The 1,153,433-nt window shown below is 37.2% G+C and overlaps 1 protein-coding gene and 3 pseudogenes across 1 annotated transcript; 2 read left to right on the forward strand and 2 right to left on the reverse strand.

Moving 5' to 3' along the window:
• The first annotated feature begins 82,790 nt into the window (after positions 1–82,790).
• On the forward strand, positions 82,791–719,711 carry TAFA1 (TAFA chemokine like family member 1). The gene is made up of 4 exons (XM_054595690.1): positions 82,791–82,908; positions 613,485–613,625; positions 714,366–714,490; positions 719,694–719,711. The coding sequence occupies exons 1-4, from the start codon at positions 82,791–82,793 to the stop codon at positions 719,709–719,711; spliced, it is 402 nt and encodes a 133-aa protein (XP_054451665.1).
• Positions 537,503–538,347, reverse strand: LOC129088359 (60S ribosomal protein L6-like; annotated as a pseudogene).
• Positions 689,311–691,097, reverse strand: LOC129088358 (nuclear speckle splicing regulatory protein 1-like; annotated as a pseudogene).
• A 242,801-nt stretch (positions 719,712–962,512) lies between the features above and the next one.
• On the forward strand, positions 962,513–963,150 carry LOC129087948 (ras-related protein Rab-2A-like; annotated as a pseudogene).
• Positions 963,151–1,153,433: the final 190,283 nt, after the last annotated feature.

Genomic DNA, 1,153,433 nt, shown 5'->3' on the forward strand with positions numbered 1-1,153,433 from the left:
AGGGAATGGAAAGAAATATTCCAAGGAATGAAAAGCAAATGCCTACAACCAAGACTGCTCTACCCAGCAAGTCTCTCAATTAAAATGGAAGGTGAAACAAGGAATATCCCTGACAAAAGAAAGCTAAAAGAATACACCTCCACCAAACCAGCACTGCTAAATATGCTAAAGGGACTGCTTTAAGAAGATAAAGAAAAAAAGTCTATGAATACCCAGTTCCTTTCACAGTCACCAATACTTGATATTGCCAATATTTTTAATACTTAGTAATCTGATTTGATGATGTGTTATTTTAATTGTTACTTTATTATTTGTTGAAATTAAAACTGTTTTTGTATATTTATTGCCTATTTCTATTATTTTTTTAAAAGCTTTAAATGACTTTTTGGTATTCTTTATTCATTTTTTGATTAAATATTTGTAGAATTTTTGCCCTAAAAAAACTGCCTATTAACCGTGTTTTAGATGTGTTGCAAATATTTTCCTGTTCTATTACTTGTCCTTTAACTTTTTTTAAAAATAGTCTTAAATGTTTAATATTGTCATATTGTTAATATTTTACTTTATAGCTTCCTGGAGAAAAATATTATTTTGAATTTCCCCCAAAAGCTCCTCAGATTTTACATATTGACTTTTAACTCACCTGAATATTGTATAATGTGTGAAATAGGGCTCTATATTTGTTTTATTTCAAGTGACAGTGGTTCATCAACCTAATTTGCTGAATAAGACTTATTTTCCCCACTGATTTAAAATATCAATTTAATCATATATTACATTATTTTATATGATCTGAAGAGAAACCAGAGTGTGTGTGTGTACACACACACATATACACACACACACACTCACACACACATACATTTGTTTCTAGAATGCTCATTTTATTTCATTGATCTAATTGATTATTTCTGTTCTGGTATCATGTTTTAATTGTTGAAACTTTATAATGGATTTAAATTTTTAATATTTTATTATGTATCTTCACATTTAAAAAAGTAAATAAACAGAATCTATCTGCATTAAAAAAAGGAAAGAAAGAAAGAAGGATCTCCTACCTTTTGTGACATCATGGTTGGAACTGGAGAATATTATACTAAGTGAAATAAGCCAGTCGGTGAAAGACAAATACCATATGATCTCACTTGTAAGTGGACTCTATTCAACAAAATAAACCACAGGCATGGAAACATGGAGGAGACTGTAAGTGACCAGAAGGGATGGGGAAAGAGGACAATGGCGGAAGGAAGGGAAAGGGACTAGATAAAGGACATGTGTGAATGACACATGAACATGGACAACACAGTGGGCATTGACTGTGGGTGAGGGGGGCAAAGGGGGAAAAATTGAGACAACTGTAATAGAATAAACATGATTTAAAAATAAAAATAAAATAAAATAAATAAAAATTTTCTAATAGCTATTGTCATTAATGACTAGATTAATGAATTAATTAAATTGAATAGGTGATAAATTGAACTAATATATGCAATAAGGTCACTCATTCCCTATGCATCTTCCTTAGCATGCATCTTTGCAAGAGTAACGACTTAATATTAGTCAAAGGAAATCAATTTCTGATAGCTCATAATCAAGCACACAAAATAACCTTGTTTACCTTACGAAATTGGGAAGTCTGAGTCCTCATAGATGGCTTGCTTAGCTAATTAGAGTTCTCTTCTGTGAGTAAAACTTTAACAAACAGCCATAAAATGAAAGCCTTTCTACATTGAATTACTGCTTTCTCTGTCATCTTAAATAGTATTTTCAATAGATTTTGGTGTTTTGTGTTTAATACCTAATGGTTATTTTTTTGCAATCATTGAGCTATGCAGACAGCTGTATTTTTTTTAATACTTGTGCCAGATGCTATATCATTCTCTGTCCTTTCCCTCAGTGTTAGACAATGTATTTTGCTAAAAGTATCTTAACATCTCCCCTTCTTTTATTTTTAAAAGTTTCTTTTTTATTGTTTTTTTCCCCATTACTATTTATCTCTCCTATACCCTCTTTCACCTCCACCCAGCTCCCTTTCCCTCTTCTTATTTGTTTTTTATAATAGCTCATGAACAGGGAAATGAAATTACTAAAATTGTTCAAACCATGTCTAAAATGAGAGTAAAAAAAATAAAATGAACGTAAATAATTTATTAATGAGTATATTTTTCTAATAATACAATACATTAGTTGGCGTATTTTATATATTTTAGTGCCTCAGTGTTCTGTTTGTAGTCTCATTTACCACAACCCCAACCTCTAGTTGAATACCACATATGTGTTTGCCTAAAAATGTACTTCATCTGAATGAACTATTGTAAAGTGCTCTGATAACTCCATGAGCTCAACTGGTTGAGAGGTAGTTCATATTATTTTTAAAAACAGGTACTATGAATAATATGACTTTTCTTGAATTATGGAAATTTTTGCAGGAGAACTTTATGATTTAAAGGTAAAATTCCCTAAATTATATGTACAATATACCACTTGGATATGTTATGGACTTTTCAAAAAATCTAAAAATGTAGTTTTGATCAGAATTGTCTAAATATTATGGTCTTTGCTAACCATTCCATAGATGTCCAAATTTGCATTTACATCTTGCTAAATATGTAAAATACTCTATATTTTCAGTGATTTAATCTCAAGTTAGGATTTGGGGTAAAACCTTCATCAGGTTCTTCTGCAAACAGCAATAAGAGATAATGAGAAAAATAAATCTATCAATTGTGGGCAGCTATATATGAGCACAGTGAATCTCCCCTACTATGAAATACAACAGGCTCAGTGACAATGACATGCAGACTTGATATAGAGCTTCTTTTAATTATTTTTTCTCACAATATGGGCTCCAGGCAACAGTTACTGTGGTTATAATGGCATTTTCATAAATGCTGGCGTGACTTCAGAGGAGACTTTCACAAAATGGACAAGTTACAACTTTCACCATTAGTTTAAACTAAGGGGTCTGATCGTATCTCCTCTGTCACATAATTCTCCTTTTATGTTAATAGAGGTTGTGCCTAATTAACAAGGGGAGAGCAGATTTCTAAATTACAGTCTCTTCTAGAAGAGTTATGAGTTTAACCTCCATTAACACTGGGGAATGTAAAGAAGGCAACTCTTTGAATGTTGAGATAAAAATATGTTCCTCTAGTGCAGGATTATATTTTATCCATAACTGAGTAATTTTGACTCAAGTGACCTATATTGAGAAATAGATTTAATAGTGGAAAGACTGTGTGTGGATTGATGGATCCCTGCCAGGCAGGAACAGAAAGTTCAGAGCATTAATAGTACTGGAGGAATATAGGACATGATGTTATTCCCAAAATTATCAGGAAGAGAAAATATAATAGGGGAAAAAATGGTATAAACTGTTTTCCACCCCTACCTTCCGGACAGTTCCTTGAATGGAGTTTTTGTTTCAGATTTCTCTTTGGAAACTTTCAGTGTGAGAAATAAGCCTAAAGCTTTTGTTATTTTTGTAGCCATCACCTTTTCCACAGCATATAGTTCTCTGAAGCCCATTTGTTGGTGGTCTAAGAAAATTTACTGCCTCCTCTGTGACAAAAATCAGCATACACAATAATCTTCCAGTTTAAAGTGCATTGAGGATGTCTTCTAGTGCTCAGAAGCAAGCTAAGGATCTCTAATAGAATTGCCTCTTCATGGAGTTACTAGTTTTGGGAGTGAGATACTTTGATTCTCTTCCTTTTTCCCTCCCGCCCTTCCCTCTCACCCACATCTTGCCTGCTTCTTCCTCTCCCCCTTCTCCTTTCCTCCTCCTTCCATCTCTTCCTCTTCCTCCCACATTAGTTCCTGTAAATTGCTAAAAAAAATCTGTCCCAGATATCAAGCTCTTTGAAATTTTTATTATAGAAAATGCACTCAGAATTTAATCTGATTATTTTTAAAAAGGGCTAAAAATTCAATTTCTTATAATACTTGCTACTGTTTTATTGACTTTATGTCTTCAGGACTTAGCCAGCATCATCTGAAGGAGGTGGTAAAATGAAAAACAAAACAAAACAAAACAAAAACAAAACACAAAAACAAAAAACCCAAAAAGCAAAATAAAAAGAACAAAAACAAAACGAAACCCAACAACCCATATTTTTTCAATATCACAAACAGATTAAAAACTGTTTAAAAAATTAGGAACTATATAACTGATTCTTTTCTGTACTCAGTGCTAAAAAGAATTTAGGTATGTTTGTGGTGCATTGCACTATTTTTAAGGGTTGATTCAAGAAGGGCAATCATTAAGATACAAACCTTCTTCTAAACTTGGCTATTGAGTAAGTGTGGCCTTAGATTTTTGAACTCAGGAATGGTGCACAGTTACCTGCATGAGCTGTTTCTGGGCTTTGGGTCTCTACCTCAGACCAAGACACTCAGTAGCACAGCTACCCTCATTGGCATCTACCTTTCTTTTAAGGATGTAGATTGATTCCATACATAGACATTCTTAGAAAATATAAGACTTGCTTATATCATTAAGGCACAAAATGGTTTCTTTAAAAAATAATTATACACTTAAAGAACTTGATCCAAATTGAAGTCCACTTCTCTCTGTCCTGACAAATTTGGGGGCTGATTTTATTTAAATCAGTGACTACTAGAGGGCTAATCATTGCATGAATTCATCAAGTGTTGGTTTAAATAGAGGGAGAGAAATGGCCTCTAATGAACCCTGACTTTCTGGCAATCATACACTGTCTGTTCAGTGAAAAGAATAAAAAGAATGAAATTTGAATAGAAAATCTGAAGCTTTAACAGTGTTCCAGATACTGGAAGACTTGTGATCACAGCTGTTCAATAGTATTAACCACTGTGTATATTGACTTTCTTGTTTTGTTCCAGGTTGTGCCTTAAAATCTGTATATACTGACATGATGTGATTCCCAAAATAAACTAATGTAAATTAATGCAAAATGCAAGGAGCAAATATGCACACAGACACACAAATACACATATTATACATTTACTTTTGTGTGTACACATGATACATACAAACAAATTCAATATCTCTGAAAGAGCATATAAGAAATTGGTTATGCTATTGTCTTTAGAATGAGAGTATGAATTTTATTTTTACTATATGTGCTTATTTAAATCTTAAAAAGGAAAATAAAGCTGACCTCAATTAGATATCTCCTAATTATACATAAAATCTTAAATAAGGTATTTACCCCAACACCTTGACAAGAATCTCATATATATGTTGATTAAATAATTTATTTATAACATGGTAGAGAGACAATGACCAAATTACACTATTAATTAGGATTTAAGTGTTGTCTTTGTCATAGTAAGTTTACAGGAGCTTCACTGAGAAAAAAATGTAGAAGATTCTGATGCAAGTCAATGAGAGATGTTTTTATAAAACCAACTATGGGTTTCTGTGTACTTATGTCTCACTGGAATATTATGGAATGTCTGAACATATAACATAATCTACAGGAATATTGTATCTGCACCTCAAGTTGCAACTAATGTTCTAGGGTTAAAAGAAACTTTTGAAGAACTGATGAGAGACTACTTGGTCTATGTCAGTTAAATATGACTATGTTAAAAAAATACTCAAAATGTGATGACTTAAATGAACAATCATTTATTTGGCTCATGATTCTGCTGGACAGTTCTAGTGTGGACTGGTCTCCCTCATGTGTCTGTGGTCATTTGGAAGTGACCATAATAGAACTGCAGGCTGGTTTTGCTCCTTAGTTTGGGGTTTTGCACATGTCTGGGACCTCAGTTAGGCTGACTGGTCACTGACTCGCATTGTCTCCCCTGTTCCTGCAGACTGCCCTGAGATTGTTCTCATGACTGAGGCAGAGCACCCAGTAGCAAAGTAACAGCTTACACAGCCACATGAGGCCCAAGCCAGGTATGGGCACTGTGCTGTCTGCTGTCCTCTGCTGGCCAATCCTGCCTCAAGCCAGCCTGGATCCAAGTGGCTGGGAAACAGACTACATCTGCTGTGGGAGGGCCTTCTAAGCCATACTGCCAGTGGAACAGATCCTGGAATGGAAACCATGGTGGACTCATAGTCTTGAGCTTCAGAAGGAACCTAAGTTGGGGGAAATATATATAATTAAAGTTAAAAATTTTTCCATGACAGATTGAAAAAGAGTAATTAATTTTAAGTTAACTTTGTTTTGGAAATATAATAATTTTGTATCTTTTATTTATTTTGTTATTCTTCCATCATAGTAAAAATAGTTAGAATTTACTGAGCACTCACAATGTGCCAGATACTATACAACACATAAGGTATTTCATATATCCTTATCTTTCATTTTTTAGCACTACAATGTAAGATAGATATATCCATTTTCCAGACAAGGAAACTAAAGTTCATCGTTAAGTAATTAGAGGAAGATTCAGCCACTGATTCCAGATCTGTGTGGCTATAAAAGTCAAGCTTTTTCATAATACAGTAGAGTCCTATATTTGGAATTAGTTTTTGTGAATTCAACTATAGGCACACCACATTGGGGCCAGGGATAGAGGTTGGAAACAAATGAAAGAGAAAATAACTTAAATAATAAATATAATCCAGACAGCCATGTCATACAATAAGTGTATGTCTTATAGGAACTCTGAATTGAGCACTATAGTTTGGCTGTAGCCTCAGGTAATTAGAGCTCCCAGGTGCCTCTGAGGCTGATGTGATTCTGATAATTTTGTTTCCTTTTAATAATATGGTTCTAAATGCCTGCCAGCTCCTTTATCTCATGTTTAATTAGAGAAAAAATGACCAAATTAATATTAAAGGAAAAGTCATCTATCTTGTAGGGACTATGAGTTTAAATTCATATCTGGTGTGCCACATTATTGGGGAATTTTTACAAATAACTTTCACTCTACATGCTTATTGTTTTAAGGGCAAAGTTCTGACCTTGAACTTCAATAGGATGCAAATTTAGTCAACTATGTTATACTCTCTGGAAGAGTGGATTTTAATGTTTATGAATACAATTTTTAAACTGTGGTTAAGGGTATTTATTCTGCCATCTTCAGGTGTGTTGATCTAGTTAAGCCTATCAGAAAAATCAGTGGCATCCCTATGGCAGTGCTGATGCTATGCAAATGAACCACTTTGTAAACCTCAACTTCACATCCTGTTTTGGGAATGAGTCAGTAGTTAATTTATAAAAATTCTTTCCAAGGAAGATGATGGCTTTTTTATTAAGTACAATTAACTGCTGATTATCATAACATTAACACGAAAAACTATATGAAGTAAAGTGAACCAACAAAGTTATCTTACCAGAAGCATTTTATTTTATAATGTTAAATTTTTATTGAAAAATAATTTACATAGAGACATGCACATGAACATGTACAGCTCAATATATCTTCACACAATGTACACACATTCATGAACAGCACCTACAAACAAGTGTATGAGAAACCCCTTCATCCAGATGACAGTGTTAGACAGACATGGTTCACCTCTTCACACAACCACATGAAAATTGCTTCTAAAATATAGAACAACCATTACTCAGAGCCATCAGAAATCGAGTTGAATGGAAGTCTGACAACTACAGAATTAAAGAAACCACAACCTCCAGACTGGTGGGAGGGGTGCAGATGCAGAATGGGCTGTTCCCATACCCACATGTAGTGGATAAAAATTTGATTAATTCTTACCTAAAACAGTATAATTATTGACGTTTCCTATAATAAATATTTCTATATATAATATCACAGTTCTGAGTTAGTAAGTCTGATAAAATAATTACTTTTAAAATCCTCTGATTATTAAAGGGAAGATATTGTTCTTAACAGTTAGACTGAAATTCACCTTCAGGAAAACAGAACACAGAATAACTATAGGATTAACTGAAAAGTGATGGCAGCCAATTTATATTTATTTTTTGGAAGATATTCTGTGCTCTCTGGACTTCTCTCTTATCTTATAAAACTGAAATAACCAACCCATGCTTTATATTAATTTAAAAAACCCAGATTTTTAATGCAGCAATCTCTTTTTCATATGCCCAGTGACTTTTTTTTTTCCCCTCAGTATGAGTTAAGTTAACCCTCTGGTTAAAGTTAGAGAAAAATATGTTCAAAGCAGTCTTGTGCATTACAATCCGAAGACAAACTCTATGTAGAAGAAATACCTGCAGTTTCATTTTCCTAGTATATCCTTAAAGAAGACCCTTTATATATGCAAGTTTCCATTTTGCATCTCAAAAGATAAGTATTTCTCTAAATAGTAAGTCTCTAAAAAGCATGTAGTTTTTAGGGAATTAAAATTTTTTTCTTTTCTTTTTTTTTTAAATTTTATTTTAATTTATTTTTTCAAATACATTTGTCTCTGCCAACCCCCCACCACTTTCCCTTGCCCCTCCGTCCTTCCCTCCCTTTTTTTATAAGTATTTGATTAGGGGCCTATGAGTTATAAAGTCAATAATAGCATTTTTATGAATCTCTTAATAAATTATTAATAGATAAAATAGTAAAATAATACAAATTATAGAAGACATTATCATTACAAATCAAGGGTGGTAGGACTTTAAAAGTTGGTTTTTTCTACCTAATAAACCCTGCAGGGTCATACTTAAATTGGATTTTTAGCTTTGCCTAGGCAGAGTCTGAGGAGAAGGTCTCTGTCCTGAGAAGCATTTTGAGGAACTGTGTATTTGAGAGTTCAGAGCTCAAAATAAAAGAACAGCAACAAACTCTAGACAAGTGCTCTTGTGGCCATGACATGCTCCCCCAGTTAAGGAAGGAAATGAAAATTGTGAGTACCTCTCTTCACAGTCACTTCTCTCCAGCCACCAAGGGGAACATGTAGCTATTTTATTTTGTCTCTTGACTAATCCTTGAAAATATAAAATCTCTTTTTATAAATGTAAAATTGGGTGTGATAGGAGGCAGAACTATAAATCTGTATTATTTATGGACTAATATCAGATTAGTAGAAATTATCTTTACTCCTATTTTGCTGCAACCCATTCTCAACCTAGTATAGAATCAAAGGACGAGTGGAATGAAATGGTTAAGAGAAATATACATCATTCTTTATACTCAGCTTGTCTGATTAATCTGAGATTGGAACTATTCATCACTCATTTCTCTAGACCTCCATGATTTTTCCCATGTATTTGAAAAGGCAATCAGTGGGAATTTGGGGAATGCCAGAATGGCCTGTTGGCACCTGACACAGTCTCAAAGATCCATCTTCTACAGAATCATTCCCAAAAGGCCTCACTGGAAGCAGTTACAGAGATTGTTGCTGATGGAAGTACCATGGCTTGGAAAAATGACACTCCATCCAACTTGTGGTTGGTTTCCCCCTATCTTGTTTAAAACTAATAGATGATTACTTCCCAACCCCCAACTTTCTACTAGATGGAATGCTCAATAATGTATTCAAGATTGTATTTGAAGAGAAAAATAATTTTACTATGGAAATTAATTTAATGTAAAAAAAATCAACTGTTGCAAAAAGGAAATTTAAAAGTAAAAAAAAAAGAAAGTTGGCATTTTCTGATTGTAAGTTTTGCGTTCCTGAAGGCTTTATACAGTCATTTACAAATGACTACACATTTTGACTTGATTATATGAATTGGTTCTTTTTAATTATTATTACAGTTTAATCACTATTTTTATTGTCCTTTATATATATATTGACTATTTATACTCATAGTCAGGTCATGAATGAATGAATGGCAAGTAGTGTAAACAGAATTGGAATTGTTAAACAACAGAAATCCCAACTTTTATCCTAACTAGATGTTCAGTCAGAGGAATTTAGTGGAGGCAAACTAAAAAACATAAATGAAGAAAGTGATTGTGATGAGAGTGTGAAGATGTGCAAGAGGAGGTGACATTAACAAAAAAAAAAAAAGCTCATATGAAAGGAACTCTTGGAGATATTTCCTGACATTGAAAGCTTAAAGATAAAATGTTGAAAGGTGATTCATACTTAGCAAGGAGTGTTACTATTTGCCAAAGCATAGATTTGCTCAGTATCAAGCTCTGTGGTGAGAAGAGGAAGGCAAGCACTGTTTAAAACAATTATTGATGTAATTATTTTTAATGAGAAATAAAACATCTTGTCTTATCAAGCTTGGGCTGCCATAACAAATACCATAAACAACAGAAACTTATTTTTCACAGTTCTGGAAGCTGGAGGACCAAGGTGCTAGCAAGGTAGGTTTCATTCTGGTGCCTCTTTCCTTGTTTTGTAGGTGACCATCATCTCCCTATATGTACACAGGACCTCTTATATGTGTGTTTGCACATGGGGAAAAAGATATCTTTCTCTTCCTTTTCTTATAAGACCACCAGTGCTAACAGGTTAGAGCCCCACTTAAGTTTTCTGTCTTAAGAATGGGAACACATCTATCCATATGCTCCCATCCCCCAGCGGTCAGAAGTAGCACCAGGAACATTAAGTATCTCACGTCCCGGAATTAAGTAGCTTGCTGTAGGCACCCAATGCCATGATCTCTTAGATTTTGGGCAAGAAAGTAAGTGGGACATGGAGTGTGACAAACTACATTTAAAGTCTTGGAGCTATTTTATGACATTGAAAGTGCCAAAGCAAAAATGATGGAAATTGATTCAACATTAAGCAGTGTAAATGTACTCAGGTAAATGTACTCAGGACCTCCCACAACCATATCAAAATTACATCAAAACTACAGAACAACCATCATTCAGTACCACCCAAAATCTAGAAGTCCTACATCTAGGTATTTAAAGATGAAGCCACATTGATCCCTAGCTGGGTGAGTCAGTGCGTTGGAGCATTGTCCCATACACCAAAGTGTTGTGGGTTTGATTATCAGTCAAGGCACATACCTAGGTTGCAGGCTTGGTCCCTGGTCAGGGCATGTCTAGGAGGCAACTGATTGATGTTTCTCTCACATACCAATGTTTCTCTCTCTAAAATCAAACATATCTTCAGGTGAGGATTAAAAAAAAGAAGCCACATTGAGACTGGTATGAGGGGTGCAGACGAGGATCAGGCAGGTCTCACACGCATATGTGGCAATGAAAAATTGGGAAGTATATCTTGGGCAGCAGAAGTCCATGTGAGGAGAGAGGAGTATCAGCCTCACATCAGGTCCCCAAGCCCCGGGTTCCAGTGCTGAGAAGAGAAGTCCCAATAACTCCTGGCTATGTGCCCGGGCGGGGGGGGGGGGGGGGGTGAGGCTGAATAAGACAGAAGGCTTTTGAAATCCCAGGCAGTTCCTCTTAAAGCACTCACTCTTCAGACTTTCCTAAAATCTCTCATACAAATAACAAATGGCTACAATGTGCCCCATAACTTTCATTAAGTGGTCCCAATCCTGTCACTAAGAGCAGCCAGTTGCAGTCTGACCTCAACTGGACACCTCTAAGTCCAACAGAAGCAGCAGCCATCTATCTATAGATTGCTTTGCAGCTCAATCCACGTGGCCCTGGCCTGAACACAAGTGGTGGCTGACTTTGACCTGCACCTGCTGGGAGACCCCAGAGCCAGCACACGTGGTGGACAGATTCAGACCATATCGAAGCACCACCCAACAACCTCCGCAGAGACACACTTAAGGGGAGGACTTAGTGGGCACCAGACGCCTGCTGAAGTAAGTCTTAATCTGTGGGGTGGGCCCCTGCACAACTGATACTCCACAGTGGTCAGTGATCAGACAGTCCTTGCAGACAATTGGCTTGGAGGTAAATCTCTTTCACTGAAATGCCAAAAGCAATTAAGACTCAACTATAAGAAGGTGCACAGAGCCCACATGGTTGGGGGGTTGTACCTGGAGTGCCCAGCTGGGTGATTGGGGAGGATGTGTCCCTGGACCCTACAGGACACCAAATATATTAGGCCACTCTACCAAGCTCAGAAGATGTAACAGCTCTATCTAATCATAGAAACAAACACAGGGAGGCTACCAAAATTAGGAGACAAAGAAACATGTCTCAAGTGAAAGAACAGAACAAAACTCCAGAAAAAAATTAAACAAAATGGAGACAAACAATCTATCAGATATAGAGTTCAAAACACCAGTTATAGTGATGGTTAGTGAACTTAGGGAAAGAGTAAATGAACTTAGTGAACATTTCAACAGAGAGAAAGGAAACATAAAAACGTAGATAGAAAAGATAAAAAAGAACTAGTCATAAACAGAGAATACATTAACTGAAATGAAAAATATATTACAGGGAATCAACAGTAGAGTAGTTAAAGCTGGGAATCATATCAGCAACTTGGAGTATAAAGAAGCAAAAAACACCCAATCAGAACAGCAAACAGAAAAAAGAATTTAAAAAAATGAAGAGAGTCTAAGGAGCCTCTGGAATAACTTAAAACATATCAACAATTGCACCATGGGGATGCCCAAAGAAGAGAGGGAGAACAAGAAATTGTAAACCTATTTAAAAAAAAATAAAGATAGAAAACTTTCCTAACTTGGTGAAGGAAATAAATGTATAAGCCCAGGAAGCACAGAGTCCCAAATAAAATGAACTCAAAAAGGCCTGCACCAGGGCACATCATAATTTTAAAATGAAAAGGGTAAAGACAAAGAGTAAATTTGGAACTTGAGAGTACTATACTAAGTGAAATAAGCTAGGCAGTGAAAGACAAATATCATATGATCTCACCTATAAATGGAACCTAATCAACAAAACAAACAAGTGAGCAAAACAGAACCAGAGACATGGCAATAAAGAACAAACTGATAGTGACTTGAGGGGAAGGAGGAGGAGAGTAACAGGGGAAAGGAGAAGGGTCAAGTCAAGGAACATGTATAAAGGACCCATGGACAAAGGCGATGGTGAGGGGGAGGATTGAATGTGTGAGGTGGGGGGTGGGTAGGGCAAAGCAGAGTAATGGGAGAAAATAGGGACAAATGTAATTGAGCAACAAAAAAATCACTTTTGAAAAATCAGCCAGAGAGAAAAGTAGTTAGTTACTTACAAAGAAGCTCTCATAAAACTGTAAGTGGTTTCTCAACAAAACCTTTGTAGACCAGAAAGGATTGGCAAGAACTCTTCAAAGTGATGAAAATTGAGCACGTTCAGTGAAGATTACTCTACCCAGAAAGATATCATTTAGACAAGAAAGACATTTAAGGAGCTTCTCAGACAAGGAAAAACTAAAGGAGTTTATCACCACCAAACAAGTATTACATGAAATGTTAAAGGGTATTCTAGAAGAAGAAGATGGAGGAGGAGGAGGAGAGGAGAAGAAGAAGAAGAAAGAAGAAGAAAAGAAGAGGAAAAGGGATAAAAATGTGAATAATAAAATGGCAAAAATATCTATCAACAAATTATTCTAAAAAACAAAATAAATGAACAAACAGAAGAGAAACAGACTCATAGATACAGAGAACATTTTGATAATTGCCAAGTGGGAGAGGTTTGGGGAATGGTGAAAAAGTTTGAAGGGATTAAGAAATACAAATTGGTTGTTGCAAAATAGTCACAGGAATGTAAATTACAGCATAGAGAATGTAGTCAATAACATTGTAATAACTGTGTATGGAGTCAAGATGAATACTAGATTTACTGGGATGATCACTTATTAAGTTATATAATGCCTAATCACTAAGGTGTATACATGAAACAAATATAATATTGTATGTCAACTATAATTGAAAAATAAAAAATGATTTAAAACGATTAAAAATGGAAATTCCTTATGACCTAGAAATTCCGCTTGTGGGAATATATCCAAAGAAACCCAAAATACTAATTTGAAAATATATAAGCATCCCTATGTTCATTGCAGCATTATTTACAATAGCCAAGATTAGGAAGCAATGCAGGTGACCATCCTTAGATCAGTAGATACAAAAACAATGGCATGTTTACACAATGAAATAGTGCTCGACTGTAAAAAAAAAAAAAGAAGAAAATCTTGCCTTTGGAGACAATATGAATGGAACTGGAGAGTATTATGCTAAGTGAAACAAGCCAGTCAGAAAAAGACAAGTACCATATGATTTCACTTATATGTGAAATCTGATAAACAAAATAAACTAACAAACAGAATAGAAACAGACTCATAGATACAGAGCACAGACTGGCAGCTGTCAGAGGGGAGGGACCCTGGGGGCTGGGTGTAAAAGATGAAGGGACAAAGGAAAAAACCCTCATAAACAATAAGTAAAAGAGGGCAGGGAAAGGCAGAAGAGGTCAAAGTGGGATAAATGGTTAAATAGGGAAAGGAAACTAGACTTGGGGTCATAAAAAATAAATAAATAAAAATTTACTGTTGGGGAAAAAAATTAAAATAAATGAAAGAAGAGAAATTGATTCTACCTTAGAGATGAGTAAGCCACTATGAGTTTGCAACATCAAAAAACCAAATTTAAAAAGAGGCATCATGTGAGTGGCTGGATTGCAGTGGAAGAGGAGGATATAAGTGCTGTAGAACAGGTGTCTTGTTACACTATGAGAATTATGTATGTACATACTTGTGTATTGCTTATCTCTACATTTCACAAGAACGATGTGCAGAACCTGAGATTCCTACATAAAGCTTGGGGCCCCTGAAGGGTCTAAAGTCACCTCAGGCTAGTAGCATCCCTTGGCTCTCGACAAAAGACAAAACAAATTCTCAGCGGTGCAAAATCCTCAACATAGCCACCCACTTCTCAATTTATTAAGGTTAAACAATAGTTCATCAACCACTATGAGTGAGAGTTTGCAAAGGAGGCTAGCAATCAAATTTATACATCTAGCTATTTGATATAGGAACAGAATACAGTATATACAGAATATATAGTACTATATGAACTATTTAAAGAAATAAAAGATGGAATAAGAAGCAAGCACAATCATCTTCTGAAGTTATTGAAAATAATCAGATATTTGACAAGTCTATTTTTGCATCTTGGTGCCTAGCTCTTTGACACTAGGACTGTGCTAGAAAACGAAGATGTATGATTCATGTATGTAAATATATACAGAACAAATTAATTAAAAATTTAATTTAATTTAGGGATAAAAATTCATTAAATAAAATGTCAACTCCCTGGGAAAACATAATAATTCTAAACATGTATGTATTTTACAAAATAGTTTCAAAAATATAAAGCAAAAATTGTTAAAATTACAGAGAGAAAGATAGAGACAATCTACCATCACAGCAAAATATTTTGACAGCATTATAATTTTTGAAAGGGTCAGAACATGTCCATCCTATTAGAAGTTGTCCATTTTATTAATCTTTTCAATATTGCTTGTTCCTCGAAAGTGGTTAGGCCTTGCTTTTTGGCTTAGAACATGGTAACATTTTATAAAAGCTCCATGTTAGCTCAAGAAGACTGTGGCCCAATCTAGTTTTTAGGCACAAGGTTTAGTATGTATCTTCTATAGATGCATGTTTATTAATTGTACCCTTCGAACCTTGTATAAGTTTATAAATTTATTCACATAAAGAAAACAGCAGACACAAATGATTATATATGACAATTTTACAATGCTTTCAAGGAACAAATCATTCCAATTTCATGTAAATTCTTTCCAATAATATAAAAGAGAAGACTATTCTACATCCACCGTCTGAGCCAAAATAGAAACAAGACATAATCTCACTAATAAACATAAACATAAAAATATTAACTAAAATATTAGCAAATAAATTCAGCAATCTATACAAAAGGTAATGCATACAAATGTAAGTTTAGTTCAGGAATTCAGAGGTGCATTAACATTAAGTGTTTACTTAATAATTTCTTGTATATTATAACAAAAGCACAGACACCAAAAGCACAAATAGACAAATGGGACTGCATTAAACTAAAAAGCTTTTGCAGAGCAAAGAAAAAAATCCAACAAAATAAAAAGGCAACTTATGGAATGAAAGAAAATATTTTCAAACTACAAAAATGATAAAGGATTTATATCCAAAAATATAAGAAGTCCTACAACTTAATAGCAATAAAACAAGTAACTCCATTAAAAATGGGCAAAGGAGCTGAATAGACATTTCTCCAAAAAAAAAAAAAACATACAAATGACAAACAGGTATATGAAAAGTGCTCAACATCACTATCAGGGAAATGTAAATCAAAACCACAGTGAGATACCATCTTCCACCTGTTAGGATGGCTATTATTTAAAAACAAAAGATAACAAGTGTTGGCAAAGAAGTAGAGCAAAAACAGCTATTGTTTAGTGTTGGTAGGAATGTAAATTGGTACAGTTACTATGGAAAATGATATGGAAGTTCCTTAAAAATACTGAATAGAACTACCATATGATATAGCAATCCCACTTCTGGGTATATTCCCAGGAGTTGGAATTGGGATCTTGAAAAGATATCTGCCCTCCCATGTTCATTGCAGCATTGTTCCAGAATAGCCAAGACACAGATGCAACCTAAATATCGATCAGTGGATCAATGGATAATGAAAGTGGGGTGTATACATACACTTGAACATTATTCAACATTATAAAAGAAGGAATCCCACCATTTGTTTTTTTTTCAATTGCTATAGGTGTAATATTTAGTTTTAATTTTATGAGTCAGCATGAGATGGTAAGGCAGATTAAAATCAATGTCAACTGTTTCAAGGTTATTAACTCAGCATTTACAGAATTTATTTTGACAGTATGGGGCTGTCATCTGGCAATCACAAAGCACCTTAGAAAGTTCACTGTGAATGTATTCTGAAAAAGAGATGCATCAAGGTGGATATTTTCAAAACCTTTTTCTTATGGTTAATATCCTACGAAGCCCTGCGATTTGTGAAAACATGAATAAAGGACATTACGCTAAGTGAAGTAGGTCAGACACCAAAGACCAAGTATCACATAATACCTTGTACAGGAAGGATTTAAAATAGGGAAATCAATAGAAGCAGAAAACAGGATGGTGTTTGCCAGGCACTGGGAGAAGGGGAAATGGCAAGGTATTAGTCAAAGGATACCAAGTTTTAATTATGCTAGGTAAGTAAATCCTAGAGATGTTGAGTACAGCATAGTGCCTAATAATACTGTACTGTATACTTAACAAGTTGCTAAGAGGATAGATCTTCTGTGCAGTGTTTTTATAACACATGCAAAAATATGATAAAGAGGGTAGGAGAAAACTTTTGGCAGTGATGGATATGTTTACAGCATAGATTGTGGCGATGCTTCCATAGGTGTATTCTTATCTCCGAACTCATGGAGGTGCATGCATGAAATATGTACAGCTTTTAGTATGTCAATCATACCTCTATAATCTGCTTTTTTAAAGTTTATTCATATAGTATTTCATACTAATATAACTAAGTAAAAAAACCACATGATTTCAATAGATGTCAAATAAGCATTTAAAAAATTCCACACTCATTTATGATAAAGCTTTTGGCAAACTATAAATATTAAGAATTTCTTTAATATGTTAAAGAGTACCCCCAAAACTAATACCAAACATAATTCTTAACAGCAAATCAGTAGAAATATTACCTTTAAAACTAGGAACTAGACAGGATATCCACTTTTACTGCTACTCTGCAGCATTATTACATAAGTGATCCCAGTCAGTGCAGCAAGAAAAGCGACAAAGAGTGTAAAGATCGGAAAGAATGAAACCACACCCTCACCATTTTGGCATGAGATTATCTGCATAGAAAACTGAGAGGTATATGTAAATAAATTAATAGTAAAATTTTGCAAGTTGGATATAATAACAATAGTCAAAATTTACATTTATATATACCAACCAAAATTTATAAAACATGAATTTAAAAATATAATATTACCCTAGCAAAAAAGAATATATGGTACTTAGGAATATTACAATAAATGTGCAGGACATGTGGAGAAAATTGTAACACTTTAATCCTTTTAAAAAAACAAAGCTATTAATCATTTCATGAATAGGGTGGTTTAGTATTATTAAAATGGTAATTCCAATAAATTAATCTATAGATTAAATAAAATTTTAATAAAAATCCCAGCTATCACCACAAGATTTACAAGAAGCTTTACAAACTAATTTTAAATTTTAATGGAAGGTCAAATGCCCAGGAAAACCAACACACTCCTGAAGAAAAAAAAAAAAATAGAAGATAGAGAAAATAGCTTTACCAAAAAGAAAAAAACTATAATGTCACAATAATTAGCACAGAATAAGATAACAGACAAATTGATCAATACAACATACTCGAGAACCCAAAAAAAAAAAACAGTTTTATGTATGGTGGAGCTTTTGAAAATTAATGGAGAGAAGATGAAACATTCAGTGAATGGTGCTGGGACAATTTATTATTCAAATAGAAAAGAAAGTCCTAAAACTAACAAACAAAAAAAACTAAAAATGGTATCCCTATCTTATGCCCATAAACAAAAGGAGTACTCACACTAAAATCTTAAGTAGACTATATATATTGTCATAATTTTAGGATTAAAAAATTGTCATAACAGAAGTTATTTAGGAGCCCAGAAGAAGGCGGAGGAGTGAATGGGAGTCACGCTGACCTCCTCCCAAAACCAAACTGGAATTGCAACTAAATAATGGAGTAATCACCTGGAAAGCAGTGGAGCGATAGTGGGAGAGGAGCCTTGGTCCCACAGGCAGTGGATTCTACTCTCACACATCCCAACGGGTGAGAATTGCGGTGGAGGCTCGAGAGGGTGGGCTGGGTGCCCATGGGCACTGGCACCAGAGGGACATTGAAACGGCCAGTTAGCTCCCCCCGAGAAGAACGGGGTCTGAATGATAAACAGGAACCCCTAAACTACAGCAGCTAAAGCCAAGAAAATACAGACAAAGCGCAACCCCAAAAAGCTTAGGGGCGCTCTCTGCCAGAGACAGGTGGCTGGGGATGCAAAAAGACATTTAAAGGGCAAACGCAAAAGTTGCAGTGGCAGCCACCCTCCTTGATCGCTGGGTAAGGCGGCAGCAGGGTGGGCTGGTGCCTGGGAAAAGACTGGTGAGGAAAACTGTGTGAAGAGAACTGACACGGCAGCTGGTGGAGCCCGGGTGATAACGCACTTCCCGCTCTGCAGCTACCATCTCACTCAGGCATAAAGGAATCAATTAACCTGCCTTTTGTGCACTCTGCACACAGCTTGTACGTGTGTGAGCTGTGGGGCTGAGTACAGACTGGCTGGGAGAGCCTTGAGGAGAGACTGGAGACGGAGGCGTTGGGGAAAGAATGGGAGGAGGAACCGGATCCCGACTCCCTCCCCGTTCTGTAGTCTCCATTGTGGGCTGGAAAGGCACGACACCAATGAGGCAGAAGCGGGGCACGCAGGAACCAGACTGCCTGCGATTGAAACACAGTCCGCACAGGGGGTGGATCCTTGGCCGAAGGAGTCACAGAACTGCCCAGAGACCCCTGAGGGAAGACTAGAAAGTGAGGCGTTGCAGAAAGAACTGGAGGAGGAACCGGGGAGTCCCGACTCCTTCTCCCTGCTGTAGTCTCCATTGTGCGGGAAGAGGCCACATCCCCAAAGAGCCAAAAGCTGAAAAGCACACATAGACACCCCCAAAACACCCAGAGCAGGCGCGCACACTTGCGCCGAGTGACCGGCGAGGGTTGGCGAGCGTGTGTGTGACCCGCGCGGGCTGGTGAATGCTTGCACTGGCTGGCAAGGCCTCACACAGACTGACACCCATACGGCCTGCGAGGGAGTGCACAGAGGGGCAAGGCAGGCGTAAATTGACCTACCCGCCGCGATTGCGGAGCGGCCCACAAAATAAGTAGAGCTGCCCAGAGTCCCTGGAGGAGAGACCAGAAACAGGATTAACCCGAGAGTGCTAGAGCTGATTTCCTCCCATTTCCGTAGTCCCCATTTGGCGAGGGCAAGCAATGCACCCAAAGAGCCAAAAGCGGGGAAAATACACAATAGAAGACCCTAAACTGACCAGTGCCGCGAAGCTCGCGTGCCAGGGGGGCCAGATGAGTACGCGAGGTTGCGAATAAGCCTCCTGGTCTGGGGCAATCACGGGCAAGCCCAGGCAGGTGGGGGACCCTGCCGCGCTGGGAACGCGCTCAAGGAGCACGTGAGAAAGCACAGAGAGATCCCAAAAAATAGCCCAGCCCTGACCGAAGGGGTCGCAGAGCTGTTCCAAGCAGGAGTCAGACACAGGCATTAAATCCTGAAAGGCTCAAACAACCCAAGGCCCTATAGGGTCAACAACTGACATCATCAGAGGCAAGCCCAGAAAGAAAAGCAAAGGACAAAAATACTTAACAGACTCTCACAAAAATTGGAAGAAAAAGAAGTTCCCCTCAAATGAGTGGAAGAGGGGACTCCCCACAGAGAGAGTTAAATGAAATAGAGACAAGGGAACTATCAGATATGGAATTCAAAACAATGGTTCTAAGGAAGCTCAATGAGCTCAGCCAGCTCAAAGAGAACTATGAGTAACTGCAGAGAAACTATCAGGATCTTACAGCAAACTATATCAGCCTGGAAAAGGACATAGAAACTACCAAGAAGACACAAGAGGATATGAAGAATACCATTTCTGAATTGAAGAACACAGTAGGAGGAATCCAAAGCAGGCTGGATGAAGCCGAGGATCGAATCAGTGAGATGGAGGACAAGGTAGAAAAACGATCCCTGAAAAAACAAGAAATGGAAAAACAGCTCAAAAAGAATGAAGAGGCATTTAGGGAAATGCAGGACAACCTGAAACGCAATAATATCTGTATAATAGGGATACCAGAAGGAGAAGAAGAGGAGCAAGGAATAGAGAACCTCCTCGAAAAAGTAATGATGGAAAATTTCCCTAATTTGAGGAGAGAAAGGCTCTCATGGATCGAGGAGGCACAGAGGACCCCACTCAAGAGGGACTCAAGGAGGTCCACTCCAAGATACATCATCATTAAAATGGCAAATGTCAAAGACAAAGAGAGAATCCTCAAGGCAGCAAGGGAGAAGGAGAAAGTAACATACAAGGGGGCCCCGATAAGCCTAGGAGCTGACTTCTCAACAGAATCACTACAAGCCAGAAGGGAATGGCAACAAATATTCCAAGCCATGAAAAGCAAGGGTCTACAGCCAAGGCTGCTCTACCCAGCTAGGCTCTCAATTAAAATACAAGGGGAAATACGGAGTTTCCCAGACAAAAGAAAGCTAAAAGTATACATCTCTACCAAACCAGCACTCCAATATATGCTAAGGGGACTGGTTTAAGCAGATGAAGGAAAAGGATGAGACAGAGAGGAACACAGGTACAAAGACAAAAGATAAGTAAGTTTCTATCAGTAATATCTCTCAATGTGAATGGACTAAATGCCCCAATCAAAAGACACAGGGTAGCTGAATGGATAAGAAAACAAGACCCACACATATGCTGCCTACAAGAGACCCACCTCAGAGCAAGAGACCTACACAGATTGAAAGTAAAGGGATGGAAAATAATCTTCCAAGCAAATGGACATGAGAAAAAGGCCAGCGTTGCCATACTTGTATCACACAAAGTAGATTTCAAAACAAAGGCCTTAAAGAGAGACTCAGAGGGACACTTTATCATACTTAAAGGAAGAATCTATCAAGAAGACATCAACATTGTAAACTTATATGCTCCCAATATAGGAGCGCCCAAGTTTATAAGGAAATTGTTGGATCACTTCAAAAAAGATATAGACAGCAAACACTGATAGTAGGGGATTTCAACACCCCACTGTCAAAAATGGACAGATCTTCCAATCAAAACATTAATAAATATATCGTGGCGCTGAATGACCCACTGAATCAAAGAGACTTAACTGACATATATAGAACCTTATACCCCAAAGAAGAAAAATACACATTCTTTTCAAATGCTCATGGCAGTTTTTCAAAGATAGACCACATGATAGGACACAAAGCAAGCCTCAGCAAATTCAGGAAAATTGAAATAATACCAAACTTTTTCTCAGACCACAAGGCCTTGAACCTCAAAATCAACCTCAAAGAGAAACTTCAAAAACTTGCAAACTCATGGACACTGAACAGTACACTATTAAACAATGAATGGGTCAATAATGAGATAAGAGAAGAAATCAAAAAATTTCTGGAAACAAATGAAAATGAACAGACAACAGTCCAAAACCTATGGGACACAGCAAAGGCGGTCCTGAGAGGGAAGTTCATAGCAATACAGGCTTACCTAAAAAAGATAGAAACATTTCAAATAAAAGACCTAACACTACAACTTCAAGAACTGGAGATACAACAACAAATATATCCCAGAGCAAGTAGAAGGAAGGAAATAGTCAACATTAGAGCAGAACTCAATGACATAGAGACAAAAAGAACAATTCAGAGGATCAACCAATCCAGAAGCTGGTTCTTTGAAAAGATTCATAAAATTGACAAGCCTTTAAGCAGACTCATCAAGAAAAAAAGGGAAAGGACACAAATTAATAATATCAGAAATGAAAGAGGAGAAATTACAACTGATACCTAAGAAATACAAATGATCATCAGAAACTATTATGAACAATTATATGCCAAGAAATTTGAAAATCTTGATGAAATGGACAAATTTTTAGAAAGTATAATCATCCAACACTGAAGGAGGAAGAAAGAGAAAGCTTGAACAGACCGATAACAGCTGGGGAAATGGAAGCAGTAATCAAGAAACTCTCTGCACACAAAATCCCAGGGCTAGATGGTTTCCCAGGCGAATTTTCCAAAATTTTTAAGGAAGAGCTAACCCCTGTCCTTCTCAGACTATTCCAAAAAATCCAAGAGGAGGGAAGACTCCCAGACTCCTTTTATGAGGCCAGCGTCACCTTGATCCCAAAACCAGATAAAGACACTACAAAGAAAGAAAACTACAGGCCGATTTCGCTGATGAACATAGATCCTAAAATCCTCAACAAAATATTGCCAAACCGCATCCAGCAATACATTCAAAAGATTATCCACCACGATCAAGTGGGATTCATCCCAGGGATGCAGGGATGGTTCAATATACGCAAATCAGTAAACGTGATACATCACATAAATAAAAGAAAAGACAAAAACCACATGATCATCTCGATAGATGCAGAAAAAGCATTTGATAAGGTACAGCACCCATTTATGATCAAAACACTCAGCAAAATGGGAATAAATGGGGCATTCCTCAATGTAATAAAGGCCATATATGAAAAACATACAGCCAACATCATACTCAACGGGCAAAAACTGAAAGCTTTCCCACTAAGATCGGGAACACGACAAGGATGTCCACTCTCACTGCTTCTTTTCAACATCGTATTGGAATTCCTAGCCACAGTGGTCAGACAAGAGAAAGAGATAAAAAGCATCCAAATAGGAAAGGAGGAAGTAAAACTATCATTGTTTGCAGATGACATGATAGTGTACATAGAGAACCCTGTAGACTCTACCAAAAAACTCCTCAACCTAATAAGTGAGTTTGGCAAAACAGCAGGATACAAAGTCAACATTCAGAAATCAAAGGCATTTTTGTACACCAGCAATGAAATAGAAGAAGAAGAAATCAGAAAAAAAATATCATTAGATATAGCAAGAAAAAAAATAAAGTACCTAGGCATAAATTTAACCAAAGACACAAAAGACCTGTATGCAGAAAACTATACAACATTGAAAAAAGAAATTAAGGAAGACACAAATAAATGGAAGCATATACCATGCTCATGGATTGGAAGAATTAATATCCTCAAAATGTCCATACTACCCAAAGCAATTTATAGATTCAATGCAATCCCTATTAAGATACCAATGACATATTTCACAGAAGTAGAACAGACATTTCAAAAATTTATATGGAACCATAAATGACCCCGAATAGCCGCAGCAATTTTGAGAAAGAAACACAAAGTAGGAGGGATCACAATACCGGACATCAAACTCTACTACAAAGCCACCATACTCAAAACAATCTGGTACTGGCACAAGAACAGACCCCTAGACCAGTGGAACAGAATAGAAAGCCCAGAAATAAGCCCAGGTCTCTATGGGCATCTAATATTTGACAAAGGGGGCAGAAGCATAAAATGGAGCAATAACAGCCTCTTCAACAAATGGTGTTGGGAGAGCTGGACGGCTACATGCCAAAAATTGAAATTGGATCATCAGCTGCCACCATACACAAAAATAAACTCAAGATGGATAAAAGACTTAAATATAAGTCGCAACACCATCAAAGTCCTCGAGGAGACCATTGCCAGGAAACTGTCAGATATCCCACGCAGCAACTTTTTCACTGATATGTCTCCTAAAGCAAGGGACATAAAGGAAAGAATAAACAAGTCGGACCTCATCAAAATAAGAAGCTTCTGCACGGTGAAAGAAAACATCAGCAAAATCAAAAAGGAGCCAACCGTATGGGAAAATATATTTGCTAATGATACATCAGATAGAGGTTTGATCTCCGAGATATATAAAGAACTCACTCGACTCCACTCCAAGAAGACAAATGATCCAATCAAAAAATGGGCAAAGGACCTGGGCAGAAGCTTTTCTAAGGAGGAGATACAGAGGGCCCAGAGGCATTTGAAAGGATGCTCAGCATCACTAGCCATCAGAGAAATGCAGATCAAAACCACCATGAGGTACCACCTCACTCCGGTCAGAAAGGCCATCATAAACAGATTCACAAACAACAGGTGCTGGCGAGGCTGTGGAGAAAAGGGAACCCTAGTACACTGTTGTTGGGAATGCAGACTGGTGCAGCCACTATGGAAAGCAGTGTGGAATTTCCTCAGAAAGCTGAAAATGGAACTGCCTTTTGATCCAGGGATTCCCCTGCTTGGACTATACCCTAAGAACACCAAAACGCCAATACAAAAGAACCTATGCACCCTAATGTACATAGCAGCACAATTTACAAGAGCCAAGTGTTGGAAGCAACCTAAATGCACATCAGTAGATGACTGGATCAAAAAGTCATGGTACATATACACAATGGAATACTATGCAGCAGAAAGAAAGAAAGAACTACTAAACTTCGCGACAGCATGGATGGAACTGGAGAGCATCATGCTAAGCGAAATAAGCCAGGGGGCGAAAGACAAATACCATATGATCTCACCTATAAGTGGAACTAACCAACAATGCAAAGATGCAAGGAAAATATGACCAGCAACACTGAAAGGGAAAGAAATCAACAGAGACAAGAGAGAAGGGGGTGGGCAGGGAAAGGGAAGGGAAGGGGAAAGTCAAGGAACATATAGCATGGACTCATGGACAAAATGAAAGGGGAAGAGCTGAGGGAGGGAAGGAGGGAGGGTGCAAGGGAAAGGGGGCTGGAGGCAGAGACAAATGTATTTAATTAGTAAATAAATTAAAAAAAAAGAAAAAAAGAAAATTAAAAAAAAGTTATTTATCATGGTATTAATTTCTTGTGGTTGCTCTACCACATTACTATAAATCGGATGGCTTACAATATGGAAATTTATTCTGTCACATTTTTGAAGCCTGGAAGTCTGAAATTATGGTTTCTGCAGGCCCATGTGCCATCAGAATGCTCTAAGGAAGAATTATGCCTTGACAACTCCTAGCCTCTGTTGGTTGCTGGAAAATCTTCATGTTCCTTGACTGTAGCAGCACAATCCCAATACCTGCATCTCTTGTTAGGTGACCTTCATCCTTGTGTCTCCTCTCTCTGTATCCAAATTTCCCTCTTATCAGAAGAGCAGTGATTGGATGTATGGCTCATCCTGAGGCAGTATGACCTCATCTTAACTAGATTATATCTGCAAAGACACTATATTAAATAAGCTTGTGTACAGGCTCTGAGGGGTCATAAATTTAGAGAGGAGGGATACTATTAAGCCCAGTACAACCATGAAGGAAAAAGAATGATCAAAGTATGAAAAGACAAGACACAAACTGAGAAAAGATAGTAGTGATATACAAAAAGGACAATCGTTATGTAAACATGCTACATATAATACACGAACAACTGATATAGATCAGTAAGGAAGACAAATATCCCAAAAAGAAAATTGATCAGGGTCACGAATAATTAGTTCACAGAGGAGAAAATACATTTTGTAGACTGCCTAATGAAAATGTGCTAAACTTTCTTAGTAAGCAGAGAAATACAAATTAATATTATAACAAAATATTATTTTGCTTCCCCTAAATTATAGGCCTGACAATACCAAGCATTGGCAAGGATGTAGTATAACAGGAACTCCCATACATTACTAGTTAGATTGTTCACACAAACTATTTTTAATAGCAAAACTTTAGAAGCAGCCCAATATTTGTTGGTAGAATAATTGATAAGTTGTATATATTTACAAAATGGATTATTATACAACAATAAAAAATAAATTAACTGACAGAAAATGATTTAAATGACAGCACAGTAGAAGAGTCAACCAGAAAAACTATTTGATAAAGACTTATGATTAATATATATTTTAAAAAGCAAGAGAATCATAAATATAAAATTCAAGATAGTGGTTATCTTTTCAGGATACAGAAAATTGATACAGAGAAAGAGCATATGCAGATATTGGTTATATTTTAGTTCTTGGGTGATTCACTCCTATATGTCCCTTTTATAAGCCTTCATATGGTAGATAAATGCTACATAGGCTTTGTGCATAGCAAGTATTTTGTGATGTAAATAAAACAAAATTCCTATACTTGTATTTTTAAAATGTCATGGTCTGAGAACCCAGATATATTCAATGCTTTGAAACAAGCCCCATTTCAATGCGTTGCTGATGGATTGGGATGTGAACAGTAGATAGAATATACTGGTAAATCTATTGTCCCTGGGGTCCCACTGCCTGTACTGGAATCCTGACTCTAAAATTTACTAGCTTTAGGATTTTGGGAAAGTTTCTTACCTTCTCTTTACCTCAATTTCCTTGTTTTTAAAATGAAGATTAAAATTGACTCTGCTTCACAAGGTCGTTGTGAAGATCATATAGAAGAGTGTAGGTAAAGTTGTTAGTACACGGTTGCTTAACACATAGTAAGTACCTAGAGAATATGACCTGCATGGATTAGATCAGAGGCTTGAGATGTGATCGCACATGCTTTCTTGCACTTCTGCCATTGCCATGAACAGACCTTACCCCCAAATATCTGCTGCCCTCTTTGCCTGGGCTGCAGAAAGAACATACAAGAGCTCAAACCGCAATGAGAAGCCAAGGCCAAGTGGGCCTGCAGTTTAAGGCAGAGAGGCCTATCAGAGCCCAGCCTGGGTGAACCAGTTCCCAGCTGATATACAGCTAGAAAATTGAGACTAAATAATTGTATTTAAGCCTATGAGTCTCAAAACATTTTGTTTGCAAAAGTAGTTGACTGATACATGAGATGCTATTGTTGTTTTTGCTATTATTATTAGAATTAAAGATTTGAAAGATAGTTGCTCCTACGTTGTCAAAGTTTATCTCACTCAAATTCTACCTATACAGGTTGAATATGTGCCTCAGAACATCAAGAATATTCAGTTTCTATCTTGAGCAGCTGCCTCAAGACAGAACATCATACTCTCATGACCTCTTCTCTCTTCCAGCTCCAGAGCACATAGACTTGAATCACCTTTGCTTCAGCACACTTTCATTGTCAAAAAGACCCAAGGATAGAGAAGAGACACACTATTCCTAATTCAGTAGACACTCAATATTGTAATTAGCTGTTTAACATCTCTATTCTGATGTCTCCCTTTGCTGTCAGAGCACTGTACCAACCATAAACCACCCACGCACAGAGTGTTTTTGTTGATTTGCACTGCAACCTGTCTGGTAGCCAGGATCAGGTTTATGTTACCTCCTGCATAATGAAAAGACCTACTCTCAAAGAGGTTACAGTCACTTGCCCAAGGCCACAGAACTTGTAAATGATACAACTGGTCTCAAACCTGCAAATTCTAATGCTAAACACTAGCTTTCTTTCACTGTTAAATAGATGCCTTTCAATAACTCTAATTTTCTCGAGAACACACACTTTTGAACAGATTGGACCAATCTCTCATGTAAAACTGGTGCCATGAGAAGTGTGCTAACACAGATACAGCAGCATGTCATTCCTATGAGATATGTCACTGGAACTCAGAATACATAGATCCCAAAACAGTAGCTTCTGGTACTCTAAATCTCTGTTGATTTCTCAGATATGTTTGGTTAGAAGATCTGGAGGTGAGGGGTACAGATAAGGTAGGAAAAATTCTTTATCTAAACTAACTTGGAGCTGTCTGAACTTATTAACTATCTTATGCATTAAAAAGAGATTATAAAATCAACACACCGAATTCTCTTTCATATACTGAGCTTACTTGGAAATTAAGGTATCATGTGAAATAAATTGATAAGTAAATTTATTGTATTTTTAAGAAAAACTTCTACACAAACAGAAAAAAAATAGTACAGGCTTTCCAAGGGATTGCCTCTTAGGGGTGTCCAAACTTTTGGCGTCTCTGGGCCATACTGGAAGAAGAAGCATTGTCTTGGGCCATACATTAAATACACAAACAGTAATGAAAAGTGGTAAGCAAAAAAAAAAAAAAAAAGAGGTTTTAAGTAAATTTATGATTTTGTGTTGGGCCACATTCATAGCCATCCTGGGCTACATGTGGCCTGCAGGCTGTGGGTCAGACATCCCTGGATCAGATATCCTGGTTTGTAAATGCTTCAAATAATGTGCAATTTTAAATAATACACATTATTTAAACAAGTAAGATCAAAAGAGTTTCTAAAACAGTTCCTTGTTGTTGGAAGAGAGCTGGGTTCTATAATTTAGTGATAGGAAAGAAGGACTCTGTATTTAATTGCTAAACTACAATCTCAATCCCACCACTTGCTGATTCTGTGACTTTGGAAAAGTTACTTATATCTCTAATCTTCATGTTTCTCATCTATAAAATGAAACAGCTAATAAGACATTTTTCATAGGTTCTTGTGAAGTTTTAAAAAGAAAATTCATATATAACACTTAGAAGAATCACTGGAACTAAAAAGGTATTCCAACACTAGCAATTTATTACAGATTGTTTCTCAAAAAGACATTGGTTGTATATGACCTATGGCAAGTGATTTCATCTTTGTCAGTTGTTTCATCTGAGCAATCTATGGAATTGATTGTTTTACCTGGGTATTTTATGGTGGTTAAGAAATTAGATTTGAGACAGACTGCTTAAGTTTCAGATTCTTCAGGCAAACAACAGAACATATCTAGGCCTTTTATTATTTTATTTTTTCTTTCCCCCCCCCCCCCCCCCCCCCCCCCCCTCCCTTCTTGTTCTCTCCCCTTTTCCCTTCCCCCTCCTCCCCTTCCCCCCCCCCCCTTTCCCTTCTCCTTCCTTTTCTTTTTCTTTTCTTTTTTTTTCTTCCCTTTTTTCTTTTTTTTTTTCTTTTTTTTTTTTTTTTAATATAATTTTTTTTTTCTCCCCCCTCCCTTCTTTTTTTTTTTTTTTTTTTTTTTTTTTTTTTAATTTTTTTTTTTTTTTTTTTTTTTTTATTAATAAAATACCTATTTTATTCTTTTCTTTTTTAAAAAAAAATAAATTTTTTTTTTCAAATACTGTTTCCCCCCCTCCCTCTTTCCTTTTTTTCTTTTTCTTCTTCCCTTCCCTTTCCCTTCCTTCCTTCCTTCCCCTTCTTTTTTTTTTTTTTTTTTTTTTTTTTTTTTTTTTTTTTTTTTTTTTTTTTTTTTCCTTCTTTTTTTTTTTCTTTTTTTTTTTTTTTTTTTTTTTTTTTTTTCTTTTCCCCCTTTTTCTTCCCCCCTTTTCTTTTATTTTTACTTCCCCCCCCCCCCTTCCCCTTTTTTCTTTTTTTTTTTTTTTTTTTTTTTTTTTTTTTTCCCTCCCTTTTCTTTTTCCTTTTTTTTTTTTTTTTTTTTTTTTTGTTCCTTTCTTTTTTTTTTTATTTTAAATTTTTTTTTTATTTATTTTTTTTTTTTTTTTTTTTATAAAAAATAAAATGCTGAAAGTAAGATAATATATCTCATAGGACTGTTCAGAAGATTGGATAAAGGGAATGCAAAAACACTTAGGACAATGCCTTGTACATGTCAATACTTATAAAATGGTTACAAAAATACAAGAATGAGGAAGTTGGAATAAAGAGTTCAAGGTATCCTTGTCTCCAATGATCTCAAATTGTTGACTTTGTAAAATTCTAACAAGAATATTTTAGAATCAAGCCATTGATATCTTGGTGCTGGTAGTCACCTGTCCCTGCGTTGTTGGTCTCCGGCTTCTGTTGGGTAGCTCACCTTGCACTTGGCTTCAAGCCACTCTCCCTAATGGAGCATGTTTGGGGCTGAGCCAGAGTCCATACATATGCAGTGGGTCCCACAGCTCACAGCTGCTGCCAATCTGTTGCCTAGAACACATTCTCCTTGAGAGAGAGTTCCTCTGAGTTGTCATCCCAGTGGTGGCTGGTGGAAAAGATGTCCCTCAAAAGTCCCTTCTTCCTGCATTAGAATCTAAATTTCTGATTATTCTGGAAATCTACTCCTGTGCATTCCTTGACCCACTCCAGCCAGGTTTTTTCACCTATAATCCCCTATCTATACCAGGAATACTCCTGTCTTCATTTCGGTCTATAAAAATTTAGGCCTATCCACCTTTAAATGTCTTGCTAGAAACATTTTGTCCTTCATAACTAAACAGAAACTCTCTCCTTTACTAAAAGTTTTTATAACACTGGAAAAACAAACAAACAAACAAACACCCAACTGACCTTTCTACTATGGACTATAAGGCTTATGTGATCTTATCATTGGTTTTTGTCTGCTCTCTGATACTGTCTCTTACTTCTGTACTTGAGTCACACAGGCCTTCTGTTTGTTCCTTTAGGACTCCAAGTTTATTATCACCTTATTGCCTTAGTACTTACTGTTCAACTCTGCCTGGGAAGCTTTCAACAAAAATATTTCCTGGTTGGCTTTATTTTCTTTCATTTTTAAGCTCCCAAATAGGTCTTTCCTGAATATCCAATAAATACAAGACAACCCCCCAAATTTTCATCCTGTCATTCTGATCACTCTTGCATAGCAGTTCTCAACTAGGTTGATTTAACCCTTCCCCTGCAGGGGATATTTTTCAATATCTGGAGACATATTGTCATAACTGAGAAGGTGCTCTTAGAATATAGTGCTTGGAAGCTAGGGATGTTACTAGGCATCCTACAATGCATAACACAGCCTCCATAATAAAGAATTTTCTGGCACAATGTATCAGTAGTACTAAAGTTGCAAAATTACATTTAGCACATAATCTTGTTTTATTTTTGTCAAGGAATTCAGCATTCTTTGAAACCATCTCATTCATTTATTCTTTTCTTGATTTTGCCTGCATCCCAAATTAAGATGCAAACTCCATGGCAGCACCAATCTTGTTTATGATGGTCAGTGTCACATTTCTGGTATCTGTTATAAGGCCTGACATTTGGTAGAAACTTTAAAAGCATTAGTTGAATTAATAAACCATTCAATGAATAGATTTTGGCAGAAACTTCTACTATCCACATTCTGTACTTAACCACTTCAGGTCATGCATGATGTCCATGAGTGTATATGTGTGTTGGTTATTTGTCAGAGTGTGCCAAGAAAATGGATTATATACTTGGTGGTAACAGTATGGCCGACAATGGCTAACATTAATAGGAAATACCCAATGTTAGAGTATTTTGCTTCCTCTGTGTGTCTAAATAGCCATAGTGCTACATGATCCTCTGCGTCAGACTGGTGATTTTAACTGTGGTCTGCTGATAACCTTTCATGGCTTCTTAGTACATTTGATTCTGATTTTATTTTGAACTATACATTTAATACTTAAAAAATTAGTAAAACCTTCCCTGGCTAAGTGGCTCAGTTGGTTGGAGCATCATCCTGTACATCAAAAGTTTTCAGGTTCAATTCCTGGTCAAGGGACAAATCTAGGTTTTGGGTTTGATCCCTGGTCTGGGGTATATACAGGAGACAAGCAATTGATGTTTCTCTTTCTCTCTCCCTTCCTCTCTCTCTTTCTCTCTCTCAAATCAATAAACATATCCTTAGGCGTGGATTAAAAAATATAAAATTCAACATACATTCTCATAATATCTGTGAACAAGTTTTGAACACATTAAAATTTCTAACATCAATCTTTGTGACCAGGTTAACATACTCCTTTTGTGTAGATTTTGAAATGTCACCCCAACCCCCAGTATATACACCTTATTTCTATACATATGCATTATTTGAAAATTTGAGAATATTTTAATGATTTGGGATTGTTTAACTGTGCACAGTGCCATTGGATTAAAATTCAGAAATACTTTTGCCTGCTTATTTAAAACAAGGCAGGTGAGAGCCACCTCTGAAATGCCAGAGACATCACTGGCATAGTTCTCCTAAGAACAGAATAGCACACAGAGTGATGACAAGGATCTCTGCTATATGTACTGGCACTGTTCTGTTTGGGGTGGTTTCAGCAATTGTTTTAAGCATGATAAATTGTGGAATTGGGCTTTAATTATTGTCATGGAATTGGGGAAGTAAAAAAAGAGCCAGCCAGGGGTATCCGCATGAGGCTTGTTAAGTCGTGATTGTGCCTTGATCATTGCCGCGCTTCCTCAGTCTATGTAAACAGAAGGTTGGATGCATTCAGGGAAGTGGGGCACTGGGCTGTGGGTTTCCTCTTTACTCTGGAAAGTAGGGAAGAAAATTCAAGATTATGAAGACATTGGGGATATTAGATCAAAACTTGCTAATTATATTGTTTAAATTTTCTATCTCCCTACTAAATCACAAACGTGCTTATTTTTCATTTTGTAGTTGTCAATTTTTACTTTATGGATTTGAAACTATGTTTTTAGGTTTTCACAAGTTTAGAGTTGTAGAACTTCTTAGTGTGTTAAATTGCTATTATTATTACTAGTAGTATTATATATACTATTACTATTTGTATGAATTATTTTCATCTTAAGTTCTATTTTGTCTAATATTATTATATCTCTACCTATTTTCTTTCAGTTATTGTTTGCCTGATATATCCTTTGTCTTTCAACCCCCTTAAGTCTTTAAATTAGATATAGCTCCTATCATAACAGATAGTTGTTGGATTTTTATAAACCAGTAGGACAATTTTGTAAAACTAGAATAGAGAGCTCATTAGAGTTTAACCCATTTATGTTCATATGATTTGTAATATACTTTCACTTATTGCTGTCATCTTATTTATGTGTTGTAGGTCTTGCTTTTTTCTCCTTTCTTTCCTTTTTATCTTTTTCTTCTTTCTTTCTCTTCTTTCTTTCTATCTTTTTTCCTTCTCTTATTTTAGATTCATAAGGAATTTTTTCCTCATTCCATTTTATTTGTTTTGAAATTCTATTTCATATGTATATTATTTTAGTAAGCTATTATAACATACATACCTATCTTAATGACATCTGAAGTTAATCAATATTTTTATTATACTGCAGAATCATATAGAACCTTATAGCTGTTCACGTAGATCATCTTCTCTCAACTTAAATATTATTATCCAGCAATTTAGTTTTAATTCCTCCCAAATTAGACAATTTTATATTATTAGTATTTTTCTATTTACCCATATACTTGCCAGTGTCTTTTCTCATATTTTTTGTTGCAACTCAGTCTTTTCATATATAATTTTCTTTCTATTTGATGTACAACCCTTAGAGCAGCTGTCCCCAACTTTTTTGGCACCAGGGACTGGTTTCATGGAAGACAACTTTTTCCATGGACTGTGTGTGTGGGGGGTGATGGTTTTGGGATGAGTCAAAGGCATTATATTTATTGTGCACTTTATTTCTATTATTATTGTAATAGAAATATATAATTGTAATATATAATGAAATAATTATACAATTCAGTAGGCACCCTGAGTTTGTTTTCCTGCAACTAGAAGGTCCCATCTGGGGATGATGGGAGACAGTGACACCCAAGGTGTGTTACTTATGTCTGCTCTACCTCATAATCTCATTTTGGTTGTTGTTGCTGCAGAAAACCCTACTTCACAAAGATAGAATACTGGAAATACAGTAGATTTTCAGTGTTTTTGTGGTGATCACAGATATTCTGCCTTTTCTTAAATCCAGAATGTATGGAGATTCTAAGTTGTTTCAAACATGCTTGTAAGGTCATTTGCAATCTCAAGCAGTTGATCCTTATCTAACACAGACAAAGTCGATTCACCTGGCTTATTCACAAATGGGTTGCAGATGTATTCCTTCCCAGTTTTAGGGTCTTTGTGGTAGGGAAGTAAGGCTCAAATTCTTTTGAAAGCTGAGATAGGTGATCATGCACCAGCTGGGAGAAAGAAGGCCCTGGTCTCTTTCAAAATCTCTGCTAACTTTTGAAACATGTCAAAAATTCCAATATTCACTCATCACCCCTGTGATTCTAGTTTGGCCTTGAATGCAGCCACTTTACCTGCTGACTGGAACACATCGTTGTTCTCCCCTGAAGTGACAGATTGAGTTCATAGAGCAGGTTGAATATGTCACACAAGTAAGCAAGTTATGCAATCCATTCTGTGTCACTGAAATGTGCTGCAAGTGGTGACTGTTTTTCTAGAAGAAATCTCTGGAGAGTTTCTTGTAACTCAAAAACTCTGGCCAGTAATCTACCTTTAGAAAGCCATCCCACTTCTGTGTATAAAAGAAGACATGAGTGCTCTGCATCCATCTCCTCACAGAGGTGTGTGAACAGATGTGAGCTAAGGGCATGTACTTTAATGTGGATGATAATTTAAATCACTTCCTGCAAAATCGTTAAGTTCAGGTGACATTTTTTGGCTAGCCAGCATTTCTCTCTGGGTGACACAGTACGTAAATTCACATTCAGAAGTGACCTCTGACCCAAGCAGTGAAACCAGAAAGCCATCCAGTCATGGCAGCTGCTCTGCCCATGTTTATGCTGACAAAAAATGACCAATTCAGTTTTCCTGATATGTAATTATTAAAAGGATTGAATAGTTCTGCAGCTGCGGTGTTGGAAGGCAACACAAGTGCACATAACATATCCTCATGCACATCCTCCTGAACAATATATTGTGAAAAACAAGCATCGTTGCCTTGTTGTCAACATTGGTGGACTCGTCGACCTGGATTGCATACCACTGTGACTCCTTAATCCTCTCTAACAATTGTGCCTCAATAGCCTCTGCTATTTCATCAATTTGTCTAGTTATAGTGCTAGCCAAAAGAGGAACATGCCACCCTTTGAACTGCAGTCTTATCTAAAAGTGACAAATGTCCTTAGCAACAGGCAGGATCAGCTCTTCCCCAATAGTAAAGGGCTTCTTAGTTTTAACAATGCAGTTAGCCACTAAGAATGATGCTCTCAGTGCAGACACATTTGATGAAGTGATGGCCTTCAACAATTGCTTCTGTTCTTTGTGTTCACATTTTTTTCTTTTGAAAAAATGCAGAGGTTTGTTTTTTAATGCAGGATGCTTGGTTTCCATGTGGCAAAGCAGTTTTTGATGGTTTCATTGTTTCATTGGATAGCCAGTCACCACATATTATACAAAGCATGCTTGGAGAATATGAATCACTGGTTGCAATAAACCCATAATTTAAGTATACATGGTATTTTCTTTTAAATACAGCTTTCTTTTTTGGGGCAGTCTTAGCGTCTTCTGTCTCATCATTAGGCTTTTCCCCCTTTTCAAAGAAGCTCTCCAGTGACATTAGTTTTTTACTCATTTTGGCTAGGGTTAGCATGTGGGCTTACCAAAACAGTGATTGAGACAAGTGTACTGTGTGGGAAAGGGGAGTGGAAGAAAGTGGTAAATCAAATAATGGGCAGGCCATATGTAGATTAAAATAAGTGTCAAATTCTGACTTAAAGCCTGCTACCACATGCAGCTGTACAATTGAAGTACATAAGCTCACTTGCCACTCTAAAGCCTGCTACTAGATGCAGCTTAATTGTCACTTGCCACTCACTTGTAGGGTTTTCATATGAGCCTGCAAGAAATTGATTTATTATGGTCTCCATGCAGTCAAATCTCTCTACTAATGATAATTGGTATTTGCAGCCATTCCCCAATGCTAGAATGACTGCCTTAGCTCCCCTCAGATAATCAGGCATCAGATTCTCATAAGGAGCACACAATCTAGATCCCTTGAATACTAAGTTCACAGTAGGGTTTGTGCTCCTGTGAGAATTTAATGCCATTGCTGATCTAACAGCAGGAGGAGCTCAGGCAGTAATGTGAGCACAGGGAACAGCTGTAAATACAGATGAAGTTTCACTTTGCTCACCTGCTGTGCAGCCCCTTGAGGACCCCTGCTTTATAGTTTTCTTCTTTAATGAGAGTCAGAACCTTCCATAAAACACTAATTTTTAGTTGTATGACTCTTATTCTTATGTAAGTATGAGAAAATTCTTGATATTTTTAGTGATTAGACTTTGAAACAAATTTCACCATATTTCTATTTCTAATTTATGGATGCTGTAAATTAAAGAAAAAGGAAAGATCACGTGTATATATTATTAAGAAACACAAACAAACACAAGTATAAGTATTAGTTAAACTACATGATATCATTTTTGCTGGTTAAAATTGGTCAATATTAGGAATTTCATAGGGTTTATCCTAGTATTTGTAGCTATTCACATATATATGTACACAGAGAATGAGATACCAGGATTGATAATAATCTTATACAATATTTTAATTGATCAAACTGTCTTTTTATTGATTGGCATTAATAACAAAATATAAATTTGAACATAAAATTAACTTACACTAATAAAATGTCACTTTGTTTTATATATTGGAGTTTCGATAAAACATTTCTTTCAAGATCAACTCTTCTAACTAAACCAAACAAGAGGATGAAGGATGCATTGTATTCTTAGAGATATTACCCTTTATCTGTTTATTATTCCAATATAGAATCTTAATATATGAGGTCTATCTGGAAAAAGCCCAGCCATTGTTAATATAATGAGAATGGTTTGCACAACATTGATGTAATCTGGGAGCCAAGGAGAGTGGACTGGAATGCACATGTGTGAACAATGACAACTTACTTCACTGTACTAGTCAGTGGGGGCAGCAGAAAATGTTGAGTGAGCACGTGTACTGTGTAGCTGTTGCATTCAAAGTGATTGAGTAGAGCAATGAATCTGCATAAAATTTTGCATTAAGCTTGAACATTCCTCTGCAGAAGCTATTTGGATGATTCAGAAGGCTTTTGGGGACAATGCAATGAGTGCAGAACAAATGAAAGTGTGGCACAAATGCTTCAAAGGTGGTCAAGAATCTGTGGAAAGTGATCCATATTCTGGAAGGCCTGCAACATGCAGAACACCTGAGAATGTTGAACATGTACGGGCTGCAATCAACAAAGACTGGCAACTGACAGTATGAGAACTAGAAGTTGATTTGGGCCTCTCAAAACTACTGTGTCTGAGATTTTGATGCAGGATCTAGGCATGAAACATGCCATGGCAAAACTTGTTCCACAGCTTCTGCTACCAGAGCAAAAGAGATATTGTGCTGCAGTTGCTAATGACTAGATTCAAACCACGACCAATGAACCAGTTTTCCTCAAGAAGTCATAACCAGGGATGAACTGTGGATCTATGGCTATAATCCAGAAATGAAGGCCCAGTCATTGTAATGGAAGTTGCCTGCTTCTCTATGACCAAAGAAGGCATGGCAAAGTTGCAGCAAGATCAACTATGTTAACTGTGGGTTTTTTGAATTGTTGTCCAAGTACAGTTGTCTCCATTTTCCTGCCACCACTTACTCTCATCCCACCCACTCCCACCTCTCACCCTCAGTTCTACCCACCTCTGGCTTTGTCCATGGATCTTTTATACATGTTTCTTGACGTGCCCCTTCCCCTCTTTTTACCTATTATTCCCCTACCCCCTGTCCTCTGGTTACTGTCAGTTTCTTCTATATTTCAATGTCTCTGGTTATATTTTGCTTGCTTGTTTGTTTTGTTGATTAGGTTCCATTTATAGGTGATATCATATGGTATTTATCTTTTACCACCTGGCTTATTTCACTTATCATAATGATTCTAGTTCCATCCATCCTGTTGTGAAGAGTAGGAGCGCCTTCTTTCTCTTTCTGCAGTGTAGTATTCCATTGTGTAAATGTACCACAGTTTTTTGATCCACTCATTTACTGACGGGCACTTAGGTTGCTTCCAGCACTTGGCTGTTGTAAATTGTGCTGCTAAGAACATTGAGGTGCATAGGTTCCTTTGAATTGGTATTTCAGGGTTCTCAGGCTATAATCCCACCAGTAGAATTGCCACATCAAAAGGCAGTTCCATTTTTAGTTTTTTGAGAGAATCCCATACTGTTTTCCACAAGGGTTGCACAAGTCTGTGTTCCCACCAGCAGAGTACTAGGGTTCCTTTTTTTCCACTTCTTCACCAGCACTTGTTGTTTGTTGATTTGTTTATGATGGCCATTCTGACCAGTATTAAATGGTATCTCAAATGTCCATCACCCACAAAACAATTTATAGATTCAATGCAATTCCTACTAAGCTACCAATGACATATTGCACAGATATAGGAAAAACATTTCAAAAATTTATATGGGAGTATAAATGACCCTGATTAGCCACAGCAATTTTGAGAAAGAAGAGCAAAGTAAGAAGGATCACAATACCTGACATCAGATTATATTACAAAGCTACTGTAGTCAAAACAGTTTGGTACTAGCATAAGAGCAGACACATAGATCAATGGAACAGAATAGAGAGTCCAAAAATAAACCCATATTTCTATGGTCAATTAATCTTCGATAAAGAGAAAGAAGCATAAAATGGAATAAAAATAGCCTCTTCAACAAATGGTGTTGGGAGAGCTGGACAGCTACATGCAAAAAAATAAAAAAAGAAATTGACCACCAACTTACACTATATACAATAATAAATTCAAGATGGATAGAAGATTTAAATTTAAGTTGCAACACCATAAAAATCCTAGAGGAGAACATAGGCAGGAAAATCTTAGATATCCCATGCAGTAGTACTTCCACCTATGTCCCCTAGAGCAAGGGACATAAAGGAAAGAATAAACAAATGGAACTTCATCAAAATAAGAAGCTTCTGCATGGCAAAAGAAAACATCAGCAAAATGAAAAGGGAACCAACCGTATGGGAAAATATATTTGGCAATGATACCTTGGACAAACGTTTGATCTCCAAAATATATAAAGAATTCACATGTCTCCATACCAGGAAGACAAAGAATCCAATTAAAAAATGGGCAAAGGACCTGAACAGACACTTCTCCAAGGAGCTTATACAGAAGGCCCAGAGACATACGGAAGGATACTTTGCATCACTAGCCATAAGAGAGATACCAATTAACTGTGTTTTTTATCGAGAAGGGTTTGTCCATCACCAATACTCCCCCTTCAGGCCAAACAATTAATAAGGAATACTATCTCAATGTACTTTGTTGGTTGAGAGATGCAATATGATGAAAAAGGCCCCAGCTATGGACAACTGGTGATTGGTAGCTTCATCAGAACAATGTACCCACTCATGCATTGTATCTTATGCAGAGACTTTTGGAAAACATCAAATGACCCAGGTGACTCAGCCCCACTACAGCCAAGAGTTGTTGCTCTGTGACTTCTGACTTTTCCCAAAACTAAAATCACCTTTAAAAGGGAAGAGATTTCAGAATATCAGTGAGCTTCAGTAAAATACGATGAGGCAGTTGATGGCTATTCCAACACAGGATTTTTCAGAGTATTTTGAACCTGAAGAGATGCTAGGAGAATTGTGAGGACCTAAGGTACCTACTTTGAAGGGGCTGAAGCATCATTTTCCCAAGTACCCTGTTTCTTGTATCTTATACCTTCTTCAATAAATGTTTCTATTTTTCATAGCACACGGATGGATACTTTCTGGACAGACCTTCATCATATACTGTTGTATTTAAAATAAGAGTAAATATTCTCTGCTTTACCTTGACTAATATATAGAAAGCTTTTGAAAAAAAAACATATCAAAATGTGAGTTAATTCAGACTTTTATGCATATAGCATACCTCTCTCACCAAAAATGAAGGCTAAATACAAATTATAACTTAAAATCCATGCTTTTCATAAAATTAGTTAACTACTTCTAGCATGCAATTATATACTCTTACTTACAAGAGGATTTGATGTTTGCGCCAAAGAGGTCTAGAATAAATTGTTTGATAAAAATCCAGCTGCCAGTTATTAATTAATTAAACTGTTTATTAAAATTTCTTGCTTCCTGGTAAAATATAACATTTCTCTAGTTTATCTGTTTTATTGACACAAATATTGACATAATATTTATTATGATAACATAGCCCAAATAACTTTTCCCTTGCCTATAGTAATCTTCCATTTCATATAGCTCCTGGAAATGTAATTTACCATTCCCATTACGTGCTTCATGCTTACCTCCTTTATCTCTTGACATATTTTTAGAACTAAAGATTTAATTTTTGTGAATAAATTAAATAAGGGCAACTGTTAAGCAAATTCAATAATTATATGACTGGTCAGTAATTCTAGTTTAAATTATTTAATAATTTAATGATTTTAGTAAAGCTCTATTTTTTATAATTATTTTCCTTTGGAAGGATTATTTACTGCAGGTTATAGTTTAAAAGAACAATGATACTGACACCATCATCACCATCATTGCCAACACTATCTTAACAACAATCATAGTTACCATTCTTTATATTGTAGTATTCCCTACAAGTGCACTTAAATTATTTTATATAGTCCTCAAGATAATTCAGGGAAGTAGATAATGTGTAACAGGAGATGATTCAGAGATGAGGAGAATGACCTGCATGAATTGTAAATGACTTTACCAAGCCAAGCTTTGACTCCAGGCCTTCCATCTCTGCCCAGTGTTCTTTCCTCTCCTCTGTGCAATCCCAATGCTTGTGAAGCCCCAAATTATCCCTGTAACAAGAAGTGATTTTTATGTAAACTAGAGATAACTTATTAAAACAATTCTTAAATCTCAAAATAGGAGTAAATATATAATTTTCATAGATCAACCTGTTTTTATACCTTTGACATTAGCCATAGTTTGGAGAGACCTAAACCTATATTGTATGTAGTTATATGTAGCTGTTGAGCACGTGACATGTAGATAGTCTAAACTGAGATGTCCTTTAAATCAAAAACACACTGGATTTCAAAGACTAAGTGTGACCAAACAAATGTAAAATATTTCATTAATAATATTAATATTAATTACATTTTGAAATGAAAATATTTCAGATGTAGTGCATTTAACATTATTATAATTAATTTCACCTGTTTTAAAAAAATTATTTTAATGTTGTTACTAGAAAATGTGGCCCATGTATGCCTCACATTGTATTTTTACTGCACAATACTGTTATAGAATTTTCATTTTTATTAAGTATATTTCTCTGATTTCACTCTTTAGTTAGCTTGCATTCAATTTTAAAATGATTGAAACTTTTATGCCGGTATGTAACCCTCATATTAGCATAGCCATCTGTTGTGGCCTATATTTGGCTCTCTATACTTTAATCTAAACTCTGTTATGCTACTTAAAAATTTATTAACCTCCCTAGTTATTTGAAGTGATATTCAAATGAAAATTTCAAGTGTGTTCTTAAAAAACATATATAGAGAGATTTTGATCACAAATCAATATTTTATCCTGCAAAGACAAAACTTGAAATAAAATTTTATTGAATAATTACATTGGGGAAGTTCTGCCTGAGCTTCCTCATATTCTCTCTCTCTGTATGTCAGGGATCAGATGAATTAACACATATAAACCACTTAAAACAGTGTCTTCCATAAACAATAAACACCATCTTTTATTTTATTATGTTTTTATTGAAGAAACATCATAGATTAATATTCTCAAACAATCTATGCCACAATAGAATTTCATAGCTAATATGGGAGTGATTTTATTTTACTTTTAATATATAATCTTCATTATATTTTTTCCATTACCATTTATTTCCCTTATGTCTCCCATCCCCAATAATTAACACCCTGTTACCCATGTGCATGAGTCCTTCTTCTTTTTTGCTCAATTCCTCCACTCTGTAACCTTCCCTTTCTCAACAAGCTATCATCTATTCTCCATCTATGAGTCTGTCTGTTTTTCTTGTCAGTTCTGTTTGTTCGTTAGATTCCACATATGAGTAGAATCATATTTACCTTTCTCTGACTGGCTTATTTCACTCAGCATATTGTTCTCCAGGTCCATCCATACTGTTGCAAAGGGCAAAATTTTCTTCTTTTTTATGGCTTAGTAGAATTCCATTGTGTAAATGTCCCATAGTTGTTTTATCCATTCATCTATTGATGGATACTTGGGCTGCTTCCATATCTCAGCAATTGTAAATAATGCTGCAATGAATATACGGGTGCTAAGGTTCTTGTGAATTTGTGTTTTGGGTTCCTTCAGATATACTCCCAGAAGTAGGACTGCTGGGTCAAAAGGCAGATCCATTTGTAATTTTTTAAGGTGTCTCCATACTGCTTTCCACAGTGGCTAAACCAGTCAGCATTCTCATTGACAGTGCAAAAGGGTTCCCCCTTCTCCACATCCTCTCCAGCATTTGTTGTTTTTTTTGATTTATTGATGACGGCCATTCTGACAGGTGTGAGATGGTATCTCATTGTGGTTTTTATTTGCCTTTCTCTGATGATTAGTGATGTTGAACATCTTTTCTTATGTCTATTGGCCATCTGTATGTCCTCATTGGAAAAGTGTCTATTCGGGTTCTTTGCCCATTTTTTAGTTGTTGGTGTTTTGGTGTTGAGTTTTATAAGTACTTTATAAGTTTTGGACATTAACCCCTTATCGGATGTATCAGCAAATATTTCCTCCCGTCCTGTGGGTAGTCTTTTTATTTTGTTGATGATTTCCTTTGCTGTGCAAAATATTTTAGCTTGATGAAATTGCATTAGTATGTTTTTTCTTTTCTTTCCTTTGCCTGGAGAAATATATCTGATAAAAAATTGCTATGAGCAATGTCTTAGATTTTGCTGTCTATGTTTTCTTCTAGGATTTGTATGGTTTCATGTATAACACTTAAGTCTTTGATTCATTTTGAATTTATTTTTGTGTGTGGTGTAAGAAGGTGGTCTAGTTTAATTTTTCTGCATGTATCTGTCCAATTTTCCCAACACCATTTATTCAATAAACAATCTTTAGCTCATTGTATGTGCTTGCTTCCTCTGTGAAATATTAGTTGACTATAAAGTTGGGTTTATTTCTGGGCTCTCTATTGTGTTCCATTGATCAATGTGTCTGTTTTTATTCCAGTACCAGGCTGTTTGATACTATAGACTTGTAGTATAGTTTGATATTAGGTAGGGTGTGCAACCTTCAACTTTGTTCTTTTTTTTTTCAGGATTGCTGTTACTATGTGGGGCCTTTTGTGGTTCCATATAAATTTTTGAAATATTTGTTCTAGTTTTGTGGAATATGTCTTTGGAATCTTGACAGGAATTGCATTGACTCTATAGATTGCTTTGGGAAGTAAGGAGAGTTTAATGATGTTAATATTCATCCTATTCATGAACATGGTATGTGCTTTGACTTATTTGTGTCTTATTCAATTTCTTTCTTCAGTGTCTTGTAATTTTCCAAGTACAGGTCTCTCACATCTGTGGTTAGGTTTATTCCTAGGTATTTTAATCTTTCTGAAGCAATTGTGAATGAAATTGTTTTCTTAATTTTCCTTTCTATTAGTTCATTATTGGCATATAAAATGCAACTGATTTCTGAATATTAATTTTGTATCCTGAACGTTGCTGAATTCATTTATCAGTTCTAGTAGTTCTTCTTTGGTGGAATTTTGGGGATTCTCTATGTACAGTAACATGTCATCTGCAAATATGACAGTTTTACTTCTTCATTTTCAATTTGGGTGTATTTTATTTCTTCTTCTTTTATGGTTGTGGTTAGGACTTCCTATACTATATTGAATAAGAGAGGTGAAAGAGGATATTTCTGTCTTTTTTCACATCTTAAGGATAACACATGTAGTCCCATTTGGTCATAGTGTATGATCTTTTTTATGTATTGTTTTATTTGGTTTGCTATTATTTAGTTGAGGATTTTAGCATATATGTTTATCAGTGATATTGGCCTATAATTTTCTTACTTTGTAGTGCCCTTATCTGGTTTTAGAATTAGAATAATGTTAGCCTCATAAGATGAGTTTGGGAGCTTTCCCTCCTCTTGAATTGTTTGAAATAGTTTGAGAATGAGAGGTGTTAGTTCTTAGAATGTTTGGTAAAATTCACCTGTGAAGCCATTCAGACCAGGGCTTTTGTTTGATGGGACTTTTTTGATTACTTCAATTTTATTTGGTGTAATCTGTCTATTCAGATTATCTGATTATTTTGGATTTATTTTTGGAAGATTGTATATATCTAGGAATTTATCCATTTTGTCCAGGTTGACCAGTTTGTTGCCATATAATTGTTCATAATATTTTCTTACAATCTTTTGCATTTCTTTAGTGTCAGTTGCTATTTCTCCTCTTTTATTTCTGATTTTATTTATTTGGGTCTTTCTCTCTTTTTTTTTAATGATTCTGGTTAAAGGTTTGTCAATCTTATTTATCTTTCCAAAGAACCAGCAATACAAAGATGCAAGGAAAATATGACCAGCAACACTGAAAGGAAAAGAAATCAACAGAGACAAGAGGGAAGGAGGGAGGGGCGGGCAGGGAAAGGGAAGGGAAGGGGAAAGTCAAGGAACATATAGCAAGGACTCATGGACAAAACCAAAGGGGAAGAGCTGAGACAGGGAGGAGGGAGGGGGCAAGGGAAAGTGGTGGGGGGGAGGCAGAGACAAATGTATTTAAAAAGAAAGAAAGAAAGAAAGAAAGAAATGCTTGGGAAAAAAATGAAAAGAAAAAGAAAAAAAAAAGAACCAGCTCTTGGATTCATTGGTGATTGTATCATTTTTTTAAAACTATTTCATTTATTTCTGCTCTGATCTTAATTATTTCCTCCCTTCTACTTACATTGGGCTCCATTTTGTATTCCTTTTTAGGTTCCTTTAAGTGTAAAGTTAAATTGTTTACTTGAGCTTTTTCTTGTCTTTTGAGATAGGCTTGTAATGCTTTAAATTTTCTTCTTAGGATTGCTTTCCAAGTTTCCCACTGATTTTGGATTGTTGCATCCTCATTTTCATTTGTTCTAAGGTACCTTATGACTTCTTTCTTGATTGCCTTGTTGACTCATTCATTGTTTTATAACATGTTTTTTAGCTTCCATACCTTTGTATTTTGTGTTTTTCAGTGTTCTTCTTGTGGTTGATTTCTAGTTTCATAGCATTGTGGTCAGAGAAGATGCTTGATGTGATTTCAATCTTCTTAAATTTATTGAGATTTGTTTTGAGTCCTAGCATGTGGTCTAGCCTAGAAAACATTCCATGTACACTTGAATAGTATGTATATTATGCTATTTTGGGGTGAAATGCTTTGAAGATATCAATTAAATTCATTTGACCTAGGGTTTCATTTAAGGCCCCTGTCTCCTTGTTGATTTTCTTCCTGGAAGATCTATCCATTGAAGTCAATGGAGTGTAATAATCCTCAACTATGACTGTATTTCTGTCAGTCTCTCTTTTACTGTGCATCAAGATTTGCTTTACATATTTAGGTGCTCTTATGTGGGGTGCATAATTGTTCATTAGGATTATATACTCTTGTTGGATTGTTCCCTTTATCATTATGTAGTGTCCTTCTTTGTCCCTTACTATAAGATTGGTTTTAATGTCTATTTTGTCAGATATAAGTACTGCTATTTCAGCTTTTTTTCTTTTCCATTTCCATGAAATATCTTTTTCCAACCTTTTACTTTTAGTATGTGTAAATATGCCGATCTGACATGGGTCTCTTTGGGGCAGCATATACATATGGGTCTTGTTTTCTTATCTATTCAGCTACCCTTTGTTTTTTGGTTAGAGCATTTAAGCTATTTATACTAAGGTGATTATGTATAGATATTTATATGGTACCATTTTATTGTTAGACTGTTTTCCTCGCTTTTTTTTTTTCCTTTCTCATTTTCTTCTTCTTCTTAAAGCAAGACCTTAAACATTTGTTACAATATTGGTTTGGTGTTAACAAACACCTTTAGCTTTTCCTTACCTGGGAAGCTAATTATTCTCCTTCAATTTTGAATGATAGCCTTGCTGGGTAAAGTAGCCTTGGTTGTAGGTCCTTGCTTTTCATCACCTTGAATATTTCACGCCACCCCCTTCTGGCCTTAAATGTTTCTGTTGAGTAACCAGTAGACAGTCTAATTGGTGCTCCCTTGTAGGTAACTACCTACTTTTCTTTTGTGGTCATTAGGATTCTCTCCTAATCTTTAAGCCCTATCATTTTAATTATGATGTGTCTTGGTGTAGGCCTCTTTGGGTCCAAGTTGTTTGGGACTCTGAGCTTCTTGGACTTGTGTGATTTTTTCCTTCACCAAATTAGGGACATTTTTGGTTATTATTTCTTCAAGTAGGTTCTTCATCCCTCACTCGCTCTCTTCTCCTGGCTTTCCCATAATGTGGATGTTGTTATGCTTCATGTTGTCCAAGATGTTTCTTAAGCTCTCCTCATTTTCAAATCTTTTTATTTATTTATTTATTTATTTATTTATTTATTTATTTGGCTGCTCTGCCTGATTGTTTTTTTCTACCTTGTCTGCCAAAACACTGATTCAATCCTCTATTTCATCTAACCTACTGTTTATTCCTTTTAGTGTATTATTTATCCCAGATATTGCAATCTTTATTTCTGACTGATCCTTTTTTATGGTTTCTATGTCTTTTTTCATGCTGTTGAGTATCCTTATAATCCTTTCTCTAAATTCTCTATATGATAAATTGCTTACTTGCATTTCATCTAATTCTTCTGAAAAATTCTCTTGTCTTTTCATTTGTGGTCTATTTCTTATCTTTCCATTTTGGCTGCTTCTTTGTATTTTCTAGCTTATATATTAAACTAATCAGCCATTACTATGTTTAGTTGTTAATGTAATCAATCAGTAATAAGTAGTCAGGCTTAAGCACCACATGGTGGGGCAGAATAATTCCTCAGGTGGGGCTGTTGCTTCCTCTCAGGCTGATGTCATTCAGAAAGGAGTTCTCTGCCTGAGAGTAATGGCTCCTGCAGTATAGGGGATGACTCAGCACATGGATTCTGGTGGCTGTTCCCTCAGTTCTCTCCCCAGAACCACCAACCCCAGAGTCTTCAAGTGTCTCTAATCCACTCTGCCCTCCCTTTGCTGGCATCCAGGGTACAAGGCTGCAAACAAAATGTTGAGCTTTGGCCCTTTAAAAGGATCTCTGCATGTCCAGCCATCTCTCCCTAAGTGACAGAACCCCCTGCTGCTTTTCACACCTGGATGTTATCTGAGTTCCTTTCCATCTCTGGTGGTATAGGATAGGGAGCACAACTTGTGGTTTAGACCCCACACTTCTCAGGGGAAACCCCCTGGCTGCTGAAATTTTCCTCCAGCACTTCAGCTGCCATCTAGGGGAGCCCGAGCAGCCCTCTTGCATCTTGTCTGCCCTCCCTACCAGTCATGTTGTGTTGAAGTGTTTTCTTCTGTTTGTGGTTATAAGGCTTCTCTCTAGCTAGTGTTAAGTTGTTTATTCAAGATGATTTCTCTACAATTTAGTTGTAATTCCAGATTGGTCCTGGGAAGAGGTTAGTGGAGCTTCACTTACTCCTCCAGAAACTTGGCTCCTAATTATTCGTTCTGGAGTGATTTTAATAAAAAGCAGTTGTAGAAACACATCTAAATACATTATTGCCCTTCCATATTCTTTTACCTAAAGATCTCTACTTTAACAACCATGCAGTTTGTATTTCTAATATTTCAGTTGTTCTTAACATTGTAGAATTTTACTACTAAAGGAAAAGTGATTAATTATTATAATAAAATTCCCTACTTAACTGGTGAAGAAAGTTCCACCCAAAGAAGTTAAGGAATGTGCTTTATATTCAAGTAGTTATTTTAGAAATGCAGGAGTAATAGTGTAATTTTATTGAACAATATTAGCAAGACAAAGGAAAAGCTTTAAAGAGAGTATCTCATTTAATCCTCATAACAAGTGACTAAAATAAATACTGCACTTCTTCCCTTGCAAAGATGAGAATATGGGAACTGAGGAGGTTGCGTTAGTTGTCCAAGGTCAGAGAGATGTAGAGCCAGTGTATAAACTCCAGTTTGATTACAAAATTTGTGTCATTGACCTTCTGTTATGCTGTTTTTCATGTTATTTTTGTTTGTTTTTAAAGCAAAGTGACAAAACAAGGGAATACAAACAGATAGTCTCTGATCAGTCTTGAATGAAGGTGAGTTGAAAGCATTTGACAGATCTAGACTTTCATTGTTGATAAGGCCAACAAGGACAAAAAGCAGCTCAAACTTCATGGCTGTAGAGCCCTGGGCAGACAATTCTGGAAAGCCATCATCTATTCATCTCAGTGGGAATAAATATACAGGATGAGGAATTAACAGAGGGACATGTGAATTGATTTAAGGAACAGAGTCAGAATGTGCAATAGACTGTGAAAATGACTTTTTGCTTCTCTGATTAGAGACCCCAGAATTTAACTTTTATCTCCCAGTGGAATCATTAAATTATCGAACAAATCTCAAGAACTTTAGCCTGATGGACCCTACATTAATGGATTAAAATAACTTTAAAATTGTGTAAAAGTAAATTAAGTAATTTAATTGCTTTTAATTTAATAAAAAAATCAACTCCTCCCTTTATTATTAAACTGTTTCATAATTTATCTACAGTAATTTGGGGTCTTCTTGGCTTAATGATTTGAACAGTCACATTTGATTTGGAAATAAAATGACTGCTTTGGATCCTTCTAATTGAAAAGTGTCCTCCACAAGTAAATAAATCACTCAATCCTAACTGAGAGATGCAAAGAAGAATGAAAGATAAAGAAAGTTTATTGAGCTAAAAAGCTTTTTCTAGTTAACTGAATCCAATGAGTAAAAAATAAGACAGTTCTAGAAAATTCACATGTAAAGAGGTTTCTCCTGGTAAGAATGGGTGTATTGTTACCTGTTGTTATTATAACAAATTACCACAAACTTCATAACTTAAAACAATAAAGATTGTTATATTCTGTACTCCAGAAATCTCGCTGGGTTATAAACCAAAGTGTCTGAGAGACTAGAATATTTCTGGATCTTTAAAAGAGAACTCATTTCTCTCCTTTGCAGCTTCTAGAGCCTGCCTGAATTCCTTGGCTTGTGGCCCTCTTCCTCAACCTTGAAGGCCAGCCAAGTAGCATCTTCAAATCTCTCTCTGACCTTCGCACACATTCTCTTACTCTTTTACCTCCTTTTCTCACTTATCTGGACCCTGACACAACCAGGCTTCACCACAGAAATACAGTCCCCTTGTGCTGTCCCTGTTTCTCTGTGACCAACCTTTCCCTATCCCTCTCTTCTGACCTCCCCTGTTATCAAGTCTGTCAGAACCTACTTTAAATTAGTGGTATTCTTACTTAGATAACATCACTTTATTGTACTCCATTATCACCAAAGAAGCTTTATCCACTGGGAAACAGATTTATCCAAGGTCATGTTTGTTTGGTCATCTGTCCTTTTGGGAACTTTGACCAACCTGGAATCTTGCATCAATGCCTTCAAATTATTTTTTCTGTGATGGTTGTGTGTCACCACTGGTATTGTTCAATCCATCCTTACCATATAATTCCTACTATTTGTAGAGTTACCTGGTTTAATTCTTGTTTCTATTTTGTCATGTGTATAATTGCTTACAATGTCTGTGTATAAATATACACAATATCTGAATGTCTATACAGACACATGTATAAAATTATATGTAATTTATGGACAAAAATATTTGGCAAGAACATATTCACTTAAGAGAAGAATAATATCCAGCATTTGTACTACATATTCTGAAATATAATTTGGAAGATAAATCATATGGAACCAGTTATAGTGAAATTATGTAAATAGTTGTCTCAGGAGGTAATGGTTGACAGAGGATTGTTCTCTCTGTATAAATAGCAAACTTTGGTCTCTGGGACACAGACAAGTTTCAGTGACAGAAGGTAAATCTTATTACAAGATCCTAGGAATATTTAATCATCAGTGATTCAGCTCATAGAAGCAATGCAGCCTTATATTAATATAGATCACTACTTGTGAATTAATGGTAGACATTAGATGTTGTTTTATCATGTATTTTACCACTAAATATAAACCATGTTGTGAAAGAAATAAGCCCCTAAGTGTTATATTCAGATTCAATAAATGGCAGTTTTTCCTGTTGAAGTTTGGTAAATAATTTAATAAATCTCCTACCAGAATCCCATGGAATTCCAAATAAATCAGTAGATTTTCAGTTTAGCTCTTTAGTACTCATAATGAATTCTTAATGTGTAACAGCATCTACTGTTTACATTTGCCTGCGGTCTCTAAAATATTATGAGATGAAATGATTTTCTGGTCCTTGGTGTATGGCTGTCATAGAATTAAAGTGTTTCATGAATTTCATGTTTGAGCAAATGACTTCCTTTCTTCATTCCTTGAGGGAAAGGAGAAATAGGCGGAGCTGCATGGAACGGCATGCTACCCTGGGTAGATTAAATTTGTTATGAATTCATGGCTCTCAATTGTACTCTCATGAATCCTTAAAACAAACCACAAATTCTATGGGACACATATTTTGTTCTTTGCTGAACACTGTGAGTGTATAAATGATGATTTAAGGGGAATGAAACCGAACTTGATATAAGGCTACAAACAGTATGTTAATTTTCTTTAGAAACATAAAAGAAAGCTTGCTTTGAATATCTTTAAAAGTTTAATAAGAGTTCCTTTCAAGGCACTATAGAAAAGCAGTTCTACAGAAAAATAAATACATATCCATTAGCTTTTGCTAAGTATACCCAGATTTCCAATTATAAAATTTTTGTAAAGCCAATGATTTCCTGCTTTTAAAATCACTTAAAATAAGTGATAAGAATTATATTGTTATTTAAATAGGAAACATTCATGTATATAGAATAAATTTCTGTCTAAATGTAATAGATTGCAAGATTGAAACATTATTCTGTGTGAACAGTTTGGAGAATTCATCAGGACAAATAAAAACTGCATATTAGAGCAAGTTAGCAGGTTGGACTCAGGGAAATAGCTGTTCACTAACCTTTTCTATGAACTCAGATAATTAAGTTCATTCAGACAATCTCCACTGAGGTCATGTTAGAGCTACATTTGCCCTAGGCGCTGGACATATTAGTGTCCCTGCTTTGATGCCATTCATCATCTATCGGGGTGACAGACAAAACACAAAAACAAATTGATATGTAATATACTGTCAAGTAGCTATTTACAAATCCTACAAGACAAAATAAAGCAAGATCATGAACAGAAGTGATAGGAATGTTACTTAATTGTCCCTGGTTTAACTTTTCTCCCAGGAGCTTTACTTTATGATTTTGATTTGCATAGTAATTTAAAGCAACTTATAATAATACAAAAGACACAGAATAATTATATAAATATTCCAGGAAGTTGGCCATAAAGTTAAGGAAACTATTATGTTTCAGAATTAAATTGGATCACAGAAATATAGATCTGATAGCCTGATATAATTGCTGCACATGAGCCAACTAAACCTGTTGGTCAAAGCAAAGAGGAATATTCAAGCATTTTGTAAGACTGACTACCTTTAAAACATGAATATGCACAGGGGTTGCTGTGGAAACATTCTGCTGAAATAGAGACTGAGAAAAATTACTTGGTATGGAACAAATACTATGCCATATAGTGGACAAACAATGAAGGTCAATAGCTGATCACTTATGATCAGCTTGATAAAAGTAAAAGTAAAGTTATTTTAGCAAGATTGTTCATTTTCCCTTGTCTGCTTTTATTTTTTTAAGTTTGGATTTTTGTGTGCACATACACATGCACATATGTGTGTGTGCATGCTGTGGGAAAATGTCTAAGAACCCTTTGAGATTTCCATGAAAGCTACGGACACTGTTCCCAGATTACATCCATCCATAATTTGGCATAGAGAGTGAGATGGTTAAGGGGGGTCTGAAGATCAAAAAATAAATAAATAAATAAATAAGAATAAGAAAGAAAGAAAAAGAAAATGAGAAAAGAAAAAGAGGAAGAATCCCAAGGTGTTCATTCCCCCCTTATAATATCATTGAAAAGGGAGAAACATGCTCACTGTTGTATGTTCTAATTTATTTTTTTATTTTTGAATTTATTTTTGAATTACAGTTGATGTACAATATTATATTAGTTACAGGTGTAAGACACAGTGATCAGGCATTTATATTATAACTTTACAAAGTGATCACCCCGGTAAGAAGAGTACCCACCAAATGCCATACATATTTATTACAATATTGTTGACTATATTCTTTATGCTATATTTCACATCCCCATAACTAATTTTATAGATGACAATTGTAATTATTAACCCCTTTCACTTTTTTCACCCATTCTTCCAATCCCCCTCCCATCTGGCAACTATCAATTCGGTCTCTGTATCAGTAAGTTTATTTCTGTTTTGTTTTTGTTTTTTACATTCTGCACATAACTGATATTATATAATATTTGTCTTCCTCTGTCTCATTTAACTTAGCATAAAACCCTCTAGGTCATCCATGTTGTCACAAATGATTTCATTCTTTTCATGGCCAAGTAATATTCCATTGTAGTACTTCTTTTTTTATCCATTCATCTATAGTTGGACACTTAGGTTGCTTCCATATCTTGGCTATTGTAAATAATGCTACAGTGAACATCAGGGTGCATATATCTTTTTGAATTAGTGCTTTGGAACTCTTTGGATAAATACCCAGAAGTGGAATTGTTGTGATTTACAATAGTTTCATTCTAAATTTTTTGAGGAAACTCCACAATGTTTTCCATATGGACTGCACTGTTTTATAATCTCACCAACAGTGTACAAGGTGTTCCTTTTCTCCACATCTTTGCCAACAATTATTGTTGTTGATTTATTGATGGTAGACATTCTGATAAGTGTGAGGTGATATCTCATTATCATTTTAATTTGCATTTCTCTGACTATTAGTAACATTGAGCATCTTTTCACTTACATATTGGCCATCTTTATGTCCTCTTTGGTGAAATATCTATTCAGGTCCTCTGTCCATTTTTAAATCAGATTATTTTCAGTGTTAAGTTGTATGAATTCCTTGTATATTGTTGATATTAACTCCTTATTAGGTATATCACTAGTGAATACCTTCTTCCATTCAGTAAGTTGTCTTTTTGTTCTGTTGATAGTTTCCTTTGCTCTACAAAGCTATTCAGTTTGACATAGTTCCATATCCTTATTTTTCTTTGTCTTCCTTGCCTGGGTAGACATATCTAAAAAATATTGCTATGAGCAATGTCAAAGAGAGTCTACAACCTATGCTTTCTTGTAGGGGGTTTATGGTTTAAGGTCTTACATCTGTCTTTCATCTATTTTAAGTTGATTTTTGTATATAGTGTAAGAAAGTGGTGTAGTTTTATTGTTTTATTGTCTAGTTTTATATTGTTTAAATGTCTAGTTTTATTGCCTGTTCAGTTTTCCAAACACTATTTGTTGAAGAGACTGTGTTAATCCATTTTATATTCTTGCCTCCTTTGTTATTGATTAGTTGATCAAAAGGGCATAGGTTTATTTCTGTGTCATTCATCTATGTGTCTGTTTATATGCCAGTACTATGCTGTTTTGATTACTGTGGCCTTGAGTATAGCTTGATAGTAGGTAACGTGATACCTCCAACTTTGTTCTTTTTTCTAATGGAGGATTGCTTTGGCTCTTTAGGATCTTTTGTGTTTCCATATAAATATTCAGATTATTTATTCTAGTTCTATGAAAAATGACATTGTCGTTTTGATAAGGACATTCCACTGAATCTATACATTGTTTTGGAAAGTATGGGCATTTTAGCGATGTTAATTTTTCCCATCCATGAAAACAATATAGCCTTCCATTTATCTGTTTCTCAACAAAGTAACAATGGTGCCTACCAGTGCTTCTGTACCTTAAGAGAGCTGCCCTGATACCTACCCTGCAGCCTTCCCCCTGAAGTTACTCAGTTTAGTGCTGCCTGGTATATCCCTGGCACTTTTTGAACTATAGCTCCTACACTGGAGCTTAGAGTGAGTGAGTTTGTGAGAGAGTAAGTCTGTCCACAACCCTTTAAGAGCAGCATTTTAGTCTCCTGTCACCCTTTATTTTTCTCAGAAGCAATCACTGCTGTTTTCAAAGCCGAATATTAATGGGATCTCCTCTTCTGGGAACTAGTGCCCTGGCCTGCAGAGGCTGGTATGGAGCTGGGACCCTTTGCTCCTCAGGGGCTCCCTCTGCTGCTGAGATACCCCTTCAGTTTCTTAATCACCTCACTGTGAGTGTGGAACCTTCCTGTTTTGTATCTCTGCCCTTTTTACCAGTCTCCACATGGCTTCTTCCTGTTATTAATAGTTATAGAAATTCTTTTTCAGCAATCTTCAGGTGGTTTTCGATGATAATTGCTCTGTAATTTAGTTGTAATTTTGATGTGATTATGGGAAAAAGCAAATTCACAGTTTACCAACTCTTCCAACTTGACTGGAAGACTCTTGTATGCTCTAATTTAACAAGAAAAATCATGCCTTGGTCAGGTAGCTCAGTTGGCTAGAGCATCATCCCAATTCTCCAAGGTTGTGGGTTCAATCCCTGATCAGGACTTATAGAAAAATCAATCAATGAATGCATAAAAAAATGGAATAACAAATATCTCTCTCTTTCTCCCCACCTCTCATCAATAAAAAAAAAATTTTAAAGAAAAAATTTTTCCTTTTGTGATTTTTACATTGCAGTATTTGACTTTTGAGAATCACTGGAAAGAATGGTTTCCTGGAGCAATCCTTGTAAGGAATAGGCATGTGCCTGTTCTTACTGCAGGAACAAAATGGGCTGTGGAGGAAGAGCTCTGAAAATGGCACTATTTTACAAAGCTCCTGACTTACTGCTCGTGCTAATACTTAAATTCTCAAAGAGGCATTCCCAGTCCAGAGAATTTATTTATAAATATGTGTGTAAAGGTGTATGTCTATAAATATTTTAAAACTGCAAAAAAAATCATGTGCAAATATTACCTGGTGAGGTATTAATAGAACCATATGCTTTAAAATTAATACTTTCTGATTAAAATTAAGAAACCAAGCAAGGCACTGGTATATGATGTAGGTTAACAGGTTGACAATCCAACTCTCCAATTCCACCTAAGTCCATTACCACTTATGTCTTCACTGTCTAGTGCACGCTTTTCTATTTTGTTCACTTTTATATTTTTAAACATAGAAAGTACTTCTGTAACAGTGATATCTGCTTATCAGTATCATTTTTAGCTTGGTATATATGAATTAACTTTCTAACTAAAAGATTAAGGCCGAATACAGTTCTTTAAAAAATCTCTCTATTTGAGTCAAAATTGAAACTCAAATCATGGAAAGGTCTACTATGAACAAGGAAGAAATTGTCCCAATCTAGGTGGATAAATGTCCTAATTGTCAAGCACCACTTTTGAACAGTTTGATTTGGCATCTTTAGAGGATTTCAAATTATTTCACCTACTGGGATTCATTCAACCAAACTTACAACATTTACCCACCTCACCTGCCTAAACAAAATTAAATGAATCAGGATAAAAAAGCTCATTATAACTGATATAATTTTACCCATTATTTTCCAGCAGTTTCTTTTCTATTTTCTCTCAATTTTTCATTTTCTTCCCCTTGGTATACAAAGCCTGCATTGGAAGCCAAGAAAGCAGAACATGGGGAGTGACAAGTGAGTTACCATGAAAGAGAAGTATGACTCTGCATGGGGCACACAAATCTTTGTCACTCAGGTAGTGGTGGTGTGTTAAAAAATTGTAAATGCTTGCTTCTGTTTCAGAGCCCCACAATGGTCATACCCAGCAGGGGAAAAAGATACTCTTTTTTTGTACATAATTCCTTTTAGTGTGACTTTTTCTTCAGGTAGACTTGCATAAGCACTTGTTTTATATGTGTGAATCTATTGTTATACAGTAGGTGATTTCTTGAAAGTTCAATACCCATGAAATATTTTAATTTGAATACTGTTTACCTAGATAATTTGACTACATGCCAGAAAACTTTTTATTTGTTATTGCTCAGTGTGCTGATCATTGCTTAAGAGAATCAGAAGTCATAATTAAATAAATATATCATTACAGCTCCTGGTTTGGGAATATTCTGTAAAATTGCTTACATGAAAAGCAGCAAATTCAAGGTGTCTTTTCTAATGACTTTTACTTTGGACATTTTTTAAACTATGGTCAGTGTTCATGTCCCTTGGTCTATTAAAATGCTGTGATATAATTTCCCTGATTAGTAGTTTGCTTACTGTCAAATGGAATAAAAATAGTGACTGTGGCATAAAATAGTGATAAGGATTTAATGAACTGATACCTGTAAATCACATGGAACAGTGCTACATAGAAGAAGCACCCAACAGAGCCTGCAATCATGATACGAGAATCATAGGTTTTTCTCTCTCTTGATTGGCAAATTTATATATTTCTCTTTATACCTCAGTTCAGTTGTAGTTACACTGAAGGATGGCATCCTTTTTGATGAGTCCCACTTTTGCATACATAATTCAATAGTTATCTATTATCTATCTATCATCTATCCATCTATCTATCTATCTATCTATCTATCTATCTATCATTATCTATCATCTATCATTGTCTATTTAATAGTCTACCTGTAATTGCAACTGTATATGTGAAAGATGGTTTCTCTGAGGCTGATGCCACTCTACCTCAAATGCCCCCAGAATTTCTCTATGCTTCTGTCTTAAGACTTTTGCCAAACCCGTGAATAGTTCTTATATTCAAGGAGTTTGATATTCATGACAAATCTCAACCACTGGAGGATGAGAGTCTTTGCATAAATGTTCCCACCTCTCTGGTTTGGAAAGACCATTCTGAAACACATTCTACGTGGTTCTCAGATATTATTCCCTAGAAATGAGCCTCAGTGCTTACATTTATCACAAGTTCAATAATGCAACTTAATCAGTTTTTTCTTCTTCTACCTTTCTTGCTTCCTGGAATCATCTCTCAAGTAAGTTACCCAAATATTTGTCTTGGGTTCTTCTGTGGAGAAACCCAAATTTAGATGCAGAACATGGCCTATATTTTTACTCAGATCATTGCAACTATACTCTCCAAAACTGCTGAAAATTCATGCAGATATTTTCTTTTTTTATTTTAATTTTTATTTTTTGTTCAAATACATTTTTCTCCACCTTCCCACCACCACTTTCTCATGCCCCATTCCCCACCTCCTTCCCTCAATCCTTCCCCACTTTGGCTTTGTCCATGGGTCCTTTATACATGTTCCTTGACTTGACCCTTCCCTTCCCTTTCCCTGCCTCCCCTCCTTCCCTCTTGATTCTGTTGGTTTCTTTCTTCTTTCAATGTTGCTGGTTATATTTTCCTTGCTTGCTCATTTTGTTGGTTAGGTTCCACTTATAGGTGAAATCATATGGTATTTGTCTTTTGCCCCCTGGCTTATTTCACTTAGCATAATGCTCTCTAGTTCCATCCATGTTGTTATGAAGGGTAGTAGTTCTTTTTCTCTTTCTGCTGTGATATTTTCTATGCAATGTAGTAATATGGAGACAAAATAATAGAAATATAGTTTTATTTACATAGAAAATCCATCAACATAAGTTACCTTTTTAAAAAATTTTATGGGGCTCCTCATATAAAATGAATTATCAGTAAATAAACACTTATCCTAAAGATGCTTACTTCTTAATTCTATTAATCTTTCCATCAAAGGAAAAAAATCCTGTTTACAGTGGTAATTATGTCTTTACTAGTCCATTTTCTAGGTTTTGATATTAGGGCAGTTCTTGTGACTTATGACCAATGAGTATTTCACTTAGAAGTTGAAAATTAATGGAGTCTGTGGGAGAACGTAAATCGGAAGGAAGGAAAAGAAAATAAATTTTCACCTTGTCATCAGGTTGATTGATTGGTAACCCAACCATTACTTCTGCTATTCACCATTTGGCCAATGAACTGACCAATAATTGAGATTGTCTTGATTTAGGCCTAGACAGCTCAAATCTCAGTTGGCTAAAGCTACTTTGCAAAACCAGTCTGTGTTGCTCTGTTGGCATTTTTACAGTATTTATAGTATCTTTCTGTCAGTCTATTTTTGTCTATTATGAATACCTTATTTAACTCTTTTCCATGTAGGGGCATGCATGAGATTAACAGTTATTTTTTAAATTTAATCTTTATTGTATTTTTTTCCATTACCATTTAGTCCCCTTATACTCGTCTCCACCCTTGTAATCACCACATTGTTGTCCATGCTCATGAGTCCTTTACAGAGAGAATTAATTAAGATTAAGGACTCAGGTGACCTGATTCTCCCCTTATGCAACAATGATACCTGAAGAGATAAATGTTAACCAGCATGACTTTTATCACACAAACTAATAGCTTATAAATTGGATTTCACTGGAAGACATGTTGGCTTAGCTCACAAGTGATGATGATGTTTTTAATTTGAAATACTTTTCAATTAAATATCAAGGTGTTTTAAACAAAAATAAATATTTCAAGCTTCTGATACATGGGAGGCTCTAACAAACCTGGGTCTCTTTCTATAGTGCACACATAGACTCAAACTAAGAAATATGTCCATCAGTCAGAAATCAATACCAGGTCCCCATAAGTGACCACTTCTTACTCTTAACTTTGGTTTTCTTGTTCATCATCTGCTGCACCCATTTTTGCTACTAGCCTAGCCCCTTTAAGATTTGAATATGATCTTAGTTTTAATATCAGAGAGGACAAAATTTAAAATAACTCTGTTATTTTAAAACCAAAATAAACCTAAGATACAATTATACAATTTAAATCAAGTGACTTTAGAGCCTCTTGGAGCCTTTATGATTTTGTCCAAACTACAAGAATTTACTGATATGGAACCTGAGAAACACAGAAGTTAATATCTGCATTTGGGTCACATAGCTCGTGATAAAGTATGTCAGCACTCATGTGGTCTAAATAAGTTTTGAAAATGCTTCCCTTTTCCTTTTGAGTAGAAAGGTCACAGGTTATATCTTCCTCCAGGATTTTGGTTATTTAAAAAAATTAACCTTTTTAAAATCAAGGTATTTATAAAACCCAAATTACGAAATTTAGGTCTTTAAAACAGTCAAGAAATGAAACATTTATGTTTTAAAGCTGTCTGGGAAGATGTTTTGAGTATATTACAAGATGATGGGTCAACAGGAAGGTGAGCGCACACACTGAGGGAAGGAGAATGTGTTAATAGAAATCAAATGCTTTAATACTTTAATTGTATTATTCTTTTCTAAATATTACTTTTTTGTTATGATTAGCCCTTGTATTTTGTTTTATTCCTCACATTTAAAATTTCTTCCACTGTAAATTTAAGCTTTGTATAAAATATAGTATATGTTTAATATGTTTTAGCATGTTGCTGAATATGTTTAAGGTCATGCTGAGAATGACCTGAGAACTTTAAAGGACATGCTCGCTAGAGTCCTCATCAGCTGCTCAAACAAAAGCTCTGGCAATTCAAAGAATTCTGAGTTGGTCTTGGGATGTAGTAAGGTACTCTGTCTCTTTCAAAAGCAATTCAAGAAATCAAAACTCCAGTGGATACCCCACAGGGCCCATTAAAAAATTCAAGATGTGACATGTATTTGATTGCTGAATCGGCTCAGCTTGGAGGTGAATGAAGGGGAAGATGATGTCATCTAGAAGTAATTTAACTCAAATAAGGGCTGTTCTTTATGAATGCCCAAATTTCAAGGCACCAAGTAACTCAAATCTCTTATTTGTATACTTAGTTATGAACCAACCCAAATGCTCCTCTCCCTCCCCAAACACCCTAGGTCACATGTAACACATATAGCTCATATGTACTTTTAAATAGGTGCTTCACATTATGCCCTTTTTCTTCCAATAGTCTCACAACTGGTCTCTCTATTTCTACCTGCCATCCCTTACAGTCTATTCTCAACCCAACAGGTACAATGTCCTGCTAAAACAGGTTACATTGTGTCACTCCTCTGCTCTAACTCTCTAATAGCTTTTAGCTCAGAATAAAGATCTGAGTCATTCTTATGTCCTACAACAATGGTTCTCAAAGTGTGTTCTCTGAACAAAAATATCAGTACCAGAAACTTGTTAGATATGCATATTATCATGCCTTACCCCAAATCTGCTGAATCAGAAACTCTGAGGTTCTAGGGGTGGGCCTAATAATCTGTTTTAAGTCCCCCAGGTAATTAGGATGTCCAGGTAATGTTAAGCACTACTGTGCTGCAATACTCCATGATGCATAGGCCGCATTCCCCTTTGACTTCATGGAATATTCTCCCTGTCTTCACCTTACCCCAGCCATTCTGGCCTCCTGGCAGACACATGAATATGCCAAGTCCACTGCTACTTCAAGGCCTTTGTGCTTACTGTTCCCTCTCCCACATGTGTGGCAATCTCACCAACTTTTGGTCTTTTTCCTCAGTTGTTATCCTCATAGTTGAGGCCTCTCCACCCTCTACACTGGACTGGTAGGGCAACCATTTAAAGTACCACAAATTGGGTGGCTGAAAACAAGAGACATCTACTCTCCAATAGTTCTGGAGACTAGAGTTCCCAAAGTTAAGGTGTGAGCAGAGCTATGTTCCCTCTGAAGTTCTTTGCAGGGTCCTTCCTTTCCTCTCCCTAGCTCCTGGGGATGGTCAGAAATCATTGGAGTTCCTTGGCTGGTAACTACATCACTCTAGTCTTTGCCTCTGTCATCACCTGGAACTCTCCCTGTGTGTTTTCATAGTATCTTTTTATAAGGAAACAGTCATATTGAATTAATAGCCTACTCTACTCCAGCATGAAATCACTCCTACTAACTATATCTGTAATGGCTTTATTTTTAAATAAGGTCATATTCTAAGGTACAGAGGTACAGGGGAAGAAGACTTCAGTATACCTCTTGGGGGGATTCAGTTCAACCCATAACACCCAGTCTTTTTAAAATTGATCCTTGTCAAATCAGGAAGAATCAGATAATATAAATAGATAGATTACTACTAGTGAAATTGAAGCAGCAATCAAAAAACTCTCAACATACTGAAGTCCTGGAATGAATGGCTTCACAGGTGAATTTTTCCAAACATTCAAAGAGTGTTTGATATAAAATCAGGTCTCTGAAACTTGTGGAGCTTGGACTGTAGTGAAGGATTAAATGCTAGTTAGTGCATAGTTGTACCACATGAACCTTTTTCATAGGACGAGGACTACTTAAACTGTCTTTTAATCTACCCAAAGAAAATCAATTTCTTTCCATCCATCCCAGACATGAAATAGTGTAGGTGTTTAGTGACCTGGTGAAAATTCACCAAAATAGAAGCCTGGGTTGGAATGTCAAAGGTAAGGGTGCTGTTTCTCAGGCCTTGATACTAAAATTGGAGTTCCAGAATCCCCCTGGGTAATAGAATTGAAGAAGAAGCTGAGTAGTAAAATAGACTAGAATGTGGGCTTTTAAACTTGGTACCCAAGTTTGCATTTCTGACCAGCCATTTCAGAGCTATGTAATTTTGGAGATGGTACCAAATCTATATGAGACTGTTTTCTTATCTATAAAATGGCATTAATCTTTCAATGTTGTGAGATTAACACGGATAAAGAATATAAACATTTAGTACAGAGGCTGGCTCACAGCATTCAATAATCTAATTAAAGAAAAACACAAATCCAGATGTGGCATATTCCAAAGTTTGGTGACTCTCAGCTTCTCTTTAGTGTCATCATGGGATAAAAGAGATGGAGCCCTGAAACAATATGAGCCAAAGATATGAAAATGTGAAACACCTCCAGAAATCAAGAGGTAGACAATTGTGTCAGGAATGGAACAGAAAATTTCAAACTTCTCTTTTATTTTTTATTTTTAGGAGAGTATCTAAATTTAAACAGTTATGAATTTTGGATGACATATTTATGGCAAGTTTCATAAAAACTGCAGGGAAGTTACCCACAATGTTAAAGCATGAGGTCTCATCCTGGCAATGTTAAAAAAAGGCAAAGTGGCTTGGGAGCTCTTCTCTGCAGCAGCTCGCTTAACCACATTGCTTATAAAACACAGCAATGAGTTGAAGGTGAACAGTAATCTGTTCTCTCATCATCTGTCTTGAAAGAAGTATGACTTAGGAATGGCTGCCATTAAGACTGTTTTCAAAGGAACACATTTATAAGTTTTTCTGGACTTGGGTTGAACACTTAGCGGTTGGAACCAAACAATTAAGAATGCCCCCTAAGCTTATTTCCAGGGCCTGCATTTCAGAAGGACTTCTTTGACAATGTGTAAAGTTTAAGCTGTTCATTGATCATTCAAATCACTTTATTAGACTGTGCTAATTAAAACACTGAAGGTTAGAGACCTCCTTTCATCTTCCCAGGACCTGTTTCTCCTTTAGATTTCTCCCAGTTGATCACTGAAATTTTGATAGCATGTTGAGGGTGACTCAAACCATCAATAATTCACAGCTGTGGTCGTTTGCTAATCTGGTGGTTTTTGAAAACCCCAATCTGTAGCCACAATCAGGTTTGAAGCTGTGAGAATGACAGTATGTTTTTAAAAATTCTGGACCTAAACAAACAAGCATACTTTAGAGCTAGGACAGCATCTGTGTTTCAGGGACTGAGTCAGGGAATGACTAAGAGTCCAAGACCCTTCCACCCTCTTTTCCTAAATTCTCCAGCATGCTGTCGAGGTATCAGCTTGCTGGCCCACTTCTGACTAAACATAAAGATCTTTGCTTACAGGTGAAGTACTGATATACATTTTTCTATTCTGAAAACATTAGAAGTGGCCTTTTCAGGTCACATATGTAGGTCTACATTATGGATGGCACAGGGAGTCTGCTTTGATAATCCAATTGCTCTTCTCTCCTTGCTAAGCCAGAATAGTTCAATCTAAAGATGTTCAATCTAAACAGGCACTTTTTTGCTAAATGGCCTCTGCTCAGCCTTGCTCTTGTTCTAACTTCTCAACCTGTCTACAGTATTGCATGAAACCAGGCTTAGTTTCTCTTGATAATTCCTTGAGCATATTTCTTTTTTTTTTTAATTGAAGCAATACAGAAGAACTCTGTTTTGTTGCCAGTGCCATGGGGACAGTTTTATGAGGAGATATAATTTGCCTTAGAATATTTTCACTTCTTGTAACAGTGTGCTGTATTTTAATAAAGTTCCCATATATTATGCAAATGAAATGTTTTACAGACTTGTCACAGATGGCAGTTGGAAGTGAGTACTGCACAATCACTCCATGCCACCCTCTTTTTAAAAATGATGAGCTTGATTTGTGTCTCCATGATTCCTGAGTTGAGGAATTTAAACCATAGGATTAAGACAAACTTCTTAAGAGTTAAAGGAGGTGGAAAAATAATGGTTTTTACAGAATGACTAGGAGAAAATGTCTTCCTATGTGGTTTCTGAAAGAGAATTGCATACCTCCACTAACAAGTATTAATATATTTTTAAAATATTTTATTTATTCATTTTTAGAGAGGGGAAGCGAGAGAGAAAAAGAGGGAGAAAAATATCAATGTGTGGTTGCCTCTTGTGCACCCCCTTACAGGCTGGAGACTTGTCCCACAACCCAGGCATGTGCCCTGACTAGAAATCAAACAAACGGTACTTTGGTTTGCAGGCCAGTGCTCAATTCACTGAGCCACACCAGCCAGGGCTATTATTTTTTCTATTAGACATTGTGCTGGGAAAAAGATGCTAGGAGGGGAAGACAAACGTTTAAGAGATTTGAGGGCTCTTTATTTTCTACATAGTTAAACAATTGTCATTAGCCTCACTGTAGATCAGATTTTCCCATCCCTATCATCTCTTTTAGACCCTCGCATACCAGTTTTGGAGCATGTTTTCTGGAATCCACTTTCTGCTTCGGAGGCCTTTCACATCCCTGTGCTTATGGCCATCTTAACTTTATTCTTTTCCTCCATTTTTTATTACTCCTCTTTCTAAATCTGCTCACCATCAAGATTTCCATAGAGTTTAGCTCATTTATTAAATGAACCATCCATTTTTTAGTGAATACATTTTGGCTGAAAGAAACCTAGTTAAGCTAGTTCAAGTAGAAATGGAGGTTGTTGATAGGACACAGAGAAATTTCATGGTAATCAGAAATAGTAATGCTGTCATGCTAGAACCTCATGGGAGGTGAAAGTGGACAGTGAGTCTGGATCTGCACAGCTCTGGGGGTCTCAAAGGTCACAGAATCCACAGATTCAATTCAGATGCTCTGTCCTCATTATGCTTTGGCAGATATTTATATGTCCTTAATTTTTGGCATTGCTACCAAATCATCAAATGTTTTACAATACTAAAACTAAATTCCTTACTAGCAAATTGGTTCACCTGGATAACCTTTCCACTTATTTCCCAGGTCAGTAGCCGGCCTATTGCTCATTCTTCTTCTGGTCCAATCAGACAAAGCTGAATAGGAATAAACTGGGGAGTCTGGATAAAGAGTTACATACACTGGGAGTATCAAAGGCTATGGGGAACAACAGGTAGTTTAAGAGAGGGGTGTTGGTATATCCTCTAAAATAATAAGATAGTCACACTTGTCTCCCAGGATCTCTATGGAATAGCTAATGTAATGTTTTAGCAAAGATAGAGTTTTTGGAAGAGTCTAAAGGTGAGCAAGGTGGCTTTCACCAATAGTGAAATCATATTGAACAATCATTTCTTATTTTGCTCTGAATCTATTCCTGACAACAATCAGAAAACAGAAAATTTTTATGTGTCCCGTGTGTGTGTGTGCATGCACATGCTCATTCATATACATACACATGCAGTACAAACAGGAGAGAAAGTAGTATGTATGAACTTTTAGTGCCGAGAGACCTTAGAGATTCTCTGGCCCAAGTCACACATTTCATGAAGAAATCTAGACCAATAAAATTCATATGGCTATCTTAAGGACATATAGCGATTAAATGATAGAAAAGAGGCTTAGATATCTTGAGTCCTCATCCAGTGAGCATTATAACCCAGCTCTACTATATTTTATCTCCAGAAACAAACTCTATATTAATTGAAACAGGCCTAAATATATATCACACTTTATCATCACTTGGCTCATTACCTTACAGATCTACCTGAAAGGTACCCACCCCAAAGTGGTACTTGACCACTGTCTCAAGCTGGTCTCACTTCTTGTCCCCAGGTTTTCTATTACATCATAATTTTCATAGTTTTGTATCACTTACCCCAATCTTTAACCATCTTGCTTAGTTGTTTTTTTTTTTTTGTACACTAAAATAGGAAATTCCACAAAGGTAAAGATTGCTTCTCCTCTTTGTGCCTATACCTTCAGCTCCTGTAATCATGCCCAGAACATAGTTGGCACATATAAATATTAATCATGCTTGTGTGCATTTAAAAATATAAATATTAGCCTTGGCTAGCATGGCTCAGTGGATTGAGCACCAGTCTGCAAACCAAAGGGCTGCTGATTCAATTTCCAGTCAAGGCACACGTCTGGGTTGCAGGCCAGGTCCCCAGTAGGGAGCGCATGAGAGGCAACCACACATTGATGTTTCTCTCCCTCTCTTTCTCCCTCTCTTCCATTTTTTTTCTAAAAATAAACAAAATCTTTAAATAAATTAAAACATAAAAATATAAATATTAAAGTAAATATTTTGGGGGAATGTATAGGCTTATCCGGTCATACATACTTGCTAATTATTTAGGTCATGCAAAGTTTAAGATTCCTATGGTATTATATTTCTCTAAAGGTCTCTACATATTTTTGTATGCTATGTCACATTTCAGGCTAAAACAAAACCTGGAATTCATAGCAAAGTGAGCCAGCAAATCTGATTCAGATGTGACTTTACCTGTGTGGGCATATCCCACATGAACTGTAAGTACATTCATGACAGAGAGCACCTTGGCTGAGGGGTGCCACATCCCAACTCTGTTCTTTGTGGTTGTTCCTGTGACTCTATAGTGAGAACCGTTCATTCTTATTCCTGGCTTCTGGCAGCCTGCAGATGCTTCCTGTGAGTGCTCCTGGCAGGTTACTGGTAAGGACTGTTGTTTATTGCCTCAGCTATCAAAGCCTATTTATTTTTAAAATAAACTTTAAGTATACTGTAAACTCCCTTCACAAACAGATTTTTCCTCCTTTTTTATACTTGACAAGCCTCTAAAAGGAATAGTAACTTTGTCTCATAAATATTTGAACCTGAACCTTTTAGGAAAGAATTATATTTAAAGTATTGAAGAACAGAAATGGTCTCAGTCTAAAATCTCTCTTTCATCTACTCATTCTCACATTGTCATTCTCTCTCTTTTTCTTCCTTCCCCCGCCCATCTCTCTCCATGCATCGTTGTTTTTTAGGCTGAATGGTCTTATTCCTGCCTTTAGACTACCATTTCTTTCCCCAAATCATCCTGTCATAGGCCCAATTGACTAGTCAAAACTGCCATCCACATCTTTTTCAAATACTGCTTATGTAAAGTAAACGTCCCTAACAAACAGGTCAAAGGGCTTTTTATTTCAAGTTCATCAAGCCTAAATATTTACATCCATTTCTTGATCCTCTCATGTAAACTTACTACTCCTTTCATCAGTAAAGTCTTCTTTTTCTGACACAAAGTTGAGGATAAAGTATTGGGAACCATCCTACCTGGTTTCAGGGACTGTAGCCTCACCAACAGGCTAAAGGGCCCCAAGGCTGGAGCTGAGCAAGGAGGCCTTGGGAAAATAGGCCACTGAGGAGATAAAACCTGTTCCCTTGGCAGGGATGCAGCCTCTGCCTCCCTCACATCACCCTGCTTGGCCCTAGAGGATGGCTGGTTAGTCAATGATGAGTAAAATCCCTCAATGGCAGGAGCAACCTAAGACAGGCACAGTCACATAGGGGCCATCATAGGAAGGATTTGGGGGACACAGAAAAGAGGCAAAAGACCCTCACGGTTTTGTCATGGCCAGAGTTCTCATTCTATCTGAAAGAAGTCTCATCTCTTGGCTGCTCTGCCCTGCCTGCCTGCCTCAGTCTTGAAACAATACTGGAGACAGCCCTAAACTGGATCCAGTGGTTCCCAGGGACAATTAGGCCTGGAAAAGGAATGCATTAAATCCTATGAAACTTACTTTGCTAAGAATGCCTTCGAGCTAATGAGTACTGATGTTTGGGGTTGAGCATAGAATGTGATCTGCTTCCCAGGTTTCAGGGCTGAATGGGCTCCATTCTGTCTACCAGACCCTGACCTGAGACAAATCTCTTGTGTTCCTTCAATTGTAATCTATGCTCTCTATTTGTTTTCTATAAACATAGCTTTTTGGCATTGATTGATAAGCTTTGCATCCATGCTGTATACCCCTGCACATATGGTTCTCAAGAAAAGCCACTTCAAGGGAAGGGCTCGGGGCCTTCTCCAATAGAGGGAAGTGCCATCCCTTTCCCTGGCAGACAAAGAAATGTCTGGGATGACTTATTTTATTTCCCCATCCATGACGACCCGGAGTGGCCTCTGGGAGACCAGAGTCCACACTCCCTCCTCAGCTGGTGCCCAAACAAGGACCTCCAGAACCTGCTTCCCCATCAATAAAGGATATTGACATGGTGCAACATGAGACTTTGGAATTTAGAGTCATACTAACTTAGGTTTAATTCAAGCATTACTACTCATTAGCTTATGGCCTTGAGGAAGGCTCCTAACTTCTCTTGCTGTATTTCCTCATTGGAAAGATGAAGACTAAATATTTCTGGTATTCTCTAAATATTCCAAGCTTGTCTCCTGAGCACATGGCAGTATCACATTCTACAAGTGCTTTTTAATTTTGGCTCAGTTATGTGATTTTTGTTAGCTAGTGAAATACGGGTAGTAGTATGTGGACAGAAATTTTGAGAGGCAGTGTGTGATTTTCTAAGTTCCTTCTCAATGAGGAAAATATGGGCACATGTATTGAGAAGACTCTATCATCCTGGGATCTTAGCTGCACAATAAGCAGAGCCTTCTCCTGATCTGTCATGAATATGCAGGATGAGATATTGGTGTGTGTTGCTGCAGCCTATTTAGACTGATGCATATACTTTGCAGAGTTGTTTGGTGAGTAACAATATGCATGAAGTAACAACATAATATGCAATCAATAACTGGTAGTTCCCACCATCAGGAGCATTATCATCACCACTGGTAATATTGTTATTTTACTAAGCTTATGTGGTCTTTCTATTCCATATTTTATTTTTCCCATTTTTTTATTGTGTTGTGAATATGTACTTGTGTTTCTGACCCTTTAGTAAAGTATAAGATCTTTGAAGAGGACAAGTTACCTCATATGTCCTCATCAGACATAGCCAATTAGATGTGGTATCTATGCCAACTAAATTCTATCACTGTAGTTTGAAAACAGATATGGACAATATATAAACAATTTGTGTTCCAATAAAACTTAATTTATGGAAACAAAAGAAGACCAAAGTTTGCAAACTTATGATTTCGACTTTAATCTTCCTTTTCTCCCTTCTTATCTTTTTACATTTTCAGTCATAGTTTTTCTCTTTCTCTTCATGGTCGTACCTGTATTAACTGCTGCCACAGACACATTATTTTACCTTATAGCAGATAGAAATGACCACCAGAAACCAGAAGTCTATGTTATAATGGAAGTAAATCCTTATCTCATTTTGTATAATATGCCTGCACCTGGACAAATCTCTGGAACAGGAGAATTCCTGACTGGTCAGGCCTAAGTCATGTGACTACCCCTAAGATCAGAGAATGATTGAGAGACTGTGATTGATGAACCACCAGGTGTGAGGTTGAGAGAAAGACAGATGATTGGCAGGTATAACAGGATGCTCATAACAAGCCTCCTTTAACCTACATATTCAGAGAAGCAGGTAAGAACCTGGTTCAGGAAGCCATCCATAACAATTCTTCATTGTGTACAGCCAATATCCTTGGTCATTTGTCAAAGACCTCCCATAGGGTCTGGGAATAAAAACACTGTCTAAGACTTCAGGTGGGTTGTATGTGAGATGCAGAAAAAAGAGCAACCGAGGAAGATTCTTAAGTTTCTGTCCTAAGCACTGGGCGAGTAGAGTCACCCTGTTTCTGGATGGATAAAAATTTCCAAAACTGTAGGAGGGAGGCAGCAACATGGTAATCCCCAATTGGCAGGTAAGTATGTTCCTAATAATCCAAGAAAACTCATAAAACTTTACAAAAGGTAATAAACAAAGCAATGGGATGGTATGTGAGTCAGGACTCTCTGGAAGCTATCCAAATTCCTCTCTTCAGCACCTGCAAATTCTTAATATAAAATGCCATAAAAAGATAAAAAAAACCTGACCTTTGTTATTCCCGGTCGCATAAATTCTGCCTAATGGGCATTACTGGCTATCATGGATATGGGTTGGGCACTCAAAAATGAGTCAGTCTGATACACCAGTACTTCCTCTATTTTTACTTGGCTCAGAAAATTTAATGAAATTATACAAATCCCTGAAATCTAATATTTTTATGTGATAAGATTGTGTAAGAGGAGGGGGTGGAAGAGAAGTTTAGAAAATGTGGTGACAGATGGCAAGTGGGCTCAGGCACATAGCGTTCCTATATATAGGGGAGGGGGGAGTATTTTTAAATTTAGATTCAAGTATTTTATATATTCATCATCATCATTTACTGAAGAAGCCTAACTGGATAAAACTTTTAAATATTTTTTTTTGGTTGAGGGTGGGTTGTGTGGTATATATTTTCAACAGTTTTACATATTCTTTCATGATGTCTACATTTAAAAATCAAATGATATGTATAAGCTTTGATTATGTCTTTTGAGAGGGGGTTGAGGCTATACCTACAGAGAGTTTCCTCCAAAGAAATGTAATGACATTTAAAAAATTAGGGTTATCACAGGTAATTTATCAACATTCTAAAATTAAGTCAATGGTCACAATGAAAACAATTAGTTTAGTTGAATGGGTAATGAATGAGCTGGCGATTAGGAGATCTGAGACCAGGACCCAGTTCTGGGTAATATAAGGTCAGGTGGAAGGTGTCACCTTACACGAGTTGCCTCAGCTCTTCAGTCTTAATCTTATTTTTCAAATGAGAATTTGGAATGAATAATCTTTGGTATATTTTTAGTTTTATGTTTTGATTGTTGTAGGCAGCCTCTTAATGCTCCATTAATTAGGATGCTTTTCATTGCAAGTAACAGAAAGCCCAACTCAAGCTGCCTTAACCTATGACAGGGTAAGTCTAAGTGTTCAATGGACTTTAGGGATGCTTTGCTTCAGAAAAAGACATCTTCCTTACTTGCTCACTCTGCTTTTCATGATACCAGCTTCACATTGTGGTTGCTATTCTTCAAGGTCTCTCCAAACACCTTTAATAACTCTAGTCAATGACCTGTTTGCTCATTTAAGTCTGAATGACAAGAGAAAATCATTTCCTCAAACTGTTTTAGATAAATGAAGAAATGTCTTTACAAGAGACCCTTTTTTAATCCTCACCTGAGGACATTTTCTCATTATTTCTAGAGAGAGAGAAAGGGAAATAGAGAGATGTTGACTGGCTGCCTTTTCGTACACATCCCCACTGGGGATGGAACCTGCAACCCAGCTATGTGTCCTGACCAGAAATTAAACCCATGACATTTTGGTCTATGGAACAATGCTCCAGCCAACTGAGCTACACCAGCCAGGTCATCAAGAAACCTTTGCAGATCTGCCCTCAGATATCATTAGCACAAATCAGCTTTTATGCTCATCTCTGATCATGGCTATGGAGTGTGGATACCTTAATCCACAGAAGAGACTCCTAGAACCAACAGTTAGCTCAGGAAGAGGGATGTGTCTAAATGTTTAAAAACCAAGAAGGGGACATGTAAGGAGGCACCATGAAGTTTATTAACCATTGTTTGGAACATTAAGGTTCACATAATTTTATTCAGTTTAATTAATGAAATAACACTTCTACATAGTAGCTACTATCATATCAAGCACTTAATGAGCATTCAATGAAGTCACATACATTGGGTTAATCTTCAATCTGTTAAACATAGAGAATGCGCACCTTAGTTGACAACTACTTAACAAGAAAACACAGGTATTTCTGGGGTTACCATAGTGACCAGAGGCCTATAGTAATTTTTTTGTTTTAGTGCAGTGGTTTTCAAATTTGGGTGCAAACTGGAACCATGTAGGGAACTTTGAAAAATTTTCCAAGTCCCACATCCAAAGATCTTTATTTAATTGATCTGGGATGGGGGCCTTTACAGTTTTAGATTTCTCCAGGTTATTGCACTTCACAGTCAAGCTTGAGCACTTCAGGGGTAGGACATCTACATTACCCCAGGGCAATCTTCCACCCCATGAACGCATATCCTGGGCTTTCCTTAAGCTCATTTTTATAATTCTGTTCTTCACCACTCTAAACTACTAGCTGCCAGGTTCCCCCCTCTACACGGAGACTCTAAGAGGTACCATATACTCTGCATTTCAGAATGAAAAAAACTTGAATGTGAGGGTGGAAACCAAGAGTGGGGAAGGCCTACTATCAATATGATGTGTTAGGAGAAAGGGACAAAGGAGTGGATGAAAGGAAATACAAAGCAATGTAAGAGTCTCTCTCTGGCACTGGGATGTAGTTGGAGGTGCATATTTAGGCATTCTCAGACTCAGATTCCCACACAAACACCCATACACTATAGACACATCATCTGAAATTCTTCCCAGCCTTCTCCCTGCTCAGCCTACTGCCAACCGCTTGCTTAGAATATTGATGCAAATTCATAAAACACCTCAAACATGAATAAATGAGAAATGACTATACTTATTCATTTACTCACACTCACTTATTCATTTATCCTATAAATATTGATTGAGCACCCACTATGTGCCAGATATATTGCCAGATGGTAGGTGAACAGCAATGAACAGAATAGGAGCTATAGTGTGAACAAAGGCCTTGAATCTGAAAAGTACTTGAAGTGCATGAGACAAGGCAATGATCATCTTGTTCTTGAGTTCTTTTTTCTCTGTACATTGTTTGTTGAGTGAATACTTGCTGAATGAATACCTGAGTACATTACTGAGAGAAGACCAGAGTGATTGGAGCATGGTCAGTGTAGGAGTAAAATTATATTTAGGTTGGAAATATGGGAAAATATTTATGCTGAGTCTTGTGGTATATGGTTTTTTTTTTGAAAAATTAGACATTATTTTCTGTGCATTGAAAAATTATTGCATGTTTTCAAAAAGGGAAGGATAAGGTCAAGAAAAGTATCTCTGAGACCAGAGGGATAAGAAAGGACCATTTGGGCATAGAATAGGATGGAAGAATATTCCAGAAAGAAGGAACCAGATGTTCAAAAGCTTGTAGTCAAGAAAGGCATGTTTGAAGAACTGAAAGGCACTATGCTTTACCTAGAGATAAAGAGATGAAAGGTAGTCTAGTGGAGAGACAAGTACCTAAATACAGCACAGAGAAGGAGGTGCTGTCACAAATACAGTTGACGTTTAATCATACAGAAGTGTAGAGGAGAGCTGTCTAACTGAGACTTGGGAGGCCAAGAAAAACTCCATAGAGAATGAAGCACCTGAACCAAATTGAGAAAAGTGGATTGATTTAGGAGAAAGAAGGAAGAGGAAAGGTAAATGAAAATGGAAGGGGAAGCAAAGATGTAGCAAATCGAAAAAGCTGAATCTGCTTAAGCATCAAGAGGTAAGACATTATCTTAAAATTTAGAGATAAGTCTTAGTTATGGCATAGAAATCAAATTTTAACTTTAAAAGTTTACAGAGACATACTATTCCAGGCATGCTGGTATACATTGTAACAATATTTTAATGTAGGCCCTGGCTGGATAGATCTGTTGGTTAGAGCATCATTCTGATATACCAAGATTGTCAGTTCAATCCCTGGTGAGGGCACATAGAAGAATCAACCAAGGAATGCATAAATAAGTAGAATAACAAATCAATATTTCTCTCGCTGTCTCTTTCCCCTTTATTTCTCTAAAAAATCAGTACATAAAAATTAAAAAATATAATCTTTTGATATAAATAGCAAGGAGGTAACTACTGTGAAGTTATCTATATAGGATCACAGTTAGTAAGTGACGTAGAAACAAGACCCCAAGTGGTCTGACTCCTGAGTCCAAGCTCTTGACTCTTCTATATACTGCCTCACTGACCAAGTCATAAAATAAAGAAATAAAAGGAGAAAGTCCCAGGGACATATGAGTTCAAATATATATGTATTTCTATTTTCCTATATATTTTATATTTCTAGAAATCATCTCTAGATTTGGCCAGCACAGATATAGAACATTTTCAGCATTGCAGAGAGTCCTACTGCATAGTACTGTGAGAGTGAAGCAGATGGGAGGGAGGTTGGGAGGAGAGAGAGGAACCTTAGATGAGGAAACTGATATCAGTAGGGAAGGGGTCTCTTCTAGATTCTAGGTTCAATATAATGGAATTCTAAGTACTTTCATTTGATTTTTAACATTTGTAGTTTTCTTTTTTAAGTCTTCAAGACTGAGCTGTGAGCTCTACCATCAGATCATATTTGGATATCATATAGTGTAAACCAGGACTGAAAATTCAGGACAGTTTCATTTTTTATTTCTAGCAAGAAATCCAATACACATTTAGTAGCAGGAGGAATGGGTTTAAGCTAATGTATTGGACAATTTCCTTTCCTTACTGTCATAGCAATAGACACACAGAACAAGGCGGTGACCAGAATAAGTGTTGCTACTTCACAAATGCATGCTATAGGCTAGTAAAAAAAACTAGCAAAGACTATTGGGGGATGAGAATGCACAAAAACTGATTATTTCTAGAAAACCAGTTCATTATACATGTCATCTTGATCATGAAACTCATGTTTTAGGTTAATCGCTCATTATTCATTTATTTATACAAACACTTGAGTGTCTACTATGTACCAAGTAGTATAAGCATATGATTCTGAGTACAGCAGCAAAGAAGATGCTGGTTCTGCTTGCTCATGGTGGTTTTAGTAAGGAGATAAAGTAGATATCAAACAGTTAATTCCAGAAGTAGTTAATTAAATTACAGTGGTATTTTAGGCTATAGAGATGATCTTCTGAGAGTTGTAAGAGTAGAAACCACAGTGACTTGATCTGGTTTGAAGCATTAGAGAAGACTACTAGGGAAAATATTTCTCGTCCCATTCAAGGACCCAAGAAAACACTGTAGTAGGAATCAAGAGTGACAGAATTTGTCAGAGATGAGGCTAGAAAGAAGACAGGGGCCACAGCTCATGCAATGCCCTTTCAACGATGGTCATAAATTTGGACTTTAAGTTTAATAGGAAACCAGTGAGAGGTTTCTAAATAAAAGAAGTGGCAAGATCAACATAGATCTCAAACACATTCCCTGTGGCTGCAGAAATGGTTGGGAGGCACATATCTGAAGGCAAATGAACTAGTTAGGAAAGTTTTGTTGTAGTTCAGGTGAAAGATGATGGTAGCCTAGGTGCTGGTGCTTGAATGGACAGGGACAGAATGTACAGATTTAAGGCATGCACAGGAAGTCAAATAAATAGTAAGTGATTAATGGGATGTGAGATTCCATGGAGAGGGAAATGGCATAGAGAATATTCATTTCTGGCTTGAAACAGTGAGTGGGTGAAAGGGCCATGTCTTAGAGTGAATTTGGGGGACAGTGACTATAAATCCAGTTATGCATCTGAGAGTTTTATAAACCAAAGAAATCATATTATTACTCATTATCATCAAAGCAGTCATTTTCATGCCCTTTATGTGCTCATATGTTTATACTCTTATAATTAAGTGACTACTTGATGTCTAACAACAATTTATCAGTTTCATTAAAGAGATAATGGTGAAGCTGTTACGGTCTCTAATTTTTATCCATTTTAAAAGGGAAATAAAGAAAGAAGTGGAAGAAGAAAATGACCTTATTCTTTCTTTTTCTTCTGCCTAGGAGATAGATAAGATAAGCAATTAGGAATTATAATTGATAAAGTAATTGTAAAGATAGGCTGTTGGAGGTGAAAAAATGAAACTCCTGCATGAAGGTTATCTTTCCTTCCAGCCTATGAAAAATCTTCTTACTGAAAATTCTGCTTTATATATTCAGATCCAAACTATAGCATTGAGTATCACCAGCTTGATAAAAAATTATTTAGCTTCTGCTCATTCTCTGTTACTATTAATGGTTTTTATTTTTTCTTGATTAGCATTTAGGGGAGTAGTTTGTTTGCTTTATTTTTGTTTTTGTTTTTGTTTTTAAATTTTATTTTAATTTATTTTTTCAAATACATTTGTCTCTGCCTACTCCCCACACTTTCCCTTGCTTTATTTTATGTTTACCTTGTGGATTCTGTGTATTTTTTAAAAAAAATAATTATTTCCTTCTTCCTTTCTACTGATAGGAAGTTTAGAGTCAAATACTACTTCCTCCATATCATTTGATGGTTTGTATTTTACGTTCAAACTTCACATTAGGTTCTTCTTACTTTGTTTAGTTGGCCTTTTATCTTTATCATGTAAAATTTATTGTTTCTTTCTAATGTGTTTGCCTAGAATTTGGTTACTGAGTGCTTTCAGCTTTGGGAATCAAAGATGAGTCTAAATTATAGTTCTTCAGTCTTACTAGAGATGTGACATTAGTTCAATCTCTTAGTTTCTCTGAAATGTAGTTATGCATCCATAAAACAGAGATCACTGTAATACGGACTTATTTGCCCTTTAGTGAGTATTAAATGAGACATTGCATGTAACAGCTCAACCAGGGCTTTGTACATAAAAAAGTCCCCCCAGAGTAGATATTAATGCAATAGAATCCTCCTTGTTATCATATGATCATCCATCATTATCAGTATTATATATTATTTTTATAATTCAGATTCTCTTGTTTTACTTCATGAGCTTTCTTTTTATCATCATTTTCCAATTTTTAGGTTAAGTATAGTTTGAAACAATGCAGGGTACATAATAAAGAAGTAAGAAAGGCAAATATGTATACTTTATTTAGGTCCCAAAGTAAGACCGACAAACTAGGGATGCTGCTGTGTATCTGACACCTAGTATGGGACACATACTAGGTAAGACTCCATGATAGAAAAGAACATCTCAGGAAAGTTATAGAAAAATAAAGTGATATAAATGATTTATGCAGCTGGGATATGAACAAAAGATATGATAACATTATTACTCAACCAAGAGAAAAGTTCTATTACTATCTCATGATCAGGGATTTAAACTAGATATTGTCAACCAAGTGATGGGTAGTCCCAGTTACTTCACAAAACAAAACTTGGGCTTCAGTTCGACTGAAGGCACATACATTAGAGATAAAGTGCCATGACCATGATCCTTTTATGCATGCCTCCATTTATATTAGTCAATTAAAATGAACAAGAAAAAAACATCAGGGTTGTGAAATCACAACCAAAATATGTTATTTCAAGAAATACTTAGGACTGATTTAAATGGTGTGCAGTTAAGCCACTTTAGTTTGCATGAGACTGAAAGTTGGCATGCTTCTCAGTCCAGATGTAATTTATTTAAATTCCTTTAGTTGTTTTTCAAATTAGAAATATGCACAGACATAAAATCTTGCATGTTTCATTTTTTTCTGCAGATTTGTGAATTAAAATTAGCCAAATTATTAAATGGATTGTTCCTAAATTAAACTAAAGATACCAAGGAATGAAAAGTGTGACAATCAGGAATGAGAGGTTTATGGTGCTACTTTAGGCCTTAATGCAGATTTCAGGCCCTCCAATGGGTTTCCCAAGTAACTTAATGCTACAGAATATATGTGAGGATTTTTTAAAAGAATTTCATAATTATTTGAAGAGACATAGGGAGGAGTCATACTCCACAGGATATATTTTTCCACCAAGAAATCCCCACTAGAAACCCCTGTCTTCAGTGCTTTTTGTTTTCTGAGCCTCTAATGTGTTTCTCTCTGTCTCTGCCTCTCTGTTCCCCACCAGTTTTTAAATTCCCTCCAGGTTTCCACCCTATTACATACTCTATCTCCCATTCCTTCTTTTTTTGACTTTTATTATGCAGGGAAATTTGCTGAATATTCTTCGTTATTTAAGTATGATGAGTGTCTCAGCTTTTACTCCTATTATTTTCACTGGGCCTTCCTTATGAATAAATGTGTTCTGGTGATTAGGATTTTCTTTTTTTGTTTGTTTGTTTGTTTTTGTGGGGTTTTTTTGCATACACAAATGTGTACAGATACTAGATTTGAAATGTATACCTTTAGGGGTTCAAGTCGGTAGGAACACCCACCTCCTTAGGGTATCTCAAATTCATGAAACTGGGTGGGCTAAAATAACGGTACTCTGGCCGTTTGCCTTTTGACATATTGTGTTGTATAACAAAATAGCTTAGCAGAGCATAATCATGGTCAACATAAGTGACCATCTTATAACTCCTGGCTTATAAGGACCCTAAGGGATTTCAACTTCAATAATCAATGCTTTGGATTTCTCACGGCTCTAATCAAAAATCTCCAATGGAGATTTCTATTGCAGAGGGCTCTGAGAAAGTAGAAACTTGGTGTGATGTACATACTGTTATATTTCCTCAGAGCTTAGAACAGTGGATAGATAGAACAGAAAAACTTGTTTAATATGTGAATAATGCAGGTTAAACTTTTCATTAGTCAGAACAGACTTGGTTATGCTATAATGACAAATAGTCTCCAAGTTTCAATTGCTTATAAAACAAACTTCATTTATTATGTACATCCATTTTGAGTTGGACCGGAAATGGGTGAACCTGTCTTTGCAGTCATTCATGGAACCAGACTGAGAGTGCAGCTCGTCCCTGTTCCAGAAGCAAAAAGAGATGTGGAGGATGTTCCAGTCTTAAGGTAGTACCATCAGTTTTGCTGACACCTCACTGACCAGAAGTGTATGGCCCACCCAGCCATAATGTGATCAAGAAGTACAATTCTACAGTTACCAGAAAGTAGAAAGGCCCAAACTTCTTTGAAAGGTATGAAAGTAGTTTCACTTTCAGTTGGGAGAATGGACTAAATTGCCTTAAATATCAATATGTATTGATGCTTATATTGTTAGGACAAACGATAATTGGCTAAAATACAATCAGCTACAAGGTATTTAGTAGAAAAAATGTAACAGTGTTGATATTCTTGTTTTATTATATACATACATACATACACACATAAAAACTCACATAACCTGAAAAGGCAAGTCTTTCCTTCAGTCTTTTTCTTTTTTTAAAAAAATTTTTAACAATTCCCAAGTGCCTTGAATATAATGCATAGACCATGTTTCAAGTCTGTTAAATTGAGTTGAATTCTAGATAAGTAACTATGTTGAGCCTTAACTTAATCCCAAGAAATGAAGAAAATAATGGTTGATTTTCAAAATGATTGTCTTTTTTTAGCAAATGTAAACTTCCTTCTCACTTTAATGCATTAGCATAGCAAAAACAAAACCCAAAACAATCATAGGGCAAAGACCAGCCTCCACACTTCTATTTTCCAAATGCCATTCCAAGATTCAGTATTTGCCTCTTAAATGAGTGAATAGGTTTTTGAGACTGTCTTAATGTTTAAAAAAATAAGGAAATGTAATGCCTAGCTTTGGGGGGTTGTTTTTTCCATTAATTGTTTTATCCCAGTATTTAAGGAATGGGGTCTTGCCCTGGTCAGTGTGACTCAGTTGGTTGGGCATCTACCCATAAGCCAAAAGGTCACTGGGTCAATTCCTGGTCAGGGCACATGTCTGGGTTGCAGGTTTAGACCACAATAGGGACACGTAAGGAAGGCAGCCAATCATTTTTTCTCTTACGCTGATGTTTCTCTCTTTCCCCTTCCCTTCCTCTCTCTCTCTCTCTCTCTCTCAAGTGACACAAGAGTGAGAGAGAGAGAGAGAGAGGGAGACTCCTAAAGCCAGGTCACTGGGGTTTGAAACCTGCTATATTACTTACTAGCTATTTTACCTTGAGCAAATTTTTTAATTTCCCTATCCCACCTCAGGTTCACCATTCATGAAATGGAGGTAGTAACAATATCAATCTGGGGTTAGTAGATAGGATTAATAATAAGGTTAGTAAAGAGGATTGAGCTATCTTATAAGAAACATACTATAGAGTAGTGCCAGCACATGTGAAGGTTTAATAAACATTAGCTGCTGCTATTGCTGTTATTATTATTTTGATATTGTATAATCTGTGTCAACTTTCAATATATTCATAAATACAGCAATAACTGGCCAAAGAAATGAAACATGCAATACCAACTAGAATTCAGGTGTTTCTGACTTATTTTTAGCCATAAGATTAGTATTTATTGTTATCTTGAAATTTGTTCATTGGTAAATTTTACTAAACACTCATTATGTTACAAAGAGCTATTATGTGTGCATTGTGCAATGTGAAACACCAGTGGGAAAGACTGATGAGTCTGAAGGGTCTGTCACTCTATCTGTGTCACATGAGGAAGAGAATGGCTCCCAAAGATGCACTGCAGCATCAGACCTTCATAATGCCTGTGAAAAGCAAGAGAGTATTCTGAAGCATTTCAAAAGGTTTTTGAGGAAGGAAAATTGTAAGAACTAACTTTATTTTGAAAGAGTATCAAAGACTAGACAGTATAATCTATGACCATGGAGATCACACTCATCTTTTTCTCTGCCTTGTCCCCATGCATTTAATGCAGAGTGGGTGTTTTGCAAGTGATCCGTGAAAAAACTGAATGCGTATTTCTAATAATCATTACTAGTGCAATATATAAGTGACAACTAGGTCACCTTACATGCATTGTTGATGTTTAGGTACAATTCAAACACACTGCATTTTCAAAGAAGAAAGTGTTGAAACCACAGTACTATAAACAAAATAATAAACTTCTGAGTGTTTCCTCTTCCTATCCCTGCATGTTATTTGAGGAAGGAAAAAAATAAAATAAATGCTTTCAGCATATTTCTCCCAGCCTTCAATGCTAAAAATGACATTCTATTTATTAAAAATGTTTAAAAAGCTCAGGTTCTTATTGTGTTTATGCATATAAACATGTATATTGTATTCTGGATACACCATATTCCCCAATTTAGTTGCCCAAACAATTGAGAGACTTAAATTTATATAAACTTAACAATATTTTTGGTTAACTTACTGTTTATAAGAACATTAAGAGGTTAGAAATGGCTTATATTTCACTTTCTCATTTACTGTTAGAAGTCTAATGTCCATTAACACTATCAATATTTTGCAGAATGCTTTTTCTTTTGTTTCTCCTTCCCTCTTTACTCTTTTGGCAAATGAATATTATCGGGCTGCTTGAGTTGTGAAAGAGTTAGTGGGCAGGTACTACAATTCACTGTAGCTGTAATAAGGGTAATGTCACTTTAAGACATGTGATACTTTACGGAGAAGGGATGTATTGAAACAGGCTACTGCTACTTACAGCACCGTATAGCAGCCCAGCTCCTACATTTTGCTGCCTTACTCTGCCCCGAATGCACTGGAGAGGGGATGGTCTATCATTAACTATAAACTGATTCTCATCAGGAAACTGCACATTATCTCACCATCACTTCAAAGGTCTCGTCAGGCAGAGGCGATGCCAGGAGATGATTTAAAGGTGAAAATGACAAGGTTTCCACCCCTCAAACCTTGGCTCCTTTTTTGACAATACAGTCTGAATGAATCCAATGTCTCTTTTATTGTGGAAATAATATCGGAAGAGGAAAACATATTTTTTAATCCTGATAAAGAAGATTATTGGGAAGCTCTCTTTTTTAAAATCTTGAATTGTGAAACAGATGGATTTTAGAAAGTATTAGCGATTTCCAATGAACACTAATAGAGTACTCTGCTCTTGGCTGGATTTTTCAGGTAAGAAGTCTCTTTTAAGAATTTAAGATTCAGAAAGCAGATCTGTAACCTATTCAGTCATGTCTAGAGAACTATGTAAGGCTGGATGCATTATCTGGAGGAAAACACTTATTAACATAGAGACAGCCTCTTGATAAGAGAGAAAGCAATGGGAGCAATATGCAGGAATGGTACGAGTCATGCTGAGAATTAAAGAAAGTTAAATTTAAAAAAAAAAGGAAAAAAGTAAAATCTTGCAAAGGTCAAGTCGCAGTAATCTTTTTGAGTGCCAAGATCATGTGGGTGATAAAATAAGCAAAAGAAGCAGGTACTGAAAAACTGTTAAGTTTTGATTATGGTAGTCTTTTTCAAGTTTAGGTTAATTCCTAGTGCATTTTAACTGAAATTCACAAGCACTCCCTGTATGCCACATCCACCTCTGTTTTGCCTTTCTATAATTTTCAGGGTATTTTTGAAAAGGCCCCAAAGTGCATTCATTCAAGATTCACAGGAAAGGAGCTGCTATTTATCTACTGAAGAGAAAGCATCTATGCTACACTGATAGTTCTGAAAACAATGAGGCTAAATCTGTTGTATACGAAAGTAAACAGTTTGCAGTGAAACTAATTGTAAAGTGAATGGTCCATCTAAATCACAGACCAGGCATGAAAAGTACCATGCTGTTCAAAATAATGTTTCCTACTTTGCACTTAATTATGGTTGTCATGAGTTGTCTAGTATAGTCCTAAAACCCTTCTTAAACACAACTTCTCTCCCCTAAAACCAATAAATTATCTTGTATTATGCCTGTATGTATACACATGCATATATAATATATATTTTTGCTTTCTGAACATTACAATTTTTGAAAAAGTACCAATTTCCATGAATAAAGAAGCCACAATGAGAGGTCACTAGCAGGTTTTAAATCTATAGTTGAAATACTTGAAGTGCATTTGAAAGTAGAAAAATTTAAAAAAAAGTGGAGACAGTCTTGGTTCCAAAGCTCTCCCTATCTAAGAGAAAAGCATATATTTAACTGGATTGTTGTATAGAGAATGCTTCCATACCACTGGCTGAGTAAGGCTGATGTTTCAAGGTGATTAATCTGGCAATACGAAATGCAGCATAAGGTGCTGTTTGAGAAATTGGACAATATATAGTGCAGCTGAGCCTTTGTAGCTCTAAGATCTTTATAGTTCCAGATAATACTGTCAAAGTTTCAGCATCTTTGAAAAGGTGTATGTTCATCCATAAATATATACACCACCTGTATATGCATATTCATCAGCACTATGCAACAAATACCACAATGGGATCTTAGGAGGCAAAGAAATATTGTAAATTATGGCTTGCTCTACGACAGAACCATAAATTTTGCATCTGAAACTCATTCTGGTTGAAGACAATTCCTTCTGATTTTAAGTTCAGCCAGAAAGACTTATTCTATCAGGAGATTACAACATGCCTCTGAGAAATGATTACTTAGTTTAGAAGATAGCATAGTGATTAAAAATTTATGCCTGTAAATTTTTTTTAAAGTATCTACTCTTTCCTCTCAGGCTTATGTCAGACTTTCAATGAAGTTAGAATGAACAGATTATGTAGCTTTTCAATGCCTGGTTTAACTATAACTTAAAGATCATTGCTTAAAATAGGATGTTTAGTTAAGATACTATGTTTCAAACTGCCTAAATGATAGACAAACTAATTTGTTTTCTTATTTTGGCAATCCTTGCAGTTTATTGCAGAATTTCAAAAATGAATTCATGATTTTCCGGAGAGTGTTTTCCCCAGTCCCACTTCATGACATGACTTCTGCTGTGTTATTGTTTCTAGTAGCAAAGGGACATGACGTCTGAGATACCCCTTCTCTCATCAGTAGGACTAACTGAGCTGGGGGCTTGAAGCTGGGACTAATCTCTGTCTAATGTTCTCTTTAGAGGATGGCAATGGTCTCTGCGATGTCCTGGGTCCTGTATTTGTGGATAAGTGCTTGTGCCATGCTGCTCTGCCATGGAGCCCTTCAGCACACTTTTCAGCAGCACCACCTGCACAGACCAGGTAAGCCGGGCGCTGGCTCCACTGCAGCCTCCAGTCGCACCACTCTCTCCTTAACAGATGGCTGACTGCAAGTGACAGAAAGTGCTACAGTCTGGCAGATTGCCTCTGAATTCCAAGACATATCGTTGGCCGGATGCTTTGGTAAAATGGTGGTTACTACAATGACTTGGGTCTTCTCTAAGGGTCACTCCCCCGACACAAACCCAAAAAGTAAGGGTGGTTTGTTTTTGGATACTTTGGGCAAAAGCAAAATATTCTGTAAAAGGTAGGCTAATTTTCAAGACTTGAGGATTTTTTAGGGAAGCAAAATATGATCTTTGCAACTGATAAAATAATGTGTGTCTATTCTTGGGATGCATTTTTATCTAGTATAGATACTATTCTTGTCTTGGGGTGTATGTGGCTAAAGATTCTGTGGGAATGTTAGTGACAAAGTTGACTTTGGAAGTAGTTTGTCAATGTAAAAGAAATTAAAAAGTAACTTACTATTTCTTGTCTGGTTTTAATATGTCTTCTCTCTTTTCTCCCTTTCTTCACTTTCTGTTCTTCCAGTACGTTCTGTAGTTTTCCTCTCTCTTGGCAGTTTCAGGGATAAGTTCCCTTTAGTCTGATATCTATCTATCTATCTATCTATCTATCTATCTATCTATCTATAGATATATCTACATACATATATATATATATATATTTTTTTTTTTTTTACCGTTTCATGGCTTCACTCTTAAATCTGGATTTTTCTCTGCTCCTTTGCCTCACCAGCTTTCTCATTACTATCCCCCAGCTTGATTGTCCTTACCAACTCTGGTTATCGGAAAGATTTCCTTCCATTTTCTGTTCAGCTTCAGCCTTCGCATCTTTACTCCATCTTCCACCTTCACCCCGCCGTACCCCCCGCCCTCGCCAGGTCTGAGCCCTGGGGACCAGTTGCACGCCCAAGCTCCCGTTTCTCTGCGCTCAAGGCTCCCAGCCTTCCACCCCTCTCTCCAAATCCCTTCCTGGCCTCTTCGCCTACGCCCGGCTTCCTCCGGCTGTGAGCGCTGTCCGGAGTCCAAGCCTCTGCCTTTTTCCCGGCTCTCTAGCCGGTCCAGGCACCGATCTCTGGCTCTTCCGCAGCCCTTCAGCAACACCTGGCGGGGTGCTGCCTGCAGCCTCCCTGGGCTCTGCTTTCAGACTCGGCAGGATCAAAAGAGCCCGGGCGGCAGGCCAGGGTCTTCCCGGTCCTTCTGCGCGCCAGCTCGTTGGTCCTGGAGCCCAGGCCGCCGGGGGACGAGGTTTGGGGGAGCCCTGAGACCCGGACTGAGGCCGGCGGCTGCCTCTGGGCCACAGCGAAACTCACTCCTCACGCCCTGGATCGGGGAGGGAAGACAAGGGGGCGCTGGTGCCCCTGCAGGTGGGCCTGGAAAGCGTTCTGTCGCTGGACGCGCTGGCATTTCTGCAGCGTGTGCCCTGAGCCCGGAGTGGACACTGCCAGACACCGAGGCTTCAGTACCCAGGTAGCGGAAGAGCAAACTTGGGTCTGGGAACCCCCACGTTGTCTTCAATCAGTCAATCACCAATCTGTTCTGGCAAAAATGTGTTTGACTTGTTACATAATCACACAAATAACGTGGACAATCTGTATTCATTGCAATTCTTAACAAAAAAGAATACATAACAAAAACAACTATCGTGTTTCAGATACCAAGTTAATTCCCATTGTTTGGCTTGATCTTTATAGAGGTAGGTTTAATCTCTCCCCAATGTCCCCCCAACTCCCCCGTTTCACTTTGCCTTGGAAACTGAAGTTCTGAGGGTCTCTGTGACTTGTGTGAGACCACACAGCCGTTAACTGCTATTGGAGGTCAGGTCAGTCTGATTTCACGTCCAGAGCCTGATTCTCAAAGAGGGTATACACTAATGTCTCTCAGAGCACGGAATAATCATGCCAAGAAGCTCTTGCGAGGAATTGGGAGCCTCTTGGCATATTTGTGAAAACTTTCAAGTTATGTCAATACATGAACTCATTTGAACTGCATTCCTGTTCTGAAAGGTGGTCTCAGCAGAACTGGTGAACGGTGTCAAAAGATGATGGGAGAACTCAGGACTGACCATGATATCTGTCATGTAACATTAGTGACATGACCTTGCCCAAGTCACTTTTCTATTCTGAGCTCAATTTCCCCTTTCGGGATGTTGTGGAGGTGTAAATGGAACAATCTTGAAAGTGCTTTGTAAACTGTAAAGCTCTCCATAAATATCAGGAACACAGCTAATAGTCCATCAACATAGGACAAAACTTCTGTTTTTACTATTGCTGTTATTTTTTAACTATATAGTTCATGGCTAGAATATATCATCAAATGTAATGTGTCTTATTTTACACTATAAGTATAGTCATGAAAAACAATACAGTTTGCAATGAACTTTCATATAAACTGTCTCTATTAATCAGTTAATATGTGAGATTTTTTTGTGAGGGGTTATGGCTATGCTACTGGTAATAAATAAATTCATATCTTTATAGGGTTTACTATAAAAATGTTATAACTTTAAACTCAGAAACACATCAGTAGATTCTGACTGAAATTAAACTAAGTATTTTTTTTCATGGTCTTCCCTTAGAAATTTCTTATTATCACCAATGCATGTTGTTATGTCATTAATCTGTACTTCAGATACCCCAGGAAATTAGCACTGAAACCAATTTCAACCCCAAGTGCTTATACCTTTGGGCATGATTTCAGATACATTGATAAAATGAAGAAAATATAACTACTCCTTTCTAGATACAAAAAAATTAAAGTGATATGAAACCAAAAGTCCGATGTATGTAATATGCTTATTTAACTTTTTGGGTTTTCAGGAATAGCTGAAAAGATTAAAGCAATAGATCTTGGATGTAGCAATATTCTAGATTATTTCAGTCAGAAATACAAGCTTCTTTAATGCAGTCTTCTATTTTGATTTTAAGAGTAAATCTATGTGTGGTTTTTTTTTTTTTTTTTATGAGAGTTGGGATGTTTCTCTTTTGTGGGTCTTAAATCTTCAGGGACACTAATGAAATGTTTATGAAACCAAGAGAGAAACCAGGGCCAGTTCTCTGTGACAATCCACCTCTAAATGAGCAAATAAATAAATAAATAGCTGGATAAATGAGCAAAAAAGGAAAAACATAATCTCATTTTCTCAAATAAGTTAAAACAAGTGACATGATGAGGAAAAATGAGACACCAGTGGACCCTGAGCTTCACCACATTTGCCTAAGCTTGAAAAATCACCTCTTTCCCCGACCAGGAGCAGGCAGACACCATGTGCATACCAAGTACCCAGGAAATGTGAAAATGACAAATCTTTCACTCAGAGCCCTGATAGAGGGAGAGCGAAGGCTTTCCACCTGCCTCCTCACCTGCTTAGGAATGGCTGGCCCTTCTTATAGCCTCTTACAGGCAGCTTTGCCATCTTCTGCACAGTGAGATTGATGGTGCTATGATCCCAAGCAGCCAATTTCAGTCTCTCCAGAAGTAATCCACTACACTGACGTGATGCTCCCCTCGATCAGATTGTGCCGCACATGGATGGCACCATTCACCAGGGTCCTTCAGAGGAAATGGTTTGGGCCAATTTCTGTTGTCAAAATACAAAATCAGGACAATGCTTTGTGAGGCCATGAATCTGTGATTTGTTTTCTCAATGCAGTAGGTTTGTACACAAACAGAATGAGAATATGTTAACTAGAAAACTGAGTGATTTTAATGTATTCCCCTGCAGTCCCTAAGTACTTCCTATTTTTCATATTTACACCATTAGGAATGCACCATTTATTTTCAGTTACTCAGTGGTTAAGGAAGATTAAAACAGTCAATCAGATGACAGTGAATTTTAAAATTACACAAATGAGTAAAATGTGCTATAGATTAACAGATTTATAATTTCAGTAATTTAATATTTGGCTAAACCAAGTTTTTATTTTGGGAATAATGTAGGAAATTACTATAACAACTTGAAGAACATTCATGCTTTTTAAAATATATAATATATCATAAGGAGGGTACTTCATTTAAAAGGACAGACTAAACAATGAAAACTCAAAAGTAGTGTTCCATTGTTCAGGTACTTAAAATAGCTTCAACTCCTTATAATCACTAGTTGTTGGGTAACAGATAAAAATGGATGAATGGTTTGCTAAATGTAAATTTCTTATTTAGCATTAGATTTTCCCCCTTATGAATATATGAATTATAACAGCAATTTAAATGGTTACTTAATTTCAAGTGTGAGGGTATGTGAGGATGTATGAGGGTGTTTTGAAGGGTTGCCCTTGAAACTTAATAAAATATGAATAATTTTAAAATACTTTAGTGAGAAAAGATCATTGAGAGTCTCTAGTAATTTAAAACTATATAGATAAATTACATGAGACAAGAAGTTATAAGTGCCTAATGAATCATTTATTCTGCAGTCACTGCTGTTTTATTGACAGGGATGTACGGAAATGATATATAAAAAGATTACTCTGAATAGAATCATCTGTGTAACTTATATTTGGCCTGATTTAAAGCTATATTAAGCAAACTACATATTTAGATGTATTCATTTATGACTTAATTATTACACACTGAACATTACCATTCATTATAAAGCATGTTTTTTTAAATTAAAATATTGAAAAGCATTCTCATATGGTTTATTTTTACCTTATTGTTCCATGTTATTTTATTGAAAGCTGCTGAAGGTACATGTATTAGAATACCAAGGTACATTACAATAAAGAATTGTTTTATAATCATAATATACAAATATAGTGCCCTGGATGGTATGGCTCAGTTGATTGGAGCGTCCTTCTATAACTGAGAGGTTGCAGATTCAGTCCTCCGTCCATGAGCATACAATTCCCCATCAGGGCAAGTATGGGAGGCAACCATCAATTTTTTTTCTCTCTCCCTTCTTCTCTGTCTAAAAGCAGTGAAAAAATGTTCTCTGGTGAGGATAAGAGAGAAAGAAAGAAAGAGGAAGGAAGGAAGGAAGGGAGGGAGGAAGGGAGGGAGAGAAGGAGGGGGGAGGGAGAGAGGAAGGAAGAAAAAACAATAAATGTTACTTATTGTTTTTTTAAGAATTTGTACTAGTACTAGGTTGCTAAGTGTAGTGAATTGGTATAAAGATTAGAGCAGACAGGTTGTTATTTGGTGTAAACTGATGCTAGTGATAATCCATTGATCATCTGACTGATAATATTGACCTCATCCCAGAGTTGTCCACTTGTGTGCACTTGTGCATCTGTGTGCAAAAATGCCCATGATCTACTGCTGAGTGAAGAAAATAAGAAACAGAATACACAACTTCAAAATAATTTTGGAGAAAAAAATTTGCTCATGAATTAAAATATCAGAAAAAATATTAACATTCTTTGTACAGTGTTAGTTCATCATAGTGAGAGGACTGAACTAATTTAGAGTTTTTCTTATAATTATTTTTATATTTGTTTTTAGTATGAGAATATGTTTCTTTTAATAAAAAAGAAACTTAAAATATTACCTTCAGAGAGTGTTCTGGTAAAGTTAGAAATATATCAAGCATTATTTCCAGCTTAAAGAACAAGAATGGAGTATAGATAGGAAGCTCTTCTTTCCAAGAGCTTTCAATATTCAATATTTAATTAAGTGTCTAGACTAGCATTTCTCAGTTCACAAAACACAGTCCCCTCAAGACGGTCTTTGCCAAAAAGCTGTTGGGGTAACATTCACTGAGTGGTGTGGCCTCTTCTTGGAGATCTGCAGTGTATGCTGAGTAAATGGAAGTTTTGGAAAGATTTGCAGATAGAAAACCTGATTGTGTTTAACTTCAATTTCTAAACATTGCTTTTTAAAAAAAATTTGGTCAATATTGACAGTGCCTATTCATATCACATGTGTTGAGAAGTGTGGGCCTAGGTGATTTGGAGACCCTGTGCTATTCATCTTTTTATCTCTCACTTCTGGTGAGCAACTTGACATATAGTAGGCTCTCAGAAAATATTTGAGGAACAATTAAGGAAAGAAGGAATGACTGTTCTGGTAAAATTTTAAACTTTTCCTTATTTGTTACTACCTGTGTGTAGTGTTTGTGCGTGCATGGATGGATGCATATGCATGTGCTGTGTGTTTGTAATTAGGAGGTTCCTCAAATGCAGAGTGATGTAAACATTAAACTGTTAGTATAACTTTTGTGTACCTGTGTAATATCTTTGAGTACATAATTTGACTTTATTTAATATTTTTGAGCTATTCCATTAATCAAAATAATCCAAAGAATATACCTACAAACGTAGTAAAAAATAAATCCCTGTGGTTTTCAATCACAGCATGAATTTTTTTTCCTAGAGATTTGAAAGTATTATAGGTTTGATCTTAAGGGAATGAAAAGAAAATTCACTTAGCAAATATAGAAAGGATTTTTGCTTTCAAATCTTTTGATATCAAGAGAAAAATTCACTTTATCTTTGTAGCAGTAAGAAAATAACACTAGACAAGTATTTTTCATTTCTTTGGGGTAAAGAGAAAATGATTCCATTTTTTAACAATTTGTGTAATCCATTTGAATCTCAAAAGATAATGCCCTCAGAGCACTTAAGGGCTTTCTTGGCCTACTATTTCTTTCCCCTTCTTCATCTTTATACCATAAAGTTTCAGAGAAAGAAAAGAGAAGTGATATTATCACAGTGACTTTCTCTCAAAAGATGGATAGGTATACTGAGGCATCTGCCTATTCATGCAGCAGATTCTTCATCCATGTAGGGAAGCGGCCAAACCAATCCTCACCAAGTGTAAAAGGCTATGTCTGGAGCCAAAGCCTTTGTTCTGCTAGTACAATCTCTATTACACTTTATTTTTTTATTAATTAATTAAATAATTTTTTCAAATACATTTGTCTCTGCCTACCCCTGACCACTTTCCCTTGCCCCCTTCCTAAATTCCTCCCTCCCTTCCTCCCTCCCTCCCTCAACTCTTCCCCTTTAGTTTTGTCCATGAGTCCTTGCTGTATGTTCCTTGACTTTCCCCTTCCCTTCCTTTCCCCTGCCCCCCGCCTTCCCTCTTGACTCTGTTGGTTTCTTTTCCTTTCAGTGTTGCTGGTCTTATTTTCCTTGCATCTTTGTTTTGTTAGTTAGGTTCTGCTTATAGGTGAGATCATATGGTATTTGTCTTTCGCCACCTGGCTTATTTCGCTTAGCATAATGCTCTCGAGTTCCATCCATGCTGTCATGAAGTTTAGTAGTTCTTTTTTTTCTGCTGCATAGTATTCCATTGTGTAAATGCACCATAATTTTTTGATCCAATCATCTACTGATGGGCATTTAGGTTGCTTCCAACACTTGGCTATTGTAAATTGTGCTGCTATGAACATTGGGGTGAATAGGTTCCTTTGAATTGGCATTTTGGGATTCTTACGGTATAGTCGCAACAGGGGAATCACTGGATCAAAAGGCAGTTCCAATTTCAGCTTTTCGAGGAAATTCTACACTGCTTTCCACAATGGCTGCACCAGTCTGCATTCCCACCAACAGTGGACTAGGGTTCCCTTTTCTCCACAGCCTCGCCAGCACCTGTTGTTTGTTGATCTGTTTATGATGGCTATTCTGACCAGTGTGAGGTGGTACCTCATGGTGGTTTTGATCTGCATTTCTCTGATGGCTAATGATGCTGAACATCCTTTCAAATGCCTTTGGGCCCTCTGTATCTCCTCCTTGGAAAAGTGTCTGCCCAGGTCCTTTGCCCATTTTTTGATTCGATCGTTTGTCTTCTTGGAGTGGAGTCAAGTGAGTTTATATATCTTGGAGATCAAACCTCTATCTGATGTATCATTAGTGAATATATTTTTCCATACGGTTGGCTCCCTTTTCATTTTGCTGATGTTTTCTTTAGCCATGCAAAAACTTCTTATTTTGATGAGGTCCGACTTGTTTATTCTTTCCTTTGTGTCCCTTGCTTTAGGAGACATATCAGTGAAAAAATTGCTGCGTGGGATATCTGAGAGTTTCCTGCCAATGTTCTCCTCTAGGACTTTTATGGTGTTGTGACTTATATTTAATTATTTTATCCATCTTGAGTTTATTTTTGTGTATGCGGAAGTAAATAAATATAATACATCACGTAAAAAAAGACAAAAACCACATGATCATCTCGATAGACGCAGAAAAGGCGTTCGATATGGTACAGCACCCATTTATGATCAAAACACACAGAAAAATGAGAATAAATAGGGCATCCCTCAACATAATAAAGGCCATATATGAAAAACCTCCAGCCAACGTCATACTCAACAGGCAAAAACTGAAAGCTTTCCCACTAAGATCGGGAACACGACAAGGATATCCGCTCTCACCACTTCTTTTCAACATTGTATTGGAAGTCCTAGCCACAGCGGTCAGACAAGAAAAAGAGGTAAAAGGCATCCAAATAGGAAAAGAGGAAGTAAATCTATCATTGTTTGCAGATGACATGGTAGTGTACATAGAGAACCCTGTAGCCTCTACCAAAAAACTCCTCAACCTAATAAGCGAAATTGGCAAAACAGCAGGATACAAAGTCAACATTCAGAAATCAAAGGCATTTTTGTACACCAGAAATGAAATAGAAGAAGAAGAAATCAGAAAAAAAAAATACCATTCAATACAGCAAGAAGAAAAATAAAGTACCTAGGCATAAATTTAACCAAAGAGGTAAAAGACCTGTACTCAGAAAACTATACAACATTGAAAAAAGAAATTAAGGAAGACACAAATAAATGGAAGCATATACCGTGCTCATGGATTGAAATAATTAATATCATCAAAATGTCCATACTACCCAAAGTAATTTATAGATTCAATGCAATCCCTATTAAGATACCAATGACATATTTCACAGAAATAGAACTTCTATTTCAAAAATTTATATGGAACCATAAATGACCCCGAATAGCCACAGCAATTTTGAGAAAGAAAAACAAAGTAGGAGGGGTCACAATACCGGACATCAAACTATACTACAAAGCCAACTATACTCAAAACAATCTGGTACTGACACAAGAACAGATTCATAGACCAGTGGAACAGAATAGAAAGCCCAGAAATAAGCCCAGGTCTCTATGCGCATCTAATATTTGACCAGGGGGCAGAAGCATAAAATGGAGCTATAATAGCCTCTTCAACAAATGGTGCTGGGAGAGCTGGATGGCTACATGCAAAAAATTGAAATTGGATCATCAGCTGCCACCATACACAAAAATAAACTCAAGGTGGTTAAAAGACTTAAATATTATACGTTATTAGACTTTCTCCTCTAGGCATGCTTCATTTTATTTAAGAATAAATCGAATATATACATCCATGAGATTTTTCTGATTTCCATTTGTGTGGATGAAGAATAGGCTGACAAAGTCCTGTGCTTTGAAATAAAGGGAATGTTAGGGCCCAGGTTTAGATGAGCCGCCACATAGTAGGGAGCGTGGGAGCTCTTCAAGGCTCTTGAAATTGACAGCATATCTTGGGTTAGGTTCAGCAGGCCAGCCTTTGTCCCACTAAATAAATATTGTGTAAGTAGTCAATAAATATTTTCTGATCAACTATCAAGAATGTTATATACTTTAAAAATAATACTAGCAGGCCAGTAGAATATGAAGCTTTTTTTATATCTAATGCTGATGAAGAGGAGCACCAGAGTAAGGAGTCAGTTGCAAGGCTGGATTTCCTAGGATCTCACTTGAGGAGTCAGTTGCAAGGCTCCAGATGAGAGGGTTTGAACAAATCAGTGATTTTTCACATCATGCTTTGAATCTTCAAGTAGGTAAACACATGTCATCCACAAAAAGGAAGGTATATTCTTCCAAATAATGAAGCTATAAGCTGTCCAAATAACTGATTCATTGATTTATCCATTTGATAGAACAAGATTAAAATCACCTTTGTATATTTAAAAAGCCTGCTGCTAAAACTATTTGAAATCTTTCTGGATGATTTCAACAATTAACAAGCCAAATACCTTCAAATACCCGGCAGTTAACTAAAGCGATTTGATCAGCCAGAGGACCAGGCATTACAGAAGGCTGAACTGTGTCAGCTAAAGAGTCTATGCTATGTCCAGAGAACAAGACATCCTTAGCTACACCTGAGATGGACTCAGTGGGACTAGAGCATTCAATATTTTACGGCAAGCAGGTAACCTAGAATTTTCTGTGTAATTCCCTTATCTTTTAAATGTCAGTTGTGCCCAAAAAAACTGTGTGTCACTTCAGAAGAGATTGTTTTCAGCTCCTATATTTTATGATTCCTAATGAATTTATCAAATGCTTTTATGAAGTCAGGGTGGAGAGAGGTGAAGGCACTGGGGCCCAAAGAGGAATTCTGATGCACATCTGTCTTGGTCTGCTTTGAAATTATGCCCATGGTTTAGTCCTAGCCTGAGTTATACCCGACATGCTAAAACACCAGGTCTCTGAGCCTTTTGTAGTGTGCTGAATGGTATCACTGGAGGTCTGATTAACAGTGATCATTTCTATAATGAAGCCAATGGCCTAAACAGAGGCCACATTTGAATCTTAGCTAAAAATCAATTAATTTTCCTGTAGATTAAGGTTTGGGAAAAATACTAATTTGCAAATGTAATAAAACAGAGGGAAACAGCAGATATCATAGTGATGTCTATATAAAATCCTTAACACTTTATTAAAATTCTCAACGTCTAGTCTAAGGTCTACTAGTAGGTTGTAAATTTATTTTAAAATACAAGGATTTTTTTATCATTGTACTTTTGAGCAAGTAACTTAAGACTCTATCTGTATTCATTTTATATATGAAAGTACAGACTTCTTACTAGTATACCAACTGAGTTATGATTCTATCAGAAATGAAACGTAACTAAGCCTAACTAAGCTTTCCTAATTCAGTATTCTACTAGGAAAAATGCTGTCAGCCCTTGGAAACATTGCATAGTTCTGCCTGAAAATGATTGGAATTCATGCAACTTGCAGAAGGATAATTTTTTACCAGTGTATCATGAGTGTTGTTTGAGTTGTTAGTGATTTTCAGTTGCTGTTGTCTTTGCTTTTAAATTATAAATTAGTGTTGGTTAAGTTTCATCACTATCAATTGTTTGTTGTGGGCTATTTTGTTAACCCTATAGTCTGTAATGATGCATATTTACATATTTTGAATTTTAAATTTGCTGGAGACTGGACTTAAGACATTCCTGATTTGTGGTTCAGAAATTATTAATCTGTATCATTATAGTAAAACTTATATATAAATCACTCTTATACTTATTTGTTCAGTGACACATTGATTAAATACTGCCTGTGAACCTATGCAGTGTAAGAGTCAAGGTAAGTAACATTTTGGGGTTTTTATGTCCATAAGCCATCATTTTATAAAATATGAGCATGCTGATATTCTTATATTATTTTATAAAAGTAATTAGAGATTCATAAATATAAACTCCAAGTATTTATTACTTAAATATTTTTCTACTGGAAATGGAAACAGGTAGGAATTTGTTATTTCACTTCCTCAATGTGCTGTAGTAAGGGAAGTTTGAATACCAGTATTCTATTAAGAAAATATAACGAGAGAAAAGTCCATTAGGAACTCTGTATTTTAAAATAGATGACATAGCAGAATAATAAAAAATAAAATAAAGTCATTTTTTTCTGAAATAAAATGATAAGCTATAAAATAGGAGACCATGCTATTTGGAAGTCTCCCAGATGATGTCTTATTAAGTTCAATTGTCTGTGCAGGCTCTTATGTCTCTTTATCTGATGAAATGCAAGATGGCATGTACCAGACATGTGTTTGAGATAGTAGGTCACTGGGTGAACATTTGTAGGATAACATTTTTGACAGCATCTCCCAGTGTTGTTCAGAAGTAAAAGAAGATTTATGGTATATATGCTGCCAATCCCCTGGCTTCTCTCTATCACATGCTCAGTAATCAAACACAGTGATTGTTCTCATAAAGTCTAGATGTGATTTCAGTCTTTCTCAGTTCTCCTCCAGGTACCACCTATTAAATGATTAACACTGGCATGAAGTTGAGAATCTGTCACCATCCTTGATGTCACTTAACTGAATGACCTCCAGAACCATAAATGCATGCCATAATGCACTTCATTAAAAAATAGAAAAATGAACCAAATTGCAATTAAATTTAAATTTAGACAGCAATACATGTCTAGTAACTACCATTTGACATAGTGCTGCTTTAGACAATTCTGTTGATTTCTGAGAGTCATAAAACTTTATTTTCTTTACTTCCAGAAATTTTTTATTTCTTTTCCCACTCTAACTCTGTGTCTAAGATGCAGAGCTGCTTTTGATATAAGCTCTAACCAAACAAAGTACTTTGTGATTATAAAACATGAAGCAATTCATTCTGAGAAGGGTTGGGAAATCTTTGTGAAGGGTGATTTTAAGTTTGGCTTTGGATGTTTGGGAGAGAGTGAGGTAGTAACAAAGGATCAAGAGTGGTCTATTCCAGTAAAGGGAACAGGACAAGTAAAGGCTTAGAGGCAGTTAAGGGGAATAAGGGGGATAAGGGATGGGGTGAAGTGGTGGGCCTAGATTGCTGTAGGCCCTGACTTAGAGAAACTTTGTATTATTCCAGTTAAAGAGAAAGTAAGATTATTTCTTTGTTACCGTTTTGTAATCTAATGTGCACACATGACCACAGGTAAGATGGGAGGAAAGAGCCCCAGTACTTACAATTAGATTTTTTATGGAAAGCAAGTCAATTAATTAACAAAATGCAGCATGGGCACTCTGGCCAGACTCTGAGTCCCCTGAGGACTTTCACACTGCTTCTCTGACCAGATTTTCAGCTCTGAGTAGAGGGAACCCCGCAGTCTAGCAATTCTCACACAGTGTCTGGAACCCATGGTCAGGGACAAATAAGTACTTGCTGAGTGAATTAAAGAATGAACGATCCCAAGTAGTTAATGTTCAGTTTATTCCTCACAATAACCTTGTGAAGTAGAACATTTTTCCATTTTACTGATAACGAATATCTTAAAGAGGAGTTAATTAACTTTCTTGAGATCATGGAGTTTTGGAAGGCAAGTGGAGAGTTTCTCCACTTCTGAATAATGGTTCAGCTTTACTAAGTCTGTACTGTGCATAGGCCCCAATATCGGTTGTTTCTTGAGACATTCAATCTGCACCACAACCCTACTCAGTTGGTACTATGATCCCATTCTACAAAACACTGCAAAATGTGGACAATTATAAAAAAGATGAGAGGAAAACTGAGAAATGACTCTCAGTCGAGTACTCCTTCTGTCACAACAGGTACTGCTTTTAGGAATATCAGCCATCTAGTCCTGGTCAGTTTAACTCACAAAAAGCATTTATATGTTGAGAGGCATAGTTCTGCATTCACAGGCCACTGTGTCTCAGGCATTTAGCTGGGCCATATCACACAATAATTCTTAGTACTGTGGCAGAGTAATGTTTTAGTCTTAATTTTGCTGTGTCAACAGGCCTGGCTGGAAGCATGCTTTCTTATTGGATTAACAGCACCTCATTTTCAAGTGTTTTTTATAGGCTATTGTCTCCCAACATATTTTTTCAGAGTTTGGAGGCCCTGTTTGTGCTCCAGGCAGGGAAACAGCAGCATAGGATAAATCTACATTTATTAGACTCAGTCTTAGTGTAGATTTTCTGGTTTACTTAAAATGAAGTTATAAATCATTCACACTGGAAGAAAATTCTCTGTAACTGCAGTTTAGCTTTTTGCTAAGTTTTCTTTTGGCATCAATGATATTGAGACTTTATAAGTTATCTAGAATATTGTAAAGTGGACTGACTTTTCCAGTAAGTGGTTTGATCATTTGCAACAGTATCTTTTTGCAAAAATATGAATTTCCTGTCTTTCAAATAAAACTTTCTAGACCCATAGTTCAAAAATTACGTAGAAATTGCTTATGTAATCAGACCTGAAGTCTCCCTTTGAAATTCCTCTTATCATCAAAATCAATCTCTTTCTCTCTTCTGAAATATCCATATGGCCAGTGATAGCAAATTCCTGATACACAGTTCACTTTTTCTATAATTATGTCATTTCAGTCATTGCTAATCAATTATGGCAGTCTTTGTATTTCAGTGCAGTTTTAACCTCCAAGTCCTTTCAAGTTATGCTTCAATTACTTAGTTGTTAAAGGAGGAGGAATGATATAAAAAACCATAATGACAACTACCTTCAGAACTGTTATTATGCAGCACCTACTATATCACATATGGTTTGCACTGGGACTTACCAATTTAATTTTGAGATGCAACATATTGTCCATTCTTGATCTAGGCTGTGCTCATAAGCAACTGACTTTCTCCCTCAATGTGGACCATGTAATTAATTTAAAATCAATGATTTAAATGATTGAACAAGTTGATGCATATAAAGTACTTAGAATGATTCCCAAAACAGCGTAAGTACACATCATGTATGTAGCATTAACATACATCATTGAGAATTAGTTAAAGAGTTGACCTGCTTGTAGGTTTTTACCTGACCTTAACCTCTTTGTCACCAGTGATTCTTGGCCAAATAGTTGAGGGGTAGGAACAGGTTGGTGAACTAGGAAAACCAGTAGTTCCTATCCCAGCTCTATTTTATCACACTATTAGCTCTAAGTATGGCTTAATTCGGTGTCACCCTTCTTGTCCTACCAATAAATTGGTGATACCTCTTTCTAAATCCCTATCTTAAGTAAGAAATGCAGATGTATGTTCTACATATGTCATCCTGTAGGTGTCTAGTACATTATATAACATGGTATTGTTATATAAATATATGAATGTCAAAGTAAAGGTGGTATACATTAGAAAGATCATTTGATACTAACATATCCACCCATAATATTTTACTGTATAAAAATGATGCACATAGAAATTTTAAAGCTTGGGCTTATTTCCTTACTTTATGAACACATCTGAGTTTTCCAATAATTTTCCATGTAATCAGCACAGACAAGAGAAAGGAATTTTATGACTAATCTCTACTCTGGAATCCATAATAGTTAGCCTTAAATTCTAAGTCAATATGAATGGGTCAATACTTACAGAATCCTTCCTTCCAACAGCATTTTCTACATGTAATTTCTGAAGAAGGCATTATAATCAATAAGCTTGGTAGCATCTGTATGATCCCAAATAATAGGAAAGTTTGGTTAATTAATTTAAACATCTGGTTAATAACTCATTAATAGGAAACAGTCCTAAAAATCAGCACTTGTCCAAAAAGTTAGCATTGGTGCTTTGTGATTCTCAGAATGGATTATGAGTCCATTATAACTTTAGTAAAGATCTACTAATCAAATGAAATCTTATATCATTTATCAGTACTTCTATAGGTGATTTTTCTTTTCATGAACTATGTTGTTAAAATAACCCATTGACTTTTTATCATAGGACCCAGCTACTAAAGGAAGACACCCAGGTATATACTAATAAACACATTAGTACCTAACTGTCTGCAGGATTCATCTCAGGATACCATTTTTGTGTACTCTTATGTATATCCCATATTTTCTACTCTGAATACAATATGATTTCTTGGTGTATTAAGGGTTGCCTAAGCATCGTGGTGTCTACTAGTTTGAACCTTAGCAAAAAAAAAGTGCCAATGTTTCTTATGTTTTAAGTCTTTAGGTAATTTTTGTTAACACAAGAGAATAGCTTATATAGATAGATTAAGGATATTAAAGGTGATGATAAATTTGCATAGTGTTTCAGAGTCCCTTAAGAACCATACACAACAGGCAAGAGCTTTCCACTGAAAAGGTCAAAAGCTTACAGAAGCCTTGCCAAATTATTCAATAAAACTTTATTACCTCTTTTTAACTGTCCTCATTAACAGATTTCAAAAATGCTAAGTCTTTCTGGCAAGCAGATTAGAGTAATTTTACAATAATGTAAAGAATTTCTTATAATCTTTTCATGATTCTATTTATATTCAGTTTGACACTAATAGGTTGGCAAACAAACCAGAGTTAATTGTATTTAATTAAATTGGTAACAACAAGGGTAGTTATTATTACTGTAAGCAGGAGGCTGTATTGATATACTTGTTTGTATGAATAAGATCTGGTGCAAAGTTCTTTTTTTCTGGCCATGCTAACATTCATCAACAGAAAGCAATATAAAAATGCTAATTCAAGAAAGTTGTCATTATATTAGAACACTTGGAAGTGAAAGCTTCAGATTGTGTTTGTAATATTACTTACAGTGTTATGTAAATACAATGGGGTTCCTGTATTTAGACATTCCTGTTTTTATCTATGGCTCATGAGTATTTCCAACCCCTCTTTCCTTCCTTGGAGGGATTTTTTTGGGAGAGGAAGTAAGATCTAGGTCAAGGCTACCATTAAAAATATATATATTTCAAATGAGACCTGAAGAAATAAGAAAAGCTATACTAAGACTTAGGGATGGATTTTGGGCAGCAAAGAATTCTTGGTATTATGGAAGCCTGGAAGCATACAGGAAGATACATTAGAAAAACCTGAAGAAGATGGATTATAAGTCTATTATAACTCTATTAAAAGAGTTCCTAATCAAATGAAATATTGTACCATTCATTAACACTTCAGGTCAGGAAAAAAGCATACATTTGACATTGATTAACGAATGTATGTAAAAAGTGTTTTTAAGACAGCAGGAAACAATGAGTGAAAGTTGACACTGGCAGAAAAAAATTAACACTTTCCCTCCTCAATGGTGTCTAAGATTTTATATACATATATATTAAGTATAAGATTTTTATATACAAATATACTTGTATATTAAGTACAGATTCTTATTAAGTACAACTATGTGCCTAGCACTGTGTTAAGAATTCTATATTATTTCATTAATCCTTACAGTTGACATTGTAAGGCAGCTTCAGAAAGTTTAAATAACTTGCCTAAAATGCAGTTAAAAGAGGTAAAACTGAGTTTTGAACTTGGGTAATTTGGTTCCAGATCCCATGTTCTTGATGACTATAATACTGAAATTCTTTGCCTCTGCTAGTATTACTAGTTTTAATTGTGATGGACAGTATTAAGATGGAAATAAATGTACTTCAGAATAGACTATGTCAGAGATTTTTCAACCAGTGTACCACAAGAATTTTCAAGGCATGCAATACCTATTAGGGGCCCTGATGTCTTCTCCTTAGGTTGTCATATAAAAATATGAAAACAGTCAACCCAACAATCACTGCCCAGTGTGAATGAATCAAAATTATACCTATTTTGTTGATCAGATTAGCAAAAAATATAATATATTTTCTGGTGTGCCATAGAATTTTAATAATCAGTTTATGCATGCCATGAGATGAAAAAGGTTTAAAATCACTGGGGTAGGTGATGCTATGGCAACTAATCAACTTCAAGTCTGAATGGCTTAAGACAATAAAAGTTATTTCTTGCTCATGTACTGTAGACTGAGGTTGAATGGAGAATGTGCTCCATGTTATCTTCAATCCACAACTAAGAGCAGCATCTGTTAGAAATAATACTATTTATTGTGACAGAAAAGAAAAGAGAGTTTGAAGGTATGGGGGAGGAAAAATTAATTCCCTTCTACCTTTCTACATTCTTCTGGCTGAACTAATAATCATATTAACATGTTTATTAACAAATTGACCAAATTTATTACATATTCACCTAAGGGGGTTTCCTAAGAGTATGGGGCCCAGGGACTGATCAAGCAGTTAAAGCTTACATACCACCATGAGCTAAGGAGAAATATAGGGTAGTTGTTTGGGAGTTCAGAGGGCAGAAAGGCAATTTACATGGCGATGTAAAAGCAAATGAGTAAATATAAATGTTTGTTGGGCCATTTTTAACAATGGGACAAAGAGATGACTTTAATCAAAGGGGCTTGCTAGATGTCTCTCTACCACACTCTAGTTTAATTTATATAGTGCTTTGTGATGATAGCTTCCTTCTTAGAGCAGGTCCTCTATCAAATTTTTTAGGCAGTTAAAGGGAAGTTTTCATGAGTCTTTTGTTTCTTCAAAATAACAAACTTACTATAATCAATATCATAAAAGGGATATTTTGGGGTGGCAAATTCTGCTCTTCCCCAGTCCCACATTTGAAATTTCAAATAAAAAGTTTCACAGTCCAAAAGCTAAGTTAATAGATTGCTCCATATTTTATTGAACTAATTACTTAGTTCTGAGAATAGGTCAAGTTGCATTAAACAGTTGTGACTCATTTCTGTGCATCAGACACAATTTCTGTGATCTAGGTGGTCTCCCCAAATAGGCCTATATTGTGTAAGCAAGCAATCGGGTATTTAATAAGAAGCATTTCTTATTACAGAAACAAAAGAAAAATTGGAGCAAGTTATAAACTGGTATTTGAATCCTGAGAACTGTCAATGGAGAAGATTTCTGGATGTCAGGCTTGGAGAGTATTTTGTAGTTTGAACTGTCTCTGATAATGTCATTGGGTATTCAGGCAAACATTTTAGTGACTTTACATAGCATCTGGCATGGACTGTCTGAGCCTGAGATATTGTAGCAATATCTCAGAAGCTTATATCAAGTCTAGCTGCAGTTCACAGGGCTTCAAGAAAAGGGCCATGTTAGTTTTCAATGATTCTAAGTCAAAAGTGGGAGAAGATTAGAAATGTTAGTTTAGAAAGTTGCAAACAGCCATGCCAGATAGCTCAGTTGGTTAGAGAGTCATCCTGATTTGCCAAGGTTGTGGGTTTGATCCCTTGTCAGATCACATAAAGGAATCAACCAATGAATGCATAAATAGATGGAACAACAAATCAATGTTTCTCTCTCTCTCTCTCTCTCTCCCCCCTTCCTCTCTCTTTTTCAAATCAATTTTAAAAAAATTTTCAAGCACATATTTGAGAAAAGAAGAATTCAAGATCCAGTCCAGTTTATAGCTAGTAAAAAAAAACTCATAGAAGTTATTAAAACTAGAATTTCGTATCTATGAATATGTATTACAGTTTCAACTGAAGCATATTTTTCTCTCTAAAATTATTTTTTATTTTATCAAAGAGAGAGAAATTTAGAGTAATTTATTTGCAAAATAAGTCTAGTTTTCATAAGCTTGTCCTGCTATTTGTATAAATACAATAAGAACAGCAATTGATCATATAGGCTCTTTTAAATATGTTAGCCATCAGACTTTGCCTGTGGTACCTTTAGATTTGGGTGAATCCTTCTTTTCTCAAAGTTACCTAAATATCCTGCAGTTCCTGAACCTGGCAGGAGTAACTTTTCTTACTTACCTGATAAAGCTGCTGGAAACCCTGTAAGCAAGACACAAGGATATTTTTCCAGGGGGGCTTTTCATCTTTTCATTGGCTTTCATAAGTCCATCTTGATTCCTTAAGTTTGTCTGGTCGTATCTGAGTCTATTCATATCTCTAACATGACATTCCAGTCAAATCCTTGGTAATATCAGCAGTTACCAACTGTGTCCTGATACAAAGAGGATATGTTCTTATTAAACTCATGCAAGTAACTCTATTGCCATGAAAAATAAGAATGCTCACTAAGAATTTTACAAATTCTTCAGCCATCAAGTAGGGGGAAAGAGATAAATATTTTAATTCATGAAAAGGCATAATATACCAAATTGTTCCAAGTCACAGATAGCTTATGAGAAAAAGGTTCCTTAAATCTGGCAAACAAAGATTTAAAAAATCAGTAAAATCTCAAATAAAAGTCATAAAATTATAATTATCCTCATCAGTTCATTCAGTTCCACATAATTAATTCTTATTTATCTTGACATTTTATTAAGAGTTTTATGAAGCCATCATCTTTGCCATTGGGTGTCTGTCATTTTTTCTCTAGTTCAATGTATGATCTGGTAGTTAATCAGAAACCTGTATTTCAGTGTCAGAGTCCTTTCTGTAAATCTCTCTGAAGATAAAACATATATGCAAAACCATCACAGTGATACAATGACTCTCTATAAGTGACAAAGACTTAAAATACCTATGGTTAAGATAATGTAGTTGACAAGGAAATTTACTAATTACATACAGCATTTTAAGAAAATAACTAGAATTATAAGTGATAATATACCCCAGAGCATTTTAGAATTTTAGAGATTTCATACCTTTTTTTGGAATATTTATGTTAATAATATTACTCATATAGTATATGTTAGAAATTTATAATCACTTATTTGAAAATGCTTCTCGTGAAATTCAGCACACCCAATAAGGCTAACTAGCTTAATATTTCTCTTTTATAAAGAGAAAAATAAATCTTTTGAGGTATTTGAGGGACCCTCTTCTGGAATACCTCAGAGTTATTTCCAAGTCAAGAAAAAGACTCTATTTAAAATTTGAATATTGGAAAGTAGGTTTTTTTGATCAAAATATGTCAAAATATTCAGATATCTGATGAAAAATATCACAGGTCATCATGAAACAATACCTAAGTATTCATTTAAACTAAGTAACAAAAAAATTCAAAGGCAATTACAGGAGATTACATTATTGTTAACAAAACTTTAATTTTTATTGTTGAGAATATTCAGTTTCCTTAAATAATTAAGGACCTGATTGAGACAACATAAAACATAGAAAATTATTTTGTTAAAATACAGAATATTGGCTTTCTGGGCAGCCAATGAAAACTTTTCATAATATATTATCAGGACCAGACTAATAGTCTGGAAACTTGTTTGAATCACAAACCTTCTATGTCTTTCCTTGCACAATTTGTTTCCTGTGTTCTCATTTAGAAATAAACAGTTTATTTTAGGACAAATCACTTTTAAATTCCCTCAAAAATGTATCTCTATACTTTATACAGTCTATTAATAAAAATATTATTTTTCTTTTATTTCAGTTGGAATTCTCAACACTTAGAAATCTTCATTTCTAATGACAATTAAAAATAAAAAAATATGAATGAGCCAGAATTCCATAGATTGGCAAACCAATGAATAAATTTAACAACTCTTAAAAACATAGGCTCTTTTATTGACAAATATTATTTCATAATTTTAAAAATATGTCCTTCAACAAAAGTACAAGATTTTTTTTAACACATCCACATTTATCTTTTGGTGTTTTTGTAATAAGAAACCGAAAATAAACTTAGATTTATTCACTAATTAATTTTTACCAAATTATCTTATCTGGTAATGATCCAGCTACTCAATAAATTCTATTATTTAACTCTACGGTTTTGAGTTACCAAAAGATTTTGGAAAGAATTTTTAAGTACATACACTCTAACATATAATTATTGATAAAATGTTTTTACTTCAAAAAATCTTTTTATCCTACTTACAATTATTTAGTTTATTAATCCTTAACGATTATGTTTAGATTACCCATGAAAACTCCATGAGACATCAAAGTCACTTACAATCTTAAGCTCTTTTCCTGCTGACAAATTTTGTAGGAGGTAATATGAATTTATTTTTGTAAACCTAGGTAAAATAAAAGTGTAATATATAAATCTCACTCTAAAAACATGCTTATTATGATTAAATCAACAAATTAGATTTAATTCTAGATATTTCCCCCAAATCATGCAAACATGAAGTACATTTGTGTTAGTTTCTATTACATTTTTTGAACTTTTATATAAAGGTTTTTTTGTTTGTTAATTAAATAGTGCTATTTTACAAATTAGCACTATTATTCAGAGGTAGAAAAATAGCATATCATACATAAAATATACAAACGCAAATAGAGATTACAGACAAAAACAGTTCCTAATATTTGTAGAGAAGACTCTTAAGATTTTTTTATTTGCCCTTGACAAAATTTTTAAGGAAGCTGGAAGGGTAAGTTTAGGCAAGGAAGATATTTCAGCCACTTATGCATTTAAAAAGCTTTCATTTTCCATTTTTTCCCTTTGATTTGCTCAGCCTTAAATGGTTGTGGGCTATGCCTACATTCCTGATTATCCACAGGAGGGTCTGGGGAGTTGCAAAGGAGGCTTTAAAAAATTCCCCTCAGACTTTGAAAAATCAGGTTCTAATTTTGCCAAAGTCTGATCATAAAGTTATTAAATCTTTTAAAAATGTCAAAAATTTCATTGTAATCTCTGCCTTCCAGTCTTTTAAAAAAAATTCTCACCTGAGGTCATGCTCATTGACATGCTCAGAGAGGGGAAGCAGCGGGGAGAGAGAGACAGAGACAGAGAGACAGAGACAGAGATAGATTGATCTGTTGCCTGACTGGGGACCAAACCTGCAACCTAGACATGTACCCTGACTGGGAATCGAACCCACAACCTTTTGGTTTATGGTATGATGCTTCAACGAACTAAGCCACACCAGCCAGGGCTGCCTTCCAGCCTTTGAAATTTATCCAAACTTGGGTAAATAGGGAAGACTTGTTCTAGGTCCTTTAATGTAAGGGGGACAAGAGGGGCTCTCTCTGTAACTCTTCCTTTTGTTTCCTTTTTGTTCCATTCCTATTAATATTTGCTTTATTCACCTTATTTTTCTTCATATATGACAGTTACATTTCCAATGTCCTGATTTATTTATTGTTTGATTTTTTTAAAATATATGCAAGTATCTGATAGCCATTAGGAAGGGGTCTGAGTGGACTTTAAATTTGTTCTGATTCCTGTCCTTCCTCTTGTTTAAGGAATTTTAGTGGCTAATTATTATATCAAATCAAAGCCCTCTGAAAAAAATTTCAGTTTAGAAGTTATTCTGATTCAAAGGGCCCATGATTTGGCCATTGACAATGAGTAAGATTTTAATAGAAATTCAAACAAATAAACCTTTTGTGGTTTAACCAAGGAAACAAGAAGTGTCCACAAGGGAATGAAAATGATGCAGCCCTCTCAAGATCCATTAAAATTAAGAAAGATGAAGTGTCCTGTTTTTTAACAGCTGTTCCAAAACACAAGGAATCACATCTTCCCACTTTGAACAAAATGACATTCTAGATTCCCTAAGCTTGCACCTAAGCCCATTCAACTGCCCCTCAGATGCTTTATCCAGCTGGCAGGGAAAGTAAAAGGGAAGGATCAATAGAAAACAAGAGTACTCAAGCCAAAAATTTACCAAAGTCATACTGCCTGGGTAAACTGTTTCAGCAATATTTTCTCCGGCTAACCTAAATTTAAATGGAACGAAATTTTTATTCCTTTTTCTTTTCCCCCTGGACCCATAGATAGGGATTCCAGGAGACTAAAAAATTGAGGAAAAAAATTACCCGTTGGCCAGCTTGATTGTCAGACACCCAGGTTCTCTCAGCTGCAGTCATTTTAGGAAAAGCAGTTTCCAGTCGGGTAGTTCTCTTGGCTGGCTCACCAAAAATATGGGGAAGAAAAGTAAGTTCCTTTCTACCCTTTAATGTAAGGGGGACAAGAGGGGGTCAAGTGAGTATGAGATAGATTAACAGGAGAAAATTAACTAGTTTATTTGGTATTTACAAAAGGGAAAAAACCCAAGGGCAAATCAGGCAGTTAGACTTTTCTTTTAAGATTTTATTTATTTTTCGAGAGAGGGGAAGGCAAGGAGAGAGGGAAACATTGATGTGTACTTGCCTGTTGTGCGCCCCCTACTGGGAAACTTGCTGGTAACCCAGGCATGTGCCCTGTCTGGGAATTGAACCAGTGTCCCTTTGGTTTACAGACAGCACTCAATCCACTGAGCCATACCAGCCGGAGCAGGCAGTTAGGTTTATATGCTACATTCAGCTAAAGAGAAGGGGAAAGGGAATTTGGTTTGGGATTTCAAAGGACAGGAAGGCAATTCACATGGAGATGGAAAAGCCAGGCCATCTTTAACAATGGCACACAAAACTGTTTTTGATCAAAATGGCCTTTCTGGGTTCCTCCCTGTCAATACATACTAGTTAATATTGAACTACAATTATCTGTGGTGCTATCTCCCTTCCTGAAGCAAGGTTTTTATCTAAATTCTTTTAGATTAAAAAAAAAAAGATCCAAGGCTTTTCTGAGTCTTTAGATTCTTGAAAATAATATCTAAAAATGTGTATTTTGGGGAGGCAAACTCTCCTCCCCCTATAAGTAACATTAGCAAATAAGTGTTTCAGTTTGGAAGTGACACATGTCACTTCCTCTCTCATTCATTGATCAGACCTGGTTAGATAGATGAACCTAACTGCTAAGGGACAGGCAGAGCAATGCTGTCATGTGTCCAGAAGGCAGGTAGTGAGAGACATTTGGTGAGCACCATTCATGACATAAATGCCATAAAAATGCCTTAGTGGTTAGAAAATATTTCCTTTATTATAGTGATCCTCCATTTTTAGATATCCAAGTTTAGATAGCTCATTTCAGTATATTTTTAAAATTTTAATTGTTTAATTTTTATTAAACTTATGAGGTGACATTCCTTTATAAAATTATATTAATTTCAGGTCTACAACTCTATAATATATCATTTGTATACTGTATTGTGAGTGCATCACCTCAAGTCACATCTCCTTCCATCACAATATATCCTCTCTTTAACATCTACCCTGCTGCCCATCCCATTTCCTTCTGGTAGTAACTGTACTGTTGTCTGTGTCCATGAGGATTTTTTTTTTTTTTTTTTTGCTTAATTCCTTCAAATTTTTCACCCAGCCTCCCAAAACCCTCTCCTCTGACAGATGTCAGACTGTTCTCGTATCTATGAGTCTGTTTCCATTTTGTTTATTAGTTTATTTTGTTTATTAAAGTCTACATATTAGTGAAACATTATGGTACTTGTCTTTCTCTGACTGGCTTATTTTACTTAGCATAAAACTCTCAAGGTCCATCCATACTGTCACAAAAAGTAAGGTTTCCTTTTTTTTTAGAGCTGAGTAGGATGCCATTGTTTAAACATACCACAAATTTTTTTTATCCACTCATCTAATTATGGGTACTTGGGGTGGTTTCAAATGTTGGCTATAATAAATAACTCTGTAATAAGCACAGGGGTGCATATATTCTTTCAAATTAATGTTTCAGACTCCTTCAGATTTATTTCCAGAAATAATATTACTGGGTCATAAGGAAATTCCATTTTTAATTTTTTGAGGTAACTCAAACTGCTTTCCACAGTGGCTGCAACTATCTTCATTTCCACCAACCGTGCATGAGGGATCTATTTTCTTCACATCTTTGCCAACACTTGTTTGATAATTTATTGATGGCCACCACTCTGACAGGTGTGAGATGATTTCTCATTGTGGCTTTAATTTTAATTTCTCTGATGACTAGTGACATTGGGCATCATTTCATATTTCTATTGGCCATCTGTATGTCCTCTTTGGAGAAGTTTCTATTCAGGTCCTTTACCCATTTTTTTAAATTGGATTGTTTGTTACTCTGGTGCTGAGTTTTGTAAATTCTTTATAAATTTTAGATATTAACCCATTATCAGATGTATCATTGATGAATATGCCATCCTATTGAATGGATTCTCTTTTCATTTTCTTAATAGTTTCCTTGCTGTGCAAAACTTTTTAGTTTGATGAAGTCCCATTTGTTAATTTTTTCTTTTGTTTCCCTTGCCTGAGGACATATATTAGAAAAAATATTGCTATGAAAAATGTCCAAGACTTTACAACTATGTTTTCTTCTAGGATTTTTACGAGTTCAAGTCTAATAATTAAGTCTTTAATCCATTTTGAGTTTGTTCTTGTGTATGTTGTGAGAAAGTGGTCTAGTTTCACTTTTTTGCATGTATTTGTCCAATTTTCCCAACTCCATTTATTGCATAGACTATATTTATACTTTTGTATGTTTTTGCTTTGTCAAATATTAATCAACTATTAAGTTGTGGGTTTACTTCTGGGCTCTCTGTTCTGTTCCAATAATCTGTATGTCTGCTTTTATGTCACTACAATACTGTTTTGATTACTATGGTCTTGATTACTAGTTTGATAGCAGGTAGCATGATTCCTCCAACTTTGTTTGTTTTGATTACTATGGTCTTGATTACTAGTTTGATAGCAGGTAGCATGATTCCTCCAACTTTGTTTTTCTCTCTCAAGATTCATGTGGCTATGAGGGGTATTTTTTAGTTCCTTATAATTTTTTCTAGTTCTGTGAAACATGCCATTGGCATTTTAATAGGAATTGCATTGAATCTATACATTGCTTTGTGTATAATTATTCTTATTTGTAAACACAAGATATGCTTCCACTTATTTGTATCTTCTTCAATTTCTTTCTTTAGTTTCTTATTTCTGAGTACAAGTATTTTATGAGGGGAGACCCCAAAAGACAAGAATTATCTTCTGGTGGGTGGGTCCTTCATAGTACAGGCTTCCCCTGCTTGGTGAGTGTACCTGCTGGCATTGTTGACAGAGGCTGCATTCATCTTCAGTGATTTTTTTTGAAGACTCTTTCAACATGTTTGCACATTTCACGATGGGTGATTTATGAGTGCATCTGCACACACTGCACTAAGTCTTCAGCACGTTTTGACAAAAAACAGTATGATATTCATGCCCCACTCTCCCCCTTAACTCAATCTCACCCCAAGTGAATTCCATCTCTGGATGAAAAAAGTCCTCAAAGGGAAACATTTTGCCAATGTAGAAGAGATGAAGCAAAACATGGCAGAAGCACTAAAAGCCATCAAAATTGATGAGTTCTAAAACTTTTGAGTAGTGGAAAAAAATCTCAATAGGTGTATTGCATCAAATGGAGAGTACTTTGAAGCTGACAACTTTAAACATGTAAGAATAAACACACTATTTTTATAAATAAATTCCAGGTTTTTTGGGGTCCCTATCAGATACCGTCGGTTTAATTTATTCCTAGGTAATTGCTTTTATTTTTTTGATGCAATTGTAAATGAGTTTGTTTCCTTTGTTTCCCTTTCTGATAGTTCATTATCAGTGTATAAAAATGTAGCTGATTTCAAGATATTTATTCTGTATCTTACTACATTGCTGAATTTCTTTATCAGTTCTAGCAGATTTTTAGTGGAATCTTTACGGTTCTCTATATACAGTAACATGTCATCTGAAATAATGACAGTTTTACTTGTTCCTTTCTAGTTGCATAACTTTTTATTTCTTCTTGTCTGATCACTGTTGCTAGGACTTCCAGTATTATGTTTAATAAAAGTGGTGAAAGTGGACAGCCCTGGCTTGTTTCTGATCTTAAGAGGAATGCAGATAGTTTTTGCCCATTGAGTATGATGTTGGCTGAGGGTTTATCATATATGTCATTTATTATATTGAAGTATGTTCCCTCTATTTCCATTTTGCTGAGAGTTTTTTTTATCAAAATCGCGGTTGGATTTTATCAAGTGCTTTTTCTGCATCTATTAACCTAATCATGTGGTTTTTATCCTTCATTTTGTTTTTGTGGTATACCACATTTATTAATTTGTGTATATTGTGCAAATCTTGCATTCCAAGAAGAAATCCCACTTGGTCATGATGTATCATTTTTAGTATCATTGGACCTGGCTTGCTAATATTTTGTTGAGGATTTTATCATCTGTGTTCATCAGGGATATTGTTATATCATTTACTCTCTTTGTGGTGTTTTTATCTGTTTTAAAAATTAGGATAATGCTGGCCTCATAAAATGAGCATGAAAGTCTTCCCTTCTACTGAATCTTTTGGAATAGTTTGAAAAGGAGATGTATTAGTTCTTCTCAGAATGTTTGGTAGAATTCACCTGTGAAGCCATCTGGTCCAAGGCTTTTGCTTGCTGGGAGCCTTTTCATTACTGCTTCAATTTCATTAGTTGTAATTTGTCTATTCAAGTTTCCTATTCCCCCTGATTCAGTTGTGGAAGATTGTATATTTCTAGAAATTTATCCATTTCATTCAGATTTTCCAATTTGTTGGCATATAGTTATTCATACATTTTCTTCAATTTTTTTTTGTATTTCTTTGATATAGTTGTTACTTGTTTTCTTTCATTTATGATTTCATTTATTTAGGTCGTCTCTTTTTTTCCTTGATGACTCTGGTTAAAGGTTTCTCAATCTTGTTTATCTTTTCAAAGAACCAGCTCTTGGTTTCATTGATCTTTTGTATTGTTTTTTTAGATTCTATTTCATTTATATTTGCTTTGCTCTTTATTATTTCTTTTCTTCTAATTACTTTGGGCTTTGTTTACTTGAGATTTTTCCTGTTTTTTTTTTCTTTTTCTTTCTTTTTTTGAGATAGACTTGTAATGCTGATTTTCCCTCTTAGGACTTCTTTTGTTGTTTCCTTTAGATTCTGGATTGTTATGTTCTCATTTTCATCTGTTTTGAGGTGTTTTTTAAATTCCTTTTTTGGTCTCATCATTAACTCATTCATTATTTAGTAACATGTTATTTAGCCTCCATGTCTTTGTATGATTTTCAGCATTTTGTTTTTTTTTTCTTGTGATTGACTTATTGTTTCATACCATTTTGGTCAGAGAAGTTGTTTGATGTGATTTCAACCTTCTTAAAATTATTGAGACTACTTTTGTGTCCTAACATGTGGTGTATCCTAGACAATGTTCCATGGGCACTTGAAAGGAATGGATATTCTGCTGATTTGGGATAAAATGATCTGAGTTATCAATTAAATCTATCTAATCTAGTGTGTGATTTAAGGCTCCTTTTTTCTTGTTGGTTTTCTGTCTGGAAGATCTATCCACTGAAGTCAATGTGGTATTAAAATCCCTGACTATAACTGTATTTCTGCCAATCTTTCCCCTTATTTCCATCAAGACTTGCTTTATATATTTAGGTGCTCCTATGTTGAGTGAATAAATGTTTATGGGTTATATCCTCTTGTTGGATTTTCCCTTTATCACTATGTAGTCCTTTTTTTCCCCTCTTATTATAACCTTTATTTTAAAGTCTATTTTGTCAGATATAAGTATTACTACCCTAGCTTTTATTCATTTCCTCTTGTATGAAATATTTTTTTCAGTGCTTTACTTTTAGTCTTTGTGTATCTTTTGTTCTGAGATGGGTCTTTTGTATACATCTTATATATGGGTCTTGTTTTCTTATTCATTCAGCTACACTATGTTTTGTGATTGGAAAATTTAAGCCACTTACATTTAAAGTGATTTTTGATAGGTCTATATTTGTTATCATTTTATTCTTTGAACTATGTCCCTCTTTTCTCCTTCTCCTTCACTTCTTCCTCTCCTCCTCTCCTTTCTTCCTCTCCTCCCCTTTCTTCTTCCTCCTTCTCCTTCTTATTCTTTCTTCTTCTTCTCTTTCTTCTCTTCCTTCTTCTTCCTTTTCCTCCTCCTCCTCCCCCACTTCTTCTTCTTCCCTTTCTTCCTCTTCTCCTTCTCCTTCCTCTTCACCTTCCATTTCCCTTTCCTCCTCTTCCCCTCCCCCATTCTGTTCTTCTTTCTTCTTCCTTCTCCCTTCTCTCTTCTCCTTCTCCTCCTCCCCCCACCTCCTCCCCTCTGCCCCTCCTCCTTCCTCTTCTCCTTCTTCTTCTCCTTCTTCTTCTCTTCCTTCTCCTTCTCCTTCTTCTTCTTTTTCTTCTTTATTCTTCCATCTTCTTTCATCTTCCTTCATCTTCCTTCTTCTCCTTCTCCTCCCTCTTCCTAATGAAGACCATTTAACATTTCTTATAATGCTGGTTTGGTATTACCAAACTCCTTTAGATTTTTCTTTTCAGGGAAACTCTTTATTTCTCCTTCAATTTTAAATGATGGCCCTCCTGTGTAAAGCATTCTTGGTTGTAGGTACTTGCTTTTCATCATTTTGATTACTTCATGCTAATTCCTTCTTGCTTGAAATGTTTCTGTTGAAAAAGCAACTGCCAGTCTTATGGGAGATCTTTTGTAGTAACTAAATGTCTCTTGCTGATTTTAAAATTCTCTCTTTGTCTTTAACCTTTGCCATTTTAACTATGATGTGTCTTGGTTTGGTTCTCTTTTGGTTCGTCTCCGTTGGGACTCTTTGTATTCTTGAACTGTTTGTCTTCTTTTTTCACCAGGTTATGGAAGTTTTTGCTCATTATTTCTTCAAATAGCTTCCTGATCCTTGCTGTCTCTCTTCACCTTCTGGTACCCATATGATGTAGGAGTTGTTATACTTAATATTGTCACAAAGGTCACTTAAACTATCCTCCTTTTTAAAAATTCTCTTTTCTTTTTGTTGCCCTGATTGGAGGTTTTTCTTCCCTGTCTTCCAAATCACTGATTTGATCCTCCATTTATCAAACTTATTTATTATATTTTTGTATATTCTTCATTTCAGATATTGAATTTTCCTCTTTTTTATGAATTATATGTCCTTTTTCATGTTGTTGTAGTTATCACTAAGTATTTTTAGCATCTTTATAACCATTTTTGTAAAACTGTATATGATAAACTGCTTGCCTTCATTTTACTTATCTGTTTTCTGGAGATTTTTCCTGTTCTTTAATTTGGGGCATGTTTCTTTGTAGTCACATTTTTGTAACCTCTTTCTCTTTGTTTCTATTTATTAAATAGATCTGTTATTATTCCTAGTCTTTGTGGGGTTGCCTTAAGTAGTAGGTGTCCCTTGGAGTCCAGTGGTGTGGGCTACTTCATCAACTGAGCTGAGTGCTTCAGGAATCTCTCTTGTGTATACTTTTTGGATCTCCTGTTCTAATTGAGCCTTGATTGCTATTGGCCTGTTTATGCACAGTATTGGTTGTTAGGCTGGCTATCTGTGAGGATCAACCCAGACCACAGTGTATGAGCTGCTCTTCTGGTGTTGATTACATGAAGCAAAATTTGCCTCAGGAGAGTTTGGTGCCTCCTGAGAACTCCCTTCATATATATTGTTTACGAAGTTTATTGGATCTTGCTCTGATGTTGTCTGAAGCTGACCACTGTATATATTTGTTCTGGGGTCTCTTGGGAGGGACTCTGACACAGGCCAATCTCAGACACTGACTGTGACTTGTTCTGAGCAACATGTTTGGAGTTACAAAGTGACTCACAGTTTATGGCTGACTTTTCTGGACCTGGTATGTGCAGAAAGGATCAAGCTGTGCACCAAGAATGGATTCTACCAAGACAGGGCCCTAGAAAAGAAAAGGTCAGGTCAAGAAAAGTCCTAAGGCACCCCAAGAGCTGCCTCCTCTGCCTCAACCTGCCAGTTGTTTGTTAGGCTCAGTCACTGAAAGCTCCTCTGACAGTACTGGAATTATATAGGGTAAGATTACAGTGAGTCACCAGATAAGGGCAAGTGATATTCACCAGTTTGGTACAGGTTCAAGTTTGATGACAGTGCTGGGTTTTAGGCTACTCAGCAATTGTCTCAGTGTATACCAAGTCTATCTGCCACCTGCTGGGTGATCACACACCTTTGTGGTATGGTGAGGTTTCATGTAGTTATCAGGTTGAGGCAATTAGACTTTATGAGGCCAAAACTGACCAAGATTTGGCTGTGAAAAGGGAGGGCTTTGCACGGTAGGGCATGTGAGGGTAAAATGGCCCCCATTCTAGAGCCACGCAACATGGTTTTTCTCAGATTCTCCCAAGAGCCCAGAGCCCAATCTTAGCAGGGCAAGGTTGCTGGGAGTCAGGAGGGTAGGTCTAAGTGATCTCCTATGAGAAAGATGTACTGGTCAGCCTTTGGGGAAGGTGGGCAGATTGGTCCCCATCCTGGAACCACATAATTTGGTCTGTCCCAGATTCTATCCAAACCTTGGCAGGGAGGAGCTACCAGGAGTTGGGAGCCTGGAGTATGCAGGAGCCTGGAGAGTGGTGCTAGCAGATCTCCCTAGGGGAGAGGCACCAGTCACGTTCATAGGAAGGTAGCCAGAATGGTCCTCACCCTAAAATTACACATCTCAGTTAGTGACACCTCCTGAGTCTCCCAGGTTCCTACATGCTGCCCCAGGCAGCTGACTTTTCAGCATGGTGCAAGTTTTGCAAGGTGGGCTAAGAGGGAGTCCAGAAGGTGGAGCTATTGATTTTCCCTAGTTTGAGGTTACTCCACCCAAGAAAATGGTGTCTGTGGTGTCGACAATGATTCAAAGCAAGGATCCTGGTGGCTGTCCCTTCAGCTGTCTCTCCAGAGCCACAAGCTCCAGACTCTCCTCACATGACTCTAGTCCACCCCACCCTCCCTTTGCAGGAGTCCAGCGTGCATGGTTGACAATGATATATTGTACGCTGATACTTTAAGAGGGTACTCGTTTCTTTAGCAAACTTCTCTCCTTCCCTGGCAGGCAGAGTTCCCATTAATTTTCGTAGCCAGATGTTATGTAGCCACTTTGGTGCACTAGGCTGGGGAGCCTGGCTTGGGGTTGATACCTCAGGCTCCTAAGAGGGAAACTTTGCAACTGAGATATCCCTCTGAAACCTCTACTACTACCCCATTCACATCTCTGCTCTTCCTACCAGTCTTCATGTGGCTTCTATTATTTCAGTATTTGAATAAAGCTTCAAAATTTCAGTTAGTTGACAAAGAAGAGGAAAATCTAATTAGTAAGTGCAAAACAAAACAAAGGAACCAAACCAAAACAAAACAATGAGCCACTAGACATCTAATTTTATTTTGTTTTCATATAGTTGACTTTAGAATGAATGGATGTCATAACGTCCAATTCCACATTTGAGTGAACGTGAAACAAACCTTTGGGGCTGTTGGAGTTCTGTCATTTTCTCCACTGAATCTTTGTCAAGATTTTAATGGACTCCCTAGGTTATCTCCTTGCTACACACACACACACACACACACACACACACCATCATACATTGCTAAGATACTTTAAAATCATACTTAGGTAACTTAAGAGTTAGAAATTAATTTAGCAATCATCTAGACAAAGATTACTTTGACCACTTCCTTTTCCTCAAAGTCTCCCCTGTCCAATGATGATTCACTGGTTGGATCTTCCTCCATATTGTTTTGGGACATTCTTAAAAGGGACTCCTTCTCTGGCCTACAAAAAATTTCTTTAATCAAAACAACTGATCTCTTCCTGCCCTAAAATCTTTTTTATTTGTAGTTTTCTTTATTTCAGTTAATGATATTTGCATCCTTCTCATTCATTATATCAAAACCTTGATATTACCCTTAACTCCATTCCTTCTCTCAAATTGAAATTCAACCTACCAGTAAAGATATTTTACTATAACTTCAGAATATGTTCAGACTCCAACCACTTCTGAGTACCTGTCCTGATGCTACCCTGGGTGAAGCCATTAGTTCCTCTGAGATAAATTATTGCAGACACCTAAGGTGGGTCTCTTGTTTTCATCTTTGCCCTCTGCAGTCTCTTCTCCACAGAGGAGGAAGAAAACCATAAAATGAAGGGTTACTCAGATCTTGCCACTGGTTGGTCTAAAACCCTATTGGTTTCATATCTCTATCTTTGTGCACTGGCACTTGCTCTGACTGGAATGTTCTTCCTCAGATGTCTACATGGTCGACATCCTTGCCTCTTCCTGGTCTCTGCTCAAATATATCATGTCCTATGTGAGAACTCACCTGACACTTATTTTAATTTTACCCTCCTCACAGCACTCAGATCTTCCTTATTCTTCTCTGCTTTTTGAATAGCATTTATTGCCTCTTATGGCATCATGTCATTTACTTCTTTATTAAGTTTATTATTTTTTCTCCCAAGTAAAATGTAAGTTCTACAAGACAGATATTCACATCAGTTTTTGTTCCTAATGTATATATAACAGAGCACAAAGAAGGCTTTTAATATTTATTGACTGAATTAATAAATAAAACAAAATAAAAATTTAGGACCTCATGAGATACAGACCATTCTCTCCACACAGCACTCAGACCTCTGCTGAAAATGATTATTTTTCCTTAGCTTCAGTAGTCTTGGCCCCCTGAATTGGCCCCCTGTTGGCACAGCCCATGGCTAAACCTTCTGACAATAACCCGAGAATGCAAGAAGTTTTATAATATCCTAATACATCAAGTGAGAAAAGAGAAGTTCAGAGAGGTTAAGTGACTTATCCGATATCACAGTGAAATCAAATGAAAGAGCTAGGATTCAAAGCCAGGCAGTCTGAATCTGTAGCTTATGCTCCAAAGCATTGTCATGTAATCTCAGTTGTGTCTCTTCTTTCTAGAAAAAGTATATAGTTATCTTAAGATGTCACTCTCAAGGAAAATGAACAATATTCTCAGGCCCATGGAAGGCACTTTCATGAATTTATTGTAAGACATGAAAAGTTAATTGCTTTTTTTGGTAGCCTGATTCATTAATAGATAGCTAAAATTCTTAGACTTCCCTCTGATACTTAGAAGAATGCTGAAGAATTTAGGGCTAGGGAAGAACATCTGGATTGTTTTTCATTTTGTGGCAGGTTACAGAGCAAGGTGAATGTGTTTTCAATAGGAGAGTCATACAGATGTAAGGACAGTATATTTCTCCTGGGTCATCCCTTTTCCAGACTACTTGATTGTCAAAGGAAATGGTGCAGCTTTGGGCTAGGAGAAGATTATCACTGGTAGAACTCTTATTTTTATTTAAACAGCCTAGTGTCACAATAGCGATTCTGATAGCTCTACCACATGCCAACTCAGATTGAGTTTATTGTCAGCAAGATCCCCTCAGGCCTCTTTCACACATGCCGCAGTGAAGTCACAACTCCTGAGTCTCTATTTTCACAGCTGGCTATTTCTAAGTGTGGACTTTGAATTTGTCCCTGTTAATTTTTTGCCTTGTTAGATTTAAACCTTCATTTCATCTCACTGGAAATTTTCAAAATTCTAGTTATCTCATTGAATATATTAGTTAGGCTTTCCAGCTTAACATTTTTGCGTGAATAGAAAAATCTAAACATGAAAATTTTTTTGCAGTTTTATAACTTTATTAGACAATCAGCAGTTAGTTTTCATCCACATTAACTGTTTGTAGATTTTTGAAAGTGGTAACAAACACATAGATAACAAATGTGTGAAGTTTATTTGGTAAAACTTCCTTCGTTTCATTGTTTTCTGGACAATATCTGGATATGGTATAGTACATTTCTTATTCCTTTGTCTCAGATAGATTTGTTGAGCCTAGTGTCAATGAGCACACCTGGAGTTCTCATGTCCTTCATGGCAGATTTTTGGGTCTCTTTGAGTACCCAAGGGGCAAGCTTCTTGAAACACAGCCCATAGATGGGCTTGTGAATATTGATGGTGTGTTCTCTGGTCACTACTTTATTGATGGCAGAACAGTCCTTGTTCTTCTTGCCACACTTTTTTCAGGAGCCATTCTGCTGGGTCAAGGCTGGAAAGGAAGATATAGATTAAATATTTAAGAAGATAATTCCTAAACATTACAAATATAGTGGTAGCATGCTAACATTTTATCATTTGTGAATTTACGAAGGTTGTTAAACTTATTACATATGTGATCTAAGAGAAGGAAATTCCTAAAATATATTATTTGGAAAAATGGATAATCTCTGATAGTTTATTCTAGAGTAGTATAGTACAATTTAGCTATAAAGACAACCTATATTTGTAGGGTATATTCTATATATTTATGGCTTATTTTTATAGAAATGTAAATAAATGTAACAAAGTGTTCTACTAGCCATATTCAAAAAATAATTTCTTGTAGGAAGATTTTTAAATTGTTTTATTTATTTATTTATTTACTTAAACAAATTTTTTATTGTTGTTCAGTTACAGTTGTCTCTATTTTTCCCCCATAGTTCTCCCCTGCCCTGCCCAATACCCTCTTCCACATTCAATCCTTCCCCTCCCTCATTGTCCTTGTCCATGGGTCCTTTGTATACACGATCCTTGACTTGATTCTCCCCCTACTTTCCCCTGTTATCCCCCTCCTACCTCCTCTCTGGTCACTGTCAGTCTGTTCTTTATTTCCATGTCTCTGGCTCTATTTTGCTTGTTCTGTTGATTAGGTTCCATTTATAGGTGAGATCAAATGGTATTCATCTTTCACCGCTGGGCTAGTTTCACTTAGCATGATACTGTTTAGTTCCACCCATGATTTTGGGAAGGGTAGGAGTTCCACCCTTCATTTGGCTGAGTAGTATTGCATTGTGTAAATGTACCACAGTTTTTAGATCCACTTATTTATTATGGACTCATAAGTTGCTTCCAGCACTAGGCTATTGTAATTGTGCTGCTATGAACATTGGGGTGCATAGGCTCTTTTGAATTGGTGTCTCAGGATTCTCAGGGTATAATACCACCAGTGGAATTTTTTAGTTTTTTCATTTTTAGATTTTTGAGGAAATTCCATGCTGTTTTCCACAGTGGCTGCACCAGTCTGCATTCCCACCAACAGTGTATGAGGGTTCCCTTTTCTCGACAACCTCACTGGCACTTGTTTGTTGATTTGTTTATGATAGACATTCTAGTGTGAAGTAGTATCTCTTTGTGGTTTTAATTTGCATTTCTCTGATGAATAGTGATGATGAGCACCTTTTCATATGTCTCTGGTCCCTGTGTATGTCCTTGGAGAAGTGTCTATTCAGGTCCCTTGCCCATTTTTTCATTGGATTCTTTGTCTTCTTGGTGTGGAGTCCTGTGAATTCTACATATATTTTGGAGATCAAACCCTGGTCTGAGGTATCGTTGGCAAATACATTTCCCCATATGGTTGGTTACCTTTTCATTTTACTGATTTTTCTTTAGCCATACAGAAGCTTCTTATTTTGATGAAGTCCCATTTGTTTCTGCTTTCCTTTATGTCCCTTGCTCTAGGGGACATATCAGTGAAAAAGCTGCTGTGTGGAATATCTGAGATTCTCCTGTCAATATTCTCCTCTAAGACTTTTATGGTATTGTGACTTATATTTAAGTCTTTTATCCATCTTGAGCTTATTTTTCTGTATGGTGTAAGTTGGTGATCGAGTTTCATTTTATTGTGTATAGCTGTCCAGCGCTCCCAACACCATTTGTTGAAGAGGCTATTATTGCTCCATTTTATGCTTCTTCCCCTTTTGTCCAATATTAATTGACCATAGAGACATGGGTTCATTCCTTGGCTCTCTTCTGTTCCATTGATCTATGTATCTGTTCTTTTGCCATTACCAGACTGTTTTGATTATAGTGAATCTATAATATAGTTTGATGTCAGGTATTATGATCCCTCCTACTTTGTTCCTCTATCTCAAAATTGCTGTAGGTACTCAGGGTCATTTATGATGTCGTAATTTTTTTTTTGTAAACATATTTTTTTATTTATACATCACGTTTATTCTATTACAGTTGATTCAATTTTTACCCCATTACCTCTCTACCCCATTCCACCCCCATCTCCCACTCCCACAGTCAATTCCCACTCTGTTGCCCATGTCCATGGATCATTCATGCACGTTCTTTGTCTAGTCCCTTCCCCTTCTTTCCACCATTGTCCTCTTTCCCCATTCCCTCTGGTCACTTTCAGTCTGCTCCATGTTTCTGTGCCTGTGGTTTATTTTGTTAGTTAGTTTATTTTGTTGAATAGAGTCAACTTATAGGTGAGATCATATGGTATTTGTCTTTCATCAACTGGATTATTTCACTTAATTTAATGTCCTCCATTTCCATTCATGTTGCCGTAAAAGGTAGGGGTTCCATCTCCTTCTCTCTTTCTTTCTCTCTTAAATGCAGATTGATTTTATTTATTTTTTAAATGTCAAAGTTAATTATAAAATATTAAAAAATTTAAAACCGCTATAAAGTCTCAGCAATTAAACCAACATGACATCAGCACAGAAATAATCAAGTAGATCAATGAAATATAATGAACATTCTAGGGGCAAACGTATATATCTGTCTAAGAATGTAATATATGATAAAGTTGATATTTCAAATCAATGGGGAAAATAAGGCTTATTCAACAAATAAGGTGCATGGAACACTATTATTTGAAATAAAACAAGTATAGAGCCTTATTTCACACATTATACAAGAAATGTTCAGGTGAGTTAAAAATCAATATGTAGACTCTAAGGAGTTTTAGAAGAAAATAGATATAATATTTTTCATGACCTGAAATAAAATATTCAAACCCACAAGTTATAAATATTGGCAATATGACTATATTAAACATTTAACTATATAGTAATATACATATAAAAAAGTTAAAGGACAAGGAATAGAATAGAAAAGTATTTGCAACACATCTAAAACATGGATAATAGTTTTTTGTTTTGTCTTGTTTTATTTTTTTTTAGGGAAAAAAGTTCTACAAACCTTTAATCAATAAATGGATAAATACCAAAAAGTCATTTAAGGCTGTTTTTTTTTTTTAAATAGAAATAGGCAAGAAATACACTAAAGCAGGTTTAGTTTCAACAAATAGTAAAGGAACAATTAAAATAACATCATTGTCACAATCACATTAACGAGTATTAAAAATATTGGTAATATCAAGTATTGGCAACTCTGAAAGGAATTGGGTGTTCATAGAAACTTTTCTTCATCATAAAGCAGTCCCGTTAGCATATTTTGCAGTGCTGGTTTGGTGGTGGTGTAGTCTTTTAGCCTTCTTTTGTCTGGGAAACTCCTTATTTCACCTTCCATTTGAATTGAGAACTTTGCTGGGTAGAGCAGTCTTGGCTGCAGACCTTTGGTTTTCATTCCTTGGAATATTTCTACCATTCCCTTCTGGCTTGTACTGTTTCTGTTGAGAAGTCAGCTGCTAGCCCTAACAGGGCTCCCTTATATGTTACTACCTGTTTCTCCCTTGCTTGCTTTAGGATTCTCTGTTTGTCTTTGATATTTGCCATTTTAGTGATGATGTGTCTTGGAGTGGGCCTCATTGTGTTTCTCTTGAATGGGACCGTCTGTGCTTCCTGGACCTTTGCGACTTTTTCTCTCCTCCAATTAGGGAAGTTTTCCATCATGACTTTTTCAAATAGGTTCTCTATCCCTTCCTCATCCTCTTCCCCTTCTGATATCCCTATTATATGAATATCATTCTGTTTCAGGTTGTCTTGCATTTCCCTAAATACCTCTTCATTCTTTTTGAGTCTTTTTTCCATTTCTTGCTCTTTCTGGGAGGTTTTTTTCTACCTTGTCCTCCAGCTCCTGATTCTGTCCTCAGCTTCATCTAGCCTGCTTTTGATTCTCTCTACTGTGTTCTTCAATTCAGAAATTGTATTTTTCATTTCCTCTTTCCTCTTATTAATAGTTTCTATGTCCTTTTTCATGGTGATATAGTTTGCAGTTAGTTCCTCATAGTTTCCCTGTAGTTTTTGGTAATTCTCTCTGAAGTCACTGAGCTCATTGACCTTCCTTAGAACCATTGTTTGGAACACCATATCTGATAGTTTACTTGCCTCTATTTCATTTAGTTTTGTTTTTGGGGATTGCTCCTTTCCCTTCAAGGTGGGGTGTATTTCTTTGTCTTCCTATTATTTGTGAGACTCTTCTCTTTTGCTTCTGATTCTTAAGTTGATCTGTCTTGACTTCCTGACTTTGTGGTATGAACTCTTATGGTTGGAGACCACTGTTTTAACTTTCTGGATCTGCCGCTGATGATGTCAGATATTGATCCTGTCTGACCTTAGACAGTCTGTTCAAGAATTCCAGTAATCTACTGTTTGTAGCTGTCTCCTTCAGCTGTTAATCTATTCACTCTGTACTCAGAAGGCCACCTTAGACAGCTCAGGGTGGGGCGGTGTTCCTCCTGTGGGTGGCATTATTTGGTCCACTCACCCTGCTGCCATATGGGGGAGGAGTTTGCACTGGGATGCCGCTAGCTACTCTCTCCATTCTCTCCCCAAAGCCTCTGTCCCCAGTCTCTCCTCAAGTGTCGCCAGATATCTGCGCCTTTAGCCAGGGATCTACTGTCTGTGGCTGCTTCTCTGCAGTCAGCAGGCAGCTTATACAGCACAGGGCACAGGGCGGGGTGAAATCCCACCTGGGGGCAGGGCTATTGGTTCCTTTGATGCTGGTGCTGCTCAGGGGGTGTGGTCTCTTCCTGAGCAAGATGGCCACTGCTGCATGGGGGATGAGTCAGCGCTGAGATCCCACCGACTACTCTCTCACTTCTCTTCCCAAAGCCTCCTTCCCCAGTCTCTCCTAAGGCATCTCTAGCCCACTTTCCCCCACCTTTGCTGGAGACCAGGGTAAGTGGCTGCAAATAAAAATTTATGCTTTGACCATTTGAACAGTTGTTTGCATCTGTAGCTGTCTGTTTCTGGCAGAGTGTATCGCTGCCGCTTTTTGCAGCTGGTTGTTTTCTGTGTATCTTTTGGACTCTGGTTCTATGGGCTAGCGATCCCCACTTTTGGTTTAGACCCCACTCTTCTCAGTGGTGGGGGGGGTCCCACTGGCCATTTCAATATCCTTCTGGTGCTGACACCTGCGGCTATCCCGCCTGCCTTCTCAGGTCTGTACCGCACTCCTTACCAGTTGGATTGCTCTAAAGCTGATTCTTCTGTCTCTGAGGTTACAAGGCTCCTCTCTCACCATTGTTCAGTTGTTTGTTCCAGGTTATTTCTCCAAAATTTAGTTTTAATTTCAGGTTTGTCCTGGGTAGAGGTCAGTGTGACTTCCACTCACTCCTCTGTCATTTGATTTTCCTCCTGGTTCCATATAAATTTTTAAACATTTGTTCTATATCTCTGAAATATGTCATTGAAATTTTAATAGGGATTGCATTGAATCTATAAATTACTCTGGGTAGTATGGATATTTTAATTGTTACTTCTTTTAATCCATGAACATGGTTTATGCTTCCATTTATTTATGTATTAATTTCTTTCTTCAGTGTTATATAGTTTTCTGAGTACAGGTCATTTACCTCCTTGGATGTTTATTCCTAGGTACTTCATTTTTCTTGTTGCTATAGGAAATTTGATTTTCCCCGATTTCTCTTTCTGATATTTTCTTGACGGTGTACAAAAATGCCTTCAATTTCGGAATATTGTTTTGTATCCCTCTGTTTGGCTAAATTTACTCATTCTGTTGAGTAATTTTTTGGAGGAGTGGATAGGATTTTCTATGTATACTATCATGTCATCTGAAAATAATGACAGTTTTGCTTCTTCCTTTCCAATTTGGATTCCTTTTGTTTCTCTTTCTTGTCTGATCACAGCGGCTAGGACTTCCCAGTATTATGTTGAATAGAAGAGGTAAAAGCGGACACTCTTTTACTGACCTTAGGGAAAAGTTTAACTTTTGCCTGTAAAGTATGTTTGCTGTAAGTTTTTCATATATGGCGTTTATTATGTTGACGTATGCCCCCTTTAATCACTCTTTTCTAAATGTTTTTATTATAAATGGATGCCGTACCTTTCAAATGCTTTTTCCACATCTATTGAGTTTATCATGTGTTTTTTGTCTTTCCTTTTGTTTATGTGGTGTATTACACTTATTGATTTGTGAGTATTGAACCGCCGTTGCATCCCTGGGATGAATCCCATTGGATCATGGTGGATAATCTTTTAATGTATTGCTGGATGTGGTTTGCCAATATTTTGTTGAGGAGTTTAGTGTCTATGTTCATTAACGATATTGGCCTGTAGTTTTCTTTCTTTGTTGTGTCTTTATCGCTTTTGGGGATTAGGATGATGCTGGACTCATAAAAAAGAGTTCAGAAGTCTTCCCTCTTCTTGGATTTTTGGGAATAGTCTGAGAAAAACAGGGGTTAGCTCTTCCTTAAATGTTTTGTAAAATTCTCTTGTGAAACAATCCAGTCCAGGGCTTTTGTGTGCCAGGAGTTTTTTGATGACTGCTTCAATTTTACCAGCTGTCACCTATCTGCTCAAGATTTCTGCTTCTTCTTCATTCGGTGTTGAAAGGTTTTATTTTTCTAGAAATTTGTCCATTTCATTGAGGTTTTCAAATTTCTTGGTATATAATTGTTCATAGTAATTTATATGATCCTTTGCATTTATATAGTATCAGTTGTAATTTCTCCTCTTTCATCTCTTATACTCTTTATTGGTATCCTCTCCTTTTTTTTCTTGATGAGTCTGTTTAAAGGCTTGTCAATTTTGTTTACCTTTTCAAAACCTAGTCCTTGATTTTTTGATCCTTTGAATTGTTCTTTTAGTCTTTGAATTGTTCTTGTAATTTTTGCTCTGATTTTGATTATTTTCTTCATTCTACCTGTTCTGGGCTTTTTGTTGTAGTTGTTCTTGTTTCTTCAGTTTTTGAAAATGTAGGGTCAGGTCATTCATTTGAAATGTTTCTACCTTTTTTAGGTAGGTCTGTATTGCTATGAACTTCCCTCTCAGGACTGCCTTTACTGAATCCCATAGGTTTGGGGATGTTGTGTGTTCATTTTCATTTGTTTCCAGAAACTTTTAAATTTATTTTTTATCTAATTTTTGACCCATGCATTGTTTAATAGCATGCTATTCAGTATCCATGAATTTGAAAGTTTTTGAATTTTTTCTTTGAGGTTTCTAGTTGGTCCAAGAAAATGCTTGTTATTATTTCAATTTTCCTGAATTTGTTGAGGCTTGTTCTGTGTCCTATCATGTTGTCTATCTTTGACAATTCTCCATGTGCATTTGAAAAGAATGTACATTTTGCTTCTTTGGGATGAAAGGTTCTATATATGTCATTAAGTCCGTTTGATATAACGGGCCTTTCAGTTCCACAATATCCTTGTTGATATTTTGTTTGGAAGATCTATCCATTGTTGACAGTGTGGTGTAAAATCCCCTACTATCAATGTTTTCTGTCTATATCTTTCTTGAAGTCCTCCAAGGTTTTTGTTATATATTTGGGTGCTCCTATGTTGGATACAGATAGGTTTACAATTTTTATGTCTTCTTGATGGATTCTTCTTTTGAATATTATGAAGTGTTCCTCTGGGTCTCATTTTATGGCCTTTGTTTTGATATCTGTTTTTTCTGATATAAGTATTTCTACCCCCTGTGTTTTTTCCTGTCCATTTGCTTGAATATTTTTTTTCATCCCTTTGCTTTCAGTCTGTGTAGGTCTTTTTTTCTGAGGTGGGTCTTTTGTAAGGAGCATATGTGCCGGTCATGATTTCTTATCCATTCAGCTACCCTATGTCTTTGATTGGAGCATTTAATCCAATCACATTTAAAGTTTGATTAATTGGTACTTATTAATTTTCCCATTGTGCCTGTGTTCTCTTCTTTCTCTCTCTTTTTCTTCATCTTACTGTAGTTCCTTTAGCATATCTTGCAGTGATGGTTTGGTGGAGACATATTCTCTTAGCCTTCTTTTGTCTGGGAAACTCCTTATTTTGTTATTTTAATTGGGAGCCTCATTAGGGAGTGCAGTCTTGGTTGTATAACTTTGTTTTTCATTCCTTGGAATATTTCTTGCCATTCCCTTCTGGCTTATAGTGTTTCTGTGGAGGAGTCAGCTCCTAGCCGTTTTGGGGCTCCCTTATATAGTATTACCTCTTTCTCCCTTGCTGCCTTTAGGATTCTCTGTTTGTCCTTGATATTTTCCATTTTTATGATGATATGTTTTGGAGTGGGCGTCATTGGGTTCCTCTTGAATAGAGCCCTCTGTGCTTCCTAGACTTATGTGACATACTCTTTCCTCCAATTAGGGAAGTTTTCCATCATGACTTTTTCACACAGGTTCTCTATCCCTTGCTCCTCTTCTTCTTCTGGTATCCCTATTATTTGGATATTATTGCATTTCAGTAATAAATGCCTAAATGCCTCTTCATTCTTTGAGTCTTTCTCCATTTCTTCTTCTTTCTGGGAGCTTTTTTCTACCTTGTCCCCTAGCTTGCTGACTCAGTCCTCAGCTTTATCTAGTCTGCTTTTGATTCCTTCTACTGTGTTCTTCAGTTGAGAAATTGTATTATTCATTTCCTCTTCCCTTGTATTGATAGTTTCTATGTCATTTTTCATGCCAATATAGTTTGCTGTTAGTTCCTCATAGTTTCCCTGTAGTTTTTGGTAATTCCCTTTGAATTTACTGATCTCATTGAGCTTCCTTTGAACCACTGTTTTGAACTCAGTATCTGAGTTTTTACTTACCCTTATTTCATTTATTTCTCTTTGTGGGGGATTTCTCCTTTCACTTCAATTGGTGGGTGTTTTTTGTCTCCCCATTATTTGTGAGACACTTCTTTTTTGCTTCTGCTTCTTAAATTGATCTGTCTTGGCTTTTGGACTTTGTGGTCTGATGTTCTATGGTAGAGAGACCGCTGTTTCTTCTTTCTGGATGTGCCTCTGATAATGTCAGATATGGACCTCGTCTGACCCTAGGCAGTCTTTCGAGACTTGAAGGCATCTACTCTCCATTGTTGTCTCCTTCAGTTGTTAATCTAGTCATTCAGAACTCAGTAGACAGGCTTAGGCACCACAGGGTGGGGCAGCATCCCTTCTGTGTGCAGAGTTATTGTGTCCTCTCACAGTGTTGCTGCTCATGGGAGTGGTTTTTCTGAGCCAGATGCCTGCTGCCATATGTGGGAGGAGTTAACACTTGGGTCCCGCCTGCTACTCTCTCAGTTCTCTCCCCAAAGCCTCTGTCTCCGGTATCTCCTCAGGCATCTCTGTCCCACTGTGCCCCCACCTTTCCTGGAGCCTAAGCTAAGTGGCTGCATTAAGAATTTATGCATTGGCCCTTTAAAAAACTCTTTGCATCTCCAGCTGCCTGTCTCTGTCAGAGAACAACCCTGTCACTTTTCATAGATAGCTGTTATCTGTGTAATTTTGGGCTCTTGTTGCTGTAGGCTGGAGATCCCCACTTATGGTTTAGATGCCTCTCTTCTCAGGGGAATACAATTGGCAGTTTAAATATCCCTCTGATGCTGCTGCCCCTGGGTGCTCTGCCCACCTTCTTGAATCTCTACAGTACTCCTTATCAGTTAGATTGCACTAAAGCCAATTCTTCTGTCTGTCCAAGGTTATAAGGCTCCTCTCTCACTATTGTTCAGTTGTTTGTTCCAGGTGATTTCTCCCCAATTTAGTTGTAATTCCAGGTTGGTCCTGGGAGAAGATCCATGTGGCTTCCAATCACTCCTCCACCATCTTGCTCTACAAGAATCTCCCAGTTCAGTTTTCACAGCATTTATTGAAGAGACTATTCAAATATTAGTTTTTAAATTTAAAATTTACTTCCTTGCTCTCATTAGCCATATTTTAAGTGCTTAATAGCCATATGTGGCTAGTGGTTACTGTAGTATATAATGCAGTGCTAGAGTTTACTTTAACTATTAAATATTAATTAGAACTGAAAAAAATATTAATTAGAATCATAAGAGTAGATGAAATGTTATATAATGCTGACATAATTTTAAGTAGGATTAAGTTTTGTCATTTACTCTGCAATTATTTTTGAGTACTTATAGTGTGTCAGGACCTGATACTCACATTGGTTTTCCTTTTTTGCCTATGCCCCAGTTATCAAATGTTAGTATGGGATGATAGATAAGAAAACCAATGGGAAAGTGCATCTGAAATTGTTTGGCTAATAACGCAATTTAATCTTGAAGTTCTGTGTTTAGAATCTCATTGGAACTTTGTTTATACCTTTCCATCAAGCATGATATGAAAGCCCTTCTAAGTTCCTCTGGATAACTTCTTTTCAGGAAATTAAGTTGATGTTTTGTAAGATGAAGAAATAAGAGATTATACTTTAAATATCAATAAATTATATATAACAAAATAAAATGAATAATATACTAATAATAGCAAACAGTAATGTCACATCAGTAAAATAAGTTATAAAGATAAAATAAATTCATGCTTTTTTCTTTGATCAGCTCACAATTTAATGGTGTTTAGGACATCCATCTTTTATATAGTACATTTTGCCTGAGAGGTTTCTCAGATAAGGTGCTGATTTTTTTCCCCTAATCATAATCCTAAACTGAAGTGTACCCTTCTTAGAAAGAGAAAGGATATCCTTGTTTCAGTGGTTTTAAAAACACCACAAGCCAGCTCATATATTACATTACGAGAGCTTAGATTCAATACCAGAAATTGCACCCACAAAAAATATTGTGGATTTTGACATGGTCAGGTTGGAAAAATGTTTCTTCTCTTTGGCTGGCATACATCCATTTCAAACTTTAGAGTTTTTTCTATCTCAACTGAGAAGCCCCTTTCCAGAATCAATCCCCAGATACTAGGGAAAAAAATGTGTTTTAAGAGTAGAAATTTGCAGGTCTCAGTTGGGAATATTTTATTACAATCACTATTGAAAAAAGATAAATGTTCCATATGTATTGGGGCCTGGAATTATCAATATTGAGAGACTGATTTTGAAGTAATTTTCTTTAAGAATGTCTGGTGACCAATCTGACATCTTACTGGGTTCCTGATGTAATCCCTTCAACATTTATGTGGCGCTGTGCTAACTCTAGTAGGTGCTGTAAGAGAATAGAAGTAAACATTATCACCAAAACATTGTGATGTAGTGGGCAGTGTGTAAAGAATTAACAACAATACAAGGCAAGGACAAGTGCTGAATGGAGGTATAAGGAAGAGGAAAGAACAATGATTCTAACTGAGCATTGGGGAGACCTTATTCATGGAGTAGATGGCAGAGGAGAGGGCCCTGACAAAAGATGAAGATAATCATTTCCACTTGCCAAGTTGTTTGTATTTGAGGGGCTTGTAATAAATCCCAAGGCCTAGCATAGAGTAGTCAATAATTTTAAAAAGGTGTTGAATAAATAAAAGTAACAATTTTAAAAGTTTTATTTAAAAGAACATTTCACTTCATTGAGTAAACATCAGTACAAATAATGCAGAGCTATACTTTTTTTTTGTTAGAATGTGAGTTTCAATGATTGTATCTTCTATTATATTTCATGTAGCCTTTATTTTCAGTTTTAACCCAAACACTGCTTGAGTGCTATCCCATTGTGATAAACCAAGCCATTACTGAGGAAACACAGTTTTCATACTTAATCTCTAAATCATATCTATTTGAATCTTGTTATAGATTTTCCTTCACTAAGCTATAGAATTTATGTACTTATTTATTATTGACCACACTAAAAATTGACTTGATATTTTTCTTGTCTCTGAGATTTCTTTGTGCTTTTAATCTTTAGCATCATACAGGTACTATCATGTCTTTTCAGACCGTTTTTGGGTTTGGGCAGGCTCATTTATAGAAAAAAAAACAAGAGTTTATGCAGTCTGTATCTGAGGCTCATTAGTTGAAGCTCTTAAAAGACTTTTGTTTTTGTACAGTGCTCTAGAATGAGATAGATCTCTCTAGATGAGCAAGTGCACTAAAACACACAGGAAATATGTAAGACACACTAAATTTATCAAATGATGTCCTATTAGTTTTTTATTTTTTTTTGAAGCATACATGTTTAATTTTTTTAGTTTAATATATAATTTTTTAATTAATTATTTTTTTCAAATACATTTGTGTCCACCTTCCCCCTACCACTCTACCCTCTCCCACACCCCCTCTCCCTTCCTCAATCTTTCCCCACTTTGGCTTTGTTCATGAGACCTTGCTATATATTCCTTGACTTGCCCCTTACCCTTCCTTTCCCCCGCCAACCCCTCCCTCCTTCCCTCTTGTCTCTGTTGGTTTCTTTCTTTCTTTTTTTTTTTTCAGTGTTTCTGCTCTTCTTTTCCGTGCATGTTTGTTTTGTTGGTTAGATTTCCCTTATAGGTGAGATCATCCGGTATTTGTCTTTCGCCCCTGGCTTATTTTGCTTAGCATAATGCTCTTCAGTTCCATCCACGCTGTCAAAAAGTTTAGTAGTTCTTTTTTTCTTTCTGCTGTGTAATATTCCATTGTGTAAATGTACCATAATTTTTTGATCCAATCATCTACTGATGGGCATTTAGGCTGCTTCTAACACTTGGCTATTGTAAATTGTGCTGCTATGAACATTGGAGTAAATAGGTTCTTTTGAATTGGCGTTTTGGGATTCTTATGGTATAGTCGCAGCAGGGGAATCACTGGATCAAAGGCAGTTCCAATTTCAGCTTTTTGAGGAAATTCCAGACTGCTTTCCATAGTGGCTGCACCAGTCTGCATTCCCACCAACAGTGGACTAGGGTTCCCTTTTCTCCACAGCCTCGCCAGCACCTGCTGTGTGTTGATCTGTTTATGATGGCCATTCTGACCGGTGTGAGGTGGTATCTCATGGTAGTTTTGATCTGCATTTCTCTGATGGCTAGTGATGCTGAGCATCCTTTCAAATGCCTTTGGGCCCTCTGTATCTCCTCTTTGGAAAAGCATCTGCCCAGGTCCTTTGCCCATTTTTTTATTGGATCGTTTGTCTTCTTGGAGTGGAGTCGACTGAGTTCTTTTTTTTTTTTTTAAATTAATTTATTTACTTTTTAAATACATTTGTCTCTACCTTCCCCCCCAACTCTTTCCCTTGCCCCCTCCCACCTTCCCTCCCTCAGCTCTTCCCCTTTGGTTTTGTCCATGAGTCCTTGCTATATGTTCCTTGACTTTGCCCTTCCCTTCCCTTTCCCTGCCCCCGCCCCTCCCTCTTGTCTGTGCTGATTTCCTTTCCTTTCAGTGTTGCTGATCATATTTTCCTTGCTTCTTTGCATTGTGGGTTAGGTTCCACTTATAGGTGAGATCATATAGTATTTGTCTTTCTCCCCCTGGCTTATTTTGCTTAGCATGATGCTCTCCAGTTCCATCCATGCTGTCGCAAAGTTTAGTACTTCTTTTTTTCTTTCTGCTGCGTAGTATTCCATTGTGTATATGTACCATAATTTTTTGATCCAGTCATCTACTGATGGGCATTTAGGTTGCTTCCAACACTTGGCTATTGTAAATTGTGCTGCTATGAACATTGGGGTGCATAGGTTCTTTTGTATTGGCGTGTTGGTGTTCTCAGGGTATAGTCCCAGCAGGGGAATCGCTGGATCAAAAGGCAGTTCCATTTTCAGCTTTCTGAGGAAATTCCACACTGCTTTCCATAGTGGCTGCACCAGTCTGCATTCCCACCAACAGTGGACTAGGGTTCCCTTTTCTCCACAGCCTTGCCAGCACCTGTTGTTTGTGGATCTGTTTATGATGGCCATTCTGACCGGTGTGAGGTGGTACCTCATGGTGGTTTTGATCTGCATTTCTCTGATGGCTAGTGATGCTGAGCATCCTTTCAAATGCCTCTGGGCCCTCTGTATCTCCTCTTTAGAAAAGCATCTGCCCAGGTCCTTTGCCCATTTTTTGATTGGATCGTCTGTCTTCTTGGAGTAAAGTCGAGTGAGTTCTTTGTATATCTTGGAGATCAAACCTCTATCTGATGTATCATTAGCAAATATATTTTCCCATATGGTTGATTCCCTTTTCATTTTGCTGATGTTTTCTTTAGCCGTGCAGAAGCTTCTTACTTTGATGAGGTCCCACTTGTTTATTCTTTCCTTTATGTCCCTTGCTTTAGGAGACATATCAGTGAAAAAGTTGCTGCGTGGGATATCTGACAGTTTCCTGCCAATGTTCTCCCCTAGGACTTTGATGGTGTTGCGACTTATATTTAAGTCTTTTATCCATCTTGAGTTTATTTTTGTGTATGGTGTCAGCTGATGATCCAATTTCAATTTTTGGCATGTAGCCGTCCAGTTCTCCCAACACCATTTGTTGAAGAGGCTATTATTGCTCCATTTTATGCTTCTGTCCCCTTTGTCAAATATTAGATGCCCATAGAGACCTGGGCTTATTTCTGGGCTTTCTATTCTGTTCCACTGGTCTATGGGTCTGTTCTTGTGCCAGTACCAGATTGTTTTGAGTACGGTGGCTTTGTAGTAGAGTTTGATGTCCGGTATTGTGATCCCTCCTACTTTCTGTTTCTTTCTCAAAATTGCTGAGGCTATTCGGGGTCATTTATGGTTCCATATAAATTTTTGAAATGTCTGTTCTATTTCTGTGAAATACGTCATTGGTATGTTAATAGGGATTGCATTGAATCTATAAATTGCTTTGGGTAGTATGGACATTTTGATGATATTAATTCTTCCAAAACATGAGCACGGTATATGCTTCCATTTATTTGTGTCTTCCCTAATTTCTTTTTTCAATGTTGTATAGTTTTCTGCATACAGGTCTTTTCTGTCTTTGGTTAAATTTATGCCTAGGTACTTAATCTTTTTTCTTGCTATCTCGAATGGTATTTTTTTTTCTGATTTCTTCTTCTTCTATTGCATTGCTGGTGTACAAAAACGCCTTTCATTTCTGAATGTTGACTTTGTATCCTGCTGTTTTGCCAAATTCACTTATTGGGTTGAGGAGTTTTTTGGTAGAGTCTACAGGGTTCTCTATGTACACTATCATGTCATCTGCAAACAATGATAGTTTTACTTCCTCCTTTCCTATTTGGATGCCTTTTATCTCTTTCTCTTGTCTGACTACTGTCGCTAGGACTTCCAAAAGATGTTGAAAAGAAGCAGTAAAAGCAGACATTCTTGTCATGTTCCCTGTCTTAGTAAGAAAGCTTTCAATTTTTGCCCATTGAGTATGATACTGGCTGTAGATTTTTCATATATGGTCTTTATTACTTAGTGGAATGCCCCATTTATTCCCATTTTGCTGAGTGTTTTGATCATAATTAGGTGTTGTACCTGATCGAATGCTTTTCTGCGTCTATTGAGATGATCATGTGCTTTTTGTCTTTCTTTTATTTATGAGATGTTTCATGTTTACTGGCTTGCGTATATTGAACCATCCCTGCATGCCTGGGGTGAATCTCACTTGATCGTGGTGGATAATGTTTTTAATGTATTGCTGGATGCCATTTGCCAATATTTTGTTGAGGATTTTAGTATCTGTGTTCATCAGCGAAATTGGCCTGTCGTTTTCTTTCTTTGTAGGGTCATTATCTGGTTTTGGGATCAGGATGATGCTGGTCTCATAGAAAGAGTCTGGGAGTCTACCCTCCTCTTGGATTTTCTGGAATAGTCTGAGAAGGACAGGGGTTAGCTCTTCCTTAAATGTTTTGTAAAATTCTCCTGGGAAACCATCGGGCCCTGGGCTTTTGTGTGCCGGGGGTTTCTTGATTACTCCTTCAATTTCCCCAGCTGTTATCGGTCTGTTCAAGCTTTCTGCTTCTTCCTCCTTCAGTGTTGGAAGATTATACTTTTCTAAAAATTTGTCCATTTCATCAAGGTTCTCAAATTTCTTGGCATATAATTGTTCGTAGTAGTTTCTGACAATCCTTTGTATTTCTGTGGTATCAGTTGTTATTTCTCCTGTTTCATTTCTGATATTATTAATTTGGGTCCTCTCCCTTTTTGTCTTGATGAGTCTGCTTAAAGGCTTGTCAATTTTATCTATCTTTTCAAAGAACCAGCTTCTGGCTTGGTTGATCCTTTGAGTTGTTCTTTTCATCTCTATATCATTCAGTTCTGCTCTAATTTTGACTATTTCCTTCCTTCTACTTGCTCTGGGATTTATTTGTTGTTGTTTCTCCAGTTCTTGAAGTTGTAGTGTTAGGTCTTTTATTTGAAATGTTTCTATCTTTTTTAAGTAAGCCTGTATTGCTATGAACTTGCCTCTCAGGACCACCTTTGCTGGGTCCCATAGGTTTTGGACTGTTGTCTGTTCATTTTCATTTGTTTCCAGAAATTTTTTGATTTTTTCCCTTATCTCATTCTTGACCCATTCATTGTTTAATAGTCTACTGTTCAGTCTCCATGAGTTGTAAGTTTTTGAAGTTTCTCTTTGAGGTTGATTTCCAGTTTCAAGGCCTTGTGGTCCTAGAAAAAGTTTGGTATTATTTCAATTTTCCTGAATTTGCTGAGGTTTCCTTTGTGTCCTATCATGTGGTCTATCTTTGATAAACTGCCATGAGCATTTGAAAAGAATGTGTATTTTTCTTCTTTGGGATGTAAGGTTCTATATATGTCAGTTAAGTCTCTTTGATTCAGTATGTCATTCAGTGCCACAATATGTTTATTAATGTTTTGTTTGGAAGATCTGGTCATTTTTGACAGTAGGGTGTTGAAATCCCCTATTATCAGCGTGTTGCTATCTATATCTTTTTTGAAGTCATCCAAGAATTTCCCTATATATTTGGGGGCTCCTATGTTGGGAGCATATAAGTATACAATGTTGATGTCTTCTTGATAGATTCTTCCTTGAAGTACTGTAAAGTTCACCTCTGGGTCTCTTTTTATGGCCTTTGTTTTGAAATCTACTTTGTCTGATACAAGTTTGGCAACCCTGGCTTTTTTCTCATGCCCATTTGCTTGGAATATTTTTTTCCATCCCTTTACTTTCAATCTGTGTAGGTCTTTTGCTCTGAGGTGGGCCTCTTGTAGGCAGCATATGTGCGGGTCATGTTTTCTTATCCATTCAGCTACCCTGTTTCTCTTGATTGGGGCATTTATTCCGTTTACATTGAGAGATATTACTGATAGAAACATTCATTTTTTCTCTTCGTACCTGTGTTTTTCTCTTTCTCACTCATTTCCTTCATCTTCTTAAAGCAGTCCCTTTAGCATATCTCGGAGCGCTGGTTTGGTGGAGATGTATTCTTTTAGCCTTCTTTTGTCTGGGAAATTCCTCATTTCCCCTTCTATTTTAATTGAGAGCCTTGCTGGGTAGAGCAGCCTTGGTTGTAGTCCCTTGCTTTTCATGACTTGGAATATTTGTTGCCATTCCCTTCTGGCTTGTAGTGTTTCTGTTGAGAAGTCAGCTCCTAGCCTTATTGGTGCTCTTTTGTATGTTACTGTCTGTTTCTCCCTTTGCTGCCTTGAGGATTCTCTCTTTGTCTTTGATAGTTGCCATTTTAATGATGATGTGTCTTGGAGTGGGCCTCATTGGGTTCCTCTTTAATAGGGCCACCTGTGCCTCCTGCATCCATGAGACCTTTACTGTCCTCAAATTTGGGAAATTTTCCATCATTACTTTTTCAAAGAGGTTCTCTATCCCTTGCTCCTCTTCTTCTTCTGGTATCCCTATTATTTGGAGATTATTGCATTTAAGGTTGTCCTGCATTTCCCTAAATGCCTCTTCATTCTTTTGTGTCTTTTTTCCATTTCTTTTTCTTTCTGGGAGCTTTTTTCTACCTTATCCTCTATCTCACTCATTCGATCCTCGGCCTCATCCAGCCTGCTTTGGATTCCTTCTCCTGTGTTCTCAATTCAGAAATGGTATTCTTCACATCCTCTTGAGTCTTCTTGATAGTTTCTATGTCTTTTTCCAGTTTGATATAGTTTTCCGTAAGTTCCCAATAGTTTCTCTGCAATTTCTCATAGTTATCTTTGAGCTGGCTGCACTCATTGAGCTCCCTTAGAACCATTGTTTTGAATTCAGTATCTGATAGTTCACTTGCCTCTATTTCATTTAGCTATCTTTGTGGGGATTCTTCCTTTCCCCTCACTTGGGGGGAATTTCTTTTTCTTCCCATTTTTGTGAGAGTCTATTTTTTATTTTTTTGCTTCTGCAGCAATTGATGAGTCTAGATATCCTGACTTTGTGGATTCAACTTCTTGGTATTAGGTGGGTCTTTTTATTTATTTATTGTTTTCCTTTTCTTTTCTTTCTGGATCTGCTTCTGATGATGTCAGTTGTTGACCCTATCTGACCTTTGGCTGATTGAGATTTCCAAGAATCTACTGTCTGTGTCTGTCTCCTGTGATTGTCAGTCTAGTCACTCTGTCCTCTTCTGTCAGGCTTAGGCACCACTGGGCATAGCAGTTCTTCCTGTTGGCGCGACTTTTGTGCCCTTATAGGTTGTTGTCATTCAGGGGAGTAGTCCACCTGAGCAAGATGTAGATCATGGACTGGGGAAGAGTCAGCACCTTGACTCCCAGTGCCTGTGTCTCCAGTCTCTCCTTGAGGGTCTCTGGGCAGCTCTGTGACCTCTTTGGCTAGGGATCCCCTATTTCTGCATACCGCTCTGCACTTGCAGGCACCTACGGGCGTTGCCCAGCCCGAGCCCTTCCCTGACGTGCGGGCACTGGTTGACGCATGCCCTTGCCCATTCATTTACGCCCTTGCTGGCCTGTGCAGGCACCGGTCCGTGCACGCTGTCACAGGCCCTGTGGACGTTGGCCTACCCAGGCCCTTGCTGGTTCCCACGGTCGCAGGTCCACACACCCCCCTCGCCGGCCACTGGCTTGTGAGCCCTTGCACTTGGTCATTTTGGGCCGTCTATTGCGTGCTTTTCCAATTTTGGCTCTTTGGGAGCGTAGCCTGCCTGCATGCAATGGAGACTAAGGAAAGGGGAAGAATTCAGGATTCTCCTGTTCCTCCTCCAGTTCTTTCCCCAACGCCTCTGTCTCTAGTCTCTCCTCAAGGGTCTCTATGCAGCTGTATGTCCCTCTTAGACAGGATTCCTCTATTTCATTCAGCCAATCTGCACTCAGCCCCCAGCTCACAGGTGCGCAAGCTATGTGGGGAGCTCACAAAAGGCAGGTTTATTAATTTACTTATGCCTGAGTGAGATGGTAGCTGCGGAGTAGGTGGTGAGTTATCACCAGGACTCTGTTGGACACCGTCTCAGTTCTCTTCACAAAGTTTTCCTCACAATCTTTCCTCAGGCACCAGCCCACTCTGCTGCCACCTCTACCCAGAGATCAAGGAAGGTGGCTGCCACTGCAAATTTTTTCATTGGCCCTTTAAATGTCTCTTTGCATCTCCATCTGCCTGTCTCTGGCAGAGAGCGCCCCTAAGCTTTTTGGGGCTGCATTTTGTCTGTGTGTTTTCCTGGTTTCGGCTGCTGTAGTCTAGGGATCCCTGTTTAGGATTCAGACCCTGTTCTTCTCAAGGGGATCCAACTGGCCATTTCAATGTCCCTGTGGTGCTGGTGCCTGTGGGCACCCAGCCCACCCTTTCGAGCCTCCACCGCACTTCTCACCCATTCAGATGTGTGAAAGTTGATTCCACTGTCTGTCCACAGCTCCAAGTCTCCTCTCCCTCTATCGTTCTGTTGTTTTCCAGGTGATTTCTCCACTATTTAGTCACAATTCCAGTTTGGTCTTGGGAGGAGGTCCGTGTTACTCCCATTCACTCCTCGCCATCTTTTTAACTTTGGCCTGTTAGTTTTTATCTCTTATTCATCATGTCTTCCCTCCACTATCCTTCACACATTGTAAATTATGGACATCTAGCTCCAACAAGAAGCCCATTCCATCCCACTAACACATTCAAAAGAAACATAAATCAATGGCAAAAGTTTTAGAAGGAAACATAGGCCTTTGCTGATAGCCTTATAGAGGTGATACTAAAGGAACTTTACCTTGTAACATGGAATGAGACTTCCTCAAATTCTCCTTTTCAGGCAAGTCCTCCCTACAGCTGCCTGTGTCCTTGCCCATGTTTTTTCAAACCCCAAACCATTCTTTTCCCAGGCCCCTGGCTCTGCTTCCCTCCCCTCTCTGCCTCTGCTTCTCCCCTTCCAGATCCCTCTGTTTCCAGCCCAATCCATTTCTTAAGTACAGACATCTGTTCCTCTTGATCCCAATGCTCAAACCGTTGTACTCAGTAAAACAAAAGGATCTTCCTTAGGACCCACTTACCTAAGAAATTGGGGGATGTTAACATTTGTAAATTAATTACTTGCTCTGTTATCCTTCCTTCCTCACCTCTTTAACCTTACTCTTCTCCTCCCCTTCTAATTCTTCATTCTATTCCTGTCTCTCCCTGTGTGGAATATCCTTTCATTTTTCCCAAAATTAAGTTGGAGAGAAGTGTATGTGTGTGTATGTATATTTTTTATTATGTACATAAAATGAAAATATATATATGTGATAAAAATATATATATTTGATGAAAATTATATATACTCAGTGGTTATTTAACAAGGCAATATCTAGTTGGGAAGCACTTTTACAATAATGAAAATGTAACTAAATTGCCTTCAGTTTTCAACAAATATTAAAAACATCTTTTTTGATTTTGTATTGACCAAGTTGCTGTTTGTATGAAAGGTGGACTCATACATTTTTCTATGTCTGAGCTTTCATACTCACTTCCTTTTCTGCCAGCTTGCTTAGCTGTTCCAATCTTCACTTTCTCTGTTCTCACAGTTGGGGACTGCACTTTTACTTTCAACACCTGACATATCTGGAACAATCTGTCTCAGAGTCATTCATCTTTACATCTTTCTTTCAGGGACATTGATTAACTGAGAGTTTATTTTTAGTTTTATACTTTTGCATGTACAATTTTAAATCCATTCACAATGCAGGTATTTAGGTTTTGAAGTTGAAATGGACTTTGCATTATATGTTAGGCATTTCTCTTTTAAACGAGAACCATCTCCAACTGATTTGAATATCCCCCATGACAGCATAGTACCTTTGTATGCATATAAATCCATATGATGTGACAAATATTAGTTTATGACTTGCTGGATTAAATTGATTCTGGATACCTCTCTACTAAGGAAATGGGTAGAATGGAAACATTAATACTTAAGGAAATTTTTAAAGTATTCAGTGTTTATTCTTAATAGAAAGTATAACAGGAATGTGTCACTCTGTTTAAAAAATCTTGATTAGAGGAAATTTTTATCAGTGTATGATAAACAAATAGACATTATTTTTAGTTTTCTGACAGCACCTTTCATTTTGGAGTTTGGTGTAATTTTTAAGTCAGTATTTTTAATATGAGAGGTGACAGTATCACTGTAAAACAAATGAAAATATGATCAGACTAAAGAGTAGCAAAGCAAAACAATCATGAGCCAGGGTAGTCATTGTGAAGTGACCTCTCACCTTTGACCTACAAACAAGAGACAGCAGTGCCTTTTTAGGTATTGCACTGCCTACTTGCTAACCCACATCAACCTCTAGTGTCCATGACCTAATATATAGATTGAGCCAAACAATCTACCTTGGGCTTATAGCAAATATATAACCATGTGATTTTCCAATAAAGCAAATTTAGGTCCTCTAGAATACTTATGTCACTTGATATATGATAAATGATCATTATAATAATAATCAACTTAAAAGTAATAACAACTAATATGCAACATTACTCATGTACCAGGCACTACTCTAATTTCTTTGTGTAAATGTGTTTAATCCCACAAACCAAAAAGATATTAATATTATTAAACATATTTTACTTGAGAAGATCCTGCAACACAGTTCTTCACATCTTGCCCAGCAACCTCACATGCAGTATTTGAGCCTAAGAACTCTGATTCTAGACCTCAGGCTCTTAAAGATAACCTAAAATTGACTTTACTCTGGTCTGGTCTATTGTGAAAAGCCTAAAAGAGTTTCTTTACAAAGTTGTGCTCTCTGTCTTCTGTTCTTGTCTTCACTGGAGTGGAGAATACAGAAGTCACTGTTATCCTTTCATGTCCTCACTTGGTGAGAGAGAACACTTTCTGTTCCAGGATGTAAGGCCCAAGGCTCTGTCCCTGTTCATGTGACAGTTTTGGGCAGAGAGAAACTGGGAACACTATAGATTGGTTAGGATGTGAAGGCTGAGATTAATGTTTGCCTGAGTGGTGACCTGAAAAATATCTGATACTATCTTAGAAAGGCAGGAGAAACCCTACATTCTAAAGCATGTATACTATTTATTTATTATTATTTACATATCCATCCTGATAGTGGGACCCAGGTTAGAGGTATCTGAGAGCTTAATCACAAATTCTCTTTATTTCTTCTGCAGGTTTTGTCTGCAGGTTAACCATCCAACATTGAGAGACCAGGCTGTTGATACAGTAATCTTTAACACTCTGTCTATTCCTCCATGACTCTCATTTGCCTTTTTCCCTCTATTTTGTCTTTGATTGTAATTCCCTGGACAGATATTTAGAAGACAGTATCTCTATTTATCATCTGAAATCAGACCTACTGCCCAGAGATTTGTGCTCCACTCGAGCCTGTCCTCTTCTCAGCCCAATGACTCCCATTTCTTACATGCAATCTTGAGGCATTTGTCACTTAGCACAGGTTTCCATTTCATCCACAATTGTATCATCGGTCTTCTTAAGCCCATACTCTCCATGTATATATCTTCTCACATTTTTCCTTATATTAAGTTTTTAGCATATTTGGTAAAAAGAACACTCCCCATTATAACTATAGCATTAATTACTGACTTACTTTTATCATAATATAGACAGTTTTGTTTATCTTTTGAAAATTCACTTTCTGTTTCTCAGAATCCCATCTTAGAGATCTTCTGACTAAAATGGCAAAACAAAACAAAACAAAACCTAGCAATATCAACGACTGGTGAAGATATGGAACAGCTAAGTATCTGGGAATGAAAAATGGCATGATTTCCTCAGAAAACAGTTTAGCATTTTTTTTTTTACTGTTGTTCAATTACAGTTGCCCCATTTTTTCCCCATTACTCTCCCCTGCCCTCTCACATTCAATCCTCCTTGTCCTGTTGTCTTTGTCCATGGGTCCTTTATACATATTGCTTGACAAATTAAACATATACTTTCTACATGACCCAGTAATCCTACTTTAAGGTATTTGCTCAAAATCAATGAAACTTATGTTCACACAAAAACCATATGTGAATATTTATAGTCCTCTTCACAATCAGTGTCAAGGGAACATACTTCAAATGTCCTGTAATAGGTGAAAGCATGTAAACAAACCTGCAGTACATCTATACAACAGAGGTGCAATAAAATGGAAGAAACTACTGAAATGTGCAACAACATGGCTGAGTTTCAACTACATTAGGCTAAGTGAAAGGCTCCAGACATAAAAGGTGACATCCTATATAACTCCATTTATAGGACATCCTGGAAAAGGCAAAATTATGGGAGTAGGGGTTGATTACAAAGGGGTGGCAGGAAGAAATTTGGGAGAGAGGTTGAGGAAAATGCTCTATATTGTGATAGCAGTATTGTTATATGACTATATGAATTTTTCAAAACTCATAGAAGAGTTCATCAAAAAGAATAATTTTACAATAAGAAATTTGAAAATGATGAATAGAATATAAAATAAAAAGATGTCCTGTCATCATTTATAAGTTATATGTCTAAAGTCATGGATCCTGACACCTATCTTTATTTTGATGTTCTATCTTTTGAGTTGGGTAAAACTCTATAAGTCTACCAATTCCTGGGTGTGTCACTATTTGGATGTAGGTGAGCTTCAGATAAGAAAGGTCTGGTAAATCCTTGGGAGACCAAGCTAGTTGCAGAAATATCGGTGAAGACAAACCACTTATATTTTTCCCTCCTGTTCATCTATCTACTTGTTCTGCTCCCAAATATCAGCCCTTTTCTCCCTAGGAAATATAAGAGTGTGAAGTTTACTTTATGGGTTCCCCAAAAGATTTTGACTTCTAGGTCAATTACTCCCATTTGTTTTTGTTACTGTCAGTCCTCAGAACTTCAGAAAAAAAGTTTTTCCTTTAAATAAGATGAACCTAGTCTATGGTCATTTGACATCAAAAGGATTTTGAATACTTTCCTATTACATTGGAATTCCTTTCTTTAATTCCATTTGTAAAATCATCCATTTATTGAACATTACTCAAGCACCCTTAAGTGCCCCATCCTGAAACAGGACCTTATGTAGTAGAACTGAATTCTTCCCTCTGAAGTTCACAGTTGGGTGGGGCAGACAGACATGCAATGGTCATTGCAGCATAACTGCACCAAGTGCACAGAACTGTGAGGAGGCAGTGATTCAATATCTTGGGAGATAACAGTGTAGAATTAACAGAAATGGTGGCAGCTGCACCAAGTCTGAAAGGCTGAGCACATTCTTTTCCAGGCAATGAAAGGTGGAAGAGGGACACTTCAAATGGAGAGAAAAGCAAGCAGAGAAGCACAGGTACTTAGATCAGCACCGTGTATTTAGGAAAACACAGGCTATGCAGAGTTGCTGGAAGGGGACTGCAACTGGAGATGATGCCAAGGAGGGGAGGGCCAGATCTGCAGGACTCTATATGTCATGCTGAGGAATTCGTGCTTTTATTTTGGAAATTGTGAGGAGTAACCACCAGACACAGGTCCCATATGACTCTACCTGAGCACACAGTCTAGTTTCAGGTTGGATAGATAGCTACATTCTTGTGGCTACTTTTGAAAAGTGTCTGGGTATTAATTTTTATGTGTAAACTGTACCTTCAATCTTTTCCAATGACATTCTTCCATTCAACAACCTAGGGGATTCATTTTTTGAAACAATATACACTGCATGCATGGGATTCAGTAAAACTATTTTCAGTTTCAGTGGAAAAAAATCAGTCTGTACATATTCTTGGGGTCTTTTAAAATGGTTTTAGGCTAGGAAGAGACACAGTGAGAATTCCATTTTAGAAAGATCACTGCAGAGGCAATGTGGAGAGGGAAGGTCTCTGACAAGATATATTTTATTGCTCTGGAGGCCTAATTTATGAAAATCTTTTTAAGAATCTGATGGGCAGACAGAACAACAGAGGAAGAAAACATTCTCACTGTATTTCATTCTATGCAATCCTAATAAAATTGTGTGGGTCTCCCTCCCTCCTTTCTGTGATGGAGAAATAAGGAAAAGAAAGACAAAGAAAACCACAGAGAATCTGTATAATTGCATAAAAGCCTGATGTCATTTGAATTATTATATTATACATGATTCTCAACTGATTGTACCATTAACAGACCACAGAAGAAGCATTAAGAAATTCCAGAACAATGCTGAACTCTGCCTACAGTATATTTAGCTTATTTACTCTTGTTTTGTCTTCTAGAATACTTTACCATATTTTATCATAATTTTAAAGACTGTCATGGTTACATTTAAGAACAATAGATCACTGAGTCTATAAAGTTTTCCTTAGTTTTTTAAATGAGTCACTTTGGAAAGGTGATGGGAAAGAAAGGACTTAGAAAATTGAAGCAAATAATTAAAAGCTTTTGAAAATTAGGGTTTTGTGTCACAGGAATCTTTATTCAATGTTGTTGGAAAGGTCTAATTTCAGTATAACCACTGTAGAGTTCTCTAATGAGGTCAGTGTAATAATTTACCCAATGCTATGCTTAATCAGTCTTCTTCCTGGACTGTAATATCTATGTAGCGAGAAGCCACATCTCTCTCTGCATATAGCTAAATCAACAGTACATGGCATAGAGCACGGACTTCAGCAGAAACTCAGTAAGTGTCAATTGAATGAATGAATGTTGCCTGGATGGCTGCAGTATTTATCTAACCTCCAAGTGGTTCAAAACAATGCTGGAATGGAGGAAGAATAAGCTAAAATCTGATTTGGGGTAAGATGGAGGTTGGCCAAATCTTCTCAGCTACAAGTAGTTCAAAATAGAGTCCATTGTTAAAACCTGTTATAATCTACAGAAGGGCCAATGCTCATAGAAATTTACATTAAAGGTAGAAAAATGAACAACTCAAGTTCCTTTTAGATGTTTGACCATGATTGTTTTGAATGATTCTCACTACCCAGAGATCTGTTACCATCTTATTATATAACCTCCTATTCTCTTCATAATGCTTGAACCTACTGTTTAGTGGCCTATTTTTTTCCTACCAATCTATCACAAATATCTGCACTTTAACTTATATATAACTTGCAATGTGATTCTGCTTCAGTGTCATCCTTCCACAGTAGACTGTAAACTCTAGGTGGCCAGGAAATGTGCCTCTCTAGTCCTCAGCTCTGCACCCAGACCTGGCATTAGTATTGGTTGATGGATGACCACTATTTTGTTTGTTTTAGTTGCACAGTTTCTTATCTTCTAATTATACCACCATTCATTTGTTTAATCTTCCATTGTTAAAATCTTAGACTTTTAATAAATATTTTTCACAGGGTCATCAATTAGTGATTTCACCCACATCAATATTAAAACTTATGCATACTTTAAGTTGTTTTAGTAGTTATTAATTATAGACTAATACACGAATAAATTCACCATATAAAAAATAGAAACATTACATATAAGGCCCAAACCCCTCTCCTTGCAGGGAGAGCCATAGTGACCAGTTTGATTTGAATTTTTCTAGATCACTATCTCAGATTTTATAAAATATACACTCATAAAAGTAGATACTATTGTTTTTGTGTATGTGTTTTATCTAATTGATATAATATTGTTCTTACTGTTCTACAAATTTCTGCCCATTGATTATGTTGGATTTCACCTTATAGATATACTACAATGGACAATTCATTTTTATTTCTTACTGTTTTAAAGACCATTTCAGCAAACAGCTGAACTTCCCCAGATGCAGATTTTGAAATGATAATCAAAATGTAGATAGTTTACTTGGAGGCACTTAGTTATTTCGAGAAATAGCAGTAGGGGACTGGAAAATGAGACAGGAAAGGGAAGGGAGCTGAGACATGTTCTCCCATAAGTAGGCTATTGCTTAGGACGACTGAGACTCAATTGCACTAGGATCTTGGGGGGACTGTGTAGAACATGCCTCAGAGACGTCCTATTGGAGGGGTGAACAAACAGATCTGAACCCACCAACTGCAACTTATTGTGGGGTGCTGTGGACTGCTTCCATCCGCACTGGCTCCTGGGCATTCTAACTTGGCCAGAGCAGGTTCATACACATACTTGCATTCCTGTCCACAGGTAGTTCTCACTCAGGTGCTCTCAGTACAAAGCATTAGTGTGCAGGAATAGAACGTCAGCTGCATCATCCTCATGTGTCTTCTTGTGTGTTTGTGCCCATATTTTAGTAAGTATTTTGGGGAAACTATTAAATTGTGCTTTTACCACTTTTGACTGGACCCTGTGTCTCGGCTTGTTTTATTTTCCTGTGAAAACCCTCTATTGCCAGGTCATCTTACTCACCTGCTCCACTGTTCAGTTCTCTGAAGAACTGTTTCTATTCCTTTTTAGCTTGACCTGCTGCTAACTCAGCCATTCACTATGGCTTGAAAGTTCTCTGGTTATGCTGATAAACAACTTGACTTGTAACTTACTCCCTGGGGAGTTCACTGCTCCTATAGGTGGCTTTCAAATGAACAGAGGTAAGAAACCCCACCACTGCTTTAAAGACTGTGAAGATTAATGCAATCTGTGTGTTCAAGAAGATATCTTTGTTAGTACTGATTAAACAGAGGAATTTTTTTTTGGTGTTCCAATGATGAATTAATGATTTTCTCACAGCCACTAGAGCTTCATTTTGAAAAGGGTGTATGGTTTCCTCTAGTCCAGTAGCTCAAGAAGTGTGGTCGTCATACCAGCAACATTAGTATTACCTGGGAATTTGTTCAAGATGCACATTCTCAGACCTCCTTCCTCCACACACACAAAGTCATAATCTCTGGGGTGGGATTCAACAACCTGTTTTAACAGGCCTCCAGAAGTTTTGATGTTTACTAACATTTGATTACCACTGTTGTAGTCATTTATGATTTACATTTGTTCCAGTGTTAATGCCCAATTAATTTTTATTAAATAATGTTTTTGAGTAAAATAACAAATTTCTTCTCATTTTAACAGCTTATTTTTTCTTTAATAACACATCACTAATGAATGTTCAGTGTCCTCAATTTCTGCAAATTTATGGAAATAGACTTATTTGGAAAATTGTATCAAGACAATTCCTCTGTGTCTTCTAACACATCAAAGATTATTGAAATAATACAAATTAATATAAGCTCATGATTATGTATGTTAAATTATTTTTTAGAATGACATAATAGTATTTGGAAGTATTGTGGCTAGTAATTAAAAAGCATGTACCTCACTATAAAGAAATATATAATCCAAAAACAAAACACTTTCATTCAGTATGTTTTCCCCCATTCTTATGTGATTGTTCAAATTCTCAAAGGCCTCTGTTGAGGTTCTTTTACATATAGCATATATTTCTTGCTTGTAAAATGATCTGGTTAAAAGATAACAAAGCAAATATATTTGTTTAACCAATATTTAATTAATATGCTCTCCCAGAGTTTATACATGGATTAAAGTGAAAGAACACATATATGACTTTGAGTTATCTGGAAACATTATTATTGAGAACATGAAGCTACTCATATAGAGTATTTCATGCATCTTTTGCTCACTATATCACTATTGAGTGTCTTTTGTGTTCAGCATTGTGCTGGCTTCTGGGGCTGCATGGGTATCAGGAGTGACGCAAAGCATGTTCCCAGGCCCAAATGGACAAAAACACACTGACATGTTCCCAGCTTCTCACAAGAGTGGAACCTGTCAATTCAAAATATATCTTATGTAGAAGTTTAATATCTAGAAGATACAATTTGTTACTCTGGTAAAAGGGAGTACAGAGGATTCAGGAAGGTTGGATTGCTGAACAAGGCATGGTTCCTACTTTTTCAGTCTACTCTTGATCTTTCATGTAGAATGATTTGAGAACATTTGACCTAGACTGGAGGTGGTGTGCATATCTTACAGAGTGCTTTTTTTGGATATAATAAGTGTCATCATCATACTAAAAATTTTTGATTTATTTGTCAATATTTTAGAAATTCAGAAAAATCCAGAGTTTCAGCCTTTCTGGAAAAATGGGCAGATCTGGCCACAATAGGCCTTCATTTTCCTATGATTGGCCAGAATTTACCATAGCTCCCACCCTCCCAGTTTTATGACTACTCTTCTCTTATCTTAGTTTAGACCACCTGCTTTGAGACTAGAGTATATTCTGTTTATAGCCTTAACTTCTTATCTGGAACAAAAACAGCATGTAATACTCACAATTGTTTAAGATCATTGTACTCCTTTACATTTGTATAGTAAGTTTATTCCTGTGAATTCTACAGAGAAGACACTGTTTTCAATTTTGATTAGTGGAAACATTGAAATTTATGAACTTATATTTAAATGGAACACCACAAACTTTGTGTATGACTTGTATATGTATGCATACCCACTGAATCTGAATAATACAATTTTTAGAACAGTACTGTTTTTCTCTTGTATTACATGTGACGGGGGCAAAGGCTGGTGATTTTGGTTCAAGTCCCCAAAATATCAGGTGTACATTCATTTTCATTTAAATCACCATTTATATTGTGCCAGTCAGAGTTTATATGTTAATGGAAGGAGACTGCTGTGTTTTACATAAAAACTAGCAAGTTCTGCCTTTGCCTCATCAATGGTGGTGTGACTGCTCTTGCATGTAGGGAGAGAGGAACTGATAAAACTGTTTTCTCAATGATTTTTCGTTTCTGTTCATTTGAAATCCACCTAGGCCCCCTGAGCCTCCTATTTGGGGTGGGAAAAGGACTGTTTTGAAGAAGGGGAAGGGTTAAGTCAAGGAAATGTATATGAAGGACCCACAGACAAGGACAATATGGTGAAGGATTGAATGTAGGAGGGGGGTGGACAGGGCTGGGGAGAGCAATGGGAGAAAAACGGTGATGACTGTAATTGAACAACAATAAAAAAATTTAAAAAATTACACAGCAAATATAATTAATTGAAAAATCAACTTGCTAAATGAATTTTCTTAAAAAGTAAAGAACTATCTAGACAGAATAGGCAATGATATTCAGATTCTAAAAAATTACAAATTTTTATTTTTGGTAAAATATGTATATGTTTATTTTAATATGATTTTTAAGAAAGATGATTAATAAATTAGTCAAGTCAAAACACATATACATTGTCTACTTTAGAAATTAAACTCATTTCCTTTAATATGTATCAGAATTCTTCAAAGTAAGTTGATTTTGCTTTTGTTTCTGAAGAAAAAGCTGAATTTACAAAATAAAAATTAAAAATGTGACTTCATTATTCATAGAATTTTCCATGTGTTTTTTCTCTAGCCTCTGAAAGTGAAGCTGGAGTTTTACTTTTTTTTTTTTTCTATTTCTGAATCCTAGAAGAGGCTGGGTCAGCTTGTAGGATTTAAAAATTTTTTTGTCTTCTAGATTTCTTTTCTCCTGGGTAATTCTACATAGGCTCTTGGGTGCTGCTTGCCAGAGTCAGAAACTGCCTACATTGCTGCCAATGACATTTATTTTGAAGTAAGCTGTTTCTAAAGGTGGCATAAGGGAATTGAAGGAAAACTTATTCCTGTTTTTTGACCTAGAACTTCTTCCCCTTTATCTCAGATACCCTTTCTACTCAGATATGAAGGTGACAAAATTCACAACCCTCAATTTTAGGATTCTGCTCCTTGAAGACCAACATTTGGAATCATTTATAACAAAAATGTTGAGCTCTTAGACTTGGATGGGGATACTTCCTATCAGTTCATTCATTCATTTATTAACTTCTTTCTATTTCAGGCTCTCAAAGAATTATGTACTTTGCTTTTCTAGCACTTTTGACAGGTATTTTTTTTACCTTTATTTTTGTTTCTTCAAGTACAATACTATCTTGCTCTCATTCCCTGTGCTGTCAGCTCAGTGAGAGTAGGGACTTCTGTCCTTTGATTGATCACCTTTGAAACCCTAGTGTCTGATAAAGTGTTTGTTAACTATCTGCTGAATGAATTTGTGGGTGAACACAATCTGTGTTCTTCATTGTGTGGTGCTCCATTTTGCTTAGTGTAAAATCTGAACTTTCTACAGTAACCTGGAAGGTCCTGGACAACCATCCTCTGGTTACCCCCCTGACCTCATGTCCTACCGCTTCCCCTTTGCATACTCCACTCCAGCCTTGGGGATTACGCCTTTATTCTCTTCAAGGAAAATTAATTGTTTCACATTGATATACTGATATTGATAGCTAGATAGGAGAGAGAGAAAGACAGAGAGACAGAGAGAAAGTGGAGTATTTAAGAAGTATTTAAGTTTTTTATTTAAGAAGCTATTTAAGAGGTATTTAAGTTTTAACTTGCTCAGGGTCTAAATATCTAACATCTAGACCTTGGGCAAGTTAAAACTTTCTGGGTCTCATTTCCCAGTCTCTACTGTAGGAATAATACTGTTGCTGTAGAAATGTTGTGAGGATTAGACATATAATGGCAAAATGCCTATTATCTATCCCTAGCTGGGGTGCCTCAGTAGATTGAGTGCTGGCCTCTGAATAAAAGGGCCACCAGTTCGATTCTCAGTCAGGGAACATGCCTGGGTTGCAGGCCATGCCCCGAGTATGAGGCGCGCAAGAGATTACTGCACATTGATGTTTCCCTCCCTCCCTCCCCTGCTCTGAAAATAAATAAGTAAAATCTTTTAAAAAATACCTATTATCTCAAAGTTACTTGAGATAGTAATAATCAACATCACATATCTCATAATTATATTGATGAGTTACTGCTATGTAACAAATACTCACATAAAATTAGGACATGAAGCATTAATATTTTTCCCCTCAGGCTCCTGTGTGTTGATTGGGGGTACCTTACAACTGATCTCAGCCAGCCCATTTATGCAATGAGGAGTCAGCTGATCCTGGCTGGGAAGTATTGCTCCCAGCTATAAGACTAGCCAGTTCGGATTGACTATGTCTATCATGGGCACTGGAGAGAGTAGTGATGGCACAATTTCATATTTATTATTTTATTATGTTTTATTTAGTATTCAACTTCTATATGATCTCTTATCTTCTGCTCTCTAATCATTCATTTTATTATTCTTCCAAGTTTTATTCCATTTTTAAAATGAAGTGCCAAAATTAACAAAGGGGAATATTTTTATGGTGAGAATACCTTGTGTCCTAAAGAAAATTTCATTCATAAATTACCATAATCTGAAGTAGTATTCTAGTGATATTATCAAAAATTAATTACTAAAGTTTTGGGAATTAGCTTAGTGACATGTTTTAATTAACTTGCCCCAGTGGCAGCATATTTCCCTAATAGGTTTACAGTAATTCCTTCATTTTTCTCTTATCGCCATTATTTATATAAGCCTTATCCCATTGAGGATACTCTCTTTTGCAACCACAGTGTTGGATAACACAATTATTTTGGCAGTTGTTTTCAAGATTTGAAACAAATCCATATCTTCATTTAGTTTCTGTACTACATGATAAATTGAAATACTGGTCTAGCTAATTTTTTGTATTGTTTCCTCTGACATAAGATTATATTTAAGTGACTTATTGCAGAGTATAAAATAATTTATACTCAAAACAAAGACATGTTTGAGTAGACTCTTGAAAGTATTGTAGCTTCCTTAATCCTGAAGTTTACTTAATCTAACTGTATTAAAATTTTTTTACATTATGAAAACAGTCTTCTTTTTTACATTATGAAAACTGTCCTTTAGTATATAATGATGTACTTTTAACTTTTTAAGTAATTGCTTGGTTATAAATAACCATTCTAAAAGTAAGTTAGCATAATTGTTCAAGTTAGGGCCTAACTGTCATATTGTCAAGATCAATGTTGAGTATCTTTGATGATAATAAATATTGACTGTATTCAAGCATCATGCTAAATGTGTTTCATGGATTATCTCATTCAATTTCTACAATACACTGTGTTGTTGGTATGGCCAGTTGATTTATAAATAAACCAAGATTCAGAAAGGTTAAGCAACTTAGCTGGTTAGACAGCCAATGGGCAGCAGTGCTGGGACCCGAATGGAGGTGAACTGATTCCACAATCTTATCTGGGCTGCAGATGCTGTTACTGTAGATAGCATGACCATAATAAAGGAAAACATTATGATATAAATTTATCCTTGGCAAGTAGCATCATATATGGCATATTAATTTTTAAAAGAAAAATACAACTAAATGTGGATTGCTTGCATGAGAAGTTGTTAGAACTATTATGCAAGTACTGTACTTAAAGATTAGGGAAAAACATTTGCTCATTAGTCATTCTAGTGTGATAGCTAAAAAAATTATTTTAATATCCAAATAGTTGAGCTTTATGTCTTCAGTAGTTTCCACCCTGAAGGTAATCAAGCTGGGGGGTTTGCACATGTTAACTGCACACAGTTCTTTCACTGAGAACATTTATCCTCTATTTTAGAAAACTCTAGGATGTGATATCCTTCCTTCAGCAGAGGAAGCTCATGTACAGATTCAAGATGACCCTCTTGAGATGGTGATATAAAACCATATAATTGAACCCAGGTATAACACAATTCTGAAGCAATCTTCCAATTCAAATAAAACACACAGAAAACATGAGAAAAAAAATGAATAAACTTAAGAAAGGGCTCATCACAAAGCTGATCACAAAGGAAAAACAGAAACCAACCAAATTTTCATGATATACCACAAGAGAAAGTTTGTTTTATATAGGTAGCAGTTACTGTTAAGGAGGACTGAAAGCCCTCATCTCTGGAATGTTAGAATTAATGGATTCTATCCCTTTTTTTTTTTTTTTTTTAGAATGCAGTGTAATTTCAATGGATTCAAACTACAGTGGGAGAAACATCCCTTTCTGGTAGCCGACAACTGAGTTGTTTTGGAAATTTGGGAACAGAAACTCATATTATATTAAGCAACGGGGGAGGAAGATACGTTATAAAGATTTACATACACAGAACCAAGGAACAACTAGGCTTCAGGAAGATACCAACTATTGGGTGATTCTACAATGTGAAAGCCCTAGAAATTCAAGAACCTAAGCTTCTGACTGCATTACTTTACTACAACAGAGGGTACTCAGTTCCTGCAAGGGCCTCTCAGATTATGTGAATAGAGGAAGTTAACCAGGTGTTTATGAGGTATGGTGCTTAGAGCTGTGGTAGCAACATTGTGACCAAAAGGCAGAGACAAGGTAATTGCAGATAAATTAATCCAGAACCCAGGTCTAAGGTAACAAACCCTTTAATCACCTTGTTTCCTTTTTTCCTGCTTTATGAAATATAACTGCTGTTAGTTGAGTACTCTGTTACTGCCAAGTAGAAGTATTCTAATATTCTCTCAGAAAATCATTAATATTTAATAATACAAAAGCTATGATTATAAGACTATATTGGGCAAGACAGATACATATGAGGTATGTGGGCCTTGGAGATGGACTTAAAGCAAGCATGCCATGAACAGTTGGACAAAATCTTCACTGCATAATTTTAAGGAAAGCACTAGTCACATACTCCACAATGCTTAACTCTATGTATTAATGCTGGCTTAATTTCTCACTTTATCTTTATATGACCACTCATGTTATCAGAAATTTACTTTTTATAACACATAAGCTATTAGAAGAAAATAAACCCCAATTCTTCTTCTACGGTGCCTGTGGTAGGGGCAAGTCAGGGGTGTCCATTGAAGAAATTTTCCCTTGGGGAGCAGCTCTTACTCAGCCATGAGGCAGGATGCATGTGTGACAGGCAACATGATTTTAATGTCTCTCGTTACATAAGGATTGTGAAATGCGGATAAGGAATTATGGTAGTAGTATATCAATCAAATGTGTGTATATGTGTTTTTTAATCCCTAAGAGAAAAGAGAATGATATTCTGTTTGTTTTCCCATGCTGAAGAAGAACAGAAATAAGATTTGTGTTGGTGGGCACACATGGATCCTGCATCTCAGTAATGGAGTCTGGACAGAGTTTCTTACCTATTATAAGGCCCAGGGAAATGGTAACCCTGGTTGTTTACTTGGAGCTCAAGGGACTATTATGGATCAGGACTTGTAATGGAGCCCAAACAAAAGGAGTGTATACATGTTACTAAGACTGGAAAGTGGAGAGTTTGCCTCTGTCCTTCTCTTGGGTGTTGGCACAGAAATTGACTGTCATTCCTAGATAGGGAGAGGAAGAAGCAGAGAGAAGGCGTTATATGCATGTTTTCCCTTGAAATGACTTTCAGCACTCCAAGAATAAATTCTGAGAGAGTGTTTATGGTTATCTACTTTTCTTACACAACTGAGAAAGGAGAAGAGGAATATCCAGGTGCCTCATAATTGGCTATTACTTGGGAGTGGTTTCATTCAGACTGTGGACTGTGAAGCTAGATGACCTGGTTCAAATCCTGACACAACCAATACCAGCTATGTCTTTGGGCTAGTAACACAATCTCTCTGGGCCTTAGGTTTCTGTCTATAAAAATTATATATCTTGGTTTTAGTTCCCTCAGACACAAATTCTGAGATAAGAATTCAAGTATAGGTAGTTTATTTGGGATATATTTCCTGGAATCATAGGTCAGGAAATGGGAAAATGAGGGGCAGAAGGGAGAAAGCCAATACAAGATGCTTTATCCCACCAGTTATCACTGTGGAGGACTGGAAATGGGGACTGAGTGTAGAAGAGACATTCAATTCACCCCAGTTCAATACCAAGATTCTAAGGAATTTGTCACTAAGTCTTTAAAGTTTCATTATATGTCATTTATTTTCTGGTACTTCCTACTTGCCCTGTCCTTGGGCCACATATGCAAGGGAAGAAAAACCCTCATGGTGTAGTTGGGAATACTGAGGAAATATGGATTGGGCACCAGCAATGGTATGTATGTACGTATGTATGTATGTATTCCTCGCCCAAGAATATGTTTACTGATTTTAGAGGGAAAGGAAGTAAGAGAGAGAGAGACAGAGACAAAGACATGTGAGAGAGAAACATCTATTGGTTGCCCTCTCTACATGTCCCAAATAGGGATGGAATCTGCATCCTAGGTATGTGCCCTGATGGTACTTGAACCTGCAACCTTTTGGTGAATGGGATGATGCTCCAACAAACTGAGCCACCAGACCAGGATCTAATAGTGTCTTTTCTGCATATCATGGTACCTCACTGGGTTTTTCAGAGTTTAAATGAGTTCCCACATATTAATGCTTCGAGTGCCTGGCACAACAGCACTTTGTGGATACGAGCCTAGGTGTGGGATTAAGCTGCATTCAAGTTCTGGCTCAACCACTTACCATTTTAGGGGCTAGCTTCTCAATCTCTAACACAGGGATGGATATAGACAAAGTTTTTATGTAAAAGGCCAGGTAGGAGTTCTTTTTCCATCTTTGTGAGCCCAACCATCCCCACTGCTCAGTTTGCCTTTTTTTTGCGTGAAAGCATCCTTAAGCAAAATGTAAATAGATGGGCTTGGCTATGTTCCCATAAATCTTTACTTACTAAAACAAGTAATGATGCTGTATTTTATGGGCCATTGCTTGGCCCATGAGCCATGAGCCATTGAGATAAAGGCAGTGTTTACTTCACTGGAGACAGTAGAACCTAGATTTTAAAAGTAAAGTCTTCGTCAGCCTGGTGGTTTTGGGATCTCAGCTGGTACACTTTTTAAACCTCCATTTTCTCATGTTAAACGTGGGCATAAGACTTGCCTCATAGGCTTGTTGTGGGGATTAGATGAGGTAATCCAAGTATTAGGTTTACCACAATATCTGGCACATAATCAGAACTCATAATGCTTCTATTACATTCACTTTGATTTCTACTACTCCTCTGCCTTTTCTTTAGAAGAAACACTGAAATTCTTTTGGGGAAAAGATAAGATATTTCTTGAGGTTCTTTATAAGATTTGGATCTGGTACAAATATGTACTAGTTAAATTTGAATAACTTACTAGAAATGCATGGGCTTAGGTTAGTGGTTTTTAATTAACTTGGTGTGGTTTTATCTCCCAGGAATCATTTGGCAATGTCTAGATATTTCTTTTGTTGTCCTAACCAGGGGAGAGAGGGCTACTGAAACCTCATGGGTAGAGGCAAGGATGCTGCTAATCACCCTACAGTACACAGGATAATTCTATACAACAAAGACTTATCTGGCCCAAGAGTCAGTAATGCTGAAGTTGAGAAATCCTGTTTTAGGTTGAATATGTCACTCCTGAACTTTTACCCTCCAACATCTGGCACTGTGTATGTTATAATATTTCAGATGGTTTTTAAAATTGTCATCATGATTTGTATGGTTCACAGTCTTCAAAAGATGCATGGAAATATTTTGGCAAGATAAATAGGTTCAAGTATGAAGTGGGTTTTTTTTTAATAATACTATTATTTTGGAAAATATATCAATTTTTTAGCTGACAAACCATGTATTTTATTTTCTTCTAAAATGATTTTAACTGTTGAAGAACCTTTTTAACAATACAAATGATGCTTTTTATGTTCCCTATTTTTTTATCAATCTCTGACAGTTTGAGATGACAGAAGACAGTCTACCAAATCCTGAATCTTTGTTATGATCTAAGGAAGAATTTCTTCATAAATTACTGAGGTAGCTGGCAATGGGAAATGCAAAAACTATTACTTATACCTGTTTAACTCTCAGTATTATGACAGCATGATTTTTAAAATGGACTTATTCCAATTCAAAATGCTTTCTGCTCTGAACTTTACTACAGTGGGGTCATTGTTAATAGTTCTTCACTGCTGAGAAATCACTATGACCTCTTCTTTCTCTCATTTTTAAGTGTTTAGTCTTCTCTCAACTTGAGAGATAAAATTGATAGATAATTTTTATTAAAAAGACTTAAATAGGCCTCATCCATCAAAATGTCCCTTCTCAATGACAGTCTGTTCTGTTTTGGTGCTCAAATTTCACTTTAATCTCCCCAGATTTTTATGACCCTACCACACAGAGGGGAAGACCCTACTCTGGGTCTTCCAATGTCCTCATAGTGTTCCCACATCCTTCCCTAGTCCATGTAGAACCTTTGGGCTTATTATAGAAAGGTATCCTTTACTTTGATAAAATATATCTCCATAAACCAGGACACAGAAACTTGGCTGAGAGCTCTTGAGTTGTGAATGGGGCAGTCTTACAGGGCAGTCCTGAAAGCTATATTCTTGCTACGCTTGTGCTTGGCTCTCTATCCTTTTAGGTCATCTCCATTTATTATTTATTTATTTATTTATTTATTTATTTGATCATTTGTTCACTCAGACAATAGATACTTATTGAGTTCCTTCTATGTGCCTAATACAGTGTTGAACAAGACATATCCTTGTCTCGTTCACTTTTGAATCTAGTGTCTAATGTTAAAAGATGTTTTAAAAAGGTAAAACCATGAATCTCACACAAGTACAAAATGAACACATGAAAGACTTTCTTTAACTCATTAATTAATGAGTGAACCAGCAATACTTTATATTTGATTCTAGGAGAGCTGGACTCACCAAGATTTATAATCTCTATTGGACAATGTTTATTTGCATTGTCACTAGCAGGAATCATTTCCCTTGCACTCTAAAGAAAACATTTATTTCACCAGCATCATGGACAATTTAATTTTTTCTCCTCAAAGTTGTAAAATAGGTTGGTAAAAGGTAGTCAAATGTGTACATACCACACAATCAATTTATCCCCAGAGCACCCATTAAACAGCATCCAATATTCGACAGCAGTCATTTTTGGTTCATTTGAATGTATTTGCAACTTCTTTAGCACCAGCATAGACAATTTTCAAATATACAAACATTTCAGATAATTATGAGTGCAATCACAGATAAAGCAGTGTTCTTTGAAAGAGTATAGTTCGGGGGGGCGGGGAGGTGAGACCTTCTTAAATAGGAAAGCCAAAGAGAATCCCACTGCAAATTATTTAAAGTAATACTCTCAGTAGATTGCATATCTACATTTTAACTTATATGATAAGGACCTTATTCCACAGGTGAGAAATGTCAACGTTTAAGGCATAAGTATAGGCTACTAGTAGAGTCTCCTGGTAATTTTCCAAGTAGGAATAAAAACAAAATCAAGTTTAACTACTAGTCTATTCTATTTCTTTAATTTCTCCTCCCAAATTTGGTGTCCATTTTTAATGTATGCATTTATTTTACTTCTATGCAATGAAATCTGTTTTTGCTTTTCATTTTGTAAATTTTTATTTTGCAATAATCTGTGTGGTGTAGAATTACCAAAACAACAAATTAAGCTTTCAACAAAGCAAGGCTATCAAAAATGAGAAAATCACCCCAGTTCAGTTGGTTAAAACATCATCCCATATACCAAAAAGTTGTGGGTTTGATTCCAATCAGGGCACAAGCCTAGAGTGAGGGTTTGATTCGTAGTCAGGGCACATATCAGAGGCAACTGATCAATGTTTCTCTCTCACATTGGTATTTCTCTTTCTCCCTCTCACTTCCTCTCTCTCTAAAATCAATAAACATATTTTAAAAAATAAAAAAAGAAAATCCGTTTTTAAAAACGGATTTTATATTTTTAAAAAGTATCAGCTTACTGGAGAGCATTATGGTAAGTAAGCGAAATAAGCCATGGGGCGAAAGACAAATACCATATGATCTCAGCTATCGGCGGAACCTGACCAACCATGCAGGGATGCAAGGAGAATGGGACCAGCGACACTGAGGGGCAGGGAGATCAGCAGAGACGAGAGGGAGGGAGGGGGGAGCAGGAAGGGGGAAGGGAAGGGGAAAGTCGGGGAACATGTGGCAGGGACTCATGGACAGAGCCAGGGGGGAGGAGCTGAGGGAGGGAAGGGGGGGCCGGGGAAGGTGGTGGGGGGGAGGCAGAGACAAATGTATTTGAAAAATTAAAGTAAAATTTAAAAACAAAACAAAAGTATCAAAATAGCCATGAGAACTATTTATGTAGTTAATACTGATAATATTTTACATATTATCACTATAGATAAATTATATAGTTAATATCAATATAGCCATCAGAACCTTGATATTAGTATATCAGAACTTTTTCTGGACTTCCTTTCACTTATTTGAAGTTTTGGCATGGTTTTAATTTTGATTAGCTCCAGGATTAGGCAAATTATGGCCCATGGGCCAAATCTGGCTTTTTGCCTTTTTTATATAAATAAAATTTTATTCGAACACAGCTATACTCATTTGTTTACATATATTCTATGATTGCTTTCACATTACAAGAGATGTTGACTGGTTGTGATGGATACCGTGTAACCTGAAAAGCATAAAATATTTATAGTACTATCTTGCTCTTTACAGGCAACATTTTGTCAATTAATTCCTTGGTTACATAATTTGTGGGAGTTCATCTTTTCATTTATTCATTTACTGAACACATGTTTAATAAGTAGCTGCTCTCTTTTGGACACTCTTCTAAGAACTGGGGTTATAGCATAATGGGAAAGACAGTTTTATAATCCTCAAATTTTTAATCTGGTACTAAATATGTTTGTTTTTTTTTCAATTTTTGAGATGATAGATTAAAGAATGTACTTATATTTTTAGTAATGAGCATTTGCCTCCATGCTTAGGTATGGGTTTTCAGAGAAGCAGACCCTCAGGCAGAAATTCAGGTGCAAACATTTTATTTGACTGGTAAAAAGAAACACCCTCAGGAGTGGGGAGGGAAGGGAAGGGAAGACAGTCAATATAAAATACATTACTAAGCCACCTGCCACAGTGGGCAGCTGGAGCTTAATCCCGTGGGGAAATTCTGGGAAATGTGCAAAACACACCTCAGAAATGGCCCATCTAAGGGGCAAGAGAGTGGGGGTATTTATCATGAATTTTCAAGAGTCATTAATTGAGGCCAGTTTGTGCGTGTGTGTGTGCGTGTGTGAGTAATTGGAGAGGGGGATTAATTTCCTAGCATTTCTGGCTTGCCTTGTGTGGGATGTACCAAGATATCTGTTAACTCTGCCATATCCAGGATTCTATTAACTCTGCTTCCCTATCCTGCGGTGTAGCACCTCAAGGTCCTTTATCAGGCATCTTTATGCAGCTTCTGCCGGTTCCTATTATCCAGGCCCTGAAGCTCCATTGCTGAATAATTTCCTTCCTGAAGCAGAGACAGTACTTCTTCAGTCAAGTTGTACTGATACTTGACCTAGTTCCTGGCCTATGTGGGAAAGTGGGGGCAGATTTTGAAGAAGGAAGGCATCATTTTGCAAGGTCTTCTCCCAAGTGAAGCTTCTGTCTGGTCTTTAAGCAAGGAGAGGAGGCTATCTTCTAGCAATGGGATGATGGTGACTTCTTCAGTTCCAGAGGGTTCAGATGAGTGTGAGCATTCATGTGTCCAAAGTCCATTTACCCAGATGACCCATATCTCAGGGGCCCCTGGTTTCTTCATAATTGCCCTGACTGTAACAGAGTAGGTGTGTTGAGCCTGTGACATACACATTCCCTACCTTTTGTCTCTCATATCAGGTCTTGGCCCTAAGTTTCAGCATGATCTTTGATCAGCGTGTAGAAGAAAAGAGTTTCCTTAGATGATGGCAGAGAAGCATTCTCTCTGTGCTATGGCTTGGTGTTTAGCTCTCTTGAACCTGTCATTATTTTTTAAGCTCATTGATAGTACTTTTTACAACTAGCCAATTCCACAGCCCTTGCAGTGGTCATTGCCACTGTATCTCTCAAGGCCTAGATACATCGTATAGACTTGTGTATTCTTTTCTAGCTGCATCCCTTTCAGTTCATCTCCAGTGAGAGTTTTAGTATAATTATAATATAGCACACCACCCCACATGTTGCCAGAAATGCTGATCATGTTGTCGTTTTTCCATTTTATAGCAGCAGAAACCAATTTAATAGATTTTCTAAGATGTCTAATGCATCCTGCTTTTCCCAGAACATTCTCAGGTGGTAGGACTGAAAGTTCCACAGCCTGAAAAAGTCCTCAGTTCCAGGCACATTTGAGATGGTTTTCCCAGGACTTTCTGAGTTTTAAATTTCAAAGTCTCATGTTCAAGGAACTCCCCTCAATCATGAGCAAACCAGGATAGTTGGTCACCCTGCTTCCACTGTCTTACTACCCCAGAGGTAGATGCCCAGGTAGATCCAGGTTTATTTGGGAGGAGCAGGAAATATAATATGATACAGTAAAGGAAAGACAGCCAATCAAGACATTATTAAGCCAGACACTACCATGAGCAATCAGATTTTAATCTCATTGGAAACCTGGAAGTAGGGAAAAACACATGCACCACAGACTTCCCTATTAGAAGTAAAGGAACTGCACAATTTCCATATCAGCTCAATTCCTGGAAAATCTGCTGCTGGAGGCACCTCAGGCCTGTTGACCATGGTCAGGGAGCCCTGGCTGTAGTTCTAGAAATAAAAGGCTTTCAGCTCAAAGATGCAGAGATTGGCAACTGGAATTTGACTGGAAACCCTAAAAGATCTGAAAGGTACAAGTAGGGCAATACGTTTGTTTTCTCTTACCCTTGGCAGTACTTGCATCCACTTATGACCCAAGTTAAGATGACTTCATCACTATAAGGGGGTGGCTGGGCACAAGTTGCAGTAGGAGGTATAATGGGAAAAAGCTACAATCCTGGCAGTTAGATTTGAGCCACAGTTGAAGTTCAGGATCTCCTCTGCCATGTGCTTTAGACTCCTAACACCCTTGGCTAGCAATTCTTTTGGTCTCAGTAATTCCCCCAATGATGATACAGGACATCTTCTTGGACCAGAGGAGATATATTATCCACAACATGCAATTGGAGGCCAGGTACAGAAATCTGTAATTTGAGTTATCTGTAATGTGATAACTCAAATAGTTTCTGGTGGTTCCTTGCAAGAGACATTACAGTTAACTACATCATGCAGCCGAATACTATCAATGGAAACAGCTCCTCTATTCATGCAAAGTCAAGCTCCTCTCTTTAGTGCTGGAAAAGGTGATGCTATGGATTTTCCCTTCTGTTGCTGACCATGTAAATAATTTTACTAGCTTGGTGAGAAAACATACGTGTTACCACCACATTTAAGCATGGAACTTTGTCACAGAAGAAATGATAGAATGGAACAATTTACCTCTATTCCATTTTTATGTAGTAGACACAATTCCTTAGTTCTAATTTTACAACTTGGCCATGCAGGGCTTGTTAGCCAGAATGATGGCCACCTAATCCCCAGGACCTATAAATATGTTACAGGACATGGCAAAGGAGACTTCACTGGTATGATTAAATCTCAGATGTGACTAAATTATTCTGGATTTCTTGGTTAGGCTTGATGTAATCACAAGTGTCCTTGTAAGTGAGAGGAAAGCTCCAAGCAGAGTCAGAGAAAAAGAGATGTGATGATGAAAGCAGTGGTCAGTGTCATGTGATTGCTAGCTTTGAAGATGAAGGAAGGAGCCAAGTGGTGGGAGCAGCCTTCAGGAGCTGGAGAAGGAAATGAATGAATTTTCCCCTAAAACCTTCAGAAAGAATGTAGCCCTGCTAACAATTTGATTTTAGCCTCATAAGGCCCATTTCAGACATCTGACTTCCAGAACTGAAGGTAATACATTAATTTTGTTCTAAACCACGTAAGTCTGTGGTAGTTTGTTACGACAGCAAATAATAAGAAACTAATGTACAGGTTATCACAGATTATAATCATATTTGTATTTCTTGTGGAAGTATGGTGTGTATGCTAAAAATCTGGTGACTGAATTCCAATTCCACAGCTCATCTGCAAATGGGAATCATAATAGTATCTTATTTTATTGTTCTGAGCATTGAACAAGATAATCTATATAAGGCATTTAAAAGAGTTTCTGGCACATAATAAGAACTCAAAAAACACTTGACTATTACCTTGGCTATTGTGGCTCAGTTGGTTGGAGCGTCATCCTATACACCAAAATGTTGGGGTTTTATCCCCAGCAAGGGCACATATCCAGGTTGCAGTTTCGATCCACAGTCAGGGAGTGTATGGGAGGCAACAAATTGATATTTCATTCTCACATTGGTGTTTCTTTCTCTCTCTTCCTTTCTCTCTGAAATCAAGAAACATTAAAAGAAATTTTAAAAACTGACATTATTATAACATAACAATAATCAATAGTGGCCTTTATGCTTGTGATGATCAAACAGTTTACAAAATGTTCTCATATATCTTAGTTTAAACTTAAATCCGTTCTTTAGGATTACTTCCCCATTTTCTAGGTAAACACATAGAGTCTTAAAGGAGATAGTGGATATTGACAAGGCCTCCGAGTCATTCACAGGCACAGCTGAAATCGTTCCTAATCCAGTGCTCTTTTTCACTCCTGAATTCATGTTGAGAATAGAATAAAATTGTCTTAAATTCACCCTGGCTGGTGTGGCCCAGTAGATTCAGTGTCCACCTGTGAACCAAAGGGTTGCCGGTTCAGTTCCCAGTCAGAGCACATGCCTGGGTTGCAGGCCAAGTCCCCAGTAGGGGGCATGTGAGATGTAACCATACATTAATGTTTCTCTCCCTCTTTTCCTCTCTCTAAGAAATAAATAAAATCTTGTAAAAAATGTCTTAAATTCCAGAGGTAAAGGAAAAACAAGCATTTTTAAACAATGCCACATGCAAAGTCCCCGCATTTAGTAACATCTCAAAACACAATTGGCTTCTGTTTGTGGAACAGAACTTAGTACTGATATCTAAGTTTTGGACTTTTGGAAACATTACAGTTTGGTTTTTTATATATATATATATATATATTTTTTTTTTCAATCTACCTAGTATTCTCTATGACTGCTTTATTTTTCAGTTTAGTTACTGACTGCCTAGAAAGATGAACTCTGATGGCATAAAATATAATAAATTGAGAAGTTTCAGGATCAAAAGTGACCCACTGATTATTGAAGATCTGACCAAATTGTGGAGATGTTTGCCATTATATATAAACTGCCTCATGCTAAGTTAGTAATAAGTAATTGCTCCTATCAGTTTCAGGGTGTGAGTGATATCCAAGTGTCCCCTTTCCTGCAGCCTATATTTCCTATAGGAACTGAAAGAAAATTTTGGAGAATGTTCATGCTAATGGCTTAAATAAGAAGACCATGTGATAAGAGGAATATTGTAGTAGATGACATAAAAATGATAGAAATAGCTGATGCTTATTCTTTCCAAGTTGCCAGGCATGGCTGTAATTGAATTAGGTATATAAATAATTTTACTTCCCACAAAAACCCTATGAGGTGGCAACTGTTGCCTGATTTTAGATGTAAAGACTGAGGCAGAGGGGCTAAATAACTTGCTCAAGATCACAAAGATAATAAGTGGGAGAGGTGGGATTTGAGCTCAAGTGCCCTGGCCCTAGAACCTACATTCCTACCACTGATAAGTTACTCGGAAAAGTACAGTAGAAATTTCTGAGAAGGAAAAGCACAGAATAGGTGAGTTCTGAGAGCAAGAAGAGAAGGTGCTGCGTAGAAAGTACAGACTCAAGTAAGGTTCCATTCCAGGGTCCCTGATCACTGTGGTCAGCAAGGGACACATGGTAATATCTGTGCAATGATAGGAGGAGCCTGGAATAGAGGGAAGAATCCTGTGAGAAGGTGCCCCATGGGTAATCTTGACCTATTGCACAATTTAGCCAAGCACCAGACCAATCTAAATTAATTAAAGATTCAGAGGAAATAAGGCAGGCCTTTGTAAAAATATGCTTGTATGATTTACTGGCTATGTTGGGAATTAGTAACCCAAATACCATGGCAGAGTGAGCATAATTGCTTTTACTTAGAAGAGCGCCTGAGCCTAAATTGGTAAGTACAAAGAAGTATATTTCTGTGAAGCAGCAGGCTTCATAGACTTGTTCTTGGTTTCTTCATCTGGGACCTAAACAAACCAGCTATTAATGTCCCATTTGGGAGAAGAAAGTGAGAATTTGCTCTAAATGCTCAACAGGGCTTGTTCCTTAGAATCAAGATTTGCCCGACCAAAACTAGGGAGGCAGAGACATTTATCTCTGTTGCCTCCATATTGTCCTTTAACCTACAGGTTCTCCTGCCTCACAAATCCACCACTGCACCCATGCCCATATATGCATGTGTATGCGTGCATGTGTACATATGTAGAGCAGCCCAAATTATCTCCTCCTCCCTTTGTCATGGTTCTTATACAAGCTCATTTGACTGCACATGGGAAGACACTAGTGTACACAGATGACAAAAGCAACCTCACATTGATTCCTCCAAGAAGGTTACTTCTATATCAAAAGACATTGTTTGAGGCTATGACACCATACTTTGAGAACTAAAGCTAGAATGATGGAATTTCAGGCAAAAAAGCAGGTGGATGGGGGATTATTAAGTGGGGGGAATATTCTGGACATAGAGGGCCACTCGGGAAATATATGTATTGTATTTTTACAGTGAACTTTATTTTTTGTTTACAAATAACATTCCCCTGGCCCTTGTGGATGTGGAGAAACTGGTCTGGACTGCCAGTGCTCTTGGGCCAGTTCTCAGCTGAACACTGAGTCTTGGTTATGAGCATCAGGTGCATGTGCCTCAGAGGAAAGGTAAAATAGTTGGATAGGCAGGCTTTATAATTTTATTGAGCAATAAATGCTCTTTAAATAAATTCAATTAGATGGCTTTTGATTGCTCCTCTTTGAGGGTATGTTCTATATTAATGAAAACATGGATTCTTCAAGACCCACTGTCATGTACCATCTTGTCAGGATGGATGATTGAATTTCATCCCATAGTGCAGTTTGACAAAAGTTCAGATTTGTACTGACTGCATATCCCTCTTTAGTGTGCGTGTACTTTCTCTTTCTGTCTCTCTGGATTTTTTTTAACTTTGTTTGGAGAGAGAGTTAACAGTTGTAGAAAGTAAATATCTTCTTAAACTGAGTGCCCAGTAGTCAGCAAAGAGACGGTGAAACATCTCAGTGGAAGGCTCTGTGAGAGTCGTGTGAGAGCCTGTCATTTTCATCAATGCCGTGTGTGCATAGCATATGTACATGAGCAGAATTTGAGGGCATTTGTTAAGTCTCGGTTGAGTTAGATTTTGCATCTTGATTAGGAAAGTGACATATGTACATTTAAAAAATATGGTGCTTGATAAATTTCAGCTCACAAGGAGTTTCCTTCCCAAGACTTCTGTGTTAAATTTAGTTTGGGTGCTTCAAGGAGAATGGGAAAAGCATGAAAAGTCCTGAGAAAGGAAACTGAGTAAATTCAACATGAGGGTGGTTTCTCTGTGAGAAAGGGCTGAAAAGGCACAGTGGGAATCAGTACAGAAATACCAGATCTGAGTAGAAATAGTAAGCTAGAAAGGTACTAGGCATGATAAATGTTCACTTGTTTATCACATCCCTGAAAACTGAGGGTTTTGCTTGAAGCTTGAAAGTAATAATTTAAGACTAGAAAAACAGATGCGTTTTGCACAGGTCATAAGCACTATTGATCTTGTGCAGCTGCTTGAGCAAAAAGTGGGTTCCAACATTAGATACATAAGTGAGGAGTAAAGTTGTAGTTGATGATTAAAGGTGCATTAAGGACATTTAGGAAACCTCTACATTTTTGAGGATGAGATCATATTTCTCCACAAAATACCCTTCAGGGAGGAAGGGAAGTTAAACCACTGGCATATCAGAGTTTTGTTTGTGTTCCCTAGATATATTAAATTTATTCCTCATAAAATGTGATTTTCTCCAATACTGGCAAATGTAGAAATAATATTTCAATAATATAGCCTCTATTCTCAAACTTGTCGTAGGGTTCCAATGTGTCCAGCAAACATACAGGCATGAGAAAGTGTTATTTTGAAATCTGTCAATTTATCTTTTGCTACTATATATTTCTAACAGTCAACACTCCTTGGTTGACTATCACTTATGGGTAGAATAGGTAGTCTCAAACCATGGTACATTAGAGGGGATGGGCAGGCAAATGAATGGACTACTGATGTGGATCAGGGTGATAATGGGGAATGGTGAGAACTGTAGCAAACTGGACATCATATTCCTTTGTTCAGAGACACTGCTGCTATTCAGTTTTAGCCAATAGATGTCATGTAAGGCTGTTACATGGTCAACTGTTGTGATTCTGTACAAATGTTTTCAAGAGATACAGAAATATGGTTAAAGAAGCAAAATTTTCTATCATTTAAAATAGCATAGAAGCCCCGAAACACTACATTGTGACATCTGGAGAATGATCTGTCAAGGGGGAAATTAACACCAAATAAACAGAAGTAACAGAGCATCAACAAAACTAAAAAAACAGGTTCTTCACCAAACCATTTTCAATAAAATCAACAAGTAATTCATATCTTTCTATATGTGCATAATCCCTAGGGTTCATCCACTGAAAAAGCTAAACCGTAAGCTGGGACATGTGCTTTCTGCCAGCTGCACTGGGGGTATAGAGGATACATTTCAGTTTGAAGTAAGAGAGGAGGACTCACATAGGAGGGAATATTGGAATAATGATTTGAAAAATGAATGTGACGTGGTTAAGGGCAAAAAGATAGTGAAGAAGCAGCCCTAATGATTTGAATAAATCAGAAAAGCTGCATGATATGAAAAGCTTCTTTTTCTGGGACAATGGTAACATCACTTTGATTTTAGCAAAAAGCTCATGATAACAATTATTTGAAAGCACTTGTTGAGAACCTTAAACAACAGGCTAAGGAGTCTGAGCTTCCTTGTCTAGAAGGTGTCCACAGGGGCCAGGCAGGTAACCTAAAAAGAAAACTTACTTATAGAGACTGTATCTAGAAAAAAAAAAAAAAAACAACGAAAAACAAAAAAACAGGCTCCTTTGGAGTGGATTGTTGTCATACCGAAATTCAGTGTTAACACTGCCCATGAAAAGTTTGAAATCCGAGTTTTGCATGTTGGCAGCAAATTCACATTCAAAAAGAAAAAATATGAATCGAAACTTATTTAGAGCCTATATATGAAAGAAACTTTGGGCTGCTAGGGGCCAGAGTGAAGATTACCTATGTTGTCATGAGTTTACATTCATACCCTTCTTGCACCAATAGTGGGTTTCTCATCTGAGAGCATATTTTAAATATTATGGCTACTGGTCATGGGAAACCACTGATGCTATAACCAATTTGGCATGCACTATAATTACAAATATGTTAAAAAGATGCATGCACATGGATAAGGAGTATAAAATAGAAATAGTTTTTGAGATTAAGTAGATTTTTCAAAGGTTATATTGAATAATTTTAGTGTAAAATTTTCAATTAGGAAAGCATTAATTAAAAAATCTTTTTAGAAGTTTAGGAAAAAATGTCTTTCAGAACAGTAGTTGAAACATAAGAGGATTCAGCGGGTATGTGAACTTGACCAAAAGCATAATTACACCTTTATTTTCATTATCCTCTAACAAAAGTGTAGCATTTTCTTCAATTATGAAATAGTTCACCTATGGAAACATTAGCAGTAGCTCTATGACTTTATCATCATTAGAAATTTCAGGTGTTTTTGTACTGTTGAAATACCTGAAACAGGCATATTACTATAGATACTTCAAAATCATAGTAGGTAGCAGCTTGCTTCTGGATCACATTCTTCAATGCATTAATAAAGAAGCACATATACTACTATGCCACATATTTTTTAAATAATTTTCACTATAATTACTTCCACTTGTAATCCTATATTTTATTTTAAGGTTTAAAAACATTACTTTGAACAAAGATCCTCTGACTTCAGCAGGCCTTTCAGGCAATCTATGGCATAAGAAAGGTTAAGAAGCTCTGCTCTGACCCAGTGTGGATGCACATAAATTGCTTACCCAGACTGAAGGTGCTAGGGTGGCTTTCCTTTCTATAAGCTTTCTTACCTGGGACAAGGAGAACCTTTCCAGGCTTAAGTTTCTATCACCTATAGGAGTTCAGGAGTAATTGGGATCCCTCATCATTCTGAAACATAATAAAAATAAAATGAAAAATGAAATTTAATATATAAAAACAGAGTAGGGGATGCTGCTGTGCGGTTGTGTCTGTGGAGAACGAAAGTGGATAGATGAAAACGTATTTAAGTGGAACCTAAATCATGGCCAAGCTGAATCATGGAAAAGTCATCTATGAGCATATTTTCTCCAAAAGAAAACAGGGCATCAATTTTGGAGAGTTGCTGGGTGCGGGGAGAACTCTCTTAGTTCTTTTAGAAAAAAATATCTTCTGAAGCATTTTTTTTTTACCTGAATGGTTATTAAAGGGCAGAGCTTCCATCTCCCTGGGAAATGTACTGACTGTGACCAAATTAGCTCTGAATTTACTATTATTTAAATGCAGTTTCTTGTATTTATTAAAATAAAGTGACTATCACATTAAAATTGAAAAGGAGCAGTTGCACATGCAAATTATTTCTAAAGTTCAACTGCTGCTGAATGAGATACATTGCTCCTAAACTTAGAGATGTTTAACATAAATTATGACCTAATTAACATTTGCATGGTAATCCAGACTTCCTACAGCTTATTCTGCTAATTAACACATGACAAATGAGCATTCATTAATATTTTATTGCAACATAAATTGTCCAAGAAAGCTACTTAACTCCTTGAAAAACCTCTTGTGTTTTTTGTTTTCCATTTTCTGCCAAAGAAGCATCCTATTGTGTCTATGCCATTATACAATTTAGATGAAAAAACTGTTTTGTATTATAAATTTAATGAGAGACAAAGATGCAAGCTATAGAAGCACCTTTCCTCCTCATTAAATTATCCCCACTGACTCTTTCTGGGAAATACCTGCATTTTTGAAAAAAAAATTTCTTTGATATGTCCATCTTAGTTAATTATCACTTGTCATGGTAAGCGTACATGATACACACAGTGTTGTTTCCCAGACCTGAGGGGTCATGAGTAAATCCAGACCCATCAGGAACAAAACTTGTAAAATGCTATGGCTTTTGTGCTCTGCAAATGACTTCCTGCTGGTCATATACTCAATTAGTTTGTGGTGGCTTTTTCCAAATTACAAAAGCCCTCAAATTAGGGAGGTCAGCATGCTTCCATCCCCACCAGGGACAGCAAGCACCTATCTGTGTCCACTGTAACATTGATTGTCATTGGGTTGCAGTTTTCAGTTTTTATTTGCTATCCTGACAACATTGTAGAATTTTTGTTTTAGTTTGTTTTATTTAGGACTTTCCAAGGATACAATCATCCTTGCAAAGTTGTTTCTTATATGATCACATAAATCTAAATGTGTGACCTTTGAGTTCTGGGAGATTTTCTAAACTAGAATGAGAGCAATTGGCTATGATTGGCAACATATTGAATGTTTTGGAAGCACAATTCAGGCTCATCTAATGAGCAATTGTGAGGGTCTCTAGTGTCTTGCAATCAAAGATAGTACTGAGGAAATTGAGCAACTTTTCCAGCCTAGTGCTTGAATCTTACTCACTGTCTTCCAAACTTACTACTTTTGAGAGTGTTTTCATTTATATTTCTTACATCAATTATGTGGGATGTTTTTTTGTACACCAACCCATACTCAAAATTTCTGGGAACCACCTGGATGTCTTACAATTAAATTCAATTCTGACACTAATTACCTGGAGTTAGTAGAGACCCTGGAGGTTAAGGGTTCAGTCCCACAAAACTGCCACCTATTTCATGTGCCAGTCATAAACCCCAGGCCTCCTGTGCTTATGACTGACTGACTATATAAATCATGGGTTCCCACAACCGCACACTTCGGCCCCATACTTTGCTGGAATCGTTCACAGAACTCAGGGAAAATTTTACTTACTGGTAGCAGTTTATTATAAAAATTATCATAAATGACACAAATGAACAGAAGAGGTAATAGTGTGAGATCCAGAAGGATCCCACACAGGACTTTACATCTCCATGGAAGTGGGACATCCTATTTCTCCTGACACATGGATGCATCCACCATACTGAAAGGCACTTGAACCCAATTGTTTAGGGATTTTATGGAAGTTTTATTATATAAGAATAGTTGATTAAATCATTGGTTATTAGTGATTGGATTCAACCTTCAGCTCCTCTCAACTCCTTGGAAATGAAGATTGGGGCTGAAAGTTTCAACCTTTTAACCATACCTTGGTCTTTCTGATGTCCATCTCCCCTCCCTGACCTGAAGATCTTTAGGGCCCCAAGCCACAGAAAGATACTCATCATCACTCTGGATATTCCAAGGGTTATAGGAGCTCTTGTGCCAGGAGCCAGCGCTGAAAACCAAATATATATATTTTTTATTGTACAGAATCACAACTATCAAGTCCCATCTACTTAGACCTCACAAAAGAGCCAGGTAGAGTGCTGGACAGTGCAAATTGTAAGTGGAGACATATATGTGTTCCGTTTAATCTGTTAATAATATATGTATATGTGTGTATATAAATCTGTGTACAGATGAATAAATACTCTCATATAAGGATATAGGTAGGTATAGACAGATATATAAATACATATGTAACTATATAGATATACATATTTGTATATATCTATGAATCTGTGTATCATTTCTCTCTCTCCCTCTCTCTCTCTTTATGTGTCCATCTAACTGGAAAAAACTCAAATGTCCATCAGCAAGTAGAGGGAGAAATAAACTCTTTAATATACATACAATGAGATGCTATCCAGCAATAAAAAGGAATGAACTATTGACACATGTAACACCATGGATGAATCTGAATCTCAAAATAATTATGCCAGACAAAAATGAATACATACTTTATAATTTCATTCATACAGACTTCTAGACTATATAATGTAATATATAATGAGGGTATGGGATGTGGTTATCTTGTTCTTTTTAATGATGGCACTGAGCAAAGAGTCTTGCAACTGTTGAATGATCTGAAAATATTCATCAAAAGAATAAATTTACAGTTGTCACTGTCTTCTGGACACAAAATTGACCCAATTCTTTAACTACAGACTATTGTTTGCAAAACACTGACTAATATCTGTCATTTGAGATTTTGTGTTTCCATCAATGTAGACTAAAGATTTGCTAATTTTTTACTTCACATTTTTTAATTTATGGCCAACTTACTAACTTACATTTATTGACAATTTACATCTTGAATTTGTGGCCAACTCAGGTTCTTTTTCTTTTTTTTTTTTCATTTTTTAAATTTGTTTACTTTTTAAATACATTTGTCTCTGCCACCCCCCCACCTCTTTCCCTTGCCCCCTCCCTCCTTCCCTCCCTCAGCTCTTCCCCTTTGGTTTTGTCCATGAGTCCATGCTATATGTTCCTTGACTTTCCCCTTCCCTTCCCTTTCCCTGGCCGCCGCTTCCCTCTTGTCTCTGTTGATTTCTTTTCCTTTCAGTGTTGCTGGTCATATTTTCCTTGCATCTTTGCATTGTTTGTTAGGTTTTGCTTATAGGTGAGATCATATGGTATTTGTCTTTCGCCCCCTGGCTTATTTCGCTTAGCATGATGCTCTCCAGTTCCATCCATGCTATCGCGAAGTTTAGTAGTTCTTTTTTCCTTTCTGCTGCATAGTATTCCATTGTGTATATGTACCATTATTTTTTGATCCAATCATCTACTGATGGGCATTTAGGTTGCTTCCAACACTTGGCTATTGTCAATTGTGCTGCTATGAACATTGGGGTGCATAGGTTCTTTTGTATTGGCGTTTTGGTGTTCTTAGGGTATAGTCCCAGCAGCGGAATCACTGGATCAAAAGGCAGTTCCATTTTCAGCTTTTTGAGGAAATTCCACACTGCTTTCCTCAATGGCTGCACCAGTCTGCATTCCCACCAACAGTGTACTAGGGTTCCCTTTTCTCCACAGCCTCGCCAGCACCTGTTGTTTGTGAATCTGTTTATGATGGCCATTCTGACCGGAGTGAGGTGGTACCTCATGGTGGTTTTGATCTGCATTTCTCTGATGGCTAGTGATGCAGAACATCCTTTCAAATGCCTCTGGGCCCTCTGTATCTCCTCCTTAGAAAAGGACCTGCCCAGGTCCTTTGCCCATTTTTTGATTGGATCGTCTGTCTTCTTGGAGTGGAGTCGAGTGAGTTCTTTATATATCTTGGAGATCAAACCTCTATCTGATGTATCATTAGCAAATATATTTTCCCATATGGTTGGCTCCCTTTTCATTTTGCTGATGTTTTCTTTAGCCATGCAGAAGCTTCTTATTTTGTAGAGGTCCCACTTGTTTATTCTTTCCTTTATGTCCCTTGCTTTAGGAGACATATCAGTGAAAAAGTTGCTGCGTGGGATATCTGACAGTTTCCTGCCAATGTTATCCTCGAGGACTTTGATGGTGTTGCGACTTATATTTAAGTCTTTTATCCATCTTGAGTTTATTTTTGTGTATGGTGTCAGCTGATGATCCAATTTCAATTTTTGGCATGTAGCCGTCCAGTTCTCCCAACACCATTTGTTGAAGAGGGTATTATTGCTCCATTTTATGCTTCTGCCCCCTTTGTCAAATATTAGATGTCCATAGAGACCTGGGCTTATTTCTGGGCTTTCTATTCTGTTCCACTGGTCTATGGGTCTGTTCTTCTGCCAGTACCAGATTGTTTTGAGTACAGTGGCTTTGTAGTAGAGTTTGATGCCCAGTATTGTGATCCCTCCTACTTTGTTTTTCTTTCTCAAAATTGCTGTGGCTATTCGGGGTCATTTATGGTTCCATATAAATTTTTGAAATGTCTGTTCTATTTCTGTGAAATACATCATTGGTATGTTAATAGGGATTGCGTTGAATCTATAAATTGCTTTGGGTAGTATGGACATTTTGATGATATTATTTCTTCCAATCCATGAGCACGGTATATGCTTCCATTTATTTGTGTCTTCCTTAATTTCTTTTTTCAATGTTGTATAGTTTTCTGCATACAGGTCTTTTGTGTCTTTGGTTAAATTTATCCCTAGGTACTTAATCTTTTTTCTTGCTATATCGAATGGTATTTTTTTTTCTGATTTCTTCTTCTTCTATTGCATTGCTGGTGTACAAAAACGCCTTTCATTTCTGAATGTTGACTTTGTATCCTGCTGCTTTGCCAAATTCACTTATTAGGTTGAGGAGTTTTTTGGTAGAGGCTACAGGGTTCTCTATGTACACTATCATGTCATCTGCAAACAATGATAGTTTTACTTCCTCCTTTCCTATTTGGATGCCTTTTATCTCTTTCTCTTGTCTGACCGCTGTGGCTAGGACTTCCAATACGATGTTGAAAAGAAGCGGTGAGAGCAGACATCCTTGTCCTGTTCCCGATCTTAGTGGGAAAGCTTTCAGTTTTTGCCCTTTGAGTATGATATTAGCTGTAGGTTTTTCATATATGGCCTTTATTATGTTGAGGAATGCCCCATTTATTCCCATTTTGCTGAGTGTTTTGATCATAAATGGGTGCTGTACCTTATCAAATGCTTTTTCTGCATCTATCGAGATGATCATGTTTCTTGTCTTTTCTTTTATTGATGTGATGTATCACGTTTACTGATTTGCGTATATTGAACCATCCCTGCATCCCTGGGATGAACCCCACTTGATCGTGGTGGATAATCTTCTTGATGTATTGCTGGATGCCGTTTGCCAATATTTTGTTGAGGATTTTAGCATCTATGTTCATCAGCGAAATTGGCCTGTAGTTTTCTTTCTTTGTAGGGTCTTTATCTGGTTTTGGCATCAGGGTGATGCTGGCCTCATAGAGGGAGTATGGGAGTCTTCCCTCGTCTTGGATTTTTTGGAATAGTCTGAGAAGGACAGGGGTTAGCTCTTCCTTAAATGTTTTGTAAAATTCTCCTGGGAAGCCGTCTGGCCCTGGGCTTTTGTGTGCTGGGAGTTTCTTGATTACTGCTTCAATTTCCCCAGCTGTTACCAGTCTGTTCAAGCTTTCTGTTTCTTCCTCCTTCAGTGTTGGACGATTATACTTTTCTAAAAATTTGTCCATTTCATCAAGATTTTCAAATTTCTTGGCATATAATTGTTCATAATAGTTTCTGATGATCATTTGTATTTCTGTGGTATCAGTTGTTATTTCTCCTCTTTCATTTCTGATATTATTAATTTGGGTCCTCTCCCTTTTTTTCTTGATGAGTCTGCTTAAAGGTTTGTCAATTTTATTTATCTTTTCAAAGAACCAGCTTCTGGATTGGGTGATCCTCTGAATTGTTCTTTTTGTCTCTATGTCATTCAGTTCTGCTTTAATCTTGACTATTTCCTTCCTTCTACTTGCTCTGGGATTTATTTGTTGTTGTTTCTCCAGTTCTTCAAGTTGTAGTGTTAGGTCTTTTATTTGAAATGTTTCTTTTTTTCTTTTAGGGAAGCCTGTATTGCTATGAACTTCCCTCTCAGGACTGCCTTTGCTGAGTCCCATAGGTTTTGGACAGTTGTCTGTTCATTTTCATTTGTTTCCAGAAATTTTTTGATTTATTCTCTTATCTTATTATTGACCCATTCATTGTTTAATAGTGTACTGTTCAGTGTCCATGAGTTTGCAAGTTTTTGAAGTTTCTCTTTGAGGTTGATTTCGAGGTTCAAGGCCTTGTGGTCTGAGAAAAAGTTTGGTATTATTTCAATTTTCCTGAATTTGCTGAGGCTTGCTTTGTGTCCCATCATGTGGTCTATCTTTGAAAAACTGCCATGAGCATTTGAAAAGAATGTGTATTTTTCTTCTTTGGGATGTAAGGTTCTATATATGTCAGTTAAGTCTCTTGATTCAGTCTGTCATTTAGCACCACGATATGTTTATTAATGTTTTGTTTGGAAGATCTCTCTATTTTTGACAGTGGGGTGTTGAAATCCCCTACTATCAGTGTGTTGCTGTCTATATCTTTTTTGACGTCATCCAACAATTTCCTTATAAACTTGGGGGCTCCTATATTGGGAGCATATAAGTTTACAATGTTGATGTCTTCTTGGTAGATTCTTCCTTTAAGTATGATAAAGTGTCCCTCTGGGTCTCTCTTTATGGCCTTTGTTTTGAAATCTACTTTGTCTGATACAAGTATGGCAAAGCCAGCCTTTTTCTCATGCCCATTTGCTTGGAATATTATTTTCCATCCCTTTACTTTCAATCTGTGTAGGTCTCTTGCTCTGAGGTGGTTTTCTTGTAGGCAGCATATGTGTGGATCATGTTTTCTTATCCATTCAGCTACCCTGTGTCTTTTGATTGGGGCATTTAGTCCATTCACATTGAGAGATATTACTGATAGAAACTTACTCATCTTTTCTCTTTGTACTGTGTTCCTCTCTGTCTCATTCTTTTCCTTCATCTGCTTAAACCAGTCCCCTTAGCATATCTTGGAGTGCTGGTTTGGTTGAGATGTATTCTTTTAGCCTTCTTTTGTCTGGGAAACTCCGTATTTCTCCTTCTATTTTAATGGAGAGCCTAGTTGGGTAGAGCAGCCTTGGCTGTAGGCCCTTGCTTTTCATGGCTTGGAATATTTGTTGCCATTCCCTTCTGGCTTGTAGTGTTTCTGTTGAGAAGTCAGCTCCTAGGCATATCGGGGCCCCCTTGTATGTTACTTTCTCCTTCTCCCTTGCTGCCTTGAGGATTCTCTCTTTGTTTTTGACATTTGCCATTTTAGTGATGATGTGTCTTGGAGTGGACCTCCTTGAGTCCCTCTTGAGTGGGGTCCTCTGTGCCTCCTGGATCCATGAGAGCCTTTCTCTCCTCAAATTAGGGAAATTTTCCATCATTACTTTTTTGAGGAGGTTCTCTATTCCTTGCTCCTCTTCTTCTCCTTCTGGTATCCCTATTATATGGATATTATTGCGTTTCAGGTTGTCCTGCATTTCCCTAAATGCCTCTTCATTCTTTTTGAGCTGTTTTTCCATTTCTTGTTCTTTCTGAGAGCGTTTTTCTACCTTGTCCTCCATCTCACTGATTCGATCCTCGGCTTCATCCAGCCTGCTTTGGATTCCTCCTACTGTGTTCTTCAATTCAGAAATGGTATTCTTCATATCCTCTTGTGTCTTCTTGATAGTTTCTATGTCCTTTTCCAGGCTGATATAGTTTGCTGTAAGATCCTGATAGTTTCTCTGCAGTTTCTCATAGTTATCTTTGAGCTGTCTGAACTCATTGAGCTTCCTTAGAACCATTGTTTTGAATTCCATATCTGATAGTTCCCTTGCCTCTCTTTCATTTAGCTCTCTCTGTGGGGAGTCCCCTCTTCCTCTCATTTGAAGGGAACTTCTTTTTCTTCCCATTTTTGTGAGAGTCTGTTAAGTATTTTTGTCCTTTACTTTTCTTTCTGGGCTTGCCTCTGATGATGTCAGTTGTTGACCCTATAGGGCCTTGGGTTGTTTGAGTCTTTCAGGATCTAATGCCTGTGTCTGACTCCTGCTTGGAACAGCTCTGCGACCCCTTCGGTCAGGGCTGGGCTATTTTTTGGGATCTCTCTGTGCTTTCACACGGGTTCCTTGAGCGCGTTCCCAGCGCGGCAGGGTCCCCCACCTGCCTGGGCTTACCTGTGCTTGCCCCAGACCAGGGGGCTTATTCGTGACCTCGAATACTCATCTGGCCCCCGTGGCTGGCGACCTCCGCAGCAATGGTCAGTTTAGGGTCTTCTATTGTGTATTTTCCCAGCTTTTGGCTCTTTGGGTGTGTTGCTTGCCTTCACCAAATGGGGAATGGAAATGGGAGAAAATCAGCTCTAGGACTCTCCGGTTAATCCTGTTTCTGGTCTCTCCTCCAGGGACTCTGGGCAGCTCTACTTATTTTGTGGGCTGGTCCGCAATCGCGGTGGGCAGGTCAGTTTACGCCTGCCCTTGCCACTCTGTGCACTCCCTCGCAGGCCGTATGGGTGCCAGTCTGTGTGAGGTCTTGCCGGCAGGTGCAAGCGTCCGCCAGCCCGCGTGGGTCACACACACGTTTGCCAACCCTCGCCGGTCACTCGGCGCAAGTGTGTGCGCCTGCTCTGGCTGTTTTGGGGGTGTCTATGTGTGCTTTTCAGCTTTTGGCTCTTTGGGGGTGTTACCTCTTCCTGCGCAACGGAGACTATGGCAAGGAGAAGGAGTCGGGACTCCCCGGTTCCTCCTCCCGTTCTTTCCCCAATGCCTCCATTTCTAGTCTTCCCTTAGGGGTCTCTGGGCAGTTCTGTGACCCCTTCGGCCAAGGATCCACCCCCTGTGCGGACTGCATTTCAATTGCGGGCAGTCTGGTTCCTGCGTGCCCCGCTTCTGCCTCTTTGGGGTCGTGCCTTTCCAGCCCAGAATGGAGACTACAGAACGGGGAGGGAGACGGGACTCCCCGGTTCCTCCTCCCATTCTTTCCCCAACGCCTCCATCTCCAGTCTCTCCTCAAGGCTCTCCCAGCCAGTCTGTACTCAGCCCCACAGCTCACATGTCTACAAGCTGTGTGCAGAGTGCACAAAAGGTAGGTTAATTGATTCCCTTATGCCTGAGCGAGATGGTAGCTGCAGAGTGGGAAGTGCGTTATCACCCGGGCTCCACCAGCTGCCGTGTCAGTTCTCTTCACAAAGTTTTCCTCACCAGTCTTTTCCCAGGCACCAGCCCACCCTGCTGCCGCCTCTACCCAGCGATCAAGGAGGGTGGCTGCCGCTGCAACTTTTGCGTTTGCCCTTTAAATGTCTTTTTGCATCCCCAGCCACCTGTCTCTGGCAGAGAGCACCCCTAAGCTTTCTGAGGTTGCGTTTTGTCTGTATTTTCTTGGCTTTAGCTGCTGTAGTTTAGGGGTCCCTGTTTATGATTCAGACCCCGTTCTTCTCGGGGGGAGCTAACTGGCCATTTCAATGTCCCTCTGGTGCCAGTGCCCGTGGGCACCCAGCCCACCCTCTCATGCCTCCACCGCAATTCTCACCCGTTGGGATGTGTGAGAGTAAAATCCACTGCCTGCGGCACTGAGGCTCCTCTCCCACTATCGCTCCACTGCTTTCCAGGTGATTACTCCATTATTTAGTTGCAATTCCAGTTTGGTTTTGGGAGGAGGTCAGCATGACTCCCATTCACTCCTCTGCCATCTTTCCCCTCTCTCAGGTTCTTAAATACCTTTTAAAAGGGCTTCTCTGAGCCATTGTCTTATCTCATTCTTATGCAGATGAATTTGGAACTGAAGTGTGTAATTGATAGGTGTTAGAAGCACTAAGGTTTCACACACTACCTGGTATAAGGTGGCCATTTTCATTTTTTTGTAAATATAATGATTTTACAAAAATTTTTTGTGTTGTACATTTGAAATTTGCATCAATAGTAATTGTAAAAGCATTATAACCATACAGTAATAAATTCTCTTCCTTCTTTCCTTCCTTCCTTCCCTCATTCAAGAAGTACTTAGTAAGTGCCTGTTTTGTGTTAGATACTTAAGACACAAAGTTGAGACCCTGCCCCTGCTGCCAAGTAACTGGCAGAAAGACAGATGCATAAGCAATTACAGTGTAATCAGGAAGGTAATTCTTTGAATAAAAGAATTAGGAAATACTTAAACAAGTGTAAAGATAGGTATGATGACTACCATCATAATTCTTTTTGCTTCCTTTGATATTTGCCACTTTTGCAATTCTTCAGGTGGCAGCAATGTCTTCAATGCCTGGGAGAAACAACTCATCATAGATCACCTATCTCTGGGGACAGGTGATGGAAGGTTAAGCCCTAATCACACTGAAGAAACACTCTGACTTAAAAATAGCTTCAAATCAACTATTAGATAACAGAGGAGTTAAGTAACTGGTTTCAATAAGTGATACATATAAAGTAAGAAATAAACATGAAGCTTCTTAGTTAAAGTTGTAAAATACTATGCTCAAAACACCATTCTATCCATCAATGATTTTAAGGCTTAACATTACTATAGATCTTCTCTTCTAGAATCAGACACCTATTTCTAGCTCAGACAGGTTTCTCTTGTCTTTATTAGCTATTTCTGCTATTCTGAGGCCTGAGACATCATAGTATGACAATGTTGATGACTCTAAGCTTTTAAATCTTTAATTGCTCCAATTCTTGTACTTCAGGTCATATTACTTAACTAGGCGCCACTATTCTCAGGAATAGAACTGCTAAAATAAAAACCTATCTGTGTCTTCTCTTCCTCTGTGGTTTACCTAAACAAACCCCAAAGAACATGGAACTGGAAACCACAAACTTTTTTATTTCCTCCAAAATTATCCTTTGCCTGATCAAGAAAGACTTTGTGTGTTATGGTTTAAGTAGCATGACTTGCTCTCTACCTTTTTTCACCTTATTCTTTGCTCAAACAATAATTTAAAAAAACATAATAATACTAGCTAACATTTTGAGCATTTACTATGTGAGAAACAATGGGCTAAGTGCCTTGCATGCATTGTGTTATTTAATTCTCCATGTTGTTGATCATAAAAATCTACTATGTAGGTTGTCTGTAATGCAGATTCCCAGTTTCTGCCCTTAGAGATTTCAAATCAGTAGGTCTGAGGTGAGGTGCAGGAGTATGCATTTTTGGATAGTTTTAAGAAAGGGAATAACTTGAACACTACAGTTTTTAACACACATGCTGGATTATTTTGATGAAAGACATGCTAGGATTGCCCTTTGAATAATCATAGTGTATATGTACCATGATTGCTAAATTTCTGAGATGAAAACAAAAACCTTTGTCTGCCACTATGTCTTTTCAGTGGAGTGGATGGAGTGATACTGGTAAATCAGAAGAGGCTTACTGGGGGAGGTGAGGTATAATGGTTAAGAATCAAACTCTGGGGCCAAACAGCCTCATTTCCATTTCAGCTTTGCCACTTGTTAGTTCTGTAACCTTGAGTGAATCACTTAGCCATTCTGTGCCTCAGTTCCCCTACATGTAAAATGGGGATAGAAATAGCACTTGACTTTATGGTCTTTGGAAGAATTGACTAGGTTAATACTTGTAATTTGCTTAAAACACTGCCTGGCCCATTGTAAGTACTATTAAATTATTTCTTTTCCTTATATTTTTGTTATTCAAAGGTATAGCCTTGAGCCAAAGCTTAAAGGATGAGGAGTCCAACAGGTAAATTGCCAGGTATAATAGCAGGTAGCATCCCAACACAGCAGACATGCACAAGAGCACAGAGATGACAAACAGTCTTATGTTGCAGGACCAGATAATCTGGGATGTGAGGCAAGAGGAGTAAGCAGGGGTCAGGTTCTAAAAGCCCTGGGTTTGTACTGTTGATTTTAAAGTGATGGAGAACCTTTACAGGAATATCAGAGAATGATGTTTTTGATGTCACTCTGATGGATCTGTTTAGCTTGGGTTTAAGGAAAGCAGGATGGTAGGTGTGGTGACTACATAAGATGACCTGCAGTGATCCAAATGACAGGTAGTGAAGAGATAGAACATAGACTCTAGTGAAAGGTTGTTGAGAGGATATTGAAGAAATGATGGGAATTAAAATAGTCAGATCTTAATTTTATGAGGACAGGTTAAGAAGAAGAGAGGGACAAAAATCAAGCTTCTATTTTGAAAATTGGGTGAATGACGATACCACTGAATGAACTGAAGCATAAGTGAGGTTTTACAGATTCACTGAGTTCAGCTTTGGGCTGTGGAGTTTGAGGTACCTGTACAATGTCCACACAGAGATGTTTATAGGCAGTTGGACATTATGGGTCTCAAGTCTGAGTCACTGGTTTAGTTTGAAACTTGGACCACATAACCTAATACATATGAAAACTCTGGTAAACTAAACAGAACACTACAAACAGAAAACATTCGGAGTAGTGTTATCCTATTCTTGCAGCTTTCAGCAATAATTAGTTTATGTTAAAATGTACAAAGAATCCAGTGAAATTATTCTAAAAAGGAACAATATATTCTTTGACAAAGTAGAGTCACAGAATAGATCCAGGGTCAAAAATAATGGTATTAGAAAAATATATGAGGAGGGACCCCCCAAAACTGGCATTATCTTGTGGAAAGCGGGCCCTTTTTAGTACAGGCTTCCCCCGCTAGGTGAATGTTCTAGGAACACATCTGTCTCAATGTACCAGCTGGCATTGTTGTGAGAGGCTGCATTCAACTTCAGTGAAGTTTTTCTGAAGCCTCTTTCAAAGTGTTTGCCCATTTCATGATGAGTGATTTATGAGTGCACCTGCCCACATTGCTAGGTGTAAGACCTTTTTTGACCAAAAACACATGACCCTTGTGGCCCACCATCCCTATTAACTCAATCTCGCCCCAAGCCACTTATTTTTTTGTTTTCCCAGAGGAAGAAAGTCCTCAAACGGAAATGTTTTGCTGATGTGGAATAAGTGAAACAAAAAACCAGCAGAAGCACAAAAAGGCATCAAAATCAACAAGTTCAAAACCTGTTTTGAGCAGTGGAAAAAACATTTCGATAGGTGTGTTGTATCAAATGGAGAGTACTTTGATGGTGACTGAAGGTTAAACATGTAAGAATAAATACACATTTTTTTAATAAATAAACTTCATTCTTTGCCTCCCCACTTTTAAAACTGTAAATCTGACTGCTTCCTCTGCGTACACTGTTGCACAGAGACTGGCCACATTTGGGTCCTGCTTTACATGGATTGCACAGCCACTGCCTTCCCTACTAATTGACAATAAGGGTAAACTTAGCTGCCTTTTGGCTTCCTAATGAAGTCTGGGACCCCTATGACTCTTAGTCTCACTCTTGGGCTAATGAAGGTGTTAGTCACCTTCAATGAGTTTTCTTCCTCTCTGTTCTTATTCCATTAGCTGATTAGAAATCAACTTGTAGTTTGTGATACGAATATTGAAACCTAACTAGGATGTTACATTCAACTCTACAAATAAAAGATTGCTTCAGTAGAACCATTTTTAGTCCCAAGGACCTTAACAAGGGGGTTGTTAAAAGTAAATGCTGTTTTATTATACATTGTGAAGAAGTAGCAATTAAGATATTGTCTAAGTTGACTTCCAAGCATCTGAAGTGGATAGAAAACTAAAGTCAATGTCAACATTACCACTGATGGAGCAAGAACTGTTATCTTTCATAGTAAAACCCTCTCACTCACATAAGAAAAATCTTGATCAACAGAATAAAATGAGAATCATTGAAAATATATATATGTATGTATATACACACACACAAATATATATATATATTTTTTTTCTTAATCATCTACTGTCATTTAAAACAGTCTTGGTGAAAGAAGAATGGAAAAGCTAGAACTGGAGCCCAAGTGTTTAACTCTTGGTCTAGTTGTTTGGGGTATCAGAATTTGATAAAAGAGATGAAACAGGAACAAAAGATAAAAGATAACAGATAAAAAGACAAAAGATAAAAGAGGAACAAAAACCTATAAGCAATAAATTGTCTTTGCATTATTCCTATTTCCTAATTACCTTATTCCTTATTTTTGTTTCTGAAGCAGTTCACATGAACCTCAAATATTGGAGGTGCATTGATACAGTGGTTATAGGCTTGAATTTTGCTGTCTGATAGACCTGGATTCCAATTCTAAAGCATGGCATTATATAGCTTTGTGAAATGATGTTATTAATCTTTTGAAGTCTTGTTTCCACATCTGTGAAAAGGAGCCATGGATTGTCCCTAAACTATTTTGGTTATTTCAGGACTAAAAGGTAAAATTTAAGTGAAGAAAAGAAGTTCTAAAGTTACTCTGTGCTGTTAATTATGACGACGATGGTGATTTCCTTTGTATAGTGTGTTACTATAATTTGTTTATGTATACTTGTCCTATTAAAGAGTCAATTAATTGTCTTCATTTTCTGTCCTCAGAGACTGATACAGTATTGGCTGTCTTATAGGCATCTAATAAATGTAGAATTAAATTGGTAAAATTGAAGCTTAAGAGACATTAAGACTTGAAGAAATCCTGATCCTTCTCTGTGCCCCTTCATTTCCTTTTTTAGGTCTCTTTTTCCTGATTGTCATAGGTGTGTCTGATTGTCGTGTGTTAAAACAGCATTCTTGCTCCTCATCTTCACTTATTCTTAAGTCATAAGATATGCCAAGTGCATAAAAAAGCATTTTGACTATAATTTCTCCTTCTGATTTCAGAATTCATATCTGAATCGTTGGTTTAATTTTTAAAAAACATTTTTAGATTTTTTCTTTATATTAATTATAGAGGGATGGGAAGGGAGGGAGAAAGAGTGGAAGATAAGCATGGATGTGAGAGAGAAACATTGATCGGTTGCCTTTAGGGCATTCCCTGACTGAGGACTGCACCTGCAAACCAGGAGTGTACCCTGACCAGAAATTAAACCCATGACCTTTTGGTTTTCAGGAGGACACCCAACCAACTGAGGCAACCAACCAGGGCATTTAAAAAAAAATTCTTACTCTGTAATGAGAATCTGGGGAATGGAAGGTATACTAGTATTTACTTTTAATTTAGCCCAAAGACTGATGGAAGCTTGTTGCCAATAATAATTATTTTGAAGTTATTACCTGCGGCCACATACTATTGTGATATAAACACATTTTCTCATACAGTGGCTTGATAAAGAGGTATTCTTTGATATTATCAGGCAACAAAAGGCTTTAGTGATTATTCCCTTAAATCATTTACAAAAAGAACCTTCCCTTGATCAGGACTACTGAGGTTAACATGAGATGTTAGAGCATTCTTCTCCTTGCAAGGTCATCATTTTATCGAAATGAAAATGTCTTCAACAAGACACCTAACAAATCCCAAGATGATAATTATATCCTTGGAACTGGAAATCTTGGATGTTTGCAGACGTTTTAGTGTTTGGCATTTGTGGCTCTTTGCATACTATAATATATATACTCATTGTTCAAATAACCCTGCTTAGATACTATTGGATACCTATTGTCATACAGGATTGCATTTAGAAAGGAATTGAACCTAATTTTTAAAATCCATGAAGCTCTCATTCCCACATATGTCAGTAAAAATATTTAACAGACAAACAGTTAAAAAGTATGGGAAATAAATGGTAATTTGGTTTAGAGAGATTTTTTTGTCTGTTTTTTTGTGACAATGAAAGACAACAATTACTCTCATTTTACATTTCATTTAGATGACATTAGGTTGCTGAATAAATTTGTTGATCTCTACTAAATTTTTTTAAAAGATTTTATTTATATATTTTTATTTTTATCTTTTTATTTTTTTAATTAATTAATTTTTTTTTCAAATACATCTGTCTCTGCCTACGCCCCACCACTTTCTCTTACCCCCTCCCTCCCTCCCTCAACTCTTCCCCTTTGGTTTTGACCATGAGTCCTTACTGTATGTTCCTTGACTTGTCCCTTCCCTTCCTTTTCCCCTGCCCCCCTCCCTCCTTCCCTCTTGTCTCTGTTGGTTTCTTTTCCTTTCAGTGTTGTTGGTCTTATTTTCCTTGCATCTTTGTATTGTTGGTTAGGTTCCACTTATAGGTGAGATCATATGGTATTTGTCTTTCACCCCCTGGCTTATTTCGCTTAGCATAATGCTCTCGAGTTCCATCCATGCTGTCACGAAGTTTAGTAGTTCTTTTTTTTCTGCTGCATAGTATTCCATTGTGTATATGTACCATTATTTTTTGATCCAATCATCTACTGATGGGCATTTAGGTTGCTTCCAACACTTGGCTATTGTAAATTGTGCTGCTATGAATATTGGGGTACAAAGGTTCTTTTGAATTGGTGTTTTGGGATTCTTGGGGTATAGTTCCAACAGGGGAATCACTGGATCAAAAGGCAGTTCCATTTTCAGCTTTTTGAGGAAATTCCACACTGCTTTCCTCAATGGCTACACCAGTCTGCATCCCCACCAACAGTGGACTAGGGTTCCCTTTTCTCCACAGCCTCGCCAGCACCTGTTGTTTGTGGATCTGTTTATGATGGCCATTCTGACCGGTGTGAGGTGGTACCTCATGGTGGTTTTGATCTGCATTTCTCTGATGGCTAGTGATGCTGAGAATCCTTTCAAATGCCTCTGGGCCCTCTGTATCTCCTCCTTGGAAAAACGTCTGCCGAGGTCTTTTGCCCATTTTTTGATTGGATCGTTTGTCTTCTTGGAGTGGAGTCGAGAGAGTTCTTTATATATCTTGGAGATCAAACCTCTATCTGATGTATCATTAGCAAATATATTTTCCCATATGGTTGATTCCCTTTTCATTTTGCTGATGTTTTCTCTAGCTGTGCAGAAGCTTCTTATTTTGATGAGGTCCCACTTGTTTATTCTTTCCTTTGTGTCCCTTGTAAAGCAATAATTTTTCATTTATTTTTAAATTACAGATGAAATACAATTGCATTAGTTTCGGGAGGATGACATCATGATTAGACATTTATATAACTTACAGAGTGATCATCCTGAGAAATCTAGTACCTAATACCCTGCATAATTATTACAATATTATTTACTATATTCTTTACACTTTTCATCCACATGACTACTTTTACAGCTGACACTTTGTACTTTTTAATTTCTTTCACATTTTTCACTCATTTGCCCAAGCGCCTCTCATCTGGCTAACCTCAATTTGTTCCCTATTTGTTTCTATTTCATTTGTTGTTCATTTTGTTTTGTAAATTCCACATATACTTGAAATCATATGATATTTGTCTTTCTCTTTGATTTATTTTACTTAGCATAATAGTATCTATGTTCATTCATGGTGTTGCAAATGGTCAGATTTCATTCTTTTTTATGGCTGAGTAATATTCCATTGTCTATATGTACCACCTCTTCCTTATCAATTTGTTTATAGATGGACACTTAGGATGCTTCCATATCTTGGTTATTTTCAATAATGCAGCAATGCACATAGAGATGAGTATAACTTTTTGAATTATTGTTTTGGGTTTCTTCAGATAAATACCGAGAAGTGGAATGGGTAGATCATATGGTAGTTCAATTTTTAATTTTTTGAGGAATTTCCATAAAATTTTCCATAGTGGCTGTACCAGTTTACATTCCCACGAAAAGTGCACTAAGATTCTCTTTTCTCCACATCTTCGCCAACACTGGTTTGTTAACTTACTGATGAAACCATGATGACAGGGGTGAGGTGATATCTCATCGTGGTTTTAATTTGCATTTTCCTGATGATTAATATGTTGAGCATCTTTGTACATGTTTACTGGCAATCTGTATGTCTTCTTTGGAGAAAGAGGTGTCTAGTCATGCCCTCTTCTGATCTTTAATTGGATTGCTGTTGTATGTGTGTTAAGTTATATGAGTTCCTTATATATTTTGGATATTAATTCCTTATCTGATGTATCATTGGCAAATATCTTTTTCCATTAATTATGTTGTTTTCACTGTGCAAAACTTTCTAGTTCTTTGTAGTCCCATTTGTTGATTTATTTTTTCTCCTGTTTCTCTTGCCTTGGGAGACAGGTCAAAAATTCTCCATGTCAGAGAATTTACTGCCTATGTTAGTTTCAGGTCTTTCATTTAAATTTTTAATTCATTTTGAGTTTATTTTTGTATAGAGTATAAGAAAGTAGTCTAGTTTCATTGTTGTGCAAGTGCCTGTCTAGTTTTCCCAACACTATTTATTGAATAGACTTATCTTTATTCCATGGTGTATTCTGCTTCCTTTGTCATAGATTAGTTAGGCTTCTAGACATTGGTCTATTTCTGGGCTCTCTATTATGTTCCATCATTGATCTATGTGTCTGGTTTTTGTTTTTTGGGTTTTGTTTTTGTTTTTGTTTTTTTTGCTAGCACCATGCTATCTTGATTACTATAGCTTTATTTAGTATGATTTGATATCAGGTAGCATGATACCTTCAACTTTGTTCTTTTGTTCTCAGTATTTCATTGGCTTTTAAGGGCCTTTTGTGGTTCCATATAAATATTATGGTTATTTGTTCTAGATCTGTGAAAAATGCCATTAATATTTGATACTAATTGCATTGCATCTGTAAATTGTTTTGGGTAGCATGGACATTTTAATGATGTTAATTCTTTCTATTAATGAGCATGGTATATGCTTCCATTTATTTGTATCTTCTTCAATTTCTTTTTTAATGTCTTATAGTTTTCCGAATATAGGTATTTAAACTCCTTGGCTAAATTTATAACTAGGTATTTTATCCTTTCACTTAGGTATGATTATAAATGGGATTGTTCTCATAATTTCTCTTTTTGATAGTTTGTAATTAGTGTATAAAGTGTAGCCAATTTCTGAATGTTAATTTTATATCCTGATCTTTACTGAATTCATTAGTTCTAACAGGTTTTTCTTTGAAACTTTATTTAATTCCCTCTATGGAATCATGTCATCTGCAAATGATAGTTTTATTCCTTCATTTCCAATTTGGGTGCCTCTTGCTTTTTTTCCCCCTACATGACTGCTGTGTCTAGAAATTCCAGTACTATGTTGAACAGAAGTGATGAAAGTGATCGTTCCTGTCTTGTGTTTGATCTTAAAAAGGTTTCAGCTTTTTACTTTTGAGTATGATGTTGTCTTTTATTATTTTGAGGTATATTCTCCCTATCTACACTTTGCTGAGAATGTTTCTCATAAATGGTTATTGGGTTTCCTCAAATGCTTTTTTTTTGCATCTACTGACATGATCATATGATTTTTACTTTTTACTTTGTTTATGTGATATATCGTGTTAATTAATTTGTGGATATTGAACCAAACTTGTATACAATGATTAAACCCCACTTTATTGTGATGTATGACTTGTTTAACATGTTGCTGAATTTGATTTAGTACTATTTTGTTGAGGATTTTTGTGTCTATGTTCATCAGAGATATTAGCCTGTCATTTTTTTTTCCTATGTCCTTTTCTGGTTTTGCTATCAAGATAATGCTGACCTCATAAAATGAGTTTGGGAATCTTCCCTTCTCTTCATTTTTTTTTTAAGTAGTTTGAGAAGATAGGTATTAATTCTTCTTTGAATGTTTGGCAAAATTCACCTGTAAAGCAATCTGGTTCAGGAGTTGGTTTTCTGGGAGTTTTTTGATTACGGACTCAATTTTGTTAGTAGTTACTGACATGTTCAGAGTTTCTATTTATTCCTGATTCAGTTTTAAAAGTTTGTATATTTCTAGAAATGTATCCATTTCTTCCAGGTTGTCTAATTTGTTGGCAAAGAATTGTTCATAGTATTTTCTTATAATTCTTTGTATTACTGTGATGTAGATTGTTACATCTTTTGTATTTCAGATTTTATTTATTTAGGACCTTTCTCTTTTTTTTTCTTGATGACTCTAGTTAAAAGTTTATTAATTTTGTTTATCTTTTTAAAAAACATAAGGACAAAGCCAATGTGAAGGTAAGATTGAGTGTGAGAGGTGGGGCTGGGTGGGGCAGTGGAGAGTCCTCGGGGGAAAATGGGGACAACTGTAGTTGAACAACAATAGAAAAATAAATTATTTTTTTAAAAAGAAATAGCTCTTGGTTTCATTGATTTACTGTTTTTTAGAGTCTGTTTATTATATTTATATTCTGTTCTTTATTATTTCCCTACTTCTATTCACTTTGGGCTTTGTTTGTTTTTCTTTTTCCTTTCTTTAGGTGTGAGGATAGAATGTTTATTTGAAATTTTTGGTGTTTTATGAGGTAGTACTGTATTGTTATGGTTTTCCTCTTAAAAGTACTTTGTTCTATATATTTGGATCATTGTGTTTTCATTTTTATTTGTCTCAAGTTATCTTTTAGTATTTTCTTTAATCTTGTTATTAACCGATTCATTGTTCAGTAGCATGTTACTTAGGCTTCATGTGTTTGTGCTTTTCTATTTTGCTTTTCTAATGGATTTCTAGTTTCATACTATTGTGATCAGAAAAGATGCTTAATGTGACTTCAGTTTTCTTAAATTTATTGAGACTTTCTTTGTGTCCTAACATGTGATCTATCCTGTAAAATATTTTATGTGCACTTAAAAAGAATATACATTCTTTTAAAATACAAAGGTGCAAGGAAAATAAGACCAGCAACACTGAAAGGAAAAGAAATCAATGGAGACAAGAGGGAAGGAGGGAGGGGGGCAGGGGAAAAGGAAGGGAAGGGGAAAGTCAAGGAACATATAGCAAGGACTCATGGACAAAACCAAAGGGGAAGAGCTGAGGGAGGGAAGGAAGGAGGGGGCAAGGGAAAGTGGTGGCGGGGGGGGGGGGGAAGCAGAGACAAATGTATTTGAAAAAATAAATTAAAATAAAATACAAAAACAAAAACAAAAAATTGCTATAAAAAAGAATGTATATTCTGCTTCTTTGAATGAAATGTTTAAAAATAGAAATTTAGTTTACCTGCACTAATGTGTCATTTAATGTTTACTGTTTTCTTACTGATTTTTCTATCTGGATGATGTATCCATTGATTTCAATGTGCTGTTATTATGTCTGTATTACTGTTAACCTCTGTCTTCCTTTGTGTCTATCAACACTTGCTTTACACATTTAGGTGCTCCTAAGCTGGATGTGTGAATTTTTACAAGAGTTATATCTGCTTATTTAATAGATCCCTTTATCATTAAGAAATGCCCTTCTTTGTCTCTTGTTACCACCTTGTTTCAAAGCCTATTTTGTCAGATATAAGTATTTCTGCCACAGCTTTTCTTTGTCTGTCTGTTTCTTTCAATTAAGAAGAAATATTGTTTGCCATCCCTTTACTTTTAGTTCGTGTGTTTCTTTTGGTCTGAAGTGAGTGTCTTGTAGTAGCATATATACAGGTCTTGATTTTTTAAAAATCTATCTGGACATGCTACAGCTTTTGATTTGAGCATTTAGTCCATTGTCATTTAAAGGAATCATTGATAAGCATGCAGTTGTTGACATTTTATTGTTTTCTGATTGTTTCTGTAGTTTTTCTTTGTTCTTATTCTCTTGCTCTCTACTCTTATATGCTGATGACTTTCTATATTGTTGTGTTTGGGTTCCTTTTTCTTAATTTTTTGTATATCTATTTTAGAGTGTTGGTTTGTGGTTACTGTGTGTTTCATATACCAAGCTATGTCATTGGCAGTCTTTTTTTCTCTTGATGGTTGCTTAAGTTCAAATACATTTTAAAATCACTACAATTTTTACTTGCCTCCTCCATGTCTATGTTTTTGTTATTATTGTTTATTTCCTTTTTGTGTGCATTTGCATGTATCCCTTAATTTATTGTTGTAATTATATATGATCTTCCCATTTTTGTCTTTTAACCTTTGTATTAGCTTTATAGTTTGTTGATCCAATGCTTTTACTATCTGTTTGCCTTTGCCAGTGAAAATTTTTCCTTTCATATATCTTCTTATTCTTTTTTTTGATTTGTTTCTATATAAAAAATTCCCCTTCATATTATTTATAATACTTGTTTAGTGATAATGAACTCCTTTAACTCTCTCTTGTCTGGAAAACTCTTTATATCTCTGATTTTAAATGATACTCTTGCTGGGTAGATTGATTTTGGTTTAAGTTTTTGCCTCACATCACTGAATGTTTTGTGCCAACTCCTCTGGCCTGCAAAATTTATGTTGAAATATTAGCTGACAGCCTTATGGGAGATCTTTTGTATTAACTAAGAACTGTTTTTCTTTTTTTCTTGCTACTTTTAAGATTCTCTCTTTGTCTTTAATCATTGGTATATGAATTACATATCTTGGGGTGGGCATCTTTGGGTTGATCTTGTTTCAGTCTCTGTTTTTCCTGGACTTGTATGTCTATTTCTTTTCCCAGGTAAGGAAGATTTCAGTTATTATTTTTTCAAACAGGTTTTAATTCCTTGCTCTCCCTCTTTTTTTCAAGCGGTACTCAAGATGGAACTATTGGTATACTTGATATTGTCCAAGAGATCTGTTTAACTATCCTTACTTGTTAAAAAAATTCTATTTCCCTTTTTTTGCTGTTCCTGTTGGGTGTTTTCCACTACTTTGTCTTTATGATCACTGATTTGATCCTCTGATCTTCCTGGACTGTTATTAAATACCTCTAATGTATTTTTCATGGCAATTTTTTGTAGCCTTCATTTTGAATGGTTCTATTTTGTGTGTTCTATCTTTTTTTTTTTTACCTTTATCTTTGTTGTTCTCATAGAGTTCATATATTCTTCCCCTAGGTTGATTGAACATGCTTATAACCAGTGCTTTAGACTCTGTATATAGTATATTGTTTGCTGCCAATTTATTTTGTTCTTAGTTTTGAAGTTTTGTACTTTTCTTTCATTTGGGTCATGCTTTTTGTTTTCCTCTTTTAGCTGACTCTCTGTTTGTTGCTATGTATTAGGTATATCTGTTTTATCTCCCAGTCTTGATATAGTATTTTATGTAGAAGGTGTCCTAAGGGACCCTATGGTGCAGCCTTTCTGGTCACTTGAGCAAGATGATCCAGGAGTATCCTCTGTGTGGGTTGTATGTGCCTCACTATTGTAGTTGGCCCTCAATTTTCCTTGGCATATTCGTGGGTGTGGTTGACACTCAGGCTGAGTGGCTGTGAAGGGTGGGTATGAGTCTTGCAGGCAAGCTGTTGTACAAGGGCTGACTCTGCAAAGCAGGAATCATTTTAGTGGGGCTCTGGTACCAGGTGAGTCAGATGAGTCTGCCCTTCAGGTATGTCATTTGTGGGGCTGGTTCGGTGATATTCTGATATAATCTTAAACTGGATATCAGGTTTGTTGGGTTTAGAGACTCTTGGGAGCAGCTCCAATGCTGACTAAGGTCATCTGCCTCTTGTGTGGGCCTGGAGGCCTTTTGGTAGGAGCTACAAAGTGTTCTGCAGTTGGTTGCAGCTTGTGCTGGCTTTGGAGAGTCTACATTGTGAGCCAAGTCCAGCTGCCATTTGTGCTTGGCTTGGAACCCTCTGGTGGGCACCATGATGAGTTCTGAGGCCAGCTTTTGCATGTGCTGAGCTTATGGCCACTTAGTTTAAACTACATCCCCAGCCAAGACAGGCCACCGCTGAGGCCAGGCTTGGGTCTACCTGATGGGAGTTACAATGCAAGTTGAGACCTGTCACTGCCTGTGCTAGGCTTTGGTCTCTTTAGCAAGAGCTATAACGCACCCCAAGGCAGGATGCTACTTGTTTGGGTTTGTGGGCTTTTGAAAGTTTTGGGAAAGTCTGCAGCAAGAACTGAAGCAGGCTGCTTGTGTGGAGAAGCTACTAGAAGAGTTTGGGACTAACAGGTGAGTTGGGCGGAAGGGGGTCTCTGGGAATCAGCAGGGCAATACAAATGGTGTTAGCCATGTTAACTGAGAGCTCCTTGTTGGTGCATGCTTGTGCCAGGCTGGCTGGGTAGTGGAGTTCAACAAGGAAATAGTGCTTGCCAGCACTATTGTTCCTGGAAAGAGTTGTCCTGATTTATGCCCTTCCAGCCCTCACCTTGAAGTTAGTCAATTTAGTTCCACCCCATGTGTTCCTGGTTCTGATCAAGCTCCTGCCCTAGTGCAGGAGTTTAGAGCAAGTGAGTCTGAGTGACTAAGTCTGTGCTTGGACCCTTTGAGAGTAGTGTCTCAATCACTAGCAACTTTTTGTCTTCCTTTTTTTTAAAATAATATTTTATTGATTATGCTATTACAGTTGTCCCAATTTCCCCCTCTTTCCTCACCTCCACCCAGCACCCCTCACTCCCTCAGGCAATCTCCCCACCATATCCTTGGGTCATGTGTATAAATGGTTTGGCTACTCCATTTCCTAGAGTATACTTTACAGCCCCGTGGCTGTTCTGTAACTGCTTATCTGTACTTCTTAATCCCCTCACCTCCTCACCCATTCCCCCATACACCCCTCCCATCTGGCAACCATCAAAACACTCTCCATATCCATGATTCTGCCTCTGTTCTTCTTGTTTGATTAGTTTGTTTCTTAGATTCATTTGTTGAAAGATATGTATTTACTTCCATTTTATTTTTCATAGTTTTGATCTCCTTTTTCTTAAATAAATCCCTTTAACATTTCCTATAGTAATGCTCTACCCAGCAAATATATCGTTTAGAATTGAAAGGCAAATAAAGAGCTTCTCAGACAAGAAAAAACTAAAGTAGTTCATCATCACCTTCATCTTTCTTGGTCACATTCTTTGCTGGTTTTCATAGAAAGATGTTACACGGACACCTTTTCCTGGCACTGATGCCCTGTGTTAAGGAGCCTTTTGTGAGGCTGAAACTCCTTGTTCCTCAGGGGTACCTCAGCATATGAGATATTTTTCCTGTTTCTTAATTGCCACACTGTGAGTTTGGGACCTGTCCATTCCACATCTCTGCCCCTCCTACCAGTTTCCAAGTGGCTTCTTGTTTATATCTTTTGCATAGGAATTCTCTTCAGCTAGTTTTCAGGTAGTTCTCAGTGAAGATTTCTCTGTAATTTGGTTGTAAATTTTGATGTGGTCATGGGAGGAGGGTAGCATAGAGTTTATCTATTTTGCCATCTTGACCAAAAGTCCCTAAAACAATTATTAATACAATAATTGATGTTATGTAAGGCCACCGCTGAGAAACTGAGCCAGGAACCGGGAATCATCAATATAAAATTGAATCAAATTATTTATTAGCTACTTGATATTTAGAAGTTATCAGATATCTTGAGATTCAGTTTCCTGATCTGTAAAATAAAAATAGATTACTACATAATTTCTCAGTTTCAATCTATTTTAACACAAATACATAAAAACAAACAATATATTATTTGTTATCACCTAGGAAAATATTTTAGAATATACTCTTCCATTATATGAAATTTTCTTTCGTTAATTATATGTCCTTTTCTCTCTGTCCCTCTCCTCCCTCCTTCCCTTTTGTCTTTTCATTTATTCAGTACTTAAAACATAGCATTAGATTAAACCAAAACTTTTTATAACTTCTTTTTGTAATGAAGTAACATACTTTGAATTTTTCCATGTTAGTAAATATACTTCTACTTTAAGTAAATTTAATTTAGTTGTATAAATCTTCCTTAAATTATATATTCAAATTCTTACTATTGGGCATTTATGTTATTTCTAATTTTGGTGTATTATAAACATTTATATAATGAACAGCATTCATTTATTCAATAAGTATTTATTGAGCTCATAGTGTATGCCAGCTCATAGGTGCAGCCCTGTTAGACACAGATCATGATTCTGCTTTCCTATGCTTCCATGTTAAATACTTAAAGCAAGATCATTTAAATTTGAGTAACAGCATTTGTTTTGGTTGAGACAACCTTTATCATCAGTTAGAATGTTAATACTTGTGGCTATTATTTCTCACAGTCATGAAAAGACTTTATATTAATAACACTCTCATACAGACTTGGAACTGATGATATGTACTAATAGAGTATCCATAGCCTATAGTAACAACTGAAAAATTAGATAGCAGTTATATTATGAGTCCCTCCATAGCCAAAATAAACTGGTAATATCAGAAAATAGAGATAATTTATCTTTACATTGACTTTGATCTATCAATTATTCGTGGTTTTGACACATATAGATGTTTTTCTGAGATGTGATTCATAGCCACCAGAAAATTAAGACAGGGTAATCTCCAGTATGAAGCACTGGCCAAGAACCAGGAATCATCAATATAAAATTGAACCCAATTATTTATTAGCTAGTTGATATTTAGAAGTCATCAGATATCTCTGAGATTCAGTTTCCTGATCTGTAAAATAAAAATGGATTACTACATAATTTTTCAGTTTCAATCATTCTAGCAATTCTGAACCTGTAGAATTTTCATTGTTTCTACTGGAAATTGCCACCAAAATGGTCTGGGGTCCTATTCTGAATATTGATTCAATATATCAGAGCTAAGCAAAGAAATGTGGATAAAAAACTAATAAATACAATGAGAACTTTGGGCCAAGGAGTAATTTGATATATAAAAATTTTTAAGGTTAGTATTATTATGTGTTTGGATAGACTAGAAAGTCAAATGTGGAAGTGGAAAGATCAGTTGAAAAGCAATTACAGGGAGACTTCAAGATGGCGAAGGAGTGAGTGGAAGTCACACTGACCTCCTCCCAGGACCAATCTGGAATTACAATGAAATTGTGGTGAAATTACCTGGAAAACAACTGAATAGCGAGAAAGGAGCCCTAAAACCTCGGACAGACAAAGGAATAGGCTTTAGAATAACCTAAATGGTAAAAAGTGCTGTAGAGGCTCAAGAAGGTGGACTGAGCACCCACAAAAAAAAACCCATGTTGCAATACTTATATCAGACAAAATAGATTTCAAAACAAAAGCCATAGAAACAGACACAGAAGGGCACTTCCTGATACTCAAAGAAGAATCAATCAGGAAGACATAAAGATTGTAAACACATGCAACCGACATAGGAACACCCAAATATGTAAGGAAAATCTTGGAGAAAATCAAGAAAGATATAGACATTAACACACTGATAGTAGGGGATTTAAACCATGCATGTCAAAAATGGATAGATCTTCCAAACAAAATATCGACAAGGATATTGTGGAACTGAATGATGAATTTGATCAATTGGACTTAACTGACATTGATAGAACCTTTCATCCCAAGAAACAAAATACATATTCATTTCAAGTGCACACGGAACATTTTCAAAGACAGACTACATGATAGGACACAAAGTAAGCCTCAACAAATTCAGAAAAATTGAAATCATAACAAGCATTTTTTCAGACTACAGGGGACTGAAACTAGAAACCAACTTCAAGGAAAAAACTCAAAAACATTCAAACTCATGGAGACTGAATAGCATGCTATTAAGCAATGAATGGGTCAATAATGAGAACAAGAAGAAATCAGAAAGTCTGGAAACAAATGAAAATGAATATGCAATAGTCCAAAACCTATGGGACACAGTGAAGTCAGTCCTGAGAGGGAAGCTGATAGAAAAGCAGGCCTATCTTAAAAAGATAGAAACATTTCATATAAAAAACCTAACCCTCCAGTTCCAAGCACTGGAGAAACAACAACAAAGTCCAGAGCAAGTAGAAGGAAGGAAATAATCAAGATCAGAGCAGAACTGAAAGACCTAGAGACTGAGAGAACAATTCAAAGGATGAACCAATCCAGGAGCTGGTTCTTTGAAAAGATAAATAAAATTGACAAGCCTTTAAGCAGACTCATCAAGAAAAAAGGGAGAGGACCCAAATTAATAATATCAGAAATGAAAGAGGAGAAATAACAACTGATACCACAGAAATACAAATGATCATCAGAAACTATTATGAACAATTATATGCCAAGAAATTTGAAAATCTTGATGAAATGGACAAATTTTTAGAAAAGTATAATCTTCCAACACTGAAGGAGGAAGAAACAGAAAGCTTGAACAGACCGATAACAGCTGGGGAAATTGAAGCAGTAATCAAGAAACTCCCAGCACACAAAAGCCCAGGACCGGACGGTTTCACAGGAGAATTTTTACAAAACATTTAAGGAAGAGCTAACCCCTGTCTTTCTCAAACTGTTCCAAAATATAAAAGAAGAGGGAAGACTCCCAAACTCTTTATGAGGACAGCATCATCCTAATTCCAAAACCAGATAAAGACCCTACAAAGAAAGAAAACTACAGGCCAATATTGCTGATGAACATAGACTCTAAAATCCTCAACAAAATATTGGCAAAGCACATCCAGCAATACATTAAAAAGATCATCCACCATAATTAAGTAGAATTCATCCCAAAGTTGCAAAGATTGTTCATATTCACAAATCAATAAATGTAATACATCACATAAACAAAAAGAAAGACAAAAGCCACATGATCATATATGTAGATGTGGAAAAGAATTTGATATGGTACAGCATCCATTTATGTTAAAATCACTCAGCAAAATGGGAATAAAGGGTGCACACCTCAACATAATAAAGGCTATATATGAAAAACCTACAGCCGACCTCATACTCAATGGTCAAAAACTAAAAGCTTTCCCACTAAAATCAGGAACAGCACAAGGATGTCCACTTTCACTGCTTCTATTAAAGACAGTATTCAAAGTCCTACCCACAGTGATCAGACAAGAAAAAGAAATAAAAGGCATCCAAATTGGAAAGGAGGAAGTAAAACTATGATTGTAGATAACATGTTAGTGTACATGGAAAACCCCAGAGACTCCACCAAAAAACTACTCGACCTAATAAGTGAATTTGGCAAAACAGCGGGATATAAAGTCGATATTCGAAATCAAAGGCATTTTTGTATACCAACAATGAAATATCAGAAACAGAAATCATGAAAAAAATCCACTTTGCTTTAGCAACAAGAAAACAAGTCCCTAGGAACAAACTTAACCAAGGAGGTAAAAGACCTGTATGCAGAAAACTATACAACACTGAAGAAATAAATTAAGGAGGACACAAATAAATGAAAGCATATGCTGTGCTCATGGATTGGAAGAATTAACATCATCCAAATGTCCATACTACCGAAAATAATTTATAGATTCAATGCAATCCCTATTTAAATACCAATGGCGTTTTTCACAGACATAGAACAAATATTTAAAAACTTTATATGGAACCATAAATGACCCTGAATAGCCACAGCAATTTTGAGAAAGAACAAAGTAGAAGGGATTACAATACCTGACATCAAATTATATTACAAGGCCACTGTAATCAAGACAGCCTGATAATGGCATAAGAACAGATACATAGATCAATGTAATAAAATAGAGAGCCAAGAAAGAAACCCATGTCTCTATGGTCAATTAATATTCAACAAAGGATGCAGATGCATAAAATAGAGTAAAAATAGCCTCTTCAAAAAATGATATTGAGAGAGCTGGACAGCTACATGGAAAAAATTGAAATTCGACCACCAACTTACACTCTACACAAAAATAAGCTCAAGATGGATAAAAGACTTAAATACAAGTCGCAATACCATAAATGTCCTAGAGGAGAACATAGGCAGGAAACTCTCAGATGTCTCATGCAGCAATAGTTTCACTGATATGTCCTTTAGTGCAAGGGACATAAAGGGAAGAATAAGTAAATGGGACTTCATCAAAATAAGAAGCTTCTGCATGGCTAAAGAAAACACCAGCAAATGAAAAGGGAGCCAACCATATGGGAAAATATATTTGCTGATGATACCTCGGACAGGGGTTTGATCTCCAAAATATATAAAGAACTCACATGACTCCACTGCAGGAAGACAAACAATCCAATTAAAAAATGGGCAAAGGACCTGAACAGACCCTTCTCTATGGAGGACATATTTAGGGCCCAGAAACATATGAAGGATGCTCATCATCACTAGCCATCAGAGAGATACAAATTAACACCACAATGAGATACCACTTCAACCAATCAGGATGGCCAAGTGCTGGCGAGGTTGTGGAGAAAAGGGAACCTTAGTACACTGTTGGTGGGAATGCAGGCTGGTGCAGCCACTGTGGAAAACAGTTTGGAATTTCCTCAAAAACCTAAAAACAGAACTTCTTTTTGACCCAGTGATTCCACTGCTGGGATTATACCCTAAGAATCCCAAAACACAAATTCAAAAGAAGCTATGGTCCTAAATGTTCATAGCAGCACAATTTATAATAACCAAGTGTTGGAATAAACCTAAGTGCCCATTAGTAAATGAGTGGATAAAAAAAACTATGGTACATTTACACAATGGAATACTGTGCAGCAGAAAGAAAGAAAGAGCTACTCCTCTTCTTGACAGCATGGATGGAACTGGAGAGCATTATACTAAGTGAAATAAGCCAGATGGTGAAAGACAAATACCGTATGATCTCTCTTATAATTGGAACATAATCAGCAAAGCAAGCAGTCAAGGAAAATATGACCCAACAACACTGAAAGAAAGACAAAACTAATGGGGACTGGGGGGAGGGAAGGAGAGAGGTATCAGGAAGAGGAAGGGGAATGGTCAGATCAAGGAACAGATGTGAAGGACATATGGACAAAGCCAAAGTGGCAAAAGATTGAGGGTGGGAGCATGTGGTAGGTGGGCCAGGGGAAAATGGAGGCTGGTAAATAGAGACAAATCTATGTGAAAAATGAAAAGTAAGTAAATAAATAAATATTTTTTTAAAGTACAATATAAAGGCTAATTAAAAAAAGAAAAGCAATTACAGTTGACAAGTTGAGGGATTATAATGATGTCACTGGATATGGGGTAAAATAGTCACATTTTGGCTCTCTTTGGAAGGTAGAGATGATTGGATATGCTGATAGGTAGCATTTAGGAGGAAAGGAAAGGGACATTTGAGGTGACTCTACAGGCAAAGCTTGAACAACTAGATGAACACTGGTTGTCAGACTCTGAGATCCTGAGGGAACACAGGTGTTTGTGGTGGTAGAGGGGAGTGTGGTCCATATTTTGGTTTTGCATATGCGATATTTGAGGTGACTATGAAACTTGAGATATTCAAGTGTAGAATTGGATATATTGGTCTAAAGTTCCAGAGAGGGCACAGCTGGCAATTTAGATTTGGAAATTATCAACATTGGATAAGTGACCTTAATCAATATGATATTTCTATGCTTTAATTTAATTATTTATAAGATGCATATACTGCTTTTTTGTAAAGATTAAATGAGATAATATGAATTTTATATAATTTCAGCACACTGCCTAATATTTATAGTAAGAAGATAATAAACATTAGCTCTTCCTTCTCACTATGAGGATGGATGAACAGATGGATGGGTTGTTGTTTAACTAATCAATATGAACACTGAAGACAATTCAGAGGCTTGGCTCATCTTGAAGAAGATGGAAAAAATGTATTCACCTGGCTTCAGTGTAGGTTATGAAGAGTATAGGAGGAAAGGCAGGTACTAAAATTTATTTAGAAGTTGAATAATTATTGATTATTAATTATACATCCTAGGGAAACCAAGCTATGAACCTCAGGGTCCATATTATTATGGTTGACCATTCCACTCTGTTTATGGTTGAAGTGCCACCCTCTCTTGTTTAAGTGGAAATATTAACTAGAAAAGTCTGGTGTGGTCTTTGAGGTGCTCAGAGAGATTTTTAAAAATATTTAAGTCAACTGTATTTACATGGCCCCTCAATGTCTGGGCTAGGCCTTGTTAGGAATAAAATGAAAATATTAAAGAGAGAAATATACACAACAGTGGCTTGAATTAAAATCTATAGTTTAAAAAAAACTGTACTAATGACTCAAAGAAGCTATTATTTGTATGATCTCTAAAACTGAAATTGACTGGCTGACCTCATGAAAGCCCCTTGTAAACATTAAGTGAACATATTTATTATAATGACCAAGGTTTTACGGTTGGAGTTAGCAGTTTGAGTCCATATACCCACTTAGAATCCCCTCATTTTTTTCATCATAAAAGCTGTGAAGAGCAATTAATATGAGCCAGATGTCCCACCAGCTGAGAATTTCAGTGTTTTGGAGTTGGGATGGCTGAATCATTATTGGTCAGTAATTGAAAAGTCTTCCTTCCAATGCAGTAGACAAAAATATCTCCGCATGATATATGTTTCATTTTTTTAAATTAAATACTTTAAGATTCTTTAGGTTCACATACAAAGAGATTATGTGTACCCTTTACCCATTTCCCCCCAGTGGTAACATTTTGCAAAAATATAGTTGATATCACAGCCAGGATATTGACAATTCATTTTTACTTTAAATTTTGGAAATTTAAGATTGCACTAAGATTTGAATCATTGAAATTACAAATGTATGGTTTTAAACCATAACTTTAAAGATATGCAAATACATCTATTTTCTCTTTTTTGTGCCCTATGCTGTTCCCTTCCATCTGTAACCCCATCAGTCTAGATAAACCTTGTGTAGGTACTCTAGTCATCCTGTGTACTTCTACTTTGTAGTGCTTGGCTCACTATTAATTTCTTGTTCCGTGTCAGCTTTTCTTTGTGACTAAAACCTGACAGGGCAAAAATTACATCTGCTATCACCATTGTTTCTATGGCATCTGGTAAATATCTAGCACAACAGACTGGATGAGAGAATCTATTAATCTACAGCACAGGGCATGGAAACCCAGGACATTGGTGATGTTACTGAAAATCATTGTCAGGAAGATCTTTGCTTCTCTGAGCCCAAATGCAAGATATCCTCTGTAGAAAGATTTCTGTTTGAAAAACAACCAAAATATATATGTTCCAACACATGGGAGAAAAGTTACTGTTCTTCAGGATAATCTAACCTGAGTTAAATATCAATTAGCCAGCTACTGAAATGTCTTAAAATCAAGTCTGAAAAGAACAATCTATTGCAGAATAGCTTTCTTTTAAAAATTAATTAATTTATTTTTTCAAATACATTTGTCTCTGCCTTCCCCCCACCACTTTCCCTTACCCCCTCCTCCCTCTCCTTCCCTAAATCCTTCCCCACTTTGGCTTTGTCCATGAGTCCTTACTGTATGTTCCTTGACTTGCCCCTTTCTTTCCTTCCCCACCCCTACCCCTCTCTCCTTCTCTCTTGTCTCTGTTGGTTTCTTTTTCTTTCAGTGTTTCTGGTCTTATTTTCCTTGCATCTTTGTTTTGTTAGTTAGGTTCTGCTTATAGGTGAGATCATATGGTATTTGTCTTTTGCCACCTGGCTTATTTCGCTTAGCATAATGCTCTCGAGTTCCATCCATGCTGTTGTGAAGTTTAGTAGTTCTTTTTTTCTTTCTGCTGCATAGTATCACATTGTGTATATGCACCATAATTTTTTGATCCAATCATCTACTTATGGGCATTTAGGTTGCTTCCAACACTTGGCTATTGTAAATTGTGCTGCTATGAACATTGGGGTGCATAGGTTCTTTTGTATTGACGTTTTGGTATTCTTAGGGTATAGTCCCAGCGGGGGAATCACTGGATCAAAGGGCAGTTCCATTTTCAGCTTTTTGAGGAAATTCCACACTGCTTTCCACAATGGCTGCACCAGTCTGCATTCCCACCAACAGTGTACTAGTGTTCCCTTTTCTCCATAGCCTCGCCAGCACCCATTGTTTGTGGATCTGTTTATGATGGCCATTCTGACTGGTGTGAGGTGGTACCTCATGGTGGTTTTGATCTGCATTTCTCTGATGGCTAGTGATGCTGAGCATCCTTTCAAATGCCTCTGGACCCTCTGTATCTCCTCCTTGGAAAAGGTCAGACAAGAGAAAGAGATAAAAGGCATCCAAATAAGAAAGGAGGAAGTAAAGCTATCATTGTTTGCAGATGACATGATAATGTACATAGAGAACCCTGTAGACTCTACCAAAAAACTCCTCAACCTAATAAGTGAATTTGGCAAAACAGCAGGATACAAAGTCAACATTCAGAAATCAAAGGCATTTTTGTACACCAGCAATGAAATAGAAGAAGAAATCAGAAAAAAAAAAAAACATTCCATATAGCAAGAAGAAAAAGTACCTAGGAATAAATTTAAGCAAAGAGGTAAAAGACCTGTATGCAGAAAACAGATTTGTCTCTTGATACAGAAAGGGATCATGGAGATTTTTTTCTCTTTTGACAAGGCCTATCTTGAAAAAATACAATATTATCTTGTTATGGACTCACAGTAAGTCTAATTTGACAGTCAACATGAAATCTAGATTTTTAAAAAAATTGTAGATGATGCCTGCCCTTTCTCTGAGTCTCTGAAATCTATTAGGTATGGGGTATGGGGACCTCAAGGTATTGTGATTTTAAAATGAATGAAAAGTACATCAATTTAATATTTTCAAACTTATTAAGTCTATCAAAATTCTTATTCTATCCAGTCTTATTTCCAACTTTGATGGGTTTGTGGATGTTTAAATTATTTACCTCCTCTGAGTTAATAAATATTTCTTGATATCCTAAATAAATTTTTATTTATTGAGTATTTTCTCCCTTCCTCCTTTAGAATTTAAGACCTACAATGGCAGTGATCTTTGTTTTATTCACTGATGTATCTCCAGTGCCTGGACCAGTCTTATAGTAGAGTCTTATAACAATTTCAATAATTTGTTGAAAGAATAGATAATGAATTAATAAAAGAAACAGAATCCACTTGGACTATGTTACAATGAAACAAAAGCTATATCTTGTTATACATAAGAATGTAAGTTGTTTTATTAAAATTCATTGAAGAAATCTTTAGAAAGTGTAAGGTCCTCAGGTTACTCTATAGAATAAACAAACATGTGCTAGTTCTCATGGAAAGAGAAAAGAGAGAAATTAAGTAAAACCCTGGATCTGCCAGTGACTAGCTATGTGATCTTGGGCAAGTTATTTAACCCCACGAGTCTCAGTATTCTTATCTGTGAACTGAGGACAGGGTTACCAATCTCATAGTGGTATGTCTGGCACATCACAGGTACCCCTCAGTGAATTTTAGCTTCCTTCTGTTTTATTTCCCAGGTGTTAGCCTGTAGGGTGATAGGAAATAACAGAGAAAAAGAGGGAGGGAAAAAAAAAGAAATTAAACATGAGCTCCAGTTCTCAACCATAATTGGGATTTGCTTTAGCTCTTGCAGGTCATTTTTCTTTGGTTAACAAGGAGTGGTTTTATAGAGTAACTGTTGTTAATACCAAAGAATTACCCCTACAGCAGCATGTACAAGGCTACCCATCATAGAAAATGGACAGTGAACCTCTCAGAGGTCCTTTGGTATCTTGGCTTCAGTCAGGAGGCATTCTGGCCTCATAGCTCCAAGCAGGAGAGTTCTGATTGGCTGCTTTCCAAAGTGTGTTTACAGCTCCCTAGACACTCCTGTTCTGCACACATTGGATATAAATCTTAAGTTCTACATTCTACTGCTTACAAATTCTCTAAGTTCTGACTTTCTGTAAAATGAGATTCCTGAATTTTGATATTAGTTCAAATGGAAACATGCCTGAGTTTAAATGGCATTGCCATTTTTTTTAAAGTTTTCGTTAATTCTAAGAGTACTATTCAGAGATGTTTCTGCAGAGAGATTTCTTTGCTTGGTGCTAATCAAGCCTGCATGCACCCAGACTTGAAAAGCTTTTCTGGCACTCAGTGGATTTTCATGTTATGGGTTTAACGTCTGATTTTTTAATATCAGGGCTTTCCTCCCCTGGTGGCATGTCTTTAATCTGTAGATATTTCACCCCAAAATTTCCATGAGAGCCATCTACAAATATTAAGCTGTATTTAGCTCCCAAAGATCTGGGTTGAGAAATATCTGTAAGCCATGGTCTCTGGTGCCAGCAGAGTATTAGATGATGATGATTGTATGATGATGATAATAGTAATAGTACAACAACAATACTAAGAGGTAAGATTTATTGAGCATTTACTAGTCTCAGACACTTTAAAACAGTGCCCGTGGAATAATTAACTTAATCCTGGCAAAAGGCCTATGAATTATGCACCCTTAGTGTCCCCATTTTGCACACAAGGAAATGAGACTAAGAGGGTCAATAATTTGCCAAAATAGTAGAGAACACTATAGAGAATTTCCTGTGTCTCAGTATACTAAATTGTTTTTGATAAATCATCTTATATATTTTTTTTCTTCAAGAAACTCTGTGGTGTAAGAACATTAGTCACATTTTCCAGCTGTGGAAACTATGGCTAAGAGAAGCTAGATAATTTCCTCAAGGTCTCACAGCCTATAAATGGTAGAGCTGGAATTTGGAACAACAAAGCCTTTACTCTTAAATTTTAGTTTAAACACTAACAGGAGCTTGAAGTCTAATAAAAGAGACACTATCATCATGGAACATGTTTAGATAATATACAAATATATTATCTAAATAATATACTCTCCCTACGTCTTCAGAGAATTGTAATCACAAAGCACTTTTATATATCTAAGAAGTGAGAGTTTGGGAAAGTTTTTCTCAGAGACAATGGTGGAGAGCAATCAGATGGATTAGAAGGTTTAGAAAATATCTAATCAGGTGTCTACTTCCATCAACAGATAAAATGGTGTCTGGGGACCTAAGTGAATACTTCCTTCACTAAGTGTGCCTTTCTATCTACACTGAGCTTCCGGGAGCTGAAAGATTTTATAACGGTGCTCTGAGGTCATTCTTTTTTTTTATTTTTAAAGTACATTTTATTGATTATGCTATTATATTGTCCGACTTTTTTCTCCCCTTTATTCCCCTCCGCCCTGCATCCCATGTCCCACTATCATTCCCCGTCCCTTAGTTCATGTCCATGGGTCGTACATAGAAGTTCTTCAGTTTCTCCATTTCCTATACTATTCTTAACCTCCCCCTGTCCATTTTCTATCTCTCAATTATGCTTCCTATTCCCTGTACTTTTCCCCCACTCTCCCCCCTCACCCTCCTTGCTGATAACTCTCCATGTGACCTCTATTTCTGTGATTCTGTTCCTGTTCCAATTGTTTCCTTAATTTGTTTTTTGTTTTTTAGGTTCAGTTATTGATAGTTCTGAGTTTGTTGTCATTTTACTGTTCATAGTTTTGGTCATCTTCCTTTTCTTAGATAAGTTCCTTTAACATTTCTTGTAGTAAGGGCTTTGTCTTTCAGACAAAAATCATATGATCATATGAATAGATGCAGAAAAAACATTTGATAAAATATAGCACTCATTTATGATTTAAAAAACTCAGCAAAGTGCAAACAGAGGGAACATACTTCAACATAATAAAGGCCATATATGAAAAACTTACAGTCAAAATCATACTCAATGGGCAAAACCTAAAAGCTTTCCCACTAAGATCAGGAACAAGACGAGATGTTCACTTTCACCACTTCCGTTTAACATACTTTTGAAAGTCCTAGCCTCAGTGGTCAGATAAGAAAAAGAAGTAAAAGGCATCCGAATTGGAAAGGAGGGAGTAAAACTGTCATTGTTTGTAGATGACGTGATACTGCACATAGAAAATCCCATAGAGTCCACCAAAAAACTACTCAACCTATTAAGTGAATTTGGCAAAACAGTGGGATACAAAGTTGATATTCAGAAATCAAAGGTATTTTTGTACACCAAAAATGAAATATCAGAAACAGAAATCAAGAAAAAATCCCATTGGCTATAGCAACAAGAAAAATAAAATACTTAGCAATAAACTTAACTAAGGAGGTAAAAGACCTGTATGCAGAAAACTGTGCAACACTGAAGAAAGAAATTAAGGAAGACACAAATAAATGAAAGCATATACCATGTTCATGGATTGAAAGAATTAACATCATCAAAATGTCCATATTACCCAAAGCCATTTATAGATTCAATGCAATCCCTATTAAAATATCAATGACGTATTTACAGATATAGAAAAAACATTTCAACAATTTATATGGAATCATAAATGACACCGATAGCCACAGCAATTTTGAGGGAGAACAAAGTAGGGGGGATCACAATACTTCACATCAAACTATAATACAAGGCCACTGTAATCAAAACTTCTGGTACTAGCGTAAAAACAGACATATAAATCAATGGAACAGAATAAAGAGTCCAGAAATAAACCCATGTGTCTATGGCCAATTAATATTCAACAAAAGGAGCAGAAGCATAAAGTGGAGTAAAAATAGCCTCTTCAACAAATGGTGTTGGGAGAGCTGGACAGCTACAGGCAAAAAAAAAAAAAAAATCAAACTCGACCAGCAATGGACACCATACACAAAAATAAACTTAAGATGGATAAAAGACTTAAATACAAGCCGTGATACCCTAAAAGTCCTAGAGTAGAACATAGGCAGGAAACTCTCAGATATTCCATGCGGCAATATTTTTACTGACATGTCCCCTAGAGCAAGGGATATAAACAAAAGAATAAATAAATGGGACCTCATCAAAATAAGAAGCTTCTGCAAGGCTAAAGAAAGCATCAGCAAAATGCAAAGGGAACAAAACATATGGGAAAATATACTTGCTAATGATACCTCAGACAGGGGTTTGATCTCCAAAATATATAAATAACTCACACAACTGCATCCCAGGAAGACAAACAACCCAATTAAAAAATGAGCAAGGACCTGAAAGGACACTTCTCCAAGGAGGACATACAAAGGGTCCCGGAACATATGAAAGGATGCTCATCATCACTAGCCATCAGAGAGATACAAATTAAAAACACAGTGGGATACCACTTCACAGGAGTCAGAATGGCCACCATAAACAAATGAACAACAAGTCCTGGTGAGGCTGTGGAGAAAAGGGAACCCTAGTACATTGTTGATAGGAATGCGGTATGGTGCGGCTACTGTGGAAAACTGTATGGACTTTCCTTTCTTTTTTTAATTTATTTTTTTGTTCAAATACATTTGTCTCCACCTTTCTCCCACCACTTTCCCCTGCCCTCCTCCCCCATTTTTCTCCTTCAATCCTTCCCCACTTTGGTTTTGTCCATGAATCCTTGCTATATATTCCTTGACATGACCCTTCCCTTTAAAAAACTAAAAATGGAGCTGCCTTTTGACCTGGGTATTCCACTGCTGGGATTATACCCTAAGAATCCTGAAATACCAATTCGTAAGAACCTATGTGCTCCCATGTTCATAGCAGTGCAATTTACAATAACCAAGTGCTGGAAACACCCTAAGTACTTGCCCATTGGTCAATGAGTGGATCAAATAACTGTGGTACATTTACACAATGAATATTACACAGCAGAAAGAAAGAAGACTCTCTTACTCTTTGTGACCACATGGATGAAACTGGAAGACATTATGCTAAGTGAAATAAGCCAGGAGGTGAAAGACAAATACCATATGATCTCACCTATAAGTGGAACCTAATAAACAAAACAAAGAAGCAAGCAAAATATAACCAGAGACATTGAGATAAAAAATAAACTGACAGTAACCAGAGGGTAGGGGGCAGGGGTATAATGACGTAAAGAAGGTGAATGGTCATCAAGGAACATGGATAAAGTATGCATGGACAAAGCCAAAGAGGGTTAGGATTGAGGGTGAGAGGTTGGGGAGGTTGGGATGGGTGTTTAAGTGGTGGCAGGAAAATGGAGACAACTGTACTTTATCCACAATAAAATTTTTAAAAAGTGTTTCTTTCATTGTCGTGGGTGCTTTTCCTGTCCTTGTGTTTGCATAAGCATATCCTAAGGGAAATGATGGTCTGACACACAAGCACAGTAGAGAGCACAGCAAGAAGCAAAACCCAGGCTTAGGCTTTTCATGATAATAATTATAGAACCTCAGCTTCTTAAACACAGAGTCTTACACAAAATGCTCCTTCCCAATAGTTACCCCTATTGTCACTGCAGTACCCAGTGCCTGGCACTTAATAATTGTGCAGTAAATACTTGTCATGTGAGGATATTCACAGTAAAATATAGTAAGGACTATCATACAGGGATTTCCCAAGTCATAGAAATGTATAGTGCTGGACTGATTTCCCCAGGGAATGGTATAGAGTGCCAAGGCAGAAGCTGTCTCTGCCTTTCTTGATAGGCTCCCTGGAAGAGACCCCCCCGACACGGGATCCAGAGCATGGCTGCACTTTCTGATAAATGTGGCCTTGCTAGGTATGAAAACATTGACAGGTTATCTGTTCCAAGCCTCAGTTTTCCCATGTAAATTGTTAAATGATTTAGGGGATGCTCTTAGTGACAAGTGCAAGCTTATTAGTTCATACCTGTAATTGCTACTGACTATAAAGGACTGCTTGAGTTCTCACTGCACAGAATTATGTTATTTCTTTGGAATCAAACTTTGCAGTGGATTCCATGTCTTAACAGAATCATGAAAAAGTCAATAATTGAATGCATCAAATAGCATGAAAAAACCTCACAATATCACAACTCAAGACATTTTAAAGTGTGACTATCTCGTAAATCTATTCTATTGCATATATCCAAATGATTAATGTTTTAAGAAGGGCAGTGTTTTTATTATGCTGTACTTCCTTGCTTGTGCCTGGGAACAACCAATAGAATTCCTGAGTTTCAGTTCCCAAAGCTATAAGATGCAAAGCATAAAAATAAGTTCCTAAGCACATTTACTTCTTTATCTCAGTGAGTTTTTAGGAAAACTGTATATGCCTAGAGTCTCCTTACTGATTCAATGACTCACCAAACATGTATTGGCCACTAGGTACATGCAATGCATCATGCCAGTCATATGAAAGGGTTCTGCCTTGGAGGAGGATGGGGTAGAGAGGTGGGGAAGACAGACAGGTGTACAGATTACTGCAAGGGAGAGAAGTGAGTGCTATGGGAGAAGGAACTACCAAGAATCATGGGCACATATAGAGAGTCTTGACATAACATGGGACTGTCAGCTACCAGATGGACTCTTCACATTCCTAATACCAATCCCAAATTCAGCATTGAACATTACTTGTCAATGTGTCTGCTGTGGATGTTTAGGCTACATTTAGTCCAATTCAATTGTAAGCATTCCTTCATTGCTCAGTATTTGTTACTTCAGCTATCTATTTATCCTACATCAAATTCTAATCAATAAAGGAATATTCCCTTATAATTAATCAATAAAGGGATATTACCTAAGCCTCTTTTGTGTTTTTGTGTTTCAGCTACTCTGCTCTAAAATCAAGGATGAGAGAAATTCTATTCTTTTTCTTAAGAGTCTCTCAGTTTAGAAAATGATGTAGGAAAAAGTGAAGATCACTATAGCCCAAGTGAGAATATGGTAAAACCATAAGCATGAAACAATATCCACTCATATCTTCAAGCCTCACCAGTACCATGCATGTAGTTTCTTGTCCAACCACTCTAGGCACTGGAGGTTTAGACACACGCTATGGGAAAGAAAACAGGTGACAGTTTAAAGGTAGGTGAGATCTCACCGATTATTCTGTACAAAGAGGCTTTGAATGTCTGTGAAGCAGAGGGAGAAAGACCTCACACACAGGACCAAGAAAGCAGCACTGCCCAGCTCTGCTGAGGAGCCTCAGATTGAGAGCTGCTGAGTTCTGTTTGGTGATTTCTCTTAGCAGAGTTCAGAAATACCAGAGTGGAGCCATTTCAGATTCTGGCAACTTCCCTACCTTCAATGAGATGTTTCCTTAGCTTTGGACAGCTCTTGATGCATGTGTGATCAGATCTCAAAGTGGATGACTCTGAGATGGAGAAACTTGTATGAAGAGTGCTCACTGGTGGGCCTAGATTTTTATTTTGGGAAGGGAGTAAGTTCAGACAACTTTAAAATCGAGGGCCTTGTCCAAGACAAAAATGTATCACAGACTTTGCTTTACATTTTACAAGAATTATAGAGTAGTGGCTTTGACATTTCAACTATGGAAGTTATTATGGCTTTAAATACAGTGGAAATGCCACATTTTTTTTATCTGTGTGCTAATTCATTTTAAATGGAAGCATCAAGGTTAGCTTGAGCTGTGAGGCTGAGAGGATCTCTTAAAATCTAGAAGGCTGTAAACTCTCCCATAATAAAAGTTCTAAAATCACTTCCCAATTCTTTAAATACTGTATGCTTAGGATTTAAAAAGCTGCTGTTTTACTACCACTTAATTACCTAGCTCTTACACAACTATGGTATTACAATTTTGCAATATCCTATAGCTCTGTCCAACCATTCAATTATATGTTTAACTGGATTTTTATACTACCCTAATTAATAGAGGAACTAGGTAGATGCCTTAATGTCAATTAACTAATAGTATGTGTAGAAAGTTGACTCTCGTTTTATTTTCCTGTACAGAATTGCTATATATGCACATAAAACTTTAGCTTGGGCTGAGTCTTAGACCCATACTTATATACTAAAAAATCAGCCAGCTTGCTGTTATATATTATGATTATCAGAAGTTTATTGATAAATTTCTGGAAAAGACAGGAGAAAGATGCTTGGACTTGCAAATGATCTCAGTAATCTATGTCAATCACTTGTTAGGAAGAAAGTCACATTACCTCTCTGTGTGTTACATTTGTCATCTGTCATTTTTAGTCAATACCACCCTCAGACCCGGCCAACTAGCCCTCATCTAGGCCTTGGCCTTTACGGTCCTGCTCTGCCCCTTTTCCTGCTATGCCCCTCCCCATAGGAACCTTCAAGCCGAGGGTGTATTCATCCAGAGCCCAAGTCTTCCCACTCACATCATGCCTTGGGTATTTGAGACCCTAGGATTCTCAGCACAAGTAGCTCTGAACTTGTCCCCTGAGTTCATTCCTTCAAGGAGAGTGAAAATACTGGAGTCGTCTATATATGGGGCAACCAAGGGTGGGTAGTTCTGAGGTGGAGATGAAGGGTTCTAGTGTCCAGCACCATGTGCTCAGTTCTGCACAGTGCAGCCTGGAGTCAGAGATAAGGTGTGGCAATAGTTGGGGGAAGTCTCCTGGTGATCTTGCTCAGGCTCTGTGCATGTTTGGGCAGGCTGGTTAGACTACAATGCCTGCTCTTTCAGAGGTGGTGCAAAGCATGTAGCAGCAGGAAGGGCAGCCTGATACTTTGAGGAGGAAATGTATGGGGTGCATTTCAATGTTTCTTTGTTCTTTGAATATGAATGTTTCAATGTTTCTTTGAATATGCTTATTAACTATATGCCACAGTGATTTCAGCCTTAACAATTCATTGCTTGAGTTTAGACATTGAATATTTATTGCAATGTTAATAATCCTTGGAAGGTGCTAATACATCTATAGTTTTCATCAGTGGCAATGAGGATCTTTGTACACATTTATCCAAATTAGCCAGTCACCTAGCAAGGCTCAGAGGACTACTAATTTTCATTGGTGATGAATTAGTAAGTATTTGGGAGAGTGTTAGAATTCCCTGAATTCCTAAACTACAAACTTCAGCTCAATAGTAATAATAATAACAAACAACAAAAACAGTAGCTAATATTCATTGAAGATTTGCAATGTTCCAGGTTCTGTTTTAAGCATTTTACATGGATCATATCATTCAGTCCTCACGGAACTTATGTAGTAGGTCTTTTTATTACTTCTATTATAAATATGAAAAAAAAAAACCTGAGACACAGAGTATAAATGATTACTCCAAATTCCAAAATTAATAAGTATCAAGGTTAAATGTGAACCGAGGTCTTCAATTGTTTCTTTCCATTGGTTTAGGGTTCCTACTTTATTTCCATATGACTTTTGTCAACCTGAATTTAGATTTATCATTATGTGACTCTAATACATTATTGCAATTTGAAGTCTAAAGTAGACCATCTTCTGTGTAATGGTTAATTTTTTTGCTTTTATCATTATAAGGATTGCATTCTGAACTCAGTATCTGCTATGATACCAGTCTCCTATCCCAGTTATTAAGAGGGTTGGGAGATTCCCGACATTCATACTGTTTTTATTTTTAAGATTTTGTTTATTTCCTTTTGGAGAGAGGGGAAGGGAAGGAGAAAAAGAGGGAGAGAAACATCAATGTGTGGTTGCCTCTTGCAGGTCCCCTACTGGGGACCTGAACAGCAGCTTCAGTATGTGCCCTGAATAGGAATTGAAATGGAGACCCTTTGGTTCACAGACTGGCACTCAATCCATACCAACCAAGGTTATTTTTCTTTTTTCTTTTTTCTTTTTTAGCCAAGTATTAAAGTGATAAATTTGCATCAAGGACAAGTCCTTAAGAATTGTTACAGTACTCATTAAGTCTTCATTGTTTTTTAAATGTAAAGTAAAATATAGAATATTTAAATGAGAAAAATTTATAAAAATTATAAACTATATTAACAGGAAAAGTTGATTACTTTTATATTGTGGTTAAAAATATCACATTATTAGAATATATGAAGTCACATTTAAAAGAAATGAGTTACCTTTACATTTTATTTATTTTTATAAAATTGCAGTAAAATGAGTTTTGTCTTCTTTAAAGGTATGGGAGTGAACAACTACAATCCTAAATTAGCATAGGCAAACCGCGTCCTGTGGCCAAACCTGACCTATGGCCTGGTTTTCTAATACAGTTTTATTGAAAGACAGTGAAGCTCATTTGTGTCCATACTGCTTTTGTGCTACAATAGCACAGTTGAGTACTTGTGATAGAGATCACATTGCAAGCAAAAACTAAAATATTTGAGACTCCTGATTTAAACAATTTGTCAAAACTGAAATGTCAGTTGATAAAAGCTTATAGTTCCCTAATATTGAAGACTTTCCGAATAAACAAAAACACAGTTGTCAAAACAATTTTTGAAATCTAAATGGTTCAGCCAGTTAAAAAAAACATACTTTTAAATAATTTTTTATGTTTCAGTAACAGTTGAGATACCATGCTATATTAGTTTCAAGTGAAGCATATTTTAATTTATTGCCCCCTGGATTGATCTGAAAAAATTCACAAAACAAGGTGAGGCTACCTCAATGCTATGGTCACTCTTTAAGCAAAAAAATATGTTTATCAAATTTACTTACCAAGGGGAAATGGAAGGCTACAAGAAGCATGGGAGTTTTTGTGGTAAAACTCTGAATTGGGTATTTACTTTTTTCTCTAGAACAGAATTGAAATGGGAAAAGATAAATATGAAATTCATGTGTGAAATATATTTCTTCTACTAAGTAAACTTATTTAAAATTAAAAAGACACCCACTTGCCCCCATTTCCCACTAACAATGGTCCATTTGCCAAAACCCTTCTCCATACAGTAAGGGGGCAAAGTGATATTTTCCTACCTTGGTTGGATGCCTTGATTTTTGTAGGAGGCAGAATGTCCCTTGCACTTTAGCTGCCTCTCTGTGTTAACCAGGCCTCACCTCCCTGGTAGTCACTAAATAATCCCCTAGCCTATAGACAACATGTCAGACACATATGTTGGTCCAGGGGACAAAGGATAGTGGGGAATGAAGCTATCCCTTGGTAAATCTGGTGGGCCTAACTCAACCACCATAGTAGCTGATATGAAATATTGGGTCCCTCGGTATGCCTTCTTTTTTTTTTTTAATAGCAGCCTTACTAAGGTATAATCCACATACCATAAATTCACCTGTTTAATGTTTACAATTCAGTTGTTTTTATATATTCAGAGTTGTACAACCATTACTATTATCTAATTTTAGAATGTGTTTATCACCTCAAAAGGAAGGAAAAAAATGTCAAAGGGAAGCCCTACTATCTTACTGTTACTCCATTAAAAAAATGAAAGTAGATTTCACAAATATTTCTGGAACAATATGAAATTTATGTGCAAAAATAAAAACTTTACTCATATTTCACATCATATAAAAAATTGACTTGAAATATATGAGACTAAACATCAAAAGTACAATTATGGAACTTTGAGGAAAGTGCTCTTTCCAAAGGAACACTGAGGCTCTGACCAGTATATCTCATTTGGTTGGGCCTTGTCCTGCAAATTGAAAGGTTACTGGTTCAATTCCACGTGAGGCACTAGGATTAGACAGTTTCAATAGAATAAAAGAGCACAAACAATAAAAGAAATAATGACAAATTTTATTTTATAAAAAAATAAAAATATTACAGTCAAGGCAGCCCTGAGAGGGAAGTTTATAGCAATACAGACCTACCTAAAAAAAAAAAGAAAAATTTCAAATAAATGACCTAACTTTACATCTACAAAAAGAAAAAAAGAAAAGGGAACAAAAACAAACAAAACCCACAGCGAGTAGAAGGAAGGAAATAATCAGGATTAGAGCAGAACTAAATGACATAGAGACTAAAAGAAAAACCCAAAAGATCAATAAATCCAGGAACTGGTTCTTTGAAAAGATAAACAGTGTGTGGTTTCCTCTTGCATGTCCCAATTTGGGACCTGACCTGCAATCCAGGCATGTGACAACAGAACTGGGAACCAAAGCAGCTACCCTTTGGTTCACAGTCCAGCACTCAATCCACTGAGCCATGCCTAAAAAAAATTAAAAGATAAACATAATCAACAAGGCTTTAACCAAACTCACCAGGGAAAAAAAGAGAGATCACCCTAATAAATAAAATCAGAAATGAGAGAGGCAAAATTTCAACTGATACAACAGAAATACAAAAAAGAAAATTACTATGGACAACTATACATGAAGAAATCTGAAAGCCTGGGAGAAATGGACAAATTTATAAAAACATGTAATCCTCCAAAACAGAGTCAAGAACAAGCAGAAAGTCAGAATAAACCAGTCTCAGCTAGAGAAATTGAAGCAAAATTAAAAAAAATTCCCAGCACAAAAAAGCCTTGGGCCAGATGGATTCACAGCAGAATTTTACAAAACATGTACAGAAGAGCTAACTCTGATTCTTCTCAACTATTCAAAAAAATCCAAAAAGAGGAAAGGTCCCCATACTGAGATACAACAAAGAAAGAAAGCTACAGGTCAATATCACTGATGAACATAGATGCTAAAATCCTCAACAAAATATTGGCAAACTACATCCAGCCATACATGAAAAAGATCATCCACCATGTTCAAGTGGGATTCATCCCAGGGATGCAAGGATGGTTCAATATTTGCAAATCAATAAACGTAATACATCACATAAACAAAAGGAAAGACAAAAACCATATGACCATATCAATAGATGACGAAAAACATTTGATAAAGTACAGCACCCAGTTATAATAAAAAGACTCAGCAAAGTGGGAATAGAGGAAGCACACATCAACATAATAAAGGCCATATACAAGAAACCTACAGTCAACATCTTACTCAATGGGCAAAGACTAAAAACTTTCCCCCTATGATCAGGCACAAGACAAGTGTGTCCACTTTTACCACTTTTATTTAACATAGTATTGGATGTTATAGCCACAGAGGTCAGACAAGAAAAATAAATAAAGGTCATCTAAATTGGAAAGGAGGAAATAAAGCTGTCCCTGTTTGCAGATGACATGGTAGTGTACATAGAAAAAACTATACCAAACAACTACTTGACCCAATAAGTGAATTGGGCAAAATGGCAGGATAAAAAGTCAACATTTAAAAATCAAAGGCATTTTTGTATACCAACAATGAAATATCAGAAAGAGAAATCAGGAAAAAAATCCCATTTACTATAGCAACAAGAAAAATAAAATACTTAGGGATAAACTTAACCAAGGAGGCAAAAGACCCGTACTCAGGAATCTACAGACTACTGATGACAGAAATTAAGGCAGAGACGAATAAATAAAAGCATATATCATGTCCATAGATTGGAAGAATTAACATCATTATGATGTCCCAAATCATTATGATGCTACCCAAGGCAATCTGTAGATCCAACATAATCCCATTAAAAATACCAATGATACCAATGACATATTTCACAGATATAAAAAAAATATTTTAAAAAATCTATGTAGAACAATAAATGACCCTGAATAGCCACAACAATTCTAAGAAAAAAGAACAAAGTAGGAAGGATTACAACACCTGACATCAAACTGTATTACAAGGTCACTGCAGTCAAAACAATCTGGTACTGGCATAAGAACAGAAATATGGACCAATGGAACAGAATAGAGATCCTCAAAATAAATACATGTCAATCTTGTCAATTAATATTTGACAAAAGAGACAGAAACATAAAATTGAGTAAAAATGGCCTCTTTAATAAATGGTGTTGGGAGATCTGGGCAGCTACATATAAAAAATGAAACTAGATCACTAAGTTACACCATAAACCAAAATAAACTCAAGATGGATAAAAGACTTAAATATCAAGTGTGACACCATAAAAGTCCTAGAAGAGAACATAGGCAGGAAACTCTCAGATATCCCATGAAGCAATATTTTCACCCATGCATCCCCTCAGGCAAGGGATATAAAGGAAAGAATAAACAAATGGGATCACGTCAAACTAAAAAGCTTTTGCATGGCTAAAGGAAACATCAACAAAATGAAAAGGGAAACAACCACATGGGAAGACATATTTGCCAATGATATGCTGGACAAAGGTTTAATCTCCAAAATATATGAAGAATGTACATGACTCCACACCAGGAAGACAAACAATCCAATTAAAAAATGGGCAAAGGACCTGAAGAGACACTTCTCCAAGGAGGATGTACACAGGGCCCATAGACACATAAAAAAATGCTCAACATCACTAGCCATTAGAGAGATGCAAATTAAAAACCACAGCGAGATACCACTTCAGACCAATCAGGATAGCCATCATTAATAAATCAACAAAACAACAAGTGCTGGTGAGGTTGTGGAGGAAAGGGAACCTGTATACATTGTTGGTAGGAATGCAGACTGGTGCAGCTGCTGTAGAAAACAGTATGGAATTTCCTCCAAAAAATTAAAAATGGAACTGTCTTTTAACTCAGTGATTCCACTGCTGGGAATATACCCTAATAATCCCAAAACCCCAATTCAAAAGAACCTATGCACCTCAACATTCATAGCAGCATAATTTACAGTAGCCAAGTGCTGGAAGCAACCTAAGTGCCCATCGGTAAATGAGTGGATCAAAAAACTATGGCACATTTACACAAAGGAATACTATGCAGCAGAAAGAAAGGAGCTCCTATCTTTCGTGACAGAATGGATGGATCTGGAGAGCATTATGCTAAGTGAATTAAGTCAGGAGGTGAAGGATAAATACCATATGATCTCACATACAAATAGAATCCAATCAACAAAATAAACAAATGCGCAAACTAGAACTAGAGACTTGAAAATAATGAACTGACAGTAACCAGAGGGGATGGTATAAGGGGGAAGGAGGATAACAGGGAAAGAAGGGGAAGAGGAAAACAAAGGAACAGGAATAGAGGACTCATGGGTTTGGCCAATGGTGGGGACTGACCATGGGAGTCGGGGCAAGGTGATGGGGTTTGGGTGAGCAAGGACAAAAAAGGTGGGACAACTGTAACTGAACAACAATATATATCTTTTTAAATCTTATGCTTTTTAAAAGACAGTGGTCAGAAAATAAAAAGACAAGTCACCTTTTGGGAGAAACTATTTACAACCAAGTATATTAACGGACTTGTATCCAGAACATATTAAAAAATTCTCAAAATGCAACAATAATATAATATAGCAGGGGAATTATTTGAACATACACTTCAGCAAAAAGAGAAACAAAAGGCAAATAAGCCAAGAAAGGTGTTTACTATTATTAATCATTAGGAAAACCCAAATTAAAACCACAATGAAAGACATATGCTCTCTTATTTCCAGCACTGTGTTTAGTGATGCCATGTCAGGTGCTTGACACAGGCTAGAGTGGGAGTATTCACACTACAGGAATTGACAAATGATACAAATAAAAGACTTGGAGATAGTTATTAAGCGTTTACCATTATGGCACTGTTTGTGGCCTAGCAATTGCAGTCCTAGGGAAATAAAAACAGGTGCCTATACAAATTCTTATATATTGTTTGCAGTAGCTTTATTCATACTTGCCCCAAAATCAAAACAAACGAAATGTCTATCAATTGGTATTTGAATGAATAAACAAATTATGATGCCTCTATAAATGGAATACTACTAAACAGCAAAAAGGAATGAAGTACGGTTAAACGCAGTAACATAGATTTATCTCAAAAACATTAGACTAGGTGAAAGAAGCTAGACACAAAAGATTACATTACATATAATTCCACTTATATAAAATTATGGAACAGGTAAAATTATAGGAACATATATCAAATTAGGAGTAGGGAAAGAGAAATAACTACAGAGGGGCACACGGAAATTTTAGAGGTTGATGAAAATATATTATGCCCCTTCAAAAATTTGTAGAATTATATACTTAAAACAGGTATATTTTATTGTATCTAAATTATACCTCACTAAACCTCACTTTGGGGAAAAAACAGATTTCCTATAGGAAAATATCATTGTACTTTTTTGATCTCTTGTAGAGAAACTTCTGAAAACTTATATGAGAGAGCAACTACAACATTATGAAAAGCTGAGAGATTGAGGAGGGGATTTCTCTTCTCTCTCATTTAAAACTAAAACTACAAACATGAATTAAGCTAAATATTTTATATTTTACTTGGTACCTGAATCTACAGAGTTTTCTTCCCATATAGTCCGCATTGCCCAAATTCTTTGAGTGTGGAAAGTGCTCCTGAATTACTACACAGATGATAGTTGCTATTAATTTATCAAATGTGTTTTCAGAGATGTCATATCTTACATAGGACTAAAGACCTCAGAATTCTACCTCTTGATCAAATTCCTATGAGTGGCCTGATTTCAAATGATTTCTGATACTCAAACAATAGCATCAGACAACAAAGTCTAGTTTTAAATCAAAATTCAAAACACTAGCAGGGTCAAAAGGCAGTTTCATTTTTAGTTTCCTGAGGAAATTTCTTACTGTTTTCCATAGTGGCTGTACCAGTCTGCATTCCTACCAACAGTGTACTAGGTTTCCCTTTTCTCTACAACCTCACCAGCACTTGTTCTTTGTTGATTTGTTTATGATGGATGTTCTGACAACTATGAAGTGGTATCTAATTGTGGTACTAATTTGCATGTCTTTGAAGGCTAGTGATGCTGAGCATCCTTTCATATGTCTGTGGGCCCTGTGTATGTTCTCCTTGGAGAAGTGTCTTTCAGGTCTTTTGCCCATTTTTTTAATTGAATTGTTTGTCTTCCTGGAGTGAAGTCATGTGAGTTCTTTATGTATTTTGAGATCAAACCACTGTCTGAAGTATCATTGGCAAATATACTTTACCATATGATTGCTTCCCTTTTCATTTTGCTGCTTTCTTTAGCTGTGCAGAATCCTCTTATTTTGATGAGATCCCACTTGTTTATTCTTTCAGTTATCCCTCTTGCTCTAGGGGACATATCGGTAAAAATATTGCTGCATAGTATATCTGAGAATTTCCTGCTTATGTTCTTCTCTAGGACTTTTATGGTGTCACACTTGATATTTAAGTCTTTTATCCATCTTGAGTTTATTTTTGTGTATGGTGTGAGTTGGTGGTAGAATTTCAATTTTTTGCACGTAGCTGTCCAGCTCTCTCAATACCATTTGTTGAACAGGCTAATTTTACTCCAATTTATGCTTCTGTTCCCTTTGCCAAATATTAATTGACCGTAGAGACATGGGTTTATTTCTGGACTCTCTATTCTGTTCCATTGCCCTATGTGTCTGTTCTTGTGCCAACACCAGACTGTTTTTTTTTTTTACAGTGGTCTTGTAATATACTTTGATGTCCGGTATTGTGATCCCTCCTATGTTGTTTTTCTTTCTCAAAATTGCTGTGACTATTCAGGGTCATTTATATTTCCATATACAATTTTTAAATGTTTGTTCTATGACTGCAAAATATGTCATTGGTATTTTAATAAGGATAGTGTTGAATCTCTAAATTGCTTTGGGTAGTATGGGCATTTTGATGATGTTAATTCTTCCTCTCCATGAACACAGAATATACTTTCATTTTTTTTATGTCTTAATTTCTTTCTTGAGTGTTGTATAGTTTTCTGCATACAGGTCTTTTACCTCCTTGGTTAAGTTTTTTTCTAGGTACTTTATTTTACTTATTTTTACTTATTTTACTTATTTACTTTATTTTACTTTATAGGTACTTTATTTTACTTATTTTTACTTATTTTGCTTATTTACTCTAACTTTATAGCTCTTGCTATAGCAAAGGGGACATTTTTTCCTGACTTATTTTTCTGCTATTTCATTGTTGGTGTACAGAAATGCCTTCAATTTCTGAATATTGACTTTGTATCCTGCTGTTTTGCCAAATTCACTTATTAGGTCAGGTGTATTTTTTGGTGGAGTCTAAAGGGTTGTCTATGTACACTATCATGTCATCTGCAAACAGTGATAGTTTCACTTCTTCCTTTCGAATTTGGATGCCTTGTATTTCTTTTTCTTGTCTTATCACTATGGCTAGGACTTCCAATACTATGCTAAATATATGTAGTGAAAGTGGAAATCCTTGTGTTCTTCCTGATCTCTGTGGGAAAGGTTGTAGTTTTTTTCCATTGAATATGATGTTGGCTGTACAAGTTTCATGAATGGCCTTTATTATGTTGAGGTGAGATCACTTTATTCTCATTTTGCTGAGCATTTTTATCATAGATGGATGCTGTACCTTATTGAATGTTATTTCTGTATCTATTGAGATGATATGTTGTTTTTGTCTTTCCTTTGTTTATGTGATGTATTACATTCATTGATTTGTGTATATTGAACCATCCTTGCATCCCTTGGATGAATCTCAATTGATCATGATGGATTATCTTTTTCATATATTTCTGGATGCAGTTTTCCAATATTTTTTAAGGATTAGTTTCTATGTTCACCAGTGATATTGGCCTGTAGTTATCTTTCTTTGTAATGTCTTTATCTGGTTTTGGGATTAGGATGATGCTGGCCTCATAAAAAGAGTTTGGGAGTCTTCCCTCATATTGGATTTTTTGGTATACTTTGAGAAGGACAGGGATTAGCTCTTCCTTAAATGTTTGTAAAATTATCCTGTGAAACCATGCAGTTCAGGATATTTGTGTGCCAAGAGTTTCTTGATTACTGCTTCAATTTCACAAGCTGTTATTGGTCTGCTCAGGCTTTCTGCTTCTTATTTATTCAGTGTCGGAAGATTATAATTTTCTAGAAATTTGTTCATTTCACCCAGGTTTTCAAATTTCTTGGTATGTAAATTGCTCATAGTAATTTCTTACAATCCTTTGTATTTCTGTGGTATCAGTTGTTATTTCTTCTCTTTCATTTCTGATACTCCCCTTCCTTTTTTTCTTGAGAGTCTGCTTAAAGGCTTGTTGATTCTGTTTATCTTTTCAGAGAACCAGCTACTGAATTGGTTGATCTTTTGAACTGTTCTTTTAGTCTCTGTGCCTTTCAGTTCTGCTCTGATCTTGATTATTCCTTCCTTCTTCCTGCTCTGGAATTTATTTGTTCTTTTTCTTCCAGTTATTGAAGTTGTAAGGTTAGGTCATTTATTTGAAATCTTTCTTTCTTTTTTAGGTAGGCCTGTATTGGTATACACTTCCCTCTCAGGATAGCTTTTGCTGTGTCCCATAGGTTTTCGACAGTTGTGTGTTCATTTCATTTGTTTCCAAAAACTTTTTGATTTCTTCTCTTATCTACTTATTTACCCATTCATTGTTTAATAGTGTGCTATTCAGTCTCCATGAATTTGAAAGTTTTTGATGTTTACTCTTGAGGTTGGTTTCCAGTTTCAAGCCCTTGTGTTCTGCGAAAGTGTTTGTTATTACTTCAATTTTCCTCAATTTGTTGAGTCTTGTTTTGTGTCCTATCATGTGGTGAATCTTTGAAAAAGCTCCATGCACATTTGGAAAGATGTGTATTTTTCTTCTTTAGGATGAAAGATTCTATATATGTCACTTAACTCCATTTGATCGCATCATCATCATCATCATCATCATCATCATCAATTCCACATTATGTTTATGTTTTGTTTGGAAGATCTATCCATTTTTGACAGTAAAATGTTAAAATCACCTACTATCATTGTGTTGCTGTCTATATCACTCTTGGGGTCCTCCAAGATTCTCCTGAAATATTTAGGTATTCTTATGTTGGGTGCATATATTTTACAATGTTTATGTCTTCTTGATGGATTCTTCCTTTGAATATTATAAAGTGTCCCTCTGGGTCTCTTTTTATGGTCTTTGTTTTGAATCTCTTTTGTCTGATATAAGTATTGCTACCCCTGCTTTTTCCTCCTGTCCATTTGCTTGGAATATTTTTTTCCATCCCTCTCCTTTCAGTCTCTGTATGTCCTTCATTCTGAGGTAGATCTCTAGTAGGGAGCATATGTGTGGGTCATGTTTTCTTATCCATTCAGCTACCCTGTGTCTTTTGATTGGGGCACTTAGTCCATTTACATTGAGAGTTATTATTGATAGAAACTTATTCATTTTTTCCCATTGTATCTGTGTTCTCTTTCTCACTCTTTTTCTTCATCTTAAAGGAGTCCCTTCAGCATATCTTGTAGTTCTGGTTTGGTGGATATGTGTTCATTCAGTATACTTTTGCCTGGGAAACTCCTTATTGCACCTTCCATTTTAATTGAGAGCTTTGCTGGATAGAGCAGTCTTGGTTGTAGGCCTTTGTTTTGCCTTTTTTCTTGGAATATTTCTTGCCATTCCCTTCTGGCTTGTAGTGTTTCTTTTGAGAAGTCAGCTGCTAGCTGTATTGGGGCTCCCTTGTATGTTACTACCTGTTTCTCCCTTGCTGCCTTTAGGATTCTTTGTTTGTCTTTGATATTTGCCATTTTAATAATAATGTATCTTGAAGTGGACCTCATTAGGTTCCTCTTGAATGGGACTCTCTGTGCTTACTGGACTTGTGTGCCTTTTTCTTTCCTCCAACTAGGGAAGTTTTCCATCATTACTTTTTCAAACAGGTTCTCTATCCCATGCTCCTCTTCTCCTTCTGGTATCCCTATTATGTGGATATTAGTACATTTCCAGTTGTTTTGCATTTCCTTCAATGCCTCTTCATTCTTTTTGAGTCTTTTTTCCATTTCTTGCTCTTTCTGGGAGGTTTTTTCTACCTTGTCCCCCAGCTGCTGATTTGATGCTCTGTGTCATCTAGCCTGCTTTGGATTTCGTCTACTGTTTTCTTCAATTCAGAAATGATATTCTTTATTTTCTCTTGTCTCTTATTGATAGTTTATATGTCCTTTTTCATGTTGATGTAGTTCACAGTAAGTTCCTGATAGTTTCTGTATATTTTCTCATAGTTCTTGTTGAGCTCACTGAGCTCATTGAGCTTCCTTAGAACCATTGTTTTGAATTCAATATCTGATAGTTTACTTGTCTCTATTTCATTTAGTTCTTTCTGTGGGGACTCCTCCTTTCCCCTCATTTTGGGGGTGTTTCCTTTCCTTCTTAATATTTGTGAGACTTTTTTTCCCTTTTTTTTTTTTTTTTTGCTCATGCTTCTTAACTTGATATTTCTGGATTTCCTGACTTTGTGGATTGAACTTCTATGTAGGGAGGTCTTTTTTTTTCTTTTCTTTTCTTTCTGGGTCTGCCTCTGATGATGTCAGATGTTAAACCTGTCTGACCTTAGGCAATCTTTTTGATACTTTAGGAATCTACTGTCTGTGTCTGTCTCCTGCAATTGTTAATCTAGTTACTCTGCCCTCAGCTGTCAGTCTTTGGCACCACAGAGTGGGGCAGTGCCTCCTGAAGGTGGGGTTATTGTGTCCTTACAAGCTGCTTCCACTCAGGGGAGTGGTCTGTCTGAGCAAGATGGAGACCATGGAATGTGGAAGGAGTCACCACCGGGATCCCCCCTGCTACTCCCTTCGTTCTCTCCCCAACGCCTCTGACTCCTCTCTCTTCTCAAGTGTCTCTAGGCAGCTCTGTGTCCCCTTTAGCCAGGAGTCTACTCTCTCTGCATGCCACTCTGCACTCTGCACCCTGGCCCACACAAAGCTCCTGTATGTGTCAGCGTGTCCTGAGTGTAGGAGTATTGTTTTCTTTTCTACTGCCACCTCTTTGGGGTGTGGCATGCCCCAAAGATGAAGACTGCAGAAAGGGAAAGGAATCAGCACCAGTTACCACCCCCCAACTACGCCCTCAGTTCTCTCCCCAGTGCCTCTGTCTCCAGTCTCTCCTCAAGCATGTCTCTAGGCAGCTCTCTCTCTCCTTTAGCCAGGGATTGACTATCTCTGTCAGCCACTCTGCACTCAGCACCCAGGCCTGCACACAACTCCTGGGCACAGTGTCCTGTGAGTAGGGTTATTTTCCCTTTACACCTGAACAAGATGGAAGCTGCGGAGTCGGAGGTGAGTCATTACCGTGGCCTGCTGGCCACCATCTCAGTTCTCTCCCCAAAGCTTTCTTCACCAATCTTTCCTCAGGCTCCAGCCCACTGTGTTCCCACCTCTGCCCAGAGACCAAGGAAGGTAGCTGCCACTGCAAATTTTTGCATTGGCCCTTTAAATGTCTCTTTCCATCTCCATCTGCTGGTCTCTGGCAAAGAGGATTACTACATTTTTGCAGTTGTCTTTTGTCTGTGTGCTTTTGGGGGTTCTGAAGTGATAGGCTAGAGGTCCCTACTTATGATTCAGACCCTGTTCTTCTTAGGAGGACCAAACTGGCCATTTCAATATCCCTCTAGTGCTGTCACCCGTGGGCCCCCAGCTCACTATCTCAAGCCTCCATTTGCACTTCTTATCCGTTAAGATGTGCAAAAGCAGACTCCACTGTCTGTTTGAGGCTCCAAGGTTCCTCTCTCACTATTGTCCCCTTGTTTTCCAGATGATTTCTCCACAATTTAGTTGCAATTCCAGTTTGGTCCTGGGAGGAGGTCAGTGTGACTTCCACTCACTCCTCTGCCATATTCCTGATCTCTCTTAATAGGGATTGCATTGAATATAAATTGCTTTGGGAAGTATAGACATTCTGATGATATTAATTCTTCCAATCCATGAACATGGAATATATTCCCATTTATTTGCGTCTTCCTTGATTTATTTCTTCAGTGTTGTATAGTTTTCTGCGCACAGGTCTTTTACCGACTTGATTAAGTTTATTCCTAGGTACTTTATTTTTCTTTTTGCTATAGCAAAGAGAATTTCTTTTACTGATTTCTAATTCTGATATTTCATTTTTGGTGTACAAAAACACTTTTGATTTCTGAATATTGACTTTGCATCCTGCCATTGTGCCAAATTCACTTATTAGGTCAAGAAGTTTTTTAGTGGAGTCTATGGGGTTTTCCATGTACACTATCATATCATCTGCAAACACTGATAGATTCACTTCCTCTTTTCAAATTTGGATGCCTTTTATTTCTTTTTCTTGTCTGTTCACTGTGGTCAGGACTTCCAATACTATGTTGAACAGAAGTGGTGAAAGCAAATATCCTTGTCTTGTTCCCCATCTTAGTGGAAAAGCTTTTAGTTTTTGCCCATTGACTATGAGTTCACTGTGGGTTTTTCATATATGGCCTTTATTATGGTGAGGTATGCCCCATTTATTCCCACTTTGCTGAGTATTTTTATCATAAATGGGTGCTGAACCTTATCAAATGTTTTTCCACATCTATTGATATGATCATGTGGTTTCTGTCTTTACTTTTATGTGATATATTAGATTTATTGATTAGCAAATGTTGAACCATCCTTGCATCCCTGGGATGAATCCCACTTGATCATTGTGGATTATCTTTTTTTAATGTATTCCTGGATGTGCTTTGCCAATCTTCTCTTGAGGAATTTAGCATCTATGTTCATCAGCAATATTGGCCTGTAGTTTTCTTTCTTGGTTGTGTCTTTATCTGGCTTTAGGATTAGGATGGTGCTTGCCTCATAAAAAGGGTTTCAGAGTCTTCCCTCTTCTTGGAGTTTTTGGAATAGTTTGAGAAGGGCAGGGGTTAATTCTTCCTTAAATGTTTTGTAAAATTTTCTTATTAAACAGTCCATCCCAAGGCTTTTTTGTGCTGGGAGTCTTTTGATTGCTGCTTCAATTTCACCGACTGTTATCAGGCTTTCTGCTTCTCCTTCTTTCCACATTGAAAGGTTTTTTTTTTTTCTAGAAATCATTCATTTCATCAAGGTCTTCAAGTTTCTTGGCATATAATTGTTCATAGTAATTTCTTACAATCCTTTGTAATTCTGTAGTATCTGTTGTTATTTCTCCCCTCTCATTTCTGATATTACTTATCTGGGTCCTCTCCCTTTTTTCCTTGATGAGTGTGCTTAAAGTCATATAGATTTTGTTTATCTTTTCAAAGGATCAACTCCTAGATTGGTTGATCCTTTAAATTGTTCTTTTAGTTGCTATGTCTTTCTATTCTGCTCTGATCTTGATTATTTCCTTCCTTCTACTTGTTCTGGGCTTTGTTTCTTGTTGTTTCTCCATTTCTTGAAGCTAGAGGGTTAGGTTGTTTATTTGAAATGTTTCTATCTTTTTTAGGCAGGCCTGTATTACTATGAACTTCCCTCTCAGGACTGCCTTCACTGTGGCCCATAGGTTCTGGGCTATTGTGTGTTCATTTTCATTTGCTTCCAGAAGCTTTTTGATTTCTTCTTTGATCTCATTATTGACATATTCATTGTTTAATAGCATGCTATTCAGTCTCCATGAGTTTGAATATTTTTGAGTTTTTCCCTTGAGGTCGGTTTTTAGTTTCAAGACCTTGTGGTCCGAGAAAATGCTTGTTATGATTTCGATTTTCCTGAATTTATTGAGTCTTGTTTTGTGTCCTATCATGTGGTCTATATTTGAAAATGTTCCATGTGCATTTCAAAAGAATGTGTATTTTGCTTCTTTGGGATGAAAGGTTGTATAAATGACATTTAAGTCCATTTGACCTAATGTGTCATTTAGTTGCACAATAATCTTGCTGATATTTTGTTTGGAACATCTATCCATTTTTGACAGTGAAATGTTAAAATCACCTAATATCAATGTGTTATTGTCTATATCTTTCTTGAAGTCCTCCAAGATTTTCCTTATATATTGGTTTGCTACTATGTTGGGTGCACGTAGGTTTACAATTTTTATGTCTTCTTCATGGGTTCTTCTTTTGAGTATCATGAAGTGTCCTTCTGGATCTCTTTTTACACCTGCCTTTTTCTCCTATCCATTTGCTTGGAATATTTTTTTTCCATCACTTTACTTCCAGTCTGTGTAGGTCCTGTGTTCTAAGATGTGTCTCTCTTGTAGGCAGCCTACGAGTGAGTCATGTTTTCTTATCCATTCAGCTATACTATGTCTTTATATTGGTTCATTTAATCCATTTACATTTTAAGTTATTATTGATAGGTATTCATTTTTTTCCCTTTGTACTTGTGATCTTCTCTTTCTCACTATTTTTCTTCATTTTCTTATAACAGTCCCTTCACTTATCTTGTGCTGGTTTGGTAGAGGTGTATTCTTTTAGCTATCTTTTGTCTGGGAAACTCCTTACTTTCCTTTCCATTTTAATTGAGAACCTTGCTGGGTGAGTAGCCTTGGCCACAGGCTCTTGCTTTTCATTACTTGGAATAATATCACCACAATCCAGTTTTAGAAATATACTTTGATTTTTTTTGTGTTTTTAAATTTTTTCAATTATTAAATCGTGTTTATTCTAATATAGTTGTCTCAACTTTTCCCCTTTGTCCTCCATCCATCCCACCCTACAACCCTCTCACACAGTCAATTCCCACACTATTGTCCATGTGCATGGGTCATTCATACATGTTCTTTGTTTAGTCCTTTCTCCTTCTTTCCACCATTGTATCCTTCCCCATCCCCAATGTTCACTTCTTTACTTTTCTCCCTGTTTCCATGTCTGTGGTTTATTTTGTTCATTAGTTTATTTTGTTAAATAGATTCCACTTAAAGATGAGATTATATGGTTTTTTGTCTTTAACCAACTGGCTTATTTCACTTAGTATACTATTCTCAGGTTCATCCATGTTGTTGCAAAAGATAAGAGTAACTTTTTTCCTTTTTTAAAAAAATGCAGAACTATTTCATTTATTTATTTTTTTAAATGTAAAATCCATTATAAAATATTCAAAATTTTAAATGCAGTATAAGGTCTCAGCAAGTACAACAACATGACACCAGCACAGAAATAATCAGGTAGATCAATGACATAAAATGAGCATTCCATAAACAAAGATATATATCTGTCTAACAATGTAATATATGATTAAATTGATATTTCAAATCAATGGGGGAAATAAGGTTTATTCAACAAATGAGGTGCATGGACCACTGTTACTTGAAATAATACAAATATAGAGCCCTACTCCACACATTATATAAAAAATTCAGATGAGTTAAAAATCAATTTGTAAAATCTAAGGAGTTTTAGGAGAAAATACAAAATAATATTTTTCTTACTCTGAGGTAAAATATTCAAATCTGGAAGCTATAAAGTAAAGTATTGACAATATGACAATATTAAACATTTAAGACTATATAGTAATATACATATAAAAAAGTTAAAGGACAAATAATAGAATAGGAAAGTATTTCAACACATCTAAAAAATGGTTAATAGTTTTTTTTTTGTTTGTTTGTTTGTTTTTTACTGAGGGAAAAAATTCTACAAACATTTAATCAAAAAATAGATAAAGAATACCAAAAAGTCATTCAAAGTTTTTTGTAAATAATAGAAATAGGCAAGGAATATACAAAAGCTGGTTTAGTTTCAACAAATAATAAAAGAACAATTAAAATAACACATTATTGTCACAATAAGATTAATAAGTATTAAAAATATTGGTAATAGCAAGTATTGGTGACTGTGAAAGGAACTGGGTATTCATAAACTCTTTTTCTTCATCTTCTTAAAGCAATCCCTTTAGCATCTTTTGCAGTGCTGATTTGGTGGAGTTGTATTCTTTTAGTCTTCTTTTGTCTGGGAAACTCCTTATTTTGCCTTCTATTTTCATTGAGAGGTTGCTGGGTAGTACAGTCTTGGTTGCAGGCCTTTTCTTTTCATTACTTGGGATATTTCTTGCTGTTCCCTTCTGGCTTGCAGTGTTTCTGTTGAGAAGTCAGCTGATAGCTGTATTGGAGTCCCCTTATATGTTACTACCTGTTTCTCCCTTGCTACCTTTAGGATTCTCTGTTTGCCTTTGATATTTGCTATTTTAATGATGATGTGTCTTGGAGTGGGCCTCATTAGATTCCTCTTGAATGGAGACCTCTGTGCTTCCTGGACTTATGTGACATATGCTCTCCTCCAATTAGGTAACTTTTCTATCATTATTTTTTCAAACAGGTTCTCTATCTCTTGCTCCTCTTCTTGTTCTTCTTGTATCCCTATTATATGGATATTATTACCTTTCAGGTTGGACTTCATTTCCCTTAATGCCTCTTCATTCTTTTTTAGTCTTTTTTTCATTTTCTTGCCCTTTTAGTGAACTTTTTTCTCCCTTATCCTGCAGCTCATGATTCATTCCTCTGCTTCATCTAGCCTCCTTTTTAGTTCTATTTTGTTCTTCATTTCTGAAGTTGTATTCTTCATTTCCTCTTGTCTCTTATTGACAGTTTTTTTGTCCTTTATCGTTCTGATATAGTTTGCAGGAAGTTCCTCATAGTTTCCCTGTAGTTTTTGGTAATTCTCTCTGAGCTCACTGAGGTCTTTTAGCTTCCTTAGAATCATTGTTTGGAACCCAAAATCTGATAGTTTACTTGTCTTTTTTTCATTTAGTTCTCTTTCAGAGGATTTCTCCTTTCTCTTCAACTGGGGAGGGGGGCATTTCTTTGTCTTCCCATTATTTGTGAGACTCTTTTTCTTTGCTTCTGCTTCTTAAATTGATCTGTCTTGATTTCCTGACTTTGTGTTGTGAACTTCTGTTATAGGAGGTCGCTGTTTTTTCTTTCTTCTCTACCTTTGATCATGTCAGATGTTGACCCTGCCTGATGTTAGGCAGTCTTCTGGAGACTTCCAGGAATCTACTGTTTGTGGCTGTCTCCTTCAGCTGTTAATCTAGTCACTCTGCACTTAGCAGACCAGCCTAGACACCACAGGGCAGGACAGAGCCCCCCCCCAACCCCGGGAGTTGGGGTTATTGGGTCCTTTCATGTTGCTGCCACTCAGGTGAAAGGTCTGCCTGAGCCAGATGGCTGCTGCCATATGGGAAAGAATCAGCACTAGGATCCCACCAGCTATTCTCTCAGTGCTCTTCCAAAAGCCTCATTCTCCAGTCTTTCTTCAAGTGTCTCTAGATCACTCTGCACTCTCTTTAGCCAGGGATCTGCTATCTGTGTTGCCACTCTGTAATGAGAAGTCAGTCTTTAACACTACTGGTCCAGAGCAGAGCCCCTCCTGGGGGCAGGTCTATTGTGACCTCTCATACTGTTGCTGCTCTAGATAGTGGTGTGCCTGAGCAAGATGGCTGCTGCTGTATGGGGGTGGGGGGTGAGTCAGTACTGGTATCCAGCCAGCCACACTCTCAGTTCTCTCCCCAAAACCTCCTTTCCCTGTCATCTGTCCTCAGGAATCTCTAGCCCATTTTGCCCCCACCCTTGCTAGAGACCAGGGTAAGTGGCTGCAAATAAAAATGAATGTGTTGGCCCTTAAATGGCTCTTTTTGTCTTCAGCTGCCTGTCTCTGGCAGAGAGCAACCCTGCCACTTTCACAGTTGGCTGTTATCTGTGTGCTTTTTGGGCCCTGGTGCTGTAGACTGAAGATCCCTGATTATGGTTTAGACCTCATTCTTCTCAGGGGATCCAACTGTCTCTTTCAATATCCTTCTTTTGCTACCACCCATGGGTACACCGCCTGCCTTCTTGAGTCTCTACCACACTCCTTACCAGTTAGGTTTTGCTAAAGCTTATTGTTTTGTCTGTCCAATGTTATAAGGCTCCTCTGTCTCTATTGTTCAATTGTTTGTTCAGGTGATTTCTGCACAATTTATTTGTAATTTCAGATTGGTCCTGTGAGGAGGTCAGTGTGACTTTCACTCACTCCAATATCTTGATTCTCTCCCCTTCTTCTGTCTTTCTTCCTGTCTCTAAAAATCAATAGACATATCCTTGGGTGAGTATTTTAAAAATTATAGTTAAAAGCAGTAATATGATGAATCACATGTTGAATTATTAGGCAAAGAATTCAGAAACAAACTTTTATTATTATTCCTTTATGTAAAGGAAAAAAACTGGCAAAAGTAAACTATAATATCCTTTGTAGTTCACAGGAGGTAAAAGTATTTTAAAAAGCCAGAATTGGTTTGTATAAATATTAGAATAGTGGTTGCATTTATCAGGAAGGGAGGGATTGTAATTGGGAGGAGTAGCTAGGAGCCTTAGAATGCTGGTAAAGTTCAATTCCTTGACCTGCATAAAGTTTACATGAAGGTTTGCTATATGGTAATTTATTAAGTAGTACAGTTATGTTTTATACACTTGCTGTGAACGTGCTATATATCACAATGAAAATAAATGTTAAAGAGATAAGGAGATATCACAAAAGTTCAATAGCTTTGTCAGTCTATTGCTGAAAAACCAACCAGTCTTTTACTGCTCCCCCTGCTGACACCACCACGTTTTCACCTGTGAAGCAAGGACCTGGTTAACCAGATGGCTTTAAGCAATCCTTTGACACTCCACAATAGTTTTAAAGTATAATGCTAATAGAGCAGTGTTGACACACAGTCCAAATAATGACTCAGAATTAACGATAAATGACTTCTGATGGGTCAGGGTGAAGTTTTGATGTGATTTGAGTAGCACCCAATTCATTAAGGAACACCATTGAGTGCTTTGTTCCTTGCTCCCAGGTAGGCTTCAGTCATGTTGAGGGCGTGTACCTGTTTCTTAGTTTTACAGATTTGTCATCAGAAAGCACAACAGGATGCAAATTGGAAGGTGCCTATACTTTCTCAGTTTATTCCGATGAGTGATTGTCCTATCTCATTTTTTGTGACAGGAAGATTTTTTATTTAATTCAAAGCCTGCTAGTATATCTAGGGATGATTTAGAATTGCTTGTGTAACACATGTCAACCATACTACTTAAAATATATATGAGCTGGCCTTTCTGTTTTGAGGAAGCTAATTTATTAGTAGATCAAGAATTGAATTTTGCTGTCTCTCCATCAATAAAATTAACATTAATATTTTTACTATTCTCAGATATAGTTACAAAAACAAATGTTTGACCAGATATCTCACATGGAGAACTCACATGGAGAACTAAAAAATAATGCTATCCAACCTGTATGCTAGGCCCACTTAATCAAAAAGTGTCCTACAGCTGCCATTCTGGCTTCTTTAGTGGCCTTCAGATGGCATCACATGGTGGTGGAGCTTTTAAAAGTTATTCATTAAAAATGTCTTGATTTTTTTCTCTGAATAAATGTCCCAGATGAAGCCCTGTAATCTGATATTTTACAAATCCTTCTGAAAATCTATTGAATTTCCAGGTCTGAAAACTTAGCTAGGAAGATATTGCAACAATCTTTGTAAAAGGACATAACTCCATGTCACTGAATATCTTCTTTAATTATTTAATTTCTGCTTTCTGCTTGTCTCTCTGCTGGAGTATAAGTTTCATGAAAACAAGTCCTCCAGGCCAGTTCACCACTGTCTTCCAATATATAGAACAGAAGTTTGCAACTATGATCTATGGGCCAAAATCAGCCCATCTGCCTATTGGAATGGAGAATTGCTCATGGCCTTACATATTATCCATAACTTTCATGCTATAGTCGCAAAGTTGAGTAGTTGGAGACAGACTGTCTGGCCTGCAAAACCTGAAGTATTTACTGTTTGTTTATTACAAAAATTATCCTTGATCTAGAAGTGTAACAACAGTACAATATAGTGGGTTCTCCATAGTTATTGAATAGTAAATTAATGAAATAATTATTTATTAGTGTCTCTAAAAAACTCTCTTTTGTCCAAGTAAGTTTCTTTCTTCATATTACCCTAAGCAATTGTTTTATTATGTTGTGGTCTTTCTTCGGAGACTTAATCTACTCATTTCCCTATTAAGTGCCCTCATTTTCCTTTGGAACCAATCTGGAGTTTTGGTTATTCCAAAGTACAGTAAGATGGGAATACGTGAATCAGTTTAAGCATAACTTCTCAGGAGCACATTACTTGCATACTGTGAGATTTGTTCCAGCTTTTTAATTCTCAGAAATGTGGCTACAGTGTATCAGATTATGAGTTCAACAGAAAGCCAAGTTAATACAGATAGGTTATGGCATATTAGAGTTGGCAAGTATGATTTGTTTTGGTCTCTGTTTGGATGTAATGCTAGGTTATAAGCATCCAGGGATGAAATATGCAGTCTTTTTTTTTTAACTGTTGTTCAAATACATTTGTCTCCATTTTTCCTCCACCACTTTCCTCTGCCCCACCCACTGCCACCTCCCACCCTCAATCCTATCCCCTTTTGGCTTTGTCCATGGGTCCTTTATACATGTTCCTTGACTACCTTTCCCCTTTTTCCCTGCATTATCCCCTTCCCCTCCCCTCTGCTTACTGTCAGTTTATTCTTTATTTCAATGTCTCTGGTTATAATTTTCTTGCTTGTTTGTTTTGTTGATTAGTTCCACTTATAGATGAGATCATATAGTATTTGTCTCAAAAAAAGAAATGTAATCTTTTATTAAAAAGTGCACTGGTTTCTAGTTTGTAATCACATTAGTTAGCTACAATATAAACTTGGGCAGTGGACTGCTTCTCCAAGTGAGTCTTCCTCAGTTTCTTCTCCAGTAACTAGAAAAATCTAGGTTAGATGATGTTTATAGTTCTTTCCAAGCTAATGCTTTATAAATAGGGAACTTAAAAACAAGTAGCAATAAAAGACAGTAGAATCACAGCTTAATGTAAAAGTTAGGTTTAGAGGTTTTCATTACTTCATAATGAAAAATTTCAACCCTGGCTGCTGTGTCACAGTTGGTTGGAGTGCCTTCCCATAACCAAAGATTGTAGGTTTGATTCCTGGGCAGGTCACATACCTAGGTTGGGGTCTGATCTCCAGCCCAGGCACATAGGGAAGGCAACAAATCACTGCTTCTTTCTTGCATTGATGTTTCTCTCTCCCTTTCTCTTTCTCTAAAAACAATGTCCTCAAGCGAGGATAAAAAAATATTTCATCTGGCAAAAATAACCTTTTTTAAGTGACATACATATTTTAATGGTAAATGCACATCACTTAGAAATTATTATCTTAACCATTTTTAAGTATTGTTAAGTATTGAGCATTGTTGTGCAACCCATCCCCAGAACCTTTTCTTACTTAAAAAATGAAACTCCAAATCATCAACAATTATTTTTCCCTCTCTGAGTTTTTGCAACCACCATTCTACTTTCTGCTTATATAAATTTGATTACTCTGGGTACCCGAAATCACTGCAATCATTTAGTATTTGCCTTTTTATGAATAACTCATTTCACTTAGTGTACTATCCACAAGCCTCTTTCATGTTGTAGCATGTGTCAGAATTTCTTTCTTTCTTTTTATTTTAAAAAAATTTTTATTGTTCAAATATATTTGTCTCCATTTTCCTGCCACCACTTTCCCCTGCCCCACACACCCCTACCTCCCACCTTCAATCCTTCCCCACTTTGGCTTTATCCATGGGTCCTTTATACATGTTCCTTCATTTGACTCTTCCCCTTCTTTTCCCTGTTACTCCTCACCCTCTTTCTGTCTTGTTACTGTTGGTTTCTTTTTTTTTTCAAAAATAACATTTTTACTATATTTTAGACATATTCCTATAATGTTTTCCTTATATTTTTTTTCAAATACATTTGTCTCTGCCTCCCCCCCCACCACTTTCCCTTGCTCCCTCTCTCCTTCCATCCCTCAGCTTTTCCCCTTTGGTTTTGTCCATGAGTCCTTGCTATATGTTCCTTGACTTTCCCCTTCCCTTCCTTTTCCCCGCCCCACCCCCTTCCCTCTTGTCTCTGTTGGTTTCTTTTCCTTTCAGTGTTGCTGGTCTTATTTTCCTTGCATCTTTGTATTTTTGGTTAGGTTCCACTTATAGGTGAGATCATATGCTATTTGTCTTTCGCTCCCTGGCTTATTTCGCTTAGCATAATGCTCTCCAGTTTCATGCATGCTGTCGCGAAGTTTAGTAGATGCTGAATAACATTCCATTGAGTATGTATACCGTACTTTGTTAATATCTTTATTCATCAAGGGATATTTGGATTGCTTCCATCTTTTGACTATTGTGAATAATACTGCTATGAAATGAGTTTACAAATACCTCTTTGTGACCCTCTTTTTAATTCTTTTGGGTGTATAATCAGAAGTGGAATTGATGGATCATTTGGTATTTTATTTTTAATTTTTCAAAGAACCATCATGTCATTTCCCATAATAGCTACACCATCTTGCTTTCCAACAAAAAATGAACAAATGTTACATTTCTCTTGCCAATACTTCTTATTTTCTGTCTTAAAAAAATATCCATCCTAATGAATGGGGAGGTGATATCTCTTTGTGGTATTTTTCTTTTCTTTTCAGAGAAAAAGGAGAAGGTAGGGAGAACTAGAGGGAGAGAAACATTGATGTGAGAGAGAAACAGTGATTGGTCGCCTTCTATACACACCTTGATTGGGGGTAGAACCCACAACCCAAGCATGTGCCTTAACTGGGAATCAAATCTGCGATCTTTTGGTTTGCATGATGGCACCCAATCAACTGACCCAAACTAGCCAGGGCTCATTGTGGTTTTGATTTATAATTTCCTAATTATTAGTGATGTTGAGCATCTTTTCATATGCTTGTTAGCCATTGATACACCTTCTTTTGAGAGTGTCTATTCAAGTTTATTGCCCATTTCTTAATTGAATTATTTTGTTGTTGTTGAGGATTTTTTAATATTTAACCCTTTCTCAAATATATTATTGGCAACATTTTTCCCATTCTATTGGTTTCCTTTTCACTCTGTTGACTGTGTTCTTTGATGCGCAATTTACAATTTTTATGAATTTGAATTTATCCATTTTTACTTTTGTTTTCTGTGCTGTTGGTGTCATACTCAAGAAATCATTGCCAAATCCAATGTCAAGAAGTCTTTTCCTTATATTTTCTTTTGCATTTTATATTTTTTTTGTTAACTCCTTTATCTCTGAGCCATTTTTTTTTGTTAATTTTTGTGTGTTATATAAAGTTAAGATCAAATTTCATTTATTTGCATGTGGATATCCAGTTTTTTCAACACTATTTGTTTAAAAAACTGTCCTTTTTTCCATTTAATAATCTTGGCACCCTTGTCAAAAATCATTTGACTATATATGAAAGAGTTTATTTCTGGACTCTCAATTCTATTCCATTGGTCTATATGCCAACATCATATTGATTATTGTAGCTTTGTTATAAGTTTTTGAAATCAGGAAGTGTAAGACCTCCAACTTTGTTCTTCTTTTTCAATATCATTTTGGCTACTTGGGGTCACCCATACAGTTTAATATGCATAGTTTCTTGCAACCATATAAAAATTAGTAATACTACAATTAGAGGATTTCAGTCCATTTTTCTTTTAAGCAAACTACAAAACCCTTAACATTGGTAGGTGTGGGGGATGGAGTGAAGAATATTCAAATGACCCTTTACTGTGCAAAATTGTGCTAGTCATTTGTCATAGTAAGCCTGTATTGACTTAACATTTGTTTCTATGTTTTTTTTTTTTACCCTAATGAGTATTATACAGATGATATAGCCACATTTTATCTAAGGTGAGGTTCATAATCTTGGGGAAAAGAACCATATGAAAACACCACTGTATATCTTCATGTTTCTGTGCAACAGATATTTATTGTGGAACTGCTCTTTTATGAAAGACTCATGTTTCATAAATGTCTCATGGGGAATCATTATTCAAGAACCTATGGTAAGAGATATTCTCAGGGAACTGAGTGCTCCTAAGAGAAAAAAAGGACTATGAAGTACTAAAAGAGTCATACACTTTTCCCACGTTCCTGTCACCTTTAAGAATGTGAGGGTGTGGCTCCATTTTTTATGGGCAAATGCCTAAAGATTAATTAAAGACTATTTAAGAACTTTATCTGTAGCTGGGATTGAGAGCTAAATTGCAAATTCCAGTCTTGCATTATGTCAATCGTCTCTTCTTTCTTCCAGTAGCATTTTTTTTTTTGTATCAGCTATTTCCATTGCCGAGTCAGCAGTATCTGGATGACAAGCCAAGACATAAATTTTCCTAAGTATTAACAAAAAAAGAATATATTTTTGTTTCCTTGCTGATAATGTTTCAATGTAGACTGAAAAATGCTTTTTATAATACATTACATTTTAATTATTTATAGGACATAATTTGATTTAAATATTTCAAATGTTTTACATATATATGTAAAATCTTCCCTACTAAACCTAGGGACTCAGATGGGTCAACTCAGGATTTTCTGTCTCAATTATTAAACAATAGAGAAGAAAAAAGAGAATACTTTCCTCTGTTGTGAAACAGCTTAACAGAACCCATTATTCTGTGTCAGTGGATCTTGAACATATGCAAGGTTATTTTCAGTGTTCCAAGAAATATGAAAGTCACTAATAAGGTTTTTTAAGAACACTCTTGAACTGAATGTACAGGCTGTAATTGAATAAGAATGGTATGTATTTAGAGTGCAAATGAACCAGCTGGGATACTAAGTTCTCTGTGGTGCCCCTAATTCAATAATCATGTGTTTTCCAGTTATTTCAAAATTAGGCAGTGTTCATGTTGAATATAAAAACAAATATAAATGAACATAATTTACTATTTTGTTCAATATCTTAACTTTGTCAAAGAGATCAATTAAAGTAAACCATATGCTAAGATTTCTAACAACAAATAATAATGAATTCAAAAGGGAACATCCTTTTCAGAAGTATTAAGTATGATTCTTTATACATGAGCTTGGATTTTGCAGGGAGTTGTCATTTGAAAGCACAGGAGAAAGATCAATTGCAAAGTGTTTGTAACAATATTAAGTTCTTTGTATCTATTAATAATACTAATTAATGTTTAGAGGTTAGTCAGTATGTGCCAGGTACTCTGCTAAGCCCTTAGTTATACTGTTCCTTTATGTTCACATCTCTTTCATGAGGTAGCTATTGTTTCTTTCATGAGGTAGCTATTGTTTTTATCTTCTTTTACAAAGAAGGAAATGGAGGTCTGCAAATAAGACACGGATCTTGGATTTAAATTTTATTTCATCTAACTCCAGAGTTGAATTTTTATGTTTCTATTCTATCTGGGCCTTGGATATAACTCTTCTTTATATTATTCAGTTCTGAGGTAATGTTTATAATTTGATTTTACTATTGACTTTGAGGATTTCCCATTCAAGTATGCAACCAGTCTAACCTTTCCTCCATGACAAGGATAGCAATACTGGGAGGAGCAACCTGTGTAATGCACAGACTTAATATTATAAGCACACTGACCCAGAAGTGGTTTGTCCTTTTTTGAAAACCCTGATAAAAGACTAAGTAATCACATATGTCCCAAGAGAAGCACATGTTGGAAAAGAATCATAAATGAGATGAAGATTATAGTATGAACAGATTATATGGAGCTAAACATAATGTGCAGCTTAAGTGATCCATGTGACAGGAATACTTATTCCTGCAGGAGGAAAGAACATGAGTTAAATGTGAATTTAGGACCATGTTCTAATGAAACCAATATCAAAATAAACATAGTAGTTTTCCATTGGCATTTTTTATGTGTTTATCATAAAATGCAAAGCCTGGAAAAAAGCAAGTCACTTAAAATTCCATAAGCTGAACTTGAAATAAAGAAGAAATTTATTTATTTTTATATTAAGACTTCAGTTGTGTTCTTTCAATATAACTTCATGGTGTATGTGTGTGTGTGTGTGTGTGTGTGTATTTTCATCTCATTGAAATTTCATTGGGTAGTGGGGATTGGCTCACTGAAATATCAGCAAAGAAAATAAGTTTAGAACTTTCTCTTTCAAAAATGTTTCTACAGATTCCTTCCTACTTTCCTTCCTCCCTTCATTGCTTCCCTCCCCATCCCAGACAGCTCTCCCACAAGAGTTTCCCTTTGCCATAGAAAAATATGCTCTTTCAACACCTTGACAATCCTCTGTCAATCTCATTCTCAGGTTCACTCCTCAGATGCTCTTTTGTATAGTGACTTAACATAGCAGGGTCATGACAAAGCAAGTTTACTGAACCTTTGCTCAAGAAAGGGACTAGGAGCTTGGGCTCTGGATTCAGACTTCCTGTGTTCAAATACTAACATAAGTTCTCCAAAGCATTGGTTTCCTTATCTGCAATATGGGCATTATAATAGTGCCTAATGTGTGAGATAATATTTGTAAATTTTATAGCAGCGTCTAAAATATGGAAAGCATTGGCCATTATCATTATTTTCTCCACTGCCAAATCCCCTTTGTGGAAGGAACCCATGCTTATAATTTAGAGGGTGGCTCCATATAAGTGTTCATGATGTTCCAGACAGGCTTTCCTCACAAATGTACACATACACATACTAATATTATACACAGTGTCAGAGACATGACAGCCCACTAAGCAGACCCTGTGAAAATATCTCCCATATTAGTTGGTCCATAGAAAATCTTACCCAAGGAAGAACTACAGTGAGCATAGCATCAGTTGCTAAGAGCAGTGGAAACAGAAAGAAAAAAAGTGTCTCTGATTTTTTAGCTTCTACTAATTATAAAACCTCTATTACCACTGAGTGGTGAAGCTTGCAACCAGTGCAATTAAAATTTCAGTTAATTAAGTCAAAGGCAAGATTAACTTACTACACACACATACACACACACACACACAACCCTCTATACATGTTGATTAACATAGGTCAAAAATTAGTAAATGATACAAGAGTTTCAACATTAAAAGAACTCCAGACCCTCACACTTGACCTGACTTATCCAAAGGACAACTTAAGGAAATTGAGACAAAATGTAAGAGAGCTGAAGGACAGTGATTCCCAAAGTTTCTAGGGAACCAAACACATTTTGAAGAAAGTGTTGTTTTTGATCAGAGTTTAAAAGCACTCTAAATATTTTCATAGCACAACTGGTTCACAAAGCAAAGATAGCCCATAGCATTACTACAAATTATCAGTCTTTATTGTTAAATCTACCACCAAATTTCAGGTGAACAACTATATGGATATAGAAATATTTCCAGTTGATAAATCATTAAATCAGTTGGTTATTAAACCAGCCCCAGACAAAGTCACTGTGTTAATTGGGAAGAGATGAACCCATGCTTTATGAAATAGATTGAACCATTTAACTAAAACTATCATGAAGAACAGACTATTTGCCATTTCGGACAAGTGAAAAGATCTTACTGGATATGGAGGGCACTGCAAAAGCTCTGCAATATCTCAGGCAGGACTCCTCGTTTTTCTGTTTCTATGAGACATCATTTCCCTGAAGCACTCTGGGAAATATTTAAACTAAGTGGCACTTTTGGCAAAACTTTAAATGATATTCTAAAGGCAGCAGCCCACTATTTCTAGGCTTCTTGTCAATCGTGCCCCTCTTACCATTTTAACTCTCCTGCACTCAAAATGCCTCTCAGCATCTAAAAGAGTGAACCTAAGAATGAGCTTGACAGAGGATTGTCGAGGTATTGAAAGAGCACATTTTTCTTTTTCCGGGGGGGAGGGGAAGGTTTTAGTTCTTTTTTTAAATTAAATTTAATTTTCTTATTGTTCAAATACATTTGTCTCCACCTTCTCACCACCACTTTCCCCTGTCCCCCTCCCCCATATCCCTCCCTCAATCCTTTCTCATTTTGGCTTTGTCCATGGGTCCTCTATACATGTTCTTTGACTTGACTCTTCCCTTCCCTTTCCCTGTCCCCAGTCCTTTGCTCTTGATTCTGTTGGTTTATTCTTTCTTTCAATGTTGCTGATTATATTTTCCTTGCTTGTTTGTTTTGTTGGTTAGGTTCCACTTATAGGTGAGATCATATGGTATTTGTCGCCCCCTGGCTTATTTCACTTAGCATAATGATCTCCAGTTCTATCCATGCTGTTGCGAAGGGTAGTAGCTCTGAAAAAACACAGTTTTCAATGGCAAGAGGAAACTCTTGTGGGAGAATTGTCTGGGATGGGGAAGGAAACAATCAAGGGAGGAAGGAAAGTAGGAAGGAATTTTCAGAAATATTTTTGAAAGAGAAGGTTCTAAACATTATTTGTTTTTACTGATAATTCAGTGAGTCAGTCCCTACTACCAAATGAAATTTCAACCTGTTATAAAGATACACACACACACATACTCTCTCTCTCTCTCACACACACATACATACACACACACACACACATCAGCACCATGAAATTAAATAATGGTGAGTGAATGCAACTGAAGTCTTAATATAAAAATATTAACTGATTTGACTAGGTTAGACTATAAGCAAAATTCACTAATCATAATTTTGGAGGTTCTGAGCAGGTCTCTGATTTACTTGGTTACTGAAAGGAAGAGATTTTTTATAGACAAATTTTTTAAAAGAGAACAATTCATATTTAGTGACTAATAATAAAATATAAAGGCTATTGACAATGAGTCAAAAATAAAGTGTAGGGCATTTGAATTAAACTACCCAAAAGAGACAAAAGAAAGTGTTAAAGGCCTTAGCTATCTGCCACAATGGTTTTTGCCTAATGTCTCGTTAGCTTTAAAGCTGCTTTCAGGTGTGATGTGGAAAACATCAGCATAAGTGAAGTGACTTGGGAGAGAAAACAAATGCCTGGATTCAAGAATAAGAGGGACATTAAGTGTATCTTAAAAAATTAGGGTAATAGGTTTGGGTGGACCATGACCTTTTTGTTGGTGCTGCTGTTGCTGATAATAGTGATGGTGGTGGTGATAGTAATGGTTTTAGTTATGATGTTGGTGATTCTGATAATAGTAGAGATGGTGGTAGTGATGATGTTGATGGTAGTTGTGGTGCTGATGATGGTGACAATAATGATAGCAAGTGTTTATGGTCCAGGTACTCATTCTTCTTCTCCTTTAACCCTCATAACCAGTGACTCATGTAAGATAGGTTATTATTATTATTATTATTATTATTATTTTCAGGGTTTAAAGCCAAAGAAACAGGATTGAAGAGGTCACACAGTTAATAGAGTAGCCAAGACTCACAGTCAAGCAAGCTGATTCCAGAGGCCAGGCACTTAATTCCTCATAATCTTAAAACTAATATAACATCTTGTGTTTCAAATTAAACTCATGAAGATCACAGACTATCCAAATTCAATTCTAAGCAAGACCCTACATCCCACTGTTAAGGGACTTAAGAGAGTAATGAATAGAAAACTGCACTCAGATCTTGAAGATAATGGCTAAGAGGCAGGACTTTACCCACAACTTTATTAGCCAAGAAGCAATTTCATTAGGTAGACAAGAAACTCACAGGATGACTGAGAACAAGGTGATATTGTATATTAAAGGTCAAAAACAGATTTCCTGTAGATTTAACTAAGGCAAGAATAAGGTATGATTTGAAATCAGCAGCATTTTTCTTTGTCAGAACAGATCCCCTCATACATACACACATGCAGAAATATCACTTCTGATGGTCTACCATCTTTTTATGATCCATCCCCCTGTTCTTTCCCTCACCTGAAAGAATGTGGACATACTGTGTAGGGAGAAAATCTGTGGTATTTAGAGCAGTACCATGGGAACCTAGACATCAGGGGCTAAAGTCTGTCTCTCACTAGGATTCCAATTTTCCTCAGATTACTCAGTCTCAGTGAATTTACTCCAAATTGAGTGCTCTGAAAAAAACGAAAAAAGAAAGAAAGCATTTTACTCAAAGCTTATTTCTAAAAAAGATAAAGTGTCCGGGTTAAGTAACATTGGCAGTTTTTGTCCTTTGTCATTTAGTTCTGGACTTAGCCATCAGAATAAATCATACTATCAAGAATATGAAAATGGTGAAACTTTTTCTCATCTTTTCTTACCCAACAGCCCCTAGTAGCTCACTGCCCCTCAAAAATCCCAAATTACACCTAAAATATTGTACAAGATAATAAGCAAGACTAAACATTTAATAGGGGCTCCCAATGTGCCAGGAGCTGGGCTAAGTACTTGACTTTCCCATTTCATCCTCATAACAAACATCAGGGTAGATGGGGGGCATTGTTGTCATCTGTCCAGTGCAGATGAGTTAGCCAGGGCTCAGAGGTTAAATAAGCACTTTATCTATCATCATACAACTGGTAAGTGATAAAGACAGGATTTAAACCTCTGGACTTGCTTTGCTCTCTGCTGCTACTTGTGGTTAGAATTGAAACAGAAGCCATGCTAACCTAATCACTGCTACATCTAATCCTGACATTTATTTATTTATTTATTAAAATTTTTTTTTTGTTCAAATACATTTGTCTCCACCTTCCCGCCACCATTTTCCCCTGCCCCCCACACCCCCGCCCCCGTCAATCCTTCCCCACTTTAGCTTTGTCCATGGGTCCTTTATACATGTTCCTTGACTTGACCCTTCCCTTTCCTTTCCCCACCCACCCCTCCCTCCTTCCCTATTGATTCTGTTGGTTTCTTTTTTCTTTCAATGTTGCTGGTTATATTTTCTTTGCCTGTTTGTTTTGTTGGTTAGGTTCCACTTATAGGTGAGATCATATGGTATTTGTCTTTCACCCCCTGGCTTATTTCATTTAGCATAATGCTCTCTAGTTCCATCCATGCTGTCACAAAGGGTAGTAGTTCTTTTAATCCTGACATTTAAAAAAAGAACTATCACCATTAGAAGTATACATGTTGGTTATGCATCAGTTGGAGGAATTTATACAAGTTAGCCTCTTCAAATCCAAGATTTCTCATCTATTAAATGGGGATTGTAATGGCTACTTCACAGATTTCTTGTATGGATTAACTGAGACTACATTTCCAAGACATCTCACCTTTTTACTTCATTCTGTAACCTGTGACTTAAATTTTTGGTGCATAAGAAACATGTTGGCTCCCTAACCTGGCCATTCTTCTCTAAAGCACTGATAATTATAAGTGTGCAATATATTTTCTCTGCTGTAATATTTTGAATTTTAAAAGGCCTCCAGTAGTCTTTTACATAGTTGCAATACAGTGTTTGTCAAACTGGGTTCCACAGCAGTTGTAACCAGGTGGTCTGGTTACAAACAATTTCCTCTTGGGTTAAGTTTGAGAAATACAGTATTCTATTGGCAGCTACCATACAAATTTATTCATTACAGGCTCTGATAAGTCCTGCAATATAGAAGTCTATACACATATTTGACTATGGAATGCTTATTTTTATATTTCTTTGAGCAAATATATTTCATTTTGGGAAATTTTGGCATAGATCTTTAAAGCCTTTCATTTTATTTATTATTATTTAACTAATTCTTCATCACAATGCTGCCAGGTAGCCAGAGCAGACATTGCCCTGGGATGTAGACCTTACTGTCCCTCACTGAGGTTATAGAGTTGGCCAGTCATTTAGGAAGTTGAATCTGGAAGCAAAACTACCTAAAATCTCTATCATAAATTCATTTTGATCATAACCTATTATCCTTTAAATTATTCAATTCCAGAAATTTAAGGTACTTGAGCCCTTTGCTACTGACATTTGGGGGCAGTGAAGCCTTTGGGCAAAATGCACGGTGATTCTTTCTCAAAGACACAACCAAATCTTTTCATTTATTTCTATTTCTGTTGCTTCCAAAGTTGTCCAAACTATGCAGGCCTCCAGTGCAGCCTCTCAACTATTCATGTTTCTTTTCTTGTTCCATTGAATACCCGTTTTCCAAAATACAATGCATGGAGGAGCGTGGTACTCTTTCAGAAAACACTCTAAAATTATTCCCTTTTCTTAGAATAAAACACGAAGTTTGTAGCCTGGCCTTTAAAGCTCTCCCTGTCTGGCTCCAGCCCACTTCAATCTCCCACTGGCTCAGTTTCCCTCTCCAGTCAAAGTTCTCTTTCTCAAGCGTATCAAGCACTTTTCTGCCACAAGGTCTTTTGTGCCCTCTGCCAGAAAGGTATTTTATACCAGATCTCTGCAAAGATACTTCCTTCCAATCCTGATGTTTCAGCTCAAATATTACCTGCCCATAAACCTTTCTTGTCACCTCTCTAGGCATTTTCTAGCTCATTGCACTGTCTTTCTCTTTCATAACACAGTTATTTCTTTGTTCATATATTGGTTGACTTGTTTGCTGTCTGCCTCCCTGCAAGCCCCCCCAAAAAAGACGAGCTCCATGAAGGCAGAGATCATTTCTGATTGTTTACTGTTTTATCCTTAATGTAATGTAATGGATGACACATACTGGGATTTTAATAAATAATTTAGGAAATCAGTCCATAGGAATGAATCAATTGGTGAATTGTGCTCTCGCAAGGTGATTATTTGCATCATATGTGACTGGTCACACATGTGATCTTTGAAACCAGTATTAAGTGGTAGCTATTTTTCAGACTCAACAGTGACTCTGTTATTGCTTCTCTTGGGAGATCCCTCATTCTCTTCCACTCTGGATGATGTGTAATGTATAACCTATAACCACCCATGAACACACAGGCAGATCACAAAGAGTCTGGCTTTAACATGGCTACCAGGACTGTTAAGCTGACCAAGTAGTCGAATTCTCTTCTCCTGGAGGAAGAACATAGGTTAATTACCTTCAAGTCCTCCCTTTCTATGTCTTTATTTTTAGACTCCTACCACATGCTGCTTCTCTTCTCAATCTGCTGCCGTCCTTACTAGTGCTACTTTGAGGTCGATTAAATAAACATCATAGCTGTTTCTGTGAGCTACGAAATACACCAAGAGTCAGTGTATGTCTTTGCTACTAAGCAGGCTGAGTTGGGTAGTTTGTGAGTTCTGGTGCATGGGATTGGGCTGCACAAAATTTTAGCATTCAAGCTCATGCCTTAGAATCACTGGTAGGGTTCAGTTTTTAGAGCTCAAAGACCTGAATGGAAATTCTGGCTCTGCCATTTATTATATGTGGAGTAGGGTATATTATTTAGTTTCTGTGCCTTAGTTTCTTTATCTGTGAAGTAGGAGTAATTATAAACCTCCCATCTGTTAAGAGGCGGCATATGTAAAACATTTAACCCATTATATAGCATCTAAAAAGCACTAAACTATGATTTAAGAAATAGTAAATACTGACATTCCTCTGGACCACATGTGTTGCTGTTTCCTACTCATAAAAGCTACTTTGTTTCCAATTTTAAAGAAAGTAAAACCTAACCAACAATGCAAAGAAGCAAGGAAAATATGACCAGCAACACTGAAAGGAAAAGAAATCAACAGAGACAAGAGGGAAGGGGGGGGCAGGGAAAGGGAAGGGAAGGGGAAAGTCAAGGAACATATAGCAAGGACTCATGGCCAAAACCAAAGGGGAAGAGCTGAGGGAGGGAAGGTGGGAGGGGGCAAGGGAAAGAGGTGGGGGGAAGGCAGAGACAAATGTATTTAAAAAGTAAATAAATTAATTAAAAAAAAAAAAAGAAAGTAAAATTCCCAAAGTAATAATCAAATTGTCCTTATTTAACAAAATCTTATTGGGTATTAGGCCCCGTGCCAGCCAGGGGGATCAAAAACAGAGTACAAGTTTCTTGCTTTCTTAAAGTCTTAGAAAGTTGCTGAAGAAACATGATGTTCATATGAGAAAAGGATAGTTCTAAGTAACAGTGCAATTATTTGGACAGAGAGTTAAGGAGTGAAGTAATGACAAAAGATGGAGACATTTCTGATGTCATAGTGGTAGGACCAGCCTCAGAAAGTGTAGGATTGGGGCTGGACCTCAGAACAGGGATAGGAGTTAGTTGAAATGACCAGCTCAATGATGATAACTTGAAGGGCAACCCCTGATTGATTTACTGATTGACTGATTGGAGTAAAGGAGGAGTTAAAATGGTTGACCTTGTTAAATTGACTTGTGATTGAGTCACACAGCCAGGGCAACCAATAATTCCTGATTGAATACATCTCATAAAGCAGATATTATGCAAAGCATTTTAATCCATGACCTCATGGAATCTTTTCAACAGCCAAATGAGGCTGTATTCTTCATGTTACCACTTTCGATAAAGAGATGTGTCTGCAGAGGAAAGCCTTCTGGAATGGCACTTGCACAGGAAAGAATAAATGTGCAAACTAGGCATGGGGTGGAGGGAATTAGAGACTTCAACAGCAAATAGATCTAATGGTCTGAAGGGGAATAAGGACACAGTGAGTTCTGTACAGGAAGAAAGGTGTTAAATCATGAGACCAGCACTGAAAGTGCATTCGAATTCTTAATAAGATGAACTTTTCTGCGAGGTCCTTTGGTGTGTTTTTGTGTGTGTAAAAAGTTGTTTATGTGTCAACTGTAATTTGAAGATTCACATACTTTCTTTGTTAGTCGCTGTCATTTATAAAGACAAATTTAATTCTGTTTTTTCTTTCTTTTTTTGTCAGGCTGAGGGACAGTTGATTCTTGCCATCAGTTAGTGTTAGTGGCCTACTAGAATCTGTCCAGAAACGATTTTCTTATAGTTAGAGTATTTAAATTGGGTGTAACTTAAAAAAATGATATATAGAAAGTCAGACCTTCCTCTCTACTTCTTTTAAAATATCTACTAGTTTATGTAAACAAGTAATTAACAGACTCTGCTGTTTATCTGGGAAAGTTCTGAGTGTTGGAAGATGTATCAAAGAAGATACAAAAGACAGAGTTTCTAATATCCAGAAAAGTACTGTCTTTTGGGAAAGATAGAAACAAAGAAACATGAATCCTGACTCTTTTTTCTCTCTTGTTCTAACAAAATATAATTTTTAATTGGGACTAGTTTTGACTTTGTATAACATAACATTAAATAAAAGTGGCTTAAATAAGACAGAAAATAATTTTCTTTTACATAATGTGAAGCATGGACTCAGAGAATCAGTCTTGAGATATGTGAGGTTTCTTAGTGTGTGGTTTCTGACTTCTGAATTACTTCCTGATTATGACCTGTTGCTCACATTTCAGTCCCTGGATGGACGGATGCTCCAGACACTAAGAACAAGGCTGGTGACAAGCAACCAGGACATACATCAGCCAAACTGGACCCTTTTAAAAGCTTTGCTGACAACTTTACCCAAAAGCTTCTGATTATATCTCACTAACCCCACATATCTGAAAGAGAGCCTGGCAAGGACAGGTATTAGCTGGGCACATTGCCACCTGTTAGTAAAAAGAAGGGAGAATGGATTTCAGGTAGCCATGGAGCATGAATATCTGCCATCACACATCTTCAGGGTACCTAGGTCTGTCCTGGGCGGCCTATAATTTCTTCTCTGATATAATCTTAATGTTCACTGATGGGGCATGTGCATGGCTGAAGTCCTGCATTTGAATTTGGGCATTTTCTGATTTTCATGGAGCATGGAGGAAGAAGTACAAACTCTAGAATCTGTCTGACCCAGGTTTAAACCTCCAAAGTGTCTATAATGTGAAAGGATAGATGTGAGCATGTGGCTTACTTACCATAAATCTCTATGTTTTTGTCTGTATACCACCATCTTACAGAGTTACTTTGAGGGTCAAATGCAGTTATAAACATAATGAATCCAGCCTGTACCTAAAACATAACAGATATTTAGAAATATTAGTGATATTTGTTATATACTCAAATTTGAATGCTCATTCTTTAGGTATTAGACCATTTGGGTCTGCCAAATAGCAGTATAGTTAAACAGGTCTTATTGAATCAGAGTGTTTCTTCATTGCTTTCAATATATCAAGATTTTTCTTTCTATTTTACATTTAAACAACTGCAGGTATGATTACAGATTTCACACACCTTAATATGTGTGTGTGTTTGTATCTCATGTGCACATAAATTTATTTTCATTAATATCTGGCAGTTATACTGAAGTCTAATAAATAAACCTACATTTGTTTCCTTGTTATTTGAATAATATTCAACCAGCAGAGAGAAACTTGGACTGCAGAAAGATGAACCTGTGCATATTACTCTGATTTTGGCCGATGCCTCATTTCAAGAATGAGAGACAGTATGACTGAGGTAACGTGATGATGGACCTGTGTTTTCTTTCCACTTGTAAAGGTCAGAAGTCAGAATTCTACAGGTTTATCCTACTATAGGAAACCAGTACATTGGAACCCCATTTTAGTAGGAAAAAAGTACTTTACGGAAAGGCCTGCCATTAGGATTCTATTAAATATGACACCATACACACTTTTGAAATGTGCTTTGATCTCAATCCAAATAGTCGAGACACAGATATGGAAAACCAGACACCAAAGGACAAAGACCTTTCTGAGAGTGACAGAATTGTGTTGTATTTCAATTAGTGGGGACAGAAATTATGATCACTCTGGAGCTGCTGCAATATTTCTGGGGCAAGTTGCATGCCACATTCTGTAGTGACTATGTTTTACTGGCCACAGCTTCTCCATGACAACCACTCATAAGGTGCATTCATAACTTTATACTTTGGGAAGGGAGTGGAATATATATGTTTTGAGTTCCCAAATGGAGAAGGGGGGTGGGCAACAGATACTGGCGAGAGCAGAGGATTTTTTTTCTTTTTCCTAATTTACCTCCTTCTTGGGTGGATATTGGTCAAAAAGAAATGATTAAAAATTGCCTGGTACATTGGATTCTCTCTTCCATCAGTGAATATACTGATGAGATATGGATTGGATCAATTAATTTGTTTGTCAGTTGGCCCAGCTAAAATTTCAAAGGATATGCTAGCCTACTTTCACCTGTTCATTAGGGCTGTCATCAGCCACTCAGGATGCAGGATTGGGCTGAGGGGAAAGTCTTGGGATAATGTTTTCAAGGATGTAAGTATTCAAGAGAAGAGTGAAAGCACTGGGATGATGTTTCCATTATGTCTGAGAAATACTGTTTTCTAAACTCTTCTTAAGCTCTGGCAATGGAGCACTTTGTAGGAAAATCTCTCTGTTCATATGGAATAATTTAAAAGACTCCTCTAAACAGAAAAACAAAACCAAAATCCTTAAATATGTGGTCACTTCAAACTATTTCATATAGATGTTCTGATTTCTTCCCAATTCTTATCTTATTATTCTTTCAATTTCATGATTAAATGGAGGAGTCAGCATTTACTAGGTGCTGACCTTCCTTCAATGCTGTGGCTTTCTTAAACAATTTATCCCAACAGATTATATCCAGCCAAGTGAGTTTGTTTTTAAATCAAGGAAGTATAATCCACATTGCAGCATGCCTGTAACAATAGCATTAGATGGGACTGTGCAATCCTGCAGTGTAGAAAGTCCTAGAGCTTGATGGGGTCCCAGAGTAAGCAAACCACAAAGGAAATTAAGGGCAGTGAACCTATGGATGCAGAAGCTTTCCTACTTTAAAATCTGGGATCTGAGTTTGAGTGAAGTAGAGAAGGATGAAGGGAAAAGATGCCCCTCACACAAGTTATTGCCCCTGACATGCATGCCCTTTGGATCTATTGTCTCGTTCACCTGCTATGTGTAGTCAGAAAATGAGGGCATGAACAGGAAATGAATCATTGCAAATTTTTTCAGGGTAGAATTAGAATATGATTGACATAGCTGGAAGTTGCCAGGACTGATGAGATTGGGGCTCTAAATGCCACCATAAAAAGGATAAATTCCTAATGGTTCTTCTGCTTTGGGAATTACTGCCTTTGAGTGTGGCCATGTAGAATCAGATTATTTATATCCTGTATTTTAGAGTTACACTGAAATGCCTTTAGAATTATGGGAACTAGCAACATTTTAATTGTTAAGGAGTTTCGTTGAGAAATAAATTCCTAGTGCATTGTTTTATCCATCATTATATATAACATTTACTTATGTTGCTAACAGAAGAATATTGACATACCAAATACCTGGTCAATTAACTTTAGAAATTAATTATGTATTTAAATAGTGGTAAGAGGAGAAATATACACCATTGGAAACTAGAATTGGGAATAGGTTCTTTAAATTGAATACTTTTTCAATAATATGTGAGCATGAATAATTCCCCTTGAAACACCAAAGTAATAATGTATTGTAAGCATTGCATTCCTCTGTAGATTTTCCCAAGAAATCAGTGGGAGACAAGTAACATTATGTAGAAATATTGATTCACTGTGGGCGCAATGAGTTTTATTGTGAAAAAGACAGTCTGTGGTCATTTCTTTTCTCATTTTATTCTATTTTAAAAACTAAATATATAGAATTGCTTATTTGTACTGGGACACTTATGTTACTTCCTTTTATATCATGAACTTAAATTTCTTGGGCCTCAACAATCTTTTCCTGACCAGGACACTTTAAGGTCATGAAAAAGTGAGCTTATGCAATTATGCCAGAGCTAGATTTTACATTTTTTTTTTATACCTGATATCTGGTATAGGAATGTCTTCTCATGAGTACAAAGGTTCATCTTTCTTATCTGCATTCATCTCCTGCTCTAACTCAACTGATGTCAATGTGGGAAACTGAAAATATAGTTATTAAAAGTACAAGCTCTGCACCATTGGCTGGCTCCTTATTTAAGTATATGTGACCTTGGACCAAGTCCTTCAATGCACTCTATTTTTCCTATCTTCAGAATGGGGATAATAATAGTGCTTTACCCATGGGATAATTGTCAGAACTAAACAAAATATTGCATGTGAAATTCTATATAAGTCCTCCAAAAACACTAGATGTCACTCAACTCAAGTTTCCTGTGGTACATTGGACTGTTTCATACTTGCATGTCAAATTGCAGTAATAACACATAATAGATAAGAGTTAAAGAAATTTTGTCTTCCAACCTGTCATACCATCTGTCTGTGCACAGCTTACATGAGAGGGTAATTTGGTGACAGTACTTGACATTAGTGATTAAAGTTGATTCAGAAGATGCAGCCACATCAGCGCCCAGTGGCCTTTTCCGCTCACTGCATGGAAAGGTGATGTGCTCTTACAGCTTTGAAGGAAGAGGACTGGTCCTTTTTCAGAGGTGGCTGAGTATGACACTCTCTTACTAAAATATCAGAACCAATCTCTTCTCCCAAAAAGTCTTTCAAGATTACACTACTGCATTTTCAAATCAAGAATCATACCATTTCCTCCTCAGTCACCTTAAATGATATCTACTACTTTTGGATTGTACATTTCTTAGTGGATGAACTGCATATAGGGCTAACTTTTCCCCACCATGAACATTTTTTGATTGGCTACTACATGTAAGAGCCTGTGCTGAAAACTTTTCTGCCACTTACTGGAGGTGCTGCCTTGGTAAAGTCCCTGAACCTCTGTGTTGGCACCTGAAAAATAGAGACTATGCTGGTACCTGTCTCATGGAGTTTGGTAGGAGGATTCAGTGTATTAAAGTACATATTTAGTGCTATGTAGGGGACGTGGCTTGGTACCTCAGTTGGATAGAGTGCCGTCTCCATACACCAAGGTTGTGGTTCAATCTACAGTCAGGGCACTACAAAAAGCAACCATAAATGAGTGGGACAACAAGTCAATATTTTGGGTTTTTTTTTTCTCTTTCTCCCTCCCCTCCTCTTTTTTTCTAAAATCAATAAATAAAAAGTTTTAAAAATCTTTAGAATAGTGTGGGGCACATCGAAAGTGCCCAGTAGAAAGCAGCCAGTATTAACATGGTATCTGAACAGTTAAAAAATTTACTCAGGTTTTTATTTTTTAATTATATCTTATTGATTATGTTATTATAGTTGTCCCGATTTTTCCCATGTGCCCCCCATCCCCCCAACCCCCCCATTCTTCCCATTCCTCCAGGCAATCCCCACAGCATTGTTCATGTCCATGGGTCATGCATATAAGTTCTTTGGCTGCTCCCTTTTCTATTCTTTACTTTACATCCCCATGACTATTCTGTAACTACTAATTTGTACTTCTTAATCCCTTCACCTTTTCACCCATTTCCTCAGACCCCTCTCAGGGTTTTAAAGCCCAGTCTGCCTACCTTTGAAATCTCGGCAGGTAGCTCCTCTACTGCTGTCTTCCTACCATCCACCTTACACAACCATAAGTCTTGAGACTTTCATCCTTAAAAGCCACTTATGGTTCTTTGGAGTAATTCTGGTGAGCTCCAGAAGAAACATACCAAACCAGTGGTTGGAGAAAAACATGGCAGAAATGTCTGGGATAAGTTAAAAGTTCTACTTGCCTATGGGGTTAATAGATAATGAATTTATGCCGTAGAATTGTGTTCCTAAGCTAGGCTCCCCTCCTTGCCTTGATAGCCTTAGTTCTAGGAAGACTGAAGCTAAGTAAAGGTCAGTGCTGACAGGAACTTCTGAGAGTCTATTTTTTTCAAGCAGCCAAGATGCTGTACAGAAGAGAAGCAGCATGACACATGGCACATATTTCCAAGGAAGACTTTTTTATTGAGACCTAAATAGCTGATAAGAAAGTTCTTTTAGTCCAGCAGTATATAATCTGCTCTCTTCATTCTGCCTTTACTTTAATTCCATTACCACTCACAGAATATAACAGGAGAGAAGGAGAGAGGTAAGCCCATTATTAAGAAATAGAACTTGGGTGGTCAGCAAATGCAGTGAATGCTTCTGTTTTTGCCTGAAAAGCATCTGTCTCACCTTTTTCCTGATTACCTCTCTACCCTCTCAGTATACCTTGTTCAGGTATGGTGCCAACTGCAGGAGTAGGCACATGACCCAGGTCTGAGACTGTCACCAGAGTGATTGGGAAGGGTGCATTTGGTCTGCCTGCCTTGATAGAGAAAGGGTGTATGTTTGGAGCTCCTGGGTATTACCACTGCAGAAGCCTTGCTGAGAGTGAAACCAGCACAAAAACGAGGAAAGCACAGATACAGGAAGACAAGATTTATTTTATTTTATTTTATTTTATTTATTTATTTGTTTATTTTTCTTGCTTATAGTCTTTATTTCTTTTTTTAGCTCTCTCTTATTCACAGTTCTCTTTAAAACTATTAATATATGAAAATAAAATATATTAACTGTTTATTTCAATGATTGATTTTTGACAATCTCTTTTAATCAACTGGATATCGCCTAACCTAAGCTTTCTACTGGGCTTCTCATCTATGATGAGAGTTGATAGATGTCTTCCTGCTTATTCCTTCAGGAAGTTGACTTTCAACCATTTTCCATTGAAAGAGACCTGTTTAGCAAATTTCATCCCCATTCTTGGGTATTTGTATTCCTAGGTCACTTTTTACTTCTTGCAAGCAGCTGGCATTCGATGAGATTTCATCAGTTGTCTTTAAAGAATCTGAGGTCACTGAGCTTCCCAACACTTGTGCTTTGCCCTCTCTTTCTACATTAGCAGAATATCTAGATTCTGCATGTCATAGTAGCAAAGGTAAATAGTCTTCTAAGACAAGGAAACAGAAATCCTGTCCAGGATAGTTCTGTTTCATGCATAAGGAAAGACTAAAATGAATAGAAACTTGCTCTATATTTCACTCAAACTCCCCACAATTTCAAAAGGGAGATAATAATATCAATCTTTATTGCATATGGAGAAAAACAGAAGTTGGAGAAGTTAAATAAGTTGTCCAAGATCACACAGTTAACAGCTGGTATATCTTGGAATCAAAACTATATTATTTGTACATGACAGAAAGGCAAGCTGGAAACCTGTAACCTTCCTCATGCAGAGGCACCTTCAGTCGAGACCCCTTATGCTAGAGGGTTGAGTCTAGACCTCTCCTCTCAATCCTGTTTTCATTGTGCACCCTGCATCCACATTGCAGAACATTCTTGCTGGGGGTGGGAAGCCTTTCTCCAGACCTCAACTTCAGATGCTGCCCACCCAACCATCTGTGGTAACAGATTTGTGTGTTATCAATTAAAGTCAAGAGGAAGTTGGCAAAAACCTCCTTCTCTTAACAGGATGGACTAAAGCATTTCCTGTTGAAACATAAATGGGTTTTGTCTGTGATATTGGTAGTTGGTAGCTTTCCAAGAGCACTTTAAATACACCCCATGCCATAAATTGCTCAGCACTGATTCTCTTTAAGACATTCCTCTCAGAGGTGGCTAATTTCCAAGAAGTGAACCTGTGCATGACTAAATAGGGTTGCCTCTGTGGAAAGCTAAGCAACATCTACAATCTGAAGAACCTGCCCCTGTGATTTTCTCATTGTAATTTACTTTGGAAACTGCAGTTATTTTTTAATCTACAGAATCTTCATACATATGGCATGTTATGCCCCATTTACAGTCATAAAAACTCCTAGGTTTCAACAACGCTGGCAGACCATCCAACTTTTTGAGATGCCTCACTGAGAGACTGACAAAATTTCAAGTACTATAATTTCAAGTATATACAAAATAGCCTGTGATTTTAAGATCAACCATCTCTAACACATGCCCTAATTTTGAGAAAATCCATCACACTGGTTTTATATAGTTTGATGATTTAAGTTTTTACATAGATATTTGCAAAACATATATGAAGCATCTACTATATACCATTCCCCATGGTAGGTCAGCTCTGGGGTGTAGAGATTAACCATATGTGGCTTCTGCCCTTGTAAACTTACTACTGGACAGTTAAGACTAGCTATTAAGTGGAGAGTTAGGTGAGTCTGACTGAAAAAAAATGGATTCTACATTGTCTTATGAAACAGTGTTTTTCAGAACAATGGAATTTTAGTTCCACTCTAGGCAGTTCCCTTCATTGACAAATATCACATCATCTGCCCTTTGACCAACACTCTGAAAACAATATGCAAGGAATGGCACCCTCCCTATTTCTCTGTTATAGTTTCTCAACCTCTGCATATTCACTTTCAGGCCAGATAATTCTCGTTGCGGAGCTATTCTAGGCATTGTAAGATTTTTAGTACCCTGCCCTCTACCTACTACATACCAACAGTGACTTTCTTTCAGGCTTTTTTTGTCAAATGTCAAACGTCCCTGGATGACTGTCTAGTTGGGGAATAGTGAGTGCAAAATCACTTCCAGTTGAGAACAAAGACCAAAAGTAAGTGAGTAAGAGTAGAAGGGTGTTTTTAAGTATTGACCCACAGAAAACCTTCCCAATATTTTCAACAGAATGAATTTATTCTATCATGGTCCAAATTCATGGAGGAAAGTAAGTCATTCCTGGAGACAGAGGGATGGACTAACTGACCTGTCAAGATTCCTGCTGATGCTCTAATTCTAGGATACTGTTTATCCATGCTCTGGCCTCATTCTTATCTCTCCTTTGGATCATACTAATGACAGTACCTGTCAGGCACACTCTCCATCCAGCATGCCCTTTATGTTGGCAGGAAGCCTGGTGGAGTCCTCCTTTTTTTAAGATTTTTTTTAAGAAAACTTGGCAGAAATATTTTTCTTTTTAAGTAGAGAGAAAAAATAAAATGTAAGGGCTGTGGGAAAATAACTTTCTGTGGTCTTAGGTACCAGAATCAACCATTTGTTTGAACTAACTATTTGCTAAAGTGTGAAAAATTCTTGGAAGGCATTTCCTAAATTTTTTTGTTGTTGTTTTATCAGTTCATTCCCAAGAACCCTCTCATTTACTGTCAACTGTCCAAACCAGGCTGTCCAACAGGGAAGTGTCTGTTGTATTTTAGTCTTAAGGTCCTAATATTTATCAGTTGTTGAGAAGAGAGCTCATGACTTGAAGGTTTATGACCTGGTTTTGAAGCCCTCCACCATTACCTCTGGACTTTGAGATCTTAGAAAAATATTCTTTTTTTCCCCAAATACATTTGTCTCTGCCTACCCCCCACCACTTTTCCTTGCCCCCTCCCTCTTTCCCTCCCTCAGCTCTTCCCCTTTGGTTTTGTCCATGAGTCCTTGCTATATGTTTCTTGACTTTCTCCTTCCCTTCCTTTTCCCCGCCCCACCCTCTCCTTCCCTCTTGTCTCTGTTGATTTCTTTTCCTTTCAGTGTTGCTGGTCTTATTTTCCTTGCATCTTTGTATTGTTGGTTAGGTTCCACTTATAGGTGAGATCATATGGTATTTGTCTTTCACTCCCTGGCTTATTTTGCTTAGCATAATGCTGTCCAGTTCCATCCATGCTGTATGGAAAAAAAGTAGTTCTTTTTTTCTTTTTGCTGCATAGTATTCCATTGTGTATATGTACCATAATTTTTTGATCCAATCATCTACTGATGGGCATTTAGGTTGCTTCCAACACTTGGCTATTGTAAATTGTGCTGTTATGCACATTGGGGTGCATAGGTTCCTTAATGTGCATGCCTCCCCTGGGGATCCTGTCAAAGTGAAGGTTCTGGTTTAACATGTTTGGGATAGGACTTGAAATTCTGCACTTCTAACAATGCACCTGCAATGCTACTGAGGCTGTTGAGGGGACCACATCATGTAGGGAGACTGTAAACTGGGAAGGTTGTCTCCATTACATCTTTCTTTAAATACAAGTCTTTTCCTTAGGAAGTGCCTTATGGCTCTTACTGAATTCAGACCCCATCAAAATATCCCTCTTCCTTTTCCAGAATTCATTAATTCTGTGTGGATTTAGAGTCCCAGGAGATGTTCAACATCCAAAGACTCTGGAGTAAGATGTATTTGCCAGACATTATAAGCTATAGCTCCCTCTGTTGGAGAGTCATATGATGCATCAATACATTAAAAGCTACTGTAAAAAAGCTAACAAACAAAAATGTTTTACATGGTTTAGTGTAGTATTTCCTTTATGTATTCTACAAGTGTCTTTAGATTGTATCAGTTACATCAGTCTTGGATTGGGACCTCAGCATTGGCAGTCTTTGGACTCCCCCTGGTGATTCCAAGGTGTAGTGTAGGCTGAGGAACACTGGGTGGGAAGAGGAGATTTCCAACAGAGCACACCTGCAGGTAACCTGTAGTTGAAATAGTTTGTCTGATGTTATCAATAGGTTTTTTGGTCAGAGGCTAAAGGTGAAAGCTCTTGAAGTGTTAGGTCCACATTTTTACAATATGTTTCTTGTTTAGACATATTTCAATTGTTTAAATCAGGCTGGGAAATTTGAAGCAGTGCAGCTGAGAGTTTGGGTAGTGAAAGAGCACAAGAACTATTAAATATCTCCCAACCTCCACACTGTTGAAGGTATGTCTTTATCTGTCTGTAACAGGCTCTGACCTGAGAATTTTCTTGCAACTCTTGAAATATTTGAAAGAGGAGTATTTTTCATAGCTATCCTGGACATAAACAAAATATTCTTATTGTGAAATGAAAATGCCATTTCTGAGAATTAAGCGCATTGTTTGGTATCTTTGATTATATGCTGCAGAAATTTGAGAAAATGCAGGACTCTGTGCTCTATGTGAAAGAGGAAGGAGAAAGTTTGTTGCCTGGTATTTCTAATTAATAGTGACAGATAATTTGCTTATCATTTGCTTCTCTTATAAATTACCCGTTGTTCCTGGCTAATGGGTAATGTCTGAAGATGGCTCTATGTTGTGCCACAAATTTATCATACAATGTTTAAAAACATAACCCTTTAATAACCATTTAAAGTAACACAGTGTCCTACACCTTGATAGAAGCCTTGTGTATTTAACTTCCCTCTCCTGTATCATTTTGAACAAGCATTTTATACCTGCTGTGTCCTTCATTAATGGGCAGGAAACTTTGACACATGTTCCAATCAGTGTGTCTAAGAAATTTTACATTGACATTGCTGAGATTTTACACTGTCCTATCTTCCTAGACTTCAGTAATAGAAACTGAGATACTTAACACCAAGGCAGACCCTCGAGTTCTCTCATCTGTGACATCATGGACACTGAGAAAGTCAGTTCTGGGGAATGTTACAAAGATTTCAGAAAATCACTTGACTTGTGTCCCTGTAGCTTCTCAGCTCTGTCTCCATCACATTCTCTGCTGTGTTCAACTTTCTTCCCAACTCTGATAACTTTTTTAAATGGCCTCCAAATTGTTCCTCATCCAGTACTGAGAATTCCATATGCAGCTCTGGTTAGTGTCTTTGAGGGAGTGGATAGGAGGCCTCCCACCAACACATGGAGCATCCCTTCATACAGGGATTTTTTTTTTTATGGAGATCAAATTTATTCACCCTGGCTGGATGGCTCAGTTAGTTGGAGTATCATCCCATACAGCAAAAAGTTTTCAGTTTCTATCCCTGGTTGGGGCACATGCTTAGGTTATGGGTTTGATCGCCTGTCAGGGCATGTACAAGAGGCAACCAATTGATTCCCTCTCACATTGATGTTTCTCTCTCTCTTTCTCTCTAAAAAGTGATAAGAAGTATATCCTCAGATGAAGATTTAAAAAGATTAAATTTATAAATGTCCAAGGCGCTTTGTAAAAATGTAGTCCCCTAATATTATCTGCATCAGAGTACCCAAGGGAAAAAATTCTAAATAAGTTGTAAGACCAAGATTTGGGATTTTTACACAAAAGAAAATTTTCAAAAAAATTAACAATATCAATGTATTTTGTCTATTTGAAGTATGGCTGCTGCTATTACTATGTCTGCTACTAACTAAAACACCAAGTGTTCATGTGTACCTGAAAGTTAATGAGGAACTTCACATGCTTTATTTCATTTCATCATCCTGATGATCATATGTGATAGGAAATGTTTTTACCCCCATTTTCTTGTTAAGGAAACTGAGGCTTTGAGATGTTAATAAACTCTCGCTGAGTGCTTACTCAGTGCCAACCATTACTCTGAATGTTTTACATGCATCAAGTCAATCTTAATTCATTCAGATCTACTGAACAACCTTATGCAGTAGACACTATTGTTATCCCATTTAATAGATGAAGACATTGAGGCATAGGACTTTTAGAAACAAGCTTCAGGTTTGTAGATTTAGGCAGCAATGTCAAAATTGGCCCATAGTATGTATTTTCACAGGTTGTGTGTAAGCTCACTTCTCTATAGATAGGATCTAGAAGTTAGACCTAGGAGATGGGAATGGGGGTAGGCTGTTGGCAGGACTTTGGTCCTTTACCTTGAGGCCCAACTCCACCTGAAAAACTCACTTATTTCATTCGATATTCTACATAGAAAATGAAGCAAAATCTTTAGTGCCAAAAGGCAAATGCTAAAATCATCTGCATGACTTACTTCTTTATTCTAGTAATATGAAAATTGTCAATTATAGATGAATTATGGATGTTACACATACCTGTAATTTTCTGCTGCAGTTTTGTAAACACATGCAGCTGCCTTTAATTTTATTTTACCCATCATGTAGTTTCTTAACACACACCTGCAGTTACCTAAGATACAGAAACTAATGAAGCTGATTTTCAGTTTCCACCATTTGTTCTGTACACCTCTCTGTTTAATTACTACACTCAGAGGTTGAGATATTCATTAAAAACAGATGCATCCCAAGAAGGAGCATAATGATTATCATTTAAGAATATACTCAAATTCCCACCTCAGCCATTGGCTTAAATCATTGCTTTATCAGCCAAAACCCAGGCATTCTGGAAAAGGGGAAAATTGTAGAATTGACTTTTCTGCCACTGTTAAGGTAGCAAAAGCTCAGCATTAAAAAAAAAATTGATTTGGGAGATCGCATTCGAGACACCTTAACATCAGAGGCATGGCCAGTGCTGTTGAATTTTTGCTGCTCCACCACGTCCTTGGCAAAGGTCAACCAAGTCCTCACCTGGGGCGTGAGGTAGCATAACATGAGGTGGGAAGAAAATCTTGTTTTAAGCCTTTCTCCCCCTGCCTCCTCCCCTTATTGATACTGGGTTGAGATCTTTCTTATTGTTTCTTCTCCTCACTGTCATGTCTTTAAAAATATGGAATACTTTGTATGCTTTCTTCTGCAAAAACTTACCCTTACCTTGTCACCTTTATTTTTTTTTTTAAAACAGGGTCTCCAGTAAAATGACAGTTATAGCAATAATGGACACTTTTTAGAGCATTGATCACATGTCAAACTTTCTATCAAATATTTTACACCAATTATTTCATCAAGTCACCAACACAACCTGAACATGATGGCTCATCTAGTAAATGGGGCCTCTGTGATTTCAAATCCGGGTGGCTGGCCCTCCTTCAAAGTCTGCCTCTATATCAGGATGCCATACAGACTTATTCCTGGTACAGATATGCTCTTTAATATCCCCTGTGTAGCCAGACCTGTCATACAAGCTGCCAAATGTTTTGTGATGCTATAGTAGTTTCATTACCTTACTCACTTCTGTGTTTAGGCTGTTGTTATTTAATATAAAGAAGTTCTTAATGTGCAAGCTTAAGCTATGTTGGCAAACCTAAATCCTAACTGTCTTTTGGCAAGAAATTTTCCTGTTCTTTGTGCACCAGGACATTTATCAGGTTGATATGTAGGCCCTGTTTCCTCTTTTCTATACCAAAAGTTGTAATCTTATGTCTCATTGCTACATGGTCTTATATGCTGCTAGATTCTAATTAGTAATAATTGGTTTATGTGAGAAGCTAATCCATATTAATGAAGTACCTATAGATACTGTTTATTGGAGCCTTACTGTAAGATAGGCTATGTGCCAAATTCTTTTTTTATTATTGTTTGGATGTTTGTAATTGGAGACAATTACAGTTGTCTCCATTTTCTCCCCACGACTCTCTCCTACCCCACCCACCCTCAATCCTAACCTCCTTTGACTTTGTCCATGGGTGCTTTATGCATGTTCCTTGATGACCCTTCTCTTTATTTCCTCTGTTATTCCCCTTCACCCTTCCCTCTGGTTACGTCAGTTTGTTCTTTATTTCAGTGTCTCCGGTTATATTTTGCTTGTTTGTTTGTTTGTTGATTAGGTTCCACTTATAGGTGAGATCATATGGTATTTGTCTTTCACATCCTGGCTTATTTCACTTAGTTCCAAGCATGATGTCATGAAGGGTACAAGTTCCTTCTTTCTTTCTGCTCTGTAGTATTCCATTGTGTAAATGTAGCATAGTTTTTTAATCTACTCATTGACTGATGGGCACTTAGGTTGCTTCCAGCACTTGGCTATTATAGATTATGCTGCTATAAACATTGGGGTGCATATGTTCTTTTGAATTGGTGTTTCACGATTCTTATGGTATAATTCCACCATTGGAATTGCCATGTCAAAAGGCAGCTCCATTTTTAGTTTTTTGGGGAAAGTCCATACTGTATTCCACAGTTGCTGCACCAGCCTGCATTCCCACCAACAGTGTACTAGGGTTCCCTTTTCTCCACAGCCTTCCTTGCCAGCACTTGTTTGTTGATTTGTTTATGATGGCCATTCTGACTGGTGTGAAGTGGTATCTCATTGTGGTTTTAATTTGCACCTCTCTGATGGGTAGTGATGCTAGCATTTCTTTATGTGTCTATGGGCCCTCTGTATACCCTCCTTGGAGAAGTGTCTGTTCAGGTCCTTTGGTCATTTTTTAATTGGAGTATTTATCTTCCTGGATTGGAGTCATGTAAATTCTTCATAAACATTATCTTTTAAAGCCATCTATGATGGCTTTATGATCTTAATTTGCAAATAGGAAGCTGAGGCACAGGAAGAGTAATCGATTTGCAGGCAGTGGAAACAGGATTTAAAATCCATCTGTGCATGACTTTAGTATCTGAGCCCTGATCTGCTTTGCACAGTACTATTTCTTAAAGTGTCGCTACCTGAATCAGAATCATTTAGGCTGCTTCTTGAGAATGCTCATTTGTGAGATGCTCAAAAGACCTCCTACATCAGAATCTATCCATATAGGTCTTGGGAATCTGCAAATTTTACAATTTCCCAACTCTCTTGGGAATCCATGACTTTTACTCATGTAAATATATCATGACCTTTTGGAGAGTCCCTTTATGAAGTAGCTACTAGTATGGTCACATTGGTACAAGGCAGTGAGAGAGACAAGTTTAGGCAGCCAAAAGGAAATTATGATTGCATATACCATCTTTATGAAAATATCTGACTCTGATGCTACCCGTTTCATTCATCTCCATGATTTTAGACTTGATGCTTTTAAAGAAACCCAATTCAAACGGGCAGAAGTATAAGAAGTAATTTATTTGTTTATGTAAAGAACTGTTAGTTCCTGGTACTTGAACACAATCACCATGAATACATTTCTCTTCATGATTTCACTCACCTCTCTTCTATTTTGGTTTCATTTTTAAGTAGCCACTTCTTAAATTCCTGTCACCTCTAGGCTTATATTCTGCCAGGTTAGAATTTCCAGTAGCAAGAATATATCTTTCAACATAGTTTCTTCAAAAGTTTTTTGAGACTTAGGCTCAGATTATGACCTTAACTTCTCTGAACCAAACAGAAGACAGGGGGTTCACATGCTGTCCAAGTTTGACCAAACTCAGATCCTGCCACAGTCCTGAACTGGGAAGTAGAGAGGAAAAGAGACAGTCAGCCGCTCATGACCCACATGAACTAAGAGTGAGACTTGTTCCCCGAGAAAAGTTGGGTCATAATAATACAAGTAAAAGGAATGAATGTTGGGCAAGCAAATCACTGAATATTATTCTTCCCCATGAATAGATAAAACGAGCTTTCATTCTTTGCTCATAGTTCTGTTGTCATTTTCTCCTAGGTGATTAGGTGTAACATAATTTTCTCAGAAAACATTTTTTAAATGTTATCAAATCTAATGTGATCCAGTGCTCTGACAGGTGTATCTCCTTATAGAACAATAGGAAATTATTCACATCAGATCTAATTCATGTTCACATGGAATTTATTTCCCAGATGTTTTAAATCACTGATATAGAACCTGCTGATGATTGGGGAAAGCAGAAAGGTCATGATTAGAAGCTGACAAGGTGGCAAGATGAGTGGCTGGGAAGAATGGGAACTGTGTTGGAAAAGCTGAAAGACTGGGGGTAGAAATGAGGGTGTTTCTTAGATATAAGTTGAAAAGCTCTTCTATAGCTTTGAGATGTTTTTGAATTGAACTCACAAAGATAAATTTATTTTTCTTACTTTAAACCTCCAGGTATTAGCATCACACACATTTGCAGAGGGGACTTCATGGTCGGGTAAGATCCAGATGCTGATCTGACCAATCTGTGGTATCCTTCTTGTGGTAGGATGGTGAAGACATAGCCACTCAGGATTCTTGAGTTAGAGAATCCTGTCATACCACTCTTCTGATTTAGTTATCAGGACAACCCCTGGTATAAAATCTTTGTCTTATGATATTCCTATTGTCCACATGTTGCTTAGATTGCTGGGTGGAAAATCCAATTTTTGTAATAATAAAGCTATGCAGAGACCTAGATATGAGTCTTAGTATTGTCTTTATTTCCCTTAATCACTTTAAATTTACTTTCTATTTTCTACCTTTTAGGGCTTGTGAAAAATTTTATGCTAAGCATTTAATTAGAGTAATTAATGTTAGCTCTTCTAATAAACAGCATCCAATCCTTAGTGACTTAATATCATATAATTTAATTTCTTAGTCCTATCATTGTCTGGTTGAATATTTAACAAGTGACTTTTCCAGTGGCAATTAAGGGCATCTGGATGCTTCCATCCATTTCTAAGACATCCTCAGATTCCCCAACTGTATCCTCTATATACATCAGCTACTAAACAAAATGACAAATGTGGTACACCACCTGAAGGGTTTTAGAGGGCTGGAAGTTGTGTACATCACTTCTGCTCATATTCCTTTGGCCAGATCTAGCTGCAAGGTTCCACCCTATCTACCAGGAAGGGTTGTTAAGATAATTTCCATGTGCATCCAAGAAAAGAAAATGAGTTTAACCTACTACATCATTACTGGGCTTCCTTTGGCTGCTAAATTATAGTAAAACCTAGGGAACTTAGTTGCCAATTGAAGCCTCTTTAGCCTAATATGATTGCAGCTAGCAATTCTCTTACCCAAACCTATGGCATTTCTTTGAGTCTCATCTCTTCTCTCATCCCCACGTGGGAATTCAGTTGAGCTAGAAACCATAGTGTCTTTGCTTCACTCTTCTTAGAGGAGCCATCTAGTCATCCACACGATGTCCTTGCTACTCCTCTGGGTTTTTTCCTACTCTAGAGGTCCACGAGTGTCCTTTCTCTTTTTTATCCTGAAGGTAGTTTCTACTCTGTCCTGGAGCTTTTGTCATTTGGAAATAACTTCTCTTCCCCTAGCACTCTACACACATGCACACATACACACACACACTTATAATATTATTTCTCCACTTTACTTGGGACATTTAGATTGGCTTCTAAATTCTGCCCTACATGAAGCCCTGAAGGAAAAAAGCAGAGAAGGGCTTGGCTAACACTGCAAAGTGAAGATGGAAAAAATACCACAAGTAAAAAATATAAATTATAATACCAGTAAAATATCATGTCATAAAGAAATGTTAAAATGTATTGTATATAGTGGTTATGTACATCAGACCCATGTCTTATTGCATTTAATCATCAATCAGCTCTGTACTAGGTAACATTTCTCACTTTTGACATGGAAAATGAGACTTCAAGAACTTACATTAGTGGTTCCTCAACACATCCCGCACTAAGAAACAAGAATTCATGTTCAACAAACTCCAAATTCTGAGTCATTAACGAGTATATCACACTATCATGCCTGGTTATTAGTGAGGCTGTAATCATGACAGAGCCTCAATAGAAGGCTTGCCTACTTCTGAACTATGAAAAGGTCAGCAGACAGTGTTGGTACTCTAGCACTGATCAAACATTGACTTTGTGCCAGGCACATGTGAATCAATTTTTAATTCTCTCTCATTTTTCCTGAATTAATACTAACCCTAGTTTACAGAAGAAGAAATGGAAGCTGAGTGAGGTTATCATTTGCCCATTTAAGGGCAAAGTGGATTCAAATGCTAATCCCTATAACCCCAAAGTCCATAATCTCCTTTTGTCACCTGTTCCTCATTGAAGGCCTATCACAGCATTGCCCAGGTGAGAAGTCACCCTCCTTCATGATCTGTGAGAATAGCTACACCTTTTCAGTCTTGAGCCACAAGTTGGAAATTAACGAATCATTTGATTAATAATGAGAAAATAGAAAAAGTTGAGCATGCACATGATATATGAGGATTAAGTTTGATCCAAACCTGAAGAAAGTACTTACAGAAACCTTATTCATTACTATTTTTATATTTGCTACAATATTCATTTCTTGAAGTTATTTTGGGGGTGTTCAATGTGAACAGCTTAATGTTATATAATTAATTGCATTGAGCTTCAGTTGCAATTACTAATTGATCCAAGCCTTCCCGTTTAGCACCTGGTGGCCATAGGGAACACAAGCGTAATGGCATGCAGGTGGTTGCAATAATTAGGTTATTATGTTTTTTTCCCCTCTTCAAGTACCAGGTGGTCTAAAACTCAGGGCAAGGCAGGCTACAATTAGCCCAAGATTACTGGTTCTGATTTTGGAGTTCTTTAGAAAGAAGCTAAGCTTTGCCATAACACTATAGCAGAGGAGGAACCTAGGGTAAATAAAGCATAAGTACCAAAAACTAGTTTACTGAGGCAGAATTGGGGGAGAGGATCTGGGATTCTGAGATTAGGTTGGGAGAAAGGAAGAGAGTATTAGACCAGTGGTCGTTGTATCTGAGCCTTTGACTTTCAAGCTTACTCTTAATGGGAATCTCTGGGAAGCAACAGAGGATAAAAGTACAAAGGGAAGCTTGCATCTGAATTTATAGGCAAGGTTGCTTTAATGGTCAAAAGTATCAGATACAAAATCAGGTAGAGTTTTGTTTGCTCAACTGTTCGTTCCCCCCACCCCTGGATTTGCTTCTTATTAAATGTGAGACTTTAGGAAATTTATGTGACTTTACTAGGCCCCAGTTTCCACCTCTGCAAAATAGAAACAGGTAATGTGGCTGCAGTGCCCAAGTGAGAAAATGCATAAGCATTGCCTAGTACAATGTCTTCTGTACAGTAAATGGATCCATTAAAGTTAACCTGTTTTACTGATACTATAACCAAAAAAGGAAACATTTGAGTGACCTACATTTTGAGCTAAGATGACTCACCACTAATAAACTTCAAAATACTAAACATTATCATCTTCATCTTCATCTTCATAATAATAACAGCCATAGTTTATTGACTATGAATTATGTGCCAGGGAAAAATTAAGTCCCATGTTAGCTTTAATTCTTGTCATTAATTTGGTAGGTATTACTGAAGTAGATATTAACATTCCCATTCTATTGATGAACAATTGAAGCACAGAGAGATACCATAATTCCCTAAGCGCCACACCTACTTTTAGGTAGTAAATGAGGGAGATGAGTTAGAACTCTGCTATTTCAATTCTGTCACTATTAACTAGTAAGCTTTCTGAATTTATAAACCCTAAGGCAAATGTTATAAGGTTCTTTTTATGCAGTATTAACAAACTTTTCTGTTGGGATGCTGGCCTAGCCTGTGTATTCAGAGTGACTTCAGAAATAAGCTGTATGGTTTTGAAAATGTGCTTAGAGTATATTCACAAAGGACCTGGAAAAATATTACTTATATTTATTTATCACATTTATTTTTTATTTATTAGATTTTCTCTATTTTAGCATGTTCCTGACTGGACCCTGTTGAAATCCATGCTGAGGTCAATACTCTGTTGCAGGTAGAGAAGTTTGATAGGTCTGTGGTCTTAAATCAGAAACCTGTTGCCACAAGATGTTAAAAATAACTGCAGTGAAGACAATTACCACTCTATCAAGAACATAATAAATAAGCTTTTCTTTATTATAAACAAATTTCTCCCAACTGCTGTAAAGGAGGGGAAAAATAAAATAACATAAACCTTGCTTGCAAGGTACATAAACAGAAAAAAATACAGTTTGTTCTTAAATAGTTTCAAGTCCTTTGAAGCTGTCTTTCAATCAATAGAAATGACTAAGAAATCCTATTGTCTTGTCTCCATGGTTTTATGTTTCTATTTATTTAACCAAGATGATAAACAATCATATGTGGTCTCTTCAGTTGTTTCCAAATTGGACAAGCATCTTTAGCTTATATCCAAATAGCTTGGGCTGCAATTTTCATTTTAAAACTGTTTATGTTGTAATCACATACTAAGTGGATAGCCAGACCTCATATTTGGTTTCCTTAATAATGAAAACAAGGCTCTTTGGCTTAAAGTTTTAGGTTATAATCATAAAAAAAATTGTATCCTGTATTTTGGCCTAATGGGAGCCACTATAAGACCTGGGAAGCTTACACATTTTGAGTCCCTTCACTATCAGAAGCATCCTCTCAACCGGGGAAGGGAAGGGGAAAGTCAAGGAACATATAGCAAGGACTCATGGACAAAACCAAAGGGGAAGAGCTGAGGGAGGGAATGAGGGAGGGGGCAAGGGAAAGTGGTGGGGGGTAGGCAGAGACAAATGTATTTAAAAATAAATAAATAAATAAACATATAAAAAAAGTTTCAAAGATCAATACCATCAGTAAGAACCAGCTGAAATTAAAATTTATGATGAGACTTCACCCAATTTCCTTATGAAATCTACCCTGAAGAGCAGCCTGAATATCAAGGTCCCCATTCAAATGGCTTTGCTGGACCTTTAAGGCCCTGACAGCCAAGACTGATAGGAAACAGGCTTCAGATTTCAACACATTTCTCACATTGGCATCCATCCTGCTGCACTGGCTCCGTGGCATTACTGATCCAGAGTGTCTGTTCCTTTTTTGCATGGACTGAGCATGGCATAGGAGTCTCTACTGATTCATAACTCTGCCCACATTGAACATGTAACACCTACAATATAGTGAAATTGTGTCTATTTCAGGTATTGATTTCAAATTCAACTTGTGTAAATTGTATATATTGCTCTGTATCTTTTTCTAACTTATCTTTATTCAATCTTGATAACATGGATATTAGACACATTGTGGCTAGATTTATGCCAGGTTGGAGATAAGTATGAGGAAATATTAATCAAGAAGTTCTACAGAGCCACATTTTCAGGGCAAGTAAAGTTTACTCTTCCTACCACTGAATATAAGATGAAGTCATTGGCTTACATAAAGGGCCACAACATATAAACATTACACCATTAAACCGTACAATCATTGAGCTGAGATGGCCTAAATTAGAGAGGGCCTCAGGAATTTGCAACCAAATTAAGTTATATTTTTATCTCTGTTCACACATTCCTTTCTTTCTTTTTTACAAAATAATCACCTTTGATTTCATTCAATTTAAATAAATCTATGCTATAACTTCAAATATGTATTTTGTATCAGGAGAAGGCATTTTTCATATAGAGGTAAGGAGAGAATCTTGTAGTTTGAATGGGGAATATCTACATCTTCAAAGTTCACCAAGACAGAGGCTGACTGAAGGAAGAGATTCCAAACACTGCAAAGACCCTGGCTTTTATTCACTTACCTATTCATTCAATAAGCAATTAATGAGTACTTCCCTTACTATAAGCCTTGTTCAGTTTGATGGGACAGATGAGAAAACATAAACTCAGGTCTCAGATAGCTCACAGTCTTGTCTGAAAGAAGAAATGGTTGGTAGACAGCAAGAAAACCACATGACTAGAAGGAACCAGGGGAAAGGTTGGAAAAAGGGTGACAGCAGACAGCCTGAAGATACTAGAGAAGCCCCTGAAATCACAGTCCTCTAGAGCCAGAGTCAGCCAACAATATCCCTATAAACCAAATATGGTCCACCAATTGTTTTTGTAAATAAAGATTTATTGCAACACAACCACACTTACTTGCATATTATCTATAAGCAGTTGCTTTCATACTACAGAACTGAATAGTTATAACAAGGCCATATGGCTCACAGAGTAGAAATTCTTTATTATTTGACCTTTTCAGAAAATGTTTGCCAATCACTCGTCTATAGACAACAGGTGTCCTTCATAATTTTTGATCAATAAAGTAGTAGAATAGAGGACCATTAACTTCATTTGCTAATTTTAACTTCAGTAACAAATGTTCAATGTTCCTCAACTCTCTTCTGCATGTGTTCTCAGGCCAGTCTACTCACACAGGACTATCGTATTTCCCACTTGAATCAGTAAAAGCTAGGTCTATTTTCTCCTTCCCCTATGTCTCAAGAGTGCGGACACTATCAGTATTCTGATTATTAAATTACCTCAGTTAAGTATTTTTTAGTCATTCTCTGCAAGTCCCATTAACTGTGTGTACCAATCTGACACAGTAAAATTCTAGAAACAAAAAGAGTATTTTAAGCCAGCACAAGAATAAAAAAAAAAAAAAAGGAATATAACAAACTCTTGTCTCAATGATTATGTTATCTGAAAAACCTAAAGTGCTTTATAGTGAGCTCTGTGTCTGGACACAGAATGAGGAATGACCAAATTTTTAGATAAATTGGTTTGTGAAATATTTATGTGCACTTTAGTGACACAGACAGGAGGTAATCTGTTTTGTATTGGATCAGCATGGGACAGAAAAAAGAGAGCAGCATACCATTAATGAGATTTTTTAAAGCCACTTCTAAATTCATGTTGGCAAAAAACAAATACTCAACACTTTTCATTTCTATAAACATAATGGCTAGAGAAAAAAATAAAGCTTTATTAACTTAAATAAAAGTAGCTTTTTCTTTCAAGGGCATACCAGTTTATTTTTCTTTCTGTGTTATTTTCTGAAAGACTACTCTTGTCTATCTATTGCTCAGCCTTTTCTGGTGTGTTTGGTATGATTTTAACAAAGTACTGCTGATTTTGAAAAAAATAAAAAACAAGAAAGGAAGGACATAGGATGACTGCAGCTTGACAGAGTAGGCAAACCCTTGACATGGGATTTAGCCAACAAGCATCTTCACAGCAGATCGGCAATGATCTTGCTGTACAACCAGGGGTAGATTACATAACCACATGGGGCTCACATTCTTAGTTACTAAAATAAATGTATTAACAAAATCAGTAGCAAGTAATATAAAACATTTACATCACCAAACTTGTAGCTTTCACTATAGCAGACATTACTAGACAATCCCTCCACTTTATTTCTCCACCAAGCCAATATCAAATTTTTCTTCAATTTAGTATCCTGAGCAGCTAATATCAAGAAATAGAAGCTGATATAGAAATTAAAACTATTTTTTCAATAAACAAATAGATAATCTCTGGGTTCCATGGTGGTGCTTTTTTCCTATGTGTATTGTGTAGTTTCATCTTCTGTTAATGCACCTATGTTTTAAAGACTGCACATGTTAAGATGTGGATGGAACACAGAAGAATGAATAATTACCCCTTGGTTACTTTGTGGAAAAGAAAGTTACAATGAGTTTTAACTTTACCTTGTCCTTAAATAAATAATCCTGAACAGTAAAGGAGATACATCGATTACAATTGTTAAAATATATTTGCCACTGATCCTTGTTGAAGCATGATTTCTGCATGCAATTCTGATTAAATATGATGTACTCTGCTTGAAACTCAGTGCATAATATGTTAGAGAACCTTGTCTAATGTTCCAAAAATTTTGAATATAAATAAATCAGCCCCAAGGTATATTAGTGTCTTGGTGAAATTGTTTTTATTATTATATAAACCATATTCTGAGACAAATATTCACATACTTACTGGAAAAATATTTTTACTTGATATCTTTATAAATATTTCTCTTATCTATTCCAAGTTTTCTTTATTTGCAGTGGGGAGGGGAATCCTTTCATACCATGTACTGGAAAACCATGAGCGGATTTTGACATATCAAAATGTGCCCCTAGAGATTTCTAAACTTACTAAATGATAAGACCCATAAATGAAAGGCATAGCTTCCATGTTTAGGGAATCAATACATTTTTTATTAATGCAAAAGCTTGAACAGAGCGATAATGTTGGCACTAGTATGTGAGTACTGCATGCTTCTTTTCACTGGTTCATGCGTTCCTTTGCCTGCAACCTAAATAAAGGAGCATGCTATGAACTGAAGAGTGAGAGAATTCTTATCATCTGAAACAGTCCAATCCATGGCTGTTTTAGTGCATGCTTGCTATTTTACTCCATCTCCTCATTGTTCACTGCCTATCTTGGAGGGTTGTTAGGAACATTCTGATAATAATAAATGTAAAACCCTTTAAGAGTATCTGGCAATATAAGTGCTCAATAAATAATGCCTATTATTTTTGTTGTTGATATTGCCATTTCCATCTTTTGTGTCTTAAGTGTATCTTCTGCAATAAATATTGGACTAGTATTTTAATTCATCTTTAGATTTAATGGCTTCTTTTGACCCCTGAATCTATTGCTTTCTGTGGCTGACTTTAATACCATTTAATGGTTAAGATCTATGATCTTGAGAAAGTTACTTAACTCTGTTTTCCAGATGTGAATTGGAGGGTGATAGTAATATCTGCTTTTAGTGTCTCTGGGAAAATTAAGATAGTGTATGTAAAGTGTCTCAGCATAAAATAAATGCTTAATTAATATTTACTATAATGTGCCATTGTTTTTGGTGAGAAAATAAGAGCTATTAGTATAGTTTGTGTTATCTCTAAATCTGCATTCTCAGAACACTTACTCTTCTTGACATTTTAGTTTCTATTTTCATGTTTATCTCCTCATCATGGCCCCTGATTACTCCACAGCACAGTAATCTCCCTCTACATGTAATCTCCTGTGTACAAATTATTTTTTATTTTTTCACAGTTATAAAATAATTTTTCCTTTATAATTGTTGCATCAGTCTTAACTAGTCTACAAATTACCAAAAATTCATTTAAGATAGAAAACAGACCTTATTCTTAGGTTCTGTTCCACCTATAGTGCCTAGCATAGGCATACCCTCCAAGAAAATGAATATAATTTAATTAATAACCTCAGGGCTCTTCTACAAACCCATGGCTATGGAATAAAAACCATAGAGTGGAGAAATAGAGCAGTGGTTTTCAACAGCTGTATACTTAAAAATCACCTATATGCTTAGTATGCAGATTTCATCACTCTTCCTGATTTATTAGATCTACAGTAGTAATACAGCTATCTTTATGTCTAACAATTACTTTAGAACTTCAATTCCAATTCAGTAGCCAATAGCTACATGTTGTTTGCCTTAATCTGTTAATGCTGCTCTACCAAAATACCACTGACTGAATGTCTAATAAACAACAGACATTTATTACCACTTCAGAGACTCAAAATCTGAGACCAGGGTATAGCACAGTCAGAAGAGGACCCCTTTTGGATTACAGACTTCTTGTTGTATTCTCACATAGCAAAAGGGGGCTAGGAATCTCTCTGGAACCTCTTTTATAAGGAAGGCACTAATCTCATTCATGGGGGCTCCACCCTTACGACTTTTCCACCTCCCAAAAGTCTCACTTCATGATATCATCATCCTTAGGAATTAGGATTTCAACATATGAATGTAGGAAGGGCACAACCATTCTGACCATAGCATGGCTGTTTAAGTTCATATTCAATTTAAAATCTAATAAAATTAAAAATTCAATTCTTCAGTCACAGTAGCCACATTTCAAGCATGCAACAGCCTCATGTGGCTTGCGGCTACTGTTCACTACAACAGATTTTTAGAAACAACTGCCTTCTACTATTTTGTTGAAGAGTATCCTTCAATCATTTATCAAGAAATATAGGAATAGAGGCAGAACCTGGTGGCTTCAACTTGGAAGAACCATAATTACCTATGTCTTAATAATAAGTAATAGTGTTATTTTTTTTAAATAAGTTAGTTGCTTGGTAAGTATAGCATCTACAGCAGCAGAAATAATGTTTCAGCTACCATTTTATTAAACACATTCTTGGTGCTCTCCATCACACACAGGTGCATCACACACATTTATTTCTTTCAAATCTCAAAGAACTCAGATGAGTTAGTGTTATTCTTCTTAATGCATGGGAACTCAAGTCTAAGAAACTTGCTGAAGGTCATTCAACTAATAAATAGTGAGCCAGCATGCAGCCCTAATCTGACTGTAAAGTCGATACTTACTTTCTTCATTTTATTATGTTGTTCTACTCATATGTAGACATTTAACTGGTTTTAATGTCTGATGAAGTTTAGACTGCACGTTGAACCTGTTAATCATTATAGAAAAGTTGTTAAGGTATTTAAGACCAGGTTTAAACCTTTAATTTTATTAACATTCCCTAATCTGGGTCAAATATCTTCTGCATTCCCATAGTCTGCTATACTTACATATCTCTTTATCTCTTTCATTGCATAATTCACTCTGGATTTGAGATTACTTGCTGCACTGGCTATATTCCCCTTGCAAAGTATGACATTATTGAGGGTTGAAGCTGGATCTTGATTATCAGGGTATCCCAAATACCTGGTGTATGGTGAATGCTGAATAAATTTCTGATAGGTGAGCAAATTAAAGAGACTTAATTTTTTATGTAAAACTGGAAAATCTACTATGAAAATGGGAAAGATAATGTAAGTGGTGTTAAAATGTGCCAGAGACCATGTAAAAAACATCCTTCTGGAACATGGTTGGCAAAAAGAGACTGAATCCAATCTGGAGTTCCACAGTTCAGAGAAGTCTATAAACCATTTAATCCCTTTTAAATCTCCTGACCTTATCTCCTAATCTTCCCATTTATGCAAAAATTCCCATTCTGCTGACTGTTGGCAAAATGCTCTAGCTTGTATTGCTGAATATTCTTCTTCTTTATGTTTTAACAGATATGCTAATCTCAGGAATGATACATTTCAGCTCTGGCATCATTAAAATACTGCTCCATGGCCGTTCCTCTGTTTACTTCTGAGTGAGCACCTCCACTATAATCTCTCTTCTCCAGGTGTCTAATTTGGACATCAAAATTTACTCAAGATAGAGACTTGTCGTAGGAGGTCCTGCTTCTGAGTGGTACTTTTTTCAAACAGAATCTTAAAATGCATTAATATATGTGAACAACTGTGGAGTTTTCAAACATTCAAGTGGAATTCTGAAAAGGACATTTAAGGTGTTGTAACTATGAGGTTACCTGAAATGTTGACTCTTCATCCTAGAGGTGTCATCAGGTTAGCTTTGAATCACTCCTTCTGTTACCCCATGGGTAATTGCCTTGGTATATTATGTTGAACATACCTGGATTTTGTAAACTGATCAAATTTGCATTTTTGCATTATCTTTTCTTTTTTATGACATCCTCTTTCCCCCTTCAATTTGCTCTTTTTCAGCTTTTTCCTCACTATCTTATCAGCCATTCTCACCCTCTTTGCAACACAAATGTGTGTCTCAGTGTGTGCGTGTAAAGGGTGTCAACAAGGGAAATTAAATTAATATCTAGTGCTTATGGTTAGCTCTCAAATTTTCACATATGAATACTCACTTTGTGAATTGTCTATGATACATTTTCCCTACAAGTTTACTTTTTCCTCCCACTTAGATTTTAACCAAATCGCTTCTTCCCCCATTACAATACATGTTCAGTGACTATAATGTCTTTTGTAGATCCTCTGAGGTCTATATTTTATCACTTTAGGAATGTATTTTACTCTGCCCCCCCCCACCAATTCCATGAAATATGTTTCAAGTCAATTACTTTAAGCTGCTCTGTATATACAACTACTTTGCAGTATCTGGATCCTCCTCTTTTAATTTTGTGAATAAACAAAAGGTGATTGTTTGTATTGAACTCTTTTCACAAGTGTTCATAGTGGAGAGTAAAGCCCAGGCCATGTGCAGTACCTGAATGATAAGTTAAAAATAGGTAGACTTAGAGGGCATCGTGCTGAATGAAATAAGTCAGACAGAGGAAGACAAATGCCATCTGATTTCACTTATAGGTGGAATCTTAAAAACAAAATACATGAACAAGTAAAACAGAAGAAAACTCATTTAAAAAAAAACAAATTGATAGTTGCCAGATGGTTGGGAGGTTGAGAAGGGGGTTAAAAATGAAAGGGATAAAGAATTATAAATTGCCAGTTAAAAATATATGGGAAAGGTAAAGTACAGCATAGGAAATATAGTCAATAGTGTTGTAATACCTATGTATTGTGTGAGATGGATACTAGACTAACTGGGATGACCATTTGGTAAGTTGCATAAATGTGTGTGTTGTATATCTGGAACTAATACAATATTGTATGTCAACTGTAGTTGAAAAATAAATTTAAGTAAAAGAAAATAAGTAGATAGCGAAAAAAATTATGCTCTTTTGTGCAAGAACAACTGACTATTGAGTTTTCAGAATCACTCCTTCTACTTGATCAGTGACTCTATGAATCAACCAATACTTCTAACAGTAAAAAATATTGGTAAATTTGCAGCAGTCTTAATGATATAAGGTAGCAAGTTTCAAAGCCTTTTCTGCTACCAGAAAAACTGCCTGATCAGCAGTAATTAGAACTTCCTTCTAAAAAGGACACACAAATTCTGTCCATTCCCAATCTGTCTGAAGTTCTATACAGTAATTAGAAAAGACTTCTTAGGGTTACAGTTTGATCTTAAGCTGTCTCAGGATAAATAAGTGTCTAACTTGGCCAACTAGCTTCAGAATATAAAGTTAATGGATGTGGCTAAAACAATAATCTTAGATAGTTTTATTTATTTAAGAGCAAAAGGTAAAGAAAATGTGGCCTCAAATTGCCTGCAATCTGTTCTGCAAAACTGACATCTCACCAGCATTCTCTAGTAACACTTACTATTAAAATAGTTTTATTTTTTCAGCAAATATTCACTTTCTTTTTTTTTTAATTAATTTATTTACTTTTTAAATACATTTGTCTCTGCCTTCCCCCCCCTCTTTCCCTTGCCCCCTCCCACCTTCCCTCCCTCAGCTCTTCCCCTTTGGTTTTGTCCATGAGTCCTTGCTATATGTTCCTTGACTTTCCCCTTCCCTTCCCTTTCCCTGCCCCCCCTTCCCTCTTGTCTCTGTTGATTTCTTTTCCTTTCAGTGTTGCTGGTCATATTTGTTTTCTATGTTCTGCACACTGTTCAAGGTTATGAGAATACAGTGATGAAATAAACAGATAAAACCTTGTCCTCTTTTCTCCCAGGAAAAAGAGACAATACAGAAGTAGGTAAGCTTGGGAGGCAGGTGTCTGTCATTTGCTCACTGCTCTATCCCCAGAATCCAATATAGTATCTGACATGAAGTATGTGCATAATAAATATTTTGGAACTTAAATAAAAATAACTATGAATAAAATCAGGGCTTCAAAAGGGGAAACATTTACATGGTGAAAATAATCAAGGAGAACTGAAAGGGATAGTTCATTCTGCCTTCAGGGGCTGGGGAAGTCCAGCCTGACCTCCAATTTTTTACAAAAGACAGAGGAGAGGAGGGGAAGTGGCAATGCCAGAGGGGAAGAGAAAATCCAAGCAAAGGCAGGTGTGAAATATCAGAACACATTCAAGATCCAGAAACTCAGTGTTACCCAAACTCGGAGATTAGAAGGGTACATTGGAACTTGATCACAAAGGTCTTACTTGCCAGGGAAAAGATTTTACTATTCTGTGAAGTTTGGAGACACCTAAATATTTTTAAGCAAGTGGATCTTTAACCCATCTACATTTCAGACTTTCTCCTTTCTTGAGCCACTTCTACCACCGTCTTTGGTGCTGTTTGTTCCTTCTTGTTAGCACATTTTGTCCCTCCCCTGTCAGCTATTCAGACAAGCTATCTATCATCCCTTTGAAGCTTTTACAGATCAGTTCTGTACAAGGAACAAAGTCACATGTCCCCCTTACTTAATAAGTGAACAGTTTGCCATCTTGGGACTCTAGCAAGGTAGAGCCAACTTTCTGAAGCAGCCATGGGGTGACTGCCTTGCATAGTGGGTGAGAGGCCAGCAGCACTACACTATATTACTTTATCAGTAACATTAAAAAAAAAACAAACTCTGACAGAGCATGACTTCCCACATTAAAAATTAGCAGTGTGCAATATACAGCAAAATCTGCCACACTCTTCCCTTGAGAAGCCCATGATATGTGAAAGCAACTTTCCCTAGAGGATGAGAAAGGAAAGTTATCATACAGAGTTGCCAATTAAATTATCAGAGGTAAGTTCTGCATACCAAATGGAGGGCAGAACTCTCAGGAAGAGGCTAGAGATTTAATTGCCTATTTGTGAGTTCTGAAGTCCCATTATAGGCTTATATAAAGGCCAGTAGAAATATACCCACCGCAAAGTCTTATACACAGTAGACATGCAGTAAATATCTTCTGAATGATAAATAAGATCAAGGGTATAAACTGGCCACTTACAGCAGATGCCTCAGCAGTAAGAGTATTCTTTTTTGTTTACTTGTTTTAACCCTTTTAATATTAGTTTCTTTTGGAAAACTTCCTTTTGTAACAATACTATAGGAATGGTTTAGGATATTTTAGAATGGAGATTATCTGCTGGGGTTTGATGAGTTGGGCTAGTGTGTGTTGAGAGAGAACAGAACTTCATTTATTCTTGCTACTTACTACAAGAGAAGACAGCTATACACAGAGAGGAGATGCCAATGGCCAGTCCATGAGAAATGCCGCATTCAACCATGGGTTTCTTTTTCCTTCCTTCCTTCCTCTTTCATTCTTCCTTCCTCTTTCTTTCTTTCTTTCTTTCTTTCTTTCTTTCTTTCTTTCTTTCTTTCTTTCTTTCTTTCTTTCTTCCTTCCTTCCTTCCTTCCTTCCTTCCTTCCTTCCTTCCTTCCTTCCTTCCTTCTTTCTTTCTTTCTTTCTTTCTTTCTTTCTTTCTTTCTTTCTTTCTTTCTTTCCTTCCTTCCTTAATCTCTTTCCTTCCTTCTCTCTTTCCTTCTTTCTCTCTTTCCTTCTTTCTCTCTTTCCTTCTTTCTCTCTTTTCTTCCTTCCTTCCTTTCTTTCTTCCTTCCTTCCTTCCTTCCTTTCGTAGATTTAGCAACCAAATAAATTTTATTTATTAATATTTTGAGATTTTCCTGTTTCCTCTAAGTATTTGCAAACACATCGTGGATAGAGACTTTTTTTTTAATTGTTCAAATACATCAGCTTAGCAGAGTCTTTCTGGTTTATAAAGGCTTTCACTTATGCTGCCTCTTTTGTTTTTATCACTACCTAGCCCAAAACAGGAAGGTTCACCACAATTCAGAGGAATCCCAGGAAGGTTAGGTGAACCACTCAAGGTCTCATGGCTTATTAGTGGTTGGGACTTGGACTTAGGTCTGCTGAATCAGAATATAGGATGTTCCTTCTATGCTTTGAGAGGATAACTCCCATCCAGTAATCCTCTATTTCTCTAAGTGTAGCATTAGATGACTGCTTTGAAATCACCGTAGACAAGTTAGACTATATATTTGAGGGCCTCACCTAATCAACCTCTCTGGAAGTAGCATCCCCAAAATCTGCATTTTTGAAAAAAGTGCTAGATAATTCTTACCACACAAAAGTTTGAGAACTACTACTAATAAAATTATCTAAATTATTTCCAAGATAAAGCTTAAAAATAAAGGCCAATCCACATAATTTTTTTTTAAAAAACTGCAAAGCCAAACTTGGAAGTAAGTCTAAAGATCACTTTCATTGTCATTGGTCAACAGACAGTATCCTTTATTTTTATTCAGTTCTTTTTTTCTCTTGTAATCAAGTTTTTTTATTTTTAAGGGAAATGTTACTATTATGAATTAAAAAATTTTTAAACCTACTTATTGGTCCTAATAAACTTTTTTTTTCAGGTAAGAAAGGCTTGATTTGTTTGATTTAACAGCAAATCATAGGAATCCCTATACCTTTTGGCGGGGGGGTCTGTTTCTCCTAGCCTGGTGGCATTTGCTGTAACTATAAGTTCTTTACTTTCAAACTATGATAAATATGTGCCTACAAATTAAATTTAACAGATTTAGCATTGTTAGAGCAAATTATTCACTGAAATGAAGTTTTAGAATATTAAAGCAGATAATGTAGTAATCCTACTTTTATTCTTCATTATATATATATATAATTTGCCAGTTCAAAACAAAACATTTCTGGAAAGATTCACAAATTAGTTGATGATTGGTTATAAATGATATTTGACCAGTCTCTATTGCAGTCTATAAATACTGAAATTCAGACAACCCTGACTTTTCTTCAGATTCTGATGGTAGATTATAACTGTTGTTAGTAAAGCCTAGTATCAGTGGTTTAGTGAAAAACTACTCCTGATATTTTTTTAATTTATTTTTTTATTGTTCAAGTACAGTTGTCTCCATTTTCCTGCCACCTTGAACTTGTATCCTGCACCATGAGGTTGAAAGCCTTTTTATAAAAACTTAGTTCAAGGAGTCTAAATCTGCTTCTGACTTAGGTAATTCAAATATAAATATATATATTTATGTCTGAAAAGAAATCCTTTGGAACAAATAATAAGTAGAAAATTTTTTTCTGATATTTCACTCATAGCCAAGGGTCTCTTTCAGTTCGAACCCTCTTTTTTGGAGGCTAGATGCAAACTCTACCTTCTCTGAATTCTCAGAGTATATAATCTTTCTTTTACTTATAACATGACCTTTATCTGTAGCAGTAGTAGTAGTATTGTTATTGTAACATATGCCTTTTCCTCTGCAAACAGCTTTGCACATATTTAAGAGATAGGTCATATTTATAAAATTTTATATCCTGCAAAGAATCTTAAGAAAAATAGGTATTGTAGTAGTTAGCCTCCATGATATATTTAAATAATTCATGTTTCCATGTGTTTGTGCCCTTCCAAAGTAAATCAGAGTTAGCCTCATGTGACCAACAGACCATATCAAATGTGTTGATGTATGACTTCCAAAGCTAGGTCATAAAAGCACTGGCCCTTCTTTCCCATTTTCTTGGATCACTCATTGTAGAGAACACCAGCTGCTATGTTATGATGCCATTTAAATAACCCTTTTATGATGTGAATGTGGAGAGGAACCAAGGCCCTAGGTAAAAGTCAACACTAAGCCACCATCCTTATAAACATGCTCCTTGCCAGTGATTCATTACAGATGCATTCGGCACTGATTGCAATATGACTGAACCCAAGCTGGAATCACCCAACAGAGTAGCTCCAATTTCCTTCCCACAGAAACTGCAGCAACATCTGCTTTATTAAGAGCCCTGAGTGTTGCTTAAAAGATAGAATTTTATGACTAACATGTGATAATCATTGCTTTAAGCCAATACATTTTGGGATAATTACTCAACAAGAGATAACAAAAACATAATTTTATGATCAAAGACAAGTAAAAGTTTCAAATTATTGGATGCATAATGAAGTCCATGATGATCATGAGTCTGTATCTCACTCACTCTGTTGGTTTAGTAAAGATTTAAGGGAAAAATTAATTGTTAACTAGGTTTAAGAAGAATATATTATGGCGATGAGGTAGAGAAAAGCGTTATATTTGTGTTAAGTTTTCAAAAGATTAAAGGCTGGCTGCCTTCAATGATTGATCAGAAAGTTTAATTTCCTAGTAATGAATCTGCATTTTTGAAAAGAGTGCTAGATAATTCTTACCTAAGAAAACCTTTCAGGAGGCCCTTCCAGGACAATAGAGTAAGGACCTCCAAAATATGCTTTCCATAAAGGTAATGAGAACCCTTACAAGAACTCTCTAAATCAACTTGTACAGGACTTTGGAAATAAAATGAAGGCTTGTTAACAATCCAAGGGGCACTTATTCAAGAAAAGCAGCTGAAAATTGGTAAGAAAAGGAATCTTGTGATATTTTAAATTGACTCATTCTTATCTCCCTGTCCCAGATCTGTGGCAGTCATGGAAACTAATAATCTTGCAAACATGATATTTGTGAAAACCAACAGTCTAACAGCCATAGGAGAAGGAAACACACACACACACCCACACACACACACACACACCTCTTTTGGGGTTCCCTGAAAAAAACCTATCCCTGGAGAGTTTTCACTATTTCTTTTGGTCCATTAGCACCTCAGAAAAATCCAAATTCTCAGGGCTAGCTTTTATACAGTCTGAGTCTCTGTGCAAAAAGCTCTATCCTAAGGGCATTTGTCGAAAACCTTCATGTGCATTTGTCTAACATTGCAGCTCCCTGAGGCGGCAATAAAGTAGTTGACCTAAAAAACTTAAAAGGAAAAATTGGGGAAAGAGATAGTCATAGGAGCATTTCAAATTACCCAACATTTTAAAATATTCCAATAAATTCCTAGAAGGCAACACACATGCAGTGTTGTGCTCATGTCAGAAATAAACTATGAAGGCCCTAAATTTTAATCTGTGGCTCATATTGAGTCTCAGTGCAGAGTAGGAAATTAAAGCTAAGGCAGAGCTGTAAAAGCCAGAACACTAGAGGCATGTCCCCAAAACATAACCTGTTGGCAAAGATTGGAAGACTTATTGGTTTAAGTCATTTAAGGAAATCACTGTCCAATCACTAGCTGACAACTAAGCAGATCAAGCAGAGGCTTTAGTGGCTACACACACACACACACACACACACACACACACACACACACACACTACAGACTTTAATTGATTAATCCAGAAAACTCATTGAACAAACTGACCAATAACAATAACAGTAAATACCAGGAAGCTGCCCATTCCCCAAAGATGTCCATGTCTTTTATCCCCAGAAATTGTTAATTTGTTATGTTACCTGGCAAGGAAGAATTCAGGCTAATAAGAGCTATCTTTAAGCTACAGCAATTATCCTGGATTCTACAGGTGGTCCGATGTTCTTTGAATGAGGAAGAGGAAGGAAAAAAATTCAGTGTCTATGTGACAAAATATGAGAAAGACTCAAACAGCCATTAATAACTCTGAATATGAAACAGGGCTACAAATGAAGGAATTTGGGTAGTATCTAGAAGCTGGAAAAGACAAGAGGCTCTACTATAAATCCTACAGAAAGGAATATAGCTCTGCCAACACCTATATTTTAGCCTAATGAGATCCATTTTGGATTAATGACCTACAGAAATGTAAAATAACTGTTTTAAGTTTTAAGCCACTAAATTTGTGGTAATTTATTTCAGTAGCAATAGGAAAGTAAGATGGAGCAGAAGACAACTTGATAATCAGAGTTGCCAGATTATATATTTAAAATGTCCAATTACAGGCACTAGACAGGTAGCTCCATTGGTTAGAGTGTTGTCCCAATGTGCCAAGGTTGTTGGTGTGATCCCTGGTTAGGTCACAAACAAAAATCAAACATTGAATACATGAATATGCAGAACACAAATTAATGTCTCTCTCTCTCTCTCTCTCTCTCTCTCTCTCTCCCCTTCTTCCTTCTCTCTAAAATCAATAAGTAATAAAATGTTCAATTACAAAAAAAAAAAAAGAGGCAATTATGGCCCTTACACAAGAAAAGAAATCAATAGAAATTATCCCAGAGGAAGTAAAGACATTGGAATTGGTAGATGAAGACATTAAATAAGCTATTAAAATATATTTAAAGAAGTCAATAAAGTTATTGATAAAGGATTAATAAAAAAGTATAAGAAAAATATCTCATCAAATATAGGGAGTCAATAAAGAGACAGATATTATCAAAGAAAGATCCAAATAAAAATTCCAGAGTTGAAATGTTAAAAAAAAGTAATAAAAAATTCACTATAAGATCCATAACAAATTCAATCTGGCAGGAGAAAAAACAAACTTGAATATAGGTCAACTGAAAGCATTTAGTTGACCAGCTAAAGAAAAAAAGAAAAGAGATGGTTAATATAACCATCTCTGGCTATATTAACCATCAAATATACCAACATACAAGAAATTTTTTTAAATATTTTATTTATTTATTTTTAGAGATAGGAAGGGAGGGAGAATGAAAGGGAGAGAAACATCAATGTGTTGTTGCATCTTGCATGTCCCCTACTGGGGACCTGCCCTGAAACCTAGACATGTGCCCTGTACTGGGAATTGAACCAGCAACCCTTTGGTTCAGAGGCCAGTGCTCAGTCCACTGAGCCACACCAGCTAGGGCCCAACATGCAGGAAATTTGAGTCAAGAAAGAAGAGAGGAAGAGACAGAAAGAATATGGAAGATAGTGGATTAAATTCTTTGAATTTGATAAAAAACAGCAATCTCCACATTGAAGCAGTCCAATAAACTCCAAGTATGATAAACTCAGAGATCATACTTGACAAAACTAAAGACAAAAACAAAGGGTACATCTTAAAAGAAACAGAGGAAAAACAACTTATCATGTACATAGATGTTCAGAAAGATTAACAGATCACTACTTATCAGAAATTAGGGAGAGTAGAAAGCAGTATGATGACATGTTCAGAGTGTTGAAAGGAAAAGACTGTGAACTAAGCATTCTGTATCCAGCAAAGCTATCCTTCAGAAATGAAACTAAGACATTGAAAAAGTAAGACATTCCTAGGTAAACGAAAACTGAGAGAGAAACTATTGCTAGCAGACCTCTCTATAACTAATATTTTTTTACAAAAGTACTTCAGACTGAAATAAAAAGGCAAAGACACTTACTTGAATCCACATGGAAATATCAAGAACACTGATAGAGGTAACTACATAGGTAAACATAAAATGCAGTATAAATGCATTTTTGTAACTTCTTTCTTCTGATTTAAAATATATCTGTATAAAATAATTAAATAGTGTGTTGATGGGCTTATAATGAATAAAGATTTTTTTCATGAATATAGTAGTTCAAAAGAGTGGAAAGAGATTAGAACAAAACTTTTCTATGTTATTAAATTGATAATTATCCAGAGTAGATTAAGTCAAGATGTTAGTTGTAATCCCAGGACAACCACTCAAAGAGAACTAAAAAAAAAAAAAAAAATGTGGTATAAGAAACAACAGATTTTAAAATGTATACTAGGTAATACTTATTTAACATAAAAGGGAGAGAAATGGAGGGACAAAGAAAACAAAATGAGATCTCATTGGAAACAAATACCAAAGTAATAGACAGGAATTTCACCTGAAAATGGATTTAACACTTCAATCAAAAGACAAAGATTGGCATAATGGATAAGAAAATATGATTTAATTATATTATATTTGCAAGAGATACACTATAAATCCAAAGATACAAATAGATTTAAGATAGATGTATGGGAAAAGATATGCTTTGCAAATATAACCAAAAAAATAAAGCTGGAGCTGATATATACTATCAGACAAAATAGGCTTTAAGTTGTTACCAGAAGCAAAAAAGATATTTTATAATGAGAAAAGTATCAGTCCATTAGGAAGACAACACTATAATAAATCCATATATACCTCACAATGGAAGCCCAAACTGCATAAAGTAAAAACTGACAGAATTGAAGGAAGAAATAGACAACTCAGTAATAACAATTGCAGATTGTAATACTGACCTGGAGATCCCCAGAGACTTCACCCCACCCACTATATGTCCATCCAAGCTGTTTTTCCATATGAATGGCTGGTCTTGGCTCATACTTCACAACTTTCTATCAATTAAACAATAGCTGGCTTCAATGAGCCCTAGGCCTGGCACTAGCAGTAGTCAGCTGATATTCACAGCTTGGGTTTGCCTGGGAATCTCCAAGCCCAGCCCAGGTAGCAGGTATCTCAGATTGCTTTATAGCTCAGACAGGGTGCCCTGGGCAAAACACAGGTGGGGGCTGATTTTGGCCTGCACCACCCAGGAAACTCCAGTGCCAGTGCACACAGTGGACAGCTATAGCCACTTCAGAGCACCATCATGCCCCTGCACAGCTAGCTGATTCTCCACTGAGAGTGGAGGTTGGTGGTCAATGGTCAGAGCCAGTCTTTGCAGTTGACTGGCCTGGGTAAATCCATCCAAATGATGTACTAACAGCAACCAAGGCTCAACTACAAGAGGAATGTGTACTCAGCCCACACAAAGGGCTCAGCTTGAGTATCCAGCTTGGGTGAAGGGGGAAGCTGTGCCACTAGGTCCTATAGGGCACCTCTTATGTTAGGCCACACTACCAAGACACAGAGTCAAAGCAGCTCTACCTGCTTTGAATACATAGAAACAAACACACTGAGGCTGCCAAAATAAGGAGACAAAGAAACATGACCTCCATGAAAGAACAGATCAAAACTCCAGAAAAAGAGCTAAATGAAATGGAGGTAAGCAACCTGTCAGATACAGAGTTAAAAACACTGGTTATAAGGATGCTCAAGGAAATTAGTAAGGACCTGAATAACATAAAAAAGATCCAGTCACAAATGAAAGATACACTAATTGAAATAAAGAATAATTTACAGGGAAACAACAGTAGAGTGGTGAAGCTAAGAAACAAATCAATGATTTGAAACATAAGAAACCAAAACAACAACCAATCAGAACAACAAGCAGGGAAAAAAATAAAAAAAAATTGAGGATAGTATAAGCAGCCTCTGAGACAACTTCAAGAGGTCCAATGTTCACATAATAGATGTGCCAGAAGGACAAGAGAAAGAACAAGAAACTGGAGCCCTATTTGAAAAATAGTGAAAGAACATTTTCCTAATTTGATTAAGGAAATAGACATGCAAGTCCAGGAAGCACAGAGAGTCCCAAACAAGTTGGATGTGAAGAGGACCACTCCAAGACACATCATAATTAAACTGTCAAAGGTTAAAGATAAAGAGAAAATCTTAAAACAGCAAGAGAAAAGCAGTTAGTTACCTACAAGGGAGTTTCCATAAGACTGTCAGCTGATTTATCAAAGGAAACTTTGCAGGTTAGAAAAGATTGGCAAGAAATATTCAAAGTTATGAAAAGCAAGATTATCCGGCAAAACTATTATTTAGAATCAAAAAGTAGATAAAGAGCTTCCCAGAGAAGAAGAAACTGAGTTTATCATCACCAAACCATTATTATAGGAGATGTTAAAAAGATTTATTTAAGAAAAAGAAGATCAAAACTTTGAACAATAAAATGGCAAAAAATATGTGTCTATCAAAATTTCAATCTAAAAAGCAAACTAAGTAAACAAGAGTAACAGAGACAGAATCATGGCTATGGAGAACATTTTGATGGTTTCCAGATGGGAGGGGGTTGGAGAGAATGGGTGAAGAGGTGAGGGGATTAAGAAGTATAGATAGATAGTTACAGAATAACCATGGGGATATAAAGTGTAGCATTAGAAATGGAGTAGCCAAAGAACTTACACATGTGACCCATGGACATGACCAATGATGGGGAGGTTGCCTAATATAATTGGGGATGCTGGGAGGAGGGGAGCAAACAGAGAAAAATATGGACAACTGCAATAGCATAATCAATAAAATATAAATAAAAAATAAAAAACAGACAAAGATCAATATCCTGTAAATATAGACACAAATATCTAATAAGAGTACTTGTTAGCAGAAACTAGGAATATATAAAAAGGATTATATTTCATGACAAAGTAGGATTTATCCCTAGAATGCAAGGTTGATTTAACATAAAAAAATTAATGTAATACCCCATATTTATAAAGGGTAAAATCACATGATAATCTCAATAAACACAGGGGTAAAAAGATCTGATAAAAGTCAATATCCTTTCATAATAAAAACATTAAAAAATAGAAATAGAAAGAAACTGCTCAACCTAATAAAGTACATCTGCAAAAAACCCACAGCTAACAGCACACTTGATAGACAAAGACAAAATGTTTTTCCCTTTAAGATTAGGAATGAGAAAAGGATGCCTGTCCTCACCAGTTCTGTCCAACATTGTATTGAACACCATAGCCAGGGATATTAGGCAAAAAAAAAAAAAAAGAAAAGAAAAGAAAAAAGAAAAGAAAAGAAATAACAGTCATCCAGATTGGAAAGAAGGAAATACAACTATTTCTAAATGCAGATGACATGATCTTGATAGAAAAAATTCTAAGCAATTATTAAAAACTTATTAGATCTAATAAGTGAGTTTGGCAAAGTTGGAGGATACAAATTCAATATAAAAACTCAATTTTATTTTTAGTAATGAGAATTCCCAAAGTGAAATTAAGAAAGCAATTTCATTTATACCACCACCAAAAATAATACAACACTTAGGAATAAAATTTACTAAAGAAGTGCAAGACTTGTACACTGAAAATTACAGAATATCATTAAGAGAAATTGAATACCTAATTTAATTTAAGGCATCATATGTTCATGATTAAAAGACTTAATATTGTTAGGAGGAAAATATCCTCTAAATTGATCTATAGGTTCAATGTATTCTGTGATAATTTCAGCAACTTTTTTTTGCAGAGTTTGAGAAGATGATTCTAAAATTCACATGGACATACAAGGACACATGATAACGCAAAGAAAACATTGTGTTTCTGGAATAAAGATGGTACTATGTATGTAATGCAATATAATGTATAATAAAATATTATACACATATTAGTAATGAGAATCCAGAAATGACTCTTACTTTATGGTCAATTAATTTTAACAAGGATGCCAAAAAAAATCTTCTATTCAATAGTTGTAATGCCCCATACAAAAGAATGAAGTTGGACTCCTATCTTCCATAATATAAAAAAGTAACTCATAATGAATAATGGAACTAAATGTAAGAACTAAAACAATAAAACTGTTAGAAAAATACAGGAATAAATTTTTTGTGACCTTGTATTAGGCAACAGTTTCTTAGATATGACATGAAAAACAGAAGCAAGAAAAGAATAAAATAGATGAATTTGATTTTATCAATTACTTAGTATTATCAATAATTTTTGCATTTCCAGAAATACTGTCAAGTAAATGAAAATGCAACTTTATTATGGGTGAAAGAATTCATATCATATACCTAATAAATATCTAGCATCTAGAATATATAAAGAACTCTTACAACTCAAAAATGAAAGGACAAATAATTCAATTAAAAAATGTACAAAGGATTTGAATAGACATTTTTCCAAGGAAGATTTATAAATAGCCAATAAGCACATGAAAAGATGCTAAAGATCATTGGTCATTAAGGAAATTAAATCAATATCACAATGAGGTCCCCTGAATATCCACTAAAATGGTTAATTTTTTTTTTTTAAATGACAACAACAAGTGTTGGAAAGCATGTTGAAAAACTGGAGCCCTCATGCACTCATACACTGATGGTCAGATTGTAAAATGGTGCAGACACTTTGGAAACAGTTGAGGAGTTCCTTGAAATGTTAAGTACAGTAACCAATTAACCCATCAATTCCACTCCTAGGTGCACACCCAGGAGAACTAAAAACACGTCTATACAAAATCTTGTAGACAAACATTTACATGAGCATTATTCATGGTAGCCAAGAAATAGAAACAACCCAAATGTCCATCAACTGCTGTATGGATAGATAAAATGTGGTTTATACATAGAAGTGATTACTACTTGACCATAAAAAGGAATAAAGTTCTGCTACATGCTATAACATGCATAAACATTAATAACATTACATTAAATGAAGAACATCAGTAAAAAATGCCACATAAGATGTGATTCTATTCCTATTAAATCTCTATAATAGAGACATAAAATAGGTTTGTGGTTTGCAGGGGTTGGAGGTAGGGAGGAATAAGGAGTGGCTGCTACATTAATTGATATGGGGTTTTCTTTGTGGGTGATGATATATTTTAAAATTAGATAGTACTGATGTTTGCACAACTTCATGAATATACTACAAATTACTAAATTTTATACTTTAAAGGGTAACTTTTATGACATTCAGTTTCCTTATCTGGAAGATTGAGCTAATTGGAAATTAGCAAGTATTATGCAAGGAGAGACTTAATACGTGCTTGCACTTTAGGTCTTGTCCTCTTGGAACACCCCTTCTTGGAAGCCAGCCATCATGGTGTAAAGACACAAAGGCTAGACAGCAAAGTAATGAAAGTCCCGTTGGAGGGGTGCATCCAGAAGTTTAGAGGCTGTGGTGGACATTCCAGGCACAATAGCTCTTCTAGATAAGAGTACCTGCCTGAGTTAGCTCAGCTGCACTGTGTGCCATCCAATTGATCCTAGTAAACCCACAAAATTATAAGAAATAATAAAACATTACTCTTTTCACTAATGAAAAAATAAAAAATAACAAAACATGAAATCTGAATACAGCTTTTTTTTATTATTATTGGTCTGTTGTGGTTATTTTTTTCTCTTAAATTTTTATTTATTTATTTTTTTAATATGAAAAACAGAGACATTTATTGAAGAAAATACAAGATACAAGAAACATTGTACATAGGACTATGATGCCTCAGTCTCCTTGAAAGTTATGATCTTTTTTTAAGCTATTATTTTTTTAATTAATTAATTTTTTAATATACATTTGTCTCTGCCTACCCCCCACCACTTTCCCTTGCCCCTTCCCTCCTTCCCTCCCTCAGCTCTTCCCCTTTGGTTTTGTCCATGAGTCCTTGCTATATGTTCCTTGACTTTCCCCTTCCCTTCCTTTTCCCCGCCCCCCTCCCTCCTTCCCTCTTGTCTCTGTTGATTTCTTTTCCTTTCAGTGTTGTTGGTCTTATTTTCCTTGCATTTTTGTATTGTTGGTTAGGTTCCGCTTATAGGTGAGATCATATGGTATTTGTCTTTCGCCCCTTGGCTTATTTCGCTTAGCATAATGCTCTCCAGTTCCATCCATGCTGTCACGAAGTTTAGTAGTTCTTTTTTTCTTTCTGCTACAGCTATTATTTTTTTAAAATCCTTTCAAATTCTTAAGCAATATATCTTTAAAACAGTAGTAATTCAGGTTAAAGGTTAAATGTAGTAGTCTGAATTCAGGAAACAGAACAAAGCTATGAAATCATTGCCCTGGTGTGTACATTGAGAAAAACACTTCACTGATTCTCAGTAGAGATAGCTAACTGTCCTGTCAATGGGGCAATACAGTGCCATGGTAAAGCACTGCTGTTGACCAAGGAAAACTCAGCTAGAATTCTAGGTCAAGCTCTCACAGTGAGCTCATGTGGACTATTTGACAAACCATTTCATAGTTCTGGAGCAAAATGTGGGGGTTGAATTAGTAGACCAGTGGTGGAACAGTCTCCTCTAGCATGTCACCTTCAGGAGTTGTCGCAGGTATAACATTATAGAGGAATATTGGAGGCCTGGAGAACAGAAAGACCCCAACTAGAGAAAATCTGATTTTATCTGTTTTTTTTTTTTTATATCATACGTTTTAAGCTCACCAGATTAGATGATTTCTGAGAGTGGTTTTCAGCTGTATGGCTCTAAAGTTTTTAGAACACTCATTTTATTGAGGTAGTCTGGAACCCAAACTATACTACCTATGAGGTGTGCCTTTTAGGACTTTCTATTTAAATACAGTTCTCTGTGTTTACATATCTTGAAACCTCTGCATTCTTCCTCTCCCCAAGAAGATTGTGCTACTTCTGAAAGGTAAATTATAAACTATGTGAATTACCATCACCTTTGAGTGCATAGAATTTCCATTACTGGGCACATTCCTTTATCACTAACATTTTATTTGATACAATGTCATAGTTGTGAATCACATATGTCATTCAAAATCCATTTTGCAAATACTTGAGTGGCACTTCATACCTAGACATATATGCGCTTTCTGACAAGCTGGACACGTAATTCGTCCAATAAATATGACACAACATATACTCATTTCTAGAGGGTCTTTTCACATTATTGTGATTGTACATATTTGAATCTCCTAGTACATTTTAATAAAGGTACATGTTTTGAGCAAATTCTCTTAGCTTAATAACAGTGTCCTGTGTTTATTATTTTGAGATTTTTTTCAAAGTAAATATTGGAATCTCTAGTCACATAATCTGGCCTAATATCTCCTAAGTGATGCTCTTTCATGCTGAGCTTAAGAGCTACAGCCTTTTTTAGAATCCTTATTTGAAGACATGTTTATTGATTTTAGAGAGACAGGAAGAGGGAGAAGAGAGAGGATGTGAGAGAGAAACATCAATCAGTTGCTTACGGTATGCGCCCAGACCAGGGATCAAACCTGAAACCTAGATATGTACTCTGACCTGGAGTCGAACCCACAACCCTTTGGTGTATGGAATGCTACTCCAACCCACTGAGCCACCCAGACAGGGCAGGGGGGCAGCTTTTGAGCCAACCATCCTCTTCCAACTTTTCTTAAGAAAATGGAATATCCTTATGTTACAAAAACACATAGGTAGTCATCTTGAGTTGTCAGACTTGAAAGAAAACAAAGATAACTGGGAAAATAATATATTGGGGGGTGCCTTGTTTTATCTTCACCTAAATTTTAAATATGTAAGGGTTCATATATTTATGCAGAGGTTTTATTTTGAAAACCTGAAACACTTAAGAATCATGCAAGATTTAAGACTCACTTTCCTAAGAGACTATATTTGAGAAACGGGGGCTATAAATCTAGAATTGCTTGCTTTTATGCCGTTTTTTTTTCTTCTCAGCATTAACTTTGATATTTCTCAGGATCCTTTTTCTAAATTAGCAATATGATATGTTACACTGGTTGTCTGCCTTTCTTCATGGTACTTTTAAGCCATTGCCTTCATTTCCAAAACCATTAGTTTTCAGAAGCTTTTCAGATTTTATAAAATAACACTAGAATCATTACTTAAAAATGTTTAGATAATTTGAAGATATTTAATTTTTTTAATCACACCTCTGACTTGCAAGAAAATATGTATTTCTGGGTATAAGTTTCTCACCCAACATATTTTCGAAGTGATTTTTTATTTAAATGTTATTTAAAAGTACAATAGTAACCAAAATCTTTTGTAGAAATTCTATTCCAAGTACATAGTAATATGGACCAATATCTTGTAAGAAATGCACTATCCAAAGCTCCACTCCAGGCATCCAGAATGAAGATCTGAAATTTAACTGGATTGTGCTTTGTGAGCTCATGACATTTTGAAATGCTCTGGTTTGAAATGAATGGAACTGAAAAGTGACTGATATTTCATTTGAATTTCAAAATATTGCTGTCAATGGCAATAGAGGAAATAATGTAAATAAAAATGCCATTACAGAACATGTAGTCTCCTTTTTTGACCATTTGATATTATAAATGTATCACCATTTTATTCATAGTCATTGAAATTTACATAATTCATATTTGCACTAAAAGCTACACACACATGCACTTTTATTCACACATATTTACCAATACTCCATCACAAGAATATCCTACTAAACCCTGACTTGTGTGTTTGTGCATTTAGATAATGAGCCTTCTGGGATTCCCAGGCCACATAAAACAGCAGGATTAATTAGAATGATATTATCGGCTTAGTGATATTTAAAGCGGTATCAGCAATTTAGGGGCTTATAACTACTGCAAAGTTGTGCTCTGGGATGAAACCCAGCACAAAAACTCAACCTGGAAGTAGATTATGTGCCATGTCTGGGAGGAATGTGTGGAGAAATTTATTTGGATATTTATGATTTGCTACCATGCTCACCTGATTCTTGGTGGCATTTGACTTAAGATCTTTATGGACTGGAGATCATTGTGAACTAGTATTTTCTCTTATGCCTTCATAAACCTTACTCAGACTATAAATATTATGGTAACTCAGATGGTGCCACTATTTATATTACAGAAATGAGGACAAATATGCATAAGAATGCAATTAAAATGGGAAAAAGAGTAATTCTAATTAAGCAGAAATAGTATTGAAGTATATTTCATTGAAGCAGGATGCAGAGAATTCCTTAGTTGCCAGTATATTTCTACCAAGGAGACACAGAGGTACACTCCTGCAAACTGCTCTGGGATATTTAATTGGTAAATCAACATTAATGCTCAGAAAAGCTTAGATCCACTTTTTTATTGTTGTTATTTGGATTTTTTTTTTGTCTTAAAAAACTGCTATTCCCATTAGATTTCACTTAGATGTAGCTACAGATCTAGTGGCTAAAAGGAAAACCTCACCAAGTGAAAAAATCCTGAGGTTCTGTGCTCCTTTATACCATTTTGTTCTTTTGAAAGAGAAATTTAGCATCCTGAGGCTTCTAGCTGTAACAATCAAGAATGTAATATGAGAGAATTCTTATTACAGTAATTTGTGGTTAACTGCATTCTCATTTTGGGTGCAAGTTCAAATGTGATTTTAAGCAGTTAGCTAAAATGTAATCCCAATCTAAATAATTAAAAACTCCTGATTTTCAACAAGGGACTCACTCAATATTAATTGTGTATGGACTAGTTATAAACTGGAATTCTTGATTAAGACAAGGACAAATGCTGTTCCTCCCCGTGCTTACTATCTGGGCTTTGGTCAAATAACTTTATTGGTGATATAGTTATTCTCTTTCCATGATAAAATGGTGATAATAGTAGCTACTTTAGAAGGTTGTTATAAAATGTAAAAAGATAACCCTGCAAAACATAATACCGAGTACATACTGCATGGTGGCTATTATTATGTTAAGTAATTCATTAGCCTAATAAAAAAGGATTGCAGTTTGTCAGTTTTTTATTCATTCATTTATTCATGTACCTTATACTTATCAGTTGTTTTCATTATTTTAGACACGCTGATTAGATGCTGGGTACAATGGTGAATACAATAGGAAGAGTCCCTTCCTCATCTAGCTAATAATCTGGTGGAAGGAAGTAATTAAATAATCATTAGTTATGATGTGTTAGAAAAGAAACAGGCAAGGGGTTAAGATGGAAATTAAGAATGGGGAGAGGCGCATGATAATTAATTCAGGGTGCTCAGAGAAGACTTTCAGGAAGCAGTATCTATAAAGTTAATAATTTAGGAACAAAGTGTGTTTAGAAGACCAGCTCAGGAAGAAAGCATTCCTGCTCAAGGGTAAACACATGGGTATTCCTTGAGACAGAAAGAGCTTAGTATGCACAAGGATCTTAATAAGGCCACCTGGCTAAGCCATAGAGAGGGTGAGGTAGAATGATGAGATTAGCTTGGAGAAGTAAACAAAGGCAAGATGGCACAGGGCTCCATTATCATTCTTAAACAGAGGTTTAGATTCAAATTCCAAGGTAGTGAGAAGTCCTAGAAGAAACAATGTTACAATATTGACATTTTAAGAAGGGGTCTCAAGCTACCTTATGGAGAAAGGCTTGAAGAAAATCAAGTGTTCTCCTGAGCTTTCCCCTTACTGATTAAAAAGGAAACCCCCCAACTTTCATGTCTGGGACTATTTTGTAGCTGATGAATTCTGACATGTTAGATATTTTCATTACCCACATATCAGGGAAGTGACTCTCAGGAGGTACTTATTTAATAAGAGCAGTATTTTTTTTTAAAAGCAGAATGATTCAAAATTGTACTTACCATTGCTTTGAAACTCACTTCATCATTCATAATTTCATTAGGTTATCACTTACTTTTGGGGAAACTATATTTTACATCTCCCTACTTTCCCTGAATGAAAACACCTCTTTTGGTATTTTAAAAATTTAAAATTCAAATATGTGAACAAGATCAGCATATTTCTCTAATTTTCTCCTCTCTAGGGGGAAAATATTTTTAAGCATGTTACAACACTGTACTACTAAATGACCTTTAGAACACAATTTGAGTGCCCCAGTATCACAGAATGAAAGTGGAAGTCTCATTAAGATATTTTGATTTGCACCATGTTTTTTTCTGCTTATTTTGTTCACCTTTACATTTTGCTCATTTTACTTTGGCCTGTATTTTTAGAGTAACTGAAGTTGGAAACACCGAACTGATGGTTTTCTTTTTTTGTAATCTATGTGTTTCTGAATTATTAAGTAATAATGTAATATCAGGCACTTACTGAGTGCCTTATTCAAGGACTTATTTGCAACTCTTTCCCTGGAGAACACTGAACATATTTTCTTTGTAAAATGTCCAAAGTAACATCAGCTAATCTATAGCCCCACAATGCCAGAATTTTCCATTTATTAGTTTTCAAATCAGTGAGTTGGAAGATATACACCTGCGAATTAGAAATTAGCTTTTCTTGAATTGGTTTTAAGTTACATAAGACAATTTTGCGTGAATATATGCTCTCGAAATTTGGGAAGACAGCCTTCTGCATGTTCTTCATCAACTTTACCCATTCATTTGCGTGCTTATGTGGTTACAAATACATGATCACTCTAACCAAGTCAACCTGTGTACATCAAATTTTGACACTTGTCTAAGATTTGTTCCTGTCTATAACTGAGGACATATAATATTTTCATTGTAACTGTGGGACATACTGAGCAGGACAAATTATATGCAGAAATAGCAGAGGGTCTTGTGGAAAATAAGACATAAAAGATACTGAACAAAGACCTAGTAGGAATGTTTTATTTGGCTAGCCTATATTGTCCTCACATTTGAAATCCAGATGATTTAACTCAGAAGTTTGGATTTACACAGTCTTCCTTGAAAAACTGGTCAGTGGACAGAATGGACCCTCTTCCTGCTTGGCCCAAATCAGCAGGAAGTGAGCAGTGTTTGCCCTTCTAGGGAATGCACATGGCCCCTAGGTTGCCACAGTCCCAGTCACTTCTTTTTTCTCTTAGAACCTGACGTGCTTGAGTTCTTTACACTACTCACTGAACCCTCTAGCCTTTTAAGTTGTGGTCAGTAGAACAGTAAGAGCACCTATGTGATAGACAGCTTCTAAATGACACCTGAACAGTTCCTTCCTCCTCATTGTCATGCCTTTACGTATGAGCTTCACCTAGTGACAATCTTCTAAAGAAAAAAAAAAGAACTCAGAGTAAACGATGGAATCTTCTGAGATTGTTATAAAAGGCTGTGACATACATCTTCTGGGAATCTTCTGTCTTACCCTCTCAGCTTGCTTGCTTCCATAAATTAAGCTGCCATGATGGAGAGGAATGGAGGGTGACCCCTGTCCGAGAGCCAGTTAAGAACTAAGACATTCATCCAACAACTAATAAGGAACTGAATCCTGTCAACAACCACGTAAGTTATCATGGAAGCTGATCCTTCCCCAGTTAAGCCTTGAGATAAAACTGCAGCTCTGGCTCACAATGTCACTGCAGCCTTGTGAGAGGCCCTGACACAGAAGACCCAGATAAGCTGTACCTAGATTCCTGACCCACAGAAACTCTGTGTTGTTTTAAGTTGTGAAATTTCAGAGGAATTTTTAAGCAGCAATAGATAAGTTACATAACTTATTACTTCAGAGAAAGATAGTATATTGACTGGCACATACAAAAAACTTTCTTTGGGATTAAATTAAGACAGTAAACTTTTCTATCCCCATGACCATAGTTTTAGTACAATGGCTGATATTAAAGGTACACTAACTATAAAATGAATAAAGGTGACCAATGATGAGGTAACTGTTGTGAGAGACAATTATACTAAAATGTAGCTTATATGGTAATTATTATTTTCTCAGTAATGTTTGAGTTATCTTTTTTAAAATCCCTTCAGATGTGCTTCAATATATTCTGTTTATCAAAAGGATATCTTATACACAAAAGCGTTTGAAACTATTAACGATGATAAATTCCTAGAATACAACTACCAAAGGAGACAACTAAAAATCATGCAGACTTCTGGGATGGGCTCCCCTTAGTAAGCATTGGGAGAAGAATGGCGGTTGCAAATCCTTCAATCTGTAAAATAGGGTGAAATCTAGATATGAAAAGAGAGGGACAGGGCTAAAACAGTCTTGAATGATATGGAAATGATTTTTTGCTGGTAAGCTATGGAACATTTGGTGGACTGTTCAATATCATGTTTTCAGTTGCAAAATAGTGTACTGTTCATTTCTGTAATGAGCAAACTTTGTAAAAGCACCTGCATTGTACCAGTTATAGTGCTCAGTTTGGAAATAAAAATGAATAGCATATAAAGTGCTATGCATGGTGTCTAAGCTTCTGGGGTTGTGATATTTGAACTTTTTTTAAAAAAATTTTGTTTATTCTATTACCTTTATACTAATTTTTTCCCTTTTGTCCTCCTCTATCTACTCCCCACACCCCTGCTCCTAGAGTTCATCCCCACCCTGTTGTCCATGTCCATGGGTCATTCATACATGTTCTTTGACTAACCCCTTCCCCTTCTTTCCACCATTGCCCCTCGTCCTTTTCCTCTGGCAGCTTTCAATCTGTTCCCTGTATCCATGTCTCTGATTTAGTTTTGCTTATTAGTTTCTTTTGTTCAATAACTTCCACTTATAAATGAGATTATATGGTATCTGCTTTTCACTGATTGGCTTATTTCACTTTGTATAATAATCTCCAGTTCCATCCATGCTGTTGTAAAAGATATGATTTCCTTCCTCTTTCTTTCCCCTATGCAGTATACCATTGTCTAAATGTACCACAATTTTGCAAACCATCCACCTACTGATGGGCACTTAGGCTGTTTTCAAAACTTGACTGTTGTAAGTAGCACTGCTATGAACATAAAAGTGCCTAAGGTGTTTTGAATAGGTGTTTCAGACTTTGGGTATATTTCTAGCAGTGGAATTGCTGGCTCAAAAAGTGATCCATTTTTAATTTTTTGAGGAAATTCCATACTGTTTTCCACAGTGGTTGCAACAGTCTGCTTCCCACCAACAATGAAGTAGGGTTCCCTCTTCTCCACATCTTCCCCAGCACTTGTTTGTTGATTTATTAATGATAGCCATTCTGACACGTATGAAGTGATATCATATGGTGCTTTTAATTTTCATCTCTCTTATGTCTAATGATGTTGAACATTTTTTCATATGTCTGTGGACCATCTGTATGTCGTCTTTGGAGAAGTGTGTATTCTGGTCCTTTGCCCACTTTTAAATTGGATTGTTTGTCTTCCTGGTGCTGAGGTGTATAAATTACTTATATATTATGGAAATCAAACCCATGTTTAAGGTAACATTGACAAATATGTTCTCCCATACAGTTGGTTCTTTTTTTGTTTTGATGATGGTTTCTCTAGCCATGCAGAAGCTTTTTAACTTGATGTAGTTCCATTTGTTTGTTTTTAATAGTTTTTTTTTAAAATCTACTTTATTATTCATCTCAGGGATGCAAAGATGGTTCAATATATGCAAATCGATAAATGCAATACATCACATAAACAAAAAGAAAAACAAAAAACACATGATCATCTCAAAAGATGTGGAAAAAGTATTTGATAAGGTACAGCACCCAGTTATGATAAAAACACCTAGAAAAATGGGAATAAAGGTGGCATACCTCAACATAATTAAATCCATATATGAAAAATTTACTGCCAACATCATACTCAATGGGCAAAAGGTAAACTTTCCCACTAAGTTGGGGAACAATACAAGGATTTCCGCTTTCACTACTTCTATTCAACATACTATTGGAAGTCCTAGCCACAGTGGTCAGACAAGAAAAAGAAATAAAAGACATCCAAACTGGAAAGGAGGAAGTAAAACTCGCACTGTTTGCAGATGACATGATAGTGTACATAGAAAACCTATAGGCTCTACCAAAAAACTACTTGACCTAATAAATGAATTTAGCAAAACTGCAGGATACAAAGTCAACATTCAGAAATCAAAGGCACTTTTGTACACCAACAATGAAATAGCAGAAGCAGAAATCAGAAAAAGAAATACCTTTGCTATAGCAAAAATTAAAATAAAGTATCTAGGAATAAACTTAAGGAGATAAAAGACCTGTACACAGAAAACTATACAACATTGAAGAAAGAAATTAAGGAAGACACAAATAAATGGAAACATATACCGTGTTCATGGATTTGAAGAATTAACATCATCAAAATGTCCATACTACCCAAAGCAATTTATAGATTCAACACAATCCCTATTAAAATACCCATGACGTATTTCACAGAAATAAAACAGACATTTCAAAAATTTATATTGAACCATAAATGACCCCAAATAAGTGCAGCAATTTTGAGAAAGAAAAACAAAGCTGGAGGGATTACAATACTGTACATTAAACTACAAGGCCACTGTAATCAAAACAATCTGGTACTGGCACAAGAACAGACACATAGATCATTGGAACTGAATAGAAAGCACAGAAATAAACCCATGTCTCTGTGGTCAATTAATATTTGACAAAGTGGGCAGAAGCATAAATTGGAGTAAAAATAGCCTCTTTAACAAATAGTTGGGAGAGCTAGACACTTACATGCGAAAAATTGAAATTCAACCACAAACTAACACCATACACAAAAATTAACTCAGGATGGACAAAAGACTTAAATATACGTCATGACACCACAAAAGTTCTGGAGGAGAACATTGGCAGGAAACTCTCAGATATCCCATGCAGCAACATTTTCACCGAAATGTCCCCTAAAACAAGGAACATAAAGGAAAGAATAAACAAGTAAGACTTCATCAAAATAAGAAGCGTCTGCATGACTAAAGGAAAAATCAGCAAAGTGAAATGGGAACCAACCATATGGGAAAATGTATTTGCCAATGATACATCAGATAGAGGTTTGATCTCCTAAATATATAAAGAACACACATGACTCCACTCCAAGAAGACAAACAATCCTATTAAAGATGGGCAAAGGACCTGGGCAGACACTTCTCAAAGGAAAAAATACTGAGGGCCCAGAGACATACGAAAGGATGCTCAGCATCACTAGCCATCAGAGAAATGCAAATTCAAACCACAATGAGATACCACTTCACACCAATCAGAATGGCCATCATAAACAGATCAACAATCAATGGGTGCTGGGAGGCTGTGGAGAAAAGGAAACCCTAGTACACAGTTGGTGGGAATGCAGACTGCTGCAGCCATTGTGGAAAACAGTTTGGAATTTCTTCAAAAAGCTATAAATGGAACTGGTTTTTGATCCAATGATTTCACTGTTTGGATTATACCCTAAGAATCCCAAAACACCACATCAAAAGAACCTGTGCATCCCAATGTTCATAGCAGTACAATTTACAATAGCCAAGTGTTGGAAGCAACGTAAATGACCATGAATAAATGAATAGATCAAAAAGTTGTGGTACAAATGTACCGAAATGGAATACTGTGCAGCAGAAGGAAATAAAGAATTACTACCCTTTGCAACAGCATGGATGGAACTGGAGAGCATTAATGTAAATGAAATAAGCCAGGGTGTGATAGACAAGTACCATATGATCTCACTTATAAGTGGAACCTAACCAACAAAACAAATGAGGAAGGAAAACATAACCAGCAACATTGAAAGAAAAAAGAAACCAACAGAGTCAAGAGGGAGGAGGGGGGTGAAAGGAAAGGGAAGGGAAGGGTCAAGTCAAGGAACATGTGTAAAGGATCCATGGACAAAGCCAAAGTGGGGAAAGACTGAGGGAGGGAGGTGAGGAATGGGGCAGGAGAAAGTGGTAGTGAGAAGGTGGAGACAAATGTATTTGAATAAAAAATAAAAATTGAAAGAAAATTTATTTTATTTACTTTTAAAGAGGGGGAAAGGGAGGGGGAAAGAGAGGGAAACATCAGTATGTAGTTGCCTCTGTGTGCCCCTTACTGGGAACCTGGCCTGCAACCCAGTCATGTTCCCTGACTGGGACTCAAACCAGAGATCTTTTGGCTCACAGACTCAGTACACAGAGCCACACCAGCCAGGGCCTATTTGTTTATTTTTTCTTTTATTTCCCTTGCTCTAGGAGATACATCTACAAAAAATATTGCAATGTGGGATATCTGAAATTTTACTCTCTCTGTTTTCTGTTAGGACTTTTGTGATATCATGACTTATAACTTATCTGTCTTTTATCTGTTTTGAGTTTATTTTGATGTATGGTGTAAATTGGTGGTCTAGTTTCTGTTTTTTTTTTCTTTTTCTTTTTTTGCATGTCCTAGTCTAATTCTCTCAACAGCATTTATTGAAGAGGCTATTTTACCCCATTCTATGCTCGTGCTTGTGCCCCCTATATGAAATATTAACTGACTGTATTGATATGTGTTTATTTCTGGGCTCTCTATTCTGTTCCATTGATCTATGTGTCATTTTTTTATACCAGTCCTAGATTGTTTTGATTACAGTGGCCTTGTAGTATAGTTTGACATCAGGTATTGTGATTCCCTCCTAATTTGTCCTTGATTCTCAAGATTGCTGTGGCTATTCAGGGTCTTTTATGGTTCAATATAAATTTTTGAAGTATTTGTTCTAGCCATTGGTATTTTAATAGGAACTGCATTGAATCTGTAGATTGCTTTGGGTAGTATGGATATTTTAATGGTGTTAATTCTTCCAATTCATGAACATGATATATGCTTCCATTTATTTATATCTTCCTCAATTTCGTTCTTCAGTATTCTATTGTTTTCTAGGTATAGGTCTTTTTTCTCTTTGGTTAAGTTTATTCCTGTTTTCTTTTTCTTGTTGCTATAGTAAATGAGACTTTTTCCCTAATTTCTGCTTCTGCTATTTCATTGTTGTCATGCAAAAAATGCCTTTAATTTCTGAATGTTGGCTTTATATCCTGAAGTTTTTGCTAAATTCATTTATTAGGTCAAGTAGTTTTTCGGTGGAGCCTATAGGGTTTTCTATGTACACTATCATGTCATCTGCAAACAGTGCCAGTTTTACTTTCTCCTTTCCAATTTGGATGCCTTTTATTATGTCTTCTTGTCTGAATACTGTGGCTAAGATGTCCAGTACTATGTTGAATAGAAGTGGTGAAAGCAGACATCCTTGTCTTGTTCCTAATGTTAAAGGAAATACTTTTAATTTTTGGCCATTGAGTATGATGTTGGCTGTAGGGTTTTTTATATATGGCCTTAATTATGTTGAGATATGCTCCCTTCTATTCCCACTTTTCTGAGTGTTTTTATCATAAAGGGTGCTGGATTTTATCAAATGCTTTTCTTCATTTATTGATATGATCATTTGATTTTTGTCTTTCATTTTGTTTTTGTGATGTATCACAGTTATTGATTTGTGAATATTGTACCATCCTTGAATTCCTAGAGTAAATCCCAATTAATAATGGTATATGATATTTTTAGTTTATTGTTGGACCTGGTTTTCTAGTATTTTGTTGAGGGTTTTAGCATCTATGTTCATCAGAGATATTGACTTGATAATTTTATTTCTTTGCCATGTCTTTACTTGGTTTTGGGGTTAGGATACACCAGCCTAGTTAAAGGAGATTGGGAGTCTTACCTCTTCTTGAATTTCTTGAAATAATTTAAGAAGGTTAGATGTTAGTTCTTCTCTGAAATGTTTGGTAAAGTTTGCCAGTGAAGCCATCTGGTACAGGGCTTTATTGTGTTGGTAGTTTTTTTTTTTTGACAACTGCTTTAGTTTTTCTAGTTTTTATCAGTCTATTCAGGTTTTCTGCTTCTTCTTAATTCAGTTTTGGAAGACTATATGTTTCCAGATAGTTATGTATTTTACCCAGGTTGGCCAAGTTCTTGGCATAGAGTTGTTCATAGTGATTTCTAACAATCCCTTGTATTTCTGTGGTATCAGTTGTTACTTTTCCTCTTTCATTTCTGATTTTATTTGGGTTCTCTCTCTTTTTTTTTTTTTTGATGAGTTTGGTTAAAAGTTTGTCAATTTTGTTTATCCTTTCAAAGAACCACCTCCTGGATTCATTGATCCTTTGACTTGTCGTTTGTTTTTTTTTTTTTTAAGTTTCCATGTCATTTAATTCTGCTGTGATTTTGATTATTTCTGTTATTCTGCTTGCTTTTGGCCTCGTTTGTTGTTCCTCTAGTTCATTTAGATGTAGGGTAGGGTTGTTTATTTGAGATTATTTTGTCTTCTTTTGGTAGGCCTGCATTGCTATTAACTTCTTCTCATGATTTCCTTCACTGCATCCCATAGGTTTTGGTCTGTTGTATGTTTATTTTCATTTGTTTCCAGATTCTTTTCATTTTTTCATTTATCTTGTTGTTAAACCATTCATTATTTAATGAAATGTTATTCAACCTCCATGTATTTGAATGTTTTTGAGTATTTTTTTCCTTGAAGTTGGTTCTAGTTTTAAGACATTGTAACACTGTGATCTGAGAAGGTACTTGATATGATTTCAATTTAATTGAATTTGTTAAGGCATATTTTGTCTCCTGCCATGTGGTCTACCTTTGAAAATGATCATGTGTGTTTGAGAAGATGTGTGTTTTTCTTACTTGGAGTAAAGTATTCTATAAATATCAGTTAAGTCCATTTGATCTAGAGTGTCATTCAGTTCTGCAATATTTTTCTAGATTTTTTTAATTAATTTATTTTTTTGTCTTTCTTCATTTTTTAGAATTAATTAATTTATTGTTTCAAATACATTTGTCTGGGCCTACCCCCCACGACTTTCCCTTGGAAGTTCTATCCATTGTTGACTATGGAGTGTTAAAACTGCCTACAATACAATGACTGTATTGCAGTCAATCTCTTTTTAAAAAGCTTCCAGTACTTTCTTTATATATTTAGGTGTACTTATATTAGGTACATATGTGTTTATAAGAGTTATATCCTCTTGTTGGTCTACTCTCTTAAGCATAATGTAGTGACCTTCCCTGTCTCTTGTTATGGACTTTGTTTTGAAATCCATTTTGTCTTATGTAAATATTGCTCCCTCAGCTTCTTTTTCATGCCAATATTCATGCAATATTCTCCCTCCCCCTTTCACTTTCAGCCTGTGTATATCTTTGGAGGGTCTCTGAAAGACAGCATATATGTGGGTCATGTTTCCTTATCCATTCATTTACCCTGTGCCTTTTGATGGGAACATTTAATTGATTTACACACGAGGTTATTATTTATAGGTACTTATTCATTGCCATTTTTCCTTTGTAGCCTTTGTACTTATGTTCTTACTCCTCTCTCTCTCTTTTTCTTCTTTTTAAAGTAGTCTTGTTAGCATCTCTTGCAGAGTTGGCTTGGTGGAGATGTACTTTTTTTTCTCTCTTTTTTTTTTTTTTTGTCTTGGAAGTTATTTCACCTTCTGTTTTAAATGAAAGACTTGCTGGTTAGAGTAGTCTTGGTTGCAGGTCCTTGCTTTTCATTGCTTGGAATATTTCCTGCCAGTCCCTTCTTGTTTGTGGTATTTGTTGAGAAATAAGCTGCTAGCCTTATTGGAGTTCCTTTTTATATTACTAGCTGTCTCTCCTTTGCTGTCTTTAAGATTATCTCTGTGTCTTTAAATTTTGCCATTTTTATTATAATGTGTCTTGAAGTAGACCTCTTTAGGTTCATTTTGATTGGGACTCTCTATGCTTCCTGAACTTGAATGAGTTTTATTCCTCACCAAATTAAAGAAGTTTTATGTCATTATTTTTTCAAACAGATTTTCTATCCCTTGCTCATGTTCTTCTTCTGGTATCCTTATGATGTGAATATTGTTACATTTCATGTTGTACCAAAATTCCCTTAAACTATCCTCATTCTTTTTGGGTTTTTTTTTAGTTTGTTATTCTTATTGGGTGTGTGTTTTTCTGCCTCGTCTTCCAATTCACTGATTCAATCCTCTGTTTTGTCTAGCATAGTTTTGATTTCTTCTAGAGTTTTATTCATTTTAGACATTGCATTTTTCATTTAGAACGGGTTCTTATTCAAGGTTTCTATGTCCTTCTTCATGCTAATATAGGTCCAACTACATTGTTTGTAGTTCTCATTAAGTTTCTTGAGCATCCTTATAACCACTACTTTCAACTCTATGTCTGATAAATTATTTGCCTCAATTTCATTTAGCTCTTTTTCTAGATATCCCTCCTTTTCTTTTGTTTTTGGGTTGTTTCTTTGTCTCCTTATTTTAGCTGTCTCTTTGTGCTTGTTTCTATTTATTAGACTGATTTTCATTGATTCCTTGTCTTGTGGAGTAATCTTGGGTGTTAGGACTCCTTTGGGACCCTGTGGTTCAGATTCCTTGATCTCCTGATTGGATGCTCTAGGAATGACCTTTCTGTGGATTATGTGGACTATCCTATTATATTTGGATCCTGATTATTATTGGCCAATTTGTTAGTGAGAACTCACCTCCATCTGGCCGGTCAAGAGGCTTAATTCCCACCATGTGTGGTGCTGGCAGAACAAAACAAAACAACACAAAAATAAGCAACCACCCGACCACCACAACAATATCAACAAGATAGCAAAGGATAATAAAAGAAGAAAGAGAACTGGAATATTAGAGAAAGGGGAAAATGAAAAGGAATATAAGAGGACCAAAGGAAAGAAAAGTGATTATGAGAGGAGAAAGGGAAACAGAGCTACCATTTATAATGAACTGAAAGTGGAAAACAGGGAAATAGAACACAGAAAGTTAACAAAAATAATAAAATGAGAGAAGAAGGGAACAGTTGAAAAATCAAAGATAAGATTAGAATAAGAGACATGAAAGAAAAATAGAACATCAAAAATAAAACAAAATGAAAATTTAGATAAAATAAATAAAAATGCTTTGAAAAAGAAAAATAGGTAAGATGATTAAAAAAAGGGGGAAAGGACAAATCAAGGAGAGGGGGTGGGTAGGGCAAGGGAGAATAATGGGGGGAAATGGGGACAATTGTAATTGAACAATAGTAAAAAAATAGTAATGGAAATTAAAAAAAGAACAAAGTGGATTTGTCTCAGCACCAATTAGATCTTGCTTCTTGGTTTCTCCATTTGGATACCACTCTGATGTCTGAGAGTAGTGTAAACCCCTGACACTCCTGTCTCTGTGACAGATATGCAGCCTCATCAGACTAGGTCCAATTTGTGGTTTCATTGATGCCCAGGGCTGCGGAGATGACAGCCCCATCTCTGATAAATACCACAGTCCCTTGACCCTGGCTCCTAGCAGTGGAATGGTGCGTGGCCTTGTCTGGGGTGGAAGGTATGGAGACAAGCCCAGGTACTGCTATGGTGGCTTCTTCCTGAGCAGGATATTGTAAAGTCTACAAAGGCCTGCTCCAAATCTGCAGTAGCCAGAAGCCCCTGGCTGGACAGCAGTGGCAGTGGCTCCACCAGGACAGCCTGGGCTGCCCAACTCCAAGTGCCTTTGCAGGAGAACATGTACTTGCATACACATCCCCAGTCATCCACATACATTTTTGCTCACACATGCCCTCATCACTCAGCTGAATTTTAGAGTTCATTGCTCTGTGGTTTAGCTACAAACCAGTCTGAAGCTGAGAGCAAGTAGACAGAGCTCCCAGCTACTCTGCAGCCATCTTGGACACCCCTGATGATATTTGAATTTCAAATTCTATATACAAAGCAGAAGTATTTTATTCAAAACTACTTTCACAGCTTAACATATTCAAATATCAAAACACATATTAAAGATTATTAATGTGAGTTTTCACTTCAAGTTATACCTCTGTTATTAATTCCTCTGTTCTTACAGAATATTAAATTTTTCAGATTAAACTAAACATATTTTTAAAGTGCTTAATGATATATGCACACACATACATGCTCTAATGTATCTTTTTAACTTTTTTATTTATTGATTTTGAGAGAGAGATATGAAAGGAGAGAGACATTGATTTGTTTTTCTACTTCTTTTTTTTAATCTATTTTTTCAAATATATTTGTCTCTGCCTACCCCCCACCACTTTCCCTTGTCCCCTCCCTCCTTCCCTCCCTCAGCTCTTTCCCTTTGGTTTTGTCCATGAGTCCTTGCTATATGTTCCTTGACTTTCCCCTTCCCTTCCTTTTCCCCGCCCCCCACTCCTTCCCTCTTGTCTCTGTTGGTTTATTTTCCTTTCAGTGTTGCTGGTCTTATTTTCCTTGTGTCTTTGTATTGTTGGTTAGGTTCCGCTTATAGGTGAGATCATATGGTATTTGAAAAAATAAAAATAAATAAATAAATAACCCCCCCAAAAAAAACCAAAAAAAGAAAAGAAAACCCAGAAATAATCCCAGGTCTCTATGGGCATCTAATATTTGACAAAGGGGGCAGAAGCATAAAATGGAGCAATAATAACCTCTTCAACAAATGGTGTTGGGAGAGCTGGACGGCTACATGCAAAAAATTGAAATTGGATCATCAGCTGACACCATACACAAAAATAAACTCAAGATGGATAAAAGACCTAAATATAAGTCACAACACCATCAAAGTCCTCGAGGAGAACATTGGCAGGAAACTCTCAGATATCCCAGCAGCAATTTTTTCACTGATATGTCTCCTAAAGCAAGGGACATAAAGGAAAGAATAAACAAGTGGGACCTCATCAAAATAAGAAGCTTCTACATGGCTAAAGAAAACATCAGCAAAATGAAAAGAGAATCAACTGTATGGGAAAATATATTCACTAATGATACATCAGCTAGAGGTTTGATCTCCAAGATACATAAAGAACTCACTTGACTTCACTCCAAGAGGACAAATGATCCAATCAAAAAATGGGCAAAGGACCTGGGCAGATGCTTTTCCAAGGAGGAGATACAGAGGGCCCAGAAATATTTGAAAGGATGCTCAGCATCACTATCCATCAGAAAAATGCAGATCAAAACCACCATGAGGTACCACCTCACACCTGTCAGAATGGCCATCATAAACAGGTCAACAAACAACAGGTGCTGGCGAGGCTGTGAAGAAAAGGGAACCCTAGTCCACTGTTGGTGGGAATGCAGACTGGTGCAGCCACTATGGAAAGCAGTGTGGAATTTCCTCAAAAAGCTGAAAATGGGACTGCCTTTTGATCCAGGGATTCCCCTGCTGGGACTATACCCTAAGAATACCAAAATGCCAATACAGAAGAACCTATGCACCCCAATGTTCATAGCAGCACAATTTACAATAGCCAAGTGTTGGAAGCAATCTAAATGCCCATCAGTAGATGATTGGATCAAAATTTATGGTACATTTACACAATGGAATACTATGCAGCAGAAAGAAAAAAAGAACTACTAAACTTCACGACAGCATGGATGGAACTGGAGAGCATTATGCTCAGCGAAATAAGCCAGGGGGTGAAAGACAAATATCATATGTTTTTCTACTTTATGGATTCATAGGTTGATTCTTATATGTGCCTTAATCAATGATCAAACTCACAACTGTGGCATATCAGGTCAACACTAACCAACTGAATTACTTGACTAGGTCTTCTTTAATATCTTTTTTACAAAAATTAATTAATTTATTTTTCCACATACATTTGTCTCTGCCTTCCCCTTACCACTTTCCTCTGCCCCCCTCCCCCCATCATTCCTCACTTTTACTTTGTCCATGAGTCCTTGCTATACGTTCCTTGACTTGCCCCTTCCCTTCCTTTTCCCCCGCCCATGCCTCCCTCCTTCCCTCTTGTCTCTGTTTCTTTTCCTTTCAGTGTTGCTGGTCTTATTTTCTTTGCATATTTGTTTTGTTGGTTAGGTTCCGTTTATAGGTGAGATCATATGGTATTTGTCTTTCGCCCCCTGGCTTATTTCGCTTAGCATAATGCTCTCTATATCTTTTTTAATGTAATGATTTGGAGACCCTAAACCATTTTTTGTACAAATATTGCATTCCTGTTAGCCTTGTAAAATGTACATTGCTTTATGTATTATATACATTTATTTTGCCAATTCAGTCTCTTGTTTAATAATAATGTTATATTTTATAAAAGTAGCTTATGTTTAATGCACATGGTGGTGTTAAATATGGGTTGGACCTAATTTAAAATTTTAAAAAATACAATTTCTATCTAGGTTCAAGCAGTTTATAGATGAACTGTTAAAAATATAAATCATCAAAGTGATGTTTCTGTATCATCTATGGGTTCCAATAACCATCCAACATAATTATTCTATTATCAAATTCTTGCAATTTTTTAATTTTTATTTTGTCTTTAGAGGTATGTAGGTAATTTTATCATCAATCAATAATATCATGTGGCCCTTGCATCAGGTTAAAATGGTAGTTTGAGAGAGATTTCACACCTCAAAAACCTCCATTGACTAATTTGGCCCAAATACAACTTTTAAAGTTTTTTAGGAGCACTCATTGTCTCTTAAGTATGCAGAGTAGATCAAAGGTAAATGATTCTTAATTAGACTTCATTAAGTGATAATAGTAGAATGAGTAGATCTCAGTCTCCTCATTATGACCCAGGATTGGACAATAATGTCATAACATCAGGAAATAATGAAGTAGGAGGCAAGCATCATCATGCATTAGAGTATTCCAGCAACTTACTATGTTTTAGATGTATTGTCTCAAGTGAGATGCATATTAATAGCTTTGCCAATTCCCATTTTAAGAATGAGCTATATTTTTGTCATAATGGCTTTCTGATTTGAGTTGTTATAATATGGAAGACTAATGGACCTTTTTTATATTTTATTACTATTTATTAGCTGCCCTCAACTATGAGAGACAAGGTTATTTAATCATGCCATGGCTTCTGCAGTCCACTTGAAACATAGGTTTCGGTCATGCATCACTTTTAAATCTAAGGACTGTCCTTTCCTTGATTTTCTGTATGGCAATTTCAAACACCACTTTGGTAATATAGGAGATTAAGACAGTATTTTTGCTACTAAGGACATTTTACTATTCTATTTAGATCAAAGTAAGTTCTATACTCTTTATTTTTCTCTGAGAATAGGAATCAGTACAGGCAGAAGAGTTAGAGCTGTAGTGAAGATGTCAGGGAAAATGAATACCCAAATGCATAGTGCAATTCCATGTGCTTTAGTGATAATCACAATGAGGGATAATGAGCTGATCTTGGTCTTCTCTAATGCAAAGCTAATATACTCAAAAAGATATAAAAGATATTGCCCTCATCACAATTTAATGTAAGTGCTTCTAATCTATTACCTGAATAATAAACTCAAGAATCTTATTTGAACACTAACATTAAGCTGCTTTTCTCCATGATGTCAATATGACAATTTACATTAATATACCTCAGGAGGAACTGGACAGTAAAAAAATAGCTTATATGTATGTTCCTCCTGAACTTTTCTATGAATTTCTGTGAATAATAAACCAAATGACTGAGTCAACACTAACATTTATAATTCAGATGATTTATGAAAGACATGTGGCAATGAAATAGATTACCTCCACAAGATACATGACAGCAATTTTGTCCTAAATCCTACACGAAAGTGAATATCAAGTTCAATGGGCCTTACAGGGCCAAAGGCTTAGAGAATTATTAGAGTTCATGCTTTGAAAATGTACTAGCTAGAAGGAATACCAACATTTTCACATTTAAGATGATAAGTTCTGTGTGTGTACACATGCTTATGTGTGTGCCAATGTGTATGTAAGAAAATAGAATGAGTTGATTTTATTTTTAAAATATTAAAATTATTTTGTACTCCAAGAAGATAATCCAAAATTGCCACAAAGATATTTTGGAGGAAGACTTTGTTTCTATCTCTAAATAAACACTATTGATTAACTCCAATGCATTCTGGGAACATGGAAGCTCCCATTTGCTAACAAAGCAGTTGTTAAATAAATATTAGATTTTGGTAAGTGAGCAAAGATTAACTACTCACTCATGTGGAATTGCTCTGGAAAAAAATATATCAGGCCCAAAGGATATGACTGACATACGTATAGACTTAATATATCTCAGAGTGGCCTGTGGACCATCACTTTACTTATAAAAAACCTTGGCTCCTGAATACAATATAATAAAGTAGATTCTCAGGGAAAGAGGACTGTGAAAGTGTGTTCTTCACCAACACCCAGGAAATCGTTCTGAATCCTTCATTTGAACAACCATTGCTATAAAATCCATTTCCTGCTTGGGGTGCTGTTTTCCCCCCATTCAATTCAAATCAATAAATATTTAACTCTGTAATGTGACAGGAACTATGCCCAGATATTTGTCCCAAAGTCCCTGTTCTCATGAAGCTCCCAGGCTGTTAGGAAAGACAAATCTGAACATGCAATAAACACGCACTAAACATGCACATACATTAATCTTCATCAGGACAGCAGGAGAGGCAGCTCTGAGGAGGTGGCATTGGAAGGGTCCTTTTGGAATGAATAGAGCTAGGCAAGGGAAGTCAAGGAGACAAACAGAGAGAAGTGACATTTCCAAATACCAAAGCTCCTCTTGTAGGGCAGTCAATAAAAGAGGCTGTGTTTGAAGCCTGGAAAACCTTAATGGCTGGGGAGAAAAAGTAGTTTGTGGCGGAAAGGGTGTGGCTGAAGGGGTAACGGTGAAAATTAACAAAATATTTTAAACTTGTCATTACCAGTCTGGAGTTTTCATAGTTTTCAAGGTTTTGCTGCACTTCAGTACCACTTGTACCAATATTTCCTTAATATATTGCTTTTTCTCTATTCATTTTTTTCTTTTAAAAGAAAACTTCATATCACTACATAAATGCAAAACCAGCCTCAACTAACATAAATAGAAGGTCACTTTTTTATTGTGGTAAAACTGGTTTACATATTATATGCATTTTCAGTGTATAACATAATGTGTTACTTCTGTATACTACATAGTGATCACGACTGTGAGTCTAGCTACTATCTATCACCATACAGTTGATCCCCTTCACCCTTTTCATCCTCTCCCTAAACCCCTTCTCTTGTAACCACCAATCTGTTCCTTGTGGGTTTGTGTTTGTTTTAGAGTCCACATATAGGTGTCATCATATGGTGTCTGTCTTTCTCCATCTGATTTATTTCACTTAGCATAATATCCTCAATATACTCAAGTCCATCCACACTGTCTCAAATAGCAAGTTTTGATTTTTTTTTATGGCCAAAAAGTATTTCATTGTGTTTGTCCATTCATCCGTTAATGGACACAGGTTGCTTTCATATGTTGGCTATTGTAAATAATGCTACAATGAACATAAGGGTACATATATCTTCTAGAACTGGCGTTCTTATATTATTTGATAAATACCCAGATGTGTAGTTGCTCGGTCATATGTTAGTTGTATTCTTAATTTTTTAAGGAATGTTTTTCATAGTGACTGCACAAGTTTACATTCCAACAGAGAGTACATAAGGATTCTCTTTTCTCCACATTCTTTCAAACACATGTCATTTTTTTGGTCTTTTTGATTATAACCATTCTAACAGATGTGAGGCGTGTTCTTGTGGGTTTTTTTAATTTATGTTTTCCTGATAATTATTGATGTTGTACAACTTTCCATGCACCTGTTGACCATCTGTATGTTTTCTTTGTAAAAATGTCTATTCAGATCCTCTGTCCATTTTTTAATCAATTGTTTATTTTTATGTTGTTGAGTTGTATAAATTCTCACCTCTCTGTATGTGTATATATATAATATTAAATACATATTTACACAGATTATTGAATGTACAATTTCAAATATTTTTTTCTTATTTAGTATGTTGCCTTTTTATTTTATTGATGGTTTCCTCCATGGTGCAGAAGATTTTTAGTGTGATGTAGCCCCATTTTTCTGCTTTTTTTTGTTTCCTTGGCAAAAAAACATTGCTAAGGCCAAACTTAAGGAGCTCTCTGCCTATGATTTCTTCTAGGAATTTTGTAATTTCAGGTCTTACATTAAAATTCTTCATCTGTTTTGATTGATTTTTGAAAATGGCTTAAGAGTTTTATTCTTTTGCACATGCTGTCCAGTTTTCCAGCACCATTTTTAAAGGAGACTAAGCCCATAATATGTTCTTGGTTTCTTCATCAGAAATTAATTGTTGATATATATGTTCATTTATTTCTGGGCTCACTATTTTGCCTTATTGATTTATATGTCTGCGATTATGCTAATACCACACTGCTTTGATTATTATGGCTTTGTAGTATAGTTTGAAATCAAAAAGTGTGATACCTCCAGCTATGTTCTTCTTGCTCAAGATTGCTTTGGCTATAGGTCTGTGAAAAATACCAGTGAAATTTTGATAGGAATTGCATTGACTCTATATATTTCTTTGGGTAGTATGGACAATTTAATATTGTTAATTCTTCCAGTCCATAAATATAAACTATATTTTCATCTATTTGTGTCTTTTTCAATTTCTTTCATCATGTCTTATGGTTTTTAGTGTTTAGATCTTTCATCTCCTTGGTTTAATTTATTCCTAGGTATGTTATTCTTTCTGATACAGTTGTTTGTTATTAGTGTATAAAAATGCCATAGATCACTTGCTGGGTAGCTCAGTTATTAGAGCATTGTCCCATTATGCCAAAACTGCGGGTTTAATCCCCAGTCAGAGCACATACAAAAATCAGCCAATGGATATGTAAATAAGTGGAACAAAAAAAAATCAATAAATTTAAATAAATAAATAAATAAAATGCCATAGATATTTGTATATTGATTTTGTATTCTGCAACTTTACTAAATTAATGTATTAGTTCCAATAGTGTTTTTGGTGGCAAATTTAGCGTTTCTAAATATAGTTTAATGTTTGTGACATATTTTTTCCTTCCTTTCTGATTTAATGGTTTTATTTCATTTCCTTTCCTAACTGTTATGATTAGGAACTTCCAATACTATGTTCATTAAAAATGCTAAGAGTGGGCATACTTGTTTTGTTACTGATCATAGCATAAAAGTTTTCAGCTTTTCACCATTGAGTATTATATTTGCTTTAGGTTTATCATAAATGCCTTTATTATGTTGGGGTGCATTTCCTTTATACCCACTTTGTTTAGGTTTATTTGTAAAATAAGTATATGTTAGAATTTTTATTATTGCACTCAATTCCCACCGTTTCCCTTGTCCATGGGTCTTTATACGTGTTCCTTGACGCTTCCCCTCCTTACCTCACCACCTCCCCTCTGGTCACTGTCAGTTTGTTTTTTTTATTTCCAAATCTCTGGTTCTATTTTGCTCACTTGTTTGTTTTGTTGATTAGGTTGCACTTATAGGTGAGTCATATGGCATTTGTTTTTCACGGCTTGGCTTTTTTTACTTAGCATAATGCTCTCTAGTTCCATCCATGCTGTCATGAAAGGTAGGAATTCTTTCTTTCATTCTCCTGCGTAGTGTTCCATTGTGTAAATATACCGCTCATTTGATCCACTCATTTACTGATGGGCACTTATGCTGTTTTTAGTACTTGGATATTGCAAATAACACTCTTTCTATGATTTTAGCCTTTTTAAATTTATTGAGACATACTTTGTGGCCTAATATAGGATGTATTCTGAAGAATATTTTATGTGAAATTGAGAAAATGTGTATTCTATGGCATTTTAGATGAAGTATTCAGTATAGATCTATTATGTCTATATGACTGAATTTATCATTTAAGGCTAACATTTTCTTACTGATGTTCTATCTGATTTATCCATTGATGAAAAAGGAGTGTTAAAGTAGGATACTCTCTCTGTATTGCTGTCAAGTTCTCAGTTTATTTTTTAATTTTATTTTTCTTTTTTAACTGAAAATGGAAATTTATTTTTTATTTTATTTTTTGTTACTTTTCTATTACAGTTTACATTCAATATTATTTTGCGTTAGTCTCAGGTATACAGCATAATGGTTACACAGTCATATACTTTACAAATTGTTCCCCACAATATTTTTGTACCCATCTGGCACCATACATAGTTATTACAATATTATAAGCTATATGCCTTATGTTGTAATTTGTATCCAAGTGACTATTTTGTAGCTACCAATTTGCACTTCTTATTTTTATTATCTTTATTGAATTTATTGGGGTGACATTGGTTATTAAAATTATATTGGTTTAAGGTGTACAATACATCATCTATATATTGTATGGTACTTTCATCACCCCAACTTCAGTCTCTGTTCATCACCATTTATTCTCCCTATATCTTCTTCCACCTCCCCAGACCTCCCATTCTCTCTGGTAATCATCATGCTATTGTCTGTGTATATGAGTTGCTGTGTTTTTTTCACCAAGCCTTGCAAACACCTTCCTCTCTGACAGTTGTCAGTCTGTTCTCTGTGTGTGAGTCTGTTTCTACCTTTTTTGTTAGTTTATTTGCACATATGAGTGAAATCATATGGCACTTGTCTTTCTCTTATTGGCTTATTTCACTTAGCATAAGCTCTCTTGGTCCATCCATGCTGTCGCAAAGGGTAATATTTCCTTCTTTTTTATAGCTGAGTAGTATTAAATTATGCAAATATACCATGGCTTTTTTATCCACTCATCTACTAATAGACACATTAAGTTGCTTTTATACCTTGGCTAGTGTTAATAACTCTACAATGAACATAAGGATGCATATATTTTTTCAATTAATGTTTTGAGGGTTTTTTTGGAAAAATTACCAGAAGTAGAATCAGATCACGAAGCAGTTTCATTTATAATTTTTTGAGGTAACTCCATACTGCTTTCCATGATGGCTGCATCAGTTTGCATGGACACCAATGGACATGAAGTTTCCCTTTATTCCACATCCTCAGCAACACTTGTTTGTGGATTTAATGATGATAGCCATTCTGACTGTTGTGAGGTGATACCTCCCCATGGTTTTAATTTGCATTCTTCTGATTATTAGTAATGTTGAACATCTTTTGTCCATCTGTATGTCCTCTTTGGAGAAGTGTCTATTCAGATCATTTGTCCATTACATATTCGTATTGTTTATTTTTTTAGTATTGAGTTTTATAAGTTCTCTATGAATTTTGGATATTAACCTTATGAGATGTATCATTGGTTTAAAAAAATGGTTTCTTTTTCAGTAGGCTGTCTTTTCATTTTGTTGATGATTTCCTTGGTTGTGCAAAAAAATTTTAGTTTGATGTAGTCCCATGTATTTCTTTATTTATTTTTGTTGTCTTTGCCCAAGAAGATATATCAGAAAAAAAATATTGTTATGAGAAATGTTTGAGAGTTTACAGCCCATATTTTCTTCTAGCATTTTTATGGTTTTGAGTCTAACATTTAAGTCTTTAATCCATTTTTAGTTTATTCTTGTTGATGGTATAAAAAGATGATCTAGTTTTAGTTTTTGCATGTATCTGTCCAATTTTCCCAACATTATTTGTTGAATAAACTATCTTTACCCCATTGTATGTTTTTCCCTTTATTTTCATGTATTAATTGACCATAATAGCATGGGTTTATTTCTGGGATCTCTATTCTGTTAGATTGATGTATATGCCTATTTTTATTCCAGTACTATGCTTGATTATTATTACAATAGTACAATTTGATATCAGGCAACATGATTCTCTCCACTTTGTTATTCTTTCTCTGGATTATTGTGGCTATTTGGGATCTTTTATGTGTCCATATAAATTTTTGAAATATTTCTTTTAGTTCTGTGTGGTATACCATTGATATCTTGATAGGGATCGCATTGAATATATAGATTGCTTTGGGTATTATGAATATTTTAATGCTAATTCTTCCTACTATGGACTTGGTTTATGCTTCCAATTATTTGTATCTTCTTTCATTTTTTTCTTCATTGTCTTATAATTTTCCAAGTACCAGCCTTTTATATACTTGGTTAAATTTTTTCCTAGGTATTTTCATTATTCTATGCAGTTGTGGCTGGGAATGTTTTCTTAGTTACCCTTTTTGATAGTTCATTATTAGTGTTTAAAAATACAAATGATTGCTGGATATTTATATTGTATTCTGCTACTTGGCTGAATTCATTTCTCAGTTCTACCAATCTTTACTTTTTAATCACTTCATCTTTGTCACCCATTCTTCGAACCCCACTCTCTTCTATCAACTATCAGTCTGTTCCTTTTATCGATGAATTTGTTCAAATTTTGTTTGTTCATTTATTTTGTGATTTAGAGTCCACATATAAGTGAAATCATATATTTGTCCTTTTCTGTCTGATTTATTTTACTTAACATAATACCTTTAGATTCATTTATGCTGTCACAGATGCTAAGATTTCATTGTTTGTTTTTTTGTCAAGTAATATTCTAATATATATATATATATATATATATGTAACTCAACTTTTTTATCCACCTGTCTGTGATGGGCACTTGTATTGTTCCCATATCTTGGTTATTTCAAATAATGCTACAATAAACATAGGGATGCATATTTTTTGAGTTAGTGTTTCTGTTTTTCTTCAGATATATTACCCAAAAGTATAATCACTGGTTCATAAAGCAATACCATTTTTAATTTTTTGAGAAACCGCCATAATCTTCTGTGTAGTGGCTGTATCAAATTTTACTACAAATAGTGTACAGGGTACACTTTTTTCCAACATATTTGCCAACACTTGTTTGTTAATTTATTGATCATATCTGTAGTATTTCATTGTGATTTTAATTTGCATTCTTCTGATGGTTAGTGTTGTTGAGCATCTTTTCATAAGTCTTTTGGCCATCTGTATGAACTCCTTGGAGAAGTGTTTATTCAAATCTTCTGCCCATTTTTAATTTGGATTTTCTTTTAATGAGTTGAGTTGTATGAGTTTTTTAAAAATAAATATTGGACATTACCCCTAACCAAATGTACTATTGGTTAATATCTTGTTCAATTCAGTAGGCTGTCTTTTTTGTTTTTTTGATGATTTTTTGCTGTGCAAAATATTTTTAGTTTGATGTAGTCTCATTCTTGTATTTTTCTTGTTTCCCTTGCTCGAGGAGATATATTAGAAGAGATATTGCTAAGAGAAATTTCATAGATTTTATTGCCTATGTTTTCTTCTAAGAGTTTTATGGTTTTCAGTATTATATTTACACTTTTAATCCTTTTGATTTTTATTCTTGTATATGTTGTAAGAAGGTGGTATACTTTCACTTTTTTTCCATGTATCAGTATAATTTTCAAAATACCATTTCTTGAATAAACAATCTTTATCCCATTGTATAGTTTTGTCTCCTTTGTCCATATGACTGAATAGGTGTAGGTTTATTTCTGAACTGTTTTTCAGTCCATTGATCTATATATCTGTTTTTAATGTCACTATCATGTTGTTTTAATTACTAATTTTTGTACAATGGTTTAATATCAGGTAGCATGATTCCTCACACTTTGTTCTCAAGATTGCTGACACTATTCAGAGTTTTTAGTGGTTCTATATAAATGTTTGGATTATTTATTTTGGTTTTGTATATAACACAGTTGGCACTTTGATAGAGATTGTGTTAAGTCTATAAACTGCTTTGAGTAGTACGGACATTTTGGTGATGTTAATTCTTTTTATCCATAAGTATCATGTATGCTCTTATTTATTTGTATCTTCTTCAGTATATTTCTTCAGTGTCTTATAATTTTCTGAGTACAGTTTTTTTACCTTATTGGTTAAGTTTATTTCTAGGTATTTTATTTTATTTTTTAATGCAATTGCAAATTAGATTTTTTTCTTAGTTTCCCTTTCTGGTAATTCATTTTTGGTTCATAAGAATTAAACCAATTTTTGGATATTTATTTTGTATTTTCTTACTTTACTGAATATATTGATCAGTTTTAGTAGTTTTTTGGGGGGTGGGGATGAAATCTTTAGGGCTCTTTGTATACAGGATGATATCATCTGTAAACAATGACAGTTTTATTTCTTTCTTTCCAGTTTGGAAAGCATTTATTTCTTCTTGTCTGATTGTTTTGGCTAAGACTTCCAATACTACGTTAAATAAGAGTGGTGAAAGTGGACATCCCTGTCTTAGTCTTAAGGGAAATGCTTTAGTTTTTGCCCATTGAATGTGATGTTGGATGTGGTTTTGTCGTATATGACCTTTATTATGTTGAGGTATAATCCTTCTATTCCCACTTTGCTGAGCGATTTTATCATAAGTATGCACTGGGTTTAGTCAAGTGCTTTTCTCCATCTATTGAGATGATCATATAATTTTTAATCTTCATCTTGTTTGTGTGCTGTATCACACTAACTTACAAATATTGTACCAACCTTGCATCCCAGAAATAAATCTCACTTGGTTGTACTGTATGAGCTTTTTAATGTATTGCTGAATTCATTTTGATAATGTTTTGTTGAGGAATTTTGCATTTATGTTCATCAGGGTTATTGACCTATAATATTTTTGTAGTGTCTTTATTTGGTTTTAAAATTAGGGTAATGGTGGCCTCATAAAATGAGCAAGAGAATCTGCCCTCCACTTACATTTTTGGAATAGTTTGAGAAAGGTAGTTGTTAGTTCTCCTTTGAATGTATGATAAAATTCACCTGTGAAGACATCAAATCCAGGACTTTTATTTGTTGTGAGTTTTTTGATCACTGCTTTGATTTTGGTGGTTGTAATCATTCTGTTTAGATTTTCTGTTTCTTTTGGATTTATTTTTTTAAGGAATTTATTTGTCTTTGAGATTGTCCAACTTGTTGACACATAGTTTTTTATATTTTTGTAATCTTTTGTATTTCTGTGGTATTTGTTGTTACCTCCTTTCTTTCATCTCTAATTTTATTTGTGTTATTTGTCTTATTTTCTTGATGAGCATGGTTAAAAATTTATGATTCTTGTTTATCTTTTCAAAACACAAACTCCCGGGTTTATTAATTTTTGTATAATTTTTGCACTTGTTTTTATTTCCACTCTTAATTTCATTATCAGGTTTCTTCTATTCACTTTGGGCTTATTTGTTCTTTTATTTCTAGGTTTTGTTTTTTTTTTTAGGTCTAAAGTTAGTTTTTATAATTGAGATAGTTCTTATTTCTTGAGGTAGTCTTGTAATGTTATGAATTTTCCTCTCAGGACTGCTATCTCTGTGTCCCATAGATTTTGTGGTGTTGTGTTTTTATTTTCATGTGTTGTAAGGTGTTTTTGATTTTTTAAAATTTCATTGGTAACCCTTTCATTATTAACTAAGTTTTTAGCCTCCTTGTGTTTTCTGTGGGGTTTTTTTTTTTTTAGTTTTTTTGAGGAGTTTTTGGAATTAATTTATATTTTCATACCATTGTGGTCAAAAAAGAATTTTTGTTGTGACTTTTATCTTCTTAAATTTATTGAGACTTATTTTAAGGCCTAAAATATGGTCTATCCTGGAAAATGTTTCATAAGCACTTGAAATGAATGTATATTGTGCTACTGTGGGATGAAATGATCTGAATATATCAACTAAGTCCATCTGATCTTATGTGTCATTTAAGGCCACTGTTTCCCTGTTGATTTTTGGTCTGAAAAACCTATTTCCACTGAAGTGAATGGGTCATTAAACTCTATTATTATGACTATATTACTGTCAAAGTTTTTCATTTCCATCACAATTTTGTTTTATATATTTAGATATTCTGATGTTTATAAATATTTACAAGGGTTATATTATCTGGTTGCATTGATTCCTTTATTGTTATTGATATGTAGTGTTCTATCTCTTATTATAGCTTTGTTTTAAAGTTTATTTAAAGTGCTGCTTACCGAGTTTTATTTTTAATTTCCATTTGCATGACATCGTGACATATTTTTTTTCATCCTTTTACTTTCAGTCTTTTTATGTTTTTCATCCTAAGGTGGGTCTCATAGTCTCATACACAGGATATGTATGGGTCTTGTTTCCTTATCCATTTAACTTTTCATTGAAATATTTATTCTCTTTACCTTTAGAGTGATTATTAACACGTATATATGTAATGCCATTTTATCCTGTGTAATTATGTGTATCTTTTCTTTTCTTTCTTCTTCTTAAAGAATTCTTTTTAACATTCCATGTAGTACTGGTCTGATGGTGATAAACTCCTTCAGTTTTTCTTGTCTGGGAAGCTCTTTTATTTCTACTTCAATTAAAAAAAAAAAAAAGTCTTGCTGGGTAGAGTAGGTTTTTTTTCTTATTACTGTGAATATTTTGTGCCAATCTCTTCTGGCCTGAAATGTTTTTGTTGAGAAATCAGCTGACAGTCTTATGGAAGCTTGTTTGGTAACTAACTGTCTTTATCTTACTGCTTCTACTATTTTTCTCTTTGTCTTTAATCTGTGCCATTTTATTTATTTACTTATTTATTTTTTTAAACTTTACTTACTGATGGATTTAGAAAGAGAAAAGGAGAGAAAAAGAGAGAGAAAGAGAGAGAGAGAGAGAGATCAATTTGTTTTTCCACTTATTTATGCATTCATTGGTTGATTCTTGTTTGTGCCCTTATTGGGGATTGAACTAGCAACCATGGCATATTGGGATGATTCTTTGACAAACAGCTACCCAGCCAGGGCTAACATTTTCCATTTAATTGTAGTAAGTCTTGGTCTGGATTTCTTTGAATTCATCTGATTTGGAACTTCCTGAAATTATGTCTTTTCCCTCACCAAGTCAGAGAAGTTTTCAGTAATAATTTCATCAAATAACATCTCAACTCCTTGCTCTCTCTCTACTTCTTCTGGAACCTGTATGATGCAAATGTTATGCTTAATGTTTTCCCAAAGGTCCCTTAGACTATCCTTATTTTTTTTTCCAGCTCTAATTTGGTGTTTTCAGCTACCCTTGTTTTCCAAACTGCTAATTCAATCCTCTGCTTTATCTAATCTCTTGTTCTTTTCTTTTTTTATTTTTTCAAGTTTTTTTTCTTTTTACTTTTATTTTTTAATTTTTAAATCATGTTTATTCTATTACAGTTGTCTCAATTTTTCCCCCTTTGCCCACCTCTACCCATCCCACCCCCACCCACTGCTCCCACAGTCTATTCCCACTCTGTTGTCCATGTCCATGGGACATTCATACATGTTCTTTTCCCTTCCTCTTCTTTCCACCATTGTCCTCTTTCCCCATCCACTATGGTCACTTTCAGTCTGCTTCATGTTTCCATGCCTTTGGTTTATTTTGTTCATTACTTTATTTTGTTGAATAAATTCCAATTATACGTGAGATCATATGGTATTTGTCTTTCACCAACTGGCTTATTTCACTTAGCATAATATTCTTCAGTTCCATCCATGTTGCTGCAAAAGGTAGGAGTTCCATTTTTCTTTCTTTCTTTCTTTCTTTCTTTCTTTCTTTCTTTCTTTCTTTCTTTCTTTCTTTCTTTCTTTTTTCTTTCTTCCTTTATTTCTTTTTTAAATGCAGGTTGAATTTATTTATTTTTTTAAATATCAAAGTCAATTACAAAATATTTAAAACCATTATAAAGTCTCAGCAATTAAAACAACATGACACCAGCACAGAAATAATCAAATAGATCAATGAAATATAATGAGCATTCTAGAAACAAACATATATATCTGTCTAACAATGTAATATATGATTAAATTGATATTTCAAATGAATGGGTAAAATAAGGCTTATTCAACAGATGAGGTGCATGGACCATTGTTACTTGAAATAAACAAATAGCACTAAAGCTGATTCTTCTGTCTGTCCAAGGTTGTAAGGCTCCTCTCTCGCTATTGTTCAGTTGTTTATTCCATATGATTTATCCACAATTTAGTTGTAATATCAGGTTGGTCCTGGGAGGAGGTCAGTATGACTTCCACTCACTCCTCCACCATCTTGATTCTCCCCTTCTAGTGAATTCTTTATTTGAGTTATTTGTTTTTTTCATCTCTGATTAGTCTAGTTTATTTTTTTATCCCTATATCCTTCTTTATGCATATCATCTCTTTGTTGAAGTTCTCATTGAGTTCATTCATTCTCTCCATAAGTTATTTGGGCATTTTTATAACATTGGTTTGAACTCTCTATCTGGTAGATTGCTTGTTTCTATTTCATTTAAGGTTTTTTTCTTTCGGGGGGGATATTTTTACTGTTCTTTCACTTGGGGTATGTTTCTTCATTTCCCCATTTTTACTGCCTCTCTGTATTTCTGTCTGTGTATTAAGAAGATTTTCTATGTCTTCGTATGATAGCCTTACATAGTAGGTGTCGTGTGGTGCTCAGTGGCAGAGTATTTCTGGTCACTTTAGCTAGGTGCTCCAGGAATGCCCTTTGTTTGGGTTATGTAAGCCCTCTTGTTGTAGTTTAGTTTTGATTTCTGTTGGCCTATCCATGGGTAGGGTTGACCCCTCTGGCTTGCTGACTATGGGGATTGGCCTTGACCATAGAACAGGTACTGACCCCATGAAGCAGAATTTTCCCCAGCAGGACCCAGAGACTGCTGAGATCTTCCTTTGGGTGTACTGTTTGTAGAAGTAATTGCTCATGATTTTATGTGGTCTGAAGTTGCCAGCAAGTGTTTTGGTTTTAGGCCTCTTGGGAGGGACTTTGGGGCAGATCAATGTCAGATATGGCCTGTGACCAACCCTGAATCTACCTGTATGAAGCTACAAAGAAATTCACAATTTGTGGTTGGCTTTCCTGGGCCTGGGTACAACTGGAAGTGGCCAAGCTGTATACAAAGCCTGACTTCTACCTGTACTGAGCCCGGGGAGCAGGCCAGCAAAAGGCCCAAGGCATCTCAAAATCTGCTTCTGCTTTCTGGTTGCCTCTTAGGCCCAGTCACAGAGAGAACCTCTAGTGGTACATGAGTTGCATTAGGAAGGTTTGCATTCAGTCACGAGGTAAGTTCAAGTGGTGTTAACCAGGTTGAAACAGAATCAAACTTAGCACAAGTATTGGGTCTGAGGCCATTCAACAAACATCTCTGTGTATACCAAGGGCAGCTCCCACGAGGCTGAGACCTATGGACCTGTGTTGAGGTGGGATCTGAGGTTGTTATCAGGGTAAGTCCAGCAATGTTCATCAGGCTAAAACAGACCAAGATTTGGTGTGTGGAGGGAGAGCTCTACTCAGTAATGGTAGCTTTCTTTGGTCAGGGGAAAATTGGCCATTGCTCAGAGCCACACAACTCAATCTCTCCTTATGCACCTCTGCATCCCTTGAGTCTGTCTGGATCTCCTTGAGAACCTTCCAACTAAGTCTGCACAGGGTATTCAGTCTGATTGCAGCTAGCTGGCCCCTCTGCAGAGTGCAAGCTTGGCATGGCAGCCTCATAGGAAATTGGGAAGGTCGGGCTAGTACATCCCCCCAAATTGACGCCATGAGGAGGGGAGTGTTTGACCCAGGAAAGATTGCATCTTTGGGCAGTGGAAGAGAAGGACTCAGCATAGGAATCTTGTTGATTATCTCTTCAGGCTTCTCCCCCAAAATCACACAATTCAGTCTCTTCCTGTATGACTTTAGTCTGCTTTGAACCACTTTTTCTCTGTTGCAGCCCAGAGTGAATAGCTGTAAATTTTCCACCAGGAAAAAAATTAGATTTTTACTGGTCCTTAAAGAGGGCATCTGAGTTTTTAGCAGACTCCTGTTCTTCCTGGTGGATGAATTGCTGCCAATTTTCACAGACAGATGTTAGTTGGGCTCTTCTTTCAAGCTCTAGAGTGCTGGGCCTCACATGTGGTTAAGATCTTTTGATGCTTTGGAGGGACCATTGCAGCTTAGATATCTCTCTAAATTATCAATGACCACAAGTAGTTGTGGGGCCAGCCCTTTTTGTGTCTCTGCTCTCCATACCAGTCTCAATGTGACTTCTGTAAACCCTTCAGTATAAGACTTCTGTTCAGCTAGTCTGTAGCTGGTTATTCAGATTGAGTTTTATAATTTAGTTGTGCTTCTGGTTTGGTCTTGAGAGAATGTGAGTGCAACTTCTACCCACTCTATCACCATCTTGAAACCTCTTTAATTTCTCATTTTAGATAATTTAGTATTTGTTCTCTATATTTAGGCACTTTAATTTTGGGACTATATATTTAAAATGTTATATCTTCTTACTGGATTGAAATCATTATTATATAATATCCATCTTTGACTTATTATAGTCAGTTTTGTTTTTAACAATAAAAAATTTATTTTTATAGATTTTTAAAGTTATAAATCATGTTTATTCTATTACAGTTGTCTCAATTTTCCCCCTTTACCCCTCTCCACCCATCCCACCCCCACTCCCCATTCCCACAGTCAATTCCCACTCTGTTGTCCATGTCCATGGGTCATTCATACATGTTCTTTGTCTAGTCCCTTCCCCTTCTTTACACCATTGTCATCCTTCCCCATCCCCTCTGGTCTATAGTCTTAGTTTTAAAGTCTATGTTATCTAAGTATAACTACTCCAGCTTTCTTTTGGTTTGCATAAATTTTTTTTCACCTTTTCACTTTAAGTCTGCATGTCATTATATTTAAAGTGTGTCCCTTTTAGGCAGCATAAAGATGGGTGTTGTTTTTTCTTTCATGTTTGTTTGTTTTTTAATCCATTTACCTGCTCTCTGTCTTTTGATTGAAGAATTTAGCCTATTTCCATTTAAAGTAATTATAGACAGGTAAGGACTTGTAGTTTTGTTTTCTCTGGCTGTTTTGTAGTTTCTCACTCTTTCTTTCTTTTCTTATTCTCTTTTCTTATAGTTTAATGGCTTTCTTTAGTTTTATGTTTAGATTCCATTCTCATGATATTTTGTGGAGCTACTGTAGGTTATTGTTTTCTGATTACCATAAACCTCACATATGTCAGCTTACATATATTTTGGCCTATTTTAAGTTGATAGCAAGCTAAGTTTAATATTTTAGAACTCTACATTTTTACTCTCCCCTTCCACATTTTGTGTTTTTGATTGCACATTTTATGTCTTTTTATTTTGTGTATCCCTTTATTAATTATAAGCATAGTTGTTTTTACTACTTTTGTATTTTAATCAATAGAATCTCAGTTTTAAAATGAACTAAACTGTTTTGAAGGTGATCACATCATAAGATATGTAAATATCTAATCACTCTGTTGTGCATCTGAAATAATATAATATTGTATGTCAACTGTAATTAAAATACATTTTAAAATAATTTAAAATATAAAATAAAATCAATTAAACTGAATCAAAGTAACATTATTAAATTCTAACTCAGGTTTTTTTTGCCATCAGATGATGCTAAGCATGAAGCCTACTTTATCAAAAATAAAGTGAGTAAGTGTTAGGGGGAATTAAAGTTCTTATAGTGACATTACACTTTCTCCTTAAGAAGTACAGTGAAAACCCAAGAACTTTCCAGTTATGCATTTCATTTGTATTTAGTGCCTTAACCATCTACTACCCCTCTGGAATACTGTCTAGTATCATCTCGAGAGTTTTCTGTAACATTTCAACTATTTGGGAATAATTATTATAAATCATAACAATTTTAAATGTTGCCCTGAGGACAATTAGAAACCATGAGATAATTTTGAGACGATTCACAGTATGCTTCCTTAACTCTTTCATGTAAGTACACAGACAAGCCTAAAGCAAAAACAGCAGATTCAAAATTTTTTTCATGTCTCATGCTCTGTTTTCATCAATCAAGTGTGATTTTGTGCTTTGAGCACAATACAAACAACATTCATTATAATAACAATAATATACTGTTGAATAAAACCTATTTCACTAAGATGTAAAAGCAGAGATTAGGCTATTTTTTTTCCTTTCACCATTTTATCCCTCATCACATACACAGGGACAGGCACACAGTAGGTATATAATAAATACATATTGATAAGTATATAAACTCATTGTATTTTTAGGTTTGAAAATTATAGATTTAATACATTTAATTCTCTCTGATTGAAGGAAAATATGATTTTGAATAATGAATAGATTGATATTTTTATATTTAAAATATGCTTGTACAAAGTCTTTGGTGGCATTAATTACTAATGAAGCAGGACTCCACATTATCATCATTCAGTTTAACCAAAGCAACTCAGCTTTTGTCTGTTTGACATATTGAACTCTGGGTCAGATTTTATTGCTGAAAAGAGTCATTGTTTGATCCCCACCTGGAGCTGGAACTCTTTGTTGATTTTTTTTTGTAGGTTTCTTTACCTGTCTATTTACTTTACTTCATATAGACATCAAGTCGACTTAGGTTATTTCTTTCCCTCTCTTCTTTCTCACCTTTATTCCACTTGCTTCCTCCCCTTTTCTTGGCTTCCCTCTTTTCCTTTCTCTCTGTCTCCCTTTAATTAATTAATTAATTAATTAATTAATTAATTCACTCATTCATTCATTCAAACATTAGTGTGTGTAAGACTCTTTAGTAAATGTTCAGACTGTATTGAATTGCTTTAGGCTGCTAAGGATGCTCTAGCTTTTAGGAATGGCGTGCTTAGATCCCCAACTTGCTAAGAACTGGCCCCTCTAAAATTCACCAGTAGTGAGTCTAGCTCATAAAATAGGCTCCTAAAAGTTATCTGTCCTTCGTTACTCTGTGGATAATTAACAGATTTTTAAAAACATGTAAAACTTGTACAGACAACGAGTCAGGCCAGTTTCCTAGATATTCATCACATTTTTATGTCTACACTCTTTGTTTTGAGCCAAACTTTCATGAAAATTAGGAATATCTTTGCAATAACAAAGCCCTGAGTCCCATGCTAAATTTATTTTGCCTATCATTATTAGATATGGATACAGAATAAAACATGAGTGTTTCCCCTTTGTCTACTCCCCACATTGTTTTGCATAATTTTTTGTGTAAGCACTCTCTAAAGGTATCCTTTAAATTTTTGTTCATGGAATGATAATACACAACAGGAGAAGTTTACAAATCATAAATATACAGATAAATGAATTATCAAAAAACCTACACACACAGATCAAGAAATAAAATAAGATTAAAAACCTTTCTCCTGTTTTGTCTAATCTCCCCATCTCTGGCCAAAGGTATTATTTTAACTTTTAACCATACATATTAGATTTGACTATTTTTCCACTTTATATGTTGGGATAATACACTGTGGCTTCATTTATTCAACAACATGTTTATGAAATTATGTTGGGTGGCATAGTTTTGCATTGCATGATATGATTACATGACAGTTTTAGAAATCCTCTGTAATACTCAGTTTCAGTTGGGGTTATTATAAATAACACCTCCATGAACTTTATTATATGTGTTTTGGGAACATGTATTTCTATTGAGCGTATATGTAGGAGTTGGATTTTGGGTCATTATCTGCAAAGTATCTGATTAACTCTGCTAGAAAATGTCAAGTACTTTTCCAACATGTTATTCAACTTTATATTTATGCTAGGATTGGCCATTGGGGTATCTTGTTTTGTGAAATTTCTGTTTAAATTTCTTGCCCATTTTCTACTGGGTTGTCTAGCTTTTGTCTTATTGATTTGTAGAAGTTCTTTTATATTCTGGATAAAACATCTTTGTTATCTGTTTGGCATATTCTATTCTGTTGATGTTCTTTTCATTGTCCTAAGGGTGTTTTCTTGCTTTTAAAGTGAACAGAAGTTTTAAACTTTAATGTGGCCAACTTCCTAAGTACCATTTGTATCCTGCTCAGGAAATCCTGAATGAGGAAACACTAAATTCTAAGCTGCTTTACTTACTTGAACATTGTTAAGGGAAAGTTTACAATGCTGATTCCCCACCTCCTTGGATGGGTTAATTATTTTAGAGTCATTTGACTTTAATAAAATATTTTAAAATGTATTATTTTTCTCTATACTTACTCTGCATGTTTTAAAGTTCTTTTCTGTTTTAAAAGAATCTCTCTAAATTAGTATATCTTATATCTTTGTTAATAGGTACAGATGCAACCCTGGCTCTTGCAATTCAGTCTTTGTGTTTCCATCAAGTATTAAGTGGTTTAGAGAAAAAGCACAGTACTTTTTTCTTGGAATTCCATGCATTTCTTGCACTGAGCACAAGCCCATGATGAGTAAGGAAAGATGACATTTTATCACTGGCCACCATTTTTGTGATGCTTCTTTTGGTTATACTTTATTATTAATGATAATTTTGATCAAGTACATTCTTTGTGGCCTGCCATTTCTATTTCTTTAAGCTGTGGTACCAGGCATATGCCCTGAGAGGGGAAGGGCTGTGACCATGAACAGGTCTTTCTAGGTCCAGGCTGTAGTCATCAATTTTAAACAGTCAGATTCTCAAGTCGAATTACCACTAGTGATTATGTTCTTGGGGTTGGTTTATACCAAATAAAATCCTTGCAGAATATAACATCTTGAAATGTAAATTTATAGAATGGAAGTTATATGAAAGTGGAGCCTCTTTCTCGTTCATCATCATTTTCACAACGGGTAGGTGCTCAATAAAAGTTAACTTAATCACAGAAAGAAAGAATGATGCACAAGATAAAATAACTAACAGTGTCTATCCTATCCTTGCATCTTTCAATCCAGCATATTCACCCACATGCCACTGTTACCTGATAAAAGAAATATAGCCCCAGACACCAAATTTGTTTTAAATGCTGCTTTCTCTGACTTTTGATTACATTCAAACCTGCCCTTGTTGTTACTATCTGTTTTATAAATTCCTAGCTCTGCACTCCCACTTTAAATATCAGTTCTGGGTTGGCAACTCATCTCAGTTACCTTTTTGCATATTTAAAATATGGCTGCCACTCAAAGCTCTACCAGAACCCTGAATTTCATGGCCTCAGTAAGAGCTATCCACCTCCAGCCCTGACCAGAAGTCCAACAACAGGTACTTTATTAAGGGGAAGTAAAAAATTATAAAAGTTTTATATTCAGATATATCCTGAAGTGACCTTCATTCAAATGGTTTAATCTCTCAGAGCCTCAGTTTCTTCATCTCTAAAGTGAGGATAATAATACTTGCCTTAGAAGGATGCTTTGACTAGGAAATGAGAGATGCAGGATAAGGGCCTGGCATAAAGGGAGCTTCCATAAATATCATTCTTGTAACTTGTGATTCTATTGACACCACTAGTTTTATCAGTCATCTGCACCAGGGAATTTCTCCTGGTGTATGAGTGAACTTTGAAAACGCAGTTTCAGAGAAGAAGGTTGCTTGGTGAATATAAATTAGAATAAAGGAAACTGGTGAACTGCACAGATATTTATATCAAGCTACAGTGGGTTAATGAATTGTCTTTCTCCTCCTGAAGGAGATTCTGTCAGAAGAACCACTATTAGTCATGAAGAATCACCTTGCCCTCCCCTTTGAATTGTGTCAGAAAGAGATACTAAAGAACTCTTAACATTTTTCATTCTTTTTTCCTTTCTCCAGTATGCTTTGTCAGTCACAAAAAGATTCTTTTATGGCTACATTGCCCAATAGTTAAAGGCATGATTGACTAAGTCATAGTTTATGGAGTGTTCATGGCATTACAACATGGTGGACTTGCTGGTATGCGAAGGCTGGCCACACTTTGGATAAGTTTTAAGTTATACCCATGTCATTGGAAAAACATGTCCCAATATTTCCTGAAAATGCTTTCACTCATTTATTTGAAATTGATTTTCATGATATTTTATTTTTTTTCCTGAAGGTAAAGAATTGAGTGAGGAAAACACCCTCTCAGAGGTGTCACCCTACTGCTCTGTGTTTCTCAAAATCTCTTTACACCCCTTTCCTCAGGGTCTCTGGGATATGGATGAAACATGTGAGTCTTTGCTGTGCCTCTGCCTCCCTGTTTTCACTCTGTTAGTAGGAGGAGCTGCGTTTTTAGCAGGCACCAATGTGATTCTGCTGCACATTAAATTTCATGAACCACAGCCTTAAACTTGGTCTCTATTAAAGAAATGTATTTTTGTTCAGAGAAGTTTGTAAGAATAGAATAGGAAATTCACCACTGAGCTGTTAATTTTTCTCACTATAGTCTTATGAACCAGGGAAATATCAATGTTTCATTTAATTTAATATATATTTGGGTCTTCCTCAAACAAAGTAATTTGAACTTCCAATGAGACCAGAGTACAAGTGAAATAAAGTACCTGTCCTAAGATACAATTTTAACAAATACCTCTCACCGCACATTGTCATCTTAGTAATTTCAGGTACTGCTTATACAAGGTGGGACAAAAGTAGGTTTACAGTTATGAGCTGTGAGTACATGAAACACAGAGACACAGAGTTTATTCTTGTATTATTATTTATTAATTATTGTATTATTTTTCTTTTTTAGATTAATTTTTTTTTAATTTTTCAAGTATATTTGTCTCCATTTCCCCGACACCACTATCCCCTGCCTAACACACTACCACCGCCTCCTCTCAATCCTTCCCCACCTTGGCTTTGACCATGTGTCCTTCAAACCTGTTCCTTGACCTGACCCTTCCCCTTCCACTACCTGCTTTCCTCCCTCCTTCTGTCCCTCCCTCCCTCCCTCTCTCCTGTCCCAGTCAATTTCTTCTTTCTTTCAATGTTGCTGGTCATATTTTCCTTGCCTGCTGGCTTTGCTGATTAGGTTCCACTTATAGGTGAGGTCATATGGTATTTGTCTTTCACCAACTGGCTTATTTCACTTAGCTTAATATTCTACATTTCCATCCATGTTGTCGCAAAATGTACAAGTTCCATCTTTCTTTTTCTTCCTTCCTTCCTTCCTTTCTTTTTTAAATGCAGAGTGATTTTATTTATTTTTTAAATGTCAATTATAAAATATTTAAAAATTTGAAACTATTATACAGTCTCAGCAATTAAAACAACATGACATCAGCACAGAAATAATCAATTAGGTCAATGAAATATAATGAGTATTCTAGAAACAAACATACATATCTGTCTAAAAATGTAAATATATGATTAAATTGATATTTCAAGTCAATGGGTAAAATAAGGCTTATTCAATAAATGAGGTACATGGACCACTGTTACTTGAAGTAAAACAAATATAAAGCTCTGTTTCACACATTATACAAGAAACATTCAGATGAGTTAAAAATCAATATGTAGAATCTGAGATTTCAAGAAAATACAAACTAATATTTTTCTAACCCTGAAATAAGATATTCAAACCCAGAAGCTATAAAGAAAAATATTGACAATATGACTATATTAAACATTTAAGACTATATAGTAATATACATGTAAAAAAGTTAAAGGACAAGTAATAGAACGGGAAAGTATTTGACACACATCTACAAAAGGGTTAATAGTTGTTTAATTTTTTTTTAAATTCTACAAATCTTTCATCAATAAATGATTAAAGACTACCAAAAAGTCATTTAAAGCTTTTTAAAAAATAATAGAAATAGGCAAGAAACATACAAAGACAGGTTTAGTTTCAACAAATAATAAAGGAACAATTTAAATAACACATCATTGTCACAGTCATATCAACATATTAAAAATATTGGTAATATCAAGAGTTGGCAACTATGAAAGGAACTGAGTATTCATAGACTCTTTTTCTTCATCTTAAAGCAGTCTCTTTAGCATATTTTGCAGTGCTGGTTTGGTGGAAGTGTATACTTTTAGTCTTCTTTTGTCTTGTAAACTCCTTATTTTGCCTTCCATTTTAATTGAGAGCCTTGCTGAGTAGAGCAGCCTTGGTTGTAGGCCTCTGCTTTTAATTCCTTAGAACATTTCTTGCCATTCCCTTCTGGCTTGAAGTGTTTCTGTTGAGAGGTCAGTTGCTAGCCATATCGGGGCTCCCTTATATGTTACTATCTCTTTCTCCCTTGCTACCTTTAGGATTTTCTCTTTGTCTTTGATAGTTGCCATTTTAATGATGATGTATCTTGGAGTAGGCCTCTTTGGGTTCCTCTTAAATGGGACCCCCTGTGCTTCCTGGACTTGTGTGACTTTTTCTCTTCTCCAATTAGGAAACTTTTCCATCATTACTTTTTCAAACGGGTTCTCTATCCCCTGCTCTTCTTCTTCTCCTTCTCCTTTTGGTGTCCCTATTATACAGATATTATTACGTTTCAAGTTGTCCTGCATTTCCCTAAACACCTATTGATTCTTTTTAAGTCTTTCTTCATTTCCTTGCTCTTTCTGGGAGCTTTTTTCTACCTTGTTCTACATTTCACTGATTTGATCCTCAGCTTCATCTAACCTGCTTTTGATTCCTTCTACAGTGTTCTTCAATTCAGAAATTGTATTCTTCATTTCCTCTTGTCTCTTATAGATAGTTTCTATGTCCTTTTTCATTCTGATACAGTTTGCAGGAAGTTCTCCATAGTTTCTCTGTAGTTTTTTATAATTCCCTCTAAGCTCACTGAGCTCATTGAGCTTCCATACAACCATTGTTTTGAACTCAATATCTGTTAGTTTACTTGCCTCTATTTCATTTAGTTCTTTTTCTGGGGATTCATCCTTTCCCTTTGAGTCGGGGGTATTTCTTTGTGTTCCCATTATTTGTGAGAATCTTTTTGTTTGTTTGTTTCTGCTTCTTAAGTCAATCTGTCTTGACTTCCTGACTTTATGGTGTGAACTTCTATGATAGGAGACCGCCATTTTTACTTTCTTGATCTGTCTCTGATCATGTCAGATGTTGTCCCTCTCTGACAGTTGTCCCTGTTTGAGACTCCCGGGTATCTACTGTCTATGGCTTTCTCTTTCAGCTGTTAATCTAGTCATTCTGCACACAACTAGCCTGCTTAGACAGCTCAGGGCTGGGCAGAGTCACTCCTGGGGGTGGGGTTATTGGGTCCTTTCATTGTGCTACCACTCAAGGGAGTGGTCTCTGCCTGAAAAAGACAGCTGCTGCCATACGGAAGTGGAGTCAGCACTGGGAATCCATCAGCCACTCTCTCAGTTCTTTCCCCAAAGCTTCCATCCCCAGTCTCTCCTCAAATGTCCTTAGACCACTCTGTCCCCACTTTAGCCAGGAATCAACTATCTGTGGCTGCCACTCTGCACTCAGCAAGATTCTTAGACAGAAAAGAGCAGGGCGGAATTCTACTTGGGAATGGGGCTATTTGGTCCTCTGATGCTGCTGCTGCTGCTCAGGGGCCGTGGTCTCTGCCTGAGCAAGATGGCCACTGCCACATAGGGGAGGAAGTCACCATCTGGATGCCACAGCCTACTCTCTAAGGTCTTTTCCCCAGGCTCTCCTCAAGTATTTCCAGCCCATTGTTACCCCCACCCCTTTGCCAGAAACCAGGGTAAGTGGCTGCAAATAAAATTTATGTGTCAGTCCTTTAAACAGCTCTGTGCATCTCCTGCTGCCTGTTTCTGTCAGAGAGCACCTCTGCTAGTTTTTGCACCTGATTGTTTTCTGTGTATTTGGACTCTGGTGCTGCAGGCTGGAGATCCCTGCTTTTGATTTAGACCCCACTCTTCTCAGGGGGATCAAACTGGCCCTTTCAATATCCTTCTGGTGCTGCCTCCCGTGGGTGCCCCACCTGCCTTCTTGAGTCTCTACCACACTCCTTACCAGTTAGATTGCGCTAAAGCTGATTCTTCTGTGTCCAAAGTTATAAGGCTCCTCTCTCGCTATTGTTCAGTTGTTTTTTCTAGGTGATTTCTCCACAATTTAGCTGTAATTCCAGGTTGGTCTTGGGAGGTGGTCATTGTGACTTCCACTTACTCCTCCACCATCTTGATTCCTAATTATTGTATTATTTTTCATACAAAAATCTGTAAACCTGCTTTCCCCCAGCTTGTATTATAGTTCTCATGCTTTAGGGAAATTTAAAACCCATGAGCATATCTGGTTGAATTCAGAGATTTGGATTCAACTAGTCTGTGGTGAGGACTTCAAAGCTGTCCTTAAGGAAATCCCATATGAGTGGTCCTTAGATTACACATAGTGAAGCAAGGAATGAATGCTTTTTTATAGAGTGTATAATGTGTCTATTTCATTTTGGTTTTTTTTTGTTTTTGTTCTGTTTTTCCATTTTATAAAATCAGTGGCAAACATAATGTATTACTTCTTATCTGTATAGGTAGTTTCTTCTAATATCCCTCCTGAAAATTCCCAGATAAGATGAGGAGATGAGTGTATACTCTAGGTACCACATATCATTAATTTAGAGTTTGAAAAAATTTCTCATAAGGCACATACAACTATCATCACAGAAGCATTTATTAAGCTTGTTCAAGTAGCAGAAAAGCATGGCTATAGTCAAAATAAAGTGATTCATTTTCACAGGTAAATTAAATTTTAAACTTGTTGTTTCACTAAAGATGCTAAGTTGAAGTTGTACCCAATTATTTTCCCCTTTTTATGTGTCTCTATTGGTTTGGATTTAGTGTATTCACATGTAGAACTTATGGAGTGAAATATTTGAGGAAATGCACATGGAGAGATCAAGTTCCATACTATAAATTGGATTTTACTCATCAGCTCTGCCTGAATCTATAGTTTCCACAATTTTTCATTGTTGTTGTTACAGAAAAAACAGTAGAATCAAGAAAAGGGAGAGAGAACTTTTACAATGGGGCCACTGTTTGGCTTAAGGTCATAACATGATAGGTAAATAATTTAATGTAGGTTTGTTCTAAATACTTGGGACTGTAAGCAGCACAATAATGGGCACTTGGTTTTTCACAATGAGCCATTTAGTAGGCCTGATTGATGTAGTCATTACCAAGGACATGAGCTGATGGTGTTTTATTAATTTCCTCAGTGTCAATAGAGCTGTTGAATGAATTGTGTACTTTCTTTGCTTCAACCATTGTTATGTGAATTCTCATTGTAGGAACTCCTCCCATATTCTTTTTTCTATGCTTTTGATTTTGTTCTTCTTTCCTTTTCAAAGCTCCACCTAGAGGTATTATTGGCTTTAATACCTAAGAATTGTCATTCTGAGCTATGAGAGTTCTGTTCACTGCAGTCCAACAAGTATTTACTGAGTAACTATTTTGTGCCATATTCAGGGGCTATAAGAGAGTAATAGACGTAACTTTTGGTCTCATGGAGATCACTATAATTGAAAATATACAACTATCATTTAATTAAAGATGAATAAGTTCTGAGCATTTATAGTACAGATTGGCAACCATAGTTAATAAACTGTATTACACAATATAAAATTGCTCAGAACATAGGTCTTAAACATTCTTAAAACAAATAAAAAAATAGAAAATAGGTAGGAGCAAGATGAAAGAGGAGTGAATGGAAGTTATGCTAATCTCCCGGGACCAATCTGGAATTACAGCTAAATTGTGGAGAGATCACCTGGAACAAACAACTGAACAATAGCAGAAGAGAAGCCTTATAACTTTGGGCAGACAGAAGAATCAGCTTTAGCACAGCCTGACTGGTAAGGAGTGTGGTATAGACTTGAGAAGGCTGGCTGGGTGACAATGGGCATCAGCACCAGAGGGATATTTAAGAGGCCAGCTGGATACCCCTGACAAGACAGGGGTCTAAACTATGATCGGAGATCCCCAGCCTATAGCACCAGAGCCCAAAGGGTGCGCACATAACAGCCAGCTGCAAAAAGCAGCAGGGTTGCTCTCTGCAAGAAACACATGGCTGGAGATGCAAAGAGTCATTTAAATGGCAAATGCATAGATTTTTATTTTCAGCAGCTTACCCTGGGTTCCAGCAAAGGTGGGAGCAGAGTGGGCTACCTCTCTGCCTGAGAAGAGACCAAGGAAGGAGGCTTTGGGGAGAGAACTTGGGAAATAGCCAGTGTGATCCTTGTGCTGAGTTGTCCCCAATATGGCAGCCGCTATTTTATGCAGGAAAACCACCCCCCTGAGCAGCAGCAGCCTGAGAGGAAACACTAACCTAGCAGCCAAGAGGGACTTTGCCCTGGCCCTGTGGTGCCTAAGCCTGACTGCTGAGCACAGACTGAATAGACTAACAAATGAACAAGACAGCCACAGACAATAGATTCCTAGAAGTAACGAACAGACTGCCTAAGGTGAGATGGGGTCATCATCTGACATCATCAGAGGCAGATCCAGAAAAAAAGAAAAACAGCAGAAAATATTAGACGTTACTGACACTAAATCCATTGTGGTCTTCTACATGATTTGCGACATTTTCTTTATCACATAGCTTTTTAATGTTCATTTTGGGTCTATCAAGTTTGTATATATTAAGTCATTAGATTTTATACTAATAATTTACTTCCCTACTTTCTTACAATAGTTTTAATCTCTTTATAGCCTTATTAATACTGATTCATTGGATATTGACAATATGGTTGCAGGAAGGAGTTATTTTTGCAGATGTGAGTTTCTTTCCTGGGCTTTGTGGTTTTATTTTGGCAGCACCTGCACAAAAACACACAATATATGGTGAGCGTAGTGACCTTCAGTAAAGTCACTGAAGGTTAGGGCCCACCAAAAAATAATCAACACCAAATTACTTCCAGAGTGTCAATATAAATGGCATAAAAGACATCCAAAAAGCAACAAATACAAGAGATCAATGGGACTGCACTACTGAATCTCACAAGTCTCCTACTATAGATGTTCACACAACAAAGTCAGGAAGTCAAGACAAATAAACTTAAGAAGTAGAAACATAGGAAAAGAATCTCACAAATAATAGAAAAACGAAGAAACACCAGGAAAGTGGTGGGGGGTAGGCAGAGACAAATGTATTTGAAAAAATAAATTTAAATAAAATTTAAAAAAAAAGAAAGGAAAGAATTCCAAGAATGAGAACTAAATGAAATGCAAGTAAACTGTCAGATATTGAGTTCAAAAAATGGTTCTAAGGAAGCTGAATTAGCTCAAAGAACTCAGAGAAAAATATCAAAAGTACAGGGAAACTATGAGGAATTTACTGCAAACTATATCAGCATAAAAAGGGACATAGAAGCTATAAAAAAGAGAGAAGAGGAAATGAGGAATACAATTTCTGAATTGAAGAACACAGTAGAAGGAATCAAAAGCAGGCTAGATGAAGCAGAGGATTGAATCAGTGAAATGGAGAGCAAGGTAGAAAAAAGCTCCCAGAAAGAGGAAGAAAATTAAAAAAGACTCAAAGAATGAAGAGATATTAAGGGAAATGCAGGACACTGAAATGTAAAAATATCTGTCTAATAGAGATACCAGATGGAGAAGAAGAGGAGGAACAGATAGAGAAAATGTTTGAAAAAGTAATGATGGAAAACTTCCCTAACTTGATGAGAGAAAAAGTTACACAATTCCAGGAAACACAGAGGGTCCCATTCAACACAAACCCTAAGTGGCACACCCAAAGACATATCTTAATTAAAATGGCAAATATCAAAGACAAAGAGACAATCCTAAAGGCAGCAAGGGAGAAAGAGATAGTAACATACATGGAAGCCCAGATATGGCTAGCAGCTGGCTTCTCAACAGAAACACTACAAGCCTGAAGAGAATGACAAAAAACATTCCAAGTAATGAAAACCCAGTGCTTGCAACCAATACTGCTCTACCCAGTAAAGCTCTCAATAAAATGGATGGTGAAATAAGGAGTTTTGAGGCAAAAGAAGGCTAAAAGAATACACCTCCACCAAAGCAGCACAGCAAGATATGCTAAAGGAACTGCTTTAAGAAGATGAAAAAAAAGATTGAGAGAGGAATACAGGTACGAAAAGAAGAAATGAATAAGTGCCTATCATTAATAACTTTAGATGGAAATAGATTAAATTTTCCAATGAAAAGATATAGGATAGCTGAATGGGTTAAACAATATAACCATAACATATGCTGCCTCCAAGGGACCCACCTTAGAGCAACAGACTTTCACAGCCTGAAACTAAAGGGATGGAAAAAAAATAATCCAAGTAAGTGGACAGGAAAAATAAAAAAGCAGGGGCAGCAATAGTTATACCAGACAAAATAGATTTCAAAACAAAGGCCATAAACATTGACCCAGAAGGACATTTTATGATACTCGAAGGAAGAATCCATCAAGAAGACATAAACATTATAAACCTATATGTACCCAATAAAGGAGCACCCTAATATATATGGAAATTCTTGGAAGACTTCAAGAAATATATAGACAGCAACACACTGATAGTAGGGGATTTTACATCTCACTGTCAGTAATGGATAGATCTTCCAAGGAAAACATCTACAGGGATATTTTGGAACTGAACCACACATTAAATCAAATGGACTTAACTGATATATATAGAAGCTTCCATCCCTAAGATGAAAAATACACATTCTTTTCAAATGCAAATGAGAGATTTTCAAAGACAGACCACATGAGAGGACACAAAACAAGCCTCAACAAGTTCAAGAAAATTGAAATCATAACAAACATTTTTCCAGACCACAAAGGCTTGAAACTTGAAAACCACCACAAGGAAAAAATGCAAAAACATTCAAACTCATGGAGACTGAATAGCATGATATTAAACAATGCATGTGTGAATAATGAGATCAAAGAAAAATCAAAAAGTTTCTGGAAACAAGTGAAAATGAACACACAACAGCCCAAAACCTATGGGACCCAGCAAAGGCAGTCCTGAGAGGGAAGTTAATAGTAATACAGGCCTACCTAAAAAAGATAGAAATATTTCATATAAATGGCATAACCCTACATCTTCAGGAACTGGAGAAACAACAACAAACGAGCCCAGAGTGAGTAGAAGGAAGTAAATAATCAAGATCAGATCAGAAAAGAATGACATAGAGACTAAAAGGACAATTCAAAGGATCACAAAATCCAGGAGCTCGTACTTTGAGAAGATTAAAAAAAATTAACAAGCCTTTAAGCAACTCATCAAGAAAAAATGGGAGAGAACCCCAAAAGATAATATCAGAGATGAAAGAGGAGAAATGACAACTGACACCACAGATATACAAATGATAGAAAGAAATTACTAGGAACTATTATATCCCAAGAAATTTGAAAACCCCAGTGAAATGGACAAATTTCTAGGAAAATATAACCTTCCAACACTGAATGAAGAAGAAGCAGAAAGCCTGAACAGACTGACAACAGCTGGGGAAATTTAAGCAGTAATCAAGAAACTCCCAACACACAAGAGCCCCGGGCCAGACGGTTTCATAGGAGAATTTTACAAAACACTTAAGGAAGAACTAACCTCTGTTCTTACACTATTCCAAAAAAATCCAAGAAGTGGGAAGATGCCCAAATGACTTTTATAATGTCAGCATCATCCTAATCCCAAACAAGATAAAGACACAATAAAGAAAGAAAACTACAGGCCAATATCACTGATGAACATAGATGCTAAAATCCTCAACAAAATATTGGCAAGCTGCATCCAGAAATATATTAAAAAGATCATCCATCATGAATAACTGGGATTCATCACAGGTATCCAAGGATGGTTCAATATTCACAAATCAATAAATGTAATAGAACACATAAACAAAAAGAAAGACCAAAATCACATGATCATATCAATAGATACCGAAATAGCATTTGATAAGATAATGCACCCATTTGTGATAAAAATGTTCAGCAAAGTGGGAGTAAAGGGGACATAGCTCTACATAATAAATGCCTACAACCAACATCATACTCAATGGGTGAAGACTAAAAGCTTTCCCACTAAGATCAGAAACAACGCAAGTATATCCACTTTCACCACTTTTATTCAACATAGTATTGGAAGTCCTATCCACAGCACTCAGACAACAAAAAGAAATAAAGGGCACCCAAGATGGAAAGAAGGAAGTATAGCTCTCATTGTTTGCAGATGACATTATAGTGTATATACAAAACCCTATAGACTCTACCAAAAAACTACTCAACCTAATAAGTGAATTTGGCAAAACAGTGGAAAACAAAGATAATATTAAGAAATCCAAGGCATTTTTGTACAACAACAATGAAATTTAAGAATCAGAAATAAAGGGGAAAATTCCATTTGCTATAGCAAGAAGAAAAATAAAGTACTTAGGAATAAAAACCAAGGAGGTCGAAGACTTGTACTCACAAAACTGCACAATACTGAAGAAAAAATTAAGCAAGACACAAATAAATGGAACACATACTGTGTTCATGGATTGGAAGACTTAAATAGTTACCCAAAGCAACTTATAGATTTTATGCAATCACTGTTAAAATACCAATAACATATATCACAGATATACAACAGACATTTCAAAAGTGTATATGGAACTATAAATGACCCTGAGCAGCTGTAGCAATTTTGAGGAAGAATGACAAAGTAGGAGGGATCACAATACCTGACATCAACTTATATTACAAGGCCACTGTAATTAAAACAGTCTCTTACTGGTATAAGAACAGACACAAAGATCAATGGAACAGAATAAAAAGCCCATAAATAAACTCATGATTCTATGGTCAAGTAATATTTCACAAAAAAGGTAGAAGCATAAAATGGAGTAAAAATAGCCTCTTCAACAAATGGTGTTGGGAAATCTGGTCAGCTACCTACATGCAAAATATTGAAATTTGACCACCAACTTACACCATACACAAAAATAAGCTCAAGATGGATAAAAGACTTAAATATAAGTCATGATATCATACAAGTCCTAGAAGAGAACATAGTCAGGAAACTCAGATATTCCACGTAGCAATACTTTTACTGACATGTCCTCTAGAGCAAGGGACATAATGGAAAGAATAAACAAATGGGACTTCATCAGCATAAGACATCTGCACAGCTAAAGAAAACAACAGAAAAAGGAAAAGGGAACCAACCAACCAGATGGGAAAATATATTTGCCAATGATACCTCAGACAGGGGTTTGATCTCCAAAATATATGAAGAACTCATAGAACTCCACTCCTGGGAGACAAACAATCCAATTAAAAAATGGGCAAAGAACCTGAACAGACACTTCTCCAAGGAGGACATGTACAAGGCCCAGAGATATATAAAACAATGTTCAGCATCACTAGCCATCAGAGAAATGCAAATTAAAACCACAAAGAGATACCACTTCACACTGGTCAGAATGGCCATCATAAACAAATCCACAAACAACAAGTGCTAGAAAATTTGTGGAGAAAAGGAAACCCTAGTACACTGTTGGTAGGAATGCAGACTGGTACAGTCACTGTGGGAATCAGTTTATAGTTTCCTCAAAAATCTAAAAATGAAACTGCCTTTTGACTCAGCAATTCCACTTCTGGGATTATACCCTAAGAACTCGAAAGACCAATTCAAAAGAACCTATGCATCCCAATGTACATAGTAGCACAATTTACAATAACTAAGTGCTAGAAGCAAACTAAATGCCCATCAATAAATGAGTGGTTCAAAAATTATAATACATTTACACAATGGAATACTACATACCAGAAAGAAAGAAACATCTACTACCATTTGTGGCTGCATGGATGGAATTGGAGAGTATTATGCTAAATGAAATAAGCCAGGTTGTGAAAGACAAATACCGTATGATCTCACCTATAAGTGGAATGTAATCAACAAAATGAAAAAGCAAGAAAAATATAACCAGCAACAATTAAAGAAAAAAACAAACTGACAGTAACCTGAGGGGAGGAGAGAGGGGTGTAACGGGGAAAAGAAGGGGAAGAGTCAAGACAAGGAACATGTATAAAGGACCCATGGACAAAGCCAAAGTGGAAAAAGATTGAGGGTTGGAGGTGGGTATGGGTTGGGCAGGAGAAAGCATTGACAGGAAAATGAATACAAATGTATTTGAACAATAAAAAAATAAGAAAAATAATTTAAAATTTTAACAAAACCATCTATGTGAGTTGATGGATGTGTTAAATAACTTGATTATGATATTATTTACAATGTATGCATATATCTAATAATTGCATCATATACTTTGAATATATTGCAGTTTTATTTGTCAGTTCTATAAGACCAGCAACATTGAAAGAAAAAGAAACCAAGAGAGACAAGAGGGAAAGAGGGAGGGGTGGGCAGGGGGGAAGGAAGGGAAGGGGCAAGTCAAGGAACATATAGCAAGGACTCATGGACAAAGCCGAAGTGGGAAAGGATTGAGGGAGGGAGAGTGGGGAGGGGGCAAGGGAAAGTGGGGAGGGAAGGCAGAGACAAATGTATTTGGAAACATAAATTAATTAATTAAAATTAAAAAAACAAAAAAAATGAAATGCAGTTAAAATTAAAATGAATGTTTTAATAACGAAGTATAGAGTACTCTGGATGAGTATAGGAAGGAAGTTATCTGGTCTAAGGAAGAAAATTATGTGGTCCTGGGTGTTGCTTACGATCTGAAACCTGAAGATTTGCTAGGAGTTGCCTCATAAATATAGTGGCCTATAACATAGTCCAGCAGTGGGAACAGATGATAGGGATGCGCCCAAGAGGTCCAGGATGACTGGAAAGCAAATAGGACAAAGTAAAGTAGAGCATATCTTTGGATGAGTTGAGATGGATGTTGGGACAGTTCATACAGGGCTTCATAACCCATATTAAAGTTGCTAATCTTTATCACATGGCAGATGAGTAGCCATTAAAATGTTCTAAGCATGAGAAATTAGACACAGTACCTGCCTCTTTCTGTTAAATAAAAAATAAACCAGTTTATGTTAGAATAATAAAAGATTTGAAAGTCTTTTTTAATTTTAATTACAATTGGTATAAAATATTATATTATAATTTCAGGTGTACAATCCAGTGGTTAGACATTTATATAACTTCCAAAGTGATAATCCTGATAAATTAGTACCCTCTCACACCATACATAGTTATTGCAATATTTTTTACTATACTCCTTATGCTATACTTTACATCTCCATGACTACTCTGTAATGTACCTTGTAATCCCTTCACCTTTTTCACTCATCCTCCAACCCCCTTCCCATCTGTCAACTGTCAAAATGTTCTATCTTTGAGTCTGTTCCTATTCTGTTTGTTTGTTTACTTTAGGTTCCACTTTTAAGTGAAATCCTATGGCATTTGTCTTCGTCTGACTTATTCTGCTCAACACAATGCCCTCTAGGTCCACCAATGTTGTTGCAGATGGCAAGATTTTATTCATTTTAGTTGGAACCAAGGAAGCACACACAAAGGCACATCATAATTATATTACCCAAGGTTAAAGATATAGAGAGAATCTTAAAAGTAGCAAGAGAAAAGGAGACAGTTACCTACAAAGGAGTTTCCATAAGACTATCAGCTGATTTCTCAAAAGAAACCTTACAGACAAGAAGGGGCTGGAAAGAAGTACTCAAAGTCAGGAAAGGCAAGGTCCTGCATCCAAAATTACTCTATCCAGCAAAACAATAATTTAGAATGGAAAAGCAGATAAAGTGCTTCTCAGATAAGGTGAAGTTAAAGGAGTTAATTATCATCAAGCCCATATTATATGAAATGTTCAAGGGACTTATCTAAGAAAAAGATGCAGATCAAATCTATGAACAGTAAAATGACAACAAACTAATAGCTATCAACAGCTGAACTGGAAAAAAAAAGAAAAAACAAAACCAAACTAAGCAAACAACTAGAACAGGAACAGAATCACAGAAATGGAAATCAGAGGGGAGAGGAGGCTGGAGAATGGGGGGAAAGTTACAGGAAATAAGAAGCATAAATAGTAGGTACAAAATGGACAAGGGGAAGTTAAGAACAGTATAGGAAAAGAGAAGCCAAAGAATTTGTATGTAGGACCCATAGACATGAACTAAGGGGAGTGGGGAATAAATAGTGAGAGAAGGGGTGCACAGTGGAGGGGAATAAAGGGGAGAAAAAAATGGGACAATTGTAATAGTATAATCAATAAAATATATATTAAAAATTTTTATTCATTTCTTCTTTATGGCTGAGTCATATTAGATTGTATATATGTACTTCTTTATCTACTCATCTGCTAATGAACACTTAAGTTGCTTTCATATTTAGACTACTGTACAATCTTGCAATGAACATTTGGGTTTCTTTGGATTAAATACCCAGAAATAAAATTTTTGGGCCCTTCTTTTTCTCTTATTATAGCCTTTGTTTTAAAATCTATTTTGTCTCATATAAGTATTGCTACCCTCATTTGTGTTTGTTCCATTTTCATAAAATATCTTTTTCCATCCCTTTACTTTAGGTCTGTGTGTATCTTTTGATCTGAAGTGAGTCTCTTATAGACAACATATGTAAGGGTCATGTGTTCTTGTCCATTCAGTCACATTATGCCTTTTCATTGGAGTATTTAACCCTTTAACATTTAAAGTCATTTTTGATAGATATGTATTTCTTGCCACTTTATTATTCATACTTATGATAATTTTCCTTTTTTCAAAAAGAAGACACTGTACCATTTCTTGTAATATTGGTTTGGTAGTAATGAACTCCTTTAGTTTTTCTTGTCTGGGAAACTTTTTTCTGTCCTTCGATTCTAAATGATAGCACTGCTGGATAGAGTAATCTTGGTTGTAGTTTGTTGCTTTTCATCACTTTGAATATCTTGTGCCAATCCCTTTTGGCATGCAAAGTTTCTTTGAGAAATTAGCTGACAGTTTTATGAGAGCTCTCTGGTAGGTAACTAACTGCTTTTCTCTTGCTACTTTTAAGCTTCTTTGTCTTCAACATTTTCCATTTTAATTATGACATGTCTTGGTGTGGGCCTCTTTGGGTTCATGTTGTTCTGGACTCTCTGCACTTTGTGAATTTATGGTCTTTTTCCTTCACTAAATTAGGGAAGTTTTCCATTATTGTTTCTTCAAATAAATTCTCAGCCCCTCGCTATTTTTCTTCTTCTTTTAGTACCCCTATGATGTGGATATTGTTATCCTTTATGTTGTCCAAGAGGTTCCTTAAACTACCCTCATTTTTAAACATTCTATTTTATTTTATCTGATCCATTAGGTGTTTTCTGCTACCTTATATTCCAAATTCCTAATTAAATCCTCCACTTCATCTAATCTGCTGTTGATTCCTTTTAGTGTATATTTCATTTAAATTATTATATTCTTCTTTATAACTGGATCTTTTTTATGGTTTCTATGTTCTTAATGCTGTTAAAGCTCTCACTAAGTCCTTGAGAATCCTTATAAGCATTGTTTTGAACTAAGTATTTTGTAGTTTGTTTGCCTCTATTCCACTTAGTTATTTTTCTGATTTTCTCCTGTTCTTTCATTTGGGACATGTTTTTCTGTTTCTTCCTTTTGATGCCTATTTGTGCTCATTTCTATGTACAGATAGATCTGTGTCTTTCAGCTTTGGTAGGGTGGCGCTCCAGGTGCTCACATTCTGTGTGGACTATGTATACCCTCCTGTCAGAGCTGGAGCTTGATCTCTGTTGGCACATCAATGGGAGACTTTGACTCCAGGCAAATTGACTATGAGGACTGTCTATAACTATAGCAGAGGATCTGTTGTTCAGGGGCAGACTTCACAGAGAACTTACTTCAGTGGGGTTCTGGTGCTTATCAAGTTAGCCCCTTGAGTATGTTGTTCGTGCAGGTCATTGGGTGGTACTTCCATGTGATCTGAAGTTAGCAATAAGATGTGCTGGCTGAGGCCCCCTGGGAGATGCAAGCTAAGGTCAGCCACTGACTATGCCCCGTCCAGGGCCACTTGGCATGAGCTATAAAGTGATCATCAGTCACCTGCTATTTGTACTGGGCTTGGAGGTGTCCAGAAGAGGCCAAGCTGCAAACATCTGGCTACCATTAGTGACAAACCTGGAGCCAAGGGGTATGGAATATGTGGGGCCAAAGACTGCTTTTAGGAGGTTTTCGAACCTTTAAGAAAATTTCAGAAAGTCTGAAAACTAAACCAAGACAGGCTATTTGTGTAGAAAAATCACTGGAAGTGTCTTGGTTGGGCCTACAAGTTGGGTGGGGCAGAAGCAGGGTGTCAGGAAATCACCAGGTCAGGGAAAATGGTGTTAGCCTGGTTTATGGAGATGCAGATATGGTGCCCACTTGCTGGATCTGTGGAGGTGGGGGGGCTCAGAAAAGGAAGAATAGCCTTTGCCAGTTCTTCTTTCCGGGAAAAAGCTGCTCTTCCAGCTCTCACCAAAAGCCTTCCATGTATGTCCCTGGAGCATTTCAAGCTTCTGTCCTCGTGCTGGAATTCAGAGGGAGTGAGTCTGAGTTAGTCCATGTGGAACAGCCTGCTCCTCTCTCTGTCCCTCCTACCAGTTTCAATGTGACTTCTTCTGTATATCCTTAGATGTAGGATTTCTGTTCAGCTAGACTTCAGGCAGTTCTGAATGATGGTTGTTCTGTAGCTTAGTTGTAATTCTGATGCAGTCGTGGGAGAATGTCAATGCCACATTTACCTACACTACTATCTTGATTGGAAACCTGAAAAAGTCTTAATTCAATAGATCAAGTTGTTAACTGTGGTGATCAGGGGATAGAATGTGGTAGCAGACAGACATTTAATTTTTATTTAGGTACTTCCCTATCATTCAAACACGTATTGCTTTCTCATTAAAATGTTTTTAAATATCAAGTAAAAGATATAGTAAAGCATTATCCTCTAATTTCAACATTTTTACCAAAAGTGTCAAGAAAGAGACCAACAAGTTAAATAGAATTTACAGGGGAAAAAAACTTTTCTAAAATAGTTACCTTTGAAACTTTACGCAAACAAACAAAAAAACCCAGAAAACAAAAAAAGCCAGACTATGTCTTTTTCCAGTGAACCTTCTCCTCTTGGCAAATATTGATGTTTAACAATTTCTTGAAGTCAAGAACGGGACTTAGGCAGAGTATTATTTGTCAATCCTGCTTCATTTTTGGGAGTGTGACTTTTATTATCATTTTGGAGGCAACATTTTTCCCCAGGCAAAAGCATCTCTGAAATGATTGAGTTAATAGGAAAATATGATTTTATTTATAGAAATTCTGTTTTCCCCAAGGTTCTCAGGTTGCCTAGGTTACCTAAGTTTAAAGCTACACTGCAAAAAAATGAACAAGTCTCCTCTGTTTCTATGAAAATAGTGGCTGTGTTAAGCAGGTTTCTATTGCTCTAATGCTGTGTAACAAGCAACCTCCAAGTCCTAGTCTCTAACAACTGTAAACATTGATTTATAGTTTCATGGATTTGCAGTTCAGTTGAGGTTCATCTGGTCTTAGCTGAATTTGTCTGGGCTAGGCTTACTGTCAGGCTTTTAGTCAGGTTTAGGGCAGTTTCAGTGTCTTCATCCTAAGATTCAGGCTGAAAGATCTGAATTATGCTTTTCTTGTAAAGGCTGGTGAAATCTTGCAATGCTCTTTAACACCATGGTTCAGAACTGGAAGGCTGTCATTTTCTCCCATTGACTTCAGCAAGTAAAATGGCCAAGGCTTCCCTGGCCAGGTGACCCAGTTGGTTGGAACTTCATCTCTTACACCAAAAGGTTGTGGGTTTGAACTCCAGTCGGGAATCATACCAGAGGCAACAGATAGATGTTTCTTTCTCTCTCTCTCTCTCTCTCACTCTCTCTCTCACTCACTCTCTCTCTCTCTCTCTCTCCCCTTCTTCTCTTTCTAAAATCAATAAAGATATCCTTAGATGAAGATTAAATTTTTTTAAAAAAATGATCAAGCTCAAAGTCAGTAAGACAGAAATGCTTACTCTGCTTTCGGTAAAGGGAGTCACTACAAAGTCACATGACAAAGGACGTGTAAATTCTATCATCGGGAAAAAGTTAGGCATTGGGAACAATAATCCAGTCCACACTGCTGGCTAAAGTATCCTTAAATGGGAGTCTTTGTTGCCTCCTCCACTTAGATTACACAATGTACAAATTGAAATTCTTTACCATGAAAAAACTTAAAACTTAAAAATCTTTTTAAAATTTAAAAGGAATGGTAAAAATAATGTCCTGGTTAGTCAAATCCTAGCTGTTGAATTAGCTTTGTCAAAAAAGCAGAAGGAGCTCTTATTTTATAAAACTTAACAGATATTCTACCTTTAGGCTCTGAAGTTCAGCTTGTTACCAAATTCACTAGTAAAAGAAAAGCATTTGGAAGCCAATATCCATAAGTTACATAGTGTTATTTTGCATTCTGGGTTTAATTGTTCCTGAATATAAGTGTATCGAGTACTTCTAAAACTTGAATTATATATAATTAAGTATAATGTAAGTCAGTCTATAACTAGAATGTTAGCTCAGTGGGTGAAGACAATTTTGTCTGTTTTGTACAGTACTGGATCATCAAGGCTTAGCAGGTAAAAATTCTCCACTCAGTACTCAATGAATGAATAAAGGAATGGTGAGTAATCTTTAAAAAATCTTGCATGTTTCTTCACAGTGTAATTTAATATAAATAATGCAATTTAAATATTGGATATATATAATTTTAGAATCATAGAACCATTCATAGAATATATTAATATATTCAATTTATCAACACATATTTAATGAGAAAGTATTTTATTGCAGCAGCATACTCTTTTCTAGAGATTAAGTAACAATTTCTGGATGTACTGATACTAATCAGAACTCAATCAGTTCAGTAGCAAGTGACCAAAACCCAATTCAAATTATCTTGAGTAATGAAAGAGATCTTATTGGAGTATGTTTTGGGAACTCCAGGGGAATAGATATGACCTCAGGTATAGCTGGATCCATAGGCCCTAATGATATAGCTTGGATTCTGCCTCTCTCTTTCCATTTTTCATCTCTTCTTTCCACTGGGTTGGGTTAATTCTTAGACAGAATCTATTCACCTGGCAGTAAAGATGGTCATGAGAAGGCTCAATATTTTGGCCTCACAGCTGGTGATCCCCCTGAAATTAGTCCAATTCTCCATCCCCTATTGATATGAATTTCCAAAATTGACTCTAATTGGCCCTCTTTTGTGACATTGTTCATCTTTAAACAATAACAATGTCCAGAAGGAGGAAAAGAGAGATACTCTGATAGGTCTGCCTGACTCCTATGCTACCACTGCAGCAGGGGAGGTATAACTGGGGCTGGCAGCCCATGGGAACTTCATAGAGTAGAAAACAGGCAGAGCCTGAAAGGAAAGACAGAGTAAAAGCAGGAAACACAGATGTCCACATGTTCGTTGCATTCCCTCTAACAAGCTTCCTGTAGAGAGTTGTATTTGATTTCAGTGATAAACTGTTCCAACTCCCTTTAGAGCAAACTGAAATTCTCTAGACCAAGGTGATTTGCTCAAGGTCATTCAGTGAGTTAATGACTAATCTGTGATATAACTAAGATCTACTGTTTCCCATTCTAGAGCCTGTTCCCACTATATCATTTGGCCACCCAGATGACCTGTAAACTCAATTCATTTTTCCCTTCACTTCAAGTATAGCTATTTCCTTTCGGTGAATCATATCTTATCACAGAATTATAAAGTAGATTGTCCACGTACAGTACAAAACTGACCTTGTATGTAATGCATTGACATTCCACAACTTGGGTAAGCCCAGGAAAATTATCCACAACTTAGTAACACTGGAATGCAAAGTTATGTAATAGGAAGTTTCTTACAACTTATTCTAGAAGATATGGGTGATTTTTAGACATAAAACTCTTTCTGAGATGATTTAAATCAGTTCAATAACAGGAGTTTCTGCTTTATGAGCTAAAACTCTCAGTTAATAAACCCAATGGAAATCATTATAGAGAATGAGCTCCAGCTGTGTTCATTTCACAGCCTCCCCCACGCCCCCCACCCCCCACTTAACACAGCCAGTTTCCATAGTGGTACTCCACACTATCCTCCGAGCTTTATGAAGAGGTAAATGACTGAGAGGAACGATGAGGAATAGAAAAGAACGGAAGGTCAGGAGTCCATCAGGACTCTGTGACTCTGGGAAACCCACATCTTCTCTGAGGTGACATAAAATGTGAGAAATTAGAACACACATGCTGGCCAGTTTTATCAGTATTTGGTAACTAAGTCACTATAATTGGGCTAGAGTGACCTTAGCCTGACATTGGACTCATAGAGATTGGAAAGTGACCCAAGATAATCTTTTCTTCAAACCACTGCATTTATTTGTAAGTGATGTGAATTTTCACAGGAATAGATTATAAATGAAATATAAATTACTACAAGCTATTTCCCAGAAAAACAAAATTACTGTCCACTAAGGATGAATGAAATAAAAAGATTAATTAGTCATAGGATCAGTCCTCCTCACACTAATAAGAAAGTATATTAAGTAGCAAAATATGAACCTGAAGCAAGGCAAAAAATTAAGTATTGTACAGATCTTTTTTTCAGTTAAATTGAGTTTTCAGGAGACTTGCAAAAACATTCTGTTGTTATAACACATTGGAATCCTCTGCAGTAGAAGTGAGAATATAGTCGCCCTGACAAAGCAATTATATGATTAAAGACATATCCAAAATTTCTTTATTATTCCATGTGTCAAATGGTGATTGGAATGATTTTAAGTGATTTTATTCTTTGCTTATTTTTTAAATTAAAGATTTACACATAAATAACCATCAGTCTTTGGTGAGTAGTAAAGAAATCTTGGGTAGATTTTAATCCATATTAACATTATGACATAAAAAAGAGATACCTTATACGTTTATTAAGGTAGTAGGACAATGTCTGGCTTGAATTTACTTCTCCATTAATGTAGTGAATACTATATTTTCTCAGGAAAAAAATGTAATATGACAACCAATGACAAATAATAGCTAGTTAGCAGACAAAATGAAATAAATGTCTTTTTTTCCCTTAAATATGTCTCTGTTTGTCATGAAATGCTATAAAATATTATCAACTATGTGTTAATATTGTTGGTCATTTTCTATAAAAATACAACAATTTCCAAATGATATTATTCAGGGTTCTTTTAGTCCCACATAGAAAAGTTAGATGACATAAAAAAGGGGATTTATTGACTCATATATATGAAAAAATGATATCGTGGCTTCAGGTATCATTGAATCCAGTTGTTCAACATCACCATCAATTGTGCTCTGTTTCTAAGTTCTGCTGTTTCCTATGTTGGCTTTATTGTCTGGCAAGGTCTCTCTGTGTGGAGACAAGAGAGCTGCCCCCCTACTCTTGATTTACCTTGAGCCTGAGAAAACTTTTGTAGTTGGTTCCAATGAAAGTGCTGGTGTTGAGTCCCATTGGACCAACTCTAGCTACATGCCCACACCAGAACTTGTCACTTACTCAGGAGAATGGATTATGCTGATTGGCCAGTCCCAGGTCACATGATCTCCACAGACTCTGGGAGCTGGGATCAGTCACACACAAAGCACACTGACAAAGCATGCAGAAGACTTAACTCTCAACGTGATAGGGATGATTCTTCTAAGAAGGTTGAATAGTTTGATATCAATAAAATCCAGAAATATTTTATATGTAGTATGTAGTAAACTAAAGGTTTAAGGTCAAGGTTAATAACAAGTTGCCTGTTAAGGACTTCCCTGAGTTACAAAACTGAAAAAATTAATAGTTTTTAGGAAATGAGTATTTTTTCAGCACCAAATTAGCAAAAAAAAAAAAAAAAATGAGGATACTTTCCACTATTGACTAATATTGGGTGACTTTTTAGTAACAGTTGTACATTTATTATTGCTGAAGAAGGGCTTCAAGATCCTACCCATTATACTTTCTGTGTGTTTTCCAAATTAAATGATACTAAAATGTCATGTTAATTAAAACTAGTATTGTTTCTGTACACTTTCATATAAACTTGTAAAAGTGGAAAATATGATCACATGTTAAAGGGTTACTTGTGTAGTAAAATATCATGTAACTACTTGGATTAACTATTGCTCCTATTACCTTAGTGAAACAACAAACTCATAGAGCAGACAGTAATCATGAGCACGTCACCTGAGTTCTTAGGCTCCCACCCCAGACTTACTCAATCCAAAACTCTGGAGGTGGATCCCAGCAGTCTTTGTTTGATAGAGCCTTCTAAGTGATTCTGATGCAGCAGGTCTAAGAACCATCAATTGAGCATCCACAAGTAAATTTGCTGTCAACAACTTTAGAGTCATAAAAATTTCATTCTGATGGTACTAGTAGTACACGAGCAGTAGTAATAGTAATTACTAATACTTGCTAATTTCTTATTATGCTATACATACCTCATTTGATGATCACAACTCTAGAAGTCGGGTACTCTTATTATTGTCATTTTACAGAAGAGGAAATTAAGGGGGAGGAAATGAAGTACTTTTTCAAGGTCACATAGCTGAGAAATAACAAACTTTATTTAGCACCCATCCCATTCTATAATTTAGCCACATGGAAAGGTATCTCTCCAGGTAGCCATAGAGTAACAACCCAGAGATTTTTAGAAATAAAAAGGGCCTTTACTGTTTTGCTTCATATTCACATTGATGTAAGCCTTGTACACTTTAATTGTTAGTTTTACATACAAAGAAAATATGATTTTTTTTAATTCTTACATTCTCCATGATAACAGTTTGCCAAACACAGCTGTGTAGAGGATGCAGAGGTTGGAGGCAATCTGTTCCACCTATCTGTGACTCATGCACCAGGACAAACCTGGTCATTCTATTTTGATGACTTGCAGTATCAGAGAGGCCTGTCATGCATTTGTTTATAACGTTGGAGCTCACTATGTGATTGCATCATGATGTCAGCTTTCCTTTCAGCATCGGTGCAGAATATCTGGGCACAGGTGTTCTCCTGACCCAGAGTCTGTCCAGGACACATTATTTCAGAGAACCCTTTCTGAAAAGGTAGGGTCCTTCCAGAGCTGAGGAAAAACCTGAATCATGTCTGCATCACTGCCCTTTTGTAGCCACTCGTATGTCACCAATTGGGAGAAGTTATTCAAATGATTTGGACTCTTTCATAAGGGAATGGTTGGTTCTTGAGCTGAATTCTGTCCCTGAAATGCCTAATGCTTGTTCTGAGAAGAAAGCAGTGTTAGTAGTCCTTGAACAATATTAGAATCCCCATCATTTCAGTGTCCCAGGAAGCTCATTTCCCTGCAGAAAATAAAAGGACGAAGCCAGGTCTTCTGGCTGCATTCATATGCTTTAGCCAGTGCTGTTTTCTGCACAAAATTTCCTCCTACTCTATGCCTGTGTGCTAGACATAGTTTACAGATGGTCCTTAAAATTCCCCTTCTCTGGTGTGCATGTCCTGAATAATCCCCTTCTCTTGGGTGTCAATGGGCCTTACCTAATCAGGTGAGACCTTTATAAGAGCTATTGGTCAGAGACAGAAAAACCTAAGAAATTCAAAGCTACAGGGACATCTCCTTTTTAAAAAAATACTACTTAATGTATAGGGCCATGTGGAAAAGACCTGAGAGTGACCTCTAGCTGCTGAAATCCCCAAATGATACCTAGCAAAACAATGGGAACCTCAGTCACACAGTTGCAAGTGAGTTCCACCAATAACCTGAGATAGCCAGGAAGCAGACCTTCATCTACTCAAGCTTCCAGGGGAGTTCATAACTGGCTTATACCTTGATTACATCTGTGTGAGACCCTGAAGAGAGGGCACAACTGATATCATTCCATCAACAAATACTGCAATATTATTCATGTTTGCTGTGTTAGAGATTTTAATATTTTTGTTTTATGATACAGATATGGCTATAATAAAAAGTATAAAAGTCAACACAATTTATGTATAATATATGTCTCAGATTGAAATTCAGAAATACGTGGTTCAAATCATTAGACAGGAAACTTAAAGTAGCTGAAATTCTGGGCCAATCTTTTACACTCATCAACATCAGTTTTAATTTTTTTTCTTAAGCACGTTTAAACATGGTATCAATCAGGTCTGCCTGATTGAGACAAATCTTTTTTTTTCCCTTCTTGCTACCCTGGCTTTGTAATGAGTTGATGTCTGAGAGAAAGATAACAGGAGAAAATGATTGGAACTATCTGTTCCATTAGCACCAAGTCTGGTTGTATTTTTGAAGATTTTTCTATTATTTAACACCTTCTATTTGTTTTACCTTTTAAGTGTGATTCAGTTATCAAAAACTGAAGAAACTGCATTTAACTTAGAGGTTTCATCACAAATATCTTGACTCAGGTTGGGAAAATCATGCTACCAAAATGCTGATTTCTTAGGGTCTTTCCTCTAAGATTAAAGTTTGCCTGTATAGGCATCAATTCAGAGGACTGTCCTGAGATTTCAAGGACCAACATTAATTAGGCACATTGGTGAAGTCCGATGAGCAAATCTAGGGACTTGCTCCTCAGATGACACCGTCCTTTGCGACAACCCAACAGAGACAGAGCCACCTCTAAGTTCCACTGTGACCAGAAGAGTAGATTTTGAACTGATGTTCATCAGTTCATGTCACATTCAGATCACTTCTGATTACATATGAAACTACTTAAATATGTACATTTTAAAATTTTTACTGACATTCTACTATTTGCCAGTCACCATTCTGCCGATTTCCAAGGATCTATGGAAACTGAAGTGAACAGAGCACCAGCTCTCATTATACTTATATTCTAGGGGGAGAGAATCTAACTAACAAGTAAATAGATATCACAATGATCATCATATTTAAAATGAATAGCCACTGACATAAAAAAATAACTGGAATGTGGAAGTTACATAGAATAGGCTAGCCACAGATGAAGAGATGTTTGTTTGTTTTTTTATTTTTTTTTTAATTTTATTTTAATTTATTTTTTCAAATACATTTGTCTCTGCCTACCCCCCACCATTTTCCCTTGCCCCCTCCCTCCTTCCCTCCCTCAGCTTGAAGAGATAAGTTTTAACCCAAGGCCAAAAGCATAATTAAGGAACCTGTGCTATAAAGGTGGAAAATGGATTGGGTGGAGAGGACAAGTAAGAGGAAAGAGCAAAAACATGAACCATTAAAGGAATAGCCTGGCTTATTTAAGAGTTGATAAAAAAGACAGTGAGTCAGGAGAAGAGATGCAAGAGAGGAGACTGGAGAGAGAAAAAAGCCAGATCACATTGGACCCTGTGGGTCACTTCTAGATGTTATGGGAGCCAGTAAGAAGTTTTTAGTAGAGAAACAACAAGCAATGTGCTATTTTTTAATATTTTGCATTGATTAGTCTTGCCACTATGTAGCAAATGGATGGTTTCAACTGTTGTTATCTTTGCTCCTCTTTTTGTTTTTTTACAGGTCTATATGTCTTTAGCTTTAGAATAAGACATCATCACCTTGTAGTATATAATTGCTCTTCCTTCCTCCTGCTAGTAGAAAATTATAAAACCACAAATCACTGACACAATACCATAAATATGTGCCCATTTATCCATTTATTACACTTTCTCAGATTCTACTCCTTTTCAGCATTGCACTTTACCTGGAGTTCCTTTTCTTAGTGTTATTCATATAATATGTCAGGAATTTTCATAAAGTATGTGCAAGTGAGGCCAGCCAAAGTGAGAAGCTGAGGGAATGGTGAGAAGGCTGGAAAAAGGGAGTGGTTGCTATGGAGTAATTTATTCCTAACTCAGGTAACATCTTTGCTTGCTTATGAATATGCACGTTCAGCCCTGTGGCTGAATTAGACATTGGGCAGCTAGACAGGAATGGAGCACAAGAGCCTAGGCAGAAGGGGGCTGTCATCTTTAGATGCTGTCAGACTGTTTCAAAATTTCCCTCAGTAACCTTCCTCAGGGTTATCAATCTTAACTTGCAAATGATGGATTTATAAAACCATCTTAGGCAAAGAAAAAAAAATAAAACAAACCTTGTAAGGTTATCAGTTCCACTGCACCTCAACTGAAATTGGTACCTGATTGTTTTTGGTGATATGATCAGTTATAATACTTTGTTGTGAGTAAAGAAAGAAACCAACACCAGCTAATATAAATAGAAAATTAATTTATTGCAAGACTACCAGAAGACCTGGGAAATAGAGGGGAATAGTGAGAAAACAACTTTCAGGAAGAGAATAAAAACAGAAACTAGCATCTGATTCCATGATTCAAGATGTAGCATATAGCTTACATTCTCTCCTAGATATCACTTCTGGGATGAATGGTCTCCATCACTTTTTGCTTTTTTTCTTTTTGCATCATTCTGTTTAATATTAAAAATCTCAATAGAGAACCTAGCGATCTAGCTTTGCACTATGTAATTTGGAGGAGTAGTATTCCAGAAGGAAATCAGGGTGCTGTTGACAAAAGTGATCTTTTCTCTCTACTTCTTCAACCTGAAGTTCTTTCAAGGCAAGGAGGTAGGTTGTTACATATATGAAATGCTTAAATTTTAGGGGAAATGTCATCAAGGCTGTAGATTCTATCAATCCCATACCCAGCCAAGTAGATGCCAACTTACATGATCAGGGTAATTTGATCAGTAAATTATGAAAAGTTACAAGCCACATTTTTTGGTGTAATAACATTCAATTTAGGAATTATATCCTTAGTAAATATTAGAGATGAAAGGATATTCACAATCTAAATCTTGTTATTGCCAGGACCATCCAGAATGTTCTACTTAGCACATTCTACCACTGTTGAGTCGATTCAATGTTGACTTCACTTTTTTTAAAAAAAAGGTATTTGAATTTTGCTTGTCCTAATCCCAGATGGACATTATTATACATAAAACATATGACAACATGTTCCCAATATAATCTGTGTATATATGTGTCTACTGTGCTACCATTGGGTGACATTTAATAATTTCTCAATTGATTTTGACTATCCCAGTTAAACACATTAGAATTGATTTCTCAGATTAGCTTGTTAGAAAAAATAGATCAGCTAAGATTTGGTCTTTTTCTTTGACGTACATTGACAACTCAGTTTTCAACATGGTCCAGACACTTTCCTCTATCATTCTCATTTCTACTTGTAGAATACAGTCATTCCTTTAACCTGCTGAGCATTCTTGGAACAATATTGCTTACTTACCAAACTGGTCTGGAATTGAGCTCTGTGTATAGAAGGTATGATTCCTGGTTATTCTTCTTGCCATGTGGCATAAGTAAAAATTTTGGGGTAGTAATCTACATTCTCCCACCCTATTTATTAGGTAGTATGAGGTACTTCTCTTCTCAAGAAATGTGCTGTGAAGTTCTAGCCTTCTAAATACATGATTGCCACTGGGCAGAAGAACAGGTACTTCAGAGCACAGGATCTGGGTTCAGAGAGATCAGAATTCAAACCCTCATGCCATTTCTTCCTTACTCTGTGACCCTGGACAAGTAATTTAATTTCCCCAGGTCTCTGATTTCTGGTTTTAAAATAAATATATTAATAGTAACTGAGATTAAGTATATAATATGTGTTAAGTTATTGTTGCTGTGTCTAGAACATGATAAGTCAAAAAACATTTTAAGTTATCATCAATAGCTTCAGTTTGCCCTTAAAACATGCTTCACAAGATGTTCCCAGTCTGCTCTTATATAAACCATCTTTGATTATTTATTGCACTAAGAGGCATTGCCCCTGCCTTTTAAATAATATATGCCAGATGTTTTCTTTTGAAGGTGGTAAGGAAAGACAGACCTTGGACAGCAAATAGGGACTTCTCTATAATCTTAGCTAATGTATCTTATAAAAGAAAAAAAGCTAGAGTTTCGCTTAGAGGTTGTACATACTGTTACTGATCTGTGAAATGAAGGGCATTCAGATTTCTGCTTTACTTAGTCATATTAGTATGAATCTCTATAAAACTATTTAAATTCAATGATGCATCATTAGTCTAGTATACCAAGGAGGATACTCTGTGAATTAGTGTGCTTACAACAGAAATCAAAACCTGAGGTAATGTGCATACCTAAGAGGAATAATAACAACAAAAACAAAACAATGATAACAATACGTAGAAAAATAGATTATACTCAATAAACCCAGAGTACTTTCCATGAATTACCTTACTTATTCTTCACACTAAACAACAAGTTTCTCAAGAGATAAACAGGGTTTGGAGGTCAGATGATCTGAGTTGAAATTCAGGCTAAGTGATCTTGGCCTAGTTATTCTTCAAATCCAAATTTTACCATCTGAAAAACAAAGGAGTATATAATTCTTGAGAAATGGAGGGCTGGAGAAAATCTAGGTGAAATTGGGTTTGGTGATGATTTTTACATACAAATCTAAGATCATGACCCAAGAAATAAAATATCGATGAACTAGACTTTAGTAAAATGAAAACTTCTCTGTGAAAAACTTTATTAAAAGAATGGAAAGACAAACCACTGACTAGGAGTAAAGATGTGCAAGACAAATATACAATAAAAGACAACAAGCCATTAGAATGGCTAAAATCTAAAAAATTGACAACAGAAATTGCTAACAAGAGTTTGGAGCAAGAGAATTCTCATCTATTGCTGGTGGGAATAAAAACTGGTGCAATCACTGCAGAAGACAGTTTGGAAGTTTCCTACAAAGCTAAATGTAATTTTATCATATGATTCAGCATTCACACTCCCAAATGATTTGAAAGTTTGTGTTCACACAAAAACCTGACCATAAATGTCTATAGTAGCTTTATTCATAACCACCTCAAACTGGAAAGAACCAAGAAATTCTTTAACAGGTGAAGGTATAAACAAATTGTGTTATATCCAGACAATGGAATATTGTTTGGCCATAAAAATCTCAGCCATCAAGTCATGAAAAGACACAGAGGAAAGTTAAATGCATATTTCTAAGTGAGAGAAACCATTCTGAAAAGGCTATAAAAAGCATGTGCTAAATATATGATATTTTGGAAAAGGTAAAACTTAAGTAGTAAAGAGATCAGTGGTTGCCCATGATTCAGGAGGGGGCCAGGTTAGTAGGTAACACACTAAGGATTATTTTAAGGCAGTAGAACTATTCTATTTAATACAGTAATTGTAGGTAAATGGCACTATACATTTGTCAAAACCCACTGAACTTCACACAACAAAGAGTAAATCTTAATGCATTCAAATGCAAAAAAAAAAATCATTTCAGAGGCCAGGGACATCCTGGATGAATGTAGAGTGTGACCAAAAAAAATACAATAAACATATTAAAATATATGAGACAGCCTCATTAAAAGGAATGGAGAAAAACAACTCTGACAAGTACCTTTGGAAATAAGTAGATTTTGTAAAACAAAAGGTAAAAGAACCTGTATATAAACACTGTACTCTAGCTGATAAAAGTGTATCCCATAGGAGTTTGGGTTAAATGTGTATATACGTGAGTTGATATACACAGATATGTTTTCTTGCATTAGCAGGGAGCTCATAACTCATCTAGTGCCCAGATCTTGGTTTATAATATTATTATCTAAGGAAAGAATCCAGGGCTAATTCAAGGACTTGGGCAGAAAATACACAAGATAAGTCTGGAATATCTTGTAGTTTCAGAAAGTAAGAATGTGCAAATGTAAATACCCCACATTGATGAGTCAGAGACACTGGCACTAATTGAAAGAGTTCCCAATGACCAAAACTGAAAAAAGGAAAACTTGAGCAACGAAATAAAATAGTAATGGGTAGTAACCCAAAGTTTAAACTATACATCAATGAGTCCATATTGATACAAAGAAATAATTGAATACATAGATAAATAGAAAAGAATAGACAAAATTTCATATAGAAAAATTCCAAATAACTTTTGTAGCTGTTCCACCCTTAAGGAGATGTGGGCTCTAATGACTTTTTTTTCCAAGTGTACAATATGGAAAAGAGGGAAAAAAGGGTAATTTTACAGTAGAGAAAGCTGACAAACATTACCTCAGCCAGGTGATTAGGATTAACATAAATAGTGTTGTCATGTTGATAATATTTACCTTTGATATAATAAAATGAAAATGACTTGGTCTCTATGGTCTTCTTCTTTAAATCCCATATCTCAGTCTAATCATGAGAAAAACATCAGATAAGTGTAAATTGAGGTATGTTCTACAAATTATATGTCCAGTACTCCTCAAAACTGTCAAGAAACTGATACGGAAAGTCTGAGAAACTGTCCCACTCAAGAGAAACTTCAGAAGATATAATAATTAAATGTAATATATCCCAGATGTTATCCTAGAACAGAAAAAGTACATTAGAAACAAACAGACAAAAAAAACTAATAACATCTGGACAAAATATGGATTTATTTAATAATTCTGTATCAGTATTGAATCATTAATGATAACAAGTATACGATCTTATAACAGGGAAAACTGGGTGTGAGGTATATAAGAACTCTGTATTATCTTCATTATTTTTCTGTAAATATAATATTGTTTAAAAAAGTTATTTTTACCACCCCAAGTCAAACTTCCTTCCATCACTATTTATCCCCCATAAAATATACAGCTGATGTATTATAGAGTTGTATACTTAAAATCTAATTTTGTTAATCAATGAAACCTCAATAAATTCAATTAAAAAAGTTAAAAAATAAATTTATCAAATTTCCAATGTTTTAGAAAGTTATTTTTATTAAAAATGGAGACTTGATTGATAATATATATCCCAAACATCTTACATGTATTGATCTATTTCATTGTTACAATTACCTGAGATTAGTGCACTTATTATTTCATGTTGATTTTCACATCAACCTTTTGCATTGCCTAATGCTACCTTTTATTATTATTATCACTCTTATTTTGAAGGGTATTTAGATTTGAAGAAGATGAATACCCTTTAAGGGAATGAGTGAACCTCCAAAATTATATGCTAAATGCTATGCACTGATGTGGCTTTCTTGGAACGGTGTCTAAAGCACTCACCATGTCCTCGGGTCTTTATAGCTGATGGATCTTCACACAATATATCCCTGGGGGATTTAATCAGCATCCCACAGGATTTGATGTTTCAATTGTCCAACAATAATTCAATGTAAAAAATTTCAGCCTTCAGGTCACAACTCAATGAAGGGTCCCAAGATTTCTATTTCTATGTATTTAAATAGATGTAGACTTCAGATTATATTCTCAACATTGAATGACAAATGACTTTGAGATACAAATGTTGTTCTAAAGTCTTAGCTGAGAGCATGTTTTGATGTAATGATGTATTTAGGAAGATCAAATGTGACTTCTAAGTATATAGGTTAATTAATCACAGTTTTAAAAGGGGAGAATTTTATTTTTGATAGCCTAATACTTTGTTTTATTGTGATTAATTCCTAAATACCATGTGTTGGGAGGGAAATGAGAAGGAACTGCTCCTTTAGACTGTTTGCCACAGTGCTCATCGCTCCTGTTGTCTCATATGTTCATATCTTATGTCTTTAAACCTCATGCTGGTCCTATAGATATCCAGGATCAAATGCTGGAAGTGCATCCAGGTAGAAGAGGAGTGCAACTTACTCTCTGAAGTGTTAAAGAGCAAAGGTTATATAAAATTAAACATTCACAGAGTAAAATTTCTGCTTAATTAACCTAAGGAGTATGTTGATTTGTGAGATAGTAGATTTCTATCTGCAGTAGCTTGTGTAAAGAGCTATCTGAAGTTGGGTTGGCTGAATGAAGGGTCCTTGCATTTCTCTCAAGTTTTCAGGGTATACAATTGTGTTTCTCTGGTAACTGGAGTTTCTAAGTGCCCATGATCATCACAAATATAACTTCATTTTATCTTCTCAACTCCAAATGTAAAATCCTTTTGAGTGTCCTTGATATTGCTGAAGAATTTCAAAATAGTACTACTGAATTCCTAAGTATGCTCTTTTTAAAAAAAATTATTTTAGACCAAGATGTTCTCTAAAAGGATTTAAAACTTAGCATTAGAAATCCTCTTCATTGCGTGTTAGCCCTTTAGGATTTTGTAGGGATTACTAAGGAGATTTCTTTTTATCACTAGGAAAATATGGTTGTAGATATTGTATCTTTAAAAATAAACCTTAAGTGTAGCCCGATGGTAAGAAATGAATTTGTATTTCTCTCTAGAACAGTTTTCCTGATACCCAAAGACATATTTAAAAGTATTTTAATTTGACAAGAACTATAATAAAATAAAATCCAAATGAGTTAAATCTACCTTTGAATGTAGTTTACTAATATAGACATTATTAAATATCAACATATAGTTTAGAAAGCACATTACTTAGGGAGGAATGATGTTGTAGTACTCTGTCATGCTTCTTTCCAGTTCTGCCAACAGCAATTGTACATAAATATGGTGTCTTTATAATCTCACTCTAGTCCTGCTTATACATCTAGGTTAATTTGATTGGCTTTTTTGCTAGCTGTCAGCGAGGGGTTGCTCTCAGTCCTCAGGAGGCCCCCCTTTCTCAAACATGGCTATTTGCTTTCTTATGCCTTCCAGAGAGCATCTCTGATGCCTCATTTTTTAATGGTGCAACTGATCCAATCAGGTTCATCCATGATAATCTCCTTTTGATTAACTCACAATCAACTCATTAGTAACCTAAAAAGGGAATGCTATCCTATTCAATCTCATTCGCACTCAAAGGAGAAGATTCCACAGGTTGTATACACCAGAGTGTGGGTGCCTTGGGGGCACTTTCAATTCAGCCTATCACAGATGACTACAAGGTTTGGCTAGGACTCTTTATCAGTCTGGATATTATAGTTTGTTACCAGGTCAAAATGGACACCTTGTACATAACAGGCAAACAGAAAACAAGAGGTACCACAGATATCAAAGCATGAGAAGATTTTGTCCTCTCTGATTATTTGTGGATTTAATATAGTAAATTGATTTGTAAGTATTACATGGCCCTACTTAATTATGCAAGTCACAAATTAGACCTTTTAAACAAAACATTCTTAATTAGAAAAGAATGACATTTAGGCTCTAAGTTTCATAATTTATTAACTCAGTAAGACAAAATATATAATCAGTAGGATAGGTACCCTCAAAAAACTTAAAATTTCATGACTTATATAAATAAATATTGTCTGCAATACAGTGCTGAATGAAGTCAGTGCCAAAGTGAGATTTTGAGAATACCAGATGAGGAAGTGGTTAATTCAAACAGACTTTATTCTCACTGATGGCATTTGTGCTGAGGCTGGGAACAGAGCAGGGTAACATATTTAATACTCACTACAATTTGAATGTGCATAGAAGGTGTACTTTCTTTAATTTGTCTATAATTATTATAGTCTTATTTCTAAATCTTTTTTTCCACTCATTAGGTAAGTAAAAAATAATAATAACCCTAGAGGAATGTTCAATCAAGTTTATAGGCCTTTTAAGGAAGAGTTCACTGGCTGATTCAGCCTTACATTCCCTCCACTGGTACCACAGATACCTCTTCAGACTGGCTGTGACCTCCATCAAGATCTGGTTTCAAAAGTTTGCTTTCTAGCAACAGCTACAGGGCTGCCTTTTTCCTGCTATAGCACACCTGTCAGAAGCTCCCCAGTGAGATCCTTAGCAACTTCTAATCCTGCCTCTTCCACACAAATATCAGTGTGTCCCAGGAGTTCCCTCTCCCTGCCATTTTGCCACACAGTATCCTCAAACCGGTATAGAAATGACCCAAATGACCATGTTTTTCCAGATCCAAATGCCCTTTTTCATTTGTTCATTTGAGTAACTCCACTCATCAGGCCTTGTCTGTTCTCATTCCCAGTATTTCCTACTGCCTATTCCTGTTCTTGTCTAGATCTGTCTTCCATAATTTTTAAACACAAAGAGATTAGATTGCTTCCTAATAGGTTAAAGAAGGAATAAAATAATTTTCAGGTATATTTTCTCAAGAAAATAGTCTGGCTTGAAAGGAAATTGTTTTACAACATTCTTTTTTTTTTTTAAATGTTGGGAGCAAAACGTTACCTTTCTCTCTATGTTGCTTCTGTTACTACACTCCTAATATTCTCCTCTTCTACCTCCAGACAGATGGGTGCCCAGGAGTATAAGTGAAAGAAGAAAAGCATATTCATATTTTTGAAAATCATTTCAAAGGATTGTTAAATAGTACTTCAAGTAGCTGCATATCTAAGTAGAGAGAACAGAATGAGCAAATATGCAGTGGGGAGATTCAATGACTCTAATACACAAATATGATGTGATTGTGCTGCTTTAATTCCTTAAGAAACACCAATAAAAATCACAGTATTTGCCATATAATTTGAACATAGACTATTGTTTAATAGCATGCTATTCAGTCTCCATGAGTTTGAATGTTTTTGAATTTTTTCCTTGTGGTTGTTTTTTAGTTTAAGGCTCTATGGTCCAGGAAAATGCTATGATTTCATTTTTCTTGAACTTGCTGAGGCTTGTTTTGTGTCCTCTCATGTGGTCTGTCTTTGAAAATCTTTCATTTGCATTTAAAAAGAATGTGTATTTTGCTTCTTTGGGATGAAAGCTTCTATATATATATGTATGTATCTATACATATGGTATATGTATATATGTATCAGTTAAGTCCATTTGATCTAATGCATGGTTCAGTTTGACTATAACCTTGTTGATAATTTATTTGGAAGACCTATCCATTTTTGACTGTGGGGTGTTAAAATGCCCTACTATCAATGTGTTGCTGCCTATATCCATCTTGAAGTCCTTCTAGAATTTCCATATATATTCGGGTGCTCCTGTGTTGGGTGGATATAGGTTTACAATGTTTATGTCTTCTTGATGGATTCTTCCTTTGAGTGTTATAAAATGTCCTTCTGGGTCTCTTTTTATGTCCTTGGTTTTGAAATCTCCTTTGTCTGATATAAATATTGCTACTGCTGCTTTTTTTTCCCTTGTCCATTTGCTTGGAATATTCTTTTCATCTCTTTACTTTCAGTCTGTGTAGGTCCATTGTTCTGAGGTGGGTCTCTTGTAGGCAGCATATGTGCAGGTCATGTTGTCTAACACATTCAGCTACCCTATGTCTTTTCTTTGGAGCATTTAATCCATTTTCATTTAAAGTTATTATTGATAGGTAATTATTCATTTCTTCCCTTTGAACTGTGTTCCTCTTTCTCTCAATCTTTTTCTTCATGTTCTTAAAGCAGTTCCTTTAGCATATCTTGCTGTGCCGCTTTGGTGAAAGTGTATTCTTTTAGCCTTCTTTGGCCTCAAAACTCCTTATTTCACCTTCCATTTTAATTGAGAGCCTTGCTAGGTAGAGTAATATTGGTTGCAGGCACTGGGTTTTCATTACTTGGAATATTTCTTGCCATTCCCTCCTGGCTTGTAGTGTTTCTGTTGAGAAGCCAACTGCTGGCCACAGTAATGCTCCCTTGTATGTTACTAACATTTCTCTCTTGCTGCCTTCAGGATTCTCTGTTTGTCTTTGATATTTGCCATTTTAATTATGATGTCTTGGAGGGAGCCTCTTAGGGTTTGTGTTGAATGGGACCCTCTGTGTTCCCTGGACTTGTGTGACTTTTTCTCTTCTCCAATTAAGGAAGTTTTCCATCATTACTTTTTCAAGTAGTTTCTCTATCCTTTGCTCCTCTCTCCTCCTCCTGGTATTCCTATTATATGGATATTATTATGTTTCAGGTTTCCCTGCATTTCCCTTAATGCCTCTTCATTCTTTTTCAGTCTTTTTTCATTTTCTTGCTCTTTCTGGGAGCTTTTTTCTACCTTGTTCTTCAGTTGCTGATTTGTTCCTCTGCTTCATCTAGCCTGCTTTTTATTACTTCTACTCTGTTCTTTAATTCAGAAATTGTATTTTTCATTTCCTCTTGTCTCTTGTTAATAGCTTTTGTGTTCTTTTTCATGCTGATATAGTTTGCAGTAAGTTCCTCATAGTTTCCCATAAGGTTTTGTAATTCTCTCTGAGCTCACTGATCTCATTGAGTTTCCTTATAACCATTGTTTTGAACTCAATATCTGATAGTTTACTTGCCTCTATTTGATTTAATTCTCTCTCTAGGGATTTCCTCTTTCCCTTTGAATTGGGGTTGTTTCTTTGTCTCCCCATTATTTGTGAGATTCTTCTGTTTTGCTTCTGCTTCTTAATTTGATCTGTTTTGACACCTGACTTCATGATATAAACTATGGTAGACAACCTGTGAGATTCAGTGGTGCAATCTCCCTGAACTCCTGAACTTGATGCTCTTTGGATGTCTTTCATACCATTTATGTTGACTCTCTGGAGTAATTAGGTTTTGATTGTTATTTGATCATTCTCTGATGGGTCCTACCCTCCAGCAGGTTAACTGAGAGTCACTCTGCCCACCACAACTTGTGTGTTTTTGTTCAGGTGCTACCAAAACCAAACCACAAAGCCCAGGAAACAAAGCCCCATCCTCAAAAAATACACCCCCCCAATCTCACTATCAACAGAAAATGAACCAGTATTAATAAGGCTGTAAAGAGATTAAGACTATTATAAGAAAAGAGAGAAATAAACTATTGGAATAAAATCTAATATCTTAATATGCACAAGCTTGATGGACCCAAAAATGAACATTAAAAAACTATGTAGTAAAGAAAACATTGCAAATCATGGAGGAGACCACAGTGGATTTTGCTTCAGTAGCCTCTAGTATTTACTGCTGTGTTTTTCTTTTTGGATTCACCTCTGGTGATGTCAGATGTTAACCATCTCTGACCGTAGGCAGTCTGTTCATGACTCTCAGGAGTCTACTGTCTTTGGCTGTCTCCTTCGGTTCTTAATCTAGTCAGCCTGCATTTTGCAGTCATGCTTAGGCACCACAAGGTGGGGCAGAGACGCTCCTGGTGGTAGGGCTAGTGTTTCCTCTCATGCTGCTGCTGCTCAGGAGAGTGGTCTGCCTGAGCACTCTGAGCACGCTGCCCTACAGGGGATGGCTCCGCACTGAGATCCTGCCGTACTTCCTCAGTTCTCTACACAAAGCTTCCATCCCCAGTCTCTCTTCAATTGTCTCTAACCCCCTCTGACCCCTCCTTTGCCAGAGCCAAGGGTAAATTTCTGCAAATAAAAATTTATGCATTGGCCCTTTGAACAGCTCTTTGTATTTCCAGTCACCTGTTTCTGGCAGAGAGCGAACCTCCTGCTTTTCATATCTGGCTTTATCTGTGGTGCAATAGGCAGGGGATCCCCACTTATGGTTTAGACCCCACTTTTCTCAGGGGCATCCAGCTGGCACTTTAAATATCCCTCTGGCGCTGCTGCCTCTGGTCACCCAGACAGCCTTCTTGAGTCTCCACTATACTCCTTACCAGCCAGGTTGTGCTAACATTGATTCCTCTGTCTGTTCAAAGTTATAAGGCTTTTCTCTCACTGTTGTTCAGCTGTTTGTTCTGGGTGAGTTCTTCACAATTTAGTTGTAATTCCTGATTTGTCCTGGGAGGATGTCAGTGTGACTTCCATTCTCTCCTCCACCATCTTGCCTCTCTAACTTTTTTCATTTTACTTTCATGATTTTATTGAAGCTGAAAGGTATGCAAAGAAATAATATGACTTATTTAAGTTTGTAATTCTGATTTAGAAGTGAAAAGTTAACACAAGTGTTTTTAGAACTGCAATATGCTTAAGGAATAAAGGTTGAAAGATCATGGTTCAGTTTGTACTTTTAGATCAAACTTTATCTCATGTCATTGAGAAAAAAAAGTTTGCTTTCAGATAATTGTTCTTTTTACAACACAAATTTCACACTAGACAAAAGAACAGTATATTGTCCTTCATGTTTCCTTTTCTGATAAATCTTTATTTGCACAGTTAAAGTGAGGCAATTAGAGTTGGTCTCTCATGTGATTGTCTCCTTCTCTGGCATCTTCTGAATTCTCTGAAGGGTTGGGCTACTCTTTCCTGTATTTTCATACCCTCTCGTTCTCACAATTCCTAGCCAAGTTTTGCCACCAAACTTGGAGGGTATTCAATATCTATTTGATTCATTAATTTGATTGCATTAACTTTCCAAAATTTATTTGTATAAGATCTTTGATCACTCACAATGTGGCAAATTAAACACCCATTCTGATGAAAGGATCATTGCTCTAAATCATATCTTAGGGATTCTTTTTTTTAAGGAGTAGGGAATATTGTTTTTTAAAATATGACTCACATCCTTCATTTTGACATTTTTATTTTTGACGCTTGTTATCCTTTTTGAAGACCGAAGTTTGGTGACTAACTATAGGTAATTAGGATGAGTGGTCCTCTTTCCAGATAAAATTCTCAGTCTGATTTCCTCATGAGCCTATTGAAAAATTTTTAGGCACTTTCAAAGTACTGCAGGATGAGATAGTTTACCAAGCCTCTCAATATTTCCTGTGCAGTTGAAAGGAAATCTCTGCCAATAAGCAAACTAGACTTCCCATTCAAAGTTTTCTTTACAATCAAGGTAGTTGAGCCATAGAAATAAAGCAAGCTTAAAACCATTCCTAATTTTCTTCAAGGAGTATGTATCTGTGTTTATGTATATAAGACTCTTATGCACATTTTATATCATCACTATGCCTCTGTAATAAAAAAAATAGGTCTTCACAGAATTTTACCTATAAAGAGATAGACAATATGAAATTTTTGAGAGACTGTCCATGCTTCCTAAGTTACATTCTAAACATTTAGTGATCTGAAGGTTTTCCCAGGCACCTTGATGGGATGGGGAAGTTTAGATAAATGGCAAAGTCTTATAAATAATGCTTATTCAGCTGGGTCCACAGCACCACTGAAATGTAATTCACAACACACCTAAAATTATTGGCAAGCGTGAACTAAAATCTGTGCTTTGTCAAAGAGTCACGGATTTCACCTGCTTTAGTTTCTGTATTTAAAGTTGAAAACAAGCCCACAAGGTCATTGTTTATGTGAATGCCTCAACATCCACTATATTAATTTGACATAATTTGATCCATTGTTTAATTTATCCAGAATAGAGTTCATGAGAATAAAATTTATTAAGCACAAATTTCATAGTCATCAACCATGTGAATTTTGGCAAGCTGCTAATATTTGGGGGAGTTTTATGTCTCATCCCAGAACAATGCTTTCTGGTTTGCTGCTCAAGTTCAGCATAAAATCTAAAATACCTGAGAAAGTTTTAAATGTATATCTGAATCACCTTAGTGAATAAAGGTATATGGAGGAAAATTTAAAACTGTACAAAAGAATTCAGGCTAAGACTGACATTGATATCTCCTTCAAATGGTTTCTTCCCTTTCAGTATTCTGACCCTAGCTTATTTAGCTCAACTTTAAATATTAGAAATAGTGATCTACCCACTTCTTAGAATCAGGTTCTGAGAGAGGAAATCAAAGTATTTTACATTTTAATTCTTGGGGGTTTTTTTTATTGTAATCTAAGCTGAAGGGGCTGCTAATTTAATTTTATGTTTCTGTGGCAAACCCTTCGGCTTTCCGAAAATCCAGGAAATAGAGTGGATTTTAGTTTGAGATGTGTACTTCTTTCCTGCAAACTTTGTGGCCTGTGGCTTTTATCATGAGGGACAGTATACAGTAGGGTTAAAAGAGTATTGGACAGAAAGACTGTCTAAGGTTTAGAGGCTGTCATTTTTGGCAATTACCTTCATTGTTCTGGGCCTCAGTTTTCCCACCCATGAAAGGAGGCATTTAGCCCAAATGATTTCTGAAACACATTAGCTCATATTGGTGATCAATAATAGATAAAGGGGATTTTAGACTTATCGTGGGGGAGGTGGTAAAAGACAGGGGTGAGTAGGCCTAGGATTATGCTCCTTGGTGTTTTGCATTTCAGAAAACTTTGTGGTGTGGCATTTTATTAGTTTTTTTTTGGGGGGGTGCAGTTTATGTCACTGGGTTTAACACATTTTAGTCTAATGTGCAAGAAAATATATGAGAAGGAAGTTTTCAATAACCTATATAATACGAATATTCAGGCACAGGTTGATCCGGTGCCCATATATTCATAACAATTAATAAAAGACCATTATTTAAAATAAATTTACCCACACCAAAAGGATTCCTTGAGAGCCATAGTCAAAATAGAAGGCCATATAGTTCCTGCCTGTAGTGGGAATATGTTGGGCCACAGAATAAGGACCAGCTGGCAAACTTAAGAGGTCACATCTCCTTTAAACATATCTGCCCTCTCTGCCTTAGGGCATGGATGCCTATAGTGATAGGAAATATATGTTTCCTGAGCACTTACTATGTAGCAGGCCCTGTTCCAGTCATCTACCCTGAAGGGTAAGAGTAGGGTGTGGAATCAATCTCTTTGTGTTCAATTCCTGCATATACTATTTACTATGAGACCTAGTCTGACTTTCTACATCTTAACTTCTTTGTCTTTGCTTTTACTTTGCAACTATGGATCTTCAGCAAGTTTTTTTAATGTTTATGAGCTCAGATAACCACTCTGTGAAAACAATGATAATACCTGTATTTCTCAGGGTTGCTGTAGCATTAAGTAAACATAATCGATATGAAAATACTTAAAAACCATCTAGCAGCATGAAGAGAAAATATATTGTTATGTCTAAATTTGTGGCATAGAGACGACTGAAAACATAATTTCACAAAAAGGATTATTTATATTAAAACACTCATTTGGCATGAAGTCATTAGAAAAATTGAAATTCAAGTCCCATTTTCAGAGTTCACCTTATGTTCAAAGAAAGACTGGCCAACTGATGGAAAAATGTGTTTTTCTTGGTTTCAAGTGTTCTACTTTTCCCAATGTCCCTTATTGCTTCTTGATCAGACAATTAAACACAAGAGGTCAGGTTGTAGCTCAAAATGAAATGATTCTGGCATGTGTAAATGCTTTTGCTCACAGAAAGACTGATGTGCTCAATAAAGCTTGGCATGCTTTCATGTCCATGAACAAAGGGAAAGAGACAACCAACCATATTATCACAGCCATAGTTTCCTATCCCTCCATTTAATGTTCAAATGAATGGTCCTTGTGTTTCTTAGGGACATGATTTAATATGGGCATAAGAATTATCATTTCAAAATGTTTGCTTGCCCCCCACACTCCCACTCCCACCATTTAAACCCATCTCTATCATGCTTTTCTTTGAGGTTCCAATAAAAAAGGTGCAGGAGGCAAACAAAAATTAAACGAGATATATCTTCCTTGGTCTCAAGGACTTTGTAATCTAAGTGGGAGAGGAGGCCTAATCATTTCTTCCCTTCTGCCTTGCCCTCCTCTTCTTCATATTAACTTTCATTGTATAGCACATTTTACAAGACACTTTCATGTATATTATATTACTTAAGACTCTTGACTACCCAGAGATGTAGGCAGAATATAAATTATTATCTTTCTTTTAAAGTCTGAGAAAAACAAAGCTCAGAAGTGATTGGGCCAATATGGCTCAAGTCACAGGACCTATAATTATTAGAATGGTCACTTCCTAGCTCAGCTCCTTCCTGATGCCAGTGTTTTTGCATTTTATCATACCCCATGCACAAACTTGGGAAAACAGTTCTTAGAAAATGCAGCAACCACCAATGAGTGTCACCAGAAAGTGACTCAAAGTTTGAAGGAGTGAATAGTACCCAGCCTTCTCCTAGATATTGTGGAGCACATAAGAAAAGCTGGTTTGGCCTCTGTCATTCAGGAAATGTCTGTTACCATAGCGGAGTCAAGATTCATACAGATTGAACAGTGAGCTCCTGCCAGCTTGGAGTCATATGGTCATTGTCACTGCTGCAGTTTAATATTTAAATATTTCAAGGTGTTTGCTTTTTTTAAACCAGGAGCCAAATATTCTCTGTAAGTGTAACTTACATGCAAATATTGAATATAATGAATAATACTTAACATATATATAAATTTTCTATATTTTATATAAACATACATATATTAAATGTGGATAGCTTGTGTTCTACTAATCTCTGTTTAGGCTTCATCTAACAGGAGTAGAATGAAACATAAATCATATGTCATTAGATAATCTCACAATACATCCATTAGTTTCCCTTCCTGCTAAAAAGCAATGAATTTGTGGTTTAAACTGTGTTAAGAACACTACATGAAAAATGAGGAGAGGTAATAAAGACAGATTAGAACATAATTATGGTATCTGGAATTAAGCCAGGTCCTTTTAAGCCTTGCCAAGTAGGAGACAGCTTACCTCCAGGTGAACCTGCAGGAGTAATGCTTCTAACTCAGAATGTCACCTCCCACATAACAAGACTCCATATGGCAGTTGGGGGAAATATTGAATAATAAAAGATCCCAAAAGACAAGGGGAAAAATTAAGTGAAAGACTGAATGGAATTGGAAAAAATAATGCTGGTCACTTCTGTGTTATAGAAGAGAATGTTATGTTGAGTTTTTATTCCCACCTTTGGTCAGAAATAGTAACTTTCTCTCTATAGATCTGGCCTAAATCTTTGGTAAATTTCCAAACAGGGTGTGAATTTACCACTCAATATTGGGAGCATCTGAGATTTTTCATTTTATTAAGATGATCCTTTTTTTCCTACCACATACGCTTCAAGGAGGAAAGTCTATACATTGTAAGTGAAAAGTGATTCCTCAGAAGAGAATCTTTTATCACTAGCTGTAACTTAGAGTTGAGCACATACTTTATTTTGGAGGGTCCTTTTGGAGAAAAAATAAGGTTGAACTTGGAGACAAGTTGACAAGTACATAACATCTACCTTGCAGCTGGGCCTCCAGGATGGAAAGATAGAACACAGCTTAATTCAGCAGGTGTATTTGAGGTTTGCTCATATATAAAAATGGAGCAAATAGAAGTAGTTACCTGTTTGGGTAATTGTGAAGATAAAATGAGGTCAAGCATATAAAGTACCATCACATCAACTGATATATCATAAACCCTCAGTAAATATTAACTCGTACTCTATTAGGGTTGTCAGGTAACCAGACTCAAAAAACTTTCTATAGAAAATAAATACATTTGAATCTTTTCTGTCCTATAAAACAATAATATATGGCTCTGTATTTCACTTGTTTCATTTGCTCTGGTTGAACTGGTTAGTCGTTAATTTGTTTACCTGCCCATCTCTCCTATTATTCTATAAATATCTAACCAGCTAGGTTTATTCCTGTGTTGTTTTCTGGTCTCCCCAGTCCTAGTGCCTAGGACTAAACATTTACTAGTTTTCAGGATAAACAAATTTAATGGACTTGAAAACAATATTTCTTTGCCTCTTGGTAAAACCTGCTTTGGAAAATATTCTAAGTCTTGAATAAAACCATATGATCTGATGTCAAACTTACAAGGGAAAGAGACGAGGATGGTACCCTTCCTCCACTTATATTGAGTCTTATTCAAAGACATGAGATTAAGTAAAAGATGAAGGAAGGAGGTGAATTAGGAGAAAGAAAAAGGAAAAAGGGACAGTGTGGGAGTGAAAGGATTACCCCAGAAGATTTCATTTTGCCTAAAGTGGTTTCCCACTCATTTCTCCTCCTCTAGACTCACGGTACCCTATACTTTCTGCCCCCTCCAAAAATGGCATCTGATTCAGCTTTTGTAAAACAGTGGTTTAATATTTATTAAAGTCAACAAACCGTGGCTACTAATCTTAAAATTGTGATCCAAATAGTCTTAGCAACATTTTGTGGGTTTTTTCATTGGTTTTCTACATTGGCAACAGAGCAAACAAATAAGATTTTCCATTGCTTTCTAAAAAATTTTTTAGGGTTCAAAAACAACATTTTTATGTCTCTGAAATAAATATGTATAAGAAATCTTATATGCTAGCTCCAAAAGTACAAGTTTTTGTTCAGATATCTTATTCTACAACAGAAAAAATACCTTCTGCTCAACAATCTAAAATATTATCTCTTAACTATTCTCATTAGTTTGTGACTGAGATAGGGGGAAATACCCCATAGTATCCAAAGTAGAGGCAGAAAACATATTTTTTTTTGTTTTTGGTTGTTTTGCAAATGATTACAAAATATTTTTCTAATATAGAAAATGTAGAAGCATAGGCTGGGACTATAGTAATTATATCACAGATAGTCGAAGGGTTTTTTAAACATTATTATACTTTTTTGGTGGGTGGTGGATGAACTTTAAGTTGGGATCAATATCATTCGAGTTGCTTGCAATGTGTATTCTTTCAAGTCAGATCTGTTTCAGATTCTAACACCCCGACATGTGCATTTTAATCCCCTTAAGCATCAGCTTCTTCCTCTATATAATGGAGATATTTGTAGGGCCTGCCCGGAACAGCTATTTACAAGAGCTAAATGTGATAATATCTGTAAAGCCCTTAGAACAGGGCAGGAGATAAGGTAGTGGCTTAATAGTGGCTGTTCAGTATCATTCATTCACTATTTCCTGAGTGCCATCTCTAATCACAAATATCTTACCATACTTAGTGCATTTTTCTCAGACATAAGGGCTTGTTTGTTCACATTTTTTAAATTTAAGTATATGTGTGTTTGCACAATTATACAGAAATGTAGAAAGTAGAACTTTCAATCCTTTCCAGCAAGCTCAGAGATAACCAATTGTTGTATAAATATATTTTATGACATTTTATAAACCTTTCAAATGCTGATAAAATTCTACAGTGAACACTCATTATCAACATCTAGCTTGCACAACTAACATTTTATTATATTTGCTTTACCATATTTCAGTCAATCCATCCATCCCTCAATCTATTTTATTTTTGCTAACAGCTTTACCAACATATAATTTACATACAATAAAATGTATTTGTTTTTAATGTACAATCGAACGATTGTTAGTAAATTCACAAAGTGTGCAACCATCACCACACTCCAATATTAGAAAATTTCTGTCATCCCCAAAATATTCTTCATGCCTATCTAAAGTCACTCTGTCTTCTCACCTTTAGCTCAGGCAACTACTAACCTATATTTTGCCTCCATAGATTTGAAAGGCTATAATTTTTTAATTAATTAATTAATTTATTTATTTATTTTTTTCAAATACATTTGTCTCCACCTTTCCCCCACCACTTTCTCCTGCCCTCTCTCCCACCTCCCTCCCTCAATCCTTCCCCACTTTGGCTTTGTCCATGAGTCCTTGCTATATGTTCCTTGACTTGCCTGCCCCTTCCCTTCCTTTTCCCCTGCCCACCCCACCCTCCTTCCCTCTTGTTTCTCTTGGTTTCTTTTTTCTAAATTTTAACCAAAGTAACAAAGATTCATGGGTTACTCCTATGCTATAACTTCCGGGATTATAAAACAGAGGTTATATGGCACAGAAAAATCTCCCTGTAATTTTGTTATTTTTATGCTCACTCTAATTCCTTATGCCTGAAGCATTAAATCATTCCCATTTTACTGATAGGAAAAAAATGAAGTGAGAAAGAGGGGGAAAGACTGAAAGTAGCCGAGAAGCCCTGAAAGGGTAGAATCAAGCCAGGAGACCCCTGCTGTTGATTGCTTTGCTCACTCCTCTGAGTCTGGCTTTGCTGACGATCACTGTACCTCTACACAACACCACTGGAGAAAGGATGCACACAGATTACCCAGCAGGTGAGATTTCTGTAGGTTTTCAGCCAGAGTGATGATTACTTAAACGGATTGTCCGCTATGCCATTTGAGAGTGAAATCAAAGAACAGCAGTGGCAAGTGTTTGGAAACTGCAACTGGAATTGGCCTCCACAGAAAGGAGCTAGATGCAGACTTCCTGAAGGATGAAGGAAGCTGACAAGAGCTCTGAGAGGGAAATTAATTCTATGGCAGGTTTCCAGGAAAACAGATTTAGGTTTCTTTCACATTAAAATTCCCTGAAGATATATGGGAGAGAGGAATAGGAATGCCACCTTCACATGTTGAGTATCTTCTCTTTCAGAGATAAAATTGTCAGTGCTGACTCAAAGTAGAGCATTTAGGATTCATCAACTCTGGATGTGATTAAAGTGTAAACAGCACCAGTCCTTCCAACATGCTGTAAAGCCATAGTTAACTTCTTTTTTTTTTTAACTTTCAAAATGATTGGCTCATGACTCATTGACAAGTGACACTGTTCTAGACTCTCCTTTTATGACTTTTACTTGGCCCATCAAAGCTCTGCTTGGCTTTCCCAGATGGAATCATCCTTGACTACATTTTTCACTAACAGTTAGTTTCTCCTATATTTTACTTTCATCTTTGGGAAGATATCCCCCGCCCCACACACACACCACCACCACCACCAATAAAACACCCAAAAACCCAGCATAAATGGTATTTGTAGTAAATGTATTTAGATTTCCTCTGACTATTCAGTTCCTGAAAAATCACATGGCTAAAGGCAAAAGTGGGCAGAGTCAGTTTTTATTCCAAATGATGGAAATTAGTGTTTATTTGGTGCAACTTGTTTCAAATTCCTGACACAGTGTCCATGCTCAGTAAAGACACTTGATTGGATGGATGAGGAGAACAGATGGACACTATGTTGTCTTGAATAAATACTTGAATTATTCTTGACTCCCTTTCCCAATTGTGTATGCATACATGTGCATGATTGCACACTGCCTGGACTTTTGAAGATCTTGCTCTTAGAAGCCAGTATGCATTTTCATCTCAGTTCAAGGTGAAGAGTATTTGTTGCTTCTGTTAAGAGTCATATTTCACTCCCTCAAATAGGCAACTTTGTAGAGAGACTCTGAGTTCAGCTAGTTAGGTAGAAACTTTCTTTATTCAAATCAAGAGAAGTGAATCATTTTAGTTAAACACCTTTCCATCCCATATCCCACTATGTTAGTCATGGAAAATATTTTAGAGATCATGTCTTAATGGACAATGGGTCTTCAGGAGTAATTACTTTGTCTCTATTATATAGATAGCAGCTAAGGATATATTCATAGCCGGTCCAACACCTGCCAGCTATGAAATCCTAGACATGTTATTTAATTTTTTTAGTACTAATGCCTCACCTGTAAATCACATAGAACAATTCTAATAAATAGATGGCACTCTGAGGATTAAATATTGCCTTATGGATTAGTTCTTAGATCAAAGAAATAACAACATTTCTTTGTAGTTATTATGTAGAAATAATAACTACAGATGAAGAACTTTTGTTTATGTCTGTTCAACACCTATTTCCATTTTCCACATAGATTCTGGGGAGCCTTTATGATCTGGTTGTTGCTGACTTTACCTCATGCTTTTTAGATAAAGTATGCTTGGCTAATCAAGTTTCCTGTGACCCAGAATAGCCCAGTGAGACACACCTGGGACCTTGGCAAAGAGAAATTGTCTCAGCACTTAACACTGGGAGAGTATAAACATGTTGCTATCAAGAACCACCATCTACATTGAAAGTTCTTGAGAGTGAATATTAAGCTAAGAAATGTAGAGCTGAGATAGGCAAAGGGATGGAGTTCTTATCACATGGGTTGAGTATCTTATAGTCACTCCCAAAAGGAGAGCCGTTCTAGTCTTCCAATATGAGAACTATAAAGTCCCTTATTTGTTTAAGTTGTTTTGAGTTTTATTTTTGGCATCTGCAACTGGGAGGTTTGTTTAATATACAACTGTGATTATTAATAGTAAAAGCACCTCCACACCACTTCCCTCTGCCATCCCATCCTATTGTATAAGGGTAATGTTCAGCACAGACTGAATAACTGAAAGCTCATAGCTAAGAATAGTAAAACCAAGTAGAAAATATCATAAGAAAGGTGGGAATTGTGGAGCTACATAATTATTCACACCTTTGAATTCCTCAGGACACACAAAATAATATTCTAAGTTTCCTGTTAAAAAATGGAAAGCTTGTTAGGTTGTAAGTTAATTTCAATAATTTATAGTTTAAAAATATATTTCCATAAACCATCTCATTCAGAATAAAATTATAAATTATTATCATTACTGGAATTTGAAAATGGCTTTCTCACAAATGTCAAAATACGGGTAAAGACCAGTTAAACTCACTACCTTTCATTATTTGATTACATACTCTGTAACAGAGTTATACTAACAACAAGATGTACTGAAAGGATATATTAATGGACTCCACCTACTCAGGAGACTGATATTAGCTAATCAGGTACAGGATGGGAAAAATGACAGAGTGGAGTTACTGAAGCATCTCTATTGCACCAAATGTTTTAGTTGCTCTCTTTCATATGCAGGGTGAGTTAATATTATTAATGAAAAATGTACATCTTTAAGGGGATTTTAATTATTTCTGAAACTAAGTGTTCATTAGACTATCCCTGTCTAGTCAAAAAATGTGACTTCATAGAAGGGTGTCATCACTTTAACTGCTTCTTTGGACCGCCTGGCAGAGTTATGTTTGGAATGTAGCAACTTCTCATAAGGTCATGATCATGGAATTCTTTGTGGAGGATTATTAAAAGCACATCAATAGCTCATAAAACATACACTGAAATTAACGTGGCCTCAACAGAAATCTCAGAGATGAATTAGCTGCTCTAATCAAAATGAGATTGTATTCACTAAACAGTAAATTATTGAATAGTATCACAAGCATATATTATCATTGTAAGGCAGGATACGCAACATAGACTATTGATTGTCAGGTAGCTAATAGACCCCAGTTGGTTTGTTTGAAATATTACTCACAGATAAGATACAAATGGATAACTGGGCGCATATATATATATATATATATATATATATATATATATACACACACATACACACACACATACATATATATATATATATACACATGATATATAATATATAAATAAATTCATGTGGTAATAATTGTGACTCATGACATTCTGGGGAATGACATTTTAGAGGTGAATTATTTCATAATAATACACAAATGATTGGCATCTGCACTTTTCCTACCTACACATTTGTTTTGCTCTAAATTGGGTTTTTTTTTGTTGGTCTGTGTTCAATAGCAAATACATTCCTTACTCATTGTAAGAATAAAAGTATAGCCAAAGATATTGTATTAGTCAGGGTCCAATTAGAAGAGAGAAATCACACAGTAGTTGGTACAGGACATTTAATATAAAGAGTTATGAACTTCAATATATTAGAGGGTCAAGGTATTAACAACAAATAGCACCAGATGTAACTGGCAAAATTAGACCGCAGTCCTTAAGTTTGGCTGAGAAAGAATTCAGAACCAAGAACTCTAGTTATAAGAGAAAATGTATTTAAAATGTCACAGAAATAGAAGAAGTGGGGCAGCTGGGCTGCATGAACTCAGTAAAACAAGCTACATAGGCAAACAAAGATGCTTTAGAACTTAAGAGTAAGAAAGCCAGGGTACATGCATTGAGGTAAGAAAGGGAGAAGGAAAGGTCCAGGCATGCTTGAGATAGGGAGAAAAAGCATGTCTGAGATAAGAAGGTAGTGGGGAAAAACGCAGGCTGTGCTCAAGAGAGAACCTAGGATGGGTCCTTCACCTTACAGATTTTTATCTGTTTCCTAAAGGTGTGGATTTTAGGGTAGGTCTCAGGAAAGGATCTCAACTGAATATGCATCAGTTTTCCAGGTGTGTCCTTTCAGGGTCATGGTCTGTACTGGTTGGCTGGTGCTAAGGCAGGAAGTCATTAGTCATTGCAGCTGGTCCTGCTGTCAGCCATGACATCATTTCACCTGGTTTTTCTGTTTTTCTGAGCCTGGAGCTGAAACACAACTGAGGTCTAGATGTTATCTCTAATTTGACCAAAACTCTGTCCCGGAGGAAAACATACCCAAGGCTTTGTTCCTAAGATTATTTTATGGGGGCCAGAATACCATTATTCTGAGGGCTTAATGATCAAGGGAGTGGTCGAACAGGGCTTGTATGGGTGTCATATAAAGTTATTCTCTGGTCTCCACTACGGGGGTCTACCACATGACCGGTGATATGCTAGAGTAGAAAAGCTCACTCTGTGGTTGAAGTTCCACTCTACAATCCTTGTTTTCTCAGTTTCGCCCATTGCTAAGCGGCCAGGGTTCTCTAACCTGGTGTCCTTCTGTACCTGGCCTATCCTTCCTACTTGCTCATGTCTGTCAAACTGCCTACTGTATGAAAGGGATTGGCTAGTAAAAATTAAAAAGAACCCCAAATAACATCAAAACAGCAGATGTAAGGAGCAGTTACTACCCTTACGGCTAAGACAGAACAATCTAATAGAACCTTCCTCTCTTAGACTGAGGCCTAGAGCTTGTTACATTTTATGTACCTTCTTAATTATACCAGCTAATTTTCTTTAATCATTACATGGACTGGAGAAAGAAGATATTCAGGATTTTCTATGAATAGAGATTAGCAACTTGATGCCAAGTGTTGGGTCAGGCAGCAAGAGCCTACAGCCAGTTAGAACATTTCCTTCAGATAGTTTGTCCAAAAATGAAGCCTTGATTTTTGCCTATGTAACACATTACATGATTCAGTATTTCAGTTAATTTTTGAAAATTATGTTTTTCTGACAATGATAAGTGCTTAGCAGAGGTTCTAAATATATCAAAGGGAGGAGTAAATTTGTTTAATCCTTTCCTTTGCCAAACTGATGGCTGATAATTAAATATTTTGTATCTTAATGGAAACGTGGACATTGCAGATAGCTATAATATTAAACTCAATTTAGTCTCTCTTCTTTCCATGGCCAAAATCAAAACATACCTAATTTTATTGGGAAAAATTTATGCTGCAGGAAAATGTTACATATTAATGAGTATTTAAATTCATAGATTATAGTTAGTTGGTCTTAAATAGATATTTTTAAGTTTGAAACATGTTGTAATTAATGATATATGAAGTTTTGGGGGAGTGAAAGCTTTAAAACTTATCCAATTTTTTAATTTATTGATTTGTTTTGCCTAATTTCCAAGAAGTTTTTCCCACATGGAAACTTTAGCTAAATATTGCCTTTTGCACATTAAATTTCTACCAGAGAGTGATTTTGCAAGGCACAGACTTGAATCATGATAGGAATGTGTACTTTTACTTATCTGGAACCAAACTAACTTTTATGAATACATAAATCAAGGTGAGGAATTTTCCTAGTTTTCCATATCTCCTTTTATCTCACTTCCCATTTGTAAAGAATTTAGAATTAATAAAATATGAAGAAAGTAAGGACCAAGAATTAGTGCAGTACTGAATTAAGCTGATATTGAAAGTTTGTCAGTAAGTTAGTAGAACATAATATATTTCCTAATACAATTATTTATAATTAAGGTGCTTAAGTTTCTACGTCTCAGTTTGTTGTGCTGAATTTCCAATTTACGGTAAAATATATACTTTTCTTTCTTCCCTAATGTTTGGTAAGAAGATATTTTTTTCCAGTCTTCAACTCTTTCCCGAGGAGAGGAACCTAAATCCTATGTGCATTATAGATCCCCTCACCCCAGACCCAAATAAAAACAGTAACTGTCATGATGACATTACTAGTATTTGAAGATGCGCCCATGCCTCTTAGTTCTCAAGTCACACATAGAAGAATTCAAGTAGTGTTTAGTGTAACTTCTAATCTCTCAGAGGCTTGGTTGCCAAAACAATTAGGTTTATTCATGGGGAAGGAAGCAGTCCATCTGCTTCTTTTGTGCCATTTAGGGCAAACAGCCAACTGATCAAATGAATTCCTCTGACAATGAGTCAGCACTGTTTGCAGTCTTGATGTCCCAGTGACACCTTATTGACACATTCACAGATGAAAAGACAGATGGTCTCATTCGAAGTGAACTTGTTTTTTAAAAATATAATAACACCTTGCAAATTAATAGTGCTTTGCCGCTAAAAGGCTTTCTTATACATCCTGAAACCTGATGCTCACAGCAACTCTTTGATGAAATGGGTAATTTTACAAATGAAGCAAAAGAGTATTATAAAGATGAAGCGATTGCCCAGGTTTGCATATGAGCTTGGATTAGAATGTCCCATCTTTTTTGGCTGCCAGTGCAGTGCTCTCTCTACTGTGTTTTTAAAAACAATTGAGTCAATGGGATGCTCTTGGATATTTTATGCCAAGGGATCTAAGAATATTCATATCCTGTCTTCAACTATCCCACCGCACTTTATAGTGCCCCCTTAAGAGATATATGAACAGGGGAAGTTGCTTGAGAACATAGTAGCACTTTGTGTATAGCTGAGCATGTGCAAAACAGCAAGGCAGAACACTTACTAATTAAAATCTCGGGCTATTGTCATTGATCAGCTATGTGAGAGTGTTGCTGGTGCAAATGGGATCCTTGCAGTGTTGCCAGAAAAATATTTCCAAGCACCCACATGGGAGGCTAAGATCTAGTGTTAAGATTTACTTGGTTGGAAACAGAAGGCTGCCTACAGGTTCCCAATGTTTCATCTCCGCGTGTTCACTGTGAAGAAAGTCTAACCTTGTCTTCCTCAAGTCCAGAACAAAGAGCAAAGTCCAGATAGTCTGTAACATTTGTTCAGTCCAGTTCAGTCCTTGGCCTCATCCAGCTAGCTTAGTCTGTATTCCTGACTGAACTCCAGCTGGTGCTACATTGTCATACTCAGGCTTATGCTTGGATCCTGGGGCCCCGGGCAGCTGCTAGGGCCACATGGCTGCTATGGAGAGAAAACGTGTAAACAAACCTGGCTGAGCACGTGTTACAAGCAAGAGAGAGTGTGAGAGCCCCTTTGTTAGTCTAATATTATCTGGGTTTGGGAAGGGCGAGGCACTTGTTCAAAATAACCAATCAATTTCCCAGTTTTTCATGTGCTCATGTTGTGCACCCCCCGCAATCTATTTCCTAGATCTTCCAGGGTTATGTGTCCCTTATCCAATCTATTCCTTTTCCCAGAATAGACTGACAAGCCTCTATGGTCATCATCTTGACTCCTACTGCACATGACTCATAGTAAAGGTACCTCCCCTTGTGCCGTCTTGGCTTCTCTTGGGCACATGCCCAACAGAGGAATTTCTTCTGCTATTTTATTTCTCCCCAGGTAATGGCCAGAAATAATCCTTCCTGCCCCCTTTCTACTAACTTACACTGTTAGGTCCCATTGGTAGATGATGCCCTATGGAACATATGAAAGGTTAGCTTCCTAGTGAAGCAGACTTCTTAATGTTTTATTCAGTTAGTTCCCTTCCTTTATTAATATCTAGCTACCTACACTAACAAGAGCACAGGGGAACAGAAGAGCATGCCAGAAGATTATAATTCAGAACATCACATAGCTCTTTGGTTTCACTCCAGCTGCACAGAGATAAGCATAATGTTCACACTGTGTCTAATTTATATGATCTTGTACTGCAGATCAACCCTGCCCACTGGTGAGCAGGGTTCATTCTGTGACCTAGACGTATATGTCCTAGTATCTGAGCATTGAGTGTTTATCACTCTCCTTAGGAAAGGAGCAATGTAGACAGAAAGTAAGAAAAAAAGTCTTGATTGTATCCCTCCTTCGGAGTAAACATGCTTTCCAAAGCTGCTGTGCATTTTTATAAAGACTCTTTTCCAAAGAACTCATGAACTGTTTCTTATTAATTTGTACTGCCAAGAAAAAAAAAAGTATATATGCCTCTCTTTCTTAGTTTAGGCTTCGTTATACAGAGACAGAAAGCAACGTAGCCATGAACACAGAACCATAACAGGTATGAAATAATTCTAACTTTTCACCATACTTACCTCTGCCAAAGAAAGCTTGGAGGCTATAAAATCAGCTCTGGTGTGGATATTCTCAAATCTAACTTTGATTGAAAATAGGGGATAGATCTCCACAGATATCAACCATTATAAGGACATTTTTGGTTTGTCCGTTTGGAACTGGAGTATAAAGTTTTATGTCTTCAAAATGATATTCAGTTATCAGGTATTAGGAAAAAGTTGTGGTTGGTGAAGTAATATATTTTTTTATAAAATGACATATCTCATTAAAAGTTTTGCTACTTTATCCTATTGAAAACAGCACAAAATAAGCAAAGTTTCTTTATTACAGATTTAAACAGAAGAAAAGAGAATATAGCAGTTGATTGGTGATATTTAGTATTGTTTTTCTGCATACTCTGACACGGTACAATTATCTTTTGGGGATATTTTTGACAAATAATATAATTTCTATGTGATTTTGTTTTTAAGGCTCTCTGGACTCAATACAGGGGTGGGCAAAAGTAGGTTTACTGTTGTGAGTACATGAAACACAGAGTTAATTCTTGTATTATATTTATGAATTTTTGTATTATTTTCCATATGAACAACTGTAAACCCACTTTTGCCCACCCTTGTTTGTAATAGAAGAAACTATGTTGCAGAGTTCTTTTCTTCATGACTTTTGAGAAATTTTTTCAGCTTACGTATGAATTAGTGAAAAGAGAAATAGAACTTTGAAGTGAAGCACAGAACACAACCCTAAACTCCAAATGAATGTGATTTTTCCATGGATATAGTCTTCTCCCATAATTACTTGGGTAGGATATTTTTAAATATTAATTTCTATTGAACTGATTATTATACTTTTTGTGACTCTTTTCAGAATGACCTTCTTTATTCCTCTTTGGGGGCAATGGGTGGATGAATGTGTGAATGGGCAGAGGGAAGAGTGGGATAAGCACGCAGGCATCACGCTGTTTGATGTTTAATTCAAAGGTTTTATTTTCTCCTCCCCAGCAGAACACAAAACCCCAAAAGTCCAATTAATTTTGGACCCAATTCAAAGGCAAGATTAATAGGAAGCATAGGATGTGAGAAAGACATGTAAAAATTGGTAATTGGAAAATCCTGCACCTTTGCAAATTTTCTTAGTACTGCCCCATAAAAATTTGGACCCAGAAATTTTGTTTTGCCGTTTTACCATGTTTGTTTTCTGTCATGTTAGTTCCTGAGGTTTGGCCTGACCACCTCCCTTGCTCTACCTGAATGTGCAATAATACAGCCTAAGGCCAGGGTCATAGATTCACAAGCTAGAGATAATTGTTCAGGGCAGCCAGTGGAAGCTAGCAGGGGATTCCCTTGAAATGAATGGGTTTAGGGGAACTTCTTGTTAAGGTGTAATTCCTGTTCCTGCATTATCCTAAATCTCCCATGACTTGTTGGATAGATAAGGATTTCTAATAACCCCTCTATTCTTGCACATACTTAAGGACTTGTAAAGTACTCATTGGTCATTTTAAAAGTATGTGCTACTTAAATGTTTTTCTTAGACACTTCTTTGCACAATTTCTTTACATAGTAAATCCTTCTTTTTTAAAACAATAAAAGTAGTGATCGGTAAAGCAACCCCCTTAAGTTGTACAAGTTCTAAATTAGTGGAGTCTAAATTAATGAGGTTTTTTACTGTATGGGGTCCTTTCATATTTTACATTAAATATAGTGCATCTCTAGCAGTTGGTCTTAATGAAGTTTCACTCCTAGTTATTGTGTTATTTAATTATCTTTAGACTCTCTAATATCACCCACTTTAATTACTGTATTAAAAATTATTTAAAAATATCAAGTGATTTGCTTAACATCAAAAATTTAGTTATTGATCTACAAATGGGTTTTTTTTCCTCTTTTAATGTTATTGGTGAGAATTAAGCACAGGCTTATATTGTTACATAAACTGCAATTTTGATGTAGACTACATACCTCTTGATGTTTATGTGTTGTATGTAACACTTAGCATATGGTGACTCTTAAATAACAATGTGGGATGTATATGTGTGTGTAATGGAAGAAGTGTGATGAAATGACTCCATTTCTGTCTCCTTTTTCCTGGGAAGCATTTTAAGTTGATATTTACTCTCCTAAACAGCACAGGCAGCAGTGAGCTTCAGGTTTTATACTGCAACTTTACATAAAGAGGAGAGCTTTAAAAATTCTTAACCTAAATACTAAAATCAGCATAGTTTTTAACTTTTTATTTTGAAATAATTATACATTCACAGAAAGTTGTAACAAAATATACAGGGATGTCCCATGCACACTCCCCCATTGTTAACCTTGTGCATGTTTATAGTACAGTATCAATACCAGGAAATCAACACTAGTGCAATTCACAAAGTTGGGTGTGTGCATAGATTAATTTTTTACATGTACCTTTATTAACTACCACCACAATGAAGATACTTAATTGTACCATCGTCACAAGTCTTCCTTGTATTGAAATACTACGTTCTTATAGACACACCCACTCTTCCTCACATCCCTAGTCCTCCCAACTGCTACTAATGTTCTTTATTCTATAAGTGTTATTCCACAAAAACTATATAAATGGATGATACATTATGTTACTTTTTGAGATTAACTTTTTCCATTCAAAATAATTTCCTTGATGTTTTTCCAGTGTGTTGTATATATCAGTCATTCATTCCTTTCTATTCCTGAATATTTTATGGTATGGATATACCAGTTTTTTTAAAGAATACTAAAGAATATTTTGGTAGTTTCCAGTTATTGGTTATTATGAATAAAGATGCTATGCATATTCTGAGAAAATAATTTTTAAATTTTTAAAAATGTTATTAATTTTTAAATTTTCATCCAAGGATATGTTTATTGATTTGAGAGAGGAGAGTAGGGGGGAAAGAGAGAGAGAGAAACATCAACATGAGAGAGAAACACCAATCAGTTGCCTCCAGGACACACCCAACCTGGGATCAAACCTGCAATGTAGGTATGTGCCCTGACCCAGAATCAAACCAGCAAACTTTTGCTGTATGGAATGATGCTTCAAACAACTCAGCCCCTCGGGTAGGGCTGAGGAAATAATTTTTATTTTTCTGGGGAAAAAGCCCACGTGTGAAATTTCCAAGTCCATTTTTAGTTTTTAAAAGAACTGCCAACTATTTTCCAAGTGGCTGTCTCATTTTATATTCCCAAAGACATATGAGTGATCTAGTTTCTCCGAATCCTCACCATCATTTTTTGTTATCATTATTGTTTATTTTAGCCATCATGATAGGTGTGTAGTTATAGCTCATTGTGGTTTTAATTTGCATTTCCCTAATGACTAAGATGTTGAACATCTTTTCAGGTGTTTATTTGTCGTAGGTATATCCTCGTCAGTGACATGTCTGTCATGTCATTAGCCCAAGTTCTAAATAGATTGTTTTTTAATGTTCAGTTTTGAGAGATCTTCATCTATTTTAGATATAAGTTCATTGTTATGCATTTGATTTCCAAATATATTCTTTTAGTATCTAGTCTGTCTTTTCATCCTCTTACTAGGGTATTTTGCTAAGAAAACGTTTTAAATTTAGATAAAGTCTAATTTATCAGTTTTTTCTTTCATTGATTTTTGTTTTGATGTCAAGTATATATGCTCTTTGCTTAGTTTTAGGTCTTAAAGATTTTCTCTTATTTCTATAGATTTTAGTGTTCTATATTTTACTTTTTCATTAAATTTATTGAGGGAACATTATATAAAATTCAGGTATTCAGAATTATAATTCAATATCTGTTTACTGAATCATGCTCTCCCACCCAACATGTGGTTTTATTATATTACCATAGATTTAACCCTCCCTTGAACCATTTTGTTCTCCTCACTCCACCCCTTCCTCTTTGGTCACCATTATTCTATTGTCTGTATCTATGAGGGTTTTTTGTTTGTTTGTTTGTTGGTTGGTTGGTTGGTTGGTTGGTTGGTTGGTTTGCCACTCTTTGCTTTATATTGTACATATGAGTGAAATCATATGGTGTTTGTCCTTTCTATCTTATTTATTTCACTTAGCATAACACCCTCAAAGTCCATTAATGTTACTGTAAATCTTAATATGGCTAAGTTGTATTCCATTTATTCCACTGTGTGTGTGCAAAAGGGATTGTTGCCTTCATGTGTCTTTGAAATTTAGTTGTTAGTATATAGAAAGGCAACATTTTAAAATATCTATTTTGTATCCTACAATTTCACTATATTTGTTTATTGTTTATAATAGTTTTTGGTGGATTCTTTAGGGTTTTCTGCATATAAAATTGTGTTTTCTGCAAATAGTGACAGTATTACTTCTTCTTTTTCAGTTCAATGCATTTTATTTCTTTTCTTACCTAATAGCTCTGGTTATAGCTTCCAGCACTATGTTGAATAAGAGTGGCAAGACTTTGCATCTTTGTCTTATTCCTGATCTTAGAGGAAAATCTTTCAGTTTTTCACCATTGAGTATAATTTTAGCTGGGGGTTTGCCATATATGGGCTTCATTATGCTGAGGTACTTCTGTATCCATTTTATTGAGAGGATTTTTTTTTATCACAAATAGATGTACATTGTCAAATGACTTTTCAGCATCTATTGAGATGGCCATATAATTTTTATCTTTTTTTGTTGTGGTTTACCACATTAATTGATTTGTGGATATTTAAGCATCCTTGCATCCCTAGAATGAATCCCATTTGATTATCATGCATGGCCATTTTAATGTATTGCTGTATTTGATTTTCTAGTATTTTGTTGAGGATTTTTGCATCTATGTTCCTCAAAGATATTGGTCTGTAACACTTTTTTTGTGTGACATCCTTGTCCAGTTTTAGTATCAGGATAATATTGGCCCCATAAAATGAGTTAGAAATCACTCCTCCTTATTCATTTTTGTGGAAGAGTTTGAGAAGTATACGTATTAAATCTTCTTTAAATATTTGGTAAATTTTACCAGAGTAGTTATTTGATCCTGGGCTTTTGTTTTTGGGAGAATTTTGATTACTGTTTCAATTTTCTTACTAGTAAGCATCCTATTCAGGTGTTCCGATTTTGTCTAGGAATGTCATATGCTTCAAAGAATTTGTTCATTTCTTTTAGGATGTCTAGTTTGGTGGTAGATAGCATTTTATAGTATTCTCATATAATTTTTTGTATTTCTGTGGTATCTTTTGTAACTTATCTTTATTTCTGATTTTAATTATTGAAGTCTTCTCTTTCTTTCTTAGTGAGTCTAATTAAATGTGTATCAATTTTGTTTTTTCAAGGAATTGGCTCTTTTTTTCATTAATTATTCTATTGTCTTTTTTTTGTTAAAGATTTTGTTTATTTTTTAGACAGAGGGGAAGGGAGGGAGAAAGAGAGGGAGAGAAACATCAGTACGTGGTTGTTTCTCTCACGCCCCTTACTGGGGACCTGGCCCACAACCAATGCATGTGCCCTGACTGGGAATTGAACCAGCAACCTTTTGGTTTACAGGCCGGCGCTCAATCCACTGAGACACACCAGCCAGGGCTCTATTGTCTTTTTATTGATTATTTTATTTATTGCTGCTCTAATTTTTATTATTTCCTTTCTAACTGACTTCGGGTTTCATGTGCTCCTTTTTTTCCTAGATTCTTTAAGGTATAATATCAGATCATCTGAGATTTTTTTTTTTGGTTCTGGAGGCAGACCTGTAGTGCCATGAAGTTCCTTTTTAAAACAGCTTTTGCTGCATCCCATAAATTGTGAAATATTATATTTTTGTTTTCATTTGTCTGTGTTTATCTTTGTATTTCTTTTTTATTTTTATTTTACTCAACCATTGTTCAGTAGCATGTTGCTTAATACCCACATATTTGTGTTTTTTTCCCAGCTTTCTTCTTATACTTTCCAGTTTCATACTATGCATGAGCAAAAGATACTCATATGATTTCAATTTTCTTAAATTTATTGCAACTTGTTTTCTGTCTTAACATATGGGATTTCCTCACAAAAGATCCACATGCACTTAAGAATATGTATTTTGTTATTGAGGGATGGAAAATTTTACAAGTATCTAATAAATTCATCTGGTCTAATATGCCTTCTAAGACAGATGTTTCCTTGTTTTCTTTCTGTCTTTATTATCTACCCAGTGGTGTAAGTCAGGTATTAAAGTCCCCTGCTATTTTATCATTGTCATTTTCTCACTTTAATTCTGTTAATAAATGCTATATATTTTGGTGCTGTCAGGGTGGGTACATATATATCAAGTTATGTCATTTTTTAATGCATTGTCCTCTTTATTGTTATAAAATGTCTTTGTTTCTTGTTACTTTTCTATCTTAAAATATATTTTGTCTGATATAAGTACAGCTACACTTGCTTGTTTTAATGACATTTGCTTGAAATAGCATCTTTCACCCTCCACTTTGAGCATAGGTTCGATTTGGGAACTCAGATGGGTCTCCAGGTACTCTATGTGTTTTGATTGGTGAGTTCAGTCCATTTATATTTAGTGGGCTTATTGATATATCAAGAATTATTATATCTCCCTTGATTTTTCCCTTTTTTCTGTCTGCAATTCTTTTGTTTTTTTAATTTTTATCATTTATTTTATTACAATTGTCTCAGTTTTTCCCCCTTTGCTCTTCTCCACCCATCTCACCCAGCCACACTCTCCCACAATCAATTCCCAGTCTGCTGTCCATATCCATGGGTCATTCACACATTTCTTTGTTTAGTCCCTTCTTTTTTCCAACATTGTCCTCCTTCCCCATTCTCTCTGGTCACTTTCAGTCTGCTCCATGTTTCCATGCCTGTGGTTTATTTTGTCCGTTACTTTATTTTGTTGAATAGATTCCACTTACAGGTGAGGTATATTTCTTTCACCGACTGGCTTATTTCACTCAGCATAATATTCTCCATTTCCATCCATGTTGTTGCAAAAGGTAAGAGTTCCTTCTTTCTTTCTATCTTTTTTTTAAATGCAGATTGATTATATTTATTTATTTTTTTTCAATGTCAAGATCCATTACAAAATATTACATTTAAATCCATTATAAAGTCTCAGCAATTAAAACAACATGACACCAGCAAAGAAATAATCAAATAGATCAATGAAATAAAATGAGCATTCTAGAAACAAATGTATATATCTGACAATGTAATATATGATGAAATTGATATTTCAAATCAATAGCTAAAATAAGGCTTATTCAACAAATAAGGTGCATGGACCACTATTACCTGAAATAAATCAAATATAGAGCCCTATTTCACAAATTATACAAAAAATACTCAGGTGAGTTAAAAATCAATATGTAAAATCTAAAGAGTTTTAGGAGAAAATACAAACAATAATTTTCTTACCCTGAAGTATAATATTCAAACCCAGAAGCTATAAACTAAAATATGGACAATAAGATTATATTAAACATTTAAGACTATACAGTAATATACATGTAAAAAAGTTAAAGGACAAGTAATAGAATAGGAAAGTTATGCAACACATCTAAAAAAGGGTTAATAGTTTTTTGTTTTGCTTCTGTTTTTTGGGAAAAAATCCTACAAACATTTAATCAAAACATGGATAAAGAATACTAAAAAGTCATTTAAAGCTTTTATTTATTTATTTATTTATTTATTTATTTATATTTTTGAAAAATCAGTTCAGAGTTTATATGAATTGAATTGTCACAGAGGGTCACCATCATGACTGCAGCAACATGGATGGATTTATTCCAGTTTAGCTACAGGAATTTGGCAGCTTCATTATATGTATAATTTTTTTTAATGCAGATATTCTATTTATTTTTTAATGTCAAAGTTAATTATAAAATATTTAAAAAATTAAAAGCACTATAAAAATCTCAGGATTAAGCCAACATGACACCAGCATAGAAATAATCAAGTACATCAATGAAATACAATGAGCATTCTAGAGACAAACATATATATCTATTTAACAATATATGATGAAATTGATATTTCAAATCAATGGGTAAAATAAGGCTTATTCAACATATAAAGTGCATGGACCATTATTACTTGAAATAAAACAAATATAAAGCCCTATTTCACACATTATACAAGAAATATTCAAATGAGTTAAAAATCAATATGTATTTTAAAACATGCAATAGATGAGTGTGGTCATTATTGTTGAAAATGGAAAATTAGCAGTAAGTAAAGTAAGGTATTTATTTAGGTAATTTTTCTTAAAAACCTTGAAGTCTTTTTCTAAAGAAAAACATTTTAGCAAGGCTAGCACTTAGGCACATGAATGAGGGATTTCCTGGTCCTGGCTCAATTTAGATCACTGCTGTTAGTGTGCAAAGACCTGAGATTTTTTTATTTTTTTTATTTTTGTAAAGCAATGCCCCAGATGTCTTTCTGCCATTTGATATCAAACTGTCGATAAAGAGTCTTTCCATTCCAGGATCTGGTAATCATTGTTTCTGCTCATTTGCACTGTCTTCTTCATAACTTTTTTTTCTTTTTTACTTCCTTTCTGTCTCTCCTTCTCCCTCTCTCTACCCCTGCCCATCCTCTCTGCCTTTCTCTTTCTCTCTCTCTCTCTTTTTTTTTTGGGGGGGGTGGGGGGAGGGAGGTGAAACACATCAGAGCTGGTTTTCACAAAAGAATATAATTTTTACCTTTACTTAGATCAGAATTTTGATTAGAGTGTGGTAGACACCTAGTAAGATCCTTGCTAAAATGTTTTATAGAAGATCTACTATGAATTAAAGGAACTAAAACACAGATCCTTTTAAAATATATTCAATCTTGGAAGACGTGTGAAAGTACTTAGAGATTACGTATTCTGGTGCTTGCAACTGCCATTTAGTAAATTTAAATGAAGGGCATATATGGTTGTTATTTGTACTATTTCTCCAACTTTTCTGTAGATTTTAAAGTCTCCTCCAAATTGAAATTTAAAAAACTGAGAAAAAATTATGTTATGGTTACCTTGTGAACGGGTGATGCTCATCACCAATGGTGTGAGTACTTCACAGATTGGCACAGATGACAAAATGAACTCGTAACCTCCGCACTTTGTCTGTGGACTGCTCTATTTTCAGTAACAGTCAGGAAACAAACAGCATGGGAGACTCACTGAGTGTTCCTCTGTACTGCCATTCCTACTATACCATTTTAAAAATTGTAGGTATGATCTTGACTACTCATTTACTTGTGGTTTTCTATAATCTGTGGTTCTGTTCTCTATTAGGATAAATAATAAAGCACTAATTACTAGTTTAAATAAAAAATATATTCAAAGTTTAAAAAAAATCAATATGTAGAATCTAAGGAGTTTTAGAAGAAAATAGAACTATTTTTTTCATGACCTGAAGTAAAATATTCAACCCCAGAAGCTATAAAGTAAATATTAACAATATGACTATTTTTAACTTTTAACTATATAGTAATATACACAAAAAAAGTTAAAGACAAGTAATAAAATAGAAAAGTATTTGCAACACATCTAAAACATGGTAAGTAGGTTTTTTTTGTTTTTTGTTTTTATGGAAAAAAGTTCTACAAACCTTTAATCAATAAACGGATAAACACTACCAAAAAGTCATTTAAAGGTTTTTTTTTTTTAAATAATAGAAATAAAAATAAATAAAAAAATAAATAGGCAAGAAATATACTAAAACAGGATTAGTTTCAACAAATAGTTAAGGAAGAATTAAAATAACATCATTATCAGAATTAGATTAATGACTATTAAAAATATTGGTAATATCAAGTACTGGCAACTCTGAAAGGAACTGGGTATTCATAGAAACTTTTTCTTCATCTTAATACAGGCTCTTTAGCATATTTTACAGTGCTGGTTTGGTGGAGGTGTAGTCTTTTAGCCTTCTTTTGTCTGGGAAACTCCTTATTTCACCTTTGATTTTAATTGAGACCTTTGCTGTGTAGAGCAGTCTTGGTTGCAAGCCTTTGCTTTTCATGACTTGGAATATTTCTTGCCATTCCTTTCTGGCTTGCAGTGTTTCTGTTGAGAAGTCGGATGCTAGCCATATTGAGGCTCATATAAATAACATTATATGTTATTACCTCTTTCTCCCTTGCTTGCTTTAGGATTCTCTTTTTGTCTTTGGTATTTGCCATTTTAATGATGATGTGTCTTGGAGTGGGCCTCATTGGGTTCCTCTTGGATGGGGCTCTCTGTGCTTTTGGACTTGTGTGATTTTTTCTCTCTTCCAATTAGGGAAGTTTTCCATCATTATTTTTTCAAAGAGTTTCTCTATCCTATCCTCCTCTTCTCCTTCTGGTATCCCTATTATATGGATATTTTTACATTTCAGGTTTTCCTGCATTTCCCTCAATGCCTCTTCATTCTTTTTGAGTGTGTTTTCATTTTCTTGCTCTTTCTGGGAGTTTTTTCTACAGTGCCCTCCAGCTCGCTGATTCGGTGTTCAGTTTCATCTAGCCTGCTCCTTCTACTGTGTTCTTTAATTCAGAAATTGTATTCTTCATTTCCTCGTGTCTCTTATGGATAGTTTCTATGTCCTTTTTCATACTGATACAGTTAGCAGTAAGTTCCTCGTAGTTTCCCTGTAGTTTTTTGTAATTTTCTCTGAGCTGACGGAGCTCATTGAGCTTCCTTAGAATCATTATTTGGAACTCAATATCTGATAGTTTTCTTGGCTCTATTTCTTTTAGTTCTCTTTGTGGGTTTTCCTCCTTTCCTTTCAAGTGTGGTATATTTCCTTGCCTTCTCATTTATTATTTGTGAGACTCTTCTTTTTTGCTTCTGATTCTTAAGTTGATCTGTCTTGATTTCCTGACTTTGTGGTGTGAACTTCTATGGTTGGAGACTGCTTTTTTAAATTTCTGGATCTGCCCTCTGATAATGTCAGATGTTGACCCTTTCAGACCTTAGGCAGCCTGTTTGAGACTTCTGGTAATCTACTGTCTGTGGCCATCTTCTTCAGCTGTTAATCTAGTCACTCTGCACTCAGCAGGCCTCCTTAGACAGCTCAGGGTGGGGCGGAGTCCCTTCTGGGGGCAAGGTTATTGGGTCCTCTGATGCTAGTGTGTATGGGGTAGGAGTCCGCACTGGGATCCCACCGGCTAATCTCTCCATTCTCTCCCCAAAGCCTCCATCCCCAGTCTCTCCTCAAGTGTCGCCAGACCTCTCTGCAAACCCTTTAGCCAGGGATCTACTGTCTGTGGCTGCCACTCTGAACTCAGCAGGCAGCTTAGACAGCACAGAGTGGGGAGGATTCCACCTGGGGGTGGGGTGGATTCTACCTGGGGGTGGGGCTATTGGGTCCTTTGACCCTGATGCTGCTCAGGGGCATGGTCTCTGCCTGACCACGATGGCTGCTGCCGCATAGGGAATGAGTCAGGACCGAAATCCCATTGGCCACTCCCTCAGTTCTCTCCCCAAAGCCTCCTTCCCTGGTCTCTCCTCAGGTGTCTCTAGCCCACTCGGCCCTTGACTTTGCCAGAGACCAGAATAAGTGGCTGCATATAAAAATTTATGTGTTAGCCCTTTAAACAGTTCTTTGTGTCTCCAGCCACCTGTCTCTGGCAGAGAACAACTGTGCCGCTTTTCGCAGGTGGGTGTTATCTGTGTACTTTTTGGGCACCGGTGCTATGGGCTAGAGATCCCCACTTTTGGTTTAGACCCTGCTCTTCTAAGGAGATCCAGCTGGCCCTTTCAATATCCTTCTGGTGCTGCCTCCCGTGGATGCCCTGACCACATTCTCAGGTCTCCACTGTACTCCTTACCAGTTAGATTTTGCTAAAGCTGATACCTCTGTCTCCAAGGTTACAAGGCTCCTCTCTCACCATTGTTCAATTATTTGTTCCAGATTATTTCTCCACAATTTCATTGTAATTCCAGGGTGGTCCTGGGAGGAGGTCAGTGCGACTTCCACTAACTCCTCCACCATCTTGATTCCTCCATTTAAAGCTTTTTAAAAATAATAGAAGTAACAAGAAATATACAAAAACAGGTTTAGTTTCAACAAATAGTAAAGTAACAATTTAAATAACACATCATTGTCACATTCAGATTAGTAAGTATTAAAAACATTGGTAATATCATGTACTAGTGACTGTGAAAGGAACTGGGTATTCACAGGACTCTTTTTCTTCATCTTCTTAAAGCAATCCCTTTAGCATATTTTGTAATGCTATTTGGTGGAAGTGTATTCTTTTAGGTTTCTTTTGTCTGGGAAACTACTTATTTAGCCTTCCATTTTAATTGAGAGCCTTGCTGGGTAGAGCAGTCTTGGTTGCAGGCTTTTGCTTTCCATTCCTTGGAATATTTCTTGTCATTTCCTCCTGGCTTGAAGTGTTTCTGTTGAGAAGTCAGCTGCTAGCCATTCTGGGGGTCTCTTATCTAATACTACCTGTTTCTCGCTTGCTTGCTTTAGGATTCTCTTTTTGTCTTTGATATTTGCCATTTTAATAGTCTTGTGTCTTGGGGTTGCATCATTGGGATCCTCTTGAATGGGACCCTCTGTGCTTCCTGGACTTGTGTGACTTTTTCTCTCTTCCAATTAGGGAAGTTTTCCAACATTATTTTTTCAAAGAGTTTCTCTATCCTGTCCTCCTCTTCTCCTTCTGGTATCCCTATTATATGGATATTATTACATTTCAGGTTTTCCTGCATTTCCCTCAATGCCTCTTCATTCTTTTTGAGTGCGTTTTCATTTCCTTGCTCTTTCTGGGAGCTTTTTTCTACCTTGTTCTACATTTCACTGATTTGATCCTCTGCTTCATCTAGCCTGCTTTTGATTCCTTCTACTGTGCTCTTCAATTCAGAAACTGTATTCTTCATTTCATCTTGTCTCTTGCTGGTAGTTTCTATGCTCTTTTTCATGTTGATATAGTTTTCATTAAGTTCCTCATAGTTTCCCTATAGTTTTTGGTAATTCTCTCTCAGTTCACTGAGCTCTTTGAGCTTCCTTATAACCATTGTTTTGAACTCAGTATCTGATAGTTTACTTCCTCTATTTCATTTAGTTCTCTTTCCTGGGATTCCTCCTTTCCCTTCGAGTGGAGGGTATTTCTTTGTCTTCTCTTTATTTGTGAGACTCTTCTTTTTTGCTTCTGATTCTTAAGTTGATCTCTCTTGATTTTCTGACTTCGTGGTGTAAACTCCTATGACAGGTAACCACTGTTTTTTCTTTGGATCTGCCTTTTATGATGTCAGATGTTTACTCTTTCTGACCCTAGGCAGTCTCTTTGAGACTTCCAGGAATATACTGTCTGTGGCTGTCTCCTCCAACTGTTAATCTAGTCACTCTACACTGAGCAGTCTAGTTTAGATACACCACAGGGTGAGGCAGAGTCCCTTCTGGGGGTGGATTATTGGGTCCTCTCATGCTGCTGCTGCTTGTGGGAGTGGTCTGCCTGAGCCAGATGGCTTCTGCTGTATGGAGGAGGAGTCAATACCAGGATCCTGCCAGCTGCTCTCTGAGTTCTCTCCCCAAAGTCTCCCCTGCCCCAGTCTTTTGTCGGGTGTCTCTTGCTACTCTGCCCCCACCTTTGCCAGAGACCAGTGTAGGTGGTTGCAAATAAAAATTTATGCATTTGCCTTTTAAAAGGCTCTTTGCATCTCCAGCCTCCTGCCTCTGGCAGAGAGCAACCCTGATGTTTTTTGCAGCTGGCTGTTTTCTGTGTACACTTTGGGCTCTGGTGATGTAGATTGGAGATCCCTGCTTATGGTTTAGATCCTGCTCTTCTCAGGGGTATCCAATTGGCCTTTTCAATATCCTTCTGGTGCCTCACCTGCCTTCTCAAGTCTCTACTGCACCCCTACTCTCTACTGCACCCCTAACAGTTAAGTTGTGCTAAAGCTGATTCTTCTGTGTATTCGAGGTTATAAGGCTCCTTTCTTGGCATTGCTCAGTTTTGGGTTCTTTTTCCCCCAGTTGATTTCTCCATAATTTAGTTGTAATTACAGGTTGGTCCTGAGAGGTCATCAGTTTGACTACTACTCACTGTTCTGCCATCTTGATTCTCCCAAAATTTTTTGAGTTTTCTCTTTATGACAAGCATATTTTGAAGTATTTTACTTGCATTATTAGCCATTTATTATTTGAAAAAAAGAAGAAAACGTGGGCAATATTACTATCTTTATTTTAGAGGTATTGAAAATAAAGTTTGAAAAACATTAAGTGACATGCCAAAATCACAAAGTTTTTGTGATACAAACATAGAGTTAGAATTCACAACTTTCTGCCTTGAAAACCTATGACATAGTTAATACTAAATTGTTTTGTTACCAAAGAAAGCTCATAATCAGGATTTATCTCCAAAGTCCTTATCATAGTGTTCAGTCAGGATTGATGACCTCTTTGGCATACCCTTCAAAATACAAAGTGGGCAAAAGTAGGTTTACAGTTATTCATATGGAAAATAATGCAATGATTAATAAATAATAATATAAGAATAAACTGTTTTGTGTACTTCCAGCTATAAACCTACTTCTTCCCCATCTTGTATGTTTCAGCAGTTCAAAAATTCAGCTGGAAGTTTGGATACTGCTCATAAAATTTGACCAGGCATATGATACAGTATCTATTATTATTTTAGGAAAAGAAATAGTACCTTCATCTAGAATAAATTTTTTAACAATATTATTTGTCATGCCAATAGTTACAACCACAATATCTAATGTATTTTTGTTCCTTTATATTCAGTTTTTATTTAACAGGACTTCTTCCAGGGCCATGTTGATTTTTAACAAAGGTCATATAGCTAAGAATGACTTTCTTTATTTATCGAGTCTCTAATTCCTTTTAAGACTTTTGATAGGCTATTTTCCCAGATATTACCTTGTGATTTACATGTTACACCCTCAATTTCCATATATTTCTAATGTGCTGCCTTCCATTTCCTGGTGATTGTGTCGATATTGCATATTAAAGCAAAGTAAACAAGAGGGTCATCTAGCACTATATGTTGCTGGGAAGGGAACTGATACAGGATTTTTTTTTTTACCATAGTTCTATTTTCTTTCATAAACATTTAATACTCGGTTTGCAAATAGAAAATCTTGTGAATAGAGCAAAAATCAGAAGATAAATTGCTTTGCTTCCTCTACTGATTACTTGCTGAATGACCTTGAGCAGGCTCTAATTCTAAACCTGCAATTTTGTGAGTTCAGAGAACAAAGGAAATAAATGTTGTGCTCTTAAAGATTAGGATTTATTTTTTTCTTGTTTCATTAATTGTATGAGCTGGTCTTTGGAAGCAAGAGTAAATATGTGGATATTTTACAAGAACCAAGAGAGGGTACTTCTGGGGCAGACAGCAAGATAGAGGCAAGGATTAATACTAATAGGTACAGAATAGTCTACAGTAATGGAAGTTCTCAGAACAAGGAATCTGTGTGTTTTATTCCCTAATCTATCTCCTCAGTCAACAAATGTCTCTGGTACTCATTTCTCCTGTTTTTGTTCCTGTTTCCATACCTTGAATGAGGTGTTTGTAAGATAATGAAGTTAGCCAGCCATGCCTTGAACCACATACTCTATCCTAAGGCAATACTCACAAACCTCAGGCATCTGTTGTCTTCACAGCTATAAGACAAGGATTAAGTACTTTGAAATGGGCAAAGCCTCATTTTTCCCATGTGTATAATAAGGGTAAGTTTGGGTAACTGAGGATTCAGAAGGATGATAAAGATGAGAGCATGGAATTAGGCTGATTGGGTTCCAATTCTGGCTCTACTGCTACTGATCTGTCTTTTGCCTCAGTTTCTATGTCAGTTAAGTGTCATATGATAATGATTCTTACCTCATGGGCTTGATGTAAGAAAGAAAGTACATAAAATGATTAATCAAAATGTCTGACATATAATAAAATTTTAATAAATACAAGTTATACAACCACTATTAAAATCTCCAACTACCCTTACCTGGTTCCTATCTCCTTCTTTCTTTTCCCTTCCCTGGATCATGAAAGATGTTATTAGAGATAGAGAAAATTTTGTTGAGTATCATTCTGAATAAAATCCAGGTGAAATACTCCCTCAGGTACTAAATATCTTTCTTTCATATGCATTCTGTAGAGGAGATTCATTCTCTTTCTGCTAGGAATTCTCTAATTTCTTCTCCTCCTGCTTTAAAGACAAAACATGAAAACAAAAAGACATGTGCGAGAATATTTTTTCTTGTCTCAGAATGTCACCAGAGCTAACACCTGTCCTAGATCCAGATCCGTGAACTCCAGCCAACCTCCTCAAATAGAATGCATTTTAAAACCTCATTGATTTCATGGGAATTTTTGCCGGCAGACACCTGAAGTTCCTTGCGCCACAGATTCTGGCAGGCATCTTGGGCTCTGAGCTGTGCAGTGTATTTCAATGAGCCCATATCAATTAGCTTGACCATTTTTTTGTCTGCATTTGTGTAGGGGAAAAAAAAGGATTTCTGTCCTTGTTAAGAAACACAATGTAACTTTGGAAAATTGACAACTTTTCAGGCTGTGGTTTATATTGTTTATAAACTGAAGATAATTTAAATATCAAACCACTATTGGCTAAAGGTCAGAATTAAGCATGATCTTCATTTGGAGTTCTGGTTGCAAAACTGTTGGGGGAAAAATGTAAACATAATTTCAAGATCCTTTTAAGACTTGGACATTGAGAATGAAGTGAATGTGCCTTTGAGTGTCCAACTTTTTGTCATCTCCTGTCATACTAGAAGAAAAAGAGTTGTCTTGGGCCACACATTAAATACATTGTGACACAAAATCACAAATAAATCTCATAACATTTTAATTTATGACTTTGTGTAGGGCTGCATTCACAGCCATCGTCGGCTGAATGTAGCTCATGGGCTGCAGGTTGGACACCCCTGCTTAGAGAATAACTGAATTTCCATGCATATTTGTTAAAAAGAAAAGCTAAATTTATTCTAAAACATTAAAAATAGTCATTATATCAATAATAAGTTCTAATAAGCATTACACAGTGGCAATATCACAAAGATTTATTTGTAAAGTCAGGGTGGGACTACTTATTTTATAAATCAAAGAAATTCCCAGTTTGGTTTATTCAAAACCCTACAAGTACCTACTACGTGGAAACACTTGATAAAGATATGTAATTGAGATCATTAGTGGGGAGATTTCTATTTTCCTTAGGCTTGATGTTTCTAGAAATAAAATTAAATGATTAAGAAAGGATTAAGGATGAGACAAATCATTGGAAAGAAAAAGTTTAACAAATGAGTGAATCCAGGCAGCAAAGTAAACATTTTATTGAAGTTGGCATGCCTAATGAAAAGATAACCCACACACATGCCACCTGCCTTCCAAAACCTGATTCAAATTGGTTTAAGTGGCAAAAGAAATGTAGTAACTCAAGTGACTAAAATAATCCAGAAATAATTCCATATCCAGGAATTCAATGACATTATCAGGACTTGATGTCTTCTAGTTCCTGACTGTGGGTTTTACAATTGGTCAGAACATTCCTATCAAGTCAAGATATTTTGGGAGTTCCAAGCTTCAACCCCACTAGCTCAGCAGTTCTATTTGGGACAAAATGTCTTTTCCCAGGTGTATCAGTAATAGATCTGAGACTGAGTCTTAGCTACCTATTTTGGATCAAATGACTACCGCCAAGAGAATCACAGTTGCCAGGGCTTGACTTCCATGCCCTTTGTCCCTTATGTAACAACACAGGATAGTGTTTCCTTGAAGGAAATTGCAGTTCTATCAACAGAAAAGCAGAAATGGCTGATTGAGAGACAAAGTCATATGTTGTCCTCCACCACCCTTCCGTCAAGCCTGGATTTGACACAGGTACAGGTTAAGAGAAGGTAGGACTATGAGCAAGAAGGGACAAGAAAGGAAAAGAAAACTGAAAAGGGAAAGCACTTCCTAAGGTCCATTCCACCTACTCAGTCATAAAGGAACAGAAATACATTAAGGCTGCCAAAGGTATAGAAAGCACACCACTGCACTGAAATGCAGCCCTGGCAAGCAGATTTGTTGAGAATTTTGTGAGTGTCCTCCAGAGCCAAATACTGAGTACCTACTTCAAGGTGGACTCTAGTGTGATGTATACGTGTGTCTCAACCACATATCTTCCAAAGTCCACCTGCGTGAATAACACCAAACAATGAAAAACAGCTGTCTAAACACTGATTTTTCTTTTACTTTCTCTTTTTCCCAAATGTATATGGAAACTATTTTATTAATGTTAAAGGATACAATTAATTCATTTGGGGGAAAAAGTATTTCAGTGAATAACTACATATTCTCATCATCTAGTCATATGCTTGCTTCATTGTCTAGTGTAATGGTTCTAATTCAAACTTTTCCACCTGATAATAACTCTGGGTAAAACTGGCTCTCAGTTTACTAATCCATCCAATGAAAAGAATAATAATACCCCCTGCAGAGGTGTGTACCCCAGTGTCCGACAGAAGATAAGCACATGTCTATAATTATTGTTGGGTCATTTTTGCTTCATTTGAAAATGGTCTCAGAACTAACCAGACATACTTGCTTGTAGTATTCCAGGAAAGTATGATACACTAAGGGTCTGGGAACTACACTAGTAGTTATACTTCTCCTAGCTCAACCTGGGCCCTGTTACATATTTTATCCCAAGGGTAGCCCTACCTTATCTGTCCAGGCTTACTAGTAATAACCCATGACACTTCCTTTTCTCAAAAGACTAGCTCTTGTTCTCAAAACATTGACACACTCAGCTACAAGATATCTTGCATACTTTAAGTCTTTTTTCCAGGCAATCAACCTCTAAGGCAGAATAAAAATTGCTTCAGTGGGGATTCAGATAGAAAATCTGAGAAGAAAAGGAATTTTCTAGTTAAACTGGGCAAACCTATATGATCCTTTTTCATTTTTCTCTAGCAATTTTCTTCTTCCCTGTAACCTTATCCTGTAGGACAAGGATCTATTTTCAAGTCAATTACTATTCATAAAGGGCATAATTACATAAAAATCAGAAAAGGAACACTATTTGTCTTATTATGGTAACATAATGGTAATTTTTAAAAGAACTACAATACACATGATAGAAATGGCATTTGCTTTCTTTTGACTTCTCATTGCTTTTAATTAAACAATATATCATTCCATAATCTCCCATTTATCAGCAAAGCAGCTACAAGTGGTAGTTTATAGATTATCTTTAAGCAAGAAAATAAAACAAATTATTTGTAACACACCATTATGGCCAATGACTTCTTACTGGATAGCACTCAAAAGTCTCTCCATGAATTCAGAGGATAGACCATTGAGAGTTTGTGTGATGACAGTGAGCACAGGTTATCTGCTCAGAAGCCTGTTCACAATCTCAGACTCCAACCTCCAAGGCTCATCTCCAGTTCCTTGCCCCCATTTTAATATTTTATGTCATTTTCAGCAACGTTTTTTAATGTTTGCTATGGCTTTGTGCTAAGTGCCTTACATATATGTCATTTAACCTACATACCACTTCTCTGGTTGAAGTTGTATTATTCCTTTCTTTTGGCATTTTTTAATCCATTCATTCATACCCTTCAGTGAATAGTCATTGAATGCCCATCAAGGCCAGGCAGTATTCAAGGAGTTATGAATATAGCAATGAAGACAACGAAGGCTGGCATTCTGTTGGAGGAGAAAGAACAGAAGTGAAAGGAGAAGCCGGTGGTGGTGGAGAAGGCACCAGAGAGATGATATTTGAGAAGATTCCTAAGTGAAGCTATGGTATGAGCTCTGGGGGAAGTGTCAGGTATAGAAACTATCATGTGCTAATGTCCTGAAGAGGACATATTTGTAAAGAACGTCTGTGGCCTCTGTGAATGGAATGTGCTGGAAGAGGTAAGAGGCACATAAGCTGAAATAGGTGGCCAGGGACTTATAGGCCAGGTAAAGACTCTGGATTTCTTTCTGAGGATAATAGGAAGCTATACATAGGGGACAGAAGGGGAGTGACATGATTCATCTCCAAGGAAACTGAAATGAAAGAGATTAAATAATTCATTGATATAACTCATCTGAGAAGCCATAGCCAAGATAGGGGTCTATGAAATTCCAAAGCCTTAATTATTTTTAATCACAGCATAGCTTTTCAGTTACTCAGTAGATAATTTCATGTAGTATATGTGCTCTGTTATTGCTTTCATTAATAATCTTAGCCCTTGAAACTAACTTCTATTGAGATCATCTCGCTCAAAATCTCAGCTGGTTTTATTTCTCATATTATTCCTGGGTCTAACTTTCCCCACATCTCCCACTTCTGCCACAGATCCAGTTAATTATCCCTGGTAAAGTTCATGGATTGTATTCTTTGTTCTCCATTGGTCCTGCTACTATTTGAGCTTCTAGCTGTGCATATTCCATTTTTTCCAGATTTCAGAACCCTTAATAATCTGGTACCAGCCTACCTTTTCAATTGCATCCTTCCTCTTCTTCCACATCCAAGTTGGTCACCTGCAGGCTATATTTTGACCACATGTTCTTTAGAAAAATACGTACAAATCAAATGCCTGGATTCTATTTTTAAAAGATCAGATCTGAGAATACTGGCCCTATGTTGTCACAAGGCTGGAGCTGAGCAGTGGTTGCCCGTTCTGTAGGGGGCATGAGCACCGCAGTCTCCACTAATCTCTGTGGTCAGACATCCACAGGTATCACAGTTAACCTGTCTGGTCCTTGCACATTGTAACACATATTTTAGCAATAGTTAAGAATAGTGCCTATTAAGGGATTGAAACAGTTGAGATTGAAAATCCAGCTCTACCACTTACTAACCTTATAATGCTGACTGATTACTTAATAGGTCTATGGCTACCCTGTAAAGTGTAGGTAATAATGATTATCTCATATTTCTGGGGGTGATGATTAAATTAATTAATACATGCAAAACCATTTAGAGCAATGAATGGACATGGAAAACACATAATAAAGGTTACCTTTTGAGGTTTCCATTTGAGCTCTGTATCAGTTAAACTACTATATTTGTCAAATCAACATATCATTTATAATCCTATCTCCTTGCTCTTATGTGCCTTAATCTTTCTTCCAAAATGGCTTATTCAGACTTCTGTGATCACCGAATCCTAGTCATCTCTTAATATCTGCTTCAAATCTCACCCCTTTAGGAAGCCTTTACTGGCCACTCTGACTGAACATCATTTCTTACTGTACTCCATTCCTCTAGCTCTGATTTTACTGTATACTTACCTATTCTTTCGTATTGCTATTTAACTTTCTTTGGCTGATGTTTTCTCTTTCTAACCAGACTGGAGCATCCTAATGGAGAGCAAGGCAGGTGATGCTTGGGTCACATTTCAACTCTATGGCAGAGAGTTGGCACAAGCTATACAGTACAAAACTCATTTTCTGAAATCCCTTGAGGAAAATTTTATCATGACACTTTTCTTGGCCAACAATATCAAGTTAGAAGGTCAGATTTCTGTGTAATCAGCTACAAATAATACAGTTATGGGGTTGAAACAGTTTTTTTCACTGCTTTTAATGTAGGTTGTTGTGAATTAAAGGTCATTACTGTGTGACACTAGTTCCAAAATGAAGTTCATTATTATGTGGCAACTCTGTTACAATTTAGTTCTTCCTAATTTGTAGGAGCTACAAACCTATTTGGCAACTTTTTAAAAATTATCAGACAGTTCTGAAAGCTATATAGAAAACTGTGTAACTCTTTCTATCAATACCTGTATTTATATTTGTATCTATCATATACTGTATATAAATATGTATGTTTCATATCAGGCCTTGGTCTTCAACATAAAGGGCAAGATATGAAAATTCAACATATACTAGGTTATGTGATAGAGATAATGAAAATAGTTACAGGAAAATTTGAGAATAAATTACATCAAGGTTGACCATCTAAGATAATTGTTAGTGGAGATAAAAATGTTCAAAGTATACTTTTTCACTAATGTAAGTTAATATCCTACCTAAAATTCAGTCAAATCTCAGAAGAATTTTTTTAAACCAGAAAGAGGACACTCCTGCCATCATTTGCATAAATTTCTTAAATAAAACTCTTTTCCATATACTATCATGGTGAAGAGTGAGACTGTAATTACTGAGGCCACTTTCTGAATACTGCTGCTACAATCCATCTATATGGGAACCAAAGAGATCCTTTGATGGATAGTTGTTACCTCTGTGGAGGAAAGCTAAAGATATGTAGGATTATAAATAACCTTAGATTTTATTAGTAGGTCCACTACAACTAAGTCCTAGTTTTCTGAAAGTGAATTTCTGGAATGTTCATATCTGACTCAACTCAACAAAGGCTCCTAGTGTCATGGAGGAAGAAGGGAGTAATAAAAGTGTTTGATGGGCAGAGAGAATGCCACATTAATCCTGCTTACAGCAAGCCAAACCTACAATGCTAGTCTATATAATGCAATAAATAGGAATATTAATTTAATCGTCTTTCTAAAACTAGCCCTGAAGTGGCAACCACTTGGCCTCATTGAAAAAGTGGGGAGGAAATTAATTTTGTAATGAATTACCTGTTACTCAAAAGAAATTTCTTTTTACAAAAGGAAAGAATTACCCTTCCAAAGAATGGTCAATTTGCCAAAAAGGAAGCAGTAAATTAATAAGGGCTAATGAAACAGATGATGAATATTCACTTATCTTCTACAACCCCAAACTATTATAACATAGAATGATCAAATCTGAGAAATATAACTGGGTAAAGAAGGAACAAAGAAAATCCGTCAGTTCTCAAGTGACCGTCTATTAAATATTATTCCCTTTCTTTTATTGGCTGTGATTTATGAACCTATATTTTATAAATCTGATTTGTGTCTAATATAGAAAAACATAATCTGTTTTCACTTATTGGTTTGGTTCTGATTGCAAGTAATCATTAAATCTGGATAGTGAAAAACATTTGCCAGCTCTTCAGTGTACCAAAGAAGTACTGCGGATTGAAGACCTTATTTAAGGTCTCAATGCAACATCAGCAATCACCAATCTTTTTCCTTAATTGTGACATTTATTGGGAAGGGACTTATATATCCCTCTTTATTTCTGGTATTGTGAGCTAACTATTGTCTATACGTCCTTTCAGAGAATGCCAGGTTTGATGTATACAGCACAGGGAATCACTAAAGTAAAACTAAAGCCATGCTATAGATCTTTATAGATTTTTTGTTTTTTGTTTTATGCCTGTTTGTTTTGTGAGGGATAATGACATACTTGTAAAAAGGCCTCGGAGCTTCTTAGAATTTTCTTTGGTCTCATATGTCTGCAGAGTGGATGGTTGGAGGCAGGCTAATAGGAAATGAAAGGCCTTTTTCTCTGGCTGACAGGCAGTTAAACTGTAAAAAACTGAGATTTCAATTTTAACAAACATGTTTTTTAATTAACAGAAAAGGGATTAACAAATTGAATCATTAACTAATGATTAATTTACTAATCCACTTACTAATATTGTTTTCTTTCAGAATACTACTAGCTCTCACTGTTATAATACATACTATTTATCAAAGCCAGAAAATCACATGAAAACATTTTCTAAATATTAGATTCTAATATCAAGCCAGATGGCTACTCTGGCTCATTTGGGATATTATAACATTTGCTTTAAATGTGGAGTTAAATACAAGAGTTTTTATTCTCATTTAGTCCTAAATGACCTCTGGCAGGAGTTCCTAGTGCCCAGTTGCTAGAGTGTTTCCACATTTTCTAACTATGCTTCCTCAACTTCAAATGTTTTCCTTTAGCTGCAGGAAAAATGCCAGGGGTTCTCTCAACCTACAACTCCCTTAGCATTGAAATATATCATACTGCTTCAGAGCAAGTAGATTGACTGTGAGGCCAAGATATTAAGTTACCTAAAATACTTGTACCTCAGTCATCACATCTGTAAAGTGGGGTAATAACTGTACCTATCTCTTGTATAAAGTCACATTTTAAATAGTTCTGACCTGGGTGTCATTTATGTGCTGCTATTGTATTTGTAAGAGAATAATTTCTTTTTCAGTTAATGTACATAGTCTCATATGTAGTTTAATGTACATGGCCTTAGAATTAAGAAGAATGTTATTTGCAAACTTTGCAACAGGAAGGTGACAAATTCAACTGTAAGGTTATAAGCCTGGAGAGTTAATTATAATATAAATCAAGCCAGGTAATGTGGGAAAAGAAGATTGGAGATTTGATGTGGTTATGTTATTGAGTGGGTACAACCCCTTCTCCTTCTCCCTGTTACCACCACCGCTCCTGTGAATCTGTGTATTGGCTGTAATATTCACAGCTCCAGAACCTCTTTTACCTCCTCCAGCCTGTTTTCCACACTGCAGCCCACCTGGGTTCTATAATGATGGCTCACCACCTTACATCATTCCCATGCTTAGCAGCACTCCTAGGTTGGAATTTAGACAAATAGAAAGTGTCAGACTCCTGCCTCCCTCCCTAGCTTCATCTCCCATCTTCCCCTGGTCCTTGAATCCATAAACTATGTCCAGCCCCAGCACATGTGCACACACTGTTCTTTATGGGACATCTTTAATGCATACTTTTTCTCACTCCAGCTCACCTCTCAGATCGCTGCTAAACATAGCTTTCTTAACCCTTCTTTGAAGCACAGCCACCCTATCCCAGAATTTAAATTAATCTCCTCCCATAAAAATCTAATTTTCTGACATAGCACACTCACCTCATCTTTTGAATAACTTATTCCAGTTTATAGTGCCATGTTTTTTTATGAGTTTGTTTTCATCTGTCTTCCCCAACAGACAGTTAATTCTGTAAGTGCAGGGACCTTGTCTGTTTTTGTTTTTGTTTTTAATCTTATCCCAATTCCCAGGATAATGTCACAGACATGGTTGGTGATTAATAAATAGCTGTTGAATCAATGAATGCATGAACAAATGAACACTTACTGTGTGTCAAACACTGAGCTACATGAACAATACTCATGATTTTATTTCATCTACACAATAAACTTTTGAGTTAATTACCATTAGAATCATCATTTTACAAATGAGGAAGTGATCTATGTTCACACAGTTTGAATAAAAAGAGACTGTTGGTCTCTCTAAAACACGGTTTCCCTTCCTCCAGAGTATAGGCTGAACTTACTGATTTACTTCCAAAGAACAGAATATGGAAATGGGAAAATGGTGAAAACAGTCACTTTTACTGCAGATAAACCTGAAAGACACTGTGGTCACCAGGTGATCAAGGCTAATATAACCAATGATGAAACATTAATTTAATCTCTGATAGGATGCAATGGGAAAGGCACCTCACCTGTAGGATATTCTTCCCCACACTCATAACCCCAGTTCAATTATTAGGAAACATCAGACAATCCAAATTTTAGGGACATTGTACAAAATACTAGATCATGAAAAACAAGGAAAGAGAAACAGAGGTCAGAGGAGGCTAAAAATATATAGGTACTAAATGCAATGTGTGATTCTGGAAAGGAAAAAGATAAAAATAAAAAAACTGGTGAAATTTAAATAAACTGTGTAGTTTATTTAATGGTAATATACCAATGTTAATTTCTTAGTTCTGACAAATGTAAAGGTACCACAGTTATATAGAATGTTAATATTATGGCAAGTTGAGTAAAGCTCTATATCATATCTTTGGAACTTTTTATAAATCTACAAGTATTTCAAACTAAAAAAAAATTTAACTGGTTCAGAGACCAGGGATGACCTTTAGTCATACTGTCTAATTGCTCAGCTTCCATCATACTGGTTGCTGCTGTATGCTGGTTCGAATAGATCAGAGCTATGAAGGCATATTGTTGACTATTTTGAGTATAATGAGTATGCTAGCCTGTCTCTTAAAAAAAAAAAAAAGCCTACAATCCACTTTCTACTCTAGAATATTTACTCATTTAAATAATTTTTATTAATTAATTTATTTTTTTTTCAAATACATTTGTCTAGGCCTTCCCCCTACCACTTTCCCCTGCCCCCCTTCCTCCTCTCCCTTCCTCAATCCTTCCCAACTTTGGTTTTGTCCATGAGTCCTTGCTATATGTTCCTTGACTTGACCCTTCCCTTCTTTTTCCCCCACCCACACCTCCCTCCTTCCCTCTTGTCTCCGTTGGTTTCTTTTTTCTTTCAGTGTTGCTGGTCTTATTTTCTTTGCATCTTTGTTTTGTTGGTTAGGTTCTGCTTATCAGTGGATCATATGATATTTGTCTTTCACCCCTTGGCTTATTTCATGTAGCGTAATGCTCTCTAGTTCCATCCATGCTGTGGCGAAGTGTAGTAGTTCTTATTTTTTTTTCTGCTATGTAGTATTCCATTGTGTAAATATACCATAATTTTTTGATCCAATCATTTACTGATGGACATTTAGGTTGCTTCCAACACTTGGCTATTGTAAACTGTGCTGCCATGAACATTGGGGTGAATAGGTTCTTTCAAATTGGTGTTTTGGGATTCTTAGGGTATAGTTCCAGCAGGGGAATCACTGGATCAAAGGGCAGTTTTCAGCTTTTTGAGGAAATTCCACACTGCTTTACACAATGGCTGCACCAGTCTGCGTTCCCACCAAAGTGTACTAGTGTTCCCCTTTCCCCACAGCTTCGACAGCACCTGTTCTTTGTTGATTTGTGTATGATGACCATTCAGACAGGTGTAGTTTTGATCTGCAATTCTCTGATGGCTAGAGATGCCAAGCATCGTTTCAAATGTTTCTGGGCCCTCTATATCCCTTCCTTGCAAAAGCATCTGCCCAGGTCCTTTAACCATTTTTTGATTGGATCATTTGTCTGCTTAGAGTGGAGTCGAGTGAGTTCTTTATATATCTTGGAGATCAAACCTCTATCTGATGTGTCATTAGCAAATATATTTTCCCATAGATTTGGCTCCCTGTTCATTTTGCTGATGTTTTCTTTAGCCATGCAGAAGCTACTTATTTTGATGAGGTCCCACTTGTTTATTCTTTCCTTTATGTCCCTTGCTTTAGGAGACATATCAGTGAAAAAATTGCTGTGTGGGATATCTGACAGTTTCCTGCCAAGGTTCCCTCTAGGACTTTTATGGTGTTGTGACTTATATGTAAGTCTTTTATCCATCTTGAATTTCTTTTTGTGTATGGTGTCAGCTGATGATCCAATTTCAATTTTTTGCATGTAGCCATCCAGCTCTCCCGACAGCATTTGTTTGAAGAGGTTATTATTGCTCCACTTTATGCTTCTGCCCCATTTGTCAAATATTAGTTGCCCATATAGACCTGGGCTTATTTTGGGGCTTTCTATTCTGTTCCACTGGTCTATGGGTATGTTCTTGTGCCAGTATCTGATTATTTTGAGTGTAGTGCCTTTGTAATATAGTTTGATGTCCGGTATTGTGGTCTCTCCTACATTGTTTATCTTTCTCAAAATTGCTGTGGCTACTCGGGGTCATATATGGTTCTATATAAATTTTTGAAATGTCTGTTCTATTTCTGTGAAATACATCATGGTATTTTTATAGGGATTGCATTGAATGTACAAATTGCTTTGGATAGTATGGACATTTTAATGATATCAATTCTTCCAATCCATGAGCATGGTATATGCTTCCATTTATATGTGTCTTCCTTAATTTCTTTCTTCAATGTTGTATAGTTTTCTGCATACAGGTCTTTTACCTCCTTGGTTAAATTTATTCCTAGGCACTTTATTTTTCTTCTTCCTATATCAAATGGTATTTTTTTTCTGATTTCTTCTTCTTCTATTTCATTGCTGGTGTTTGAAAATACCTTTGATCTGAATATTGACTTTCTATCCCACTGTTTTGCCAAATTCATTTATTAGGTTGAGTAGTTTTTTGGTGGAGTCTACAGAGTTTTCTATGTACACTATCATGTCATCTACAAAAAGTGATAGTTTTACTTCCTCCTCTCCTATTTGGATGTCTTTTATTTCTTTTTCTTGTCTGGCTGCTGGGGCTAGGACTTCCAATACAATGTTGAAAAGAAGTGGTGAAAGTGGACATCTTTGTCGTGTTCCCGATCTTAATGAGAAAGCTTTTAGTTTTTGCCTGTTCAGTATGATTTTGGCTATATGTTTTTCACATATGGCCTTTATTACATAGCAGAATGCCCCATTTATTCCCATTTTGCTGAGTGATTTGATCATAAATGGGAGCTGAACCTTATCGAATGCTTTTTCTCTGTCTATTGAGATGATCATGTGGTTTTTGTCCTTTCTTTTATTTATGTGAGGTATTATGTTTATTGACTTGTGGATATTGAACCATCCCTGCATGCCTGGAATGAATCCCACTTGATTGTGGTGGATAATCTTTTGAATGTATTGGTGGATGCGGTTTGCCAATATTTTGTTGAGGATTTTAGCATCTATGTTCATCAGTGAAGTTGGCCTGTAGTTTTCTTTCTTTCTAGGGTCTTTATCTGGTTTGGGGATTAGGATGATGCTGGCCTCATAAAAAGAGTCTGGGAGTCTTCTTTCCTCTTGGATTTTTTTGAATAGTCTGAGAAGGACAGCGGTTAACTCTTCCTTAAATGTTTTGTAAAATTGTTCTGTGAAACCGGCCGGTCTTGGGCTGCTGTGTGCTGGGAGTTTCTTGATTACTGCTTCAATTTCCCCAGCTGTTATTGGTCTGTTAAAGCTTTCTGTTTCATCCTCCTTCAGTGTTGGAAGGTTATACTCTTAGAAATTTGTCCACTTCATCAAGGTTCTCAAATTTCTTGGCATATAATTGTTCATAGTAGTTTCTGACAATCCTTTGTATTTCTGTGGTATCAGTTGTTATTTCTCCTCTTTCATTTCTGATATTATTAATTTGGGTCCTCTCCCTTTTTGTCTTGATGAGTCTGCTTAAAGGTTTGTCCACTTTATTTATCTTTTCAAAGAACCAGCTTCTGGATTGGTTGATCCTTTGAATTGTTCTTTTAGTCTCTATGTCATTCAGTTCTGCTCTAATCTTGACTATTTCCTTCCTTCTACTTGCTCTGGGATTTATTTGTTGTTGTTTCTCCAGTTCTTCAAGTTGTAGTGTTAGGTCTTTTATTGGAAATGTTTCTATCTTTTTTAGGGAAGCCTGTATTGCTATGAACTTCCTTCTCAGGACTGCCTTTGCTGGGTCCCACAGGCTTTGGACTGTTGTATATTCATTTTCATTTGTTTCCAGAAATTTTTTGATTTCTTCTCTTATCTTATTATTGACCCATTCATTGTTTAATAGTGTACTGTTCAGTCTCCATGAGTTTACAAGTTTTTGAAGTTTCTCTTTGAGGTTGATATCCAGTTTCAAGGCCTTGTGGTCTGAGAAAAAGTTTGGTATTATTTCAATTTTCTTGAATTTTCTGAGGCTTGCTTTGTGTCCTATCATGGGGTCTAGAATTGAAAAACTGCCATGAGCATTTGAAAAGAATGTGTATTTTTCTTCTTTGGGATGTAAGGTTCTATATATGTCAGTTAAGTCTCTTTGATTCAGTGTGTCATTCAGCACCACAATATTTTTATTAATGTTTTGTTTGGAAGATCTGTCTATTTTTGACAGTGGGGTGTTGAAATCCCCTGCTATCAGTGTGTTGCTGTCTATATCTTTTTTGAAGTCATCCAAGATTTTCCTTATATACATGGGGGCTCCTATATTGGGAACATATGTTTACAATGTTTATGTCTTCTTGATAGATTCTTCTTTGAAGTATTATAAAGTGCCCCTCTGGGTCTCTTTTTATGACCTCTGTTTTGAAATCTATTTTGTCTGATATAAGTATTGCAACCCCTGCCCTTTTCTCTTGCCCATTTGCTTGAAATATTTTTTTCTATCCCTTTACTTTCAATCTGTATAGGTCTTTTGCTCTGAGGAGGGTCTCTTGTAGACAGCATACATGTGGGTTATGTTTTCTTATCCATTCAGCTACCTGTGTCTTTTGATTCGGGCAGTTAGTCCATTCACATTGAGAGTTATTACTGATAGAAACTTACTCATTTTTTCTCTTTGTACCTGTGCTTTTCTCTTACTCACTCTTTTCTTTCATCTTCTTAAACCAGTCCCTTTAGCATATCTTGGAGTGCTGGTTTGGTAGAGATGTGTTCCTTTAGCCTTCTTTTGTCTGGGAAAGTCCTTATTTCCCCTTCTATTTTGCTTGAGAGCCTAGCTGCGTAAGGCAGCCTTGGTTGTAGGCCCTTGCTTTTCATGACTTGGAATATTTGTTGCCATTCCCTTCTGGCTTGTAGTGTTTCTGTTGAGAAGTCAGCTCCTAGCCGTATCATGGCCCCCTTATATGTTACTTTCTCCTTCTCCATTGTTGCCTTGAGGATTCTCTCCTTGTCTTTGATAGTTGCCTTTTTAATGATGGTGTGTCTTGGAGTGGGCCTCCTTGGTTCCCTCTTGAGTGGGGCCCTCTGTACCTCCTGGATCCACGAGACCCTTTCTCTCCTCAAATTGGGGAAATTTTCCATCATTACTTTTTCAAAGAGGTTCTCTATCCCTTGGTCCTCTTCTTCACCTTCTCGTATCCCTATTATACAGATATTATTGTGTTTCAGGTTGTCCTGCATTTCCCTAAATGCCTCTTCATTCTTTTTGCCTCTTTTTCCCATTTCTTGTTCTTTCCGGGAGCTTTTTTCTACCTTATCCTCCATCTTACTGATTCTATCCTCGTCTTCATCCAGCCTGCTTTGGATTCCTTCTCCTGTGTTCTTCAATTCAGTAATGGTATTTTCATATTCTCTTGTGTCTTCTTGATAGTTTCTATGTCCTTTTCTAGGTTGATATAGGTCGCTGTAAGATCCTGATAGTTTCTCTGCAGTTTCTTATAGTTATCTTTGAGCTGGCTGAGCTCATTGAGCTTCCTTAGTGCCATTGTTTTGAATTCAATATCTGATAGTTCCCTTGCCTCTATTTCATTTAGCTCTCTCTGTGGGGATTCCCCTTTTCCACTTATTTGAGGGGAACTTCTTTTTCTTCCCATTTTTGTAAGAGTCTATTAAGTAAGTACTGATTAATTTATTTATTTTTGCTTCTGCTTCAATTGATCCATCTAGATTTCCTTACTTTGTGGATTAAACTTCTGTTGTAGTAGGTGGCTCTTTTTATTTATTTATTTTTTAATTTTAATTTTTTAATTTTTCTCTTTACTTTTCTTTCTGGGCCTGCCTCTGATGATGTCAGTTGTTGACCCTATATGACCTTGGGTCGTTTGTTTGAGCCTTCCAGGAGTCTACTGTCTGTGTCTGAGTCCTGCTTTGGGCAGCTCTGTGACCCCTTCAGCCAGGGATCCACTATTTCTGCGAACTGCTCTGCACTCGCATGCTGGCCCACTCGTACACTCTCCAGCCTGCCCTGGCATCAGCCCGTTTGCACACTCACCGACCTGCCGGGGCACCGGCCTGTGCATGCACTGGCCAGCCACTCACAAGCATACCCCCAGCACTGGGCTGTTTTGGGCCGTCTATTTGTGTGTTTCCCTGCTTTTGGCTCTTTGAGGGCATGGCCTGACTGTGCAAAATGGAGACCATCAAGCACTGAAGGAGTCAGCCTTGGGAATCCCAGCTAATTCTCCAGTTCTTTCGCCAGTGCCTCTGTCTCCATCGCTCCTCAAGGGTCTCTAGACAGCTGTGTGTCCCCTTTGGCCAGGGATACTTTATTTCTTCCAGCCAGTCTGCACTCAGCCCCCAGCCCAAATGCACCCAAGCTGTGTGTGGAGTGCACAAAAGGCAGGTTTATTGACCCACTTATGCCTGAGCAAGATGGTATGTGCAGAGTGGGAGGTAAGTTATTACCGGGGCTCCGCTGGCCACCGTCTCAGTTCTCTTCACAAAGTTTTCCTCACCAAGCTTTCCTCAGGCACCAGCCCATTCTGCTGCCATATCTACCCAGAGATCAAGGAAGGTAACTACAATTGCACATTTTAGTGTTGGCCCTTTAAATGCCTTTTTGTATCTCTAGCCACCTGTCTCTGGCAGAGAGCACCCCTAAGCTTTTCAGGGTTGCGTTTTGTCTGTGCATTTTCCTAAATCAGCTGCTGTAGTCTAGGGGTCCCTGTTTAGGATTCAGACCCTGTTCTTCTCAGGAGGATCCAACTGGCCATTTCAATGATCCTCTGGTGCTGGTGCCCTTGGGTGCCCAGCCCACCCTCTCGAGCCCCCACCATACTTCTCACCCATTTGGATGTGTGAAAGTTGATTCTATTGTCTGTCCACAGCTCCAGGGCTTCTCTCCCCCTATCTTTCCGTTGTTTTCCAGGTGATTTCTCTACTGTTTAGTCACAACTCCAGTTTGGTCTTGGGAGGAGGTCCACATGACTCCCATTCACTCCTCTGCCATCTTCATTTTTCAAGCATTGCTTTTAAGTTTTAGAAATTTCCTACTGTGTATTGTCAGTCTGAGGGAAAATAGCTCTCTCACTTAAATAATTTAAAAATATATTCTAAATAATTTCTTTTTAGAAGAATAGGAAATTTATGCTACTATAAACATTCTGTTTAAATGAATAGTTATCATGCTGAATCTGGGTTCAGTGAATATTTTCAAATCAAACCTTCAGATAATGTTAATGCCATAGCACAAGAAAAATCAGTATTTATAGTGTTGTTGCAGAGCCGTACAACAACTATATAGATTCATTCCTTAATTTGAAGCCTTTTAGTCCATTTGGGGTATGTTTTGCTTAGGCTATCTTCAAAGATATCCAGCATCTATACACTCAAAATGCAGTCCAGAGGCCTCCAGCAGCACCTGGGAGCTTCTTAGAAATTTAACTCTCAGGCCCCAATCCACACTCACTGAGTCAGGGTTTACAGTTTATCAATAAAATTTGAGGATCTAATGTATAACATGGTGACTTTAGTTGGTAATGGTATATTTTATAATTGTCAATATGTAAGGTGGTAGATGTATAAATTAATTTCAGGGGACAATTCTTTCACAATGCATACATATATTATCAAGTCATTGTGTTGAACATTTTAAATATCTTACAATTTCATTTGTTAGTTATGCCATGAAATAACAGAAAAAAAGATGTTAAGATTTTATTGATAATTGTTAAGATCTGCTGTCATATATTTACCCATATAAAATTAACATATTTAAATGAAAATGTACACAAAAATTGATGTAATATTGATGTTAGAAATTCACATACTGCTTAGCTAGCCTTGCAAGAAACATTTTCAATTTAGTATAATTTCCATAACCCAATTTTTATTTTCACGTCATTATTACTCTAACTTGGATGCTCTTTTTGCAAGAGACACATCAAAAACCTACCTTTTCATGAGATCAAAGATGGCAGAGGAGTAAGTGAAAGTTACAACTAACCTCTTTCCAGGACCAATCTTGAATTACAACTAAATTGTGGAGAAATAATCATGCATAACCAACTGAACACTAGTTGGAGAGAAGCCTTATAACAATGGACAGACAGAAGAAACTACTTTAATACAACGAGACTGATAGGGCATGTGCAAGGCTCCCACGGGTAGCAGCTTAAGTTCTGGAGGGATATTTCCGTGGCTAGAAGATTTCCCTGAGAAGTTTGGGGGTCTAAAGCCCAAGCTGGGTTTCCCAGCCTACAGCACCAGAGTTGGAAGGGAACCCAGATAACGTCTAGCTGTGAAAAGCAGCAGGGTTTTTTGTCTGACACAGAGAGACAGCTAGAGACTCAGAGAGCCTCTGAAAGAACAAACACACAAAATTTCATTTGTAGCCACTTACCCTGGGATCCAGCAGAGGGAGGGCAGAATGGACAAGAGACCTTTGAGGAGAGTCTGGTGTTGGTGGCTCTGCAGAGAGAACTGAAGGACAGCCACCAGGATCCCTGGGCTGAGTCATTCTCCAAACTGCAGAAGCCATCTTTCTCAGGCAGACCAGTCCTCCAACTGGCATCAGCCTGAGGTGAAGCTAGAGCCATGCCAAAAGGAATTACTCTGCCCTACCCATGGTGCTTAAGCCAGGCCTTTGATTAAAGCTTGATTGATTTAACAATCAATCACTTCAATGACTGATTAGTTTAACAGCTAAGGCAGAAAATACAAAGCAGCCAAAATGGGAAGACAAATATATCCCAAATGAAAGAATGAGAGAACTCTCCAGAGAAGAAATACATGAAATGGAAGCAAGCAATTTATCAGAGAGTTTAGAGTAATGATAATAAAGATACTCAAAAGCATTAAAAAGACATAGTAATCATAAAAAAAGGACAAGTCAGAAATAAAGAATGAAATATTTGAAATAAGTAATATACAAGAAGGAATAAAGGGTAGGTTTGATGAAGCAGATAATCATATCAGTGACTTGGAAGGCAAGGTAGAAAAAAAAAAAAAACCCAGGCAGAGCAGCAAAAAGAGAAAAGAATGTAAAAATATGAGGAGAGCATAAGGAATATTTTGGACAACATGAAGTGGAACAACATATGCATCATGGAAATACCAGAAGGAAGAGAGAGATCAAGGTATCAAGAACCAATTTGAAGAAATAATAACAAGAACTTCCCTAATCTGGTGAAGGAAAAAGACACAACTCCAGGAAGTTCAGAGAGTCCCAAACAAGTTGGACACAAAGAGGCCTACACTGAGACACATCATAATTAAAATGACAAGGCTTAAAGATGAGGAGAGAATCCTAAAAGCTGCAAGAGAAAAGCAAGAAATTACCTACAAGGGAGCATAAATTAGACTGTCATCTGATTACTAAATGGAAACACTCAGGCCAGGGGGGAGTGGTGTGAAATATTGAAGGCAATGAAAGGCAAGGACCTACAACCAAGGGTACTTTACACAACAAGTCTGTCATTTTAAATTGAAGGAGAAATAAGGAGCTACGTAGACAAGAAAAAAACTAAAGGAGTTTGTTAAGACCAAACCAGCACTGCAACAAATGTTAAACGGCTTGCTTGAAGAAGAAGAAAAGAGAAAGAAGGAGAAAGAGAAAGAGGAGAAAACAATGAGAGAGAAAAATAAAAACAGAAGAAAACAGTCTAACAATAAAATGGCACTACATAAGTATCTGTTAATAATCACCTTAAATGTAAATGACTTAAATGCTCCAATCAAAAGACACAGGATAGCTGAATGGATAAGAAAGCCAGATAAATGTGTGTGTGTGTGTGTGTGTATATATATATATATATATATATATATATACACGCCTTCAAGAGACAAATCTCAGATTGAAAGATCCACACAGACTAAAAGTAAAGAGACGGAAAAAGGTGTTTCATGCAAATGGAAAAGAAAAATAAAGCTGGGGTAGAAGTACTTATATCTGACAAATTGGACTTTAAAACCAAAGCTATAGTAAGAGACAAAGAAGGACACTACATAATGGCAAAGGGAACAATCCAACAGGAGGCTATAATCCTCGTTAACATTTACACACCCAACATTGGTGCATCTAAATATGTAAAGCAATTCTTGATGAACATAAAGGGAGCAATTGACAGAAATAGTCATATTTGTGCATTTTAACAATCGATTTCAATGGATATATCTTCCAGGCAGAATATCAACAAGGAGACAGTGGCCTTAAATGACACACTTGATCAAGTGGATTTAATTGATATCTTCAGAGCATTTCACCCCAAAGCAGCAGAATGTACATGCTTTTCAAGTGCACATGGAATGTTTTCTATGAGAAACCTTGTTAGGACACAAAACAAGTTTCAATAAATTTAAGAAGTTTGAAATCATATCAAGTATCTTCTGTGACCACAATGCTATGAAACTAGAAATCAGTCACAAAAAGAACACTGAAAAACATGCAAAGACATGGAAGTTAGTTAATATGTTATCAAACAATGAATGGGTCAACAGCATATCATGGAAGAAATCAAAAGATACCTTCAAACAAATGATAATGAGGACACAAGAATCCAAAATCTGTGGGACACAAGAAAAGCAGTCCTAAGAGATACATTCACAGCATTACAGATCTAATACAAATAAACACAAAAAAGCTCAAATAAATTATCTAACTTCACACTTAAAGGAACTTGAAAAAGAGCAACAAATAAAGCCCAAAGTAAGTAAGAAGAAGGAAATAACAAAGATGATAGAAATAAATGAAATAGAGTCTTAAAAAATACAAAATATCAAGGTATCCAAGAGCTGGTTCTTTGACAAGATAAAGATTGATAAACATTTAACCAGACTCATCAAGAAATAATGATAAAGGACCCAAATAGGTACAATCAGAAATGAAAGAGGAGAAATAACCGCCAACACCAAAGATATACAAAGGATTTTAAGAAAATATTATGAACAACTATATGCCAACAAACTGGACAACCTAGAAGAAAGGGATGAATTCACAGAAATATACAATCTTCCAAAACTAAATCAGAGGATATGAATAAACAGATTACACCCTAGTGAAATTGAAGCAGTAATCAAAAAACTCACGCAAACAAAAGCCCTGGACCAGATGGCTTCACAGGTGAATTTTACCAAATATTCTAAGAACACCTCCGCTTCTCAAACTGTTTCATAAAATTCAAAAGGAAAGAGGTCTCTGAAACTCATTGTACTAGGCCAGCATTATCCTAATTCTAAAACAAGATAAATATACTACAAAGACAGAAAATTATAGGCCAATATCCCTGATGAACATAGATGCTAAAATCCTCAACAAAATATTAGGAAACTGAATACAGCAATACATCAAAAAGATCATACACCATGATCAAGTGGAATTTATTCCAAGAATGTATGGTTGGTGCAACATTCACAAATCAATAAATGTGATTCACCACATAAACAAAGTGAAGGAATAAAAACCACATAAACATATCAATAGATGCAGAAAAATCATTTGATAGAATCCAGCACCAATGATAAAAAGTTTCAGCAAAGTGGAAATAGAAGGAACATACCTAAACATAATAAAGTCCTTTTATGACAAACCCATTGCCAGTATCATACTCAATAGGCAAAAACTACAAGCATTCCCATTAAGATCAAGAACAAGATAGGATGTCTGCTTTCACCTCCCTTGTTCAACATAGTACTAGAAGTCCCAACCATAACAATCAGAAAAGAAGAAGAAATAAAAAGCATCCAAATTGGAAGGGAAGTAGTAAAACTGTCTTTATTCTCAGATGGCATGATTCTGTACATAGATAACCCCAAAGATTCCACCAAGAAACTACTAGAACCAATAAATGAATTCAGCAAAGTAACAGGATACAAAATTAACAGCCAGAAATCAGTTGAATTTTTATATGCCAATAATGAACTAATAGAAAGGGAAATCAAGAAAACAATCCCATTCACAATTGCTTCAAAAAGAATAAAATTCCTAGGAGTAAACCTAACCAAGGATGTACAAGACCTGTACTCATAAAATTATCAGATATTGAAGAAAGAAATTGAGGAAGGTACAAATAAGTAACAGCACATAGTATAGTCATGGATAAGAAAAAATAATATCATTAAAATGTCCATACTACCAAAAGCATCTATAGATTCAATACAATTCCTATCATGATTCCAAAGAATTATTTCACAAAATTAGAATAAATATTTCAAAAATTTACATGAAACCACAAAAGGTCCTGCATAGCAACAGCGATCCTGAGAAAGAAGAACAAAATTGGAGGAATCATACTCCCTAATATCAACCTGCACTATGAGAACATAGTAATCAAAACAGCATGGTACTGGCATAAAAACAGACACATAGATCAATGGAACAGTATAGAGAGCCCAGAAATAAACCCACACCTTTACAGCCAATTAATATTTGACAGAGGAAGCAAGCACACACAATGAGCTAAGATAATTTATTCAATAAATGGGAAAATTAGACAGATATGTGCATCAAAATGAAACTAGACCACCTTCTTACACCCCACACAAGAATAAATTCAAGAGGAATCAAAGACTTAAATGTCATACCTGAAACCATAAATATCATAAAAGAAAATATAGATTGCAAAATCTCAGACATTGCTAGTAACAATTTTTTTATCAGATATATCTCCCCAGACAAGGGAAACAAAAAAATAAATAAACAAAATTGACTACATCAAGCTAAAAACTTTTTGCAAATACTCATCATCCACAAAATAAAAAGACAACCCACAGAATGGGAAGACATATTTGTCAATACATCTGATAAGGGGTTAATATCCAAAATTTACAAAGTACTTATATAACTAAACACCAAAAACAAAGAACCCAATTAAAAAATGGGCAAAGAACCTGAATAGACACTTCTCCAAAGAGGGCATACAGATGACCAATAGACATAGGAAAAGATTCTCAAAGTCACTAATCATCAGAAAAGTACAAATAAAACCCGCAATAAGATACCATCTCACACCTGTCAGAATGCCTATCATCAATATATCAGAAAATAAGTGCTGGTGAGGATGTGGAGAAAGGGGGACTCATTTGCACTGTTGCTGGGAATGCAGACTGGTGCAGCCACTGTGGAAAGCAGCATGGAAATACCTCAAAAATTAAAAATGGATCTGCCTTTTGATCCAGCAATCCCACTTCTGGGAATATATTTGAAATAATCCAAAACAGTAATTCGAAAGAACATAAGGACCCTTATGTTCATTGCAGCATTATTTACAACCACCACAATATAGAAGCAGCCCAAGTTTCCATTAATAGATGAGTGGATAAAACAACTATGGGACATTTATACAGTGGAATACTACCTGGCCATAAAATAGAAAATTTTACCCTTTGCAACAGTATGGATGGGCCTGGAGATAATTTTTCTAAGTGAAATAAGCCAGTCAGAGAAAGATAAATACCATATGATTTCACTCGTTTGTGGAATCTAAAGAACAAACTGAACTAACAAGGAAACTAGTGGTACACTCTTAGATGGAGAGCAGGATGACAGCTATTAGTTGGGGGACTCTAGTGGGTGAAGGGATTTAGCAAAAAAGAAAAAAGGACTCATGGGCATGGACAACAGTGTGATGATTGCTGGTAGGAGGGAGGTATAAAGGGACTAAATTGTAATTTAAAAATAAAAGTACAGTAAAGATTTTTAAAAGTACAGTAAAGATAAAAAAAACAAAAATGCTTCCTGAGGCTCTGATCACTTAGATCTCAATCACCTATTTAATTTTCCAGAACCACTATTAATGCATGTTGATTTTATTTTATTTGTCTTAATCATTTCTTGCTAGGATATCTAACCAAAGTTTCGCCGTTCTTCCTGTGTACCCCACAGGAGCCCTGGCCCAATTGCTTTCAACATCACCCTAATTTGGGAGGTCTCTTCATGCAAAAACGATTCCTCATCATCAAGGACAACTTCTTTTTTATTAAAGACGATTAAGCATACTGGCCCATCATCCTAACAGGACCATCTTATTTGATTCCTGACAAGATTTGGCAATGTCCCCATGTCACATTTGGTGATCCCAGTGAGAATATCTATGAAAGGTGTTTTGATTTGTCCTTCAAGGGAGAGAAACTTTTCTGTGCACAGAAACAAGCTGAAGCCTGAACTAACTGGGTTTATCTCCAGCCCTGAGAAAAATAACATGAACAGAAAAGCACATTTTGGCAGCCAGTTTGAAGGAGCCGTCTGTGTAATGACTTGTTACCAAATTGGCCCAAGAAATTGAAGTCCCTTCATTCTCATGGTCTGTAAGCACTGCTAAACGAGCCTCTAGAAAGTCCTGGGCTGCATAGCTCTGAGAGAGCTCATTAATGCGCCAGGCCTAAGAAGCATTCATTGCTTCTCTGGGATGTTTACAGCTTCACTGTGTCATCTTAAAGGGTTTATACCTGTAGGTAGAAGTTCTGAATATTAAGAAGAAAAAAATTATACAATCAATAAAATGTTAACATCTTGAGTTTCTAAATTGAATAGTGCTGTTAGATTAGGCCCCCTAGACACAGTTAGCAAGTTCTTAATCTTTTTTGCCTGAGCCTGGCTGCTGCCTTTTAGAACATAAAACATTTCCTTTGTAGGGAAAAGAAAGTATCCACAATAAAGAAAATATTAAAGTGGTCAGTGTTGGGGCTGAATTTAGACAGAAGTGGAATGTCATCTTTTTCATTCAGTCATGCAGTGCAATGTAACCGATAGCCAGGGTGGTCATTTAAACTTTTACACCCTGTAATAAAGGTGTCCCTGTAGTTAGTGGAAAGTGAAGTTTGATCTTTGTCTTAAAAGAAAGAGATTGAGATATAAAAAAAAAGTCTTTAATTGAAAAGATCTGTATCATATGTGTTGTGGAGTTGAAGATTTTATAAGTAGAGCTACTATTTTTATCTAAAAGGGATGTGAATAAGCTGACCAAAGTAAATCTCTGCCTCCCTTCAGTGTCATCATTAATGATATTGATATTTGACTTGCTTTTTATGGTTTACAAAGGTCTTTCACAACCAGAAACTCATTTAACCTTAACATCTCTCTGGTGTACACAGTGCTGTTATTCTCCCTTTACCAAGGCTTGCTTCAGGTTTGAAAGTCTGTGTTTCTAGTAGAGGGCTCCCATTAGATGTGGACTGGGAGAAGGGTACATTCCAGGAGGCAACAGTAAGGGATACACAGCCAGAGCCTAGAAAGACAGTTCCCAGTTGATTGGGGACATGCAGAAGGTGTGGAAAGGAATTCCAAAGAGTCTGATTGCCCTTGTCCAGCAATTTATCTGTCTTCTGCAGCCCTCCTCTCTAGGGTATGCTGCCCAGATCCCAGGGATAAGTAGGTGGCTTTAATTTGTTTGTTATCATAATTTGAAGCTGTGACTGGTCCTGCCTGACTGGTCTTTAATGACGCACATCTACTCTTGGGCTCAGTCATGCAGAAGAGGCTTCTGTGAATATTGCCAGAGGTGCAGGGGGCTTTGGATGTCAATAAAAACAGATTTCTCAGTGACAGGCTTTCCTTATGCAAATGATTCTCCTTACCTGGGGATACATTCACAAAAGTAAGCTGAGTACCCCATCACAATAATCCAAGGTTATTCACATCTATTAGTGCAAACTGGACCATCAGAACACATAGATTCAGACTTACTGAACTCATACATATATACTAAGCACTTAACAAGTATGATTTTATTCAAATAATACAGCCCTAGGCTGGGACTAAGGTGGGTATACAATCATCATTCCAGATGATGAAACTAGTCTTCAAAACTCCAGTAACTTGCACAGGTTGCACAGAAAATCAGGTGTGAGGCTAATATGTGAAGTGAGCTGTGGTGTCTCAAACCTTCTTTCCCAGTGGTCACAAGAATTCTCACACCCTACAGAGGCAAGTTTCCAGTCACTGACTTGACTTAAGTGAATTGTGCAGCAGATTTGTGGGGATTTTCCTTCAGAAAAGGGTAATTGTTTCTGTTAAGATTTCTGTATTGACTCCTGGAAATTTTCTTCTACCCTGTACAAGTTGTTTAAAGAATTTATTTTTTAATATTTAAGGGGTGGGATGGAGAGATCCAAGCTTATATTACTCTGTATGTAACTTTCAATTCTGCCGTTCCTTTCCCTCTGAGTGCTTTTTCTGTGACTCCTCTTGTTTCTAAAATGGGAAGACTGCTAATATGAGATAAATCTCTGCTAAACAATGGTTAGATGTTATTAAGGTTGCTAGATGCTGCTATGAATATGAACCAGCAAATATAACTTAGTTCCAGAGTTTTTCACACTCATGAACTCATTAGAAGAGCTGTTGTTACTTACCATTGGCAGACCAGACAATGCACTGTACTTGTTCTTTGTGTTGAAATTTTCCATCTCTGTTAGGACGGGTTGGAAGGTGAGCTCTGCTTTCAGAATCATTCATCTGTTCTCTTTCCTAGCACCAGCTCCAAAAATAAAGTGCTAAGGTATTTAACTGCCATTATGGATCCTTCTCATTCTGAGAATGTATCCAGACTTTCTGCTCCAAAAGATAATACTCTTAAAAAACAATAACAACAACAACCAGGTGATGTTATAAGAAAATAAAGGAGAGACAGCACCATTTCAGTTTCTACAAAGAAATACATTTTAAGGTGTTGTCTAAATTTTGACATTTTAAGGCTTAGCAGATTCAAACCAGACATCAAAAATGCCTGGCCCTCTTGAGTCAACGAACTGTGGGTATTGATAAGTGTGTTGGGGAAGGGGAGAGGACAGCTCAACTGTCAGCTAATTATTAGAGTCCTTGAGATATTTTCTTCTGTGCTACTTGACCTCTATTTGATGGGCATTATCATCACTTTCCCCCCACTGGGAGAATATATGGCAAAGGAAATAAGAGGTGAAAGGGATAGAAAAGAAAAGGATGGGTGAATACTTGGGAGAGGCCAGACACCTGACACTGGGAGAAGAGGGTCAAATGAAGCCCTTTGGTTTTCTTCTAAAAACCTAAAAATATCCACCTCTCGCCTGACTGACATTTCACTCTGCTCTCCTTATGCATGTGCTGTGGGGGCTGCTGATGCTACTTAGCTCACATGCTCTCTACACTTTCCTGCTCTTAGAAAGAAACCAGTCAACTGGTTAATCATGATAATTAAAAACGATGTAAACTTTCACAGAGGCTGACACTAACTCATTACACTAAGCTGTCTTGCCTGACTGAACTAACATTAATTCCAATACCCATTACATCAGGCATGTAAGAATTTCCAGCTAATGAAGATATGGATATTTCTTCCTCCCTTGCCTTCCTTACCCTACTCTTCCTTCCTTCCCACCCCCCTCCCTCCCTCCTCTTTTTCCACTTCTACAATATGCTCCCATTGATAAGAATGTTGCTGTCCAAGGACCAGGATTTGAGAGCTGGTTCCAGACCAGTCTATCCCAAAATTGAATGTCCATCTGCATCACCTGGGGGGGGGCGTGTCTTACTGAAATGCAGATTCTGATTCAGCAAGTCCAGGGTGAGGCCTGGGGTTCTGCTTTTCTATCAATGTTCCAGGTGATGATAATGATGCTGACCTAAGGACCATACTTTGAGAAGTCTTAAGACAATGGTCCACTCATTTCTAGTACTGTTACACCCCTGTTGGAACCTGTTGCTCAGATTTTCACCTGGTGAAATAATCCCCATGTCAAACCTGGGAAAGCTGTGACACTTTCCCCACTGCTGAAAGGCAGGCTGCAGGGAACTACATCCAAATCCCTTCTGTTGTGAAGCAGAATGGAAGTGGCTATGAACTCTACATTCAGGAAGAAGTGAATTTGAGTCTGCTCCATCACCTTCTTAACTTCTCTAAGCCCCTATTTGTAATGGGAATAAAAGTAGTAATTACCTGGTGGGGTTGTGAAAGAGTCTCAGTGAAGGGCTAGCAAGCATCAGAATATGGTTAGGAGTTTAGAAATGTGAGCTGTTAATATTTTGAAGTGATCCTTATCACATTTAGCATATTTGCGTCCAGGAGTGAGGTAAGAAAGCATTCCCAAATCTCTTGCATTGCCTATACTTGGAATTAGAAAATATTTACTGTTATCTTATGTGGACCAGCAGTTAAATAATTTTCCATGTATTCCAAAGTCCCTTGGTGTTTCTATGTAGCATTGATTCCCCTGTCAGTAAAACTCTTTGGAATTTGGTTCCTGTAGGTATAAAGGATTTTTCAAGAGGTCCAAGTATCTGTGGACCAGGTACAAAAGCATAACCCGGGACTGCCAAAAACTCTCTTAACCCAAAGCATCCTTCTTCTAGGCCTAGAGCCTTTATCAGAGAAAGGCGTCATGGAGAAAGTCAAAAGTAAGTTTATTTCCTGTGAAGTATGGTAGATTAATGCACCGACAGTTATAGGACATAGTGTGGACTTAACATTAGAGGAAAATCAACCCTCAGTGTACAGTTTATTAGGAAAACACATGGGAGCCATTTAGCATACATGATTTTTTAGAAAATGAGCTTACAGAGTGATGAAAAGTGAACCGAATTTACTGTTTCTATCAAAGAATTCTTAAAAACATTGATGTTCAATCTATATTAATCAAATTTTTTGTTGAAAATGATAGAAATCCAAACAAAATTGCTTAACCCAAAAGAAAAAGAGGAGAGAGTAGAAATTGTTGCAGTAAAGAACTGAAGTTAGCAAGGATGTAGATGGTTTGGGGCATGGCAGGCTGAAGGGATAAAACCATGTTGTATTCCCCCCACCCACTTTCTCTCCCTCTCCATCCTTTGGTGTTGCTTTTTTTCTGAATTAGTTTCAATTTCAGGAAATATCTCTTTATAAGGTAGCAAGGATGGCCACTAGTACCTCCAGGTCTATTTTCCAATGTGTCATAAAGTCCCAGTGAAACGTACAACTCCTGCTTCCCAGGTGGATCCACAGAAGTCCCGGCATCAAATATCTGAGGCATTGTTTCATCACTTGCTCAATCCAGAGCCAAGTACATGGTCCAGGAATGGAACTATCTGCCTCTAATTGGCCAGGCCAGGGGCTATACAGACCACATGACTGAGAAGGCGGCAGAGATGATCTCCTAGTAGAATCGGGCTGTTGTTCCAAAAAGAATGAAATGTGGGTAGGAAAAAAAATTGATTTTTAAGACTCAAAAGGAAATAAAGGTGATATATTCCTTTAAAAAACTGGACATGAGACAGAGAGTACAAGGATTTGCAACATAGAGGGTGAGGGGCTTTCCCAAATGTCTGTCAGAAAGAAGGTATTTTAGGTAAATACTTTAGAGCTTCCAAACAGTTATTGGTTTAGAAGATGGAGAGGGGAAATAGGTAACAATTACCTGTATCTTGTCTGTCACTTTCCATATTAGACTTTATTCCCACACTTATGTGTGTGTATACACACACATATATACTCTTTTATAATATGTAGAATAGCCTACTCACCTCAGAAATAGGGATGCGATACCAGCTAGAGGGTTTTACTCAAACGATTGGAATGTGGGTAAGTGGTTTTCAAGTACACAGTGACTTGCACTGTGTAACTATAAATAGATGCTCAAGGGAAAATTCTCTCTCCCTAGTCCTGTTGAATTATGGAGATGCATAGGGAAATCCAAGCTCAGAGCAGAGTGAAATATGACTTTGTATTAGAGTTGCTTTCTGCCAAAGATAAAAATCATTTTACATAAAAAGAGTCTTATTCTCACTGGATGAAAAGCTGATTTTTTGTAATAAAACTCAATACTTTGAAAAACTACATGACTCCTGTGGGCACAGGAGCACCAGTCAATGACACAGAGAGCAGGGGCTTTAAAAACCGCCCGCTTTTGCACTAATCTGCCCTCAGGTTGTAAGCCTGTTGGACCATTTCTTACCTGGGGGACTGGCTTCATTTACTAAACCTGAGTTGCCTCATCCCTTCAGTGACTGTAACAAAGTTACCTAAAGCACGAGGAGTGAGGACAAAATAAGATAAAACCCCTAAAACATCTAATATACGTGACCTGACATATTATGAAGGCACAAACAATTGGTGATGGGTGAATGTGTAGCTATTGGGTACATGGTGGGAATGCAGTAAATGGAATGTAAGGATTCAATGCAGGTTAGGAGAAATGATACTTTTATTCTATTTTTTGGAAAACAGGATTTAAAAAAAAACAAGATTAGGTGTTAGGTTATTAGAGTAAGCAGTTTTTGTGGTACTTGTTGTAATTCATCTGTATGGTCGGTAGTTTCTTCATTTATGAAATAAGATTCCAATGAGATGTTTAGGATCCTCTTAGACTTTAAAAGTCTAAGACTCTCAGTAAAACATTTTGGTAGCATTCATTTGTATGTACTGTAAAACATGCTGAATGTTTTTGAAACACAGCTAACCTTTATGTTAAGCTAACCAATGACTTGGTAGTGGTTGAAACTGTAATATTAAAATTACATATTTTTGTTGTTTCTTTGTTTTTTTTTATTGTTTGAATACATTTGTCTTCATTTTCCTGCCAACACTTTCCCCTACCCCCCATCTTCACCTCCCACCCTCAATCCTTCCTCACTTTGGGTTTGTCCATTGGTCCTTTATACATGTTCCTTAACTTGACCCTTCCCCTTCCTTTCCCTATTACCCTCAACCCTCCTACACTCCAGTTACTGTCAGATTGTCTCTTCTTTCAAAGTAGTTGGTTATACTTTTCTTGCTTGTTGGTTTTCTTGATTAGGTTCCACTTACATGTGATATCATATGGTATTTGTCTTTCACACTCTGGCTTATTTTGCTTACATTAATGTTCTCCAGTTCCACCTATGCTGCCACGAAGGGTAGTAGCTCTTTCTTTCTGCTGCAGAGTATTCCATTGTGTAAATGTACCATTGTTTTTGATCCACTCATTTACTGATGTGCACTTCGGTTGCTTCAAGCACTGGGCTATCATAAATTGTGCTGCTATGAACATTGGGATGCATAGGTTCTTTTTATTTGGTGTTTTGGGATTCTTAGGGTATAATCCCAGCAGTGGAATTGCTGGGTCAAAAGGCAGTTCCATGTTTAGCTTTTTGAGGCAATTCTGAACTGTTTTCCACAGTGGCTGCTCCAGTCTGCATTCCCACCAACAGTGTACTAGGGTCCCCTTTTCTCCACAACCTCACCAGCACTTGATGTTTGTTGATTTGTTTATGATGGCCATTGTGACCAGTGTGAAGTGGTATCTCATTGTGGGTTTAATTTGCATTTTTCTGATGGCTAGTGATGATGAGCATCCTTTCATATGTCTCTGGGCCCTGTTTATGTCCTCCTTGGGGATTGTCTGTTCAGGTCCTTTGCCCATTTTTTTAAATGAATTATTTGTCTTCCTGGAATGGAGTTGTGTGAGTTCTTTATATATTTTGGAGATCAAACCCCTGTCTGTGATATCATTGACAAGTATATTTTCCCATCCGGTTGGTTGATTCCCTTTTCATTTTGCTGATATTTTCTTTAGCTGTGCAGAAGCTTCTTATTTTGATGAAGCCCCATTTGTTTATTCTTTCCTTTATGTCCCTTTCTCTAGGGGACATATTCATGAAAATATTGTAGTATGGAATATCTGAGAGTTTCCTGCCTATGTTCTCCTCTAGGACTTTTATGATGTCATGACTTATATTTAAGTATTTTATCCATCTTGAGGTTATTGCTGTCTGTTGTGTAAGTTGGTGGTCAAATTTCAATTTTTTGCATGTAGCTGTCCAGATTTCCTAACACCATTTGTTGAAGAGGCTATTTTTATTTCATTTTATGATTCTGTCCCATTTGTTGAATATTAATTGACCATAGAGGCATGATCAGTTTCTGGGCTCCATTCTGTTCCATTGATCTATGTGTCTGTTCTTATGGCAGTCCCAGACTGTTTTGATTACAATGGCCTTATAATATAGCTTGATGACAGGTATTGTGATCCCTCCTGCTTTGTTTTTCTTTCTCAAAATTGCTACATCTATTCAAGGTCAATTATGGTTCCATACAACTTTTTAAAAAGTTTGTTCTATATTTGTGAAATGTCATTGGTATTTTAATAAGGAGTGTGTTGAATCTATAAGTTGCTTTGTGTAGTAAGAACATGTTGACGATGTTAATTCTTCCAATATATGAACACAGAATATGCTTCCATTTATGTGTGTCTTCTTTAATTTTTTTGTTCAGTGTTCTATAGTTTTCTGAGTACAGGTCTTTTATTTCCTTGGTTAAGCTTTACCCTAGGTACTATATTTTTCTTGTTGCTATACCAAATAGGATTTTTTTCCTGGTTTCTGATTGTGATATTTCATTGTTGGTGTATAAAAATGCCTTCAATTTCTGCATATTGACTTTGTTTTTTTTTTTGTTTTTGTTTTTTTTAATTAATTTATTTACTTTTTAAATACATTTGTCTCTGCCTTCCCCCCACCTCTTTCCCTTGCCCCCTCCCACCTTCCCTCCCTCAGCTCTTCCCCTTTGGTTTTGTCCATGAGTCCTTGCTATATGTTCCTTGACTTTCCCCTTCCCTTCCTTTTCCCCGCCCCCCCTCCCTCCTTCCCTCTTGTCTCTGTTGATTTCTTTTCCTTTCAGTGTTGCTGGTCATATTTGCCTTGCATCTTTGCATTGTTGGTTAGGTTCTGCTTATAGGTGAGATCATATGGTATTTGTCTTTCGCCCCCTGGCTTATTTCGCTTAGCATGATGCTCTCCAGTTCCATCCATGCAGTCGCAAAGTTTAGTACTTCTTTTATTCTTTCTGCTGCGTAGTATTCCATTGTGTATATGTACCATTACTTTTTGATCCAGTCATCTACTGATGTGCATTTAGGTTGCTTCCAACACTTGGCTATTGTAAATTGTGCTGCTATGAACATTGGGGTGCATAGGTTCTTTTGTATTGGCGTTTTGGTGTTCTCAGGGTATAGTCCCAGCAGGGGAATCGCTGGATCAAAAGGCAGTTCCATTTTCAGCTTTCTGAGGAAATTCCACACTGCTTTCCATAGTGGCTGCACCAGTCTGCATTCCCACCAACAGTGGACTAGAGTTCCCTTTTCTCCACAGCCTCACCAGCACCTGTTGTTTGTGGATCTGTTTATGATGGCCATTCTGACTGGTGTGAGGTGGTACCTCATGGTGGTTTTGATCTGCATTTCTCTGATGGCTAGTGATGCAGAGCATCCTTTCAAATGCCTCTGGGCCCTCTGTATCTCCTCCTTAGAAAAGCATCTGCCCAGGTCCTTTGCCCATTTTTTGATTGGATCGTTTGTCTTCTTGAAGTCGAGTGAGTTCTTTGTATATCTTGGAGATCAAACCTCTATCTGATGTATCATTAGCAAATATATTTTCCCAAATGGTTGGCTCCCTTTTCATTTTGCTGATGTTTTCTTTAGCCATGCAGAAGCTTCTTATTTTGATGAGGTCCCACTTGTTTATTCTTTCCTTTATGTCCCTTGCTTTAGGAGACATATCGGTGAAAATTTTGCTGCGTGAGATATCTGAGAGTTTCCTTCCAATGTTCTCCTCTAGGACTTTGATGGTGTTGCGACTTATATTTAAGTCTTTTATCCATCTTGAGTTTATTTTTGTGTATGGTGTCAGCTGATGATCCAATTTCAATTTTTTGCATGTAGCCATCCAGCTCTCCCAACACCATTTGTTGAAGAGGCTGTTATTGCCCCATTTTATGCTTCTGTCCCCTTTGTCGAATATTAGATGTCCATAGAGACCTGGGCTTATTTCTGGGCTTTCTATTCTGTTCCACTGGTCTATGGGTCTGTTCTTGTGCCAGTACCAGATTGTTTTGAGTATAGTGGCTTTGTAGTAGAGTTTGATGTCCGGTATTGTGATCCCTCCTACTTTGTGTTTCTTTCTCAAAATTGCTGCGGCTATTCGAGGTCGTTTATGGTTCCATATAAATTTTTGAAATGTCTGTTCTATTTCTGTGAAATACGTCATTGGTATCTTAATAGGGATTGCGTTGAATCTATAAATTGCTTTTGGTAGTATGGACATTTTAAGGATATTAATTCTTCCAATCCATGTGCACGGTATATGCTTCCATTTATTTGTGTCTTCCTTAATTTCTTTTTTCAATGTTGCATAGTTTTCTGCATACAGGTCTTTTGTGTCTTTGGTTAAATTTATCCCTAGGTACTTTATCTTTTTTTGTGCTATATCGAATGGTATATTTTTCCTGATTTCTTCTTCTTCTATTGCATTGCTGGTGTACAAAAACGCCTTTGATTTCTGAATGTTGACTTTGTATCCTGCTGTTTTGCCAAATTCACTTATTAGGTTGAGGAGTTTTTTGGTAGAGTCTACAGGGTTCTCTATGTACACTATCATGTCATCTGCAAACAATGATAGTTTTACTTCCTCCTTTCCTATTTGGATGCCTTTTATCTCTTTCTTTTGTCTGACCGCTGTGGCTAGGACTTCCAATATGATGTTGAAAAGAAGCAGTGAGAGCAGACATCCTTGGCGTGTTCCCGATCTTAGTGGGAAAGCTTTCAGTTTTTGCCTGTTGAGTATGATATTAGCTGTAGGTTTTTCATATATGGCCTTTATTACGTTGAGGAATGCCCCATTTGTTCCCATTTTGCTGAGTGTTTTGATCATAAATGGGTGCTGTACCTTGTCAAATGCTTTTCCTGCATCTATCGAGATGATCATGTGGTTTTTGTCTTTTCTTTGATTTATGTGGTGTGTCACGTTTACTGATTTGCGTATATTGAACCATCCCTGAATCCCCGGGATGAATCCCACTTGATCGTGATGGATAATCTTTTGAATGTATTGCTGGATGCGGTTTGCAAATATTTTGTTGAGGATTTTAGCATCTAAGTTCATCAGCGAAATTGGCCTGTAGTTTTCTTTCTTTGTAGGGTCTTTATCTGGTTTTGGGATCAGGGTGATGCTGGCCTCATAGAAGGAGTCTGGCAGTCTTCCCTCCTCTTGGATTTTTTTGGAATAGTCTGAGAAGGACAGGGGTTAGCTCTTCCTTAAATGTTTTGTAAAATTCTCCTGGGAAACCGTCTGGCCCTGGGCTTTTGTGTGCTGGGAGTTTCTTGATTACTGCTTCAATTTCCACAACTGTTATCGGTGTGTTCAAGCTTTCTGTTTCTTCCTCCTTCAGTGTTGGAAGATTATACTTTTCTAAAAATTTGTCCATTTCATCCAGATTTTCAAATTTCTTGGCATATAATTGCTCATAATAGTTTCTGATAATCATTTGTATTTCTGTGGTATCAGTTGTTATTTCTCCTCTTTCATTTCTGATATTATTAATTTGGGTCCTCTCCCTTTTTTTCTTGATGAGTCTGCTTAAAGGTTTGTCCACTTTATGAATCTTTTCAAAGAACCAGCTTCTGGATTGGTTGATCCTCTGAATTGTTCTTTTTGTCTCTATGTCATTCAGTTCTGCTCTAATCTTGACTATTTCCTTCCTTCTACTTGCTCTGGGATTTATTTGTTGTTGTTTCTCCAGTTCTTCAAGTTGTAGTGTTAGGTCTTTTATTTGAAATGTTTCTATCTTTTTAAGGTAAGCCTGTATTGCTATGAACTTCCCTCTCAGGACCGCCTTTGCTGTGTCCCATAGGTTTTGGACAGTTGTCTGTTCATTTTCATTTGTTTCCAGAAATTTTTTGATTTCTTCTCTTATCTCATTATTGACCCATTCATTGTTTAATGGTGTACTGTTCAGTCTCCATGAGTTTCCAAGTTTTTGAAGTTTCTCTTTGAGTTTGATTTCGAGTTTCAAGGCCTTGTGGTCTGAGAAAAAGTTTGGTATTATTTCAATTTTCCTGAATTTGCTGAGGCTTGCTTTGTGTCCTATCATGTGGTCTATCTTTGAAAAACTGCCATGAGCATTTGAAAAGAATGTGTATTTTTCTTCTTTGGGATGTAAGATTCTATATATGTCAGTTAAGTCTCTTTGATTCAGTGTGTCATTCAGCGCCACGATATGTTTATTAATGTTTTGTTGGAAGATCTGTCCATTTTTGACAGTGGGGTGTTGAAATCCCCTATGATCAGTGTGTTGCTATCTATATCTTTTTTGAAGTCATCCAACAATTTCCTTATAAACTTGGGGGCTCCTATATTGGGAGCATATAAGTTTACAATGTTGATGTCTTCTTGATAGATTCTTCCTTTAAGTATGATAAAGTGCCCCTCTGGGTCTCTCTTTATGGCCTTTGCTTTGAAATCTACTTTGTCTGATACAAGTATGGCAACGCCAGCCTTTTTCTCATGTCCATTTGCTTGGAATATTGTTTTCCTTCCCTTTACTTTCAATCTGTGTAGGTCTTTTGCTCTGAGGTGGGTCTCTTGTAGGCAGCATACGTGTGGGTCATGTTTTCTTATCCATTCAGCTACCCTGTGTCTTTTGATTGGGGCATTTAGTCCATTCACATTGAGAGATATTACTGATAGAAACTTACTCATCTTTTCTCTTTGTACTTGTGTTCCTCTCTGTCTCAATCTTTTCCTTCATCTCTTAAACCAGTCCCCTTAGCATATCTTGAGTGCTGGTTTGGTAGAGATGTATTCTTTTAGCTTTCTTTTGTCTGGGAAACTCCGTATTTCTCCTTCTATTTTAATGGAGAGCCTAGCTGGGTAGAGCAGCCTTGGCTGTAGGCCCTTGCTTTTCATGGCTTGGAATATTTGTTGCCATTCCCTTCTAGCTTGTAGTGTTTCTGTTGAGAAGTCAGCTCCTAGGCGTATCGGGGCCCCCTTGTATGTTACTTTCTCCTTCTCCCTTGCTGTCTTGAGGATTCTCTCTTTGTCTTTGACATTTGCCATTTTAATGATGATGTGTCTTGGAGTGGACCTCCTTGGGTCCCTCTTGAGTGGGGTCCTCTGTGCCTCCTGGATCCATGAGAGCCTTTCTCTCCTCAAATTAGGGAAATTTTCCATCATTACTTTTTCGAGGAGGTTCTCTATTCCTTGCTCCTCTTCTTCTCCTTCTGGTATCCCTATTATACGGATATTATTGCGTTTCAGGTTGTCCTGCATTTCCCTAAATGCTTCTTCATTCTTTTTGAGCCGTTTTTCCATATCTTGTTCTTTCTGGGAGCTTTTTTCTACCTTGTCCTCCATCTCACTGATTCGATCCTCAGTTTCATCCAGCCTGCTTTGGATTCCTTCTACTGTGTTCTTCATTTCAGAAATGGTATTCTTCATATCGTCTTGTGTCTTCTTGATAGTTTCTATGTCCTTTTCCAGGTTGATATAGTTCGCTGTAAGATCCTGATAGTTTCTCTGCAGTTTCTCATAGTTCTCTTTGAGCTGGCTGAGCTCATTGAGCTTCCTTAGAACCATTGTTTTAAATTCCATATCTGATAGTTCCCTTGCCTCTATTTCATTGAGCTCTCTCTGTGGGGAGTCCCCTTTTCCACTCATTTGGGGGGGAACTTCTTTTTCTTCCCATTTTTGTGAGAGTCTGTTAAGTATTTTTGTCCTTTACTTTTCTTTCTGGGCTTGCCTCTGATGATGTCAGTTGTTGACCCTATAGGGCCTTGGGTTGTTTGTTTGAGCCTTTCAGGAGTCTAATGCCTGTGTCTGACTCCTGCTTGGAGCAGCTCTGTGACCCCTTCGGTCAGGGCTGGGCTATTTTTTGGGATCTCTCTGCACTCTCACGAGAGCTCCTTGAGCGCGTTCCCAGCGCGGCAGGGTCCCCCACCTGCCTGGGCTCGCATGTGTTTGCCCCAGACCAGGGGGCTTATTCGCGACCTCCCGTGCTCATCTGGCCTCCCTGGCACGCGAGCTTCGCGGCACTGGTCAGTTTAGGGTCTTCTATTGTGTGTTTTCCCCGCTTTTGGCTCTTTGGGTGCGTTGCTTGCCCTCGCCAAATGGGGACTAGGGAAATGGGAGGAAATCAGTTCTAGGACTCTCCGGTTAATCCTGTTTCTGGTCTCTCCTCCAGGGACTCTGGGCAGCTCTACTTATTTTGTGGGCCGCTCCGCAATCGCGGCGGGTAGGTCAATTTACGCCTGCCCTTGCCCCTCTGTGCAATCCCTAGCAGGCCGTATGGGTGCCAGTCTGTGTGAGGCCTTGCCGGTAGGTCCAAGCGTTCGCCAGCCCGCGTGGGTCACACACACGCTCGCCAACCCTCGCCAGTCACTCGGCGCAAGTGTGCGCGCCTGCTCTGGGTGTTTTGGGGGTTTCTATGTTTGCTTTTCGGCTTTTGGCTCTTTGGGGGTGTGGCCTCTTCCCGCGCAATGGAGACTTCGGCAAGGAGAAGGAATCGGGACTCCCCGGTTCCTCCTCCCGTTCTTTCCCCAATGCCTCCGTTTCTAGTCTCCCCTTAGGGGCCTCTGGGCAGTTCTGTGACCCCTTCGGCCGAGGATCCAACCCCTGTGCGCACTGCGTTTCAATCGCAGGCAGTCTGGTTCATGCGCGCCCCGCTTCTGCCTCTTTGGGGTCGCGCCTTTCCAGCCCACAACGGAGACTACCAAACAGGGAGGGAGTCGGGACTCCCCGGTTCCTCCTCCCGTTCTTTCCCCAATGCCTCCGTCTCCAGTCTCTCCTCAAGGCTCTCCCAGCCAGTCTGCACTCAGCCCCGTAGCTCACAGGCGTACAAGCTGTGTGCGGAGCGCACAAAAGGCAGGTTAATTGATTCCCTTATGCCTGAGCGAGATGGTAGTTGCAGAGTGGGAAGTGCATTATCACCCGGGCTCCACCGGCAGCAGTCTCAGTTCTCTTCACAAAGTTTTCCTCACCAGTCTTTTCCCAGGCACCAGCCCACCCTGCTGCCGCCTCTACCCAGCGATCAAGGAGGGTGGCTGCCGCTGCAACTTTTGCGTTTGCCCTTTAAATGTCTTTTTGCATCCCCAGCCACCTGTCTCTGGTGTTTTTGGGGTTGCGTTTTGTCTGTATTTTCTCGGCTTTAGCTGCTGTAGTTTAGGGGTTCCTGTTTATGATTCAGACCCCGTTCTTCTCGGGGGGACGCTAACTGGCCGTTTCAATGTCCCTCTGGTGCCAGTGCCCGTGCGCACCCAGCCCACCCTCTCGAGCCTCCACCGCAATTCTCACCCGTTGGGATGTGTGAGAGTCGAATCCACTGTCCGCGGCACCAAGGCTCCTCTCCCACTATCGCTCCACTGCTTTCCAGGTGATTACTCCATTATTTAGTTGCAATTCCAGTTTGGTTTTGGGAGGAGGTCAGCGTGACTCCCTTTCACTCCTCCGCCATCTTTTCTCTCCCCTCAATTTCTGCATATTGACTTTGTATCCTGCTGTTTTGCTAAATTCACTTCTCAGGTCAAGGAGTTTTTTGGTGGGGTCAATAGGGTTTTTAATGTACACTATAATGTCATCTGCAAACAATGGCAGTTTTACTTCCTCCTCTCCAGTTTGGATGCATTTTATTTCTGTGTGTGTGTGTGTGTGTGTGTGTGTGTGTAATCTCTGTGGCTAGGAATTCCAATACTATGTTAAATTGAAATGGTGAAAGCAGACAACCTTGTCCTGTTCCCAATCATAGTGATATAGCTTATAGTTTTTGCCCACTGAGTATGATGCTGGTTGTAGGTTTTCCATATATGGCCATTATTATATTGAGACATGCCCCTTTTACTGAGTGTTTTTATTATAATTGGATGCTGTCTAATAAATTCTCTTTCTGCATCTATTTATATGATCATGTGATTTTTGTCTTTCCTTTATTTATGTGATGTATTATGTTTATTGAATTATGAATATTGAACCATCCATGCATCCCTGGGATGAATCCCACTTGATCATGTTGTTGCTAGATGTGGTTTACCAATATTTCGTTGAGGATTTTAGCGTCTATGTTCATTAGCCATATTGGCCTGTAGTTTTCTTTCTTGGTTTGTATCTTTATCTGGTATTGGGATTAGGATGATGCTTTCCACATAAAAAGAGTTTGAGAGTCTTCTTTCTTCTTGGATATTTTGAAATAGTCTGAGAAGGACAGAGGTTAGCTCTTCCTTAAATGTTTTGTAAAATTCTCCTGTGAAATCATCTAGTCCAGCGTTTTTGTGTGCTGGGAGATTTTTTATTTCGGCTTCAATTTCACCAGCTCTTCTGTTCAGGCTTTCTGCTTCTTCTTCATTCAGTGTTGGAAGGTTATATTTTTCTAGAAATTTGTCCATTTCACTCAGATTTTCAAATTTCTAGACACATAACTGTTCATAGTAATTTATTTTAATCTTTTGTATTTCTGTGTTATCAGTTGAAATTTCTCCTCTTTCATTTCTGCTATTATTTATTTGGGTCCCCTCGCATAATTTCTTAATAAGTTTGCTCAAGGCCTTGTCAATTTTGTTTATCTTTTCAAAGAATCTGCTCCAGGATTTATTGATCTTTTGAATTGTTCTTTTAGTCTCTATGTCATTCAATTCTGCTCTGATCTTGATTATTTCCGTTTTTCTACTCGCTCTAGGCTTTGTTTGTTGATGTTCCTCCAGTTTCTGAAGATGTAGGGTTAGGTCATTTATTTGAAATGCTTCTGTCTTTTTAAGGTAGGCATGTATTGCTATCACCTTCCCTCTTAGGGCTGTCTTTGTTGTGTCCCAAAGGTTCTGGACTGTTGTGTGTTCATTTGTTCCCAGAAACTTTTTGATTTCTTCTTTTATCTCATTATTGACCCATTCAATGTTAATAGCATGCTATTTAATCTCCAGGAGTTTGAATAGTTTTGAATTTTTCTTCAAGGTTGGTTTCTAATTTTAAGCCCCTGTGGTCTGAGAAAATGCTTGTTATGATTTCAATGTTCTTGATTGTGTTGAGGCTTGTTTTGTGTCCTATCATGTGGTCTACCTTTGGAAATGTTCCATGTGCCTCTGAAAAGTATGAGTTTTGCTTCTTTATGTGGATAGGTTCTATATATCTCAGTTAAGTCTCTTTGTTCTAATGTGTGGTTCAGGTCTACAGTACCCTTGTTGATGTTTTGTATGAAAGATCTATCCATTTTTGACAGTAGGGTGTCAAAATCCCCCACTATCAGTGTGTTGCTATTTATACACTTCTTGAAGTCCTCCAAGATTTTCCTTATATATTGGGGTGCTGTTAAGTTCGGTGCATATAGTTTTACAATGTTAACGTCTTCTTGATGAACTCTTCTTTGAGTACTATAAAGCGTCCTACTGGGTCTCTTTTTATGGCCTTTGTTTTGAAATCTCTTTTGTCTGCTATACGTATTGCTACCCCAGCTTTCTTTTTCTTTTTTCCTATCCATTTGGCTGGAATATTTTTTTTCTATCCCTTTACTTTCAGTTTGTGTAGGTCCATTGTTCTGAAGTGGGTCTCTTGTAGGCAATACATGTGCAGGTCATGTTTTCTTATCCATTCAATTTTCCTGTATCTTCTGATTAAAGCATTTAATCCATTTTCATTTAAAGTTATTATTGATAGGTACTTATTCATTTTTTCCTTTGTACCTGTGTTCTCTCTCTCTCAATCTTCTTCTTCATGTTCTTAAAGCAGTCCCTTTAGCCTATCTTGCAGTGCTGATAGGTGGAGGTATATTTTTTTTAGCCTTCTTTTATGTGGGTAACTCCTTATTTCACCTTCCATTTTAATTGAGAGCCTTACTGAGTAGAGCAGTCTTGCTTGCAGGCCTTTGCTTTTCAGTTCTTGGAATATTTCTTGCCATTCCCTTCCGGTCTGTGGTGTATCTGTGGAGATGTCAGCTGCTAGCTGTATTGGGGCTTACTTATCTGTTACTACCTGTTTCTTCCTCTCTGTCTTTAAGATTCTTCCTTTGTCTTTGATATTTGCCATTTTAATTATGACATGTCTTGGAGTGGACCTTATTGGGTTCCTCTTGAATGGTATCATCTGTGCTTCCTGGACTTGTATGACTTTTTCTTTCCTCAAATTAAGGAAGTTTTCTATCACTATTTTTTCCAATATGTTCTCTATATTTTTCTTGTCTCCTTCTCTTTCTCGTGACCCCAGATATTATTGTGTTTCAGGTTATCCTGCATATCCCTAAATGCCTTTTCATTCTTTTTGAGTCTTTTTTTTTTTATTTTATTGCTCTTTCTGGGAGCTTTTTACTACCTTGTCCTCCAGCTCACTGATTCGATCCTTGGCTTCATCTAGCTTGCTTTTGATTCCTTCTACTGTGTTCTTCAATTCAGAAATTGTATTCTTCACTTCCTCTTGTCTCTTATTGATAATTTCTATGTCCTTTTTCATGCTGATATAGTTTACAGTAAGTTCCTCATATTTTCTCTGTAGTTTTTTGTAATTCTCTTCAAGTTCACTCAGCTCATTGAGCTTTCTTATAGCCATTGTTTTGAACTCAGTATCAGATAGTTTATTTGCCTCAATTTCATTTAGTTCTCTTTCTGGGTATTCCTCCTTTCCCCTTGAATTTGGTTTGTTTCTTTGTCTTCCCATTATTTGTGAGGCTCCTCTTTTTTGCTTCTGCTTCTTTAATTGATATGTCTTGATTTCCTGACTTTGTGGTGTGAACTTCTATGGTAGGCAACCTTTGAGATTCAGTGGTGTAATCTCTCTGATCTCCTGAACTTGATGTTCTTAGAATGTATTGTGTGCCATTTATGTTGGCTCTCTGGAAGTAATTGGGTTTTGATTGTTATTTGTTCTTTGGTGAGTCTTAACCTCCAGCTGGTTGACTAGGTCACTCTGCCCACCAGATCTTTTGTATTTTTGTGCAGGTCCTTTGAGAACAAAATGACAAAGCCCAAGAAACAAACCCACATCCACAAAAATAACTCTCCAGTGCAATCCTATTATCAACAGCAAATGAACCAGTATCAATAAGGCTGTAAAGAGATTAAGACTATTATAAGAAAGGAGAGAAATAAAATATTAGTACAAAATCTAATGACTTAATATGCACATCTTGATAGACTCAAAATGGATGTTATAAGGCTATGCTGTAAAGAAAATATTGCAAATCATGAAGAAGACCACTTTGTATTTTGTCTCATTGGCTTCTAGTATTTATGGCTGTTTTTTCTTTCTAGATCTGCCTCTGATGATGTCCTATGTTGAACCTATCTGACCTTAGGCAGTCTCTTTGAGGCTTTCAGGAATCAACTGTTTGTGGCTGTCTTGTTCAGTGGTTAATCTAGTCACTCCATATTCAGCAGTCAGGCTTAATCTCTAAAGGGCCTCAGCAGAGTCCCTCTTGGTGGCGGGGATGTTTCATCTCAGTCTGCTGCTGCTCAAGGAAGTGGTCTGCCTGAACAAGATAGCTGCTGCCGTCTCGGGGAGGAGTCAGCAGTGGGTTCCCACCAGCTACTCTCTCAATTCTCTCCGTATAGCCTCCTTCTCCAGTCTCTCCTCAAGTGTTTCTAGTCTACTCTGTGCCTACTTTAGCCAGGGATCTACTGTCTGTGTCTGCCACTCTGCACTCAGCAGTCAGGTTTAAGCACCATAGGACCAGGGCAGGGGGGTAAGGCTATTGTTTCCTCTCATGCTGCTGTGGCTCAGGGGAGTGATCTGCCTGAGCAAGATGGCTGCAGCAGTATGGGGGATAGCTCAACTCTGGGATCCTGCTCATTATTCTCTAAGTTCTTTCCCCAAAATCTCTGTTCCCAGTCTCTCCTCAGGTGTCTCTTGCCCCATCTCACCCTGCCTTTGCTGGGACCCAGGGTAAGGGCTGCAAACAAAAATTATGTGGAAAAGGAAAAGAAATCACGGACGAGGGAAGGGGGGCAGGAAAAGGGAAGAACATAAGAGGACTCATGGACAAACGGGATGAGGGAGGGAAGGTGAGGGGCAAGAAGAGGGGGAGGGGAAATTATTTAAAAAGTAAATAAATTAATTTAAAAAAAAAATTATGTGTTGGTACTTTAAATGGTTCTTTGTGTCTCCAGCCACCGGTCTCTGGCAGAAAGCAACCCTGCCGCTTTTCACAACTGGCTGTTATCTGTATCCTTTTGGGGCTCTGGTGCTATAAGCTGGAGCTCCCCACTTATGGTTTAGACCCCACTCTTTTCAGGTGACCAAGTGACCACAAAAATATCCCTATGGCACTGTTGCCTGTGAGTGACCAGCCAGCCTTCTCATGTCTCCACTACACTCCTTACCAGTCAGGTTGTGCTAAAGCTGATTCTTCTGTATGTCCGAGGTTGTAAGGATTCTCTCTCACACTATTGTTCAGGTTTGTTCTTGATGATTTCTCCACAATTTAGTTGTAATTCCAGAGTTGCCGGGAGGAGGTCAGTGTGACTTCCATTCATTCCTCCATCTTGAAAAATCAAAATTATATTTTTAATACCTTCATCTTCATATAGTTGGATATGCATTCAGTGTTGACATTGGAGATTTGAGTTCAAGCCACATTTATTCTTTTATTCTGCAAGGAGGAATGGGGACCCTACGCTGTCCCTTGCTCTGTGCTAGACACAAGAGTTATGTTTTAACAGGGGGAAGGGACTAAAATTGTATCACAAAAATAATTATAATCTGATATATATTATAAAGGAAAGAAACAAAGCAAGAGAAACAGAAATAATACTAAGAAGGGCAGTCTGGTTTTTATATAGCAAGGACTCTAAAGGAAGTAATTAATTTAATCAGACACTTAAATAATTAAACACTTAAGCTAAGTTATAAGGTGTAAATAATTTGACCATGCACAGGAGAGAAAGTGGAGCACTCCAAACAGAAGGGAGAGCAAGTACAAATGCCATGGGATAAGTGAGGTGTGGTGTGTTTGAAGAACTGAACAACAGTATAGCTGAAGCATAGTGAATGGGACAAAGTAATATGATATGGTTTTGGAGAAAGAAAAGAGTCAGATCTTGCACAATTTTGTATTGTTGTCAAGAGTTTGCATTATTTTCTTTATGCCTTGAGACAGCTATTGCAAGGGATTAGAGTGATGTAAGTTATAATATAAAACTACTCTTACTACAGTAGAGAAACAGATTGAAGAATATAAAAGTGGAAGCAGGGAAACCAGTTAGAAAACTACTAGAGCAATCCAGAGAAGAAATGCTGCTGGGGTAAAAACTAGTGGTGACACTATCATGTATAGGAAAAATATTTCAGCCTCATCCTTGTCTGTATGACTTGCTTATATTTATTTCTACTCTGAGAGATTCAGTTTCACTGTAACATGAGTGTGTAGAATATAATCTCTAAGGACCCTCCTTGATTAATATTTTAGTCTAGTTTATAAATATCCCAGAGCCAGAGCAAATATTTCATCCATTCCACTGGCTTGGGAAAATAAATAAATATTGATTTCCCCAAAATTAATTAATTAATTAATTAATTAACAAAAAAATTAATGTAGGTGTTATTGAGAACTGTGGGAGCTCACTGGCCTTGAAATGATGTTATCTCTATTTTACATTCAGAATGGCTATAAAACGGTCCACTCAGTCAGGTACATAAATGAAATTCAAATTTCAAATTCAGACCATCAATTTCCTAAATCCGAATTATAATGATAAGTTTCACTCTGTGGTATTTAGGATGATGGTTTTCATGAAAAGTGCCAAAGATTAAAAAGAAATATGATAAAATTTTATTAAATGAGGGCTTCAAAAGAGAAAATTCTCCAAACTTCCTTCAATATTTTTCTTTTTGGTGTCCAGATTTTTTATTAAAAAATGAATTAATAGATGAACAGCAATGTGGGGAAGCCAATTCATCGACAAAAAAGGCCAAAGTTCATTTCTGACTGCAAGATTCAATGTCTGCAGGTCTATGTGAGCTTCAGAGTATGGTTTGCAAAATTTGTTCTGCAACTAATATCCTCAAGGACAAGATCCTGCCTACTTTGGCTACTTCAGGAGTTTGCCTGGATTGCTATGGGAGGTGATACTTTCCACTGGGAGAAGTTTAGGGGAATATATGGTTACACAATCCATAAATCCTTTCATCAGGGTCTCACAAAAGTAGTGATGGGTTTGATGTTTGTAGCTTGTTCAGCTTTAAAGCTGTGGGGGTATGGGTGGGTGTTCCCAACCTCAGTCCGAAGTTTAATTGTGGGCTTCTTTCACTTTAATTAAATTAACAAGATTATGACTGCTTGTGTATGCTCTGTCTCTTTTTCTCTTTCTTGTTTAGTTATATTCTCTAGAAAAGATTCTACTAGCAAAGGACCTTGTTTGCATTTTTTTGTTATTGTTGAAAAGTTTATATTTAGACCACATGCAGCTTGAAGAAGAATGGTAGAGATGAGTCTGTAAAGTTAGTATTTCTTAACAAAAGCAGACAAAAGTGTTGTTAAAGATTCTACTACATTTTAATTTCTAAAAACCAGAGTTTCAGTTCTGCAGGATACAGGAAGTGAATGATAAGGCAGGGCCTGGGATGAGAGGAGTAGGGCAGAAGACTGATGTCCTGCCTTTGTAGGATATACAGCCAAGAGAAAAGACAGGCCAAGGAAGCCAATCACTAAAATGGAATAAATAATTTTGGAGAGGATCATGGTGAGCAACCTAAGTGGACAGTGGAAGAAGTTGTATTTAAAGACAACTGCTGAGGGATGAATAGGTATTAGCCAGGATGTGGAGAGAGGGAGTTTTAGTCAGAGGGAAGGGTAAAAAGGCTCAGAAACAGCATGTTCCAGTGAAGAAGCAGAACAAGACAAGTGTGGCTGGAAAGAGGAAAGAAGGTAGGTCTCAACAAGACTGTGCACATCCTCAGAAGTCACCTCATCCAAGGCCTTGAAGGGTTATGGGACTTTTTTCCAAAAATCATAAAGTCATTATTATAGAGAAAAACACTAAGCGAGTAAACAAGATAATTTCAGATAAGGAATATAAAACAGGACAATGAGATAGAGAAAGCTTAGAGACAATAGCCAGAATGATCAGGAATGTTCTCTCTGAGGAGGTGATATCTGAGCAGAGATCATAATGGCACAGAAGATCCAGCAAAGAAGAGATGTGAAGAAAGGGCAATTCCAACATCCAAATAAATGGTGTGAAGTGCAGGAGATAGGATGATACTGTTTGTTTAATGAACAGAAGGAAGGAAATGGTTCACTGCAATTTAGAAATCCAGAAAGTCAAAGCAGTCAAATTACTTATAGGGGTAGATGGATCCTAAATTACCAGACAGAGGAAAAAAAAAGTCACTTAAACCAGGGATCTCTTAACTTCAGCACTAGTAGCATTTTTCACCAAATAATTGTTTGCTGAGAGGACTGTCCTGTGCATTGCTGAGCAACATTGCTAGCCCCTGCCCACTGGATACTAGTGGCATCCCCTCAGTGTTGACAACACAGAATGCCCAAGATATTGTCATGTGGCCCAGTTTTGAGACCACTGGTATAACAGTACTAATGCTATGACACTTTCTAAAAAGTTGTATAAGTTGCACCACCCAGAGGGGTTTCAGTTGATTTTTATGTAAAGTTTTTCTGAGAAGTAAGATAAATGTGTCCCTTGGATTGAAATACAGTACATCATACATTCATTCTTAGCAGCAGCCAAACAAAAATGCTTAATTCTTTTTATTATTTTTATGGTTAATGTTGAGGCATCCATCAATGTAAAAGAAAATGTTTTCAAAATTTTTTCTTTATAAATATGTAATATAATTGTGAAGTAAACCTCTTTTATCATCCTGGTGGGTGATCGGACTAATACTCATCTTGCATATTGAGTTTTATCAGGATTTATTCTATTTTTTTAAGTAGTTTGTAGAGGAAAGGAGGAGGAGAAAAACATTTTATTTGCAATGTTAAAATTTGCAGAGTAACAAAGTTCTACTTTGTCATTCAGCTGTACCACACAGCTTTCCTATACAGTTTTAATAATTTTTAAAAATAGCTTTTTTTGTCCTGATTTTAAATATTCAGAGAATATAAGCAAGTACAAAAAAGAAACTAGAATCATCCATAATCCCACTATTTGTTTTCTCCTCATTAAAAGATGTGTCAGGTACTGTGCTAGGTCTAGGGATTCATGTTGAGCTACAAGCTGCCTCTTCAGATGAGGCCTGATTGTACTTATATTAGTATGTATATCCCACCAGGTATACCTCAGTACCTGGAGAGTTAAGCAATGCTTTGGCTGTGAATAACAAAAACCTGAAAAGTATTAACTTAAAGTAATGGCTCTATTTATTTATATAACAAGAAGTTTGAAAGAGAACCATTCATGGCCTATTCAGTGAGTCCATACTTTCACTGGAAACACCACCCCCTTCTGGCTTTCCATTATGCCAGTTCTAAGCATGAATCCCTTAGCCCAGTGCTTACAGAACAGCTGCTCCTTAAGGAATTCCTCATCCACATTCAGAAATGAAACGTGGGTGAGTGTAAAGAGCAAAGGCAGGGACCACCTGAATGTGACCCTGTAAATGACTTTTCTCAGAACTCAGCGAGCTTTCCCAGTGACATCCATTTATGTCTCATTGGCTATAACTATGTCACATGTACCAAGATACAAAAGTTGAAAATGGTGCAAAATTGTACAAAGTTAAAAGTAGACATTCTTCCAAAAGTAGACATAATCCTTCCCCAAGGTAAACATTAACCATTTAGTACTGGATTCCCAGATGCTTGCCTGTGTACATACAAAGAGAACCACACATCCAAGCATTAAGACTGTTTTGTTTTTCTTCCCATTAAAAGGGTAATAGAAATTTTCCTCTTCTCAATGATATATCATTGACACCTTTCAAGGTCAATATTTAGATATGTCACTCAGGAATAATAAAGTACATAATAATAAATTGTACAAATAATAATTGTTCTATAGACCATACTAAGAACATATTATATTTATTAAGCTGTCCCATTTTATTACATACATAGAATCTCCAAATTGTTGTGTTTACAAATAAACTCACAGTGTACATCTTTGTACTGTATCCATAGACAAACGAGTGACTTCTTCTGCAGATAAATTTTCTAGAAATAGAATTATTCGATCAATATAGGTGACACATTTATAAACATTTTAACAGTTATTGTCAAATTGCTTTTGAAAGGTCATAATCTTTTATACTCTCACCAAGAGTGTATGAGAATCTTCTTCTCCCACTTTTATCAAAAGGTATGTTATTAGTCTTTTAATGTTTTCTAACTACACAGGCAATGATGTATCTATGGATAGGTTTATTTCTAAACTGGTTATAAAGAATTTCACAAACTCAAGAGTAAAATGAATATTGTAATAAATTCCCATTAGTCATCATCCAGCTTCAACAATTACCAATATATTGCTACACTTGTTTTATACACAGTGTGTGATTCTTTTCTTATACTTCCTTCCATCCCTTAATACTCACCTCATATGATGAGCTTTATCAGGGTTTTATTATCTTTTTTAGGTAGTTTGTGAAAGGAAGAAGGAGGAGAAAAAACAATTCAGTTTATTGGTTGGTTTTTTTTTTTTTTTGGTTGTTCATTTTTTAAATTCCCACCCTAGTATCAATTTTGATTTCTTCCAAAATCCTATGTATTTGGCCTTAAAGCTTCATCTCCATGAGTTAAGTTTTCTACCTATAAGAGAGATATGAATACATGGGATGAATCTCATCACATTTCCCCTTCTGCGCCTTGGTAGATACTATTAATTAATCAACACATCTTTTTTCAGTAAGCTCAGGTATATCTGTACAACTCTTTTTAGCAGAGTTCTTTAGACCATTTGTTCTTGAACAGTACCATACCAACTTCACCTAGAGAGCTAAAAAACACATGTTTAGGTCCTTCCCTAGTGATTCTTTCTCATTCAATGGGTCTGAGATGACACTTAATATTCTGCATTTCTAACAAGCTGGCAAGGTGATGCTGGTGGTGTCTGTCTACATGTCATATTTTGTTAACATTGCTTCCAAATGTTAACATCCATATGATCACTGAGGATCAGGTTGAAATGCAGATTTTGATTAAGAAGCTCTGCTCTAGAGTCCAAGATTCAGCTTTTCTAACAAGCTTCTAGGTAATGCTGCTGATCTATGGACTAAATCTGAGTATCTGAGTCCTTAGTGGTCATTACAAGAGATGGCTTGTGAAGTGAAATCAATTGGTCATGTCTGATCTAGAAACAAGGGCTTCCTTGCTCTCAAAAATTTATAAGTGCCACTCCACAGACTAGACCTAACTAGCTGCAAAATATTCAACTGGGAGATTTTTCTTAAAATTAGATTTTGGGGTTTTACATTGAAAAATTCTAATTCACTGAGTTTTGAGTAGGGGCTTGGAAACTATTTTTCAAACTCTATGTCAATATGTAACTAAGTCTTGAAGCCACTAGTTTACATGTCATAGATGGAATGCACAGGTGTCCTTTCTTGGATTTACCTTGCCCCTCCACAAAACACCCATCCTACATAGACACAAGCATTTTCACTGATCTTTTAAATCACTATGTTGGATGCTGTAGGCCATGCAGAAATTAATGAGTTGAATCAGAGATGATCCTATTCCTTTGGACCCGATAAACAGGTCAAAAAATAAAGATATTAAAACATCAACACCTATAAGAAGTCAGAAATAATATATTTTCTTCTTCTTTTCTGTTTTCTCCTTTAGGAAGTTAAATTCAAAACATTTACTTAATAGAAAACTTCCCATTTGAAAAAAAAAAATCTCACAAAAGTACATAGGTAGCAAGGTGATGTTTTTCCAGGTAACATTAAGTCATAATATGGGATTTGCACCTGGGTTATATTCCCAATTGTTAGCTAGGTTTGTAAATATAACACATGTTCATTACACAGTACACATAACAGTGAGGAAATGAACACCACTTAGAGAACTATAACTTTCTTCGCTCTTTGACTTTGGGGGAATTTCTATTTGTAGTCTTAATGATGTACAACTTAGTGTTTGCATTGTAAGCGAAGTGCCAACTGCAATCTTGCACAGCATTGTTGTTTTTCTAAATTCATATTCTGTATAGCTTTCATACAGGTTATGAAAATCTCAAAATGCTAATAATGTAAGTGATATGTTTACCATCTGCTGGATGGTGCTATTCACTGTCATTAAGATTCTGAAAGAACCACTTGAGAAAACAGAATAATGGAGAGAAAAAAGAAGTGTAATCAAGCATAAAGGACTTTTAACAGGGAGAACTGAGACATTTTTCAGCAGTGACCTTTATAACACTGATATTGGACCAGGACTGTAATTGTCCATCACTCTTTTCAATGGTCAGTATTCTGCTCACCATAACTCATTCTTTCAATACCATCGATCCCTTTAACAGAGCTGGCTGGCAGTCACTCTTTGTAAGTTACAAAGCTAGTGGCATTCCTTCTGCCCTATTTTGTGGTTCACAGTTAGGCAGTCTTAACATTCTATGCCTTGATGAATGGATCCTGGTAAGGAACTAGGAAATTTCTCAGGTGGTAAAGAGTGGTTTTTAAGCAGAACATTATCTGGTTAAAGGGATGCATGGTTGTAAGCTGACAGGCTTAGGTCATTGAAGAAATTTCCCTCGACTTTGAAAGGAGTAGACCCTGTGTCATCTTTCTCTGCTTCACAGTGGAACACTTAGAAATATTTTCATACTGTTATGCAACTTATTTCTTAGTCTTTTGTAATATTATTACAGAACAAGAAACCCACATAATTTCTAATAAAATATTTTATAGAATTTTAGCATTTTAAAGTTTATTTACATTATTTGCTTCAATTCTTACAACAGCCTCATACAACAGCCATAATGAATGTTTTATTTGAGGATTTACAGGTGAGTAAATTGAGGCTTAAGGAAACTGGCAGCCTTATACATTACAAAACAACTTAAAGTTGCACAAAAATAAATGTTATGAGAATAAAACCCTTATTTTCTGACTAGTGCTTTTTCTGCTACACCATTTTGCCCTTGAGATAACCTGTATACCATATTAAGAATATATTTTCGTGTTTTTCAAATCAGAAATGCTAAAAGCATCCTGCAACATCAAGCCCCAGAATCTGTTAGTTAAGATGTTTTGAGTTGTCTGGGCAACAATTTCCAACTATACTAATGAAGCATATAGTTATTGTTGGAAAAAGAAGACCAGGAAAATGTAATTTTTGAGAGTTAATTATTTTTATTCACAGCACAGCAGTGGTATAGGTGAAGTGCAACAAACCTAGAGTTTATATTCAGAAGCTTAAACTATTTAGGTTATTGTTCACAGAGTCTAAAACTCAGTTAAATGCACGGAGATACTTTATTTGATATATTTCCTCTATTGGAGTAGATAACTTTATATTTTTTTATTCCATGGAAGTTTTTATGTTGCTTGGGAAAATAAAAGACTGAATGCATTTGTAACCTTTTGTCCACATCTTTGAATTCCATTAGGATAAATTGTCAATATTTCTGATCCACACAAGGGAATGAAATCACTTTGCTCTCTTTTTGTTCCTTTTCGTGATGGTGATGATCATAACAAAAGGTATTGAGAACTTACCTGACTCAGCAACCGTTCTGAGTACTTGGGCATATTTGTATATAATCCTCTCAACTAACTTATAAGCAGTTATTTATTCATTCCTATTTTACAGATGAGAAAACTGAGAATCAGGAATAGTTCTGTGACTTGCCCAAGTCCACACAACATGCAAATGGTAGAACTGGGATTCATACCCTATTTCTTAGTTCCAGCACCGATTCATATAGAGGGTAGGTGTCACTGTTTCTCCTTATGTAGTATAAGCAAAGTTATAGGCACCTCCCATACTTACAGAAGAAATCTCATCTGACACTAGTATGCTATGAGGCCTTATGACCATGTCTCACATTACTTTATTTTCTTCTCATCAAAATTATCTAACTGCACCTTCATGCATAAGGGTAGTTCAATGCATGGGCTGCCTCTTTAATGCTGAAGTTTGCTGTTTGTTAACAGTGTACATTGGTAGATTATACCTATTTTTCTTCTTACTTTCCTAATTGTTTTTGCCCATCTTCCATTTTCTTACATGTCATATTTTTAATTATTTCTTTCTTTCATCTTTCTTTCCTTCTTTTCTTTTAAATTAAATTTATTGGGGTGATATTGGTTAATAAGATTATATAGGTTTCAAGTATTCAATTCTATGATACATCATCTGTATATTGCATTGTGTGTCCACCACCCAAAGTCCTTCTGTCACCATATATTTGACCTTTACCTTTTAGCCCCTCCTCTTCTCTCTTGCAATTCATGCATAGTTGTTCTTATTCTATAAGTTTTTGTTTGCTTTTCTTGTTCACTTATTGATTTCAGTTTTATGTCCCACATATAAGTGAAAGTATATGGTTCTTAACTTTTTCTGTCTGACATGGATGGATCATGAGAATATTATACTAAGTGAAATAGTCATCGCACTTAATATTAGGTGCTCAGTGCTCTGAACATGTTATGTATCTTATCTTATTCTCTTCACCATAGCCCTGTAAAGTAAGAAAGACTGTCATCCTCACTTTACAAGGTAAAAAAAATGTGACTTAGAAAGATTAACTAAGTTGGGCAAAGTCTAACAGGTAATTAAAAACAGAAATGGGATTTAAACCTAAGAAGTCCAACTCTATTCTCTCTTTTTTAGCTTATCCTCAAAGGATTCATGTTGGCTCACTTAAAATCCATATAGAGGTCTCATTATCACAGAATTTATGGATATGTCACTAACAAATAATCTCAAATAGCAGTTAAAAAATAGCCATCTGTGAAGGACTCATTTCTTAATACAAAACTGAGAACATTTAAGGTTCTCTAAGTTTTTTTTCTTTAATCTTCACCTTAGGATATGCTTATTGATTTTAGAGAGAGGAAGGGAGAGAAAGAGCTCTAACCCTCAAACTTTTCATGTATAAGATGATGCTCCAACCAATTGAGCCCTTTTGCCAGGGTCTATGTAATTTTATTTTAACTACCTGAGTTCTGTTGTTCTCTCTTGAATATGAGGAAAGGGCCTATAGTTAGAGCAAACTTATAGAATCCACAACCTGAGCACTATCAATTATGAATATCATCATGAAATCAAGGCTGGGAAGAATGTTCCCAAAGCACCTCATCTGTGAACAGGAGAATGTTGGCCTTCATTCTCTAGTGAGTCAAGTATTTTCCTAATGTGCACAATAATTTTATTTTTTCAATGAGACTGTCTGAAATATGATAAATTCCAGGTCAGTTGATTCCAGGTCTGCTGTGACTAAATCACTGACCAAATGATTCGTTAAAAAGAACTTCAACTTTGAGCTTACAATGCATAAACTGGGTTCCTCTCTTATCTGGCATGTACTAGAGATTTTATTTATTATGTAGCTGCATAACTTATGAAGTACTCATGATTAGTTAAATCCTCTTGTGTAAATGGTATGTGTTTTGCACATCTTGTCAAGTTAGGTAAATGCTAACATAGACTTTAACCAGAACCCAAGACCTGAGATTCTCCTGGAAGAATATCTGCTACTCCTTGTGAAGTTGTCTATAACTGGCCAGGCTAACATTAGGCTTTTGATGTTGAATATGCACAGTTGCCCACTTTGCCAAAGAATTCTGAAAGAAGAAAGAATTAGATGAGGTTTGAGTTTTTCTCTTTTTGTCTCTCTTTCAGCAACACCGACTTTAATTGCATTTTTACTAATGTCAGAAGAACATCACTTAAAAGAGTATACCAACACTTATAAAAGTTGTTTGGTTATCCTTAATTTTTTTCAGAGCCTTGGGAGTTAAAAATAACATTCGTCAGTGTGACCAAAATTTAAAAGACTGATAATATTAATTATTGGTGAGGATGTGGAATAACTGGAACTCTAATACTTTGCTGATAAGAATATAAAGGTAAACCACTTTGGTAAACTAACATTCTTTAACAAAATATATGCCTTATTCACAATAGCCAAATTGGAAACTATTCAAATATCCATCAGTAGAAGAATGAGTAAAGTGTGCTATGTTCATATCATAGCAAATTACAGAGCAATAGGAAAGAACAAACTATAAATATACTCAAAAACATGGATGAAAATTAAAAATATTATGTTTAGAGAAAGAAGCAAGGTACAGAAGAGGCTTCCTGTAGCAAGGTATATTATATAATTTCATTAATATACAACACAAAAATAGGGAAAAACAAGCTATGTTGATAGCAGTCAGAATACTGTTTGCTTCCAGGGGATAACTGATGACTGGAAGGAGGCACAAGGAATCTTCTGGGGGATGAAAATGTTAATATAAATCTGGATGGGGCCAATATTATGTATATATAGGTAAAATGCATGCAAATGTGCTTTATAGATGTGAAGATTTTGTTATTTTTACATTATATCTCAAAAATTCCAAATGAACTATGTATTGTGTTGGAAGAGATTTATTAATATAAGTTATGTAACAAAAATTAATGATTTTTGTATGAAAAACCTCCTGAATACCCAGTTTCTTTAACAAATGTGTGGCATCAAAAAAGGGGGTAAGAAGTAACTATTACAGGCTAAGAATTATTTAATAGACATATTAATCAAAGGCAAACTATGTAAATTTTCCTCAGGCCCTGATTTTTTCTTTTAATCTTAACCTAAGGATATGTTTATTGATTTGAGAGAGAGAAATAAACATCAATGTGAGGGAGAAAAAAATCAATTGATTGCCTCCTGTATGAACCCCAACTAGGGATCAGACCCACAACCTAGGTATGCGCCCTGACTGGGGATTGAACCAGTAACTTATCAGTGTATGGGATGATGTTCCAACCAATGAAGCCACCCAGCCAGGTCTGGGCCATGATTAAACACACACACACATACACACACACACACACACACACACACACACACACACCCCACTGTGGTACATTTACATAAACCAAAAGAAAGAAGGAATTCTTACTTTTTGCAAGAGCATGGATAGAATGGAGACTATTAGGTTAAGTGAAATAAGCCAGTCAGTGAAAGATAAATACCATATTATCTTATTGATAAGAGGGCTCTAATGAACAAAATAAACTAATAATCAAAACAGGAGCCCCAAGCCAGCAAGCTTCTGCCATATCTGAGACTCCATCAATCTGGCTAACACTGACCTGCCTTTAAGATCACCAGAGACTCCACCCCACCCAATTTATAGGTCCACCCAAGCTGCTTTTCCATATGAATTGCTTGTCTTGGCTCACATTTCACAACTTCCTAATCCTATCAAACAAGCAACAGCTGATATCAGTGAGCCTCAGGTCTGGCACTACCAGCAGCCATCTCAGACTGCTTTAAACTCAGGATAGGCGGTCCCAGGCAAAACACCCTGTGTTTTGTCAGGTGGGGGCTAACCTTGGCCCGCATTACCTGCGAAACCCTGGGGTCAGTGCACCTATGGACAGCTACAGACCATGTCAGAAAACAGCCACTGTGCCCTGCATAGCTGATCCTCCACTGCGGGTGGAGGTTGGTGATAAGTCATCACACCCAATCCTTGCAGATGACTGGCTTGGGTAAATCACTTCCATTGATCTGCTAACAACATCCAAGGCTCCACTACAAGAGGGGATTATATTCAGCCCACATGAAGGATACACCTCAAATATTCCACTTAGGTGATAGGGGAGGCTGTTCCACTGGACCCTATGCGGCACCTACTACATTAGGCCACTCTACCAAGCCTAGCTCTGCCTAGTACATAGAAACAAACACAGGGAGGCTGATAAAATGAGGAGACAAAGAAAGATGGGCCAAGTGAGAGAACAGATCTAAACTCCAGAAAAAGAACTAAACAAAATCAAGATAGGCAATCTATGAAATGCAGGATTCAAAACGGTGCTTATAAGAATGCTCAAAGAACTTAAAGAGGACCTCAAAAACATAAAAAAGATCCAGTCACAAATGAAGGAAACACTAATTGAAATAAAGAACAATTTACAGGGAAACAACAGTAGAGCGGATGAAGCCAAGAGTCAAGTAAATGATTTGGAGCATAAAGAAGCAAAAAACAACCAATTAGAACAACAAAAAGGAAAATAAATCCATATAATGAGTACAGTATAAGCAACCTCTGGGATGACTTCAAGAGGTCCAACATTCACATCATAGGGGTTCTGGAAGGACAAGAGAAAGAGCGAGATTGGAAATCTATTTGAAAAAGTAATAAAAGAAAACTCCCCTAAGAAACAGACATGCAAGTCCAGGAAGCACTGAAATTCAAAACAAGGTAGTTGCCAAGAAGCCCACTCCAAGACACATCATAATTAAAATGACAAATATTAAAGATAAAGAGAGAATCTTAAAAGCAGCAAGAGAAAAGCAGTTATTTACCTACAGGGAGGTTCACATAAGACTGTCGGCAGATTTCTCAAAAGAAACTTTGTAGTATAGAAGGGTTTGGCAAGAAATATTCAAAGCTATGAAAAGCCCCTACAACTGAGATTGCTCTATCCAGCAAAGATATCATTTATAATCAAACGACAAATAAAGAGCTTTGCTGACAAGAAAAACTGAAGGCGTTCATCATCACCAAACCATTATTATATAAAATGTTAAAGGGACTTAAGAAAAAGATCAAAATTATGAACAATAAAATGGCAAAAATGCAAATCTATCAAGATTTGAATCTAGAAACCAAACAAAGCAAACAAGAAAAACAAACACAGAATCATTGATACAGCAAGTTTTTGATGGTTGCCAGATGACAGGGGGTGTGGGAGAATGGTGAAGAGGTGAGGAGATTAAGAAGTACAAATAGGTACTTAAAGAATAACCATGGGGGTGTAAAGTACAGTATATGAAAAGGAGTAGCCAATGAACCTATACGTATGACCCATTGACATGAACAATAGTGGGGGGATTGCCTGAGGTAATGGAGGGTTTTGGGTGGAGGGGGAGAAGGGGAAAAAATTGGGAAAACTGTGATAGCATAATCAATAAAATATAACTTTAAAAAATGTATAACCACTGATGTGGTCAAGACATAGTATATTTTTAACAAGCCTTGTTCATAGTTTTGCACCTATTCTATTAGGCTATTTCCATTTTTGTCTGATTTAAAACTGTTGTTTATGTACATTCTTTATAAGCAGATATGACTCCTTTGTCTAGTGTATATGTTAATAAAAGCCTATTATATAGAATGCATTCTCACTCTTTTTATATATCTTTTGATGAATAGAAGTTCTTAATTTTAATGTGGTCCAATTTATCAAAGTTTTCTGCTATAGTTGGTTTTGTTAACCTGATTCCAAAAAAAAAAAAAACTCAAAAAAACAAATCTTTCCCTGCTCTGAAGGCATGAAGACAGTCTGCAGTAGTGTTTCCTAGAAGATTTACTGCTTGTCCTTCATAGCTGGATTTGCATTCACCCAGAAATTTATTTTGGTGATTGTCTCAGATCCATGAGAAACCACTAGAATATTCTTAGGAGAGGCACAGGCTAGCCCTTATTTCATTAAGACCTGTCTGGCTGCTATGTGGAAGACAGATAAAAGTTGAGGCAGGAAAAAATATTTTGAATATTCTGTCTCAAAATTTCAAGAGAGAAATGAATATGATTAAGATTTGGGTGATAGTAGTGAAAATAGAAGGGAGTGGTCAGATTTAAGATATTTCAAAAGTTGAACCTTCAGATTTTATAGATGGGAGGTGAGAGAAAAAGAGAAATCAAGGATGTGTCCTTGGTTCTTGACCTGAAGAACTGGGTGAGTGATAGTATTGTGAGTGTGATTGATTGAACAAGCAAAAAAAGAAAGATGAAAAAAGAAAATATTTTTAGGTCAAACTGAACAATTCTATTTTGCTCAGATTAGGTTTGAGGTGGCTCATCTGAATGAATAAATGAGCCAATGGACTTGTTCATGATGAATAAGTCAGTGTCAGAATTAGAGCTCCTGGGTAATTTTACCCTAAGTTTGGGATTTTTACTCATACCAAGCCAAAGAATATTCCATTGAATTCTCGTTTTAAAGTATTATACTATAGAAAAACAAATTAAGTATCCTCTGGTCAAGTAATTTAGTTTATTTTATATACTAACTCCTCTGGTGATATATACTTGAATCTCAGATGGTCTGCAGTAAAAAAACCAAAAAACAAAAAAACTTCTTTATCTTTATTTAACCCAGTATAGCTCAAATTTATTTTTCATAAAAAATTGTTCTCAGAGTCAAACTTTTTAAGATTCCACAACACTAGTATTAATATTCTATGGAATATTCTTTAGTAAAAGTGGGTCGTTAACTTACCATGTTAATATGTTAAACACATACACACCCTGGAGAATTTATTGCTTTATTGCAACACTCAAAAAGCATTAACCAGTAAACATTATTTTTTTTTCAAATTAGTCTATATATGTAATCTTATGTGAGTGGAAAAATGTCTTTTATTTGCCCTTTCTCAAGGGCAGTTCCCCCCATGTCAAAATAATTGAAAATTAAGAAGTTACAGAGTCATAATTAAATTGTCCCCTTTGAACCTTTGTTGACCGAAGCTGCATATTAACCACATACCATTCAGACAGGCGTAGCAAGAAATATTCTGAACACCAACTGCTACAAGATAACATAACAAGCTTTGACAGCTTCCTAATTATCTGACTACTCAGTAGTTAAAAATTCTTTAATATTGGAGCAATGCTCTTCTTTGCACGTAAGTCAAAATGTATACCTAATTTACTATTTAATTGACATCTATACTGCTACTATAAGAAGAATGAACATTCCCCTAGCATATTTAACTATTAATTTGTAACACTTGATCTGCATGTGAGGAATAATTATACAAGGAAATTACATTATCAACTATGATATTAAGAACAGATAAATTTAAAAACTGTAACTCAAATTGAACCCCACCTTTTAAAAACAAACCCTCCTTTTTCTTCAGGATATAACCCACCTTCCATTTCATAACTATATGTTCTTGCAAGCTTTATTTTTCTCATCTGTAGAATGGTGAAAATAATACTAATAGGATCAGTGTTGTGAAGGGGAGGGGGAGGGGGGCAGAGGCTGGGTGAAAGTGGGCATGGAGAGGGAAAATGGGGGACATCTGTAATATTGTCAACAGTAATTTTTTTCAAAAAGTGATACATGTAAAAGGACTACATCAGGATCTGGCCCAAATAGAATGTTAAAGGAATGTTAGCTCCATATCAGTTTTAAAGACTTTTGGATCTGAAAGTAGCATGGTCTCATTATATATATTTGTTTAATTGAAACAACCTGTAACTTACATTGAAGTTTCCCTTACTACCTTAGTAGAATAAGATATTTAGAACAAGAGTCATGAAACATGACTTAGAATTGGCAATGTAACTATAAACAATCTAGAAGGTGCATTTGGAAACAATGCAATAGCTTCCACATAGAGTACTTTTTACTTGCTTAATGGGATGTGAAGTCCTTTAACCTTGACAACAGCTCTGTGAGGTGAGCGGTATTGTTGATCTCATTTTACAAAAACAGCAACTCAGCCCTATAGACTCCAAGTAACATATCCAAGACCAAATAACTAGTAAGTGTTGGAGGCATATTTTGATCTAAGTCTGTGCATGCAGAACCCATACTCTTGATCTCTCTACATACTAACTGCTATTGATAGAATCCTGAAAATAAGTTTTTGTGTAAAAAAAGAAATGGAGCAGAGAAGGATCTACATATTCAGGTGGTGCAAATTGACATCACATGGTCATTCTCCACAGAAAGAATCTGGATCATGTTTAAGGAATTTTAAAGTATTATAAATCAAAATATCATTTTAGGGACATAAAAAACACAAACCCCATATATTAAATATTTTGTATTATTCAATTACAGTTGTCCCCATTTCTCTCCCACTGCTCTCCTTTACCCCACCTACCTCTACCTCCTACTCTCAATCCTAACCCCCTTTGGCTTTATCCATGGGTCCATTATACATGTTCCTTGACAACCCTTCCCCTTCTTTTTCCCTCCCATCTCCCCTCTCGTTACTGTTAGTTTGTTCTTTACTTCAGTGTCTCTGGTTCTATTTTGCTTGCTTGTTTGTTTTGTTAACTAGGTTCCTTTTATAGATGAGATCATATGGTATTTGTTTTCCACCACCTGGCTTATTTCACTTAGCAGAATGCTCTCCAGTTCCATACATGTTGTCTTGAAGGGTAGGAGCTTCTTATTTCTTTCTGCTGTGTAGTATTCCAGTGTGTAAATGAGCCCTAGTTTTTTGATCCACTCATTTACTGATGGGCTTCCAGCATGTGGCTATTGTAAGTTGTGCTGCTATGAACATTGGGAAGCATAGGTTCTCCAAGGAGGACATACAGAGGGCCCAGAGACAGATGAAAGGATGTTCATCATCATTAGCCATCAGAGAGGTGCAAATTAAAACCACAATGAGATACCACTTCACACCAGTCAGAATGGCCATCATAAATTAACAAACAATAAGTGCTGGCAAGGACATGGAGAAAAGGGAACCCCAGTACACTGTTAGTGAGAATGCAGACTGGTGCAGCCACTGTGGAAAACAGTATGGAATTTCCTCAAAAAACTAAAAATGGAATTTCCTTTTGACCCAGTGATTCCTCTGTTGGGATTATACCATAAGAACCCATAGACTATTTCTTAACCAGTAACCATATGTTTATTTAGAGAATCTGGGTCAATTGTCATGCAAGGAATAGCAGAAATAAAATACATATCTTCACTTTAAAAGCTAATTTTCTAGTGGTGAGATAATATAGTGTTGTGGAGGACAATGAAGGTTGACGTCAAAAGCATGTTGAGTTCTTGGCAAAGCCATGCTTGACTGGCTTGCATCTGCAAAACAGAGCAAGCCAGCAGCTGGCTGATGACAGCCAGAACCGGGGGAGGGGGCGTGTTGAGAAGGGAGTAGAGAACTGCAAGCTTCAGCTGAAGATGACTGCAACCTTTGCAGAGAACATTTTATCATGTAGATAGCCTAGGAATGGAACAATCCATGCCCACAACATTCCCTTAAGTCTGCAAAACTTCCTTGAGCTTTATCTGACTAAACCCTATAAAATAAATGCAGAGACTGTGTTCAAGGTCATTGTCTCTCCATCAGAGTTCAATGCCTTACCTGGCCCCTGCTTTTCTCTAAACTGTTTGTGTGTCTTTCTCAATCTCTCGTCACCCCTACTCTGGAACCACCACTGTGCATGGGTCATGGCAGAGTGTCATGCATATAATAGTTTCTTCATAAATATATGGGAGGTTGCTGCATAAATGAGATAATTTTAGTCCAGTACAGACCAAAGCAGACGACAGGTAAAATATAAAGTAGCAAAGCCATTACTGAGGGTGGTGAATGAGGAGAATTGGAGCATTTGCTGAATGTGCTTTAGAAATAACTGCTTTTCACCTGCTTGGAATTACAATAGGTTAGCTTATTGGACAGTTTAGCTAATATTGTACACAAGAGGATGATGAGTACAGTATGTCTTAATCATTTATTGCAAGGGAAATCAAGGAAGCCAGTCTGACTGCATGTAAATCCACCAGGAAATGATAGAAAAAGTCAGGTTCACAGGATAGGGAGATTATACTTGATGGTAAACAAGGTCTCTGAGATTCTGAAAAATTTGCATGATTCCCTTGGTTTTTAACTTTGTGAGGGTTCTAATAATTTCAACAAAGTTTCAGGGAAATTTTCCTTGAAATTTTGAGAATGTTATTTCTGTATTGGTGTAAATGTGGTTTCAGTTTTTATCTGGATACACTCTCTCGTTTTTATTTTCTCTCCCAGCCAGAATCAACCCAAGAATCAGTTGTAGTTTTATTCATATACATTATATCAAATGTTGTGTATTCTAAACATTCAGTTAAGCAGATTTAGACCATAGTGTGTGTGTGTGTGTGTGTGTGTGTGTGTGTGTGTGTGTAGTTCTTGGTTGCTGTGTAGACTTATTTAGTCATGCCTACCCAGAGATTTAAGGAAAGACCAGATATCTGTCCTTACTTCCCATACCATCTTCTCTATGGTTTTTCTTCTCAGTTTTCTTTTGCTCTTTTACCATTTATCTTCCAGAAAAGTTTCAAAGATTTTTAGATTCTCATATATGTGTAGTTTGAGTTATGTGTAAGAATTTGCATAATGTTTTGCTTCTCTCTTCTTTCCCATCTTGTGAGAGCTCCTAGAAAAAAATAATTACTTCCTCATTCACATCCACATGTTGCATTAAAAGGCATTTCATTGATTAATTCCCTCCCACTCCCTCATGAATTCCAAAAATCTACATATTCAATCTTGTACATTTTTAAAGTGATAAAAGGATGACTTCTCAATGTCTTAGGTTTGTACTAACAACTGTAAACTGATAGCTAGAAAAGTCCATGGAAACATTCACTTCTCTGTACACCAAAGGTGCTTAACCCTTCCTAGTTGATTAGAGACTTAACAGTATATTAAAAGTTATAGATCCTCTTCCCAGAGAAAAATAATCATGCTGGTAAATGGAGCAACAACGCTGGGTGCTTCATGTAATTTCTGACATTCATCTGAGAACCCAGTTTAAAACCCCCTGTGTAGATCACCTTTCAGCTATCTTGTGGAATGACTACAGTACAATGGTTCAGAGTATATACTCAGTATCAGGTGAACAAGAGCTCAAACCCCACCTTTGACTCTTTCCATAAAAGATGATCACAGGCAATCTGTCCATTCCCAGTCCCAGGGTTAATATTAGCAAGTCTGCATGAGAACTAAATGAGATATTGCATATAACAGGACATGGCATGCAGATTGGCACATAGGCTCCATCAGTGCTATTACTCTTTTCATAAGCCATTTGTATTTATTTAGTGGTTTAGGCTTTTCAGCAGGAATGGAAGCAAAAGTAAAGAAGCTGATCTTTGGAGACTTTGCAGGGGTAGGGAATCTGAAGAGCAATAGCCAGGTCAAGAACTGTGGTGGGAAAGGCTCTTTTCATTTGTTTGAGACCCACCAATGGACTGCTCCCTCCACCCCTCTAATGAACAAGGTCAGGAAGAAAAGCAAACCTTGTAAAAAAAGACAAAGAAGTAGAACCTGATCAAAACACAGAGAACCTCTCTGCAAAACTATCAATTAAGATTTATTATTTTGTTCATTTGCAGTAAAATACACTCAGAGGAATATTACCAAAACGTATGTAGCAGTTAAGAAAACTTTCTTTTTTTTTTTTTTTTTTTTTTTTTAGAGAACTACTTTACCATTTATTGCTACTTGAAAGTTCAACCACAGAGTACATAATTTCAACATCAAAACTACAATGTTATTGAGATAAAAGAAGTGAATGTTCTATTTACATTTAAATAGTTGACATAGAATGCTGTCAGTGTTTCTAGAGAAATATATATTTAAATATAAGTAGCTATCAGAATTTGCTTCTGGATTGGGACTCCCCTTATTTTAGGGAATACTTCAGCATATCTATAATTGTCAAAGTATGCAATAAATAACAAGGACACACATTTTAATATTATATACACTATTCTCCCAATGCTCAAGGAATTGAGAGGGTAATGTAATTCTAAGCAATATTACACAAAATAAATAAAATGCAAGCCATATATATAGTTTAAATTTTCATGTAATCAAAATTTTAGAATTTAAAAAATGTGAATTGATGGTTAATCCAGTATATCCAAAATGTCATTTCAAACTGCACTCAATATTAAAATATGTTAAGATTTTTATTTTTATACCAAGCCTTGAAATTCAGTGGGTCTCTTATACTTACAAAACATCTATGTCCTGATGCTTTTTTATTGTTCAGATATATTTGTCTCCATTTTCCTCCACCCCTTTCCCTTCCCCACCCATCCCCACCTCCCACTCTCACTCCTTCCCTACTTTGGCTTTGTCCATGGGTCCTTTATACATGATCCTTAATTTGACCCTTCCCCTTCTTTTCTGTTACCTACCTTTCCTGTTGTTACTGTCAATTTGTTCTTTCATTCAATGTTGCTGATTATATTTTTCTTGCTTGTTTGTTTTCTTGATAAGGTTCCACTTATATGTGAGATCATATGGTATTTGTATTTAAACCTGTGCCTTATTTCACTTAGCATAATGCTCTCCAGTTCCATCCATGCTGTTGCAAAGAGTAGGAGCTCCTTCTTTCTTTCTGCTGCTTTATAGTCCATTGTGTAAAAGTACCATAGTTTTTTGATCCACTCATTTCCTGATGGGCCATTACGTTGCTTCTAGCACTTGGTATTATAAATTGTGCTACTATAAACATTGGGGTGCATAGGTTCTTTATTCTTATTTTTCAGATACATTTGTCTCCATTTACCTGCCACTGCTTTCTCCTGCCCCTCCCACCCACCCACACCTCCCTACCTCAATCCCTCCCCACCTTTGCTCTGTCCGTGTATCTTTCATATGTGTTACTTAATTTCACCCTTCCTTTTCCTTTCCCTGTTACCCACCTCCCTCATTCCTTCTCATTTTTGTTGGTTTCTTTTTTCTTTCAGTGTTGTTAGTTATATTTCCATTCCTGGTTTGTTTAGTTGATTAGGTTCCACTTATAGGTGAGATCATATGGTATTTGTCTTTCACCCCTTGGCTTATTTCATTTAGCATAATGTTCTCTAGTTGTGTCCATGCTGTCGTAAAGGATAGTAGCTTTTTCTTTCTTCCTGCTGCGTAGTATCCCACTGTGTAAATGTGCCATAGTTTTTTGATCCACTCACATACTGATGGGCACTTAGGTTGTTTCCAGCATTTGGCTATTGTAAATTGTGAAGCTTTGAACATTAGGGTGCATAGGTTCTTTTCATTTGGTGTTTTGGGACTCTTAGAGTATCATCTCAGCAGTGGAATTGTTGGGTCAAAAGGCAGTTCCATTTTTAGTTTTTTGAGGAAGTTCCAAACTGTTTTCCACAGTGGCTGTGCCAGTCTACAACCGCACCAAGAGTGTACTACAGTTCCCTTTTATCTACAACCTTGCCAGCACTTGGATTTGTTTATGATGGTCATTTTGACTGGTGTGAAGTGATATCTTATCATGGTTTTAATTTGCATTTCCCTGATGGCTAGTGATGATGAGCATCCTTTAATATCTCTGGGCCCTGTGTATATCCTCCTTGGAGAAGTGCCTGTTCAGGTCCTTTGTCCATTTTTTCACTGAATTGTTTGTCTTCCTGGAGTGGAGTCAGCCGGCTTTTTTACATATTTTCCCATACGGTTGAATCCCTTTTCATGTTTCACATTTTGATGTTTTCTTTAGCCATACAGAAGCTTCTTATTTTGATGAAGTCCCATTGGTTTATACTTTACTTTATGTCCCTTGCTTTAGGGGACATACAGGTAAAAATATTGCTGTGTGGAATATCTGAGAGTTTCCTGCCTATGTTCTCCTCTAGGATGTTTATGGTATCATGGCTAATATTTAAGTCTTTTATCCATCTCGAGTTTATTTTTGTATATGGTGTAAGTTGGTGGTCAAATTTCAATTTTTACATATAGCTATCCAGATTTCCCATAACCATTTGTTGAAGGGGCTGTTTTTACACCATTTTATACTTCTACACCTTTTGTTGAATATTAATTGACCATAGAAACAAGGGTTTATTTCTGGGTTCTTTATTTTGTTCAATTGATCTATGTGTCTGTTCTTATGCCAGTACCAGTAGTTTTTTTATTTCCGTGGGCTTGTAATATAGTTTGAGGTCATTTATTGTGATCCCTCCTATTTAGTTCTTCCTCAAAATTACAGAAGTTATTCAGGGTCATTTATTGTTCCATATAACTTTTTGAAATGTTTGTTCTATATCTGTGAAATAAGTCATTGGTATTTTAATAGATGTTGTGTTGAGTACATAAATTGCTATGGGTAGTATGACATTTTGATGATGTTACTTCTTCCAATCCATAAACACGGTATATGCTTCCATTTATCTGTGTCCTCCTTAATTTCTTTGTTCTGTGTTCTATAGTTTTATGAATATAGGTCTTTTGCCTCCTTGGATAAGTTTATTCCTAGGTACTTTATTTTTCTTGTTATAGAGAATAAGATTTTTTTTCTTGGTTTCTGATTCTCAAATTTCATTGTTGGTGTAAAAAAAATGCCTTGGATTTCTGAATATTGACTTTGTACCCTACTGTTTTGCCAAATTAACTTATTAGGTCAAGTAGTTTTTTGGTGGAGTCTATGGGGGTTTCTATGTACACTATCACATGATCTGCGAACAATGATAGTTTTATTTCCTCCTTTCCAATTTGGATGCCTTTTATTCCTTTTTCTTATCTGATCACTGTGGCTAGCACTTCCAATACTATTGTGAATGGAAGTGGTGAAAGCAGACAGCCTTTTTTTGCTCCTAATTTTAGTGGGAAAGCTTTTAGTTTTTGCCCATTGAGTATGTTATTACCTGCAGGTTTTTCATACATGGCCTTTATTATGTTGAGGTATGCACTCTTTATTCCTACTTTTCTGAGCGTGTTTATTATAAATGGATGCTGTACTTAAATACTTTTTCCACATCTGTTGATATCATCATGGAATTTTTGTATTTCCTTTGTTCATGTGACATATTATGTTTATTGATTTGCAAATATTGAACCATCTTTACATTCCTGGGATGAATCCCACATGATCATGGTGGATGATCTTTTCAAAGTATTGCTGGATGCAGTTTGCCAATATTTTGTTTAGGGATTAATTGTCTATGTTCATTAACGATATTGGCCTGTAGTTTTCTTTCTTGGTTGTGTCTTCATCTGTTTTTGGGATTAGGATGGTGCTGACCTCATAAAAGAGGTTAGGGAATCTTCCTTTTCTTGGATAATTTGGAATCGTCTGAGAAGGACAGGGGTTAGCTCTTCTTTAATTTTTTTTTTTTAATTCCCCTGTGAAACCACCACATCCAGAGCTTTTGTGTGCTGGGACATTTTTGGTTACTGCTTCAATTTCACCAACTGTTATCTGTCTGTTCAGGCTTTCTGCTGCTTCTTCATTCAGTGTTGAAAGTCATATTTTTATAGGAATTTTCCCATTTCACCCAGGTTTTCAAATTTTGTGGCATATAATTGTAATTTCTTACAATCCTTTCTATTTCTGTGGTAGCAGTTGTAATTTCTCCTCTTTCATTTCTGATAGTATTTTTTTTAGGTCCTCTCCCTTTTTTTTCTTGATGAGTCTGTTTAAAGGCTTGTCTATTTTGTTTATATTTTCAAAGAATCAGCTCCTGCATTTGTTGATCTTTTGAGTTGTTCTTTTAGTCTCTATATCATTTTGTTCTACTCTGATCTTGATTATTTACTTCCTTCTACTCACTCTGGGCTTTGTTTGTTGTTGTTTTTCCAGTTTTTGAAGATGTAGGGTTACATCATTTATATGAAATATTTCTATCACTTTTAGGTAGGCCTGTATTGCTATGAACTTCCCTCTCAGGACTGCCTTCGCTGTGTCCCATAGGCTGTTGTGTGTTCACTTTCATTTGTTTCCAGAAACTTTTGATTTCTTCTTTGATCTCATTGTTGACCCATTCATTATTTAATAGTATGTTATTCATTCTCCATAAGTTTGAAAGTTTTTAATTTTTCCCTTAAGGTTGGTTTCTAGTTTTAAGCCCCTGTGGTCTGAGAAAATGCTTTTTATGATTTCAGTTCTCTTGAATTAGTTGAGGCTTATTTTGTGTCCTATCACGTGGTCTTTCAAAATGTTCCATGTGCATTTGAACGGAATGTGTATTTTGCTTCTTTGGGATGAAATCTTCTATATATGTCAGTTAAGTCCATTCGATCTAATGTGTGGTTCAGTTCCACAATGTTCTTGTTGATGATTTGTTTGGAAGATCTATCCATTGTTGACAGAAGGGTGTTAAAATCCCCTACTATCAGTGTGTTGCTGTCTATATCTTACTTGAAGTCCTTCAAGATTTTCTTTCTGTATTTGAGTGTTCCTTTGTTGGGTGGATATACGTTTACAATGTTTATATCTTCTTGATGGATTCTTCTTTGAGTATTATGAAGTGACTTTCTGGGTCTCTTTTTATGGTCTTTGTTTTGAAATCTATTTTGTCTGATATAAGTATTTCTACCCCCGCTTTTTTTCCCTGTCCATTTGTTTGGAATTTTTTTCCATCACTTTACTTTTAGTCTGTGTAGGTCCTTTTTTCTGAGGCAGACCTCTTATAGACAGCATATATGTGGGTCCTTTTTTCTAATCCAATCAGCTACCTTATGTCTTTTGATTGGAACATTTAATCCATTTCCATTTTAAGTTATTATTGAACAGGTGTTGTTCATTTTTTCCCCTTTGTACCTGTGTTCCTCTCTCTCTCAATCTTTTTCTTTATCTTCTTAAAGCAGTCCTTTTGACATATCTTGCAGTGCTGATTTGGTGGAGATGCATTCCTTTAGCCTTCTTTTGTGTGGGACACTCTTTATTTCACCTTCCATCTAAATTGAGAGCCTTTCTGTGTAGGGCAGTCTTGGTTGCAGGCCTTTGCTTTTCATTACTTGGAATATTTCTTGTTATTCCATTACTGCTTGTAGTGTTTTTGTTGAGAAACCAGCTGCTAGCCATATCAGGGCTCCCTTGTATGTTATTACCTATTTCTCCTTTGCTGCCTTTAAGATTCTCTTTGTCTCTGATGTTTGCCATTTTAATGATGATGTATCTTAGAGTAGGCTTCATTGGGTTCCTCTTGAATGAGACCCTCTGTGCTTCCTGGACTTGTGTAACTTTCTCTCTCCTCCAGTTAGGGAAATTTTCCATCATTACTTTTTCAAACAGGTTCTCTATCCCTTGCTCCTCTTCTTCTCCTTCTCATAACCATATAATGCTGATATTGTTGTTTCAGGTTGCCCTCAATTTCCCTAAACACCTCTTCATTCTTTTTCTGTCTTTTTTCATTTTCTTGCTCTTTCTGGGAGCTTTTTTCTACCTTGTACTCCAGGGCACTAACTTAATCCTCTGTTTCATCTAGCCTGCTTTTGATTGCTTGTACTCGTTCTGCAATTCATAAATTATATTCTTCATTTCCTCTTGATAGTTTCTATGTCCTTTTTCATGCTGATATAGTTTGCAGTAATTTCCTCATAGTTTCCCTATAGTATTTGGTATTCTCTCTCAGCTCACTGAGCTCACCGAGATTCCTTAGAATCACTGTTTTGAAATCAGTATCTGATTGCTTACTTGCCTTTATGTCATTTAGTTCTCTTTCTGGGGATTCTTTGGTGGATACTTTTTCTTTTGGCTTCCCATTATTTGTGACACTCTTCTTTTTTGCTTCTGCTTCTTAAATTGATCTGTCTTTACTTTCTGACTTTGCAGTGTGAACTTCTATGATAGGAGACCTGTGAGATTCAGTGGTCCATTCTCCTTGATATCCTGAACTCGATGCTTTTTGGATGCCTTTTATGCCATTTATGTTGGCTCTCTCAAAGTAATTGGGTTTTGATAGTAGTTTGGTCATTCTTTGGTGATTCCTATCGTCCAACTGGTGGACTGTGGGTCACGATGCCCACCACATCTTGTGTTTTTTTTTTGGGGGGGGTTTTTTTTTTTTTTGGTGCAGGAGCTGCCAGAACAAAACCACAAAGCCCAGGTAAGAAATCCTATTCACAAAAATAAGTTTTCCCTGCAATCTCACTATCAACAGCAAATGGACCAATATTAATAAGGCTGTAAAGAGATTAAGACTATTATAAGTAAGGAGAGAAATACAGTATTAGTATAAAATCTATTGACTTAATATGCACAAGTATGATGGACCCAAAATGAATGTTAAAGGACTCTTTAGTAAAGAAAATATTGCATATCTTGGAGAAGACTACAGTGGATTTCATCTCATTAGCCTTTAGTATTTACTGCTGTTTTTCTTTCTCGATCTCCCTCTGACGATGTCAGATATTGACCCCATCTGATCTTAGGCAGACTATTTGGGACTTCTAGGAATCTACTGTCTGTTGGTGTCTCCTTCAGTTGTTAATCTAGTCACTCTGCACTCAGCAGTCAAGCTTAGGCACCACAGGGCAGGGCAGAGTCCTTCCTGGTGGTGGGGCTATTGTTTTGTCTCATGCTACTGCTGCTCATGGGATTGGTCTGTCTGAGCTAGTTGGCTGCTGCCATATGGAGGATGGCTGAACACCAGTATTCCACTGGCTATTCTCTCAGTTCTCTCCCCAAAACCTCTGTATGCAGCCTGTCCTCAAACATGTCTAGACAACTCTGTGCCCCCTTTAACCAGGGATCTACTATCTGTGTCTGCCACTCTGCACTCAGCATTCAGGATTCGTCACCACAGGCCCAGGCATATTCCTTCCTTGGGGTTGGGCTATTATATCCTCTCACACTTCTGCCACTCAGGGTAATGGGCTGCTTGAGCAAGATGGCTGCTGCTGGATGGGGGATGAATCAGCACTGGGATCCCACCTGCTACTCTGTCAGTTCTTTCCCCAATGCACCTTCCCCAGTCTCTCCTTAGGTGTCTCTATCCCACTCTGCCCCCACTTTTGCCAGAGACCAAGGTAAGTTGCCTGCAAATAAAAATTTATGTGTTGGCTTTTTAAATGGCTCTTTGCATTTCCAGCCACTCGTCTCTGGCAGAGAGCAATCCTACTGCTTTTTGGAGCTGGCTGGCTACTTTCTTTGTACTTTTTGGGCTCTGGTGCTGTTGGTTGGGGATCCTTGTTTATGGTTTAGACCTCACTCTTCTCAGAGGAGTCCCACTGCCCTCTTAAATATCCCTAATGCACTGCCATCCATGCCAACCAGTCCTCTCAAGTCTCCACCACAGTTCTTACCATTCCGGTTGTGCTAAAGCTGATTCTTCTGTCTGTCCAAGGTTATAAGGCTTCTCTCTCACATTCTTTCCTTTACTTTTTCTAGGCTATTTCTCCAAAATTTAGTTGTAATTCCAGATTGGTCCTGGGAGGAGGTCAGTGTGACTTCCATTAATCCTCTGCCATCTTTCCTCCTGATTTTTCTGATAGTAAACTTTTAATGATAAAAGTAAAATACAGTTCTACCAAAACAATTAATTTGTGTTAACAGGAAAACTACTTTATATTATTTCCATTTAAAATTTACATTTAAATTAAATAAAATTAAAAATTTAATTTTGGGAGGACAGAAGTACCATATTGCAAGTGCACAGTAGTGACTGTGCCTAGTGGCCATCACATTAAGCAGTCCAGGTTTCCAGGAAAGAATGTGAATTTTGAGTTAGGAGCTCTAGGCGTGAATTCTATATCCCCTATTATTTTCTGTGTCCCTGTGCAACCCATTTGCCTTCTCTTAGCCTCAGTTTTGTCCCATTTATCCAGATCCCTAAGCTCATAAATTTATTGTGCTAGTTGAATGAGAGGATATAAGAGAAAGTTCTGCAAAATGAAATATAAACCCAAGGTATGTTTAATTTAGTGATACGGAAAGCGTTAATTATTTAGTGGTTTTGAATTAGGTTCCACATTTGTAGAGGCAGAAAGATATCATCTCTATTCCCATGGATAATTATAAATCCTAAAGTTAGGATTTAGTGGATTGGTAACTTCTTAAAGCAATCTTTTTAATACTGCATTTTAAGACAATCAATGCTTTGATCTTGAATGCAAAGTCTCAAAATGTATTTTTAAAATTTAAAAAAAACTAAAGGTTCTTGAAGATGAGATTAAGTGATAACTTCAACATGAACACAATGGGTGTGTGTGTGTGTGTGTTTGGAAAAGATAAACATCAAACTGCTAAGACTCAACCCCCACAGAGAGAGATGTAAAGAAGAGAAATTTTCCCCTTTTTTCAAAGACTTCTTTATTATTTCAACTTTGAACAAATAATATGAATTATTTTATAATAAAATCCATACATGTGAAAAAAAAAGTCTTATACAAGGCTAAGGGCTCTGATTCTACATTGATAAGAAATCAAATTAATTCTCTTTGGAAAAAGCCTGATTATTGTTCATGGGATTTAATGCAGAGAAACCAACAAATAATAGCTACTTGATGTCATCAAACCCAACTCTATACAATGGCCTGCATGATCTGCATGCCCCACACAAATCAGCACTTACAATTTAGATCACCTGGCATCATAACTTTTTGTTTGGGTTCATATTTGATATCCACATTTGCTGTTCCCATCTACATCCTTTTAAAACATGTGACATGTCTTGCCACGAGCATATCTTCTTGAATTTCAGTTGCAGCCTCTGTGGAGAATTACTACCTCTTTGGTTGAATTGCTCCTAAAAACCCCTAAATGAATTTCTGTCATATTTTTATAATCTCTATATAGTCCACATAATCCCAAATATTACTTCAGAATTCAATGAAAATTCTTGCAGGTACTTTCACATTAAACATACACAGAAAGAGAGAGTCAACTTTATATACTGAGATTAGCCTTGAAAATTATACAAGATAGCAAGTAATTTTTAAAGGCTCATAAAGACATCTACTCAAAAATATCTCCTGTACTGGCTTGCAGCCAACCTGCTCTTAGGTCTCTCTTGAACTGACTTGTCTGGGTGTAAGCTCTTCCTGATTCAACATACAAACTACCCACCTGTTTCCCTTTATATTAATATACCTAATAGTTATTGAAAGTTTACTATCTTATTTTGGGCTGCTATAACAGAATACTATAGAATGGGTGGCTTAAACAACAGAAATTTATTTTTCACAGTTCTGGAAGCTGTAAGTCTGAGGTCAGCCTACTAGCTAGTCAAGTTCTTGGTGAAGGCCCTCTTCCTGGTTTGTAGATGGTTATTTCTCATATGCAGAGAGCAGTGAGAACAGTCGTCTTTCTTATGTCTCTTCTTATAAGAGCACTTATTCCATTCATGAGAGCAGAGCCCTCAGGATCTAATTATCGTCCCAAGGTTCCACCTGAATACCATCACATTGGAGACTGGCTTCTATATATGAATTTTGAGGGGACACAACCCTTTAGTCCACAGGACTTACTATATATGGACACTGTGGTAGATGCTCAGGATACAAAAATGAACAAAGAGATGTGGCTGCTGCCTTTAGGGAGCTTGTTATCGCTGGGAGCACTATTCATCAAATAATGAAATGGAAAAATGTAACCATAGTAAGTAGAATGTAAAGATAAGAAATGCAGTAATATTGGAAGATTTAGAGTGGAAATGACCTAACTGGAGAGGTCAGAAAGATTTGTTTGGTTGAACGGAGGTCCACAGTATGAAACACTGCTAACAAAGCCACAGGTAAGAGGAGGATGGACATTCCAGGTGGATGTGCCAAAACTCTGATGCAGAAGGTAAAATGGCATGTTCAAAAATGTCAAAGTAAGCCCATGTAGCTGGAGCATAAAGGACATGCAGAGTATAATAGGATGACACAGAGGAGATGGGCAGGAACCAGATCCTGCAGGATTTGGTAGGCTCTCTCACAAATATTAATCTTTATTCTTAAGTCTTTAATCTAACTCTCATCTTATCTTCATTCTAACACCCATTCTAAAATGGTACTCTTTTTCATTAACTAAGGTTGTGGAAGTACTCAGACCTTCACTTTCTCTAATAAAGCCAAGACTTAGTGTGGAGCCTTCTTCTTTAGTCTTCAGAACCATCACCCACAATTCTGAATCTTCATACTGACCCCCTGGTGAAATTAATTTTTTTTATTTTATTTTTTTCATTTCTTTCTTTTTAATTTATTTACTTTTCAAATACATTTGTCTCTGCCTTCCCCCTACCACTTTCCCTTGCCCCATACCTCCCCCTCTCCCTCAACCCTTCCCCTTTGGTTTTGTCCATGAGTCCTTGCTATATGTTCCTTGACTTTCCCCTTCCCTTCCCTTTCCCTGCCTGCCCCTCCCTCCTTCCCTCTTGTCTCTGTTGATTTCTTTTCCTTTCAATGTTGCTGGTCATATTTTCCTTGCATCTTTGCATTGTTGGTTAGGTTCCGCTTATTGGTGAGATCATATGGTATTTGTCTTTCGCCCCCTGCCTTATTTCGCTTAGCATGATGCTCTCCAGTTCCATCCATGCAGTCGCAAAGTTTATTACTTCTATTTATTCTTTCTGCTGCATAGTATTCCATTGTGTATATGTACCATCATTTTTTGATCCAATCATCTACTGATGGGCATTTAGGTTGCTTCCAACACTTGGCTATTGTAAATTGTGCTGCTATGAACATTGGGGTTCATACGTTCTTTGTATTGGCGTTTTGGTGTTCTTAGGGTATAGTCCCAGCAGGGGAATCACTGGATCAAAAGGCAGTTCCATTTTCAGCTTTTTGAGGGAATTCCAGACTGCTTTCCACAATGGATGCACCAGTCTGCATTCCCACCAACAGTGGACTAGGGTTCCCTTTTCTCCACAGCCTCGCCAGCACCTGTTGTTTGTTGATCTGTTTATGATGGTCATTCTGACTGGTGTGAGGTGGTACCTCATGGTGGTTTTGATCTGCATTTCTCTGATGGCTAGTGATGCTGAGCATCCTTTCAAATGCCTCTGGGCCCTCCGTATCTCCTCCTTAGAAAAGCATCTGCCCATGTCCTTTGCCCATTTTTTGATTGAATCGTTTGTCTTCGTAGAGTGGAGTCGAGTGAGTTCTTTATATATCTTGGAGATCAAACCTCTATCTGATGTATCATTAGCAAATATATTTTCCCATGCGGTTGGCTCCCTTTTCATTTTGCTGATGTTTTCTTTTGCCATGCAGAAGCTTCTTATTTTTATGTGGTCCCATTTGTTTATTCTTTCCTTTATGTCCCTTGCTTTAGGAGACATATCAGTGAAAAAATTGCTGCGTGGGATATCTGAGAGTTTCCTGCCAATGTTCTCCTCTAGGACTTTGATGGTGTTGCGACTTATATTTAAGTCTTTTGTCCATCTTGAGTTTATTTTTGTGTATGGTGTCAGCTGATGATCCAATTTCAATTTTTGGCATGTAGCCGTCCAGCTCTCCCAACACCATTTGTTGAAGAGGCTGTTATTGCTCCATTTTATGCTTCTGCCCCCTTTGTCAAAGATTAGATGTCCATAGAGACCTGGGCTTATTTCTGGGCTTTCTATTCTGTTCCACTGGTCTATGGGTCTGTTCTTGTGCCAGTACCAGATTGTTTTGAGTATAGTGGCTTTGTAGTAGAGTTTGATGTCCGGTATTGTGATCCCTCCTACTTTGTGTTTCTTTCTCAAAATTGCTGCAGCTATTCGGGGTCGTTTACGGTTCCATATAAACTTTTGAAATGTCTGTTCTATTTCTGTGAAATACGTCATTGGTATCTTAATAAGGATTGCATTGAATCTGTAAATTTCTTTGGGTAGTATGGACATTTTGATGATATTAATTCTTCCAATCCCTGAGCACGGTATATGCTTCCATTTATTTGTGTCTCCCTTAATTTCTTTTTTCAATGTTGTATAGTTTTCTGCATACTGGTCTTTTACGTCTTTGGTTAAATTTATGCCTAGGTACTTTATTTTTTTTCCTTGCTATATCGAATGGTATTTTTTCTCTGATTTCTTCTTCTTCTATTGCATTGCTGGTGTACAAAAACGCCTTTGATTTCTGAATGTTGACTTTGTATCCTGCTGTTTTGCCAAATTCACTTGTTAGGTTGAGGAGTTTTTTGGTAGAGGCTACAGGGTTCTCTATGTACACTATCATGTCATCTGCAAACAATGAGAGTTTTACTTCCTCCTTTCCTATTTGGATGCCTTTTATCTCTTTCTTTTGTCTGACCGCTGTGGCTAGGACTTCCAATATGATGTTGAAAAGAAGCAGTGAGAGCAGACATCCTTGTCGTGTTCCCGATCTTAGTGGGAAAGCTTTCAGTTTTTGCCTGTTGAGTATGATATTAGCTGTAGGTTTTTCATATATGGCCTTTATTACATTGAGGAATGCCCCATTTGTTCCCATTTTGCTGAGTGTTTTGATCATAAATGGGTGCTGTACCTTATCGAATGCTTTTTCTGCATCTATCGAGATGATCATGTGGTTTTTGTCTTTTATTTATGTGATGTATCACGTTTACTGATTTGCATATATTGAACCATCCCTGCATCCCTGGAATGAATCCCACTTGATCGTGGTGGATAATCTTTTGAATGTATTGCTAGATGCTGTTTACCAATATTTTGTTGAGGATTTTAGCACCTATGTTCATCAGCGAAATTGGCCTGTAGTTTTCTTTCTTTGTAGGGTCTTTTTCTGGTTTTGGGATCAGGGTGGTGCTGGCCTCATAGAAAGAGTCTGGGAGTCTTCCCTCCTCTTGGGTTTTTTGGACTAGTCTGAGAAGGACAGGGGTTAGCTCTTCTTTAAATGTTTTGTAAAATTCTCCTGGGAAACTGTCTGGCCCTGGGCTTTTTTGTGCTGGGAGTTTCTTGATTACGGCTTCAATTTCCCCAACTCTTATCTGTCTGTTCAAGCTTTCTCTTTCTTCCTCATTCAGTGTTGGAAGATTATACTTTTCTAAAAATTTGTCCATTTCATCAAGATTTTCAAATTTCTTGGCATATAATTGTTCATAATAGTTTCTGATGATCATTTGTATTTCTGTGGTATCAGTTGTTATTTCTCCTCTTTCATTTCTGATATTATTAATTTGTGTGCTTTCCCTTTTTTTCTTGATGAGTCTACTTAAAGGCTTGTCAATTTTATTAAACTTTTCAAAGAACCAGCTTCTGGATTGGTTGATCCTCTGAATTGTTCTTTATGTCTCTATGTCATTCAGTTCTGCTCTAATCTTGACTATTTCCTTCCTTCTACTTGCTCTGGGATATATTTGTTGTTGTTTCTCCAGTTCTTGAAGTTGTAGTGTTAGGTCTTTTATTTGAAATGTTTCTATCTTTTTTAGGTAATCCTGTATTGCTATGAACTTCCCTCTCAGGACCACCTTTGCTGTGTCCCATAGGTTTTGGACAGTTGTCTGTTCATTTTCATTTGTTTCCAGAAATTTTTTGATTTCTTCTCTTATCTCATTATTGACCCATTCATTGTTTAATAGTGTACTGTTCAGTCTCCATGAGTTTGCAAGTTTTTGAAGTTTCTCTTTGAGGTTGATTTCGAGGTTCAAGGCCTTGTGGTCTGAGAAAAAGTTTGGTATTATTTCAATTTTCCTGAATTTGCTGAGTTTTGCTTTGTGTCCTATCATGTGGTCTATCTTTGAAAAACTGCCATGAGCATTTGAAATGAATGTGTATTTTTTTTCTTTGGGATGTACAGTTCTATATATGTCAGTTAAGTCTCTTTGATTCAGTGTGTCATTCAGCGCCACGATATGTTTATTAATGTTTTGTTTGGAAGATCTGTCTATTTTTGACAGTGGCGTTTTGAAATCCCCTATGATCAGTGTGTTGCTGTCTATATATTTTTTGAAGTGATCCAACAATTTCCTTATAAACTTGGGGGCTCCTATATTGGGAGCATATAAGTTTACAATGTTGATGTCTTCTTGATAGATTCTTCCTTTAAGTATGATAAAGTGCCCCTCTGGGTCTCTCTTTATGGCCTTTGTTTTGAAATCTACTTTGTCTGATACAAGTATGGCAATGCCAGCCTTTTTCTCATGCCCATTTGCTTGGAATATTATTTTCCATTCCTTTACTTTCAATCTGTGTAAGTCTCTTGCTCTGAGGTGTGACCCACTGGTGTAATTTAAAACAAATTAGATAATAAGACTTCCTCCTTCAATTCCGAAGAATCTGATTCCATGGTTCTACAGTGAGGCACAGCCGTCTTTATCTTTTACACCTGCTGTTAGTCACTCTGATGGACAGTAAAGTCTGATAATGATTGCATTAGAAATTCAGTTTTGTATATCATTCTTTTATTATAGATAATATCAACTTCTGTGGAATATATAATATTACCAGTCACCTTTGGAAATGATCTAATGAAGAAGAAATCTTATGGAGGGATCTTCCTCTCCTGATCTCAATGAGCTTTTTTTTTTTTTTTTTTTTTTGAAGTTCCTGGGTCTTCTATATTAAAAATATTTCTATATATTCATATCCCTTCTTTTTCTTTCTTCCTTGAAAAATTTTGATTCTTTGTAGGTTGATGTTTCTATTTATTCTGAAACTTAATCAATTATCACAAGCCCAATAAGTCCAGCATTTCAGATATTGCTATGTTTATCTTGGGTCTCATTCAGTAAGAACATACTATTATTCAAATACTTTCTTGCAATCAAAATTATTTACATTTTCTGAAACTTCAGAAGTAAGACAAAGATGTTTCCTCACAGACAAAATTAGTTCTTGTATCTGGAGATATTTTTCCTGTCTTTTATCTGTTAGTTCTTTTCCACCTGTTAGACTGAGGTATCTGCTCTTGCTGTAGCCTTACCTCAAGAGCCTGTATGCACAGTCCCTGACAAACAAAGCGTGAGACAAAAACACAATTATCTCAGAAACAGCTGAAGGTGAACACGAGTTTTAGCAGAGCAACTTTGATGCTTCTTGCAGGAATTTGAAATAGGATCCAACATATCTAACTAGTGAGAACACATGAGAACTGGAACCAGAAAGCCTGTCAGTAGCTGTGGAAAAATATGGCATATGCTGAGAAGTTTTTGGGAGAGGAGAGGCCAAGTGAATGAAATGAATTGGAAAGAACAGGAAGGAAGAAATGGGAGGAATGGCAGCAGTGATGAAAAATTTGGTAGCTGGGGTGTGGTAGAAAGAAGAGACAGAGACAAAAACACAATAAGGAGGAAAAATAAGAGAAAAAGAGAGATTGAAAGAAAAAAGATGTCAGAAGAGACAGTGGGGCAGAGAGACACAGGGAGGTGAAAAATAATGATACAAAGAAAAGAACTGGGAAAGAGAAAACCTATTAAAAGAAGGGAATAGACCACAGTTGCTTTTATTCTGAAGACCATCCAGCTTTTCCTTCTTGCCCCTGAATTCTTTATCGGTTTGATATTTAGATTCCCCATTTTCTTCCGGATATTAGTTATTATTTAATTTTGCTTACCTATTTCATTATTAGTTGTCTTTTATTTCCCCAAATCTGTAACTTCTGGGATTTTGACTTTGGTTTGAAGTAATACTAAACTCACATAGATGCAAATATAGAACAGTGTTCCCATGTACCCCTGACCCAAATTCTACCAATGATAACTTTTTATGCAAACAGCACAATGATCAAAACCAGAAACTTGACATTGGTGAAATACAGTTAACTAAATTATAGACCTTATTTAGATGTCATCAGTTTTTACATGAATTCACTTATTTTTTTAGTGTATAGGCCAATGGAATTTTACCACACACATAGATTCATGTAACTACCACCAAAATCTGTCATCTCTTTTAAAGGCAATTCACTCTTGTGGTTAAAAAAAAAAAAAAAAAAAAAAAAACTATTAAAAGAGAGTCAATGAAACATTCAAATCCTTACCTTAGTCCCCAATCCATCTTGTTCTCTGCCCCATAAATAGTCACTTTTACTATTTTCTTGTGTTTTCCTTCCATCAATTCTTCTTCAAAATGCAAGCAACTTTAATATAAAGTTTTCTTTGTATCCTCCTTATATAAAAGTTAGTCCACTTATATAAACTATTCTGTCCCCTTGCTATTTTCACCTCTATATGTTGAAGATCATTTCATACCCTCAAAATTCCCCATTCTTTTTATAAACACATAATATCCCATTATATAAATGCTGCATCTTTAATTTACTTAAACAATCTTTGAGCAGCACTCTTAAAAAAAAAAGAGCAAGACACAGTGCCTGTCACAAAACAAGAGTCTCAGGAAAGCTCCAGAGAAGCTGTCCAAATGTGCACAGTAAACTAGGACAACTCTACCAGCTGCAAGGACAAACTGGTCACCTGGCTGAGCAAGAAATGTAACACAGAGTTACTGGCAAGATACATCTCTGCACTGAAGGATGAACTTTCTTTTAAATCAAAGAGAACACCACCTGAACTATTTAATAAAGTGAGGTCATAGCAGTTAAAAACTGGAATTGGTGACTTAGCCAACACTCTGAGAACTGTCAGAAGTTTGTTAGATGACTGACAGTTCATGCTTATTTGGGAAAGCAAGAAAGACCACCACTTAACTGTTTGGGCCAAGTTGAAAAAGAGATTATGTTTCATAATGCTAAGATTAATTAAATGTACATATTTTAGAAATATATTTTTGGTAAGTTTATTCAGCTTTATTTTTTTAGTTCATTTTGTACTAGTCCATTTTTCTTCCTCATTTTTATCTTATTATTTTTTCTTTTGTGATAAACATAATGTATTCAGAATTTATTTTATAATTTCTCTTGGAAAAATATATTTATGCAAACCTAAATCTAAATTTAAGAAACTTCTGATGACCAATGCCAAAGATCAAATGTTTTCTTTCATCCTAATTGAAAGGAATAAATAAATATTCTTTGTTGGAGTTCAAAAGGCCAAGAAAATAATTACATTAAACATCAGCTCACTACTAGAAACACCAAGGTGTTTACTCTCAGCTCAGCCCAATGATCTTTTCTTGCTTTAGAGATACCAAGTGGTCCCTAGAAAGGCAAGTAAATTCAAATGTTTTTTAAGCATCTCTTACGGGTCAGGCACTGTGCAAGAGGGACTTAGCTACACAACAATTCCCCTCATTTTTCCCATCAAAATTTATCATGACTTTTCCATGTAGAACATTTCCAAATAGCATCTGACTACTCTGAAAAATGAATAGAGCCTATGTGCTGGTGGAGACAGTGGCAGTAAGCTTTCCCAGCCCCTTTCAAATCCCCTGTTCTCATTTTCTCCTTAGTTTTTTTTTTTTTTAAATCTGTTTTTTATTCATTGTTTACTTATTATTTACTTGCACCTATAAAAATAAAAGTTTCAAGAGTGTAGAGTTCTTGTCTTGCTCACTGTCATATCCCACATCTGGGAAAAATGTCTGGCACATAAGTGTACCCTATAAAATCTTTTGAATGAATGGGACAGAGGTAGCAGTCTAGCCTACGGAAAGACCACGTGACCAGAAGCCAAGGAGACCTGAATTCCCATCTTCTCTTTGACATTTACTAACTGTATAAAACAACAGGAAGACTAGTAATATCTAACCTACAGTTTCTTCATTTATAAAATAGGACTAATGATTCAGGCCCAAAAGACAGGTTCTAGCAGTAGTAAGGTCTATCTGAGCTCCACTAGTTAATAGCTGCATATAATCTTGGACAAGCTACTTAAACCTCTGTATGTCAGTTTTCTTAGTTTTAAAGTGGGAAAATATTACTAATCTACCTCATATGATGGTTGGAAGAACTGCATATTTCCTTCATAGCATGCAGCAAGGTACCTGGTAGCTAGTAAATACTCAATACATTTTCAATCACCAGCATTATTGTGAGAATCAAATGAGAGCTGGTGAAGGAAAGGATGTTTGCTGTATAAAGAGCTACCAGGTAATATTTCCATATTGCAATGTTACCCTTCTTGAGAACATGCATTTGTCTTCTATCAGGAGCCTTCTAGGAACCACAGTGCTTTTTACCAAATTCATATGCATAATGAACATCCTTCCAAATGCTGGCCTCCTAATGAAGTGAGATTTGGGGAAAAGGTGCTTCCAATTGACCCTAACATAATCCTTCAAAGTTAGTTATTTACTCTGTCTAAAGAGGGGATAAAGAAAATATTCTTGGCCCAACTCTCTTGATTATGGAAATTCTTAAGAAGAATTAAAAAAGTATGTCACAAAGAGGCAAAGATTTTATAGAAAGCTACTGGTACGCTGACATGTATCTGAAAAATAATTAAAGAACCATAGTCCTCCCCCTTATTAAAACATTTTTTAAGAACAAAATAAAAGCATTTTATTTCCTTGTGTTACCCTGTAAATACACCCATTAGATTTTCAAATAGTAGGGCTGCACCCACAATATAATGCTTACTTAACAAATGTAGATTTTACATTTGTGAAAAATTGAAGTGTACAGTAACAATTTTACCCACAAAGAGTAAAGCAGAGCTGTTCAAAATGATAGAAATCTGAATTTGGATATTTAAATATGACAAAACGAAGGTTTCTAAAAGCATATGGAAGGATTCTAAACATATTTTCATCTTTCCACCTATTAAAGCAGAAAGTATTCAATAACTGTGTGATTTAAATGATAGATGCTTGATGTGAGCATATGTCAAGGAGTTTGTATTTAGAATAAGCTATCCAAAATTCAAATGCTGTAAAGTTTTATTGGTTAAAGCCCATGTCAACACAAGCAAATATCTAACCTAGTGAGGAGGCTTTGAAGTTTTCTTTATAGCTTAACTGAGCTAAAAGTTCTTCCTGCTTATTATTTTATAATTATATCATTGCTCTTTTTTCAGTATGTAATTCTTTCCTAAATAATATGAATGAAGAGTAGGGTGTGGACCTGCAGCGTGTCCTGTGCTCCCTCCACACATCAGGATGTCCATGAAGTTCGGAAAACACCTTATTCTCAATATTTGTACCAATAATGGAGTGATAATTACTCCTGTGGTACCCAGAAAGTGAGATGAACCTTGTATAACATTATTACAGTTTATTTTTTTCAAACAGTTACTGAAATATAATGGAGTGTACTTAATTACTTAAAGAAGTTGATGTGCAATTTGGGAAGGCTACGGTTTTCAAATGAAGAACCAGAAACATAAAATTACTTTTGATGCTAATGAATTACTGGACCGGTTAATAAGACAAGGTAAAAATAACGTCACTGTGGAGAAAGTTTGCCGAGGAAGGTTTATTTGTTTGTTTGGGTAGGTATTTTCATTTGTTGTTAGTTTTGACTGACCAGATTAAAAGTCACTGGGGTAGACCATAGAACTATATAGTAGCAAAATCCCCTATCAAGTCTCATTTCATGCAAACTGGAGTAAAAATAAAATACAAAAGACTGTGTTAGTTCCCTAAGACTGTGAAAGCAAAACGCCATTTTGGAATAACAAAAATTCATTCTTTCATAGTTCTGGAAGCTAGAAGTATGAAATCAATGTGTTTCAGGGCCATTCTCCCTCTGAGATTCTGGGTAGAATTCTTTCTCCTCTCTTTCTAGTTTCTGGTGGTGGCCATCTATTTTTGTCATTCCTTGGCTTGCAACTTCATACACCAGTCTCTGCCTCTTGTCATCACATGGTGATTTTCCTGTGTGTCTTTCTTTTGGTGTTTTCCTGTTTGCATAAAGACAGCAGTTATACTGGGCTCCAGCCTACCCTAATGACCTCAACTTAACTTTATTGTACCTGCAGAGAACTTATTTCCAAGGAAAGTCACATTTACAAGCACCAGGGTTTAGGACTTTAACATATCTGTTGCAGGGTAGGAGAGAGCATAATTTAACCTATGATAAAGATTTAAGGAAAAAGAAAAAATTTTGGAAGAGTAATTTTCTAGAGGGAAGTAACAGGAACTTTGGATCACTGGGAATTACAGGAATATGCTAGAGCAAATGATTTCAATGATTCCTGTGTTGGAAGTGGGGTAAAGGGGTCTAAGGCTTGCATACCACCCATTTGCCTAATCTTAGTTTTCAAACTTGCAGAATCAATCTCTTTAAACTCAAACATCCAGTTATGTATGTGTATGTGTATATAAATTTACATCCTGTAAAAAGCATGTTTTGTCTGAACAGTTTAAATTTGATATCATACAAATTAATTGTCTCGCCACTGGGTAGACCTAGATCTCAGAGAAGCTAGGGGTGGCCTCTGGAGCCAAATTATATGAAAACTTATCCCAACTACAGAGTTATTTGTCTTCAGCATATGAACCAAGTTTCAGGCTTCTGAGGATCAGGCTGCCCAAGATAGTAGCTATACCACCTCAGTTGCTGTTCTTAATGCTGAATCTTCACTATGCAAGATAAGGCATTTTTCTCTAGTCCACATTTCAGCACCTGCCTTACCCCATGCTTCCCCATGAGACAAGTTATGGCTTAATTCACATACTTTCAATGATTTTCTGCCAAATATTTGCACACCTTTGTTCTGTAAATGTTTGGTGAAATTTCAAGGCAGCATTATGTAGTGGTTAAGAACATGATCTTCAGAGCCAGCAAGGACTGGTCAAATGCCAGCTGAACCAAATGACTTTGGAAAGTCATTGAACTTCTACAGAGTTCTGTTTCTTTACTTGTAAAATGCTAACAATAACAGTGCAGTTGGGATAATATGTGTTAAAAATTTAATACATTGTCCAGCACATCACAATGTACCTAACCAACATTGCTAACTTTAGCTATTATTTCTCATCTCACATTCTCCAAGACAAAAGTCCATTTTAAAACACAATGAGGAAAACAAATGACTTAGTATATTTATTTGGATCTCATTATGCAAAATTTGGGAGTTATTTGGATTAGCTTGAGTAAAACTAATTATCCCATTTTGGAATTCAAAATGGGAAAGAAAATGGACAGTTTGGATAACTTTTCTAGTACCTCATTGCTTACTAAAGTAGTCTTGTAGGTAAAGTCATCTCTAGATTTTTTATACATATGTATATGTATATATATATATGTGTGTGTGTGTGTGTGTATATACACACACACACACAAAATAGCTACAAATTCTACACTTTCAGCAATATGATATTTAGATCAGTATTACATGCTACACTCAACAGTAACATTCAACCACACATAACAATATGACTAAGTTTCTCAAATTTACTGGATGTATGGCTTCTTCCAGTTCTCATTTATGGCTCTAATTGGAAATTTGCCTTTACTTTTCCTTGAAACAATATTTGTGTTTTAAGATTATTATCTGATTCTTTCTTTGCTTAGCTGATCAGGGCAATTTGAAATATGCTGTGGAAATTTACATGATGTAGCACATTAGGTACATCTGGAGATTTTAAGAATTCATGAGCCAGTGGCCTCCCCCGAACTGGAAAGACATAATGAAAGATGTGAGAAGGTGAGCATAATGTTCAATTTAGGAATATGTAAAGATGCATAAGAAATAGTTTATCATTGTACTAGAGACTCATAATTGCCCTTGCCAATACATTGGTGTCTAATATGACTATGATAGCCTTCAAGAATGTTCAAAAATATCTATTTGTAAGAGAAAGATCTAATTTTAAATATTACCAATGTTAAATAAATATGAACAATCCTTCCCCAAAATACCAACTATGGTAATTAATTAGGTGATCTGAATAGAATATTCAATTCCTAATTTGAAAATGAGCTACGTGAAATAAACCAGTCAGAGAAAGACAAATATCATATGATTTCATATGTGGAATCTAATGAACAAAATAAACTAACAAACAAGATAGAAACAAACTCATAAATACAGAAAACAGACTGACAGCTATTAGAGAAGAAGGGTTTTGGGGGCTGGATGAAAAAGATGAAGGGATTAAGCAAAACAAACAAACAAACAAACAAACACCTCATAGACCCAGACAACAGTACAGTGATTACCAGAGGAAAAAGAGGGTGAGAGGGGAGGGAATAGAAGAGAGTAAAGGGGGGATAAGTGATGATGGAAGGAGACTTGACCTGGGATGGTGAGCACATAATACAATGAGGATTGTACATCTGAAGTATATATAATTTTGTTCACCAATATCGCCTTATTAAATTCAATAAAAATTAAAAAAATATAGTCTCAAACTTATGGTAATTTTAGAATGAAATAAATGTTGAATATACCCTTTTTTAAAAAAAGAGAAAATGAGCCACAAAATGATAGCACATCCAGGCTGAAACCTAGAATTTACAAACCAATGATATTGTGTGAATCAGAGGCTCAAGGGAGGTTTTATACCTAAGGTAATTGTCTCACATACACTTTTTGATATTCAAAGTTCCACCTCTGTTGCATTCTGTGTTCATTAAAATGCTGCCACCCTCACGTGGCCCTACTTTAAGTTTCTGCTCGTCTAGTTCTTATTTTAAAGAGGTGCCTACATTCATTTTGTAGTAAAATAGAAATAGTTTTCCTCTTTTTCTTTTTTCCCTATACTCCCTCCTACTGTTTCAAATGCATTTTCTATCTTTTGTACAGATTGCATAAAATGAAAAGTGTAGTAAGTAGATGCCTTTATAACAATCAAAAGAAAAGCTTCTAATTTGCCAGACTCTTCATAAAACCCCATGATTTATTTTATATTCAGCAATTTCCATTAACTCCCACAATGACACAGGAAACTGGTCACTCCCACCAAGTGATTTTATCAAGACGATAGTGCTCACTTATTTTGAAAATATTCCTCTCAATGACACAAGAGAAATAAAGTGCTATAAGAAAGTAGTAAGTAGCCATACCTAACATGCACACATGCACACATACACACTTCTGAAAGTAGAAAGTAGAATGCTCATTGAAAAGCATTCATTGTACTAAAACAAAGTCCAGATTGAATACCCTAACCTACGTGGCCTTACGGATCTTCTTCCTGACCACAGCTCTAATCTTTACTACCTGGTTCCCTCAGTCTCCTCTTGCTATATCAGTCTCCTGTTCCTGGAATGCCAACCTTGCTTCAGAGCCCTTGAATGTTCTCTGGAATGTTCTAGAATGTTATCTTCATATATCTGCACATGGTTAATTCTTCCTCATCATTTTTATCTTAGCTAATTTAAGGTATCCCTTACCCCATACATCTGACTCCTTCAATCTTGTTTCGTTGTCTTTATAGTGTTTATCACTCTTTGAAACTTTGTTCATTTGTTTTCTCACTCATTTTTACCCACTTTAACATAAGTTCTGTGAAAGTGGAAAATTTGTGTGATCTATTATATTCACCACTATATCCTCAGTCCGGGACACACCAAGCATACAGTTGGTGTGCAAGGAATACTTGTCAAATGTAGTTAATGAACTTACAAATCAATAGTAAAATAAGTAATCAATCATAATATGTACAAAGATATCTAGTACATTGAAGAGGAAAAAAAGGAATAAACCCTAATAATGATTATCATTTACTGAGCACCTATGGAAACCAAGAAATTATGCTTAATTTATCTCATTAAATTCTCACATCAATTCTATGCCATAGCACTAATAAATGGCCAAGAGGGATTTGAACCTATGCCTATCTTACAACAAAACCATGTCATTAACCATCATGGACAAATCTGGAAAGAAACTCAGATCATATAGAATCGGTCACTCAAAGACAAACTTACCTACTTAATATTTTTCCCTCTGGCCACCAGCACTGGTTGTTTGTGAACAAATACTCCTGTAGGACTTGTATCATTTATATTTTTTGTTAGCAGTGGCAGAAATTTCTACTTAAATCTGCTTGAGTGAAAATATAAAATAAAATAAATGTATCAGCCCACAAAATTGAACAGATTGAAGGGATGGCTTTTAAGAGGTTTGATTTGATGCTCAAATGATGTCAGCAAGACCCAGTCTTTCCCTCAATTTCCACACTCCACTCCCTAGGTGTTAATGTAGCAGGTGTGTCATTCAAGAGCTCTAGACATACATATTTATTTTAGGTCAGTGGGAGGAAGAAGTTTGTTTCCCTAGAAGTCAACCCTCCTGCCAGTTTATATGACACATTTGTGCAAATTAGACAATGGTATCCTTTTCTCAATCAAATTTCCAAAGTTTGTGGTTTAGCAATAATAATTATTGGAACATAAAGTATTCTAAAAAGCAACACAAATAATACTATTGAAAATTACATAGCAGAAAAAATGTAAATTTTTAATCACAAAAAATTATTAATCCAAAGACATTACCATGTATTAATTGGTATAAAACAATTATTTGTCTTACTTTCAGAAAAACAAAATATGAGAGTTTCAAGGCTTATCTGTACCAACAATCAAATGCTAGACCTCACCATCTTTCTAGTGAGACTGGAAATTGTAAGTTGTTTTTATTGTAATTTTAAGAGGTCAAGTTCTTGACTAGTGACTCATATTGACTAAGTTAAATATATCCTAAATGTTTTAAAATAAAAGCATATGGAATTTTTTCAGGTGAATTATTACAATGAATATTTCACTATGGCTCTGAGAGACATTCTAACTATTATAAAACTATATATAAGCTTAGCTCCTCATGGACTGATGTCTCTTTCGTATCGCATTCCTTACTATTGTATTGTTCCTAGATCAATTTCAAGTTTATACTTTATAGTGTCAGAGTAGTCATGTTCATAGCAATTTTTCAAACTACATCTCATCTAATAGTATCATTAATTATCATAGACTTGTACTTTAAAGGCGATATAGTTCATGGAAAATCCAGTGTAAGAAGTATTTTTAAATTAATTCTGGAACATAGATATTTTATGGTATCCATATTTAAAATGAGTCTAGTATTTTTTATGCTAGAGAAATCAATGTTAGTGCTAAAATATTTTACATTTATGTACCTTTAAATGTACATATTTTTAAAATGTCATTTTATTCAAAAGTATCCTGGAATTCTGATTTTCTTAGATCAAGAAAACCTTCCACTATCTGCCCCAAAATTTAAAATAAATATATAAATCACCTATGCTGGAGTTAACAAAGTTATGATAAAATCAGAAAAAAATGTCAAAATAATGACGATGTATCAATATAAATGGTACCCTCTCAGATCTAATCCTCTTTTTCTATTGTATAAAACTACCCTGAAAACAGGGTAAGAAAAGCCTCAATACTCACTCTATATGGCCCTAAATGGCCCAGACATGGGTAATTTGCCTAAATTAATCACTGTGGCTGAGTCATGAACTATTCTGATGGGCATTGCCTCTAAGGGCCTGGGATAAAAGTCAGTTTCAATAGAAGCCCATGGGCTCAGAATGTAGGATGCTTCTGCTTTAAGAAAGAGGTATAAATATTAGCCTGCAGAAACCACAAACATGACTTGCATGTTTGATTACAGAAATAAGAGGAAATGTAGGAAAAAATCTGTTTTTCAACATTAAGCTCAAGTATAATTTTCACTCCACTATGTCTGATTGTCCCTGAATAGAATTAAAATGACTCCAGTTTTCTTGCCTATTTTTTTTAGGTTTTAGGGACTTACTTAGTTTAGTGTTTGATGGTTGTCTCTCCTATGATAGCCTATGGAAGTTCTTTCCAAAAAACCTATGCTTTATATTGAACACTTGGCCCAATTAGATAATAATCATTGACAAGTGGGTGAGTAGGAAAACACACATTTCTTTCTACAATTCAAATAAAATTGTAGAATTCAAAACACCCGTTCCTGAACATGGAGGAACGGATCATACGTTAAGAGCTGAGCTTTATTTGGACACTAATCCTAAAGGAAATTAATATCTAACTTTTTGTAGCAAAGTTACAGCAAAGTCCTGCTGCTGACATCTAATCATTCTTGTCACTTCCTCAGTCCCCTGCGCTCTGCTTCTTCTGTTACTAATGCTTACAAACCGGTATCTGAAAATAATTCTTCCTACATCAAAACCACATATAACTGAATAAAATAAAAGCATTTCACAAATGTTTATTTTTATGGGATTGATTTTTGAAGGAGAAATCTTTACAGTATTTATGAGTGCAGGGATAAGCACACACACGGTCACTACTTATGATGGTAACTAGTCAACAAATGGAAGTCACTATTTCACTGATACTGGAATTGCATTTGTAAATGCATTTAGCAGGTACTTTTATATTTAATCTTAAAAATTCTTTTTAAATACATGACATATGATGAGAGAAGGTCAGCCTGGCCCCTGAATCTTAATGAAATAGGAGAAACTCACACACAAAAAAAGACCACAAATAATATTTAAAGGTCCATAGTTTGAAAGACTTGGCTAAAACCTGACTTTGGTTATTCTTGAGTTTCAGGATAGTTATATAGATAGTGATGCTAATGATGATAGTGATGTACATACTAACATTGACTAAGAGAATAAATATATTATGTAATCAATTAGACATAAAAAGACCTTTTTGTGTGTTAAATAGGGCTTTAATAAGTAAGAAACCAGTGATTATTCTTCTTCAAAGTCATGAAAAACAGACTTTCTAACCATTTTTCTTAAAAAAATTAGTGTGGGAGAAAATGCCAACATATGTCTTTTATCAGTTCCACTGAGCAATTAGATTGTATGATTTTTTTTATTATAAAGTGATAGACCAGAGAGCTGTAGAATTATATAATTAAATCAAATCCACAGAAAACTGTCTGAGAGAAGTTTAAATGGTCACCAGGTTAGCGATCACATGGTTGATTCTGTCTGGTTCAGTCACTGAGGTGAAAGAATACCATAACCTCTGACACTGAGTTGAGGATGGTATGCCTGAGCCATCTTACTCCATTGAGCTGTGTGTGAAAAGTATGTAAGCCTTGCTGGGTCAGGGAACTTGGTTTGTCCTGAAGACCTTCAGAATTGACAAGATGATGAACTCTCATGATTTAAAACCCTAATGACTTCTCCTAAAGGTACATTACTCACTTCACTTTGTTCTTCTTATGCCATGTGTGCACAGCTCTAAAAATAAAAAATAAAAAATTCACTAAACTTAAATAATTTTATGTACCATTTTCAACAATCATAGAACTTGACAGTTCAAATCATTTTAATGAAACAAAGCAAGAGGTTCATGTTGAAACAGCTGTAAGCACAGTATGCAAATTATGTTTACTTGTAGCTTAAACTCCAGAGAAATGATCGTTATATGACTGCTTTATTATTTACATTACTTTTGAAATTTAATTTTTGTCAGCATTGACAGCATTGTCAGCCATCCATGTAATACTTATACTGCTGTATAATGGAAAAGGCTAAACATATGCAGAGATCTCATGTTTCTGAGCTGATAATTTGGTTGACAAATGGATTTATCAATAGCCAGTCATTGCCGGGCAGTTGACAAAATTCATATGAGGTCTGCTCACAGTGAGAGGGGGAAGTCAGAGAAATATGAATAAAAAAGGAAGAAAGTAACTTCCAGGCAAGATAGAGGTGTAGGTAGATACACTTTGCCTTCTCAAACAATCAAAACGAGGACAACAACAAATTTAAAAACAAAAAATAACCAGAACTGCCAGAAAATTGACCTGCATGGAAGTCTGATAACCAAGGAGTTAAAGAAGAAACATTCACCCAAACCAATAGGAGGGACAGAGATGGGTAGCCAGGGCAGAGAGGACAGGCAACAAGGTGGCAGCCGGAGGACTGAATGGTCCCACATTTGCATGCAGATAAGAGAAACATTTAGAGAGTGTGACAGATAATGCAATCCAGGGTTCCAGTACAGGAAAATAAAGGCTCAAAATCTCTGGAGGTAAAAACCTGTGGGGGTTGTAGCAGCAGGAGAAGCTCCCAGACTCACAGAAGAGTCCATTGGAGAGGCCCACAGGGTCCTAGAACGTACACAAATCCACCCACCTAGGATTCAGCATCAGAATGGCCCAATTTGCTTGTGGGTAGCATGGGGAAGGGACTGAAAGCTGGCCAAGAGCTTAGCAATCATCATTTTTCCCTCTCGGACCCCTCCCCGACACACGACATCACAACGGCAGTGACCTGGGTTGCCCCACCCTGGCAAATACCTAAGGCTCAGCCCCTCCCAACATAACACATGTGCTGAGACAAAGAAATATGGCCCAAATGAAAGAACATATAAAAGCTCCAAAAATACAACTAAGTGAGGAAGAGATGGACAACCTATAAGATGCACAGTTCAAAACAATGGTAAATTAGATACTCACTGAGTTGTTTGAGTATGGTTGCAAAATGGAGGAAAACATGAAGGCTACACAAAGTGAGATAAAGAAAAATACACAGGGAACCAACAGTAAAGGGAAGGAAACCAGGACTCAAATCAATGACTGGGAGCAAAAGGAAGAGATAAACATTCAACCAAAACAGAATGAAGAAACAAGAATTCAAAAAGATGAAGAAAGGCTTAGGAACCTCTGGGACAACTTTAAATGTTCCAACATCAGAATCATAGGGGTGCCAGAAGGAGAAGAGGAAGAGCAAGAAATTGAAAACTTATTTGAAAAAATAATGAAGGAGAACTTCTCCCATCTGGCCAAGGAAATAGACCTCCAGGAGATCCAGGAAACTCAGAGTCCCAAAGAAGTTGGACCCAAGGAAGCACACACCAAGGCACATCATAATTACATTATACAAGATTAAAGATAAACCTCTAATCTCTGGGGGAATTATAAAAAACCTGAGTTAAATGAGGGTGAGGGCTCATTTCCTCCCCGCTGACTGGTAAAAATGTGGACATGGCCGATCTTTAACCAAGAGGACCTGAGTTCTGTTCTGGTAGCATGAAAGCTTTACTTTTCCTCATGGACATTGTTTGTCTCATGTGATAGTTTTGATGGATTTTTCCAGCCTTTTAAATGACCCAGCCTGAAGAATGTCTTGCCTCATGTTGCTCTGATTTTTGTGATAATAAAGACATTATTATTTGAAAAAAAAAAAAGGAAACGAGATAGTTACCTACAAAGGAGTTCCCATAAGCCTATCAGCTGACTTCTCAAAAGAAACCTTGCAGGCAAGAAGGGACTGACAAGAAGTATTCAAAGTTGTGAAAGACAAGGACCTACACCCAAGATTACTCTATCCAGCAAAGCTATCATTTGGAATGGAAGAGCAGATAAAGTGTTTCCCAGATAAGGTAAAGTTAAAGGAGTTCATCATCACCAAGCCCTTACTATATGAAATTTTAAAAGGACTTATCTAAGAAAAATAAGATCAAAATTATGAACAGTAAAATGACAGCTCACAACTATCAACAACTTAACCTAAATAAAACAAAAACAATAAGTAAACAATTAGAACAGGAACAGAATCATAGAAATGGAGATTAGAGGGGAGGGAAAAGGAAGGGAAAGAATAGGGGAAAAGATACAGGGAATAAGAAACCTAAGTAGTAGGTACAAAATAGACAGGGCAGGAGTTAAGAATAGCATAGGACATGGAGAAGCCAAAGAACTTATATTTACAACCCATGGACATGAACTTAGGGGGATGATGTAACAGGGAGGGGTAGTGCAGGGTGGAGGGGAATAAAGGGAAGAAAAAATGGGACAACTGTAATAGCATAATCAATAACATATACTTTTAAAAAAGGAGGAAAGCAATGGCTCTGGAGAGCAGTGCGCATAATGAAAGCATGACAGAAGATGATTAATTATACTTCAGAGCCAGATAATTCCCAGAGAATGTGTGTCTGTGATAAAAGCTTTCTAACCTTTCCAGTTGTAATTAAAGGAGGGATTCACTAATCTAAGCTGAGTAAAGACTATTTTGTTCCATAACCTTACTAATGTATATGTTGAAATAATTTATTTTAAATATGTATTTTACTGCTTGGCTTGTAAACTTGACAACACTCAAGAATAATTGGGGTTGAGCATGTGGAGACCTTAGAAATGATCAAAATGGTCACATAAAATTATAGTGGCTTGGAAAATTTACCTTCCCTAAAATATCTCAACATTTACCTTCAGGCTACCAGGAAAGGTAACAAATTCTTTACCAATATTGTTTCATGCTGCTTTGCATTTAAATCTTCCTTTATAACATTTGAGTTTTTCACACTGTGTATTTCAGGTTGCTAACTTGCAGTAGTTTGGACTTTTCTACTCTCTTTTTCTTTTCATTTTCTCTCAGACAAGGGAATGAAATGGAGCTAAAATACATATTGCAAACCTAATAGGTTTTGTGAGGGGTTTGAATACATACTAAATTCCCATTTTTTTCAAAAAATATTTACTGACTACTTTATATATGTCTGAAGCTACTCTAGGTATTGGTAAATTCAATGTCTATAACAGTGTCTGGCACATAGTAGGCCTCAATAAATGTTTGGAATGAATCTGTGAAGTAGAACGATATGTCTATATTTCAATTCAGTGGCATTTTAGTTTTTGGTCTGCTTTTATAAAATATGGAGAAAAAGTAGAAAACATAGTTAATGAATTAACATTTAAGTGTTTTGATTAGTGGCAAAATAGCCTTATACCACCAATATTTCCTTCTTTATTTTTTCCATCACACTGTGATGGTGGTATGTACATGACAGAGTCAAGTTAACATTTCAAATAGGTGGTACCAGATAAGTCATAAAATTAGTCAAATTAAATGCATGTTAATTGAACAGTCAATAATTTGGTGATGAGTGGTGGAAGTGGATGTCTATAAAGAGGATTGTTGAGAAGTTAGTTATTAGAAAAAAGGATTCCAGTGATCTGTTGAAAATATAGTTGCTTTTCTGGATATAGTAGAAACATCATGTGTTTAGAGGTCCCATCTCTCATGCTAAATTGCTGGGGAATTATATAGGCTTTCTTCTACCTCAAGTTAAAGACCATAAACCGGTAGATTAGTGAGAGTATTTTAGATTATGCTCCATTAACAGGCAACTCCTATGTCTCGGTTACCTGCCACAACTGAGGTTTATTTCTCAATTGGGCAACATGTCAGCAGCTGTTTCACTCTTGGCTGCTTCCCTCCTATGATCCAGGCTAAGGGACCAAAATCTATTAAGAGTATGGCCAGTCTGCAGCAGAGGGAAAGAGAACTGATGGACTGTGTGCTGGCTGATAAATTCCCTGTCCCCAAGCGACAGACACACTTCTGTCCACATTTCATTGGTCAAAGCAAGTTGGACGATCACTCCTAAGTTCACTAGGTAGAAGATGTGTATCCCTGCCAATGGATGGGATACTCAAGGATGAATACTAAATATTCAATAAGCTAGTGACTCAACCTAAATAACTGATTTGATACTTTCTTATCAGTTTACAGGATATACAAGGTCTGGTACAAATAATGCAACTTTTTTATTACAAAATCTTTTATTACAAAATCATAAGTATGTAATTCTGTAACATAACAATATTACACTCAAGCATATCATATGGCATTAGGTGAAGTGTCCAAATTAAAACCATAAATTATTACATCCATATTATTACCCTACCAACCATACTTAAGCAGGTGTTACTTCTGCCTGACCCTCTAGCTTTAAAGGGATCCTGACAAACAGTGTTGGGGTGGGAGGACAAGGTAATAATGGTGAAGTTCCAAAGGCTGGAGTGAGCTTTGTTTTGCTCACCGCCAGGTCCTAAAAATGTAGCACGGTACCTGGAATGTATCAGATGTTCAGTAAATATTTGTTGACTATAAGGTCAGCTACACTTGGACTCAGTAATGCAAACTGGAAATGCAGGGTCTGTATTCAAAATATAGGTGTAAAAGTTCCCTTAGAGTTCTAAAAGTATAAAATCTCTCTCCTCTTTCCTCTCTCTCTCTCTCTTCTCATCATGGTGTTTTTATTTGTTATCTAATGTCTAGCTTGCTCAGGTAGAGGGATTCTTGCTGGCAAATGCAGATCTGTACATGTGCCTGAGAGTCTCACCCCATGACCTACCAACTGCCTGGATCTCCTCTACACAGTCTTTTATTCTGACTTTTATCTCACTGCTGAAGAACTGAAGCCCACAGGAAGAATGACATATTTGTGGTTATATGACAGTATACTGGTACAGACATGATAAATATCCAGCGCTCCTGACTGTCTCTCCTATAAAGGGATTGCATTGAATCTATAAACTGCTTTGGGTGGTATGAACATTTTGATGATGTTAATTCTTCCAAATCCATGAACATGATATGTGCTTCCATTTATTTGTGTCTTCCTTAATTTCTTTCTTCAGTGTTGTATAGTTTTCTGTATACAGGTCTTCTACTTTCTTGGTTAAGTTTATTCCTAAGTACTTCCTTTTTCTTGTTGCTCTAGCAAAAGGTTTTTTTTTCCTTCCTGATTTCTGCTTCTGATACTTCATTACTGGTGTACAAAAATGCCTTCAATATCTGAATATTGACTTTGTATACTGCTGTTTTGCCAAATTCACTTATTAGGTAGACTAGTTTTTTGGTGGAGTCTAAAGGGTTGTCTATGTACACTATCATGTCATCTGCAAACAATGATAGTTTTACTTCCTCCTTTCCTATTTGGATGCTTTTATTTCTTTTTCTTGTCTGACCACTGTGGCCAGGACTTCCAATACTATGTTGAATAGAAGTGTTGAAAGTGGACATCCTTGTGTTGTTCCTGATCATAGTGGGAAAGCTTTTAGTTTTTGCCTGTTGAGTATGATGTTGGCTATAGGTTTATCATATATGCCTTTAATATGTTGAGGTATGCCCCCTTTATTCCCATTTTGCTGAGTGGTTTTTATCATAAATGGATGCTGTACTTTATTGAGTGCTTTTTCCACATCTATTGAGATGATCATGTGGTTTTTGTCTTTCCTTTTGTTTATGTGATGTATTACGTTTATTGATTTGTGTATATTGAACCATTCCTTCATCCCTGGGATGAATCCTACTTGATCCTGGTGGATAATCTTTTTAATGTATTGCTGGATGCGGTTTGCCAATATTTTGTTGAGGAGTTTAGCGTCTATGTTCATTAGCGATATTGGCCTGCAGTTTTCTTTCTTTGTTGTGTCTTTATCTGTTTTGGAGATTAGGATGATGCTGGATTCATAAAAAGAGTTCAGGAGTCTTCCCTCTTCTTGGATTTTTTGGAATAGTCTGAGAAAAACAGGGGTTAGCTCTTCCTTAAATGTTTTGTAAAATTCTCTTGTGAAACTGTCCGGTTCAGGGCTTTTGTGTGCTGGCAGATTTTTTATTATTTCTTCAATTTCACTAGCTGTTATTGGTCTGTTCAGGCTTTCTGCTTCTTCTTCATTCAGTGTTGGGAGGTTATACTTTTCTAGAAATTTGTCCATTTCATCAAGGTTTTCAAATTTCTTAGCATATAATTGTTCATTGTAATTTCTTACAATCCTATCTATTCTGTGGTATCAGTTGTTATTTCTTCTCTTTCATTTCTGATAGTATTTATTTGGGTCCTCTCCCTATTTTCCTTGATGAGTCTGCTTAAAGGCTTCTTGATTTTGTTTATCTTTTCAAAGAACCAGCTCCTGGATTGGTTGATCCTTTGAATTGTTCTTTTAGTCTCTTGTCATTCAAGTCTGTTCTGATCTTGATTATTTCCTTCCTTTTACTTGCTCTGGATTTTTTTGTTGTTGTTTCTCCAGTTCTTCCAGCTGGGGGGTTAGGTCATTTATTTGCAATGTTTCTATCTTTTTTAGATAGGCTTGTCTTGCTATGAACTTCCCTTGCAGGACTGCCTCTGCTGTGTCACATAGATTTTGGACTGTTCTGTGTTCATTTTCATTTGTTTCTAGAAACTCTTTGATTTCTTCTCTTATCTCATTATTGATCCATTCATTCCTTAACAACATGCTATCCAGTCTCCATGAGTTTGAAAGCTTTTGAGGTTTTTCTTTGAGGTTGGTTTCCAGATTTAAGCCCTAGTGGTCCAAGAAAATTCTAGTTATTATTTTAATTTTCCTGAATTTGTTGAGGCTAGTTTTGTGTCCTATCATGTGGTCTATCTTTGAAAATGTTCCATGTACACTTGAAAAGAGTGTGTATTTTGCTTCTTTGGGAATAAAGGTTATATATATGTCAGTTAAGTCCGTTTGATCTAATGCGTCATTCAAGCCCACAATATCCTTGTTTATGTTTTGTTTGGAAGTTCTATCCATTTTTGACAGAAGAATGTTAAAATCCCCTACTTCAGTGTGTTGCTGTCTATGTCTTTCTTGGAGTCCTCCAAGAATTTCCTTCTTTATTTGGGTGCTCCCTTGTTGGGTGCATATATGTTTATAATGTTTATGTCTTCTTGATGGATTCTTCCTTTGAGTATTATGAAGTGTCCTTCTGGGCTTCTATTTATGGCCTTTGTTTTGAATTCTATTTCGTCTGATATAAGTATTGCTACCCCTGCTTTTTTTTCCAGTCCATTTGGTTGGGATATTTTTTTCCATCCCTTTACTTTCAGTCTTTGTAGGTCTTTTGTTCTGAGGCGGGTCTCTTGTAGACAGCATATGTGTGGGTCATGTTTTCTTATCCATTCAGCTATCCTGTGTCTTTTGATCGGTAGATTTAGTCCATTTACATTTCAAGTAATTATTGATAAGTACTTATTCATTTTTCCCTTTGTATCTGTGTTCTCTTTCTTATTTTTTTTCTTCATCTTCTTAAACCAGTCCCTATAGCATATCTTGTAGTTCTGTTTTGGTGGAGATGTATTCTTTTAGCTGTCTTTTGTGGGGGAAACACCTTATTTCACCTTCCATTTTAATTGAGAGCCTTGCTGGGTTGAGCAGTCTTGGTTGTAGGCCTTTGCTTTTCATTCCTTGGTATATTTCTTGCCATTCCTTTCTGGCTTGCAGTGTTTTGTTGAGAAGTCAGCTGCTAGCTGTATTGGGGCCCCCTAATATGTTACTACCTGTTTCTCCCATGCTGCCCTTAGTATTTTCTGTTTGTCTTTGATATTTGCCATTTTAATGATGATGTGTCTTGGAGTGGGCGTCATTGGGTTCCTTTTGAATGGGACTCTCTGTGCTTCCTGGACTTGTGTGACTTTTACTCTCCTCCAATTAGGGAAGTTTTCCATCATTACCTTTTCTAACAGGTTCTCTATCCCTTGCTCCTCTTCTTCTCCTTCTGGTATCCCTATTATATGGATATTATTACATTCATGTTGTCCTGCATTTCCCTAAATGCCTCTTCATTCTTTTTGAGTCTTTTTTCCATCTCTTGCTCTTTCTGGGAGGTTTTTCTCTACCTTGTCCTCCAGCTCCTGATTCGTTCCTCTGCTTCATCTAGGCTGTTTTTGATTCCTTCTACTGTGTTCTTCAATTCAGAAATTGTATGCTTCATTTGCTCTTGTCTCTTATTGATAGTGTCTATGTCCTTTTTCATGTTGATATAGTTTGCAGTAAGTTCCTGATATTTTCCCTGTAGTTTTTCATAATTCTCTTTGAGGTTACTGAGCTCATTGAGCTTCCTTAGAACCATCGTTTTGAATTCAATATCTGAGAGTTTACTTGCCTCTATTTCATTTAGTTCTCTCTGTGGGGATTCCTCCTTTCACCTCATTTGGGGGGTGTTTGTTTTCCTTCCCATTATTGTGAGACTCTTCTTTTTTGCTTCTGCTTCTTAAGTTGATTTGTCTTGATTTCCTGACTTTGTGGTGTGAACTTCAAGATAGTAGATGGGTTTGTTTGTTTGTTTGTTTTTTCTTTTCTTTCTGGATCTGCCTCTGATGATGTCAGATATTGACCTCATCTGACCTTCTGCAGCCTGTTTGAAACTTCCAGGAATCTACTGCTTGTCTCAGTCTCCTGCAATTGTTAATCTAGTCATTCTGCCCTAAGCTGTCACACTTGGGCACCACTTGGCAGAGCAGTGCCTCCTGAGGGTAAGGCTATTGTGTTCTTACAGGCCACTGCTACTCAGGGGTGTGGTCTGCCTGAGCAAGATGGAAGCTGAGGAGTGGGGGAGGAGTGAGCACCAATATCCCCCTGGCTACATCCTCAGTTCTCTCCCCAATGCTTCCATCTCCAGTCTCACTTCAGGCGTCTCTAGACAGCTGTGTGTCCCCTTTAGCCAGGGATCCACTTTCTGTGCTGGCTGCTCTGCACTCAGCACCCAGGCCTGTGCACAACTCCTGGCCAGGGCAGAGTATCCACAGGGCAGGGCTATTGTTTCCTTTCTAGCTGCTGCCTCTCTGGGGCATGGCCTTTTATGTTGTGTGAAAGCTGATTCCACTGTCTGTCTGAGGCTCTAAAGCTCCTCTCTTGCTATCGTTCTTTTGTTTTCCAGGTTATTTTCCACAATTTAGTTGCAATTCCACTTTGGTCCTGGGAGGAGGTCAGTGTGACTTCCACTCACTCCTCCACCATATTGTCATTTTTCCTAAAATGTTTATGATTTTTAAAGCTAAAAGTTGAACTAGTTCAACAAAACTAGCAAACAATCACAACAAATAATAACATAAATGAAATAGATAACTGTAAATCTCAGCTGGGTGTTTTGCCTCACTCCCTCTTGCACAGTGGCCATGTCACAATGTGCGGAGAAAAGGATGCCATGACTGAGCCGGGAGTGTTAGCGACATCTCATGGACAAAGTCCAGGGATGAGAGAAGCATCCTATCATCCTATGTTTGACAGAGCCCAACTCCAGCAAATGACTATCTGGCTCAAAATGTTAATAATGTGAGTTTGAGAATCCCTAACCTAGAGATCCATCCAAGGCATTCAGGAAAGTGGATAGCTTATAAAGAAGCAGTAAAGTTTTGTTCCATGTTATCACATGGACATGCATTGCTGGCATCTATCTTTGTTACCACTAAATATTTTGACTAAGTTAAATTCATTCTGGGCTTTGTCCCTCAGGTAAAAATTATTTTTTCACATCACTTCCCAAAAGTTTGGATCTAATTTATCCTACCGAGCTATTTAAAGTTTACATTATCATAAAAATAACTGGTATTTTTATAGTAATTTTGAAATGGTTGTTAGCTTTGATAAAGCAAGTAATAAAAATAATATAAAACAATGTTTCTTCTAAAGTGATGATTTTACCCCACTACGTCCTGTCCAGTTTGAATATATAGATGTGTGTGTGTGCGTGTGTGTGTGTGTGTGTGTGTGTGTGTGTGTGTGTGTGTAAAAGGAACAGAAATCCTCCAATGCTTACAATATAACAGTAGGTTTGACTATTTGGGTTGGGAGTGGACAGTAATAAAGGCTTTTTCTCTAGCCCCACAAATTCATAATCAATTAAAGAAATGTCATACAAATGAAGGTTATAACAATATTTTAGCTTTAGTAGTGATAAAGCTAAGTTGAAAACAGGCTTAGGTATGTATCCACAATCTGGCTTCTGTGTGTCTTTCCCTCTAAGTTGAACGTGCCCACTGTGTGGATCTGGTCCTTCTGTTCCCCATCTATCATCACCCTCCCCTTCCTCTGCTCTGTGGAGTGTGGCAGTCTGCAGCAGGCAGCACTTCCCTCACTCCCCATGCCAGCTGGATTCAGACAGTGATGTACGCTGAGGGCAGGTTGGAAGGTGATGGGGAAAAAGAAGTAAGGGCACTTCTCCCTTCCTGCCCCTCTAATGTCTTCTGCAGCTGCTCCATCCCCTCCATGCTTCCAAATCCTGCTGCAGAGGTTGCCCTGGTTCCACTTTCTACTGAGAGCTCCTCCTCCCAGCCTCCTTTTGACCCAGGGCCAGAGGTAGCTTCCTGTTATTGCCAGTCCCCACCTCTTTTTTGCTTCATATCTCTGCTGTCACCTCTGTAACCAGTTTTCTGATGAACCCCTAATCTAAGAACTCCCATGCTAACAGACAGCAGAACTACAGGTGGCTCCCTAGGGCAGGGACTCAGAAGGAACCAACATGAGAAGAAGCTCTCCCTTTGTAGGGCTGGAAGTGTTCCTGCTCATTTCCTCCCTTCCGCCAGGCCTGCAGCTAACACCCCCTCTTCCCACAGGGACTGGGAGGGAAGGTGCCAGGGAGGTGCTGAACAATCTACCCTGTGTACTTCCTCCTGGAAGGTGTAGTAGAGGTTTGCATATTTCTTCTACTGTGGTGACAATATAGACCATGGTTATAGGAAAAGGCTCTAAAACCAAAGGTTTGAGTTCAAACCTCAAACCTGACCTTTTCTGGTTGTGTTATGTAGGCAATGTCAACTACCCTCTCTTTACTCAAACCTAAATCTCTTTCTATAAAATGGGGGATAATAAAACTTGCTTCATAAAATTATTATGATCTATATGTAGTCTAATATACAAAAGCAATTAAAGCACTGCTAAACACATGGGAACCAATAACATTAGCTTTTATTATTCATCTTCTTTGTCATCCTATAAAATGGGGATTTAATGGCCCCTACTTCATAGGTTAGATGTGAGATTTAAAGGAATAATGCATGTGACTAGCACATAATGAGTACTAGTAAATTAGCTATTATTATTATCATCACCTCACCTGGGAGTGTCTATAATCAATATTCCCCGTGATGGTGGATAGAAAGAGGTAATTAAAAATTAATAAATAAGTAAATTAAAATATTAAATACTTATTAACCAAATATTCAGTGCTTTTTGTCTTACTCCTTATACTTTTCAAGTTTAAGAAATCAGCCCTGACTTATCTAAGAATTATGAGTAAACAAAGGCATATAAGAAATTAAGACTGAAATAAAAAAATGCTACACACACATTTTTCAGGAAGCTGCTACCTTTCCAAGTATTTCTTGAAGGGGAAACCATTGTTGCTTTTATTTATCTATTCTCTCCTATTTCCCTGAGCTGGTCCCTGAGCTGGTCCCTGCATCTCTGACCCAGCCCCACCCATAATTTATTGATCCCCATCACCCCCTGTCACCACTCCTTCTAAGTTTTATTATTCCTACCCACCCACTCTGCCCTCCATTTGATCTGGAGGCCACTTTAAAGGAAATAGCCAACTATAATTTTCAAGGTGTTCTGAAAGGCACTAAATAAAAATAATCACTTTTTTCTCTCTCCAGTAACATCAGTCATAAGAGATATATTTCCACCTTAAAAGGAGTTCCTGGGCATTTCAACTATATCTATTCCCAAAGGCAGAAAGATCTTTATCTACAGTCTTGTATATATGTTATGATTTTTCTAGAACCTCAGAGAGTACTTTATAAATAAAAAGTAATTTTACAAATTATTAATTTGTAATTATTAATTGGCAGAGGAAGCTTTTTCTAATTCCATGGGCTTGGGTCCATAAGTTAAAATTACCTATGTATGAAATTCTTCTAAGACCTTATATTACATATATCTTTATTGAAATTATTGGCCATTTGTTTCAATCTTTATAATACTTCTTTTAATACAAAAATAGTATTTTAATATGTATTTTTGCTATACAAAAAATTATTAAATTACTTGAAGCTCAATCTTTAAGTGAAATTAATGCTTCATTAAGATTTTCTGTATCTGTGCCCATGTCTTTCTGTTCCTCTCACCGCTGTCATATGCCCTTGGAATTTCCCTCAAAAATTACAGAGTATCATGTTAGTTCATTCTCACAATCCTAAGACATCAGTGGAAGAGTCTTTACTTTATTAGAGGCCCCAAATTTGGAGGAGTTATTTGGCTTGACCAATCAAGTTCATATAGTTAGAGTTTGAATAAGAGTTAAGTATCTGAGGAGGGAGGCGGGGTGGGGAAAAGGAAGGGAAGGGGAAAGTCAAGGAACATATAGCAAGGACTCATGGACAAAACCAAAGGGGAAGAGCTGAGGGAGGGAGGGAAGGAGGGAAGGGGTAAGAGAAAGTGGGGGGAGGGGGGTAGGCAGAGACAAATGTATTTGAAAAAATAAATTAAAAAAATACTAATTAAAAAAAAAGAGTTAAGTATGTGGCTCTAAGTACCATGCCTTTCCTGTTACACCACACCTTACTATGTCCAGGAAAATCAGGGCTAGTTGGGGTTTATAATCATTTTCATAATTTCTGGGAAGAAATACTATTGCTTATATTGAAAGGTGTTTTGAAAAATAAATCTTTCATACAACCCTCATGCAGTTTTGGCAAGTATCATATCACCTTAAACATTGGCTTCCGTATAACCAGGGCTGTCTGCCCTAGTTCCAGGTGAACCAAATATACCCCAGGGAGAGATGATGTCTCCTCCAGAAGAAATAAGTCAGGATTTAAGCAGCCACCTGTATACATATTAGCTGCCAACTGCAGACCTACTCAGCTGTGTAAAATTCACTAAAATGAATAGATTCTAGTGGCCAGAACTTGGAAGTAGTTTGAAGAGTTAGAAAATAGAAGCCAACACAAATGCAAAACACAGCATAAACAAGAACAAAACCTGAGGGGAGTTAGAAATCAAATCAAATAATATAAAACATTGAGTTTTATGAAGAAAGGAAGCAAGAGTATTTGAGTTAATCACAGGCCAGTGACTGACAATTCTCTGGCCAACACATATTGAATTGCCTGTCTTTATATGTGTAGCTAGGTAATTTAGGCCATCAAAACTATTATTTTTCAAGGCCCAAATGCCCATAGTTAAAGCTGAAAAGGAAGGGGGTAGAATCTTCAATTGTTAGATAGTGAAGGTGATACAAAATTTATTTATTCCTTTAACCTTTGAGATCAGTTGGAATTCAGTTTTTGAAAAGTAATCCTCAAAAGCAGCATGATATAAGGTAATGGTTACCGAATGCCAGCACCTGGTTAATTTCCTATGAAATGTTAGCTTTGGAACACTTCATGTGAACAGGCCCCTGTATCATGTTCTGGGTCGGGAAGGGAAGCTGCTTGCAACCAGGGTAATTTCTATGTAAACATTTCAGATAAAGTATGTAAAGGGATACCAGAGAAGGGCACCTCTATCTCCAGGACTACAAGAATTATTGTGTTCCTTTTCTTATTCTTAGCAACCATCAACTTTCCAGCTTAAATTTTGTGTTTTTCTTAAGGAGCTCCCCTACCCTCAGATTATATAAGTATTAGCCTCCCCAAAGCCCAGATGTCTTCCTGGCAGTGCTGGCCTATGGCACAAATTTTGCTAGTCTAAAATAAAATAGGAAAAATAAGAACAACTTAGAAACATTTTTATAATGCTAAGCTAATAATAATGCCTTTAGCCTTATGGAACTTATTTGGCAGGAGGCAGAGAGAGTATTTCCTCACTATTGTTGCTGATAAATTCACTTTCTTTTAAGAATTATGACTATAAATAAATGATAGTAATTAAAAGAAACTAAGCTCACCTAATAAAAATGTATGTAAAGACACTATTAATGGAGCCAAAGAGCACCAAATAATACGAGGAACACCATAAGAATACCAGGAGTATCAGAAGTTGATAAAAGTTAGGCTTTTGGCTTGTTATAGAGAAGAAAGCACTCTTTTGGAAGTGCGAGGAATTACAAGACAGTATGAGGAAGGGTGAATTATAGGACTTGGCTTATTAAGTATCTGGGAGAGGTTTCTTGACTTTCCTCCAGATTGAGTGCTTCCAGAAAGTAGAAGCAATTCTATGATTGGGTATCTTGACAGCTTTTATAAGTAGGTAGGAGTAACAAAGTGAAGCTAAAGCAGTAATTGTAAAGAAATAACAGTCACTCATATTAGGCAAAAAGGAGTCTGCATCATGTTCTTGTTTTAGTCTGTGCTCACATATGATTAGAGAGTGGTCTCTTTTCTTTTTCTTCATAATGGTCACAGAATAGCCTTATCTGGTGTATGTTGGTATTCTGTGAAATTGTTTATACACAACAGCAGAATATGAGGCTCTAACTGGTAGACCAGATCTACTACAAACTGACACCAGTACACTTGTTAGGGGCCTTTTTCTCTCCTCTCTCTTCTTTCTGTCACCTCTCAATATCACAACTGTTCATGAGATCCAAATGTTTGAGTATCATTGCAACAAAGAAGTGAGGCCTAGTCTTAAAATACATAATTTTGAGTCTCTGTTTGTCCCTTACTAGACCTGTGACGCTAGGAAAAATCACTTAATTGCACCACCAGTTTCATCAATTGTAAAAGGGAGGTTGAGTTAAACATAGTCATTCCTTTGAAAGCCCTGTGATTAATTTTGGCCCCCACATATTTTGTGACCTTTCAGCTAGTTTTTCAACCTCTTCCTCATCTTTAGAAATTGAGGAAAATATTAGTAGCTATTTCTAAGGATTGCTGATGATTCAATTAGGCAAAATATATAAAAAATTATAAAGCAATGCCTAGCACTGAGTACATGCTTACTATGTATTTGTATCTACTAGCATGATGTTGATTATGAAGATAACTATCATTATTAATTGTATACTTATGTTTCAAATGATGGGCTGGGCATCACTGAGAATTTCCCACTAGGAGCTAAGATGGCAGCGAGCTTTGAGATGAGCCAATTGCAGTTCTGAGATTCATAGTTATATTAATCATATGTAATAAATGACATGTATTGATTTAGTTCCTCATCACTTTATTCAGTTCTCATAATCCTATGAGGTTCCTAAAGTGTCTTTAAAGCTTCCTTCTTTGAGTGAGGAAGCCAGGTCTTGAGAGAGGTTAGGTAATCCACCTAATGACACACACCTTGTTAGTGATGAGGGAGACTTCAACCCAGGTCCCAAAATCTCAATCTCTCTTCTATGACTGGGGGATCAGCTATACAAAGGGTTCATTATGGGGTAATAGATTTTTTGGTCTTAATTGTTGAAAAATTTCATTTCAAATAGAATAAATGAGAATCCAAGGAAAAGGCAATTCCAAAGAAAATATAAACAAAGGGTTTAGGAAAGTTCACTGTGCTTCCAAATCCCCAATGCTGCTTTCCTGAAGGTTCTTATTTTCATATACAAACAAGGGATGGAAATTTCCAGGCTGACAGAGAACGCTGGTTATCCTGTTTGCTACTGCTAGTGTTGAATAAACCAATTGTCAAGTTTCCCTTGTAGCTCATGTTTGAGTTTAAAAGTATCTGCAGTTGTTTCATTTTTACTTTTTATTAAATTTATTGGGGTGACATTGGTAATGAGATCATATAGTTTCAAATGGACATTTCTATAATACATAATGTATATTTCATTCTGTGCCCACTACTCAAAGTCAAACCATCGTCCATCACCATATATTTGGTCCTCTTTACCTTTTACCCCCAACCCCCTCCTCCCTCCCCTTCGGTAACCACCATACTATTGTCTGTGTTTTATATCCCACATGAGTTTCAGTTTTATATCCCACATATGAGTGATATCATATGGTTCTTAGCTTTTTCTGACTGACTCATTTTGCTTACTAGCATTAAAAACCTATGTTTTTGCAAATGGCAGTATTTTGTCTTTCTTCTGCTTGAGTCATATTCCACTATAGTTGTTTTAAAATGGGCTTTGGTTTCTTTCTGTACCCTTTGGCTTGTGTCATTGACAATTACCTTTGTGAAGGCAGGAGGTATTGCAACAGAATAAATGGGAGAAGAACCATCAAAAATTTGTTGAGTCCACTAATCATATCAGTGTCACATAGGTATTTCTCATTAAGATTATCTGTATTCATTCAGTCTTGGACATATTTATCCGTGAACACATTCAACAAACCTTTTCTACTGCCCTAAGTAACCCGCTTTAGTCTATGCCATTCTCCATCTACATAGCCAGTGCATTATTAGAATCTAATGTTTGAAAAAAATGTATAAATTTTTATATTTTAATTATTTTTTCAGAATATCCTTTTTCTTTTTAAAAATTATGGTTTCCATTCAATATTATTTTGTATTAGTTTCAGGTGTGCAGCAAACTTGTTATACAATCATACACTTTAGAAAGTTTTCTCTCCAATATTTCCATTACACACATGGCACTGTACATAGTTATTATGATATTATTGAGTATATTATCTATGCTGTGTTTTATATCTTTGTGATCATTTTGTTTTTCTTATTTTGATATTTTATTTTTTAACTTTTAAATCATGTTTATTCTATTACAGGTGTCTCAATTATTTTCCCTTTACCTCTCTCCAGCCATTCAACCCTACCCCCGACTCCCACAGTCAATCTCCAACTCTGTTGTCCATGTCCACGGGTCACATACACATTCTTTGTCTAGTTCCTTCCCTTTCTTTCCACCATTGTCCTCTTTCCCCATCCCCTCTGGTCACTTTCAGTCTGCTCCATTGTTTCCATGCCTGCGGTTTATTTTGTTCATTTGTTTATTCTGTTGAATGGAGTCCACTTACAGGTGAGATCATATGGTATTTGTTTTTCATCAACTGGCTTACTTCACTTAGCTTAATATTCTCCAGTTCCATCCATGTTGTCAAAAATGTAGGAGTTCCATTTCTCTTTCTTCTTTCTTTCTTTCTTTCTTCCTTCCTTTCTTTCTTTCTTTCTTCCTTCCTTTCTTTCACTGTAAATACTGATTGATTTTATTTGTATTTTTGAGTGTTAAAGCCGATTATAAAATATTAAAAAATTCAAAATAATTATAAAGTTTCAGCAATTAAAATAACATGACACCAGCACAGAAATAATCAAGTAGATCAATGAAATATGATGAGCATTATAGAGACAAATGTATATATCTGTCTAACAATGTAATATATGATTAAGTACATATTTCAATTCAATGGGAAAATAAGACTTATTCAACAAATAAGGTGCATGGACCACTATTACTTGAAATAAAACAAATATAGAACCCAATTTCACACATTATATAAGAAATATTCAGGTGAGATAAAAATCAGTATGTAGAATCTAAAGAGTTTTAAGAGAAAACACAAACTAATATTTCTCTTACCCTGAAGTAAAATATTTGAACTCAGAAGCTATAAAGGGAAATATTGAAAATATGACTATATTAAGCATTTAAGACTGTAGAGCAGTATACATATAAAAAAGTTAAAGGACAAGTAATAGAATAGGAAAGTATTTGCAAAGCATCTAAAAAGGGTTAATGGTTTGTTTTTTGGGTTTTTTTAGGGAAAAAATTTTACAAACATTTAATCAAAAAATGGATATAGAATACCAAACAGTCATTTAAAACTTTTTAAAAATAATGAAAATAGGCAAGAAATATACAAAAACATGTTTGGTTTCAACAAATAATAAAGTAACAATTAACATCATTGTCAGAATCAGATTAATATGTATTAAAAAATATTGGTAATATCAAGTATTGGCAACTGCAAAAGGAACTGGGTATTCATAAACTTTATCTTCATTTTCTTAGCAGTCCCTTTAGCATATTTTGTAGTGCTGGTTTGGTGGAGGTACATTCTTTCAGCTCTCTTTTATCTGGTAAATTCCTTATTTCACCTTCCATTTTAATTGAGAACCTTGCTGGGTAGAGCAGTCTTGATTGATTCCTTGGAATATTCCTTGCTACTCCCTTCTGGTTTGCAGAGTTTCTGTTGAAAAGTCAGCTGCTAGCTGTATTGGGGCCCCCTAATGTGTTACTACCTCTTTCTGTCTTGCTGCCTTTAGGATTCTCTGTCTTTGATATTTGCCATTTTAATGATGATGTGTCTTGAGGTGGACCTCATTGGGTTCCTCTTGAATGGGACCCTCTGTGCTTTCTGGACTTGTGTGACTTTTTCTCTCCTCCAATGAAGGAAGTTTTCCATCATTACTTTTTCAAACAGGTTCTCTATCCCTTTCTCATTCTCTTCTGCTTCTGGTATCCCTGTTACACAGATACTACTATGTTTCAGGTTATCCTGCATTTCCCTAAATGCCTCTTCATTCTTTTTGAGTCTTTTTTCATTTTCTTGCTCTTTCTTGGAGCTTTTATCTACCTTGTCCTCCAGCTCGCTGATTCAGTCCTCAGCTTCATCTACCCTGCTTTTAATTCCTTCTACTGTGTTTTTCAATTCAGAAATTGTACTTTTCATTTTGTCTTGTCTCTTATTGACAGTTTCTATGTCCTTTTTAATGCTGGTATAGCTTACAGGAAGTTTCTTGTAGTTTTTCTGTAATTTTTCTTTCTGAGCTCACTGAGCTCATTGTGCTTCTTTCGAATGGTTGTTTATAATAATATATGATAGTTTACTTGCCTCTATTTCATTTAGTTCTCTTCATAGGGATTCCACCTTTCCCTCGATTAGGGGGTATTTCTTTGTATTCCCATTATTTGTGAGACTCTTCTTTTTTGCTTGTGCTTCTTCAGTTGATCTGTCTTGATTTCCTGATTTTGTGGTGTGAACTTTTATGATAGGAGACTGCTGTTTTTATTTTCTGGATCTGCCTCTGATGATGTCAAATGCTGTCCCTGCCTGACATTAGGCAGTCTGTTCAAGACTTGAAGGAGGGAGGGGTGGGCGGAGGAAAAGGAAGGGAAGGGGAAAGTCAAGGAACATATAGCAAGGACTCATGGACAAAACCAAAGGAGAATGATTGAGGGAGGGAGAGGGAGGAGGGGCAAGGGAAAGTGGTGGGGAAAAGGCAGAGACAAATGTATTTGAAAAAATTAATTAATTATTAAAAAAGAAAAGAATTCCAGGAATCTACTGTTTGTGGCTGTCTCCTTCTTCAACTGTTAATCTAGTCACTCCTCACTCAGCAGGCTGCCTTAGACAGCTCAGGGTGGGGAGGAGTCTTTCCAGGGGGCAGGGTTATTGGGTCCTCTCAAGCTGCTGCCGTATGAGGGGAGAGCCAGCACTGGGACCCCACCAGCTACTCTCTCTGTTCTCTCCCCAAAGCCGCTGTCCCCAGTCTCTACTCAAGTGTCTCCAGACCTCTCTACACCCCATTAGGCAGGGATCTACTGCCTGTGACTGCCACTCTGCGCTCAGCAGGCAGCTTAGACAGCACAGGGAGGGGTGTAATCCCACCTGGGAGCAGGACTACTGGGTCCTCTGACACTGCTGCTACTCTGGTGGCTTGGTCTGTGCCTGAGTAAGATGGCCGCTGCCCCATGGGAGATGAGTCTGCACTGAGATCCTTCTGGCTACTCTCTCAGTTCTTTCCCCAAAGCCTCCTTCCCCAGTCTCTCCTCAGGCATCTCTATCCCACTCTGCCCCCATCTTTTCCGGAGACCGGGCTAAGTGGTTGCAAATATTAATTTATGTGTTGGCCCTTTAAACAATCGTTTGTGTCTCCAGCTGCCTGTCTCTGGCTGAGAGGGACCTGCCGCTCTTCACAGCTCTCTGTTTTCTGAGTACTTTTTGGGCTCTGGTACTGCAGGCTGGAGATTCCTGCTTATGGTTTAGACCCCACTCTTCTCAGAGGGATCCAACTGGCCATTTCCTTCTGATGTTGCCACCCATGGGCACCCCGCCTGCCTTCTCGAGTCTACACCACACTCCTTACCGGTTAAATTGAGCTAAAGCCTATTCTTCTGTCTCTGAAGTTAAAAGGCTCCTCTCTCACTATTATTCAGTTGTTTTCCAGGTGAATTCTCCACAATATAGGTGTAATTCCAGGTTGGTCCTGGGAGGAGGTCAGTGTGACTTCCACTTATTCCTCTGCCATCTTGATTTTTCTCTTTGTGACTATTTTGTAACTACAAATTTGTATTTCCTAATAACTTCACTTTTTCCATCCAGTCCCCCAAAACCCAAACCCTTCCCCTCTGTCAACTATCAGTCTGTTCTCTGTATCTCTGAGTCTATTTTAATTTTGTTTGTTCATTTATTTTTTTCTTTAGATCCCACATATAAGTAAAACCACATGATATTTTTCCATCTCTGACTGACTTATTTTACTTAGCATAATACCATCTACATCCACCCATACTGTCACAAATGATAAACTTTCATTCTTTTTTATGACCAAGTAACACCCACTTGTATATTGACAGGCAGTTGGGCTGCTTCCATATCTTGGCCATTATTAATAAGAATGCAATGATATAAGGATGCATATATTCTTTCAAATTAGTATTTCAGGTTCCTCTTGATATATTATCATATATAACCAGAAGTGGAATTTCTGGGTCATAAGGCAGATTCATTTTTAAGTTTTTGAGAAACTTCCATACTGTTTTCCATAGTGGTACACCAACCTGTATTCCATCAACAGTGCACAAGGGTTTCCTTTTCTCCATATCCTCACCAACACTTGTTGTTTGTTGATTTAATGATGATAGCCATGCTGACAGGTGTGAGGTGATATCTATCTCACTGTGGTTTTAATTTGCACTTTTGTGATAATTAATGTTGTTGGGCATATTTTCTTATATCTATTGGCCATCTGTCTGTTCTCTTTGGAGAAATAATTGTTTAGTCAGGTCCTCTGCCCATTTTTTTAATGGATTTATTTTTGGTGTTGAGATGTATAAGTTTTTCATAAATTTTAGATATTAACCCATTTTTGTACATATCATTAGAGGATATCTTTTTCCATCCAGTCAGTTGTCTTTTTGGTTTGTTGGCAGTTATGTTAAAAAGTTATGTTAAACTTTTTTAGTTTACTGTAGTCCCATTTGTTTATGTTTTGCTTTTGTTTCTCGTCTGAGGAGATAGATTTTAAAAACTGCTAGAATAAACTTCATAAATTTTAATGCCTATGTCATCCTCTATGAGTTTTATGGATGCAAGTTTTACATTTAATTTTTCATATTCATTTTGAGTTTATTCTTACATGTAGTATGCAAAACTCAAGAGTTTTTTCTTATATTATTATTTAGCAATTATTTTATTATTTTCCATACAAATAACTGTAAACCTACATTTTCTCCACCCTGCATAGTGTAAGAAGGTGGTCTAACTTCACTTTTTTTTAAAAGTATCTGTCCAGTTTTCTCAACACCATTTGTTAAATAGGCTGTCTTTACCCTACCGTATGTTTTTTCTTCCTTTGTCAAATATTAATTGATCATATGGCTTGGGTTTACTTCTGGGCTTTTGATTCTGTTTCACAAATCTCTGTATCTGTCTTTTTGCCAGTACCATGTTGTTTTGATTCTATAACCTTATAGTATAGTTAGATATCAGGTAACATGTTTCCTTCAACTTTGTTCTTTCACAAGATAGCTATGGCTATTCAGGACCTTTTGTGGTTTCATATACAATTCCTGAATTATTTATCCTAGTTCAGTGAAAAATAATAGTGCTATTTTGATAGGAATTATATTGAATTTATAGGTTCCTTTGGGGAGTATGGACATTTTAATGATGTTGATTCTTCCTATGTGTGAGCATGGTGTATACTTCCATTTATTTGTATCTTCTTTAGTTTCTTTCTTTAGTGCCTTATAATTTTCCCACTACAGGTCTTTTACCTCCTTGGTTAAAATTAATCCTAGATACCGTTTTTTGGAGAAAATAGTAAATGGCATTGTTTTCTTAGATTCTCTTTCTGATAGTTCATTATTGGTGTATAAAAAAGCAACCAATATTTGAATATTATTTTGTTATCCTGTTACTTTACTGAATTCATTTATCAGTTCTAGTATTTCCCCTTTTTTTGTAAAATGTTTAGGGTTTTCTATATACAGTATTACATTATCTGCAGACAACAAAGAGTTTTACTTCTTTTCCAATTTAGAAGTCTTTTTTTTTTCATTCTTGTCTGATTGCTGTGGCTAGGATTTCCTGTCATATGTTGAGTGAGAGTGGTAAAAGTGGATATCCCCAATCACCAATCAATCGTTCGGTATCAGTGAAGGCTACATAACGGCGTGGTTCAGTTTTCCTGATCGTTGGCAATTATCTCCACTTTTCCATGCTGGAAGACACCCACACAAGAGTAGGTGGTGCCAAGATCAATGCCAACTGCAGGTCCCTTAGACATGGTTGCTTGAATGTGCACACAGCTCACAGAGACCCGAATCAGGACAGCTCCCCAGTGTTCAATTGTCCCCAATTTTAAGTCAAACAATTTTAGCTTTTTTCCAGTGAGTGTGATGTTAGCTATGAGTTGTCATATATGGCCTTTAATATGTCAAGGAGTATCCTCTCTATTCACACTTTACTGAGAGTTTTAATCATAAATGAGTGTTGAATTTTGTCAGATGGTAATCTGCATCAATGATATGACCTTATGATTTTTTTTAGTTTTTTTAAAATTTTATTTTTAAATAATGTTTATTCTATTACAGTTGTCTCAATTTTTCCCCCTTTGCTCTCCTACACCCATCCCGACCCCCCCAATCAATTCCAACTCTGTTTTCCATGTCCATCAGTCATTCATACATATTCTTTGTCTAGCCCCTTCTCCTTCTTTCCACCACTTTCATTTTGTTTATGTAGCATATTACATTATTCGATATGTACATATTATACCAACCTTGCATCCCAGAATAAATCCTACATGATCATAGTGTATAATCTTTTTTAATGTATTGCTGAATTCAGTATGCTATTATATTGTCAAAGATTTTTACCTCTATGTTCATCAGGGATACAGGGCTATAATTTGCTTCCTTTGTGGTATCATTTTTTTCTTTTTCTTTTTTTATTTTTTTATTTTTAAATCATGTTTACTCTATTACAGTTGTCTCAAATTTTACCCCATTGCCCTCCTCCACCCATCCCACTCTGCCCCCCTCACCACAGTCAATTCCTACTCTGTTGTCCATGTCCATGGGTCATTCATACATGTTCTTTGTCTAGTCCCTTCTCTTAATTTCGACCTATGTTCTCCTTCCCCATCCCCTCTGGTCACTTTCAGTCTGCTCCAGTGTTTCCTTGCTTGTGGTTTACTTTGTTCATTCGTTTTATTTTGTTGAATAGATTCCACTTATAGGGGAGATCATATAGTATTAGTCTTTCACCAACTGGCTTATTTCACTTAGTATAATATTCTTCAGTTCCATCCATGTTGTCACAAAAGGTAGAAGATCCTTCCTTCTTTCTTTTCTTTAAAAATGGAGATTGATTTTATGTATTTATGTATTTTAAATGTGAAGATCCATTATAAAATATTAAAAATGTAAATGCATTATAAAGCCTCAGCAATTAAAACAACATGACACAAGCATAGAAATAATAAAATAGATCAATGAAATAAATGAGAATTCTAGAAACAAATGTACATATCCAACATGTAATATATGATTAAATTGATATTTTGAATGAATGGGGAAAATAAGGCTTATTCAACAAATAAGGTGCATGAACTGCTATTACTTGAAATAAAACAAATATAGAGCCCTATTTCACACATTATACAAGAAATGTTCAGGCAAGATAAAAATCAATATGTAGAATCTAAGGAGTTTTAGGAGAAAATACAAACTAAAATTTTTCTTACCCTGAAGTAAAATAATCAAACCCAGAGGCTGTAAAGTAAAATATTAACAATGGCTATATTAAACATTAAGACTATATAGTAACATACATATAAAAAAGTTAAAGGACAAATAATGGAATAGGAAATTATTTGCAGCACATATAAAACAGGGTTAATAGTTTTTTAAGGGGAAAAATTGTACAAACATTTAACCAAAAAATGGATAAATACCAAAAAGTCACTTAAAGCTCTTTAATAATAATGGAAATAGGCAAGAAATATACAAAAACAGGTAAATTTCAACAAATAATAAAGTAACAATTAAAATAACATATCATTGTCATACTCAGATTAATAAGTACTAAAAATATTGGTAATATGAAGTATTTGTGACTGTGAAAGGAATTGGGTATTCATAGACTCTTGTTCACCTTCTTAAAGCAATCCCTTTAGTATATTTTGCAATGCTGGTTTGGTGGAGGTATATTCTTTTAGCCTTCTTTTGTCTGGGGGAAACTCTTTATTTCACCTTCCATTTTAATTGAGATCCTTGCTGGGTCAAGCAGTCTTGGTTGCAGGCTGTTGCTTTTCGTTCCTTGGTATATTTCTTTCCAGTCCCTTCTGGCTTGAAGTGTTTTGGTTCAGAAGTCAGCTGCTGGCCCTACCAGTGCTCCCTTATATGTTACTACCTCTTTCTCCCTTGTTCTCTTTAGGATTCTCTGTTTGCCTTTGATATTTGCCATTTTAATGATGCTGTGTCTTGAGATGGGCCTCATTGGGTTCCTCTTGAATGGGGCCCTCTGTGTTTCCTGGACTTGTGTGACTTTTTTTCTCCTCCAATTAGGGAAGTTTTCCATCCTTACTTTTTCAAACAGGTTCTCTATCCCTTCCTCATCTTCTCCTTCTGGTATCCATATTATATGACTTTATTACGTTTCAGGTTGTCCTGCATTTCCCTCAATGTCTCTTCATTCTTTTTTTTTTTTTTTGCTTTTTTTTTTATTTTTTCAAATACATTTGTCTCTGCCTTCCCCCCACCACTTTCCCTTGCCTCTTCATTCTTTTTTAATGTGTTTTTTTTTCATTTTCTTGCTCTTTCTTGGAGCTTTTTTCTATCTTGTCCTCCAGCTTTCTGATTCAATCCTCTGCTTCATCTAGCCTGCTTTTGATTCCTTCTACTGTGTTCTTCAATTCAGAAATTGTACTTTTCATTTTGTATTGTATTTTATTGACAGTTTCTATGTCCTTTTTCATGCTGGTATAATTTGCTGTAAGGTCCTCGTAGTTTACCTGTAGTTTTTTATAGTTCTCTCTGAGCTAACTGAACTAATTGATCTTCCTTAAAACAATTGTTTTGAACTCAATATCTGATAGCTTATTTGCCTCTATTTCATTTGGTTCCTTTTCTGGGAACTTTTCCTTCCTCTTCACCTGGGAGGTCATTCTTTGTCTTTCCATTATATGTGAGACTCTTCTTTTTTGCTTCTGCTCCTTAAATTGATCTGTCTTAATTTCCTGACTTGGCAGTATGAACTTCTATGGTAGGTGACCACTGTTTTTTTTTTTTTTTTTTTTCATTCTGGATGTGCCTCTGATATTGTCAGATGTTGTCCCTTTCTGACCTTAGACAGTCTGTTAGAGACTCCAGCAATCTATTTTCTGTGGCTGTCTCCTTAAACTGTTAATCTAGTCACTCTACACTGAGCAGACTTGCTTAGAGAAACCACAGGGCAGGACAGAGTTCCTCTTGGGAGCGGGGTTATTGGGTCTTCTCACGTGCTGCCACTCAGGGGAATGGTCTTCCTGAGCCAGATGGCTGCTGCCATATGGGGGAGGAGTCAGCACTGGGATCCCTCAGATATTCTCTCTTTTCTCTCCCCAATGCCTCCACCTCCAGTCTTTCCTCAATATTCTCTTGACCACTCTGCACTCCTTTTAGCCAGGGATCTATCTGTGCTTGCCACTCTGTGTACTCAGCCGGGCCCAGTCCCTCCTAAGGGGGGGGACTATTGTGTCCTCTCACTTTGTTGCCACTCAGAGGAGTGGTCTGCCTGAACAAGATGGCTGTTGCCACGTGGGGAATGAGTCAGCACCAGGATCCCACTGGCTACTCTCTCTGTTCTCTTCCCAAAGCCTCCTTCCCCAGTATCTCCTCCAGGGTCTCTAGCCCACTCTAACTCTGCCTTTGCCAAAGCCGAGGGTAAGTGGATGCAAATAAAAATGTATGCATTGGCCCTTTAAACGTCTTTTTGCATCTCCAGCAGCTTGTCTCTGGCAGAAAACAACCCTGCTGCTTTTCGCAGCTGGCTGTATTCTGTGTACTTTTTGGGCTCTGGTGCTGTAGGCTGGAGATCCCCACTTATGGTTCAGACCCAATTCTTCTCAGGGGGATCCAAGTGCCTGTTTCAATATCCTTCTGGTGCTGCCACCCATCTTCTTGAGTCTCTACCGCATTCCTTACCAGTTAAGTCATGCTAAAGCTGATTTTTCTGTCTGTTCTAGGTTATAAGTCTCCTCTATAGCTATTGTTCACTTGTTTGTTCCAGTGATTTCTCCACAAATTAGTTGTAATTCCATGTTGGTCCTGGGAGGAGGTCAGTATGACTTTCACTCACTCCTCCGCCATCTTGATTCTCCATTTGTGGTATCTTTATCTGATTTTGAAATTAGAATAATGCTTGCTCCCTAAAATGAGCTTGATGTTTTTCTCTCCTTTTGAAGTTTTTGGAATAGATTGAGGAGGATCGGTGTTAGTCCTTTGAATGCTTGTTAAGTTTACTTGTGAAGCCATCAGGCCCAGAACTTTTGTTTGTTACTAGATTCTTGTTTTTTTTAATTCCTTTGTTTTTATTGGTTGTAATTGGTCTGCTCAGATTTTCTGTTTCTTTTTGTCTCTGTTTTGGAAAATTATATGTTTCTAGATATGTATTCATTACTTTTAGATTGTCCATTCAGTTGACATATAGTTGTTCATAATTTTTTTTATAACCCTTTGTATTCCTATTGTTACTTCTCTTTCATTTCTGATTTTATTTGTTTGGGTGCTCTGCTTTTTTCTTGATGAGTATGGTTTAAAGTTTGTTAACCTTGTTTATCTTTTCACAGAATCAGGCTTTGGTTTCACTGATATTTTATAATTTTTTTTGGATTCAATTTTGTTTATCTGCTCTGGTCATTATTATATGCTTTCTTCTATGTAATTTGGGCTTTGTTTTTTGTTCTTTTTCTAGTTCTATTAGGTGGATAGTTAGATTTTTAAAACATTATTGGTTTGTTTGTTTTTTTAGACAGGCCTGTATTGCTATGATTTTCCCTCAGGACTGCAGTTGTGTGTCCTATAGATTTGGGTTGTCTTTTCATTTATGTTTTCTCAAGGTATATTTTGATTTCTTTCTTGATCTCATTGTTAACCTGCTCATTGTTTGTGAATATGTTATTTACCTTATGTGTGTTTTTCAGGTTTTTTTCTTATAATTGGTTTTTAGTTTCATATTACTGATGTTTGATATGATTTTTATCATAAATTTATTTAGTTTTTTCTTATGGCCTAACTTGTGGTCTATTTTGGAAAATATTCTGTGTGCATACACTCTGGCAGGTCTGCCTCTGGGACAGTAGTGGCAGCAAGGTGGAAGGATGTAACAGGCTCACCTGCCTGACTGCTGGCCCTCCAATGCAGTGTATGTCCCATCTTCCCCACTCCATGTCTGGTCTATGCAGACTGTTGGCATTCCTCAAACTATGCACCCCAGTGGCCCCTGATCCCCACTGCCTGCCCCTTTCTGGCTCTCTCTCAAGTCCCCTCCGACAGCAATTCCCATACCTGAAACTGCAGGTGATGTTCTTCCTCTTCTGCAGCTGAAATCCATTGTGACTTGTTGCCTGCTGGGTTATTGCAGGGAGGAAACACAAACAGTTTCTGCAGACTGGCCTGGATGACTTGACTTGTATTTGTAGCCCTCCAACTTCTGGGGGGTAATATATTTTAAACACTTCTTGTGCCCTAGTGCTATTTGTGATCCTTGCGTTGAAAATCACTGAGCCATATTTTAATTTCCCAAGCCTTTCCAAAAGCACCTACATTTTTAGACTGTACTCTGAAGCAGAGAAGTTTTGAGGGAGAAGGGAAGAGATGCAGGAGGAGCCAATTTGTGTTGTATCTTACAAGTCTTCATAGAGGCCAATACCCAAATCAATTTTGACTAAGATGTTTGCAAACACTCTTGATGTTTAATTTCTAATTGAATGTGTCACTTTTATGTAAACATCCAGAGCCCATGAAAATATCTACTGTAAAATTTTCAATGTCACTAAAGTACCAAAATAAAATATCTCCTGAACAGCAAAAAAGAAAAAAAGAAAAAAGAAAAAAGAAAGAAAGAAAATATTCCATGTGCACTTGAAAAAAATGTATATTTTTCTGCTTTAAGGTGATATGCTGTGAAAATTATAATTAAATCCACATAGACTGGTGTGTCATTTAAAGCCACTGTGTCCTTATTGATTTTCTGTTTGGAAGAGCTACTCATTGATGTCAATGGGGTGTTCAAGTCCCCTACTATGACTCTACTACTGTTCCTCTCTCCCATTAGGTCCTTTATTATTTACTTAATGTATTTAGGTATACCTATGTTGGGTTTATAAATGGTTATAAAGATTATACCCTCCTGTTGGATTGATCCCTCTATCATTCATTATGTACAATATGTCTTTGTCTCTTATTATAGCCTTTGTTTTAAAGTCTACATTGTCTAGGTATTGCTACTTTAGCTTTTTCTGTTTCCATTTAAATGAATTTTTTTTCCATTCCTTTATTTTCAGTCTGTGTATAGCATATATGCGAGTCGTGTGTGTGTGTGTGTGTGTGTGTGTGTGTTATTCATTTGTCTAACCTTTTGTTTGGGGCCTTTCTCATTTATTTTTAACGTGGTTAATGATAACTTTGTGTTTGTTAACACTTTATTTTTTTTTAATTATATTCCCATGTATATTTTTCTTCTTAGCGAAGGACCTTTAACATTTCTTGTAATGCTGGTTTGGTGGTTATGAATCCCTTTTGCTTTTTCTTGCCTGAGCAGCTCTTTATTTCTCCTTCAATTTTAAATAATATCCATGCTGGGTAGGGTAGTCTTGGTTGTAAGTCCTTAGTTTACATCACTTAGAACATTTTTGTGCCAATCTCTTCTGGCTTGAAATATTTCTGTTGAGAAATCAGCTGACTGTCTTAACGTAGCTCCCTTGCAGGTAGCCAACTGTCTTTCTCTTCCAGCTTTTAAGAGTATCTCCTTGTGTTAAACTCTTGCCATTTTAATTATGATGTGTCTTGGTATGGGCCTCTTTGGGTTCACCTTCTCTGGGACTCTCTGTGCTTTTTGGACTTGCATGTATATTTCTTTTACCAAGTTATGGGTGTTTTGAGTCATTATTTCTTCAGATATGGTATCAATCCCTTTTTCTCTCCCTCTTCTCTTTCTGGACCCCTATGATGCAGATGCTATTACACTCTATGTTGTCCCAGAGGTCTCTTAAACTCATCTCATTTTTTTTTCCTTTTTCCTTTTCTGATTTGATGTTTTCTGCTACCTTGTCTTCCAAATTTCTGATTCTGTCCTCTGCTTCATTTAATTTGGTGTTGATTCCTTGTAGTGCATTTTTCATTTCAGATATTGTATCCTTCACTTTTGACTGGTTCTATTTTATGGTTCTCTTTGTTGAGTTTCTCACTGAGTTCCTCCATTTGCTCCCTAAATTCCTTGAGCATCCTTATAACTATTGTTTTAAACTTTATCTGACAGATTGCTTGCTTCCATTTGATTGCATTCTCTTCCTGGGATTACTCTTGTTCTTGTATTTGGGACATGTTTCTTTGTCTCCCCATTTTGGCTTACTCTGTGTATTTTTTTTTTTTGTACTTAGTTGGATCTGCTGTGTTTTCCAGTCTTGGTATAGTGGCCTTATGTTGCAGGTGTTCTGTGGAGTTCAATGGCACAGTCTCTCTGATCACCTGAGCTTGGTGCTCCAGCAATGTTCCTTGTGTGAGTTATGTGAGCCTTCCTGTTGTAGTTGAGTCTTGACTGCTGTTGGGTCATCCATGGGTTGACACTCCAGTGGGCTGACTATGATGATTGATCTCTACCACAGTATATGATCTCCTGTGAGGGGGCTGACCCTACAAAGTGGAATTCACCTCAGTAGGGTCTGGTGCCTGCTGAGATCTCCCTTTTGCAAGTTCCAATTTTGGAGCTTACTGGGTCATGCTCTGATGTAGTTTGAGTTCACCACTGAGTGTGTTGTTCCTGGGGAATCCTGGGAGGGACCTTGGTGAGGGTCAATGTTAAGCACTGCCATTGACTGGCCCTGGGCTACCTGTTTGGAGCTACAAGGTGATTCATGGTTTGTGACTGCTTCAGCTGGTCCTGGATGTGTGGGGAAGGGGCAAAGGCGTGCTCACAGGCTGGTTTCCACCAGCATTCAGCTCAAAGTCAGGTCAGAATAAGACCAAAGATTCCAACATCATCAGGCTTTGCCTGCTAGTTGCTTGTTAAGTTCAGTCACTGAAAGAGCCCCTGGTGGTATGCAAGTTGTGTGAAGTAAATTCTCAGTAAGTTGCTAGGTAATGTCAAGTGGTTTTCAAGTTTAATACAGATTCAAACTCAGCATCAGTGCTGTGTCTGAGGCCACTCAGCAAAAGTCTCAGTACTCACCAAAACCAGCTAACACCAGCCTATGGCTTGTGGACCACGTTTGTGGTACAGCAAAGTCTCAGGGAGTTTTTGGAGTAAGGTAAGCAGAGTTTATACACTAAAAATGACCAATATTTGCCTATGTGGGAGGAGGGTTTTGCATTAGGAACAGTGGTGCTGATAGAGCTTGAAAGGGAAAAATGATCCTTGCCTTAGATCCACACAACTCATTCTTTATCTGTACATCTCTACTACCCTCTAAGTCTGCCTGGAACTCCTCAAGAAGCCTCTAAGAATACCTGTGCCATGAATCCAGGCTAATTTCAGCCCACAGATTCCTCCACAGGGTGTGAACTTAATAGGACAGGACCACAATGAGTCAGGAGGGTGGAGATAGTACCTTCCCCCAGGCTGATCCTGCATGGAAGGAAGTCCTTGACCTAGGAAATATGGCATCTGTGGGAAGTATGGGAGAGGGACTCAGTACAGTGACTTTGGTGGCTGTCCCTTCAGCCCTCTCCCTGAAGCCACATAGCCAACTTCTCTCAGTATGATTCCAGTCCACTCTGAGCCACCTTCCTCACACTGCAGCTCAGCATGAGTGATGACAAATGAGATTTTGTGTGCTGACCCTTTTAGAGGACACCTGGGCTTCTAGCAGACTCCCATTTCTCCCTAGCAGATAGAATCACTGCTGATTTTCACATCCAGATGTTATGTGGGCTCCTCTTCCAGGCTCTGGTGTTCTTGGCTGTGGAGCCCAACATTGGGTTGAGAGAACTCTTACTTCCCAGAGAGGATCTTCGCAGCTGTGAAATCCCTCTGGATTCACAACCACTACATATGGGTGTAGGGCCAGCTCTTGTTGCATCTCTTCCTTCCTTTCAAGTCTCGATGTGGCTTCTTTTGTAAATCCTTAGTTATAAGACTTATGTTCAGCTAGTCTTCACTTAGTTATTCAAGTTGACTGTTTGATAATTTAGTTGTAATTCTGGTTTGGTCCTGGGAAGAGGTGAGTGTAATTTCTATCTAGTTTGACACCATCCTGGTTCTATGACATATACAGCTTTAATCATGATGTATAAGTTTGTTCATGGCAGAAAGAAAGAAAATTAGAATTGAAAGATCTCTTATTGCTGGATACATACAATACCAGAGATATTCATAAATGTTGTCTCATTTAACCCTGATAAATCTGGGAAATAAATATGATCATCTCCTTTGGAAAAGATGAATAAATGGGGACTAAGAGATGTTATGTGACAAACCCAAAGCCTTAAGAGTTTGGACATCTTTAAATAGAGGGTTCTAACATCTGACTATAGACCATGGTACCAAAACTTCTGCCTCTTTTAAGGTGAGTTGGTTACTAACAAGGTGGCTATCTCAGGAATTTTATACTACCATTTATGGTTTTAGTAAGAAACAAATTTTACTAAAGTTTGAAACTAAGATGGATGTGTAACTGAGTAGAGGAAATATGAGTTAAATATCATTTTTGATATTAGATCTACCTAGGTTCAAGTACTGGTTTTGCCACTTATTAGCAACATGAAACTGGACAGAAAACTTCACATTTATGTTTTTTAATTCTCTTATCAGTAAAATGGAAATATCAATACTAACTTCATAGGCTTGTTGAGATAATTAGATGGGTTGATTTATATAAATCAATGGTACAATTCTGGACATAAAATAAATATCAACAAAGGGTGTTAGCTTGGTTGTTATTATTGCTCTGTATGCAGTTTTATATTTTTTTTTTGCAATTAACTAAAATACATGAGAACCTTCAACTTCACAATAATGATATAAATTTTCATTGAAGTAGTCTTTCAAATGAATTATGCCATTTAAAGACATAGTCTCAATAAGAAGAAATAAATAGCCCAATCTACAAACTAGACACCCTCCTAATCCTTGAGAAATTTTAATATAGTTTTTTATAATATGAAAAAATTTTAAATGGAGGCATCTGGTATTGAAACAACTAATTGATTACAAGGCTCTTAACTATTTAAATATGGTGTCTTTAAGGGAATATTTTCAAGGGCATATTCATTGCTCATCTTAGCTGACATAGATTATGGCCTATGAATCCACTGGCATAAAATGATGTGACTCACTGATGCTGACTAGAATCTCATTTTTCTCATATGGCCCAACTGGAAATCTAGCCTCAACTTTTCTATTTTTTACACTGCAGTTCTCATAAATCAGCTGGTTGGTGACCAAATGGGACTTTGTGCAACTCTCACAAATACACTTCTATGTCAGGTCTGGGATGTGTGGAATACTGAAATTACCAATTTCATAAAATTGCTTTTGATATTGGGTGAGATGTTATTTTTATTGAACACAGCAATTCCTGTCCCAGTTTCAGAAGGACAGTCTCTTCTTCTTGATGATCCTATTTCGTTTCAGATTTGTGTTTGGGGAAAGTAGTAACTATACTGCTTTGAAGCCCCTTGAGATGAAATTTGCTAAGTATTTGCTAGTCTAAGCATTTTGGCTGTTTCCTGAGAGGTGTTAACAAACCTTTGTGATTGCCCTGTGCACATTTTCAACTTTGGTACAATACTACAAATTCTTTAGGGCATTTTCCAGAGACTTGCATAAATCAGCAAGCTAACATGAGACATGGATATATTATCCAGGTTATATTGTGCTGTTTACATTGGAGTTCACTCTGCCTGACCATCAGCTCACAGATAACTCTAGTCTCTGTACACTCTTTTTTCACTTCAGAGAATAAGTTCTTTATAGACAATGAATGTGTTCGTAGTCTTACAGATCCAAAGAGCAGAAAAAGGAAAGAAAATTGGACCAAAAATTAGAACTTAATAGTAGGAAACAATGACACAGTAACTAAAACGGATGACCAAATGTAATGACATAAAAAGCAAGTAGGAAGGCAAAAACAAAATGCAAGTTGGTTCCAAGCTATGTGAAAAATGGAAAATAAAATGACATGATCTTGAGATGTTGCTAAGCACTATGAGGTATCTATGTCCTTAGTCACTTCTTTCAAGCCTCCTCAAAGGAGTAGAACATAATTTTACTTGTGACCACTCTTGAGAACTCTTCTACCATTTTTGGCACATCAGCCTCCAGAGTCTGCCCTTCATGGATAATCTGAACCAGAAAAGCCATTCAAACCAAGTTCTGTTACAGCATAAATCTGCACTAGGTGATGATGGTGAATGGCACCTTGGAGACTGGCTTTAAAGCTCAGGGACACAGTTTTTGACTATCAGAGTTTTTTATTTTATTCAAACAAAACTTTTGTGTGTTTTTTGTTTGTTTGTTTTTAATGCCTTTGCTCTCATGTGTTGAATATTGGCTCTCTACAAGCCTCAAGCATACATCATCAGTATTAACTGCAGTAATATCCTATGCTATTTTGGAAGAGTTTTACATATGTAAGTTGGAAATAAGAGAACCATGGACAGCTGGTGACAGTGGATTTATGATGATACTCTGGGCAAAGAGAAGGAAAAACAGCAGGTTCTCATCCCTTGTGAATTTAGAATTATGTAAGCAAGTTAATTTACCTGGTTTTGTGTTAAATTTTGAATTAGTCTTGGCTTTCTTAAGTTAAAAGTGACAGAATCCCAATTTAAGTTTGCTTAAGCAAAATCAATAAATATGTAAATACATACACACATAAACTCAATTACTGAAGCACAGTGAGTACCTTACTTCAGATATCTGGGTCCAGAGGCTCAAAAGATGTCAATAGATTCTTCACTTTTCAGTTGGACTCCTGTGTGGGTGTTGGCTTAATTCCTTTTGACTGCAACTGGCTTTCTTCATACTGCATAAGTAAAATGGGCCTAAGAAGTTAATGGTATGATATTCTTAAGGCTCCAGGTGCTAAAAAAGACTTTTCTCTGCCAGCATTCTTATAAGGAAAAAAATATCACCTTAGAGTCCAGTTCCTTTGGGTCACATACCATTCCCTGAAGCAATCCCTTTGACTCCATGATAGAGTCCTCATACCGACTGTTCTGACTTTGGTATCCATTCCTGTGATTGGTGAGTGAGGCCAGCCTCACATGACCTCATAACATGCATTATTTACTGAGCAGAGAACTGCAGTAATCAAGTAAGGAAGGGGCTCTGGAGAGAGAAATACATCAGGTCTCCTCTGTATGTGTATATTTTCACTTTACCTTATTTATACCTCATTTTGCTTTCAAATGCATATAATAATAATGACCACTTACTGAGATCTTCCAATGCTTTATATGTATTATCACATTTAATCCCCCAAACAATTCTATGAAACAAGACATGTTATCATTATTCCCATTTTTACAATAGGAGATTAAAACTTGAGGAAATTAAATAAACTGCTTAAGATGACACAACTGGGATTGGAATCATGTGTAACTAACTACTAACCCTCAACCTTGTTTCGTTTGTTTGTGTGTTTAATTTAACTTTGGAAATTTTAGGCCTTGACATATTTAACTAATGGTCTTGGTCTAAGTAACTCTGACACTTTCTGTTATTAATAGTTAAAAATCTTTGAAGACAGAGAATTTCATCTGTATGTTTCTCACAGTTTAAAAATGGTTCCCTTTTTTGCAAGATGGAAGAAATTAAAGAAAAAATAAAATAAAAAAATAAAAATGGTTCCATATCCAAAAGAATTTTAGATAGGTGCTCAAGCAAAAACTTGTACAAAACCTTCATAGCAGCATGCACAAGAGCCAAAAGGTGAAAACAGCATAAATACTCATCAACTGATAAGTGTATAAACAAAAGTGAATATATCCATGCAATGAAATATCATTCAACCATAAAAAGAAATAAAGGGCTAATACATACTAAAAGGAATATACTAGAAAAAAAAAACATTATGCTAAGTGACAGGAGATAAACACAAAAACCGCATATAGTATTACATTTATATAAAATATTCAGAAAAGGCAAATCAATATATACAGAAAGCATACTATTGGATGCTAGGGACTGTAAGGAGAGAGAAACAGTGGCTACATAAAGGATACAGGGTTTTGTTATGTGAATTGGGAATTGTTCTTAAACGACATTGCAGTGATTGTTGCACAACATTGTATATTTGTTCAGTGCCACTGGTAGAACATTAAAGGGGCTAAACTGATAAATTTTATTACAATAAAAAATGTTCAAGCATATAATAGGTACTCAGAAAAACATGTGCTGAATAAATAAATGAATGGATACTAGGGGGATAACAGACTTAATTTTTTTTAGTTATGGGTGAGTTGGTCACTAGGACTCTCTACTCACGTCTGTTGCAGAAAAATGTTGCTTGTGATAACCTAAAGCAAAAATTACTTGTCTTATAAGAGGTAATTAGGAAATTTTTAAGAGTACATCTATGTGTGTATTTTTCTCTCTTGATTCTTCAAGATAGTTACGGAAAACATTCATACTATTACATAGGTTTTGGTGCACGCTGACATGATAAATTTCACTTATTTCTTTATCGCAGTTGTCATATTTGTGAGACAGCTTTGGAACATGTTGAAAAAAACTCCTTAAATAAATATAATGACCACCAGGAAAAGCTCAATCTTTAAAATGGCTATACATTGAAAAAATTACTTAAACATTTTATAAATTAGAATAAGCTCTCAGCAGTTCTCAAACTTTAACCTGCATACAAATCACCTGGTATTCTTATTAGAATCAGAACTTCTGACTCAGTCGTTCTGGGATAAGGTCTAAGATTCTGCATTTTTTATGATCTTCCATTAAAATGTAGTTGACATACAGTAGCATATTAGTTTCATCTGTATAATATAATGTAACCTCTATAAGTGAGATTCTGCATTTTAATAACTTCTCAAGTGATACTGTTACCAGACAAAAGTGGGGTTCATCTGCCTGCCACCACCTACAGGCAAATTCTGAAGACAAAGGTTGGTGGGGAAGGAAAGAAGTCTTTATTAAAAATGTTGCACAATTGAGGAGGATGGAGAACTCCCCAACTCCAGGACAATCACTTCCACAAAACACAGATAAAACCCAGTCATCACCAGGATCAGAAACAGTGCCCAGAATTCCTGCTTCATCCTTATCTGTCCTTTGGAGCCCTAGGATGCTAAGCAGATGGCTCTCCAGCTTCAGGCTACTACCCAGAGTACATGTCTGGGGCCAGTACTGCCATTGCCACACAGCTTCCAGGGTGTAGTTGATCCTGCAAAGGCTCCAGCCTGCACGTCTGCATCAATGGGTCCCAGAGAAAGAAGAGGGTGTGTTTCTCCCTTCCCTCTATTTAAATCTTCAAGCTCAAACTTCTGCATATTCTGGTAGGGTTGAGTACCCCTTGCCCCCTAGCCAATCCTGCCCATTTCCCAGGCTAGACTAACAGGTCAGCATCTCCCACTGCTGCCATGTTGACCTTTATGGTACATGTGTGGTTGTGTCCTCTGGGACCAGAAAGGAGTAGGAGGGCTTTTCCCTCTGTCAGTCACTCTCACTAGCCTCATGGAGACTCAGTGCGATGACTTCCCCCTGCGCTACATAATCTGTTGTCATGCACTACACTAGCTTGGTTATCCGGGCAATGTGATGCTGCCCCTGCTCAGGGAAGTTTCCTTCCTCAGCACTGCCTCTCTGCTCCTGCCACCCAAGCCACTAGTATCAATACAAATACTGATATATTACATACACCATTTTGGTGTTTTGCTATGGAAAGAAATTAACTCTAAAATCCCAGTATTAGACACTCACATGTCTTACTCATGCTCTTACACATATTACATGTTGAATGCAAGTTCAATGAGATACACAGCTCTACAAGTCACTAAAGGACCCGTATCAATGGAGGACTAAAATATCATAGCTGAACCACCTGATGGATAGGAAGTAAGAAATTAGAAAACTGAATGCCAGCAATTAAGTACTTGATTTAAAGATATCCTGGATCCCTTCTACTCGTTTTATCAGCCATAACTTGTCCATTTAGTATACCTAACCTCAATGGAGTGAGCATAATATTGAATGTCAACTGTAAGTGAAAAAAATAAAATTTAAAAATGGGAAGATGAACATACCAATTATTTACAAGTTTCACAAGAAGTGCATTTGTCTTAAGGCTTTAATTACATGCCTTTCTATTCACGAAAGTTCAGAGTGATATTTCTTTCTCCTCATAGGATAAGCTAATAATTCTTATAAATTGATAAGAATTTTAAGAGCTGAAAAAAACTGTGAAAATTATTTCCAATTCTCTTATTTAAAATGGCATAATAGTTTTTGTTTCCAGTTATTTTGGCTTCCACTGTTTTTTACGGCACCACTGCCCATTTCTAACTCTAAAAAAATGGCAAACTATGAACATATTATCCAAACACACCAACTTGTTCATACCCATGTTTAGTACATCTAATCATATAGAATTTTGTGTACCATTTAGTTTGAAAAAAGTTGCATTAGAATGAAATTTAGATGCTGAATAAGTGAAATTTACAGGCCATTCCAATGGTTTATGGGCACAATTGGACCATTTCTTTTTTTAATTGGAGGATATCCTACAAAATTTAAGACATATGGTTTCACACACATGTATACACAATGTCATCAGAAGACATATAATCATATTCCAAATTTGTAAAAAATTCCATTAATACTAAAAATTACAAGGTAATAATAGATAGTATCAATAGCCAAAACACACCACATTGTCTTTGAATTATTTGCTCAAATAAAAATGACCTTATAAAGGAAGAAAGCCAGAAGATACATTGCAGGTAGCATGGAAGGTTTAGTTATGGAAAACATTTCTTAGTTGCTTTGTCAAATTTTGATTGGTAAACATTCTTTATAATTCCGGAATCACAGCCTACTGCCTTCAACATTTGTTCTGTACTTTTCTTCTTCCTTAGTATACTGAGTTGCAAAAACGGTGGATCATTAAGGAAGGAAGCCTTGGAGCCAGGCAGACCTGGGCCTGAAGCCCAATATCACCCTTTGCTTGCTGTGTGGCCTTAACTAAACCACTTAGTCTCCCTGATCACTAGCTTTCTAATCTTATAATAAAGAATATATACCTATTTTTCAGGGTGAGTGTTGGTATTAGAAACAATATGCATAAAACACCTAATAAAAGGCCTAGTTCATTGAATAGATATTTTAAAGGTTTGCTATGGTTATTATAATCCCATGTGATCTGGGCATTCAGCCTGAAGGTCTTTGCTTTGACACTCTGCCCTACCAGGGCAACACATTTGATCTCTCATTTTCATGCTTTCAGGATTCTCCTTTCTGATCTTCTTGCCATAATACTCACTTCCAGTGTATTTTCTGTCCTGCATAAACCTGGCTCAGGAATAGCCATATCTCCTTATTTTTAAGAAAATTCATAGATCTGTTTATATGAAATTCCCTGCCTTTTGTCAATCACCAAATAAAACAAACCTCTGAGCCAAAGAAAACATATCTTTGGCCCACAGATCACTAGTTTCTGACTTCCCATTAAGCTTATTTCAATATTCTTTAAAGTATGGTCTTAAATATTATCTGCTTGACCAATCACCTGGTACAGTCATCACTTTAGACCACTGAACTCTAGGCCACTGAGTCAGGAGACCTGGCTACTGAGGAGAATATACATTTTAAATAAATTTCCTGGGCAATTTTATGTCCTCTAATGTTTGACACATAGACTAGTTGAAGTAATGCCCTTTGAAATACTTTACAATTTACTTTGAAGTTAATTATGAAATTGCATCTGGGAGACACAGGGGTAGGGGTATTGTGGCTCCTGAGGATAATCACTACTTTGTGAAGTGAGGTCTGCATCCACCTAAACTTTATACTTTTTACTATTTACCTATCTTTTCTCTTCCACCTGAAAAAAAAAAATTAGGGAATGTCTGAGATGAGTCCCAGCAATTTCATTAATTCACTGAAGACCACATAGTTGAGTTTTTCTAATCACTTAGGGGTTTTCTGTCAAATTAAATTAGTCTGTGTTCAAGTACAGAGTTTAAGGTTTTTTGCTTTGGAGTTCATTTAATGATGAGGGTATTTGTTTTTCTTGTACAAGCCTGTGTTGAAAGCTCTCCTCTCTTGAGAACTCTGGGCTACCTGCTATGAATCTTTAATACTTGTTACTAACAACACTTGGATAAGGCCATGGCTTAATTTTTACTTGTGTAATAGAACTCATCCATCAAATTTTACAGTCTTTTTGATATGGTGACTGCTTAGTGGTGTTCAAAATAAGTTTCCGTTTCAAACCTGTGTTTAATTCCAGAGCAATTGCCTTTGGCTGTTCTATGGTCAATCTTGAATGTGTTGCCATGCCAGCAATTTTATCAGTGATTTCTTATTTAATCCAAAAATATATTTTTGCATTTTTCCATATTTCAGTTAGTATTAGTGCTTTTGTCAACAGTAAATGTTGAATAAATGTTATTTAATTAAAATAATGCTTATAGCTTTCAACTTTTGAGCTTTTATTATGTGCCAGATTCTAGGTCAAACGCTTCATAATGGGTCATTTTATGGTGATTCTCAGTTCATCTTCACCAGAAACTTGTGAAATATATATTATTGTCTTCTTTTTATAGATGACAAGTGGAGGCTCTAGGGGTTGTGAAAAATTAAGCCAGGATTCAAAACTTTGCTTCCTCATTCCAAAATCTGTACAAGGCTGATTTATATAAACTGTCATAAAGAAAGGTTCAAGTATTTTCTCCTACTGAGTAATGTCTGATAACTATATTAATCAGCTACTGCTAGCATACTACTGCATAACTAATTATGTTAAAACTCACAGAATCAAAATAAACAGTTATTGTTTACTGGTGGGTAGACGAGATGCCTGGAGTTTGACTGACCTCAGCTAGGCTTGTCTGAGCTTGGATCTAAACCATAGGTTGTTTTTCTTTCCAGGGCTCAGGCTAAAGGACGAAGGCTCCTTAGGGCATAGTTTTCTCATAGACAATGCCTTGAACAGAGAAGAAATATACAATGGCTCTTGAGTACTTGGACTAAGACATACTATAGGTTCTACCCATATTCCATATGGTCAAGACAAAATCAGTGTGATGGGAAGTATGGAGAAGAGTGTGAATCCTGGGAGAGGGGCAGGTGTAGAAAGAATCACAATAATGATTAAATACACCAGAACAATCTTTTTTTCTCACTGTTAAAGACATTGGTTTAATTCTAATGATCATAGCGTTAAAAAAAAAGAACTGTATTTGCCTACAAAGTATAACAGGATTTTTCATTCTAATTAAAGTTATTCTTTTATCATTTTATAGCACTTTTACCACAGAAAATTTAGTCATAGAGAATTGTATTGTTACAAATATAGGCTCACTATAGCCATGATTATTGTTTAGAGATGATTATGATAATATGGATGATAATGGCCAACCAAATTTGACAGAAAAAAGTAAGTTGAAGGTTAATTCGTTCTCTGAAGATATTATATATGCTACAAGAGGAAAGTATGAATTTTTTATATTAAAGAGGTATTTTATTGAGGCTATGATTTATAATTATCTTGTTCTAAATAGAATCACTTGTGCAATGTGTACAGCTCTGTTTAAACACTGGCAGTGCTTTTGAATATGTAGTTAAAAATACTGTTCTTAATGAAGATTTTTGAGGGGAAAAAGTCAATAATAATATATCCACTTTTTTTTCTTTGCAAACTATGACTGTTCTTACCTATATTCGGTGGTGTATTGGTAAACCACCTCTCAAAACAAAAAAAGTGTTAACTTGCAGTGTTTGCCAATTTCTATGCTGTAAATATTCCCACCATGGCTCTACCAATTTACCAATGGCATTACTACAAATTCATAAAGTTCTGCTATGAGCCAGCTCCTAGAAACCTCTCTTAATATAAACAGTACTATTTGTTCTATTGAGGAGTTTCTTATTCCTTTCATTCTAATTATTCTGTCATATCTCTTGAGTTTGTTTTCACACACCAACAAAACAAGGCATCAGACTAAGTGATTTTTAAAAACCAGTATGAAAATATTGTGCTTAAAGCCTTGAAAACAAGCCACTGTGTTTTTTGATGTATATGCAAATTACATATTCTACATTAGGAAGTAGTATTGAATCATAAGATATTTCTGCATATCACCTCTTACATGTTTCTCATGGTATAAGAAAAAAACTGATATACTCTTTGAACTAAAACATTCAAGATTTCAGGGTCCAAAAAAGAACATCTTTCTATCTGCCACATCCATCTGAGAGGTGCTACATGAAATCCAGGAAACTAACTCCGCTGATTACATTAGGGAATGTGGTCCATACAATATATATCAATGGCTTCTTGATTTTTTCACATGAATGGATTGGAATTGTGTGGAGAATAATAGTCCCTCCTCGGCCAAGTGTTAAGTGAAACTACTTAAATAGGTTAAATAGTCTCCCTCCACTGCTCCTCCTCCAAAGCCACTGCTCCTGACCCCAGTATTGAGTGATGACCTCATAAGCTATGTGCTCTCTATCTATTCCTTTTCCATAAATTTCCCCTTGCACAGAAATAGGAGAGCTCATCATGTACACCTTAGACACATTAGAGTCCTTGAACGATTTCTAGGGTTAACTGCATATCAACTCATTTCTGTAATTTATTAGTTAATTTACTACTCAATCATAGCATGCCATGGGCTCTGTGCCATATGTTGAGATGGATGCAAAATTAAATCAATCTTTTGGAAGGTATTAATCTAAAGGAGAAGACACAAATATGACCTATACCCACATTTCCATAATATTAGGAGGAAAGTAATGGGTGCATTAAGATTAGTGTTATGGGTCCAAATCAAATTAAAAAGAGACTTCTTCAGTGGTGATGCTGGGAGTCAGGAAAGCCTTCCTGGAAGAAGAATGATAAATAATGAATAAGATGTTAACACGTAGAAGTTGGGAAAGAGGGGAATAGTCTTTCAGAGGAGAAGGAGTCACAGAAGTAAAGGTCCAGAAATGGGAAACCAGAGTGTAACACCAAGAAATTTTTATTATTTGCTTTGGCTGGGGCTTAACAGGGGCAAGAAGACATGAAATGAAAGTTTATCCTAAGGACCTTAAATCCAAAGACAGCTTGGGAATGAATAGCACTGAGATTTGACAGTTGAGTGAGAGCATATTTTGGAGGGACTTTTGCTAAAGAAAATGCGTTATTAAATGGTCACCACCTTCTCCTAAGGCTGGTCAAACTTGGAGACTAGTACAGCTATAGGAGGATGGCATGTCTCTACCATGTTTACCAATTCCTCTGAAAGCTGGAGGGGAGGTGCAAACAAATAACAAGTAACCCTGGAAAAAATAAGATAAAGAGAATAAACCCTCAAAATAATGCTGCCTCTAGCCTCTGAGGCCTTGGTAATAACATGTCAGCAGAATTTGAGATCCAAGCCATTTTGGAAGTGAACATAAAAAGAGGCGCTGTTGGTCGGAATGCAGACTAGTGCAGCAACTGTGGAAAACAGTATGGATTTCCTCAAAAAATTGAAAATGGAAGGGCTTTTTGACCTAAAAGTTCCATTGCTAGAAATATAACCTGAGAATCCCAAAACACCAAATTCAAAAGAACATATACACCCCTCTACTCACAACAGCACTATTTACAATAGTCAAGTGTTAGAAATAGCCTAAGTGCTTATCAGTAGGTGAATGGATTCAAAAACTGTTACATTTACACAAAGGAACACTAAGTAGCAGAAAGAAAGAAATAAAGAAGAAAGAAATGGAGAAAAGAAGGAAGGAAGGAAGGAAGGAAGGAAGGAAGGAAGGAAGGAAGGAAGGAAGGAAGGAAGGAAGGAAGGAAGGAAGGAAGGAAGGAAGGAAGGAAGGGAAAAGAAATTCCTACCTTTGTGACAGCATGGATGGAACTGGAGACTCTTATGGTAAGTGAAATAAGCTAGTCAATGAAAGACAAATACCATAGGATCTCACTTATAAAAGGAATCTAATGAACAAAATAAACTATGGAACAGACTGACAACTGTCAGAAAGGCGGGGGAAGGGGAATGGTGGAAAGAGGGAGAAGGGGTTAGTCAAAGAACATGTATGAATGACCCACAGGCATAGAAAATGGGGTGGGGATGGACAGTGGTAGTGGAGTGTAGGTTGGACTTAGGAGGACAAAGGGGGAAAAATTGGGGCGACTGTAATAGAATAAAAGAGAATTTTAAAAAAAGAAGATGCCAGAAAACCTAAGGTTTGCCCCTCCATACAGAACAAGAGTGGTTGCCCTGTTGGCTTTTGTTTGTTTCTCTTTCCTGATCCTGCTGGGAGCTGATGAGAGCTTGGCACAGGGTTTTTAATCAGCTCCAAAAGCTATGAACTTGTTCATTCCTGTTTTGCTGCAGCAAGATGGAACTAGTTAAACTCAACTAAAACATTAAGTACCATTCAAATATTTTTTTCTCTTCTTCTAACTATAGAAATCCTATAGAAAAGAAGATTTTCACTTCTTAATTATGATACTGGAAGAGTCTTTGATTTTCAGTATGCTTGAAATAGCAAAGTAATTTTTTATTTTAATGTGATTGTCTCAGACAGTTATGATTCAAATATTTAATCTAAAGGGAAAATTCTCAGTGTGATTCTCTCATCATTTCTCAGTTCTTTGGAGAATAAAATCCTCCACTTTATATGATCTGATTTTATTTCCATTATTATTATTATTCTGTAGGCAAATATTCTTCAAGGAGCAAAGTCTACTTCACTTTTTCTTAGCATGTTCAGCATTACAAAGGCCCAATCTGGCCTTTAAATATGAGTTTACCGCTATTTTGTAATCTATGGAGAATTTAAAAATAATAATTCCACGTTATGCAGTGCAGCCTTTACTATTTAATAGTAGATTCTTCACACACTCTAAGTACCTTTTTTCCTTTGAAGGGCTTTCTTTATTCATGGATCAAATTTCCTATAGGTTAGTTGTTTTAACAAAGTGCTATCAGTTGGCCTGTGTAGGAGTGGGTGAGAATCAATAAATTGATCACGTAGGGAACAGCATGGAAGAAATTTACTTAGCAAGACTCTGGAGTCATTCTGAGCTTTCTCATATCCATTAAGAAGGAAATCTCATAACTTAACTCTTTTCTCTAAATTACTGGCATTTTCATGCATCCCTAGTAAATAAATCTTACATTTGAAGTTTTTCTACAAGTGTAGTCTTCAGACCAGCACATATAAATCCTCTGGTGAAACTCCTGGGATAATCCTCAAGCCTAACAAGACAGAGTTTGTGGGGATAGGGAACCAGTAATTCACATTAAAAGAAAGAACTCATATATTCTTATGCACACACAATAAAAGTTGAGTCCCACTGTGATTTCTGTGTTTGGTAATTTCGCTATTTAATTTTATTTTCACAAATGCTATATATAGTAGTGTCCCCACATTTATAGGTAAATAATGAGGCTAAGAGTGCTTAAATCCATGGTTTTCAAACTGTGAGCTGCGTTACCCCTGGATATTACAGTAATCTTACAGAGTCCTACTGGATATTTTAAATTTCTAGGAATATACAATGATACTCAACATCTCTTGAACGCTAAGCCAACTGCTAGTTCAAAGTAGTTCAATTTCAAACTACATTTTTTTTTGTAAATTTTGCTACATATTTTTGAGGATGTCTTATCTTTATTTAGGTAGGTTTTTAGAATTTACTGAGATTAAAAGCATGTAGCATGAGAAAACCAAAGTGGAACAAGAAATAAGAGTGATTGTGGCTAATCTGATCCCAATGTCTAAAAAGTTATATAGCAATATTATTTTGAAATATTGTATAATATCTACATATTTGTATTAAATTATATATTATAATATGTATTTTATATATTTTATTTATATAATAAATATTTATATTACATATTTATGTTTAAATACAATATAAATATATAAAATATTACATTTTTATTACATATAAAATATGACATTTTATTTTATATGTAATCTTTCAGACTACAAATATTTTCAAATGGCTGTTAAGCTATTAGAATATAATTATCTATTAAGGTATTTGTATTAACTATTTAATAAATGGAAAGGTTAAGTACTCTTTTGGCCTAGCACACACTGTGAAGAAAATACTAAGACACAAAGGATGCCACATGACCTGACAAAATTTAGGAACCTCTGGCTTAAGGCATGAATTCGTGGTAGTAAAATATGAATCCAAGTCTACCAGTCTCTATATGCTACCTCTATTCATCAAAGCTTCTTGGATCATAATCTTTCCCAGGAATGCCTGAGTACAGGTATGTGTGTGAGCCAGCTTGAATGTGACATGCTTTTCAGGTCTGACCAATTAGCATAAGAGTTGCCCTTTTACCACAAATGGTCAGATTGAAGCATATCAAGTAACCTTTATTCTAGCCCTGACTTTGCCCCTAACTAGCTGTGAGACTTGAGCTGGGTCACAGTGCCTGTGTTTCTAGGTTTTGGTCAAGCCTACCCTACCTAATATCATATATATGGAAGAAGGCAGTAGTAAATATCTACAGAGCCTTTAACTGGTAAGCATTCTGCTAAGTGTTTTGTGTCATTATTTCTGTTTAATGTTTAAATAGCCCTGAGTTAGTTTCTTTTCTTATAACTATTTCACAGATTTGTAAACTGAGATATAGGGAGATAGTACCACAGGCAATTCAAGAGCAAAACTTAAGCTCTGAATTACTGACTACAAAAGTTAAAAGTATACTCAGTTCTTTTACAGTTCTTAAAATAAAAAAAGGGAGATCAAGTGCTCATTCATGTTTAGAACTCAGAAGGTTGGTTTCACATGGAGTCTAATAAAATGTTAATCTTCACCAACAGTCTACACCCAGGGTCTAGAAGAGCCCACATTTTTAGATCAGATAAACTGGGGACTTCTTGAGATACTTTATCTCCTGCTAAATCCTATATGTCTGTCATCCAGGCAGCAGGCCATAGTGAATTGACATAAATTGGGCAATCAGGACCAGATAGAAGAAATCTGAATCCAGGGACTGTAGCTCTCATCACTACTCCTTCCATTATACATCAAGAAGAACAGAGAGTGCTGTTATGTTGCAGAGGAGAATCCTTTGACTTGAACTTGACTTTGACTTTGAACTTGAGGAAAATAAAAGAGGAATGAGGAACAAAGTGCAAAATGTCAGAGAATAATCTGAGAAATCAACAATACATTAACATGAACAGCAGAGTGACATTTAAGCCTGACAAGGAGACCCAGGAAACCATGGTCAATCATTTCATTAAAGCAGAGAGATATCATTGCTTTCAAGTTTTTTGCTCTTGCCTGGAAAGCACTCTTATAGTGAGAAAAACAAACAACAAAAACAAACAAAAAATATCTCAGCAAAAAAGTGTGTTTATCGGACAGTAGTATAGTGTTTTAATGAAAATTCAGGAAAACCAAGAGTATCAGTTGGAAATTTGTATGAACTGGTGGGAAGGTAGTAAAGGGTGAGTCCAAAGACATATTGAGGATACTTGATAATGAAACGTACATTTTCTTTCTTAGAGGCAAACACGGGAAAGATTGGCAAGAGAGCAGCTTGTTAAGTTACATGTCTCTACCAGCCAACTAAAAACCTGTTTAGAGTTTTTCTAGAAGGAATGAGACTGGCTACTTAATTGCTGTTCTTTTTACAGTTTCTCTGAGACCTTCTGTGCCTCACACAGATAAGATCTGTCTAATCACAAAGCCGAAATATTTATGTATTTATTTAACAGATCAGTTGTTTAATTAGGTTTTTCAAAAGAAATTTAGAACTTCATTTTGTGAGGATAAAGTCCGTTTGTAAGAGCAAACACAGGCGGAGATAGCCCTGGAGCTGAGGGACAGCTTTGATTTTTGGCAGAATTCGTGAGTCCACGGCTTTCTGATCAACCTTGCGTTGCTCTGTAATCTCGTATTTATCCTTCTCAGTGTCGAAGATCTCCCCCTCCTGGTGCCTGGGCTTGCGCAGCTTCTTCTTCTTGAAGTAAACATCAGTGAGATGCTTGGGGATTTTCACACCACTGATATCAATTTTGGTGGAGGTGGCGATGACAAATTTCTGGTGTGTTCTATGCAGAGGAACTCAATTAAGGCCCAGAAGTCCAGTCACATGTAGCAAGCCACTGCTCAGCTGCTTCAGGAAAACCACCGTCTTGCCTCTATGGCGCCCAGTTAGGATGATGAGAATGGTCCCAGGAGTGATGCTGGCCCACAGTTTTCTTACATGCTGACTGAAGGGCTTCTTGCTGTGGCTCAACAGCTTTTGAGGCACATCTTCAGTAAGATAGTATCTGGGCATTTTGTGAAGTTTAACCACTCGGGTACCAGTATTCTTGTCACAACCAACTGGCTTTGTGACAGTAGCCATAAATCTCTCCTTTTTCTTTTCAATCCTGGATTTAGCTGTGGAATACTTCCTCTTGTACATGACCTTTCGGGAATACATGCCAATTCCTCAGACTAGGACAGGGTTTTGGCTGCAGTGAGATTTCCCCTTCTTAGGCATCTTGGCCTTGAGGTTACCCTTCTTAACCTTGCCACCAGCATCAGCCTTCTTGGCTTCAGGTTTCTTCTCTTTGGTATCCGGTTTTTCAGTTTTTTTGCCCACCATCCTGCAAGATGAGAAAAAGAGCTCCAAAGCTGAAACATTTAAAAGTACCTGAAAACTCCTTTTAAAAGTAATAGGGCCATGGGTAGACCACCAAAATGATATTAAGCTTTATATGTCATTATTCAACAGGGAATGTTTACTTGGCATTGCCCGTCTCTGAGCCTCAGAATCTCTACGACCATAGTTAAAGAGACCTCCCAGAATAAATATCTCCAAGGGACATTACTTAGAGGAGGTCTTTAAGTTATGGTTTTTATAAAGACAGCACAGAAGTTGATTGAGAATGATTTCTAACATGTTTGACCATCATTGTACACAGCACTTGATATGTATATTGTCTCACATAAATGCCAAAGAGCTTGCAGAAGTTTGAAGCCGCAAACTAAGTTGTGTATGTTCAAATTTCCTTTTTTTATAATTTCCTTTTTTAAAATTTTTCACATACATTTGTCTCCATTTACCTACCACCACTTTCCCCAGCCCCAGCCACCCCCATCTCCCCACCTCAATCCTTCCCCACCTTGGTTTCATCCATGAGTCCTTCATACCTGTTCCTTGATCTGACCCTTCTCCTTCACTTACCCGCTACCACCCTCCTTCCCTCCCATCCCGCCGTCAGTTCCTTCTTCCTTTCAATTTTGCTGATCATATTTTCCTTGCCTGCTTGCTTTGCTGATTAAGTTCCACTTATAGGTGATATCATATGGTATTTGTCTTTCACTGCCTGGCTTATTTCGCTTAGCATAATGCTCTCCAGTTCTATCCATGCTGTAGCAAAGGGTAGTAGCACTTTCTTTCTTTCTTCTGGGTAATATTCCATTGTATAAATGTACCACAATTTTTTGATCCACTCATTTACTGGTGGGCACTTAGGTTGCTTCTAGCACTTGGCTATTATAAATTGTACTGCTATGAACACTGGGGTGCATATGTTCTTTTGATGTGGTGTTTTGGGATTCTTAGGGTATAATCCCACCAGTGGAATTGCTGGGTGAAAAGGCAGTTCCATTTTTAGCTTTTTGAGGAAATTCCAAACTGTTTTCCACAGTGACTGTGCCAGTCTGCATTCTCACCAACAGTGTACAAGAGTTCCCTTTTCTCCACAACCTCGCCAACACCCATTGTTTGTTGATTTATTTATTATGGCCACTGTGACCAGTGTGAAGTGATATTTCATTGTGGGTTTAATTTGCATTTCTCTGATGGCTAATTATGATGAGCATCCATTCATATGTCTCTGGGCCTTGTGAATGTCCTCCTTGAAGAAGTGTCTGTTCAGATACTTTGCCTACTTTTTTAATTGGATTGTTTGTCTTCCTGGAGTGGAATCCTGTGCGTTCTTTATATATTTTGGAGATTAAACCCCTGTCTGAGGTATCACTGGCAAATATATTTTCCCATACAGTTGGGTCCCTTTTTATGTTGCTTTATGTCCCTTTAGCTGTGCAGAAGCTTCTTATTTTGATGAAGTCCCATTTGTTTATTCTTTCCTGTATGACCTTTGCTCTAGGGGACATATCTGTGAAAATATTGCTGCGTGGGATATCTGAGAGCTTCCTGTCTATGTTATCCTCTAGGACTTTTATGGTGTTGCTACTTATATTTGAGTCTTTTATCCACCTTGAGTTTATTTTTGTGTATGGTGTAAGTTGGTGATCGAATTTCAATTTTTTGCATGTAGCTGTCCAGCTCTCCCAACACCATTTTTTTTTTTGAAGAGGCTATTTTTACTTCATTTTGTGCTTCTGCTGCTTTGTCAAATATTAATTGACAATAGAGACATGGGTTTCTCTCTGAGCTTTCTATTCTGTTCCAATCTATGTTTCTCTTCTTATGCCAACACCAGACTGTTTTAATTACAGTGGCCTTGTAATATAGTTTGATGTCAGGTATTACGATCCCTCCTACTTTGTTTTTCTTTATCAAAATTGCTGTGACTATTCGAGGTCATTTAGGGTTCCATATAAATTTTTTAAATGTTTGTTCTATGTCTGTGAATTACGCCATTGGTACTTTAATAGGAATTACATTGAATCTCTAAAGTGCTTTGGGTTGTATGGACATTTTGATGACGTTAATTCTTCCAATCCATGAACACAGTATATGTTTTCATTTATTTGTGTCTTCCTTAATTTCTTTCTTCAGTATTGTATAGTTTTCTGAGTACAGGTCTTTTATCTCCTTGGTTAAGTTTGTTCCTAGGTACTTAATTTTTCTGGTCCCTATAGCAAAGGGGATTTTTTTTTCCTGATTTCTGATTCTGATATTTCATTTTTGGTATACAAAAATGCCTTCAATTTCTGAATATTGACCTTGTATCCCGCTGTTTTGCCAAATTCACTTATTAGGTCGAGTAGTTTCTTGGAGGTATCTATGGGGTTTTTTATGTACACTGTCATGTCATCTGCAAACAATAATTTTACTTCCTCCTTTCCAATTTGGATGCTTTTTGCTTCTTTTTCTTGTCTGATTGCTGTGGCTGGGAACTTTTTCTACCTTGTCCTCCAGCTCACTGATTCAATCCTCTGCTTCATCGAGCCTGGTTTTGATTCCTTCTACTGTGTTCTTCAATTCAGAAATTGTATTCTTCATTTCCTCTTGTCTCTTATTGATAGTTTATATGTCCTTTTTCATGCTGATATAGTTTGCAGTAAGTACCTCATAGTTTCCTTGTAGTTTTCTGTAATTCTCTCTGAGCTCACCGAGCTCATTGAGCTTCCTTAGAAACATTGTTTTGAACTCAATATCTGATAGTTTACTTGTCTCTATTTCATTTTGTTCTTTTTGTGGTTATTCCTCCTTTTTCTTCGATTAGAAGGAGTTTCTTTTTCTTCCCATTATTTGTGAGACTCTTCTTTTTTTGCTTCTTGTTCTTAAATTGATCTGTCTTGGCTTTGTGGTGTGAATATCTCTGGTAGGAGACCACTTTATTTTTTTTAATTTATTTTTATTTTTTGCTTTCTTTCTGGATCTGTCTCTGATGATGTCAGCTGTTGACCCCATCTGACTTTAGGTAGTCTTTAAGAGACTTCCAGGAATCTACTCTCTGTGTCTATCTCCTCCAGTTGTTAATGTAGTCAGTCTACCCTCAGCAGTCAGGGCAGGGCAGAGTCACTCCTGTGGGCAAGGCTATTGTGTCCTTTCACGCTGCTGCCACACAGCGGAGTGGTCTGCCTGAGCAAGATGGCTCCTGCCGTATCGGGGAGGAGTCAGCACCATGGTCCCCCCGGCTACTTCCTCAGTTTTCTCCCCAAAGCTACCATCTCCAGAATTTCCTCAAGCGTCTCTAGACCACTCTGTGTCCCCTTTATCAGGGATCTACTATCTGTGACTGCTACTCTGTACTCAGTACTCAGGCTTGGCCTACACCAGTCCAGGGACAAACCTATTGGGAGCATGGCAATTGTGTCCTTTCACCTGCTGGTGCTCGGGGAAGTGATCTGCTTGAGCAAGATGGCAGCTGCAGAATGGGAGGTGAGTCAGTACCTGGACCCCACCTTCTACTTTCTCAGTTCTTTCCCCCAAGCCTCCTTCTCCAGTCTGTTTTGCTCCAGTCTGCTCCAGCCTCCTCTGTCCCTACCTCTGCCAGAGCCCAGGGTAAGCAGCTGCTACTACAAATTCTTGCATTGGCCCTTTAAATGGCACCTTGCATCTCCAGCCGCCTGTCTCAGGCAGAGAGCACACTGCCACTTCTCACAGCTGGCTGTTATCTGTGTACTTTTTGGGCCCTGGTGCTGTTGGCTGGAGATCCCCACTTATGGTTTAGACCCTGCTCTTCTCAGGGGGATCCATCTGGCCATTTAAATATCCCTTTGGCACTGCCACACATGTGCCTATTCCACCTTCTTGAGCCTCTACTGCACTCTTTACCAGTTTGGTTGTTCTAAAGCCAATTCCTCTGTCTGTCTGAGGTTTTAAAGCACTTCTCATACTATTGTTCAGTTGTTTTCCAGGTGATTTCTCCAAAATGTATTTGTAATTCCAGATTGGTCCTGGAAGGAGGTCAGTGTGACTTCCATTCACTCCTCTGCCATCTTGAAGTCTCCTCAAATTTTCTGACTACAGTTATTCTGTAGTTTTAAATGAGCTATGCTAGTTTTCCAACATGTTTTTCTCTGTGAGAAACAAAAAGACCTATATTTTTATTTTAAATAAAATAATGTATTTATATGTGCATTGTTTATGTTTACTTTATTTTATATATTATACTTATATATTTATTATATTATAAATATTCATATATGAATAATATGTTAAAATATATATAAATAATACATATTATATAATATACAGTCTTGCACAAATAACACCCCTCTTTTTTATTACAAAATCATAAGCATGTGATTCTGTAACATAACAATGTTACACTCAAGTACACCATATGACATTTTAGATGAAATGTTCAAATTAAAACTATAAATTATTACATCCATATTATTACCATATTATTACCCAACCAGCCACACCCTACCATTACTTCTGCTGGACCCTGTGTATTATATAAGAATTTGTATTTATATTATATTGTGACATCATATAAATATAACATTATATTTATCATTTAGTTATATATTTGTATATTTCTATAGCATGCTAGGATGAAGTCATGCACTTGATAAAGGCAGATGAAGGGCTGATGACATTGATGTCACCACTTAAGATCTGCATAATGTAACTTCTCAAGCTTTGAGTTCAGGATCAGAAAAATAAAATAAAATAAAAGAAGTGTAAACATTTTACTTTATGTAGCCATGCACAAAAAAAATGATTAAACTATAGAAAATATGCAACAGATTCTGGTAAAAAATCTCCAGATCTTCCTAAGAGGGAATGAGAGCCATCCTTTACCCAAGGATATCTTTGCATTAGTCCATCCTGTTTTCCCCAATGAGCTCTGGGACCTTATTCTTATCTCATGCCATCTGCACTGAGCTGTTAAATTTTTGAGTCTTGGCTGTTATTTATACATAATATAGAGAATGTTGTTAGTGCTCATACTTTTGCATAAAGGCTGATCCTCACTGTCATATCTTTATGAAAGGTTTTGCTTCCCTTTTAACATACTCTGAAAATACAAGCTGTACACTTTACACTTTGATTGAGTGCCCTGAGTGATGCTGCAGCTACAGCATTCATCTTTGTCTCTCCTGCTCTCTCGCTTTCCAACTGGGTGCTCTCCAGGCCTCAGAGGTTAGGGTTTTTGATTCTGCTCTTATTTACAGTAAACCTCATTGCCCACTTCAGGATCATGTTGGACAGAGTGCCTCCGTGGTTCAGCACCACAATACTCTTGTATGACCGTTAACTTTCTCTATGAACAGGCTTAGTAGTCTTAATTTGTAATGGATCAGTCAGTAAATTCATGGTGTGTTTGGAAGAAATCCAGTTATTGTTAATATGATGAGAACAGTTTGCACAACAATGATGTAACCTGGCAGCCAAGGAGAGTAGACTGTAATGCACAGGTATGAACAATGAGGAATTTACTGTACTAGTAATTCAGGGCAGTAGATGCTGTTGAGTGAGCATGTGTAATGTGTAGTTTTTGCATTCAAAATGACTGAACAAGTAGGGCAAGAAATATGCATCACATTTTACATTACACTTAAACATTCTTCCGTGGAAACTATTCAGATGATTCCGAAGGCTTTCAGGGATGATGTAACAAATGCAGCACAAATAAATTGGGGCACAATTTGTGGAACAAAAAGTGCTTTAAAGATGGCTAAGAATCTATTGAGAGTGATCCACATTCCAGAAGGCCTGAAAGAAGCAGAACACACCTAAGAATGTTGAATGTGTACGGGCTGCAATCAACAAGGATTGGCAACAAGGATTGTGCAAGAGCTAGAAGCTGATCTGGGGACTCCAAAAACTACTATGTTTGAGATTTTGATACAGGATTTTGGCATGAAATGTGCCATGACAAAATTTGTTCTATGGTTTCTGCTACCAGAGCAGAAGGAACATCGTGCTGTAGCTGCTAATGACTTGATTCAAACCACTACCAATGAACAAGATTTCCTCAAGAACATCATAACCGAAGATGAATCATGGGTTTATGGCTATGATCCAGAAACAAAGGCCCAGTCGTAACCATGGAAGTTGCCTGGTTTTCCATTCCCAAAAAGGGCATGACAAAGTTGCAGCAAGATCAAGACCATGTTAACTGTGCTTTTAGGTTAGGAAGGTGTTGTCCATCATGTGCATGCCCCTCCAGGCCGAACAGTTAATGAGGAGTACTACTTCAATGTTCTTCTTTGTTTGAGAGATGGAATACAACAAAAATGGCTGCAGCTATGGGCAGCTTCATCACAACAGTGAGCCTGCTCATGTACCACATTTGGTGCAGTTTTTAATGAAACATCAAATCACCCCCATACAGCTCAGATTTGGCACTCTGTGACTTCTGGCTTTTCTCAAAACTAAAATCATTTTTGAAAGGGAAGAGATTTCAGACCATTGATGATATTCAGGAAAATATGAGGGGATAGCTAATAGCAATTCCAACAAAGGATTTTGCAGAGTTTTAAACAGTGGAAGAGATACTGGGAGAACAGTGTGAGTTCCCAAGGTGTCTACTTTGAAAGGCACTGAAGCATCATTGTCCTATGCACATTTCTTATATCTTGTACCTTCTTCAGTAATTGTCTCTATTTTTCATAGTACATGGTTGGATACTTTCTGGACAGGCCTCATAGTTTAGGTTTTGCAGTCCATATGGTCTTTGTTGCAAGTAACTCCACGATTCTGTCATTGTAGAATGAAAACAATCACAATGTATAAATGAATGCTGTGGCTGTGTTCCCATAAAACTTTACTTAGAGGGGAAGACATCATGACGCTTTTGGCCTATGGGGCTGGATTTGGCCCATGGGACCATAGTTTGGTGATCCCTTATCTAAAATCACTAGCTTTGGCATTATTGTGCGTGAGCGTGTGTGTATGTGTGTGAGCCTTACATTTTAATTGCATTATAAATCTAGCAATAGTCAATCATGATCTGCCTTTAGCAGGGTCCATTTCTGTCCTTTTCTGCAACTTGTTCCCAGGGAACAACTCTGACAATTGCACTCCTGTTCATATTTTTCTTCTGCATCTCTCTATTTGGAATGGCTGACTGAGGGACTTTCAGGGAATAAATGCAGGCCAAAGTCAGAAGACCTGGATTCTAGTCCCAGTGCTCCCATTTATTAAGTCCATGATGTTCATTTATCAGAGCATTTGAACTTTGCCTATAAAATGGACATACCTTATAAGCTTTTACTGGGAAACTAAAACTATGAAGAGCAAAAGTTTTTATTCTGGCTTCTACACCCTACAAGCTATATCATCTAGACAAGTTATTTAACCTCCTCAGACCTCAGTGTCATTGCCAATAAGATAGTCTAATACCCTGTAAGAATTAAATAAGATATTGCGTGTGAAGTACTCACTGTAGAACTTTGTACATAGTAAGTCTATAGAAAGTAGTAGTATTTGTATTTAACCATATACTTATGATGAAATGCTTCATAAATTCTAAACCAGATTACAGATTTAGACACAATGTATGTCTAATGTTTTTCCTTTCTACTTTTTCTGCTGTGCACTTGGAGTTGCCCACTTTGTCTTCTGCCATCACATATATTGGATGACATGAATATCTGGCTTACTTCACCATACATGCTCTCTTGAGTTAGAAATTTAGGGGATAAAACATCATTTAAAACTACCTGACACCTATCTTGCCAAATTTATTACTTGGGTACATTTGAAAGGTTAGAGAAAGGAACATTTAGATTGTAAGAACCAAATCAAGCCTTTTTCTTTTAAACTATTGTTTAAATAGAAGTTTTGCTCCTGACACACCAGTGAATTGTAGAGAATTTTCATCTTGGTATAATTCTGAAATATTTCAACCTACACTTCTTTATGACACTCATTTTCTTCCTTACAACTCATCATGAAATGTGAGAATGAATTATAACAATCCTTAAGAGCCACAGGGATCACATGTCTTCATAAAAAGCCATGCTGGTTGGAAAAACTGCAATGGAAAAGATCAAGGGCTCATATATAACAGAGGGTTGGGGGGAAAGCAAGAAGAATGGCTTTTAATAATTGTAAAGCACAGTTGATAAAAGTTCTAGAAGGCTTTTGTTTTTTAAACAAAATTGATCTCTGATGTTAACCTTATTTGAAGGTTGGTGCAAACCTGCTTCCTGTTCCTTTATAGGGAATATATATACATATATACACACAGACACATATATACGTGTGTGTGTATACATAGATGATAGATAGATAGATAGATAGATAGATAGATAGATAAATAGATAGATGATAGATAGATAGATAGATAGATATAGTGTATGTGTTTGTGGAAGCTTCTCCTGAGTTAGTCTCTATGTGTTCAGGAAACTTTACTAATTTTCCTAAGGCATTGTAAAAATTGAGGTAGATTCTTCCTCAGGTTCCCTTCTAGACTGTACCTTTCCTTTAACTTTTTTTTTTCTTAAATCAGTCTTTGTTGTCTTCAAATTCAAAGTCTTTTTTGCCTTTTTTTAAAATTTCTGCAAACAAAATAATTTCCAGTTGCTGAAAATTTAGTCTAAGTATCACAGTACTTATGTGTATATTTCTGGACATGTTTTTCTCTTACAAAAATGTACTACAGAAATAAATAACCTATTTCTGTTCTACCAGAAAGAGTCATATGTCCACCAACGCAGACAAGAGGACAGGTGAACAGCAATGGTTGTTTAGTTCTTCAGCATATCTGTTTCATTTGGACATTCAGTGCTTTTAAAATTTCAGCTAGCATTTTAAAATTTCACACAATTTGAACTGTAAATGGCCAGAAAGGAAGTATTTTAGGCTTTAAGGGCCATAAACCTCAGTTGAAAATATTCATTTCAGCCATTGTGGGGAGAAAGTAGTCATTGGCAATAGGAACAGAAAGGATGTGGCTGTGTTTCAATAAAACTTTCTTTGTAAAAGCAATTGGAGGTTGGATTTATTCTCAGGCATTAGGTAATGGACCCTTCATTCAGATTATCACCTTCTCTTGGGTCTGAGTCGGGGAGCAAGAATAGAAGACCAGTACCTCTGGGTTCATACCAGCCTTGAGCCAAATAACAACTACTCTTTTGAGATACAGCATGAGCTATCAATTTTCTATGGTCCTTAGTGCTTCCTATGAAACTCTCTACTAGATCAACTTGATTCATTTGTAGTATTTCTCTGGCCTCTGTAGGATGTGGAGTCTCTGACTAGCTTAAATGATATAAAATGAATCACACATACACAAAAAATCATTGGTATACAAATAGCAAACATTATTTTAAAACTCCGGTGGGCCAAAGTATGGATGACAAGACTGCATTTTGGAAGAATTTATATGTAGTCAGCCAGTGATTAAATTGACTTTGTTTGATAGAGCATTACTTTAGAAGCCATGCATGCAGTCTTTGATGTAGAAGAGCTGAAAATTTAATATTCTGTACAAATTGGGAAAAACAAATGTCAAGTATTATATTATATATGAAGAGAACTAAATGCTCTTTTTATTTAAATATTTTACACCAGTGTTTGGAATTAAGTGATAAGACAGACATTCTCAAAGTCTGGCCTCTAGGCTATTTGCATCAGAATTACAGGGTGGGTGGGATGCATGCTCATGGTTAGATAGGAACTACAAATCCCTAGGCTCACCAGATCTCCTGAACTAACCTTCCAAGATCTACATTTGTAAAAGATCCCAAGATATTTCTTTGGTATGGTATAATTTGTATGACTGTTACTTTTAAACAAGAAAAAGAATGGAACTTTCTGTTTGTTTATTGAATGTAATCTAATGAATAAAATAAACTAACAAAATAGAACCATGGGCATGTAAACATGGAACAGAATGAAAGTGACCAGAAGAGAGAGGGGAGGGGGATAATGGTAGAAAGAAGGGGAAGGGACTAGACAAAGAACATGTATGAGTGACCCACAGACATGGACAACAGTGTGGGAGTTGGCTGAGGGGGTGGGGAGGGGATGGGCAAAGGAGGGCAAAGGGGGGAAAATTGGGACAACTGTTATAGAATAACAAAAAAACATTTAATAAAAACATTAAATAAAACTTTTTTTAACAGAAAAGTAACAGGGTGTCTCTTTAGAACAGAGTCAAGTACAAGTAAGAACATTTATTCCAGACACAATTAAGCACTGATGAAGAGGTTGCTTACCTGTGGCAGAACAACTCTGTGCTGGGTCTTCTAATATTGCTGTGTGGCCTTAAGCAGCTACTCAACCTCTCTGGGCTTAGTATACTCACCTCTGGGTAGAAATAACAATATTGCCAAGTGATCACTGAAACCCCATGTAGCTGGAACATTGTCTTTAAAATTCTAGAAAATAATTCCGTGCTGGAGCATATAGTGCCTGTCATAGTTTGCTAGTAAGTTGGAAGAACATTATTCTTTCTTAATTGTTCAGCTTTATGCCAGTACAGCAGAGCTTCTCACACTTGGCTTCTCATCAACACCATACAGGAGCTTTTAAATCCTGATGTCTAGGCTGTGCTCCAGGTCACCTGAATCCAGATTTCTGGACCTGACACCCAGGCATCTATATATCTCATCACAGCTACCCAGGTGGCTGTAAAGTGTTGCAGAAGCTCCTTGATTACAGGAGTCAGCTGGACTGCTTATTAAAAGACTCCTCCCTGAAATGACTCCTCCCATCCAGGATTTAGGAGGGTCCTGGGTTAATAAACAATGAAAGTGATTATTGTGATGAATTAAATCAGGGGTAACCCTTCCCAGAAAATTGCTTAGTATAGCAAGCAGATTTCGATGGGGAAATCAGAACTCCTTAGAGTGCTAAGGAACAAGGATGTATACTAGGAACAGATTATATAGTTTGTGGGAGAAGCTGGAGACGTGCAGGTCTGAAGGAGTTGAAAGATCTGGGAAAATTCACTGGCCGCCTTCACTAAGCCCTGGTAAGGGTGGTCTGGAGGTGTTTGCATGCAATATGAGTAGACAGATGCTGCTACCACTACAGAGAATCCCAGGAAAGTCTGCTGCCCGGAGCCTGGTCAGGGGAGTCAGCAGGGTCATTATTTGGGAAGAAGGCAGAACAGGGGAGAATGAGGACAACTAGGAGCCCATGTTTGTCTTTGGCCACCTCCAACAACAACAGTCTTGCAATCCCACTCACATTTCATCTCACCAACTCTGACTCAGTTACGAAGTGCAGGAGAATCTGTAAAATGTAGCGCCAGATTAGCCAAATTAATTCTGTTGCAAACTGGCACATTTGGAAAATGGCTTCTTTGTCCCCCTAGAATCATACCTTTTCACAATTCAGTCCTTATGTTGTGCCAGTGAAGAGAAAAACACAGGAATTAAGTCATTTACCCCCAGCTCTGGTTTTTCATTCAGTTCTGAGTTTCACCTGCTTTATGCAACATACCTGAATATTTTGGTCCCTCTTTAGACAAACAGGAAGTCTATAGCTCTTCTTTCTTAAGTCCCTTCCATCCCATAAGAGTCACATTGTCAAGATGGGCTTACATGTTGGCATCTTTATGTTTCATAAGTGAAGACACACATATACTATTTACCTTTTATAGGTGATCCTTACCTTACCATTTTATGCTCTGATGCACAAGCATAAGATGTGACCAGTGTGGCATAAACACTCTAGTAATAATTCTTACTTGGTGATTTGAGAATTTCTTGATGCTTTAGTGCAACAGGTTTTCTGAACTAGGCTTGTGCATAAATACATTGCTTTGTATTCATAACCACTATTTGCCGCATAATCTGGCTTTTCATGCAATGGCTACACGGAGGTAGGGAGCAATAGAAGAAAACTACAAATACTCAGGAAAAGGCAATAAAGATAGTAAACCAAGCCTGAGGCACAGTGCAGGATAGGAAGGCCACTGGGCAAGAAGAAGAAGCATCTTCATTAATAATAATGAGATACAACATTTTGGTCATATAATATCTTACCGTGTGTGATGGACTTCACATGTGAAATCCATAAAGCTTACTTTATTTCAGTTGTGGACTAAAACCCAGATAGTTCTGTTATATATCCAGAGTGAATCATTCCTGGCCTGAGCAGTACAAAATGGAATTTCTAGACAAAGCATGGCAAATAATTCATATGACTTTGAGCAAACTGTTTTTAATCTCTGGACCTCAGCTTTCTCATCATTAATGTGGTACTTGGACCAGATTAGGTATGACATATTGGCAGTCCACGAGCTACATATGTATTAACTGACCCTCAAGTTTTGGTCACATTTTTTTAAACTTTTTTAAAACTTAAACTCCAGCTTCATTTGAATTTTATTCCCGCCCCCCCACGTAGTGTCCTTTGCCCATCCCAAGATCTAGTCTAGGATAACACTGTCATTTAAAACAGGATAATTTTTTAAATTAAATTAATTGTCAACATTTAAAAAGGGAAAATTTTCACATAAAACATTTAAATTTCACACATCCCTTGAAAGGGCTGAATGACAATAGCCGTTAGCTCACTTGGGCACCTCCAACTGTAGTACAGCCAAGAGGTTGTGGAACATTCATAGTACTCATATATCTATGAAAAGTGAGAAATCAAAAACAAGTCAGCCTGAAAGTACAGCATGTTTCCAGAAAATAATGGGGGCCCTGGCCAGGTACCTCAGTTGCCTAGAGCATCGTCTTGATATGCCAACATTGTAGGTTTGATCCCTGGTCAGGGCATATACAGGAATACAGGAATCAACCGATAAATACATATATAAGTGGAACAACAAATTGATGTCTCTCTCTCTCCCATCAATAAATAATTTTTAAAATAGGCAAGAACAATTTTGAGAGAATAGGTACATTTAAATAACCAACCCGCTTTACTCATGTGCATAAACTTCCTGGCCTCTGCAGGTATTTTGCTTTGAAAACCCTGGGCAAAGAGCTACTTTTCCCATTCCTTTCATTGTGGCCATTTGAAGAAGTGGCAATCAGACCAGAGTTCTGGGGAATATAATGTTCCTGCAGGCCAGCTCTACAATGCTTTACTTTTAAACTCTCTCTTACTGAATTTAAGAGTTCTGAGCTTCAAGCCTTCAAACGATGTAGTACAATTTTCATGCTCTTTTCATTCCTAGAACTTGGGTCTTGAGAAGCCAGATTGCAGTGTGGTTAAAAATATGGGCTTTGTGCCCTGGTTGGCATGGCTTGGTGTAGTAAGTGCTGGCCTGCAACCTGAAAGGTTAAGGGTTCGATTCCCAGTCAGAGCACATGTCCCCATTGAGAGCATGTGAGAGGCAATTGATCCACATATCTCTTGCATATCCCTTGATGTTTCCCTCCCTCTCTTTCTCTCTCCTCTCCGCTCTCTCTAAAAAATAAATTAATAAAATCTTTTTAAAAAATATACTGCAATTAATTTTTTTTTTAATATGGGCTTTAAATTCAAACTACAGTTCCAAATTCCAGCTTCACCACTTCCAAGAGGTATGACTTTGGTCAATGCATTCAACTTTCTTTTGTCTCAGTTTCTTTTTCTTAAAATTGGGCTAATAAATAGAGCCTAGCCTGTAAGATTGCTCTAAGAGTAAGTGTTTAGTACATGACAATGTCTATTACCATCATTATATCATCACCATGCCAGTAAACTGAATCTCCACTGCAGCCTCAGAAAACAAACAAGCAAACACAACAAACAAGCAAACACAACAAACAAGCAAACAAACAAAACCCCGAGGATCTGAATATAGTAAAGGTTTATTAGGGGATACTATTGCATGAAATTGATTGAGCATACTTTATGTAGCACTGGGGGAAAATTAGACCAAATAAGTAAAAGCTAGAGGGAAACAGATTGTTAGTTCAACATAATGAAGCTCTTTCTTACGTCCAGAGACAGAAAATAGTTTGAATGGGCTGCTTGTCAGGCAATGAGCTACCTGTCACTTACATTGTTTAAGCAAATGTTGGATGATTGTCGACTGGATACATTGTAGATAAGCTGTTCATATTGGTAGCCATGAGGTATGTGTGAGTCTTTAAATCTACTATTTAAAATTAAATAAAATTTAAAATCTAGCTCCTTAGCCACACTAGCTATACTTCAACTGTTAGTAGCAATAGTCATGATTGGCTAGTCATGACTCCATTGAACAGCACAGATGTAGAACATTTCCATCATCACAGAAATCTCCATGGAACAGCACATTAGAAAGGGATATTCTACACCGTGTTTCTGAATCTAGGTACTTGGGAAAGGTCAGTTCAGGAGGCATGGAACAAATATACTGAAGGAACTGACATACTGAGTGGTATAAAGCTCATGTACCATGGACTCCTGGATTTCAGATTTATCCCCAGCCCCAGGCAGAGCACTGTTTCTTAGTCTCAGTTTCCCCAGATGCATAATTAAAATTTGCCCCAGAGGGTGGTTATGAGTGTAAATGAATAAAATTCAGGCTCAGCGTCTGGAACAAAGCAGGATGCACAGATGTTCAGGTCTATTCTTTAGCTGAAGGGAAAGACACATATAGAGCCAGGGATCTCAAGTGCAATGAAGTAGCCACTTTGTATCAAACTTTGAAAGAGCAGGATCTTTCCAAAATCAATAGCTACCATCAGTGACCCCTTAAGTGTGTGCTGAGCTCCGAGCTATATCCCTTACATTTATTATCTCATTTAATTACTGCCACCATTCTGTGAGGAAGCTACTCATACTGCCCTCATACTGAGAAAACTAAAGCTTAGAGCTTTACATCATCTGTCCAAGGTTGTAAAGGGCTGCATACAGAATTCAAATGCTGATTCTTTTAACTTGGGTGGATTGCAATTCATAACTCTTAATATATATGGGTTATTACATATGACAGATACTGTGATTCTTTAACAATTTATATGTAGAAACTGGCACATCTGGTATTTGGACCCAAGTCTATCTAGTACCAAGTGTTTGATGACTCTATTCCCAGCCTAATTTCCTTGTTTGTAAGACCAGTGAGCAAAATAGTTAAGGGTGATGTCATAGGATACTGTAAACTCTTAATAGACAAGAATTATAGCTATAACATTTGTTTCTTCATCTCCCAGAACTCTACAGAACATACAAGGATTAAATAACTATTTGCTTACTTAAATGAAGGTAAATCTTCAAAAAGTACAAATTGACCAAAAAAAAATTTTTAAGCAACTGACTTCAGTGAACTTTGTTCATCTTCATGAAGCAAATCAAGTGCTCATTACATACATGTTGATTATCATTTTAATCATTTCCAAAGTGGAAAAGGTCTATTTGTTCTTAGATAAATAGGAATATATATATATATATATATACACACACACACACATATAAATATATAAATGGAAGGTGGATAACACATGACTGATACAGACCTGACAGTATTTTAATTTTTAATTTTAGTGTTCTTATTTAATTCCTTTGAAAGCTAAGATAAGGTTTATTTACATTTAGGCAATTTCCACCCAGTCTGTTGTGAAGATAGAGCTCCCCACACTAGTCAATGTAAGTGACTCTGCTAAGCCAACCATGTAGAAAACTGCAATCAATTAAATGATTGGTTAGTTAGAGATGTGTTACTGAGACTGAACACCACATTAGAAAATAGTTGTCAACCGCATTCTTTCCAAGCATCCTGATTCTTGTTTCATGGCAAAAGGCAGTCTGAGGGAGGAATGACCAGGTATTTCTATGTCCCTGCTGGAAATGTAAACATTCCTCCAGCTTGTGAGTTCCCAAATGTATTTGTTCAGGTTCCCAAGGAGTTGTGAAGAAGATTCTCCATTTTATTTTAGATTTTACTTCTTTGAAATTGAGGAGAGGATTTTTCTTTGAAAGATGGTAGACTACATCTGATTACAAAGGCTTCAAATATTACACAAAGTTGCCTAGATATACTTTATATGTTGGTTTCTGAGCTTCATTGTTGTTTTTAAAAGAAATATTACGGCATTTGTTAAATAGATTGTCTTATCTGCAGGTAGTTTTGGTGATATTTTCAGGGAGCCATTTTCAACAAAGCTGTTTTTCTTACTGCAGTCATAAATCTGAAAGTCAATCATATCTGTATCTGATCTTTCTGCCAGAATTGTAATTAACAGGTGTGTGTATTTTCAGGCGTTTTCTATACTTACATGGATTCTGTATACAGAATTTTGAGCTGTTCATACAAAAAAATTGAATTGTTCTAGTTCTACATCTTAATTTTTCTTACTTTTAAGTCTTGAATATCTTTTTTATTGAGCTAATAATGGCATTCAAAATTATAATTCCCAAAACAGCCATTAATTATTGAGGACACACCATATCTCAGATTCTATGCTGATACTTACATTAGTTATCTCATTAACATTTCAATAAATCCAAGACATTACCCCAGTTTTATCATTATCTCCATTTTATAGGCAAGGAAACTGAGCTTAGAGGGGTCAGGTAACTTGCTCAAGGATGCACAGCTGGTAACTAATGGACCCTTTCAAACACTAAAGAATATGGCTTCATTTAGAAAATGGTAAACATTTTTCCCCTACAACTTGGACTGACCCAATTTCCTGATCACCCTTATTCCCCATCCCCCAACTCTTCCAATTTTCTGTCCTCTTCCCTGCAGCCATCACAGCCCTCAGCTGCAGTTATTGCTGATGGAGGAATGCTGTCCCTCTTTTAAAATAAACTATACAGTCAGAATTACAGCTCCTGTGGCATGTTAGTGATATTGCATTGTTTTTAGATGTAGAAACCTCACAAGAGCATTATGGGTAAGACAATAGTCATTCCATAATCGTTAATTTAAGGTGTTGGCACCCTTTGAGCAGCCCGAATTGATTTTCCGCTTCTAGACCTCCATTCACCCTTAGTTCTGCCTAAAGGAGAAGTTACTTTAACATATGGAATTAATCAGGGATCCTGACAGGATATGCCTAATCCACCACTAAAATAAAACTGGGTATTATAACTTTAACTAAAAGTATTTTTCTTGTATGGATCTGATTGGCAGCATAAACTTTCTGCCTAATGTGCCATTGCCTGCTCGTGGGCCAGATACATACCATCTGTGAGACCCTTATGCATGGTACATCTATCTCCCTTTTTATTTTCCACATATGATGCAAGACTGTGAAATTCTTCTTGTATGTTCCGGGGCAAAAGGCAAAGATTTCGAAAATCATATTTATCAGAAATTGCAGAACCGTTTCCATGAACTCTTGAGTTAGCAACTGTCATAATTGGAATAATGACTCTCCAGAGATGTCCATATCCTAAGTCCCAGAACTTGTAAATATCTTGTTACCTTATATGGAAAAGGGAAACAAAGGTTGCAGTTAAGATTAAGGTTGATGATCAGCTTTCTTTATTTTTTTAATTTTTAATTTTTTTAAATTACAGTTGACAATGTCACATATTACTTTCACGTATACAGCACAGTGGTTATACATTTATATAATTTACAAAGTGATCACCTCAATAAGTCTAGTACCCACCTGGCACTATAAATAGTTATTAAGAGTATTGACTATAGTCCTTATGCTGTATTTTACATCACCATGACTGTTTTGTAACTGATCAACTGACTTTAAAATAGGGATATTATCCTGGATTATCTGCATGGGCCCAGTGTAATCACAAGGGTAAATAAAAATTGAAAAGGGAGGAAGAAAAGAAGATTGGAGCAACACATTATCAGAAGTACTCAATATGCCCTGTCTGGGTTCAAAGACAAAGGAGGGGGCTATGAGTCATGGAGTACAGGCATCCTCTAGCAACTGGAGAGGCAAGGGAACCTATTCTCTGCAGAGGCTACAGGAAAAAACACAACCTGACCACATCTTGATATCAGCTGATGGAGACCCATGAGGGGGACTTCTGAAATACAGAGCTGTAAGATAATAAGTTTGTGGTGTTTTAAACCTCCAAGTTTGCAATAATTTGTTACAATAGCAACAGGAATATAATGCAATGACCAAATATGTATTCATAGATTACCAAATCATGGCTGGCACTAAACTTTATTCCAGTGTCAAAGCAGAGGGCTTTTTTTAATCGAAGGACCACCTTTCTATTTTCATAATGAGCCATTTTGTATACTCCCATAGTGGGGCCCTTGATAGGAGATATATTAACAAGGCATGGATAAATTAAACAAGAAAATTCAATTCTTTGTTTCCTTTTAAATTCTCTCATTAAAGGGACGCATGGATTCAACATTCTTGTTGGCAATTGTGTATGTTTTTTAGACGAAGTCATATTCACTCCGTTTGCCACAACTATAATTCCAGCATTGGTACAGATTTTACCCCTTGAAAAATAAGTGTAAATAACCAACTTGAATGGCTCTTCAATTCTGTGCTTCCTAATGTTAAATGTCAAGGTGATTTGTCAGAGAATATTTATTCAACAAATCCAGATAGGAGCCTACAACTTCCAAAGCTACTTTGACTGTGTCACTAATCTCAGCCTTTTCAAACAACCACTTTAACAATGGAATACTTTTATGACTAACAATTTAAAAGCTTAGCAAAGCATAGGTGCTGATCCTTCATAAGACTGTTTGCCTCATTACAGCCATTTGGGACATGATGTACATTATAGCATCCCAGCACTGTTTTTGACATAACAAAGTCAAGTTTTCCCTCCAGAGCAGGATGCTAAATCCACATGTTACCCAACATCCATTTACATACATAGGGGCTATGGGTAGAATTAAAGGCAAAATTCACCTTATTAGTTACTCAGTCTTCATATCATTGAATATAAATTTTCAAAATCACAAGTGTTCATTCAGCAGGTTAAAAATTTCAAATTGGTACCACTAATATTGTTGCACTTAGTCATTTGAAATACTGTTTATACATTTAAGTATGAAATATGCTACTATTTACATTCGCAGCTTGGCCTCATATGAAGACACAAACATGCTGAAATCACTGACTCATATGGAAATGTTTTCATTTTATGCTACAACGGAAATCAGTGTACAATATACATTAGTATGTTGGCAACATATTGCAACCATGAAAAAAGCTTTATAGTACTCTAATGAAAACTAAAATGTTTTAATATAATTATCATTCACTGAATATTAGAAAAAACGGATGAGAAGCTTAAGTTTAATATTATAAGTTTAATGTTATAAGAAATACATGTTGTATCCAATCTTTTCTATTTTGATGATGGGTAAAAGTGTGGTATAATTTAATGCTAAGGAAGTAATAAAGCAAATTACATTTTTTGCTGGAAACTCTAATTACTAATATCTGAAGAATGATCTCACAAGTCTTTAAGTATTTAAATTGTAGGTGTGTAGTCAGTATCCTTTGGCTGTCCACAATATGCATTGAACAATAAAAAACAGGGTTCAACTGTAACACAACAGACTTGGGTGACACATAAGAAAGAGAGAAAAAGAACCAACATTTTGTGAATGTGCACTGTTTGTAACCTATAGTGTTGGGTGATTTTGCACATTGTTTCTTTTATTTGTCATGCAAAAAAATCTGTGGGGTATTTCTTCATATTCCCATTTTATATGTGACACTTAGACTCCAAGAGGATAACAAATTTGATTTCACAGAGCTAATGAGATACAGAGTTGTCTAAATTCAAAATAAACTCAGACAATTCTTAAGAGGCAGATAATATTGTTTGCACTTGACAGATGATAAAAAATCTCAGGGAATCTGTGTGATTTCTCTCATAATGGTTTCATATCAAGGTCACTCTCATATTAAGGTCATGGAAATATGGCAAACTCCTGACTTCTAGGCTATATTGTTTCTATACAGAGCAAGTCTAAGATACTCTTACATCTTCAAATTATTTCCTGAGAAGAGGCAAATTGAAGGAAACATCAACAAGAAAAATGTTTATAATTTATAAAGTGTCTTTGTCTGATTTTCTTTAGAAGACCTAACCAAGTTTTTATCCTGGTTCTTTTTAAAGCACTGGCTCCTTTTTTTTTTTTTTTTTTAATGCCTTCAATGACCAAAATTAAAAAAAAAAAAATTCTCCAATACATCCAAACAGGAAGGAAAGTGCTGGCTTTTCCCTTATGGCTACCCAAACTAAGATATAGGCAGCCTCACTCCACTTCTCAAGGCTAGAGTGATGTTAATATAAGATTTTAAGTATTTTCCTCCTCTCTGCAGAGTCTCTGGAGTCTCATTGTCTGTCTTGTTCAACATGCCATGAAAACTCTTTCCAGCTGATGGATTTGGGGTGCTTGAAACATGAGCTATTAGACATTAGTAATCTCAGAAATGAAGATTTCATAGTGTGTTTGAGAATACTGTATTTTGCCTTGTATAATGTGCTCCTGTGTTTAGTGTGCACCCATGTTTTTGGCCCAAATTTTCAGGAAAAACACTTTCATTTTAATGTTTTAATTCAACTTTATTTATATTTAGAAACAAAAGCAATTATTATATTCCAGGATATTATTTTGCATACAGATATTGTTATTGCTTTCTAGAATTATACTTTTAATGTATAAGCATAAATGAAAGGATTAAACAATTTATATAGACACAGAATTGGTACTACCCATGTGTAATGTGCATCCTTATTTTTCCCTCAAAAATTTGGGTGAAATAGTGTGCATTATAGATGGCAAAATATAGTAATTACTTACAAGAAAAAGCTAAGAAAGTGACCCCTTGCCACTGGGAGGAGTGAAGGCAGAAGGTGAAATGAGCATGAAGTGTGACTGAAGAGCTTGTTGCTATCTCTACCCTGAGCTCCAAGTCAGAGGATCCAAACGAGGGAGCCAGCAAGAAGAATATCCGGGAAAGTTTGTTTAAAATTCAGATTCCTGGGATCCAACCCAACTTGCTGAGTTCAGATTTCCTAGGAAGACATTAGGTGATCTGAGTATTTCCCAAGCACTTTCAGTGGTTCCCATTAGGGGACTTTAACAGTGTTCCATGGCAATTAACATGCATTTCAAAGTCTACACTCTGCTGCATGTAACCATTATTTTGGATGACAATCAGCTTTTCTAAAAAAGCACTTTTACCCTTAACCTTGTCATAAAGCTACAGTCTCCTTTATTAAGGGATGGGGATGGGAAAGTAATAGTAATTGAATAATTGCAATTGTTTTTGTTGTATCAGCTCTCATATACTAAGCAAGCACTATACTTATACCTTCTATGTGCTGTCTTATGAATTACCCAGTAAAGTATGTGTAGGTCCAGTTTGCAGGTAGAGAAACTGAGATTCTTTCCTAATATTCTGTTTAACTTTCCTAAGATCACACAGAGTAGCAATAGATCCAGATTTTAAATGTAGGTCCACCTATCTCCAAAGCACATTTTCTGGACATTATATTTCTGCTTCATATGGAATCAAGATTGGTACTCAGAAGATTTGAGACCCAAGAATTACATGAGACTTCTAATGTGAAGACCATGGCTACTGAAGGAATGTCCATATTTGAAGGTATTTGTGCACCTTCCAAAATACAAATGAAGGCAAAGCAATTGGTTCGGATGCTCAAACAATGGAATGTAGGAAATATTTCATAGACATTGGAAGGAGGAGGGAGCACTAACCCAGAGTATCAAGTGTGTGAGTAGCCAGGAAGGACACTGCAAACAAAGAGGGGTAGTGTCTTTTCCAGCCACTGCCTTACAGTGGACGCCAAGCCTGACAAAGGAATGTTGCAGGGGTGAGTGGGAAATAAAATGGCTTGAATCTTCATTTCCAGAAGGGGGAAAGCAGCACTATGACACTGTTGCAAACACAGACAGCCACAGTCTTGCTTTGTCATCTTTACATCCAGGTCTTATTTCAAACTATTACACAATGCAATTTTGATTCTTCTCAAGCAGAAACATTTAAAATGAAAGGAGGGGCTCATCAGGTGGAAGTGTGAGGACACAGGGAGCAGGGAAGGTAATGGACACAGAAGAAGTTAATCCCTCCCCTAGAGCAAGGCAGTATGTGCCAGAGTTTCAAAATACAACTCTCAAGTCCAAACAGTTGACACTTAACTTTGGACTTTGAACAAGTTACTTAACTTCTCTAGGCCTAAATCTTCTTTTCTGTAAATTGAGAAGAATAAATAGTGCTTATCGAAGATCTGTGGAGATTCTATAAAATAATGAATATGAAGTACTTAGTACAGTGTCTGATGAATTATATAGGCTCAATAAACTGGACCCATTGTTATTATTAGAAGTAGTATTTAGAATAAAAAACTAAGAATTATATCTTTCTCTCTAATGCCATATATTCAAAGGTGTTTATATTTTGAATTTTCTATCAATTATAACACCCTAGACATTAACCACGACTCAGACAAAGCTAGAGTTTACTGTCCACATTCTTCCATTTCTAAGTTAACTTTAGTTTCCTTACCTCTTTCTTAATGATGAGGATAATCCAACTCATTACGTTATTGTGAGCATGGAGTGAATTATGACATAGAATGTACTTCAGACAATGCCAGCACATGAATGGTCATGTGATATATACAGTATTTGAGTTCCACCTGAAGTTTTAAATGGGATGTTTCTGGTATAGAAGTCTCTCAGGGTCTATTGTCTTTTAATACTCCCTTTGGCAATGGGAATTCTTGTAAATGTCTAGAGCCAATCTTGACCCTCTGCTTGACTTCTAACCCTTTGGGTCAATGCCAGTGTTTCTAGTGCCAATGTTTGACTTCTAACCCTCTGTTCTAGTAAAAATTTTCCATGCACTTCCAAGTTAACATGATATGATTTTTCTCCATCAGGAAACAAAGGATAAGCATATTAAACACACCACAAGTCATCTGTAAGCAAAGAGACAAGGACAGATTTCTGTGTTCATCAGGGTGATGCTCCTAAAATCTGGTAAAACTCAAGTTTCAATTCCTTGGTTCACACATTATAATCACCTGAGAAGCTTTTTAAAAATATATCATAGCACAATCAAACCTCAGATAAAATGTAAGGTTTTCTTGTGTGGGGATCATGGATGAGTTTGTTTATTTCTTTCAAAGACCCCTAGGCAGTTCCAATGTTAAGACAAGGTTAAGCAATGGAGTATTAAAGTTCTAATGAGGTGGATTCCTTAGGTAGTCAGAGAAAAATAAAGGTAACTGCTTGTATGGGCTGAGTGGTTCTCTTGTCTATAAAAATAATGGTCAATGTGAATGGCTCACTTACCTGCTACCTATATCTGGTGGTGAAGCAAATTACCTCAAATGTAAATAGTTTATTTACATATATATATATATATATACCTCCATACATTTATTTGAATCCTTAGTGATTCTCTAAAAGCTAATTACAATGAAAAATAAGCTATCCCATGTGTAAATACACAAGAAATTCTGCTATTTAGTTGCCTGGAATTTTCAGTTTGTCCACCTCCCCAAGTGAAAAGGCTTAATACTTTTCCCCCAAGTAGCAGACAACCAAGGTAGTATTTGAAAAAGTGTCCAACCTCACCATTGTCTCTTACAATCTCTGAGTCAAATGAAACTTATTAGATGAAACAAACCTAATAAATTAGCATTAGATTAATGCAGCATTATGGTGATCCTCTCTGGTCACCCACCATTCTGGATTCTGAGCATTACAGAATCTGGTCCAATAAAAAGAACAGATGTTTCTCAGTTCCCAGTGAGAGAAAAAAATGTGGGGTCAATAAGTATCAATGAATACATTATGGGACCTTGAAATAATTTCTGATGGATTTTAAAGCTCTTGCATTTGTATGTCTCATACAAATGGCATAGTCAGAAGAAAGAAAGAAAGAAAACCTCATTATATGGAAATTAGCAAAAATGCCTGATAAGGAGAGCTGAAATGTCCAGCCGACGAAAAACCTGAGACTATCTTGAGATTTTTAGTGTTCTTTATTATGGAAAATTAATATTCTAGACTGTCTTCCCTACTACTTATTCAATTCCTTAGCATCATTTCTGGATTTACTTATTTGAACAGGTGTAAGTGGGAAAGGAAACACAAAATGAAAATCTATTCCATCTATACCACCACCATCTTCCCCAACAAACCCCTCACCTAGACCCAAGAGAAATTGGAGACAAGTTAGTGGTGTTAGCAAATATTTAGAGATAAAACATCATCACACATGAATATATTTTGACTTCATGGGTTTATACATGTTCACTCCTATTCTCCTCTTCTCTATTTCTTCTGTTAGCAACTTTATATTACACCCTGGACAAGCCTGTGGTGAAGAGTTATAAAATAAACTTCAAGAAAGTAATGGGTGAAAATATAATTTATTGTGTAAAAGATATCAAAAAATAAATAAATATGTATTATTTGACCTGAAATCCCAGTATTATCAGAATATATAGCATGTATTTTTTTATGACAGACTTTACTTTTCTAAAGCAGGTTTTGTTAACTTCAATGCCACATGCCTAAGTCAGAAAAAGACATTTGGAGACATCAGGCCAGCATGTGTATATTCACACAGAACACACACACAAACACACGAAATAAAAATAGAGCTAAAAAGAGTAGTATATAAATGGTTTTGGGTAAAAATTGTTTTGTTATGGAATGCTGTTAGACCAGAAATCATTGTAGCAGTTGAAACAAGCTTTGAACAAATCCTTGAAACAGAATTTGTCTTATGGTAGGTATGAAAAATAATGGGATGTATTGGCTTGTATTACATGTCAATACATTAATGCTGAAGTTCAACAAATTGTAGAAAAATAAAGCAAGTTTTTTTTTATTTTTGTGGAAAAATCATGCTTGCATTAAAGGTATATTTATTTAAGCAAATGATTAAAATTGACAGAATATTTTAGACCCAAATTTTAAAATTGGTAGCATTATCTACTTCATCCAGTTGGTTATTAACCAACAGTAGTCACAGTTCAAAGATGATGGCCCTTTGCTTTCTGCATAATCTTATTTCCTTTACCAAATCTATTTTTATAACTCTTGTTCCATTTAAATCCGCTATTTCTTAGGGATTTACCATCATTCATTCTCACATTGTTTTCAATCTCAATATAAATTGGCTCTACCTCTTATATTGTTTCTCCAATACTCTTCTTGTTAAACAAGAGCTCACATTTCTAGATTTCTTATTAAGAACTAACCAAGGTTCCTACTCAAAAATATTTACAGGGTTATACTTTCAAAAGACAAGATAAATTCTCCAATAAGACAATAAAATAGAAAATAAGATAACTCATGTGCTTTTAAAACATTCAAGAGATTTAAAGGCTAAATAAACATTTGGTTTAAATTACAGAGCATCAATTAAAAAAAAAGTTTTGCATCCTGAATTTAACCAAAGTTATAGAAATAGCTGAGCTTTTATTTTTTTTCTTTTATTTATTTATTTACTTACTTTTTAAATACATTTGTCTCTGCCTCCCCCCACCTCTTTCTCTTGCCCCCTCCCACCTTCCATCCCTCAGCTCTTCCCCTTTGGTTTTGTCCATGAGTCCTTGCTATATGTTCCTTGACTTTCCCCTTCCCTTCCCTTTCCCTGCCCCCGCCCTTCCCCCTTGTCTGTGTTGATTTCTTTTCCTTTCAGTGTTGCTGGTCATATTTTCCTTGCATCTTTGCATTGTTGGTTAGGTTCCGCTTATAGGTGCGATCATATGGTATTTGTCTTTCGCCCCCTGGCTTATTTCGCTTAGCATGATGCTCTCCAGTTCCATCCATGCTGTCGCAAAGTTTAGTACTTCTTTTTTTCTTTCTGCTGCGTAGTACTCCATTGTGTATATGTACCATAATTTTTTGATCCAATCATCGACTAATGGGCATTTAGGTTGCTTCCAACACTTGGCTATTGTAAATTGTGCTGCTATGAACATTGGGGTGCATAGGTTCTTTTGTATTGGCGTTTTGGTGTTCTCAGGGTATAGTCCCAGCAGGGGAATCGCAGGATGAAAAGGCAGTTCCATTTTCAGCTTCCTGAGGAAATTCCACACTGCTTTCCATAGTGGCTGCACCAGTCTGCATTCCCACCAACAGTGTACTAGGGTTCCCTTTTCTCCACAGCCTCTCCAGCACCTGTTGTTTGTTGATCTGTTTATGATGGCCATTCTGACCGGTGTGAGGTGGTACCTCATGGTGGTTTTGATCTGCATTTCTCTGATGGCTAGTGATGCTGAGCATCCTTTCAAATGCCTCTGGGCCCTCTGTATTTCTTCCTTGGAAAAGCATCTGCCCATGTCCTTTGCCCATTTTTTGATTGGATCTTTTGTCTTCTTGGAGTAGAGTCGAGTGAGTTCTTATATATCTTGGAGATCAAACCTCTATCTGATGTATCATTAGCGAATATATTTTCCCATACGGTTGGCTCCCTTTTCATTTTGCTGATGTTTTCTTTGGCCGTGCAGAAGCTTCTTATTTTGATGAGGTCCCACTTGTTTATTCTTTCCTTTATGTCCCTTGCTTTAGGAGACATATCAGTGAAAAAATTGCTGCGTGGGATATCTGAGAGTTTCCTGCCAATGTTCTCCTCTAGGACTTTGATGGTGTTGTGACTTATATTTAAGTCTTTTATCCATCTTGAGTTTATTTTTGTGTATGGTGTCAGCTGATGATCCAATTTCAATTTTTTACATGTAGCCGTCCAGCACTCCCAACACCATTTGTTGAAGAGGCTGTTATTGCTCCATTTTATGCTTCTGCCCCCTTTGTCGAATATTAGATGTCCATAGAGACCTGGGCTTATTTCTGGGCTTTCTATTCTGTTCCACTGGTCTATGGGTCTGTTCTTGTGCCAGTACCAGATTGTTTTGAGTATGGTGGCTTTGTAGTAGAGTTTGATGTCCGGTATTGTGATCCCTCCTACTTTGTGTTTCTTTCTCAAAATTGCTGCAGCTATTCGGGGTCGTTTATGGCTCCATATAAATTTTTGAAATGTCTGTTCTGTTTCTGTGAAATACGTCATTGGTATCTTAATAGGGATTGCATTGAATCTATAAATTGCTTTGGGTAGTATGGACATTTTGAAGATATTAATTCTTCCAATCCATGAGCACGGTATATGCTTCCATTTATTTGTGTCTTCCTTAATTTCTTTTTTCAATGTTGTATAGTTTTCTGCATACAGGTCTTTTGTGTCTTTGGTTAAATTTATCCCAAGGTACTTTATCTTTTTTCGTGCTATATCGAATGGTATATTTTTTCTGATTTCTTCTTCTTCTATTGCATAGCTGGTGTACAAAAACGCCTTTGATTTCTGAATGTTGACTTTGTATCCTGCTGTTTTGCCAAATTCATTTATTAGGTTGAGGAGTTTTTTGGTAGAGTCTACAGGGTTCTCTATGTACACTATCATGTCATCTGCAAACACTGATAGTTTTACTTCCTCCTTTCCTATTTGGATGCCTTTTATCTCTTTCTCTTGTCTGACCACTGTGGCTAGGACTTCCAATACGATGTTGAAAAGAATTGGTGAGAGCGGACATCCTTGTCATGTTCCCGATCTTAGTGGGAAAGCTTTCAGTTTTTGCCCGTTGAGTATGATACTGGCTGTAGGTTTTTCATATATGGCCTTTATTACGTTGAGGAATGCCCCATTTATTCCCATTTTGCTGAGTGTTTTGATCATAAATGGGTGCTGTACCTTGTCAAATGCTTTTTCTGCATCTATGGAGATGATTATGTGGTTTTTGTCTTTTCTTTTATTGATGTGGTGTATCACGTTTACTGATTTGCGTATATTGAACCATCCCTGCATCCCTAGGATGAATCCCACTTGATCGTGGTGGATAATCTTTTGAATGTATTGCTGGATGCGGTTTGCAAATATTTTGTTGAGGATTTTAGAATCTATGTTCATCAGCGAAATTGGCCTGTAGTTTTCTTTCTTTGTAGGGTCTTTATCTGGTTTTGGGATCAGGGTGATGCTGGCCTCATAGAAGGAGTCTGGCAGTCTTCCCTCCTCTTGGATTTTTTGGAATAGTCTGAGAAGGACAGGGGTTAGCTCTTCCTTAAATGTTTTGTAAAATTCTCCTGGGAAACCGTCTGGCCCTGGGCTTTTTTGTGCTGGGAGTTTCTTGATTACTGCTTCAATTTCCCCAACTGTTATCGGTCTGTTCAAGCTTTCTGTTTCTTCCTCCTTCAGTGTTGGAAGATTATACTTTTCTAAAAATTTGTCCATTTCATCAAGATTTTCAAATTTGTTGGCACATAATTGTTCATAATAGTTTCTGATGATCATTTATATTTCTGTGGTATCAGTTGTTATTTCTCCTCTTTCATTTCTGATATTATTAATGGGTCCTCTCCCTTTTTGTCTTGATGAGTCTGCTTAATGGCTTGTCAATTTTAATAATCTTTTCAAAGAACCAGCTTCTGGATTGGTTGATCCTCTGAATTGTTCTTTTTGTCTCTATGTCATTCAGTTCTGCTCTAATCTTGACTATTTCCTTCCTTCTACTTTCTCTGGGATTTATTTGTTGTTGTTTCTCCAGTTCTTGAAGTTGTAGTGTTAGGTCTTTTATTTGAAATGTTTCTATCTTTTTTAGGTAAGCCTGTATTGCTATGAACTTCCCTCTCAGGACTGCCTTTGCTGTGTCCCATAGGTTTTGGACTGTTGTCTGTTCATTTTCATTTGTTTCCAGAAATTTTTTGATTTCTTCTCTTATCTCATTATTGACCCATTCATTGTTTAATAGTGTACTGTTCAGTCTCCATGAGTTTGCAAGTTTTTGAAGTTTCTCTTTGAGGTTGATTTCGAGTGTCAAGGCCTTGTGGTCTGAGAAAAAGTTTGGTGTTATTTCAATTTTCCTGAATTTGCTGAGGCTTGCTTTGTGTCCTATCATGTGGTCTATCTTTGAAAAACTTCCATGAGCATTTGAAAAGAACGTGTATTTTTCTTCTTTGGGATGTAAGGTTCTATATATATCAGTTAAGTCTCTTTGATTCAGTGTGTTTTCCGCACCACGATATGTTTATTAATGTTTTGTTTGGAAGATCTGTCCATTTTTGACAGTGGGGTGTTGAAATCCCCTACTATCAGTGTGTTGCTGTCTATATCTTTTTTGAAGTCATCCAACAATTTCCTTATAAACTTGGGGGCTCCTATATTGGGAGCATGTAAGTTTACAATGTTGATGTCTTCTTGATAGATTCTTCCTTTAAGTATGATAAAGTGCCCCTCTGGTTCTCTCTTTATGGCCTTTGTTTTGAAATCTACTTTGTCTGATACAAGTACGGCAACGCCAGCCTTTTTCTCATGTCCATTTGCTTGGAATATTGTTTTCCATCCCTTTACTTTCAAGCTGTGTAGGTCTTTTGCTCTGAGGTGGGTCTCTTGTAGGCAGCATATGTGTGGGTCATGTTTTCTTATCCATTCAGCTACCCTGTGTCTTTTGATTGGGGCATTTAGTCCACTCACATTGAGAGATATTACTGATAGAAACTTACTCATCTTTTCTCTTTGTACTTGTGTTCCTCTCTCTCTCATTCTTTTCCTTCATCTGCTTAAACCAGTCCCCTTAGCATATCTTGGAGTGCTGGATTGGTAGAGATGTATTCTTTTAGCCTTCTTTTGTCTGGGAAACTCCGTATTTCTCCTTCTACTTTAATGGAGAGCCTAGCTGGGTAGAGCAGCCTTCGCTGTAGGCCCTTGCTTTTCATGGCTTGGAATATTTGTTGCCATTCCCTTCTGGCTTGTAGTGTTTCTGTTGAGAAGTCAGCTCCTAGGCGTATGGGGGACCCCTTGTATGTTACTTTCTTCTTCTCCCTTGCTGCCTTGAGGATTCTCTCTTTGTCTTTGACATTTGCCATTGTAATGATGATGTGTCTTGGTGTGGACCTCCTTGGGTCCCTCTTGAGTGGGGTCTTCTGTGCCTCCTGGATCCATGAGAGCCTTTCTCTCCTCAAATTAGGGAAATTTTCCATCATTACTTTTTCGAGGAGGTTCTCTATTCCTTGCTCCTCTTCTTCTCCTTCTGGTATCCCTATTATACGGATATTATTGCGTTTCAGGTTGTCCTGCATTTCCCTAAATGCTTCTTCATTCTCTTTGAGTCGTTTTTCCATTTCTTGTTCTTTCTGGGAGCTTTTTTCTACCTTGTCCTCCATCTCACTGATTCGATCCTCAGCTTCATCCAGCCTGCTTTGGATTCCTTCTACTGTGTTCTTCAATTCAGAAATGGTATTCTTCATATCCTCTTGTGTCTCCTTGATAGTTTCTATGTCCTTTTCCAGGCTGATATAGTTTGCTGTAAGATCCTGATAGTTTCTCTGCAGTTTCTCATAGTTCTCTTTGAGAATAGCTGAGCTTTTATTTCCAAAGTCTAAATGAATTGTTGATAGCTTACAGAAATACATGTTACAAATAGCGAGTTTTTAAGGGTGGGAGAAGGAAAGTGATATCAAAGCCTCACAAGAATTATGTATGGTCTTCATGAAACTACATGCAAAAGCCACAAAAGTACCATTAGAAAACTGGAGAATGGCTGTTCTCTTTTTTAAACCTCCTTCTTTTTTTGTGTGTTTTGGTGTTTTGTTTTTAATTGCCTGGACTCCATAATCAGTGAGTAAATTTTGGAGTGCCAAGGATATGGTTGGGAGCACTTAGCATTGATGTTTACACCATTCTCCTTACATAGGTGCTAAGATACCTGCCAGTCAGTTCAAATTTCGAGCCAATGAAAGAGTAAACAGTACTAGCTTGGTCCCATAGACACAGAAATATTTATTAACTTAATTGACAGTCAGGGTATGTTGGAATCTTCTGGGTTAATTAAAGAAGATATTGGGGAATATAATTTTCCAGAACACCATTTTTTCTTTTCCCTCCTTTATTTAGCTCTTGGTTATTTTTCCCTCTAACTATAACAATAAGCAATATAATAGCCTAGAAATCTGTGAAGAAAAGGCATTAACAAGTCAAGTGAGCTAGAAAAACTTTATTTATTTTTATTTTTTTAACTTCAATCTCCTTCATTTTTCTTTTTTTCAGCTTTCAATTAAAACTTCATTTATTTTGTTTCTTTTTAATTTATAAATCATGTTTATTCTACTACAGTTGTCTCAATTTTTCCCCCTTTAACCCTTCATTCATCCCTCTCCCACTCCCTGCTCCCACAGTCAATTCTCACTCTGTTGTCCATGTCCATGAGTTATTCATACATGTTCTTTGTCTAGTCCCTTCCCCTTCTTTCCACCATTGTCCTCTTTCCCCATCCCCTCTGGTCACTTTCAGTCTGCTCCATGTTTCCATGCCTGTGGTTTATTTTTTTTGTTATTTTGTTGAATAGAGTTCACTTATAGGTGAGATCATATGGTATTTGTCTTTTGTCAACTGGCTTATTTCACTTACCTTAATATTCTCCAATTCCATCCATGTTGTCACAAAAAGTAAGAGTTCCATCTCCCTCTCTTTTTCTTTCTTTCTTAAATGCAAATTGATTTTATCTATTTTTTAAATGTCAGTTAACTATAAAATATTAAAAAATATAAAACCATTATAAATTCTCAGCAATTAAACCAAATGACACCAGCATAGAAATAATCAAGTAGATTAATGAAATATAATGAGCATTCTAGAGACAAGCATATATATTTATCTAACAATATAATATATGATTAAATTGATATTTCAAATCAATGTGTAAAATAAGCCTTATTCAACAAATAGAGTGCATGGACCACTATTCCTTGAAATAAAATAAATATAGAGTCCTATTTCACACATTATACAAGAAATATTCAGGTGAGTTAAAAATCAATATGTAGAATCTAAGGAGTTTTAGGAAAAAATACAAACTAATATTTTTCTTACCCTGAAGAAAAATATTCAAACCCAGAAGCTATAAAGTAAAATATTGATAATATCATTATATTAAACATTTAAGACTGTATAGTAATATATGTATAAAAAAAAGTTAAAGGACAAGTAAGAGAGAAGGAAGGTATTTTCAACACATCAAAAAAAGGGTTAATGGTTTTTGATTGGTTTTTTTAGGGAAAAATTCTACAAGCATTTAATCAAAAAATGGATAAAGAATACAAAAAAGTCATTTAAAGCTTTTTAAAAATAATAGAAATAGGCAAGAAATATATAAAAATAGGTTTAGTTTCAACAAATAGTTAAGGAATAATTAAAATAACACATTATTGTTACAATCAGATTAATGCATATTAAAAAATATTGGTAATATCAAGTATTGACAACTGTGAAAGGAATTGGGTATTCATAAACTTCTTTTTCTTCATTTTCTTAAAGCCATCCTTTTAGCATCTTTTGCAGTGCTGGTTTGGTGGAGGTGTATTCTTTTAGCTTTCTTTTGTCTGGGAAACTCCTTATTTCACCTTCCATTTTAATTGAGAGCCTTGCTGGGTAGAGTAGTTTTTGTTGCAGATCTTTGCTTTACATTGCTTGGAATATTTCTTGCTACTCCCTTCTGGCTTGTAATGTTTTTGTTGAGAAGTCAGCTGCTGGATGTATTGGGGCTCCTTTGTATGTTACTTCCTGTTTCTCCTTTGCTGCCTTTAAGATTCTCTGTCTTTGATATTTGCCATTTTAATGATGATGTGTCTTGGACTGGGCCTCATTGGGTTCCTCTTGAATGGGACCCTCTGTGCTTCCTGAACATGTGTTACTTTTTCTCTCTTTCAATTAAGGAGTTTTCAATCCTTATATTTTCAAAGAGGTTCTCTATCTCTTGTTCGTCTTCTCCTTCTGGTATCCCTATTATACAAATATTATTATGATTCAGGTTATCCTGAATTTCCCTTAATGCCTTTTCATTCTTTTTTTAGTGTTTTTTAATTCTCTTGCTCTTTTGGTGCTTTTTGCTACTTTCTCCTCCAGCTCACTGATTTGATCCTCTGCTTCATCGAGGTTGCTTTTGATTCCTTGTACTGCATTCTTCAATTCAGAAATTGTATTCTTCATTTCCTCTTGTCTCTTGTTGATAGTTTCTATGTCATTTTTCATACTGATACAATTTGCAGTAAGTTCCTCATAGTTTCCCTTTAGTTTTTGGTAATTCTCACTGAACTCATTGAGCTTCCTTATTACCATTGTTTTGAACTCAATATCTGATAGTTTACTCTCCTCTATTTCATTTATTTCTCTTTCTTAGGAATTCTCCTTACCTTTAAATTAGGGGTTGTTTCTTTGATTTCCCATTATTTGTGAGACTCTTCTTTTTTGCTTCTGCTTCTTGAATTGATCTGTCTTGACTTCCTGACTTTGTGCTGTGAACTTCCATGGTAGGAGACTTGTGAGATTCAGTGGTGCAGCCTTTTTGATTTCTGGAACTTGTTGCTCTTGGGATGCCTTTTATACCATTTATTGGCTATCTGGAAATAATTGGATTTTGATTTTTGTTTGATCATTCTTTTGTTGTCCCTTCCCACTAGCTGACCAGGTTGACTGAGGGACACCTGCCCTCTACGTCTTATGTGTTTTTGGCAGGTGCTGCCAGAACAAACCACAAAGCCCAGGAAACAAACTGATATCTTCAAAAATAACTCCCCCCATGCAATCCCACCATCAACAATAAACCAACCAGTATTAATAAGTCTACAAAGAGATTAAGACTATTTTAAGAAAAGAGAGAAATAAACTATAGTGTAAAATCTAGTGACTTAATATGCACAAATTTGATGGACAAAAAATGAATGTTATAAAGCTATGTAATAAAGAAAATATCACAAATCATGGAGAAGACCACAGTGGAGTTCATCTAGGTAGCCTCTAGTATTTACCACTGTTTTTTTTTTCTCAAGCCACCCCTGGTGATGTCAGATGTTGACTGCATTTGACCTTAAGCATTCTGTTCAAGACTACCAGGAATCTACTGTCCATGGATATCTGCTTCAGTTATTAATCTAAACATTCTGCATTGAGCAGTCAGGCTTAGGCACCAGAGGGGGAGGTAGAATCCCTCCTAGAGTCGGGGTTATTGCTGCTGAGAAGGGAGTCATCTCCTGAGCAGATTGGCTGCTCCCCTATAGGGGAGGACTCAGCACTGGGATCCTATAGGCCATTCCCTCATTTCTTTCCTGAAAGCCTCTATCCCCAGTCTCTCCTTAGGAGTCTCTAGCCTACTCTGCCCACTCCTTTGCCAGAGACCAGGGTAAGTGACTGCAAATAAAAATGTATGTGTTGGCCCTTTAAATGACTCTTTGCATTTCCAGCCACCCATCTCTTGCAGAGAGCAGCCCTACCACTTTTCACAGTTGTCTGATATATGTGTACTTTTTGGACTCTAGTGCTGTAGGCTGGGGAATCCCCTCTTATTTAAATCCCACTATTCTCAGGGGTATCCAACTGGCTGTTTAAATATTCCTCTGTCACTGCTGCCTGTGGGTGCCCAGCCAGACTTCTCGAGATTCCACCACACTCCATACCAGTAAGATTGTGCTAAAGCTGATTTTTCTGTCTTTCTGAGGTTATAGGACCTCTCTCACTATTTTTCAGTTGTTTGTTCTGGTGATTTATTCACAATTTAGTTGTAACTCCAGATTGGTCCTGGGAGGAGGTGACTTCCATTCACACCTCTGCCATCTTGCCTATTCAAAACAAAAAATAAAATTTTAGAAGAATATTGGTGGAAGCCTCAGAGAAACTCAATATTTGAGCATAGTCACACTGCTAGTGAGGGGTGGAGCCAGGAGCTGAGCTCAAGAATCTGACTGCAGAGAGTGTAACCATGTAATTCCTAGCCACTGTGCTATACTACCAACTTTATTATTCTTATTTACACAATGGAACACTATGCAGCAGAAAGAAAGAAAGAACTCCTACCCTTTGTGACAGAATGGGTGGAACTGGATAGCATTATGCTAAGTGAAATAAGCCAGGGGTGAAAGACAAATGCCATATGATCTCACCTATAAATGGAACCTAATCAACAAAACAAACAAGGAAGAAAAATATAACCAGCAACATGGAAAGAAAAAACTAACTGACAGTAATAAGAGGAGAGGAGTAAGGAGGGTAATGGGGAAAAGAAGGAGAAGGGTCACGTCAAGGAACATGTATAAAGGACTTATGGACAAAGCCAAAATGGGGAATGATTGAGGGTGAGTCAGGGAAAAGTAGTGGCGGGAAAATGAAGACAACTGTATTGGAACAATAAAATAATAAATTTTGTAAAAAAAAAGAAGATCACAAAGGAATAACCCTAACAAGAAGCTAAACCCAGGAATCTGTTGAAAAACATAAAACTTTTTGCAAAACTGTCCAGGTTTATAAAGAGAGCCAGTGTACAAGGTCCAAATCTGTCCTGGGACAAATCACCCCTGGAGATGGAAATGCTTTTGTTTGGCTTTAATCTCAGTGAGAAAATAATTCCTTCCTCAACATCTAAGTTCATTGTTAAAATGTCTTTCCAATTTTAAATTGCAACTTTCACTATCATTTATTGAGTACCATGGTGCTGCCTACAAAGAAGATATAGATCAGAGCCTTGCAAATTGTGGCCAAGAAAAAATGGCCCAAATGGTTAAACCCTCATACAGATTGTTGAAGAATGAGAAGAAAAAGGTAACTAGTTCACTCTAAAAGCATACTCCTTTTTTGTTCTAAAATACAGTTCTGTTTAGTTTCATGCAAATAAGCTTAGAAAGAGTAGCTCAAGCTATTCAAAATAACAGAAGCCTTAAATCCATGTAATTTAACTTATCTGCCCTTAAACCACAGTGCTCATACCTGTTCTGTTTTTCTCCCTGAAGCCCTGGCAAACACTACCCTTGTTACAAATTTTACATAGCAGCTACCAGCACATTGAGTCTGTGTAATAAATGCTGATGTCAGAGCTACCATAACAGACTAAAGTCATTGCATGTAACATCAAGACACAAATCACCATGTGGAAGACTGAATATGCCAATCTTAACTTGAGATCAGACTTTCAAATCTAATTACAATGTGAGGAAAAAGCTTATCAGAATTCAAACTGAAAACTTGGGTTACCCTATCTAGCAAATGAATAGGTTACCCTATTCATTTTCTTAGGCCTCCTTTTCATGAGTAAAAGTAAGTGGATTCCGCAAACGGCAGAAGTTCATTTCTGTGTTATTTCGGACTCTTGTTTGACAGGAATGGAGACCCGCTTGAGCAAGAATAAAATACAAGAAGGAAATTTATTATAAAGATATACAGTGTCTCCATAAGTGAACAGAAATGCATCGAAGACTCAGAAATAAACTCAAGACAAAATTATTCTCTTCTCCATCCTTCCACCCTGAAAACCAGCTTTCTCTGCTTCACAACCCATGTAGTGAAAACAGTCATCCACAATTTCTGTGATTGAATACATTGTTCAGGAGACCAACCAGACAGATGAAACCAGACCCTTTAGATCTAGGTAGTGTCAGTTGTCCAGTCCTGGCCAATCAACTGAAAGTAGGGAGGCCAGGCTCACATTCTGAGAATATGGTTGCTTGTACTTTAAACACGTGAATAGAGCAGAGCAGTAAGGGATTTGCCAATATGAAGAAGAGGAGAGTTGAAGGAGAGTGAGCTCTTAGCAGATTAAGCACTCCCAGTTGCCCTATATTCTTATAGAAAGAAAAATATCCCTACTGTGTATAATCAAATACATAGCAGAATTTAGAGTGTAAGTTTACTTATTATAAAGGTTTTAATAGACTAAGATTTATTACAATAAGTTGACTCTGACCATTCAAGAATTTAGTATACCTTTATCCTTAAAAATGTCTTAAAAATTCCTATAACAATTCCATATTATATAGCTGCATCCCATCTCTTTCTAAAAATCATCATGGCATGCCAGCATCATGTTCAACATTCACCTTACGATGATTTTGTATCAGTGAAAACCACTTCCAGGTCTCCTGGTTGTTAGTTACTTATGATTTCTTGTGAGGTAAATGGCCCCATTTCTGCTAGAAACTCCAGTTAGCCTTTCTATTATCTCAATGATTTCAGAAGCTTTTTATGGATCCCATTACTTTCAACACCTCTTAACCCTTGACTCCAAAATTATCCTCCAGCAGAAAAATAAAAGCATTGTCTCCAACCACCTTTCTCTCTTAATGATGGCATTATCCGCTTTCCTTAGGCAAATCACATTTCAGAATAATTGTATTTGGCAGTAAATGTTATCAGTTTCTGATATTATCAAGACTACATCTTTATAGAAGAAGATCCTCTTTTGACATGACTACTGCAATTTTTTTTCATTGCTCCCAAATGAACTCTAATTCTCTCAAATATAAATAACCCCTTGCCTCCTGTTTTTGACTTTGCTGGTTGATCAGCCATTGTCATCAAATTCAAGAGCTTTTCTTTCAAACAGGCCTTGTTTCTGTTTTTATTCTACAACAGATAGAGATGTTATCATATGACAGTGTGTCAGAATATTCTATTTCCATACAAATAATTTCTAAAACTGTTATGATTAAAGTGTAGTTCATTAAAATCATAGATTCTAGCTTACCTATGTAAAACACATTTGGAATCAATTCAGTGAGTATATACTGTGTACTTATGCCATACAAGTCACTGACCAAAAAGGAGATGAATCAAGAGTTGTTCCTAACCTTCAGGCAGTAGCAACCTATACATGGCTAGAAAAAGTCAAAATCAGATTAATTTATAGACAAATTCCAAGGACTATTATGAATCACTCTTCCTTGTTTAACTCAATTCATTACAACAGATATGAAATATGTTTTATCATTTTTAACATTCTTACCTAAAAATAACAGCTGATATTCTTTTTGAGTGTTCTCTGCAAAGCAAGTGATTCGAACGTGTGGCCAGGTTTAAGATCTGTAGCTGATATTTTATATATACATGTGTAAAGATCTCCCAGGTGACCCAATGTACAGTTGAGGGTGAAATCTCTCCTTTTAGCGCTACCCCAGTCCAAAATGAATGAAAATCTCTGGATAAGCAGCCCAGGCATCAATACATTTTTAAAGCTTCCCATAGATATTGCCCAGGGGGTGTTTAATAACTACCTTCTAAATTAGATGAAGTGTTTCATTGACCTTTCATTCCATTCATTTTGTTTGTCTTTTGCTCTTAAGCAAAATGCAGACCTTTGAGCCTCAGGTTCTCAATTTCTATCAGTTATATGTCATTCCAGAGGTGGAAAGGGACACTTCAGAGTGCAGAGGTTAAGGGTCTTCATGTTTAACCTTGGAATCTAATATCTCAGGATTGTTTCCTAGTGCTATATAACTTATTAACCATATGAGTTTCAGTAAGTTAACCTCTCTGAACTTCAAGTTACTCATCTATGAAATGGAAATAATAGCAGAGCCTACCTTAACAGGGATTTTCCCTGAGAATTAAATGAGCTAATGTATGTATGTATGTTGTTCTGAAGAACAGAAAAAGAACTACCCATTATTTTCCATAAAAGAGAAAAATTTTTACTTGTCATTTTGAAAACTTAGGCAATACCTGTAAAAACTGGAGTGTTCCTCTAGGATAAATCTAGTCAAAGTTTTTTGTCAGTCATGTTGTTATGTGTTGGTTTCAATTTTTTTAATTTATTGATTTTTAGAAAGAGAGAGAGATAAGGTAGGGGGAGAGAGAGAGAGAAACATTGATTTGCTGTTCCAGTCATTGATGCATTCATTGGTTGGTCAAACTTGTAACTTAGGTACATCAGAACAATGCTCTAACCAATTGAGGAACCCAGACAGGGCAAGTTATTATTATGTGTTTGTAACTGAATCAGCACTTATGCAATATATTACTTTATAAGTAGACTTATTCCATAATAAATTATTCTTAAAGTTGCCTAAATAATTTAGATCAGCTCTGTCCATCATGAATTAACTTTTCTTCAAATAATTTCACAATATTGAAAGAATCTATATGATGACTTATTGGTAGAACACACTCCCAATAAAACTACACAGTGATGGTAGAAATCAAAGATAAAGCTAATTGAAAATCTTTTAAATCTACTATCTGCCTAAACTTGATCATGATTTTAGATGGTTTTATCTTTTTAGAATTGAAATATATTCATGTTTTATTTGAACTGCAATTACAAACTGGCATTTACCTGGCATTTAGTTGAATTCTAATAAAGAAGTTGGTAGATAATAGTCAGTGTCATAGTCAGGTGCTAAAAGGACAGACTCCATACACTGAAGACCTGGATTCAAATCCTGACTTTTTGGCTTTTTAGTTGTGTAACTATGGGTGGGTTACCTATTGCTTCTGGGTCTGTTTCATCTTGTCAAAAAAGAGAGAGTTATAGTTTCTACCTTATGAAACTGAATAGGTTAATCCATATGAAACACTCAGCCTAGTACAGGTCATATTATAAGCAAATTCAAATATTTGGCTCATTCATATACTATTATTAAGTATGTCTATAAACCATTATATATCATAGCCTCTGAGCCAAATACACCTTATATCCTGATTTTGTAGATAAAGTTCTATTGGAGCACAGTCACATGATTGTTTGCACTTTGTCTCTGGCTGTTTTTATACTACAAGGGCAGCTTGAGTAGTGGTGAGGAAAACACATGGCTGCTGAAGCTTAGCTAAGATATTTACTGTGTGGCTGGACACGTACAGAAAAAGTTTGCTGACCTCTTCTATAAGCAAGGCCCTGTGCTATATTTAACCCCCACAACATGAATATACTTCTGTCAATAATCCGAGGTGGTTAATATTGTTATCCCTATTTTATATAAGAAGAAACAAAGACTCAGAGTTACTATGTAAAATTTTCAAAGACACACAAAATAACAAAGTTGAAACTGAACTGCTTTTATTTGACTCCAAACACACATTTCTAATCATATTTCTCAGCTTAGATTAGGTAGTTCTTTGATGATATGTAGTAATTGTGGTGGTTACTAGTTACTATTGGATTTTGTCTCTAATGTCATATGTAGATGGCATAAAGAGTACATATTTGAAAAGTCTATGTTCAGGCCAATCAATTCCATTTTGCCTGCATTGAGAACTCATACAGGATGCTATGTGCTTCACCTAGCCTGACAAACCTGGGTTTGGCTGGCCTGGCTACAGATATGTTTCCCTAGCCCCATCTTTATTGGCAACCATCCTTCCCTTCCCAGGAAGGAACTATTTGCTTTCACCAATAGTATTGCTTGCAGAAGGACAGCTGTGTAGCTGATGAACTAATGTTGCAAACTGTGGTTTTCTTTCCAATTGACCTCTTGTCTGTCTTCTCTGTAGCTTGGTAGCCTGAAGCTTGGCTGCCAGAAGTTTATTTGGTCTGAAAAGGTACCATATCTCTTTGATTCACCTTTGAAATATCTTATATGCATAAGAACTATGTTGTAGGAAAAATTTCCCATGAGAGCAATTTGCAAGATCCTTTGCTTTAGAAAGGAAGATCATTCTCTAGAGTGTATTTTGGTTTGATATAAAAATACATACACTTGTCCTACATCTAGATTGCTTGTGTGCTCAGAATTTTCTTTTTAAAGAAGTTAAATCCATACACAATGCTTCAATGTTTCTCTTTTGGTGTGTGCCTAGAGATTATATACACTTTTTTAAGAATGAAGCCATTAAGCACAAGAAGAGCATGATGGAATGAAAGCTATATCTACAACTTCCAAAAGCTGTCTTTGTTGTTGGTTGAAAGCATGATTAAAAATTCTGGTGGCTATACATCTAAACATTGAACTCTAGTGGTAATTTGGTTTCATACAGATCTGATATCCTCTGTGCTAGAATAAATAGAAAGATATTGTTAGATTCTCAAGTGGGTTTGGAGTTTTCTAGTCATATAAAAGCATCCCTTTAGGGTTAGTTTTTAAATAAAATGTTATAAAGCCTAATTTGTATTTATATGTTTTATATATGATTTCTTATATTAAATAATGCCATCTAGGCAACTTCCGTGCATGATAATGTGTACCAGTGTATCTTAGAAATTTTATGTCTCAATGGAGAGTCATGGTATGAATTTACCCTGTGTTCAACCATCAACAAATGTTTACTTAGGAATGACTCTGCTTGGCATTATGATGGGTGTCTGGGAAACAAAAGCATGAAGGTACATTAGGTTGACCTATTTTTCCAGATTTTCTATTTCGTTTAGAAAGTATTCCTCCTCCTCTTACTCAGAACATCATTTGTGAGTTCTCTGCTATAGTTAAGGATTCCTGTAGGGGATCTTGTGTAGTACATGCAGCTTCTTACAATGACATAAAAAACTTATTTTTTTTTCTTTTTACTTCTTTCTCTTTCTCCTTCTTCTTCTTTTTTTTTTTTTTATTTTTCCTGGAGGAGTTCATGGTGGCTTCCTGACCATAGCAGCCTTGGAGGGTTATTTATAATATGGACTCCAGTCAGATCTAAGACAATTACCATTGTATTCATTAAATTATCTAAACCCTTTCTGACTATATCATTGAACTAATTATTGAGAACCAAGCTAAGAATTCCTCATTCTACTAAAGAAATGTGTTATTCTATGAATGGATATCAATCATTAATCACATAATGGGCATATTCTATATTATTTGAAAAGGCATATTTAGTATTTCAGTATAATATTATTGTTAAAAAACAGATAAAACTCTTGATGTCCTAATTCACATTACAAAAAATTAAGGTCAAAGATATTTTGGATGGAAGAGATATGCAGATAAATAATGATGCTTATCTGAGGTTTGGAAGGGCACATCCACTAAATGAATGCATATTACAATCACTACATTTAAACTTTACATTTATAAAAAGTAGTATCCATATAAAGAAAAAAATGATTGAAATCATTAAACTTGGTATCGAACTTTTAGTAATCAAGCCCAACAGCACATTAACAATTTTAATAATACATCACAAAGAGGCCTCATCCTGAATTCACAGTCAATTTAAGCCTCTCAGCTTTTTTAACTGTTGCTGCTGCTAAGCCTCTTCTCCATCTGTACTCATGCACTTTTTTCTAACATGCCATATCTAACATTTATCTCTATTACTTCTTGCTGGATTCAGCTCATTATCTCAACTATGAATTTCTTTGTGGATTTTATCCACCAACAGCCAATGTATTTGCTGTTCCTAATAAATCTCCATCATTTTCAGAATTAGATAGAATGCCAACTGGATTTTCATTGTGCCAACTCCTTCTAACACCTTTGGGCTTATATTCCATAATGTAGGAACCCAGCAAACAACTCTACCAAATCAAATCACTCTTAGTAAAGATGTGCTTCTTTTTAAAGAGTTTCTGTTCATATGATTTTTAGTATGTGGGAAGAAATATAAACTTAAGGGGCAAAGATGGTCTTTCAAATAGCCTTCCTAAAAAATAAACAAATGGGACTTCAACAAAATAAGAAGCTTCTGCATGGCTAAAGAAAACATCAGCAAAATGAAAAGGGACCCAGCCATATGGGAAAATATATTTGCCAATGATACCTCGGACAGGGGTTTGATCTCCAAAAGACATAAAGAACTCACATGACTCTACTGCAGGAAGACAAACAGTTTAATTAAAAAATGGGCAAAAGACCTGAACAGACACTTCTCCAAGAAGAACATACACAGGGCCCAGAGACATATGAAAGGATGCTCATCATCACTAGCCATCAGAGAAATGCAAATTAAAGCCACAATGAGATACCACTTCACACTGGTCACAATGCCCATCATAAACAAGTCAACCAACAACAGGTGCTGGCAAGGTTGTGGAGAAAAGGGAACCCTAGTACACTGTTGGTGGGAATGCGGACTGATGCAGCCACTGTGGAAAACCGTTTGGAATTTCCTCAAAAAGCTTAAAATGAAACTGCCTTTTGACCCAGCAATTCCACTGCTGGGATTATACCCTAAGAACCCAAAACACCACTTCAAAAGAACCTAGGCACCCCAATGTTCATAGCAGCACAATTTACGATAGCCAAGTGCTGGAAGCAACCTAAGTGCCCATCAGCAAATGAGTGGATCAAAAAACGGTGGTACATTTACAAAATGGAATACTACGCAGCAGAAAGAAAGAAAGAGCTGCTACCATTCGCAACAGCATGGATGGTACTGGAGAGTATTATGCTAAGTGAAATAAGCCAGGCAGTGAAAGACAAATGCCATATGATCACACCTATAAGTGGAACCTAATCGGCAAAGCAAGCAGGCAAGGAAAATATGACCAGCAACATTGGAAGAAAGAAGAAACCGATGGGGACAGGAAAGGAGAAAGGTCAGATCAAGGACCGGGTATGAAGGACACATGGATGAAGCCAAGGTGGGGAAGGATTGAGAGGGGGGAGTACGGGTGGGTGGAGCAGGGGAAAGTGATGGTGCATAAATGGAGACAAATGTAGTTGAAAAATTAAAAAACAAATAAATTTTTTAAAAAGAACAGATGGTTTTAATCTTGAGAAATTATATTCTCAATGTTAAAAAATTTAAACAACATGATTTTGAATTATTTTTTCCTCAAAAATTCTCAAGATGAGCATTTTCAAGCTGACTCTCATAATTATATTGATGTTATAGATTTTTGAATTCTTGTTTTGGTAAAATATAAATGGATATTTACGTGTAGCAAAGTCTCATGGACAAAACCAAAGGGGAAGGATTGAGGGAGAGAGGGGGGAGGGGCAGGGGACGCTGGTGGGGGGAAGGCAGAGACAATTGTATTTGAAAAATAAAAAACATTAAAAAAATAAAGTCCAATATTTAAATTAAAAAAAAGAAAAATATTGTTAACATCTACATCTCCTAAATTAAGTTTTGAAATTAAACATACAGCATTATGCTAAGCGAAATAAGCCGGGGGGAAAAGACAAATACCATATGATCTCACCTATAAGTGGAACCTAACCAACAATACAAAGATGCAAGGAAAATAAGACCAGCAACACTGAAAGGAAAAGAAATCAACAGAGACAAGAGAGGGGGGCAGGGAAAAAGAAGGGAAGGGGAAAGTCAAGGAACATGTAGCAAGGACTCATGGACAAAACCAAAGGGGAAGAGCTGAGGGAGCGAAGAAGGGAAGGGGCAAGGGAAAGTGGTGGGAGGTAGGCAGAGACAAATGTATTTGAAAAAATAAATTAAAAAAATTAAAAAAACAAAAAAAACAAAAAAAAGAAAGTGAACAGATAGAAAAAAAATAAACATACAACAATGTATTTAGCTTTTAAAAATGTATGTGTAACTACATTAATAAAATATTTAAGGAAAAAAAAAAAACCTTACTAAACCGTAATAGTTAGCTAACAATTCTAACAAAACATAGTGCATATCGCCATGTGTTTAGCCATCACTGCTTTAACTTCACTTTGAAAATATGTTTTTCAGAAAATGGGGTTATAATGTTTTGCATTGTTAAGTGATACTTATCTGGGAATCCAGCCCAAGAGTGTCATTGCACATTGGTGGTTTGGAAAAAGACTTTTTTATTGTGAACTTAATAACCCATGATATAGGACACTTTATTTGTACCTTTTGAGAGAACTTATTTTCACACTGAAAATAAGAAAACTATTTTTGACTATAGGTCAAAGGATATATGTAACTTTTTAGTTAAAAATAATATTGTTGGTCTGCCAATTAGTACATGGTACATGTTGATAAGAACAATTCTGTATTTTCAAAATTTGTACTTGTAGGTAGCTATCCTGAAAACTCTGCCTGGATACACTCTTTCTTGAACCAAGGAGAACTTATATATAGTTATAAGCCCATATTGTGGATCTTTCAATTTATTCCAGCTGTCTAAAATTAGTTGGTATTTAACAGGGTTTTTAAAGCTTATATTTTTTTTTTACCAGAGGAAAGATGTAAAACACTTTATTCAAGATGGCTTCTTTGTAACTCAAATATTTTATTCATTTCATATCATCTTTAATAATTATCCCATTTTTCTACCTGTTATAAATAAGACCGCTTTGAATATCTCTTGTACACAGAGCTTTATAAACTTTTACAAGGATATTGGTATAAGAGACATTTAAAGTTCATAGTTCTGGGTCAAAGGGTATGTCCATTTAAATATTGACAAATACTGCCAAATTATACTCTTCAAAAATGTCTGTTAACATTTCCCCAATTTTCCACAGAAGTTTAAGAAATTCTATTAAAACACTGCTTCCGTCACATTTTATTCAATGTCCTTACAATAAGCTGAGGACATTTTAACATAAATTCTACTGGTTTTATACCAGGTTATCTTTCATTCCTTCTTTTATTCTCATCTCTAGCAACATGTGCTTTCACACTGAGCTCATTCCTCTAATCTCTAACCATACGAATTGTTTGCCATTTTGCTCAGGCAAAACCTCTGTGAATACTACCCCTGAAAAATCCTCAACTCTCCTTTGTGCTCTCTGAGAAAATCCTTGCCCATCTTTCAGTTCTTAAAACATCTGGAATCCTTCTCCCAGCCACTCAGTTAGAGTTAGTTTCCCTTTCAGGTGCTTCTCAGGTTATAGCATTTACATCACTGTATTGAAATTCTTTTATTTTTCTGTCTTTTCAGCTAAAGTGAGGATATTTACACTGTCGTATCATCCTGCCTAACTCAGTGATGGCAAACAGTATGTCATCAAACTAACTGTACTAGAAATGAAGGAATGTTTAAAACACAACTCAAAGACATATGTATGTCTCAGTACCTAGAACTGTTGGCTAAAATAAGGACCTATAAAATCTCAGTTCTTCTATTTGAGATTCTAGAAACTTCTACACAACATATCTCTTTCTATATATTCACTTTATTACTCTCCACTCTAACATGTTTACCAAACAAAAGTGGAATTCGGCTGCCCACCACTACTCATAGGTAAATTCAAGAGGCAGAGGTTTGGTGAGAAAAGGAAAGAGGTATTTTATTCAAAAGCTACACAGCCTGGCAGAATGGTAGGCTCCTGCCTCAAAGCTCATGCCCTCCAGAACATCCAGAGAAAACCTTACCCTTCTCTGCCAGAGCAGTTCAAGGCTGAGGCTGCACCCAGTTTCTTCTCCCATTAAAGTGTGTGTGTGTGTGTGTGTGTGTGTGTGTGTGTGTGTGTCCCTCTTCAATTGCAGGTGGCTGCTGCATGATTACTTAGGTGGCTTAGCTTGTTCCTGGTTGCTGTTTGGCTTTAGGTACCTTTCTGAGGTCCACATGTGGGACCAGCACTGTCCTTAGCCACATGGCTTCCAGGGTCAAAGAGATCCCACAAAGCACCAGCCTGCACAACCACACTGTGGATCCAAGAGCAGGAAAACTGCCATTTCTTCCACTTTGGTTTAAATCTCCTGGCCCATCCAAACTTCCACATGCTCCAGGAAGGTCTACCCCTTGCCCCAGCCAATCCTGTTGTTTTCTCAGGATACACAGACAGGACAGCACCTCCCCCTGCCTCCACATTGACTCTATGGTGGCTTCATCGTTTGGTCACACCTTCCCCCAGGGACTGGAAGGGAGTAAGAAGGCTTTCCCCTTAGCTCACTTTGTTGGCAAGCTCAATGAATGTCTTTCTTCTGCCACATCTTTGCCTGGGGGTGATGAATCTGTCATCATGTGTCACAATACAATGCTGCCCCTGCCTCAGGGCAGTTTCTTCCCTGCCCCTCCTCAGCTTTCACTTGCACTCCCAGCACTAACCATGTCTGTCCAGCCCATCTGTATCAGCATGGCTTACTATCTATGTTCTGTATCTCCCAAACCTCTTCCTGCTACAATCAAACATGCCCTGCACAAAATAAATGCAAAAAAAAATTTTAGCCCAAAGGGAATAATAACTTTATTCCACTTCACTACTGTGCATAGTTGCTTGTAGATGGAAGAACTGGATTAGGTCTCAGTTCCAGTTCTTAGTAATTGTTATGAGGGTTACTGTGGGATTAAAAACATTAGAGTCTGAAAAGGTAAGCTACTCTGATGCACCAGTGTTCATGGTCACTATTGCTCCCGTAATATCAGGCACACTGTCTGAGAGAGAGGGAGGGTAGGATGAATCAGACATTTTTTCGCTTAGCAGCAAAAATGCTTATTTCCTTCTGTCCATCACCCCATTTACTCAATGATTAAGGACAAAGTTAGAATTTGAATTCAGAACAGGGAGTAGTAAACTTTTTCTGTCAAGGGCAAGATTGCAAGTGTTTAGACTCTGTGGGCCAAAAGGCAAAAATAAGGGTATTATGTAGGTAATTTAAATAACATGTTGAAAAGAAAGCAAAGTTCCACAAAATTTTTATTGCTGAAATTTAAAATATAAAAATAGAGTAAAATTGATTCTCTCTAGTCTTCCAACACAAAGAGCAGAAGTGCCTCTCTGCATGCATTGACCTTAATTCAAACACATGTGGTTGAGAAAGAGAAAGCTAGAGCCAATAACAAATGAGGAACAATTCACATGGTGCTAACACTTCCATTCTTCTCAGAAATGCCTGGAGTGAAAAGGTTTCACTCCTGAGTCCACTCTGCCTTACTTAGTCTTCATTCTTGTTGCCTCCTATACTGTCAGCATCTCTCCAGTCTAGTGATAAAATTAATGATCCTCTAGGGTAGTTGTGATTATCTTTCTCTTTTCTGTCTATTCCTTTACATGCTTTTAAAAATCAAACCCAATAACAGATAAGGAAACTGAAAGTTAGAATAATTTATCAAAGATTCCATAGTTAAATTAACTCCTGAACTCCGTGAAACTCCACTCTGAATGATCAGAATTTGTTCTCTTGACTGCTGTTTTACGTTGTTTCTCTAACTGTCAAAAGAAAGACATATTGAGAAAAGGCAAAGGGAAGTTGTGGGATTAGAGGTGAAAGACTGGGAGGTGAAAAGTGGTTGAGTAGTAAGGAAAACATACTAGGCTGAGACAAAGTGAAACTATGGAGGAAAAATAGGAGAAAGGTGTTCTTTCTACAGGACCTTTCTGTGAAGATCTTGAGTTTTCATAATACTGTCTGGAAATTGCACCCCTTCAGATGTCCTTCCTGCATTACTGACTGCAGTGGAAATGTGGTGTGAGCAGATCAGGCATTCCCAATAACTTCACTTCCTATGCTGACCCCATTAACATGAATGTGATTGGCTTTGAAGAAGAAAACTTTAGCCTTAGAATCATTTTTATGTACTTTTTGGCTAACATTTCTATAATGTTATTTCATCATTAACTCACATGACTGTTTCTTCAGCGAACTCAAAACTTCAGTAGGCATATTCTGCTTTTCAGGTTATCACTCATAAAATGTTTTCTGACAAACTAACATCTAATCAAAGAAGAATGGTATTTCTTTCTTACAGGCTTCTCAAGGGCTACATTACTCATTATGTATGACTTGTCTAAAGGAATAAGTTTAATATGTATCTTAAAGACTGTATTCTTTTACCTTAGGTGGGAAAACTTCTTTCTCAGTCTAAACAACTTAAAGTTTAAATTAATCTATTTCTACGTGTTGCATCTACATTGTTCAAAAGACACAGTTAATCAATACTGTTTGGCCATAAAAGTGTTAAGGTCTAATTTATATCACTTTAGAGTTGGAGGAGTTTATTCACAGTAGTCAATATAATCAAAATATCAAAAGTGATGATGACTACGAAGTCTTACAATGTGAGTCAGGCTGTACTGAGCTGTTTATATTTAGTCCCCCTTTATTCTTTATGGTTTTCATAAGAAGGAGGTGTTCCCTGTTTTACAAAGCTTAGCGAGTGTAAGAAATGTATATAGTTTACAGGACTTAAGGCAGTGAAGTGGGGCTTTGAACCCATGTTTGTCAGATTACTGAGCCCAAAAGATTTCACTATAGTATTTTCCAAGTCCTTCCACAGTTCTGCTGTCTGGGATTTCTTAACAACAGAGGCATAACCATCCAGTTGACTGTAAATCAATTCAACTGAATATTTAACTATCAATTGCTACAAATCAATATGGTGAGTTATTTGAACTTCACCTGCAGTAGATGTCTCAGGAAATCAGGATCAAATTGACTCTTTCTCCTGATTGCTGTCAGTTTAGAGATATTCAACAATTCTTGCAGACCCATAAACATATTCACATAATAAAATTCCTTTCACTTCATAATAAAGGGTATGAGTAATGATGACTAGTTAAGGTAATAAATGATCTCTATGATTTTTGGAAGACTTTTTCCAGTAGTTTCACATAATCCTCAATTTTAATCTGATTGAACCAACTTAGGTCACAAGCTCATTCTCAAGACAATCTTTGCGGCCTGTAAAGGCCTATGAAGTTTGACCATGTCTAGGCCACAGTCCAATCCCTAAAGCTTTATTCACCTGCACTAAATGGGCTAAAAGTATGGTGGTGGTGGTCCCTGCTTAAAGGAATCCTGGCATGCTATAATCAAAAGAAGAGACAGTGAGACATACACAAACAAAAACAGTGAATTCCAACTATAGAATGTGATAGTGACAATTATACCCATTTTACAGACAAATAAATTATGGGTCAGGAAGTTTAACAGATAGTGTCATAATATGCCAGTTAGTAAGACATAAACCAATATTCCAGCCAAGAACTCTCAGGGTATTTAAAAAAACATTCTACATCTTTAGAAACTAAGTCTATACAAGAATTTCTTTTTCTTAAACATTTATTTCTTTTTAAAAAATTTTTCAAATACATTTGTCTCCATTTACGCGCCATCACTTTCCCCTGCTCCACCCACCCGTACTCCCCCCTCTCAATCCTTCCCCACCTTGGCTTCATCCATGTGTCCTTCATACCCGGTCCTTGATCTGACCTTTCTCCTTTCCTGTCCCCATCGGTTTCTTCTTTCTTCCAATGTTGCTGGTCATATTTTCCTTGCCTGCTTGCTTTGCCGATTAGGTTCCACTTATAGGTGTGATCATATGGCATTTGTCTTTCACTGCCTGGCTTATTTCACTTAGCATAATACTCTCCAGTACCATCCATGCTGTTGCGAATGGTAGCAGCTCTTTCTTTCTTTCTGCTGCGTAGTATTCCATTTTGTAAATGTACCACCGTTTTTTGATCCACTCATTTGCTGATGGGCACTTAGGTTGCTTCCAGCACTTGGCTATCGTAAATTGTGCTGCTATGAACATTGGGGTGCCTAGGTTCTTTTGAAGTGGTGTTTTGGGTTCTTAGGGTATAATCCCAGCAGTGGAATTGCTGGGTCAAAAGGCAGTTTCATTTTAAGCTTTTTGAGGAAATTCCAAACGGTTTTCCACAGTGGCTGCATCAGTCCGCATTCCCACCAACAGTGTACTAGGGTTCCCTTTTCTCCACAACCTTGCCAGCACCTGTTGTTGGTTGACTTGTTTATGATGGGCATTGTGACCAGTGTGAAGTGGTATCTCATTGTGGCTTTAATTTGCATTTCTCTGATGGCTAGTGATGATGAGCATCCTTTCATATGTCTCTGGGCCCTGTGTATGTTCTTCTTGGAGAAGTGTCTGTTCAGGTCTTTTGCCCATTTTTTAATTAAACTGTTTGTCTTCCTGCAGTAGAGTCATGTGAGTTCTTTATGTCTTTTGGAGATCAAACCCCTGTCCGAGGTATCATTGGCAAATATATTTTCCCATATGGCTGGGTCCCTTTTCATTTTGCTGATGTTTTCTTTAGCCATGCAGAAGCTTCTTATTTTGATGAAGTCCCATTTGTCTCTTATGTCTCTTAAGAGACATAATGTCTCTTGCTCTACAAATTTTCTATATGTTTCACAGACGTATCTGTGAAAATATTGCTGCATGGGATATCTGAGAGCTTCCTGCCTATGTTCCCCTCTAGGTTTTTTATGGTGTCACGACTTATATTTGAGTCTTTTATCCACCTTGAGTTCATTTTTGTGTATGGTGTTAGTTGGTGGTCGAATTTCAATTTTTTTGCATGTAGCTGTCCAGCTCTCCCAAAGCCATTTGTTAAAGAGGTTATTTTTACTTCATTTTACATATCTGCACCCTTTGTTGAATATTAACTGACCATAGAGACATGGGCTTCTTTCTGGGCTCTCTATTCTGTCCCATTGATTTATGTGTCTGTTTTTATGCCAGTACCAGACTGTCTTGATTACAGTGGCCTTATAACATAGTTTGATGTCAGGTATTGTGATCCCTCCTACTTTTCTTTCTTTCTCAAATTGCTGTGGCTATTCGGGGTCGTTTATGGTTTCTTATAAATTTTTTAAGTGTTTTATCTAGTCTGTGAAATATGCCATTGGTATTTAAATAGGGATTGCATTGAATCTATCAATTGCTTTTGGTAGTATGGACATTGTGATCATGTTAATTCTTCCAATCGATGAACACAGTATACGCTTCCATTTATTTGTGTCTTCCTTAATTTCTTTCTTCAGTGTTGTATAGTTTTCTGAGTAGAGGTCTTTTACCTCCTTGGTTAAGTTTGTTCTTAGGTATTTTATTTTTCTTGTTGCTATAGGAAAGGGGATTTTTTTTCCCTGATTTCTGATTCTGATATTTCATTTTTGGTATGCAAAAAATGCCTTTCATTTCTGAATATTGACTTTGTATCCTGATTTTTTGCCTATTCAGTTATCAGGTCAAGTAGTTTTTTGGTGGAGTCTATGGGGGTTTCTATGTATACTATCATGTCATCTGCAAACAACGATAATTTTACTTCCTCCTTTCCAATTTGGATGCCTGTTATTTCTTTTTCTTGTCTGATCACTGTGGCTGAGACTTCCAATACTATGTTGAATAGAAGTGGTGAAAGTGGACATCCATGTTTTGTTCCTGATCTTAGTGGGAAAGCTTTCAGTTTTTGCCCTTTGAGTATTTGTTTGGCTGTAGGTTTTTCATGTGTGGCCTTTATTATGTCGAAGTATGCCCCTTTTATTCCAACTTTATTGAGTGTTTTTGTCATAGCTGGGTCCTGTATCTTATCAAATTCTTATCCTCGTCTATTGATATCATCATGTGATTTTTGTCTTTACTTTTGTTTATCTGATGTATTGTTTATCGATTTTTGAATATTGAATCACACCTGCATCCATGGGGTGAATCCCACTTGATCATGGTGGGTGATATTTTTAATGTATTGCTGGATGTGGTTTGCCAATATTTCATTGAGGAGTTTAGCGTCTATGTTCATCAGCGATATTGGCCTGTAGTTTTCTTTCTTTGTAGGGTCTTTATCTAGTTTTGGGATTAGGGTGATGCTGGCCTCACAAAAAGAGTTTCAGAGTTTTCCATCTTCATGGATTTTTTGAAATAGTCTGAGAAGGACAGACGTTAGCTCTTCCTTAAATGTTTTGTAAAATTCTCCTGTGAAATTGTCCAGTGCTGGGCTTTTGTGTGCTGGGAGTTCAATTTCACCAGTTGTTATCACTCTGTTCAGCCTTTCTGCTTCTCTATTCATTGTTGGAAGGTAATATTTTTCTAGAAATTTGTCCATTTCATCGAGGTTTTCAAATTTTTTGGCACATAATTTTTCAGAGTAACTTCTTAGAATCTTTTGTATTTCTATAGTATTAGCTTTTATTTCTCCTCTTTCATCTCTGATAGTATTTATTTGGGTCCTCTCCCATTCTCCCATTTTTCTTAATGAGTCTGCTTAAAGGCTTATCAATTTGCTTATCTTTACAAAGAACCAGCTCCTTGATTGGTTGATCCTTTGAATTGTTCTTTTACTCTCTGTCATTCCATTTTGCTCTCATCTTGATTATTTCCTTTCTTCTACTTGCTCTGGCCTTTGTTGTTGTTTATCCAGTTTTTTCAAGCTGGAGGGTTAGGTCATTTATTTGAAATGTTTCTATCTTTTTTACATAAGCCTGTATTGCTATGAACTTCCTCTTAGGACTGCCTTCACTGTGTCCCATAGGTTTTGGGCTGTTGTTTGTTCATTTTCATTTGTTTCTGGTAATTTTATTTATTTTTTGATCTCATTATTGACCTACTCATTGTTTAATAGTATGCTACTCAGTCTCCATGAGTTTGAATGTTTTTGAGTTTTTTCTCTGAGGTTTCTTGGTTTCTAGAGACAAACCCTTGTGGTCTGAGAAAATGTTTGTTATAATTTCGATTTTCCTGAATTAGTTGAGGCCTGTTTTGTGTCCTATCATGTAGTTTATCTTTGAAAATGTTCCATGTGCATTTGAAAACAATGTGTGTTTTGCTTCTTTGGGGTGAAAGGTTCTATATATGTCTGTTGAGTTCATTTGAACTAATGTGTCGTTCAGTTCCACAATAACCTTGTTGAGGTTTTGTTTGGAAGATCTATCCCTTTTTGAAAGTGGGGTGTTAAAATCCCCTACTATCAGTGTGTTGCTATCTATATCTGACTTGAAGTACTCCAAGATTTTCCTTATATATTTGGATGTTTCTATGTTGGATGCATGTAGCTTACAGTGTTTATGTCTTCTTGACGGAGTCTTCTTTGAGTATTATAAAGTGTGCTTCTGGGTCTCTTTTAATGGCTTTCGCTTTGAAATCTATTATGTCTGATATAAGTATTGCTACCCTTGTTTTCTTCCCTGTCCATTTGCTTGGGATATTTTTTTTCCTCCCTCGACTTTCAGTCTGTGTAGGTCCTTTGTTCTGAGGTGGATCTCCTGAGCATCTGTGCAGGCCATGTTTTCTTATCCATTCAGCTCTCCTATGTCTTTTGATTGGGGCATTTAATCCATTTATGTTTAAAGTTATTATTGATAGGTACTTATTCATTTTTTTCCCTTTGTACCTGTGATCCTCTCTTTCCCATATTTTTCTTCATCTTCATAAAGCAGTCTTTTTAGCATGACTTTTAGTGCTGGTATGGTGGCAGTGTATTCTTTTAGTCTTCTTTTGTCTGGAAAAGTCCTTATTTTGCCTTCCATTTCAATCAAGAGCCTTGCTGGGAAAAGCAGTCTTGGTTGCTTTTCATTAATTGGAATATTTCTTGCAATTATGTTCTAGCTTGTAGTGTTTCTGCTGAGAAGACAGCTGTTGGACATATTGGGGTTCTCTTGCATGTTACTACCTGTTTCTCTCTTGCTACCTTTAGGATTCTCTGTTTGTCTTTGATATTTTCCATTTTTCAATTATGATGTGTTTTGGAAGGGGCCTCATTGAGTTTCTCTTGAATGGGAGCCCCAGTACTTTCAGGACTTGGGGCTATTTCTCTCCTCCGATTAAGGAAGTTTTCCACCATTACTTTTTTAAACAGGTTCTTTATCCCTTTTTCTTCTTCTCTGTCTCGTATCCTTATTATATGGATTTTATTATATTTCAGATTGTCCTGCATTTTCTTGAACACCACTTCATTTTTTTTTTTGGAGTCTCTTTTCATTTTCTTGCTCTTTCTTGGACCTTTTTTCTACCTTGTCCTCCAGCTCACTGTTTCGATCCTCTACTTCTTCTAGCCTGTTTTAGATTCCTTCTACTGTGTTCTTCAATTCGGAAATTGTATTCTTCATTTCCTCTTGCTTCTTATTGATAGTTTCTATGTCTTCTTTTTAGTTGTATACTTTATTTTTTTAATTTTTAAATCTTGTTTATTCTATTACAGTTGTCTCAATATTTCCGCCTCCACCCTCCTCCAACCATCCCACCCCCATCCCTGCCCTGACAGTCTACTCCCACTGTGTTGTCCATGTCCATGGGTCATTCATACATATTCTTTGTCTAGTCCTTTCCCCTTCTTTCCACTATGTCCTCATTCCCCATTCCCTCTGGTCACTTTCAGTCTGCTCCATGTTTCCATGTCTGTGGTTTATTTTGTTCATTAGTTTATTTGTTGAATAGATTCCACTTATAGATGAGATAATAATGGTATTTGTCTTTCACCAATGGGCTTATTTCACTTAGCATAATATTCTGAAGTTCCATCTATGTTGTCACAAAAGGTAGGAATTCCTTCCTTCCTTCCTTTCTTTTTCTTCTTTCTTCCTTTTTTCTTCTTTCTCTCTCTCTCTCTCTCTTTCTTTCCTTTTTTCTTTCTATTAAATGCATATTGATTTTATTTATTTTTTTAAATGTCAAGGTCACATAAAATAATGAAAAATTTAAATGCATTATAAATTCTCAGCAATTGAAGCAAAATGACACAACACAGAAATAAACAAGCAGATCAAGAAATATAATAAGCATTCTAGAGACAAATGAATATATTTGTCTAACAATATAATGTATGATTAAGTTGATATTTCAAATCAATGTGTAAAATAAGGCTTATTCAACAAATAAGGCGCATGGACCACTGTTCCTTGAAATAAAACAAATATAGAACCCTATTTTACACATTATACAAGAAATATTCAGGTGAGATAAAAATCAATATGTAAAATCTAAGGAATTTTAGGAGAAACTACAAAATAATATTTTCCTCACCATAAAGGAAAATATTCAAAGTCAGAATCTTTAAAGTAAAATATTGACAATATCACTATATTAAACATTTAAAACTGTATAGTAATATATATATAAAGTTAAAGGACAAGTAATAGAATGGGAAAGTATTTGCCACAGATCTAAAACAAGGTCAACAGTTGTTGTGTGTTTTTTAGAGGAAAAAAAACTCTACAAACCTTTAATCAATAAATGGATAAAGAATACCAAAAAGTCATTTAAAGCTTTTTAAAAATAATATATAAAAATATATTTAGTTTCAACAAATGATAAAGTAACAATTAAAATAACATCACTGTCACAATCAGATTAATACATATTAAAATTATTGGTAATATCAAGTATTGGCAACTCTGAAAAGAACTGGGTGTTCATAGACTTTTTCTTCATTTTCTTTAAAGCAGTCCCTTTAGCATATTTTGCAGTGCTGGTTTGGTGGAGGTATATTCCTTTAGCCTTCTTTTGTCCGGGACTCTTTATTTTGCCTTCCATTTTAACTGAGAGCCTCACTGGGTAGAGCAGTCTTGATTGCAGGCCTTTGCTTTTCATTACTTGGAAAATTTCTTGCCACTACCTTCTCTTTTGTGTTTCTGTTGAGAAGACAGCTGCTAGCCACATCGGGGCTCCCTTAGATGTTACCTACTTCTTTCTCACTTGATGCCTTTAGGATTCTCTCTTTGTCTCTGATATTTGCCATTTTAATGATGATGTGTCTTGGAGTGACCTCATTGGGTTCCTCTTGAATAGGACCCTCTGTACTTCCTGGACTTGTGTGATTTCTTCTCTCCTCAAATTAAAGAAGTTTTCCATCATTATTTTTTCAAACAGGTTCTCAATCCCTTGCTCCTCTTCTTCTCCCTCTGGTATCTCTATTATATGGGTATTATTATTATTTTTCAAGTTGTCCTCCATTTGGCTAAATGCTTCTTTCTTTTCGGGTCTTTTTTCATTTTCTTGTTCTTTCTGGGAGCTTTTCTCTACTTTGTCCTCCAGCTCACTGATTTGATCCTCAGCTTCATCTATCCTGCTTTTGATTACTTTTACTGTGTTCTTCAATTCAGAAATTCTATTCTTCATTTCCTCTTGTCTTTTATTGATAGTTTCTATGTCCCTTTTTATGCTGGTATAGTTTGTAGTAAGTTCCTCATAGTTTCTCTGCAGCTTTTTGTAATTCTCTTGAGCTTACTGGCCTCATTGAGCTTCCTTAGAACCATTGTTTGGAACTCAATATCTTATAGTTTACATGCCTCTATTTCATTTAGTTCTCTTTCCTTTTTTTAATTTAATTTTAATTTATTTTTTCAAATACATTTGTCTCTGCCTCCCCCGCACCACTTTCCCTTGCCCCTCCCTCCTTCCCTCCCTCAGCTCTTCCACTTTGGTTTTGTCTGGGGGATTCCTCCTTTCCCTTTGAGTGGGGGGTTATTTCTTTGTCTTCCCATTATTTGTGAGACTCTTCTTTTTTGCTTCTGCTTCTTAAATCAATCTGTCTTGATTTCCTGACTTTGTGGTGTGAATTTCTATGGTAGGAGACCTCTTTTTTTATTTTCTGGATCTGCCCGTGATGATGTAAGATGTTGTCCCTGTCTGACTTTAGGCAGTCTGTTTGAGATTTCCAGAAATCTACTGTCTCTGACTGTCTCCTTCAGCTGTTAATCAAGTTACTCTGCACTCAGCAGACCCACTTGGACAGCTCAGGGCTGGACAGAGTCCCTCCTTGGGTAGGGGCTATTGAGTCCTCTCACACTGCTGCCGATCTGGGGTATGGTCGCCGCCAGAGCAATTTGGCTGTTGCTGTATGGGGGAGAAGTCAGCACAGGAATCCCGCCATCTACTCTCTCCATTTCCTCCTAAAGCCTCCATCTCCAGTCTCTCCCCAAGTGTCTCCCGACCACTATGTATTCCCTTTAGCCAGAGATCTACTACCTGTGGCTGCCACTCTGCACTCAGCAGGCAACTTAGACAGCACATGGCAGGGCAGAATTCCAGCTGGGGCCTGGGCTATTGGGCCCCTTGATGCTGCTGCTGCTCAGGGGAGTGGTCTCTGCCTTAGCAAGATGGCTGCTGCCACATGGGTGATGAGTCAGCACCAAGATCCCACTGGCCAGTCTCAGTTTTCTCCCCAAAGCCTCATTCCCTGGTCTCCCCGCAGGCATCTCTAGCCCACACTCCCCCGCCTTTGCTGGAGACCAGGGTAAGTGGCTGCAAATATTAATTTATACTTTGGGCCTTTAAACAGCTCTTTGCATCTCCAACTGCCTTTCTCTGGCAGAGGGCAACCCTGCTGTTTTTCGCAGCTGGCTGTTTTTTGTGCATTTTTTGTGCTTTGGTGCTGTCAGCTGGAGTTCCCCACTTTTGGTTTAGACCCCAGTCTTCTCAGGGGGTTCCAACTGGCCCTTTCAATGTCCTTCTGGTACTGCCTCCCATGGGCACCCCTCCCACCTTCCTGAGTCTCTACTGCACTCCTTACCAGTTAGATTGTTCTAAAGCTGATTTTTCCGTCTCTGACGTTATAAGTCTCCTCTCTCACTATTGTTCAGTTGTTTGTTCCAGGTGATTTCTCTTCAATTTAGTTGTAATTCTAGGTTGGTCCTGAGAGGAGGTCAGTGTGAAATCCACTCACTCCTCTGCCATCTTGATTCTCCTGTCTTTTTTTCATGATGATGTAGTTTGCAATAAGCTTCTCATCATTTCCCTGTAGTTTCTTGTAATTTCTCTTTGAGCTCACTGAGCTTCCTTAGAACCATTGTTTTGAACTCAGTATCTGATAGTTTACGTACCTCTATTTCATTTAGTTCTCTTCTGGAAATTCCTCTTTTCCCTTCAATTTGGGGGCTGTTTCTTGTTTTCCCATTATTTGTGACTCTTCTTTTTTGCTTCTGCTTCTTAAATTGATATGTCTTGACTTCCTGACTTTGTGGTGTGAACCTCTATGGTAGGAGACCACCTGTTGTTGTTGTTTTTTTCTATCTTTTCTTTCTTTCTTTTCTTCCCTTCCTTTTTTCTTTCTTTAATTCTTTCTTTCTTCCTTCCCTTCCTTCCTTCCTTCCTTCCAGATCTGCCTCTGATGATGTCAGATGTTGACCCAATCTAATTTTAGGCTGTCTTTAAGAGACTTCCAGGAGTCTACTTTCATTGTCTCTCTCCCCATTTTTAATCAAGTCACTCTGCCCTCAGTAGTCAGGGCCAGGCAAAGTCCCTCCTGTGGGTGGGGCTGTTGTGTCCTTTCAAGGTGCTGCCTCTCAGGGGAGTTGTCTGCCTGAGCAAGATGGTTGTTGCCATTAGAGGGAAGGCATCAGCACCAGAATCCCCCTAGCTGCTCTCTCAGTTATCTCCCCAATGCCTCATTTTCCAGACTCCCCTCATGTATCTCTAGAGCACTCTGCATCCCCCTTTAGCCAGGGACATATTATCTGTGACTGCCACTCTATATTCAGCGCCAAGGCCGGTGCAACTGTTGGCCAGGGCAAAGCAACCTGGAGCCCGAACTACTGTGTCATTTCATGCTGCTGCCATGTAGGGAAGTAGTCTGCCTAAGCAAGATGGCAGCTGTGGAATGGCAGGTGAGTCAGCACCGGGTCACCACCATCCACTTTCCCAGTTCTCTCCCCCAAAGCCTTCCTCCCCAGTCTCTCCTCAGGTGGCTCCATCCCACTCTGCCCTGACCTCTCCTGGAACCCAGGGTAAGCTGATGACACTACAAATTTTTCCATTGGGCCATTAAACAGCATTTTGCATCTCCAGCCAACTATCTGTGGCAAAGAGCACCCTTCCACTTTTCACAGCTGGCTGTTATCTGTGTGCTTTTGGGGCTCTGGTGCTGTAGGCTGGAGATCCCCACTCATGGTTTAGACCCTGCTCTTCTCAGGGGAATCCAACTTGCCATTTCAATACCCCTCTTGCACTGCTGCCCATGGGTGCCTAGTTCACCTTCTCAAGCCTCTTCCTCAGTCCTTACCAGTTTGGTTGTTCTAAAGCTGATTCCTCTATCTATCTGAGGTTTTAAAGCTCCTATCTCACTATTGTTCAGTTGTTTTCCAGGAGGTTTCTCCATAATTTAGTTGTAATCCCAGATTGTTCCTGGGAGGAGGTCCACTCACTCCTCTGCCATCTTGAAGTCTCCTCTATACAAGAAGATTTTCAAGACAACAGTGTTCCTTCTGATTCTTATTCCAGCCCTTTTAAGGAATCAACAGCACCTGAATGTCCAAGTAATATGACATTCCATTTTCTTTTCCTCACAACTCTAAAAAGAACAAAAAATTTAGTAAGGTAAAATTACTAAATTATTTTCTTCCTTAAACAATCAAATATTTAAAGAGCAAAAGCTATGTTTTCATTTTTGTAAAAATTTTATAAACACTGTTGATTCTTGGAAGACATCCCTGATTGCTGGAATCAAATATGAAATGCAGAGGAGATTTTTGCCTGACATTACCTAACTCATCTCTAAACATCGGAGGGAAAATGTTCTAGGTGGATATGAGATTGAAGACCCATAGATTCTTATCAGAGGATCCACTGAGAAGCATCCACTTCCAAGTTTCCTTAGATTGTTAGCAGCATTCATGCCCTGTGGCCTTTTTGGCCAGGGACCACTCTCAGATCTTAGAGTCTACCCACAATTCCTAGTCATGTAGACTTCTCCATAGACCCTCTCACATCTTATTCCTTTAAAACCAGCAGTTGAGAGAATCTCTAGTGCATACTAACAGTATTTTATATGAATATAGAGAGATATAATTATGGTAGTGACATCACAGCATCCTTGCCACATAATTTAGCATTGTATCATATTTGCTATATTCTTTTCCAGAGTCTCACCATCACTAAAGTAGGGAGGGGATTAAAGCATGAATACGGAGCCACTCTAGAGTCTGTCTGGCACACTCTTCATCATTGGTCATTAACTCAGTGTGTTTCGTCTACTTAAAATGCCCTTGCTTCATCACCACAAAAACAAATCAACATTGAAGGACCAAGGATCTGAATCAAATTCTTCTACTCCAAGAAGTCTTAGTTAATCCATTAAGATGGAGGTAGTATCTTCCAGTTTCTCAGAACCTCCAATAATGGAGTCTCCATTCTTATGACATTTATTACTCTCTAATTTGAAGATTTATTTTTTCTGTCTTAATTCTCTGACTAGATCTTTGAAGCCAAGGACCCTTTCTCCTTTTTATTTATTCATACATTTTTAAGTATTTATCAAAACCCTAACATGTATCAGTGTATCAGAGCTTCAAGAAACAGAAATTCTAAATGAATGGTAAGTTAAACAATTTGGCAGGCAGTTTATTTTTTCTCATTCAGTACAAAGTTTAGATGTATAGATTTGATGACTGGTTCAGTGGCCCGGCACTCTCTAGGTAAAAGTTGCTATGATTTTCTCGGGCTTTTCCTTTGACCTTCTTTCCTCTCACTGGCACAAAATGGCTACTGTAGTTCCAGCTATCAGGCCTGTGTGACAGGCATGGAGGAGCAGAAAATGGTAAATACAAAAGGGCAGTTATTTTGTAAGGTAAGCAAATTCTTCCTAAATAGCCTCAGCAGACTTTCATTTATGTCCCATTGACAAGTTTCATATGTACATATGCAGCTCTAAGAGGAACAGAAATATGTTTTGAATATGTGAACATATAGTCACTCTGATCAAAATTATTGTTCTAGATCTCTGAAAAAGATGTAAATGGGTCTTGAGTTAGCAAAAGTGATTTCCCAAGTTAGGAATTACTCTGGGCACTCAGGATAAAATGGTCAATAAAAACAGATATGGCCCCAGCCTGATAGAGCTTTTTATTTATTAGAAGTAGACAATAATAAAAAAGTATTTGACATACACATGTAAAATTACAGTTGTTAATGTGCTAAAATGGGAAAAGTCACAGAGCTAGCAGAGTCTAGAATGGGAGGGAAGAAATGTGAGTGAACTAATCAGGGTATTTAATTTAAGAAGGGCTTCCCATAAAGGGTGGCATATCTGATTTAATTTTGGCACCTACCATATGGTCCTGCACATAAAATAATTTATAGAAAAGAAGAGATAATCTCAAAGAATCTTCTTGAAGCCCTTGTATAACTGCATGATTCTTTTTATTGCAAGAGGCAGAAAATCTAAATCAAACTCAATTAAAAAACAAACAAACAAAAAAACATGTATTAGCTAAAGTTCAGCTCCAGCTTCAGGCACAGCTTCATCAAGTAGCACTACTAACGTCAGAAAGTATTCCACTTTTTCATGTGGCTTTCTACTTTGCTGACATTATTCATCTGTAGGATTTTCTATCATGGTACTATGATAGTGGCAAGCTTCAGGCTTACATATTTTCGTTACAAACACATATAAAATTATATTTTCTCAATAATAAATGTTTTACAATGAGATATTATTGTATATCACTTGGGCCAGATACCAGCCCTTATAGCAATCATGTGGTCACTAGAGAATGCATGACCCACCTAGCTAATCTTGAGCCCTGTGCTCTCTCCTGAATCAAAGACCAACAGTACCATCAAAACTTCGTGAGCTGAGAGGAGGGAAGAAGGCCATTTGTTCCCCACAGAAAACCACAAAACAGTCACCAATAGAAGTAGGAACGTTGGCTAGGTGAGCTAAAGAACAGGGACCTACTACAGAGTGGAAATGATTAATAGCATTAATGACTGGCAAGGTCAACAACAATAATAGTAACAATAGCACGAGCTAACACTTAAAGTGTTTCTTATTATACTTACAAATTCTCATTCCCTATTCCTAGCATGTTGAGAATTTATCCATACTGCTTTACCTAACCCAGAAAAATGAATGGCTTGAAATTAGTGAGTATGAGATTCCCAGAAAGCAGGGATTCTAAGAAGGACTAATACCCTTTCCTTAGACATCAAGCCCCACAGAATGCCCCAGTGTTCATGCACTCATGGAGACCTGCCTTCACTTGTGCTGCCTTGCACAGACACTGTCCTTCAAGTGAAGTTCATTTCAAGCATAGATGGTCCTGAGGAGCTCAGCATCTCCTTGGGCCAGACTGAGTGATTTTGGATGTCCTTAGACTTCTGATCACATCCAGGCAGCTAAGGAGAAAATGAAACCTTGTTTATCATCTTGATAAACTGTCCCTTTCAGTGCCTCTCGATGCTTTATGTAACTTGGTAGAGTCAAATACTATTAAACTGTCATCACTGTCAAAAAGAGAAGTAATATATTTTCCTACCTGAGTCATAGTTAATGATTTCTACAATGTATAACACAAATTAGTTTCTGTTTGTGTTCTTTTCCCTTAAATATGTGTTTTCTGATCTCTTTGGTTATGGTATGAGGTACAATCTTATGATATAAATAAATATATACTTTTATTATTACCTCTCTGCTAAATCAATAAAATGCCAAGATGACTAGAGCCTAAGTGAGGTATATGCACAAAAAAGAAAGTTAGGCAGCTTTATTTCATCCTAGGTCTTCATGGACAGCATAGATTTGGAGGACTGTATTTTACATCCCCCATCATTAAATATATTTATAGAAGTTATTTAAACACTCTTAAGAAGGTAATATACCCCTTTTGTTCTCATCACCTTAAAGAAGAGTGTATTAGTCAGATTAAGCTATATTAAGCTACAACAGTAAAAAACAGTCCAAATCTAATTGGCTCAAAACAACAAAGGATTATTTTTTGAACATGCAACATGCCCATTTTGGTTCAACAGTGGCATTGTGTTTATAGGAGCTACTCAGACTAGAGCTTCTGGAGCAGATTCCCTTAAAATAAGAGCAGTAAATCAGGGCCCTCTGGCCAAATTTGTTCACCATTTTCTTCATATGACTTGTGAGCTAAGAATGATCTTTTACCTTTTTCATGGCTGGAAAAAAGCAAAAGGAGAATGTTGTACAATACATAAATACTACATGAAATTCAAGTTTCAGTTTCCATAAATAAATGTTATTGCATACAGTCACACTCATTTGTTTACATATTTTTTTATATCTCCGTTTGTGTTACAACTACAGAGTTTGGTAGTTGCTGCAGAGAACAGATAGCGAGCAAAATCAAAAATATTTTCTGTCTGAACCTTTATAGAAAAAGTTTGCTGATCCCTGATGTAAAATATTTCTGTTTGCTATAGCAACAGGAAGAGAACCCTATAGGGTATTGCATAGGGAATTAAAGGCTCAGTTTGAAAATGATATGTTAATTCTATTAACAGCAATCATATGACTTCACATCTCATAAGAGGAGTAGGAACTGCCACAAGTCCAAGAGGAGGAGAGCTAGAGATAGTCATTTAAAAGGCCTAATTGCTGGTATAGCTAAAATTAATAATAGCAAGAATATGAATAGCAAACACACGTTCTTATACCTCAGGAACAGTTCTAAGGGCTTTGCCAGTGTTCATTCATTGATCCTCACAACAACCTCATCGTGAAAGTACTATTATTTTCCCCATTTTACAGATAAAGAAAGTAATATTAGATTTAAATGGTTTTCCTAAAGTAAATATAACTAATAAAGGGTGAGGACTTTATTTGAACCCAGTCAATATGACTCCAATCTCAATCCAATCTCAAACATAATACTCAACCATTCTACCACATACAGACTCTCTGGAATTTATGAAAGTCCAAATATTGACATTGTAGAGACCACTTCTTCACAAAATCCTTAATTATAGAATTCAGTAGATACAAACAAAATGCTAATTTTAATTTTGCATAACAGATTTCCATAATGCTTAATAATTTACTTAGGAGTTTGCAAGTCACTATCAACCCATAGATAAAAGTGAACTCTAACATTTGAGAGTTTTCATGTGGTTTTCCTATACAAACCAAAGAAAAGACTTACAAAATTTAAGATCAGTTTATGACTCAACAAGAGAACACATTTATGGGTATTAAACACTAAAGTCAGAGCTTCTTTCAGGGAATAGTGTCTTATAGCCACTCCTCTATTAACTATATCAAATTATATCCTGATGTTCTTGTCTTTGCTCCTAAGCCAACTCAGAAATTTTCCATAGGAATGTTGTTGTTTTTTGGTGTTGTTGTTTAACTGGAGGAAAAATGTCATAACACAGTTATGGTTTAGAGGTGATGGATTTGAAATCATACACTGCCTGCTTTGTTTGTTGTACTCTTACGTTTTCATAGTGGAGTTTGTGTATTATCACTGGCCATGTTCCTTTTAACATTCATTACACTTACCTGTGAAGGATAATAGAAGAATCTCATTTTAAAGGAATTTTTAAAACATTCATAATTATTGTTGTGCTCCATTCTTTGCATGTATTTCTTTTTTGATGATCTCATTTTTTTAATTTTTTAAAACAATGTTTGAATTTATTTTTATTATTTGTTAACATTTTTTATTTAATCTTTACTGTATTTTTTCCATTACAATTTAGTGCCCTTATACCTCTGTCCCCTCAATCACCACACTGTTGTTAATGTCCATGAGTCCTTTTTCCTTTTTTTCCAATCCTTCCACCCCTTAACCTCTGCATGTATTTCTGTTCATATGGCATTAACTAAATGTCACCAAGAAACAAAGAACAAAAATAAACAGAGATAAGAGCGATAAGGTAAGGATGAAATGTAGAAAGCATATTAGACCACCCACCATTGTGTGAACAGCTCAGACATTTGACAAGATGCTCCTGGGGCCTTACAGGTAAACTCCTTCATCTTCTAGCCTTTCAGAATTCTATTCTTCCAACAAAACTCATCAGATTGCAACCACCTCCAGCATTGTCTTTGAAATTAGATTTCATTTTTATGTCAATAAGAATACCAGTTGTTATTTAAACTGCACCTGTAGTATGCTGCTTGGTGTATTAATTATTTTAATGCACAAATCTCTAATGCTCACAACATCACTTAAGTTAGACATTTTACTTACAAGGGACCAGGGCTCAGTGATTACAACTTTCTCCAAGTCACCCAGCTAGCAAAGCAAATGATCTTAATTTTTTGAAATATCATTTAATATTAATATATTCAACCTTCATACCAGTGTTTCAGTTAATTTTAGGGAAATATAGCTCAAGGAGTGGCTTATATAAAATAAGATTGCCTGTCTCTTTTCTAGAAACTATTAATAAATTGTTCCCTGCCTTGAAGGCTAGCAACAGGGAAGTAAAGTTTGATAAGTTCTCGCCCAGATGGACCAGTAATGTTGGTTGAAGTATAGAGTGGGGGGAGATCCAAGCTGGATATAGACTGAGAATGTTGCCTCTTAGAGGGAAACAGTAGACACAGATATTTTTCTAAGTCTTATTTTATTCCAACTCTTTCCCAATCACAATAATAGAATATGGATTTTTTTTTTTTATTTTAGAGCATGGCTCAAGGAAGCTGAGGGAATAGATGCTGTGATTTACTTTCCAGAAACTTAAATCCAGGGTAAATGTCCCACTTTGAGGTAGAAGCTTCCCTTTCCATTATTTTGGCCGCCACCCAGCCTTTGAGTGACTTTCCTTCCTGGGCAATAACTCATTTCTGGGGTTGCATTAATGTGTAGTGTATTGAAAGAAAGTTCAGACAAGGGAAACAAATTTAGATACAAAGAATAGACAGATGGAGATGTTATGTACTTATTTTATTCTAGCAAAATTCTTAAGCAGAGCTGAGAGTAACACAAAAGCAGTCTGATACACAAACCATTGCTCAGGTTCCTCTCCCTAATACTATCCTTACTGGAAAAGAGTAAAAGTTCTAAAGTATTTAAAGACCAGAAAAGAATCAAGGATATTCTTGTAACCTATTAGTGCATCTCTGAGTAAAATTTATTCCCATATTGTTAGTGCAGTTATTAAAAATATTTCTGCAGTAAGTTTCAATATATCCAATGTTTAAGTGATTTTCTTCTTTAAAAAATATAACAGAAAAATTTAGGGGATGGGTGATGAGTTTATTGTAGTATACATTGTTTTTAGCAATCTTAGGGGAATGATGAGGTCTAAATATAGTTCCCTAGTCCCTGGCCTGGGGTAAGAGTAGGGATTTGTGTATGAGGAAAAGTCCATGTTGATGAAAAGAAGAAAAAAATAAAATGAGTCCATTTTATTTCACTAATAATTATGATCTAGTCAAAGATGATGTTTCCCATAGTATTATTAACAGCAGAATATCTTTTAGTGCCTACTCTAAACCAAGCATGACTATAACTACTTTCCTTATACTTAATTTTCATTCCCATTTAGTCCTCAAAACAACCCTATGAAGTCAATGCTATCATCGCCCATATTTAACCAAAGAAAACCCTGAGGTGTAGAATGGAAAACAACAAGAATTTTATATTGGTGGCCTGGCTCTAGAATCTGTAATCTTATTCATTATTCAATAAAGCCTCAAACATTGCTATCTTTCCCAGAATTTTTCCAGTTTTTTAACATTTGTTTGTCTTTTATGTTACCCCAGAGCCCTAGGAGGGAGAAGATGGTAATTTGTTTAATCGAGAGCATAAAAAATTCCAGCAGCCGTTTTACCCACCACAACAAAGCCATGCTTAAAAATTCATTAGTGTCTCTCTTGTCAATGATTTACAAAGACATCTGGAGCTGCCTTCCAGTACATTGGGTCAATAAAGCATTATTAACAGAGCCTTAAATATTCATTTCTGACATCCACAATAACAGATTCCAAGAGAGCTATTTTGTAAAGCCTTGGTCAAGAAGTCCTGTAAAAGTGAATCTCAAAAAATTTGTGCTTTGCCTCACAGGTAATAGCTTTTAAAGAAAAGAACCACTTGCAATAAAGTGAAAAAGCAAGGGTTCAAATAAGTATGTCAGTCTTAACATCCTGTAGTCACATTGTATTCATTTCCTCCAAAAGTTGATCCAGAAGCAGATTTGTCCTGGCTTAACTATTAATTAGGACTAAAGTTTCCTTATGGTTTCTCTTAATTGTCATTTCATTTCCCAATCATTTTATTTAGAATAAAAAGCTTTTACTTGTACATTTTGGCTCTACTCCAATCCAGTGTTTAAAGTGATTTTTCTTAAAGATGTAGTTCATTTCTTTGCAAAAGCTACATTTATCATTCAAGTTTTTTACTGAAAAGACTACATATGGATACTCAGGGAAAGTTCCACCAAAAGAATCAACTGATATTCAGTCTTTCTTCATTTCTTTTTCCTTCTCCTCTTTTCTTTTTTTCATTTTTGTTTCTCCCCTCTCACTGCTTCCCTTCCTTCTTTCTTCCTCTGCTTCTTTCTTTCTTTCTTCATATCAATTAGTCATTTAATCATTTGGTCATTTTGAAATGTGTGCCTGCTACTATTATGCCAGGCACTGGGAATAAAGAAATAAACAGGATATGTTCCCTGCAATGGTTGGAAATTCAGCCCAACAGGACAGGCAGGCAGTGAACCAGGTTTTCCAAGAGACATACCACAGAAATACACAACGAGGGTCAAAAGATAGTTTTTGAGAAATGGTTTCATTCAACAAATATTTATAGACCAGACCTGAGCCCAGTAGAGAGGACAAAATGGTGAAACAGAAAAACTGCTGCCCTTACCTTCTATAATAAAAGTAAAACATTATTAAAAAGTCCAAAATAATGCAATGAGAATATTATTGTGGGATAATTATGAGAGGTTGTAGGATCATATAAGAAGGGTCCCTAAATGGAAAGACCTAAGCAGTGAATACAGAGGCCAAAAAATGTACAGGTTTAGACTTTAACATTACTACCTTTCTTATAAAGATAATTTTTCTTCTGTTCCAACTTTACGATCTCTCCAAGCATTTTCCTTCCCAGAAAAGCTGGTACTGTGATGATTTCTAATTGCTTGACTATGCTTAGTCATGGACATGAAACCAGCAACACCAAAATATACTACTGAATGTCAAATTCCCTGGCAGATGAATAGGAGTCGACATTAGCAAATTCTCACAAGTGCCCATTCTTAAATGGCTGGCCCAGTTTGTAGCCCAAAGCAACTCACTTGGTTTGTATAAGCTATTTCTATTAGATGTTTATTCTGGGGGCAAACTCTTATTTTATGACGCCAACCTTCAAGTTTTTAGCCACCTACCTGAAGGTCCTGCCTAATCTCTTCTTTCGATTATTACATAGACTTGTCATCAGTGCATACTCTTTTTAAAAGAAATGTTACCCTTATCAATTCATCTTCTTTGTGTTTCCTCACTTGAAAGAACAAGAGCAAAACAATGATCCATTGAGCTGGGAAGAAGGGATCAGTGCTGGAGCATAATGGGCTTGGCATTTTTTTAACTTCTCTGGCTCCAAGAGAGTTAATGCTGCCAGAAATAATCTTGAAAGGCTGTTTTTTTTTTTTTTTTTCTTTTTGGGTATTAGAAACTTTCTTTTCCTTTTAAAAATAGGTTTTGATAATGTACTCAGAGCTCTGACAAACCCAAGAGAAAGAACAGAAGGGGAAGTAGAAAGCTGCCCAGAGGAGCTTCCCTGCAGGGGACCTTCCCATCACCACCTGCGGAACATGGGCAATATGGGTGAGAAGCAAGACAATCATTCTGAAAATGAAAACTCGTTAATTGATATCTAACACCTCTAAATTTTTCAGATAGCCTGCATTAGCCATTTAATTGCTGCATTTCCCTTCTAATCTGAAAGAAAAATCAAACTTTTTAGAAGTCTAGATTTAGGGTTTGAAGCTAATTTCTTATATTTTACTTAGGTGTGTTTTCCTTAGACAAAGAAAAGTGAGGACAGAAACAGTAATCTGAAAAATCTAAATAGTATGGACAACCTTCATACTGGCTTGTTCCTTGTGCCATATTCTCTGACATTAACTAGTAGGTTACCTTACCTCTCTTGTTTGCTAGCTCTTGAGATGCTGAGTGAAATCCAAAAAGAAGCCATTTTACAGATAATCCATAAACAAAAATGGGAAGCTCAATTGCCTGAGTACTAAAATAATTGCTTTGAGAAACCATAGACCACCTTGAAATCATTTTGACTTGGACTGAGATAAAGTTTAGGAATGGATTGGCATTGGCACCAAAGAAAATCTAAAAGGCATTTCATGGCATATATTATCATTTTGATTTTTTAGTAATCTTGACAGTTTTTAAAGAACAGTTCACTAGGTAGTATTTAACCTGTAGATAAAATATATTTAAAAGGACAATTTTCCAGTTCTCGGAAGGAGTTATGACAAACTTAAGTTTACTTTGCTTTTATTGGGGAAAAAGCTGGAAAATGTTCTGGTTTTCAGTCACTTTTTTCAAACAGCCAGAAAATGATGACAATAGATAAGTAAGCCTTAAAAGTCTATTCCAGAGGGTTTTGAAAAATTCTATCCCTGTGATTATAATAGAAGTCAAGATTTTTACTTGTTTTTATTTTTCTTTTTTTGTTTTTTAAATTTTATTTTAATTTATTTTTTCAAATACATTTGTCTCTGCCTACCCCCCACCACTTTCCCTTGCCCCATCCCTCCTTCCCACCCTCAGCTCTTCCCCTTTGGTTTTGTTCAAATACATTTGTCTCCATTTTCCCACAACCACTCTCAATCCTTCCCCACTTTGGCTTTGTCCAGAATTTTATTTCTTTTCACAGAATTTGATCAGCTTCTCACTATGTCTTGGGTACTTTTTTTTTAAAGAACCATGTAGTATTTTATTTACAGCTGTCCCACCGTGTGGCCAGAGAGGGTTGTTTATGGGGAGACAAAGTCAACATGGGCTCTTGATATAGTCAAGAAGTAAAAAACAGAATTTGGAGGAGGGATGTATCATACAAAATTACTATACACTACTCAAGAAATAATTCCATACTGTTTGACTGTACAAAAATCCATGCCAGATTTTTTATTTATTTTTCCCCCATTGTTCAATCAGTCATCCATCCATTCACCCATTCATCTATCCATCCATCCAGCAAATCCTTTTCACTATTTTAGGGAGCTGATCAGCTGAATACAGTTGTTTTCAACTTTTCCTTAGCAGAGGAATCTCCAAAGTATAGATTATTATACTGAAAGTTAACATTATAATAACTAGAGTTGTTTGTACTTTCCTCCAGTGGACATAAATGAGCTCTCTCAATAATCTGTAGAGCACCACAAAGAATAACCTGAACATTTCCAATCAAAGGACTACAAATGTAAGCCTTGTTCTGTCAACGATCCAGTATTTTTATTCTGTCGACACAAGTCAATAGACCCAGATTTCATGATCAGGATATACCGAAAGATTAAATTTCTATGATTAACTATGACTTACAGTTACAAATGTAAACCTTGGGAATCAGGAGATCTGGATATGATGGTACCAATCACACTTTCTAAATGTTTGGGTCCTCTGGGCCTCCAAGACCTGGTCTAGTCTCCACATTGTCATACCTGAAAAGTAGGTATAAATTGAAGCCATATTTTAACTTGGCATGACTACATGAGCTTGTTATTTAAAGCAATACATCTTTGGCTTCTAGTGGGCAAATCCATCATTCGTGAGCCTGAGGAAAATGTGGCCTGACATCATTGATTTTATATACAAGGTTTTAATGAAAATGGAGCACTTCTCAACACCCAATCACTGAGCTCTACTCCCTTTGCAGAGAAACAGCAACATGAGTGCCAGGGTAGCACTGGGAAAGAACACTCTAGATGAAGGATCTGGGTTCTAGTCCATATGCTGCCAACATCTTACTAAATAAAATGTGGGCAAGTGTTTAAGCCCTTCTTGATCTCAGTTGCCTCCTTTATAAAATGAGGATCATCATAACCTCATCAAGCAAAAAATACATTGAAGGTTTGTAATGTGTCTACCATGGTGTTAGACACATACTAAATATTTAATAAATTCTTAACTCTTGTGATATTATTTTCACCATTAGTTATATGGCTATGTCATTTGGCTGTCCCAAGTCTAAATCCTCACTAGAAAATGGGGATAACAAGAGTCTTAGTTCTCTTTTAACTATTTTGCATAGTAAATGAAATATGTATTAGAGTCACATTTTAAACCCTAATAATATTATACCAGACAATGTTTAATAAAGAAAACAATAGTAACCTCTGTCTTTGAGGAGCTTATATTCTAGGGGGGAAACACACAGACAATAAGTATAGTTAAAAAATAAATTATATACTATATTTGAAAGTTACAGGTACCCTGGAGTTGGGGGCATAGAATGAAGTATTACTAAGGGAGTTATGATTTCAATATCGTGGTCAAATGTGCCTTTGATAAAATGACATTTGGGTAAATATGTGGAAGATGTGAGAGAATGAGTCAGAGGTCTACTAGAAGAGTGCCCAGAGAGGTGCATACTTCAACTTGTCAAAACCAAGAATGCCTGTTATTTGGAGCAATACCTCCCTGGGTTTAGAGTGACTCTCAAGGTGGGGTCATGCCAAAGCCTAAAAGGAAACTATACCCCTGCAGAGAGAATGGTGGTATGGTGGTAGCAAATGAGGTCAAAACTTGATTGGGGTTTAGCCAGGGCAGGTTAGATAATTAACCTTGATGACCCTTCTGAGCAATGTGTCATACTTCCTTTTGGAAGTTTCTCATGAACAAAGAATGACTGCTTGTGATATGATGCAAAGAAGTATGAATTTTAGAGTCAAACACATCTGAAATCACACTTGTGTGATACTAAACAGGTTATTCAACCTCTCTGATCATCAAGTTTTTATCTGTAATATGAGGACAATAGCTGAACAATTGCTGTGAGGTTTATAATTAAACTTCAAGTGCCAAATGCAGTCTCCAGCACCCATTTCAGAACTCAGTAAATGGCAGTGAGTGCTGAGATGACACAGAACTGTCCCTTTGGCTCATCTACAATTGTGCTATGAGGGACTGGCTTTGGGCTTCCAGTGGCCACTTTGTCTATATTATTTAACTCAGTGCAATAACTCAGACAATCTGGCATGTCTATCACTGGTTCTGATGGACTGACTGTAAATCAAATAAGATTCAAGATACATCCTGAAGCTTTTATATGCTTTGTATGTTTTCAGTCATTAACATTGCTCCACTCTTGTGTTAAAATCAAATGGTTACTTTTAAATTAGTGGTATTTCATGAAGTGTCAAACCAATTATTACTGACTTGACTGAGGGAACTTGCAGCTGACAGTATAAGCTAAAGTGACCTAATTGTAGGTGTCTGTGTTAAAGAGTATAATGTGTAATTAGCTCTGTTGTAACATTAACTCGAATCCCAATGATGAGCATGAGACGAAAATGAGATTCTCTTCAACAATCCAAGTTCAAGCCTTCTTACTTATTGCTAGAATCTAGCAATGGCCTTTTGTTCAGTCTGTTTGCCACCTTGCACTTCTGTGACCACTCCTGAAAAGAACAGCCTAGTTGGTCACTCTAGAGCAATATTCAGATCACATCAGTACTTGGCTTTAAAATACCCATTTGTGCTGCATTGCAACATAGAATCACGGCAAAGTCTCCCCTGGATATGGAAGCCTGCTCTAATTAAATCCTATTTAAGGTCTTCAATTCCATCTACTCTAATGTATTTTTAAAAATATCCTGCCTGGGACTTGTGGTCAAGATGGCATAGTAGGTAAACACTGTGTTCACCACCTCCCATAACCACATCAAAATTATATTAAATTATAGTCAAATTACAAAATTAATTAACTATATAATAACCACTTCTAGACTAGCTGAAAAGAAGTCCTATAACTAAGGATATAGAGAGGAAGCCACAAGAAGATTAGTAAGAGAAGCGGAGACATGAAACAAGCTGGTCTCACACCCACATAAGGCAATTAAGAATTGGGAGGGATATCTCAACTGTGGAGGTTCCCACTGACAAGCAAGGGGTCTAACCACATACCTGGCCCCCAACCTGGAACACAAGTGCCAGGTAGAGAAGTCTTCGCCTCTGGCTGTGAAAACCAGGGATTCCTTCCAGGTGAGGAACAGAGCTGCTGTAGACCCAAGAGTCCTCTTAAAGAGACCACACACAGACTCACTAGCTAACAAACACTACCCCAAGCTCCAGTGAACAGAGAATATCTCAAAAAGCACCAGAGATATACAGGGAGGAGCTGCATTGTCTGGTTTCAAGGGGAGAGTTGAAGGAGAAGCTCTCTCCAGGACTAAAGTCTAGCAGGCACCTTTGTTTCTCTATTGAGCCCTTGCCCCACACAACCTGCAGGTACAAACTTTCACCAAATCTGAGTCTCCATTAACCTGAGCAAGAGCACTGACACTAACACTGCTCTTGCTCAACCCTGGTGATTTTCTGAGAACCCACCCCATTCAGTTCTTTCACGGGTAATTCACACAAGCAGCCAGCATGGACCCACATTCTGGGCTTTCCTAAATCTCTCAAAGATCCACAAACCCCAAACAAGCAACAACTGGCTTTGGCATGCTCCATATCTTTTGCTAGGCAGCCCTAAGTCCTGTACTGGTGGTAGCTGGTCTCAGTTCACAGTATAATCATTCCCAGGTACCTCCAAGCCCAGCACAGAGAACTAACAAGTACAGATAAGTTTATAGCTCCTACCAAGGCTACCTGGTAGGAGCTACAAACACAGGCAGAGGCTGGACTTGGCCTTAACCAGAGCCCCTCCTCCAAGGCCCCAGAACCAATACACCTGGTGGCTGTCTTCAGATAACACAAGACGACCACCCAAGTAGTGCCAGAAACATCACACCTAAAAGGTAGGCTCAATAGGCACCAGAGCCTGCTAAAGTGAATCCTATTCCATAGGGTCAGCTGCCACAAAAAAAGCTCGTCTTCTGTAGTCATGGCCAGTCCTCACAGCCAGTCAGGTTGAGGGTCAGTCCCACCCATTGACATGCCAATAACAATCAAGTATCAGCAACAATAAAAGAGCACACACAAGGTACACCATTGAAGCACTGGGCTCAGGTGACTAGGGAGATTGCATCACTGTGTCCTACAGAACCCCTACTACATAAGACCACTCTGCTAATACTGGGAGGCATAGCAGCCATATCTAACATATAGAAATGCAGGGGGGTAGGCAAAATGAGAAGAAAAGACAAAGAAACATGACCTAAATTGAAGAGCATAACAAAACTTCAGAAAAGGGACCAAACAAAATAGAGGCAAGCAACCTACCAGATGCAAAGTCCAAAACACAGATGATAAGAAGTCTCAATGAACTTGAAAGAATAGATGATCTCAGTGGGAACTTCAACAAAGAAATAGCAAATATAAAAAAGGAGATAGGAAGCATAACAACGAATTAGTCTGAAATGAAAATACAAAAACCCAAATTAAAAATATATTAGATGGAACCAACAGCAGCTTAGATGAAGAAGAGGCTCATATCAGTGATTTGGTAGACAAAGTAGCAGACAACACCCAATTGGAACAGAAAGAAAAAAGAATTTAAAAAATGAGAATAGTTTAAGAGAAATCTGAGACATACCTACTTGCTTCAGTGATTATTTATATCATTTCTGGAGGGGATCTGGATTTTGGAAATGACTCCCAGTTAGATTTTCTATTTAACCCACTTTGAAAGTGGTCAGACAGTGGAAGAGAGAGCTAAATCCTGGGCAGTTTCGCTTCCTCTGCAGAACTACATCTCTGGAGGGTCAGCTACTTGTCATTAGTGGGATATCAGAGAACTGTAAATCAAAGATAACATGGGAGTGATCTCCCAAAATATAATGAACTTAAGTCAGGCAATGTCTTTATTTTGTTGTGACTCCAGGCATTCATAGTGCCACTACCTTTTAATACATTGGCCCCAAATCACCCCTCCTGAGGGCTCTCTATGAGCACCTTTGTTGTATGTGGCATATAGTCTATTATGCCTGTTGTCTTTGCCAAGATCACACAGACCTTAGTTATAATCTTATCTACATGTATATATACATATTATAGACAGAGGGTAGGAGAGAATCCCATAGAAATTAGACCTCTTGGAAACTATTTCTATCATTTCTCTCACTTTCCCCAACCCTTCCACACATACCTTCAGAGGCCCAAATGGCTGTTGAATTATCTCTAATCAGATTCCCTATTCTTTCTCTCTTGCCAGAAGGAGGGACATGTGAAGTGATAGCAGCGCACAGATGTTGTAATAAGAACCGCATCGAGGAACGTTCACAAACAGTCAAGTGCTCTTGCCTACCTGGAAAGGTGGCTGGAACAACCAGAAACCGGCCTTCTTGTGTTGATGGTAAGCAGCTGGTTTTACATCTTTCTCTAGGTTTTCACCTAGATGTTCACCATGCATAATATATATTTTTGTTTCATGTAAACATGGTTCAGGATAACAAGGTACATCCAAAGTGCTGAAAAATTATGCGAAGACCAGCCCTCACAATAGAGTTTGAATTCTTGTTTCTCTGGCTTTTGGATTTTTTTTTAATTTTATTTTAATTTATTTTTTCAAATACATTTGTCTCTGCCTCCCCCCCACCACTTTCCCTTGCCCCCTCCTTCCTTCCCTCCCTCAGCTCTTCCCCTTTGGTTTTGTCCATGAGTCCTTATTATATGTTCCTTGACTTTCCCTTTCCCTTCCTTTTCCCCGCCCCCCTCCCTCCTTCCCTCTTGTCTCTGTTGATTTCTTTTCCTTTCAGTGTTGCTGGTCTTATTTTGGATTTTTAAATAGCTCTATTTTAATATTTTTTAGAGATGAATCTTGCAAGTCCAGTTCATTTGGGAAGTGATTTTGGACTGAGGTTATATATAATGATGATGATGAATGGTAGTAAAATAAAAGCACACTTGACATTAATTTAACACATTTAATTTAATGAGCATTTACTATATGTCAGCCACTGCTCAGATGCTTCACATATATTCATAAAAGCATGCCAAGCACTGTCGTAAATACTTCTCATGTATTTGTTTATGTAACAAATTGCTATGTAACAAGTTACAACCCCCCCACCCTCCTTCCCCAAATTAGCAGCTTTAAACAGCAAACATTATCTTAGTTTCTGTGGGTCAAGAATCCAACTCCTCTGGATATTTCTGGCTCAGGGTCTCTCATGTGGTTGTAGTCAAGATCTGACTGGTACTGGAGGATGGTTTTAACATGGCTCACTCACGTGACTGTTGGCAGGTGGCCTCAGTTCCTTGTCACATAGACTTCTCTGTAGAAGCTTGGTGTTATGACAACCAACGTGGCATCTGGCTTCCCCCAAAGTGAGTGATCCAAAAGAACACAATGACTTTTTCCTTTATGATTTAAGCTCAGAACTTATATTTCATTGTTTTCATGATACCCTATTGGTTATACAAGTCAGCCCTAACTATTCAGTGAGAGAGTGGACTATAGGGCTGAAAATGAGGAGAGATCATTGAGCCAGAAATACTTGCCCTCAATTTTAAGCATCAAGAAAATGAGGCTTAGCAGGGCTGAGTAATGTTTCATTGGTACCATCGCTCGTAAGGCATAGTTCAACTAACACTTACCAGAGTCCCTGGCTCTAATATATTATTATTAGAGCACCAAATTTAAAACAATTTAAATCCTTTATTAAACAGTGAGTTTAAGGTTCAAAGGGACCATGATTTATCTTCCAGTTTTTCTCTTTTATAATTTTAGAGCTAGGTGTGGATTGATCTTCACACTGTTCAGTAAGGAAATCAGGACTCAGAAATGAGTCATGCTCAGGTGACACAGAAGGAATTAGAAGCTGAATATCTTGGCTTTAGGGTTCATTCCTCTACTTCCAGATATAGATGGAAAAAAATACCATCTAGATTGGCTCATGTTATGTATTTTCATTATGAATCATTAGGTGGTTAGTAAGAGAAACATGCTCAAACTATACCAAGTAAAGAGGAAGTTATTTTTTAAGAAAATAGAGAAATTCTGCAGAACCAAATCACAGGAAATTCAGCCACACCTTGAGGTGTTCATAAATACTTTGGGCAGCTGCCATCTTGTTCACTTTGTTTCTGACCTGTTTCCTTCATTCTCCTATTCAAGGGAACTAGTCCCACATAACTTAAGGACTAATGTGAGGTTTTAATTTTAGTGCACCTACTCTGATCTCACTCAATATTATAGTATATCCTATGCATATTTGACATAGTTTATATATCTTAAGTGTGTTTTCTGAAAAGACTAAATATGATTGACCCAGCTTGGGTCACAACATTTACCCATGGGTCACATGTCAACCTTTGCCCAATCAGCCACAATCAGAGGGACAAACTCACATCCATGTACAGTTGCCCATTCTGTACCATGAATGGGAAGCTCGAGCTTTTCTTTTTTAAATAAAAGGTGGCAAAAAAATGAGATTAGGAAATACACAGTGACCTTTAGTTCTCAATCAGGGCAATTCTCAGGTTATTTGGCAATGTCTGGAGACATTTTGGTCTGAACATTTGTTATGACAAGGGGTGTGCAACTGCCATCTGGTTGGTGGAGGATGGGGATGCTACTAAACATGCTAAAATGCAGAGGACTGCCACCATAATGAACTATTTACTCAGTCCCAAATATCAATGGAGCTAAGGTTGAGAAACTTGCACTGTGGTTATTTGTAGATACCAATTAACACAATGAGGCACCTCCAGTGCAGGGAAGGTAGGAAGCTAGACCCTCCTATAGGAGAAAACTCTTGGCCTAGAACCAATAAATATGAAACCATTGATGTTTTCTCATGTTCACCACCAAAGAAAGCACTGAGTCTGTCAACTATTAACTTCCATTTTGTTTCCAGTTCATTTTTATCTATAATGATCTAGAAATAGAATTGCCTTCAAGATTTGGAGGCAAGACACAAAGAGCAATGCAATGTCTCTGCTGGCAGAGGGGAAATGGCAACTGGCCCTAAATTCTGTGAGAGGCTAATCCACATAATAGTAATATTTTGTCTCTCAGAACAGTTTAGTTTGACATTAGAAACTCTGAACCCTTTAGTGTGGTAGGTTTAGGCAAGAGCTATTAGTCTCTATCTTCCAAGTGAAAGTCAATAAAGTATACAGTGTTCTATAATCTCAAGCTGATTGTATATAGTTTCCTTGAACCCACTGACATGCATGGCAAAAGTCTGCATGTTGCTATGCTCAATTAATTTAATGGCTGCAATCTCTACATGCAAATTAAATATGAAGGGTATATATAAATTAATATTTCTAGCATAGTTATTAAGATCATGAATTATGAAATTAGACAGCCATGACCTTGGGCAATGTTACATTTGTTTTTAATCTATGTCCTAATCTGAAAATTGGGATAATAACTGTTTCTACTTCATGAGATTGTGATGAGGATTAAAGAAATCATGTGTACAATGTGTTTTGTACCATGTCTATCAAATGCTCGCTTAATGATGATACCTATTTCCTATTCTACTAAGACATGTTGGTAATGGTTAGAAAGAGACATTGTTTAATGAAGAGCTATTTTATAGTAATTGAACACGCTAGCATTTTAGCCATCATCTTTTCTTGGAAATGCTTCTAACTATTTATCCTGGATATAACTAATGACATATTCAGGAATACATTTTCATTATAGAAATTTTGAAAACTAAAGCAATGCATCTAGACATTAAAATCACCCATGACATTATTGCTCAAAGATTATCATTGCATTGTAAGATAACATGTATATATCTTTCCAGGCTTAACTCCTCATTAAAAAAAACTCCCATAGTTGATATTTTATTGAAATAAAATATTATAGTTCTGTTTTCTCAACAGCCTGTTTCATTTATTATATTATGAGCATTTCCCAACTTAATACATTGTTTTTGAACATTATTACTAATAACCACATAGGAATTCAGGGGTGGACACACCACCATTTATCTAACTATTCCCTCCACTTTGGCATACATGTAATGTTTCATGCATTTACCCTTCTCAGCCCAACATGGATAGAAACCAGCTTCTGTCCCTGACAACAGTTGACAACCATGAACCATATTTGTCCTAAACATATTGTCATACATAGTGCATTTCTCATAGTAAATGTTCCAATGGCTGTTATTTGCTTTCCTCTAAAATCACCGGTCAGTGGTTATTTCTACAGTGTTTTCAAAAACAGAGGAAAAGCAATGATGTTAAAACAGCATATACTGGATTATTTTAAGGTTCAAAATCTCAGACCATATTATTTAAAATGGGACACAAATTCTGCAGTACAGTCTTAGCAACTAATTTAAAAGTATGATATATGTATGATGTTTGGAGAAATTTTTAAGTAGTGGATTTTAGTTTTAAAATGATATTGTCTAATAATCAAAAATACCAAAATGCACATTCAACAACTTACATTTGAGGATATTTGTTATAAATATTTTAAAAAGCATTGTACCCTTGGAGTTATGTCTAGCTCTATTCTGAAGGAATATGTCATTATACTTTAATTCATACCATGTTGTGTTTTATTAATTATTCTGTAACCCAAACTGGAGGTGGGGGAACACCTTACTCAATATCTTGGTTGAGACCAACTAAAAACATAATGCACAGCCTTTTAGTAATATCCAATTACAGTTGACCCTTGAACAATGCTGAGCTGAGGGGCACCACACCCCCATCCCCCTAACTCATGTAGTTGAAAACCCATATAGAACTTTTCACTCTACATTCTGCCTGTCACTTCTGTGGATTTGACCAACTGAGAACCAAAAACGGTGCTTTTTTTTAATTTAACTTATTTTCTTTATTTTTTCAAATACATTTGTCTCTAACTTCCCCCCACCACCTTCCCTTGCCCCCACCCCCTCCCTCCTTCCATTTGAATTGAGAGTCTTGCTGGGTAGAGTAGTCGTGGCTGCAGGCCCTTGCTTTTTTTTACTTTGAAATATTTCTTGCCATTCCCTTCTGACTTGTAGTGTTTCTGTTGAGACGTCAGCTGCTAGCCATATCAGTGCTCCCTCGTATGTTACTATCTGTTTCTCCCTTGCTGCCTTTAAGATTCTATCTTTGTCTCTGATAGTTGCCACTTTAATGATGATGTGTCTTGGAGTGGGCCTCATTGGGTTTCTCTTGAATAGGACCCTCTCTTCTTCCTGGACTTGCGTGGCTTTTTCTCTCCTCCAGTTAGGGAAGCTGTCCATCATTACTTTTTCAAACAAGTTCTCTATCCCTTGCTCCTCTTCTCCTTCTGGTACTCTTACTATACAGATATTATTATGTTTCATAATAATTTGCCTGAACACCTCTTCGTTATTTTTTAGTCTTTTTTCATTTTCTTGCTCTTTCTAGGAGCTTTTTTCTACCTTGTCCTGCAGCTCGCTGATTCTATCCTTGGCTTCATTGAGCCTGTTTTTGATTCCTTCTATTGTATTCTTCAATTCAGAAATTGTATTCATCATTTCCTCTTGCCTCCTATTGATAGTTTTTATGTCTTTTTCATGCTGATATACTTTGCTATAAGTTCCTCATAGTTTCCCTGTGGTTTTCAGTAATTCTTTTTGAGCTCACTGAGTTTCTTTAGAACCACTGTTTTGAACTCAATATCTGATAGTTTACTTGCCTCTATTTCTTTTAGTTCTCATTGGGGGGATTCCTCTTTTTCCTTAGATAGGGGGGGTCTTTCTTTTTCTTCCCATTGTTGTGAGACTCTTCTTTTTAGCTCCTGCTCCTTAAATTAATATGACTTGACTTCCTGACTTTGTGCTGTGAACTTCTACAGTAGGAGACCACTTTTTTTCTTTCTTTCTTTCTTTCTGGATCTGCCTCTGATGATGTCAGCTGTTGACTCCTTCTGACCTTAGGCAGTCTTTAAGAGACTTCCGGGAATCTACTGTCTTCGGCTGTCTTTTCCAGTTGTTCATCTAGTCACTCTATTCTCAGCAGTCAGGGCTGGACAGAGTCTTTCCTGTGTGCAGGGTTACTGGGTCATTTCATGCTGCTGCCACTCGAGTGATAGTCTGCCTGAGTAAGAGGGCAGCTGCTGTATGGGGGAGGGGTCAACACCATGATCCCCCCTGGCTATTCCCTCAGTTCTCTCCCAAACGCCTATATCTCCAGACTTTCCTCAGGTGTCTCTAGACCATTCCTCATCACCTTTAGCCAGGGATCTAGTATAAGTGACTGCCTCTCTGTACTCAGTACCCTGGCCTGCACAACACCAGACCAGTGCTGAGCCTCCTAGGATCACAGCTAATTTGTCCTTTCACACTGCTGCCAGAGGATTGGTCTGCCTAAGCAAGATGGCAACTGTGGAATGGGGAGTGAGTCAGCACGGGGACCCCACTGGCCACTTTCTCAGTACTCTCCCCAAAGCCTCCTTCCCCAGTCTCTCATCAGGCAGCTCCAGCCCACTTTGCTCCCACCTCTTCCAGAGCCCAGTTAAGTGGCTGCCACTACAAATTTTTGCTTTGGTCCTTTAAACAGCTCCTTGTATCTCCAGCCACCTGTCTTTGGCAGAGAGCATCACTACCCTTTTCACAGCTGGCTGTTGCCTGTGTGCATTTTGGGCTCTGGTGTTGTAGGCTGGAGATCCCCACTATGGTTTAGACCCTGCTCTTCTCAGGGGGGTCCAACTGGCTGTTTCAGTATTCCTCTGGCGCTGCCACCAATGGGCACCTGGCCCACTTTCTCAAGCCTCTACAGCACTCCTTACCAGTTAGGTTGTGCCAAAACAGATCCTTCTGTCTGTCCAAAGCTTTAAAGCTCCTCTCTCACTACTGTTCAGCTTTTACCAGGTGATTTCTCCACAATTTATTTGGAATTCCAGATTAGTCTTGGGAGGAGGTCAGCAGGACTTCCACTCACTCCTCTGCCATCTTTAATCCCCCTGTTTGTTTTTGTTGTTGTTGTTGTTGTTGTTGTTGTTGTTCATGGTGGATTTTAATATCAATCTGATTAAGAGAAATCTACCTGATAAATTCATTGGCTTTTCTTTTTCATTCAATGTAATTATGACCATTTTAATGACTCTGATTGCTAGCAAACTTTACTTGGTACTCTTGTTTTTATACTGGGTTACCAGCCAGAGGAAACATCAAAAAGAGACCAGCTTACAGGCACAGAACTTTCTAATTTTCACAGGCATGGAAACCCCAGATTTCTTTTTAACTACTAGTGTATAGTTAACATAATGAAAAAGTCATATTGGCTATTTCTGTGAAGAAATAAAAACACAATATATCAAGATACTTTGCTCCTTGCTCATTATACTTAGCCTCCAAGATCAAAGCCAGAAATGCAGGAAAAAAGATATGCAACACTCATCCCAGGAAGACAAAGAGACTTATGGGAAACAGAAAAACAGTACCATAGAGGTATATGGGAAGGAGAACTCAGAAAGAAAGTTAACAATAGAGAGATAAGAGAATGGACACTTAGAAGGAATACTAAGACATCTGTCCACAAAACTGCTTCATTCATTTTCCCAAACTACTGTTTGTGTTCAGTCTCACAGTTTATAACTAAATTTAACTAAATAAATGTATTTAGTAAATTGAAACTTTAACATTTTTTCAAGTTACATTATAGATTCTAGAATCAGAATATGCAAAAATTGCTTCTGGAGATTGCTCCTTTGGAAAATACATGATAAAATTTTCTTGACCATGTACCATCATGTTCCTTGGAGAGGTGTGGTGTGGTGGAGAAAAAGTTCTGAGAATTGGAGGAAACTTAAAATTCACAACAGTTCTTGGCCATAAAATGTATGTAACAAATATGGCATATTGTAACCCCTTCTTAGCCTTCCAAAATATGGTAGTATATTCAAGGTTCTGAGAAGTTCTATAGACAAGAAACTTGTTGAACTTTAACCTAGTCTCTCCCAGACTTTTTTGTTTCCTTTTCTAACATTCTATTTTTTTTAAATTACAGTTTACATTCAATATTATTTTGTGTTCATTTCAGGTGAACAGCATAGTGGTTAGACAATCCTATATTTTATAAAGTGGTCCCTTTGATATTTCAAGTACACATTTTTTATGATAGAACCTTTTTCCATGTAATACTTGTTCATATCCTGCATACTCAGTTTTCTGTGAATTAAACTTTTGGGCCACTCTAGTATAGACTACATGGACTACATTTTGTTTTTGTCTCTCAAAACTTTTTTTGGTCTTCTGAGACTGACTGATAATTACTATGCCAATAGCTCAGTGTTTTCTTCCTAAGACTGGCTTACCAAGGACTGCACTGTGGTTTCTGGTAGTAATGAGATTTATAATGTCTCAGTGACATGTCAGACTCAACTGTATTTTGGAAATCATCTACAAACCTTTCAGGGCAAACATAATATGAAAAAGCTTAGACCCTTCCAGATATTAAATGAGGAGACAGGGAAGATGATCTGTTTTGGTTTTGCTGCCATTTGTTACTTGTCATTCCCACACAGTGAAATACCAGATAATGAAATGTTGTGGTGGGTCTGGGACAAATGCCACAGCACTTCTCCTTGGTTCCTTCATACCTTCTTTCCTTGTTCTCTCAAGGAAGATTCCAGCTTGTCTAATAGATGAATGTTCAGCTTAATTGGTTTTATCAGGAGGCATTTCTGAAAGGAGATCGCATTGTTTTTATTAGAAGAAATTCTTCTGTAGCATCATCAGTAAAATGGTGGCTTTCTTCATATATAATTTCTGAATTATATATGAATTTTCTTTTGCTCCCTTATTTGGCACCTAACACTGCCCATGTATATTAGGGATCCAAGTCTGCATTAGTAGGAGGAATAAGAGGAAGGATGTACAAGAAATGACAGAGCTTTTCATCTTATCCAATAAAAGATCTGTCTCTGTATTTGTTCCTTCTCATAATAAAGAGAGCAGGAGTTCAGTCTTCAGCTATTCCTCTACCTCTAAAACTGGATGTCATTTTTTTTTAAGTTTAGAGCAACAGTTTTCAACAGACAGCCCACTGGCAGACACCACTCCAAGTCCTGTTCCTTAGGTCAGCAGAGTAATGAAAAATTGACTTTGTATGCCTTTGGATGGGACACTACAGTTCCCACAGGCATCACCACTTCTTATGAATACACCTGGGTCTGGCACATTGATGTTACCTCCCTGAGTCCTTAAGACAGTAGAATGTAAGGCTCTGGTTCACAGAGATTTTTCCCCTACTGTAACCAAAAGCAGGCCCAGCTGACTGCCACAATGATAGCCAACACTTGAGAGGCAGGTATTGATGTAAAGGAAAGTGGTTTATTTTCAAGTGCCAGCCACCTGGAAAATGGGGGACTTATGTCTCAAACCCATCTCCACCTCTCTCTGGAAGCAGAGATTTTTATAAGGAGGGAGAGGGGAACAGAACAAAGAGACCAAGGAAGGGAGTTGAAAAGTTCCCTACAAAGCTCTCTATGTGCAAATGAGCAGAGTCCATTCCAATAAGGCAAGTGATGGTCCAGTGTGCATCATCCTGGTTTAGTCATCCTGACTTCATGTCATCCTGACTCCACAGTCAAAGGTAATCAAATCTCCCTGGGCCTGGGATGCCTGAAGGTGAGAGTCTGTATTTTTTGAAGTTAGTTCATAGGATTCTTATACAAATATGCTATTTATCTACAAGTTACATATTAGTCAGAGTCAGCACTTACAATGTCAAAAGAATGGTGAGTAGGTTACAATTCCCCATTATAATTTTCTACTGTTACATTACTATTCTCAAGTTAATAAACAAATTAATTTTTAGAAAAAATTGCTGTATGTATAAAAATAATATATGTTACCTGGTATAAATAGATATGCATATATATAAAAATAGCAAAGAAAATATAAAAATATCAGTAGTCCTTTTTTCCCCTCCCCCACCAATACTCTCCTATCTTAATTACCAGAAGGAACAATTGTTACCATATTTCTGTGCATCTTACAGAAAATATCTATACACATGCAGGCCTATAGATGTCCACACATAAATTTGGTAAATCAAAATGGTGTCATTTTATATCAAATGGTCTCGACTTGCTCCTTTTTAGTATAAGAAAATATCTTAAATAGTTCACTCATTCAGTGAATGGCTGGTAAACATGGAGAGAATGCTCAACATTACTCAGTTGAAGAAATGTAAATTAAACACTAAAATGCAATGTTTCATCAATCTAATAGGAAAATATAAGAATTTTGGTAATCCCCAGTATTAAGGAGGGAAGGGAGAAAAATTACATGTAAGTCATACACGGTGATAAGAAGCTTACAAACTCAATTATTTAGCCACTTCTCTTTATTTGGTACACTGAAAGAAGAGAAAATAAATACAAAAATTTTTAATGAGACTGGATGTTTGGGGAACATAATATAAATTACATGAATTATACCTACTTGCAGTGACTGTATTTAGCAACAGTTTTTGAACATACAATTCCCTACATTTCCTCAACAGTGTCAAGTTAATTAATCTCAATGTCATTCTAAGAAATCTAAGGATTTTTATGTCATTTCAGTAAGAAAACTTTAAAATATATTTATTTAGTGCACATGCTTGGGCCTAAATAAGTATGGTAATTTCCATCATAAGTCTATCTGTGTAGTCACTTGGGAGTTACAAAACTATCTGCACAAATGTTTGTCATGTGTGTGTGTGTATCATCATGCCACAGCACAGACAAACCTTGTCACTTATCTAGCTGGAATGTACTTGATTGAAATAATTCCAAATTTATCAACAAAAATGTTCCCTAAAGTAGCTCCAAAGCCATTGGTTGCCATTTATTTCCAAGGAGCTCCAGTGTTTTCAAAGACCTATTCTTGTCTGATCTGAGAGCACTTGTGTTCAATTTTTTTTTTTTTATTCAGAAAGGGCGGGATGTTCTAAATCTAAGGAGTCCGCTCCCAATCCCTCTATCTGGGCTCCAGCCTAGATAATGTGAGATTTCAGGGTCCTGTGTTATTAATGTGCTGTCCCTATGAATATGGAAGAAGGCTTGTGAATTATTTCATACTTCTGGGAAAATCTATAGCCTTGTCCTTCCACAATAGCACTGGGAGCTGCTGAGGATATCAGTACATTTCTATGTGGAAGATTCTGATAATTTCATCTAAGGGAGAGGTAAAACTATGTCCTATTCTGAGGCCTATGTAGAAACTTATAAGGATGAATATTTTGAAAAACTAATGATATGTTTCTCCATCCTCTCAAGCTCCTTGAATTTTTGAGGGTCTACTTCAAGTCAAAACAACAAAACATGAATCACCCACTAACCAAAGAACAGAGGCCCAAATATTTGGTGTTTAAGTTCAAAAGCCATTTAAAGACTTAAACATAAAATTGAAGAATTAATTTTTCCTACCCCCAGACTAATATGGATGCTTTGAGCTGAGGGAGTACGAGAGAGAAAGGACCCCATGAGTAGGACAAATGTGGTCTTCTGGAACAAAGGCTGTCTGCCACCACTAACAGAGAGATGTGTCATCTCTTGTAGAACCACCTCTCCATCTGCCAGCCAAGAAAACACTTTATGTGATAGCCCAACACATCCTCTTCATGACCTCTTGGTTGCCTTCCTGTTAGACCATCCATGAACAACATCTACCATATGGCTCACTGATTGTCCAACAGAGGTCATAACCATCATTATCTTAAGGTTTCCTTAGCACTCCATCCTAAATAATTGACCCCAGACACTTATGAAACCCCAGAAACAAGAGGAGAGAACTGGGATCCTCAATGGGTGGGATGGGCATAGAAAGGAAATTTCATGCAGCAATTATACAAGAACAGATGGAGTTAAGATCTCCAACTGACCTAGGACATTGGTGGTATATTTTCACTTTTCCTAACCAACCTATTTCATTTATAATCCCTAATGTTATTTGACATTTTTGTTATTGCATTATTTTTAAACTTTAATAAGATTCAATGGACTAAATTGTAATGTCAACTAATATTACTTAGACTAGTAAAGTGACTGAGTGGTTTAACAGCTCCTCACTCAGAGGATGGTCACATTACTTCACATTTAAAATTGTCTACACATGCCAACTTAAAAGTTGTCATTCATGATCTCCTTTGTTACTATAAAATAATTTTGCTTCATGCTTAATGCTGTACCTAAATTTCCTCAATAGTGGCTCAGATGAAAAGAGAAGGTATTGTGAAAATATATTAGGGTCACAAAATCCCAGAGCAGTAATTGGCCAGAGCAGGCCTCCAGGCAGCTGAAACTGGGACAAGCCATGTATATTCACCATGGCTCTATCTCACACACAATGCCACCTTTTATTTTGCACTCTCTTTAGACATCTGCCTCACTCTCTTTTCTCTACAAACTGGGGAGATTAAGTCTGTCCATGTTAGCTGTCAATGGTATTCCCAACTGTTTGGGACACTAATTAGGGTACTAGTTTAAAACTGCTAATTTTACTGGTTTATAATTATTAAGCCCTTTACTATGTGCTGACCTTGTGTACTGCATGCATTATTACTTCAGGTCATCTTTTATACCAGCAGCCTTATAAAGTAGGTACTATTAACACCCCCATCTTTTAGAGGATGAATCTGATGACTTATAGAGGTTATTTCTTCCAGAACGTGATATAACAGTATATCTGTTTGAATATATTTGTATTTCCATCCTTGCAGAAGGACCCCACCCTTCAGGTATGCTAGACTCTCTTACTTAAACATCCCCTTCAGCACATACACCATTATTATCCATGTCCCATAAAGCTCAAACCCACCAATCTCTCACCATCTCCTAGTTTTAATACTATAATAATCTAGACTCTTATCTAATTAAAATGTGTCCTCAGCACCCCATCTGACTCTGACTTTATTTCCCAACTTGTATCACTAATTCCAAAAGTCCTCCCTCAACCCACAGTGCCTAAAGCTAACAAATACTCTCTGGATCTCAGCAACATTCTGAACATTTATCGTAATTTACCAAAGATACTATATTTTGTTGACTTATAATCTTCTTTGCTAGTGAAACTCACCCATTTATACATTTATTCAATTAATATTTTTAGGGTACTGACTGTGTGCCAGAAATTATGCCGAACAGTTGATCACATGATAATGAGCAAATATAGTCCCTTGCACCCCTGGAGCCTACAATTCAGCAGGACAGACATTAATCTAATCATACATAAAGATGTACAAGTAGAAACTGCACTTCAAAAGGAAAAGAGCTCAGTCTTTGGAAAGGATATAATAAAAGAGTCTGAAGGAGGCTGGGAGTTGTAACTTCTGTGAAAAAGTGACAGAGGTCTGAGATGTGAGGCATGACTCAATCTAGCTGGTGAAGAACATTCCAGGAAAGAGAACAGCTTGGGGAAAAGCCTTAGGCTTTGATCAAAAATTTAGGAGAAAGCCATTATTGCTGAAACCAGGAAAACAATAAGATTATATGTAAGAAAAGGCTTAAAAGATTCTGGAGCCATGCAATAATGTAGTGATTGCACTATGTATCTCCAGTTCCTAATATAGTTTTTTTAAACTAATGAGGTGTGCTAATAAAATACTTAGAAAAAGCAGCAATGCAGGTATCTGCTAAGAGAAATTGGATGGTAAGTCAACTTGGAATTTTATGAGTGAGGAGATAGTATTGAGAATCCTCTACTGAGAAAAACTCTCCTTATCTGGTGTCTGAAAATAGATTTCAAAGCAGTATACTAACAATTCAGATGATGCCAAAGCAAAGCAAATCAAACTGCCTTTTTGATTTCACTGTCTTCCACACACTCTTATCCACATGGTTGCTGTCTCATGAACATCTCACACTCTTGATGAAATATGCTTGTTTTCTATTCAAAAATGAAGATATTGATAACAAACATCATCTTTTTAATGACAGTCCAAGAAAACACTCATTTTTCAAGTGCCTATTGGTGTACTCAGTTTCAGTTTTCATCTCTGAAACTGAAAGATCTCATGTAAATGGTGGGGTTTAGAAAGGAGCAAGGTGGGTGCATTTTATTGAAGATTAGGTACAAATTGGTTTACCTCTGGTTTTGATCTTCTCTCTACCTTTACATGAGGGCTGCCATGTCTCTTCTCACTATAGACACTCTCCCGAGTTGACTTCATTCATTTATTTTCATGGCTTAAGAGACCTAAACACCTATTGAAGATAATCTGTATCTCCAAACTCCAGGCCCTTAGTTCAGATTACTGTTGAACATCTCACTTTTGATTTCTCAAAGAATGCATAATTCAGTATTCTCTAAATGGAGCACACATTTTTACCAGCCTTGCCACTTGGTCATGGTTCCCACATCAGTGAATGACACTTGCACTGCAATGAACTGAAAAGTTTGTGTCTCCTCAAAATCTATATGATGAAATTATAACTCCCAGATGATAGTATTAGGAAGGTTATTTGAGAGGTTATTAGGTCATGACGATGTAACCCTGGTGAATGAGATCAGAGCCCTTATAAAACAGACCCCAAAGAACTCCCTCATCCCTTCTGCCATTTGAGGATATAGTGAAAAGTTGTCAGTCAGCAGCCAGTAAGAGAGCCTTGACAAGAACCTGGATGTTTTCAGTGTCCAGAATGGTGAGAAATAAAATTTTACTCTTTATGAGACACCCAGTCTATGGTGATTTGTTATGGCAACCTGAAAGGGCTGAGACATGCATCTACTCCTCATTCCAGCCAGCCTCTTGGGAAACACCTTTGCCTCTTATCATTTCCCTGCAGCCCACCTCAGTTCTATCTACAGACTTCCTTGATTCTGTAGCCCAAACATCTCTCTAATATTTTCTATTTTTTCTATCCCTACCTCCAAAAACCAAGCTCAAACCATTGCAATCCCTTGTCTTTATTCTGAAAAATCTTATTCCTGAAGTATTTATCATATGTGACCTCCAGAAACTAATCTAAGTCCTCTTGATGTATGTGACCAGTGTGTTTCATTCTTCCTTTTTTGCAACATAATTACCACTTTAAATTACATTTTGACAGTATTTTCACTGTTGTACCACAAATGCTGAATGAAGGTCTTGCCTCAGTGCTCAACATAATGCTAGGCACAGATACTTGAATAATCCATACCTTTTTCACCTAAGTGGTGAAGTTAGACAAACTTATGTTCCAATCTCAGCACTAGTATGATCCTAACCCTCAGTATACACATCTGAAAACAGAAGTAATAAGGGAACAGCTTCACAGTGTGATCATGAAGATGATTTGAGGAAATGCATGTGAAATACAACACAGAATTAGTTCTTAATATATATTAGCTCTAGTAGTTTAGAGGACTGGCATGAGATAAAGATTTGGTGAACCATATTTGAGGCTCTCTACATGTCACATGGAGGAAAAAAAAGACAACACAGTAACAACCCCCAAATTTACACTGATGCATGTGTTCTTTAAGTTAACAGGACATTCTTGTGGCCTAAGTATACTACAAGTTCAGTGAATTATTACACTCTAATTTCCCTGTGGTAAAAGCAAAAGAAAGATGAAATCTTTCTACTGGGTGGAACCCATCAAAAACCAGGTGCATTTAAACTTTATATAAGGGGTAATTATCACAAAACTAAATTGGTGATTAATTCTTTTAAATATCTATACTACGTGAAATAAATAAACAAGTTTTTATGTTTATCGCTTTTGAGTTGAGGGTGTTCTGTGCTATAGTAACTTGTAGCTGATGTGGACTAAGTTAGGTTTTTAGCAATTAAAGTACTCTATCTTCTTCTAGCTATGAGCTCATTACAAGCAAGACTCACTAGAAGATAATGTAAATATTCTCTTGGCTGCTACTTACAAGAAATGAAGCATAAACAATCCAACTATAGAAACTCGTCAGATCCAGTGCTTAGAATGGCTGTTTTAAACTATGTTAGGGAGCTTGCTATTACTTTCCCTTTCCTTGTGTTCATATGTTAAAAGTTTTTTATTCCATTTTAATACAAACAAAGAAGAAGACCTCATGCAGAAGTGTGTCCCACCCTACCTGTTTCTCAGATTTTTGGTAGAGATAAAACATATAAAGATGAGTTTATATAGAACTTTTTGTCATAAGTAGAATGATTCAAAATGTTCAATGACTTTTCAGATGGGAAATTCTACAAATGGCCTCACCAACCTGCTAACTGATTGACAGGATTTTGGTATATCTTTCAGTTAACACACTCTGTCTAAAACCTGTCATTTTTTAGGATTTTATCTTGCAGAATCTGTAGAAATCAAGAGTTATGTGCAATGCTACCTCCTATCTAAACTGAAAATGATACATAAAATGGCCTAAAAAATGCCCAAATCAGAAGATTCATTCCCTAAATACTGACCCATCCTCCTTAATCCTGAGTATTAGAGACAGAGTAACCAACAGTACATGGTCCCCACTTTAATTATGATGTGGTCCAGGTGAGAGGACAGGAAAACAAGTGATTGCAGAAATTTGTGCTGTGAAGGGAACAACCCAGGGTGCTCTGAGAACAGAGGTGAGGGTGTTGGTGACCCATGGCAGGGAAAGTTCTGGTGGCTTCCCAGAAGAATTAGCATCTACACTGAAAGCCTATATAACTGGCAACAAAAATAGGACAATAGAATATATGAAACAGAAGGGAACAGTATATGCAAACGTCTAGGGTTAAAAAAGAACTGACAGCCATTCAGTGTGCTTTTATGGAGAAGAGCTGGGGTAGCTTGAAAAAGAGATGAGATGGATATGGTCATGTGGGTGAGCTCTCCCAGCACCCCAGTAGCCATGGGGAGGCACTGGGACTGTTTGGGAGTGATGGAATGAGGCATTACAGGGTTTGATGCCAATAAATAACATGGTTTAATTTATTCTAGAGTATACCACTGCCTCACTAAGATATTAAAAAAACAACAACTCTGCTTCCACTATAACTGCTGTTCACTGTACTTTGACCCATATTTCTAATCAATACAGAGAATAAGTCCAAGAAATGCCAGAATGGATTTAGGTCAATTCTGATATTTAGGTTAGTGCCCAGCCAGCAAAAGTACAGCTGGCAAAAATTCAGAGTGAAGATTATGCAAGAGAAAATACCTAAATACCTCCTAGAAGAAATCATAGCGTCTAATTAGCCATATGACTGGAAAGCAAGCCCTGAATTGTGCATGTTCAGAAGGTATAGGATCAGATTCCAAGATTCTTCAAGAAAACAGCTGGTGATGCATCAGAATCACTATGGCAAGGAGAGAGTTGACTCCTTTAAAAGAGAAAAAGTAGGAATGGCTAGAATTAAGATATTTTAAACATAGAAAGAGGAGACACTTCATGCTGGGGGGGATTAAAGAGTACAATGAATATTCTCCCAGCTGCACAGCAGAATCAGCTAGGAAGATTCTTAAAAATATCAAGGTCTCGACCATGCCCGTATGTATTTTTATTCAATTGGTCAAGGGTGGGCCTGGCATTTTCATTTTCCAAAGCTAGACAAAGAATACTGAAGTGTTACCAGATTTGAGAACCAAAAGTGTAGTGCCCAAGAGCATAAATCCTGTGAGTTGGAACTACAGCTCTTTCTGGAAATAGAGTTATTTTTTGTCTTTTAATTTTCCATTTGTAAACATTCCATAAATGCTAGGTTATCTGGATACATTCAACACAAGATAAAGATAAAAGGTAATAAACATATGAAACGATATTCAATGCCACTAATTATCAGAGAAATGCAAATTTAAACCATAATGAGATATCATTTCACACCTGTCAGAATGGCTATCATTCAACAAATCAACAAACAGGTGCTGGCAAGGATGTGGAGAAAGGAGGACCCTTTTGCGCTGTTGGTGAGAATGCAGACTGGTGCAGACACTGTGGAAAGCAGCATGGAGACACCTCAAAAATTAAAAATGGATCTACCTTTTGACCCAGCAATCCTATCTGAAGGAACCCCAAATACTAATGGGAAGGAATATAAACGCCACTATGTTCATTGCAGCATTATTTACAATTACCAAGATATGGAAGTAGCCCAAATGTTCATCAGTAGATGAGTGGATAAAACAACTATGGGACATTTACACTCAGCTATGGAATACTACTCAGCTGTAAAAAAAAAAAAAAATCAATCTTTTTGCTTTGCCACAGTGTGGATGGACCTGGAGAACATTATGCTAAGTGAAATAAGCCAGTCAGAGAAAGACATATAACATATTATTTCACTCATATGTGTACTCTAATTAAAAAATAGAACTAAGAAGAAAAATAGAGACAGAATCATAGATAGGGAGAAGGACGACAACTAAGTGGGGAGTGGAGGGAATGAAGGGATTTAGCCAAAAGGAAAAAGGACTCATGAACATGAACAAGAGTATAGCAATTGCAGGGAGGAGAGAAGTATATGGGGACTAAATGGTAATGAAAAATACACTAGAAATGAATATAAACATAAAAGGAATTAACTTTTATCCACCCTCAGTTTCCACATCTGTAAAATGAGAAGAGAATGGCATCTAGTTGATAGGATCAGTGCAAGTGAAGGGATTTACAAATACCTGGCAGATGACTGCTCCATAAATGTAAGCTATTGTTCTTAGCCCAGGTGCAGTTAATAGGAGACACAGTCATAGAGAGATAAAAATCATAATACATGTTCCAAGAGCACCAATTAATTTGCCTGGTGCCTCAGAGAATAACAGGAAAAAATGGCAAATAACAGAAAGGTAAGATGGAGCCAAATTGCTTTCTTGCATTCTAGGTTAATGTTTAAATTTGAGCCAAGTGTTCATTAATTGATCATCTAATAATGTAGGCCTCAAAAGTAAAGCAAGCAGGTGTATAATGTACAAAATAAAATAAACTACAGGACTGCTCAGAGCCAATTTCAAAACTTTGGCTCTGATTTGAATTTAACACAAATGTGGAACAAACAGATGTGTCTCTGAAAAGCTGAAATTAAATAATCATAGAGCTTCAACAATGAACAGCAAATCCCTGGGTGTTAATAATCTCTGGTGCTCAGGGAGACAGGTGCTCATCTTTGTGACACCATGGCTCATTCACACATAAAACCAAGACAACTTCTGTTGTCCAGATTCAGCCCACTTCATTGGGAAACTCTAAATAGTCCTGAGAATTATTTCTGCTCTTTTCATTTTTCATTTATAAATGTTCCAGAAAAGATCAAACATAACTTCTGTGAATGTAACACACACAACAGGGAAAGATAAAATATTATATAGACATAAAAGAAGTAGATACAGGGACAATGAGAGGAAGAGACAAATAAGGGGCCCAGGGAGATGCAAATACACGGAGAGGAGGTCACTGAAGCCTGTAAATATACCAACAGTGGGACACAGATTGACTTTAAGCCTCTAAAAAGACAAGGGAAAGAAGGAAACAAGGCTAGCTACAAGATTTTTTAAATTATATTTTATTCTTTATGCAATTACAGTTGTCCCAATTTTTCCCCTTTGTCCCCCTCAACTCAGCTCCCTGACTCCCTCAGGCAACTCCCACATTGTTGTCCATGTCCATGGGTTCTGCATAGATGTTATTTAGCTATTCTGTTCTCTATAAGGTACTTTACATTCCCATGACTATTCTGTAACTACAAATTTGCACTTCTTAATTCTTTCACTTTTTTCACCCATCTCCCTGACCCCCTTCCCATCTGGCAACTGTCAGAACATTCTCTGTATCTATGATTCTATTTCTGTTATGCTTGTTTGTTAATATTGTTTTGTTAGATTTAATTGTTGGTATGCATTTATTGCCATTTAATTTTTCATGATTTTTTTCTTCTTCTTAAAGAAAACCCTTTGATATTTCATATAATACTGGTTTGATGGTGATGAACACCTTTAGCTTTTTCTTATCTGGGAAGCTCTTTATCGGTCCTTCAATTCTTTTTTTTTTTTTAATTGATGTTCAGTTACAGTTCCCCATTGCTTTCCCCTACCCTGTCCCCACTTCACTCCCACAGTCAATCCCCCTCATTGTCTGTGCCATAAATTCTCCATTCATGTTGATTTGCTTGCCCCTTCTCCTTCTTCCCCTCATTATCTCCCTCACCCCTCCTTTCTGGTCACTGTCAGTTTGTTCTTTATTTCCAAGTCTCCAATTCTATTTTGCTCATTTGTTTTTTTTTTTGTTGATTAGGTTCCATTTATAGGTAAGATCATATGGTATTTATCTTTCACCGCCTGGCTTATTACCCTCAGCATAATGATCTCCAGTTCCATCCATGCTGTTATGAAGGGTAGGAATTCCTTCTTTCTTTCTGCTGCATAGTATTCCATTTTGTAAATGTACCACAGTTTTTTTGATCCACTCATTGACTGATGGGAACTTAAGCTGTTTCCAGCACTTGGCTATTGTAAATAAGACTGCTATGAACCTTGGGGTATTCATAGCATAGGTTCTTTTGAATAGGTGATTTAGGATTTTAGGGTACAATCCTAAGTGGGATCGCTGAATCAAAAAGCATTTCCATCTTTAGTTTTTTGAGGAATTTTCATACTGTTTTCCACAGTAGCTGTGCCAGTCTGCATTCCCCCCTACAGTGTACTAAGGTTCCCTTTTCTCTACAAACTCACCAGCACTTGTTTGTTGATTTATTAATAATGGCCATTCTGACTAGTGTGAAGTAATATCCCGTTGTGGTTCTACTTTCCATTTCTCTAAAGGCTAGTGATAGCCAGCGTTTTTTCATGTGTTTATGGGCCCTTTCCATTTCATCCTTGGAGAATTGTCTATTAAGATCCCTTGCCCATTTTTTAATTGGATTGTTTGTCTTCCTGGTGTGGAGTCATGTGAGTTCTTTATATATTTTGCAGATCAAAACCTTGTCCAAGATATCATTGGCAAATATGTTTTCCCATATGGTTGGTTCCCTTTCAATTTTGCTGGTGTTTTCTTTAGCTGTGCAGAAGGTTTTTAGTTTGATATAGTCCCATTTGTTTATTTTTTCCTTTATATCCCTTACCATAGAGGATGTACCAGTGAAAATATTGCTGGGTGGGATATCTGAAATTTTCCTGCCTATGTTTCCCCTACAACTTTTATAGTGTCATGACTTATATTTCAGTTTTTTATCAATCTTCAGTTTATTTCTGTGTATGGTGTAAGTTTGTAGTCTGGTTTCATTGTTTTGCATGCAGCTGTCCAGATATCCCAACACCATTTATTGAAGAGGCTATTTTTACTCCATATTAAGTTCCTGCTCCTTTTTTTTCATATATTAATTGACCATATTGGCATGTATTTATTTCTGAGTTCTCTGTTTTGTTCCATTCATCTAGGTTTCTGTTCTGTACAGTCCAGTACCAGACTGTATTGATTACTGTGGCCTTGTAATATAGCTTGACATCAGGTATTGTGATCCCTCCTACTTTTTTCTTCTTTCTCAAAATTGCTGAGGCTATTTGGTGTCATTTATGCTTCCATATAAATTTTTGCAATATTTGTTCTATACCTGGGGAATATGTCATTTGTATTTTGATAGGGATTATGTTGAATCTAAAGGTTGCTTTAAATAATATGAGCATTTTAATGATATTAATTCTTCTAATCCATGAATGCAGCATATGTTTCAATTTATTTGTGTCTTAATTTCTTTCTTCAGTGTTGTGTAGTTTTCTGAGTACATATCTTTTATCTCCTTGGTTAAGTTTTTTCCTAAGTATTTTATGTTTCTTGATGCTATAGTAAATGGGATTATTTTCCTAAATTCTGTTTCTGATATTTCGTTGGTGGCGTAAAAAAAATGCCTTCACTTTCTGAATGTTGAGTTTGTATCCTGCCATTTTGACAAAATTGTTTATTAGATCGAGTAGTTTTTTGATAGTATCTATAGGGTTTTCTATGTACACTATAATGTCATCTGCAAACAATGACAGCTTTACTTCTTTCCAATTTGTGTGCCTTTTATTTATTTTTCTTGCCTTATTGCTGTGGCTAGAACTTCCAATACCATGTTGAGTAGAAGTGGTGAAACTGGACACCCTTGTCTTGTGCCTGATCTTAGGAGAAAAACCTTTAGTTTTTGCCCAATAAGTATTATGTTGGCTGTAGGTTTCTTGTATATGATCTTTATTATGTTGAGGTATGCTCCCTCTGTTCCCACTTTGCTGAGTGTTTTTAATATTAAATGAGTGCTGTACTTTATTAAATACTTTTTCAGCATCTGTTGATATGATCATGTAGTTTTTGTCATTCATATTGTTTATGTTATGTATTACATTTACTTGTGTATATTGTGCTATTTTTGCATCCCTGGGATAAATCCCACTTGATCATGGTTTATCATCTTTTTAATATATTGCTGTATCTGGTTTGCCAGTATTTTATGGAGGATTTTAACATCTATGTTCATCAGTGATATTGGCCTGTAGTTTTCTTTCTTTGTTGTGTCTTTATCTGCTTTTGGCATTAGGATAATACTGGCCATATAAAAACAGTTTGGAGTCTTCCCTCCTCTTGAATTTGTTGGAATAGTTTGAGAAGAATCAGGGTTAGCTCTAAGTGTTTGGTAAAATTCTGTAAATTGGTCCAGCCCAGGGCTTTTGTGTGCTGGGAGTTTGTTGTTGTTTTTTTAACTATTACTTCAATTTCACTAGCTGGTATTGGTCTATTCAAGCTTTCTGCTTCTTCTGGACTCAGTTTTGGAGGATTATGTGTTTCTAGAAATTTGTCCATTTTGCCCAAGTTTTCAAATTTCTTGGCATATAGTTGTTCATAGTAATTTCTTACCATTCTTTGAATTTCTGTGGTATTGGTTGAAATTTTATCCCTTTCACTTCTGATTTTATTTATTTGGGCCATCCTTCCTTTTTTCTTGATGAGTCTGATTAAAGGCTTGTCAATTTTGTCCTTCTTTTCAAAGAACAAGCTCATTGATTGTTCTTTGGATTTATCAATCCTTTAAATTGCTCTTTTAGTCTCTACATCATTTAATTCTGCTCTGATATTTGTTATTTCCTTCCTTCTGCTCGCTCTGGGCTTTGTTTGCTCTTGTTCCTCTAGTTTTTATAGATGTAGGGTTAGGTCATTTATCTGAAATTTTTCTCTATTTTAGTTAGGCCTGTATTGCTATGAACTTCCCTCTCAGGACTGCCTTCATTGTGTCCCATAGGTTTTGGGCTGTTGTGTGTTCATTGTCATTTGTTTCCAGAAACTTTTTGATTTCTTCTTTAATCTCATTGTATACCCATTCATTGTTTAATAACATGTTATTCAGTTTCCATGTATTTGACTGTTTTTGAGTTTTTTCCTTGAGATTAGTTTCTAGTTTCAAGCCATTGTGATCTAAGAAAATGTTTGATATGATTTCAATTTTCTTGAATTTGTTGAAGCTTGTTTTGTGTCCTATCATGTGGCCTATTTTGAAAATCTTCCATGTGCTTTGAAAAGAATGTATATTTTGCTTCTTTAGAGTGAAAGGTTCTGTATATATCAGTTGAGCCCATTTGATCTAGCATGTCATCCAGTGACACAGTCCTTGTTGATTCTTTGTTTGGAAGACCTATCCATTGTTGACAGTGGAGTGTTAAAATCCCCTACTATCAGTGTGTTGCTGTCTATATCTTTCTTGAAGTACTCCATGATTTTCCTTATATATTTGGGTGCTCCTATGTTGGGTGCATATATGTTTAGAATGTTTATAACTTCCTGGTGGATTTTTCCCTTTAGAATTATGAAATGACCTTCTTCACACTTTTTATGGCCTTTGTTCTGAAATCTATTTTGTATAATATAAGTATTGTTATCCTGGCTTTTATTCCTGTCCATTTACTTGGGATATTTTTTTCTACCCCTTACACCCAGCCTGCGTGGGTCTTTTGTTCTGAAGTGGATCTCTTGTAGGTAGCATATATGCAGGTCATGTTTTCTTATCCATTCAGCTACCTTATGTCTTTTGATTGGAGCATTTAATCCATTGACATTTATGGTTACTTTTAATAGGTACATATTCATTGACATGTTTTCCTTTTGTACCTGTGTTCCTCTCTCTGTCACTCTTTACCTTCATCTTCTTGAAGCAGTCCCTTTAGCATGTCTTGCAATGCTGGTTTGGTGACATATTCTTTTCACCTTGTTTTGTCTGGGAAACTCTTTATTTTGCTTTCCATTTTTAATGACAGCCTTGCTGGGTAGAATAGTCTTGGTTGTAGGCCTTTGTTTTTCATTACTTTGACTATTACTTGCCATTCCCTTCTGGCTTATAGTGTTTGTGTTGCAAAATCAGCTGCTAGCCTTATCAGAGCTCCCTTGTATGTTACTATCTGTTTCCCCGAGCTGCTTTTAAGATTCTCTGTCTTCCAAATTTGGCATTTTAATTATGACATGTCTTGGAGTAGGCCTCTTTGGGTTTCTCTTGTTTGGGAACCTCTGTGCTTCCCAAACTTGCATGGCTTTTCCCCTCTCCAAATTAGGGGAGTTTTCTGTCATTATTTTTTCAAATAGATTTTTTATACCTTGTTTATTTGCTTATCCTTCTGGTATTCCTATGATGTAAATGCTGTTATATTTCTGGTTTTCCTGAAGTTCCCTGAAGCTATCTAATACAAAATGAAATATTTTTTCACTTTGTTGCTCTACCTGGGTATATCTTTCTACCTTGCCTTCCAACTCGCTGATTCAGTTCTTCTTAATCCATTCTGCATGCAATTCCTTCTTTTAATTTCAGTGTATTTTTCAATGAAATTAAAAAGTGTACTTTTAATTTCAGATATTGTATTCTTCATTTCTTTCTGGTTCTTGTTTATAGTTTCTATTTCCTTTTTCATGCTGTTGTAGTCTCCACTCAATTCCGTGTGGTTTGTACTGAGCTCCTTGAGCATCTTTTTTTTTTAAATAAAAAATAACCATTTTTTTAAATTTTATGCCTAATAGATTGCTTACCTCAATTTCATTTAGCTCTTTTACTGAGGATTCTTCCATTCCTTTTGACTGTGGGTTCTGTCTTTGTCTCTCCATTTTATGTGACTCTTTATATTTATTTTTTGTGTCTCAGGGTGCTCTTCTTTGCCTGCCTGTCCTCATGGGGCAGACTTCTGTATTAGGAGTTCTGTAGGACTCAGTGGTGCAATCTCTTTGATCTCCTTGTCTGGATTCTCTAGGGTTTCCCTTTCTTCCATTTGTGTAGGCTATTTTGTTGTACTTGGGCTTTACTTGTTGGTGGCTTCTTTGTTGGTGGGTTTTCCCCTTCTGCAGGCTTACTGGTAGTCAGAACTCCGACTTTGTTTTGTATGCTGTTGTACAGATGTTGTTTAACAAAACAATATTACCAGACAACCAAACTTATGCCAGCAAAAAGAACCCCCATACCACATCAGCAATCTCAACCACAACTGAGCAAAGATTAATAGAAGTTAAGAGAGATTACAAATATAAGATATGACAAAAGGAATATGAGATGACTAAAAGAGGAGAAAATGTTACTGAGTGGTAAGAGGTAAGAGAATTGATAAGAGTAGGGGTAGAACTAAGACATAGAAAAAGAAAAAACAAAATTTAAAACATAAGTAAAACATGGAAAGTGTTGGGAACAATGGGGTAAGAAAAAGGAAAATTATACTATGAGATTAGAAGTAAAATTGAAAAGGTATTGGGCCAATGGGGACAAAATTGCAGAAAAACCACAGCAGAGTCAATAACAATGACAGCTGAATGAAGTTTAACAAAAGTAGAACAGGAATAAGAATATTGTACAAAAGAGAAAAGTGAATATGAGATGTCTACAGTAAAGAAAAATAATTTTGAGGGGATAGTGAAAAACAAACAAGTAAAAGTAAGGAATAAAGCCCAGGCTGAGAGAGGGATTTAAAAAAATGATATAAAATTTCTCATTCAACTGATCAGGGGCATGAGGAAAGCAAAATAGAGTAAGACAGCAGGAGATTATTCTATGGGATTTAAAGAACAAACAAATAGAAAACAAATAAGAGTTCCATTGGAGAAGTACAGCAATAACTGGCATTTTGCCCAAGTAGCCACTGTTTTAAAAAGGTGGAAAAGAAATAAGACTCTGTTAAGAGGGGAAAAAGAATGTGAGCTGACTTAAGAAAGAAGAGTGCTTATGCAAGGTTAGAGGAGAAATACAAGAGTAAGGGATAGGAACATGGCATAATGTAAGAGAAAATAAATTTTACAACAGTAATAAAGCTCAGGAAGATTGGCGAAATAGAGGAAGACTAGGGAAAAGTGTTGTGTGGGATTTGGAATAACAATAATATGATAAAAATATATAATCTGAATAAAAAGAATAAAAAGTAAAAGACCAAGAGTAGTGAGTTTTTTGGAATATGAGTGAAGTGAAAGAATAAAAATTAAAATATAATATGAAAGGAAGCAAAACAGAAAAACAAAAACAAACAAAAAACCTTAAAAAAGGAAAAGAAAGAGAAATTTTAAGAAACAAGTTCTGATGAACAGCAAGGAGAAATTTTTCTCAGCTCTTGGTGTTCATCTTCTGACTTCTTTCTGGACCTGTCTCTGGTTTTCTCTCAGCTCCAGGTCTTATCCTTACTCTTGAAAGAAAAAAAAAAAAAAAAAAAAAAAAAAGCAAGCCCCCTCCTGGTTGTTAAGTCTGCCTGGCTGGTTTTGCAGATCTTCCTGACTCCTGCAGGCAGTGGGGGGTTGGGCTCAGTTTTCCGCAAGGAAGGAGGCTTAATCTGGGCCACAGTAATCACAGGTTCCCAGTTTCCAGCCCACTGCCCTCAGAGTACTGTGCATCCTGCACTCTCCACTCTGCACAGTTGCACTGAGCTCGTACTGATAAACCTCCTCTCTTTTTGTTGGCCTGGCGGCTGCATGCAAGAAGTGTCTGTCCAGCTGCCTCAGATCCTCAGAACCAGCTGCCTCTCAGAGCCACTGCCTGGCTATCCACACACTCCAACTCTCTGGCAAGTCCAGAGTCTATCTCAGTCATGACCAGTCACAGCCCACCTTGTCTCCCGGCTCCAGTGTCACCAGGATTCCCCCCTCTCTCCAGCACTGTCCCAGCTGGTGACCACTGTCCTAGTTTGGGTCACTGTTAGTTGTGTGTATGTGTGCTGCCTCTTTTTTCCCAGGTGACTTTATGTGTTCAAGTCTCTCCTGGCACAGGTCTGCATTTGCCTTGCCTTGGGATGGGAGGGAGCCACTAGGCTGCCATCACTGACCCAGCTCTCCTCCAATGTTGTCCCTGGCATAGCCACAGTTTCTAGTGCTATGTCTAGGGACTTTTATCATCTGGCTATAAAACCTCCTTACTGCCTGTTTTCAAGTGTCCTCTGCACATTTTGGCTTCCAAACTTCATATTAGCTAAGATTGTGTTGGCTCTTAACTTTGTTTTTTGGAAGGTCAGCTAAGTGCCCCAGTTGGGTGCACGAGCAAGTGGTCTCAGCTCCAACCTACCTTGCCACCATCTTCTAAGACCTGTTCTTCAATTCCAAATGACAGCTTTTCTGGGTAATCTTGATTGCAGGTCCTTGTTTTTCATCTCTTTGGATATTTCTTGCCACTTCCTTCTGACCTGCAAAGTTTCTTTTGACAAATCAACTGATGGTCTTCAGCAATTTGGAATATAAGGATGCAAAATAAAACAAACAATCAGAACAGCAAGAAGAAAAAAATCCAAAAAAATGAAGAAAGTATAAGGTAACTCTGGGACATCTTCAAGTGTCCCAAAGTTCGTATCATCAGAATGCCAGCAGGAGAAGAGAGAGAGCAAGAAATTGGAAACCTATTTGAAAAAAATAATTAAAGAAAATTTCCCTAACTTGGTGAAGGAAATACACATGAAATTCCAGGAAGCACAGAGAGTTCCAAATAAGATGGAGACAAAGAGGCCAACAACTAAGGCACATCATAATTAAAATGCTGAAAATTAAATACGAAGAGAGAATCTTAAAAGCCATAAAAGAAAAGCAGTTAGTTACCTACAAGGGATTTCCATAAGACAGGTTACAAGTTTTAAAAGGTTCTCAGCTTAATCCAGGTAATTAGTTAGGACAGACTCAGCCATCCCTGGCACAGTGCTAAAGAGAAGTATATTCAGATTTAAATAAAAAAAGAAACTGTGAGAACAATAATATCTTCATTACACCCTAGCACCCCAATCATGTGCATGACACAGTGGCTACCAATACACATTTAGTGAGTGTAGAAAGGAAGAATGATAGGGGAAGGAAATCTGTATTGCATTGCACAAAATTCATGGGATACTTGGCCAAAATTCCTTGGAGTAGGCTGATGGACTGACACAATTCAATAAAAGTAATTCCACAGGTTGTATATGCAGAATGACCCATATAGACATCAGTGCTCAGCTAGCCTGAATGAAATCAAAATAGATTCCAGTGCCTGCAGAAGAGAACAGATTAAGAGTTTCACAGGCAATCTTTCCTAAAGATTGCTTCTTTACACCAGACATCTGAAAAGGACAGAGGAGCAGATATTTGATAATATATGCCTATGTACCCCAACTGTATGATTCTGTGGTGTAATATAATAGATATCTATTTACATAAAACTGATTCCTGCACACCTGAATAGCAGGTGGCTCTCCTCCATGTGGTGATTTATGAATCTCAGTCCTTTCATACTGTGGTTCTGTCATATGTTGCTCCTGGGGCACCTATATCAAGTGACAGACAGTGGCGAAAGCCCACCTACAAGGCCCACATTACTTCTATTCACATTCTATTGGTGCATGGTCCACCTCATTGCAAGGAAGCTGGGAAATAGTCTGTGCAAGGCAGATTCTTCCCATCATACCTTTCCTCTATGAACTAAGAACACAAAACTATGGAAGGCCACTGGCTGTCTCTTCCACAATATTTATCTCCATCCACCAAATACTTTCCCATATACATAGAACACCATTCCCCTGCCCAAAGAAAGCAGCCCAAAGAGGGTCTCCAGGCAGTGAATTGTTTCTCCATTAAGTGCAGATGAGATTTCTCTTCCTAATCTATCTTCCTAGAAACCTCACATATTAAAAAGATAGGTGTTGGGACAGGGAAGAATCAATTAAAAAACTCCTACTCATAGGGAAAAGAAACAGCAGTCAGTATTTCCTAACCATCCTAAATCCAGTGTGATGGACACTACAGGGTCCCCTGCCCTCCAGAGAAACTTCCCCTGCTGGAGAAACTACCAGTCTATGTCCCTCCAGGGCCCTCCCTCTGCCTTCAGGTAGGTTTGCTCTGTCCATCATCCTTTATGGCCTCATCTGAATGGTCAGGTGCTGGGGCTCTACAAATTTCACAGAATACTTATTTTTCAAACTAATTCGGGAGTGTTTTAAGCTCAGACAACTAAATAATTTCTTTAAAAAAAATCTGAGTTTGTTGTTGCAGGGGCAACACAATTTCCTAAAGCATGCCGAGGCTCATGATCTCCTTTTTCCCCTTTATGTCTACCCACCAGTGATCACTTCCAATGCTTTTTCCTTGAAGCTATTCTCAAATCTGCTTTATTCCTTTGCTCTCACCCTCATGGGACACATATTATTTCCTCTCACAAAGTATATACCAGGAGTAGTCACATGACCCCCACCCAAATGAAGGGCACCTGGGAAATGTAGTCCTTGTCTGGGCTTTCCAGGAACTGCTACACCATGATAGGGAGTGCCAGCCTTTACTGAATAGTTGACCATTAAATGATATTTCCCTGAGAATATTTGCAAGAATATGAATATTTTACTATGTATGTATAATATAAAATGCTATTGCTTCAGCTCTTCTTTTTAAGTAAGATGAATCTGGTTTCAGATTCCACCTATATAATTTGTAGGCACTATAATCTCAAACATTGCTCTGTCTCTTCTCAGTATCACAATTTGTTATGTATAAGATATTGACAGAGCAAACATTTTACAAATTGTTATATTGAATAATATATTTAAATAATGTATTTATCTAACCAACAACTGTCCAGTAACTTAAAATAAAAGTGAAAGATTACCTTGATAATTGTAGCTGCTATTTGTATCCAGCTTTTATAGTGATCCGATGATAATTAGACAAGACTTGGGCATGTTGATATTTACATCCATAGACATATTATGCTTTATGAACTATGCATTTGAATGTTTGATTTCCTTTACTGAAAAAATAGACGATTTACTAAGATATCTGCTTGGTTAATTATGTATAATACATCATCTATTTCTACCATTTTAATTTTGCATTTTGCGAAAGTAATATCAACTACTTCATCTGTTTGTAAGAAAATCTGACTGTGCACCAAACAGTGCATAATTTAATCTAAATTTATATGCACCTTTGTAGAATTTAGCACTGAAGGATTATCTGCTTTACAAGGTTATTGTTTTCATTAGTCAACAAATGAAAAAATGATCTATGCAATGAAGTATGGACAAACTAATCTTATCTGAGGGATTACCTATGGATAACTTATATTGAACAAATATATAAATGCCGGTGTAGTTGCAGGCATTAAAATCAGCATTCAGCATGAAACATTTTTTAAATGAGTTCTAGCTGTAAACTGGGTTGGAGGGAGTTCTATATGGATTAGGCATGTAGTCCTTTAGGCTAAGCAGTGGTCCTCATGTCTCTGAATCACTAAGAGGGCTTCTTGGAACACAGATTACTGGACCTCCTCTTTAAGGTTTCTGAGTCTGTACATCTAGGCTTGGAAATGTGCATTTCTAAAAGTCTCCAAGTGATGTTGCTGCAGCTACTCTTGAGATCCCACTCCAGAACCACTAGCCTAAAGCAGAAGTTGGCAAACTACATCTTGCAGCCCCAGTCTAACCCACCCTCTGTTTTTGTAAATAAAGTTGTATTGGAACATAATCACTCTCATCTGTTTATTCATTGTCTATGGCTGATTTCACACTGCAGTGGCAGAGATGAATCATCCCAACAGAGGTTATGTGACCTACAAAGCCAAAAATATTTAATATCTGTTCCTTCACAAGAAAAAATTTCCTCACTCTTGTTTCAAGAATGGGCAAGTGAGTACAGAATAGGATGAAAGACCCTTCCACCTGAACCTCCTATAAGTTCCCTTTATTGCCTTGATTTAAGGATTACCTACAAGCGCACCAGTCACACAGTCATTTATAATGACAAATCATTTATATATGCCTGTCACTAAAGAATGAAAAGTAAAGGAAATTGAATTACTCATTTCAGTACTTAAGTTCTACTAGATGGAAAGAGGACCTAGATTTTAAAAGAATCCCAAGGTCAGTTTTCATCTCAAACCTTTTGGAAAAGACACAGTGGTTAGCTTTCCTTTCTGCAATGACAAAGGTGTTCTGTCAATGTGATGACTGGTTCACTGCCATGCCCCGTTAATTAGATACACTGCTCATCTGCAGCAGAAGCCTTAGAAGGGAAATAATGTGTCCACTGGAGAGAACGAAATGTTTAAATACAATTGCTGTTTGATAAGGTCCACTTCAGTGGTTGTCAAGTAGTAAGGAGGAAGAGGTCTATATTATTCTGGTGACTTCTTGGCTTTGATTATTGCACTTTACTTAGGGGCATCAATTATCAGTCTACTGCATTTCTAAGTTTGTCCAAAAGTAAAGGGTGAAGAATCAGATTAGATTCTCTTTGGTAGTATTGAGTCATTTTCTGTCACCATTTGGATGAGGAATTTTAAAAGGATTTATGTGGTACTGGAATAATGTCCCATACTTTAAAAGTGAGGTAAGGAAAAGGAAATTAGTATTTGTTGAATATCCCTAAATATGCCAATATACTGTCCTTATATTTATGCTTATTATCTCCAACACACATCATGGCAGACTTGTGACAGTAATGATGACATTATTGTATTCTAAAGAAAGGAAAACTGAGCTCTTGAGAGCTAAAAGAATTTGCTCAAATTCTCCCAGTCATGAATGCCAGAGCCAGGACTGAACCATGGACTAATGACCAATCTGCTGGCTGCTCCGCACTTCCCATTGCAAATCCCCTCCCCTAAATTTTCTAGGTGTAATAATCAGATTCATTCATAATGCATCATGTGCTCTGACTCCCCTTGTTCCCTAGTGGGCCTCTTGTCTACTCTATAGAAAATACCCTTGTCCCAGGTCCCTGTGACCAGTGCTCCTAAACTCTAGTTTCTGATCTGAGCATTAGCAGGCCAAAAATCCGTTCTAAAGGTGATGGTAGTTGAGAATAAAAAATTGTATGTTTGGTTTTATTGAGTTGTAAAGTTGAAACCTGTATGGTTTTGTGAACACTGTCACCCCAATAAATTCGATTTTTAAAAAATGTGTATATTTGCATAGAGTAGTGTAACTCGAAACATGGAAAAGCGTGCTTAGGCCCATATACTGAATAATTGCAAGACTGACAATAATTTCCTCCTTCCCAGTAACCTCTGATCAATTGCTAGTAGCTGCTGCAGTGCTGTACTGGGAAGGATTCTAAAACTTTCTTTTTTTGCCTTGGAAAGAAAGAATGTTATAAATAGTAACCAGAAGAATCAACACATGCAGCATGACTTGCCAGGTACAGAACTAAGCTTGGTCAATACTGCAACAATCCAAAAAGATAGGTACAAATAAGGGAATTAAAGCAATAGGGTTAAATGATTTGACCAATCGATACATTCAGTATTGTTAGGTGGCTGAGCTGGGATGTGTCCCCAGGTAGGCTGCTGCACAGTGCATGGAGGGCATGATCACGTCTGCCAGAGAGGGCAGGGTATTCACCTGCATCCTGGGGGAACCCTCTCAGTGAAGGTGCAACGCAAAGTAGTCTCAGGGCTTCAAAATCTGTTTCATGTGGTGGAGGCTTCCCAGTCTTGTAACACCCACAGACCCTTTCTCAGGACAATGTTTTACATGCATGACACAAGAGACATAGGCTAAGTAGAAAGTCAGATATATTGAAATCCAGTGTTAAAATAATTTTAGTAGCACATTAGTAAGTAATATGCATGCTTCTTTATTGATGAAATAAATAACAAGATTCATAAGCGAGTCTAATAGCAGACATAGTTTTGAAATAACAAAGAGCATAAATGATATTTCAAAGACAGCAGCAACTTTACTGTGATATGAAAATGTTTGTGATTTCCATTTGTGACATTTATAGGCGCTACTTGTTCTAGTATGGTTTGCTGCTTTCTTACATAATTGAAGGAGATGCTAAATTTTAGTTAAAGGTTAATGAAAGTAAGGTATACTTCTTTCACATTTAAGGTCACAGGCCCTCTGAATTCTTTTTTAAAAAAAATTTAGATTTTATTCATTTATTTTTATAGAGAGGAGAAGGGAAGGAGAAAGAGAAGGAGAGAAAATCAATGTGTGGTTGCCTATCATGCACCCCCAACTGGGGACCTGGCCAGAAACCCAGGCTTGTGCCCTGATTGGGAATCAAACTGGCAACCAATTGGTTCACAGGCCAGCACTCAGTCCACTGAGCCATGCTAGCCAGGGTGGCCCTCTGAATTCTATCTACTGAAATTTTGAATGACAGTGAGAGAGTAGCTCTGATGTTGTAAAGGGAAAACTGGATACAAAAGGCAGAAGTAGAATTTATTAATTTCTTTGTAACTGTATAAACTTAATAAGTCTCCTAACCTCTCTGAGTTTTAATTTTATCACTGAAAAATAGAAATAAGCTTTTATAGGAATGATGTAAAACAGAAGAAAAATAGCGTAGTAGGAAATGACTTTATAAGGTGTAAAAACCTTTATTAATTCTAACAGTACTTGATTAGTATTTGAAAAGCTGCTGTAAGGTAGTATAAAAAATTTTAGTAGCCTATTGCTCAGCTTTCATTCATATTACTTAAAAAACAACAACCTTTTATTAACTGCCCACTATGTGTCTGCAGTGGGATATGTTTCATACTAAGGTACAATTATGAAGGACACAGGCCCCTGCCTTCAAAAAGGTTGAAGTCTACTGTGGGAAAGACAAGCACATCACAAAATCACAAGGGAAGTACAGTGAGAGGAAAATGTACAAGCAAGAGTCAGGGGAGATTTCTTGCAGGAGGTATGGCTCCAGGTCCTCGGGGTGGAATAAGAGTCAGGGTAGCAAAGAAAGAAATGTGATGTTCTACTTATAGGGGACAGCACAACAGGCAGAACAAAAGTAAGACATGATCTTATGTGGGCAGGAAATAAGAGTCATTTTGCCATGTCAAAGCATGAAGTTCTAGAGAGAAGAGACATTTTTCAGAGCTAAGAGGGTGAGGGAGGGGCCAGAACATGGATGTTCTTAATTGCTGTGTTAAGGATCTTGGACCATATCCTATAGGGAATGGGAAACCCAAATATCTTCTGAGTAGATTTACATGTTTAATTTATGTTTTAAAAAAAGGTTACTAATTGGTGACCCTCTAGAAAAATCTAGGTTACATATGCATTTGGCTATTACATTGAAGTTTTAAAATTCTTCCCATATTTAAAACTCTGGTGACTACTTTTCTTTCAAAAAAAAAAAAAAAAAAAGGAAGGATCCAACATCTCACAGTTCATATTCTGCATGGCATCTATTACCCATAGTTGACTAGTTACTGTCTCATTTAGACTGGACCTGGCCTTGGTTAAACTACTGTTTCCTTGCTAGTGCCAAATAAATGATAAGAGCATACCCATTTATCATCGATCTTACACCTTCTTCTTATAGTGAAGAAATATTTCTCTCTACTTATGTCTATGTCAAAAGTGTAAAGTGGAAGATAGACCAAAAGTACCATGTATTAAAAAAAAAAAACGGGAGAAGCAATATTTCATTACCTATTCTAACCAACTTCATTCGCTCATAATACCTGTCTGAAGCTTGCCATTTGACTTGGTAGCTCTCCTTGCCAAGGACAGCATGGACTGTTGAATTCATGAAAGATGGACTTCTTGGAGCAAAACTGGAGGAAAGGAGAACAGTTGTGTGATTACTATAATCCAAGCAGAAACAATTAGAATGAGAGTTGAAAATGCAGTGGCAAAGGAGGAGTGGATTCCCACAATCCACATGTGATGCAATCATATAATTTGTGAATCACTGACTTTGAATGTAAGATAGCAAAAGGATGATTTCCCTATTTCTAGTTTGTATTTGTAAGCTGCTAGTGTTTCAATTAACTAAAGGAGTAAGAAAGAAAAGACAAATTTTGGGTGAAGAAGATGAGATCAGTTTTAGAAATGTTGAGTTGGAGGAAAAGTTGGAACACACAGTAGCAATATTGAACATAAAGTTGGGTATGTAAGTGTGAAATTAGCAGAGAGATCTGAGGTGAAATTTTGGATTTAATAAGTCAGCAGCATATGGTTGGTACATGAATCTATGAGAGTGAATCCCATCACTCAGGGAGAACCCAAATTTCAAAAATGACTCATGAGCAAATGCCCAGGGAAAGGCATATTTAAAGAATAGATCTCACAAAGTGAACCCACAAAAAATATGAATGAAGAGAACCCAGAGATGAGTGTATTATGGAGGCCAAAGAAATCATTTTTTTTTAAATGACTTTAAAGGTGATAAGAAATGAAGAAAAGGCAGTCCATTCATTCATTTGGACTATTTGGAGTTCATTGTTAATCGTAATGAAAGCAATTTCAGTGTAATTATAAGGAAAATGTCAGATATCAATAATAATTACAGAGCACTTACTACAGAAAGACAGAGTTTTAAGTGCCTTACCCTTTAATTCACTTAAAGCAATAACCTTATGAAATAGGTACTATGGTTATCACCATGTTACAACGAGGAAACTGAGGGACAGAGAGGTTACATAATTTCCCCAGGAAACACTACAAGTAAGTGATGGAACCAATTTCAACATCAGGCAGTCTAGCAGCAGAGTTCATGCTCAATTTCATGGCTATTAGACTATCATTCCCTATTGCAGTGGGTAGTAAATAGGATGACTGACTATATGCTTCTTGTTTCAACATCCTCCCTAGAAGTACTTCCTTTCCAGATTGAAACATAAATTATATCTGATAATTCCATTCATGCAATGAATAGACAGAAAATATTTATTGTGAGCCTACATTGCTCTTTGAGCTAGTGTCTCATAGTTTATAAGGTCTCAAGAAACATTCACTAAATGAATGCATAAGAAATGTTAATTATGAAGGGAGAATAGAAATTGACTGCTACCTAGAAGGGTAAAGACTTGAACATATTAATAAGACTTAAAGTTGTCAGTAGAGAAGAAATTTAAATACAGGAGAAAGTAAATGACTGATTCAGTGAGATCTCAAAAGAAAGATAAAGAGTTATTTGAAGGCCCTCCTATACCAGAAAGAAAGTCTGTCATACCTTTATCCCTAATCTCATATTTTTTGTCTCTCTCTTTTTGTACATTAATCTGTACATTCAACAAATATCGATTTAGCACATATAATGTTCTAAATACAGAGAGGTGGGCTTTGAAAAAAAAAAGAGCAAAACTCAACCTCTAAAATGGGAAAAATTGAGGTCTGGATGTACACACGTATGAAGACACTGAATAGAAAGTTGAGAAAGACCATACTGGTGAGTCACACTTTTTCAATGAGACAGAGGTCAGAGCCATCTGCCAAGAGAGTTGCAGGGGCTGAAGGAGGGAGGTAGAGGTATGGAATAATCAGTGACCACTCCAAAATGAGACAGAGGGTGATAACAAAAGAAAGGGCAGTTCTGATGGCTTAAATGAGGTAGGAGAACAGGTATTTTACGGTGAAAACATGAATTTAATGTTGTTTCTGCCTTTAATGCTGTTTTCTGGCCACGTGTGACAGCAGAAATAGAACTGTGAAGGAATCCAGATGGCTTATGAAAGAGTATTTCAGATGGTTACCCAAGAATGAATAAGAAGCCAGGGAAGGCATAAAGAGCTAGGATAAATGAAGGTATAGAGTGCCTGCATGCCTTGATGATGGTGAAGAGTACAGATGTGAAAGAAAGTGTCCGAGAAAGCCTGAAAGACAAGAGACTGTGGTCAGAAATTAACTTCAGGAAGACAAGTTCCTTTTTCCCTCCCCAACTTGTAGTGGAATGTATCTACTATTATCTTCACTCAGCATAGAAGGAATACTCAACACTAAACTTGTATTCAGCTCCAAAGCATATATCTTACAGTCTAGGCAATGCCCCATATTGTGAGTTGAGCAGCCACATGCGTTTAAATACTGGACCAGAATGAAGACCAGATTGGTGTGCCCGAGTTAGAGAGAACATTTTTGTCTTCCATCAGGGAGACATTTCTCCCATGTGTGAAATTGACTGTAAATCACTTGTGTTGTTTCATAGATATTGAACATGTTCATTTTACATATTCAATGTGATTCTGACATTTACAAAGTGTCTAGCAAGCTTTGGACAACCATTATTTAAAGCGTTTTACTGAAAGCACCCCTGAGTAGTTCCTACACACTGCATTTTTTTTCAATTGCTTCTGAATATCCCTGAAGGGAATAGTAAATGTCAAATACTGCAGTTGTCAATCATGGACTCATCTACTTGCCTTTTTGGATGATAATATAAATTCATCTGAAACACTACATGTAGTCAGATACTCATTTTTGCCCCCTCACTGCTATGGCATTGCCTTTTTTTTTTTTTTAATTTACTACCAAAGTTGAAAAACTGCAGTAATCTCTAGAGACATAAGCACTTACTAACCATGAGAGTTACTAGACTCAAGATTTTCAAATTCTTTTTAAGAATGATGGGGTTTGAGTGGGTCAAAGATGATGACCCAAATCCTCTGTCTTGTTGTGAAACCCATTGCGGACTCTTCTCACCCTCCCATAATTTGTGCTGGGAAGTGACAGCTCCTATATTAGGATGTGATAATGTCTCTAATCTGAAAATATAGCATGCTTCAGAAATGACAGAAATGGTGAACATTATGCACACAACTCTTCCTTAAGCCACTTTTCATTCCTGTTCTGATCAAACAGCAAGCTGTAGTTCTATACTCAGTGACTTGTGCATTCTGTATTCTCCAGAGAAGAGGATAAGGTATATGTGAGCTGGCTTGAATAAGCAGGTGTATGGAAGTGTGGAGTGGCAATGGGCATTGTAGGTGTAGAATACGAAAAACAAATCTCTGTCTTCAATTATCACTGCATGGACTATCAGTGCTAACTAATGAGATAATGTACAGCTAGGCCATTTAGCAATGGGCAACAGATTTAGAGTAAGCATCTGGCATAGTAATAATTTGACAAATAACAATATGCCAAAATTGTGTTAGATAAATAATTTTTAAGAATCTATTTGTCAAGCTGAATTTTCATTATTCCTGGGATGTTATTCATCAACCCCATGATTTAAATGACAATTAGCTATAAGCTTTACATTACAGTCAAGGTGATCACATTTCCCATAATCCTCTGAGTGCTTATGTAAAGTAAAGATACACTAACTTTATGGCTTCTCACCTTGGCACCCTGCTGGAAACATTTTCACTTTTGGGAGCCTCTGAGTATATAAAGCTAAAGGAAAGGTACTGAAATAAAAAAAATAATTCTTTGCACATCTCTTGGAAGTAGAAACAGGTTAACAGATGTTCAGTACCAATGAGGCACTGATAGCAACTTGTATATTTATAGCAGTGATCACAACTGTGTTATTAAGTGAACATTCTGGAACTTCAATATATGAGATCTACCAGTGATTCCGCTTCTGGGATTATACCCTAAGAATCCCAAAACACCAATTCGAAAGAACCTATGCACCCCAATGTTAATAGCAGCACAATTTACAATAGCCAAGTGCTGGAAGCAATGTAAGTGCCCATCAGTAAATGAGTGTATCAAAAAATTGTGGTACATTTACACAATGGAATACTGTGCAACAGAAAGAAAGAGCTGCTACCCTTCGCAACAGCATGGATGGAACTGAAGGACATTATGCTAAGTGAAATAAGCCTGAGGGTGAAAGACAAATACCATATGATCTTACCTATAAATGGAACCTAATCAACAAAACAAACAAACAAGGAAAATATAACCAGCAACATTGAAAGAAAAAAGAAATGAACAGAAACTAGAAGAAAGGAGGGAGGAGGGTGGCGGGGAGGGGAAGAGGAGGTATAGTGTCAAGGAACATGTGTAAAGGACACATGGACAAAGCCAAAGTGGGGCAGGATTGAGGGAGGGAGGTGGGGGTGGGTGGGGCAGGAGAAAGTGGTAGTGACTAAATGGAGACAAATGTATTGGAAGAATAAAAAATATATTTTCTTTTTAAAAATTAATTTACACTTTGATTTTCACACATAAACACACACACACACACACACCAAAAATGAGATCTACTGTAATTGAGCAATGAATTGCAAAAGAACAGTGGCAGCTTTTCCAGGCATCTAGCATTATCTGTGCAAGAAATAGGGTTGCTATATGTATTTTGTCTTTTAAATGTTCTGTTTTTAAACTTTTGTTTCTTTCATCTACTTTGTCACTTCCACTGAACTTGATTTTACCACTACCATGACCCCTTTGGTCCCTCCTTATTTCCCTAGTCTATCAGCTTCTAACAGGCTCATATCACAGTCCTTCCTGCCCTGTCTTATATCACAGTGTCAGCTGTTTCATTACTGTGAACTTAGCAGTATATCTACATTCCTTCACTACATATCCTATTTTATACAGCCCCAGCTTTGAATTAATAGAGGAGTTCATTATCTTCAAGGCTATTCCTGAGCTTCTTAGTACAGGAAATCTTTGGCTGTTTCCATGCTGTGTAAAACAGTTTGACCCATCCCCACCAGAGTTCTTAGTGGCAGTTCTTTGTCATCGCTGGTAGTCTATAGCAGCAGCTGTTTCAGACCTTTTCTCTCCTTAAGCCCTGACATCCTCTGAATTCCTTCAGTACAGGTTTCATGAGAATTACCAAGAATGTTTACTGAACATACTGGCTCTTTAATGCCCCTGTTCCAGAGATCAGATTCAGGAAGCCAGAGATGGGGGTTCAAGAATCTGCATTTAAGGCAGGGGAAAGTGGTGGTGGGAAGGTGGAAACAAATGTATTTGAACAATAAAAAAAAGAATCTGCACTTTTTCCTTTTAATTGAATTTATTGAGGTGATACTGGTTAACAAAATTATACATGTTTCAGGTGCACAATTCTATACCACATAATCTGTACACTATATTGTGTGTTCACTACCACACGTCAAGTCTCTTTCCATCACCATTTAGCCCCCCATACCCTCCTCTACCTCTCCTAGCTTCCTTCCTCCTGGCAATCACCACACCAGTGTCTGTATTTTTTAACAAACATGCTGGGTGGTATTTCCCCATGGACCATGCTTTGAAACAGTTTACCCTATCATTCTTTGGGTAAGACAATGAATCCATGAAGCATTTAATCAGCTGGTCTTATTCTATGACAATAGTACGTTGTATGAATTAGTCAGTGGATATTTGGTAAGCCAGAATTGCAGCTTGGTTTTACACAGGGATTCACTCGCCCGTTCACTGTTTTATCATTTCCAAGAGAAATCAGGAAAGTTAAGTTATCTGTCTGAAGTCATTAACTCAGAATCCAACATTAGAACTCAGTATTTTGATTCTAAGCTTGTCATTCATCCTAGTTTTCCTAAGAGGCTCTATAGATTTTTACCTTGGAATAAATAACATAATGACAACTACTACTATGACATTTCCAGATGTATTATGTGCCAACCCTCCATATGTAGGTCATTTTGAGCTGTTTGGGTGAGGATGTTATTTGGCTTGAGTAGACATTTTTGAAGTGTGTTTTTACTTTGTAGAAACTGTTTACTCCTATAGGAAAGGGTAAATCATGTTATATTTAGTAATATCTTGGGTGGGTTTTCTGGAAAACATACTCTAAGGCAGGTTTGCTTTCCGGAGATATAGTGGGTGATGTCCTTGGAATCAACATGTATAGGAGAGATGGGGCAAGGAGGACAGGTGGAAGAACGGGGCTGTGATACAGAAAGAAGAGTTCAGTCACTGCACAGGAGGGCTCTTCAGGGTTGTTGTTCCTTAGGCAAGGAACTAGGCCCATCCATCTTCACATTTGCCAGACATTGGGTGTACGGTGTCCCCTGGAAGGAGGTATGACTTTGGGCAAGGAAGCTCTCTTCAGCTGAGGGCAATTCCGAATGAATTCCCCATGAACTCAGCCATCTCAGGAGCTGGGAGTAGGAGTGTCTTAGTTCTGAGGGGATCTGGGCGGCATATTATAGTATCCACTACAAGAAGTAAGTCCACACCCTTTAGTACAACAATCAGTAACAAAACTGAAAAATAAAAGGTTTTAGAATATAAAGAGCACTTGAAGTTACTGAAAAATTTGTGCAATAATAGATTTTGATCTTGGGTTCAGAATCTATGTTTTAGAGAGAAAGAATTTTAAGCAGAGACATTTTCAAGATGTGGGTTTTGCTTTTGGGTTTTTTTTGGGGGGGTTGTTGTTGTTTTGTTTTTGTATTTATCTTCAATGGCTTAGGAGAGGTAAGCAATGATTCAGCTTTTACTGTTCAGTTTTGCAAAATACAAGTTCTGAGAATCCAATAAATTTAATAAAATCCCCATTCTAAGAACAAAATAAATGGAACTAATACTAGTTTTTTGGGAATTAAATGAAAGTGTTTGCAGTTGATAGAAAGTATTATCTTTGAAATGAGTGATAAGATCAATATAGTCTCTTTGTTGCTCTTTCCCTAATACCCTATTTACCCGTATAAAACTTTCATTTTAAGATGTCCCAGTCAAATTCTCTTGAAGTAATATTATCCCCAGTGAAATAAGAAAATGATAAAGGTAAACTTCTTAGGTGTAATCAGAGATAGCTGAGGCTCTGGAAAATACGGTGAAGCCATGTTGCACTCATTAGCTTTGAATTTGGGCTGTGTTTCCAATATTAGTTTGTTAGGATTCACGCAGCAATTAAGCATTGCTTTGTTATCTAGGTATAAACAAATGCACTTAGGCCTTTTGTTGGAGCTTGAGAGATGTACAATTGCTTCATCATTTCCAAAAGAATCACTTAAGGGTCCATCCTCAAACTCTAAATGAGTGTAAGAAATAATTTTTTTTAGGTCTCAGAAGGAGAGCGAGAAGAGGCTTGTTTTTTTCTTAATGCTTCCTCTTCCTAGAGCAAAAAAAATTTAGCTGAAAATTGGCTAGAGGTAGCATTAGTGAAGTTAACAAAGGAAAAAGACAAGTGTACATTTTCAAATCTCAGTATTCTAGATTTGGAAGGAACATCAGAGCATCCTGCACTGTTCTAGCCCATCTGACACATCAAGGTTCTCTTTACCTTGAAATCAATGCAAGGATGGCAGGATGATTTTATTTCCCCTCTCACAACTTTCTTTACAGGGTCTGGTTTCTCCATGAATAAAGGATTTTTATTTTTCAATACTGTCACTCAGGTCTGGGGAAGAGACAGACTTTTAGCATAATAAGATACAGGATGAATGCCAGCGGGATCATAAACATCCCAAGAAACAAAGTCAACCCATATTTTTAGATATAAAACTCAGAGGCAAGATCTCTTTGAGAATGTCTACCTCTTCCTCATGTTTTAGGCTCAAAGCATCCCCTGCTCTTTCCCATACCTGGAGCCCAGAAGCACAGAAAATGAATAGTCACCCACACAGGTTCCAAGGACAAGAGGAGGACATGCTTTGAGTGACTGTGGGCATGCACATTGCTGAGCCCACCAGAGCTTCTGATTCTGTAGAGTTGGGCTATGCCTCAAAATTTGCATTTCCAACAAGTTCTCAGGTGATGTTGAGGCAACTGTTCTATGGACTACACCTTGAGGACCACCATACTAGAAACTTTAAAATTTTAAGATATATATTTAAAAAGAAGGAGATATGTTGAGGTAAAAATCTTTCCCCAAAACCCTGGGTATAGAACAAAGATGAGCTGCTCTCAGGGCCTAAGACAGAGAAAAGAAAGAGGACAAATAAGCTGGTCAGAACTAGTGAAGGGGCCCTCACTAGTTATGGTACACATATGCACACACATGAGAAGATTTATGGCTAGTTGGACCTAGCTGTGTGACCCAATTTTTTTCCCCTATCACAATTAAATAAACCTGCTCTCAGTTTCCCTAGCTGTTCCCACTGAATCCTGAGTCTTGGTCAGGATGGCAGCATGAAGAGGGATTGAAGCCTTGATCCCAACATCTCCATCACCTTATTTCCACTTCCCTTCAATAACACAATGGCCTCCATGGTTTTGTAAAAACTCTAGTGTTAGCAAATGAACCTACCACAGTATTTCATCACAATGCTGTTAAGAATGAAAACCTATGTCACTTTTACGCTCATCTGTTCTCAAGCAGGAGACAGTCATCCCTGTTGTCCTATTTGCCTTTCTTTCACTGGAATTGTGGTAGGTAAGTCCAAGATGTTATCCTGTGACTCAGGCAGGACAGATGTATTCATCTCTCTGCTTGTTTTCTGATAACTCTGGCTACAGCCAGAATTCAGGGGATACCAATGGCTATTAATGCATAATGGACTAATACCTTGGGAGCAAAGGAAGAATCACTCCTAGAGCTGTTTTCTAGGAAGCAACAAAGAAGTTCATGTTTGCAAAAGTGGGAAAATTACACACTGTGCAACAGGAAGAGAGTTAATGATTATGAACCATTAATAACAGAATATATTTTGGTTGTAAAAAGGTATACTTTTGAAGATTTTTGGCAAACTCAATACAACGGTAGGTAAAAAAGCTTAAGAGAATAGAAGATTTTTGCTTTATTCCTTTTTTTTGTGTTTTGGAATATTTATAAATAAGTAAAATGAACTTAATTTTTAATAAAATATAATTAAAAAGGAAATAAAAATTAGATAAACCTAATAGATAAGATTCCAAAAACATTTTGTGAAAATATATCCTACTTACTTATAATTACATTTAATTACTATTAGTTTTGTCTTAAATTATATCATAAGGAAATTTCATTGCCACAGAGTGAACTGTTTAAGCTTTGGGCTTAACTAATATGCTAATATCTTATGATAAATGAAATAATCTCCTTTTAGAATAACCTTGCATTTTTCAGATTATATCATGACATACTTGTATAGCCAGAACTTCCTTTCATTGCCTGACAAGCAAATTGAAATGCTATGGCACATGTATATTTTAGCTTTCATTGGTTTGAAAAATTTAGTGTGTCTTATGTACCATTTAGTTAATTCCAAAATTGGCAAGTACTAAGATAGACAAAACAACAAAATTTTGCAGTTTTCAATTTTTGTGGCCTCTTTAAAAATATACATTAAACTGTTGGAGGCAACTATAGTCACTCTCTCTCACATCTTTGTATGGTATCTGCTTCTTAGTTCTTTGGTTTCTTGTGATTATTATAATTTTAGATGAAAGGGCATCATAGAGCTTTTATTGCATGGAGAGGAGCATGGATTTCCAACCAGAGTGAGGCATTGATTGAGTCAGCTAAATTCACAGCAGCAGAACACCATTAAACTTTCAACTTAATTGCCTTCTCCTCTTAATTTCTATGGATATAATCAATAGATGCCAGAGAAAAGTTAAAGAAGTTATTTAGCAAACATCTATTTCCTATAACATAATGGGAAAACCACTGTTTCATCTAGGAGTTGGTGCAAACAACTTGCCTTTTCAAATGCAGTCATTTACGAGGTTTCTATCAAAAGATTTCATTTTATTTGACTTTTTGATTAGCACTCTTTCTTGACAAGCAAATGGGAATTTTAGTTGTATAATTAGTTTGGTGTTCTCCCTGGATCTGCCCCTGGCTACCCTTGCCCATTGAATTATATAGCTTATCTTCTCCATCTTTGCCACCTCTAAACTCTCCTTCTATCTCCACATTTGAATCTGTGTCCTGTGCTACAGATAACACAGAAGGAGCAGGTCAATAGAAAACAACTGAGCATCACATACTCAAGGGTAAGCTTTCCAGAAGATGTTGGGTATAACACTGAAGGGAGTAAAATATGATGACATTTTTTCATTTGCAGGATTGACATTCAGCTTTCTTTTCCTTGAGCCACATCTGCTGAATTATGGACCATTGTTTAACTGGCAATTTCATAGCTTCTGGAATAGCCATTATGAGTAAGATACACATTGTTATTTTAAAAGAAAGAATGTTGTGTTTCAGACAAATTCATTGAGCTACTTGGATTAACAACAGTGTGGATAGGCTTATGCTCTTTACTTTATTTCAAAAATAACAACTATTCTTTACCCGAACCTTTAAAGATTTGAGTCACCATGCTCCTGATGAGGTAGGATGTCATATTACTTTTGTGGGCAAAGGAAACTTGATTTTATGCCATTTCCTGTAGCCAAGTAGGGATGATCTGCAATGCAAACCACTACCATCACCCAAATTTTTGTTCACTTGTTGAGAACCTATCATGTATCAGGCGCCGGTCTATTTGCTAGAGCTATGTGGGTAAAGAAAATGGACAACACAACACCCTGGCAGAGCAGTTATGAGGTATCCTTTCTCTCTACTTTCTCATGTTGTAGTTCTATATACAACAAATCCTCAACATAGATTTGTTTCAAATTCTTTCACTATAGTGTTGATGAGATGTCATAGGAATTTAACATTCGTTTATGTCAATTAGCCTATGGCAAAATTGGTTTAGTTATATGTCATTTCATGCATTTCAAGAACTTATTGATGACATTAAGTGAGGACTTACTATATTTAGGTTAACTGTGACTTGCTAAATGTCAAAATTGAGATGAAATCAAATAAATTTTTAAAAATTTTTTATTGTTCAAATACATTTGTCTCCATTTTCTGCCACTACTTTCTCCTGCCCCACCCACCCCCACCTCCCAACCTCAATCCTTCCCCACTTTGGCTTTGTCGATGGGTCCTTTATATCTGTACAAAGAAATTCTTTAACTGTTTAGGCAGGCACTGCTTCCCCCTTCTTCCATCATCTAAAAGAGCCTGATTTTATTTGTGCAGCATTCTGCTCAGGGAAAAGTAATGTATTCCCTTGCTCTGGGAGATGAGTCATGATGTCCTAAACCACAGTAATTCCAGTCCCCTTGCAAACGACTGGCTGAGAGGAGGACATGTGACTTTATTCTAGATATTGGAGATTTCTTGTAGGGTGGGATGAGAGGGAAGAAGAGCAGAGAGCAGTAATAAACTTCTATAAATGATATTGCTTTCTTATAAAAATAGAGATAACAAGAAGCCTATCTGCTTTATGTTTTGAGTACTACTGGAATAACTGGCATTGCACCAGGTACCTAGTATCCATACAGTGACCAAATTCAAAATGCTGAGAATCACAGATCAAAAAGAAAGCATCAAAACTGTGGAACCACTGACCTCTAAGCTGTCTTTTATGATTAAATCACTATTAACGTGGGTGTTCTGTTACTTGCAAACAAATGCCTTCTAATCGATATATCCGTGTGTAAAGTTGCTAAACCTCGTCCAGTTCTTTATAATTGACAGTGAAAAGAGGAATGAAGCTCAACATAGCAGTGATTAAAATAATATAGCAGTTTATCTCAGTTAAAGTCTAGGTGTGGATATTCCAGGATTAGAAGGACTAGAAATGTGAGTTTTCAATGTTGTCCTCCTACCATTGGTGAATGCAATTCAAAAGTTACCTTGTGGGACAAGGGAGCAGCTCCAGCTCCAACCACTAGGGCCATAGCCCAACCAGCAAGAAAGAGGAAAGACAGGAAAGGATATAACCTTTTGTTTTAAGGACAACCATTTCCAATTTTATCACATTTGCCCTTAGTCAACTAAATACTCCTAGCTACAAAAGAGGCTGGAAAATATCTTTTGGCCAGGGAGCTATATAGCCATTTAAGTCTTGGAGAATCAGTTACCAAAGGAAGAACAGTAACATATGGGGGGCGAGGAATAGCAGGTATTCGCTCTGCCATAGACAGCTATATCAAAACACCAGCAATTATGAATGTATTCAAAATGATTGTAGTATGTATTGCTATAGTAATAGCTACAGTTTGTTGAGTATGTCAAGCTCTTCACTTGAACTAGTAGCCAAATATTCTACTTCTTCCTCTACTTTTGGGTACATGGTAGATTTATGCATTTTCAGGAGATCTTGAGATTGGGAAAGACATGAGTGAAGTGATATGCTTCACTTTTCAGCAAAACATTATTTACTGATGTGAAACTACATAGCAAATTTCTCTTCTGCCACTGCAGCTGGCACTGTTCCAAACAGTGGCTGCTCTGTTGGTCTAGTTCCCAGAGCACAAACGACAATGAAATGCAGCAGATACCTGGTCAGCCCACAGGCAGTGGACACATGAGTGAGATTGTTCTCATGATGCAACTCAGGAATGCTAACTGATACAATACATGTATAATCTCTTAAATTATAACCCTGAAAGGTAAATATTATTATCCCTACTTTTCATATGGTCAGAGAAAGTAGATGACATGGCAAAGACCACACCCCTTAAAAAACAGGATCCTATTTAAATATGAGTCTTTCCAGTTCTTCACACTTCAATACAAAATGTTGAACTATTTATTTATCCTAATGATAAATACTGATGAACAAGCTATATTTATATTTTTCATCTTACTGGAACCTCATATCCCTTGATTTCAATATTTCTAAGTTGACACTACCTCATTGACCATTAAACAATCATAAAAAGCCATACTTATGGATAGGTAAATATTCCAAACTCTAGAGATGTCCATAAACATATTTATTGTAGTAATCTCTGTCTTTTGAAAAGTAAAAATAACTATATACCTTACTGTGATGGCAAGAAATGATTACCCAGTCCCTCATAAAATCTTACATTTTCTTCCAGTGCCACAGGGCACTTCAAGTTTTTTATGGCCCTGATACATAAAAAATGAAAGTTCTGGTGGTGTTGCTCAGTAGGTTGAACACCGTACCACAAAGCAAAGAGTCATTGGTTCAATTCCCAGTCAGAGTACATGTCTGGTTTGAGGGTTCATTCCTGAAAAACATCAATGTTTCTCTCCTCTTTTTTCCTCCCTTCCCCTCTCTCTAAAAATAAATAAATAAAATCTTTAAAAATTTTCAAGAGCTACAACACCAGGTTTCAAATATTTATTAACAGCTTAAAGACTTATATCTAACAAATTTTAGTTTTTAATGCAAAATGAAACACTATAATTGTGTTATTCACACTGTAATAACAGGAAATATAGAAAAATCAATTCATGGTAACTAAATTAGGGAGATGGTGATTTAGAAATGGCATGTAAGTTTGAATATATATGAACAACATATTTTTGTTTTAATCCTACATTGTGACTATGTGCATGAAACTTTATTTAAAGGACATGTTTTTGTTAATATAAATTGAGGTTCTTTGAGACATATGAAGTGATGTTCACCATCACTAGCCATCAGAGAAATGCAAATTAAAGCCACAATGAGATACCACTTCACACCAGTCAGAATGGCCATCATAAACAGATCAAAAACAAGTGCTGGTGAGGTTGTGCAGAAAACGGAACCTTAGTACACTTGGTGGTAATGCAGACTGGAGCAGCCACTGTGGAAAACAGTGTGGAATTTCCTCAAAAAGCTAAAACTGGTACTGCCTTTTGTCCCAGCAATTCCACTGCTGGGATTATACCTTAAGAATTCCAAAACACCAGTTCAAAAGAACCTGTGCACCCCAATGTTCATAGCAGCACAATTTAGAATAGCCAAGTGATGGAAGCAACCTAAGTGGTCATCAGTAAATGAGTGGATCAAAAAACTGTGGTACATTTACATAATGGAATACTATGCAGCAGAAAGAAAGAGCTACTACTATTCGTGAGAGATTGGATGGAACTGGAGAGCATTATGCTAAGTGAAATAAGCCAGTCAGTGAAAGACAAATACCATATGATCTCACCTATAAGTTGAACCTAACCAACAAAACAAACAAGCAAGGAAAATATAACCAGCAACATTGAAAGAAAAAACAAACCAACAGTAACGAGAGGGGAGAAAGGAGGGGGAAGTGGGGAAAAGAAGGGGAAGGGTCAAATCAAGGAACATGTATGAAGGACCCATGGAAAATGCCAAAGTGGGGAAGGATTGAGAGTATGAGGTGGGTGTGGATGGGGCAGAGGAAAGTGGTGGAAGGAAAATGAAGTCAGCTGTACTTGAACTGTAAAAGAATTTTTTTTTTAATAAATAAATTGAGGTTCTTTGTATTTATGAATTATGAGCCAAATTACACTCTCACTTCAATGGCAGGCTCTACTTCCTGAATTTTGGATTTTCCCAGGCTGAGTGCCTCCACTGCCAAACAGTGCCAAGACAGGAAGAAAGAGATGAAACTCAAATCAGTCACATTGACCACTTGGCATTCATCCCTGTCAAGAGTTTGGCCTAAGAGGGCACTGATAACTATTGGATAAAATGAAGTGTTTAAATATCAGTGGATTTCAATTACAGTATTTGTGCTCTCCTAGACCCCTATTACCATCAATAGCTGAGAGTTGGCAATATTGTTGAGATTTATGAGGCTTCTTTACTGGTTAGCTACATCCAGTGTGGGGCCTGCATTATTAGCACTTTTCTATTATCTTCAACTCTGGCTTCTAAGAAAGACATGTTTGCTGCCTACGTGACTTTAAAAATTACCAACTCATCAATTGCTACATCATTTTAGTAAGAAATGAATTCACAAGATGTCAAATTATTTCTTTTCAAAGTGATGGTTCTTTGGAAAGCCCCAGAAGAATAAAAGAAGAAATGAGTAATATGTCTTCATGGCTCAAATTAAAGCTCTTTTCCAAGCAATTGTTAACAGCTGGCAAAGGCTTAAGAAGTCAGAGAGAAGAAAGCATTTGGAGTATTTTTATGTCTTATTTTGCTTTGTTTTGTTTTAGTATTATAGGATGTTGAAAGAAAAAAACATTGATAAGGAACAGTCATGAGACTTAGTTGCTCTCCAAATGGAAAAGAAACAGATTAACCATGGGAAAGCATAATTCATCCATCATTTGTTGCTTGCTTTCAAGGCTGTTTCTGCTATTTTCTTTTTTGAAAAGCCAGAAAACCATTTAGTGAGGCATCAGCAGCTTCTCCGTTTGTCTTACAGGAGCAGTCCGACTTGGCTAGCTGTTAAAGAACTGGGATTCAAAGTCTGGTTCTGATCTGTATTAGTTACATCACCTTGGATCATTAACTTATACTGCCTAAACCTCAGTTTTCTTGCCTAGAAAATGGAGATAATATTATCACCTATGTGTCTATTACAAGGATTGAACTTTAAAAGTGCATATAAAGTCTTTGCAGTAATGGAACTAACTAGTACCCTGACTGCTGTGTTGGACACCTGTGTCTATAACATATGCTGAAATGGTTTAGAACAAAATACACACATAAATATAAGTTAAACTGGGGAAAATCTAAATAACATAAGTATATTATATTAATATTAATATCCTGGTTGTGATATTGTACTATAGTTTGGCAAAATGTTCCTATTGGATGAAACAGTAAAAGGTACAGGGCTCTGTTTATATTGTTTTTTATAACTACATGTGAATATACAATTTTCTCAATTAAAAAAATAAAATGCATGTAAAACAATTAGCTCAGTGTGTTCCCAATGAATGATAGCTACTTTTTAAGCATAGTGCCTAATTATCTAATGAATTACTTTCAACAATAAAATTTGCTGATTTTATAATCAGAGATGTTGAAATAAAGAACAAACTGACAGTAACCAGAGGGGGGAGGGGGGAGTATAAGGGGCGAAAGAAGGGGAAGAGCCCTCAAGGAACATGTATAAAGGACCCATGAACAAAGCCAAAGCAGGGGTAGGATTGAGGGTGGGATGGAGGAAAGTGGTGGCAGGAAAATGGAGACAACTGTACTTGAACAACAATAAAATATATAGGTAAAAATTTGCTTATTTTATGGAAGTCAACAACATAGAAACTAGAGCGAGACCACCCGTTTCCAAGGCTAAAGTTGCTGATGTTCAGAACCGACAGATTATAAAGAAAACTATCTTCCATTATGTCAGCTGCCTGGGAGTCCTCAGTAGCCCCCCCAAAACTGTTGATTGGAACCGCCTGCCTGAAACTTCCACCGAAGAATAATGGCTTCTGTTTCTCCTCCACTTTCCTAAACTCTGTCAAATGTTTCTTAATGATGACATAGCTAACTAGGAAACATATGGGGAATGGAATTCCAGGAAATAGAGATCTAAGCTTCTCTTCCTGCCGACAAGGAGGAAGTATAGAATGGGATTGATGATGATGATAATGCCAAAGGCTGATAATTATGATGATGATGACAATGATTGTGATGTGAGTCAATGACAGACAATTCAAGACAGACAGAAAAAAAAACATAGTTGTCATGTCTCTTGTATAAATTCTAAAGGGATTGTTTTTCTTAACTTTCTCATCTATTTTCATGTGTAGCATTTATTGCCACACACTAAAGATCCAGTGATCTTATTAGGTGGCATTGTTTCTGTAATAAAACTTGCCACTAGATAGCATCAACCTCACTTGTTTGGTTTGCCTCTTTCTCAACTAGAAGTGGCGAAAGGTAGAATTGTTACCTGAGATCAGGTCTGCAATTTCTCTGCCATGGTAGGTGAGGAGAGCAAATAGCCCAAGGCAAAGAAAAGATTATTTAAATCTTGACCCCTAGGCTTCCAGTTTGCTACATGCGCAGAAAATACTCTAGAAAACTCTTCCTTTCTTAAGTTAATATACGCATTCTCCAACCCTAGTAATTCTATCAATAAGTTTGTTATTGTTGTTATTTAGCTCCTTTCTTGAATTTATCATAATCTTTAATAATTCTATTTATTTACTTATGGGCTTATATATTCTTTATCTCCTCTCCACTAGTTTATAATATCCCAAAGGGGTATAACACTTTCTAACTTGTTCTACTCTAAATCTCCAGTGCATGAAGCATCTGAAACATGGAAAGTGTGGGATAAGTTTTTGTTGAACGAAGCAGAAGGAGCAGAAGGTCACCATGGGCAAGGGAATTAGCCTATAGCCTAACATGCTACGAGAAATAAGACAGGGGGTGAAAGACAAATACCGTATGATCTCACCTATTAGTGGAACCTACTCAACAAAACAAACAAGCAAGAAAATATAACCAGAAACATTGAAAGAAAAAACAAACTGACAGTAACAAGAGGGAAAGAGGGAGAGGGGTAATGGGGAAAAGAAGGAGAAGGGTCAAATCAAGGAGCAAGTATAAATGACCCATCGATAAAGCCAAAGTGAGGAAGGATTGAAGGTCAGAGGTGGGGGTGGGTGGGGCAGGGGATAAACAACAAGGTTGTTGGTTTAATTTCCTGAATGACCCAAACCAAGGAGAGAATGAAGCTAGCCAGGTGCAGAAGGAAAAATTTGGGTTTAGTTATATTAAGTTCAAGATTCTTATTAGGCATCCAGGAAAGCAGTTAAACAGCATGGTTCTGTCTCAAGGAACCATCATTAATCTTAGAAGCAGAGATATTTTCTCATATTTCAAAATCTTTGAAAAAGCAAGTTTTAATCTACATGTAGTTGGCCCCCTTCTCCCCTTTCCCTTCTCCTCCTCCTATTTCTAAAGAGATTGATTTTACTTTGCAAGAGATGCTACAGTATTTTCAATTTAAATAGAAACCTCAAATAAATTGGATTTAAAATCTCAGGGAAAAAGGAAACAATTTGTTTGCTGGGGTTTAATTTAAAGGCAAGAATTATAACCAGGGAAATTTTAACCTATCCCTTGATTACTTTCCCTGAGAGCACATGCACCTCAAAGGTGGGGTGATAGAAATTCCCAGGGGATAGAGGTGGCTGTATTTATACACTGAAGAAGCCATGAAAGACCCATTGGTTGCATCCCTAGCTTCCAGGGCTTCTGATCCACCCAGAACCAATAACTGCTTTCTCTCTTCTTAACAATTGCCACAGGCTACAAAAGCTCTCTGGATAGTCAACTCTAGTACCTTATCACACACAAGCCAGCAGGGGAAGAAGGTAAATGTTGTCAATTCACCAACTGGCTTTATCAGATATTTATCTTAATTTCAGCCACTTTTTTTTTTTCAAAATAACTACTTGTCTGAATTAAACGGCTCTACCCCAAACCACACTACATATGTAACAGTGACCTCAATAACTCTGAATGTTTTTTCTACTTTGCCACTGGCTTCCTTAGATACTTAGGAAAAGTCAATAAATCCATTTTTTCTCCTACTGACAAAGTCAGGATTTTAATAATAAAACCTGATGAAAATTTACTGGACCACTCTTGGTATGACAGCAAAACCAGTCTGTACTTACCACATTTACCAGTTAACATCTAAGATCTTCTCTGTCTCTTGACACACCAATAAATGTAGGCAAATGATAGTTATTGTGAAAATCTTTTGGGTCTATCTCAAAAAGAATTGTCTATCAAGTAAATTAAATTTTAATGCCCACTTGTTCATTCATTAGATAATTCAATGAACTGAGGGCAGTTCACCATTAATTTGCACCTTGAACTATAATTTCTAGGAAATTTTAAAGAGTGAAATGTGTATGTTAATACAATAAAAAGCTAGTGTAAGAATTTAAGAAGAGAATTAGAATCACTGACTGCGATCCAGGCTTTAGAAATTTCAGCCTATATTTCATTCAAATTCAGTTACATGGAAACCTTCCATTCTTTTCTAAGTCCTTATGAAAACAAATTTCAGCTGCCTAAATAACTAGTTGCTAATGAAAAAAGAAACATATTTATGGGATTGTTTTTGCTTTGTTTTTATCTGTATCAGAGAAGCAAAGTAAAGAACTGGGAAGAACAGGAGATTATGTTTTGTTTTACATACACAGTGATTTTTAGAATTTTGGATGTGAAAGCTGTCAGCCAAGGTATGAAATATCCAGTTCCTTATAAGCCTGGCCAGTCCATATAGTTTGAAACAGGACACTGTTCCCAATGTAAGCCACCTGCCTCGGCCCTGGGAGTATCTCCATTTGCAGCCTGTGAGCCACACCAAAACCTGAACTTTGAAATGAAATAGACATGGATTCAAAGCTCAGCCTTGTCATTTACTAGCTCAGTGATTTGCAGAAACTTTCTTAATCTTTCTAAGCCTCAGTTTTCTTATATATCAACTGAGGATAATAACTCTCCTTGTTATAGGGTATTTGCACCATAGCTGTTATAAGGGCCATTGTGTTACCGATCAAATGGACCTGTGGTGGGAGCGGGGGTTCCCAGATGCTTTTACAGAAACAATGACCGCCCCCTTCCCTGGGGTCCCTCAGTTGTAGGTCCTTTGCCCACCACCCTTGGAATTATGGCTCTGAATGGCAGAGTTTGGTGAAAAGGAAAGGAACTATTTATTCAAAAGTTATACAGGTTTGATTAATAGCTAAATGTTGCTCTTAAATCTCAAAATTCCTTTAAAATACCTACCACACACACAGTCCTGCCTTACCCTCTTTGCCCTGTTAGGCCAGTCAGGGGTACCGTCCTTCAGAAGAAAAAGAACAGAAGTCCCGGGCTCAGCTAGATAGGCCTCTCGTGGTGCTCAGGACCATCCGCTGCGTTGCCTTGATCTCCAGCTCTTAATCCGTAATTATGAGACACCTTCTCATGACCCACTAGCAAGAGTTCTTTTTCCCCTCTTTCTTCCCATGTGGTCTTCACATTGTTCCCCAGAATCTGTGTTCCTTTGTCTCTCCCACAGGTCCCTGTCTCTCCTCTTCCTCTCCCAGTTCATTCCGCATTAGGTCTTTCAAACCTTCCTCATTAGCCTTGGTGATATGCAAAATAACCTTGCATATGAGAAATGAAGCTATCCTGTAATTGACACGCAAAATGACTCTCAATGGCCCTACTCAAGGCTCCCTTCCCCCTTGGTGGCCAGCCCTGGGGTGAGGAGAATATATTTTTCTTGGACACCCCAATCTCTGGACCCGGTCACAAATACCTTTTGGGGGGCCCTGGATGTGCCCTGTTACAGTTGCATTGTACTTACCAAATATGTAGCATACAACAAGCACTTAACAGTGATAACCTCTTGAGTCTGTGCAATGAGCCCTTGTTTAATGTTGTCAACATAGCTATAATCTTTATAAAAGGTAAGCATTATGTTAATTATCCAGATGTCTTCACATCTGGGTATTTGGACAAGTGAATTAACTGTGCCTCATCTGATTGCCATGTGGGCATTATAACCTGTGCTCTACACATTTGTCAGGGGAAGCTTAGCATCACCCTGTGTGTTCTTGGTATGCTTATTTTTGAAATCATTTAAAAATAAATATGAGTTTACTGTGATGTTTTATTTCCAGTAAATTTTGACAATAAACCAAGAACAAAGTGAAATAAAATACCAAAAATTACAGGCCTTGGGATGCATTTAACCCAAGCAAGGTCATTGTTAAACTTAAGAAAAGATGGAAATGTTATAATGACTCAGAGAGTGTTTGAAACTTCGTAATTTAATTGTAAATAAGAGAGAATGTCAGTTGCCCAGAAATGTGACCTAAATCCAAAATATTATAATATCAGGAAAGGTTTTGGGATACTTGATAGTACTCTACGGCAAAGTTCAGGTGACTTCTAATTACAATCAAAAACCAGCAAGATTATGTTCAACATACTGTGGCTTTTTTTATTATTTATAACTTCTAGATTTAACAAAAGAAAAAATAACCATGTCCATGGTTTTAATTTTCCACAGCCAGTTAATTATGTTTCATTATAAATGATTCACAAATTGTGGCATATTTGCAAAATAAAAGTGTGTGTTTATCCCTATATATGTTGAAAGTTTTGCTAATGTAAAATTGTTTTCACTACCAAAAATGTGATATTAGCAGCACAACTAATATATATTATGCACTTATAGATTTGACAGACTGAGAAAAACCCTTTACTTTCCTAATCTCATTTAATCCTCACAACTTTCATATTATAATATTATTGTCCCCATTTAGATGTTAAGAAAACTGAGACTAAGGAAGACTGAGCTAACTTCACAAGTCACATAGCTAGTATGTAGAAAAGTGGGGATTTTAACTCTTGCATATCCAACTTCAAAGCCTTTGCTTTCCACCATTTTATCATAATAGCAGGATTTGCAGACTCAGATTGCTTTGTACCTGAGGAGGTGAATGTAATGAATGAAATAAGATGAGTGGAAACTATGGCAGCTGGGAAAAGCCTGCCTCATGTAAAGAGCTAGACAACACTCATGATCACCACAAAGGAAGGAGGATCTTATGTTATCAGATGTCATATCTATGAAGAAAACTATGGAACCTAGATTTTAAGTTGAAACCTCCTGATTATCAAATGTTTATAGCTAATTCAATTTATTTTCAAGTACTGTGATAGCCAAAGGAAAGACCTGCAGGCCAAATTCAAATTACAATGTCAACTCTATATTATTCTCCAGGTCAGTGTTTCTCAAGGGTAATCTATAGAAACCTGATGGTCCCCTAAGACCTAAGACCCTTTCAGTATGACCACATGTTCAAAACTATTTTCACATTAAATATTTTTTTCTATTGTGTTGATATTTGCACTAATGATGCAAAAGCAATGTTGGGTAAAACTGCTATTTCTTAGCAGAATTAAGGCAGTTTTTCAAAAATATATAAGTAACATTGTTTTACTTGCTACTACATTCTCACTGTAAAATAAAACAATACCAGTTTTACTTAAGAATGCCATTAATAAAGCAGTAAATATTATTCACTTATTTAACTTAAACCTTTGAGCACATATCTTTTAAATGTGATAAAATGGTATATTTATATAAAGTCCATTTCTCTAGAAGGACTAAAGTAATTGTTCAAATGGTAAGCTGAAGTAGCCCCTATTTTATGGTTATTAAGATTTGGTATTGGACAGATATTTTCTCAAAAAAATAAAAGAAAAAAACAACAGTAACCACCACCCACAAGTGAGCTTATCACATCCAAGGAAAACAACTATTATACTCAGCATCAATGGTAAAACTCAAGTTTCAAGTGAAGAATTAAAATTTTGGAAAACTTAAACTTGACAGATTCCCAATACTTAAAAAGTTTTTATGCTGTGATTATAGTTATAGTAACAATTGTGATTTTTTTTATATTGCATAATGACATATGTCAACACTTAGAAAATCTCCTTAACTCAGTGAACCCATATTTTCCAATGAATGAGTCATGATATTATAGATTCTTTAATGGAGATGAGAGCATTCAAAGCAAGACATTGACCAACAAATTCTCATGTTCACTGACATGGTTTCAGAGCTACATCATTATTAAACTTTACGAAAAGACTATCTTTTGAATTTTGAGTATCAAACACAGTTACATCCACAATTACCTTAAAAGGCCTCATATTACTATAATTACCATATAGTTATATGGTAATTATATTACCATATAATATAATATTTACTCCTTTTCCTACTATATATCTATGGGAAGCCAGATTTTCTTTCTATACTTCAAGCTAAACAAATTTCTTCTATCAAGCCAGATGTTAAAGAGACTTATAAACTAATGCAAGCCTCTCTTCTTGCTAATTAGTTTTGGAAAATATTGTTATTTTTCATTAAAATATGGTATTTATGTTAACATGGAGTTTATTATTGTTATGTTTAAATGAATTAACAAATAAATATATTTTTAAATTTCTCAGTTTTAATTTCTAATTCAGTAAGTATCAATAGATCTCAATAGATAAACAAAGTTTTGGGGATCCTCAACTCATTTTAAGAATATCAAATGATCCTGAGAACAAAACCTATGAGAAGCCCTCCTCTAGAATAGTGCTATTCAAAGTTCTGTTTATGGATGAACAGCAGCAGCACCCCTGGGAAATTGCTAAAAATGTAATTTTGTGGGTTTCACCCTAGACCTCCAAAATCAGAATCTCTGGATATGGGTCATCAAGGCTTTTGCATCCAGCCTTTTCCACAATGCTCAGAATGGCCGTCTTTTTCACTGAGACTTTCATAAAAGTGAAGGCGGTGAGCCCAGGGAAGCCAGACTACAAAGAGAATCTGAGTGAACTGCTTCTCTAAAAGTCTGCGTTTCCTTGTTATTCCCTTGAGTTCAACTGATTTCTCCATGAATGAAAGAAGAAACCAATAAATGAATCAGAAAAGAGGGTTTGCTTGAGTTCTCTGTTGTTTCACTGTAGGCTTTCATTTTTACTGTATTCATGGATGACTTTTTAATCCTAAAGTTTCAAGGTGAGTGACTTTGGAATTTGGATAATAGCTTGCTTGTGATATTTCCACATTTTGCAGGGAGAATAATAGATCAAGAATGAACAACATTTTGTTGGATTTTTGTTGTTGTTGGAAGGAAGAAAAACAAAAAACAAACAAACAAACAAAACAATTCTTCAAGCTCCTTGTGAACTCAACAATAACAAAGAAAGAATTTCCATGTAAAAGTATTTCCCACATTACCCTGATCATGAGGATAAGCTGGGACATTTTTGAAACACAAATACCTTGCAAGGCTCTACCCCACATCTCCTGACTATAATTTCTAAGGGAAAAAAATGGGAATTTGTTTTTTTAACAACTACTTTAGGTGATTTTTATGATAAGGAAAAGTTGGATACTTAGTGACAGGTAAGTTTGAAAACAGATTTAAGAGTAATGAACCATGTTGTTAATTGCATATTTTAAATGTGTCATATTTCCTTATACTGAGCAACATTCTCCAGGGGCTTCATGCACAGAAAAGGATGAGGTTCTATCTGAATTTGTGTTGACTTTTCTCAAAAGCATCACTTTGGAATCTGATAAACCAGGATTCCATGTCAGTCTCTGATCTTGCTTGACATGTAATTGTTTGTGGGCTTAACCTCTCTAAACTTGAGTTTCCTAAAAATTAAGGCAGATATTCAACCCCACTGGGTTGGTAGTTAGAGTATATAACACTACACTTGATCTAAATTTCAGACCTGTCACTGCTCTGTGATTAAGAACTTAATCTTGACAAACCTCAGTTTCTTGCTCTATAAAAAAAGAAAACTAACAGTAACTATCTGGGTCCTAGTCTGGTAGCTGATGCCCAACATCCGTTCTCTTCCTCTTTTGTGGAAAAACCCAGATTTTATGCCAAGTATCAAATTACACAGCTAAAAATATATACTAACCTCCCTCACAGAAGTGTGTGGCTTTTGTGACATATATTCTAGAACTTAGATAAGCCTTCCAGAGAACTTTCCTCCCTTCTACCATTTGCTGCCAGAAAACAGATATGAAGATACCAGTTGTCATTTTGAATCATGCAATAATTTTGAAAATGGAAGTCACCCATGATGAATGAATTCCTAATGATACCATCCAAACCCTGGGCTGTTTGATTTTGTTACTTCCTTAGGAAAAAAAAACTAAATGCCTGTTTAAGCTCCTTTATTCCTGCACTAGCAGTTTAATTCAGTTCCTAAATGATACACTACCTTGTATGGGGTTCTCTATATGGTACAATTAGATAAAGTATGTCAAACACCCAGAACAGTTCCTGGCACATAGAATATACTTTGAAAATGGTAATTTTTGTTTAAACTGGGCTTGGATTCCACAGGACTTCACAAAAAGATGGTGCTGATTCTCCTCTGAACAGTGCACAATGTGATTTTCAATGAGGTTAAGTGATAGCTAGAGTGAAAAACAAAGGAATGCAGCAGAAACTCTGTTAACTGACCTCTAACCCACACACTAGGTGAACAGACACTCTCCATTTCCTCCATGGAACCCCTATGGAAACAAACCACACGGTGAGGCTTCTGAGAAGGTAGGCCATTTTTTAGTTCATTTGAGTACTCCTGTTCTTACCAATTGAATTGTTATATATTTAGCAAGATTGTCTCCAAACCTAATGATTCTTGTTGTATATCTTACTGAAATATATAATTCAATTTTACATAAAATGCATCATTTCATATTTGGAAAGATTAAACAAAAGAGAAACATTACCTATTGGCATGTTGGAAAAATCATTTAAAAACTTGGAAGTAGTCTTTAATTTGCCTTTAATTCTCATTTTATTTTAAATTAAACAAAACTGAACATCACGGATTATATATAATAAATGTAAGTCATGCAAGATTGGCTAATTGGAACCTCAAAATGTGGGCTTTAAATCTAAGAGAAGTTCTTGGCATCACATTTTAAAATTAGCAAATACTATACATTTAGTTGTTTTAAGATTCTCCAAAATGTATATGAGGACTATAGATCAACTTGTCATTTATTGCTTTCACTGAATTTTTCAACTCACCAATTACAATTCTCAATCATTTTAGAGTAGGGGGCACATTCTCAATCCCATCCAGGGTCACACTGCTGCAGGCATAGCTCGAGGACTAATATCTAAAGCAGCTCAGGGTTGATTGTGGGGTTGCAGAGAGATATATGCTCCCCTGGCTCTCATATGGAGCCAGAAAGAAAGGAAACCAAGGAAGAAATGTACATCATAACAGGTTAGGCAATACCAAACTTCCTGCACAGGATTTAAGGGGATAGTGATCTCTATGGACAGTGATTTAAGTGACATCCTTTGAAGTGCTCCTGTTTGTTCTGCAGGATTTTCTCACTTGCATCTTGAAATAGAGTGAGCATGAGCCTTCTTTCTCTCAAGCAAAAAAAAAAAAAAAAAAAAGGTCAAACAATAGATCTTCTCAAATCAAATATCACTGTGTTTGTCTAAAGAATGCCTGAGGTTGTTCTCACTTGAGACCTGGAAAGAGGAAAGCAAAGCATACCTTCTTACCTGCATAATCAGTGTTAAAGATTATCAGTACTAAGTATGAATAAATTAGGAAAAAGGTAAGTTGATATAGTTGCCAAGATACTTCATCAATTCCTTTCCTTTCTGTTCACATACACTGCGCCCCAAGTTGAGTTTAATTCCTCTTCCCTTCAACCTGGGATATCCTGAGTGTTTGCTTGAGCAGTGGAATATGAGAGAAGTCACATTCAAAACTTCCAAGGCCAGGTTATAAGAAGCCCTGCAGCTTCCACTGGTATCAGGGAATGCTCCTGTTGAAATGATCCATATATAAATCCACCTTCAGTGCTGTGAGGCCCCCAGGCAACATGGAGAAATTGTATTGATCCTCCAGTCAATGATCTCAAAGAGCCCCAAGACAACAGTAATGTTAGCAGCAGCCCTTTTCAGTAAGCTACCTTGTATATCCAGACCAACCGAGGCTTTAGATAACTAAAGACCTCAACTGACTTCAATCCCATGGTAGATGCCAAGGGAAAGCCACTCAGCTGGGCACACAAAATTGAAATATTGTGTTGTTTTCAGCTACCAAATTTTGAATAGAAAATTGGAACAGATAGTGTCAAGTATAGGGGTTAATAGTGTGTATTCTGAATATCAAGAACAGATTAACGTGACCCTGGCAAGGTGGCTCAGTTGGTTGGAGCATAGTTGCACAAATCCAAATTTTGTGGGTCTGATTCCCAGTCGGGGCACATACCTCGGTTGTGAGTTTGATCCACGGTCGAGGAGTATACAGGAGGCAACCGATCAATGTTTCCCTCTCATGTCGATGTTTCTCTCGCTTTAAAAGCTCAATAAACATACCCTTAGGTGATAATTAATTTTTTTAAAAAAACATGCCCTGGCTAGTGTGGCTCAGTGGATTGAGTGCTGGTCTCTGAACCAAAGGGTCCCCAGTTCGAATATAAGTCAGGGCACATGTCTGGGTTGCAGGCCAGGTTCCCAGTAGGGGGCACAAGAGGCAAATACACATTGATATTTCTTTCCCTCTCTTTCTTCCTCCCTTCCCCTCTCTCTAAAAATAATTAAATAAAACCTTTTAAAAAAAGAATTTGAAAACCAATCACTAATCTTTTAAAACATTAAAAAGAATAGATCGATGTGGTGGTGGTGTCAGGTGGGCACTAGACTAACCAGAGGACCTCTTTGTAAATTATCTGTCTAACCACTGTGTTATACACCTGAAACTAGTATTGAATATCAACTGTAGTTGAAAAATAAAATTAAAAAAAATTAAAGAGTAGATTGTTGTGGATCCTGACTCTGCCCTTATTATTTACATAAATATAAGCAGTTGCTTAACCATCCTGTCCTAACTCTCTTAGGTTAGAATTTCTTAGGAGAGAATTTCTTCCTAACTCTCTCATGAAGTGGTCCTTAGAACCATATGTGATTATGCTGCATATAAAAAACATAATGTAAAGTAACCCACAACAATACCACTGTATCACCATTGTCATAATCATTTTTATTATTACCAGCAACAACATGATCACAACTGTTTATATTGGTGTTGTTTCTTACCAGCTTTTAGGAACAGAAAGAGAAATATCTCTGACTTGGTCATCATGAAAAAGCCAATGAAAACTAAAATGAAAAATGGCCACTTTGTACAGTGTTTTGAACAATGCCTTTTACATAGTATATGCTTGGATCTATTATTATAATATCACTTTTTTTCTGATTGTGAATGTTCTTGGGCACCATATTTCAGTGAGCTACCAACTATTTAAATTTTCAAGATATGTTTTATAAACTTTTTCACCTCTAAGGTAATGGTTCCTAGAAGTAATACAATTTTAGTTATTTAACATATTTTCATTAATTCATTCAACAACTATGGAGTTTCAACAATGTGACAGACCTGATAGATACTGGGAATATGAGGAAGGCAGACAGATATTCAACAAGTAATTATAAGGGTACAATGAGACTTGAAAAAAGAGGGAACCAAGACAAGGCTATGTTATATACATTAGAGCAATCTAAATCTAATGAAATCTCATTAGATTCAGAATCGCATCTGAAATTGAAATCTATCCAGAAAGACTTTTAGGGTTAAGTTGAGACCAAAAGAAAGGATGAGCAGAAGTGTGTCTGCAGCCAAAGTGACACATTGAGGGGGTAGAAGCATGGACAGGCAGTATGTCTGGCAGAAGACTAAGCTTAAGAAAATGTCCTGGGCTAGGAAACAGTGTGGTTCCTCCAGGAAATGGAAGTAGACAGATTGTGGCTGGATATACGGAAAGAGCTTGAGAGGAGCCTGGAAAAGTAGCAGGGCCACTCACAAAGGACTTTCCATACTCAGATGAGAATTTTGATGTTTTCCTAACGTTATATGTAATACAGTGAAGGTTTTAAAGTAGGGAACTGACATAGAATGGTGTGTTTGCATACTTTGTTGTTTAGATGACTCTGACTACTGTGTATAGAATGGACTGGTGGGGGTGGGGAGAATATATGCATGAGAGGAAATAGCTATTAGCCCAAGAAAAAGGGGATAAGAACTTGGATTAGGATGCAGTGCATGGGTGGAGAGAAATATTCAGGAATCACCTACCATTGGATAATGATCCTTGATTGGTAGCCAACTAATTGAACTTTTCCAAAGGATCTACTTGGGTCTGATGCCACTCTAGAAGGCATCATCTAGCGGTGACTTCAATCACCAATCCCTTGCTTGGTAGTTAGTACACTCTTCACTTACAGTGACCAGTGACTTGAAGTTCCATCCTTGGTACAATAAAATAGAGATTCTCAATCAAAATTCAAATCTTGGCTTATCGATTACTGGTAATCATATAACCTTGGAAAAATCACTTTGTTTTTTCATCTATAAAATGGGCATATGATTAGTGTCTACCTCATGGGATTTCCGTGAGGACTAGAAATATTGAAAGTACTAATAATAACACCTGGAATGGAGAGAATCTTTAATGATGATTATTATTTTCTAATCCTTCATTCCACACATACATATTGAGCCAGACACTGGTATTCAAAGAAAAATAAGTTAACGTCCCCACTCTCAAAGATACTTATTATCTATAAAAGTTGGATTATAAATCATAGATATAAACAGATGCTAGGGGCCAACCACAAACAGTCCTGCATGTGTGCAAACTATAAAAACCAAACTAGAAAAACTACACTGTGGCTAACAGGTCCAAGTAGCTGCATCTCTCTAAAGCAGAGAAGTTTATTATTTTAAGAAAAAAGACCAAGGTGACCCCTGACTGAAAACATTGTAGTCGCAGAGCCCAAGCTGTCACTGGAAATGCAGGACAACTTGATGACACAAAATAGTTTTCTTTCAAAAGCTGATGCAAATAGAGAATATTCAAAAGCCTATTTTGGATCACAACAATGCCTCCAAAGTCTTTTGGTGGCTTTTTTTTCGAGGGTGGGGGGCACTCTTCTAGTAGCCACCATGCAGAAGTGAACATTTGAAATATTGCTTGTGTCTGTAGGGTGGACCATCAGGGTGATTGACTGAAATTATCTTTAGGGACTTTCATGAGCTCAGGAGAGATCTTTTCAACACTCACCAGGAAACAGCCTTAAAAGCCTGTCTCCAGAAAACATGATTTTTGACATATACTGACCTATAAGTAAATTTTCTCTGTTCCACTTTTTAAACAATCTTTCCCTTTATTTATCCTGATAGGAACCACAGTAGTCAAATTCATGTCATTAAACTGGAAATTTAGGAAATCATCGAAGAGATATATTTTCTCCTAACTCTTATAAAGCAGCCTGGGTATTAAAATATCTTTTCAGATCCATGCATAATTTTCATTTATACTAAGCAAATGATTTTATTTGTCAGGATCAAACTGATAGATACAATGAACATCTGGAGCAAAATTTTCCAATGAATCTTTTTTTATGTCAATTTTTAAAAACACTTTATTGAAGCATTCATATCATTCTTAATATATTTTGGCAATGACATGACAATCAAATCTTGAACTCTCAGGAGGGAGATGGTTTTGTTGTTGTTGCTGTTGTTGTTTGCTTTTTTCCTTTATTCAAGTGTTCTTTCTTTCTTTCATAGAATACACACTACAAACTAAAATTCTTGAATTAACATTTTAAATTTAGAATATGAATACCATCAATGTAACCATAAAAATATTTACAATAAAACATTTTAAAGTTCTAATAGAATTAAGGTGTTATTTGATAAAACCCCATGATGTTTATAGTTGGGGAAGTGAATATATGAATAAGGGAGGCAAAAACATAACAAAATTTGTATTTGTCAGGATTCTTTTGGTTACAAGTGACAGAAAACAATTCAAAGTGACTTTTTTGAAAAGGAGTAGAAGGCATTTGTTGGCTTATATACAAGTAGAGTCCAGTGGTAAAACTTAGTTGGGGAAATAGGCAAAACACAAGCAACCAATTAACAAGTAAACTGCAGGTTTTATCAAACTCTCCACTGACATCATTGTGCTCAATTTCTGTCCACCTTTTGGTTGTGCCCTCCTATACAATGCCTTCCTTTCTAGGCTCTTGGATGTGGCTCCAGGAAGCTCCAAACATTGTTCTGGGTTTCGGTGTGATGGGGGAAAATAATTCTCTATATAATTATTGGGATCAGCTTGATTTGGGGTAATGAATTTGGCTGATTTTGTTATCTTTCTAAACCAGTGCTTTTCAAACTCTCTTTTATGAAAAAAATTTGTATTATTTTTTATAATAACCAATCTGTCATAGACCAATAATTCTATAAAATACAATTAGAATGAATTAGTATAAAAGTGAAAGGAAAAGAAACACAGTTATAAAATACAAGCTCAAATTATTATTAGATTTCACAGACATAAAATGACTCTGCCAAATTGGCATAAAATTTTCTAAACAATTACACTCAATTTCTGTACTTACACCTTGTGGAGCAGGGCTCTCAGGTACTGGCAGCAGACTTCACTTACACACTGAGTCTGGTCCACCACAAGCTATTAGGAAATTTATATTGGAACATAGCCAACCCCCAGTTGCTTATATATTGTCTAGGTTGCTTTTGTAGTCAGTGGGAATTAAATAAAGAAACTGCAGGTTGTAATTAGGCTACCATTTGACTATAGCATATAAGAGGAGAAATAGAAATTATTAATGGAGAGTCTCCTTAGCAAGAAGGCACCCACAGAAAGTGACTTTGCAGCAAAGTTGCACCAGAATAGCAGCAACCAAGCCAAGGGAAGTGTGGAATATTCATTCCTGCAGAGGGAAAAGCCAGTGCCATGTCCCTGTGGCAGAGAATTTTGATCTGTTCTAAGAAAGAACCTGCATGGTTGGAGCAGAGTAAGCAAGAAGAAAAATAGTCAAAAAATCTTTAGGAAGTTAAAAGTCAAATTTGCTCATGCCAATATTTTACTGTCAGTAAAGTAGAAAGGCTTTGAAGGGGATGACATGGTTTGATTTAATTTTTAAAATACCATTTTTTCTGCTGTATATTGAATTAGCAATAATGATAAAAACTGAATTATATTTAGGGCACTGTTCTAAGCAATTTAAACATATTAAGTTACTTAACTCTTATTAACTCCATTTTATAAATATGGATTATAATTATTCCTTTTATTGTCTGCTAGGCAAAATAAATTTGGGTCTTCTTATGCTTTAGAATACACAGAAACAAAAAAATTGTCATTAAACACAAAATAGTTGTTAATGAAATCTGGACTACAGTGTGCAAATATACTGATTTGTGATCATTAGATCCAATATTTCAGACAATTGATGGATTTCTAAACATTAAATATTTAATGTTTGCACATATTATTAAACATTGAGTAACTGGATAGAAACAGAATATATTCCCAGAAACACAGGAGAATATAGACAGACCAATAATCATAAGCAAATAAATATAATCTCAAACACTACCACTATAGCAGATGATGGGGAATTAGAATTATTTCAGAGAGGACCAAGCTCCTTGTCCTGCATGCTCCTCTCCCCCTGACTCCTCCACGTGTACCTCCATCTTCCATAGTTACCTTCATCATCCAAATCAAACAGCTTCTTCTTGAAGTTCTTAGAGCTGTAACATGCAAAAAGCTATGATGTTGTTGAATCCTGTCATCAGCAGGTCCAAAAACTGAAAATCAAGCCTTAAAATTATTCCAAGACCCAAAAGAATGGAAGACATATTAAAAACAAAAAGTTTACATACATGGTTTATAATAGCATGTATTCAAACCAAAGCTCTTTCACCAATGTTTATAATAACATAATGCTAAAAAGAATAACCCTAATGCCCATCAATGGATGAATAAACAAAATGTGATTGTATTCATGCAATAGGTTATGCAGCCATAAAAAGGGGTGATATATGCTACAACATGAATGAACTTCGAAAATATTATGCCATGTGGAAAAGCCAAATGCAAAAGGCCAAATATTGCATTCTTCCATTTATCTGAAATGTCCAGAATAGGCAAATCCTTCAAGACAGACAGAAGTTACTGGTTACCAGGGGCTATAGCAAGAGAGGAATGGAGAGTGACGCTTATTGGTACAGGGTTTCCTTTAGGGATCAGGAAAACTTTAGTTTGTGGTGATAATTGTACATTGTGAATGCACTAAAATCTTCTGAATCATACACTTTAAAATGGATAATAAACTGTATTTGTTATATGAATTTTACCATAATAATGTTTTAAAAATCATTCCTGATAGGGAAGGCTTTCTGGCAAAAAGCTGATATGTGTTATTTCCCCAGAAAGAAATATTATTTTCTAATAATACATGTTTTAAAAAGGAAGTCAGTGAAATGGCACTGATGGGTTTGTTTCTGTATTTAAACTAAGTGCTCAATACTGCTAAAATGATTAAGTAAATAGATGATGATGTAGTGACCTCGTGACAATGATAGCCATGGTCACTATCATCATTATTACACCACCATCATCATACAGTCTGGATGAACTTGATAATTCAGAAAAAAATAATCTAATGTACAGCAAACTGAATTTTAACTGCTTTCTTTTTTTTAAGGGTTATATATATATATATATATATATATCCCTTCAAAAAGGGACAAGAAAAAGATAATCTAATGTACAGCAAACTGAATTTTAACTGCTTTCTTTTTTTGAAGGGTTATATATATATATATATATATATATATATATATAACCCTTCAAAAAGGGACAAGAAAATGATGGAAGATTGATTATATTTTAGCCCCATTTATGTGCAACCAAACAAAAAGCAGAAAGTGAATCTTTCCAGCCACGGATCTTGTGTATCCTCTTAGTCCACCACAGGCATTTTTCTTGTAAAGATCTTTCCTGTCCAACCACACATCCCTTACTGTGCTCACCAGGTTGAGATAGAGAGAAACTGCTTGCTGGGCTTTTGTTCGAACACTGGCAGGGCTGCTTCACTTCCATCATCACCCACATTGCTCTGAACACAAACTGTTCACAGAGCAGGCAGTGTTCATTTGCCTGCTGTGGCACTGTAAGGGATATCCCTGGACTCGGGGTGCATTCTGGAGCATATTAACTAGGATTTCAACCAGGATCCAAGGACAACAGACACATTGTTCCTGCAGAGCCTGCCAGAGGGACTTTCAGCTGACTTGATTAATTTCACCTTGTTCACACAAAAGCACAGTTACAGACCTGCAGCTTTCCCTGCCATGTCATTATATTTCAAGTGTTCTCACACCTGATTCAGTCTCTAAAAAGAAAAGGAAATCATCTACCAAATCTGAATTGTGGTTATCAATCCCTTTTTTTACCACTCTACTGCAAATTTACCATCCAACCCTTAACATTTCAGCTAAAAAGCTTTAAAATGTTCCCCATCTGCACCAACAAAACTATTAATGGCCATTTAAAATGAAAGTCTCCCCAAAGGTAGCAGGGGACAAAGTTTCAACCTTGTGCTATGCTACACAGGTATGTCACAGTCCCTTCAAAGAATCAAAAATATGACCAAGAAATAAAAATGACTCCTGCTAAAACTGAGCATATTTGCTCAAAAACAAAGGTTACAAGAAAAGGCTGTAAGGATATAAAATTTGTGGGTTATCTGAAATAAAGAACAGAGTTCATCTGGATGTGGGTAAAAGGTAAGAAGTACTGCATTCTGTTAAGCAGACAACAAATACCAAAGTATGTTAACTGGAATATGGGAGAGTTTCCTCCTACATATATAAAAGGGCAGAGTCAGGGAACAAATTGTTCTCCTCAAACAGTGACAGAGTTTGGAACAATAGGAAGTGTGCAGTGAGATAACTGCAGAAACACAAACAATTTAATCCTTTAAAGCATTCAACCAACCAACATTTCTACTGTTTAAAAATGTTTAGCAAACACAAAAGGTTAGAAAACACTGTCTAGAGGATATTCATACATTATGCAAGCTGTTCTTCCAGTGTTGTCTGCTTTTGTCCTTTAACAAGTTCTATCACACATGTTGACATTTTGAGGATGACTATAATCTTATAATAACCTTCTTCAAGTTCAAAGGTCACATTTTAAATTCCTCTCCTTCATGTTAATTTTCTATTTATGTATAATAAATCATACAAATCCAGCAACTTAACCAACATTTATTAATTCAGCGTGTTTGTGTGTCAGAGTTCAGACATGACTTAGGTCCTCTGCTCAATGTCTTATTAAGCTGCAATCAAAGTGCCAGCTGGGCTGTGTTCTCATCTGGAGGTTAATGAAAGAAGAATTCACTCTCAAGTTTAGTCAAGGCTTTGGCAGGATTTATTTTCCTGTAGATGTCTGGCAGATGACACTAGAAGCCACCCTCAAGTCCTAGGAGCTGCTTGCAATTCCCCATCACATGGTCCTCTGTAGGCTGTTCACAGCGTAGTGGCTGCTTCATCAAGACCAGCAGGAGAATCTCTCTGTCTGCTAAGAGACTTATATAAGGAAATGTAATCATGAGAATAGTACCTCTATTCCTTTATTGGTTCCTGATTTTTTCATTAGTGCCCAATAATTCAGGGTGAAATAATTGTTCTTGCACTGTGAAAATGTGCCATATATAGATATAGATATAGATGATAGATATAGATATAGCTAGGTATACAGACATAAAATTTTTCATGGAAGTTAATTTTTCAGGGTGTTCTTAGTACATAACAATGACCATTTCAGTGAATTTGCCAATGAAATATTCCTGAAAATGTCCTTCTTTTAGAAGTGACTAAAATATATCTATTCATTTCATTTGAACCATTGCCAAAAGCAGACATATTGCAAATGAATTAGAATCACGAATTCTTATGGCAATAAATACTCTCCATTGTTTTTCTGGGTTAGAACAATGTTCTCTATGGCCTCAAGCAAAGCCTGAGATCCAGGGAGAGCCTTGCATATTTGAAGTTCTAGGCCATGCACAGCAAATCCATAGCTCTGAGGTTGCCATCCTGCCCTTGTCAATTATGGCAGACAATGATAATTAGTCACAGTACCAATTGTCCTTAGGTTTAGACCCAGCTTTGAAATTTTAAATACTAGGTCTCAGGCAGTGACTGGATTAGAACTTGAGTTAAAGCTTATTGACCATCTTTTGTCTGGATTTACCATAATTTATCTAATTTACCTTATCATAGAGCCAACCTTTGTTCCCAAAATTTTACTAAAAGTGAGATAATCTGCACAAAAACAAACACTAAACACAGGCTGATAGAGAACAATGATGAGATAAGGTAGGGGGAGAGATCCTTGCTACTGGTGTTACTGAGATAAAGGAAAAAATTTGTTAAAATAATATTACATGGAAAAAATGAGATCAGGAGAAGTCTTCATAAATTATAATCTGTGATTACCAGATAGTCACATGAGAGCAAACAAGTTTGATGAAAACTAGTAGCTAGAATTTCTCAGTTCTTCTCCCTTTTATCATACCCTTTAACTATACTTACCATTTGGCTGAGCTGTAGTGAGAAATACAGCATCTATAATGGGGAACAGATATTGTACTACTAAATGATTTTGGAGCCTCACAAAATTTCTCAATTCTAAAATTATTATATTTTCAGTAAGAGTAGATTCATCCTTGGGAAGAATTGGGGTGTGATGGGGGCACCTGTGATTGAAACACCAGATTCTTAGCACTTCTCACTATGTGACCTTATATAAACCTCTTAACCTCCCTGAGCCCATTTCTTCATATGCAAAATGGCAATATGGATAAAGTAATGAGTGACCCTTTATAGTGCATGGGAAGATGGTGAAAGTACATAAACTAAGTCATAAGAAAGTGATCTGACTCCACAAGAAACATGATGTCATATTGTTACAAAGCAATATTTATTCAAAAGTAAGCTCCCATTTGCAAAAATATCTAAATATGTACGTATTTGACAATTCATGCTGCTATAACAAAATACCCAAACTGGACACTTAACCAAAAGATGTTGCAGAGAGCGCAGGGCTCCTGGATCTGAGGATCACTGTCATGGGCCAGCTGAGGTTGGACGCCGGACTCTGAATCCCGCAGAGCCCGCCCTGGGGTTGTCACAGATGGAGGGAATAAACATCAGTCATTGCAAATCCCTCTCTGTTTTCCAGGAGACATGGCTCTTCCCTCTAGTAGAGAAGACCCCAAGTCCCTTTGTCCAAAGGCTTTTATTGAAAGGGTTATCGGTGGGGCTAGGTAATAGGAATGAACAGGTGATGTCATTACATCAGTATGTTAATGTTTACAGAGAATAGATGATGTTTTGAAGAAAACAAATGGTAGGAACACACTGATTTACATGGGTCTGAGCAGAGACCAGTAAACATGAGAGTGTAACCATAAGAGTGCCAAAAAGTTTAGGGTTAGAGTCTGTGAATAATGTGAATTTCCTTCTCAGCATGAGCTCGCTATCACAGGTTTTGAGAGATAAACAAAGTATGCTTTAAAGAATTTACTTCCAGGCCTGATTTCCCCTGGAAAGTGCCAAATCCACTTTAGGACTGTCTCCAGTATTGTTTCAAGACTGAGCCAGGTAGGGGGAGGGAGCCGCCAAGAGACAAGAAGACTTCTTTCAGATAGAATTAGGACCCCAGCCATGTCCAGGCTGAGACGGGGGGTGCAGGTCTTTTTGCCCTTTCTCCATGTGTCCTGCTGTCTATTTCGGCTGTGTCTGGCTTAGGTTGTCCCTTTCTTCGAGGGATCTTACCCATCATTGACTACCAACCATCACAGTGCCAGGGGGACAGTTTCATCTCCTCAGTGGCCTGTTTTCTCAAGGCCTCCTTGATTATTTCCAGCCTAGGGGCCCTCTTGGCTGTTGGTGGAGCTATAGTTCCAGAAACAAGACAAGGTGTTTCCCAACAAAAAGAAATTTATTTTCTCACAGTTATAGAGGTTAGAAGTCCACAACAAAGGCTCTGATTTCTGGTAAGGACTCTTATCTTAGCTGGTGGACGACCCCCTTCTTGAGAGAGATAATGAACTCTCTGATGTTTCTTGTAAGGACACTAATCCTATCAGATCAGGGCCTGGTCTCACGATTTCACTTAGCCTTAATTACTTATTCAAAATAGAGCCACACTGAGGGTTGGGGCTTCAGCCTATGACTTTTGGGGTTACATAAACATTCAGTCTGTAACAACATGGAAAATTCCCAATTGTCCAGAAAAAAAATCTTGGGCTTTTAAAATACATATTTTATAACATTTCTTGAGCTTTCACTGGATGTCATTATATAACTTAATTTCCATGACACTTGAGAATTTGTTTTTCCCTCTGTGCCAGGAGCAGATATAAACACCTGAGACACATCCGGGAATAAAACAGGAAAAACCTTTGCCCTTGAAGAACTTGCATTCCAATGGGGGAATCAGAGCAATTTTTGTAAAAAAAAATACTGAAAATAACATATATTTGGAAATTATAAGTTCATCCAAAAATATAATAGGTTATGTTGGACCCAGTACTCTGGGGAAAAAAAGGTTAAGTAATAATGTTAAAGTGGTACAGATAGAGCTCATGGAACAAGTGAGAGTTGAGCAAATGCTAGGAGATGAGAGAGCTGGCCAAGCAAAATCATGGAAGAAGAAATAGAAGAAGCACAAAGTACAAGGGCAGAGGCCTGAAGACAGGAGCTCAGTGGGTATGTTTGAGGATCATCTGTGATGCCAAAAATTAACTCCAGTTTCTCTGATGCATGAGTCAAACATCCTCATCACGGTCACATAGGTCTGTAGGTAGTAATATGTCACTAAGTCTCTGTGTATAAAAGAGAAGAACTAATATTTATTACCTGGTATGTGTCAGGTGCAGTGCTAGGTACTTTATATGTATTCTTGTGTTTAATTATCACAAACAGGTTAACAAAGGAGCCTGGGGAAATTCTGCATTGTATGGTCCAATGGGAAAACAAAGGACACAAGTTAATCAGTGTGAGATGTCACCTGTATATATAGAGTTCATTTCATGTCCATTCTATCCTCCCAAAGGTAGAGGGAGAGGCAGTTGTGGATTTAATTGAAGGACGCTGACCAGATTTCCTTCAGCATCCTATTCAGATGTATCTCCCTTGAAGCCCTCTCTCCTGAAATTTCACATTCCACTCTTTCACTAGGTTAACCCATTCTTAAGAAAAAGGAATGCACTCCTGGTTTTATGTGAACAAAAATAAGATTCTAGTATTATCTGAATTTTAATTTAAATTATGTAAGAATTAGGTAAGCTTATTAGCAAGGACTAATAGAGACCATGAAAAATGGGAGACATCTTTAAAAATTACTGTTCAAGTTCTAATTGTTTTTAAAACCCAAAGCCCCTTGAACAGGTGATGTATCTAATCATTATTAGCCATTATCCCATGAGTAGCTTATTCAATAATTTTCAGAGAATGATAGAGAAAACTCAAAGAAAAGCAAAATAAGATCTGCAGAATGTGGGCACTGTCTGGTAGGTAGAAAATTGAAGTTACACCTAAGAGAAATAGGATATTGAAAGAGAGAATAAAATGGGACTGGAAGGAGTGGACCCATTTTGCTGAAGTACCGGTCTCCAGAGGGCTTTTACAATGAGGTTATGTCCTTTCTGAACTATGGTGATAAAGACCTGTATTGTATGTAACTTTGAGTCCTGTTATCTCAAAATGAAGTCCAATGTCATTATTGTGCCTGTATGACCTTTAATGATCTGTCCCCATATCCTTGCTCCATGTTTCCTCTCATGTTTAGGCATTTGCAAAAGTTGGTCCCTCTGCCACCCCTGTTCTTTTCTATCCTGTTTTGCTTTACCACCTCCTAACAGAAGTCTTCTTAAATCACCCTTCAAAGCTGAGAATGTTGTCTCTCACCTCTGCTGCTGTTGTGTCCATTGCTCATTCTGCAACAGGACTTACTACACTAAACCACAATTGCTCACTTATTACCTTGCAATGACCACTAGACTCTGAGAACCTCAAGAGAAAAGAATAGACAGCACTTTGGCAATCTCTGTATCCCCAAAGCTTAGCACTTCACCTAAGTAGATCAGTAGGCTTTCAGGTGATGAAGTGATAGATAGCATGCATGTGCACACACTCACTTACACTCAGATATGCACATACGACTCTACATAGTCCTCTTTTATATTTTCGCTTCCACTCAGAAAGTGGAGTTTTGTGAAGTGAGAAGTCAGGCTCAGTAATACCACATTGAGTTTTAGGATGCATAATTTACAGTCCTGTCTCCTGAACAGCACTTGCATTCTTTGCTAACCCAGAGGTCACACATGGTTGGCTGGGTACAACATAACATTTCTGAATTGTGAATCTCAGGGCATAAGCCTCAGCCATCTATGCTCCTTACTATCCATAAAATACTACCAAAATTTACACTGCATCTAAAATTTAGAGTTCACACACTTCTTATGATAAAGAAAGTGAGACTCAAAAAAAGTTGAGTTAGTCAAACCAGATGACACAGTTAATTAACAAAAGAGTGCAGACTTATACTAGAGAATTTTGACTCCCAATTCAATGGTCTTTCTACTGTATTATTTTGCACAGTAAAGGGAAAATAAATAAAACAAAAATAAAAATGCAGAAAGGTGTCAGATTTAGTGGGCTCCACTGAAAACTAAAGGGAAGAAATCAGGAAATTATTTCTCTCTGGTGATCAGGTAAATATCAGTTAAAATTTTTCTCCTTGCTGTAAACAGTACAGTCCTTAATATTTTATATCTATTTATTTCAGTTTGTTCTTTCATATTTAGAAGAACAAGAGAAAGGCCAGGTATCGTATTGATGTTTCAGAGTGAATATTAAGAAGACACAAATGTGAATGCATCTCTCCACTTTGCTAGTTGTTTCTTTGCCCCTGAAAGGGGGAAAAAACTCATTAGATCATTTGCAATCATGTTTCATTTGCTTCTCACATTCAAGAATATATCCATTGCTATATTTAAATAAACATACAGTATAAATAGTTGGATAGCAATAAATATGAAAACAAGGTTCAGCCTCTTGAGATGTTAAGTTTAAACATGAAGTAAAAGATATTAAAACAAATGTGAAAATAACACTATTAGCAAATGCAGCTGCCATAAATGTTATTAATGTAATTATCTTAATAAATTTAGGAGGCTTCTAATCATATATTTCTACTAGCAGACAATTTGAAATAACTTATTCCTTCTAAAGCTCAGTTAGAAATATACTAGCAAAGGTAACCATTTTTCTTATATCTAAACAATAAAACCTAAATTAATTGAATGGAGTCAATAGGGTATGTGCTTGGTAAATATCATTAGTTTTTTATACTATAAAATGATAATAATGAATCTCTTACTCTAAATATTAAGAATGTTTGGTTAAATATGTATATATGTAAATATATACTTTTAAATATGTATGTAAATGTTATACTTTTAAAATTTAAAAGGATACTTTTTTTCAGGATTAAAGTGATTTTTAATGAAAAAAAGGACATTAGTTTTAAAAGAAGAACATGAACTAAAAGTACAGCTATATCACTATTTTTATTTTCATTGAAGCCAAGTATGCCTGAGCTACAAAGTTAGACAAGGTGTGTATCTATCTATATTTTATACTTTAATACAAATTTCAAAACATAAACATAACAATATTCTCTACATTCAAATCCACTTGATTTTATCTGAAACACAGTATTTACAAAACAAATAGCTCTTGCAACAAAACCAACATTAGGAAATCTGTTTAAATTATTTTTTAATGCTTATAATGGAGCCAATTTTCCTCAAAAAATACCTACCAAGATTTAGCACTCTTTAGGTTGCTTGAATACAACCAAGAATGGGATACTGATAAGTAAATACTATATATCAGTTCAGTCAAATATTCGAGATAAAAGGAGTGACTTTTGACTTAACCCTAAACCAAAAATTAATCTTGAAAATATAGTTTGCCATTTCTAACATACTCCTTTATGTGTTCACACAGCATGTTCCAGGATGTCAATCATCTTCTTTCTCAGTGTATGTCTTTGCATTAACCCATGCCATGTGCCTGGAAAAGTACCTGTCTCTAGCTGACATTACAGTTTCTTCATTGCTCCGTTTTGCAAACTTGCTCAGTGTCTCGTGTGGTCTCTCTTGTTCTTTGCCAATCTCTTGGCATTCCTGTGATTCTGTGTTTTGTTCCCAGTCATGTTTCAGAACTAGAGAATTTCTCTGGGTTTCTTTCTTTGTCCTTTTCCATGTTTCTCATTTTATTGGATCTTTCCTGGTCAAGAAACCTATCCTTTGCCCTAGATTTCAGGCTGCTTTCCTTTCTGTCTCGCTGTCTTTCTGAAGATTGAACATTTACTTCTCATTTTTCTCTATTTCTGTTTTCATATCTTTCTTTCCTTGTTTTCATATGTTCTTCCTTTTCTTTGTTTTTCTCTTCATTCCCTCCTCCTTTCTCACAGTGTCGGTCATGATCATTTCATTTCCTATCTCTTTCTTGTTCTCTTTTGGGATATTTCTCTCTGTCTTTCTCCCTTTTCCATTCTCTGTCATCTTTCTCTTTGGTCTCTTTCCCTCAGTTTATCTTCTTGTTCATGTCTCTTCCAATGGGAATTTCTATGACTGGCCTCTCTGTGTCTAGGGGAATCATTCTTTTCTTTTTGGTAATCACGGTCAGCATAATAGTTCTCCTGGTCCCTGGATTATCTCTCCTGGTGCTTATCTTCCCTTTTCTCATGTCTCCTTAACTTGAAACTTTTTACATGGCTTTTGGTACCATGTTCTCTTTCTTCCCTAGATGACCTTGAGTGGGTATGATTCCTGTGATGCCTGGAGTCATTCTCAGAGGTCTGTGTTCTTTCCTCTTCTTCAGTTCACTTTATTGTTTCTTTCCATTTAATCATCCTTATTGTCATTAGCATAAAAGTCCCTATCTGCATCCAGGTTTTCCTTCTACTTTAATAGCAATTTGGAGAATGCATTTCTCATGTCTTGTTCTATTCTCTGAGCTTACTTCGTTGGAATAACCCCTTGATTCCTCTCCCTTTATCCCAGACATAGCTTCACAAAAGCTGCATTTACATACTTCCTCTTCACCAACTGCTTGATTTAATAGATGCCTATAAAATCCACTGAGATCTTTCTGCTTGGTTACATCCAAACATGCTTCAAATGCAGCAGCCCCCTTTTCTCTTTCCTCCTCTTCAGCTCTCTCTTGCAGTTTTTTCTTATAAGCAGATGTCACAAATGCCTCTTTATCATCAGATTCTTCCTTTTCCATTTCTCATTCTCTCTGTATTTTCTTTTCCATTCTTTTTTCCTCTTCCTTTTTTCTGATCTCAACTGCTTTTAGTAAGTTGTGATGGCTTTCGGTCTTTTACCAAAAGCAGTTTGGGATTACTTTTTTCCTTTTTTTTCTGTATTTCATCATAAATACTGTCATATTCATATACAGTGGAATCTTCAGCAAGGGTCTTCTGGATTTCCACTTTGGTCTTTTTCATTGCTTGCTTTTTAGTTGCTTCCCTCTGAAGGCTTTTACTCATGGAGGTCTCATCATCATCAGAATCATTCCCTACCACTAATGGTTTTTGCAAAACAGGATGCAAGTGCTGTGTTTTCATTGGCAAAATAAGCTCATACTGCCTGCCTGGAATTGCCATCTTGCTCCCATCTCTGCTGAATGTTAAGAATACTATTTTTTAATTATGGGTGATATTTACCAGACTTCTAATTTTTAATATTTTCCTGGTAGTTAGTTACCATAGATAATTTACTGAAATCATTGTCTTTATTATTCTCCATATAGTTTACTTATTCAAATTCAAATCAAATATATTATTTCATATTTGAAGAAGAATTACAGAAGACGCTATAAGTGATATCCAGCATTTAATTGAGCACTTGTTATATACCAGGAATAGTTCTAGGTAATATAAGTGATAATGGTAATCATCATCATTAATATCATGCATAGCACATACATGACAAGTCTTCCCAGTTCCTTCTGTATTACCTGTTTATTATATAATCATCACAACTCTGAGATAGATGCACTATGATTATCACCATGTTAATAATAGAGGACACCAGCACCAAGATTTACAGAAGTTACATAACTTAGTCAAAGTTACATAAACCTGAGTCTTACCCATCTTACACTTGAAGATCTCATGCACTTCACAGAGCTGCCACGAAGCAGCACTGCAATAATCAGGCCTGGTCATTTGCTTACAAACTTCATTCTGCTTCTTTTATTATTTATTTATTGCCAAAATATAGAATTGAGACACTTCCAAAAAACTTATTTTTCAGAAACATCACTCACTAACTTTTAAAAGTAGAGACTACTTTATCAATATGAAGAATAAAGAATAGCCAGCTTAAGAAAATCTTCTTTAAAAAATTAGACACTAGCATCATTAGCTCCCTTCAATTTTCTTCACCCACTATCAGAAGTACAGCTACACTCTCATAACTGTCTTCCATATGTATCAATTGAAGGCCATGTAGTGGTCTTCTAAGGAGATGGCTCAGGACTCCCAGAGAGACATCCAAGGGACTTGGGTGGAAACTGCAAGGTTTTTTATTACCTGTCCTAAGAAATCTAGAATGTCACTTCTGCTGCATTCTGTTCATCAAGCAAATGGCTAGGGCCACCCTAGGTTCAGCAAGAGGGGAGTGAGATTTTACTACTCAAGGGAGGAGTACCTAACTTTTTGTAGCAATCTTTAGTCTACATGGAGATGGAGTGACCTGATTGGACAAGTTTGGTCATGTGCCATCTGTTTCAAAGGTTGGGGGTCAGCTCCATCTAAAGTACCTGACTAACATTGTGAGACCTCTAGCTCCCCAAAGTAAAAATTAAGGTGTTATTGCCAGAAGACAGGAAAGCAGAGAGAGGCTAAGTATGTAGAAACAATAGCCCTGTTACAAATTGATGGTGATATTATCAAACCATTGATTCAAACAGGCATTATAGAATAAAAAAAATGCATCAACATTTGGGACTTGTTAAAGCCTTATTTTATATCCTAACTGCCGATCATTTACTTGGGCTAATTACATGAGATTAGAGCATTACCTTCTTTATCTATAAAATGTGAACAATAACCTTCCCAGGGTTGCTTCAGGCATTAGATGAAGCATTAGGTTTTGCTCAACAAATATTATTCCCCTGTATTCCTTCCCTTGTGAAACCTCTTAAATTGTAGATATGAGCTATACTTGAAAATATCACCCCTTTTGAGAGTGGGATGGTATGTAGTAACCTAGAAAGTTTCAGATGTGTTAAAACCAAGCATGTTTATAGACTACACTGGCCATTAGTTTACAAAATATAATTCGCATTATTCCCTTTGAGGAATAAAAGCAGATACACTTTGGTCTCTGTTCATGTGAGAGAGTACCTCTGCGCATCTTTACAGTGACATACTATTCCCTATTTCATCTTCAAAATTCATTTCTCTCAGAATCCTAAGCATTCAGGGCCATCAGTCTTTTAAAGGATATTGAAGGTCACCCAACCCACCTTAACAATGACAGTTAGGGCTGAAGTTAGCTTTTCCCTTTTATTGGTCATCACTGATAAAACTTGATTGCTTAATATTTTTTCCTGGGCATTCAAGTACTGGAAGCTGTCTTCCAAATTCAGTGATTAAATATGTCTTAAAATACCAAAAAGGTGACTTCTCGGTCTAATGCTTTTCATCATGGAGACATGGCTGAAACTGAGCTGTCCTTCCAGTAGCATTGGCTTGGTTTATAGAATTTGAATGCCAGGTGAAAAACTTAAGCTACTTACATTGCAGCTTGTTAATATGTTACAGTTTTATTTATTTATATATTTAATTAAAGTGTCTAATTCTTTGTCTCATCAATTAATGTATCTAATTAATGAACCTAAGTAAAAAGTGTTCTTAGATTGAAAGCAACCAGGATATTGTGCAGCTTCTAAGGACATCACTAGTTCTTTCTCCTTCCTGCTGCTAGAAAAAGCAATAAAAGAGATGGAGGGGAAGAGAAAGAGAGAGCAAGCAAGATTATTTCATTGTGTTCAGTGTGTAGGGGGTCACACCACTGACAATAAACAAGATCATTTGTAGTGATTACAGATATGGCACTAAATAACACCGAAGTACAGAGTAAATAAATGCTCCTCCTTCAATTTCCTTTGGTTGGTCTGATATCTTTAATGAAAATTCACAGTTTGGCACTATTATGTCTTTAATACCTCTCTAAAATTTTTACTCCTCACCAATTCTTAAAACATGCTAAGGAATTCATCTTTGGAAGATGACAGTATCTAAATAAAGTAACCTTGTTTTCATGTTGTATTTTTCACACTGACCTTAAAGCAAATGATGTCAGTTTGCCAGTTACAGCAAGGAAGTAAAGTTTCCTTCTTATAGAATTTCATTTAAGTAAAAGAAGCAATTCCTGAAGTGTCACCCTATAGATTAAAGCTCATGGGATCCTTTTATGTGGAATATGGCCTTTTGCGGTTTCTCTTGCCCTGGCTCCTGTGTATGAACAAGAATCCCCGGTCTCTTATGCAGCCTGCATGCAGGGAAAGCTGTAGACACCTAGAGTCAAGTGGTCTGCTACTGGAAGAGGGAGGCAAAGGCTGAGCCAGCGTCTTCCAACTGCCTCTGATGGAGATGGGAACTGAAGGAAACATCCAAAAAGGACACACTACTTACTTCTGCCAAATGGATTCATTCATTCCCAGAACCATCTAGTAGGTTGCACTTTCCAAATAAGGAACCATGGCCCAGGAGAGGCAATTCTTCTGATGGAGAAACAGTACTACCTGGGATGAGAGACAACTTACTCCCATCAAAAGTGATCAATTCTGTTATCATTACATCTTTGGCCACAGCAACTGCATTTGTATAAAGCCTAGATAATGAAGAAGACCATAATCGAATTCCACAGTATCTAAACTACACTCAGTCTCATTTACCCTCATTCACTCACAAACAAACCACACTGTTGCTTCAGAAATGCTGAACCATGAATATTTCCCAGAATGTAGCATTCTAGGTCATACTTCACGTGCAGTTTTACCTACACAGAGATTACTCAACTCTGCTTACTTTACAAATGCTATTCATTGGTTTAGCACTTATTTCAGACATCACTTTTCAACCTCTAGTAAGCTCTGGAGACAGTTGCTTCGCTGATTCACAATTCTGTCCCTTTCCATTTGGGTGAACATGGACAAGTTATATAGCCTTCCTTTGCTTTAATTTCCTCCTCTCTAAAATGGGATAATAATAGTGCTCACATCCCAGGACCACTATAGGATTAAATTATAGAATCAATGCAATTCAATGAGCACAGTGCCTGGCCCACAGTATGTACTCCATAAATGTAATGATTTCAAAGTATTTAATCACTGCACTGACCACATTGATTGCAATTAAGTTATAATATTTTTTATTATCCTAAGAGCTCCTTAAAAGCATGGATTAAAATTATTTAGTTTGTCCCTAGCCCCAGCACAGTACCAGGACACAATATATTGAATTATATCAGAATGAGGTCAGCTGATGCTTACTTGTATGATAATAACAAAAGCTAAGGCTTTTTAGCCCTTACTTTGTGCTGGGCATTGGTCGGGGGCTTTATTTATGTTAAGCCATTCAACTTTACAATCCTTTAAGCTAGGTTCTGTTACTATTGCCATCTTAGGGATTAGAAAACTGGAGAAGAAAGATATTAATGCTTTTTCCAAGGCCATACAATATCTGACTGTATGGATTTGAAGCAAGGGAATCTAACTCCAGAGATCTCACTCTTATTTTTAAGTATATTTTATTGATTATGCTATTACAGTTGTTCCATTATTTTCTCCCCTTTATTCCCATCCCTGCACCCCCCCCTCCCACCAGCAATCCCCCCACCATAGTTCATGTCCATGAGTTGTATATATAAGTTCTTTGGTTTCTCCATTTCCTATACTATTCTTAACCTTCCCCTGCCTATTTTGTACCTACCATTTGTGCTTCCTACTCCCTGTACCCTTTTCCCCATTCTCCCCCCGTCCCTCCCCACTGATAACTCTTCATGTGATCTCCATTTCTATGATTCTGTTCCTGTTCTAGTAGTTTGCTTAGTTTTTGTGTGTGTGTGTGTTTATGGTTTTTTAGGCTCAGCTGTTGAGAGCTGTGAGTTTGTTGTCATTTTATTGTTCATAGTTTTGATCTTTTTCTTAGATAAGTCCCTTTAACATTTTATATAACAAGGGCTTGGTGATGATGAACTCCTTTAACTTCACCTTATCTGGGAAACACTTTATTGGCCCTTCATTTCTAATTGATAGATTTTCTGGATAGAGTAATCTTAGATGTGGGTCCTTGCAATTCATGGCTTTCAAAACTCCTTCCCAGCCTCTTCTTGCCTGCAAGGTTTCTTTTGAGAAACCAGTTGATAGTCTTATGGGAATTCCTTTGTAGGTAACTATCTCCTTTTCTCTTGCTGCTTTTAAGATTCTCTCCTTATCATTAATCTTGGATAATGTCATTGTGATGTGCCTTGGTGTGTGCTTCCTTGGGTCCAACTTCTTTGGGACTCTCTGGGCTTCCTGGATCTCCTGGAAGTGTATTTCCTTTGTCAGATTGGGGAAGTTCTCTATTATTCTTTCAAAAAAGTTTTAAATTTCTTGCTCTTCTTTTTCTCGTTTTGGCACCTCTATGATTCAGGTGTTGGAACATTTAAAGTTGTCCAAGAGGTTCCTAAGCCTCTCTTTTTTTTTTTCTTAATTCTTGTTTCTTCATTCTGTTCTGGTTGAATGTTTGTTTCCTCCTTCTATTCCAAATCATTTACTTGAGTCTCAGTTTCCTTCCCTTCACTATTAGTTCCCTGTATATTTTGCTTTATTTCACTTCGCATATTTCATTTTTTCCTCTATTTTGCAACCACGCTCAACCATTCCTGTGAGCATCCTGATTGCTTTAATGATTCACTGCTCAAGAAATTCATATAATAGGCATGTGTCTGTGTGAGTATGTATAATAGATTGTTGTCAGTTTATTTCAGATAATAAGCTTTTAAATAAAGCTCACAATCATACCCCTATTTTCTTCAAAACCATGTATAAATTATGTTAATCTGGATTTTTTAATCTGGATTTAAAAAATCCATTTTTCAGTTACAGAGGCATCAAACTGATTTAAGCAAAACAGAAAATTTAGTGGCTTCTTACTGAGAAATCCAAGTGTCAAGTTAGCTGCAATTACACCTGGATTCAGGCTATCAAAAAGAGCTCAAGGCTTGGTGTACTGGTCTCTTGATCACCATATCTGTGCTGTGATTTTGTGCACATTTCCTTTTCCTCAAGCAGGACTACTCTATGCGAGAGTTCTGTACACTTGAAATTTGATTTAACAGTTTAGCAGTCCCATGGGAAAGGCAGCTTCCTTTTCCCAAAAGAGTCAGTCAAAGTTCTGCAATTGACTCATGTGCTAGTTTCATTCATACCTGAACCAATCACTGAGGCAAAGGGGAAGGAATACCAAAAGAGGTTGAAACCTGAGAGAAGTTTGTTTTCCAAAAGATATCACTATGAGGGGAAAAAAGTAGAATTATTGCTGGGGAGGCCAAATAGCAGATAAGAGCACACTGGTTTCAGATTAATGTTTATTTGTTCATAAAGGCTACCTCTTGGTACTTTATATGACAACAACTTTAGCAATAAATATCGATATAAAACTAAAAAAAATTGAATATTAATTCTTCTACTCCCACATAATGAGCCTTGGTTTAAACTAAAATCTAGGAAGGGGTTCATTGAAAGGTAACTGACAATTGTCTCATTGTTCTGCACAACTACTTGGCATAGCATCATGCATTTCAGAAATGTGTCAATAGCAGGATGTGTATATCAGGGACTTGAAGACCCTTCTGCTTTAAAAAGGGACATGTCTCAATAAATGGTGTATAATAAGATTCATAATTGAAAGGGAGTAATTCTGGTATATTTCTTTTTGTAGAACAAGATCCTATAATACAAAACAAAATTCTATAATATAAAGCTGTATGTCTTTACTTAGAATTTCATGTAAAGTATGTTGTACTGGTGGTTGTTTTCTCTTTAAGAAAAGTAGTCACTTCAGAAAGTTAAATGAAATGATTTTTGAATCAGCACTTGGGCTAGAGCCAACTTAAAAACTCAGAACCCAAGAAAAAAATGTATTTTAGACCTGTCTTCTTATCAAATATTATCAATTCAAGAAGATTTTCAGACTTTTTCTCCATGGCTCATAGGAAGAGAGAGATTTCTGCCTTCTTCACATAGGACAGAAAATAGTATTAAATCAACAATAAATAAACATTAAAAGCCTTTTCTTTAGTTGCTATATTTTGCTTTTAATTTTAATGGTTGATTTTTTCCCAATTTCTTTCCTTGGCTACAGCAGGCCTCAGAAAACACTTCACCATGAGAGTAACTCATACATGTTCTCCTCTTCTTGCCCAAATAGCTCCAGAGACATGCAAATGAATCTTAATAGTTTAGTAAAATTGAATTTAGCTGCTTTAGACCATAACAGTTAGTATCACCCCGTTGTGAGCATATCTGGATTGTAATCAAGAAAACACGACATTACCTCTGTCACTGAAGGGCTGTGGGAAATGCCTGATTTACTATGCCAGTTCCACCGAATCTGCATCTGGTGTATTGTGAAGTGTGGTGTGATTGTGCATGCAGAGTAGAGAAACACATAATGAGAGCAGAAAGCCACTTTTAGGATGGTATATAGGCCATCTGAATTTCTAAATTTGAATGAAAAAAATTATTATTTGGCTATTGTGAATATTTATACTAAGTGGATAGAAATTGCAGTGATCTGGCCTTGGTGCAGTCAAATAATCTGGATTTATTCATTCATTTAGTCCATAAATATATATGTGTATATATATGTGTGTGTATATGTATATATAGTGTGTATATGTGTGTATATATGTATGAATGTGGAGATACACGTGTGTGTGTGTGTGTATAATCTCGAGTACCTCTGGTATCACTTAATCGTTAGGTATATGTTAGGCAGTAAGTTGGGCAAGAGTTCTTAACTGAAGTTGCTTGAATAGGCAGTCCAAAGTTATTGGTTGTTGCCATTGGTTCAATGGTGTAAGTGCAAGCATTGCAGTAATTTTCCTAAAAATAGAAAATGGAAAATTAGTATCACCTGGCATAAAGAGACGGTAAATACAAAAACTAAAATGAATCAGCACAACTAAGTCACTATTGTTATTACAGTAAGCTTTCAAACCACCACTACCACTACAACCCTCCTTACCTTTTTCAGGGAACCTCAACCCTCAAATCGAGACACTTCAATTGACATTTGGCACTAGGCTTGTACATTTGGTACTAGACTTACCTAATAAGTCTAGTACCCACCTAACATCATACATAGTTATTACATTTTACTATATTCCCTATGCTGTACTTTATATCCCATGAATATTTTATAACTGCCAACTTTTATTTCTTAATCCTTTCATCTTTTCACCCATCCTCCCAACCCCCATCAACCTGGCATTCAATAGTCTGTTCTCTGAATCTACTTATGTTTTGTTTGTTCATTTTTGTTCTTTACATTCCACATGTAAGTGAAGCATTTAAAAATAAGAACCTTATATTATTTCTCATTTCATCATCTACTTTTAAACTCATATGTAGAAGCTCTGGCATGCTTTTATGTAGCTCATACTGCCTATGTTAAGTGGTGTTAAGCATAGAACAGAGTCTATAAATATTTTCTGATAAGTAAAGCTAAACTCTTCTAAGCCATCTAGAAAATTCCACAAAAATAACTGTGCTAGTTGTGTGCCATTCTATAGAGGAAATTAAGAAAACAATTGGCTTTTATTTTCCACTTCTCAGGGGATTGGTAGGCAAAGGCATATGCCAAGGGGATATTGGGCAGTTCTTGCCAAATTACAAATTATCAAATTATTTTGCCATTTCAAACACATACACACAAATAAAATTAGATCCAAGCTTGCCCTATGTTCAAGATTTACACATTTCATCCTCACATGAAAGTCAGGTTATGTTTTCTGAAGTTCAGTTATTATAATAAACCTAAAGCCATTGAAGTCTCCTCAGAGATTGCATGAATATAATGACTTTAGAGCAGGTTGTTCTCTTATTTTATCAAACACCTGTGAGAGAGGCAGAGCAAGCACTGAGAGCCACAAGCTCCTCATCCAGGCCCCATTCCTCCTAAGATTTCCATGTTCTCAATTGTAATTCACTCAACCACTTTTCACATCCTAATAAAATAAGAGAAAATATGGATCTTGCTCAATTCCCTAGGATCTGGTTTCTCAGGCAATAGATGAGTTCAAGGAGCTCCAGTGGTACAATTGGTTAGTATGTAGTACTTATACAGGCAATAGGTGAGTTCAGGGTTAGAGATATATTTGTCTCTTGCTTGCTAACATTTTTTATAGATCTGAAAAGCCCTAAGAGGTTTCACATGCCCTGGTCTTCTCCCTTGTCTAAAGTCTCCATCAATGCCAAGAGCATCTCGCTGGGAGTCTGAACTTCCTTTAATCTAATTCATTTAGAAAATGACTTACAATTTATTGAATAAAGTAGAGAAAATTGATACCTTTTCATTAGGCTGAAAAAAGTCTTTTTTACTGCTGGCATCTGAAATGTGTTTTCTACTTAAATTTTATCTATGTTGATCTTTTCTAGTGGGAGTGAGATTAAATGAAAGGCCTTTCAATCAGTGTACAACTTTCCCATTACTGCCAAGACAGCAAGCGCTCATTTTGCAAAGATATCTGATGCAAAGAATTTTCTGAGAATAATATAATTTGGGATCAGTTGCAAAGTGGATCAACCAAAAGTGATATTTCAACATATCAATAACTATAAATGTTATTACTTTATATTTGAAAAGTAGAAAGGGTACTTTGCTGGCATTTATTTGATTATAGTAAATCTATAGCAATTCTTGAAAAAATTATATTATAGAATCTAATAATAACCTTATAAAGTTCTTTCAAATTGGAAAAATACTTATATATGAAAATACTTCCTCTAAAGTTGTAAGAACACAGAGAGCTTAGCACCAAAAGATATACAGATGTACATGTGGCTTAAACATTGTTTCTAAGTATCATTTTTTAAACCTGTTCTTCCTTTTGATTTTAAATACAGAACCATTTTAGGGTTCTTCTCTACTCAGGTATCCCCATTCAATTTTTTTTTTACCATTAATATAAATGGATCAAATAGAAGCAACAATCACAAGGATATGAAATTCTACTGGGATTAAAACATAAAGGACAATTCTGTTCTAAAAGAGCAAGATTCTCCACACTGAGTTGTCTAAACTTAAAAGATACATGTGCTGTAAGTGCATCCCATTTGTTAGGGACCAAAAAGAAATATCTATTTACACAAAGGCATCAAATGCAGTGTGGTTGGTTGGTTGGTTGGTTGGGCGGGTGGTTGATTTTGACAGAGCCTCCACTAGTCTTGACCTCTTCATTCTCTCTTCATTCTGTGACAGCCCTCTCATTTGGGTTTCTTTAAGGAGAAATTATTAACAAAGTAATTGAGGTTTTATTGCTATATTAATTCTACTCTATAGACAGTGGAAAGGGAATATGAAAGCTGGCAGTTGGCTGGGTTCACTGGCTAGCTAAGTAATATGCTTCTGTACCACCCCCCTACCAAAGAAAAGCAAAAGCCAGGCCACACTAACATCATTAGGAATTTAGTGTTGGGAAAGCTTTGTAGAGAAGTGGGTACTTGTGGTAGAAATAGCAGTTACTACAATTTTTCTGGAGGACAATATGACAAGATATATATCACAAGTACTAAAGCTTGTGATATATATCTTCACAACAACATGCATGGAACTGGAGAGCGTTTTGCTGAGTGAAACAAGCCAGAGGGTGAAAGACAAATACCATATGATCTCAACTATTAGTGGAACTTAATCAACAAAACAAACAAGCAAGCAAAATATAACCAGGGACATTGAAATTAGAACAAACTGACAGTAACCAGAGGGGAGGGGGAGGAGGATAACAGGGGAAAGAAGGGGAAGAATCATCAAGGAACCTGTATAAAGGACCCATGGACAAAGCCAAAGGAGGAGAGGACTGAGGGTGGAGGTAGGTGGGTCCAGGGTGGGGTGGGTGAGGAGGGGGTGGGTGTTGGGGGGAAAGTGGAGACACCTGTGTTTCAACAACAATAAAGAAATTTCATTCCTTAGAATTCATCCTGAGGAAATAATTAAATAAACTTGCAAAAAGATATGTGCAAGTGTAGAAGATGATTAGATAGTCATGAGCAGAATTGGCACTATAGGTTGAGTGCCGAGGGACAGCCGGAAGAAGAGCCCCAGGTGCCTAGTGATAGACAAAATTACAAGCCCTTGCACAATCACTCCCTTAAGCACTGAGAGCTAGAGATGATATCTAGGCTTCAGCTGTGCTTTAGCTCCAGGCCCAGAAAAGCAGCAAAACCAGATGGAGCAATGCCATAGCTGACATCAGAACCAGCGGCAATGACTAATGAACCCCTGCCCTGGTACTGACCAATCAGTGGAGACCACAACCTTAAGGAGACACACCTGAAAAACTGATGAATATTTTATGTTGACCCTCCCCTGAGAGACCCCCCAAAAAACCCTCAGACAGGAACTCTGCACATGTGTTTGTTCTCTCTCTCTCCACCCCCTCACACTCAACCCCCCAGAGAACACCTGTGTCTTTCCTCCCTCTTTGCCTCTCTCTCATAAGTTTCAAGGCCTCTTCCTTTGCCTCTGTAACTGGTTTCCTGAGCCCATTTCTTCTACAGCTCATTTTTTTCTACCTCTGTGACTTTCTAAATAAACTTTCTCTTATAATTTGAGTCTTGACTCAAATTCTTTCTTAACCAGAACTCAAATACTGAGGTCAGTGAATAGAGGTCTAATACCTTGTGCTATTTCACTATCCACACGAGGACGTTCATGTAAGCATTTTTTCTAATAGCAAACCAGCAACCACACACATACACACACGAACTTAAATTTCCAATAAGAAGAGACTGGTAAATTAAGATACAGCCCTGCTATGTATATTATGCAGGTGTTAAAATAATGATGCATTTAATTTATTTATAGACAAGGAAAAATGTGTATGTTGAGTGGTTAGGTTTTAAATTAGAGTACAAGACAGAATATGTGATATAATCTTTTATGAAAAAATTTATATTACAAATTACATTGGTGTATGTATTTATTCAACCATTTAAAAAATAAATATTGATCACCTACTATGTTCCAGAATGCTCAAGACACTTGGGAATATAAAGTTCAAACCTCATGAAACTTACAACCAAGTGGGAGGGAAAGATAAACACCCAGGTACACTAAAATTATATAAATTCAGGTAGTAGTACTGCTGTGGAGAAAATCAAAGCATGCTAGAAGGAGAAAGTAGCAGGGTCAGGTAGGTGTGGATTATTTTAGATAAATTATCAGGAGAGGCCACTCTGAACAAACACAACTGAATCAGGGCCAGGTCAATGTCAATCCTGCAAGAGCATGCCCCAAACAGAGGATGAGCCAAATCAGAAAAGAGATTGATAGGTTCACTGAAGAGCTAGAGAGCTGGAAGGACTGGAGCAAAATGTGAAGTAGGGTGGGAACGGTAAAAATTGTGACTGGACAGACGAAGGAGTCAAATGGCATGGATCTTTGAAGGCTACATAGTAAGGTGTTTACAATTCTATGTGATGGAAACCATTAGAGAGTTTTAAGCAGAGGAGTAACATGAAACTATTTGCATTTTGAAAAGCCATCATTTTTTTTCCTCTAATGGTAGTGACACCCTTTTTTGTATATATGAATAAGGTAACTACATTCAAAAAGAAAAATCATTCTGGATGCTGTGTCAAGAAAAATCAAAGAGAAAGTTTGAGAAAAAAAACATACCCAAATATAATAGTCTACCTCTACCTGATGCAAGTATGGGTGATGTATATGTTCCTTTTGACAAGCACCTTTATGTCTTGAATTTTAGAAAAGAATATATATTACATTTAGAATTAGGGGTAAAACGTAAAGATTTCTGTGGTTGACAAAATAAGAACATCAAAATGTTTGCATCTCAATAAAATTACAAATTACTGTATATTATTAACTTCAGGGTCACACAAATATTTTAAACATAGAATGTTAAATATGAGAATATAGGCCATTGTATGTGCTTGCTTCCTCTGTTGAATACCAATTGACTACAAAGGTGTGGATTTATTTTTGGGCTCTTTATACTGTTCCATTGACTTATGTGTCTGTCTTTATGCCTATACCATGCTGCTTTGATTACTAAAGACTTACAGTAGAGTTTGATAGTAGGTAGCATTATTCCTCCAACTTTGTTCTTGTTTCTCAGGATCACTGTTGCTATGCATGGCCTTTTGTGGTTCCATATATATTTTTCAGATATTTGTTCTAGTTCTATTAAATATGTCATTGGAATCCTTTTTTTTAAGCAAATAAAAAAATTTTATTAGGGTAAAATTACTTTAAATTGTTTTACATTTTTTAGTGTGTATCTTTTTTTCTTTTTTTTAATTCAATTCTGCAGATATTTATTAAGAATCTATTTCATGCCTAGAACTATGTAGGGTCCTATCTTTGTGTATCTTTTATTCTTTTCTAATTTTTTTTATTGTTCAAATACATTTGTCTCCATTTTCCACCACAACTTTCCCCTGCCCCACCCACCTACAGCTCCTTCCATCAATCCTTCCCCATTTTGTCTTTGTCCATGGGTTGTTTATACATGTTTTGACATGACTCTTCCCTTTCTTTTCCCTGTTACCCTCCTTCTTCCTCCCCTCTCATTACTATTTTTTTTTCTTTCAGTGTTGCTGGTCATATTTTCATTGCCCACTTGCTTTGCTGATTAGGTTCCACTTATACGTGAAATAATATGGTATTTGTCTTTCACTGCATGGCTTATTTCAGTTACTGCATGTAACTGAAATTGCAGAAACCGAAACTGTGGATAAGGAGGGACCACCACATTGAAAATTCAGAATAAGCCAGGGGCTTTAGCATGGGTGTCCAGCTTAAGAAGAACAATGTTATTATTGGCAGGAATCATGAGCATGTCCTTGAGTTGACAAAAAGTCTCTAAAAATTTCCTTTCAGCTTTTGTCAAAGAAGAAGGAGCTGAACCCCTAACTTCTGATAAGACAGGTTGGAAAAGTAAAAGATTTATGTTTTGTAAATTCAAATTTCTGTGCAGTTAGCCATATATATATATAAATATATATGATGAAATCTGTCTGGAAAAAATCCAGCCATTATTAATATAACAAGAACAGTTTGCATAACATCAATGTAACCTGGCAGCCAAAGAGAGTGGACTGGAATGCACATGCATGAACAATGACAACTTCACTGTTTTAGTCAGTGGGGGCAGAGATGCCTTTAAGTGAGCATGTGTACTGTGTGGCCATCACATTCAAGATGACTGAGCAAGTAGAGCAATGAATCTGCATCAAATTTTGCATTAAGCTTAAAAATTCCTCCACAGAAACTATTCAGATGACTCAGAAGGTTGCATCTGTGGGCAACTGGTGATTGGCAATTCATCACAATAACACACCCACCCATGTATCATGTCTCATGCAGCTTTTTGACAAAACATTAAATCATCCAGGTGACTCAGCCCACCACAGCCCAGATTTGGTGCCCTGTCACTTCTGGCTTTTCCTAAAACTAAAATCTCCTCTGAAAGGTAAGATATTTCAGACCATTGATGAGACTCAGGAAAACACGATGGGGAAGCTGATGACAATTGGGAGAATTGTCTGAGGTCCCAAGGTGGCTACTTTCAAGGGGACTAAGGTGTCATTGTCCTATGTGCAATAATTCTTGTGCCTTGTATCTTCTATTTTTTCATATTACATGGCTGGATACCTTCCAGACAGACTTGGTGCATACGTATATATATGATTTAATATAAATTTATTATTTGTTGATTTCGTATTTGTTAAATTGTTTTATCAATGAGAACTCCTACCACCACCACCCGGATAACCTAAATCATATCCACACTTTAGTTTCCCTTATAGCATATTGTATCTTTTTGCATATCACAATTTGTCAGTATATATTATTGTATCATTACATTTAGCGTATATCTCCTGTAAGAGTAAGAACTGTGTTTATTTTATGCTCAGCACAGCAATTAATAAATAGATTTGAATGAATAGAGGATAACTTTTGTCTTTAAATGCCTTCAAGAAAAACTACCATTCAAGGAAATTGTATCATACTGGCTTTAAATACTGCCCAGTTCACAATCTACACCCTCATCTGCACCCTCACCAACATAAAATTGCCCTATTTTGAAAAGTGCTGGACAGTATTTGTACAGGAGAGCAATGCTAATAACCCCATCATCAGCTGTTATGACCCTGAAATATATTGTAAATCCCATAAAGAAATAGTCATAAGTGATAAAATGAATATATGCATCCCAGAATTAGTATAAGCTTCCATTAAAGGTAAAGCATTAAGTCTCTAAAACAGTAATTGGATGGGTGCATGCATAGCTGGATAGGGGATACATTAATAAATAATAGTAATAATTGCCATGTGTTGAGTATAAAGTTTATTAGGTGCTATGGTAAGTACTTTATCTCATCTAAAATTTACTATAATCAGTTGTGATTTTTAACTCCGTTTATAACGCTGGAACCTGAGATCAGAACTGAAGAACTTTCCCAAGATATACTACCAGGATATGGTGGGATATAAATCCAAACCCAGTTTCTTCTATTATATACCCAAGAGCTTATATTTTTAATCATCACACATGCCTCTACACTAAATCCTATCGTTAAACGTGAGCTCACAGGAAAGAGGGAGTTTGGAATGACTGCAGGCAATGGTATTCAATTCCTTTGATTTTCTGTTTGCATGAGGAAGATAGTAACACACAGAGAACCACTGAAGGTCTTTTTAAAAAGAGCATTGTAACACCTGTTCAAACAACCTGTGCAAAACGGAGACTAGAGAGCTCTGCCAGTCCACAAATGGAGTTCCATGCTTTAAATTGCATGACAGGTTGCAACAAACATGAGCCTGAAAATGTGTCTTTATTGATGCACTTATAACCTACTTCTGGGGACATGAATGAAATGGTATGTTGAACCATTTAATTTACGCTCAAACTCTCATTAAGTCATAGAAGTGAACTGAGAGTTGGGCATAATATCCAAGGACAATGGTTTACTCTCTAACTTTGTGAAGAATTGTCTTTTCTGTTTTCGAGTGACTTTATCCTTTAGAGTAATAAAAATTATGATGGTGACAAAGATGATGATAGCTAAAAGCCAGAAACTGCTCAGTGCTACAATGGCATTTTTCATGTAATCCTCACCATCCTTTGATGTAGGCACTCTTTTTCTATTTTTCTTTCATTTTTATTAATTTATTCATTTTTAAATTGCAAACCAGTCTTGAGCTACTTTATGTTATTCAAAGATGAATGCAGTGTCAATCCTGCCCTCCAGGAAGTACCTCGCTACTTGATGAGTAAGCTAGTAATTGAATCCAGTGTGGTTAGGGTTACAGTTAATATGGTTGAGTTTCTGGCCATAAAGCTTCCTCAGTTGCAACTCTGCCCTTCTTCACAACTGTAGAGTAGGCATTTAAAATCAAGATCTTATCCTGTCTCTATTTGAATGCTATGGTGCTTAGTGGCATTTTAGCTGCTTGCTTCTTTCTTTTTCCATCTTGCTCATCACTGCAAAGTTCATCTTCCCTATCCACTCCTGTAATGAGATCTTCCCTTTGCTCGCTAAATATGAATCCTTTCTTTAGTGACTGACCACTCTTTAAAAAAAATAATAAAAATTAAGTTAAAAGAAAAAAGCCCAATCTCCCTGCCTTCTAAACCTTATTAAGCTTTTCTCTTCCTACTCTCCACTGCAACCCTGGTCAAGGGATCTGTGGCTGCTCATTTATGCCCCCTGACCATAATTCATGACCCAATGCCAAAAAAGTCCATGTTGAGACACACTGAGCTAAAGTGTAAGCTCGAAGAGCAGGGCTGTGTCAAGTTCATTATTTTACAGTCTCTGCAAATTGGGTAGTGCTTTCAGTATAGAATGTGCTGAATTGAGATTAAAACATTATCTATTGAAATTATACAATGGGATTAGAGTTCTTAGATAATATAATGTGTAATTGCTGTATTTATTAGGCCTATTGTATATTGGTATCTTGTTCTGTTCCCTCAGGAAAATGCCCCAAAGAGAAAGATAACAATAAAATGAAAAGGGTTTCTGCCCTATTTAAGATATATCCTTGAAAGATGGATTGATTCTCTTTTTCTAGTCTCTTTTTTTCCTCTACTGCAATGTGACTTGGTAAAAAGGTGAGATTAAGACTCTTGATTTAAGTGGCTTTAGTGATTTTAAGACTCTCTCATAGAAAGATGGACATTATTGAAAAAAATGAAGATCAGCTGTATTCCTGAACATGGCACAATCATTGATCAAATCCCAGAACCCCAGGGTTAAAAGTGACGTTTAAGACCCTCTTTGGTAATCACCACGCATAAGAGAGAGTTTGTTTTGCAACTGATATTTAATTAACTCAGTTCTTTTAGGGGAGAAAAGTCCTACAGAATTATACATCTTCCTCACACATTTCTCATGTCTTCAAAACTTTTCACTAGTGGGAATTTTATTAAAATACTATAACCAATGAAACCAAGTCATGGTAGCTCAGAGTGGGAAGAACTAAGTGCAATATAAACTGCCTTCTTGCCCAAGTTATTTTTTAAGTTAATTTTACAAGAATCCAAATATCCCCTCAACATTACTTTTCCATAAATATGTTGACCTGAATTTTATTTTCTATATTAATATAGCAGAGAGAATTCACTCATTTCCTCTAAGTCAATAAGTGCTTTGTTACAGTTCTTTGAATCTCGAACACAAAACTAGAATGAGTTGGCATTATAATGATGAAAAACATGGGTTTTGTGATATAATACTCTCACAGTATCAAATACAGAAACATATAAAAAGTATACAAAAAGTCAGTTATCATTTTTATTTTTGCACTGACCATTATAATTTAAGACATCTAAGAATTTTTAATATTTAAATTTGTCTTATTATAAATATATCCATAAGAAAAATATTACAAAAAAGTTAAATAACATTAACATTACTTCCTTTTATTAATCTGAAGGTTTTAGGCAGCTTCCAGCTTAGGAAAAGAGAAGGCAATGTTTAAATCTTCTCTTTGTGAATTTTTAAAGATATTTCAGGAAATACAAGTTTATGAACATGATTAGGAGTGAAGATTAATGTTTGACCTAAAGCATAAAGGGATATATATGAAGATGACCATGTAATGAACAAATCAGAAACAAAATCAGTGCAATGGCATCTTTAGAAAAGCAAGAATGAACTGGATTCTGATAAACCAGAGGCAATGCCAAGTCATCAATCACTATTTAGAGAGGAAGGTGTAATGGGATTCTTAGAGTGTATAGGTATGGCTAAAGACATTTTTATTCTTAGAAAGCTTTTTATTTTCCCCTATGAATCAGCATATCTTTACAACCTTGAATTAAAGGGGATATATGGGTCTTGAGATGTATTCTTTTTCTATCTACATTGTCATTTAGAAGATAATCTTGCTCGAGAGAGAGGAACTGTTTTGTTAGCTTGCATTGAAGTAGGTCACTTTGGAGGGTGTAGAAGGCAGCTTGAAAAAAAAGAACAGGGTCCTCTGTGAGTAGGCTGAGCCTTGGTTGTTTGTCATTCATTTTTCCTGTGCCTTTGTGAGGAAAGTGTGATGAAATGTTCAACCTAAGACTGTTAGGAAAGAGTTTCCCTTAGAACTAAGTTCAGAGGGCTTCCATTCCCAAGGGTGTAGATGCAGGGCAGTAATACTGAAATATTAGAAAGGCTTTAGGGGGACAGCATGGCTAATATAGCAGGTTGAGCACTAGCACAAGGAAGCTTCAGATTGCAGGCTCTCAATAAATGCTGCCAACACTGACTTTTCACTTACATGAACCAAGGCTTTGTGATTTACTGTTGTTCTCTTTCAGCACTATGTATGATTTTCTTGTTGCCGAAATATATGCTTCTCTTATTTAATATTGCCACCTATAAATTTGCATAAATAAGTACTGTTTTACCCATGACCAGAATCTTTCCGTACTCCGTGTCCAGGTGCGCAGCACTACTATTAAAAAAGAAAATATACATAACTTTCACAATTATGTTGAACCCTGTGGAGGATTTATGTTTTCTTTTATTACTGTGTTTTAGGAAACTATCATATTGACTGGCATATGGATAAAACTATTTAGAAGATTTTACTTCCTATATTTGCTTGCATATCTAATGAAGTTACATTTTATTTTTTTAATTTTTTTTTTATTGTTCAAATACGTTTGTCTCTATTTTCCCACAACCACCCTCCTCTGCCCCGCCCACCCTCACCTCCTACCCTTAACCCTTCCCCACTTTGGCTTTACCCATGGATCCTTTATACATGTTCCTTGGCTTGTACCCCTTCTTTTCCCCGTTATCCCCCACTCTCCTCCCCTCTCATTAGAGTTGTTTGTTTTTTCTTTCAGTGTTGCTGCTTATATTTATCTTGCTTATTTGTTTTGTTGATTATGTTCCACTTACAGATAAGATCATATGGTATTTGTCTTTCACCACCTGGCTTATTTCACTTAGCATAATGCTCTCCAGTTCCATCCATTTAGCTGTGCAGAAGCTTCTTAATTTGATGAAGTTCCATTTGTTCATTCTTTCCTTTATGTCTCTTGCTCTAGGGGATATACTGGTGAAAATATTGCTGCATGGAATATCTGAGAGTTTCCTGCCTGTGTTCTCTAAGACTTTTATGATGTCATGACTTATATTTAAGTCTTTTATCCATCATGAGTTTATATTTGTGTATGGTGTAAGTTGGTGATCGACTTTCATTTTTTTGCATGTAGCTGTCCAGCTCTCCCAACACCATTTGTTGAAGAGGCTATTTTTACTCCATTTCATGCTTCTGCCCCATTTGTCAAATATTAATTGGCCATAGAAACATGGGTTTATTTATGGGCTCTCTATTCTATTCCATTGATCTATATGTCTGTTCTTACACCAGTACCATACTGTTTTAATTACAGTGGCTTTGTAATATAGTTTGAAATCAGGTATTGTGCTCCATCCTACTTTATTCTTCTTTCTCTAAATTGCTGTGGATATTTGGGGTCATTTATGGTTCCATATAAATTTCTGAAATGTTTGTTCTATATCTGTGTAATATGTCCATGGTATTTTAATAGGGATTGCATTGAATCTATAAATTGCTTTGGGTAGTATGGACATGTTGACAATGTTTACTTCGTCACGGTATATGCTTCCATTTATTCATCTTCCTTAATTTCTTTCTTCAGCATTGTATAGTTTTCTGAGTACAGGCCTTGTACCTCCTCGGGTAAGTTTATTCCTAGGTACTTTATTTTTCTTGTTGCTAGAGCAAATGGGATTTTTTTTTTCCTGCAATCTGATTTTTAGTGTACAAAAATGTCTTTGATTTCTGAACATTGACTTTGCATCCTGCTGTTTTGCCAAATTCACTTATTAGGTCAAGTAGTTTTTTGGTGGAGTCTATAGGGTTTGCTATGTACACTATCATGCCATCTTCAAACAATGATGGGTTTTCTTCCTCTTTTCCATTTTGGAGGCCTTTTATTTCTTTTTCTTGTCTAATCACTGTGGCTAGGACTTCCAATACTATGTTAAAAAGAGTGGTGAAAGAGGACAACCTGTCTTGTTCTCAATATTAGTGGGAAAGCCTCTAGATTTTGCCCATTAAGTATGATGTTGGCTGTAGGTTTTTCATATATGGTCTCTATTATGTTGATATATTCCTCCTTTATATCCACTTTGCTGAATGTTTTTATTATAAATGGGTGCTGTACCTTATCAAATGCTTTTTTTGCATCTATTGATATAATCATGTGATTTTGTCTTTCCTTTTGTTTATGTGATGTATCATGTTTATTGATTTGCGAATATTGAACCATCCTTGCATCCCGGGAATGAATCCCACTTGATCATGGTGGATGATCTTTTTAATGTATTGCTTGACATGGCTTGCCAATATTTTGTTGAGGATTTTAGCATCTATGTTCATGAGCCATATTGACCTGTAGTTTTCCTTCTTGGTTGTGTCTTTATCTGGTTTTGGGATTAGGAAGATGCCATCCTCATATAAAAGAGTTTGGGAGTCTTCCCTCTTCTTGGTAATTTTGGAATAGTCTGAGAAGGACATGGGTCAGCTCTTCCTTAAATGTTCTGTAAAATTCTCCTGTGAAACTGTCCAGTCCAGGGCTTCTGTGTACTGGGAGTTTTTTGATTAGTGCTTTAATTTCACCAGCTGTTAGTCTCTTCAGGCTTTCTGTTTCATCTTCATTCAGCATTGGAAGGTTATATATTTTAGAAACTTTTCCACTTCACCCAGGTTTTCAAATTTCTTGTCCTATAATTATTCATAGAAAAAATATAATTTTTCGTATAATTATGTAAGAACATATGGCTGCTGCCGTGTGGAGTATGAGTCAGCACCAGGATCCCACTGGCTATTCCCTCAGTTCTCTCTTCAAAGTCTCCTTCTCCAGTCTCTCCTCAGGCATCTCTAGTCCACTTTGCCCCCATCTTTGCTTGAGCCTAGGGTAAGAAGCTGCAATAAAAAGGTATGCATTGGCCCTTTAAATGGCTCTTTGCATTTCCAGCCACCCATTTCTGGTAGAGAGCAACCCTGCTGCTTTTCACAGATGGCTGTTATCTGTGTAATTTTTGGACTCTCGTACTGTAGGCTGATTTAGACCCCACTCTTATCATTCTTCTTAGGGTGAAACAACTAGCTATTTAAATATCCCTCTGGCACTGCCACCCATGGTCATCCAGCCAGACTTCTTGAGTCTCTACCACACTACTTTTCAGTCAAGTTGTGCTGAAGCTGATTCTTCTGTCTGTCCGAGGTTATAAGGCTTCTCTCTCACTACTGTTCAGTTGTCTGTTTGGGTGATTTCTCCACCATTTAGTTGTAATTCCAGATTGGTTCTGGGAGGAGGTCAGTGTGACTTCCATTCACTCCTCCACCATCTTGCCATCTTTACAGTTGGCTTAATTAAATAGTGACTCTTCTCAAGAGCTACAGCCCTTGGGTTGTGCCCTAAGTACTTACACTGCTTCCCCTATTTCCTTCTCCATTCCCTTCCTCAAAGTAACCCAAAGCAGAATGGATGAAATGAAAGGGATCAGCCTTGAACAGTGCGGGGTTTGCATCAATGTAAGTAATCTGAAGTTACATTTTACTTGGTTTGGTATGATCCACATGTAAAGCATAAATCAAATATAAACAAAATTACCTGTGAAAAAAAGACTTAGCTTTCCATATACTAGAGCAGACATGATTTTGCATATATAATCCTGCGTAGCAATTTTTACTCAAAAGTTGAGGAAGATTGGATTCTGAAGTAGGGAAAGACTAAAGTAGGAATAGTGTAGAAGGAAAAACTGAATGCAGATAGATATCTGGGTGTTCAAACCACTCTGCGTCTAAGTTAACAATGTAATCCTCTAATGAAGGCAATATGGAGAGAATATTTTAATGTGTTCCTGCATCACTGTGTAATTTTCTCCACTCTGTTTTCTTTTTTTTTAATTTTATTTTTATTTTAGAAAGGGGAAGGGAGGGAGAAAGAGAAGAAGAGAAACATTGATGTGAGAGAGAAACATTGATTGGCTGTCTTCCACATGTGCCCCAACTGGGGACTGAACTCGCAACCCAGGCACATGCCCTGACTAGGTATCAAACTGGTAACTTTTGGATTTGCAGGATGAAACCCAACAAACTGAGTCACACCAGCAGGGGTTGAATTCCATTTTCTTATTAATTCTCTGTGATGTTAACAGGTGTCCTTTGGTTTCCTTGTTGTTGTGAGAATGAAGTGTCATGGCGGGGACTCATCTTTGCCATGTCAGGAGTTGAATGTTGATGAGGTAAAGGTCTAGATTGGTCTAGTGCAAAAACAGCCAATCAGAAAGTATCACAATAAAAAATCTGGAAGAAATTTTGAAGATTTTGGATGAAAAACCCGAGGAGGATTTGTTTAAAACTAACGCTTTGTGGAGCTTCCGAAATGACTGATGCTTGTTCAGAAATAATTTTTCACTCAGGGCAGCAAGAAAAATGTGAGCTTCTTGATTTGTACTGAGTGAATCTAATCACTGGTCTCATAAAATCTCATTATCAAAAGCAGTGTGCTGTAAATACATCCCCTAAGTCCATTGCCAGCTTCCTATTGTGGTCAACCTTGATATCACCCTGTGATACAGGGCTGTTTTTATCAGGGACTCAACTTTTGCATGTTTCACCTACATGATATCAAACATATCAAAAAGAAACCATAGCTTGTAACAAATATATTTTTTTACTGTAAACAAATATTTTCATTTATTATTATTCTTTTTTATTTTGCAGGTTTTCTTTTGTACTTTCAGTCAATTCATTTTTTCTTTTTTTAGGCCTTTAAAATTCTCAAAGGCCCTAGACTGAGTGATAAACCCTAATGCTGGGTAGATAAACTGGTTTTTCTGAAAAGAATAGCTTAGTCACTCTGAACAGCATTTAGCAATTTGTTCCCTTCACTGGAAGGAAATAGTACACAATTTTGGTTACAAAAAATAACAAAATAAAAAGTCTTCCAATAAGTAAGCCTTCCTGTCCATAAGATTTTATCATATAGGGAAATTTTTGATAAAATTGTTGCTTGATGAAACTAGACAACATAATTACATTTGCATTGTAAAACTTATAAATTAAAATCTTATTCTTCTAAATAGAGTATTCTTAGCCAGTCATGGAAGGTTAAAGACGACCTCACTTCAATGAGAACTTGCATCTGCAGAGGAACACAGCAGCAGCACCCTGGTTGTTTGAACAAATGCAGACACTTATTTTTCTATTTTTGTACAGCCTCCATTGTGATTGGGAAATGGTGGTGTGAAATGGAGCCTTGTCTCGAAGGAGAAGAATGTAAGACACTCCCTGATAATTCTGGATGGATGTGTGCTACAGGCAATAAAATTAAGACCACAAGAGTAAGTTTACTTATTTCTCATGTCTCATGCATGTTACTAACTGCACTCTTTTCCTTTGTGTTATACAAATATCACCCAGGGAAGCTTTGAACAGGGGACAAAAAGCCTTTTCTTTTATAGAAACCATTCTTAACCATCCTTATCAGTATCCATCCATCAACAAGAACTTAGAGATTGAAGTTAACTTTTCTCTACTGAGCACTTTAGTGTATCTGCTACTAGCTCATAAATAAAGCTAGGTTTTAGTGAGGCAATTATTTGGATAGTTCATCCTGCATCTCTGGTGCTCAGAATAGATAGTAAAATGAGGATGTTATCTAGTTTGTCCACATAGTTTGTTGAAATAGTCCGCATTTAAGTACAGATCCTTTAAAAGAATTCTTTCATGATCTTATAGGGAAATGAAAGGTTTTTGTGATGTGAATAATCATTCCCTGATTACTCTGGTTATCAGAAGTTGTATTCAAAATACATCCCACCTTGTATTTTGAGGCTACCAAATCATCAAGATTTGTGTCATAATGCTAGAGCAGGATGAAGAAGCCCAGCTATGCCAGCGATTGACCTTCTGTAAATTGTACCATAAGAAAGTCTGGGAATAATAAAGGGGGTCAGAGGAGGATTGTGTGCCTCCCCTGTGTGTCTAAAGAAAGAAAATATTTCTTTACTAGTGCAAAGTTATGTTACTATTTTAACAATCAGTATGGCTACACACACACACACACACACACACACACACACACACACACACACACCATGAATACCAGCCCTGTTGTGCGTATATATATTTTAATGTATTGGATATCTTTTAGAGGAAGCTCCACCAATTATACATCTCAATATGTTGACCTTGAAATCTTCCAAAAGAGTGACTCAAAATAAAGCAATTCTGATTCCAACTCCTATATTATGAATCTTAAATTGATCTGTCTTCTCAGTATTGCCTTTTCAAAAATTAAAATTTGTTCTTGCAGCTTTGCGATGGAGAAAACAAAAGTAATGTTTCATAATACCATATTAAATGCTTATTTTTTTCATATATAAAACAGGTTGAGATGTTTCTGTGTCAAATATAGTTGCCTATATTAATCACTTTAGCTAGTAAATGGCTATACCTCCCTGGCTTGCAGCCAAGAGATTTGTGAATCACCCTAGTTTAACATACATTTTTGAGTACCCAAGAAGCTCAGCTTGGATTATTGTATTCATTTCAATAAAACACCTACCAAAAAAAACACCTACAGAAATAAACCAGTTTATGCAAATTATCCATAGAAACCATTTAATTACCTGGTACAGTTTGGGTTTCAGGTTTTCCTTTGGTTGCAGTTTGACTGAAAATGACTTTACCAAGTAATCTGAAGATGCCCTTACAAGTTAGTTTTAAGCTACCCTGAATTATGGCCAGTGTAACTACAGAATTATGATTAGAATCTGATCACCATTGTTTTAGACATGTTGCTGATTTACAGGGTGGGCAAAAGTAGATTTACAGTTGTGAGAATGTGAAACAGTTTATTCCAGTATTACTATTTATTGTTATTGTATTATTTATTTGTATTATAACTGTAAACCTACTTTTGCTCATCCCTGTATTTTCTGCTAAATCTCTATTTTCTATTCCAAATGATAACTGATCACCCTTTATTGATGGTAAGTCCTGCTCTCATGGTGCCTCCAGACTTGGAACTCAGTAAAGAGCAACATGCAAGTCATTTCAGGATCAAATAAGTGAAATTCCAAGAATACCAATGAGGAGGCTCTTTGGAAGCTATAACATAAAAATAAAACACAAAAATTGTTAATGTTATCTTTATGTGACCTATGTTACTTTCTTCAATTCAGCTTCTGTAGAGTATATTTTGAAAGCATCAAGCATGTTGTAAATACATCCTAGATATTTTTCAGCATCACAGAAGTACAGTGCAGAATCTGATCATGGTAATAGAGGCTGTAGCGCACAATGTCTTCTACTGCCCTAGGTGGGCTGAATGCAACCCAGACAGTTGAGTGTGGGAGAGAAATGGGTTTGAAAAAAAAGATGTACCTGTTCTGACAGGTACATCCAATTCAAGTTAGGAAATGAGACACTGCTCTACAGCCTTATGAAGGGCACATCAGTCATCTGATAATTCTCGTCTGTCTTTAGAGAAGGAAAAAGAAGACACTAGAAAAAAGTGTACTTTTTAAACCTTGAGAGAACTCAGACATTTCTACTGACTTACAATTTCTCCCCTTCTCTTATCAAGAAATTCACAATAAAATAAACACTTAAATACAAAGGCACCAATGAAGTCCAGATGATAGGTACAGGAGTTTTCCATTCTGTATAAATCACATACCAACAACAGTCTTTAGATTATATGCTCTAAGAATATATTTCATATCAATTTTTCTAGTATGCCTCATGTGTTTTCCCCATTAGAGAGTAATATGTCTGTACACTTCAAATATTGACTCTAACAATTTAACTTTTGAAAGAGTTTAATTCACAGATGTACTTTAATTTGAAAAACATGTTTTTATTTTTCTGTTCTTAGCTAAGAGGTGATCTTTAGGATAAAAAAAAATCTTCAAGCTCCTATCAAAATGAAGGGGAAAATATAGAAAAATCACCTTTTTTTATTCTTATGCATAAGATTGATCCAAAGAGAGTGCTCTTAGGGGAAAAAATGAGCAAACACATGTAGATTGTTAATGACAGAGTTTCCTTTATATGTTATTTTAAAAAGTAACTCTAATGTAAAGGTATTTGCAGGAAAGTTTCCTGAATGTCATTGTTTTTCCCTATGTAGGTTTTTTTCCCTAAAACCTTCCTATTACAGGAGTTAGTTCCCAAATAATCATCCTAAGCCAAAATCCTCAGCAGTCTTTGAAATGTAGATAAAAGATGCCTCAAAGTATAATCTAATTTATATTCTTATGATGTTTCTTTTTTAAAGGGTAAAGAGTAGAAATTCATTGTTTCATTTAGACATGCAGATACCCCAGATTGAAAAGTAGCCAATGTAATGACCACAATCTAAAGGTAAATAGTTAACTTTAGGAATTTGATCTCAGTGACAATATGACATAATGAAGGAAAATAAGTAGAATTAGACAAAGGCTTTCCTTTCAGGAGATTTGAAAGAATAAATCTTGGGGAAAGAGGAAGCTTCCTGAATAAATGTCACCTATAGAGAGCCTCCAGTAGAATAAAGCTGGTGACAGATACCCTCTTGAAGTGATGCTTGGTTTGTCTGAGTGAAATCTCATGGCTAAACTTTAACCCTGCCCCTGCTTGATCATTGTTTCAATTGTTTTATTAAAATTGTTTTGTTGGTAGCTTACAGTAAGACTACCCTACTTAAATATTAAGTAGAGATTTTTTCCTATGGTTTTAGATACCTACTGATTTATTTATTTTCTTTAAACTCATATAAAAAATATAAAGTTGAAAAGCAATAGCTCATGCATTCAGGAACAAATCTATACACTCTGTATTCAGGAACAATGGCTTTCTTTAAGAAGACAGTCCTCTCCATAAAGGAAATAAGTTGTTTGACAATGCTGTAATAATTCACAGGTAAAAAGTGAACATTGATTTTTGGGGGGATAGGAAGAAGAAGGAAATGAAATGAGGAGAAAATCAAAGTCACTTGGAAAGAAAAATAAGCAGATTAAAATAGCAGAACACAATCTGGTATAATACCTGGAAAAGTATCAGGCAAATTTGAGCTTCCTACAACCCAGTGTGTTAACGTCTTTCAGACAGTGAGAAAATAAAGTTGGTGCCCAATGTAGAATCAAATTTCATCCTCTAACAGGGTGAACTCATATTGCTCATGTAACTACAATTGCCAGCTGGTCAAATCCCTTTTTCTGTGATCAGCCCAACACAAATCCACTGCAATTATTTGTTTATTAGTCACTTGGGCCCATCCCACAAATGGTGACTCTGAATTTGTTTATCTCCATGATATTTTTTTTTATTACTGAAAAGATAAAGTATTGACTTTGACATATTTCAGCTTCTTCACTCAAAATCCCACCAGGTCTGAAGTACTCTGAGAGCCATTACAATCCTGATCTCCATTCCATTTTGCATGGAATGTCTTTAAAATAGAGGGGCTGGGGTATGGCAAGACAGAGGCAAAAAGAGAGAGAGAGAGAGACAGAGAGAGAGAAAGAGAGATGTATGCATGTTTGGAGATTGCAGAAAGAAAGAATGAGCCAACTTACGCTAGCACAATATCATAATTGCCCCTGGCTCCAAATGAACTCATTCATTTTATTAGCCAATAAATATATTTAAGCCTCTATTCTGTAAAGTTAATGTATAAAGGCTTTGAGGATGTGACAGTGGACATCACAGAGTCCCTGGTCTTCCATGAGGACAGGGTCCAAGAGTAAATGATGGGACGCTAGAAATAAAGGAATGACAATTTTTTTGAATGTCACTTTCTCCCTCCTTTGATAAAAAAGAACACAGTGAAAACAGAAGGTGATAAATGCCACTGGAATGTAGGAAGTAAAGGTTTGGAAGCATTTGTTATTTATATGGAGAGGATAAAAATGTGTATGAAGATTTCTCATACACTGTACTACTGGCCCGACCAACTTTTGAATGCAAACTTTTATTACTGTTTCTACCTAACCCTGAGAGCTTCAAGTATACTTAAAACTATACTGCCTGGACTCAGACACTCAATTTCTAAGAAAAATGCTTGTGTCCTTGAACCTCGGCAATGACTAGAACCTTATGCCACCCCTCTACATCTTACCACAGGCCAACATGCAAAGACATGGAATGACCTACTCAGTTCAAATACTCATCAGACACAGGACTGACTGAATAATAGAACCCAGTCCAAAATAAAAACATGGGGCCCTTTTTCAAAAATTACTAATAATTTCAAGATGGCAGCAGGAGGTCATTAAGCCAAGTGTGGGGCTTTTTCAGCACAGACTTTGTGCAAGACTATCGCCTTAGCATGGCAAAATTTAATAAGTTGATAAAAATATATAGTGGTCTGTCAATGTGCTTTGATAACCATCTGAGAACAATTGCTCTAGATGTTAACACTTTTTAAAATTTCAGATCACTTGAAAGAAGGAACATCCTAAAAATTCAAGATGTTCTCAATTTTCTGCCTGATCACCTTTCTTTATGCCTTCACTTTTTTCTTTTCTCCCTGAAATTTCTTTCTTTCTTTGGTTTCAGATTCACCCAAGAACCTAACAGAAGCATTTGTTGTACTAATACAGGAAAACCAACTCTGCGGAAAATACATTTTAAGAATTTAAAACATCTAACACATTACAAGCCAAATGGATTTCTTATTTGCACTTTGACTGGTTATCAGATAATCACAGTGCTTTAACTGTGTGTCATGAAGTATCCTATAATGGGAAGACCAGAGTTTTGGGCCAACATCATGGAAAGTGGGTTTTTAAAAAAGGATTTTCTCAATGAAAATTTTGGAGATTATGAAGAATGATCAACTGTCTTCTAATTTGGATCTATAGTTACTTTGTACCATTTGAAATATATGTATATATAATATTTTGAAATATTATATATCTCTTCAAGAAATGAACAATACTACAGTTTGAGGCAGCTGGTATATCTCTTTGAATTTTGGATGCTTTGTTTTGTTTCATTCTGTTGTCATTTCTTTTTCTATTGGCAAAGAAGATGGGCCCCTTTGAGAGTTCAGCAGGGCACTCACACTGGAAGGCCAGCTACAGGTGGACTCCTGGAATCTGAGGCATCATAATACTGAATCAAGAGCTTCCTTCTGTTTCTATCAGATGCCCAAGGAAGCAAGCATCCTGTTTTATTGCTTTCTGCCCTCTGCAATATTAGCATGCAAGCTTGGCTTACATAACCATATTTTGTCAATTGATATATAATAACCATTTTCACCTCTTTCAGGAAAATATTTTTAGAACTACTAGTTTTTACACAGATAAGAAAGAGAGGATATTGGAGGGAGCTGCTCCACTGTGCTGTTAAGACTGGCAGAGTTATGGTAGAATATGGATCCCTATATTAATAAGTCCTGTAAATACAACATCTTGAGGCTTTGTATACCTGTCCTACGCTTCAGAAATGCTCTCTGATTAAGTCAAAATCTGGCATCATTAAGTACATAGTGCTGTAGCAACAAGTCTTATCATCGCACATTTTTCTATTTTTATTTGCTTTTTCTAAGAGTATTCAGATCTCTTCTGGTGAGCTAGGAAGACCATTAAACCAATTGGGTTTCAGAATAATCTATGTGACCAAATGTTGGATGGCCCTATTAATTAAAGTGGTAAATAACTTCTTTCTAAACCTACTTGTCCTCTTTGTTTTTCCTGAATCCATTTTAGCCAAATCAAGAGAACACCCCACTTAGAGACTTGTAATCTGTCAGAATTTTTCCATGAAATCTTTGCTGCCATTACAGACACACTTTCCAACTCTAATATTGGGAAACTTGCATACCCATTATTAAAACTTCACGGTCCTCAACCAGTAAAATGAAAGTCAAATACCATTTTAGGGCTTTTCACAGTGAAAACTTAGATGGTATATAGGGGCATACCTATATACCATCTTCCCCAAAAGCAATTAGTCAAATGGGCATACCTTCCCAAAAGCAATTATTTCCCATCTTCTCTTTTTGAAAGTTACTAAGCTGATACTTGCATGAAAGAAATACCTACTTAAGTTCTAGTTTAACTAGGTATATGTTCCAATTACTTATCATATTGCAAGTATATCTGGGTTTTTTTCTCCAAAGCCTCTTTCTGGAATCCATGTTTTTAGGGCCTCTTACTAGATCAACATCACAGGGAGTCCCCTAGTCTGGACATTTTAATGTTAAACCTCAGGTAAGATCCAAAAGCTTCTTCATCTCTACCATGTAGGTTGAAATCTCATTGAATGTGTGAACACTGCAAGTAGATAGATTGATTCTACATCTTGAATGGTTACAAAACCATCCATAAATGGAAATAGAACCCTCTTTGCAAAATTTAGGTTTCCAAAATATTTTCACAAATATTTGTTAGAAGGTAGCATAAAACTTATACCAGAAAATAATAATAACTTGAATTCATGATCCATAGTCATATATTAGAAATTGACTTTCTTCTGTACACTTTTAAGTAAAAATTGTAATTAAAAACTCAAAGGCTTATCTAGAACAGTACATTCCAAAATACACTTAGGAACAATTTTTAAACAAAATAAAATAGAAATATTTACTGTGGGAGTTTCCAGTGCCTTTAATACACCAAAAGACACTGTGTGTCTTCCAGAAAGACTAGAACAGTGGGAGCTACGTAAAAATCTGACAGAATCCAGGCATGTTAGGTAGTCATTTGACTAATTGAGAGCTTATTTTTGGCCTAATTAGAAGCTACAAGAAATTATTTCTCAGTGAGTATATGGTAACTGTATTAACATATCTTTAGTTTCTCACGAGAACCACAGATGTGAAATTTTACACAATCTTTTAACATTCTTAAATATGATAACTAAAATGACATTATTTCCATTAAAAGCTCTGCAAGCATTATTATTGCCCCAAACTCCCTGATCATGTGGCCTTTTCTATGAGATTAGCGTTTTTTGGAATACCCTTTTAAAAGTGTTGGTCTTGAATAAAAAAAAAAACCAATGAGAAGGAAAAGGACATTTTCTTTTGTATGGCCTCATGCATACAGATCTTTCTCATAATTTAAAATATGTGGAGTTGCACCTTTTCTACTCTGTAACCAGAGCCTATAAGTCAATGAAAGACCTAACCTAGAAGTCCAGGTCTGTCAGTTCATTTCTTATTGATCACTTAATGCAACAGCCTCCTTTGGAAAGACCTGGAAGAAGAGAAGAGCAGAAAGAAAGACTACATCAGAAACAGGCAATTACCTAATAAAACTGTTCAAATATTTGAAAATGTCATCAAATTCAATTTAGTTTTATCCAAGTTCTTTACAAAAATGTGCAAACCATCAACTGTTTAAATTCAACTTTCACCAGTTTAAAAAATTCAGTAGCTACAATCTGCCTATTGAATCTGAACATTTATGCTTTTAAAACTATGTATTTGTGATAATAAAGAATTCAGTGTAGTATAACCAATGTTGATTTTGGGATTGTGAATCAAGTATGTTATACCAAAATTAGAGCAAATGCAACGGGTTTCATCCAGACCCTTTCTCCTGATAAAAAGGAAAATGTGGCTTATTTGATAAAACAAAACATTTTTAGTAAGATAAAGCTTATTTGTGTGGGTGTGATTAGATTTATGTATTAATGGACTTAGTGAGCACATTGAGAAGTATTACTAATTGGCTTTCTTCCATGATAGAATTATAAAGAATATTTCACCAATACACAATTCAGCATCTTTTCCTGATCAAATGCAGTGTAACTTTCACAAAGCAATATAGTGATTTTATTGTGCAGTATATGATGCTATCTTGCCATTGTTACTGATATGATAAGTTATGGCAGGTATGAATATGTTTATGTAGGGAGATCCTACATACATTTCTCACCTCCAGTGGCATGTGCACTCCTTCCTAGAAGGTTAAATGTCATGTCAAAATATGAATTTTTCTTCTACTTATGTTTGACAACCCCATTTTAGAAATCTATTAGGGCTTAACTGAAAAAGAAGTGTGTAATATCTCCTTGCATGAGCTATTTTCTAAATAAAAAATTTAGTGTCTAGCAAATTCTAGGGATCAAATCACATCCATCTAATTTATAAATATCAGAAAATAAGATAAAAGTCACTGACTAAGGAATGTGGGTCTCGGGACTAGAATCTGATCCTAGTACCCAAGGATGCAACATGAAAGTGACATAATAGAACCATGTTCACTTTTACTTCAAAGTAAAAGAAGGCATTAGCTGTGCATACACACATACCCCCAAATCCTCTGCCATTAAATAATTAGAGATTTTATATGGGCAAGATGGAGGCAGAGCAGGAGGATTGGTCATGCACTTCCTCCCCAAACCAAACAGGAAATAAAACAAAGAAGGGAGCGGTCACCCAAAATAAACCAAAAACCACCTGAAAAAGAGACTTTTAAACACCTTGACATGGATAGGAAAGGTGGGGTTGATTATGAGCCTGGCCCTTTCACAAAGGCAGTGGACCTAGGTAGCAGCAAGGCTGTGGGAGCTTCCCCTTGACAAGAGAGAAGCTGGATCACAAACTGGGCCACCAAGCATAGAGCATGCCAGTGCTCTTATCATCTGACCACACAGCATGCAGCAGTGAAAGGCTACAGGGTTTTGCTCTGCTGAGAAAGATGAAACTTGCTGGAGGCATAGCCACTATTTTTTTTTTTTTAATTTAACTCTTAAAGGGGCCAAAGCACAGGTCTTGTATTCACAACCACTCACCTTGGGCCCCAGTGAAGGGAAGGCTGCACAGTGTGCAGTCTTGCATGGAGAGTCTAGTGTGAGAGGTGCTAGAGACAGACATGGGGGAAAAACTGTGGAACTTTCATTGCTGAGATATACCTAGATTCCACAGCAGCCATCTTGATTGAGAAGAGCAAGCTTCTGCCAGGGGGAGAGCAATTACCATACCCTGCGGGATATCACTCACCCCACCTGCTCTCTGGAATCCTGCTCACCATGCCCTGCATCTTTTTTTTTCCTTTCATTTAGTTTGTTCAATTTTTTGTTTTGTTTTGCATGGGTTTTTTTTCTTCTATTCTTTTTTTTTTCCCATCCTGCATTTTAACCCCTGAGAGATAGCAACGTACCCAAACTCAATGGGTGTTAGAGACTGGCTTTAGGGCACAGCCATGCCATACACTCTCCCAGCATACAAACTGGTGCTTCCCTTCACAAAAGAGCCATAGAAACACATTCTTGGTTTCTGACAGACCCAAAACCTGGACACTGGAGGCCCCACCCATTATTCTACTTGGGACCCCACCCTGCAAACTACAGAAAAATAATCCCAAACAGACTCAAACTAAAGGCAGGGGGGTGGGGGATCACACCCACCATCTTCCCTGAAGTCTGAAAGGCACCTGACATGAAAGATCCAGGAGTTCCAAGCCCCTGACACTACCAGAAGCCCTATCATAAAAGTCAGGTCCACGGCTAGGCCAAGGTTGACAATAGGCCAGCAAAGGCAGACAGAGAGAGATCAAGCAGTGACTTGGGTCATTTGCTGACATACCCCTGGACCTAGTGCTCTTAAAATCCAACTGTTCAGGATAACTTGGCCCATCCTGGCTGCAGCCAAGCCTGGAGAAATCAGCCACAAACTGTGGATCACTGATAGCTCTGAACAGGCTGCTGACAGCTAGACGTGGACAGCACCTGACACTGGCTTACACCAGCCTCCGACACATCAGAGCCATATCTAAGGGGAGAACCTAGCATGCAAGCGCTGAACTCTGCTGAGATGGATCTCACTTAGTTCCTTTAATTATTTTCATTATTTTTCCTCTTTCATAGTTTTTTTCCTCTTTTTCTTCTATTTTTGGCTCTCTCTGTTTTCTTTCATGTCCTTATTTTATACTTACCTTTGATTACCTCATTGTTCCCTTCTACTTTCCTTTTCTTATTTTTGTTATTCTTTGTCTTTGTCACTTTTCCCCATTTCCTCTTTCAATTTATTAGTTATATTAGTTCTCATTCCTTTTCTCCTCTCATAACCACTTTTTTTTCTTTTGGTCTTCTTTTATTTTATTTCTTTTTTCTTTTTTGTACCCTTTCTGTACTATTCCATTTCTCTTCCTGCTTTTATTCTTCTTTGCTCTGTTGTCATTTATGTTGATGTTGTAGTTGTGTGGGGGAGTGCTTTTCTGGGTTTTGCATTCTGTATTGTTTTGCTTTGTTCTGTCAGCATCTGCACAACAGCATACAAGATACAATAGGGGTAGAACCTCACATACAGACAACTGGAGGGAGACACAGCCAACAAATGAGCTGACAAGAATCAGGGCCCAAATATAACAGGAAAGTCTACAAGAGCATCTAGATGAAGAGATAAAGAAGACTGCACCACTGAGTACCACAGTACTCCTACTACATAAGGATACCTCATAAGACAGGGAATCGAACAGGTCTATCTAACACATAGGCACAAACAAAAGGAGACAGCTATTTTAATGGGGAAACAAAGAAACAACCTCCAAATGAAAGAAAAGGAGGAATCCCCAGAAAAAAAGAGCTAAGTGAAATCGAGGCAAGCAAATTATCAGAACTAGATTTCAAAGTAATTGTTATAAGAATGTTAAAGGAACTTAAAGAAAACTATGTCAGCATAAAAAAGGACATAAAAACTATAAATACACAGACAGCAATGAAGAATATAATATCTGAGTTGAAGAATACATTAGAAGGTATTAAAGGCAAGCTAGACAAAGCAGAGGGTCAAATCAGCAATTTGGAAGACAAGGTAGGAAAAAAACACCCACTAAGAACAACAAAATTAAAAAAGACTTAAAAAGAATAAGGATAGATTAAGGGAGCTTTGGGACAACATGAAACAATAATATTCATATCATAGGGATACCAGAATAGATAGAAAACCTGTTTGAAATAAAACAAAAAACTTCCCTAACCTAGTGAAGGAAAAAGTCAAACAAGTTTAGGAAGCACATAAAATTTTGAGCAAGATGAATCCAGAGAAGCCTACACCAAGGCATATCACAATTAAAATGGCAAAGTTAAAAGAGAGAGAGAATCTTAAAGGCAGCAAGAGAGAAACAGTTACCTACAAAGGAGCTCTGATAAGGCTGTCAGCTAATTTCTCAACAGAACTACAGGCCAGCAAGGATTAACATGAAATAATGCAAGGAATAAAAAGCAAGGGCCAGCAAACAACACTACTCTATCCAGCAAGGCTCTCATTTAAAATGTATGGCAAAATAAAGAGCTTCCCAGACAAAAAAACAAAAAAATCTGAAGGAGTACATTTCTACCAAACCAGCATAGCAAGAGATGATAAAGGGACTGCTTTAAGAAGAAGAAATATAGAGAGAAACACATATACAAAGGGAAAAAAATGACAATGAATAAGTACCTATCAATAATAACCTTAAATGTAAATGGATTAAATACTTTAATCAAAAGACATACGTTGGCTGAATGGATAAGAAAATATGAGCGGCATATATGCTGTCTACAAAAGACCCACCTCAGAACAAAAATTTTACACAGGCTGAAACTGAAGAGATGGAAAAAAATATTCCATGCAAATGGAGACAAAAAAAGCTGGGAGAACAACACTTCTGTCTGAAAAAATAGACTTTAAAACAAAGGCCATAATGAGAAACAAAGAAAGTCACTACCTAATACTTAAAGGTTCAGCCAAGAGAATATAAACAATACAATCATAGTAGGGGATTTCAACACCACACTGTCAACAATGGACAGATCTTCCAGACAAAAACTCAACAAGGATATAGCAGCATTAAACAATATACTAGACCAAATGGATTTAATTGATATTTATAAGCATAGCAACCCAAAAAGCAAAATATACATTCTTTTCAAATCACACGGGTCACGCTCAAAGATAGATCACGTGGTAAGACACAAAATAAGCCTTAACCAATTCAAGAAAATTAAAACTATATTAAGCATTTTCTCAGACCACAATGGCCTGAAACTAGATATCTTTTTCTCAAAAAAAGAAAAAGAAAACACCCAAATACGTGGAGCCTAAATAACATATTATTAAATAAAAATGGTTTAACAATGAGATTAAGGAAGAAATCAAAAAGTACTTGGAAACAAAAAAAAATAAGCACACAATGACACAAAATCTATGGGACACAATGAAAACAGATTTGATAGAGAAGTTAATAGTATTACAGGCCTACCTAAATAAGATAGAAAAATCTCAAATGAACAACTAAGCACTACATCTAAAAGGACTAGAAAAAAAACAACAAACAGAGCCCAGAGTGAGTGGAGGTTAGGAGATAATCAAAATCAGAGCAGAAATAAATGACAAAGCAACTTAAAAACACAGTTCAAAAGATCAATGAATGCAGGAGCTGGTTCTTTGAAAATATAAACAAAACTGACAAGCCTTTAAGGAGATTCATCAAGAAAAAGAGAGGCCCCAAATAAATAAAATCAGAAATGAAAGGGGAGAGGTAACAACTGATACCCCAGAAATATAAAATAAATATAAGATATTTATATTTCCTATGAACAGCTATATGCCAAGAAATAGGACAAACTGGGTGAAATGGATAAATTTCTGTAAACATAGAATCTTCCAAAATTGAATCAGGAAGAAGCAGTAAACCTGAATAGATCAATAACAATCAGTAAAATGGAAGCAGTAATCAGAAAACTCTTGGCACACAAAACTCCTGGACCAGATGGCTTCATAGGAAAATTTTACCCCTCAGTCAAAGAACTAACAACTATCCTTCTCAAATTATTCAAAAAAATTTAAGAAGAGGGAAGACTTTCAAACTCGTTTACAAGGCCAGTATTATCCTAATTCTAAAACCAGCTAAAAACACAACAAAGAAAGAAAATTACAGGTCAGTATCTTTGATGAACACAGATGCTAAAACCTTCAACAGAATATTAGCAAACTGAACCCAAAAATACATCAAAAAGATCATAAACCAGGGTCAAGTGGGATTTATTCCAAGGATGCAAGGATGGTACAATATTCACAAATCAATGAATGTGACACATCACATAAACAAAATGAAAGACAAAAATCATGATTGTATTAATAAATATTAAAAAGTCATTTGATAAAATCTAACACCAATTTATGACTAAAAAACACTCAGAAAAAAGGGATTATAGGGAGCACACTTCAACATAATAAATACCATATACAAAAAACCTACTGCCAACATCATACTGAATGGGCAAAAACTAAATTATTTCTTTTAATATCAGGAACAAGATAGAGGTGACCATTTCCACCACTTTATTCAACATAGTTTTGGAAGACAGTGATCAGGCAAGAAAAAGAAACAAAAGTCATTCAGACTGGAGAGGATGAAGTAAAACTGTCATTATGCCCAGACAACACGATACTGTACAGGGATAACGCTATAGCGGTTCATATTCAGAAACTGAAGGCACTTTTATAGACCAATAATGAACTATTAGGGGGAAAAAAACTATGAAAACAATCTGGTTTACTATTGCAACAAAGGACATAAAGTACCTAGGAATAAATTTAATCAAGGAGATAAAAGACCTGTACTCAGAAAATTTTAGTCCTCTGAAAAAAGAAATTGAGGAAGATACAAATATGTGGAAACATATATCATGTTCATGGATTGGAAAAATTAACATTAAAAAGTCCATAGTACCCAAAGCAATCTATAGATTCAATGCAACTCCTATCAAGATACCAATGGCATATTTCACAGATATAGAATAAATATTCAAAAAGATTTTATGGAATATAAAAAGACCCCCAATAATGTCAGCAATCTTAAGAAAGAAGAACAAAGTTGGAGGGATCACAATACCTGATATCAAAGTATACTTCAAGGCCACTATTATAATCAAAGCAGTCTGGTACTGGCATAAGAAGAGTCACATAGATCAATAGAACAGAACAGAGGTCCCAGAAATATACCCACACCTTTATGGTCTATTAATATTTGACAAAGGAGGCACGAGCATACAATAGAATAAAGATAGTCTCTTTAATAAATGATATTGGGAGAACTGGACTAGTACATGCAAAAAAATGAAACTAGACCATAATCTTACACTGTACACCAGAATAAACTCAAAATGGATAAAAGACTTAAATATTAGTCATAAATATAAGACCATAAATATTCTAGAGGAAAACATAGGCAGTAAAATTTCAGGTATTCCATGAAGCAATATTTTTGCTAGTATCTTTCCTAGGGCAAGGGATATAAAGAAAAGAATAAACAAATGGGACTACATCAAATTAAAAAGCTTCTACATGGCAAAAGGAACCATCATCAAAATGAAAAAGGAACACACTATATGGGAGAACATGTTTGCCAATGATATCTTGGACAAAGGTTTAATCTCCAAAATACATAAAGAACACATACGACTCAATACCAGGAAGACAAACAATCCAATTTAAAATGGACAAAGGACCTGAATAGATGCTTTTCCAAGGAGGACATACAAATGGCCCATAGACATATGAAAAAATGTTCATCACTAGCCATCAGAAAGATGAAAATTAAAACCACAGTGGGATACCACTTCACACCTACCAAAATGGACTTCACTAATAAATCAACAAATAACTAGTGCTGGCATGGATGTGGAAAAAAGGGAACCCTAGTGTACAGTTGGTGGGAATGCAGATTGGTGCAGCCACTGTGGAAAACATGGCATTTCCTCAAAAGAATAAAATCAAATTGCCTTTTGACCCAGTGATTCCACTGCTAAAATGTACCCTAAAAATCCTGAAACACCACTTGAAAAGATTTTATGCACCCCTATGTTCATAGCAGCACTATTTGCAATAGCCAAGATCTGGGAACAGCCTAAGTGCCCATCAGTAGATGTGTGGATAAAAAAAGCTATGGTACATCTACATAACGGAATACTACACAGCAGAAAGAAAGAAGGAATCCCTACATTTTGCAACAGCATGGATAGAACTGGGGACTATTATGCAAAGTGAAATAAGCCAGTCAGTGAAATACAAATATATGATCTCACTTAAAAGAGGAATCTAATGAACAAAATAAACTAACAAGAGAAATAGAACCAGAGGCACGATATCATGGAAACAGATAGACAGCTATAAAAGGGAGGGAGGTAGCGATTGAAAGGAGGTGAAGTTATTAGTCAAAGAACATATATGAAGGACCTATGGACATGGACAACAGTGTGGGGAATAACTTTGGGAGTGGGGCGCAGGCTGGGTGGAAGGGAACAAAAGCAGTAAAACTGGGACAACTGTAATAGCATAAACAATAAAATTTTCTAAATAAATAAATACATAGTTAACTAATTAGAGATTTTAGGCATAATGGGCCAGGATTTTTTCCTCTTAAAAGATCTCAGGGGCATAGTATTGGATGCTGTGGTATGATCACATCATTGGCCACCTGTGGCTCTCATTTATTTCATTTGTTTAAGTAGTTTTGTTTCATTTCAATAAATGTAAGCTCTAATTTTTTTTTGTTTTGGTAGTTAGCTACATTACTAAAAAATAATAACTGATTACCAAATACGAAAGCCAGGTATCCCTACCATAATTTACTTTATTTATAGGCCAGGTGATATTCATCCTGTCCTAATTCCCACCTGCTCAGTGGGGGTGTAACTCAAAAGTAAAGTCACATGAATGCCATGAGAAAAACCTGAGGCAGGCTTACGTGAAGACAATCATTCTCAACTATTAGGCTAGGGCTCATGGATTTGTGACCATACCTCATGCAGTGGGTTGGAAGTGACTTCTTACTATTAATAGTCTGCAAATTCATTTTTGAAGGAATCTTAATTGGTTAAGGGTAGTTCTCAAACAAAGCCTAAAAGGCATATAAGCTTACAGGAGCTAACCAGGTAACACAGGTTAGTTAAAACTATCACCTGTCAGTGCCTAAGCACAAAGCGATGAGGGTAAAGACCTAGCTTCCTGCAGGATTCCAGCTGGCCCTATTTGGGCCTAGTTTATTGTTACCATGTAGCATTAGGCAGCCTGTGTGGCCCAATTATTCTGTCTTTACTTTTTTAGGAAAATCAGAAACTCATAAATCTCCAAATTTTACATATTTATAACCCATTGAACTTTTTTAAAAGCTATGGCTGAAGACTCAATTCTGTTTACAAGACACCAATTTGAAAACTGGGCCTAAAATTATATTACTCTCATGGACTTCATTCTCACATCCTTCCTCTGGTAGTAGAAAAATGGTGGAGATAGAGGCAGTTTGCAGTTCATTGCACATAATCTGCAGCCTATCTTACTTTTGCCACTGAGAATACTGTAAGTATAGAAATAGGCACCAGTTATCCTTGACGGGGGGCATGCTAAGGTTGCAATAAGGTGCCAACCACTGTACTACAATAAAATAAATGGATTAAACTTCCATAGATTCCAACTTTGGGATCAAAAATGTAGTGTGGGAGCAAAATTTAGGGCCTAGAAGAAAGCAGATCCCATAGCTGATACTAAAAGACTTGGGAAGCTTGTACATTTAGTTAAAAGAATGCTGGGTACTGGCTGCCCAATCAAAATGGCCTCTTCTCTCTGCTTCAACCTTCCACACATACTGTTCCATACTGTGAATTCTTTATTTCTGTGTTTCTTGACCTATATGTTCCTCAAGATAGCCAAACTGAGAAGCTCCCAAGGTTTCTCACCCTCTCACCCATGCCTTTTACCTCACTGCTGTCACATTTCCCCTTTTTCCTTTCACATTTCAAGACTAAAAAACCCTGAAAAGAGCCCTACAACTGTAATCCAAAACGGCCCCCTAAATGTTCAAGTCTTTGCCCTCTTCTTGTAACCTCTTCTCTCTGAGTTTTTATGTCTGTAAAATGAAGATTGCTATACAAAGTTTAAAGGTGATGGGAGAACTAGGAAAATAGAAAAGAAAATGAAAGTGCTTTTTTAAATATAAAGCAGTAGGTAGGCTATTGTCATTATTATATTTTTCAGATTACTCCTACTGTGTGTCACCTAAAAGCTCCGTGTGTCCATGCTAGTTCCACTCAAGGCCAACAAAAAAAAATAAACTTACAAAAAGTTAAAATATCATTTTATAGTCTCTTTCTGGAAAGCTCAAAGACTAGACACATACTTGCTCAACTCTGTAGAAGTCCCCATTTGCCATTACTAATGTTTTTAAGCCACTGGTAAAATGCCAGTATAACCCAGACTTGAGCAATGCCATTGACACAAGCAAGTAACTGCATGTTGGAGGAGGCAACTTGCTGATGTCCAGAATTTTTATTTGGAAACTGAATTGCTAATAGCCTGAGCCATCTGGAGTGCAAGTCAGTTTTCACCAACTACACACAATGTCATCACCAGGCCACACTTCCTCACACACAGCCCTCTCATCATCCAGGCTAATCATTCAAGCAAACTCACAGATAGCTCAGTTACTGCAGAGCTATGACCTTTCAAGCCTGGCTTTACACCTAGCTCACTGGTAATGTGGCTAATTATAGTTGCAGTTGTTAAAAAAGAGGAAGTAGAGTCTAAAGACTAGACAAGTGACCCTGAAGTCAGCCCAGGACAAGATTCCAGAGTAAATGGTTTAAGAAATTTTCATGAAGATTTAAGGAAACAGTAGTCACCAGGAACCAACTTGGGTTCACTGAGAAAAAATAATCATACTAGACATCTTTTTTCATTAGCCTCACTGTTTTAACTAGTCTGAAGGATTTTAAAAGACAATGAACATGTTTAGACTTTAGATTCATATTTAGGCATGTGTAGACTCAATATATAAGTCCAGGCCAAGGATTAGAAAACTATGGCCCTTACACTAAATCTGGTCTGTGGCTTGTTTTTGTAAATGAATAAAGTTTTATTATAACTCAGATACTTGTTTATATGTCAGCAACAGCTGCTTTCGCACTACAACAACAGCTGAATAGCTGCAACAGAAATCTAATGGCTCAAAAAACCTAAAATATTTCTCTTTTTCCTTGATACATTTTGCCAACCACTGGTTGATTATTGAGAAGGCTGAATGATATTAAAAAGCTGTGAGTTGTTTGGGACCATAATCATAATGAAGAGCCATATTCAAATGTTTCTAATTTGTGGAATAATTGTATTCTGGAGAAAGATTTCTAGTAGCAGAAACCCAAATTCTGTCCCAGCCATGTCCTGTGCATTGTTTAATAATCTACTGTGTGAAAGAGGGTATCAATATGGTATGCAGACAGTTGAAGGACTTAATGTTTAAATTCATGGAAAAAGAATAAATGGGTTAAGAATGAGAAGCATCATTTAACTATTTGAAGTCCTTTCATTTAGAAGAGGGATTAAATTAGCTTCTAAAGAGTTCATAGAATTTATAACTAAACATATTTCAGTTTACTGTGAGAACAATTTCCAACAGACTTTCATACTAGTGAGTTTTTTGCCATGCATAGTATTCAAAGATAGAACAGAAGAATGTAGTAGTGATATATATAGAAGGATGCATGTCTAAGCAATCTTGTACTTCTCAGAATTTGTGATTACCTGATCCTGATTTCTTATTGGTATAGAGAAAAGAGAATTAGAGATACTCTGTAATGTCAAATTCTTAAGTTGCAACAAATTCTTAAATTCTGAATAGAAACTCAAACTTCCTATATCCAGATCAAGCATACAAATGTCCCTTAAATGCCTCAGAAGCATCACCAACAAAAATATGTCTTCCTTCCCAATCTCAGCAGCATCTGTATCTGCAAAGCACAATAAGTTGGCCACACCTGGAGCAAGCCAACTCCATTGATAATCAGTCAGGTTCAACAATACTGGCATAATGATGGAAATGACTCAGAGTCTCAGGAATTTTAGAATAAACACCAGCCTTTCCTCATGGAGACTGGTCAAAATACTTCAGAGGCGTTCAGGCAGAAATAACTATAACTGCCAAGAATAAACCAGGTGGAAGTTTGCTAACAAAGAAACAGATCAAAAACAAATAGGTCAAAAACAAAAGGGTAAAGGCAGAAATTGGTTCAAATTGTAACATTGAGCCAGTTGCTGAGTATTTTAGCTAGGATGTCTCCACAACTTTTACAATGGTTTATCATATCATAGATGCCATCTAATTATATACTAGATTTTAGAAGACAATAATATGTATGTGCAGTGAGATAGTCAATAAATAAAAATTCATCTGGACAAAAATTTCTCAATTATATTTCACATTTCATTTTCAACTTGCAACTTATGATCTCAACACTCCTTCCAGAAATGTCTAAATAAAAGACCATCAACTGTCCTGTTCTGCTGCAAGTTTGTTTTGTTTTTTTTTTTCATTCCGTGGCAGGAAATTGTAAAATGGGAAGAGTCAGCACCAACTGAAACGTTCCATGTTCTTTGGTAGTTAATTAGTTGTTTCAGGAAATTTACCAGAAGTCTGAGGGCAAAATGCAGATCACTGTCCCAAATACCCTAAGGATATGAGAAGTACCTGCATAGATATAAAAGCTACCAAAAAATGTGTGGCCTATATGGAGGGACATCAGCTCCATAAGGTATTACCACCCCTAATACAGTGATCACCAATGTCCCCTTTTGATATCACTTTGCCCTTCTGAAATGAAATTCATAGATAGTGTGACCTCTCTATATATGTAATTCCAAAAAAATAGACATAATTCACAAATGAAATTAAATAAAATAAATGTGCTGGCACATAATGTCAGAAGATATAATGAAATACATAAAGGTTTGAGCATACTTACAATGACTAAGTTTAGATTTAAGAGAAGTGAAATTTACCCAGATGCTGTTGCCAAATTATATTTTAGAAGACAGAATAAATAAAAGAATAGACATGTATATATAAAACCAAGGATGCAACATATATAAATAAAAACAAACATATAAACGTATTGCTGACTCAAATCCATAATCATATTCCTATTGGTGATATGATTTTTCTAAAATAGGGACTAGTTCTTGGTAAAATTTAGAACAAAACAAAACAGGACAATCTTTCCCCCATTCACATGACAGTTGCACTCCTGAGTAATACTAGTATATATCAAAATCATACCAGCACAAATGTCCATCAATTGATGAATGGATTAAACAAAGTGTGCCTTATTCATGCAATATGTTATTCTATTTTTACCCATAAAAATAAATGAAATATTGATACATGCTAAAATGTTGATGAATTTGAAGACATTATACTGAGTGAAAGAAACCAGACAGAAAAGGTTACATAATGTATGATTCCATTTATATGAAATATCTGAAATAGGCAAATCTATAGTTACAGAAAGTAAGTGAGTTTCCAGGGGCTCCAAATAAATTAACTGTTTGGGGTTAATTAAAATGGTCTGGAATTAGACAGATGTGATGGTTGCACAACCTTGTGAATATACTAAAACCCATTGACTTCTACACTACTTTAAAAGGGTGACTTTTATGGAGTGTTAATTATACCCCAATTTAAAAACAACATACAAAAAATTACTTTTTTTATCTGTTCATTTCTAGGCTCTGATAATTCTAAACAGGTTTTTCACTTACATTAATATTCAGTACTTCATTAATAATTCACCTGGCTAATAATTCTCCCTTGAACAGAAATATCTTATGCACTTCAGACTATACAGGAGTTGTGGGCTGGGGCAGTAGCAGCCCACAAACCCTGTAACAACAAAGGAGTCATTGCACAAATTTCCACATGATCTTTAAGAGTATGGTATTTACCTTGTTGAGAACTACAGTTGTAATCGCATGCAAAAATAATCTAAATGTATAAATACTTTACACTACAACTTCATGGATTTCCAAACTCACAATTAGTCACCACTTACCACAAATTCAAGGATGATTCAAACTCTATTGGTTGGTTCTTTTTCCTGCTTCTCCCTCCCAATCCACCCTGCTTTTAAGACAGCAATGCAAAACGTTCTCTTGTCCAGTGACCCATGAAATATTTGAAGGATTCCATTTGGCTTTTTTTTTTAAGTATTACTATGATAAGCAGTATTTCTCAGAATCTGCAGCATCCTTAAGGGTCCAAAAATGTTATTTCTCAAGGAGTTCAACAACTTTATAGTTCAATGATACTTTTAGGTAGAGGGTGAAAAACAAACATATTAAAAAAATACCCTTCCAGCTATTTAGGATGTTTTCTGTTTCTCAAAGACTTTTTATTCTTACCTTTTTTTTTTTCATTAAAAACAGTGATTAAGAGAGCCTAAAAACACAAGAAGGGTTTCACAAGTGAAATTGGGTAGCTGACTGCTTGCAGAGTTAAAGAATAATCATGGGCTGCAAAGAATCTTCCCAGTTTTTCTTTTCATGAACTGGCCCCTTCCAAGTTCTGAAGGCTGAAAATTATCATCTAGGTCAGTAATTTCTAAACCAAGTTTTGGCACACACAAGGATATCACTAATGGTTTCAAGGAGAATTTAAAATTCTCAAAATGCTTCATTTTTATTTGCAATTTTTTCAGAATAAAATGTAATCCAAGAGTAGCTTAAAAGAAGTGAGAAATACAACCCAACATTTTTCAAAAGCAATATTCCAGCCCGCTGGTCACTGGCCACATAACTCAGAATGTGCTCTGCAGCCTCCTATGAACTGTTTCCATATGTAGGATGGAATTTTGATAAAATAATTATTTAGCTTAAATATTGACTCTAAGACTCCAAAGAGAGGATAAAAGAAGGCATTTTATTTAAAAATGCCTTTTTCTCCTTAAATACCATAGAGAATTTTTTTTATTTTTGTTCAAGTACAGTTGTCTCCATTTCCCCCCCCCCCCCCGCTGCTTTCCCCTGCCCTGCCCCACCCAGCCCCGCCTCCCACCCTCAATCCTACCCTCCTTTGGCTTTGTCTTTGGGTCCTTTATACATGTTCCTTGATTTGATCCTTCCCCTTTTTCCCCCCATTATTCCCCTCCGCCCTCTCCTCTGGTTACTGTCAAGTTTGTTCTTTATTTCAATGTCTCTGGTTACATTTTGTTTGCTTGTTTTTTTCTTTTGTTGTTGTTGTTGATTAGGTTCCACTTATAGGTGAGATCATATGGTATTTGTCTTTTACCACCTGGCTTATTTCACTTAGCACAATGCTCTCCAATTCCATTCATGCTGTTGTGAAGGGTAGGAGCTCCTTCTTTCTTTCTGCTATATAGTATTCCATTATGTAAATGTACCATAGTTTTTTGATCCACTCATTTACTGATGGGCACTTAGGTTTCTTCCAGCACTTGGCTATGTAAATTGTGTGACTTTGAACATTAGGGTATATTGGTTCTTTTGAACTGGTATTTTGGGATTCTTAGGGTATAATCACAGCAGTGGAATTGCCGGGTCAAAAGGCAATTCCATTTTTAGCTTTTTGAGGAAATTCCAAACTGTTTTCCACAGTGACTGCATCAGTCTGCATTCCCACAAACAATGTGCTAGCGTTCCATTTTCTCCACAACCTCATCAACACTTATTGTCTGTTGATTTGTTTATGATAGCCATTCTGCTTGGTGTGAAGTGGTATCTCATAGTTTTAATTTGCATCTCTCTGATGACGAGTGATGATGAGATATGTCCTGTATTTTCTAGTAATAATAACTCCATTTGTTTTTATACTTATTTATACAGTCATTGGTTGATTCTTGTATGTGGCCTGGCTGGAGATTGTACCTGCAACCTTGGCATATCAAAACAGTGCTCTAACCAGCTGAGCTACCAGGCCAGGACTAAGCCTTATTATTAATATTATTAGCCCTGGCTGGTGTGGCTCAGTGGACTGAGTGCTGGCCTGTGAACCAAAGGATTGCCAGTTTAATTCCCAGTCAGGGCACATGGCCTGGGTTGCAGGCCAGGCCCCCAGAAGGGGACACACGAAAGACAACCACGCATTGATGTTTTTCTCCCTCTCTCCCTTCCTTCCCCTCTCTAAAAATAAATAAATAAAAGCTTTAAAAAATAATTACATAATCTTTAAAAATATTAACATTTATATTATTAATATTATTATTACTATGATTCATTATTCCTATCACCGTCTTGAGAACAATTTTAGGCACTTTCTAGGCATTTAAAATCACAAATATGGGATTGTATCAACAGTGCTACCTCTTCCCACAGAACATTTTTATGGTTTGAGCAGACATGATATATTTTCTCTCGATTAAAACCACAATACATGAAGTTCACCAAAAAGTTCATTCCCCAGGATGGAGGAAGCTTGTGAAGGTGGTGCAGAGTAACTACCTTATAGAGAACAAATCTTATTGTAACAAGCCCTTTTTGGTTGAGCAGAGGTAAAAAGTAGAGATAAAAGAGGAGACCTTTAAAAAGTTTTTTTCAGGTCAGACTAGCTTTTCCTGGGAGAGGCTTAAGCCTATGTAGGTATGTTAATCACTGGGAAGCATTATGCTATAACTCAAGAAGTTAAATCTTTTTCCTGCAGAGTGGAAACATAAAATAAGCACAATATCTTAAACATGTTCCAAGTAGATTAGCTGCAATCATAGTGCTTAAAATGATGTAATACTCCTCAGCCATTAGTTGTTTTCATCTATCATAGCTCCTATTACAATGTGATTCGATGAAGTTGGAAATAGGTGGGGATTTGCTGAAAACCTAAGCAATTATTTTGTTCTTTGAGTAAGGTAGCAATATTTACATAAAAAGGTGAAATAAAATGGTTCTCTTAATGACTCTTTAAAGAGACAATTGATTGAAAAATGACTGTGACTCAAATTAATATAAAGGAAAAGGTATTTCAGTAAAAGAATAGCACACCTATGCATGTTGTTCCCTGTTTCTGAAGCTGCATTGCCTAATAGATTAGACAGAGACCTCTGGGTCAATGTAGATATAGGTAGATGGCACAATATAAAACATCTGAATGAAAAGCTAAAAGTGAAATCAGCCAGGGTTTAACAGATCTAGATATACAAGTTTCTTACGCCAAATAGGTAAATCATGGGTTAGCAGGGTTTTTTTCCTGTAAATGGTGAGAAAGTATTTATTTTAGACTTTGCAGGGAACTACCAGACTCTTCCATCACAGTATGAAAGAAGGCATAAACAATACATAAACAAAGACACAGGGCTGTACTCAAATACAATGGGCTTACAAAATTATTTACAAAAAGAAACAATAGGCCATATTTGGTGTGTGAGCCATAGTTTACAGACCTCTCATATAGATGAAGACAGATGCCTTGCTTTCATGTTAGAAGCTGGCACATAGTTGCAGATGTGAGAGGAATAGTACAGATTATAGAATAATTTTCTTTAAAAATGGCTCCAGTATGAGGTCAAAGTTCAAATTTCTAAAGAGCAAAAACTTTTCATTGCATAGAAACATGAGTATGTAAACATGTTTGAAAGTGGTGAGTGCAACTAAGCAGAAAGAACCTGCCTTCCACTGTAAAAGGACCCTGTTATCAGTTCTACCTGATTGACACTAGGTGGAAATGCCCAGTAATTCCTCCTCTGTTGGCACAGTAAAATCTCCCTGTTTTTAAACAGTGAAAAATAATTGAAAAACTTTATGACAACACACAGGAAAAACAAAACAAACCTTAGGATATCCAGAAAAGGATTAGTAGGCACATAGATTCCCAAAAAATAAAGGGTGAACAAAAATAGGTTTACAATTTTTCATGTGTAAAAAGACATGCAGGCCCTGGCCGGTGTGGTTCAGTTTGTTGGAGCATCATTCAGTAATCTAAGGCTTGCGGGTTCCATTCCCTGTCAGTGCACATGCCTGGGTTGCAGGTTCAGTCCCCTGTCAGAGTGTGCTCTAGAGGTAACCCATGGATATTTCTCTCTCACGTCAGGTCTCTTCCTTCCTTCCTCTCTCTCTGCTCCCCTGCAAAAAAGAAAAGGAATGAAAAAATACCCTTAAATTCTGACCAGTGTGGCTCAATTTATTGGGAATCATCCCATAAAGCAAAAGATCGCCCATTGGATTCGCAGTCAGGGCATATGTCTGGATTGCAGGTTCAATTCCTAGTTAGTGCATGTGGGAGAGGCAACCAGTCAATGTTTTTCTCACACATCAGTGTTTCTCTCCCTTTCTTCCTCCTTTCCCTCTTCCCCTCTCTCTAAAAATAAATAAATAAATGAAATCTTTTAAAAATGCCCTTGGGTGAGGATTAAAAAATGCAGGTTATGATTATTACAATAGCTTTATGAACTCTGTTTCAGGTACTCATAACTGTAAACCTACTTTTGCTCCACTCTGTATTATGTTGGAAAGAAGGAAGATAGGGAATGAAGGAAGGGGAGAAGAATGGAGGCAGAAGCTGAGAGAGAAAAAAATGAAATAGGCAAAGGCAGAAAAAGTCAAAAAGACAAATGGCCATACCTACCTTAAACCACCAGTTTTCAAATTCTGGACAAGAGGCTACATTCCATTATTTATATTTGGCAACAGCACTCTCATGATGATATGATATGTGTTAGAGAGAGATGTTTTATATTTATTTAATGAAAATGACTCATACTATTTTAAACCTAATATAAATGAAATAAAGTGAAGACCAAGACCCTGGAGAGAGAAATGTTGGTTTTCATTCCTGCTATCCCTACCTTGCACCACCTCTACCCCTCATTTGTGGGACACACTATGTTCAGCTTTAGCTTCAATACCTGTGCTAGTATTGTTTCTCAGTTCATGAAAATATTTGGGGGCTTTTAAAAAGGTCAGTGTTTAATCTCAAGACTCAGAGATTCTGACTTAATGGGTCCAGTGTGAGGCCCAGGGCATGATATTTTTTAATGTACCTCATATTATTATAAAACAAAACTCAGGTAGAGAACCACTAATCTAAAAATTAAGGACATATGTGGTATCATGATGGTGTTTAGATTTATGAAGAGTAAACATTGCAGAAAAGCTTCAGATTGCCATTCAATGATGTCTACAGTAAGGTGTATGCTGTTGAATTGATCCACCAAGTTCAACAGTTAATACAGCTGCAATCCCTAATCCTTCTTACAAGTACCCTGTGACCCTTGCCTTAGATGGAGTTTTGGCAAACTCCAGCCCACGCCTGCTTTATATGGCTCTGAGCTAAGAATGGTTTTTACATATTTAAATGGCTGAGCCATGACTGATATGACTCAGTTGGTTAGAGTGTGGACCTGTAAGCAGAAAGTTTGCTGGTTCCTGCCTTTTGACCCAGTGATTCCACTTCTGGGATATCCTAAGAATCCCAAAATACTAATTCAAAGGAACCTATGCACCCCAATGTTCATAGCCACACAATTTATTATAGCCAAGTGTTGAAAGCAACCTAAATGTCTGTCAGTGAATGAACAGATCAAAAAACTATGGTACATTTACACAATGGAATACTCTGCAGCAGAAAGAAAGAAAGAGCTACCACCCTTCATGACAGCATGGATGGAACTAGAGAGCATTATGCTAAGTGAAATAAGCTGGGGGTGAAATACAAATGCCATATGATCTCACCTATAAATGGAACGTAACCAACAAAACAAAAAAGCAAGGAAAATATAACCAGCAACACTGAAAGAAGAAAGAAACCAACAGTCAAGAGGGAGGGAAGGAGGAAAGGGGGTCTGGGAAACAAAACGGAAGGGTCAAGTCAAGGAACATGTACAAAGGATGCATGGAGAAAATCAAAGTGGGGAAGGATTGAGGGAGGGAAGGAGGGAGGGGGCAAGGGAAAGTGGTGGGGGGGTAGGCAGAGACAAATGTATTTGAAAAAATAAATTTAAAAAAATTTTAAAAAAAGAAAAAAAAACTGTCAAAGATAGATAATTATAGATAGATAATTTTATAAATAAATAAATAATAAAATTGTAAAGCCCTAAAAAAAATAAAATAAATAAAATAAAATAAAGTGAAATAAAATAGAATAGAATTCCATCATAAAATACAAAAAAGAAGAAGAAGTTTGCTGGTCCCATCCATGGACAGGTCACACACATAGGTTGTGGATTTGATTTTGGCCACGGTATATAGGGGAGGCAACTGATCCATGTTTCTCACATCAATGTTTCTCTCTCTCTCTCTCTTTTCCCTCCCTCTTGCTCTCTCTCTAAAAGGCAATTTTTAAAAAATCCTCAGGTGAGGATAAAAAGTAAATGTTTGGAAAAAAGGTTTTTGTCATTTTTATATAATTTTTGTTGTATTTTTTCCCATTACCATTTAGTCCCCGTATATCCCCTCACCCCAGAAATCACCACAGTTGTCCATGTCCATGAGTCCTTTTTCCTTTGTGCTTAATCCCTCCACCCCCTCACCTCCCACAACACTAGCTGTCATCCTGCTCTCCATCTGTGGGTTTGTCCCCATTTTCCTTGTTAGCTCAGTTTGTTTATTGGATTCTACATATGAGTGAAACCATATGGTATTTTTCTTTCTCTGACTGGCTTATTTCACTTAGCATAACGTTCTCCAGGTCTATCCATGCTGTCACAAAGGGTAAATTTTTCTTCTTTTTTTATGGTCAAGTAGTATTACATTGTGTGGATGTCCCATAGCTGTTTTATCCACTTATCTACTGATGGACACAGGCTGCTTTTATATCTTGGTGATTGTAAATAATGCTGCAATGAACATAGAGGTGCTTATGTTCTTTTAGTGTTTTGGGTTCCTTTGGATATATTCCCAGAAGAGGGATTGCTTGATTCAAAGGCAGATCCATTTTTAATTTGTTGAGGTATCTCCATATTGCTTTCCACAGTGGCTGCACCAATCTGAATTCTCACCAACAGTGCAAAAGAGTTCCCCTTTCTACATATTCTCATCAGCACTTGTTGTTTGTTTATTTGTTGATGAAAGCCATTCTGCTGATGTGAGGTAATATCCCATTGTGGTTTTAACTTGCAATTCTCTGATGAATAGCGAAATTATGCATCTTTTCATGTCTATTGGCCATCTGTATGTCCTCTTTGGAGAACTGTCTATTCAAGTTTCTGTCCTTTTTTAAATTGAATTGTTTGCATTTTTGCTGTTGGGTTTTATAAGTCCTTTATAAATTTTGGATATTAACTTCTTATCATATGTATCAGCAAATATGTTCTCCCAATCTGTGGGTCGTCTTTTTAATTTGTTCATTGTTTCTTTTGCTGTGAAAAAACATATTAGTTTGATGTAACCCCAATTTTTTATTTTTTATTTTGTTTCCCTTGCCTGGTGAGATATATCTGATAAAAAAAAAATGCTACAAGCAATGTCCAAGATTTTGCTGCCTTCGTTTTATTTTAGAATTTTTATGGTTTTGTGTCTAACACTTAAGTCTTTGATGCATTTGAATTTATTCTTGTGTGTGGTATAAGAAGGCAGTCTAGTTTCATTTTTCTGCATGTATCTGTCCAATTTTTCCAACACCATTTATTGAATAAGCTATATTTATCCCATTGTTTGTGCTTGCATACTCCATTGAATATTAATTGACTAGAAAGATATGGGTTTATTTCTGGGCTCTCTGTTCTGTTCCATTGATCTATGTGTCTGTTTTTATGCCGGCACCATGCTGTTTTGATTACTATGGGCTTATAGTACAGTTTGCTATTAGGTAGCATGATTCCTCCAACTTTGTTCTTCTTTCTCAATATCTCTGTTGCCATGCAGGGCCTTTTGTGGTTCCATATAAATTTTTGAAATATTTGTTCTAGTTCTGTGAAATATGTCATTGGAATCTTGATAGTAATTGTGTTGAATCTATAGATTGCTTTGAGTAGTATGGACATTTTAATGATGTTAATTCTTCCTATTCATGAACACAGTATGTGCTTACACTTTCTTGTATATTTTCCATTTCTTTCTTCAGTATCTTATAATTTCTGAGTACAGGGCTAAGCAAGTACATCTTGCTTAGGTTTATTCCCAGGTATTTTATTCTTTTTATAGCAATTGTGAATGGCATTGTTTTCTTAATTTCCCTTTCTGTATATGTCATTATTGACATATAAAAATACAACTAATTTATGGATATTAATTTTGTATCCTGCTACTTTGTTGAATGGATTTTTCAGTTCAAAAGTTTCTTGGGGTTTTCTACGTACATAATCATGTCATCTGCAAACAATGACAGTTTTACTTCTTCCTTTCAAATTTGGATGCCGTTTATTTCTTCTTATTGTCTGATTGCTATGGCTAGGACTTCCAGTACTATGTTGAATAAGAGAAGTGAAAACAGACATGTCTGTCTTGTTCCCGATCTTGAGGGAAATGCTTATAGTTTTTTTTGTTGTTGTTGATTATGATGCTGGTAGTAGGGTTGTAATATATAATCTTTATTATGTTTATGTTTTTTCCTTCTAATCCCACTTTGTTGAGAGTTTTTATCATAAATAGGTGCTGGATTTTATCAAATGCTTCTGCTTCGCTTGATATGATCATGTGGTTTTTATCCTTTGTTTTGTTTATATAGTGTGCCAAATTTATTGATTTGTGAATGGTGTACCTACCTTGAATTCCCAGAATAAATCCCAACTGATTATGGTCTATGACCTTGATGCATTGCTGTATTCAGTTTGCTAATATATTGTTGAGGATTTTAGCATCTATATTCATGAGGGATATTGGCCTATAATTTCTTTCTTTGTAGTGTCTTTATCTGGTTTTGGAATTAGGATAATGCTGGCCTCAGGAAATGTGTTTAGGAATCTTCCCTCCTCTTGAATTTTACTAGTTCGAGGAGAGATGTTAGTCTTGGAATATTTTATAAAATTTACCTGTGAAGCCATCTGGTCCAGAGTTTTGTTTGTTGAGTGCTTTTTCATTACTTCTTCAGTTTCATTAGGTATAATCTGTCTATTCAGATTCTCTGATTTTTCCTGATTTAGTTTTGGAAGATTGTGTGTTTCTAGGAATTTTTCCATTTCACCCAGGTTATCCAGTTTGTTAGCATTAATTGCTCATAATATTTTCTTAACAATTCTTTGTATTTCTTTGCTGTCAGTTGTTATTTCTCCTCTTTCATTTCTGATTTTATATTGATGTCTTCCTTCTTTTTTTCTTGACGAGTCTGGTTAAAAATTTGTCAATCTCATTTACCCTTTCAAAGAACCAGCTTGGATTCATTGATCTTTTGTATTTTTTTTTGTTTTTTTTTTTTGTTTGTTTTGTTTTTGTTTTTTTTTATTTTATTTTAATTTATTTTTTCAAATACATTTGTCTCTGCCTACCCCCCACCACTTTCCCTTGCCTCCTCCCCGCTTCCCTCCCTCAGCTCTTCCCCTTTGGTTTTGTCCATGAGTCCTTGCTATATGTTCCTTGACTTTCCCCTTCCCTTCCTTGTCCCCGCCCCCCCCTTCCCTCTTGTCTCTGTTGATTTCTTTTCCTTTCAGTGTTGCTGGTCTTATTTTCCTTGCATCTTTGTGTTGTTGGTTAGGTTCCACTTATAGGTGAGATCATGTGGTATTTGTCTTTCGCCCCCTGGCTTATTTCGCTTAGCATAATGCTCTCCAGTTCCATCCATGCTGTTCCGAAGTTTAGTAGTTCTTTTTTTCTTTCTGTTTTACACTCTATTTCATTTATCTGTTCTGTTCTTTATTATAGCCTTCTTTCTACTCACTTTAGCCTTTGTTTTTCTTCTTCAAGTTCCATTAAGTGTGAACTTAAATTGTTTATTTGAGCTTTTTCTTGTTTTATGAGATAAACCTGTAATGCTTTGAATTTCCGGCTTAGGATTGCTTTCCCAATGTTCTACAGATTTTTGATTGTTGTGTCCCCATTTTCATTTGTTTCAGGGTATCTTTTAATTTCTTCTTTGATTTCATTGTTGACCCATTTATTGTTTAGTAACACATTATTTAGTTTCCATGTCTTTACATGTTTTCAAGTGTTATTCTTATGATTGATTTCTATTTTCATAGCATTGTGGTCAGAGAAGATGTTTGATATGATCTCAAACTTCTTAAATGTATTGAGACTTGTTTTGTGTCCTAACGTGTGGCATTTCCTGGAAAATGTTACATGTGTTCTTGAAAAGTATATATATTCTGCTGATTTGGGGTGAAATGCTCTGAAGATATCAATTAACGACATACGATCTAGAGTGCCATTTAAGTCTGCTGTCTCCTGGTTGATTTTCTGTCTGGAAAATCTATCCATCAAAGTCAGTGGGGTGTTAAAATCCCCAATTATGACTGTATTTCCATCTGTCTCTCCCTTTATGTCCATTAAGATTTGCTTCACTTATTTAAATGATCCTATGTTGGATGCATAAATGTTTACTAGGGTTATAATCCTTTTGTTGGATGTCCCCTTTAATATTATTCAATCTCCTTTTTTGTCTCTTACTACAGCCTTGGATTTAAAGTCTATTTTGTCAGATATAAGTACCACTACCTCAGCTTCTTTTTTCCTTCCATTTGCATGAAATAGCTTTTTCTACCCTTTTAGTTTTAGTCTGTGTATATCTTTTGATTTGAGATTAGTCTCTTTGAGGCAGCATATGTATGGGTCATGTTTTGTGGTTTTTTTTAATCCATACAGATACCCTATGTCTTTTGGTTGGAACATTTAAGCCACTAACAATTAAGGTGATTATTGATAAATATGTATTTAGTACCATATTATTGTTAGAATATTTTCCTCTATTTTTTTCTCTTTTTCTTCTTCTTCTTCTTAAAAAAGCCCTTTAACATTTGTTGCCATACTAGTTTGGTGTTAACAAACTTCTTTAGCTTTTTTTTCATGTAGGAAGTTCCTATTTCTCCTCAATTTCAAATAATAGTCTTACTGGATAAATTAGCTTTGGTTGTAACTCCTTGCTTTTCATCACCTTGAATAGTTCACATCACTCTCTTGTGGCCTGAAATGTTTCCATTGAGAAATCAGATGACAGTTTAATCAGTACTGCCTTGTGTGTAATTACCTGCTTTTCTCTTGTGGCTTTTAGGATTCTTTCTTTTTCATAGGCCTTGTAATTTAATTATGATGCATATCAGTGTAGGTCTTTTTGGGTTTAACTTGTTTGGAACTCTTTGAGCTTCCTGGACTTGTGTTTCTTTTTTCTTCACCAGATTAGGGAAGTATTCACTCCTTATTTCTTCAAATAGGTTTTCAATCCCTTGCTCACTCCCTTCTCCTTCAGATATTCCTTTGATGTGGATTTTGTTACACTTCATGTTGGCCAAAATGTTTCTTAAACTCTCCTCATTTTTTTTAATTCTTTTTTCTTTTTGCTGCTCTGCCCCCATGTTTTTTTTCTACCTTCTCTTCCAAATCACTGATTTCATCCTCTGCTTCATATAACCTATTGTTTATCCTTCCAATGTATTATTTATTTCAGATATTGCATTCTTTTTTCCTGACTGGGTCTTTTTATGGTTTCTATGTCTTTTTTTCATACTATTGATTATCGTTATAATCATTTCTCAAATGTTCTGGAGAATCAAGATGGCGGAGGAGTGAGTGGAAGTCACACTGACCTCCTCCCAGGACCAACCTGGAATTACAACTAAATTGTGTAGAAATAACCTTGAACAAACAACTGAACAATAGCAAGAGAGGAGGCTTATGACCTCAGCCAAACAGAAGAATCAGCTTTAGCACAACCTAACTGGTAAAGAATAAGGTAGAGACTCAAGATGGCAGGTGGAGTGCCCATGGGTGGCAGCACCAGAAAGATATTGAAACTGCCAGGTGGATCTCCCTCAGAAGAGTGGGCTCTGAACCATAAGCAGGGATATCCAGCCTACAGCACCAGGGACCAAGAAGTACACAGATAATAGCCAGCTACAAAAAGCAGCAGGGTTGCTCTCTGCCAGAGACAGGCGGCTGGAGAGGCAAAGAGCCATTTGAAGGTCCAATGCACAAATTTTTATTTGCAGCCATTTACCCTGGGCTTCTACAAAGGCTGGGGCAGTGTCAGCTAGAGATACCTGAGAAGAGAGTGGGAAAGGGGGTTTTGGGGAAAGAACTGAGAGAGTATCTGGCAGGTTCCCGAGGCTGACTCCTCGCCCATAAGACAGCAGCCATCTGGCTCAGGCAGACCACTCCCCTGAGCGGCAACAGCATGAGAGGACTCAATAACCCCACCCCCAGGAAGGACTCTGCCCTGCCTTGTGGTGTCTCTAAACTGGCTTGCTGAGCACAGAGTGACTAGATTATCAGCTGCAGAAGACAGCCACAAACAGTAGATTATGGGACGTCTCGAACAGACTGCCTAAGGTCAGACAGGGTCAACATTGGATGCCATCAGACACAGATCCAGAAAGAAAAAACAGCGGTCTCCTACCATAGAAGTTCACACCACAAAGTCAGGAAATCAAGACAGATCAATTTAAGAAATAGAAGCAAAAGAGAAGAGCCTCACAAATAATGGGAAGACAAAGAAACACTCCCCAGTCAAAGGAAAAGGAGGAGTCCCCAGAAAGAGAACTAAATGAAATAGAGGTAAGTAAACTGAAGATATTGAGTTCCAAACAACAGTTATAAAGAAGCTCAATGAGCTCAGGGAGCTCAGAGACAATTACAAAAAACTACCGGGAAACTATGAAGAACTTACTGCAAACTACATCAACATGAAAAAGGACATAGAAACTATCAAAAAGAAACAAGAGGAAATGAAGAATACAATTTCTGAATTGAAGAACACTGTAGAAGGAATCAAAAAGAGGCTAGATGAAGCAGAGGATCAAATCAGCGAACTGGAGGACAAGGTAGAAGAAAAGCTCCCTGAAAGAGCAAGAAAATGAAAAAAGACTAAAAAAAAAAAAAAAAAAAAAAAAAAAAAAAAAAGAATGAAGAGGCATTGAGGGAAATCAGGACAACCTGAAAAGTAATTATATCCATTATAATAGGGATATGAGAAGGAGAAGAAGATGAGCAAGGGATAGAAAATCTGTTTAAGAAAGTAATGATGGAAAACTTTCCTAACTAGAGAAGAGAAAAAAGTCACACAAGTCCAGAAAGCACAGAGGGTCCCCTTCAAGAGGAACCAAAAGAGGCCCACTACAAGACATATATCATTAAAATGGCAAATATCAAAGACAAACAGAGAATCCTAAAGGCAGCAAGGGAGAAAAAGGTAGTAATATCTCAGGGAACCTCAATACAGCTGGCAACTAACTTCTCTACAGAAACACTAGAAGCCAGAAGGGAATGGCAAGAAATATCCCAAGGAACGAAAAGCAAAGGCCTGCAACCAAGACTGTTCTACCCAGCAAGGTTCTCAATTAAAATGGAAGGTGAAATAAGAGGTTTCCCTGACAAAAGAAGGCTGAAAGAATATACCTCCACCAAACCATCATTGCAAAATATGCTAATGGGACTGCTTTAAGAAGATTAAGAAAAAGAGTCTATGAGTAACCAGTTCCTTTCATTGTCACTGATACCTGATATTACCAATATTTTTAATACTTATTAATCTGATTGTGACAATGATGTGCTATTTTGTTACTTTTTTATTTATTGAAACTAAACTAGTTTTTGTATATTTCTTGCCTATTTCTATTATTTTTAAAAATCTCTAAATGACTTTTTGATATTCTTTATCCATTTTTTTCTTTTTTTTCTTTTTATTTATTTTTTCAAATACATTTGTCTTTGCCTACCCCCCATCACTTTCCCTTGCCCCCTCTCTCCTTCCCTCCCTCAGCTCTTCTCTTTATCCATTTTTTGATTAAATGTTTGTAGAATTTTTACCCTAAAAAAAAAAAAACAGGATTATTAACCCTTATTTAGATGTGTTGCAAATACTTTCCTCTTCTACTATTTGTCTTTTAACTTTTTTAAATGTATATTACTATATAGTCTTAAATGCTTAATATAGTCATATTATCAATATTTTACTTTATATAGTTTCTGGGTTTGAATATTGTACTTCAGGATAAGAAAAATATTATTTTGGATTTTCTCCAAAAACTCCTTAGATTACATATTGATTTTTAACTCACCTGAATATTTTTTGTATAATGTGTGAAATAGGGTTCCATATTTGTTTTATTTCACAGAATAGTGGTCCATGTGCCTTATTTGTTGAATAAGCCTTACTTTCCCTATTGATTTGAAATGTCAACTTAATCATATATTATATTCTTAGACAGATGTATACATTTGTCTCTAGAATGCTCATTATATTTCATTGATCTACTTGATTATTTCTGTGCTTGTGTCATGTTGTTTTGATTGTTGAGACTTTATAAGGGATTTAAATTTTTAATATTTTATAATGGATATTGACATTTAAAAAATAAATAAAATCTGCATTTAAAAAAAGAAGAAAGAAGGAACTCCTACCTTTTGCGACATCATGGATGGAACTGGATAATATTACACTAAGTGAAATAAGCCCATTGGTGAAAGACAAATACCATATGATCTCACCTATAAGTGGAATCTATTCAACAAAATAAACTAATGAACAAAATAAACCACAGGAATAGAAACATGGAGCAGGCTGAAAGTGTCCAGAGGGGATGCGGAAGGAGGACAATGGTGGAAAAAGGTGGAAGGGACTAGACAAAGAACATGTATGAATGACCCTTGGACATGGACAACAACAGAGTGGGAATTGACTGTGAGAGCAAGGGTGGGGGGGATGGGTGGAAGAGTGTAAAAGGGGGAAAATTGAGACAGCTGTAGTAGAATAAACATCATTTAAAAATAAAATTTTAAAAATCATTAATCTAAACTCTATCTGATAAATTGCTTACTCCATTTTGTCTAGTTCTAATTCTGGAGAATTTTCTTGCTCTTTCATTTGGGATATGTTTCTTTGTCTTCCTATTTTGGCTGCTTCTTTGTATTTTCAACCTCAGTTGTTAAACTAATCAGAGATATACCCTCAAGCTGTAATCAGTTGCCTGGATTAAGCATCACAGTGTGCAGCTGAATAATTCCTTTTTCAGGACTATTGCTTCCCCCTCAGGCTGGTTTCACTTGGAGAAGACACCACTTAGTGCTCTGCCTAAGAAGGAAGTGCTTCTACAGTATGGGGAAATGACTCAACATAAGGATCCTCATGGCTATCCCTTTTGTTATCTCCCCATAGCAGCTATTCCCAGGCTCTCATAAGCATCCCTAGTCCACTCTCCCCTCCATCTGTCAGAGCCCAGGGTAAATGGCTGCAAATGAAATTTTGTGCTTTGGTTTTTTAAGAGGCTCTCTGCATCTCCAGCCATATCTCCCAGGAAGACAGAAACCCTACTGCTTTTCTCAGCTGGATGGTATATGGGTTCTTTTCCAGCTCTGGTGTTGTAGGCCACAGAGCCAAGTTTGAGGTTTATACCCCACACTTCTCAGGGTGAAACCCCTAGCTGCTGAAATAGCCCTCTGGAACTTCATCTGTCACCTGTGGGAGCCTAGCCAGACCTTTCGCGCTGCCTCCACACTTTCTACCAGTCTCGTTGTGGTGAAATGGTTTCTTCTATCTGTCCTTGGTTATAAGCAGAAAAAGCTTTAAAGAATGTGAGTGATATATTTAAATTATATAAAATTCAAATTCTATAAATGTTTATTTGAATCCAGCCATGTTCTTTCACTTACATAGAACCTGTGGTTACTTTCACAATACAAGAGCAGATTGGAATAATTGCTACAGGAACTGTGTGGCCTGCAAAACTCTAACCCTTTACAGAAAGCCTCTGCCCACCCATGTCTTGAATGATGTAGACTCTTTTATTTGCAAAGACTAACAGATATAACAAACACCTTCAAAATTTCAGTAGGTAACCCAACTAATGTATATTTCACCCTTATGTCATAGTCTCTGTCCTAGAGGCAATGAGATTTTTTTCTGTGCCTTAGACCCACTGGGAAGTCTGACAAAATCTGTCAATACTTTTCAGGATAATAATTTTAAAATGCATTAAAAATACATTGGATTTAAAGAAAGTTATATTAAAATTCAAGATATTTTAAAATGTGACACAGTAATGTATGTGCCTCTTTATTAAAGCCTTAAATTACAAAATCCAGCAGCAGGTTTAATAACAATCATAATTTTAAAGGAATGTTAAGTGTAAAAATTTTTGAAATATGTGCAACAACTATAATGTGATTTGGAATATCTGTTTCTCTGGGTGACAAAGTCATAGGTAATGCATAAATTATTGTGGGTATTTTCATACATTCATAACACAATGCAATTTTAAATTTAAGTTAGTGTTTCATGAAAATATAGACATAAGTTTTTTCTAACCAAGCTCATGAACTCCTTGAATTTTATCCACAGAGCAGGGGTTCATGGACTTTAGAAGCTCTGTTATTTCTGGGCCCATGGAACCTTCCATTTGAACTTCTCCTTATACCAGAAGGCAAAGCAAGCACAAAGATCTGTTCTGGAGGTGTTAAGAAAAACAATACAAAATCCAACAGCCCACATTCCATTAAGCAAAGCTGTTTATGTGCCCACCTAACTGCAAAGGAGGCTGGTAATTGCAGCCCAGCTTTTTGCCCAGGAAGAAGACTCACTTGGTTAAGCCCAGTTGGTCTCCACCGTAACCTCCTCCCCATGGCACTGTACAGAATACCTTTGGAAGCCATGTTCATCAGCTTGGGCTGCCATAAAAAAAAAAAATACCACAGATTAAGAACCTTAAATGGCAAAAATTAATTTTCTCACAGTTCTGGAGGCTGGAAGTCCAACATCAAGGTGCTGTTGATTCCTGGTAAAAACCCACCTCCTAGCTTGTAAAGAGTAACATTCTCATTGTGTCTGTACATGGCTAAGAGAGAGAATGAGCTCTTTGGCATCATTTCTTATAAGAAAACAAATCTTATAGGATCATGGACCCATTCTCATGACTTTATATAAATGTGATTACCTCTTATAGTCCCTATCTTTAAGTGGAGCCCTTTAGCAAGTAAAATTTGGAAAAACACCATTATTCCATAGCAGTAGCCACGATGAGTTTTTCTTTGAAAGTGAAACAGATAAGGATATTTTGTTCAGAATTTCCTTGTCTGCTTGACCCCATTATGGTAAACAACTCCACATTTTTCTGTTTTTGTGTGTTATCCTAAAGCAACAGGGCATTACATTAATTGACTTGTCATAGTAATTCAATAAGCCACTTCCAGGATGAATGCTTAGCTTATTTTGGGTCTTTTTTGATTATTTAGAGAAAGATTTAAGGTTCAAACCACTCTGCTATTTTTCATAGTCACTGAAAATTTTTATGTGCTGGTGAAGATTTGCCACATTCAGAATTACTACAAACTATTAGTTTCTCATTATACTATAATCTTAATTCACACTATTTAGTAAGATAAGAAAATATTGGATAGTTCACATATTGTAGTAGGATATTTGCTCACTGATAGTCAATACTGTGTTTTAGCACTTATTTTAAATGGCTTTAAATATAGTAAATTTGATAGCCTCAATTAAAGCCAAAGTAAATTTTCATGTGATAATGGTAAATATAATCTAAAACACTAAAATGTACACTTCAATTAAATGATTTTTAAAAAATAAAATAGGAAAATCAACTGAGTAGAGAGTAAAAACTTTCAAGGATCCAAGTGGGTAGTTGGAAGCTACATTAACTTCCTCATAAGACCAAACTGGAATTACAAATAAATTATAGAATAATCATCCTGAATAATCAGCTGAACACTAGCTGGAGAGAGGCCTTATAACCAGGGACTGAGAAAAGAAACACCACCACCACAGCAAGACTGGTATGGAGTGAGGAGCTGGCACAAGAGAGCTGGCTGGGCTCCCATAGACAGCAGCTACAGTTCTCCAAGGATATTTTGGCAATGGGAATTTACTCCTGAGTAGTGCAGGGTCTAACCCTAAACTGGGCTCCCCAGCCTAGAGCACCAAAACTAGGAAAGAAATCCAAAAAATGTCTGGCTGTGAAAAGCAGCAGGTGTTTCTGTCTGCTAGGAATAGATGGTTAGAGATGCAGAGAGACTCTTAAGGAGCCAACACAAAAAATTTCATTTGCATCCTCTTACTCTGGACTCTTCCAGAGGGAGGATAGAGTGGATTAGAGCACATGAAGAGTCTGAGGACATTGGCTCTGGGGAGGCAGCTGAAGCGTCTGTGGCCAGGATTTCTGTGTTCAGCCATCCACCATTCTGTAGAAGCCATATTTCTCAGGCAGAAACTCCCCTCCATGTGGCATCACCCTGGAGGAAGCCATAACCCCACCCTCAGAATTCCCTCTTACCCCACCCTTTGGAGCTTCAGCCAGGCTGCTGAGGAGTACAGATGGAGGCACTTTCACTGAATAAGTCTAAAAGAAAGCCTACAGGCAAAAGTGGATCACTGAGGGCTTTGAGACTTTATCTGACCTTATCCTGGGCCCAGTGCTGACAAAATCTGGCCTTGGTGTACAGCTTGGTTCTTTATCCATGAATGAAGGCCTGGAAGAGAAAAACATGAGCTGTGAATTGCTAATAGATTGAAACAGGTTTCCCAGGGTCAGTCACAGTCAGAACCTGACATAGGCCTGAACCAGAGTCTTTGCAGATCTATAAAATACACGGAAACAAACACAAAGAGGCAGCCAAAATGTGGAGACAAAGAAACAGTCCTCAGATTAAAAAACAAGAGAATTCTAGAAAAGATTTAAAGAAAATGGAGGCAAACAATTTCTGAGATATACAGATTAAAGTAATGATTATAAGGATGTTTGACCACATAAAAAAGACATAGAAACAATGAAAAGGACCAGTGAAAAATACAGAATGCAGTATTTGAAATAAATAATGCACTGGAAGGAATAAAGAGTAGGTTAGATGAAGCAGAGGATCAAATCAATGTAAAAGACAAAGTGAAAAAAAAAAAAACCCACTAGGACAGAGCAGCTAAAGGAAAAAAGAATCTTTTTAACAAATGAGAAGAGCTTAAGAAACTTTTGGGACAACATGAAGCATAACAACATCCCCATCATGGGGATACCAGAAAGAAGAAAGTGAGAAAGGGATTGGGGACCTATGTGAGGAAATAATGACTGAAAACTCCTTCAACTTGATAGAGGAAAAAGACACACAAGTCCAGGAAACAGAGAGAGTTCCAAATAATATGAATACAAAGAGGCCCATACCAAGACATATCACAATTAAAATGACAAAGCTTAAAGACAAGAAGAGGATCCTAAAAGCCACAAGAGAAAAGCAGTAGTTAACTACAAGGGAACTGTCATTGGACAGCAATATCATTTCTTAGCAAAATCATTTCAGGCCAGACGAACTGGTATGAAGAATTCAAGGTGATCAAAGTAAGGACCTACAACCAAGGCCACTTCACCCAGTAACGCTATCATTTAAAGTTGAAGAAGAAATAAGCAGCTTCCCAGATAAGAAAATGCCAAATGAGTTTGTTACCAACAAACAAGTATTGCAACAAGTGTTAAAAGGCTTGCCTGAGAAGAGGGAAAGGAAGAGGAGGAGAGGAGAAGAAGGAAAAACAGAAAATTAGTTAAAAAATAAAATGGTAATAAATATGAATTTGCCAAAAACCACTTTAAGTGTAAATGCCTCAAATGCTGCAATCAAAAGATATGGGGTAGCTGGATGGATAAGAAAATAAGACCCATATATGTACTGTCTCCAAGAGACCCAACTCAGAATGAAAGATGCAGAGATTAAAAGTAAAAGGATTTAAAAAAAAAAAAAAAAAGATATTTTATCCAAATGGGAAGAAAAACCTGATGTAACAATACGATGTCAGAAAAAATAACACTAAAACCAACACTAGAATAAGAGACAAAGAAGGACACTACATAATGATAAAGGGAACAATTCAACAAGAGGAAATAATCATAATAAACATTTATGCATCCAACATAGGATCACCTTACTATCTAAAGCAAATCCTTTTTTCATTGTTCAAATACATTTGTCCCCATTTTCCCTCCACAACTTTCCCCTGCCCCACCCACCCCCACCTCCCACCTACAATCCTTCCCCACTTTGGCTTTGTCCATGGGTCCTTTATACTTGTTCCTTGATTTGATCCTTCTCCTTCTTTTCACTGTGACCCCACACCCTCCTTCCCTTTGTTACTGTCAGTTTGTTTTCTCTTTCAATGTTGCTGATTATATTTTTCTTGCTTGTTGGTTTTGTTGATTAGGTTCCACTTATAGGTGAGATCATATGGTATTTGTCTCGCACCCCCTGGCTTATTTTGCTTAGCATAATGCTCTCCAGTTCCATCCATGCCCTCGCAAATTGTAGTAGTTCTTTCCTTCTTTCTGCTGCATAGTATGCCATTGTGTAAATGTACCACAGTTTTTTGATCCACTCATTGACTGATGACCACTTAGGTTGCTTCCAGCACCAGGCTATTGTAAAATGTGCTGTTATGAATATTGGGGTGCATAAGTTCTTTTGAATTGGTGTTTCAGGATTTGGCAGTTCCATTTTTAGCTTTTTGAAGAAATTCCACACTGTTTTCCACAGTGACTGCTCCAGTCTGCATTCCCTCCAACAGTGTACTAGGATTGTGTTTTCTCCACAACCCCTCCAGCATTTGTTTGTTGATCTGTTTATGATGGCCATTCTGACTGGTGTGAAGTGGTACCTCATTGTGGTTTTAATTTGCATTTCTCTGATAGCTTGTGATGATGAGCATCTTTTCATATGTCTCTGGGCCCTGTGTATGTTCAGTGTCTGTTCAGGTCCTTTACCCATTTTTTTAATTGGATTGTTTGTCTTCCCGGAGTGGAGTTGTGTGAATTCTTTACATAGTTTGTAGATCAAACCATTGTCTGAGGTATCATTGGCAAATATATTTTCCCATACAATTGGTTCCCTTTTCATTTTGCTGACATTTTCTTTAGCCATGCAGAAGATTCTTATTTTGATGAAGTCCCATTTATTTATTCTTTCCTTTATGTCCCTTGCTCTAGGGGACCTATTGGTAAATATATTGCTGCCTGGAGTATCTGACAGTTTCCTGCCTATGTTCTCTGATAGGACTTTTATGTTGTTGTGACATATATTTAAGTATTTTCTCCATCTTGATTTTATATTTGTCTATGATGTAAGTTGGGGTTGAATTTCAATTTTTTGCATGTAGCTGTCCAGCTCTCCCAACATCATTTGTTGAGGAGGTTTTCTTTACTCCATTTTATGCTTCTGAGCCCTCTGATGAATATTAATTGATCATAGAGACTTGGGTTTATTTCTGGGCTCTCTATTCTGTTCCATTGATCTATACGTCTGTTCTTACACCAGTACCAGGCTGTTTTGATTACAATGGCCTTGTAAGATAGTTTGATGTCAGGTATTGTGATCGCTCCTACTTTGTTTTTCTTTCTCAAAATTGCCATGGCTATTTGGGGTCATTTATGGTTCCATATAAATTTTTTAAATGTTTGTTCTGTCTGTGAAATATGTCGTTGGTATTCTAATAAGGATTCTATAGAATATATAAATTCATAAGCTTTCAAAAAGATTGTTTAAAAACAAAATATGGAGAATATGCAATGAAAACTGTTATGTGATTTGCAAAGCCTAAAATATTTAGTCACATCCTTTACAAAAAATGGTATTTGACCGCTGGCATAAACTTCCAAACCTTTTTCTAGGTATGTATCTATATATGTACATATATAAACACAAATAAACAGATAGAAATATATAGTTTTATTTTTTATTTATAGAAATAAGGTTGTATCTGTTTATTGTTCTATAACTTGCTTTTTATTAAATGTATTGGGGTTACATTGTTTAATAAATCATATGAGTTTGAAGTGTACAATTATACAATACAGCATCTATGTATTGCATTGTGGGCACACTATCCAAAGTCCCTTCTCCTTTCATCAGCATTTTTTTGACCCTCTTTACCTTCTTTATAGTCCCCTCACTCCCTTTCCCCTGTGATAACCATCTTTCTGTTGCCTGTGTCTACGTTTGTTCTGTTTGTTAGTTTGTTGCTTACTGTTTTATATCTTACAAATGAGTGATATGATATGGTTTTTGTCCTTCCCTGTCTTATTTATTTCTCTTTGTGTAGTACATTCATGTTGTTCTAAATGGCAGTAATTCATCTTTTCTTATGGCAGAGTAGTATTCCATTGTATATATGTACTAAAACTTCTTTGTACAATCATCCATTGAAGGACACTTTAGTTGTATCTATGTCTTTTTTTTACATTTATTTTTTATTTATTTTCAATAGTTTTTTAAACGTATTAATCATGTTTATTCTATTACAGTTGTTTCCATTTTCCCCCCTTTATCTTCCTGCATCCATCCCGCCACCACTCCCCTCTCCCACAGTCAATTCCCACTCTGTCGTCTATGTTCATGGGCCATTCATGCATGTTCTTTGTCTAGTCCCTTCCCCTTCTTTCCAACATTGTCCTCTTTTCTCATCCCCTCTGGTCACTTTCAGTCTGCTCCATGTTTCCATGCCTGTGGTTTATTTTGTTCATTAGTTTATTTTGTTGAATACATTCCATTTATAGGTGAGATCATATGGTATTTGTCTTTCATCAGCTTGTTTTCATCACTTAGCTTAATATTCTCCAATTCCATCCATGTTGTTGCAAAAGGTAGGAGTTACATCTTTCTCTTTTTCTTTCTTTCTTAAATGCAGATTGAATTTATTTATTTTTTAAATGTCAGAGTTAATTATCAATATTAAAAATTATAAAACCATTTTAAAGTCTCAGCAATTAAACCAACATGACATCAGCACAGAAATAACGAAGTAGATCAATGAATTATAATGAGCACTCTACAGACAAACATATATATCTGTCTAACAATGTAATATATGATTAAGTTGATATTTCAGATCAATGGGGAAAATAAGGCTTATTCAACAAATAAGGCGCATAGACCACTATTCCTTGAAATAAAACAAATATAGGGCCCTATTTCACACATTATACAAGAAATATTCAGGTGTGTTAAAAATCAATATGTAGAATCTAAGGAGTTTTAGGAGAAAATGCAAACTAATATTTTTCTTACCCTGAAGTAAAATATTCAAACCCAGAAGCTATAAAGGAAAATATTGACAACATAACTATATTAAACATTTAAGACTGTATAGTAATATTCATATAAAAAAGTGAAAGGACAAGTAATAGAATAGGAAAGTATTTGCAACACATCTAAAAAAGGATTAATGTTTTATGGGGTTTTTCTAGGGGAAAAATTCTACAAATATTTAATCAAAAAAATTGATAAAGAATACAAAAAGTCATTTAAAGCTTTTTAATAATAATAGAAATAGGCAAGAAATATATAAAAACAGGTTGTTTCAACAAATAATAAAGGAACAATTGAAATAACACATCATTGTCACAATCAGATTAATCAGTATTAAAGATATTGGTAATATCAAGTATTGGCAATTCTGAAAGGAACTGGGTATTCATAGACCTTTTCTTCATTTCTTAAAGCAGTCTCTTTAGCATATTTTGCAGTGCTGGTTTGGTGGATGTATATTCTTTTAGTCTTCTTTTGTCTAGGAAACTCCTTATTTCACCTTTTATTTTAATTGGGACGCTTGCTGGGTAGAGCAGTCTTGGTTGCAGGCCTTTGCTCTTCATTACTTCGAATATTCCTTGCCATTCCCTTCTGTCTTGCACTGTTTCTGTTGAGAAGTCAACTACTACCTGTATTGGGGCTCCTTTGATGTTACTACCTTTTTTCTCCCTTGCACCCTTTAGGATTCTGTTTGTTTTTGGTATTTGCCATTTTAATGACTACGTGTCTTGAAGTGGGCCTCACTGGCTTCCTCTTGAATGGGACCCTCTGTACTTCCTGGACTTGTGTGGCTTTTTCTCTCCTCCAATTAGGGAAGTTTTCCATCATTACTTTTTCAAACAGGTTCTCTAGCCCTTCTTCATCCTCTTCGCCTTCTGGTATCCCTATTATAGGGGTATTATTTTGTTTCAGCACAGAAACAAAATAACACCCCTGCATTTGTCCTGCATTTCCCTCAATGCCTCCTCATTCCTTTTGAGTCTTTTTTCATTTTCTTGCTCTTTCTGGGAGATATTTTCTACCTTATTCTTCTGCTCACTGATCCAGCCCTCAGCTTCATCTAGCCTCCTTTCAGTCCTTCTACAATGTTCTTCAATTCAGAAACTGTATTCTTCATTTCCTCTTGTTTCTTTTTGATAGTTTCTATGTCCTTTTTCATGTTGATATAGTTTTCAGTAAGTTCCTCGTAGTTTCCCTGTAGTTTTTTGTGATTCTCTCTGAGGTCATTGAGCTCATTAAGCTTCTTTAAAACCATTGTTTGGAACTCAATATCTGATAGTTTACTTGCCTGTATTTCATTTAGTTCTCTTTGTGGGGATTCCTCCTTTCCCTTCAAGTGCGGTGTATTTCTTTGGCTTCCCATTATTTGTGAGACTCTTCTTTTTTGCTTCTGCTTCTTAAGTTGATTTGTCTTGATATCCTGACTTTGTGGTGTGAACTTCTATGGTTGGAAACCACTGTTTTTACTTTCTGGGTCTGCCTCTGATGATATCAGATGTTGACCCTGTCTGACCTTAGGCAGTCTGTTTGAGACTTCCAGGAATATACTGTTTGTGGCTGTCTCCTTCAGCTGTTAATCTAGTCACTCTGCATTCAGCAGGCTGTCTTAGACAGCTCAGGGTGGAGTGGAGTCCCTCCTGGGGGCGGGGTTATTGGGTCCTCTCTAGCTGCAACCTTATGGGGGAGGGATCAGCGCTGTGGTCTGGCCTGCTACTCTCTCCATTCTCTCCCCAAAGCCTCCATCCCCAGTCTCTGCTCAAGTGTCTCTAGACCCCTGCATGCCCGCTTTAGCCAGGGATCTACTATATGTGGCTGCCACTCTGCACTCAGGAGGCAGCTTAGACAGCACAGGGTGGGGTGGAATCCCACCTAAGGGCAGGGCTATTGGGCCCTCTGATGTTGGTGCTGCTCAGGGGGAGTGGTCTCTGCCTCAGCAAGATGGCTGCTGCTGCATGTGGGATGAGTCAGCACCGATATCCAGCCAGCTACTCTCTCAGTTCTCTCCCCAAACCCTCCTTCCCTAGTCTCTTCTCAGGTGTATCTAGTCCACTCTGCCCCTACCTTTGCTGGAGACCAGGGTAAGTGACTGCAAATAAAAATTTTGGGTTGGCCCTTTAGAAGGCTCTTTGTATCTCCAGCAGCCTGTCTCTGACAGAGAGCAACCCTGCTGCTTTTCATAGCTGGCTGTTTTCTGTGTCCTTTTTGGGATCTGGTGCTGTAGGCTGGAGATCCCCACTTTTGGTTTAGACCCCGCCCTTATCAGGGGGATCCAACTGGCCGTTTCAATATCCTTCTGGTGCTGCTGCCTGTGGGCACCCTGCCCACCTTCTTGAGTCTCTACCACACTCCTTACCAGTGATATTTCATTAAAGCCAATTCTTCTATCTCTGAGGTTACAAGGCTCCTCTCTTGCTATTGTTCGGTTGTTTGTCCCAGGTGATTTCTCCACAATTTAATTGTAATTCCAGGTTGGTCCTGGGAGGAGGTCAGTGTGACTTCTGTTCACTCCTCCACCATCTTGATTCTGTCTCTGTATCCACGTCTTGACTATCACTTAAATTGCTGCAATGAACATAAGGGTACATTTATCATTACAGATAAATATTTTCAAATATTTATCTTAGATTCCCAGAAAAGGAGTTGCGAGATCATATGGTAACTCTGGTCTTAACATTCTGAGGAACCTCCATACTCTTTTCTAAAGTGTCTGTACTAATTTATATGCCCACCACCAGTGAATGAGTGTTCCTTTTCTTCCACATCCTCTCCAACACTTGTTATTTCTTGTCTTATTTATAATAGCCATTTTAACATGTGTGAAGTGGTATCTCATTGTGGTTTTGACTTACATTTCTTTTATAGCTAGGGAAGTTATTCATCTTTTCATATGCCTTCTGATAATTTGTATGTCTTCCTGGGAGAAGTGTCTGTTCAGGCCCACTGCCCATTTTCTAATTGGATTGTTTTATTTTGTTTTTGTCACTGAGTTGTATGAGTTCTTTATGTATTTTGGATATTAACCTGTTATCAGAGGTGCTGTTTGCATGCATATGTATATGTGTGTTTATGTGTGTGTATGTGTATATATATATAGTTGATATCTATATCTATATATAACCTTCCTATTTGTCTGTCCATAGTTTTGTATTATTATTGGTTTCCTGTGCTGTGCAGAAGTTTTTTAGTTTGATGTAGTCTTATTCATTTATTTTTGCGTTACTTCCTTTCCCTTTGGGGTCATGTTCATAAAATCTCTGATGCCAACGTCCATAAGTTTAGTACCTATGTTTTCTTCTGTGTATTTTATTGTTTCAGGTCTTATATTTAGGTTTTGATCCATTTTGAATTGATTTTTGTGTGTGGTGTCAAATGGAAATCTAGTTTCATTCTTTTGTATGCAACTTTCAATTTTCTCAACACCATTTATTGAAGAATCTTCATTTTTTTATAGTACGTTTTTGACTTCTTTGTCAAAAACTATTTGCTCATATATATGTGGGCTTATTTCTGAGCTCTCAATTTTTATCCATTGGTCTGTGTGTCTGTTTATCTGCCAATACTATACTATTTTAATTAGTGTAGCTTTTAGTATAATTTGAAGTCAGAGATATCTTTATCTTTGTTCTTTTTTTTCTCAGATTGCTTGGGCTATTAGGGGTCTTTGTGGCTCCATACAAGTTTTATAATTTATTGTTCTATTTCTTTGAAAAATGCCATTAGAATTTTGATGGGGATTGTGTTTAATCTATATTTTGCTTTAGGTATTATGGCTATTTTAACAATATTGATTTTTCTAATCCATGAACACAGAATATCTGTCCATTTCTTTGTTTATTCTTCAATTTCTTTCAACAATGTTTTGTAGTTTTTAGTGCATACAGGTACTTTACATCCTCTGTTACATTTATTCCTAGGTATTTTATTGTTTTGTCGCAATTAGCAAATGGATTGTTTTTCATTGCTTTTCTGATATTTCATTGTTAGTGTCTAGGAACATGATAATTTTTACATTGATTTTTGTATCCTGCAACTTTACTACATTTGTTATTATTTTCTAAGAGTCTTTTGGAGAAGTCTTTAGGGTTTTCTATATATAGAATCATGTCATCTGCAAAATTTTACTTTTTCATTCCAAATCTGAATGTCTTTTATTTCTTGCTCTTACCCTTCGTGTCAATTTCATAAAATCCTCTCTGAGACCAAGCTCCACAAGTTTAGTGCCTATGGTTTTTTGTCTAATGGCTCTGGTTAGGACTCCCAGCACTATGTTTAAACAATGGTGAGAGCAGACATCCTTGTCCTGTTCCTGCTCTTAGAGGAAAAAGTCTTCAATTTTTCCCTTTATTAAAAAATATATTTTATTGATTATACTATTAGAGCTGAATTATTTTTTTCTCCCCTTTAATCCCCTCCACCCTGCACCTCCCCTTCTACCAGAATTTCCCCCACCTTAGTTCATGTCCATGAGTTGCAGATATAAGTTCTTTGGCTTCTCCATTTCCTATGCTCTTCTTAACCCCTGCCCTGTCTATTTGGTACCTACTATTTAGGCTTCTTATTCCCTGTACATTTTCCCCATTCACTTCCTCCCTTGCTACCACCCCATCTCCATTTCTGTGATTCTGTTCCTGTTCTAGTTGTTTGCTTAGTCTGTTCTTGTTCTTGTTTAGGTTCAGTTGTTGATAGTTGTGAGTTTGTTGTCATTTTACTGTTCATAGTTTTTGATCTTCTTTTTCTTAGATAAGTCCCTTTAACATTTCATATAATAAGGGCTTGGTGAGGATGAACTCCTTTAACTTAACCTTATCTGAGAAGTACTTTATCTGCCCTTCCATTCTAAATGATAGCTTTGCTGGATAGAGTAATCTTGGATATAGGTCTTTGCTTTTCATGACTTTGAACACTTCTTGCCAGCTCATTCTTGCCTGTAAGATTTCTTTGGAGAAATCAGCTGCTAGTCTTATGGGAACTCCTTTGAAGGTAATTGTCTCCTTTCCTCTTGCTACTTTTAAGATACTCTCCTTATCTTTAATCTTGAGTAGTGTAATTATGATGTGCCTTGGTGTGTGCTTCCTTGGGTCCCACTCTTTGGGACCCTCTGAGCTTCCTGGATCTCTTGGAAGTCTATTTCCTTGGCCAGATTGGGGAAGTTCTCCAGTATTTTTTCAATTTCTTGCTTTTCCTCTTCTATTTCTGGCACCCCTATGATTCAGATGTTGGAACATTTAAAGTTGTCTTGGAGGTTCCTATGCCTCTCCTCATTTTTTCTGAATTCTTGTTTCTTCATTCTGTTCTGGTTGAATGTTTATGTCTTCCTTCTGCTCTACATCATTGATTTGAGTCCCAGTTTCCTTCCTTTCACTGTTGGTTCCCTGTATATTTTTCTTTATTGCACATTGATTAGCCTTCATTTTTCCCTCCATTTTGCAACCATACTCAATCATTTCTGTGAGTATGCTGATTACCAGTGTTTTGAACTGTGCATCTGATAGGTTAGCTATATCTTCATTGTTTAGTTGTATTTTTGGAGCTTTGATCAGTTCTTTCATTTGTGTCGTATTTCTTTGTGTCAGCAAGCTTGCTATGTTGGAAGGAGTGGAGCCTTAGGTATTTGCTAGGGCAGGACAATCCAGGTTGCTCACTTTGATGCTGTATGTGTGGAAGGGGTCACAGAGGGAACGATGTCACTTGCTCTGCTCCCACCCCACCTTCAGTCACTTTCCCGGCTACCCACAATCAAATTGGGCCTTTCTTGTTCTGATTCCTGGTTGGGTGGGTTTGTGTACATTCTACAACCCTGTGGGTCTCCTCAACAAACTCTCCTGTGAGGCTGGGAGTTTCTTCCACTGCCACATACCCCCAGATTTTTGTAGAGGTTTTGAGGTTTTCTTTTTCTGCACTGGAACCTTGGATTGCTTTGTCTGTCTTGCTCCACAGCTATTCCTCCTGGTTTATCCACATGCAAATCTGGGACCACCAGCTGCCGTCTCACATACCTGATCCTCTAGCCACCACCTTGCCATGCTTCCCCTCTGCCACAGCTCCCCATCTCTGCCCCTCCTACCAGTCTGGATGAATGTTTCTTTAACTCCTTGGTTGTCGGGCTTCTATACAGTTCGATTTTCTGGAATTTCTGGAGTATTTTTTGTTTTTAAATTTGTTGTTGTCCTTCTTTTGGTTGTGCAAGGAGGCAAAGTATATCTACCTACACCTCCATCTTGGCCAGAAGTCCAGTTTTTCACTACTGTGTATTAAATTAGCTGAGGGTTTATCATATATGGCCTATATTATGTTGAGGTACTTTTCTAGTGTACATATTTTATTGAGTGTTTTAAATATAAATGTATGTTGTATCTTGTCCATTGCTTTTTCTGATCTATTAATATGTTCGTATAATTTTTATCCTTTATTTTGTTAATGTAGCATATCACATTAATCAATTTGCATCTGTTGAACCATCATAGTGCCCTTGGAACTAACCTCACTTGATTATGATATATTATCTTTTTACTGTATTATTTTATTTAATTTGCTAGTATTTTGCTTAGAATTTTTGTGTTTATATTCTTCAGAGAAATTGATCTGTAATTTTTTTGTCATGTTCTTGTCAGGTGTTAGTATCAATGTTGGCCTCATAAAAATGAGAAAGTATTACCTCTTTGTAACTTTTGGGGGACAGTTTGAGAAGGATAGGTATTAAGTCTTTGAATAATTGGTAGAATTTCCTAGTAAAGCCATCTGGTCTTGGATTTTTACTTTTGGAGAAGTCTTTAATGACCATTTCAATTTTGTTACTGTTGATTGATCTATTTAAATTTTCCAACTCTTCACGATTCATTCTAGAAAGGTTACATTTTTCTAATAACCTTGCTATTTTGTAGGTTATTAAATTTGGTGGTGTATAGCCTTTCATAGCACTCTTGTGTAGTTCTCTATATTTCTCTTGTGTTTATGAAAACTTCTGTTTCATTTCTAATTATGTTTATTTGAGTCTTTTCTCTCTTTTCTTAGTGAGTCTAGCAAGAGGTTTGTCAATTTTCTCAATCTTTTCAAAAAACCAGCTTTTTGTTGCATTAATTTTTCTATTATTTTTGTTCTCTACTTTGTTTAAATTTGCTCTAATTTTTTATTATTCCCTTCTTTCTACTGACTTTGGGCTTTGTTTGTTCTTCTCTTTCTAGTTCTTTAAGATGAAATCTTAGATTATTTATTTGAGATTCCTCTTGTTTCTAGAAGTAGGTCTGTAATACTATAAATGTCCCTCTTATTACTACTTTTGTGATCTTCAAAAACTTTTTGATATCATGTTGTCATTCTTCTGTCTCTAGGTATCTTTTTATCCCCTCTTTTGTTTCTTTTTTACCTCATTTTAGTTTAGTAGCATGCTGTTTAATCTCTACATATTTGTGGTTTATAGTGCTTTCTTTTTTGCAGTTGATTGCCAATTTCAAAGCATTGTGGTTGAATAATATACTTAGTATAATTTCAGTCTTCTTAAATTTTTTAGGTTAGTTTTAAATAATATACTTAGTATAATTTCAATCTTCTTAAATTTTTTAGGTGAGTTTTGGACACCAACGTTTGGTCTGCCTTTGAGAATGTGCCATGTGCACTAGAGAAAAATGTTTATTCTTGTGTTCTGAAACAAATAGCTCTGTAAATAATGATTATGTCCATTTGGTCTTATATGTCATTTAAAGCTATTTCCTTACTGATTTGAGTTTGTATGATCTACCCATTGCTTTCAATAGGGTCTTTAGGTCCCCTACCGTGATTATATTTTCATCAGTTTCTCCCTGTCGGTCTTTTTAGTAGTTGCTTTATATTTTTGCTCCCAGGATGAATGGATATATCAATAAGGGTTATGTATTCTTTATATATTGTCCCATTTATCTTTATAAAACGTCCATTTTTGTCTCATTACCTTTTTTATCTTGAAATCTATTTTGTCTGTCATAAGTACAGCTACACCCTCTTTTCCCTAAAATGATTTGCTCAGAGAATCATTTTACACCCTTTCATTTTGAATCTACCTTTGTCTGTGCAGCTGAAATGTGTTTTCTGAAAGCAGCATATAGTTGCATTTTGTTTTCTAATCTATGGTGCTACTCTGTGCCTTTTAGGTGAGTTTGGTCTGCTTATATTTAGAATGATTATTGACGTATGAGGATTTCCTATAGCCATTTTATTTTCTGTTTTCCAGTTGCTCTGCATCTCCATTGTTTTTTTTTTTTCTTCGTGTTTCTGTCTGTTATTTTAGTTTGTTGGTATTTTATGATTTTTTTCTTTTTGTTTTCCTCTTTTTTTGTGTTATGTGTCTCAGTTCTAGATTTTTGTTCTGTGGTTACTATTATCTTTATGCAAAACATTTTCATATTTACAATAGTTTTTTTTTCTACTGATTGTATCTTATCTTCATTCACCTGTGCAAGTTCAGTCCTTCCCCCTTCCTTTGTTATGATTTTGTTGTCACAAATTATCCCTCTTTATGTTATGGGTTCATTTCCAAATTGCAGTATTGTTTTCTTTTTTAAAATGTTTTTACCTCCTTTAATATTTATATTACTTAAGTGTTTAATACTCTATTCTGAACAAGAATTGCAATTTCCTCCTTCTGCCTGTCTGTTAGTCATCTTACTTATAGTTTTGTATCCTTCTTATCTTTTTGTTTCAGGTAGAAGAGCACCTTTCAGCATTTGTTGTGTTTCAAATTCTTCTGGTGGTAAATTCCTTCAGCTTCTAAATGTCTGGAAAAGCCTTTATTTCTCCATAGCAAAAAGATAACTTCGTTGGATATATTATTCTTGGCTGATGATTTCTTTCTTTTAATAATATGAATAATTTACTCTACTCTTTCTTAGCTCATGGGGTTTCTGCTGAAGTATCTGATGAAGAAAAAAATGTCTCATTTAAGCCACACAATATACAGTAATGCGCTGTCACAGCCTGAGCTACTTAAGACAGGGTATTAAGAAATGAATGCTATGAAAAGCCAGAGGAAAGGAAAACTACTTGTGCGACTCTGGCACACTGATCAATAGGAAACTCCCTCCCATTGCAAAATGATGGAAATATACTAAAAGAAAGAGAATCTTCAGATCTCAGGGAAAGGCCAAGGTCAGCCTGGAAAATAAAATTTAATATCTGAGATCATATCATATGTGGGGTAAACACCTAAGGCAGAGTTTGTTATTTGGTTTAAGATGAAGGCTATGTTCTCATGATGTCTTCTTATTAGTTAGTGTAAGGCCTGTTGTAAAACTAGTCACAATGAAGGAAATAATGTCTATTTTTGAAAAAGTTCTAAGAGAGACCTTAGCCATGTGAGCAATTTTTTTAACAGAGAAATAAAAGGGTATGAGTCTAGGCCAAAGAACAAGGATGTTTCTATAAAGTAGGACTTTTTGGCAGCAAATACCAGATGAGTAAGGGCAGAGCCTAAGGGCAACAGTAATCATAACAGGCTCCTGGCCAGCCTCAAAGCTTTAATTTTCAACAGATTGGGACAACTCTGCTGGCCATTCAGTAATCTTCTCTTCTTGGGGGACTTAAATTCCTAAGCTCTCAGTGGAGGCCACACACCAGCACCCCTCTGTTTCCCCAGCTGAAGAAGTATTGCTTTTCTTTCTCTTTACAAATACCAGAAAGTTAAGGCAAGTTCTAATGCACTGAAATGCCTTCTCAGAGGTTTAGTCTCAGGGACAAGTTCTAAGCCAAAAGTGTCAAGAACATTGGGGTAATCTAAAATCCAGATGTTTCTGAGACACTTTTAAAGTTTTACCTACCTTTAAAACAATAATAATAATATGTAAATTAGGCTTTGTGAGGCAGGTCCTGTAACTCATTCAGCTTCGTTTTCCACCAGGCGAGTCTGACGTGTTTATTTCATGCATAACAGTAAAATCTTTATTACCACATATTTATCGAGATAAATCATTAGCTCACAAACAGAGAAACCCCAGACAGCTACCTGATTTTCTACAAGTTAGAGATGCTGCCAAGAAGCTTAGTTTCTGTCCTGGATTCACCAGTTTACCTATCTGGGGTACACCAAGGCTGCTGCATGAGGAAATCAGGGACTCTTTCTAATTGTTAGATTAGATATTAATTTCCTACCACAATATTGTCTATAAGGTCTGTCTGGAAAAGGTCTAGCTGTTGTTAACATAATGGTTTGTATGACATTGATATAACCTGATACCCAAGGAGAGTGGACTGGAAGGCTCATGCATGAACAATGATGACTTCACTGTACTAGTCAGTGGGAGCAGTAGACACTATTGAGTGAGCATGTGTACTGTGTGGCTGTCACATTCAAAATGATTGATTGAATAGAGCAATGAATGCAATGAATCTGCATCAAATTTTGCGTTAAGCCTGAACATTCCTCTGCGGAAAATATTCAGGTGATTCAGAAGCTTTCAGGGATGATTCAATGAGTGCAGCACAAATATAAGTGTTACACAAATGCTTCAAAGGTGGTCTAGAATCTTTTGAAAGTGATCCACATTTTGGAAGGCCTGCAACAAGCAAAACATTTGAGAATGTTGAACATGTGTGGGCTGCAATCAACAAAGGTCAGAGACTGACAGTATGAAACTAGAAGCTTCTCTGAGGATTCCAAAAACTACTGTGTCCAAGATTTTGACACAGGATCTTGGCATGAAACTAAAATCACCTTTGAAAGGGAAAACATATCAGACAGTCGATGATATTCAGGAAGATGTGTCAGGGAACCTGATGGTAATTCTAACAAAGAATTTTAAGGAGGTTTTTTTTTTTTTTTTTTGAACAGTGGAGGAGATGCTGGGAGAACTATGTGAGGTACCAAAATGCTTACTTCAAAGGGAACTAAGGCATTGTCCTATGTACAATGTTTCTTCTGTCTTGTATCTTCTTCAATAAATGTCTTTATTTTCCTTATTACATGGATGGATACCTTCTGGATAGATGTCATATCTTTTACTTCTCTGTTTACTCTCCACCCTATCTCTACCTCAAGGCTGAAATTCATAGATGAAATCAGATTTTTATATTTTCTGACTGTCGTTTGTATTCAGCCAACAAAGAGCATGAGGGAATTAGGAGGATAATACTGAGGTCAGAGTGTTAATTCCCACATCCTCCCTGCAGGGTCGCATGGGACATACTGGAAAAATGACTAGATAAGATAAAACTTCTCGGCTCTTAAAATTCATAATTTCATATTTTTTAATGTCTCTTCTTTCAACTTAGCCTACCTGTTTCAGAATTAGAAATCACGAGTGTCATCCCTTGTCCCTGAGTCATTCTTCAACTTCTTTTGGCCTTAAGTTTGCAACCTGAATTTTAGACTTCCTTTCTTGTTCTGATTATCTGGGATTTGGTGCATTTACTGTTTAAGAGAATATGGCTAAAGGCGGATGAGTGCTCCTTAATATTGCCTAATAAAATATACCTCATATTGTAACACATTGTCACTGCAGAAGGCAGGGGGCAGGGAGAAAAACCCCAAGGTAGAGTTGAAGATTAAAAGTAGCTTGCCCTCCCTGTGAAATGAGGGACCACTGGAGGAAGAAAATTGCCCAAGGCAGCCAGGCAGCACATAAATCCACAGAAGGGAACCTGCACAGAGAAAGTGTGACTGGAGACTTTGCCCCCTTATGGAACATGGTGGCCAGAAGAGTGGCAAAGGCAAATATGGCCAACATTGGTCCTCGTTGGTTGGAAAGCTGGACACTCCCATGGGCTTCCAGCACATGTGGGGTTCTAGGAGAGAACTTTTATTTTTATTTTTTCAAAAGAATAAAAATAATTATACTTGTTATACATATTTATCATATAAACCTTATAAACCTTAGAAAAATATGCATAAACAAAACTAAATTTAAACCATCCAAACCTGTTCACAACCCATCCTTTAACACTATACATATATAGATGTATATTGATGAAGAAAAACATATGTGCTATTATTTTTTATATAAGATGCACAACCTGCTTTCCATTCATTATACTACCTACATCTTTTTATGTAAATTGCATGTATCATCATTTTAACATTATTGCCTTCAACGGTATATAGAGTTGCACTGTATGTTAGTACTCTAATTTGTATTTCTTTTTCTTTTTCCTTCAATGTTTTTAGTTGTTTATTGTTATTATATTACAGTTGTCCCAATTTTTCTCCTTTTACCTTACTCCATCCAGCCCATCCCCTACTTACACAGTCAATTCCCACACATTGTCCATGTCCATGGATCCTTCATACATATTCTTTGACTAATCCCTCTGCTTCTTTCCTCCTCCCCTTTCCCCTCTGGTCACTGTCAGTCTTTTCCATGTTTCCATGCATCTGGTTCTATTTTGCTAATTAGTTTATTTTGTTCATTAGATTCCTGTTATAGGTAAGATCATATGACATTTGTCTTTCACTGACTGGATTATTTCACTTAGCATAATGCTCTCCAGTCCCATCCATGCTGTCGCAAAAGGTAAGAGTTCCTTCTTTCTGCTTTGTAGTATTCGGTTGTGTAAATATACCACAGCTTTTGGATCCACTCAGACAGCCTAAGTGATGGGCACTTAGGCTGTTTCCAGCACCTGGTTATTGTAAATAGCACTGCTATGCACACAGGGGTGTTTAAGTCCTTTTGAATTGGTAATTCAGGATTCTTAGAGTATATTCCCAGCAGTGGAATCATGGGGTCAAAAGGCAGTTCCATTTTTTAGTTTTTGAGGAAATTCCATGCTGTTTTCCACAGTGGGTGCACAAGTGTGCATTCCCACCAATAGTGCACTAGGGTTTCCTTTTCTCCACATCCTCACCAGCACTTGTTGTTTGTTGATTTATTAATAATAGCCATTCTGAAAGATGTGAGGTGATATCTCATTGTAGTTTTAATTTGCATCTCTCTGATGGCTAGTGGTGTTGAGCATTTTTTTTTTCATATGCCTATTGACTAGGCATCTGTATGTCCTCCTTGAAGAAGAGTTGATTCAGGTCTTTTGCCCATTTTTTAACTGCATTGTTTGTCTTCCTTGTGTTGAGTTGTATGAGTTCTGCATATATTTTGGAGATTAAGTCCTTGTCCAATGTATCATTGACAAATATGTTCTCCCATACAGTGGGTTCCATTTTCATTTTGATGATGGTGTCTTTAGCCTTGTGGAACATTTTTAATTTGATATAGTCCTGTATGTATATTTTTCCTTTATTTCCCTTGCCCCAGGAGATATATTGGCAAAAATATTGCTACATGAGATGTCTGAAATTTTACTGATTATGTTCTCCTCTAAGACTTTTATATCATGAATTATATTTAAATCCTTTATCTATTTTGAGTTTGTTCTGATGTATTGTGTAATTGGTGGTCTAGTGTCATTTTTTTTAAATGTACCAGTCCTGTTCTCTCAAAACATTTATGGAAGTGACTGTTTTTACTCCATTGTATGCTCATGCCCATTTGTCGAATATTAATTGAATGTAGTCACATGGGCTTATTTCTGGGATCTCTACTTGGTTCCATTGATCTGTATGTCTGTTCTTATGCCAGTACCAGACTGTTTTGATTACAGAGCCTTGTAATATAGTTTGATGTTAGGTATTGTGATCCCTCCTACTTTGTTTTTCTTTCTCAAAATTGCTGCGGCTATTTGGGGTCATTTATTGTTCCATATAAATTTTTTAAATGTTTGTTCTATGTCTGAAATATGTCATTGGTATTTTAATAAGGATTGAGTTGAATCTATAAACTGCTTTGGGTAGTACGGACATTTTAATGATGTTAATTCTTCCAATCCATGAACATGGTATATGCTTCCATTTATTTGTGTTTTCCTCAATTTCCTCCTTCAGTGTTCTATAGTTTTCTGAGTATAGGTCTTTTACATCGTTGGTTAAGTTTATTCCTAGGTACTTTATTTTTCTTGTCGTTATAGTAAATTGGATTATTTTCTAATTTCTGTTTCTGATATTTCATTGTTGGTGTACAAGAATGCCATCTGTTTTTGAATATTAACTTTCTATCCAGCTACTTTGCCAAGTTCACTTATTAGGTTGAGTAGTTTTTTGGTGGAGGTTACAGGGTTTTCTATATACACTATGATGTTCTCTGCATATAATGACAGTTTTACTTCCTCTTTACCTATTTGGATGCCTTTTATTTCTCTATCTTGTCTAACCCCTGTGGCTAGAACTTCCAGTAGTATGTTGGATATGAGTGGTAAAAGCAAGCACTCTTGTCGTGTCCCTGATCTTAAGGAAAACATTTTTAGTTTTTGTCCATTGAATATTATGTTGGCAGTGGTTTCATATATATGGCCTTTATTATATTGAGTTATGCTCCCTCTATTTCCTACTTTGCTGAGTATTTTATCACACATGGCTGCTGGATTTCATCAAATGTATTTCAGCACCTATTGATATGATCATGTGATATTTGTCTTTTATTGTATTTATGTGGTGCATTATGTTTATTTATTTGTGAATGTTACACCATCCTTGCATTCCTGAGATAAATCCCACTTGATCATTGTGTATGACCTGTTTAATGTGTTCCTATGTCCAGATTGCCAATATTTTGTTGAGGATTTTAGCATCTATGTTCATCAGAGATATTGACCTGTAATATTTTTTATTTCTTGTGTTTTTACCTGGTTTTCAAACTGGGATAATATTAGCCTAGTAAAAAGAATTTGGGAGTCTCTCCTCTTATTGAAAATTTTTGAATAGTTTTAGGATAGGTGTTAGTTCTTCTTTGAATGTTTAGTAAAATTCACCTGTAAAGCCATCTCATCCAGGGCTTTTGCCGGGGGAGGGGGGAGTTTTTTGATTACTGCTTTAATTTCACTAGCTGTTATTGGTCTATTCAGGCTTTTTGCTTCTTCTTGATTCAGTTGTGGGAGACTGTATATTTCTAGACTTATCCATTTCACCTAGGTTGTTCAGTTTCTTGGCATATAATTGTTTATAGTATGCCTTTTGATTTGAGCATTTAATCCATTTACATTTAATGTTAGTATTGATAGGTGCTTGTTCATTGCCATTTTTTCCCTTTATACCTGTGTTCATTGTGAGAGAACTTTTAAATGAAGCACACACCAGAGGGCACAAGGTTGGTCACCTCTTTCTCTGCCCCTGACTAACCTGGTCAGACACAGAGAGCCTCATTACTTGAGACTGGAAGGTTCCCCAGAGAACACGTGGCCAGGCTCCAAGCCCCTGCACCTCTCCTGCACAGAAAATGGCAGTGCTAGCTTAATTGGGACTGGGAACCTGCTGTACTTATCTTCATTTCATAAAGGATGGTATTTTTAGGAATGGGAAAAGGGGTTTCAAGTGCATTCTTGAACTGGCAGAGGGTGGCAGGGCTTTTTGTGTTTGGGTATTTTAAAGGGAGTAGGGCCCTGTACTCCCTTTAAAGGGAGTAGGGAGGAGACGAACAATAGAAGAACCTCACTGACTGTTCTGGAACAATATGAGACTGTCCAGTAACAGTTTGATTACCATAACTTGAGGGTCTTTCATTAATATCCTATCTTCCCAATCCACACAAGAAGTTTCCAAGTCATTATCACAACACTTTCTGCACTGAGCAAAGCAGACACTACCTCTGATGTACTTTACAAAAGCAAAAGCTGGTTATATTTATTTCCTATACCAAGAAACAACAATCACTGTAACAAGTAACAGTTAACAGAGTGCTTATTTCTACCAAATGCATTTAATTTGCTATATTTCTACAGTGCCAAAATCAGCAGTGCTATGCTAGTTTATCAATGAATGTTATTTCATCTGCCAACCTCTGAAGAAGGCATAAATTTACAGTAATAAAGATGTCCTGTGTTAAATAGTATCTAGCATATATGACTGCTATATTGAAGAATGAGCTAATAGAGATACAGTTATACTGCATATTGGTTCTCGTATGGATCTAAAAAGAATGGAATTAAATAGAGTTAGGATTCTTCATGGAGTTCTAATTTTGTTTTTAAGGGCCCAAGGATTTTATCAAAACATGGTTTTACTCATGAGATTGTTCTGCAGAGACAGAAGTGAAAAATTGCACAGTAGGTAAAACAATAACCTTGGCGTCAGAGAGGCTTGGACTTGGATTCTTTCTCCACTCCTGGATAACTGGGTAGGTAGCCTTGGACATGTCATTTAACCTTTCTATGTATGTATGTTTCCTTCTGTACATTGAAGGTAATAGGTTACAGGGTTGTTGAAATTATTAAATTAGATAACCTTTGGAAAAAATTTGCTATAGTGCCTGGCAAAAAGTAAGCACTCAAATCATCATCATTTGTAAGACTTCAAGGCATTTTACATTCCTATTTCCCTCAAACAAATCTCCTCCATTCCTGTACTCTTTATGACAAAAAAACCATCCCTATAAATACCACAATTCATCATGGTCCTAAGTCTGTTAAAGATCTCTCCTGGCTTCCTAATGTAGTAGATGAAATTGAAGGTTTATAAGATCCATACATAATACTCACAATCTGCTCCTCTCTTGACCCTTCAGCCTCAGATGTGGCTTCTTCCCACCCTGCATATTTTACCACAGCCATTTCTACATTTTCACTGTACCTTGCCTGCTATGATGTGATGTCTTGCAAATACACTTTTCTTTGTCTGGAATGTTTCTACAGAGGCCGCAAGGCTTAGGCAAGAATCAGCTTATTAGCGCATATTTGTTAAGTGCATATTGCATGCCCAGCATTGTAATGATCAACAACTTTATGATATGGTACTATTATTAGGCATAAGAAGGAATCTGAGATGACAAAATAGAGTTCAGCTAAGTGATACACATGTAAGGGTACATGTTCAAGAAGTGACAGTGGGAATTTAAATCAAGACATTCCAACTCCAGCATAGCTATATCAGTTTCCTATTACTGCTGTAATATGTTACCACAAATTTAGTAGCTGAAAACAGTACTAATTCATTACCTGACAGCTCTGGAATTCAGAAGTCCAAAATCAAGTTATCAGCAGGGCTACATTTATTCTGGAGGATTTAGGGAAAAACTGCTTCTTTGAGTTTTCCAGCTTCTGAAGACCACCTGCATTCCTTGGCTCTTGATTCAAAGACAGCAGCAGTGCATCTTCAAATCTCAGTATGCCTCTCCCATTGCTGCTCTCTCTGATTCTCTCTCTGACTCTTCTTTCCTAATTATATCTCCACCTGACTTCAGTGTTCTTGCTTCCCTTTAATAATGGCCCTTGTTATTACATGGGGCCTCCCTGGATAATTCAGGATAATCTCCCAATCCCAACTCTTAATTTAATTACATATATTAAATTCCTTTAACCATCTAAAAAATCACTCACAGGTTTCAAAGATTAAGATATGAACATGTTTCAGAAGCCTACATTAGTGATCTTAACCACTGGGGACCATCCCGCCTGGTTTCAGGGACTGTAGCCTTGCCAGCAGGCAAAAGGGCCCCAAGGCTAGAGCTGAGCAAGGAGGCCCTGAGAAAATAGACCACTGAGGAGACAAAACCTGTCCCCCTGGCAGGGGCCCAGCTCCTGCCTCCCTCACATCACCCTGCTTTGCCCCAGAGGATGGCTGGTCAGTCAATGACAGGTAAGATCCCTCGATGCCAGAGTCAACCTAAGACAGACACAGTCACATAGGGCCATCAGAGAAGGACTTGGGGGACATGGAGAAGAGGTAAAAGACCCTCTCAGCCCTCATCTTTGTCTTGGCCAGAGTTCTCATTCTATCTGAAAGTAGTCTCCTCATCTCTTGGCTGTTCTTCTCCCCATGCCTGGTTCAGGCTTGAAACAATTCTAGAGGCAGGTACAGCCCTAAACTGGATCAGGTGGCTCCCAGTGGCACTTAGGCCTGGAAAAGGAAGGCATTAAATCCTATGAAACCTGCTTTGCTAAGAATGCCCTTGAGTTCATGAGTACTCGTGTTTGGGGTCCAAGCATAGGATGATTTTATTTTCCCAGGTTTTAGGGCCGAATGGGCATCACTCTGTCTACCAGACCCTGACTCAGAAAGACTCTTGTAATCTCTTTACTATTGTCATTAAGCCATATCTCCTTCATTTAATCCTTACTATTTAACCTTTATTGATGAGCTTTACACGCACTCTCTGTACCCCTATAGGAGCTAAACTCAATAAAGGCCCAAGGAGAAACGTGCTTGGGGCTCTTCTCCTCTGAGAGATTAGCCAGCCTTTCCTCCCCAAGAAGATCTTGAGTTGGGCATTTTCATTTCATCCATGACTCTGGGGGACACCACAGGATGGAGTTCCCCCTTCCCTTAACTTCTATGTTATTTTATCAACTTTCTGAGAGAAAGTTGCCTTTTTTTAACATTTCCAAAGACAAAGAGCTACTCATTTTGAAGGGTTCTCATAGCCGTCTATTTATATTTCTCCTTTTACACTTATCATATTGCATTAAAATTAGTTCTTTATCTTTCTGACTCCTCCAATTTAATGAGCTTCTTAAAAGCAAGATTTATGTCTCTAGCACCCAGCCCAGAACCATGTATGTAGTAAGCATCCAGTGAAAGTTTGGTGGATGGATGAGAGAGTGAAATGTTTGAAAATCATTGATATCTAATTGATATCCCTATTTGAAGTTGATGGAATCCATGGCCATTTTATACAAGTACATTACTGTGGCTAAAAAGATGTTTCCAAATTTTTAATATAGCAAGAGTAAACACTTTTCTGCAGGAGGTAAGGGTTCCTGCAGTTCTTTTGATTCTTGACTTCTCAGTCATGCAACACTCGAGTACTATCTACCTACTAAATGGCAGGTCCCAGGGACATCAAGGTAAATTATATTCTTGCCACTGAGAAACTGACTGTCTTTAAGGGCAGATATATATGAACCCAATGATTGATTGGAGATATCTCTGGATGCCTATGTTCATTTGAGCTAAGATTTGAAAATAGCTTTAATGTCCATTGACAGATCAATAGATAAAATATGCAATGTGTGCATATCTCATACACACATGTAGAAATATTATTCAGCCTTACAAAAGAAAATAATCCTGACCTTTATAACAATGTAAATGAACATGGAAAGCATTATACTAAATAATATAAGCCAGACACAGAAAGACAAATACTATATGATGTTACTTATATGTGGAATCTAAAAGCCAAACTCATAGAAGCATAGAGTAGAATGATGGTTATCAGGGATTGGGGGCAGAAAGAAATGGGGAGATATTGGTTAAGACATACAAAGTGTCAATTATGCAGAATAAATAAATTCTGGAGATCTAAGGAACAACAGCATGACTAGAATTAACAATACTATGTTGCATATTTGCAACTGTAAATAGAGTAAATCTTAGGAAGAAGGAGGAGGAGGGAAGAAGAAGAAGAGGAAGGAGAAGAAGTGAAAAGGGAAGAAGAAGGGAAATAGGAAGAAGAAAGAGAAGTGGAGGAGGAGGAGAAGATGGACGAGGAGAAAATGACAACTCTGAGGAAATGGATAACCTAGTTAGTTTGACAATAGTAATTATTACACAATATGTGTGTATATAAATACCAAGTTATATATCTTAAATATATACAATTCTTATTTCTCAATTATACCTGAATAAACTAGAAGATAATCTTTTTTCATATTTTAATTTTGTAAACAAATACTAATTATTTCTATGATGAGAAAGAAAACAAAAAAATATCAATTTAGGTTATTATTCTCTGCATTATACAGGGTATGGCACAGATTACACCCTTTTTTATTGCAAAATCATAAGCATGTAATTCTGTAACATAACAATATCACACTCAAGTACACCATATCACATTTTAGGTGAAATGTTCAAATTAAAACCAAAAAGTACTACACCCATATTATTACCCTACCAACTACACTCAAACAGGAGTTACTTCTGCTGGATCCTGTATTTTTTTCATGAATAATCTGTTTTAGCCATTTATTAAGGTATAAATACATTTTTATAGATCTGATTGCCATTTAGGTATTTTATTAAAAGCAATAAATGCCAGAGAAAAATTAATTAAAACCAAACTTCTCTCCCTAAAAATTGTAATTATGATCACTCTTATCCCATAGAGATTTGTGAGATATCATTTATGAAGAGCTTAGTTTAAGGTCTTTGCATGTTTTTTGCACCAAGAAATGCTAACTATGTGTAATTTTAATTTAGGATAAATTAAAGGCAAATAATCCTCTGCCTTTTCTGAATGTTAAAAACAGCTCATTACTCAATATAGCAGAATAATATTTTAAAGTGTTAAAAAGTATTACTTGCTACCTCCCAACATAGTTGCCAACAGTCCATCTTGGGCAGACAAATGGATGAACACCCACTGCAGCAGACAGACCACTGAGGGCAGAGGTGTCATCCTTAGCCTCCAAGTGGAAGGGTGAGCAAGAAAAGATGGGGGTTTTTTTGCTGCCCTCAGATTCTATAAATATCCTCTAAACAGCAGATGGAGAAAAGAAATTAAACCAGAGCATGGATACATGGAACAGACTGACAGATCTCACATGGGAGGGGGGAGGGGGACTGGGAGACATTAGCCAAAGAATGTATATGCATATATGCATGGCCCATGAACACAGACAACAATGTGGTGAAGGCCAGGATGGAGTGTGGACTTGGGGGGAGGGGGAGAAACGGGGAGGTGAGAAATGGAGGATATTTGTAATAGTGTCAATAATTTAAAAAAATAATTTGGATAATAAGAAAGATAAGATATATGGGGGCCACTTCTTCTTTCTCCTCTCCCTGGAGTAAACTTTGGTGATAGAGAGGCCAACTCACAATTGATTTTAATTTGGGAATCTGAGAGTAGAGAGGATTAGCACCTTGCCAGCTTTGTCTCACACTCTAGTCATTAATAGTCTCAAAGAGTCAAGTAAGATGGGACCTCTAAAAGATGAAAAACAACAATCATACCTATAGGAGATATCCCAAAGGATTTAGTTAGGTTAGACAGAATAATCTGAGCCCAGAGGCAAGGACATGAAGGACAGAGAATGACCTGAGGGCATAAGAGTCCAATGGAGGACAAAATCTTGAACATCTTAGGGGACAGAGTAGTTAGGAGCGAATGACCAGTAAGCCATGAAGTTGAAGTGAAAAAATGAGCTGTAACTGGAAGGAGAGAGAGCCAGGAGTAGAGGGACAGAGAAGTTGATTTGAAGATGCAAAACTGCTCGATAAATTAGACAAGTTTTGCATATTAAAAAAGGACAAAGTACCAAGATAGAGGAAGACCAAGATCAGGATTAGCTCCTCAGTGGAATCTTGCAGCAATTGTCTTAGCCCTACGGCACTTAGAATCAGGACTGAATTAAAGAGAAAGAACCAACTTCCAGGTGATGGAATGAAACTGAGTTTTTAATCAAAAGTAACTTAAATAAAAATTTCTGGGCTGGATTGAGGAAATCCCGAAAAGGACTAGATTAACTTTTCTCTCTGGGGAATTTTTGAGTCAGAAAATCAAACAGTTTCATAGAAATTTAATTTTTGCACAAGTCAACCACTTATAGACAATTTCAGTGAATTAATCACATTTGTGACAAATGTGTTTAGGAGTGCTCAGGTTGCATTTTATATTAAGAGTATTCCATTAGCAGTACGATAGATACCAAGTTACTAAAAAAAGTTTACTAGAAGGTCATATGATTTAATGCATAGTTATTGCTAAAGAGAGTACGACAAGTTGAATCTGATAAATTAATCTCCTTTTGTTCAGGTCTACTCCTCAGATTAAACTGGAAGAAATGGGAAAAGCTGAGAAAAACAGTTCTCCAAGTGCTTTCTTGGTACCTAGGAGACAAAGTGCTTTCTGTGTAGCTCAAAGATTGGCAATTTTTTTTGTTGTTGTTGTTGCAAATGTCATGTCTAAGCCAGTAAAAGCTGCTCTAACAAAATACTGCAGACTGGGTGGTATATAAACAACCAAAATTTATCTCCCACTGTTCTGGAAGCTGGAAGTCCAAGATAAGCATGCCAGCATAGTTGGGTTATGGTGAGGACTCTCTTCCAGTTTGCAGACTTGTCTTTGTATCATCACAGGGTAGAAGGGTCCAGGTAGTTCAGTGGGGCCTCTTTTGTAATGAGCTTAGGATTTTGACATGAATTCTGGAAGTACACAAACATTCAGATCATAGCAGGTCAAAGAGTAAATATTTTAGGCCTTTTGAGTAACAAGATCTTTGTTACAACTACTTGACTCCAACATTAGAGCCTGAAAACAGCCACAGATGATACAGGGGAGGGCAAAAGTAGGTTAATAATAATAATATGATTATTAATAAATAAATAATAATACAAGAATAAACTCTGTGCTTTGTGTACTCACAACTATAAGACTACATTTGCTCACCCCTTTACATAAACAAAAAAGTGTGGATGGGTTCCTATAAAATTTTATTTACAAAAAACAGTAGCTGTTTTTGGCCCAAAGTCCATAAATTTGCCAACCTCTAGTCTACCTTACCTGCACATAAGATAATCGATCTGGCCATTAGACATAGCACCCAGAGGCTAAAATATGGACATACAGATTACTTGCCTGGTAGATATTACAGACATAGGTAACAGTGGATGTTGTTGCTTTTGTTTTCTGAGCTTCATTTCCTTTGATGTCTCTTGGGACACATCATCACCTCACCCTCAGTTCACATGCTCTTGCTTGGGCTGCACTCTTGGCCCCATGGTTAAGGAATGTGATCCAAATCTGACCACTGAGCACATCTATCCCCCTAGCCACAGTAACTGGTGCAGGGGTGGTGGTTTCAACTTGTCCAACATGAAATAGGTCTGTGATATGTTCAGCCAGGAAAAATCCTCCAGAAGCAGACACACAAAGATTTGAGTGTAAATGTTTTTTGAGAATTGATCCTAGGAAATACTGTTTGATGCTATCAAGCAAGATATAACTGAGTAGAATTGGAGACATCTTCCCGGGGTGTTTAAGTGCCAACAGAAGAGAACCCTCAGATTAGCCCACCAGAGGAATGCACACCAGCCCCGTGAGCCATGGTGGAGGGCTGCTCTTGGTAGTTTGTCCCAGTCACTATGGCCCGTGCCAAGCACTGATAGAGTGGAACCAGACAAAGAGGTACAGATGCCAGAATTTGAAAGTCAGACTTGCTGCACCAAAATAAGATAAAAGGAGGATATGTGTGGGACACCCACCGCTTTTCTACCTCAGAATTTGTTTAGTCTCTTTACTCAGGTTCTGAAGAAACTGGGGGCTTATTTGATTCAATCTGAACCTTTTAATCATGCTGGACCTGAAGTCATCTCACGAACATTCTAGTAATGTGAGCCAACAAATTTCCTTTTTGCTTAAATCTATTTTCTTACTATATGAATCCACAAGGACTAGATAAAGCACCTGGGAAGTTGAAATTTATTTTCTACTAATGTTGATTCATCACACAATCTGATAAATATTTGGGTTTTATAGAATTCCTAAAATTATAGGTATTAATAATATAGATTTAGATTCATATATGTTATCTATATTAGAGATTGATGTGTCATATATATATATCATTTATGTCTATGTCTCTACCTATATTTATACAGGGGGATATGGTACTATATTCAGGAAAAAAGTACATAAAAATGTTGGGTTTTAATAGTACATAAAGAGTTAAATAAGGATATAATGAAAGTCCTCAGAGAAAAGTCACCAAATCCTTGCAATTCCTCCATCAGTCATGACATTTAAACCCATGCATATCAACTTCCATGAAGTGAAACCACCACGCAAAGTTGCCCAGCAGGCTCCCAGGAGCTGTTTAATAAGAGGTAAATGTCTATTCCTTGTGAGAAGTAATTTTTTTAAAAAGTCTGAAGATTTTATTTCTTTTTAGAGAGAGGGTAGGGAGGGAAAAATAGAGGGAAAGAAATATTGATATGAGAGAGAAACATGGATTGGTTGCCTCTCCTATGCCCCCAACCAGGGACCTGGCCCATGACCCAGACATGTGCCCTGACTGGGAATCAAACCAGCAACCCTTTGTTTCACAGGCCGATGCTCAATCCACAGAGCCATACCAGCCCAGGGGAGAACTCATTTTTTACCACAATCTCTGTGCTTGAGGTTTATCTCTCTTTTGTATTCTTTCCATTCCTGTTTGCTAAATGGAATTAAATGATTAGAGTTAGGTAGTCTGGACAAATAGAAAAGGATCAGAAGATAGTGAGACCAGGAATATCCACTGTAGTCATTTCAGGGAAAGTCAGAGTTGGGGAGTAAGCAAAGGATGACGCATGCTATGAGAGTGGAAGAAGGGTCAAAAAAAGATTAAGGAAAAATTTTTGAAATGCCTAAAGCATACACTTTCCCTTTTGTGTGTTCTCTGTGGTAATGGAATATATTTTCATACATATTTGTTCAGACTGCTATTTCATACAATTCTATGCTAATCCACACTTACATGGGCTAATTAGGCATGTGAAGCCCTACTGGATCTGTGACCATGCAGTTCAAACTATGGCATCTTATTCAGGAGGCAAAGTTCAGCAGTCTAGAAGTAGATGAAGATGGTTCCAGTCACTCATTCAGCATTTCTATTGGATATCTTCTATGCCAGCCACTACTCATGGCTCTAGAGATTCAACAGTGAAAAAACAAAACCACATTCTCATGGAGTTTACATTGAGTGGAGAAAGATATATGAGAATCAAAATAAATAAAATATTTAATAAGTTAGATGATAATAAGTGATATGGGGAAAAGCACAACAGGTAAAAGGACTTGGGAGCACTGGGAAGGGAAGGTTTCTTTAATATGATGACTCTTGACCAAAAACCTGAAGAAGGTATGGAGAGCATCAGGCAGATATCTGCAGGAAGAGCATTCCAGGTAGAAGAAACAGCGAGTGCAAAGGTCTTGAGATATGAGAGCGTTGTGTCTTAGAACCGTAAGAAGGCCAGTATGAGAATAGAGCAGGGGTTAGCACACTTTTTCTGTGTAGAACCAGACAGTAAGATTATCATCTTTGAGAACAATAAAGTCATGACAACCACTCAGCTCCACCATCAGCCACTGTGCTATGAAAGCTGCCACACACAACAGGCCAGTTTGCTGACCCTGGTCTAGAGGAATGAGCAGGTGGTAGTGAGGCTGGCTGTGCAGGGCCTTGTACATCATTGCAACAGTTTTGAATTTAACTTTGTGCATTAGTCAGGGTTCTACAGAAAAATAAAACCAATAAAACCAGCAGTGTGTGTGTGTGTGGAAACAGAGATATTATAAGGAATTGGCTCACATGATTATAGAGGCTAACAAGTGCCCAGATCTGCATTTGACAAGCTGGATACCCAGGAGGCCAATGGTACAGTTTCCAGTCTGAAGACCAGCAGCTCAAGACCAATATATTTCAGTTTGAGACTGAAGGCAGGATAAAACCTTATTCTCACACTGCTTGAAGGCAGTCAGGCAGGTGGAATTCTCTTTTAATCAGGAGAAGGTCAGCTTTCTTTTTCTATTCAGGCCTTCAAGTGATTGGATGAGGACCATTCCTCTTAGAGATGAAAGTGTGCTTTACTTAGTCTACCAATATTAATGTTAAACCCACTAAAAAAAAAAAAAAACCCTCAAAGAAATACACATCTGACCAAATATCTGTGTACCCTACGGCCAAGTTGATGCATAAAATTAACCATCATACTTTGCATGGGATGGAGAACTATTGGAGTATTTTTAGCAGTAGAATGATGTAAAATGATTCACATATTGGCCATATCACTCTAGTGTATGTTGAGGCAGACAGAAGGAAACCAGCTATGAGGCCATTATTTTTTTATTCCAGGCAATGGTAGTTCAGATAAAAGAAGTAATAGTGGAGATGGTATAAAATAATCAGATTGTGACTATTCTGAGAAATAATCTGATTGGTTTAAGATGATTAGAAAAGCTGGTTTGGGGGAAGATTCAGAATTCAGTTTTGGACAGGTAATGTTAAAATGCTTATCAGATATCAGAGTGGAAAAACAGATGCTGTGGTCTGAATGTTTTTGCCGTCACATGTTCTTATGTTGAGATCCACACCCCCAATGTGATGTTTTTAGGAGGTAGGGCCTCTGGGTGGTGCTTAGGTCATGAAGGCGGTATGGGATTAGGGCCCTTTAAAAGAAACTCCACAAAGGTCCCTCAAGCCTTCCACCGTGGGAAGGCGCAGTGAGGAGGCACCTGCTATGAACCAGGGAGAGCGCTCTTGCCAGAGAGTGATTAATGCTGTCACCTTTATCTTCCAGCTTCCAGAACTGTAAGAACTGTTGCTGTTTATAAGAAATATGTTCTGTGGTATTTTGATATAGCAGCCTGAATGCATTAAGACAGTAGAGCAGGCAGTTGCATCTTCTTGTTTGAAGTTCAAATGGAAAGGTTCACCTTTTACCTAAATTCATAAGACAATTCAAGAAACCCATTTCAAAACTTTCAACATTTACTATACAGTCATACCTTAGTACTCATCGGTTTCAGAACTTGTCAAACCCTGTATTCATCACATTTTGATGAGATAAAAAAGTTTCAGCATTCATGCTTGCTTGAGACACATTGCACTTGCTAGAACTTGTATGAGTCATGATGCCACCCTGCAAGAGAGAATGTTCCATCATTATTGGCACTTGTCATGAGTTCTAGAATGAATAGCAACGAGTATCAAGGTACCACTGTATTTCCTTTCCTTTTCTCTCCACAAGTTTGAAATTCCAAGGTTCTCTCATTTGCCTATAGTTCAACCATCCCCGCCCCCATCCTCTGCATATCCAGCCTTCTCTCTTGTGTATGGCTTCATTGTGGAGATTCATAGAGACTCTCACCAAGTCCTACACCTCCACCTGTGCCCTGCTGGGTCTGCTCTTCTCTGTACTTCATCAGATCTGCATCCACAGGTCTCTTGGCTGGGGAAAGGCAAGGAGTAGATTACAAAGAGGGGAATTAAGAGAAAACTTTGGCTCAAATTACCATATTTTGTCTTGTATAATGCATACCCATGTTTTTGTGCTCATTATACACAGGGTTATTATACCCATTATTATATCCATGGTTATGTTATCATCTTCCCCATGCACAGTGCACATCCTTACATTTCCCTCAAAAATTTGGGCAAACCAGTGCACATTATTTGTGGCAAAATACAGTTATATATATAATTCATAAGTGACTAGTTTATTAAATGCTTATTTAATAGAATCATAGAATTTTAGGATTTTAGCACTCAAAGTTTAAAGATCATCTTGTCCTACCCTATCTTTTATAAATGAAGGAACCAAGATCAATAGCTATGGACTAACTTGTCTGAGCTTCACCTTTTCGCAGAAACTTATTCTTCTATTAATCACCATATCAGTATAATGTTGTACAGAGGTATGTCTGTGTAATCAGTGTAATTTATGGATCATCTGCAACATGCAGTGTTATGAAAAGTGCTTTCTATTCATTTTATCAAATACTCACAACTCTATAAGGTAGTTCAGTTAGCTCAGTTTTACAACTGAGTATCCAGAGGGCTCAGAGAGATTAAGTGATTGACCCTGGGTTAGCCGACTAGAAAATAACCCAACCAAAACTAGAAAAATCCAGTCCTTGTCCCTACACATAGCTGCCTCTCAATTATAAATCATTGTGTGTGTTGGGATGAGGGTGAGGGTTAAGGAAGATTCATGTACATTCGAAGATAATTTGTTCTGTCTGAATCTGTTTTTTTTTTAATTTTTTAACATTTATTTACTTTTTAAATACATTTGTCTCTGCCTCCCCCCTGTCTGAATCTGTTTTGATCTGCTAAGGACACATTTGGGTGTTCCAGAGATTGAACTAGTATTTTCATAAGCTCTAACTTGCTCTGAATGACGTGGCTTTGTCTTCATTCATAGTTTTATTCTTTTGTTTGAAAAAACTTGCATGTTCTGTATGTAGGAGTAATGGTGGGAGAAAGATGAATAAAATATCTGTCCTATGCTAAAAGGAGAACATGTGAGCTCTATTAGCTAAAAGTATTATAATAACATGAAAATCAATTACAAAGATAAATTTGACATGAACAAATGTTAGGAGCTTGTGATAATCAAACATAAAGCAGCAATTATTGCCTACTCTCAACTCACTGTCCTCAATCAAAACAAAGCACAGACATGCCATGTCTTTTGTACAATGTAATTGTGCTGTATTTTCCAGACATAAGATTTCTCCAGAGTGAATACTAAAACATCATCCTACAGAGTTGGATTCTAAAGAAGTCTCTTCTACCTACTAAAAATTTTGCTATAAGGGAAAGAGGGAGAATTAATAGAGCTGCCCAGAGAAGCAAGTTTTATTTTTAATTTAACATATGCTAAATTCATGTTTTCATTCATTGCTCCTTCTGTCTCATGGGTTCTACTTTAAAAACTCTTCCTCTTTTTGTCAAATATATCTCATTCTTCAAGTCCAGTAGGAAGGCAAGAAAGATTTGTGCAAGTACAATCTTTGAATTAGCCTGATGTTTTCATTTTTGTTGGAGCTATGGTGTCCCCACCTTTCCTAAACTTCACTCAGGTTTGGGTATAGAGTCAAGATGACACATTGTAACTTCTGAAAATAGACCAGGGCTTCTCAACTTGAACACCATTGACATTTTCAACCAGATAACTCTTTGCTGGATGTGTGCATGTGTGTGAAGGGGGGGACTGTCCTGGGCATTGCAAGTTGTTTAGCAGCTTCCCTAGTTTCTACCTAACATGCTATTTGCACCTTCCCCCCAATCATGACTATAAAAATGGTTCCAGAGAAATTACCTATTCAATGGCTCTGTAGTAATTCCCAAGGTGAGTCTAGTACATCACTTAATGTCAAAAAAGGAAAGTTATCAAAACATACACACACACACACACACACACAAACACACACACACACATCAATGATGGCAGGATATCAAAGGTACCGGGAATCACTAAAGAGCTCTCAGTGACCAGAGCTTGAACAATTTGAGAAATAAAATTAAGTAGTATTGAGTTATAACCCAAAGTATAAAATAAATATTACTGAGTCTAAGTTAATATAAATAAATAATGGAACAATTAAAAAATGGGAATTATAAACACATCTCTTCTGCAGAAGAACTCCAAATAATTTATATAGCTACTCAGCCCTCAAGGAGGCTTTGTAATTCCCCATTCCTTAATTATGGGCTGTGCATACTGACTTCTCGCCAAAGAATATGGTACAGAAAGGGGGTATAAAAAGTGTAACTTTACAATGGCGAAACTTGACAAACACTACTCAGTCAGGTTATCAAGGTCAACATCAACAGTGATAAATCATGTTGACAGTATTTACCCTTATTATAATGTGAGGAGAACAACATTTTACTTTTGTGATCTTCCTTCCAAAACCCGTAACCCCAGTCTAATCATGAGAAAAACATAGACAAACCCAAATGTATGAATGTTCTACCAAATATCTGACCAGGACTCCTCAAAACTCTGAAGGTCCTTAAAAAAAAGGAAAGTGTGAGAAACTCTCAGGACCCAGGAAGGCCTAAAGTGACAGGTGACTGAAAATATTATGGTGTGCTAAATGGGATCTTGGGTCAGAAAAGTAACATCAGATTTAACATTAAATCTAAGTAACATTAAAACTAAGGAAATCTGAATAAAGTATATAATTTAATAATAATGTTTTAATATTAGTTCATTAATTGTTACAAATGTACTATATTAATTATTAACATGAGAGATGTTATTAATAGGAGGAACTGGGAGTGAGAAATATGGGAACTTCCATACTATCTTCAAAACTATCTTGTAAATATGAAAGCATTCTAAAATAAAAGGCTAATTTACAAAAATGTTTCTGAATATTGCCAAATGTCCCCTGGGAAGCAAAAATGTCCCCAGCTGAGAGCTATTACTGTAAAGTATCTAGATTTAAGTACTACCTCTACCACTTTCAAGTGACCTTGGGAAAATTTCTCAAATCCCTGAGCCTCTGGAAAGTGGGGATGATAATAATAATCTACCTCAGAAGACTGATGAATACACTGGCATTTCATAAGCATGTGATAAACATCAACAGTGATAACACTAACCATCACTGTTATTATCAATTTAACTTGCCTAAGTGGTGGGCTACTGATAGTCTTCTGCATTCCTAGCCCACAGGCTCCAGAAAAAACTATCTTAAGGGCAATCTGGGTTCTGAGAAATCTCTCTTCCTATCTTGAGGAACAGAATGAGACTATCCCCTGAACCTACAGCCTTTCTCAGCAAAAGCCCAACAGTGATGTACAGTGGATTTTCCTGTGCTAACACTGAGAGCCTAGTGGCCCATCTCAAATTTACTTTGCTTAGACTCATTTGTTGAATCACAGGGTGAGAAGGCAGTATGGGAGCAGAAGTGGAGAAGCTATCTGTCTAAGGGGAAACTGCATACAAGGAGTGAGAACATTCCAAAAAGACCATTTCACTATTCAATATTGGTTGAGACTTTTTAGTCATATAACTCCCCACTTTGAAAACTAGTCAGATGTAAGAAAGCTAAAGTAAAAGCAGAAACCAATATGATAATGGTTTTAAAGGATGCCGATTGAAGCAGGCTGAAGGTTGCCACTGCAACCCCTCATTGTATCTGGGACTAAAATGAAAAGTTTAGCACCAGGCAGCCATGCACCTTTCCATTTACATGTTGATGTAGAAGAGGATGATCTTTGAAGTCAGGTTGACTTGGATTCAAATTCCTCCCCACCACTTCCTAGCTGGGCAACTGTGGGCCAGGCTCTTCTGCCTCTCTGAGCTTCCATTCTTTTCTCTCGAAAAATGGGGATGGTTGTGAGGAATATTTGAGAGGATTTTTATAAAATATCACCAAAAGGACCAGAGTGGTAGGGATGGCCAGGGATAAGATGATCCTGAATGGGCTGATCCTTAGAATGATACATGAACTACATGGTGTATCTTCTAAGAGGAGAGTCTTAGTTCCCTCCAACAAGTTAACAGCTGGATACTTTACCATCTTTGAACTGAAAGGTGGATAGGTTGATGCTGTAGTATGGAATCTGTTCAATCACTCCCCTGTGTTCAATTAGGAAGAAATAATTGAAAAGGTCAAGTGGTGGAAACAGTTCAGTCCAAACAGTCTTCATTAGGAGGAGACACTGGAGAGCAGGGTAACTGGAGAAGAGGGTTTGGGATGAGATATAGTTACCCCAACTCCAAGAGGGACAGGTATGTAGCTTTTGGGGAATCAGCTATGTGTTGTTGCATTATTTAATCTTCAATTTCTTAATCTTGACATTTTCTTGGACCTTCACCTCTGAAATTCTGATTGGAGCCTCTTTTGCAGGATTTGACTTCAATAACTTCAAGCTATAACTAAGTGCCTACTATGTGCCTAGGTCCTGAAGACAGTGGTAGAAACAAGCAGAATGCCAGCTGGCCTTCAAAAGGTAGAAAATAAACACTATAAGAGGAAAGAAAGAAATGAACAAATAATCAGGATAGCCTAGGTGATGAGCTCTGTACAGAAAATAAATCAGGATCAGGAGACCAAAAGTGACCAGATTTGAGGTAAACTCTAGATAAGGCTGAAGAAAATATCTCTGAATAAATGGCATTGGAGATGAACTCTAAAGGGAGACAATGAGCCAAATATGCAAAGATTTTAGCATTATCAAGGCAGAGACAATAGCTTGAACTAATAATATTCTTGTTGCTTTTGGCTTTTGACCTTTAATGTGCCTTACCAAAGCTGATCATCTAACTTCTTCCTACTTAGGAAAGTATTTTAGACTCTACTTATAGGGGCCATTTGCTTATTTGTTCACTCACTCATGCACCCAATTATTTATCAAATGCCTGCTACTTACCAGATATTAGGAATAAAATGACAAATAGACATGGGGTGCTCATACTCACGGACATCAAAAAGGTACAGAGATGACCCTCAAAATATTTAGTTTGCTAATGCACAAAATAGTAGTATCTCAGAAGGATGCTTTAGAGCACCTACCTCAGTAGTAGCTTTTCTACTTAGAGAGCCAGCTCATTGCTGGTAGATAGGACTCCAGAACTTGATTACAAGTGGATGTTGGGAAAACACTGGACTTTACTGTCAGAAAGAAATTGGCTTCAAATCCTAGTATTGCTGCTGCCAGCTCTAGGACCTTGGCAAAAGTATTTAACTTTCTAAGCCCCAGTCTTCTCATTTTTTAATAACTTGACTTTATGAGAGTTAGCTACAATATCTAGTACAGGGCCCAGCACATAGCAGACTCTCCAGAAATAATTAGGGTGATATTTTATCATTTTTTGTGTGTCTTCTTGATACAATAAACTGTAGTTGTTTCCCTGAAAGAGTAAACTATATAACCTACATGAGGAAGAAACAGAGCTTTATTTTTTAATTAATAAAGTTTAATCTGATTTATACAAAGACTACCATACTCTTTAAAATCCAAAGAAGGTGTTTTTCCCAAAGTTACCCATTCTACCTTTTTAGATTGACACATTCGTTCTCAATGGAAATTTCATCAGCAGCCCCTTTCCTGAGATCTGGATTCTCCAGTTGCTTGTGCAACAATGTTAGTTAAATAATTATCTAATAGTTACTTGGATGGAGTGTAGAAAAAGGCTATTCTTTCCAGTTTTTGGATGGGAACTGCAATGGGTTACTGAAATAAAATTCATGCAAATATCCTGGAAAAATTAATGTGTGTCTAATCCTTTGGCAGTAACCAGTTCATTCAGGAAGGTGGAATTGATTGAATTATGTCTTGCATGATATGCTCTACCAAATATAGAAGCCAGAAACTACTACATAATGTTACCCCAACAGCATTAAACTATTTCTCAAAGCAGTTTAGCTCTAATTAAGAAGGAAAGCAGATGTTTGCAGTTCCCATCTCACGCATCCTACATCTGCCAAGGCCCTCTGTGGGCTTGTATAGGGGGGACCTCAAGGGAAAATTAACTGTTGGGTTTCTCAGTCACCTCTGGAATAAGGATTAGCAGCATAAATAGAGAGGTGTTGTATGAAGATCAGTTTCTAGCTAGGTGATGAACCAGCCCATAATTGGCAGCAGGGAGCAACACTGATGATGTGTCCAAAGCCCTGGGAGTTACTCAGCTATATTAAACTATTAGGAGGAAGAATGAAAATTGAAATAGATTGTATCCATTTGAGGTGGGCTGCTCAAAATGTGAGTGTTAAATTCAATATAAATGACAAGGCCCTTATTCTAAGCAGATTAACATTCAGGTGCTCACCATAGGACATTACTGTACACTTCATTAGTTTATACTTCTAACCCAAAACAATAACTGTTAAATCCCAAACTACATCTGCATCTCACAGATCATGCTGCAGAGATACCTTAACCTTGGGATGAGTAGCTGAATGGGAATTGCTTTGTTGTCTTCTAAAACTTCCTAGAGATAAGGGTTTACAAACTGACACTCGGAAGACATTCTGAATTCTGCAGTGGTTTGAACTTTGCTAGATACTTGTACAGCTCTGTGTCTGGCCAAAATTTCTGCAGCCCTTTAAAATACTTCATTGAAACCACACACACAAATAAGATACTACACTCACTAGGGAAGGTTGTTTATATTAAAACTATGTCTGCCTTGTGACCCTGCGGCTAAATTTGTCATCTGCTAACTTGGCCCAAAATTCATTTCTACCAGCACTATTTTGAGGTCATGAAGTTTAACCCAGCCAATGAAAATATAACCACACATTTTTAGCCCTCTCAATTCTGTGTTTCCACTTCATCTTTTGTTGCCTTATTCTTACAGGCCAGGGCATTATGTTCCTTGCTCAATCTTGTGCTTTCTTAAAGTGGCAACATGTTACCCAGACATTATTTTTCACCTCCCTAAACTTCCAAGGCATAATCTATTTTCCAGACAAAAGAAATGTTTTTATGATTACAACCAGCACTCAGTCTTTGTCTCAGGGGATGAATTTATTCATTCATTTAACAAAATTAATTGAGTACCTACTATATGTCAGGCATTATTTTAGAGCCTTGGGTTATAGCAACAACACTGAGGGAATCTGAAACTCACATACTCCTAGGAATGAGAAACAGTAAACAAAACACCTAATTTCAGATAGTGAAAAACAATAAGGCGAGGAAATAAAACATACAACTAGACACTTAATGCCTTTCTAAGAGATGGCATTTGTGCAGAGACATGGAAAGATTTGGCGAAAGAATATTCCAAAAAGATGACATAGTAAATGCAAGCCTCTGGCGCAGAAACAAGCTTGGTTGGCTAGAAAAACAGCCAGAATCCAAAGTAAAAAAGGCAAGGACTCAGAGGCGGGGAGGGGCCAGATCATGTGGAACCATCTTTGTCCTAGTCAGGAGGGTGGGAGTATGGATTTTATCCTCCGAGTACTTAGAAAACATCACAAGGCTTTAGTTAGGAGAAGGACATGACCAGGTTCAATTTTTGCTGACTTGTAATAAATAGATCTACAGCTCTTTGCTTAACAAATACTCGCTTGATAGAATAGGTTTTAGTGATTAGGTAGTTCAAAGTTTAAATCCCAGCTCTTCCATTTACTCTCTTACCTTGAGCAAGTTATTTAATTTCTTGCTTTATATCTTTAATGGCAAAATGGCTATAACAATACCTGCTTTCTCAATAAGATCATATACATGCATAGTAAATCTACAATATATGGTAAGAGTTATTTATTTATTGACTAGTTCATTCATTGGTTTGTCTATTCAACAAATATGTATTCAACCATTGGCATTCTATCCTTTCAAAGTCCTACATGTAGCAATTCTTTATTAGCTGCATATTATTCTTTATTATTTTTAGAGCATTTGATTTCTTCAAACTATTTTTTTTATTTTATGTTTTATAGTTGTTCCAATTATTTCTCCTTTTGCCCCCCTCTCCAACCCCCACTTCCATAGTCAATCCCAACCCCATTGTCCATGTTCATGGGTCCTGGATATATAGTCCTTGACTAAGGCCTTCACCTTTTTTCAAACAGTGTGCCCTCAACTTTCTTCACCTCTTTTCGCTGTCAGTCTGTTCTGTGATTCTATGCATCTGGTTCTATTTTGATGATTAGTTTATTTTGTTCATTAGATTCCTCTTGTAAGTGAGATCATACTGTATTTGTCTTACCAACTGGCTTATTTCACTTAGCATGATAGTCTCCAGTTTCATCCATGTTGTTGTAAAAGGTGAGAATTCCTTCTTTTTTACTGCTCTGTAATACTTCAATGTGTAAATGTATTACAGTTTTGTTGTTGTTGTTGTTTTTGTTTTTTTTTGTTTTGTTTTAATCCACTATTCTACTGACAGGCACTTAGATTGTTTCCAAATCTTGGCTACTCTAAATTGTGCTGCTATGAACATAGGGGTGCATAAGGTCTTTTGAATTGGTGTTTCAGGATTCTTAGGATATATTCTCAGCAGTGGAATTGCTAGGTCAAAAGGTAGTTCTATTTTTAATTCTTTTGAAGAAACTCCATACTGTTTTCCACAGTGGCTATACCAGTCTGTATTCCTACCAAGAGTGCACTAGGGTCCCCTTTTCTCCACATCCTCACCAACAGTTGTTGTTTGGTTGATTTATTAATGATAGCCATTTTGGCAGCTGTGAAGTAATATCTCATTGTGGTTTTAATTTGTATCTTTTTGATGGCTAGTGATGTTGAACATTCTTTCATATGTCTATGGAACAACTGTATGTCCTCATGGAAAAGTGTCTATTCAGGTCCTTTGCCCATTTTTTAATTGGATTGTTTCTTTTCCTGGTGTAGAGTCATATGAGTTTTTTTAATATGCATTTTAGGGATTAAACCCTTGTCCAGTGCATCATTGGCAAATACCTCTCCCATACAGTAGGTTCCTTTTTTATTTTGATGATGGTTTCTTTAGCTGTTCAGAAACTTTATAATTTGATGTAGTCCTGTTTTTCCCCCCTTTATTTTCCTTGCCCTAGGAAATATATTGGCAAAAATATTGCTACATGAGATATCTGAAATTTTTCTGTCTGTGTTTTCTGCTAGGATTTTTATGTTATCATGACTTACATTTAAGTCTTTTATCCATTTTGAGATTATTCTGGTGTATGGTGTGAATTGGTGGTCTAGTTTCATTTTTTTTTTTTTTTTTGCATGTACCAATTCAGATTTCCAAACACCATTTATTAAAAAGACTATTTTTACTCTACTGAATGTTCATGCCCCCTTTGTCAAATATTAACTGGCCATAGAGACATGGGTTTATTTCTGGGCCTCTTTACTCTTTTCTGTTGACCCATGTGTCTGCTCTTATGCCATTACCAGACTGTCTTAATTACAGTGGCCTTGTAATATAGTTTGATATCAGGTATTGCGATCTCTCCAACTTTCTTATTCTTTTTCAAGATTGCAAAGGCTATTCAGGATCTTTTTTGGTTCCATATAAATTTTTGTAACATTTGTTCTAGGTCTGTGAAATATGCCATTGGTATTTTTATAGGAATTTCATTGAATATATAGATTGCTTTGGGTACTATGAACATTTTTAATGATGTTAATTTTCCCATCCATGAACATGATATATGCTTCCATTTATTTGAATCTTCATCAATTTCTTTTTTCGGTGTTCTATAGTTTTCTGAGTAACAGTTCTTTTACCTCTTTGGTTAAATTTATTTCTAGGTATTTTATTTTTCTTGTTGCTACAGCAAATAGGATTTTTTTTCTTAGTTTCTCTGACAGTTAATTGGTGTACAAAAATATCTTCAATATCTGAATATTGACTTTGTATCCCACTACTTTACCAAATTCACTTACTAGGTCAAGTAGTTTTTGGTGGAGTCTAGGGTTATCTATGTACACTATCATGTCATTTGAAAACAGTGACAGTCTTACTCCCTTCTTACCAGTTTGGATGTCTTTTCTCTCTTTTTGTCTGATTACTGCGGCTAGAAATTCCAGTACTATGTTGAAAAAGAGTGGTGAAAGTGGACACCCCTCACTTCTTCCTGATCTTAAAGGAGATACATTTAGTTTTTGCTCATTGAGTATGATGTTGGCAGTAGGATTTTTGTACATGACCTTTATTATTTTGAGAAATGCTCCCTTTAATCCCACTTTGCTGAGTGTTTTTATCATAAATGAGTGCTGGATTTTATCAAATGTTTTTGCGGCATCTATTGATATGAGCACATGATATTTGCCCTTCATTTTGTTTATGTGATGTATTATGTATATTGATTTGAGAATATTATACTATGCTTGCACCCCTTGAATAAACCTCACTTGATCATGGTGTATGATCTTTTTAATGTAGTTCTGGATCCAGTTTGCCAATGTTTTGTTGAGAATTTTAGTATCTATGTTCATCAGAGACATCGACCTGTAATTTTCTTTCTTTGTATGTCTTTACCTGATTTGGAATTAGGATAATACTGGCCTCATAAAGAGTTTGAGAGTCTTTCCCTCTTCTTGAATTTTTTGGAATAGTTTGAGAGGGATAGATGTTAGTTCTTCTTTGAATGTTTGATAAAATTCACCTATAAAGCCATTTGGTCCTGAGATTTTTTTGTGTGTGTCTGGACTTTTTTGATTACTGCTGCAATTTTGTTGGTTTTTATCAGCCTATTTAGGTCTTCTGCTTCTTCCTAAATCAGTTTTGTAAGGTTGTATGTTTCTAGAAATATATCCACTTTGCTCTCATGGTCCAATTTCTTTGCATATAGTTGTTCATAGTAATTTCTTACAATCTTTTTTATTTCTGTGGTATCAGTTGTTACTCCTCTTTCATTTTTAATTTTATTTATTTGAATCCTCTCTTATTTCTTGATGAATCTGGTTAAAGATTAATCAATTTTGTTTATCTTTTCAAAGAAGCAACTCCTGGGTTCATTGATTTTTTAATTGTTATTTTTGTCTTTATATCACTTAATTTTGCCCTGAACTTGATTATTTTCTTCCCTCTACTCACTCTGGGATTTTTTTGTTGTTGTTTCTCTAGTTCTTTTAGATGCAAGCAGTAACCAATTGAGCATTTGATCTCTTATAATAACATTTTAATATAAGGAAGTTTCAAACTTACTATTCTTCAGATATTTTTGTATTCCCTCAAATCTCAAATCTTTCCTGAGAATCAAAATGTTCCACACATAAGCACACAGTTCCTAGACTGCCATTCTCTGGGAAAATTCTGAGCTTCTCTCCCTGCAGTATTTAAAGAACAAGGGTTTACTGTAACTTAGTGATTCACGACCTTTAAAATATCAGAAATTTTGGCAATTCATCAAAGCGATCAAGAGATTCAAAACAACAATAGATTAGACTATAATAACTACAGCATGATTCTACTAAAATAGGATAATGCTTCACAGTGTCTACTAAAATAACCTAGTTTTATCCTCTGTGTTGATTGTATTTCAACCCAATGCAGACTATTTTAGGAAAAGAGTTTACTTTCCTAAGTTCCCAAAGTATCAGCAGGGCAAAGTTCTTGAGTATTCCAAGAAATCCAAGCTGTTTCTTGATACTGACTTGATATCATGATTAGCCTCTTCTCACTGTCAGCAGATTACTATACAGGGCTTTCTCTAAGTTTCAGTCATCACACCCTTACATTTGACAGAAATCATCATAATAATGTGCTCCCCCAGTTGTGGCAAAAATTAATTGTACACATTGATCAAAATTTCAAGGGAAACACAAGAAGGATCCATGGCATACTAGTATTATTATGACATCCCTTTGGAGAACCACTGAAATAAGGAGTGTCACTGACTCCTCACTTTTATTTCCATCAGCAGTAATTGCTTCTGAGACAATACCACTGAGGCTGTGATATGTCAGTGCACAAAACCCCCCACCTAGCATTTGATCAAAATTTTGCAAAGTCAAAGAAAGCTCTGAGATTTCCTGAGAGCTGTGCATGTCCTAAGCGATTTTATCCAGACATGTTTGTGTCTCACAAACAGATTTCCCATAATAATACTTCTTACAAATTCAGACTAATAAACACTTTCCAAAGCTCTCATGCTCAGAGCATGGCCAAGTGAAATATGAGCCGAGAGATCCTATGAACAGAACTTCCAGACGTCACTTTGTTCTTCCAGTGAAATTGTGATGATCTGATCAACAAGCATTTCCTGAAGTGACCATGAGACAAACATGGAAAATAACAGTGCAAAGCAGAAGCAAGAAGCAGCCACATTGAACTGAACCCCGTATTTTGATATCAATTTTTGTTCTATTTTCAAACAATATCATTTAAAAGTATCATTCAAGTATTCTTTCTTCTCTAGTCATCTTGAGAACTTGATACATGCTCTGAGGTGTCTTCTTTTGTCCATCTCTAGGATATACTTCCTGAGCATTGTTTTAATATTAGTAGGAAGAAAATAACTTATTGAGAAATTATTGTAGCAAATGCTTTACCTGCACTATCTTATTATTTCTTCCCACCAGTCCTGTGAAGTAGATGTCATTATTAGACCTCTTCAATCAGTACAGAAACTGAGGTACAGAGAGATTAAGTTACTTGTTTCAACTTACCAGTGCTCTGTTTTAGACTAGGGTTTAGATAACTGAGACTAAACAAGATTAAATTTTCCAGTTTGTTGTATGAAACTTCATCCCACATTCACCTATATGCCATATGTTAGCTTTGGGGAAATAAATCATGGCCACAAGGGTCCATATCTGTCAATAAAACTAAAAGCTAATAGAAAAAAACTCAAGTCACTGCCTTTAAAATATGTCCTTTCTTGGCAGCCTTCAGAAAAACAACTCACCAGGCAGAGTTTGGTCCTTTTAGCCTCCAAAACCTTTCTTTCCATGGTGTACCTTGATTTCCTCACCTGTAGTAGGAGAAATTACTAATCACAGTTCTTTAACCATATGTACCAGAATCCTATATCAACGCCCTTGCCATAACCTCACAGTAGTTGGAATGCATTTCCTAGCCCATGGCTTTGTACGTGTTTGTAAACTATGCCATCAGTGATGATAGAAGCATAAACTTAAACTATACTTTTATGGCTCGCTTTGCCCCTACTACATGAAAAGATCATGTTCCATGTAGCCCCTGCCTTTCAGACTGGGCACAGAACAAATTGAGCCAATCCCAAGCCTACAGCCAAGCATCACTGATCCATAATTGAAAGCAGAGCTACCTAAATGACCACAGCCTAACTCAGCTAAGCCATTGACCCAGATACATAAGAATAAGTGATTGTTATTTTAAATCACTGAGCTTGGAGATGATTTGTTACATGGCATCATTATGGTCATAGCTGACTAATACAAAAAACACAAACTAGAGGTTCTTTTACAGTTTCCTTGAATATTCTTAGGCAGCGTCTCACTATTCTCCTACTGAACTTGCTGGATCTCCTAAGCATAGTAAGAAAAAGGATTCTGCCACTAAAGTCCAAGCCCTGTGCTGTTTAGCTGAATGATTTAAAGTGTGGAGCCATTGTTTGCTTTGAAGAGAAAGGTAAAGCATTAAAATCAGTGTGTTAAAATGGAAATTATGACTTATCAAAAATACCCTTAAAAATGTGCAAGTTAGCCCCAAAGTTTAGATTTATAATTTTTTGTACACAATTCCATAATTATATGATTGCCAAAGTTGAATAACTCCTGAAGAAAGAAACAAAAGAAATATCTTTATGTGGATACTTGGACATTCAAACCCTTCAGCATTTAACATATAAGAACATCCTTAGCAGTAAATACATGGAACAACTCTAGACTTCAAGATGGCAGAGGAATGAATGAAAGTCACTGACCTCCTCCCAGGACAAATCTAGAATTACACTAAATTGTAGAGAAATCACCTGGAACTAACAATTGGACAATGGTGAAAGAGGAGCCTTATAACCTTGGACAGACAGAAGAATCAGCTTTAGCACAACCTAACTGATAAGGAGTACAGTAGAAACTAGAGAAGGTAGGCAGGGCACCCACAGTGGCAGCACCGGAGGGATATTGAAATGGCCAGTTGGATCTCCCTGAGAAGAGTGGGGTTTATCATAAGCGGGGATCTCCAGACTGCAGCACCAGAGCCCAGAAAGTACACAGAAAACAATCAGCAGTGAAAAGCAGCAGGGTTGCTCTCTGCCAGAGACAGGAGCTGGAGATACAAAAAGCCTTTTAAAGGGCCAATGCATAAATTTTTATTTGCAGTCACTTATCCTTGGCTCCAGCAAAGGCAGGGGCAGAGTGGGCTAGAGACACCTGAGTAGACACTGTGGAAGAAAGCTTTGGGGAGAGAACTGAGAAAGTAGCCAGAGGGATCCTGGTGCTGACTCCTCCCCTGTATGGCAGCAGCATCTGGCTCAGGCAGACTCACTCTGAGCAGCCTAAGAGGACATAATAACCCTGCCCCCACGAGGGACTCTGCCCCGCCCTGTGATGCCTAGGCCTGACTGCTAAGTGCAGAGTGACGAGATTAACAACTGAAGGAGATAGCCACAGACAGATTCCTGGAAGTCTCAAACAGACTGCCTAAGATGAGACAGGGTCAGCATCTGATATCAGCAGAAGTAGATCCAGAAAGTAAAAACAGCGATCTCCAACCAAAGAAGTTCATACCACAATGTCAAGAAGTCAAGACAAATCAATTTAATAAGCAAAAGCAAATAAGAAGAGTCTCACAAATAATGGGGAGACAAAGAAACATCCTTTAGTCGAAGGCAAAGGAGGAATCCACAGAAAGAGAACTAAATGGAATACAGGCAAGTAAACTATCATATATTGAGTTAAAAACAATAGTTCTAAGGAAGCTCAATGAGCTCTGTGAGCTCAGAGAGAATTACAAAAACTACAGGGAAACTGTGAGGAACTTACTAGGAACTATATCAGCATGAAAAAGGACATAGAAGTTAGCAATAATAGACAAGAGGAAACGAAGAATACAATTTCTGAATTGAAGAACACAGGGGAAGGAATCAAAAGCTGGCTAGATGAAGCAGATGAATGGATCAGTGAACTGGAGGATAAGGTAGGAAAAAGCTCCCAGAGGGAGCAAGAAAATGAAAAAAGACTTAAAAAGAATGAAGAATCATTTAGGGAAATGCAGGAGAACCTGAAACGTAATAATATCCATATAATAGGGATGCCAGAAGGACAAGAAGAGGAGGAAGGGAGAGTGAATCTGTTTGAAAAGTAATGATGGAAAACTTCCCTAATTGGAGGAGAGAAGTCACACAAGTCCAGGAAGCACAGAGGGTCCCATTCAAGAGGAACCCAGTGAGGCTCACTCCAAGACATATCATCATTAAAATGGTAAATATCAAAGACAGAGAATCCTAAAGCAAGCAAGGGAGAAAGAGATTGTAACATATAAGGGAGCCCCACTACAGCTAGCATCTGACTTCTCAACAGAAATACTACAAGCCAGAAGGGACTGGCAAGAAATATGCCAAGGAATGAAAAGCAAAGGCCTGCAACCAAGACTGCTCTATCCAGCAAGGATCTCAATTAAAATGAAAGGTGAAATAAGAGGTTTCCCTGACAAAAGAAGGCTTAAAGAATACACCTCCACCAAACCAGCATTACAAAATATGCTAAAGGAACTGTTTTAAGAAGATTAAGAAAATGAGTCTATGAATCCCCAGTTCCTTTCACAGTCACCAACACTTGATATTACCAATATTTTTAATACTGATTAATCTGATTGTGACAATGATGTGTTATTTTGTTACTTTATTTGTTGAAACTAAACTGGTTTTTGTATATTTCTTGTCTATTTCTATTAATTTAAAAAGCTTTAAATGACTTTGGTATACTTTATCCATTTTTTTGATTAAAAGTTTGTAGAATTTTTGCCCTGAAAAAACTCTTAACCATTTTTTTGATGTGTTGCAAATACTTTCCTATTCTATTACTTGTCCTTTAGCTTTTTTTATATGTATATTACTGTATAGTCTTAATGTTTAATCTAGTCATATTGTCAGTAGTTTACTTTATAGTTTCTGGGTTTGAATATTGTACTTCAAGGTAAGAAAAATATTACTTTGTATTTTCTCCTAAAACCCCTTGTTTTTACATATTGATTTTTAACCCACCTGAATATTTCTTGTATAATGTGTGAAATAGGACTCTATATTGGTTTTATTTCAAGTAAGAGTGGCCTGTGCACTTTATTTGTTGAATAAGCCTTATTTTCCCCATTGATTTAAAATATCAACTTAATCATATATTACCTTGTTAGATATATACATTTGTTTCTAAAATGCTCAATTTATTTCATTGATGTATTTGATTATTTCTGTGCTGGTGTCATGTTGTTTTAATTGCTAAGACTTTATAACAGATTTCAATTTTTTTAACATTTTATAATTGATTTTGACATTTAAAAATAAGTAAATAAATAAATAAAATCTACATTTAAAAAAAGAAAGAAGGAAGGAATTCCTACCTTTTGCAACATCATGGATAGAACTGGATAATATTATGCTAAGTGAAATAAGTCAGTCGGTGAAAGACAAATACCATATGATCGCATTTGTAAGTGAAATCTATTCAACAAAATAAACTAATGAACAAAGTAAACCACTGGCATGGAAACACAGAGCAGAGTGAAAGTGACCAGAGGAGATGAGGAAGGAGGACAATGGTGGAAAGAAGAGGAAGGGACTAGACAAAGAACATGTATGAATGACCCATGGACATGGACAACAGAGTGGGAATTGACTCTGGGAGCAGAGGTCAGGAGTAGGATGGGTGGAGGAGGGCAAAGGGGGAAAAATTGAGACAACTGTAATAGAATAGACATGATTTTTTAAAAAAATGTGGAACAACTCTAAAGTGACCCTACTATTCAGAGTCTAAGCCATTTTCCCATTAAGGCTCCCAAACCTTAATATACTTGAGAGATGATAGAGTAGAATCTAGATGTGGGAGGCAGGTGGGACTGGAAAAGGTTAGGTCTAAATTCAGCTTATATATCAAATGCATGGGTGCTACATCTCCACGCAATTTCTTCTTTACCTGCTAAACTCATCAAAACTCCAAACAAATAAATAAAATAGTTCTCTCTTATGGTCCATGTGCCCTTGCATTATCTTCAGTGTTCCCTCTCAGGTGCTGTGCTGGGAGTAGAAGTTAAGGTATGGTACAAAGATACTTTGAAAGTCTTAAACCTCACCTCAACCTATAAAAGGAGGGTATCTAAAAGGACAGTATCTAGAACAACATCATATTTGCTAGCCTATGGAACCACCACCAAAATTAATTAATTAACTGTTTCTACCAAGCATCTGTGGGAAGTTTGAAACTGGGCCCACATGACTTGATGCCATCAGTCTGATGCTCTCGCTTCTGCAGCAAAGCAACTATGCAGTGAATTCCTCATAAAGCCACCTTTAATCCACTTAAAATACTGATATTTTACTGAGGTTGTGTTCTTACTACTTTTTTGACATCTAAATATTTCTCTGTATTAAAAGACTGGTCAAGATAGATGGTAGTGTGTGTGTGTGTGTGTGTGTGTGTGTGTGTGCTTTGTATACAAATGTGATGGACTTTTTTATGACCCACTTTGACACATAGAAAGCTGTGTCCAAAATTTATCTTGAACATTTGCTTGTTTGATAAATTTAAACATCATATGAATTTTGACTTATATGATAAAATGGTGTGGGGCAAGTCATTTAGCTAATGAACCTCAAAGAGGCTTTCTAATGGAAGCCACTATCCCCAGAAATATCTAGAATGGATTTTGGGAACAAATATTCCAAAAGAAATGATAATTCCTTACATTTACAACATTTTCAACTATTTTATCTCATTGGAAACTGTCTAAAAGTTGGAGAAAGCTAGGGCACAAATTATCACAGCTTTACTACTGGCGGGACTAAGTTTCAGAGTGATTAAGTCCCACATCAGTGCCAGAATTAGAATTTGAAACCTGGTCTTCCACTCTAACGTCAAGACTCTACTAGAGTGTAATAATATCCACTCTAGCAAACTGCTTGGGTAAAACTTCTTTGTTGACCAAGAAGACGCTTGCCTAATGGGATGAGTTTCTCTCAATTAAAATCACATTTTTGTATAAGATAAAACTGGTGAGTTTTGTTATTTGACTTTTTGGAATACCCCCATTTTTGCCTGTCAGAATTCTGCCTCCCTTTCAAACCACAACTCAAAAACCCCCTCTTCCATGAAGCCTTTTGGGAATCCATTATCTCTACCCAACCAGATATAACTAATCTCTGCTTTAACAACCTGTTTGTCTCTGTGTTTCTCATTTGGGCACATGTGTACATGGTCTATACACACCTGCCCCTGGTTTGCAAACATCACCAGGATGCTTTCTACCTTTAACACCATTCCTCTTTCCTTTTGCCAACACCTCACAATTTAGATTCGCTTTAGCTTTAAGTAAGAAAAAAGTCAAGCTTTCTCATCCTCTCAGCAAGAAGAAGCCACTCTGTCGCCCTGAGCCAACTCCTTTCCCTCATATCAGCCCTGGAAATCAGGGGAGCCAGAAAAACAAGAACATTCAAATGTTCTTGAGAACTTCTTGATACTCCATGGTGAAGTGGAAAGGCCCTGTGCTGTAGGCTGAGATGGACCTGGGTTTGAATCCCAATTCTGTATCACTCTAGTTACATGACTTTGAGTAAATCACTAAATCTCTCTTTACCTCCATTTCCTCATCTGTGAAAATCTCACATGGTTTTGTAAGCAATAAACAAGTTGATGTATGTCATGAACTTTCTATAGTACCTGACACATTGTAGGCATTCAGTTAAATGATAGCCACCTTGTTTTTATTGGTATTGCTTCTATTTTTGCTGCTGTTCTTACTGATAAAATATCTGGCCCATACCACTCCCTGAGAAAACATTAATTCTCATTTACCATGCCTCTTTACACAACATCTTTCCCTTCTTTCATTTCCAACCCACTCCATGAGACCACCCACAAGTTTTTTAGTGCAATATAGAACTAGTGAATACTAGAAGCAGAGTGTCAACTTAGCCTAGGCTTTATTCTAGCTTTCCCACTGGCCTGTATTCCAGATGGATGAATTGGAGCAGAAATAAAAAGGTAATGTTCTTTCTTTATGTCACATACCTAAGGAATTTGTTCAAGTCCTTTGAGAACATTGAAATCTACCTCAAGATCAAAGTAACTCTCAGTAAAAGAAATCTTTCATGGGAAACCTGGGAAGTCTACTGAACATCAAACCAGGGCAAACTATAGCTGGTCTCCCCAACAACTCTTTCAAGAATGAGAAAGAAAAAGTTAGAACACTAAAGTAGTAGGATAAGTGGTGGGGAACAAAGTGAACCACCACCCTGGTATTTATGAAATACTGGCAGGTTGAAATCAAACCATCATTTCACAGAAATTCCAACCTAAGACAACAGAGGCAACTTGTCATACTGTAAACCACTTATCATTCTCATATAAAACTTGCAAGTCCATATTAGGAGGCTGTTGCCTGAAAATTGGAAGTATTAAAAATGATGAATGAAGTTACCTTAAAAGGAAGTCTGAGCCAATGCTGGCTTTTTTTTTTTTTTCCTGTTTAGTATATCTTATAGGCATGCTAAGAATGGAATGCTGGCTCTTAAATGTGGCCTATTGTTTGGCTGATTATGCTGAATTTGCTTTTTTGGACTCCCTCTGAGTTTCTGGCTTTCTGATGGGAAATTTAATAGCTCATTAAGTGGCATACCCACTCGTTTTTTTCTAGCTATACTTTTTGCTATTATAATGTGTGCTGAAGAATTTGGAGATATACCCTCATATTAACAAATAATGCTGGATAAAGAGCCATGCTTAGCCCAGAACACAAAAAAAGCTGTTTTTATAATATAAATGAGTTTATAATAGGTATATAAACTATTGTTGAAACAGTACTACATAGTTTCCAAATTTCTTTACATGCTTGATCCCATTTAATTTTCACAAGATAGAATTCACAAGAAAAGTATTCACCCATTTAAAAATAGCTTTTAGTTCTAAGTTCCATGCATTGTACTAAAATACCAGGTCTGCTATTCTAGATAGAATCATTTATTTCTGTTTTTAGATGAGGATCCTGGCTTCAGGAACATTGAGTGACTTTGCCAAGGTCACAAGTTAGCAAGCATAAGTATCAGGTCCTCTGATTCCAAATCCCTTGTTGATTTCCACAGAAGAAATTTATAGCTTAGTGGGGCTTTGGAGATTACACAATTCAATGTTTTTACTTTATACATGAGAAAAAATAAGCATTGTGCCCAAGGTTACAATTTAAAAATAGTTTAATGGGAATGGGAATCCAAGTCTCTCAATATGTAGTGTGTTGTTCTTACCCAAAAGGATAACAAGATTTATTATATTTTTTAGGTCATTTCTAAAACCCATGTTCTTCCCTGGAGGACATACTCTAAAATTCTTTCCCCAACTCACATACTCTTAGAAAGCCTCATCTTAAAATATAGAGGAAAATAGGAGTTGGTAATAATTAATAATAATGATAAATATTTATAGGAAGTACCATTTCCTCGTATTCCAATATAGTTGTTAATAACGAAGGAGAGAGGAAGGAAAGGAGGGAGGGAGGAAGGAAGAGGAGCTAGGGATTTTTGTCTGTTTTATGCATTCCTGTCTTCCTCAGTACCCAGCATATAAGAGATAATTAGTAAATAATTATCAAATGAATGAATTAAACATTCTGATCACACTTGTGTCCAAGTTGACTTGCAGTACTTTAATCAGTGTTGAAACTTCTTGAAGAAGACAGGCATGACAACCCCCACTGGCCCTCTGCCTTGCCTCTTGTCTCTCTCCTGTCTGCAGTCAGAGTCAGCTACTTAAAGTGAAGAATGAATATGTGGTTTCCCACTGCAAGTAGAAGAAAGTACAGGCTTAAGAAAGGTCTTACAAAGTGCTGTCATGCCAACTGACTCTGCTTATTTGTCTAGCCTCACCTTGCTGTTCTCTCATCCCTCATAGCCTTCAGGGTCACTGGCCTGCCTTCAGCTGTGGAATGTATCAAGTGTGTTCATGCCTCAGGGCCTCCATACATCCCATCCTTTCTTCCTGGGCTGCTTCATCTCTTTACATAGAAAACCTCTCATCCTTTGAGAAATAAATGTCCCTTCCTAGAGTAGGTCTCTGTAACCCCATTCTCAAACAGCTTCCTCTTTTTTTTCCCTTAGAGCCCATCTACCCTTCATGATACATGTGAATTTCCCATCACTATTTATTTGTGTGTTTGGTTATTTGATAAATTTAACTGAAGGAGGAATTATAGTTGTTTTCACCATAATGGCCTGGCACATGGTAGCGGCTTAATAAATATCTATTAGATGAATACATTAAAGGCCTACAAAATTCTTTAAAATCTTGTGGCATTAATGTGTTAGTTTTGGACAGCATTAGATTTCTGCAAGGTAGGCACTTGTTTTATTTAACTTTGTTACTCTCATAAGGTCTCTGACAGAAAGCAATTGTTCAGTAACATTTATGGAAGAACCATCCTGTAAAGGAATAGAAGTCAGTACCATTACTGATACCAAAGAACAGGTACTCAACAGAGGCTGCTAACATCCTCAATCCAAGAGGAATAATTCTCTATCTCCCTGCCTGCTTCATTAGGCAGGCTAATATGCCTCTGTAGCTTTGCCGAGTTTCTATCTGTGTTTAAAGCTGTGTTTGTGAATGTTATTTTAATTTAGGTATTATCAATTTGAAAAAGCTCTTACCAGCCCCTGCACAGGAGTCTCCAAAAATATCAGCAACTTAACTGATAATGGCTTCCATGAAGACTGGATGTCTTTAGAAATTTAAACATAAACCAAGAAAAAGAGAATAAAAATGGCAGTGATACCATTCTGGGGACCAGATATATCCTCTGGATAGTAAGTACTTCACTACTGCTGTTTTAAATCTAGAATACTAAATGGAATTGCAGAATACAGGAATAGCGGTAACATCCTAAGTTATCAATGGAATGTTCACACCAGGAGACCCTACCTGCCTTTCTTATCACCTTCCCCAAAAAGAGCTTAAAGGAGTTGTACATACAGGAGGTAGGAGATGAAAAAAGCCAAACGCTAAATGATGATCAGGTGGATTTGTGCTTACTACCCTGGCAGAGGCCTACATCCTCTCATGAGCTGAGCCAAAACCTATGGCTGTCTTGTGTGTGGATCACTGAGCAGCAACCTCTGCACCACCTGAAAGCCTGTGAGAAATGCAGAATTTCTGTCTCCCAAAAAAAAACTACCGAGTGAAAATATACATTTTAACAGATCTCTCCAGTTCTCGTATGCACATTTATCTTGGAAGTAAGATTAAAAAAAAAAAAAAAAAAAAGCAGAAAGAGAGCTACACCCAACCTTTATGTCTAACGAAACTCATGTGCCACCAACTCCCCTTAGTCAATGTCCTTAAGAAAGAAGCCAATAGGCTGGTAGAACTTGGGACTTTTCTCTTCCTCTGTGGCATATCCCATGTCATGAAAGTCTCAATTCCAGGCCATCTCAGAAAGAAGAGCTTTCATAAGGATGTTGTAAAGTCCAAAATGATAAGGAACAGACTCATACCCACTAATTCCTCTAGCCAAAGACTGTAAATGCTGTGTCTCCATGACACAACAAGGAGAGGTTATTACTTAATATTTCAGAGTTATGAGAATAAACACCTGGAACCCAATAATAAAAGTTTAAAAATATAAATTCTTAGGAAAGTTACTTCGATTCACTTTTCACACTTTTACCCTTGCTTACTGTGGGCTGTAAATGATTCTCAGAACTGAAAATATGAACAAAGGAGAAACTGAAACCCAGAATTGTGGGGGGGGGTGCAGAATAAAATTCATTATGCCATTATCTGACTAGTAAAAAGGATCTAGTTTTGCAGACATGAGACAGATGTTAAGGGAAATTCTAGAGTAAGAATCTACTTTAGTTCAAAGTCTATTTTAACATTAAACTTTCTTAGGAGTTTGATATTATACTTAATACTATATATAATCTCTTAATTTGCTGTTACTCCATCAACTAGTAAATTTGTCCTAAGTATCCTAGAACCTGACAATAAAATGAGTATTCCGTTTTCTCAGGGGGGATAACAGAACAGGTGATAAAGAGAGCTGGTAAGCTCTGTCCAATATGCACGGCAACTTTCATGCAGGGAGGCTTAAGAGGGAAAATGTGTCTCAAAGGGCATTGCAGGGTACGTATGTGTGTGTTCACATACATGTGAAAAGGAACAATTACACAGAGACTGAGTGATAAGGGAGTGTCTATTGATGTCAGACCCCTGATAAAGCCTTCAGAGTCATCATCACAGCTCTCAATCTTCCCCAGGCAGAGGGGAAATTCATGCCTTCTCAATATATTTTCAGAGTAGTAAACCTTTATCACTTTCCCAACATATTTTTTACTCCCACCTGAGTGAAGAGGTGCCCCAGGGAGCACTTCCTCTCTGTCCAGGATCCTTATACTTAGATACATAAATTCCCATTATCCTAATTAGGATAGTTTTATCTTCTATTAAGGTTTTCAAGACAGGATTTTAAATGCTGACTTGGAACTTTAAATGCTGACTTGAGAAAGAGCCACATTAAACATGGAGTTGTTTTTTCCTCTCAATTCATCCATGGGAGAATTAAACCCTAAAAAAGAGAAAAAGAACATTTGCAATTTTAATCTCATAGTATTTCTAGTATATAGTAAACTTCAGAAATAAGGCAATGACCTATTTGAAAGAATTTTGATTTGTGGTCAATTTAAATATGCTCTGCCCCACAATTAAAGTTGCTTAATGGACTGGTCGGTCCATGCTAGGGTTTGTGGGATCAATATTGTCATAACAACCTAGGTTTTGAAAAATATGGGATTTTGTTACTTAGCAAAAAAAATGTTAAACTATGATTATACAGTGATCAGACATAATATGTTATTTTATTATTGCCAGGATCAACCTCCAAAATAGGCAAAAAGATATGATTAGCTTTTTTACACTTGAGGAAATTGAATTTAGTGAGTGAGATTAAGTTATTGTCCAGAGTAGTACATCTAGAATTATAATCCAGATCTCCTGATTCCTACGCCTGTGTTATTTCTGTTCTACGAAGTTGCCTCATCGGCTTCAAGGAGAGGACATGTGTCTACATTCCATAACATGTGTTGACATGAACCATGATAGCCAAAGTATTACAATGAGTATAATGTTCTGAAATAGGTTAAAAAGCAACTTTGTAAATTATCTTTTATATTTTATTTGTACCTGTTTAGTAACAAGTGAGACAGTTTATAAAAGGGCATACACAGTTGTGAAAAAGGATGAAACCCATGGCTTACCCATGGCCAACTTCTTATAATAGGCCTGGCCGCCCTTCAAGGTGCTGATCCATTTCTCAGCGAAGCTCACAAAGCAGTTCTGACTCCTATTTGTTATGAATTACAGAATTGCAATCTATTTTCATAAATTTATTTTATAGTCATGTTCAAGGTATATCCTGTGCATCATAGCAATAAATCAGAAACAAACCTGGTTCCCAATAAAGTGTATGAAGAGATAGGGGCCTAATTTCTGAGTAAATATAGAATGGCTTTAAATAAAAAGGCATTTATCTAGGTTTTGAAAAATATGTAGCATTCAGATTGAAGGTAGAAGCATATTGTGTGAAAAAACAATGTCCATGCAAAAACATTGAAAAGAAAAATCTAGTGAAGGATAGTATTCAGCTGGAGAGTTAAATAAAATATAACACATGATCAGAGAAGTGGGTAAGAGATGAATTTATCCCTAACCCTTTTTGAAACTTAAGATTTCCAGTAATGGCAGTATTGGACAATGAATTTTATAATGTGCTATTTTCTGCATAATGTTTTATTACTTTGAGGTACTATAAATTTAATCCTCTCATTCTGTCAGCAAAACAGTGGGATGTAATGATAATGACTTGGGAAGAGAAAGTATCAGGTTTATAGTATAGCTCTGCCATTTCCAATTGTTTGACTTTGAACAAGTTATCTAAATTTACTACAAATATTTTTCAACTGGTAAAAAATAAGATTATATTAATTTATTCAAGCTATATTAACCTTCTCATAATTATCAATATATTAGGATAATATTATCTATCTAATGACATTGTAATGAGAATTATACTAGATAACATACCTAATGCACCTTAACCACACATTGCCAATATTTAATATATGTAAGTGTCTATACTTCCGTGGATTCTGGAGAAACCTCCTATCCATGGCCCAGGATTTGATAAATTGGAATTTTCCCTTTGCATACTACATCTTTAATAATTCTATACATCCTCCATTGGATTATTTCAAAATGAGTTTTGTTTACAATGTGTGTTCTCTTTAGCTTACAGTTTGGTTTATGAGATTTAAGTACTCTTTTTTTCTTTTTTAAAATTTTTATTTATTTATTTATTTATTTTTAGAGAGGGGAAGGGAGAGGAAAAGGGAGGGAGAGAAACATCAGTGTGTGGTTGCATCTCATGCGCCCCCTACCAGGGACTTGGCCTGCAATCGAGGCATGTGCCTGCACTGGGAATTGAATTGGCAACCCTTTGGTTTACAGGCTGGCACTCAATTCACTGAGCCACACCAGCCAGAGCATATTCTTTAATCCCAATATTTAAGGGAGCCTACAAAAAGAAAAGATAAAGATAAAACTGATATCTCAGCCCCTCCTTATTTGTCATACACTGACTCAAGATAGAAGACCTGCAAAGTATACACAACTCTGGGGTTTGTTCCCATAGGGTTTGGTGTGACTTAAGGAAAATACTATATGTTAGTTGCACTTTCTGAAGCACTTGGGTCTTTGTCTTTTCCTCCAGGTAGAACCAGACAGGAAACATGGGTTCTTAGATATGTGCTCTAATGGCTGGTTAGAATGGCAAAGATGCAGCCACAACTGCTCCTAAAGCTCAGAACCCTTTGGAGGTTTCTCCTTACTTCTTTCTATAAGAAAAGAACAACTTTCTTAATTAATTATTTAATTTCTCTATTTTTAATATTTTAAATACATTTGTCTCCATTTACCCACCACCACTTTCCCCTGCCTCACCCACCCCGCCTCCCCCACTCAATCCTTCCCCACCTTGGCTTCATCCATGTGTCCTTCACACCTGTTCCTTGATCTGACCCTTCCTCTTCCCTTCTACTCCCCTCCCTCCTTCCCTCCCATCCGTGTCAGTCTCTCTTCTTTCTTTCAATGTTGCTGGTCATATTTTCCTTGCCTGCTTGCTTTGCTGATTAGGTTCCACTAATAGGTGAGATCATATGGTATTTGTTTTTCCCTACCTGGCATATTTCACTTAGCATAATGCTCTCCAGTTCTATCCATGCTGTAACGAATAGTAGTAGCTCTTTCTTTCTTTCTGCTTCATAGTATTCCATTGTGTAAATGTACCATAAATTTTTGATCCAATCATTTGCTGATGGGCACTTAGGTTGCTTCCAGCACTTGGCTATTGTAAATTGTGCTGCTATGAACATTGGGGTGCATAGGTTCTTTTGAATTGGTGTTTTGGGGATTCTTAGGGTATAATCCCACCAGCAGAATCACTGGGTCAAAAGGCAGTTCCATTTTTAGATTTTGAGGAAATTGCACACTGTTTTCCACAGTGGCTGCTCCAGTCTGCATTCCCACCAAAAGTGTAATAATGTTCCCTTTTCTCCACAACCTCGCCAGTGCCCATTGTTTGTTGATTCATTTATGATGGTCATTCTAACCGGTGTGAAGTGGTATCTTTCTATTGTGGCTTTAATTTATATTTCTCTGATGGCTAGTGATGATGAGCATCCTTTCAAATATCTCTGGGCTGGGCCCTGTGTATGTCCTCCTTGGAGAAGTGTCTGTTCAGGTCCTTTGCCCATTTTTTAAATGGATTGTTTGTCTTCCTGGAGTGGAGTCATGTGAGTTCTTTATATATTTTGGAGATCAAATCCCTGTCTGAGGTATCATTGGCAAATATATTTTCTGATATGGTGGGTTCCCTTTTCATTTTGCTGATGTTTTCTTTAGCTGTGCAGAGCTTCTTATTTTGATGAAGTCCTATTTGTTTTTTGTTTTTTTTCCTTTATGTCTCTTGCTCTATGGGGACATATCAGTGAAAATACTGCTATGTGGGATATCTGAGTTTCCTGCCTATGTTCTCCTCTAGGACTTTTATGGTGTTGCAATTTACATTTAAGTCTTTTATCTATCTTGAGTTTATTTTCACATATGGTATAGAATTGGTGGTCAAATTTCAGTTTTTTGCATGCTGCTGTTCAGCTCTCCCAACACCAATTGTTGAAGAGACTATTTTTATTCCATTTTATGCTTCTGCAACCTTTGTCAAATATTAATTGACTATAGACACTTAGGTTTATTTCTGGGATCTCTGGTCTGCTCCATTGAGCTATCTGTCTGTTCTTATGCCAGTACCAGACTGTTTTAATTATAGTGGCATTTTAATATAGCTTGATGTCAGGTATTATGATCCATCCTACTTTGTTTTTCTTTCTCAAAATTGCTGCTGCTATTTGGGTTTTATATGGTTCCATTTACATTTTTTTAATGTTTTTTTTTCTATGTGAAATACGTCATTGGCATTTTAATAAGGATTGCATTGAATAGAAAAAAATCATTTCTGTTTTAAGTTACTCAGTTTGTGGTAATTTGTAACAGCAACCACAAAAAACTAATCATACATGTTTTTTAATCAAAAAAGAGTGATAAGTAGAAACATACAGAATCTTGCATATAGGCTTAGAATTCACATATTGCCATATCAACTCACCTTACATCAGCCAAAGCAAGTCACTGGATCAAACCCAAATTCACAAGGTAGGAAATATACCATTCCCATGGAGGTCAGGGAGAAGTAAAAGCAAGTGATTTTTGCTGAATAATAATCTAATCTACTACACTTTTTGTTGTTGTTGTTGTTGTTGCTTTGCTGACATTTGCACACTAGAATGCAGAGCTACAATCTTTCTAAATCCAGAATTCCAAGAGACAATTTAGCACTTACCTGTGGATTACTGGACAGAGCAAAATATATTCCAGGATAAAAAAGGACTATAAATTAACTATAGAAAATGCAGTCAATATGAGATAGGTCCCCAAGGAAGAGATGATAGAGATCTCTAATCTTCCCATGACTATGCAGGTTTCCAATGCTGTAGATAGAAAAGATATGCCATGTAAATACTTCCCTTTATGTTACCTATAGAGTTTACACTAAAACTTGATGCTCTCTGGTCCAAGTGAGCTGGGTTGAGATATGCTGAGAGGCCTGCATTTTACCTCTTTGCTTTCATCACATCTTTTTTAGAATGAGTTTTGGACCACTTTTATCAGAATTCCTTAGTGTGCTTTATTACAAATGCAGACTCTTGGGTCTTACCTCTTACCCACTGTGTCTGAATCTCTGAGAACTTCAGCACACATGGCAGAGAATGTTGATTCCCAATAAACTGTAAGCAACATTATTTCTTCTCCATTTATACAAAATTTCATCCTTCGTCACCACACATCATCAGTCATGAGCAGTCCTCTTCCCTCTGAGGACATAGGAGCATTGTCCTGAGCCATCATGGTAGGAAATTTCTTTGAACTTTTGTGTTTATTTCTAAAGTTCAAGACTATTTTGTCTTCTATTCCTTCTATGCCACAATGCATTTGATCCAATGAAGACAAATATTGTCCCCCAGTCTTTTAGTTCAATGGGTAATTCTCTGCTAAGTCACAGCTTTGTGCCTCTCTTCCCAGGCCATTCCTCAAAGACCATCTTTGCCTTCACCTTGATAAGCAAAGATGGGGTGGGAGATGGAAGGGGTTTATCACATTCTCTTCTTTACAGAAATCTACTTATGTTTGCATTGAAAGTATTTGGCATTTACAACCCTAGTGAACAATTTTTCAGACTTCCAGGTGAAAAGGCTTTGGTCTAAAGCAGGGGTGTCCACCCTATGGCCCATGGGCCATATGCAGCCCAGGATGGCTATGAATGTGATCTGTCACAAAATTGTAAATTTATTTAAAATGTGCTTTTTTTTTTCTCATCAGTTTTCATTAGTGTTTGTGTATTTAATGTGTGGTCCAAGACAGCTCTTCTGATGTGGTCCAGAGACACTAAAACATTGGATGCCCCTGGCCTAAAGTTTATATCATAACAGATGAATGATTCATTGCTTTAATAAAAACAATAAAAGCGGCAAGAACTAACCTTTTTTTGAGCACTTGCCACATGCCAGGTGCTGGGATAACCTTCCTATCTACCTTATTTCATTTTATTCTAGAGCAGCCTTGAGGATTCCATGGTGTTATTTGGCCCCATTTTGTAGCTGAGAAACATGGGCCTCTGAGAAGTTATATATTCAATAGCTCATCCCAGCTCAGAAACTTCAGGCCTCATTCTCCCAGGGCGCATGCTCATTTTCCTCAGCCTTCCCTGAATTCCTCTTGCTGAGGGCCAAGGTAAAATTATCTTGTCAGACCAGGGCTTATTGTCAGACCATGAAGATCACCTGAGTTTTCCTGCTGGGAAGAGGAGACTCTGGAGATGTAGTAAGACTCATCGCTTTGGCCCTTGGGCATCCCACTGCTCTGTCTTACCTATCCATTACTTACCTGTGCATTTTCCACACATTATTTACACCTTTATTATATTGATACAAACTTGAGTCCCTGGAGTCCAGTGGGAAAGTCTAACAGTATATAACATGGTGGTAGCGATAAAACAATGACAAAAATTTAGTAGGATGAGGAGAGTGATATACATCCACTGTAATTTAAAAATTTAAAAATATAAAAATACTTAAAAAAATAGAGTGGTGGAGTTGGAAATGTTATTTTAAATAAGAAGGCAGGGAAGGACTCCTGATAAAGGCACATCTGAGCAGAGACCTGAAGGAAGTAGGGAGAGAGGTATGAGAATAACCAGGGACAAAATTTCTACCCAGAGGAAAAAGCCAGTGCAAAGAGAAACAAAGAGATCAGTATGAAGATCTCAAGTGGGGTCATCAGTGAGATCGAGAGATGTGGCAGGTGCAATCTGGAGAGATGGGGAAGGTGGGGACTGGTCACACAGGGCTCTGTATAGACCACTGCAGGGAGTCTAGGTTCTATTCTGTGATGGGCAGCAGGGAGTGTAGAGCAGAAAGAGACATGCTTTAGCAACTCTTGAACAAGACCACTGAGATTGCAGCACAAAGAAGAAATGACAGGATACAGATGAAAACAGAATCCAGAAAGAACAGGAGCTTAAAATGTTTGTGTCCCTTCTGCATCTGTGCTCTCCTCAGAAGAAGGTTTTTGAATGCTTGCAGAATACATAGGATTACAAAGGAAACAGGACTACAAAATGAAGTCAACCAAAACTGCAGTTAGGCAATATATGTCTTTTTAAGAAGATATCAAATAACTGAATCTAGTGGTGATCCACTACAATTTCAAAGATGTGATGAACACAAACTTTATTTCAATATATTTTCAATGTCTGTAGGGTGTGAAGAGTGCTATGATTTATAACAAGCCACAGATTCTACCTAAAGTGCTGTGGTTTGCTACATAGAGACATAATTAAAGGAAATGCTCAAGTTCAATAAAAGATTAGTAAAAATGAAGATGTGTGTTTTTCCATCAAAGTTTATGGATGCTCCCTCCACCCCTGAATTCTGTGCATTGACCTTGGTTAAGAATCCATGAGTTAAGCTGGTATTGCATTATTCCAGGTAGCTTACATCTAGTGCGCTAACTGAGCACTGGGGTAATATCTTGTTCTTTCCCACTATCACAACAGTGCCTAGGACAGCTGTGAAATTGATTTCAAGTAGAATTTAGACCTTGCTTCCAGGCCATGGTCATGTAACTTTTTTTTAAATAAGTTGTTTTCCCTTCCAATAAAATGAAATAATTGAGTGCATCCTCAGAGAATACTAGTACATAGACACTAACAAAGTTTAGTTATGTTTTGGCCAAGCCAGGTTTAACAGCAAGAGGGGTGCTACAATTAATTAGTGCTGTCTGTCGTGACCATCAGCACTGCATTTTCCCCATCCTAATGATAGGGAGTTTCAGGTGTTGCTAAATGGGGGTGTTTGGAAATTCTGCCTAAAGAAAAATGATGGGGGTAGATCTGACTCTGACAGAAGACAATGACCCCTATAAATGTGCAAAAGGTCATATGAGAGTGAGCTTGCTCAGTATTTTATTTGTGCATTCACCTTATCTTAAATCTTAAATAAAACATGTTGTATCATTCTCCTTTATAACAAATAATCTCAGTTTTATTTTGAGAAAATGTATGCTTATTCCATCTTCTTTGTCTCCAAATGTTGTGTGCTTGGGAATTTAAATGTGACTGTGGAGAGGGCAATTTTCTTTGCAGTCTACTGAGACATTGGTTATTTTTGTTATAAAATGTCATTCACATCACCACGTTTGTTCTTGTTATAATTTAAAATGGGCAAGTGATCCACACTTAGGGAGGAAAAACAAGGTCACAATCTATCGGAAAGGCTGATAGACCCTTAAAAATATCATTGCTACCAGATATTAGTACTGTAGTTTATAAATAATTTGTCAATTACATGGCTGTGAATAGTTTTATCAAACTCCACTAGAAAAGATAACAAATTATTCTTCAAAACAATCATTTGTTTTTATCCATGAAAAATAGTATGCATCAATACCATGGTAAGTATGAATTGAAACTACAACCAGGTAATTTGTGAGAAGAGTTTTGTAGCTCAAAATTTGTGGCATACTTTGTAAAATTGCCTCTCTTATGCCCCTACTGCATGGAGTCAATGTCCCTGTTAATTTTATTAATTGGTAGGTTTGTCATTCATGCTCAGAATTGGTTCTGAAATTCTGCATCAGACTCAATAAAACAGTTTAGCAGCCCTGGCCAGTGTGGCTTAGTTGGTTAAAGCATAGTACCATAATTGAAAGTTGCAGGTTTGATCACTCGTCTGGGCTTGTATGATCTCCAGCTTGGGTATATAAACGAGGAAACAAATTGATGCTTCTCTAGTGCATTGATGTTTCTCTCTCTTCCTTCTTCTCTCCCTTCCTTGCTATCTGAAAACAATGGAAGAATGTACTCAGTTGAGGATTTTTAAAAAATGTTATAGCAAAAGCCTAACAAAAACATCATTGAATCAGAGTGCATAGAAAGTTGACTATTAACTCTATGAAAAAAGCAGTCATTTTACCACCGCTGGTTTGGTGTATGAATCTGTTTTCTCACTTGGCCATTATGGAAATAAATATATAATTACAGATGATACATATGACAGGAAAAGGAAGGAGGGAAGGAAGGAAGGAAGGAAGGAAGGAAGGAAGGAAGGAAGGAAGGAAGGAAGGAAGGAAGGAAGGAAGGAAGGAAAGAAGGAAGGGACAAGGGAAAGAAGAGAAAGGAGGAAATAGGTGATAGATAATAGATTAAATATGTAGATGATATATAATAGATAGATAGATGATAGATAGATAGATAGATATTAGATGGAGAAGTGATAAAGCTTGAAGGGAGAAAATGTTTTATATATCCTTTAAAAACTAGCTTTAAGATGCAGCATGCCAAATATTTCAAGAATTCATTTTAGTGACTATTGGTCTCACTTTCTAAATAAATGTGATGAGTGAAGTAAAGCAAAGTCCTAAAAAATTAGATGAGTAAAAGAGATTTTTTTCAAGTCGTATTCAAACATCCACACAGTTAGACACCAAATCATTGAAAACATTTGATATAGGCTTCACTGGAAGGTGCCAATTTAGCATAACAGCAGTGAATGCAAAGAAGTTGAAAAGTAACTGGAACTAAACAGTCACTATTTTCTCTCCTAAGTGCCTGCCTGTATATAACACCACTACAATTTCAAGTCAGTTTTCCTTGAATCAAAAGACAGTGTGAGCAATTAGTCCCTTATTTCCCAGAATCCTAATTGTATTGGAGACACATCAGAGTATACCTGGACAATCAAGCTTAAATGAGAAAGATCCAGGCTATGATCTTGGTCAACCCTGGTCAACTATTGTGTAACTTCAAATGAGTCCCTCTACTTCCCTGAACATTCATTGTGTTGTTCTGAAAATAGGGTGCCTGGAAGAGCAAATCTGCTGGGTATATTTTAGCTCTGAGCATGGGGCAAAGTGCAGGGGTTAAGAATGTGGATTTAACTAACAGGCCAAGCCTTCCACTTAAGTAGTTTTGTCTATGATGTTTCTTTACCTCCTTGAGCCTCAGTTTTTTAATTTTGAAAATGGATTTAATTATAGTATTCACTTCACATGAGATAGTGTACATAAAGCACATTGAAACAATATATAGTCAATAAATAATAGTTGATGTTATTTGGGTTGTTTTGTAGTGATGACTGGGATTTTAGTTTTTAACCAAAAGGTGTTATGGGAGAGAAATAAAGTGGGGAGCAAGTCCTGTGAAAAGAAGACTGCATAGTGGTGAACCCCAATCATACCATATGCTGGCCCATATTGTGGTACAATTAACTCAGGGTCTCTTGGGAGATTGTGGAAGGTAGTTAAACTATCCTACCAATTGCTATTTGTGATACTACCTTTATTTAAGTGTTCAGTAACACTTAAATAAAATAGGAGGCAGGGGAACTTAGGGAAAGAGCAGGAATGAAACAGAAAACAATATCACTTTTGACAAAAAACTTTAAAAGGTATGAAATGGTTTAAAAGTTTTTCATTTGCTAAACTTTTTAAAAATACAATTTACTAATTGGAAATATGTCTTCTCTACATGTTCACCTTTCAATTCTATATTCATCTGTTCTTGAGGTTCTGACAAATTGTGAAGTAGCAGAAATGCTCATAAATTCCACAGGAACACAAATACACATGTGTAGGCTTGAGTCCTGTGATGAGGGCAAGAGTTCCACCAGGCATACTCATTATTATTTCTTGACTTCAGAAGACAGAGTGTCCTGGACAAGGAAACCAACCCTCAGGAGTTAAGAGGATAAGCCAAGTTTTCTAAAATCAGATTATAAAATATGAAATTGGTTTTTTGGGCCCATGTATTGTAGAATAATAATGTCTGTGCCTTGAATTAAGGGTCTGTCACTTATTCCATGAGGTGCTTATTTTCTCAAGAGGAGCTTTATGTGCAAAATTAAATAGAGGTGAAACAGAAATGCAGGATTTTCTCAAGATGTGCTGCTTTGAAGAAAAGTGGTTCTCAAGATGTGCTGCTTTGAAGAAAAGTGGTTTGTTGTATGGGCCTTCAAGGAATTGACTTTAGTATATAGAATAAGGTTTCCTTCAACCACTGTGACAGATCTATCTATCTGTTTTTAACTTAGTTTGAAATAACATATATGTCTAAATATAAGGAAAGCTGTTTTTCTCAAAATTCACCATTCAGGAAATACAGAATCTCCTTATACACATGTCCTTACCAAGTTTCTTAACTATTTTATTTTGAACAACCAGGCATACTTTGGGGGAAACCTAAGCTGAAAAGTCCTCAATCAATTCTAGTTTATACTAGTAAAGGCTCCAGTAAACAATTAATTTCTTATGTTTAATGTCTACTTGTCTATATACACAGACTGAGTATTTATTTCTGGACATATGACTCTCATAACTGAAATGCTTCTGTGTCATAAATGGGCCTTTTAAAAATATGTTTTATTTTCTTTTTTTGTTTATTGTTCAAATGCATTTGTCTCCATTTTCCCACCACCACTTTCCCATGCTCACCCCCCCCTTCACTCCTTCCTCACTTTCACTTTGTCTGTGGGTCCTTCATACATGTTCCTTGATTTGACTCTTCCCCTTCTTTTCCCCCTTATCTGGCTCCCTCCTTTCCTCTTGCTACAGTCAGTTTGTTTTTTCTTTCAATGTTACTGGTTGTATTGTCCTTGCTTGTTTTGTTGATCAGGTTCCACTTATAGGTGAGATCATATGGTATTTATTTTTCACCCCCTGGCTTATTTTGCTTAGCATAATGCTCTGTTGTCCCATCCATGCTGTCATGAAGGGTAGGAACGCTTTATTTTTTTCTCCTGCATAGTATTCCATTGTGTAAATGTACCATAGGTTCTGGATCCACTCATTTATTGATGGACACTTATGCTGCTTCGAGTACTAGGCTATTGTAAATTGTGCTGCTATGAACATTAGGGTGCATAGGTTCTTTTGATTGGTGTTTTAGGATTTCTTAGGGTATAATCCCACCAGTGGAATTACTGGGTCAAGAGGAAGATCCATTTTTAGCTTTTTGAGGAAATTCCACACTGTTTTCCACAATGCCTGCACCAGTCTGCATTCCCACCAGCAGTGTACTAGGATTTTCTTTTCTCCATGATCTCACCAGCACTTGTTCTTTGTTGATTAGTTTATCATGGCCATTCTGATGAGTGTGAAGTGGTATCTCATTGTGGTTTTAATTTGCATTTCTCTGATGGCTAGTGATGCTGAGCTTTTTTTCATAGTCTCTGGGCCCTGTGTATGTCCTTGCAGAAGTGTCTGTTCAGGTCCTTTGCCCATTTTTTAATTGGACTGTTTGTCTTCCTGAACCAGAGATGTGAGAGTTCTTTACTTATTTTGGAGATTGCACCCATGTCCAATGTTTCATTAGCAAATATATTTTCCCAAATGGTAGGTTTATGTCTTCTTAATGGATTTTTCCTTTGAGTATTATGAAATGTCCTTCTGGATCTCTTTTTATGATCTTTGATTTGAAATCTATTTTGTGTTATATGTATTCCTACCCCTGCTTTTTTTCTCCTTTTCTCCTGTCCATTTGCTTGGAATATTTTTTTTTTCCATCCCTTTACTTTTAGTCTGTGTAGGCCATCTGTTCTGAGGTGGGTCCCTTGCAGGCAGCATATGTGCATATCATGTTTTCTTATCCATTCAGCTACCCTAGTCTCTTGATTGGAGAATTTAATCCATATCCATTTAAAGTTATTATTGATAGGTACTTATTCATTTTTTCCCTTTATACCCATGTTCCTCTCATTATCACTCTTTTTCTTCATCTTCTCAAAGCAGTCCCTTTAGTGTATTTTGCAATGCTGGTTTGGTGAATATTTTCTTATAGCCTTCTTTTGTCTGGGAAAATCTTTATTTCACCTTCCATTTAAACTGAGAGCCTTGTTGGGTGGAGCAATCTTGGTTGCAGGCCTTTGCTTTTCATGACTTGGAATATTTCTTGCCATTCTCTTCTGGTTTGTAGTGTTTCTGTTGAGAACTCAGCTGCCTGCTGTATCAGGGCTCCCTTGTATGTTACCACCTATTTCTCCTTTGCTGCCTTTAGAATTCTCTGTTTGTCTTTGATATTTGCCATTTTAATGATGATGTGTCTTGGAGTGGGCCTCATTGGGTTCCTCTTGAATGGGACATTCTGTGCTTCCTGAACTTGTGTGACTTCTTCTCTCTTCCAATTAGGGAAGTTTCTCATCATTACTTTTTCAAACAGGTTCTCTATCCCTTCCTAATCCTCTCCTTCTGGAATACCTATTATACAGATATTATGTTGCAGGTTAACCTGCATTTCCCTAAATGCCTCTTCACTTTTTTTAACCTTTTTTCATTTTCTTCCTCTCTCTGGGAGCTTTTCTCTACCTTATCATCCAGCTTGCTGAGGCAATCCTCTGCTTCATCTAGCCTGCTTTTTATTCCTTCTACTGTGTTCTTCAATTCAGAAATTGTATTCTTCATTTCCTCTTGCCTCTTATTTCTAGTTTCTATGTCCTTTTTTCATGCTGATATAGTTTGTAGTAAGTTCCTCATAGTTTCCCTGTAGTTTCTGGTAATTCTCTCTGAGCTCACTTAGCTCATTGAGCTTCCTTAGGACCATTATTTTTAACTCAATATCTAAGAGTTTACTTGCCTCTATTTCATTTAGTTCTCTTCCTGGGGATTCCCCCTTTCCCTTTGATTGAGGTTGTTGCTTTGTCTTCCCATTATTTGTGAGACTCTTCTTTTTTTGCCTCTGCTTCTTTAACTGATCTGTTTTGATTTCCTGACTTTGTGGTATGAACTTCTATGGTAGTAGATGGCTCTTTTTTTGTTCTTTCTGGATTTGCCTTTGATGATGTTATATGCTGACCCTCTATGATCTTAGGCAGTCTGTCTGAGACTTCCAGGAATCCTTCAGTTGTTAATCTAGTTACTCTGCATTCAGCAGTCTGGCTTAGGCATTACAGGGCAGAGCAGAGTCCCTCCTGGGGGTGGGGTCTTGTGTCTTCTCATGCTGCTGCTGCTGATGGGAGTAGTCTGCCTGAGCAAGATGGCTGCTGCCATCTGGGGCATGACTATCACCAGGATCCCACTGGGTATTCCCTCAGTTCTTTCCCCAAAGCCTCCTTCCCCAGTGTCTCCTCAGGCATCTCTAGCCCAATCTGCTCCTACCTTTGCCAGAGCCCAGGTTAAGTGGCTACAAATAAAAATGTATGCAGTGGCCTTTTAAATGGCTCTTTGCTTCTCCAGTTGCCTGTCTCTGGAAGAGATCAACTCTGCTGCTTTTCACAGCTGCCTATTATATGTGTACTTTTGGGGCTCTGATGCTGTAGGCTGGAAATCCCCATTTATGGTTTAAACCCCACTCTTCTCAGGGGCATCAAACTGGCCATTTTATTATCCCACTGGTGTTGCCAGCCATGGTCCCCCATCATACCTTTGAGTCTCTACCATACTTCTTACCAGTTAAGTTGTGCTAATGCTGATTCTTCTGTCTGTCCAAGGTTGTAAGGCTTCTCTCTCACTGTTGTGCAGTTGTTTGTTCCAGGTAATTTCTCTACAATTTAGTTGTAATTCCAGGTTGGTCCTGGGAGGAGGTCAGTGTGAATTTCATTCACTCCTCCACCATCTTGCCCCAGAGCCCAATTCTCACCTTAAGAATATCTTTAGAATAAAATACGAGTAGGTAGTGGTATTGCGGAGATCACAAGTATAATTACTGTGAAATGAATGGAAAAAGTGGCATCCTAATGTTATACAAAGAATACTTTTAGACTGGGTTAAAGTATCCCAAAGTAGCATAACTCCTAGATTCCCAATGCAGTGCATATTAAACTTAGAGAGGTGACATACTCTAGAAAACTGTTAGGTGATGCAAAGTGGTTCTAGTGACGACAAAGGCACTGAGTAAGAGGTATGTCAGTACTTTTGGGGTTTATTCAGCTGCAGAGAGCTGCCTTATCCAGGAGTGTATCCTTCCGAGGACAGCCCACATTCAGTAACTGATAAAGGCTAGGCCCAACCCAGGACAACTCTAATGGGTCATGTGTACTCCAGAACTCTCCATGGGGTAAGCCAAGACTTTGTTGAACCTGCCTCAAAACAAAACTCCTATCTTCTCTCAACCCTGTTTCTTATCTTCCTCTACTTTCCCATCAAGATATGTTGACCCCTAATAAACCACCTGCTCACCAAACCCCATCTCAACATTTACTTTTAAAGGACCCAATCTACATGAGCAGGTTTGAAGGCAGAGAGGAAGGGAAATTAAGAGCTCTGTTTTAGACAGATTATGTGCAAATTATCTACTAGAGAGCTGAAGGGATAAGTTAAAGAAATTATTCTGTATATGAGCCTACAGCTTAGGGAAAACCTCAAGGTTAAAGATACAGATTTGGGAGACAGTAACTTGCAGATAGAATTTAAAGCCATAGGATTTGATGAGAGCCCCAAGGGAGCAAGTATAGCAGAGAAGAGAAAAGTTTTAAGGACTGAGCCTTAATATTTCAAGGTCAAAAGAGAGACAACCCAACAAAGGAGACTGAAAATAAGCAGCCAGTAAACAGAAGAAAAGCCAGGTAGGTTTGGTATCCTGGAAACCCAGGAAAGAAAGAGTTTCATAGAAGTAGTCAGTCATGTCAATGTGCTGAGACATTGAGTAAAATGAGGACAGAGAAGTAATTGTTAGATTTGCCCAGACAGGGTCATCACCAGCTTGACAAGAATAATTTGGTGGAATCGTCTGGATAAAATGCCTGATTGGAGTGTTGTCAAGATAGATTGGACATAAAGAAATGGTAAAAGGGAGAATAAAGAATTCTTCAGTTGTGCTAAGGGGGAGGAAGAGAAATGGGGTTCTGGCTGAAGGGAAAAAGAGGGACTAGGGAAAGCATTTTAAGGAGAAAAATCATCTCAGTATGGTTATAATCACATTCGTGTGATTCTGTAGAAAGTAAATTAGTAATAATAATAATAATAATAATCAACAACAACAGCAACACCACCACCACAAAAGGGAAAGAGGAGGGTGACAAGAGAAAAGTCCTAGAATGGGTCAGAAGAAATGGAGTCTCTTCTATAGATGGAAAGACCAGGTATGAGAGGGGGCAGCTCCTCCCTTGAATCAGGAAGAAAGGAAAAGAAATGGGTGAACTGCAGGCTGGGGTAGCTCTGGGCTGGAAAGATGAGAGCACTGTTTTCTGGTTGCTCTTAGATTCTCAATGAAATAAGCAGCAAAGTCATCCTCTGAGAGTGGAAAACATCTTGACTTTCTAATACCAACAAGCATAATCATTTACTTTGTCATCTTCGCCACTTCACTCATCTCTGAATAGTGTGGACTTTGAAATCCTTCAGACTGGCCACATCTCGCTCTCCTTCACTTTTTCAACAGTTTATACCCTGTGTGTTGGGTCTCCCTGATTCCTTTCATGTTGTTCATTTTTTAAAATGAGCTCACTTGCTGGGCAACATGATGTGGTTCACAATCATGCCATTTCTTCACACCTGAGTCAGTTTCTCTTCAATTCTCATGGCCCATTGATTTAACTCTTTCTTCCATTTGCTGGGTCAGGTTTTATTCTTAGGCTTTTGTCGGGCTGTTATTTGTCACTAACCAATGTGTGTCTCCCTGTTCAAAGCTCAAATTCTGCAGAAAAAAAAAGTTGCTTCCAAATGGAAATATTTAGATATTAAAATAACTTGTTCAGCTCTCTAAATATGTTTGCACCGCTGAAGGCCATTGATAATCACTTCCATTAGTTTCTTGGGGATCCTAAACTGCTTGAATCCTAAAATATTCTCAGCAGCAGCATGTTCATCCAATGACAAGTCTGCAGTCATTTGCCATTGAACATTCATCCTATAAGTCTTCTGCGCGCGAGCACACACACACTCACACGCACACACACACACACACACACACAAACCTGCCATCACTGTGGGAGATCTCAGAGACCCCCAGTGCCCCTGACATTCCAGGATAGGCCAGGCTCCAGACCCACAGTGCCAGGCTTTCAGTCTCTGCTTCATCACCCCTCCTCATCAGTAATCATCATCTAACCATTCTATTTATAAGTTTTATCATCTCTGACATAGCAAGAGCAATATTCCCCAACTTCATAGAGTTTTGTCAATCAATGAGCTAATGTGCTTAATTTTTTTTGACATATATTCTGGGAAGATAGATTTTAGTCAATAGGAGATGCTAATTTTACATCAAAAGCCCTGAGAAATGTTACAGAGATAGCATTTAATCTGATAACATAATCTTTAAGTTTGTTACTTTTTTGTTAAAGTTACTTAGCTATAAAATTTTTTTTAACCTAATAAATATTAAAATGTTTTTCAACAGAATCCACTATTGGTATATGTATTAGTTTGCTAAAGCTGTGGTAGCGAAGTATCACATACTGGCATCAAAAGAACTTATTCTCTATGGTTCTGGAAGCTAGAAGTCTGAAACCTAGATGTCAGCCGGGCTCCCTCTATCATCCTGCTTTGCCCCTTCCCGTCCTCTCCAGTTTGTCAGCAAGCTTTGGTGTTCTCTGATTGCAACTGCATAACTCCAATTTCTGTCTTCATGTGTCCTTCCTTCCTGTGCCTCCTCTGGTCTTCAGATCTCTCTCTGTCTCTCTTTATGGGGACACAAGTCATTGGGTTTAGGGCTCACTCTAATCCAGTATGACCTATCTTAACGTGATTACATCTCCAGAAACCTATTTCCAAACAAGGTGATAGTCATAGACACCAGGATTTAGGACTTGAACATATCTTTTCAGGGATGCAATTCAATCCACAACAGTATACAGACAGGTCCAGTGCTACTTTATTTGGTCCAAATCCAAACCACCTATTTATTGTGATCTAGCTCAGTATCACTCAATGTCTGGCCCAGTGACTGATGCCTTTCATGAATTGTGTGACCAGGTCTAGGGCCTGATAAGTATAGAAGTGGAGAGTAAGCTTTCAAAAACTTCCAGAGTAATTTGACATTGCCATGGCATCCAAGTAGGTGTTCAGTGGATTTATGTTGTTCTGAAGGAAATAGGCTGACTTTAATGTTGTCCAACTTATCTAGTAAGCCACATGTGGCATAAACTGTATGTTGGTCATACCATGGGTAAGAGAATTTTAAAAGTTTTGCTCACTACAGATCATTTGAGATGCATTGATGTTGCTAACAGGTTGTATAGGGTCACAAATGGAAAAAAAAAATTGGCCATCTTCCACTTTTCCCTAGGCATTTTACATAAACCCCAGTCACCACATCAACCCTTGGGTCCTAAACAAAGAACTGTTATTATTTCTGTTAACTAATTGTTCTAGATAATTCTAAGTTTTCTTTTTTTCTTTTGAAGAACACAATCTAAAATTTTAAGTAAAACCTTCCAGGGAACATAGTATGTTCATTAAGTGCAAACAACTTTGTGATTCTGTAGACATAGGCTTCTTTGTTTCAAGACACAAACCATATTAATTCAGAGCATTTTAATTGTCTTTGGTGACATGAAAGTGAAATATGGAGTACATCATGTTTTTTTTTTTTTTTTTTTTTGCTATTTTCACCGCTGAACACATTTGCTGTTGATGATACTGTGGATTTTCCTGCATTTCCAACTTCTGCTTCTGAATATTTGTGCATTACAGCAAAAATATTAACACTTTGAGGAAACTGTCACTTTGGAAAAGTTTTTTACATCAAAAAGTCATACTATTTAACTCATAGTGAATTACTATTCTCAGAAATAAATGAACATCAAAATCTAATATTAGCTTGCTTTTTTAGGAATGGTAGTATGTTGGACTCAAGCTTGGATAACAATTTTTGTTTGCTTTTTTGTCATTTTATTTTGGTATTGTTTGGCTTGTTAACAAAAACAATGTTTTAATTAAACTTTTGCTACAAATGAATATATAGATCAAATCATACAAAATGATATAGAAGATATTACTGTTCTTCTCCACACACCTAGTCCCCTAACTCCAACTACAGAGGTAATGAGTTTTTTAGGTGTCCTTTTAGAGTCTCTGAGCACATATATGTGTATGTGTGTCCAGGTATTATATATATCCCTAAAACCTAAACAAATAGCAGCATACTGTGCCTACCACTCACTCCCTACTACTAAGAGCTTATCTTGGAGATATTTTCATGCCCTATGGTTGCTCTTTTCTAGGGTGACCCCCACTGAACCCTTCTATTGTGCCATCCCCTCCCACATTGAGCAGGGCTGACATGTATGCCAACAGGATATGGCAGAAAGGATGAAGTATGATTTCCAAGACTAGGCCATAAAAGCATTGTGGTTTCCTCCTTGATCTTCCTCAGATCACTCATCCTAGGGGAAGCCAACTGCCCTACTGGGAGGGCACTAAAGCAACCCTACAGAGAGGCATGGAACCAAGGCTTCCTGCCAATCACTATATGAGTGAGCCATTTTGAAAAGGGACCTCTTAGTGTCTAGGAGGCTTTCACATAACTGCAGCCAAAGCCAACCTCTGATCTACATCCTCATGAGAGACTTTGGATCAGAACCACCCAGCCAAGCTATTCCCAAATTCCTGACCCACAGATGTTGTAAGATAATAAAACATTTGTTGTTTTAAATTACTAAGTTTGGGGGTAATTTTAGGTAACTAATACATACCAGCATATGTCATTCTTGTTTGCTATTGCAAAGGCTAATAACAAAAACTAAAAATTCTAAAATTCAATGACTTAAATAAAGAATTGTTTTCCTCCCATAAAACAGTTTAATGTGAGGCCCCGACTGGTAAGAAAACTCTGCTCCACACCGTCTTTCAGGGACCCAGGTTCCTCTGTCTGTTCTGCTATCCCCTAGGGTATTGTCATCATCTCTAATACCAAAGCCAGTTACTATCCTGTCTATACCCCAATACAAAGAAAGTGGAAAACAAGGAAGTCCAAGGCAGGAAAGCTTCTTATAAAGAAAATACAATGCAAGCTGCACCCATCTTGTCTGGGGAGCAGTTAATCATACGACCACCCTGAGCTGCAAGGAAAGCTGGGAAATTATTTCTCTAACTGACCAGCCAATAAAAAATGGGAAGTACATTTTGGTGGACCATCATTCCTCCCCAACTTTGTAGTGTTCCTTTGATTAGATGTATATACTTTTATTTAGCCAATCACTGAATGATAGCCATGAGATACAGGGCTCCTTAGGCTACTGTAACAAAATATGCTGAGAATGAATAATCGGAGGAAGAAAGTTTAGCATTGTATTACAGCTGTGAGAAATCCGTACAAAGTAACTAGGGACAGTATGAACACTTGTGATCTTGGAGGTGAGTCAGAAAATGACCTGTACCTGGGCACAAACATGAACCCTATGTAAGCCATGCAAAGTATAAAAGTCAAAGCAACATGTGCCACAATTTCTCAATGAGTACTTTTTTCACCTCAGATTTGTTAAGCATGTTGTAGGGTACTTGGAGGCTGTCTGATTCCCTCACCCAGATGTGTGGGTAGCTGGAGGGAGAAGCTCCTCACAACCTCGAAGGAGTCTGATAAAGCAGTGTTGCCATAGCCTTGAGCACGGGTCTCATGGCCTTGAGCCCCGGGTGCAATAAAATGCCCCATAGCCTTGAGTAGGCTCGCATGTGCAGCTCATGATAGTTACTTCACCTTCTGGCCTATAGCCCATTTTGGTTAGGGCTAGTATTTACGGGATAGGAGCTTTGGATGGGATGGGGAATCGGGCACCAACTTGGACATGAGCTTTGTGGCCTGTGTCATTTCCCCGGATACGGGCTTGTGCCTATGTGACTTTCCCAAATAAAGGCATGTCAAGCATCCCCAGGGCTCCACACATCTTCTTCCTTCTACCCCAAGTGGACCTGTCCAGCCTAGAGAGGCTGCAACACACACATAAACTCCAGAGTCTGCCTACCTAAAATCATGGTTCTCAAAATGTAGACCTTGGAAAACACCCTAAGCACTGCTTGTGAACACTTATAAACACAAATTCTTAGGCCCCATCCCAGACCTGCATAATTGGAGCCTTGGGGTTGGAGCCCAGCCGGCTGTGGTGAATCTGTTGCTCACTAAAGTTTGAGGACTGCCAATGTAAGAGTGAAAGCAGCATATGCCACTTACTCCTACTCGTTATGTTAGTTGTAACTGAACTTCTTTGCCTTAATTTCTCCACCTAGGAAATAGAAATAATAATAGCATTTATCATTGTTATGATGAACACTGACAGAGCTAAAATGTATAAAGTGATTTTGAAAAAGCCTGTCATATAGTCAACATTCAAAATATACTAAATATACTAAATCTTATTGTTGCTCTTGTTATTTTTATTTTACTGAATTTCAATTTCACCAGTTTGTGGTCCAAAATGAGGTGATGACTTTTAATACGCAAGTGAAATTACTCTGAGACATAATGCTTCCTATTGAGAGGATGTCTCCCTTCCTCCTTGAGGCCATTCTCCCCTACAATCACTCGAAGGTCCCAAAAATGCCGTCTGGTAATCAATGACCCAACAGCAACCAAACAGACTGACTGAACACTTTATGCACACAAGTAAATGAATAATAAGTCTATAAGTTTATTGACCAGAAACTCAAGTCCAACCAATATGGTCAAACATTCAACAAGGTTTTACCTTCTGAGCTCCCATTTTTATCAAGCAATATGTTAGGTGCTGGAGAATCAGGAACAGTATCAAGAATTCCAAATACTGACATGGGTCCACCTAGGAGACCTGGAAACTGGGTGATATAAGGGACAGGAGTATTCTGATGCTCTGTAAAAAGCCACATATGTAACCCCTTCCTAGTGTGGACTGTTCTCATTAGGGCTGCCTCCTGAGAGGTTGACATCAGGTGCAATGAACAGAAGAGGTGGACAACAATCCTTCCTTTATCAAAGCACTATCTACAGTGAAGCAATAGTCCTCCTTGCTTTGACAGTGGGCTAGAGGTCTGCAGACTCTTCTGAGCTGCATGAGAGTATGAATTCCTGTTGTCTCAATTATTACCTGGATTTGAGAAATGAGTTCTCTTTACACCCTGTCAGTATCAGGGCTATGGCTACTGCTTTAAAATTTTGAATTTTTTATAGGTAGCAAAATATCTGACATTTCTCTTAGTACTAATTTTTCTAATTATCTCCTCAGGCAAGGAAAACAAAAGAGAAATAAAACAATGGGACTATATCAAGCTAAAAAGTTTGTACACCACAAAGAAAGCCATCAACAAAACAAAAACCTACTGAACAGAAAAAGATATTCACTAATGACACATTCAATAAGGAGTTAATATCCAAAATTAATAAAGGACTTATATAACTCAGCAACAACAAAATTTAAAAATCCAATTAAAATTTGGGCAGAAGACCTGAGTAGACATTTATCCAAAAGGAACATACAGAGAACCAATAGACATATGAAAAAATATTCAACATCATTAGTCATCAAAGAAATGCAAAGTAAAACCACAATGAGATATCACTTCCCACCTGTCAGAATGAATATCATCAATAAATACACAAGTAACATGCTGACAAGGGTATGGAGAAAAGGAAATCCTTGTGCACTTTTGGTAGGAAGGCAGATTAATGCAGCCATGTGGAAAACAGTATGGAGGTTCCTCAAAAAATCAAACATAGAACTATTTTATGACCCAGTGGTTCCACTTCTGGGTATATATCCAAAGAAATAGGAAACACTAATTCAAAGGAATATTCATTGCAGTGCTATTTACAATAGCCAAGATATGGCAGCAACCCAAATGCCAATCAACAGATAAATGGATTAAAAAAACTGGAGGTACATATATATAATGGAATAACACTCAGCCATAAAAAGGAACTAAATCTTACAGTTTATTATAGCATGGATGGACCTAGAGGGTATTAATGTAAACTGTAAATAATAAATAAAATTTAAAAAAAGAACAAAATGTTTGCAGGTTTGTAGATTTGTCATACTGCCAGTTGTTAAGGTCTTTTTCTTTTTTGAAATATAATTTGTATTAATTTTAGATGAACAATAAAATGACGTGTGTGTATGTGTGTATGTGTATATAATGATTACCACAGTAAATGTAATTGCCCCCATCATACACAGTTACAATTTGTTTTTTTCTTGTGATGAAATTTTTTTCTTTCTTTTCTTTTTTATTGTTGTTCAAGTACAGTTGTCTCCACCATTTTCCCCCACCTCCCACCCTCAATCCTACCCCTCTTTGGCCTTGTCCATATGTCCATTATATGTGTTCCTTGACAACCCCTCCCCTTCTTTCCCCCATTATCCCCCTCCTGCCTCCCCTCTCAATACTGCCAGTTTGTTCTTTATTTCAATGTCCCTGGTTATATTTTACTTGCTTGTTTGTTCTTTTGATTAAGTTCCACTTATAGGTGAGATCATATGGTATTTGTCTTTCACAGGATGAAAAATTTTAAGATCTACTCTCTTAGCAACTTTAAATATACAATACAGTATTATTAGCTATAGTCACCATGCTGTATTTTACATCCCCAGGACTTATGTTATAACTGGAAGTTTGTACCTTTTGACCATAAGGTCTCTTTCTACCTCAGTGTTATGGAGCAATACAAGCAGGAAGAAGTAATAATTATCTTGAGCACATGACATACATATAATAAGGAGGAAAATAGAGCAGACTGCACACAAGCACAGCTCATATGCTAAGAGGAGTCAGGTGCATCTTCTATGGGAATTCCTATTTCAAAATAACCTGAATGACAAGGGCTAGCTCTGGCCCCAGCTTGAACTTTATTGAGGGATCTCATCATGTTATAAAACTGTGGGAATAAGTAGTTTATTTCTCCAATATCTATCTCTACTCGACCCACAAAAAATTCAGGTCTCCCATTTTTCTTTGTGGAATTCATCCCTCAGCCCTTTCAGCCTCGTATATCAGGTAGGGTTCACTTTACGCCTTTATTTGCAGTCAGAGTCTCTAATTAGCCTAAGTCACATTGGCTCAAGGATGAGTACCTAACCAGATGAGAGCCAATAATATATACGAAATTTGTTAGAAATGAAGACTGCACTCTAGACTTCCTGTGTCAGAACTGTGCACAGGCCCAAAGATCTACACTTTTGCACGACCTCTGCATGATTCAGACACACTAAGAAGCACTGTTCTTGATAATTCAATAAGTGAATAGAAAATGAGGTGTTATAACTCATGTACATTTATTCTAGTTTTTAGTACTACAGGCCAATCTATAACTTTCTTAGTAAAGACGGTCTGAATTTGGATTTTATATTCCTCATCTCAGCTTTCATCTTTTTGTTCTAATAGTTGAAAAATCAGAAGCATTGGCTTAATTAGAATCCTTCCATACATTTCCAAAATATATTGACTTTTAAGATGAATCTGTTTCTTGAGACATCTCTGTGAAGGACAAAGAGACTAAACAATGATGTTTTGTATGCAAACTCCTTATTGTAAGGATGAGAAAACCAAAGGAATGTCCCTAACTTAAGCCTTCCAAGACAACTAAAACCCTTCCGATCTGGTTCTTTCCACCACCCTTAACCTTTTGTGTTTCTGAGTACTCAGGCCAAAGGTGATGGAATTATGACTCTGTTTCATACAGCATTCAAGTTTTTGTGTCTCAGTTTCCTCATCTGTGAAGATGGCTCTAGTATTTTTAGATGGCTGGTGTGAGGATTCAGTGAAAATTAGTTTGGAGAGGACCGAGCACTTAGTAAATGTTCACTAAACAGTATCTATTAAGAATGATTGTTACGTCCATCATTGCTACTGCACTGGCTAAAGCAGCAACTACATGCAGTAGCTACATGTGTTGTGAGTTGCAGGGGCAAGGGAGTGATCTAGAATAAGCAGCATCACAATTGTGTGGTGAGGAATCCAGCCACTAATTTCTGGAGACCCCCTGAATTCTCTCAGCCAGCTACCCTAACTGAAGCAGCTCCAAACGGCATTACAATGTAACCTCTCACTTCAGCTTCATATCAAAAGCTGTGTTCTTCCTCTTAAAGACCTTCTTTCTTCATAAGGAGTGAGGCTCCTGCTGATAAGAAGTTGTTAAAATACTATCAAAACAATTCAAATGTTTAGACATTCTTGCTAAAGAACTGGTCTGGGTAAATCAGTGGGTGTCTCATTCATTTCCACTAATGCTTAATTCATGGCTGTTCCAAGCAAAGAGAGCCAGTTTATTAAGAATTTTGACTTCCTGTCTTCTCTGGGCCATCCAGATGGGGTGCTACCCTGGAAGGGGAGGGGCCACACAAATCCCAGTATTATTTTATAATCTCATTTATCTTGCCTGGCCCTAGATAATTTAACTGGACTTTCAGCATAGCCAGTGACAAACCAGAGGCATTTTCATGGTAGATCTTGTAGCAGAACCTTGTAGCCAAAAGAATAAAATGATCTCTGTTTAATAACTACCTGGATTCAAATCCCAACTCCGCCACTTAATATCTGTATCACTTTGAGCAAAATATTTAGCCATTTAGTGTCTGTTTATCCATCTTTTATATGGGGATTATGAAACCTATACATAGGTTAATAATTAAATAAGTTAACTTTGTTGCGTGTGCATGCATGCATGGGCCAACTCTGCCAAGGTGGGACAGCTCCTAAAAGCTTTCCATAGTAGGGGATATGTTACTGGGTTTTGAGAGATAAATATGAGTTTAGCCAGGCAATAGAGAACATGGCATTCTTGGCAGGTGAAATAACTTGTAAAAAAGGTAAAGAGTGAAGAAAAGAACAAATGTTTCTTTTTTTTTAAACATTTTTTTAAATTTTATTTTAATTTATTTTTTCAAATACATTTGTCTCTGCCTACCCCCCACCACTTTCCCTTGCCCCCTTCCTCCTTCCCTCCCTCAGCACTTCCCCTTTGGTTTTGTCCATGAGTCCTTGCTATATAAGAACAAATGTTTCTAATGGCTGGAAGTAGGATGCTTGTGGCTCCCCCTCAGCACTTACATACTATGTGGAGCCCTTATCATCAGTGCACTGACCCACTACTTCATTATAACCCACTTATATCAGTGTCCTTCCCACCAGACTTGAGAGCAGGTACCAGTAGTCTTTTTTTCTTTTTTCGCACAGATCAGGAAAAAGCATGTTTAAATTGCCTCATTCTAATAGAAAAAGACATGCGGTTAAAAAGAATTATCTGCCAGTGCTCTCCACCATTTTGAATGTTTTTATTTGTACATTCAAGATGGTAATGTTTATTTTTTTTAAATTTTGTATTCCCATCACCCCATCTCTTTCCCATTTGGCAACCATCAGATTATTCTTCATATGGACCTGTTTCTGTTTGTTTATTCATTTATGTGTTTTTTTCTTTAAGATTCCACATATAAGTGAAATCATATGGTATTTGTTTTTCTCTATCTGACTTATTGCACTTAGCATGATATCCTCTAGGTCCATCCATGTTGTCACACATGGCAAGATTTAATATTTTTTAATCCTGAGTAATATTCCATTGTGTATATGTACTACATCTTCTTTATCCATTCATCTGTTGATGCATGTCTAGAATGCTTCCATGCTTTAACTATTAATACTAATGCTGCAACAAACATAAGGATGCAAAATAAGTTAATGTTTATAAATGTTATAGACAAGTTACTGTTTATAAAACCCACAATAAGTAAAAATGAATAATAATATATAATATTTGCTTTTTACTAAGAATTTCTTTGTGCCAGACCTTATGCTAAGCACTTTACATTTAACAGCTAAACTTCTTCTCAACATAATTCAATATAGGAGTATAATAGTAATAAAAAATGATAATGGCAGCAATTATAATACTTGCACTAGGCATGATAGTCCTATCTAATATTACCAAATCTTATTTTTTTCAGGTGTCAACAGCTCTTTTTTTTAAGTAATTTATCTATTTTATTAATTCATCTATTTTTCCAAATGCATTTGTCTCTGCCTTCCCCCCACCACTTTCCCTTGTCCCCTTCTCCCTCTCCCTCCTAAAAAACTTCCCCACTTTGGTGTTGACCAGGAGTCCTTGCTATATGTTCCTTGACTTTACCCTTCCCTTCCTTTCCCCCTACAACCATCCTTCCTTCCCTCTTGTCTCTGTTGGTTTCTTTTCCTTTCAGTGTTGCTCATCTTATTTTCCTTGCATCTTTGTTTTGTTAGTTAGGTTCCGCTTATAGTTCAGATCATGTGGTATTTGTCTTTCGCCCCCTGGTTTATTTTGCTTAGGATAATGCTCTCCAGCTCCATCCATGCTGTCGCGAAGTGTAGTAGTTCTTTTTTTCTTTCTGCTGCATAGTATTCCATTGTGTAAATGTACCATAGTTTTTTGTTCCAGTCATCTACTGATGGGCATTTAGGTTGCTTCCAACACTTGGATATTGTAAATTGTACTGCTATGAACATTAGGGTGCATAAGTTCTTTTGAATTGGTGTTTTGGTGTTCTTAGGGTACAGTCCCAGCAGGGGAATCACTGGATCAAAAGGCAGTTCCATTTTCAGCTTTTTGAGGAAATTCTACACTGCTTTCCACAATGGCTGCACCACTCTGCATTCCCACCAACAGTGGACTAGGGTTCCCTTTTCTCCACAGCCTCTCCAGCACCTGTTGTTTCTTAATCTGTTTATGATGGCCATTCTGACTTGTGTGAGGTGGTACCTCATGGTGGTTTTGATCTGCATTTCTCTGATGGCTAGTGATGCTGAGCATCCTTTCAAATATCTCTGGGCCCTCTATATCTCCTCCTTGGAAAAGCATCTGCCCAGGTCCTTTGCCCATTTTTTGATAGGATCATTTGTCTTCTTGGAGGGGAATTGAGTGAGTTCTTTATATATTTTGGAGATCAAACCTCTATCTGATGTATCATTAGCAAATATATTTTCCCATGCATCTGGCTCCCTTTTCATTTTGCTGATGTTTTCTTTAGCTGTGCAGAAGCTTCTTCTTTTGATGAGGTCCCACTTATTTATTCTTTCCTTTATGTCCCTTGCTATAGGAGACATATCAGTGAAAAAATTGCTGCATGGGATATCTGAGTTTCCTGCCAATGTTCTCCTCTAGGACTTTTATGGTGTTGCAACTTACATTTAAGTCTTTTTATCCATCTTGAGTTTATTTTTGTATATGGTGCCAGCTGATGAACAAATTTCAATTTTTTGCATGTAGTTGTCCAGATCTACCAACGGCATTTGTTGAAGAAGCTATTTTTACTCCACTTTATGCTCCTTCCCCCTTTGTCAAATATTAGTTGCCCGTAGGGACCTGAGCTTATTTCTGGGCTTTCTATTCTGTTCCACTGGTCTATGGGTCTGTTCTTGTGCCAGTACCAGATTCTTTTGAGTATAGAGGCTTTGTAATATAGTTTGATGTGCAGTATTGTGATCCCTCCTACTTTGTTTATCTTTCTCAAAATTGCTGCAGCTATTCAGAGTCATTTTTGATTCCATGCAAATTTTTTTTTCATAAAGCTATTTTTTTTAATTTACTTTTTAAATACATTTGTCTCTGCCTCCCCCCCACCTCTTTCCCTTGCCCCCTCCCATGCAAATTTTTGAAATGTCTGTTCTATTTCTGTGAAATACGTCATTGGTATCTTAATAGGGACTGCATTGAATCTATAAATTGCTTTGGGTAGTATGGACATTTTGATGATGCTAATTCTTCCAATCCATGAGCACGATATATGCTTTCACTTATTGGTGTCTTCCCTAATTTATTTCTTCAATGTTGCAGATCTTCCAAACAAAATATCAACAAGGATATTTTGGAGTCAAATGATGCACTGAATCAAATAGACTTAACTGACATATACAGAACCTTATATCCCAAAGAAGCAAAATACACAAACTTTTCAAATGCACTTGGAACTTTTTCAGATAAACCACATAAGAGGACACAAAGCAAGCCTCAGAAAATTCAGGAAAATTGAAATAATACCAAGCTTTTTCTCGGACCACCAGGGCTTGAAACTAGAAGTCGATTTTGAAGAGAAACTTCAAAAACTTGTAAAATCATAGAGACTGAACAGTAGACTATTAAACAACGAATGGGTCAAGAATAAGATAAGAGAAGAAATCAAAAAAATTCTGGAAACAAATGAAAATGAACATAAAACAGTCCAAACCTATGGGACACAGCAAAGGCAGTCCTCAGAGGGATGTTCATAGCAGTACAGGCTTACCTAAAAAGGATAGAAACATTTCAAATAAAAGACCTAACATTACAACTTGAATAACTGGAGAAACAACAACAAATAAATCCCAGAGCAAATAGAAGGAAGGAAATAATCAAGATCAGATCAGAACTGAATGACATAGAGATGAAAAGAACAATTCAAAGGATCAACCAATCCAGGAGCTGGTTCTTTGAAAAGATAAATAAAATTGACAAGCCTTTAAGCAGACTCATCAAGAAAAAAAGGGAGAGAACCCAAATTAATAATATCACAAATGAAAGAGGAGAAATAACAACTGATACCACAGAAATACAGAGGTTTGTAAGAAACTACTATGAACAATTATATGTCAAGAAATTTGAAAACCTGGATGAAATGGACAAATTTCTAAAAAAGTATAACCTTTCAACACTGAATGAAGAAGAAGCAGAAAGCCTGAACAGACTGACAAGAGCTAGGGATATTGAAGCAGTTATCACGAACCTCCCAGCACACAAAAGCCCTGGGCTGGACGGTTTCCCAGGAGAATTTTACAAAACATTTATGGAAGAGCTAACCCCTGTCCTTCTCAGACTATTCAAAAGAAAACCCAAGAGGAGAAAAGACTCCCAGACTCTTTTTATGAGGCCACCATCACCCTAATCCCAAAACCAGATAAAGACCCTAGAAAGAAAGAAAACTACAGGCCAATTTTGCTGATGAACATAGATGCTAAAATCCTCAACAAAATATTGAAATATTGGCAAACCGCATCCAGCAATACATTAAAAAGATTATCAACCATGATCAAGTGGGATTCATCCCAGGGATGCAGGGATGGTTCAATATACACAAGTCAATTAATGTAACATATCACATAAATAAAAGAAAAGACAAAACCACATGATCATCTCGATAGATGCAGAAAAAGCATTCGATAAGGTACAGCACCCATTTTATGATCAAAACACTCAGCAAAATGGGAATAAATGGGGCATTCCTCAATATTAAAAAGGCCATATATGAAACACCTAGAGCCAACATCATACTCAACAGGCAAAAACTAAAAGCTTCCTCACTAAGATCGAGAACACAACAAGAATGTCCACTTTCATCACTTCTTTTCAACATGGTATTGGAAGTCCTAGCCACAGCAGTCAGACAAGAAAAAGAAATAAAAGGCATCCAATTAGGAAAGAAGGAAGTAAAACTATCAGTTTGCAGATGACATGATAGTGTACGTAGAAAACCCTGTTGCTTCCACCAAAAAACTACTCAATCTAATAAGTGAATTTGGCAAAACAGCAGGATACAAAGTCAATATTCAGAAATCAAAGGCGTTTTTGTACACAAGCTGTGAAATATAAGAAGAAGAAATCAGAAAAAAAATACCATTCGATATAGCAACAAGAAAAATAAAGTACCTAGGAATAAACTTAACAAAGGAGGTAAAAGACCTGTATGCAGAAAACGAATCTCACAAAATCTTATTAGCAAGATTCTATTATAATCTCCATCCCACAGATGGGGAAACTGAGATGCAGAAAGGGTAAGTATCTTATCCAAAACCACAACTATTAAGTGGCTTTGATTCCACACCCTAAGCCTTCAATTGCACACCAACTCAAAACCACATGAATATTATGTCATAAAATGGAGATGTCAATGTTCAGATTTTCTAGAAGTATGGGATGGATCAAAAATATCAACACCATTTTTTTTCAGGCAAAATAATATCAAACATAGTATGCCTAAGTGGAATGGAGAGGGATAAAATCTCCCAGCTGGCTCTATGGCCAGCCTTTCGTGCTCCTTGAAACGGAGGGACAATTTCCACAGTGAAAAATGATTCCATTAGCAATGGGTTTTAAAAACTACAGAGTCAGCACCTTCCAGAAGATACTCAGTTGGGTAATAATTTTTTTTTTAAGTGGAAGCTTTTATAGACCTCAATTATATGACAGGTGAGTTACATTTAAAGGTATTGAAAAAATTATTCCACATATGAACTGAGGAGTGTGAGCAATTGTAACTTGTCTGCATATTAATCTCTTTCCAAGCCCATAGGGGAGATAAATAAGCCATAAAGGAAAAGCATGCAAGCTGACTTAAACCTGGTCAGTCCACACATAAGTAGTGTGTCTAACAACCAGGGACAGAGGGGATGGTGGGGTTAGAGCCCTCACTAATTCACCACTTGCTATGTGCCTGCTCCTGTGGCCAGTCCTTCCCAAAATTGTTCCTGGTCCTTACTAAAGTATTTTGGTTAGAACCCTATTAGCCCCATTTTACAAATGAGGAAACTGAAACTGGAAGATAGAAAACAACTTTTCCAAGGTCTGACTATTTGTTAAGAGGCCAAACTCGAATTCATACTAAGGTCTGTGCACTTGCAAGCCAGAGCACTTTCCATCAGGACATGTTTCCTTTTTAACAGAAAAGTACAAAAGAAATTCTTGGTTTTAAGGCTCAATTATAGGGAAAATGACTTTTATTTTCTTTTCACAATGTCATATTTAAGTAGATATGTAACTTTTCTTAGAAGTAGAGACAAATTGAAGCCTTGGTGTTATGAGAATACCTATGAAAAGAGAGACCAATGAGAAAGGTTAGGGCAATCTCTTCTGGGTACCAAGTTCAAGAGAAAAATTTGTGTATTTATCGTTACTTATTGTTGTTTTATGCCACACTGTTGTAGAGCACATGCTCTGTAAATATTCACTCAGTTGGCTTGAATCTTGTTCTCCTAGTTTCCAAACTCCATAGGTGGAGACAAAGACATTTTAAGTTCCTTGAACCCCGGTAGAATTTCTGGCATTTCTTTAGTACCTACTTTGCCCTCCAAAGCACAATGGTGAGCATGTACTTGCTCAAATCAATGCAATTAATACAGACCTCAAGGGAAATTCTGTTGTAGTAAGCTTGAAATTCAACATCTACATTTTAGGAGGTCATAAAGAACTGAGTTGTACCTTGACACCAATCAAGACCAAAATAATGGCTGTATTCCTGGACATTTTGATTAAGTAGGACTGAGAGAATAAACACTACCAGAAATTCAAATATGAAAATTAAGACTCTGCTTACTACAAATTTATATACAAAAAAGAAGAAATAACAGAAACCCCAAAACAATGGTTCAACTGTACCACCTTCTTGGAATATTAAAATTATAATCATTGTTATATTCACCCTTATGTGGAATTAGCTTAATAGCTTGAACAAGTGGCCAGAAACTTCTTTAAGAGATTTATCTTTTGGATTGGGTAAAGGGTAAAAGCATGGTTTTGGTTTGTCTAGAAATGCTTTTTCATGATCACAAGATTCTAGTAATGTTGGGGAGTTTGGAGCAAGGGTGTCTCAGCAATCAGAGATGGTCTATAGATTCTTTTAGCCAGGGAATGGACTGTGGTAGGCACTACAATGGTTCCCCAAAGATAACCGTGTCCAAATCCCCAAAACCTGTGACTATGTTACTTTTATATGGCAAAGAGATCTTTCAGATGTGATTAAATTAAAGGTCTTGGGATGGAAATATCTTCCTGGATCATCCAGGTAGGCTCAGCCTAACCACAAGGATCCTTTAAGATCAAAACAGGAATATAGAGACAGAGGAGATATGATGACAGAGCAGAGATCAGAGTGGTAAGGTTGCTGAATTAGAAGGTGGGAGAGACCACAAGCCAAGGAATGCAATAGAAGCTGAGAAAGATGAGAAACAGATTCTCCCCTGGAGCCTCCAAAAGGGATATTGTGAGACTTCTGACCTCCAGAAGGTTAACATAATGCACTTGTCTTGTTTAAGCCACCTAGTTTGTGGCAATTTATTGCATTACAGCAGCCATAGGAAACCAACACAAAGACTAAGCTCCTTGTCAGCAACCTCTGCCAAAGAGAAGTGCATTTTCTTTCCTGTTGTGAGCTTAAGAAAATGTTCTACCTGACTGGAAGTCCAAGTATCATCTTTGGCTACTTAAGATTTATCTTAGAGTTTCTAAACTTCAGTACTGTTTTCATTTTGGAGAAAGAATTTCTTGTTGGGAAGGAGCTGTTTAGCACATTGTAGGATGTCTAGGAGCATCTCAACAGATGCCAATAGTAATCCTTACCCTCAGTCCTGACAATCAATGATATCTCCAGACATGGCCAAATATCCCCTGAGGGGCGAAAAGATGGAAAAATTGTCCTCAAGCTAAGAACCACTGCGCTAGCTTGACTGTATTCTTGACTATAACATTTCTGGTGACAGTAAGGAAGCCATCTTTCTCCCAGAATCCTAACTCATAAATTTGCCAAACCCTGAAACACACAAAATATGTATTAGTCAGAGTCCTTTTGCTGCACAGTTATAGAACCAAAAATCCTTGCCTCTAGACTAGATGGAATACTTCACAGTTTGTACTAAGAGATCAGACAGGATTTATTTCTGGCTGAAACTCAGCTGATAACCCAAGGCAAGTTATTAATCTACTCAGCCTAGCCAGCTCACACCTTAAGCCAGTTACTCTCAGTAGATGCCAAATACAGTGTTTTAGCAAACAGAGTAAGAGGGCTTTGTTCCCCTCCTCTTTACTTGGACATGTTATTGGGAATCCAACTCACAACAATTTCTAGTTTAAATACCCCAGGATATATTGGGATGAAATGTGCTAAAGCCTGAGTAAAGGGGAGGGTGAACCCTGTACCTCTTTTGGCTCCAGGATGTGGGCATTATTGGACATGGAATGAAAAACAGCCACTACAAAGCCAATTCTCCCTGCTCTGGGTCAACATACCTGTCAAAGGATGCCTTATTCAGATGAGAGAGAGGCTGGGTTGGAAAGGTAAGACAATGTCATAAATTGAATATTTGCTTCCCCCCAAAATCCATATGTTGAAGCCCTAACTCCCAGTATAATGTATTTGGAGATAGGACCTTTGGCAGGTAATTAAGTTTAGATGAAGTCATGAAAATGAGGTCCCCCTGACAGGATTAGCATCCTTATAAAAAGAACAGACCAGAGCTTGCTCCCTCTCTCTCTTCAAAATGCAAGCACACAGCAAGAAAGTGACTACAAGCCAGAAAGAGAAAAAGCATGGTGACACCCTTGCCAAGAACCCATCCATGCTGACACCCTGATCCTGGACTTCCATCCTCCAGAACTGTGAGAAATCAATGTGTCTTGTTTAAGCCACCCAGTCAATAGTATTTTTTATGGCAGGCTGAGCAGACAAAAATAGACAAGCAACCAAACCACAGAAATTTTTTCAAAAGCTATTAAGATACCAAAATATTTTCTGGGAGTGACAATCACCATCACCACCAAATGTGAGACCACTACTTACCAAGTTTTTTGGTTTTTGTAAGCATGAAAATAATGAGCTAGGTTGAAAACAAGAGTTCAGTTCTCACCAGAAGTGTGATCACGGACAGATCTCTTTGTTGCTTTATTTCCGTATTAAAGTGGAAATAATAACATTTGTCTTGGTGAGCATCATAAAAAGAGAATAAAATCACATATATAGATATATATGGTCGTCACCCAGCAAAGCTAAGTAGGCTCCCCTCCTATCTAGCCTCATCCTGACCAATTTAAAACAAGACAAACTGACATGAGCCAGGTTTGGCCAGCCTGTGAGTATGAACGAGGGTATGTGAGCATTTATGTCTGATATGGATAATCACCAACCTCATGTTCTCAAGTGTGAAAAGCAGTCCTTGCAAGATCTGCTCATGGTGAATATCCACAAACACTCATTTTGTGTACCACCTTCCAGGCCTTGTTCTAGCAGTCACTGCCTCTGAGCTCTCTTAAAAAGTCACTGTCCCTCATTCATAGTCTACAGGTTTCAGTGGGAAATGACAATAACCTGTCATGTGTGCATGTTTGCATACACACGCATCTGACTCCAGGAAAGAACACTTTCTTGGGTCTTGCCAGTGATTTTTACTGTTACCCAAACCAAACCAGACTGAATCAACCTCAGAAATACTGTTAGAGTTATTAAAAAGGAGTAAGATTTCTTTCTTTTGGGAATGCTGATTGCACATGTGGTATAAGCCTAGAGCTGTCAGCAGCCACCATAATGAGAAGGCCTACAGGCAACTTAAAAAAAAATGCAGAAAGAAACAGAACTGAGAGACAGAGAATGACTGATGACAATGGATTCCCTGTATCCCACTGTTCCTGAAACTATTGGTACCTTTACTTCTCAGGGATTTAAGCCAAATTATGTTTAAGCCAGAATGGATTTGGTATATTTCACTCCCTGCAGAAAAACTTGTAATGAATACACACCCCAATTAGTTTAGGATTTCACCCCAGAGTGAAATTGCCTATGTTCATAGATTAGTATTCTCCAGCCAGAGACTCTGTACCCGCTGTTCAACTGCTGCTGGACCAACCCAGGGGTGACTGGTTGGGACTGTGTTCTGAGATTCAGGCCACCACCACAACTGTCATGTGCAGGGGAGACTGACCACAGCCACTGTCTCAGTGCTAGTTGCAAAGCAGTTTCACTGCCTTTTCAATGCCCTTTCTGAGACTATTAAAACCAAACCATCCCATTCTGAAAGACAAGGAAAATTTTCCTTCCTTTCATGAAATACTAATAGAGGGATGCAGGGATAACCAAATTTTATCCAGTTACAAAGGTTCCACCTGTTACTTGGTGTCTGAAGTCCCCCAAATATGAAACAATAAGGGCTTCTCTTCTCCCTTTGACCCCTACCATGTTCTCTTCCAGAAGGCCAGGCCAGCACTTCTACTGATGTGGCATTTGAGAGGTTTTCTTCACTGGGGAGGTAAAAGAGACAGATAACAATACTGAGTAACAAAAGCAAGGGAAGCTGAAGTGGAAGTGGAAGGTCTGAATGATGTGCTGTCATCATTCGTGATAATTATGGTACCACAGCAATTAGAAAAGATAGTCACTAATGAGAGGTTTTATTTTATTCACCAATTTTTACTGATGTGAAAAATGTAAGTTTCTTTTGCTACTTAACTGCCAAATAAACTTTGAAAACATGTCCATAAAAATAATGAATAGCTCCAATACTGACCAGCCTATGAGATGAAGATGAGTGCATATATTTTGGAACCAGTTGTATTTGGAGAGATGATAGACATACTAGGCTATCCTTTGTATCTGCAGTCAATGACTACCCTTTCATGAACAAACATCCTTCTCCATAATTACATAAGGTGAATCCTACTGCGTTCTTTTGGCAATATTTCTTACATAGGTATGCCTTGTGTTAATTTCTCTACATTTCAAGCAGAAAATATGTCCTGAGCAAGTGACTATCATTTGAAAAGGTCTAGACTGAAAGAAGGAAAGAATTTACAGATGATTAAGACCAAAGTACCTGTTTCTGTCTGTTCAAATAACTCCAATATTATTATCCTGTCACCTTTACACCAGTAGGAATGCAAAGAATAGTCTGAAATGCTACTTTTTTAGATGAAAATATAAAGCAGATTTGATCATTAGATATGCTCTTTTCCCTTAGTACTGACTAGCCTTGAAATCACAAACCTGTAAGGAGCCTGCCATGTGTCTGGAAGCTAGACACTACAGTTTCTCAGTCCACTGATCTCTTTCTCTCTCTCTCTCTCTCTCTCTCTCTCTCTCCCCCTCCCTCCCTCCCCCCACCACTACCACTGCCTTTTTTTTTTTTTGCTTTTTCTTAGCCTTCCCCCAAAGGAACTCTATTCAAAGCTAACTCTATTCCTTCTTCCAGCTAAATGGAAAACATAGGACTAGGACAACCCATCAGCTTGTCTCTTGAAATGTAAATGTCCCAAGCTCAAGAGAAACAACCACAAATATATTAGACACAAACAGTGTCTCATTTTCAAATCCCAAGAGAACCTAATGGCCAAAACTAGGCCAGATGTCCACCTCTGGTCCTATCACCTCATCTAGAGGGGTGACACCATAAAATACAAACATTGTCTTTAATAACCACTCAGCTATATGGGAAGTAACTCAGAATCACAGATGGTAGTTTTTAACAAAGTGCTTCTGTCATTACGAATTCAAACCCAGGTCCCCCTCCTTTTTTGACTATGTTCCCTTGTCATCATTAGCTAATTACAGCTGTGGGCCTGACCTCCAAATCCCAGCCTCAAAAAAGTTTATTTCCCATTAGGTGGAGCTCAGCCAACAGTTGCTTTTTCCAATGCAAATTCTATACAAGCAGGTCCTGGAACTTAAAAGGAATCTTTAAACCCCATTAAATAACACAGTTCCTTAGCAGGACTATCTTCTGGAAAGCGATGTCTTCTATTCGAATGCCATGTTATGACAAGCATTACAGACTTGAAGGGGATCTGTTCTGACTCATGACATTACTTAAGTGGAATATGTGTAGGCATTCTAAGACAAGCTCCTTGGGACCCCTGCCCTATTATTTTTGTTAATAGCCCTGAATTGTGACTGTCTTTATCCTAAGTATGGTAAACCCTCCTTCCACACTGGCTACATCATGAAATATACATAATACATGATTTCTGAGCAGCAAAGCCAGTTGGTCTGCACACATTAAACACTAATTTGCTGTGTATTTCTTCTTTCTTCTGTACTAGGCCAGAGTTGGCTTGAATCAGCACTCCAACCCTGATTTCTCACAAATGCTACAAGGGTCCTTCCTATTTTCAGTTTAGCCACATGGAAGAATCCTGAGATGTATGTAATTCCCAGCATGTGCCTCAAACTTGATTCAGAGTCCACATTTCTTTGGGGGCAAAGGCTCAACTTACTTGTGATCATTATTTGTTATCATGAGAGATGTGATGTGAAAAATGTATCCTTCAGTATGATTCAGTGCATCTTATCAATTTTAACTGTAAGGTAAATATACCTTCTTATTTTCTAATCAAGTGAAATAGAGGCAGGATTTAATTTGTTCTAAGTCATTAGGACTCAGTTTCTCTCTCTCTCGGTTCTGCTTTCTTAGCAGGTGGCCGTGTGAAGGTGCCTGGCAGCTGCTGTATCCCATACTCCCAGTGTCATGCCAGTAGAAAGCAAGATTCAGTTTCCAGTGATCCAACAAAAATCCAGAAATTCTACCAGCTTACTGTCAACCACTGAAATCAAGAGAACAAGATGCTCTGATGGGCCAAACCTAGTGCATAGGTCTACCCTTGGAGCCAGGGGTGAGTTCACCCCTACTTGAACAACAGAGAATGATGTAAAAGATGAGGTCATTCTCCAAAGGACAATGAAGGTGCTGCCATGAGAAGAAAGGGGAGTATGCTATGTAGCATAAACACAAAGTCCACTTGTAATGGACATTAGTCATCTTAGGCAGCCATAACAGAATATTGGCTGGCTTAAACAACATTTTTATTTTCTCATAGTTCTAGAGGCTAGATGTCCAAGATCAAGGTCTTGGTAGGGTTGATTTCTGGTGAGGCCTTTCCTCCTGACTTGCAGAGGGCCAGTTTTATCTTGTGTCCTCATATGGCCTTTCTTCTGGGCTCATGTATTCTTGATGTTTCTTCCTTTTCTTATAAGGGCTCCAGTTCCATTGAATTAGAGCCCCACCCTTATGGCTACAACTAACCTTAATTATCCTCTTAAAGGACTTATCTTTAAATGCAGCTACATTGAGAGTGATGGCATTAATATATGATATTTAAGGTGGACACAATTCAGTCTATAACTCAATCTAAATGAAATGAATAGGTGAGACAATCAAGATCATAAAATTAAAAGCATGGGTGAGACTGGAGGTCAGTATAATTACTCCTGAAACAATGTTTCATTTGCATTATTACCTTTTTGTCTTCCTCTGTAAATCTTTGCTAGGCTTGTTCTTTGGAATTAGGATCAGAAGCTGTCCAAGTGAAGAGCCTAGTATATAAAACTAGCTTAGCCCAAGATCAACCTAGGAGCTGTCTTGTGCACTGTAGGATGTTTAGCAGCATCTCTAGCCTCCCTTCACTAGATGCCAGAAGCAACCTCCCACTCAATACCCCTGCATCAGATTAGACAGTTAAAAATGTCTCCAGATATTGCCAAATGTCCCATGGCAGGCAAAATCACCCCTGGTTCAGAATCATTGACCTGGTTCAATATGTTTGAGTGGCCTATCTGTCCCTAGGTTTCTACCAAAAGCCATTCAGAGTTCTGTAGTTCTGGTTCCTTAATCTTCTTAGAAGCATCACTATAAAGAATCATTGTACATAAGAATCAATGAGACTCCCAGAGCCTACCTCCAAAGACTATAATTAAGTCATCATATGTGGAGCCAAAGAATTTGCATTTTTTATAAGTACTTTGAAACACAGTTGTATAGAGTAGTAGTGGTCATTTTGCCACTAGTTCCTTCATTTAATATCTATTTAGTGAGCATGTATGGTGCCAAGAATTGTTCTAAAAGCTGGAATACAAATTTCACTTTCTTCAAAGAGCTTTCATTCTAGTGAAGGAGACAGGCAATAAACATAATAAACGAGTAAATTGTAAACCATAATAAAATGATATGTGATATGGGGTATATGGTCAGGTAGTAGAGAGAAGCCCCAGGAGTAGTGACAAAGTACATTCGTAAATAGGGTAGACAGGGTGGCCTCAGTGGAAGAGTGCCATTTGACCAGGCTTCTGGAGGACCTGAGGAAGTATGCCAGCATTTAAAAGAGGGAAGAGCATATCAGAGAAAGAACAGTCATTACAAAAGTCCTGAGGTAAGTGTGTGGCTGACTTATTCAAGGAGATGACACAGCTGAGGCAGGAGGAAAAGGAAGAATAGGGGACGTTGCTGGTCAAGAGTTACTTGGAGGTGGGAGGGATATCACACAGAAACTTGTATAAAATGATAAGACTTCATACAATGAGAAGCTTTAAACATGTGTTGAAAAGAGGTGTGACATGATTTGACTTATGTCTTCTTGTTAGGTTTAAAATACTGCATGGGAGACAAATATGGGAAAAGGGAAACTAGTCAGGAGGTCATTAGAAGAGCAACAAGGAAGTCGTTAGTGGTTGCGCATGCTTTCAGTGTAGTGATGTGAATGAAAGTCTGGAAAGACTGGTTATATGGGTTCATGGGGAAAGAGAACTTATTAGCATAGACAATAGAGGGGATATGCTAAAGGACAGCAGAAAAATGTAGTTCTAGGAGAGAGTCATGGACTTAAAGGACACCAGTAATTTTACACAGCTGGGAAGAATCTAGTAGTAAGCCAAGAACTGATGACATAAAAGGGAGATGGAAAAATTGCAGATGCAATATTTTTGAGCATGGGAGAAAGCATGAGCTTTTACACACAAGTGAAGGTCTTGCCTTTGGAGAAGGGCATGGCAGTTGACCTACAGTGACAAGAGGAAGGTGTTGCATATGGAAACGTAAGTTGATGTGAAGGTGGAAGTCTATGAAAGTTCTCTTGTTATTGCACTAATTTCTCAAAGAATGAAACAGCAAGATCATCAGCTAAGAATGATGAGCAAAAGGAAACGTTCGCATTTTGAGGAGGAAAAAGTTTTCAGGAGGCAACTGGGAAAACAAACTGATGTGTTAAGCTATGCCAGGTAGCATGATAACACCAGAAGATGGGTCAAAAAATTAGAAAATGATCAAGTTGCTTAATTCTGTGTTGTGTTGGGAGGAGCTGGGGGAAGAGGATAAGGTCTTCGACACTGGTCATTCTTCTGAGGACTGAGTTCAGAACAGACCAACAAATTCATTGAGTGTTGAAAGACTAAGAGAATGGTGGAGAGGACAAACCCTAGCAGGCAAAATTGAAATTGTGAGGCACCTGAGGAAAATATTGTGCTGAACTGGCTTTGGTATCACCTTGAGCTAGGTCTTAATCCTCTCATAAATACTTTTTTCCTTTTTTTCCCTCACACCTCCAGGATTTTCTGGGGTAAAACTGTGAGAAAGTACAAGCATACCTCTTATAAATTATGGGTTAGTTTCCAGACCACTGTAATAAAATAGGTGCTGTATAAACTTTTTGCTGGTAGAGGGTCTTGCCTTCAATTTTCTAAATACAATATCTATGAAACACAATAAAATGAAGCAAGTGAGATCGGCCTATATGTGAAAGTCTTTGAACTTCTTTGGAAAAAAAAGCTGCTATAAATCACAAAGAGGTGTTGTAGCATTAATACCAGCATGGTTGGAGAAACATATCTTTTAAAGTGAGGATGCTTATAATCTAGTTGTCAATATGTGTTGAATAATAGATAGGTGACTATTCTTTCAGCACATAAAATTATATAGAAATGCAGTTTCCCAAAGTAGTTTTCAGAAGAGGACTGAGCCAGCAGCTCCTCACCACCCTTGAACAACAGAAGGCTCAACAGAATCAATTATGCTCATTTGTTGACTCATTCTATTAAAATGTCTCCAGGCCACAGGAAAAAATGAGCCCAAAATGCACCACAATTAAAGAGAAAATTGATGGATTAAAATAGATCAGCACATCAAACTGGATCTTATCTGGAGAGATAAGACTAGAGACTGGAAGAACTTAATCTGAAAATCATATAAATCATTTGGAAGCATAGGAGAACACTGAGCTCATCCTCTCCCAATAACACATTGAATGTACACCTATATTTAGAGTAATTCCTCCTGAAAGACAACTAAGGGCTAATGGAACAGCTTCTCAAAAAACAAACAAACAAACAAACAAAAACCAAAACCACACACACACACATAGAAAATGCTGAGGATGAGATAGCTCTCTGAGATGTGAGGAAATTCTCCAGAACCAGATGCCCTGGTGAGTGACATTCTTCACATTTCTCTAGCATTTGGATAGCAGACAGCAATTTTATCCACATTCTCTGGCCAACCTGCAGGGACACTACAGTGCATGCCTCCCAGCCAACCCTCTCAAAGCTAGATCAGCAGGAGCAGGAGGGTGTCAGATCACATGCACATGGAGCCCATTCACTTAGAGGCTGATCCAATGCCTATAGCAGGGCCCTGCTGCACACACCCACTGGGCCACACCCAAGTGCCAGACTCCCCTGCCCAGAGAGAGTATGGAGCCAGCAAAATGCTTTGGTACCCTCACTCGGGGCTGCCCCACCCAGAGAAAGTATGGAACTAGTAGGGTGCTCGAACACCTGCACTCAGGGAAGCCCCTCCCAGACCCAACTCAGGCAACAGACAATTAAAGCAACAGGGCATCCACACACTGATCAGGGCAGCCTAAACTAAATCAGAATGACAAGGAAGTATGAACATATCAGGCTGCCTTACCCAGAAGCCACTCCTCTATCCACACAGCCCCCTAGGCACTGCATACACCCACCCTCACTACAGTAGTCTGCCAAAACTACACTTTTTTCAAAATTGGGAGAGAGAGCTATTTCACCTAACACATAGGAATAAACACAGGAAGTTAGCAAGTGGAAGTAAAGAGAACATTCTCCAAATGAAGGAATAGGAAAAAACCCAGACAAAACCTCTAATGAAACTGATATAAGTAATTTGTCTAATAAGGAATATAAAGAAGCCATCATAAGGACACTTTACAAACTTGAGAGAAGAATGGAGAAACTCAGAGAGAACTTTAACAAAGAGAAAATGTAATAAAGAACCAACTAGAGATAAAAAAATAAAATAACTGAAATGAAGAATACATTAGAAGAAGCTGACAGCAAGTTAGTTAATTCAGAAAAAACTGACCTGTGAACTGGAAGACAGAATAGTGGAGGTCACCTAATTAGAAAAGCAAATAGAAAAAGAACATTAAAAAATGAGGATAATATAAGGGACCTCTAGGGCAACATTAAGCACTCTAACAATTGCATTATATAGATTCCAGAAGAAAAAGAGAAAGAAAAGGGGGCAGAAAGTATATTTGAAAAGGTGGTGGCTAAAAACTCTCCTGATCTGGAAGAGGAAACAGACAGACATCCATGTCCAGAAAGCACAGACAGTTCCAAACAAGATGACTCCAAAGATATCCACACCAACACGTATTGTAATTAAAATGGCAAAAGTATGTTGGGAACCATCCCACCTGGTTTCAGGAGCTGTAGCCATGCCAACAGGCTAAAGGGCCCTAAGGCTGGAGCTGAGCAAGGAGGCCTTGGGAAAATAGGCCACTGAGGAGACAAAACCTGTCCCCCTGGCAGGGGCACAGTCCCTGCCTCCCTCACATCACCCTGCTTGGCCCTGGAGGATGGCTGGTTAGTCAATGATGTGTAAGACCCCTCGATGGTACAGGTGACCTAAGACAGGCACAGTCGCACAGGGCCCATAAGGGAAGGACGTAGGGGACATGGAGAAGGGGCAAAAGATCCTCACCCCTCAGCTTTGTCTTGGCCAGAGTCTTCATTCTATCTGAAAGAAGTCCCCTTATCTCTCGGCTGCTCTGCTCCACCCACCTGGCTCAAGCTTGAAACAATACTAAAGGCAGATACAGCCCTAGACTGGATCAACAGTTCCCTGGAGACAATTAGACCTGGAAGAGGAATGCACTAAATCTTATGAAACTTACTTTGCTAAGAATGTCCTCAAGTTAATGAGTACTGATGTTTGGTGTTTAGCATAGCATGTGATCGGTTCCCTAGGTTGCAGGGCCTAATGGACACCACCCTGTCTACCAGACCCTGACCTAAGGCAAATCTCTGTGTTCCTTCAATGGTTACTATGATCTCTATCTGCTCTCTGTAAACATTGCCTTTTGATATTGATTGATGAGCTTTGCCTGCCTGCCGTTTGCCCCTGAACATATCCTTCTCAATAAAAGCCACTTCAACAGGAAGGCTTGGGGGATTCTCCACTAGAAGGAATCACCACCCCCTTTTCTTCGCAGACCAAGAATGTCTGGGACAACATATTTCCTCATCTGCGGTGACCAGGGGGACTCTGTAGGGAATAAGGTACCCCCCTCAAAAGTAAACCTACCCAGTGTGATACAGTTGTTGGAGCATCGTCCCATAACCAAAAGTTTGCAGGTTTAATTCCTGGTTAGGGGACATACCTTGATTGTGCATTCATTCCACCATCCTTGTACAGCCACTAATCCCAATCCCCGGTCTGGGTGTCAATCCCCAGTCTGCAAGCACACAAAGGGCAACCAATCAATGCTCCGCTCTCGCATTAATGTTTCTCTCTTTCTGTTCTTCTAAAAGCAATGAAAAATGTGTCCTCAGATGAGGAAATATTAATTAATTAATAGTAAAAGTTAACAATAAAGAGACAATCTTAAAGGCAGCAAGAAGGAAACAAGTAACATACAGGGACATCCCTTAAGGCTATTGGCTGATTCTCCAGCAACAATTTTACTGGCCAGAATGCAGTGGCAGGAAATATTTTAAGTGCTGAAAGAAAGGAAGTTGAAACCTAGAATACTATATCTGGCAAGGTTATCACTCTGATTTGAAGGAGATATAAGAAGTTTCCTAGACAAGCAAAAACTATGATTTACCACAGTAAACTGGCCTTACAATAAATATTAAAGGGTTTCCATTTAAAAACAATCAAAAGAGTGTTTAACAAAATGGCAATAAGCACATACATATTAATAATTACTCTAAATGTAAAGGCACTAAATGCTATAATCAAGAAAAAAAAACATAGATAAGGTTAGTAGAATGGATTAACAACACCATGACCCATTAATATGCTGCATGTAAGAGACTCACTTTTAGATAAAGAGACACACAGATTCAAAATGAGGGGATGGAAAATATATTCCATGTAAATAAAATTTTTTTAAAACCTACAGTAGCTAATTTTCCCAACATCATTTATTGAATTAACTGTCTCTAGCTCATTATATGTGTTTGCTTCCCCTGTCAAATATTAATTGACTATAAAGGTGTGTGTTTGTTTCTGGGCCCTCTATTCTCTTCCATTGACCTATGTGTCTGTTTTTATGACAATACCATGTTGTTTTGATGGCTATGACCTTATAGTATAGTTTGATATTAGGTAGTGTGATTTCTTCAACTTTGTTCTATCTCAAGATCACTGTTGCTATTTAGGGCCTTTTGTGGTTCCTTATAAATTTTTGAAATATTTGTTCTAGTTCTTTGAAATATATCTTTGATATCTTGACAAGAATTGTGTTGAATCTATAGACTGTTTTGGGAAGTATGGACATTTTAATGATGTTAATTCTTCCTATCCATGAACATAGTATGTGCTTCCACTTATTTGTAGCTTTCTCAATTTCTTTTTTTCAGTGTCTTGTAATATTCTGAGATATGTCATTGATTAGATTTATTCCTAGGTATTTTATTCTTTTTGAAGTAATTATGAATGAGATTGCTTTCTTAATTTCCCTTCCTGATACTTGATTATTGGCATATAAAAGTGCCACTGATTTCTGGATATTAATTTTATATCCTAATAGTTTGCTGAATTAATTTATAAATTCTCACAGTTTCTTGATAGAATTTTGGGACTTGCTATGTACATAATAATATCTTCTACAAACAAAGATGATTTTACTACTTCTTTTCAATTTGGGTGTCTTTTATTTCTTCTTCTTGTATGATTGCTCTGTCTAAGACTTCCAGTACTATGTTGAATAATAGAGGTGAAAGCAGACATCCCTGTGTTGTTCCCAATCTTAACAGAAATGGCTTGTAGTTTTTGCCTATCGAGTATGATGCTGGTCGTGGGTTTGTCATAGATGGCCTTTATTATGTTGAGGTATGTTTACTCTATTCTCACTTTGCTGAAAGTTTTTTATCATAAATTGGTGCTAGGTCTTATCAGAGGCTTTTTCTGCATCTATTGCTGTAATCATGTGTTTTTTATCCTTCATTGTGTTTATGTGGTATATCACAATTATTGATTTACAAAGTTGTACTAACCTTCATTCCAGGAATATATCCCACTTCATCATGGTGTATAATCTCTTTGATGTATTGTTGTATAAATTGTTTTGGAAAAATTGGACTGTTACATGCAGAAAAATGAAATTAGACCACCTTCTTAAACCACACACAACAATAAATTCAAAATGTATAAAAGACATAAATGTTAGAACCCCAAAACATAAAAAATCCTAGAAGAAAAATTAGGCAGTAAAATCTCAGACATTTCTCAAAGCAATATTTGTTTCTGATATATCTCCTCAGGTAAGGAAAGCAAAAGAAAAAAAAAAAACAAGTGGAACTACATCAAACTAATAAGTTTTCACACAGCAAAGGAAACCATTAATGAAAAAGACAACCCACTACATGGGAGAATATATTCACCAATACATTTGATAAGTGGTTAATATCCAGAGTTTATAAAGAACTTATAAAACTCAACACCAAAAAAAAAACAAAGAATCCAATTAAAATATGGGAAAAGGATCTGAATAGACACTCTCCAAAGAGGACATACAGAGGATCATCAGAGAAATACAAATTAAAACCACCATGATATATCACCTCACCTGTCAGAATGGCTATGAATAAATCAATAAACAACAAGTGTGCTGGCAAGGATGTGGAGAAAGGGGAATCCTTCTGCCCTATTGGTGGGAATGCAGACTGGTACAGCCACTGTGGAAAGTAGTATGGTGATACCTCAAAAAAATTAAAAACAGAACTGCCTTATGACCCAACCAGAATGTTTCCAATTATGGAAATTTATCCAAAGAATCCCAAAACACTAATTCAAAAGAATATAGGCACCCTATGTTCATTTAAACATTATTTATAATCACCCAGATATGGAAACAGCCCAAGTATCCATCAGTGGATAAATGGATAAAACAATAATGTGGCATTTAGACAGTGAAATACTACTAGACCTTAGAAAAGAAAAAAATTTACCCTTTAGGACAGTATGGATGGACCTGGAGAACATTACGTTAAGTGAAATAAGCCAATAAGAGAAAGACAAATACCATATGATTTCACTCATATCTGGAATCTAATGAACAAGCTAAACTAAGAAGCACAATAGAGACAGACTCATAGATAGAGAACAGGCTGACAGCTCTGCAGTTGGGGTTAGGAGGTGGATGGATGAAGCAAAAGAGGAAAAGGGGGAGAGTGGTATAAGGGAAATAAATGGCAATGGAAAAAATATAACAAAAGTTTAAGTGAGAAAAAATGCTAAAGTACCAATAATCATATCAAACAAAATATACTTTGAAACAAATAATGGAAAAGAGACAAAGAAGGATATTACATAATGATAAATTGGTCAATCCAGGAAGAGGGTATTCAATTGTAAATATCTATGTACCAAACATACAACAAGGTCTGTCCAGAAAAAGTCTATCCATTGTTAATAAAATGAGAACAGTTTACACAACATTGATGTAACATGGTAGCCAAGGAGTGTGGACCTGAATGCACATGCATGAACAATGACAACTTTACTATAGTAGTCAGTGGGGGGTGGTAGGTGCCTCTGCAGAAATTATTCAGATGATTCAGAAGCAATGGGCAACTTGTGACTGGTAGCTTCATCATGAAAATACACCATGTATCACATGTCATGCCAAGTTTTTTATGAAACATCAAATCACTCAGGTAACTCTGACCCCAACAGCCTAGATTTTCCACCCTGTGACTTCTGGCTTATTCAAAACAAAAATCACCATTGAAAGGGAAGAAATTTCAGACCATCAATGAGATTTAGGAAAATATGACAGAACTACTGATGGCAATTGGGAGAACTGTGTGAGGTCCCAAGGTGACTACATTTAAGGGTACTGAGGCATCATTGTTTTATGTACAATGTTTCTTGTATTTTGTATCTTCAATAAATGTCTCCTTTTTCATAGTACCTGACTGGATACTTTCTGCACAGACTTCATATAAAGCAAATATTAATGGATATAAAGGCAGAAATTAACAGTAATATAATAATAATTGTAAACATTAATACCCAACTTACCTAATGGATGGGTCATTTAGACAGAAGATTAAAAAGGAAATAATGACCTTTAAGATCACATTACACTACCAGCATCATATTCAACAGGCAAAAGTTACAAGCATTCCTCTTGAGTTTGGGAACAAAACAGTAATGTCTGCTTTTAACTCTCTTATTCAACATAGTACTGGAAGTTCTAACGACAGCAATCCAGCAAGAAGAAGAAATAAAAACATCCAAATTGGAAAGGAAGAAGTAAAACTGACTTTATTCACAGATGACGTGATGCTGTACAAATATTCCCCAAATATTCCACCAGGAAATTACTAGAACTGATAAATTAATTCAGCAAAGTAGAAGGACACATGACTAATACCTGGAAATCAGTTGCATTTTTATATGCTAGTAATGAACTAACAGAAAGGGAAATCAAGAGAACGACCGCACACACAATCACTTTGAAAAGAATAAAATACCTAGGAATAAGCCTAATCAAGGATGAAAAAGACCTGTACTCAAAAATTATAAGAGGCTGAAGAAAGAAATTAAAGAAGGTACAAATAAGTGGAAGCACATACGGTATTCATGGGCAGAAAGAATAAACATCATTAAAATGTTCATACTACCCAAAGTAATCTATAGATTCAACAACAGGTGCAGGCGAGGCTGTGGAGAAAAGGGAACACTGGTACAGTGTTGGTGGGAATGCAGATTGGTGCAGCCATTGTGGAAAGCAGTGTGGAATTTCCTCAAAAAGCTGAGAATGGAACTGCCTTTTGATCCAGTAATTCCCTTGCTGGGACTATACCCTAAGAATCCCAAAACGCCAATTCAAAAGAACTTATGCACCCCAATGTTCATAGCAGCACAGTTTACAATAGCCAAGTGTCAGAAGCAACCTAAATGCCCATCAGTAGATGATTGGAACAAAAAACTATGGTACATTTACACAATGGAATACTATGCAGCAGAAAGAAAAAAAGAACTACTACACTTCGCGACAGCATGGATGGAACTGGAGAGCATATGCTAAGCGCAATAAGCCAGGGGGCGAAAGACAAATACCATATGATCTCACATATAAGCGGAACCTAAGCAACAAGACAATGATGCAAGGAAAATAAGACCAGCAACACTGAAAGGAAAAGAAATCAACAGAGACAAGAGGGAAGGAGGGAGGGGGGGCGGGGAAAAAGAAGGGAAGGGGAAAGTCAAGGAACATATAGCAAGGACTCATGGACAAAACCAAAGGGGAAGGACTGAGGGAGGGAGGGGGGTAGGGGACAATGGAAAGTGGTGGTGGGAAGGCAGAGACAAATGTATTTGAAAAAAATTTTAAAAAAAGATTCCAATGACATATTTCACCAAACTAGATAAATATTTCAAAAATTTACATGGAACCACAAAGGGCAACAAAGCCACAGCAATCTTGAGAAAGAAGAAAAAATTTGGAGAAAACACCCTACTTATTATCAAACTGTACTATAAGGTCATAGTAATCAAAACAGCATGATACTGGCATAAAAACAGACACATAGATCAATGGAACAGAATAGAGGGCCCAGAAACAAAGCCACACCTTTAGAGTCAATTAATATTCAACAGAGAAGAAGGCAGAGGAGTGAATGGGAGTCATGCTGACCTCCTCCCAAGACCAAACTGGAATTGCTACTAAACAGTGGAGTAATCACCTAGAAAACAATGGAATGACAGTGGGAGAGGAGCCTTGGAACCGCGGACAGACAGTGGATTCAACTCTCACACATCCAATGGGTGAGAAGTGTGGTGGAAGCTTAAGAGGGCGGGCTGGGTTCCCATGGGCACCAGCACCAGCGGGACATTGAAACAGCCAGTGAGCTCCCCCTGAGAAGAACGGGGTCTGAATCATAAACAGGGATCTCTAAACTACAACAACTAAAACCAGGAAAACACAGACAAAAATGCAACCCTGAAAAGCTTAGGGGTGCTCTCTGCCAGAGACAGGTGGCTGGGGATGCAGAGAGACATTTAAAGGGACAACGCAAAAATTGCAGTGGCAGCCACCCTCCTTGATCTCAGGGTAGAGGCGGCAGCAGAGTGGGCTGGTGCCTAGGAAAAGATTGGTGAGGAAAACTTTGTGAAGAGAACTGAGATAGTGGCCAGTGGAGCCCCGATGATAACTCACCCCCCACTCTGCAGCTACCATCTCGCTCAGACATAAGGGAATCAATTAACCTGTCTTTTGTGCGCTCCGCACACAGATTGTGCGCATGTGAGCTAGGGTGCTAAGTGCAAACAAGCTGGAAGAAAAAGAGGATCCCTGGCCAAAGGGGTCACACAGCTGCATTGAGAGCCTTGAGGAGATACGGGAGACGGGGCGTTTGAGAAGAACAGGAGGAGAAGAACAGAAGAACCAGGGAGTCCTGACTCCCTTCCCATTCCATAGTCTCCATTTTGTGCAGGCAGGGCGCACCCCCAAAGAGGCAGAAGCAGGAGTGTGGGAGCCAGACAGCCTGCAAATACAATGTGGTCCACAAAAATAGTGAATCCCTGACCAAAGGGGACAAAGAACCACCCAGAGACCCCTGAGGAGAGACTGGAAATGGAGGGTTGGGGAAAGATCAGGAGGAGGAACTGGGGAATCCCAACTCCTTCTCCTTAGTCACCATTGTGTGTGGGCAGGCCATGCCCCCAAAGAGCCAAAAGCTGAAAAGCACACAATAGACAGCCCAGAAACACCCAGTGCAGGAGCACGAACACATGTGCTAAGTGGCCAGCAAGGGTTGCGGAGCATGTGTGTGGACCCACGCAGGCTGGTGAGGTCTCCCACAGGTTGACACCGATATGGCCTCGGGGGCGGGAGGGCGCAGATCGGCGAGGGCAGGCAAAAACCAACCCACGCGGGCCTGCGAGTGCAGAGTGGTCCACAGAAATAGTGGATCCCGGGCCGAAGGGGTCACAGAGCTGCCCAGAGTCCCTGAAGGAGAAACTGGAGACAGGATTAACCGGACAGTCCTGGAGCTGACCTCCTCCCATTTCCGTGGTCTCCATTGGGCGAGGGCAGGCAACACACCTAAAGAGCAAAAAGCTGGAAAGCACAAAATAGAAGACGCTAAACAGAGCAGCGCCGGGGTGCCCGTCGGCCTAGGGGGCCAGATGAGTACACGAGGTCACAAATAAGCCTCCTGGACTGGGGCAAGCACACGCGAACCTAGGTGGGCGGGAGATCCTGCTGCTCAGGGAGCGCACTCAAGGAGCCGATGTGAGAATGCAGAGAGATCCACAGGAATATTGGATCCCTGGCCAAAGGGGTCACAGAGCTGCCCAAAGCAGGAGTCAGACACAGACAGTAGACTCCTGGAAGGCTCATAAAAATGATTCAAGGTCATATAGGGACAACTGACATCATGATAGGCAGACCCAGAAGGAAAAGTAAAGGGAAAAATACATACACACATACATACGTACATACATAAACACATAAATACATAAATAAATAAATAAATAAATAAATAAATAATAAAAAAGACCCGCCTATTACCATAGAAGTTTAATCCACAAAGTCAGGAAATATAGATGGCCCAATTGATGCAGAAGCAAAAATAAATAAATTAATTACTTAACAGACTCACAAAAATGGGAAGAAAAACAGGTTCCCCCCAAATGAATGGAAAAGGGGACTCCCCACAGAGAGAGCTAAATGAAATAGAGACAAGAGAACTATGAGATATTGAATTCAAAACAATGGTAACTATAACTAAGAAACTGCAGAGAAACTATCAGGATCTTACAGCAAACTATAGCAACCTGGAAAAGGACGTAGAAACTATCAACAAGACACAAGAGGATATGAAGAATACCATTTCTAAATTGAAGAACACAGTAGAAGGAATCCAAAGCAGGCTGGATGAAGCCGAGGATTGAATAAGTGAATTGCAGGATAAGGTAGAAAAAAGCTCCCAGAAAGAACAAGAAATGGTAAAAAGACTCAAAAAGAATGAAGAGGCATTTAGGGAAATGCAGGAAACCTGAAATGCAATAATATCCATATAATAGAGATACCAGAAGGAGAAGAAGAGAAGCAAGGGATATAGAACCTCGTCGAAAAAGTAATGATGGAAAATTTCCCCAATTTGAGGAGAGAAAGAGTCTCATGGGTCCAGGAGGCACAGAGGACCCTACTTACGAGGGACCGAGGAAGGTCCACTCCAAGATACATCATCATTAAAATGGCAATTATCAAAGACCAACAGAGAATCCTCAAGGCAGCAAGGGAGAAGGAGAAAGTAACATATAAGGGAGCCCAAGTCGCCTAGGGGCTGACTTCTCAACAGAAACACTACAATCCAGAAGGGAAGGGCAACAAATATTCCAAGCCATGAAAAGCAAGGGCCTATAATCAGGCTGCTCTGCACAGCAAGGCTCTCAATTAAAATAGAAGGGGAAATAAGGAGTTTCCCAAACAAGAGAAGGCTAAAGGAATACACCTCCAACAAGCCAGCACTCCAAGATATGATAAAGGGACAGGCTTAAAAAGATGAAGGTAAAGAGTGAGAAAGAGAAAAACACAGATACAAAGAGAAAAAATGAATAAGTTTCTATCAGTTATAACTCTCAATGTAAATAGACTAAATGCCCCAATCAAAAGACACAGGATAGCTGAATGAATAAGAAAACACGACCCACACATATGCTGCCTTCAAGAGACCCACCTCAGAGCAAAAGACCTACACAGATTGAAAGTAAAGGGATGGAAAAAAATATTCCAAGCAAATGGGCAAGAGAAAAAGGCCGGGGTTGCCATACTTATATCAGACAATATAGATTTAAAAACAAAGGCCATAAAGAGAGACCCAGAGGGGCACTTTATAATACTTAAAGGAAGAATCTATCAAGAAGACATAAACATTGTAAACTTATATGCTCCCAATATAGGAGACCCCAAGTATATAAGGAAATTCTTAGATGACTACAAAAAAGTTATAGACATCAACACACTGATAGTAGGGTATGTCAACACCCCACTGTCAAAAATGGACACATCTTCCAAACAAAACATTAATAAACATGTTGTGGAGCTGAATGACACACTGAATCAAATAGACTTAACTGACATATACACAACCTTATATCCCAAAGTAGAAAAATACACATTCTTTTCAAATGCTCATGGAAGTTTTTCAAAGATAGACCCCATGATACGACACAAAGCAAACCTCAGCAAATTCAGGAAAACTGAAATAATACCAAACTTTTTCTCAGACCACAAAGGCTTGAAGCTGGAAGTCAACCTCAAAGAGAAACTTCAAAAATTTGCAAACTCATGGAGACTGAACAGTAAACTATTAAACAATGAATAGGTCAAGAATGAGATAAGAAATAGAAAAATTACTGGAAACAAATAAAAAGGAACATACAACAGGTCAAAACCTATGGGACACAGCAAAGGCAGTCCTGAGAGGGAAGTTCATAGCAATACAGGCTTACCTAAAAAAGATAGAAACATTTCAAATAAAAGACCTAACACTGCAACTTCAAGAACTGGAGAAACAACAACAAATAAATCCCAGAGCAAGTAGAAGGAAGGAAATAGTCAAGATTAGACCAGAACTGAATGACATAGAGACTAAAAAAAAAATCAAAGGATCAACCAATCCAGAAGCTAGTTCTTTGAAAAGATAAATAAAATTGACAAGCCTTTAAACAGACTCATCACGAAAAAAAGGGAGAGGACCCAAATAAATATCAGAAATGAAAGAGGAGAAATAACAACTGATACCACAGAAATACAGAGGTTTGTAAGAAACTATGATGAACAATTATATGCCAAAAAATTTGAACACTTGGATGAAATGGACACATTTCTAGAAAAGTATAATCTTCCAACACTGAAGGAGGAAGAAACAGAAAGCTTGAACTGACCAATAAGAGCTGGGGAAATTGAAGCAGTAATCAAGAAACTCCCGGCGCACAAAAGCCCAGGGGTGGACGGTTTCACAGGAGAATTTTACAAAACATTTAAGGAAGAGCTAACCCCTGTCCTTCCCAGACTATTCCAAAAAATCCAAGAGGAGGGAAGACTCTCAGTCTTTTTATGAGGCCAGAATCAAGACCCTACAAAGAAAGAAAACTACAGGCCAATTTTGCTGATGAACATAGATGGTAAAATCCTCAGCAAAATATTGGCAAACCACATCCAGCAATACATTAAAAAGATTACCCACCATAATCAAGTGGGATCATCTCAGGGATGCAGGGATGGTTCAATATACACAAGTCAATAAACGTAATACCTCACATAAACAAAAGAAAAGACAAAAACCACACGATCATCTCAATAGACACAGAAAAAGTATTTGATAAGGTACAGCACCCATTTATGATCAAAACACTAAGCAAACTGGGAATAAAAGGGGCATTCCTAAATGTAATAAAGGCCATACATGAAAAATCTACAGCCAACATCATACTCAACGGGCAAACACTAAAAGCTTTCCCACTGGGATGGGGATCACAACAAGGATGTCTGCTTTCACCACTCCTTTTCAACATCTTATTGGAAGTCCTAGCCACAGCCATCAGACAAGAGAAAGAGATAAAAGGTATCCAAATAGGAAAGGAGGAAGTAAGGCTATCATTGTTTGCAGATGACGTGATAGTGTACATAGAAAACCCTGTAGACTCTACCAAAAAACTCTTCAACCTAATAAGTGAATTTGGCAAAACAGCAGGATACAAAGTCAATATTCAGAAATCAAAGGCATTTTTGTACACCAGCAATGAAATAGAAGAAGAAATCAGAAAAAAATACCATTCGATATAGCAAGAAGAAAAATAAAGTACCTAGGAATAAATTTAACGAAAGAGGTAAAAGACCTGTACAGAGAAAACTATACAACATTGAAGAAAGAAATTAAGGAAGACACAAATAAATGGAAGCATATACCATGCTCTTGGATTGGAAGAATTAATATCATACTACCAAAGCAATTTATAGATTCAAGGCAATCCCTATTAAGATACCAAGGACATATTTCACAGAAATAGAAGAGACATTTCAAAAATTTATATGGAACCATAAATGACCCCAAATAGCTGCAGCATTTTGAGAAAGAAAAACAAAGTAGGAGGGATCACAATACTGCACATCAAATTATACTACAAAGTCACTATACTCAAAACAATCTGGTACTGGCACAAGAACAGACCCATAGACCAGTGGAACAGAATAGAAAGCCCAGAAATAAGCCCAGGTCTTATGGGCATCTAATAGTTGACAAAGGGGGTAGAAGCATAAAATGGAGCAATAATAGCCTCTTCAACAAATGGTGTAGGGAAAGCTGGACGGCTACATGCAAAAAATTGAAATTGGATCACCAGCTGACGCCATACACAAAAATAAACTCAAGATGGATGAAAGACTTAAATATAAGTTGCAACACCATAAAAGTCCTAGAGGAGAACATTGGCAGTAAACTCTCAGATGTCCCATGCAGCAATTTTTTCACTGATATGTCTCCTAAGGCAAGGGACATAAAGGAAAGAATAAACAAGTTGCACCTCATCAAAATAAGAAGCTTCTGCATGGCCAAAGAGAACATCAGCAAAATGAAAAGGGAGCATACCTTATGGGAAAATATATTCGCTAATGATACATCAGATAGAGGTTTGATCTCCAAGATATGTAAAGAACTCACTCGACTTCACTCCAAGAAGACAAACGATCCAATCAAAAAATGGGCAAAAGACCTGGGCAGATGCTTTTCCAAAGAAGAGATACAAAGGGCCCAGAGGCATTTGAAAGGATGCTCAGCATCACTAGCCATCAGAGAAATGCAGATCAAAACCACCATGAGGTACCACCTCACACCGGTCAGAATGGCCATCATAAACAAATCAACAAACAACAGGTTCTGGCGAGGCTGTGGAGAAAAGGGAACACTGGTACAGTGTTGGTGGGAATGCAGATTGGTGCAGCCATTGTGGAAAGCAGTGTAGAATTTCCTCAAAAAGCTGAAAATGGAACTGTCTTTTGATCCAGTGATTCCCTTGCTGGGACTATACCCTAAGAATTCCAAAACACCAATTCAAAAGATCCTATGCACCCCAATGTTCATAGCAGCACAATTTACAATAGCCAAGTGTTGGAAGTAACCTAAATGCCCATCAGTAGATGATTGGATCAAAAAACTATCATACATTTACACAATGGAATACTATGCAGCAGAAAGAAAAAAAGAACTACTACACTTCGCGACAGCATGGATGGAGCTGGAGAGCATTATGCTAAGCGAAATAAGCCAGGAGGCAGACGACAAATAGCATATGATCTCACCTATAAATGGAACCTAACCCACAAGACAATGATGCAAGGAAAATAAGACCAGCAACACTGAAAGGAAAAGAAACCAACAGAGACAAGAGGGAAGGAGGGAGTGGTAGGCGGAGGAAAAGGAAGGGAAGGGCAAAGTCATGGAACATATAGCAAGAACTCATGGACAAAACCAAAGTGGAAGAGTTGATGGAGGGAGGGAGGGATGGAGAGGGCAAGGGAAAATGGTGGGGGGAAGGCAGAGACAAATGTATTTGAAAAAATAAATTAATTAATTAAAAAATATTCAACTGTATGCAAGCACAAACAATGGGCTAAATAAAGCTTATTCAAAAAATGGTGATGGAAAAATTAGACAGATATGTACATTAAAATGAAACTAGACACCTTCTTACATCACACACAAGGGTAAATTCAAAATGGATCTAAGAGTTAAATGTTAGACCTGAAATTATACAAATCTTAGAAGAAAATATAGGCAGCAAAATCTCAGACATTGCTTGTAGAAATTTTTTTATCAGATATATCTCCCCAGGCAAGGGAAACAAAATAAAATAAATAAACAAACAAATAAATAATGGGACTACATCAAACTGAAAGTTTTGCACCACAAAAGAAATCATCAACAAAATAAAAAGAATGGGAGGATATATTTGTCAATACATATGATAAGGTGTTAATATCCAAAATTTACAAAGTACTTACAAAACTCAACAGCAAAAACCCAAACAGTCCAATTGAAAAACAGGCAAAGGACCTGAATAGACACTTCTCCAAAGAGGACATAGAGATGGCCAATGGACATACGAATAGATGCTCAACATCACTAATCATCAGAGAAATGCAAATTAAAACCACAATGAGATACCACTTCACACTGGTCAGAAAGACCATCATTAACAAATCAACAAATAACAGATGCTGGTAAAGATATGAAGATGGAGAACTATTTGGCACTGTTGGTAGGAATGGAGACTGGTACAGGCACTATGGAAAACCATATGGAGATACCTCAAAAAATTAAAAATGGATCTGCCATTTGACCTAGTAATCCCACTGTTGGGACTATATCCAAAGGAACGCAAAATATTAATTCTAAAGAATATAAGCACCTCTATGCTCATTGCAGAATTATTTACAGTGCCAAGATACGGAAGGAGCAGCCCAAGTGTCCATCAACAGATGATTGGGTAAAACAACTATGGGACATTTACACAATGAATACTACTCAGCTATAAAAAGAAGAAAATTTTACCCTTTGCAACAGTATGGACGGACCTGTAGAACATTATGCTAAGTGAAATAAGTCAGTCAGTGAAATCAAATACCATATAATTTCATACATATCTGGAATCTAATGGCCAAACTGAACAAGTGAAATAGGGATAGACTCATAGATGGAGAGGAAGATTACAGCTGGTGTGTGGTGGGGGGGTTATGTGGGGAGGGATTGAGCAAAAAGGAAGAAGGACTCATAGACATGGACAACAGTGTAGTAAATACTGGGACAGGGTGGTATAAGGGGACTGAAACATAATTAAGCCCTAGCTGGTGTGGCTCAGTGGATTGAGTGCTGGCCTGTGAACCAAAGGGTTGCTAGTTCAACTCCCAGTCAGGGAACATTCCTGGGTTGTGAGCCAGGTCCCCAGTAGGGGGTGCTTGAGAGGAAATGATACATTCATGTTTCCCTCTCTTTCTCTCTCTCTTCCCTCTTTCTAAAAATAAATAAATAAAATCTTTAAAAAAGTAAGAAAAAATACAGAAAGATTATATTTTTTAAATATTGTTTTAAAAAGATCACATTACATCAGATTAATTAATAAAACCTTGACAGAACATTTCATTCTGTAACTGCAGGTTACACTTTTATCTCAAGTACACATGGAACATTTTCTGGGATAAACCATCATTAGGCCATAAAAAAGCTATAATAAGTTCAAGAAGATTGACATTATATTAAGCATATTTTCTTTTTGGGGGGGAAATAACATAATTTTAATATTTTTAATTTTTTTAAATTTATAAATCAGTTTATTTATTAGAGTTGCCTCAATTTTTACCCCTTTACCCCCCTCCACCCATGCCACCCCCACCCCTCATTCCCACAGTCCATTCCCACTCTGTTGTCCATGTTCATGGGTCATTCGTACATGTTCTTTCTTGTCCCTTCCACTTCTTCCCACAATTATCCTCTTTCCACCTCCCCTCTGGTCACTTTCAGTCTGCTCCATGTTTCGATGCCTGTGGTTTATTTTGATGATTATTTTATTTTGTTGAATAGAGTTCACTTATAGGTGAGTCATATGGTATTTGTCTTTCATCAACTGGCCTACTTCACTTAGCCCAATATTCACCAGTTGTCACAAAAGGTTGGAGTTCCGTTTCTCTCTCTTTCTTTCTTTCTTAAATTCAGGTTGATTTTATTTATTTTTTAAAGGTCAAAGTTAATTATAAAATATTTTTAAAAATTTAAAACCATTATAAAGTCTCAGCAATTAAATCAACATGACACCTGCACAGAAATAATCAAGTAGATCAATGAAATATAACGAACATTCTACAGACAAATGTATATATCTGATTAATATATGTATGATTAAGTTGACATTTCAAATCAATGGGGAAAATAAGGCTTATTCAACAAATAAGGTGCATGGACCACTATTACTTGAAATAAAACAAATATAGAACCCTATTTCACACATTATACAAGAAATATTCAGGTGAGTTAAAAATCAATATGTAGAATCTAAGGAGTTCTAGAAATATAGAACTACTATTTTTCATGACCTGAAGTAAAATAATCAAACCCAGAAGCTATAAAGTAAATATGGACAATATGACTATATTATACATTTAACTATATGTATAAAAAAAGTTAAAGGACAAGGAATAGAAAAGTATTTGCAACACATCTAAAACATGGGTAATAGGGTTTTCTTTTGGGGGTTTTTTTGTTATTGTTTTTTTAGGGAAAAATGTTCTACAAACCTTTAATCAATAAATGGATAAAAATATCAAAAAGTCATTTAAACCTTTTTTTAAAAAAAATAATAGAAATAGGCAAGAAATATACTAAAACAGGGTTAGTTTCAACAAATAGTAAAGGAACAATTAAAATAATGTCACAATCATATTAATGATTTAAAATAAAGAAATCAAAATATTGGTAATATCAAGTATTGGTAACTCTGAAAGGAACTGGGGATTCATAGAAACTTTTTCGTCATCTTAAAGTAGTCTCTTTAGCATATTTTGCAGTGCTGGTTTGGTGGAGGTGTATTCTTTAAGCCTTCTTTTGTCTGGGAAACTGCTTATTTTGTCTTCCATTTTAATAGAGAACCTTACTGGGTAGAGCACTCCTGGTCGCAGGCCTTTGCTTTTCATGACTTGGAACATTTCTTGCCATTCCCTTCTGGCTTGCAGTGTTTCTGTTCAGAGGTCAGATGGTAGCTGTATCGGGGCTCCCTTGTATGTTACTACCTCTTCCTCTCTTGCTTGCTTTAGGATTCTCTGTTGGTCTTTGATATTTGCCATTTTAATGATGATGTGTCTTGGAGTGGGCCCCATTGTGTTCCTCTTGAATGGGACCCTCTGTGCTTCCTGGACTTGTGTGAGTTTTTCTCTCCTCCAATTAGGGAAGTTTTCCACCATTACTTTTTCAAACAGGTTCTCTATCCCTTCCTCATCCTCTTCTCCTTGTGGTATCCCTATTCTACGGATATTATTACGTTTCCAGTTGTCCTGCATTTCCCTCAATGCCTCTTCACTCTTTTTGAGTCTTTTTCATTTTCTTGCTCTTTCTGGGAGCTTTTTGCTACCTTGTCCTCCACCTCGCTGATTTGGTCCTCAGCTTCATCTAGCCTGCTTTCACTGAGCTCATTGAGCTTCCTTAGAACCGTTGTTTAGAACTGAGTATCTGATCGTTTATTTGCCTCTATTTCATTTAGTTAATCTGTGGGGATTCCTCCTTTCCCTTCAAGTGGGGCATATTTCTTTGTCTTCCCATTATTTGTGAGGCTCTTCTTTTTTGCTTCTGATTCTTAAGTTGATCTGTCTTGATTTCCTGACTTTGTGCTGTGAACTTCTATGGCAGGAGACTGCCGTTTTTACTTTCTGGATCTGCCTCTGTTGATGTCAGATGTTGACCCTGTCTGACCTTAGGCAGTCTGTTCTAGACTTACAGTAATCTACTGTCTGTGGCTTTCTCCTTCAGCTATTAATCTATTCACTCTGCACTCAGCAAGGTGCCTTAGACAGCTCAGAGTGGAGCATAGTCCCTCCTGGGGGCGGGGTTATTGGGTCCTTTCAAGCTGGCACCATATCAGGGAGGAGTCAGCACTGGGATCCTGCCAGCTACTCTCTCAGTTCTCTCCCCAAAGCCTCCATCCCCAGAGTCTCCTCAATTGTCACCAGACCTCTCTGTGCCCCCTTTAGCCAAGGATCTACTATCTGTGCCTGCCACTCTGCATTCAGCAGACAGCTTCTACAGCACAGGGCGGGGTGGAATCCCACCTGGCAGTAGGGCTATTGGGTCCTTTGATGCTGGTGCCGCTCAGGAGGAGTGGTCTACCTGAGCAAGATGACTGCTGCTGCATGGGGAATGAGTCAACACTGAGATCCTGCCGGCTACTCTCAGTTCTCTCCCCAAAACCTCAGTCCCCAGTCTCTCCTCAGGTGTCTCTAGCCCACTCTGCCATGCCTTTACCAGAGACCAGGGTAATTGGCCTCAGATAGAAATTTTGCATTGGCCCTTCAGAAGGCTTTTTGCATCTCCAGCTGCCTGTCTCTGGCGGAGAGCAACCCTGCCGTTTTTTGCATCTGGTTGTTTTCTGTGTACTTTTTGGGATCTGGTGCTGTGGGCTAGAGATCCCCACTTTTGGTTTAGACCCTACTCTTTCAGGGGGATCCAACGTTCCATTTCAATATCCTTCTGGTGCTGCCACCCGTGGACATCCCTCCTGCCTTCTCAGGTCTGTACCACACTCCTTACCAGTCAGATTGCGCGAAGGCTAATTCTTCTGTCTCCAATGTTACAAGGCTCCTCCTTCGCTATTGTTCAGTTGTTTATTGCAGGTGATTTCTCCACAGTTTAGTTTTAATTCCAGATTGGTCCTGGGAGGAAATCCGTGTGACTTCCACTCACTCCTCTGCCATCTTGGTTCTCCTCTTAAGCATATTTTCTGACATAATGTCATGAAACTAGATCGACTACAGGAAAATATCTAAAAAAGAAAAAATGTGGAGATTAAATAGCATGCTACTAATTGAACCAAGAGGAAATCAAAACTACCTTGAGACAAATGAAAATGAAAACACAACTTTCTAAAATTTATGAAATGCAAGGTCTGGAAGACAGCAGCTATGTAGGTGAGAGCTGAGTCCACTTGCTCTTGTATTCATCTTGGACACTCTGCTCTCTTCAAAAAAGATAAAGTGAACAGTCAGTGGAATCATAGATTATATGAAGTTTGGAAGCCAAAGAGTACAGAAGACACTTCAAAACAGGTGATAAGCAGGTTTTATAGGTGGGCCAGGAAAATTCCTGGGCCTGGCACCTGCAGTCACAGTGTCAGCAACTGTGGCACCTGCAGCCTAGGCACCTACACCTGTGGAAATCTCGGTCAAAGATAGCAGCCTAGTGGCTCTTCCCCTCCCAGGTCAGGAAAATCACAGTCCCAGGCTGAGAGTGACTTGGCTACACAAATCCATGGGGACACACACACACAGATAGTTGCACATCGTTAGCTTCAGGAGCAAATGCCATTTGGAGAGTGCCAAAGAGCGAGAGAAATATTATCTGCACCTGGATCTGGTGGAGGAGGAGGCTCCAGTTAGCCAAGGGACAGACTCTTGACTTTTTGGAGAGGAGGTGTGTAGGGAAAGCTGGACAGTGACTCAGCACTGCAATGGGAGTGCCCAGAGAGACTATTTTAAAAGGGGAGCTGGGCAAGGACCCCAAGTGTGTAGCTGCCCTGCCAACAGTGAAAAAGGATTGTGAGTACAATTTGCTCCCACTCAGTATAGCTGGACATATTGATCAAAAAAGTGCATAGTGAGGTGATTTCTCGACCTTAGCCTGGTGTAGCTATGCAGAGTGGACAGTATGGGCCTTACAGTGCTGTGTGGGCCAGGGAACTGTGTACCTGATATTATTTAAAGCCAGACTGAGCCATTTCCTTTGCATAACAGCCAGGTAGAGAAGGTTGTGCCCAGGCCCCACCTCCTGCAGGAGTGGGGAAAGATCTGGAAAACTGGGTGGGCAGACTTAAGAACCCAGCATGTGGCATTTCCTCCACAAGAGAAAGACACCAAGAGGAATACCTAAAAGGGCCCGTTCTGAACTCCTCTCCATCACACCTCAGGCCATCAAGAGAGTTCAGAGGGTGGTGCAACAAAGGGGATTCCACACAGCCATGGCTTGAACACAGAGCTGCCATCTCCACCAAATGGAAGAGAGCTGACACTCTTACACAGATTGACTCCCCCTCAACCCCCATGAAATGGACAGCTACTTAAGCAGAAACAATACGTTATTGGAAATAAACTGGGACAGAGATAGGAGGTATAGGGGCAGAGGGGATGTACCTACAATTTTTCCAGAAGACTGAAATGTCTCCCAGGGGAGACACAGAGGCCACATCCTCTCAATTGAAATAGAAGCTCCCTCTAGAGACAGGTGAAGGAGATACAGGTGATATTGCCAAAAGTTGAACAACCCACCCTGGGACCCTGAGCTGATAAAAAAACAGATGGATCTGGGAAGAAGTCAGAAAGTGAACATTGACGGCTGAGATGAATTTCACCTTACTCTTCCTTGATACTTGTGTGTTTCTTTCTTCTTTTTTCCTTTCACATAAACTTTTAGTATTTCTTTTGCTTCAATTGTATTCCAACTAACTACTCGATATTTTTCATTCTTTTTATCTGGATTATATATATTTTTTCATATTATTGTTATTTCAAATCCCACATAGCACATGTCCTGGGTCTTACTCCATTTTGCCTTCTTCCTGACCTTACTTATTGTTGTTTTAAACTCTATTTTCTCCCATGCTATGCCATGTTTCTATTCCTTACTCTTACTATTTCTCCTCCATCTTTCCTTGCAAAAGCATTCTTCCTTCCCTAAGTCAGCTCACATTCTTCCCCCCACCCTTATAATAGTCTTATTTCCTTTCCACCTATATAAAATTGTAGAGAGTTGGGCAAGGAAATCAAGGTTTCTGTTGTTCTCCTCCAATGGTATTCCTATTTGTTCACTATCTGTTTATACCTCAAAGCCCATAGAATACTCTCTACCAGTCTTACTTCATTTTGCCTTCTTTATGCCCTTGATGACTTGAGTTAGGAATTTTATTTTAATATTTTTCTTTTTCTTAATCTGTGTTCTATTCTTTACTCTTATTATTATTTCTCCCCCATCCTCTCAAAATCATTTTTCTTTACTGTAGACATCTCATATTCACTTTTTTCTTTTGTATAATATTCTTATTCCCTCTCCACATTTATTAATCTTTACTCAGGTGGCATTGATATTGATGCTGCTTTGGTTTTTCTGCAATTATGTTCCTATTGGTTCAATAACATTTTAATTTTACTTCAAACCTCATAGTGTACTCTTCCCTTTTCTTACTTCACTTTTGCCATCATGCTACTCTGTTTTATTTCTGTTTTAAATTTTATTCTTTCTCTTCTTTGCCTCATTTCTATTCCATACTCTTATTATTTCTCCTCCCTCTACCCACTCAAAATCATTTTTCCCTCTTTTATTCATCTCACATTCCCTTTTTTCTATCTTATAATATTTGTAATCTCTCTCCACATGTATTAATCTTTGCCTAATTACTGTTGATATTGTTGATGAGGTAAAAGGATTTTATTTGTTTGTCTTTTGTGTTTTGTTTGTTTGTTTGTTTGGGTTTTTGTCTGGCATGGATTTGGTTTTTGGTAATATTGCTTTGTTAACCAACACCTGTACAACAGCATACAAGACATGTCAGGAGCTGTGACTGCCAGTCAGCCAGCTGGAGGGAAGAATCCACGAACAAATGAGCCACCAACAAGCAAAGCCAAAGTATAACAAAAGAGACCACACAAACTGAATAAAAGGCAACCCTAGAGCATCCAGATCAGGAGATGAAAGAGACTGCACCACTGAATCCCACAGAACTCGTTCCACAGAAGTCCACCTCTTGAAGACAGGCAGGCAAAGCAGAGCATCTTGAAATGCAGAAACAAACAAAAAGAGTCACCTAAAATGGGGAAACAAAGAAAGAACCCCAATCAAAAGGAATGTAGGAGTTCCCTAAAAAAAAAAAAGAGCTAAATGAAATTGAGGGAAGCAATCTATCAGATACAGAATTCAAAAAAAGGATATAAAGATGCTCAACGGACTCAGGGACAACTACAAGGAACTGAATGGGAAATACAGCAGCATTAAAAAGGAAATAGAAACTATGAACAAAAACTAGGAAGAAATGAAGAATACAATATCTGAAATGAAAAACAGATTAGAAGGATTAAACCACATTAGCAGGCTGCATGAAGCAGAGGACCAAATCAGCGAGCTGGAAGACAAGGTAAAAAGAAATACCCAGACAAAGCAACAAAACAAAAAACACTCAGAAAGAATGAGGATAGTACAAGGGAATGTCAGGACAAGAAGTATAACAACATGCACATCATAGGAATACCAGAAAAAGAAGAAAAGGAACAATGGATAGAAAACCTGTTTTAAAAAATAATGACCAAAAACTCCTTTAACATGGTTATGGGAAAAAGTCATGCAAGTTCAGGAATCACAGAGGCCATCAATCAAGATGAACCCAAAAACGCCAATACAAAAGAACCTATGCATCCCAATGTTCATAGCAGCACAATTTACAATAGCCAAGTGTTGGAAGCAACCTAAATGCCCATCAGTAGATGACTGGATCAAAAAATTATGGTACATATACACAATGGAATACTACGCAGCAGAAAGAAAGAACGAACTACTAAACTTCGCGACAGCATGGATGGAACTGGAGAGCATTATACTAAGCAAAATAAGCCAGGGAGCGAAAGACAAATACCATATGATCTCACCTATAAGTGGAACCTAACCAACAATACAAAGATGCAAGGAAAATAAGACCCGCAACACTGATAGGAAAAGAAATCAACAGAGACAAGAGGGAAAGGGGGGGGGCGGGGACAAGGAAGGGAAGGGGAAAGTCAAGGAACATATAGCAAGAACTCATGTACAAAACCAAAGGGGAAGAGCTGAGGGAGGGAAGGAGGGAGGGGGCAAGGGAAAGTGGTTGGGGGTAGGCAGAGACAAATGTATTTGAAAAAATAAATTAAAATAAAATTTAAAAAAAAAAAGAAAAAGAAAAAGAAGGCTACTCCGAGACACAACATAATTAAAATGCCAAATGTTAAAAACAAAGAGAATCTTAAAGATAACAAGGAAGAAACAGCATGTAACATACAAAGGAGCTCCAATAAGGCTATCAATTGATTTTCAACAGAAACACTACAGGCCAGAAGGGATTGGCAGGAAATATTCCAGATAATGAAAAACAATGACTTACAACCAAGACTACTATATCCAGCAAGGCTCTCATTTAAAACAGATGGTGAAATAGAGTTTCTCAGACACAAGAAGGTTGAAAGTATACATCTCCATCAAACCAGCATAGCAAGAGATGCTAAATGGACTGCTATAAAAAGAAGAAGAGAGAGAGAGAGACAGATACAGAGAGAGGGAGAGACAAAGGGGGGGTATGAAAAATGGCAATGAATAAGTAATTATCATTAGTAACATTAAATGTAAATGGATTAAGGCTCCAATCAATAGACATAGGGCAGCTGAATGGAAAAAGCAGGACCTGCATATATACTGTCTACAAGAGACACACCTAAAAACAAAAGACCTACACAGACTGAAACTGATGGGATGGAAAAACATATTCCAAGCAAATGGACATTAAAAAAAAAAAGCCAGGGTAACAATACTTGTATCAGACTGAATAGATTTCTAAACAGAGGCCATTAAAAGAGACAGAGGGCATGTCATAATAATTAAGGTAAGCATCCATGAAGAAACTGTAAGCATTATAAACATAGATACGCCCAACATAGGAGCACCCAAATATATAAGGAAAATCTTGGAGGATGTCAAGAAAGATATAGACAACAACATATTTATAATAGGGGTCTTTAACACCTCATTGTCAATTATAGATAGATTGTCCAAACAAAAAATCAACAATAGTATTGTGCCACTGAATGACACTCTAGATCAAATGGACTTAATTTATATATACACAGAACCTTTTACCCCAAAGAAGCAAAATATATATTCTTTTCAAATACATATAGGATATTTTCAAAAATCAACCACATGGTAGGACACAAAACAAACCTCAACAAATACAAGAAAATTGAAATCATATCAAGCATGTGCTCAGATCACAACATATTGAAACTAGAAACCAACCAAGGACAAAACTTAAAAACATTCAAATCCACAGAGACTGAATAGCACAGTATTAAACAATGAATGGGTAAATAATGAGATCAAGGAATAACTCAAAAACGTTCAGGAAACAAATAAAAATAAACACAACAGCCCAAAACCTATGGGACAAAATGAAGGCAGCCCTGAGAAGAAAGTTCGTAGTGATACAGGCCTAACTGAAAAAGTTTCAAGTAAGCAACCTAATCCTATATCTACAGGAACTAGAGGAACAACACACAAAACCCAGAGTGAGTAGAAGGAAGGGAATATCAAGATCAGAGCAGGATTAAATGACACAGAGACTAAAAGAACAATTCAAAGAATCAATAAATCTGGAAGGTGTTTCTTTGAAAAGATAAGAAAAATCAAAAAGCCTTTAACCAGGCTTATCAAGAAAAAAAGACAAGACCCAAACAAATAAAATCAGAAGCAAAAGAGAAGAAATTACAACTGATACTAAAGAAATACAAAGGATTCTAAGAAATTACTATGAACAACTATATTCCAAGAACTTGGACAACCTGAAGCAAATGGACAAATTTCTAGAAACATATAATATTCCAAAACAGAATTAAGAAGAAGCAGAAAGCCTGAATAGGCCAATAACAACTAGGGATTCAACCCTGCCCTGTGCTGACTAAGCTGCCTGCTGAGTGCAGAGTGGCAGCCACAGAGAGTAGATCCCTGGCTAGGGCACAGAGAGGTCTAGAGACACTTGAGATAAGACTGGAGACAGAGGCTTTTGGGAGACAACGAAGACAGTAACCAGTGGGATCCCAGTGCTGACTCCTCCCCCATACAGCAACACCTTGAAAGAACTCAGTAGCCCTGCAAGCAGGAAGGACTCTGCCCCATACCGAGGTGTCTAAGGATGCCTGCCAAGTGCAGAGTGACGAGATTATCAGATGAAGGAGAGAGCCACAAACAGTAGATTCCTGGAAGTCTAGAACAGACTGCCTAAGGTCAGACAGGGACAATCTCTAACATCATCAGAGGCAGATCCAGAAAGTAAAAACAGCAGTCTCCTGCCATAGAAGTTCACAGCACAAAGTCAGGAAATCAAGACAGATCAACTTAAGAATCAGAAGCAAAAAAGAAGAGCCTCACAAATAATGGGAAGACAAAGAAATATGCCCCACTTGAAGGGAAAGGAGGAATCCCCACAGATTAACTAAATGAAATAGAGGCAAATAAACGATCAGATACTCAGTTCTAAACAACGGTTCTAAGGAAGCTCAATGAGCTCAGTGAAAGCAGGCTAGATGAAGCTGAGGACCAAATCAGCGAGGTGGAGGACAAGGTAGCAAAAAGCTCCCAGAAAGAGCAAGAAAATGAAAAAGACTCAAAAAGAGTGAAGAGGCATTGAGGGAAATGCAGGACAACTGGAAACGTAATAATATCCGTAGAATAGGGATACCACAAGGAGAAGAGGATGAGGAAGGGATAGAGAACCTGTTTGAAAAAGTAATGGTGGAAAACTTCCCTAATTGGAGGAGAGAAAAACTCACACAAGTCCAGGAAGCACAGAGGGTCCCATTCAAGAGGAACACAATGGGGCCCACTCCAAGACACATCATCATTAAAATGGCAAATATCAAAGACCAACAGAGAATCCTAAAGCAAGCAAGAGAGGAAGAGGTAGTAACATACAAGGGAGCCCCGATACAGCTACCATCTGACCTCTGAACAGAAACACTGCAAGCCAGAAGGGAATGGCAAGAAATGTTCCAAGTCATGAAAAGCAAAGGCCTGCGACCAGGAGTGCTCTACACAGCAAGACTCTCAATTACAGTACAAGGGGAAGTAAGGAGTTTCCCAGACAAAAGGCTAAAAGAATACACCTCCACCAAACCAGCACTACAAGATATGCTAAGGGGACTGGTTTAAGAAGATGGAGGGAAAGAGTGATAAAGAGAAAAACACAGGTACAAAGGGAAAAATGAATGTTTCTATCAATAATAACTCTCAATGTAAATGGACTAAATGCCCCAATCAAAAGACACAGGATAGCTGAATGGATAAGAAAACCTGACCCACACATATCCTGCCTTCAAGAGACCCACCTCAGAGCAAGAGACCTACACAGATTGAAAGTAAAGGGATGGAAAAAAATATTCCAAGCAAATGGGCAAGAGAAGAAAGCAGGGGCTGCAATACTTATATCAGACAAAATAGATTTCAAAACAAAGGGTATAAAAAGAGACCCAGAGGGATACTTTATAATACTTAAGGGAAGAATACATCAAGAAAACATAAACATTGTAAACTTATATGCACCCAACATAGAAGCACCCAAATATATAAGGAAAATCTTGAACGACTTCAAAAAAGATATAGACAGCAACACATTGATAGTAGGGGATGTCAACACCCCACTGTCAGAAATGGACAGATCTTCCAAACAAAACATCAACAAGGATATTGTGGAGCTGAATGATGCACTGAATCAAATGGACTTAACTGACATATATAAAACCTTACATCCCAAAGAAGAAAAATACACATTCTTTTCAAATTTTCATGGAAGTTTTTCAAAGATAGACTACATGATAGGACACAAAGCAAGCCTCAACAAATTCAGGAAAATTTAAATAATACCAAGCATTTTCTCAGACCACAAGGGCTTGAAGCTGGAAATCAACCTCAAAGACAAAGTTCAAAAACTTGCAAACTCATGGAGGCTGAACAGTAAACTATTAAACAATGAATGGGTTTTGAATTCAATATCTGATAGTTCACTTGCCTCTATTTCATTTAGCTCTTTCTGTGGGGATTCCTCTTTTCCCCTCATTTGGGGGAACTTCTTTTTCTTCCTATTTCTGTGAGAGACTTTTTTTTTTTTTTTTTTTTTTTTGTTTCTGCTTCAACTGATCCGTCTAGATTTCCTGGCTTTGTAGATTAAACTTCTATGGTAGTAGGCAGGTCTTTTTATTACTTATTTTTTCTTTTCTTTTCTTTCTGAGTCTGCCTCTGATGGTGTCAGTTGTTGACCTTATCTGACCTTGGGCCATTTGCTTGAGCCTTCCAGTAATCTACTGTTTCTGTCTGTCTCCTGTGATTGTCAATCTGGTCACTCTGTCCTCTTCTGTCAGGTTTAGGCACCACAGGGTGGAGCAGTGCCTCCTGATGGTGGGCCTATCTTGTCCTTATAGGCTGCTGTCACTCAGGGGACTAATCCACCTGAGCAAGATGGAGAACGTGAACTAGGGGAGGATTCTGCACTGGGACTCCCTGGTTACTCCTCTAGTTCTTTCCCCTACACCCCTGTCTTCAGCCTCTCCTTGAGGGTCTCTGGGCAGCTCTGTGACCCCTTTGGCCAGGGATCCCCTATTTCTGTGGACTGCATTGTAATCGCGTGCCAACTGGCTCACGTGCCTGCTTCTGCCTTTTTGGGGGCATGGCCTTCCTGCACAAAATGGAGACTAGGGAATGGGGAGGGAGTCAGCTTTGGGAATCCCGGCTAATCCTCCAGTTCTTTCCCCAACCCCTCTGTCTCCAGTCTCTCCTCAAGGGTCTCTAGACAGCTGTGTGTCCCCTTTGGCCAGGGATCCTCTATCTCTTCCAGCCAGTCTGCACTCAGCCCCCAGCCCACACACACACAAGCTGCTTGTGGAGCGCGCAAAAGGCAGGTTAATTGATTCCCTTATGCCTGAGTGAGATGGTAGCTGCAGAGTGGGAGGTGAGTTATCACCAGCGCTCCACTGGCCACCGTCTCAGTTTTCTTCACAATATTTTCCTCACCAATCTTTCCTCAGGCACCAGCCCACTCTCTTGCTGCCTCTACCCAGAGATCAAGGAAGGTGGCTGTCACTGCAAATTTTTCTCTTGGCACTTTAAATGTCTCTGCATCTCTAGCCACCTGTCTCTGGCAAAGAGCGCCCCAAAGCTTTTCGGGGTAGCTCTTTGTGTGTGTGTTTTTCTGGTTTCAGCTGTTTTAGTCTATGGGTCCCTGCTTAGGATTCAGACCCTGTTGTTCTCAGGGGGATCAAACTGGCTGTTTCAATGTCCCTCTGTTGCTGGTGTGTGTGGGCACCCAACCCACCCTTTCGAGCCTCCACAGCACTTCTCACTCGTTGGGATGTGTAAGAGTTGATTCCACTGTCTGTCTGCAGCTCCAAGTCTTCTCTCCCTCTATCATTCCATTGTTTTCCAGGTGATTTCTCCACTATTTAGTCACAATTCCAGTTTGGTCTTGGGAGGAGGTCAGCATGACTCCCATTCACTCCTCCCCCATCTTTTGTCTCTCCATCAGACTGTAAATTAACATTCCTGGTGTTTTCTCCATCTCTCCTTCCTTCCTGGCTGGGCAGATATTCACAGAGTGTTTAATTCTAGCCTTTTTTCACTGTATTGACACTTGAAGCAATGGTACCAAAGCAATGGTGGGCAAGAGAGTAGCAACGAACTGTACCATTAGTCATTGTGTTCTTCACTCATCTTGCATTTTCATCTTCCTCAAAGGTATAGGCCACAGCTTGATGGAAGAATTATCCTTGAGGATCAAAATCTGGGTGGTCACTACAAGCCTTGAGAATTTCTGGGGTAGGATGAAGGCAAAGTGGCAGTTGGTGGGAGAATGAAAGGTGATATTTGTTCAGTAATGCCAAAATAAAAGCTGAGCCATGTCGTCCGCTCCCAATTTCTCCAGCGTCTCCACTGCTGTGGTTCTCATACCTTTGCATGCATCAGAATCACCTGAGATGCTAATAAAACAGGTCACTGGGCCCACCCTAAGAGTTTCTAATTTAATAGTTCAGGAGTGGAACCCTAAATCTGCATTTCTAACACGTTCCCAGATGATGCTGATGTTGTTTGTCTCAGGACCACTCTGAGGACCACACTTCTAAGGCAAAGGGCTGCCTCTTTATGCTTCTATATTCTGCTTTGCTCCTGCCTTTTTATAACTGGCAGAAACATTTATTTAGTGACTACTACATTTCAGGCAATATTCTATTTCCTAGAACAGAGCTTAATCCAGACTAAATATCCAGTAAATATTTGTTGAGTAAATGAGTTAATAGTGAGCAAAACCCGGACACAATCCCTGCCTTCATGGAGCATACAGACTGGTGGAAGAGTCTACATTAATAAAATAAATAAATATATCATTACAAATTGTGATGCATGCTAGGAAAACACATCCCAGTCATATTAACTAGACATCAGAGTCATCTTAACTAGAGAATTGAAAAAGCTTCTGGTTTTATTTTCTTCTAGAACTCCTTAGAGTCTACATATTGATTTTTAACTCACCTGAATATTTCTTGTATAATGTGTGAAATAGGGCTCTATATTTGTTTTATTCCAAGGAATAGTGGTCCATGCACCTTATTTGTTGAATAAGCCTGACTCTACCCAGTGATTTGAAATATCATCTTAATCATATATTATATCATTAGATAGATATATACATTTGTCTCCAAAATGCTCATTATATTTCATTGATCTCCTTGATTATTTCTGTGCTGTGTCATATTGGTTTAATTGCTGAGACTTCATAATGGTTTTAAATTTTTTTAATATTTTATAATTAACTTTGACCTTTAAAAAAATAAATAAAACCAATCTGCATTTAAGAAAGAACAAATGAAAGAAAGGAAGAGAGAGATGGAACTCCTACCTTTTGTGACAACATGGATGGAACTGGAGAATATTAAGCTAAGTGAAATAAGCCAGTTGATGAAAGACAAATACCATATGTCCTGATCTATAAATGGACTCTATTCAACAAAATAAACTAACAAACAAAATAAACCACAGGCATGGAAACATGGAGCAGACTGAAAGTGACCAGAGGGGATGGGGAAAGAGGACAATGGTGGAAAGAAGGGGAAGGAACTAGACAAAGAATATATATGAATGACCCATGGACATGGACAACAGAGTGGTAATTGACTGTGGAAGCAGGGGTTGGGGATAGGATGGGTGGAGGGGGGTAAAGGGGTAAAAATTGAGACAGCTGTAATAGAATAAAAATGATTTATAAATTTAAAAAAATTAAAAGTTAAAAGAAAAAATAATAAAAACTAAATAAATAAAGACACATTAAACATTTTAAAAATAAAAAATTAACAAATAAAGTAAAATTCATGGGTTGTAACAAAGCAATTCAAGGAGGAAAATTCATAGAATTTCTTACTTCAGGAAACAGGAAATATCCCAAATAAATGATAACTTTACACCTAAAGAAATGATAAAATTAATAGCATACTGGGCCCAAGAAAATAAAAGAAAAGAAATACCAAAAATGAGGGTTAGATAAAGAAAATAGAAACTAAAAAATATAGAGAGACAATAAAACAATAGAAAAGATCAATGAAACTAATAGGTGGTTCTTTGAAAAATCTATAGCAAGAGTTATCAAGAAAAAATAGACTCACAATAACTAAAATCAGAAATGAAAGATGACAGATTACAGCTAATATCACAGAAATACAAAGAATTATTAAAGAATGCTATTATATGCCAACAAATGAGAAAAATATAGAGAAAATGGACAAATTCCTAGAAACATACAGCCTCCCAAGATTACAGCATGAAGAAACAGAAATCTGAACAGACCAACTAACATTGAGGCGGCATTAAGTAAGTAAGTAAATAAATAAATAACAAAAAAAATTTATAAACCATTCCAACAAAGAAAAGCCAAGGACCAGACAGCTTCACGACTGAATTCTATAAAACAATTAGAGAAGAATTAATACCTTTTCTTCTAGCCCTGGCTGGTGTGGCTCAGTGTATTGAGCACCACCCTCAGACTAAAGGGTCATGGGTTTGATTCCCAGTCAGGGCATATGCCTGAGTTGTGGGCCATGCTCCCAGTAGGGGGTACATGATAGGTAACCACACATTGATGTTTCTCTCCTTCCCTTCCTCTCTTTCTAAAAATAAATAAATGAAATCATTTTAAAAATAGCTTTTCTTCTCAAACTATTCTAAAATCTTAGAGTAAGAGGTGACTTCAAAATTATTGCACAAGGTCAGGATTACCCTGATACCAAAAAGAGACAAAGACACTACTAAGTGAGCTGCAAAGAGAAAGAGAGAAACCACAATGGCATACTACCACACACCACTCAAAATGGTTATTATAAAAAGTTCAATAAACAAGTGTTGACAAGGGTATAGTGAATAGGGAAAATGGACTGCAAATTGGTGCAGCCATTCTTGAAAACAATATTGAGATTCTTAAAAACAGATCTACCATATGGCTCACCAATTCTACTTCTGTATATTTCTTTAAAGAAAACAAACAAAAATACTAATGTGAAAAGATATATGCACCCCTATGTTCATTGCAGCATTATTTACCATAAGTAGATATGGACACAACCTAAAAGTCTATTGATATATAAATGGATACAGAAGAGTTGGTATAAAGGAATATTACTCAGGCATAAAAGATAATGAAATATTGCCATTTGCCACAACTTGGCAATATTTGCCAAGACCCATGGACCCAGAGGGTATTATAATAAGTGAGATAAATCAGACAGAGACAAATACTGCAAGTTTTCATGAACATGTGGAATCTTAAAGAATCAAAACAAACAAACAAAATAAAAACGGAATCATAAACCAAGAAAAAATGTATGATTGCCAGAGGTGAAGGGAGTAGAAGGATGAGTGAAAATGTACAAAAGAAAATCATCATTTTGCATAGTGACAGATAGTTATTAGATTTCGTGTAGTAATCCCATAGGAAAATATGTAAATGTTGAAAAACTATGTTGTACATTAAAACTAATATCGCATACCAACTATACTTTAATTAATTTATTTTTTAATTTATTTTTTCAAAAACATTTGTCTCTACCTACCCCCCACCACTTTCCCTTGACCCCTCCCTTCCATCCTCCCTTTCTCCCTCCCTCAACTCTTCCCCTTTGGTTTTCTCCATGAGTCCTTGCTATATGTTCAGCAAATTAGGGAAAATTGAAATAATACCAAACTTTTTCTTGGACAACAAGGCCTTGAAACTGGAAATCAACCTCAAAGAGAAACTTCAAAAATTTGCAAACTCATGGAGACTGAACAGTACACTATTAAACAATGAATGGGTCAAGAATGAGATAAGAGAAGAAATAGAAAAATTTCTGGACACAAATGAAAATGAACATACAACAGTCCAAAACCTATGGGACACAGCAAAGGCAGTCCTGAGAGGGATGTTCATAGCAATACAGGCTTACCTAAAAAAGATAGAAACATTTCAAATAAAAGACCTAATGCTACAACTTCAAGAACTGGAGAAACAACAACAAATAAATCTCAGAGCAAGTAGAAGAAAGGAAATAGTCAAGATTAGAGAAGAAATGAATGACATGGAGGTGAAAAGAACAATTCAGAGGATCAACCAGTCCAGGAGCTGGTTCTTTGAAAAGATAAATAAAATTGACAAGCCTTTAAGCAGACTCATCGAAAAAAAAAAAAAAAGGGAGAGGACCCAAATGAATATTATCAGAAATGAAAGAGGAGAAATAACAACTGATACCACAGAAATACAAAGGATTGTCAGAAACTACTATGAAAAATTATTTGCCAAAAAACTTGAAAACGTGGATGAAATGGACAAATTTTTAGAAAAGTATTATCTCCCAACACTGAAGGAGGAAGAAACAGAAAGCTTGAATAGACCGATAAGAGCTGGGGAAATTGAAGCAGTAATCAAGAAACTCTGTCACACAAAAGCCCAGGACTGGACGGTTTCACAGGAGAATTTTACAAAACATTTATGGATTTACTTTCCCTTTCCCTTCCTTTTCCCCCACCCCCACCCCTTCCCTCTTGTTTCTGTTGGTTTCTTTTCCTTTCAGTGTTGCTGGTCTTATTTTCCTTGCATCTTTGTATTGTTGGTTAGGTTCCACTTATAGGTGAGATCAAATGGTATTTCTCTTTCGCCCCCTGGCTTATTTCGCTTAGCATAATGCTCTCCAGTTCCATCCATGCTGTCGCAAAGCGTAGTAGTTCTTTTTTTCTTTCTGCTGCGTAGTATTCCATTGTGTAAATGTACCATAGTTTTTTGTTCCAGTCATCTACTGATGGGCATTTAGGTTGCTTCCAACACTTGGCTATTGTAAATTGTGCTGCTATGAACGTTGGGGTGCATAGGATCATTTGAATTGGGGTTTTGGGATTCTTAGGGTATAGTCCCAGCAGGGGAATCACTGGATCAAAAGGCAGTTTCATTTTCAGCTTTTTGAGGAAATTCCACACAGCTTTCCACAATGGCTGCATTCCCACCATCAGTGTACTAGGGATCCCTTTTCTCCACAGCCTTGTCAGCACCTGTTGTTTGTTGATCTATTTATGAATGGCCATTCTGACCTGTGTGAGGTGGTACCTCATGGTGGTTTTGATTTGCATTTCTCTGATGGCTAGTGATGCCGAGCATCCTTTCAAATACCTCTGGGCCCTTTGTATCTCTTCTTTGGAAAAGCATCTGCCCAGGTCTTTTGCCCATTTTTTGATTGGATCATTTGTCTTCTTGAAGGGGAGTCGAGTGATTTCTTTATATATCTTGGAGATCAAACCTCTATCTAATGTATCATTAAGGAATATATTTTCCTATATGATTGATTCCCTTTTCATTTTGCTGATGTTTCTTTGGCCGTGCAGAAGCTTCTTTTGATGAGGTGCAACTTGTTTATTCTTTCCTTTATGTCCCTTGCCTTAGGAGACATATCAGTGAAAAAATTGCTGCATGGGACATCTGAGAGGTTCCTGTCAATGTTGTCCTCTGGACTTTTATGGTGTTGCGACTTATATTTAAGTCTTTTATCCATCTTGAGTTTATTTTTGTCTATGGTGTCAGCTGATGATCCAATTTCAATTTTTTGCATGTAGCCGTCCAGCTTTCCTAACACCATTTGTTGAAGAGGCCATTATTGCTCCATTTTATGCTTCTTCCCCCTTTCTCAAATATCAGATGCCCAAATACACCTGGGCTTATTTCTGGGCTTTCTATTCTGTTCCACTGATCTATGGGTCTGTTCCTGTACCAGTATCAGATTGTTTTGAGTATAGTGGCTTTGTATTGTACTTTGGTGTGCAGTATTGTGATCCCTCCTACTTTGATTTTCTTACTCAAAATTGCTGTGGCTATTCAGGGTCATTTATGGTTCCATATAAATTTTTGAAATGTCTGTTCTATTTCTGTGAAATATGTCCTTGGTATCTTAATAGGGATTGCCTTGAATCTATAAATTGCTTTGGTAGTATGATATTAATTCTTCCAATCCAAGAGCATGGTATATGCTTCCATTTATTTGTGTCTTCCTTAATTTCTTTCTTCAATGTTGTATAGTTTTCTCTGTACAGGTCTTTTACCTCTTTCTTTAAATTTATTCCTAGGTACTATATATTTTTTCTTGCTATATCGAATGGTATTTTTTTTCCAATTTCTTCTTCTCTTTCATTGCTGGCATACAAAAATACCTTTGATCTGAATATTGACTTTGTATCCTGCTGTTTTGCCAAATTCACTTATTAGGTTGAGGAGTTTTTGGTAGAGTCTACAGGATTTTCTATGTACACTATCATGTCATCTGCAAACAATGATAGCCTTACTTCCTCCTTTCCTATTTGGATGCCTTTTATTTCTTTTTTTTGTCTGACCACTGTGGTTAGGACTTCCAATATGATGTTGAAAAGAAGTGGTGAAAGAGGACATCTTGTCGTGTACCCGATCTTAGTGGGAAAGCTTTTAGTTTATGCCCGTTGGGTATGATGTTGGCTGTAGGTTCTTCATATATGGTTTTTATTACATTGAGGAATGCCCCCTTTATTCCCATTTTGCTGAGTGTATTGATCATAAATGGGTGCTGTACCTTATCGAATGCTTTTTCTGCATCTATTGAGATGATTATGTGGTTTTTGTCTTTTCTTTTTTTTATGTGATGTATTACATTTATTGACTTGTGTATATTGAACCATTCCTGCATCCCTGGGATGAATCCCACTTGATCATGGTGGATAATCTTTTAATGTATTGCTGGATTTATTTTGCCAGTATTTTGTTTAGGATTTTAGCACATATGTTCATCAGCGAAATTGGCCTGTAGTTTTCTTTCTTGTAGGGTTTTTATCTGGTTTTGGGATCAGGGTGATGCTGGCCTCATAGAAACAGTCTGAGAGACTTCCCTCCTCTTGGATTTTTTGGACTAGTCTGAGAAGGACAGGGGCTAGCTCTTCCATAAATGTTTTGTAAAATTCTCCTGTGAAACCGTCCAGTCCTGGGCTTTTGTGTGACAGAGTTTCTTGATTACTGCTTCAATTTCCCCAGCTCTTATCGGTCTATTCAAGCTTTCTGTTTCTTCCTCCTTCAGTGTTGGGAGATAATACTTTTCTAAAAATTTGTCCATTTCATCCATGTTTTCAAGTTTTTTGGCAAATAATTTTTCATAGTAGTTTCTGACAATCCTTTGTATTTCTGTGGTATCAGTTGTTATTTCTCCTCTTTCATTTCTGATAATATTCATTTGGGTCCTCTCCCTTTTTTTTTTTTTTTTCGATGAGTCTGCTTAAAGGCTTGTCAATTTTATTTATCTTTTCAAAGAACCAGCTCCTGGACTGGTTGATCCTCTGAATTGTTCTTTTCACCTCCATGTCATTCATTTCTTCTCTAATCTTGACTATTTCCTTTCTTCTACTTGCTCTGAGATTTATTTGTTGTTGTTTCTCCAGTTCTTGAAGTTGTAGCATTAGGTCTTTTATTTGAAATGTTTCTATCTTTTTTTAGGTAAGCCTGTATTGCTATGAACATCCCTCTCAGGACTGCCTTTGCTGTGTCCCATAGGTTTTGGACTGTTGTATGTTCATTTTCATTTGTGTCCAGAAATTTTTCTATTTCTTCTCTTATCTCATTCTTGACCCATTCATTGTTTAATAGTGTACTGTTCAGTCTCCATGAGTTTGCAAATTTTTGAAGTTTCTCTTTGAGGTTGATTTCCAGTTTCAAGGCCTTGTTGTCCAAGAAAAAGTTTGGTATTATTTCAATTTTCCCTAATTTGATGAGGCTTGCTTTATGTCCTATCATGGTGTCTACCTTTGAAAAACTGCCATGAGCATTTGAAAAGAACGTGTATTTTTCTTCTTTGGGATGTAAGGTTTTATATATGTCAGTTAAGTCCATTTGATTCAGTGCATCATTCAGCTCCACAATATCCTTGTTGATTTCTTGTTTGGAAGATCTGTCCATTTTTGTACTGGGGTGTTGCCATCCCCTACTATCAGTGTGTTGCTGTCTATATCTTTTTTGAAATCATCCAATATTTTCTTTATATACTTGGGTGCCCTTATGTTGGGTGCATATTAGTTTACAATGTTTATGTCTTCTTGATAGGTTCTTCCTTTAAGTATTATAAAGTGTCCCTCTGGGTCTCTTTTTATGGCCTTTGTTTTGAAATGTATTTAGTCTGATATAAGTATTGCGACCCCTGCTTCCTTCTCTTGCCCATTTGCCTGGAATATTTTTTTTCCATCCCTTTACATTCAATCTGTGTAGGTCTTTTGCTCTGAGGTGGGTCTCTTGAAGGCAGCATATGTGTGGGTCATGTTTTCTTATCCATTCAGCTACCCTGTGTCTTTTGATTGGGGCATTTAGTCCATTTACACTGAGAGTTATTACTGATAGAAGCATATTCACTTTTTCTCTTTGTACCTGTGTTTTTCTCTTTCTCACTCTTTACCTTCATCTTCTTAAACCAGTCCCTTTAGCATATCTTGGAGTGCTGGTTTGGTAGAGATGTATTCTTTTAGCCTTGTTTTGTCTGGGAAACTCCTTATTTCCCCTTCTATTTTAATTGAGAGCCTAGCTGGGTAGAGCAGCCTTGGTTGTAGGCCCTTGCTTTTCATTCCTTGGAATATCTGTTGTCATTCCTTTCTGGCTTGTAGTGTTTCTGTTGAAATGTCAGCTCCTAGGCATATAGGGACCCCCTTGTATGTTACTTTCTCCTTCTCCCTTGCTGCCTTGAGGAGTCTCTTTGTCTTTGATAGTTGCCATTTTAATGATGATGTGTCGGCGTGGACCTCCTTGGGTCTTTTTGAGTGGGGCACTCTGTGCCTCCTGGATCCATGAGAGCCTTTCTCTCCTCAAATTAGGGAAATTTTCCATCATTACTTTTTTCAGGAGGTTCTCTATCCCTTGCTCCTCTTCTTCTCCTTCTCGTATCCCTATTATATGGATATTATTGCGTTTCAGGTTGTCCTGCATTTCCCTAAATGCCTCTTCATTCCTTTTGAGTCTTTTTTCCATTCCTTGTTCTTTCTGGGAGCTTTTTTTCTACCTTATCCTCCAATTCACTTAATCAATCCTCGGCTTCATCCAGCCTGCTTTGGATTCCCTCTACTGTGTTCTTCAATTCAGAAATGGTATTCTTCATAACCATTTGTATCTTCTTGATAGTTTCTATGTCCTTTTCCAGGTTGCTATAGTTTGCTGTAAGATCCTGATAGTTTCTCTGCAGTTTCTCATAGTTATCTTTGAGCTGGCTGAGCTCATTTAGTTTCCTTAGAACCATTGTTTTGAATTCAATATCTTATAGTTCCCTTGTCTCTATTTCATTTAGCTCTCTCTGTGGGGAGTCCTCTTTTCCACTCATTTGGGGCGGACCTCTTTTTCTTCCCATTTTTGTGAGAGTCTGTTAAGTAATTTATTTATTTCTTTATTTATTTTTGCTTCTGCTTCAATTGGGTCATCTAGACTTCCTGACTTTGTGGAATAAACCTCTATGGTAGTAGGCAGGTCTTTTATTTATTTATTTATTTTTTCCCTTTTCTTTTTTCTGGGCCTGCCTCTGATGATGTCAGTTGCTGATCCTGTATGACCTTGGGTCATTTGTTTGAGCCTTCCAGGAGTCTACTGTCTGTGACTGACTCCTGCTGCGGGCAGCTCTGTGACCCCTTCGGCCAGGGATCGACTGTTTCTGTGGATTGCTCTGCACTCTCCCACCGGCTCCTTGAGTGTGCTCCCTGGCCTGGAAGGATCCCCCACCCCCCTGGGCTTTCACGTGCTTGCCCCAGCCCAGGGGATTTTTCATGACCTCGTGTACTTGTCTGTCCCCCCAGGCTTGCGGTCACCCCAGCACTGGTCAGTTTAGGGTCTTCTGTTGCGTGCTTTCCCGGCTTTTTGCTCTTTGGGTTCATTGCCTGCCCTCGCCAAATGGAGACTATGGAAATGGGAGGAAGTCAGCTCTAGGACTGTCCAGTTAATCCTGTCTCCAGTCTCTCCTCCTGATACTCTGGGCAGCTCTGTGATCCCTTCAGCCCAGTATCCACTATTTCTGTGGACCGTTCTGCACTTACAAGCCCGCGCAGGTCGATTTACACCTGCCCTTGCCGATCTTAGCACTCTCTCTCTGGCCCCATTGGTCCCAACCTGTGGGAGGCCATGCCCACCCATGTGAGCCATCGCCAGCCTGCACAGGTCCACACGCACACTTGCCGGCCACTCGGCACAAGTGTGAGTGTCTGCACTGGGTGGTTTTGAGCTGTCTGTTGTGTGCTTTTCAGCTTTTGGCTCCTTGGGTGTGTGGCCTCTTCCCGCACAATGGAGACTACAGAAAGGAGAAGGAGTTGGGATTCCCCGGTTCCTCCTCCTATTCTTTCCACAACACCTCTGTCTCCAGTCTCTCCTCAAGGGTCTCTGCGCAGTTCTGTGACCCCTTCAGCCAAGGATCCACTATTTGTGCAGATGGCGTTGCAATCGCAGGCAGTCTGGTTCGTCGGCACCCCTCTTCTTCTTTGGGGGCGCGCCCCGCCTGCCCAAAATGGAGACTATGGAATGGGGAGGGAGTCGGGACTCCCCAGTTCCTCCTTCCGTTCTTTCCCCAACGCCTCCATCTCCAGTCTCTCCTGAAGGCTCTCTATGCAACTGTGTGACCCCTTTGGCCAGGGATCCTCTATTTCTTCCAGCTTGTCTGCACTCAGCTCCCCAGATCACACACACACAATTGTGTGCGGAGCGCACAAAAGGCAGGTTAATTGATTCCCTTATGTCTGAGTGAGATGGTAGCTGCAGACTGGGAGGTGAGTTATCACCAGGGCTCCACCAGCTCCTGTCTCAGTTCTCTTCATAAAGTTTTCTTCACCATCTTTTCCCAGGCACCAGCCCACTCTGCTGCCGCGTCTACCCTGAGATCAAGGAGGGTGGCTGCCACTGCAATTTTTGCGTTGTCCCTTTAAATGTCTCTCTGCATCCCCAGCCACCTGTCTCTGGCAGAGAGTGCCCCTAAGCTTTTTGGGGTTGCATTTTTGTCTGTGTTTTCCTAGTTTTAGCTGTTATAGTTTAGAGGTCCTTGTTTATGATTCAGACCCCGTTCTTCTCGGGGGGGAGCTCACTGGCTGTTTCAATGTCCCTCTGGTGCTGGTGCCCGTGGGAATGCAGCCCACCCTCTCAAGCCTCCACCACACTTCTCACCCTTTGGGATGTGTGAGAGTTGAATCCACTGTCTGTCCGCGGCTCCTGGCTCCTCTCCCTCTATCGTTCCATTGTTTTCCAGGTGATTTCTCCACTATTTAGTCACAATTCCAGTTTGGTCTTGGGAGGAGGTCAGCTTGACTCCCATTCACTCCTCTGCCATCTTTCTCCCCTCCCAATTTGTATTTCTTCATCCCTTTCTCCTTTTGACCCGTCTTGCCTATGGCAACTGTCATAGTGTTCGCTGTATCTATGAGTTTGTTTCTGGGTTTTTTTTATTTATTTTGTTTTTAGATTCCACATATAAGTGAAATTGTATGGTGTTTTTAATCTGTCTGACTTATTTCTCTTAGCTTAATATCGTCTAGGTCCATCTGTGTTATTGCAATGCAAGATTTCATTTTTTATGGCCAAGTAATATTTCATTATCTATATGTACCAGTTCTTTATCCATTTATCTATTGATTGGCACAAGTTCCTTTCATATCTTGGCTATTGTAGATCATGCTGCAATGAGCATATGAATGTATGTGTCTTTTTGAATGAATGGTTTTGGTTTCTTTGGATAAATATCCAGAGGTGGGACTGCTGAATCTTTCTTTGTCTATTGTTATAGCCTTTGTTTTGAAGTCTATTTTGTATAAGCATTGCTACCCCTGAATTTTGTTTGTTTCTTTGTTTCCATTTGTATGAAATATATTTTTTCCATTCCTTTACTTTCAGTCTGTGTGCATATTTTGATCTGAAGTGGGTCTTTTGTATGCAGCATATTTATAGGTCTTTTTTACTTATCTTTTCAGCTACACTATGACTTTTTATTGGAGCATTTAGTCTACTTACACTTAAAATGATTATTGATAGATACATATTTATTGCCATTTTGTTATTCATATTTATGTTCTTTTTCCTTCTCTTAAAAAAAGTCACTTTAACATTTCTTGTAAACTGACTTGGTGGTGATAAACTCCTTTAGCTTTTTCTTGTCTGGGAAGCTCTTTATGTGTCATTCAATTCTAAATGATAGCTTGCTGGATGGAGTAATACTGGTTGTAGGTTTTGCTTTTCATCCTTTTGAATATTTCCTGCCAGTTCTTTCTAGCCTGAGAAATGTCTGTTGAGAAATCAGCTGACAGCCTTGTGGGAACTTCCTGGTAGTTAATTAACTGCTTTTTTCTTGCTGCTTTTAAGATTCTCTCTTTGTCTTTAACCATTGCTATTTTCGTTATGATGTGTCTTGGTTTGAGCCTGTTTTGGTTCATCTTGTTCATCATCTCTGAGCTTCTTGGGCTTTTATGTTTATTTTCTTCACCAAGGTAAGGAAGATTTTCATCATTATTTCTTCAAATAGATTTTTAATTCCTTGTTCTCTTTTTTCTCCTTCTGAAAATGAGGTAAATGTTGGTACACATGGTGTTGTCCAAGAGGGCCCTTAAATTATGCTTGTTTTTTGGAATTTTTTCTTTTTGCTGTTCTAATTGAGTATTTTGTGCTGCCTTATCTTCCAAATCACTGATTCAGTCCTCTGCTTCATCCAATCTAGTTTTTGTATTTTTTTTATTTCTGACTGGTTCTTTTTATGTTTTCCATTTCCATTTTTATGTTTTCTATTTTTTCTGAAGTTCTCATTGAGATCATTGAACATCATTACAACAAGTATTTTGAATTCTGCATTTTGTTTGTCTCTATTTTGTTTAGCTTTTTTTTCTGGAATTTTGTTCTTTTCTTTTTTTTCATTTGGGATTTTCTTTTGTCTCCTCATTTTGGCTTCCTCCCTATGTTTGTTTCTATGCATTAGGTAAAAATGCTATGTCCCCTAATCCTGGTTGAGTGACCTTATGCAGTAGGTGTCCTGTCGGGTCCAGTGACACAGTCTCCCTCATCACCTGAGCTGGGTGCTCCAGGTGTGTCCTTTCTGTGGGTTGTGCATGCCTTCCTTTCCTCCTATGGTTGAGCCTTGGTTGCTGTTGGCACATCAATGGGAAAGACTGACCCTCAGGCTGATTGGATATGAATGCTGGTTATGACTACAATGGAGGAGCCATTGTGAAGGGGCTGGCCCTAAGGAGCAGGATGTTCTTTAGCAGGGCTCTGGTGCATGCTGAGTGTATTATTTGTGGGGGTGGTTGGTTGGTTCTCTGGTTTGGATGAAGCCGGCCACTTGGTGTGTTGGTTCTGGGGCCTTTTGGGGGAGCTCTGATATATGCCAACATCAGATTCTATCTGCATGCTCCTTTCCTGAGCAAGCCCTATTACAGAAAGGGCACTCATGTTCTAAAACCAACAAAAAGACAGCCTTTCCTAGTGAGGTGCTCAGAGTCCAGAGCAGGGGACAGGCAGCGGCAGTTCTCTGGAAGTCTGCAAGAATGACGGTGGGGGGTCCGGGAAGGCCTCACAAAGCGAGTGAGGCATAAGCCCCATTGAAGAAGGGTCACTTCATTGAAAACTGAAAGAAAATGTTAGACATGGACTATAGGAAACAGGATCTTTAATTGCTCTTAGTCAATAAATTGTGGCTTCAAAAACACATATAGGTAAAATTTCTTAATAATTGAGGACTATTATGAAATGTCTGATGGTGTATACTTGGTAATAAAGCTAAGAGTTTAATGACAAAAAAAAGAAAAACACTTGGGGACACTTGGTATGGGCTACCAAGTAATATGCAGATAGTTGCCAATAGCAGTTAGCTTAGAGGTACCTGGGAGAGGCTAAGGTGCAAACTGATGCTGGTTGCCACTAGTTCTAGGCTTGGTGCTGCTTAGAAAGAGGTATAGGGTACACTAAGCCAGATGCTGCCTGTTTGGCATCCGTGAATCTTTGAGAGATTTTAAGAAAATCCACAGTATGAGCCAAGATAGGTCTTTTGTATGAAAAGCTACTGGAAGAACTTGGGTGGGCTCAAATGTTGAATGGAGTAGGTTCTCAGACAATCACCACACTGGGGCAAACAGTGTTAGCTAGGTTGATGGTGATTCATATATGGCACCTACCTCCTGAGGAGGGAGGGGAGGGGTTTAGCAAAGGGACAATGGCACCTGCCAGCACTCTTGTTTGGGAGAAAGCTGCACCTCCAGCCCTCACCTTAAAACCAGAAAATTCATTTTGTCCCCTATGTTATTGGTGCCTTTCAAGCTGCTACCCCAGCACTGGCATTCAGAGCAAGTGAATCTTAGTAGGTTTTTGCATGAGCCCTTTAAGAGGAACACATGAGACACTAGAAGTGTTCTGTCTCACTTAGCCACATGCCTGCTGGTTTTCACGGTCAAAAGTGATAGGGACTTTTCTTCCTGGCACTGGAACCCTGGGATGTGGGGCCTGGTGTGGGATTGGGACACGTTGCTTTCATGGGAGACCTCTTCAACTAAGATACCCCTCTCAATTTTTAACCACCACACATTCATGCAGGGCCAACCTGTCCCACATCTCCACCCTTCCAACCAGTCTCATCCTGGCTTCTGTATGTATTTGTTATAGGAGGACTTCTGTTGATCTAGACTTCAGATTGTTCTCAGTGATAGTTATTCTGTGGTATAGTTGTAATTTTGATGTGGTCATAGGAGGAAAGGAGCACAATGTATACCTACTCTGCCATCTTCACCGGGAGACCCCCAGACATCCTTTTTAGTAGTTATGCAACAGTGTGTTATAAGATTCCATAATTTATTTAACCAGCCCTCTCCTGATGGGCATGTTTTTGCTATTATAAATAACACTAGGAGAATATGGCTGTCATTCACAATTATGTTATTTATAAACAGGCTTGATCTTGTTCTTCCTACTCTCTAATCCTCCCTAAGGCTTTCTTCCTGTGGGCATATGTTTTTGAATGGTGTCTATATTATGGGGGTTCCATAGTCATCATTTATTAAAACTCAAAGTTTAAATTAAAAAATGGTCTACTTTATGACAAGCCTCCTTGTGGACACTGGGGATCCTCATCTCAATGTTGTTCTATTGGCCAGGAGAGGACAAATTTAATTATCACCTGTTGGCTTGAGTCACAGCTCTAGGCAGCTGTCCCCATGTGAACATAGAGGATACATTTGTATACTCAGTTATATGCCACAGTGTAATGCTATGCTTCTCTGGGCTCACATAATGCAGTGAAGCAGTTAGTCTGAAAAGGAATAGAGGGAATTGCTTATACATTATTTGATTATCTTCTGCATCCAATAAACAAGATGACCAAGTTCCAGGAAGGTAAACCTATGATGGACAGCAGCACATCATTAAACTGAAGATCCAGAAACACACCCTGAGTGGACTACCTGGGACCCTTATTGACTGCATTCAGTGAGCATATTAGTCAAATTCTAAGCATCAGTTTTGGAAAATGGAGATATAACACCTTCCTCATTGGATTGTTTAAAGTCCATGGAATCTAATGAGTTCTCAATGCGGGTATTATATTTTCAGCAGCAGTAGAAGAATAGTAGAAATAGTAGTAGAGTAGTTACTGTCCGTTTAGCTGTTACTATTGCATCTGTGCTTATTGTGTCTGTGTAGTAAAATACTTGTAGAGCAGGAGTTTGTAGTGCTAATTGGTAGTTCTTCTGGTAGAGATGGATATTGTTTTGTAGTCTTGTGGCTGTTGTTGATATTACAGTGGCTGCTGATGTCATTACATGAGGAACTGCTGTGGAAGTATAATTGGGGCAGAACCCAAGCTAGATTCTCTATTGAGTATTTCTTTCATTTTAATTATCTTACTAAAGTCCCCAACTCATTATTTTGAACACCAAGTAAAAGACAGACCTCTGTTTTACAGCCATATCCATGTGTGCTTCTATGAGGATACTAATCCTCACTTTTTCTATGAAGAAAGAGAGTACAAAGTCACACTTACTTATAGTTTAAATCACAGATTTTGTTGTCAGTTTCCCCTGACCCCAGGGAAAGTTTGTTAGGTAGAATCTATAGAATGGCCATATGTTTAAAGAATGAAGTGAAAATAAAATTTATAACACTAAGTCTTTCCATTTCATTTTTCTATTTCCTTTCTTGACAAAGTGATTTCCTTTTGCAAAATGTGTGTGGTTTTAAATTTATAAAGAAGAGGGAGGAGAAGAAAATGTGTGCATATACAGGCAATCAATTATAATTCTCATGAATATAACAAGTGGATCAAATCTGAGGTTATATTTGCAAGTCTTGTATATGGATTTATTCATTGATTCCCCACTGACTAAATAGGAATCAGACTGATAAATTACGACACATAACTTTTTTTAATTAAGAGCCAGAAAACCACTAGGGATGCTGAAAATCGAATTAGGATTTTTATGACCATGCTTAGATAACCATTCTGAAGGAGAAAATAATTATCTAACCTTACAAGAAGGTTTGCAGAGTTACCATGCAACCTTTTCCTTTAGAAAGTTTACATCTGAGTTTCCTCTAATTTATCTTCAGTGATTCAACATCCAAAATAGTTTCAAGCAATGGTACCAGTGTTTGTTTAATGCTTAAGTGCCACATATTGTGCTAGGTGTATTCTCTTATGCTGTTGCATCAGTCTAGGATAGTTGTTTTAGCCTGGGGATGATTTGACCACCAGGAGATACATTGTAATGTCTGGTGACATTTTTGGTTGCCACAACTGTAGGGAGGGCTATTGGCATCTAGTGGTATAAGTCAGGGATCTTCCTAAACACCCTACTGTGCTCAAGACAACCCTCACTACAAAGAATTATGTAACCGAAAATGTCAATACCATTGAGGTTGAGAGCTCTGATTTGGATTAGTATTCCTTTTCACTCAACTCTTCATTCCTTTAGTCATTCATCAAATATATATTGAGCAACTATTATGTGGCATGCTCTATGCTAGCAACTGAGGATATGCAGAACAGTAAGGTACTGTCTTTGAGTAAGAAATTTGGAATATATACACTGATTTCAACAGGTAGCTCAGTCATCATCAATGTTGTAAATCTGGGATATTTCTAAAATGCAGTTTCCTGAGGACACATTTTGCAACTAGTGAACTATTAGAATCTCTCAAGATACAGCACAAGAAATTACATTCACTTTTTTCCCATTTTAAAGCTTAAAGAAATATCTTTTGAAGATGCTACATATGTATTGAATGTTATGTAAACATTTTTTGGGGTTTTATTTTTTGCTTTTTTATTTTTATTGTTCAAATACATTTGTTTCCATTTAACCTCCACCACTTTCCCCTGCCTCTCCCACCCCGACTTCCCTCCTTCAATCCCTCCCCACCTTGGCTCTGTCCATGTGTCCTTCATACATGTTCTTTAATTTGACCCTTCCCCTCCTTTAACCACACCCCTCCTCCCTCCTTCCCTCTCATTTCTATTGGTTTCTTTTTTCTTTCAGTGTTGCTCATTATATTTTCCTTGCTTGTTTGTTTTGTTTTACTATGTAAACATTTTAATGATATAATGAAATATAAACAATGATATAAGATATTTGAAAATTTAAAAACAGAGTATACAAAAACCTAATTTTCATTCCACTAAGCTTCCTAGATGTTAAATCATTTAACATATATAGCTTAAACACCATGTAAATATTACTCATAATAATACAGATAAGCACTACTGACATTCAGTATTTAAGGAACTGTCCTCCAGGAAAGCTGAGGACCTGGCACAAGGTCACATGTCTAGGATATGGCAGAGTAAGGATTCAAACCCCACAGAGACCACAGTATTCACACTTCCCACCATAAATCTGTCCCACCAAATTCAGCTGGTCCTACCTCTTCTCTTCCTATCCATTTGTCCAATTGATTAGAGGACCCTACCCTAGCCCTGGGCTAGCTATACTAGAAGAACTGGGGTCAGGATCTTTACATGAATAACAGATTTCCAATTAATTTATTGTAAGTAGAAAAAATTAATATTTCTGAGGATAAATTGCCACTATTTACAATTCCTAACTATCACCTTAAGAGGATATAATCCAAAGAAAGGTTCAAACATGGTTCTGAATCTCACAAAGCACATAAAGAGCTGAGAGTACCCCAAATTGCACTTATAGTACATTCCCCCAGATGATTCTAATACACACAAAGTTTAAGGCTCACATTTACAGGAGGAGGAAGTAATATATAACCAGGTAAACGAAAGTATACCCAGCCAAATGTGAAAATAAGAAAATAAATAAAATGCTTATCTGAATTTATATAGCTTTCAGGGGCAAGATGGTGGAGGAGTGAATAGAAGTCACACTGACCTCCTCCCAGGACCAATCTGGAATTACAACTAAATTGTGGAGAAATCACCTGGAACAAACCACTGAACAATAGTGAGAGAGAAGCCTTAAAACTTGGGACAGACAGAAGAATCAGCTTTATCACAACCTGATTGGTGAGGAGTATGGTAGAGATTCAAGAAGGCTGACTGGGCTACCACAGGCAGCAGAGCCAGAGGGACATTTAAGCAGCCAGATGGATCCCCCCAAGAAGAGGGGTGTCTAAACCATAATTGGGAATCCCCAGCCAACAGCACCAAAGCCCAAAAAGGACACATATAACAGCTAGCTATGAAAAGTGGCAGGGTTGCTGTCTGCCAGAGATAGGTGGTTGGAGATGCAAACAGCTGTTTAAAGGGCCAACACATAAAATTTTATTTTTAGCCACTTACCCTCGGCTCCAGCAAAGGCAGGGGCAGAGTGTTCAAGAGAGGCCTGAGGAGAGACTGGGGACAGAGGGTTTGTGGAGAGAACTGTAAGAGTAGCCAACAGAATCCTGGTGTTGAATCATCCCCCGCTACAGCAACAGCCATTTTCCTCAAGCAAAACACTCCACTGAGTGGGGACAGCATGACACATAACAATAGCCCCACTCACAGGAGGGACTCTGCCTTGCCCTGTGGTGCCTAAGCCTGAACGCTGAGTGCAGAATGACTAGATTAACAACTGAAGGAAAAAGCCACAGACAGTAGATTCCTGGTAGCCTCAAACAGACTGCTTAAGGTCAGATGGGGTCAACATCTGACATCATCAGAGGTGGATCCAGAAAGAAAACACAGAGGTATATACTAGAGGCTACTGAGGTGATATCCACTGTGGTCTTCTCCATGATTTGCAATATTTTCTTTACTACATAGCTTTCTAACATTCATTTTGGAACCATCAAATTTGTACACATTAAGTCATTAGATTTTATACTAATATTTTGTTTCTCTCCTTTCTTATAATACTCTTAATCTCTGTACAGCCTTATTAATACTGATTCATTTGCTGTTGATAACAGGATTGTATTGGGGAGTTATTTTTGCAGATGTGGGTTTTTTACCTGGGCTTTGTGGTTTTATTCTGGCAACACTTGCACCAAAACATAAAAGATGTGGTGGGTATAGAGATGATCAGTCAACCAGCTACAGGGAATAACCCACCAAAGAACAACCAAATGACAATAAAAACCCAATGGCTTCCAGATAGCCAACATAAATGACATAACAGACATCGAAAGAGCACCAAATTCAGGAGACCAAGGGGAATGTACCACTAAACCAACCAGGTCTCCTACCATAGACACTCACACCACAGTGTCAGGAAGGCAAAAAAAAAAAAAAAATCAATTTAAGAACTTGAAGCAAAAAGGAAGAGTATCACAAATAATAGGAATAAAAAGAAACACCCACCCCTCAATGGAAGAGAAAGTGTAACAAAGCACAGCCAGGGACCCCCCGCAAAGGGTACTTGTAACAGAGTCCAGAGATTAGGGTGTCCAAGAAAAATATATTCTCCCCACCCCAGGGCAGGCCTCCATGGGGGATGGGAGCCTTGAGCAGAAGCCATTGAGAGTTATTTTGTATGTCAATAACAGTACAGCTTCATTCCTCATATGCAAAGAGGGTTATTTTGCTTATCACCAAAGCTAATCAGGAAGGTTTCAAAGACTTAATACAGAATGTAACTATGAAAGAGGAGAGGAGAGACAGGGGCCTACAGAAGTGAACAAGGGACACAGACTCTGGGGAACAGTGTGAAGACCACGTGGGAAGAAAAGGGAGAAAGGACTCCTGCTAGTGGGCCAGGAGAAGGTGTCACATGATTATGGATTAAAAGCTGGAGATCATTGCAACGCAGTGGATGGTGCTGAGAACCACAAGAGGCCTGCCTAACTGAGCCCCAGACTTCTGTTCTTTTTCTTCTGAAGGATGGTACCCCTGACTGGCCTGACTGGCCTAACTGGACAAAAGGGGGAAGGCAGGATGGTGTGTGTGCTGGTGATTGTTTTGAAGGGATTTTGAGGTGTAATGGTGACATTTAGTCATTAATCAAACCTGTATTACTTTTGAATAATTAGTTTCTTTTCCTTTTCACCAAACTCTGCCATTCAAAGCCATAATTCCAAGGGCAGCAGGCAAAGGACTCACAACCGAGGGGTCCCGGGGAAGGAGGGTGTTGTTGTTTCAGTAATAGTATCTGGACATCCCCCGTACCATGGGTCCTTTTGTTCGGTAACAAAAGGAGGAATCCCAAGAAAGAGAAATAATTGAAATAGAGGCAAGTAAACTATAACCTCAGTGAGGTCAGACAGAATTACCAAAAACTAGAGGGAAACTACAAGGAACTTGCACAAACTATATCAGCATGAAAAAGGACATAGAATCTACCAATAAGAGGCAAGAGGAAATAAAGAATATACTTTCACAGTTTAAGAACACAGTAGAAGGAATCAAAAACAGGCTAGATGAAGCAGAGGACTGAGTCAGCAAGCTGGAGGATGGGTAGAGAGAAGCTCCCAGAAAGAGTAAGAAAATGAAAATAAAACTCAAAAAGAATGAATATATGTTTAGGGAAATGCGGGAAAACCTGATATGTATAATATCCATGTAATAGAGATACCAAAAGAGGAACAGGAACAAGGGATAGAGAACATATTTGAAAAAGTCGTGATGGAAAACTTCCCTAATTGGAGGAAAGAAAAGTCACATAAGTCCAGGAAGCACAGAGGGTCCCATTCAAGAGGAATCCAATGAGGCCCACTCTAAGACATTCATAATTAAAATGGCAAATATCAAAGACAAAGAGAGAATCCTAAAAGCAGCAAGGGAGAAACAGGTAGTAACACATAAGGGAGCCCCGGTATGGCTAGCAGCTGACTTCACAACAGAAACACTACAAGCCAGAGAGAATGACCAGAAATATTCCAAGTCATGAAAAGCAAAGAACTGCAGCCAAGACTGCTCTACCCAGCAAGGCTCTCAGTTAAAATGAAAGATGAAGTAAGGAGTTTCCCACACAAAAGAAGGCTAAAACAATACACTTCCACCAAAACAGTACTACAAGATATGCTAAAGGGACTGGTTTAAGAAGATGAAGAAAAAGAGTGAGAAAGAGAAAAACACAGGTACAAAGGGAGAAAAATGTATAAGTACTTATCAATAATAACTTTAAATGTAAATGGATCAGTTGCCCCACTCAAAAGATATAGGATAGCTGAATGGATAAGAAAACATGACCCACACATATGCTGCTTACATGAGACCCACCTCAGAACAAAGGACCTAGACAGGCTGAAAGTAGAGTGATGGAAAAAATTCCAAACAAATGGACACGGAAAAAAGCAGGGTTAGCAATACTTATATCAGACAAAATAGATTTCAACACAAAGGCCATAAAAAGAGACCAAGAGGGACACTTCATAATACTCAAAGAAAGAATCCATCAAGAAGACATAAACATTGTAAACCTATATACACCCAACATAGATGCATCCAAATATATAAGGAAAATCTTGGAAGACTTCAAGAAAGATATACAGAGTAGCACACTGATGGTTGGATTTTAACACCCCATTGTCAACAATAAATAGCTCTTCCTAACAAAACATCAGTGATATTGTGGAACCAAACAATGTATTAGATCAAATGAACTTAACTAACATATGTAGAACCTTTCATCCCAAATAAGAAAAACACATATTTTTTTAAAATGTACACAGAACGTTTTCAATGATAGATCACTAGGTAGAACACAAAACAAGCTTCAACAAATTGAAGGGAAATTGAAATCATAACAAGCATTTTCTCAGACCACAAGGGCTTGAAACTAGAAACCGACCTCAAGAAAAACACTCAAAAACATTCAAACTCATGGAGACTGAAGAGCATGCTATTAAACAATGAGTGTGTCAATAATGAGATCAAATAAGAAGTTATAAAATTCTAGAAACAAGTGGAAATGAACACACAACAGTCCAAAACCTATGGGACACAGCAAAGGCAGCTCTGAGAGGGAAGTTCATAACAATACAGGCCTACCTTTAAAAAAGAGAAACATGTCAAATAAGCAACCTAACCCTCCAGCTTCAACAACTGGAGGAACAACAACAAACAAAGCCCAGAGCAAGTAGAAGGAAGTAAATAATCAAGATCAGAGCACAACTGAATGGCAAAGAGACTAAAAGAACAATTCAAAGGATCAACCAATCCAGAAGCTGGTTCTTTGAAAAGATAAACAAAATCGACTAGCCTTTAAGCAGACTCATCAAAAAAAAAAGGGAGAGGACCCAGATAAACAATATCAGATAAGAAAGTGGAGAAATAACAACTGATACCACAGAAATACAAAGGATTGTAAGAAATTACTATGAACAATTATATGCCAAGAAATTTTAAAATCTTGATGAAATCGATATATTGCTAGAAAAATATAACCTTCCAGCATAGAATGAAGAAGAAGCAGAAAGTCTGACAGACTGACAAGAGCTCATGAAATTTAAACAGTAATTAAAAAACGGCCAGCATACAAAAGCCCTGGACCGGATGGTTTCACAGGAGAATTGTACAAAAGATTTAAGGAAAAGTTAACCCCTGTCCTTCTCAGACTAGTCCAAAAAATCCAAGAAGATGGAAGACTCCCAAACTCTTTTTATGAGTTTGAGGTCAAGGAACAGAGACCATGGGGAGTACATCCATGTCCTGAGACCCTGCTCCATAATCACTTGTGATTTATAAGAGATTGTTCTGAATACAGGTTCACTAATTAGTGTACAAGTGGAGATGAACACTCCTCCCTGGACCTCCAGGACAGCTAATGCCAAAGCTCCAGTTTGAATATATGTGTGTTTGTCATTTTAGCAGTTGCAGGGCCTATCTCAGATAAGAAATAGTGTGGATATCAACATGATCATCTGCCATCCTACAGAACAACCTTTGTAAAAAAAAAAATACCTTGTGCCAACAGTAAAACAAACAAACAAACAAACAAAAACACACACTTGATGCCTCTACCTGCCTGGTTAGAGCTCTGACAAAAGAGAAAAAGACTAAGTTGTTTGTAGTTGCCACCATGATTTACACAATTTCACCTTAATAGATCAATTTTGTTTTTCACACAAACACCTAAAATAAGTGATTAGGAAATGATTCTATCTGATCTATACAAGAATATAATTCACTCAAAGCAGCCCTAAAGTGAATTTTAAATATAAATACAAGTGATATCAGGAAAGGACATGTACATCACCAGAAAAAAATTGTCACTATGTATAATGACAGATGTTTATGACGTACTGTGGCAGCCATATGTGCGTGGGCGTGCACACACACACAAACACACACACACATACATATATGTGCATACCAAATATTATGTTGTACACCTGAAATTAATACAATGTTATATGTAAATTATACCTCAAAAGAAAGAGGGCATGAAAGACATTGTTTTTGAATATTTTAACATTTTGCAATACTTTAATTTTTTACCTATTTTATAAGCAATCCCAGATCAAATCTCAACGTATATTAAAACAACTCCTTCCAGCACCATCAGCCAACCCCTCTTCCCCCCCAGCCCAGTGCACATGTATAAGATTTGAGCACAAAATGTACAAATTCAATGCAAATTAAACAATCATGGGTTTGGTACACATGCAAATAAGGAATGTAACCAGTTACCAATTTCCATTTTATGAACTGCCTACAGCTACAGTTCTCAAAACTGATGAGATATTCAGACACTAATACACTTTTTCTCATAGTAATGAGGAAAAAATGAGAAGCACTACAAAAGGCCTGCTTTTATGATAATTTCTTTCCAGAAATTTGATCAGCCTTGCAAATGTTTTATTAAAAGATGTGCAGCCAGAGTCCATAATTTGGAAAAGTGTAGATAATTTTTCAAAGCAAATAGCATATGCCACTATTTCCCTTCCTTGTCTACCATAGCACCCAAATACCAACATTTTTGTCAGTATGTGGCTGGTCAGTAGAATGGGAATGACAAGCAGAAAATTACTCTGTTTGGTATTTTGTTATTGCTAGGAGTGGTGCTCAGAATAATTCTTTAGATAGCTAAAATAAATGTTAACTGGGGTGAAAAGGTTAGGAGAAAGCCACAAGAGAAACATGGACTTGGACCTTGCTTAAGGCTTCCCACAGAAGAGGTTTTGCTAGAAATAATACTAAGGAAAAAAGTAGTCCTTTAAGGCAAACTCTGGGCTTTATTGGCAAATGTTTATGTCAATTTTCCAAGGATTGTCCAGATGTGTGTTGCTCTATTGGGTAAAAACTTTGCTTGAAACTATCAGACAAACACATATCTTCTTGAGGTTCCTTCTAAGCAGGTGAGAGCTCAAGCTGACATAACCAAGACACAGAAGGGCTTAGGAGAGGCTCCTGGTCTTTGAAAGTAGCAAGGATAATTGAAGTAACAATTTCTCTCACAGTTATATAGGAAAATTCCCTCATTTCATCTTTGACCTCCTGGTATTTTTCAGTTTTACCACATTTCCTTATTTGCTGTTTATACTCATGAGGTTCCAACTAATCACTGAATAACTGTCACATGAGAGGAGATAAAACCTTGGAAATTATCATCTAGGGCTAAACTATAAGAATGGTATTTCTGAATAAAATGTGCAAAACTTGCATACAGATGGAACATTACTTTTAATGCATCAAAATGTCAACCAAATCAGGATCAAGTGAAAGGAAATGTCTTTGAAATAACAGTATTTGTGATTTATTCTCTTTTCCTTTATTTCAAGCTAATTATCTTTGTCTGAGATGAAAAACTAAAAAGACTTAATCTGTTTTTGAAGTTCAGCCTTATCAAATTAGGCAGAATATATATGTAGCTTCTTACTGATGGAACTAGGATCCAGCAATTATTTAAAAATTAATAGCAACTGTCTTTGAAATGTTTCATTTTTTGACAAACTTCACCATTTATTAATTCTTTAGAGGCTTATGATTGTTCTAACAGACCCAGCTTTACCTTCCACTGAACTAGTTACCTCAGTTTTAAGATCAAGAAAGGAAAATTGAGACTTTATTTTAATGGTATCATTTTTAGGTTAAATGTGTAATATATGCAACATGTCTTACATATGTCAACGATTATTCAGGTATTAAATGGTAGTGGCTAAAAAGTGAGCTCTGGAATAAGTTAAACATGGGAAATAATAGAAACTATGTGCTTCTATTTACTATTTGAGCAAGTTTTATCCCCTCCAGCCTTTTTTCTGATCAGTAAATTTAGAATAATAAAACTTTTCTCATTGGGTTGTTATAGGTAAAAATAAAGTACATGGCATGCAAATAGGCAAGCATTTGTTAGTATTGTTCACTATTTCAAGCATATTTTCCTTCTGACAAAGGAGAGAGAGACTAAATTACTGACCACCTAACTTTCAGACTATGTAAAGTATAATATTACCTATTTATTCCATATGTACCTATAAAATAAGGGTCATGTCCTGCTTCACAGATGACAACAAGAAAAAGCAAAGAGATCAATTATATGTCTGCACATGGCCCCACAGCTACTCTGTGGTCAAATGGGGATTTGAATTAAAGTTGCTCAACACCAACTCAAGCTCTTACCTAGGAGTAGGCACTGATACATGTGCTCTGAGGCTCTTTCTGGGGTCTCAGGAAAGTGGGCAGTAACAGCAGTTGAGGAAACCAGAGCACCAAGAAGCTACTTAACTTTCACAGGGCTACCCAGTGACAACACCATAATTGAGGCCAGGTTTTTGATTCTTGTCTGTGGTAGTCTCAAGTCTACCAGGCCAGGATGAGAAGCTTGCAATAGCAGGACTTCTGAGGTCCATATACCTCAAAATAAATGCCTTTTCTCAATTATTTAAGTCTACTCATGCACTTAATTGTTATTCATAAAATAGGAATAATTCTTATTCTTTGAAGTATAACCCATGCTTTTCTAAGCAAAGCTCCCCCCTACGTAATCTCTACTCAACAGCTCTTTGTACTTCTTTAAAAAATTTTATTGTTGTTCAATTAGAATTGTCCCCATGTTTCCCCCACAGCTCTCCCTTGCACTGCCCACCACCACCCCACATTCAATCCTCCTCCCCTGTTGTCCTTGTCCATGGGTCCTTTATGTACATGTTTCTTGACTTGACCCTTCCCTTTCTTTCCCCTATTAACACCCCCTTCCCCCTGGTCACTGTCAGTTTGTTCTTTATTTCCACAACTCTTGTTCTTTTTTACTTTTCTGTTTGTTTTGTTGATTAGGTTCCAATTAAAGGTGAAATATATGGTATGTGCCTTTCACTGATTGCTTATTTCATTTAGCATAATATTCTCCAGTCTCATCCATTCTGTTGTAAAAAGTAGGAATTCTTTCTTTCTGTTGTGCAGTATTCCATTGTGTTAATATATCACAGTTTTTTGATCCACTCATCTACTGATGGGCACTTAGGTTGCTTCCAATACTGGGCTATTGTAAATAGGGCTCCTATGAACATAGGAGTTCATAGGTTCTTTTGAATCGGTGTTTCAGGATTCTTAGGGTATAATCCCAGCAGTGTAATTGCTGGGTCAAAAGGCAGTTCCATTTTTAGTTTTCTTGAGGAAATTCCATAGTTTTCCCTAGAGGCTGCACAAGTCTGCATTCCCACCAACAGTATATATTAGGGTTCCCTTTTCTCCAGATCCTCACCAGCATTTGTTATCTGTTGATTTGTTTATGATGGCCTTTCTGACCAGTGTGAGGTAGTATCTCATTGTGGTTTTAATTTGCATCTTTCTAATGGCTAGTGATGCTGAGCATCTTTTCATATATCTCTGGGCCCTTTGTAAGTCCTCCTTGGAGAAGTGTCTGTTTAGGTCCTTTGCCCATTTATTTTTTGGTTCTTTTTTTGTTGTTGTTCGAATATATTTGTCTCCATTTACCAGCCACCACTTTCCGCTACCACACCCATCCTCCATTCCCTCCCTCAATCCTTCCCCACTTTGGCTTTGTCCATAGGTCTTCCGTACAAGTTCTTTGATTTAACCCTTTTCCTTCCTTTCCCCATTACACTCTCCCTTCTTCCCTCTCATTTTTTTTGGTTTCTTTTTTCTTTCAGTGTTGCTTGTTTTATTTTCCCTGCTTGTTTGTTCTTTTGATTAAGTTCCCCTTATAGGTGAGGTCATATGGTATTTGTCTCTCACCCCCTGGCTTATTACACTTAGCATAATGCTCTCCAGTTCCATCCATGCTGTCCCAAGGGGCAGTAGCTCTTTATTTCTTTCCTTCTTTCTTTCTTTCTTTCTTTCTTTCTTTCTTTCTTTCTTTCTTTCTTTCTTTCTTTCTTTCTTTCTTTCTTTCTTCCTTCCTTCCTTTCTTTCTTTCTTCCTTTCTTTCTTTTTCTTTATTTCTATCTCTTTCTCTCTACCTCTTTCTTTATTTCTTTATCTTTCTTTCTTTCCTCTTTCTTTTCTTTCTGCAGTGAAGTATTCCATTGTTTAAATGTACCATAATTTTTTGATCCACTCATTTACTGATGAGCACTTAGGTTGCTTCTAGCACTTGGCTATTGTAAATTGTGCTGCTATGAACATTGGGGTGCAAAGGTTCTTTTGAATTGGTGTTTTGGGATTCTTAGGGTATAATCCCACCAGTGGAATTGCTGAGTCAAAAGGCAGTTCCACTTTTAGCTTTTTGAGGAAATTCCAAACTGTTTTCCACAGTGGCTGCACCAGTCTGCATTCCCACCAAAAGTGTACTAGGGTTCCCTTTTCTCCACAACCTCACCAGTAGCCGTTGTTTGTTGATCTGTTTATGATGGCCATTCTGACTGGTGTGAAGTGGTATCCCATTGTGTTTTTAATTTACATCTCTCTGATGGCTAGTGATGCTGAGCATCCTTTCATATGTCTCTGGTCCCTCTGTAAGTCCTCCTTGGAGAAGTGTGTGTTCAGGTCCTTTGCCCATTTTTTAATTGGATTGTTTGTCTTCCTGGTGTGGGGTCATGTAAGTTCTTTATATAGTTTAGAGATCAAACCCTTGTCTGAGGTATCATTGGCAAATATATTTTCCCATACATTTGGTTCTCTTTTCATTTTGCCAATGTTATCTATAGCTGCACACTAGATTTTTAACTTGATGTAGTCTAATTTGTTTATTCTTTCCTTTATATCCCTTACCCTAGGCAATATATCAGCAAAGACATTGCTACGTGGAATATCTGACATTTTACTCTCTATGTTCTCCTCTAGGACTTTTATGTTGGCGTGCCTTATATTTAAGTCTTTTTATCCATTTTTAGTTTATTCTGGTATATGGTGTAAGTTGGTGGTCTAGTTTCAATTTTTGCATGTAGCTGTCCAGATCTCCCAACACCATTTGTGGAAGAAGCTATTTTATTCCATTTTATGCTCCTGCTCCCTTTATTTGTGAATATTAATTGACTATAGAGACATGGATTTATTTATGAGCTCTCTCTTCTGTTCCATTGATCTATGTGTCTGTTCTCATGCCAGTACCAGACTGTTTTGATTTCAGTGGCCTTGTAATATAGTTTGATGTCAGGTATTGTGATCCCTCCTACTTTGTTCTTCTTTCTCAAAATTGCTGAGGCTATTCTTGGTAATTTATGATTCCATATAAGTTTTTGAATTATTTGTTCTGTATCTGTGAAATACGTTATTGATATTTTGATAAGGATTACATTGAATCTATAAACTGCTTTGGTTAGTATCGACATATTGATGATGTTAATTCTTCTAATCCATGAATACAGTATAGTCTTTCATTTATTTATGTTCTCCTTAATTTCTTTCTTCAGTGTTGTGTAGTTTTCTGAGTAGAGGTCTCTTACTTCCTTGTTTAGGTTTACTTCTAAGTACTTTTTTTTCTTGTTGCTATAATAAGTTGTTTTTTTTTCCTAATTCCTGTTTCTGATATTTCATTGTTGATGTACAACAATGCCTTTGATTTCTGAATATTGACTTTGTATCCAGCTGTTTTGCCAACATCACTTATTAGGTCAAGTAGTTTTTTTGGTGGAATCTTTAGTGTTTTCTATGTACACTATCATGTCATCTGCAAACAATGACAGTTTTACTTGCTGCTTTCCAATTTTGATGCCTTTTTTTTCTTTTCTTGTCTAATCACTGTGGCTAGAACTTCAATACTGTGTTGAGGAGAACTGATACAAAAGGATACCCTTGTGTTGGTCCTGATCTTAAGAGGAAAGCTTTTAGTTTTTGCTCATTGAGTATGATGTTTTTTTTAAATAATTGGTTTGAAGTAAACTTATATACAATACAATTGATGTATTTTAAATGTTTATTTTGATTAGATTTGACAACTGCATAACCCATGTAATTACCACAATCAAAATCAAAACTATCTCTTTTTACCTCAGAATGGCTCCTCTGTATTCCTTTGCAGTCAACCTCCACCACTGCAAGCAAATATTTACCAGTTTTCTGTCACCATTAAATTTACCATCTCAAGAATTTAATACAAAGAAATTTTATGTAATATCCAGTGTTGGCAAAAATACAGAGCAATTAGAATACTGAAATATTTGTGATAGAAGGTGAAATAGTAAAACCACATGGAAACAATTTAGCTGTATATACTTAAAGATAACTATACACATACTACAGGGTGGACAAAAGTAGGTTTACAGTTATTTGTATTGAAAATAATGCAATAATTAATAAATAATAATACAATAATAAACTGTTTTTGCATACTCACAACTGTAAACCTACTTTTGCCCCACCACCTGTATAAGACAGCAATTCAATTTCTAGTTTTTCACACAAGAAAAATAAAAACATACGGTCACACAAACACTTATACATTAATATTTATAGTAGCTTTTTTCACTATTACCCTCAAACTTCAAATTAATCCAAATGTCTAATCACAAATAATGGATCCAAAATTGTAGTATGGATGGATGGGTAGACAGACACACACACAAAGTGGAGTATTAATCAGTAGCAAAAAGGTCCAAAGTCTCAACACACAGCTGTCCTGTGTAGGACTCTCACAAACATTGTACAGAATAAAGTAATCTAGACTAAATGAGTACCTTCTATTCGGATGGACTGAATCTATTAATCTGTTTAATGAGAATATCTTAAAGTCCTGAGTCTTCTAATTCGGGGATATAGTATATATTTCTGATTACATAGGTATTCTTTCATTTCTCTCAGGAAAGTTTATTATTTTCATATCATATGTAGATCTAGTGCAAATTTTAATAAATATATTTCTATTTATTTCATGGTTATTTGATGCTACCATAAGTGGTATTTTTTAAATGTTATTTTCAACTATTTCTAGCTATTATTTTATAATACAATTAATTTTTGCACATTGACCTTGGATCTTGTGACTTTGTTAAATTTACTTGTTAGTTCTAGTAGTCTTTATTTAGGTTCCTTAGTATTTCCTGCATACTCAACCCTGTGATCTGCTAATTTATATTTCACTTGTTCCTTTTAAATATCTATAGCCTTTATCTTATTTTCAAATGTATTGCACTGATTAGGATCTCTACTACATTGTTTAATATAGAATGGTGTGAGGAGACATAATTTTCTGTTTCCAAATTTAGGAGGACAGCATTGGGTCTTTCATCTTTAGATGGGGTGGTAGCTATATTTCTAATATTTTATATATACAAACATTATGTATACAAAATATATCACTTTAACTATTTGTGTGTATAATTCAGAGGCATTAAATATTGTACAATATTATATGATCATCACTAGTATCCAAATGCAGGACTTTTCATCATCCCAAACAAAAACTTTGTATCCAGCAAATGACAATTCTCCATTTTCCCCTCCCTGTAGACCCTGGTATCCTCTATTTTACCTTCTGTCTCTTTGAATTTGCTTACCTTAAGCAACTAACATAAATAAAATAATCTGATATTTGTCCCTTTGTGTCTAGTTTATTTCACTTAGCGTAATGTTTTCAAGGTTAATCTGTATTGTAGCATATGTAAGAATTTCATTCCTTTCTATGGCTGAAAAATGCCTGTTTACTTATCCATCCACTGTTGGACATTTGGGTGGTTTCCACCCTTTGGCTACTGAGAGGAAAAACTACTATGAACATGGATGTATAAATTTCTGTTCAAGTCTCTGTTTTCAATTCTTTTTTAGAAAGATTTTATTTATTTATTTATTTTAGAGAGAGGAAAAGGGAGGGAGAAGGAGACGGAGAGAAACATCAATGTGAGGCTACCTCTGGCATGCCCCCCATTGGCCCTCAACCCAGGCATATGCCCTGGCTGGGAATCAAGCCACAACTCTTTGGTTCACAAGTGGACACTCAATCCACTGAGGCACACCAACCAGGGCTACTTTCAACTCCTTTGGGAATATAGGAGTAGGATTGCTAGATCATTTTATATTTTTATGGTAATAGAATAGAATGTTCTACTTGTGCCAAACCACAAGACTATTTTCTACAGCAGCTGCACAATTTTACATTCTTACCAGCAATGCAAATTGTTCCAATTTCTCTACATGTTCACCAACACTTATTTTCTGATTCTTGAATAATAGCTATCCTAATGTGTATGAACGGGTATCTCATTGTAGTTTTGATTTAAATTCCTTAATGATTAATGATATTCACCATATTTTATGTGCATATGGGCCATTTGCATATCTTCTTTGGACATATAACTGATAAAGTTCTTGGCCATTTTTGAACTGGATTGTTTGGTTTGTTTTTTTTTTTTTCATTGCTGAGCTGTAGCAGTAGCTTATATATTTTGAATATTTATACACTATCAGATATGATTTGCAGGTGTTTTCTTCTATTCTTTCGATTGTCTTTTCATTCCCTTTAATGGTATCCTTTAATCCACAGAGTGTTTCATTTTGATGGAATCCAATTTATCTATTTGTCCTTTTGCTGTCATATCAAAAAAATCAATGCCAAATACAATGTCACAAAGATTTTCCCCTGTGTTTTCTTCTAAGAGTTTCATAGTTTAGTTATTATGTTTAGGTTTTTGATCCATTTTGAGTTAATTTTGTATATTGTAGAAGGTAAAAGTTCAACTTCCTTCTTTGTATGTGGATATGTAGTTTTCTAGCATGACTTGTTGGAAAGACTTTTTTTCCCCCATTTTATTGTGTGGATATTCTTGTCAAAAATCAATTGACTATACATGTGAGGTTATGTTTATGGCTTTTTTCTCCTATTCCATTGCTTGTCTGTTCTTAACCCAGCACCATGCTGTTTTGACTACTAAAGCTTTGTAATAAGTTGTGAAATCAGGAAATGTGAGACCCCTGACTCTATTGTTTTTCAAGACTATTTTGGCTGTTTGGATTCTCTTGAGATCCCATAAGAATTTTAGAATGAGTTTTTCCTTTTCAAAATTAAAAAGATATACCTTCCTTATGATTTTTATAGGGATTGCATCAAACTTGTCAATTATTTTGGGTAGAATCATCTTAGAAATATTAAGTCTTCCAAACCTTGAACATGAGATGCCTTTTTCATTTATCTATTTATTCTTTAATTTCTTTCAGTAATGTTTTGTAGTTTTAGTGTACAGGTTTTTCATCCTCCTGGTATTAAATTTATTCCAAAGTATTTTATTCTCTTTGATGTTATTATAAAGTAATTTTTAATATACTACATGGATGGTTTAATGCTAGTGTATAGAAATGCAACCAATTTTGTGGTTTGACTTTGTATCCTGCAGGTTTGAAGAATGTATTTATTGGGTCTAACAGGAGTTATTTTGTGTGTATCTTTGGGGTTTCTTATGTATAAAATTATTTCATCTGAGAGCAGAGATACCATAATTTTACTTTTTTCTTTCCTATTTGGATGACTTCTTTTTTGTGCCTAATTACTCTGGCTAGAACTTCTTGCACCACACTGAATAGAAATGGAAAAATCAGACATCCTTGTCTTGTTCCTTATCTTGGAGGGAAAGCTCTGAGGTGTTATATTACCAGAAATTGAAGTTGCCAGTAGTTTTTACATTCCGGAGGGCCATTGTCTCAATGACATCTGGATTTTTCATTCCCTTCTTTTCATATTCTATAAGAATTTTGATTATTATACTAGTTTCAGGACACATGTTGAATTGACTTTTTTGTGTCTGATATGTTCATTTTAGTCTTTTTCATAATATTTGTATTTCCTGAGAGACTATAAGTGAAGACTGTAACTGTTTTTTGATGGTAAATGTAATAACTCTTGAACATTTTATAAAGAATGAAGTAAAAGAGCTCATATCTCTTCAGCCTAAAAATAACTGCAATAAATATATTAGTGTATTTCATGCCAACTGTTTTCTTATGCAGGTATATGGATAGGCTAACCAACTAAGTTTAAAAGGAATTATACCATTATAACTATGCTGTCCAATATGTGAGCCACTAGCCACATGTGGTTATAAATCATGCAAAGTATGGATAGTTTTTTTTTAATGATGCTGCAATTTAAAGATATGATCCAGATTTAGATTTATTATTAAAAACTATATAAAATATCTCAGTCATAGTTTTCATGTTGATTATATATTTAAAATGATAATATGTTGGGTTAAATAAATTATTAAAATTAACTCAGTCTTAAAAAATAATTAAACGGCTTCCAGCACATTTAAAATTATTTATGTGACTCAGATCTATGTCTTATATTTCTATTGGACAGAGCTGATATATACTGTTTCATATTTTTTTCTTAATATTATAGCATAGGCATTTTTGCATACAATAATCAAGATTATTATTTTTTTTCTTTTTATATTCTTTTATTTATATATATTTTATTGATTATGCTATTACAGTTGGTCCAATTTTTATCTTCCCTTTATTCTCCTCCACCCTGCACCCTTCATCCCACCAGCATCCCCGCCAACCCCCACCGCTTAGCTCATGTCCATGGGTTGTACATACAAGCTCTTTGGCTTCTCCATTTCCTATACAATTCTTAACCTCTTCCTGTCTATTTTTTACCTACTATTTATGCTTCTTATTTCCTGTACTTTATCTCCCATTCTCCCCCCTCCCCCTCCTCACTAATCTCCATTTGTCTGATTCTGTTCCTGTTCAAGTTGTTTTCTTTTTTTTTTTTTAATTAATTTATTTACTTTTTAAATACATTTGTCTCTGCCTTTCCCCACCTCTTTCCCTTGCCCCCTCCCACCTTCCCTCCTTCAGCTCTTCCCCTTTGGTTTTGTCCATGAGTCCTTGCTATATGTTCCTTGACTTTCCCCTTCCCTTCCCTTTCCCTGCCCCGCCCTTCCCTCTTGTCTCTGTTGATTTCTTTTCCTTTCAGTGTTGCTGGTCATATTTGCCTTGCTTCTTTGCATTGTTGGTTAGGTTCCGCTTATAGGTGAGATCATATGGTATTTGTCTTTCGCCCCCCTGGCTTATTTCGCTTAGCATGATGCTCTCCAGTTCCATCCATGCTGTTGCGAAGTTTAGTACTTCTTTTTTCTTTCTGCTGCGTAGTATTCCATTGTGTATATGTACCATAATTTTTTGATCCAATCATCTACTGATGGGCATTTAGGTTGCTTCCAACACTTGGCTATTGTAAATTGGGCTGCTATGAACATTGGGGTGCATAGGTTCCTTTGTATTGGCGTTTTGGTGTTCTCAGGGTATAGTCCCAGCAGGGGAATCGCTGGATCAAAAGGCAGTTCCATTTTCAGCTTTCTGAGGACATTCCACACTGCTTTCCATAGTGGCTGCACCAGTCTGCATTCCCACCAACAGTGGACTAGAGTTCCCTTTTCTCCACAGCCTCGCCAGCACCTGTTGTTTGTGGATCTGTTTATGATGGCCATTCTGACCGGTGTGAGGTGGTACCTCATGGTGGTTTTGATCTGCATTTCTCTGATGGCTAGTGATGCAGAGCATCCTTTCAAATGCCTCTGGGCCCTCTGTATCTCCTCCTTAGAAAAGCATCTGCCCAGGTCCTTTGCCCATTTTTTGATTGGATCGTTTGTCTTCTTGGAGTCAAGTCGAGTGAGTTCTTTGTATACCTTGGAGATCAAACCTCTATCTGATGTATCATTAGCAAATATATTTTCCCATACAGTTGGCTCCCTTTTCATTTTGCTGATGTTTTCTTTTGCCGTGCAGAAGCTTCATATTTTGATGAGGTCCCACTTGTTTATTCTTTCCTTTATGTGCCTTGCTTTAGGAGACATATCAGTGAAAAAATTGCTGCATGGGATATCTGAGAGTTTCCTGCCAATGTTCTCCTCTAGGACTTTGATGGTGTTGCGACTTATATTTAAGTCTTTTATCCATCTTGAGTTTATTTTTGTGTATGGTGTCAGCTGATGATCCAATTTCAATTTTTTGCATGTAGCCATCCAGCTCTCCCAACACCATTTGTTGAAGAGGCTGTTATTGCTCCATTTTATGCTTCTGCCCCCTTTGTCGAATATTAGATGTCCATAGAGACCTGGGCTTATTTCTGGGCTTTCTATTCTGTTCCACTGGTCTATGGGTCTGTTCTTGTGCCATTACCAGATTGTTTTGAGTATAGTGGCTTTGTAGTAGAGTTTGATGTCCGGTATTGTGATCCCTCCTACTTTGTGTTTCTTTCTCAAAATTGCTGCAGCTATTCGAGGTCGTTTATGGTTCCATATAAATTTTTGACATGTCTGTTCTATTTCTGTGAAATACGTCATTGGTATCTTAATAGGGATTGCGTTGAATCTATAAATTGCTGTTGGTAGTATGGACATTTTAAGGATATTAATTCTTCCAATCCATGTGCACGGTATATGCTTCCATTTATTTGTGTCTTCCTTAATTTCTTTTTTCAATGTTGTATAGTTTTCTGCATACAGGTCTTTTGTGTCTTCGGTTAAATTTATCCCTAGGTACTTTATCTTTTTTCGTGCTATATCGAATGGTATATTTTTCCTGATTTCTTCTTCTTCTATTGCATTGCTGGTGTACAAAAACGCCTTTGATTTCTGAATGTTGACTTTGTATCCTGCTGTTTTGCCAAATTCACTTATTAGGTTGAGGAGTTTTTTCGTAGAGTCTACAGGGTTCTCTATGTACACTATCATGTCATCTGCAAACAATGATAGTTTTACTTCCTCCTTTCCTATTTGGATGCCTTTTATCTCTTTCTCTTGTCTGACCGCTGTGGCTAGGACTTCCAATACGATGTTGAAAAGAAGTGGTGAGAGCGGACATCCTTGGCGTGTTCCCGATCTTAGTGGGAAAGCTTTCAGTTTTTGCCCGTTGAGTATGATATTGGCTGTAGGTTTTTAATATATGGCCTTTATTATGTTGAGGAATGCCCCATTGATTCCCATTTTGCTGAGTGTTTTGATCATAAATGGGTGCTGTACCTTGTCAAATGCTTTTTCTGCATCTATCGAGATGATCATGTGGTTTTTGTCTTTTCTTTGATTTATGTGGTGTATCACGTTTACTGATTTGCGTATATTGAACCATCCCTGCATCCCTGGGATGAATCCCACTTGATCGTGATGGATAATCTTTTGAATGTATTGCTGGATGCGGTGTGCCAATATTTTGTTGAGGATTTTAGCATCTATGTTCATCAGCGAAATGGGCCTGTAGTTTTCTTTCTTTGTAGGGTCTTTATCTGGTTTTGGGATCAGGGTGATGCTGGCCTCATAGAAGGAGTCTGGCAGTCTTCCCTCCTCTTGGATTTTTTGGAATAGTCTGAGAAGGACAGGGGTTAGCTCTTCCTTAAATGTTTTGTAAAATTCTCCTGGGAAACCGTCTGGCCCTGGGCTTTTGTGTGCTGGGAGTTTCTTGATTACTGCTTCAATTTCCCCAACTGTTATCGGTCTGTTCAAGCTTTCTGTTTCTTCCTCCTTCAGTGTTGGAAGATTATACTTTTCTAAAAATTTGTCCATTTCATCAAGATTTTCAAATTTCTTGGCATATAATTGTTCATAATAGTTTCTGATGATCATTTGTATTTCTGTGGTATCAGTTGTTATTTCTCCTCTTTCATTTCTGATATTATTAATTTGGGTCCTCTCCCTTTTTTTCTTGATGAGTCTGCTCAAAGGTTTGTCCACTTTATGAATCTTTTCAAAGAACCAGCTTCTGGATTGGTTGATCCTCTGAATTGTTCTTTTTGTCTCTATGTCATTCAGTTCTGCTCTAATCTTGACTATTTCCTTCCTTCTCCTTGCTCTGGGATTTATTTGTTGTTGTTTCTCCAGTTCTTCAAGTTGTAGTGTTAGGTCTTTTATTTGAAATGTTTCTATCTTTTTAAGGTAAGCCTGTATTGCTATGAACTTCCCTCTCAGGACCGCCTTTGCTGTGTCCCATAGGTTTTGGACAGTTGTCTGTTCATTTTCATTTGTTTCCAGAAATTTTTTGATTTCTTCTCTTATCTCATTATTGACCCATTCATTGTTTAATAGTGTACTGTTCAGTCTCCATGAGTTTCCACGTTTTTGAAGTTTCTCTTTGAGTTTGATTTCGAGTTTCAAGGCCTTGTGGTCTGAGAAAAAGTTTGGTATTATTTCAATTTTCCTGAATTTACTGAGGCTTGCTTTGTGTCCTATCATGTGGTCTATCTTTGAAAAACTGCCATGAGCATTTGAAAAGAATGTGTATTTTTCTTCTTTGGGATGTAAGATTCTATATATGTCAGTTAAGTCTCTTTGATTCAGTGTTTCATTCAGCGCCACAATATGTTTATTAATGTTTTGTTTGGAAGATCTGTCCATTTTTGACAGTGGGGTGTTGAAATCCCCTACTATCAGTGTGTTGCTATCTATATCTTTTTTGAAGTCATCCAACAATTTCCTTATAAACTTGGGGGCTCCTATATTGGGAGCATATAAGTTTACAATGTTGATGTCTTCTTGATAGATTCTTCCTTTAAGTATGATAAAGTGCCCCTCTGGGTCTCTCTTTATGGCCTTTGCTTTGAAATCGACTTTGTCTGATACAAGTATGGCAACGCCAGCCTTTTTCTCATGTCCATTTGCTTGGAATATAATTTTCCATCCCTTTACTTTCAATCTCTGTAGGTCTTTTGCTCTGAGGTGGGTCTCTTGTAGGCAGCATATGTGTGGGTCATGTTTTCTTATCCATTCAGCTACCCTGTGTCTTTTGATTGGGGCATTTAGTCCATTCACATTGAGAGATATTACTGATAGAAACTTACTCATCTTTTCTCTTTGTACTTGTGTTCCTCTCTGTCTCAATCTTTTCCTTCATCTGCTTAAACCAGTCCCCTTAGCATATCTTGGAGTGCTGGTTTGGTAGAGATGTATTCTTTTAGCTTTCTTTTGTCTGGGAAACTCCGTATTTCTCCTTCTATTTTAATGGAGAGCCTAGCTGGGTAGAGCAGCCTTGGCTGTAGGCCCTTGCTTTTCATGGCTTGGAATATTTGTTGCCATTCCCTTCTGGCTTGGAGTGTTTCTGTTGAGAAGTCAGCTCCTAGGCGTATCGGGGCCCCCCTTGTATGTTACTTTCTCCTTCTCCCTTGCTGCCTTCAGGATTCTCTCTTTGTCTTTGACATTTGCCATTTTAATGATGATGTGTCTTGGAGTGGACCTCCTTGGGTCCTTCTTGAGTGGGGTCCTCTGTGCCTCCTGGATCCATGAGAGCCTTTCTCTCCTCAAATTAGGAAAATTTTCCATCATTACTTTTTCGAGGAGGTTCTCTATTCCTTGCTCCTCTTCTTCTCCTTCTGGTATCCCTATTATACAGATATTATTGCGTTTCAGGTTGTCCTGCATTTCCCTAAATGCTTCTTCATTCTTTTTGAGCCGTTTTTCCATTTCTTGCTCTTTCTGGGAGCTTTTTTCTACCTTATCCTCCATCTCACTGATTCGATTCTCAGCTTCATCCAGCCTGCTTTGGATTCCTTCTACTGTGTTCTTCAATTCAGAAATGGTATTCTTCATATCCTCTTGTGTCTTCTTGATAGTTTCTATCCTTTTCCAGGCTGATATAGTTTGCTGTAAGATCCTGATAGTTTCTCTGCAGTTTCTCATAGTTCTCTTTGAGCTGGCTGAGCTCATTGAGCTTCCTTAGAACCATTGTTTTAAATTCCATATCTGATAGTTCCCTTGCCTCTATTTCATTGAGCTCTCTCTGTGGGGAGTCCCCTTTTCCACTCATTTGGGGGGAACTTCTTTTTCTTCCCATTTTTGTGAGAGTCTGTTAAGTATTTTTGTCCTTTACTTTTCTTTCTGGGCTTGCCTCTGATGATGTCAGTTGTTGACCCTATAGGGCCTTGGGTTGTTTGTTTGAGCCTTTCAGGAGTCTAATGCCTGTGTCTGACTCCTGCTTGGAGCAGCTCTGTGACCCCTTCGGTCAGGGTTGGGCTATTTTTTGGGATCTCTCTGCGCTCTCACGAGAGCTCCTTGAGCGCGTTCCCAGCGTGGCAGGGTCTCCCACCTGCCTGGGCTCGCATGTGTTTGCCCCAGACCAGGGGGCTTATTCGCGACCTCCCGTGCTCATCTGACCTCCCTGGCACGCGAGCTTCGCGGCACTGGTCAGTTTAGGGTCTTCTATTGTGTGTTTTCCCCGCTTTTGGCTCTTTGGGTGCGTTGCTTGCCCTCGCCAAATGGGGACTACGGAAATGGGAGGAAATCAGCTCTCTGGTTAATCCTGTTTCTGGTCTCTCCTCCAGAGACTCTGGGCAGCTCTACTTATTTTGTGGGCTGCTCCGCAATCGCGGCGGGTAGGTCAATTTATGCCTGCCCTTGCCCCTCTGTGCAATCCCTCGCAGGCCGTATGGGTGCCAGTCTGTGTGAGGCCTTGCCGGCAGGTGCAAGCTTTCGCCAGCCCGCGTGGGTCACACACACGCTCGCCAACCCTCGCCAGTCACTCGGCGCAAGTGTGCGCGCCTGCTCTGGGTGTTTTTGGGGGTGTCTATGTTTGCTTTTCGGCTTTTGGCTCTTTGGGGGTGTGGCCTCTTCCCGCGCAATGGAGACTTCGGCAAGGAGAAGGAGTCAGGACTCCCCGGTTCCTCCTCCCGTTCTTTCCCCAATGCCTCCGTTTCTAGTCTCCCCTCAGGGGCTTCTGGGCAGTTCTGTGACCCCTTCAGCTGAGGATCCAACCCCTGTGCAGACTGCGTTTCACTCGCAGGCAGTCTGGTTCATGCGCGCCCCGCTTCTGCCTCTTTGGGGTCGCGCCTTTCCAGCCCACAATGGAGACTACCGAACGGGGAGGGAGTCGGGACTCCCCGGTTCCTCCTCCCATTCTTTCCCCAACGCCACTGTCTCCAGTCTCTCCTCAAGGCTCTCCCAGCCAGTCTGCACTCAGCCCCGCAGCTCACATGCATACAAGCTGTGTGCGGAGCGCACAAAAGGCAGGTTAATTGATTCCCTTATGCCTGAGCGAGATGGTAGCTGCAGAGTGGGAAGTGCATTATCACCCGGGCTCCACCAGCCGCAGAGTCAGTTCTCTTCACAAAGTTTTCCTTACCAGTCTTTTCCCAGGCACCAGCCCACCCTGCTGCCGCCTGTACCCAGCGATCAAGGAGGGTGGCTGCCGCTGCAACTTTTGCGTTTGCCCTTTAAATGTCTTTTTGCATCCCCAGCCACTTGTCTCTGGCAGAGAGTGCCCCTAAGCTTTTTTGGGGTTGTGTTTTGTCTGTATTTTCTCGGCTTTAGCGGCTGTAGTTTAGGGGTTCCTGTTTATGATTCAGACCCCGTTCTTCTCGGGGGGACGCTAACTGGCCGTTTCAATGTCCCTCTGGTGCCAGTGCCCGTGCGCACCTGGCCCACCCTCTGGAGCCTCCACCGCAATTCTCACCCGTTGGGATGTGTGAGAGTCGAATCCGCTGTCCGCGGCACCAAGGCTCCTCTCCCACTATCGCTCCACTGCTTTCCAGGTGATTACTCCATTATTTAGTTGCAATTCCAGTTTGGTTTTGGGAGGGCGTTAGCGTGACTCCCTTTCACTCCTCCGCCATCTTTTTCCTCCAAGATTATTATTTTTAATAGCAATTTATTTTATTTGGACACTGTATATTATTTTAAAAACCTCTTTTTACATTTTTATGATACTTAGTTTCTCTTGCTGTGACAGTTAGATTCTGTTATTCAGTTACTTTGCAAACATTTAATGACAATCTACCTGTTCCTTGTTCATTTGCTTATTTTTTCATTCCTGAACTTTTTTTTTCCTTTTTCCTTCTTGTATTCATTTACCAAACATTGTTGAGGGCCCTAATAGATATTATAATAGAATTAAGAGTGATTGCCTCTGCGGCCAGACTGCATGGGTTCAAATCCTAGCCCTGTCACTTGCTTGCTGGATGACTTTAAGCAAGTTACTTATCTCTGGTATCAGGTTTCTCAATTATAATGTAAAAATTATAGTTATATTTATCTCACATATTGTTTTGAAGATTAAATAGGATGTAATTAATTTTAGGAACTATTTTGAACAATTCCTAGCACATTTTAAGTACCATGTAAGTATATTATTATTGTCAATGTCTGCTACCTGGTAACAGCCTAACAGGGAAGACAGACACTAGACAAGTTACCATATTATATTAAGTACTATGAAAGGACAATCTCTAAGAGATAAACCAATTAATAAGGTGTGTTCAATGTCCTCAAGTAGTGCACCATCAGTTAGTGGAGAAAGACATGAAAACAAATAATTGTAATGTCATTAGTAAATATTCACAGAAGTTATGTTCAAAATGCTACAGCACAGAGGAAGAACAAACTCACTGCCCTGGTCGTTTATATGGGCCATATTCTTTGAGCTGAGTCTAGAAAGGTGACTTGTTTTTAACACTAGTCATTTGATCATGTGTAAGATGAATGGAAGACAATAACATCAATCAGCAAAATAAAATGCCTTACATTTTCAGAAGTTTGTTAACAGTTGATTGGGGCTAGCTGGCTTCTTTTTGTTGTTTGTTTTTGGAAAGAAAGCAAATTCCATAGTATCTTCATCTACTGACACTTGGAATAAAGGCATTAGCAAACAAGGGGTTAACTTTCATGATAGAAGTGTGAACAGAATGCCAATTTAGTGCAGAAGTGTTTTCTCCTGTTGCATATGCCTGATTATCAAGCAAAATAATAACAAAATGCATTAATAAAACAGTCCACAATTTTATCAACTGAAGTAGAACACTTTTCCATTACAATGGAAAAGAACTAAAGACCAACTGTGAGTTTGAGAATACATTTAACTTGGAGAGAAAATGTCCTTGCTTTAGGATGTGAAAGATAAGTGTATTGATTGTATTTGATAAAATTACTACTTAGTCAGTTAAATTATTCAATCTAAGTGTAATGTTAAGGTGACTTTGTATGTTTCTTTTTCTGCTTTTCTAGTGATAAGAGCTATACTTAAAACAACCTTTATTCAAGCCATGGATCTGACAAATTCACAGTCAGTTTACATGGCAAAGACAATTTGAATAAAGGCTTGTTTTTTGTACTGGAGGAAATGCATCAGTGAACTGGAAAGCTTCCTTAAAGTCATTTGTCCATCTTTGTCCTCTTTTCACATCATCCCTACCTAATGCATTAGTTAGTATAATAGAAGCCAATTCTGAAAAAAAAATTGAAGTGCTTATAATGAAGAGTATAAATATTTTTATTGAAAGGTTATGATATAGTGTATCTTTAACATTGTTTTTTCCTTCAATTAATAAAGATAAGGATTTTATTTATTTTTCTTCAACTTTCATTGGAAAAGCGAGATGTTTACAAATTCAGATTAATGCTAAAAGCAGATAGCTACACCTGCTCATAAATTTATTTGTGTTATTGTATTTTGACAGGTGGAATGTATTGTATACCCAGTTCCCATTTATATTCTCTTTCCAAATTTATAATAATCATAGAAAAAAGATGTAGTAAGGGACATACTTACAATTTTTTGTTTTCATTTATTTTGTAAACTCATTTCCAATTTATACTACCAGCTTTGCCATGATTTATAGTTACAACTTCTTTGTGTTTGGATATATATTTCTACCTGCATGAAAATGCTCTGATTAATATAGGTTGATATGTTTCAAAATTAAAATCCTATGTTATTTGCAAGTATTTAATACACTAAAGACATTTTTAATACAATTGCTGCTTGAGACAGATACAAATTTCTCCTAAGGCAATGCTGAATGATAAAATACAAGATACATGTATATAATTTATCATACTATGTCACCAAGTGATCTTGTGTTGATGTGATGTCTCTCTTACCCCCAGATAAAAGAGAAAGGTCAGTGGTTCTCAACAGGTGGTGATTTTCCCCCATGGTAAGAACATTTAGCAATACCTGAAGACAATTTTTTTATCACAACTAAGGGAGGGGTACTACTGGTATCTAGAGGATAGAAGCCAGGGATGCTGCTTAACATTCTACCATACAGAAGACAGCCCCATTGTAACAAAATTTATCTGGCCCAAACTGTTAATAGTACAAAGTATGAGAAACCCTGATCTAGTCTGAAAAGCATCTAGCCTGGTCAAGACTTTCATAACCTTTAACTGTGAACATCCATATTTCTCTAGCGATTAACCCTTATCAGAGATACCCAGGTGACACTACTTATTTGATTAATGTATCCCTCTCTGGCTTGATTCTGAGAAACTGAGGGGATTGAGCTGATCCCACCTGCACCTTCACTGTAGATGTATACACATACATGCACACACTCTTACTAACTTACTTTGTAAACCCCAACATAAAGCCTGTCTGTCTGTCTGCATGTCTCTCTCTCCCCCTCTCCCTCTCCCACATCCAGGCAGCCCAAAAGTTGTCATAGTTATTCTGACTTGCCCCTGCTGTGTTGGTTCATTGTGTCTTTTTAATGAACCCAAGGAGAGAAACAATGGGGAATAGGAAAAGTTAAATGGCACCATTGTGAATAGTCAATTGCTTTCCAAGTTAGGTGTGATTCTTGCCAAGTCTAAGCTCTTGTGTGCCCTGACTTTCATCACCTTTTCACTGTGGTTCCTGAATAAAGAAGTGGATGTGCATTCCCTTTCAACACATCTGCTTTGTTCTAGCCTCCGTTCCCAGTAGCCTTCAAGAGAAACTACTATTGAATTATACAGATTCAGTAATTCTGGCTTCCAGAGCCTAATTCTGCAGGTTGTGGCAACAGCTTCCTTTCCACATGTAGAGTGTTTATAAGTATCCCCCTTTGAAAAGTAACAAGGGAGCTTATGAGGCTTTACAGTCTGCAGTCTGCGTGTTTAGAGAAAAAAAACTCTAGAGGAAAAGAAGAGATATTCTGTGGCTGCCTGTACTCACTTTAACATGTTAACTTCTGATATGGGGTATCAATAAGTCAACATATAATTATCACATATTTACAACATGCAAAGCATTCATGTGGAACTGTTAATAAAAGAGGTGGCGGGAGGGGGGACTCTTGTTCTCTTAATTCCTCAAAAACTTTCAAGGATAATTGAAATGACTTTACACAAGAGTCAACTCAAGGAAGGATAGAATTTATAACCAGTTAAAGTAGTAATATAGATGATAAAGGTCACAAGAGGGACAGCAGTGCATGGTAATCTTACCTCCAACCCCACTCCCATGCTTAAAGCAGATGTAACATGCTGCTCTATTCAGACATGGACTCAGAAATCTTTTCCACATAGAAATGCAAGTGACTGTAACCACTCCACAGGAGTCACTATCTCAGTTGAACTCTATTTTTCATCCTTGGCCTTTAGATTCTAAGAAATCACAGAGGTTTGGAGAAAATAGACTAATTAGTAGATGGGATTTTGATAATAAGAAAGCTATTTCAGGTCCAATAGTGACACTATTGAAATCATAGTGACAGGAAAGTATTTGGAGAAGGTTTCAAACGCATGTGAGCAGAAACCTAAGGCCTTATTAATATAAGCAGAACAGTAAGAAAAGCTGCTGGTTGAGGAACAAGATAAGAATGTAGTTTTAGAATTATGTACCCCAAGATCCAAGATGGCAGAGGAGTAAGTGGAAGCTTCACTAACCTCCTCACAGGACCAACTGAATTTGCAACAAAATTGTAGAAAAGTCATCTTGAATAACCAACTGAACACTAGCTGGAGAGAAGCCTTATAAACATGGACAGAGAGAAGAAACAGCTTCACCACAACGTGACTGGTAGGAAGTGCAGAGGAGAGAAGAGAGGGCTGGCTCGGCTCCCATGGGTGGCAGCTGAAGTGCTGGAGGGATATTTCAGCAGCTGGGCTGTTCTCCCTGGGAAGTATGTGGTCTAAACCCCAAGATGGGCTCCCCAGCCTGTAGCAGCAGAGCTGGAAAGGAACCCAGGAAACATCCAGCTGTGAAAAGAAGCAGGGGTTCTGTCTGCCAGAAAGAGATGGCTGGAGACACGGAAATCTTTTTAATGGACCAAAGCACAAAATTTTCTTTGCTGCCACTTACCCTGGGTGCATGCAAAGGGAGGGCATAGCGCACTAGAGATACTTGAGGAGAGTCTGGGGTCGGTGGCTCTGGGGAGAGAACTCAGGGAACAGCCACTAGGATCCATGAGCTGAGTCACTCCCCATACTGCAGGAGCCATCTCTCTGAAGGCAGAGCACTCCTCTGAATGGCATTAGACATATGGGAAGCAATAGCCGCACCCACAAAAATCACTCTGTCTAGCCCAGTGGTGCTTAAGCCGGACGGTTAATTACAGATTGATTAGATTAACAATCGATCAGTTTGATGGCTGATTAGTTCAACAGCTAAGGCAGAAAATACAAAGAAGTAGCCAAAATGGGAATAAAAACAGACCCCAAATAAAGGAACAAGAGAATTTTCCAGAACTAGATGAAACAGAGGCAAGCAATTTATCAGAGAGTTTAGAGTAATCATTATAAGGACACTCAACAGCAGTAAAAAAAAAAAAAAAAAAAAAAAACATAGAAACCTTAAAAAAGGATCAGTCAGAAATAAAGAATGCAATCTCCAAGATTAATAATACACTGGAAGGAATAAACAGCAGGTTAGATGAAGCAAAGGAAGACAAGATAGAAAATAATCAGGAAGAGCTGCAAAAAAAGAATTTAAAAAAAAAAACTAGGAGAGCTTAAGAAACATGTAGAACAACATGAAGCGTAACAACAACCACACTATGGGAATACCAAGAGAAAAGAGTAAGCAAGGCATTGAAGACCTATTTGAAGAAAAGATAACAAAAAAATGTCCCTAATCTAGTGAAGGAAAAAGCCTCACAAGTCCAGGAAGCTCAGAGAATTCCAAACAAGTTGGACCTAAAGAGGCCTACACCAAAACACATCATAATTAAAATTACAAGGTTTAAAGATAAGAAGAGAATCCTAAAAGCCACAAGAAAAAAGCAAAAGAGAAAAGCTACAAGAGAGTACAAATTAGACTGTCATCTGATTACTCATTAGAAATGTTTCAGGTCAGGAGGGAGTGGTATGAATATTATAGGCAATGAAAACCAAGGACCTACAACCAAGGCTACTTTACCCAGCAAAGCTATCATTTATAATTGAAGGTAAATTAAGGAGCTTCCCAGACAAGAAAGAGCTAAAAGAGTTTGTTAACACCAAACAAGCACTGCAACAAATGTTAAAGGGCTTGCATGAAGGAGGAGGAGGAGGAGGAGGATAAAGGGAAAAAAAAAAAGGAAATCAGTTTAACAATAAAATGGCAATACATACATATCTATCAATAATCACCTTAAATGTAAATGGCTTAAGTGCTCCAACCAAAAGACACAAGGTAGCTTACTCAATAAGAAAATAAGACCCATATATATGCTTCCTCCAAGAGGCCCATCTCAAATTGAAAGATACACATGGACTAAAAGTAAAGGGTTGGGAAAAGATTATTTGTGTAAATGGAAAAGAAAAAGAGCTGGGGTAGCAGTACTTATATCTGACAAAAGAGACTTTAAAATCAATGCTATAGTAAAAGATAAAGAAGGACACTACATAATGATAAAGGGAATGATCCAACAAGAGGATATAACCCTAGTAAACATTTATGCACCCAACATAGAAGCACCTAAATATGTAAAGCAAATCTCGATGAACATAAAAGGAGAGACCAATAGGAATACAGTCATAGTTGAGGATTTTAACACCCCATTGACTTCAATGGATAGATCTTCCAGACAGATATCAACAAGGAGGCAGCAGCCTTAACTGACACACTAGATCAAATGGATTTAATTGATATCATCAGAACATTTCACTCCAAAGCAGAAGAATATAATTACTTTTCAACTGCACATGGAGTGTTTTCTAAGACATACCACATGCTAGGAAACAAAACAAGTCTCAATAAATTTAAAAATATTGAAATCATATCAAGCATCTTCTCTGACCACAGAGCTATGAAACTAGAAATCAATCATAGGAAGAACACTGAAAAACATGCACAGACATGGAAGCTAAATAACATGTTATTAAACAATGAATGGGTCAACAACAAGATCAAGAAATAAATCAAAAGCTACCTTGAAACAAATGAAAATGAGGACACAACAATCCAAAATCTGTGGGACACTAGAAAAGCAATCCTAAGAGGAAAATTCAAAGCATTATAGGCCTATCTCAAAAAACAAGAAAAGGCTCAAATAAACTAACTTCACACTTAAAGGAACTTGAAAAGGAGTTATAAACAAAGCCCAAACTGAGTAGAAGGAAGGAAATAATTAAGATCAGAGCACAAATAAATGAAATAGAGTCTTAAAGAATAATACAAAAAGTCAATGAATTCAAGAGCTGGTTCTTTGAAAAGATATGATTGACAAAACTTTAACAAGATTCATCAGGAAAAAAAGAGAAAGGACCTAAATAAATAAAACCAGAAATGAAAGAGGAGAAATAACAACTGACACCAAAGAAATACAAAAGATTGTACGAAAATATTATGAACAATTATATGCCAACAAACTGAGCAACATGGATGAAATGGATAAATGCCTAGATATATATGATATTCCAAAAATAAATCAGAAAGAATCAGGCAGTCTGAATAGGCAGATTGTACCTAATGAAATTGAATCAGTAATCAAAAAAAATTAACAAAACAAACAAGTGAAGAAAATAGAACTAGAGACATGGAAATAAGAAATAAACTGACAGTGACCAGAAAGAAGAAGGGAGGTAAATAGCAGGGGAAAGAAGTGAAAGGGTCAAGCCAAGGAACATCAGTAGAAGACTAATGGGCATGGTCAATGGAGTGGAAGCGAGGCAGAGAAGAGCACCTGGAAAACATGAGGAAAACTGTAACTGAACAATAAAAAATAAAATAAAATAAAATAAAATAAAAACTTTTTAAAAACCTCCCAACAAACAAAAGCCCTGGATAGGATGGCTTTGAAGGTAAATTTTACCAAATATTCCAAGAAGAACTAAGACCTCTCCTTGCCAAACTGTTTAATAAAATTCAAGAGCAGGGAAGACTCCAAAATTAATTTTATGAGACCAGCATTATCCTAATTGTAAAACCAAATAAAGACACTACAAAGGAAGAAAATTATAGGCCTATATCATTGATGAATGTAGATGCTAAAATGTTCAACAAAATATTAGCAAACAAAATAGAGCAATACATCAAAAAGATCATTAAAAATGATCAAGTGGGATTTATTTCAGGAATGCAAGGATGGTACAACATTTGAAAATCAATAAATGTGATTCATCACATAAACAAAATGAATAAAAACCACACAATTATAATCAATAAATGCAGAAAAAGCTTTTGATAAAATCCAGCACTTATTTCTGATTAAAAAAAAAAACACTCAACAAAATGGGAAGAGTTGGAATATACATAAATATAATAAAGGCCATATATGACAAACCCATTGCTAGCATCATATTTGATGGGCAAAAACTACAAGCATTTCCCTTAAGATTGGGACCAGGACAAGGTTGTCTGATTTTACCTCTTATTCAACATACTACCGGAAGTCCTAGCCAGAGCAATCATACAAGAAGAAGAAATAAAAACATCCAAGGAAGTTGGAAAGGAAGACATGAAACTGACTTTATTTGCAGATGACATGATACTGAACATACAGAACTCCAAAGATTCCACCAAAAATTACTAGAACTGATAAATGAATTCAGTAAATTAACAGGATTCAAAATTAATATCCAGAAATCAGTAGCATTTTTATATGGTAATAACAAACTAACAGTAAGTGAAATCAAGAAAACAATCTCATTCGCAATTGCTTCAAAAAGAATAAAATACATAGGAATACATTCAGCCAAGGATGTGAAATCCCTGTACTCAGAAATTTTATAACACACTGAAGAAAGAAACTGAAGATACAATTAAGTGGAAGCACATACTTTGTTCATGGATTGCAAGAATTAACATCATTAAAATGTCTGTACTACCCGAAGCAATCTGTAGATTCAACACAATTCCTGTCAAGATCTAATGACATAAGGTTTCAGAGAACTAGAAAAAATATTTGAAAAATTTATATGGAACCATAAAAGGCTCTGCATAGCAACAGCAACTCTGAGAATGAAGAAGAAAGTTGAAGGAATCACACTAAATAAAATCAAACTATACTGCAAGGCCATGGTAACCAAAAACAGCCTGGTACTAGCATAAAAAAAAGATACAGAGATCAATGGAACAGAATACAAAGCCCTGAAATAAACCCCATTTTTATAATCAATTAATATCTGACAGAGTATGCAAGCACAAACAATGGGCTAAATATAGTTTATTCTATAAATGGTGTTGGGAAAATTAGACAGATATGTGCAGCAAAAAGGAAACTACATCTTCCTCCTACACAACACACAATAATAAATTAAAAATGGATTGAAAGCTTAAATCTTAGACCTGAAATCATAAAAATCCCAGAAGAAAATATAGGCAGCAAAACTTCAGATTTCCCTATAGAAATTTTTTTGAACTTAAATTACATATTTGATTATACATATTTATTTCTTTTTATCATAATTTTTATATTTTTTATTTTTTTAGTTAATTTATTATCTCAAATACATTTGTCTCTGCCTTCTCCCCACCACTTTCCCTTGCCCCCTCTCTCCCTTCCTCCATCCCTCAACTCTTCCCCTTTTGTTTTGTCCATGAGTTCTTCCTATATGTTCCTTGACTTTGCCCTTCCCTTCCTTTTCCCCCACCTACCACTCCCTCCTTCCCTCTTGTCACTGTTGGTTTCTCTTCCTTTCAGTGTTGCTGGTCATATTTTCCTTGAATCTTTGTCTTGTTGGTTAGAGTCTGCTTATAGGTGAGATCATATGGTATTTGTCTTTCACCCCCTGGTTTATTTCACTTAGCATAATGCTCTCTAAATCCATCCATGATGTCGTGAAGTTTAGTAGTTCTTTTTTTTTCTGCTGCGTAGTATTCCATTGTGGAAATGTACCATAGTTTTTTGATCCAGTCATCTACTGATGGGCATTTAGGTTGCTTCCGACACTTGGATATTGTAAATTGTGCTGCTATGAACATTGGAGTCCATACGTTCTTTTGTATTGGCGTTTTGGGATTCTTAGGGTATAGTCCCAGGAAGGGAATCACTGGATCAAAAGGCAGTTCCATTTTCAGCTTTTTGAGGAAATACTACACTGCTTTCCACAATGGCTACACCAGTCTGCATTCTCACCAACAGTGTACTAGTGTTCCCTTTTTCCACAGCCTCGCCATTATCTGTTGTTCATTGATCTCTTTATGACGGCCATTCTAACCAGTGTGAGATGGTACCTCATGGTGGTTTTGATCTGCATTTCTCTGATGGCTAGTGATGCTGAGCATTCTTTCAAATGTCTCTGGGCTCTCTGTATCTCTTCCTCAGAAAAGCATCTGCCCAGGTCCTTTGCCCATTTTTTATTGGATCGTTTGTCTTCCTGGAGTGGAGTCGAGTGAGTTCTTCATATATTTTGGAGCTCAAACATCTATCTGATGTATCATTAGCAAATATAATTTTCCATAGGGTTGGCTCCCTTTTCATTTTGCTGATATTATCTTTAGCTGTGATTTTGATGAGGTCCCACTTATTTATTCTTTCCTTTATGTTCCTTGCTTTAGGAGACATATCGGTGAAAAAACTGTTCTGTGGGATATCTAAGTTTCCTGCCAAGGTTCGCCTCCAGGACTTTTGTGGTGTTGTGACTTATATTTAAGTCTTTTATCCATCTTGAGTTTATTTTTGCGTGTGGTGTTAGCTGATCTTCCAATTTCAATTTTTTGCATGTGGCCCTCCAGCTCTCCCAACACCATTTGTTGAAGAGGCTATTATGGCTCCATTTTGTGCTTCTGCCCTCTTTGTCAACTATTAGTTACCCATATAGATCTGGGCTTATTTCTGGGCTTTCTATTCTGTTCCACTGGTCTATGGGTCTGTTCTTGTGCCAGTACCAGATTGCTTTGAGTATAGTGGCTTTGTAGTATAGTTTGATGTCTGGTATTGTGATCCCTCCTACTTTGTTTTTCTTTCTTAAAATTGCTGTGGCTATTCAGGGTCATTTGTGGTTCCATATAAATTTTTGAAATGTCTGTTCTATTTCTGTGAAATACATCATTGGTATCTTAATAGGGATTGTGTTGAATCTATAAATTGCTTTGGGTAGTATGGACATTTTGATGATAGTAGTTCTTCCAATCCATGAGCATGGTATATGCTTCCATTTATTTGTGTCTTCCTTCTTTTCTTTCTTCAATGTTGTATAGTTTTCTGTGTAAAGGTCTTTTACCTCCTTGGTTAAGTTTATGCCTAGGTACTTTATTTTTCTTGTTGTTATATAGAATGATATTTTTTTTCTGATTTCTTCTTATTCTCTTTCATTGCTAGTGTACAAAAATGCCTTTGATTTCTGAATGTTGACTTTGTATCCTGCTGTTTTGCCAAATTCACTAATTAGGTTGAGGAGTTTTTTGGTAGAGTCTACAGGGTTTCTATGCACACTATCATGTCATCTGCAAACGATGACAGTTTTAATTCCTCCTTTCTATTTGGATGCCTTTTATCTCTTTCTCTTGTCTGACCACTGTGGCTAGGACTTCCAATACGATGTTGAAAAGAAGTGGTGAAAGCGGACATCCTTGTCGTGTTCCGATCTTAGTGGGAAAGCTTTTAGTTTTTGCCCATTGAGTATGATGTTGGCTGTAGGTTCTTCATATATGGCCTTTATTACGGTGAGGAATGCTCCCTTTATTCCCAGTTTGTTGAGTGTCTTGATCATAAATAGGTGCTATACCTTATCGAATGCTTTTTCTGTGTCTATCAAGATGATCATGTGGTTATTGTCTTTTCTTTTGTTTATGTGCTGTATTACTTTATTGACTTACAGATATTGAACCATCCCTACATCGCTGGGATGAATCTCACTTGATCGTGGTAGATAATCTTTTTAATGTATTGCTGGATGCGGTTTGCTAATATTTTGTTGAGGATTTTACCAACTATGTTCATCAGCAAAATTGGCCTGTAGTTTTCTTTTTTTGTAGGGTCTTTATCTGGTTTTGGGATTATGGTGATTCTGGCCTCATAAACAGAGTTTGGGAGTTTTTTCTCCTCTTGGATTTTTTGGAATAGTCTGAGTAGGACAGGGGTTAGTTCTTCTTTAAATGTTTTGTGAAGTTCTCCATGGAACTGTCTGGCCCTGGCCTTTTGTGTGTCCATAGTTTCTTGATCACTGCTTCAATTTCCCCAGCTGTTATCGGTCTGTTCAAGCTTTCTGTTTCTTCCTCCTTCAGTGTTGGAAGATTATACTTTTCTAGAAATGTGTCCATTTCATCCACATTTTCAAATTTCTTGGCATATAATTATTCATAGTAGTTTCTTACAATCCTTTGTATTTCTGCTGTATCAGTTGTTATTTCTCCTCTTTCATTTCTGATATTTATTTGGGTCCTCTCCCTTTTTTTCTTGATGAGTCTGCTTAAGGGCTTGTCGATTTTATTTATCTTTTCAAAGAACCAGCTCCTGGACTGGTTGATCCTTTGAATTGTTCTTTTCATCTCCATGTCATTCAGTTCTGCTCTAATCTTGACTATTTCCTTCCTTCTACTTGCTCTGGGATTTATTTGTTGTTGTTTCTCCAGTTCTTGAATTTGTAGTGTTAGGTCTTTTATTTGAAATGTTTCTATCTTTTTATAGGTAGGCCTGTATTGCCATCAACTTCCCCCTCAGGACTGCCTTTGCTGTGTCCCATAGGTTTTGGACTGTTGTATGTTCATTTTCATTTGTTTCCAGAAATTTTTTGATTTCATCTCTTATTTCATTATGACCCATTCATTATTTATTAGCCTACTGTTCAGTCTCCATGAGTTTGTAAGTTTTTGAAGTTTCCCTTTGAGGTTGATTTCCAGTTTCAAGCCCTTGTGGTCTGAGAAAGTGTTTGGTATTATTTCAATTTTCCCTAATTTGCTGAGGCTTGCTTTATGTCCTATCATGGGGTCTACCTTTGAAAAACTGCCATGAGCATTTGAGATGTGTATTCGCTTCTTTGGTATGTAAGGTTTATATATGTCAGTTAAGTCCATTTGATTCAGTGCATCATTCAGCTCCACAATATCCTTGTTGATTTCTTGTTTGGAAGATCTGTCCATTTTTGTACTGGGGTGTTGAAATCCCCTACTATCAGTGTGTTGCTGTCTATATCTTTTTTGAAATCATCCAATATTTTCTTTATATACTTGGGTGCCCTTATGTTGGGTGCATATTAGTTTACAATGTTTATGTCTTCTTGATAGATTCTTCCTTTAAGTATTATAAAGTGCCCCTCTGGGTCTCTTTTTATGGCCTTTGTTTTGAAATGTATTTAGTCTGATATAAATATTGCTACCCCTGCTTCCTTCTCTTGCCCATTTGCCTGGAATATTTTTTTTCCATCCCTTTACATTCAATCTGTGTAGGTCTTTTGCTCTGAGGTGGGTCTCTTGAAGGCAGCATATGTGTGGGTCATGTTTTCTTATCCATTCAGCTACCCTGTGTCTTTTGATTGGGGCATTTAGTCCATTTACACTGAGAGTTATTACTGATAGAAGCATATTCACTTTTTCTCTTTGTACCTGTGTTTTTCTCTTTCTCACTCTTTACCTTCATCTTCTTAAACCAGTCCCTTTAGCATATCTTGGAGTGCTGGTTTGGTAGAGATGTATTCTTTTAGCCTTGTTTTGTCTGGGAAATTCCTTATTTCCCCTTCTATTTTAATTGAGAGCCTTGCTGGGTAGAGCAGCCTTGGTTGTAGGCCCTTGCTTTTCATTCCTTGGAATATCTGTTGTCATTCCTTTCTGGCTTGTAGTGTTTCTCTTGAAATGTCAGCTCCTAGGCATATAGGGGCCCCCTTGTATGTTACTTTCTCCTTCTCCCTTGCTGCCTTGAGGAGTCTCTTTGTCTTTGATAGTTGCCATTTTAATGATGATGTGTCGGCGTGGACCTCCTTGGGTCTTTTTGAGTGGGGCACTCTGTGCCTCCTGGATCCATGAGAGCCTTTTTCTCCTCAAATTAGGGAAATTTTCCATCATTGCTTTTTTCAGGAGGTTCTCTATCCCTTGCTCCTCTTCTTCTCCTTCTCGTATCCCTATTATACAGATATTATTGCGTTTCAGGTTGTCCTGCATTTCCCTAAATGCCTCTTCATTCTTTTTGAGTCTTTTTTCCATTTCTTGTTCTTTCTGGGAGCTTTTTTTCTACCTTATCCTCCAATTCACTTATTCAATCCTCGGCTTCATCCAGCCTGCTTTGGATTCCCTCTACTGTGTTCTTCAATTCAGAAATGGTATTCTTCATAACCATTTGTATCTTCTTGATAGTTTCTATGTCCTTATCCAGGATTCTATAGTTTGCTGTAAGATCCTGATAGTTTCTCTGCAGTTTCTCATGGTTATCTTTGAGCTGGCTGAGCTCATTGAGCTTCCTTAGAGCCACTGTTTTGAATTTGATATCTGATAGTTCCCTTGCCTCTATTTCATTTAGCTCTCTTGTGGGTATTCCTGTTTTCCACTCTTTTGGGGGGAACTTTATTTTCTTCCCATTTTTATGAGAGTCTATTAAATAATTTATTTATTTACTTACTTACTTACATATTTATTTATGCTTCTGCTTCAATTGAACTAAGTTTCCTGACTTTGTGTATTAAACTTCTATGGTAGTAGGCAGGTCTTTTTATTTATTTATTTATTTATTTATTTATTTATTTATTTATTTATTTTTATTGATTTATTTTTGATTTTCTTTCTCAGCCTCCCTCTGATGATGTCAGTTTTTTACCCTCTCTGACCTTGTGTCATCTGTTTTAGACTTCCAGGAGTCTACTGTCTGTGTCTGACTCCTGCTTTGGGCAGCTCTGTGACTCCTAGGGCCAGGGATCCACTATATTTACAGATTGCTCTGCACTCCCCCGCCAGCTCCTTGAGCATGCTCCCCAGCCTGGCAGGATCCCCCAGCCCAGGGGCGCTTATTCCTGACCTCGCGCTTTAATCTGGCCCGCCACCCAGTGGGAACCCCGGCACTGGTCAGTTTAGGGTCTATTTTGAGCCTTCCCGCTTTTGGCTCTCTGGTGGCGTGGCCTGCTGGCATAAAGTGGAGACTACAGAAATGGGCGGAAGTCAGCTCCAGGACTCTGGTTAATCCTGTCTCTTGTCCCTCCTCCAGGGTCTCTGGTCAGCTCTGTGACCCCTTTGGCCCAAGATCTATTATTTCTGTGGACCGCTCTACACTGGTGGGCCCATGTGGGCCAGTTTTAGCCTGTCTTCACTGATCTGTGCACTCCCTCGCAGGCCCCTTGGGTGCCAACCTGCGGGAGCCCTGGCCAGCCCATGCGGGTCTGCACACGCACTCACCAACCCTCCCCAGCCATTTGGCACATGTGTGCGCACACCTGCAGTGGTGGTTTTGGGCTGTCTATTGTGTGCTTTTCAGCTTTTGGCTCTTGGGGGCGTGGCCTGCCTGTGCACAATGGAGACTACAGAAAGGGGAAGGAGTTGGGATTCCCCGGTTCCTCCTCTTGTTGTTTCCCCAACGCCTCCATTTCCAGTCTCTCCTAGGGGTCTCTGGGCAGTTCTTTGTCCCCTTTGGCCAGGGATCTATTATTTCTGTGGACCGCGTTGTATTTGCAGGTCATCTGGCTCTCTTTCAGGGCGCACCCTGCCTGCACAAAATGGAGACTACAGAATGGGTAGGGAGTCCGGACTCCCCGGTTCCTTCTCCCGTTCTTCCCCAATGCTTCCATCTCCAGTCTCTCCTCAAGGCTCTCAATGCAGCTGTATGATCCCTTTGGCCAGGGACCCTCTATTTCTTCCAGCTTGTCTGCACTTAGCACCCCAGCTCACATGCGCACAAGCTGTGTGTGGAGCGCACAAAAGGCAGGTTAATTGATTCCCCTATGCCTGAGCGAGATGGTAGCTGCAGAGTGGGAGGTGAGTTATCACCGGAGCTCCGCCGGCCGCTATCTCAGTTCTCTTCACAAAGTCTTCCTCACCAATCTTATCCCAGGCACCAGCCCACTCTGTTGCCACCTCTGCCCAGAGATCAAGGAGGTTGGCTGCCACTGCAATTTTTGCATTGGTCCTTTAAATGTCTCTTTGCATCCCCAGCCACCTGTCTCTCGCAGAGAGCACTGCTAAGCTTTTCGGGGTTGCTCTTTGTGTGTGTTTTCCTGGTTTTAGCTGCTGTAGTCTAGGGGGTCCCTGTTTATGGTTCATACCTTGTTCTTCTCAGGGGAATCTAACTGTCCGTTTCAATGTCCCTCTGGTGCTGGTGCCCGTGGGCGCCTAGCCCACCCTCTCAAGCCTCCACCTTGCTTCTCACCCATTGGGATGTGTGCGAGTTGAATCCACTGTCTGTTCACAGCTCCAAGGCTCCTCTCTCACTATTGTTCCACTGTTTTCCAGGTGATTTCTCCACTATTTAGTCACAATTCCAGTTTGGTCTTTGGAGGAGGTCAGGGTGACTCCCATTCACTCCTCTGCCATCTTCCCCCCTCCCCATAGAAATTCTTTATTGGATATATCTACCCAGGCAAGGAAAACAAAAGAAAAAATAAACAAGTAGGACTTCATCAAAATAAAATTTTTCCACAACAAAGGAAATTATCAACAAAATAAAAAGACAATCCACGGAATGGAAGGACACATTTGCCAATACTTCTGATGAGTCAATATGCAAAACTTACAAAGTACTTACAAAACTCATAACCAAAAAAAACCAAACAAACCAATTAAAAAATGGGCAAAGGACCTGAATACATACTTCTTCAAAGAGGACATACAAGTGGCCAATAGACATATGAAAAGATGCTCAATGTCACTAATCATTAAATAAATGTAAATTAAAATTACAATGAGATAGCATCTCACATCTTTCAGAATGTCTATCATCAATAAGTTAACAAATGACAAGTGCTGGTGAGGATGTAGAGAAAGTCAAACACTTTTGCACTGCTCGTGGGAATGCAAGCTGGTGCAGCCACTTTGGAAAGCAGTATGAAGATACCTCAAAAAATTAAAAATGGACCTGTCTTTTGACCTAGCAATCACACAACTGAGAATATGTCCAAAGGAACCCAAAATACTAATTTGAAAGAACATAAGCACCCTTATGTTCATTGCAGTGTTATTTACAATTGCCAAGATATGGAAGCAGCCAAAGTGTCCATGAATAGATGGGTGGATAAAACAACTATGGGACATTTACAAAATGAAATTACTCAGCTGTAAAAAAGAAGAAAATTTTACCCTCTTCAATAGTATGGATGGACCTGGAGAACATTATGCTAAGTGAAATAAGCCAGTTAGAGAAAGATAAGTACCACATGATCTCAGTTATATGTGGAATCTAATGAAAAAACTGAACTAACAAGCAAAACAGAGACAGGTTCATAGATGGAGAACAGATGACAGCTAGTGGTGCAGGGAGGTTAGGTGGTGGAAGGATTGAGCTAAAGGAATAAGGAGTCATGGACATGAACAACAGTGTAGTCATTGCTGGGGGTAGGGAGTTATAAGAGGACTAAATGGTAATGTAAAAATGTAATAAATGTTTAAAAAACAAAAAAAGAATAGAATTATGTACCCCTTCTTTCTCCTTCCCTACATTCTGGTATTCCCCCTCCATTTCATCTCCTCGCTGTTTTGGTTTTTATCAACTTTACTCTCATTTGTGTCTTTCCCTCTGTTTCTAACATCACCAGTCCCTAACACTGGCTATTGAAAAGAGGAGTATAATATGAATAAAGAGGACTCTCCTTGTCTTCTTGAAAGAGTTTTGTAATTACCAGTTTCAGCTTCTGCAAATCTAATTTCTTATTGGCTTGAGTGATTTCAGGTCTAAGTTCATTGATAATTATAATAATGGTAAATATTCATAGCTAACATTTAATGGGAGCATTCCATACACTAGTTTTGCATGCATAACTCCATTTCAACTTCAGCAACACTCTGAGAAGAGATAATATTGGCATCACTCTTTTGAAAAAGAAATTTAGTTATGCAACTTGACCAAGATCACCTAGCCAGGAAACCGCAGGGCCTCTTGGCTCTGAAGTCCATGCTATTACTAATGATGCTATTCACCCTGCTAGAGAAAAGTAATTAAAATAATGATTTATTAGAATAAGAAATACATATGTATTTAAGGAACAGTGAGAAAGTGAAGTCTACTGTGTGTGCATTTGGTGATATATTAAGTATGTGTGAGAGTGTATGTGTTCTTCTATTCATGTCCTTCTCAGAGTTCAAAAGGAAAAAAAAAAGCTGTAAGTCTACTAGATGAAGGAAATAGGTCTTTCCATATGGCTCAGCATGGGAAAGATCTGACTGGCAATTAGGAGGTGAACAAACATGTGGGAGAATTGAGCTTGTTTAGCTGAATAATCATTTGTTCAGGTGCATTACTGTTTCTGAAAAATTCTCTTCCACATGTCGTCCATTTGGCATGGCCACCCATCCTTTCACCTCCAAAGGATTTAAAAACATATATTCATCTGTTTTTTTTGTCATAGTTGTTGGTCATTAAATACTTCCTACAGGAAACATACATACCTTCACTTCTTTTCCTTTGTGCAAGAATGTACATGGTAAGGTACAGTTGACCCTTAAACATGGGTTTGAACTGCACAGGTCTACTTATACACAGATTTTTTTTTCAATAAATATGTGCAGTATTATAAATGTATTTTATCATCCTTATGATTTCCTTAATAAAATTTTCTTTTTCTTTTTTCTAGCTTATCTTATTGTAAGAATGCAGTATATAATACACATAACATACAAATCAACTGTTAAGTATTTATGTTATTGGTAAGTCTTCTACCCACTAAATAGTAGGCTATGGGTAGTTAAGTTTTGTGGGAGTCAAAAGTTTTATGTGGATTTGTAACTGCTCAAGAGGTTGGCACTCCTAAACTTACCCCACCCCAACCCCTATTGTTCAAATATCAACTATAAAATTTTTTGGCATTTTCCCCAGCAATCATGTGGTTATTCAGCATTGCTTGTTGAGCTTTTCTTAGTCACTGTTATGCACATGCTATCATAGTTGGAATTACTCTGTGAGCCCTCCTGATGTCTGCACGTAGACCACCCTAATTTTTTACTTTGACAATAGGACAGCTTACAAAGTCCAATTATATGCTTAAAAAATTGAAAATGTCCACATCTCAAGCTGAAAATAGAAGTGAAAGTATAACAGAAAAGAGGAGCTTTTAATTAACTACTGTCAGCTACTGTTTGCTGTCAGTTCATACTTTAATTCAAGCACCCTCTCATTGTGAGAACGCTGGGTCAAGAATCCTTCCCCTGGAGTCCTGGGGAATACAATCATTCTTATCCAGTGCCAGTCATCTTTTGTTTTGAAGCCATTCCCATTGCTTTAATTAGGAGAAAAAAATTAATGTTGTAAATTTATAAACAGTCACTTTTAATTTCTGTACAATCCATCATACTCTGAGCCTGGGTATTGCAGATCTTTTTAATAAAGAATTTTGCAGAACACCTCCTGTGGCTAAACACTTCATCATCTTTGCTAGCTCCAAGAGTTTTAGCATTATGTCATGTTTGATTCTCCCCCAAAATTATCATAAGCCCTGGAATTAGGAACACAAAAAACATTTGAAACATTTGAAAACATAATTGAAAACTGGCTGATTTCAATTGCCTATGAATCTATCGTATTTTGAGGAATAAATCTTAGTAAATTTTTATTTTAATCAAAAATTATAACAGGGCCCTGGCTTTGGCTCAATGGATTGAGTGCTGGCCTGTGAACCAAAAGGTCACTGGTTCAATACTCAGTCAGGGCACATGCCTGGGTTGCGGGCCAGGTCCCCAGTAGGGGGCGCGCAAGAGGCAACCACTCATTGATGTTTCTCTCCCTCCTTTCCCCATCTCTAAAAATAAATAAATAAAATCTTTTTTAAAAAGACAGAACAGGACAAGGGGTGCTTGTCTGAAATGAATAATTTCCACAATGTTGTATACTATTGAACAATAGCACTCTCATCATGAACTAATTATTAAACTAGAAATACTCTAAGAATATCAAATTGGGTCCTCCACATTTCCTTTTAATTATAGATTTATGTTTCATCAACTCTGAGCTTAAAGGATGGAAGTGAAGAACATTCAAAGTCCAGCAGCTGCAGCACCTGGGAAGATAATCAGATCTTGCTATGTCCCAGCATCATCCTGGAGTCATTGGCTCATTCAAGAGTCTCAAGTTATAGGGATGACTTTCAGGGAATAACTTTTTCCTTAATAATACTCTTTCAAGAAGCATACTACTAGGTCTGTTCAGGGAAACTCCAGCCATTGTTAATATAATGAGAATGGTTTGTATGCATGAACAATGATGACTTCATTGTATTAGTCAGTGGGGGGTGGTAGATACCATTGAGTATGTATACCAATGTGGCTGTCACATTCACAATTACTGAGCAAATAGAGCAATGAATCTGCATCAAATTTTGCATTAAGCTTGAACATTCCTCTAATCCTTCTGAATTCTGAACTATTTCATAATTCAGAAGGATTTCAGGGATGATGCAACAAGTGCAGCCCAAATAAAAGTGTGGTGCAAATGCTTCAAAAATAGTCAAGAATCTGTTGAAAGTGATCCACATTCTGGAAAGCTTACAACAAGCAGAACACCTAAAAATGTCAAATGTGTAAAGACTGCAATCAATAAAGATCAGTGATTGATAGTGCAAGAGCTCGAAGCTGCTCTGGGAATTCCAAAACTACTGTGTCCAAGATTTTGACACAGGATCTTGGCATGAAACATGTCATGGCAAAATTCATTCCATGGCTTCGGGTACCAGAGCAAAAGGAACATTGTGCTGCAGTTGCTAATGACTTGATTCAAACTGCTACCAATGAATGAGGTTTCCTCAAGAAGGTCATAACTAGACCTTCTTGGGTCTAGTTATAAAGATAAAGATAAATCTTGGGTCTATGGCTATGATCTGGAAACAAAGACACAGTTGTCCCAATGGAGTCACTGGTTCTCCATGCCCAAAGAAGTCACAGCAAGGTCAAGATTATGTTAACTGTGTTTTTCAATTGGAAACATGCCAACTTTGAAGGGTATGGAGGCATCATTGTCCTATATACAATTTCTTGTACAATTTCTTATATCTTGTTTCTTCTTCAATAGATGTTTCTATTTTTATTATGTGGCTGGTACTTTCTGGACAATGTGAGTCTTTCAGCCCAATTCCATTACTTTTAGATGTTTTTCTACTTAGTCCAATGGTCTCCTTTGGATTTGTACTGAGGTTCAATCTTGGTTTTATTGTTTTTAAATGTCATTCTGATCTTTTTTTTCTTTTTGCCTTATTAGTATCCAGTCCTGAATTTTGCCAACATTAAGAATCTCGTGACACCAACCTGTTCCCAACTCATGAGTGGAGCAATTCTGTCATTCTCAAGCTTTAGAAGTAACTTTCCTAATGAACAGTCTCTTAACTCCAAGGAGCATAAGTACCTCTCACCACACACCCCTATAAAGTAGAGGCCAGACCTCTTCTCATTGTGTGTGTGTGTTTTTTTTAACAGGGTGGCAAGGCTGAGTCAGGGAAGAAGACTGGTTTTTCTGCAATGGTACCCTTACACAAGTGCTGCAGGGAGATAGCTGCTCTTCACTCTAACTATGGTGCATAGTATACTTCCAGGTTGTCCTTCATCTGTGCACCTTAGCTACAACTTTTGGAGAACAATGATAGCCTCCTGGGCACCAAGGCTCCTCAGCAAACAATAACATTTTACCCATACACCGGGGACGATATTATATAAAGTGTATGCATGGGGGGCAGGGATTTGGGGGTTTTGAGGGATATTTTAGAAGTTTCCCTGGCAGTTCTTTTGATTTTCTAAGATCGTATCACATTTAGCCTTCCAGAACTTCCCAAAGCAATGATAGTCAAGGGAAGAGGGGTAAGAAGCAGGCAGCTATTTCTCCCCCCAAGAACCAGTTAATTTATGTGTATATAAGAAGCCATAGTCTATCATTTTTGGCAACTTAATTTGATCATCTATTCAGTTCTGAGAGCCTAATTTAGGCTGCCCAGGTTCACAAGAAACAAGTCAATACACCAAAATGACATCACTATCATTTGGCAACACAAAACAGCAGTGTTGACCAAGGAAACTGCAGAAAGTTTATTTTTTTTTAAATCACCAGGGGATCTTGTTTAAAACAAAATTCCTGGACCACATCCCCAAATATTCCAATTTAATTTCTTTTTTTTTCTTTCTTTCTTTCTTTATTTTTAAATACATTTGTCTCTGCCTCCCCGAACCACTTTCCTTTGCCCCCTCCCTCCTTTCCTCCCTTGGCTCTTCCCCTTTGGTTTTGTCCATGAGTTCTTGCTATATGTTCCTTGACTTTCCCCTTCCCTTCCCTTTCCCTGCCCACCCCTCCCTCCTTCCCTCTTGTCTCTGTTGATTTCTTTTCCTTTCATTGTTGCTGATCATATTTTCCTTGCATCTTTGTATTGCTGGTTAGGTCCCACTTATAGGTGATTTCATATGGTATTTGTCTTTCGCCCCCTGGCTTATTTCGCTCAGCATAATGCTCTCCAGTTCCATCCATGCTGTCGCGAAGTTTAGTAGTTCTTTTTTCCTTTCTGCTGTGTAGTATTCCATTGTGTATATCTACCGTGACTTTTTGATCCAATCATCTACTGATGGGCAGTTAGGTTGCTTCTAACACTTGGCTATTGTAAATTGTGCTGCTATGAACATTGGGGTGCATAGGTTCTTTTCTATTGGTGTGTTGGTGTTCTTAGGGTATAGTCCCAGCAGGGGAATCACTGGATCAAAAGGCAGTTCCATTTTCAGCTTTTTGAGGAAACTCCACACCACCTTCCACAGTGGCTGTACAGGTCTGCATTCCCACCAACAGTGTACTAGGGTTCCCTTTTATCCACAGCCTCGCCAGCACCGGTTGTTTGTTGATCTGTTTATGATGGACATTCTAACTGGTGTGAGGTGGTACCTCATGGTGGTTTTGATCTGCATTTCTCTGATGGCTTGTGATGCTGAGCATCCTTTCAAATGCTTCTGGGTCCTCTGTATCTCCTCCTTGGAAAAGCATATGCCCAGGTCCTTTGCCCATTTTTTGATTGGATCGTTTGTCTTCTTGGAGTGGAGTCGAGTGAGTTCTTTATATATCTTGGATATCAAACCTCTATCTGATGTATCATTAGCAAATATATTTTCCCATATGGTTGGCTCCCTTTTCATTTTGCGGATGTTTTCTTTCGCCGTGCAGAAGCTTCTTATTTTGATGAGTTCCCACCTGTTTATTCTTTCCTCTATGTCCCGTGCTTTAGGAGACATATCGGTGAAAAAATTGCTGCGTGGGATATCTGAGAGTTTCCTGCCAATGTTCTCCTCTAGGACTTTGATGGTGTTGCGACTTATTTAAGTCTTATATTTAAGTCTTTTATCCCTCTTGAGTTTATTTTTGTGTATAGTGTCAGCTGATGGTCCAATTTCAATTTTTTGCATGTAGCCATCCAGCTCTCCCAGCACCATTTGTTGAAGAGGCTATTATGGCTCCATTTTATGATTCTGCCCCCTTTGTCAAATATTAGATGCCCACATAGACCTGGGCTTATTTCTGGACTTTCTATTCTGTTCCATTGGTCTATGGGTCTGTTCTTGTGCCAGTACCAGATTGTTTTGGGCAGAGTGGCTTTGTAGTAGAGTTTGATGTCCGGTATTGTGATCCCTCCTACTTTGTGTTTCTTTCTCAAAATTGCTGTGGCTATTGGGGGTCGTTTATGGATCCATATAAATTTTTGAAATGTCTGTTCTATTTCTGTGAAATACATCATTGGTATCTTAATAAGGATTGCATTGAATCTATCAATTGCTTTTGGTAGTATGGACATTTTGATGATATTAATTCTTCCAATCCATGAGCACGGTATGCTTCCATTTTTTTGTGTCTTCCTTAATTTCTTTTTTCAATGTTATATAGTTTTATGCATACAGGTCTTTTATGTCTTTGGTTAAACTGATGCCTAGATACTTTATTTTTCTTCTTGCTATATCGAATGGTATTGTTCTCTGATTTCTTCTTATTTTATTGCATTGCTGGTGTACAAAAATGCCTTTGATTTCTGAATGTTGACTTTGTATCCTGCTGTTTTGCCAAATTCACTTGTTAGGTTGAGGAGTTTTTTGGTAGAGTCTACAGGGTTCTCTATGTACACTATCATGTCATCTGCAAACAATGATAGCTTTACTTCCTCCTTTCCTCTTTGGATGCCTTTTATCTTTCTCTTGTCTGACCGCTGTGGCTAGGACTTCCAATACGATGTTGAAAAGAAGTGGTGAGAGCGGACATCCTTGGCGTGTTCCCGATCTTAGTGGGAAAGCTTTCAGTTTTTGCCCGTTGAGTATGATATTGGCTGTAGGTTTTTCATATATGGCCTTTATTACGTTGAGGAATGCCCCATTTATTCCCATTTTGCTGAGTGTTTTGATCATAAATGGGTGCTGTACCTTATCAAATGCTTTTTCTGCATCTATGGAGATGATCATGTGGTTTTTGTCTTTTCTTTTATTTATGTGATGTATCACGTTTACTGATTTGAGTATATTGAACCATCCCTGCATCCCTGGGATGAATCCCTCTTGATCGTGGTTGATAATCTTTTGAATGTATTGCTGGATGTGGTTTGCCAATATTTTGTTGAGGATTTTAGCATCTATGTTCATCAGCGAAATTGGCCTGTAGTTTTCTTTCTTTGTAGGATCTTTATCTGGTTTTGGGATCAGGGTGATGCTGGCCTCATAGAAAGAGTGTGGGAGTCTCCCTCCTCTTGGATTTTTTGGAATAGTCTGAGAAGGACAGGGGTTATCTCTTCCTTGAATGTTTTGTAAAATTCTCCTGTGAAACCGTCCAGCCCTGGGCTTTTGTGTGTGGGGAGTTTCTTGATAACTGCTTCAATTTCCCCAGCTGTTATCGGTCTGTTCAAGCTTTCTGTTTCTTCCTCCTTCAGTGTTGGAAGATTATACTTTCTAAAAATTTCTCCATTTCATCAAGATTTTCAAATTTCTTGGCATATTTTTTTCATAATAGTTTCTGAATATCCTTTGTATTTCTGTGGTATCAGTTGTTATTTCTCCTCTTTCATTTCTGATATTATTTATTTGGGTCCTCTCCCTTTTTTTCTTGATGTGTCTGCTTAAAGCCTTGTCAATTTTATCTTTTCAAAGAACCAACTTCTGGATTGGTAGATCCTCTGAATTGTTCTTTTTGTCTTTATGTCATTCATTTCTGCTCTAATCTTGACTATTTCCTTCCTTCTCCTTGCTCTGGGATTTATTTGTTGTTGTTTCTCCAGTTCTTGAAGTTGTAGTATAGGTCTTTTATTTGAAGTGTTTCTATCTTTTTTAGGTAAGCCTGTATTGCTATGAACTTCCCTCTCAGGACTGCCTTTGCTGTGTTCCATAGGTTTTGGACTGTTGTCTGTTCATTTTCATTTGTTTCCAGAAATTTTTTGATTTCTTCTCTTATCTCATTATTGACCCATTCATTGTTTAATAGTGTACTGTTCAGTCTCCATGAGTTTGCAAGTTTTTGAAGTTTCTCTTTGAGGTTGATTTCGGGGTTCAAGGCCTTGTGGTCTGAGAAAAAGTTTGGTATTATTTCAATTTTCCTGAATTTGCTGAGGCTTGCTTTGTGTCCTATCATGTGGTCTATCTTTGAAAAACTGCCATGAGCATTTGAAAAGAATGTGTATTTTTCTTCTTTGTGATGTAAGATTCTATATATGTCAGTTAATTCTCTTTGATTCAGTGTGTCATTCATCACCACAACATGTGTTATTAATGTTTTGTTTAGAAGAACTGTCCATTTTTGACAGTGGTGTATTGAAATCCCCTACTATCAGTGTGTTGCTGTCTATATCTTTTTTGAAGTCATCCAACAATTTCTTTATAAACTTGAGGGCTCCTGTATTGGGAGCATATAAGTTTATAATGTTGATGTCTTCTTGATAGATTCTTCCTTTAAGTATGATAAAGTGCCCCTCTGGGTCTCTCTTTATGGCCTTTGTTTTGAAATCTACTTTGTCTGATACAAGTATGGCAACCCCAGCCTTTTTCTCATGCCCATTTGCTTGGAATATTATTTTCCATCCCTTTACTTTCAATCTGTGTATGTCTGTTGCTCTGAGGTGGGTGTCTTGTAGGCAGCATATGTGTGGGTCATGTTTTCTTATCCATTCAGCTACCCTGTGTCTTTTCATTGGGGCATTTAGACCATTCACATTGAGAGATATTACTGATAGAAACTTACTCATCTTTTGTCTTTGTACCTGTGTTCTTCTCTGTCTCATTCTTTTCCTTCATCTGCTTAAACCATTCCCCTTAGCATATCTTGGAGTGCTGGTTTGGTAGAGATGTATTCTTTTAGTCTTCTCTTGTCTGGGAAACTCCTTATTTCCCCTTGTATTTTAATGGAGAGCCTAGCTGGGTAGAGCAGCCTTGGCTGTAGGCCCTTGCTTTTCATGGCTTGGAATATTTGTTGCCATTCCCTTCTGGCTTGTAGTGTTTCTGTTGAGAAGTCAGCTCCTAGGTATATCAGGGCCCCCTTGAATGTTACTTTCTCCTTCTCCCTTGCTGCCTTGAGGATTCTCTCTTTGTTTTTGACATTTACCATTTTAATGATGATGTGTCTTGGCCTGGACCTCTTTGAGTCCCTCTTGAGTGGGGTTCTCTGTGTCTCCTGGATCCATGAGAGCCTTTCTCTCCTCAAATTAGGGAAATTTTCCATCATTACTTTTTCGAGGAGGTTCTCTATCCCTTGCTCCTCTTCTTCTCCTTCTGGTATCCCTATTATACGGATATTATTGCATTTCAGGTTGTCCTGCATTTCCCTAAATGCCTCTTCATTCTTTTTGAGCCATTTTTCCATTTCTTGTTCTTTCTGGGAGCTTCTTTCTACCTCATCCTCCATCTTACTGATTCAATCCTCAGCTTCATCCAGCGTGCTTTGGATTCCTTCTACTGTGTTCTTTAATTCAGAAATGGTATTCTTCATATCATCTTGTGTCTTCTTGATAGTTTCTATGTCCTTTTCCAGGCTGATATAGTTTGCTGTAAGATCCTGATAGTTTCCCTGCAGTTTCTCATACTTATATTTGAGCTGCCTGAACTCATTGCGCTTCCTTAGAACCATTGTTTTGAATTCAGTATCTGACAGTTCCCTTGCCTCTATTTCATTTAGCTCTCTCTGTGGGGAGTTCCCTTTTCTACCATTTGGGGGGAACTTCTTTTTCTTCCCATTTTTGTGAGAGTCTGTTACGTATTTTTGTCCTTTACTTTTATTTCTGGGCCTGTCTGATATGTCAGTTGTTGACCCTATAGGATCTTGGGTTGTTTCTTTGAGCCTTCCAGGAGTCTAATGCCTGTGTCTGATTCCTGCTTGGAGCAGCTCTGTGACCCCTTTGGTCAGGGCTGGGCTATTTTTTGGGATCTCTCTGCACTCTCATGCAGGCTCCTTGAGCGTGCTCCCAGCGCAGCAGGATCCCCCACCTGCCTGGGCTCGCATGTGCTTGCCCCAGACCAGGGGGCTTATTGACGACCTTGCGTACTCATCTGGCCCCCCTGGCCGGCAAGCTCCCTGTCAGTGTAGGGTCTTCTATTGTGTATTTTCCCCACTCTTGGGTCTTTGGGTGCGTTGCTTGCCCTCGCCAAATGGGGAGTGCAGAAATGGGAGGAAGTCAGCTCCCGGACTCTCCAGTTAATCCTGTCTGTGGTCTCTCCTCCAGGGACTCTAGGCAGCTCTACTAATTTTGTGTGCTGCTCCGCAATCGCAGGTGGGCGGGTAATTTACGCCTGCCCTTGCTGCTCTGTGCACTCCCTGGCAGGCCGTATGGGTGCCAATCTGTGGGAGGCCTTGCCGGCCAGTTCAAGTGTTCGCTAGCCCACGGGTCACACACACTCTCGCCAACCCTCGGCGGTCCCTCCTTGCAAGTGTGTACACCTGCACTGGGTGTTTTTGGGGTGTCTATGTGTGCTTTTTGGCTTTTGGCTCTTTGGGGGTGTGGCCTCTTCCTGCGCAATGGAGACTACGGCAAGGAGAAGGAGTCGGGACTCCCTGGTTCCCTCTCCCCATTCTTTCCCCAACGCCTCCGTCTCCAGGCTCTCCTCAAGGTTCTCCCAGCCAGTCTGCACTCAGCCCCGCAGCTCACACGCGTACAAGCTGTGTGTGGAGCGCCCAAAAGGCAGGTTAATTGATTTCCTTATGCCTTAGCGAGATGGTCATTGAAGAGTGGGAGGCGCGCCATCACCAGGGCTGCACTGGCCTCCGTGTCAGTTTTCTTCACAAAGTTTTCCTCACCAGTCTTTTCCCAGGCACCAGCCCACCCTGCTGCCACCTCTACCCAGAGATCAAGGAGGGTGGCTGCCACTGCAACTTTTGCCTTTGCCCTTTACATGTCTCTTTGCATCCCCAGTCACCTGTCTCTGGCAGAGAGCACCCCTAAGCTTTTTCGGGTTGTGTTTTGTCTGTATTTTCTTGGCTTTAGGTGCTGTAGTTTAGTGGTTCCTGTTTATGATTCAGACCCCGTTCTTCTTGGGGGAAGCTAACTGGCCGTTTCAATATCCCTCTGGTGCCAGTGCCCGTGGGCACCCAGCCCACCCTCTCAAGCCTCCACCGCACTTCTCACCTGTTGGGATGTGTTAGAATAGAATCCACTGTCCATGGCACCAAGGCTCCTCTCCCACTATCGCTCCACTGCTTTCCACGTGATTACTCCATTATTTAGTTGCAATTCCAGTTTGGTTTTGGGAGGAGGTCAGCATGACTCCCATTCACTCCTCCACCATCTTCTCTCTCTGACAGTGATTCTTAATGCTACGGTAAAGAAGTTGGAGTAGAGCCACTAAGTCTAAGCTTGAGAAAAAGTTAGTAACAATTCTTGCAACTGTCAAACATTTGTATTTGATTCTGCCATGTACTGTTTCAATCACCCTCTTTCCTGATTCACTACTTGAGCGTAGCCAAAGAGTGAGGATGGGGAGGGGATGTTTACAAGATGTAGTGTCTGACACTCTCAAGGGAGAGGGACTTTGCCTCCCGAAAATCAGTGTAGGTGGCTCTAATTTGGTGATGTATGCACTTGGGCTGTGGTCAGAGAGAGTAGGAAGAGATTTCAGTGTGTTTTTGGAGGACTCTTATTTCACTTCTGATTAGGCAAAAGACTAGCACTTGAGGGTCTCTCCCATTTGTTACTCCATTCACCTTTCTGTGGTTTAAAGAGAGATGTTTTTGTCTCTCTTTTCCCTCCTGACTTCTCAAATGCAAAAAGGGGTCCAAACTGGGGAAGGGTCTGTTCAGGCTCAGAGTAGCACCTGGAAGGTTGATCTACCCAACAGAAAAAATATATAAAAGTTAATAGATTTGATTATATAAAAAGCAAAACCTTTACATAGCAAAATCACACAAACCAAATGAAAGGTCAAACTGTGACCCATATTTACAGTTTTATGGCAGACAAAACATTAATAACCATATAAACAAAGTTTTTACAAACTAGGTAACAAAAGATTAACACTTCAATAGAAAATTGAACAAGAGGTATAAAAACTCACAAAAGAATAAATACAAAAGGCCAGTGGTTTTCAATTTTTGATGAATAGTTTGGATTGGACAGCCTTTTGTGTATTAATTTGGCTCATGTTAAAATGAAAGAGATCATTAAACAGTAGTGACAGGGGTATAGTATTACACTGTACACATTGCATATCAAGAGCCCTAGCAGTGTAGTGTTTCTTGACTCAAGATTTCTACATATAGGAATTTAAGAATTATTTCATGAATGAGAATATGAATCAGAGAATTGTTCATAAGAGCAAAAAATTAAAAATCCCAAATAACCATCAAAAATGGCTGTATCACAGTTTTGGGCAAGGTGCATTCCATTTTACTCTTGCTAATCACAACAAAATCCCAGCACAGAACACATAAACCACCTAGCAGAGGACTCAAAGGTGGTAAAAGGCAGACTAGCTAGGGACCTTAGGACTTAAAGGACCCAGCATGAGGTCCCGGTTTTTGTTGTTGTTTTTGTTGTGTGTGTCTTTGTGTTTAAGAAGCCTGCAACCAAGAAATGCCAAAGGGTAGAAACAAAAACAGGCCCCCTAAAAACCTGCTTTCTTTTACACAAAGTACTAGGAAAGGGGCAACCCAAGAGTGCATAAACCTTTAAACATATCTCTGTTCTTGAGAGAACACCATGAAAACGATCTGCAGCTACCCTTTACCCCAGTGGGTATCACAGCAGAGGAGTCTGTGGGTGGAACCCTGTTCTTCATGCCCCTCTCACGCTGTGTTGAGTCTTTGTACCCTTGCAGGGCCTGTGGATGAACTAGGGCTTCCCCTACCCTCTTGCAGTAGCATGGAGGTGTGCCCTTCCCCTATGAGGTTCATGGGCTGAACTTCCATACGCAACACCCCTTTCTGACAAAGCCTGTAGGAAGAACTCTAAATTCCATGTTTTTCACCTAAAGTAGTGAGGTAACATTTGCTTCCCTGTGGTCAGAATTCTGATTTCTACCCCCACCCCACAACAATAATGAAAGGGCACTCCAGCCTTCTGGAGCCTGTGGGCATATTTTTATTCCATCCCTTCTGCAAGAACAGGGCGCCACCCCCAGGTGTATTAGTGCATAAAACTCTGTCTTCTGTAGCTGTCCTGCAGTAATGAGGCATGTTCTCCCACTTCCCACCCACCACCCAATCACTGTTTAGGTTTGACTGCTGGCATCTAGGTAACACATAACTGAGGTGGAAGAGAATAGCACTGCAAGACTTTATAAACTGAACTATGACATACAAGAGTGAGCCAGGACATGCATTTTGAACCTAATAGGCTGACTAGCTGATGCAATAGGAGATTTAAGTAGAAACCAGAGTATGAGAAAATAATATTCAGGGTATCCAGGATATAGTCCAAAATTGCTCAGATATCAAGAAAAAGGAAATACTAAGAGATAAAAGAGGACTGATAGATGACAACACTGAAATGACACAGATGTTGCAATTTTAGACAAGGATTTTCAAGCAGCTGTCATAAAAATGCCCTGACAGGCAATTATGATTATTCTTGAAACAAATGTAAAAAGTAGATTATCTCAACAATGCACGAGAAGATATGAAGAAGAACCAAATTTAAATGTTAGAACTGAAACATACAGTGACTGAAGTAAATAAAAAAACACAAACAGACAAAACAAACCAAAAGAAAATGCCCTCACTGGATGGGTTTCATAGCAAAATAGAGATGAAATAGAAAAGCATCACTGAACCTGAAGACAAACCAATAGAAATAAGCCAATATTAGTGACAAAGAGGAAATAAATCAAAATAAAATAAACTTAGCCTCAGGAACTTGTGATACAATAACACAAAATATAATATTTATGTCCTTAGAGTTTGACAAGGAAAAGAATATGGAGCTCAAAAAATACTTGAAGAAAGCCTGAAAAAAATTTAAGTTGACAAAAGACACAAACCTACAAATTCAAAGATAAATATGTGAACATAAGTTTTCATTTCTCTGGGATAAACACTCAGAAATGTAATTACTGGGTTGTATGGTAAACGTGTGTTTTACTTTATAAGAAAAGTTGCCAAAATTTCCACAGTTGCAGTAGCATTCTACATTCCCACCAGCATTGTACAGGTGATTCTTGGTATTCATAGTAATTATAATCTACAATGTTGCCCAAAGCACTGAATTTGTGAACGCTGAATCATTGCCCTTCTGGGAAATACAGGGCTATGTTCCTATGAGTTCCTGGTCACAGTTATTTTCATCAACTGATCAATACTATATTACCTTGTTTTTGTATGCTTCTGTTTAAATACCTTTTAAAAATATATTGATGTTAATTGATTAACACTGAACTCATGCCCAAAGCATTATAACTCATGATGGAACAAAGCTTATTTAACATCTATTTTCCCCATAAGGCACATCACAGGCTTCTTGTGCTTAGAAGCACTAGCCGGCACTTCAGTCCTGTGCTTGGGGTCATCTTAAACAGTGAGATCACCAACTGAAAGCACAAAAATGGTAGAAAGAGTGGTGCTAAACAGACCACATAATGATCACCTGTTTACAATATTAGAACTGAAGAGGAAGGAAGAGTCTCACCTTGTTTAACATAAGATGCAAACATTCACATTGGATGATTCAAGTTTTTCAATGTTCTGTGCAGGACCATGTCCAGATGTCTGTGAAATCACTGTGAATATGATTTTGTAAAAGGCGAAAGATTTATATGATCTGAAGAGAAACCAGAGTATTGAATATGATTTTGATATTTGCATATAAGTGTTAACAAGTAGAAAAATTCACAAATATAGAGCCCATGAATAATGAGGACTAATTATACCATCATCAGTATTCTTGTTTTGACAATGTATCAGAGTGATGTAAAATACTATAGCTGGAAAATCTGGGCAAAAGGTACATATAAACACTACTATTATTGTAACTTCTGTGAATCAAACTATTTCAAAATATAAAGCAGTTCTAAAGGAGGGAGTCGGTAAATATGTTATGGTTATCTCTAAACATTATTATTGTAACGAAATTGAGATGATATTGATTTATATTGGAACTACCTAGTATAATCCCATTTTAGTAAAATACATGTAGAGATTTCTTATGTGAAATGTTAAGGGGGAGGATGATGTGTGATTTTAACTTCTTTATTTAGAGTGTCCTTCTCTGAGACAGGTTTGCTAGTGTATTTAATCTCTAATTGGTCTCCCTTCAGATATTCCCTTGGCCATTTTAATTTAAACTGAGTTATTATTCCAAGACAGGGATGGCAATCTAGATAGCTAGAAATGATGTTCCGTTTGACAGTCAGAACTCTTTGAGATGAGTACTCTCTCAACTCGGCTTCTGAAATGTGAGTCTCACCAACCTAGAGATGTCACATATCAGAATGTTTGGAAAGAGATTTGTGTAAGCATCCGAGTTGATCTATTACCTTTTTGTGCAGTACCCCACGTTTTAGGTTTTGATGCAAGTCTGGGACATCTATGGCTCCCCTGTATCAGAATTGCTAGAGAGATAAAGGGAACTGGTATTTATTCAGCACCCGCTATGTGTAAAGGACAACATAGTAGTTTGCCAGTATTTTCCAGGTGAAAATACTGGGTCTTAGGAAAATTAAAAATAATCCCTAACACTCACAAATAAAAGTTTCAGAACTGAGATTGACACCTCTGGTCACACCTCCCCAGTCTTCCTCAGAGGTTTGCAATTTGAGAGTCAATGTTAGCAAGTATTAATGCAGAAAGCACAAGTCATTCTCAAGCACTTAAATGTTGAGCACCTCCCTTACCCTCCCCCAGAGGCATTGTATAAGTAAAGCCATATCAGAGTGGTGATATCAGAAGTGAAAAGGAGAGAGATTTGGAGCCTAATGCTATAATTAATTTTGTAATTTTACAAGACTGTCAAGAACTGGGAATTTGTTACATTCCACTGGTAACATATGAGATTTCATCTCCATATCCTCACTGGTACTTTACTAGTTCTTAGAAAAGTAAATAAATTTAAATGAGAGTTACTTAACTAAAAATTCGATAAGATACTAATTGATTTTAGTAAAAATGACATTAGTTGAAATACAGTCAGCAAAACTGATAAAATGAGGATGCACGTGTCTTGGAGTTTAATGTAATGTTATCCCATTGCCAAGACACTCTCTCAGCAGAAAATTGGAGCCAACAGGATGCTGTTAGGTAGAAGAATTTTCACAGTTAAAAGGAGGAACTGGCAGGGCCTGGGGGAAAATGTCTTCTGGTTTTGCACCTATGCAAGTGGAGACCAATTGCCTTCTGATCTGACTGCCAGACACAGGATTACTTTGGCCAGTCCAGATTTCTGCAGGTTAGAGAAATATACCCCTTAAAGCTCCATGCAGTGGTTCAGATTAAAAATGACTAAATCAAGGTCTTAGAGAAAAAGAGGCATATCTTCATTTAATCTCTAATGGAGCCTGGAAGCCATATGTTCCTTCAATAAGTATTTTCATTCTACACTCTTACAATCCTTCTCCACTAAAGAGAATTTTCTTTAATTTCTATTTGAAAAAGTCTCCTTTTCAGAAAGATAGGAAGCATTGTGTTATTAACAATACCAAATCTATTCCAATGACCACATTTGGAATGAAATATCAGTGTCAGAAAGACAAATTATAAAACCAGCTCTGTTTTATGGCATCCTCATGGAGGGACCCTAGTGGATGCTAATTTACTGAACCAAAGTAAACCCTTTGTTGGTAAAGGTACCTAATGATAAAATTACACATATGACCATATGCAATGTTTGAGTCTTGTTTTAGTTTTCCAATGAATATGTAAAATCAATAGTAATTTTTGTTCACAGTTAAAAAGCAGAAAGGGCCATGATACAAAAAATGTTTCTTTTACTCTTGTTTTCTTACAGCCTTTGGAATACCTGTGGTGTGGTGCAGCTCAGTTGCTAGAGATGCCTTTATACATCAGCTGTGTTCAATAGGTACATTGATTCAGTCATTCAGAATAATTCTGTGCTCATATTGGAGAGTAAGATATCATAGCACATCAGCTTCAATTTTCCTGCAGTTTTTATCCTCCAATTGTATTTGAAATTTAGTTGTCCAGACAGCCCCAAGATACCAAAGGAGACCTTAGAATCTAAGATGCTTGGAAGGGTAGGCAGATCATTCCCATGAGTCTTGACTCTTAAATTATAGTGGGAGTTGTTAGTAAAATGGTATGTTGAAAATCGAGCTCCATCAGGGTGAATGGTTCACCTTGGATTTGCTTTTTTAAACTTTTATTTAGAAATAATTACAGAACTTGCAAATATAATACAGAAAGATGTATCCCTTTTACCCTGATTACCCAGTGATTCTATTTTACATAATTACATCAAAATATCACAACCAGGAATTTGACATTGGGACAATGTTTGTGTGTATAGTTTTATTTATAAACTATTCCATTACCCCAAACATCTCCCTCATGCTATTCTTTTAGTGACACCACTGCCCATGAGGCCCATCATTCTTAACCCTTGACAAACACTAATGTGTCTTCCACATCTATAAAAATTCAGCATAATGTCCTTGATATCCATCCAAGTTCTTGTGTCAATAGTTTGTTCCTTTTATTGTTGGATAGTATTCCATGGTATGGATGCACTGCAGGTTGTTTAGCCATTCACCTATTAAAGTATATTTTGATTGTTTTCGTTTTCAGCTATTACACCTAAAGTTGCTATCAACAATCAAGTATAATTTTTGTGTGAACACCTGAGTTTTCATTTCTCTGGGGCAAATGCTCAGGAGTACAATTTTTGGAGCATATGGTAAATGTATGAGTTTTATTTAAAAAATTGACACTATTTTTCAAGAGTCAACTGTACTATTTTACATTCCACTGGTAACATATGAGATTTCATCTCCACATCCTCACTGGTACTTTACTAGTGTTTATTTTTAATGTTGAGTTATGAGAGTTCTTTATGCATTCTAAATATGAATCCTTTGTCAGATATGTGGTTTAAAAATATTTTCTCCCAGTCTGGATCTAGTCTGTTCTTAACTAGATCTTTCAGGGAGTAAAAGTTTTAAATCTTGATGAAGTCCAATTTATCAATTTTTTTAATAGATCATGTTTTCCGTGTCATTTGCGACAATTTTTTATTAAACTGTTTCATTTGTCCCATGTTGCCTTCCATAAGTTTTGTAATTTCTTGCTTTACATTTAAATCTATGATTCATTTTGACTTATTTTTTCTATAGTGTGTGAGGTTTAAGTCAAGGTTCATTTTTGGCCTGCAGCACAAATTATGTGTTGAAAAGACTACCCTTTCCCCCTTGAATTGCTTTTGCGCCATTGTCCAAAAACAGTTGGTCATATATGTGAGAGTCTCTTTCTGGGTTCTCTATTCTGTTCTATTTATCTATGTGTCTATCCTTCCAACAAACATACAGACATGATAACGATATAGTAAATCTTAATAATGATAGCATGAGTCCTTCTATTTTATTATTTTCAATTATTTTTAGCTATTTGTTTCATTGCCATTCCATATAAATTTTAGAGTATTCTTGCCTATCTACAAAAATATAGTGCTGTTAAGCCTATGCATTAATTTTAGAAAAAGTGACTTTACTAATTGGTGTTGTCCAATTCATGAACATGAAATAGCTCTCCATTTATTCAGGTCTTTGATTTCCTTTGTCAGCTTTGTGTAATTTTTTTTCTTAATTTCACAGGTTAAGTTTTTACTTTCTTTAACAGCTCATGTTTTCTGTTAACATTTTTTAAAAATTTATAAATCACATTTATTCTATTATAGTTGTCTCAATTTTTACCCCTTTACACCCCTCCACCCATGACACCCCCACAACCCCGCTCCCACAGTCAATTTCCACTCTGTTGTCCATGTTCATTGGTCATTGATACATGTTTTTTGTCTAGTCCCTTCTCCTTTCTACCATTGTCCTCTTTCCCCATCCCCTCTGGTCACTTTCATCTGCTCCATGTTTCCATGCCTGTGCTTTATTTTGTTTATTAGTTTATTTTGTTGAATAGATTCCACTTATAGGTGAGATCATATGGTATTTGTCTTTCATCAACTGGCTTATTTCACTTAGCTTATTATTCTCCAGGTCCATCCATGTTGTCGCAAAAGGTAGGAGTTCCATCTCTCCTTTCCTACCTTCTTTCCTTTCTTCCTTCCTTCCTTCCTCCCTTCCATGCAGATTGATTTTATCTATTTTTTAAATGTCAAGATACATTATAAAATATTAAAAAATTTAAAACCATTATAAAGTCTCAGCAATTGAACCAACATGACACCAGCACAGAAATAATCAGGTAGATCAATGAAATATAGAGTAGTTTAGAGACAAATGTATATATCTGTATAACAATGTAATACATGATTAGGTTGATATTGCAAATCAATGGGTAAAATAAGGCTTATTCAACAAATAAGGTGCATGGACCACTATTACTTGAAATAAAACAAATGTAGAGCCCTATTTCACACATTATAAAAGAAATATTCAGGTAAGTTAAAAATCAATATGTAAAATCTAAGGACTTTTAGGAGAAAATACAAACTAGTATTTTTCTTATCCTGAAGTAAAATATTCAAACCCAGAAGCTATAATGTAAAATATTGACAATATGACTGTATTAAACATTTAAGACTGTACAGTAATATACATATAAAAAAGTTAAAGGACAAATAATAAAATAGGAAAGTATTTGCAGTACATCTAAAAAGGGTTAATGGTTGGTTTTGGTTTTTTTAGGGAAAAAATTCTACAAACATTTAATCCAAAAATGGATAAAGAATACCAAAAAGTCATCTGAAGCTTTTTAAAAATAATAGAAATAGGCAAGAAATATACAAAAACAGGTTTAGATTCAACAAATAGTAAAGGAACATTTAAAACAACACATCATTGTCATAATCAGATTAATGAATATTAAAAATACTGGTAATATCAAGTATTGGCAACTACGAAAGGAATTGGGTATTCATAGACTCTTTTTCTTCATCTTAAAGCAGTTCCTTTAGCATATTTTGCAGTGCTGGTTTGATGGTGTATTCTTTTAGCCATCTTTTGTCTGGGAAACTCCTTATTTTGCCTTCCATTTTGATTGAGAGCCTTGCTGGATAGAGTAGTCTTGGTAGGCCTTTGCTTTTCATTCCTTGGAATATTTCTTGCCATTCCTTTCTGGCTTGCAGTGTTTCTGTTGAGAAGCCAGCTGCTAGCCGTATTGGGGCTTCCTTATGTGTTATTACCTCTTTCTCCCTTGCTGCCTTTAGGATTCTCTGTTTGTCTTTGATATTTGTCATTTTAATGATGATGTGTTTTGGAGTCGGCCTCATTGGGTAAGTCTTGAACGGGGGCCCCTGTGCTTCCTGGACTTGTGTGACTTTTTCTGTCCCCCAGTTATGGAAGTTTTCCATCATTACTTTTTCAAACAGTTAGGGAAGTTTTCCATCATTACTTTTTCAAACAGGTTCTCTATCCCTTCCTCATCCTCTTTTCCTTCTGGTATGCCTCTTTTATGGATATTATTATGTTTCAGGTTGTCCTGCATTTCCCTCAATGCCTCTTCATTCTTTTTGAGTCTTTTTTCATTTTCTTGCTCTTTCTGGGAGCTTTTTCTACCTTGCCCTCCAGCTCACTTATTTGATCTGCTGCTTCATCCAGACTGCTTTTGATTCCTTCTACTGTGTTCTTCAATTCAGAAATTGTATTCCTCATTTCCTCTTGTTATCGATAGTTTCTATGTCCTTTTTCATGCTGATATAGCTTACAGTTAGTTTCCTTGTAGTTTTTGGTAATTCTCTCTGAGCTCACTGAGTTCATTGAGCTTCCTTAGAACTCAGATGTTGTTTGGAACCCAACATCTAATAGTTTACTTGCCTTTATTTCATTTAGTTCTCTTTGTGGGGATTTCTCCGTTCCCTTCAAGTGAGGCATATTTCTTTGTCTTTCCAATATTTATGAGGCTCTTCTCTTTTGCTTCTGATTCTTAAGTTGATCTGTCTTGATTTCCTGACTTTGTGGTGTGAACTTCTATGGCAGGAGCCTGCTCTTTTTACTTTCTGGATCTGCCTGTGATGATGTCAGATGTGATCCCTACCTGACCTTAGCCAGTCTATTTGAGACTTCTAGGAATCTACTGTTTGTGGCTGTCTCCTTCAGCTGTTAATCTAGTCACTCTGCACTCAGCAGGGCACCTTAGACAGCTCAGGGCTGGGCCAAGTCCCTCCTGGGGGTGGGGCTATTGAGTCCCCTCACACTGCTGCTGTATGGGGGAGGAGTCAGCATTGGGATCCCACCAGCTACTGTCTTCGTTCTCTCCCCAAAGCCTCCATATCCAGTCTCTCCTCAAGTGTCTCCAGACCTCTTTGCATCCCCTTTAGCCAGGGATCTACTATATGTGGCTGCCACTGTGTACTCAGCAGGCAGCTTAGACAGCATAGAGTTGGGTGGAATCCCACCTGGGGGTAGTGCTATTGGTACTCTAACTCTGGTGCTGCTCAGGGGGAGTGGTTTTTGCCTATGTAAGATGGCTGCTGTCACATGGGAGATGAGTTAGCACCGAGATCCTGCCAGCTACTCTCTCAGTTCTCTCCCCAGAGCTTCCTTCTCCAGTCTCTCCTCAGGGCTCTAGCCCACTCTGCCCCCACCTTTGCCAGAGACCAGGGTAGTGGCTGCAAATAAAAATTTGTGTGTTGGCCCCTTAAACAGTTCTTTGTGCCTCCTGCCGCCTGTCTCTGGCATAGAGCAACCCTGCCACTTTTCGCAGCTGGCTGTTTTCTGAGTACTTTTTGGGCTCTGGTTCTGTGGGCTAGAGATCCCTGCTTTTGGTTTAGACCCCTCTCTTCTCAGGGGGATCCAACTGGCCTTTTCAATTTTCTTCTGGTGCTGTCGCCCATGGGCGTCTTGCCCGCCTCTTCTAGTCTTTACCACACTCCTTAGCAGTTAGGTTGCCCTAAAGCCATTCTTCTGTCTCTGAGGTTATAAGGCTCCTCTCTCACTACCGTCCAGTTTTTTTTCAACGTGATTTCTCCACAATTTAGTTGTAATTCCAGGTTGGTCCTGGTAGAAGGTCAGTGTGACTTTCACTCATTCCTCTGTCATCTTGATTCTCCATCAGCACTGTGTACTTTTTATCATTCAAGTTCTATACAGGTTTTGATAGATTCACACCCAAGTATTTCAAGTTTTTGGAATAATTGTAAATGGTATTGTATTTTAAATTTTATTTTATTATTTTTTAAATAATTTATTTTTTTCAAATACATTTGTCTCTGCACCCCCCCCCACACTTTCCCTTGCCCCCTCCCTCCCATATGTTCATTCCTAGTACATAGATATACACTTTTTTTATGATGTTGATCATGTTTCCTGAGACCTTAATGAACTCAGAAGTTTTTTGTCCTAAGGGGTTTTTTTTTGTATGTTCTTTGGGATTTTCTATGTAGAACAACATGCCATCTGCAAAAATAAGCAATTTCATTTCTTCCTTTCTAATAGTTGTATCTTTTCTTTCCTTATTTTGCTGGCTAAAATTTCTGTGCCATGTTGAGTAAGTGTGGTGAAAGCAGTCATCTTTGCTTTGTTCTGATATTTGGAGACAAGCATTTAGTCTTTTACTATATAGTATAATGATAGCTGCAGGGTTCTGCAGGTTCTCTCTATCAAGTTAAGAGTGTTCACCTCTACTCCTCTTTCTGACTTTAAAAAAAAACCACCATTATGTATTGAATGTTGTCAAATGCTTTTTCCTGCAATGATTGATATAATTTTGTCCTATTTCTTCTTTAACCTTTAATAGGGTAAATTCTATTAATTTATATCTGAATATTATAACAATCTTGCAATCCTGGAATTAGCCCTACTTGGTTATGGTGAATATTTCTTTTCATATTTAACTGAATTCTATTTGTAAATATTTTAAGGGACTTTTGTTCTTGTACTCATGAAGAATGTTGGTATGTATGATCTCTTTTTTGTATTGCCTTTGTCTGCTCTTGTATCAGAACAACACGAGCTTCAAAAAGTGCATAAGAAAGTGTTCCCTCATCTTCTGTTTTCAGGGAGAGATTATTTAGAGTTGGTGTTAATTTTTCTTTAAGCATTCGGTAGACTTCTCTGTGAAGCTATGTGGGCCTTGAGATTTCCTTGTGCACACCCATTGATGTTTCCAGGTAACAGTTTCTCCAGCACCCAGTCTGAGGTATATATAAGACAGAGAGTAAACCCAGGGAACTTACTACCATGTTGTTCCCTGGATCCCAAGCTCTCTAGAAAGTCCAACTTCTTCCCTCTACTGTAACTTTTCTCATATTTGTCCAGAGTATTCATTTGTACTTATTGGGAGAAATAAAGAAAAGTATGTATATTCCATCTTACCAGAAGTGGAAGTGTCCAAAGGAATTTAACCTGGTGAGTAACCAAGAAGAAAAATGTATAGGAGAAAGTAGATAAAATAGCAAATTTTAGAGAACTGTTCTGTCTTAAACATGAACAAATGATAATAGGCTTTGTGTATAGCTATGAACATCCTACTCTACCTCTTTTTTTTAATGAGATGTAACTGACACCATAAAATTCATCCTTTATATTCAAAAAGATCTATAAACACTATCACTATCTAATTCCAGAACATTTTTTGTTTGGATGAAACCCCTCCCTATTTCTCCACATTTCTGTCTGTCATTTCTTCACTAGTCTACCTGTTACCTCTACTGATTTGCTCTTCTGGACATTTTCTACAAATGGAATCACATAATTGTGTTTCTTTATGTCTGGGTTTGTTCACTTAGCATAATTTTTAGGTTTGTCCATTTGTAGTATATATTAATACTTCATTCTTTTTATGACAAATTAATATTGTATAGTATGGATATACCAGTTTCTGTTTATTCATCTATCAGTTGGTAGACATTTGGATTGTTTTTGAACTACTAAGAATAATGCTGCTCTAGGAGTAGTGGGAGGAGGAACCGTGTGTCATGGCACTGAGTGGCTGAGGCCATGGTCTATGCCTGTCTCTTCAACTACATCATTATCGGTGACACAAGTCTTGGTAAATCATGCTTATTGCTACAGTTTACAGACAAGAGGTTTCAGCTAGTGCATGACCTTAATATTGGTGTAGAGTTCAGTGCTTGAATGAGAACTATTCATGGTAAACAAATAAAAATTCAGATATGGGATAAGGCAGGGCAAGAGTCCGTTCCTTCCATCACAAGGTCATACTACAGAGGTACAGTAGGGGCTTTACTAGTATATGACATTACAAGGAGATATACATTCAACCACTTGACAACCTGGTTAGAAGATGCCTGCCAGCATTCTAATTCCAACATGGTCACTATACTTATTGGAAATAAAAGTTATTTAGAATCTAGAAGAGACGTAAAAAAGGAAGAAGGTAAAGCTTTTGCATGAGAACATGGACTTATTTTCATAGAAACTTCCGGTAAGACTGCTTCAAATGTAGAAGAGGCATTTATTAATACAGCAAAAGAAATTTATGAAAAAACCCAAGAAGGAGTCTTTGACATTAATAATGAGGCAAATGGCATTAAAATTGCCCCTCAGCAGGATGCTACTAACCCACACATGTGGGCAATCAGGGAGGACAGCAGGCTGGGGGAGGCTGCTGTTGAGTTTGTTCTTACTGTCTTGTTGCCCAAATGAGGCCTACTCTCTATTTCTTTCACCCTCTCCTGCTCAGCTGAGACATGAAACTACTCTAAATGGCTTTATGTCACAGAAGATTTTAATCTTTCAAATTCTTGTATAACTTTGAAAAAATGGTTCATGTTCACTTAAAAAGACAGATTTTGGAGATTGTATTCATATCTATTTGCATTTGACTCCTAGGTCAATTGATGTGATTATTTTTGTTAAATGTTGTCTTGTGCCCTTACCTATGAACTGAATTATGTTAAACACTACAAAGTCATCTCGTGTATTTTAAATAGGTTTGTGTAGTTAGGTTTCCCAACATCTATGGTTACCTAATGTTTAACATTAATGGAACTGTCCTCAAAAGGTTTGTCAGTTTTCAAGGGTATAAAGAAAAACAGAAGGATTCTTTTAATTCTGTATTTATCATTTCCTTATTGTATATATAGTTTAACAACCTGCTTGGGTGTAATTTGCCAAGCTTGAATTCATTAATGCATTTGCATAAATTCTAAACTGTTTAGACCTTAAACTGTTTAAACCAAAGCATTGTTAGACATTGCTTGGACACTGAATTTTAAACTTTTTGACATTGTTAGCAAGCATGTTCATCTTTTCTTGTCACTAGTCCAAGAAAATATGCTTAATGTACATTATAAAGGCTATGTATGTGTTAACCTGTTTTAATGCCAAATGTTTGCTATTTGTACACAGTTTCTTTAAGACCTTTTCAGAAAATGATTTGTTTGTATTAATGAACACTGTTGGGTAACAACACAGTATAATGAATGAAATTGGCAGAAGCAAGAATTCCAGACACCTAAACGACTCCAAGAAGAATGAATGTCCACATTTAAATGGCACATTATGAGAATTTTAATTTTTCCTTAAACACAATATTTTTCTTTATTCACATGATTTCTAAGTATATTTTTAATGCAGGGCAGTTTTTCAACCTTGATGTACAGTGACTATATAAAATTTTCCTTTCAGTGGTAGCCTGTAATATTTAAAATATGGTAAGTATCTTGTCTGTTTTTAAGGGGATATGACAATAAATCTACCCAATGGAAGACCCTGTTAAAAGGTAGTAAAGCTTTAGTGACTTACTCCATGTGGTGGTTTTATCTCTCTTTTTTTTCCTTTTCCTTTCTAGGTCTATAATGACATTATTATAGCAGTGCAAAATAAAATCCTATGTATAAAATTAAAAAAAAAGAATAATGCTGCTATAAACATTTGTGTGCAAGTTTTTGTGTAGACATATGTTTTCAATTCTCTGGAGTATAGACGTAGGATTGGAACTGCTGGGTCATACAGTAACTCTATCATTATTTTTTTTACAAATTGCCAAAGTGTTTTGCAAAGTGGTTCCATCGTTTTATGTTCAAGCAATGGATGAGGGTTCCAGTCTCTTCACATTCTTATTTTCTTAAAATATCATTAGCTATTCTAATGAGTGTGAAGTGGTATTATCTAGTTGTTGTATTTTTGTTTCCTTAATGACTAATGATGTGATTATATTTTCATGTGCTTATTGGTCTTTTGTATGTTTTCTTCAGAGATATGCCTTTTCAAATACTGTGCTGATTTTTAAATTTGGTTGCCTTTTTATTATTGAGACATAGGAGTTCTTTGTATATTCTGGATATTAGATCCTCAGCAGATATATGATTTTTATTTTCTGTCATTTTGTGGGCTGTCTTCAAATGCTCTTGGTAGTGAGTTTTAATGCACAAAAGTTTTACTTTTGATGAAATTCAACTTATTTCTTCATGTGCTTTAGATGTAATAGGTTACCAAAATGTACATCTGTGTTTTCTTTTAAGTGTTATGTAATTTGTACTCTTGCATATTAATTTGTGATCCATTTAGAGCTAATCTTTTATATGAAGTGAGGTGAGTATATTTGTTTTCTATAGTTTTTGTAACAACTTATCACAAACTTGGTGACTTAAACCAACAGAAATTTATCCTCCAATGTTCTAGAGGTTAGATATCTGCAATTGGTTTTACTGGGCCAGAATCCAGGTATGAGCAGGTTGTGCTTTCTGTGGAGGCAGAAAGAGAGAATCTATTTTTGCCTCTTCCAGCTACTGGACTGCTGCTGATATTCCTTGGCTTGTGATTGCATCACTCCAAACTCTACCTTAGTGGTTACATGCCTTATACTTTATTGACTATGTTAAGTTTCCCCTTGCCTCCCCCTTATAAAGACACTTGTGTGCCACCTTGATAATTCAAAATAATCTCCATATCTCAAAATCCTTAATCACATCGACCAAGACCCTTTTTCCAAATAAAGTAACACAGGTTCCAGAGAGCAGGACCAGATGTTTTGGAGGATATTATTCAACCTACCACAGCAGGGGTACAACTTCACTGTTTTTACATGTGCACATCTAGTTCTCTCATTGCTATTTTATGAAATGGCTATTATTGTCTCATTGAATTGTTATTCTCTTGAAAATCAGTTGTCCATCAATATGTTTTTGTTCTGTTACCTAAATTCTATTTTATTGATCTAGGTGTCTGCTCATGCCAGTACCACACTGTCTGGATTACTGTAGCTTTGTTTTAAGTTTTAAAATTTTCAAGTGAGACTTTGTTCTTTTCCAAGACTATTTTAATTATTTTAGGTGTCTTGCATTTTCTTATTAATTTAGGGGGCATCTTTCAAATTTCTGTAAGACAGTGAGCTGGAATTTTGATAGAAATGGCAGTGCGTCTGTATAAAAATTTGGTGAGCATTACCATCTTAACAATATTAAGTCTTCTAATTCATGAATATAGGTTTCCATTTATTTAGGCCCTTTAAAATTTATTTCAATGACTTTTGGTATCTCAGCGTAAAAATTCGGTGCTTTTTTCCTAAATTTATTCCAAATCACTTATTCATTTTTATACTGTTGTAAATAGAATTGTCTTCATTTCATTCTTTTGTTGTTCATGGCTAAAGTATAGAAATTCAATTAATTTTTTAATATTGATCTTGCATCCTGCAACCTTGTTGAACCTGATTATTAGCTGTAATATTTATCTTTGTGGATTCCTTAAGATAGTCTTTATATAACATCTTGTATTGACATATGGAAATAGTTTTAATTACTCCTTTTCTATTTGAATGCCCTTCATTTTACTTTATTGCCTAATTGTTTTGGCTAGAAGCTCCAGGACAATGTTGAATAGATGTGGTAAGAGTGGACATCTATATATTCTTAATATAAGGGAAAAAGCTTTCAGAGTTTCAACCGCAACATGATGTTATTTGTGGATTTTTCCATATATGCCCTTAAACAGGCTGAAGAAGATTCCTTTTATTTCTAGTTTGGTGGGTAATTTATTTATTATTTTTATAATAAAAAGATGTCAGGTTTATTAAATGCTTTTTATTTATTGATTCAGATGATCATGTGCTTTTGTCCTTCATTTTATTAATGTGGTGAATTACATTGATTCTCATATGCTAAGCCAACTTTGCATTTCTGAGATTAATCGTACTTGGTCATGGTGTACAATTCTTTCTATATATTATTGAGTTTGGTTTACTAAAGTTTTGTGAAGAATTTTTGTGTTTATATGCTAAAGAGCTTTTGATCTGTAGTTTTAATTTCCTGTGATGATTGTCTGACTTTGGTATTGGGGTTATTCTAACCTTATAGATGAGCTGGAAAGTATCCCCCTTTTTCTTTTTCTGAGAAATTTTGAGAAATTTTAGGGTTAATTATTTGTAAATTTTTTTTGCTGTGAGATTGTTTTTTATTAAGAAAGTAACACAAGTAGACAATCTTAATGGCTTATATATATTAAAGAAATTGAATCAATACTTAACAACTTTACAAAAGAGAAAGCATCAGGCTCAGATGGGTTCACTGATGAATTCCACCAAACATTTAAGGAAGAAATTATACCTATTATCTACAATTTTTTTCAGAAGATACAAAACAGAGGGAGTAATTCTTAACTCATTCTATAAGGCCAGAAAACTATAGGCCAATATCTCTCATAAACATAGATGCAAAAATCTTCAATAAAATATTACCAAATTAAAACCAATAATGTATAAAAATGTATACACAGCAAGTGGGATTTATCTCAGGTATGCATAGATGGTTCAGCGTCCAAAAATCAATTAATGTAATCCACCACATCAACAGACTAATGAAGAAAATAATATGGTTATATCAATAAATGCAGGAATAGTTATTTGACAAAAGTCAACAACTTTCATGAGAAAAACTTTCTGCAAACTAAGAATAGAGGAAAACTGCCTCAACTCCCTCAAATTGGTAGTAGTATACAACTACTGCTTTTTAATATTGTACTAGAAGTCCTAGCTAATGCAATAAAGCAGGATAGAAATAACAGATGTGAAATTGGGAAGTAATTAATAAAACTGTCTTTGTTCACAGGTGACATGATTGTCTATGTAGAAATTCTGAGAGAATTGACAAAAAACTTCTGGAACTAATAAAAAGACTCATGGACAAAGCAAAAGTGGGGAAGGATTGAGGGAGGGAGAAGGGGGAGGGGGACAGGGGAAAGTGGTAGGGGGAAGGTGGAGACAAATGTATTTGGAAAAATAAACAAATTAATGTTAATTATCCTTTAATCATCTGATAGAATTCACTAGTGAAGCCATTTATGTCTTGACTTTTTATTGTGAAAAGTATTTGGAATACTAATTCAATCACTTTACTTGTTATGAGTCTATTCAGGTCTAATTTCTATTTCTTCTTGAGTTAGTTAAAGTAGTATATTTGTTTCTAGTAACTTTTTTCACTTCATATAGGTTATCTAATATGTTGGCATATAATTTTTCATAGCATTCTGTTATAATCCTTTTTATTTCTATAAAGTTTGTAATAAGGCTTCCACTTTTACCTATGATTTAATAATTTGATTGATTTTTCTTGGTCAGTTTAGCTAAAGATGTCAGTTTTGTTGATTTTTTTCAAAAAATCAACTTTTAGTTTTTTTAAAAATTTTCTCTATATTTTTCCTACTTTTTATTTCATTTATTTAGGCTCTAATCTTTATTATTTTCTTCTGTTTGTGTTGGTCTTAGTTTGCTCTTTTTTTTAGTATCTTAAGGTGTAAGATTAATTAAGTACTGCTGCTCAGTGGTATGAAGCAGTCTGTAGCAGAGTCCAACTGAATAAACAATCAAATTTCAGCTATAACGTAATGTAATGATAAATTGAGCAGGAAGTTTCTATTATCAAGACATGTTGTTGTAAGCTCATTTGATTCCAGGTCCTGTGCTAAAAGTTTGACATACATTATCTCGTTTATTCCTCACAAATGATGCCATATAGTGATTGAAGTTATCCCTGTTTTAAAGATGAAGAAACTGAGGTTTTTAGTAGTTAAATAACTTGACCATATTGAGCATTCTCGCTGATTCCAAAACTCTTCTTTAAATACTTTCTGCAACTGGCTGGAAGAGCCTTGAGGAGAGACTGGAGACGGAGGCATTGGGGAAAGAACGGGAGGAGGAACCGGGGAGTCTCCACTCCCGCCCCGTTCTGTAGTCTCCATTGTGGGCTGGAAAGGCGCGACCCAAAGAGGCAGAAGCAGGGCGAGCTTGAACCAGACTGCATGCGATTGAAATGCAATCTGCACAGGGGGTGGATCCTTGGCTGAAGGGGTCAGGGAACTTCCTGGAGGCCCCTGAGGAGAGTCTGGAAACGGATGCATTGGGGAAAGAACGGGAGGAGGAACTGGGAAGCCCCGACTCCCTCCCTCTTTCCGTAGTCTCCATTGTGGGCTGGAAAGGCGCGACGCCAAAGAGGAAGAAGAGGGGCATGCAGGAACCAGACTGCCTGCGATTGAAATGCAGTCCACACAGGTGGTGGATCCTTGGCCAAAGGGGTCACAGAACTGCCCACAGTCCCCTGAGGAGAGACTAGAAACTGAGGAGTTGGGGAAAGAACGGAAAGAGGAACTGGGGAGTCCCAACTCCTCCTCCTTGCCATAGTCTCCATTGCGCGGGAAGAGGCCACACCCCCAAAGAGCCAAAAGCCAAAAAGCACACATAGACACCCCAAAAACACCCAGTGAAGGTGTGCACACTTGCGCGAGTGACAGGCGAGGGTTGGCGAGCCTGTGTGTAACCCGCGCGGCCTGGCGAATGCTTGCACCGACCGGCAAGGCCTCCCACAGATTGGCACTAATATGGCCTGCGAGGGAGAGCACAGAGCTGTAAGGGCAGGCGTAAATTGACCTGCCCGCCCGCGATTACGGAAGGCCCACAAAATTAGTAGAGCTGCCCAGAGTCCCTGGAGGAGAGACCACAGACAGGATTAACTGGAGAGTCCGGGAGCTGACTTCCTCCCATTTCGGTAGTCCCCATTTGGCGAGGGCAAGCAACGCACCCAAAGACCCAAGAGTGGGGAAAATACACAATAGAAGACCCTAAACTGATCAGTGCCACGGAGCTTGCCGGCCAGGGGGCCAGATGAGAACGCGAGGTCGCCAATAAGCCCCCTGGTCTGGGGCAAGCACATGCGAGCCCAGGCAGGTGGGGGATCCTGCCGAGTTGGGCGCATGCTCTAAGAGCCTGCATGAGAATGCAGAGAGATCCCAAAAAATAGCCCAGCCCTGACCAAAGGGGTCACAGAGCTGCTCCAAGCAGGAATCAGACACAGGCATTAGACTCCTGGAAGGCTCAAAGAAACAACCCAAGATCCTATAGGGTCAACAACTGACATCATCAGAGGCAGGCTCAGAAAGAAAAGTAAAGGACAAAAATACTTAACAGACTCTCACAAAAATGGGAAGAAAAAGAAGTTCCCCCCAAATGAGTGGAAAAGTGGACTCCCCACAGAGAGAGCTAAATGAAATAGAGGCAAGGGAACTATCAGATATGGAATTCAAAACAATGGTTCTAAGGAAGCTCAATGAGCTCAGCCAGCTCAAAGATAAGTATGAGACACTCCAGGGAAACTATCAGGACCTTACAGCAAACTATATCAGCCTAGAAAAGGACATAGAAACTATCAAGAAGACACAAGAGGATATGAAGAATACCATTTCTGAATTGAAGAACACAGTAGAAGGAATCCAAAGCACGCTGGATGAAGCTGAGGATTGAATCAGTGAGATGGAGGACAAGGTAGAAAGAAGCTCCCAGAAAGAACAAGAAATGGAAAAATGGCTCAAAAAGAATGAAGAAGCATTTAGGGAAATGCAGGAAAACCTGAAATGCAATAATATGCGTATAATAGGGATACCAGAAGGAGAAGAAGAGGAGCAAGGGATAGAGAACCTCCTCGAAAAAGTAATGATGGAAAATTTCCCTAATTTGAGGAGAGAAAGGCTCTCATGGATCCAGGAGTCACAGAGAACCCCACTCAAGAGGGACTCAAAGAGGTCCAGGCCAAGACACATCATCATTAAAATGAAAATGTCAAAAACAAAGAGAGAATCCTCAAGGCAGCAAGGGAGAAGGAGAAAGTAACATTCAAGGGGGCCCTGATACACCTAGGAGCTGACTTTTCAACAGAAACACTACAAGCCAGAAGGGAATGGCAACAAATATTCCAAGCCATGAAAAGCAAGGGCCTACAGCCAAGGCTGCTCTACCCAGCTAGGCTCTCCATTAAAATAGAAGGGGAAATACGGAGTTTTCCAGACAAGAGGACTAAAAGAATACATCTCTGCCAAACCAGCACTCCAACATATGCTAAGGGGAATGGTTTAAGCAGATGAAGGAAAAGAATGAGACAGAGAGGAACACTGGTACAAAGACAAAAGATGAGTAAGTTTCTATCAGTAATATCTCTCAATGTGAATGGACTACTGCCCCAATCAAAAGACACAGGGTAGCTGAATGGATAAGAAAACATGACCCACACATGCTGCCTACAAGAGACCCACCTCAGAGCAAGAGACCTACACAGATTGAAAGTAAAGGAACAGAAAAAAATATTCCATCAAAATTGGCAAGAGAAAAAAGCCAGGGTTGCCATACTTGTATCAGACAAAGTAGATTTCAAAACAAAGGCCATAAAGAGAGACCCAGAGGGGCACTTTATATTACTTAAAGGAAGAATCTATCAAGAAGAGAGCAACATTGTAAATTTATATGCTCCCAATACAGGAGCTCCCAAGTTTATAAGGTTCTTGTTAGATGACTTCAAAAAAGATATAGACAGCAACACATTGATAGTAGAGGATTTCAACACCCCACTGTCAAAAATGGACAGATCTTCCAAACAAAACATCAACAATGACATTGTGGAGCTGAATGACGCACTGAATCAAATAGACTTAACTGACATATATGGAATCTTACATCCCAAAAAAGAAAAATACACATTCTTTTCAAATGCTCATGGCAGTTTTTCAAAGATAGACCACATGATAGGACACAAAGCAAGCCTCAGCAAATTCAGGAAAATTGAAATAATACCAAACATTTTCTCGGACCACAAAGCCTTGAAACTCCAAATCAACCTCAAAGAGAAACTTCAAAAACTTGCAAACTCATGGAGACTAAACAGTACACTATTAAACAGTGAATGGGTCAATAATGAGATAAGGGAAGATATCAAAAAATTTCTGGAAACAAATGAAAATGAACAGACAACTGTCCAAAACCTATGGGACACAGCAAAGGTGGTCCTGAGAGGGAAGTTCATAGCAATACAGGCTTACCTAAAAGAGATAGAAACATTTCAAATAAAAGACCTAACACTACAACTTCAAGAACTGGAGAAACAACAACAAATAAATCCCAGAGCAAGTAGAAGGAAGGAAATAGTCAAGATTAGAGCAGAACTGAATGATATAGACACAAAAAGAACAATTCAGAGGATCAACCAATCCAGAAGTTGGATCTTTGAAAAGATAAATAAAATTGACAAGGCTTTAAGCAGACTCATCAAGAAAAAAAGGGAGAGGACCAAAATAAATAATATCAGAAATGAAAGAGGAGAAATAACAACTGATACCACAGAAATACAAAGGATATTCAGAAACTATTATGAACAATTATATGCCAAGAAATTTGAAAATCTTGATGAAATGGAGAAATTTTTAGAAAAGTATAATCTTCCAACACTGAAGGAGGAAGAAACAGAAAGCTTAAACAGACCAATAACAGCTGGGGAAATGGAAGCAGTAATCAAGAAACTCCCCGCACACAAAAGCCCAGGGCCGGACGGTTTCACAGGAGAATATTACAAAACATTTAAGGAAGAGATAACCCCTGTCCTTCTCAGACTATTCCAAAAAGGCCAAGAGGAGAGAAGACTCCCACACTCTTTCTATGAGGCCAGCATCACCCTGATCCCAAAACCAGATAAAGACACTACAAAGAGAGAAAACTACAGGCCCATTTCGCTGATGAACATAGATGCTAAAATCCTCAACAAAATATTGGCACACCGCATCCAGCAATACATTCAAAAGATTATCCATCACGATCAAGTGGGATTCATCCCAGGGATGCAGGGATGGTTCAATATACGCAAATCAGTAAACGTGATACATCACATTAAAAAAAGACAAAAACCACATGATCATCTCGATAGATGCCAAAAAAGCATTTGATAAGGTACAGCACACATTTATGATCAAATCACTCAGCAAAATGGGAATAAATGGGGCATTCCTCAACGTAATAAAGGCCATATATGGGAAATCTACAACCAATATCATACTCAATGGGCAAAAACTGAAAGCTTTCCTACTAAGATCACGAACACGCCAAGGATATCCGCTCTCACCGTTTCTTTTCAACATCGTATTGGAAGTCCTAGCCACAGCGGTCAGACAATAGAAAGAGATAAAAGGCATCCAAAGAGGAAAGGAGGAAGTAAAGCTATCATTGTTTGCAGATGACATGATAGTGTACATAGAGAACCCTGTAGACTCTACCAAAAAATTCCTCAACCTAACAAGTGAATTTGGCAAAACAGCAGGATACAAAGTCAACATTCAGAAATCAAAGGCATTTTTGTACACCAGCAATGCAATAAAATAAGAAGAAATCAGAGAACAATACCATTCGATATAGCAAGAAGAAAAATAAAGGATCTAGGCATCAGTTTAACCAAAGACATAAAAGACATGTATGCATAAAACTATATAACATTGAAAAAGGAAATTAAGGAAGACACAAAAAAATGGAAGCATACCGTGCTCATGGATTGGAAGAATTAATATCATCAAAATGTCCATACTACCCAAAGCAATTTATAGATTCAATGCAATCCTTATTAAGATACCAATGATGTATTTCACACAAATAGAACAGACATTTCAAAAATTTATATGGAACCATAAACAACCCCGAATAGCTGCACTAATTTTGAGAAAGAAACACAAAGTAGGAGGGATCACAATACTGGACATCAAACTCTACTACAAAGCCACTATGCTCAAAACAATCTGGTACTGGCACAAGAACAGACCCATAGACCAGTGGAACAGAATAGAAAGCCCAGAAATAAGCCCAGGTCTATGTGGGCATCTAATATTTGACAAAGGGGGCAGAAGCATAAAATGGAGCCATAATAGCCTCTTCAACAAATGGTGCTGGGAGAGCTGGATGGCTACATGCAAAAAATTGAAATTGGATCATCAGCTGACACCATATACAAAAATAAACTCAAGATGGATAAAAGACTTAAATATAAGTCGCAACACCATCAAAGTCCTAGAGGAGAACATTGGCAGTAAACTCTCAGATGTCCCATGCAGCAATTTTTTCACTGATATGTCTCCTAAGGCAAGGGACATAAAGGAAAGAATAAACAAGTTGCACCTCATCAAAAGAAGAAGCTTCTGCATGGCAAAAGAAAACAGCAGCAAAATGAAAATGGAACCAAGCATGTGGGAAAATATATTCGCTAATGATACATCAGATAGAGGTTTGATCTCCAAGATATATAAAGAACTCACTCGACTGCACTCCAAGAAGACCAACGATCCAATCAAAAAATGGGCAAAGGACCTGGGCAGACGCTTTTCTAAGGACGAGATACAGAGGGCCCAGAAGCATTTGAAAGGATGCTCAGCATCAAGAGCCATCAGAGAAATGCAGTTCAAAACCACCATGAGGTACCACCTCACGCCAGTCAGAGGGGCCATCATAAACAGATCAACAAACAACAGGTGCTGGCGAGGCTGTGGAGAAAGGGGAACCCTAGTACACTGTTGGAGGGAATGCAGACTGGTGCAGCCACTATGGAAAGCAGTGTGGAATTTCCTCAGAAAGCTGAAAATTTATATGGAACCATAAACGACCTCAAATACCCGCAGCAATTTTGAGAAAGAAACACAAAGTAGGAGGGATCACAATACCGGACATCAAACTCTACTACAAAGCCACTATACTCAAAACAATCTGGTACTGGCACAAGAACAGACCCATAGACCAGTGGAACAGAATAGAAAGCCCAGAAATAAGCCCAGGTCTCTATGGACATCTAATATTCGACAAAGAGGGCAGAAGCATAAAATGGGGCCATAACAGCCTCTTCAACAAATGGTGTTGGGAGAGCTGGATGGCTACATGCAAAAAATTGAAATTGGATCATCAGCTGACACCATATACAAAAATAAACTCAAGATGGATAAAAGACTTAAATATAAGTCGCAACACCATCAAAGTCCTAGAGGAGAATATTGGCAGGAAACTCTCAGATATCCCACACAGCAATTTTTTCACTGATATGTCTCCTAAAGCAAGGGACATAAAGGAAAGAATAAACAAGTGGGACCTCATCAAAATAAGAAGCTTCTGCACGGCTAAAGAAAACATCAGCAAAATGAAAAGGGAGCCAACCATTTGGGAAAATATATTTGCTAATGATACATCAGATAGAGGTTTGATCTTCAAGATATACAAAGAACTCACTCGACTTGACTCCAAGAAGACAAACGATCCAATCAAAAAATGGGCAAGGACCTGGGCAGATGCTTTACTAAGGAGGAGATACAGAGGGCCCAGAGGCATTTGAAAGGATGCTCTGCATCACTAGCCATCAGAGAAATGCAGATCAAAACCACCATGAGGTATCACCTCACACCGGTCAGAATGGCCATCATAAACAGATCCACAAACAACAGGTGCTGGCGAGGCTGTGGAGAAAAGGGAACTCTAGTCCACTGTTGGTGGGAATGCAGACTGGTGCAGCCACTATGGAAAGCAGTGTGGAATTTCCTCAGAAAGCTGAAAATGGAACTGCCTTTTGATCCAGCGATTCCCCTGCTGGGACTATACCCTGAGAACACCAAAACGCCAATACAAAAGAACCTATGCACCCCAATGTTCATAGCAGCACAATTTACAATAGCCAAGTGTTGGAAGCAACCTAAATGCCCATCAGTAGATGACTGGATCAAAAAATTATGGTACATATACACAATGGAATACTACGCAGCAGAAAGAAAAAAAGAAGTACTAAACTTTGCGACAGCATGGATGGAACTGGAGAGCATCATGCTGAGCGAAATAAGCCAGGGGGCGAAAGACAAATACCATATGATCTCACCTATAAGCGGAACCTAACCAACAATGCAAAGAAGCAAGGAAAATATGACCAGCAACACTGAAAGGAAAAGAAATGAACAGAGACAAGAGGGAAGGGGGGGGACAGGGAAAGGGAAGGGAAGGGGAAAGTCAAGGAACATATAGCAAGGACTCATGGACAAAACCAAAGGGGAAGAGCTGAGGGAGGGAAGGTGGGAGGGGGCAAGGGAAAGAGGTGGGGGGAAGGCAGAGACAAATGTATTTAAAAAGTAAATAAATTAATTTAAAAAAATAAAAAAATAAAATAAAAAAATAATAATAAATAAATAAATAAATAAATAAAAAGAAAGCTGAAAATGGAACTGCCTTTTGATCCAGTGATTCCCCTGCTGGGACTATACCCTAAGAACACCAAAACGCCAATACAAAAGAACCTATGCACCCCAATGTTCATAGCAGCACAATTTACAGTAACCAAGTGTTGGAAGCAACCTAACTGCCCATCAGTAGATGATTGGATCAAAAAATTATGGTAAATAGAAGGGAGAGAAAAAGATGGCGGAGTAGTGAAAGGGAGTCACGCTGACCTCCTCCCAAAACCAAACTGGAATTGCAACTAAATAATGGAGTAATCACCTGGAAAGCAGTGGAGCGATAGTGAGAGAGGAGCCTTGGTGCCGCGGACAGCGGATTCGACTCTCACACATCCCAACGGGTGAGAATTGCGGTGGAGGCTCGAGAGGGTGGGCTGGGTGCGCACGGGCACTGGCACCAGAGGGACATTGAAACGGCCAGTTAGAGTCCCCCCGGGAAGAACGGGGTCTTAATCATAAACAGGAACCCCTAAACTACAGCCGCTAAAGCCGAGAAAATACAGACAAAACACAACCCCAAAAAGGTTAGGGGCACTCTCTGCCAGAGACAAGTGGCTGGGGATGCAAAAAGACATTTAAAGGGCAAACGCAAAAGTTGCAGCGGCAGCCACCCTCCTTGATCGCTGGGTACAGGCGGCAGCAGGGTGGGCTGGTGCCTGGGAAAAGACTGGTGAGGAAAACTTTGTGAAGAGAACTGACTCTGCCGCCGGTGGAGCCCGGGTGATAACGCACTTCCCACTCTGCAGCTCTCATCTCGCTCAGGCATAAGGGAATCAATTAACCTGCCTTTTGTGCGCTCCACACACAGCTTGTGGGCATGTGACCTGCGGGGCTGAGTGCAGACTGTCTGGGAGAGCCTTGAGGAGAGACTGGAGACAGAGGCATTGGGGAAAGAACGGGAGGAGGAACCGGGGAGTCCCGACTCCCTCCCCGTTCGGGAGTCTCCATTGTGGGCTGGAAAGGCGCGACCCCAAAGAGGCAGAAGCAGGGCGCGCATGAACCAGACTGCCTGCAATTGAAACGCAGTCCGCACAGGGGTTGGATCCTCAGCTGAAGGGGTCACAGAACTGCCCAGAGGCCCCTGAGGGGAGACTAGAAACGGAGGCATTGGGGAAAGAACGGGAGGAGGAACCGGGGAGTCCTGACTCCTTCTCCTTGCCGAAGTCTCCATTGCGCGGGAAGAGACCACACCCCCAAAGAGCCAAAAGCCGAAAAGCAAACATACACACCCCAAAAACACCCAGAGCAGGCGCGCACACTTGCGCCGAGTGACTGGCGAGGGTTGGCGAGCGTGTGTGTGACCCACGCGGGCTGGCGAAAGCTTGCACCTGCCGGCAAGGCCTCACACAGACTGGCACCCATACGGCCTGCGAGGGAGTGCACAGAGGGGCAAGGGCAGGCATAAATGACCTACCCGCCGCGATTGCGGAGTAGCCCACAAAATAAGTAGAGCTGCCCAGAGTCCCTGGAGGAGAGACCAGAAACAGGATTAACCGGAGAGCTGATTTCCTCCCATTTCCGTAGTCCCCATTTGGCGAGGGCAAGCAACGCACCCAAAGAGCCAAAAGTGGGGAAAACACACAATAGAAGACTCTAAATTGACCAGTGCCGCGAAGCTCGCGTGCCAGGGAGGTCAGATGAGCACGGGAGGTCGCGAATAAGCCCCCTGGTCTGGGGCAAACACATGCGAGCCCAGGCAGGTGGGGGACCCTGCCGCGCTGGGAACGCGCTCAAGGAGCTCTCCTGAGAGCGCAGAGAGATCCCAAAAAATAGCCCAGCCCTGACCGAAGGGGTCACAGAGCTGCTCCAAGCAGGAGTCAGACACAGGCATTAGACTCCTGAAAGGCTCAAACAAACAACCCAAGGCCCTATAGGGTCAACAACTGACATCATCAGAGGCAAGCCCAGAAAGAAAAGGACAAAAATACTTAACAGACTCTCACAAAAATGGGAAGAAAAAGAAGTTCCCCCCAAATGAGTGGAAAAGTGGACTCCCCACAGAGAGAGCTAAATGAAATAGAGGCAAGGGAACTATCAGATATGGAATTCAAAACAATGGTTCTAAGGAAGCTCAATGAGCTCAGCCAGCTCAAAGATAAGTATGAGACACTCCAGGGAAACTATCAGGACCTTACAGCAAACTATATCAGCCTGGAAAAGGATAGAAACTATCAAGAAGACACAAGAGGATATGAAGAATACCATTTCTGAATTGAAGAACACAGTAGAAGGAATCCAAAGCAGGCTGGATGAAGCTGAGAATCGAATCAGTGAGATGGAGGATAAGGTAGAAAAAAGCTCCCAGAAAGAGCAAGAAATGGAAAAACGGCTCAAAAAGAATGAAGAGGCATTTAGGGAAATGCAGGACAACCTGAAACACAATAATATCCGTATAATAGGGATACCAGAAGGAGAAGAAGAGGAGCAAGGAATAGAGAACCTCCTCGAAAAAGTAATGATGGAAAATTTCCCTAATTTGAGGAGAGAAAGGCTCTCATGGATCCAGGAGGCACAGAGGACCCCACTCAAGAAGGACCCAAGGAGGTCCACTCCAAGACACATCATCATTAAAATGGCAAATGTCAAAGACAAAGAGAGAATCCTGAAGGCAGCAAGGGAGAAGGAGAAAGTAATATACAAGGGGGGCCCCAATACGCCTAGGAGCTGACTTCTCAACAGAAACACTCCAAGCCAGAAGGGAATGGCAACAAATATTCCAAGCCATGAAAAGCAAGGGCCTACAGCCAAGGCTGCTCTACCCAGCTAGGCTCTCCATTAAAATAGAAGGAGAAATACGGAGTTTCCCAGACAAAAGAAAGCTAAAAGAATACATCTCTACCAATCCAGCACTCCAAGATATGCTAAGGGGACTGGTTTAAGCAGATGAAGGAAAAGAATGAGACAGAGAGGAACACAAGTACAAAGAGAAAAGATGAGTAAGTTTCTATCAGTAATATCTCTCAATGTGAATGGACTAAATGCCCCAATCAAAAGACACAGGGTAGCTGAATGGATAAGAAAACATGACCCACACATATGCTGCCTACAAGAGACCCACCTCAGAGCAAAAGACCTACACAGATTGAAAGTAAAGGGATGGAAAATAATATTCCAAGCAAATGGACATGAGAAAAAGGCTGGCCATAAAGCAAAGCAAAGGCCATAAAGAGAGACCCAGAGGGGCACTTTATCATACTTAAAGGAAGAATCTATCAAGAAGACATCAACATTGTAAACTTATATGCTCCCAATATAGGAGCCCCCAAGTTTATAAGGAAATTGTTGGATGACTTCAAAAAAGATATAGATAGCAACACACTGATAGTAGGGGATTTCAACACCCCACTGTCCAAAATGGACAGATCTTCCAAACAAAACATTAATAAACATATCGTGGCGCTGAATGAAACACTGAATCAAAGAGACTTAACTGACATATATAGAATCTTACATCCCAAAGAAGAAAAATACACATTCTTTTCAAATGCTCATGGCAGTTTTTCAAAGATAGACCACATGATAGGACACAAAGCAAGCCTCAGTAAATTCAGGAAAATTGAAATAATACCAAACTTTTTCTCAGACCACAAGGCCTTGAAACTCGAAATCAAACTCAAAGAGAAACTTCAAAAACTTGGAAACTCATGGAGACCTCAGTACACTTTTAAACAATGAATGGGTCAATAATGAGATAAGAGAAGAAATAAAAAAATTTCTGGAAACAAATGAAAATGAACAGACAACTGTCCAAAACCTATGGGACACAGCAAAGGTGGTCCTGAGAGGGAAGTTCATAGCAATACAGGCTTACCTTAAAAAGATAGAAACATTTCAAATAAAAGACCTAACACTACAACTTGAAGAACTGGAGAAACAACAACAAATAAATCCCAGAGCAAGGAGAAGGAAGGAAATAGTCAAGATTAGAGCAGAACTGAATGACATAGAGACAAAAAGAACAATTCAGAGGATCAACCAATCCAGAAGCTGGTTCTTTGAAAAGATTAATAAAATTGACAAGCCTTTGAGCAGACTCATCAAGAAAAAAAGGGAGAGGACCCAAATTAATAATATCAGAAATGAAAGAGGAGAAATAACAACTGATACCACAGAAATACAAAGGATATTCAGAAACTATTATGAACAATTATATGCCAAGAAATTTGAAAATCTTGATGAAATGGAGAAATTTTTAGAAAAGTATAATCTTCCAACACTGAAGGAGGAAGAAACAGAAAGCTTGAACAGACCGATAACAGTTGGGGAAATTGAAGCAGTAATCAAGAAACTCCCAGCACACAAAAGTCCAGGGCCAGACGGTTTCCCAGGAGAATTTTACAAAACATTTAAGGAAGAGCTAACCCCTGTCCTTCTCAGACTATTCCAAAAAATCCAAGAGGAGGGAAGACTGCCAGACTCCTTCTATGAGGCCAGCATCACCCTGATCCCAAAACCAGATAAAGACCCTACAAAGAAAGAAAACTACAGGCCCATTTCGCTGATGAACATAGATGCTAAAATCCTCAACAAAATATTGGCACACCACATCCAGCAATACATTCAAAAGATTATCCATCACGATCAAGTGGGATTCATCCCAGGGATGCAGGGATGGTTCAATATACGCAAATCAGTAAACGTGATACACCACATAAATCAAAGAAAAGACAAAAACCACATGATCATCTCGATAGATGCAGAAAAAGCATTTGACAAGGTACAGCACCCATTTATGATCAAAACACTCAGCAAAATGGGAATCAATGGGGCATTCCTCAACGTAATAAAGGCCATATATGAAAAACCTACAGCCAATATCATACTCAACGGGCAAAAACTGAAAGCTTTCCCACTAAGATCGGGAACACGACAAGGATGTCCGCTCTCACCGCTTCTTTTCAACATCGTATTGGAAGTCCTAGCCACAGCGGTCAGAGAAGAGAAAGAGATAAAAGGCATCCAAATAGGAAAGGAGGAAGTAAAACTATCATTGTTTGCAGATGACATGATAGTGTACATAGAGAACCCTGTAGACTCTACCAAAAAACTCCTCAACCTAATAAGTGAATTTGGCAAAACAGCAGGATACAAAGTCAACATTCAGAAATCAAAGGCGTTTTTGTACACCAGCAATGCAATAGAAGAAGAAGAAATCAGGAAAAATATACCATTCGATATAGCACGAAAAAAGATAAAGTACCTAGGGATAATTTAACCAAAGACACAAAAGACCTGTATGCAGAAAACTATACAACATTGAAAAAAGAAATTAAGGAAGACACAAATAAATGGAAGCATATACCATGCACATGGATTGGAAGAATTAATATCCTTAAAATGTCCATACTACCAAAAGCAATTTATAGATTCAACGCAATCCCTATTAAGATACCAATGACGTATTTCACAGAAATAGAACAGACATGTCAAAAATTTATATGGAACCATAAACGACCTCGAATAGCTGCAGCAATTTTGAGAAAGAAACACAAAGTAGGAGGGATCACAATACCGGACATCAAACTCTACTACAAAGCCACTATACTCAAAACAATCTGGTACTGGCACAAGAACAGACCCATAGACCAGTGGAACAGAATAGAAAGTCCAGAAATAAGCCCAGGTCTCTATGGACATCTAATATTTGACAAAGGGGTAGAAGCATAAAATGGAGCAATAACAGCCTCTTCAACAAATGGTGTTGGGAGAGCTGGATGGCTACATGCAAAAAATTGAAATTGGATCATCAGCTTACACCATACACAAAAATAAACTCAAGATGGATAAAAGACTTAAATATAAGTCGCAATACCATCAAAGTCCTAGAGGAGAACATTGGCAGGAAACTCCCAGATATCCCACGCAGCAATTTTTTCACTGATATGTCTCCTAAAGCAAGGGACATAAAGGAAAGATAAACAAGTGGGACCTCATCACAATAAGAAGCTTCTGCACGGCTAAAGAAAACATCAGCAAAATGAAAAGGGAGCCAACCATTTGGGAAAATATATTTGCTAATGATACATCAGATAGAGGTTTGATCTTCAAGATATACAAAGAACTCACTCGACTTGACTGCAAGAAGACAAACGATCCAATCAAAAAATGGGCAAAGGACCTGGGCAGATGCTTTTCTAAGGAGGAGATACAGAGGGCCCAGAGGCATTTGAAAGGATGCTCTGCATCACTAGCCATTAGAGAAATGCAGATCAAAACCACCATGAGGTACCACCTCACACCGGTCAGAATGGCCATCATAAACAGATCCACAAACAACAGGTGCTGGCGAGGCTGTGGAGAAAAGGGAACTCTAGTCCACTGTTGGTGGGAATGCAGACTGGTGCAGCCACTATGGAAAGCAGTGTGGAATTTCCTCAGAAAGCTGAAAATGGAACTGCCTTTTGATCCAGCGATTCCCCTGCTGGGACTATACCCTGAGAACACCAAAACGCCAATACAAAAGAACCTATGCACCCCAATGTTCATAGCAGCACAATTTACAATAGCCAAGTGTTGGAAGCAACCTAAATGCCCATCAGTAGATGATTGGATCAAAAAATTATGGTACATATACACAATGGAATACTGCGCAGCAGAAAGAAAAAAAGAAGTACTAAACTTCGCAACAGCATGGATGGAACTGGAGAGCATCATGCTGAGCGAAATAAGCCAGGGGGCGAAAGACAAATACCATATGATCTCACCTATAAGCGGAACCTAACCAACAATGCAAAGAAGCAAGGAAAATATGACCAGCAACACTGAAAGGAAAAGAAATGAACAGAGACAAGAGGGAAGGGGGAGCAGGGAAAGGGAAGGGAAGGGGAAAGTCAAGGAACATATAGCAAGGACTCATGGACAAAACCAAAGGGGAAGAGCTGAGGGAGGGAAGGTGGGAGGGGGCAAGGGAAAGAGGTGGGGGAAGGCAGAGACAAATGTATTTAAAAAGTAAATAAATTAATTAAAAATAAAAAAAAATAAAAGAACTATTAAAAAAAAACATTATGGTAAATATACACAATGGAATACTACACAGCAGAAAGGAAAAAAGAACTACTAAACTTCGCGACAGCATGGATAGAACTGGAGGGCATTATGTTAAGCGAAATAAGCCAGGGGGCGAAAGACAAATACCATATGATCTCACCTATAAGCGGGACCTAACCAGCAATACAAAGATGCAAGGAAAATATGACCAGCAACAATGAAATGAAAAGAAATCAACAGAGACAAGAGGAAAGGAGGGAGGGGCGGTCAGGGAAAGGGAAGGGAAGGGGAAAGTCAAGGAACATATAGCAAGGACTCATGGACAAAACCAAAGGGGAAGAGCCGAGGGAGGGAAGGAGGGAGGGGCTAGGGAAAGTGGTGGGGGAGGAGGCAGAGACAAATGTATTTAAAAAATAAATAAATAAATAATAAAAAATAATAAAAAGACATACATGCAAAAGCCTAAATAAAACTTCTTTTCTCTCAATAAAATAAAATAAATAAATAAAAATTCAGCATTTCAAGACCCCTATCTAGGAGTTAACAAAATATTTTAATATAATTGACATAAACTGGATCTGAGAAATTACCCTTGAACTAAACAGAAACTATTTTATTTTTAAAATTGTTTACCTCTATGACTACACATTATCCATAAAAACCCCAACAGGTTTTATTTCTTTTGTGAATATGTCATGATAGAACTTTGGTTATAAAATATCAGCATTGATTTGCTTCCTTAGCACTCTGCAAAACAGTGCAAAGAAGAAAAATGCTCACATTTTATTTCTGCTAACCTGAGAGGGGAACTTAAAATACAAAAACTTCAAATCATCAAAAGCAAAAATAAAATGCACATACAATAACTCCAATAATCCTAATTCTTCAAAGTTTATAAAATAATTTTTCATCACCAGGTAATCAGAGTTCATCTGCAAATATGTTTTGCCAAAATATTTCTTATTTAGATCCCTTTCAAACCATTTTAATGCAAGGGCTAAAGGAAAAGTTCTAAAGAGTAAAGATCAGGACTTGTGAAACCTATATCCACAATCCTTTTTGTAAAGGCAAAAAATCTAAAGACCCAATATTCCTTTAGTGGCAATCCATTCTGAAGTCTGCAGTGTGTTCCTCCAGGGTTTCTCAGAGGTATGTTTCTAAAGATCCAGATAGGATGTCAATCGTGTGGCAGCCTGTGGTTATAATTCAATGTGATAAAGATATGAAGCCAGGAGGGCTAGGGCAGTTAAGTGAATGCCATTCCTCACAGCACACATATTTACACATTATGTTGCTGAAATCCAAGACAGTTTCCTACAATGCAGCCCGAAGGTAATCTAAACACGAGAGCTCTGCATCCTGCTGCTCCTCCAAGACTGAAGTAGACCTCTTTCTGCTATCGGGTTACCTAAAACAAATTATATAAGTGAGGATTCAATACCCCATGCCCATCAAAGATAATCCTTCCTGCCACCAGACCTTTGTCTCTGTCACTGTGTGGAGTTTAGCAGTTTGTACCTTTATCCATAACCAACCTCACCAAAGAAGTTCTTCCAATTCTTCTGTACACTTCTTGCTTTTTAGAATTCAAAGAAAACATGTCCTCACTTTGTATTTTGTGGAGTGGAAAAATCCTATAAGATTATGTACATTCAAGGCCCCAAGGATTCAAGTTAATCAAGGTTAACTCCCACATGCTGAGCATGCTTTGGTAATGTGCCAAAAAATTTTTCTAATATATGCTGATTAAAATCAGCATATGTCAAGATCAAAGGTTGTCTTTGTTACTTTTTTAAATGTAGTTAACTTACGTTTAAAAAATAGGTGATTTGATAAAACTGCTGTATTTACTGGAAACATGCATCCATTAAAAACTTTGTTGTTGGTTTTTTTCCATTTTTAAACACCCCAGGCACATTACCTAAAATGTAAGAAAATAGACCAGCAGTTTCTATTGTTTGATTTTACAGATCAGATAATCAATACAACAGCTAGGAGAAAAAAAATAAAGGCTTAAGACTTTAACATGTCTACACAATGAAAATATTTTCATAGTAAATTATATTCTTTGACAGCATAGTCATCATGCCTGGCCTTTAGACCCAATCAGGTATTTATTCAAATCCTAGATTCACTATTAACTGACACAGTGGCCCTCAGTTAAGTATTTAGCAATATAATTGCTCTTTTGTTGGTGCTTGAATACTGCAGCAAACCAAACAAAAACACTGTCTGTCCTCATGAAGCTGTCCTGGAGGAAGGCGGGCATACTTTCTATATGGACCAGACAGCACATATGTTCACCTTTGCAGGCTTCATAGTCACTGTCTCAAATACTCGACTCTGCCTTCATACCATGAAAGCAACATAGGCAATGCAATACATAAGCTAATGAACATGGCTTTATTCTGATAAAATTTTATTTATGGACACTCAAATTTGGTTTCATATTATTTTCATGTGTTATGAGATATTATTTTCCTTTTTCTTTTCTTCAACCATTTAAAAATGTACAAGCAATTTTTAGTTTACAGGCCATATAAAAAGAGACCATAAGTGGGAATGGGCTGCAAAGCCATAGCTTGCTGATTCCTATTCTAGAGGAAAGGACTGGACAAGCAGGCAAATGAACAGTGTGTCAGATGACAACGCGTGCTATGGAAAAAAGTAAATCAGTATAATGGAGAAAAGACTGGGGCAAGGAAGGTAGAAGGCTATAGTTTCATAGAGAAGGAGATATTTGAAGAGACACTTGAAGAAGTAGAGGGAGCCCTGACTATATGGGGGAATAATCTTCTAGGTGGAGAAGGGGGTGAAGGCAAGGGGGACCCAGGGTAATGCATAGAATGTGCTATTTCTCTAATTGACATGCAAAGATGACACAAGGAACACATGGCCAGATACAACTCAAAGGAATCCTTTGACTGAGGTGAAAAACAAAGCCAGCAGGGCTTGTGACAAATAGGATGAAGGATGTGACAGAAATGAGTCAGTCTTTGGCTTGAAAAACCTGACCAAGTTTGTCATTTTCTGAGATGGGGAGGACTGTCTCTCTGTTTCTTCATCTGCTAAACATAAAAACAGCACCTGCTACCCTCAGCTGCAGTGAAGAGTGAATGAAGTAGTGAACTGAACTGCAAGGCCCAGTGCCCATAATGTGGTTAACATTCAGGAAATGGTGGCTCTCTCTGGATCATGATGCACCTGTATATGACCTAACAGTGATCACAGCCAAGCACTGATTTAAATCTAGGATGTAATTCTCAAAAGCATCTTATTTAAGAAAGCTCATTGCCCTGCTCATTTTGGAGCCTATCTGCACTGAAAGTTGGAAAAGATACTTTAGGATTTATTTCTCTGTAAAATATTGATTTTGCTGATTATATAGGGAAGCTCCATTGTTATGTTGGAATTTTGGTGGATAAAGATTGCTAACATAGCAGTATCAGCTCCACTCTCACATGACAGGTTACCCTGAGTACTTTATGCTTTGGCTGTGGAAATGAGGGAAGACAGGACTTCAGGGGAAAGAAATCTCAGCTGACCTGGAAAGACAAATTGAATTTGAGATGAGAAAGGAGATAAAGAAGAAAACAATGGGGCATGGAAACACATGACCTATTTGGTGAGTGACAATCAATGAAGGCCCATCCCAAAATGCTTGCACTCTGTATTTTCTACCTGTTACAAATGGGGATCCATTAATGGTCTTTCATCAAGGGGGAACCTGAGCAGGAAGGTGACTCTGGTGACACAGAAGGCAGACTATAAGCCAAATAAAGGTGAGAACAGTAAGCAGTTGGGGAGGTCAGAGAAACCAGTGCTTCCCGTATACAGCTTGTCCATCAGAATCACCCTAACAACTTTGTTGAAGTGTGGTTTTCTAAGCCCCATCCCAGGCTTACTGTTCCAGAAAATCCTAGAGGTCGGGCTCAAAACAGTACATTTTTAACAAGTTCCCATGACGATTTTTCTGTAGCCACTGATACCAGTAAATTACTATAACACAGTGGCAAAGGAGGATGAGGGCAGCCCAAAGCAGCAGCCCAGGAGAGAGAGAGAAAAGGATCCTTTAGAGAAAGCCATTGAGGACAAACCAGAAGGACTTGTCATCTTAGACTTTGAAGTTGACAGAGAGGTTGAAGAAGGACCCTGTTGTTTAAATCCCTAACTCCTACCTCTAGTTGTCCAATGTAAAATATTGAAAACACTTAGACACTTAGTAGTAAACTTGAAGAAAATGAAGTAAGAGAATCAGGTAGGATGCTTGCAAAGAGCTACTAAAAATATATACTTTCTCTAAAGGAGGATTTTCTAATCTCAGCACTACTGTCTTTGGGAGCCAAGTAACTCTTTGTTTTGGGGGCTCTCCTTGCAGGGTATTCAGCAGCAAGAGGCCCATGTCCTCCTCCTTCCCAACATGTGACAACTAAAAATGTCCCCAGACATTGTCAAATATCCCCTTTAAGGGCATAATGCCCCTGGTTGAGAACTACTGCTCTAAAGATATAGTCCTTCCCCCTTAGTAGATATGTAAAAATCACAAAATTAACAAATCTAAGAGTTCTTAATATGTAAAATATGAATTTTACTTCTATTTTCAGACAACAAAAAGCCCTGGCAAATGGTTGGCTTTGATGCTAAGAGGACATCAGGCACTTGTGAGGAGCCTAAATATTGCACAGAGAATGCAGTAAAACTCAGAATTGAGAAAACGAAAATGGAAGCAGGATGACAGAGAAAGAGTTCTACTTTCCCATGAGAAGAAATTGCTGCACTCTCTCTGGGGGCCTGGAAAACTACACAGGTAGAATAAACTCAATGTCAACCTTTTATACTCTGGAAAGACATGACTGGTTAGGGAATTGTCCCCTCTTATTTTCATATCTTCATCTAAGGCTGTTAAAATACCAAGTTAACTGCTAACTCTTTTCATATTTGCATTTAAATGGAAAATAAAATTCTGACATAGGTGGCTTACTGTAGACAATCTTACTTTTTAGCCCTTCCATGTTTTGAGGCTGTTGTATGTGAACTGGCTAAGGAAAATGGAAACTATTTTGTTACACAGTTAATACCCTTCCTCTAGGGAGGTCAAGGCTCTACCTTTATAGGTCTTCTATCTCACTGTAAGGTGAGCATTGATTGTAAGAAAAAGAAATAGTTTCTGTGGGCACCAAGCTCAGCACAGAAGCCAGTCACAGCTCCACAAATGAATTTACTGTATCTGCATTAGATCCATAAAAGACAGAAAATGTTTTATGCAGTACAAGTCACACTGACTTGGATTAATAAAGGAAACAAAGTTTTACGACTTCAAGATTATTCTCAGGTGGTGCATCACTAAAAAAAGCAGCTAAGTATCACGATAGCTTAGGGAACTGCATTATGTTTCTACAACTTTCTGAAGTGCCGAATGAAATGTCACTACCATTGAGGATTTAGCTAGAGCAAACTCATATCCCTAGTACACAGAGCCAAAATGCCCCTAAAGGTTTGCTTCCTGCAAATGTCCTCTCTAACTGCACATAACTAAAGAGGCAGTGCTGTAGCAAGAGGCTACTTAGACACCTACTTTTCTGAAACATAGTTCACTTGCACTCATGGTCTTGTTTCATATTTATCTGTAAAAATCAGTGCAAGTATAATCTTCCAAAATGTTATTTCTTAGCCTACAAGAAATACAATGAAAGAAAATTTTATCATTGATGGATATAAGTAAGACCCTAGGTCATTAGTAACTCCAAAATTTTCATTTAGGAAGAGGTTAGGGAAAATGGCTGAAAGGGGCCTGTGGGAACAGGACAGTCAAATTGTTTTAAGGCAGGATTTGCTTAGCAAGCATGCTGGGTTTACATAGGTTGGAAGTGAATTGGAATTGGCTTAGAGGAGGAGCCATAGAAATGACAGGAGTATTTACCTCCTTCTTCCACCAACAATAACTCCACAAACTTCCACTGTGCTGGATATAAAATATTACATCAGGGCATTTGTCTTAGTCACCTTGATATCACTAACAAGGAAAAGTTAGTTGATAATGGCAATTAATGTTGAAAATTGTCTTTATTTTGAAATTATGTTTAAAATAGATAATAAAGATCATAATCTGACTTAACGTAATATTTATAGTTCTGGAAATGATGTCAGCAAAAACTTACATTTCCTTTAAAATTTATAAAATATTATTTTGTTCTTATGATTTTGATTTAATATATTATGTCAATGGCACATTTAAGTATTTACTTTATAAAATATTATTTATAACAATATCTTACATACACATTTAGAAGGAGAATTCACCTGCTTTTGACCACAGCGGTTGGGGATGAATGAGAGCTCTGTTTAGTAACTCAAAATGCTTTTAAAGGGAAAAATGTAAGAAAGATGAGTAGCCATTCAAGACATTATATCTCTTAAAGGGTCAATGCTCAGATAGCAACCAGAGCTAAAGAATCACTTCATTACACTGTATCTACCTCTAATAATCCCAACATAGCCTGTTTTATTAGTTTTCACTCAAAAAATAGTTAATGAGTCATTTGGTAGGTTCTGGACTACCAAGGTAAGCAAAAGTGGACATGGGTCCTGAGTTCACAACTGCCCCTTACACAGAATACTCTAAGTGTTACACATATAAATACAAGATGACCCTTGAACAACAAGAGTTTGATCTATATGGGTCCACTTAAATGCAGATTGTTTTCCTATACTTCTTTCTATCCACAGGTGGGCCACAGATACCAAGGGCTAACTGTGTGCATCTATTTACACTATTTTATATAGGGAACTTGAGCATCAAAAGATTTTGCTACCCATGGGGGACCTGGAACCAATCCCTCACAAATACAGAGGGATGACAAATTTGGGGGGAGTCAAATGTTATATGTGGATTTTTTACTGCACAGTGGCGATCAACTAGTTCAAGGATCAACTGTATATCAATCAATGTAAAATATAACCATCATAAATGCTCAGAGATAAAGCATTTTTTGAAGAAATGATGGTCAACTAGAAAAGGTGGGAAGCGTATTTCTGTGAAGAGCACACCTTGCACCTACAAAGGCACCATGCAGAGTGAGAGGCACTAAGAGCAGCAGAGATGGCAGAAGCAGGCAGGATAGGAAGGGGGGTGCAGAGCCTGCCAGTTTACTTACTGAGGGCCAGATAGGCAGGGCTAGTGGGCTGCATAGCCATGGGGGAGCCATTAGAAAAATCCAGGGGTTGACTAGTTTAGAAGATTTGCATTTTGCAAAAATGAACATAATCATTGGATGAAGGGCAGACTGGAAGGGAACAAGAATGTGTGTGAGACAGCACTCTGTGGTAGACTGGACAGAGTAGTAAGTACAGCAGTGCAGGGGGATGAAGGGATTTGGGAGTGACAATCCCAAAAACAGAATAATGGATTGGACATGGGGAGATAAGAAAGAAGTTAGATTTCTGGTTCAAGGACTGGGTAGGCTGTGGTATCCTTTCAGAGACAGAGACAACTAGACGGAGATCCATTAGGGGAAGAAAGTTTTGACTTGTAAGACCTGAATTACAGTCTTCAACATTAGACCTCCTTGTAGGCATAGGTATTTCAACTTTAGTAAAGCACTATATGAGGATTTTTGCCCTGCCATTTTGATATGCTGTCTTGTTGATTCTTGTAAACCTTTAGTTTCAATTAGGCTCATGGAGGACCTGGAATGAATATAGTGGCTCTGCCTAAAATATGGAGTTCACCCACCAAATCACTGCTCAAAAAATCTGACATAAAGAGTGATACTAGGGAAAGGACTTTTCAGAAAGGCCAAAGTCACAGATCAGGTGACACTGTCCATGAGAGCTTGCCAATATAACAAAATGCTGTCTTTTTGATGGTAGGCTAAAATGAAGAGGGAACCCATAGTTTATGTTGCTGAAGTTGTACATTACAGTCTTTTTGTCTATACTTGCCTTTGTAGTTTTGACTTTATTGCCACTGCTACAGGACTAACCTGAGTTATCTAGCAGCACTTTACAATCCTCTCCTTCCAAACAAGGATTCATGTGACACCACCATTTCTGAATCACAATGGAAGCTGGAAAATAAAGGCCAAACAATGTTTATGACACTGTTTCTTCCTCTGAATGTGAACAACATAAAGCTTGAACAACATAGATTAGTACACTGACTTTGCTGATTATAACATAGTGAGATATCAAACTTTGAAATAGGCCTGAATGGGTTTGTATTTGGCTGTGTTACTTTTTACAAATGACCTTGAACCCATTATTTAACCCCTCTTCACCTCAGTTTCTTCATTTGTAAAATGGGGGTAAAAATAGAACCTTACCACAGGATGTTGAGGATGAAGCTAATTCATGCGAAAGTCTTGGCTGACATCAGGCCAGTCACTTATGTTCTCAGAAAATGTTAGCTATTGTAATGATCTTCATCTTTGATTGTAAGTTGTATATTAATAGTGCAAAGCTGTTAAATTTGATGTTTTTTGTTGACAATACAAAGAATAAAAGCTCTCAACGTTTCCATCACATGTGGTACTCATCTCTATACCCTTTCCAGCAAGTGCTGAGCACTCTCCTCACATGCCCACATTCTAATGAGCTCACTCATCTGTGAATTCACTGCCCCCCATAACTCCCCATGTCCACAGTGGTTGACCAATAAAATGATTTGTGTTTTACACCTATGAAGCAAAAACTGGCACCCCAGTTCTCTGAGTTTGGAGGCAGAAAAAGTGAAGGAAGCACCATCAACTTGGCTGGTTATTTCCACAGATTCAAGGGAAAAAAAGGATTGGAGTGAATGTTAAAAATGAGCCCAGCCAATAGGCTGATACAAGACAGAGCATTGGAGCAGGGGGCTGAGAGGGTGGGGAGGGAAGACGGGAAGGATTTTAGCCATATTTTTCTTGTTGAAACAGCAACACTGATAGAAAATATCCTCCAATTCATTTCACTCAAACTACTACTGCCTGAGAAGGCTGAAACTCAAGTTCAAGCAAATCTTTATAAATCCTAATAGCTACTTTCTCTTAAGGGCTGGGCATGCTGCTAATTACCTTCTCTGCATTTTCTAATTTCAATTTCACTGAAACTTTGAAGTTAAAAATTGATATTTTCTTGCAATCTAGAAAAACAAAAAACTAAGATCCAGGCATATTACTTGATTTGTCTAAAGTCACATAGTTTGAAAACAGTCAAGCAACATTGAATGAAAGCAGTCTGACATTGCAGCCCATGCTCTAACCCTTACATACAAGGTGGGAAAAAGTAGATCTACAGTTGTGAGGATGTGAACCACAGACTTCATATTTATATTATCATTTATTAATTATTGTGTTTTTTTCCATACAACTATAAACCTACTTTTGCCCACCCCTATATATTCCCCCTCCCTCACACCTCAGATCTCTAGTAGAAACAAGCCCAAGTATAGAGCCAGTGACAAAAGTAGGTAACACAGTAAGCCAGTACCTGCAAACTCCTCTCCTGTCAGGCAAATGCAGTGTGGCATGATGAGGGCACAGGATGGGTTCATTATCAATCGAAGTGGCCAGACATTGTGTCTACCTGGAAGCAGAAAAGTGGCCACAACTCCCAATTCTAGCTAAATCCTGAGCTACTATATCATAAGTCCCAACAAAGCCAATAATACCTGAGTTACACAGGTTTGTGATCAAAGATAACTATGTGCTGTTTAAATCAAAAGATGCCAACATTGAGAAAGGAATGTAGCTAAATGGATTATTTAGTCAGAGACTGACATTTAATTTGAGTGGATGGATATATTGAGGTGAAGTCTGAGAAAAGTTATTCTTTTCAGCCCCCAAATATCATAGTAATCTCATCTTCAGACCAGAGTTTGTCATTTTCAAAGCACCTTTACCTACTATCCTTCATTTAATTGTCCCAACAATCTTCAAAAGCAGGAAGGGGAAGCAGAGGGTACCAGAAATAAACACTAGAGCTTTCCATAGAGTAAATCAAGTGAGAGAGCAGGTATTAGATCTTAATGCTCTTTCTCCACCAGTCTTTCCTCTATACCACAATTGAAAACAATAGTTTAGATTAATAAGTTCTCCATGTCATCTGACCATATTAAAGTTCAGACCACACATTCATTATTTTCTGACTACCATGGGTTGTTCCTAAGTGGATATAAAGATAAGTAAGCGACAGTTCCCAACCCTCAATTTAAAATACCATCTTCAGGACTGGAGCAGTTTTATAAATGTTGACAGGGTTTAGTTATATTTACACAGAGTTAAAGCTGAGTTTAAAGTACCTTTTTTAATCTTTAAAACTGTTTCTTAGACACTCGATTTCACTCAACAGGGGAAACTAGTCTCTTGAGAGAGGTATGAGACCCATATGGAAGAGTCAGAAGAAACCTTGATAGACAGGTGGTTAGTGATCTAGCCTAGTGGAGGTAGAAGGAGCAGTGGGTCAGGAAGTGGCCAACCTGGAAACCAGTAGACCCATGTGGCCTAAGGGAGGGGTCATCAAGGATGCACAGGACACCAGCTAAAGAGGATGGTCTAGAAAGCAATCTTCAGGGGCTCTAGAGGCCAGCTTAAGATCAGACTTCATTCTCTAAGTAGTAGGGAGCCAAGGAAAGTCTCTGGGCAAGGTAGTACAGTAAACAAGGGAAACCTCTGCACCTGAAAGAGTGAATCTGTCAGCAGATTATGAAAGGATTTGGGCAGAAAGGAGTCTGAAAGAGACCAGTTGAGGTGTTAGTGAGGTGAGAAATCTGGGAATAAATTCTTTGCAGAGGAAATACAGTGAATCACATTATCTCAGCTTCACAGCAGAGAAATATCAGAGTATCTTCACTATACACATAGGGACCAAGATAATTCTGATGCCAAACTCTACAAAAGGAGCTTGAGGGAGAAAATGGTGGGTTCAGGTGTCTGTCACAGAAAAAAAAAGCCAACTCTTAACTACAGAAAAGGATATTGTTTGCCTCATATTTTGTTTAAAGACTTAAATTTAATTTATTTAAATAAATTATAAGAAGTATATACAATCAAGCTCTGTGAAATTCTTTATCAGTTTTCTTTCATTTAATTGGAAAATCCTAAGTGATTTTCTAAGGACAGATTCACAACAGCCTCCTTAAAATAGCAAACTGCCCTAGAATTTAAAATATTTCTATTTTTTTACATCCTTTCCATCTCTTGTAAAAGAATACATTGAGTGAGGTGTCCCTAGAAGCAGATACTTTATCCAAGATGGAGCTTCAGTGTGAAAGACTTGATAGCAAATGTTCTTTCAGAAAAGACAGACATAGTAGATCCACAACAATAGCCAAAATAAAAGTGGCAAGTTCCTGTATGAGTTAAAGGTTGACTAAGGAAGTCACAATTAGATGAGAACCAGCCAAGAGTTTGACCTGGGGGTGAATAAGATGATTGAAAACAAAGTCGCAGCTTTTTTTTTTTTTTAATTTACTTTTTAAATACATTTGTCTCTGCCTTCTCCCCACCTCTTTCCCTTGCCCCCTCCCACCTTCCCTCCCTCAGCTCTTCCCCTTTGGTTTTGTCCATGAGTCCTTGCTATATGTTCCTTGACTTTCCCCTTCCCTTCCCTTTCCCTGCCCCCCCCCCTTCCCTCTTGTCTCTGTTGATTTCTTTTCCTTTCAGTGTTGCTGGTCATATTTTCCTTGCTTCTTTGCATTGTTGGTTAGGTTCCGCTTTGAGTGCATACTGAGGTGACTAAAGCTGACCAAGGACCCAGAAGCAGGATTCTACTAAAAGAACATGAGAACACCTGCCCACTTACCTGACTGAGCCTTCTCTCCACAGAAAGGTAAGCTTGTAGAAGCCATTTTTTTCCTGTTACAAAATACCATAATGTACTTTAAATGAGAAAGTGTCCTGTCACTTCTATTTTTAAAATAAAACTATTTAAAAAGCCTCAAGTCTCCCTAACTTATGAAAACAAAAACATGCCAACCTGTAGTAAATATCTAGTTTTAAGCAGAAAGGAAGAAAGAAGTCAGTGAAACTCTGTTTTGTGGTAGTGATTCTTATTTTCTGTAATGTTCTAGGTGAAAATGTAATGTGGTTGATTAGCTATTTTGCTTCTGGTCCATTTTCTTTACTCTCTTATGCTTAAAATAGATTGATGTTTTGTTTTTTTTTGTATCCCTTGTCCCAAATAAACATTACCTATTAAGTAAAACACAGTAAGTATTTAGATAAGTCTACCTTTGAATAAGACTAACAGGGAACAGTCTCAATTCTCAAGAGTTTGTCTCTCATTTGTTGACTCAGTTTAGTTTTACTTATATAGAATTTAGGCTTTTCTTTTTTAAAAAATGGATTTTTTAGTGGATCCCTGGTCGAAGGGGTGACAGAGCTGCCCAGAGACCCTCAAGGAGAGACTGGAGATAGAGGCGTTGGAGAGTTCTGGTGCTGACTCTTCCCCAGTCCATGATCTACATCTTGCTCAGGCGGACTACTCTACTGAGTGACAGCAGTCTATAAAGGCATGATAGTCCTGCCATCAGGAGGTACAGCTCCACCCTTTAGTGCCTAAGCCTGACAGATGAGGACAGAGTGACCAGATTGACAATCACAGGAGACAGACACAGACAGTAGATTCCTTGAAGGCTCAAACAAACAGCCCAAGGTAAGATAAGGTCAACAACTGACAAAATCAGAGGCAGGCCCAGAAAGAAAACAAAAGAAAATAAATAAATAAATAAATAAATAAATAAAAGACCCCCCCCTACTATCACAGAAGTTTAATCCACGAAGTCAGGAAATCTAGACAGATCAATTGAAGCAGAAGCAAAAACAAGTAGATAAATAAAAAATAATAGACTCTCACAAAAATGGGGGGAAAAAAAGGTCCCCCCAAATGAGAGGAAAGGAGGAATCCCCACAGAGAGAGCTAAATGAAATAGAGGCAAGAAAACTATCAGATATTGAACTCAAAACAATGACTCTAAGGAAGCTCAATGAGCTCAGCCAGCTCAAAGATAACTATGAGAAACTGCAGAGTAACTATCAGGATCTTACAGCAAACTATATCAACCTGGAAAAGGACATAGAAACTATCAAGAATACTCAAGAGGATATGAAGAATACCATTTCTGAATTGAAGAACACAGTGGAAGGAATCAAAAGCAGGCTGGATGAAGCCGAGGATTGAATCAGCAAGCTGGAGGATACGGTAGAAAAAAACTCCCAGAAAGACCAAGAAATGGAAAAAATACTCAAAAAGAATGAAGAGGCATTGAGGGAAATGCAGGACAATCTGAAATGTAATAATATCCGCATAACAGGGATACCAGAAGGAGAAGAAGAGGAGCAAGGGATACAGAAACTCTTTGAAAAAGTAATGATGGAAAATTTCCCCAACTTGAGGAGAGAAAAGGTATCATGGGTCCAGGAAGCACAAAGGGCCCCATTCAAGACGGACCCAATGAGGTCCACTTCAAGACACATCATCATTAAAATGGCAAATATCAAAGACAAAGAAAATCCTAAAGACAGCAAGGGAGGAACAGGGAGTAACATACAAGGGAGCCCCGAAACGGCTAGCAGCTGACTTCTTAACAGAAACACTACAAGCCAGAAGGGAATGGCAACAAATATTCCAAGTAATGAAAAGCAAAGGCCTACAACCAAGGCTGCTCTACCAAGCAAGTCTCTCAATTAAAATAGAAGGGGAAATAAGGAGGTTTCCAGACAAAAGAAGACTAAAATAATACACCTACACCAAACCAGAACTACAAGATATGCTAAAGGGACTGGTTTAAGAAAATGAAGAAAAAGAGTGAGAAAGAGAAAAACACAGGTACAAAGAGAAAAAATGAATAAATTTCTATCAATAATAACTCTCAATGTAAATGGACTAAATGCCCCAATCAAAAGACACAGGATAGCTGAATGGATTAAGGAACATGACCCATACATATGCTGCCTACAAGAGACCCACCTCAGAACAAAAGATCTACACAGATTGAAAGTAAAGGGATGGAAAAAAAATATTCCAGGCAAATGGGCAAGAGAAGAAAGCAGGGCCAGCAATACTTATATCAGACTAAATACATTTCAAAACAAAGGCCATAAAAAAGAGACCCAGAGGGACACTTATAATACTTAAAGGAAGAATCTATCAAGAAGACAAACATTGTAAACTTACATGCACCCAACATAGGAGCACCCAAATATATAAAGAAAATCTTGGATGACTTCAAAAAAGATATAGACGGCAACACACTGATAGTAGGGGATGTCAACACCCCACTGTCAAAAATGGTCAGATCTTCCAAACAAAATATCAACAAGGATATTATGGAGCTGAATGATGCACTGAATCAAATGGACTTAACTGACATATATAGAACTTCACATCCTAAAGAAGCAAAATACATACTTCTCAAATGCACACGGAAATTTTTCATAGATAGACCATACGATAGGATACAAAGCAAGCCTCAGCAAATTCAGAAAAATTGAAATAATACCAAGCTTTTTCTCAGACCACAAGGGCTTAAAGCTGGAAATCAACTTCAAAGAGAAACTTCAAAAACTTGCAAACTTATAGAGACTGAATATTATACTATTAAACAATGAATGGGTCAATAATGAAGTAAGAGAAGAAATCAAAAAGTTTCTGGAAACAAATGAAAATGAACATATAACAGTACATTTACACAATGGAATACTATGCAGCAGAAAGAAAAAAAGAACTACTATACTCCCTGACCGCAAGGATGGAACTGGAGGGCATTATTGTAAGCAAAATAAGCCAGAGGGCAAAAGACAAATACCATATGATCGCACCTGTAAGCGGAACCTAAACAACAAAACAAAGATGTAAGGAAAATAAGACCAGCAACACTGAAAAAAAGGAAACCAACAGAGACAAGAGGGATGGAGGGAGGGGTGGGTGGGGGAAAAGGAAGGGAAGGGGCAAGTCAAGGAACATATAGCAAGGACTCATGGACAAAACCAAAGTGGGGAAGGATTGAGGGAGGGAGACAGGGAGGGGACAGGGGAAAGTGGTGAGGGGAAGTCGGAGACAAATGTATTTGGAAAAATAAATAACAACTAAAAAAATAAAAATAAATAAATATAATAAAGTTACAAATTTATTTAAAAAAAGAAAAAATAAAAATAAAATAACAAATGGATTTTTACACTGACACTATGAACAGAAAGATTAAGAAAACATCTTCCTAGAATATGTGTAGTCTAGAAAATGGAAATGGCCACCAGACTACTCTCTGAGATTCAAATGTATTTTGTCTTTAGTTATTTTTGCTGTTACCATTGTTAGTTCAAGATGCTCACAATGTAATGGGGTATAGGCTTAATGGGATGTTGACTTAACAGGGCATAGGCTGAGAGGCCCGGGTCCCCCCACAAGCCTAGTTTAGGGGCTGAGAAGAGCACCACCACAGGGATTGAGAGTTATTTTGCATATCAATAACAGCAGGCTAGCTTCATAACCTGCAGGGAACCAGGAAGGTGGGCGTCACTTTGACAGATGATGTAACTGGGAGACAGCTCCCCCAGTTACAGCAACTTTGTGAGAGCTTAGAGATGGTTCATTCCATGCCACAGGAACACTCCTTTCTGGACTAACTATGGCAACCAAGAAAGGCAGAAAACACAGCAGTAATAGCAAGTGTAGGCTATTGTGGGAGGAGTCAGAAATGGGGTTATGAAGGAAGATCCACACTGGGATTTAAACCCAGGCATGGCAGCCATGCTGGGACTTAACCACTTAGTTATGGAAGCAGAGACGGGGCTCAATTGACCACACAACTTAAGCAGGAAAGCAAGATGTAGCAGCCATGCAGAGCTCTCAACGATTTGAAAAGATGCACAAGGATTCCCTAGCTCACCATGAGGAAGTGGTTTTGGGTTAAGAATGGGAGCCTAGAACTGTGGACTTATATTTTCTTTTCTGAGATACAGTACCTCTGAGTGACCTGGTTTGGCAAGGGGAGGCAGGACTGTGTCTGTGTTTGCGGGTGTTTTAAAGGGACTTTGGGATTTAATGATGACATTCCACCATTACTCTTAACATGTTTAACTTTTGAATAAATAGTTCCTTTCCTTCTTACCAAATTCTGACATTCAGTGCTACAGTTCCTAACACAACAACAGTGGGCAAAGACAAACCATGGCAAAAAAAGGACCCCCGGGGCGGGGGGCTTGTTTCTGTAACAACAATGTTCTTTAAAAATTAAACCATTTATTAATTTTTAAGATCACTAGGTGGAATGTCTCATCAGTTTGTACTTTTTGCTTTTCAAGACAAAAAGCCATTCCAACCTGATCCAGTAACACACATAAAAGCAGTCATTAGAGCACTACAATTTTTTTTTCAGGAAGCTCTTACTTGTTTACACATTAAACAAATAGCACAGTGTTGTTATTTCCACAGTGCACATACAGTACTGAGTGAGGCAGTGGATGAGTACGTATGGACTGATCTTTTTTGATCTATGTTTGTCCTCCTCAGCTAAATGCCATCTCACACAAGTACATACACCTGTAGTAGGGACCTCTAAAGCAGGGATCCTTGACCTGGCACTACTGACATTTGAGGCTAGGTAATTCTTTACTGTGAAAGTCTATCATGTGTTTGTTAGATGTTTAGCAGCATGTCTGGCCTTTACCTACTAGATTAAAGTAGCACCCTCTACTCTACAGAGTAACCACCCAAAGTGTCTCCAGAGATCGTCAAATGTCCCCATAGGATAAAATGGACCCCAGTTGAAAAGCACTTATATATGGTTATACAGATGTACTTAGCCCAAAATGAGAGGCTGAGCTAGTTTGTCAGACCACATTAAATTCTGGTTTGTGAAAACACTGTTAATCCACAATAAACATCATGCTACCACCAGCCTACTGTCTTCCTATGTGCATATCCATGGGCAATTTCACAAGATGAAAGTATGCATTCTCTCTTCTTCTCTTCTCTCCTCTTCACTTCTCTTTTTCTTATCCTCCTTTCTTTTTCATCTCCTTTCCTCTCTTTTCCTTTTTCCCCTCCTCCTTCCCTTACCCACCCCTTCCCCTCCTCCTCTTCTTTCTCCTCCTTCCCTTCTTCTTCTTTCCTCTTCTCCTTCTTCTTCTTCTTCTTCTTCTTCTCCTCCTCCTCCTCCTCCTCCTCTTCTTCTTCTTCTTCTCCTTCTCCTTCTCTCTCTCTCTCTCTCTCAGAGACACATTCTTCTTTCTCAAAAATCTTCAGCTATTTTATATAAACTTAGTTTGTAGTACTTCATCTCTTTCAAATTGGTATACCTACTTAATCTAACCTAAAATACAAGGTCCAAGAAAGTAGGAATTTATCTCAAAAATGTAATTTCATCCAAGTCCTCTAATATCAATGGCTTGGTTCACACCTCCAGCCTTATCTTCTGCCATTTCAAAGCCAGATCCCTAAGTGGTCCCACTCATTCTCATTTGCTTCATATGGCTGTACTGCCTAGTTTCCTCCTACCTGATAAAGTCATATCATTGTTTCAACAAATGCTGTTAGGAGATCTGGACAGCTACATGAAAAAAAAATAAATAAATAAAAGAAATTCAACCACCAATTTACATCATACACAAAAATAAACTCAATAGGGATAAAAGACTTAAATATAAGTCACAAAACCATAAAAGTTCTAGAGGAGAACATAGGCAGGAAACTCAAGATATTCCACGCAGCAATATTTTCACTGCTATGCCCCCTAGAGCAAGGGACATAAAGGAAAGAATAAACAAATGGGACTTCATCAAAATAAGAAGCTTCTGCATGGCTAAAGAAAACATCAGCAAAATGAAAAGAGAAACAACTGTATGGGAAAATATATTTGCCAATAACACCGTGGACAAAAGTTTAATCTCCAAAATATATAAAGAACTCACATGACTCCACTCCAAGAAGACAAACAATCCAATTAAAAAATGGGCAAAGGACCTGTTCAGAAACTTCTCCAAGGAGAATATACACAGGAACCAGAGACATATGAAAGGATGCTCAGCATCACTAGTCATCATAGAAATGCAAATTAAAAACACAATGAGATACCACTTCACACCCATCAGAATGGCCATCTTAAACAGATCAACAGACAAGTGCTGGCGAGGTTGTGGAGAAAAGTGAACCCTAGCACACTGTTGGTGGGAATGCAGACTGGTGCAACTACTGCAGAAAACAGTTTGGAATTTCCTCAAAAAGCTAAAAATGGAACTCCCTTTTGACCCAACCATTCCAGTGGTGGGGTTATACCCTAAGAATTCCAAAACACCAATTCAAAAGAACCTATGCACCCCAATGTTCACAGCAGCACAATTTACAATAGCCAAGTTCTAGAAGCAACTGAAGTGCCCATCAGCAAATGAGTGGATCAAAAAAGTATGGCACATTTATACAATGGAATATTATGCAGCAGAAAGAAAGAAAGAGCTATTACCCTTCACAACAGCATGGATGGAACTGCAGAGCACTATACTAAGCAAAATAAGCCAAGTGGTGAAATCCATATGATTTCACCTACAAGTAGAACCTAATCAACAAAACAAAGAAATAAAAATATAACCAGCAACACTGAAAGAAAAAACCAACCAACAGTAACGAGAGGGGAGGAGAGAGGCAGTTAATGGGGAAAAGAAGAGGAAGGGGTCAAGTCAAGGAACATGAATAAAGGACCCATGGACAAAGCCAAAGTGAGGAAGGACTGAGTTTGGGAGGTAGGAGTGGGTAGGGCAGGGGAAAGTATTGGTGATAAAATAAAGACAAATGTATTTGAACAATAAAAACAATAAAATTAAAAAAGAGAGAGAGAAAATAAAATAAAATGAGCCATTAAAAAAAAGTCATACCATTGTTTCCCATGGGCACCATCCCAGACCCCTTCTCTGCTCTGCCTGGAGCCCTTCATTTTCTAGAATTTAATTGTCTATCTTTCCTAGTAAAGTGAGGGTTCCTTGAAATCAGCAGTGAAAGACAAATATCATATGATCTCACCTATAAGTGGAACCTAACCAACAATACAAAGATGCAAGGAAAATAAGACCAGCAACATTAAAAGGAAAAGAAACCAACAGAGACAAGAGGGAAGGAGGGAGGGGGGCGGGGGAAAAGGAAGGGAAGGAGAAAGTCAAGGAACATATAGCAAGAACTAATGGACAAAACCAAAGGGGAAGAGTTGAGGGAGGGAAGGAGGGAGGGAGGGGGCAAGGGAAAGTGGTGGGGGGGTAGATGGAGACAAATGTATTTGAAAAAATGAATAAATTAATTAATTAAATAATTAATTAATTTTTTAAAAAGAAAAGAAATCAGGGCTTGAGTGTAATCATTATCCTTCCCCCAGCATCTAGGATGCACCAGGCACAAAGGTGCTAAATTAAAAGTTGATGAATGAACCAACATATGCAAGGCACACATTCTTTCAGCTTGCAAAGCACTTTTGCAAAGTATTCCTTACTGTCATTCACCTGTCTGTTACTAAGAAAACTCAGAAAACTGCTTAATTTGTAGGTGGCACTGAAACCACCCCCAGGAAGAAAACCTTGTGAAATCATATCTGAATCTTGTCACCACACAGTCAGAAATCCATGGATGTCATCTATAGTATGAACGATAACTCTCATCCATAACTAAGCAAATTCTGACACCTGAGAAAAGAAATTCAGGTACCATCGAAAGAAAAAGAAAAAGCTTTAAAAAAGTAACTGTCTCCCATTCCAAAGCTTTTGTCTTATTAATCTTTTTAAAGTCAGTATTTAGAAAGCATTCTCTTTGCCAAAAAAAAAAAAAAATTAAGCTTCATTGTAGTACTCATTTATCTCATTTAATCATAAAACCATTCAGCATTATCTCTATAGAGCTGTATTTTGAAAAAGTGAAGAGTTCCCACCGCTAAAGAGCCTTTCATGTGCCAGAGGATTCAAAGGAAAATACTTACTAGCTAACCAATTTTCTGTATTAGGACTCAGGTAAGCACAACCTCATTCAAATAACTCCCATCCCTTCTCTCAAATCCCAAGTATGTATCAAAGACACATTTCCATAACTTAGGGAGATTCACAGGTCAATTATAATAAAAAAAGATTGATGGGGTAAAAACAGCTAATTTCTCTCCCTGTTTAAATAATAAAAGCTATAATTTTATAGAAAAGCTGTGAAAACACCAGATAAGTATCTGTAGTGTGGATTAACAAAAATTCATGAGGGTGTTCCAATTTCTATGCCAACATTAATTAGTGCCTGCTCTAATGTGTTCTTGCCCTTGTTTTAATTTAAATGTAAATTCAAATGAATTTTATATTTCAGATCCTCTCTATTCTTATTTACAAATAAGATAAGAGGAACACATCAGTAGAGACTAGGCCTTCCCACAAACCATTAGCAGAATGATACTGCATAATTATTATGAAATAAAGATTAAACAGGTAAAGTCAAAGGGCCATAATAAAAACATATTCAGATAAGGACTAGAACATTAGGGGGATGTGCGAACAGATATCTATCCTAACTGAAGCCTGAACTACAACTTCCTATACCACCGCAATAACTTTGATCCAGTAAACATTTATTGAACATCAATTTTGCCAGGGAACGCGAGGTGCAGGCAATACAAATATGAAGATATATCACAATACCATCTTTCAGAATGTGGTTATTCTATGGCCATAAATGTTATTCTCAAGTTATATATTTACATAAAACCTATACTGTACTGTCTAATATAGGCACATCTAGCCAAATCACGTTTCAATTGAAATTTAAATTTGCACTAGTTACATCTCAAATTCTCAATCGAAACTAATCACATTTCAAATGATAAATAGCCACATGTAGTTAGTCATTACCAACCACAGTTGTACTGGACACACATACATCATGACATATGGATGTAGAGATACATAGAAATATCATTTGCATCATCACAGAAAGTTCTACTGTATAGACTTGCTCAGACACCAAATAATTGGTCTCTAGCACTGACTGATTATATGACTAGTGCAATCATTTAGTTACCCTGGACCTGTTGATTGGTCATAGACACAACCAAAATGTCTCTTCAGTAGAAGAAAGTCTAAATACACATAACCTATCCATTCAATAGAACACTATGGAACAATTAAGAAAGCAAGTTAGAGCAATGTGTACTAGCACACAATGTAATATGGACAGGAATAAAGCAGGCTGGTTTAAGAACTATCCAATGTGATATCATTTCTATACAACACACAGTCACATCAAAATCTACCACATTTCTACAAACTATCTTAAATATACAAATATATAGAAAAATATATTGACCAGAACTTCCAGCCAAGACAGAGGCATAGGTAGATACACTTTGCCTCCTTGCAAAACCAGAAGAAGGACAACAAATTTTTTAAAAATTGTGTTTGTCCCTAGTTAGGAGCATGTGAGAGGCAGCTGATCAGTGTTTCTCTTGAACCTCAGTACTTCTCTCCCTCTCTCTCTCTCTCTCTCTCCCTCTCTTCCTCTCTCTCTAAAAATAAATAAAATCTTATAAAAATAAAAAAGAAAAAGAAATCCAAACTGCCAGAAAGTTGAACTGTATGGAAGTCTGACAACCAAGGCATTAAAGAAGAAACATTCATCCAGACTGGTAGGAGAGGCATAAATAGGCAACCAGAGCAAAGAGGACACACAGCAAGGAGGGGGCTGTAGGGTCAGGAGGACAAGGTGGTGATTAGCAGACCGGGTGGTCCCACATTTGCATGTAGATGAACAGGAGGAACAACTTGGAAGTGAGACAGACCACATAACCCAGGGTGCCAGTACAAGAAAAGGAAGCCTCAAAACCCCTAGCTGTAAAAATATGTGGGAGTTACAGAGGCAGGAGAAACTCCCAGTCTCACAAGAGAGTTTGTTGGAGAGACCCAGAGAGTCCCAAACTGTACACAAAACCACCCAGCCAGTAATCAGCACCAGAAGGGCCCAATTTGCTGGTGGTTAGCAGGAAAAGTGACTGAAAGTGGAACAAAAGCTGAATAAGTGGCATAGTTCCCTCTATGACCCTTCGCCCACATGGAGCACTAAAATGCAGCCACGTGAGTTACTTATCTTGGTGAATAACAAAACCTCTGCACGTTAAGATATAACTGGAGTGGCAAGACAAAGAAATATGACCCAGATGAAAGAACAGATCAAAACTCCAGAAAACAAAATACAGCTAAGCAATGAAGAGATAGCCAACCTATCAAATGCAGAGTTCAAAACACTGGTAATCAGGATGCACAAAAAAAAATGTTGAGTATGGTTGAAAAATAGAGGAAAAAGTGAAGGTTATGCAAAATAAAATAAAGAAAAATATACAGGGAACCAACAGTAAAGGAAAGGAAACTAGGACTCAAATCAATGACTTGGGGCAGAAGGAAGAAATAAACATTCAACCAGAACAGAATGAAGATACAAGAATTCAAAATACTAAGGAGAGGCTTAAGACCTCCGGGACAACTTTAAATGTTCCAACATTGGAATCAGAGGGGTGCAAGAAGGAGAAGAGGAAGAGCAAGAAATTTAAAACTTATTTGAAAAAATAATGGAAAACTTCCCCATTCTGGCAAAAGAAATAGACTTCCAGGAGATCCAGGAAGCTCAGAGAGTCCCAAAGAAGTTGGACCCAAGGAAACACACCAACACACATCATAATTATATCACCTAAGATTAAAGATAAGGATAGAATCTTAAAAGCAGCAAGAGGAAAGGAGACAGTTACTTGCAAAGGAGTGCCCTGAAGTCCATCAGCTGATTTCTCTAAAGAAACCTTGCAGGCAAGAAGGGGATGGAGAGAAATATTCAAAGTCATAAAAGGCAAGGACCAAGATCAAGGGTTACTCTATCCAGCCAAAGCTATCATTTAGTATGGAAGGTCAGATAAAATGCTTCCCAGATAAGGTAAAGTTAAGAGTTCATCATTACCAAGACTTTATTATATGAAATGTTAAAAAGACTTATCTAAGAAAAAGAAGATCAAAACTGTGAACAATAAAATGACAACAAACTCACAATTATCAACAACTTAACCTAAAACAAAACAAAACAAAAACAAACAAAAACAAACTAAGCAAACAACTAGAACAATAAGAAATGGAGATCACATGGAGGGCTATCAGCGGGGAGAGGCAGAGGGGAGAAGAGGGTAAAGGTATGGGGAATAAGAAGCATAAAGTGCAGGTACAAAAGAGACAGAAGGAGATTAGGAATAGTATAAGAAATGGAGAAGCCAAAGAACTTATATGCACGACTCATGGACATAAACTAAGGAGGGAGAATGCTGGTGGGAGAAGAGGTGCAGAGCAGAGGGGAATAAAGGGGAGGAAAAAAAGTGGGACAACTGTAATAGCTTCATCAAAAAATATACCTTAAAAAATAAAAATTAAGTAGTCAGTTCCATTTTTAGCCTTTTGGGGAAATTCCAAACTGTTTTCCACAATTGCTGCACCAGTCTTCTTTCCCACCAACAGTGTACTAGGGTTCCCTTTACTCCGTGACCTCACAGCACTTGTTTGTTGATCTGTTTAAGACGGCCATTCTGATGGGTGTGAAGTAATATCTTATTGTGGTTTTAATTTGCATTTCTCTGTTGTCTAGTCATGCTGAGCATCCTTTCAAATGTCTCTGGGCTCTGTGTATATCCTCCTTGGTGAAGTCTCTGTACAGGCCTTTGGCCCATTTTTTAAATACATTGTTTGTCTTCCTGGAGTGGAGACATGTGAGTTCTTTATATATTTTAGAGATCAAACCCCTGTCTGAGGTATCATTGGCAAATCTATTTTCCCATGCGATTGTTTCCTTTTTCATTTTGCTGATGTTTTCTTTAGCCATGCAGGTGCTTCTTATTTTCATGAAGTCCCATTTGTTTATTCTTTCCTTTATATCTCTTGTTATATGGGATGTATCAGTGAAAATATTGCTCTATGTAATATCTGTGAGTATACTGCCTATGTTCTCCTCTAGAATTTTTATGGTGTCATGATATATATCTAAGTCTTTTATCCATCTTGAGTTTATTTTTGTTTATGGTGTAAGTTGGTGGTTGAATTTCATTTTTTTTTTTTTGCATGTAGTTGTCCAGATCCCCTAACACCATTTGATGAAGAAACTATTTTTACTCCATTTTAAGCTTCTTTCTCTTTTGTCAAATACTAATTGACCATAGAGTCATGGGATTATTACTGGGCTCTTTCTTCTGTTCCATTGGTCTATGTGTCTGGTCTTATGCCACTACCAAATTGTTTTGACTACAGTAGACCTGTAAAGTAGTTTGATGTCAGGTATTGTGATCCCTCCAACTTTGTTTTTCTTTCTCAAAATTGCTGCAGATATTCAGGGTCATTTATGGTTCCATATAAATTTTTGAAATGTTTGTTCTATATCTGTGAAATACATCATAGGTATTTTAATAAGGATTGCAATTATCTATAAATTTTCTATGGACATTTTGGTGATATCAACTCTTCCAATCCATGAACACGATATATGCTTCCATTTATTTGGGACAAGATGGTTTCACAGAGAATTTTACAAAACATTTAAGAAAGAGCTAACCCTGTACTTCACAGACTAGTGCAAAAAATCCAAGAAGAGGAAAGACTCCCAAATTTTTTTTATGAGGCCAGCATCATCCTACTCCAAAAACCAGATAAAGACACAACAAAGAAAGAAAACTTCGGGCCACTATTGGTGATGAACACAGACGCTAAAATCCTCCACAAAATATTGGCAAACCACATCCCGCAATGCATCAAAAAGATCATCTACCATGATCAAAGGGGATTCATCCCAGGGAAGCACGAGTGGTTCAATTGTCATAATTAGCATTCTTTTACCCATTCTTTTGTCTAGGAAACTCCTTATTGCGACTTTGATTTGCATTTAGAGCTTTGCTGGGTAGAATAGTCTTTGTTGTAGGCCTTTGTCTTTCATTGCTTGAAATATTTCTTGCCATTCCTTCCTGGCCTGTAGTGTTTCTAATGAGATGTCAGCTGCCAGCTGTATCAGGGCTACCTTGTATGTCACTACCTGTTTCTGCCTTGCTGCCTTTAGGATTCCCTCTTTGTCTTTCATATTTGCCATTTTGATTATGATGTGTTTTACAGTGGGCCTCATTGTGTCCCTCTTGAATGGGACCCTCTCTGCTCCCTGGACTTGTGTAACTTTTTCTCTCCTCCAATGAGGGAAATTTTCCATCATTACTTTTTCAAACAGGTTCTCTATTCCTTCCTCATCCTCTTCTCCTTCTGGTATCCCTATTAAATGGATATTATTATGTTTCAAGTTGCCCTGCATTCCCCTAAATGCCTCTTCATTCTTTGTGAATCTTTTCTCATTTTCTTGTTCTTTCTGGGAAACTTTTTCTTCCTTATTCTCCCACTTGCTGATTTGACCCTCTGATTCATCTAGCCTGTTTGGACTCCTTCTACTGTGTTCTTCGATTCAGAAATTGAATTCTTCATTTCTTCTTGCCTCTTGTTTATAGTTTCTACATATTTTTCATGCTGATATAGTTTGCACAATTTCCTCAGTTTCTCTGTAACTCTTTGTAATTCTCTCTGAGCTCACTGAGCTCATTGAGCATCCTTATAACCACTGTTTTGAACTCACCATTTGATAGTTTACTTGCCTCTATTTCATTTCATTTTCTTTCTGGGGATTCCTCCTATCCCTTCAATTGGGGCAGTGTTTCTTCATCTTCCCATTATTTGTGAGACTCTTCTTCTTTGCTTTCTGCATCTTCAATTGATCTGTTTTGACTTCTTGACTTTGTGGTGTGAACTTCTATGATAGGAGACATTTGAGATTAGTGGTCTCCTGAACTTTCTGCTTTTGCATGTCTTTTATGGTGGTTATATTGGCTCTCTAGTCATAACTGGGTATTGATTGTTGTTTGGTCATTCTTAGGCATGTCCTAACCTCAAGCTGTTGACTGAGAGTCACTCTGCCCACCACATTTTGTGTGTTTTTGTGCAGGTGCTACCACAATGAAACCACAAAGCACAGGAAACAAACGTATGTCAGCGAAAATAATTCACACCAGCAATCTCACTATCAACAGCAAATGAACCAGTATTAATAAGGTTGTAAAGTGATTAACTATTATAAGAATAAAGAGAAATAAACTATGAGGATAAAATCTATTACATAAGAGGCACAAACTACATGGTCCTTAAATGGACTTTAAAGAGCTCTATAGTAAAGAAAATATCGCAAATTGAGAGAATCAAGATGACAGAGGAGTGAATGGAAGTCACAGTGACCTCCTACAGGACCAACCTGAAATTACAACTAAATTGTGCAAAAACCACCTGGAACAAACAACTGAACAATAGCAAGAGAGGAGCCTTATTAACTCAGAAAGACAGAAGAATCAGCTTTAGCACAATCTAACTGGTAAGGAGTGTGGTAGACTCAAGAAGGTGGGTGGCAGCACAAGATGGATATTGAAATGACAGTTAGATCCCCATGAGAAAAGCGGTATCTAAACCATGAGCAATGATCTCCAGACTACAGCACCAGAGCCCAAAAAGTACACAGATAACAACCAGCTGCAAAAAGCGGCAGGGTTGCTCTCTGCCTGAGACAGGCAGCAGGAAATGCAAAATAGCCTTTTAAAGGGCCAATGCATAAATTTTTATTGCAGCCACTTACACTGGTCAGGCAAAGTCAGGAGCAGAGTGGGCTGGAGAAACCTGAGGAGAGACTAGAGAAGGAGGCTTTGGGAAGAGAACTGAGAGAGTAGCCAGCAGGATCCCATTGCTGACTCCTCCCCCATACAGCAACAACCATCATGCTCAGGCAGACCACTCCCCTGAGCAACAGAAGCATGAGAGGACCCAATAACCCCATCCCCGGGAGGGATTCTGCCACACCGTGAGCTGTCTAAACCAGCCTAATGAGTGTAGAGTGACTAAAATAACAGCTGAAGGAGACAGCCACAGACAGTACATTCCTGGAGGAGTTGAACAGACTCCCAAAAATCAGGCTGCCAAAGTTCAGAGAGGGTCAGCATCTGACATCAACAAAGGCAAATCCAGAAAGAAAAAACAACAGTCTCCTACCATAGAAGTTCACACCAAAAAGCAAAGAAATCAAGACAGATCAACCTAAGAATCAAAAGCAAAAAAGAAGAGCCTCACAAATAATGGGATGACAAAGAAACACCTGCCAATTGAAGGGATAGGAAGAATTCCCAGAAAGAGAACTAAATGAAATAGAGCAAGTAAACAACCAGATGTTGAGTTCAAAACAATGGTTCTAATAAAGCTCAAAGAGCACAGTGAGCTCAGAGAGAATTACAGACACTGAAGGGAAACTATGAAGACCTTACTGTAAACTACATCAGCATGAAAATAGACATGGAAATTATCAACAATAGACAAGAGGAAATGAAAAATTTAATTTCAGATTTTAAGAACACAGAAGAAGGAGTCCAAAGCAGGCTAGGTGAAGCAGAGGATATAATCAGCAACCAATGACATATTTCACAGATATAGAACAAACATTTCAAAAATTTATATGGAACCATAAATGACCCTGAATAGCCAGAGCAGTTTTGAGAAAGAAGAACAAAGTAGGAGGGAATCACAATACCTAACATCAAACTATATTACAAGGCCACTGTAATCAAAACAGTCAGGTACTGGCATAAGAACAGACAAATAAATCCATGGAACACAATAGAGAGCCCAGAAATAAACACATGTCTCTATAGTTAATTAATATTCAGCTGACTTCTCAACAGAAACACTACAAGCCAGAGGGAATGGCAAGAAATATTCCAAGGAATGAAAAGCAAAGGCTTGCAACCAAGACTGCTCTACCCAGCAAGGTTCTCAATTAAAATAAGGAGTTTCCTAGAGAAAGATGGCTAAAAGAATACACCTCCCTCAAACCAGCTTTGCAAGATATGCTAAAGGGACTGCTTTAAGAAGATGACAAAAAAGAGTCAATGAATACACACTTCCTTTCACAGTCACCAATACTTGATATTACCTGTATTTTTAACACTTATTAATCTGATTGTGACAGTGATGTGTTATTTTAATTGTTACTTTATTATTTGGTGAAACTAAATCTGTTTTTGTATATTTCTTGCCTATTTCTATCAATTTTGAAAAGCTTTAAATGACTTGTTGGTATTCTTTATCCACTTTTTGACTAAATATCTGTAGTTTTTCCCCTAAAGGAAAAAGCAAAAAAGAAACAAAAACAAAAAACTATTAGCCCTTTTTTAGATGTGTTGCAAATACTTTTCTATTCTACTACTTGTCTTTAACTTTTTTATATGTATATTACTGTATAGTATTAACTGTTTAATATAGTCATACTGCCAATAATTTACTATACAGCTTCTGGGTTTACACCAGTAAAATATTTTACTTCAGGGTAAGAAAAATATTATTTTATATTTTCTCCTAAAACTCCTTAGATTTTACATGTTGATTTTTGACTCACCTGAATATTTTTTGTATAATGTATGAAATAGGGCTCTCTATTTTTTTTTATTTCAAGTAATAGGGGTCCGTGCACTTTATTTATTGAATAAGCCTTATTTTCCCCATTGATTTGAAATATCAATTTAATCATATATTACCTTGCTAGATATATACATTTGTTTCTAGAATGCTCATTTGATTTCATTGATGTACTTGATTATTTCTGTGCTGGTGTCATGTTGTTTTAACTGCTGAGACTTTATAATGGATTTAAAATTTTAAATATTTTATAATGGATATTGACATTATAAAAACAAATAAAGTCCATCCACATTTTACAAAAAGAGAAAGAAAGAAAGAAAGAAAGAAAGAAAGAAAGAAAGAAAGAAAGAAAGAAAGAAAGAAAGAAAGAAAGAAAGAAAGAAAGGAACTCCTACCTTTTGCAACAACATGGATGGAAATGGCCATTATGCTGAGTGAAATAAGCCAGTCGGTGAAAGACAAATACCATATGATCTCACCTATAAGTATAATCTTCAACAATCTTCAGTATAATTGAAGTATAATCTTCAATCTCCTACAGGAGAACATAGGCACAAAACCCTCAGATATTCCATGCAGCGATATTAACACCAATATGTCCCCTAGAACAAGGGACATAAGGGAAAGAATAACCAAATGGGATTTTATCAAAATAAGATGCTTCTGCACGGGTAAGGAAAACATCACGGGTAATGAAAAGGGAACTGACAGTATGGGAAAATATATTTGTCAGTCATAGCTTGGACAAGGATTTGATATCCAAAATATAGAAAGAACTCACACAATTCCACTCCAGGAAGACAAACAATCCAATTAAAAAATGGGCAAGGGACCTGAAGAGACACTTCTCCAAGGAAGACTTACAGAGGGCCCAGAGACATATGAAAGAATGCTCAGCATCACGAGCCATCAGAGAAATGTAAATAAAAATCACAGTGAGATACCACTTCACACTGGTCAGAATGGCCATCATATACAGAACAACAAACAATAAGTGCTGGTGAGATTGTGGAGAAAAGGGAACTCCAGTACATTGTTGGTGGGAATGCAGACTGGTGCAGACACTGTGGAAAACAGCATGGAATTTCCTTAATAAACTAAAAATGGAGCTACCTTTTGATCTGGAAATTCCACTGCTGGGATTATACCCTAAGAATCTGGAAATGCCAATTCAAAAGAACCTTTGCACCTCAGTATAGCAGCACAATTTACAGTAGCCAAGTGCTGGAAGCAACCTAACTGTCTATCAATAAATGAGTGGATCAAAAAACTATTGTACATCTACACAATCAAATACTACACAGCAGAAAGAAAGAAAAGCTACTACCCTTTGCAACACCATGGATGGAACTGGAGAGAATTATGCTAAGTGAATAAGCCAGGCAGTGAAAACCAAATACCATATGATCTCACTTATAAGTGCAACCTAATCAACAAAACAAATATGGAAACAAATGTCACCAGAGACATTGAAATAAAGAACAAACTGACAGTAACCAGAGGGGAGGTGGGAGGGTGATAGTGGGCCGAAGAAAGGAAGGGTTCATCAAGGAACATGTATAAAAGACCCATGGACAAAGCCAAAGTGGGAAAGTATTGAGGGTGGGAAGTGAGGGTCAGGGACAGGGGAAAGTGGCCATGGGGAAAATGGAGACAACTGTACATTAACAATAATAAAAAATGCAAAAAGAATTATTTATCTTTAAATAAACACAATTTACTATTTAAACCATTTTTTTAGGTATTCAGGTGAGTAGTGTTAATTATATTCTCATTGATGTGTAACAGAGCTCCAGGACCTTTAAATTTTGCAAAACAGAGGCCCTTTACCCTTTGAAGAATAGCTCCCTTTTTCCCCTCCCTCAAGTCCTTGGTAGCCACCATTTTTCCTATTGTTTCCATGAGTTTGACTATTTTACATTCCTCATATAAGTAGAATCATATACAGTATTTGTATGTGACAAACTTATTTCACTTAGTGTAATGTCCTCAAGGTTAATCCATGTTGTGTAGCACTTGACAGTATTTCCTCCATCTTTAAAGCTGAATAACATTCCATTGTATGTGTACATCATGTTTTGTTTATCCAGGTTGCTTTACTGAATACAGCTGCTATGAACATGGATGTGCAAATACCTCCTTGAGGCCCTGACCTTAATTCAGTTCAAGTCAATTCTTTTTATGTATTTGTGTGTATACCTTAAATATGTGTATGTGTCTATAGGATTGCTGAATAACATGGTAGTTCTATTTTTAATTTTTTGAGTGAACTCCATACTATTTTCTATACTAGTTTGCCCCATTTTACAATGTCTCCAACAGTGCACAAGGATTCAAATTATTTTATGTCATCACCATTTGATATTTTCTGATCTTCTATTAGTAGCTATCACAATGGGTGTGAGGTGATATCTTATTGTGGTTTTGACGTGCATTTCTCTAATGATTAGTGATGTTGAACATTACTAATGCTCCTTGGCCTTTTCTTTATCATCTTTGGAAAAATGTCTACTCAAATCCTCTACCTATTTTTTAAAATCTAATTTTCAGTTACAGATGACACGCACATTATATATATTAGTTTAAGGTATACAACATAATGATTAGACATTTATATACCTTATAAAGTGAGCACCCTAAAAATTTAGTACCTAATGGACAACATATACAGTTAATGCACTGTTATTGACTGTATTCCCCACACTGTGTCTTCTCTGATGTTTCAGGTTTTTGAGCATCCTTTGATGTGTCTCTTGGCCATCTATATGTTGTCTTTGAGAAAACGTCTGTTCAGATCTTTTGTCTATTTTCAAATAACATTTTTTTAATGTTGAGTTGTACGAGTTCATTATATATTTTGGATACTAAACCCTTGTTGTATGTGTCATTTGCAAATGTCTTCTCCCATTCAGTGGGTTGCCGTTTCATGCATTCTTGATGGGAATGCAGATTGGAGTAGCCAATATGGAAAACATATTGTTTGGAGGTTCTTCAAACAATCTCTATAACTCACATGTTTATAAAAGATTCTTGCACTGTTCTTGATGGCTTTAAAAAAACGCTCAAACTTAGCTTTAATGTTTTTATATGAGAAATAAAACATAGTCACAGTGAAAAAGTCAAAAAACCCTGATAAATAGATGGTGGAAGAAGAAGAAATATCAAATTATCACTACAGTCACATCTTCCTCACTATTAATTCTATCTTTAAAGAGTTTTTCAAATTAAAATATAGTTAATATATATTACATTAATTTCAGTAGTAATTACCATAAGTCTTGTAACAACCCGCCACTCTACAAAGTTACTTTTTATATTATTGACTATATTTTTATGTTGCATATTACATTAATGTGATTTATAGATTTTATAAAACATGTTTATTCTACTACAGTTGTCTCCATTTTTCCCCCTTTTCCCCCCTCCACCCGAACCACCCCAACCCTGCTCCCACAGTCAATTCCCACTCTGTTGTCCATGGATATGGGTCCTTCATACATGTTCTTTGTCTAGTCCCTTCCCCTTCTTTCCACCAGTGTCCTCCTTCCCCATCCCCTCTGGTCACTTTCAGTCTGCTCCATGTTTCCATGCCTGTGGTTTATTTTGTTCATTAGTTTATTTTGTTGAAGATTATACTTATAGGTGAGATCATATGGTATTTGTCTTTCACCGACTGGCTTATTTCACTCAGCATAATGGCCATTTCCATCCATGTTGTTGCAAAAGGTAGGAGTTCCTTTCTTTCTTTCTTTCTTTCTTTCTTTCTTTCTTTCTTTCTTTCTTTCTTTCTTTCTTTCTTTCTCTTTTTGTAAAATGTGGATGGACTTTATTTGTTTTTATAATGTCAATATCCATTATAAAATATTTAAAATTTTAAATCCATTATAAAGTCTCAGCAGTTAAAACAACATGACACCAGCACAGAAATAATCAAGTACATCAATGAAATCAAATGAGCATTCTAGAAACAAATGTATATATCTAGCAAGGTAATATATGATTAAATTGATATTTCAAATCAATGGGGAAAATAAGGCTTATTCAATAAATAAAGTGCACGGACCCCTATTACTTGAAATAAAAAAAAATAGAGAGCCCTATTTCATACATTATACAAAAAATATTCAGGTGAGTCAAAAATCAACATGTAAAATCTAAGGAGTTTTAGGAGAAAATATAAAATAATATTTTTCTTACCCTGAAGTAAAATATTTTACTGGTGTAAACCCAGAAGCTGTATAGTAAATTATTGGCAGTATGACTATATTAAACAGTTAATACTATACAGTAATATACATATAAAAAAGTTAAAGACAAGTAGTAGAATAGAAAAGTATTTGCAACACATCTAAAAAAGGGCTAATAGTTTTTTGTTTTTGTTTCTTTTTTGCTTTTTCCTTTAGGGGAAAAACTACAGATATTTAGTCAAAAAGTGGATAAAGAATACCAACAAGTCATTTAAAGCTTTTCAAAATTGATAGAAATAGGCAAGAAATATACAAAAACAGATTTAGTTTCACCAAATAATAAAGTAACAATTAAAATAACACATCACTGTCACAATCAGATTAATAAGTGTTAAAAATACAGGTAATATCAAGTATTGGTGACTGTGAAAGGAAGTGTGTATTCATTGACTCTTTTTTGTCATCTTCTTAAAGCAGTCCCTTTAGCATATCTTGCAAAGCTGGTTTGAGGGAGGTGTATTCTTTTAGCCATCTTTCTCTAGGAAACTCCTTATTTTAATTGAGAACCTTGCTGGGTAGAGCAGTCTTGGTTGCAAGCCTTTGCTTTTCATTCCTTGGAATATTTCTTGCCATTCCCTCTGGCTTGTAGTGTTTCTGTTGAGAAGTCAGCTGCTAGCCATACCGGGGCTCCCTTATGTGTTACTACCTGCTCCTCCCTTGCTGCCTTTAGGATTCTCTCTTTATCTTTCATATTTGCCATTTTAATGATGATGTGTCCTGGAGTGGGTCTCATTGGGGTTGCTCTTGAATGGGACCCTCTGTGCTTCCTGGTCTTTTGTGACTTTTTCTCTCCTCCAATGAGGGAAGTATTCCATCATTACTTTTTCAAACAGGTTCTCTACCCCTTGCTCCTCTTCTTCTCTTTCTGGTATCCCTGTTAAATGGATATTATTACATTTCAGGTTGTCCTGCATTTCCCAACGTGTGTGCCTCTTCACACGTTGTGAGTCTTTTTTCATTTTCTTGCTCTTTCTGGGAGATTTTTTCTACCTTACCCTCCAGCTTGCTGATTCGATCCTCTGCTTCATCTAGCCTGCTTTTTATTCCTTCCACTGTGTTCTTCAGTTCAGAAATTGTATTCTTCATTTCCTCTTGGTTCTTATTGCCAGTTTCTGTGTCCGTTTTCATGCTGATACAGTTTGCAGTAAGTTCCTCATAGTTTCCCTGTAGTTTTTGATAATTCTCTCTGAGTTCACTGAGCTCATTGACCATCCTTAGAACCACTGTTTTGAACTCAACATCTGATAGTTTACTTGCCTCTATTTCATTTAGTTCTCTTTCTGGGGATTCCTCCTTTCCCTTTGACTGGGGGGTGTTTCTTTGTCTTTCCATTATTTGTGAGACTCTTCTCTTTTGCTTCTGCTTCCTAAATTGATCTGTCTTGACTTACTGACTTTGTGGTGTAAACTTCTATGGTAGGAGACCGTTGTTTTTCCATTCTGGATCTGCCTCTGATGGCATCAGATGTTGACCCCATCTGACCTTAGGCAGACTATTTGACTTCCAGGAATCTACTGTCTGTGGCTGTCTCCTTTGGCTGTTAATCCAGTCACTCTGCACTCAGCTGTCAGGCTTAGGCACCACAGGGCGGGGCAGAGTCCCTCCTGGGAGTGGGGTTATTGTGTCCTCTCACATGATGCCACTCAGGGGAGTGGTCTGGCTGAGCCAGATGGCTGCTGCTGTGTGGGGAAGGAGTCAGCACTGGTATCCTGCTGGCTACTCTCCCTGTTGTCTCCCCAAAGCCTCTCTGTAGCCTTTCCTCACATGCCTCTAGTCCACTCTGCTCCCGTGTTGTTTAGCACCTGGGGTAAGTGGCTGCAAATAAAAATTTATGCGTTGGCTCTTTTCAAGGTTCTTTGCATCTCCAGCTGCCTGTCTCTGGCAGAGAAAGCCTGCCACTTTTCACAGCTGGCTGTTACCTGTCCCCTTTTTGGGCTCCTATGCTGTAGGCTGGAGATCCCCACTTATGGTTTAGACTCTGCTATTCTCAGGGGGATCCCACTGGCCATTTCAATGTCCCTCTGGTGCTAACACCTGCCAGTGCCCTGCCCGCCTTCTTGAGTCTCTACCACACTTCTTACCAGTTAGATTGTGCAATTGCTGATTCTTCTGTATGTCCAAGGTTATCAGGCTCCTCTCTCACTGTTGTGCAGCTGTTTGTTCCAGGTGATTTCTCCACAAGTTAGTTATAATTCCAGACTGGTCCTGAGAGGAGGTCAATGTGATTTCCTTTCACTCTTCCACCATCTTGATTTTCCCTCTCTTCCTAGTTCTTAACCACCACCTTCTAACTATGTGTTCACATAATGATATAATGTGCTGGTGTCTCTTCTCTCTTTTTTATAAGGATGTCAGCCCTATCAGATTAGACCTCACCCTTATGGCCTCATTAACCTTTATCACCTCCTCAGAGATCATATCTCCAAATACAGTCACATTGGGGGTTAGGGCATCAACATATGAATTTGGACAGGAACACAAACATTCAGTCCATAACTGCCCTCATACCTTAATTAAATTTCACATGAACCCAGGGTATCTATAATGAAAGCAGCTTTAAACATGATTAAGAAAATAAAATAAAATAAAATGCTTTAGTAACTTCTTAGAATACTCAAGAAATGAGTGGGACATTTATTAATAATGTAATTTGCTTAGAATTGTATTGCTATTTAGATAACCATCAAGAACTGCAAATGAATTTTTTTTTTCATATTCAAACTTGTCTCTAAGTAATCAGTTTGCCTGGTCTAGTATTTAATTCATTTATAGAGCTCTGACTGTTACACTTTATTGATTTTAAGATATATATTTTTTTCATCTTTTAACATGGCAGGAGGTGTCACAATTGATAGTGTCTTACCATTATAATTAGCATTGCTTTTCTTTCTTAGAAATATACAAAATAGCAGTGCATCTTACAGCTGACAGCATCTATATTTAATATAATATGGTAGGTTGCAATCACTGTTCTAAATTCTTTAAAAATATTATCCTGGTAATTTTATTAAAGTATGAAAACGCAGGTGCTATTTTATTTGTTTTACATTTTTAAGTATATTTCATTGATTATGCTATTACAGTTGCCCATTTTTTTCTCCCCTTTATCCCCCTCTGCTCTGTACTATCCCTCCCTCCTGTATTCCCTGCCCTTAGTTCATGTCCATGGGTCCTACATATAAGTTCTTTGACTTCTCCATTTCTTATATTATTCTTAACCTACTGCTGTCTGTTTTCTACTTACCAAGTATGCTTCTTATTCCTTATACCTTCTCCTCCATTCTCGTGCCTTCCCCTCCCCACTGATAACCCTCCATGTGATCTGAATTTCTGTGATTCTGTTCTTGTCCTAATTGTTTACTTAGTTTGTATGGGTTTTTTTTAGGTTCAGTTGTTGATAGTTGTGACTTTGTTATAATTTTATTATTCACAGTTTGGATTTCTTTTTCTTAGAAAATTCCTTTTAACATTTCATATAATAAGGGCTTGGCGATGATGAACTTCTTTAACTTGACCTTATCTGGGAAGCACTTTATTTGCTCTTCCATTCTAAATGATATCTTTGCTGGATAGAGTATTCTTGGATGCAGGTCCTTCCCTTTTATGATTTTGAATACTTCTTGCCAGCCCCATCGTGCCTGCAAGGTTTCTTTTGAGAAATCAGCTGATAGTCTTATGGGAACTCCTTTGTATATAACTATCTCCTTTCCTCTTACTGCTTTTAAGATCTCTCCTTATCTTTAATCTTGGGTAACTTAATTATGATGTGCCTTGGTGTGTGATTCCTGGGGTCCAACTTCTTTGGGACTCTCTGAGCTTTCTGGACTTCCTGGAAGTCTATTTTCTTTACCTGATTGGGGAAGTTTTCCTTCATTATTTTTTTCAAATAAGTTTTCGATTTCTTGTTCTTCCTCTTCTCCTGCTGGCATCCCTATGATTCGGATGTTAGAACATTTAAAGTTGTCCCAGAAGTTCCTAGGCCTCTTCTCATTTTTTTGAATTCTTGTTTCTTCATTCTGTTCTGGTTGAATGTTTATTTCTCCTTCTTCTGAAAATCATTGATTTGAGTTCTGGTTTCCTTCCTTTCACTGATGGTTCCATGTATATTTTTCTTTATTTCACATTGCATATCGTTCACTTCTTCCTCTCTTTTGTGTCCATACTCTATCATTTCTGTGAGCACCCTGATTACCAGTGTTTTGAACTCTGCATCTGATACATTAGCTATCTCCTCATTGCTTAGTAGTTTTTTTGGAGTTTTGATCTGTTCCTTCATTTGGGCCATTTTTTTTTCTCAGTGCACCTGGTACATTGTAAGGGGTGAAATATTAGATATCCACCAGTGTGGTGCAACCCATTTCAAGCTATACATAGGGGAGGGGTCAGGAAGGGAACAGTGTCACTTGCTCAGCTCTCACCCTGCTTTCAGTCACTTCCCCTGCTACCCATAAGCAAATTGAGGCCTCCTAGTGTTGAATCCTGGGTGGGTGGGTTTGTGTACATTCTAGGACCCTGTGGGTCCCTCCAACAAATTTTTCCATGAGGCTGGGGTTTTCTCCTACTGCCACAACCCCCACAGGTTTTTACCACCAGAGGTTTTGGGGCTTTAGTTTCCCATTCTGGAACCCTGGGTTGTGCAGTCTGTCTCACTCCCTAGTTGTTTCTCCTGGTTTATCCACATGCAAGTGTGGGACTGCCCAATCCAGCACCCTCTGCCTCACCTGCCAGGTCCTCTCTTTGCTGCACATCCTCTCTGCCCCAGCTCACTGTCTCTGCACCTCCTACTAGTATGGATGAATGTTTTATCTTCAGCTCCTTGGTTGTCATACTTCAATACAATTTGATTTTCTGGCATTTCTGGTTGTTTTTTGGTTTTAAATTTGTTGTTGTTTTCCTTCTTTTCATGGTGCAAGGAAACAAAGAGTATCTACCTACACCTCCAGCTTGGTCAGAGGTCTTGCATTTCACATATTAACAAATATAAAAAAAATTAATTTACCCAAGGTCACACAAGTAGAAATTGGAAAGGGGTGAGATTTGAACCCAGACAGTATCTATATTCTCAAAGAATAATAATAAGGAGAAGCAAAGTAACTAATATTACCCCCAGTAGAGCCAAAAATGACACCTCTACCTTAGCAAGTCAAAAAATATGGTTCAGCTTTCCACTGGAAACATTGTTCCTACTTGATGACAGTATTTATGGGTCTCTATATAAACAGCCTTTCCAGAATTTGTGTAGTGTTGATACTGGGCAATATTTTTTTGAAAAAGGATGGGCCTTGAATCTTTGTAATCTACAACACCTGGCCTAGAAAATAGGTACTCAGAAACAGGTCCTTAAAATTGCTCAAAGCATGATGGCAGAAGATAAGTACCCAATATATGTTATGCACAGAAATCACTGATTATGCTCTCTTGAGCAGCTATAACATTGTATTAGAGTTCTGCAGAGAAACAAAACTAATAGGATATGAGTAAATAAACAGAGAGAGGATGGAGAGGAGAGGAGAAAGGAGGAAAAAGAAGGAGAAGGGAGGGAAGGAGATATTGAGATTGATTGATTGATTCTGGAGGCTGGCAAGGCCCAAGATCTGCAGAGTGAGTTGCAAACCAGAGGCTTAGAAGAACTGATATTTTAACTCCAGCTGAGTCTAAAGACTGGAGACCCAGGGAAGATGATGGTGTCATTCCAGTTTAAAGGCCATAAGGCTGAAGAACCAGCCAATGTTTCAGTTTGCATCGAAAGGCATAAAAAGACTGATATGTCCTTGTTCTAAGGCAGGAAGAATTCTCTCTTACTCAGGGGATTATCAGGCTTTTTGTTCTATTCACACCTGCAACTGATTGGATAAGGCCCATCCCCATTAGAGAGAACAATCTGTTTTACTCAAAGTACCTTCCAAAACAACTTCACAAAGACATCCAGAAAAATGTTTAACCAAATAGCTGGGCATTCTCTTGGCCCAGTCAAGTTGGCATATGAAATTAACAATTAAAATCATCACAATATGTAGCATAGTATTGCTGGATGGGAAAAAATGACAGCTGAGAACAAACAAAAAAATGAATGGGTTTGTAGTAATCTTTAGAGGTACAGGAGAAATGCCTTCTTCAACAGCTTAGGACCAGAAAGTGGCCATTTCAATAAATTCATTTGAAACAAAAGTGCATTTTCCATTTTAAACAGCAGGGAATATTCAGGTCAGAGATCCATCTTGAAAACTAAACATATATACATAAGACCCATGCAATAACTGAGAGACTATAGCTGAAACTCCTCATATGGGGTTTCTTTTGGAGTTTCAAAGTGTAAATTGAAGTAGATAAGACATTGTCCAGAAGTATAGCTGTGCTCTAACAGAAATGGGCAAAAGAGAAAAAAAACAAACAAACCGGTCCCTTTGTGCTGCCTGTTTACTTTTGGCAGTTGCTGAGCCATTTCCCTTCTCATTTTGTCTGGGTAGTTATATTGAATGGTATTAATTTTGACACTTAATCAACACTTAGATACAGTGCACAATGTGCCAGATATTGTTCCCTGAGCTTTTGAAAACACATTTTATACGTGGGGAAACTTGAAACTGTTTCTTAATTCCTTTCCAGAATTCTGAACTTGCAATCAGGTTGCATATTGTCTTTTCAAAAAGATGACTTAAAATATTGGTAAGACTGTAAAATGTAAGATAACTTTCCTTACTTCCTCACTTTCCCAATTAGTTAATGTAAACACCATTAAAAGCATTATGATAATCCTTTCCCAAAAAATTGATTGTCTTGGGATTGCCACAGAGGATAGTTTAACTTTATCTGGAGAGCAAGTTGCTTAAATGCATTTTTTATTCTTATTAAATATACTTTTAAGAAAGTTGTAAACAAAAGGGGAAATATCCATTTGTCCCAATGAGGTAAGACCTCTCCATAGATAAAATACAAAACTACATTTGCAATAGTTCTGCAGTTGAAGCTACTTGAAAGCTGATAGACAGAAGACCAGATTTTCAGGTTAGGGTGACTTTATTCATGCTTTATTTCCTTTGGATCCTTTTCCTTTTGTTCAAATTCTCTTTTCCCTCCCTCCTCCTGCACAACAAAAAATACAATTAAAAATAAATAAAAATAAAACACCCTCAAAGAGAAGCCTCACCCTCCACTGATCTTAGAAGGCACCAATTTCATCTGAGCATGGTTTTCTCTGTGATACCCTCAGCCTCTCTATGAGAACAGAAAAGACTAAGGAGAAGGCTGAAAATGAGATTTCATGAAATACAAGCAGAGAATGAGACTATGAGGCGATGGGTAGTCACCACCTTTGGAAAACATGTCTGTATTCCTAGTGTTTCCCTTATAATTCACAACATTATTCCCCTATCCCTGCCCCAACATGGCTTTTAGTGAAAAAGGGAGATGTCATAATATAGAAGTTAAGACTGTGGTGATCACAGGACCATCAGCCAGACAAACTTGGTAACTTAGTTGTGGAGACAAATATATTCTGAGCCCCTACTATGTGCCAGGCCCCATGCTGGGGTTCAGGATAGAACAGGAAAGAAGAGACATGCCTCTTGTCTCAATAAGCAGAGACACCAAGTGGAAATCTCTGACAACTCTCCTAAGGAGGAAATGGACCCTTCTTACTGCTTGCTAACAAAGGAGAGAGCACTGAACTTGGAGTTAGAACTTCTGAGCTGGAATGCTAGCTTCCAGACAAGTAATTTAATGAAGCTTCTCAATCTCATTTTTCTCATATGTAAGTAGTATATTGCCTATCTCACATGATGGTTGTGAAATTTAAAATGCTTAATGAACATGATAGGCTTGTTGAAACATCATAGATGTTGAATAAATTACTTTTGTTTAAATATTCATTCAATAAATGCTTGTTCATCAGGTACTCTGTGCCACGCACATGGAAGCATAACACTGAACAAAACAGGTCAAAAATCCTCTTCCTCAAGAACCTGTCATATATTTGTGGTAAAAGAAACACAAAGCAATTATATACAAAATATATAATTTGAGTTAGAGAGAGCCTAAGAAGCTAACATTTGAAAGAAAATTAAAGCAGAAATTAAAGAACAAGACTTGCAGATATCTGAGAAAAAGAGGCCCTTACAACTGGAGCCATGTGAGGGGGGTTAGTAGGAGATGATGCCAGAAAGGTAATGGCGGGTGAATGGATACATTACATGAGCCTCAACATCAGTCATCTTGGGGGCTTGGCTGTACTCACAATGGGTCAGGAAGAATATTTTGTTTTGAACTTACAATGACATGATATGATATATTTTAAAGGATCTATTATGATCATAACAAACTAAAGAAGAGCAAGGATGGGGGCAGGGATACAACTCATGTCACAATAACCAAGGCAAGGTCATAATGCCTTGGACTGAAGTCTTAGCAGGGAGATGGAAAGAAAAATTTGAATTCTGGATATCCTGAGAAGTGGCATTGACAGGATTTGTTGATGGGTTAAATGTAAGATGTGAAAGGAAAAGAGGAGTCAATACTAACTCTGAAGTTGTTGCCTTGAACAATGAGAAGGGTGGGATAAAATTTTCCCTAAACATATAATGGAAAACTAGGAGCTTGGTTAATTAAGTGTTAGGTGCTGATTAGATAGCCAACTAAGGAAGGTCATATAGGCAATTATACATTTTAGCCTGGAAGAGATTAGTCTAGTTTTAAGGTGTACATAGGCTCACCCCATTGGAACATGTGGATGGTATTTAAAGCATGAGATTGGGTAAAACCCCCAAAAAAGGAATTGTAGCCAGAGGATAAAGAAAAGTATCACTTCAAATTTAAGAGTTTTGGAGAAAGACTGACCCATAGCCTAAAAAGACAACCAAGAGCAAATATGTGGTTCTGGAAGCCCAGTGGACAAAGATATCAAGGGTGAATGAGTAATCACGTTAAATGCTGCTATGAGTTCAAGTACAATGAGAACCACTGGATGTTGCAATATTAAGGTCACTGGTGGCCTTAACAAGAAAAGTATCAGTAGAAAAATGGAGGTAAGTCATGACTGGAATGGGTTTCAGAGAGAGCAAAAAGGGAAAAATTGGAGACAATAATTATAGCTAGAAATTGTGTTGTAGAGGAGGAAAGAAACACAAAAATATAACTGATAAAGTACGCAGGTGTGAGCAGAATTTTTATGATATGAGAAATTATATGTGTATGCTGATAGGGAAAATGCAATAGAGAGGGAAAACCACTACGGAAATATCTGAGGAGTTAGGAGGGAATGGGTGAAGCTTTAATGAAGAGGCAAGTTTTTGATGGCAGCACAGACAATTCATATAGTCTTCCTCTTTCCAGTTTTCTGTATATTGCCCTGTGTAGAATGGCCACATATGTAGCATGTTTCTTGATATATGAGCATTCATTACAATTGTCACCCAAAAAAAATATGCCTAGCCACACAAAACTGGTTCCCACACAACACCAGGGACTGTTCCATCAAGTCTGTTAGTCTGCTTCTCAGTGACAGTCTAAAACATTCACAAAGAGTAAAGAATTTCAAAACATCAATAAAAGTGACATTAGAAATCTGCTTGCATACCATCAAAGCCATTCGTTGAGAATTTGTCAGATTTAGGTCAACAATTGAAGAGAAATTCAGCTAAATAGGCTGTTTAGAAAAAGTGACTAAGTTGTAATGGGCTAAAGAGAAGCCCTTGGGGAAGGTGAAGCTCCTTATGCTTTTGCAGACATTTATGATCACAGACAAAAGGCAAGAACAAAATGAAAGATGATACATTATACCACATTACAATTATTCCCTGAAAAGCTATGCAGCAAAACCCATCTAAGACTATTATATCCTGGTTATCGTTTCCTTTTCCATAAAAACCTTCCTCCTGTGTCCCCAACCTCACTCAAGAAAAACTCTCCATCTGCAGAATACTCATCTCTGTGGGAAAAACTACAGTTGTTCTGTTCTAAGATATATTACAAACAAAAATTTTCAACAACTGATTGAAAGTCAAAACAAAATATGTTGTAACCTTGATCTCAGTTTTTGCAATATCTAAAATTTCCCATGCTAAGGAGTTCTTATTAGTCTTAAAATTTTTCTTACCTCGCTACACAAAACAATACCTATTCTAAGGACGTCCTCGCCACATCTCTCTTAATCAAAAGTACTATCTGCTTACCATTTTTTACCAAGAGCACTGTCAATAAGTAGATAGATGTCTTTAGATGATGAGCACCATGGAATAGAGGCTCTGAGAGGATCTCATCATTAAATGAACATTGGTCTTATGAATACATAACATAAATGGAGTACACACACACAAAAAAAAAGTTTGCATTTAACTGTAATATAAAAGATGGCTTTAGTAATGTATACTTTCAGATTTTATATTGAAGTACACTTACTTTTTAGTGGACCCAATTTTCCCATATTTCATAAGTATTCCATCCAACTATCTATTATAGCCTGAATTTTGTCCTCTATTCTGCAAAGTTCATATGTTGAAGCACCAAACCCCAATGTGACTCTATTTGGAGAGAGGGCCTTTAAAGGGGTAATTAAGGTTAAATGAGGTCCTAAGGGCAGAGCCCTATCCAATAGAACTGGTACCCTTACAAGAAGAGGAGGAGAAACCAGAGTTTCTCTCTCTCTACACACGCAAAGGAGAGGTCATGTGAGGTCACAGTGAGACGATGGCCATCTGCAAGCCAGAAGCAGAGTCCTCACCCAAAAATGAAATTGCTGGCACTTGATCTTAGACTTGGAGCTTCCAGAACTGTGAGAAAATAAATTTAATGTTTAAACCACCTATGTGGTATTTGTTGTGGCAGCCTGAGTTGACCAATACACTGTCACTATTAACTCTAACTTCATAGGCTGAAAAAAAAGTGAAGTGTTTCACATGAAGGGGAACCACAATGGAAACGTGACTGGGTGAAACAAATCTTTTGGGAGCAGCCATTAAAGTTTATCTCCGTGTATGTGCATGTTCTGAAATTGCATTTTTAAGCTCAATTTATTATTTGCCTTGGTTTATATCAACATAGGTTATTACAATACCAAATTGTATTGAAGAATGGTCTTTTTATTAGGAAATTTATGCAGTTTGCTACTCACCTTCAAACAGTTCAGGGAGAAAAAGAATAAGCAGATTGGCACAGAGATATATAATTGGTAGTTGCAATCTTGTAGAATACAACAGGTTATAAACCTAGTAAGATATATAAAGATGTTTGTTGTACATTTCTTTCAATATTTAATTACATTTAAAAAGTTCCTAGCCCTGTGTGGTGTGGCTCAGTGTACTGAGTGCTGTCCTGAGGACTGAGATGGCATCAGTTAAATTCCTGCTCAGGGCACATGGCCTGGGTTGCAGGCCGGGTCCCTAGTTGGGGGCATGTGAGAGGCAACCCGTCGATGTTTCTTTCTCTCTCTTTCTCCCTCTTTTCCCTTCTCTCTAAAAATAAGTAAATAAAATATTTTAAAAATTCCAAATAAGAAGTTGTAGGGAAAGCTAACATTACAAGAAATAATTGGAAAGCAGTACACAGGTAAAGACCCCAGCCTCCTCTGTTCACTCAGCCACCTCTCTACATCTGTGAGGTTTTCAATAAGTGGCTTCTCTTCTCTTAGCTTAGTTTCCATGCCTACAAAATAATAAACCTTCAGAGGTTCAGGATTAGAATAAATGGTGATATATATAAAGAGCTGAGAATGGTACCTGGCATATAGTATTAGAGTAGTAATAATAGTAACAGTGAGTATGATCATAACTATTATTACTGCTATTATTATTATAGACTAAACACCAACTAAACAGAAAATTTAGGAATAAATGCAAACAATTAGATTCAGTTCATTTTTTTAAATTATTCTTCTCAGAATGAGGATTAAGTCAATTCCTTCTAGGAGAAAAAAAATAAACATTCCAATGGTCTGCTTACTCAACTGATAGTCATTGATTTTGAGATTTGAAAGAGTCAGCAATTTTTGTTCTATTTTTTCCCACATGGCACACAAATCCCTTTATTTCCCCAGCAGTGTTCATCCAGTGCCTTCTTAAAACAGCTTTTTCATCAGAACCCAGGTGAGGCCAAATTTAAGATATCTCCAGTGATATGGGTGATGACTTCCATCCTTATGGCACTGGACTATAACTGGGTGCTCTAGTTTATTTATCTAGTTTCTGTCTTTACTGTTCTGTACTTTTCAAGGTTTCAAACTAGCAGAACCATTAGAATATAGAAAGTCAAGTGAAGTGGCTCCCTGTACTCAGCTGATCAGATTGAGCATCTTTTTTCTAAAGGGGGAGTATGAAGAGAAGTTGCAAGACACAGAAGAGATCACAAAAGCCTGTCCACTTGGAGGCCACTGAGAAAGCAGAGAACCAACATGCTGCATCACTGTCACACCCACCCTCAGCCCAGCCACCCTCATCCCATTTCCAAGCACTCCTACCAAAGCACGGGGACAGCTAAGGGTAAGACTTAGCAAAAGAAAAGACAGAAGAAGAGATAAAATTTTTTGGTTCAGTTGCAAAAAACTTGTTACAAAATTCTATGTATACTAACATTAAAATAAGGCCAAATGAAGAGTTAAAAGGTAAAAATAAGCAAAATGACTTTGTTTATTCCCTGAAAGTCCCTTTCAATATCTGCTACTGTAATTCCAATATTTCATACACAAATGGATAGATTTCTTATTTGTTGTCCTAAATTTGTATGTAAAACTATCTCAGTGGGCAAAAATAAAAAGTACATCTATGTACATATGGTATAGAAATTTGTAAGCTTTCCTTTGTACATTTGAAATATAAAATATAAATATATATTTGTAACATTTTTCCTTAGGAAATTTTGTTCTGTTTTACACCTAAATAAAAATGGTCTTCATCAAGAAACTGCATAATGTATTTTATCATAACCTAAGCAATGTTTTAGATGTTATACTCTATTATAAACATTATTTTTGTTGACACATTGTACATGTCATTAAGTATCTAAGCCCAAAATTCAGATATCAGAATATTACCTAACATGGCACCATGGACTCTTCAATGGCACTTAGCAAAGCCTGTTTTCAACAGATGTTTTAATTTTTTAATTTCAATTAAAGATAAACACTTACCAAGATTGATCTTTTCTCTTTCTTAAAATCAACTACAGTAAAGAAAAAAAAATCCAAACTAACATGAGCAAAGAACAAAAGTGAGGTTTCAGCAGTTGAGTATTTAATAGTATTTGGGAAGGTGGAGAGCAGGAGGATTAGGAATGACTGACAGGGACAGGCAGATACGGTAAGGGACAAGACTGATTCATTTGCTACAACTTCAGGAGGTCCCTCAAGGCATGGGGCTAAAAGCAGGAGGGCTGACTGACCATCAGTATTATCAAAAAGCAAAGCCCACAGGTCAACAAGTACTAGCCATATTCTTTCTTCCACAGAAGGTACAACATACAAAGAAAGCCTCCATTTCTGTGGTATCAGTTGTTATTTCTCCTCTTTTGTTTCTGATATTATTAATTAGGGTCTTCTCCCTTTTTTTCTTGATGAGTCTGCTTAAAGGTTTGTCAATTTTATTTATCTTTTCAAAGAACCAGCTTCTGGATTGGTTGATCCTCTGAATTGTTCTTTTCGTCTCTATGTCATTCAGTTCTGCTCTAATCTTGACTATTTCCCTCCTTCTCCTTGCTCTGGGATTTATTTGTTGTTGTTTCTCCAGTTCTTGAAGTTGTAGTGTTAGGTCTTTTATTTGAAATGTTTCTATCTCTTTTAGGTAAGCCTGTATTGCTATGAACTTCCCTCTCAGGACCGCCTTTGCTGTGTCCCTTAGGTTTTGGACTGTTGTCTGTTCATTTTCATTTGTTTCCAGAAATTTTTTGATTTCTTCTCTTATCTCATTATTGACCCATTCACTGTTTAATAGCCTACTGTTCAGTCTCCATGAGTTTGCAAGTTTTTGAAGTTTCTCTTTGAGGTTGATTTCCAGTTTCAAGGCCTTGTGGTCCGAGAAGAAGTTTGGTATTATTTCAATTTTCCTGAATTTGCTGAGGTTTGCTTTGTGTCCTATCATGTGGTATATCTTTGAAAAACTGCCATGAGCATTTGAAAAGAATGTATATTTTTCTTCTTTGGGATGTAAGGTTCTATATATGTCAGTTAAGTCTCTTTGATTCAGTGTGTCATTCAGCGCCACAATATGTTTATTAATGTTTTGTTTGGAAAAAATTAAGTACAAACTTCTTATTTATAATTTTAAAGATACAAAATAGGTGTGACAATCATCAATGCATCAGAATATCTATGATGTGAGAGTTTGTCATAATAAATTAAGAATTATTAAAATTATATCAGGGGTTTTTTGCAGGGATGATACAGGGGACCATTACATTTCATTGCATACATACTAGACCAGTTTGAAATAAATATGCAAGCTCTGATTTAAAAAAAAATGAAAGCCTCCAATATGAAAAAATAAAGAAACAGAAAAAATAAAGCTACAGGACAGAGTCAGTGCAAGGAACAGACAAAGATCTAAGAGTTCTAATTATAGTAGTGTGATTCCAAAAACAAAGGAAGAGGAGGGGGAGATGACTAACATTTACTACATGCAATGTATTCTAAGTGTTTGTTAATATTTAATGTATATACAATAAATACTAATATAGTATATATCCTTAATAACTCTACATATAATTATAATATATATGAAATCTCAGTCACAGATATAGAATACACATGTGTGCACATTAAATCTTTGACTACAGGGAAGGAAAGGAAACAAGACACAGTTTCACAAGGTCACCCATCACCCATCAGATATTTTTTAAAAATCTCAAATTCAGGTAATATCATAGCAAAGTGTTATGATAAAATAAATTAGACAATAAAAAAGCACTCTTTAGAAAAAGCTAAAGAAAAAAACTATTAAAAGCTAAAATCAATTTTCCCTAAGGAAATCTCTTAGAAAATTCTAAAAACAAAGCTAAATACATGCAAACAGGAAATACTTAGAGGAACAATCCAGATGGCCTAATGTCCTATTACAGAGAGAGAAAACAATGACAAAAAGCTGAGTGAGGATATCATCAAAGAAATACTATATGTCTAAGATCAAGAGGACTGAATCCAGTTAGTACCAGGAACACAGAATAAAGAGTGGACCTCCACCATGACACACATCATTGTAAAATTTAAACTTCTTAGGATAACCAAAAAAACAAAACAGAATAAGGGCTTTGAGAAGGAAGGAGAAGAAAATATTATGTGAAAAAAGAAATACAATAATTTCATCAAACTTCTCAAAAAAGAAAACTGTATGTAAAAAAAAACAATGGAATCATGCTTTCAAAATTCTAAAGGAAAATATTTCTATACCCGACAAAACTATCAATAACGCGTAAGACAGAAAATATCTGAGATATTGTCTCAAAAGTTTTACTCATGAACTCAATTATTTAGAAATTGGAGAATATGCTGTAGCAAAAAAAGCAAAAGGAAAAGAAACACAGTTAGAAACAAAGAACCTTCTCCAAAAGACTGGTGAAACAAAACCCCGGGGTCTGATTTTCAGCTAGTCAGAAAAGAATAATCAAGAATGGAGATGTCTGTAACAGACATTTATATATGCATATAAAGCCGTTAGGAACAGTAAAACTATCAAAGAAAGGAAAGCTGTTTTCTATCATAACAGAAGGCGAATAATAATACCTAAGATCTAGGATTGACGAATTAAGAAGTCACAGTATGTGCATGTTATATAGAAATGAGTGTTAATAGAAAATCTAAATTATAAAAAAAGAAAACAGTAGTTGCAGCTAGAAAGTTGGATGAGGGATATATAGAGATTAGGCAATTGGTTTTTCAAATACATACCAGTATTACTTTGATACATTTAGTAATAGATTTTGAAATCCTAACCAGCCAGATTATTTGCAAAGCCATATCTTACATTCATAGCTAAGTCCTTATACACATATACATATACATATACATATACACACACTTGTACGAAGTTATCCTTGGTATCCACAGGGGACTGGTTCCAGGACCCTCCGTGGATACTCAAATCCTTGAATGCTCAAGTCTTTACATAAAGATTAGTATTTACATATAACTTATATTTGAATACAGGCTACAGCAGGGTATGCTTATACATCACTTAATTTGTGTGAATTCAGCATAGTGCTCAACACATGGAAAATTCTAATTTTGCTTTATGGAACTTTCTGGAATTTGTTTTTCTGAATAATTTTAACCCATGATGAGTTGAATCTGTGGATATTTTATACACACACACACACACACACATACACGCACACACACACACAGAAACTGACTCCTTCACATTTTGTAAGTTTCCTATTTTTTGCAATTTTTTTCTATAATAAGCTAAGGTTATTGTCAGGTAAAAAATTATATGTTTATGTGCTGCATTTTTTTAAGTTTACTTAGGCAGTCATATGGGCACATGCACACGTAGTTCCTTAAAAGAATATTGGCAAAAAAATTCTTGTTAAAACCTCCAAAAACAGAGGAGATAGAAGATAGTGGAGGAGTGAATGGTAGTCACGTTGACCTCCTCCCAACACCAAACTGGAATTGCAACTAAATAATGGAGTAATCATCTGGAAAGTAGTGGAGCGATAATGGGAGAGGAGCCTTGGTGCCACGGACAGTGGATTCTACTCTCACACATCCCAATGGGTGAGAATTGCGGTGGAGGCTCGAGAGGGTGGGCTGGGTGCCCACGGGCACTGGCACCAGAGGGACATTGAAGGGCCAGTTAGCTCCCCCCGAGAAGAACGAGGTCTGAATCATAAACAGGAACCCCTAAACTAAAGCAGCTAAAGCCAAGAAAATACTGACAAAATGCAACCCCAAAAAGCTTAGGGGAGCTCTCTGCCAGAGACAGATGGATGGGGATGCGAAGAGACATATAAAGGGCAAAGGCAAAAGTTGCAGTGGCAGCCACCCTCCTTGATCGTTGGGTAGAGGCGGCTGCAGGGTGGGCTGGTGCCTGGGAAAAGACTGGTGAGGAAAACTGTGTGAAGAGAACTGACACGGCGGCCCGGTGGAGCCCCAGTGATGGCGCACCTCCTACTCTGCAGCTTCCATCTCGCTCAGGCATAAGGGAATCAATTAACCTGCCCTTGTGCGCTCCGCACACAGCTTATACACGTGTGAGCTGCGGGGCTCAGTGCAGACTGGCTGGGAGAGCCTTGAAGAGAGACTGGAGACGGAGGCCTTGGTGAAAGAATGGGAGGAGGAACCAGGAAGTCCCAACTCCCTCCCCCGTTGGGTAGTCCCCATTGTGGGCTGGAAAGGCGCGCCCCCAAAGAGGAAGAAGCAGGGTGCGCATGAACCAGACTGCCCGCGATTGAAACACAGTCCGCACAGGGGGTGGATCCTTGGCCGAAGGGGTCACAGAACTGTCCAGAGGCCCGTGATGGGAGACTAGAAACTGAAGCGTTGGGGAAACAACGGGAGGAGGAACCGGGGTGTCCCGACTCCTTCTCTTGCCGTAGTCTCCATTGCGTGGGAAGAGGCCACACCCCCAAAGAGCCAAAAGCTGAAAGGCACACATAGACACCCCCAAACACCCAGAGCAGGCGCGCACACTTGCGCCGAGTGACCAGCGAGGGTTGGCGAGCCTGTGTGTGATCCACGCGGGCTGGAGAACGTCTGCACCGGCTGGCAAGGCCTCACACAGACTGGCACCCATGTGACCTGCGAGGGAGTGCACAAAGCAGCAAGGGCAGGCATGAATTGACCCGCCCGCCCCCCGATTGCGGAGCGGCTCACAAAATTAGTAGAGCTGCCCAGAGTCCCTGGAGGAGAGACCAGAAACAGGATTAACCAGAGAGTCCAAGAGCTGATTTCCTCCCATTTCCGTAGTCCCCATTTGGCGAGGGCAAGCAATGCACCCAAAGAGCCAAAAGCGGGAAAAAAACACAATAGAAGACCCTAAACTGACCAGTGCCGCGAAGCTCACGTGCCAGGGGGGCCAGATGAGTACGTGAGGTCGCAAATAAGCCCCCTGATCTGGGGGAAGCACATGCGAGCCCAGGCAGGAGGAGACCCTGCCACTCTGGGAACGCGCACAAAGAGCCCTCGTGAGACGCAAAGAGATCCCAAAAAATAGCCGAGCCCTGACCGAAGCGGTCACAGTGCTGCTCCAAGCAGGAGTCAGACACAGGTATTACACTTCTGAAAGGCTCAAACAAACAACTCAAGGCCCTATAGGGTCAACAACTGACATCATCAGAGGCAGGCCCTGAAAGAAAAGTAAAGGACAAAAATACTTAACACACTCTCACAAAAATGGGAAGAGAAAGAAGTTCCCCCCAAATGAGTGGAAAAGGGGACTCCCCACAGAGAGAGTTAAATGAAATAGAGGCAAGGGAACTATCAGATATGGAATTCAAAACAATGGTTCTAAGGAAGCATAATGAGCTCAGCCAGCTCAAAGGTAACTATGAGAAACTGGAGATAAACTATCAGGACCTTACAGCAAACTATATCAGCCTGGAAAAGGACATAGAAACTATCAAGAAGACACAAGAGGATATGAAGAATACCATTTCTGAATTGAAGAACACAGTAGAAGGAATCCAAAGCAGGCTGGATGAAGCCGAGGATCGAATCAGTGAGATGCAGGATAAGGTAGAAAGAAGATCCCAGAAAGAACAAGAAATAGAAAACAGCTCAAAAAGAATGAAGAGGCATTTAGGGAAATGCAGGACAACCTGAAACGCAATAATATCCGTATAATAGGGATACCAGAAGGAGAAAAAGAGGAGTAAGGAATAGAGAACCTCCTCAAAAATGTAATGATGGAAAATTTCCCTAATTTGAGGAGAGAAACGCTCTCATGGATCCAGGAGGCACACAGGACGCCAACAAGAGGGACTCAAGAGGGCCACTCCAAGACACATCATCATTAAAATGGCACATGTCAAAGACAAAGAGAGAATTCTCAAGGCAGCAAGGGAGAAGGAGAAAGTAACATACAGGGGGGCCCCGATACGCCTAGGAGCTGACTTCTCAACAGAAACACTACAAGCCAGAAGGGAATGGCAACAAATATTCCAAGCCATGAAAAGCAAGGGCCTACAGCCAAGGCTGCTCTACCCAGCTAAGCTCTCCATTAAACAGAAGGAGAAATACGGAGTTTTCCAGACAAAAGAAGGCTAAAAGAATACATCTCTATCAAACCAGCACTCCAACATATGCTAAGGGGACTGGTTTAAGCAGATGAAGGAAAAGAATGAGACAGAGAGGAACACAAGTACAAAGAGAAAAGATGAGTAAGTTTCTATCAGTAATATCTCTCAATGTGAGTGGACTAAATGCCCCAATCAAAAGACACAGGGTAGCTGAATGGATAAGAAAACATGACCCACACATATGATGCCTACAAGAGATCCCCCTCAGAGCAAGAGACCTACACAGATTGAGAGTAAAGGGATGGAAAATAATATTCCAAGCAAATGGGCATGAGAAAAAGGCTGGCGTTGCCATACTTGTATCAGACAAAGTAGATTTCAAAGCAAAGGCCATAAAGAGAGACCCAGAGGGGCACTTTATCATACTTAAAGGAAGAATCTATCAAGAAGACATCAACATTGTAAACTTATATGCTCCCAATATAGGAGCCCCCAAGTTTATAAGGAAATTGTTGGATGACTTCAAAAAAAGATATAGACAGCAACACACTGATAGTAGGGGATTTCAACACCCCACTGTCAAAAATGGACAGATCTTCCAAACAAAACATTAATAAACATATTGTGGCGCTGAATGACACACTGAATCAAAGAGACTTAACTGACATATATAGAACCTTACATCCCAAAGAAGAAAAATACACATTCTTTTCAAATGCTCATGGCAGTTTTTCAAAGATAGACCACATGATAGGACACAAAGCAAACCTCAGCAAATTCAGGAAAATTGAAATACTACCAAACTTCTCAGACCACAAGGCCTTCAAACTGGAAATCAACCTCAAAGAGAAACTTCAAAAACGTGGAAACTCATGGAGACTGAACAGTACACTATTAAACAATGAATGGGTCAATAATGAGATAAGAGAAGAAATCAAAAAATTTCTGGAAACAAATGAAAATGAACAGACAACTGTCCAAAACCTATGGGACACAGCAAAGGCAGTCCTGAGAGGGAAGTTCATAGCAATACAGGCTTACCTAAAAAAAATAGAAATATTTCAAATAAAAGACCTAACACTACAACTTCAAGAACTGGAGAAACAACAACAAATAAATCCCAGAGCAAGGAGAAGGAAGGAAATAGTCAAGATTAGAGCAGAACTGAATGACATAGAGACAAAAAGAACAATTCAGAGGATCAACCAATCCAGAAGCTGGTTCTTTGAAAAGATAAATAAAATTGACAAACCTTTAAGCAGACTCATCAAGAAAAAAAGGGAGAGAACCCAAATTAATAATATCAGAAATGAAAGAGGAGAAAAAACAACTGATACCACAGAAATACAAAGGATTGTCAGAAACTACTATGAACAATTATATGCCAAGAAATTTGAAAATCTTGATGAAATGGAGAAATTTTTAGAAAAGTATAATCTTCCAGCACTGAAGGAGGAAGAAACAGAAAGCTTGAACAGACTGATAACAGCTGGGGAAACTGAAGCAGTAATCAAGAAACTCCCAGTACACAAAAGCCCTGGGCCGGACTGTTTCACAGGAGAATTTTACAAAACATTTAAGGAAGAGCTAACCCCTGTCCTTCTCAGACTATTCCAAAAAATCCAAGAGGAGGGAAGACTTCCAGACTCTTTCTATGAGGCCAGCATCACCCTAATCCCAAAACCAGATAAAGACCCTACAAAGAAAGAAAACTACAGGCCAATTTCGCTGATGAACATAGATGCTAAAATCCTCAACAAAATATTGGCAAATCGCATCCAGCAATACATTGAAAAGATTATCCACCACAATCAAGTGGGATTCACCCCAGGGATGCAGGGATGGTTCAATATACTCAAATCAGTAAATGTGATACATCACATAAATAAAAGAAAAGACAAAAACCACATGATCATCTCCATAGATGCAGAAAAAGCATTTGATAAGGTACAGCACCCATTTATGATCAAAACACTGAGCAAAATGGGAATAAGGGGGCATTCCTCAACATAATAAAGGCCGTATATGAAAAACCTACAGCCATATCATACTCAACGGGCAAAAACTGAAAGCTTTCCCACTAAGATCGTGAACAGGGCAAGGATGTCTGCTCGTACCACTTCTTTTCAACATCGTATTGGAAGTCCTAGCCACCACGGTCAGACAGGAGAAAGAGATAAAAGGCATCCAAAGAGGAAAGGAGGAAGTAAAGCTATCATTGTTTGCAGATGACATGATAGTGTACATAGAGAACCCTGTAGACTCTACCAAAAAACTCCTCAACCTAACAAGTGAATTTGGCAAAACAGCAGGATACAAAGTCAACATTCAGAAATCAAGGGCATTTTTGTACACCAGTAATGAAATAGAAGAAGAAGAAATCAGAAAAAAAATACCATTTGATATAGCAACAAGAAAAATAAAGTACCTAGGTATAAATTTAATCAAAGACGTAAAAGACCTGTATGCAGAAAACTATACAACATTGAAGAAAGAAATTAAGGAAGACACAAATAAATGGAAGCATATACTGTGCACATGGATTGGAAGAATTAATATCCTCAAAATGTCCATACTACCCAAGGCAACTTGTAGATTCAACGCAATCCCTATTAAGATACCAATGACGTATTTCACAGAAATAGAACAGACATGTCAAAAATTTATATGGAACCATAAACGACCCCGAGTAGTCTCAGCAATTTTGAGAAAGAAAAACAAAGTAGGAGGGATCACAATACCAGACATTAAACTATACTACAAAGCCACTATACTGAAAACAATCTGGTACTGGTACAAGAACAGAAACATGGACAAGTGGAACAGAAGACAAAGCCCAGAAATAAGCCCAGGTCTCTATGGGCATCTAATATTTGACAAATGGTGCAGAAGCATTAAATGGAGCAATAACAGCCTCTTCAACAAATGCTGTTGGGAGAGCTGGACGGCTACATGCCAAAAATTGAAATTGGATCATCAGCTGACACCATACACAAAAATAAACTCAAGATGGATAAAAGACTTCAATATAAGTTGCAACACTGTCAAAGTCCTAGAGGAGAACATTGGCAGGAAACTCTCAGATATCCCACGCAGCAATTTTTTCACTGATGTGTCTCCTAAAGCAAGGGACATAAAGGAAAGAATAAACAAGTGGGACCTCATCAAAATAAGAAGCTTCTGCATGGCTAAAGAAAACATCAGCAAAATGAAAAGGGAGCCAACCGTATGGGAAAATATATTTGCTAATGATACATCAGATAGAGGTTTGATCTCCAAGATATATAAAGAACTCATTCAACTCCACTCCAAGAAGACAAACGATCCAATCAAAAAATGGGCAAAGGACCTGGGCAGATGCTTTTCTAAGAAGGAGATACAGAGGGCCCAGAGGCATTTGAAAGGATGCTCAGCATCACTAGCCATCAGAGAAATGCAGATCAAAACCACCATGAGGTACCACCTCACACCAGTCAGAATGGCCATCATAAACAGATCCACAAACAACAGGTGCTGGCGAGGCTGTGGAGAAAAGGGAACCCTAGTCCACTGTTGGTGGGAATGCAGACTGGTGCAGCCACTATGGAAAGCAGTGTGGAATTTCCTCAGAAAGCTGAAAATGGAAATGCCTTTTGATCCAGTGATTCCCCTGCTGGGACTATACCCTAAGAACACCAAAACGCCAATACAAAAGAACCTATGCACCCCAATGTTCATAGCAGCACAATTTACAATAGCCAAGTGTTGGAAGCAACCTAAGTGTCCATCAGTAGATGATTGGATCAAAAAATTATGGTAAATATACACAATGGAATACTACGCAGCAGAAAGAAAGAAAGAACTACTAAAGTTCGCGACAGCATGGATGGAACTGGAGAGCATCATGCTATGCGAAATAAGCCAGGGGGCGAAAGACAAATACCATATGATCTCACCTATAAGCGGAACCTAACCAACAGTACAAAGATTCAAGGAAAATATGACCAGCAACACTGAAAGGAAAAGAAATCAACAGAGACAAGAGGGAAGGGGGGGCAGGGAAAGGGAAGGGAACGGGAAAGTCAAGGAATATATAGCAAGGACTCATGGAAAAAACCAAAGGGGAAGAGCTGAGGGAGGGAAGGAGGGAGGGTGCAAGGGAAAGTGGTGTGGGGGGAGGCAGAGTCAAATGTATTTAAAAAGTAAATAAATTTTAAAAAAAACACCTCCAAAACAGAAATAAAAATTCTGGTAATATTTAATTGACATTAACAATTTTTTCCTGAGTACCATCTTTTAGAACATAAGCTTTTTGAAGGCAGGGAAAACAGCTCCCTTTTCATGATTGCATCCCCACAGTAAACCATAAATTCTTCTTGAATTAAGGAGTTAATCCTTCTTATCTTTTCATGTGTGGTTTACACTAACACTAGAGGACAATTACTACATCCAAGCTGCATCAATGATCTACAAATCTGAGTCAGTAGTACCTTTATATCATTAAAGCCCTTGGAAGACTTCACTGCATGGGACTGTGTGCCTGTTGTCTAGACTAATCGTGACTTCAGACTCATTAAAAAAATCAAATGTAATCTTATTCAAAAGCCAAACCTTTAATAACTTTAAAATGAAAAGAACTTTCAAAGTGGGAGGCCAGAAAATGATTATTTGAAATTAAGAAGAATAGTTATTTGGGACATACTGATTTAGGCTGAAGCCCAAGTAGTGTTCCAGTTAGGATGGGTATTTATGAGAAATGGAAGAGGAAAAATTACGTCAGTAAAAGGAAGGAATTTCTATTGCTGCAGATAACATAACTTAGTGATATTAATTTTAATAATGTTTTAAATTTTCAGTGCACAGTCATCAGTCCAGTAGCCATAACAACTGCTTTCTTGTTTTCTTTGCAAACTGTTCTTTGGGGCACAAGGTTTCCCTAAACTCATTCCAAAGATCATTTGATTGTGCTTTAACATCCAAAGGTTTGAGACATGGAATAGGCAAGTAGTTTCTCTAGCATGGCAGCTCTGCTCCATTTTAAAGGGGTTCCATTTATATTACTGTTTACACCTTTTATATCCTGGGTTTTTATTTGTTAACACATATTTGGTTTTTTGGAGAGGCGGTCGTTTGCTTTAATAAAACTCTTGAGGAAAAAACTTTGTAAAAGTGCCTTTCTCCTAATAACACAAGGGCTTTAGGAATGATGCCTAAACAGGAATCAAAATAGGGTTACTTGTGGGGGTTATGCATTTTAAATGCTGTAAATTGTGACCATCCAGGAAAGGTTAGTGATAAAATACTCGGAAATGGCCAGGAAAATTTAGTACAATATTCCACTGATAATCATAATTAACTCTGAAGGATAAGACCAAGGAAAAAAATTTTTCAAATAAGCAAAAGTTGATTTCATAATTACAGAAAATTAAGCAATTATAAAAGTGGAAGTAAACAGAGCAAAAACTTTATTAACCAATGTACTGAAACAGAAGTTTTCAAACTAGGCTTTATGAACCCTGGAAATACACAAAGACTTTCCAAGGGTAATACCCAGAGACAACTTTAAGGGAATCACTTTCCAGATTATTCTTCATACATTATTTTACATAAATATACAGGATGTTCCTTTGATAGAGGCACATGCCTGCCTGCTCTCCAGACCCGGCTCACCTTCTCCCACTCTATAAAGAAAAAATAGGTTTTGTGCAGCCGATAATTTCACTTTGGCACTAGGAGTAAACATGTCTAGAGCATCACTTAACAAATGGAGTTTGAAATTTTGTGTCAGTGAAAGGCCTCTCCCCAATATCCATCTTATTAAGAGATGAAATCCCAATAAAACTTTATTGATAAGGAAGAATTTCATATGTCAACTAAAGAAAACAAAAATTACTAAAATTAAAAAATCACAGTTAACTTCAGCTCAGTCATCCCCAAAGGAGCACATAGTATATACAACTACAAGAAAGGGGCCCCTGTAAGACCAGGTGTTCTGTCTCTACCCTAACTGGGGTTTACTGCAATACAATTCTGCCCCTAACTACCTGGAGTTAGTGTGGTATCACAAGCTATGGTCAAATCTTCCACAAGACAGTCCCCACTTAAAACACCAAGTCATCCAAACTTCTGATTAATTTGGTTGCAAATTCATGGGTTACTGTAAGTCCCTCAACTTTGATAATTCACTCCAGAACAGCTCATCTAAATCAAAGAAGCACTAACCTTATGATTACATTTTTATTAGAAAAGATACACATAGGGCAAGGTTTAGAAGCAACCTAGATGCATTTTCCCATTCCTTTTCCCTTTGGATTCAGGGCATGTCCCCCTCCCAGCATATCAGTGTGTTCACCAACCTGAAAGTTTCACTGTGCTCAGCAACCAAAATTTCTGTTGGAGTATCATTACACAATAATGATTAAGTCATTAGCCATGTGACTGAACTGAATAACCAGGTCTCCTTTACCCAAAGGTCAGAGGCTGAAAGTTCCAACTTTCTAATCATAAACTTGATCTTTCTGGTGACCAACCATCATCCTGAAGCCACTTAGGGGCCCACATGGATCATTAGCATAACAAAGACCATCCTATCACTGAGGAAATTTCAAGGGATTTAAAGCTTTGTGCCAGAAATCAAGGAAAGACATATATATAGTCATACCTCAGTACCCATTGGCTTCAGACCTTGTCAAACCCAGTATTTGTTACATTTTGCTTTTTTTTCAGCATTTTATTGCCTCTTTTATTTTATTTTATTTTATTTTAGAATTTCTTATTGTTGTTCTGTTACAGTTGTCCCAATTTTTCCTCCTTTTCCCTCCTCCACCCAGCCTGCTACTCACTCTCACAATAGTCCATGGACTGTTGTCTATTTCCATAGGTCATTCATATATGTTCTTTCACTAGTCCCTTCCCCTTCTTTCACCATTATTTGCCTCATCCCTTCCTTCTGACTGTTGTCAGACTGTTCCATGTTTCCATGTCTCTGGTTTTATTTTTCTTATTAGTGTAATTTGTTCCTTTAGGTTCCTCTTATGAGCGAGATCACATGATATTTGTCTTTCACCGATTGGCTTATTTCAATTAGCATAATATTCTCCAATTCCATCAATGCTGTCACAAAAAGCATGAATTACTTCTTTCTTTCTGCTGTGTAGTATTGCATAGCGTTAATGTACCACTGTTTTCTGATCCACACATCAACTGATGGGCACTTAGGCTGTTTCCAACACTTCGCTATTGTAAATAGCAATGCTATGAACATAGAGATGCATACGTTCTTTTGAATTGGTGTTTCAAGCTTCTGAGGGTATATTCCCGGCAGTGGAATTCCTGGTTCAAAAGGCAGTTCCATTTTTTTCCTTTCTTTCTTTATTTTTAAATACATTTGTCTCTGCCTCCCCCCCCCCCCCACCACTTTCCCTTGCCCTCTCCCTCCTTCCCTCCCTCAGCTCTTCCCCTTTGGTTTTGTCCATGAGTCCTTGCTATATGTTCCTTGACTTGCCCCTTCCCTTCCCTTTCCCTGCCTGCCCCTCCCTCCATCCCTCTTGTCTCTGTTGATTTCTTCTCCTTTCAGTGTTGCTGGTCATATTTTCCTTGCATCTTTGTACTGTTGGTTAGGTTCCGCTTATAGGTGAGATCATATGGTATTTGTCTTTCGCCCCCTGGCTTATTTCGCATAGCATGATGCTCTCCAGTTCCATCCATGCTGTCGCGAACTTTAGTAGTTCTTTCTTTCTTTCTGCTGCGTAGTATTCCATTGTGTATATTTACCATAATTTTTTGATCCAATCATCTACTGATGGACACTTAGGTTGCTTCCAACACTTGGCTATTGTAAATTGTGCTGCTATGAACATTGGGGTGCATAGGTTCTTTTGTATTGGCGTTTTGGTGTTCTTAGGGTATAGTCCCAGCAGGGGAATCACTGGATCAAAAGGCATTTCCATTTTCAGCTTTCTGAGGAAATTCCACACTGCTTTCCATAGTGGCTGCACCAGTCTGCATTCCCACCAACAGTGGACTAGGGTTCCCTTTTCTCCACAGCCTCGCCAGCACCTGTTGTTTGTGGATCTGTTTATGATGGCCATTCTGACTGGTGTGAGGTGGTACCTCATGGTGGTTTTGATCTGCATTTCTCTGATGGCTAGTGATGCTGAGCATCCTTTCAAATGCCTCTGGGCCCTCTGTATCTCCTTCTTAGAAAAGCATCTGCCCAGGTCCTTTGCCCATTTTTTGATTGGATCGTTTGTCTTCTTGGAGTGGAGTTGAATGAGTTCTTTATATATCTTGGAGATCAAACCTCTATCTGATGTATCATTAGCAAATATATTTTCCCATACGGTTGGCTCCCTTTTCATTTTGCTGATGTTTTCTTTAGCCATGCAGAAGCTTCTTATTTTGATGAGGTCCCACTTGTTTATTTTTTCCTTTATGTCCCTTGCTTTAGGAGACACATCAGTGAAAAAATTGCTGCGTGGGATATCTGAGAGTTTCCTGCCAATATTCTCCTCTAGCACTTTGATGGTGTTGTGACTTATATTTAGGTCTTTTATCCATCTTGAGTTTATTTTTGTGTATGGTGTCAGCTGATGATCCAATTTCAATTTTTTGCATGTAGCTGTCCAGCTCTCCCAACACCATTTGTTGAAGAGGCTATTATGGCTCCATTTTATGCTTCTGCCCCCTTTGTCAAATATTAGATGTCCATAGAGACCTGGGCTTATTTCTGGGTTTTCTATTCTGTTCCACTGGCCTATGGGTCTGTTGTTGTGCCAGTACCAGATTGTTCTCAGTATAGTGGCTTTGTAGTAGAGTTTGATATCCGGTATTGTGATCCCTCCTACTTTGTGTTTCTTTCTCAAAATTGCTGTGGCTATTCAGGGTTTTTTATGGTTCCATATAAATTTTTGAAATCTCTGTTATATTTCTGTGAAATACATCATTGGTATCTTAAAAGGGATTGCGTTGAATCTATAAATTGCTTTGGGTAGTATGGACATTTTGAGGATATTAATTCTTCCGATCCATGAGCACGGTATGTGCTTCCATTTATTTGTGTCTTCCTTAATTTCTTTCTTCAATGTTGTATAGTTTTCTGCATACAGGTCTTTTACGTCTTTGGTTAAATTTATACCTAGGTACTTTATTTTTCTTGTTGCTATATCGAATGGTATTTTTTCTCTGATTTCTTCTTCTTCTGTTGCATTGCTGGTGTACAAAAATGCCTTTGATTTCTGAATGTTGACTTTGTATCCTGCTGTTTTGCCAAATTCACTTATAAGGTTGAGGAGTTTTTTGGTAGAGTCTACAGGGTTCTCTATGTACACTATCATGTCATCTGCAAACAATGATAGCTTTACTTCCTCCTTTCCTATTTGGATGAAACAGAAAGCTTGAACAGACCGATAACAGCTAGGGAAATTGAAGCAGTAATCAAGAAACTCCCAGTACACAAAAGCCCTGGGCCGGACTGTTTCACAGGAGAATTTTACAAAACATTTAAGGAAGAGCTAACCCCTGTCCTTCTCAGACTATTCCAAAAAATCCAAGAGGAGGGAAGACTCCCAGACTCTTTCTATGAGGCCAGCATCACCCTAATCCCAAAACCAGATAAAGACCCTACAAAGAAAGAAAACTACAGGCCAATTTCGCTGATGAACATAGATGCTAAAATCCTCAACAAAATATTGGCAAATCGCATCCAGCAATATATTGAAAAGATTATCCACCACAATCAAGTGGGATTCATCCCCGGGATGCAGGGATGGTTCAATATACTCAAATCAGTAAACGTGATACATCACATAAATAAAAGAAAAGACAAAAACCACATGATCATCTCCATAGATGCAGAAAAAGCATTTGATAAGGTACAGCACCCATTTATGATCAAAACACTCAGCAAAATGGGAATAAATGGGGCATTCCTCAACATAATAAAGGCCGTATATGAAAAACCTACAGCCAATATCATACTCAATGGGCAAAAATGAAAGCTTTCCCACTAAGATCGGGAACACGACAAAGATGTCTACTCTCACCACTTCTTTTCAACATCGTATTGGAAGTCCTAGCCACAGCAGTCAGACAAGAGAAAGAGATAAAAGGCAATTTTTTTTTTGAGGAAATTCCATACTCTTTTCCACAGTGGCCAGACCAATCTGTATTCCCACTAGCTGTGTACTAGTATTCCCTTTTTTCCACATCCTTGCCAGCACTTGTTTGTTGATTTATTAATGATAGCCATTCTAACAGGAGTAAGGCAGTATCTCATTGTAGTTTCCATTTGCATCACTCTGATGGCTAGTGATGCTGAGCATCTTTTCACAAGGGCCACCTGTATGCCCTTCTTGGGAAAATGTCTATTCAAGCCTTTGGCCATTTATTATTGGATTGTTTGTCTTCCTGGTATTGAGTCATATGACTTTTTTTTTTTTTAGATATTTTGAAGATTAAACCCTTGTATAATGTATCATTGGCAAATATGATCTCCCATACAATAGGTTCCCTTTTCATTTTGATGATTTCTTTATCCAAGCTGAACCTTTTTTACTTAGATGTAGTCCCATTTCTTTATTATTTTTTCCTTTATTTCCCTTGCCCTAGGAGATATATCAGTGAAAATATTGCTACATGGATTATCTGAAATTTTACTGTCTATGTTTTCTGCTAGGACTTTTAGGATATGATGCTTTATATTTGTTTTTTATCCATTTTAGCTCATTCTGGTATATGGTGGAAGTTAGTAGTCTAGTTTCATTTTTCTGTATGTACCAGTCCAGTTCTCCCAACACCATTTATTGAAAAGACTATTTTTACTTTTTATGCTTCTGCCTCCTTTGTCAAATATTAATTGGCCATTGATACAAGGGTTTACATCTGGTTCTGTTCCATTAATCTGTCTGTTCTTATGCCAGTACCAGACTACTTTGATAATAGTGGCCTTGTAGTATAGTTTGAAATTGGGTATTAAGATCCCCTCAACTTTATTCTCCTTTCTCAAGGTTGCAGTGGTTATTGCAGGTCTTTTGTGGTTCTATATAAATTTTTGGAGTATTTGTTCTAGATCAGTAAAATAGGACATTGGTATTCTATTAGGGATTGAATTGAGTTGATAGATTTCTTTGGGTAGTATGGACATTTTAATGATGTTAATTCTTCCAATCCATGAACACAGTATAGGCCTCCATTTATTTGTGTTTTTTTTTAATTGTTAAAATATATTTGTCTCAATTTTACCACCACTACTTTCCCCTACCCCACCCACCCCCAAATCCCTCCCTCAATCCTTCCCTACTTTGGCTTTGTCCATGGGTCCTACATACATGTTCCCTGATTTGACCCTTCCCCTACCATTTCCTGTTACCACTCTCCCTCTCTTACTCACGCCAACAGTCAGTTTCTTTTTTCTTTCAGTGTTGCTGGTTATATTTTCCTTGCTTGTCCATTTTGTTGATTATGTTCCACTAATAAGTGAAATCACATGGTTTTTGTCTTTCACTGCCAGGCTTATTTCACTTAGCATAATGCTCTCCAGTTCCATCCATGCTGTCATGAAGAGTGGTAGCTCTTTCATCCTTTCTGGTGTGTAGTATTCCAATGTGTACATGTGCCATAGTTTTTTGACCCATTCATTTACTGAAGGGCACACAGGTTGCTTCCAGCACTTGGCTATTGTAAGTTGTGCTGCTATAAACATCGGAGTGCATAGGTTCTTTTGAATTGGTGTTTTGTAGTTCTTAGGGTATAATCCCACCAGTGGAATTGCTGGGTCAAAAGGCAGTTCCATTTCTGAGGAAATTCCAAACTCTTTACCACAGTGGCTGCACCAATCTGCATTCCCTCCAAAATGTACTAGGGTTCCTTTTTCTCCACAACCTCACCAGGACTTGTTGTTTGTTAATTTATTTATGATGGCCATTCTGACTGGTGTGAAGTGGTATCTTATTGTGGTATTAATTTGCTGATGGCTACTCATTCTGAGCATCCTTTCATATGTCTCTGGGCCTAGTTGATGTCCTCCTTGAAGAAGTGTCTGTTCAGATCCTTTGCCCATTTTTAATTGGATTGTTTGTCTTCCTGGAGTAGGGTAGTGTGAGTTCTTTATATATTTTGGGTATCTAATCTTTGTCCTAGGTAACATTAGCAAATATATTTTCCCATGTGGTTGGTTTCCTTTTCATTTTGCTGATGTTTTCATTAGCCGTGCAGAAGCTTCTTATTTTGATGAAGTCCCATTTGTTTATTCTTTCCTTTAGGCCCCTTTCTCTAGGGGAGATATCTGCAAAAACCCTGCTGCGTGCGATATCTGAGGTTCCTGCCTATGTTCTCCTCTAGAACTTTTATGGTGTCGAGACTTATATTTAAGTCTTTTATCCATCTTGAGTTTATTTTTGTGTGTGGTGTAAGTTGGTGGTCAAATTTCAATTTTTTGCATGTAGCTGTCCAGCTTTCCCAACACCATATGTTGAAGAAGCTATTTTTACTCCATTTTATGCTTCTTCCCACTGTGTCAAATATTAATTGACCGTAGAGACATGGGTTTCTTTCTGAGCTCTCTATTCTGTTCCATTGATCTATGTGTCTGTTCTTATATCAGTACCAGACTGTTTTGATTATAGCAGCCTTGTAATATAGTTTGATAACAGGTACTGTGATCCCTCCTACTTTGTTCTTCTTTCTCAAAATTGCTGCAGCTACTCGGGATCATTTATGATTCCATATTAATTTGTCAAATGTTTGTTATATGTCTGAAAAATATGTCATTGGTCTTTTAATAGGGATTGCGTTGAATCTATAGATTGTTGTGGGTAGTATGGACATTTTGATGATTACTCTTCCAATCCATGAACATGGTATATGCTTCCATTTACTTGTGTCTTCCTTAATTTCTTTCTTCAGTGTTGTCTAGTTTCCTACGTAAAAGTCTTTTACCTCCTTGGTTAAGTTTATTCCTAGGTACTTTATTTTTCTTGTTGTTACAGAAAATGGGATTTTTTTCCTGATTTCTGCTACTCATTTTTCATTGCGGGTGTATAAAAATGCCTTCAATTTTTGAATATTGAGTTTGTGACCTGCTGCTTTGACAAATTCATTTATTAGGCTGAGTAGTTTTTTGGTGGAGCCTATGGGGTTTTCAATGTACACTATCATGTCATCTGCAAACAATGATAGTTGTACTTTCTCCTTTACAATTTGGATGCCTTTTGTTTCTTTTTCTTGTCTGATCTCTGTTGCTAGGACTTCCAATACTATGTGAATAAGAGGGATGAAAGCAAACATCCTTGTATTGTTCCCGATCTAAGTGGAAAAGCTTTTAGTTTTTATCCATTGAGTATGATGCTAGCTGTAGGTTTTTCATATATAGCCTTTATTATGTTATGTATGCCCCCTTTACTTGCACTTTGCTGAGTGTTATCATAAAGGAATGCTGTACTTTATCTAATGCTTTTTCTACATGTATTGATATGATCATGTGGCTTTTGTCTTTCTTTTGTTTATGTGATCTATTATATTTATTCATTTTGGAATATTGAACCATCCGTGCACCTCTGGGATTAATTCCACTTGATCATGGTGGATGATCTCTTTAATGTATTGCTGGATGCAGTTTGTCAATAATTTGTTGAGGATTTTAGTGTCTATATTCATCAGTGATATTGACCTGTAGTGTTCTTCCTTTGTTGTGTCTTTATCTGGTTTTGGGATCAGGATGATGCTAGCCTCATAATAGAGAGTCTTCCCTCTTCCTGAATTTTTTGGAATAATCTGAGAAAGACAGGGATTATCTCTTCCTTAAATGTTTTGTAAAATTCTCCTGTGAATCCCCCTGTCCAGGGTTTTTGTGTGTTGGGAGTTTTTTCGCAAGTACTTCAATTTCACTAGCTGTTATTGGTCTGTTTAGGCTTTCTGCTTCTTCTTCATTCAGAGTTGAAAGGTTACATTTTTCACAAAATCCATCTCTTTCACTGACGTTTTCAAATTTCTTGGCATATAATTATTCACAGAAGTTTCTTACGATCCTTTGTATTTCTGTGGTATCAGTTGTTATTTCTTCTCTTTCATTTCTGATGTTATTTATATGGGTCTTCTCCCTTTTTTTCTTGATGAGTCTGCTTAAAGACAAGTCAATTTTGTTTATCATTTCAAAGAACCAGTTCCTGGATTGGCTGATCCTTTGAATTATTCTTTTTGTCTCTCTGTCATTCAGTTCTGCTCTAATCTTGATTATTTCCTTCCTTCTACTTTCTCTGGGCTTTGTTTGCTGTTGCCTCCAGTTTTGAAGCTGTAGGGTTAGGTCATTTATTTGAAATGCCTCTATATTTTTAGGTAGATCTATATTGTTATGAACTTGCCTCTCAGGACTCCCTTCCCTGTGTTACATAGGATTTGGACTGTTCTGTGTTTCATTTTAATTTGTTTCCAGAAAATTTTCGATTTCTTCTCTGATCTCATTATTGACACATTCATTATTCAATAGCATGCTATTCAGTCTTCATTAGTTTGAACACTTTTATTTCCTTGAGGCTGGTTTCTAGTTTCAAGCCCTCGTATACCAAAAAATCCTTGTTATGATTTGGATTTCCTGAATTTGTTGAGAATTGTTTTGCATCCTGTCATGTGGTCTATCTTTAAAAATGTTCCATGTGCATTTGAAAAGAATACTGTATTTTGCTTCTTTGAGATGAAAGGGTTTATATACGTCAGTTAAGTCCATTTGATCTAATGCATGGTTCAGTTGCATAATATCCTTGTTGATGTTTTGTTTGGAGGATATTTCCCTTTTTGACAGTGGGGTGTTAAAATCCCCTACTATCAGTGTGTTGCTGTCTATATCTTTCTTGAGGTCCTCCAATATTTTACTTATATATTGGGTGCTCTGTGTTGGGTGCACATAAGTTTACAATGTTTATGTCTTCTTAATGGATTCTTCCTTTGAGTATTATAAAGTGTCCTTCTGGGTCTCTTTTTATGGCCTTTGTTTTGAAATCTCTTTAGTCTGATATAAGTATTGCTACCCTTGTTTTATTTTCCTTTCCATTTGCTTGGATTATTTCTTTCCATTCCTTTACTTTCAGTCTCTGCATGTCCTTTGTTCTGAGGTGGGTTTCATGTAGGCAGTAAAGGTGTGGGTCATGTTTTCTTATCCATTCAGCTATTCTATGTCTTTTTATTGGGGCAAATAATCCATTTACATTTAAAGTTACTATTGATAGGTACGTTGTCATTTATTTTCTCTTCCTACCTGTGTTCTACTCTTTCTCGCTCTTTTTCTTCATCTTCTTAAAACAGTCCCTTTAATATATCTTGCAAAGCTAGTTTGGTGGAAGTATTTTCTTTTAGCCTTCATTAGTCTGGGAAAATTCTTATTTCACCTTCCATTTTAATTGAGAACCTTGCTGGGTAGAGCAGTCTTGGTTGCAGCCTTTGCCTTTCATTCCTTGGAATATTTCTTGCCATTCCCTCCTGGCTTGTAGTGTTTCTCTTGAAAAGTCAGCTGCTAGCTGTACTGAGGTTCCCTTGTATGTTAGTATATGTTTCTCCCTTGCTGCCTTTAGGATCCTCTCTTTGTCTTTGATATTTGCCATTTTAATGATGTGTCTTGGAGTAGCCCTCTTTGTGTTCCTCTTGAATGGGTACCTCTGTGCCTTCTAGACTTGTGTGGTTTTTTCTCTCCTCCAGTTAGGCAAGTTTTCCAATTTATTTTTTCAAACAGGTTCTCTCCCTTCTTTTCTTTCTGGTATCCTTATAATATGGATATTATTACATTTCAGTTTGTCCTGCATTTCCCTGAATGCCTCTTCATTTCTTGTGAGTCTTTTCATTTTCCATCTCTTTCTGGGACCTTTTTTCTCCCTTGTCTTCCAGCTCACTAATTCAATCCTCTGCTTCATCTAGCCTGCTTTTGATTCCTTCTACTGTGTTCTTCAATTCAGAAATGGTATTCTTCATCTCCTCTTGCCTCTTGTTGATAGTTCCTATGTCCTTTTTCATGCTGATATAGTTTGCAGTAAGTTCCTCATAGTTTCCCTGTAGTGTTTTGTAATTCTCTCTTAACTCACTCATTGAACTTCTTTAGGACCATTGTTTCAAACTCAATGTCAGATAGTTTACTTGCCTTATTTCGTTTAGTTCTCTTTATGGAGATTTCACCTTTCCCTTCAATTGGGGGTGTTTCTTTGTCTTCCCATTATTTGTGATACTCCTTTTTTTTGCTTCTGCTTCTTAAATTGATCTGTTTTGATTTCTTGATTTTGTGGTGTGAACTTTTATGGTAGGAGACCTCACTTTTTTTTTCCCTTTCTGGATTTGCTTCTGATGCTGTCAGCTGTTACCCCAACTGACCTTAGGCACTTTTTAGACTTCCAGGAATCTACTGTCTGTGGTGTTCTCTTTCAGTTGTTAATCTAGTCACTCTGTTCTCAGCAGTCAGGCTTAGGCACCACAGCGTGAGGCAGAGCCCCTCCTGTGTGCATGGTTCTTGTGTCCTCTCATGCTGTTGCTGCTCAGAGAAGTGGTCTGCCTGAGCTAGATGGTTGCTGCTGTATGGGGAAGGAGCCTGCACCTGGTGCCTGCAGGCTACTTCCACCGTTTTCTCCCCAAAGCTTCTGTCTACAGGCCCTCCTCATGCATCTCTAGACCATATGGTGCCCTCTTTTCCAGGGATCTCCTCTTTGTAACTGCCACTCTGTACTTAGCAGTCAGACTTGCGCACTACCAGCTGGAACACGGACTTCTAGGGGTTGGGCTACTGTGTCCTCTCATGCTGCTGCCACTCAAGGGAGTGCTCTGCCTGAGGAAGATGGCTGCTGCTCAATGGGGGATGAGTCAGCATTGGTTCTGGCCCGCTACTATCTCAGTTCCGCCCCCCATTCAAAACCTCCTTCCCCAGTCTGTCATTAAACGGCTCCAGCCCGCTCTGCCCCCACCTTTGCTGGAGTCCAGGGTAAGTGGCTGCTCATACAAATTTATGGGTTGGCCCTTGCAGCGTCTCTTTGCATCTCCTGCTGCCCATCTCTGGCAGAGAGCAACCCTGCTATTTTTCACAGTTGGCTGTTATCTGTGTAGTGTTTTGGCTCTGGTGCTGTAGGCTGGAGATACCTGCCTATAGTTCAGACCCCACTCAATTCAGGGCATTCCAATTATCTGTTTAAGACTCCCTCTGGTGCTGCTGTCCATGGGCACCCAGGCCCGTCTTCTCGAGTCTCTACCCAACTCCTTACCAGTTAGATTGTGCTAAAGCTGATTCGTCTCTCTGTCCAAGGTTTTAAGTTTCTTCTCTTGCTATTGTTCAGTTGTTTTCTAGGTGATTTCTCCACCATTTAGTTGTAACTCCATATTGGTCCTGGGAGGAGGTCAATGTGACTTCCACTCTCTCCTCTGCCATCTTGAAGTCCTTCCTATTTTTGTCTTCCTCAATTTCTTTCTTCAGTGTTTTATAGTTTTCTAAGAATAAGCCTTTTACCTCCTTGTTAAGGTTTATTCCCAGGTACGTTATTTTTCTTGTGGCTATAGTAAATGGTATTTTTTTTTCCTAATTTCTGTTTCTGGTATTTCATTTTTGGTGTACAAAATTGATTTCTCAATCAATTTGGAGTGCCATCGATTTCTGAATATTAATTTTGTATCCCACAACTTTGTGCCAAATTCACTTATAGGTCGGGTAGTTTTTTGGTGGAGATTATAGAGTCTTTATGTACACTATCATGTAGTGTGCTAATAAACACAATTTTACTTTCTCCTTTCCAATTTGGATGCCTTTTATTTCCTTTTCTTTTCTGATCACTGTGGCTAGAACTTTCAGTTCTATGTTGAATAGGAGTGGTGAGAGCAGACATCTTTGTCTTGTTCTAGATCTTAAGGGAAACACTTTTAGTTTTTACCCATTACCTATGCTGTGAGCAGTAGGTTTCTAATATACAGACTTTATTATGTTGACGTATGCTCCTTCTATTTCCACTTTGCTGAGTGTTTTTATCATCAATGGGTACTGAATTTTATCAAAAGCTTTTTCTGTATTCATATGATCATGTGGTTTTTGTCCTTCATTTTTTTATGTGGTGTATTATATTTATTGATGTGTGAATATTGATTTGTGTACTATCCTAGCATCCCGGGGATAAATACCACTTGATCATGGTGTATGATCTTTTTAATATATTGCTGGATCCAATTTCCAATATTTTGTTGAGGATATTAGCATCTATGTTCATCATAGATACTGGCCAGTAATTTTCTTTTTCTTTTTTTATGAGAAATAAATGTCTTAGCCATTGAGCTTCCTTAGGACTTGTCACAGTTGGTAGAACTTGTATGAGTCATAATGCTGCCCCACAGGAGGAAATGTTTCATTACTCAGTATTTGTTGGTTTCAGTACTCTTCACAAGTTCTAGAACAAATTAACAAGTACCAAGGTACCACTATACATATAATTTAATATATTTATATACAATATTATATTAGTTTCAGATGTACAATATAATGATTCAACATTTATATACCTTAAATATGAGACCTTCTTCTTACTTTCAATCTAAGTTATAGCTGGCTGTATTTAAAAAAGTAATATATTAAAGGATTTAAACCATAAAGCAAAGGATAGAGGGATGAAATGGAAGCACACCACTTACATCTCTTACACTTTACATAAAGTGGTACATTATTTGAAGGAAGACTGTGAGAAGTTAAAGGCATACATATATTTTGAATTACAGCTACACCATCCATAGGTAGCCACTAGCCAAATGTGGATACTTTGAACTTGAAATGTGGTTAGTTCCCCTAAGGATATGAAATTGTAATTGCATTTAAACTGAATTAATTAAAGACTCACATTTAAATAGCCATATATAGATATTACCTTCCATATTGGATAATGCAGGGCAAGAATAACCATTAAGAACTTGTGGGGGGAAAAAAACACTTCCAGTCAAGATGGATGCATAGGTAAACACGGCTCGCCTCCTCATACAACCAAGGCAAAAATTACAGATAAACTACACAACAATTATCACCCCAAATTGTCAGAAGATTGAGCTGTATGGAAGTCTGACAGCCAAGGAATTAAAGAAGTCACATTCATCCAGACAGGTAGGAGGGGCAGAAACACGCGGAGATATGGACACACACAGAACAGGCAGTCCCACACCCATGTGCGATGGATAAAAATTGTAAGGGATACCTCGGGCATGACAGATCCCAGTACCACACCAGACAACCCAGTCCAGAGTTTCACTGCCAGGAAGATAAGTGTCCATAACTTCTGGTGGTAAAAGCCAGTGGGAGTCGGGACGGTGGAAGAAACTGCAGGATTCTCTAGCATCTCCTCTTAAAGGGCACACAATGGACTTAGGACTTACACAGACTCACTCCCTCAGGGGTCCAACATCACAGCAGCAGCTGGAAGGACACCAGTGGCATACAGTGATAACCTCAGGTGTCTGGTATCAGGGAAAAACCTGGGGGACAGCTTCTTCCCAGACAAAACTCCAGAGGCTAGGTAGCGACATTGTCCCAATTTTGAGCTCTCCCCCACAGAAAGCCACAGAATGGCCATACCATACCTGAGACTCCATCAACCTCATTCACATGGGTTGCCACACCCTGGCAATTACCTAAGGCTCTGCCCCACCCAATGTACCAGTGTACTCTTCTTCAATGGCAAAGATGAGGAGTCAAAGCAGCTCTACATAGAAACAAATGCAGGAAGGTTACCAAAATGAGGAAACAAAGAAATACAGCCCAAATGAAAAACCAGAACAAAGCTCCAGAAAAAGGACTAAACAAAATGGAGATAAGCAACCGATCTGATGCAGAGATCAAAACTCTGGGTATTAGGTTGCTTGAGGAGTCATTGGATACATAAACAGCATAAAAAAGTTCCAGGCAGAAATGAAGATTATAGTAAGTGAAATAAAGAAAAATTTGCAGTGAATCAACAGGGGAATGGAGGAAGCTGAGAATCAAGTCAATGATTTGGAACATAAGGAAAAAATAAAATTCAATCAGAAGAGCAACAGGGGAAAAAAATCCATAAAAAAACCCAAAAACCAAAGATAGAATAAGGAACCTCTCGGATAACTTCACATGCACAAACAATTGAATCATAGGGGTGCTGGAAGGAGAAGAGAAAGAGTAAGAAATGTAAACTTATTTGAAAAAATAATGAAGGAAAACTTCCTAATTTGGTGAAGGAAATAGATATATAAGTCCAGAAAGCACAGAGTCCCAAACAAGGTGCACCCAAAGAGGACCACACCAGGACCAATCATAATTAAAATGCCAAAGATTAAAGATAAAGAAAGAATCTTTTTTTAAAAAAGTATATTTTATTGATTATTCTATTACTCTTGTCCCATTTTTTTCTCCTCTATATTCACATCTGTACTTCACTCCCTTCCCATTACCATCACCCCTTTACTTCATGTCCATGGGTCGTACATATAAGTTCTTTGGCTTCTCCATTTCCTACACTATTCTTAACCTCTCCCTGTCTGTTTCATACCTTCTATTTATGCTTCTTATTCCTTGTATCTTTTCTGCCATTCTGCCCCTCCCCCTCCCCACTGATAACTCTCCATGTAACCTCCATTTCTATGATTCTGTTCCTGTTCTAGTTGTTTGCTTAGTATGTTTGTTTTCTTTTTAGATTCAGTTGTTGATAGTTTTGAGTTTGTTGTCATTTTACTGTTCATAGTTTTGATCTTCTTTTTCTTAACATTTCATATAATAAAGGCTTGGTGATGATGAACTCTGTTAAGTTTATCTTATCTGTGAAGTACTTTATCTGCCCTTCCATTCTAAATGATAGCTTTGCTGGATATAGTAATCTTGGATATAGGTCCTTGCTGTTTAAGACTTTGAATACTTCCTGTCAGTCCCCTCTTGCCTGTAAAGTTTCTTTGAGAAATCAGCTGATAGGTTTATGGGTACTCTTTTGTAGGTAACTGTCTCCTTTCCTCTTGCTGCTTTTAAGATTCTCTTCCTATTTGAGAATCAAGATGGTGGAGGAGTGAGTGAAAGACTGACCTCCTCCCAGGACCAACCTGGAATTACAACTAAATTGTGGAGAAATAACCCAAAACAAACAACTGAACAATAGTGAGAGAGGAGCCTTGTAACCTCAGAGACAGAAGAATCGGCTTTAGCACAATCTAACTGGTAAGGAGTACTGTACAGACCTGAGAAGGCAGGCGGGGCACCCACGGGCAGCAACATCAGAAGAGTATTGAAACAGCCAGTTGGATCCCCCTGAGAGGAGCAGAGTCTAAACCAAAAGTGGGGATCTCTAGCCCAAAGCTGCGAAAAGCGGCAAGGTTGCCCTCTGCCAGAGACAGGCTGCTGGAAATGTAAAGAACTAAAGGGCCAATGCATAAATTTTTATTTGCAGCCACTTACCCTGGTTTCCAGCAAAGGGTGAGAGGGCAGAGTGGGCTAGACTCTGGAGTGGGCAGGGGCAATACGGCTAGCAGCTGACTTCTCAACAGAAACACTGCAAGGCAGAAGGGAATGGCAATAAATATTCCAAGTCATGAAAAGCAAAGGCCCTCAACCAAGACTGGTCTACTCAGCAAGGATCTCAATTAAAATGTAAAGCAAAATGAGTTTTCCAGACAAAAGAAGACTAAAAGACTATACCTTCACCAAACCAGCACTGCAAAATATGCTAAAGGGACTGCTTTAAGATGAAGAAAAAGTTTCTATGAATACCCAGTTCCTTTCAGAGTTGCCAATACTTGATATTACCAATATTTTTAACACTCATTAACCTGATTGTGACAATAATGTTATTATAATTGTTCCTTTACTATTTGTTGAAACTAAACCTGTTTTAGTATATTTCTTGCATATTTCTATTTTTTTAAAAAAAAAACTTTAAATGACTTTTTGGTATTCTTAATCCATTTATTGATTAAAGGTTTTTTAGAACTTTTTTCCATTAAAAAAATCCTATTAACCATGTTTAGATGTGTTGCAAATACTTTTTTATTTTATTCCTTGTCCTTTAACTTTTTTATAGGTATGTGACTGTACAGTCTTAAGTGTTTAATATAGTCATATGTCAATATGTATTTTATATCTTCTGCACTTGAATATTTTACTTCAGGTCATGAAAAATATTAGTTCTATTTTCTTCTAAAGCTCTTTAGATGCTACATATTGATTTTTAACTCACCTGAATATTTCTTGTATAATGTGTGAAATAGGGCTCTGTATTTATTTCAAGTAATAGTGGTCCATGCACCTTATTTGTTGAATAAGCCTTATTTTCCCCATTTGAAATATCAACTTAATCATACATATATTAATCAGATATATACATTTGTCTCTAGAATGTTCATTATATTTCATTGAGCTACTTGATTATTTCTGTGCTGGTGTCATGTTGGTTTAATTGCTGAGACTTATAATGGTTTTAAATTTTTTTAATATTTTATAATTAACTTTGACATTTAAAAAAATAAGTAAAATCAATCTGCATTTAAGAAAAAATGAATGAGACAGAAATGGAACTCCTACCTTTTGCGACGACATGGATGGAACTGGAGAATATTAAGCTAAGTGAAATAAGCGAGTTGATGAAAGACAATTACCACATGATCTCACCTATAAGTAGAATCTATTCAACAAAGTAAACTAACAAACAAAATAAACTACAGGCATGGAAACATGGAGCAGACTGAAATTGACCAGAGGGGATGGGGAAAGAGGACAATGGTAGAAAGAAGGGGAAGGGACTAGACAAGAACATGTATGAATGACCCCTGGACATGGACAACAGAGTGGGAGTTGACTGTAGGAGTGGGAGTGGGGGTGGGATTGGTGGAGGGGGGTAAAGGGGTAAAAACTAAGACAACTGTAATAGAATAAACATGATTTATAAATTGAAAAAAATTAAACAAAAAATAAAATAACATTTAAAGTAAAAAAAAAAAAAAGATTCTCTCCTTAGTTTTAATCTTGGGTAATTTAATCATGATGTGTCTTGGTGTGTGCTTCCTTGATCCAACTTTTTTGGGACTCTCTGAGCTTCCTGGACTTCCTGGAAGCCTCTTTCCTTTGCCAATTTGGGGAAGTTTCCCTTCATTATTTTTTCCAATAAGTTTTCAATTTCTTGCTCTTCTTCTCCTTCTGTCACCCCTGTGATTTGGATGTTGGATTGTTTAAAGTTGTCCCAGACATTCTTAAGCCTCTCCTCATTTTTTTTTTTTTGATTTCTTATTTCTTCACTCTGTTCTGGTTCAATGTTTATCTCTTCCTTCTGCTCCAAATTGTTGAGTCCTGGCTTCCTTCCCTTCATTGTTGGTTCTCTGTATATTTTTCTTTATTTCACTCCATATAGCTTTCAGTTTTTCCTCTATTTGCAGTCATACTCAACCATTTCAGTAAGCATCCTAATTATCAGTGTTTTGAACTCTACATCTGATAGGTTGGCTCTCTCCTCATCACTTAGTCCTATTTTTGAAGTTTTGATCTGTTCTTTCATTTGCGCCATATTTCTCTGCCTTGTTACACCTGTTACATTGTAAGGGACAGAGCCTTAGGTTTCACGAGGGTGGGAAACTCACTCGGCATTGTGGCGCTATATGTGGAGGAAGGGTCTGAGAGAGAACAATGCTGCTTGTTAGGCTTTTACCCTACTTTCAGTCACTTTCCCCACTTCCCACAAGCAAATTGGGCTGTTCTAGTGCTGATTCCTGGGTGGGTTGGCTTGTGTATGTTCAAGGACCCTGTAGGTCTCTCTAATGAACACCCCTGTGAGGCTAGGAGTTTCCCTCACCACTGTAACCCACACAGGTTTTTACAGGCAGAGGTTTTGTGGTTTGCTTGTCCAATGCTGGAACCCCAGGTTGCACAATCTGTCTCACTCCCTTGTTGCTCCTCCTGGTTTATCTGCATGCAAATGTGGGACTGCCAGCAGCAGTCTCACCCGCCCAGTCCTCCAGCCACTGCCTTGCTACACATCCTCTCCATCTGACTGTCTTTGCTCCCTCCTACCAGTCTGGATATATGTTTCCTCTTTAACTCCTTGGTTATCAGACTTCCATACAGTTCTATTTTCTGGCAGTCTGGGATTTTTGTTATTAAATTTGTTGTTGTCCTTTTGGTTGTGCAAGTAAGCAAAGTGTGTCTACCTATACCTCCACCTTGGCTGGAAGTTTCAATAAAACCTAAAGATAAAGAAAGAGTCTTAAGAGCAGCAAGAGAAAAGCAGTTAGTTACCTACAAAGGAGTTCCCATTATACAACCAGCTGATTTCTCAAAAGAAACTCTGCAGGCTAGAAGGGACTGGCAAGAAGTATTCAAAGTGATGAAAAGCAAGGACCTACAACCTAGATTACTCTACCCAGAAAAGCTATCATTTAGAATTGAAGGGCAGATAAAGTGCTTCCCAGACAACATAAAGCTAAAGGAGTTCAACATCAACAAGTCATTATTATATGCACTGTTAAAGGGTCTTATGTAGGAAAAGAAAATCAAAACTATGAATATAAACATGGCAACAAATTCACAACTATCAACAACTAAAATTAAAAACAAACTAGCAAACAAGCAGAATAGTAACGGAATCATAGATATGGAGATCATTTGAAGGGTTATTGTTTGGGAGGCAGAAGGGGGAGATTAGGGGAAAAGGAGCAAGGGTTAAGAAGTACAAATTGGTACATACAGAATAGATAGAAATGTTAAGAACAGTATAAGAAATGGAGAAGTTAAAGAACTTATATGAGGAGAAAGAGATGGTGGAGGAGTGAATGGGAGTCATGCTGACCTCCTCCCAAGACCAAACTGGAATTGTGACTAAATAGTGGAGAAATCACCTGGAAAACAATGGAAGGACAGAGGGAGAGGTGCCTTGGAGCTGCAGACAGACAGTGGAATCAACTTGCACACATCCTAATGGGTGAGAAGTGATAGAGGCTCAAGAGGGGAGGCTGGGTGCCCAGAAGGCACCAGCAACAGAGGGACATTGAAATGGCCAATTGGATCCCCCTGAGAACAACAGGGACTGAATCCTAAACAGGGACCCCTAGACTAAACCATTTGAAACCAGGAAAGCACACAGACAAAAAGCAACTCCAAAAAGCTTAGGGGTGCTCTCTGCCAGAGACAGGTGGTTGGAGATGAAAAGAGACATTTAAAGGGCCAAAAAAAAAAATTTGCAATGGCAGCTGCCTTCCTTGAGCTCTCGGTAGAGGCGGCAGCAGAGTGGGCTGGAGCCTGAGGAAAGATTGGTGAGGAAAACTTTGTGAAGAGAACAGAGATGGTGGCCAGCGGAGCCCCAGAGATAACTCACCTCCCACTCTGCAGCTACCATCTCGCTCAGACATAAGGGAATCAATTAACCTGCCTTCTGCACACTCCACACACAGCTTGTGTGCATGTGGGCTGGGGGCTGAGTGGAGACTGGCTGGAAGAAATAGAGGATCCCTGTTCAAAGGGGACACACAGCTGCATAGAGACCCTTGAGGAGAGACTGGAGGCAGAGGGGTTGGGGAAAGAACTGGAGGATTATCCGAGATTCCTGGAGCAGACTCCCTCCCCATTCCTTAGTCCCCATTTTGCGCATGTAGGCCACACCCCCAAAGAGGCAGAAGTGGGCGCCTGAGGCAAAAGGTGAGCAATTACAATGTGTGGTGTGCAGAAACAGTGGATCCCTGGCAGAAGGGGTCACAGAGCTGCCCAGACACCCTCGGGGAGAGACTGGAGACAAGATTACCTGGAGAGTCCTGGTACTGACTCTTACCCCTTTCTGTAGTCTCGATTTTGCATGGGCAGGCTACGCACCCAAAGAGCCAAAAGCGGGAAAGCACACAATAGAAGACCCTAAACTGACCAGTCCCGGGCATGCTCCAGGGAAGCTGGCAAGGACACAAGCGCAGGCCCATGATGGCACCTGCGTGAGCCAGGGTACATGCAATGAGCCATCCTGCGAGGGCAGAGCAATCCGCAGAAATAGTAGATCCCTGACCAAAGGGGTCACAGAGCTTCACAGAGACCCTCAAGGAGAGACTGGAGACAGAGGCATTGAGGATCCCAGTGCAGACTCTTCCCCAGTCCACAATCTACATCTGGCTCAGGCGGACTACTCCCCTGAGTGACAGCAGCTTATAAAGGCAAGATAGTCCTGCCATCAGGAGGCACTGCTCGGCCCTGTAGTAACAAATACCATATGATCTCACCTATAAGCGGAACCTAACCAACAAGACAAAGATGCAAGGAAAATAAGACCAACGGCACTAAAAGAAAAAGAAACCAACAGAAAGGTGGAAGGAGGGAGGAGTGGACGGGCAAAAGGAAGGGAAGCGGCAAGTCAAGGAACATACAGCAAGAACTCATGGACAAAGCTGAAGTGGGGAAGAATTGAGGGAGGGAGGAGCGAGGGGGCAGGGGAAAGTGGTGAGGGGATGGTGGAGACAAATATATTTGGAAAAATAAATTAATTAATTACAAAAAAATAAAGAACTTATATGAATGACCCATGGACATGAACTAATGGGGAGGATTGCTGGAAGGAATAGGGGGTACTAGGTGGAGGAGGACAACGGAGAAAAATAGGGACAACTGTAATAGCGTAATCAATAAAATGTAATTTTAAAAGCTTGTAAAAAGATAAAACAAAGAGGCCTAGGTAATTAGTAATAATGGAAATATAAACCGAATCATGAATAATAATTAATTCAAAAGAATGCAGGATTGTTAGAATGAATGAAAAACAAAACCTAAGTAGAAACCCACTTTAAATATAAACAGAGATTAGTTAAAAGCAAAAGGATGGAAAAATATATGATGTAAACACTAATAAGAGGGACGCTGGAGTATCTACATTTGTATTAGATAATGTTAACTTCATAAACAAGAATATGAGTGGAAGTAAAAAGTAGAACTTAATGATAAAAAAAGGGACAATATGAATCAAGAAGACATAATAATCCTAAATGTATATGCATGATACTACAGTTTCAAAATACACAAAACAAAATTTCATGAAACTGTAAGAAGAAATTTAAAAATACAATTTAGTTATACTTGGAGACTTTAAAACTCTACCCTCAGTAATTAATAAGTAAAGTAAACTAATAATCATCAACTGATTGACATTTACACTCTATCCAATATCTGAGAGCATATTTTTAAATATCCATGGAAATTCACCAAGATAGGTTATAATCTAAATTATTTTTTAAAAAACTTTAGGCATGTGAGCTGAGGGGTTAAGTGCAGACTGCCTGGAAGAAATAGAGGATCCCTGGCCAAAGGGGTCACACAGTTGCACTGAGAGCCTTGAGAAGAGACTGGAGACGGAGGCATTGGGGAAAGAATGGGAGGAGGAACCGGGAGTCCCGACTCCCTCCCCATTCCGTAGTCTCCATTGTGCAGGAAAAGGAACCACCCCCAAAGAGCCAAAAGCTGAAAAGCAGACAACAGAGAGCCCAAAACCACCCAGTGCAGGTGCACACACTTGAGCCCAGTGGCCGGTGAGATTTGGAGAGTCTGTGTGTGGACCCGCGCAGGCTGGCAAGGGCAAGGGCTCGCGTGGGCTGGCAAGGCCTCCCACAGGTTGGCACTGATGGGGCTTCCGACGGAGTGTGCAGATCGGCGAGGTGTAAAACGACCCACATGGGCCCGCTTGTGCAGAGCGGTCCGCAGAAATAGTAGATCCCGAGCCGAAGGGGTCACAGAGCTGTCCAGAGTCCCTGAAGGAGAGACCGAAGACAGGATTAACCGGACAGTCCTAGAGCTGACTTCCTCCCGTTTCAGCAGTCTCCATTTGGCGAGGGTAGGCAACGCATCCAAAGAGCCAAAAGCGGGGAAAGCACACAATAGAAGACCCTAAACTGACCAGTGAAGGGGTGCCCACCAGCCTGGGAGGACATACGAGTGTGCGAGGTCTCGAAGAAGCTCCCTTGGCTGGAGCAAGCACGCGCGAGCCCAGAAGGGAGGGGGATCCTGCCAGGCCAGGGAGCACACTCAAGGAGCCGGCGTGAGAGTGCAGAGTGATCCACAGAAATAGTCGATCCCTGGCCAAAGGGGTCACAGACCTGCACAAAACAGGAGTCAGACACAGACAGTAGACTCCTGGAAGGCTCAAACAAACGACCCAAGGTCATATAGGGTCAACAATTGACACCATCAGAGGCAGGCACAGAAAGAAAAGTAAAGGGGAAAATAAATAAATAACTAAATAAAAAAAAAGACCCACATACTACCATAGAAGTTGAATCCACAAAGTCAGGAAATCTAGACAGCCCAATTGAAGCAGAAGCAAAAATAAATAAATGAATAAGTAAATTACTTAACAGACTCTCACAAAAATGGAAAGAAAAAGAAGTTCCCCCCAAATGAGTGGAAAAGGGGACTCCCCACAGAGAGAGCTCAATGAAATAGAGGCAAGGGAACTATCAGATATTGAATTCAAAACAATGAACCTAAGGAAGCACAATGAGCTCTACCAGCTCAAAGAGAACTATGACAAACTGCAGAGAAACTATCAGGATCTTACAGCAAACTATAACAACCTGGATAAGGATATAGAAATTATCAAGAAGACTCAAGAGGATATGAAGAATACCATTTCTGAATTGAACAACACAGTAGAAGGAATCCAAAGCAAGGTGAATGAAGCTGAGGATCGAATCAGTGAGATGGAGGATAAGGTAGAAAAAAGCTCCCAGAAAAAGCAAGAAATGGAAAAACAACTCAAAAAGAATGAAGAGGCATTGAGGGAAATGCAGGACAACTTGAAACACAATAATATCCATATAATAGGGATACCAGAAGGAGAAGAAGAGGAGCAAGGGATAGAGAACCTCCTGAAAAAAGTAATGATGGAAAATTTCCCCAATTTGAGGAGAGAAAGGGTCTCATGGATCCAGGAGGCACAGAGGGCCCCACTCAAAGGGACCCAAGGAGGTCCATGCCAAGACACATCATCATTAAAATGGCAAATGTCAAAGACAAAGAGAGAATCCTCAAGGCAGCAAGGGAGAAGGAGAAAGTAACATACAAAGGGGTCCCAATACGGCTAGGCGCTGACTTCTCAACAGAAACATTACAGTCCAGAAGGGAATGGCAACAAATATTCCAAGGAATGAAAAGCAAGGGCCTACAACCAAGGCTGCTCTACCCAGCAAGGCTCTCGATTAAAATAAAAGGGGAAATAAGGAGTTTCCCACACAAAAGAAGGCTAAAAGAATACATCTCTACCAAATCAGCACTCCAAGATATACTAAAGGAACTGGTTTAAGAAGATGAAAGAAAAGAGAAAGAGAAAAACAAAGGTACAAAGACAAAAAATGAATAGGCTTCTACCAGTAGTAAATCTCAATGTAAATGGACTAAATGCCCCAATGAAAAGACCCAGGATAGCTGAATGGATAAGAAAACATGACTCACACATATGCTGCCTACAAGAAACCCACGTCAGAGCAAAAGACCTACACAGATTGAAAGTAAAGATATGAAAAAAGAAATTTGAAAATGTGGATGAAATGGACAAATTTTTAGAAAAGTATAATCTTCCAACACTGAAGGAGGAAGAAACAGAAAGCTTGAACAGACCAAATGAGGAAGAAACATATAGCTTGAACAGACCGATAACAGCTGGGGAAATTGAAGCAGTAATCAAGAAACTCCCAGCACACAAAAGCCCAGGGCTGGATGGTTTCACAGGAGAATTTTACAAAACATTTAAGGAAGAGATAACCCTTGTCCTTCTCAGACTATTCCAAAAAATCCAAGAGGAGGGAAGTCTCCCAGACTCTTTCTATGAGGCCAGCATCACCCTAATCCCAAAACCAGATAAAGACCCTACAAAGAAAGAAAACTACAGGCCAATTTCGCTGATGAACATAGATGCTAAAATCCTCAACAAAATATTGGCAAACCGCATCCAGCAATACATTAAAAAGATTATCCACCACGACCAAGTGGGATTCATCCCAGGGATGCAGGGATGGTTCAATATACACAAATCAGTAAACGGGATACATCACATAAATAAAAGAAAAGACAAAAACCACACGATCATCTCGATAGACGCAGGAAAAGCATATGATAAAGTACAGCACCCATTTATGATCAAAACACTCAGCAAAATGGGAATAACAGGGGCATTCGTAAACGTCATAAAGACCAAATATGAAAAACCTACACCCAACATCATACTCAACAGGCAAAAATTAAAGTTTTCCCACTAAGATCGGGAACACAATAAGGATGTCCACTTAGACCACTTCTTTTCAACATTGTATTGGAAGTCCTAACCACAGTGGTCAGACAAGAAAAAGAAATAAAAAGCACCCAAATAGGAAAGGAGGAAGTAAAGCTATCATTGTTTGCAGATGACATGGTAGTGAACATAGAAAACCCTGTAGACTCCACCAAAAAACTCCACAACCTAATAAGTGAATTTGGCAAAACAGCATGATACAAAGTCAACATTCAGAAATCAAAGGCATTTTTGTGTATCAGTAATACAATAGAAGAAGAAGAAATCAGAAAAAAAAAAATACCATTCAATATAGCAGGAAGGAAAATAAAGTACCTAGGAATAAATTTAACCAAGGAGGTAAAAGACCTGTATGCAGAAAACTATACAACATTGAAGAAAGAAATTAAGGAAGACACAAATAAATGGAAGCACATACCATGCTCATGGATTGGAAGAATTAATATCCTCAAAATGTCCATACTACCCGAAGCAATTTACAGATTCAACGCAATCCCTATTAAGATACCAAGGACATATTTCACAGAAATAGAACAGACATTTCAAAAATTTATATGGAACCATAAACGACCCCGAGTAGTCTCAGCAATTTTGAGAAAGAAAAACAAAGTAGGAGGGATCACAATACCGGACATCACACTCTACTACAAAGCCACTATACTCAAAACAATCTGGTACTGGCACAAGAACAGATCCATAGACCAGTGGAACAGAATAGAAAGCCCAGAAATAAGCCCAGGTCTATGTGGGCATCTAACATTTGACAAAGGGGGCAGAAGCATAAAATAGAGCAATAATAACCTCTTCAACAAATGGTGCTAGGAGAGCTGGATGGCTACATGCAAAAAATTGAAATTGGATCATCAGCTTTCACCATACACAAAAATAAACTTAAGATGGATAAAAGACTTAAATGTAAGTTGTAACACCATAAAAGTCCTAGAGGAGAATATTGGCAGGAACCTCTCAGATATCCCACACAGCAATTTTTTCACTGATGTGTCTCCTAAAGCAAGGGACATAAAGGAAAAAATAAACAAGTGGGACCTCATCAAAATAAGAAGCTTCTGCACAGCTAAAGAAAACATCCACAAAATGAAAAGGGAGCCAACCGTATGGGAAAATATATTCGCTGATGATACATCAAATAGAGGTTTGATCTCCAAGATATATAAAGAACTCATTCGACTCCACTCCAAGAGGACAAACGATCCAATCAAAAAGTGGGTGAAGGACCTGGGCATACGCTTTTCCAAGCAGGATATACAGAGGGCTCAGAGACATTTGAAAGGATGCTCAGCATCACTAGCCATCAGGGAAATGCAGATCAAAACCACCATGAGGTACCACCTCACACTGGTCAGAATGGCCATCATAAACAGATCCACAAACAAAAGGTGCTGGCGAGGCTGTGGAGAAAAGCGAACACTAGTACACTGTTTCTGGCAATGCAGACTGGTGCAACCACTGTGGAAAACAGTGTTTAATTTCCTCAGAAAGCTGAAAATGGAACTGCCTTTTGATCCTGCGATTCCCCTGCTGGGACTATACCCTGAGAACACCAAAACGCCAATACAAAAGAACCTATGCACCGCAATGTTCATAGCAGCACAATTTACAGTAGTGAAGTGTTGGAAGCAACCTAAATGCCCATCAGTAGATGATTGGATCAAAAAGTAATGGTACATTTACACAATGGAATACTACACAGCAGAAAGAAAAAAAGAACTACTAAACTTCGCAAATACCATATGATCTCACCTATAAGTGGATCGTAACCTACAGTACAAAGGTGCAAGGAAAATAAGACCAGCAACACTGAAATGAAAAGAAACCAACAGAGACAAGAGAGAAGGAAGAAGCGGGGGCGGGGGAAAAGGAAGGGAAGGGGAAAGTCAAGGAACATATAGCAAGGACTCATGGACAAAATGAAAGGGGAAGAGTTAAGGGAGGGAGGGAAGGATAGAGGGGGCAAGAGAACGTGGTGTGTGGTAGGCAGAGACAAATGTATTTAAAAAAAGAAATTAATTTTAAAAAGAAATTAAAAAGGATTAATAACTGATAGCACAGTAATACAAAGGATCATAAGATATTACTATGAACAATATTTGCCAAGAAATTTGAAAACCTCAATGAAATAATCAAATTTCTAGAAAAATATAACCTTCCAACACTGAATAAAGAAGCAGCAGAAAGCCTGAAGAGAACACAACAGGTAGTGAAATTGAAGCAGTCATTAAAAAACTCCCAGCACACAGAGTGAATCAAGATGGTAGAGGAGTGAATGGAGGTCACACTGACCTCCTCCCAGGACCAACCTGAAATTACAACTAAATTGTGGAGAAATTGTCCCAACCTGGGACAAACTGAACAAGATCGAGAGAGGAGCCTTGTAATCTCAGACACAGAAGAATCGACTTCAGCACAATCTAAGCAGTAAGGAGTACTGTACAGACCTGAGGAGACGGCAGGGCAGCCATGGGCAGCAACACCAGAAGGGTATTGAAAGGGCCATTTGTATCCCCTTGAGAAGAGCGGGGTCTATCCCAAAATTGGGAATCTCTAGCCAACATCACCAGAGCCCAAAAAGTACACAGATAACAGCCAGCTGTGAAAACTGACAGAGTTGCTCTCTGCAAGAGACAGGCAGCTGGAGACTCAAAGAACTGTTTGAAAGGCCAATACATAAATTTTTGTCTGCAGCCACTACCTGGTCTCCAGCAAAGGATGGGGCAGAGTGGGCTAGAGACACCTGAGGAGAGATTGGTGAAGGATGCTTTGGAGAGAGAACTGAGGGAGTAGCGGCAGGATATCCGTGCTGACTCATCCCCCTGTGGCAGCAGCGATCTTGCTAGGCAAAGACCACGCCTCAGAGTGGCACCAGCATCAAAGGACCCAATAGCCCCACCTGCAGGAGGGATTCCACCCTGACCTGTGCTGTCTAAACTCCCTGCTGAGTGCAGAGTGGCAGCCACAGAAAGTAGATCTCTGGCTAAAGGGGGCACAGAGAGGTCTGGCAACACTCAAGGAGAGACCAGGGATAGAAGCTGTGGGGAGAGAACGGAGAGATTAGCCGGCGGGATCCCAGTGCGGACTCCTCCCCCATACACACTAGCATCAGAGGGCCCAATAACCCCGCCCCCAGTAGGGACTTGGCCCCAGCCTGAGCTGTCTAAGGTGGCCTGCTGAGTGCAGAGTGACTAGATTAAGAGCCGAAGGATATAGTCACAGACAGTAGATTGCTGGAAGTCTCAAACAGACTGCCTAAGGTCAGACAGGGATGACATATGACATCATCAGACACAGATCCAGAAAGTAAAACAGCAGTCTCCAACCATAGAAGTTCACACCACAAAGTCAGGAAATCAAGACATATCAACTTAAGAATCAGAAGCAAAAGAGAAGAGTCTCACAAATAATGGGAAGACAAAGAAATATGCCCCACTCAAAGGGAAAGGAGCAATCCCCAGAAAGAGAACTAAAAGAAATAGAGGCAAGTAAACTATCAGATATTGAGTTGAAAACAACAGTTCTAAGGAAGCTCAATGAGCTCAGTGAGCTCAGAGAGAATTACCAAACACTACAGGGAAATTATGTGGAACTTACTGCACACTATATCAGCATGAAAAAGGACATAGAAACTATCAGTAAGAGGCAAGAGGAATAAAGACTACAATCCCTGAGTTGAAGAACACAGTAGAAGGAATTAAAAGCAGCCTAGGTGAAGAAGAGGATTGAATCAGTGAACTGGAGGACAAGGGAGAAGAGAGCTCCCAGAAAGGGCAAGAAAATGAAAAAAGTCCCAAAAGGATGAGGAATCATTAAGGGAAATGCATGAAAACCTGAAACGTAGTAATATCTGTATACTAGGGGTACCAGAGGAAGAAGAAAAGAAGGAAGGGATAGAGAACCTGTTTGAAAAAGTAATGATGGAAATCTTCCCTAATTGGAGGAGAGAAAAACTCACACAAGTCCAGGAAGCACAGAGAGTTCGATTCAAGAGGAATACAATGACGTCCGCTCCAAGACACATCATCATTAAAATGGCAAATATCAAAGACAAAAGAGAGAATCCTAAAGACAGCAAGGGAGAAAAAGGTAGTAATATATAAGGGAGCCAAAGTTCGGCTAGCAGCTTACTTCTCAACAGAAACCCTGCATGCCAGAAGGTACTGGCAAGAAATATTCCAAGGAATGAAAAGCAAAAGTCTGAAACCAAGACTGCTCTACCCAGCAAGGCTCTCAATTAAAATGGAAGGTGAAATAAGGAGTTTCCCAGAAAAAGAAGGCTAAAAGACTACACCTCCACCAAACCAGCACTGCAAAATATGCTGAAGGGACTTCTTTAAGATGAAGAAAAAGAGTCTATGATTACCCAGTTCCTTTCAGAGTTACCAATTCTTGATATTACCAATATTTTTAATACTCATAATCTGATTGTGACAGTGATGTTATTTTAATTGTTCCTTTACTATTTGTTGAAGCTAAACCTGTTTTAGTATATTTTTTGCCTATTTCTATTATTAAAAAAAAAAAACTCCCAGCATACAAAAGCCCTGGACTGGATGGTTTCACAGGAGAATTTTACAAAACACTTAAGGTAGAGCTAACCCTGTCCTTCTCAGACTATTCCAAAAAATCCAAGAAGAGGGAAGACTCCCAAACTCTTTTTATGAAGCGAGCATCTTCCTAATCCCAAAACCAAATAAAGACACAACAAACAAAGAAAACTAAAGGCCAATATCGCTAATAAACATAGACTCTAAAATCCTCAACACAATATTGGAAAAGCACATCCAGAAATACATTAAAAAGTTCATCCACCATGATCAAGTGGAATTCATCCCAAGTATGCAAGGATGGTTCAATATTCACTAGTAAATAATCATAATAGATCACATAAACAAAAGAAAGAGAAAAGCCACATGATCATATCAATACATGTGGAAAAAGCATTTAATAAGGCACAGTGTCCATTTATCATGATGACACTCACCAAAGTGGGTATACAATCAGCATAGATCAACATAATAAAGACCATATATGAAAACCTGCAGCCAACATTATACTCAATGGGCAAAAACTAAAATAGGATCTTAATAGGATCGGGAACAACACAAGATTGTCCCCTTTCACCACTTCTATTCAACAGAGTATTGAAAACCCTAGCCACAATGATCAGATAAAAAAAGAAATAACAGTTATCCACATTGCAAAGAAGGATGTAAAACAATCCTTGTTTGCAGGTACATGATAGTGTACATAGAAAACCCATAGACTCCACCAAAAATCTACTCAACCTAATAAGTGAATTTGTCAAAACAGTGGAATACAAAGTCAATATTCAGAAATCAAAGTCATTTATGTCCACCAACAATGAAATATCAGAAGAAGAAATCAGGAAAAAAATCCCATTTGTTATAGCAACAACAAAAATAATATACCTAGGGATAAACTGAACCAAGGAGGTAAAAGACCTGTACTCAGAAAACTGCACAACTCTGAAGAAAGAAATTAAGGAAAACACAAATAAATGGAAGCATATATCATGTTCATGGATTGGGAGAGTTATCATCATCAATATGTCCAAACTACCCAAAGCAATATATAGAGTCAATGCAATCCCTATTAAAATACCAATGATGAATTTCACAGATATAGAAAAAACATTTTAAAGTTTATATGAAATTATAAATGAACCCGAATAGCTGCATCAATTTTGAGAAAGAAGAACAAAATAGAAGGGATCCCAGTACCTGATATCAAATTATATTACAAGGCTCTGTAATCAAAACAGTCTGGTACTGGCATAAGAATGAACACATAGATCAATGCAACAGAATAGAGAGCCCAGAAAGAAACCCATGTCTCTATGGTCAATTAATATTTGACAAAGGGAGCAGAAGCATCAAATGGAATACAAATAGCTTCTTCAACAAATGGTGTTGGGAGAGCTGGGCAGCTACATGCAAAAAGTTGAAATCTGACCACCAACTGACACCAAACACAAAAATAAACTCAAGATGGATATATGGTTTAAATATAAGTTGCAACACCATAAATGACCAAAAGGAGAACATAGGCAGGAAATGCAAATATTCCACGCAGGAATATTTTCACTGATATGTCCCCTACAGCAAGGGACATAAAGGAAAAAATAAATAAATGGGCTTTCATCAAAATAAGAAGCTTCTGTATGACTTGAGAAAGCATCAGCAAAATGAAAGGGAACCAACTGTATGGGAAAATATATTTTCCAATGATACCTCGGACAAGGGTTTGATCTCTGAAATATATAAATAACTCTCATGACTCACTGCAGGAAGACAAACAATCCAATTAAAAAATGTGCAAAGGACCTAACAGACATTTCTCCAAGGAGGACATACACAGGGCCCAGAGACATATAAAAAGATGCTGAGCATCACTTGCCATCAGAGAAATACAAATTAAAACCACAATGAGATACCACTTCATACTGGGCAGAATCACCATCTTAAACAAATCAACAAAGAGTGCTGGTGAGGCTGTGGAGAAAAAGGGAACCCTAGTACACTGTTGGTGGGAATGCAGACTGGTGCAGCCACTGTGGAAAACAGTTTGGAATTTACTCAAAAAGCTAAAAATGGAACTTCCTTTTGACCCAGCAATTCCACTGCTGGGATTATACCCTAAGAATCCCAAAACACCAATTAAAAAGAACCTATGCACCCCAAAAGTGCCCGTCAGTAAATGAGTGGATCAAAAAACTATGGTACATTTACACAATGGAATACTATGCAGCAAAAGGAAAAAAAAAGAGCTACTACCCTTCACAACAGCATGGATGGAACTGGAGAGCATTATGCTAAGTGAAATAAGCCAGGCAGTAAAAGGCAAATACCATAGGATCTCACCTATAATTGGAACCTAATCAGCAAATCAAAAAAGCAAGGAAAATATAACCAGCAACACTGAAAGAAAAAAGCCAACAGTAATAAAAGGGTAGGAGGGAAGGTTGAAACAGGGAAAAGAAGGGGAAGGGCCAAGTCAAGGAACATGCATAAAGGACCCATGGACAAAGCCAAAGTGGGGAAGGATTGCAGGTGGGTGGTGGGGGTAGGGGTGGCAAAAGAAAGTGGTGGCAGGAAAATGGAGACAAATGTATTTGGACAACAACAACAACAACAACAACAAAAAGCCTAACTGTCCATCATTAGGGGACTGATTACATAAACTATGCAAGGTCCCCAAAATATAGGAGGGAGGTCTGCGTGTTCTATTTCATATATGTTTTATTTCTATTGCATGATTAAATAACTAAAGTCAGGTACAGGAGAGTATGAAATCATTCTCCTCTTGTGTTTAATAAAGCATAGATAAGTTGGAATGTGCATGGAAAATCACTGGAAGAAATGCAACAATATGGTTAACTATGGATAACCTCAAAGTAGAGGAACTTTTGAATATCATTTGTACTGTTTCAAATTTTACAATAAATGTATTAGCTTTTATAACCATTTTACCTTTATTAATCATATACTGTACCTTGATTTTCTACGTTGTAAAATGGTAATACTACTTTGTCCAGCTCATCTCCAAAGGTAATTTTGAATACAAAATGAGAAAACACAGAAACATGAAAGTGATTTATAAGCTGTATAGAGTGACAATAAACTGCACACAAGTTAGATATTGTTGCTAATCATGATTTTTTAGCTATAAGAAATCATTTTATGACCAAGAATTTACAACAAATATGTCTGTGGAAAATTTAATTTAAGGGGGAAAGATAAATGAGAAATAAAGGCTAAGAACATTGCTATAAAATATATTAGTGGAGGAAGGTTTTCTCTTGTTTTTTCCCTTAAGATCATAGCAGAAAAAATAAAGTGGGTCTACAAAAATATACAAAAGCTTGTGCAAATGCTTTTTTTAAACATTGCTGTGCTAAATAAAAAATTTAATCTTATATAACATGTTTTGAAATTCTTAAAAATGAAGATAAAAACCTCTAGTGAAGTTCCACAGGCGCCTCACAATTACAGGAGAGTCAGTTGAGGCCAAGGTGATCCAAAGAGAAATATGTTCCCTCCATGCCAGATGAATTTTAAACAGGTGTTTGCTGGTATCAATAAAGTTAATGTTAAGAGGAAAGGGAAAAACAATGAGGCCTCAGAGTATTCAGCAGAAACTAAAATTGCAACAAACTAACCCCCTACACTCACTATTAAAAGCTCATTAACTCCCAGCTGTTCATTCATTAGGCTGAGAAGAAAAGCAAGTGCCCTCCCTGTCACGTATTTCTACCAGAGGGTTTCATCTCATGAAAGGGAGAAAGTGAAAAGGAGAAGATAACAATCATAATTATATCACTAGGCTGTAGAGAAAGATGTGCTAAGCATAATAAACGTCTCCAGCAATAAAATCAGACCAATGTCCTAAGTCTGGCAGGTGAAGAGGACAGAGGGCACAGGGTGAACATCCAGTGACATAGCAGGACTCGTCCTTGAATCACCTAGAAACTGGAGGTCCATGACTTATCCACCAGGTAACATGTAACCTACACTACAAGCAGCCATACCTGCAAATAGAATATTTTTTCACCAGGTTATTCCTTGTGGTCCACAGTCCTTGACTACAAAATTAAATTAAACAAAAGAGGCTGAGGAGCACCAATCTGTCCTAAAGCAACCTGCACACAAACTACCATCTTCAATCCATGGTGACGGATATGTGATGTGAAAGGTGGACTGTAATTACACTCAAATTTTCACCTGCATAGGGGTCAGCTCCCCAACCCCATTGTTTAAGGGTCAAATGTACTGTTTTCCTTAAAGATTGATGGGGTGGAGCTGCTTGTTTTATGATAAAGCTTCTAGGCCAATGCTCAAACACTGGCAACTTGTAACCTGATTCCAGCCCACGGGATGTTTTATCTGGATCAGGGTGCCTTTAAAAATTAATTTTTTAGTTCTCAATATTTAAAAGTCAAAAGATATAACTCAGTGGTCTATCTCCAGCTTGTCTGGACAATTTGGAAGATTGCAGTGCTAGATTACATTTACCTATTTCAATTAGAGACAAATCCTAAGTATTTGAGTTTTTTTTTAACCTCTGTTGTAGCCCTGGGAGAGTGAAAATTAAAAAAAAAAAAACTTTCCCAGCAGAAGTCTCATGCTGTGGTGTAGCGCATGGCTACTCTCTTTCTCATTTACAGCAGCATCTCTGTGACCCCAACTTCACCTATGGCTGTATTACTTTATTCTCTACCACCTTTCTCCCTCACTACTCTGGCCAAATTGGCCTCTCCTTGCTATTTCTCAAGCGTGCCAGTCACCTTCTGCCTCAGGACATCTGCACTTGCTGTTCCCTCCCCTGGAACATTTTTCCCCAGCCATCAGGGCAGACTCCCTCACCTGACTTAAGTCTCTACTCCAACTTCCTTCTCAGAGGGGTAATTCTTGAGTTCCCAACTGAAAAGTCCTTCTCTGACCCCTACTTTATTTTCCCTCATAGAACTCATGACATCTGTCACATTATGCTTTATGTGTTTACTTATTGGCTATCTCCCAACACACATGATGTTAGCCTCAAGGGCAAAGTATTTTCTTGTTTTGTTCACTGCTTTATCAATTGTGTGATGGATATCAGTGCCAGGCAAATATTAGACACCCACTGAAAAAATTAACTTTGTTTTTGATCAGGAAGCCAAAGAAAAACACACACTCAACACATAACCACACACATCAATGAATTATGATGACCTCACACCTCTAAATGAGAGCACAATTTATCTGCAGCAGGCTTTCCCTACAAAAAAGAATCAAAGACATTCTTCAGATTGCAGGGAAATTTTATTAGAGAGAAGTATGGAAATTTATCAATAAAAAGCATCATACATGGTAAATAACTGGGGAATATAGTCTATTTCTCTCCTCATATTTTTAAAAATATATATGACTGTTGAAAGCAAGACATAACATTATCTGTTGGGGTTTTCAGTGTATGTTGATGTAATATATTTGAGAACTACTGAAGGAAGGAGGATAAGGGGACCTACATGCTTGTAAGGCTTTTCTACATTTTCCCAACATATCAAAACATTAACTCTAGAGTAGACTGTGGAAGATTAGATAGCCCTGGAACAACCACTAAAAAAAAATACAAAGAAATACAGCTCAAAATGCAATAGATAAATTCAAATAAAATATTAAAATGTATCCAAATAACCCAAAAGAACATAACAAAGGGGAACAAAGAAACAAAAAACAGAAGTGACAAACAGAAAACAAAAAATAAAATGGTAGACCTAAGTTCTAAATATATCAATGATTACATTAAATATAAATGATCTAAAGACATCAATTAAAAGAGATTATCAGGTGATCATGCTGAGTATGCTCAAGTGACTACACAATAAATTCTCAGGTGAAAGGTCAGTGTCACATTCTTATGGAGTGGAAATCCCTGAATTAATTCTGTGAATGACCTCAGATCAGACATAAATGCAGAATGTCACAACCAGGAAAACATCTGTTACAATGCTGCAGTAATAAAGCAAAATGGCTGCAACCACTGGATCTGCAAAGTTGGGGCAAAGTGAGTCAAGCCTTACCCAGAAGCACTGAAAAACTGAGAGGATCTCTCCCACCTTTTGTACTACCTCAGCACTGATGAAGGCAGGAAGTGAGCTTTGGGGACCCTGTTTTGGTAATTCCGGTGCTCTGGCATCAATGCCCTCTTCAAACCAGCACAATGATTTCCTTTTGAAGTACAAAATTTATGACAACTTCCAATGCATGTAGTGGCTTAGTGGGAGGAAAAAACATATGTACATGGGTGGAAACTCATAGAGACATATGACTGAAAGATGAAGAAACATGGCAGAGAAGTAACATAAGTCACTTGGCTGGAGTCATCTCCTTAATATGGATTGACCTCAGGCCACATGGTCCACAAAAAAGCTCCACCCTAACCACCTGACTACACATGGCACAGGGGCCAGTGCACACACTGGTCTTGCTCTATGTTCCATTCAAGTGTTATGAGTTGAGTTGTGACCCAAAAAGATATTCTGAAGTCCTTAACCACATTCACCAATGCCTATGAATGTAAACTTATTGGGAAATAGGTCTTTGCATATATCACCAGATTAAAATAAACTCTAATCTAATATGACTGGTGTCCTTATAAACAAGAATAATGCCATGTCAAAATAGAGACACACAGTATAACAATGGAGGCAGGGACTGAAAAGCTGGAGCAACAAGCCAAGGAACTCCTGGAACAATCAGAACATAAAAGACACAAGGAAAGATCCTCCCCTAGGGTCTTCAAGGGGGAAGCATGACCCTGTCAACACCTTAATTTTTTGGACATCTAGCCTCTGCCTGGATGAGAATCAATTTCCCCCATTTTAAGCCACTAGTTTGTGGTACTTTGTTATGCAGTCCTAGGAAACTAACACAGAAAAGGATGATATTTTTCTTTGGAACACACCGTAATTTAAGGGAGGGGAAAGAGGGTAAGTGTTTATTTCTTTTTTTAAATTTTTAAAAGATTTTATTTACTCATTTTTAGAGAGAGGGGAAGGGAGAGAGAAAGAGAGGGAGAGAAACATCAATGTGTGGTTGCCTCTTGAGTACCCCCGACAAAGGATCTGGCCCCAACCCAAGCATGTGCCCTGATTGGGAATTGAACCAGTGACCCTTTGGTTCACAGACCAGCACTCAATCCACTGAACCACACCAGCCAGGGTAGATAAAGCTTTATTTCAGTCAGAAGGACCAGACACCCAAGAAATAAAACATATTCTGCTTCTGCCTCACTCCCTTGCATGAAACAGGGATCTCAAGCCTCAAAGACTATAAAGTAAATGAGAGAAATGACTGTACACCCTAATCAGGCACAGAAACAAATGAGTCTAGTCTCTGCCTGGGGAGCAACAGTTCCTCAACTATAGAAATATTAATCTCTTTTAGAAACCAAATTAGGATTTTTTTAGGTGATATTCCCAGACACGAAAACACTGAGCAGGCCAAACACAGCATATATTTGGGCCAAACGCAACCCACAAGCCATCAGCCTACAATCTTTCTGGTCAGTCACACCCCTATACTCCAAGGTAGAGATTCAGATTCTAACAAAACCCTGTAAATGGAAGAAAAGCCATAGTACTTTCAACATCAATGGCCTACAAATAGATTTCACTCACCTGGGTTTTCTGAAGTTATCAGTCAATCTTAATTTTTTTTAGAAACATGCCATCAACATCTATCTTGCAAGTTCATTATACCTGTAAAACAAAATTCTGGACTGATACCACATTATTAAATAGTACTTATCAAGGATAAGAGGTTAATGGACAAAAAATTCTCAGTGGAAAGAAGTTATGAATTATTAATCTTATTTTTAATTATTAGTTGAGCTCATAAACTATCATTACATATATGGACTCACTCACTGGCAATTTTTTTCTTCACTAATGAATCAAGGAAAATTTTTTGGAAGAGACAAAATTAAAGTCTCAAATTTGGTGGCATATGTCTCAATTTCATGGTCTGAGTCAATATGGCCCGGGCATCAGGAATTTTAAAAGCTCCCCTGGTGATCGCAGCATGCAGTAAAGTTTGCAAACCTGTGCAGCAGACAATAGAATGAAGAGATATTTCTAACACTAGTGTAACTATATTTCAAATTCCGTATTGCAAATTCAAAATAGGATGCATTCATTATCTAAAGATAATCCTCTCAAAGCTTTGAAAGTTTCAGGGAAAAAATCAGATTGATTTATGCTCTCTTGCCCTATTATGATTGACAAATATCTTCTAGATTCCTAAATTAGTCTAAAGTTGCCCATGTCATTTTGCAATTATTTTTCTTTGTATGGCAATAGTTTTCATCTAATATGTTTTCAAATTAATTAGATTAAAATGATGCCAGTCATTGCAAACAAAATGTGCTCTGAAGATAGATACAACTTTGCTTCTATCCCTAGTGAAACTCAGGCTTTTCATCTTAAATTCAAGCAGAATCTCAAACACTAAATAAAATGAGTTTGATACTTTAATATTTACATTAAATTGATGGCAATCTACACACAGGTAAAAAGCCTCCTCATTCTCTTTATTATTCCAGCACAGCTGTGCTACTGCTTCTGCAAGATCAGGCAGTTATATTGTCTCTTAATAATGGGATTACACTTTCCCTATGTTTCTGCTTTTTTAATTCTTGACTTTACAAAGCATCTCAACTTTGGCAGGCAAATAAACAGGTAGTTAATCACTCTCTGATTTCAGGGAAGTAGAAACCAACTTATCCGAATCCTACTCTGGAGATAGATCTTCAAATGAGATCATTTAATTCAATTTAAAAAAAAAGATGGCATGACCACAACACTTACAAAATAGAAAAGGAGAATGAGCTATTGTTCTTAAAATTCCACTAAGCTGAATGCACATTAAAGAAAATATATGGCTCCTAACCACACTCAAGTGATCACTGCTCTACTGAAATAATGCCCTCAGTTTTAATTGCTTGCTTTGCAGTTCATTCAAGAGCTTGGTTTTTCAGTCAACTGTTTCAGATAAACAACCCTATTTGATGGTTCATAGTTTGGCAGCCCAAATTGGAAATCCAATTGCCACTTATGCAAAGATCAGTCATAAAGCTTAATGGCAAAAATGGCATTTTAATTTTGAGCTTATATATGAGCAAGAGAACATTAAAAACATTTAGCATGAACCAATGTTCTCTCCTGTAACAATTAGTGGAAGATCATGGAGAACAACAATTACAATCTTTTGAAAAAGGAATGAGTGAAACTTTGAGCCAGTTTTTTATAAAGGGAGCTGCCATTTTTACTGCTGTACTTCAGTTATGGATTTTAAAAATTGTCAATAAAAAAATTTAAAAATAAAAGCAAATGTGCTTCTTGAAAAGCAAATGAGATACAATATACTGGTCTAAACCAAAAAATGTTCATATTACTTCATTATATCATTACATATATCACTACAGGCCTATGTCAACAAACAAAAAAAGTCCCAAATAAACAACCTAACATTACATATTACAGAACTAGAAAATGAAGATCAAATTCAGCCCAAAGTCAGCAGAAGAAAGGACATAATAAAATTAAAGCAGAACTGAATGAAATAAAGAGCAAAAAGACAATAGAAAAACAATGCAACTATGAACTGGTTCTTTGAAAAGATTAATAAAATTGACAAACTTTTTGTTAGACTCACTAAGAAAAAAAGAGAAAAAACTAAAATAAAATCAGAAATGAAAGAGAGGGAATTACCACAAACACCAGAGAAAAACAAAGGATCACACAAGAATACTATGAAAGACTCTATGTCACCAAATACAATAATTTAGAAGAAATGGGTATGTTCCCAGAAATATATAATCTTCCTAGATAGAATTATGAAGAATTGGAAAATCTAAATAAAGCAATCAAAAGTGTGGAAATTGAAGCAACTATCAAAAACCTGCTGAAAAGTAAAAGACCAGATGCCTTCACCAGTAAATTCTACCATCAATAAAAGATTTAATACCTATCCTTCTCAAACTCTTCCAAAAAAATAAAGAAGCAATACCTCTTAATATACTTTATGAAGCCAACGATACCCTGACCAAAAACCTGACAAGGATAACACACAAAAAGATAACTACATACCAATATTTCTGATAAATACAAATGCAAAAATCCTAAACAAAATACTAGCAAGTCGAATACCACAATAACATTAAAGAGGTAATGTATCACAATCTAGTGGAGTTCATTCCAGGAGCACAAGCATGCTCCTGGAATGGAATGGAAGAATCAGCACAGTTAAAATGGCCATACTACCCAAAACAATACACAGACTTAATGCAATCCCCATCAAAATACAAATGGCATTTTTTAAAGAAATAGAACAAAACATCAGATTGTATGGATCTACAAAAGACCCTTAATAGCCAAAGCAATCCTGAGTAAAAAGAACAAAGCCAGAGGTATCACCCTATCTGACTTCAAATTATACTGCAGAGTTACAATAATCAAAACCAAAGGGGAAGAGCTGAGGGAGGGAAGGAGGGAGGGGGCAAGGGAAAGTGGTGGGGGGTTGGCAGAGACAAATGTGTTTGAAAAAATAAATTAAAATAAAATTTAAAAAAAAGAAAGGTAGAATATTAAAAAAATTAAAAATTAAAAAATTAAAAAGAAATAAAAAACTACAATACTGGCAGAAAAACAGACACATAGAACAATGGAACAGACATAAACGCCCAGAAATAAACCCTAATTAATAAGCAAATAATTTTTGACAATGGAGAAAAAAACGCTCTTCAATAAATACTACTTGAAAAACTGGAAAGCCTCATGTTAAAAAATGAAACTTGATTGCTATTTGTCACCATACACAAAAATTAACTCAAAATGGATCAGAGACCTAAATATAGGACCTGAAAAAATAAATTATCTAGGGGAAAACACAGGTACTAAACTTATGGACCTTGGTCTTAAAGAGGATTTTAGGAATTTAAACTCCAAGAAGAGGGAAGTAAAGCAAAAATAAAAGAGAATCAAGATGGCAGAGGAGTGACTCGAAGTCACACTGATCTCTTCCAAACCAACCTGGAATAACAACTAAATTATGTAGAAATCACCTAGAACAAATAACTGAACAATAGTGAGAAGGGAGCCTTCTGTCCTCGGAGACAAAAGAATCAGCTTTAGTGCAATCTAACTGGGAAAGAGTGTGGTGCAAACTCAAGAAGGTGGGGGGGCACCCACGAGCAGTAGCACCAAAAGGATATTAAAATGGCAAGTTGGATCCCCCTGAGATGGTCAGAGTCTAAACCAAAAGTGGAGATCTCTAGCACGCAGCACCAGAGCCCAAAAAGTACACAGAAAACAGCCAGCTGCGAAAAGCAGCAGGGTTGCTCTCTGCCAGACACAGGCGGCTGGAGATGGAAAGAACTGTTTAAAGGGCCAACGCATACATTTTTATTTGCAGCCACTTACCCTGTTCTCCAGCAAAGGAGGGGGCAGAGTGGGCTAGAGACACCTGAGGAGAGACTGGGGAAGGAGGCTTTGGGGAGAGAACTGAGAGACTAGCCAGCAGGATCTCTGTGCTGAGTCATCCCCCATGCGGCAGCAGCCATCTTGCTCAGCCAGAGACCGTTCACCCTGAGCTGCACCAGTGTCAGAGGAACCAATAGCCCCACCCCCAGGTGGGATACAACCTCACCCTGTGATGTCTAAGCCACCTGCTGAGTGCAGAATGGCAGTGACAGACAGTAGAGCCCTGACTAAAGAGGGTGCAGAGAGGTCTGGAGACACTTGAGAAGAGGCTGGGGGTGGAGGCTTTGTGGAGAGAACAGAGAGAGTAGCTGGTGGGATCCCAGCGCTGACTACTCCCCCATACAGCAGCAGCGTGACAGGACCCACTAACCCTGCCCCCTGGAGGGACTCTGGCCCACTCTGAGCTGTCTAAGGCAGCCTGCTGAGTGCAGTGTGACTAGATTAAAACCTGAAGGAGACAGCCACAAACAGTAGATACCTGGAAGTCTCAAACAGACTGCCTAAGGTCAGACAGGGACGACATTTGATATCATCAGAGGCACATCCAGAAAGTAAAAACAGAGGTCTCAGACCATAGAACTTCACACCACAAAGTCAGGAAATCCAGACAGATCAACTTCAGAAGTAGAAGCAAAAAAGAAGAGTCTCACAAATAATGGGAAGACACAGAAATATACCCCACTCGAAGGGAAAGGAGGAATCCCCACAAAGAAAAATAAATGACATAGAGGCAAAAAAACTATCATATATTTAGTTCAAAACAATGGTTCTAAGGAAACTCAATGAGCTCAGTGAGCTCAGAGAAAATTACAAAATATACAGGGAAACTATATCAGCATGAAAAATGACATAGAAACTATCAATAAGAGACAAGAGGAAATGAAGAATACAATTTCTGAATTGAAGAACACAGTAGAAGGAATCAAAAGCAGGCCAGATTAAGCTGAGAAATGAATCAGTGAGCTGGAGGATAAGGTATAAAAAAGCTCCTAGAAAGAGCAAGAAAATGAAAAAAGACTCAAAAAGAATGAAGAGGCATTGAGAGAAATACAGGACAACCTGAAACGTAATAATATCCATATAATAGGGATACCAGAAGGAGAAGAGGATGAGGGAGGGATAGAGACCCTGTTTGAAAAAGTCATGATGGAAAATTTCCCTAATTGGAGGAGAGAAAAAGGCACAGAAGTCCAGGAAGCACAGAGGGCCCCATTCAAGTGGTACCCAATGAGGCTCACTCCAAGACATAGCATCATTAAAATGGCAAATATCAAAGACAAAAGAGAAAATCCTAAAGACAGCAAGGGAGAAAAAGGCAGTAACATATAACAGAGCCCCAATATGGCTAGCAGCTGATTTCTCAACAGAAACCCTGCAAGCCAGAAGGGAATGGCCAGAAATATTCCAAGGAATGAAAAGCAAAAGTCTGAAACCAAAACTGCTCTACCCAGCAAGGCTCTCAATTAAAATGGAAGGTGAAATAAGGAGTTTCCCAGACAAAAGAAGGCTAAAAGACTACACCTCCACCAAACCAGCACTGCAAAATATGCTAAAGGGACTGCTTTCAGATGAAGAAAAATTTCTATGAATACCCAGTTCCTTTCAGAGTTGCCAATACTTGATATTAACAATATTTTTAATACTCTTTATCTGATTGTGATAATGATGTTATTTTAATTGTTCCTTTACTATTTGTTGAAACTAATGCTGTTTTTGTATATTTCATGACTATTTCTATTATTTTTAAAAAGGTTTAACTGACTTTTTGGTATTCTTTACCCATTTATTGATTAAAGGTTTTTAGAACATTTTCCCCTAAAAAAACAAAACTATTAACCATGTTTAGATGTGTTACAAATACTTTTCTATTCTATTACTTTAACATTTTTAAATGTATATTGCTGTACAGTCTTAAATGTTTAATATAGTCATATTGTCAATATTTACTTTATAGCTTCTGGGCTTGAATATTTTACTTCAGGTCATGAAATATATTAGTTCTATTTTCTTCTAAATCCTTAGAGTCTACATATTGATTTTTAACACACCTGAATATTTCTTGTATAAAGTGTGAAATAGGGCTCTATATTTGTTTTATTTCAAGTAATAATGGTCCATACACCTTATTTGTTGAATAAGCCTTATTTTCCCCATTGATTTGAAATATCAACTTAATCATATATTATATTGTTAAACAGATATATACACTTGTCTCCAGAATGTTTATATTTCATTGATCTACTTGATTATTTCTGTGCTGCTGTCATGTTGTTTTAATTGCTGAGACTGTATAATGGTTATAATTTTTTTAAATATTTTAAAATTAACTTTGACATTTAAAAAAATAAAGAAAATCAATCTTCATTTAAGAAAGAAAGAAAAGGAAGAAAGAAAGAAAGAAAGAAAGAAAGAAAGAAAGAAAGAAAGAAAGAAAGAAAGAAAGAAAGAAAGAAAGAAGGAAGGAAGGAAGGAAGGAAGGAAGGAAGGAAGGAAGGAAGGAAGGAAGGAAGGAAGGAAGGAAGGAAGGAAGAGATGGAACTCCTACTTTTTGCGACAACATGGATGGAACTGGAGAATATTAAGCTAAGTGAAATAAGCTAGTTGATGAAAGACAAATATATGTGATCTCACCTATAAGTGGACTCTATTCAGCAAAAGAAACTAATGAACAAAATAAACCACAGACACGGAACATGGAGCAGACTGAAAGTGACCAGAAGGGTTGGGGAAAGAGGACAATGGTGGAAAGAAGGGGAAGGGACTAGACAAAGAACATGTATAAATGACCCATGGACACGGACAACAGACTGTGGGAGCGGGGACATGGGGGTGGGATGGGTGGAGGGAGGTAAAGGGGTAAAAATTGAGACAACTGTTATAGAATAAACATGATGTATATATTAAAAAAATAAAAGTGTAAAATGAAAAAAGCAAAAATAAATAAACGGAACTATATCAAACTAAAACGTTTGCACACAAAAGTAACCATCAACAAAACAAAAAGCAACCAATAAATTGGAATAAGATATTTGCAAACATCTCTGATAAGAGGTTAATATCCAAAAAATGTATATAGAGCACATACAACTCAACAGCAAAAAAAAAAAAAAAAAAAATCAATCCATTTAAAAAATGGGCAGAGGACCTGAACAGACACTTCTCCCAAAATGTATGAATGGCCAGCAAATAAATGAAAAGTTCAACTTCATTATCTGAAAGAGAAACATAAGTCAAAACTGCAATGGGATACTATCTCACACTAGTGAAAATGGCTATTATCAATAAGACAAGAAACAACAAATGTTGCAGAGTATGTGGAGGGAAAGGAACCCTCATACACTGCTGATGGGAATGTAAATTGATACACTCACTTTGGAAAACAGTAAGGTTTCTCAAAAAGTTAAAACCAGAGTTACTACATGATCCAGCAATCCCTCTTCTGGGTATCTTCACTAAAAATTGGAAAACATTTATTTCTAAAGATATATGCACCCCTATGTTCATTGCAGCAATTTCTACAATACAAGACATGGAAACAACCAGAGTGTCCTTTGATGGATGATGAAGATGTGGTACATATATACAATGGAATACTACTCAGCCATGAGAAAGAATGAAATCTTACTATCTGTGACAACATAGGTAGACCTAGAGGATATATTATGCTAAGAGAAATAAATTAGACAATAAAAGACAAATGTCACATAATTCCAATTATATGTGGAATCTAAAGAAAAAAAGAAACAACCAAAAAAGGAATACAGTCATAGGTACAGAGAACAAACTGATGGTTGCCACAAGGGAGGGGCATTGGATAACTGGATGAAAAAGGTAACAGGATTAAGCACAAATTGGTAGTTACAAAATAGTCATGGGGAAGTAAATTATAGCAGAGGAGAAACAGTCAATAATATTGTAATAACAATGTATGGTGCCAAATGGGTACTAGATTTAGAAAAAAATACATGAATAATAAAGTGGCAATAACTACATACTTAATAATCACTCTAAATCTAAATGAATTACATGATCCAATCAAAACACACAGTGGCTGAATAGATAAGAAAACAAGACCCAAACGTATTCTGCCTGCAAGAGACCCGTTTCAGATTGAAAGACACAGACTAAAAGTAAAAGGATGAAAAAAAGTTATTTCATGTAAATGGAAACGAAAACATCTAGGGTAGCAATACTTATAGCAGACAAAATAGATTTTTAAAAAAAGGCATACCAAGAGACAAAGAAGGACCCAGCAATTCCACTTCTGGGTATTTATCTGAAGAAACCCAAAACACTAATTTAAAAAGACATATATGCACCCCTGTTTTCATTACATGGTTATTTGCAATATCCAAGATATTGAAGCAACCCAAGTGTCCATTGATAGATGAATGGATAAAGAAGGTGTTGTAGATGTAAACAATGGAATACTACTTGACCATACAAAAGAATAAAATCTTACCATTTGTGACAACATGGATGGACCTAGAAAGTATTATGCTAAGTGAAATAATTCAAACAAAGACAAATAGCATATGATTTCCTTTACATATGGAATCTAAAAAAGCAAAATACACAAACAAAAAAACCAGAAACAAACTCATAGATACAGAGAATATTTTGATGGTTGCCAGTGGGGAGGGTGTCGGTGTCTGGGTGAAAAAGGAGAAGGAATTAAAAAGTACAAATTGGTGGTAACAGAATAGTCATGGGATGTAAAGTACAGCATAGGAACTATAGTCAGTAATATTTTTAAAACTATGTATGGTTATTAGACTTATTGGGTACTAGACTTCTTGGGGTGCAAGACTTATTGGGGTGATCACTTCATAAATTATACAAATGTCTAATCATTATGTTACACACATGAAATAATATATTATATACCAACTTTAATTGAAACATAAACATTTTTGAAAACGTAAAATATGTACATTTAAATGTCAACATGGTTATTGTAATTAAATTTAAATAATGTCACAGAGCTTCCTAGTAATCAGAGTACAAAGGAAATTGGTCTGTTTTATTACAATCCTTGTTTGCTTTATTTTCTTTTTTAATTTTACTTTTTTATCATTCAAATATATTTGTCTCCACTTTCCCACCACCGCTTTCCTCTGTCCTCCTCCCCTACCTCCTTCCATCAATCCTTTCCCACTTTGACTTTGTCCATGGGTCCTTTATACATGTTCCTTCACTTGACCCCTCCCTTCCCTTTCCCCACCCCCTCTTCCCTCTTGATTCTGTTGGTTTCTTTTTTTATTTCAATGTTGCTGGTTATATTTTCCTTGCTTGTTTGTTTTGTTGGTTAGGTTCCACTTATAGGTGAGATCATATGGTATTTGCCTTTCACCCCTGGCTTATTTCACTTAGCATAATGCTCTCCAGTTCCACCCATGTTACTGTAAAAGGTAGTAACTCTTTCTTTCTTTCTGCTGAGTAATATTCCATTGTGCAAATGTACCATAGTTTTTGATCCAATCATCTACTGATGGGCACTTCGGTTGCTTCCAACACTTGACTATTGTAAATTGTGCTGCTATGAACATTGGGGTGCATAGGTTCTTTTGTATTGGCATTTTGGTGTTCTTAGGGTATAATCCCACCAGTGGAATAGCTGGGTCAAAAGGCAGTTCCATTTTTTGCTTTTTGAGGAAATTCCAAACTATTTTCCACAGTTGTTGCACCAATCTGCAATACCACCAAGAGTGTACTAAGATTCCCTTTTCTCCACAGCCTCGCTGGCACCCATTGTTTGTTGATGTATTTATGATGGCCATTCTGACTGGTGTGAAGAGGTACTTCACTGTGGTTTTAACTTGCATTTCTCTGATGGCTAGTGATGCTGAGCATCCTTTCATATTTCTCTGGGTCCTCTGTATCTCTCCCTTGGAGAAGTTTTCTGTCCAGGTCCTTTGCCCATTTTTTAATTGGATTGTTTGTCTTCTTCAAGTGGAATCATGTGAGTTCTTTATATATTTTGAATATCAAATCCTTGCCCAAGGTATCATTGGCAAATATATTTTCCCATACATTTGCTTCCCTTTTCATTTTGTTGATGTTTTCATTAGCCATGCAGAGGCTTCTTATTTTGATGAGGTCCCACTTGTTTATTCTTTCTTTTATGTCCCTTGCTTTAGGGGACATATTGGTGAAAATATGGCTGCAAAGGATATCTGAGAGTTTCTTGCCTATGTTCTCCTCTATGACTTTTACAGTGCCGTGACTAATATTTAAGTCTTTTACCCATCTTGAGTTTATTTTTGTGTATGGTGTCAGTTGGTGATCAAGTTACAATTTGAAAACCTCGATGAAATGGACAAATTTCTAGAAAAGTATAACCTTCCAATACTGAATGAAGAAGCAGAAAGCCTGAACAGACTGATAACAGCTGGAAAAATTGAAGCAGTAATCAAAAAATTGCCGGCACATAATAGACCTGGACCAAGTGGTTTCACAGGAGAGTTTTACAAAACATTTAAGGAAGAGCTAGCCCCTGTCCTCATACTATTTCAAAAAATCCAAGAAGAGGAAAGACTACTAAACTCTTGTTATGCTTTATTCTCTTTTTTTATTTATATATCATGTTTAACTATTACAATTGTCTCAATTTTTTCCACTTTACCCCCCTCCACCCATCCCCACGCCCCCACTCCCACAGTCAATTCCCACTCTGATGTCTGTGTCCATGGGTCATTCATACATGTTCTTTGTCTAGTCCCTTCCCCTTCTTTCCACCATTGTCCTCTTTCCCCATCCCCTCTGGTCACTTTCAGTCTGCTCCATGTTTCTATGCCTGTGGTTTATCTTGTTTGTTAGTTTATTTTGTTGCATAGAGTCCACTTATAGGTAAGATCACATATATTTGTCTTTCATCAACTAGCTTATTTCACTTAGTTTAATATTCTCCAGTTCCATCCATGTTGTTGCAAAAGGTAGGAGTTCCATCTCTCTCTTGCTTCCTTAAGTGCAGATTGCTTTTCTTTATTTTTCAAATGTCAAAGTTAATTATAAAATACTTTAAAAAATTTAAAACCATTATAAAGTATCAGCAATTAAACCAATATGACACAGCACAGAAATAATCAAGGAGATCAATGAAATATAATGAGCATTCTAGAGACAAATGTATATATTTGTCTAACAATATAATATATGATTAAGTTGATATTTCAAATCAATGGGGAAAATAAGGCTTATTCAACAAATAAGGTGTATAGACCACTATTACTTGAAATAAAACAAATGTAGAGCCCTATTTCACACATTATACAAGAAATATTCAGATGTGTTAAAAATCAACATGTAAAATCTAAGGAGTTTTAGAAGAAAATAGAACTAATATTTTTCATGACCTGAAGCAAAATATTCAAACCTAGAAGTTATAAATATTGACAATATGACTATATTAAACATTTAACTATATACTAATAAACATATAAAGACGTTAAAGGACAAGGACTAGAATAGAAAAGTATTTGCAACACATCTAAAACATGGTTAATAGGTTTTTTGGTTTTTTGGTTGGTTTTTTTTTTTTTTTTTAGGGAAAAAAGTTCTACAAACCTTTAATCAATAAATGGATGAAGAAAACCAAAAAGTCATTTAAAGCTTTTTTCTTTAAATAATAAAAATAGGCAAGAAATATACAAAAACAGGTTTAGTTTCAACAAATAGTAAAGGAACAATTAAAATAACATCATTGTCACAATCAGATTAATGAGTATTAAAAATATTGTTAATATCAAGTATTGGCAACTCTGAAAGGAACTGGGTATTCATAGAAATTTTTCTTCATCTGAAAGCAGTCCCTTTAACATATTTTGCAGTGCTGGTTTGGTGGAGGTGTAGTCTTTTAGCCTTCTTTTGTCTGGAAAACTCCTTATTTCCCTTCCATTTTAATTGAGAGCCTTGCTGGGTAGAGCAGTCTTGGTTGCAAACCTTTGCTTTTCATTCCTTGGAATATTTCTGGCCAGTTCCTTCTGGCTTGCAGGGTTTCTGTTGAGAAATCAGCTGCTAGTCGTATTGGGGCTCCCTTATATGTTATATGTTTTATGCTATCTCTTCCTCTCTTGCTTGCTGTAGGATTCTCTCTTTTGTCTTTGATATTTGCCATTTTAATGATGCTATGTCTTGGAGTGGGCCTCATTGGGTTCCTCTCTAATGGGGCCCTCTGTGCTTCCTGGACTTCTGTGCCTTTTTCTCTCCTCCAATTAGGGAAATTTTCCATCATGACTTTTTCAAACAGGGTCTCTATCCCTCCCTCATCCTCTTCTCCTTCTGGTATCCCTATTATATGGATATTATTACGTTTTAGGTTGTGCTGTATTTCCCTCAATGCCTCTTTATTCTTTTGAGTCTTTTTTCATTTTCTTGCTCTTTCTGGGAGCTTTTTTATACCTTATCCTCCAGCTCACTGATTCATTCCTCTGCTTCATGTAGCCTCATTTTTACTTCTACTGTGTTCTTCAATCCAGAAATTGTATTCTTCATTTCCTCTTGTCTCTTATTGATAGTTTCTTTGTCCTTTTTCATGCTGATATAGCTTGCAGTAAGTTCCTTGTAGTTTCCCTGTAGTTTTTGGTAATTCTCTCTGAACTCCCTGAGCTCAATGAGCTTCCTTAGAACCACTGTTTTGAATTCAATATCTGATAGTTTACTTGCCTCTTTCTGGGGATTCCTGCTTTCCCTTCGAGTGGGGCATATTTCTGTGTCTTCCCATTATTTGTGAGACTCTTCTTTTTTGCTTCTGCTTCTTAAGTTGATCTGTCCTGATTTCCTGACTTTGTGGTGTGAACTTCTATGGTAGGATACTGCTGTTTTTACTTTCTGGATCTGTGTCTGATGATGTCAGATGTCATCCCTGTCTGACCTTAGGCAGTCTGTTTGAGACTTCCAGGAATCTACTGTTTGTGGCTGTCTTCTACACCTGTTAATCTATTCACATGGCACTAAGCAGGCTGCCTTAGACAGCTCCGGGCAGGGCAGATTACCTCCCGGGGCCAGGGTTATTGGGTCCTCTCATGCTGCTCCATTATGAGGGAGGAGTCTCCGTACTTTCCCCAAAGCCTCCATCCCCAGTCTCTCCTCAAGTGTCTCCAGACCTCTCTGCATGCCATTTAGCCAGGGATCTACAATATGTGGCTGCCACTCTGCACTCAGCAGTCAGCTTAGACAGCACCGAGTGTAGTGGAATCCCACCGGGGGGTGGGGCTATTTGGTCCTCTGATGCTGCTGCTGTCAGGGGCAGTGGTCTCTGGCTGAGCAAGATGGCTACTACCGCATGAGGGATGAGTCAGCACTGAGATCCCACCAGCTACTCTCTCAGTTCTCTCCCTCAGCCTCCTTCCCCAGTCTCTCCTCAGGTATGTAGCCCACTCTGCCCCTGCCTTTGCCAGAGACCAGGGTAAGTGGCTGCAAATAAAAATTGATGTTGGCCCTTTAAATGGTTCTTTGAGTCTCCTGCTGCCTGTCTCTGGCAGAGAGCAACCCTGTTGTTTTTCACAGCTGGCTGTTTTCTGTGTACTTTTTGGGCTATGGTTCTGTAGACTGGAGTTCCCCCCATTTGGTTTAGACCCTAGTCTTCTCAGGGGGATCCAACTGGCCATTTCAATATCCTTCGCTGCCTGTGGGCTCCCTGCCTGCCTTCCCGAGTCTCTACCACACTCCTTACCAGTTAAATTGTGCTAAAGCCAATTTTTCTGTCTCTGAGGTTACAAGGCTCCTCTCTTGCTATTGTTCAGTTATTTGTTCCAGGTGATTTCTCCACAATTTAGTTGTATTTCCAGGTTGGTCCTGGAAGGAGGTCAGTGTGACTTCCACTCCTCTGTCCTCTTGATTCTGAGTCTCTTAATGGCATCATATTCTCTTGATTTAATCTCATGTTTCTTTGTACTGTAACATCCTGTACAGGCTGGTAGCCTCAGAGCAGTAGGCTATACCATGTAGTCTAGATGTGTAGTAGGCTTGAGCATGAAGGTTTGTGGGAGTGCATTCTGTGATGTTTGTACAATGATGAAATTGCCTTATGACATATTTCTCAGAAAGTATACCCATTGTCAAGTGGTACATAACTGCAGTGTTTTGCCAGAACCCAAAAATCTACTATGTACAGGTACCAAATTCCAACCAGCCCCTGAGATCTTCAGGGGTTTTGCAGATAAATGCAAGTAAGAACTACTGATACAGTCCTATGTTCACAGTCTTTTGGAATAACAGGATGGAAATTACATTACATTATACTCTGGTACAAAATGGTAATACTGGTATGAAACAATAATGAAAACTATTCTAATTGATATCACCAGTTATATAACTTTTATATTCAGTTTTGCCTTCTCTAACATTTTATAAATGTTATCTGCTTCTAAGTGTTCCATTTTGATTCATAACAATCTGTTGGCATTACACATGAACTGGAAGAAAATAGGCAGCCTTCTGCTTCAAGTATCCTAATTTACATGCTAAATTATAAGGTCAAAAATGAGCCTTTGTCATGTATAGAGCCCTGTACATTGGCCCACAAATAAAAGGTGACATGTTGATTTTGTGTGTGTGTGTCTGTGTGTGTGTGTGTTTAAGGATAATATTTTTAAAAAGCAAGTACTAACTCAATACCAGTTTAGAACAACAAAATCTAGTACACTGGAAGATAAATTCTGTGAAAGTGCTTTGGTGTGATGAGTTTTATTTAAACTGAAAATTGTTCTTCATTGTGAGAGCAGTTGAGCACAGATGGCTGTAGGTACCACAAATATGTAAGCTCTAGAAGTACTCTGCATTGAAAAGCCACCAAAATACAACAGTGTTGAACAATGCAGACAAGAGAGAGAAGGCCTTCTGACACAGGAGACAGAACCTTTGTCATGCATTACGACTTCTGAGCATAGTGGGACATCACCCAACTTTTCTACACAGCACTAACCCATAGAGCAACCCCATTTTTTAAATGTTACATGGCAAAAAGAAGTTAGCCTTTCTCTCAATTAAATTACCTCATTTTCACAATCTAGAACTTGAAATATAATGCTCAAGTGCATTCTTCTTTGGAAACTTCCTGTCAAAAACCAAGCTTACCATTAGGATAAAGAGCTGTGCAATGCAAGGCAAAACTCTAATGGGATAATTTGCTTTAGTTTAACTTCCCACCATTCTGTAGATAATGTGACCATTTTCCCTTGTTTTCCCACCATCCTGTATATAATGTGACCTCTTTCCCTTGTTCTCTGGTACCTATTTTAGTACCTGAAACAGGTACATTAAAAAGATAACATTAAAAATTATCTTTAGTAACAAAAAATAATCTTTATTGAAAATTCCCCTAATTGCTGAATTCCAAAGATAGCTTATTTTATATCTGCTGTGGCCAGTTGTAATATTTTGTACTTAACAGTCTTCATTAAATAAATATATGTGAGATCTATCTACTTATTTGTTAATTCTTATTATTTCCTGTGCTAGATAACTAGAAATACTGAGATGAGTAATTTAGAGAGGACAATATTCCTCTCCCTGTGTTTCTACAGAATTGGTTTAAAACTGCTGCCTTCTCACAATCTTCTAAATGGGAGAAGGAGGAGTTGATTTGATTGGTGAAATGATGAGAATGTAACATTCCTGGTCCATAATTCTGTCCTGGGAAAAGTTGATTTAGTCACAATCATTCCAGGGGTATGACAAAGACCATGATCCACCATGGTGGTTTGTGAGGATTACTGGGTAACTGTTCTGCCCTTTGAGAGTCCCAAGGAGGAAACTGGGGTGGGGAGGGAGATATCAGTAGTCCATCTGGGCTGAAGGTCTGAGCCTCATTCTCTTCTACATGGACTTGCAAGTGATCTGATGAAGTCATTGTGTCCTTTAGTGTTGACATGCCTGAATATTTATATATTGAACCACAGCTCACTTTATTGCTTCCTTTTAGTTTCTGCTTTATAATAGATGAGAAATCACATTGGAGGGGTTTTTTTAAATTATGTGCATAAATAGATTATATTATTTGTGAATTTTGACTTAGAATGATATAGGAAGTGCTTCCAAATATTTATTACACACAAAAAAGTGTTGGGTCTGATGAGGTCTGGAGTACCAGACACAGCAGAGAAGAGGAATCTACCTGCAGGAGTTGCAGAACAGAGAACCACTTACATTTATGAACAAGTCCTTAAAAATGGCCCTTCCATTGTTCATAAACCTCTCTATCCATCCTACTACTATAACAATCATCCTAAAATTCAACATTACTAATGTCTTCCTCTTATTCAAAAGTTTTCCAAAGTTCCAAGCTGCCTTCAAGTGTTCACAATCTAGACCCAACCTACCTCCCCAAAATAATTTATTGCCTACTCAAGTCCTCTGAATGAACCTCCCCAAATCTACTTTTTTCCTTAAATAGATCATGAACAGTCTCAAATCCCATCTTCACACACTTGACCTTTCTGATTTGTCTATGACAATGCTCATTATAACCTCTATTTTCAAACTCTACATTTTCCCATACAGTTCAATTCAAATCCCATATGCACAAGCCCTAAGTGGTCATTTCTTCCTCTAGAAACCTAGAGGGATCAATTAAGCATGGCACAGCAGTCAGAACAGGGTAAACTACAGTACAGATAATAAACAACACCATAATGTGAGTAGCTTACAGGGTTTACATCTCATTATGTCAGATTTTCAAGTGAAAATCAACAATACTGTGGCTCCAAGTCACTTCAATTCTAGGACACAAACTAACAGAGTGGCCTTAACCTGGAATATTGATCCTCATCATGACAGAAGAAATAGAGAACACAACAACCCCAACTAACTCCTAAGTGTTTGCTCAAGTGATACACATGTCGATTGAACCACAGATTACTTTATTACTTCCTTAGCACTGGCCGAAGCAAGCAGTGTGAGTAAACACGATGTCAATGAGGTTGGAAGGGAGGGATGACAAATATTTTCAAATACTATTCAAATCTACAATAATTGAATCAACCTACATAGTTATGATCTCTTCCTAGGAACACCACAAACCACTAAAGTACAGTAACAAGCCATTTATAGGTATCTTATTCTAATATCATGGTCACAGGGAATTTGAATATTTTTAAGAACAAATTAAACCCTGAAAGCACAGCACATTTGATCAGTGTGAATCAGAACCAACAATGTCCTTTGAATTACCAGCTTTTGAATTTAGTTTAACACTGCAATGAAATTCCAGTGCAATAAAATAATTTGGACTTGAATTTAAAGTATGCAGCTTATAGTTACTTGTCTAAAAGTATAATTTGTTGTCAATATAATATGGTTGATTTTTTGCACTTTTGAAATATACACATATAAAATAATGAGATGTGAAATATTATCAAAGTCTCACTTTGCATGAAAACTTGGATACAATGTAAACCCTCCACAATTAAACAAAATATAAAGAATTTTACTTCAGAGTCAGTGAGCCATGAGAATTAAAAGGTGTGCTACACCACTTGAAGGTTCCAATTTAGCTGGTAGGCAGATACTTACAGGCATTGTTAGTATTGTAGAAACTGATTCTGAAACCTCACTATTGTTGCTCTTGTCTTAACAGTCAATATTTCAAATTAAAAGCTTTTTTACATTCTATAATAATGTCATTCATGCATTCACTGATGGTGAAAAATGTACCAAAATCAATAACTTTTGAACTACTACCAAAATTCTATACTGTTAATTGAACTACAATCTCTGAGCTATGAAAAATAATACTGAGGAAATAAACACAGCATCAAAGCCACATTCATGTGTTTTACCAAATTGTAACTTTGTATCCAAAAATAAATAAATGAGAAAATATTAACATGTTTGAACCATGGTAAAGCACTAAGAGCTCCCTGTCTTCCATTTAAAAATGACCATCAAATCCATCACTTACAAAGATATTTGTGAGTGCTTTTTGAGTAAATCTGCAATGAAAACTACCTATAGAAAGCTCTACTGGTATTAATTTTGCAGTCCTACTGAGCCTCATGTTAATGAAATAAAAATGTATTATATTCACTCTTTTTATATGACAAGTAGCTTTGAAAGCTACTTGTTTACTTCTGGCTGATTTAGCTGTGTTTCTAAATTACCCAGTAAAAACAAATATTGACTTTAAAAATGTAATCTAAAAGTGAATAGGATATAAAATGTTATTGAATCAAACTGATTTAACACATATTTGCATGCCTACTATGTGCAAAGCAATGTGTCAGATTTAAGCCTAACACTCTCACCAAGTAATCCATTTGATTCTCTATTAAGTAAGCTACTGTCTTATGAATACTGATTAAAACTCAGCTGTCTATATTGCTCAATGACAATGGTCAGCACAATTTACTGGAACATCATACTTATTGTCAAAAAAATTTCCACTATTACCCAAAATTATCTCTAAGAAGCAACTTCACTGAAATTATCACAACACTATTTATTCCTTTTGTTGAGTTCCGGTGCTTTGTTTATGTGGGATTAATGTCATGCTCACCACCCTACCCTATTCTAAAACTGTTTGCTAGCTTCTCTCTCCTAGTTAGCTATCTTTACAGGTAATGTCAAAAACAATGAGGCACAGACAAACTCAGTTGGATTTACAAGAATGATTTTGGCCCTTCCCAAAAGAATCAGAGTAGTCATTTCCTTGTCCTAAGAGACATGTTGCCCCTTCCACCCCGAGGACTGACAGAATATATACACTGACTCTTAATATTAAGTATTATGATTTCAAGGTGTCACCATATTTCCCTACAGTCTTTTCACAATGCCTCTCCCAGGGAGTCATACCTGAGGTCCTAGAGCCCCAAAGAGTCCACAGTCAGAATTGGGTGGGATGGGGGAGGGTATCGTATGGAACTTAGATGGGGAAAAGACAGCACATCTTTATCTCACTAACCTTGAAGTGAAATCTAGCATTTCCTTGAAAGAGGGATATGGGCAATGAAATGCAATAGAATCAGCAGTGCCTACATTCTGTCACCAAAAGAAATCACAGATATTTTCATCTCACATCGCACATACACATATGTTGAGATATCACTTATGGTCATTACTACTTCAAAGCAACAGTAGTTACTAGGCCTGCCACAAGATATTTTTTAATATGTTACTAAAGTGTCATTTTAACACACATTTTTAAAATATTTGATAACTTGTTTCAACATAATGGGTTTCCTTTGTTGAAATACTGATTGTATTTTATGAATTAAAAATGTAATTCTGAGAGTGGGCTATAGGCTTTATTTATGTCACACCTGCCCCCGGGCCTGTGGCTCAAGAGACAAGCCCAGTGGTGAGGTGCGGTGAGCATGCCTGCTACAATGAGGAAGCCAAAAACCCAGAGTGACTACGTGGTAGCTCTAAGTTACTTAGAAAATAATAACAAAGGGTAAAATTTTCTTTTTTATTTTACCCTTTGCAACAGCATGGGTGGACCTGGAGACCATCATGCTAAGTGAAATAAACCAGTCAGAGAAAGACAAATACCATATGATTTCACTCATATGTGGAATCTAATGAACAAACTGAACTAACAAGGAAAGTAAAGACAGGGTCATATGTAGAGAGTAGGCTAACAGCTCTGGGAGAGATTAGTGGGTGGAGGGATTGAGAAAAAGGGAAAAGGACTCATGGACATGGACAACAGCGTGGTGATTGCAGGGAAGAAGAGTTATAAGGGAGATAAACGATAATGGAAAAAATGCAATGAAAAAAGTAACACCAATTTTTTTAATGCCTACACTAACTGTGTCCTATTACTGCTATAATAAATTATCTCAAAGTTGGTAGCTTAGAACATCACAATTATTTTCTTATTGTTCTGGATGTAAGAAGCCCAAAATGGATCTAACTGGATTAAAATCAAAGTATCGACAGTGCTGCGCTCCTTCTCTAGGCTCTAGGAGAGAAGCCACTTCCATGTCTGTTCCAGCTTCTCTGAGCTGCCCACACGGCTTGGCTCATGGTCCCCTTCCATCTGCAAAGGCAGCGATCTCACCACTCCAACCCCTGCTTCAGTCATCACAGCTCCTGATTCAGATACTACCACATCCTTCTTCCCCTCCTAAGGATCTTGTGATTACACCAGTCCCACCTGGATCATCCAGGACAATCTCTGCATCTCAATGTCCTTAAACTAATCACATCTGCAAAGTTTCTTTAGCCATGAAAATTCTCAGGTTCCAGGGATTAAGACGTGGACCTCTCTGGGGAACCACGATTGTGCCTAGCACATAACCATACTTCCAACCATGTTTTACATGTCAAAACAATACAGTGAGTTTGCAAATATCATCTTCAGTGTAATAGATGAGAATTTTGATGTTTAAACTTTAGAGTTCAAGGTCACACAGCCAGCAAGGGGCAGAAACAGCATTCAGTCCTCTTAGCCACAAGGCTGTAACAACAGCTGCTTTGGGGTCCCTACCATGTACCTGGTGCTTTACATATCCACTATTCCTTCATCCTTTATCCTCTGGACTTACTGTCCTACAAGCTTTACACCACTCTCATTTACTCTTGAATGCAATATTGAATGCTTTTCCTTTCATAGATTTTTAGGGCCTGATGCCTTCACAGGTATGTTCTATCAGTCCCTGAATTTCATTTTTATTTATCCAGTGTTAACTTTACCTTAAAGAACACAGCTCAGAGGAGGGGGAAAGCAAATGAAGAGGCCCCCTTAGCAGCTTCTTTATTCTTCCATAAATGTAGTCCACATAATTCATAACAATAGAAATGTAGCCTGTAAAGGAAATGCCTTTCCATATCAGTGAGGCCCTCTATAGGACATCTGAGGTCAATCCAGTGACCACACATGCTTTTCTGTGCAAGGCTTTATGCTAGATTCACTGGGGACACAGAAGCAGTCTAGAATGTATAAATTTACAATTTAAAGGAAGCCAGAGGGAATAAGTAATCAGCCAGTGTACATGTGACTAAGAGACAGCAAGGGGCACTGTCAAGGTCCCAGGCTGAAGTGTAACAATATGCAGGGGCTTTTAAAGGTGGGAAGAAATCAAAACAGGAAGGCCTTCAGAACAGGCAGGGAGCTCAACAGGCAGCTCTACAGAATAAACTGGGTTCTGAAGAGGGAGGATGGCTGTGGGGAAGAAACGGAATATATCCAATATTATATATCAACTATTCCCTCATCTCCTGTTATTATATTTCAGGCAGATGATCAAGTATAGCTAAGGGAAGAGTTTATTTGGGCAGAAGAGAGGAGGTGAGCTAAGAATAACAGAAAGGTGGACCAAGAGTCACAGGAGGCAGATCTGCCACTACCTGTGTAAGCATGAATACTTGATTATGCCAAGTGTTCTTGTCCATAAAAAGGGGCAATAAGAAGGCTAATTCAGCCCTGGCCAGTATGACCCAGTTGGTTGGAACATTGTCTGGTAACCTGAAAGGTCACAGGTTCAATCCCCAACTGGAACACTTACAGGAGGCAGCCAATCAATGTTTCTCTCTCTCTCTCCCCCTGCTCCTCCCTACCTCCTTCCCTCTCTCTAAAATCAATGAGCATGTCGTAAGATGAAGATTAAAAAAAAAGAAAAGAAGGCTAATTCAGAGGAGTGTTATGCAAAATAAATAAAGCAATGTAGTAAGCCTGTGTAAGTGTTCCTCTGAATTTGGGGTTAGGGTCACATCAGGGAAGCATGAAAGGAAGGGGAGGAAGGGGCATCATATAGTCTCAGCAACAGTCCAAAAAGGCCCAAGAGTAACAAAAACTCATGTTCCTTAAGACTCAGTACTTTTCTACTCCAACCACTTTCTTACTCAGTAATATTATGGGAGCAACCAGATACAAGAAAAAAATAACAGCTCTGGTATTATTTCATAAGATTTTCATTTTAAAGGAAGTTACTTATTCCTCAAAAAACTATAGCATAATCAGGGATTCAGCAGACATACACAAAGACAAAGCCTAGAATTTTCTACAACTAAAACTTGATTTTGTATGAAATATAGCATCAAAATTCATAGCAGCATGTTTGTGTAAGGATCCCCAATAAAAACATCAATGTAAAGATTATTTTGAATATCCAAAGCATTCAGGCTCTTGGAAATAAAAATAAAAATAAGTTTTTCTAAACATAAAACTGGTGAGAATGAATAGTCTACCATCTTTCCTGTTTATTTAAATTGTATGTAAATATTTCATTTGGTTGGAAAAAATATTTTTCTTAATTCTTTTGTGACTATAGATATGTTTCCCTAACAGACATCTATTCCTAGCACCCATCAACAATAACAAAAAAAAAAGCAAATCTTTTCATGTCTATAGCTTTAAAAAATAAAATGATCACCCTTTCACAGTCCATTCCTTATAAAACATAGCAGAAGAATAAAAGACTAGTGGGACAGGCACGTAAGTCCTCCTATTCCACATTAATGTCCTTAGGTAAAGTGGATCTTTAATTTTGAGTTGCTTTGCCTGTAAAATGTTGATAAAAATATGAAGGTTACATGAGACAATGAGGGTAAAACAGGTACCACTAAGTTAGATAGGGGGAGCAGATATGTATTCCCTACTCTTTATACTCTATTAGCTAGAGTTAAGGCTTACCCTGGTTTCTCTCCCCAAACCACAAGAACACCTCTGATTGACAAGTTTAGGAAGAAGAAAGGGCATTTGAAGGTCACTGTGTGGTAGGCATTCTTTTAGGGTTAGCTTACCTGAGTATGGGCTAACATTCTGATCTGTTCAGTTCCGTGTAGTAAGAAACCCACCCCTGAAAATGTCCTTGTCCACCATTCCTGGTAGATGAGCCCATCTGATTCAACAATAAAGTATGGGCAAGTCCGCTTTGCCATAGACTCAAAGCCATGTTCTCTAATCCTGCCGTTAACAGCAACAAAGGTGAAATTTCAATTCCCTACTGTATAATTTTTGTTTTAATGTACCTGTATTTTGCTTGGTTCTGAAATCAGACACATGGAGAAGAATGTTCTTTATTGTGCTCATATAACCCAAATAATAGGCACACAATACTAACTGCTATTACTACCATCATCATCTTCCAAATCCTCCTACCTGATCTTCATCCCTATATATCCAGGTGCCTCCTAGACATCTTCATTTGAGTAGCTAATAAGCATTTCAATTCAACAGCCAAATTCCTGGTTTCCACTTCCATCCCACATATGTCTGCTCCTCCCAAACTTCCTCATCTCAGATACAACTTCCTTCTGGTTGTGCAAGCCAAAAATATTTGCATCACCCTTGATCCATTTCTTTCTCTTATGATCTACATTTTATCTGTCAGCAAATCACACTGGCTCCATTTCACATATTTAGAGTCCACTTAGTTTGCACCACCTCCACTACTACTCCCCTCATCCAAGCCACCTGTATTTCAACAGCAGAGACAATGTAGGAACCCAGTGTCTCTGCTTCTGTTCTTTCCTTCCTACATAAACACACCAACCACAGTGACTCTCTTATGGTATAAGTCAGATAATGTCTTCCCCTGCTCAAAACCCTCCAAGATCTTGCATCTCATTCAGGGAAGAAGTCAAAGTCTTCACAATGTCCCTTGAGGTCCAATTCTATCTACATCCATACCCAGGGCTGGGAAGTACAGTGTTCATTCCACTTAACTCTCTTGTCTCCCACCTATTCCTGTCCCTTCCTACAGTCCTTGAATTTGCTGTGCCTTCCACCTAGATCACTTGCTCCACTTATCCTCAGGTCTTTGTCTAAATGGCACTCACAGAAAAGCCTTCCCTGCTGACCTTATTTGAAATAACTACCTCCTCACACCCACACTGCTCCCCCAAAACTTTGATTCTGTGCTATTTTTCTCCCTAGAACTCATCACCAGCTGAGGTTTACTTTTTTGTGATTGGTCATTGTCTAACTCCACTCCTTAGCACTGAAAGCTCCTTGGGGGCAAAGACTTTGTTTCCCTACAATGAGAACACACCTAATGCACAGATAGTACTCAAATACTTGTGAGTGAATGAATGAATGAATGAATGAATGTGGTAGGGGTATGTGATGATAGAAATAAAGGTATTTCTTCCTTGCCACCGGGCTTCTAAAAGGCATGGTAATAATATAATAATAAAATAAACCCCAAACTTGTAAAGTTGTGATTTCTTCATCGAGGGTAAACTAGTCACATTGCTCAAATGCAACACAGAGAGAAAATTTTATGAAATTTCACTACAAAGCCCAGATGGTGTGTGGCAGTCTTGAACAGATACAAAGTTGGCTTGCAGATGACATAGTTAAGTGACTGGGGGCAAAAATGCCCAGAAGTGATGAATTGATATGACTTCTCAGGGTCTTTGTAGCTTCAGCCGCTGTGCCCTCCTTCTTTGCCTCCTCAAGATCAAAAGCCAGACTCTGCCATGAGCAGCATCTTTATTTAAGTGACTCCATTTCAGGGCAGCCATTTCATTTGCCTTCTTCAGGGACCTCTTTCAAAATGTCTGAGCTGCTTTAAACACACCTACCAAATTGCCTTTCACTTTGCATCAGAACAACCACACGCAAATTACAGCATGTTTTCTAATATGCAATATTGTTACCAAGAAACCCATTCCAGCATGGTCTGTGGACTTAGTTTTTCAAATCATATTAAGTGTTCTAAAATGAGAAACTACAGAGAACAAAGAAGGAAAGGATGAATCACCCTTCTGTCAGGCTCCTTATTTCTTCTGATTGGTGGCATGAGAATTGACCATTGGTCTGTTTTGGAGAAACTCCCCAATCACAAGAAGATAGGAGTTATGTCTGGAATCTCTTACTACAGGAATAATCCTTGATTTCTCCACTCACCAGGATGGTTTGCCAAAACACAACTTTATTGCCAATGCTGAGGAGAAAGTGGAGCTCAAAATTAAGAGGGATTAATAAAATCTGTTAGAAGCCACAAGACAACCGTTTAGGTCCCTGCAAATGGCACTTACCAAACTTAAGTGAACTACTGAGTATCAAGGAGCCAGCATGTAGAAAAACCTGGGTTCTAAGAGTTATACTGAGGTTCACTACCTCTATCATTTGTTGCATTACTATATCTCTGAAATCTCCTCCTATAAAAACACTAATATTAGAATTGGGAAGTTATGAGATAGCCATTTAGTCAACAAATGGTTATTGAGTGCCTACTATGTTCCAGGTAGTGTCCTAGGCAGTGAGGACACAGAGAGAACAAAACATAACAACTCATTCTCTCATAAGGGTTCATTATAGTAGTCCTTCAAAAGAAATGCTATTTCCAAAGCAAAATTTATTACTAATGTGGAACTCACTTTGTATAGCAGGAAAAAATAGACTGAAGTCCAAAGGTCAGGGTTCAAGTCTTGATTCTGTCACCCAGTGCATCCTTGAGAAAGTTCTTAAATTAACCTTCCAGATTCTATACCAGGATGAAAATGAATAAAAGAAAATGCCTAGCAAATTACCAGTCATATGGAAGGTGCACAATAATTCTGAAGAACAGCAATACTAATCAGTATAATTCTCTAATCCAGGGTTGGCAAATTATGGCCCTCACAGCAAATATGACTGGCTACCTTTATTGTAAATAAAGTTTTATTGGGATGCAGTTATCCCCATTTATGTATGTATAATCTATGGCTTCTTTTGTGCTGATAGGTGCAACAGAAGCTATGTGATCTGCAAAGTCTAATACTTTTACTCTCTGATGCTTTAAAGAAAAAATTTGCCAACTCCTGCTCTAATTTTGTGTTATGCTAAGTGAGGTCTGATAACAAGTACTATCAACTTCACCAAACAGCCTGTTTGAAATACAGGATCTAAGGCCCCACTCCAGACCTGAATCTGAATCTACATTTTAACAAGATGCCAAGTGCAATTTGTGATTGCCACCCGGGAGTGTGCCCATTACAATGGCCGTATTCTTGCTCTACACTCACACAGTAAATTCCAATCTTCTCCTTCCTACATCAGCCAATAGCTGAATTCAGAACAATTTTTATATAACCTTTATTATATTTTTCCATTGCCATATAGTCCCTTTATACCCCTCTCTCCCCAGCAATCAACACACTGTTGTCCATGTCCATGAGCCCTTTTTCCTATTTGCTCAATCCCTGCACCCCCTAACTTCCCTCCCTGCCCACTCACTGTCATCTGTTTTCCATCTAAGTCTGTCTCTGTTTTGCCTGCAGAACAATTATCTTTTACCTTAGTGAACACCTGAATCATATGTGGGGTTTGTGAAAAATGTAAACTCTTGGTGTTGCCCTCCAGCGATTCTGATTCAATGAGTCTGAGGTGGGATCAACGGATCCACATTTTTAAACAAGTACCCCCTGAGGAGATTCAGACACAAGTGATTCTGGGACATTACTCTAGAAATATTATTTTAAGAAAATACACTTTTATATCCTCTAAAGTTAGGGCAAAAATCAAGAAACATCATTTGTGTCCATCACTATTAATGTTTTTCTTTTGGATGCTTATAATAACAGATTTGTCAGCAATCATTGTTGTAATAACTCATGGTGCTTCTATGGCAATAAAGGAGTTAAGTGTTAAAACTCTAAACTACAAAAAAATACTTCGTCTCAATTATTGTTTTCAATGCCAGGAATGCATTTTTATGTCTTCATGGCCTTATTTAAGAAACTTTACTGAAAACCAGATGTTTGTGAGGCATCATTCTAGGTAGATCAAGATTGTAAACTTGAGTGATCAGATTAGCATTCATTCATTCACTGTGCAAATATTCATTGAGAACCTGCTCAAAACCAGGCACTGGTCTAGGCTAGGGGTTGACAGATATTTTCTTTAAAAGGTCAAATTGTAAATATTTTAGGCTTGTGGACTACATGTGGTCTCTGTTACATATTATTACTTCACTTCTTTTAATCCTTTAAAAATGTAAAAATAGAGAGATTACGATAGCAGAGGAGTGAATGGGAGTCACACTGACCTCCTCCCAAGACCCAACTGGAATTGCGACTAAACAGTGGAGTAATCACCTGGAAAACAATGGAATGATAGTGGGAGAGGAGCCTTGGAGCTGCAGACAGTGGTTTCGACTCTCACACATCCCAACGGGTGAGAAGTGCAGTAGAGGCTCGAGAGAGTGGGCTGGGTACCCATGGGCACCAGCACCAGAGGGACATTGAAACGGCCACTTAGCTTCCCCCGAGAAGAACGGGGTCTGAATCATAAACAGGGACCCCTAAACTACATGAGCTAAAACCAAGAAAATACAGACAAAACCCAACCCCGAAAAGCTTAGGGGCGCTCTCTGCCAGAGACAGGTGGCTGGGGATGCAAAGAGACATTTAAAGGGCCAACGCAAAAATTGCAGTGGCAGCCACCCTCCTTGATCTCTGGGCAGAGGTGGCAGCAGGGTGGGCTGGTGCCTGGGAAAAGACCAGTAAGGAAAACTTTGTGAAGAGAACTGACAGGGCGGCCGGTGGAGCCCCGGTAATATCTCACCACCCACCCTGCAGCTACCATCTCGCTCAGACATAAGGGAATCAATTAACTTGCCTTTTGTGTACTCCACACATAGCTTGTGAATGTGAGCAGGGGGGCTGAGTGCAGACTGGCTGGGAGAGCCTTGAGGAGAGCCTGGAGGCAGAGGCATCGGGGAAAGAATGAGAGGAGGACCCAGGGAGTCCCGACTCCTTCTCCTTGCCATAGTCTCCATTGTGCAGGAAGAGACCACACCCCCAAAGAGCCAAAAGCCGAAAAGCACAAATAGACACCCCAAAGCCACCCAGTGCAGGTGCGCACACCTGCGCCGTGTGACCAGCTAGGGCTGGCGAGCATGTGTGTGACTGGCACGGGCTGGCAAATGCTTGCACCAGCCGGCAAGGCCTCCCACAGATTGGCACCAATATGGCCTGCGAGGGAGTGCACAGAGCGGCAAGGGCAGGTGGAAATTGACCCACCCAGCCCGCGATTACGGAGCGGCTAACAAAATTAGTAGATCCCGGGCCGAAGGGGTCACAGAGCAGCCCAGAGTCCCTGGAGGAGAGACCAGAAACAGGATTAACCGGAGAGGCCTGGAGCTGACTGCCTCCCATTTCCATAGTCTCCATTTAGCGAGGGCAAGCAACGCACCCAAAGAGCCAAAAGCAGGGAAAACACACAATAGAAGACCCTAAACTGACTAGTGCCAGGGAGCTCTCCGGCCAGGGGGGCCAGACAAGTACACGAGGTTGGAAATAAGCCCCCTGGTCTGGGGCAAGCACTAGCGAGCCCTGGAAAACAGGGGATCCTGCCCCGCTGGGGAGCGCGCTCAAGGAGCTGGCATGAGAGGGCACAGCGATCCCAAAAAATAGTCCCGCCCTGATGGAAGGGGTCACAGACCTGCCCCAAGCAAGAGTTAGACACAGACAGTAGACTCCTGGAAGGCTCAGACAAACAACCCAAGGTCATATAGGGTCAACAATTGACATCAACAGAGGCAGGCACAGAAAGAAAAGTAAACGGGAAAATAAATAAATAAATAAATAAATAAATAAATAATAAATAAATAAATAAATAAAAAGACCTACATACTACCATAGAAGTTGAATCCACAAAGTCAGGAACTCTAGACAGCCCAATTGAAGCAGAAGCAAAAATAAATAAATGAATAAGTAAATTACTTAACAGACTCTCAAAAAAATGGTAAGTAAAAAAAAGTTCCCCCCAAATGAGTGGAAAAGGGGACTCCCCACAGAGAGAGCTAAATGAAATAGAGACAAGGGAACTACCAGATATTGAATTCAAAACAATGGTTCTAAGGAAGCTCAATGAGCTCAGCCACTCAAAGATAACTATGAGAAACTGCAGATAAACTATCAGGATCTTACAACAAACTATAGCAATATGGAAAAGGACATAGAAACTATTAAGAAGACACAACAGGATATGAAGAATACCATATCTGAATTGAAGAACACAGTAGAAGGAATCCAAAGCAGGCTGGATGAAGCTGAGGATCGAATAAGTGAGATGGAGGATAAGGTAGAAAAAAGCTCCCAGAAAGAACAAGAAATGGAAAACCGACTCAAAAAGAATGAAGAGGCATTTAGGGAAATGCAGGACAACTTGAAACGCAATAATATCTGTATAATAGGGATGCCAGAAGGAGAAGAAGAGGAGCAAGGGATAGAGAACCTCCTCAAAAAAGTAATGATGGAAAATTTCCTTAATTTGAGGAGAGAAAGGCTCTCATGGATCCAGGAGGCACAAAGGACCCCACTCAAGAGGGACCCAAGGAGGTCCACTCCAAGACACATCATCATTAAAATGGCAAATATCAAAGACAAACAGAGAATCCTAAAGGCAGCAAGGGAGAAAGAAGTAATAACACATAAGGAAGCCCCAATACAGCTAGCAGCTGGCTTCTTAACAGAAACACTGCAAGCCAGAAGGGAATGGCAACAAATATTCCAAGCCATGAAAAGAAAGGGTCTACAGCCAAGACTGCTCTACCCAGCAAGGCTCTCAATTAAAATAGAAGGGGAAATACGGAGTTTCCCAGACAAGAGAAGACTAAAAGAATACATCTCTACCAAACCAGCCCTCCAAGATATGCTAAGGGGACTGCTTTAGGCAGATGAAGGAAAAGAATGAGAGAGAGAGGAACACAGGTACAAAGACAAAAGATGAGTAAGTTTCTATCAGTAATATCGCTCAATGTGAATGGACTAAATGCCCCAATCAAAAACACAGGGTAGCTGAATGGATAAGAAAACATGACCCACACATATGCTGCCTACAAGAGACCCCCCTCAGAGCAAGAGACCTACACAGATTGAAAGTAAAGGGATGGAAAATAATATTCCAAGCAAATGGGCATGAGAAAATGGCTGGGGTTGCCATACTTGTATCAGACAAAGTAGATTTCAAAACAAAGGCCATAAAAAGAGACCCAGAGTGGCACTTTATCATATTTAAAGGAAGAATCTATCAAGAAGACATAAACATTGTAAATTTATATGCTCCCAATACAGGAGCCCCCAAGTTTATAGGGAAATTGTTGGATGACTTCAAAAAAGATATAGACAGCAACACACTGATAGTAGGGGATTTCAACACCCCACTGTCAAAAATGGACAGATCTTCCAATCAAAACATTAATAAACATATTGTGGCGCTGAATGACACACTGAATCAAAGAGACTTAACTGACATATATAGAACCTTACATCCCAAAGAAGAAAAATACACATTCTTTTCAAATGCTCATGGCAGTTTTTCAAAGATAGACCACATGATAGGACACAAAGCAAACCTCAGCAAACTCAGGAAAATTGAAATAATACCAAACTTTTTCTCGGACCACAAGAGATTGAAACTGGGAATCAACCTCAAAGAGAAACTTCAAAAACATGCAAACTCATGGAGACTCAACAGTAGGCTATTAAACAATGAATGGGTCAATAATGAGATAAGAGAAGAAATCAAAAAATTTCTGGAAACAAATGAAAATGAACAGACAACGGTCCAAAACCTAAGGGACACAGCAAAGGCGGTCTTGAGAGGGAACTTCATAGCAATACAGGCTTACATAAAAAACAAAACATTTCAAATAAAAGACATAACACTACAACTTCAAGAACTGGAGAAAAAACTTGGCCAATAAATCCCAGGCCAAGGAAAAGGAAGGAAATAGTCAAGATTAGAGCAGAACTGAATGACATAGACACAAAAAGAACAATTCAGAGGATCAACCAATCCAGAAGCTGGTTCTTTGAAAAGACAAAATTGACAAGCCTTTAAGCAGACTCATCAAGACAAAAAGGGAGAGGACCCAAATTAATAACATCAGAAATGAAAGAAGAGAAATAACAACTGATACCACAGAAATACAAAGGATTTTAAGAAACTACTGTGATCAATTATGTGCCAAGAAATTTGAAAAGTGGATCAAAAGGACACATTTCTAGAAAAGTATAACCTTCCAACAGTGAAGGAGGAAGAAAGAGAAAGCTTGAACAGACCGATAACAGCTGGGGAAATGGACGCAGTAATCAAGAAACTCCCAGCACACGAAAGCCCAGGGCCAGATGGTTTCACAGGAGAATTTTACAAAACATTTAAGGAAGAGCTAACCCCTGTCCTTCTCAGACTATTCCAAAAAATCCAAGAGGAGGAAGACTCCCAGACTGGTAATACAAGGCCAGCATCACCCTAATCACAAAACCAGATAAAGACCCTACAAAGAAAGAAAACTACAGGCCCATTTCGCTGAGGAACATAGATGCTAAAATCCTCAACAAAATATTTGCAAACCGCATCCAGCAATACATTGGAAAGATTATCCACCACGATCAAGTGGGATTCATCCCAGGCATGCAGGGATGGTTCAACATACACAAATCAGTAAACGTGACACATCACATAAATAAAAGAAAACACAAAAACCATATGATCACCTCGATAGACACAGAAAAAGCATTCGAATATGTACAGCACCCATTTATGATCAAACCCTCCGCAAAATGGGAATAAAAGGGGCATTCTTCAATGTAATAAAGGCCATATATGAAAAACCTGCAGCCAATATCATACTCAACGGGCAAAATCTGAAAGCTTTCCCACTAAGATCGTGAACACGCCAAGGATGTCCGCTCACACCGCTTCTTTTCAACATCGTATTGGAAGTCCTAGCCACAGTGGTCAGACAAGAGAAAGAGATAAAAGGCATCCAGATAGGAAAGGAAGAAGTAAAGCTATCATTGTTTGCAGATGGCATGATAGTGTACATAGAGAACCCTGTAGACTCTACCAAAAAACTCCTCAACCTAATAAGTGAATTTGGCAAAACAGCAGGATACAAAGTCAACATTCAGAAATCAAAGGCATTTGTGTACACCAGCAATGAAATAGAAGAAGAAATCAGAAAAAAAAAACCATTTGATATAGCAACAAGAAAAATAAAGTACCTAGGCATAAATTTAACCAAAGACTTAAAAGACCTATATGCAGAAAACTATACAATATTGAAGAAAGAAATTAAGGAAGACACAAATAAATGGAAGCATATACCGTGCTCATGGATTGGAAGAATTAATATCCTCAAAATGTCCATACTACCCAAAGCAATTTGTAGATTCAACGCAATCCCTATTAAGATACCAATGACGTATTTCACAGAAATAGAACAGACATGTTAAAAATTTATATGGAACCATAAACGACCCCGAATACTCTCAGCAATTTTGAGAAAGAAAAACAAAGTAAGAGGGATCACAGTACCGGACATCAAACTATACTACAAAGCCACTATACTGAAAACAATCTGGTACTGGCACAAGAACAGAAACATGGACCAGTGGAACAGAATAGAAAGCCCAGAAATAAGCCCAGGTCTCTATGGGCATCTAATATTTGACAAATGGTGCAGAAGCATTAAATGAAGCAATAACAGCCTCTTCAACAAATGCTGTTGGGAGAGCTGGACGGCTACATGCAAAAAATTGAAATTGGATCATCAGCTGACACCATACACAAAAATAAACTCAAGATGGATAAAAGACTTAAATGTAAGTCGCAACACCATCAAAGTCCTAGAGGAGAACATTGGCAGGAAACTCTCAGATATCCCACGCAGCAATTTTTTCACTGATATGTCTCCTAAAGCAAGGGACATAAAGGAAGGAATAAACAGGTGGGAACTCATCTAAATAAGAAGCTTCTGCACGGCGAAAGAAAACATCAGCAAAATGAAAAGGGAGCCAATCATATGGGAAAATATATTCGCTAATGATACATCCGATAGAGGTTTGATCTCCAAGACATATAAAGAACTCACTCGACTCCACTCCAAGAAGACAAACGAGCCAATCAAAAAATGGGCAAAGGACCTGGACAGATGCTTTTCCAAGGAGGAGATACAGAGGGCCCAGAAGCCTTTGAAAGGATGCTCAGCATTACTAGCCATCAGAGAAATGCAGATCAAAACCACCTTGAGGTACCACCTCACACCAGTCAGAATGGCCATCATAAACAGATCCACAAACAACAGGTGCTGGCGAGGCTGTGGAGAAAAGGGAACTCTAGTACACTGTTGGTGGGAATGCAGACTGGTGCAGCCACTGTGGAAGGCGGTGTGGAGTTTCCTCAAAAAGCTGAAAATGGAACTGCCTTTTGATCCAGTGATTCCCCTGCTGGGACTATACCTTCAGAACACCAAATCGCCAATACAAAAGAACCTATGCACCCCAATGTTCATAGCAGCACAATTTACAGTAGCCAAGTGTTGGAAGCAACGTAAATGCCCATCAGTAGATGATTGGATCAAAAAGTAATGGTAAATATACACAATGGAATACTATGCAGCAGAAAGAAAGAACGAACTGCTAAACTTCGCGACAGCATGGATGGAACTGGAGAGTATTATGCTAAGTGAAATAAGCCAGGGGGTGAAAGACAAATACCATATGATCTCATCTATAAGTGGAACCTAACCAACAATACGAAGATGCAAGGAAAATAAGACCAGCAACACTGAAAGGAAAAGAAATCAACAGAGATAAGAGGGAAGGAGGGAGGGGGTGCGGGGACAAGGAAGGGAAGGGGAAAGTCAAGGAACATATAGCAAGGACTCATGGACAAAACCAAAGGGGAAGAGCTGAGGGAGGGAAAGAGGGAAGGGGCAAGGGAAAATGGTGGGGGGTAGGCAGAGACAAATGTATTTGAAAAAATAAGTTAAAAAAATAAAAAAATATGTAAAAATATTTCTTTGTTCTTAGGCAATACAAAGACAAGCTACGGGCCAGATCTTCAGTTGACCAGTCCCTATGCTAAGTGATGGCTATAGCAGTGAGTGAAACAGACAAAAGTCCCTGCCCTTCTGGAAATTATCTCTAGCAGAGAAACACATAATAGATAGATAGATGATGATGATAGATAGATAGATTGATAGATAGATAGATAGATAGATAGATAGATAGATAGATAATAAATGCAGGGTGGGGCCAAAGTAGATGTACAGCTCTGAGTACACAAAACAGTTTATTCTTATATTATTTCTTATCAATTATTGTATTATATTCCATATTACCTGTAAACCTACTTTTACCCCACTGTATACAGTAAAATGTAGAGCACAATTAAGTTCTATGAAGAAAAATAATGAGGATAAAGAGTGACAGCTGAAGAGGACTTTTAAAAGGGGTGGCCAAGAAAGGTGACATCTAAGCAGAGATCAAATGAGGTGGAGAAGTGTGCCCTCCCCTCTCAGACAGGGAAAGACTTGCTCAAGTTCAGTTATCATCATGGGCAATAACACTACACCACTTAAGTATGTTGGAAACAATGTCCAAAAAAACCCCAAAAGTAATTCATAATAAAATGGGCTTCAGACCAATAAATATTAATTAGTCAAGGCAAAAGTGAAAGTTTTATGACATCATGTAAATGCAAATACTTCGAACAGCTCTTCAACAAGCATCAGCTCAAGATTCATTAACACTCCAATGAAATTCACCTTTCCATTTTGAGAAATGTTAACCCTACCTCTTAAAAAAATCACTCAAATCCTTCATTTACTGACATGTGCCCTGTGTCTCTGCTTTCCAGCCTCACCTGAATCCATTAGAAGTTTAACTTTGAGATCAGTTGATCCTAACTAAGAAGTTTCTTGCAAAGGAGGTGCCAGGTCTTTGGAATTAAAGGGAACAATGCAACATGACAGACTCCAGAAGCTGGCTAAAAGTTTCTGAGTTCAAATGTCAGCTATAGTCACAGAGGCACTTGGCTGGGGTGATAAGAAAATGGCAGAGACCCTGGTGGGTCCACCATGAACATGAAACAGTGACCACAGATTTAATATATAGGCAGAAGGCTTGACCTCTTCACCTCCCTTGGTATTCAGGTAGAATCTTTGATATGATACTGTCTTTTCTCAAAGGAAATGCTTTTGTTCCCTTGTGCTAAGTCTCAAGAAAGGATGAAGACAGTGAGACAGAAGGCCCCACTGCAAATGCGAGCAGCAGCAGGAAAACCTCCCTGGCCAGAAATCAAGGTTTTGTCATTTATTGGTTTTAGAAAAACCATTTGTAAGGCTAGGTCAGCAGACTATCCAAAAAACACTCAAGAGATACAATATACATGGCTTTTAAAAATGAATTAAAACTCTTACATTCTCTTTTCTTCAATACCCAGTAACAGAAGCTGAGCAGGTGTCTAATGGCATGGCCACAGAGAAGGAAAAATAGAGCCCTAGTAGTGCCCCATGTGCAGAAATTGTGGTCCATAGTTGGTTTAGCAGCAAACATATTCCTGCATGAGGAATCTTTCCTGGCTTGTTGCCCCTGCCAAACACCACACTGCACTTGCTGTTCCAAAAGGGGCTGGAATGACCAAAAAGTGCCCCTTTTGTTCCAACTACCATTGTTTCCTGAAACACTGAAATAAGTGGAGCTTCTCTCTCACCCTGGACTTGCCCTGTCTTGGCAAAAATCTAACACCATGTTTCCTTTACAAGTTTAAACAGAAGGTGATCTTAAAAAATAAAACATACATATGATCTCACCTATAAGTGGAACCTAATCAACAAAACAAGCAAGGAAAATATAACCAGCAACATTGAAAGAAAAAAGAAACTGACAGTAGCAAGAGGGAAGGAGGGCGAGGGGTAATGCGGAAAAGAAGGGGAAGGGTCAAATCAAGGAACATGTATAAAGGACCCAAGGACAAAGACAAAGTGGGGAAGGATTAAGGTGGGGAGGTGTGGGTGGGTGGGGCAGGGGGAAATGGTGGCAGGAAAATGGAGGCAAATGTATTTGAACAATAAATAAATAAATAAATAAATAAATAAATAAATAAAACAAAAATATTCCCACAAAACTTTTAATCTGCATGAAGTCCCTGTGGTCCTACAGCAGTCTGAAGCTGTTCCAGCCTTTCTCTTCTGACAGCCCAGGGCCACCAGCCCAAGCTAAACCACAGGTGTGGCTACCACCCTGCACAATCCACATCCTGGCACCTCCAACTGAAGCACACATAGAAGTCATTCATCAAACATTTTTATGTCCCTATTTTGTCTCAGGAATTTTTGCAAGAATTTCTCTAGAAAAGATTAATGCTACTGCTGCTAATAGCCATCACTTTCATAGTAGTATGCCCACTTTATATGTAGTGATGTATTTAATCTTCACAACTATAATAAAAGGTAGATATTATATACCCATTTTATAATTGCAGAAACTGAGGCATAGAAAGATTGAGTAACTCACCTTAGTTTCCACAGCTATTACATGGCAGAACCAAAATCTGAACACAAGAAGTTGGCTGTAGCCCTGTGCCACTCACCGCCACACACAGCACCTGCAGCACCTGCAGAATTCTGCTTCTCCATGTTGATGTGCAGCACATACAAAGTGAACCTGTCCAGCATTCTCTGAGGCCCTGCCTGACACATGAATACAGTGCTAGACATGGATGAGAAAAAATGAATCAGGCAGTAGCCTCTCTCTGCTCTCAGTCATGCCTCAGCAAGTAAAGAGTATTGTCTCCATTCCCATTGTTCAGTCCTTTAGGTGTGACATGTGACTGGAGTTTCCTGTGACCTATATGCCTTTTCCCTAAGAAGCAGGTATCTTAATAAGGTAGACTTTTTCTAGCAGCCTTTTCATCCTACTATTCAGCTTTCCTGTGGACCATGGTTGGTCAACTAACCTTGGTAGCAATGGTACCTTGAACTTGGATTAAAGGTAAAAATGGACATGTATATTGAATTGTATTACTTTCCCATCTCCTCAACATTCCTTGTGCACTTTTGACATCTTCCATATCCAGTGCCTTTGGTTCTGGCAATAATTTCTATTGCCACCTCCAAAGGAAATGATGCCTGCACTACATCACTTCCTGCCCCCAGACCAAGATTTCTAGCCCCTCTTCCACTTTTTCAGGTATGACTCTTAGGCTGGGAGCATGCACAGCTCTTAGTACATGGAATGTGTCAGGCTGTCTCCTGTTCGCCTCATTAGCTCCCCCGCAAAAATTAACTTGATTCATTGGAACAGTTTGTCAAGAAGAAACGCAGCTTAAACACACACAAAAAACAAATAAATAAATGCAACTCATTTGTACTAAACACTTAGGGGTAGGCTAAAAATCAGGTTACCAAATTTTAAAACTCGCTCATCTGGTCATGGTAGTCAGGAGAGATCAATGGAGGCAAAACTCAGGGAGAAGTGACCTGAGGAAGAGATAAATGCAGCTGGACCTTAGGACGATAGCAGCAGAATTGGCAGAAAACAATTTCAGAAGATAGTATTAAAATCATGCCTACAGGACAGGGGTAAGCAAACTTTAGCATACCCAGAAAGAGCAAGAAACCATCTTCATACTTCAGATTCCTCAGATCAGATCAAGAAACTGGTTCAGTACATCTGAGTGGGAGCCCAGGAACAAGTGTGTCATCACCTTCCCAGTGATTCTGATGCAAGCAGCTACTGACCACCCTTCTAGAATCCCTGCTTGAGATCTTAACACCAGATGAGTGAGAAGAAATAATGAATCAGCACTGACTTTTGAGTCTCCAGACTGAATAAGGCCAGTATAGAAATAGGGAGTCAGGAGGAGTTGGTCTAGGAGAGACCAGGCATCTACAAAGGAGTGACTAACTGAATGTAGTCACTTATATTTGGTCAGTTATTGGCCATGTAAGGGCTACTCCTGTGCAGAGGGCCTGTGGTTGTCCAACTCTGCTAACAACAGCTTTCAAAGCCCATCTTAGTCCAGAGAGAAGCATTACCAACGCTTTGTGGCCCTAGACCAAAAGGTGCATTCTCCAATCAGCTGCCACAGTGCCCAAGGCCCTGTGCTCATCTCCACTTCCCTGACTCTGAGACTCTCTCAGCCATTTTAGACCTAGAGTAGGTACTGTAGTTCACCAGGCCTCCCAAATGCAACTCCAATTAAAAGTTTTGGAATGAATTGGCCAAGCTTCTGCTTCAGCATAAAAGTCAACACACACCCATAATCAATTTCTTTTCAGATTTGTTGATCCTGAATCCTTGGTCAATAAAATTCATTAACAAAGTTCCCAAAAATTATTATACCATCCCCAATGTAGCACTATCATCTACACACACACACACACACATGCACGCACGCAAAAACTGAAACCCTCAGCTCTTATGAGCCCTGGGGGGAGAATTAAAAACTTCCTCATCTCATATACATGATTGGGTTAGATAATCCTTTTGGATATAAAAACCCTATGTGTTTCCCAATAGTGTTTTGAAATAATTCTTCCTTAATAAACTGTTCTTCATTCTAAGGAAAACTGATGGTCTTAACACATGAAATGCAAAAGTTCAGATGTGATTCACTTGAATCCTCTGCAATAACATGGTAATAATGCATGAAGTAATGTGATTTCTGAAAAAGTAAATTATACTTCAATTTATCATCTCAAATACAGATAGATTTGAATTGTCACAATATTTATGCATCTATTGGCTTTCATTGTTATTATCTATTACAGAGTTAAAGTGGGGAAATAAAACATTTTTCCCGCTATTGTTCTAAAAATATATCTTCAAGTGTTAATAGATATGAGTCACTTCTGTTTTTAATACAGAAAAGTGTGACTCTGTAACATCCATCTTCCTTATATTACCTTCAAGTCTGTTTTAAGTAATATATGAAATGCATGATTTATCATTTAGTATTATTTTCCCTGGAATCCCCACTTTTCCTCCCCTCTGCCTACTAGAAGAGACTTGCTCTTAAAATCCAGGTAGGTCCCATTTCCCCTTTGAGGTGAGGCAGTGGTGAGGGAGAGGTTGGGTCATGACCTCTATCTTCCCTGTATCACTCCCTTTTCTAAATCCTATCCTACATCTAATTTATACAACATAATTAGCACCCTCTACAATTTCCTCTCATCTCTTAGCATCTGTTTTCCATGATATGGCCCTTGGTTAATTATTCATTTCAATGCAATAAATTTGTATTGAATGCCTGCTATAGGCAAAGACATTACAGCAAAGTGGTTAAGGGGGAAACATGGCCAAGTCAAAGACACTCTAGATCCTTGACTTGTTACCTACATTACTCTGGTCTAGCTACTCAACAAATATGCTTCAGTATTCTTATATGTACAAATAGAGCTAATAGTATTATCTACCACGAAAGCTTTTTAAATAAATGAAGATTTGCAAAGTGCGCAAAACAGGGCCTGGAGCACAAAAGCCTCAGTGAGCATTAATGATTACTGTTTTTACCATTGCAAAATATATTCCTGGACTCAGAGAATCAGAAATAAATAAGGCACAGTGATTCTTCATATGTAGAACTTATTCACCAAATTAACAAATATTGACTGAGCACCTATTATGGACCAGACACTACTCAGGTGATATAACTGTGAAAATTCTCTCCTTTGATGACAGAAAAGCAATAAAAGTAAAAAACAAAAATAAAACAGAATGTCAGATCATTTTGACTTGCATAAAGAATTAAAAAGTAAGTGGGAAGAACATGAAGAGATGGCATTTAACAAAAGTCCTCAGTGGGAGGAGTCAAGATGTTGGAAGAATGAATGGAAGTCACACTTATATCCTCTGAGGACAAATGTGGAATAACAACTAAGTTATGGAGAAATTACCAAGAACAAAAAACTGAGCAATAGCAAGAGAGGAGACTTATAACTTCAGATAGACAGAAGAATCATCCTAAACACAATCTGACTGCCACTTACTCTGGGCTCTGATGAAGTAGCAGGGAGAATGGGCTAGAGACACCTGAGGAGAGACTGAGGAAGGATGACTTGGGGAGAGAACTGAGGGCATAGCCGGTGGGATCCCAGTATACATTCCTCCTCCGTATGGCAGCAGCCATCTGGCTCATGAGACCACTTCCCTGAGTGGAAGCAGTGTGAGAGGACACAATAGCCCCTCTCCCAGGAGGGATCCTGCCTTGAACCCCCAGTGGTGCTTAAGCCTGACTGCTCAGTACAGAGTGGCAGCCACAGAGAGTAGATCCCTGGTTAAAGGGGGCACAGAGTGAACAAGAGACACTCGAGGAGAGACTGGAGATGGGGGCTTTGGGGAGAGAACTGAGGGTATAGCTGGCGGGATCCCAGTGCTGACTCCGTCCCCATATAGCAGCAGCCATCTATCTAAGGCAGACCACTCTCATAAGCAGAATCAGCATGAGAGGACATAATAGCCCGACCTTCCCCAGGAGGACTCTGCCAAACCCTGTGGTGCCTAATCCTGACAGCTGAGTACAGAGTAATGAGATTAACAACTGAAGGAAACAGTCACAGACAGTAGCTTCATGGAAGTCTCGAATAGACTGCCTAAGGTGAGATGGGGTAAACATCTGACATCATCTGAAATAGGTTCAGAAAGAAAAAATACTGATAAATACTAAAGGCTACGAAAAAGATATCCCCTGTGGTATTCTCCACGATTGGTGATATTTCCTTTACAACACAGCTTTTCAATGTTCATTTCTAGTCCATCAAGTTTGTGTATATTAAGTCATTAGATTCCATAGTAACACTTTATCTCTGTCCTTTCTCTGATAGTTTTAATCTCTTTACTCTCCCATTAATCACTTATTTTTTTTTATTTGCAGGTTTTATTCTTTTCCTTTTTAACCCCAATTTTTAATTTGGAAGATTTTAAGGTTTTCTTTTTTTTCTTTTTTTTATTTTATTTTAATTTATTTTTTAAAATATATTTGTTTCTGCCAACGCCCTACCATTTTCCCTTGTCCCCTCCCTCCTTCCCTCCCTCAGCTCTTCCCCTTTGGTTTTGCCCATGAGTCCTTGCTATATGTTCCTTGACTTTCCCCTTCCCTTCCTTGTCCCCGCACCCCCTCCCTCCTTCCCTCTTATCTCTGTTGATTTCTTTTCCTTTCAGTGTTGCTGGTCTTATTTTCCTTGCATCTTCGTATTGTTGGTTAGGTTCCACTTATAGATGAGATCATATGGTATTTGTCTTTCACCCCCTGGCTTATTTCACTTAGCATAATACTCTCCAGTTCCATCCATGCTGTCGCGAAGTTTAGTAGTTCGTTCTTTCTTTCTGCTGCATAGTATTCCATTGTGTATATTTACCATTACTTTTTGATCCAATCATCTACTGATGGGCATTTACGTTGCTTCCAACACTTGGCTACTGTAAATTGTGCTGCTATGAACATTGGGGTGCATAGGTTCTTTTGTATTGGCATTTTGGTGTTCTGAAGGTATAGTCCCAGCAGGGGAATCACTGGATCAAAAGGCAGTTCCATTTTCAGCTTTTTGAGGAAACTCCACACCGCCTTCCACAGTGGCTGCACCAGTCTGCATTCCCACCAACAGTGTACTAGAGTTCCCTTTTCTCCACAGCCTCGCCAGCACCTGTTGTTTGTGGATCTGTTTATGATGGCCATTCTGACTGGTGTGAGGTGGTACCTCAAGGTGGTTTTGATCTGCATTTCTCTGATGGCTACCGATGCTGAACATCATTTCAAATGCCTCTGGGCCCTCTGTATCTCCTCCTTGAAAAAGCATCTGTCCAGGTCCTTTGCCCATTTTTTGATTGGCTCGTTTGTCTTCTTGGAGTGGAGTCGAGTGAGTTCTTTATATGTCTTGGAGATCAAACCTCTATCGGATGTATCATTAGCGAATATATTTTCCCATATGCTTGGCTCCCTTTTCATTTTGTGGATGTTTCCTTTAGCCATTCAGAAGCTTCTTATATTGATGGGTTCCCAACTGTTTATTCCTTCCTTTATGTCCCTTGCTTTAGGAGACATATCAGTGAAAAAATTGCTGCGTGGGATATCTGAGAGTTTCCTGCCAATGTTCTCCTCTAGGACTTGATGGTGTTGTGACTTACATTTAAGTCTTTTATCCATCTTGAGTTTATTTTTGTGTATGGTGTCAGCTGATGATCCAATTTCAATTTTTTGCATGTAGCCATCCAGCTCTCCCAACAGCATTTGTTGAAGAGGCTATTATGGCTCCATTTTACGCTTCTGCCATCTTTGTCAAATATTAGATGCCCATAGAGACCTGGGCTTATTTCTGGGCTTTCTATTCTGTTCCACTGGTCCATGGGTCTGTTCTTGTGCCAGTACCAGATTGTTTGTGTATGGTGGCTTTGTACTATAGTTTGATGTCCGGTATTGTGATCCCTCTTACTTTGTTTTTCTTTCGCAAAATTGCTGAGACTATTCGGGGTCATTTATGGTTCCATATAAATTTTTGAAATGTCTGTTCTATTTCTGTGAAATACGTCATTGGTATCTTAATAGGGATTGCATTGAATCTACAAATTGCTTTGGGTAGTATGGACATTTTGAGGATATTAATTCTTCCAATCCATGAGCACAGTATATGCTTCCATTTATTTGTGTCTTCCTTAATTTCTTTCTTCAATGTTGTATAGATTTCTACATACAGGTCTTTTACGTCTTTGGTTAAATTTATGCCTAGGTACTTTATTTTTCTTGTTGCTATATCAAATGGTTTTTTTTTTTCTGATTTCTTCTTCTTCTATTGCATTGCTGGTGTACAAAAATGCCTTTGATTTCTGAATGTTGACTTTGTATCCTGCTGTTTTGCCAAATTCACTTATTAGGTTGATGAGTTTTTTGGTAGAGTCTACAGGGTTCTCTATATACACTACCATGTCATCTGCAAACAATGATAGCTTTACTTCCTCCTTTCCTATCTGGATGCCTTTTATCTCTTTCTCTTGTTGGACCACTGTGCCTAGGACTTCCACTACGATGTTGAAAAGAAGCTGTGCGAGCGGACATCATTATCATGTTCCCGATCTTAGTGGGAAAGCTTTCAGTTTTTGCCTGTTGAGTATGATATTGGCTGTAGGTTTTTCATATGTGGACTTTATTATGTTGAGGAATGCCCCATTTATTCCCATTTGGCAGAGTGTTTTGATCATAAATGGGTGCTGTGCCTTATCGAGCGCTTTTTCTCGTCTGTTGAGATGATCGTGTGGTTTTTGTCTTTTCTTTGATTTATGTGATGTATCACATTTACTGATTTGCGTATATTGAACCATCCGTGCATGCCTGGGATGAATCCTACTTGATTGTGGTGGATAATCTTTTTAATGTGTGGCTGGATGCGGTTTGCCAATATTTTGTTGAGGATTTTAGCATCTATGTACATCAGCGAAATTGGCCTGTAGTTTTCTTTCTTTGTAGGGTCTTTATCTGGTTTTGGGATTAGGGTGATGCTGGCCTCGTAGAAAGAGTCTGGGAGTGTTCCCTACTCTTGGATTTTTTGGAATAGTGTGAGAAGGACAGGGGTTAGCTCTTCCTTAAATGTTTTGTAAAATTTTCCTGTGAAACCGTCCGGCCCTGGGCATTTGTGTGCTGGGAGTTTCTTGATTACTGCTTCAATTTCCCCAGCTGTTATCGGTCTGTTCAAGCTTTCTGTTTCTTCCTCCTTCAGTGTTGGAAGATTATACTTTTCTAAAAATTTCTCCATTTCATCAAGATTTTCAAATTTCTTGGCATATAATTGTTCATAGTAGTTTCTGACGATCATTTGTATTTCTGTGGTATCAGTTGTTATTTCTCCTCTTTCGTTTCTGATATTATTAATTTGGGTCCTCTCCCTTTTTTCTTGATGAGTCTGCTTAAAGGCTTGTCAATTTTATTAATCTTTTCAAAGAACCAGCTTCTGGATTGGTTGATCCTCTGAATTGTTCTTTTTGTCTCTATGTCATTCAGTTCTGCTCTAATCTTGACTATTTCATTCCTTCTCCTTGACCTGGGATTTATTTGTTGCTGTTTCTCCAGTTCTAGAGATTGTAGTGTTAGGTCTTTTCTTTGAAATGTTTCCCTTTTTTAGGTAAGCCTGTATTGCTATGAACTTCCCTCTCAGGACCGCCTTTGCTGTGTCCCATAGGTTTTGGACCGTTATCTGTTCATTTTCATTTGTTTCCAGAAATTTTTGAATTTCTTCTCTTATCTCATTCTGACCCTTTCATTGTTTAATAGCCTACTATTCAATCTCCATGAGTTTGCAAGTTTTTGAAGTTTCTCTTTGAGGTCGACTTCCAGTTTCAATCCCTTGTGGTCTGAGAAAAAGTTTGGTATTATTTCAATTTTCCTGAATTTGCTGAGGTTTTCTTTGTGCCCTATCATGTGGTCCATCTTTGAAAAACTGCCATGAGCATTTGAAAAGAATGTGTATTTTTCTTCTTTGGGATGTAAGGTTCTATATATGTCAGTTAAGTCTCTTTGATTCAGTGTGTCATTCAGCGCCACAATATGTTTATTAATGTTTTGTTTGGAAGATCTGTCCATTTTTGACAGTGGGGTGTTGAAATCCCCTACTATCAGTGTGTTGCTGTCTATATCTTTTTGAAGTCATCCAACAATTTCCTTATAAACTTGGGGACTCCTGTATTGGGAGCATATAAGTTTACAATTTTGATATCTTCTTGATAGATTCTTCCTTTAAGTATGATAAAGTGCCCCTCTGGGTCTCTCTTTATGGCCTTTGTTTTGAAATCTACTTTGTCTGATACAAGTATGGCAACCCCAGCCTTTTTCTCATGCCCATTTGCTTGGAATATTATTTTCCATCCCTTTACTCTCAATCTGTGTAGGTCTCTTGCTCTGAGGGGGGTCTCTTGTAGGCAGCATATGTGTGGGTCATGTTTTCTTATCCATTCAGCTACCCTGTGTTTTTGATTGGGGCATTTAGTCCATTCACATGGAGAGATATTACTGATAGAAACTTACTCATCTTTTGTCTTTGTACCTGTGTTCCTCTCTCTCTCATTCTTTTCCTTCATCTGATTAAACCAGTCCCCTTAGCATATCTTGGAGGGCTGGTTTGGTAGAGATGTACTCTTTTAGTCTTCTCTTGTCTGGGAAACTCCGTATTTCCCCTTCTATTTTAATTGAGAGCCTTGCTGAGTAGAGCAGCCTTGGCTGTAGGCCCTTGCTTTTCATGGCTTGGAATATTTCTTGCCATTCCCTTCTGGCTTGTAGTGTTTCTGTTGAGAAGTCAGCTCCTAGGCGTATCGGGGCCCCCTTGTATGTTACTTTCTCCTTCTCCCTTGCTGCCTTGAGGATTCTCTCTTTCTCTTTGACATGTGCATTTTAATGATGATGTGTCTTGGAGTGGACCTCCTTGAGTCCCTGTTGAGTGGGGTCCTCTGTGCCTCCTGGATCCATGAGAGCCTTTCTCTCCTCAAATTAAGGAAATTTTCCATCATTATTTTTTCAGGAGGTTCTCTATCTCTTGCTCCTCCTCTTCTCCTTCCGGTATTCCTATTATACGGATATTATTGTGTTTCAAGTTGTCCTGCATTTCCCTAAATACCTCTTCATTCTTTTTGAGTCTATTTTCCATTTCTTGTTCTTTTTGGGAGCTTCTTTCTACCTTATCTTCCATCTCACTGATTCGATCCTCGGCTTCATCCAGCCTGCTTTGGATTCCATCAACTGTGTTCTTCAATTCAGAAATGGTATTCTTCATATCCTCTTGTATCTTCTTGATAGTTTCTATGTCCTTTTCCAGGCTGATATAGTTTGCTGTAAGATCCTGATAGTTTCCCTGCAGTTTCTCATAGTTCTCTATGAGCTGGCTGAGCTCATTGAGCTTCCTTAGAACCATTGTTTTGAATTCAATATCTGATAGTTCCCTTGCCTCTATTTCATTTAGCTCTCTCTGTGGGGAGTCCCCTTTTCCACTCATTTGGGGGGTACTTCTTTTTCTTCCCATTTTTGTGAGAATCTGTTAAGTATTTTTGTCCTTTACTTTTATTTCTGGGCCTGCCTCTGATGATGTCAGTTGTTGACACTATACGACCTTGGGTTGTTTGTTTGAGCCTTCCAGGAGTCTAGTGTCTGTGTCTGACTCTTTCTTGGAGCAGCTCTGTGACCCCTTCAGTCAGGGCTGGGCTATTTTTTGGGATCTCTCTGCACTCTCACGTTGGCTCCTTGAGCGTGCTCCTGGCGGGGCAGGATCCCCCACCTGCCTGGGCTCATAAGTGCTTGCCCAAGACCAGGGGGCTTATTGGCGACTTTGCGTGCTCATCTGGCCCCCCGTCCAGCAAGCTCCAGGGCACTGGTCAGTTTAGGGTCTTCTACTGTGTGTTTTCCCCACTTTTGGCTCTTTTGGTGCGTTGCTTACCCTCGCCAAATGGGGACCACGGAAATGGGAAGCAGTCAGCTCCAGGGCTCTCCGGTTTATCCTGTCTCTGGTCTCTCCTCCAGGGACTCTGGGCAGCTCTACTAATTTTGTGGGCCACTCCGCAGTCGCGGGCGGACGGGTCAATTTATACCTGCCCTTGCGGCTCTGTGCACTCCCTCGCAGGCTGTATGGGTGCCAATCTGTGGGAGGCCTTGCCGGCCGGTGCAAGCGTTCACCAACCCTCGCCGGTCACTCGGCACAAGTATGCTCACCTGCACTGGCTGTTTTTGGGGTGTCTGTGTGCTTTTTGGCTTTTGGTTCTTTTGGAGGTGTAACCTCTTCCCCACAATGGAGACTATGGTAAGGAGGAGGAGTCGGGACTCCCCGGTTCCTCCTCCCGTTCTTTCCCCAAAGCCTCCGTTTGTGGTCTCTCCTCAAGGGTCTCTGGGCAGTTCTGTGACTCCTTCTGCCAAGGATCCACCACTTGTGCGACCTGCATTTCAATCGCAGGCAGTCTGGTTCATGCGCGCCCTGCTTCTGCCTCTTTGGGGTCACGCCTTTCCAGCCCACATTGGAGACAACAGAACGGGGAGGGAGTCGGGACTCCCCGCTTCCTCCTCCCATTCTTTCCCCAATGCCTCTGTCTCCAGTCTCTCCTCAAGGCTCTCCCAGCCAGTCTGCACTTACCCCGCCCCCTAGCTCACATGCGTACAAGCTGTGTGCGGAGTGCACAAAAGGCAGGTTAATTGATTCCCTTATGCCTGAGCAAGATGGGAGCTGCAGAGTGGAGGTGTGTTATCACCCGGGCTCCACCGGCCGCCGTGTCAGTTCTCTTCACAAAGTTTTCCTCACCAGTCTTTTCCCAGGCACCAGCCCACCCTACTGCCACCTCTGCCCAGAGATCAAGGAGGGTGGCTGCCACTGCAATTTTTGCGTTGGCCCTTTAAATGTCTCTTTGCATCCCCAGCCACCTGTCTCTGGCAGAGAGCGCCCCTAAGCTTTTCGGGGTTGCGTTTTGTCTGTATTTTCTTGGTTTTAGCTCCTGTAGTTTAGGGGTCCCTGTTTATGATTCAGACCCCGTTTTTCTCGGGGGAAGCTAACTGGCCATTTCAATGTCCCTCTGGTGCTAGTGCATGTGGGCACCCAGCCCACCCTCTTGAGCCTCGACCACACTTCTCACCCGTTGGGATGTGTGAGAGTTGAATCCACTGTCCACAGCACCAAGGCTCCTCTCCCACTATCATTCCATTGTTTTCCAGGTGATTACTCCACTACTTAGTTGCAATTCCAGTTTGGTCTTGGGAGGAGGTCAGCGAGACTCCCATTCACTCCCCCACCATCTTCCCCAAAATCCGTTAATCACTTATTAATACAGGTTCCTTTGATGTTGATAGTGAGATTGAAGGAAGGAGTCATTTTTGCAGGTGTGGGTTTGTTTCTTGGGCTTTGTGGTTTTCTCCTCGCAGCACCTGCACCAAAACACATAAGACACAGCTGGCAGAGTGGCCTTCAATCACCCTACCTTCAGCTGGAGCATAGAACCCACCAAAGAATTACCAACAATCAAAACCCAATTATTCCAGAGAATCAATATAAAGAGCATAAAAGGAATCTAACGAGAAGCAGGAGATCAAGCAGACTACACCACTAAATCTCACAGGTCTCCTGCCAAGAAGTTCACACCACAAAGTCAGAAAGTAAAGACATACCAATTTAAGATGCAGAAGCAAAAAAGAAGAGCCTCACAAATAATAGGAAGACAAAGAAATACTCACCAAATGAAGCAAAAGGTGGGTCCCAGAAACAGAACTGAATGAAATACTGGCAAGCGAACTATCATATATTGAGTTCAAAACAAGGGTTCTAAGGAAGCCCAATGAGCTCTGTGAACTCAGAGAGAATTACCAAAAAATACAGGGAAATGATGAGGAACTTACTGCAAACTAAATCAGCATGAAAAATGACATAGAAACTATCAAGAAGAGGCAAGAGGAAATGAAGAATACAATTTCTGAATTGAATAACACAGTGGAAGGAAACAAAAGCACGCTAGATGAAGCACAGGATTAAATCAGTGAGCTAGAAAACAAAGTAAAAAAAGCTCCCAGAAAGGGAAAGAAAATGAAAAAAAGACTCAAAAAGAATGAAGAGGTATTTAGAGAAATGTAGAACAAACTGAAATGTAATAATTACCACATAATAGGGATACCAGAAGGAGAAGAAAAGAAGGAAGGGATGGAAAAACTGTTTGAAGAAGTAATGATGGAAAACTTCCCTAATTAGATGAGAAAGAAAGTCACGCAAGTCCAAGAAGGACAGAGGGACCCATTTAGGAGAAATCTAATGAGGCCCACTCCAATACACATCATCATTAAAATGTCAAATGTCAAAGAAAAAGAGAGAATCCTCAATCAAGCAAGGGAGAAACATGTACTAATATACAAGGGAGACAAGATATGGCTACCAGCTGACTTCTCAACAGACACACTGTAAGCCAGAAGGAAAGGGCTGAAATATTCCAAGGAATGAAAAGCAGAGGACTGCAACCAAGACTGATCTACCCAGCTGGGCTCTCTATTAAAATGGAAGGCAAAATAAGGAGTTTCCCAGACCAAAGAAGGTGAAAAGGATGCATCTCCACTAAACCAGCACTACAAGATATGCTAAAGGGACTGCTTTAAGAAAATGAAGAATAGAGTGAGAAAGAGAGGAACATGGGTACAAATGGGAAAAATGAATAAGTACCTATTAATAAAAACTTTTAAAGGCTAAAAGTAAAGGGATAGAAAAGAAATATTCCAAGCAAATTTAAAGGAAAAAATTTTCAGTGGCAGAAATACTTATATCAGACAAAATAGATTTCAAAACAAAGGTCAGAAAAAGAGGCCCAGAAGGACACTTCAAAATACTCAAAGGAAGAAACCATCAAGAAGACATAAACACTATAAACCAATATATACCCAACATAGGAGTGCCCAAATATATAATGAAAATAACAGAGGACTTCAAGAAAGACATAAACAGCAACATACTAAGAATGGGGATTTTAACACCCCACTGTCAACAAGGCATAGATCTTCCAAACAAAATATCAACAAGGATATTGTGGAACTGAGCCACACATTGGATCAAATGAATTTAAATGAAACATATAGAACCTTTCATCCCAAAGAAACAAAATACACATTCTTTTCAAATGTGCATGGAACGTCTGTAAAGATAGACCACATGATAGGACTCAAAGCAAGGCTCATCAAATTCAAGAACATTGAAATCATATCAAGCATTTTCTCAAACCACATTAGTTTGAATCTAGAAATCAACCTCAAGGAAAACACTCAAAAACATTCAAACTCATGGAGACTAAATAGCACACTATTAAACAATTAATGTGTCAATAATGAGATCAAAAAATAAATCAAAAAGTTTCTGGAAACAAATGAAAATGAACACACAACAGTCCAAAACCTATGGCAAAGGCAGTTCTTAGAGGGAAGATCATAGCAACACAGGCCTACCTAAAAAAGATAGATACATTTCAAATAAATGATATAACCTTACAGGTTCAAGAACTGCAGAAACAACAATTTAAAAAAGCCCAGAGTAGGTAGAAGGAAAGAAACAGTCAAATTCAGAGCAGAACTGAATGACATAGAGACTAAAAGAACAATTCAAAGGATCAATTAATCCAGGAGCTGGTTCTTTGAAAAGATAAACAAAATCAACAAGCTTCTAAGGAGACACATCAAGAAAAAAAGGGACTTATTTCTGGGCTTTCTATTCTGTTCCACTGGTCTATGGGTCTGTTCTTTTGCCAGTATCAGATTGTTTTCAGTATAGTGGCTTTGTAGTAGAGTTTGATGTCCGGTATTGTGATCCCTCCTACTTTGTGTTTCTTTCTCAAAATTGCTGAGACTATTCGGGGTCGTTTATGGTTCCATATAAATTTTTGACATGTCTGTTCTATTTCTGTGAAATACGTCATTGGTATCTTAATAGGGATTGCACTGAATCTATAAATTGCTTTGGGTAGTATGGACATTTTGATGATATTAATTCTTCCAATCCATGATCACGGTATATGCTTCCATTTATTTGTGTCTTCCTTAATTTCTTTTTTCAATGTTGTATAGTTTTCTGCGTACAGGTCTTTTACGTCTTTGGTTAAATTTATGCCTAAGTACTTTATTTTTTCTCTTGCTCTATGGACATCTAATATTTGACAAAGGGGGCAGAAGCATAAAATGGAGCAATAAGAGCCTCTTCAACAAATGGTGTTGGGAGAGCTGGACGGCTACATGCAAAAAATTGAAATTGGATCATCAGCTGACACCATACACAAAAATAAACTCAAGATGGATAAAAGACTTAAATATAAGTCGCAACACCATCACAGTCCTAGAGGAGAACATTGGCAGGAAACTCTCAGATATCCCACGCAGCAATTTTTTCACTAATATGTCTCCTACAGCAAGGGACATAAAGGAAAGAATAAACAGGTGGGAACTCATCTAAATAAGAAGCTTCTGCACGGTGAAAGAAAACATCAGCAAAATGAAAAGGGAGCCAAGCATATGGGAAAATATATTCGCTAAATGATACATCAGATAGAGGTTTGATCTCAAAGATATATAAAGAACTCATTCAACTCCACTCCAAGAAGACAAACGATCCAATCAAAAAATGGGCAAAGGACCTGGGCAGATGCTTTTCTAAGAAGGAGATACAGAGGGCCCAGAGGCATTTGAAAGGATGCTCAGCATCACTAGCCATCAGAGAAATGCAGATCAAAACCACCATGAGGTACCACATCACACCGGTCAGAATGGCCATCATAAACAGATCCACAAACAACAGGTGCTGGCGAGGCTGTGGAGAAAAGGGAACCCTAGTCCACTGTTGGTGGGAATGCAGACTGGTGCAGCCATTGTGGAAAGCAGTGTGGAATTTCCTCAAAAAGATGAAAATGGAACTGCCTTTTGATCCAGGGATTCCCCTGCTGAGACTATACCCTAAGAACACCAAAATACCAATACAAAAGAACCTATGTACCCCAATGTTCATAGCAGCACAATTTACAGTAGCCAAGTGTTGGAAGCAACCTAAATGCCCATCAGTAGATGACTGGATCAAAAAATTATGGTACATATACACAATGGAATACTACGCAGCAGAAAGTAAAAAGAACTACTAAACTTCGCGACAGCATGGATGGAACTGGAGAGTATTATGCTAAGCGAAATAAGCCAGGGGGCAAAAGGCAAATACCATATGATCTCACCTATAAGCAGAACCTAACCAACAATGCAAAGATGCAAGAAAAATATGACCAGCAACACTGAAAGGAAAAGAAATCAACAGAGACAAGAGGGAAGAGGGGGGCAGGGAAAGGGAAGGGAAGGGGAAAGTCAAGGAACATATAGGAAGGACTCATGGGCAAAACCAAAGGGGAAGGGTTGAGGGAGGGGGGAAGGGATGCAGCAAGGAAAGTGGTGGGGGGGATGCAGAGACAAATGTATTTGAAAAGTAAATAAATTTAAAAAAAAAGAAATTAAAAAAAAAGAAAAAAAGGGAAAAGACCTAAATAAATAATATCAGAAATGAAAGAGGAGAAATAACAACTGATACCACAGAAATACAAAGGATTGTAAGAAATTACTATGAAAAATTATATGCCAAGAAATTTGAAAACCTCAAATGATATTGACAAATTGCTAGAAAAAGATAACCTTCCAACTCTGAATGAAGAAGAAGCAGAAAGCCTGAACAGACTGATAGCAGCTGGGTAATTGAAGCAGTAATCAAAAAACTCCCAGCACATAAAGCCATGGGCTGGATGTTTTCACAGGAGAATTTTACACAAGATTTAAGGAAGAGCCAACCCTGTCCTTCTCAGACTATTACAAAATTATCCAAGAAGAGGAAAGATTCCGAAACTCTTTTTATGAGGCCAGCATCATTCTAATCCCAAAACCAGATAAAGACACAACAAATAAAGAAAATACAGGCCAATAATGCAGATGAACATAGCTGCCAAAATCCTCAACAAATTATTGGCAAATGGAATCCAGCAATAAATTTAAAAGATTATCAATGATAATCAAGTGGGATTCATTGCAGGGATGCAAGAATGGTTCAATATTTGCAAATCAATACATGTAATATATCACATAAACAAAAGGAAAGACAAAAATCACATGATCATCTCAATAGGTGTAGAAAAAGCATTTGATAAGGTACAGTATTTATGATAAAAAACACTCAGCAAAGTGGGAGAAATGGGGCATATCTCAACACAATAAAGGCCACGTATGAAAAACTTACAACCTACATGCAACATCATACTCAATGGGCAAAAACCAAAAGCTTTCCCACTAAGATCAGGAATATGATAAAGTCGTCCAATTTCACCACTTCTATTCAACAGAGTACTGGAAGTCCTACCCATACACAATAAAAGGAAATCAAAGGAATCGAAATAGGAAAGGAGGGACTAAAACCATCACTGTATGCAGATGACATGGTAGTTTATATAAAACCTCGTATACTCCACCAGAAAACTACTGATCTAATAAGTAAATCTGTTTAAACAGAGGGATACAAAGTCAATATTCAGAAATCAAAGCCATTTTTGTCCATCAACAATGAAATATCAAAATCAGAAATCAGGGGGGAAAAAATCCCACATGCTAAGGCAACAACAAAAATAAAGTACCTAGGAATAAATGTAACAAAGGAGGTAAAGGACCTGTGCTCATAAAAACTATGCAACACTGAAGAAAAAAATTAAGGGAGACACAAATAAATGGAAGCATATACTGTGTTCATGGATTGGAAGAATTAACATCATCAAAATGTCCATACTGCCCAAAGACATTTATAAATTCAACACAATCCCTATTAAAATACCAATGACATATTTCACAGATATAGAAAAAAATATATTTCAAAAATTTATATGGAACCCTAAATGAACCCAAATAGCCACAGCAATTTTGAAAAGGAAAAAAAAGCAGGATGGATCACAATACCGGACATAAAACCATATTACAAGGCCACTGTAACCAAACAATCTGGTACTGGCATAAGAACAGACACACAGATCAATGGAACAGAATAGAGAGCCCAGGAATAAACCCATGTCTCTTTGGTCAATTAATATTCAACAAAGAGGGCAGAAGCATCAAATGGAGTAAAAGAGCTACTTTAACAAATGCTGCTGAGAGATCTGGACAGGTACATGCAAAAAAATGAAACTTGACCACCAACTTACACCATACACAAAAATAAACTCAAGATGGATAAAAGATTTAAATATAAGTCGTGACACCATAAAAGTCCTAGAGGAGAACATAGGCAGCAAACTCTCAGATATTCAATGCAGCATTATTTTCACTGATATGTCCCCTAGAGCAAGAAACATAAAATATTTCTTTTCCTTTCAATGATGCTGGAGGGAGAGGGGGCAAGGGGGCAAGGGAAAAGGAAGGGAAGGGGAAAGTCAAGGAACATATAGCAAGGACTCATGGACAAAACCAAAGGGGAAGAGTTGAGGGAGGGATAAGGGGAGGGAGGGGGCAAGGGAAATTGGTGGGGGGAAGGCAGAGACAAATGTATTTGTAAAAAATAATAAATAAATTTTAAAAAAGAAACTAAAAATCATTTTCAAATTAAAAATTACTAAAAAAATCAATAGGTATCTGGCCCAGATATCCAAGCTAAAGAAATTTTCAAAGTTGTATAAAGAATGAAAACATTCTTTGAGTATGAAGATCCAGGATTACATCCACCAGGTATCTGGTCTGAAACTCTAGTCAACCTACCAAAAAAAAATTAAATAAATAAAGGAAAGAAAAAACAAATGGGACTTCATCAAAATATGAAGTTTATATATGGCTAAAGAAAACATCAGCAAAATGAAAAGGAAAACAACTGTATGGGAAAATACATTTGCCAATGATACCTTGGAAAAGAATTTAATATACAAAATATATAAAGACTCACATGACTCCACTCCAGGAAGACAAACAATCCAATTTAAAAATGGGCAAAGGACCTGAATAGACACTTCTTCAAGGAGGACATAAACAGAGCCCATAGACATATGAAAGGATGCTCGGCATTACTAGCCATCAGAGAAATGCAAATTACAACCACAGTGAGCTACCACTTCACACCAGTCAGAATGGCCATCACAAAACAGATCAGCAAACAACAGGTGCTGGTGAGGATGTCGAGAAAAGGGAACCATAGTACACTGTTGGTGGGAATGCAGACTGGTGCACTCACTGTGGAAATCAGTTTGGAATTTCCTCAAAAAACTAAAAATGGAACTGCCTTTAGACCCAGTGATTCCACTGCATTATTGACCCATTCATTGTTTAACAGTGTGCTATTGAGTCTTCATGAGTTTGAGAGTTTTTGAGGTTTTTCCTTGAGGTTGGTTTCCAGTTTCAAGCCTTTGTGGTCCAAAAAATGCTTCTTATTATTTCAATTTTCCTGAATTTGTTGAGGCTTGTTTTGTGTCCTGTCATGTGGTGTATCCTTGAAAAAGTTACATGCACACTTGAAAAGAATGTGTACTTTGCTTCTTTGCGATGAAAGGTCCTCTATATGTCAGTTAAGGCCATTTGACCTAATGCATCATTCAGTTCCACAATATTCTTGTTTATGATTTGTTGTAAGATCTATCCATTTTGACAGTGGGATGTTAAAATCCCCTACTATCAGTGTGTTGCTCTCTATATCTTTCTCGAAGTCCTCCAAGATTTTCCTTATATATTGTGGTGCTTCTATGTTGGGTGCATATAGGTTTACAATGTTTATGTCTTCTTGATGGATTCTTCCTCTGAATATTATAAAGTGTCCTTCTGGGTCTCTTTTTATGGCCTTTGTTTTGAATATCTTTTGTCTGATATAAGTATTGCTACCCCTGCTTTATTTCCCTGTCCATTTGTTTGGAATAATTCTTTCCATCCCTTTACTTTCAGTCTGCATACATCCTTCATTCTGAGGTCGGTTTCTTGTACACAGCATATGTGTGGGTCATGTTTTCTTATCAATTCAGCTATCTTGTGTTTTTTGATTGGGCATGTAGTCCATTTCCATTTACACTTATTATTGATAGGCACATCTTCATTTTTTCCCTTTGTACCTGTGTTCTTCTCTTTCTCACTCCTTTTCTTCATCTTTTTAAACCAGTCCCTTTAGCATATCTTGTAGTGCTGGTTTGGTGGAGGTGTACTCTTTTAGCCTTCTTTGGTCTGTGAAACTCCTTATTTCACCTTCCAATTTAATTAAGAGCCTTGGGAAGAGCAGTCTTGGTTGCAGGCCTTTCCCTTTCTTTCCTTGGAATATTCCTTGCCATTCCCTTCTGGCTTGTAATGTTTCTGTTGAGAACTCTGCTGCTACCCGTATCAGGGCTCCCTTGTATGTTATTACCTGTTTCTCCCTTGCTGCCTTTAGAATTCTTTTTTTTGTCTTTGATATTTGCCATTTTAATGATTATGTATTTTGGAGTAGCCCTCCTTGGGTTCCTCTTGAATGGGGCCCTCTGTGCTTCCTGGACTTGTATGACTTTTTCTCTTCTCCAATTAAGGAAGTTTTCCATCATTACTTTTTCAAACAGGTTCTCTATCCCTTCTTTCTTTTCTTCTTCTTCTGGTACCCCTAGTATACAGATATTACTACGTTTCAAGTTTTCATGCATTTCCCATAATGACTCCTCATTCTTTTTGAGACTTTTCTCATTTTCTTGCTCTTTCTGGGAGCTTTCTTCTCCCTTGTCCTCCAGTTCACTGATTCAATCCTCTTCTTCACCTAGGTTGCTTTTAATTCCTTCTACTGTGTTCTTCAACTCAGAGATTGTAGTCTTCATTCCTCTTGCCTCTTACTGATAGTTTCTATGTCCTTTTTCATGCTGATATAGTGTGCAGTTAGTTCCACATAATTTCCCTGTAGTGTTCGGCAATTCTCTCTGAGCTCACTGAGTTCATTGAGCTTCCTTAGAATCATTGTTTTCAACTCAATATCTGATAGTTTACTTGCCTCTATTTTATTTAATTTTCTTTCTGAGAACTGCTCCTTTTGCTTTGATTGGGGGAGGTGGGTTTTTCTTTGTCTTCCTTTTGTTTATGAGACTGTTCTTTTTTGCTTGTGCTTCTTAAATTGATCTGCCTTGAGTTCCTGACTTTGTGATGTGAATATCTATGGTAGGAGATCGTGTTTTTCCTTTATGGATGATGATGTCAGATATTGGCCCTGTCAGACCTTAGGCAGTCTGTTCTCGACTTCCAGGAATCTACTGTCTGTGGCTGTCCTCTTCAGCTGTTAATCTCTGAATTCTTAAGGTATATATCCAGAAGTGGAATCAGTGGGTCAAATGGCAGATACATTTTTAATTTTTTGAGAAAGCTCCAACTGTTTTCCACAGTAGTTGTATGAGTCTGCATTCCCACCAACAGTGCATGAGGGTTCCCTTTTCTCCATGTCCTCACCAGCACTTGCTGTTGGTTGATTTATTGATGATACCCATTCAAACAGATGTGAAAAGAACTTCCATCATTTTTAAAATTCTAATTTCTTTTTTTCTGGCTCTGCTTGGGTGTTTACTGTTATTTTGTCCTCTAAATCACTGATTTGATTCTCTGTTTCATCTAACCTGCTGTGCCTCATAGTGTATTCTTCATTTCAGATACTGTATTCTTCATTTCTGACTGGTTCTTTTTTACGATTTGATGATAGAATTGTACACAGTTTCACTAGCTGCCAACAGTTAGTGAATGCAGCAAGCTCACTAGTTGCCCCTGTGAGTCCTCTGAGCTCCTTGCGGCAGGCATGAAGTTCTAGGATTCTTGGGCCCTCACACAGTTTACAGGGATTCAGAAACGGGTCCATAATTAAAGCCTCATTAATGAATGAATAATCATCACCTCTCATTTGACTGAATTAAAAAAAAAACAATCACCACGTATCCCTTAATATGTTTTTTTCTCTAGTTTTGTTTTTTGTGGGCTTTTGGTTTTTTTTTTTTTCCTAACCAACTTTCAAAGGAAGTTGAATAACTTCAAGCTTCTAGAACAGAGTCTTGAAAAACAGAAACATTCTACTGATATCCCTAAGAATCAACCATAGCTCTCCAACACAATATCTCTAGATAATATTTGTAACTATCTCCACACACACCAGTTCACTCTTAGTTAACACACAATCCTAATAGCCTTGGTATCAAACCCACAGAATAATAAGTTATAATAGGTAGGTGATAGTGGTTTTCTTAGAGTCCAGAACATTAACAATAATAAATAATGGGTGACTACATGAAAGTTAAGTAGAAAATAGAAAAATCAAAGTCACAACAGAGTTATTCTTGGTGCTATTACAAAACTGAAAACTAGATGTTTCTAAAATAGGCAAAGTCAAAGACTTAAATTATGTTCTGTATTTCTTAGTTTACCAAAAAAAAAGAAAGAGTAAAATATAATCTAGATAAATTTCCATGCAAAATGGTCAAAATCAGCAAAGCATATGATAGAAGCATATGATAGAATATGATAGGGTCAGTTCAATTTACTCTTGTACCTTATACATAATAGGGAGAAAATTTTATTTCTATAAAAAAGCCCAATAAATTGCTAATGTATCTAACTGACAAGTGGGGAAATATTAGCTGTGAAACCATACCTAGAGTAGATGCCATTTATGTTAAAAGAGAATGAAGACATTAATTTTATATGTACATATACATGTACTTAAGTTCATTGAAAAACCCAACATGGCCCTATCTTCCTTACAATCAGAAACATGATTTTTTCCAAAGCAGTCATGTAATGACCTTCTGATCAATGAATGTAAGCAGATTTCACTGGCCATGGTTTCCAGAAAAGCTATTGTTTTCCAAAAAAAAGGCTGTTTCCCTTTTCCATTTCTATTTTCCTTGCCCAAAATGCAGACTCCATATCTAGAATTTAAGCAGCCAACTTGCCCCCACGAAAATAAAAGTCACAAACTGAAGAACATGAGACAGAAAGGAAGATGGAGTCTAGATCTTTGAGTAGTTGTCCCACTCTGGACTGTCCACCTATAGACTCATTAGTGAAAAAAATATAAGCTGATTTAGTTATGTTTAGTTGATGGCTGCATGTGGATGAACAAAATCTCAACCCACTGATACAGCAAACTGGTAACAGTGATTACCCCTGAGGAGAAAATTAGGGAGAGACATAATGAGGCAAGATGATTGGGAAGTCTGAGGCAGTTTTATCTCTTTAAATGTTTTAAAATAACAATGCTGTATTAACTGTCATATTTAATTTAAAAATGGAGTAGAGGGTAATTCTGAGAGTACATATCTAATGTGGCACAGAGGAATAAGACAGCCACCATGGTTGCTTTTCAAAACATACTGCTTCAAAGATTAAGATGCTCCCAAACACATCTAACTTGTCTGTCCATTCCCTCTTAGTATGTTCTTCCAGGATTATATATATGACAGCCTCTTGAGATAACAGACTATGCTTGACAGGGCACAGTAACATTCACATAATTTTTAATTACTCATTAGAGCAGTACTCAAGCAGGAACCTGGAGCTGGAAAAAAGATATTATGACTCCACTATCACTGCTGGCACTAATCATTACTGGGAAAGTCATTCAACCCAGGATAACTTTTCAGCATTCATATGGATGGAGCAAATAATAATTGTACCTCACTTATTCTCAGGGAGGCACAGATGAGAACCACAACACAGAAATAGAACACATCATCAGTAAAGCATCATGGTGTTCAGGGGACACACTGGACTCTGGAGGGAATCTGGTGCAGCTCCTACCCAGCTCCCCAACCTGCTGGCTGTATGATGCAGATGAGTCACTGAACAGGTGTGAGCTTCTGTGCAGCTATGAGGAGTAAATGCACAGACCCCCAGGCTTGGGTGGAAGTCAAATGGGATATACACAGGGCAGCAAATTTGCTCCAGCAACTGGTACTAATATCAAAAAAAATTATTACAATTAATTAAGCTTATCATCACATATGTAACATTCTTCTTGAGTGAAACAAATTCCCTGAACATTCTCATTATCAGCCTCCATGCACCTATTCTAGGGTAGCAATCAGATTCCCTTCCACATGGCATTCAGTGATTTCTTCCAATTCATGCAAACAGTCAAAATGTTACCACATAGCCATTTCTGAAAACTCAAAGGTATAGCAGTGGCATCACTACTAAATAATATAGCACATCTAAAGGAGAAAGCCCTTCTTATTAAAGGAACATCATGGCATGCCAGGTCACTAAGTCTATTAAGCAGAGAGCAGTACAAGGATGGAAAACAATGCCTGTACCCTAAGGTAAGGAACTAATTTGAAAAAAAGGATAAACAGAAAATAATGTTAGAGATTAACTAATAAGGACCCATGAATGGAAAATTTAATCACCCAGATAATCATCTTATTGCAATCAAAATGATTTTAAATCATTAAAATTAAAAGTATCTTTTACACACTAAAATTTTTTTACCAAAATATTGTTACCTAATATTATATATAAACTACAGTTTATATGTTATAAACTATTATATTACATAGTAACTTATTTATTATATATAATAATACATATTATTATATTATATAATATGTATTATTATATGTAATTATATATTATTATAATATATAATATAATTATTATATAATATATAGTATGTAATATATTATATATAATATATAATAATTATATGTTATATAAACATATATAAACATATATGTAAAACATATATAACCTATATATATACATATATATACACATACACACATACTATAGTTAAATGTCATTAATTTTCCTTGAGTTAAAGCTCCAGACACAAAAACCACTCAAGTTAGCACTTAGTTTTAGCACCCAATAATTTCAGAAGCCAACATCATTTTTTAATTTTTTTAATTTAATCGTTATTGTATTTTTTTCCATTACCATTTAGTCCCCTTATGTACCCCTCCCCCAGCAATCACCACATTGCTGTCCACGTCCATGAATCCTTTTTCCTTTTTGCTCAATCCCTCCACCCCTTAATCCCCCCTTACTAGCTATCATCTGCTCTCCATCTATGAGTCTGTCTCTGTTTTTGCTTGTTAGTTCAGTTTGTTCATTGAAGTTCACATATGAGTGAAATCATATGGTATTTGTCTTTCTCTGACTGGCTTATTTCACTCAGCATAATGTTCTCCAGGTCCATCCATAGTGTTGCAAAGGGTAAAATTTTCTTCTTTTTTATGGCCCAGTAGAATTCCAGCATGTAAATGTTCCATAGTTATTTTAGTCACTCATCTACTGATGGATGTCTAGGATGCTGAGTGGGGAAAGCCATATTAGCTGAAGAAATATAATACATTAACCTCTGATTCTAGTCAAGAGAAGATGTAATGACCAAAGCAGGCCTATTTATCTGTATCCCATTCCCTCAGTAATTTAAATCTGATTGCTGGTTCTCTTCCTGCTCATCAGACACCAAACACCACCACCAGACACTGTCTCCAAGAATGTCTCTGCTCTTCTTCCCCTCTGCAGACTGTCAGGTCAATTCATTTTGCCAGTAAGAATGGTCTGAGCTCCCAATCCTCTGGGAGAGCATGGAAGCCATCATTCACATGTGCAAAACACTTCCTGGAAATGCTTGGCATTCTTTATATGTTTACCATCACCTCAAGTCCCACTGTTCAGAAGGATATCAAGAACAGAATAATCTCCATCAGCTTTCACAATTCCTGTCATAGTTATGTGAAGACAGAATTAATAATACTATCAACCTAGCTCTGATCACACAGACTACTTTCAAGATGGTGCTGAAAGTTAAGGATCTTAAGAGGACAACCTGAAAGTTTGGACTTTCCTCATCCAGTAGAAAATGGAATTTTTATTCTGGAAATTTTGAACAGTTCCTACAGGAGAAGGTTAAAGTCAGTGGAATAACTGGAAATCTTGGGGATGTTGTATACATTGAATGCTTCGAGAATAAAATCACAGTTTTCTCTGAGAAACAGTTCTATAAAAGGTATTTGAAATATCATACCAAGAAATACATTAAGAAGAACAGTTTTCATGATTGGCTTCATGTGGTTGCATTTGACAAGGAGATCTACACACGCTGTTACTTCCAGATTAGTCAAGATGAAGATAGATATGCATATGAGGATTAGATGAAGCCTCTCTGTAGGCTTTGCTTACTAATAAAACAAATGAAACATATAAGAAAGAAACATCTAAAAATGGACTTTTAGTTTATCAGTGAATAAAAAATATAGCACTCTGTAAAAAAATAATAATAATACTATCAACCTAAATACCTATCATTTAAGAAATGCCTGTGTGAAACAAAAATATTACTTCTTGCCTTTCTAAGCCATGGGAAAGGGAAGAGAAACTATTCTTTAGTTGCTAATTATATTTTCTCTTTCAACCAAGTTGTTTATAAAAATATTTGATGAGTTAGCATTAACAAGGCACTATTCTAAGTAGTATGTGTCTGTGTGTTTCATGGATATACATTCACACAGATGCAAATGGAATCCTTGCACTAACCTTATAAGGTAGACACAACTGCTATTTAACTGAGAAAACTAGTGTTCAGAGAAGTTAAGTAACCTGCTTGAGCTCACACAGCTAATCTGTAAGAAATCAGTATTTGTTTCCAGGAAATTTTGATTCTGGAGCCTAAACACTTAACCACTGTGCTATAAAATGACAAAGATGCATGAAATCTGAAATAAAATCTTCCAGTTCCTTTCAATATTCATTCTGGACCATGCAAGTCAAGTTTCTCAAACTTAATTGCTTATACTGCACGGTCAAGGGCATCAACGTAAATGAGGGCAGCAGGTGACATAGAGAATGAAAAATGCCCCATCTACTGGAGGCAGCTAGCACTCAGCTACAGCAAACTGTTACTAAGCAAGGCAGGGGTGGCAGGGGGAGACAGTGTTGCCCAAAATCTGAATTTTTATGTGAAATTCTGTGATTTTCAAGCAATGCAACCAATTTTAAAAACACTTTTTAAACATAATCTGGGCCAAAAAAACACATTGTGGATCTAAATTATCTGTGGGCCACCATTTTGAGACCTCTGCTAAAGCATGCCTTAATTTTTGGTAGGTAAAAATATATATCACTGGCAATAAGGAATTGGTAATATTCACATTCCATTGCAAATGTTTGATGTTTGTTTGATTCTATTTGATTCTGAAAAAACTGAATCCTTCATTCTCCCTAAGAGACTTAACTAAACCTCTCTCTCAATTCTTTATGCAAAGTTTTCCTTTGGTCAGGAAGAAAATGATCTGGCTGGTTCTATTTCTTATTTAATAAAATTCAGGCTCAAAATCCCTGTCATAATCCATAATGAAAGAGAGAGGGAAAACTTAATCGGCTATAAATGTACTGTAGTTAGCATTCACCACAAAATGCTAATAATATTTCAAGAATGCCATTTCTCTTTCTGACCTTTTCACCAAGCTGGTTAATTGACTGAGACTCAGGAAATAATAAAAATAATTTCGGCCGAGAACTTCCCAACCCTGCATCAAGCCTTGATTGCCTTGCATCGAGCACTGAAAGCAGCCCCACAATGGTGGCCCAGTATAACTTTGGCAGCAGAGTTCACCAACCAGTAACACCTATAACAAAAGGAGAATCAAATGTTTCAAGTGAAAGTGCCAATACCCATCTTTTAGCCAGCCCTAGCATCAGGTTTTCTTAGATACTACAAAATTAAAATTGTATTCCTAATATGTATATAGAACATTTGAATCCTGTGGTTGCCAAAAATTTTCTAAAAGATAGTTCAAGTCCACAAGCACTTATTTAGCAATTATTTCCCTAACCATATATGCTAATCACATACACTAATCAATCAGAACACAAAAATTATTTTCTAAAATATTTTCCTTCAAATTCCTTTAAAAGAAAGCATTTCACAAAGCTTTCTGGGACTATAAAGGAGGAAGGCCACAATGGCCAGCCATCTGTGAGTGTTTCTAATGTTATATACACACTCCCTTCCCCCAAAACCCACTACCCATCATACATCCCAGAGAAATTCCTGAGCAGCTCTGTACAGGAACATTGTCATGGATCATCACCAATTCATTTATGTTGTTGTTTTCTTTGTTTTAGTTTTGGGATAGTGGAGGGCTGAAGCAACCTATATGTCCATTCCTCAGAACTAGTCCTTGGTAGTGAGCATTCACTGTGAAATATTCCACAGCAACCAGCATCTTCGGGGTTTGTTCTTCACTATCAGGAACTAATGTGGAAAAATCTTCCCCCCACTCGGTATCCTGAAAAGCCAAAATGAAAGACCCTGGGAAATTTTACATTAGGAGAGAAAATGCTCTATTATGTAAATATTCAGTCTTTCAGTAAGTTATATATTTTTTAATCACTTTGTACTGGGGTCCTTACAAAACAGAAATAAGACACCTATGCTCATGTTCAAGAACTCCCACCTTGAAAGAAAGACAGACAGACACAAATCATTTTCTTACTCAACAATAAATGCCACAGACTTCCAGCCAAGATGAAAGCATAGCTAGATACACTATGCCTCCTCGCACAACCAAAAGAAGGACAACAACAAATTTAAAAACAAAAAACAACCAGGACTGCCAGAAAATTAAACTCTATGGAAGTCCAACAACCAAGGAGCTAAAGAGGAAACATCCAGACTGGTAGGAGGGGTGGAGACAGGCAGCAAGGATGGAGAAGACACGCGGCAAGGCTGCAGCTGGAGGACCACACCATCCCATATTTGCGTGTGGATAAACCAGAGGAACAGCTGGGGAGTGAGACAGGCCAGGCAATCCAGAGTTTCCTGCCAGTGCAGGAAAAGAAAGCCTCAAAACCTCCTGTTGTAAAAAACTGTGGGAATTGTGGTGGCAGGAGAAACTCCCAGCCTCACAGGAGAGTCCATTAGAGAGACCCACAGGGTCCTAGAATGTACACAAACCCACCCACCCGGGATTCAGCAACATAAGGACCCAATTTGCTTATGGTAGCAGAGGAAATGACTGAAAGCACCCCAGGAGTCAAGCAAGTGACATTGTTCCCTCTCAGAACCCCTTCCCCACACACAGTGTCACAACTAAAGACCTGGGTTACCCCACCCTGGCAAATACCTAAGGCTCTGCACCTTCTCACATAACAGGAGCACTGAGACAAAGAAATATGGCCCAACTGAAAGAACAGATCAAAGCCCCAAAAATAGAACTAAGCAATGAACAGATAGCCAACCTATAGATGCATGGTTCAAAACACGGGTAATCACGTTGCTTACAGAAATGGTTGAGTCTCATCACAAAATGGAGGAAAAAGTGAAGGCTATGTAAAGTGAAATGAAGAAAAATATACAGAGAAACAACAGTAAAAGGAAGGAAAACAGGATTCAAATTAGCAATTTGGAACAGAAGGAAGAAATAAACATTCAACCAGAACAGAATGAAGAAACAAGAATTAAAAAAAAAAAAATGAGAGGCTTAGGAACTTCTGGGACAACTTTAAATGTGCCAACATTCGAATCATAGGGGTGCTAGAAGGGAAAGAGGAAGAGTAAGAAATTGAAAACTTACTGGAAAAAATAATGAAGAACTTCCCCAATCTGGCAAAGGAAATAGACTTTCAGGAGATACAGGAATCTCAGAGAGGCCCAAAGAAGTTGGACCCAAGGAAGCACACACCAAGACACATCATAATTACATTATCCAAGATTAAAGATAAGGAGATAATCTTAAAAGCAGCAAGAGAAAAGGAGACAGTTACCTACAAAGGAGTTCCCATAAGACTATCAGCTGATTTCTCAAAAGAAACCTTGCAGGCAAGAAGAGACTGGAAAGAAGTATTTAAAGTCATGAAAGCCAAGGACCTGCAACCTAGATTACGCTATCCAGCAAACCTATCATTTAGCATGGAAGGGCAGATAAGGTGCTTCCCACATAAGGTGAAGTTAAAGGAGTTCATCATCACCAAGCCCTTATTGTATGAAATGTTAAAGGGACTCATCTAAGAAAAATAACATCAAAAACTATGAACAGTAAAACAGAGGGGTGGGGGAGGGAGAAGAATTGGGGGGAAACATACAGGAAATAAGCAGCATAAATAGGTACAAAATAGGCAGGAGGAGGTTAAGAACAGTATAGGAAATGGAGAAACCAAAGAACTTACATGTACAACCAATGGACATGAACTAAGGGGGAGGGGGATATGCTTGGGAGGGGAGCATAGGGCAGTGTAGGGTTGAGGGGAATAAAAGGGAGAAAAAAATGGGAAAACTGTAATAGCATACTCAATAAAATATATTAAAAAAAACAGTGAATGCTACCAAACACGTGTGAACCCAGCAGTGAGAAATCAATGCATACACAGGTGCTACCACAGGACCGAAAGAGAGGACATGTGGCTGAGACCTGCCATGGAGGGAATTCAAATCTACCTCCCCTAGGCTCAGCTAGTACACCTTCCATGAAGATACCACACCTGGAAGTTTCCAAGTATTGATTTCCTCCAGTCTTCCCAAAGGGGTTGGATTCACCAAAAAATCAAGGCATCTGACTGTCGTCTCATTCCCACATGCTGGAAGAGCAGATTGAGAGGAAAATTTTGAGGAGTGGACAGTGTTTACTGGGCATCTCATTTGGGGTTACTGCAACCAAAACATCACTCATGCCCCCCAAATTGGTTACACATAAGCTCCATGTCTCAGCACTGTAATATGATGCAACTAATCCCACCTTTGCCTGTTGCTGACCAACTTCTCTATTCCTTTTCCCAGCTGCCCAGATGGTTAGCTTATCTTTGTCAACATTTGAGGTCAAGGCAGAGGAGCCCGCACTGACAGCCCAATCAATTCACTGTGGAGAAACAGCTCTCTGATGATGCCATTAGATGCCCAGGCTACCAGCTACTCTTACCAAGTCAGGGAACTTGTTAGGAGCAGGTAAGCTAAGGTGTAGTTGTAAATACAGCATATATTCATCTTTTTTATGCCATGGTGAAACCTACAAACTTCCTCTTGAAACATGTTGTAAATGCATAAAATACAATTTAATTGCAAAGAAAATCAGTTATATTAAAATAGTCTAAGTTAAGAACCCAAGCAATTTGTAAATATCACTTATGAGGTGTGCATATGTGTGTATGTAGACATTTAGCTGTTACTGCAAATAGGTGTGTAGCAGCTTATGGATCGCAAAATATTTCCTTCAAGAATGTTTCTTTTTACACTAATTAACCTGTTTAGTAACATTTTCCTGAAGGTTTCCAAGCTAGCACATATTACAGGATATTCATAGAGAAAGATTCTAACCCTAGCCTTCAGGAGGGCCCAATTTACAAATATATCCTAATAGTGACATGCATCAGTCTGCCTAAAACTGTGCCCCGACTGAGCCATCAGTGGAACGGAAAGGGCAGAGGGACACTGTAGGAGCCACAGAGCAGAAGCTAGTCATTTAGACACTTTGGGCTGCACCATCTGAACAAACTGGCATCTGAGCAATGCTGAAACTCACTAGTAACAACTAAACCTCAAAGCTTGGCCAACTCTTAGCATAAGATCACCTATCGAGCTTCCCCAGCTAACATGAGTAAGAAGATGTATTAGTGGTAAGAATAAAGTTCACACTATATTTGCAATCAGACAGTGGTTACACCATTGGACTCTTCGATTACAAAAACACATAAATGACACAATTAATATGCAGTAAAAGTCCTTTAAAGTTAATTTATATTTTCTCCATCAAAATCCCATCAACACATGCTTGAAAAAAGAAATACATACAGAGGAGGGACAATCTAGTCAATTACTACTACCAAAATGGATAAAAGGATCTGTAGGAATATATCCACCCCTAGTGGGCAGATCTACACATTGCAAACTTAAAAACTCATCTAACTTCTATGTTCTGTTTCAGTGCTGTACAAACTAAGTCCAAGAGATTAGACAATCTATCATAGTAATCTGTCATGATCTACACAACTAGTTTTTGTCTAAGTCTGGGAGAAAAGCTGGTCCTGTGGCTTCCAGGCTGACATTCTTCTCATTGTTCAGAGATGCACAGATGTGATCTATTTAAAATATTCTTATCTGAAAAGCAGTATTGTTTAAATTATGGCACACCTTTACTTTAACTCACTGATTCATACTAGTATGGGACTATCAGTTTGGCTTATTAAAATACATAAGTTATTTAAAATTAAATCTACAATTTTCTTATTTTCAAGAACTCAGCAGCTTCACCTAGGTGACAAGAGGAAAATTTATAATAAGAAATATATTTTTTACCTTCTAAAAATGCATTAACTGCATCATATACAAGAATGAATTCAAAATAAATCATATACCTAAATATAAAGCCTAAAACTAAAATGTTACATAGAAAACAACCTCTGTAACCTCAGGTTAGGGGTGAATAGTTCCAAGATATCTAAAGCACAATACATAAAAGAATAGAACTTCCAGCCAAGGTGAAGGCATAGGTAGATACACTTTGCCTCCTCACACAACCAAAAAAGGACAACAGCAAATTTAAAAACAAAAAACAAACAGAACTGCCAGAAAATTGAACTGTATGGAAGTACGACACCCAAGGAGTTAAAGAAGAAACATTCAACCAGACAGCTAGTAGGGGTAGAGATGGGCACCCAGCGCAGAGAGGACACGAAGCAAGGCACCAGACTGGGCGGGTGAGGCCGAGGTTGGCCAACTGGGCAGTCCCACACTTGTGTGCGGGTAAACCAGAAAGAACAACAGGAGAGCAAGACAGAATGCACAACCCGGAGTTCCAGCGTGAGAAAAGAAAGCCTCAAAATTTCTGTCAGTAAAAACCTGTGGGGATTATGGCAGTGGGAGAAATTCTCAGCCTAACAGAAGTGTTCATTGAAGAGATCCACAGGCTTCTAGAATGTACGCAAACCCCCCACCCAGGAATCAGCACCAGAAGGACCCAATTTGCTTGTGGGAAACGGGGGAAGTGACTGGAAGTAGGGCTAGAGCTGAGCAAGTGTCATTGCTCCCTCTCTGACCGTTCCCTCACATACAGGACCACAACTCAGTGACTTGAGTTGCCCTGCCCTAGCGAATATTTAAGGCTCTGTTCCTTACAATGTAACAGATGTGCCAATACAAAGAAATATGACCTAAATGAAACAACAGTACAAAACTCAAAAAAAAAAAAACAGTAACTAAGCAACAAAGATATAGTGAACCTATCACACTCAGAGTTCAAAACACTGTTAATTTGGATGCTCCCAGAAATGGTTGAGTTTGGTCACAAAATAGGGGAAACAGGGAAGGCTACACAAAGTGAAATAAAGAAAAATATACAGGGAACCAACAGTAAAGGGAAGGAAACGGGGACTCAAATCAATAATTTGAAACAGAAGGAAGAAATAAACATTCAACCAGAACAGAATGAAGAAACAAAAAATCAAAAAAATGAGAGGATTAGGGGTCTCCCGAACAACGTTATACATTCCAACATCTGAATCACAGGGGTGCCAGAACGGAAAGAGGAAGAGCAATAAATTGAAAACTTATTTTTAAAAAAATGGAGAACGTCCCCAATATGGCAATGGAAACAGACCTCCAGGAAGTCCAGGAAGCTCAGAGAGTCCCAAAGAAGTTGGACCCAAGGAAACACACACCAAGAAATATCATAATTACATTACCCAAGATTAAAGATAAGGGTAGAACCTTAAAAGCAGCAAGAGGAAAGGACACAGGTATCTACAAAAGAGTCCTCGTAAGACTATCAGCTGATTTCCCAGAAGAAATCATACAGTCAAGAAGTGGCTAGAAAAAGTACTTAAAGTTATGAAAGGCGAGAACCTACATACAAGATTATTCTATCCAGCAAAGCTATCATTCAGAACTGAAGGGCAAATAAAGTGTTTCCCAGATAGGGTCGAGTTAAAGGAGTTCATCATCACCAGGCCCTTATTATGTGAAATGTTAAATGGACTTATCTACGAAAAAGAAGATCAAAAATATGAACAGCAAAATGACAACAAACTCACAACTATCAACTGAACCTAAAATCAAAAGCAAACATAAACTAAACAAACAACTACAAGAGGAACAGAATCACAGAAATGGGAATCACATGGAGGATTATTACTGGGGAGACAAAGGGGGCAGAATGGAGGAAAAGGTACAGGGAATAATAAGCATAAATAGTAGGTTCAAAATAGGCAGGGGAAGGTTAAGAATAGTATAGGAGGTGGCAAGATGGCGAAGTAGTGAATGGAAGTCCCAGGACCAATTTGGAATTACAACTAAAATGTGGATATATCTCCTGGAACAAACAATTGAACAATAGCAAGAGAGGAGTCTTATAATCTCTGACAGACAGAAGAATCAGCATTAGCACAACCTAACTGGTAAGTAGTACAGTGGGGCCTTGAGAAAGCGGACTAGGCACCCATGGGCAGCAGCACCAGAGGAATGTTTAAATGGCCAGTTCGATCTCCCTGAGAAGAGGGGGGTCTAAACCATAAATGGGGTCTAAACCCAAGCCTACAGCACCAGAGTCCAAAAAGTATACATATAACAGCCAGCTGAGATAAATGGCAGAGTTGCTCTCTGTCAAAGACAGTCACCTGGAGACACAAAGAGCTGTTTAAAGGAACACAGTATCAATTTTTAATAGCATGGGAATCAAGATGGTGGAGGAATGAGTAGAAATCAAACAGTTTTGGTTGCAGGCCTTTGCTTTGCATTCCTTGGAATATTTCTTGCCCTACCTTTCTGGCTTGCAGTGTTTCTGTTGAGAAGTCAGCTGCTAGCCATATCAGTGCTCCCTCATATGTTAGTATATGTTTCTCCCTTGCTGCCTTAGGATTCTCTCTTTGTCTTTGATATTTGCCATTTTAATGATGATATGTCTTGGAGTGGGCCTCTTTGGGTCCCTCTTGAATACGGCCCTCTGTGCTTCCTGGACTTGTATGAATTTTTCACTCCTCCAATTAGGGAAGTTTTCAATCATGACTTTTTCAAACAGGCTCTCTATCCCTTGCTCCTCTTCTTCTCCTTCTGGTATCCCGATTATGCGGATATTATTATGTTTCAGGTTGTCCTGCATTTCCCTAAATGCCTCTTCATTCTTTTTGAGTCTTTTTTCCATTGCTTATTCTTTCTGGGAGCTTTTTTATACCTTGTCCTCCAGTCACTGATTCGATCCTTGGGTTCATCCAGCCTGCTTTGGATTCCTTCCACTGTGTTCTTCAATCCAGAAATGGTATTCTTCATTTACTCTTGTGTCTTCTTGATAGTTTTTATGTCCTTTTCCAGGCTGATATAGTTTGCTGTAAGATCCTGATAGTTTCCCTGAAGTTTCTCATACTTATCTTTGAGCTGGCTGAGCTCATTGAGCTTCCTTAGAACCATTGTTTTGAATTCAATATCTGATAGTTCCCTTGCCTCTATTTCATTTAGCTCTGTCTGTGGGGTTTCCTCCTTTCCCCTCATTTGGGGGGTATTTCTTTTCCTTCCCATTATTAGTGAGAGTTTTTTTTTTTTTCTGCTTCTGCTTCAATTGATCCATCTAAATTTCCTGACTTTGTGGATTAAACTTCTGTGGTAGTAGGTGGGTCTTTTTATTTATTTATTTTTTCTTTTCTTTTCTTTCTGGGTCTGCGTCTGATGAAGTCATTTGTTTACCCTGTCTGACCTTGAGCCATTTGTTTGAGCCTTCCAGGAATCTACTGTTTGTGTCTCTCACCTGCAATTATTAATCTAGTCACTCTGCCCTCAGCTGTCAGGCTTAGGCGCCACAGGGCGTGGAAGTTCCTCCTGAGGGTGGGACTATTTTGTCCTTACATGATGCTATTACTCAGGGGAGTGGTCTGCCTGAGCAAGATGGAGAACGTGGACTGTGGAAGGAGTCAGTACCAGGATCCCCCCACCCCCGGCTACTCCCTTAGTTCTCTCCCCAACACCTCCATCTCCAGTCTCTCCTCAAAAGTCTCTAGGCAGCTCTGTGTCCCCTTTAGCCCAGGGTCTACTATCTCTGCAGGCAGCTCTGCACTCAGCACCAAGGCCAGCAAGCAACTCCTGTCCAGACCGGAATGTCCTGAGGGCAGGGCTATTATTTCCTTTCCTGCTGCTTCCTCCTGGGGGTGTGGTCGGCCTGCGCAAAATGGAGACTGCGGAGTAGGGAAGGAGTCAGCTCCAGGATTCCGTGGCTACTCCTCCAGTTCTTTCCCCAGCGCCTCTGTCTCCAGTTTCTCCTTGAGGGTCTCTGGTCAGCTCTGTGACCCCTTTGGCCAGGGGTCCTCTATTTCTTCCAGCCACTCTGCACTCAGCACCCCAGCCCATGTGCACGCAAGCTCTGGACAGAGCACACAGAGAGCAGGTTTATTGATTCACTTATGCCTGAGCGAGATGGTAGCTGCAGAGTGGGAGGTGAGTTATCGCTGGGGCTCCGCTGGCCACCGTCTCAGTTCTCTTCACAAAGTTTTCCTCACCAATCTTTCCTCAGGCACCAGCCCACTCTGTTGCCACCTCTACCGAGAGATTAAGGAAGGCAGCTGCCACTGCAAATTTTTGCGTTGGCCCTTTAAATGTCTCTTTGCATGTCCAGCCACCTGTCTCTGGCAGAAAGCACCCCTAAGCTTTTCATGGTTGCGCTTTGTCTGTGCGTCTCTCTGGTTTCAGATGCTGTACTCTAGAGGTCTCTGTTCATGATGCAGACCCTATTCTTCTCAAGGGGACCCAACTGGCCATTTCAATGTCCCTCTGGGAGCTGGTGCTTGCAGGCGCCCGGCCAACCCTCTCGAACCTCCACCACACTTCTTACACGTTGGGATGTGTGAAAGTTGACTCCACTGTCTGCAGCTCCAAGGCTCCTCTCTCTCTATTGTTCCATTGTTTTCCAGGTAGTTTCCCCACCATTTAGTCACAATTCCAGTTTGGTCTTGGGAGGAGGTCAGTATGACTTCCATTCACTCCTCCACCATCTTCCCTACTCTCACTTTTTATATGTATATTACTGTATAATTAAATGATTAATATAGTCATATTGTCAATATTTACTTTATAGTTTCTGGGCTTGAATATTTTACTTCAGGTCATGAAAAATATTAGTTCTATTTTCTTCTAAAACTCCTTAGATTTTACATATTGATTTTTAACTCACATGATTATTTCTTGTATCATGTGTGAAAAAGGGTTCTATACTTTTTTATTTCAAGTAATAGTGGTCCATGCACATTATTTGTTGAATATTTTTTCCCTTATTTTACCCAAGATTTGAAATAACTTAATCATATATTATATTGTTAGAAAGATATGTATATTTGTCTCTAGAATGCTCATTATATTTCATTGATCTACTTGATTATTTCTGTGCTGGTGTCATGTTGGTTTAACTTCTGAGACTTTATAATGGTTTTGAATTTTTTTAATATTTCATAATTAACTTTGATATTTAAAAAAATACATAAAATCAACCTGCATTTAAGAAAGAAAGAAAGAAAGAGAGAGATGGAACTCCTACCGTTTACAACAACATGGATGGAACTGGAGAATATTATGCTAAGTGAAATAAGCCAGTCGATGAAAGACAAATACCATATGATCTCACCTATAAGTAGACCCTATTCAACAAAATAAACTAATGAACAAAATAAACCACTGGCATGGAAACATGGAGCAGACTGAAAGTGACCAGAGGGGGTGGGGAGAGAGGACAATGGTGGAAAGAAGGGGAAGGGACTAGACAAAGAACATATATGAATGACCCATGGACATGGACAACAGAGTGGGAGTTGACTGTAAGAGTCGGGAGTGGGGGTGGGATGGGTGGAGGGGGGTAAAGGGGAAAAAAATTGAGATAACTGTAATAGAATAAACATGATTTGTAATTTAAAGAGTAAAAGTAAATTTTACACCAAAAGAAAATAATAATAATAAATTAAAAAGAAATTTTATTTGCAGCCACTTACCCTGGGCTCCAGCACAGGTAGGGGCAGAGTGACTCAGAGACACCTGAGAAGAGACTGGGGATGGGGGCTTTGGAGAGAACTAAGAGAGTACCTGGAGGGATCCCAGTGCTCACTCCTCCTCCATATGGCAGCAGCCATCTGGCTCACAAGACCACTCCTCTGAGTGGAAGCAGTGTGAGAAGACACAATAGCCCATCTCCCAGGAGGAACTCTGCCCTGGACCGGTGGTGCATAGCCTGACTTCTGGGTACAGAGTGGCAGCCACAGATAGTAGATCCCTGGCTAAAGGGGGCCCTGAGTGGAATAGAGACACTCGAGGAGAGACTGAAATGGAGGTGGAGGCATTGGGGAGAGAACTCAGAGACCGGCTGGCAGGATCCGATGCAGACTCCTCCCACCTACAGCAGGAGCCATCTGGCTCAGGCACACCACCCTCATGAGCAACAGCAGCAGGAGAGGACATAATAGCCCTACCACTAGGAGGGACTCTGCCCAACCCTGCGGTGCCTAATCCTGACTGCTGAGTGCAGAGTGATGAGATTAACAACTGAAGGAGACAGCAACAGGCAGTAGATTCATGGAAGTCTTGAACAGACTGCCTAAAGTGAGACAGGGTCAACATCTGACATCATCTGAGGCAGGTTCAGAAAGAAAAAACAGCAGTAAATACCAGAGGCTACCAAGATGAAATCCACCATGGTCTTCTCCATTATTTGTGATATTTCCTTTACAAAATAGGTTTTCAATATTCATTTCCAGTCCATCAAGTTTGTACATATTAAGTCATTAGATTCTATAGTAATACTTTATCTCTCTCCTTTCTATAATAGTTTTAAAATTTTACTCTCTCATTAATCTCTTATTAATACAAGTTCACTTGTTGTTGATAGTGAGATTGAAGGAGGGAATTATTTTTGCAGGTGTGCGCTTGTTTCCTGGGCTTTGTGGTTTTCTCTTGGCAGGACCTGCACCAAAACACACAAGATGTTGTGGGCAGAGTGACCCTCAGTAACCCTACCCTCAGTTGGAGGGTAGGACCCACCAAAGAATGACAAAAAAAAGATCAAAGCTTAATTACTTCCAGAAAATCAACATAAACAGCATAAAAGGAATCCAAACACCAGCAGGAGATCAAGAATATTAGACCACTGAATCTCATAGGTCACCTACCAATGAAGATTACACCAGAAACTCAGGATGTCAAAAGAGATTGATATAAGAAGCAGAAGAAAAAAAAAAGAAGAGTCTCACAAATAATGGGAGACAAAGAAAGGAGGAATCCCCACAAGTAGAACTAAGTGAAATACAGGCAAGTAAACTATCAGATACCAAATTCAAAACAATGATTCTAAGCAAGCCCAATGAGTTCAGTGAGCTCAGAGAGAATTACAGAAAAACTACATGGAAACTACAAGGAACTTACTCCAAACTATATCAGTATGAAAAAGGATATATAAACTATCAATAATATACAGGAGGAAATGAAGAATACAATTTCTGAATTAAAGAACACAGTAGAAGGAATCAAAAGCAGGCAAATGAGGCAGAGGACTGAATCACTGAGCTGGAGGACATGGTAGAAAAAAGTTCCCAGAAGGGCAAGAAAATGAAAGAAGACTCAAAAATAATGAAGATTCATCAAGGGAAATGCAGGACAACCTGAAACGTAATAATATCTGTGTACTAGGGGTACCAGAAGGAGGAGAGGAGGAGCAAGGGATAAAGAACCTCTTTGAAAAAGTCATGATGGAAAACTGCCCTAATTGGAGGAGTGAAAAAGTCACACAAGTCCAGGAGGCACAGAGAGTCCCATTCAAGAGGAACCCAATGAGGCCCACTCCAAGACATAGCATCATTAAAATGGCAAATACCAAATACAAAGAGAGAATCCTAAGGCAATAAGGGAGAAACATGTACTAACATACAAGGGAACCCTGATATGGCTAGCAGCTGACTTCTCAACAGAAACACTGCAAGCCAGAAAGGTAGGGCAAGAAATATTCCAAGGAATGCAAAGCAAAGGCTTGCAACCAAAACTGCTCTACCCAGCAAGGCTCACAATTAAAATGGAGATGAAATAAGGGGTTTCTCAGAAAAAAGGAGGCTAAAAAAATACACCTCCACCAAACCAGCACTGCAAGGTATGCTATACGGACTGCTTTAAGGAGGTGAAAAAAAGAGTGAGAAAGAGAGGAACACAGATACAAAGGAAAAAAAATGAATAAGTACCTATCAATAATAACTTTAAAAGGAAATAGATTAAAGTTCCAATTAAAAGACATAGGGTAGCTGAATGGTTACAAAGACACCGCCTGCGCATATGCAGCCTACAAGGGACCCACCTCTGAAGAAAGGTCCTACACAGACTGAAAGTAAAAGTATGGAAAAAAATATTCCAAGCAAATGGACAAGAAGAAAAAGCAGGGGTAGCAATACTTATATCAGACAAAAGAGATTTCAAAACAAAGTTCATAAACCGAGACCTGGAAGTACACATCATAATACTCAAAGCAAGGAGACATGAACATTGTAAACCTATATACGCCCAACATAGGAGTGCCCAAATATATAAGGAAAACATTGGAGGACTTCAAGAAAGACATAGAGAGCAAACCATGATAGTAGGGGATTTTACACCCCACTGTCAACAATGGATAGACCTTCCGAACAAAACATCAACAAGGATACTGTGGAACTGAGCCACGTGTTAGATCAAATGCACTTAACTGACATATATAGAGCCTGTCATCCCAAAGAAGCAAAATATACATTCTTTTCAAATGTACATGGAACACTTTCAAAGATAGACCACATGACAGGACACAAAACAAGCCTCAACAAATTCAAAAAATTTGAAACCATAACTATATTTTCTCGAACCACAAGGGGTTGAATCTAGAAACCAACCTCAAGGAAAAAACAAAAACATTCAAATTCATGGAGACTGAATAGCACGCTATTAAACAATGAATGTGTCAATAATGAGATCAAAGAAAAAATCAAAAAGCTTCAGAAAACAAATGAAAATGAACACACAACAGTCCAAAATCTATGGGACACAATGAAGGCAGTCCTGAGAGGGAAGTTCATAGCAACACAGGCCTACCTAAAAGAGATAGAAACATTTCAAATAAATGATATAACCCTACAGGTTCAAGAACTGGAGTTAAGAATGATAAACAAAGCCCAGAGCAAGTAGAAGGAAG

This window comes from Pteronotus mesoamericanus, unplaced genomic scaffold (assembly GCF_021234165.1).
Source record: "Pteronotus mesoamericanus isolate MK-2021 breed Mesoamerican mustached bat unplaced genomic scaffold, CSHL_Meso_final scaffold_54, whole genome shotgun sequence".
Taxonomy (NCBI): domain Eukaryota; kingdom Metazoa; phylum Chordata; class Mammalia; order Chiroptera; family Mormoopidae; genus Pteronotus; species Pteronotus mesoamericanus.

Excerpts from the sequence above, each read along its gene's own strand:
- TAFA1 (XM_054595690.1), top strand. The coding sequence starts at position 82,791 with ATGGCAATGGTCTCTGCGATGTCCTGGGTCCTGTATTTGTGGATAAGT. Across the intron at positions 82,909-613,484 it reads GCACCACCTGCACAGACCAG|AAGGAGGGACATGTGAAGTG; the intron begins GTAAGCCGGGCG and ends CTCTCTTGCCAG. Across the intron at positions 613,626-714,365 it reads CCGGCCTTCTTGTGTTGATG|CCTCCATTGTGATTGGGAAA; the intron begins GTAAGCAGCTGG and ends ATTTTTGTACAG.